We start from the raw sequence: 892,601 nt of genomic DNA, 5'->3' as shown, positions 1-892,601 counted from the left end.
ATGTAAAAAAAGCATTTTTCTGAAAATTTAAAAAATATATATCCATAAAATAACAAAGATAGGAAGCTGAAACTTACCGGAAATAATACTTGTCATAAGGGCTCTTAAGAAAAATACAGTAAAAATTTGGTGAAAGGGCCATGCATGTAAACACGGCTACGGTCTTTGCTACATACGGTACATACTATAATTATCTCTGTAGATCGAGAAGTTTCCGAGATGAAGCCTTTAAAAAATTATAATTTTTTGAAAATGAATTCATAGGCTAAGTGAGTGCAGTGAGCATGCACTTTTGTCTCAGGCGATGCCGCTTGGCACGATTGTTCCTAAGGTCAAACAAAGCTAATTTGGCCCGGTAGCCACGAGATCGTACCGTGCCTACCCCCCATATCTATGCTATATTTCTTCCTGCTCTTAGCAACTAGGGCAAGTTATATATAATTTTCATATAAGTGGGGCAGGGCAAACGGGAACACACCGGCTTTCGTTTCGAGGTTAGAAACTTGAATTTATCAAGAGCAATTTGACACTATTAACATATTAGGTTTGGGTTTTTATACCCAGCTGATTTAATGCAAGGAGGAATTATGCATATATTTTCCTTATTTCAGTTATTTTGTACATATAGCCGCTTCAGCAGCACTAGCATTCAATATTTAAAGTGATATTTTATTGCCCGGTTATCGGCAGTAATTTTTGCAAGAGAGCGTGGATTATTTAAGGTATTCAAATGTTGTAATTACTGCGTTGTAATTACTATTGGCGTAAAATAGCACTTTTCGTGCGATGTCAAAAGTTTAAAGGGCCATATGTACTGTAAAACGTTGTACGATACACGTGCGAATAGGTAAACCTTCGGTCGTGTTTTAATTTATCGCCACTCGTTTCGAATTTCCTCTTTTTCGCACTTGTATCGTAAATAACTATTACAGTAGGTATATATGGTGCTACTTTACCGCCCTAGGGCGGGATTAAGGACAATACGTGCTTCTGTCAAAAATTTAAAGGGCCATATGTACCTACTGTAAAACGTTGTACAATACACGTTCGAAAAGGTAATTCGCAACTCGTGTCGACCGAGCCCCCTTCGGTCGTGTTTCAATTTATCGCCACTCGTTGAGAATTTCCCTCTTTTCGCACTTGTATCGTAATGTACTAACACGCAATCCCATCATATTTGCACAACTTTCCTTATCAATTCATTACAAACATTGCATGGCTGCTAACTGCTAGGCTAACTGTTAATGTCTAATTTCTATAATAATAATGGGCGAAGACCATATTTTCGCATGAGCATATGTAAATCGTTCTTAATTTTACATATTGTTTCAACAAAATCTTGTTTGACTGACGGATGTCAGACCTGGGCCATAACTAATGAACTAATTAAGAAAGTACGGGTATTTCAAAGAACAGCAGAACGCAGCATGCTTGGCATCAAATTATTAGATAAAATAAAGAGCGTCGACATCCGTAAAAAGACCAAAATTACTGATGCCGCCGAACTAATTTGCCGACTGAAATGGAAATGGGCCGGGCACACAGCACGAACAAAAGACGGTCGCTGGAGCGAAAAAATGCTACATTGGTACCCGCGCGACGGCAAGAGATCACGGGGTCGCCCGCGGCGCCGCTGGCGGGACGACATCGAGGCCGTGGCTGGCGTAGCCTGGACGAGAATTGCCACGGACAGAAATACATGGCACACGATGGAGGAGGCCTATGTCCACAAATGGACATCTCAATAAATAATTAAGAAATAGAATAGAATAATTAAATTACTTATAAAATTAAACTATTATATTAATGCATGGAACAATAATCTAAATCGAAAATATTATTCATACTAAATCTATCTATATAAAATAATAATAATAATTGTATATTATGTAAACTAAATGTAATATTTATTGGAATAAATGGCTCTACTACTACATATGTAAATCGTTCTTAATTTTACATATTGTTTCAACAAAATCTTGTTTAACTCAAATATTTTATGATAAATATTGAATTATTACATGAAGTTAGCAAAATATATAAAGTATATTATACCTTCGCTATGCCGTTTTAACTTTTAAGACATATAGGTATTTACTACGGAATTTCTGATGGACATTTAAAACTCTATTAAAATTGCGACTGCATGATAGGTACAACAAAAACAATACAAAACACTTGTAGCAATTAAATGAAAGTTCGCAGTTGCTATTGCCAGCATTAGCTAAGAGAAATTTGCTATAGCTAAAAAGGCACTTGAATCGAATATAATTTCTAAATACAACTACAAATAACACTTGCTATTAAGAGACAATTCGCAGTTGCAACAATTGATATTGTTAGAATATAGATTAAAACACAATAGGACAAATTTGTTACAAATAACAAATATGACCCTAACCTGCAACTCTGTGAGTGCAACATGGATGAATGATAATGTATAAAAAAAAAATATCTTCGGCCTTCACACCGTGCCACACCATATAACCATGCTATTTTGCTGTTATCAAAGTAAAGATAGGATGATGAAACATATATTTAATGTGAACATGTTAATGTGATGATACAAACCAGACTGTAGTGGCCTGGCTTTGGAATGTAGTGGCTATTCTTTCAAGGAAAACACACAGTACATAATGTTAATGTGGTTGTATTTGATACAAATATTGTTTCTGTAACCATTCAGTCCACTCCTCACTTACAGCCTTTGCTAGTGTCACTTCTTCAAATACATCACTTCTAGATATTTCTTCAAACCCTAACTTTTGAAACATTGCAATACTTATTAAATTCTTCATTGATATTTTGGCTTCAAAATGTTTGAGGTTTATATCTTTGATTCCATACAATAACATGAGAATGACAGCTTCCCATCCTAGCCTTTTACCCCTGGCCGTCTTTTCAGCTATCATTATTTCTATTTCTCCTGTTGAAGAGTCAGAGTCTTTTATAAATATATTTGTGTCTCCGATCATTGCACCTGTAACAATTCAAGAGGCTGTATTGGTAGCAGTGGGGATTCATAGGTTCCAAGGTTAGTCCCATATCTAATAAAAGTAACACAGTACATTTACTCAATCTCTCAACCTTTTTATACATAGAGAAACTTACTTATTTCATCACCATCCTTGATGAACTTGACCTTATCCAGGATGATGAAAGTGCATTCTGCGGATGTAAAATCATCAGATTAATGGCACATTGTAAGAGGTTGGGCACAATGCAGTGAAGCACATTAAGTAACGCCCATACTATCTTCATCTTCTCTCCAGGATATTTGCATTTCGTACTCTTGCTCCAGTGATAAAGGTTCTGATGCCGTGAGCATCTGAAGCTCTTCAGATTTCATCCATAAATGGTATCTGAAAGTTGTTAGGGGTTGTATAGTAAGCAAAAATGCCTGCATAAAATCATAAGAATACAATGTTTTAGTAAAGCCAAGCTCATGACATGACAACCAGTTTTAAATATATGTAAATACCTACTTACTTTTCTACATGAAGCTCCCTATACGGCACTAATACGACATGTTCTCCAAGTATTTTTATATTACGGTTTAACTTCATTTTTCCAATTTCAAGAACCAATATAAATAAAATAGAAACAGCAATTTACAACACAAGAATACACAAGTACCAATAGTACCATCAGTGTTGCCAACTCGGATTTTGAAAAAATGCTAGACTAATGTCTAGATTATGCCAAAATTATGCCAAAGTTTTTTGAAATATGCTAAAAAAATGCTAAAATGTCACTTGAAAATAGACACTTAAAATAATATGGTGTCTAAAAATATTCACTAAAAAACACCGTACTTTGTCAGTAGAAAAAGGCCCTAAATTCAAATTTTCTATGGCATGATCCGCATGATAATCCTTCGCGCCTACTTTTTTTAAAATTTTTGTCGTTTTTGTTTACTAACGGAAATTGCTTGACAGACTATAGTTACGACGGTTACGAGATACGTAGTATCTTCTTAGTAGTTTGTGGTTACGAGTCTGCTGTTGTTTGGCAATATAGGCTGGCCATAGAAGCACGGAATTTTCATTCGGTATACATGTTTCGTTTGCACCAGGGATGTAACGGATGTGGTTTTATCGGAACCGAAAACGGAAACAGATGTTTTCAATTTAGTTTAACGGAACCGAAAACGGAAACGGAACCGAAAACGGAAACGGAACCGAAAACGGAACCGGAACCAGAATCGGAGCCTGACTTTTTAACGATGTAGTCGTTTTCCCCTTTCTAGAATAAACCTTTAGACAAAGTTTACACTTAGCCGTGTCCCCACTAACTTCATCAAAATAGTTCCATATCGAACTTGATTTCGGCTTCATTGTGTGTTTTTTTACACACTAACATCATTCACCACACACACTACACACAGTCAGTAGTCAATACGATTTTAATTTTAATAAAATAATAAACGATATTTCTATTTCTAATAAACACGAATAAAACAAAGTATACAAACTAACAACAAATTAGCGTAGCACGTGGCAAGCGGGGCGATGAGCGAATGACTGGTATGAACCTGTTTGTTTTTGATGTACGCCGCCGCCGCGCGAAGCATTGACATCCGTTATAACTTCCGTTTCAAACATAACGGAACCGGAACAGAAACGGATGTGTAATACCAAACGGAAGTTCCGCCTTAACGGAAACGGAACCGGAGCTCCATAACATCCCTGGTTTGCACCTGTCATTCCGTACGGAAAATTCCGTGCGTCTGTGGCCAGCCTTATTATTGACCAAGTGAGCTCGAAATGCGAGCAAAGCTTCTCCGTTTCAGGCATATAACCGCGAACATCGAAAATAGAAATTTTCCAGCAACTATATCTCTGTCAATCTAATTATGCCTTAATTGGAGTAAAAGAGGTAGTTGCTCGAAATTTTCAGTATCGACGTTCGTGGTAGGCCCTCTGTAAATGTATGTAGGTAAATACCTACAAGATCAGTGAAGGCCAGTTCAGATGGAACAATTTTCGCCCAACCTGATTAAATTTTCTGATCAAATCTGCAAAACGGAACTCAAATATGTCAATCTACGAAAAAATCAAAGGTCAATTTAACTGAATTTATTTGCCATTTCAAAAAAAAACATATAGTCCGTCGACGTCCATCCGCCCACAAAAGTCAAAATTCATATGAAAATATGAACCACATAAGGCGATGGCGCATATTGTTGCTGCCAAGTTGGTGCAAACCTGGCTTAGGCTAAATTATGCTAAAAAATATGCCAGATGCTAAATGGAAAATTTTGGTGCCAGGGTGAGTGAAATTATGCCAGATCTGGCATCATTTATGCCAAGTTGGCAACACTGAGTACCATTAACAAACAATCTATATCAAAGACAATATAAAAGCCGTAACACACTATCGCACCGCACCGCGACCTTGGTGCGTCGCACCCATAAGTGAGAGCGAGAAGGAAATAACATAAGAAAGATAGATATGGGTCTTGGGTGTGGGTATTTTGTCTATAGTACTCTCTATTTTATCTATTATCTGTGCGTAAACACTTGTCAAGTTGTCAGTAGGTAAAGTTGCGAAACTTGTAAAGAAAGTTATTTTGTTTGTTGTCCTAGATTCATATAAGAACGCATTAGTTCTAAAATATAAATTTCGTGTTACTAGGAAGTTACGCTTTGTAAGGTAAGTAGATTCATCTTTAGCATATTAGCAAGTTGCCCAATCATTTGCAGGATCACACCTATTTTTATAGTAAATCGTTATCTTTTTCTATTACTCACTGATGTCAGTGTTTATGGTCCAATTAGTTACATTTGTTTTCAGGTAATCATAATGAATCAGTACGTAATCGAGAAACGCCTGTGCATATGTTACGGGATGCTGGCGCTGCTGCTCACGATAGCGGTGGTCTTCGTCGCCATCCCTTTTAACCATTGGCGCACGACGCTTAATGTCTGTCCAGGGAACTATTTTGAGAACACTAATTGTGGATGTATATTTTATGGCGTCACTACATATAGAAACTTTAATGGGGGCCACCACTCCAGGTGCATGTATGCCACTTTGGCACCGGTACCTATATTAATATATGCTATAATCATGGCTCTGTTTCACATGTACAGAGTTTGTATAAACAATGTTGGCAGATATGAGGATGAAAAGTCTGCCTCTATGCAGGAAATGTGAGTGAAAATATTATTCAATTATTGTTATCACAAAATACTAAGAAGGGGTCATCCATTAATTACGTCACACGTTTAGGGGGAGGGAGGGGTCAAGAAATGTGACATGTTGTGACATGGGGGAGGGGGGAGTCACAAACATTGTGACGTCACTTTAACTTCATCAGTAACCGAAAATTAATATATATTTTTTTATTCACTGTACAGTTAAATAATGAGTTTTTGGAAGTAATTTTCGTTCCTAATTGGTTTTGTGTTATAAAATTACTAATGTTTCTTTTACCAAAACTATATTTTCATAAAAAAAAATAATGCCGAGTTACTATTACTGATTTCGTTGAAAACAAAATTGCCTAAAATGTGACGTCACACCAGGTGGGGAGGGATTTGCAAAATGTGACCAAGTGTGACAAGGAGGGGGGGAGGAGTCAAAAAACCTAGAAATTCGTGTGACGTAATTAATGGATGATCCCGAACTAAGGTTTTAGCCAAATTTAACATTGATATAAAATAAAATTCAAACTATGTTACAGAGAGGGGCAATCAATAGTTGTGACATCAAGGGCTAGAGTGGCCCAACGCAATGATTCTGTAATCTACTGCTGGGTTCCGTCAGCTACTATTGGTGCAATTTTCTGTATTTACAACTTGGTTCATGCAGCTATTATAACAGATGGATTTGTTAAAACCTGTAACCAGTATCGAAGCTACCTTGTCACGGTATTTATTTTTAAATGTCTTATTTTACACTTTATTTACTTATTTTACAGTACACTTTAGTATTCATGCTCCGAGTTAGCACATATATGTTTATCATTCTTTGCTTTCCTACAATAGCATAAAAATAATACATTTTAACACCTTTATTCTGGCAATTTTATGGATAACTAACTATAATGTCTTCCTCCTTCCTCACTTTACTAAGTAAGTATCTAAGTATATAAGTATTTAACACCATGCAAAAAGGGACCAAAAAAGGAAATCTCAACAAATACATAAACTATAGTTTAACAAACAGTCTAAAGTTAATTAGAGGTGTAAAAGTCTAGTAGTCAAAATTGCCTTTGTCAGGTTAGTCATAGCAGCAGTTTTAATTGGACCTAATTTAGCTGTCTTTGTCCAAATAGCATCAGTTAAGTAACCCTTAGTGAACCTTATACTGTTGCAATAAGGGCCAGGATTGTTTAGTTAGCTGCACTGTACAGGGCACACCCACATGGACATCGTGCAATTAAGTGCTGTCAGTTTTTACATTCAAAGGGATATAACAGGATATAGCACAGAACAAGTAGTTGATACAGTGTGGAAATAGTAGTTTGTGTTACAAGGGATCAAAATGATATATTTCCGTCAAGGGCGTACATTGAATCCTGAATGAAGCGATGGATTCTAAGTAGAATCCCTGAGCGTAATGAGGGATTCAAGAGTTAACGCCCAAGACGAAATAATTTTGATACTGTGTGACACATACTGCTTTTCACATCAACTATGAGGAAAATAAAAAAATCTCAGTGTTGACACTACAGTGTTGCCACTTTTTAATTTCTATTCTTTTTTGCCAGGCTGTACATACGATGTTCATAGTTAATTATATTAATATTTTATATTGGCAATGAAATGTCCTTGAACAGAAAAGCCACTTTGATCCCTCCTATCAGGGAAGAAAAATCCATTTTCTGATTAGGTGATGTGAAAACAAATTTTATAGTACTGCACCACTGCAAGAATTTATTCAAAAATAATTGTATCTAGATATTAGGTAATAGAACAGATTTAGAAACAGATAAAAAAAATGGATTCAAAATATTCTGTTATAAGTTTATTAAGCCCACATGAAGCACAATAATGGGCTGATGAGCCTTGAAGAAGGAGACTTGGACTAGTAAACAGATCTCGCCTCATTCTCGCCTGGTTTACAGTAGTAGCAATATTGACCGCGGTATACCTATTTAATTGCTTAATCAAATGGTGCTGTTTGCTATGACAACAAGTTACAATATTTTTGTCACGAATGCCAAACACCAGCCGTTCGGTTGTCGCAACGTGCTTAGTTACGTAAACTTGACACATGCCATTGAAATGTTCATTGTTCAACTAACGCTACATAACAGATTTGAATCTTCATTCTTCAACAGATACATTGACTTTGCCCCTCTTAGCCTTTGCCTGCATTCAATCTTCTATGATATTCTCGTATAACATTTTGCATTTTCTGTAAATATTTTTGCGTAATCAGCCTGTCACGCGGCTGGCTGGCCCGCCTACTAGAACCAGAGGACGTGCGTGTTTCATTATATAATATCCGTGGGATCGAACTTATAAAAACAAATAAAAACTCAAAAATGCACGTTTTCACAGAGATAAGACCTAGATCGATTTATCGCCCCCGAAAACCCCCATATAGCAAATTTCATCGCAATCGTTAGAGGCCTTTCCGAGATCCCCGAAATATATATATAAATAAACAAGAATTGCTCGTTTAAAAGGTATTAGATAAATAATATAATCTATTAGGTATTTCACTAATTAAAGTGAAACTCGCAGAATCAAATCATAAATAAGTTAACTAACATTAATGAATTACCTACTACTTAGCATAGCACCGTTGCTGCCATGTAGTGTGTAGGCATCAGCTAGTGCACCACCGATTAATTAATACTTAATCACTTAAATGTAGATATTCTATTTTACAAAATTAGATAAGGTGCAGGGGTCAATTTCGACTGTGGGGTAATTTCAATTAAATGAAATATCTTCCATGTTTTACATTATTAACTCTAGTGTCATATATGTCCAGATAGCGAAAAAGATGTGTTGTGTGTGACTCTAGTAATAATGTAAAACATGCGAGATATTTCGATTAGTTGAAATTCCCCCGCAGTCGAAATGGTCCCCCTGCACCTTACTCTTATAAGTATATATTACATGAATGCTGATATTTTTACGCACAAATCTTATTTATCACGAGTTATGTCAATTTGATAGGTCACCCGTAGATGACTAGATGATTCCCGTTAGGAATAGGAACCATGGTACCAGAAAGTTACATACACCAAGGGCTTATTACATAAATTCCACCAGTTACCAGTGGTAAAAGTTCCACCAGTAACTAGTGGGAATAACCCAACTGACAACCGCAGTTACCCGTTCCACGTTACCAATATATTGTATTTAAAAATAGAATAAGAAATCTACTTTCACAATCGTTGTAAAACAGAATATTTTTTGGCAATTCGAGACAAAGTATTATTATACATAATTATTAATAATTTATTAACGATCGTTAACAATATGTACATACTTGTAATTTACTTAGCAGACGACTGGACTGAATAAATTTAGTTTTCTTTATTTTGTAACATCAATTAATATGTTGCAGGAACTTCGTGCTGCCGGAGACCAAACAACCGCCATTCACTTCCGTCTCAGCTGTCAAGCTATTTACGATTATATGGACTACATACAGAAAAACCCGAACGGCATAGTCACTCAAGGGGAATATTACATAAACACAGGTTTGCTCCTGCAGTTGGCCATCATAGCCTCCTGGGTGTCGGTAGCCCTTTGGATGGCGGTGGTCGTGTTCACGACCATGCGGGCATATAAGGAGCGTCACGTGCTCACATGCTGCGGGCAGTAATTATTTTTTTGTTCTTATTATTTTCGATAACGGTATAAAGGGGAAATTGTCTGTCTCCTACCGTATTTAAGTCGATTAACCCACAGTCCGTTGGTAAGTGTGGTTCGGGTTTGAAGGTTTACAGTTTGTTAAAGAACCTACCAGCAGATAGTTATCATTTTGTACCAGTCACAATACACTCTTTTTGTTTGGGCAGTCGTGTAAAAAGTATTTACTGCTGTTTCAGAACTGAATGCGAGTGTTAATTGCCTTAAACAGGCTAAACTGACACAGTTTATCTTCGTTTGTCTTTAATGAAGTAATAAGTAACTCATCCAAGAAAGAAATGTAGTGACAGAACAAAAGTTTGTCACAACTACAAAAACACAGTTTACACAGTCGAACAGGTGTAGGTACGTACTTAGTATTTTGAAAATAGAATACATCAACCAAAATTGGCTCATCTAAACAATCTTTAATTTATCTAATTGAACAAAGTTTTAATTATTATTAGCTTTCGTCAATAGATACATCCATAATTTAGACATGTCCAAAAAATACAATAATGAAATACCCTAAAAACTACTACATTCAAATATCCATCACTTAACAAATAATCTTTAATAGAATAAAATCGACTTCTTAAAGCTGTTTGAAATGCCATTGGCTGGTATTTAACTGATCACAAGATATAGTACCTATAATGAATCCACTTCGTCACCTTTTTCTGGTAGCATTTCGTTTCTGTAAGGGTCGCAGTTCTAAGCTAACCTAACCCACTTTTCTAGTAGCTAATCATAGTGGTTTATTTAGTGTAGGTATCACAGTGGTTTTCCGGGTCAAGGTCCGGGCCAATTGACTCATAGGGCCACCCGGGCCACCCCACACTAGCGTCTCCCCAGCGTTGACTATACGCCAACGCTCGGGAGACATTAAAGTGTGGATGGCTGTTACCGAACGCCACGTGCTGACGGAACAGTGTTCATACTTAATAAATAAATAAAAAATATTATTCCATACGATATAATTCGCCCTACACAATAAATAACGCTGAATGTTTTTAAAATGGACCACTTTGAGAAAAGAAGCATTTAATATTTGTAATTGTAAGTTTCCGAAAATCAGGCGATAACCACCCTAATTCCATCATAAAGAATCCTCTTTCGGAATTATCCGACAGTTTTAGACAATCGGAATTACCCGAATCTACTTAATGTTACATTTGAAAACTCATTCAGTGTTTACTGTAGTTTATGTACAAACATTATTGTACAAAAGCGCGATCTACATTGTATTCCAATCTAGTCAGATTGTGCGTGAAAATTTCGTATGGAAACAAACAAAAAGTGTGTTCAATTGAATTCATGACTTAACATATAAGCTTTACTTGTCGTGTTGTGCTTTTTTGCGTCCGTATTTAATAATAAGTTACCGTTAGGTATATCTACTTAAGATAATTAACCACGGGCTTGCATTAGACTTGTCGAGTCACCTATTATGACCACATATCTAATATCTATAATGACAGACTTCTATAATTAGGTAGTTATCACGCAAGGAATTTGTTATTCACCACACCAAGGGGGCGATTTTTGAATTTCGATCGCTCGATTTCGTCATTCGAAAATCTGTGGGAAACGGAGAAATGCTAATTTTAGAAATACGAGCGATAGAAATTGGGAATCGAGTGGTATTCACCACTCGTTTTCAATTCTATAGATGGTCAAGCAATTCTAGTCAGTAAAAAAAGGCGCGAAATTCAAATTTTCTATGAGACGATATCCCTTCGCGCCTACATTTTTCAAATTTGCCGCCTTTTTCTACTGACAAGATCTGCTTGACCAAGTATATTAGTAGAATTTAAATGAGATGAGATATTATTGAACGAAATACACGAAATCGAGCGGTCGAAATTAAAAAATCGGCCCCACTCGTAAAGTTTATGCTTCAGTAAGTGATTCTTTCAACCGAGAAAGTTGCATTTTATCCAAAAGAGTGCCAAAGTATTTTGATGCAAATTTTGAGTTGTTTCCTCGTGTCAAATTTAATAGCGTTCATTCAAATCTAAATTTGTACCTAATGATTTACAGTTTGATTTTTCCTCGCGTTGGTGTGGTGAAATTTTTTATTTCACTCGTATGATGGTGCAGACCCGTGGGCGCTTCCCTTTAAGACGTTCACTGCCGGCAGCTACACTTACATACAGTGTGTTTAGTTAATCGTGTGTCAATTGTTTAGGGTGACGAACTTACGTACCCAATTTCTTTGCCCCCCGGCGCAGTGAATATATGTGTTTATAGTCTGGCTATTCATTTTTTCAGTAGAAGAGCAACAGAATACATGTTTATCCTTTGATTTGGAGTGGAAATGTTCTGATATGAAAGTAGAAACGAATTGTTTTTTCCGTGACATAATCTTTATAATGAATGATTAGCCAGACTACTTTAAGAATTAATTATTCGTATTAAGTATAGACTAAATAACTATGATTTGCCAAACTCATCAGTCAACTATAAAGAGTCCACATCGAATTAGAGGTTATTCCTTAAAGTACGAATTGTATTTTCTAACACTTAGTAATGAAATTTGAACAAATATTACAATTCATATGTAAGAACATTAGGCAAAATCCGTCACAGTCTGCTAGGTATCAGCAGATTGTAATTCGGCAGGCATCTGAACAAATTAGTTAGTTGTCTTCATTAATTTCCTCATTGTCAGTTACTTATATAGCTGTGTGGAATTTTCAAACCCTTTTAATTATTTTACAGCAATGCAATGTTACGTGAAAACCACCGATATATAGTGTATTTTTAGCAATGTAAGTATATGTTATAGTTTTAAGTTGACATTCCATATCCTTGTGCCGTCCAGTAGCTGTAAGGAATTACTTATACAAAGTACCTACCTAAATTATAATACGTATATTAATGCACTTTTTTGTATATTTTTTACTGATGAGTAACACGGGAGTGCATAACTAATAAATTTAAATATACACTACTGTTTGCTTTTTTTTAACCCTACGTAGTTTTACGCGTGCTGACGTAACATCGGATCGGCGGTTTTCTTTGTTCTACGCTGCAGGAATCGAAAATATCTACATTGAATCGAAGACTAACAGAAGTATTTGTTTATATGATGACCGGTCTGGCCTAGTGGGCAGTGACCCTGCTTGTGAAGCCGATGGTCCTGTAAGGGTATTTATTTATGTGATGAGCACAGATATTTGTTCCCGAGTCATGGGTGTTTTCTATGTATACGGGTGTGGCCTGTAATAAGAGCAAAAAATCAAACTGGAGATTCCTTGGAGTACCCAAAGTTACCACCAAGTGGTCCCGATGGTTCAAAATTCTTAATTTAGGAGAAATTTTAATTTAAAGTCAAGTTTAGCAAGCAATGGATTTTCACATTGCTTTACGTTCGCTTATCTGGCGTAAGATGTCATGGTACCGGGACGTCTTGGTACGCGCCTTTTAGTACAATTTATTTTAAAAATGAGTACAGAGAAAAGTAGCTCTTATTATTAGGAAATCGGAACTCATTCAATGTGCAATGACACGTTATGTTTTGTTGACAAACTCAAAAAAACTTTTTTTTCTATGTAATGGAAACAGTTTATAAAATAATTTAATTTCGTAATAAAAACCTCCATAAAACACTTAACTTCATTACCTACCTATTTGAAAAATGCTTTGAACTTTGTCAATATTGACAACTGTCAAGCGAATGCACAACAATTATTTATGTAATCCAATCTTATTTATGATTGAATTAAATGATTGAACGGTGGAGCCAGAAGACGTTCAAACCAAGCTGTTGCACCGCAAACGATTTCCCGATAGGAGGCATACTGACAGTGACATCGTCAACGTTGAACGTAGTGCCACGTTTGCGGGACAACGAGCCTGCCTGTGCCCGGGGCCCGGGACGGCGGTGCAGCCTATCAGCCAGCGTGCAGGCGGTGATATTCGAGTCAGTTGCTGGCGGTATACCAGAGAATACTCCGCAATTTTGGACAACTACCAGTACCAATAAATCAAAATTATGTGTATTCTATTAGATTTGAGGAGAAAAAGTACCTCATACATAATGAAGTCATTTGATAAAATAAGGATACTTAATGATACATCACATCGAAAAAAGAAAAAGCACAAAAGCAATCTATCGGGCAAGATTATGAATGGAAACTGAAAAGTGTTATTCTTATAAATTTGTTAGATGTGTTAATGTAAGTACTTGTGTTATGTAGTTGTTTAAGATTAATAAACGCAGTAACTATACGTGTTTGTTCATTATTTTTTTCTTGGTGATGTAATTATTTACATGAAGCGAAAGATGTAGAGGGATATGCTTAGCCCAATTTCCATCCATGGGCAACTAATCACTATGTGCGATCAGTACAAGTATCTGGGTAGTATGATGCACCATTCTGGGAATGTGGATGCAACATTCAACACCGAATAGCCGCAGCTTGGCTAAAATGGTGAGAAGTGACTGGTGTTACGTGTGACAGAAGAGTGCCGGTCAAACTCAAGGAGGGTCTGGTATACAAAAGTATACTAAGGCCGGTTCTTATGTATGGCAGCGAGACGTGGGCAACGACTCAAAGACACGTAAGTCGCTGAAATGAAGATGCTGAGGTGGATGTGCGGCGTTACCAGGCTTGACAGAATCCATAACGAGTACGTACAAGGAGGCGTAGGCGTGCGCGACATCGCCGATAAAATGCAGGAGACCAGGCTGCGATGGTATGGTCACGTAAAAAGAAGGCCTTCTGACTACGTAGGAAATTTGGCACTACAACTTTCCATTACAGGTCGAAGATCTAGTAGGGCAGACCCAGAACAAGATGGAAAGATGTAGTGCTAAAGGACATGAGTGACTGCAAGTTATCCGAGCACGATGTCGTGGACAGGGCGAAGCGGAGAAGGTTAAGCAGGAGAGCTGACCCCACCACCATGTGAGAATAAATAGCTAGGAAGAGAGAGATAGACGTAGCTACGACCTGGTCAAAGTGATCTTTGTATGAGAAATAAAGCTTTCCATTTCAAAAACTTCTTGGAAACTTTCACTTTCCACAACTTCCACATCTGTACTGTACATGGCTCTAAAGCGACCAACTAACCAAATTGGTTGGCCGTTCTATAGTGTTATCGAAGGTACTTTATCACGGAAAAGAACAGAGGGCCGAGCTAAGATGCCAATCGTTTGCGCTTGTAGCGAACGAAACGGTTATCTCTCTCTATCAGTCGTCGATATTAGTGCGACAGCGAGAGAGAGAGAGAGAGAGAGACATTAGCGTGTCGTTCACTACGGCGCAAACGATTGGCATCTTGGCTAAGCACCCTGTACATATTTAGTACTTTGCTACAACAAGTACGTTGCGTTTTATTATAAGTAAAGTTCATAATTCTTCTTTTCATTACGCACAGACTCTACCACTGTTTTCTACCGGAGTGCGTCGCCTTTCAAAAAGTTCATAATTATTGTATTAAACCTTCACAGTCACAAGCCATAAACCACGCATTGCAAATTTTTTAGGGATTGTTTACTCTATTCCTACATACATGACAATGTACGTCAAGTTGCAAAATCAAAATAAAGCAAAATAGAAATAATAAAATTTATTATGAATTAATCAGTTATGCACGTGAAATATGTAACATGATATTAACGAAACAAGAGTAAATGTTAACCGAGCTTTATTTTCAACTCAGAGCTACGAATGTGGGTGCACGGTCACCGTACGCCGTGTACATACAGCCAGATGAATTAGCTGTGAAATTCTTCGTTCGTTTTGAGACTTTTGAGAAGGCCCTACACCTAGTATTGCACATGTCGATGTCGTGTCGGAGCGGAGTCAAACGGAGAACAGGTTGTACCGTCGTTCGCAGTCGTTGTTGTTGAAAGGAAACATTCTTACAAAATTTTAAAAGTGCAAGTTATCTCGTGAATCGTGAAGTTATCCAGTAAGATTGGCATAATTATTATCAGTGATTTTATAAAAGTGCGCATTTTTTGTTGGAACTGCTTAATAAACAGCTCAAGTTACTTTATAGCATCTCATTTCGCCCTTTTCCCGTCAGGTCCATTTGATAAGAAAACTGTTAAGTAATGTTGAAAGATGTGACTATTTAATTAGAGTTGCATATGCTTATAAAGCAATATTGATGTATTTAATAAGTTTTTCAATATTATTGAAAACGATCGTAAACGTCAATGTCAAGTATTCCGACTGGACACATAATGTCTGCAGTACATTGCTGGGTCGATTAATTTTGTTAGAAAATAATCAAAAAAAAATTTTCATTTTAATTAATTGAAACTATTTGGACTTAATTCCTGACTAGTAAAAGGGTGTGTACTTTAATTTTTTGCTCTTATTACAGGCCACACCCTGTATAAGTATGTATATCGTCGCCTAGCATCCATAGTATTAGGAGATAGTAGTAGTAGATATTAAGATGTCCCCTAATATTTATTTATTATTTAAGTTGATCAATGTTGACCTTTTCATCAGTGCTCTGTAAGCGAGTTACCGCTTACCAACATCGCTATGAGAGGCTGTATAATCTTCTACGAGGAGCTCTTCAATAATTTTACACCATTGATGATACAAACTAATTTTAATAACGTTTTGGAAAATTTACAATAAATTGGTAATGAGTGTGTCAACGTGACCGCGTTCGGATTGCGTCTGTTGTCGGGAGGTGGGGCGCATCCCACGGTGCCGCCCGCTGTTCGTGCACAGTGCTTTACTGTGTCTAAACATGCTCCCGCGCCTTGAAAGCTCCTGCTTTCAACAGTGTTGTCGGTCCTCTCCGTCCTCTCCGTCCGTCAGCAAAGGGCATATGCAGGAAATACCACGTCGAACTAAGCCCTTGCGTGTCCGTACGTCTACAACGCGGCATAGTCCATCAGATCCTTTGTGTAGCTTTTCGATGCGCCCAAGCGGCCATGTCAACGGCGGGCCGTGGGGTTGCTTCACCAGGACGAGCTGACCCGGCTGGAGGTTAGGCTGTCGCGAGCGCCATTTGGTACGCTGCTGCAGTAGGCTGACATACTCCTGGCTCCATCTGGCCCAGAAGTGTTGGCGCACTTGTTCCATCTGTGCGTATCGGTGCAACTGATTCGGTTTGGCTTCCTCGAGGTTTGGCGCTGGCAACGAAGTCAACGGTCGTCCGATCAAGAAGTGCCCTGGGGACAATGGGGACAGGTCGTGAGGATCGGATGATAAGGGACATAAAGGTCTACTGTTGAGAATAGCCTCAACCTGGACAAATATCGTTTCCAGTTCTACATATGTGAAGTGCATATTGCCAATTATTCTTTTAATGTGATATTTCGCGGATTTAACTGCGGCTTCTATTAAGCCAGAGAAGTTAGGCGAATACGCGGGCGCGAATCTGAACTGAATGTGTTCATTAGCAAACGTTTCTGAACCAGAGTTACAAGAGCTATGAATAACTTGGCCTATTTCGTTACTAGCCCCCAGAAAGTTTCGGCCATTGTCAGAAAAAATCTCGTAAGGCTTTCCTCTCCTGGCAATAAACCGCTTAAGAGCTAAAATGAAACTTTGCGTGCTGAGATCACTGGCGAGTTCAAGGTGAACGGCCTTTGTTCTCAGACAGCACATTATGCACAAAAATGATTTTATTAATTGGGCTCCACGCCCTTTTTTACTCAAAATTAAAAACGGACCAGCATAATCAATGGCCGTGGACTGAAATGGGTACCCTGGCGTCACGCGCTGAGCTGGCAGGTTTCCCATAAGTTGAGTCGCAACTGCTCCTCGCAAGCGCTTACAAGTTATACATGTTTGATAAGTTTTACGCGCTAACAATCGTCCGCCGATTATCCAATATTCTTCGCGAACGCTTGAGTGTAGCAGCTGTGGCCCGGTATGTTTTAATTGTCTATGGAAATGTCCATATATTAACTTACTTAAATAATGTTTACCGTCTAGAATAATCGGATGTTTTTTATCATATATATAATCCGAGTTGGATAATCTGCCGCCAACTCGCATAACACCATTTTCATTTATGAATGGGTTCAAAGACAATAGCTTTGACCTTTTGCTTATAGGTAAATTATTTTTTAATAAATCTAATTCGTCAGGAAATGAAGTCCCTTGCGCATATTTTACAAGTTTAGTTTCAGCCGCATGCAATTCTGAAACACTTAATGGCCCTTGAAATTTATTCTTAGGCTGTTTACAATTATTTATAAATCGTAAAATGTACGCGACCGACCTTTTCAAGCGATTAAAGTTCGAAAAGTTTTCTATTTGAATGAAATCCATTGACGCGTTTGTCCTCAGGCTCGCGCTCATTACTTGAACAGTGGATTTAACTTCCGGTATATCTGAATTTAATTCAATTGAATTGTCTTGAGAAGGCCAGTCACTTTCGTTACACTTTAGAAAAGACGGCCCTTGAAACCACATACCGTCCGACGTCAGCTGATCGGGTAATAACCCGCGACTAGCCGCATCAGCTGCGTTTTGCCCTGACGGAACGTAATTCCATTGAGCGCCGCGAGATAATTCCGTTATCTCAGATACGCGATGTAATACAAAGGTCTTGAGTTGCATTTTATTTGATTGGTAAATATTTAACCACGAAAGTACGATTTTAGAATCGACCCAAAAATACACTTTATCAATATTCTGCCGTAATGACTTCCTTATTTTGTCATAAAGTCGACTGGCTAACAATGCGCCCAGTAGCTCCGCACGTGGTATAGTAACAGCTGGCCGAGCAGGCATGACCTTGGCCTTCGCACAGAGCAACCGAACTACTACTCCCTTATCGCTTATCGAGCGAATATATGCGCACGCGGCGTAGGCCAATAAGGAAGCATCCGAGAAAAAATGCAACTCAATATTTTCCACCTTAGGTTGCAATACATAACGATCAATTTGGAACGAAGTCAAAATATTTAATCCGCGTACGATCTTATTCCACGTTTGCTTTATATCTGAAGGCACTTCATCGTCCCATTCCAGGTGCAATGTCCAGATATTCTTTAAAAGTATTTTAAATGTAATTGTACAAACACTTAACAGACCCAAAGGGTCAAATATGCTTGCAATCGTGGATAAGATAGTACGTTTTGTACACTTAGTATCGGCATTGTTTACATCTTTAACGCCCTTCGAGCAGCTGATTAACAACTTATCCGCCGCTGGGTTCCAACGAATTCCGAGCGTAGAACACTCGTCATTAAAGTCGACATTCGTTTGTTCGTTAAAGTTTTCCTCATCTTGAAAGAGTTGAATGCAATTAGATTTTATTTTACGTAAATTCATTTGCGCCTTTGCTAAGGTTTGTGAGACCGATGTTAAAATATATTTTAACTGGTCGGGACTGTCCGAGCCCGTAACTAAGTCATCTACATACATATCTCTCTCAATTATAGTTTTTATTAGTGGATCATCACAAGTCTTAGCAATTTCATATAAACATCTTATACTTAGATGCGGCGATGACGACATGCCGTAGGTAACGGTATCGAGGCGCAGATATTTAATGGGTTCCGTACTATTTTCACGCCATAAAATGACCTGTAAATGTCTATCATTTTCGTTTACTAGGATTTGGCGATACATTTTTTCAATATCTCCGATCAAAACATATTCATGTTGACGAAAACGAGTGAGAATTGAAAAAATGTCATCTTGTATTGTTGGTCCAACCATTAAAATGTCGTTCAACGACAGACCCGACGACGTCTTTGCTGAAGCGTCAAAGACGACACGACAACGTGTCGTGGACGAATTTTCGCGTAAAATTGGGTGGTGGGCAAGAAAATTGGCCACTTGCGGCTTTTCTATTGGCGTAAGGTGCCCTAAATCTTGATATTCGCGGATAAAATCGCAATATTGTTGTTTTACGTGAGGTTGCCTTTCAAATCGTTTTTCTAAGTAATGCAATCGTTTTTTAGCTATATGAAATGAGTCACCTAATTTCTCGGGTGACTCCTTTAGAGGCAAACTCACGCAAAACCTACCCTCGGGCAATTGGTAGGTATTTTCGACGAAATGAGCTTCGCATGCTTCTTCTTCGGCTGTCCACTTCTCCTGCTGTGGCAGCTCTTCTAGTTCCCAGAACTTCCTTAACTGGACGCTGATTTCGTGGCTGAAGTTACAATGAACTTTATTGCCTAGCCCATTATTATTATTATTTGAGATAAAAGTGGTTGGACCGACAACAAGCCATCCGAACTGCGAGTTCTGTAAGAACGGTTTATTTTTTCCTAGCTTTATTTGTTCTTGTATAAGGAGACCCCAAAAAACTTCGCCCCCTAGTAACAATTCTACTTCAGAGGGACGATAAAATGACTCATCTGCCAAATCTACGTTTTTAGGTATCTTTAATGATGAAATATCGACCTCGTTTTCCGGGACTTCGTTGCCTATATCATCGACTACGAAGCAATTTATAGGTATTTTCATTGACCTATCCCTGGATTGCACTTCTATTGTGCACCGTCGTATCGTTGTAAAAGATAATTTATTAATACCAAAGACCTCAGTCTCATATTCAACACAAGGAAGATTTAACTTTTCCTGTAATGACTTTTTTATAAAAGAAGATTCACTTCCATTATCAAGTAACGTACGTACGCGATGGCATTGATTATTTTTGTTCACAATATCTACCATGGCCGTTGCTAACAACACCTGTGTTGCGGCCGACGAACATAATGATATCGGAAATGCATTTTTTACTGGGCTGTCACCTGTTGTTGAGGTGCTAGCCTGAGACGTACTAGCCTGAGAGGTACTAGGTACCCGCGCGTTTGGTACATACGTTCGATGTAATAACGAATTATGTTTACGTCCACATACTTTACATGGATTCGCTCGGCATTGAAATGCGCGATGACCACCTCGAAAACAGACTGGACATTTAACTTATATATTTCGTCACCTCTTACTTCTGGTGTCATTTCGAGAAATTTATTACACGTATAAATACGGTGGTCACCTTTGCATATCAAGCACGACGATTGAGGCGAGCTGGTTGTCGTTGGGTTCGAAGCGGTTGCGACAAATGTTTTTTGAATTTTATCTAATTTCTTTTGAGGTTGTTTTTCAGGCTTTTCAATGTTATTGCCGCTTCGAGCCAATGACTCCAGTATGTCGGCTCTGCTACGAAGAAAGTCAGTGATGAACTCAGATAGCGTCGGCGAGTTTTCTAAACTGTTTCTTTTTTCCTCCCATTTTCTTAAGAGCGCTATTACATTTCGGCGTTGAGCGAGTTTAGGTATTTTACGCGCTGCGGCAGGCCGTGCGAGCTCAGTATGCCGATCCCTTCTACCACACTCGCACTACAATGATGGATTAAACATTCTTGATCCTTCGCGAAGCATATTGAAATCAACCATAACAACACTAACTGTACTTAACTTTTAAAGTTCTAAAACTGTTATTTGGTAAGTACGAAAATACTAAATGCAGTGCAAATGTACATAGGGGCTGTTCATAAATTACGTCATCTATTTTTGACGATTTTTGACCTTCCCCACCCCTCAAATCATCCAAAAATCAAGCTTCGGATGAATCTGTTTCCTCCTACGTCATGTTACCATCATCCGATGTCCAGACCCCCCCCCCCCACTCCTCCCATTTGAAACGACGTAATTTATGAATAGCCCCATACTCGTACTTATGAAGGTATATTACTCGAAAGAAATTATAGGTACCTACTCGCTTATTTACATGTTTCGTCATTGCATTTGGTACCTATAGGTTGTAAAGTTTGTATCAACGAGGGTTTAAAAACGAACTGGTACTGAGGATCTGATGATGATTAAGGTGGTCACGGATACCAATCAACCATGTAGTAACATGATTAGGCTCGTTTGATTCGTCTCAACAAGATCTTTGACACTGAAGATACACAGGGTCTGATGATGGAGCTGGAAGGTGGCCACGGGTACCAGTCTATCATGTAACTAAACAACTTCGTGTTTGGGCTCGTTTGATTCGTCTCAACAAGATCTTTGACACTAGGTGATACTCAGAGTCTGATGATGGAGCTGGAAGGTGGTCACCGGTACCAATCAACCATGCAACTAAACCACTTCGTGTTTAGGCTCGTTTTATTCGTTTCAACAAGATCTTTGACACAAGATAGTACTCAGGGTCTGATGTTGGAGCCGGAAGGTGGTCACCGGTACCAATCAACCATGCAACTAAATCACTTCGTGTTTAGGCACGTTTTATTCATCTCAACAAGATCTTTGACACAAGGTAGTACTCAGGGTCTGATGATGGAGCGCGAAGGTGGCGACGGGTACCTGTCTATCATCATCAGCTCCATCATCAGACCCTGAGTAGTATCTTGTGTCAAACATCTTATTGCGACGAATCAAACGAGCCCAAACACGAAGTAGTTCAGTTACATGGTAGACTGGTACCCGTGGCCACAGTCCAGCTCCATCATCAGACCCTGAGTACTAACTTGTGTCAAAGATCTTGTTGCGACGAATCGAACGAAGCCAAACACGAAGTGGTTTAGTTGCATGGTTGATTGGTACCGGTGACCACCTTCCGGATCCATCATTAGACCCTCAGTACTACCTTGTGTCAAACATCTTGTTGCGACAAATCAAACGAGCCCAAACACGAAGTGGTTCAGTTACATGGTAGACTGGTACCCGTGGCCACAGTCCAGCTCCATCATCAGACCCTGAGTACTAACTTGTGTCAAAGATCTTGTTGCGACGAATCGAACGAAGCCAAACACGAAGTGGTTTAGTTGCATGGTTGATTGGTACCGGTCACCACCTTCCGGATCCATCATCAGACCCTGAGTACTATCTTGTGTCAAAGATCTTATAGAAACGAATAAAACGAGCCTAAATACGAAGTGGTTCAGTTACATGGTAGACTGGTACCCGTGGCCACCTTCCAGCTCCATCATCAGATCCTGAGTACTATCTTGTGTCCAAGGTCTTGTTGAGACGAATCAAACGAGCATAAACACGAAGTGGTTTAGTTGCATGGTTGATTGGTACCGGTGACCACCTTCCGGCTCCAACATCAGACCCTGAGTACTATCTTGTGTCAAAGATCTTATAGAAACGAATAAAACGAGCCTAAATACGAAGTGGTTTAGTGGCATGGTTGATTGGTACCGGTGACCACCTGCCGGCTCCATCATCAGACCCTGAGTACTATCTTGTGTCAAAGATCTTGTTGAGACGAATCAAACGAGCCTAAACACGAAGTGGTTTAGTTGCATGGTTGATTGGTACCGGTGACCACCTTCCGGCTCCATCATCAGACCCTGAGTATTATCTTGTGCCAAAGATCTTGTTGAGACGAATCAAACGAGCCCAAACACGAAGTGGTTTAGTTGCATGGTTGATTGGTACCGGTGACCACCTTCCGGCTCCATCATCAGACCCTGAGTACTATCTTAAGTCAAAGATCTTGTTGAGACGAATAAAACGAGCCTAAACACGAAGTGGTTTAGTTGCATTGTTGATTGGTACTGGTGACCACCTTCCGGCTCCATCATCAGACCCTGAGTACTATCTTAAGTCAAAGATCTTGTTGAGCCGAATCAAACGAGCCCAAACACGAAGTGGTTTAGTTGCATGGTTGATTGGTACCGGTGACCACCTTCCGGCTCCATCATCAGACCCTGAGAACTATCTTGAGTCAAATAAATACATATAGAATGTCAGGGCGTTTCAAATATTTTTAATCCTGTCCGGTAGTTTATTAAACTGTACCATTATAAATTATAATACTATAAAAACAGTGCTAGGATCAAAGTCTCTCGTTGCGGTTTACACGCACACAGTATAGCGTTTTACACGGCGCCCGCCGCACACAATGATAGAAAACCTCGTCGTCGCCGTTGAAAATGTGCGGAGCCGACCGACACACGTCCTGCCTCTACAAGCTCTGCCGCGGCACTGAGCTGGCGCAGCGCGCGTCATCGGTAATATAGAGTAGTTTTCAAAAAATTGCCAAAAAATTATAGTAGAATTTCATAAACACTAATGTATACCAACAGTATAAGCAAACGTTGCAGATTGCTTGAGTATGAAAATGACTTCGATATTAAGTAGATTTTCGTAGGAATTGACACTTGTTTCGGAGAGAAAATCGAGTTCGTTTTACTTTGATTTTCTCTTTCTCAAAGGTATGTAGGAAAAATATAGTTTGATATGCCTAAAGTACAGGGTATTAGTAATACAAAATAGCCAGGTTTAGCAGAGTAAAATTCTCAACATTTCGAAATAAGAGCTCGCCATTCAGTGCTTCACGGGGTTTTTCGGAAACGACCATCAGAAAAAAAATCATTACTAATTTAATAAGTCCTTTTTCTAATATTTACAACGATATTTATAAAGATAAGAAGACGCTTTTACTGGAACAAGTACTCATTGTTTCTAATAATGAGCGCAAAGTCCTGAATTTCGTCGACTAGTATCATCAATTTTGCATTATTTCGACTTTTCTTGTAAGAGCGCTCTTAATGTGATCGGGTCAAGCTTGGAGGAGCAAAGAAAAACAATAAGCGTATCCCAGCAATCTACTTTCTCGCCGAGGCTCTCGAGTGCTCGTAAATTCTTTGTTACATTATCAATTAAGTTACGCAAACACTTATCTGACTCCCTTGTCAAAGACTCTATGCGGAATAAGGACTGCAAATGGTTATGAACCAACTGACGCTTGTTGTCGTACCTATTACACAGTAAACTCCAAGCGACGGCGTAGTTGGCGGCAGATATTTCCAAAGATTTAATTACAAGCGCGGCGCTGCCCTCCAGGGAGGTGCGCAGATAATAAAACTTATTTATTTCATTTAAAGAACTATTATTGTGCACAATAGACGTAAAAGTATCTCGAAATTCAAGCCATTTGCCATAATTTCCATCGAAGGACGGCAGCTTAATTTGGGGAAGTTTAATATTAATTTGCTGGCTTGAATTTCGTCCACTGACACTCCCATCGTCAGCATCAGCAAACCTTTGTTTGTGCGTATCTATAAATTCTTGCGCGCAATTGATAAGATCGAAGAAATCGTTTTCAATCTGTATATGTTCTCTCAGCTGATCGTTATCGCTGGTTATTGATTCTATCTTTTCCCGTAAGTCATCAAAATTATTGAAAACAATTTCAAATCTGCTCAACCGCAATGCTAGCTCATTAACTTGACTGGAAGTAATATCTGTTTTGCTCTCAAATTCCGCATATTTATTTTTAAACACAGTTACTTTACCCTTAATTACACTACGCTTTTTTAATAAGTCTTTTAACTCTGCTTCAGACATTGTAATGAACAATTAGTAATAAAAATGTTATAAATACCGTTTAATCCGGCAAACCTTGCAGTTCAGATTCAAACCCGTGCAGCGTTGATAGTCTTAAGAATGTGCAATCACACCGATGGAGTGGCCGATGCGCGTGATCTATTGTTCTCCGCGCGTGGCAACAGCCCGGCCGCTCGACTTGTTTACGCAAAACCTGGAATAGTCGGCGAGTGCAATAAGTACCTATGCAACTACTATGCAAATTTATTTTTATTGATAGCTAAATGGCTATAATTAATTAAAGGGGTTCGATATTTTACTTATATGTCTTACTTTGTTCAAAAAAGGGTAAATTTCCACTAAATTTATATCTGAATTAATTATTTAAATAAAGGGAACACTACATTAACTTTAAATGTAAATTAAATGAGACGCACTTTAGAAATAAACTACTTTTTGCTTAAGTGGCCACGTGCACGTGTCATATGCAACCTTAACGGTACTTGCTCAGATGAGACTTTCTGTGGAAAGGAATTGGAATGAGTGGAAAAAGAAGGAACGGGCACTCCCCTGAAATATGTAGACCAGCAGGCAGGAGTCCGCTTCGCTTCCACCTCACGCCTCCTCTTCGTGGACCTCGTGGTTGCAGATTACGTCGTCTTTAGGTATTGCGCCTCCGCGCAATGTCCTGTCACGGTCGCCAAAAATTTATGTATAATCTTCTACGAGGAGCTCTTCAATAATTTTACACCATTGATGATACAAACTAATTTTAATAACGTTTTGGAAAATTTACAATAAATTGGTAATGAGTGTGTCAACGTGACCGCGTTCGGATTGCGTCTGTTGTCGGGAGGTGGGGCGCATCCCACGCTGCCGCCCGCTGTTCGTGCACAGTGCTTTACTGTGTCTAAACAGAGGCTATACCCGGTTTCGTGCTTATCAAGATTATAAAAGGCCCAAAAGCCCTAATCCCCGTCTGTACTCTTTCTGACAAATATAGTTATTAGAAAGAAACCCGGTATTACAGGACAGGTACGCAGGTCTTTATTATAAAAGGCAACCCTGGCAGCAGTAAAAATAAAAACATACGAGGTAAAGGGTAGATAAATTATTACATCTTTGTCCACATAAAATATAAAGATATATTTATAACAATCGCAATACAAAAACAACAATGTAGCCTAAGATTGGCTGTTATTGACTAACTAGGTATATCAATACAAATATTTGACCGATGACACAATAAGGTAACAATAAGAGTATAACGTATAACTCTTAAACAACAAAGACTAATAGTTTCGGATCCAATTAGCAACTACATAGTAAAATGCAGTAGGTATGTATAATGAAAAACTTCGATACTTATAAATAAAGAGGTATGCTGCGATGTACAGCATTCGAATGAATGCTGTACGCGCCATACTATTCTAACACATTCAGTGCCAGCGAGTGCTACGAGCGTAGCCGATAACGTGTGAAAACTCGTAGGTATGTAGCGAAAAGCGATTACGGCTGAGCGCCCGCTTGGCGGGTTGTTGGCAATGAAAGCATGGACAAGGTTTACAACTTCATAAGGTCAATAATAAAATTTATCTACATATTTTAGAAGTAACAAAAAAGAAAAAAATATCCTATATGAGCAACAAGGGAAATATGCACTTACAAGAAAAGTGTTATTATGATACGATCATAGGTATAACGGTTGACTGTTCTTTAACACGTTAGAATCGGTGTGCGGTTATTTTACTATTAACCTACTATGTGAACTAAATCTCCTGTTTGCATTAAGGGTGGAATATTGGAAATGAGAGACCAATACCATGAATAACCAATCTACTCATTTTCAACTTGTCTTCCACCCTGGGCCCTATACCACGAAACTTTACAAGTGTACAATTCGACAATATTGTTAAATTGTAAAAAAAATAAGTACCACAATAATTTTACATATGTCACATGTACAATTCTACAATTTACAAATATTTTGCATTTGAGGACCCGTAACACAAAACATAGAGGGTATGTCAAGATAACATACATAATTGTGACAAATGTAGAACTGTATTTATTACAATTTAACAAATATGTATTAATATTCCTCACTCAGTTTATGTTGAGAGTATTTCATTTTCATTGGGATGCAACCTGCGTGAGTACATTTGCGCCTACTCATCTGGCTCCCACTAGCAGGTTGGCAGGCGCAGCCGCGGAAAATGCCGCGAGGCTCAAACGCGTAAAATACGCCAACCTGGAACCAGCGTACGATTTTGTCCCAGTCGCAGTAGAAACCGCTGGGCCGTGGTGTTCAGAGGCAAAAAAGTTTTTTAGAGACTTGGGGCGGCGTCTACGTGACAGAGGGTGCGATCCCCGGTCAGGCTCCTACCTAGTCCAACAGATATCGCTTGCCATCCAGCGCGGTAATGCCGCTAGTATCTTTGACACTTTTGGGCTGGGTGGGGGTCGGGATGGGGCTGATAGATTTTAGTAATGTGTTTAGATTTTAAGTTAGGTCATTTATTTTAGGATATATGTAGATTATTAAGTAGATTTTAAGATTGATTTATGTTAAGTTCGATCTGTTATTTAATAAAATATTATGATATTTCATTTTTATCGTTAAAAATACCTTACGAGCATAAATAGCATATCTTTTTACGTTGTCATTAAAATTGATTTAAAATGTTTAAGCATGACAAAATTACAGTTTTATACGTTCGCTGTACGTCCTATGACGCCTAACAACTAATTCTTCTTCGCTACTACTATCACTGGTATGGTGGTATGAAATAATCCCCTGAACTGAGCTTGTTCACTTTACCTGTACTAACAATGGCATTGTATTATTACAATCCTATTATCTGCTTTTGTTCTCGTAGGCGCTAAACAGATTACTTACAAAATAAGTTAGAAGTACATTGTATGTATATTTAATTTTTAACCTTATTCCTTGTTGAATGGGGTTAAAATGGTCTAAAAAGATAATATCATATTCAATCTTTTGTAAAGTCATATCCACCTTAGCCACGACAGGCAGGGCCGGATTAACCCTAAGTCAAAGTAGGCAACTGCCTAGGGGCCCCGCCTCGGCTAGGGGGCCCCGGCGGCTCAGCGCACACCAAATAAAATTTTGTTAGGGTTCCATTAGGGTCAAAATTCATGAGTATATTTTTTATTCTTATACCTAATAATGAGTATTATTGCCTGTATTATTGAGCTTTGTTATTGTTTTTTTTTTCGATCCATTCTTTAACTTTAAATTAATGAAATACTGTAATAAAATTGAAGCAATAGGTATTTACAGTATACGGCGCGTATTCTGCGTTGTATAAAGTTCTCCTGTTATATAAAGTTTTGAAAGTGTCCCCAGTTTTTTAATAGGAATGCTCGACCTTCAGCCTCACTTTTTACCTCAATTTACCATTGGTTTGTGTTCCACATCTCAACTTCAGCTTAGCCTTTGGCCTCGCTGCGCAAAGCTCGGCCTGCGGTCTCGCTTTTTAATACAATGGACATTGGTTCGTGTCTGTGCTCAACTATTTATCCTGAAGCCTGATGAAGCACGGCTTTGACTTCGCATGAAAGCTCGCCTTACTGGGGCACATCGGACTTTTAGGTCCAGATGAAGATCGGTACCCGGCCTTTTAACACGCTTTTGTTAACAAAAAATTTCGCGCTCGCTGCGCTCGCGTTTATTTTCGTATTTAGCTTGACTGGTGAATGAATAGAGTTAGACCAAGAAAAGTCTGCAATTATCTTGATAGCATACGCAGTGCAAATGTTAGTTATACGTCATAATTTCATAGACGTTTTGACGTTTTGCGAGTGCTATCAAAACTGTTGCAGGTTTATTTTGGTCTAACTCTAGTACTTAATAATAGGGGATATTACTGCAATGTTCTGCCGCCAGAGTGCAGCACTACCGACTCAGTAAATTCATACTAACTAACTTATACATACTGTGCCTTAAACTGATTTTGACAAGTTTTCACAGACAATAAAATATGACATTGATGCATCAAGGCGGTTTGTTAACAAGAGCCTACCGGTAAACGCGAAAATCGAAATTTAGTTATCTGCCTCTTTATCGCTCGAATATAATGATACGTAAGAGTGATAGAGAGATTAGATAACGAAATTTCGATTTTCTTGTTTCGCGGTAGGCCATGTGATTGACGTGACGTGTGATGTGTCAATGTGGTTTGTTTACTGTATGTGCCACAAAGGTGCCACCTACCTACGCAGAGCTTTGCCTAATATTCCCTATTTAAGTAATTTTAACATATGGAAATTCTTTATTATTAGGTTGATTCTAATCATGTGGCTCGGCGTTTGGTCTTATAGTCAGTCTCGAAAAATATTAACTATTGATAAAATCAAGTTTATGGCACTAGTTGAGCTTAGCCTTTAACCTCGCTTAAAATTTGCCATTAGAGTTAGATAGGAAAGTGACGCTGAAGCTCACATCTTTGATATGCCACTGGGAATTGGCCTTAAGCCTAAGGGCTCTCCCCATACTTGACGAGACGCGGAATCGGCAAAAACCGATAGAATAAAGCTTTATGACAACGCGATAAGAGCGAAAAAGACATCGTTCGATTCGGATCGGCTCGGCCGACGCCTGAAGATTGAAATTAAAAACACAAACTTATTTCCCTGTACTGAATATGCTGTGTGGAGAATTGACTGTAGGGGGCCCCGAGCCTCGCACTGCCTAGGGGCCCCGACATGCTTAATCCGGCCCTGACGACAGGGACTTATTCTGGTGTTAAATTAAATATGTATGTTGAAATATGTGTAAGGACTAAGTATAATTATTATACATATTATTCGGTAAAACTTAGCCAAGTTGCGTAAAAGATCCGTAGGAATTGAATAAGAACACATGTACTGAACGATCCAAAGCCAGTTAGACACTAACGGCCCTATTCGAACTTTAAGATATGTCAAATATTTCGGCTAGATACGATATGGATTACATATGTCAGTGTCAAAAGTGTCATTTTTCTTTGAAGAAACGTCACATTTGACACTGACACGGGCAGTAAGACATAAAACTAGAATAATATCATAATGTGTCCCACAATTTAATAACAGACCAGGTAAGTTTTTTTTTTATTGGTGTCTCGCTCGCTCTTTTATTACAATTGCAGAAAAAATTACCACTAAATAACATTCCGGCGTAAACAGATAAACCACGCGCTTATCAATAACAATGCGAGTACGACCCTGGCGGGACATCTGTTATCTCTAAATGCAAAACGTGCCAAGTGTTATTTTTACCTTCAAAGCATTTTTATTCTTATGATAAGACTATAGAGCCGATAATATAATGAAGTTTTATGGTATCCCGTAGCCGTTTTTTAGGGTTCCGTACCCAAAGGGTAAAACGGGACCCTATTACTAAGACTTCGCTGTCCGTCCGTCCGTCCGTCTGTCACCAGGCTGTATCTCACGAACCGTGATAGCTAGACAGTTGAAATTTTCACAGATGATGTATTTCTGTTGCCGCTATAACAACAAATACTAAAAACAGAATAAAATAAAGATTTAAATGGGGCTCCCATACAACAAACGTGATTTTTGACCAAAGTTAAGCAACGTCGGGAGTGGTCAGTACTTGGATGGGTGACCGTTTTTTTTTTGCTTTTTTTTGTTTTTTTTTTTATATGGTACGGAACCCTTCGTGCGCGTGTCCGACTCGCACTTGCCCGATTTTTTCTACTGACAATGAGTGCATTCTTTTTGAGTGTCGATGGTTGTTAAATGCATAAAAATTTGTGTTAGCCATTATTTAGTTACCGTAAAACGGGGTGAAAAGACACGATTTTCAACTTCAAGGACCATTTTCGCCAATAATCCAAATGATAAAAGTAATAATTTTGATATCATTTTTTGAGTCTTGGTTAGTTCTTCAATTTTGCATTTGTGAAATAAACTTTTACCTACCCAATTCAGAGAAAATCAAAGAAAACTACCTGTTTTCGCCATATCCTTAAAACGGGGTCGATAGACACAAGAAAGGGGTGAATAGAAATATTAAGTTTTAGCTGTCATAGGCATCGAAAATGGTCATTATTATGTGGATACTCTATTGGCAAATGGTATATATATCTGTTAAACAGCTATTTAACACAAAATTATTTTTTCGTGTCTTTTAACCCCCAAGGCGTGTCTTTACACCCCTTTGTTGTATCTAATCACCCCCTATGGCGTAACTGTTCACCCCATATGCGTGTCCACTGACCCCTTTATCACGTAAATTTGCTTGTTATTGGTTTTTTGCAAAAAAATGCTTTATTATAGAGAAAATTAGTGCTATTATGTATTATTTAGGTACTACAGATACTATATTACCAGGTTAGCTAACTTTTACTTAGTTAATGTCAAAACATTTACCGCTAGAACAAAGTTCAGACAGGCTTCATTTCTTACCTTGGCGAGACCTTATTTTAGAGTAAAAAAAATCTAACTTTTAGGCAGTTTGATTAAGTTATTTTGGTATCAATATAGAGAATAAATAGTCTACTTTAGACGCATTCCAAAAAATCTACTTTTAGAGATGTACGTTTTTAAGTATAACAACTTGAAAGAAAAAGTTCAAAATTTCTCTATTCACCCCGCGATTTCTGTTCACCCCGTTTTACGGTAGTGCATTTTGTAGTCTATTGTTGAAAGAAATAGAGTCGTTAATCTATACTAACATTTCAAGGCGGTTATAATCTGCTGTTACTACGAGGTGGTTATCCTAATTTGTGGTTTACTACTCAATGGTATTGTATTCTTGAGACTCTTTGAGTAAACTAGCTCAGATCGTTTGATTCACACTATACCTACTGAACATTTTAACGAAACAAAAAGTACTGCGGTAGAATAGATCTACAATCATTGTATTATGCTCTTGCAGCTCTTGACACACGCCGAGAGAATTGTCAACTTGTATTTACATTTCCACAAATATGTATACCTTCTTCTACAATTAGTTGTAACACAAATCTTTTACGTACCATTGTCAATTACAAAGTTGTCTTTTCCGGAAAATTGCTTGTAAATTGTAATATTTTGTGATACGCGTAATTGTAGATTTGTCGCGACAATTTACATATTTGTATAATTTTCCATTACAATTTTGTCATTTGTAAATTTTGTGATATGCCCAGTTGTACTAAATACATATTTGTAACTTGTCACTTGTAAATTGTAATTGTAAGGTTCGTGGTATAGGCCCCAGCTATCCTGATCTTAAGCGGATAGATATAACTATTCAAAATACAAACGTACAAAGAACGTGATTATAAATCCGTTAACTAAAAGTGTAAACTTGCTAAATCCTTTTTATAATGGATATCGATTGCCAGCGGCGGCGCCTCACTAAACATCGCACCACACTCGTATAGAGCCTAATGAAAATCAAACGCCCGCACTCCGTTGGTAAATTGAAGAGCGGTAGCAATCACAAAAGTTTTTAGGGGGGGAACAAATAACTAAAAATAGCACTTTTCTACGTCTTTGGATCGCTACCGTTCCGCAATCCACGATACGTCTTCCTTAAGTTAATTTACGTTAATTAACCACTTTATGAAATGACTGACGCAATTTGTGCCAGGCCCAGGTACAGTTGTGCCTTTCTCGAGAATGGTACAACTGCTCAGTGTCTGAAAGCATATAGAGTCAACTGATAAGTGATTATAGGCGAATAATTAAGCGAATACTAATTTTCTATTGAGATAATAGTAGGTAAGTACCAATTATAATACATATATGAAACTTTGCACAGTACTAGATTTATATAGTCATTCGAATTAAAAACGAGGCAATTCTAAAAGTCGGCTACGATACAACATGTCATAATAGATGCCCCTTTCTATATACAAGCGAGTATCTAAGAGTAAGTTAACAGAGTTGCCTCTTGGCACAATTTGTTATAATGATTACATTATTAGTATAACACTTATACATACTATATAGCAAACGAAGGAAAAATGGGGGAAATAATTCGTGTATAAGCGTATTTTGGCACAGTTGTACCTAGGGAATGGTGTATTCAACTTGCGTATCGCACTTACAATGTATTTTTGACACAGGTATCAAATCATTGATTTACAAATTTTTAGTATATAGTAATTGTAAAATACAAATCAAGTCTTTCTCTTATGTACCTAGTTAATAGAGTCGCACCAAGAAAAGTCTGCAGCGGATTTGATAGCCCACGCAGTGTACGTGTTATTTATACGTCATAATTTCATAGAAGTTTGACGTTTAAAATGACACTTGCACTGCGTGGGCTATCATAATCGCTGCAGACTTTTCACGGTCTGACTTTAGCCACGGACCTATTTATATGTTTTTTTTTTGTTATGAAACTATAGGTCTACTCTTATTGTCTCTAAAATATGTTCATAAACCATGTATGACTGTTTGTTTCTGAATAAATAAAAATTAAACATCATAGGTACTAAAAGTACCATAGGGTGGGGTGAAGCTAACGGGTAGTCCTCTACCCTCCTGGGTATAACGGTCCCATTTTATAGTTTTTAGAGCACCGTACAAAACTTTGTTCGTAAATAATTCGTATACGGTAGCCCATAGCAAAAATACGTAAATAATCTGTATAAAATTTCCTACAAAATAGATATACAGGGTGTCCCAAAAATAGCAAATAAAACTGACCTGGAGGTAGGACTCCCTAAGAGTACAAACAAACCAGCTTAACATGACCTCAGTAAAAGTTGCACGGTTTTCGCATTATTAATTTAGGTTTTAATTAATTTTGCTCTTTTTGTCATTGACGGTTGAGTGACGGTGCCGGTATTCACGTGGAAAGCCCTCAAAGTTAATTTGAGAGTTAACATTCACGAGGTATGCAGGCTGTTTTTTCATTTCATTTTTACTACTAGGCTGTCCTACCTCCAGCGTCAGTTTTACGTGATATTTTTGGGATACCCTGTATGTCTATTTTGTGGGAAGTTTTATACAGATTACATTACGTGACATCAAGATGGGGAGACCTTTTCAGTGATGTTTTGTATTAGTTTTAAGCAATACTGTAAGCGTCCTGAATAAATTTATTTTCTTCCGCTAATATACGTATACATTCCCTACAACTATGCAAAATTACACTTATAAGCGAATTATTTCCCCCGAATGGCAATTTTTGGTTTTCGTTTGGTGCGCTACTAGGTATAACCAAAGTCATTAAATAATATTTGAAGAATGAATAACTTTCGTCATTCACACAGTTAAACGACAATACCTATCTACCAATGGTCAATGGTCATTCCATAAACAAGTAATAAGCTTAGTGCTCACTACATACATGGATAAAATACCCATTTATAATAAGTTTTAAGCGAACTTTGCGAAAACTTATTGTGATAAGATTTAAGCTTAATAAGTAGGTATAAACTTATTAATAATACGTTTTACCATACCTCCCATGCAACTTATTATTTATTAAATAAGGAAACTGATCTATGGAGTGAGCACTCTAAGCTTATTTATCTCTCTATGCTAGTTCTCATGCACCTATACATATGTACTTATTGTATGTAGCGCTTCTGACAACGCCATTTCATGAGCTCACTGAGAGAGTTTACCTAATTAGATAGCGCTGAAATATAAGCGTTACGCCATCTAAAACAATGAATAATGATGAAAAACGCAGCTTTGTATGTAAATATAGTCTTATGCCTTTAGGGAAACGGTCGAAGAGATAGTTCAGAGCCGGTAAACGCTACCAATTTTTAGTATGTTTTTGGGCATGATATCGGGACCCCAAAACTGCCGGGAGACAGCGGCGCAGGCCATCTGCTTTAGCTTTAATGAAGCCATCTAAATGAGTCGCCTCGTTGCGAATACTGCACCACATGCCTACAAGTGTGGGGAGCGGCTCTGATCTGAACTGTTTCCATTAGGGAGGGCACTAATGGAGGTTACTTGTCTTTATAATTATTTACTAGTCTTTGTTATTATTGTTAGGTATGCTGCATTCAAATGGCACGATAGCCAATTCTTAAGGCATCTGTCGTGTTTAGGTAGATAGGTCAGGTATTCCTAGAGGAATTAATCCTTTATTCGGCTAGTGATTTATAACATTATAATTATTCGTATTATATATTGTATGAGCAGAACAAATTTGAGAGGATTATATGCATCTGATATAATAATATAATGATAATAAAATAATACATATATTTAAATGATTATTGTTAAAAGACTCCGGATTTTACAATAGTACTGAAATTACTGTCATAATATCTATCACATAAAAAGTCGGTGTAATTTATTAATACCTATTACAACACCACAATTTGATTTTCGACATTTAGGTTAACAAATACTTATCATTAAGTAACACGAGATTATCTACATACTCTACCTAGTTACTAGGTACCTGCTAGCATTAGTAACGTCTGTAATGGCTCCTCCACACTATGTCGATGATCGTGTCATCGTCTATAATCGGCAAGTTCATCGCGAGTGCAAGTTGCATCCACACGATCGCCTGCTGTAGTAGTTTGTTAAACGCTAAGCGTCAAGATGGACGTGGGGTGTGTTACTGCTGCAAGTGCTGCAACTATTTATTTAATAGTCAGTATGATACAAACATTATGTCAATGTAGTTCAACGAGAAGTTGTGAAAAAAGAATGGAGGAAAGAAACTGATCTACTAAGGGGCATATTCTTTAGAATCATTTTTATATTTTAAATCAACTGAATGCGAAACTGAGGCGAACTACGCAATTCGAGAAACTATTTTCCTCTCTATCGCACTTACGTATACTTTTTTTTTAGAGAAAGAATGGGGAATCTGCTTATGTTTTATTTAAAAATTTCATCAGGCAACAATTCCCATATTACAAATACCTTACAGACTAACATACCTACATATATATGTGTTTTATTTATAAACTTATTTAAAACTAAACACTATTTATGCGACATAACGACGTGGCTCCGTTGAATCGGCTGCTCTTGTGTGCGTGTTTAGTATTCGCACGCACGTGTGCAATGTCACTGTCGGACGGCGCGGCGACTGAATGATCGGCGATCGTGTGGGCACGTCAGCGCAACCACCCGGCGATTTCCTTTGCTGCGTGCCCAAAAAACCGACATGTCACGGGCCGCAGGCGATCATTGGCGATGATAGACGATGACTGGCGAGAGTGGCGAGTACTGCCGAGCATGCCCTCTACACTATCGTGGTCGCCCGTTAATCGTCTGCTGTAATCGCTAATCGCCGATAGTGTAGAGGAGCCATAAAAGTAGGTATCGTCAGGTGACAACCAAAACTTACTGATTACATAAAAATATATGACAAAAATCAACCTTGTTTTGTTACTAGTACAGTGCATTATGGCTCTAAATTTGTGGTAGTAATTACTGAATTTTAGTTGTCACCTGTCTGACGGTATGTCTCGACCTAATCCTGCAATACAGTCCGCGAAAGGTGCCAAATTCCATATAATCCGTTGCCAAAGCGCGAAGCTTGGCGATGGCCCCCCGATCAAAATAGTTTGTAGACACTAAACATGTTATGTTTACACAAAAAAATTAACTTTGAGCTCTGGGAATCATCTCTGCAAACAATACTCACTGAGACGACAATGACGAAAAAAACGGCGTAAAAACGCAGAATATTCACCAAGAGGCAGTCTCGCGCGGCAGTCGAGGGATGGGTCGTTCAGTGCGGGGTGTTCTGGCACTCGGCATCCCAGTCCTTGGGGATGAGCGTGTCGATGTACTGCAGGAAGTCGGTGTAGCGGCACGGCTCCTCGCAGAACGACAGTTTTAACTCCATTGGTACTTCTATCTTCGTATTGTTGCGATAAAACACCTGGTGAAGTGAAACCAACACTTTGTATATATTAAGACCGAATCAGCACACCAACAGGTCGGTCGGGAAGAAACTATAACAGACAGCAGCAGAAGAAACCAAGTGGGCGAGGTGTTAAAATAATCTAAACATGACATTACTGGTAAGAAAATAATTAAGTGTGTTATACCCTCGTTTTCCATAATGTCACTTGCACTAATTTCATTTGCCATAACGATAAAACGTCATAATTTAGTTTATCATAATTTCATATGCCATAAATCATATACCTACTTGGAAATCCCACGCACCTATTATACTTACTTTACTCTTTGCCATAAATGTTGTGTGCCATAATTTTGTCATTTGTCATAATTGCCATATAACGCAATTTCAAATGCAATAATGACACTTACCATAAACTTCAGTAGCCATAACTAGTATAAGTCATAATTATTTTTTTGCATTAATTGGCTACAAAACCGAATCAGCCAGAGAACCTCACTATCCACGTGGGCTTGTCTGACATACCCCTAGAGTGTTACATATTGCACTTCCCGCAGCGCCGAGCCGTAGAAAATACAGTGAGTTTTTAAAAAGCCTTTATGGAAAATTAATATACTTAGGGCAGTTAAAATTAGGGTAAATCAATGTTATGGCAAACGTTATATTATGACTATAACGTTTACACCTCATAAAACAAAGTCCCCTGCCTCGTCTGTCTGTTTATGTGTTTTTTTGTATGTTCGCGATAAACTCAAAAACTACTGAACGGATTTTCATGCGTATTTCACCTATCAATAAAGTGATTCTTGAGGAAAGTTTAGGTGTATAATTTGTCAACCCGTGCGAAGCCGGGGCGGGTCGCTAGTTAATATTATGAAATATAATTTGTATGGATATTGAAATTTTATGGAATATCAAAATTATGGTAAATGAGATTAGGCGGGTCCCCACATAACGAGCCGCCTCGCGAGGAAATTGCCGCGCGAGGCAGCTCGGTCTGTGTAAACGTGCCTCGGCCGCATTGCCTCAGGCGATGCACATCTCCACAGACCAAGCTGTGCGTATTAGAGCAAATGGAATTATGGACTTTATTAAATTATTATAAAGTGTGTAGATAATTCTAAGTAGGTTTGGCTAACCCAGTCCCATATTACTTTTTGCTTTATTTTATTTATTTATTTATATAGGGCTTCAGGATTGCATGGTTTCATTTCCACAATGGATTTGATTGGTGCTATCCATACACGTACGTAGGTACATACATGTACTTCAATAATGTAAATGAAATGAAATCCATCAAATCCATGGGAGTCACTTAAATCGAATGTTTATAATTAAGTATAGTCTGTCCCGCTTTTCTAGTATAGTAAATCTATGGCGAACGACTACGAAATGCAACCCATTATGGTTCTCAGTGTAGTCCAGCATTATATTGATTAACATTAGTGGAAGTGAATAGATTATTGACCTTGATGAAGAAGCCTTGATCGAGTTCCTCATGCAGCTCGAAGACGAGGCTGGCGCCGTACTCTGGCTCGAGGTCCTCGGTGTAGTTGAGTGCGCGCCACAGCGCCACCACGTTCACGTCGTGCCCCGAGTACACCAGCAGTGAACGCGGCGAGGGACCCTCGCCACTGTAGCTCACGCACTTTTCTAAGTTCTCCCGCATCTCACTCAACAGCGGACCTTCAAGGAAAATACAATATCAAGTGGATCATTTTGGCCACAACCCCAGACACTTTTTTACATAGGTTTACAACCGTTTTGCACAAACATTTAAAAAAAATATGCTCAAAGTCATATAGGGCTGGAGAAAACCTCAGCTTGTAATGCTCTATTATTTATAAATATGTATAAACAATTGAGTTAAACTAAGTAATTTACTACATATTCAAGATAATATGTAACCGTAATGAAGTTATTTCATACTGTATGATAACCTCAATGTAAAATGTAAACAAACTAAGATAAAGTTTAGTGATTAATGATTATGGTTGCTTACCTACTTTGAATCTCTGTAAAGTGTGGTTATGGGACAGCAGGGCCAGACTTTGCATGAATGCAGACCTCATTTGATTTGGGAAATAGTTTTTAGTCCACTCAGGAATCTTGAGCCCAGCCTCTTGCTGTGACAGGAAGGTGCTATACAGGAAATCAACTTCCAACACACTGTGCATATCTTGGGCTGTGTGATTGCTCAAGTATTCAAAAAGTTTAGTGTATTTTGCATCTTTATTAGATTTCTCAAGTAATTCTTCATACATAGCTTTCCAAACTTTGCAAGGTTTAGTACTAGCAACAATCTGAAAGAGACATAAATCATCAACTGTTAAAAATGAAGCAGATAATAGTGTGATGACGGGTGAATTAGAATCTCACTTACATTATCCAAGTGTGTTGGTAAGGAGTGAATGGGGATAGGTTGCCACAGCAGCTCGGGGTTCCAGATCTGTCGCTCTGCTGGAGGGTACAGGCCGGCCAGGAATGTAGCAGCACTCATCAGACACCTAGACTTGTCACTGCTTCGCACTTGCACATCCTTTTCATAGTATTCTTCATCAATAAAATTAGCATAATAACTGCGGTACTTTTTTCCCAACTCATACAATTGAAGTTTCCCAGTCTGCAAAAAGTATTTAACTAGTAGTCTAGCCAAGAATATCACTACTATTAGAGTTATGCTGCAATTTACTGATTTTAAGATTATAATATGTACATAATATAATTATGTGATGCTTACATTGGTAAGACCTCCCAAGCCTTCTGGCCATTGGTATGCTTTGAAAGGGTCAGTCTTATAACTTGTATTCGGGGTCCTAGCTCCATGGCGAAAAAACTGTAAAGTAACATCATTTATCAATCAAACATAACCATTTCAATAGGCAAACTATTTTTATACAATTGTGTATATGCGTAATTTTATAGTTATTAAATAAACATCTGAATAACACATATGAATTGATACATTAAGTTAAATAAGCTTGAGATGTATTAAATTGATACATTCCCAGATTTTTAATCAAAACCCTAGTGACAGACAGATTTCTTACCTAATAACATTTCAAATAGAATATGAATATATCTTACAATAATGACAAGTCGTAAAGTCCTCGACTCGTAGGGCAGCGTCTCGCTGAGCACGCAGTAGCCGAGCAGGCAGCTCATCACGGCCAGCCCCAGCACCACCACGGCCACCGTGGTCGACCGCTTCGGGATCTGATTGCACTTCGACCGGTCCACCTTCTGCGCGGAGGGTCGCCGCCAAGTATTCTCCTCATTGTCGTACTCCATTACGTAAACACTAATTATCAAGTTCGCGAACCACTAAGGTGATATTAATAAAAACATCAATAAGTTCATGAATTTATTAAGACCGTCTGTCCCGATCGAAGTAATTATCAGTCATTAAACCATAATTCTTTAAAAAAGCACTTTTTATTTCTTTATCTAACAATTATTATTTTATCTCAATTTAAACCAAGTTTTCGATAGTTATTTGGGTATTGCATCGCATTCTCATTGCTTTATTTGGTTTGCAAATTTGACAGATACTGTATTGATATTTTTTTTTATTTTATTTGTCCTTTCTGGACAGGCTAAGACCAAAAGCCATACTGCCTAGTCTTCGGTGAAATTAACTTTCATAAGTCATTTTAGTTGTAGACTTCCTTTTTTTTCCATAAGTCAAATCCAATAAATTATATGTCTTCAGTATATTTGTCTTCAATAGTATGTTTTAAATATATACATGGTCAAGCAAATCTTGTCGCGTTCGTTCGGAATAATTTATTTCGTCTATATCTTTGCTTGTTTATCGAGTTGCGCTGGTTGCCTCTCTTTCCACAGTGTATCAAACGAAAGTGATGCACGACGCAATGCAATAACAAACTACGAAGAGAGCTAGGGTGTCGGATATTACACTAAATTGATCCCTATCACTTGGAAATAAAGTTCAAAATCATTGTGGGAAATAAATTCGTTCTCCCGTAAAGGCTTAAACCCTAGGCCCCATTCGCACGGCAGCTTTTTCAACGCGCGTTAAAAAAGCGTTTGAATGACACAAATGGATAACCATGTATCTATTCACACGACAGCGGTGGCGCTTTTTATCAAGCGTTGTTGGATTTTCGACTTTCAGCCTTGATCGTTAAATTGAATTTAGAGTGCGGACAGATTCAAGCGCTTTTTTAACGCGCGTTGAAAAAGCTCTCGTACGAATGGGGGCTAAACCTGTTATACAAGTAATTTGCTAGCATACTACAGAGGGGCTACCGCGAAAACCGAAATTCGCAAATTGCGGGGATCTTACTCTTTTACTCCAATGAAGGCGTAATTAGAGTGACAGAGAAAAATGCCCGCAATTGACGATTTTCGGTATTGGCGGTAGCCCTACTGGTATGATAGCGCGGCATGATTTAAAATAAAATGTATGGATTGAATTTAGCACAAGAAATTTGAAATTAAAATCACTAATTAAATAAATGAATGAGTATGAATACGAGTTGAATTCTAATGTCGACTCCATAGCTCGCTAACGTCTTACCGAGCGATAAAAACTCCGATTCCTAAATATGAATCCAAATGATATTGTTAATTCAGCACCATATATTACGATTAGGGATGATAAATACATTACAAAAATTTATCACAATAACTCATTTTACACAAAAACTCTCACACGGTTGCAGTTTAAGATGAATTATTTAGATACATGTAAATTTTGAGTGAAAATCACCGAACGCCGCTTTTACTTTTTAATTTTTCATTTTTTCTAGTTACGACAGCCAAAATGGCAATGATAGTTCCATTCAGCCAAATAATTAAAAAAGTTTGTTGTTAAAATATCGTATTATTTAGCATTTTATTTAAATAATAACAAATAGATATCTACTTTATATCGTGTAATAATATTTTTTGGACGTAATAAATGTTTAGTGGCGAAATAACATTTTTTTTGCACCTTTCGAACTCTTTGGTGCCCACGTATAGATTTCGGTCAATGAGGTTGTCTATGTTGCTCTAAGAAATATAGATGGTCAAGCAAATCTTGTCAGTAGAAAAAAGCGCGATATTTAAATTTTCCATGAGACGATATCCCTTCGCGCCTACATTTTTCAAATTTGCCGCCTTTTTCTACTGACAAGATCTGCTTGACCAACTATATGTTATGGATTGATGACGTCACTGTTTGGAACGTTTCTGATTGGCGTTTCAGTAAAAATGGCCGATTGGAGAATTTTGCACTTTTATTTTATTGAATATATTAATAATCCTTCAGTTTATACTGAGATTGGGCCATTTTTTAGAATCATATTAACATATATGTTTCGTTGAAACCATTATTTCCATGATTCTTTGTTACTTGCAACAGGCCTATTGAAGATAAATACTATGTAGGTACTAGACATGTTTTTTATGAGCCAACTTTAACTTTTGAAGGTTTTGCTTAGAGTCTTACCTCCCAAATATGGATTATATTATAAATGAAGTCCAGTTTTCGAGTGAATTTTTTCAGGGCATTTGGCCTTGATTTAAACGTGTAAAAACGAAATATAACAAAAAATTGCGTTAGCACCCTTTTAAAACGTAGGTAATAGGAATATCGTAATGGGTAGGGTAGGGGCTAGTATAGTTGGTCAAGCAGATCTTGTCAGTAGAAAAAGGCGGCAAATTTGAAAAATGTAGGCGTGAAGGGATATCGTCTCATAGAAAATTTGAATATCGCGCCTTTTTCTACTGACAAGATTTGCTTGACCATCTATAGTAGGCTTGTAAGGGAATCCTCTTATATTGTAGAATAGTAGAAATAAAAAACACTGTTGTTAACTATAAAATAAATTTGTATTTATATTAATATTTATACAAAAGTTAAACATCAAATTAAAATAACATGTATTAGGTATATCATATCTAATAATATAAAATAGTACCTTTAGTTATAATGCCTTCTTGGCTCGACTACAATACGAAAATAAAATTATATTTTACATAATCCCAGGCCAGCCAGCCAAGGTTTTTTTTGCCAGGCTCCCATGAGCCATGATAAAATGCCGGGGCAACGCGAGGAAGATGATGATATAAAAAATTAAATTGTGCGTTTTATTCGGTTTTTTCCACACATAATCCTAGGAGTACTATACCTATGCTACCTATGCTGCAACGTCGGCGTGCATTCCCATACAAGTTGCAATCGGGGTGCAGTCCGTCTCAGTCCGTACCGGCCCTAGCGATACATGATTTACGTGATTTTAAATTGTATTATCAAGTCTCATTTTTCGATTATCAAATCACCGCCTAGGAGTATTCACTTCAAAAAGAATCAAGACAGGTACTCGTATCCTCGTATGTTACCAGTAATCCGATTACGGGACAAATTCCCGATTTTCCCCTAGGCCAAAACTAAATTTTTGCCCTGAGGTAAAACTAAACACTTAGTTAAGACTAATTTAGTAAAAAATAATAATAATATAATCCTTTGTTAAGATAATGCCTGAAAGTGTATATGATTGATATTTAAATAATGACCGCAACATGACTACAAGCAACCACCACCATATTAGCATGTTCTAGTTCTGCTCTAATTCTGCTTTGGTGCAGAGTCCTCAGCTGTAAACGGGTTGTAATTCTTTAGTCCAACAAGATCCATCGAAACTTCCCACAGTTTCTTAGCATATTCCTCGTTTAGAGCCTTTCTGGCTGGAGTTTTAACAACACAGTCACTGGAACGACAAAAGCACATATATATATTTTATGTTATAATCTCACGTATCGTAACTACAATGCAAATGGCAGGGGTCGGAAACCGGTATTTGCTCCATACAAAAATACCGGTATTATTACGTTCGTTTTCGATCTTTGGTTTATTATTTCATTTTTAGTGGGACAATCTAATAATACGAAGTTGTTACCTAAATACTTACATGATTCAGTCCTACGTACAAAGCATATAATAAATTCAAAATATTGGGCTATTTCGGGTTTTTATAAAAATACCGGTTCCGAGCCCTGGCAAATGGTATATAAAATGAAAGAGTTCATTTTGAGAATTTCAAATATATTTTTTTTATAATTTTAAAATACATAGGTTAGAAGTTATTTAAGAAAATAGCCAAAAAAACCGGGCAAGTGCGAGTCGGACTCGCGCACGAAGGGTTCCGTACCATAATGCAAAAAAAAAAACTAAAAAAAAGCAAAAAAAAAAACGGTCACCCATCCAAGTACTGACAACTCCCGACGTTGCTTAACTTTGGTCAAAAATCACGTTTGTTGTATGGGAGCCCCATTTAAATCTTTATTTTATTCTGTTTTTAGTATTTGTTGTTATAGCGGCAACAGAAATACATCATCTGTGAAAATTTCAACTGTCTAGCTATCACGGTTCGTGAGATACAGCCTGGTGACAGACGGACGGACGGACGGACGGACGGACGGACGGACGGACAGCGAAGTCTTAGTAATAGGGTCCCGTTTTACCCTTTGGGTACGGAACCCTAAAAATTACCATTCCCCCCCTTTATCTCCGAAACTACTGGGTCTAAAATTTTGAACAAAATACACAAAATAGTTCTTTATCTATAGATGACAGGAAAACCTATTAGAAATGTGCAGTCAAGCGTGAGTCGGACTTAATTATGGAACCCTTGAAACGCGAGTCCGACTCGCACTCCGCCGGTTTTTAGGGTTCCGTACCTCAAAAGCAAAAAACGGAACCCTTATAGGATCACTCGTGCGTCTGTCTGTCTGTCACAAGTCACAACCTATTTTCTTCGAAACTACTGCACCAATTAAGTTGAAATTTGGTGCACATATGTAAGTTTGTGACCTAAAGACGGACATGTAACTTAATGAAATGAATTATAAACATGGGGGCCCTTTTTTGGAGGGTAAATGAGAAGAAAAAATTACAGTGAATACCTATGCTCTGAACGTATTGCTCTTTGTGGGTCACATAGGTACAGTAGTAACACTTTTCAGCACATCTGAGGAAGACTGGGTACCTTGGCACGGCGCTCCCACCATTTTACGTTTTAACCTTATTACAAAGGAGGAAGTTGCAAATCAAAAGTGTAAACATATCTTTAATATCAACTGTATGTAAGTGTAAGTTAACAAGTAACTGTCAAGAGTACTACCTGTAGTATAAGCCAGTTTCATCTGCACATTTTTCATCAATAGAACAATATATGGTTGTTTGAGCACCAAGTTCTGGAGACTTAAGGAATGGCATAAACATTATGCCAATTAGTCGCCGGGCTCCCCAAAACAAGCTGTCATCCAAATGTCTACCCAATTCAGTTTTTATTACACCTGGATGCAAACTGTATGTATGTATACCATCAATGTTATGTTCCTGCAAAATAAACAGATTAAACTCTAATTAACACACCAGAATAAATACTTACCCCCTTATTCATAAACACACTTTACACACTACAAGCCTCAATTAGCTAATAATTGTTTGTCTTTAACTGTCATTTTGACTTATGTATTTGTAAGAAAGGGATAAAACTAGGGATGTACCGACTAGTCGCCGACTAATCGCCGACTAGTCGGCAAAAGTGACCGATTAGTTGGCACTTTATTAGTGAAAGAAAAACAGAAAAAGAGAAATGAACAAGCAATATTTACCATATGTTTTATGTCTATTTTACTAAAGTACCTATTCAGGGTGCATACGAAAACTTTTGTTCATATAATTGACCGTTTGATCGTTATCGTATGTTGGTGGGCTGGTGTTTTCCTCTACAGGTGGATCTCAACTGATTCTCGTGTAATTTCATATGCAAGTTCGATAGTTAAATAATTTTATTATTATTCAGTTTTTGTTTTTTTTTTAATGGTGGAGCCATGGGAAACTATCAATGTTATTGCAAAATTCAGAGACTTAGACAGCGCATGTTGCTCGTAAAGACGCTGACCACAGGGGATAGCTTCTTAACTGGCGTCTACATAAGGGAAATAGAGCCTTGGAAATACATCCTACAAGCTGTATTGATGGTCTGCTCAAGATAGCAAAATAAAAGAAAGACAGTAATTGAACGAGGATTCTTGTGATAGGTCTTTGAACCTGTAGAGAACACCTTTTAGCCAAGCTAATATAATGAATAGCGCAACCAAAGGAGCAAAACTATTGTTTTTCACTTGAACTTATACAAAACTAATGATCTGGCCGACTAGCCGACTAATCAGCCATTCGAGCACCGATTAGTCGGCTAGTCGGCCAAATCAATAGTCGGTACATCACTAGATAAAACATAATTTAACTAAGTCAGGCCTGTAAAGTTATATGAATAAGAGGGTTATTAATTACACATTTGACTAATAACTATATTGATTTACCTTCAATTTAGAAGCTAGTTCCTTCGAGAACAAAACATTAGCTAGCTTGCTTTGGGAATAAGCTTCTGCAGGGCTGTATGACCTATTTTTATAATTTAAGTCATCAAAGTTGATATCATATCCTAAAAAAAAAATCAAATAGATTGCAACATTAACAATCATGAACTTGAAATTCAATATAAAGTATTTTTCTTTTCAAGACACACCTGTCTTAGCTATACTTACTGGTGTGGGCTGCGGAGGAGACAGTTACAATCCTTGCTGGAGTACTGTTCCTTATGCGGGGCAGAAGGAGCATAGTCAACAAAAAGTGTGCCAAGTGGTTTGTCCCAAACTGCATTTCAAACCCATCTTCTGTGTAACTCTTAGGGCACATCATGACTCCGGCATTATTAACTAAGATCTTAATCTGTTGTTCAGTATCTAATATTGTTTGAGCACATTGTCGGACAGACTTCATGGAAGCTAAGTCACATTTTACAAGTACCAGCTTGCCTGTCTCTGCAACATGCTTGCATTTTTCCTCTATTTCAGCCTTGACAGCTGCTGCCTTTTCTAAATCACGACAGGCCATAATTACTCTTGCTCCTGGAATTAGAAACATTACATTTTTAATGGAATGGAAACCTAAAGAGTAACATGATTTGTAATTAAGGCTGGCATTGCCATCACTAAAGTAGCCATCGCCAGACAAAATGTTGGAAAACTTATAAGACCAGTAATTTCTTTTCCCCAAACATCATCATCATCATGAACATTACTTCCATTGCAATAATAAAAAAGTTTTTAGAGGGTTTCCTAACCAACCTAATTCCTTATCACTGAAGTGTCCTGGTTTTAACTGGACGCTTTTGAACACCAAGAACCCTGTCAGAACGAGAACTATGACAAATCCTGGCAAACTGGCCACCGTATTTGCGATAAACGATAACATACCTCTTTTATAAAAGTCTAAAGCAGTCTCTTTACCAATTCCGGAACTACATCCCGTAATTACAGCAGTCTTGCCGACCAACTTGGCTGTGCTCAAGCAGCGTCCACTAAAGAATGGCATTTTATTTTACTTAGCGCAGGATAATTTAACTGTAAAAAGAAACAACCATTTACAACACGATAATCAGTACACCTTATAAAACAAAGTCCCCCGCTGCTCTGTCTGTTTGTATGTACGTTCGCGATAAACTCAAAAACTACTGAACGGATTGTCATGCGGTTTTTACATATCAATAGAGTGATTCTTGAGGAAGGTTTAGGTGTATAATTTGTTAAGATTTTGAGTTACCCGTGCGAAGCCGGGGCGGGTCACTAGTGATAACTAAAACAAAATGTTTTTTGTACAAAAAACTATGTTTTTAAGCACAGACCGACAGAAGTAGGTACACTATTGTTGGTAAAATTGACTTCTTACGTACAGTATGTATAAACAAATAGAACTTCAGTAACACGCCACAGAACAAACTTAAGAAGTAGGTAAAAAGTTCTCTTAACGGTACCTTTCTCCTAACCACCTGTCAAATCAAGACAGTGTTGCCAACTCGGATTTTGAAAAAATCCTAGACTAATGTCTAGATTATGCAAAATTATGCCAAACTTTTTTTAAATATGCTAATGAAAATGCTAAAATGTCACTTGAAAATAGACACTTAAAATAATATGGTGTCTAAAAATATTCCAAATTTTCTATTTTTCTGTGGGATGATAATCCTTCGCGCCTACTTTTTTTTTTAATTTGTCCCTTTTGTTTACTAACGGAAATGGCTTGACAGACTATAGTTACGACGGTTACGAGTCTGCTGTTGTTTGGCAATATAGGCTGGCCGCAGACGCACTGAATTTTCATTCGGTTTCCGGACGGTCAGGTGTGAACGGGACGTCGCTATACACATAACTATACATGTCTCGTTTGCGGTTTACTAACGAATGGGCCAAAAACGTTTCCCAAAGTATCACATCCCAAACTATGTTTCCCAAATTATCATTTCCCAAAAAATGTTTGGCAAAACAACTTATCGCAATTTTTCAGTTAGCAATAGTCTTTTTTGGCAAGTTATTGTTTAGCAAATAATTACTTGGACAAGTTTCATTTTACCAAGTATTATTTAGTCAAATGTATCATTAAGCATAACTTGCATGTCCCAAAATATTGCACGGCATACAATTTACATACCAATAGAGAGGAGCCTGCAGAATTTTAATTTTAATTTAACTGATCATTAGATATGGTAATATGTAACATAAAAAAAAAAAACATTTTTACTGCCAAAAATATGTAGCCAAAAATGATCACCAAAATTAAAACTTCATTTAATGTAAAATGATAACCAAATTTGTTACATCTTGCTATTCTATGAAAGCAAATAACACCAAAGTAATCATTGTAACCCAAACATAGTAAATAACCACCAATATTTAATTCACATTTTAGTTTCAAATGTCATGCAATTTTTTTACATCTCGTTATTCTATTAAATTAATTAATCCACTTCGTGACCTTTTTCTAGTACATAGTATTTCGTTTCTGTAAGGATCGCAGTTGTAACCTAACCTAACCCACTTTTCTAATAGCATTTCGTTTCTGTAAGGATCACAGTTCTAACCTAACCTAACCCACTTTTCTGATAGCGGTTCCGTTTTGTAAGGATCACAGTTCAAACCTAACCCAACCCACCCAAATTATTCTATTTTAACATAACAAAAAGTACAAATTTAAATAGAGATGCATATTTGTCAAATTTGCGAAGTGACAATTTTAACCAAACATCTTTTTGGAATATAATATTAGCCAATAAAAAACGTTTGCTAAATAAGTTTTTGTCCTAATAACATTTGACAAATTAAAATCATGCCAAAAGATAATTTGACCAAATAAATTAGATGCGAAGTGTAACTTTGCTAAAGGTTCCTTTGGGAAATGAAACTATTGCGATAAGTTTGTTGGGAAGTGAAATTTGGTGAAAGGTATTTGGCCCAAACGAAAGTACACCCTCGTTTGCACCTGTCATTCCGTACGGAAAATTCCGTGCGTCTGTGGCCAGCCTTATTATTGACCAAGTGAGCTCAAAATGCGAGTAAAGCTTCTCCGTTTCAGGCGTATAACCGCGAACATCGAAAGTCAAAAATTTCCAGCAACTATCTCTGTCAATCTAATTACGACTTAATTGGAGTAAAAGACGTAGTTGCTCGAAAGTTTCATTATCGTCGTTCGTGGTAGGCCCTCTGTAAATTAATGTAGGTAAATAAAATACCTACCTACAAGATCAGTGAAGCCTAGTCCAGATGGGACAATTTTCGCCCAACCTGATTAAATTGTCTGATCAAATCTGCAAAACGGAACTCAAATATGTCAATCCACGAAAAAATCAGAGGGCAATTTAACTGAATTTATTTGCCATTAAAAAAAATATATGTATTCATATGTGACGTTCCACGGGAAAAGGTACCTTATGAGGGTTTCTAGTTTCGGAGATATTAAATGTTTTGTAAAGAGGTGAAAAAATGCTCAATTTTTTTTTATTGTGTGATCTGAAACCTTAATGCGTAACGTTTGTTTACCTGTTTTTATTTTTGTTATAAGTTAGTTATAAGCCTAGTAATGTCGTCTCAGAGTTTAGTAGAAAAGGTACCTTATGGAAAAAAGATTGAAAATTTCCAAAAAAACTAGTCAATACGGGAAAAGAAGTTTGGTAGAGAACTGTATTAGCATTCTGCAAAACTAATTTGATAATTTCAGTTCTGGTTGGGGCGCCTCGCAAATATTATAACCGTACATAGACCGACATCACAAATCCAAGTAGCCTGCTATTATACCAAAGTTACTCTCGTCAAGTCTTTCTTAACTAGAATAATCTTCATTTGGTTTGGTCGCATGCAGTAAATCAGCCATTGGTTTGCTGAAAAATGCCAATACCCGACGCATTACCTTATGGAATATCTGAGGTCATTGAACCTCAATGCCGCTTATCTTCAATAGCAACCGAAATATATTATTGATAAGAAATAGACGATTTATACCATCTTAACCCCAAAATATTATTAGTTTATCCTAACTGTTCCATCATCATCATGCCTCATCATGTAACTTGACCACAAGGTACCTTTTCATTACATACAAATTATTGGTCTTTTTTAAGATTATTATGACGAAGAACTAATTAAATTGGGGGCAGTTTAATGTAAATTAATATTTTCTATTCATAAAAGATAAACTATAATATGATTGATGTTTTGTAGTGATGTATTATTAGATTTATTTCCATAAGGTACCTTTTCGTAAATGTATGGAGCAAATACTGTTATTGTTATGTAAGTTTAAAGTGGCATAAGGGGTTAAATATAGTATTTAGTTGGGGTTTTAGGATTTATTTCATTTGAATGACAGAATTTCTTTCATATGTGCTCAGAAAAATTGATTGTGTGTCACATTAAAAGTAAAAATATTCAATTTTGTGATTTTATATGAAAAAGTCAGAAAATACATTTTCACCTCTAAATCGGTATTGTTTTTTGCTTAAACTGTCTGTCAGTGTCGTTTTCTAATAGATAAAATTTAAATCTTGAGAGCTCATTGCAATCAATCGTGAAAATGAAATAAAACTTTATTTTCAAGAGATTGGTTAGTATACACATAAATCAGTCGATATCAAAAGTTTCTATTTGCATTACAGAACAAGTCGCAATATTTTTTTAATCTCAGATATATAAGGCATTATTATTTGTAGTCAACTATGTAACTTACTTCAGGAACATAGTTTTTTAGGCGGCTAAACTTAAAACTTCTCTATCGTAAAGTTGCTCATTTCACAACATTATTTTCAAAAAATCATATCTCTGTAACTACGCAACCTAGAAGGTTGATCTTTTGTGTTATCGATAGCTTATTTATTGTAGATTACTGGGGTATGCATAACTCCATACCCGCCATAAGGTACCTTTGACCGTGGGACGTCACATATATAGTCCGTCGACGTCCATCCGCCCACAAAAGTCAAAATTCATATGAAAATATGAACCACATAAGGCGATGGCGCATATTGTTGCTGCCAAGTTGGTGCAAACTTGGCTTAGACTAAATTATGCTAAAAAATATGCCAGATGCTAAATGGAAAATTTTGATGCCAAAGTGAGTGAAATTAAGCCATATCTGGCATCATTTATGCCAAGTTGGCAACACTGTCAAGAACCGGAATCCGGATCCGGAGCGAAGGGTCGGAAGAACAGCATGTTCGGAAACGTAATACAAACTCCGGTATTTTTTTGTTTTGACAGGTAACCAAAAAAGTTAACTTTCTTTTTACATTATATGATTTCTTTTTAATGGGAACTTCATAAACCATTTTCGTTAGGCCACGCTTTCTTTGTTCCGTGGTTTAAACGGAGGCAAAGAGCGGAAACAATGATTGACGATTTTAGGTAATTGAACGTATCTGCTGAAAGCCCGCCGCGATTTTCAAAATTTCGTTAGGGTTACACTAGACCAAGAGAAATCTGCAACGATTTTGATAGCACACGCAGTGTAAGTGTTATTAATACGTCATAATTTCATAGAAGTTTGACATTTAAAATAACACTTGCACTGCGTGTGCTATCAAAATCGTTGCATACTTACTTGAATTTTATTGCAGACGAAATTTTGAATTACAGGTTTGAATGCAGTAATTGTTTCTTTAAAAAAAATAAAGAATATTTCATTTAAATAAAAGGTTTTAATGGTTTTAAGACACTTTCCCACCTGGCCCATAATTTTTTTCCATCCTGTATAATAACAATGCTTTCTCTAGTTTCTAATCATCCGACTCTGCCCCATTTCGGTTTAACCAGTAGGTAACCATCGTAGTAACAGCATATGATTAACAGCACTGTTTTCGACGATTTCTTATATCACCTGTTTGTAATGAAACCGGTTTTTTAATATTACGGGTTATTCCCACTAGTTACCACCAAGTTCTTACCAGTGATAACTACTGGGAATTTTTATTCCCAGTAGTTACCACCAAAATATTGTTAGAATTCAATACTAATAACAACAGTATAAATAGTATAAAATAAATGTAGCGTGCTGTAATAAATAATTATGTGTCAGTTAGTGATTCAGTAAACTGCTTTAAAAGTGATCAAAAATATTAAAACAGTTTTACCGGTATAAGTGTAAAAACTAAAATAGAAGAGTCTCATTCTAGTTAGTTAAGTAAATTAACTTATTATCCGGCTTAAATTTATCATGATACCTAACAAATAGTACCTGATGCCAGTGATGCCCCTCTGGTAGAGTGTTATTACCATCCCGCTAGCGTGGGTGATTAAGCAATCGAGCCAACCAGCGTAACATGACCGAGCGATGTACTACCCGAGCGTAATTGGAACGCGAGCCTATGCTGGTTAGTCCGAGCAGTCAGCCCATCCGAAGCGCGCCCTAAGCGGTTTTAATAACAACCATGCCCTGTAGTTATTTATATAGCCTGACTACAAATTATGAATACCTACATATTCCAGCTCTGCGTCGTGTTATAATAGAACGAAATGAAGTAGCTGTAAATAATAAAACGAAATCAGTTCTGTCGATTTTTGACTGATTTGTTTGTTCGTTTGTATAAATATGTAATTCAATTTACAGTTATGTAATAAGATAAATTTAATCCGGATAATAAGTTAATTTCTACTTAACTATAATGAGACTCTTCTATTTTAGTTTTTACACTTATACCGGTAAAACTGTTTTAATATTTTTGATCACTTTTAGAGCAGTTTATTGAATCACTAACTGACACATAATTATTTGTTACAGCACGCTACATTTATACTATACTATTTATACTGTTTTTATTAGTATTGAATTCTAACAATATTTTGGTGGTAACTACTGGGGAAAAAAATTCCCACCTTTTACCAGTGGTAACTACTGGGAATAAAAATTCCCAGTAGTTACCACCAAGCCGAGTCGGTGGTAACTAGTGGGATTTTTTATTCCCAGTAGTTACCAGTGGTAAAAGGTGGGAAAAAAATTCCCAGTAGTTACCACTGGTAAGAACTTGGTGGTAACTAGTGGGAATAACCCAATATTACACACATGTAGACATTCGTGCTCGACGTATTTAAATAGCTGGAGGTCAGTTTATACAGCTTCACCCGTGCTGGTACGAACAGTGTTTATTTAATTAAGTAGTTTCGCCGCCGCTTCAAGTTGCCGCGTTCGTCGGATCAATAGGTACATAATTATGTATCGCGGTGTTTTAAACATTCCCAAAACTTTTAGATAGTTGACATTCCGATCGTCTAAACAACGGTGATAGTGGAAATTTTACCGAAATTAATACTTTTTCGAAGCGGATCTAAGCTATGGATTACTTAAGCGGGTGGTGCAAGAGTGCCCGGAGGCTCGATGGGATGACGGCTATCGTGACGGGCAGTAACACGGGCATCGGCAAAGAAACGGCTCTAGATTTATATTTGAGAGGTAAGTACGTCATAATTCTTAATCGTCTCTTTTTAAAGTTTTAACGCGAAAGGAATGCACGCTGACCTTACGTTGTTGGTGCGCAATTACGTTTTGATTTTGACGCACGCCAATTGTGTAATGTGTATTTATGACGGGCACACTACGAATAGAATTAAAATTATAGGTATTACGTACGTCTACGTAGGTTTACAGGTCATATTGACAAGAAAATAGTAACGTAGTTCTAATCTCTAATCTTATAAGTAAGAGTTATTAGGATAGGAGATATTAACAAGTTACTATTCTTAAAACTGGCGTTATATGTAAGTAATAGCTATGTGACGAGCTGTCATTAAAACAAGTTGAATTTGGCTCAATGTAGTCGGACAAAAGTAAGATCTAGAAAGGAAACAAGGATGCATCGAGCATGAAAGGGAATGTTAACGAATATAAATAGGTATACTTATTCGACTTAAACCGTCCTATATATATCCGTAACGGCCCAATATTACGTGTCTTTTAGACTTACCTATCATGCTATCTCAATGATTATTACTTATTAGTAATACAGCCTAGTATTCTAGGTAGGTACCTACCTCATAACTCATAATAAGCTTATAAGTCATAATCATAACACAAATAATTACTTATTTACTAGTAATAATCAGTACGGTACCTACGTAGCTTATCTAAATTGAAATCTAGATTGAATGCTGTTGAATGTAGTAGGCATTTAACATTATTAATACGATTTTTAAGTAATACCTACTAATATTATCTAACTTTATTTCGCAGGCTGTCGCGTTATTATGGCATGTCGCGATACAAACAAAGCTAACGTGGCCAAAACCGAAATTGAATCATTACATAATTGTAATGAAGGAAAAGGAAGTCTGATTGTTCGAAAACTGGACGTCTCCAGCCTGAGCTCCGTGCGCGAGTTCGTATCACTGATGTTAGCCGAGGAGACAAAGATTGAGATCCTAGTGAATAATGCTGGAGTTATGATGGCACCACGGGGTATCACCGATGACGGCTTCGAAACGCACATGGCGACGAACCACTTTGGCCATGCTCTCCTGACGCTTCTCTTGCTACCAATGCTTGCTAATTGTAGCCACGCCAGGGTGGTCAACGTTTCATCAATGGTACATCACCGTAAGAATTGGATTGTTGATTGATATAATGTAGTATACCCTATAATGGACGTGGAACCGGTAATGGGACAAAAACAACAAATCCTCTAAAATAAGTATCTATAAGTAGTTTATAAACACTGGCTATATTTTATCATAAATAAGAGTCCTAGAGCTGTTTCAGTTTGAATTTTTAATAAATTCGGTTACTTTTTGAGAAATTGGCGTCAACCCAAAAGTTGTCGTGTCATCGAAAAAAAATACCACTAAGAATTCTTAACAACTTCGCTAAAAGAGGTGAGTTAATCTATAAAATTTTAATTAATTAATACTTGATGAAAACTAGAAAGTGTTTTGTTAATTGCATTTACCATGAGATAATTAAGGTATACAACAAACTATGTTGTGACTCCACAGATGTAAAAAAATAGTGGTATTTGGCCCAATCCCATTATAGGAGCTGTAAAACTGTATACCTCCTATGATGGGACAATTTACATAATGATGCTTGCCGTGCCATTATTTCATGTTTAAACAATACAGAAGTATAATGTAGTTACGAAATATGTCAACCAGGAGGTATGCTCGGACCTCGGATAAATTAATATCGTTTTTCCAAACTTTTATTTAACTTGCCCTGTTAGTTAGCGTGGGTCAAATCTTGGTAGCTAAATTTGACCCACTTTCCGATTTCCGATTGAGTTGAAATTTTGTATACGTAATTAAGTATGCAAATCGGATGATAATGCAATATTATGATAACATGGACCTGATGGAGACAGGAGGTGGCCATGGGAACTCTTCGATAAACGCTGACTAATTGTGTTTGGGTATATTAGAATTGTCTCGATGGGTCTAATACAATAATAATTGTCTGTGGAAAGAAAAATACATTCAACGATAAAAGCCAAATTATACCAAAAATTGATTTTTTTGCCATAACTTATTCCCTATTTCAATATTTTATACTGATAGAGCAATGTCCATTATAGGGGGCCCATTACTGGATCCACGGCCATTACCGGGGTTCCATTACTGGAGCTTTGGTGTCCATGACTGGAGAAAAAAAACTAGTGTCCGACCGAAACATGTTTTTTGGCCGAAACCGAAACCGAAACCGAATGTTCGGCTTTGGCTCTAGTTTCGGCCGAAACCGAAACCGAAACCGAAACTTTTCTAGACTTCTTAAAATCGTTGAAAAAATGACATAAAACCGCTTTTACACACATATTATGGGGCTGTCAATACCCAAATGTCCTTGAGATTGATGTTAATTAAGCAGTTTTGTAAGAAAATTACTTGAGTTAGACCAAGATAATTCTGCAAAGATTTTGATAACACACGCAATGCAAGTGTTATTTTAAACGTCAAAACTTCTATGAAATTATGACGTATAAATAACATTTGCACTAGTTGCACTGCGTATGCTATCGAAATCATTGCAGAATTTTATTGGGCTAACTCTATTCATTCACCAGTCAAGCTAACATGTAGATACAGGGTCAACCATAAAACCAACCAAAAACGCGAGCGCAGCGAGCGCGAAATTTTTTGTTAACAATATCGCAAGGCCGGGTACCGATCTTCATCTGGGCCTAAAAGTCCGAAGTGCCCCAGTGAGGCGAACTTTCATGCGAAGTCAAAGCCGTTTTTCAGGTTTCAGGATAAGTAGTTGAGCACATACTCCAACCAATGTCCATTGTATTAAAAAGCGAGATCGCAGGCCGGGCAAGGCTCAGCGAGGCCAAAGGATAAGCTGAAGTAGAGGACACGTGGAACACAATTAACACAAACCAATGGTAAATTGAGGTAAAAAGTGAGGTGAGGCTAAGGTCGCGTATTCGTATGAAAAACTGTACTGGGAACATTTTTAAGGGATTTTTCTTCGTTTTAATCAATAGTCAGCTGTTCAGCCTCGCAAAATATTAACTATTGAGAAAATCAACTTTGCGGCACTAGTTGAGCGTAGCCTAGCTTTAGCCTCGCTTAAAATTTGCCATTAGAGGTAGATAGGAAAATGACTGAATAAGTGAGTGAATAAGAGCGAAAAAGACTAGATATTTGATTACTATTTGCTTTTCGGTGAAGGAAAAACATCGTGAGAAAGCCGGACTAGTCCCGATAAGGCCTAGTTTACTCTCTGAGTCTCTGGGTTAGAAGGTCAGTCTAATGGCAGTCGCTTTCGTAACAACTAGTGCCTACACCAATTCTTGGGATTAGTTGTCTATTGGACCCCAGGTTCCCATTCCCATTGCCACGGCTCGGCAAAAATTCCGGGATTACGCGAGGAAGATGATGAGTTTTCTTATTATTCTCTTGCCCAGGGCCCAGTAACATGCGACAGTGCTATCTCATTCACTCCGATACAATTAGACAGTGTGCGCGTTATAGGTATTGACAGCCTCTTAAGACTGCGTCGACCGTCCAGTGGCGCCCTCATTACTGGAATTGTGTTTTATAATAAACCAATTAATTTCTGTACATATACATTAATCAGTATTCATATATGTAAGTATTAATATTGTTGTCCTACTTATTCCCCAACTTTTGGTCTTTGTCCGAAGTACCATTTCGTAAGTTTCGGCCCGGCCGAAAGGTTCGGCCGTTTTTTGGCCGAAACCGAAACTACAGCCGAAACATGATTTTTTGGCCGAAACTGGCCGAAACCGAAACCGAAACCGAACCTTCGGTCGGACACTAAAAAAAACATGTTTTAATTTGTTAAGTATGTGGAAACTCATTGCAGTATCTTCGATACAACACGCCTGAAACATGAAAGATGGATAGGACATTCATCTTGTAACACGCTAAGCGGTAGACCATTTACATGTATCAGGGAAATATCACAAATACACCAAATTTCCTTTATAAATGTCCCATGAGGTGCTGTTACATTATTGCTCTCATATGTCACATGTATACCTAGTACCTATACCTACTCAGTGTACCTAACCGTTGCTTGTAGATAAATCAAAGATCAAATTAGATTGCCGCCCAACGACTCTTCATTAGGTAACATGAAACAGGCATCTCTTCGATTAGTGTAGTTTTATTATTCTTTTATGTTAGGTTCATCAATATCTAAGTCATACACCAAACTTACAATAAAAAGTAACCTAAAATTAAAACTACCTGCAAAATTAAAACTAAACCTAAAAAAGAAAACAACCTAAAAATCTATATCTAAAGAAGGCCCCTGGGGCATAGTGCCAAGGATGCTGGCAGCATTTCCTCGCTGAATCGCAACGCTTATTCGTTGAGCGAGGAAGATGCCAGCTTTTTTGTCCCCAGTGACCTCAACCAGCCTTTTGGGAAAATTTATAAACAGACTCTGAGCTCCCGGGCCCCACGGACCGAGGGTCTCGACACCGAATGGAACAAATTTGTAATTGTCGTCGAGACCCCCGTATTTCCGCCTTTTGAGGGCAGCTTCGGCAGCGGCACCCGCTTTCTTAGTAGTACCGTGAAGATGAGACGGTGCCAAAGGTGTGTCCACACAGGTCGCGTCCCACACCAACACTCGTCCTATCCTCCACGGAATCAGTGACTTACCATCCGGTCTCTTGCCATTGTCCCGGGCTATACCGGCCGGCTCGAGTATCGCTGGCACGTTGACGGTGACAAGAGACCGGCGGATAATGTCATTGAGCGCGGCGTGACGTGACAAACGCCCCGCGCTTCGCTGGCAAGACAGACCATGACGCCCCAGCTGGTCCACATCACTCCCACAGTGGCATTTATACGGTGCACAGATTAAAACCCCCAGGCGCAGCCCAATTGCCACACGGAGGGTGTTTCCATCTAAATGAGTGCCAGTATTGGGCGAGGGATATGCGTTGAGATGCGATGCGATGCGCACCCAACTGCGATCAAACGGGCGCGTTCAGCTCCTTCACTGTTATCTAAACATGTGTTGTATGTTAATTTCGATAAAGCATCATCCCAGCTCCTCTGTGATTTTAGATTATATGGAGGGTCGTTTCCCGGGCAGGCAGACAACCAGGCATTTCTAGCATGGCCCAAGCCTGTGATCTCATAGTTTGTGGGTAAAATTTCCTACAGCAGAGCTGTGGACAGACGATAGAAATGCCGGCAGTGATACGCTAGAAATTCTGCGCAACCCCAGCCCGCCGTATCGAACGGGTAACGATGCTTGTAACCACGATTGATCGGATAGATTTAAATTGAGAATACGCTCTAAGGTAGTCTGGACCATGATGTCTATAGGTAGGAGCAAATTTAGATGTTTCCAGAAAGGGCTGCAGCCAGTGCCGGATTAAGATATTTTGATGCCCTAAGCATTTCTAGACCATGGTGCCCCCTCTCCGTAGGGTCATCGAGATTACATTGAATTTTTTGGTAAGTTGAGTGACGTTCATTGCCGCATTACAGCTGAGAATGGAAATCAGTCACATCATTTTATCACGAAAATTGACAGTGCTGCAGTAGTAACGTTGCAACAGAGTAATGTTGCTGCAGTCGCCACCCAAATGTCACCTTTATCATATCTTAGAAGGTTAATAAAAACGCGAGCGAAGCGAGCGTGAAAATTTCTCGATATAAAAACGTAATTTGATAGAGTTGTACATTTTTACTTTTAGTATGGAAATCAGTCACATCATTTTATTACGAAAATTGACAGTGATGCAGCAGTAACGTTGCAACAGAGTAATGCTGCTGCAATCGCCACCCGAATGTCACCTTTATCATATCTTAGAAAGTAATTGAAAACGCGAGCGAAGCAAGCGCGAAAATTTTTCGATATAAAAACGCAATTTGATAGACAGTTGAACATTTTTACTTTTATAGTATGGGAATCAGTCACATCATTTTATCACGAAAATTTACAGTGCTGCAGCAGTAACCTTACAACAGAGTAATGCTACTGCAGTCGCCACCCGAATGTCACCTTTATCATATCTTATAATGTTATTGTAAACGCGAGCGAAGCGAGCGCGAAAATTTTTCGATATAAAAAATGCAATTTGATAGACAGTTGTACATTTTTCCTTTTAGTTCCAACCAGGCGCGAATCCAGGATTTCATACAGAGAAGGGATGGGACAGTTTTCTATCGGCCTAGCTTCGCATAGGGCTCGATATTTAAGGGTTTCAGCGAGGTTGTTTTCATACAGAAAAGATGCAAGAAAGCAGAGCTTGGAATTGACCAAGTGAATGTGAAGTGTGAGCAAGGCAGAAGGCCCAACTGCGAAAGAAGAAAGCTTAGATTTGGATCCACGCCCAAGTGTAATTACCTAAGGCAGTTGATCAACTTTGCCATAAGGCAGAAGACCTCGCATAAGACCTTACGCCACACTGCAAAAGAGTGGCTTGAAATCGAATCTATGCATGTAATCACGACTCTTCTATTGCTCGCTCTTTGGCTTCACTCGAAAGCGCTACTTGATAGGATGTTTATTAGTTTTAGGCTTTCACGGGGCCCCTAATAACACTTTGACAGTTAGGTCTCAGGATCGCGGCTAAGGAGCAACTCGGCTTGGCCGACAAATCTGGCGAGCAAGAGAGCAAAATTCGCTATAAAATCGGTAACCTATGTCGAAAAACTCGGCTGGCCGCAAGCCCGAAAGCAAGATTTTTTCCATGACTTTAAGGGCCTCCGCGTAAGGTCAAATCGAGACGGGTTGTTAGTAAGCGTTGTGAATTACCGATTGTTTCCCAAAGAATTACGCGCCATTAGTTTTGCAAATTAGCTTTTGGACAGCTAAAAAAATCGTGTGGTAAAAACGATGTGTCTGTCCCTAATTTTAAAATTTGTTCACCTTTTTCAACCTGGCATTTTGGTGCCCCCCCTGAACGTGGTGCCCTAAGCACGTGCTTGTTTTGCTTATTGGTTAATCCGGCACTGGCTGCAGCGAAGCACATACATTAATTTTGGAACAAAAAGGCAAAATTTAAGAATGATGAGGGCTGAATGGGGGCTGATTTCTAGAAGACGGGCGGCGTAATTTTGAAATTTAGAAACGGAGTTACTGGTAAAAGTTGGAAAATAATTGTCAAAAATTTGAGTCCCCAGGAGGCTAAGGGATTCTCTCGTGACAGTGGTAACATTAGGTGTTAAAGCATTGAATTTCTCTGTTACGTCCTAATGGTTTAGAGACGCATCGTGAATGTAAAGTTCACATTTATTACAGTTCAGATCTAGACCTATGGACTCGAACTTGGACTTGAGGACGGAGATATCCGAAAGGACTGTTTCCAACTTGCCTCCTAAGGTTCCATGGTCCAAGTACCAGACATTAAAATCAGAAGATAAATTTTGAATGATGGGGTTGATTGCTAAACAAAAGATAGCCGGCCCCAAGGGATCACCCTGCTGGCATCCAACCTCTGAAGAAATTTCATGACTGCGGTACATTAATTTGGAAGGATCAGCGTAGCAATGAAGAAGGTAATTATAAAGCTCTGGGGTGTTATTCCTGATTTCCGACAGCAGGGTGTCTCTATTCACAGAGTTAAATGCGTTTTTTATGTCAATCTTTAATACAACTTGGGATTGGCCGTTGCTGAGGTATGTGCGAAGCGCGTGAACAGCCGCCTCGCAACCACCTTTTGTACCACAACCTAATTGGACTGGTTCAAACCTATGCTGCAATTTTGAAATAATGTGTCGAACAGAAATTTTTGATGCCAAACGCCTAAACGTCGATCCAACTGCGATCGGTCTCACGCCACCGTCCTTTTTTGTTAGAGCAATTAAAGCGAATGGAGACAATATCTGCATGTACACGGCCACTCAACATAAGATTTATCATGTTGGTTAAAGATGTATAGTAACAGCACCAGTCATGGGACATTTAAGAGGAAATTTGGAGTATTTATGATATTTCCCTTGTACATGTAATTGGTCTTCCGCTTAGCGTGTTAAAAGATGAAAGTCCTATCCGCCTTTCATGTTTTAGGCGTGTTGTATCAAAGATACTGCAATGAGTTTCCACATAATTAACAAATTAAAACTATGCTTTTTTTCTCCAGTCATGGACACCAAAGCTCCAGTAATGGGCCCCCGGTAATGGACGTGGATCCAGTAATGGGCCCCCTATAATGGACATTGCTCTATCAGTATAAAATATTGAAATGGGGAATAAGTTATGGCAAAAAAAACAATTTTGGTATAAGCTTTTATCGCTGAATGTATTTTTCTTTCCACAGCCAATTATTATTGTATTAGATTCATCGAGACAATTCTAATATACCCAAACACAATTAGTTAGGGTTTATTGCGATAAAGTTCCCATGGCCACCTCCTGTCTCCATCATCAGATCAAGTCCATGTTATCATAATATTGCATTATCATCCGATTTGGATACTCAATTACGTACTTACACAAAATTTCAACTGAATCGGAAATCGAAAAGTGGGTCAAATTCAGCAACCAAGATTTGACCCACACTAACTAACAAGGCAAGTTAAATAAAAGTTTGGAAAAACGATATTAATTTATCCTAAGTCGGGTATTCTCGGACTTAGGATAAATGGTTGACCTGGTTGACATATTTCGTAACTACATTTTACTCTGTATTGTTTAAAACATGAAATTATGGCATGGCAAGCATCATTATGTCAATTGTCCCATAGGAGGTATGCAGTTTTACATCTCCTATAATGGGATTGGGCCAAATACCACTATTTTTTTACATCTGTGGAGTCACAACATAGTGTGTTGTATACCTTATCTCATGGTAAATGCAATTAACAAAACACATTCTAGTCTTCATCAAGTATTAATTAATTAAAATTTAATAAATTAACTCACCTCTCTTAGCGAAGTTGTTAAGAATTTGTAGTGATATTTTATTTCAGTGGCACGACAACTTTTGGATTGACGCACATTTCTTAAAAAATAACCGAATTTAATAAAAATTCAAACATAATCAGCTCTAGGACTCTTATTTATGATAAAAATATACGCAGTGTTTATAAACTACTTTTATATACTTATTTTAGAGGAATTGTGTTTTTTGTCCCATTACTGGTTCCGTGTCCATTATAGGGTATACTACTATAATGAGTTTTCTGCCGGCATCACCAACACAGTGCGCTATGAGATCTTTAAGGTGTTGTGGTGAAATTCCATTGAGACCTCCTGTCGAGCCGGTTTTGAAATTGAAAATTGCGTCGACTATATCCTTATCTTCGACTTGGAGGCATTCTTCGATCGCAGTTCGGATCCAGGAAAACCGGCACAGTAGAGGCTGAGGGATGCTTTGACCGCAAGGCTGAGAAGGTTTCGGTAGAATCTGTGGATAATACATATTATGTTATCTATAAGTTACGTGCAGTAGGTAGGTACCTACTTAAATTCTACCTAATATTATCGTGTTGCTCAACGTTGCTCCACTGCGGTGTGGTGTGGAACTGTGGATGCACACTTAGTCCCTCCAAGGCCCTGATGGATTTTTCATCTATTTATAGGCCGTTGTTGGGTTCAATTCCATTGTGCTGAGTGTACTAAAATACCTACTTGTATGTTTCAGGTGCAGAGCTCGATTTCGGTGATATTAATTTTGAGACTACAAAATATGATCCTCTAATGGCGTATTGTCGCAGTAAGGTCGCAAATATATTGTTTGCACGGGCCCTTTCTCAAAAACTGCGGGTAATTATAGATCTTGTATATACCTACCAATATAATTAGCCTAAGTTGTTAAGAAATGTTAATCACTGTTAGTTTTGTGGTAAGCATTAAATTTCAATATAAACTTGGTTTTGGTGTTCATTTCATAAAAACTACGAGTATAAGCGATAAATACTATAATTTAAAAAGGCAAAAAGATGATTCCCATAAAGATTTCATGCTTGCCGTCACAAAACTGACAGCGATTAACTTTTCTTAACTACTCCTACTCACGCTAATCGAGTACAGACCCAAGGTCGTTTCTCAAAAAGTTGGCACCGCCAGGTTAAAATTTGTTTTTAAAAATTTTGCATTTTCGCATTTTTTTATTGGGATCGTTAAAAGGCAACTTAAACTATTAGAAAATGTGGAAGGGAAGCAATTCCTTCAATTAGTTTAGAAGATATAGGCGTTTGAAATTCAGGTGAATGACATCAGGGACAGGTGAAAGATATTTTGTCCCCAGGTTATCGATAGTAGAAGCAGGTTATCGAGAAATAAGAACAAATTCCAATGAAAATACTGACAGGTTATCGAGAGGCACCATTAAGCTGGACTTCCGAGCAAAGCGGCTTTGACGCAACGGCCGCAGCGTCAGAGCCGCTGCGTCAGTGTCGCAGCGTCAACTGACGCAGATTCGCTTCCGAGCGGCGCGACTCCGGCGACAGTCGCAGTTGTTATTCCATACGGTGCAGACGTGATATATGCTGAACTGATCAATTATGAAAATATTATTAGAAGAAGAGGAGGATGACGATCTTTTTCTTCGTTACTTTTATAGTATGGAGCGAAGCCTACCCAACTCAATTTTCAAAAGTAGAAATAGGTGAAGGCACTTATAGCATCTTGAAAAACAAAGCATTTAAACGAGAACGACGACAAATGCAGGAGTTTTTGCCGGTTTAATATTATTTTTTTAGATACTTATTCTAAATGCTGACATAGCCTCAAAACCACGTGGGATCGCAGCGACTGCGCGACAGTGCTTGCGCAGACGTAGCACGGCTCTCTGTCGCTCTATCGCTCTGTCGCCGCGTCAGTGTCGCTGCGTTAGTGTCGCCGGAGCCGCTTTGCTCGGAAGTCTACCTTTAACCTGTGTGTCCGTTGCCGTTAACCTGGTTTCTTGTCATCATTCACCTGAAATGAGTGTCATTCACCTGTCCATCACGTCATTTTCAATGCCTTTTAAAAATAATCGAAAAATGTGTCATTTTCTATAAAAAGGGACCTTATTGTCCACTACGATGATTACAATAGTAGGTTAAAATTTAGGATTCTGACCCACCTCACCTTCGATTCGATTCCCAATTTAACAATAAGTTTCTGTGAATAAGTAAACATTCAATCTTGCTGTCACCCTGGCAGTACCTAGTGGAACTCAGGTTTGGTGCAACATAGGCACATGCAGTTTTGGTCATCCAACTCGTCTTGATGAGCACTTGGGAGAGCAGTACCCAAGATAGAGCTGATGCTGGACCATCGCAGTACCTAGTGGAACTCAGGTTTGGTGCAACATAGGCACACGCTGTTTTGGTCATCCAACACGCCTTGATGAGCACTTAGAAGAGCAGTACCCAAGATAGAGCTGATGCTGAACCCTCGCAGTACCTAGTGGAACTCAGGTTTGGTGCAACATAGACACACGCTGTTTTGGTCATCCAACACGCCTTGATGAGCACTTAGAAGAGCAGTACCCAAGATAGAGCTGATGCTGAACCCTCGCAGTACCTAGTGGAACTCAGGTTTGGTGCAACATAGACACACGCTGTTTTGGTCATTCGACACGTCTTGAAGACTTGCTGGGAGGGCAGTACCTAAGTTAGAGCTGATGCTGAACCCTCGCAGTACCTAGAGGAACTCAGGTTTGGTGCAACATATACACACGCTGTTTTAGTCATCCAACACGTCTTGATGAGCACTTGGAAAAGCGGTACCCAAGATAGAGCTGATGCTGAACCCTCGCAGTACCTACTGGAACTTAGGTTTGGTGCAACATAGACGCACGCTGTTTTGGTCATTCGACACGTCTTGATGAGGACTTGGGAGGGCAGTACCCAAGTTAGAGCTGATGCTGAACCCTCGCAGTACCTAGTGGAACGCAGGTTTGGTGCAACATAGACACACGCTGTTTTGGTCATTCGACACGTCTTGATGAGCACTTGGGAGAGCAGTACCCAAGATAGAGCTGATGCTGAACCCTCGCAGTACCTACTGGAACTCAGGTTTGATGCAACATAGACACATGCTGTTTTGGTCATTCGCATGCCTTTAAGATTTGAGGAGTTCCCTCGATTCCTCATGGATCCCATCATCAGAACTCGAGCTTGACAAAAATGTGGCTTAAAAACTTAACTTGCTTAACAAACATAACGAAGAGGACAAATCGCCAAACGTGAACTATGCGTCGTTGAAGAGTTCCGTTCTGATCTTCATCAGCAGTTCCACTTCATCAAATGTCACTTTTTTGAATGTATTGTATATGCTTGATTTGTAAATAAAAACACAAAAATCACTATATGTATGTCTTGAAGATTTGAGGAGTTCTCTCGATTCTTCATGGATCCCATCATCAGAACTGAGTTTTGACAAAAACATGACCAATTTGTATGCATATACATACAACCAAAAAAATAATTTTCAAAATCGGTCAGGTAAACAAACGTTAAGCATTAAGGTTTCAGATTATCATCATCATTCGCTTGCCCTTGCCCCATTTATTTGGGGTCGACGCAGCATGTCTTTTTCTTTTCATCCATACATCTCTCTCTCGCCCGTCATCTCATCACACAATAAAAGAATTGAGCATGTTTTCATCTTTTTACAAAATATATGTCTAAAAGATAAGGTACCTTTTCCCATGGGACGTCACAAATCTACTTACGACATTAGTGTAACAAAAATTTTTTTTTCATAAAAAACCCAGGGAGGAAAATGGGGTCTATGTTTGTATGGAGAAACAGTTGTCCACTAACGTCTAATATGTTAATAAAATACGGCAATGACGTTAAATTAAGTTAATAATTTGCGTGGTTTTCATAGCTCGGAACATCAGTACCTCACGTTGGGACACGACAGGTTAGCGGATAAACGTACAAACGTAGTTACAATATTTTTTTTTGTAATCAGTATTTATTAAATCTTTTTCAAAGTATTAGGCCTCTGTGTAAAAAGTCTCTCTAAATATGTGTTTAAATTTTATATATAAAAATTATACATAATGAAAAAAAGTTCTAACATTAACCTATTTACAGGTGGCGGTGCCAACTTTTTGAGAAACGACCCACACTATTTTATGAAAACTTCCAGTTACAGCAGTTTTTTGTGATCAGGATCACAACATAGGCAATGTGAGCACATACAGCCTGCACCCCGGCGTCATCAGCACAGAGATTAGTCGGCACTTCAGCGACACGTTCTTCCGTGGCACCACGTGGCTCTTCAACAACGTGTTGTCCTGGTTCTGCAAGTCGCCGCGCTGCGGCGCGCAGACCACCGTCTACTGCGCCGTCGATGAACAGTGCGCTAATCAATCTGGACTTTATTACAGGTTCATATTTTATATTTTATATAATTATTTCCTCCTTCTCAAATTAGAGCTTGTTCTATATGAATTGAAGTTACAACGTTGTCCTAAGAATTGGCGTACGTATAAAAGCTACTGAAGGAAAATTGGGAAAAGTCCGGTTTAGATGTTTCCATCGTTGCAAAACAACTGTGTGCCCTTGTCTTTCGATATGAAAACTGTTTCGCATAATGAGTTCCGTTATTTGCAGTAGCTAAACAGAGACAATTAACTAATAAAGACAGTTTCAAGTTCTATACAAATCAGCGTTAGGTAGTCGTAATATTAGTTATCATTGTTGTTGATGGTGGCGAAGCTAGCTAGGTAGTGTGAACTACCGCGGTTCAGTAAATTTTGTAAGGCGTAAGGGGACAAGCATATTTGTGGTTGGAAAGAAAGGAAAGAAATCACTTGTGCGCCTGCAGGAAGTACTCACAATTGCTTTACGCATAGATTGTGAGTCAAGTGCAATTTGCTCGTGATCTTCCTGCAGGCGCACAAGTGATTGTGTATTTTCATCGCCTGGCACTACTTTTCCCCAAAATAAAACGCCTGGCATTGTTATATTTGAATTAAATACATAATTAGCTATTATATCACACCAAACACAGAGCTCTATAAATTGCACACCTTCAATTGATTTTACAACCATTTTGTTGCCCATCCACTCCCACACCCACCGCTAGACAGCTGCCAGGCGCCCAGATTAATTAATAATGATAGTATGGCATACTAACTAGAGGGATTTCGTTACTCTATAAATCGCATACCTATTTCCGTGAGAACCTGAACCCACATCCTAAAAATGCACATCATATTATTTCTTTTTAGCGACTGTGCGGTAACCGCCTCCTCAAAATATAGCCAAAACTACGCTAACGCTGAACAACTCTGGAAGGTGACCTTAGCAGCTCTCAAGTTACGAGAAGATACCTTGTTCGGCGATGTCGCTCCACAATTTTTATTGAAAACGAGCTCGTAATTAATGGTAGGTAATGCTGGTAAAAGGATCCTGTTAAAATAAGAATAAAATTAATAACGTAGAAAAAAAACATAAGTACCTATTGCGAACGATGTACATACTTCGTACGTAATTCAGCTAGGTAGGTATTACCATCAGTAGTATCACTACCCAGTAGAGAAATAAGCAAGCATAGTGTTCACTCCATACATGACTTTTCTTACTTAATAGTATTATGTTTGTAGGGGAGGTATATGGTAATAAAACTTATTGCCAATAAGTTTAAAACTTGCTTAAAACCTATATATGGGGGTTTTCGGGGGCGATAAATCGATATAGCTAGGTCTTATTTCTGGGGAAACGCGCATTTTTGAGTTTTTATATGTTTTCCGAGCAAATAAGCTCGGTCGCCCAGATATTACTTATTATTCTTATTAAGCTTAAATCAAATAAGTTTCCGCAAAGCTCGGTTTAAACTTCTTATTAATTAATCGTTTTTAGGGTTCCGTACCCAAAGGGTAAAAACGGGACCCAATTACCAAGACTCCGCTGTCCGTCTGTCTGTCACCGGGCTGTATCTCAAGAACCGTGATAGCTAGACTGTTGAAATTTTCACAGATGATGTATTTCTGTTGCCGCTATAACAACAAATACTAAAAACAGAATATAATAAATATGTAAGGGGGGCTCCCATACAACAAACGTGACTTTTTTTGCGTAATGGTACGGAACCCTTCGTGTGCGAGTTTGACTCGCACTCGGCCGGTTTTTTTTATCTCTGTATGGAGTGTGCACTCTATGCTTAGGTACTTATTTCTCTAATGCTATCTAATATTACCTATAAATAAGTAAAATTGTAATAACTTTGTATATCGGGTGGAACAGAACGAAGGACTTTTACGTAAACTGGGAATTGTTCAGACTACGTACTTTATTTTTCACTTATTAATCACGTTAATATTTCTAACCGTTTTTGAGATACAGTTTGTTAAACATTAGTGCGAAAATCTGTATGTTTTAACCCTAGCAAGTAGATCGTATGAATGACATAACATGTGTCAATTGAAAATGTAAATAACTTTGTAGGGTTGTCAGTGATATAAAAATATTTCATTTTAATGATTTTGTTTTACTATTAAATCCAGCTTTACGATTATAATAACTCGATTGTAGATCACTTAGATAACACTATCCTTTCAGCTCAGTCTCTAGAAATGTTCCACCCTGTATATGGCTGTATGTAAGTGTAAGTATTTGTTGTGCCACCATTTGTAATAAAAATAAATCGGGTGTCTTCTCTTCTTGGTTTTCTTTTTATTAATTAGTAATAACTTATTATAGCCATAAAACAAGTAACTGGGCCGGTTTTTATTATTTTCGATTCTTTTTGTTCTTTAAATTTTGATAAAATTTGGTAAGTTTGAAGAGCTCTCCATTCTGGGTAATTTGTTCATGTAAATGGGAATTCTTCGCTTTGTATATCTAATTCTAATACTTTCCAAAGGACCCCAAATTCTTATGTGCCCAAGGGCCCCAGCATAGTTTAAGACGGCCGTGATCAAGAGGATTTTTTTTAGGACATAGGTACGGTGAAATAGCGCTTATATTTATATTGCACAGAATAGGGAACTCTATCTATTGACTAGATTTTGTCAAAATCTAACGGCAACAAATTATAAATCGGCTTATTTTGTTCCGAGATGGTTCAGAGCTATCCAGTTTTTTCACTGTTCATGGAGGGACTACTAGGTCTGAGTGAAAGAAATGTAATTTTTCGTTTCAAACAATATTTTATTATTAACTATTGCACATACATTTGTAGGTAACATCTAGCCAGGAGGATGTAGTGAAATGCGGCATTGTATTATAATAATTGATTGGTGTATTAACAATCTAAAATTGTTTATTAACCGTAATAAACTGATCCTATACCTACCTATACCTTGGAACAAGTTGTATATATATGTACCTATATCTAAAATACTCTCACCACAATATACATGTAGATAGGTATATACAATGTGTTTCTGACCATGGGGCTTTAAATCCAGGGCTTGATTTTACTCGCTACCCATATAACCATTCCAGTCGCAGAATCACAAAGTGGTAACTAAATGTCAGATGTGTCGTAACAGAGTCCACACAATGTGTCTAGAATTGTTTCGAAACAAAGTGTCGTCGCCGTGTCTACACTTTTCCGTAACAAGGTGTCGACACATTTGTGTGCACTTTGCGTGCGGTTTGCGACTAAATCTGACAGCAAATTTGTGACAGCAAATGTCAATATAAAATACCTCTTGAAAACCAAGGTTTGTCAAACTACTATTAGTGTCTCGTGTGCTCGTAATTCTAGTAAGTCATCATGGGCAATGCAAATGATAATAATCGACCGAAACCATATAAACACCCAACACCCGTCAACCTTTTACAGAAAAGTTTTTAAAGAAATTCAATAAGCTACTTAGGTCAGGCAACGAATGCTCCAAAAGTTGTAGAGGGAAATGCTCGGAACACAATTTTTGACTCCGTAACTCGGTTTGACAAGTTAGGAGGTGAACATATCAAAAGTCCCCGGCCGTAGCCCTTGAGCGGGGGGGAGAGAGGGGGCTTTGAAGGTCCCATTTTCCCGTTTTTCGATTATATCTCGGAAACTATGCATCTCAGCGACATGGCCACTTATACAAAATGAAAGTTAATTTAATTTGTTACAAGTTTATTCAGTCAATTTTTTCGATATGTTGAATAGTTTTTGAGATATCCGCTCTTGAAAGTTTATTTAGGGCTCTCAATTTTATCTTGATATATCTATATCAGTGAAGGTGCTAGGCCGTGTTTGGTATCGTTTTCGTATAAATCTGGGGTGCTGAATCCATTTAAGATATCACATTGACACCATTCCACAAAATAAAAATAAATCTTTTTAGGGTTCCGTACCTCAAAAGGAAAAAACGGAACCCTTATAGGATCACTCGTGCGTCTGTATGTATGTCCGTCTGAATACACAAAATAGTTCTTTACCTATAGATGACAGGAAAACCTATTAGAAATGTGCAGTCAAGCGCGAGTCGGACTTAATGTACGGAACCCTTAATACGCGAGTCCGACTCGCACTTGGCCGGTTTTTTTGAAACTCTTCTTGACGCTTAACCGCTGAACCGATTTCGTTGAAATTTGGTATAGAAATAGTTTGCGTCCCGGAACAGGACATCTTATAACCAAAATCATCTTTTGAAGGTGTGAAAAGTGGCGTGGAAATTTGTACGGGAAATCAATAACCGCTGAACCGATTTATATGAAATTTGGGATGGTCTACATCTTTGATTTAGTTAAAAATGATGAAAAAACATGACTTCAAACCTAAACTTAAACAGTATTAACTTCAAGAAGTCAATTCTGAATTCCCCCCTACACCTCATTTCACACCTTTAAAGGATGATTTTTGAGATAACTTATTATATCCTGTCTCGGGACTCAAAATATATGTGTACCAAATTTAAATTAAAACTGTTCAGCAGTTTAAGCGTGAAGAGGAGTTTAAAAGAAAGTATTTTAATAAGTTTATATGTTTTTACTTCGGAATGGTGTCAATGTGATACCTTAACTAAATTTGGTACTGCGAATTTATACGAAAACGATACCAAACACGGCCTCGTAGCTTTACTGTTGTAGAAGTCAAAATAAAATTGAGAGCCCTAAATTCTTATTACTTGGCCAAACTTGTGTAGAAGGAAAAGGTAAAATAAAAGTCTTCGGCAGGAATATAAGACACAAATATATATTTTTTTTTGCGTTACTATTTCATTCATCAAATATAAACATACCTTGATTATACTATTCTAGTAAGATCCTCATAGATAAACAAAAACATTTACTTAAAAAATTACAAGGTCGAAATGTCACGGCACTTGTGAGAGTAATATGTGAAAAATATAAACTTTTATGACAAAAAAAATCTGGACACAATTTAAGAATCACCCAATTGCGTCGAGGAATCATCTGTATTTTTGCTTGTTTCATTACCTCCTCGCTTCTTTTTTTGTCCTTTGTATTCTGTAGCAATTTGTTAGATCTGAAAATAAAGATAACTTGCGTCGTCACGGATGTCGATTTATAGGTTTTAGGGAGTGCAGAATTCGAAAACGATGATCATTTTATAATCCAAGATGGCGGCTACGTATTTTGTCATAAAAATGGAATCCAAAATAGTCATCATTTTCGAAATCTGCGCCCCCTAAAACCTATAAAACGACATCCATGACGACTTTTATGACATAGTGCATGGCCGCCATCTTGGAATCCAAAATAGTCATCATTTTCGAAATCTGCGCCCCCTAAAACCTATAAACGATATCCATGACGACTTTTATGACATAGTGCATTGCCGCCATTTTTAAATTGAAAATGTTATCATTTTCGAAATCTGCGCCCCCCAAAACCTATAAAACGACACCCATGACGACTTTTATGACATAGTGCATGGCCGCCATTTTGGATTCCAAAATGGTCATCATTTTCGAAAGCGGGGCCCCCTAAAACCTATAAAACGACATACATGACGACTTTTATGACATAGTGCATGGCCGCCATCTTGGAATCCAAAATGGTTATCATTTTCGAAATCTGCGCCCCCTAAAACCTATAAAACGACACCCATGACGACTTTTATGGCATAGTGCATGGCCGCCATTTTGGATTCCAAAATGGTCATCATTTTCAAAATTGGGGCCCCCTAAAACGTATAAAACGACATCCATGACGACTTTTATGACACAGTGCATGGCCGCCATTTCGGATTCCAAAATGGTCATTATTTTCGAAATCGGCACTCCCTAAAACCTATATATCGACACCCATCTCGACTTTTATGACAAAGTGTTTTGCTACCATCTGCATGCAAGACATTTCTATTATTTTTACGTACAAAAATGGCCCCCTGTCAACTTTCAATCGAGATTTAATCGATAATTTATTCGATTAATATTCAGATTAATTCAATTTCAATCTATGTTAGGTCGACTAAACTAATCGCGATTAAAATTTGAGAATTAACTTTTTTTATTCCATTAATTAGTCGAATAAACAGTTAATCGATTAATGCCCATCTCTGACCACGGCATTTTTACACTTTGAGAATATCTGAAAACAAATCAACACAAGGAGCCATTTTGCAAATCCAGTAACATACCAGTAACTTTGTTATTACTTTTGACAGCGCGTGTCATGTGTCAACACAGAGTCGACACAAAGTCGAAACATTGCAACTACTTTGTGACTGCAATATTTCTCAGCCTTAAACCATATTTATACATCATAATTAACAAGTTTCGTAGTATGTAAAGCGTTATTTCTGTTATTTAAGTATAGTATACGCATCGAAGTACTAAAAATGCTTCAAATAATATAGTTATGAACACAGGCACTGAGAAGTAAACAATTTCATTTCCGGCTAAACTAAAACAATGTGGTGGCGCGTTGATTATATTACACTTAGTTTATCAAATCACTCGAGCAGTTTAATTCCCCATAATAATTTAAGTCATATTGTAATATAAATGCAAACAATATATAATTACGTCTTGTAATCCGTTTTAAAGATGACGAATTAATGTCACTTATTTTTATTTAAGTATTTTTCCATCTGACAGTTTCCATTTGACAGGAACAAAATGAACGAATGAACGAATGATTTTGGCATAAAGTAGTCGCAAACCCGAAACAATGTGTGCACACGGCGACCACACTTTATGTCACTTTGTGTCATGTGTCGACCCTTCCCCATTTCTGGTAACTGTGTCGACACGGCGACGACTCTGCGACTGGAATTGTGACCGAAACAGACGGTGTCGACACAAGATGTGTCAACACCGCGTCGTAACGGCGACTGGAAATGGTTGTATGGGTAAACTGAGCTACTTTTACTATGGGACCGACCCTAAAATCGGGGAATTTTTTTTGGCTTTTCCATAGAATACGTCGACATCTGATCAGCCAATATGTATGAAAAAGTAAAAAAAATTTTCGGGATTTCGGGGTTGGTGCCATAATAAAAGTAGATCAGTTTAGCGAGTAGAATCGAGCCCTGGATTTAAAGCCCCATGGTCAGACACACCCTGTATATAGGTACTAAATCTTTAAGCAGGAATGTTGCACACCAGGGGGTTGTCATCGACACAATTTCGTGCCTGTGTGTATAGTTGAAATTTTTAAGCTGACCGTTTAAGTCTATGAGAGCTCATAGTTCTAAACGGTCAGGTTAAAAAAAATCAACTAGGTATACTTACCTACTCGTGCGTCCTGTGGCACGCGTTAAAAATATTCGGAGGCAAGTCGGTGATAATTTGATCTCCATTTTTTTCTTAATTTGTAGGAAAATGTCTGTAGGAAAGTAGGGAACTGTCTGAAAAGCAGGCTAGCCGTTGGGGATGGAGTTCCATGACCGCCCCGCCACTGGTAAGGTAGGTACCAATACGTCAACAATTGAACAGTAGGTATGGCTTCTAACTGGGCAGTTAAGCCCTACTCATACGGACATCATCATTCATCGGGGAAGTTAAACATTTGGAAATAAATGAAAAGAGTAGACAAGATTTGTGTGACAAGCATTTACTTATAGATAGTTAATATTCACGTTTCTTCGCACGATTTGCAGACTTTTATTGAGGAATTCCCATTATTTTGGCCTATGGAACAGTGACGTCATAGACCATAAAACAATAAACAATATTTGAAATTAAAAACAGGTTACGAAAATTTAGCAGTGGGAGGCGAAAAATATTATACTAGGGTGGGAGATATACCTACCGCTATTTTGTTAATGCCAAGGAAATGAAGGGTTGGGGGCGTTTTTAAGCCAGGGGGTAGCGAAAACTTGAAAAACGCTGTCGTAAACTAGGCGATGAAAATCCTTCCATTTACGATATATTATGCCACGCGAAACGCAAAAAGTGACCTTGATAGCGAAACCGCCATTGACACGGTGATATTTGCTTCTAATGGTCACACTATGGACGTGGCAAACGCTCTCCACGCAACGGATTACGTACCACGGCAAAATGAAATATCACAAGTCTGAAGAACCTTGATTTGGTCTGACTATATTACGTATAGGCTATGTGCGCAGTCCGTGGTGGGAGAAATACAAGCGTCGATCATGCATGGCGCGTATGTGAAAGCCGTAAACTAAGTATGTATCAGCAAAGACAGTTAGGCAATATATTGGTGGGTACATATTTGTAATCAGTAATCACCACTTTCTGTAAGTGAAATTTAACAAATTTAAGTCATGAATTCAGTGTTTTTTTTATTTCCGTTAATTTCAAGGGTGCATTACTGAGCTTAAATCAAAGTCACTTTCTCATTAGGTACCTACTCTAATAGGGAATATTACGCAAAACTCTGCGTAGGGGGCGCCACTACTACTATTCATCACAATCTGGGGGTTTACCGGGAAACAAGAAAATCTAAATTTCGTTATCTAACCTCTCTATCACTCTTGCATATTTGAGCGATAAAGAGGCAGATAACTAAATTTCGATTTTCGCGTTTCCCGGTAGGCACTTGTTAACAAACCGCCTTGATGTACGTACCAATGTCATGTTTTGTCTGTGAAAACTTGTAAATAAACAGTTTAAGTATGTATAAGTTACTCTATGGTTTACTAGCTAGCTTAATGCTGCACTCTGGCGGCAGAACATTGCAGTAATACCCCCTATTGACTCCATTTCGGAGATAATCAGTAATTTATTTTTTTCTGATAAGGCCCCTATGAGCGTGTAAACTTGCCTTAGGGCCTGTTTACATATTGATTATTGTTTAGTACGAGTTCATACATTTGCTACTAAACTTAAGTACTATCTCGGACGATCGATGATCGAAATGACATTGATATGTCACAGTTTTCAATTGTTTGGTTGAGTTAAATGAAATGCCCGTATTACAACAACGCTATAATATGCAATATTTAATTACTTTTTATAAAAAAAAATTAACTATGCCATTAAGAGCCCGTCAACGTGCACACTAGCGCCACTGCAAAATAATCGTGATTATTTAAATTTAACGACAGGTATTTAAAAAAGGAGGCCGCTACGTACTCTATTGTTTATTTAAGTACCTTTTGAATACATCAAACTAGTTTTTATGTTGCTAGATTCGTCGACCCCCCCCCCCCCCTTTTTAAATACCTGTCGTTAAATTTAAATAATCACGATTATTTAGCAGTGGCGCTAGTGTGCACGTTGATGGACTCTTAAGTTTTCTTAAACGTACTTAACCATACCCCGAAGTGAACGGAATTCACTAACACTGTGTATAATAGTGTGTAAATCCAACACGGGCGAATATTTAAACGGTAGTTAGCATAGGACCTAAGAAGTATATTGAGATAGATTTTGCTTAGAAATACAATGAAAATTTTACCCATCTTAGGTACAAAATAATTCGGCCCGTAATGTAAAGCAACACACAAGTTACGAGATACGAGCTTTTAAAAAGTGTAGACAGTTACTTGTTGGCAGTTACTATAAAAAGCTCGTATCTCTTATTCTTAATTAATGACTACACGGATAAATTCTATACCTGGTTAGTGGTCTGGTGGTGGTGGTTGGTGGTCTGGTGGTGTCTGGTTGGTGGTTTAATTTATTGCCCGTATTGGATTTACACACTGTATTTATACGACATACATTATGACATGACTACTAAAATATGTTGTAAGAGTGAGTTATGTCTGACGTCTGGTCAGTCTGTGATTACAATGCCAACCAATCTATTTTGTACATTACGAGTATGATAAGCAGTGGAGGGAGAGGGTATCTAAGAGAAATTACTTCGGGAGGTATACGAGTAGGTACCTAAACGCTATTTAGGATTTAATCTTTGGTATGTTTTAGTACTGATCACTGCAATTCAACTTAACCAATGATTAACTTGAATTGCAGTAATCATGTCAGCATTAAGTTCATGTTTTGAACAGCCAACATTTAACAGAAACATATTACGAAAGCATAGATTTTAGATATAATGTTTGTTTGTCGATTTTGTTTGCAGACATCTAAAAAACTCTGCCACTTAATATAGCTTAAATTGATCCCGATTAGATATTATTTTACTTTATACGTACAGTCAGCAGCAGAAGTTGCTAAGCGGGCCAGGTGTTCAAAATGATCATGACGCAACGCAACTTTATTGTTAAGATAATAAGAGCGTGTCAAGGTAATTTTGAACACTTCGCCGCTTAGCAACTTCTGCTGCTGACTGTATATCGTTTTTACAACGGATCACAGATGGCGTTAGCTATATGCGCGGTACTGGTCAAATGGAACTGGGTCAATAGCGCGAAGGAAGGCGCAGACAATATCTAGTTACAGTTCGTTCGTGTTCGCCAGCCTAATGCACGTATCCAATCAAATCGTTCCTAATTAGTAAGTATGCCTTCAACTGGTCACTGTGAACTTGAGTTTCTAATCAAGAACGATTTGGTTGGTTACGGGCGCCGCGTGGCTAGACCGGCGGACAATGATGATTTTACTGCATTCTAATGCGAACGAACTATAGTAAGTAGGTATACAATAATTAGTGTCCGACCGAAACATGTTTTTTTGCCGAAACCGAAACCGAAGGTTCGGCTTTGGCCCCAGTTGCGGTCGAAACCAAAACCGAAACCGAACCTTTTGTAGACTTGTTAAAATCGTTGAAAATATGTCATAAACCCGCTTTTTAGAGGAGAGGCCAATTCGTAGAAACTACCTTATTTACGATTTTCGTAGGACCGAAAAGGTTTATGCTGACAAGTGGTATTGTGGTCTACTGATTATCAAAATGCACGTTGTCGTTTCTTTGGAATGAGTTTTTATGACGTCATGCGGCAGTACTAAGTTTTAAACTTTTTTCTTTTAATCATACTATGTGGGGTACCAAATGAAAGGGCTTTGCGAGTAGATTACAAAAATGTAACATACTATAACATTCTCACTACTTGGTCTAACAAATTAGAAGAAAACGTCCAAAAATTACACAATGCAGAGTTGATTTTGAACTGATCTACATTGAAAACTACTGAATGGTCGGATTATTCTAATACATACCAAGTGACTGTGAATATCCTCTATATAATGTTCAAAAATAATTAGCTAGAAATATTAAAAAATAAGAGAAATAGGTACAGACATTTGAATAACAGTATAATTTTCTGTTATGGGAAACTTCTAAAATACTATTTTCTTCACTGAAAACATACCATGTGAGGTATTAAATGAAAGCGATTTATGAGTAAATTACAAATATATAACATACTAGATGGAGCAAACTCGGATTATACGAATTTAGGACCTAATGAAGGTATTAAAATTAAAATGATTTCTAGCTTGCTGGGAATTAATCCCGGGAAAAAATCTAATTTGGCCTAGGTATATACCATTTCCACTATTTGGGCGTTTAAATATATTTGTGATCTACTGACAAAGCCCTTTCTTTTCATACCCCACATGGTATGTTTTCAGTAAAAAAAATTGTATTTAGTAGTATACTGTAACAGAAATTTATACTGTTATTATTTATTAAACTTGATGTACTTTTCTTATTTTTGGATATATTAGATTAAATATTTTTAGACATAGTATAAAGAATATTCACAGTCCTTTTGTATAAAATTTCATTTGGTACCACGCATTGTATGTTTAAAAGAAAAAAAGTTTACAACTTTGTACTGCCGACTTTATGACGTCACGACACCGTCCACCACTTTATGAAGCGACAACATGCATATTGATAATCAGTAGACCATGCTGATCCCAACAATACCACTTGTCGGTATAAACCTTTTTAGTCGTACGAAAGTTGCTATTTTTTAAACTTGGCCACAACGCATGAAGGTGACCTGGGAAGCATTTTTTACTTATAAGTTTAGTTTAAGTTTACTTATAAGTTTAATTTGTTTTATTTTAGTTTTAATTTTAACGTTTAGTTTCTTGTTTTCATTTTGGTTGTTATTAATAAATGTATATGTCACACTTGGCCACTCCACTATTTATACACATTAAGACTGCGTCGACCGTCCAGTGGCGCCGGGAATTGTGTTTTCTAATAAACCAATTAATTTATGTACTTATACATAAATCAGTATATTAATATTGTTATCGTACTTGTTCTCCGACTTTTGATCTTTGTCACATGTTTAGTTTCATAGTACGAAGTACCATTTCGTAAGTTTCAGCCCGGCCGAAAGGTTCGGCCGTTTTTTGGCCGAGACCGAAACTACGGCCGAAACATGATTTTTTGGCCGAAACTGGCCGAAACCGAACCTTCGGTCGGACACTAACAATAATACTGCTAAGCATCGTTTAAAGAACGAACGTTTTAGATTGTTTTTGGAAAAAAAGGGCATCTTCACTTACTGAATCAATATTCAAGGCCTACTATGGTATTCCACCTGGCCAATTTCTTGGTCCGATGTCATTGGGTCTCACTCTCTCATTAAGCAAAATTTGAGATGCAAATACACATTGAACCAAGAAATTGGATAGGTGGAATACCACCCGTTTGTACATCGGTAGAAATGATCAACAATATAAATTATTTACATAATATTTGATTAAAGTACATAATTATGTTATTACTGTGCATAACAATAACAGGCGATATAATATCAACATAAATGCCTTTTGTTAAAAAAATTGCTACTTAAAATAAACTGTGCAATAACACGCCTAATAAGTATATATACAACAGCACCAAAAGGTCTTGCTTAGATTATACAACATACAATAAATTAAAAAGAATCATAAAATGACAGTAATTCTGTCAATTAAATATCAAACTTTGAAACACAAGTTTAAAATTAGCTTCTACGAGCCCCGATGCAAATTAGTTCGTCTAGTTCCACACAACAATTTAAAATTCTGATAAATTTTACACATGAACATAAAATGACCCAGTAATGGGAACCACAATAGTAATGTTTAATCTAGTTTATTTTGAACGTATAATAAATTTGCATGAGAGTTTGATTGCTGAAAAAAAATGAACTTTTCAAAAACGTTGTCCAAATCATATTGTCCTCTCCTACAGCACTGCTGCATGCATGGGCTCGAAAGAAAATTGTCAGTACATTGGCAGAGACGTCTTGCTTTCCCTATACTCTATATCTTTAGGTATTTAAATAAAAGTAAACAAACAATTTGTAAATTTTCGGGTAGTTATAACATTTCGTCGTTGAGAATGCCAAATCCGTTATGTGCACGATTTTTGATTGACAAATAGTTACCTAGCAACAAAATACATAAGGTATTAATTAATTTGATTAAAATCGCGCACATACCGTATTTGGCATTCTCAACGACGTTATTGGTTAACCAACCAAATACAAAAGCGCCTGCTGATCTGTCACTGAACGACCTGACTATAACCTACATTATTTGATCATGTAATGTTTTCATCTACCCTCAACTGGCTTAAGGGGCCATTTGAGGGTAGATTTTGTTTACTTTTATTTAAATATCTAAAGATACAGACTTATAGTAATATCCCTTTTTACATCTGTTATATTCCTACCCGTCAAATATAAAAATCGTTATTTGTTTCTTTCAGTACGAATGGTAGGTATTTCTTGTATTTGGATTTAGTTATTGTAGACTATTACCATATAAAACTAAACTATATTAGTATAAGCATTAAATATTAGTGATTTTTTAAACTTAAACATTATTTTTGTACTATCGCGAGAACCTCAGAAAATAGTCTGACTAGACGAAAACATATGCATCGGAGCTCGTAGTAGCAGCAGATTGTTACTCTGCAGGAATACTACAACTGGCCGCCATGAATATGACAAAAGCCGCGTGAGCATCATCTGACACTATCGCACAATACCAGTTAGAAAGAGGCAGTTGCGCTGGACGTGCTGGTTGACTGAACTATGACAACCAGACAAAGAACTTTTCCTGGCAAAAACGAGTGATTGACAAAATGAAAATCGACTTGTATGTTATCGATGTTATCCTAAAGAAGATAACCAACGCAAAGTACAGGATAGTTCCGCTATCTTTTTTAACATATTGGTTGATATTGGTAGTTCTCTGTGATTTTGGCACTGTAGGTATACTAACAGTTCTCGTTTATATAAATTATATGTACATAATATGTATCGATTTGTAAATAATTTACACTATTTACAGTCTCTATAATAAACTTCTCGATGAGTTAGAACACATTATATGCTCTTCTATTTATTGATCTATGACTGTAACACTGATCGATAACAGATTTTCGGAAGATCAGCGCTGGAAGCCACCAGCAACATGCTGAGATGGGGCCATTTCGTGGCACTTTAATTTTATATAATGTATTGTACCGACTGTTTGTGCTTACGAATAAATCAATTCTATTCTATTCTATTTATCTATGGTTCAAGCACTCTTTTTTGCCACAAGTTCTATCTCTGATGGTATACAGCATATGGAGCTAAAAAGATATATACATGGTTTACCTACACTGTTTACAGCTCTGCTGATAAGTTATGTGTGTATGATTTAAAACAATCAAACAATTACTATTAAATCATTAGTAAATACAGTAACCAGACAGCTTCAGTTAACCAGACAGACAAAAATTTGATGTTACCAATAAAAAGTTACAGAAAACAACTTCCAATAATAGATTTTTTCACAATTATGTTGAGCTTCAATAAAGTTGATAAGAATCCAACACAAATGCATACACAATAATACATACAGCTGACTAGGCATAAAGCATTTTCCTAAACACCTCATAAGAAGCGTTTACTATTCCCCAACTTAAGAATGCTCTAGAAATGTTAAGAAGAGCTCCATGGTAGAAATTTGCAAATTTAGAGCCTCTTTTGCGTAAAATATATCTAAATTCATATGCCACTGTCCTATGAGGTCCTCCTAGTTCACATTGCATTGCAATTTTAATGACATTGAGGGGATAAAATAAAGTACTCAGAAAAGCACCAATCGTTGCGCCAGCCAGAAAGTCCTGAAGGCTTTTATACAGCACTCGCTCCTGCGGCGGCAATAGCAACCGTACTTCATCACGTATTATAAAAAACATAGCATTTGAGGGACCATTTCTCATCAAAATGGGAGTTAGCCCTCTGTAAAATTCTTTAATCCCATACCTACCTGCAATGTGACGAGTCGCATGTGCTGTGTTTTTGAATTCCTTATGATATTTAGGGTGGATAAGTAAAGTTTGAATCCTTTCAAATGGCATGAGGGTTGCTTCAACACAACCAGCCACCAAGCCTGCTACTGTCTTGGCAACATATGGATTGACACAGTGGTTCAGTTGAGGTTGCAGAACTTCATTGTACACTCCAAACATGAGGGACATGGACACGGAGCGCTGCAAGAGGGGTGGCAGCATCCCACGGTACAGATATGCTGCACCTTCTTTTTGTAATTGATTTAAGGCAAAAGTTGTTTCAACTCCATGCATCATCTGGAAAGATAAAATAAAATAATATGTTTGTAAGGACTAGGCTGGCATAACTCTGTCATTGTTCATTTTCTTCTTCTTTCAATATAAAACAATACAGAACAATCATGGGTAGAATTTGTACTTAAACCAAAAAAATGTACTGTAAAAAAATATATATATGTCCACACATTACTTATAAGTTATTCTTACAAATCTGACATGTTAAAAACCTTTAACTATTCCAAAACTTGATTTTATGGCAATATATTTAGATTTGTGGATTTGATTTCAACATAATATATTATACCTACATTATATGGTGGACCATAAATAAGGTCAAAGAGCGTAGCCATGTTTTCATGGAAAAGCGGCCCATTCACCAAATGTTTACTGTATTTTTTTTAAATAAGAGCCCTTATGACAAGTATTATTTCCTGTAAGTTTCAACTTCCTATCTTTGTTATTTTTTGAGATATGATTTTTTTTAATTTTTCATAAAAATGCTTTTTTTTTCACATTTGCTAATGCAATTTACGCAAACTTTTGGTACAATATTCTATAAGACTTACAAATACTATAAATAATATTTAATATTATCAACAAAATTCTTGAATAAATGTAGGAAACAAAACTTCAATTTTTTTTTTTCTTGCTTTCTAGAAGGGCGACATCAAAGTTCTTTGTTAGGTGATTGCTTATATAAAGGGCTGTAACATATATTTTTTTCAAAATAATCCAGTTGGTACATCATACTACAAAATGTAAAAATAAACGATACGGTATACCCACACCCGCAAACAAATTACACAATCATGCGTGAATGACAGATAAATAAGTCGCAAAAGAGATGACATTGCATTTGCATGATTTTGCGACTAAATTATCTTTCATTTACTTACATATTATAGTGTAATTCCGATACCATATCCTTTTTTTTTACATTTTGTTGTATGATGTACCAACTGAATTATTTTGAAAAAAATATATGTAACAGGCCTTTATATAAGCAATCACCTAACAAAGAACTGTTGGTGTCGCCCTTCTAGAAAGCAAGAAAAAAAATATTGAAGTTTTATTTCCTACATTTATCCAAGAATTTTTTTGGTAATATTAAATATTATTTATAAGTCTCTATATATAGAATACTGTACCAAAAGTTTGCGTAAATTGCATTAGCCAATGTGAAAAAAAAACGCATTTTTATGAAAATTTTAAAAATTCATATCTTAAACTGTACTGTAAAAACTAACAAAGATAGGAAGCTCAAACTTACAGGAAATAATACTTGTCATAAGGGCTCTTATTAAAAAAATTACAGTAAACATTTGGTGAAAGGGCCGCTTTTCCATGTAAACACGGCTACAGTCTTTGAATTGGTTACTATTTCCATTTGTTTGAGTAGGAGTGGGAAAATATAGGGTGTCAATAGCAAGGGTAGCTATTAGGAAATTAGCAACATAATCTTATTCCCTGGAGTATAAATGTAAGAAATATTTCAGAATGCATTTCAGGCAGTAATGACAATTTTCAGGTTGAGGTTGACAGGAATAAGGGTTACATTTTAAGATTATATTGCTTTTAAAAATAAAATCCTAGTTGCAAATGTTTTTTTTATCAATGTGACACTTTAAATGTTAACTGAGTTATGGGCCATCCTGTAATTTGAGAACTTAAGTACTGATTTTTGAAGTGAAAACTTCTTTAGCGGCGCTGGGCACTTTTTGAGGTGGGGAAAAAATGATATACTCGAGACAGCGTAACGCGTAACACGATCACGTGACCGTAACGTTTAGATGGCCACTCATTTAAATGGCATTTAAATCAATAAAGAAAAACTCAATGACATTACATGAAAACGGTTCTAATTTTGTACGGGTTGAAATACGAGGATCTCACAGTTACATTCTAACTTTATATCACTCAAATATAATTCAATAAAGCTACATATTGATTATCGCTAATAAAAGTGAACTCTAGTACTGGTGAATAAAACTCAAAATATCATGACCAAATATATTTAGATGCGAGGTCTGCAAGGTAACTTTACAATTTCTATTCGAATTTTAAACAATTAACGCTACAAATTTGAATTTAGAATTTTAAACAAACTCACTGACCAGCAATTTCAGAACTAAAGTTTTTCAATAGAAAGGAGGATGGGTCAATTATACATAGTGCTGCAGACATTTTGGACTAGTCATTGAGTTTTCACTTCTGTCGGCACTCCCGAAGTGCAACCCATTGTTTTTTTTTTAAATATGAGTTGCTCAATACTATATAGACATTGTAGAGCACACACTGTTATTTATTTGAAGGTTTCTGTGCTTTAGGAGAAGCAAAGTAATAGCCCTTAGCAAACGCCAATCACATTTTGGCCAGAATTTCTTCTCTGACTATGAATGATAAAGAGATTTCAAGTTACATACTATCCTATCCTATCTTAGAAGTTATCACTGTGTAGGTACCTGTCTAAATATGAGTTTGTTAAGAGGGTAGCTAATAATGATGTTGCAGAAGGCGGCGCCGCCGCCGCACACGAACTCCTTCCAGTGGGTGGCATCAGGCAGCGGCTCTCCACTTTCACACCCGGTCTCCAGAGGCTGAACCGCCGTCATCGCTCTTTGCCTTCTCTCACATAGCTACGTTCCAATATCGGCAACTTCTACCTGTACGACAGGTGGATAGGAAGTTACATACTTTATGAGGTTAACAGAAACGAAACAGAACAACTTAACGACACATATTCAACTACAAATTTTTTACTTCTAAATATACTCAACTTACAGTGGTATTCGTTGTTTGTTGCACTCTTGTCGGTACCGTTAATACAGAAAATAAGAAATAAAAACCAATTAATTATGTAAATCGTTACGTGCAAAATAGGAAATACTAATTCCTCGATGTCAATGCCATCCTTTACGTCACCGAAAGTTGTAATCTGAGGTTCGGTTTTTCAGTATAATAAGTCCCGTGGATGATAAGCAAAATAAGCATATAGTATATAATAATTTAAAATTTTCTGAAATGTGTTTAGTTTTGTAACACTATTCTTAATTAAAAGCTTTCAGTCACTTAAAAGGCGCTCGTTCGCGCAGTGCTACTTCACATTCCAATCATCATCATATCATGTGAACTGACATTTGTCAATATTGTCACTATTTTTTTTAATAGTCACATAGTCACTGATTTTATATCACAAAGCCGTAACAGACGATAGAATTTAAGGCCAGTCCAGATGGGGACAAATTTTCGCCAATCCGCAGACGTGGTGCGGAGCCAAACGCCAATTTGGTTCGCCGATTTCGACCGCCGTTATGACCAATATTAAGCCCCCTCCGGACTATGCGCGTGAATCGCGGGCGAAGCCGCGAACGCAAGTGTGTAGTCGATTTTCGTAGACAGCGAAATCGACTCCACACTCGCGTTCGCGGCTTCACCCGCGATTCACGCCCATAGTCTGGAGGGGGCTTTACCGATGGAGGTGCGGACGCAAGAATACCAAATTGTGACGCTAGTATTCGCTTTTGGGGGCATTTATTTAAATTTAGAGCGCTCTAATATATCCAAAAATCAGAAATAGTTAATTAAATTGGAAAATGACTCCAATCTATTTTCTGATTAAATCGGTGAAATTGATCATCGTGTCTAGACTGGCCTTTAAACAAAACATACCAAAGACAAAGGAGCTTTGACATTATTTGTTTTTAATTTCGTCAAGTCAATGTCAACTGTCAATCGATGCGATTTCGTGAATGATTATGACGGTGATGCTGTTGCCGCTCCTTGTGTGTTTATTTTCACTCGATTTATTCTGATAATTTAATCCATAAATTGCGATGGCGGCACTGCTTAAGAAGAGGGCTTTGGCTGAATACAATAAATCTTTTCAGGTAGTTGGCTTCATATCGAGAAACAAAATTATGTGGCCTTCCCCGTGTAATTCTAGTAAACTTAAATAAGTAATGTGTATTATTGTGTATATGAATAATCGTTATTTTCAGGATGGTCCACCATCTAAAAAGCTGCACATAGTTAAGAAGCCCCTTATAGGAAGTTCTGCTGCAGCATTCGTAGGTTTACTAGAGAAATGTAAGTCTAGTGAAGAAGCGCTGCAACTGCTGCTGCGCATATCTGACTGCCTGCAGTTCCAGGAATCTGACGTTGAGGAGGCCATCAAGAAACTCTCAGAGCACTTTCAGTCGGAAGAAGACTCTGTGGTTAGAGTCAAAATACTGTGGCTATTTTGTGACATCGGGCTAGAATGTCCTGTTGCTAACCTCAACAACTTGATTGATTTGACCACACTCCTCATTAAGAATGAGACATCACATAAGGTATTGTTTTTTTTTTGTGCTTAAATTCTTTGATTTTATTACAGAAAATGTTTTGACACACTAATATTGGATTTAAAACCATTATATTGGAGATAATGTTATAAATAACTGCCAATAATTGTATAATATGGAAGTCCATATTATACAAAAATTGTCAGTTAGTCAGTAACAGCAATTTACAGCTAATTATTTAGTAGTAGGTTTACTCATTTGTAGGTATTTTAGTAAACTTATTACTATTTTAACTACCATTTATACAAAAAAGTCACCATAGATTCAGCTAATCAAGAGTTAGATTGTGTGAGTGTTAGAGTGTGGGAGATCGTGCCGCTAATCATGCATCGGCCTCAACAGTCACCAAACCCGTTGTCTAAACAGCAATGCATAAATCGTCTGCAATAGTAGCAGGAGATCTAAGGTCCCGTTTTCTATGGGGACCTTTGCATTTTGGAGACAAAGCAAACCGCTTGGAACAGGTGTTCCTGGGGGTGATCTGAGCTGATTGAGCCCGGTTGCCAAGAGGTTCCCCCCAGCAGGTGGGCAGGGGAGGGGGGGAAAAGTGCCTCCGGCGCGCCTCACTCTAAGCTTTATATCTGTATACATCTAGCAACTATATCAAGTTAGGTGTCTTTTTCGTATAATTCGAGGATGAAGAATTCATTTCTGTGATTAAATTTTCACTCTTCCATACAAAAAATACGAAAAATTCAAAAAAAATCTTTATACTTTTTTTTTCGAAAATCCTCTACTTACAGAATTAAAACTATGAGGATTTGCTCTAGAAAAAAAATACCTGTGAATAGCCCAGTTATCCTACTATATAGAATAGTAAACTTGTCAAACATTTTTTTTCATAACTCTGTTAAAAAAAATGTATAGTGTCGCACGGAGAAACTGCATTGTAAGAGCGGTATGCAGCGTTTAGGATTTTTAAGTATGTTTAGATGATTTCTGATAAGTTGTTATTCTTCTGGTTGTAGATTACATTAATAAATTACTTCTGGACGTGATATATATACAAATATTAATTAAATATATAAATAAAGATGTTGGGAAAACTTTCGCCAATAGAGTTATTATTAGTGTACGGACAAGTGGTGGCATTTTGAACAGAGCGGGAAATGGAGTCGCCTAGGTGCATTTTATGATTGATGAATAACGATTAAATGATTTTTCGAAAACATATTTATTACACTTTTTAATTCTTATTCAAGTAGTGCCAAAGTTTATTTATTTATTTATTCAAGTATCTGCTGCGATGTTTACCTAATTGTGCTAACACAATTATTTCACATGATATACAGTACACGCCATTGTTGTCGTTATATACAAGATTATCGTATGGTTTAATCCACTTCAAAATTGACGATTCTGGTGGGTCATTCATATTGTTTCATTTACATTTCTGCTGTCGTGCTGTTTTCAATTATTAGCCAAGCATATTACAACAACAAATATAGCAAACAGTTGTCTAAATCGACAACATCAAATTATTTTGTCGTATCTACAGCTTATAAAGTTTTTGGCCAGTAATTAATTAAGGTTGTTGTATATGGTTAAAAAGTATATTGATTTAATGTGAGAGAGCAAGAGAAATATTTTATAAGTAAAGTAAATATCATATAAAATTTGAATTTATTCATTCAATCATAAAAAGTTAGTAGATAATAACGACTCCATTTCCCGCTCTGTTCAAAATGCCACCACTTGTCCGTACACTAGTTATTATAAATGTGATAAAATATACATGGGAGATGTTTGACAAAAAATGCGTGTTAAAGTAAGATATATATTGTTCGCAATTGCCACTACATGCCCATGGGTCCGTGCATTTTAGTTTTTTTCTTAACGCAGTTGCACCTCCCTGCGCATTTTGTTTTGCAGTGGCAACGAATAAGCTCTAAACAAGCAGCAGCCGTCGCAGGTAGGCTTGTCCATATGGGCTCCCAATAACCATTTTGTTTGGACCAGCCCCAGTCAGCCGGGCATGGTAGCTGGTGCTGAGGGTCTATAATCTGTCCCCAAACATAGCCTCCTTGGTAAACTGCACGGAGAATATGTTTACGTAGGTAGCGCATCTTCCATTGGAGGCAGATTCTCTAACTGGAGATTTATTTTTGTGTAAAGTACTTTTCGGCACTCTTTTACACTCGTACTTGTACCTGATCTAAAATCAGTAACAAAATACTATGCATTTTGTTCAAATAACGTCTAGGGGCCAATTCACACATCGTAATTCAAATCTGTCCATACTTACTATTGTAAGACTCTTACTTGTCATACAAGACAATAACATTTTTTTCTAATATTGGCAATTCCTGCTCAATATTGCCTTATTTGCCGTATTTAAACTCCTCCGTTATGGCAGGATATGCGCTCCAAGCTTGTAATACGCTTTTTTCCCTTTCCACATAAAAAAGAAACAATGTCGCAACCTGAAAAGGCGTGGAAGAATGGCAAGACTTCTGACCTTTCTGGTCCTGTAAAATAAATTATATATCTATGCGTTACAAATAAAATCATATATTTAAAGAAAGTTTGCAGCACGTGACCAATTGCTTAGATGAGCTGTCTCGTACTGCGGTGACATATTTATTTTATTTACAATTATTATTATTATTTCGTTTTAGACAGGCAGCTGATGCTGGTGCGTCTAAATCATAGTTCACTTAACACGATTTCACTGTTTATATAGTTTATCCAGTCTATTTTTAAATTGATTCACGCTTGTAGAGTTCACAACTTCAGAGGGTAATTTGTTCCAAGCATTTACTATCCGGTTTGCAATGAAGTTTTTCGCGATATACGTTTAATGCTTTGTGGTTACTAGTTTAAGGCAGTGTCCTCTTGTGCGCGTGTTTGGGTTTCGAGTGAACAGGTCGCTTAGTTCTGGACAGTGAATAGCTGAATGATTTTAAATGTCTCATCAAGTCGCCACGTTCACGCCTTTTTTGCAGTGTTGTCAAGCCCAGCTTGACTAATCTTTCCTCGTACGAAAGTGACTTTAGCTGTGTGGGAATTTTAGTAAATCTACGCTGCACTCGCTCGATCATGTCAATGTTAGTTTATGTCACAAATATAATTAATGGAGGATTGGCACAGGAAAGAACCACCTGTTCCTCTCGTGCCATGCTATTGCAGCTTCTTTAGGTAACTTTTGTAGTTCCTCCATTAATTGTAAATAAAATAAATAAATATGTCACCGCAGTAAGAGACAGGTTATCTGGGCTATTGGTCAGGTGCTGCAAACTTTCTTTAAATATATGATTTTATTTGTAACTCATAGATATATAATTTATTTTACAGGACCAGGGCTATAACCGCGAAAATCGAAGTTCGCAAATTGCGGGCATTTTTCTCTGTCACTCTTATTACGCCTTCATTGGAGTAAAAGAGAAAGATCCCCGCAATTTGCGAATTTCGGTTTTCGCGGTAGCCGCTCAGAAAGGATAGTAGTCTTGCCATTCTTCCACGCCTTTTCAGGTTGCAACACTGTTTCTTTTTTGTGTGGAAAGGGAAAAAAAGCGTATTTCAAGCTTGGAGCGCATATCCTGCTGTAACGGAGGGATTTCATCTTCGTTACACTCTTGATAGAGTGGTCGTGGCCATGATGTAAACTTTTGAGCGACTCATTTAACGACACGTCGCCATTCCTCCCGTAGAGCTGCTTTCCGTAAGCATTCGCTTACTGTGGCCGACACACTGGCTTGGTTTGGTTGGTCCATCTCATTAGAGATCTTCCTCTAGCCCTGTCACCTCCCACTATTCCTTGTACAACTAGACGTTCTGTGGATGTTCCGTCTCGCCGGGACACGTGTCCAAAGAAGTTGAGTACCTACCGAGTTTTGCCCGTAGAAGGCAACCGCTCTTTAGTGCCAAGCTCCTCAAGAATTGATGCGTTGGTCCAGAACTTAGTCCATGATATGCCCAGCATTCGTCTCCAGCACCACATCTCTAGTGTATTCACTTTCTGTTTTTCGGATGCCCTTAGTGTCCATGTTTCAGCAGCATAGAGAAAAATGGAAAATATGAGGGTTCTGACAAGCCTGGCTTTAGTGGTCCTTGTAATGTTCCGGAGGGATTTAAATACGGTAACCAAGGCAATATTAAGCAGCCAATTTTGGAAAAATTTGTAGTCTTACAATATTAAATCTGAACAGATTTGAATTACGAGGTGTGAATTGGTCCCTAGACATTATTTTAATACTATGCATTTTGTTACTGTGTTCAGATCAGATACGTGTGTAAATGAGTGCTGAAAAGTACTTTTTACAAAAAAGAAATCTCCAGTTAGAGAATCTGCCTCCAATGGAAGATGCGCTACCTACGTAAACATATTCTCCGTGCAGTTTACCAAGGAGGCTATGTTTGGGGACAGATTATAGCCCCTCAGCAACAGCTACCATGCCCTGCTGACTGGGGCTGGTCCAAACAAAATTATTATATTATTGTTGGTTATTGGGAGCCCATATGGACAAGCCTACCTGCGGCGGCTGCTGCTTGTTTAGAGCTTATTCGTTGCCGCTGCACAAAATGCGCAGGGAGGTGCAACTGCGTTAAGAAAAAAACTAAAATGCACGGATCCATGGGCAAGTAGTATATCATATTTTAACCCGCATTTTTTGTCAAACATGTCCCATGTTAATTCGATCACATTTATTATAACTCTATTGGCGAAAGTTTTCCCAACATCTTTATTTATATATTTGTATATATATCACGTCCAGAAGTACTTTATTAATGTAATCTACAATCAGAATAATAACAACTTATCAGAAATCATCTAAACATTCTTAAAAATCCTAAATGCTGCATACCGCTCTTATAATGCAGGTACGCCGCGCGACACAAAACATTTTTTTTAACAAAATAATAAAAAAAAAAGTTTGACAAGTTACTATTTTGTATAGTAGGATAACTGGGCTATTCACAGGTATTTTTTTTCTAGAGCAAATCCACATAGTTTTAGTTTTGTAGAGGATTTTCGAAAAAAAAAAGTGAAAAGAAATTTGTTGTATTTTGAATCTCTCGATTTTTTTGTATGGGTGAGTGAAAATTTAGTCACAGAAATGAATTCTTCATCCTCGAATTACACGAAAAAGACACCAAACTTGATATAGTTGCTAGATGTATGCAGATATAAAGCCTAGAGTGAGGCGCGCCGGAGGCACTTTTCCCCCCCTCCCCTGCCCACCTGCTGGGGGGGAACCTCTTGGCAACCGGGCTTAATCGGCTCAGATCACCCCCAGAAACACCTGTTCCAAACGGTTTGCTTTGTCTCCAAAATGCAAGGTGGTGGACCTTAGATCTCCTGGTACAGATGGAAAGGCATGTGATGATGTTTTCTTACTACCTGTTGCTGTTAATACTGTATGTAAATTTTAAAATTTGGGTGGTTTTAGGGTTAACTTAACTTTTTTTTAAACATTTTTACGGTTAAGGTAACTCAAAAGGAAAAACGGAACCCTTATAGGATCATTTGTGTGTCTGTCTGTCCGTCTGTCACAGCCTATTTGCTCCAAAACTACTGGACCAATTAAGTTGAAATTTGGTACACATATGGAAGTCTGTGACCCAAAGACGGACATGTAATAAAAACAAATGAATTTTAAGCATAGGGAGCTCTTTTAGGGGGAATATGAGAAAATTAAAAAACGAAGTTTTGCAAACCATATCGTGTTACATATTAAATGAAAGGCTTATTTTGAGGATCTCAAATATATTTTTTTTATGATTTTATATAAAATAGTTTAGAAGTTATTTAAGAAACTAGGCAAAAAATTACCATTCCGCCCCCCCTCCCTTAACTCCGATACTACTAGGTCTAAAATTTTGAAAAAAAAAATACATATAATAGTTATTTCCCTCTAGATCGGCGGTCGGCAACCTGCGGCCCGCGGGCCGCATGCGGCTCGTGAAACTGTCACTTGCGGCCTGCGAGCCTCTCTGGCTATGTAATATTGAGAAACGACAATGTCTGATAAAGTCATAAATATTAACAAAGTGCGGCCCGCGTCAACTTACTCATCGTTAACTACGCTACTAAAACTACGCAAAAAAAGGTTGCCGACCGCTGCTCTAGATGACAGGAAAACCTATTAGAAATCTAGAGTCAAGCGTGAGTCGGACTTAAGAAATAAAACGCGGTTGGGCTGTTTTAGGGACACAGCCGTAATGGTTTACGTGAAACTCGGTGTGGACAGCTTTTGCGAAGGCCGAAGGCCGAGCTACGCGTAGGGCCGAAGGCCCGAAGCATCCCCCAGTAGCTTTTTGAAACGCACAGCTGAAGGCCGAGTTGCGGGAGGTTAGTGTTTAAACACAGAACAATTATAGTACCTACAAGTGTCTGAATGCGAAGGTCGAAGGCCCGGAGCCTCCGACATGTGCTGCTTCCTGCAAAGGAGATCGTCGATTTTGTTCTATCTTTTGTTAAGCGATTGGGCCCGATACCTATAGGTTACAGGAAAAACGTATAAGAAGTCTGCAATTAAGCGTGAGCCGGACTTAAGAATAAGAATTGCGGATAAGCTCTATCAGGGCCACAACCGCAATTGATTTACGTGAAACGTGGTGTGGACAGCTTTTGCGAAGGCCGAAGGCCGAGCTACGCGTAGGGCCGAAGGCCCGAAGCATCCCCCAGTAGCTTTTTGAAACGCACAGCTGAAGGCCGAGTTGCGGGAGGTTAGTGTTTAAACACAGAACAATTATAGTACCTACAAGTGTCTGAATGCGAAGGTCGAAGGCCCGGAGCCTCCGACATGTGCTGCTTCCTGCAAAGGAGATCGTCGATTTTGTTCTATCTTTTGTTAAGCGATTGGGCCCGATACCTATAGGTTACAGGAAAAACGTATAAGAAGTCTGCAATTAAGCGTGAGCCGGACTTAAGAATAAGAATTGCGGATAAGCTCTATCAGGGCCACAACCGCAATTGATTTACGTGAAACGTGGTGTGGACAGCTAGTGCGAAGGTCGAAGGCCGAGGTCTGCGTTGGGCCGAAGGCCTGAAGCATCCAAGAGAGGTGCGCCTCCACGCAAGGTCGAAGGATGAGCTTTAGGAGGTTAGTGCTCAAACAGAACAAATGATTGGTTTAAGTACGAGTAGCTAAATGAGAAGGCTGAACTGCCGTATATCAGAGGGTCTACCGCGAACACCGAAGTTCGCAAATTGCGGGGATTTCTCTTTTACTCCAATGAAACCGTAATTAGAGTGACAGAGTGAGATGCCAGCAATTTGCGAACTTCGTACAAAATTAAAGATAGCCAGTGTATAACGAGACCTCACGTGTATTTTTCTACAGTGAACGAAACTATAAAATTACCTACCACATGATTAGATACTTTTTCTCGGTTTCGTTAAACATAAATCTTCACTCCGCACTTCAAAATAGCGAATCTATTTTACGAAATTTGGGAGCGCGTGAAAAACCTCACGAAATATCACCAAGGGAGACGGGGGTCAAAAAGTAGCCGAAAACATCTCACGTGATTTGTGCACAACCCCTAAACTCTATATTAAGCAATTTATAACTCAATAAATATGATCTTCAGGTGATAGCCCAAGGTCTCGCCACCTTACTAAAACTGGGAGGGAAACTGTCTGAAGACAAGATCCTCATGATGCGGCTGGTGTCCGTAGCTCGGGAGAACCTTAAGGACACCAGCCACCAGGTGAAGTGCCGCTGCCTGCAGCTCATCAGTGAGCTCTACCCACTGTGCCCTGAAATGGACAGAACGTTAGAAACCATCGCTGAGGCTGATGCTGTGGTCAAACTACTTGCGGAGTATTCTAATGCTGAGGTAATTATAATTACCATATTTCAGACATGTCATCGCAAAACAGTTGCAACATGAAATAAAACAAAATTTTTAAATAAATTATATTCACTATCAATTTATCACAACTTACAAATGTCCAAAAGTTTCCACCATTTTCTATTACCATATTTATTTTGATAATGGACAAATATAGAACTATGTATATGATTGTGATGAAATTTATAATATTTATCCAGAAGAGATAACAATCTAGCCATGTTTTATTTAAAATCATTTGCAAAGTTGTCCTGATCACCCAGTAGGTATTACTGTTTATCATATCTTAAGCATTCCAAAACCTGTGAGTTAACTTAGCAGTGCATGTGTTGACTGACATTTTGTTAAACCCTAAAATTGCAACAACAAAATTACAATTGATCTCAAATAATATATGCTATAGGTTGAACACCCACAGATTACAAATGTTTCAAACTGTTGAGAATCGACATCTGCGTTAAGCTTTGCTAGTTGATCGTCATTGTTATGTTAATGCACAGGACGCGCGCGTGCGGTGCGAAGCATTCCAGTCGCTGTTAACCTTCCACGAGCGCGGGCACGTGCTGAGCGCCGTGCACTACGAGCAGGCGTGCCAGGCGCTCAGCGACGACTACGAGATAGTGCGCGAGGTGGCCCTCAAACTCGTCTGGCTGCTGGGAAACAAGTACCCGGAGAAGTATGCATGCATCTTATGCTTGTTTCTACGTTAATTAAAGAAGGGTTAACGCCAACCAAGCAACTGCGCTTCGCTTGCATCAAAGTGCACACAGAATGGGTTAATAAAATTTACGATTTCGACTTTATATTTTTGTAGACATGCAAGCTCTTAAGTTTCAATAGTTGTTTCAATGTTACATTAAGTAGTACATCAAATGTATTGTATGGCCATTCACACATATTTGTAGAAAATGATAATGTCACATGATAATCTTATTTATTGAGCATGAACTGAACTCATAAGTATGTTAAGTGTATGTCATTCAAAAGGGGGGCTCACGTGCACAATTACAATTATCGACAGTCATACACCAGGGTAAAATGAACATTCGTTTTTCAGTCTAGCATACAACGCACATTCAGAAGTTAATGTGAATCGTGATTTAATAGCTTTACGTCTTATTCTCGATGTAGTCAAACAGTGAAGGAATAGGCCTGATGACAGTAACAAAGAATCATGGAAATAATGGTTTCAAAGAAACATATATGTTAATACCGTAAAACGGGGTGAAAAGACACGATTTTCAACTTCAAGGACGATTTTCGGCAATAATCCAAATGATAAAAGTAAAAATTTTGGTATCATTTTTTGAGTCTTGGTTAGTTCTTCAATTTTGCATTTGTGAAAAATATGTTTACCTACCCAATTCAGAGAAAATCAAAGAAAACTACCTGTTTTCTCCATATCCTTAAAACGGGGTCGATAGACACAAGAAAGGGGTGAATAGAAATATTAAGTTTTAGTTGTCATAGGCATCGAATTTGGTCATTATTATGTTGATACTCTATTGGCAAATGGTATATATATCTGTTAAACAGCTATTTGACACAAAATAATTTTTTCGTGTCTTTTAACCCCCAAGGCGTGTTTTTACACCCCTTTGTTGTATCTAATCACCCCCTATGGCGTAACTGTTCACCCCATGCGTGTCCACTGACCCCTTTATCACGTAAAATTGCTTGTTATTGGTTTTTTGCAAATAAATGCTTTATTATAGAGAAAATTTGTGAACTTATTTATTATTTAGGTACTGCAGATACTATATTACCAGGTTACCTAACTTTTACTTAGTTAATGTCAAAACATTTACCGCTAGAACAAAGTTCAGACAGGCTTCATTTCTTACCTCGGCGAGACCTTACTTTAGAGGCAAAAATATTAACTTTTAGGCAGTTTGATTAAGTTCTTTTGGTACCAATGTAGAGAATAAATAGTCTACTATATACGCATTCCAAAAAATCTAATTTAAGAGATGTACAAATATAACAACTTGAAAGAAAATGTTCAAAATTTCTCTATTCACCCCGCGATTTCTGTTGACCCCGTTTTACGGTACGATTCTAAAAAATGGCCCAATCTCATAGACCAATAGTGGGACCGGATTTTTGCACTAAAAGTTTTGATAATTCTAAAGATGAAAAAGTGATACTTATCTGACATGGGACATATTTTTAAGCATATTTGTAAAATATGACGAAAAGTTAGAACGAGCGTTAGATATAAATTAGGTATTTATATATTTTTAGTAATGATTTTTTAATATTGAATTAAAGTGCAATGTTTAAGTTCCATCGTTTATAATATGTATGACGCTTTATAATGTAAAATTATTAGAAATTTTTTTAACGTGCTTCTTAGTCAAACTACAAATTAGCTTATTATTTTGTCGATATTGAATTAAAGTTTAATAAATCCACAACAACATATCTAAATTCTTAAGTTAATAGGCAAGCTAAAAATTTAGAAGAATAAGATATATGCTTTAGAATTAATATGCGTTTTTTGTCCTATAATATCTAATATTGAATTAGAGTCTGTAAAAATAAGTCTATTAAGTACTATAAAATAATATACGCAGCCATATTATGGAAAATAAGAAATTTCGGTGTGTAGCTTGCATTGTAATAGTAAAATATATTTAAAAAGGCGCGAAATTCATACATACGCCGCGCTGGTCCGTCAGTGTCGCCGGCGCGCCGCCCGAGAGCCTATCATAGCCTGCCTATACCTCGCCCCTCGCCTCGCCCCACCTCCCGCTCACAGCACTGTCTGTCTTTTCTTATCATTCATTTGTTTGTTTACTGTGGACATATATAAATTAGATGCGGACATTACGTGACATTAAAGGGGTCCCTTTGTTTCCCATAAAGTTTTAAGTCATAATGTATTGTTTGTCATATAAGAACCTTCGGGCTCTCGAATTAAGGTTTATTTTTGAATGGCCTTAGTAGCAGTGTGATAGCGTTGACTCGGCTCGGAGAGTTGGCGAATTGGCGATTCATTCGCCGAGTTAGCGGATCGGATACCAAGTTATCAGTTAGTTTAGTGGCCGAGTTGATTAGGAAGAACATTTGAATTTCGAAATTGTAATAAAAATTAAAAATGTACATGATATTCACAACTATTTTTTACCATAGTTTGTCAAAGGACTGTCTCATTTCAAACATAGAGAGAATCATCATACTATCTTTGACTTACACTAGTACTAGCACCCAAAAGAAAAGGATGAATATAGTTTTTTGTTTTTATTTACTGACAAATTGGTTTGACCGACTATACCTATTTCTGGTTCCTATTGTCATGTCCTGTCCTATTCAACGTCAATATCATATTATGTATATTATAAACCAACTGCTCAATATTACACGTATACATATTGAATATACAATAAGGTAAGTGACCTCACCTTATTGTATATTCCGTGTCGGCCGTATATGCCTATATACGGCCCACCTTAAATTAAAATGTTTTTTTTTTTAATAAACAGGATATTAAGTATGAAAAACTCACTCAAATAGGTGTCTTATTTATTGAAGTTTCTTCATTATACCAAAATAGTTATAAAAATATTACGATACTCTTGGAAAATATACCTTTTATAAAAGTCCTATTGTGGGCCTTATTGAACACTAGCAGGGTATTACTTAATCCCGCAAAAAATAATCACTTTGACAGTAGACAATAACAGATTTTATTGTTTTTAACTTAAGAGTTATACATATACAAATAACAATATTTGGTACTTCACAACAAGAGGATATTTATAATAAGTTAAAAATAATTCTTTTGGGCCTTATTAACTAAAGATATAAAAATTGTCTAGTTTACGCGAAAATAGTAGGTAACTAAAGTCACTAAACATAAATCTTTATTATCATTATGTTTTAACATCTGGGTGCACGGCAGTGCCCCCGCCAAGACGAGCAAAGCGCAAGGGCACTATCTACCTTTTCTCGAAGCGCTTCGTCGTTTTTTGGAACCCTCATAACTTGGGGTTGGATTATACTAGATAAATAAAGTTCTCGGACTTATTAAGCATATCAATTGCATAGCTCTTATACTTTAGATTTTATTCATATGTAAAAACTTCGATTTCGTCACTGACTCACTCACTTGATGATTATCAATACCTTTAGGGTACTTCCTGAAGTCCTTTAAGAAGCTGAAATTTGATATGTAAGATAGTTTTAGTACACAAACAACAAATAAATTCAAAAACTTGAATTTTTTAATCCCTAAGGGGATGATGAGGGGGTTTAATCTTGTATGGGGAATCAATAATCGCTGAACCGATTTAGTTGAAATTTGGTATGTAGATAGGTATTGTTATGGGGAAGGATACAGAATAGATTTCAACCTCAAAGTTTACCCTTACGGGGTGAAGGCAGATTTCAACCCCAAAGTTTACCCTTACGGGGTGAAGGGTTTATATGGGGAATCAGTAAGAAGTACATTGTGTAACAGATGCCCCCAGATACATATTTCAGGATTTTTAATAGTAAATCACCCCCAACCCTTTAAATTAGGGGATGGAAGATTATCATAAGCAACTTACAAAAAGAAGTGAAATCCCACCAAAAACATTTTGATGTAAAATGTTGCCCAGACGAAACCATAAGGCTCGCACTGTCAAAAAGTTATCAGATCCTTGCCAAGCTTCTAACTCTACAAGCCCTAACTTCACTAGCTCTACACCTTAGTCAAAGTATGTGGCTCGGCCGTTGCGTTTCTACAAGAACTATTGTATGTATAATAAAAAAACCGCCCAAGTGCAAGTCGGACTCGCGTTCCAAGGGTTCCGTACATTACACAATTTTTAACAATATGTTTTTTTAGTGAAAAGTGAGTAAAATGTCTTTTAAAAACCCGTAGGGATCGGATCAAAAACTAAGTACTAAGTCCGACTCACGCCACAGATTATACAATAGTTCTTCCGAACAGATACTTATCTCTCAAACAAAACGCAAATATCTACCGTTTTGATACCTACACAAAAATACAATGGAGTGACCTTCAACGCGCCGCTCCCCGCACCGCGCGCACCGGCACAACGCTAGGGTTGCTGACGCTTAGAAATGATAAATAAATACCCACTTAAACAGCGGAGTGAAATAAAAGGAAAGCTAAATCTTAAATTATACCTAATATTCCGATTATGCTTTAGTGTTTGCGAAATAGTCATTTTAAAAGGTCATATGTCCCTGCAGTAACCGCAGTGTTTACGCCGTTTTATAAACCGCGCAATAATCCCAGCAAGAATTAGTTTTAAAACTTCATGTAATTTAAAACCAGATAGAGATTAATGTTACATAGTAAAGAAAAATAATAGAAACCCCATGAATAAAGGTAATTAATTATAAGTTAACCAGAGCAAAAATGAGTAGGCACTTTCCGGTGTAAACTTACTGTCGTTAAAATAAACATTTACCAAAATAAATTAAAAATTTACTACCTATTTCAAATAGATAGATATCTAAATCTATACATTTGTCACACATATTAAACATTACATGTTTAATTAAAGAAATTCAATAGTAGGTAGGTACCTACTACCCGCGCGATTCGAACTTTAAGATATCGCGCCGTTAGACATTCACTAGATATGAAACAGTAAAGATATGTGACGTTCCACGGCAAAAGGTACCTTATGGCGGCTGGCGCTTACGCTTATTATTATCGCCACTCCAATATTCAGTCGGGGCAATGGTACCTTTTGCCGTGGAACGTCACATATCTTTACTATTTCTTATCTAGTGCATCTCTGATTCATTTCCCGAATCCCGCCGTACGTGTAACTATCGTAAAAATTGACAATGCGGCGCGCGGTGACGTGCGTACGTGAGCGCGTGTGGCAACCAACTGGCTTGCTTTTCTACCGTGAACGGGAGCAGATTCGTAGGTATTAATCCGAGCTCGCGCAGAGAGTTCCATAGGCCTGCTCACGCTTAGCTCCACATTTCTAATAGGTTTTCCTGACATCTATAGGTAAAGAGCTAATATGTGTATTTTTTTCATAATAAAAAGACCCAGTAGTTTCGGAGATAAGGGTAATGTAAATTTTTTGCCTGTTTTCTTAAATAACTTCTAAACTATTTATTTTAAAATTATGGAAAAAATATATTTGAGATTCTAATTCTAAAATGAGCCCCTTCATTTGATGTATAACAAAGATATAGTTTTTTTTCTTCTATTTATCATTCATCTCAAAAGTGACCCCTTTATTTAAATTTATATTACATATTTACTTTACATGTATGTCTTTGGGTTATAGACAAATTTCAACTTATTAGTCCAGTAGTTTCGGAGCAAATAGGCTGTGACAGACGGACAGCCAGACACACGAGTGATCCTATAAGGGTTCAGTTTTATTCCTTTTGAGGTACGGAACCCTAAAAATAATGATTATAATAAGTTTTTCACCTTATGCCCATGTGGCGGTAGCAAAACAGCCAAGCCACATATTTTGACTAAGGTGTAGAGTTAGTGAAGGGGCTTGTAGAGTTTGAAGCTTGGCTCGACAAGAGATCTGATAACTTTTTAACAGTGCGAGTCTTAGGCTCATGGTTTCGTCTTAGCAACATTTTACATGAAAATGTTTTTGGTGGGATAATTTTTTACAGTATAAATATTTATTCGTAACAGTTAGTATTATCTTTTAACATGATTTTTACTGTACATCTGGGCCCTATTTCACCAACGTGACAGGTGCGACATTTGTCGACATCACTGTTACTGACGTCACAGGCCTTTATAGGCTACGGTAACCGCTTACCATCAGACGAGCGGTGTGGTTGTTTGCCACCAACCAGTGTTGGGCGTAATTAATTACTCGTGTAATTTAATTACTAATTTAATTACATGTAATTAAAATGTTTGTAATTTAATTACATAAAATTTAATTACATGTTATTAATTTTTCTGTGTAATTTGCAATTGTGATTACATTAATTAGTAATTAAATTACTCAATTACTTTTCATTTACCTTTTTAATAATATGCAAATATGAACAAATTTACTTGGAGTACTTATAAAGAAAAACTTTTATGAATTCCATTATACGCTGGATAACGTTATAACATATTTTTTATCCCTGGAATCATACCTTTACAGGGTACTATGTGACAAACCACGTTGAATATGGCGGTCGGCGCTTACGTCGCGTAGCACCGCATTAGTATTGGGGCGCCGGTAATAATGACGTAAGCGCCGACCTAAGGTGCCTTTCGGGTTGGACTGTAGCAAAGGGGGGGCTGGGACTTGGACAATTGTCACAAGAAATACGACAGTTGTCACGAAATTCCGACACAGAACTCATTTACTGTCAAGAATTACCGAAAGTTCTTTGAAATCTTGTGTCAATTGTCATCATTATCATCATAAACATCACAAGAAAGATACCTGTTTTTTGCCGATATAATAAAGTTTTTTTTTAATAATACAATGATAGTGACAAACAGGAATAAGGCCCGTCCGATGGTAAGCTATAACCGTAGCCCATGGATGCCTGTAACGTCAGCAACAATGAGACTTGTCGAATTGTCGCACCTGTCATGTTGGTGAAATAGGGCCCTGGTGCTTCATTACGACACCGGTGCTATAATAAGCACATTAAAACACTCCCTTTGGCCGTGTTTTAAAATTCGTCATTCGTTGCAAAATTTCTATATTTCGCACTTCTATCGTAAATAACTACCTATGTATTAATAAAAAAAGTTACCTATATAAGTAAGTAGTTACTGCCTTTAAAAAGTATAAGTGTCTAAATGTTATTAGACTTTTTGATTCTTTAAAACGTCTTTAGGTCAATAAAGAAAGTGAAAAATTATTAGAGTAGACCAAGAAAAGTCTGCAGCGATTTGGACAGCCCACGCAGTGAAGGTGTTATTTATAAGTCATAATTTCATAGAAGTTTCTTCAAATCGGCCTTATTAATGAGAGATTAAAAATATTCAAAATTATCTTAAAATATTTTAATCTATTATTTCATCTCATACGTTCAATAAGGCCCGGGACTGGACCTTTTTACCTGCACTGACAGTGGATCTTCTTAGCAACAAGTACAAATTCAGAATAATAGGGAGCAACTGCTATTTTTGAATGCTGGGCCTTGTTACCCGCCGGGCCTCATATGCCTGCACCTCACCTACCTTATTTATTTGTTTTACAAGGGGAAAATTTGTTGATTAATCGTGCTAATATTGATACCCAAACAAGCGAAACATTCTAAAATTGAACCACAAGTAGCGAGCGAGCGTAGCGAGTGGTTCGTAAAGTTGAACCTCGAGCGTAGTGAAGGTTTCAAGGGACGAGGGTTAAATAAAATTTTCACTACATCAGCTCGTAAAGGCCCTCTTGATTGTTCGAAACGGATAAGAAGAGTGGCATTTAATTTGATGCAAATTTTGAGTTGTTTCCGTAGGTATACTCGTAAAGCTCAGTTGGTTGGTAAAATTGACTTTAAAATGATAAATATTGAATAACGTTAGTTTGAAATTGATTTAAATGATAAAGTAAATATTATCGGAGATATATATATCGGATATCGCTCTTAAACAAAAATTATATGTCGCTAGTCATTTATAACCTAAAAGCGCCAAATTACGCAAAATTATATTGAAATGACACCTGTCTATTGAATTTGAAGAATACTTTAACAAGGGTGGTTATCTGTATGACAATGCACCTAAAATAATTTTCAAATGTATCTATTATTTCTATACTTAACACGATAACGAATTCTACGTAAACCAAACCGCGGGCAATCCCTAGTACATATAGAAATAAATAAGTGTAGGTAAGTTTCCATTAGTGTACCTACTATTAACAATATAACTATTTACCATTGATAATAATTTTATAAACGTTTTGCGTATTTTTTACGGGCACCGCGCTAATCGCTAGCCCGCCACCGTCGATCGCTGCCTCCTGCCACGGCGCACAGCGCGGCGCGCGAAAACGCCGCGCGTTTGAAATGTAACTCAATATAAGCGCGGAATGCATACTTACGTATCAGTATTTAGTGTCGCCGTGATTTTATATTTCTAATATTTTGTGTGGGAACTAAGATCTTTATTATGACCGTGTAATATTAACTCTACAAACTTTAATTCAATATTGGCTATACTGCTTAACCAGAAATCAATATCTAGACAAGCACATTGTCTACATTTCTAAATTTTTACAAGTATACTAAGTTGATAGATAATATCGTAATTTTACAATATCAGCTACTTTAATTCTTTATTGACAAAGTAATTCGTGTTTTTACGTTCACCAGAAAGCAGCTGTTCCAGATTTCTAAAAACCGAATATTGTGAATAAATTAAAGTGTTATTGAACATGTTACAGTTTTTTGTAACTTTAATTTTATATTTACATAGTTATTTAGCAAAATTGAAATATTTAAATATGGCCGAACGCTCCACCTATAATTTTCTAATATTTTACATAAATGTTATTTAACATGCATGCAATAACATATCAAAAAAGAAAAAACTTTAATGTTATCAAAACCCATTTTTGTTCCACCGCTGGTCTATCAGTATAAACATTAGGATTATTAATATATTCAACAAAATAAAAGTGCAAAATTCTCCAATCGGCCATTTTTACTGAAACGCCAATCCGAAGCGAGCTAAGGATTGACGTCATCAATCCATGACATATTTCTTAGAGCAACATAGACAACCTCATTGACCGTAATCCATACGTCCTCACCAAACAGGGAAGTTCAAAAAAAAAATTATTTCGCCACTAAACATTTATTACGTCCAGAAAATATTATTACACGATATAAAGTAAATATCTATTTGTTATTATCTAAATACAATGCTAAATAATACGATATTTCACCAACAAACTTTTTTAATTATTTGGCTGAATGGAACTGTCATTGCCATGGTGGCTGTCGTAAATAGAAAAAATGAAAAATTAAAAAGTAAAACCGGCGCTCGGTGATTTTCACTCAAAATTTACATGTATCTAAATAATTCATCTTAAATTGCACCCGTGTGATAGTTTTTGTATAAAATGAGTTATTGTGATAAATTTTTGCAATGTATTTATCATCCCTGATCGTAATATATGGTGCTGAATTAACAATATCATCAGGATTCAAGGGAAATTCGTAACTGTAAGTATGTAAACAATGTCTACCACCCTACCACCAACTAATTTATGACGTCACTAATGGCGTGCGAGGCGTTTTCGCGCGAGGTTTAAACTAGCTGTAATAAAATGCAATTATTTATATTGAATCTTATGAGTATAGCTGAAATATTGTGTTTTTCGGAACCAATACAAGTGTAAGTACCAACAATATTAAAAGGGATTTCAAAATTTGTCATCAGGCCTATTAGATTTTCATGTCACCTTATACCTCGTTAATAATATGAGTATAGCTGAAATATTGTGTTTTTCGGAACCAATACAAGTGTACCAACAATATTAAAAGGGATTTCAAAATTTGTCATCAGGCCTATTAGATTTTCATGTTACGTTATACCTCGTTAATAATATGAGTATAGCTGAAATATTGTGTTTTTCGGAACCAATACAAGTGTACCAACAATATTAAAAGGGATTTCAAAATTTGTCATCAGGCCTATTAGATTTTCATGTAACGTTATACCTCGTTAATAATATGAGTATAGCTGAAATATTGTGTTTCGGAACCAATACAAGTGTACCAACAATATTAGAAGGGATTTCAAAATTTGTCATCAGGCCTATTAGATTTTCATGTCACGTTATACCTCGTTAATAATATGAGTATAGCTGAAATATTGTGTTTTTCGGAACCAATACAAGTGTACCAACAATATTAGAAGGGATTTTAAAATTTGTCATCAGGCCTATTAGATTTTCATGTCACGTTATACCTCGTTAATAATATGAGATCCCTGGCGGCTTTCATATTGATTGTCACGACAAGGTATGAAGTGGCACAGAAATGAAATTACTTGACCGTTTAGAATGGCCAATGTGAAGGTAGCGTATATAAGTGGTACATGGGTAATAAAGAGTAATGTTTGCGCAGCACGATCACGATGTCGGACGGCGAGACGAAGATGCGCATGGTGGACGACGCGTTCATCCGCATCTGCTCGGCGGTGAACGACCTGTGCATGCAGGTGCGCGCGCTCGCCTGCTCGCTGCTCGGCACCACGCGCGGCGTCTCCGACCGCTTCCTGCTGCAGACCCTCGACAAGCAGCTCATGAGCAACATGAAGGTTTGTTCTCAAATCAGGGAATCGATTTTATGTTTACCTCGGGTTAGTAGTTACAAGGGGGCAAAGTTGTTGTTTGACCCCTCGTGATAATATTGACACTCGTGCTAATAAGCGAAAAACTATGAAATTGAACCACAAGCGTACCGAATAGTTCGAAAAGTGTAATCTTGAGCGTTGCGAGGGTTTAAGGGCCTGAGGGTTAAACAAGCTTTGCTCCCGAGTGCAATACAAAATTATCAACACCAACGCGAGGAAAATACTAATCAAATTCAAATGAACGTTATTAAATATTTATCATTTAAAAGTCACTTTACTCATAAAGAGCTGGTGTGGTCAAAAGATATTTGTTATTCTCAAAAGAAATTCGCATTTCACTTAATAAGATTAAGTTAACCTATGGACAAAATATTTTATCACTCGCGTATTTTTACAATACCTATCGCAGATAGAACTGCTTCCTTATACTCCGGATTTCGTTTGTTGGAAATTTATACTTTTTTCGTATTAAAATAGTGAATGACATCTTAATTTGTATGTAAGTTGACAATAACGATCGTCAAATGTGCAATCTGAAGAGGGTACTCGCGTACTACTCGTATTCTCGTATAAGGTGGTAAGTGGTATAGTGGTTGACAGAGGAAGCGCACGGCCCACGAGCGCGGCGCGGAGCTGGTGCGGTCGGGCGCGTGGGCGAGCGGGCGGCGCTGGGCCGACGACGCGCCCGGCCAGCTGGTCGAGACGCACGCCGTGCAGCTGCTGCCGGGCGGCGCGGCCGGCGCCTTCGTGCACGGCCTCGAGGACGAGCTCATGGGTCAGTTAACGCTCCACTACTCAACAACTCGGTTCAATCACTCCCTACTCCAGGGATCGGCAAACTTTTCAGAAGAATAGCCAAACGGAACAAAAATTTGCAAAATAATTTGTAGATAGTCAAAGAGCCACATGTGTTGTTTTCAGTAATAAAATGTTATTTTTTTTTCATGTCTCATGCTCTGAAAGAGGGTCATTGTTGTTCTAAAAGGTGTGCAGAAAATGATACGTTTCTTCTGCACTAGAGCATTTTAGGTTCAAAGTACGATTTTTTTTTACGATAAGCAATTGAAATTTGGGCATAAATTTGGATTTGTTATACAGTTTCCATTCTGATATTTGACTCCCCATTCCATAAATAACGATACTTTTGCCTAAATTGTTAATTGAAAGTGCCCTCAAAAAATACTATAAAAATGTATACTTGGTCATGGTTTTTAAAAAACACACGCATTTTACTTTCCTCGTATTCGAAATGAAAAGTAGAGTGTTAACAAACTACTAATGTGGTTTAAAGAACCGCAATTTTACCTTCAAAGGGCCTCGTGCGGCTTGCAAGCCGCGGTTTGCCGACTCCTGCCCTAGTCGAACGATTGCAATTAGAAATAATAGCTTAGGCACAGACTTTACAGACTGCACTTTATGGATTATGGAACATTAGGCCACCACAGCCTGACAACCACGCTAAACAACATGACTATTACTGCGTAGTTGACTACGCTAATAACAGTGAGTTACGAGGAGGCAATACCACACGTACGGTATGTGGTGTCGCCCGCTCTGCACAAGCATTGGTCGCATGAGAACGACACTCACTGCTGCCTTGCCTTGGAACCTGTTGGATCAATTTGTGAATTTTACTACAGTCCATATAGTATATTTTTCCGTTCAAGCATTTTTGTCTAGAATTGCACTAATCAAATTTCGTCTCTTTAATCATAAATACTCGTATTAATTTTGCGGTAACTGCCCACGTATCTATCATTGACACTTCATTAAAAACCAACGAACTAAAATAATTATAGAGATCTGACTAAAGGTCAAAATTGGCCCAACTTGAATTGTGCCGCGAGCGACTCAACTGTAGGTACTGCACGCAGCTTGATAACGTACAATATTGTAATACCGCGCAAGATGATTGACATACAATTTTATTGTGAGAGGGAAATTGTGTATTGGGTAATATTCAAAGCTGCGTGAGGGGTCTATTTATGGAGAAGGGATAACTGTCAGTGAGACCTGTATATTCCGACTCTGTTAAAAGTAGCGATGATTGTGCAGAGGTCCGCACGGCAGCAGTGGACGCGGTGTGCCAGCTGTCGATGGAGAACGCCGTGTTCGCGACCACGTCGCTGGACTTCCTGGTCGACATGTTCAACGACGAGATCGAGGACGTGCGCCTGCGCGCCATCGACAGCCTCACGCGCATCGCGCACCACATCGTGCTGCGCGAGGACCAGCTCGAGACCATCCTGGGGGCCCTAGAGGCAAGTACCTGTACCTACTCCCCATGCTCATACTCTTCAATTACAATCACCATAGCCTCTACAAGATGTTACAATAATACCATCATCAATTCGTCTTTCTATGTCCTTGAAACTCATCATGTAATGTAAGTGAAGAACGCACACTCCATAGTGATGACCTGATGACTGTTTCTGAACGCAACTATATTTGGCCCATTGGTTTTATTCCTGTATCCATTAACTTGTTCGTTCTCTTTCTCCTTTTTACGAACTGCACTTGTTTCGGCACCATTCATGTTGGTGGATGAATAATAGTACATTGTACAACGAAGTGAAAGTGAGAACCATTCGGTCATACATGGGTGCGTTCTGAAACCCGTTTTTGATTCCTTGTATAATACGGTAGCCCTAAAAGGTTATTGCAAGTCACAACAGATTCGTATTCAAGCAATCGTTTTTGGTTTATGGACACTATTGACACAGTAACTACTAATCTTCGAATTCGGATGAAATGTTCATATTTGTAGCATGAGCATGGCATCATATTCAGCCTGAAATAGTGTAAACTGTACTTGTATTATAAGTATTCAAAGTTTCACTTTAATTTTTAATTTTTTTGTGATACTACTGATACTCCTACATGTTTATGAATATAGTTCTATGCATAGTAGTTTTGTTAACCAGATACGTATTGTTTTACTGTACAGGATTTCTCGATGGACGTCCGTGAAGGGCTGCACAGGATGCTCGGCGCCTGCAGCGTTTCATCTAAGACTTGTCTCGAAATGTGCATCGACAAAATACTGGAAAACCTTAAGAGATATCCTCAGGTACATCTTAGTGTTTATCAATAAAATAAATCTTTAATCTAACGTCCTATTTATTCAGAGTCGCCCGCTTAACTCATTTTTTACCAAACCAGGCACGTTGCCATGTATTTACATATACGCACCAACCCTTTGACCGCCAGAGACATCAACAACACCATAGGCGTGGTTTTCATATGGCTAACATTATAGCTTCGTACTCAATGTGATCAACTCCTGCTGGCGGTGTCCTCTCTTCTATTGTACAGTCGGCATCAAATAGATAGCGACGGCCAAAATGGCCAAACAAAATCATTAAAATGAAATATTTTTATATCAATGACAACCCTACAAAGTTATTTACATTTTAAATTGGATCTTTGCTAGGGTTGAAACATACAGATTCTTGCACTAATGTTTAACAATCTGTATCTCAAAAACGGTTAAAAATATTAACGTGATTAATAAGTGAAAAATAAAGTACGTAGCCTAAACAATTCCCAATTCCTAAAAAGTCCCTCGTTCTGTTCCACCGGATATTTGTCCACTTTGGCCGTCACTATCTATGTGATGCTGACTGTACTGTGTGTAGGACAAGCGGTCCACGTTCCGGTGCATGCAGCGCATGGGCGGCGCGCACGCTTCGCTGGTGCTGCCGCTGACGGCGCGCCTGCTGGCCGTGCACCCCTTCTTCCACATGCCGGAGCCCGACGTCGAGGACCCGGCCTGTATCCTTTACCACAAACTTAACTACTACTTCGTTAGTTCGGGTCCTCTTACTTTACACTTGCTTGTTCAAATTGACAATGGTGTTATAGGTGTGAAGTAAAATCCTTTTGCTAGTTATTAAGAGCGAATTTAATTACAAAACAATAGTGTACCTACACAAAATGAAGAATTTCATAACAAACTTTAAGCCATAATTATATTGCTGCATATTTCGCTTTTTCGCGTCATTGTTTGAACGTTTTCTTTTTTACTTATAATCTTGTACATTAGTGTTATCCGCGCCTACTATACCTATAACTCCTGAGCCGCGCAGATATGTGCGTCCTGATCCTGACGTTGAACGCAGCGGCCAAGTGCACCACCATGCTGCCGCTGTTCGAGGAGCACACCATCAAGCACTACACCTACCTGCGCGACACCATGCCGCACCTAGTGCCGCACCTGCCCATAGGTAATGTCTACCTATGTAGGTATAATTATACTCTGGCACAGCGACCTTGTCAATAGAATAGGCAGCTAATTTAAAAAATGTAGTCAACTTCTGTGGTCAACAGAAAATTTGAACTTCGCGCCTTTTTCTACTGAGTACACGCTCCACCTACCCACGCCTATCTTTATAAAGCATAAAGCTGGATTTATGCTTGTCTGTCTGTCGTGTAGTGATGCGATAGAATGATATCGCTTTAATACATTTAGTACTTTTTTTTTATTAAAATGAAATATAAATCCGGCGTAATGCTCGAGGACACGCTATTAAAGTTTTAAGTCAATGATCAGATTATAACATATTTTTAAATAAAGTAATTTGCACTTACAATGCTCTTCAATGTACGTAACTACGTACGTACTGTACGTATTACGTAATGTACGTAAATGTGTCAGGTGAAGCGAAGCTGACGAGCGTGAAGAGCGAGGCGGGACTAGACGACAGCGCGGTGCGGCGGTTCTTCGCCACCGTGCTGCGGCACACGGACAACAGCGCGCTGTCGCCGCGCGTGCGGCTCGCCATGCTGCGCGCCGCCGAGGAGCAGCTCGACAGGTGTGTAGTGGCCTGTAGCGACACATGAGGCGGCGCGCCGCCGACCAGTAGCTCGACAGGCGAGCGTGCCCCTTAACATCATATAATACTCGGTTGTAATAAAGCCAAATTTTCTTACTTAATCCGTATGTTAAAAAACCTTCTGCATCTTCTAGTCGCATGATATTACGTTTTAGAAAAATGTATCCAAATCGTTAACTTTTGCTAATAATTTGCTTTTGTTAATATCCACTGTAAAGACGCTGTTTTTTCCGATAGTTTTTGACTAATTATAACTTATAGGCTTACGAGCAATTGGTCTGCGGAGATTTCAAAACTGGCGATCAAAATAATTTTATGAAAACCTTCTATTAAACGAAATACTTCGGTGTAGGGTACCAGAGTTGAACGTTGTTGTTGGGTGTGCAGGCTGGCGGAGATGGAGCCGCTATTCGCGGGCGCGGCGGTGTTCTCGGCACTGTTCGCGCGCTGCGTGCGCGCGCTGCACGGCGCGCTGGCCGCGCCCGCCGGCCCGCCCGCGCACGCGCTCTCCGCGCTCGCGCAGGACACGCTCAGGTACGATCGAATGCAATAGTAGGAAAAAAACACTTTCAATTCATTCGCGTAACTTTTGAACACATACCTAAGTTGACTGATTTACGTTTACAGAATTCAATTTTATTTATTTTTGAATGCACCTATCTGTATTTTTTAGTATGTACGATTACTTTATTTTTATAGGTTAGCTAGAAGAGATCCCTCATAGGGATAAGTTCGCCTTTGTATTTTATTAATTAGAAGTATGTGTGTGTACCTGTGTAGACTACAGCACCAGTTCAGCGGGGTGACGGAGCAGGCCCGCGCGTGCGTGGGGCAGCTGGCGCTGCGCGTGACGGCGGCGCGGCTGTGCGCGGCGGCCGGCGGCGGCGGTGGCGGCGGCGGCGGCGGCGGCGGGCCCGCGCCTGCCGCGCTCTCCGCGCAGGCCGCGCTCACGCACCAGGCCGAGCTACTCGACCGACAGCTGGCCGCTGCAGGTACTGCAAACAGTTATTAATAGCACCTAAGCAAAAGAGTTGTTTGACCCCATAGTTGCATGGTAGAGATATTTTTTGGCAGTTTTCTTTGTGCAATAGAGCTTAAATAAATTAACAGTAGAAGAGGTTTAAAGTCTAAAAAAAATCCTACCTGAAGTTTGACAGCTGTAGTGGATAAGTGGATGTCACTGTATGGCCTAGTACTAGTACATTCGGCGTCAAATAAACAGCTCCGGGGAAAGTGAGCAAATATATCGTAACACACCTTTGTTACCATAGAAATACGGATGTGTTACGATATTATTTGCCGTCACTATCTTTTTGATGCTGACTTTACATGTATTCAGTATCGTGTGATTCGTGTGGTCACTCTAGTAGGAGATCCCACATATGGTCGACCTTCACCAATCTGTCTGACGGATGAAACTATGAAAATATGAAAGAAAATATGTTCCAGAACATAAATAAATAGGGTTGCCTAAAAAATATGGTTAAGGCTATTTAAAAAAAAAAATTGAAAATAAATTTTTCGGCAAATTCATCGATTTCTCTGACGAACGAAAAAAGTTTCAATGGACAGTATACAACGTGTACAACATAAATCAACTAGGTCGCCTATCTTTTTCCGGTCACTATTAGGTGGTTGCCGTGTTTAAAGAGATGATTTTATATCGATAATTGCACTCATCTGTCTGACGCTTGAATTACACATCAAAATGATGGTAATTTTATTGCAAATATAATGGTATAGGGTTGCCTGCGAAAATCCGGTCACAAATAAGGGTTGCCAGGCTTTTAATTAAAATAAGAAGGGAAGACTTTTAGCGATAACTCATAAACGGCTTAACTGATCAAGTTTGTTTTAATTTTATTTGATTGAATTTTTTAAGCACTATTTTCATGATTTTTTCCATATTTTTTGGACAGATGGTTCAAAAGTTAGAAGGAAAAATCTTTTTTTTTTCCTTCTAAACGATTATTTCCGAAATGATTCACTTTATTAAGAAAAAATGGCCGAAAAAATGGCCGTCGCGAGTACCTTCTCCGTAAACTTCTGCTGTTTTATTACACCATACCGAAAAACTGTGTGCATATAAAGTGATGGTTTAATGTGTGGAGTGGTATACGAACCTGTGGGAATGCTGGAACCCTGCAATTCTCAAGCGCTTTGTCGTATCAGTGTATTTGCGTGACGGCATTTCGCCTTTCATATACACATTCACTTCACAAGTTGTATGTCAATATAAGGCACTAATCAACAACTGTTCTGTGGGCCGAAAATGCATTGCACAGCGCGGAGCGGCAGCGATCAGCGATACGGGTGACGAGCAACAGTGATTAAGCGGACTATTATCAGTGTTATTATTGGAGTGTAGTTAAATCGTCGTTATTATTTTCAATTGGAGGGTGGCTTGACGCTTTGTGTGTTCCTACCTTACTACTCGTACAGTTACGGCATCGGTATTGTGGCGTACTGTTTACGGGTGGATTTCATCACCAAAAATTTCACCATACAAAAAAATATTTTTTTTAAATGTTTAATTTAACACGATTCTAGCTGGGTAAAGTAATAGGGGGCTGTATATTGAGGATATTTATGGTATTTATACAATCATTTGTGGCTTATATTTGAAGTTATCGCTTTCGGAAAATAAAAACGCAAGATGGTGATGACAATCATGGTATGGTAATGACTCTTTTATAGACGGTAATGACACTGCATGTACGGTAATGACGATTTGGGAACTAATTTATATATGTATTAAAAACGTATTAAAAAAACAAAAACTTTTTTTAATTGTAAGGCTTTAGAACTTTAATAAACATTACAAATAACATGTTTTTGAACATAAGACTAGCTAATAAATTATTTTTAGAAAATTATAAAAAATACATTTTATTCATATAAATAAATATATAACAACTATTTTTATTGTATAATTTTAAATAATTTATATTCCGAAATAGGCAATTTATGTATTCATTTATTTTTTTGGGTTTTTTCAATGTTAAATCATATTAACAATATTGTACTCTTATTATCAGTTTAAACCCGCATCTTCTTTTATCTACTGCATAATTTGGTATTTATATCATATTATAAAATTGCTGGCTTACCAGTGAGCTTAATTTTTATGATATATTACTTTTTTTTTGATAATTTGATTCATTGCATAAGTTTGTATTTTTGTTATTTTATAAATTAACTTTAAAAATAGCTATAATGATTTAAATCCATATATATATTGTTTAATAGCTAAACATTAATATATAATCAGTGTTTTATAAGTTGCAAGACCCCTACTTGTAATGCATGTCATAAGTTACAAAATGTTAGGTATTGGGTCCGGTGACTACCCAATGGTATAATTATTAATTGCTGTAATTATATACATCAATTAATATAATATTATCAAAAAACATAAGGCCATTACGATAGTGAGCCAGTACCGTAGCCTATGGTCGCTTAAAACTTAATATATGTTGCTTGTTTAAATACTTTGTTTTAACACGACTAACATGCAATTACAGACTCTAAGTTGCACGATTTACATTATTAGATAATAAAAAATAAACATTTGTATGTTCTAAGTTCTAAGTGACCTAAATTTTGCCTACTTCAGTCAAAATGTTATTTAAAACTAACCATCCTCTTGTGTGAAAAAAATAGTCATATCTTCTTCTACATTTATTCTACATTTATAAGGTAGACATTATATAGTGTTAGAAGACATAGAGAACGTTTTTCAAACATACAGCTTAATTTCATAATGAATTATAGCAAAATAACTAGAAAAGTTTCTGAGAACCGTCATCACCATACACATGAAATCATCACCGGTCGTCATTTTTTCCCGGTGATGATGGGTATGGTGTTGACGATTTGAGAGTTTCTTGTTTTTATTTCTAGAATACGAATAATAGTAGTTAATGTCTATGCTACACAATAAACTTCATGTAGTTTGCCATTCATTTCAATAATTATTTCTAATATATCATTTGTAACTTTTTTAAACCAAAGCATAACGGTGATGATGCTCTGTTGTGACAAACTACGTTTTACAAATTTGTTCGTAATATTTCTCACGATTCAATGATGTGACTTTATAGTGAAATCATTTTTGGCATTCTATATTAAAGTGAAAAATAGGGCAAGGACCTTTAGCGGTATTTCGTTGATCATACACGGAGATAAGCTCACATTGACATTACCATGACGGTGTTGACGAATATTCGTGACAAAATTTTAAATATTTTTAAATGTACTTTCTCGGTGAAGGAATTATTGCATATTTTCCCATGTGTTAAACAACAACATGGAAAAGATATAAGTAAAAGAAAAATCGCAATCGTACGATAGGTATGCTATAATTTTCACTGCAAACAATAAGGTTCAGATTTTTCCGGTAGACGGTGATGATTTTAGACACATAAAACATTTTATATAAAAAAAACTATTAAGTTATTGGAGATGGTAATTGAAGGAACATGAAGATAATAGTTCTTAAAAACATATAAAAAAGTTGCAACTCGCACAACCTACTAGTTTTTTTTATAAAGACCGAACCATAAGTTTTCGCAGGATTTTGAAATCCACCCTTACATAATTCGACGTCCTCGCAGCGTGTTGTGCTGGCGTCGTGGCATATTGGGAAGACTATAAGGGCGGCATGCATCCTAGTGTGCCGGGTTCTAATCTCGGATAAAAAATAGAACTTTATTTTTCCTTTTCTTCTTTTTAATTAAGTTAGATACTTCGCGTACGTATATAGTAGGTTCTCAGTAGTATGTTTTTTTTTGTAATAATCTTGTGACATTTATGTTATTGTAGTTTTATTTATTTTTACTTTAAGAATTCAACTTGACATAAGGCTTTTATGTTTACTTGTGTAATTGAACATTGAAATTTTAATTTATTGGTCCCCTTTTTTTAAATAACTTATTTGAAGCAGTTTCGACTTTGAATTTTTATGGAAAATTATTTGGATAATTTATTGTCGTTGTTTTCAACTAGTTTGACATTATCATTATAATTTTCTATTGTGATTGTTTTTTCTATAACATTTGTACGTATTACTTTGTTGAGCAGAAATATAGAAGAATTATTTAAATACATTCCTTGTAATCACGTTAAATACTTACTTCGTGTTTGCAAATTAGATTTATTTCTGTGGACTTAAATGAATGTGAATAAATTTTATAATTTTACACAAGACTTATTTTAAGTTATTTTATGTGTGTAGTCGTTTTGTTTGCCTTTGATTGGGATTTTTATTATTGTTTAAATTACTGTATTTGGATTTAAGGTTATTTTTGTATTATTTAACTTTGTAGTCGTTAAGATGCAGGCTCCCACCCGTGTGCGGTGTCCCCATTGCCCTAATTCTCCGCGCACATTTACTGAACATGGCCTGAAAGTGCATATTGGGCACATACACAAAGATGTGCCCCGAACGACGCTCTCTCCCTCCCCCTCCCTCTCAGTTGCGGTGCAGCAGCAGCGGCGCGTGCTCTCGGACGACAGTGGTAGTACCTCGTGTTTTGAAGACCTGGCCACTTTTAGGAAGTCGGTGCGGGTATTGCGTCACATCCCTAGAGGAGCTCGGAACCTTGCTGCGGGCAAGTTGTGCGATGTGATCGATAGATGCATCGATACCAATGGTGTGTCTGAGTGGTTCGAGTTACTGTCCTTTGCCTATTCCGCATTGAAAGCGCCAGAAGCAGCCGGTCCGGGTAACTTGACCACAAAAGTGAAGCGTAACATCGCATCGGTGGGGCTCATCGATACTTTGGGCGTCGAGGCCGAGTCGGTGGCTCTGAGGCCGCACTCGGTCCTGAGAACTATCGAGTCGAAAGTCTTCGAGGGCGATCTTAGGGGTGCAGTCAGGGTTTTGATGTCGGACGATTCTGTGGCACCGTCGAGCCCTGAAACCCTTGCCAACTTGCAGTTAAAGCACCCTGCCCCATCCCGGCCGTTGTTGTTCCCACCTGAACCAGACAGCTCCTGCCCACCTCTCACAGTCAGGCCGGAGGAGGTTGCACAGGCTCTAGGCTCCTTTAACAGTGCTTCGGCAGCGGGCTTAGATGGTATTCGCCCATCACATCTAAAGGAGCTTACTTCTGGTTCTGCTGGCGATAATGGGCTTCGGTTGCTGGAGTGCTTGACCAGGCTATGTAACTTCCTCCTTAGTGGTCAATTAAACCCCTTGGTCTGTCCATATGTATACGGTGCGTCCCTATGCGCGCTGTCGAAAAAGGATGGCGGTTTAAGGCCAATCGCTGTCGGCAGCGTGTTCCGCCGTTTGACTGCCAAGCTTGGTTGTAATGCTGTGAGAGACGAAATGGCTTCCTATTTGCAACCGTGCCAACTGGGATTTGGTACCAAACTGGGTTGTGAGGCTGCCATTCACGCCGTTCGAGCCTTCGCGCTCGACCCAAATAACGCGGATTGCATCATAATTAAGCTTGACATTAAGAATGCTTTCAACTCTCTGGAACGCGACACTCTTCTTGCAGAGGTTCGGGAGAAAGCCCCAGCTCTTTACCCTTTCTTGTACCAGTCCTATTCGTCTCCTTCCAAACTCTTCTTTAACGGGTCCCTTATTCCATCCCAGGTCGGTGCTCAGCAGGGGGACCCGCTTGGACCCCTTATCTTCAGCCTGGCTATTCAAAAAGTCATATCTTCGATCCCCTTTGAACGTGTGGTACCTCGACGACGGCACTCTGGGGGGTAGGCCGGAGGAGGTCGAACAGGACCTGCTTGCGCTCCTTCCACTTTTTCGGGAGCTGGGGCTCGAAGTGAACTCTAGTAAATGTGAGTTTTTTCCTTGCAGTGCCAACTCACAACCTTCCTTCTCTTTGTTTTGTGCCCTACTCCCTGGCCTCAAAGAGTTATCTACCCAGAATTTTAACCTTTTGGGTTCCCCGATGTTCCCCGCAGCTATACCTGAAGCCTTCAAGGTGAGAGAGCAGCTTCTTAGGTCCGCTGGCGAGAGGCTGAAAAAGCTCTCGGCTCATGTGGCACTTACTTTGTTAAGGTCCTGTTTTGCCGTTCCCAAGGTGATGTACTTTCTGCGTACTGTACCTGCCTGGCTGCACCCCGGCCACATGGACTCGTTCGACCTGGTGGTGAAGGAATGTGCTGAGGGTGTACTGAATGTCTCTCTGAATTCAAACCAGTGGGACTTGGCTTCGTTGCCTATACGGAGTGGCGGTATTGGCATACGGCGCGTGCGGGATGTGTGCCTTCCGGCTTTCCTGGCGTCGGCGGCGGGGGCCGTGGACCTTGTCACTAAGATTTTATCGTTAGATGGTGGCAAGGCAGAAATACCTTTCGCTTCCGATGCGTTGTCGGCCTGGGAGGCTCTCAACCCGGGTGCGTCAGTGCCTGAACAGCCGTTCCGTCAGCGCTTGTGGGACGAGGTCGGGATTAAGCGTCTGTTTGACTGTCTTTTAGGCAAAGCTTCTGGTGCGGATAGAGCCAGACTGAACGCGGCTTTGGCGCCAGAATCTGGGGCTTGGTTGCACGCCCTTCCCTCCCCGAACTTAGGCACCCTGCTCGACAATGACTCGTTGCGGGTGGCCGTTGCTCTTCGTCTGGGCTGCGATGTTTGTCAACCACATCTATGCATCTGCGGGTCCATGGTGGAGAGCAACGGGCACCACGCTTTGAGCTGTTGCCGATGCGCGGGGAGGTTTCCACGCCACCACGCGTTGAACGACATTGTTCGAAGGGCGCTGGTGTCAGCCAACGTCCCGTGTGTGCTGGAGCCGCCGGGCCTTAGTCGGTCAGATGGCAAAAGGCCGGACGGTTTGACTCTGGTGCCGTGGGAGAAAGGAAAGTGCCTTTTGTGGGACGCCACCTGCGTCAGCACATTTGCCGCCACGCACCTTGGCCGCACTGTGCGGTCGGCAGGTGCAGCCGCTGAGCAGGCGGCGTCCCTAAAAAGGGACAAGTACTCGGGGCTAACGAACTACTTGTTCGTCCCCTTGGCTGTGGAGACTTCTGGGTGTTGGTGCGCGGAGGCGAAAACTTTTCTCGGGGAGCTGGGGCGTCGCCTGCAGCAGAGGGGTCTCGACCCCCGCTCCGGATCGTTCCTAGCGCAGAGGTTGTCCATCGCGGTTCAACGCGGTAACGCAGCAAGTGTGATGGGCACCTTTGCGCCGGGGGCGATGCGGGGTGGGTTATTTGATTAGTTTTTATAGGTTCGTTTGGGTTTAGTTGTAATTTATAGTTTTAGAGTTTACTGATAGTTTATTTCTTAGTTCTTAAGTGAAATTGACATTAATGTAATTCTCGCTTATTAATTAAATGTAAAGTGTAATATAATATAAATAAATATATGTTTTCATTATTAAGAAATGTTGTTTAAAGACCCGTATTTATTTTGAAAGGCCTATCCAACGACACCCCACACTATAAGGTTGAAAGGATAAAAAAAATTTCACACACATTTTGTTTCCTTCAAAGCGATTATTTCCAAAAATATTCACTTTATAAAAAAATGTTCTTCTAAAACCCCTATTAACTTTATCAAAAAATATTTTGTAAAAAACCGTATTTATTTCAACAGACCTATCCAACGACATGTCACACTATAGGGTTGAAGCGAAAAAATGGTCACATACATGTTTTTTTGTTTCGTTTGATACCTATGTAACCTATGTTGTAAGATATCATTTGATATGAGTTTTAAAATAAATAGGGTTCTTCAAAAAAACATTTTTTGATAAAGTGAAAATTTTAGGAAATAATCGCCTCGAAGGAAACAAAATATACGTGAGGATTTTTTTTTCGTGTCAACCCTATGGTATGGGATGTTGTTGGAAAGGTCTTTCAAAATGAATAGGGGTTTTAGAAGAATATTATTTGATAAAGTGAATATTTTCGGAAATAATCGCTTTGAAAGAAACAAAATGTGTGTGACAATTCATTTATCGTTTCAACCTTATAGTGTGGGGTGACGTTGGATAAGCCTTTCAAAATAAATACGGGTCTTTAAACAACATTTCTTGATAAAGTGAACCATTTCGGAAATAATCGTTTGAAAAAAAAAAAGGTTTTTCCTTCTAACTTGTGAACCATCTGTCCAAAAAATATGGAAAGAATCATGAAAATTGTGCTTAAAAAACTTAATCAAATAAAATTATAACAAACTTGATCAGTTAAGCCGTTTATGAGTTATTGTTAAAAGTCTTCCCTTCTTATTTTAATTAAAAGCCTTATTCGTGACCGGATTTTCGCAGGCAACCCTATACCATTGTATTTGCAATAAAATTACCATCATTTTGATGTATAATTCAAGCGTCAGACAGATGAGTGCAATTATCGATATAAAATCACCTCTTTAAACACGGCAACCACCTAATAGTGACCGGAAAAACATAGGCAACCTAGTTGATTTATGTTGTACAAGTTTTTTTTTTTTTTTTTTTTCGTTTATTTATCATAAAGTACACAACACTTTTATAAACATTATATTCCTCGCCAAACTGCAATTGCAGTTTGTTGGCGAGATCGCGCTCATCTTCACAGACATACATATTATGCTATGCACTAAATACTAAACTTAACTTAACAACTAAATTCAGGTATATTTTAGTACAGTTTAAATGTTAGGGTATATTATCCAATAACGTATTTTTTAACTCAGTTTTAAATTTAGCCCTACTACATTTATTTTCTTCCCTTAGGTAGTTAATTTCGTTATACAATTTTGGTATCAAAAACAAATCAGTTCTTTTGCCATAATAGTTTTTAGCAGTATTTTGTACAATTTTTTTAAGCCTTATGCTCTTTGTTCTATATCTACTTTGTTTCAACACCTTAAATTTATCATCAAAACAATTTTCTACTGCTATCAAGTATTGCACCTTTTGATGTATAGGAAGTATTTTACATATCTTGTACAATTTGTCGTAATTCCCTTTAAGCCTATTTTTAATTTTTTTATTAACTAGGTATTTCATAGATCTTAACTGTATTTTTTTAATTTCGTCTAAATAAGTATGAAAAGTTCGACCATAAACACTTAGACCATAATTAATGATTGAGTCCACTAACGCGTAATAAACAACGAGCATTGTCTTTTTATTAATTAATCTATTTAAGTGATATAACTTGCTTAGGACTGAACGGAGTTTAGAACAAACTGCAGTAACATGTGTTTTCCAGTTAAAATTGTTATCTACATGCATACCTAAATACTTGTATGTACTAACATATTCTAAAGGTTCACAGCTACAGCTATAGATATTATTTATTCGGTTGTGCAGACATTCGTACCCGTGACCTATAATTCCATACTCATTGTAATTAACAGTTTTCGCCTTACGATTGTATGGGGAATATATATGCATACACTTCGTTTTTGATAAATTGATAATTATACCGTTATCGTGGGCCCATTTCACTACATTGTCAAGGTCACTTTGAATGTTATTATGGGCTACCGATATATCTGTATCTGAAGCTAGTAAGCACATATGAAGCTAGTAAGCACATAAATAATTGTATACTTTCCATTGAAACTTATTTCGTTCGTCAGACAAATCGGTGAAATTCGCCGAAAAAAATTTTTTTTCAACAATTTATTAAAAATAGCCTTGACCATATTTCTTTAGGCAAACCTATTTATTTATGTTCTGGAACATATTTTCTTTTATATTTTCATAGTTTCATCCGTCAGACAGATTGGTGAAGGTCGACCATATATGTGGGATCTCCAGTAGGAGATCCAGACCAGAGTAGGAAACCAGAGTAGTAACTCTGGTTGCCAAAAGTTGACGTTTGACAATTTAAGTACCCCGGCAGTTACGTCGTTGTTTAACTACTCGAAGATACGATTTTTTCATAGACTGTACACTTATTGTATCAATAACGCCTGCAAGCAACATGCCGTACAACTGCTGGTACACCTTTCAAATATGTAAGTATTGATAACTTAGCTAGACCGAAATCAAAAGCATTGTCTGAAAACAGGAAGCTGTGACGCGATCTTATGAAGGGTCTATAACCATAAATTAATATTAACGTTGTATGTTGGCAGGCGTGGAGCCGGACCCGTTCACGATCGGCGTGTTCCAGCAGCTGTCGCTGGGCGCCGACAACAAGCCGCTGGCGCTGGCGCGCGCGCTGCTGCCGCTGCTGCACGCCGCGCCGCTGCCAGTCATCCCGCCGCCCAGCGTCGACGTAAGCCGATAATGAGATAGGACGGTTGCGACCGTAACAATCACCCGTTCAAACTACAACGTATTAATAAAGCTGACTGCTTGAAAATCTGTAATTTATCGGACTTATCATCGTCACTCAGCAATGAACTATGAAACATTCCGATACAATCAGATATTGCGAACGCTTTAACAAGCAGTTTGGCGCAACCGACCCTAAACGTTGTACAGGCGCGTGCCTACTCAAGTGATTTGCCGACGACAATTTTTCAAAATATGTAGTTAGAACTGCGCTATTTTTCTCACATAGAAATATTTCATAATTTCATAAGCGAAACGACATTTTATATTTACCAAAATGAAAACAATTTCCTATCTGTATGAACAAATTTTCGATTTTCTAATAGCCATAACCTACTGTGTCAGATTCGCATGTGCACGGCGACGATAATCGAGCCGGCGAGCGACAGCGACACGGTGCTGCGGTTCAGCGCGGGGCTGGCGGGCGGCGCGGCGCTGGAGGCCGAGGTGCTCCGCGTGCGCGACCCGGCGGCGCTGCGCGTCCGCGTCGCCTACCCCGACCGCCAGGCGCACGCGCTCGCGCCGCCGCGCGACCATCTGCGCCCGCTCGACCACCATACCACCAGTCAGTTATTCTATGTACACCTAATTCAGTGTTACATGACAGTATAGATTCGGTCTAAGCTAACTTTGCGCCAACTTGGTAAACGACAGTTCTATCTAAAATATTTTCGAATATCACTACCACATTTTGTTCCTGCATAGTCTTTAAATACGAGTATCTGTAACTAGCATATTACCGTACTTCTTTGTAAAGATTTTATAACGTACAATTTTCTTAACAAATAATTACAAGATCACGGTTTCTTTCAACGAGTATCCAAAGGAGTCCAAAGACGTGTAATTCTAATATTTTGAAGTAAAAATTGTAATCGGTTGTAGGATTTCAGTGAGGCTTCAGTATAATTGAATTTGAACGAAGTTCGGGTGTTGAAGAGGCTAAAGGTAACTCTATTGTGCAGACGACGACGGCACGGTGAACGTGCGGCTGCTGACGAAGGTGCTGATCTCGCACGGCGTGTGGACGGAGTCGTGCGGCGTGGACGTGTCGGTGTGCCTGGCCGTGGACGAGGGCGCGGGCCGCGACGCCGCGCCGCTGGTGGACCTGTGCCGCCCCGTGCGCATCACCGTGGCGCCCAAGCCCATCAAACGCGGGCTCTAGTACCCGCCACTCAGACCGCTCCCGAAGCGCACGCGCCATCTCCCATCACGGAGACATTCAGTATAATTGTGCGACAACACAATCATGTAGTGACAGAATATATCAAAACATTCTTGTCCAGAAATATGCAACATTGTGACATATGCGTTAGTGAATTTGAAACTATAAAATTGGATAAGAACGTAAATGCCGTTAGTGCGTCAATACGTGAATATTAGTTAACATTGTTTTATATTACCTACTTATTCTTAGATAACATTATGAGGGTGTGACTCCTCGTAGTGCCTAAGAATAAGTGTTACAGATGTAGTGCATAATTATTTTCCTTCGTATTTTCACGGAAACGTACGAACGTGTCTTGCTATTTAAGTCAGTCTGGGTGCAAAAAGCACTGAGGTTGACTAAAGTAGCATGACAAATACGAACCTTTCCGAGAAAATACGAAGGAAAACAATTATGCACTACGTCTGTATTTTAAAATGTATATTGTATAAACTTTTGTTAATACAGATCAACACTTAACTAATAATCAACATTACAATACATAGTTTAAATGGAAACCTGCTAAAAATTTCCAAATATAATAAAAAAAATAGCAAAATCCTCCAAAGCCGTATCACACAAAAAATGGCAGTAGAATTTAAAACCAATAGTGAAGAAAATGAGGTTTAATTTTTTTTAACATGAAGTGAATCGAACGAAATACATTGACGTAATTTGGAGAAGACTTTGATTAAGACATTTCAAAACTATTTGCTACCAATAAATATGTGAAATATTAAGTAAAAGTTTTCTTAACAATTAAACTATCATTAACAAAATATTTTTTTTTATTAAAAAAATTGAACGAGTGAAATATAGCTGGTCAAGCAAATCTTGACAGTAAAAAAGGCGCGAAATTCAAATTTTCTATGGGACGAGATCCCTTCGCGCCTACATTTTTCAAATTTGCCGCCTTTTTCTACTGACAAGATCTGCTTGACCAAGTATAACAATGCAAGCTGGAAATAGAATGATACATACTTACATTATTTACACAACATACTAGCTCGGTGATATTTATTAGTAAGTGTGGTATTCCACCTGTCCAATGTGTCTTGCGTGCGTCTCACATTTTGCTTAGTGAGAGTGAGACGCACAGACATTGGACAGGTAAGCGATATGTAAATTTTATTTTCACTAACCTACACCTACCTACAAATTTACACAATTTAAAGGCCGTAACACACTATCGCACCGATAAGTAAGAGCGAGAAAGCGATATCTCTTTCTCGCTCTTATCGGTGCGACGCACAATGACCTTGGTGCGGTGCGATAGTGTGTTACTACTTTAAGCAACGTTTTAAGCCCCCCATTCACACTCCTACCGTGTAGGCCGCCTCGTAGTCCGCCTCGTTGGGTAGGATTGTGTATAGGGGTTGCGGACTACGAGCCGTCCTACAAACGGCTAAACGGTAGGGCTTACTTCGTTTTATATTTCCCTATAGATGTAGGGATCGATTAAAGATTGGAGTCTTAAAATACTTGATTCCATTATATTACGAAAACTAAGCACTTTTTATGTATGTTATTGGAGTCCAAATGGTTGACCCTGCAAGCCAATTCTGATCTTCCAGCTATGTATTTTCAAGTGATATCTCTTGAACGCATCGTTCGAATTTGTTCCACTTTAAGGCATTCGACGCGGTTTATTACGCAAAAAAAATAATTTAATAAAACATAATCGGCAAGAATTATGAGAATGATCTGAAAAAATATATATCAAACCGTTAGAAGAAAGATACTGCTCCACGTTATCATCAGACTTAGGTTTGACACAACTGAAACGTCAATCTAAACTTCCTGTATGATAATTATGATAAATAATCTGATAAGCTTGAGTAGGGCGATTTCATTTTTTGCATTTTTGAGAAATTCACTATACCGTCAGTCTTTTGAAAGTATACTTATACTTACTTCACGCGCTGGCGCGCTAGAGTAATTTTATTTTCCTAATTTTCCGTATGGACCTTCACCATGTATACCGGCTGATTAATATACCCTTATTATCAGACATGTTGCGCAACTGAAACTACCAATATCTGGAGCGCTGGAGTATTACTTACCAGTCTATAAAACAATACAGTCATTCGACGAAGCCGTTTAGACAGGGCAATCGTGCGGGGTGCGACGGGTGAGTCGTACGCACCCGAGCTGCATACATCGCCATTGTTAGTAGCTCGGTACTACTTACAGGGCTAGCGTGTCTTATAGTAAGTCAAATGTAAGTCTTGGCCAGTTGTGTAAGTCTGCGACAACCCTACTGTGTTCTTGTGCGGTGTCGGCATGCATATATGCAAGCATCAAAGGCGTTGGTCCACTGTTACTTTTTACACTGTGGTATTAACATGTAGTGATTCTTTTTATATTTTTAAAAATTTGTAGGCACTTCCCTGATCACTGGAAAAGAAAAAAAGAAAAAACTGGTTTTGGTGGGGTTTTGTAAATAACAAACTGGTTTTTCATTCAACAATTATATTGCATATCAATTAAAATATAAACAAACAATCTTTATTATACTTATATGTATCTCTATAAAATAAAACCATAATAAACAGCAGTGGCGGATTTGCCCTAAGGCCGAGTAGGCCCGGGCCTAGGGCACAGTCTATATGATGGGTGCTGAAAAAGGGGCGGCTTGTAGTTGAGTAAGATGCAAATCCGCCACTGATGAACAGACTGGCTATATAATCCTTCGAATTTTTGAATTCTGGAGATCAAAAGCTTAATCTTGACTTGTTTAGTTACTGTAAAACCACCCAACTATTATATGTAGCTAAAAATGAAACATAAGCCAGCTTATGTATGAACAAAGACATTTTTTTATGATAGTTTGTATATCGAAAATTATATGTATTTCATTCGTTTTTGGACTTGCTACTATATAAGCTCAGCTTCCAACACTTAACGTGTTCACATGTAAATATTATTTGAATGTCACAGTTCCGAGGCCATATATTTTGATAAAAGGAAAAAAAAGATTGGTTATGATACTTAATTTCGTGTTAAACTTGTGGACTAAGCTTATAGTTGCAGTGGTTTTACGGTTCATTTAGTGCTATGCCACTCTTTCTTTTACAAAATGGCACTGTTAGATGTCACTCTTTGTCTATAGAAAGTAGCTCAGATCGAGCTATGGAATGATGAATTAGTTGTTTGACTCCCGGCATCCAGGTGCCCACTTTGCTCACTTCATTCACCATCAGAGCTTTGTGGATGTCATCTGCTTTTTTAGGCTCATCATCCCGTAGAGCTGTAAAATAAATGGCATTTATTTTTGAACAAAGGTTTATAGCAGTATATTATAATATATATAAGTAAAACTTTGAACTAGTGGTTGTAAACAACTAATGATATGAATACAATAATCAAAAGTGAAAATGGTACTTTCAAGTAATCAAGTAAAGATCAGTATAATGATTAATGAATAACCTAATATTATTAACACCAAAACAAACATGAATGAACCAAATAAAGAAACAGGGTAGGGCAGTTTCATGTGCTGGGAAAGGTTAGTTACCAATAATGATATTACCATGGGCAAGCTCCTTCATTTGTGCTTGTACTTCTAGATTTAATTTTCCATCCATCCACATTAGTTCCATTACATCTAACCTTCTTCTTATATCATGTGCTTTGGCTCCCAGCTCACTGCTGCTTTCCAATAACTCTAGTAGGAGAGTCTTCACTTCCACTAGAACACTTTCACTATTAATGCTTATGTCAGAGTTACTAGGCGTGTTTCTCTGAGTTAGACTTGGTGGAACCAGTGCGGTGGGCGCACCGGATGGCATGGGCAAGTTGACGGGGGGTGCACTTGCAGGGCTTGTGTTAGCCCCTGACAAGGGAAAGGCAACTCTCTTGTTCAAAAAGTTACGAGGTCGATTCGGAGGCGTTTGTTGACTATTAAAGGAGATCTTTGGTGGATCATTCCATCCAGGGTCAAATGACACTGAAAAGAAATTCATAAAAAAATAATTAAATTACTACCAATAGCTATTACAACGAATAGCTATAGCCAAATTTTATTTACCTCTGCCGCCGTTGATGGAATTATCCATTGTTGCAATCTTTCGTGTTGTTAAATGTGGTATAATGGTAAGTAGAATAATAACTGTTGGAGAATGCAGCAGTGCCTAGCAGTAAGAAGGATAAAGGAAAAGAAAGCAAAAATCACGGCTGCACGTATTGTACAAGTTCGTTCAACAATAAAACAATAGTAATATCTGTAATTCTGTATACAGAATGTCAAAATTCAAGTCTATCTTATCTGTGGTGGTGCACGCAAAAGGACGTCAAGTGGTGCCAACCCGAATAATTGCTCGGAGTAATGCTGACCAAAGAGAATATAATCCCTACGTTTTAAGAGACGGGACTTCCATACTAGCGACTTGATCAGTCTGTGTGTATGTTTGGTTATCCAATCATTACCAACATGTACGACAAAGAACTGTCAAACAACAATAGTACCAACATATCAGACTTCAATAGTGTAGTATGCTACACGCTTGCATATTTTATCGATATCGATAAATTGGGGAGGGTTGAAACATGGGCCCCTGTTAACAAATTTCGTACTCGAAATCAGGTTAGAATCGAGTCCATATTTAAATCGTATGTTATATATAGTGTTCTTTGAGTGGACTAATACATGGTTGGACTTAAATGTGAACACGATATTTATTTGTTAAAATAAAAATATGTAAAATGATTTTTTTTTAATAATTTAATATAATTAATTTAAAATACATCCCGAAGGTTCGACGGTCCACAGGTAACAGAGGAAAATGTGTGTTCACCTGATTAAATGTTTTTTTTCTATGTATTATATTCTTGAATAATAAAATTACGTCTTCCTTTACAACTTATTTGACCCACTGCCTGCATCTGAAAACATTTAATAATTAAAACAGACACACATATATTTTCTTATCTTTTAGGTTAAAATCTTAAATAATAGGGAATATTACGCAAAACTCTGCGTAGCGCCACTACCACTATCAGTCACAATCTGGGGGTCTACCGCGAAACAAGAAAATCGAAATTTCGTTATCTAACCTCTCCATGACTCTTGCATATTCGAGCGATACAGAGATAGATAACCAAATTTCGATTTTCACGTTTACCGGTAGGCCCTGGTTAACAAACCGCCTTGATGCATCAATGGCATAATTTATTGTCTGTGAAAACTTGTCAAAAAACAGTTTAAGGCAGAGTATATATAAGTTAGTCTATGAATTTACTAGAGTCGGTAGTGCTGCACTCTGGCGGCAGAACAATGCAGTACAGTAATATCCCCTATTACTAGATTCCAAAAATATGTTATAATATAATGTCCATTCCATTAATGCACAGATGATAGATAATTTTCCTCTAAAAATATTCGGAGAAATAATTATAGTCCTGTTGTATGCAAGTTACCAGGAAAATCACTCATTTTATTTTATTTACTATTTACATTGTTAAAAAAATAGGCTGCAGTCGACATCGATACTTCTTATCGATACTTGTAGTACATCCCTAGTTCACAATGAAAGTGGATATGAAATATCTAATTTTCGATGTGGTTATAGGCTGCTACACCAAAATAAGGCTAAAAGTATCTAAAGCAATACTTACCGGTCTTCATCTAATGGAAATTTCGCCACAAACTTCCTTTTTTGCGATTTTCGCGAGCGTATCAATTGCCACATATTTCGCACTGAAACAACTTAGTTTTCGGTGGCATTTAAACAAAATCTATTGACTCACTGTATGTTCTTATACCGTTTGACTGTTTTGAAAAATAACGAAGGCTTTTAAAAAAGAAATTGCAAGAAATACGTAAGTAAAACCTACGAACCGCCATGACAAGCAACAAAGCAATGTGGCTGACAGTTGACATGACAGATAAATAGCACTGACGTTTTATTTTGTTTTTTTGGCTATGGCTAGGTCACTAAAGTCCATACAAAACCTATTTTTGTTCCTAGTTGCGTCAGCCTGATGCTGACTTGAACGGAGCCGAGTTTGCCCGAAGTCAGAAGTGTCTCCCCACTGATTCTATTCTATTCTATAATTTCATTATTGCGTCCATCTGATTTAATCAGATAAATCAGATTGAACGAAATTAGATAGTTCCGTCTGGACTGGCCTTTAAGCCCCCTTCACACTCGTGCACGAATCTAGGTGCAAAGTCGCGAACGCAAGTGTGGAGTCGATTTCACAGATCAGCGAATTCGCATTGCGTGGAGTCTTTCGATTTGCTGGCAACATGGGCAGTGACAGTGACATGGATGTCATGTCATTGTTCCATATAAAAAAAAAACCAGCCGACGGCACGGCAGCACGGGCAGCACGGTACACCAAATCCACAAATCGGTTGTGACTCGTGAATTTCTGCTAATTCATTTTAAGATCCTTAATAACTGAACGTAGATACAAATACATAATGATTCTGTACAAGATTACAAACGTATTAGCGTTATCAATATTGTGGATTCTTCTCATAATCCAAGTAACAGAAGGTACGTTAAATATTAAAGTTGATATTATGATTATCAGTGCCGCTGGTCGAACTGGGAATTACGTGGCCTTATCGTATGGGAGGATATTAGTTCGAAAAGCGGTTTACACCTACAATAAACTTTTGTGTAATGTTTCTAATACAGGTTCTAAAGCAGAGTTTGTTACGTGCGGCACCATACTAAAAATAATGAATGTGGATTTGCGTCTGAGGCTGCATTCGCATGATGTGAAGTACGGCTCGGGTTCCGGCCAGCAATCCGTCACCGCTGTCGACGCTGCGGACGACTACAACAGTCACTGGCTGGTTCGCGCTCCCATGGGCGAGACATGTAAAAGAGGGTAATAAAAATGATAAACAAGTCTTTTCCATTTTTTTTTCATTCGTTGTTAATCCAATATAAATGCCTGTTATACCATTTTGCAGAGAGCCTGTTAAGTGCAACTCCAACATCCGTCTCCATCATGTATCCAGTAAGAAGAATCTCCACTCACACTATTTCTCATCTCCATTGTCTGGCAACCAAGAGGTGTCTTGCTACGGCGATGATGGTGGTGAAGGAGACAGCGGCGATCACTGGACTGTGGTCTGCAACAATGACTACTGGAGAAGAGACACCCCAATTAAGTTGAGACATGTTGACACTGCTGCGTAAGTGACTTGTTATTTTATTATTAACGGGTTGCCCTAATCTACCACTACCAAAAATTCCAGCTCTGATGATTCATTTGAAGACAAGTCACATTTGCCTAAACTGCAATCTAATTTGAACCTTAAATCGGAATGCTAAAGTTGACATTTTATTGGTGCATTTGTGGTCCATTAATCATACTACAGTGAAATCTCGATAATCCAGTACTTTGCGGGTCCGGTATACCTAGTAATCTGGCACTAATATTAAGTTACAAATGATCATTCTATATCCTAATTTACTATGCTTACCTTCGAGCAACACGGAAGGGAGGCGGCATTCGCACTATTTCCCCTCTGCCGAGGTACAAGATTATCGCGTCAATCTAATCTAGCGCGGGTAATAAAACTAGTTGCACTTGGATTTTTCACTAGACCGAGTCCAGACGCGCGCGTGAACACTGCTGCACAAAAATGCCTGTTTGCTCGGTTTTTTGTTATAAGAGGACATCAAATTAAAAAAAAGAAAGTGTTTAATTTCACATGTAATATTTTTTTTTACATATCATACGTTTAATTACATTCAAACACAATTATTATATTTTAGTCTCATGTAATTGTTGGATTTATCGATTTTGCTCGCTCAGTACAAATTGCGGATCGGTCGAGCGACAAATCCGACTTCTCATCTCTCAGAATACAATAACATACTTCAACGAATATGTGTTAGTGTGCGTGTTGTGACACTTGTCACTCGTCCGTACACAAAAAGAGATCGAGGTTTGCAAGATTTGTCTTTGACGTGTGTCATTTTCTATGTATTTGTGTCGTCATTACAGATTGGATTTTGTATGTAAGTGTGTGAGAAGTGCGACTGTGTGCACCTTTCCCCCCGCGAAAAAAGGCAGAAAGATTTGTACGGTGAGATATCGCTTGGGCCCCTCCCTTCCGATGTGTCGGAAGCCGGTGTTGCTCGAAGATGCTTACATTTTCGCCCTTCTATCTCTTTATTAATGGCTAAGTTCCAGATAAGGGTAGAACTTTCTTTGAATTTAGTATTTTAGTCAAATGTATTTATACAACATACTAAACAACACATCAATAATATGCAGATATGCCCTAACTTCCAGTAATCCGGCTCTCTTGTGTCAGCATTAGTGCTGGATTACTGAAATTATACTGTATGGAGTCTGTGTGAAAAAAGAAAAGTTGTAGAATGTATTGGATCTGATACATTTCACAACTCTTCTCTTTCCGCACAGACTCTAGGCAAATTAATTTTTCAGTAAAAAAGAGTTATCCTTTCTTTAAAGTTAATATGCATTTAAAGAAACTATCAATGGCCAATGTAAAGTATTGAATAGTGCCATTAATTATTTGTTCCAGGTTTTTGGCTGGTTCAGGACGCACATTTGGTCGGCCTATCAGTGGACAGGGTGAGATAGTGGGTGTCACTTCACAGTACGGGGCTTATACTGACTGGCAGGCTAAAGAGGGCTTGTTTGTTCATCCTAGTGACCCACTACCCATGCAGCATGCAATCCACACAGAATTATAATGTCAAGCCCAATCTTATTTACGTTTTTGTCAGATTGACTAAATGTGAATATTGTGTTACACTCTCCTAATTTATAAATCATTCATAAGTTTATACTACACTACCTCCTCCAAAACTGAAAACAAAAGCTAAGCGAATTACAATTGCTTACCTTAACCTTTTGAACGCCAAGGTGCATCTATTTGCCGTGCCACTGACGCCATGGGGGTAAAATTTAGTTTTGTGAATAAATAATGCCAAACTAAAAGTGGGGTGTTTTTCAGTAGATTTTCATCAAAAAACGATCGACGTCAAATGCCGTCTTTGGCGTCGTTGTCACGATTTTGCGTTGACGTCAATTGCTGTCTGTGGCGTTCAAAAGGTTAAATAGCTATAACTATGCAGAGATTTCTGCTACAACTATCAGTCGGTTCAGTGCTATTTTACTTGACAAACAATACTGTATTCTTTGGAACTAACTATCCTTCACAAAATAAACATTTTTAAACTTTCAGAGGTCAAGGCATGTATTATATTCAACGTCAAACATGTTAAGAAGCTCAACAATTTGTCCATGTAACACAGCAATACCTAAGTACATCATTTGTCTATTAAATCAGATATATGACGTGATCTTTACCCAGTACTACAGAGATAGTTCCAGTCGTGCATTAGTTATAATTAATATAAATGTAACCTTCATTCGTTTCAACCAGGTTAAACAGGTCCTCAGACAATGGCAGTGCAGCGGATAAGTTTATACCTATCACTCACTGTAATTCAAATAATATTATTGTTGTTTGTGCACTGTATGCTTTAGTAGTCTACTCTGTACTAGGGATGTTGCGGATATTCGCATCCGCATCCGCGGAACATCCGCATGATTTTCAACATCCGCATCCGCATAAAATCGATGCGGAGCATCCGCATGATGCGGATGTCGACCAAGTCGGCGGCGTAAGTGCTAGGTAATTGCGTCATTATATGTAACGAAATCGTCTAGATCCCGAAAAGTCGGCCAAGTTACTGTTTATTAAATAAAACGCACCTATATTCTTGCTCAAATACTAAACGTTTCGTTTTTTTAAATAGAAAATGCTAAAAATGTAATATTTGACGTTTTTTAAGTACTAAATCTTGACATCCGCATCCGCGGATGTGAGACTTTAAATATCCGCATCCGCATCCGCGGATGTCAAAAAATCTGCATCCGCAACATCCCTACTCTGTACTGTACCAACATGTTATGAGGTGCACAGTATACGCACCTGCTAAATCGGTGTATTCCCTTCATGGGATAGATGGGAATGATTTATATGAATGCATCTAGCGGGGATAAATGGGAATACACCGCCTGGAAAGGAGTTTTAACTGACGTATTTATGTAAAGAGATCTTGTAGGAAAGCATATTAATACAAAGGATACTACTCAAGAATTCGGTCCTGGATAGTTTTTAACCTGGATGAAATGCCTGTCACAAGAATAGAGTTCCTGTTTCTTTTAAATTTCAAGCTCATTCCAAAATAATCGGTAACATAAGGTTTATGTGATACTTATTTCTAAGTTGTGGTTAATTCTTAGACCATTAATTGTATGCAGTTTTGATTTTCAATTTTATAAAGACGTTTTGCTACGAAACTTAATCCAGTTTCAGTGATGGAATTGTAATAAAAATTAAATAAACGATATAGGTACGTAGTGAAATTTTTGCTTTCATTTTAACCCCCGACGGACTGAAGACGCTGTTTTGTATGCGCCTGATGTTCATATCATCATCATCATCTCAGCCATAAGACGTCCACTGCTGAACATAGGCCTCCCCCTTGGACCTCCATACGTGCCGGTTGGAAGCGACCCGCATCCAGCGTCTTCCGGCGACCTTAACAAGATCGTCTGTCCATCTTGTGGGTGGACGTCCTACGCTGCGCTTGCTAGTCCGTGGTCTCCACTCGAGCACTTTTCGACCCCATCGGCCATCTTCTCTGCGTGCAATGTGGCCTGCCCATTGCCACTTCAGCTTGCTAATCCGGTGGGCTATGTCGGTGACTTTAGTTCGTCTACGGATCTCCTCATTTCTGATTCGATCACGTAGAGAAACTCCGAGCATAGCCCTCTCCATAGCTCGTTGAGCGACTTTTGAGTTTTGAGATGAGGCCGATAGTGAAAGACCACGTTTCGGAGCCGTAAGTCATCACTGGTAACACACATTGATTAAAGACTTTCGTCTTGAGGCACTGAGGTATGTCGGACGAAAAGACATTACGTAATTTCCCGAACGCTGCCCAACCGAGTTGGATTCGGCGGTTGACCTCTTTCTCGAAGTTGGACCTACCTAATTGCCTAATTGGACTACTTGTCCTAGGTAGATGTACGAGTCAACAACTTCGAGTACCGAGTTCCCAACAGAGACTGGGATGGGCACAACATTGGCATTTGACATAAGTTTCGTCTTGTCCATGTTCATTTTCAAGCCCACCCGTTGTGAAACTCGGTTGAGGTCATCGAGCATCATGCTGAGTTCCTCCATCGACTTTGCCATGACTACGATATCGTCGGCAAACCGAAGGTGAGTGATGTATTCGCCGTTGATGTTGATGCCAAGTCCTTCCCATTTCAGGAGCTTGAAGGCGTCTTCCATTACGGCAGTAAACAGTTTCGGAGAGATAACGTCTCCCTGCCTTACGCCTCTTCGCAATGGAATCGCCCTCGTGCTCGGCTCCTGTACTCGGACCGACATGGTGACGTTACTATACAAACACTTCAACACTTCGATGTACCGATAGTCAATATGGCATCGCTGAAGAGACTCAAGCACCGCCCATGTTTCCACCGAATCGAAGGCTTTCTCATAGTCCACAAACGCTAAATGAAAAATGAAAAATGAAAAAATGAAAAAATGTTTATTTGTTAACACAGAGGGTACAGGTGTAAAGGCTAAGCATAATGGCAAGTTATACTCTTCGGTCTTCTGTATAACTTACCGCAGCGTATGGATGTGGTCTATGGTACTATAGCCTTTTCGGAAACCGGCTTGTTCGGGAGGCTGGAAGTCATCAAGTCTGTGTTCGAGACGGTTCGTGATGACCCTTGAAAACAGCTTATAGACATGGCTCAGAAGCGTGATGGGTCTGTAGTTCTTCAATAGGTTGTTATCACCTTTTTTGAAGAACAGCACCACCTCGCCTCTATTCCATGTTTCAGGCGTTATGCCCTCGGACAAGACGGAATTAAAGAGCTTCTGGAGGACTTTAAGTACCGGTGTTCCACCCGCTCTCAGAAGCTCTGAAGTGATTCCGTCTTTGCCCGGCGCCTTGTTGTTTAAGCTGCTTGTGATGTTTCGGTTCCATGATGTTCATATACATATGAATATTACCTATTATCTCCATAACGGCTTGCCAGGTTAAGATTTTCGGTTAAGGTAGCTGTGTTTCTTTGATAGGTTTGAACACACTAGTGTGGCGCAGTTAATAAATGGTGTCGGGGGTGTTTAAATTTTGAATTATCCAAGTTGGAATATTATCCCTGCTTCAGAAAAAATACCGGCCAAGTGCGAGTCACTCATGGACGAATGGTTCCGTACCATTACGCAAAAAATTGAAAAAAAATCACGTTGTATGGCAGCCCATTATATTCTGTTTTTAGTATTTGTTATAGCGGCAACAGCAATACTTCATCTGTGAAAATTTCAACTGCCTAGCTATAACGGTTCAAAACATAAGATACAGCCTGGTGACAGACAGACAGACAGCGGAGTCTTAGTAATAGGGCCCCGTTTTTACCCTTTGGGTACGGAACCGTAAAAAGGCACACACATTTCGTAAACCACATTACGCAAACTTTAAACCATGAAATGAACAGGCGCTTGATGGAGATGGGACCACGAACATATCGGAAACCAATGCGAAAGTGTGTTCAACATGGCATGTAAGCATAATGGCCTGGTTTCCTGCGTAGATACGCACGCATGGAATTATGTTACCCAGATACATTGAACTATTATTACTAAGTAGGTATATAGCCAGCACAGAGAATCAGTATTTTGAGCTATGAGTTGTTGTTGTTTTGTCAACCATACATAGAAGCGTAGCGTGAATCTCGCGAACTAAACGCGTAAGCGCCATAAATTTTACGGCGCTTCCGACGTTTTGGTCGCGCGGTACAGGTTGGGATTGCGATAATTTCATTGTTTGGTACGGCTTCTCTATATAAACTAGCTAACTCTGTGAGCTGTAGACCTCGCGAGCAGAGCTTTAAATAAAATGGTGCTAAGAGCTTTAAATATAGTAAATTAAAAAAAAAACAATACGAAATTTATGTGTAAAAAAATACAAAAAGTTATAATATCCCAACATACAATTACTGGGGATCGAACCCAGACCCTCTGTGCAAACAGAAAAAGCAAACGTTTACAAACTGAGCCAAATAGACGGATTGACGAAATTTAGCTACTCCTTCTCAAATTAAAATTAGTTAAAATTAAATATCTCAATACCTCCGAAACCAGCGAAATAAATTTTCTGAATTTTTGGCCATTTAATCTATAAACATATCTCAAAAAGAAAACACTCGTATGGTACCGATACCACTATTTGTTTAGGCGCGAGCTATCACGACTCCGCCATTTAAAAAAAATTCAAAAAACCGGACGGACAAAAAAAAAATATTTAGACATAGAATCCAGTCACAAAATTTCACGAGATTCGGTTAAGAATTGCGACCTGTAGAGGAGAACATCCGGACATACAAAAGCAAAATGCTCCAGTCGAAACGTAGACCTTCGCTACGCTCCGGTCAATAATAACTCAATGCCCATATAGCAAGGGCAAGGTAATTTTCAGTTGTTTCGGTTCCATGTACAGTCACCAGAGGGTTCTAGCTAAATTGGACATTCCATAGCGTAAGTATGGAACAACCAATTTAGCTAGGACCATAAATGGCGAAGCAATCGCGGAGCGTGTTGGTACGGGCCGTCAAAGTATCGCGCATGCACCTCGGTTTAAGTTGTGCTGGATGCACGGCGGTTGTGATGTATGGAGATGGAGTTATATGCGCTGCGTTTTTTGCGTAGCGAACCCATAACGTTATGTTTAGGGGCACTTCGCAAGTGATGTGCCACCTGACATAAATTCCATATATGTATACAATTATTTTACAGACTAAATGAATTAACCGGATCGACCATTTCCAAAGTGGAGCATAATTGTGATTTACGGCTTAACTGCGGCGGCTGGTAAGAAATTATTGTGGTCAGCTAAGGATTGGAGGCTTGGCCACATGAAGTCGATGTGGATGGTGTTTAGCAAAAATGTGTCAACCCACATTCATTTTGCAATAAGATGTCAACTCAAAAAATTTCCGCTTAAAGTTGTCATTTTATTGCAAAATGAATGTGGGTTGACAGATTTTTGCTAAACACCATCCATTTGTATTATCGCCTGCGCTCCTACCACTAGGGAGTGCCTAAAGGGCCAATGGACAAATAAATTAAACACATTTTTATATTATAGTATAATGTAATATAGAAAATGTTAGTTCAGGTATATTAGGCATTTTCCTGGCTAGGGTACAATAAAATACAAAAACAAATAAACGCCAAAAGTAAACGCACCGTTATAGTCATCCCAGTGACAGATTAGCAGGAATACTTTATTTATGCTCGCTATTATTGTATTATTAGGTACTTATAGTCCACTGGGAACTTACTTTATATAGGTCCTAGGTTACGAATAGATAATGGGATATGCTACTGGAGCGCATTGGGTAAAAAAAGTTCAGTTGGGACAATTACAACATTTGCATGTTTTTGTTACTCAGACCATTTTACTATATAGGTACTACACCATACATGCACTTAGTAGGTACATATTGATATTCTCAGTGTGTAGTTTTTAATATTTGGTTTTAATTCGGTATTGATTGCAATTGCACCATTCCTGCAATTTTCATTGATTGCGGTTGCCCTCGATGAGAAAGAGGTGTGTCGTAACTTAAATATAAATATCGGTAACATATATCTATAAAAACAAGTCATAAACCACAAGTGGCAAAAATACTAAGGAAGAAAACAATTGTCTCCGGAAGTGAAGCACACCTAGATCGATTCCCCTTCGTCATAATAATTAAATAAATTGTAAATTTCATCAAAATTAAACGAAAATGGTGTATTTTTTACTAACCCTAGCCTAAATTAGCATTATCCTTTCCTTCTTTATCATCGATTTACAAATTTTTAGTTGGTTGCCTGACATCCTGCATAGTAAGTAATATTACGTTCCTTGTTTCAGCGCAAAGTAATTTAACTAAATAATACACGGAAAGCAATTAATTCATATGCGCAATGATCATATTACGTTTATTCTAAAATCACTTTCAGGCCCTTTGATTGTCATTTGTCAGCGATCAAAAGTGACTTCAGCATTTGTTTATTTTTTCTTCTCAGATGCATAAGCTGAATGTGATTCAATGGCTGCAGTAGTCTTATAGGGACCAATAGATTGGCTACAGGGGCCCATTTCTCGAACGATATTAGACTAATATTACTAGTGTATTGTCATGACAACCCATACGATTTGACAGTTCGTGGACTAATAATATTAGTCTAATACCTTTTTAGAAATGGGCCCCTGAGATTACTTGTAAGGTGCATTGGTATAACTTCGAAGTAGGGTAATTTTGATATACCTAATGGTTAATATCTATCTACTACTTGAACCAGAAGCACTTCTTGGCAACAGTTATACTACTGCGACGCTTACCAAGGCATCCTTAAACTGTTGCCAAAATAGAAAGTACTTTTAAGTTTAGTAGATATGTATTTTGCAATTAAAATAATCATGCCGCATTCGAAGTTACTAAAATGCACCTTACCTATAGGTATATAAAGAAGCCAGCTAATTTCATGTCATTATTATTTTGTGATAAGTCAGTATTGTTTATTAACTAACATTAAAAAACCGGACAAGTGTGAGTCGGACTCGCCCACCGAGGGTTCCGCACTTTTTAGTATTTGTTGTTATAGCGGCAACAGAAATACATCATCTCTAGTGTCTAGCTATCACGGTTCGTGAGATACAGCCTGGTGACAGACGGACGGACGGACAGCGGAGTCTTAGTAATAGGGTCCCGTTTTACCCTTTGGGTACGGAACCCTAAAAAAGACGTTCTCAATTTTTGTATGTTCCTTCAGGACCGATTATAATATTGTTTTTAAACTCCGTAAATCCGCATGCGGCTCGTGAGCTGCAGTTTGCCGACCCCAATATTTCAGTTAATCTATGGTGCTACAATAGTTAGTAGGCAAGAACATACAAAATGTTCAGAAAAGTTAGCAATTATAACGTTTTAGCAGTTTCTAGCTTTAGCTTTTTATAATAGGAAATGGGGAGTAACAACATCTAAGATATCAATATTTTGGTAAAAATAACTGTATAATATATAAAGACTGTATCGTTAAGTATAAAACCTGGTCTAACTGTTGGCATGTGTATTATTTTGTATTACTATGTTCTAAGAGTTTGATCTGAGGTTATTTTTAAGCAATGTCTGATTTAAGAAGGTTTGACATTTTTTTTATTTTAGGGACTTTATGATGCTTTTAATACCGTATAGCAAATACAGTCCGAACAAGTCTATCGAGCTGAATTTGAGACTATTTCACCGACTCTTTGGTACGATTTAAAGTAACAACAGGTTAATAGGCTGCCAAAACATGTGATCTAAGTGTCCTCTTACATGATTGTTCAATTGAGCAGCTGCGGAATAAATGTGGTGAATTTTATTTTTACTTAAATAGGATTTTTCACCCCACGTTTTGGAATCCCTTCAATTTCTGATGCAAGCGAAATGACGGAGACAGCTAGAAGAATAAGCTAAAAACCAAACCCTAACGGAGATTAATGGCGTTGATCCATCGCTAGAGCGGGTCGATAGAAACGCTCCATGATAATATTAGATGTCAAAGTCAGAGTTGTCGTAAGTAACATGCCATACTCTCTAAAAGGCCACCATGCATAGATCCTAAACTTTTTTTTTAACGAAAAGAAATAGACTATGTCCAGATGTTTCGCTATACCAGGATATACGAATCATGTGTAATTGCTGTTTACATAGTACGATTTTTTTTCTGTGATATTGTCTTGTTCGCAAACCGCAAATTTTCTTGTAGTATTTGTCAGCAGTCGTTATTGTTACTCGAGAGGATTGGGTAAATTTCGTCCAAACCATATGCTTTAAGTCGAGCTCCCAGGACGAAATGTGTACCTTATTAAAGCACTAATTAAACACATGTGTAATTTTGAAATAAAAATATAAGACCAAAAAAACGGCTAAGTAAAGTTGTCCCTATAATTAACGATACGGTCTTTATAAAATAAATCGCAATCATTTTAGTTTTGATCTGAGAGCAAAGTTAATGAGTCGTGATTCGTCCATTGAAGTAGCCATGGTCTAAAAATGTTCAGTTATCACGAAGATACCCCTCTAACGTAAGTACCTACATGTCCACTCTATGTCCAGCCACACATTTCATAACGTAGGTATATATCGATAGTAGGTACCTATATCAGTAGTTAGGGCCAAAATGTCCAGTCGCAACACGTCCGTAACTAAGCGCCACTTGCACCATTCCACTAACCCGGGGTTAACCCGTTAAACCTGGAGTTACCATGGTTACCAGTACAATTTGACACTGGGTAAACGTTTTAACCGCTTAACCCCGGGTTAGTGCGATAGTGCAAGTGGCCCTAAGAAGACTAAGATTTGATTAACAAGATTTTGTGATAGATAGATTCTAAAATGCAAAAGGTTTAAATATGTAAGCGAGCCGAGGGAGGGTCGATCCCTAGGAGACACTTTATTTCAAGTGAAACCAAACGTATGCTAGTTATTCAATCAATCAATATTTTAGTAATATTTATTTCAGCTTTTAAAAATAAGATAATTATTCTTTGATCGCGAGAGTAAATTTCAAAATCGAAAGGGGTGATCAACTCTCCCAAGGTTTCTCTAGTCTAGAACGTAAGTTACGAACTACTCAAAATAAATCAAAATCTGAATTTTACAAGAAAATTTACAAAGTAGAAAGAAAGGACATTTATGCGAAAAGGGTAATTATTCAAACCAGACAATCTCAGAAAGGAGATTTTTGTGTACGTGCACGAGAGAACGCGTAGGATATAGGTAATAGGTACTGTCCTAGGTGAACATTTAATTTTCATTTAACGTGTATATTTAGCGTCGATGCATGGAAAGCCAATAAACAAACACCAGGGCTTTTTAGACTGTACTTTTTAACAGATACAAACCTATTTATTTCGTCAATACTTAATCAACATCGCCTAAATATAACATAAATACTGGGCACAAAACAAGACAGCAATTATTTCTAAGGAACTTGCCATATAGAAAGCGAATTAACATAAATAGCTAACAAATTAATACCATGCATAAGAAAACAATAATTTGTTGGTAGTGAAATTGATTTTATGAGAAAATATTTCAAGTGGTTAAAAACAATATCATAAACGAATGCTTCGAAAGCCATTAACATAATCATGTTGCGGATATGGCTCAAATAGTTCCCAAGTAGAAAAGGCCCGCTCGTCAGCGACGGTCAATAGTGTGGCTAGCTACCCACGGCGATGTGGGCGCCGGCGGCGACGTCTAACTGAACGACATCACCGGGGTCATCGGCATGCCGAGCACAGAGTTTAATTTCTCTAGAGCATACGCGAGGTTGTTGAACAGCTTCTGGTCGCACCCGTACTTCTCGATGGTGCTGAAGCGGAATGTTCGGAAGTTCTTCTCTACGTCTATGTAAGTCACGGCTTGCATCAGCGGGCACAGTATTATCTTTGTGTGGTCTTGGAAGTTTATCTAAAATATAAAAATATTTAATATGTAGAAAAGGCTCTGTTGCTTTTAAACGAACATGACGAGTTGTGTACCAGATTTGAGTGTTTGTGAGGAATGTTGGTCAAATGCGATTCAGACACCTTTTACCAGTGAATTTAATTACCACCAACTCGGTTTGGTAGTACCTAACTACAGGGATTTTTTTGCACTACCAATCTGAGTTAGTGGTAACTACCGGGAATTATTTTTCCCTGTTGTTACCACTGGTAAAAGGCGGAGAAAACATTTTCCAGTTGTTGTGCCTGGTAACCACTTGGTGGTAACTAGTGGAAATGCAAGCCATGTGTGTATAGTTTGTAGCTTTCTAATAGACCCCGACGGCTAATTCTTTGTCTATTGTTAAGTAAAACCGCACAAACACATAAAGACAGAAAGGTACAAACTATACAAGTAGGTAGTAAGTGAGGTTACCTGCAGAGTGCCGTTGGTGAGGTACATGATGACGGCCAGCGTGGAGCGGAACCACTGATGCAGATGCGGCAGCCGCGACAGCCCGTCGCTCTCGCGCACCACCGCCGAAGCGCCTGAACATGCACAACAAATGTATGATTTATCTGCTTATATGCCTTATATTGTTGGAAATTTCATCCTTTTTAAATGGTTATTTAGTTCATTGTAATTGTCTAATATCCAACGTTATTTTTAAATTCCAGACAGTGAAAATTCGCACATGTAACATGTTTAGGGTTCCGTACCTAAAGGGTAAAAACGGCACCCTATACTAAGACTCCACTGTCCGTCTGTCTGTCACCAGGCTGTAACTCATGAACCGTGATAGCTGTTAGACAGTTGAAATTTTCACTCATGATGTATTTCTGATGCCGCTATAACATCATATCGTCGTTGCGCTTTTCAAAGCTGATATGTGCACGATTTTTGATTGACAAATAGTTACCTAGCAACAAAATACATAAGGTGTTAATTCATTTGATTAAGATCTCGCACATATAAGATTTGGTTAGCGCAACGACGATATACTAAAAAACATTATAATAAATATTTAAGTTATTGTTGAATAACTTGCAGGCGTATGCTCTAGAGAAATTAAAGTTTCTTCTCTTCCCATACAAGAAACGTGATTTTTTGCGTAAAGGTACCGAACCCTTCGTGCGTGAGTCCGTCTGTCACTTGGCCGGTTTTTGGTCAAGTCAGGTCTGGTTGCACTTAACAGTCTATAATCGTAATAAACACCTAAAATATTGTTGTACGAGACATTTCGTAGGTAGTTCTCTGCTGTTAGTCAGTCCGTCAACTATACCTAGTTCGTGCAACCGATCTTATTGGACATCTTATAAGTTAAGTTCTGCTAAGTTTTAAACATTACGTACCGGCTTTCATGAGGTAATCACTCATGTATCTCCTGAAGTAACTCAGAAGCTTCATTTTCTTAGCGAGTTCAGGCGGGTAGTCATCCATAGTTAAATAAATTTCTTGGCCTTCGCGAGTGATGAAGTGTACATTCCTGTCAAATCAAATTGTGATACCTTCATTACAAGAAACTTAACATAGGCAAATTAGTATTATTTTTGTCTTTCCATGCACTATTGGCAATTGCACATCTAAATGGTGAGCTTGAAAACATCGTATTTCCTATTCTTAAGATTAGACATTTAACATAGTCCATCAAGACAATGGGATGCCAATATATATGCACGGTGCCCGGGAAGAATCCAAAAGATTTTAACCAAGAATCATAAGGAGTAATAAATGTTATATGAACCTAGGTTAAATTATGCTTTTTAAGTCTTCCATGCATAAAAGCCTGCGCAAGCCGGCGGAACGCAGATTAGATCACCGAGGAGGATTTACTCCGCGCAGTACATAGAGACGAGGTAAAATCCCCCCGCCATGCAGCGAGCACCCGCCAGCGCCACGCCGGCAGCTGGCGCACCAGGGACCATTTATACAGGATACATTTATAACTTCAAATTCATCGCGTCCACCGTGTATAGATATCAAGTGTGTAGGTATCGAGTTGCAAATAAGAGTAAAAATACGTTAATATTTTTGTGTGGGACTGTTGTACACGTGCTACATAAGACGTCGTCTATCCACAGCTAGGGACAGCCTACGAAAATAGGTAGGGTTGGTGTGATAGGTAATGTAAGTTCGTAAATAGCAATTAACGACCGTTCGTGTTGCATGTTATAAGACAGTACAATTTAGTGACTTACACTCCGTTGGCAAGCATGACGATCTTGCTGGTGTCGTTGAACATGACGCCGACGGACTCGTCGCACAGCTGGTAGCCGAAGCCGTACTTGTCGCTGTAGTCCACCCACTTGCTGATCCACACGAGCGGCTGCGCGGCCGGGTCGCTCAGCTCGTCCGTCAGAACTTGTCGCCGGTTCTTAACCTGTAACCATATCATATACTCATTAAGGTTCCGTCACAGAGGCGCGTTTTCCGGGCGGGGCGTGAGCGTTTTATATGTAAAAGCGGCGCGCCCCGCTCGATTTGCGGTGTAAAGGGCCTAACAGTCATGTATACCTGTAGACCCTGTAGTCATGTAATCGTGTAGTTAGGTTAGGTTAAGGTATAAATTATAACTAAATAACCTGTATTATCCTGTCAATGCTGGTATACAAAACATATTTTGGTTAAGATTAATATCGCACTAATAGGCGGAGAAAAAAAATGCCGCACACCTAATGAAGTATAATATGTTTCAATACATACCTTACTAGAGAGCAATTGGACGAGTTGTTCTCGTAGAGACAATAGGTGCTGTCGGTTAGACTGAGGCTCCGCAAGTCCATTGGGCACCGATATCTTTTCATCGCGACGTCCATCCTCTGTAAAAAAGTAAAAAAAACCGAAAGGTTATAAACCTAATGTTTATACCTACATATACAATGACAGTAACAGTATGGTGATGAAATGTTAAAATGGAATACAGTAGAGTCCGGTTAGTACGACTCCGCATATAACAACCAACCGCTTATAGCGACGTAAGTATAGGCACTTGTTTGGTTTTAGTACTAGCTACTATGAAAGTACTACCGTTTATTACGACTCCGCTTATAACGACCGACCGCTTTTAACGACGGAAATTGACACAAAATCCGTCCGTCAAGTCCGGTTACAACGACGAGCGACGTAGTTTTTACAAATAAATTGTTGGTAAGAAGCTTACTTCGTCCCGCGCACCCAACTTCCCTCCCCTCTTTGCCTATACTCAGCAAGATGAAATAGTCATGTGACGTTTCGGCTTGTAAGAACCAGGGATGTAACGGATGTGGTTTTATCGGAACCGAAAACGGAAACAGATGTTTTCAATTTAGTTTAACGGAACCGAAAACGGAAACGGAACCGAAAACGGAAACGGAACCGAAAACGGAAACGGAACCGGAACCATAATCGGAGCCTGACTTTTTAACGATGTAGTCGTTTTCCCCTTTCTAGAATAAACCTTCAGACAAAGTTTACACTTAGCCGTGTCCCCACTAACTTCATCAAAATAGTTCCAAATCGAACTTGATTTCGGCTTCATTGTGCGTTTTTTTACACACTAACATTCACCACACACACTACACACAGTCAGTAGTCAGTATACAACAGAACACAACCGATTTTAATTTTAATAACACGAATAAACCAAAGTATACAAACAAACAACAAATTAGCGTAGCACGTGGCAAGCGGGGCGACGAGCGAATGACTGGTATGAACCTGTTTGTTTTTGATGTACGCCGCCGCCGCGCGAAGCATTGACATCCGTTATAACTTCCGTTTCAAACATAACGGAACCGGAACAGAAACGGATGTGTAATACCAAACGGAAGTTCCGCCTTAACGGAAACGGAACCGGAGCTCCGTAACATCCCTGGTAAGAACTGTCTCAATTGAGTAGGCATAAGTTGTTTGTTGAAACAAAAGTAAAAGTTGACTCAAAATTGAAATGTTTGACAAAAAACTTAAGTATTTTTTTTTTCATTGTCGATGTATGATTGTCGTCTTGATTAGATCCCTAAGAATTACGACTTTTTATTTTACGGGGTCGAGTAATTTGCGGATGATGAGTGAGTACGCGTACCTACCTACAAAAGTGGCTTCTTCTAAACACACAAGTCTCTGCATTTAAGACAAAGTGTTGTAATACTAACGTAAATAAATATTTTAGTTGAAATGTTTTTTTTTCTTTGATTGTCGCTTAAAGTATTAATAAATAGAAAATGATGTAATTATTTTGATTAAAAAAATATATTAAAATTGGCAGTTCGTTTAGTGCGACGTCCGGTTAGTACGACGTAATATCAGCGGTCCCTTGGGCGTCGTTATAACCGGACTCTACTGTACATGAGACTCAGTTCCCACTGAAAACTGGTTAACAGGCGTCTACACTTCACCGCCTCGAAAAATTGCCTCGTGTACACAGACCGAGCTGATTCTCGCGGCAATTTCCTTGCGAAACGACTCGTTAAGTGCGGACCCGTCCAATTAGCGCATAGTAAGTGTGCGGATTACCATTAGAATTGATTTCATGTAGCGGACGGCGCTGGAGCGCGAGTTTCTCGAGCTGGTCTGTACGTGGCGCGGTGGTGAGGCAGGAGAGCGGCAGCGCGGCGGGCATGATGCCCGACGTGAAGAACTGGTGCTGCAGCAGCTTGTCCACGGAGGGGCGCTTCAGCGGGTCCTCCTGCAGCTGCATAACGATCATCTCCACCGCGGGCTTGCGCAGCGACGACGGGATTCTGCAAACGCCACATAATGCATCTCTATCCACCACTACTCTACTCACCCTATCTCGCCGTCGTTCCGCGACTTACGTGCCAGTTACACTTTCATTATTTAAAGTAATGCGCGTAAAATATTATAACATTAAACATTTTTACTATTACTAAAATGGTAAGTTCAAGGCACTGGCGGTCTCATATGATATGACGTTAGAGAAACCTACAGTAACATAGGCTGTGTTATGTACAGTCACCTGCAATAATATGTTACACAACGAAAGCCGCAAAAATATCTGACACGATTTTATTTATAGAGCCATAAGAGTGTGTCACATATTTTTGCGGTCTTCAAAGAGTAACATATTTTTGCAGGTGACTGTACAAACGCCAATGCCGTACAATTAATCATGAACGCACATGTCTCAGATGCATGTATAGCATGCTTCAGCCTAATGGAAATATTCAGTTTGGTTAATAATTTCTTAAGGTGCTTCTAGACGGACTACACTTCCTGCAATATGTAGTTGACAACTTATGTACTTTTTTTGCACATAGTGCTAGAGTGTGACAGACTTAGATTTGCCACTCACACATAGCACCAAAACATAACCCACTTAAATGCACCCTTGATTAACAGCTTTTTGGACTATTTATATGCAAAGTTAAAAAAAAAGCAAAGTTTTATTGTAATAATATTCATATTATGTTTACAGCTATGAATTGGTTCGCTATGTTTTACAAATCATTGCCTCTATATATTTCTAATAATTTAAAATGCAATTCCAGTTTCCTAGATTGTTCGGAACAAAACTCGCCAAGCTAGGTAGACAATGTAGACATAAAAACATCTCCAGTGAAATAGTTTCTCCAGACATCCAGATGTACAGTTATTTCACATTACAAGTGGTATAAAAAATACAAAACTATGAATACATGGATAATATAAAAATGAGCGGTTAAAGATAGCTGACGAAACACATGTTTTGAGCGAACAACACGAACACAGAGGGTCGTGAGCGGCCACCACCGTGCAGGGTACCACCTGAGGCGATGGTTGAGCGTATTGTCCTCGACCAGCGCCTGCGCCAGGCGCGCGTGCGCGGCGCGCCAGCCGCCCGCGCCGCACGAGACCACGGCGCGGTATATGCTCTCGCTATTGTGAACAACACAATCACACTGCGTTTATAATTAATGGTCACAAATTCTTCTTAAACCGAAATTGATCCATAAATTTATATTATATGACATGGCAGCTTCGAATATAAGTACAAGTACTATATTACTGATTAGTGACTGTATCATCATCATGACTGCTCTTGTCGGTGGAGTAATCGCCACATTAATTAACTGATAGACTTTTATTTTAAACTCATTAAATTCATTATTTAAGTAGTTTATTCTGTACCTGTATTCACATTCTTTTATTCTTTTGTAGGTATCCTTCAGAGAGGAGGTCTCGAAGGGGGGTTTCCCGACGAGCAATGTGTACATGATACAACCCAAGCTCCAAATGTCCACTTCCAGAGAGTGCCCTTTCCTAGTCAGTATCTCTGGTGCAATGTAGTTAGGTGTTCCACAAACAGTCTGCTTTCTCTCTCCTGAAAAGCGTCGATTTCTTTAATGTGATCTTTATATTACTTGGATCTTAGATGAACTTGTTTATTTTATAATTTGGCTTAGTGATTTAGTTCATATTCAATAAAAAATGCCATTGTGTAAAAATTATGACTATTGTAATATTCTTTGTCAGTACTGAACTGCAGCTGATGCAGCTATGTCACAAAAAAGAATGAAATGCCAATCGAACTTAACTGAGCATTTACGTAATTAAATGTTACAACGAGCCAGTGCAATGTTAGATTACGTCTGTGAAAGTTTGATATATGGAATAAATGCATAATTTTGCAAGGTTGGTTTCAATTTAAATGGCTTACCATCAAATTCAATTCTAGAGGCGAGTCCAAAGTCGCCGATCTTGACGTGCAGTTCATCATTGAGGAACAGGTTCCCCAGCTTGAGGTCGCGATGGATGATGCGGTGGCTGTGCAGGTATCGCACGCCCTCAAGTATCTGGTGCATGAAGAACCGAGTCTCTGGCTCCGTGATCGCTTTTCGCCGCTTGTGGAGCTCCATCATGGACTGCCAACCAACATTACATTATAAAACATTGTCTGCATAAACAACCGTGGGATGGCTCAAGTTTATTTAACCATATCACTGTAATTATCTAGACTTAATAAAGATTTATAATAGTGAGGGAAGTAGTGTCACCCAATGTAGGGGCCGTGCAAATTTTGGTATCGGATGAATTCACTTGGCACAGATGTAGTATACGTAAAGCTAAGCCAATCCAGCCCGGTAGCCATCCGCCACCCCCTGGTGGGTAGGCAGGGGGGCATCCAAAGTTACACGCCTTCTATCGGCTTCTATTTGACCTACCACCTCGAGTTTCGCATCATTTCCAGGTAAATCGGGCATGAGGAATTCATTTTTGAGACATTTAATGTACAGTTTAATAGAAATAATAAAAATATTGACGCTCAAATCAAAATCGGTTTGCTATTTTTTTTATTCAACTACATATTACTATTATCACCCGAAACTACAAATGCTAGAAAGTTGAAATTTGCACACCAGGTTACATTTATAATGTGTACAAGAGATGAGAAGCGATTTTGAAAAATTCAACCCCTAAGGGGGTTAAAAAGGGGATAAAAGTTTGTATGGGGTTCATGTTTTATTTTAAGCTAGGAATTTTAAACTTCGTTAAAAGATATATTATTGAAACACAAGAAAACTAATTTCAGCGTTTTTGAAAATTCATCCCCTAAGGTGGCGAAATAGGGGTTGAAAATTTGTATGGAGATCAAAATTGTTTTCGAGTGTGGGGCTTGAAACTTTTTATATGCGCATATTATTAATATACAAGAAAAGTAATTTCAGCGTTTTTAAAAATTCATCCTCTAACGGGGTTAAAAAGGAGTTGAAAGCTTGAATCCATTACAAATTACTTTGACTGCCCCCCCTGCCTACCTGCCAGGGGTGGCGGATGTCTACCGGGCTCAATTAGCTTAGCTTTACGTATATTACATCTGAGCTAAGTGAATTCATCCGATACCAAAATTTGCACCTTATGACACTACTTCCCGTACTATAATGATATCCAGAATAAAGTAAACTTAAGGCACATAAGACCATTCTTGGGGGTTAGGTATGACGGTTTAGGTTTAGAACGCAAATGTACGCGTATGTTTTTCTTCTGGACAATAAACATTAAATAAAAAATTGGTGATTACAAATATTTTCCTGAGAACCTGTTTACAAAGGAATAACAAATGTATGAAACCTGCACTAAAATGACTACATAATAAATAGTGATCAGCGATTCGGTTACAACTAGGGATAAAAGAAAATGCTTTTGTTATTGTAGGTAATAGTATTTCAACACTTATTTAAGTAGCATTTTTATGAAAAAGTTAATCAATATTGTGGATTTACTGTAGATCCATGTAATCCATACAAACATTTCTACTAGATCCCACGGCGTGGCAATGTAATCTCCAATCACTGATAATAACAATAACACTGGCATCAGCTTTTTATTACTCGCTTAGCAAAACATTGTATATAAGCATTTCTCGCTCTGCATTTTACATATATGTGTAGCGGCAATAGGTTTTTTACTGGTGGTTCTTCATCATGTTTTTTCGTAGTTAGTTCCTCCATTTCATAGGCGTAGAGTTTTATTTTTAATTTTATGAATTAAATTTTTATTATTCTGATTTATTTCCATGTTTTACACACAGCAAATTTACCATTAGTAGAGGTATACCCAGAAAATATGTGTGGTTTTCAACAAAATATTCTGTTGAGCTATCTGTGTGCAATCACGTAGCTAAAAGTATTGACACACATTGAACTTGTCACCAACAATAAATAAATATTATAGGACAATTTTACACAGATCAATCTAGTCCCACAGTAAGCTCAATAAGGCTTGTGTTGTGGGTACTAGACAACAATATATATAATAATTATATGCACATATATAATTACTTATATACGTAGAATACATCCATAACTCAGGAACAAATATTTGTGATGAACACACAAATAAATGCCCTTACCAGGATTCGAACCCGGGACCTCCTTTATCGTAGGCAGGGTCACTACCGACAGGGATAGGAGGCAGTTTACAATACTGAATGGTTGCATATTACAAAAGAAGACAATAAAGATATTACCAGGACCAGCACCAGGCTATATTTGTCCCACTGCTTGGAACAAGCCTGCTCTCATTGTATGAGTTGGTTTGCTCTTATGTGAATTAGGGGCTTTACATACATTTTTAAGTTAATATGCAGTCATAATAAAATAAATCTTGTTTCATACTTATCAAACATTAAGTAATTAATTCAAAATATATTTTGACTCACCCGCCTTTTACACAGCTCTAGCACTATGTAAATGTTAGAAACATCTTCAAAGAAGCTGTGGAAGCCTACAACATGCTTGTGGGACAGTGAGCGGTGGATGGATATCTCCTGAGCCATCTTCTCTTTGTGACTTGATTTTGTCATCATGGACTTGGGTACTATCTTGCCTGCAAACACTTCTTTTGTACCAGTATGCTGGATCTCGTAGCATTTTGCAAAACCTCCCTAAAATAGAACAATGTTGAAGTTTCAATTAACATACTTACAATTAGATGATGAATTATCTAAAATTCTTAACATGTGTATTAACCCTTTACTGCATACAGAGCCATATATGACAGAATATGATACTCAACTCTATTGACATTTATTAAAGTTCAACTTTAAATAAATATTTTTTACTACATGCAGTAACCGGTTAAAATGGTTTGATTACATGAAATTAGGAGTAAACATAGTAGTGGATATTAACAGAAGAAAATTAGGACTGAAATACTTGAGCTTTTGAAACTTATTCAATTTAACTGAATAAAAGTTTATTCAAAAGAACATATGGTACAGTACAGTATTGTTATAAAATTTACATTTTCGACCCTTCATGTGTTCTGATATGACAAGACAATAAAGCCATGTATGTGAATATTCATTGCGTGCATGCAATGTCTTAAGTACTAAGCATATTATGCTAATATAACCATAACAGACAAGCAGTTAAATAATAAATTATGAAAAAACAAAGACCACCAAGTAAACAAAGGTAGCCAATAACTGGAAGAAATCGTAATTTAGTTTTCACTTTATACTTAACTGCATTACTACACATTTACAACATTCATAAATATCTATATATAGCTGATGCAGCCTTTCCATATTCGTGTTTTACCCTATTTGTTTTCAACTTGTAACTATTATGTTTTAATTGTTTTCAACTTATATTATAAAATTATTGATATTATAATCAGTACGCAAATTTTAAACGCATCGTTTCAGAGTTTGAAGAGATTTTGTAGGTTTTAGAGACCTACAAAAGTATTACACCATAAGTAATTAATTTACCGTTAATGGTATAAATAAATATACTACGTAAATGGACTACGGGGATATGCATTAACAAGATATGTTTAACTTTTATAGAAATATATCCGTACTTACTTTTCCAAAGAAGCGTAATCTTTGATAGCTGCAGTTCCTGGTTTTGTCGATAATAATATCGGGAATGGTTTTCTTATCATCTTCTGCATTAGACGACATTTTAAACTGCGTAAAAATTATACACTAATAACGATTAAAGAAAGAAATACTCTAAATTATACACAAAGAATCCGTTTGAAAGCGACCGACTGTTGAGCAGATAATGACTGTTGCAATAAAAATTTAAATTGGAACGGCTTTGTGGTTGCTCCAATCATAGACACACATTTTCTACCAAATGATACCAGCGTACAAAACTTAAACTTTATTGAAAAATAAGGATTCGATATAATAAATGTGAAAACGTAAACAAACAGTTATTGATAAAAAAAAAGTTTTTATTTTATATCTAGACGTCTGGCTACTGAAATTTTACACAAATTTTTGGTGGGAAATTCAAAAAATCTTGGGCTGGTCACACTTTGTGTAGTAGGAACATAGATATAATAATATACTTATAGCCGGTTTAGACTCTCGGCTCGCGGCTCGTCTCGCGGCTCGCCTCGAGTGGCCTTGAGCGCATGAGCCCGTCGAGCTAATGATTACACTCTCGCCTCGTGGCTCGGCTCGAGGCTCGTCTCATGGCTCGTAAGCTCGTTGACTAAAATATATTTTAAGCACTAACGGCACGGCATAAGGTTTATAATCGAATGACAAGTCGAACGCGAGTGTGAACGCAAGCGCGCGTCCCGCGCGAGCCCCTTTGACTCGTGCCCAAAAAACCGCTTTAGACTCTCGCGCAAGCCACGAGACGAGCCGCGAGCCGCGCCACGAGACGCGAGTGTGAACGGTAGGCTCGTGACTCGTCTCGCAGCTCGGCTCGCGTTAGATATGAGCGCCGATAGGCATTTAGCCGGCGGCGGCGCGCCGGTCAAAATCGGTCGGCGGCGGCGGCGAATCGGCGGCGTGGCCTTGAAACACCTTTGATTAATGAAAAAATAATAAAAACCAAAATTTTACCGAATTTACACGTTTTTACTGTAAGAAAGTTATAAAATAAGTGCATTTTTGAATTGCAAGCAAAATTTATTGAATAAAGGTACGAAAAAAGTTTTATATAGTATAAACGGTATCGAGCGGCATCAGAGGCGGTCTTAATCTTGGCGAGGCCCTGGCCGGAAGATCTTTGCGAGGCCCTTATCTATTGTGCTAAGGGGTCATCCATTAATTACGTCACACGAATTTCTAGGTTTTTTTTACCCCTCCCCCCTCCTTGTCACATTTGGCAAGCCCCTCCCCCCTAGTGTGACGTCACATTTAGCCAAGATAGGTACTTTTTCGTGCTTCTATATAAATATATGTTTAATAAAAATGGAAACTATAGGTTTAGATTAAGAGAAGAAACTGTAACAATATTTTTTGTATGACCGTTTGTTTCATATTTAAATAAATAAAAAAACATTTCTTCAACGAAATCGGCAAATATTTATTTAATATTTTATCAAAATATTTTTGACAAAAGAAATATTAGTAATTTTATAACCCAAACTGATTAAGAAATAAAATTAAACGAATAAAAAAGATTCTCGTTTCAAAAACTTGTTATTTAAATGTATATTAGCGTATTAAATAATTTAAATAAATTTTCGATTACTGATGAAGTTAAAGTGACGTCACAAAGTTTGTGACTCCTCCTCCCCCTTGTCACACATGTCACATTTTGTTGACCCCCTCCCACCCCCTAAACGTGTGATGTAATAAATGGATGACCCCTAAGTAAAAAGTAGCGGATTGACTGTATCAGGAAACATCTGGTCGACTGTCCAAAGAGCCGAAGTGAGGAAAATCAAGCTCCGTTATTAACCAATATCGACCCAACAAACCGGTTTATGTCAAAAAGTGAGGCCCAAGGCCGAGCTCCACCTAACACCGAAGACCAGATTCGGACGCCTTCCCATCCGAGGCCAGAGGCTGAGCTGCAGGTAAGCATACAGCTTAGAATCGAACGCCAAGTGTGAGCTTGGCTGACGGCCGAATGCGCGGAGTGCCGATTACGGCGCGCTTCTGTGCGAGGACGAAGGCCAAGCTGCAAGAGGGCAGAGCTTGGAATTGGTCCAGTGTAAGCAAGACCGAAGGCCGATAAAGACCGTGGCCACAGTGTTAAAGACCTCTGGGGCTTTCCTGTAGCTGCATTCGTGGGAGGCCAAAGGCCGTGCTGCAGTGGAGCTCTAAGATTGGAGAAGAACCAAGCATTTTAAAGGCGAGGCCAAAAGTTACGCTCCAAACAGGGCCGAAAACTTGGAGGTTCAGATAGCGGCTTACTTCTATGCGAGCGATGCGAGGCCAAAGATTGGTCTGCGAGAGAGCAAAGCTTGAAATTTGAACAATGGCCAAGCTTAAAATGAGACCTGATTCCGTTTCCGATGCCTTCCGTGCAAAGCCAACGGCCGGACCTTTGGGCGTGAAAACGCTTAATATCTGAAATTAACCCCCTTTTACACCTTTTTAAGACATTTAAACCATGCTTGCAATAATTGAATTCGCGGTGAATGACGGATGAGCTAGCCAGCTGGCAAAATTAGTCATTTCGTTGCTCTAACACTAGTAGCGCGGTTACCAAACAGAAAAGTTTGAATTTACCATCGATATTTTAGAATTATATGGCCCTAAAATACCTTTTGAATGTCTATAAGCTATTCAGACTGGCGCCGTTAAAGATCTAAACTAGATAAAATATATATTATATGATTCTGAAAGTAGTAGTATCTAACAAGGTCACGCCGATGCCACGCCGATAGCGCAGCGTCGGCGGCGGCGGCGCGTAAATTTTGTCGGCGGCGGCGGCGCGCCGGCGCGGCGCTCATATCTAGCTCGCGTGGAGGAGCGGTTTTTTGGGCACGAGTCAAAGGGGCTCGCGCGGGACGCGCGCTTGCGTTCACACTCGCGTTCGACTTGTCATTCGATTATAAACCTTATGCCGTGCCGTTAGTGTTTAAAATATATTAGCTCGACGAGCTTACGCGCCATGAGACGAGCCTCGAGCCGAGCCACGAGGCGAGAGTGTAATCATTAGCTCGACGGGCTCATGCGCTCAAGGCCACTCGAGGCGAGCCACGAGACGCGCCGCGAGACGAGCCGCGAGCCGAGAGTCTAAACCGGCTATTAGATGACGCCTCAGTGAGCTGTCACTGTTGCCACTTTTGTTTAGTGTACGATTAACAATGTGGCCCACCTTGCTGTAGCCATGTCGATAAAGTCATATCGATAAACTATCGACATTTCTTGCAATTTTTATTTTACTTCAAAGGTTTAACGATACCTAAAATGAACAAAAACGCTTTTATTCTTTATTGTGGTTATCAGATCACAATTTTATCGTCACGCCCCAGCAGGGAACCAAGGGAAAGTTCAGTTCAGTTAATTTAAATACATAAATACCTACTAAAATATGTGTTCCGCAATAACTGAATTATTTTATTACATTATAATATATTAATTATCCATTAGCATTTCAATTATGTTTATGTTTAACGAAGATATTGAAGCTTCAATTAATCGCTATTTCGTTCCGCTGTGTAGCGTTTATCGATATATAATATGATTAAAATCGACTTTTTACATCCCTAAAAGAGCACACATATACGTTTTGACGCACACATACACAACCTATGGTTCTACCAAAAAAGGCAACACTTTGATTTGAAGTCCATCTTGTCAACAGTATGGTTGTCCTTTTTTGACACACGGCATTTTTAAAAGAGCGAAGAGAGAGAAATGATACTAGTTGCTGCGCCGTCAAAGAGAACCGAAAACGTTGGGGCCTTGAGTAGGAATTATAGTTTTGATACTAGACAATATTTATGACTTTCTGTGCACACGTAAAGTCCCAAAGGAAATAAGTTAAATATACGTTTACGTGCACTCAAAGTCAGCTCACATAATTTCTACCACTATTTAAAGTACAGTCAACAACAAACACATATGTTTACGTTCCAATGTTTAGATTTTATAGATATTTTCCAGAACTTTTAGTTTATCCGTTTCTTTATTCGTTACACTTGTCCTCTTTATGAGATTCAGGCATTAATAAATTCACGTACTTAATCAAAGTACTTAATAGGCAAATGTTAGTACTAGTACTTAAAGTATCAAAATATTAATAGAGCACCAACCTACTAAATTGTTTACGACTTGTAAACATTGCAGTTTTTCATTATACAACGCTTCACGTCGACTTCGTACATTGTCGTAATTATCTACGAGCTTCAATAATAGTTTGCGGACCTCACTCGGTGCAGTCATTTTTAATATTATTTACAATAAACGCCTTATAAACCGCAAACAATTTGAATATGATTTGAATGAATGACATAAATTGACAACAGACTTTTAACTTTTTTTTAAATCATTGACAATTGGTGATACAACAAGGAAATATCTATCAACTAAATTTGGCTAGCCAGACCTATTATCCTTCGGAGACGCCATGTCTATAATTTTCGCTACAAAATAGTCTGCCGTTTTTTGCGGGGGAGGGGCACATCAAATGTATAGGTACGTCATGTCAGATAAACGTCAGTCCATACATGTGGTTGACATGTGGTTGACCATTGGCCGCCTATTTTCGACAGAGGGGAACGCCTGTTAATGGCCACTCCGAGGTTATCTCATTACAATTATAATATAAGTTATTGTAACCTTTTTAATAAAATAACTCCCATATACGCAACTAAAAATATTTTAAAATCCATTCTACCAAACTGCCGTTTGTATGTATCTTTAAGTAGGAGTAGCAGCGAAAGCGCTATTATTGTTTGTCCTTGTCACAGTCTCACATTTTTTTGTGCCCCACCATTTTTTTAGTATGGATTATGATGGGCAACAAATGAATTCAACTAATCACAGTGTCGCATTTGCGTAAGTTTTGTCCCTCACGGAGGCACGCGTTTACCACTTCTATACGATCCTACCTTCTATGTCTCTAATGCAATTTCGCAGATCGCAGTGTGTAGCGGGCTTGTTATTCCGTACGGAAACTGAATGGAAATTCCGTATGTTTGCGCTAAAGGTTAAAATCACGCAAATAGAGTTAGACCAAGAAAAGTCTGCAGCGATTTTGATAGCCCACGCAGTGCAAGTGTTATTTTAAACGTCAAACGTCAATGAAATTATGTCGTATTAAATAACACTTGCACTGCGTGGGCTATCAAAATCGCTGCAGACTTTTCTTGGTCTAACTCTAATCGAATGTGTGCGCTATGCTTACGGAATTATGAATCTGTATTCCCAATTTTTACCCTTTGGGTACGGAACCCTAAAAAAAGGGGCAAGCTATTATGGCGCCATCTATGCAAACCTTTGACAGTTGCCAACCCCATTGGCCCTTAACTCAATCTATAGAGGGTAGAGGTAAGGAGAAAACTCTTTTATGGGAGAATGTTTGTAAGTGTCCAGCTGTCAGCTTTAAATAATAGTTCCAATCTCTCCAGAGTAGCGCTAAAATAGCCTACGTTATTGACGGAGTGAAGTGCGCTATCAATGATTTGATTTTTTTTTTATCAAATATTGTAGGTATTGTGGCGCCCCCTATTTAAGGGATTTTTGACGGATATATTTTGATACATGGAGATTGTATTCCTTTCCTCTACCATAACTCAATCTGCCTATACAATAATAATCTACCAGCCACCGTACGCCATCAATGTAATCGTTGAGGACGTTGAGGTTCCATCAGTTCCAAACGAAAGTAAAGTAACCGCCATAAAAACCCGCCAAAAGCTGAGAGAATCGTCATTGTGCTAGATGGCGCTAAATACGATTTAATTGATTTATCTTTACTTTACTATGGTAAAAGGGTTTTATTTCAGGACTTTTGAATTATTTGCGTATGTGTGCTATTTATAAAGCCTCCTCCACACTCTTGCGCGAATCGCGGCGCGAAGCCGCGAACGCGAGTGTGGAGTCGATTTTCGCAGACAGCGAAATCGACTCCACACTCGCGTTCGCGGCTTCGCCCGCGATTCACGCGCATAGTCTGGAGGGGGCTTAACTTCCAAACTGGCAGCGGTCAGGCAAGTCCAATTAATAACGGTACAGACGGCTCCGCACGGACCGCGACCTTGCCTTGGTGCGGTGCTTAATTTTTATATATTCTTTGTATTGTTTTCTGTATTGAGTGTGCAATAAATTTGTTAATCTGTTCTACCTTTTTTATCTTTGTTTTAAATTTAATTTTGTTTTACTTTACTAACTTTATTCTGCGGGCTCAGCACGGTTCCATTTTTATCGACTATCACTATGCGCGTCCCTTTCGCACTTACATACTTGTTAAGCCCCCTCCAGACTATGCGCGTGAATCGCGGACGAAGCCGCGAACGCGAGTGTGGAGTCGATTTCGCTGTCTGCGAAAATCGACTACACACTTGCGTTCGCGGCTTCGCCCGCGATTCACGCGCATATTCTGGAGGGGGCTTTAGAACGTGACAGACATGGTGACAAGGGATAAAAACGCAACCGTGCTAAGCCGCCTGTTCTCCATGAATTTACAACTTGTAATACCTACTGTTAAGGGGAGGGGCACTGTGTATCCTAAAAATCCTAAAATACAGGTTAACCATGGTTAATCTACCTAGGAAACAGACCTGATTTATTTTTAAGAATTCTGTTTGTTTAAGTTTGTTCATGAAATAAATACATAGTAGGTACTTAACTATATACATATGTATATAAAAAAAAAATATTTGTATGGTAAGTAGGTTTATTATTATTTATTTTATTAGATAGGTACTTACCTACTCAATTACAAATCTCGATTCCGAATACCTTACCCCACAATACGGTACATTTAAGTTTTAAAGTGCTTTAGGGTGGTATTCCACGTGTCTCTCTCATTAAAGCAAAATGTGATAAGTACGCAAATTTACACATTGGACAATGAAATTGGATAGGTGGAATACCACCTTTAATAAGACCGCTGAGGCATATCATATAATATTAGATTATAGCTTTCATTATAGATAGGTACCTATTAGGTATAAATTATAACAAGATGCCTTGTCATCTTGCCCTACTACTCCAAATAAACACATTTTGTTCAGAGTTAGCAGATGGTGTTTTTATTTTTTAGCTCATTAAGTAATTGTCTAATTATGTATATTGACCGTGGCCTTGTTTCAGTCTCTAGTACAAAGGTTCCCAAACCTTTATGTTGTATATCCACTTATTTTATTTATACTTTCTTTTTCTGTCATATTTTTTTTTAATTTTGGTGAAATCCTTGGTCAACTGACACGAATTACACATAAGTAGGTATACTTTTTGTACGAGGTAGAGTTGTTACCTATAGTTGAAATAAATTGTGACCCACAGCTAAAAATATGGATTTTTTATAATTTCTTTTTTTGATTGTATGTATATGCATACAGATTGGTCCCGTTTTTGTCAAAACCCAGTTCTGATGATGGGATCCATGAGGAATCGAGGGAACTCCTCAAATCTTAAAGGCATACATATACTTAGTGTTTTTTGTATTTTTATCAACAAATCTAGCGTAAGTATAGGTACATTCAAAAAAGTGACATATGAATTACTGTATCTGGTGATCAGTTAAATATCAGCCAATAAGGCAGCAATAAAGGCATTTCAAACTATTTTGAGAAGTCGGTTTTTTTCTATTAAAGATTATTAATGTCTAAATACCTAGAGTGGAAAAACGTGCCAGTGCTGTAGGTAATCGTCGGGATAAGGTGAGGCCGAAAATGCATCGTTCGGAACGGCCATAATTTACGTAGACCCCTAGGTTATTCCCACTTTGGGAATCACTGCTCTTGAAGTACCTTTTATTTGAACATTACTGGAATCGTTGAAGGTAGAACAGATTGTTCCTATGGTGTGCACAGACGAGTGATAAAGGTTATCTGCGCGGGCGCATCCTGCTGCCTTTATCCGCTTAGCTTACAAGTGTTTCGTCTCGGTTGGCCAGTATTAACGTGACCTCCGATCGCGAATACTTGATACGGATCTTTAGGTGACATGTACACCAGTTTTTGGGGAGTAGCGATGGGAAACAAAAACGGGTAGAATAGCAGTTAGCGTCAGCGTTAGCATTTAGCGTTCGTTGTAAATATTGTCATTCTGCGAGACCGGACCGCCACCGCACGCCTCGTCAAACCAACTTCATGCTTATGTGAATCACTTTTTTGTGGAAATGTATTTTATCCTTTAATAGTTGCAAAATATGTGGGGTTATTTCATTTTATGCTAAGTTGCTTTGTTATAAATTTATAATATTGTTTGCGTGCGTTTGTATAACTTACTTTTTGATTAAAGGCATTTTTCAAACATGCGAAGAGGGTATTTGTGTATTGTATTGACATGTGCAGTGTTATTGTGTAGCAATGGAAATGCTCAGAGATTTTGGGTTACTACGGATGAATGTAAGTTCAAATAATATATGTACAGTAAAGGGCCATAAAGTTTGCACATCGGTATTTAGAAAGAGAATATTGGAGGCAACGAGAATGAAAGAGACAACGCTCTACGAAGCCGAAATTCCGATGTGCAAACTTTATGGCCCTTTACTGTATATGATCTTATATACATATATTTGGAAATCATTTATTAATATTTTAGAATTAAGTATGCCAATATGGTAACGTCACAGTCGTACTAAAATTGGCATTTAGAACACGGTATTTATTAGCATTAGGTACGTAACATAATTACTTTACTTGTCCCCTTAGGGTTCCGTAGTCCACTAGGAAGTAGTGTAGTTTCGCCACGTCCGTCTGTCTGTCTGTCCGAGGCTTTGGTCCGTTATTGTTAGTGCTCTAAATGTATCAACCATTCCGACAAAGTGATAAAATAAAATCATTAGTTTTAAACAATTAAGTATTAAAAGTATCCTACTTTGTTGCATATTATAGTTTATGAGTATAGGTACAATGCCTGTAAAATATGGACGGTTAGATCTCTATCTAACCTATCTATTCTATCGTAATTTTTGTATAAAATTTTGCAAAAATTACGTTTTTGCTAAGACAGGTAACTAACTTCAATACTTTGTTGCTTTCAACATTGAGTGTAAAAAACTTTAATTAATAGCGCTATTGTTTCGATCTCTTTTGGGAAGGCACCTACCTGCACTCATTATGTTGATGAAGTTATTGTTCTTGATATCTTCAGTAAACACAGTTGTTTTAATGATAAATAACTTAAATTAGACGTCATTTTATGTATTTTAGCTTCATCATTTCACTTTTGAAAAAATAGGTATTTCTTGGTTTACGCTGAGGTTACCTTGCGATGTTACAATGCGGCATGACCCACCACAGACTGATACCAACCTACCTATCGATACCCTTAATACGTATAACGTTACCAGCTCGCATGAGGAGGGTGCGCCTACTTCATCGTTAGCCGAGGTCAAGAATATAATATGTATCTATATAATAATGGTTGTCTTGACGACAGAAACAGCTTTTCTCTCATACTTAATTCTTGCATGAATTCGCCACTTAATGTAAACGCGTATAAACGTAGGTAAGTACACTTATTAAATGTATCCTAAGATTTCCTAATGTCCAACATAAGTCCGTGTTAAACTAACTTTATAACTTTAGTATCATTGACTCATTTAGCAGGATTCGATTCTACTGATAATCCGGTTTACATGATCTCAAATCTTCGATAGTCTAAATCTTACATAATCTGATAATACCTAATTACCTACCCTTGGAATTGAATATCAAAAAAGTAAATAGGTAAGTATTATAGTGGTGGCTCCTATTCCTGCAAATGTTAAAACTTTAAGAGACTCGTAAGTGGCCCAGGATTGAGTTTGCACAGAATTTGTACAATTATTTATGACAAAGGATATCGTTACTTTTATTTTCAGTGGAAAATCATATAAATCCTGACGATCTCCGCGAACTACTGAATCTTCGTAACACATCGGCAACGACCACCCCTGCGGGCGCAGAACCAGATCGAATCTATGGCTCCATCGACGTAAGTCGTTGCCGGCTTGAATAGAGATAGATAGGTATCTATCTGTAATAGCTCTTAAAGCTTCACAATGTTTTTTTAGGGTTCCGTACCCAAAGGGTAAAACGGGACCCTATTACTAAGACTCCGCTGTCCGTCCGTCCGTCCGTCCGTCTGGCACCAGGCAGTTGAAATTTTCACAGATGATGTATTTCTGTTGCAGCTATAACAACATCAAATACTAAAAAGTACGGAACCCTCGGTGGGCGAGTCCGACTCGCACTTGTCCGGTTTTTATTATTATTCTTAGGTATTATATCTCTTGACAACTGCACTATTTATTAGGTACTTAAGCCATATCATATATTATATTACAGTATACATATGGTGCTACTTTACCGCACTAGGGTCATATGTACTGTAAAACGTTGTACGATACATGTGCGAATAGGTAATTCACAACTCGTGTCGATTCAAAATACTCCCTTCGGTCGTGTTTTAATTTATCGTCGCCACTCGTTTCGAATTTCCTATTTTTCGCACTTGAATCGTAATGTACTATGTATTGTCTATTATTATCATACATCGTTATCGCGGGAGCAAATACGATTTGACAATACTGAAAGATTATAAAAAACAGTCAAAAACAGAAATGACATTCGTATAGAGAAACGTTTATACCTACGACCTTAAAATGTATAATTATTTTATTGAATATCAATGCTATCTTACCTCCATACTTGACTTGATTGGTACTTAAAAAGATTACCTATTAGGTACGCAACCTTATCAGTCAATTTAGACATTTGTCAATCTTGACTGATCTTTATTTGTAACAACATAATCAAATAGAAGTTGCCTTTAAAATGCCTCGAAGGAAAATAACATGTGATGAATTTGTGGGGTTGTTTATACAGGATTATGCTGAGCTAGAGGCTCGCGATACAAATCTATTTTGCTCGAAGTGCAATATTAGTTTTTGTAAAACTAAATCTTCCGTGAAACGTCATTTTAACTCTGAAAGACACACTTCTCTCAAAAAAGATTTTAGGTTGGAACTGACAAAATTTCTAGTAAGCTGTAACATACCGTGGTCTCAAATAGAGAACCCTGTATTTAAAAATTTCATTGAAGATTGTGTATCTGGAAAATTTGAAAAAACTGTTCAGGTCCCTTCAGAATGTTTGCTGAGGCAGACTTGCGTGAATGAATTATACGACAAAGAGATGGATATAATTAGAGACGAATTAAAAGACGCGTATATATATGTAAGTGTTGATGAAACCACAGATGCTATAGGTCGTCAAATCGCTAACGTTATAGTAGGTGCTATGCTTGAAGATGATGTTGGAACTCCACACGTGCTGTCAAGCAAATGTTTAAATGAAACGAACAATATCAGTATAACTAATACTGTAAAAAATGCCCTGGATGATTTGTGGGGCCCTGGTCACAATAAGCATGACAAGTGTTGTTGTTATTGACTGATGGTGTGGGGTATATGTTGAAAGCTGGCAGAAATTTGAAAACACTTTTTCCGAACATTGTCCATGTTACATGTTTAGCCCATGCTCTTAACAGAGTTGCCGATCAAGTTCGTGTTCTTTTTCCAGAAGTTAACCTATTAATTTCAAATGTAAAGAAAGTATTTCGCAAATCTCCGAAAAGAGTAAAAGCATTAAGAGAAATGTTTAATGGAATTCCTTTGCCTCCAAACCCAACAATTATTCGCTGGGGAACATGGATCGAGGCTACCACTTACTACAACAAGTATTTTGATGAAATAAAAAGCGTTATAGACACATTTCGTAATTCAGACGCACAGTGCATCGTCAAAGCAAAAAAATCTTTACTCAGTGCAAAAGTTCGAAAAGATGTAAATTTCATAGCAAAGTATCTGCAAGTAATACCAGATGCTATAAATAAACTGCAGTGCCAAAATCTATCTCTTAGTGAAAGTTTGACCATAGTACAAAATACATACAAACATATATCCAAATTAATTTTGAATAAAGATGGAAAACAGATTTTAAAAAAGTTCAAAGTGGTTTTGCAGAAAAATGCCGGATATGAAGTTATGAAAAAAATGTGTGAACTGATATCGGAGAAGGAGATAGTACTAGATTCAACGATATATCGTTCTACATTTGATTACTTCCGTCGTTTTAAAAACGCACCCATTACAACAGTAGCAGTCGAAAGATCATTTAGCCAATTAAAATGGATATTTACTGCACGACGCCGCAGATTAAGAGTAGAAAACATAGAGAAAATTTATGTTGTATATTACGAAAATCACTTAAGATCAACAAAAATTAAATAATGTTGTACAAAATAAATCATGAATATTTATTTGATATGTCGATTCCGGGTCATTATTTACTAACAGAGTGTAAAGCAAGATTTATGAACATTATGCAACAAAAACTTCGTGCTATGTATGATGAACTTCTTGGAGGCTTATAATGTGTAGGCAGAAAGGTCTGTTTTTACTAAACGGGCAGTCTGTTTTACCACTTCTTTAATAAATTTATATTTGCTCCCGCGATAACGATGTATGATTATTATATACGTACGTGGCTACACTGGCTAGTATCTAATAGTATGAAACTTCCCATACAATAAAATTTAGCGAAAATTTTGGTGCGACCGACCCATATTTAGTCTACAAGCATGACTTTAATCATAATACCTGTGTATGATCGTTTATAGGAGGATGCTACGTCGCACGCTGTCCCCGATACCGTGGACTGCTTCGGCCTCGGCTCTCTCACGAAGCAGTTGCCGTGGCTTTTCAACATGCGGCCAGACTCTTCTGATGCTGTCAAAACGCATTTCTTCTTTTACTCCCGCAAACAGCCATTTCGAGCTCAGGTACCAAGCTACTTAAGGTCAAGGGCCAGGCCGAAAAGATGTTGTTTGAGCGAAATTTACTTTTCGCGCAAACATTTAGATATCACCGGTTTACCACAACTAGTGTTATTGCTTGATGGTTCTATAAAGTTCGCTTGATAGAAACTCGAATCAACAGGCTTAACATGAGAACCCCGCGACAGTAACTCGTGCGCGAGATGGATCACCCGACTTTTTTTAACTGCATTAAGGATGACTCACGTTAGACCGGGCCGTGTCCAGGCCGGAGCTTCCGGCGCACCGTTTTCTATGGAAAGCATCACGTGATCGCATGTTATGTCATGTGTTATCATGCATGATATGTCAAAAGTGAGCGCCGCAAGCTCCGGCCCGGACACGGCCCGGCCTAGCGTGAGTCATCCTTTATTTAGAAATGGACGGGTAGTAGTCTATCTCGCGCGCGAGATACTGTCGCGGCGCTCTCGTGCTTAACCTACAGACACACAAAACATTGACCTCAACCCGTCTCGCCGTAATGAGCTTCAGATATGTTTTATTACTTTTAAAATGATATAACTATGTATGACAATGTTTGATGGTTGGCGGTGTTCAGGTGTTGCTGGGAGAACAGTTCGGGCTGGAGTGGGTGGACTTCAAGCCGAGTCGCAAGACCGTCATGATCGTTCACGGCTTCATGAGCCATAGCAATGCTTCCTGGGTTAACGATATGGCTCAAGCCTTTTTAAAACGGGTACCTATTTATTAATTATCATTCAGTTCATTTTGTGACATACACAATACATATTATGCATATCGCGATTCTTCCATCAGTCCCATCCGATGCCTTCATAGATTTTACACAAAACATAGCTGAACTTTATTTGTCAACTGGGGGTGTACACAAAAACATAAAAAATCGAAATGGTAGCTTTGAGATCGGAAAACTCGGAGATCACGAGTACCTACCTATCACTATTATTTCCAATCGTGTTTTATATTTATAAAGACATTTATTTGAATGAAATAGGAAACTTTAATAACACAATGTTATAAACATATTAGGAAAGACAGAATGTACATAGTAAGTTGCAATCTCAGTAAAAGAGGGTTATTGGTGCGTCAAAGCATGATAAAAAATACCTTTTGGATGTAAATACAACAATACCTACTACAGATACCATATCATAATGTGCATTTTTGTTGTGTAGGATGATGTGAACGTTATTGCGGTGGACTGGAGTGGAGGCGGCAATACTTGGAAGTACTGGCGAGCGGTGGCGAACACTCGCCGAGTTGGCTCCGATGTCGTAGCGTGGGTTTATCTGACATTGTTTATTCCGGCATTATTATCACCGGAGAAAGTATATATAAACATATTATGTGTATATATGTAGAGCAATCGGGCCATGAAGGTCATGGACATGTTTTGCTTAGAACCTTGCATTTTAAATTGCCTATTGTTGATATGGTATTTAAGCATAAGGTGTCATATTTGTTTGAAATTCATCGTAGGTATATCATAATAGAGTCGTATATTTGTCTTAGGTTTTTGAAGAAGCTAATAGAGGAAACGGGAGCGCGGGTGAAGGATTTCCACTTAGTGGGGCACAGTTTGGGCGCCCATATTTGCGCGTTTGTTTCGAAGCATTTTAACGGCGTCGCTAGGATAACTGGTAGGTGTCGTAGGTGGATATGCAGAAAATATGTATTAGCCTTATTAAGTTCCTGCTCATGTTTTATTTAACTACAGGTTTGGACCCGGCCCAACCTTGCTTCCGTACATCTGACAAGTCCGAGCGGTTAGATAAATCTGACGCAGATTTTGTCGATGTCATCCATACAAATGGGAGACTTTTGAAAAGGATCGGATTCGGACTGCCGGAACCTGCAGGTACGAGCGCATTTATCATCTTTTATACATATAGAAGCCCGGTATCAGGATCAATTCGCTGAATAAAAATTTACAACATTTTCAGGACATGCGGATTTTTACCCGAATGGAGGCATGAAACAACCCGGGTGTCACAACGGAACATCTTTATTTTCAAAATTCTTCCGTTACACACCATCACGTAAGTTGCTTTGTCTACAAAGAATTTAATATACCTATGTAGGTACTTTCACCATTTTGATGGGAGTATGGTTATGATATGCGTATACTACTTATAGCGATAGCGGTACAGCCTGAAATTCGGGAATCAGCTGCAAATGGTGTTAAAGGTATGAAAATCGGCACGATTAATCTTTAGGCCATTTGAATCAATTTGACCCGTAGCACCAAAAAAAAAACAAACGGGAAGGAGTTATGACGTCATCTTTTTTTGTATGGAAAAAAAAATGTTCAGATACCTATCGTGTGTGGTATTAAATGAAAGGGAATTTTGAGCCGGTTCATTACATTACATTATTATATTTCCGTCACTTGCATTCAATTAAAATAAAAATAATTTTCAAAACATACTAAGTTTGGGCTCCTCCAGATACGAAACCGTTGAATTATTTTTTGTAAAATATACCTCAAGTAATACCCAATAAATTATAATAATGTGATATATTTTTAGAACCGGCTCAAAATGCCCTTTCATTTAATACCACACACGATAGGTTTCCGAACAATTATTTTTTATTTTCCATACAAAAAAAAGATGACGTCATAACTCCTTTCCGTTTGTTTTTTTTGGTGCTACGGGTCAAATTGATTCAAATGGCCTAAAGATTAGTCGTGCCGATTTTCATACCTTTAACACCATTTGCAGCTGATTTTGGTCAACCGCTAGTACTATTACCGCCGCTACCCGCCAGTAAAAATAAACGCCCTGATATGAGACAAATTTTCAGCTTGACTCAAATACCTACCCGCTATAAAATGTCTAATACCTACCCTACTTTTACAAAATAGTCGATAGTGGAATTTACACTCTGAGTTTAGTGTTAGGTAGGTAGAGGTGCTTAATATTATTATCTAATATCATCAGGTTCTCAGTCTTATTAACCTTCACGTCGACACTGGCATATTGCATTGTACTGGCATAATTAATGTGACGGGTAGAGTAGATTAGATACGGGATATCAATTAAAATGTTCGTGAATGTTATCCAGATTTGCAGCAAGCGGTTTGCAGCCACGGACGAGCGTACCTGCTCTTTACTGAGTCTCTGGTCAACAACAACTGCTCGTTTAAGGCACATCGCTGGAACTTATCCTACGAAGGGTAACTTGGATTGTTAATAAAATAACTATCAATATCATTATATTTCCTTCTCACCAAGGAACTCAGTTGTGTTACCTAGTTGAAATTAGTGTTTAAGTACATATCTATAATTGTGTCACACAGGCGAAACCCAAATAAAACCCGTATTCCTACAACCACGCAGTGTGATTAAATGCATATTAGGATCGAGTTATATGAATAGTTACGAGAAGGTTACAACAAGAGTTAAAAGAGCTACTTTTTTGCTGAGCACCGCGAGGCAGAGCACTATCGTTAAAATACCTAGTTAACTGGCTTATTGAGAAATCTTTGTATGATATAGTGCTGAGACAGTCGAATGTTACAGGGTGGAGTCGTGCCTCCGCGCAGCATGCGACTTCACCGGGTCGTGCTCGGAAATGGGCATAAAGGCCATCGGCGGGAAGGACTTGCCCAGGGCGCAAGGCCCTTATTTTGTGCTGACAACTGAGAGGTTTCCCTATTGTCGTAAGTATCAACGAGATAAGTAAAAAAGTGTATTACTTAGTGCCATTTTTCTACCCCGGGTCTTCTAACCTAAGATTGCACCGGCTTGGCAATTTTAGCGCGCCATAGGTACACTTGACTAAAACTTAGCGGGCGACTTCGTAGACGTACTTTATTAATTTTGATGGTGTTTCAGCGTCCGAGTCGGAGCGGCGACAGCCGGCACAGCACCTGTTGAAAGACTTGCGCGACGGGTTCCAGCTAGCGGGGTTCGGCGCGGGCACGCGGCGCCCGCCCGCCTCGCGCGCGCCCGACTACGCGGACCCCGACCCTACCACCGCTCGCAACATCATAGACACTCCTACCACCAAGAAATCCTGGTTCAATTGGTGGAAAATTAATTCGAACTAGACATTTCAAACTTTCGCGGCAGATCTGCCCAAAGTCACAGTACACTAAGAACAGTAGTGAATCTAAGGCCGCTCGGCAAGTTATTTGCCTACTCTTGCGTTGGCGCTTAGGGTTGTCACTTTTATTTTTAGTTAAATATTATTTGCATATTATGAGTAGCACTACGTTTCTATTTATTATAATATAATGAAATGTTCTCTCAATTCATAAATGAAGTATAAATAAAACGCTTTTTAAATAGTAACATTAGGAAATGGCAGTTATTAAAAAAAATATAAATTCGATACAGAAAAAAATCCTCCGGTTTCTGCATGTTCGGAACGCTTTATTGTTAGCGGTTAAAGTAAAGTAAATTCTCATCCTTACGTAATGAAATGAAATGAATGAAATGAAATGAAATGAAATGAAATGAAATGAAATGAAATTATTTATTTGTACAAAAATGGGTATACATAAATGATCTTATTCTATAGACAGTGTCTCCATTTTCAGCCTATTACAGACATACAAATTAAATAACCTTACAACTATATTACAACTCTATTTACAGAACGTATAAATTTAGTAAAAAGGTTTTAGGGAAGCATGGACAAGTAGGTATTATGAAGACTGACAAGTCCGGGTTTGAGGAGTCGTTATTGAGACACTATATTTTTTTTCTACTGTACGACTGTAAGTTTTGAATTAAGATTTCTTATACCAAACTGCAAATGGGTATTTTTAATGTACGGGCTCCCAACTCAACTATAATATTCATTTCGATACAGTTTAGTCAACTATAATGAAAATGACCAATTACAGCTCGCCGCGGTCAAGAGGGCGAAACAAAACCATAGCTCAAATTAATTATTAATTTTAGGTTGTATAGTAGAAACAATTGGGTAATAAATCAGAAACGCGCATGTGACTCCCTTAATATAGCAACATCCATAGACTACGAAAACCACTTAGTGTTGCTTGTTAGTCTCCATAGGCTACGGTGGCCAAAATCGGGAAAACAACTGTCTAAAAATTGAATTTAGCGCGGAGCAAGTACCAGGGCCTCATGAGTTACGAGAAGGTGTCATTGACCAACCAACGCGGCGGCCGGGGCGCGTACCAGTATTATGAAGGTATCGCGGCTGCTCCCGTATCTTAGCTGTATACAGTGTATACTTTTGGTTTGGTTTGTTTGTATGATTCTACTAGTTTAAAGTATTATTTTTGTTGATTCGTAGAAAAAGTATTGTATACAATAGTGATATAATCAAGCTTTTCAATCTAGTACCTTACTTATACTATTGCCTCTGTTCATAGTCATGATCAAAAAAAATAAGGCGTACCGTCAGAGCAGACAAATGCGAGCGGGCGGGTAGCGTACTCGAATGCGCGCGATCACAGTCGCGGTACGGCCCACACTGCCGCCACCGTATTCCCCCGTATATTATGCTAATGTGTGCGTGGCAGCGCGTGCGTACACGGCGCTCGGCGCGCACGCACACATTCAAGCCGGCAGCGGCACATTTCTATGAAGATTCACTACTGTTCTTATACTGTGCCAAAGTTCAGTTAATTTTTAAGTTATGCTTTAGTTAATTTACGGTAAATGTATCTATGGAAGGATGTACCTAGTAAATTGACAGTTCTCTATGGAGACTCTTTCTGTCGGCGCGATATTTATGGTCTGCCATTACGGTAAATACCTATTGTTGATGCAACTTCGCCGCAGATATTTTATAAATGCGAAATGACTTCTTGTTCTGTTTGATCACGGAAGAAAGAATGAGCGCGCCGTTTGATACTGATTACTGTATGTCCTTCCTTCCGTCTGTATGTTATCTTTTCAAAGCAAAATCACTCAACTGTGCTTACCCGCCATAAACGAAAAACGAATTTTGCCCATAAAAAAGTATATAGGTACAGGTGCCAGTAGAAAATGTAAAAGCCTTATATGCTTATGTTAGCTAGTATAAAATTAACTCCCTTGCCATCAATACGAGCTGGTCCGATTGGTGAAAAATAAATATGACAATGTTGTAAATTTAATTATATTAGCAAGTTGAATAATATATTTAGGTATTTAATCATATAAAATAACATATTACAAATAAAATTTTTAAATAACTAATTTTCATTTTATAGACCCATTTGGTAAATGCGCGGTGATTTTCTCGTAGGTACCTACAACTCAAGCTAGCTGAGTATTGAAAGTAAAACTAGTGAATATATTAGTGGGTACTTACTTAATATAAATAAATAAATAAATATTAGGGGACATCTTACACAGATCAACCTAGCCCCAAACTAAGCAAAGCTTGTACTATGGGTGCTAGGCGACGATATACCTACTTATATAGATAAATACATACTTATATACATAGAAAACACCCATGACTCAGGAACAAATGTTAGTGTTCATCACACAAATAAATGCCCTTACTGGGATTCGAACCCAGGACCATCATGCAGTCAGCCAGTCCGTAGTTAACCATAATAACGTCTTACCAACCGCCTCAGTTAAACGGTACACCTACAACAAGAGCGATTCCGTTACTCTTATTGGTATATTGGGTACCTATCCAAAATATTGGTATAATCTTATAAATATACCGTAATGAACTAATAATAACTACCTATGTAGACGACTTATCAACATTTTTCTCCGACGCTACATCCAACCGTCAAACTGTTGCATTTAGTGTCACATGCAATTACTTTAAATGTTCACTAACACATTAATATTACGTATATTTTATTCATATTTGCTGTCACTTAGTAAAATTAAACCTATCGAGTACCTACCTAAATGCCTAGGTATAGCAACAGTGAAATTACTCTTTCCCAGTGTTGAGCCGCGTCACCGACACTGCATGGCAGTGCTGCATTATTGGAAACGATGAAGTTTAATAATTATTGTATAAGGACTAGGGCGGAGCTTCAACAGAGGCTTTGGTTTTTTGCGAGGAACAGTAATATTAATGGCTTCAAACATGTAGTGAGGAGCAAAAATATTCTGGTCAAGTAAGTATAGCATAGTCGATACGTTTTAGTGTTCCGTAACAAAATGGTAAACAGGAACCCTTATGGTGCGACTCTGTACACCTGTCTGTCTGTCACGTCGACCGTCGTAAATATCTCGGGACCTACTTACGCTACCTACATGCATTCGGTCAGTTAAGTTAGTGAGTCGATTTGTCGAAAGATGGCGGCGGTGGAAGTTCACTTAGTTGGTAATGTTGGTATACTTCTGGTAAAAAATATTTTGTGTTTGAGAAGTAGCAATTGAAATGAGATACATAATTGAAAGTTTGTTGGGAACCCTCGGTGAGCGAGTTAAATGGACGTTGATGAGTGAAGGTTTTTTTTGTGTCTTTCTGACAACTCTGGTCTAATGGCTCCTCTACACGATGTGCCAACGCCGGCCACTCCAAGGGACGCAGCAATGCGGTAGAATGAGATAGCAATATCACTTGCTCCCTCTAACGCATAAATGCGTCCCTTGGAGTGGCCGGCGTTGGCCCATCGTGTAGAGGAGCCATAAGATATTCTTACCCACAGCTCGGTATCGGTTTTAACCGTCTCTGAATTATAATATTAGATTATAATAAATCCTTCTGATATTATAAAACGAAAGTAACTTTGTCTGTCTGTCTTTGGTTTCTCGACGCTTAAACTGCTGAACCGAAAAAAGATGAGGTATGGAGATAATTCGAGTACACAGACAAAGTCGCGGGCCTAAACAAGAGAAATGCAAGACCTCAAGTTTATTCAATGTTAAAAAAATCGTGCCACTTCAAAACCAACAGTATACAATCAAATCAGGTCATTTTGATAACGGGCCTTGAAGTATTTATTCAAAATATACCTAAGTACTCAGGTAATAAAACCTTAAGTTTGAGAAATGGCATTGGTAGATGGTTATGGGCGACGGTGTTGGCCGCGTCGGCGGGCTGCATGGCCGTGCTGCTGACGCCGGCGGCGCGCGACAGCGCCGCGCTCACCTACAACCCCGAAACGCGATACCTTCTCTGGACGACTACCTTCCCAGCTGTCACCGTGTGTGAGAAGTTTTATGCCGCGACGGCTCAAAGGCAGTTCACGGATAGCGCTCAGTTTGGTAAGCCCTAGTTTACAAACTACTTAGGTACGCCTAAATATACTTATATATAACTATTTAATTTGTTAGTAATTGAGGTTGTTTCTTCAATGCACTGAGACACTTGCAGAAATTATTAGGCATTTTCAAATTTTAGATTTAATTGTTCTTGAGCTCACTATATATTACTTTTCTTTTCAAGGTCCCCTGATAAAAAATTTATCGTACAACTATCGCCGCTATTTGACGAACTTGTTGAACGGAATGGGGTCCTGTACAAAGGAAGTCTGCGTACCTTGCGGCTCCACGGTGCCGTGCGACCTGCCCTGGAGGGAGATAATTGATTACGTAACTATTCCATTATAATAACATTCTACCTTGCACATCAGTGGGGTCACGTAAAACTAATTCTATTAAATTATGTTATGATCTACTAGTTTAATTAGGAACACTGATTAAATTCACATAATATTGCGAGCCAACGAACTCCAAACGAGGGTTTATTGTAACCTAAAAGTTTAATCTCGTTTGGCGTTCGTCGGCTGTTCGTTTGCTTAGTGTGGGCGCACTATTAGATCTACAAGAGCTGCTCGGAGCTCTTGAGCGCGTGCGAGTTGAACGGCGTCGCGTTCCCGTGCTGCGCGCGCTTCCGCGCCGTCGACGCCGAGCACGGGCCCTGCTACTCCTTCAACACGCTCCAGCACAGGTGCGTGGTTCCACCCTATCTACCTGATAACTGATAAGATTGCTTATATTAGATACGCTTAATACGCAGATAAACACTTTAGTAACATGTTTTTTGAGATACTTAATCACGTTACACACTTAACACAAGGTACCTAATCAATTTTTTTTTTGATTTGCAGAAATTCTACGCACGAACCACTTATGACAGTAAATAGATCTACTGGACCAGGTCTATTATCCTTTCGTGTTCATCACGATACTGCTGTAAGTCAATATGTAGTTAGCAGAACTGCATAGTACCTGTAAATTTATGTGAAAAAAGGACCTTACCTACATCGTGCATCATGTCGAATTGAACTTTAGCATGGGACACCGATTTCTTTTGGCGATTTCAGGTTTGCTCTCATAACATAAGTTGATCCTATTAATGGGTTACAGTCGCGTATATTTTGTATCACGTAAATAGTTACACCCGGTATGCTGCGTGCGCTAACGAACCACAATTTTACAAAAACTTTATAATTAATACATAAGGGAAGAATAATGCTACGGGCTACGGCGTAGCACCCGTAGCAAACTGAACATGTTGCAAAAAAAGCAAGTTATCTAAACTTAACTCGGAAGAATTAGGGAAAGGTAAATAACCGGACAAGTGCGAGTCGGACTCGCCCACCGAGGGTTCCGTACTTTTTAGTATTTGTTGTTATAGCGGCAACAGAAATACATCATCTGTGAAAATTTCAACTGCCTAGCTATCACGGTTCATGAGATACAGCCTGGTGACAGACGGACGGACGGACGGACGGACGGACAGCGGAGTCTTAGTAATAGGGTCCCGTTTTTACCCTTTGGGTATGGAACCCTAAAAAGGCCGAATCCAAGGAAAAGTGAATATAAGTACTTGACCTTGGATTCGGATGACATAAGAATGCTTGATTAAGCATTCCTATGTCATTTAAATAAGACACTTAACGCATAGCCAATTTTATGATCCCAATTTGTAAGGCGTATTCATGTTTAACTAAAGAATATACCTACCAAACATGATATTAGGCTTAGGATACAACTCTCACACTAGTTTAATACGTATGTTTATTGCGAGGGAAATATGTCCACAGACATTGACAAATAATTATGCAAAATAATATTGCAAATGCGCGTCATGTGCAATATTTGTGTATTGTCAATATAATCAACAACGGCGCCGCACTGGTATTTCAAATTATTCAGGTCAATCGGACAGTGAAACTGGGGCACGAGAAATTAAAAACTGATTTACGTTGAAGTTCTGAGTGTGTAATGAAACTATTTAATTAATGTAAACAATGATAATGACAAATAAGTAATAGTTACATCGACCAGACTAGGCATATACTTAGTACCAACCTACTTACCTAGTACTTTTATTTTACTGTCGTATTTTCTAACATGGGCGTGGATAATTAAAATAAAATTAGCTCACTTCAACTATGAAGTGAGCTAATTAAACTTCAAAGTCTGTAGGATATAGAACTCAATATAATTGTTATTTAGAGTTTAAAATATATTATTCAAAGTTTTGTGCAGGTACGACCTTATTATACCTAGGTTAAAATAACGAACTTTTAACTTATTCGGCTTTTTAAAAGGTTAATGAGAAACTCAGGGAGAAAATGGTATACACATAAACATTAACGAGCGTTGGTAGTTAAATATATTTATGTATAAGCAAAGACATATGTAACTTCGCATAAGACGAATAAAGTCTAAGGAAAAAACGTGCCTCGGAATTCAAGTAAAAGTCATTCTCGAATAGATGCCGCGCACACCTTTAGCCTATCCTCGGCTAGATGGCGTGACGACACCGTTTCATATTTAACAATTTTAACACATAGATACCAGTGAATGAACATGGATCAAAATGATATAAAAATAATAAAATCATTTATCCATATATACACATTTTTTGATAACTTCATACGTTTTCATTTTGAGTTTTAGTCGTGTGTCGATAGATGGCAGTAAATTTACAGTGACTACAAAATTTACAATGACAGGACCCCTCTATAGTATCTATTCTTTTTGGTATAAGTAATATGTAAAAGCCGCAACATTTTTCGACAGATATCCGTTCACAGTCCGGAAGAGTTGTCAACAAATAATTTGGATAACAAGTTCAAGTTTGAAGTGAAAACTCGAGAAGAGAACTGGGTCGAGTTCCTTTTCTCGCTGGTGGAGATGGCGAACGACCCTTTGCTAAAGTTGGAGGAGCTACTCGTGCGCGGCTGCCGCTATCTGGAGGAGGTGCCAGCGACGGCGCTCTACACTTACCCCGCAAGTGTCTAATTTACTCGTAAACTTTCTTAGCTTCTTAAGGCCAATAAACACAAGATGGGTTGGGTACGTATAGGTAGCACGGTTCCGGTCCGGTCCGTGCGTAGATATGCGGCGCGCGTGCACGACACTGATGTAAACGTCGTATTGTACGATGAACACTTTATCAATGGAATTCGTTCATACAGTGGGTATGCACTTTAGCAGTTGAATGTACTTTGCGGGTCCGGGACGCGGACGCGGACGTCCTATCGAACAACTTGATTCCGGACCCACTGTAAAACCTTTTCACATTTGCTACGTCATTGGCATTTACCTATACATTGATTTTAATAACTAGTAAATTTATTATGGCACTTTACTGTGAAAACGTTCTATATGGCTGGAAGGGCGATCGCGCGCAGTTAGTATCGGAAACAATGTCGCCGTTCAATCCCCTCCTTATTTAAATAACAACACTCACGCCACGCTAATATGTTCTGTGAATTTGACACGTATTTTGGAGTCGTGAACTGGTTTCACCATGGGACTAAACACAAAATCGCGAACACCTTGAGGGCCCGAAGTAGTCGAAACGTAAGTACTTATAGGCCCAGCCCCAGGGGTACATTATTTCACTATTTTCTAATCGGTCCCATGGGAAACCTTGTGCAGTATGATCATTAATATACTTATGACATACGGGATTATTGAAATTATACTGGGAAATAATTTCAATTTTTTTTTTACATTTAAGCCTAGGTTTAGTTTATATTTAAGCCTAACGCGTACCTATCAAATACTTAGCAAAAATAGTAGGTAGGTACATAGTAAGGAAATAAGATGCGTTTAAAAAAAAGTTGAGAATTATCCACAGATGGATCAACGTAAGTATATGTAAACGAAAGGGCTGTTGCATTGATTGATGTATGTTAAGTTTTATGAACTTTGCGCCAAATTTTGAAACATTTTTGCTTCCAACTTCCTAACTTTTTACGAAAAAAAAAAACTTGATATGTAAGCAAGAATTTCCTTTGTACCACTGCGCCCCAATTCCATATAATCCACTGGTCTTCTTCTTCTCGTGATAAATTTGTTTTTAAATGATATTGTGTAAATAAATCGTTGTTTCACACATTTAATTTTTTTTAATACTTGAAGATTTCATAATCACAAGCAAAAATATCTCACTGAATTGGATGTGCCTACTACCATATTTGAAATAATTTTCATTTATTGAACGTATTTATTTATTTATTTATTTTAATCTTTATTGCACAATACATGAAAGTACAAATGGCGGACTTAATGCCTTAAGGCATTCTCTACCAGTCAACCAATGGGTCAAACCAGAAAGATTAAGTAGGTGCAGTGTCTTTAAAGTAAATGAATTTGTAACCAAAACTATACATATATGAATTTTAAGTATGTTGATAAACTTACACATATACTTAATACAAATAAACCTACATAGATACTATACATAATTATATATTAGGTCCTTACCTATGAAATTGGCGTTTTTGTTCATAGATATAAGTCTGATCCTAGTTTTTTTTTTTTTACAAAAGTACATACACAATTACAATAAAACTACAGTGCACTCAATAAACAACGATTTTACATACAATTAATTGTTATTTTTTATTGTTAAGTGTTCAGAATTAAGCCTTGAAAATAGGTCTTTTCATGTGCTGTCGGTTCGAGTATTAAAATTACTTATATTTTTCTAATGGTACCAATTTTCAAGAAATGGAGATATTGAAAACATACCTTAAAGGTGTCAAAAATTACTGGAAAAATTTTGTTTGGTTTGATTTAGCCATCAAAAAAATATCCGCAAAATTAATTGTATGGAAATTCGTGTTTCGTTGAAATTCTCCGGACAAAACGCCAAATTCATAGGTAATGACCTAATACCTAGTGTGAATCATTAAGTTGACGAAGAAGAAAGTACGTAGGTACTCGATAGCCGTAAAAATTGTAGGTACGCCTTGTTCTTTCTTTATTGTTTTGTCTGATTACAAAGTTTTCATATTACTATTAAAAAGTAAATGTACTATATAAAGTAAGTGTTTCGAGTTTTTAGGTATACTCTTACGGAGCGTGCAAGCTGGCTGAGAGCACCCAAGACTCCTTCCGGCACTGCGGCTGCGTGCACCCGGCGCGCGACCTTGCTTGTGAGCACTGTGCACTGTACGCTACTAAAGAGAACCATATATGTATACAAAGGGTCTATCAGGCTAAGCGAACAAGAAGTGCCCCCAACGACGATTTGGTCCTTCTTTCAGGTGCAGTGTACTGGCAGGTCCTAAGAACACTCTATGCTTAATATCAGTCCTCGATCTTCTTTTGTTTTAGAGTTATTCAGGATAATGTAAAATAATCAGCGTATCATTGAAAGTGTAATATTTTGTAAACTGTTCAAGTGAGACCAAACAAAATTATATTTAACAACAATAAAATATACTACATAATGCATAGGTATTTTTAACCTGCATCGTGTCCTTATATTTCATTATAAAAAAAACATTTTATTTTTCTTCTCATTTTTTTTACTTTCCGCGGAGGTACACCTACAAAAAAAATATGCATGAGTAGCCACTAATATCCACTACATACACATATAAAAATATTTGCATAAATCTTCGTGCGTCATGTCTAAAAAAACATTATCGAACAAGGTCTCGGAAACGGCTCTAACGATTTCGATGAAATTTGCTATATGGGGGTTTTCGGGGGCGATAAATTGATTTAGCTAGGTCTTATCTCTGGGAAAGCGCGCATTTTTGAGTTTTTTATGTTTTCCGAGTAAAGGTCGGTTTCCCAGATATTAGGTTTATTTGAAGAGAGTGTATACCTACATACTAACTTATCTTCACACTGCACTGGTACTTTATTTATATATGCTAGTAACTACTTGTTCGATAATGTTTTTTTTTGACATGACGCACGAAGATTTCTGCAAATATTTTTATGTGTATGTAGTGGATATTAGTGGCTACTCATGCATATTTTTTTGTAGGTGTACCTCCGCGGAAAGTAAAACAAATGAGAAGAAAAATAAAAAGTTTTTTTTATAATGAAATATAAGGACAAGATGCATTATTTAGTCTATTTTATTGTTGTTAAATATAATTTTGTTTGGTTAATCTAACTTGAACAGTTTACAAAATATGACACTTTCAATGATACACTGATTATTTTACATTATCCTGTATAACTCGAAAACAAAAGAAGATCGAGGACTGATATTAAGCATAGAGTGTTCTTAGGACCTGCCAGTACACCACCTGAAAGAATGACCAAATCCGTCGTTGGGGGCACTTCTTGTTCGCTTAGCCTGCTAGACCCTTAAAATAGAAATGCTAAATTCTGACTCTGTCAGTTGTTTCTTGTAGTCTGTCAATAATGTAACAATTACCTTAATTAGGTACATTAATGAAGTATGTTTTACTAATCTCTTTTCAGACAAACAGAAATATTGCAATTATACTGGGCTCAATTGTTTGGTGACCTATGATGGTAAGAATTTAGGATTACCTACTTATTTGCCTGATTGAGGACTTACGAAAAAAAATACAATTATATAAAAGAAATATTTTTCCATGGAACAAGCAAACAAGAACAAGTTAGGCATCCATCAGAAAAAAAACGACGCCCCGTGCTTGCCGTCCTGCAGCGAGAGTGAGCTGACCACAATACATATATCCAAGTAAGGAAACTAAATACAAGATTACTAAGGTATTATTTTGAATTTATCTATTTAGGCACCAGACAGTGAGAAAGTTCTTCAAGGAAGACATGTGCCCTATGTCTAAAAACTCTTGCAAATATTACACCCCTGTCTGAATGTTTTACTATGACTAAAAATAACCTAATAACCTGACGTAACCCGCCAAATATAAGTAAACGAGAAGATAGATATCAGATCGAAAATATGCTAAATAAAGAAAATCTATATCTTGTAACCTTGATGTATGTATGTATGAATTCTAGATTTCATAAGGAAATTGATATTTTAAACCTGTACTTGGGCAAAGCCTTCTTCGTCAGTACAAACCAGAAGCAAATGTTGAAGAAGTAGACGAGTGTCAGGAATATGGTCACCTGTGATAACTGGCACAGCCGCAGAAAACTTAGCTTCAGTGAACCACTGCAACAAAACGAGATGTCTGATCAACTTTTTCCTGTAGGTACCAACAAGTTGTAAACTGGAAGTAAATCCAAGTTTCAATACTTTCGATTTGTCGATAATTTCTCATCGATTCGCTTCATCGAATACATAATGTTCAAATGTTCAGAGGAATCTGAGGCCTTAACAAAAACAATCCATGAATTTGCGCCTCTAATTATTAATTTAAAATTATACCTAAGTAAATTAACTATTGTGCTATAAAAGTTGAGAGCACGTTTTTATTTTCGCTTTTTGGTGCTATAAACGGTGTAAAAACAGTCGAGTAAAAGTCCTGTAAGCGTTTACTCAACGCGAAAAGGCGCACTTATACAGACTAAAAGTGTTATAAAAATCGAGTAAGCGCTGTATAAGAAGCAAATCGATGCTGTAAGAGTTGAGTAAAAGTGGATAAAAGCACTTCTAGTGGTTTAATAGCAACGATAGTGCTTTTACTCGACTATTTGTTCTATAAACATTAGCAATTTACTATTACTCAGTAAAAGTGTTCTATAAAAGCAGCCGCACTGCTTTTTCTCAGCAAAAATGTTTCGTAAAGGTAGCCGGATTGCTTTTACTCGGCATTTTAAATGTGTAAGAGTGCAGTAAATGCTTTTATTCAACTAATATGTGCTAAAAACGATCTCAGGTAAGCGATTATATTTCAATTATTTGATTAAGTTTGAGGCCTAATCGTCTTCGCGTGTCTAATAAAACAAAAAGGTACTTAAGTATTTTTTACTGCTGTCATCCATGACATTTATTTTTACCGTGATTGTGTACATAAGTTTTTACTGTCTGTAAGTACACGTAATACAGTAAAACCCAGCGCGAAAAATACTTTATTGATAAAACCAAAGGCACTGGTTCATATATATTCATGGGCCGCCTATTTTCTTAAATATCAATAAAAAATATTAATAAAAATAAGTAAAAATTTGCTTACACGATCTAGTTTCTGTTATATCTCATTAATTCGACTATAAGTCGAGTAACTGCGTTTACTGCTACACTTATAGCACATGATGTCGCCATGTTTATGGATTTATAGTCCGATGGCCGACTGCATGAAACCCTACCTGATAAAAAAATTGAAAAATCCTACTCTGTAGGGGTAGCTGACTTTTAGCAGCTTCAACTGCTCTTGGTCGGCCGTGGCTTAACTTGGCAAATTTTGCGCAAATGGCAAAAAAGTGGTACAAATATTCATCAAAAAAAACAAAAGTGGTCAGCTGCATCCTGTGTTGGCAGGTTCCTGTGTCCGACCGAATTTGTGGTACCAAGTGAGCTACAATTTACCTCATCGAAAAATAGAATGTCACTTGTATGGTAGGATAGCTGCCATTGACTTTTTTTTTAATGCGGACGGACTGAAAACGCTGTCAGGCTAAGGTGAGGCCGACCAAGACATATGTCAACAAATTTAATGTAGGTATTACAATCAGTTGTTTTGATTCTATTTTTCGATGAGGTAAATTGTAGCTGTCACGTGGTACCACAAATTCGGTCGGACACAAGAACCTGCCAACACAGGATGTAGCTGACCAGTTTTGTTTTGCTGTCCTCAAAGGCAGCTATCCTACCATGCAAGTTTCATTCTATTATACGATGGGTTTTTTTTTTATGAATTTTTGTGCCACAATTTTGCCATTAGCGCAAAATTTTCCAAATTAAGCCGCGGCCGACCAAGAACAGTTGATGCTACTAAAAGTCAGCTACCCCTACAGAGTAGGATTATTCTATTTTTTTGTCAGGTAGGGTTTCATGCAGTTGGCCACCGGACTATATTGAAACGTCAACATGGCTGACTTGTGATGTTAATGTAGTTCAAAACTCTTTAAAAGTACTCTAAGCTGAATACATTTTGAATAAAACCTGTAAATACACTTCAGCTCCTATAACAGCGGTTTGAACTCCATTACCCGATTTATGATATAAGCGCGCTGTTACAGCAGCATTGTTTCCAAATGGTTATTTGATTGCTTTTAATAGGCTTTTATAGCAACAGAGAAGAGAGTTAAGTAACAGTTGTATTAAAGCGCCTTATTCAGACAATTAGCTAATCTATAGCTGTTATATGATTTTAATAGAACAATTATGCTGAATAAAAGTGATTTAGTAGCGCTAACTCAGCATTTATTAAAAGGTGGAATAAAAGTGCTAAAAGATAGTGCTATAAACGTTTATACGACATGATTATAGCACTAATTAGCGAAAATTGCTAAATAGTCGAGTTAACCGCTATTATACGATATATTGGTGCTTCAACAACCGTAACTCGGCTGTTATACGATTACAGGCTGAGTAAATCAATTCTTATACGACTATTTTGCTAGTTGGGCACTTACTCTCTATCTGAGAATTCTTCTAAGTTTATTGAATGATATGAGTCGTCGTCATTTGTCGGTGGGTCTGGGAGCACTATATAGTCTCTGGTAAATTGTTCTTGCAAGCAGCAGATTCTTTCCATTATAAACGATAATAGAATCGCCCAGAAGTAATCCAGGTACTCGAATCCGAAAAACCAGCTTTTCATTTCCTCCATCCTACCGTGAGATTGTAATTGTGGTACCCAAGTTTAATTTTGTATAAGGGTACGGAGTGCAAGAAGTTGGCGACGGTTGATGCCGGCAAGGCGAAGGCACCATGTTGGAATGGCCCCAGCAAGGAGCCGCGCATCTGCCATACGAGGTCGCTGCCCGTATAGCTTTTTCCTCGTTGTATCCCTACTGCTGCTACACCAGGAAAATAGTATCTCGTTTAATCATTTTGACAAAGTTACCAAATATTTTGATTATTTCGCTCATTTTACACGTTTGACAGGAGTTTTATTTTGACAAATGTTGCATAACAGTCAAATATTATCTTTTTCCCTTTTTCACCAGATACATACCTACATGTCAAAAATGCTTCGAGCAACACCGGGTTCCGACACGTCGGAAGCAAAAATGGGTCATTTGCCCTACACTAAGGGTTATCTATTATTAAAAGGACAATATTTTTTCTATACCTATACAGGTTAATTTCTGGATCGTGCTCCAAACCCACTTTTTCTGACCCTGAAAATACCATATGGTATCAAGCAAAATATTTTTCCATTAGTTCATTTTGAATCTTATTGCAATTGCCATAGGAGTTGTAATTCAATAACCGGTTAAAGCATGGTTAAAGTGACTGAACGATTTTTTATGCAGGTGGTAGCACGAGCGGGTTTACAATAGACAAAGGATTAGCCGCTCGGAGCCAGCTACAAATTGAAAGACTATATAGATACATTGTCGGTTGTGAATAAGAATCAATGAGTATAAGGATAAAATCTGAATTGGATCTTATAAATAAACGACAATCTTTTAATTGAGAACGTCACATTTTAATGATTCATTTTGGGCTTTCGTCTTCGCAAAAATACTCTAGGAAGGGCAGACAAGAGCGTTAGTAGGGATTAGCGGTTAGGGATTCTATGGCTTGATGCAATGATAGCTACTAAAACCAAATAATAACATTCGTACCTACGCGATTAGCTGATCACAGTGATGACTGGTCGTGTCTCGTGACTATAACTCCGTCATCAAAAAAACTGACGATTTGTTAAACATTATGCAAACGTTATGCCAACCTAAGATTTTCCCTGCTGATCAACCATAAATTCTGCTGATTAACTATTTCGTTTATACATATACTAGTAAGAATGTTTCTTCTTAAGTTAGAGTATTTATAATATGGATATAAAATTAAAATTCAATAAGACACAACAACAAGGAAAATCAAACTTTTTAGAGTAGAGAAAACTGTAGTAGTTAATTAGTAATTAAGCAGTCACTCCTTATTTTTATATGGGTGCTTTAACTCTTATTGATTACTCCGGTTTTATCCAGACGTGACGCACCGCAACTGAACACCTGAGCATATATATTTTATCTTACCAAAGTCTATAAATATTAAGTTAAAATTGATTCATTCGTTGACAATAGGTATTTCGTCTGATTAGGAAATGGGTGAGCGAGGACAGGGAAGAGGGAACGAAGGTCAACATCCGGATGTCGTCTCTGCCGCACTTGCGCTACGAGCGGCACCTGGTGCGCTCCAGTCTGGATCTAGTCGGTGAGGGCGGCTTGAGTCAGACCAAGCTCTGCATAGGCTTTGTAGTCACAGAGTGTGGAAGCCACGTGTACTTACTTGTATGTATTTCAGAATGAATTCAGATGAAATTCATGTAAATAGTAACATAATTATAAATTTAATATGCCTTAAAGTTCGTATTGATTTGGTAATGGACTCAAGTAAGCTACAACACAAACTGTTGTAAGGGCACTGCCACTGTTGCCATGGAACGCCACAGAGTCAAATAGGGGCTCTAAATAAAACTGTATTGTTTCTGTGTATTGGTTACTGATGGTTACTTTTACTTAATTACCTACTTCAAAAGTCATCAAGTCAGTTGAGACTGTTTCTTAAAAGCGATCTCTGTAGATACATTATTTTGATTTCATAGGATTTTTAAGATATGTAACTCGGTAATAGCCGTGTTAAATTTTGTGTTTCACTAGGTAGCAAAGTTTGTTTAATCCTCGTGTCTTGAAACGCTCGCAACGCTCAAGATTCTAATCTTTGAACCGCTGATTACGCTCGTGGTTCAATTTTGGAATCTTAGCCTGTTCAAGTAACTATTTTGATACCCATGCTAATATATAATTGTAGAACGAGTAGTTTTTAAACAACAACTTTGCCTCCTTGTAAAATAAATAAATAATTCTTCTGTATTCATTTCAGTATCCGTGGGAGGTGTCATTGGACTGTTTTTCGGAGCTTCTATACTAAGTTTGGTGGAAGTATTTTACCTTATCATTCGAAAACCATAAAAATATTTATTTATATATTTATAAATCTGAATAAATACCCCGAGAACCATGCCTTTTTCTTCGTATTTTTGTGTGTTATAAATTATAAATTTATAATTTACTCACTTCTAGAGCGAAGTGCATGCCTGTTTCTTGTTGTTTACACGCGAGCAGGAGCCATAAGAATCGTTTCCATCTTCTTCATTTAGTTTAAGAGTTCATAGCTACGGGCCTTCGTATATATGTACACACAGCACACAGCTGCAAAAGGGCATACCCTCTTTATAAATGGATTCATTCATAAAGTGGGTAAGTACTTTTGGAGCTTTGTGTACACACACTTTTTAGTAGGCACAATAAACGTATGTAGGCATAAGTATGTATACTTAGTTTTTTTGTGAAAACATTCATTTTTGATAGAAGCTTCTATCGCTGACTGACTGTAGTTTTCTTTAAACAGGTAACTGATAGGTACTCACCGAGACAAATCTAACAATTTCAAACAAAACTGCACTCCTCTTATGTCCATCATCAGATCGCGACCATTTCCAGTCGCCGTTACGACGCGGTGTTGACACATCTTGTGTCGACACCGTCTGTTTCGGTCACAATTCCAGTCGCAGAGTCGTCGCCGTGTCGACACAGTTACCAGAAATGGGGAAGGGTCGACACATGACACAAAGTGACATAAAGTGTGGTCGCCGTGTGCACACATTGTTTCGGGTTTGCGACTACTTTATGCCAAAATCATTCGTTCATTCGTTCATTTTGTTCCTGTCAAATGGAAACTGTCAGATGGAAAAATACTTAAATAAAAATAAGTGACATTAATACGCCATCTCTAAAACGGATTACAAGACGTAATTATATATTGTTTGCATTTATATTACAATAGGACTTAAATTATTATGGGGAATTAAACTGCTCGAGTGATTTGATAAACTAAGTGTAATATAATCAACGCGCCACCACATTGTTTTAGTTTAGCCGGAAATGAAATTGTTTACTTCTCAGTGCCTGTGTTCATAACTATATTATTTGAAGCATTTTTAGTACTTCGATGCGTATACTATACTTAAATAACAGAAATAACGCTTTACATACTACGAAACGTGTTAATTATGATGTATAAATATGGTTTAAGGCTGAGAAATATTGCAGTCACAAAGTAGTTGCAATGTTTCGACTTTGTGTCGACTCTGTGTTGACACATGACACGCGCTGTCAAAAGTAATAACAAAGTTACTGGTATGTTACTGGATTTGCAAAATGGCTCCTTGTGTTGATTTGTTTTCAGATATTCTCAAAGTGTAAAAATGCCGTGGTCAGAGATGGGCATTAATCGATTAACTGTTTATTCGACTAATTAATGGAATAAAAAAAGTTAATTCTCAAATTTTAATCGCGATTAGCTTAGTCGACCTAACATAGATTGAAATTGAATTAATCTGAATATTAATCGAATAAATTATCGATTAAATCTCGATTGAAAGTTGACAGGGGGCCATTTTTGTACGTAAAAATAATAGAAATGTCTTGCATGCAGATGGTAGCAAAACACTTTGTCATAAAAGTCGAGATGGGTGTCGTTTTATAGGTTTTAGGGGGCGCAGATTTCGAAAATGATGACCATTTTGGATTCCAAGATGGCGGCCATGCACTATGTCATAAAAGTCGTCATGTATGTCGTTTTATAGGTTTTGGGGGGCGCAGATTTCGAAAATGATAACATTTTCAATTTAAAAATGGCGGCAACGCACTATGTCATAAAAGTCGTCATGGATATCGTTTTATAGGTTTTAGGGGGCGCAGATTTCGAAAATGATGACTATTTTGGATTCCAAGATGGCGGCCATGCACTATGTCATAAAAGTCGTCATGGATGTCGTTTTATAGGTTTTAGGGGGCGCAGATTTCGAAAATGACGACTATTTTGGATTCCACTTTTATGACAAAATACGTAGCCGCCATCTTGGATTATAAAATGATCATCGTTTTCGAATTCTGCACTCCCTAAAACCTATAAATCGACATCCGTGACGACGCAAGTTATCTTTATTTTCAGATCTAACAAATTGCTAAAGAATACAAAGGACAAAAAAGAAGCGAGGAGGTAATGAAACAAGCAAAAATACAGATGATTCCTCGACGCAATTGGGTGATTCTTAAATTGTGTCCAGATTTTTTTTGGCATAAAAGTTTTAGATTTTTTTTGTGTTTTGTATCTGTATTTTTTATGTAATTCGACATTAAGAGACCAAATACATCTCTTAGTAATTGTAATAAGTTAGATTGAATTGTTAGTTTTATTTTATAAAATTGTTGATGTTATTATTTTTGCTTGTATGTAAATTCAATGATGACGTGTAAAAGTGCCCTTGTGGCCTATTTGCTGAATAAATGTTGATGTTTGATGTTTTATTTTTCACATATTACTCTCACAAGTTCCGTGACATTTCGACCTTGTAATTTTTTAAGTAAATGTTTTTGTTTATCTATGAGGATCTCACTAGAATAGTATAATCAAGGTATGTTTATATTTGATGAATGAAATAGTAACGCAAAAAAAAAATATATTTGTGTCTTATATTCCTGCCGAAGACTTTTATTTTACCTTTTCCTTCTACACAAGTTTGGCCAAGTAATAAGAATTTAGGGCTCTCAATTTTATTTTGACTTCTACAACAGTAAAGCTACGAGGCCATGTTTGGTATCGTTTTCGTATAAATTCGCAGTACCAAATTTAGTTAAGGTATCACATTGACACCATTCCGAAATAAAAACATATAAACTTATTAAAATACTTTCTTTTAAACTCCTCTTCACGCTTAAACTGCTGAACAGTTTTAATTTAAATTTGGTACACATATATTTTGAGTCCCGAGACAGGATATAATGAGTTATCTCAAAAATCATCCTTTAAAGTTGTGAAATGAGGTGTAGGGGGGAATTCAGAATTGACTTCTTGAAGTTAATACTGTTTAAGTTTAGGTTTGAAGTCATGTTTTTTCATCATTTTTAACTAAATCAAAGATGTAGACCATCCCAAATTTCATATAAATCGGTTCAGCGGTTATTGATTTCCCGTACAAATTTCCACGCCACTTTTCACACCTTCAAAAGATGATTTTGGTTATAAGATCTATCCTATGTCCTGTTCCGGGACGCAAACTATTTCTATACCAAATTTCAACGAAATCGGTTCAGCGGTTAAGCGTCAAGAAGAGTTTCAAAAAAACCGGCCAAGTGCGAGTCGGACTCGCGTATTAAGAGTTCCGTACATTAAGTCCGACTCGCGCTTGACTGCACATTTCTAATAGGTTTTCCTGTCATCTATAGGTAAAGAACTATTTTGTGTATTCAGACGGACATACATACAGACGCACGAGTGATCCTATAAGGGTTCTGTTTTTTCCTTTTGAGGTACGGAACCCTAAAAAGATTTATTTTTATTTTGTGGAATGGTGTCAATGTGATATCTTAAATGGATTCAGCACCCCAGATTTATACGAAAACGATACCAAACACGGCCTAGCACCTTCACTGATATAGATATAAAAAGATAAAATTGAGAGCCCTAAATAAACTTTCAAGAGCGGATATCTCAAAAACTATTCAACATATCGAAAAAATTGACTGAATAAACTTGTAACAAATTAAATTAACTTTCATTTTGTATAAGTGGCCATGTCGCTGCGATGCATAGTTTCCGAGATATAATCGAAAAACGGGAAAATGGGACCTTCAAAGCCCCCTCTCTCCCCCCCGCTCAAGGGCTACGGCCGGGGACTTTTGATATGTTCACCTCCTAACTTGTCAAACCGAGTTACGGAGTCAAAAATTGTGTTCCGAGCATTTCCCTCTACAACTTTTGGAGCATTCGTTGCCTGACCTAAGTAGCTTATTGAATTTCTTTAAAAACTTTTCTGTAAAAGGTTGACGGGTGTTGGGTGTTTATATGGTTTCGGTCGATTATTATCATTTGCATTGCCCATGATGACTTACTAGAATTACGAGCACACGAGACACTAATAGTAGTTTGACAAACCTTGGTTTTCAAGAGGTATTTTATATTGACATTTGCTGTCACAAATTTGCTGTCAGATTTAGTCGCAAACCGCACGCAAAGTGCACACAAATGTGTCGACACCTTGTTACGGAAAAGTGTAGACACGGCGACGACACTTTGTTTCGAAACAATTCTAGACACATTGTGTGGACTCTGTTACGACACATCTGACATTTAGTTACCACTTTGTGATTCTGCGACTGGAATGGTTATATGGGCGGGTCGGTTGTCACCCAACTTACATTGTATGTATGTGAAGTTTCAGCTTAATCTAATTGAAGTGGGTCTAATTTAACTTGCAAGATTTGACCCGCACCAACATATTACAAACAAACATTGCAAGTTAAATAAAAGCTTGTATAAATAACACCGATAGATAACAAAAGTTAGGTAGTTAGTTGATAGCATAAAAACAAATTCTACTGAAGGGTATTGTTATGGCAACGAAGTAAGCTTTGTCGATTAATGCTCGCATAAACTGTAGGTTCTTGTGCGCCCTCCCCTTCAAGAGGGAAATTAACGGTTCAAACTGATTTTAGTAGTTATTGTTAGTGTATATTTGGATCAGTGATTTCGCTACATAGATCAACATGGGTAATACAGAAAGTAATGTAACAAGTGGTGTCAAGAAACAAGCCGGTACTTGTACCCAGAAAATATATAAGTTGGTTGACGTTAAGGGTGAGTACAGTTTTCTTTGTAAGTTATTGATGTTAAAACTCTCTTATCTCGCTCCGGGTTCGTGATCAGGGCCGTCTTAGGCTATGCTGGGGCCCTTGGGCACATAAGAATTTGGGGCCCTTTTGGAAAGTAAAGAAAGCGAATTAAACTAATTTCTACTATGATCTTCTATTTATTATGGGTAATCACTAATCAAATATACAGTAACTGTCTGTCCTTCGGGACCCCTTGAGGATGGGGGCCCTGGGCACAGGCCCCGTGTGCCCTTATGGTAAAGACGGTACTGTTCGTGATCTAAAGGTTTAACGCGGCGAGCATAATGGGTACCTTTGCATTTGGAGGAACGCGGAGGGAGGTTTGCAAATCGACCTTTTTTGTTTGATGTAAACTAACTAGCCATCGATTGTCATAATAAATAAATATGGCTTCAGGTGGAGGGCTGCTGGTGGACATGATGAAGCGCGCCGTGCAGAACAAGCAGTACGCGGAGATCGACCACGCCATCAAGACTAAGGTGGAGCCCTTTCTCTACAACAAGGGCAGGGGCCGCTACATCCCCGTCTCGCACGTCGTGCTGCTGCGCAACAAGGAGCGGCCCAGGCACAAGCTGGTGGGTTTACTATTTACATACCTACTTACAGGACAGTCAAAAAATTAAGCAACTTACGAGTAGCTAACGTCTGTAAAATTTTATCTCCTTCTTCTGACAATTATAAATCTTAAATGACAGACAGGGACAAACGACTATCAACGGCTTGTGAGACGTGACAGATGTTTATGAATAATATTAGGTACACTGCCCCATAATCTGATTACGTATAACCGCCATTGGAAAACTCATTCAATTGTTTACCATATGCTGAATTCCCGCGCAACTAATTGCAAATTAATACTGGTTTTCAAATGGCTGGGTACCGTTTGCGCTACGACAACGAAACGCTGTCTCTCTATTGCACTAATATGTAAGAGTGGCAGAGAGACAGAAAGCGTTTCGTTGTCGTAGCTCAGATGATTGGCATTTTGGCTAGTATTCAGTATTCAGTATTCATTTATTTCTTGCTTCCATGGTACATTTTAGGTGGTATTTACATTTCTTATGGTATCACATGGACCCTGAAAAGGGTGTAGCAAACATAAGTACATACATAATTCACTTAAGTTACAGGTACTTAATATATCTCATTTGTTGTCAGCTTCGTCAGCACAGAATACGTTGGCTTCGTTACTGGATAATGTGAAACGGGAGTAAGGTTGCCATACGTCCGGGTTTGTCCGGACATGTCCGGATTTTTGACCTTTTGTCCGGATTGCGGCCGGACTTGGCATGTGTCCGGATTTTTAGGAATGACCTTATAAAAATAAAATGCGCGCCCGGGGAGGGGGCTACGGGATCGGGCGAAGGGAAAGGGATAAGTAGATCCACGATACAGTACACCGCAGAGAGCAGCGCGCCGCCGGGGCGTCATTCAAGTTACGCCAAATCTCCGCTACAAGAAATGTCCGGATTTTTAGGGTGATGTCCGGATTTTTATCAGGACTTTTAATTCTTCCATATGGCAACCCTAAACGGGAGTAATGAAAAAAGACTTATGTAAATGGTTTTGCTTAATATTGAATCTATTAAATTCAATTAATACACGATATCGAACGAATGCCTAAAAGTTGTAGTGTAATTGAATTGGAAAGCTTTTCCTGACTTTTGGATCGCCTGAATAAATAAAAACATTTCATTTACAACCTTTGAATGTTTGATCATCTTTTTATCTTTCTAGAGTTAGACCAAGAAAAGTGTGCAGCGATTTTGATAGCACACGCAGGGCAAGTGTTATTTTAAACATCAAACTTCTATAAAATCATGCCGAAGGTATATATAAATAACACTTGCACCATTGCACTGTGTGTGCTATCAAAATCGTAGCAGACTTATCTTGGTCTAACTCTACCACTCGAGCATGCAGAGCTGTAGAGATTAGAGAAGTAAATAGACAAAGGAACGATAAATGGAAGATGTTCGCGGTAGGTCCCAACCTCGGAGTAATTAACAATGGAACCGCCATTAACAGGCGTTCCCCTCTGTCGCAAATAGGCGGCCAATGGTCAAGCACATGTCAACCAAATGTATGGACTGACGTTTATCTGACATGACGTACCTATACATTTGATGTGCCCCTCCCCCGCAAAAAACGGCAGATTATTTTGTACCAAAAATTTTAGACATGGCGTCTCCGTTGGTTATATCCTCTAAGGTCCCAACAGATCAAAAAGCATAAATTTACTAGAGTAATTTGTGTGTGAGTGGCAGCTCCCGCCGCTGCGCGGCATGGAGAACCCGGACGAGGAGTTCGACATCGAGAAGGACTGGCCGCACGTCACGCAAGAGGAGTACGACGCCAACCCCTCCAACTACCGCGAGCTCTGCTGGGACCTCAAGGTCAGTTCCTGGCTGGTCATCTTCTTACCTCCGGCTTTTTGATACGGGTCACAAGCCCGAGGTCCGTTGGGCAACCTAAGGAATTGGCACAGGCACTAAGGAACCAAACCATCTAATTCAGGGAAATTAGACCTTATTTGGATTAGTCCGAATTCAGTACCTATGATGTTTTCATGATATTTTGTCATGAAAGGAAAGTCGCGCTACGTGTCGGTTTTCAAATCCGCGACCGCGACCTCACACTCACACGCCTTACCGCTATGCTATCAAAGCCAATAAAGGGATCGCGCAAGAATTTATATAATAGGGACCTTCAAGTATTTAGCTTTCTTCCGATTATACTTAGTTACGACAATATTTTTGGTCAATAACTGAAGACGCAAGTATAGGTATCACGATTATTTAGTTCAGATCTCAATGTATGACGAAAGCGTGTGTTAGTCAAGTGTAAAATTAAATATGGGTGCATATAACTTCTAAAAAATATGTCCCATAGTACTTAATTCGCTGACATAAGAGCTATGGGACATATTTTTGAGTATGATGTGTGCACCCATATTTTTACACTTGACAGTACCTATTAGATTAAATACATTTTCGGTGATTTAGTTTAGAATATAATGTAGTAGGTAGTGTTGCCGTGTTGTAGGAGCGTGGCGCCGTGGGCGAGACGATCCTGCACCTGTGCCTGCTGAACGCCACGTCACTGCTGGCCGACCTAGCCAAGCGCCTGCTGCGCTTCTACCCCAAGCTCATCAACGACGTCTACATGAGCGACGAGTACTATGGTGAGATTAGTGTTGCCGTGTTGTAGGAGCGTGGCGCCGTGGGCGAGACAATCCTGCACTTGTGCTTGCTGAACGCCACGTCACTGCTGGCCGACCTGGCCAAGCGCCTGCTGCGCTTCTACCCCAAGCTCATCAACGACGTCTACATGAGCGACGAGTACTATGGTGAGATTAGTCTTGCCGTGTTGTAGGAGCGTGGCGCCGTGGGCGAGACGATCCTGCACCTGTGCCTGCTGAACGCCACGTCGCTGCTGGCCGACCTGGCCAAGCGCCTGCTGCGCTTCTACCCCAAGCTCATCAACGACGTCTACATGCGCGACGAGTACTATGGTGAGATTAGTGTTGCTATGTTGTAGGAGCGTGGCGCCGTGGGCGAGACGATCCTGCACCTGTGCCTGCTGAACGCCACGTCGCTGCTGGCCGACCTGGCCAAGCGCCTGCTGCGCTTCTACCCCAAGCTCATCAACGACGTCTATATGAGCGACGAGTACTATGGTGAGATTAGTGTTGCCGTGTTGTAGGAGCGTGGCGCCGTGGGCGAGACGATCCTGCACCTGTGCCTGCTGAACGCCACGTCGCTGCTGGCCGACCTTGCCAAGCGCCTGCTGCGCTTCTACCCCAAGCTCATCAACGACGTCTACATGAGCGACGAGTACTATGGTGAGATTAGTGTTGCCGTCTTGTAGGAGCGTGGCGCCGTGGGCGAGACTATCCTGCACCTGTGCCTGCTGAACGCCACGTCGCTGCTGGCCGACCTAGCCAAGCGCCTGCTGCGCTTCTACCCCAAGCTCATCAACGACGTCTACATGAGCGACGGGTACTATGGTTACATAACATCAGATAAATTAGAAAATTAAATACAAAAATCTTTACTTTCAGATCAGCATACATGTACCTACTCGTACACCCACCAGCATACATATGTACATTATGTACCTACCTAATTATATTTTTTTATATTATAGGAAAAATTGAAAAATTTGAAATTTGGAAATTATCATACAAATTTGTAGTATCGCTCGCAGACGTTTCTGCTTGATAAAAAAATATAACTTCATTTTTTCCACTCCATTAATGAAACACAGAAAAATAATACAAAAATGCAATTAATTCATTAATTCAGATACGTGCAGATTGAGATTCCTCTTGTAAACATCGAGAAAATCAAAACTCACTTTAAGTGCCATATATTATTTGATTATTTCGATAAATCAAAGTTCCAAAAACTAATAAAACAGTTAAAGCACCTTTGATTAAACTGGTTAAATATTTCTAAATAAACAATACTTACTTATAAGTTTTTACTATAAGTAGCATAACTGCAATTATACTTATGCATATAACATATTATTTATTTAGAAAAATTACGTACGGCATTAAGTAATAATGCAATTAAGAAAATAATGTAATTAAAATAAACACTGCGGCATTTTTGCCCTTCGTCGCTACTAGCCGCGGCGAGCTCTCTACGCCAAAGCCCTCATTTGATAGAGCGCCTGATAAATGCCGCAGTAAATTAAACAACCCTTTACTAATAACTTCCTCTCACTTGGCAAGAGTTCTAGCACGGTTTTCAATCAAAGTAAGTAATATGTATCTTACTTGGACTTGGCTTGGTCTGACTCTACCAAATTATAGTTACGAGTAGGCACCTAAGTTAAAGGCTTGAATTGATTGCAGGTGACTTGAAACTTGTTAACATATTGTGCGTTTTGAGTTTCGACTATACTTTGAAATGTTATTGATTGAGTTTCCTTTTCGTTGTAAAATGCTCAATTTATTTAAGGTTAAAATGTGTTTGTAAGTATGTTAATTAACTTTTAAATATCCATAGGTGAGAGCGTGCTCCACATGACGATCACGAACGAGGATCCGACGATGGTGAAGTTCTTCCTGGACGCCGGCGCCGACTACCACGAACGCTGCTACGGCAACTTCATGTGTCCCGAGGATCAGAAGGCCTCGCGCTCCGACTCGCAAGACCACGAGTGGGTGAACGTGCAGTACAACACTAACTACGATGGGTGAGGATCAGCGTGGCTCACTCATCTTATGAAAGCGGTTTAGCGAGACTCTTAAACGTTTCCTTATTAACTACGCCTCTATCTACATACCCCTCACCTCGAATGATGGCCGTGACAGTAATTTTTTTATATGGAGTAACTATCCTTTAAAATGTTTGTAGACTCACGTAGAATTTTTTGGAAGCTTAACACATTTTTGAAGTGAAAACTTCTTTAGCGGCGCTGGGCACTTTTTGAGGTGGGGAAAAAATGATAAACTCGAGACAGCGTAAGGCGATCACGTGACCGTAAGGTTTAGATGGCCACTCATTTTGGCATTTAAATCAATAAAGAATAACTCAATGACATTACATGAAAAAGGTTCTAATCTTGTACGGGTTGAAATACGAGGATCTCACAGTTACATTCTAACTTTATATCACTCAAATATAATTCAATAAAGCTAGGTACATCTTGATAAAATCGCTAATAAAAGTGAACTCTAGTACTGGTGGATAAAACCCAAAATATCATGACCAAATATATTTAGATGCGAGGTCTGCAAGGTAACTTTACAATTTCTATTCGAATTTTAAACAATTAACGCTACAAATTTGAATTTCGAATTTTAAACAAGCTCACTTACCAGCAGCAGCTGAGTTGATGTAACCTCATTGGTCCGCAATCCGCAATGTAACTAAAATCGTATACGAGTTCGCGCGCCGTCTAAATGAGCCTTAAGGGTGGCTCTACCTTAACGCAAAAACTTAAACACAGGTAATCATGGTTAAAAAAAAATCGCGGCATATAAGTAAGTAAGTGAATAAAATACTCGAGTAGATTGCGTACGATCTCCACTATTTATGGCAAGAACGTGTAAGATTTGACTAACGATTGTGTGTCATAAGTAGGTACCCATGCTTGACACCATAACAATTAACAATTTGATCAGGGTATTTTGGCCACTATCCATGTTTGTACATATACGTGTACATGGCTGCTGAGAACTCATTTGCCAAATAATTACACATATTAACTTGTAAACATGGTAATGCGTTAGATACGTGTACTGGGGCGAGTACCCGCTGAGCTTCGCGGCGTGCCTGGGGCAGGAGGAGTGTTACCGGCTGATCCTGGCGCGCGGCGCCAACCCCGACCTGCAGGACACCAACGGCAACACCGTGCTGCACATGCTCGTCATCTACCAGAAGTTGGTCAGTTGTACATTCCAGTGCGCTGCTGTTGTGTCAACACTTACACCTACCGTCACTACCGTTATTTATTAATATTTGATTCACAGTGATTGGCGCTTGGTCCCAACAACAATAGGTATACATAATAAGTATACTTCTTACACTTATACAAAATTATGTTCCTCCGAACCAAATGTTTATAAATAAGTATTTATGCTATAATTTAAAGATCATCAAGCTCTAAATTAAAGATATCGACAGTGACACAACATCCTTATAACCATTAAAACATCACTGGATGTAGCCTAATTTTTTAAACAGTGAGGCTATAAGAACATTGAACGACAATTAAGTTAGAGAAGACATCCATCTAATCAAGTTCTAAAATTCGATGGGTTTATAGGGAAAACTAGAAGTAGGTACTCGTACATTCACTTGGTGTCTAAATTCTACAAGTACTTAGCTACTGTTGTGATTGACAGAGTACCTTCGACATGGCGTACGAGGTGGGCGCATCGCTGCAAATACGCAACGTGCAGAACCTGACGCCGCTGACGCTGGCCGCTAAGCTGGCGCGCACGGAGCTGTTCTTCCACATCCTCAACATCGAGCGCGAGATCTACTGGCAGATCGGCGCCACCACGTGCGCCGCCTACCCGCTCGGCGGCGCCGACACCATCGACACGGAGACCGGCCTGATCAATAAAGACTCCGCTCTTAACTTGGTTGTTTTCGGGGTAAGTTTACAGTTTACACATGATATACTCGTAATCATAGTCTCGAGATATAAACAATTTTGTTCCAGCTTTTCATTTTATATGTAAAATATCTGGGAGACCGAACTTTGCTCGGAAAACATATAAAAACTCAAAAATGCGCATTTTCCCAGAGATAAGACCTAGCTAGATCGATTTTTCGCCCCCGAAAACCGCCATATAGCAAATTTCATCGAAATCGTTAGAGCCGTTTCCGAGATCCCCGAAATATATATAAATATATAAATAAATAAACAAGAATTGCTCGTTTAAAGGTATTAGATATGTACATTAAGTAGGTACATACATACGTGAAGCATAAGTATGCAAGAAGTACTGTACTACTTATGTTGTATACTGTGTACTATAAGTAAAAAGTATTTTATATTTAAGACAAACAATAAATATGAAAATGAACGTTGGATTTACTACTGACTTAGATGTAGTATTGTCATCTCTTGGTCCTCAGGAGAAAGACGAGCATCTGGAGCTGCTGGAAGGCATGTTGATCGACCTGCTGAAGACGAAGTGGAACACGTTCGTGAAGTTCCGGTTTTACCGCCAGTTTATCCTGTTCTCGTGCTACTTCCTCGTCAGCCTGGTGTGCTTCACGCTGCGCCCCGGCCCGCCGCCCGACCACATCGCACTCAACACGACCACGCTTAATACTACTGCTAATAATGATACCGAAATTGTTACCGATGCGGGTAAGAGAAATACAAATTACTTACTTCGTACTTCAAAAGGGTGACTTTAGCCTCTGGCTGGTCTGGAGTAATGAAACTGCTTCATTTATGAAATGTTGTTTCATCGAATTAATATACGTGTTCGCCATTTTATGATGTTACGATGATCTTTTTTTTTCAAATACAAATACAAAAACTGCACCTTAATCATATTTGTCCCACAGACCTGTCATTTTTGCTTACTATTTCTATGATTTGTCCACAGCCTATATAAAGACGCCCTGGTCAGATTAATTTATTTATTTAATATAAATTTGTAGTGATACTCGTACTACATAATATATTCATTTGCAGGCTCTATGTATTGTTTTTCAGAAAACTGCACATCAACGATAAATCCCAGTGATATAGACCCGGGCGCCGTGGAGATATTAAATGAAACTAAATCCGGCAGTGGACCATGTGCTCGTTTTAAAAGCCATACCAAGGAGAAGGACAAACGTAGGTTGATTTATTGAATATGAGTAGGTAATAGTGGATATGAAGAACCACTGGACTATGCATTAACTAGTAAATTGATTACAGCAACTGAACCACCAAAGGAAACCGACATGGAAGACTGGTGGGAAGGGCTCACAGAGGAGTGCAGACTGATGAGTTTCGATTCTTGGCAAGCAAAAGTAAGCAGAACATACAATAGTTGTAGAGTGGATATAAAATAGAATAAATACCTAATACATTTACTTTGATATAAATCTGTAAAAGAATAAGTATAACGATGTTTTTTTCATACAATTTGATTGTATGCAGGTTAGAATTTCTGCAGAGCTTTTGCTTTGGTTAGGAGCGCTGGCTTACATCGGAGCGGCGTTACGAGAAGCAAGATTTCTCGGTTTGAAAATGTTTGTTGAAAATTTGAGCACTGTGCCATCCAGGTATGCATTTATACATAAATAAAATGTTTTTTTTTTCATGCCCACTTTTTTTGGTATTGTAGCTGGCTCCATATATCCTTATCTACTTTGTAACTACCTATATATATATCTTTTAGCAATAATGATACATAAAATCGCTAGAACCTTTAAATAATGTGGTATACAGTAACTTGTCAGCACTGCAAGCATTGCATCTCGCTGAACCGGTAGGTGTTAAATATAAGTGTGCGTGAACAGATTTGTGTGTACAGGGTGATGTTCCTGTTCTCGTGCTTGCTGATGGTGGCGCTGCCGACGCTGCGGCTGTGGTGCGCCGACGAGGCGGAAGATCACCTCGCCGTCATCATTATGCTCACCACTGCACCCTACTTTCTTTTCTTCTGCAGGTCTCATAATTATTTACAATCTTTTGCACCATAAATCAAAGCATAAAAGTCTGGCAAGTAGTAATGATTTCTTAACTTCAAACTTAAGGTACATTGCAATCACACGCGATTTTTGATTTCTTTGCCATTTCCGTTTTTAAATCGTAGGTACACAGATTCCAAAAAAGGTGTATTCTCTCTTGCAGAGGTTTCAAGACTGTGGGTCCGTTCGTGGTGATGATTTACAGAATGGTGATGGGAGACTTGCTGCGGTTCGTCTGCATTTATCTAGTGTTCGTAATGGGTTTTTCTCAAGGTACGTCTCATAACGGCTAGTTTTCTGCTAGATATTTGATTTTATAAATGCAAATTAAATTAACACCGGTTAACAAATCAAATTGCAATATTTTTTACTACTACGTATATTTGTCAATTTAACTGTTTTTGAATTTATCCATGATGAATGATAACTTGATGAACTACTTATATTTCACTGAGTGTAAGAGTACCTACGAAGATTACTCTTTAAAATAGCCAGTAGCTACCGAAATATTATGTCAGTTATGCGTGTCAATGCTATGAAGAATTGTAAATATTTCCAGCATATTACATAATCTTCCTGTCGTTCGACAATCCGAACACGCCGGAGGGCGTGGACGACTCGGTATCTAACCCGATGCCGTCGCCCATGGAGAGCATCATGGCCATGTTCCTCATGTCGCTCACCTCCTTCTCCGACTATTATGGCGCATTTGACCGCACCGACCACGAGATAGAAGCTAAAGTAAGTTGCTAGATTTTGAATGGAGCCTGAGAACCCTGAGTTAGACAAGAGTGAACCACTTTCTACGGGACTAATGTTTGTAGTACAATTTAATTAACAACGTTATAAAGTGTCTATCGAATTATCCTCTTCAATGAATACGCAGGGCAACTCGCGTGGCGTTGAAGGACTAAATCGTTCGTACCGTCAAGTGGACAGTTATTCCACTTGACGGTTCTTACTTTTTGTTGTAACTCCGCTTTTCTAAGATTAAGTGTGCCATAGTAAATCTATGGCAAACTTGATCTTAGAAATCGAACAGACTATAAGCTTAAACATTGGTTTTCAGCTCCTCTTCGTAATATACATGATTATAGTGGCCATCTTACTCGTAAACATGCTCATTGCCATGATGGGCAACACGTACCAGAAGATCGCGGAGACACGCAACGAGTGGCAGCGGCAGTGGGCGCGCATCGTGCTGGTGGTGGAGCGCGGCGTGCCGCCGGCGCAGCGCCTCCGCCAGCTCATGTCCTACTCGCAGCCAATGGCCAGCGGCAAGCGAGCACTGGTCTTGAGGATCAACCAAAAGGTCTTGAGCCACTTAACACCATTATATTCACAGCAGAGCATGGTCGCATCGACTTTTCTAACCATGCTAGAGAGAATACTCAAATCAGCACCCACTCTGCGGTTAAGGTATTAAGGAATGTTTTAAAATTACTGTCGACGTTCTCAAATACTATGGCAGAATAAAAAGTATCTAGTTTGTGCAATTAATTACAATGTTACTTTATTTAATTGTAGGATGAGGATAAAGAAGAAATGAAAGAGATCCTGGAAATGAAGCGGACCCACGAGCGTATCGTGGCCAAGAGGCAGCAACGAGCGGCCGACCTGCAAGCATCGCATGGCCGCGCGCCCCCGCCACCCGTCCGCGATTACCCTATTAGAAAATAAACAACAAGCATTGTAACCAGACCAGTGGCGTAATTATATGGTGACAAAGTGGACAAAATGCCACGAGCCCCTACTAGCCTTGGTCCCTGAGAGAGGCCCTAATTTTAATCATAGGCGGGAGAACAGGCCCCCATTGCCTCCATTCGATGATTTTATCACTCACCTCCGTTGGTATAGTTACGCCACTGGATATGCACCAGTGGTAATTGACTTGATGGTTTATCGTTTAAATACCTGTAAGTATTTATAATTTTAATTACTTTAATATTTTAGTCCTTATAAAGATTATTTACCTATTTCATACTTATTGTTTATTGCTCCCTAGGAAATGATTTTTGGAAATTCAACCCCAAGTGAAGTGAAAATTGGGTTGAAAATTTTTAAAGACCTAAGTACGCGTATGCGGGCGAAGGCTAGTTTAATTGTAGTGTCCTCGTCACTTTGGAGCCTAGGGTTCCAATTGCTTGAGTCAGTACTGTTACTTAACATTGTTTGCTAAGGGCGTTTACCGTTCCTATAGGTACCTACGTCAAGTTTGTATAATTTGACCCAAATATAATCGCTGTCATATTTAAGTACCTATTAACATATTAATACAATGGTTTTAAAAGAGTGAGAGATGTAAATACATTTAGAGAAATTTGTATTAAACATGCAAAATTCTCGTTACGAAATTATATTCAATAGTCGCGTTTGTAGATAAACGAAGGTGCTAATTATGACCCTCGGCAAGCGACATCGGTCACCGGGCAAATTTCACTGTTACCTCATTGTTTGTAACTTCAACCTCTATTTGGGCTACCTACTCATACTAGGACACATTTTTGTGTATTTGTGAGATCTGCTCATTACGCCAAAAACTCACACCACCACACTAAACCATGTATTCGCGACGGTTCTCTATTGACACGCCGGCCACCGCCGTCGTACTACGATCGTTCTTTCATCAAACTAATGTTAGATTGTTGGGTAATCACTGAACAAGCATTGATTCATGATTAACATTGAAGGTCATAGTGTCAGTCAACACACGGTCAGGTCAGTTTGATCAAAACATTAGGATTATCATGGAAATAAGTAATGGTTGAAAGAGGTTTGATCTTGAAACTGATCAAGTGTCAATTCAATGCAACAAGAATGTCGACAATTCCGATAATGATTTATAACCGCAACTGCAGTCAATATCTTACATTTGTTCTTCTGGTGAAATCCGTGAAATATACAATAGGTACCTAGCAATAAATTCAAAAACCATTCAAGTGGAACACAGGAATGTAATATAATAAAGAATGAATACATAGGTATACTCACTCAGTCAGGTAAAATTCATAGAACTTGGTCAACATTGCAACCTCGGGCAGCATGTATAACTAAACTTAGCTTTGAGACATTTTGTAAAGAGTCCCTTTTACGGCATTCAGCCGGGTTCTTAATCAGTCGCTCAATAAGCTTGCCAAATGTCTTTTTGTAAGCTGGTACGAGTAGGTACCTACTCTTGTTTTGAAATAAGTCTTAGGCAGATTAGACTCGTAAAGTTACAAACCAATTACAAACTTACTAATTGGTCGAATTTTGAAGAAGGACTAGATATTACGGTCTGCCTATATAGATATTGAGCAAGTTATAAATTGACGGAATTGATTCGACTGCAAACACAGGAACTCAATTCAAAGGACTTGTTGGAGCTTCTGTCAAATCTACTTTAATATTATAATTGCTAAAATATATAAGTCGGTATGTTATCTGTTCACGCTTAAACCGCTGAACCGGTTAAGATTAAATTTGGTATGAAAATAGTTTGAGTTCCGGGGCAGGGCAGGACATTTCAGGACAGGATTGTTTTCATCGCAAATATCATCATACAGCGTAGACGCGGACATAAGCTAAGTGTTTTAATAAAATAAATGCACCTCTGCATTTCGGTTACTGATTTATTTATTTTATACTTAGATAATTTTTCTGTAATAAGAAGTAACAGCGTCTTGTATAGGCCCACTTTAAGCAGGTGCATGTCTAATAATTTTTAAGCACACCAGCTGGTAAAGGTTCTCTTGATTGTTCAAAAACTGATGAGAAAGTTGCAATTTATCCACATGTGGGGCAAAGTAATCAAATGCAAATTTTGAGTTGTTTTCTTATGTTGGCAGGTAGTACTGACTTTTAAATGATTATTTTGGATAATAAATATTTAATAACATTCATTTCGAATCGATATGCTTTGATTTTGTTTGATATTTTACAGTTAGTATTTTCCTTGTGTTGGTGTGGTGAAAAATTTTGTGTTACATGCACTCCGTAGCAAAATTTGTTTAACCCACCTTGAAATCCTCGCAACGCTCAATTTTGGAATCTTTCGCTTGCTCGGGTATTAATATTAGCACGAGAGGTTAAACAACAACTTTGCCCCCTTGTAAAACAAATAACTATTATTGCACTGTCCTTCGCTGACGTACCGGGTACCCAAGTTGACTAAAAATTTAGGTAATCGTTTAGCATACAGACTGTCCATAGATTTCATTTTGTCACTCCCCACAGAGTAGTGGTGGATGGTATAAAGCCAAGGTGCTCCTCGGAGCGGCACACACGGGCCCACGCCAGCACAGCCATGAGGAGCGCGGTGAGTACAAGCGAGCAGACAAAAGTGAAATTATTTATTGTGTTTACTTAGGCCTATGTTAATGTAGGTTAAACATATTTGACTAGTTTTTCTCGGAGATCAATAAAAAATCCCGCCTATAGTTTAAACGTCAATTGGTTATTTTGTTTTATGAATAAAGTAAATATTTAAATATAAATATTAAGCAAATTTAAGAATATTTTACATGGTTTTTAGCTGACAGATTATTACGAGTAGGTATAGGTTATAGCAGGATTCAAATCATTGCAACGCGAATGTTATTTCAGTTGTTTGTTCATTTGTTTATAGGTTATAATATTCTCAATGGTGGCCGCGATTGCGGCAGAAGCACCATATCATCTGCCGCGACCGGCGGCGCACGCACCGTCGTTCAACTACCCCTCAGCGCCGCCGCCGCCGCCGCCGCCGCCGCCGGCTCACGCACCGCCGCCACCGCCCCCGCCTCCGTCAGCGTACCCGCACCAGCATCCGCACCCGCATCCGCACCCGCATCCTCACCCTTATCCGCAACCGCAACCGCAGTTTGTTCAATACCCACCACAACCTGCGCCTGCACCACAGTTTAATACAGGATCTGGTTATCACTATTCGCAACCCGCTCCTCAGCCCCAACCCCAGCCCCTTATACACTCTCATCCTCCACCCCCTCAACCTCTTCCAATCATACCCTATCCTCAGTATGCGCAACCTCAACCACAACCTATCCCTCAGATCCCACCAAGCTATACTTATGCTCAACCCCAGCCTCAACCAGCCCCGGCCCCTCGGCCTGCACCACCCGCTCCGGTGCAGCCGGCGCCCCTGCCCGCCTTCTTAGCGCCTGTTCCTGGATACTCCACGCCACAGGCCCAACCCGCGCCACCCGCCCAGCCAAACCCTCAGTCGCAAATTCAACAGGGATACACATACCAGCAACCTCAACTCCAATTCCCGCAAGTCCCTTTCCCGGCGCAGCCACTTCAACCGCAGCCTCTTTATGCGCAACCCCTTCAACCGCAGCCTCTCCAGGCGCAATCTCTACAATCGCAGCCTCTGCAAACGCAACCTCTACAATCGCAGCCTCTGAGCAATAACGTGGCATCGTCTGCTTGGTCCAGCTACCAGGCGGATAATAACCAATACAGCAGTGCAAGTCTTCGGTCGCACGGAGAGGCTTTAGACGCAACAGTTGTCGACCGGGTTCAAAATATTATAAAAGATAATGAGCACAGTTCGGCAAGAAATGCCGGCTATGTATCCCTTGTTTCTGGGGTTTCATTAGAACAGGCCAGACCTAGTATAGAGATCTCTTCCTTTGTTCATAATTCTCCTCTTCAAATCACCCAAACTTCGGAACATAATTCAATCGAGCAGTCGTCGTCTAATCAGTCGTCAGAGGCGTCCGTGACGTCAGTCTCTGGAGCGGCGTCGGCTGCGGCGCCCTCGCAGGACTACGGCTTGCCCACGATCACGGCCAACAGCCAGGCACCACAACTAGACGCAAGTCATAGTTTTCTACCCCAAAACAAACCCGCTACGTCATACGGCTCGCCGTTATAACCGTGTACTAAATATTTTAAACCTACATAATGGTAACTATGTTCTTATTTCTAAGTAGGTATTAAGTTTATATAAAAATTGTAAATAAAAATGTTTTCATTATCTTCTGAGTGTTATTGATTTTTCATCACACTTGTTCGGTAAGCGTGCTATTTCAGCGGGAGGTAAGGTCCATTTTACTCCCACGGAAGTTATAGCTATTTAAATTATGTCACTATCTCATACGAACCATGTAGGTTCTAAGAAGTGAAATACTTGGGAAAATTCAGGGTATAATTAGGGTTGCCATACGTCCCGTATATACGGGACTGTGACCGTATTTAAGTATCACGTCCCGTATTTTTACTGGTCCCGTTTTTATCCCGTATTTTGTCGACCGGTCCCATAACACAAGCCTTCTCTTGAGCTTACCGTGGGGCTTAGTCAATTAATAGCGCTCTGGAACAGGGCTCTCCAAACCCCAGCTCCAAACAGCAGCAACCAGATACACCAGGTAAAAAAGTTTGGAGACCCCTGCTCTAGAATACCACTGTCCCTTATCAGTTCCGACTAATTATGGCAACCCTAGGTATAATTGACTTGTTTATGTTGATAAATATTTAATTTGATTAATTTAAGAGCCGTTTAAATTATATTTAAGGTCAATGTGGCTAATCCCGTCATAGGGACTATTCCGTCCACTAGCGCTTTTCTCGAACAACGAACAAAATTGGTAATTTCATCGACAAAGCAGCGATTGAATAGTCCCTATGACGGAACTAGCCACATTGACAAGGGCGTAGCCAGCCAGTGAACTAGGGAAGCGAGTTGATAGGCCTGGGGGGAGGGGGGGGGGGGAAGAGGCCACAGAGGGGCATGCATTGTATGTAAAATTTGAGCTCCAGGCCGGGAAGGGAGACGGCATTCGTACTATTTCCCCTCTGCCGATGCATAGGTACAACTGTACCTATGCCGATGCGTGTAGTGACTCAATTCGTACACAAAAAGAGATCGAGATTTGCAAGATTTCTCTTTGACGTTGTGTCATTTTCTATGTATTTTTGTATCGTCATTACAGATTGGATTTTGTATATAGTGAGTAAAAAGTGCGACTGTGTGCACGTTTCCTCCCGCAAAAAACGGCAGAATGATTTGCACGGTAAGATATCGCTTGGGCTCCTCCCTTCCGACATGTCGGAAGCCGGCGTTGCTCGAAGGTTTGAAATGTCACCATATTTAAGAATTATTTTGCTTTGAGTCTTGATGTCGTGCATCTAAAGACCGCGACTGCAATATTTCGCTTACCCCCTCATTGCACAAAGTACTATATTTGTGCTGTTCATGATTTAAAGAAATAATATGCTCGTAAGCGTAATAATTATAAGCAACTAATCTTTTTACCTATAAATAACCAACCATTTGAAAGTAATTTTCTTTTTAAAATTAAACATACTCGTATGTAGGTAAAGGTACCTGTAAGTTCTCTATAATCATCGTTGACTACCTCCTTGTAGACACGACTCGTAGAAACAGAGGAATGCCGCTTGTAACATGTCCCTAAAAACAAAAATTAACTTTTATTGTAGGTATACATATGATGCTAATAGTAATACTAATACTTACCTACACTAGTGCGGGAATAAGCACTTTCCGTGCCTATGTCGAAAATAAACATAAAGGGCCTATGTACCTACTGTAAAACCTTGTATAATACTACAATACACGTGCGAATAAGATATTTAAATAGATTCGATTTAAAACACTTCCTTCGGTAGTGTTTTAATTTATAAACTCGTTACGAATTTCCTACTTTCCGCATTTGTATCGTAATAGTACATTACTACAGAGGCCGGGCCGAAAGGGGTTGCCGGCCGAAGACATATAGACATGTATAGTGCTTTTCTCAAACATGCAATGAAATAAATAAAATAAAAAATCCACGAAACCCAAGTTTAATTTATAGAAAAAACTAAAAGTAAAGTACACCCAAAATATAACCAACACGTACCTATATCATTATCACGCGTATGTTTTACACGAGTCGTGTATTTTTACTACCCGTATATTTTCATGTATCTTTGATTTTTTCGCCTTGTATCCGTCTGACTGTCGTTTTCGTCACATAAGTTTACATAGTCTTTCATGTTGATATCATGTTTCACATACATCGTTGCTTTATGCATGGAGTAAATAAGTATAATTTCCACAGTGTTGACGAGTTTGTAGTTACATTCATTTAAAATATGCCACAAAACTGTTTCTAATAAACTGTAACCATTTTTCTTTGTTTCTCAACTAATAAAATTGCCATAAGCAACCATATACATACTTCGTCTTTGACTTGGCGGCAGAGGCAGCAAGTTATTAAAATCAATTCTGCTTACGCTGCCAATTCCAACACCTACGATTACAATTAATATTAATTCCATTATTTCGTCGGAACTCATATTAAAGTCAAAAAAACAACAACGCACCATAAATCCAATAAAACAGAATGAATATTTTTCAACTTTACCTCCATACCAATTTAAAAAATATAACTACGCGTGTTTGAGTAGACCTTTTTACCGCTAACGTTTAGATGAAATATTTTAAATGTTTTTATTTGTGTAGTTAAATTTATAATTTTAAATTATAAAATTATTGAATGTATTATTTATTAAGTTCATGTTGATTTTATACAAATAAAACTGCAAATTATAGCAAACATTGTTTTTTGTTTTTTTTATAGGCGTAGTGGCAGAGTGTCATTACGAACCATAAAGCAAATACTGCCTCTAGTTTTTTTTAATGGATGAATGCCACGATGCTGTGTCACAAATATCTGTGAAATGAAAATTAAAAAAGAGGACTTTGCCGGCCTAGGCCTGCAAGATGTGTATGAAATTCCATTAACGACCTTTTGTCCTAGCCGCACCTGAAACGTCATACTTCGCAGCCTATTATAAGGAACATAACATCAATATTTCATTGCATGTTTGAGAAAATAACTATTACTTAGTTAGGCCAAGCGCGCACCACGACTTTTTGTTGCGCGATAATTTAGTCGCAGAAATGTAACGTATGTGTTTATATGGCAGTGCGCGCATATGCGACAAAAAAATCGCAGCGATTTTAAAATTGTGATTTGTCACATTTTTCCGCGACTGCTCGCGACGCGATTGTCGCAAAGTGAATTGCGGCATACGGAGTTGTATGGCCCCGCGCGCACTGCGATAATAAAATCGCACCCGGACCTCTGTCGGCATATCGCTCTCCAAGCGTCAACATGTCGGAACCTGCTGCTGAAGACGCTAGATGTTGACCATTTAATTATGGAAATAGAAGGACATCACCTTTGTGGTATAAATACTTAAAGTCATACAGCGATCACATATTAAAGACAACGTTTCATGACAAACGACTGGTACGAAATCCATGTTGAGAATGAACAAACCGCGACTTTTTCATCGCAGTGCGCGCAGTGAATTTTCTGCGATATATTACAGCGCGATTCTAAAATCGTGTCGCAAAAACTAAAATCGTGGTGCGCGCTTAGGCTCACTGTTACTCCCAAACGTAGCACCCCTCCTTTTCTAAAAGTAGGTATTCAATTTCGTTTTTAACACTTCAAGACGAAAGGGGACGACCGCCTCGAAACCGGTTTTCCATACAAACGATTGCCCCATTTTCCTCTGGATATTGACATTATGGAAAATATTTTTACACAATTTGATGTATTTTAATCATACCCGAACGTTTGATTAAAATACATCAAATTGTGTAATAATATTTTTTAATACAGTTGCTCAAAAAGTGCTACTTTACGTAGCTGTTTAGCGTTCGCAAAGTTGTTTTTCGCGAACTAGTGCTTTTTACTTTTCCAGCTTTTTTAAATTTAATTCTGACCGTATTTGATATGTCCACACCAAAGAGTTTGAATGTTCAAAAACTTAATATATTTTTATTTTGCCATTGGACATTTATTACGTACGTAAAAGTATTGTTACACGATATAAAGTAAATATTTATTTGTTATTATATAAATAAAACGTTATAAAATACGATATTTCACTAAACAACTTTTTCATTATTTGGCTGAATGGAACTATCATTGCCACGTTGGCTGTCGTTAACAGAAAAAATTAAAAAGTAAAACCGGCGCCCGCCATTTTCACTTGAAATTTAGTTTTATCAAAATAATTATCTTAAATTGCAAGTGTAAAAGTGTTTTTGTATTAAATGAGTTAGTGTGATTAATTGAGGCAATGTTAATCAACGCTGAACGTATAGTTGGTCAAGCAGATCTTGTCAGTAGAAAAAGGCGGCAAATTTGAAAAATGTAGGCGCGAAGAGATATCGTCTCATAGAAATTTTGAATTTCGCGCCTTTTTCTACTGACAAGATTTGCTTGACCATCTATAGTTTATATAGTGATGAATAATATACTAGCAAAAAGCAGAGCTTTGTAAGGGCTCGCGAAGGTTTTCTACCTAAACGTACCGGACCGCGACTTTGATCCAGCCCGAGGCTTGTATTCGATCGAGTGGGTACGTAATAAATCCGTTAAGGACGCAGCTATAAGTGAAAAGAAAATAGTACATTATTGTCGAGGCTCGGAAGTAGCTACTTGCAGGCTGAGGATTCGTTTTAAACGGACGACCTTGGGAGTCCGTTTAATTGAATCCGAAGCCAGCAAGTAGCCTTCCAGCCGAGTCATATATAGTGCTTTTCTCAAAAATGGTGCAAGAAATATAAATATCATATAAATATTTTACAAAGCAACGTTTTTACGTATATATTTTCACAGAAAAAAAATAGAAAAAAAATAGTTTTGCCGCCTTTTTATTTTTTAAATAAAAAAGTAGAAGTGTATTTTTCTGCCGAAAATACGCCAACCTATTTGAGACTGCTAAATAGTCGCGGTACTAATCATCTGTTTGGCTGTTTAAAGGGCCTGTGCCTTCATTTGATATAGCCATTTCAACTTTTAAAAAGTTTGCAACTCGACAAATAATGGAATTTGTATGCAACATTGCAGTTCCAAAATCGAGACTGCAATGTTTTTAACTTTTTAATTTTTGACTGACCATAAACTACGCGCTTCGCGACCTATTTTTTAAACGGCAAAGTCGACTTTGCCGTCCATTTTTGAGAAAAGAAATATACTAACCGGACCCCGGTCGCTGTCCGGTACGCCTGTCTGTTCCACCTTTTACTTTGTCCATTAAAAACGTGTCCAGACGACAAAATCAAATTGCCAATATCATCCAAACGTAATATACAATTTCATAAGCGCTTATCCTACACGGTCGCCCAGTACTTTTTGTAAGGAGGCTTTCTATATAATGTTGGGTTAGCGAGCCAATGTCCTTGAATTTATTTTGGCGTCAACACCACACAATTAAGCGAAAAACTATCCCGTCTGGACACCTACTGGCGGGTAATCACGCTGCTCCGCACATATAATTAGCTCTCCTAAGTGCTCACCAAGATGAGTGAGAGTGAGAGGACTAAAACAGCGTTTGCCTCTGTTACCTGAGTTCCAATAGGTACTGCCAGGGTTCAGCATCAGCTCTATCTTGGATACTACTCTCCTAAAGTGCTCATCAAGACGAGTCGGATGACCAAAACAGCGTGAGCCTATGTTGCACCAAACCTGAGTTCCACTAGGTACAGCCAGGGTTCAGCATCAGCTCTATCTTACTTTACTTTCCTAAGTACTCATCAAGACGAGTCGGATGACTAAAACAGCGTGTACCGTATGTTGCACCAAACCTGAGTACCAGTAGGTACAGCCAGGGTTCAGCATCAGCTCTATCTTGGGTACTACTCTCCCAAATGCTCATTAAGACGTGTCGGATGACCAAAACAGCGTGTGCCTAAAGCCTATGTTGCACCAAACCTGAGTTCCAATAGGTACTGCCAGGTTTGGCCTGGGTCATTTTGTTGAACTACTACTGGCGTACAGTCGCGTGCAGTTCCCATGGAAGTTGCAGTCGGGTTGTAGTCCGTCTGTATCGGCCCTAAGTCACTGAAGTTTGTATTAATATGCTTATCTTTGTTTATAATTTTAGCAGTTCCAAGAAATAGTACCACTAAAACTGTTTCTCGAACTGAAAATACCCGATTTAAGTTTGCTAACACAACATGACTGATCAGTTCATCAGCGTCACAGAACATACGATTCAATTGACCTTTGAATATACAGCAAGATTGAATGTTTCAGTATTCACAGAAACTTAATTGCTAAATTGGGAATCAAACCGAGCGAAGCGAGGTGGGTCAGAATCTAAAATTTTAACACACTTACAAAAGTGTTAATGGCGTAAGCACCATCGACAATATTGAAATTGAAAACACCACATAGGTATCGTTGTCTTACTGAGCTACCTTCTTGAGCTTACTGTGGGCAAAGAAATATGTAACTTCGTATAAGATGAATAAAGTCTAAGGAAAAAACGTGCCTCGGAAATCAAGAAAAAGTCATTCTCGGATAGATGGCGCACACACCTTTGGCCTATGCTCGGCTAGATGGCGTGACGACACCGTTTCATATTTAACAATTTTAACACATAGATATCAGTGAATGAACATGGGTCAAAATGATATAAAAATAATAAAGTAATTTATCCATATATATAAATATTTTTGATAATTTTATACGTTTTCATTTTGAGTTTTAGTCGTGTGTCGATAGATGGCAGTACATTTACTGTGACTACAAAATTTACTATGACAGGACCCCTCTATACTATCTATTCTCTTTGCTGTGGGGCTTAGTCAATTTGTGTAACAATGTCCAATATTTATTTATTTATTTTTTAGTACTAACGCTATCTGTCAAAAAAACAAATAATTAACATTAGCACGAATGTTAATTCATCACTTCTCCAACAGATGGCGTTAGTAGTAATAAAATTTTTTATTCCTTTATTTTATTTTTTTATGTTTATAAAATGATATTTTTATGTTTGATAACACATCTAGACATTCATTTAAATTACTATGTTAAGTCTCAAACCTAACAGTGCAGTAGTTTTTCCGTAAAGTGTACCACAAGAATGCTTAGATTGTCGAATAGTGATACTCGCCCTAATAATATACAATATCATTTGTTTTACTGTGATTTTTTCGCAAATGTATTAAAAAACGTCGTTCAATGTACATGTGAAAGTGTTATTATATACTTGTTCCGTGTCTTTTATTCGCCTACGGCTCATAAAAGACATCTCGGGACTCGTACATAATAACATACTTTTCACACTTGCATTGAAATGTACTATTCCATAATATTTAATTACACAAACGGGTCTACCGCGATATAATTTCATTGTTTTTACCTTTAATTCCGACGTTTCAGCTGAGTTGCACCAGCTGTGGTCACGGAAAGACTGACGTCCCAACAAATGTCAACCGAGATATTAATAAAACAACACAAAACTACCCGAAATTGGTTTATAAAAATGTTCGGGGTAGACAAAGAATTTGCAGCTACCCGTTAAAGTTTAATGTTTATTGTCCACGGCACGACACGCAACACTCACAGTATCCGTACACTGGTCCGAAGATATATCCGCTGGTTTCAACATTTGAATCACTGGTCCCCAAGTAGACGATAATTTGTACCCGTCCTCTCGATTGCAATTTTTAGGGTGTATGTCAATATCCAGGGAGGAAAATGAGGACTACGTTTGTATGGAGAATCGATCGTCCCCTTTCTTCTTAAACTACCAGATAACCGATATCTTATCTCAAAACAAAAAAATAGTGCAGTCGGGCCAATCAAATTGACAATTTGACCAGAAATTAAATTGCGTCAGTCTCATCTAACGTCCACCCGTAGATACAAAAAATGTCACCAATTTTAGATTAATGGTGACAGTCGAGCGCTGAAAAAAATAGCATTTTTGCATCGGCAATTCGTCACCTCCTGATTTGATTAGTCACAATCTTAAGCCTCCTCCACACTCGTGCGCGAATCGCGGCGCGAAGCCTCGAACGCGAGTGTGGAGTCGATTTTCGCAGACAGCGAAATCGACTCCACACTCGCGTTCGCGGCTTCGCCCGCGATTCACGCGCATAGTCTGGAGGGGGCTTTACAATCGAAATAAGGGGAATCAGCGCGCCAATTTCATGTCAATTTATTCAGATAGTGCTAAAAATTGTAGGTACCATCTGGACTTGGTTTCAGGTTCTAAAACTTTTTTAAGGTAAGGAGTATATATTTTCAACTGAATGAAACCATCTTATGCCGGCTACATACGTAATGATAATAACGATATATACGTGTGTATGACAAATCGTTACGATAATCTACAAAGATTTGGTCATACACACGATCCATAAATGTGCGCAAATCAGTTTGCACAGATTAATCGCTAGATACGATATATCGTTACGTATGTAGCCGGCATTATTAACGTAGAAGCCTAGTCTAATGCGATGGTCTACAATATGATTTATTTACAGACGCTCCTGTCCTGAGGTCTACTAGACTGCATAGAATTTCGTTATTAAAGTGACCACGCATTGCAATTCCATACACTTAAGATGTCCGGTTGCAAAATATGAAAATTAAGTGACATGCTGTATAAATAAATGAGAACTATGAAATAGCTAGATACCTACCGGCGTTATTGCATAATCTGAGGTCTGCGCAGCATTATCGGCGAAGTGCATGGGACACGGGCACGCAATCAGCTTCTGGCATTCTTCATGCTTCGCACTTATCTGAAACGTAAGTAGTGCAACTTAAATTCAATTAATTAATCTACTTATTATTTCATCACGTGCGGTACGTAACGTATCATCAATAGGTATCCGAGCGTCCGCGCTTGGAGAACCGGGCTATCCCAGTTTATAACATACCTTCATAATAATTTTGGACCGTTTGTGTTAATAAACCATTAAGGCCCCAGTACACAATGGGCCATCGCCGGCCACTCCAAGGGACGCATTTATGCGTTAGAGGGAGCAAGTGATATTGCTATCTCATTCAACCGCATGGCTGCGTCCCTTGGAGTGGCCGGCGATGGCCCATTGCGAACTGGGGCCTTTACAGCCAAAATGTTGCCATACTCCATACTCCTGTACTTATTTAAAATAAATTATTTCACACCATGCACGAAATAAAGCACCAGATTATTAATAGAAAAAGTAGAAAAACATAGATAGCAGTTATATTTTTAACACAATTTTTAATTAATAAATCGGATAGAAATACAAAAAGTAGATGAGTTGACCGTGACGTCACTATACTAGTTTTCAAATAAATTTCGTACTAACCTCACATTTAACTACATACATAGGAATAAATTAGTATTATAAACAAACATTAAACTTAGCAATAGGGTTCCGTTTTTACCCTTTGGGTACGGAACCCTAAAAATGCATGGACTCGATTCCACTCGGCCTGCCTACTTTAGAATCCGTTTAGTATATCTACCTTTCTAATTCTAAACTTTAGAATCTAAAGGAACAGATCGCCACTTCATCTACGGCTTGTGAAAATTTTCACTTCTTGCTACATACTGGTATGGTACAGTCGCCATCAAGTATATCGGAGCGGCTAAGGTGCTCAAAAATATTTGAACACGCACTCTAGCGCCTTGACAATAGAGTCGTGGTCAGATATATGTGAGCATCATGGCCGATTCGATATATCTGATGGCGACTATACAATTGTTTCAGTCTATCTGTGGTGTAGTTCTAACGGTATTTGTGACATGCAAATGTAGGCATTTGCCACTGAAATAGCTAAACAATTCGCTAAAATATCGGCGATAATAAACACGCTTTCACCTTTTTATTATCGCCGATAGACGGTAATAGTTATACACAGTGTTTTTATTGAATCCCGTTAACTTCTTCTTTCTCCGTGACTTTACCCATTTCACTTGAGGTCGGCCGGAACTGGAGCACGCCGCGCAGGAGGGACGTGAACCTAATTACTATGTGACCCTAAGGTATAGGTCCTATATTATAAAATAAAGAGCTTTGCTACTAACCGATCCAGTTGATTTATTTGGTAGTTGGGGAGTGGTACTATTTTTGACAGGATTAATTTCTTTAACATATTTATTTTGATAGTGTTGTATGCTCATGTCCTGTTTGTAATGGTTATCTGATTCGTTTGATCCTGCCGGACATTCTCGTTTAATATCGATCTTAGAGTCTGTATTTTTCTTTCCCAATACTATGGTCTCTTTGGATCTGGCTGCATACGAGTTTTTAGTCGCAGTAGGTGTCACCTGTTGATGAAGGTATAGAACAAAAGTTATACATATAGTAGCCAATCATGTAGTCATAGAAGTAGGCAATTAGGCATTATGGTTATAGCAAAAAGGAAGTTTATTTAATGGGTTCTTGGTACAATCTCCTACTTACAAAAATATTGGTGTAATGTTCACCCGCAGATAGATTAATTTGATGTTTGCGGGAGAATATTTAAATGAGATTAATCCGTTTTGATATAAATTTTAAAATTTTAGGAATATAAGTCACCATTAGTTTCAACTTTAAAACATTCCCTGGCTCAGAAAACATATATAATTTAGGGTATCTATTACTTTAGTATACTATAAAATAAAACTAGGTATGTATAGGTATGTATGTATTTAGTAGATATCTATTATGTTATATAATTAATATAATATATCGCCAGTAAGCAGAGCTTAGTGTGGGAATAGGTAGATTGGTGTAAGAATTGTCCCATAATAAATATTATTTCCAGCTTCTGCCCGCGACTTCGCCTGCATGATGATTGATCGGTTCAGCGGTTTAACCATGAAAAGGTAACAGACAGACAAAGAGACAGACAGAGTTACTTTTGTAGTAGTAGGGGTTGTTTAGGTACACGTTCTTAAGGCTATTTAGATTTAGGTAAATATATGCAGGTAGATGATTGGTAAAGAAAATGGACATAGGGCTATACTCACCAATTCAGTTGATTTATTGAAAACATCTGATTTACTAGCAACATTAGTTCCAGTAGTGTTTTTGAGAGGTTTTTCCTCAGTATTTATGTTGGGATCATATTGCGTAACCGTGTCCGTTTTGTAATTCAATGCTATTTCCTTTTCTTCTGCCGGACACTCACATTTAACTATTTTTGATTTTTTACGTTTTTTCTTTCCGAATTTATTTCTCGAATATAATTCGTCACATTCGTCAATATTAGGAGTTTCTTTATCTTTATCATTGATGGTTTTGTTCAAATAAGAAACGTTGTCACATCGTGCTGTTATTTCTTGAACCATTAGATCTTTTTTTTTTTTCGTTCTAATAACAACTTGAGTATCGGAGGAAGTCATGGTGATTTTAGAAGAAGTGTCGTTGGATCGTTTCCTAAAACATGAATGGCACATAGGTACCTATTTACGTAACAGCAATAATGACGAATCAGCTGAATAGTGAATCGATTTCTGGTTCACGTGATAGCTGAATGTCATTCACAGTATTTTATTTTTACTTACTGAGCGCAACTCAATGACTCGAAGCGACTCAGCGATTTAGGTCTCAATATAGTGTGCCAACTTTCCTTACATCTGCAATTATTGAAGGTGATTAGTACCTAATAAAGTGATAATAATTATCAGACTTCATACTTGCGTGGGAGCGTTAGTGTGAATTATAAAATATTCAGCTGGGTTAATTTCACTCATTTTTACTACCTACTAAATGTGGCATTGTTAGTAAAGAATGTATATAATCTAGCAACACTAACTCTGTGCAGCAGATTCCTCCCTCGGGAGTTTTATCAGCAGAATGTCGTTTTTTCCAAGGGCTAAAACATTTAAGAACAATTTATAATTTTTATAATATTTTGGTGACTTGCTTATATTTATAATTTAAAATAAATATATATTTAAAAAAGAAATAAGTAGAGGTAAGTCCAAGCAACTTCCACAGTTTACTACTGTAACGTTTACTTACCTTTTCAGTACTCTTCTTAATCCCTTTGGTTTGGCTGATTTATACAACCCTCTGTAAATGTAAAAATTATTATATCCCGCACATGGAAGGAAGAGGCACAAGTAAATTTAAGATAATTAAATAAAAACAGCTGTCTCCTTACCCCGAATTTGACACTGACATTAATAGGTATTCGCTAGCAACTGCGTAAACTAACTCACAATGCATCTCTTTCGTACCGACATTGGTGCAAGCGAAATGCACTGCGTTTGAGTTGACTAGTGAATTAGCGATTATATTCTCTTTGGTTGACGCAGTCGCTAGCGTTTAAGGCCGCGTCAACTCATGGTGAGGGTGAATATAAAATATCAATTTTGCAGGTTAGGTACTTATATAATTTACAAACAAAAGCTTAAGGATTCCACCAATGTGAGGCACTGTGGGCCACAAGCAATCCCGACTTTACTAATAATATGATTACAAAATGGTAAACGTAACATCATATTGATTTGAATAGAACATTAGGATAAAAGTGCGAAAAGTAGAAAATTCGCAACGAGATTCGATAACTTAAAATACGGCCAAAGGAAGTGTTTTAAATCGACACTAGTTGCGAATTACCTTTACGCACGTGTATCGTACAACGTTTTGCAGTACATAACTTGGCCCATTAATTTTCGACATAGGCACGTAAAGACCGTAAACTGCTAATTACCGCACAAGTGCGGTAAGTAGCACTATAATAATTAATATGTCCAGGTACTATAAAAGTTCAATAACTACGATGAAAGCAAATTAATGGACGGTGCACGTTGTCAAAAATCGTCGTAAACAGCAAGTAATTGTCTCTTACCTTTTTTCAAATAAAATGTGTTCCTTTATGCTCTTAATTTAGTTAGGTTTCAACCGTAATTTGTGAGCTAAGATAGTAGTAATATAGAACTCACACGTCCTGGTTAACCGTCGGGGTTTGAACGTTGCTGGGTTCAGATTTAAAGCTGGCATCCATGGACTTGTCCCGAAGATACTGTTCATATTTGTGATCGAGCCATGTTGGAAACCCAATATCGAATGTTTCAACCGTTGTTTTTTTATTAGCGCAATGTTCCTGAGTAAGAAATACATGTAACGTAAATTGATCTATCGAATTTTCTGTGATTTCGGGTAAAAATATAACATCACGTAATACTTACTCGCTTGTACCAATGGAAAGCTTTTACAAAGTGATTGGGCTTATTTTTTATCTCTTGACCTTTTTGTTTCTTACCGTATAGCTCAGGCTAGAAATGATTAGATGTTTAAAGTTTTGTAATTGATGAATGATTTAAAATTGATAATCTATATCTACAACCATTATATTTAAAAAAAACGCTCAAGAGCATGTCGGGTCATGCTCAGCGTAGGGTTCCGTAGTTATCCTTCTGTCACACTAGGCTGAACGCGGGCTAAGTAAGTATCATGTACATTTACCTAATATTACGAGTACAAGTAAAAGAGAGTATCTTCGCAGCGCATTGTACGTCTCTTTACTAAGATGGGATGATGTTAGGGTACGATAACTGAAAAGCGGTGTAACCAATCATGTTCGCTATAAGTAGTTTTCATTGAAAGTCTTTATTCATATTTACTCTATCGACTTTTTTCATATTTTTGGACCCATGGTTCTAAATTTCGCGGACGGACAAACAGATGGACATGGCGAATCCATTAGGGTACCTTTCCTAGTTGACTACGGAACCCTAGAACGGTGTTTAAAGTCCGTTAAGACGAAACAGGAGCTGAGTTTTAAATATTTTAGGTAAATATACCCGTCTCGCTAACGGAAGCGGCACCTAAAAGTAGTGCGATAAGGACAAGGCGAAAAATCCTGCGTAAAAATCTCAAAAATCGAGGTTTCGTACTCCTCTGTTTCCTCCCCCAAAACTTAACCAATCGTAACCAAATTTGAAAATCTAAATGATTATGAAATTATCTGTGTCAGACCGTTTTGCTTTTTTGGCTAATTGATATCAGTTTTGAATGCCACGCCTCTCATTGCGGCATAGTCAATTAGGCCATTTTGGCCATTTTTGAAGGGCTCTAGCGCCTTAAAAAACAAAAATATCAAAAAAAGCAAAACGGTCCGACACAGATATTGACAATATTAATCTGTGTTGAAAAAATCATTGCTCTAGCTTCAAAAACCACGGAGGAAAACGAGGAGTACGTTTGTATGGAGAAATGACCACTCCCGTTGGCTCTTAATTTCAAGAGTGTATTCCTGAGCTCCATTTTGGAGATAAGTAATCAATGATTTATTTTTATGTTATAAGGTCGCTACGAGCGTGTACACTTGCCTTATGGCCAGTTTACATATTGATAAGTGTTTCGTATTTTGCTCAAATGATATGTTCGGTTACTATTTTTTTAGTATAAAACCTTAATATGTAGTTAGTAGCGGAGTCTTCAGTCACAAGTATTTACAACTTACTAGGAGATTCCAAGCATAACTAATTGTGAATTGTGATCATCATCATTAGGCCTTGTGCATCTTTACAGATGATTTAAGCAGCATCTATGACTTATATTATCTAGCGACATGAATTGTGCTATGTTGTAACCAAAAAATATTTTTTTTCATTTTCATTCATTTTTTCATAGTAGATATGACTAGAGAGTATATGTTAATATTCTTTGGACTAGAGTTAGATCAAGATAAGTCTGCAACGATTTTGATAGCACATGCAGTGCAATTGTTATTTATACGTCATAATTTCATGGATGTTTAACGTCTAAAATAATATTTGCACTGCGTGTGCTATCTAAATCGATGCACACCTTTGATGCAGACTTACCTATCATGCGGGGTGTGCATCGGCGTCACCTCATCATGCATCTGAGTGACCCATTGATTTAAAAGTGTGAAAGTAACTTACGACTTCAGCGTAGTAAACAACAGGTTGTGTTGAACCCGAGCAAGCGTTCGAGGCGAGCAGCCTGAACGGGAAGAGTCCTGCAAGGACGTCGGCGGACGAGCAGCCGCTGCTGGACTCGCTAGAGGAACACGTAACGGACATTCTATTATTACACGTAAACAGATAATTTGCTTCAAATTCATCTACGAAACAATGACATTTTGCGCATAGATTTTGCGTATCTTGACCCAAAGAGAATTACCATGGAGTATAGAGTACCTTAGGAACTACGTTTGACCAAAGTAGAGTCTGTGCGGAAAGAGAAGAGTCGTGAAATGTAATAAGGGAGCCCATACATACTACGACTCTTCTCTTTCTGCACAGACTCTGCATATTATGTGCATATGAAGTGCAGTGGAAGTGCATTTTGCACATTTAGTACAAAGAACTTTGTAGTATAATTAATATATAGGACAATTTAGTCCCTTTAAACAAAAAAGGTTCCATTCACTGATTGCGATTATTGCGAAGTCTGTATTTCAAAACAGTATCTTCACTTTTTTTATCTGCCGCCAGAGCAGGACAGCGCATTTGATTTTAGGTATGTTGGTAATGTTGGTATACAGGGTGACTTCAAATTGGTAATACAAAATCAATGTTTTACATACATCTTCCCCTCAATTAAGTCTTTTGCTTTTAAAATAATCAAAAGTAGTGATGTACCGACTATTGATTTGGCCGACTAGCCGACTAGCCGACTAATCGGCGCTCGAATGGCCGATTAGTCGGCCGACTAGTCGGCTAGTCGGCCAGATCATTAGTTTCATAAAAGTTTAGTCATTTATTCGATATTGTATTGTCATGTACATAATAAGGTGTTACATTTTAAAGGGCCTGTTCATGACACCCTGTAAGAGCACATAATAATAGTAGGTACATACTTATTTACAGTTTTATACGATTTAAACAAGTCTATAATGATGATGTAGTTGAGGTGAAAAACAATAGTTTTGCTCCTTTGCTTGCGCTATTCATCCAGTATTCATCATATTAGCTTGGCTAAAAGGTGTTCTCTACGGGTCAAAGACCTACCTATCACAAGAATCCTCGTTCAATTTCTTTCTTTTATTTGCGATCCTGAGCAGACCGTCAGTACAGCTTGTAGGAGGTATTTCCAAGGGTCTATTTCCCGTACGTAGTCGCCAGTTAAGAACCTATCTTTACGAACAACGTGCCCTGTCTATGTCTCTAAGTTTTGCAATAACATTAACAGTTCCCCATGGATCCACCATTAAAAAAAAAAACAAATACTGAATAATAATAAAATCACTTAAGGCGACGGTAGCGGTGGGTAAAATATCAGATTCTGTCAATTTACCCCATTTCACACACAAGCGCACTTCACGCACACTACCTCACTTTACTGGGACAGGTCAGTGACCCATCATGTTTTTTTAAGATTGGACTTTTAGTTTAGTATTGACCACTAGCCTCCTTTGAGGGTAAAAGCGTTCCATTTAAAGATGAAAGAGAAACAATGCATTTAATCTTGCTTTCCTTGTCTGTTCATGTCACACGTGACGTACCTATTTAATTCATTTGATTGTTGACTGTTTTATTACCTAATATTGCTTTGTCGAGATACGCGTTTTGTACAATTAAAGCGAATAAAACAAGATGTCATTAAGTCAGATGTAAAATGTTATTTACTACTCTATACGGTTTTTCATAAGGTGCAAAATCCATTCAATAGGAATTTAAATAAATAAAGTTTCAGCAGGGTGGCAATTCCATTTTGGCGGATAAAGCGAAACAGAATAGTTCTATCGAACCTGCTTACAAATTTTCACGAGAATCAGTTGAGAAATGTGATCTGCAAAGGAGAACATACAAAAGCATTTTTGCCCAAGCTGAAACGGAGACCTTTGCTAACGCTCGGCCAATGATGGTTTAGGTACACCTATAAAAAATGATTGTCCCTGCCGTAATTTTAATATCTTTATATTTCAACCGGTATAGTTTTACCTTCAAAAATAATCGGTATCGCTAAACAATAGCGGTACCTTACTACTTATACGTTCACGAAATCGGTATCTGCATAACTTGATTGTTAGTAAACTAACCTGGAAAATAATCTCAAAATCACCGAAACATTTATGTACAGTCACCTGCAATAATATGTTACGTCATTAGCGCCAACTTTGCCTCCAGGGAAACTTTGCCCAAAACGACAATTTTAAACAAATTCGTTAATGTAGAAAAATTGATAATAGTTATGGCCACCCTGCTGTTTTTAGTAGAAAATTGGTTATATTTCTGACAAAGTATATGCCAAACTTGTGCATAACTTGACTTGGGAATTTTGAGTTTGAGCGAGTTGTCTAATATAGGGTATATTTCGGCGGGCAAAAAATTGATAAATAATGAATGCAAGTAGAAAAAATTGAGAACCCTTTGACAAATATTTCCGGGTTTCAGTTATAACACATGAAGCATAGATTATGTCTATTGAGATTTAAACTAATAAGGCCTAAATACACAAAAGTTTTAGCGGTGGGCAAAGTAATCCGGTAATTTGGCATCCATACCAACATTGCCCACCACCAAAAACGGATTAGGGTTGTCACTTTCATCTAATTTACCCAACTTCGCAAGTAAAAGAAGGTTATGTTTGTACACTAAAATAAGTTTATAAGTATATACTGTATTTAATTTCTCTTATTATCCTTTATTTAGATGTTTTATCCCGTTAACGAATGAAAACACAACAAAAATCATATTTTTGGTCATTAAACTATTGTAACAGATTTTCTCAAAAGTGACAACCCTAGCCTTTGTAAAATGCTTAGGCGAGCCTTATTTGGAAATGGGGTAAAACGGGTAGGCAACATTGCCCAGCAAATTTATTTAAAAGTTTTTACACTTATCGCTAAGTTATTAACAGGGAATGGTAGGATTGCCCAAAACCTTTAAGTGATCCTTAGACATCATCATCATATATACGAGCTGTATTTGAATACCAAATTGACGTGGGCAATCTTGGCGAAAACACCGGATATTTTTTATTTGCCCGCCCTCTAAAACGCAAAAAATGGGTAAAAACACGATAAAAAAATGTTTTCTTCACATAAACTGATGCGTTTGATCACAATGGACGTGCTGAGCAAAAAAAAATCATATGATGTGATTTTTTTTGAGAAATTCGTGTTTAAAAAAAAAAGCGGGCAAAGTTGATGATAATGAGTAAAGACGGTACCTACTCTTCGAAGGTCGCAAAAATATGTGACCTGCTCTTATGGTTCTACAAATAAGATCGTGTCAGATATTTTTGCGGCCTTCGTTGTGTAACATAAATTGCAGGTGACTGTACATTTGGAATAATTATTTTATTTAGTTTCAACGAAAGTTTCAAGTTTATTACGAAAATACTTCAAATATGCAATATGCACAAAATGTAGACCTAATCGAAATAAAACATTGCTTTTTATAGTAAATTTCTAAAACATTCGATACATAGGTATACATAACAATAACCAGGCCACAACGCTATTGGCCTGTAAGCTTCATCTCGGTCTCCAAAGCCGCAAAAACTCGCTAGTACTTAGTGCTGGTCTAGCCGTTATTTTTTCTTGAAGATTTTCAGAGAACAGCACGTACACGCATTATACATATAGACGGAACGAACGGCATAATCATAATAATTTATTCGTCGCAATCCATGGTATTACAGATCTAGTTACAAGACTTTCAGGCATTACTTATACGAATTACATAACTCTTCCTGTTAATAGGCAATATTTTAATATAAAAGTTCTATAATATAATACAAGATTACAGTTGTCATCAAAATTCATTGACATACAGAAGTCAAATACGTTTTTAAAATGACGCAAAATGATACCAGCATAATAAAAATTGATCCCAATCAGTAAAGATGAGTCTTTAAACTTTTTTCATTTTAAGCGTTTTTAGAAGGAAGATAATACTTAAATTCGACTGTAATCGTATTATTTTAAGATATTTTACTGCGGTTTTCAACAATAATGACCCGTAAATAACAGCAAATGAAATTTAAATGAGACGCGAGCTGATATTTATTTACCCTATTTTTTGAAATACATTTTATCTACTGGTATGCTTTCTCGTGTGCGTATATGATTTAATGTCAATATAATTGTCAAAAGCAAGAAAATCAAGCTGTCATTTTCATTTGAAGAAGTACACGTGTGCTCCGGTGTAGCCCCAACGGGCATCTGACTTGAAGAAGAATTTTGAGTGATGTCGTCAATGTATGGAAATTGTTCGAAAGTTTACATTTGAGATTGAATTTCTGTGTTGTCTTTGTGAGTAAAAATATAAATCGATAATAAATTGGTAGCTGAATTATCTAGCTTCCAAAATCATACAATAATTCAATTACTGTCAAAGACAAAATTGTTTTGCTTCTGTCTCAAACGGAACTCCATATTTTGATTTTTTGATACTTTTAGTATCGATTTGTAGAGAATAACAGCAAATTAAAAATATAATGGCATAAAGAGTCGGTACACGGTTTCTTCGTGAATAAATTTACGTGTAATTTAATGCAATTATCAAACATTTATTGAACAAAATTATGGTTACAAAGTGAGGTCTAAATCGAAAACGTCATATACCGGCCCCTTAATATCGAACTTGGGCATGAAATTACACGAGAATCAGTTGAGATCGACCTGTAGAGGAAAACACCAGCCCACGAATACGCTAACGATAACGATCAAATGGTCAATTATATGAACAAAACTAAAATATGAAAAAAATTTAGTAAAATAGACATAAAACATATGGTAAATATTGACTGTTGATTTTTTTTTTCTGTTTTTCTTTCACTAATAAAGTGCCGACTAATCGGCCATTTTTGCCGACTAGTCGCCGACTAATCGCCGACTACAAATGTGGCCGGATAGTCGGCTTTCCCGACTAGTCGGCGACTAGTCGGCGACTAGTCGGTACATTCCTAATCAAAAGTATTTTTTGAAGTGAAAACTTCTTTAGCGGCGCTGAGCACTTTTTGAGGTGGGATAAAAATGATAAACTCGTAACGTAACGTAACGTAACGCTCACGTCATGTGTCACGGACAATGTTATTCACCAAAGACAAAGAACTTTAGTCATAACGTATCATAATCAGGTCAATTATTTAAAACTGGACTAAAAGGACATTAAGCAATAAAGCTCAATGTAGAACAGAATCTTGAACGGGTTGAAATACGAGGATCTCACAGTTACATTCTAACTTTATATCACTCAAATATAATTCAATAAGCGTCTGGTTGACGTAACTGGTGACCGAAGAGCTGGCGGCTACCTCGCACAACGTATCAAGCATTGCGATACAGCGAGGAAATGCCGCCAGCATCCTTGGTACAATGCCTCAAGGGCCTATTTTAGATTTAAGCTAGTTATTAATTTAGTTTAGTGGTACCACTGTATATATATTGTATATTAATGTTTTATATGGCAACATTAAAGAATTGTGGATTCAATAAAGCTACATCTTGAAGAAATCGCTAATAAAAGTGAACTCTAGTACTGGTGAATAAAACTCAAAATATCATGACCAAATATATTTAGATGCGAGGTCTGCAAGGTAACTTTACAATTTCTATTCGAATTTTAAACAATTAATTTTCACTTCAAAAATAGTTGTCATTAATTGTCAATAAAATTGATTGTAATGTCACCTGTCGACAACGTCAGTGTCAAGTGTTTCTATAAATAATATCGTCTGGAATGAAAATTCGTTTATTTTGAATCCCTAAATCATTAATTTCAAAATACCTACGCTATAAATTTGTGAAAGCTGATTCCAGAAAACTGCCTAAGTTATATACTTAATATAACTTAGTTTTATTGGAGTATGTATCCATATAGCATCCAACTCCAACCACAACTTGCCTGAAATCAGGGGAGCAAAAATACAAATGTAAGTTACCTACATCATATGGGGCGTTATCTATGAAAAGGGACCTTATTGTCGATGGCGCTTACGTCGCACAGCGTCGCGCGGCATTGTATTTATATCGGAGCATCCTTAATAATGGCGTAAGCGCCAACGACAATAAGGTCCCTTTTCATAGATAACGTCACATATATATTTTAACTGATTCGATTTGTAAGAAGATTAGATTCATAAAATCGTTACAAGCGTCCATTGCTAAAGGTAGCTTAGCACCCAGTGGGTACTTTCTACCCGCTTGTCACCATTGTTTGGTTATTGTACAGTCAGCAGCAGAAGTCGCTATACACTCCAGGTGCTCAAAGAGAGGTAAACGTTTAAACTATCAAAAAGTTGTTGACTGTCATGGTAGCATTTACTTGTGAGCGCTCAACATGTCACAAATATCTTAACAGTCGCTATTCATTAATTTCTACACTTACAATAAATCATTGATACCTTAGCTGTCAAAAAACCACTGGTATCTAAGCGGTCAAAGTGTCAAATATATCTGAACAATATGGAAAAATAGACGTTTAAAGCATACTTGTATGGTCGTATATTGAATGAATAATAGCTATGCTAATTTCAGGAAAATTGTTTTGACAATCATCGAAAGCAGTACAGTCTTGTCATCACATACATCTATCTCACGTTTTGCCCTTCAACCATTGACAGGGGCCTGTCAGTCAACTTACTGCAAACTATTTCTTTTTATTTGATAGAATCATCAAAACGAATGAGTGACACATAGCGAAAGCCAACTGAAGCCGAATTTAGAGCCAATAGGCCTGTTGCAAGTAACAAAGAATCACGGAAATAATGGTTTCAAACAAACACATATGTTAATATGATTCTAAAAAATGGCCCAATCTCAGTATAAACTGAAGGATTATTAATATATTCAATAAAATAAAACTGCAAAATTCTCCAATCGGCCATTATTACTGAAACGCCAATCAGAAGCGTTCCAAACAGTGACGTCATCAATCCATAACATATTTCTTAGAGCAACATAGACAACCTCATTGACCGAAATCCATACGTTCTCACCAAAGAGTTCGAAGGTGCAAAAAAAATGTTATATCGCCACTAAACATTTATTACGTCCAAAAAATATTATTACACGATATAAAGGAGATATCTATTTGTAATTATCTAAATAAAATGCTAAATAATACGATATTTCACCAACAAACTTTTTTAATTATTTGGCTGAATGGAACTATCATTGCCATGTTGGCTGTCGAAACTAGAAAAAATGAAAAATTAAAAAGTAAAACCGGCGCTCGGTGATTTTCACTCAAAATTTACTTGTATCTAAACAATTCATCTTAAATTGCAACCGTGTGAGAGATTTTGTCTAAAATGAGTTATTGTGATAAATTTTTGTAATGTATTTATCATTCCTAATCGTAATGTATGGTGCTGAATTAACAATATCATTCGGATTCAAGGGAAATTCGTAACTGTAAGTATGTAAACAATGTCTACCACCCTACCACCAACCAAATGGTGACGTCACAAATGTCGTGCGAGGCGTTTTCGCGCGAGTTTTAAACTAGCTATAATAAAATGCAATTATTTATGTTAAATCTTATGAGTATAGCTGAAATATTGTGTTTTTCGGAACCAATACAAGTGTACCGACAATAATAAAAGGGATTTCAAAATTTGTCATCAGGCCTATTGTCAAGGCACGTTGTGGTCTTGTTACTAAGGCGTTTGCTTTTCAAAGCAGAGACCGCGGGTTCAAATCTCAGTCGGACGCACCTAGAGATTACAGCTTTTTTTTGGGTTTCATTTCCATTATTAATTTGTGGTTTTATATTAATTTCGCATAAGTTTATACATTTTTTGAAGATATGTCACATGTAGCGTATGTACGACTTTCTAACAGGACGTTGTAGGTTGACGCAGTGGGCGTTCCTGAGATTACTCCTGTGCGGAATGCGATTTGATGTTTACTGCTAGGTTATACTAACAATAAGTTCAAAGATATTATACAGTATGTATCAGAACGAAAGGCCAAGAAAGAGACCCATTAATGTTTAGGTCATACTGAACAACTTTTACTATTAGACTGGTCATATTTTTCATAAAATCGATTTCTACTGGCAAAGCATATTACTTTTTGGCAACCGGGTTTTTTAACCTAACTAGACCCCGCTGAATCCGAATTTGGCGGTTGCTCGATCGAAATCTTGACCGGAAGTGAGATATTTGACATTAAAGGTCCCTTTTTTTGTTTTTCGTAAATAACTCTTAAACGGTGGCGCATAGCAAAAAATGTTCTATTACATAAGTAATATGCATAAAATTGCCTACAAGAAAGATTCAGTACAATTTTTCGCTAGGATCAATATTCAAAAAGCGAGAAATTTAATTATAATCACTTCTAAGGTCCCGTTTTTTAGGTTTTCGTAAATAACTCATAAACGGTGGCCAATATCAAAAAATGTTGTTAGACGTTAATAATTTACACAAAATTGTGAACAAAAAAGATTCAGTACACTTTTCGCAGGGATCAATATTTAAAAAGATAATAAAGAGGGAAAGTTAATTATAATAAATTCTAAGGTTCCTTGTTTTTATTTTTTCGTTAATAATTTGAAAAGTATGACTCATAGCAAAAAAAATCTTATACATAAATAATAAACGTAAAATTTCCTACAAGAAACATGCAGAACACTTTTCGCCAGGATCAATATTTAAAAAGACAAAGCAGCGGGTAAGTTAATTATAATCAATTTTAAAGTCCCTTTTTAGTTTTTTGTAAACGGTGTCCCATAGCGAAATAGGTTTTTGAGAATAAATTATCTACATAAAATTTCCTCCAAAAAACATCTACAACACTTTTCTCTAGGATCAATATTTCAAGCGATATTAAAGGAAGAAAGTTAATTACAATCAGTTCACAGGTCATTTTTTCTAGTTTTTCCTAAATAACTCGTAAACGGTGGCCCGTTGCAAAACAATATTCTACATAAATATTAAACATAAAATTGTCCACAAAAAAGCTTCTGTACACTTTTTCACTACGATCAATATTTAAAGAGATATTAAAGGGGGTAAGTTAATTATAATCAATTACCAGGTCCCTATTTTTAGAGTTATTAAGAGTTATTTACGAAAAAAGAAAAAAAGGGACCTTTAATGTCAAATATCTCACTTCCGGTCAAGATTTCGATCGAGCAACCGGCAAATTCGGATTCAGCGGGGTCTAATTAGGTTAAAAAACCCGGTTGCCAAAAAGTAATATGATTTGCCAGTCGCATCAAGAAGGACAGCGATTTTGAATTTTTTGGCCTAGTCTTTATGGGACCAACCCCGAAAACGCGGAAAAATAATTGGAAGTTTTATACATTTTGCTGGTCTGATGTTGAAATTTTCTATGGGAGAGTAAATTTTTTTCCGGGGTTTCGGGGTTGGTCCCATAGTAAAAGTTGCTCAGTATGACCTAAACATTAATGGGTCTCTTTCTTGGCCTTTCGTTCTGATACATACTGTATATAACTCCGTATACTCTATCCTCTCTGCTAAGTTGTAAAAACAAAATTCGTCATTCCTATGGTCAACAGTTAGCATATTACGTATATGCATGGCAGTGATGGTTTTATCGCAGAGGTACATCTAAGTATAGAAGAGGAGGCACCGTTCTTACGGATCATGAGTCCAACCAACAAAATAAAGAGAGGAGTCATAGTTGGATATGTTTAACACCTTTACTGCCCGTGCTCCACACGTGGGGCCACGGCTAGCCTCTATTACAAAGCCATAAGGTTTACATGTCAGATTGGGACAGTGAACGTGTTAAGTTTCAATTCTATTATTTTCTCCTTCGTTCTTTGATCGATTCGGAGGATCGTATTTTAGTACTATAGTATATTTTAGTACAATAAGCGGGCTAAATAAATATATTAACCTTCGAGCAACACGGAAGGGAGGCGGCATTCGCACTATTTCCCCTCTGCCGAGGTACAAGATTCGCGCGTCAATCTAATCTAGCGCGGGTAATAAAACTAGTTGCACTTGGATTTTTCACTAGACCGAGTCCAGACGCGCGCGTGAACACTGCTGCACAAAAATGCCTGTTTGCTCGGTTTTTTGTTATAAAAAGAGGTCGGGGGACATCAAATTTACAACATGAAAGTGTTATATTTCACATGTAATATTTTTTTTTACATATCATACGTTTAATTACATTCAAACACAATTATTATATTTTAGTCTCATGTAATTGTTGGATTTATCGATTTTGCTCGCTCAGTACAAATTGTGGATCGGTCGAGCGACAAATCCGACTTCTCATCTCTCAGAATACAATAACATACTTCAACGAAAATGTGTTAGTGTGCGTGTTGTGACACTTGTCACTCGTCCGTACACAAAAAGAGATCGAGGTTTGCAAGATTTGTCTCTGACGTGTGTCATTTTCTATGTATTTGTGTCGTCATTACAGATTGGATTTTGTATGTAAGTGTGTGAGAAGTGCGACTGTGTGCACCTTTCCCCCCGCGAAAAATGGCAGAAAGCTTTGTACGGTGAGATATCGCTTGAGCCCCTCCCTTCCGATGTATCGGAAGCCGGTGTTGCTCGAAGATATTAACATATAATATGCTCTACGTTTTGGAAGAACGGCCGCCTATGACAGTTAAAATAAAAAACCGATCATTCTCGTAGAACCTACCCATATAACCATTCCAGTCGCAGAATCACAAAGTGGTAACTAAATGTCAGATGTGTCGTAACAGAGTCCACACAATGTGTCTAGAATTGTTTCGAAACAAAGTGTCGTCGCCGTGTCTACACTTTTCCGTAACAAGGTGTCGACACATTTGTGTGCACTTTGCGTGCGGTTTGCGACTAAATCTGACAGCAAATTTGTGACAGCAAATGTCAATATAAAATACCTCTTGAAAACCAAGGTTTGTCAAACTACTATTAGTGTCTCGTGTGCTCGTAATTCTAGTAAGTCATCATGGGCAATGCAAATGATAATAATCGACCGAAACCATATAAACACCCAACACCCGTCAACCTTTTACAGAAAAGTTTTTAAAGAAATTCAATAAGCTACTTAGGTCAGGCAACGAATGCTCCAAAAGTTGTAGAGGGAAATGCTCGGAACACAATTTTTGACTCCGTAACTCGGTTTGACAAGTTAGGAGGTGAACATATCAAAAGTCCCCGGCCGTAGCCCTTGAGCGGGGGGGAGAGAGGGGGCTTTGAAGGTCCCATTTTCCCGTTTTTCGATTATATCTCGGAAACTATGCATCTCAGCGACATGGCCACTTATACAAAATGAAAGTTAATTTAATTTGTTACAAGTTTATTCGGTCAATTTTTTCGATATGTTGAATAGTTTTTGAGATATCCGCTCTTGAAAGTTTATTTAGGGCTCTCAATTTTATCTTGATATATCTATATCAGTGAAGGTGCTAGGCCGTGTTTGGTATCGTTTTCGTATAAATCTGGGGTGCTGAATCCATTTAAGATATCACATTGACACCATTCCACAAAATAAAAATAAATCTTTTTAGGGTTCCGTACCTCAAAAGGAAAAAACGGAACCCTTATAGGATCACTCGTGCGTCTGTATGTATGTCCGTCTGAATACACAAAATAGTTCTTTACCTATAGATGACAGGAAAACCTATTAGAAATGTGCAGTCAAGCGCGAGTCGGACTTAATGTACGGAACCCTTAATACGCGAGTCCGACTCGCACTTGGCCGGTTTTTTTGAAACTCTTCTTGACGCTTAACCGCTGAACCGATTTCGTTGAAATTTGGTATAGAAATAGTTTGCGTCCCGGAACAGGACATAGGATAGATCTTATAACCAAAATCATCTTTTGAAGGTGTGAAAAGTGGCGTGGAAATTTGTACGGGAAATCAATAACTGCTGAACCGATTTATATGAAATTTGGGATGGTCTACATCTTTGATTTAGTTAAAAATGATGAAAAAACATGACTTCAAACCTAAACTTAAACAGTATTAACTTCAAGAAGTCAATTCTGAATTCCCCCCTACACCTCATTTCACACCTTTAAAGGATGATTTTTGAGATAACTTATTATATCCTGTCTCGGGACTCAAAATATATGTGTACCAAATTTAAATTAAAACTGTTCAGCAGTTTAAGCGTGAAGAGGAGTTTAAAAGAAAGACTTTCTTTAGTATTTTAATAAGTTTATATGTTTTTACTTCGGAATGGTGTCAATGTGATACCTTAACTAAATTTGGTACTGCGAATTTATACGAAATCGATACCAAACATGGCCTCGTAGCTTTACTGTTGTAGAAGTCAAAATAAAATTGAGAGCCCTAAATTCTTATTACTTGGCCAAACTTGTGTAGAAGGAAAAGGTAAAATAAAAGTCTTCGGCAGAAATATAAGACACAAATATATATATTTTTTTGCGTTACTATTTCATTCATCAAATATAAACATACCTTGATTATACTATTCTAGTGAGATCCTCATAGATAAACAATAGTTATTTGTACAACAAGAGATCAAAGTTTGATATTTCTTCGAGTGCTTATTTTGAGTCCCGTGCAAGCGAAAGATTCTATAATAGATTCACGAGCGTAGCGAGTGAATCTAATTTAGAATCTTGAGCGTAGTAAGGGATTCAAAAGCGCACGAGATGTAAATAACTTTGATCTCGTGTAGTACACAAAATTTTTCACCCTAAGCAGTGAGAACATACCTAGAGGGACAGAGATAATAGAACCCAAGTATATCGAACTTGTATTAGACCCCGCATGTTGAAATGACATTATGACTATAAAGGTCACTTGAATGTCATTTTGTCTCACTCAGTGAGCAAAATCGCATTTTGCTCACTGAGTGAAATACGCTCAGTGAGCAAAATGCGATTTTGCTCACTGAGTGAGACAAAATGACTCAGTGAGCAAAATCGCATTTTGCTCACTGTTTTTAAGAAGCAAAGTACCCTTGTTCGAGCTGCTGAGGTGAAAAAACATTTACTTAAAAAATTACAAGGTCGAAATGTCACGGAACTTGTGAGAGTAATATGTGAAAAATATAAACTTTTATGACAAAAAAAATCTGGACACAATTTAAGAATCACCCAATTGCGTCGAGGAATCATCTGTATTTTTGCTTGTTTCATTACCTCCTCGCTTCTTTTTTGTCCTTTGTATTCTGTAGCAATTTGTTAGATCTGAAAATAAAGATAACTTGCGTCGTCACGGATGTCGATTTATAGGTTTTAGGGAGTGCAGAATTCGAAAACGATGATCATTTTATAATCCAAGATGGCGGCTACGTATTTTGTCATAAAAGTGGAATCCAAAATAGTCATCATTTTCGAAATCTGCGCCCCCTAAAACCTATAAAACGACATCCATGACGACTTTTATGACATAGTGCATGGCCGCCATCTTGGAATCCAAAATAGTCATCATTTTCGAAATCTGCGCCCCCTAAAACCTATAAAACGATATCCATGACGACTTTTATGACATAGTGCATTGCCGCCATTTTTAAATTGAAAATGTTATCATTTTCGAAATCTGCGCCCCCCAAAACCTATAAAACGACACCCATGACGACTTTTATGACATAGTGCATGGCCGCCATTTTGGATTCCAAAATGGTCATCATTTTCGAAAGCGGGGCCCCCTAAAACCTATAAAACGACATCCATGACGACTTTTATGACATAGTGCATGGCCGCCATCTTGGAATCCAAAATGGTTATCATTTTCGAAATCTGCGCCCCCTAAAACCTATAAAACGACACCCATGACGACTTTTATGGCATAGTGCATGGCCGCCATTTTGGATTCCAAAATGGTCATCATTTTCAAAATTGGGGCCCCCTAAAACGTATAAAACGACATCCATGACGACTTTTATGACACAGTGCATGGCCGCCATTTCGGATTCCAAAATGGTCATTATTTTCGAAATCGGCACTCCCTAAAACCTATATATCGACACCCATCTCGACTTTTATGACAAAGTGTTTTGCTACCATCTGCATGCAAGACATTTCTATTATTTTTACGTACAAAAATGGCCCCCTGTCAACTTTCAATCGAGATTTAATCGATAATTTATTCGATTAATATTCAGATTAATTCAATTTCAATCTATGTTAGGTCGACTAAACTAATCGCGATTAAAATTTGAGAATTAACTTTTTTTATTCCATTAATTAGTCGAATAAACAGTTAATCGATTAATGCCCATCTCTGATCACGGCATTTTTACACTTTGAGAATATCTGAAAACAAATCAACACAAGGAGCCATTTTGCAAATCCAGTAACATACCATGCAGTAACTTTGTTATTACTTTTGACAGCGCGTGTCATGTGTCAACACAGAGTCGACACAAAGTCGAAACATTGCAACTACTTTGTGACTGCAATATTTCTCAGCCTTTAACCATATTTATACATCATAATTAACAAGTTTCGTAGTATGTAAAGCGTTATTTCTGCTATTTAAGTATAGTATACGCATCGAAGTACTAAAAATGCTTCAAATAATATAGTTATGAACACAGGCACTGAGAAGTAAACAATTTCATTTCCGGCTAAACTAAAACAATGTGGTGGCGCGTTGATTATATTACACTTAGTTTATCAAATCACTCGAGCAGTTTAATTCCCCATAATAATTTAAGTCATATTGTAATATAAATGCAAACAATATATAATTACGTCTTGTAATCCGTTTTAGAGATGGCGTATTAATGTCACTTATTTTTATTTAAGTATTTTTCCATCTGACAGTTTCCATTTGACAGGAACAAAATGAACGAATGAACGAATGATTTTGGCATAAAGTAGTCGCAAACCCGAAACAATGTGTGCACACGGCGACCACACTTTATGTCACTTTGTGTCATGTGTCGACCCTTCCCCATTTCTGGTAGCTGTGTCGACACGGCGACGACTCTGCGACTGGAATTGTGACCGAAACAGACGGTGTCGACACAAGATGTGTCAACACCGCGTCGTAACGGCGACTGGAAATGGTTGTATGGGTAAGTACTTATTTATTGTTTAAGTTTGACACTTGACGATAAAATACTTCTTAAGGAAGGAGGTGTCAATTCGTAGTTGCTACAGTATTTTAAAAAAAAGTTAAACAAGAGTTAAACAGATAAAATGTTGATGCTTAGTTACCATTGAAATAACAACTGCTTAGCAACTGGTGGCACCCTGGCTGCTGACGTACGTGATTGGCAGTGCGTGTAGGTATTAATGACAGCAGCTTGAATTTGAGTGCTTAGTTACCACTGACATTCTAACCGTTATTGTCATTGTGATTAAATAAGGGTGTATGTGTTAAAGAAAAACTCAGAAGTTAAGATATATGTGACGAACTGAAAGCCTTCGCTAAAATGACAACTTAGATGTCCTTATTTTTGTGACGATTGAAGTGTAGATGTTTTCTTGGACACCTTGCCCGCTCAGGTATATCTGCTGCTGACTGTACTATACTACTATATTAGGAGCATGCCAATTATGCTAATTATTTCAGGTCATCGAAATAGAGGAAAGTAAACGACCTACGAAACCAGTTGTTGATAATAACACGACTAAGAAGTTGAAAGGTGAAGGAAAAGGGAAGGGAACAGGATAAAACCACAAGAAGATATAATTTGTTCACATTTCAATAATGAAAACTATTCTTACCTAAAACTTCGGAAAACTGGGTAGGGTGTCAGTAGTGTGGTCGATGGGCCCACACAGCTTGTACTGAAGTCGACGACGAAAATATGGAGGATGTTTTGATATTATTTTTTCTATGAAGAGAATTAGTCCTGATCTTGCCCCATATGTGGGGTAAGATGGTGTATTTTCCATTTTTGATAATTGTAATTTTCAAATTTTCATATGATTAGTTACCAAGTCTAAAGCTGTGCCAAATAAAACTATAATAAGTAATTTATATTTGATTAATAAATAACACTGACCCCATTTTAAATATCCGTTTTTTTACTACCTTAACTTTAACCTTAGCGTCCCCGTCTTATCCGCATTTCCCCTATGCATATATTTCCTGAATAATAAAAAAGTAGGTAAACAAAAACATGTTTTATTATTCACAACTCTTTATTAACTTTACTTCTTGTTCGCCATGATATCAGCAGCTTGAACTGCAACATGTACCTGGAAATAGAAATTATATTTTTAGGGTTCCGTACCCAAAGGGTAAAACGGGACCCTATTACTAAGACTTCTCTGTCCGTCCGTCCGTCCGTCCGTCCGTCCGTCTGTCTGTCACCAGGCTGTATCTCACGAACCGTGATAGCTAGACAGTTGAAATTTTCACAGATGATGTATTTCTGTTGCCGCTATAACAACAAATACTAAAAACAGAATAAAATAAAGATTTAAATGGGGCTCCCATACAACAAACGTGATTTTTGACCAAAGTTAAGCAACGTCGGGAGTGGTCAGTACTTGGATGGGTGACCGTTTTTTTTTTGCTTTTTTTTTTGCATTATGTTACGGAACCCTTCGTGTGCGAGTCCGACTCGCACTTGCCCGGTTTTTAAAGCAGTTTCAGGCTGAATTTTGAGTATGGCTATGTATTCTTGTATCTATATTCTTTCTTTCTAGTAGGCACCATCTCTGTTTAACGGTTTGCCTTTAGATACTCTGGCTACATTACCACAGAAAATAAATAGGTACCACGACCCTACCAATAAAGTGAGCTTTTAAATAATTGTAGTAAAATAATATTAATTTTATACTTACATCGACGTGATCGTCACAGCAATACTGTGTGTCACACTTGAAGTAGGTAGGTACTTATTCCAAGTTTAATTCACGGCACCATCTTTCACGCTGTAGGTCTTCGTGGATTTGAACCAATGACCTTTTATTTATGATTTGAACCATTATTTTTGTGAATTATTCCCACACGTAGGAACAAGCTTTTTGATATATTATCAAGCAATGAAATCTACTGTTTAGGTATTAATTATAAATCAAATCGTAACCAACAAGTAGAACGTAGTGATTATATGCTCTTTGCCAACAAGCGCAGCGGTTTAACTGAAAAATTTAATTATGACAATCGATGACAATGATATTTTTTTTTCTTTTTCGTCCATCAGGACAGGCTAAAGCTCTAAGCCATACTGCCTAGTCATAAGTAGATTTTTTGTCTTTTCAGTAAGTTCAATCCGGTAAACGTCTTCAGTAAATACTATTCATGTTAAGTCAATTCCGATAGTAATGTCTTCAGTAGTCTTGGTCATATCCATTAAACATCCATTCTCATTGGTGATTTAGCTCTTGTAAAGCGATAGCGAACTTTACAAGGAACACTTGGACAACCGGCCGTTGACTCCAAAATGATGGTTAAACGTGCTTCAAGATTAATTCTCCATTCACTGCACACTACCACATTAGTTTACTGTATAATAGGCTATCGATATTACACTTTAAACAATATTAATGAGCAAAAAACAAAGCAATCGATCTCGACGCGTGCAAGCAAGCGTGAGCAAAATTTGGAGAATCTCCATTTCCAGCAAGATGGTGCACCAGCACAGTTAGTTCTAAGTGTGCGATATCATTTGGACCAAGAGTTCCCTGGCAGATGGATTGGACGCAACGGCCCAGTCGCATTGCTGCCTCGAAGTACCGATCTTCGCATGGCCGGTCCTGGTCCTCGACTTCCTTTGTAGGGCGAAATTAAAAGGAGAGTCTACGCACGCACGAGAATCAAATACCCTCGATGAACTTCGCCAAAAGATAATTGAGGCGTTCAATTCTGTGAAAACCAATTAATTTATTCTTGGCAGAATCAAGAATCTCAAGAGTAATCATATGAATCAGACTTGTGTCCAGATACGCGGTGGTCATTTTCAACACATCTTAAAATACGTTTAATTAAAGTAGGTGCACACTTATCTACTTATTGAAAGTAGAGTCTGGCTAGCCAAAAATTGTTGACAGATATTTCGTTGTTGTATTACCAAAGACCTATATAATAGGGACAAGACATATTGTTCTATACGTACAATTGCTTATACAAATAGCACCCATTTTGACGGCACACACATAAATATATATCTATCTCGTTTTTACTCAGCACTGTTACCCTCAGCAAAAAAAGATGACAGTATTTCAGTACGTACATAAAGTGTTCCATGAAAATACGTAAATACCTAATGCGGCCGAAAATCCGCCATGTTTAGCGGCCCAAATGTCATTGTCTGTCAGTTCAGCCGGTACTTGTCCTGTCAAAAAGTCGTGGTGAAAATTAAAATTATTAATTATCTTTCAATATTTTGCTTGTGATTGAAAATAATTGAAGCCAAATGTGAATAATTACGTCGCGAATATGCCAGTGTGTAGTGTATTAGGGTGCGGCATAAGAAAACCACAAAATCAGCCATCTTTAACCTTACACAGGTACGCTATAATTTACATTAAAAATATTGGTTATTGTTAATGTTCCTGGGAAATTTAAGGATGTTTCACATTATAAATAGCAAGGTTCTTCTGTGCAGTTATAGATCATGAAGTGATTTGATTTATTTAACTATATTTTTGCGATTAAATAATGTAAACATTTTAGCTAGGGTTGTACTTTATTTATCGACTTTGATATCGATGTATTATGATTGCTTATTTATATTTTCTTATTTTATCAAGCTACCCCTTTTAAAACCTACTAAATTATCGTAATTAAGTAATTAAAATATTTTTTATAGGTTACCAAGAAATGAACATAAAAAGAAAAAGTGTCTGGAGACGGAGACCCTGACCGACTCTCGGGAGCAATCGGGTCCGCGGGGTCGTTACTCCAGAAGCTGTCCTGCGGCTTTTTTTTATATTATTATTATAGTTTGTTTTATATAATTCGACATTAAGATACCATATACATCTCTAAGTACTTGTAATATGTTAGTTTGAACTGGTAGTTGCAGTTGGTTGTATTTTATAAAATTGTTAATGTATTGTTATTATTTTTGCTTGTATGTAAATTCATTGTTGACGTGTAAAAGTGCCTTTGTGGCCTATTTGCTGAATAAATGTTGAAGAAGTTGAAGAGCGGAAGGCATTCCTTATTTTTGTAATTAAAAAAAATGTTCTGAAGGTGTTTTGTTTTTTTCACCCGTCGCTTAATGAGTTTGAATTTTGTAGCGCTCTCACTTATAGGTAAGGCGCACCAAGGTCGAGGTGCGGTGCGGTAGTGTGTTACGGACTTTAGGGTTAGCAACACAACAAAATTGATTGTAATAGAGAGGTAAAGTCTAAGAAAAACACGCGCGCTGTACTGCGCCATGTGTTTTGCGGTCACTGAGTTGTGAAACGTCAACTTTTGAAAATCAGAGTTAACGCAAACATCGCAATATGTATGGAGTTGTACAGTGTCATCTCGGTTACGTGTCAAATTCGAAGTACTAAATTGTCTTAGATTTTACACATCTTACTCAATCAAAGTATCTTTTCACATAACAATATACTCATAAAGAATATGTATTTACTTACTTACTTCCTATTAAAACATAAACTCTACAAATAAATCATACTTAGTATTTTAAATAAAATCATCTGCGTTAAAAAGTTATCGATGTATCGATAAACCTAGTAACAGCAAAAATCATCTGGGCAGCACTAAAACCGCCATGTTTAGCGGCCGGATGACGTCACAGTGGCACGCATTATTCGTTGACGTTTCACTTCCATAGGTTTCCTATTTCAGTGTGTATTACCAATTGTCTATGATTAAAAAAAAAGCTAAAAGTCAGTTGTCAATTTATGTCTTTCATTCAAATTGTTTGCGGATTATAATGGGTTTATTTTAAATAATATTAATAATGTCTATACTGAGTGAGGTTCGCAAACTATTATTTAAGCTCGTAAATAATTAGAGTCTGTGCGGAAAGAGAAGAGTCGTGGGATTTGAGGGCGCGCCAGTGCTATTTTATGGTTTTTGCTATGCTGACAACACTGGTCACGTGATTATAGTACGACACTAATGGTCATGATACTTGTATCCCTTTTGTTCCGGTTTTTTACCACGGCTTACTAAACGGAGCCTGGTGGTGGTGTCGGCTCGTCAAATCAACCCTCTGATTTAGCGCAGGCACTAGTTTTCTTTTTAAAACACACTCTTGTTTTTCACTCGGATACTAAAAAGTGACAGTGCGATTGACAAAACTGCTAAAACTAGTTAAGAATCTGCCCAATACAACTGTAATTTTAGTACCAAACAAGATAGAGTCTCATTTATGTACTGCCTAATCTGTGCAGTTCAACAGTTATTTTAATACAAAACCGGGTAGATCGGGTTGAAATTGGGCAATAGAACTGTAATTTTTACCCGACTACGGCAACGCAAAAGAAGGGTTATGATTTTGACCGGTATGTTTGTGGGTATGTATGTATGTATGTATGTATGTTCATCTGTTCCCTCATAACTTCTAAAGTACTCATTGAAATTAGCCAAACGACGTGTCATTCGAATCGTCTTAATCTTCCGCTGGTTATAGGCTATATGACGTCACAAAAAAATGAACACCGCGCCCTCTAGAGGTCATAAAGTCACGAACCAAAAAAATAAAAATAAGTAATGATGACGTGTTGTATATCATTTCAAAGAGCTCAATTAGCACATTTCAAATATATACATATTGTTAGCTTTTGCACCCGGCTTTGCTTGCATGCACCCGATAAAACATTAATTTATCTGGTAGGTAATTCTATCTATCCGCGTGTTACGCGACTACGGCGATACAAGAAGGATTTTTCAAAAGAAATTTGTTTGGCCGCTATATACATGGTGTTTTTTAAAATGACCTGCAATATTTTATAACGTGAATAGGTATAGAAGTCCAGATCAGCAAATTTTTTTACGAGATCGGGTTAGGTCCCATGGTAAAAGTTGCTTAGTAATCTTAGTATATTCACCTCGTTAAAATTCGCAGTGGTCAGGCGAAGCATACTGAAACGTACCTATGTGACGCACCGGACTCGGTCCAAAAGGCGACACTAAAAGGGTCAGGCGTAGCCCGACGTACGAGGCTCGCTGTACGCGTTCCAAAGCCGGGCGCCGAAGGCGCCCTCATACTAAAAGAGTCGGGCGTAGCCCGACGTACGAGGCTCGCTGTACGCGTTCCAAAACCGGGCGCCTTCGGCGCCCTCATACTAAAAGAGTCGGGCGTAGCCCGACGTACGAAGCACGATGTACGCGTTCCAAAGCCGGGCGCCTTCGGCGCCCTCATACTAAAAGAGTCGGGCGTAGCCCGACGTACGAGGCTCGCTGTACGCGTTCCAAAGCCGGGCGCCTTCGGCGCCCTCATACTAAAAGAGTCGGGCGTAGCCCGACGTACGAGGCTCGCTGTACGCGTTCCAAAACCGGGCGCCTTCGGCGCCCTCATACTAAAAGAGTCGGGCGTAGCCCGACGTACGAGGCACGATGTACGCGTTCCAAAGCCGGGCGCCGAAGGCGCCCTCATACTAAAAGAGTCGGGCGTAGCCCGATGTACGAGGCTCGCTGTACGCGTTCCAAAGCCGGGCGCCTTCGGCGCTTCATACTAAAAGAGTCGGGCGTAGCCCGACGTACGAGTCTCGCTGTACGCGTTCCAAAACCGGGCGCCTTCGGCGCCCTCATACTAAAAGAGTCGGGCGTAGCCCGACGTACGAGGCACGATGTACGCGTTCCAAAGCCGGGCGCCGAAGGCGCCCTCATACTAAAAGAGTCGGGCGTAGCCCGACGTACGAGGTACGATGTACGCCTTCCAAAGCCGGGCGCCGAAGGTGACTTCAAATATTATTGTAAGTAACGAAATCCTGACCCCAAAATTAATTAAATAAAAAATAAGTTCAAAAACTAAAACCCGACTACTGCAAATCGCGCTCTAAAAAGTATGAAACAAGATAGAATTCTTATCTGAAATTATCATATAGGAAAATTATAAGAGTTATCATTTTTTTATATATTTACAGAGATTCAGAGGATAGCCGTGGTCGTATGCCACTTTACCTTAAAGTTTATAATCGTGGCATACGTCCACGGTGATCCTTTGAATTTCTCTGTAAATATATAAAAAAATGATAACTCTTATAATTTTCCTATATGATAATTTCAGATAAGAATTCTATCTTGTTTCATACTTTTTAGAGCGCGATTTGCAGTAGTCGGGTTTTAGTTTTTGAACTTATTTTTTATACTATCTGGGATATATTTTATCTGGGATTTATTTATTTTATTGTAAACTTGACTTGTAATGTATGTGTACATTATTAGTAATAAATATGAATATGAATAAAAATAGTGCAGTAGGTAGGCCTTATTGGGATATGTCCGGTTCTCTCATCTCACGATATTTTACTTCGCCGAAAAGTCTGCTACATATGAAATATAATTTCGTAACTAACAGAACCTAGTAAACGAACTTACAAATAAAGAAATATTTTTATGAAAAAGTTTTATTCTTTGTAATCGAAGTCTGAATTAAAATATTCAATGTCACTTATGTTTGAGCTAGCTTCAGAACAACCAGGGACTGATGTGAGGAACTGGATGTGCTTGAATCCGGCACGTAGATTACGAATTCTTGCATATCACCTACTTAGCGGTCTTTTATTCGAGATACCGTAGGTACTTTTACACAATCCTGAAAAAAAAATTACATATAAATATGCATAAAATGGCAAGTATCAAGACTATTTGTCAGTTATTTTAAAGATCATGAACGACCTGCATATTTACGAAAATTAATATATTTTGAATGAATATACTTACCGATTATGTACGGGAGACAAGTTACTTAGGGGGCTTATTAAATAGGTAATTATTTAATATTAAATACAACACCAATACCCGTGAATAGCGGAAACACGTTCCGCGACTTTTTGTAAGTCGATAGTCGGCTTTTAGCCGTTTTCTTCCCGCTGATAAAACCGAACAATGTTAAATATAATTTTTCTTGTGGTTTTATGTACGGTTTCATTGTGTTTTGAAAATATTTTATACATAAAACTTGCGGTTTTTGTTAATAAAAATATACAATGACAGAAGTTTGTTTACTTTTTACAAGACAGGTGTCAAAGGTTTGATTGCCATATAAAATTTAAAATGTTAGTTCCCGTTTCTGCCACGACTCTTCTCTTTCCGCACAGACTCTACGACAATGTGCGAAGTCGACGTGTAGCGTTGTATAACGAAAAACTGCAATGTTTACAACTCCTAAACAAATGTAAACAAATTAGGAGGTTGGTGCTCTATAAATATTTTGATACTTAGCATTTAGCATATTTGGCATAGTACTTAAGTATTTTTTTGGTGATGGATTAATATTACGGTATTATCGAGCTAGGTCTTATTTACACTACATTTCATTTTTCGCCATGTAACAATGGTATATGGTGAGAACGTGTTTACATATGTGTTTATTGTTGACTGTACTTTACATAGTGGTAGAAATTATGTGAGCTGACTTTGAGTGCACGTCAACGTATATTTAACTTATATCCTTAGGTACCTTACGTGTCCACAGAAAATCAAAAATATTTTCTAGTATCAAAACTATAATTCCTACTATACAAAGTGTGACCAGCCCAAGATTTTTTGAATTTCCCGCCAAACATTTGTGTAATATTTCAGTAGCCAGACTCTATTGAAACGTAGGTATTTTAAGATTGTGTTACATTCGGTAGATTACGTACATTATTAAATGATTTAATTTAAATTAATTCGCTTATCATTTACCACAGATTGTACAGTCGACTTCAAAGTTATGTTTACACTTTTGCACCTTACTTCTTTGTAATAAGGCGAAAAACGTAAACATATCTTTGACGTCGACTGTATAAGGGTACTTCAAACTAAACACTAAACAGCTTAAGGCCAGTCCAGACGGGAACAGTTTTGCGCCAATCTGATTAAATTGTCTGATCAAATCAGGTGGTGTGGTTGTAAACTCCATTTGGCTCGCCGATTCCCCTTTTATTCGATTGTAAGATAATGACCGATAAAATGGAGGTGCGGACGCAAGAATACTAATTTGTGATGATAGTATGCGCGTTTAGGGGCATTATTTTTAATTTAGAGCGGTTGTCACCATAATTCCCCCGCCCGTCTGCACTGGCCTTTACACGAGTGTCAATCAGTGATATCGATAATTATTAACTTACATTGATAACATCGAGTGACAGGTATGACAGTTAGGTATTTAATGTCGGGTAACCACACTTCGGGACTTTAATTATTTGTTTTATTAGAAAATTAGCGATAATTAAATACAGCTAATTTTAACACTGGAGTTTCTGTAGTATACTATTGGGCATTAACTGAGTCCCAATCAAGTATTTTGTATTACCAATTTGAAGTCACCCTGTATATTAGTTGGTATATTACATCTAGATTCTAGGTACCTACAAGTACAGTTAGTTGAATATCTTTGCTATTATGCAGATCAAAAAAGTCGTGGCTTCCTAGATCGTTAAATGTCCACATAATAAAATAAATATTGATGTATGCAAAATGCTCTGTGTTCTCACAATATTTGTTGGCCACTGGTTAATTATTTCTTGCAATGAAATGCTTCCAGTATTAAGACTAAACGAGCCTAATCGAGGTAAATATTATTGTAGAACAATGTTCAAATGACAATATGTGAGTAGGTACATACTTATTAGAAATGTGGCTGATTAGAACCTTTGTGTGCAGGGCCGTCTTAAACTATGCTGGGGCCCTGGGGCACATAAGAATTTGTGGCCCTTTTGGAAAGTAAAGAAAGCGAAATATACTAACATTTTTATACTATGATCTTCTATTTATTATGGGTAATCAAATATACTGTTACCGTCTGTCCTTCGGGGCCCCCTGAGGATGGGGGCCCTGGGCACGGGCTCCATGTGCCCTTATGGTAAAGACGGTATTGTTTGTGTGTTTATCAGTACATGATGGTGACCCGTGCGGATGTGTTCTGGAGACTGGGAGGTCGCATTTGCAGAAGCTGTCGGATGTAAAGCACGATGACCACGATTTTGAGACGGGAGATACGAGCTTATCCCACGTGGCCCATAAATCCCCAGCAGGTCATTTTTAATCAATCAGTTGTCATTTTCAAGTTCATTATATCCTATTTATTATAGGTGAAAGAGGTAACGCTACTGTACTACTACTTTATAACTAACTAACTAATATGGCTCAGCGATCCAAGGAGGATCTTGGCCTCCGAAACGAGAGCATGCCACTTTTCCTGATCCTGCGCCGTTTCCTGCCAATTATCGGCTTGAAGCTGACGCAGATCCGCTTCCACACTGTCTCCCCAGCGGTATCTGGGCCGACCTACCGGGCGGCCACCAGTCGGTCTTCCCAGGTTCGCCCTCTTGGCAGCTCGATCCTCTCCCATTCTTAATAGGTGACCGAACCACCGAAGTCTGTGGGATTTCGGTTCGCCGATGATATTGGGTCCGGCCACCAACTCCTCGATTTCGGTGTTCTTCCGTATCCTCCACGTGCCGTTGTCTCTCTTGATAGGTCCCAGGATCTTACAAAAGATCTTACTACTTTATACCTGTAGGTATTATAGGGTGCCCACAGAGATCCTAGGTGCTACTCCCTGTATCTCCTGCTTATACCTATTCTGTTTGCAGACTAGTAAATGTGTTTCATTGTTTCCTCGTACCGTTATGGTATGAAGAGATGTTAGTTTAGTGAGTGTTGAACTGTTTAATCACGTTATTATACTCCCAGTGCCGTAGCGTGAACCAATCTAGCCGTGGCGTGGGCGAAAACCACATGTGTGAGGCCCTTTCAATGTGTGTTCCCAAGGTAAGCAAAAGGTTGGGTTAGTTGCGAGGCCCCCCTAGGTGTGAGGCTGTGGGCGAAGGCAAAGGCAAAAATCAAAAATCAAAAATCAGGCAAAGATTAAGAGATCCAAAAGTTTAATATTTTAATAAATAATGAATCCTTCTCTCTCAGAACCTGTGAAGACACTAGAAGCAATTTTATCGGATTATTTATATGGCCGTATAACAGAAGGTAAGAATGTGTCAAAGCTAATATAAGTATTAGGTACAACTAGCACATGTAAGTCTAATACAAAATGGTCTGAAAATGCCGAACCGAGGTAGGTACCTAATACCGTTAACCTGTAATCGGATACCGGATAGTAGGTCACTATCCGGTATCCGACCGGTTAGTAAATTAATGGCCGGATAGGCCGGATACCGGATAGTAACCGAATATCCGGTGTATCTCTAGCTATGAACTTCCTATTTATAATTGTTGTAATATTTAGTGTGTCTAAATTGTAGGTGATCAAGATTCGGACGAAGATTCCGCAGCTGAAAGTCTTAGTTCCGAGAATTATAAGCAGTTCCCCTCAGGACGTTTACTGCAGTAAGCCATAGCAGTCATTTTTACATTCGTACTTAATTGAAATTCATGGAGAGATTAAGGTTAAGAGGCATTAGGGAAAGTGCTGAAGAGATGAGGAGAGAGGTTATAGACAGATTCACAACAACTACAGATAATTAAAATGTACCTACGAGTACTTTTCTTGGTCTTACTCTATGTTCTTGAGTAACTTGGAGATAAATCTGAAAAATTAACCCTCTGAAGCAGTGGTTTCAGTAATGTGCAACTACTCAACAAATGTTTGACCAGGGACCGCCAACTCTTTGGAAGTTAATACCTTATACTGTTTATAAATTCGACCAGGGATTTACAGTGGTCGGCAGACCACCGGATAAGAACCGTTGGTCAGCGGCGACCTTTACCGGTGTTTAATCTGACTGATATTACAGCAGCGAAATGTTTCTAAACAAGACCGGCGTGCACCTGCCATCACCCGACCTGCTGCACACGGGGCACTGTCGGCTGCGGCTCACCCCCGACTACCTGCAGACGGCCGTGGACGCTTTCGCCATTATACTCGAGGGCAGCCTGGCGGACGTGCGGGCCTTGCCCGCCGACTATGTGCTGCGATCGGTGCGTCTGCTTTTTACATTCTGTAGGCGAATTTGCATAAAATAAAATAAAATCTTAGTCAAAAACAAAAACGGGGCTCTCTAAAAAATAAACAAAGTCATTTTTAGCATGTAAATCACCAGACATCACACACAACGTACAAAAAAATACGTTTCTCTATAGTAAGTATATATGATATATGTATAACCTTTCAGGCACGCACAATTTCCATCATGAAACTACCGCAGGAGAAGTTAAGTGCCATGTGGGACGTCGTGTTGAATGGACGGAAGCCTAGGGAGATCACATACAAGACTTTAGAGATTTATAGACCTCTATTCAAGTATCTCAGTGGGCAGCAAATGGCGCAGCTAAATTTGAATGATCCCAGGATTGTTAACTATATAGGCACCCATCCTGAACTTACCAGACATCAGGTAGGTAAATAAATATTTTATGTACGCAATTTAGTCCCGTCATAGAGAAATAATTAAGTAAGTAAACAAAGAATGATCTCTCCTTGCATAGATAAAAATTCATTTACGAGTAATAATAAGTTTTAAGTGACCAAGGCGAAAACTTATTTTAATAAGATTTAAGTATTAACTTTTAAGCGAGCTTAAGATTTATTAATTACTTATTCATATCATAAATTTTACCATACCTCCCATATAATCCAGTAACTTTGTCGAATTTTGTAACCTGGCTCTTTTGCGTCAAATATCGAAATACCCGCGAAAATTTCGGTTTTCATTTAGATTTGGGCGATTATAACCCTAAAGGACTAGTTTTTGATAGTGCGTTCTCAGGGCGTTTTTAAAGTGGACTAGATTGGCTACAGTACGAGACTAGAATTGTCTCTGTACATCTAGTAGTTTCAGAAATAAAACCTTTCAAAATTTATAATTTTTTGAAATTGTATTCGTAGGGTAAGTAAGTGCAGTGAGTATGCACTTTTGTCTCAGGCGATGCAGCTTGGCACGATTGTTCCTAAGGTCAAACAAAGCTGATTTGAGTCGGTAGACACGAGATCGTACCGTGCCTACCCCCCAAAAAAGGGGGGGAAATGGTCGGCTCCCCAGGTCCAATCTATGCTATATTTCTTCCTGCTCTTTGCAACTAGGGCAAGTTATATATCATTTTCATATAATTTAAGGACGAGCACATTATATTCATACTTTTAAAATGCCAAGTTAAGTGTTTATTTTTACATTTTTAATAGTGATGTACCGACTATTGATTTGGCCGACTAGCCGACTAGTCAGCCGACTAATCGGCCATTCGAGCGCCGATTAGTCGGCTAGTCGGCCAGATCATTACTTTCGTATAAGTTCAGGTGAAAAACAATAGTTTTGCTCCTTTGGTTGCGCTATTCATCATATTAGCTTAGCTAAAAGGTGTTCTCTACAGGTTCTAAGACATATGACAAGAATCCTCGTTCAATTTCTGTCTTTCTTTTATATTGCGATCCTGAGCAGACCGTCAGTAGGTACAGCTTGTAGGAGGTATTTCCAAGGCTCTATTTGCCTTACGTAGTCGCCAGTTAAGAACCTATCCCCTGTGGTCAGCGTCTTTACGAGCAACGTGCCCTGTCTAAGAAGTCTCTAAATTTGCAATAACATTAATAGTTCCCCATGGCTCCACCATTAAGAAAAACAAAAACTGAATAAATTATTATTATTATTATTTAACTATCGAACTTGCATATGAAAATTACACGAGAATCAGTTGAGATCGACCTGTAGAGGAAAACACCAGCCAACCAACATACGATAACGATCAAACGGTCACTTATATGAACAAAAGTTTTCGTATGCACCCTGAATAGGTATTTTAGTAAATTAGATATAAAACATATGGTAAATATTGACTGTTCATTTCTTTTTTCTGTTTTTCTTTCACTAATAAAGTGCCGACTAATCGGCCATTTTTGCCGACTAGTCGCCGACTAATCGCCGACTACAAATGTGGCCGGATAGTCGGCTTTCCCGACTAGTCGGCGACTAGTCGGTACATCCCTAATTTTTAACCTTTGACTTTGGCCATAATTACATTTCTATGGAAATCGTCACTCAATCCGCTAGATATTTTTCCAAAAAAATGTATGACTGCCTGCTTTGAAGTGATAGTTCATAGAATAAGGAATCCCTAAATTATATGAAAATGATATATTACTTGCCCTAGTTGCTAAGAGCAGGGAGAAATATAGCATAGATTGGACCTGGTGATTCGACCCTTGCGCCTCCCTTTTTGGGGGGTAGGCATGGTACGATCTCAAGCTACCTGGCCAAATCAGCTTTGTTTGACCGTAGGAACAATCGGGCCAAGCTGCATCCCCTGAGACAAAAGTGCATACTCACTGCACTTACTAAACCTACGAATACAATTTCAAAAAATTATAAATTTTGAAAGGTTTTATTTCGAAAACTACTAGATGTACAGAGACAATTCTAGTCTCGTATTGTAGCAAATTTAGTCCACTTTAAAAACGTCCTGAGAAGGCACTATCAAAAAAAATTTAGGGTTATAATCGCCCAAATCTAAAAGAAAACCGAAATTTTCGCGGGTTTTTCGATATTTGACAAAGTTGCGTTCGGCGCTCGAAGTCACAAACTTGTATTATTCATTGGGCCAACATCATAAACACGTCTGCAAAAAATCAGAACTACCGGATTTAACGCAAACGCGAAATGTATAAGATTACTGTATTAATACAAATATTAGGTCCTTACCTATGAAATTGGCGTTTTTGTTCATAGATATAAGTCTGATCCTAGTTTTTTTTTTTTTACAAAAGTACATACACAATTACAATAAAACTACAGTGCACTCAATAAACAACGATTTTACATACAATTAATTGTTATTTTTTATTGTTAAGTGTTCAGAATTAAGCCTTGAAAATAGGTCTTTTCATGTGCTGTCGGTTCGAGTATTAAAATTACTTATATTTTTCTAATGGTACCAATTTTCAAGAAATGGAGATATTGAAAACATACCTTAAAGGTGTCAAAAATTACTGTAAATTTTGTTTGGTTTGAATTAGCCATCAAAAAAATATCCGCAAAATTAATTGTATGGAAATTCGTGTTTCGTTGAAATTCTCCGAACAAAACGCCAATTTCATAGGTAATGACCTAATACAAGTTATTGTTAATAAGAATGACAAGTAAGGAAAGCATTGTATGGAGTGTGCTCTTTATACTTAGGTTTTTAATACAACTGACAACCGAAAACGAATTTAATTGATTTTTTATCTAACAGTTCAATTATTTTTTTATTTATTTTCGAGCGGAAAAGTACCTAATATTGCGTAGGTACAGTCGCCATCAAATATATCGGAGCGGCCAAGGTGCTCACAAATATCTGAACACGCCTCTATTGTCAAGGCGTTAGAGTGCGTGTTCAGATATTGTGAACACCTTGGCCGTTCCGATATATCTGATGGCGACTGTACATAGTCATCATCACATCACGTCATCACTTGTGACAGCTGTAACTGCGCGTCAGTGTGCGACGTTTTGAGTAGGTAGTAAAACATAGGAATGTTTTCATTTGGGTCTAAGATACCTACTAAATAGGGAATATTAGGCAAAGCTCTGCGTAGGTGGGCACCAAGGTGGCACCTTTGTGGCACATACAGTAAACAAACCACATTGACACATGGTCTACCGCGAAACAAGAAAATCGAAATTTCGTTATCGAATCTCTCTATCACTCTTGCATACTTATTCGAGCGATAAAGAGGCAGATAACTAAATTTCGATTTTCGCGTTTACCGGTAGGCCCTTGTTAACAAACCGCCTTGATGCATCAATGTCATATTTTATTGTCTGTGAAAACTTGTCGAAAAACAGTTTAAGGCACAGTATGTATAAGTTAGTCTATGAATTTACTGAGTCGGTAGTGCTGCACTCTGTCGGCAGAACATTGCAGTAATATCCCCTATTGATTGCCCTTAGAATAAAGAAATAGTACATTTTATTGCAAGTGTGTAAAGTATGTAATCTCATTATCTCACAACGTTTGAACCTATTCGGCCGGCAAGCCCTTGTTTCCCGGCCTCTTGTATTCCGGTGGTTCTTAGCTATGTTTGATAGAAATCGACCCAGCTGTTTGAAGAGTACGAGTATAAGCTCTTTTACAAAATGATGTAAGGCATTTCTGGCATCAATGTTATTTTTCGGCATATAGCGTAGGGGGTTTTATAAATTATTAATTTAATAGTTATAGCTAAATACTTAGTATTTTTAGGTAGGCGTTGTGGCAAGTAAATATATCAAAATTAACCCGAATTGGCGTAAAATAGCATCTTTAAATAACATGAATAACCTACTATGTGGAGTGCCGATGACTTTTATGAGGAAATTGGATGGCGCCGAATACCTTAAGTTGGAACACCAGGTAAAAGAAGGGTAAAAGTTTCCTTCTCATTAGTGTGATAAAGAGATTACCGTATCGTTCGCTACGGAGCAAACGATTGACATTTGGCTATTAGGCACCCAGTTGCGTCAACGTTGCGTCGAGCAACATCCAGTAGACTGGACGCCGACGCTCAGGAGACGCTAGTAATGGGGCCTCTCTTATAGTCAATTATACCATTTTAAATTCTCCTTGGTAACGATAACCCATTTGCGGAAATTTTAGTTTTAACATTAAAATGAAAATTACTTACACAATACACATACATTATACAGGGTGAAATCGGGGTCGTGTAGCAAGAAAGAAAAATAAGACTTGCCACTTAATTAGGAATACAACACTGTAGATTAGAGTGCATTAATTTGTATCTTTTTCGTACATACAAAAATTTAATACAAAATAATTTCTTATAAGTCATGGTCAACCTGTACAGACTTGACAAGACAAACATCTAGTAAAGAAAGTAGTGGTAACTTACGATAATTAATTGATAACACTTATCTTCGGTTTTACATTCAGTGTAAAAGCAATTAAAAAGTAAAAAAAATAATTTAAAGAATTTATTAAAATAATATTACAAGCACTGGGACGGAGACTCCACAAGCTTTTAACAAATACGACCAAAACTTAAACATACCTACTTCAAGAGCTGCTCAAAGTGTGATCCGTTTTGCTGTCGACACAATTCGGCTCGTCGCCTTAGGTTATCTTTTAATCTGCCCAGAGCAAAGTGATTCATTTTCACACTTTCAAATGCTCCAATAACTCGCTGACGAAGCTATCGAACTATCGAAGGATAGTGTTGTCTCTTGTTCATACACCAATCTTTTGATTTCGCCCCAGAGAAAAAAATCCAAGGGCGTCAGGTCGGGACTACGAGGAGGCCATGCCACGGGTTCGCCGCGGCCAATCCAACGTCCCGGGAACTGTTCATCGAGGTAATTGCGTACCTACTCGGTGTTCAAAATGAGCCGAAGCACCATCGTTTTGATAGTGTAAGTTATGCAAGTAATGTTCCGGCACTTCTCGCAGTAAATAAATAAATAAATCCGAGCAGTGGTAGTACGACGTGCTTGGTAATAAAACATTACCATGTCAGACCGCTCAACATTTGAAAACGGATATGCCGCGGGCATTTTTCTGCTTAATTATCTTTAGAATTGCCAGAATTAATGAACTCAATGCACAATCCTTGAACGATTTTATTTATTTTAAAGTTTTGACTTTGTCATAACAGTGACGGTTGACATTTCTTACTCGTCTAATCAGTTGTTTATTAAATAGGTTTTAACATTAATTGTAAGGTAACCATAATTTGTGTTTTCAACTGGGATACTTAAATTGCTGATTAATTAATGGATAGCTGCAATTAGTTAAAAATTAACTTTATACCTAACATCGCATTAATTTACCGAGTTAAGTACAATAGGTTTGAATCACGACCCCGATTTCGCCCTGTATATATATCTAAATAATACCTACCTAACTACTTAAGTAAGAGTCACACGAACCTAACCGCCGCCATACAATCGATGACTCTTATTCTTAATTAAAAATTATATTAACATTATTCTAAAAAACATTTTTCACCACACCAGCTCGGAAGAAAGGCTTACTTTGCACTTCAAAAACTGATAGCAAAGTTGCATTTTATTCACTTGTGAGGCAAAGTAATCAAATGCAAATTTTGAGTTGTTTTCTTATGTTTGCTGGTACAATTGACTTTTAAATGATGATTTTGGATGATAAATATTTAATAACATTCATTTGGATTTGATTAGGTTTGATTTTGTTTGATATTTTACATTTAATATTTGCTTCGGGTTGGTGTGGTGAAACATTTTGTGTTTCACTCGGGGACAAATTTTGTTTAACCCTCGTGCTTTGAAACCCTCGCAACGCTCAAGATTCCATTTTTCGAACCACTCGCTACGCTCGTGGTTCAATTTAGGCATCTTTCGCTTGCTCGGGTATCAATATTAGCACGAGCGGTTAAACAACAACTTGTAAAAGACATAAAACTATTACTAGTGGCTCTGTGAGCTGTAGACCTCGCGAGCAGAGCTTTAAATAACATGGTGCTAAGAGTTTTAAATATAGTAAATTAAAAAAAAAACAATACGAAATGTATGTGTAAAAAAATACAAAAAGTTATAATAATATCCCAGCATACAATTACTGGGGATCGAACCCAGACCCTCTGTGCAAACAGAAAAAGCGAACGTTTACAAACTGAGCCAAATAGTTCTTAGATGTGTTGACGAAATTTAGGTACTCCTTCTCAAATTAAAATTAGTTAAAATTAAATATCTCCATACCTTCGAAACCAGCGAAATAAATTTTCTGAATTTTTGGCCATTTAATCTATAAACATATCTCAAAAAGAAAACACTCGTATGGTACCGATACCACTATTTGTTTAGGCGCGAGCTATCACAACTCCGCCATTTAAAAAAAAATAAAAAAACCGGACGGACAAAAAAAAATTATTTAGACATAGAATCCAGTCACAAAATTTCACGAGATTCGGTTAAGAATTACGACCTGTAGAGGAGAACATCCGGACATACAAAAGCAAAATGCTCCAGTCGAAACGTAGACCTTCGCTACGCTCCGGTCAAAAATATGTAACATGAAATTTGACATGATTCATGAACATTCAAGTAACAATTAAGTCATCATCATCTTCCTCGAGTTATCCTGGCATTTGGCGACGGCTCATGGGAGCCAGGGTCCGCCCGGCAACTAATCCCGAGAATTGGCGTAGGCACTAGTCTTTACGAAAGCGACTGCCATCTGACCTTCCAACCTAGAGGGTAAACTAGACCTTATTGGGGTTAGTCCTGTTTCCTCACGATGTTTTCCTTCACCGAAAAGCTGGTAAATATCAAATGATATTTCGTACATAAGTTCCGAAAAACTCCCGTACGAGCCGAAGTTTGAACCCGCGACTTACGGATTGAAAGTCGCACGTTCTTACCGCTAGGTCACCAGATTTTACTTCTACATTATATTATTTCAAGTAATATGTACATAATCATAATAAGATTTGACCGCTGTAAATGTATTTATTTTATGTATGACGTTGCTGTTAATGCGTCACTTTTGCCTCAGTGTAAACCCACAGATGTACCATTTGCTGTATATAAAACACTAATAGGATCTACCGATTTAAGGTGTTTTATCACATACGAGCTTGTGACCCCCTCCAAAAGCGATTCTACTTGAACATGATGACTAGAACTCAGGTACCTAATATGTTTATTACATTATATTAATACAATTAAGTTTACCTTTACAATAGTACATTGTAGGAGGACGAAAAACCGCTAAAAGATGGACGAGTGAGTTTGAGGGCCGACACGTTAGTGAAAAATTGTTGAATGGTTTTTGACATTTCTTTTTTTTAAACAAGAAATTGGTCCTATAAAATAACCTAATTTTATTTTTGAAGGAAAAAGTTGCGCCAAAAAAAACCTTTTATTGATTTTTATGTTTTAAATGATACTCATTGCTGTAGCGAACCATCACCAATGACAGATGATGATAACTATGAAACATTGTAGTAGTGGTGGTTCAGGTGCTACAGCTATTGCCTACTTTCCAGCTTGGTTTTAGACCATCTATTGCCACATTTCCGAACAGTGGCGTGAAAATATATTTTATTCGACCATAATAGTATGTCGGAAGTTTTACAGAAGATACTTATATAGGTAATTAAACAACTCCTCAAGTTAAAGTACGAGTATGTCAGAGGGGTCCTTCCGCAAAAGTTACGCGAGTCGCTGGTTCATTGCGTGTTCTATTACTTCCTTTCTTTCCGTGTATCTCTGGATATAAACTGATATAGATGTCATATACCTACTAAAGAAAAAATCCGGCCTTCAGCACTGGAGGGCTGCGTCAATTTTTCTTTAACACATATGTATACCTATACATATGACATCTATTTCAGTTTATAATTGTTTCTTTCTAAAGTACAAGAGAATATTTCCTTTAATTAAAATGAGCTAACTTAAGGTTTTAAGGTACTTTCCCTCCAGGGCCCATAATTATTTCTACGCTGTATATTGGTGTAACTAATATTATAAAAATAAATATTTGATAAAAATAATTTGATTTGTTACCAATCTAGAATTCATCTAGAATTGAAAACTTAAATTTGCAAAATATTTAAAAAAAAAACAAGAAAATACAAGTACAGTATACGGTAGCAATAAGTATACAGTAGTACAAGTAGATGTAGAAATTACTGCTATTTATAAACAATCGGCAAAGTAATTACTACAAACGCTTTCTCAAAGATTGCTGCTTAAATTTTCATAGGCGCTGGGGAAATCGTACAGCTGGAGCGCCAGAGACGTGTCGCGCTTGGGGCTGCTGCTGGCCGAGGTGGAGGGCTCGGCCCTAGCGAACATCGACCCTGAGGCGATGGCCGGGGTCTCTGCCCACGTGAGTAAATACTTCTTAATAAGGACCGGTCTTATCTAATCCTGTAGAGATTTAGTTTATGGTGTAATCGAACTGGTGGTGCCTGTTTTAAAACAACGTAGGCTTACAACTAACTAGAACTCGATCGATATGTTTTGATAAGTAGTACGACTAGACTGTTTTAAGAAAAGTACAATCAGTGATAAATAACGCCTACCAATTTGTTTTGATAAAACTTATTGCTTTTAAAGGTAATGGCAGAAATGAGGCCGGAAAATATAAAACACCTGAGAGATTTGCAGATCAAGTATTTGAAACGGAAAGTAAGGAACATTATGTCTCGAAAACTTAAGGAGTACGACGCTCTGATGGCAGACACGGCATGTAGAGTCAATACAAATATATTTCTTAGATTATTATTTGTTTTGTACAGTAAAGTTGTGCTAATAAATTAATATTTAATATATGTAAATTTATCACAGCGGTTTGATTTGAAGTCCTCTTTAGTATAAAGAGTCAGCCATTTTGAGAACTTTTAACGATGGTATGTGGAATTCGTAGCTCCCGTTTTCTAGAGGTCGGACTTCCAGCTGCAACAAAGTGCATAGTGGGGGTAAAACAAACGACGACAAGGCACAACATAAAAAAATATAAATTATGCAATAACTTTGTCCAATACTATTTGTCCGCTGTCACTTTTAGAGCTTTTAGATAACTCATGTGTTCGCGTATGGCACCATCATCCATCCATCAATCATAAGACGTCCTCAATAAGGTACATCAAATCAATCATAAAATGTTTTTGTGTTCAGTTCTTCAGTTCAGTAATTAGCAAATTAAAAATACCGGTAATTCCTATTAGTGGCTCCCGAGTCTCCCGACTGAGCGCGCTGGTGTGACTAAATGTGATTTTCACACCCCTTGTATCGGCCCCATTCGTAGTGCTCGCCCTTACGAAGTAATATATACTTGGTCAAGCAGATCCTGTCAGTAGAAAAAGGCGGCAAATTTGAAAAATGTAGGCGCGAAGGGATATCGTCCCATAGAAAATTTGAATTTCGCGCCTTTTTTTACTGACAAGATTTGCTGGACCAGCTATATCTAATAGGTCTATGTCTATGTCTATAGACATTTATAGGTTTTTCTAAACGTTATTAAAATTAAGTATGTTAAGGACTAAGGACGTTTCAGAACAGCAGTGACAAAAAATAATATAATTTAAGTACCTAACTAATGTAATACTTCTACTAAAGTGTAATAAAGCGATATAGGTAATCTTACCACTATACCACTCCAGTCAGTTTGTGTGGAGGCTTCTTTGAGTTTTGTGTCATTCTTATTGACGAGTGCGTGTTGTTTGGTAACACAGTCACGACAAGTGGCTTGTTCTTTGTCACCGACAGGGACCTCGAGATACAAACTTTGCCCACAGTCACAGCAGTCACATTTATCCAAATCTTCACCTACAATGCACCCGTTATCCGAAGATGATTGGTTATCAGCCTACACATGACCATGTTTTATTTTGGGTACATGTATAATATATAAAATCAAAGTACATACGCTTGAAATGTATAAATTCAGAATAAGTAGGTAATACATAACGGTTATAAGGTACCTATAACATTCAGAATTCATAAAGTACTTACCTACGTTTCCAATATTCTCGGAAATGCTTACGATTATGGGTATTATAATGCATACGCTTCAAATGAATAAGCTCAAAATGTAGGTATAACTTCAGAAAGAATATATTAGAGAAAAAAGAAGTTATTACCTACATATTGAGCGTATTCATTTGAAATAGTATCTAATAACAATTATAATCCATACGCTTGTTAGGGTTCCGTACCCAAATGGTAAAACGGGACCCTATTACTAAGACTCCGCTGTCCGTCCGTCCGTCCGTCCGTCTGTCCGTCCGTCCGTCCGTCTGTCACCAGGCTGTATCTCACGAACCGTGATAGCTAGACAGTTGAAATTTTCACAGATGATGTATTTCAGTTGCCGCTATAACAACAAATACTAAAAACAGAATAAAATAAAGATTTAAGTGGGGCTCCCATACAACAAACGTGACTTTTGACCGAAGTTAAGCAACGTCGGGCGAGGTCAGTACTTGGATGGGTGACCGTTTTTTTTTGCCGTTTTTTGCATTATGGTACGGAACCCTTCGTGCGCGAGACCGACTCGCACTTGCCCGGTTTTTTTTTACATAAGTAGTGATCGAAATATCACTATCACTACACTTTATAAAACAAAGTTTCCGTCGCGTCTGTCTGTTTGTGTGTATGTGGTATGTATGTTTTCGATAAACTCAGAAACTACTGAACGGATTTTCATGCTGTTTTCACGTATCAATAGAGTGATTCTTGAAGAAGGTTTAGGTGTATAATTAGTTACGGTTTTGTGTAACCCGTGCGAATCCGGGGCGGGTCGCTAGTATATTACTAAGACTAAGTATTATCTTCGTAGAAACTTAACTTCTTACACACTTATTTGAGTAGGGTCAAGGCGGAAAAAGTGGCTGTTGAACCATTTGATAGCTCCTCTACACGATGGGCCAGCGCCGGCCACTCCAAGGGACACAGCCATGCGGTAGAATGAGATAGCAATATCACTTTGCTCCCTCTAATGCATAAATGCGTCCCTATTGGAGTGGCCGGCGCTGGCCCATCGTGTAGAGGAGCCATGAGAGTATTACGATATTTGGGCGTCTGGGCCATTGTTTGCCAACTGTTTGCCAATGCAAACAGTGGCTCAGTCGCCCAAATATCGCTATACACAGTAGCACCTATAAATGTTAAAATAATTTAACCATTGCTCGTCCATTTGAATTTGTTCGATTACTGAATGTTTCCGTTGTATTAGCAAGGAAGCAAATCAAAGCAAATAGCCTCTTTTCATATTGGAATTCGATTGAGTGAGCTTACTGTACCTGGCTATTTTTTTCCGAGTCACTGTTCCTTCTTTGACCCTACCCACCTTTGGGTAGCCAAAGTCCCCATTTAATTAATATTTTAATAATAACTTTTATCTTTTGTTCCTGATCACACTTGAATCTAACACGCTCATCGTCGCACCTAACTTTGGGTCTTGAATGAAGGTAGGTACATTTTGTAATTTTCAAGATTCTGAATAAACAATATAAAACGTATTAATAATTGTCTGTAAGCTGAAACAAAAAAATGGGTGCGACGACGAGCGAAGCGAGAAGCAGCGTGTTAGGTTGAACTCTGACGAAGACGCCAGAAGCCATACCGTCATAGCCAACTTTGCCCGTTTTTTTTTTAAACACGTATTTCTCAAAAAAAAATATATCATATCATATGACTTTTTTTGCTCAGCACGTCCATAGTGATCAAACGCATCAGTTTAATTGAAGCAAAAATCTAAATCATGTTTTTACCCAATGTTTGGCGTTTTAGAGGGCGGTCAAGGATATCCGGGGTTTGCGCCAACATTGCCCACGTCAATTTGGTGGTCAAATACAGCTCGTATGATGATGATGTCTAAGAATCACTTAAAGGTTTTGGGCAATCCTATCGTTCCCTGTTAATAACTTGGCGATAAGTGTAAAAACTTTTGAATAAATTTGGTGGGCAATGTTGCCTACCCGTTTTTGGCCTTTTCCATACAAAACTCACCTTAAGCATTTTACAAAGGCTAGGGTTGTCACTTTAGAGAAAACCTGTTACAATAGTTTAATGGCCTAACATATGAGTTTTGCTGTATTTTTCATGCGTTAAAGGGATAAAACATCTAAATAAAGGATAATAAGACCAATTAAATACAGTATATATTTATAAACTTACTTTAGTGTACAAACATAACCTTCTTTTACTTGCGAAGTTGGGTAAATTAGTCAAAAGTGACAACCCTAAGCCGTTTTTGGTGGTGGGCAATGTTGGCATCCATAGGTCTGTATATTACCGGATTACATTGCCCACCGCCAAAACTTTTGTGTCTTTAGGCGTTTTTAGATTAAACCTCAATGGACATAATCTATGCTTTCTGTTTTACAACTGAAACGCGGAAATATAGATGGTCAAGCAAATCTTGTCAGTAGAAAAAGGCGCGAAATTCTAATTTTCTATGAGACGATATCCCTTCGCGCCTACATTTTTACAAATTTGCCGCCTTTTTCTACTGACAAGATCTGCTTGACCAAGTTTATTTGTCAAAGGGTTCTCAATTATTTTCTACTTGCATTCATTTTTCAACAATTTTTTGTCCGCCGAAATATACCCTATATTTGACCACTCGCTGAAAATTCCCAAGTCAACTTGTGCCAAGTTGTGTCCCAAGCAAAGAATATAATACTCACTAGGAGAAGAACGGTAACTCCATACAAAAAAATGTCCCCAACCGTTTATACGTTTATACTAGTGGCGCCGTCGTTGTGTACCAAGAACTAAAGTTGACAACCGGTTTAGCCTGGCGGATATTGGTAGGTAGTAATTCTGTTGATAAACATATTTGTTATCTTCATATCACGAAATATATGAAAGATGCAAATATTACCCCTTGTTTGTGGTATTATCAATTGATTTAAATAAAAGGCATATTTATGTTTATAACATTGTATTATTTTATTTATTAATAAAATGCATTACATATAGAAATATACACTGAAAATTAAACTTAATAAAAAATAGACATTAATAAAGCGCATTCACAAAGTTTTCAGTATAATACAAATAACTTTAGCAATGCCTACCTATTACACTTTACACACACAGATACACTACACTTTACACACGGCATTTTACGCAGATTTCCAACTTGTATTCATACATTTCTTCACGGTTAATTAATACGCTTTCCAGCTCCTAAAGCTGTGAATTTCACTCAAATATGTATCTTCAACAGCCGTTGCCCCGCATTTAGCACATTTTCTATGTGCATTGCTGTAATCCATGTAGGTACAGACTTACAGAGTGTTAAGTGGTAGTACCGCTACGTTGTATTTATTATTTAAAGATTTAATAAATAAAATTTTCGTTATGAACTTTAACCACAGCAGTTGGACAGAGTCATTGACAAATATATTTTATTATTATGGTGGGTAGACGTACCTACCCTCCATATATTTTATGAACATTGATAAAGACAGTTGGAAGCAAATATTCATTATAAAACTTAATCGCGTGTAATTAAGTTTTAAGTGTTTTAAGTTCCGTTTTATGATTAATAATGTAAAAAATTCGTGAAAATTTTTAATCTTAGTTGGGAGCAATGTTGCTGTAGAAAAATGTTTTTATTTTGATTACTGGCAACTTTTTCTAGGAGGCCAAAGTACACATAGAAGCTTCAGTTGCACCCATGCGCAATTATAAGGGGACATAACTTTCTTAGGAAGTGAACAGGCCTTGGTCCCAAGTCAATGTTTGGTAAGTATACAGTTTTGTCACAAATACAACCTATTTTCTACTAAAAATAGCAGGGTGGCCATAAGTATTTTAAATTTTTCTACATTAACGAATTTGTTTAAAATTGTCGTTTTGGGCAAAGTTTCCCCTGGTGGCAAAGTTGGCTATAATGACGGTACCCAATTTAAATCTTGGCATTTTACAATGTAAATTTAGATTAAGTACCTACTTAATCAAAATTTACATCCAATTTAGACCCTTTTTCTTAACAAGTACTGAGTATGTTAAGATTTATATGACAAATATGAATTTAGGATATTATATAATATTGTAATTATTGGTATACCATTTAATAGCTTGGTATATACCAAGTTTAGTATTTCGAAACATATAACCAAAAAACTATAAGGACTAACAATTATTATGAATAATTGATTCTACAACTAGGTACTTATGTCAAATAATTTATATATTTTGATACAGTATGTATTTTGAATTTAACTATTATAACTGTATTCAGTTCTAAACGTATGTGTTTTGACTTAATATATTATTATAATATGTACCGAGTACATTGTACCCATCATTTTACCTTTACTGCTTTCGAAATGTTTTTTTAAGTCGCTTGTATCTGTTGGTGAACTTTTAGTGCCGTCTAGTTTACCAGTAATATGGTTTTTAACATTGGGTAACTCGTCGCAATCGGGCATCTCACGATTGGTTTCTTGGTTAGTTTCCATATTGCAAGCGCAAGCGCAGCTGCAAGTGAAGTAGGTAGGTAGTATATAAGTTAATTATACCGGGTGGGCCCTGTAACACGAGCAAACAATTAAAACATGAATTGTATTCCTAAAACGATTAAACTTTTGTCTAAATACTTTATAAATTATGAAGTCTTTAGACAGCTTTAATAATAGGCCTTTATCATCTGTTTCAGATGTACAGACAGACAGCTTTAGACTTCCTATTTTTCATACAAATTCATGTAAGTACCTAAGTTATCATCATGTCACGCTTTAAACATAACAGAATTCATAAAAAAAACACAAGCTATTTTAAAAAGTCGCTATACAAATGTTGGTCAATTTGAGGAGTACAGCCTACAGTTTAACTTGTTGCACCTGTTACAGCGTGGCTACCACCAGTTTGGCACTGACATTAACGCTCTCGAGAACGAAACTTACTTTGTATGTATCTCGCTCGTACTCGCATATTAGTGCGAGCGAGATGTACAGAAAGTATAGACGTTAACGTATATGTCAGTTATGACACTGTCAGTGATTCATGGTACGGTACAGGGCCCACCCGGCACAACTTTAGATAAGTAGTAAGCCCTACTTTGGATGTCATGAGTTGTTGTGTCCACCACTAACGCGAAGGTACCTACTTGTAAGTACATATTATGATGAACACTGTCTAATCAACCTTCATGCTATTAAAGCCCCTTTGGGTTTAGTACCCGCACCATGAGTCACCGACAGTGTCAAAACTGACATATTGAGCCTATCACCGTACCCTAACTATGTGAAATTAGTATTTTATACAATCGTGATATAATATAGAGTTTTTCAGTCGAGTACCGTGTTTAGGCAACGAAGCTTGCTGAGTTGCCTAAGTAAGGTACGAGATTGAAAAGCTTGATTATATCACTATTGTATACAATACTTTTTCTACTAGTCAACAAAAATAATACTTTAAACTAGTACAATCATACAAACAAACCAAACCAAAAGTATACAGCTAAGATTCGCGAGCAGCCGCGATACCTTCATACTGGTACGCGACCCGGCCGCCGCGCCCCGCGCCCTACGGCGGCGGGTTGGTCAACGACACCTTCTCGTAACTCATGAGGCCCTGGTACTTGCTCCGCGCTAAATTCAATTTTTAGACAGTTGTTTTCTTGATTTTGGCCACCGTAGCCTATGAACTAACAAGCAACACTAAGTGGTTTTCGTAGTCTATGGATGTTGCTATATTAAGGGTGTCACGTGCGCGTTTCTGACTTATGAAGCAATTGTTTCTACTATACAACCTAAAATAATTAATTTGAGCTATGGTTTTGTTTCGTCCTCTTGATCGCGGCGAGCTGTGATTGGTCAATTTCATTATAGTTGACTAAAATGTATCGAAATGAATATTATAGTTGAGTTGGGAGCCCATACATTAAAAATACCCAATTGCAGTTTGGTGTAAGAAATCTTAATTCAAGAATTACTGTCGTCTAGTAGAAAAATACTATAATGCTAGCGTATACAGTGAAAAATGAAGAAAAAGGCGAAAAATAATAATACTTAATAATTAAACAATGTAAATATACTGGTACCTTAATAATTGCTTGTTTATATCTTCTGAGGGCACCAATATAAAGTAGTTATTATTGTCAACATAAATGGGTGCTGCACCCTCTGTTCCGGACCACGAACAGCAATTACATCGACAAACTCCTTCTTGGCCGTTGGCTTTTGGTTGTAATGGCACATAGGAGAGTGGCGCACGGCATGGCTCGGTGAGAGTTGGTGTTTCGTGATAGATTTTGGCTTCAGCTCGGTTCTTAGAACAGTCTTGGAAGTCGGACTCGGGAGTTTTTACGACCGATGTCGTTGGTTTTTCACAATGATTATGACTTGCTTCAATCATAGAGTCGGATACATTTTTGACTTCTATGTTAAGATTTAAATTTCTTACATCGCTCTGTTTAACGTATATGGTGAAGTTATTGTCGCCGGTTTGATTACCGAAAATTAAAATATTTTTTTGGGAGCCATTAGGCACTTCTGTTAGTTTAGTCCTTTTGAGCTGAGTTCTATCACTATCTTTAGAATAATCAGTCAACGGACTCTCGCGCAAGGGTGGACTGCTAAGTAATTCGGGGACAAGTTTTGCATCTTGATCAGGTACACTGTTTGATAACAGATTTATTTTAGATTTAGTCTTCTCTGGCATTGTACACCTGGATTCAGGCGGGTATTTTTCCTGAGAAATCTGAAGTAGTATATTCTTCTGTATAAGCACAGAATCAACTGCTAATAATTGTTTTGTTGATCTGTTATAAGGCCCACCACCTCTATAAATATTTTTCAATAAATCATATGCTTCAGGAGAATCAGTATTTTCTCGATTATTTTCAAAAATTGTAATGGCGCCGGCTATGTCTCTTTTCGACTTACTTTCCATTGTTTTTGTAATTGGGTTAGTTTTTGTACTTTGCAAGGAAGATGATTCAACTTTTTTGTTAATAGCGTCTATTTTGGAAATATTATTCTTTCTTTTCACGGGAGGTGTAACATTATTTGTGTTCTTTCTTAAAATATTCGGGTTCGGCTGAGGAAGTAAACTATTTTTTTTCTGAGCTTGCTTATTATTTATTCGTCCTATTGGTTTAGCTATTTTCGCAGTGTCTGATTTGTTTTTTTCTGTAGTGGCATCTTTTTCTTGAACTGCTGTCTTGCTGGTCTATAAACAGAATGTGTTCGAGCAATTTGACGAAGCCTACGAATTGCGAATCCGGCTGCCACGTCACAGGCTTAGCCTAGTGTGGGGCCACAGGATACCTATTGATATTTGTTAACAAGGTTCTTTTCAAATAAATATTATTCTTAATCTTATTCTAATTTATGGTTACTACACTAATCAATTTATAGTGACTAATATAGTTTAACATGTAGGTGCTTTATAAAATCAATAGGTTGATACTTACGGGCCGTATTGTTATATCTTGAATTATCTTTATATTTGTGCCATCTTGTATTTGTTCTTCCGCTTCATGTTTGTAATTCATTTTATCTGGAAATAAGATAGGTGCTTCTATGAAGTAGAATATTAAATAGTTGAAAGTAATTACCTATCTGTACCTCGTTTTACAAATCACCTGGCTTTATTGAGTCTTTCTCAGGTAATTTCTCCTGACGCTTGTCTCTTGATCTAGAACAATAAATGTCTGTTAATATAGCACTCGTTTTACAAGGGGCCAAAGTTGTTGTTTTACCCCTCGCGCTAATATTGATAACCGATCCAGCGGTAACTTCATCGATTCCAAACCTGATTTCTTGACTTTCGCTCGATATAAAAAAAACATACTTAGTCTAAAACGCACCTTGTCAGTTGTAACAATTTTATCACGTAAAAGCTAAACATGAAAATTGCTTCTAAAAATGAGCGATTTATTTTTGATTGAGCTCATAGTTTACTATATTTGTTAAAACTTACAAAAAATTAAAATTCGAAAAATCCCGGGCACGCACAACCATCTGGCTCACACTTACGTTACGCACAGTGAGAGTAAGAGAAGAACCTGAACTCTTAAGAGGAGGGCCTTAAACAAATTTTGCTCCTGAGTGGAAACCACCAACACATGGAAAATACTAACTGTAAAACAATACAAATCAAATTCAAATGAACGTTATTAAATATTTTCAACACACTTGCTCGTAATCCTAGATATTTAACGCGCGCTTTTTCATTGTATCACTTGTGTCTAATGTACCTACGATAATCCGACTAAGTTAATATCTATGATAATCCGACTAAGTTAAGAAGGTAACCAATTGCTAATAAGCAGACATCGTAAATTTTATAGCATTTTTGGTGCAGCGGAGAGGTGTTAACTGTCTACCTATATAGATTTGGCCGTCTAGCTGACTTGGGACGGGAGCCGACTAATCGGCGCCCGGTAGGCCGATTGGTTTGCTATACTGCAAAACGTAATTCAAGACAAAAAAAAGTAAGACAATGTTGCCACTGCAATAATTTGTTTGTAAAATAGTAAATTCCTGTTGATAAATAATCACGCTAAGATAATTTATTAGTAATTTTACTCCTACTATTTAAATAAGTATTTTTATTTACTTAATTTTACATAAATACAAGACGCGCTAGTAAAAAGTGGCAACATTTTCTTACTTTTTTTGGTCTTGAATTACGTTTTGCAGTTTAGTTGGCTAAGTCCATAATAGGCCTGATGACAAATATTGAAATCCCTTTTATTATTGTCGGTACACTTGTATTGGTTCCGAAAAACACAATATTTCAGCTATACTCATAAGATTTAATATAAATCAGGGCTCTCCAAACCCCGGCCCGCGGGCCTAATCCGGCCCGCGAAGCGTTCCAATCGCGGGAGCCAGGCTCCAGGTGTTCAGCCCTAACAAGCAGCAACCATACTTACAGTTACGAATTTCCCTTGAATGCGAATGATATTGTTAATTCAGCACCATTATTACGATTAGGGATGATAAATACATTACAAAAAGGCCATAGTTGGTTTTCCATAGTAAGTTGGCCCTTAAGTCAATTTGATTCGGGTTTTTTTTTGTGAGTACCGTCAGTAATGGTGAAGGATATGTTTGCTGAGTATCAGCATCCCACTGGTGACAGTTTTTGACTTATGATTTTATTATTTTTTTTCTTTAATGTATTGTTTTTCGGGATGTATTCAAGCGATTTGCTTAAATTTTTTAAATAGTGTTCTTTATTTAGGTATGCATCGATACTCAAAAAACGAATTTGTCATATAAAAAAAGGAAAAAAAAGTAAAACAAAAATAAAACATTTTTTTATGTCGTGGTGAAGTAGTGACACCTCTAATTTTTTTTTCTAGTTGGTGGCCTGACATTGGCCTACTACTTGCCTAAATATCAAAATTTTCCAAACGGTACTTCCTGTCAAAAATTTGCAATGTGTGTGGTCAAGTTCTGTTCTCAATCGGTGTTTTTCAATGTAGTATACAAACTCTTCGATTCTGTTTGCGATTTCTTATCAGGTTGTCGTATTTAAGAGTAAAATGCCAATGACAACTTATTGTTTGTATACTACATTGAAAAACACCGATGGAGTACAGAACTTGACCACACACATTGCTAATTTTTGACAGGAAGTACCGTTTGGAAAATTTTGATATTTAGGCAAGTAGTAGGCCAATGTCTGGCCTAGAACTAGAAAAAAAAATTAGAGGTGTCACTACTTCACCACAACATAAAAAAAAATATTAATTTTTGTTTTTTTTTTTTTATATGACAACTGGTATTCGTTTTTTGAGTATCGATGCATACCTAAATAAAGAACACTATTTAAAAAACTGAAGCAAATCGCTTGAATACATCCCAAAAAACAATACATTAAAGAAAAATAAAAATAAAATCATAAGTCAAAAACTGTCACTATAGTGTAAATAACATTATTTACGGTATTTGACGTCTGTCACTCACAACAGCAATACTACGTAAAATGTTTTGCACATCGAAATCACAAAGGAAAACAACTGCACTGCGAACGTTTACGTTCTACGTCTTTTTTTTTTTAATTTTAGGGTTGGCCGGACACCACCGTTATGAATCGGTAGTCGTCTAAGTAAATCGATATGAATTTTTCATTTTTCTTTTAATAAAAATAAGGAAAAGGTGGATAATTAACTGTAAATATGGATATATTTATCGTCACTTAACAGACAACAAATTTGACACAGAAATAACATAAATAAACTTTAAAATAGATCCCCAGTTACTTAGTTTCAATTTTGACAATGGGTGCGACCTACTCGGTCGGTGTATTAAATACACCGACCGACCGGTAGCTTGCGGGAAAACCATATAATTCTAGCTTTATTTAAATCTCAAATAAAAATTCATTATACGTCACAATTCGATACCGCAGTCTACGTGCCATCCAATCGTAATCGCTTGCTGTGACAATCGATTTGCGTTAGTTACATCTCTATATACGTCAGTCATAATGTGTCAAATACCGCAAATAATGTTATTTACACTATAGTAGGATGTTGATACTCAGCAAAAATATCCTTCACCATAAGAGGTACTCACAAAAAAAAACCCGAATCAAATAACTTACTATGGAAAACCGACTATGGCCTTTATCACAATAACTCATTTTACACAAAAACTCTCACACGGTTGCAATTTAAGATGAATTATTTAGATACATGTAAATATTGAGTGAAAATCACCGAGCGCCGGTTTTACTTTTTAATTTTTCATTTTTTCTAGTTAGGGTAGCCAACATGGCAATGATAGTTCCATTCAGCCAAATAATTAAAAAAGTTTGTTTGTGGAATATCGTATTATTTAGTATTTTATTTAGATAATAACAAATATTATAGATATCTACTTTATATCGTGTAATAATATGTTTTGGACGTAATAAATGTTTAGTGGCGAAATAATATTTTTTTTGCACCTTCGAACTCTTTGGTGAGGAGAGGACGTATGAATTTCGGTTAATGAGGTTGTCTATGTTGCTCTAAGAAATATGTTATGGATTGATGACGTCACTGCTTAGAACGCTTCTGATTGGCGTTTCAGTAATAATGGCCGATTGGAGAATTTTGCACTTTTATTTTATTGAATATATTAATAATCCTTCAGTTTATACTGAGAATGGGCCATTTTTTAGAATCATATTAACATATAATGTTTCTTTGAAACCATTATTTCCATGATTATTTGTTACTGCCAACATGCCTATTGGTACATCACTATAAAGATTACACTCGGATAGCCACAGCCACTGAAGTAGGTATTTATAATGCTTTGTCTAAGTTCGTATGCATTTGAAAAACCAACGTTGTGCTCCTTGCGTTGCGCTTTTTATCACACGAACTTGAAAGATGGGATGCTGGTTCTAAGAAAGCAACTGGTCATATGAAGTCTCAATACTCTCAATTCAATTCAAGGTACAGATCAGCAGTAAACTTTGGTTGTTTTCCCAGGGTTCTTTACCGTACGTAGTGGCTAGTCAAGAAATACCCCCGCGCCAGAGCAATCGGCTCTACGAGCAATGCTCCGCCATCACACATAATAATAACATTAACTTGAATACACATTAAGAATGTTCAAAGTGTAATCCTTTGGTAACCTAACGTGCCGTACTGACGTACTAGAGTACATATCAGGAACTGCTTTATGATTTATAATATTTATAACACAATTAATTAAACACGAATCTTCTGAAATAGACACATGCCTTGATGCTTTCAGAAGGTAGTCGTTATAATCGGATGAGATGAACGCCTGCGGAGGCTCCACTGCTACGTAGGCCGCTCCGTTGCTTAATTCTTGAGCTCTTCCTATTTTTTTACCATCTGTAGTGTAGAGTTCTATATTGTGTCTGAAATCAAAAACTGTTAAGTCAATCGATCTAGCAATCTTAGCCAATAGGTTTGGGAAAATTTGTAAGTATCCTAGAGATTCGCGCACTCACAGATGAGTCTAGAACAATCAATACCAGAATTGTGCACCCAGATTTTTATCATTAACAATAGATAAATAGGTAGGTAGCTATTGTATGCAGAAATAGTATAGTGTTATATTGACCTCGGATAATTAAAGCTTATCAAAATGATAGAAGATGAATTTTAAACGTTATTGTATAGTGTTGTCGTGTACAGCGGTTGCTGGCGGTCAAAAGGTTAAAGGAAAGTCACTGCAAATAAGACAAGAATACGGGCAAGATCGTAAAAAGTAGCTGTTCGACCGACCACGAGAAACCGAGTAGGTACCACTTATTTTCTCGCGTAAAATGTACTTTAGATGTACATATCGGCGTCTTGATGGCTGACTATTTGCACTGCCTGTTACAACTTTTTCAGAGACTTATGCCGTTAAAGAAACACTTATTATTCTCGCGAGTCGCTTTTCGCTTATCGGTAGCGGTGAAACACCTATTCCTTCATATCGATTTAATTCCAATTGTATCTTACTCTGATCCGTTCTGTGAGCGCGCCAAGAAGCTCAACGTGGTATCACACCGGTCATCGACATCGACAGGCACATTATATTTCCTAGGAGGGGAGTCTCGTTGTCCATTCGAAAACAAGAAAATTTCCAAAGAGTGTCCAATACTGCAACCCGACTTATGCGGGTCGTCCTTTAGACTCCCCATCTCGGCTTGTCTAATACAATTATAATTAGCATAATCCTTATGTTATGAAAAGATTTTATGCCATGTACCTTTTGTTAAATTTACCATTCATATTTTATTTACAACAGTACAATTTTAGAAAAAATATAGCATATCAATATAATAAGCTAAACATTTAATTGACATTATATCATTATATAAACTGATTGCAAATAATAAATGTCAATAAGAAAGCATTCAAATATCTCCCGAATGTCCCGGTTGTAATACTGTCATAGAGTCTGTGCGGAAAGAAAAGAGTCGTGAAGTATATGGAAACCAATACATTCCGCGACTCTTCTCCTTCCGACTCTACCAAGAGAAAGGGGGCCAAAAGAAGGACCCGCACTGGCCACCTCACGACCTAGACCAATTGATTTTTTATATCGAGGATATTCTAAAAGTAATTTTTTTGTCAGACATTTAAGCTCCATGGAGGAATTTCATAAAATATGTAAGTACGGGTAAATACAAGTATTATAATTTTCCATCACGCTTTTCAGGCTATAATGAAAATTTTCAGGTTCTAGTTGCAAGAGGGATAAGAATAAAATGGGTAACATTTTGAAAAATAAAACTTTTATTACAAATAAATGTATTTTCCCGTTTAATTATTTTGTTATTCAAAATAACATATTAAATTTTGACTTATTTCTTATCTGTTGTAGTTCGTATTTGGTTCGTATGAAGGATATTTAATTTATTTTCTCTTTGTAGAGTTCATTGCTCATATAATAATCGTTAGTTATCGGGGCCGGTGTGTTTTTTGAATAAATTCATCCCTAGACATTATTTCTCTTGTTGTTATGTTTAAGTACTTATTTATTTGAATACGAATGTTGTGTGCCGAAATGTCGAGTCTAACATGAGTCTAACGGAGAGTTGAATTTTTGTTATTCTCTACGATTCACATACATCAAGAACACGGCTTCCTCAGTACACTAGGTTAGTGCTGTACTTATACATACATAATCTTTAATAAAAAAAAACCGACTTCACGTAACAGGCTTTAAAATGCAACAGATTCCGAATATGTTTGGTTTGATAATAAGTAACATCAATGCCTTCTAGTACTTTAAACCTACTTAGTTTCTTCAGGATTTTTGTGCCATTTCACTAAAATAGACTTCATGATTTAATCGTACCTCTCAATCCTCTCATGTCCTCCTTCCTGTTGGGATTGCACGCTCTGTAAATGACAGTAAATGTTTCATTGCGGATTATAATGTCCATCCAATTATTAAGTTAGATTAATGAATTGGTTATTCAGGAAGATATAGGTATGATTCGTAGGTACTATATATATTACCTACATTAACTTTTTTACTTTTCAGGTAAGCAGCTGAACAGTTTACTTTAGTGCATGCAGTTACAACATCAACGGCGATATCTTTATTCTTCGTGAAAGTTAGCCCAATCCACTCCGAGGCTTGGAGCACCTCCCGGCATTTTGATGTTTTTATTTTTGATAGTTTTAAATGAAATTAGGTAAAATCGTAGATGAATACTATTATGATGAGTATATACGATTAAGAGGCTTATGGAGCTAGAAGGCAAACCGCAATTTGATGGATTGCGAATTGTACTAGTCAACTCATTTAAGTACAATAAAATAAGCGTGGTCATAGCGTGGGTCCATAGGTAGGATCGGTGGGACGTTGTCTGCTCAATGGTGGTGGGTACGCGGAAAACTGGGTGTTTTAGGTGGCATATCAAACATTGGTAGTTACAGGTATAATAATATGTCACAGTTCCGAGTGAGTTAGAAATCGGGATCTGAGGGCGTGCTTTAATACAAAACTAGGCTACAAATTTCACTGTCTTAAATTACCTCACAATTGGTCTTGAATCATAATAAAAATTAGTAAGTGAGAACTCGACAGGCCGCTTAATTAATATGAATCAGATGTCAATATAATAACAAACGGCCGCCTTCTGGAATCTCTTCATTGAACTGATCACGAAACTTGATGTCTGAGGATCCGAAAGACCACTTATTAAATGAACCCGTAGTCGAAATTATAAAGACCGGCCGCCATCTTCAATTTCTTCATTTTTAGTGTGTACATAATGAAAATCGATATTAAAGGATCCGAAATGCCCCTTAATTTAACCCGTCGTCGAAGTAGTGAAATATGACCGCCAACTTGAATTTATGATTAGATCATAAAATGCAAATTGATCTGAGGAACCAAACAGGGTGTGGTGAAATAGTTATTTGTACAACAAGAGATCAAAGTTTGATATTTCTTCGAGTGCTTATTTTGAGTCCCGTGCAAGCGAAAGATTCTATAATAGATTCACGAGCGTAGCGAGTGAATCTAATTTAGAATCTTGAGCGTAGTAAGGGATTCAAAAGCGCACGAGATGTAAATAAGTTTGATCTCGTGTAGTACACAAAATTTTTCACCCTAAGCAGTGAGAACATACCTAGAGGGACAGAGATAATAGAACCCAAGTATATCGAACTTGTATTAGACCCCGCATGTTGAAATGACATTTGACTATAAAGGTCACTTGAATGTCATTTTGTCTCACTCAGTGAGCAAAATCGCATTTTGCTCACTGAGTAAGACACACTCAGTGAGCAAAATGCGATTTTGCTCACTGAGTGAGACAAAATGACTCAGTGAGCAAAATCGCATTTTGCTCACTGTTTATAAGAAGCAAAGTACCCTTGTTCGAGCTGCTGAGGTGAAAATTTTATTGTTTCACACCGAGTGTAAGTTTGTTTACCCTCGTGCCTTGAAACCCTCGCAACGCTCATGATTCCATTTTCGAACCATTTTGGAATCTTTCGCTTGCTACGAGAGGGTATACAATAATTTAGCCCCCTTCTAAAACTAATTTATTTCATTTTAAGAACTTAGTTAAACAATGGATCATACAGAAATGTTATTACAGTATAAACGAATTTCTAAATGTATGACATGTTAATTTAATTTTGATTTTATTTAATTTAGTTATAATCGAACGAGCGAGCGAAGCGAACGAAGTTCTTACATTCGACTTGGGACACGCGGCTGGCTAGGGGCACGTCCCGACATTTCGATGTTTTTAAGCTGAGCTATCAGAGGATAGTTTGATACTCAAGAACTTAAGTAAATTTGTTCTAATTTAAATGAAATTGGGTAAACGTGTAATTGAGGGCATTATATTTTAGTCATTAAATTATGAGTAGGCTCGGTCAAGGGGTTATTGACCTAGAAGAGCTTAGAAGGCTAAAAAGCTATTTGTGAGGGGTCTTGCTATTCTGGTCATCTTTTTGCAAGAAAATATGGTTGAGTTTGGTATCAAATGAAAGTGCTCGGCTTGCACTTTTATAATATCGTTTTTAAATTTACTATTTTGAAATAATTAGCAAGATAAAAATAAACATAATATAGGTATTTGACATTTGACAGGAAATATTTCGGCTTACCACAGATACAGTATCAGTTAAGGGTTCCACAGACCTTGTAATATATCCACGCGATTTTTGATCCATTGCCGCCTATAGTGGGACATAAAATAGTAGAAATAAAATAAAATGGAACTCTAAAATTTCCATAAGTCGGTCAAACAAGTTTGACAGTAAAAAAGGCGCGATATTAAAATTTTCTATGGGACGATAACCCTTCGCGCCTACATTTTTTAGCCGTTTTTTTCTACTGACGGAAATGGCTTGACAGACTATAAATTGTTGCCATGTGTAAGCATTTTACGTCAAAAATGTGACAGCTACGTAGAAAGTGGCACCCTCATTTATTAACCGACTTCCAAATCTCATTCGATAGTGATTTTTTTTTATATTTGTTACTCCATGTCTCCGTTATTAGGTACTGAACCGATTTTGAAATTTATTTTTTTGATTGTATGTATATGCATACAGATTGGTCCCGTTTTTGTCAAAACCCATTTCTGATGATAGGATCCATGAAGAATCGAGGGAACTCCTCAAATCTTAAAGGCATACATATAGTGATTTATGTGTTTTATCGACAAATTAACCATATACCTACATTCAAAAAAGTGACATTTGATGTAGTGGAACTGCTGATGATGATCAGAACGGAACTCTTCACGTTTGGCGATTTGTCTTCTTCGTTATGTTTTTTAAGCAAGTTAAGTTTTTAAGCCACATTTTTGTCAAGCTCGAGTTCTGATGATGGGATCCACGACGAATCGAGGGAACTCCTCAAATCTTAAAAGCATGCGTATAGAGATTTTTGTAATTTCATCAGAAAATCAAGTGTAAGACGGCGAGCTTCAAGAAGGAAAAGACTCAGGAACTTTAATATCTTTTATTTACTGTAATAACTAACAATTACTATTAAGACTATTTATGCTATCAGCTCACAAAATTTCAGTTATAATTTTAGTAACCAACAAGCGTGGCGTCTGTCTCTGCCAACGTCTACTGTCTCTCTCTAAAACTCTAAATTCCCGCCGGCCGGCGTCAGCGGACGGTGCCTCAAACTATGGCGCCACTGTGACGTATGCGTTGGCGGAGACTAGAATATCAATAACAATTCAAATACTAATTAAATTATTACGAACATCAATACATTACCAAATTAATGATAAATCTTAGTATATTAAAAGAGTAATTCTAACAATTCGGCCATCCGCAACATGTACACGCCCCGTGTACAAGAGAAGTAAATTGAGCCATTGATCAATATCACAAAATCATTCCTAACAGGCCGCCACAATATATAATATTACATAGCTATAATCTTTTACATTTTGATGTTATACGCATATCTAAATAAAATATTATTATATAACCTTATGAAACCGCAATAAATTTATCTAACCACGAAATTAGTGGTAGAAGTCGCTACTACCTTGAAACCACCTCAATCATGGCGCAGTCCAAGTCTCGTCTACCTTGAGCCTGCCCCTACTGACTCTATATAAAACTATCAAATGCGGTACAAGTCACTTCTACGTTAAAACCGCAACAAACTTATTTAACCACGAAGTTAGTGGTACAAGTCGCTACTACCTTGAAACCACCTCAATCATGGCGCAGTCCAAGTCTCGTCTACCTTGAGCCTGCCCCTAGTGACTCTATATAAAACTATCAAATGCGGTACAAGTCGCTTCTACCTTAAAACCGCAATAAGCTTATTTAACCACGAAGTTAGTGGTACAAGTCGCTACTACCTTGAAACCACCCCAATCATGGCGCAGTCCAAGTCTCGTCTACCTTGAGCCTGCCCCTACTGACTCTATATAAAACTATCAAATGCGGTACAAGTCGCTTCTACCTTAAAACCGCAACAAGCTTATTTAACCACGAAGTTAGTGGTACAAGTCGCTACTACCTTGAAACCACCTCAATCATGGCGCAGTCCAAGTCTCGTCTACCTTGAGCCTGCTCCTACTGACTATACAAACTTTTCAAATGCGGTACAAGTCGCTTCTACCTTGAAACCGCAACAAACTTATCTAACACTACACAAGTTAGTGGTACAAGTCGCTACTACCTTGAAACCACCTCAATCATGGCGCAGTCCAAGTCTCGTCTACCTTGAGCCTGCTCCTACTGATTCTATATAAACTTTTCAAATGCAGTACATTTCGCGTATTTCCTCTTATCTGTCTTAAACATATATACGACATTCACTGATTCTCGATTCTGTAACAATATTAACCTTTTAGACGCCAATATATCCGCACCGTGGGTTCAACGCCAAAGACCGATTAATCGGTCACATATCACAGAGCAACATAGACCTACGTGCATATGCATAAAGTTCAATATCAGTTTTGACACTTCGGTGATGTGGCGTGAGCGTGACAGCTTTTGTGTTTGACACGGCGTCGAAAAAGTTAATAATACTTTAAATCTCTAAATCCGGGCTTTGTACAGTACAATATAACATAACATAACTGTCAGAGTCCCCCAGAGAGTGGAAAACATGCAATGACTGAATATTATAAAAGTGTCTTTGCGATGACTGCAACGTTCCTCACAAAACGTCAAAAGAAACTACGATACAAAAGCCTACAAACTGCCTTGTACTGTATTATTGCGATGTTGATATAAATCCTGTACCCCCTGTATTTCACAAACACCTAGTATACATCTCTAAGTTTAATTCAAACCCAAGATAATCTACACTTCCACTTTGTGTTTAAGTGTCAGTACCGCATTTATAATAATTTTAGAACCAATCCTATAATAATACTATTATAAATACTTAGATATTGCAACATTTTGCATATAAACTGACGTTAGTTTACTAGCAAAGCAAGGCACTGTCTTTGTTTGTATAATTTGCTAGCTGTGCTTTACACTGAGATCATACCCAGATATGATGACCATATTAAAAGTAAAGACCGGCCCATACATATAATTCCTAGCAAACATGTGCACCAACGAACTGGCCCACTTCGTACTGCCCGTAAGAAGTAATTAATATAAATATAAAAGTCGATGGATCATACGTAGGGAAGGAACGTCAAGGGCGCGTTAAGGCCTGTGTACATCGGATGTGCGTACGTAGACACGCGCTCTGGCCTTTATTGGCCTTAGGCCCGGAGTTATTGGCCAAATTCGAATTTCTCATCGGGAATCGCCAAAGTTTGTATACCACGCCTATTATTACCATCAGTCTTTTTCGGTTTAAAGGTCTTTATTACTCAAAAGAATGACAATTATTCACATAACATAAGAATATTCACAACAATCAACTACAAAATTAAATTAGTGAGCAAAATATTAAGTATAATCGTGCCCCGCTAGTAAGTAAACGAACAGATTGCGCGAATGTAAAGAAAAGAGTATGGAAGTGGCTGAATAAGTGCATGAATTCAACTACGCTCCGGGTGTGGAGAAGGTGTTTTTATTGTACTTATCTTCATTTATTTATTTATTTTGGTACTGAAATAGATGTCAAATATTAAATAAAAAGTGACGAAGCCCTCCAGAGTGGTAAAGGCCGGATACAGTAGTGGACTACTTTTAAAAAACACAAATCAAAATTTTACTTAAATTAAATGTTCCCAAAGTTGTGTATTGAGGTAAGTACTATTTGCAGCTTAAGTAAATAAGTTTTTATATTACTAATTTATACAAATTATATCGTTTAATTATTTACTAAGTACTAATCAGAAAGAACACCTTTCGAGATATGAAGGCATAATTACTGCCTATGCTTACTATCCTTTTGTACTACGAGTTGGACAAGTTAGAATTATATTGCTCGATGTTTCCTCGCTCCCGAACTCAAAAAACACTCGCAAGCTATTTTTATTAACCAACATCATTATATATTAAATATATTATTCGCTTAAATGTATTAGGTACTTAGCTAATTTTGTATCAGTCACTTTTACACGTAGGTACGCGGTTATGATGTTTTGATAGTACTGTCAAAGTTCTTATTGTTATTTGTCCGACAATTTTCGGTGGAGTGACCATGACGCATGCATTTACCACATTTTAATACAGGTTTAGGACACTGGGATTTATAATGACCGTCTTCTAAACAATTGAAGCACTTTATCGATTTATCACTACTATTGGGTATGCTCTTATTATTATTACCTAAATCTGATTTAACCTCGGTCCTAGCTTTAGCCTTTTGATCGCCATACGAACTATTCTTGGCGCTCTTTAAGAAAGGTAACAACTGATCTGGACTACCGAAACGAGCCGCCTCAGCCCCTAAGCGGACACTACGATCATCTATGCCGAACACTAAACAATCAACGGCTTTCTTGCCAGTAATACCGCAACGGTTTAGCAACATTATCTTGTCATAAAAATATTCCTCTAACGAATCATTAAACCTAGCACGCTTTGCGAGCATTGTCGTAAGTAACTGTCCATGATTATCATCGCTAGGAAATGCTAGTTTTAATTTATCCTGCCATTCTGGCCAGGAAAACATAACAGTCGAGAGGCCAGCGTACCACTTTTGAGCTAAACCTTTAAGTTTTGGTAACGCAAAGTGAACGGTTTGACGATCGTTCCAGTTATATATAACTGCGCATTCGTTCACTTTGTGTATCCACATCGCGATTGTTTGTTCCTTACAAGATGGATCAAATTCTGGTATTGTATTTTGATTCGACAATTTTTCATTAGAACCCTTATCACCAATGGTACGCAAAGCCTCGACTAGTTGTAAAATTGTAACATTATTACTGGGAACAGGCAGAGTACTCGGAGACTCCCGTACAGGTCCGCTCTCGCGTACAGGTCCGCTCTCGCGTCGGCCCCCTTGTAGCGAGGATGACACGGCCGCAGCCCTGCTGTGAGCCCATCGTCTCTCGCTACGCTGCCGCTGGCCGCGCGAGCGAGACCTGCTTGGACGACCGCGCCCCCGGTGACTGCTACGGCTGCGTGTCCGACGCCTGTCGCAGCCATCGCTGCGGGACCGGCGTCTGCTGGCACGCTCCCGTGTCCGCTGACTGCTCCGGCTGCGCTGCCGTCGCGTGCCGCCACGTTGACTGCGCGAACGGTAGTTACTGGCTCGGTGGCGTGTCCGACGTTTGCTTCGACTAATACGCGAGCGACCACCTCCTCGTCTTTCTCCATGCCTGGTCCTGCTGCGTGACTGGTGCTCACCAGAAGGTGGCGTCGTCAGTACACTCGACCTTCTCTGCTCGAGCTCCATTTCCTGAAATAGACATTTCTAGCACAAATTTCTGTCTTTGAACCAACATAAAAACGACGGTGGCATGAAGCAACAAGCATTATAAGAGATACACCACAAAACCCAACATACACGGCATAGAGTAACAGTTTTATTTAGTACTACTACGTAGGTAATTATATAAGTATATGTATGTAGTCATATGTAAAATACAAGAAACCCATACACAGAAAAATGATTTAGTAGTTCAAAACAATTCCATAGTGTATATAACATAATTAATGTATTAATATTAGCAAGAAATATCATATTATATCAGATTTAATTGAATAAATAACTGTTTGTAAATAAACAAGAATTTATCCCTGTTTAACAACCTTGCTTTTTGTTTCGTAATCAAACACAAAAAACTTCAATAGTTGTATTGTAAATTGCCGTTAAAAATAATAAGAATAATAAAGCAAAAAGTGCAAAGAGAGAGAAAAAAATACGGCTCATTTTACACCTAATATACTATTTACTAAGTTCCATCAAATACCATAATAAATACACCATGTATAGTATACATTGTATACAAAAGAAAAATAATGGTAACAATAGTATAACTATAAAATATCAAATTGATTTGTATCTTTTATTTATCATATTTTTGCACTTATAAACAAGTCCGCCATTTTCACTATCATATAAGTATTGTGCAATAAAGTTTACGACATAAATAGATAAATAAACAAAAAGCATCAAAGTCGTAAACGCGTATACTGTTTTATTAATGGATTTAAAACCACTGAACACAATTTAAACCAAACTATTATCATAGAATCACACCAATACTTACTTACGTTTTATTATTTGTTCAAACCACTGGTTCGACTCAAGGAGTGGATACTTACAACTCCTTTAGATCCCTTTCTTCTGAATTGTAAGACGGCGAGCTTCAAGAAGGAAAAGACTCAGGAACTTTAATATCTTTTATTTACTGTAATAACTAACAATTACTATTAAGACTATTTATGCTATCAGCTCACAAAATTTCAGTTATAATTTTAGTAACCAACAAGCGTGGCGTCTGTCTCTGCCAACGTCTACTGTCTCTCTCTAAAACTCTAAATTCCCGCCGGCCGGCGTCAGCGGACGGTGCCTCAAACTATGGCGCCACTGTGACGTATGCGTTGGCGGAGACTAGAATATCGATAACAATTCAAATACTAATTAAATTATTACGAACATCAATACATTACCAAATTAATGATAAATCTTAGTATATTAAAAGAGTAATTCTAACACAAGCATTTTCATTAAAAACTGTCGCATTTGATGAAGTGGAACTGCTGATGGTGATCAGTAGGGCTACCGCCAATACCGAAAATCGTCAATTGCGGGCATTTTTCTCTGTCACTCTAATTACGCCTTCATTGGAGTAAAAGAGTAAGATCCCCGCAATTTGCGAATTTCGGTTTTCGCGGTAGCCCCTCAGAACGGAACTCTTCAACGACGCATAGTTCACGTTTGGCGATTTGTCCTCTTCGTTATGTTTGTTAAGCAAGTTAAGTTTGTAAGCCACATTTTTGTCAAGCTCGAGGTCTGATGATGGTACCTATCCATGAGGAATCGATGGAACTCCTCAAATCTAAAAGGCATGCGTATAGAGATTTGTGTATTTTCATCAGAAAATCAAGAATTTACATTAAAAACTGTCGCATTTGATGAAGTGGAACTGCTGATGATGATCAAAACAGAGCTCTTCAATGACTACACGTTTGGCGATTTCGAATTTCGAGCCTTACAGAAACGAAATGCTACTAGAAAAGTGGTTTTTGTTAGGTTCGAACTGCAATCCTCACAGATCCGAATTGCTCTCAGAGAAGTGGGTTCTTGAGGCTAAAACTGCGACCCTTACAGAAACGAAATGCTACCTACTAGAAAAGTGGGTGGTTTTACCTCTTTTTCTACATAGTGCACCATATATGTACAATAATCTTTCACCGGCCCCCATAGAAGTCGGTTTTTTTTCTTGAAAATTATTTTCTACTATTTTATGTCGAACTATACGAGTAAGTAGGTGCAACAAAGTCAATCGCTCTACATAATTTTTGGAAAACCGCAAGTTCTCAGTTCGGGGCGAACTACTAGTTATATTAAATTGATATTATATAATGTGATTGCATGTGTCGTCCTGAAATGTATTGTACGCCTGAAAAGGTAGAGTCTGGTGAGACTACTAGAGTAGCAATTAATTTAAGCTTATGTAACCCATTCTCAACATACATTAATATTTTTTTTTTTTTTTTCAATAACTATCATCCAGATTCTATAGTAGTTTGTACGCCGCCGGCATAATAGAGGTCAGGAATTTCATACACAACATTGAACCTTAAAAAATACCTACGACGGTTTGAAGCGGTCCTAATATTATTTGAAAAATACACATAGCATGCTGCAGTGCTCCAGTGACAGTGGCTCCTTGCCAAATTATACTTGCCATATTCTGACCATAATTATTTCAATATTGAAAATAAAAGTCATCATTTCATTTCAGTTTACAACACCACATACCTGTTTAAAAGCTTGCTTACTTTTCTAACTACTTGCTATTTTTTTTCCATGGAATGAAACTTACAAGGAATAAGTTTTTTGTACAAAAATACATTTTTGATACCTTTTATCGCTGACTGTAGGTCCTTACTTTTTGTATATGTCGGCGGCCGATCGTAAGATCAGGCATATCGTGAAATTCCTAGGCATATCGTGAAACGTGAAAATCTTTGACTGCTTCCCTGAGTCGACGGAGCCCCGCTACGCGGGGCTCCTATTTCTGGGCAGTTTGCCTTTCGGGCATCTTAGGCAACCTAACGAACCTATCCTACCTATCTATTGAGTTAATGTGACTATCGTCAAAACATTACACAGGAACATTACGATCTGCCTGATCGTACGATCGGCCTACGACATATACATTGGAAATTAAATAAAAGCTTGTAATATATTAATATTACCTATAGGCTATACGTAACTTGATAATTTCTGTTTCCCGATACGGAACGTCAACGCTCGCCGCGCCGCGCTAGTAGATACTAGTACCTACTCTAGTAATCGTAGTACCAACTAACCGCTGCAATACTCACTTTAATAACCTGAAACTACCCAATTTTAGTTAGTTTAGTTTAGTTATAATCAAAGGGCAAATGTAGGGTTGTACGAAACTTTATCGTAGTCAAGGAAATAATATTTATACTCGTACCTAACATGACATATCGTTAGGTCAAATAACATAACAGCATCGGCACGCGACGTACAATATTAATTTCGTATCTATATCGAGTAAAATATTGTTAACAAAAATTATTTTTGATACACACTTTTATTGCCGACTGTCATTTCTGTCCTTATCTCTATTATCTTTTCAGTTGCATCGTCTGATCAGATGTTAGCATATTATTGCGTTGTCATCGGTAATACGGAAGTTTACCAAATTACAGCTCAATTAGACACTGGGAAGTGATTTTTTGTTACAAGATTTGGTGGAAGCTAAATAAAAGTGTGACAAAAAAAACCGCAGAAATACCTAAGTGCTACTCCTTAATGTGTAGGTATTAAAATAAGTAAAATGATCTCAGACTTGCTCCCACATAAATAAGTACACGCATAATGAAATAGAGTCTATTGTTAGACCTGTAAGTTAATATAATACATTTGTCACGATAGCCAAGAGTTTGTGCATCGTTTGGGCCATGACTTGTTCATTTACATTCCTGTTTTCACTTTACTCTCGCCATTTTAGTAGTCAATGTCTAGCTTTCGATTTCTATCGCGCCTCCGTGGGGCCGTCAGTCACTGCCTGCGAGGCAAATCAAATCAAGCAATCTGATTCGACTTGTTTTGACACCTCGTCCTAACATGGTGTACTCGTGTGATATGTAATATACATACAGGCAAAAAATACTCCGTTGCCCGTTAAAAGAGCGATCTTCTAAAATATATTTAACTAGTAGTTCGCCCCGAACTGAGAACTCGCAGTTAACCTAAAATTATTATAGAGCGATTGACTTTGTTGCACCTACTTAGGTATCGTATAGTGGGTCATAAAATAGAAAAAAATAAATGAGAGCACCACTTTCTACGTAACTGTCACATTTTTGACGTAAAATGCTTACACATGGCAACAATTTAGTAAGGACATTTTTGAGTTCCATTTTATTCAATTTCTACTATTTCATGTCGCACTATAGGCTGCAATGCATCAAAAATCGCCTGGATTTATTGCAAGGTCTGTGGAGCCCTTGACCAGTGGCGTAGCTAAGGGGGGGCGGCGGGGGCGGCCCGCCCCGGGTGTCACCCATTTGGGGGGTGACACCCGACCGTGAACATCAGTAGTGCCATCTATAAAAATTCGTAAAACTGTGGCAGATTGCACAACCGCCATTAAGGAAATAATATACAACATGCCGATGCGGAACCCGAGAGATATTGACAGAATATTCCTGATCATATTTAAAGACTAAAATATCCTATAAACTGTTTTGGAATTCGCCTAGTTTCATAGTCCAGTACCACCAGCAAATTGCAGAACATTCCCAAAAAGCGGAAACGTTCTCGAGAATGTTCTCAGAACATTCCTGCAACATGCAAATGATTGTACGGCCATCTTGGATTTTTACCAAAATATTTTTTTTGTCATAGGAATCTAGAGGCCTCTATCTCCCGCCATGTTAAATCTCAGCGCGCTCGGACCAACTTAAAAAAATTAAAAAAAAAAGTCGGCCATTTCGTTTTTTTTATGCAGTTTGTTTTGTCTCGGGGCCCTCTATGACATTTGGTCGAGCACCCCCCACCTATCACGCACCGTTTAAAAGTTGCCATACAAAATAATAGTGGCCAGTTTTCCCACAATTGTAGCATTTTTCCAAAAAAAAATTTTTCATGGGTATTTAGGGGACCCCGAGATTCCGTGACCAAAATTTCAGCGCGCTAGGACAAACTTGAAAAAATAAAAAAAAACGTCGGCCATATTGAAAAAAACATGGCGGCGTCAAAAACTGCCAGGGTCCCTCTATGACATTTGGTCGAGCACCCCCCACCTAGGTCTGACCGTTTGGCCGGGCCGTCATACATTTTTCTGACCGGAAGCGGTAGACCAAAAGTCGGAATTTTCTGGGGGTAAGGATACTACACCTAAACTATCGTGAATATTCATGGTATAAACTACGATAAATAATTCTCGTTCTCGAGAACATTCTCAGAAGTTACCAAGAAATTCACATGTGGAAAGTTTCGCAACTTTGGAAAGTTTTTTTTTAATTATGTGATTATTTCTGTAATTGACAAAAAAAAGTTAAAATTATTTTTGGGTGACGGTTTTACAAATTATAGCATTTACATTTTATGTACAAAAAATCGATAAACGAGAAATTCTCATGTGGAAAGTTTCGCAACTTTGGAAAGTTTTTTTTTTAATTATGTGATTATTTCTGTAATTGATAAAAAAAAGTTAAAATAGTTTTTTGGGTGACAGTTTTACAAATTTACATACATTTACATTTTATGTACAAAAAATCGAAAAACAATTTTATTTTGGCGAAATTGACGTAAACTCTTTTATAGTATATTTTCCTTATTTTGGCCTCAGAAATGCATGGTTAAAATCTCGGGGTTCCTGGTATGTAACAATAATAATATATGTTGGCGCCTCGTAGGTTTTATTATTCAGAAAGGTTTTTTTTTATTATGTGATTATTTCTGTAATTGAGAAGCTATGTCACTGTTTCTAATTGGGTGACTCTGGACTATTTGAAATTCATTGTGAAATGGGATTTTACAGAATCTCTTTCAAATCGCGCACTTGTCAACATTTTTTTTTTTTATTAACGTAAATTATTTGTATATCTTTCACGGGACAATGATGACTCGGACCTTTGGGAGGCGTGCGCGGAGCCCAAGCCAACATGTAGATGCCCTTATGACACTTATGAAATGTGGGTTACACCGAGCGGATGCTGTCCTTGCCCGTGTCATAGAACGCGCGCAGAGGCAACACCCGCCAGGGTGTAGACTATTGAGAGTTCATGGAATCTAAAATGAAAGCGATGGAGTAAATTGTGAGCTATGGAATATTAAACGTAATTTTATAATTGTAAAATATTAAACATATTTTACAATTTTGATTGAATTTTGGGGTGACACCCACAATTTCCGCCCCGGGTGCCACCCATGCTAGCTACGCCACTGCCCTTGACTGATAGATTTAAGCAAAGAGTAGTATGTATAATATATGTATAGGACAAAGAGAGTCCTCTCGTGGAACTTTGCATCCATTTTGAAGTGCCATCTGTAATTCTTAACCAGAAATATCAACGTCAATATCAGGGGAGGGGAGAGGCATAAATAGCGTCTAAGTATGTTGAGAACGTAAAAAACTTTGACTTTGAAAAAAGGCTTCAGGATATTTATTAATACCTACACGAAAACAGATATACTACTACTCAGATACTTTTAACTTGACTGTTGATGTAAATAAATTACCTATCATACACGGCTGGAATAACATACAATTGACCACGAAACACAATTACACGCAGCAGGTTGTGAATCTACCCGCCATAATTTTTCTAAATTTTTTGGTAATAAAGTTCTCAGCAACTGTGATGGCGTATGAAAACTTTGTTTCTTTTAACATTGTAAAACTGAAACTATTTTTATTTATCTGAATTATATCGTAGTACAGACAATAAATGGGGGGTTTTAATAACAAAACTTCCGTGAGTGACCCGTATATTTAATAAATGGGGTGTTATGATAGTTTGAGTTTTATTTGACAAAGTTGTTTTTTGTGACAATCGCCTCCATGGCAACGATGTCCATAAATAATCTGTTCTAACAGATGTTTTTTTGTTTGATCCATGCCTTAGATACAAGACCATTTAAGACGTTCTGACGAATTAAGTGAAGCCATATTAAAAAAAAAGTTTAGCGTTAAGTAATATAGATGTCGCTATTTTTTCGAATAAAGTGCTTATATACGACTGTCCCTCCCCTGGATTTAAGTCATCATAGAAATCATAGAGATTAAAATAAACTGTATCTGTGCTAAGCCGAAATATTTCCTGTCAAATGTCAAATACCTATATTATGTTTATATTATTTTATTTTTATCTTGCTAATTATTTCAAAAAGGTAAATTTAAAAACGATATTATTAAAGTGCAAACCGAGCACTTTCATTTGATACTAAATTCGACCATGTTTTTTGCAAATAAAAAGACCAGAAAAGCTAGGCCTCTCACAAACAGCTTTTTGGCCTTCTAAGCTCTTCTACCTCAATAATCCCTTAATCGAGCTTGCTCATAATTTAATCACTAAAATATAATGTCCTCAACTACACGTTTACCCAATTTCAATTAAATTAGAACAAATTTAGTTAAGTTCTTGAGTATCAAACTATCTTCTGACAGTTCAGCTTAAAAACATCGAAATGCCGGGACGTGCCGCTAGCCAGCCGTGTGATCCAAGTCGAAAGTAAAAACTTCGCTTCGCTTCGCTCGCTCGTTCGAAGAACTTCGCTTCGCTTCGCTCGCTCGTTCGATAATGTTCAACTAGGGTTTGCACGACGGATCCGAAATGTATGGGAATATCCGCGGATCCGGATCCAGATCCGGATAATTTCATACATTTCGGATCCGGATTGCAAACCCTATGTTCAACTCTACCTTAAAGGTAAGCCGATTTTGGTGAATTAGGTGTCAATCGATTCGTTCTGATTTAAGCTATATTATTAACCAACTTCTAAAACTAAGGATATTATACAATTAGAACATACATTCTCCTTCTTGGTACATACTCGTGTTGGATTTAACTTGTGCAAACAGAGCGCTCAAAGGCCTCAAAACCGTCAATTTATTACCTAATATTTAGTAACCATCTTTGAATACTTAAAAATGGTTTGCAATTTAAAAAAATCTTAGTCTCGAAGGCTAGGTACCTACTAGGTAGGTCTAACTCTAGCTAGTGAGGGTCTGTGCGCTTCTAGCCTGTATGGCTAGCACAATTAGGCTAGCACGAATTTATTTTGTTAGAAGATTGTAGGTAGAAATCAAGAACGTTGGGATTGTTGGGAATCCCCTACGAACACTTATATTTTTTTACATATCTTGGATTAAATAAGTGTTTGGCTAAAATTTCATTTTTGGTACAAGCTTTTATCGCTGACTGTACTTTTCTTACGACAGACAACTAATACTCATCGAGACAATTCTAAAAACCCCTAACACAATTAGGTTGCGTTCTTTCATCACAGAGTTCCTATGGCCACCTCCTGTCTCCATCATCAGATCAGTTCGACAGTACCATATTATTGTATTGTCATCAGAACTACATACAGCTGCCAATTTTTATGACGCTACGATCCTTGGAAGATGGTTAAATTAGTTACCTTAGATCAGGGGCGTATTTACCCTAGGGCCAAGGGGGCCATGGCCCGGGGCGGCAGGCCGCGGGGGGGCGGCAAAGCCGCCCCCTCGCGGCTTTTTCTGGGCGCCTTTTCTAATGAAACTTAGCTATATTTTTTATTATACTTTAATTGACATTTAAATTAATAAACAAACGAACGCTTCAAACCCCACCAATTGCTTAAAATATCTACCAACAAGTACCTAAATTAAGCAACATTTTCGTTCAAGAAGTATTAGTACGGCGCAGTGCCGGATTTACCACTAGGCTGAGTAGGCTGAAGCCTAGGGCGGCAGATTTTAGGGGGCGGTGGGTCATAAAAATATTTTATTTGCTGTTCAGATAGGGTCGACCAGAATTTTTTCGCTCCCCTATTTATTTGTAAAATTTAAATAACAAGCATTATTTGTCGATTTTGCCGCCCTCTGTCATGTCAAGACCCTTTATATTGAGAGACAGACGGCCGGACGGACAACAAAGTGATCCTATATGGGTTCCGTTTTTTTCCTTTTGAAGTACGGAACCCTAAAAATTCACCTACTATTTTCTCGAAAAAATTTCGCGCTCGCTACGCTCGCGTTTTCACTTACGTACCTACATTATTGTGACCCATCTGACTACATTCGGTGGTTCTTGTGTCTTCGTGGTATTGAATCTCACTAAATTGTTCCGATCCCATGCCGAAACTCAGTATAGATAGAGTGCTCTCGATATCAGATACAAATACAATACTTTTCATGACTTTCCAGCACCACCGAATGAGGGATAATGGCACGGCCTGTGTAATACGCATCCCTACTACTGTCGTCTGCATAGCACTGATTATCATTGATATGCAGCAATGACAGCACAGAACCTAGTGCAACGCCAGCGGTAATGTCCACACTATCGGAGCAGCTTCCGTCTACTATACGGCTCATATGCGTCTACCGGAAAAAAAGCTAGCGATCCATTTGTATAACATAGTCCCTCGAGCAGACTCGATGCCAGACCCGACCGAACTCCTTAGCTATATCCAGCCTGACTGCCAATGCCTCACCTTGATTCTCAATGGCCGAAACCCAGCAGTACCCACCGGTCACCGATCAGATCAGGCAAATACGTATAACGAGGTCGCATCGTCATTGAGTGACAAAAACGGCCCATACAAATCTCTATCTAGAATAGTGACATTAGTGACGTCACCTTTCTGCACTCAAAAGAATAAAAAATTATCTACGTTTCACTACCAGCGAAGACCGCCTGAATAGCTTAGCTCTTCTTAATATAGAAGCTGATGAGCTGACAAACGTTTTAAATTACGACAGCGTCATTGATGATTTTGTCAACCAATTTGTACATAGGAAAACAATGTAAATGCCTATGTGAGTAAATGGTAAATGTTTAGTTTTTTTTTTTATTACACACCCCAAAGATACTTGTTGCAGGTTTTTTTTTCTTAAATAAAATACTTTATCGTCACTGATGAAGGGGGGCGGCAAATCAAAATGGCCCGGGGCGGCAAATTTGTAAATACGCCACTGCCTTAGATTCCATTACAGTTAGTTACATACAGGTCGAGAGTTCCTATGGCCACCTCCTGTCTCCATCATAAGATCAGTTCAACAGTACCATATTATTGTACTGTCATCAGAACTACATACAGCTGCCAATTTTCATGACGCTACGATCCTTGGAAGAGGGTTAAATTAGTTACCTTAGATTCCATTACATAGTTAGTTACATACAGGTCGACCTAATAAAAGCTTGTTAAAAATGCTATGTTACTCATAAGCGTGTTTGCCTGTGCGCGTGCACGACTTAAGAAGTAGAATAACACTCCACTCGTGTAGATTTGGAAATAAAATATTGAAGTGTCGTGTTCCTCGCGACTCGGGCTGCTGACCGCGTGGTCCTGCGGGCAGATAAGAGGAAGAAGTAGGGGAGCGTGTAAATAAATACACGGCGCGTGCTATTTGTGGCGCCGACGCGCGTGTGCGCCGCGCCGCGCCGGCCGACACCCGCGCCGCGCGCCCCGGTCCACACGTCACAGCCACACTTGTAACTAAACTCCATTATGATGACAAACACTCCATGCTATATAACAATCTATCCTTTCCTTTATATCCCTACGCAAAATAAGAATAACACATTGATTCATTACATTGATACAGTTTTATTAATTAACTCAGGCATTATTTTTTCAATTTCAACCTAATGGGTACTTACTCAAGCTAGGACGCACTCGAGAGTAGAGAATCTATTATAATATTTATAATGTACCTATTACTTACTATGTAGGTATTTATTTACTTTTAAATATTTAGTTTTTTAATACTATTGTATACAGTCAAGTCCAGTATTTACACAGTCGCCGTGGCTCGGCTAGGACTTAATTATCATCATACATATTTGTAGAAAACAGTACTCATTATGTAGTAAAGTAATTTAATGACCGTTATTTAGGTCAAAATCATGGATGACTACATGTACTACTTTATTTACCAGTAGATTCCCAGTAAACACTTAAAATAGCGTTTGCGTACTACTTTGTCTGTACTGTACCCCAAGAAAGACGCTTTGTTTTAATCTAAGAATACATATATACTTATAGAAGGGAAAAATGGATATAAATAACAGCCTCTCCTTAATTTGAATTCTTTGAAAATGATAGCTTTTAAATGCCAGCAGATTATTCACATTACAACGTGGCCAATTCAGTTAAGTCTAGTTTAGATTCCGACCGATCTCATAAAATATGTTTTGGTAAGAAAACGATAACACTTTTCAGAAACGCTAATAAATAATTCCTTAAAATAGCGCAAGGTATTCAATACATATAATATGTACCTATAATCATACTGTTTCCATACCTGAGTTTAACATTTTATAACGCCCTACCCTACTGTTAAAATATATACCTACCTACCTTACTGTTGAGGAAATGATTACTGTAGATTTAGTTAATCAATAGTGATTGAAGTACCTAAATGTAGTAAGTAAATAGGTAGGTACTTATGCACTTTTGTTTCAGAAGATGCCGCTTGGTACGATTGTTTATTGGATCATACTACTAAGCTGATCTAATGTCCTAGCCACGAGTTCAACTCCTGGCTACCCTCCAAAAAGGCGGGAGAAAACTTTTCAGAATATTAATAAGCTGATTTGTAATTTTTTTATTTAGTGTAAATCACCACACTGTGATGACGAAGGGCTAAATAGTAAATAGTGACAGAAAATGACATAGGTAGGTAATGAGGACCTATATACCCAAAGCTGTTTCCGCTACCCAAATGTTGTCTGGAAGAGATCGCTCTTTAGCGATAAGACCGCCTGTTGTCTGCCTCTACATTTAACCAATTGTTCTTTTCTTTTGTATCTTTTTACTGAGGTGTGCCAATAAAGAGTATTCTATCTATCTATCTATCTATCTATCTGTACAGAATTTTAATTTTACGTGTGTAATTTTTTTTTGTAGGTACTAAAAGCTAAAACGATTATAATTATCATAAAGGAAATCGTCGTCCCTAATTTATACGAATATGACACCAAACTTGACCGTAGCTACAGGTAAGTATTTAATGTAGAAATAGAGAGCTAACTGGATCACTGGAATTGACTTTTTCCTCTCCCTTTTAGGAGGGTAAGGTAAGCAAGTGAATCTCTTGGCTAGGGCTAAGATCAGCTAAGTACCTATGAGCCAAAGAACAATCGTGCCAAGCGACATCGAAACAAAAGTGCATACTGTTACATACATTTAATGCACTTCCTCTACTATGAATGTCAGATAATTTTAACTTTAATTAGATAAGTAGGTACCTAAGAAGAAAGTTTTTGATGGCTCTACCCACTCCAATAATAATAGAAATACATATCGCGTAGGAATTGAAAAATTAACTACCTATTTTATATTTAAAGAAAAAACAGGTCTAGGTGTTAAAAGTAATATGTAATATATAAAAACTAACTTTATTCTAATGTGGCACATCGTTGACAATTACTTTAAATTTATTTTAGTTAAGGTAATTATGTATTTTAAAACTTTTGATTTATAGTGACATTCTAATTTATAAATAAAATTTTAACTTTATAAATTTTAGGTTATATATAGGTACTTTGTTATATTAAATTGTTTTCAAATCTATTTCAGTCTGTACCTACCTAATACTAGAACAATTTGAATAAGTTATGTATTTTTGGGAGTCAGAGAAGTTGTATAATAGGGTCGCCGTCGGATTCATAGATTAGGAGTAATATGTATAGGTACGAGTATCGGATAGGTAGGTAGATACACTTACTTACATCGAAAGCAGGTGCTCACTAATATCGGAACAAGACTTCATTTACCGCCCGGCGATCTCGCGATCATAGAGAGCATGGTTAGACACGTTGGAGCACTTGCACTATAGCCTCGTAAGCTCGTACAGATATAATTATTTTGATGACGACTTTATACCTATTACTATTTTATCCTCCCCTCCCAGTCATTCTGTTTTTATTATTAACTCTAAACCAAATTAAAATCATAAATCGTTTATGCAATGCGATTATGCAACACGGGTATTAGTAGGTACAGTAAGTGCTCCGACGTACCGTAAACTGGGGTTACTTTGATTCGTGGGGTAACAATGATCATCGATTTTTAAACTACAAGGAATTCGTTTCTGAATGCTTTCATCAGCACGCCAATCACATCATAAAATGTTTAAGTTCGCGTTCTAAAATCAACTCCTTATTCCCCAAAAAACATTTTTTCCCCGCGAATCAAAGTAACCCATATTACGGTATGTACCTATGCAGGTACCCAACGTCGTCATAATAGTTGTACTTATATATTTAGAAAGGTGAATATTTATGTTAGGGCACCGACTGTCCATTACATAAGTACAGGTGTTATAGGTACCTAGTCCTAGTAGGTAGTATATTGTTGCATCAGTTGTGCCGTAAGTCGGACAATATTTTTGTCATTAATGGGATAATTTCATTAATTCGGAATAAACTCTTTGTGAACTAACTAATTGTAAGTAGGTATTCTAATATCGTTCCAGTTGTAAATCAGTATATTACCCTTGTCTTTATCCAGCTATTAGACATTGTTGAAGTGGTAATGGCATATTATTGCACGTGAGTCGGGATTAGATGAGTACTCGTATAGAGTATGGAGGAATCGGGAGGGAGAGGAGCAGCGGTGCGGAGCGACGGCGCGCGGGCGGGGTCCTGTCGGCGCCGCGCCGCGCGCCGCCCGGCCCGCAGTCCGCGCGAGCAGCCGCCGTCGGCCCGTCGTCTGCCGCCGCAGCCCGAGCCGCATCGTGATACACGCGATCCGACCCTTTGTTTATTGTCAAACGCGCGCTCGAGCTACAGCTGTTCCTAACATTACCTAGTTACCTCAACCTATGAACTTCTTTCAGAACGACATTATAAGGTGATTTGAGTTAGCAGTGCAAAGAGATCTGTGTTTCCAGACGTGTATTTACGGTGTATAGATGGGGCGCTCGGCAGGCCCCTGAAGCGGTCGGTGCGGTGCGCGCGCCTCGGCGGCGAGCGGCTCGACCATGGCGGCTACGGCCCGCCGCGAAATCGACACCGGGGAGGAGGATATCGCTGCTATCGCAAAACAGATTTCAGACCACGCCGAGGCCATATACCAAACCTGGAAAGCGCGAGGTCTCGCGCCCACTGAAATATTGTCATGCAGGCCCACGCCTGGACTTAAGCTTACAGATAGCATTAGAACTAAGCCTAGAACTGAACCTAAACCTGAAATCAAGCAGCGGCCCGAACTAAGACGCGACCGGCCAGGGGCGACTAGACCTGACGGTCGGAGAGAGCAGCGACCGGATCCCTATATTGAACAGAGATCTGAACCGGAGGATGAGACCATAGAAGTAACCTTACCTCCGGACTTGGTGCCGGAACGTAACGGGCCCTGCGGTGTGGGTGCTGGCGCCCGGCGTGCTGACCCCGCTGCCATGCGACTTGAGGTGGCGCGCGAGGAAGAGCGCTTGCTGCGCGCGTTACGCACCGGCGGCGTCGTAGCGGAGCGCTCGGCTGACCGGCCTGACGTGGTGCCACCTGTGTCCCTGGTTGACTATGCGAAAAGTCGCTACCAGGACCGTCTAGAGACCGGCGCCCGCAAGCCGGCGGCCGGGGCGAGTGGAGAGCGGCGCGCGTCGCTGGGCTCGCACGTGACCGAGGCGCGCTCGAAGTTTGAAGCGCGAGCGCGGCGCGCGTCCAGTGCCGGTGCTGGCGAGCCGGCCTCAGCTGCAGGCGGCGCGACGCCCGTGCGCCCTTTTCTGACGCGAGGCTCCGTGGCCGAACGAGTGCTTATGTTTGAACGCTGTCCCAGCGAAGCCACCTTAGAATTAGCCAAGAGAAAATCACCGGCAGCTACTACATGGCGAGGACCTCACGATGTCATCAACAGAGCACAGGTAGGATGACATTACTTACTACGTTTTACCTTGATTACAAGTAACGAGTACAGAAACAAGACAAGCCAACAGGTCGAGTTTTGAATAGGCGCAAATACAAACAAACATCATCACTAAATCTCAGCCACACCTATGACAAAAAAAAAAGGAACTGTTGATTCATTACAATGTTGTCTGCAATAACTGTACACATTACGTGTAACAAGGATAATTCTATATCGTGTATAGCGAATTATTTACTGCCAATGCGACCAATAGACTGATACCTATTTTACCAGTTGTTCTACACAACAACATTCTACCAATTCTAATTCTAACGACAAATTAAAGTTTCTACTATATACCTCGCTTGCTCTTTCTACTGAAGAGGTGCCGGAACGATTTCAAAACTGCGAGATAGCTATTCCACGAAAAATTCTGATATAGTTGGTCAAACCAATTTGTCAGTCAGTAAGGACCAGGAAAACTATACCTATATCCTTTTCTTTTGGTTGCTAGTACTAGTGTAAGACAAAGATAGTATGATTCTCTCTGTCTATGGTTGAAATGAGACAGTCCTTTGACAAACTATACTTCTTAAATTATTGCACATACCTACCTATGAACTTAAATTTTTATTTCTTCTTCTCGGTCGTATACTCTTGTCAGAGTAGTCGTGGTCATTGAGGTCGTTGTACGGTCGTTGTTTTTCTATACTACTCGAAAAAACGTGAAGTTTTCGAGAATCAACCCAACATTGTTGAATCTTTCCTCAATATGCTCAATTCACATCTGTATAGTTCCTAATTCCTATATCTAAGTACCTATGGTACCTTATGTAGGACTGATCAGCAACGGTAAGCTGATAGTATCAGACAGAACTTTCGTACTTATAAGCGGAATGTATGTAGCTAGGTAGGTACTCGTATTAAAGTGAAAAGTGAAACTTTAATAAACATACCTATACAGCCTAGGTTAGGCGCATATCCATGAAATGGGGACAAGCAAGATACCTATTTACCATAAAAATACTGCCAATAGCAAAAAAGCTTTTTGATGAAATTATGTAGGTAGTTCGGCAAGTAACTAGAATTGGACCAAGATAGTCTGCAACGATTTTGATAGCACACGCAGTGCAAGGGTATACGTCATAATTTCATAGAAGTTTGACGTTTAAAATAACACTTGCACTGCGTGTGCTATCAAAATCGTTGCAGGCTTATCTTGGTCTAACTCTATCCTGTTTTCGACGGAGAAGCTAAGTTAAGGCGATAACTATTGTTGGAGGTGTACATATTTGTTCAAGTGGTTCGCAGACATATTGAAGGACATGAACTAGTGTGAAGATACACCACCACCACGTTCGTGTGATGCGTTGGGTGTGCGGTAATTCGGTAAAACCCGATAAGTCGTGCAAATGGGTTTTTGAACATAGAACTATAATTTAATTATGTGACGTGCGTAGAGTTCTTATTTAACTGACATAATATCTCGATTTATCGGGTTTGACCGCCCATCCCTCGAATGTATTTAACGTGTCTGCAATTAGAGGATTTAGAGGGCCTACCGCGACCGCGAACACCGAAATTCGCAAAAGCTTAGGTGTAAGTACCTATGTACAATGTACATAGCTTTTATCTCGTTATTTTGTGTATACGATAAATAAATATAATGACAGTCCCTGAATTTAAAGTACATGTTCAATATAGCAGCATTCGACATAAATGTTAATTTCCTTCGCTTTGACATATCTAAGTGGTAGGTTATAGATATAAAGTCATATTGTGCTCGGGTGCATTTTTGACAAATTGCCAATTTGGTGTTCGTTGAATCTAAGTGGAATGGATCGCGCTCTCTCGTTGCGAAAGTGAAATGCGCACCGCCTCTACCATTCTTTGATGGATGACATCACCTAGGTACTGCAGCAGCATGACTCCTGTAAAAATTACTACATTCAGCGCCTACTAACATTTATGTAAGTACCACATTGCACTGCAAGTATAGTTTTAATTAGTACCTATAGTGCTTACCTATGAACTGGAACATGTCTTCTCTCAACTTTAATATTTTAACTGCCTTTACGAGTACTGGTATTGATTGGCACGTCTCCTGACAAAGATATCCTAACACAGAAGATTTGATCACTATGCGTGATAGCGAATTCTGGTCGGGAAATGGGCAATAGCGATGTAGGCGAATCTTGGTTGGATGTTGGGACCACTGCAACGGCATGTGTCTAAAGTTACTTTACATGGGCAATACTGAAAGTTCCTATAACGAGCGGGGGCACACACGAACTCCTTTGCACGCGTCCGCGCCAGGTAGCGTTGCACATACGAGTACCTACTACTTACTTTTTGTTAACCCGCTCCGTGCACCCGCTCCAGCTAGCAGACTTATTGTTTGAAAATCTAACTCTTTAACAATTTTTTGAGGTACAATTCATTTCGGTGTGGTGTGTATTTAAGGAATGCTGGAAAATTGTATGTCGAGCTTTTCTAAAATATTTAATTTGATACATTGTTCATGCTAGTATTGTGCTAGAAAAATCATTGTGCCCTTAGTCGACAACAAGGTATACCAGGATTCGAATATTATCTTGTAATGGAGCCCAGTTCTCGTGCGATTGTTTGTGGTAGGCTTTATAAAATTGTTGCTTTCATATTAATCTTACGGATGATAATCGATGAGGCAGTCTTTCAATAGTGACTCTCCAAACTAAAATCGCAACTGTGTGCTCAATAATAATAAGGAACAAAAAAAGTCGCATATCATCAGATTAAGACATCCGTAGGTTCCAAATGAGTCAAGTAAAAAAAATCCTACATGCACATATATACGTCAGAAAACATGAATCTAAATATATACCCCACGAATGCCAGCATGCAAAATCAACGAGAGCCCAAATGTTCATACCTACATAATTATACTTAGTGCCTAATAAGGAAAAATAGGCCGTATACTTTTCAGGATGATCCATCGTAAAAAAACCGGCCAAGTGCGAGTCGGACTCGCGTTCCAAAAGGGTTCCGTACATTAAGTCCGACTCACGCTTGAATGCACATTTCTAATAGGTTTTCATGTCATCTATAGGTAAAGAACTATTTTATAAAAATGTATTTAAAAAATAAATTTAGACTCAGTAGTTTCGGAGATAAAGGGGTGGGAATGGTCATTTTTTGGGGTTCCGTACCCAAAGGGTAAAACGGGACCCTATTACTAAGACTCTGCTGTCCGTCCGTCCGTCCGTCTGTCACCAGGCTGTATCTCGTGATCTGTGATAGCTAGACAGCTGAAATTTAACAACAAATACTAAAAACAGAGTTAAATAAAGATTTAAGTGGGGCTCCCATACAACAAACGTGATTTTTGACCGAAGTTAAGCAACGTCGGGCGGGGTCAGTACTTGGATGGGTGACCGTTTTTATTAGGGCGAGCGAAGCCAGCCCTATCACTATTCGACAAACTATGCATTCTTGTGGTACAGTTTACGGAAAAACTACTGCACTGTTAGGTTTGAGATTTAACATAGTAATTTAAATTCATGTCTAGATGTGTTATCAAACAAAAAAATATCATTATATAAACTTAATAAAATAAAATAATGTAATAACACTTTGTATTACTACTAGCGCCATCTGTTGGCAAAATAATGAATTAACATTCGTGCTAATATTAATTATTTATTGCTCTAACTGCTCTAACAGATGCAGATGGCGTTAGTAGTAAATAAATAAATAAATAAATAAATATTGGACATTGTTATACAAATTGACTAAGCCCCAGAAAAGCTCAAGAAGGCTTATGTTGTGGGTAATACTCAGACAAGGATACCTATGTGGTGTTTTCAATTTCAATAATGTCGATGGCGCTTACGCCATTAACAACGATGAATACAAAAGTTGGTTAAAATTTTGGATTCAGACCTACCTCGCTTCGCTTGGTTTGATTCCCAATTTAGCAATTAAAGTTTCTGTGAATACCTACTAGAACAATCAATCTTGCTGTATATTCACTGCGGAGGTCAATTTACTCGTATGTTTTGTGACGCTGATGACCAGATCAGTCATGTTGTGTTAGCAAACTTAAATCGGGTATTTTCAGTTCGAAAAACAGTTTTGGCGCCATTCATTTATTACGTATGACGATTTTGGGGTAGAGGGGGGTCGAACATATCTTATTTTTCCATTTTTTTCTTACTAGGGGGATTACTCTATGCTATCAAACACGGTGCAGAGTTAGCTTAAACGAGCTCAAGTACCTTTGTCCTGTACAAACGTACGTACAAATAAACATTCATTAAATATTTTTTTGAAAAATAACACTAAAACAAACCAAACGTGTACCGTACCTACTCATTTTTTCCTTTAGATTCTTACGTAATATATGGTAATATAGGGGCGGGAAGGGGAGGAGGTCAGCATATTCTTATTATTTCTTACATAGGGGTGGGAGGGGGTCATAAACTGGCAAAAAATGTCTTACGTAATTAATGAATGGCGCCTTTAGTGTTACTATTGCTTGGAACTGCTAAAATTATAAATAAAGATCATATTAATACAAACTTCAGTTCAGTGACTTAGGGCCGATACAAGACTGCAACTTGTATGGGAACTGCACGCCGACTGCACGCCAATTGCAACGTCGGCGTGCAGTTCAACAAAATGACCCAGAACCCTGGCAGTTCCTAGTGGAACTCAGGTTTGGTGCAACAAAGGCACATTGGTCATCCGACTCATCTTGATGAGCACTTAGGAGAGTAGTACCCAAGATAGGGCTGATGCTGAAACCTGGCAGTACCTAGTGGAGCTCGGGTTTGGTGCAACATATATAGACACACGCTGTTTTGGACATCCGACTCGTCATGTGATCACTGGGTAGACCAGTACCCAAGATAGCTGATGCTGAACCCTGACAGTACCTAGTGGAGCTCGGGTTTTATACAACAGCACACACTGTTTTGGTCATGCAACTCGTCTTGATGAGTACTTAGGAAAGTAGTAACCAAGATAGAGCTGATGCTGAACCTTGGCTGTACCTAGTGGAACTCAGGTTTGGTGCAATACAGGCACACGCTGTCTTAGTCAATCGACACGTCTTTATGAGCACTTGGAAGAGCAGTACCCAAGATAGAGCTGATGCTGAACCTTGGCTGTACCTAGTGGAACTCAGGTTTGATGCAACATAGACACACGCTGTGTTGGACATCCGACTCGTCATGATGAGCACTTGGGAGAACAGTACCCAAGATAGAGCTGATGCTGAACCCTGGCAGTACCTAGTGGAACTCCGGTTTGTTGCAACATAGGCACACGCTGTTTTGGTCATCCGACTCGTCTCGATGAGCACTTAGGAGAGTAGTACCCAAAATAAAGCTGATGCTGAACCCTGGCTGTGCTTATTGGAACTCAGGTTTGGTGCAACATAGGCACACGCTGTTTTGGTCATCTGATTCGTCTTGATGAGCACTTAGGAGATTAGTACCCAAGATAGAGCTGACGCTGAACCCTGGCTGTACCTAGTGGAACTCAGGTTTGGTGCAACATAGGCACACGCTGTTTTGGTCATCTGACACGTCTTAATGAGTACTTAGAAGAGCAGTACCCAAGATAGAGCTGATGCTGAACCCTGGCTGTACCTAGTGGAACTGTGTGTGTGTGTGTGTGTGTTTATATGCGGAGCAGCGTGATTACCACCAGTAGGTATCCAGACGGGATAGTTTTTCGCTCATTTGTGTGGAGTTGACGCAAAAATTAAATTCAAGGACATTGGCTCGCTGACCCAACATTATGTAGGAAAGCCAGTTCCTTCCTTACAAAAAGTACTGGGCGACCGTGTAGGATATAATAAAAGCGCTTATGAAATTGTATATTACGTGTGTATGATATTGGCAATTTGATTTTGTCGTCTGGACACGTTTTTAATGGACAAAGTAAAAGCTGTAACAGACAGGCGTACCGGACAGCAACCGGGGTCCGGTTACTATATTTCTTTCTTGCTCTCACTTATTGTTGCGTTCTTAACGGACTTGTTACGTACCCACTCGATCGAACATGAAACAAGCCTTGGATTGGATCAAAGTCGCGGTCCGGTACGTTTAGGTAGAAAAACTCCGCGAGCCCTTACAAAGCTCTGCTTTTTGCTAGTAGATAATGGTACGGAACCCTTCGTGTGCGAATCCGACTCGCACTTGGCCGGTTTTTATTACCTACTGTAATTTGTGCCTAACTGTTTCGACAAAACCTAGAGGATTGCTTGTACCAAGAAACTTGGCGATTCGTTTTATATATCGATAACATGGTTATAATGTTTTTGTGTACTTATGCCAAGGGTGGTCGCGAAATTTTTCCTCATGCCAGTGGGTCGCATCATAGTAATTATGTGAAGCTATACTGTCTTTATATGTAACATACGAGCACAAAATGCCGTGTCTTACAGGTACATGTTATTATTATTTTAATATTAATATAGGCCGGTAGCTTTGAACATGTCTTGCTCGCTTAAAAGTCTTTGCTTACGGTGGCGTCGTTGATCGGGTCGCCACATTCAGGGGCGTATTTTGAAATTCGGCGCCCCGGGCCAATACGTTTCGCCGCCCCAGAAGTCAAAGAAGAAAAACAAAAGGCAATTCGGCAGGGGCGCCATACGGCCCATACGCCGCCCCTGGCGGATTGGCGCCCCGGGCCATGGCCCGGATGGCTCTAGGGTAAATACGTCCCTGGCCACATTCCCGAATGAAGGTTGAGGGAGGCGATGGCTGAGATACGCGTCATACTCGTGAACGGGTGCTGTTTGTGGAGACTGGTCTGTTTAAGCTAACACAAGCTATTATACTTAGTAACTTTATTTTTATTAATTAATTACAGTGAGACGCCTCATTCTGCTCTCGTATGTTTCTTTTCTCTTAATGAATGTATTAATTATACAGGATATTGACTCTTGGAGACCCTATACATCTCTAAGGATAACTTGATAAACTATATAATCTTATAGTTCTGACACCTAGAGACATTTACACCTCTAAATATTATAGATTTTTTTTTTGTTTTGTATCTGTATTTTTTATGTAATTCGACATTAAGAGACCATATACATCTCTTAGTAATTGTAATACGTTAGATTGAATTGTTAGTTTTATTTTATAAAATTGTTGGTGTTATTAGTTTTGCTTGTATGATGTATGTAAATTCAATGTTGACGTGTAAAAGTGCCCTTGTGGCCTATTTGCTGAATAAATGTTGATGTTTGATGTTTGAAAAAGTTTGAAATACACTAGCTCTCCTGAGCTCCTGGCACAGGTTTCAAAACTCATCGCCGAATAGTGTAATATGTACCCAACAAAAACATAAATGTGAAATGAGAGCCAAGTTCAATATTAAGAATATGTGTCGTTGTTGACTCGCCGTCAAAAGAATTGAGATCTATATGGGTGCCAAGTTCTGTGCTGTGTAGAAAATCCTGAAATTATAAAGGATTTGTCTTGGCTAGTTTTTAACAACAAACCAAATTTTTGAAAAAGTAACATATATAAATATATATTAAGTACCTACATGCCTATACGTAAAAACTAGCCAAGACAAATCCTTTATAATTTCAGGATTTTCTACACAGCACAGAACTTGGCACCCATATATATCTCAATTCTTTTGACGGCGAGTCAACAACGACACATATTCTTAATATTGAACTTGGCTCTCATTTCACATTTATGTTTTTGTTGGGATATCATTACTTTTTGTACAGTAATTACTATAGTATTCATCATGAAAGTAGTTAGCCTAAGCTGGAAAGGAGACCTTCGCTAACGCGCGATTAATTGTCAAAAAGTTTCATTTTCAGATTTTTTCTTTTGTATACGTCTAATAGTCTACCTTCATGCCAAATATCAACTTTCTAAGTGATCTAGAAATGGGTTAGGTTTTTGGTCTATAAGTATTAATTATTTTTTTTTCCATCGAAATATCAATAATTTCCAGATTTCAGGTTTTTCCCTCTATATGCACCTAATAGTCTACCTTGATGCCAAATATCAAGTTACTAAGTGATCTAGAAATGGGTTAGGTTTTTGGTCTATAAGTATTAATTATTTTTTTTCCATCTAAATATCAATAATTTCCAGTTTTCAGATTTTTCCCTCTATATACACCTAATAGTCTACCTTGATGCCAAATATCAAGTTTCTAAGTGATCTAGAAGTGGGTTAGGTTTTTGGTCTATAAGTATTAATTATTTTTTTTTCCATCGAAATATCAATAATTTCCAGATTTCAGGTTTTTCCCTCTATATGCACCTAATAGTCTACCTTGATGCCAAATATCAAGTTACTAAGTGATCTAGAAATGGGTTAGGTTTTTGGTCTATAAGTATTAATTATTTTTTTTCCATCTAAATATCAATAATTTCCAGTTTTCAGATTTTTCCCTCTATATACACCTAATAGTCTACCTTGATGTCAAATATCAAGTTTCTAAGTGATCTAGAAGTGGGTTAGGTTTTTGGTCTATAAGTATTAATTATTTTTTTTCCATCGAATTATTAATAATTTCCAGTTTTCAGATTTTTCCCTCTACACCGTGTTTTTATTGAATTCCGTTAACTTCGGGGTATAGTTAAGTACGTTTATAAGAACTAAATGGCATAGTTAATTTTCAAAAAAAAATTTTTTTTTGTTTTCTTTTTTGTTTAAAAAGTAATTAAATGTAGCATATAGCGTTGTTGTAACACGGGCATTACATTTAACTCAACCAAACAATTGAAATCTGTGCTTGTAGAGGCCTTATAGGAAAAAAATAAATTATGGATTATCTCCGAAATGGACTTAATTAGAACATCGGTGTCTTTGAGAAAGTTACTTGATTTAAGCTCAGGAATGCACCCTTGAAATTAACGGAAATCAAAAAAAACACGGTGTATATGCACCTAATAGTCTACCTTGATGCCAAATATCAAGTTTCTAAGTCATCTAGAAGTGGGTTAGGTTTTTGGTCTATAAGTATTAATATTTTTTTTTCCATTATATTATCTATAATTTCCAGTTTTCAGATTTTTCCCTCTATATACACCTAATAGTCTATCTTGATGCCAAATATCAAGTTTCTAAGACATCTAGAAGTGGGTCAAATTTTGGTCTATAAGTATTAATTTTTTTTTTCCATCGAAATATCTATAATTTCCAGTTTTCAGATTTTTCCCTCTATAGACACCTAATAGTCTACCTTGATGCCAAATTTCAAGTTTCTAGGTCATCTAGAAGTGGGTTAGGTTTATGATCTATATGTCAGTCAGTCACAAAAATGCCGGTTTTTAAACGTTAATTTATCAATAACTGTTTAAGCTACGTTTATGAAATTTTATATTTTGGACAAGCTAAGGAGCTTGAATATATGTGCCAAATTTCATGTGTGTAGGTTAAGTAGGTTTCAAGTTGTGAAGGGGTCAAAAGTAGCTAAAAATGGTTCGTGTAATATTACACACGGTTGCTGCGTCGCCAGTTCCTTTTTCTTTGAACTTGGCTGGACACGCTACCGCGTGTCTAGATAATGTTTCAAGGGTCAAAGTGATATTAATATTTGAAATTTTAAAGATATTTTTAGTTATTTTACTCGCGCGATGCCGTAAGGAGGTAAGTTTAAATATTCCGACCTGACGACGATTGAGTGAACTTCAGTGGAATTGAATCCACGAGGTGTACACTAACTAAACCACGGTCGCCGTGCGGTTGCGGTTTTCCAGCCAATTTATGATTAAACGGTTACAAACTTAAGTAGTTTAAGTGGAACTGTATACGTAACATTTTTAGGGTTCCGTACCCAAAGGGTAAAACGGGACCCTATTACATACTAATTCCGTCCGTCCGTCCGTCTGTCACCATGCAGGCTGTATCTCACGAACCGTGATAGCTAGACAGTTGAAATTTTCACAGATGATGTATTTCTGTTGCCGCTATAACAACAAATACTAAAAACAGAATAAAATAAAGATTTAAGTGGGGCTCCCATACAACAGACGTGATTTTTGACCGAAGTTAAGCAACGTCGGGCGGGGTCAGTACTTGGATGGGTGACCGTTTTTATTTGCCGTTTTTTTTCATTATGGTACGGAACCCTTCGTGCGCGAGTCCGACTAGCACTTGCCCGTTTTTTATTTTACACTACGATGCCTGTGGCTGGGCGCATGCAGCTCCTAAATTAAATACTAGGTTTCCGGCGGATCCTATCATCATCATTATTGACTCCCAGTGGATTCAATAATGTTTTTTTTTTCTTCGTTTCCATTTGCCTCTATCTCGGGACAAGACCCCTATCTGGCAATCTGAGTCCCACAACTATTTTCAGCGAGTCATTATCTAGCATGGTACCCAGCTGAGGTGATTCTGGCTCCACGATGGGCTTGTGACGTGAGAAAGCACCAGACACTATTAAAAAGCACGTGTTATAGAACAATTAAACTGTTGCAGATACTTTTGAAATCGAAATGTCCAGATATATCACTATTTAGAAAAGTAATCGAGGGTGGCAGATCCTTTTGGCGCGTTGTTCAATATACGCTACTATTGATCCTGACCGTATTTTATTATCATCCAAAATTAGCAGTGTGATTCAACATTGAAATTAATCTATTAAATGTTGCCGTTTACATAGCATAGCTTTATTCATGGATAGAGATTGTTAACCTCCGACGCTTATACGCTCGGCTACGGGATTTAGAAAAAAGTGTGTTCCAAATTTAAACCGTTCGGGATGGCGGGAATAGCTTGGCTAACGCCCAGCGCCCGTTCATCGCTGACGGACAACTGCTGCAATCGTATAGACGAATTATAATCCACTGACCCTATTTGTCAGCCCCCTCAAATTGAAGTATAATGTAAGTAAGAAGTAATGCTACTGCTTAATAATTTAAAAGGATTCGAGGAATGTTTAGGTTTTGTCTAGACAAGTCTAGACTTGGCCTACTTAGTGTCAACCTTATGGTTGCACGGCGATAGGTACTGGGTATATTAGACTTAACCTTTTGAACGCCACAGAAGTCACGACACGTCAACGCAAAATCGTGACAACGACACCAATGACGGCATTTGACGTCGATCGTTTTTTGATGAAAATCTACTGAAAAACACCCCACTTTTAGGTTGGCATTATTTATTCAAAAAACAAATTTTTACCCCCGTGGCGTCAGTGGCACGGCAAATGGATGCGCCGTTTGGCGTTCAAAAGGTTAATAGTTACTCGTACCTGTCCTCGAGCCAAATGGAATTGAACGATAGTTTCATCATAGTGATCCGGAAGTTTCATTATTTAAAACGGTTAACTGTCGGTCAACATCCATATCGTGACCGAAATCATTCGTATCACTATTTCTAATTGGGTTTTTGATATTATGCAAGAGATCCGTAGAAATGCAATTGAACTACACCATCTAAACGTGTGCTGTACAAGCTTCTATGCAGCGAAAGCTCGTCAGACAGCAAAGTTTAATTTGATTAATATTAATGCTTAGAAAAATGTTTTTGAGGAAAGTAACCCTTCAAAGGTAAAACAAATCAAGAAAGTGAACCTTTACAAGGGCTGTTACTTCCAAAGCGATATCTGAGTAATGAAGGTTGGATAGTCGTAAAACTGGCCAGGAGCAAGGTCGACGAGCCGCTCGCATGTCAGCACGCAACCCGCGCCGCGGCGGAAACAATAACCTGCTGACTGTTGCTCTCGCCTCTTACTAATACCGCCAGCACTGCGACTAACACTATATGTAGGTAACTATGTACTTCATACGAGGAGTCTCTTTGTATTTTCAAGTTTTATGGCAAAAAGGAACATCTTAAATAATTACGAAAGTAACTATCCGTCAAACCCGTTCTTTATGGCATAAATAAGGCTGATATTTTATTCGTTAAGCTAACTTAAAAAGCTAGGGAGAAGGCGCATTTCATTGTTATCGTCGCTCTCGTTGCGGGTACTTAAATTATGTAAGTATGTACCTACATTGGTGTTGTCTCGCATATTAGGTACTCGTAACTCAGGCATTTTCTTTTCTTATACCTAAGGTCAATCGGAGTAAAAGAGATTGGCGGGGACTTCGCTATAATGAAATATTTTAAATCTCCGACAGTCTGAATTCGCATGTGTGATGGCGACCGTGATACAAATCTAAGGGCTAAAACGGCTGTTATACACCATAAGTTCCACTACCCACTTTGAACCCGGTTGACCTTTCTGCGGTAAGTACCTGCCTAAATAGGAATAGAAAGACAAGCTCTTTGAGAAATTGACAATTTGTCGCATTGTATTTGTAGTGGCAACGTATACCTGCAATCTTAGTATTGTCAAAATGTTTGCTTAATTTAATGCGTTAAGCACCCGTTATTATAAAAGTTTTGACTGCTTTTACATCAACTTTCACTTTCTCACGACAACATGATTTGCAAAAGTCGTTTTGAGAGAAGTGTGTTCTGAACTGGTCGGATATGATCTTGAAATTTGTCGCATTACATAACTAAGTATTACGACTACTCCCATCAACATAATTATTTCTGTAATGATTTGTCGAATATCATATCAGTCGGTAACTACGTAACAGTTCGCGGGACATATGTACTACACCTTCATGGGCTTCATGCCGTACCGTAATTTATCGCGATATTTCGTTTTGAACATTGGTTCTAAATAAAGTAGGTAGTCGGCTAGTCATCAACTCGATCATATATTTATGATTCGGTCAAGTTGTGTTCTGTGTGGGGAAGACAAACAAATTATAGCCAGCATTCAATGAATGTAGTATGATCAGAGTATGATACCTTTGGGTATGATGCTTTACGCACACTAGTGTCCCAACCCCTCCCCCTGACGCAACCCCCCCTTTTAGCATGAAATATGTCCCGGTTGACGGTTTTTTTTAATTTTTTAGAAAAGTATTAGTGTTAGGAATAAAGTGTCAAGGTAAGAAATAATCCTTAATAAATTTCAAACAAAAAAGGTTATATGCAACTTTTTGGTAAGACTCACCATATTCATGTATTAACTTGTTGAAGTTCAATATAACATAGTACGTGATAGCACTGAAAGAAATCTTATACGGAGAATAAGCTTGCAAGGTTATTCTCCGTGTAAGATTTCTTTCAGTACTACTACGTACTATGTTATATTGAACTTCAACAAGTTTTTCAACGGTTAAATTTTGTCGAAGTTCATCTAGCCATAACATGAATATGGCGAGTCATTTCAAAAAAATGAATATAACCTTTTTTGTTAAGAATTAATAACGATTATTTCTTTCATTGTCACTTTTTTCCTATATTGTATAATTTCCCCGAAAAATAAAAAAAACTGTCAACCGGGACATATTTCATGCTAAAAGGGAGAGTTGCGTCAGGGGGAGGGGATGGGACACTAGTGTGCGTAAAGCACCATACCCAAAGGTATGTACGGTATATAGTATATAAGGTACTACATTCATTGAATGCTGGCTATAATTTGTTTTTCAAAAAACACAATTTGACCGAATCAATATTTTTTTAAGGCGATCTAACGAAGTTACAGTAGGTACGTTGCGAAATTGCTTTACCATTTAAAAACACCAGGATATAACCATTGTGAGGGTGTAAAATAACGTTATGAAACTGTTTATCTCGTGGCATGGTTTTATTAAGTAGATAAGTCCCGAGATACATATGTGTGGCTGTAGGCTCTATTTGCAGCAAACACAGCGCAGTTTTCTCATTTTATTTACGTAGCCAATTTGATATCATTAGAAGCTGCCAATGACGGCTAAAATGAGCATTCGTGACGCAGTAATAAACAACTGGGGAGCGAAACCGTCGCGGAGACCAACTTATTCCTCAAGGACGTGGTAACACTAGTTTCACTTCCAAATGTAGGTAAATGAGCATTTATTTACCTAATTTAATATAGGAATCGTATATAAAATAAGTATGGAATATACTTTTATTATTATTGTATTTTTTGTATGTCTTTCCCATCACGGAACAATGGTGTTCCGGACCTTTGGGAGGCGTGCGCGGAGCCGAAGCCAACACGTAGAGGCCCTTTTGACACTTTAATGAAATGTAAGGGGTACACCGAGCGGAGGCTGCCCTTGCCCGTGTCATGGGACGCACGCAGAGGCAGCACCCGCCAGGGTGTAAGGACTATTGGGAGTTGATGGAATCTAAAATGAACTAGGTTATTGGGTGAAAGCGATGGACTAAGAATTGAGCTATGGGGTAAAAAACCGGACGCCTGCCTAATAAAACGGTATGCAATTTTATTTCCGGCAGACGGTGACTCGCCCTCACAAGATGGGCCCCCACAAAAAGCGACATCTAGGATGGCTCAAGGGCAACACCGGTGTGAGCGGCTCAGGGGTGTCGAGAGGTGTGCGCCGCTTTCTACCCAGTGGCTGTTAACAGCCACTGTGCCAACTCGCGTCTTATGCATATTTCACTTCCACCCCTGGAGCTTATAGCTCTAACGACTCCACTCTGGCCGGCCGGCTAAGGCAAGCCAGAGGCAGAGAATCCTGTCCCACCCACCCTCCTTGCGGGTAACAGAACTCTCCAGGAGCACTCGGGTACGTGAGGTCGCTAATCCCCAACAGCTCGCCACAAGCTGCCCTGCGTTGACTGATTGCACTGGTAAAACCAGCGGGCGATGGGGTCGTCACATCCCTACGCCTATTGTATTTTTATTATTATATTATTATTTATTGAACTTAGTTTTAGGCTGCTATTTAACTGATCACCAGATTTAGTAAAATTTAATACCAAAAAAATCTATTTTACCACCCTAAAATCATGAATGATCACCAAAATTATAACACCATTTTAATGTGAAATGATTACCAATTTTATTACATTTTACTATCCTTTTAAAGGAAATGACACCAAACTAATCATTATTAACCCAAAAATAGTCAATGATTACCAAATTTCAAACCCCATTTTAATGTGAAATGATAACCAAATTTTTACATCTTGCTATCCTATTAAAGAAAATGACACCAAAATAATCATTGTAAACCCAAAAATAATAAATGACCACCAAAATTAGAACTCCATTTTAATGTAAAATGATAACCAAATTTTTAAATCTTGCCATCCTATTAAAGCAAATGGCTCCAAAATAATCATTGTAAACGCAAAAATAGTAAATGATCACAAAAATTGTAACATTTTAATTAAAAATGTGCAAACATTTAATATATCGTTATCCTATTAAATTAATTAATCCACTTCGTCACCTCTTTCTAGTAGCATTTTATTTCTGTAACAGTCGCAGTTCTAACCTAACCTAACCCACTTTTCTAGTAGCATTTTGTTTCTGTAAGGGTCGCAGTTCAAACCTAACCTAACCCACTTTTCTAGTAGCATTTCTTTTCTGCAAGGGTCGCAGTTTAAACCTAACCTAACCCACTTTTCTAGTAGCATTTCGTTTCTGTATGGGTCGCAGTTCAAACCTAACCTAACCCACTTTTCTAGTAGCATTTCTTTTCTGTAAGGGTCGCAGTTCAAACCTAACCTAACCCACTTTTCTAGTAGCGTTTCGTATCTATATGGGTAGCAGTTGAAACTTAATCTAACCTACTTTTCTAGTACCATTTCGTTTCTGTAAGGGTCGCAGTGCTAACTTAACCTAACCCACTTAACTGATAGCAGTTTAACTTACTTTTCTAGTAGCATAACGAAATGCTACTAGAAAAGTAGATTACGTTAGGTAGGTATGCGGTGCGGGCTACGGGGGGTTGAGCGGAAGGGGCTACTAGTTTTGGCATCAGTTTACTTTATTTGGTAATATGTATACATTTTTTGGTAATCATAGTGGTTTATTTAGGTGAAAATATCGCATTCATTTGGTCTTCAAGATTTGGTGATCATTAATGATTTTTGGTGATCATTCAATATATTTGGTATTTGAATACTATTTGAAGTGCAGTCGTAATTAAAGTGGTGGTACTTTTCTATTTTTAGGCCTTATTTTATTGGTGTTCAGTAATTTGTTTTGGTAAGCATGATTTTTTTATGGCTGCTATTTAACTCATCACCAGATTTAGTAAAATTTAATACCAAAAAAATCTATTTTACCACCCTAAAATAATGAATGATCACCAAAATTATAACACCATTTTAATGTGAAATGATTACCAATTTTATTACATTTTACTATCCTTTTAAAGAAAATGACACCAAAATAATCATTGTAAACCCAAAAATAGTAAATAACCACCAAAATTAGAACTCCATTTTAATGTAAAATTATAACCAAATTTTTAAATCTTGATATCATATTAAAGCAAATGACTCCAAAATAATCATTGTAAACCCAAAAATAGTAAATGACCACCAAAATTGTAACCACATTTTAATTAAAAATGTGCAAATATTTAATATAATTTTCGTTATCCTATTAAATTAATTAATCCACTTTGTCACCTTTTTCTAGTAGCATTTTATTTCTGTAACAGTCACAGTTCTAACCTAACCTAACCCACTTTTCTAGTAGCATTTCGTTTCTGTAAGGGTCACAGTTCAAACCTAACCTAACCTAACCTAACCCACTTTTCTAGTAGCATTTCTTTTCTGCAAGGTTCGCAGTTCAAACCTAACCTAACCCACTTTTCTAGTAGCATTTCGTTTCTGTATGGGTCGCCTTTCAAACCTAACCTAACCCACTTTTCTAGTAGCATTTTTTTTCTGTAAGGGTCGCAGTTCAAACCTAACCTAACCCACTTTTATAGTAGCATTTCTTTCCTGTAAGGGTCGCAGTTCAAACCTAACCTAACCCACTTTTCTAGTAGCATTTCTTTTCTGCAAGGGTCGCAGTTCAAACCTAACCTAACCCACTTTACTAGTAGCATTTCTTTTCTGTAAAGGTCGCAGTTCAAACCTAACCTAACCCATTTTTCTAGTAGCATTTGGTTTCTGTAAGGGTCGCAGTTCAAACCTAACCTAACCCACTTTTCTGATAGCAGTTTGGTTCTGTATGTGACGCAGTTCAAACCTAACCTAACCCACTTTTCTAGTAGCATTTCGTTTCTAGAATAATTATTATTTTGGAGTCATTTGCTTTAATAGGATAGCAAACCTAACCCACTTTTCTAGTAGCATTTCGTTTCTGTATGTGTCGCAGTTCAAACCTAACCTAACCCACTTTTCTAGTAGCATTTCGTATCTGTATGGGTAACAGTTGAAACTTAACCTAGCCCACTTTTTTAGTAGCATTTCGGTTCTGTGAGGATCGCAGTTCTAACCTAACCCACTTATATACTAGCATTTCGTTTCTGTAAAGGTCGCAGCTCAAACCTAACCTAACCTACTTTTCTAGTACCATTTCGTTTCTGTAAGGGTCGCAGTGCTAACCTAACCCACTTAACTGATAGCAGTTTGACTTACTTTTCTAGTAGCATAACGAAATGCTACTAGAAAAGTAGATTAGGTAAGGTAGGTATGCGGTGCGGGGTACGGGCGGTTGAGCGGGAGGGGCTAGTAATTTTGGCATCGGTTTACTTTATTTGGTAATATGTATACATTTTTTGGTAATCATAGTGGTTTATTTAGGTGTAAATATCGCATTAATTTGGTCTTCAAGATTTGGTGATCATTAATGATTTTTGGTGATCATTCAATATATTTGGTATTTGAATACAATTTGAAGTGCAGTCGTAATTAAAATGGTGGTACTTTTGTATTTTTAGGCCTTATTTTTTTGGTGTTCAGTAATTTTTTTTGGTAAGCATGATTTTTTTAGTTAGGGTACCAAAGTATTTTTTGGTGGTCATTATATTTGTAGCCTTAGTTTTATAAGAAATGTAATGACTTAGGCTAGTCCTGAAATGTTGCATTCGGTACTGCTTTTACTCCTTTTTTTTTTTACCACTTAATAGAAAGAAAGAAAGAAAATACATTGTAAGTATACTTAACTTGCCTAGATTAAAATTGGCTTTCATGTTTGGTACACTGTTAGTTACAATACAAGTCAAATCAGGCGCACCGTATACTTGTTTGCCACAGACCTGGTTTAAAGTTTATTAAATTTCTTAAATTTTATGTACCATTTTCTGTAAGCAATGACACTCGTCTGTTTTTAGTACCTACCTAGAGTCAGACCAAGCTAAGTTAGCAGCGATTTGATAGCCCAAAGCCCAGACTGTGCAAGTGTTATTTAAAAGTCATAATTTCAAAGAAGTTTGACGATTAACATAACTTATATAACACTTGCACAGTCTGGGCTATCAAAATCGCTGCCAACTTAGCTTGGTCTAACTCTACCTACCTTAGGAAGTGCCCATTCTTTTTGTTTAAAATTGATTTTGGGTTGAATAGAACGCGTAATCAATTTGAAAGCGTATGGTTATTTATCACGCGAGAATGCCAAGCTACACGCCATCGCCTCGCCATTTTGAAAAGAAGGTATAATAAACTTTGAAAATGCGTTTTGAGATATAAAGTTGTGAGGTCGTTTCTTTATTTGTTAATAAATAATAATATTAAGCTTACTTATGAAGCTTAGGTCAATTTGTGTCCCCGTCATATGTACATGTACCTACCTAACGAATAATAACAATAACATAATATTAAATCGATCTAGTCCCACAGTGAGTTCAATAAAGCAGGTATTTTTTTTCAAACCGGACAAGAACATAATTATCTAGGAACGAATATTCGTGATAAACATACAAATAAGGGTAAATAAAAATAAATGCCCTTGCCAGGCTTTTGGAACCCACGCCAACGCCCAGCTTTTAGGGTAGAGTCATATAACAACTAGACTAAGAAGCCGTGAATACATAATAATCGAACGAGCGAGCGAAGCGAACGAAGTTCTTACATTCGACTTGGGACACGCGGCTGCTAGGGGCACGTCCCGGCATTTCGATGTTTTTAAGCTGAACTATCAGAGCCATCAGAGGATAGTTTGATGAAATTGGGTAAACGTGTAGTTGAGGGCATTATATTTTAGTCATAAATTATGAGCAGGCTCGATCAAGGGGTTATTGAGCTAGAAGAGCTTAGAAGGCTAAAAAGCTATTTGTGAGGGGTCTTGCTATTCTGGACATCTTTTTGCAAGAAAGTATGGTCGAGTTTGGTATCAAATGAAAGTGCTCGGCTTGCACTTATATAATATCGTTTTTAAATTTACCATTTTGAAATAATTAGCAAGATAAAAAGAAACATAATATAGGTATTTGACATATGACAGGAAATATTTCGGCTTACCACAAATAGAGTATCAGTTAAGGGCTCCACAGACCTTGTAATATATCCACGCGATTTTTGATCCATTGCCGCCTATAGTGGGACATAACATAAAATAGTAGAAATTAAATAAAATGGAACTCTAAAATTGCCATACTATAGTCGGTCAAACAAGTTTGTCAGTAGAAAAGGGCGCGATATTCAAATTTTCTATGGGACGATAACCCTTGGCGCCTACATTTTTTTGCCGCTTTTTTCTACTGACGGAAATGGCTTGACAGACTATAAATTGTTGCCATCTGTAAGCATTTTACGTCAAAAATGTGACAGCTACGTAGAAAGTGGCGCCCTCATTTATTAACCGACTTCCAAATCTCAAAAGGAGGAGATTCGATTGTGATTTCTTTTTATGTTTGTTACTCCATATCTCCGTCAATACTGGACCGATTTTGAAAATTTTTTTTTTGATTGTATGTATATGCATACAGATTGGTCCTGTTTATGTCAAAAACCAGTTCTGATGATGGGATCCATGAGGAATCGAGGGAATTCCTCAAATCTTAAAGGCATACATATAGTGATTTATGTGTTTTATCAACAAATCAAGCATATACATTCAAAAAAGTGAAATTTCATGAAGTGGAACTGCTGATGATGATCAGAACGGAACTCTTCAACGACGCATAGTTCATGTTTGGCGATTTGTCCTCTTCGTTATGTTTGTTAAGCAAGTTAAGTTTTTAAGCCACATTTTTGTCAAGCTCGAGGTCTGATGATGGTATCCACGAGGAATCGAGGGAACTACTCAAATCTTAAAGGCATGCGTATAGAAGAATTTATATTAAAAACTGTCGCATTTGATGAAGTGGAACTGCTGATGATGATCAGAACAGAACTCTTCAATGACTACACGTTTGGCGATTTCGAATTTCGATTTTGACGGAGTTGGCCATGGAGCCAGACCTGACCCGGATCCGGGCTCTTATCTGGACCTGAACCCGGACCTGGACCCGGACTTGGACCTGGACTTGGACCTGGACCAAGACCTGGACCTCGACCTGGACGTGGTCCTGGACCCGGAACTGGACCCGGACTCGGACCCGGACCCGGACCTTGACCCGGAAAACCACTGATACCTAAGCTAAATATAATAAACCACTATGATTACCTACCATAAAATGTAGGTATAAAGTATAGTAATCATGCCAAAGTTACTAGCCCCTCCCGCTCAAACCCCTGTACACCGCACCGCACGCGCCTTTAAGTGGGTTAGGTTAGGTTTGAACTGCGACCCGCACAGAACCGAAAAAAAGTGGGTTAGGTTAGGTTAGAACTGCGAGCCTTACAGAAACGAAATGCTACTAGAAAAGTGGTTTTGGTTAGGTTCGAACTGCAATCCTCACAGAACCGAACTGCTATCAGAGAAGTGAGGCTAAAACTGCGACCCTTACAGAAAAGAAATGCTACCTATTAGAAGAGTGGGTGGTTTTACCTCCTTTTCTACATAGTGCACCATCTATGTACAATAATCTTTCACCGGCCCCCATAGAAGTCGGTTTTTTTTTCTTGAAAATTATTTTCTACTTATTTAAATCGAACTATACGAGTAAGTAGGTGCAACAAAGTCAATCGCTCTATATATTTTTTGGCAAACCGCGACTTCTCAATTCGGGGCGAACTTAAATTGGTTACGATGATATTCGAGTACATCCTCCCAGCTTTTTTTTTCATTCTGAACACCATCGCAACATTAACACAAGTGTGTGTTTTGTACTGTCACCTATTTAATGTCGGAGTTGAATCGAATGCTAAACAATAATATGGCATTACATTATCCCGCCGCATTCCTTGCGAATGGTGCGTTCATTCATGCGACAACTAGCTCTGAATGCTAATATTGGAAAGCGTCAGGTATATAGGTACCTGCTTTCCATGTAAGTCAATATTATATGGGCAGTGCGAAACTGTGCCAGAGACTGGACAATAGGATATTATTATGTATGTAGATACTAGAGATGGGCAGAATATTCGGTAATTATTCGGTATTCGGCATGTTCGGCATATTTTTCAATGTTCGTATTCGGCCGAATAGTTCGGTTCAAACTGCCGAATATTTACCGAATAAACAAATTCTTTTTTAAGGGCGTCCGCTAATTGGCACGTGTGCACTTCGCGGTCAGACATAACTGGCAGGAGACGGTTCCGTTTCTCTTCATAAACATTCCGGTCCAGAGGGGAAAGGTCAAAAACACGTGCGGAGTGCAGATCGCGGACCTGCGTATGAATTTGTTTTCAGCGTTTTTTGCAGCGTAATTTGTTATTAGGCAGTTTTAGCCCAACCGAATATTCGGTTCGGTATGATCTGAACCGAACATTCGGCCGAATATTCGTATTCGGTAAAGTCCATATTCGGCCCATCTCTAGTAGATACCAAACTCGACTCAAATTACGTATTCTCACTAAACTTCAAACTACAAGCGAGTTTGAAAACGGGGCGTTAGCGGCATTAATCATGCAAGTTATGAGTAGGTATAGGTAGGTACAGCGTTTCCCAACTCAGATACCTATATTGTTTCTCGAGTTTAATAGATGTGCAGGTGCTTATTTGTACAGCTGGATACTTATGACGTCACCTAATATGTTCATCGCATACTAACACATATTGATTTTATTAATTCCCTGGTCCCTCGCGGTTTTGTTTGTCTTATATGAACAGCACGGCAGATCTACTTCCAACTCTAGCAACACATGTTGTATAAATGCTACAACGGTACGGTGATATTAAGAACGGAGAGTGCGGAGCGGCGGCGGTGTCGAGTCGTGAGAGCCAGCTGATTGTGTATGCAGCTGGTGGCGGACGCGGCGTCGATTGACCGTGAAGCCCACGCCGAGGCTCATTCATGCGATGCGCGTGCGCCGCGGCCGCGCGCCGGCAACGCGAGATTCACGATAACCTCTATGAGATCCAGGTACTATCAGCCTGCGTGACGTATAATAGAAATCATTGCTTCGTTATCCTAAAAGATTGGAGCAGCTTAAGGCCGCAATGAGATTATAATAAAAAAAAACCGGGCAAGTGCGAGTCGGACTCGCGCACGAAGGGTTCCGTACCATAATGCAAAAAAAAAAACGAAAAAAAAAGCAAAAAAAAACGGTCACCCATCCAAGTACTGACCACTCCCGACGTTGCTTAACTTTGGTCAAAAATCACGTTTGTTGTATGGGAGCCCCATTTAAATCTTTATTTTATTCTGTTTTTAGTATTTGTTGTTATAGCGGCAACAGAAATACATCATCTGTGAAAATTTCAACTGTCTAGCTATCACGGTTCGTGAGATACAGCCTGGTGACAGACGGACGGACGGACGGACGGACGGACGGACGGACGGACGGACAGCGAAGTCTTAGTAATAGGGTCCCGTTTTACCCTTTGGGTACGGAACCCTAAAAATGATCATTTATATGGGAGCTTATTTGACAGTAATCCTACAATTATGACCATGACCATATACGTCAAACTTGTTTTAATTGTTGTTATTACACCATCTTAGGTTCTTCATATCTTAATGACTCCTGACTATGATCATATTTCTATGGTACTCTAATTGCGGCCTAATACCTACCTTCACCGGAGGGAGGGAGGGAGGTCATGACCCTCGTTCCGGGTCATTCCTGATGCAGAGGCTGTCTATCGCGGTCCAGCGTGGCAACGCGGCGAGCGTGATGGGCACCTTTGCATCTGGAAGGGCGCGGGACGGGTTGTTTGATTGAGTTCTCGGTTGTGGCTTTATGTAGCTTAGTTTTAATTTAGTTTAATTTAGAGTTAATTTATTAATTGATCGAGTGTGTTTAGGTATAAGTTTTAATTTGTAATAGGTTTAGAAATAAATTACCTGTTTCGGGTGTTACTCATGGTTCGTTTCGGGTGTTACGAGTACGAAATTAAGACAGATTTATACGAAATCACGGCTCATTTTATTGAAAATATTGTCTTTTTAATAAATTCGATTAAAAACAAAAGTATTAAATGCTGAATTATTATAAAATACATTAGTCTTAACAATAAAAAGTGTTTCTCGTAGACCTTCACCTATATACCCATAGTTTATAAGTAATAAGAATAGTACGTACGGTACGTGGTGATTGTCTTTCTGCATTAACATTTTACTTTACACGCTTGAGCTGGATAGGTAATAAGGACGATCGAATTTGATTCTGCATGATGTGTCGCCGTGATCTCATTCAGATACCCACAGAACTCCCAAAATTACTAGAAGTAGATAGCTGCTAAGTTAATACATGGATCACCTGGACGTTACGATTATTCTAACTATCTACCAATACAATCCGAAAACACATTTACTTACATAAAGATTATTCGCAAACTTTCATCTTCTTTTCGAATATACATTTTTATGTACGGTCGAGTTGACAAACATCTCTACAAGCCAACGTTCCAACAATATATTCACACATTTATATTCAGTGTCTTAGCGCCACTTGCACCATCCCACTAACCCGGGGTTAACCGGTTAAACCGTTAAGCCAGTGTCAAATTGTACTAGCAGTGGTAACCATGGTAACTCCAGGTTTAACCAGATAACCCCGGGTTAGTTTTTGGTGCAAGTGGCCCTTAGAGGCGTGTAGGTAAATATATTTTTGGAACGTTGAATTGTAAGGATGTTTGTGAACTCGACTGTACAGAAGTGTCAAAAGAGTTGAAAGAGTTCCTATCACTATTCCAATTTCGCTAGTGTGTGGATTTCGTATGTATATGTTGCAGTCAAAAGTGTGAACTGGTCAAAAGAACTTTTAACCGACAAAAACAGGCAAAACTGCTTTTGACTGAGCATGTTGGTCAAAAGTAGTTTTACCTGAAAATCATACCTATTTCTGGCAGCAGTTTCCTTTTTAGGGCGTAGCAAAATAGTTATTTGTACAACAAGAGATCAAAGTTTGATATTTCTTCGAGTGCTTATTTTGAGTCCCGTGCAAGCGAAAGAGTCTATAATAGATTCACGAGCGTAGCGAGTGAATCTAATTTAGAATCTTGAGCGTAGTAAGGGATTCAAAAGCGCACGAGATGTAAATAAATTTGATCTCGTGTAGTACACAAAATTTTTCACCCTAAGCAGTGAGAACATACCTAGAGGGACAGAGATAATAGAACCCAAGTATATCGAACTTGTATTAGACCCCGCATGTTGAAATGACATTTGACTATAAAGGTCACTTGAATGTCATTTTGTCTCACTCAGTGAGCAAAATCGCATTTTGCTCACTGAGCGTGTCTCACTCAGTGAGCAAAATGCGATTTTGCTCACTGAGTGAGACAAAATGACTCAGTGAGCAAAATCGCATTTTGCTCACTGTTTTTAAGAAGCAAAGTACCCTTGTTCGAGCTGCTGAGGTGAAAAAAAATAACCCTAACCTACCAATCTCTGGGAACAGTTTCGTTTTTAGGGCGTAGCAAAAAAAAATAACCCTAACCTTCCTATTTCTGCGAGTACTTTTGACTGATAGTAACAGTCACAATTACTATTAACCAATGATTTTCAGGTAAAACTACTTTTGACCAACATGCTCAGTCAAAAGCAGTTTTGCCTGTTTTTGTCGGTTAAAAGTTCTTTTGACCAGTTCACACTTTTGACTGCGACATATATACCTACCTATAGTTCGTATAAGTAGTATGTTTGTTGAATGTTCAAGGTGGATCAGAGTAGAAACTTAAGGATATAATTTTCCTTATTTTCAACACTGTTTATCTTCATTAGTGATGATATAAAATTAAAAGCAAATAGAATGATTGTAAATGTATGGTACCTAGTTCGGGCAGGTAGTCGACCCTCCGCGTAAGGTTCGCTGCAGGCAGCAGCGTTGTGCAAGCGAGGCGACCTCGCGCCCACGCGGCGGCCGCCCCCGCGGCTCTCCACTTGCATCATTGCTTCTGAAGGATAAATAACTTTGGTACAACAGCGTAGCGAATGCTCACAATCACCCTCACTAGTCTCACTACCTTCTCAATTAAAGCCTATTTACATACGTCAAAATGTTTTCCGTTCTTCCGTTTAATGGATAGTGTCGTCATACTCGGAAAATCGCAAGAAGTCCAGGTGTTGGAACAAGTCAGCCTGATTCTAACTTTAAGATGCGTCAAAAATTTGCTAAGATACGACGTATCTTAAAGTTTGAATCAGGCCGTGACTCTTGCTCGCTTCACTGGTGATCTCGTCATGACTTCCATAGACAATACCGATGGCAAAAACAGCAATAATCATTACCATTTAATAGAAATATTCTGTGTAGGGAATCACTTTAAAATTATAGGTACATGATCATCTTATAATTCCAGAGTGCATATAAACAACATTATTTTAGTTGGCATAGTGATCTATTTATCTAGGTACAGTCAACGGTAAAAATATGGGTGTAGACAACTTACTCAAAAATATGTCCCATAGTTCTTAATTCACTGACATAAGAGTTATGGGACATATTTTTGAGATGATTTGTACACCCATATTTTTACCGTTGACTGTACAGTCTTTTGCACCTTACTCCTTTATAATACGGCGAAAACTTAAAATAAACATATCTTTGACGTTGACGTTGACTGTACCTACTCGTATATCTGTATAGAGATATGCCGTGGCAGCTAAATAACCAGAAAAATTTATAAATAAAGACTATCATATCGTCGGCACTCTACCAACGACACCTTCAATAATAATAATATATTATAAGAGGGGGGTTTCGATAAGTTCTGAGAATGGATATGATAGCTAGCTATACTACAATGATGATTGGTCATATTATGTCACTGTATATCATTATTTACTTGTTTTTATGTAACTGATAAACTAAGAGAGCAGTGTAAGCTGTGTAAGTGATATGTGATATCGAACGTTCAGTAAAATTCACGCATGGTTTAATTATTGTTGAAACTATGAAATTTATGTATGTAAGATCGTCTTACACTACACGTACAGGGAAAACTAGGAGTAAACAATAAGTTAAATTTGTATGGAACCCTCGGTGGGCGAGTCCGACTCGCACTTGGCCGGTTTGTATTATTGCCGAGTGATAACAACATCAAGTGGACGGGTGTGACTACTAGGAAAAATCCTCTTTCTTTACAGCTACCTATACTTATCTCTCTTATCGCCAAGTCGAGCAATACAAAGAGGCACGGCCGTACCATCCTTTTCTCGAAGCAATTCAGGCCATTTTCGACGTCCTGTAATTTTGTGCTGGCTAAAGCTAGAACCCTGAATTTTCAGTGACATATAGGGGTTAACATGCTTTACATATAATCTCAAAAACATTCAATTTGAACTTGTAGTTTAAAAATTATTTTACGTCAAAGTTCCTTAATTTCGACACTGACACACTCACCGATCATCATAATTCTAAGGTACTTCTAGCATACCCACAAGCTTTAAAATTTAAACATAGGTAGTTTTCAGTGTATCAAGCCATAGAAAACCTAAAAATATTGCAATATCAGTCACGTTTTAAAGATCTAAGAACTGCATAAGTAAGTTTGTAATTCCATATAAATATATGCTATTACAAAGTTACTGTTGCAGTTAATACAAATAGTAGGTAAAGTAAAGGTACACTACGATGTACGATGTGAGTATGAATGAAGATGTGTTTAGTTATGATATGTGTATACATAGTATAGGTGTGAGTACCCGAAAAGAAGGACTACTTACAAAAAGAGATGAGATCCCATCAAAAACATTACATGTAAAAAGGTGCAAGTCTCGCAACACTTCTACTACAAAAAAGTTTTGAGATGTAATGTGAAACCAAGTCGGTTATTTTAATCAGTGCCAGTAATACATATAATGACTTGGCAATCGCACATAATGCTTTACTCGTACCGTACTCGTAAATATGTGTAATGCTCAAACTGCAATTTTATTAGCGCTAGCGTTATGTTCAATTAGAAGAATTTTTAATAGGTGACGATAATCCTTATGTCATTATGCAGCCGTGCGATTGCCAGGTCATTATATGTATTACTGGCACTGATTAAAATAACCTACTTGGTTTCACATTACATCTCAAAACTTTTTTGTAGTAGAAGTGTTGCGAGACTTGCACCTTTTTACATGTAATGTTTTTGATGGGATTAAAATATAGATCAAAAATTTACTTCCTAATAGGTATTTCTTTTTATTAAGTATCTAATAAACGTTATTGAATTCATGAATATTTACCGATTGATTACCTAGGTACTTTTAAATATTCAAAGGTCGTTCATGTGGCTGCCCATGCACTAATGCCACTATATTTATATCACTATCACTACACATTATAAAACAAAATTCTCCGCCGCGTCTGTCTGTGTGTTTGTATGTTCGCGATAAACTCAAAAACTACTGAACAGATTTTTATGCGGTTTTCATCTATCAATAGAGTGCATGATTCCTGAGAAGGTTTAAGTGCATAATTTTTAACCCGTGCGAAGCCAGGGCGGGTCGCTAGTCTAATAATATACTAACAACATGAAATTATACATTACAAAGAAATAGTTGTAAATAAAATATATATCTTCCATCATACCTTTAATTTCTTGACTATGCCAGAAGTTATAAGTAGGTATGTAGGTACTATACAACTGTTCGAATTTTCGACCATAGACCGTACTATTTAAATAGTTCATTCAAATGTATGCTTTTAGGTATCCTCTGCTTAGAAAGTTGGAAAGTGAATCATCCAACGTGGTAGCGATTATGTGTATTGCATGGCATGGTTGCGCCCGCGGCTAGCTTGTTTCTTTTCTCTGTCTTGCCAGCTATCTACAGTTCATCGATAATTTTTATTTTAGTGTACAGTCACTTGCAATAATATATTGGTCAACAAAGCGCTAAAAATATATTACGCTCTAATAAATCTTATGACTATATGTATACATATACGATTTTGTCAGATATTTTTGAGCGAGTCATCGTGATACTATTGCAGGAATGTATAAACATTTGACTTTTTTGTTAAAATTGAAATAAGTAATTGTACTTTTCCCTTCCAATCTTGTATCCCACCGCGTTTATGACTGTAAATTTGATAATTTATTTTTTAATAGAATCCCGCTAGTACATTAGGATAGTATATTAGGTACTTAATGCTAACCTTTTAATTATAAGTAATTAAGTACCTACAGGTAGGTGAGGTAGGTACGTTTGATGAATCGAAAATAAATGTAATTATAAAGTTTAATGCGTTTTTCCGCATACTCCTTTGTCTTTTGAGTTCCAGACAAGTGTTGCAAATACAAAACCGACACCTTCCTGCCTACGCGCGCGACCACTTCTACTTATTAGGAATGGCATGAAATTATTGTTTTATATTTCCAACGGTTTGGGCATTATTAACAACTCGATGATAATATACTTTGCTAAAGTTTCCCAAGATGGACAATCTAGTTCCTACGCAGTGAACAAGTGAAACGTAGAGATAGAAGCTCTATAGATTGGGTAAGAAAGGAAGTACGAGTATTTAACCACGACCAATACTTTTAGAGCAATACGTTGTAACCAACCAAATAGTCCTCCAACTCTATTCGTTAGGTAGGACTGTTCAGGTCCAGGATAGGGTAATTTAAAGCCATCTAATAAATCTTCATTAGAGCCCGCACAATACCATTATCGCTCCCTGTATTGGCCGTCGGTCGCCAGACAACGCGGCCACTTTGTCTACAGTTCGTACCATCCACGCTGACGATATTTACGTTCCTACTATGTAAATAAAACGAATATCGTAGAGTAGTTCCCTACGAATGTAACTAAAATCCTAATAATTAACTGAACATTGTCTAGAACAGTTTTCTACAATAATGAAATTGGTACGTGGAAAACTGCTTGGACTAATAATATAATATGTAGTTACATTTATTATAATTTATATTACGGCATATTAAATACGACAATTTTTAAAATTCATTACATTGCCTTACCTAAAGCTTTATAATTTGTGCACTCGACAAAATATCACCCTGTAAGTACCTATAAATATTAATCTCAGCATGCGCGTTGTATGAAGGAAGATGACATAGGTAGTGAAGCGGCGCGGCGGCCGGCCGAGCCCAGCGCTGCGGCCTGCGCCGGCGCCGCTCCTCGCGCAGTGATGTAATCTGTCGCCGCGCGCAAGGTCGCCTCTTTATTGCACAGTTTGTCAGCGGAACCGGTTCTCTTATGTATACATACTCCGACATTTTTCTGCGTAGTTTCATTGAAAGGTTTCCGACTGCAAGGATTGATCTTAAAGAGTGATTTTTGTTTATAAATTTCATATGTACCTACCTACATTTAGACATTTTGATCCCTTTCACTCCATAAACTCCAAGCCGATCCTTCTCTCATAAAAACTTGAAAATTGTATTCTGTCAAGTTTCGTATATGTATATTGGCTTAAGATTGCTAACAACAAACTCAGTATACCTACAAATATAAAAAGTGCACCCCTAGTTGATCCTTAAGACCTCAGTTTGCTCGGTCGATAGTTAAGGTCAATATGGCTAATTCCGTCATAGGGGCTATTCCTTCCACTAGCGTTTTTCTCGTACAACGAACAACATTGATAATTTCGTCGACTAAGCAGCGATATCTATTTTTATCAAATCGAACTAGGTACTTCCTTTAAGCACTGCTGCTTTAGGTCTCTCCGCTTACCTGTTCATAAATTGAGCTCTACCAGGCCATTTGTGAATTAGCACTTAATCCGCGTCACACGGATCCGATCACTCGACGCAATCATTATATAGGTCCAAATAAATACATAGGGTGGTAAATAAGAAAACACGAAGTTTACGTTAAATATATTTTATATGTATTATTTTGTTACTATTTCTCATCCATCTTTCATCGTGGTGTGCTGCCGAACAACGATACGTATATATGTATCTGCTTTGTTAACTGCTCCGAGCGCCACCGAACGATTGAGTGATCTCATATACCACTGGTTATTAAAAATAGGTACTTACTTAATTTCTAAGCCACTGTACGTTTAGACAGACATGCATAGGTACCACGCGGTTTTCGGAGCAGGATTTTTTTGAGAAGTGTAGGTAGATATAAACAGAGAGGTTAGTTTGCGTGATCATACTGAATTACTCATTACTGATAAATTGATAATATATAACTACCTGTCTGCAAATTGTATACACACTTATAATACAATTTTATTTTAACTCATGCAGTACTACCTACACTACCTACCTTATGTAGTATTTACTACCTTATGTACTGTAGGTAATAAATCACATTAAATCTCAAATTTTGACGTCGGATATGCGAACTATTTGCTTAAAAAATGAGAGGGGACTTACCTTAACAAGTTGATAATTATAGACCTTTTTCATTTAAAAATATTAATTATTCATTAAAATTTTTGTTATATAATTATCCGTTAGATAGAAACCTGCTAGAGTACATTATGTTTTTTAAGTCAATACCTACTCTTTGGCTAATGTCAAACATTCCCGCACCGTAAACACTGGGGTATGGAAATGAGTCATTTAGGTAGGAGTCATATGAGTGAATTGCAAAAAAAGTGGTTAGTTAAGCATAGTTAAAGATCTGTAATTAATCTTAAAGAAATTTCGAATTTATTTTCTTCGCGTTAGAGCCTCCGGTCCTTTACTACGTACACATTTTTTTCCATTCACCTACTTGTTGCACTAGCTCAACATTAACTTTGCGCTAACATTTTATGATGAGATATGGTTTAGGTAATATTATGAATGATGATAAGATGTTATATGATTATGACATAAACACAGGTATTATCGGCTATAGGTACATATACGATAATGATAAAATGCCTTTTTGTAAACCGTTATCGATAATGGTAAGTTGTAGGCTGTAGCAGGTATCCAGTCTACAATCTGGATCTGATTTGCTAGCCGTACAGGGTACAGTTCTCTTAGGACCACTTGCACCATTCGCTAAACCGGGGTTAACCGGTTAAAGCTGGAGTTACCATGGTTACTAGTACAATTTGACACTGGGTTAACGGTTTAACCGGTTAACCCCGGGTTTGGGATGGTGCAAGTGGCGCTTAAAGTGCCGTAGGTTCAGAAAACGGAGTTCACAATACGGCTGCCATAAATTTAATTAGCAATCTTGAGACCTTTCTTGAAGGACTGTATCGATTCGAAACCTGAGTTTTTTACTTTAGCTCGATAGAAAAAAATCACGAACATGGTCTAAAATGCACTTTAAAAATTTGTAACTAATTATGCACAAAAGCAACAAATATGAAAATTGATCCTAAAAATCGGTAATATCATGTTTGAGGGAACGTATCTATAACTTTTTTTATTTAAACGTACAAAAGTAATTAAATAAATAACATGATGTTCGCGCTCCCGGGCACGCACTTCCATCTCGCTCACGCTTACGCTCAGTGAAAGTGAGAGAAGAACACTAATTTACTGGGCCTTAAATTAAACTCAATCTGGTGCCACTTGCCGTTTCCGTTTCAGCGACGATCAGACAACTCCTGTCAGCAAGGAATCGTTAATGAAGGAATAGCCATTTATGCTTTCGGGATCCAAAATTAAGTCATAAGGTATCTCGGTACATGATGTCATTGTATCGTCAACGTATTCATACTCTCTTTGATCCATAGTATTGTTGGCTCCATTGGTATTTTCCGCCACAACCTGTGTCGTATTATTATCAACATGGTTTCTGGTTTCGGGTGTAGGTGGCATAGCAGTGGTGGTGTTGTATGCGTCTTGCACATTTTTAGGTTCTTCTTGTGATCTGTTTCTTTCTTCAGCAAGAACGGGAGTAGTTAATAACTTAGACGTTACAACTTCACCAACTGATGACGTTTTGCCTGAAGTTAATGTTTTGTCAGAAAAGTTTTCTTTGTTGACGTATATTATCCAGTCATCACAATCATCAGGAATTTGGCAAGTTATATACGAGTCGTTAGAATTTAAAACCCAATCTTTTGCAAGGTTACTCAGATCAGTTTCTGATAAATTTTTGGGACAAATATCAGCCACTATCAAATAATCATAGCAATTATTTAATATATTTGGAGAGGAGCTAAGGCACGATGGCGGAATAGTAGTGAGAACAGGTATTGGAGTAGAAGTAGAAATAGCAGTAGTAGTTGCAAAGGCGTCATGATATGAAATATCATGTTCAGGTTGGCTAAGTACTGTATCATTTGTTACTATATCTGAAGCGGACATAGGAGACGTTATATATTCAAACGGTGCAGCAGTAGTCATACCAGTAGTATCAAAATAAATTGAGTGGGTAGAATCATAATAATCTAATGGAGTAAATATATTTGTACTTAGGCTCGTAGTTGTCGTTGTTATGGCTAAAGATTCAGCTAATGTTTTAACAATAGGCGTGGAAGAATTATGAGATGATTTTATCTGCATTTCTGAGTCTTTTTGGTTAGGTCTTTTAGTACCCGGTTTTATAGTTGATTGGGTTTGTATTAAATTTTTTGAAAGAGATAAAGAAGGTGCTGTGGTACTTTTGGTCGTTGGATCCACGACATCGTGTCTCTTATTAGCTTCCTTAGTCGTAAGCAGTTTAGGTGGAGATTGGCTATTAGTAGTCTTTGACATGTCTACAATTTTATCATAGGGACCTTTTTCTTTACTGTTATTTATTGGATGAGTACTATTTAAATCGGTTCCATCTAAGTTATTGACTGTTTCATTTGGAGTGAGTACTAGATTAGTATTACTCATTGGAGGAGTCTGAACTTTCTTTGTATTTAATGCTTTTATTAAGGCATTAAGAGCTGCATTTTCAGAATCTGAATCGTAATTAGAAACATGGGTCTGGTTTGTTGAACAGGTAGCCTTACCCGGATCATTATTCCTTTTTACGTCTTGTAATCGGCTCCAATACTTTGGTATCCACATGTCTCTCGTACTGAGCGGATAGTCCACTTCAGGAAAGAAACCTGATCTCCTGAAACAGTACGGCTGAGGTTCAGGATCATATTTTTTGATTGATGTGATTACTTTAGGTTTGGACTTAGCATTGGCGGCCATAACCGACTTACGTTTATATTTTGTTTCCATTTTACATTTCTGTGCTTGACACGAACAGTTACATATGCTATTATTAGATTTAAATGGTATAGGATACTCATTTAGGAAACGATAGTACTCTTCGGGTCCCGAGTCGGAAGGATATTCTACATTAGGAAAACGAATAGATTTCGAAATATTAGTAGCAACATAATTATTACATATTGCTTGTTTTTTCATCCTTTTACTATGTGAAGATTTAATATTCCTGGCAGTACTTCTCAATGGAAATTTAGAATGATTTGTATGACGCGGCATACAATGATTAGTCAGTACCTGAAAAAAAAAGGTAAATAAAATAATTTTATTTATGGTAAATGATATCTTGCTTTCCCAGGTAAAATGGTTTATTTTAGGAGGCACAGCGAAATTGTCTGAATATGGGGAAAGGCCGTTAATAGTTCAAAATAATGAAAGCTATAGGTATGTACCTTCACTTAATTTGTATTCAGTTTCGTACATTATTATAGATATAGGATGCTGCAGATATCGCTGAGTTAGGAACAGTAGACAGAATTTTTTTTTACAGTACATATGGTCCTAGTTTCCCGCACTAGTGCAGGAAACAGCACTTTCCGTGCGTATATCAAAAGTTTAAAGGACCATTATGTACTGTAAAACGTTGTACGATACACGTGCGAATAAGTAATTCGCAATTCGTTTTCTGAATTTAATTCATGCCTAAACATTAAAAAAACAAGGTTAAACGTACATTTATTACGCTTTCATATATCTAAAAATAAGAAGAAGATTATATTATAAAGGAGAAGTCGGAGAAGAGAATATAAAGTGATCTCACTGGTGATATACTCAGAGTTAGCTCCATTGTAAAAAAATATTTTGACGTTTTCAGAATATAGCTGATTTGGCTGTTAGGAAAGTAGCCTATAGCAGGCTATAGGACCTATATAAAGCATCTACCACTTTGGAATTCGGTTTCTAATAGATCTCTCCAATTATAGATAGGTCTATTCACGAAAAAGCGTGCAATGGTTCGTATTGTTATGGTGTTAAAGGCTAGATTTGTCAAATCTTGGCGTCATCGAATGACACTAACTTTAGAAATATATCTCTATAGTTCGCGTTCAATAGTACTTTATATTTGTTAAAGTGTAAGTTTTGTACATGTAGAGACATATTTCTTTTTGTTAAGTTATTAAAGCTGACTGCATCTATGTTTTAAGATTGCTTACCCGAGTGGTGCCAGCCAAGATCCTATTTCTGAGCCATTTTCTGTGCACATACTATATAAACCTTATATCTAAAATCTAGGTCTGATGGCGAGGAAAAATATATTGCACAACAGTGAATAATAATAATTGCTCAAGTGTGGTTTCTAGTATGAGTCCCGCCTTGGCCAGTTTTTATGCTCATGCGATTTTTTAAAAGCAATGCTACTGGCAAAGCAATACGTCTGCTGCGAGTGACATGAATGCATTTCGGCTGCTACTGCAATGTAGTGAACTAAGCCTGGCTGTTTTATGCGAAAGCGACTTTATATTTGTAACTAAGTTATGTTAAATTTACCTACTTGTTTTAAGAGTCACAGGAACCCGTCGCCAAAAAGGCGCTCCCATATAATCGATGTTACGCTCTCATTTTATTACATGTTGGAATTACATGAAACATGGCATGAACATTTAAGTAACATATATTGTTTTTTGTTGCAATAAATTGTTATAAGTTATAAGTACAAATAAAATAGAGTGAGTAAAAGTTTGTATGTAAAACTTGTAGACATATGTATGTTACTAAAATGTTCAAGCCAAATCATGTTAATTCAGCGAGCGTGTCTTTTTAAAATGAGATTGTAACTACGATTGTATGGCGGCGCGGCCAGGTCCTTGTGGCTCTTAACTAAGCGAATGTTGTGTTGTGTTTATGATTGCTTCGTGTATATATTCACATGCGCCGTACGAAAACGACCTCTCCATATTCATTTACTTTAAAAATTAATATCTGTTTCTAGAAAAATCAACTTGTGTTAGCATTTACATTTTTTTGGCAATATTTTATAATTCAATGACACTTCACTAAATGCTAAGTACCTATACATATTGTTAAAAATAAATAAATAGCTAGATAATTTTAGTAATTAATAAAAAGGGTATGTTTCTCACCTGGAATGCAATAACAACGATCACAACTATGACAAGTTTGTGTCGTAGCCCCATGGTGCCGTGATTATTGTCTCGCTCGATTATATAATTTCTGTTAAATACCTCATTTGTCATGAGTACGTGATGATAATTACATTATCTTTTATAACTTTATCATTTCATGTGTTGAAAATCACATCCAAAAAATCATAGACGATTACTGTTCGAGGTAATTTTGAAACTGTATTTCACAAATATGCTGACATTGAACAGCATTTCATTGCCAACACGAGATTTCAGTTCTGCAGTTTTTTGCCTGTTAACTATTATAAACCCCGAGAAGTGGGTAGTGTTTCTTCTTAACGTGCGAGGAATCCAAATAAGTTAATATTAAAAACTTCCTACTCTAGACTAGACTTTACATTATTAAAAAAAAGTAAGATTTCTTGTGTCCGTAAGATTTCAAAATAAAGTCAACTAAAGTCATGGAAAATATTTTACAGTACATATGGTCCTATTTTCCCGCACTAGTGCGTAAAATAGCACTTTTCGTGCGATGTCAAAAGTTTAAAGGGCCACATGTACTGTAAAACGTTGTACGATACACGTGCGAATAGGTAATTCGCAACTCGTGTCGATTTAAAACACTCCCTTCGGTCGCGTTTTAATTTATCGCCACTCGTTTCGAATTTCCTCTTTTCCGCACTTGTATCGTAAATAACTATTACACAAAATGTTGTCTTTATGGCTGTTCGTCAAAAATGTGGCTGACGGGGCTCCGCCACCTGTCAGTAGATTCATGTAAGTTAATATTTAGTACTTTTTATAGTTCCGTAATAGTCTGTCCGTCCGCGGCTTTGCTCCGTGATCGTTAGTGCTAGAAAGCTGCAATTTGGCATGGATACATAAATCATGCATGGCCTCAGAAGGGTAAAATAAAAATAAAAAAAATTTTTAGGGTACCTTTCATACAAGACGTTTTCTTTTTTTACCCAATGGTGTGGGGTATTGTTGGATAGACTGATGTTGGATTGTCTTTATAAACGAATAGGGATCGTCAACGACCATTGATAAAGTGATTATTTTTGGAAATAATCGCTTCAAAAGAAAAAGAAAAAACTTTTTCCTTTGAACAAAGACAATTTAGACTAGAGGAATACTGTCATCTTTCGACACAAATGATTAACACTTTTAGACCGCCATTTGACTTTGATCCTTATTTTTTCACTGATTTGTGTTAAATATGTTAAATGTCAAAAAGTATCGTCATCTACTCGAGGATAGGCCTAAGGTATGGTGCCATCTTTTCGAGCGATGGCGCTATACATACATATTTCAAATTACCTTTGCTTTGAACAAGATCGACGCTTAAAAACTAATTATTTTGAAACTCTTGAATACTGTAGTTGTAGTTGCTGCACTATAATAATTACTTAAGAACTTACATAACAAGTGGTCCTCGCAAATACTTAATACTGATAACTACATACAGTGTGTAAATCCAATACGGGCGAATATTTAAACGGTGGTTAGCATAGGACCTAAGAAGTATATTGAGATAGATTTTGCTTAGAAATACAATGAAAATGTTAACCATACAATATAATTCGGCCAGCAATGTAATGTAATACACCACACAAGTTAAATACGGGATACGGAAAATGGCAATTCGTGGATGAGATTCGATTTAGTCGAATCCACGAATTGCTATTTCTTCCGAGTTACATTATAGGGCTTTTCTCCAGACATGCGAGGAAATCAAGTATAAATTATTTATAGACCGGGAGATAGTGACACATTTTACTGGATCATTTGTACCAGTATGGCGGTTCGTCAGGGGTCTCAGTACGTAATGAAGGAAAGAAAAATGATGGTCATAGCGCTGGTACCGGCGGCCCAATCGCGTGGGCGTTAGTCGAACGTGTCGGATAAAATACGAGTGTCGAACGATTTGTTCCACAAAAATCCTCGTATTTTCCGATAGTCCATAAAAAAGAAGTAGGCGGTAGCGTAATGCCATACTTCTCCGGTGTGACTTACAGCCTGCCATACTGAGGCGAACACATTCATTTAAAAAAAACAATTCAATCATTTGTACCAAGCTAATTTTTGCACAGGTGATCATCGTCGAGCAGCCATTCATGGATATCACCATGCCATACTTTTCAGATGGTTCCAAATGGCCGCCATACCGCCGCAAGGGAGTTAATTTTTTTTTTTGCTAAACGATTTTAGAACGCCACGAACGCCGAACCACGAACGAACCACGAACCGCCATACTGGTACAAATGACCCAGTAAAATGTGTCCCTATCTCCCGGTCTATTAGGTAAGCATCACCAAACAAAACAGTTTGTGATAGGCCTGTGAAGTCGATGAGTCGAAAAAGTTATTTTTAAATAGTTATCGTCTTATGAAAGCTTTGACTGAGGTTATAAATAAAGATTGGGAATATTTATCAGTGATAGTTATCTATCTATCAGGTATAACTGAACTTTTGTCTCCAATTTCTGAATTAGGGTGCACTGTCTCATCATACTGGTTCTGAAATAATATCTCCATTAGGGACTGAAGTATCAGTATAATCTGCAGGTATATCCGTTAGTTCATTATTAGATTTATCTACATTCCATTAAATAGTTTTATCTTCCGACCCTGCTACACCTATACCTGAATAACTGATGGTATTTTCAACTCCCTTTGCACTTAATTCACTGGTCCCTTCGTTGGCTTCGTGTACATTTCCTTTATTGTTAGTATTTTTTGCTTCATTTGCTTCCGCTAGTAATTCTTCAGTTTCTTCATTCTTGGTATCCTCGGGTTCCACTAGTATTTCTTCATTTTCCTCATTGTTGGTATCCTCGGGTTCCGCTAGTATTTCTTCATTTTCTTCATTGTTTGTATCTTGAGGTTCCGCCAGTATTTCTTCATTTTCTTCATCGTTAGTATCTTCGGGATCCGCTAGTATTACTTCATTTGCTTCGTTGTAGGCATCTTTGGATTCCACTAGAGTGTTTTCATTTTCGTCGTTATTGGTATCTCCTGGCACTTCTGGGGCCTCTACATTTGCTTCGTTTTTGGTATCTCCGGGTGCTTCTAGTACCTCTGGATTTGATTCGCTGTTGGTACTTTCGGGTCTCTCTACATTTGATTCACTGTTAGGATCTTTTCGAACCTGTACTACGTCATCACTTGACTTTTGAAGTTTGAACTGGGTATCTTTGACTTCTCTTTCTACATTTAGAGAATTGTATGCGTTCTTAACTTCGTTACCAAAAGGAGCAAGAATGTCATCGTTGCCTTCGCGGTAGTAGTATGGCTCCATCGTATCTAGTACCTTAGTTGGGTATTCAACCTCAGGAAAATTGCTCTTCTGAATACTTTCAGGAGGGCTTATACTTTCACTAGGAAATACTATGTTTTCGTATTGCCCACTTTCACTTGGTGAAGGATAACAGCACACCACCTATAATATAAAAAAGAAAGATTACATTATATTCTATGTCAGCACAGTATGGCAAAATAACTAAATAAATCGCTTACGTTTAATATAGCTATGAAAATGATACTAAATTGTGACTTCATGGCAAATGACGTACAGCCTAAGGTTTGGTATGTTTGTGAATAGGGTGAGACCTGTTCGTGATTATTATACCCAATGTTCTTTTGCAAGTGATTCTTGGCTAAAACTATTGTGTCACAGATTTGATAGAGTAGGTACTTATACATATTTATCATCCAAAATATTTCTACATATCAGTCGCTATCAATGCAATTTTCACGAAATTGTGTTAAGTACAATAAAATTCTTTTAAAAATCACGTATCTTTGATATTCGTTCCGTTATCCTTTCCTAATAAAAGATTTAACAGGATGATTACAGTAGTGGCAAAAATACTCATAATTCTTCGGATTTTCTTTAAATCTAATTTTTTTAAACAAAAATGTCTTAAAAACTAGCCCAGCCTTTTCAATGACAATTTAACTTGGGGTCTCCATGAGCGACGGTAATTGCTAGATTGCACCGGATATTCCGTTACTATCCTGTATTCGGCCTATCCGGCCCTTGTTTTAAAAGCCGGCCGGATACCGGATAGTAACTTTGTTTGATTTCGGAGTAAACAAATTGGATTTAAGAAAGAGTCACGTTCATATCGTACTGATTTATTATTTTAAACCTATTTAAACATTCCACTCACTTGCACGCGCACTCATTTCTGATGATGAAATGAATCCGCGCCAACGTTCACTACGAAACAGGTCAAAATCTGCACAAAGCGCACCTGAAAAACTAAATGTAGGTTATGTAGGTATGATTCCGCCGGCCGGATACCGAATATTCGGCCGATGGTCAGGCCGAACATTCAGTATCCGGTATCCAGCCAAACAACTATCCGTTGTATCTCTAGTACTTAATTGCTTACCATCAGGCGATTCGTCTGCTCTTTTGCCCCCAATATAATTAAAAAAAAAATGTGTCCAAGTTGTCTTAAGTTAAAGTACCTATTTATTCGTGTATGTACCTAGTTACTTATTGTTACTCTATCTACTTATTTATTTTTCATCTTAGGCTAGGGATTTATAGTATGAAAAGACATACAAAAACAGTATATTATAAAAAACCTGACCCAGGGTGCCGCCAGCAGCGGGGCAGGGCCCAGCCCAGGCTGCCGATGGTCAGGGCCGCAGAGAGAGGAATTATATTATTTGCAGCCTCTAGGGCCTTCGTCAGAGTCAGTGTTGGCCGAACGTTAATGCAATTGACCATTAAAAATTAACCATTGAAAAGGTTAATTGCCATTAAACATTAACCATTGAAGGAAAATGAATTATCAATTGCATTGAACATCAATTTGCATTAATATTAATTTATTTCGAACCACTAACAATTAAAAAGAATTAATGGTTATTGCTTTACAAACCATTAAAATTTAATCAATTTTGAATGAAAATTAAAAATGTGATTGATAATTAACAATTAACAAGAATAATATCGTAATTTAAAAAAAAATAAAGGCGTCCAAGGGATCAAAGGTCTAGTGGAACTCAGGTTTGGTGCAACACAGGCAAATGCTGTTTTGGTCACCTGACTCGTCTTGATGAGCACTTGGAAGAACAGTAACCAAGATAGAGCTGATGCCGAACCCTGGCAGTACCTAATGGAACTCAGGTTGGGTGCAACATAGGCACACGCTGTTTTGGTCATCTGACTCGTCTTGATGAGCACTTGGGACAGCAGTACCCAAGATAGAGCTGATGTTGAACAATCGACAAATCCACTTCCACGAACAATCTTTCCCATTTGTCCCCACTTCATTGGAGCGGGGACAAATGGGAACACACCAATAACGGGTGTATTCTTATTCTTCCCCGCCGGGAACAGATGGGAATAGGCGCTGCATATAAAACATTTCCATTTGTCCCTTTTCATGTATGGCGTAGTACACGTGGATAGGGGACAAATGGGAATACACCAATAATGCACCCATTATAACCAATAATGGGTTTATTCCCATTTATCCCCGCGGGGAACATATAGGAAAAGATTGCATTTATATTTCCCATTTGTCCCCACCTTATTGGTGTGGAGACAAATGGGAATACATCATTTTTCGATGTTTTCCCATTTGTTCCCACCTGGAACAGATGGAATAGGCGCTGCATATAAATCCCATTGTCCCCGTTTCCCATTTGTCTCCACACCAATAAGGGGGGGGGGGCAAATGGGAATGCAACATTTACCGATGTTTTCCCGTTTGTTCCCACCTGGAACAGATGGAATAGGCGCTGCATATAAATCCCATTTGACCCCGTTTCTTATTAGTCTCCACACCAATAAGGTGGGGACAAATGGGAACACATCATTTTCCGATGTTTTCCCATTTGTTCCCACCTGGAACAGATGGAATAGGCTCTGCATATAAATCCCATTTGTCCCCGTTTCCCATTTGTCGCCAATTCACATATGGCAGGGACAAGTAGGAATACGCCTATAATGAGTGTATTCCCATTTGTCCCAAACATATAGGAAAGAAAAGACGTTGCATAGAAATATTTTCCATTTTTCCCCATCTCATTGGAACGGGGACAAATGGGAACACTAATATCGGGTGTATCTCTATTGTTCTCCGCCGTTTATATTCCTTCATATAAAACATTCCCATTTGTCCCAGCTTCATTCATGGCGTAGGTCACGCGAATCGGGGACAAATGGGAATACACTAATAATGCACCCATTATTACCAATAATGGGTGAATTCCCATTTGTCTTCGCGGAGAACATATAGGAAGACCCTGCATAAAAATATTGTCCATTTGTCCCCACCTTATTGGGATGGGTACAAATGGGAACACCAATATCGGGCGTATTCCCACTTGTCCGCACCGGGAACAGATGGGAATAGGCGCTGCATGGTTATAAATAATTCCCATTTGTCCCCACCTCATGAATGGCGACGGTCAGTTGGGGCACAGTAGAAATAATAATAATAGTACTACCGTTCAGAAAGGACACTTCCTACAAACCTGAAGTTTGACAGCGGTTCAGGGTCGAATCATGCTATCCCTTTATAATATATGGCACTATCCCTTTCGGCTATTTAGGGTTATCAAAATTCAAGTGATTATCTTATCTGTGGTTGTGCTCGCAAAAGGATGTCAAGTGGTGCCAACCCTAATAATTGCTCGGAGCAATGCTGAACCGAACGGAGCCGAGTTCGACCGAAGTCAGGAGTGTCTCCCCACTGGTTGGGGCCTTTCCCTAAATTTTCCAACCAAAACGGCGTGTCTATGTTGCTCAAAACTGGAGTTCCACTAGGTACCTACTGCCAGGGTTCAGGGTCATTTTGTTGAGTCTCATGTTAAAATATGTATCACGATCTGATAATTCACTGAAGCTTGTATTAATATGGTTATTTTTATTTATAATTTTAATAGTTCCAAGCAAAAGTAACATTAATTATTAGTTTATGAAAAAATTATTTAATTCCATTAAACGTTAATGCAATTGAGAGTAATTCTAATTAATTTTTTGAAACTTTAATGCCATTAAATATGCAATTAGATTGACAATCAATGTGATTAAACGTCTCAAAATTCAATTCTAACTAATTCTAATTATATTGATGTGTAATGCAATTGATTAATTGCGGAATTAATGGTTAATGCAATTGATTAATTGTTAATTAGAATTAACCATTACGGCCAACACTAGTCAGAGTCAGTTAGAGGTAGAGAATATGTACATATCAATAAAATTAGACATTATTGGCAAGAAAACACGATGTGCACCCGCCAAGATGACGGCAGAAATCCACCTAGGTATTTAATAATGAGATGAAATTATTTTAAAAATATTCTTTGCAGGTATATACTTGAGGCCTTCAGGTAAAGTAACATTTTACCAGTTTCCTGGAACTTACAATGTTAGGCACTAAATATCATTTGATGTTACATACCAGTCGCTTTTTGATGAAGGAAAACACCGTGAAGAAACTTGCGTAGGTGCATGCGCTAAGAAATTCAAGTATGTACGTATGTGTACCTAGTCTCTGACCCAGGAGCAGTGTGGGCCAGCGTAGCCTTTATTTTTTTTTTTTTTTAGAGTGGAAATGCTTTACGCGTTCCACCCGGCGCGGGGACGGGCCGGGATGGTTATGTGGGACTCCCTGTTGTGGGCTAATGAGACCCCAGGTTTACCCACTAAAACCCCTCTGTTGCCGCCTCGCTGCTATACGGCGAGGTCCCAGGAACGCCGAAGTACTCTTCCGCAACCTCGCCAGGGGCCAGCGTAGCCTACAGCAATCCCTCTCGCTAATTAGAGAAGGCCAATGCGCGGCAGTGCATTTGTGTGTAAAGTTCTCACGTGCAATATATAGGTGATGATGATTCAATATTTTTTGCATGCAAGTCTAAATTGTAAATACCTGAAATTTATTATCAGTATGGTAGATTTCTTTAACCTTTAGAACGCCGCGCGTATCGTGAGCGCCGCGTCATCGTGAACCTTGCTGGAATGCACGGAGGTTGATAATTGGGCTGTAGCCGCGCGCGCCAGTTGACGTATTTGGCGGTCAAAAGGTTAAGGGATGACTCTCGCTAGACCGGGCCGGCGCGGCGCTTCGTTTTCTATGGAAAGCATCACGTGATCACCGATCAGCCGTCATAGAAAATGACATGTCGCGGACGCCTCGGCCAGGGCCGGGCCCGGTCTAGCGTGAGTCATCCATAAGTTGGAACTTCCTAAAAGTAGATAAACCTCATTTTATACGTCCGTGTAAATGAAACGTCATTTCAAGAGGTTTGCCGCATTTACTGGGTGAAAAGATATAGAGATAATAAAGTGTATTGTCGCAACGTCTTGAATATTTATTTATGGGGATATAATTATAGTTATAGGATGTAGATGGGCAAACATTTTATTTTATTGATAATCAAGTAAACAAACAGTAACAGTAAATCAAAAATACGTGAAACTAAAGTATGTAAGTCTGTAAATATTAGCTGTTTCTGTTAACAGTGTTAATGAGTTAAAAAAGCGGCCAAGTGCGAGTCGGACTCGCGTTCCAAGGGTTTCGTACATTAAATCCGACTCACGCTTGACTGCAAATTTCTAATAGGTTTCCTGTCATCTATAGGTAAAGAACTTTTTGGTGTAGTTTTTCCAAACTTGTAGACCCAGTAGTTTAGGAGATAAAGGGATAAATAACTTCTAACCTATGTATTTTAATATTATAAAAAAAATCTCAAAATGAGCTCTTTCATTTGATATATGTACCTATAACACGATATAAGTAGTTTGAAAAACTTTGTTTTTTAACTTTCTCATTTACCCCCCAAAAGTGGCCCCCATGTTTCAAATTAAGGTCACTGTGGGTAAGTCCGTCTACAAGGCAAGTCCGTTAACACGTTATAACTTTTGAATATGAAGGCGTATGCGACTTTGGAGTCCAGTCGATTAACCAGTTTTTCGCGCTAGTTCCGTCTCTGTAAAACAGATGGCGCTGTGACAACCAACTTCAGAGCAATCCGCCTCAATAAGTCATTTCGTGTTTTGAACTCGGAAGTCATAGTGCGACAGCCGTCCGAATAAATGAAATGAAATGAAAATGAAAAATGATTTATTTCGTTCTTACCATTTACAAAATAAGAATCAAGGTTGGAATTTCCTAGTAAGCATATGAAATACTTGTGGCAGGAAATCCCGCTCCTCTAAAATTAGCATTGTCACTATATTACTATAATAAAAATTGTTAAAAATAGTTTTTGAAAAGATTGTGCATCAGAAAGTAACTACGTAGGTAGCATAAGAACCAGCTGTCTTTATTCTATTTTTAAAATATCAGAAATTAGCTTAGTTTTGTAATATTTTATACGTTCCACAATTTATCATATTAAAATTTGAATAAGTTGGAAAGTCCGTCTATTATGTTCAAGGCAAGTCCGTCATATGCCGGAGTTTCGTTAAATCAGAGATTACCAACTGTTTTTGCGATTTTAATATTATAATAATATTACGATTTGATAAGGTATCAAAAAATCCTCCAGACTTTGCGCATTAATTTGACGATCATTATGACATATCCATGCTTACTGTATTGACATTGTTTTTACATTTTATATTATTTGAAAAAAAAAAATATTTGTTAAAAAATTTAGTTAATTAATTGATTGCTTATAATAGTTATAATGGTTTTTAAATTGTGTACTTTGTTACGTATTTTGCCTTCGATGTTATAGTTACTAACTGTAAACCATAGGTTAAACGTTTTATTGTACTAGCATTACACAAACCACCAAAAAATGAATCCACATACCTCTTTGATGAGTCTGGCAACGGCGGCTATATGCACTGGTTGATTTACACACAAATTTCAATGTTTCGACCGGGCCCAGCGTAGATCTTTATGCACACACACTTAAAGTTATCTTACAAATCCTTTTATCGTCAAACGAGTTCACTTATCACACAATTCTATGTAAATTATAGTTTTATGAACCGAGGAAAACTTTCATAACCCGACATCTTTTCAACCGAGAACCAAGACTGCTCTCATTGGTCCATTTGAATGCTTGGTCTATTCCGCGACTGCGCAGTGCATCATGGTGTTGCCATGCCACAACACAGGCAATGGATTTAAAATTTGAGAGAATGAATAATGCTTGCACATATTCTCCCCCCCGAACCAAGCTAGGTCTTGGTTAGCAACTATCCATCAAAGGCAATACACAGAGTTTTGAAATAGGCCGGAGTAAAGAACCGTTTTGAACCCTCAATTCAGCTACACGATTGATTCCGTCTTTTCCTGGCAATAATCTAATAATGCGGCCACGTTTCCACTGTAAAGGTGGATAGTTATCTTCCTTTATTAAGACTAAATCATTAATTTCCGGAGATTTCGTACGTAAAGTCCATTTAGGACGCTGTTGTAGAGTATGAAGATATTCATTGCGAAACCGAGTCCAAAAATGTTGTGTCAGTTTTTGAATTTGTTGAAATTGCGACAAACGCCCTATATTCGTTAATTCAAATGGATATTCCGGTAGAGCTACCAGTGGTTGACCGATGATGAAATGACCAGGAGTTAAAACTTCCAAGTCTGTCGGATCCGAACTGAGAGGACACAAAGGCCTTGAATTCATCACCGCTTCGACCTTAGTAAAAAATGTTGTTAATTGCTCGAACGTAAGCCGTTGATCACCGAGTACACGATACATGTGTGTTTTAGCGGATTTAACTGCAGCTTCAAACAATCCACCCATATTTGGGCTACTGGGAGGGTTGAACAGCCATGTAATTTGGGTTTTGATTAATTCACGTTCTAACTCGCCGTGGTGATTCTTTAAGTAAATGAATAACTCTTTTAAATGTTTGTTAGTCCCGACGTAATTTGTACCACAATCAGAGCGAATCAATGAAGGTAACCCCCTTCGAGAAACAAATCTAGTAAAAGCAGCGACAAATGCTTCGACTGAAAGTTGAGAAACTATTTCCAAATGTACCGCCTTTGTTGACAAACAAACGAAGATGCACAAATAACACTTTTGAATGCGGGCATTTCTTAAACTACTGCTCTTCATGAGGATTGGGCCTGCAAAATCCGTCCCTACTCCTTCGAATACTCGACAACATCGAACCCGATCTGCAGGTAAGTCTGCCATAAATGGCTGTTGGTGTCGAGGCGCCGTTTTAAAGCATGGAATGCATTTAAATGTCACATTTTTAGTTACAAATCGCATTGATAATATCCAATAATTCCGACTTAGAATTGAAGCTAAAGTGTCAGCACCTACGTGACAATATACTTTATGATAATGTTCCACTAAAAGAAATGTGAGTTTGTCTTTTCCGGGAAGTAAAATGGGATGTCTGGCCGAATAAGGAAGTTCTGAATGACAAAGACGTCCTCCAACTCGAATTAAACCTTGTCCGTCGACAAATAAGTTAAGTTTCCGTAACGAGTCTCGAATAGGTTTCCCAGCAGATAAATCTTCAATGTGACTACAGAAATGTTTCTTTTGAATCATCAGGAACAAACGAGACAATGCGAAACGACGTTCCGATACAGACACATTTCTGTTAACATTTTTATTACCACGACAGTTATTCATAAATCGAAACAAAAGCGCTGTCACGTTGACTAATTTTTCAAACGAGCTATACTGATCGATTAAATCAAAGTCATATAAAGCTAGACTATTAGACACACATTTCGAATGTAATCCTGGCAAGTTCTCAGGTAAATCTGGCTTGGTTTGGTTAGGCCAATATTCTCGAGACCGATGTAACCACTTTGGACTCCACCACAAAGGATGGTCAAGCAATTGGGCAGCTGTACAACCACGAGATGCAACATCTGCACAATTTAAATCACTATTGATGTAAAACCAAGAAACTGGTAAATTGAGCTCATTTATCTGGGAAACTCTATTACCTTGAAATACATCCAATTTATGGGGTGAAATACTCAGCCAAGCTAAAGTTATCGTGCTATCACACCAACCGATAATTTCCGTGATTGTAAGTGACAGCTCACATAGTGCTAAATATACGTGAGACAGTAATTTAGCCAGCAAAGTTGCGGCACTTAATTCCGCCTGTGGTATCGTCAATTTCGTTTTAAGTGGAGAAATTCTTGTTTTTGCAATAACCAGCCGAACAGTGACTTCTCCGTCAGAACATTCTGTTCGCAAGTATACCGCAGCTGCATAACCGACAGACGATCCATCACAAAAACCGTGCAAAGAGTATGACACTTCGCTTTTTAACTTCAAACATCTAGGAATAACCAGTTTCTTTAAGTTGAGTAAGTCTGAGAGAATGTTATTCCACTTGTCGACTATGTGGCTAGGTGCCGGTGAATCCCAGTCTACTCGTTTAGCTCCATTACTCACTAGCTCCTGTAATAATAATTTCACCCTGAAGACTACCGGACTAATCCATCCGAGTGGGTCAAATAATTTTGCCAACGACGAAAGAATACTGCGCCTAGTAGGCGTAGCTTGCTCGTCAGGTAGATTTACTCTATAGGTAAATGTGTCCGTTGATGGATTCCATTGAATACCTAAGACCTTAATAAGTCCAGTACTGTCGTCATTGTCAAAAGAACGAGGAACTTCACAATGATCCGTGGGAAATCCAGCCAATAAGCGAGGTTCGTTAGATGCCCATTTTCGCAATTCATAGCCAGCAGTTCGCATGATCGCGGTTAGCTCATTCATAAGCATTTCAGCTTCCTGAATGGAGTCCGCCCCTCCGTTTATATCGTCTACATATGTATTAGCTAATAGAAGCCTGGCAGCATTCGGAAACCGCTCCTTTTCGTCTGCAGCCAGCTGGTGAAGACATCTAATCGATACGAAAGGACTTGACTTTAGCCCGTAGGTATTAGTAGTTAGTTCAAAAAATTGAACAGGCTCCGTTTCGTTCCGTCTCCAAAGAATTAGCTGGTATCTTCGATCTTCAGGATGAATCCATGTCATTCGAAACATCATTTTTACATCAGTGGTAGTAAAAACAATCAAGGGCAGCCGAAAATTTAAAATTATTGTAGTTATGTCATTTTGCAATTTTTCCCCTGAATGTAAACAATCATTTAAACTAACACCAGTTGTTGTTTTCGCACTTCCATCAAAAACAACACGAATCTTTTCAGTGTCCCCAGATTTCTTGAAAATTCCATGATGAGGCAAAATGAAATATTCCTGCCCAGAGTCCACATCAAAGTGTGAAAGTTTCATATGACCAAGTTCTAGATATTCGTCCATAAATTGTTTATACTTTTCTTTGAAAATCGGCTGCGATTTCATACGCTTTTCTACAGCTATAAACCGACGAATCGCATTTGGTTTTGAGTCACCTAACTCCGCATGATTAGGTATTAACGGTAAACGAACAACATATTTACCATCAGTCCCCCGAGTGACTGTAGTTGCAAACAAATTCTCACAATTCACATCCATAGGATCTTTTATAGAGACCTTAGGAGGCTCTTCCGTTTTCCAAAACCGCTCGACCGTGTCGATCAAAGAAACACCCGAAAAATATTCCACACTACGTGGTATCTCCCGATTAATACCACGCAATGGACCGAAAACCGCCAAATCAAATATTGTATCAATAGCATATGGACCACCCTTCCGAATAATGATTTTATTTCCTTCAATTATTTCACCGAGTATGTCACAACCGAATATAATGTCCACCCTAGACATGTGTTCATAACCGAAATCCGAAAAATATTCATTAGATAAACCGAGCCGAGTAACAATGTACGCCGTTGGCGACCGTAAAACCACCGCATTTACCGATAAAATAACGTTTTCCTTACGTTCCGACCGAAAAGTAAGAGTCACTATATGCTTACTATTACTAGCTTTGTCACCGACACCCGATAGCGAGGTAAAAGAGTAATGTTTCTTTAGCCCTAAAGTTTCAACAAAATCGCTCCGCACTACTGTAGTTTGAGAACCTAAATCTAAAAGAGCCCGAGTCTTAATAAATTCTGCATTTTTTGATAATACACTAACGATAACAGTTGGTAAAATCACATTTTCAACCAAAGCGGGCGTCGAAGAAACATTACTCGTAACTAATTGCTATTCCGCGTTGTCAATAGATGTCGCTGGCGCATCAGAGCGCGCGGACATACAAGTACAAGCACGCGTACAGTCGGCCGCCGTGGCGGTGGCATTAGAACTTAGTACAGCCGCATTCGTGGTTCGCTCATTTCGTACACGCCGATTATATTGTTCAACAGGGTCACGTGTGCTCATTTCCATCACACAAATTAAATAATTATGTCCAATATTCCCGCATCGTGCACAAGGAATGTATTGGTTACAAGTTGCCGCTGAATGGTTTCCAAAACAACGAAAACAGCGGTTATTATTTCGTACCCAATTTTTGCGATCAGTGGGCGTACTATTTTTAAACTTATAACAATCTGTTATAACGTGCCCCGACACAGAACAAAAAGCGCACCGCAAGCTAGGAATCGAATGATCATGGTTTACGCGTTGTTCAATAACATTTACGCTTTTCCCCGTTTTATGTGCGATTATATCTGACGTATTGGCAGTGTCAATAAGTTGACATTCATTTTGTAGGAATTCAACTAGGTTTTCGAATGTAGGAATCTTCTTCACGCCTCCATAAATTTGTTCAAACCGAGATTTAATATCAATAGATAACTTCGTAAGAGTTATATGGAGTAATATGAAGCTCCAGTGGTCTGTAGGGAAACCCAAAGCCTTAAGGGCTCGTGTCGACTCAAGCAAAGGATTCAATATTTGTGTCCGTAATGCGTTTTGTTTTTTAACAGGCATTAGATTCAAAATACGCGAAATATGACTATCCGCGAGCAACCGTTTATTGTCATACCGCGACTTCAAAATTTCCAGCGCTATATCTAGCGAAGCATCTGTCATAGGCAAATGTTGAATTAATGACTTCGGTTCATTGCATAAGTTTGAAACTAAATAATGCAATTTTTCAGTTTTTGAAATATCCGTCCTGGACTTTACCAACGAGGTGTAAAGACTCATAAACCCGGACCAAGTAAATATATCGCCATCAAATTGCTGAAGATGGATTTGTGGAAGACGTGGGCGTTGTGCTGAAGGCACGGCCGCTGCGACCTCCAAGTTCGGTTTTTCCAAGGACATTGCATCTAAATTATTATAGTGCAACTCAGCATTATTATAGCGAGCCCTATAGTCCTTGATTTTTTCACCATCGGTTTCCACCTCGAGACTTTCAAGTAAACTCTCATACGCCACAGTCAATCTATCGAAATGAGATTCCAACTTTCGTAATCTCGCCGCTAAAATACTAGAACTAATCTCAGATTTCATCATATTAAAAGATGATTGCAACCAGTCGCATTCTATATTAAACCGAATATCATTTGTTTTATGCGTCGCCATTTTGAAAAAACACACTAAATAGGTACGTATTTATTTACATCAACCGCGCCGCGAATAAAAGGTCAATGATCCGGTTCGAAGGACCAAATTATGTTACGTATTTTGCCTTCGATGTTATAGTTACTAACTGTAAACCATAGGTTAAACGTTTTATTGTACTAGCATTACACAAACCACCAAAAAATGAATCCACATACCTCTTTGATGAGTCTGGCAACGGCGGCTATATGCACTGGTTGATTTACACACAAATTTCAATGTTTCGACCGGGCCCAGCGTAGATCTTTATGCACACACACTTAAAGTTATCTTACAAATCCTTTTATCGTCAAACGAGTTCACTTATCACACAATTCTATGTAAATTATAGTTTTATGAACCGAGGAAAACTTTCATAACCCGACATCTTTTCAACCGAGAACCAAGACTGCTCTCATTGGTCCATTTGAATGCTTGGTCTATTCCGCGACTGCGCAGTGCATCATGGTGTTGACATGCCACAACACAGGCAATGGATTTAAAATTTGAGAGAATGAATAATGCTTGCACATACTTATTGCTTGACATTTGTATAATTATAATAAATTCTTATTTTCCTACTTGACGATCATAATATAAATTCGTATAGATTAGTGTAAAATAATTTATATTGTAATTTCATATTATGAAATAAATAAATCTAAATCTAAATCTAAATCATGATGTTACTTTATTAAATTTTTATCTCAGTATATTAAAAGAAACGATTAAAATTCATTTTAAAATTACTATTGATCTTTTATTTCGGAAATCAAAAAAATAATTATGTTTAATTATTTGCAAAAAAGGTTTACCACCCCATTTTGGTAGTATAGACTTGCCTTTGTTTTAGAAAAATGGTGTTTATTTCGAATCTGAACCGTATATTAACAAGTTTAAAATACACTTTTCATTGTCTTGATCCGTTCTTTTTAGGAATTTGACTACGAACATATACGCACCCATATATTGGCTGATATCATAACTAGACGGACTTCCCTTAAACTGCACGGGAAGTCCGTCTACTCGCCGAATTTTTAAAAATGCCATTGTTTTTGCTTAATTTGTGCTTGAAATGATCTGTCACTAAGGCTAAACTATTAATTATTAAATTCTTCATCGTGTGCGATTACAAGCAGTAACATAGGTGAATAATTAACGGAACTAGATCACTCCAAAGTCAAAAAAATATAAAGTATGCCGGACTTCGCCACATTGACCTTAATTTGTTTACATTACATGTCCATCTTTGGGTCACTACCTAATTTACATATGTGTACCAAATTTTAACTTAAATGATCCAATAGTTTCCGAGAAAATAGGCTGTGACAGATGGACAGACAGACAGACGCACGAGTTATCCTATATGGGGTCCGTTTTTTCCTTTTGAGGTACGGAACCCTAAAAAGACTTCGTCAGTGAACGGTCCATGTAGAGACGACCATATAATATGGTCTTCGTCGCTTCTAACTCTAGCATTTGTACATATAATTCACTTACAGAAAGTCGGTAGAGCTTAAGGAACGTATCTCTTCCTTTCATGACTGTGTCTGAGCGACGTACCGTATAACATTAAGAGAGTAACAATATTCATAGTAAAAATATATGCCAGACGTGTGTGACGTTTTGAGCCGCTAAACTAAACCCTAGCCAAGATCACAATCGTACATCTACAAACCCTAAATGAAAAGAAATAAAATATAATGAAAATTGCGTGAATATTTCTATACATTGCGTGAATATTTCTATGAAATCTTTTGTAAATATAATTCCCACTTTCCCGATAAACCGATTAACTGTCATCATATAACAGACATTATATCTTCAATACCACTAAGTTTTTAGCAATATGCAATGCATACCTACTCGTGGTTACCTACAAAACTCTAAAGACTTTTAACCATTTATTACTAGGTAAGGTACCTACGTCGAGTAAACGAGTAGGTACTTAATAGTCATTTCAGTATTATTTATTATTAGGCGGTAAATTAAAAGATTTGCTAGATTCATTAATAAAATACATGTATTTAATTAGTTTCTACTACTTTAAACTTATTTAACAATCAGTGCTGGCTGATGGAACCTGTTTGACATACACACATATCTCGGGACAAGATCCATCGCTCCCCCCGCTGTTGCTGCCCGAGCTGTAGACGGCGGAGGCGGGATACGAACAGTAGTCGTAGTCATCGGCGTAGCTACATGCGTACGCGTCGTACCCGACACTCGGGCATGCGCTGCTCTCAACAATGCTACTAGGATTGCTCAGCTTTTTACCTGAGCCTTTTTTGCTCTCGATTATGTTACTGATGAGGAGGTACAGGAGTTTGTCCAGTTCACTGTCATCATCTTCGTCGGCACAGGCCACGGGCGCGCTACAGGCAGCCGGCGTTTGCTTCTTAGGCGCGCAGGGCACGGGCTCGGCGGCTTGGCACGATGGCAGGATGGGTTTGATGATGGCAGGCACGATGAACTGGCCGCCGGGAACGATGGAAGGCGTCGCCGATCCGTATCGCTGTGGGCACGTACCGGTGGCAACTTGACTGTAAGCCTGAAAGATTAATCGTATTTTTGCTTAACCATATATCCCTCTCTGTGAGTTCTTATTATCGAAATTAATAACATGAATATGAGGTACCCATCGTAAAGCATAGGTACTTTAAAGTGTAATTTAATTATGAAAGACTAGCTACCTTAGATATGAACATAATCGTCGCTAATAAGTGTATTTTGAGTGACACCATTTTGATATTGGGTTTGGCCTAGTAAGCCCTCACACTAGTATATATACAAGTGATTTCAAAAGCAAAATCGGTTACTGGGTAATTTTGTAACTAGGTCTTGGGTGGGTACGAGCACGTAATGTTTTTGTGAAAGATATGATTGCACGTGGATATGTGCCAGCAACAGCTAATGTTTGAGCAAGCGCAGGACATTTTGACGCACAGTCCTGCTTCATCACACGACTGTACACTAGGTGAGTTATCGAACTCAATTGTTATTTATATTGTACACTATAATATTTGTTTAGTCGAATAACATATTTTGGATTATCTTATTACTTATTATACTAAGGCGACTTAACACTCTTACAATGTAATAGTATTTTATGCAACCGTTGCATAAGAAGGGTCAAAAAAGGCGATTGGTGTGGGTTATACGCCACGAGCATTTTTTGACCTACTGATACAACGTTGCATACAATATTTTACAGTACATAATTATGGTCCTACTTTTTCCGTGCGTATGTCATAAGTTTATGGGCCATATGTACTGTAAAACGTTGTACGATACACGTGCGAATAGGTAATTCGCAACTCGTGTTGATTTAAAACATCGCCACTCGTTTCGAATTTCCTCTTTTCTGCACTTGTATTTTTAATAACAATTTTATATGAGTCAACAAAAATAATACTAAACTAGTAGAATGAGTAGAATCATATGGTAAACAAACCAAACATATATAGATAAGATAAGATACGAGCATACATTCTTACGCGCCCGTACCGCCCGGCCCGGCTCGTTAGTGACACCTCGTAACTCACTTCCTCCTAACTTCCTCACTCACTCCCTCACCTCCTCGTAACTTGTTTCTTGCTAAATTCAATTATTGGACAGTTTTTTTCTCGATTTTGGCCGCAGTAAGGCTATGGAGACTAACAAGCAACGCTTAGCGGTCTTCGTACAGTTCGTACTATATGGATGTTGCTACATTAAGGGTGTCACATGCGCGTTTCTGACTTATGAAGCAATTGTTTCTACTATACAACCTAATGAATAATTTGTAAGTTGACAGCAATACACTTACATAGTTTGAAGATACTGTATTAATATTGATTTTGTTAGGTTGGTAGCCATTAATCGCAGTAACGTAGCGAGTTGCGTTCTCGCGCGCGAGTACTTAAACCCGCGCGCGAGAACGCAACTCATGCTAGCCCGTCAGAAGTGCTGTTATGAGGAATAAACAATTTTAACTTTTTTCTTTTAGGGCTCATTTAGACGATGCGAGAACTCGTATGCGAGTTTCATTACATTGCGGTTTTTGATCGGTCGGTTGAATTGGACGTAACCAACAGTCCGCAACGTAACTAAAATCGCATGCGAGTTCGCGCCGTCTAAATCAGCCCATGGCCCAGCCCATTAAAACAAACTTGAAAAATTATTATTATTATTTTAATTGAAAATGCCTCATTTTTTCATTACATTTCGTTTCTCCTTTTCATTTCCTCCATCTCCATCTCTCTAAGCTTTTCATTGTGTATATACTTTTGTTTTGCATCCTCCGTCTCCATGGCTCTCAGCACGGTTATGCTCCGCTCGATCCCGTTCCTCTCGCAGCTGAGTTTTGACAAACTCCTTCTGTAGCTCCAGTAACTCCAGTTCGATCTGTCTAGTTTTTTTTTTTTTTTTTAACATTTATTTACATACAATATATATACAGTGGTACTACTAAACGAAATGAATAACTAGCTTAAATCTAAAATAGGCCCTTGAGGCACTGTACCAAGGATGCTGGCGGCATTTCCTATCTGTCTAGTTTCAGTTTCCAGTTTCCGTTTACCTGAAAGAAATTAATAAATATTATAAGATAATCTTACACACGTTGACGAAGACGCTGGATGCGGGTCGCTTCCAACCGGCACGTATGGAGGTCCAAGGGGGAGGCAAGTTTTGCTATGGGACCAATCCAGAAATCGCGAAAAAAAAATTTGGCTGTTTCATACATTTTGGCTGGTCCATTTTCTATGGAAGGGTAAATTTTTTTTCGCGATTTCGTGGTTGGTCCTATAGTAAAAGTTGCTCAGTATAACCCGAAAACCTCCCTGGCAACGGGAGTTCAGTTATTTTTTAGACACCGTGTATAATAATTAAACATACCATGTGGGGTAACAAATGAAATGACTTTGTGAGTAGGTTACAAATATATACCTAACAAAGTCTAGCATTTCCACTACTTGGTCTAGCACATTAACTAGAAGATAAACTACTGAATGGATTATTCCAAAATACCTTTGAAGCTAAAGGGCCTTGTGTACAAGAGCATCATCCGACCAGTCCTACTATATGGTAGCGAGACCTGGCCTGTCCTCGGAAGGCATGTCCAGCAGCTTCACGTCACGGAGACGAAGATGTTGCGGTGGATGTGTGGCGTTACGCGACTAGATCGCATACATAACGAACACATCCGTGGCAGCCTTGGAATCCGTGACGTAGCGGATAAGCTGCAGGAAAGTCGCCTCCGATGGTATGGCCATATACGCCGCAGACCGGTAGACTACGTCGGAAATAGATGCCTCAATCTCACTGTCCAACGCCCTAGATCACGCGGCCGCGGTAGGCCTAAGAAGCGCTGGCTGGACGTCGTGACAGCAGACATGCAAGAGAACAATCTCACACCTGAGGATGCCGAAGACCGGGCAAAGTGGAGAAGACTGAGCAGGAAAGCGGACCCTGGCGCTAGGCCGGGAAAACGCTAGGTTGAAGATTGAAAAATAAGAGAAATACATCAATTTGAATAATTATAGTATCATTTTAGCAGTCTACTCAAACTGTAACAAAAAATTATACTGTTATTCAACTTGATGTACTTTTCTTATCTTTTTAAAGGTGGTTCACCTTTCCCCCTTTCCTTTTTAGAGGGTTGCCAAAAGTTAATCTCATTGCTAGGGCATCAGATTAATTAAGTATGATCTAAGAAACAATCGTAACTAGCGGCATTACCTGGGACCAAAGCGCAAACTAACTGCACTCCCTTCCCCACTAATTGTGTAGAATTCCTTATATGTATTAACTTTCCCGTAATTAGTTATCATTTAATATTTTATAGTGAATTATTATGATCGTTATCAACAAAATATTACATATGGTCAAGTATGTATTATGTAAGTATCGGATTGCGCGGACTCCAGGGCGGCGGCATTATTCGGCCCGTTCCGAGCACGTAGTGCCGGCCGCTGCATAACAACATTAACAAAACATGTGAAACTCTTAGCCCACGATCGACATTGCAGAAACCGATTATGGATAAAAGGGACATTAGTTAATAAAAAATACATTTCTCAAAGAATTATGTACTCAGTAATCTATTACAGTACCTACATATGGTGCTAAATTTACTATACAGTATACGTGTGTATGTAATTATAAAGGGCCATAATGTACTGTAAAACTGTTGTACGATACACGTGCGAATAGGCAATTCGGAACTCAAAATTAGTTATTTATTAAGAAATGTACGAAACTTCTAGGGTACTTAATTTTAAGTGTTTCGAAATAAAGCAGTTGAAGAACGTTATGTATAACAGGAGCTGTGGCCTTGGGGCGTTGAAAGAACTTGATTTCCAGTTAATGAACTTAGCATTCTATCACATTTATGTTTTTGGTAGGAGAACAATTTTAACTACTTATCTTCTTATATGTCGGTACGTATGAAGTCCATACTCGTACATAACAATTCTCATGCATACTCGAATGTTACAGCAAAAACGTCTCATTTGTGGTTGATTTCAAATAAATCTATTAGTAGGTAAAATGGACGGGACATTCTGCCGCATGCACCCTGAAATGAAAGGTGGTTATGGCCCAGTTACCTAACCGAGTGGGACTCACGGTCACGGAACATCATCGATGGTGCAGGCCGGGGTTCAGGTAGACCGAATAGGAGATGGTGGGACCGACTTGGACACATTTTATCCTGATTGGCGGGAAAGTTAGCCTATTTTTGTGTCCAACAGTGGGACACAAAAATAGGCTAACTATAAAAATAGGTAAAAGGCTAATAGATAATTAGGTAAGTATATGAGGACTTGAGGACAGAAAATCAGATATCCATAAAAAACATAATTATTATTTGTCATGTAAGTATAAAACACATTTATAATAAAAAATACGAATTATTTCTAATCAGTCTTCATCATCATATTCTTCGGCAGTGTAATCCGAGGTTTCATCGCTGTAATCTTCTTCCAGACTATCATCGAAAGGTTTTTTTATTCTCTTACTTTCTTCAACGCGATGATAGTGATTTACATCAGACCGACCAAAATCGACCTCGAATTTGTCAAACCTTTTTTTTAATCCAGGTTTATACCTGCTGTACGTATGAGATATTTCTTTTTTATTTTTACATTCGCAACAATTATTATTTTTTTCTGTTAGAAGTTGTACAAGAAGCGGTAGCAAAGTTTTGACGGCAGTTTGTTTACTAGGTTTTTGGTTTTCGGTTATATATTTAATATTTGTGGGCGATGAATATTCTTGCTTGACAGGATTTTGTGATAAAATATGTGTAAGCAAGAGACCCAAATTTGGATTTTGAACGATATTAGCTATTGGGTTTTGAATTGGTGCATTTGATACTGTCCTCTGTATTGGTATGGCACTATGTATTGGTATAGTACTTTCTATAGGTATTCCGTTCTGTATTGGGAGTGTACTCTGCATTGGGACTGCTCTTGGTATTGGTACTGTATTCTGTATCGGCATTGTATTTTGTATTGGTATTGTACTCTGTATTGGTACTTGAGGCGATACGGGCACAGTGCTCTTTACTGACCCTGTGCCCTGTACTGCAGCTGGAGCTGGAATGAACCGTAACCTCATGTTAGTTGGATTTTGTGCACTCGATGGCTGCAATTGACCGGAAGATAATATTTGGGGCACTTGTTGTTTCGGCGGAGGGCAAGGTTGCGGCGTGGCTGAGGAGGACTGCGGCGGACAAGTATTAATAACATATGGAGATTGTGAAGACACGGCACCGGAACACCGTGGCGCAAAACTAATGAAAAGGGGTGACTTTGCCATAAACCCAACTTTATCATCTGTCTGTTGGCTGGCCATTTGACTTACAGCAGTGTACGATAGGTCATTGTTTGGTGAAGAACTGGTCAAGTGCGCAGTGTCATGGCTGAGAGTCCCAACAATTGGATCAGATGCATTTTCACTATTAATTATTGAAAATGTAGGCAACGGTCCGACATACGCCGGATTTCTCACAAACGTAATGCTCGTTATCGTGCCGCTACCAGGATATATGGCGCTGGTGTTTAAATTGACTGGTTCTAAATCTTTGTCAGTCGTCACTTCTAAATTGTCTTCAGAGTCTGTCGTTTGCTCCGAGTCGGTAAGATTTTGTTTCTGAGATTGTTGTTTTATGGCTGCCAACTTGTGCGACGCTACGGCTACCAAATTGTTTCCTTCGTTAATTTGCTGTCCATAATTTAACTGAAAATAAACAAAGACAGATTAATGGTAGGTATATTTATATATACTTACATAAAGTGCCACCAGCGTAGTCAGTTTTAGAGTCGCACCAAGCTAACACTGCGTGCCATTTGCAATGACAATGTGTGCTAATGTCACCATTAATGTACACATTTCTATGATAATATGATGTTTATAATGGCACTCTTTCTTACTTTGTTCTATTCAAGTCGGTGCAAAGTTAGCTTATAAACACGTGGAGTTTAATATATTTCTATGAACAAATTATAATAAACGAAAGTTCAAGTTCCATTTCGGCCAGCCGTATACGTCCGGAATGCCTAACTACCCCTCAACACGAATTGAATAAATTAGATTTTTGTATTACAAATACGAAATCTATACGTAGGCCATTGTGTCCTGAATTTCCTTGACATTCAAGAACGTATTCTGGACGTATACCGGTAGAATAGTTGGTGTGAAGACACGACCCACCTGGAGCTGCACGGCGAGCAGCGCGGCGGCGAGCAGGCGGAGTGGCGCCATGGCTGCGGACTGCCGGGTGCGGCCGCCGCTGATACTTTATATGCACGGACGTCGCTCACCTATCGCAGCTGCACATCTGACACAACCTCACATCATTCTTTATCATCTCCTCTGCTCTGATTCTATCTTTCCGTCACGTTTCAAAGCGACAAGGAATTAATGTAATAATTATGAAATCGCTTAATAATTAACATAATGCAACAATCGTGTGGCAATATATTTACCAGCTCAATAACAGGTATCGAATTACTGTAAAAGAAAATAGTAATAACGAGTTAAAAAAAAAAGAAAGTGAAAAAAAAGTTTTATTCATAAATGAGACACCGTTAACATGACTGTATCAATGTTTGTGTGTGTGTGGTATACACTTATGGTAATTCTTCTATTCATATTACTTCAGTTGGAGGTGTCAGAAATAGTCTAGTTTATAACCGCTTTCTTCACTAGTGCACCGCTCAACCCTTTAACCGCTGGCGGTTATATCAGACTCTGGAGTCTGATATATAAGACATTACATATCCAGCTCATTTCGCCACAGTCTGATAAATAAGACAAAGATCTGATTTGGTTTTTACAGCACATTTATAACTCCCGTAACTATGCCAACCTTACTCTGCGTGGTACAATTACTGTCGGTGGCGACACGAGCACGCTCGATCAAAAATTGCTGGCGGTTAAAAGTTTAATAGCTCTACCTAAGTACTGACCTGGTCTACGTAAAGCCCTGTTTTTTTTTTAGAAAATGTAGTACCTACTTTTATTTAAGTAGTTAAGTATTATTTTTCATAATGCTTATTACACTTTAGTAAAGAACCGTGTCCCGATTTGGGCCATGGTGCGTTCATTAATGAATCGCATACTAACGGATAGGGGTTTACGAGTCCATTCACGGAAAAATAGTTTCATTGTTAATTGCAGTGGGCATATGATTATAGGCAACCCAATACTGGTGGCTTAATTGCCGTTTATATATCTGAAGATTCTTCATGGATACTGTCAAATCTTATAAAATATGTCTCCCATTTCTGTTCATGGACGTTTTACTGGTCGTGTTAGATGCCTTGCATACCCTTATTACCAAATAATGTGCTGATTTGGCCCGGTAGCAACGAGATCGTACCGTGTATCTACCAAAAAGAAGGGAAGAGCGGAAATGTTCGGCTACCCAGGTCCAATCTATGCTATATTTCTTCATGCTCTTAGCAACTAGGGCAAGTTATATATCATTTTTGTATAATTTAGGGACGAAGAATTCATTTTTGAAATAATCGTTATGCCTTTTCATACAAATAAACTGATTTTTGCACAATAAATGAAAATTATATGTATTTTTTTAGGACAATTTTGCCCTTTACAATCACAGTGTGTCGATTAGTACTAAATAAAAAAAAATTACAATTTAGATCATTTATTCCTCATTCTAAAAAGTATCACTTTATAATAGGCACTCATATATTTTTTTGTGAATAATAATTTGTAGCGCGTGTCGGTGACGATTTTCATTTAAATTGAATTATGGCCAAAGTCAAACATTAAAAATGTTTTTAAAAACACAGAATCCGGCATTTGAAAAGCGTGAATACAATGTTTTAATATTTTACAAATAAATTACAGGCGATATTTTTACAAATGAAATGGGCTTCTGCCGCCCTATTATAAGGCAGTAGACTTTTTGCTAACAAGGTATGCCCACCAAATACGCTCATAAGAACGATATATTCTATCGATATAGGCTATGCACTATCTAATGATATATAAGTTACTTCGGGACGCGTCATGGCCCAGAACCCATACTATCCGGGACACGGTTCTTTATGTTTGGCCTTATGTCTTAAATCTACCATTTTTACTGTGCAACACCTAACAATGCAATAAATAAAACAAGTAACAAGGAAGCCCACAGGGTATTTTACTATAAAAATGAATGTTTAATCTAAATATGGGAGCTAGGATTAATATTTATTGATTGTCGTCTTCTTCGTCGCAATCACTAGTGTGGATGTTAATGACTGGTCTGACTAGATGAGGAGGACGCGCCCCCCTCTCCCCCTGCGCCACCGGCGGCCGACGCCTCGCCTGCATCGCTGGTAGCCTTGCTGCCGCTGGACCCGTCGTCGGATTCCTCTTCTTGGTCACAGTCGTAGCCGAACATCTCATGCAATGATTGGATTATGTGTCGGTATAGGTATAGGATAGGGTATTGGGATGTAGGTGTTCTCGGCGCGGCAGCAGTTGCAGCCCTTGTTCCTGGTGGCGAGGACTAGGATGGTCAGCAGCAGGCCGAGTTCGTCGTCGTCGTCGCGCGCGCCGTCCGCCACCGGCACGCTCGCCAATGTGGGCAGCACGGATGGCGCCGACTCTGCAATCTGTCAACAAGTTAATTACGTAAATTCGTACTTAAAATTTTCTCCATTAAATGACCTTACAACTACAAAGTTACCTTCGTATTAAATATCATTGCCGCTACCATTGTGCAAATATGAACGGGTATAGATTTCATTTTAATGGCGATATATTTACTCTACAGTTAACTACAATCTGTAAGTATCATCTATGCATAATTAGTTAATAGTAATAGTTAACTGTAGATTAATAAGCATTATAATGACATAAACAAGTGTGAATATGAGTTTTTATATTGCTTCTCGATTACACCATTTTGATAATTTTTTTCTACTTATCTAATCACCTGAGGTGTGTATATCTTTAATGGTGATAGCTCTCTTGTATTTGCTCTAATTAACAAATATAGAAAGAAAATACTATGTATCTCTATGATTGTACCGTAGCTTGAACATGCCTAAGGGTCCAGCAATAAATTTGGCTTTGATGTCCATTTACATATTTAATGATGTACTTACACATGAAAGACGCATAACTTAACTCTTTCATACTAATAAAGTTTTTGAGCCTACTTATAGTTTTTAAATTCTATTACATAAATCAATAATATTATAAGTCAAAAGATACGAAAACATTTAAATGCAAGTATTAATTCAATTAAATGACAATATTTTTTTGGCAAATGATTTCTTATAATTGACAATATTGTTTTGGCAAATGATTTCTTATATATCGATGGCGGCATTCGTCCGATAGCGATAGCGGTGGATACGGCGACTAGCCTCCAAATTGTGTTGCCGCGAGTTTCACGACCGCCTCACAGACAAATTCAAGCCCAAACAACTAGGTTTCGGCGTCAGAGGCGGTTGTGAGGCCGCAGTGCACGCCACACGAACATTCCTGGAAAACTCAAATTTCGAAATTATGATAAAAGTTGATGTTAGAAACGCATTTAATTCTATCGACCGAAGCACTCTTTTAGACGAAATTCAAAAGGAAATTCCGGAAATTTTTGAATACCTAAAACAATGCTACGGTAATCCGTCTAAATTAATGTTTGGTGAAAAAGAAATTGCCTCATGTGTCGGGTGCCAGCAGGGAGATCCGCTCGGGCCCATCATCTTTAGCCTCGCAATTCACCCAATCATCACTCAGCTAAAATCAAAACTAAATGTATGGTATTTGGATGACGGGACACTTGCAGGGACGGCTTCTTCTGTATTAAACGACCTAAATATAATCTCAAGGCAGTTCGCTGAGATTGGCCTCACACTTAACTTCAATAAGTGTGAGGTTTTTATCTCAGACAAGCTTTCAGCTAGTGCCCGGGCTGCTTTGACTCTAAGTCTCAACTCTGTCGCGCCCAATTTCACCTTTGTTACACGAGATTCCCTCGTATTACTCGGTGCCCCTATTTTCGAAGACGCCATCCCTTTAGCAATAAATTCAAAATTAGATAACTTTCACAACTGTTCAGATTTATTATACAAAATTAACGCCCATATGGCTATTTACATCTTACGTCTGTGTTTATTTTCTCCAAAATTCTTATACATTTTACGTTGCAGCCCCGTTAGGAAATTCTCGAATCTCACTTCATCCATTGACAACATATTAAAAAATTCGGTTTGTAAAATTCTAAACATCTCTTTCAGCCCTCAAAGCTGGTCCCAGGCTACTTTGCCTATTAATTATGGTGGCCTGGGTATCCGCTCTACGGGCGATCTGGCTCTCCCCGCTTTTCTCTCGTCTGTCCACAGCGTCACTCATCTCATCCGTGGCATTCTTAATGTCACCAATCCCACGGGTGTGGTAGTGGCGAGCTTGGCAGATGCAGAGTCAACTTGGAGTGCTGGAAATCCCGGCGAGAGCCCACCTACCGAAAAAGCCAGCCAAGCAGCCTGGGACCTGAAAAAATAAAAACAACCCACAAATCCCTTTTGGACAATAATTCGAACCCCCGTGACCGTGCTAGACTTTTCGCAGTATCGGAACCCGAGTCAGGGCATTGGCTGCGCGCCTTGCCGTCGCGGAATATTGGTTCCCTTTTAGACCCGGCGTCACTGCGCGTAGCCGTATGCCTCAGGCTAGGTTTGAAAGCCTGCGAGCCACACGCTTACTCCCGCTGTGGAAGTCATGTTGACGCTTATGGGCACCACGGACTCCACTGCCAATCAAGCGCCGGCCGATTTTATAGACACACGGCTCTAAACGACCTAATCCGCAGAGCACTCGGTACCGCCTCCATACCAGCAACCCTGGAGCAGAGATGGTCATCATTCGAATAAATTTTTATCTAAATAATCATTCGAATAAACAATAATTCACGGATTTTTTATTCGCGGATGATTTATTCGCGGAAGATTTATTCGCGAATAATTTATCCGCGAATAAATTATTCGACTGCTTTTCAAATGACGAATGATTTATTCGTTATTTCATTCGAATAAATCCTCGAAATATTTTAAATTTTTTGGGTTATTCCATTCAAATAAACTATACGAATAATAACACGCTTAATATGACTTGTTTTTACTGTATATTTGTTGTGACGATTTAAAGATTGTTAAGGGTTAAAGGATAAGCCCAGGTAGTATAATAACCAAAGGATTAGCGTAAACAATGAACTCACACACAAACTTAGCAACTTTCTATCCTGGCCTAAAAAGAGATAGCTGTATATAAAAGAGTGAGAAAACCAAATTTTCTTATCAGTTGTTTCCTTCAGAGCGAGTGTCACAACGCATAATTTATATTTATCAGTGACTATTTAGTTGCAGTGCATTTCATATCACACTTGTCAAATCTTTGTAAACCTATCGCGTCGTGGTATATATTTTTTGAAAATGAGTGAATTAAGTGATGATGAGGAACATTTGCATTTCCAAAGTGATACCGCCATAAGGTACCTTTACCCGTGGGACGTCACATATTAGCATAATATCTTGGTTAATATTTAATATAACAATGTTGATTTAAAAGGGTGTTTCGTTATTTACTGTCCTTTTAACCGATATTATTAAAGCAACCCAAAATTTTATCCAAACCGGGATTTGCAATTTAACATAAAACAATTTTCTTAGTTAGTTAGTTTTTATTTTCGAGAAAAGTTAATAAGGTATTCCAATAAACAATTATTCGTGGCAATTCATCCGACGAATAATTTATTCGCGGATAAATTATTCGACGAATAATTTATTCGAATAAGAATAATCATCCGAGAATTTTATTCGTCATCCGCGGATGATTTTGTTATTTTTATTCGTCATTCGAATAAATTTTGCCCATCTCTGCCCTGGAGCCAGTTGGTCTATCTGCGGCGGATGACAAAAGGCCCGACGGCTGCTCGCTCGTACCTTGGTTCCTGGGGCGGCCCTTGGCGTGGGATGTAACATGTGTTGATACGCTGGCCCCATCCCACGTCCGGGGCTCTGCCAGGAGGCCAGGGACGGCAGCAGACGACGCCCAAAGTGTCGCAAATATGCATTCTTGAAAACGAATTATGTATTTGCGGCACTTGCAATTGAAACTCTCGGTCCTTGGTCGTCAGACACCAAAAAACTAGTAAAAGAAATTTCTACCAAACTAGTCTGGGTGTCTGGCGACCTACGAGCTGGCGCTTTTTTTGCACAAAAACTCAGCCTCACTGTGCAGAGGGGGAACGCGGCCAGTGTCCTGGGAACAATGCCTCAGGCTAATTTAGGGCTAGATTTATAATGTATTTATTTTGTTATTTAATCTCTGTTTTAATTATTCAATAAAATTTCATTGAATGATTTTTTTAATGAATAAATATACTATACATTTTACTTCCATTCGATATCGAATCGGGCAATGTCAAAACATTCTCAGGCTAAATTGTCAATGATTTTATATGTATTTTAGTTAATAGAACATTGTGCAACGGAGGGGAATGAAATTTTGCAAACGAGGTCTTTAGATTGAAAATTGTGTAAAAATATTTTAAACGGCTATTAAATTAATCAAATTAAATATTTTTAAAACATAAACAAAGCATTAGAATGTATGTTATTAATTTGAAAGTAAATCATATTTTATACCTTGACTTTTAACAAGTCGTAGAACTTACTTGGTTAGTGACACATACTTAATTTAAAAAAAAGTTATAAGCCCCGTGGGAGTAAAATTGACTATAGCTCCCGCTGCGCCCGGTGAAATAGCACATTTCAAGTGTGATGAAAATTCATAAAGGTACTTTTAAAGAAAATGCCATTCATTACTTCAGGTTCTGAGTTCATATTGGTTGTTTGTTGTCATTGTTGTGATTTTACGTTGGTATCCATTGTAAAGGTACCTATTTATTATTATTTATAATTATATGTATAATACTTAAACATTATTATATGTAGAAGGTACATTTCGGATCTACACCCATCCTTTTTATTTAGTTTCCTACCTACTTATTTTTTTAATATTTCCACGTAGTTTTTTATAAGTATAGGTACATACCTAAACGATTCTTTACCTACATAGAATCTCTAAATAATACAATTCTGTAGAAGTTTAAGTATCCCGTGTAGGTATGGTTAATTATTTTAAGGGTTTAACGAGTTTGGGGTTTCTGTAAGATTTTGGAACGAAAATGGAACGTTTGACATGGATTTATTGCGAGGAAACGCCTCGAGAGCCCAACAATCAGTAAAGTTGACATTGAGAAATTGAGCTAAGAACACATAAAAATGCTAATTTACCAATAGATAAATACCTACCTACGTATTGATTCTCCTTCGCTTCAAAATGGTAATAATGATAGTGTAGTTTACCTACTCTAGACTACCTACACTACCTGTCTCATTACACCACTATTATGTAGTGGGCACTTAGCCTTTTTAGGGTTCCGTACCCAAAGGGTAAAAACGGGACCCTATTACTAAGACTCCACTGTCTGTCTGTCTGTCTGTCCGTCTGTCTGTCACCAGGCTGTATCTCATGAACCGTGATACTTAGCTGGACAGTTGAAATATTCACAGATAATGTTTTTCTGTTGCCGCAATAACAACAAATACTAAAAAGTACGGTGCCCTCGTTGGGCGAGTCCGACTCGCACTTGTCCGGTTTCTTAATATTGTCAACATTTTGCTCCCAATTTCAAATTATTTCAGGCAATTAATGCAAGCCTAACGGAATAAATGCTAGGTACGAGTACAAAATCTGTTACCCCCATGTTCATTATGTTCAAGTAAGTAACATTTTTACTGTTGTACAAATATTATCATTATCATAAATAATTTAAAAAAGTATTGAAAAGATAATTGTAAATATCACCTTTATCTGCATATTCTTCATGTCCTAATTGTCACGAAGAATAATAAAGTAAGTACCTACTTGTGTAAATCTATTAAATGTACACAATAGTGCAGTTGTTGGCAACGTCAACTGTCGAGTGTCAACCAATAAGTTAACGTTTGGGGGATATTTTGGGAGTCACGCCATTAATAACGGAAGCACATTTCCGAGAGGAAACACCGCCTTTTATGTCCCTTTATGAGTTCGGAGTAGGTAGATACACTGAGAGCGCATGCAGTGAGACAGGATTATTCGTCCTGTGAGTAAAATGTCGTTAAGGGAATGACACGTCATAAATCGGTACATGTACATATTATTATTTATTTACAAGTTAATAAACAATAATTTTACCCCTTTCTTCATTCAAATATCTACTTTATTCCTGCTACAGTTCTAAGAACTGAAATTTAACACAGAATCGGGCGCCAATGCCATTATCATTGCAGTGTTTCGCTTTGCGTTATCGTTTCTAAGTGTCATGGGTGTTCGACTGTTCGTTTAGTCTAGCATATCAGTAATCGGCGGGAAGCCTTGATGTCTGCGGTGGGATGAAACGGCCGAGGCCAGTTAATTCGGCACGGTTCGCGACTCGGCCGGCTCGGCTGTCTCGCGACAACCGGCTCAGGCAGAGCCTGTGCCACATAATAGATATAGCACTACGAGTAACATTAGGTACGCTAACCACTATAGTGTTTGAGAGGGTTTGTTCCGGCTTACTTGTGGATACGTCTCTGACTGCGTCACTATGTCATTTACAACTGCCCATACCTCCTAAAGAAACCTTAGATTTGTTTAGAACAAAATTCTAAGAATTTATCCAAACAGGAAACAATTCAATTATTATTGCGAAAGAGACTTGCATCTCTCCCCACAAGCCGGAATGTAACCCAAGACGATTATTACAAAATACAAAATATCAAATATAAATAATTTGTAGGTGAGTTCCAACAAACTCATTGGTACGAGCCGGAGTTTGAAACCAATTCACCTTTAGTTTGAAAGTGCACCCGGCTCACAGCTGGACTATTTATTTACCGCCACTACCGGCGCTCCATATATTCGTACCTATACGTTTAAATACCACAGTTACGGTCATGCGTAGTAGGTACCTACTAATCCAGCTGGGTAAATACAATAAATGTATCCGTCTGAGTTAAATGACACAGAGTAGACACAATTCGAACTTCGTAACATCCCAGGCACAAAGTGGTGACGAAACACGACCAGCACATAACGTTGAGCAAGTCCTGACTACTTATCTGTAATCTCATCTAATTGCTCAATGGGCGGCGGCAACAGTGATAAGCGCACGTGTTGATAAAGGCCGTTGGCCGCGACGCCGTTGCGCGCTACCTGCTTGATACACCACCCCACCATCTAGTCGCCAGTACCTTGACTCCAATCATGACGTGGTAAACTATTCTGAAGGATAGAAGCGTAGGTACATTATTACAAGAATCATCATACATCCATGTAAGTTATTATAGCTGAATTATTAAAGTTGACGGAGGTAGCTGCAGTTTAGATACCTATCACGATTTTATTGATCAATCAATGGTTAATACGATCACTCATTGAAACTTTTGGTCACATGAGAGACAAGACCAGCGTTTCCAAATCTGCTAACGAACTACCATTAACCGATTTATTTATTTGGATTAAAAATGTTGGATAATTATTATAATTAATTACTCGGCCTTACTTACACTGCTAGATTGCAGAAATAAATGATATAGTCATGGTCAAAGTCATCAAATTTTTCATCTTGGGTTTATGGGGCAATATAGTCGAGCATAATGTATATTGTATTACCTATAACTAGATATATACCGGGTGTGGCCTGTAATATGAGCAAAAAATTAAACTGTAGGCTGTACTCCTCATACTGACCAACATTTGTTCAGCGACTTTTAAAAATAACTGGTGGTTTGATTTTTAATACACGTTAAAGTTTATTCTAAGACGCTATGTATTGCGAATTTTGTTATGTTTAAGGCGTGACAAGCAACGTCAATCACAATGATATGGCGTGGCGATGGCGTCCATTGAAGATAATATTTATTTTGTATGAAAAATAGGGAGTCTAAATACTTCATAATTTTTAAAAGTTGTTGAACAAAAGTGTCACCGTTTGAGGAGTACAATCTATGTTTTAATTATTTGCTCATGTTACAGGCGACACCCGGTATATTCCATACAACAGTTTATTCTATTGTTTTACATTGTTCACTTGTATAAACTTTGGAATCCGTATACTGAGAATATTAATACTGTATTCAGTATTTGTAGCGTAGCGCTACGTTATCGGTCGCACAGAGTCAACTCAACAAGTTAAAGGATGACTCACGTTAGACCGGGCCGTGTCCGGGCCGGAGCTTCCGGCGCATCATTTTCTATGGAAAGCATCACGTGATCGCCTGTCATGTCATAGAAAAGTAAGCGCTGGAAGCTCCGGCCCGGACACGGCCCGGTCTAACGTGAGTCGTCCTTAAACGTATCTCCAAATTTTGTCTTTGTATGTACAAGTGTATTGAACCATGTCCTTCCGCTACACGTTGGTGAATGATAGAGTCTGTGCGGAAAGAAAAGAGTCGTGGAATGTATGGGGCCCGATACATTCTACGACTCTTTTCTTCCCGCACATACTCTATAATTGTTTAATAGCACAAAAGCACGATATCTTAAGTGATGATTATGTAGGTACCTAAAGCTCTGAGCTATATTACATCATTAAACTATCAATGGTTTTTCAATTGAGGTCATCGAATTGAAGCAGCAACAGGTATATTTGCGTATTTAATTGTTTGTTTTGTGTTCAGCAGGGGAAAACGGGTAAGATGGTGAATAAAATTAAAAACAATTATGATTTGGTATATACTTACCTAGTATGCCCTTTTACCTAAACATTCATGTGGAGGTCATTTACCTTTAGACATGTTGAATGTTCAACAAAAAAATATCCGCTTAAGTTCCCTCATTTTGATTAGAAAAATGTATCGTTGGAATTTCCACATACCTAATGCGGGGATGTCGGAATTAGCCGCATTGACCTTACTGGATGCTTCGATTATCAAAGTTAAGTTTACTAAGAGTTAGTAGTAGGTAGGTATTAGAACACGCGTAATTAACTATCCTACAATCACACCCGCGGTAATTACAAGTATACAATGACTTCCATAGAAGACAAATCAATATTAGCAGATATTTCATGGTATTTGTACCGAATGACTTATGAGACGAAATCCTGGAAATGATAGAATTGATTTCAATTCTATCATGGAAATGGTAGAATTGATTTCAATTCTATCATTTCCAAGATTTCGTCTCGTCGTTGAACATTTGTTCAATCTAAAAATAATAACCAGATTATGGTCACTTTTGAAATATCTGTAAGATGAGAAATGTGGAACTTTTTTATTTATTCTGTTTTTATTTAAGATGGCACCTAATTTTATTTTTATTCCGTTCTTATGGAATAGTATATTACTACAGGAAGAAAGAGAGTTAGGTACTATGTTTTTTTTTATTCTGAGCGACAACTAACTTCATATATAAGCTGTTCAACTTTAGAAAACCTAACTACTAGGTAGTACTCTACCTAATGGAAATTGGCAAAATATCAATCACGAACGAAAAACATCCCTTTTTTATGTACCCCAGTATTTTTGTTTTCAATGTGTATTGGCCGGTTTCTTGAGGCTAGGCTGACTTTTTCAACAGTTGGTTTCATTGTGATTGGTTCAGATCAAGGAATAACTCTTCAAATATAATAGTGATTTGGGTATTTCTTATCGTATCGCGATTTTTTTCTCGGAAAGTGACATTAGCTGAAGTGGTACTGTGGATGAAGACCGTGAAATAAATATCATAGTGTTTTGTGAAGTACCTAGGTTACTTTTTGGTAAAGGACCCTATGAAATGAACAGACCACATTGGTTAAAATCAAACTAATCATAATCAAGTATACATATAAATTGACAGACAAATTTTAACTTAGATAACTTAATAATCTTATTACTTCTTTTTAATTCTGATCTAGTCTTAGGTTTCAGCCTGTATACAGGTGTTTATATCACGCCATTTAAAAAAAAACTTGTCAGTAATGGTAACGACACGACTTATCCCATTCCTCAAAATCAACTCAATCCTTGCCATCGCCAATCGGATTCCAATAAGAAAGAAAATGTAAACGGAATGTTGATTAATATCGCCGGGTTGAGACTAGAGACTAGCCTTTATTAATATTATAGCGAGCGGGTCGACGGGGCGACCTTCCCGTCGGAGGGCGGGCGACACTCTCCACGACCTTCCTCCCTCGCCCCTCGCCCGCGTATCCTTACACTACACTAAGGTGTAGAGTGTGGGGATCGTAAGGAGTGCCTTACGATGCTTCAATTTTGTTATTATTAGGATGCTTCAACACTTTACAGCGAAGACAATAAAATACTGTCTACTTAATTCTCTTTGCTTTACAGCAATAATATAATGTACTCTCCACATTGTCAATATACCTAATAGAACATGCTTCTGCATGTTATTCGCCGCCGCCGTTCTCGGCGCGAGGTGGTGCAATTGCCTTGTGTTTTAAATGCCATGAAGTGTTGCCGCTTCGGGAGAGAAATACTTACTGCTCCTAAAGTATGCTACAATTAAATCTTGTAGATTTTTCTTAGGGTAGTATTCCACCTATCGAAATTTCTTTGTCCAATGTCATTGCGTCTCAGTCTCTCATTAAGTAAAATGTGAGACGCAATACACATTGGACAGATGGAATACCACCCTTGGCAACAAGCGCAGAAGACATACATGTCTTATTAGGTAGGTATTAGGCATATTTAGACGAATATATTTACAATAATAATAATAGTGATATACATATACTTAGGTAAATGACTCTACCCTACCTTCATTACTACTTATGGACTACATAAATAAATAAAATACTTAAATTTACTTGTCATTTTCGTTATATTATCATTTCTTCTTTACTCCCTATATACGCCCAGGCTTAGGCATCCAGAGACAAAGTTTAAAAAATTCAAGAGGTGTCGAAAATTCATTTGGATTTTTTTCGTTACAAGTAGATTTTTGCAATAATATCGCACTACATATGTGGTATAAGTACGATTCGCAGATACTTATAGTATGTACCTACCAGACACCTGGTGTGGACATTATGCACCGTCATCATAAGCAATCGGCGTGTCGTCGTGTCGTCGCCTGTTAGCACGGCACCGGGCCGCGGCCGAGGCGCAATGTCCGCCGGCCATTCCCGTTTCCCAATTTGGTGTGGTGCGGTGTACGGGCGACTATTTATACCACGTGGTAAGGCGAAGTCGACGCATGCGCCGCCTCCCTGCGCCTCCTCTATCCCGCTCTATATAAATATAGAACACGGGAATCCATCGCGAATCGTGTTTACCTACCACGAGCCCAAAGTATTATTGATGAGCACATTGCATGAATCAATTGATCAAAACGTGGACTATCCCCGTCTTGGCAGATATTTTTAACGTAATTACGAAACACTTTTCAATGTGAGCAAGCTACATCTTAGTATTCTATATTCTACGCTAATAAAAAGAAAATTAAACTTCGAGTACGTCTCCACGTCCGCGGCCCGGCATCTCTATCTGCCACTACTTATGAAGTGGCACTGACCGAAACACACGCGAAGCCGCGGGCACACCTATAGTTTTTGTACCCATATAGGGTATGTTAGTTTAGTACATGGGGTGATTACTGTACGTCTGTTTTATCTTGTAATTAAAGATTTGTTATATTAAGCACGCATTTAAAACCTACATAATAATATCACAGTGTAAAAAGTAACAGTGGACCGACGCATTTGATGTTTGCGTAAATCCGACATCGCACTAAAACACAGTAGGGTTGCAGAAACTTTTACACAACTGCCCAAAAACTGCACATTTCAAATAAGTAAGTAGTACCGAGCTACTAACAATGGCGATGTATGCAGCTCGGGCGCGAGTCACGCCTCGCCCCTCGCACCCCGCACGATTGCCTTGTCTCGACGGCTTCATCGAATGACTGTATTGTTTTATAGACTGTGATAATATATATAAGGGTCACTGGTTATTAATCAGGTCAGTCAAGTAATCTTAGAGGATGGGTATTGGGATATATCAGCCCTCGAACATTGTTGGCAATGTTGTTAAAATCACTACCTAGTCTACCTACTAAACTTAACTTACATTTAGTTCCACTATAGAAAAAGCATTATTTAACGGCTACAAATATAATGACCACCAAAAAATACTTTGGTACCCTAAATAAAAAAATCATGCTTACCAAAAAAAAATACTGAACACCAAAAAAATAAGGCCTAAAAATACAAAAGTACCACCACTTTAATTACGACTGCACTTCAAATTGTATTCAAATACCAAATATATTGAATGATCACCAAAAATCATTAATGATCACCAAATCTTGAAGACCAAATTAATGCGATATTTTCACCTAAATAAACCACTATGATTACCAAAAAATTTATACATATTACCAAATAAAGTAAACTGATGCCAAAATTACTAGCCCCTCCCGCTCAACCCCCCGTAGCCCGCACCGCATACCTACCTAACCTAATCTACTTTTCTAGTAGCATTTCGTTATGCTACTAGAAAAGTAAGTTAAAATGCTATCAGTTAAGTGGGTTAGGTTAGGTTAGCACTGCGACCCTTACAGAAACGAAATGGTACTAGAAAAGTAGGTTAGGTTAAGTTTCAACTGCTACCCATACAGATACGAAACGCTACTAGAAAAGTGGGTTAGGTAGGTTTGAACTGCGACCCTTACAGAAAAGAAATGCTACTAGAGAAGTGGGTTAGGTTAGGTTTGAACTGCGACCCATACAGAAACGAAATGCTACTAGAAAAGTGGGTTAGGTTAGGTTTGAACTGCGACCCTTGCAGAAAAGAAATGCTACTAGAAAAGTGGGTTAGGTTAGGTTTGAACTGCGACCCTTACAGAAACAAAATGCTACTAGAAAAGTGGGTTAGGTTAGGTTAGAGCTGCGACTGTTACAGAAATAAAATGCTACTAGAAAAAGGTGACGAAGTGGATTAATTCATTTAATAGGATAACGATATATTAAATGATTGCACATTTTTAATTAAAATGTGGTTACAATTTTGTGATCATTTACTATTTTTGCGTTTACAATGATTATTTTGGAGCCATTTGCTTTAATAGGATAGCAAGATTTAAAAATTTGGTTATCTATTTACATTAAAATGGAGTTCTAATTTTGGTGGTCATTTACTATTTTTGGGTTTACAATATTTATTTTGGTGTCATTTTCTTTAATAGGATAGCAAGATGTAAAAATTTGGTTATCATTTCACATTAAAATGGGGATTGAAATTTGGTAATCATTGACTATTTTTGGGTTAATAATGATTATTTTGGTGTCATTTCCTTTAAAAGGATAGTAAAATGTAATAAAATTGGTAATCATTTCACATTAAAATGGTGTTATAATTTTGGTGATCATTCATGATTTTAGGGTGGTAAAATAGATTTTTTTGGTATTAAATTTTACTAAATCTGGTGATCAGTTAAATAGCAGCCTTATTTAACTCCGTAGACCGAATTATGACTAAAGTCTCCAGTAAAGTACTTAAGAGAGAAAAACAAACCTTTTGAGTTGGCAGACTACGCGCCCACACAGCCAATTAAATACGCGGAGGCGCATTCAGAGTTTAGATAAGTACTTAGTTATGTTATAATTATTATTAGTTATAGTTGTAATCCATATTACCTACTCGTATATACATATATTGGCATATGTATGCCATTTAGTTAGGAGTCTAGGAGCGTTGCGTCCGTAAAGTGCGATTGTCAGACTTTGGCTATCAGTTGTGACTTTTGTATTGTTTTAAGTTAAGGGGCTATTCATAAATTACGTCATTTCAAATTAGGGGGGGGGGGGGGGTCTGGACATCGGATGACGGTAGCATGAAGTAGAAGGAAATGGGGTCATTTGAAGCATGATTTTTGGATGATTATAGGGGGGCGGGTCAAAAATCGTCAAAAATCGATGACGTAATTTATGGACAGCCCCTAAGGTAATGGGTCCCATATAGACATTTGATCCTCAAAATAAACCCGATAGACTGATAGCATTCAGAAAAAAATGTCAACTACCCTATTTATATGGTTAATTTTCGTAACAAGATGGAATCACTAATCTAACTTAATCACTGTACATGTCCTTAACTAGTTTAACTACGCTTATCTTCGTATACCTACATTATTATTTGCAGTTTACTATAAACTTTGGCATAACAATTAGACTAATTAGTAATAGTAATAAGGTCCCGTTTTTACCCTTTGGATACGGAATCCTAAAAATGCACCCTATCTTCGTTCGAATAAGATTTGAATTACATACTTAAGGGAAATTCTCCAAATGTTATCTTTAGTGGGAGAAATTATCGTCTTGATTTAGTTAATATGTCTCCATTTTATGACTTTGTTCTACCAAGTTTAGGTATTTATACTGTGTCTATTCCGATCACTGGTTATAATAAAACAAATATTAAGGACAAGTAAAATAATATTCAGGTTTTGTGTCATATTGTTTCTAGTATTCTGAAATCAAGTTGACCGCTGCTTCATCCTTAGCCGTATTGCCAAAAAATGTTAACATATAAATAATAGATATCACTAAGCATTTATTAACGTACTAGAGTCTGTGCGGGAAGAGAAGAGTCGTGAATTGTATGAGATCCAATACATTCTACGACTCTTCTTTTTCACCACAGACTCTATCATTAATAATTTTGTAATTAAGACTTTAAGACATCACACATTCCAATTTATAACACCACGGACACCACCATAATACCTTTTCCAAGAATACTAGCCGTATTCTGGAAATATCAATATTGGCAACTACACATCACGAATTAATAAAAAAACTCCTCTCTCTCACGCTTATCTCGGTTTCTTCCTCAGCCTTAGCGGCTGCTTCGGTGCCCAGACTTCGAGGCAGCAGCCCATCCTATAAGTAAACAAACATCCTACTCAGTATCAAAACATTCGACGACTTATTCTTTGGCTAGGCATAATTATTTTACAACCTACTTATAGATAGTTCGTTGAACCGAATGATTAAAAGTTATCAACTAACGAGGTACACGTGGCCGTTTCAGAAATAGAGCGCTCGTTGTGACGTACAGGCCTAAATTTGTGGGCCAAGGAGAGTCCAGAAACAAAATGACCAGCGTTGCCAATACGGTGACTTGATGTACCTACGTGCGAATTACGGACTGAGCCAATCGGAATGCAATTACAGACTATCGGCCGCGTCTTGTCAACGCGTACGGCTTGCCTGCCTTTATCGGTTTGGTACGAATCGCGTTCCAAGAAACCCTATTAAGGATTGCACGAAAAAATATACCGGCTGTTTCGTGTAACACAAGCATATAATTCGAACATATATTGTATTCCTGAAACGATCTAACTTATGATTAACATTTTTTTAATATTTTGAAATCTATAGATTTTCACTTTTTCATACAAATTAAATATTATTTTCAATGTACGCTCTAATCAGCAGTGATCGTTAATTTTCCAGCAATTTTGGTGCAGCATAGTAAAAATAAAGGATTTTCTTCAATTTATTTCTAGGGAGAGGATTGGTTAAGGTTAATATTACTGTTATTAACCCTAATTACCTATTCCACCTAGAGTAGGGCATACAGATGCTTTTAACCAACAATGCTGCACCAAAATTGCTGGAAAATTAACGATCACTGCTAATCAGTGTCTTTGACGTTGCCTGTCACGCTTTACCATACATTGCGTCTTAGAATAAACTTTAAAAAATAATAAAAATCAGAACATACTTAAGTTATTTTTAAAAGTCGCTGAACAAATTTAATTTTGGTCTGTTTGACGAGTAGGTACTTACAGCCTACAGTTTAATTTATTGTTCCTGTTATAGGCAACGGCCGTATAATAATAATGTGGGATAGGTAATACATTCAATGTCATATTAAACTTAACTGATTTTTAAACCCGTACCTATATCGAGTTTCCGTTCAAAAAATAGAATGAAAGAATGAAATACTTGGGTACAAAAACAATTTATTTACGTTACGAGGTTCTCGGTTAGGAAAGTTCACTCACAATGTATGTACATATACTTGTAGTCTCCTGGCAGTAGGTATACCTATGCGAGATTGTGGGAATGTTGGTTGAGCCGGTACCCTGAAACGTGCTTTAGCGACATTACCTAATTATGTTAAAACAAAACTGCGTCAAAGTCAGACTATGAACTGTCATGACGTCAAAATGCTATTAGGAATAAAATAAGGGTGTTATTTAATCGATCTGCAGAATATTCCTATTTTGACGAACAAAAAAATATATATGGTCATCAGAAATGGATACTTGGTCGGCATCGGTCGGCAACTTTTGGTAGGCAAGTATTTCTAAACCAGTTCGCAATTAATGTCATACTGAGCTGCTCTAAATTGATTTGGTTGGCAAATTAATTATTTGAGCGGCAGTAAGCGATCCAACATTAATCTAATTTTGGTAAGCAATCAGTGGGTAAGCGAATTAATTCATTTTGGATTACAATTTAACTGATCCGCAAAAATTGGTTAGCTGAAAAATCAGTTGATCAGCAAAAACCCACTTTTCTAGCAACAATTGGTTGTTGTAAAGGTCGCAGTTCTAACCTAACCTAACCCACTTTTCTAGTAGCAGTTGGCTTCTGTGAAGGTCGCAGTTCTAACCTAACCCAACCCGCTTTTCAAGTAGCAGTTGGTTTCTGTGAAGGTTGCAGTTCTAACCTAACCTAACCCACTTTTCTAGTAGCAGTTGGCTTCTGTGAAGGTCGCAGTTCTAACCTAACCTAACCCACTTTTCTAGTAGCAGTTGGCTTCTGTGAAGGTCGCAGTTCTAACCCAACCTAACCCACTTTTCTAGTAGCAGTTGGCTTCTGTGAAGGTCGCAGTTCTAACCTAACCTAACCCACTTTTCTAGTAGCAGTTGGCTTCTGTGAAGGTCGCAGTTCTAACCTAACCTAACCCACTTTTCTAGTAGCAGTTGGCTTCTGTGAAGGTCGCAGTTCTAACCTAACCTAACCCACTTTTCTAGTAGCAGTTGGCTTCTGTGAAGGTCGCAGTTCTAACCCAACCTAACCCACTTTTCTAGTAGCACTTGGTTAGACATATAGCCAACTGCTACCAGAAAAGCCTCCGTTTTACCCATCCTCAATAGCTCTCTAGGGGTGGATAGTCTGATTCTGCTCCGCCCGCAACTCTACTGATTTTTCAAATCAAACGTAATCCACATTATTATATAATTACCATTCCTTTAATACGCATACGTTTCAATTAAACTCTTAGAGACATTATTTTTCCGCCGACCAATTTTTAAATCTTGTTGATCAAATAATAATTCTGCGGACCAAGTATTTGTTAAGCTGATAAATTATAATAAAAGCAGGCCGATTTTGGTTTATAATGTTGACCGGTGGTGAATTATTTGCTGAACATGAGTTGTAGCTCGATTTTTATTTATTGCCTACAAAATATTTGTATGCTTTCCAAATAATTTAATTGCTATTTTTTGCAGATCAATTTTAAAAACGGCTGACTAAATAATTAGTTCCCATAAAATAACATAGCAATAAGGTAACTACGTTTTCCTATTCTGCTTATCGCGAAGGCTAAGTTTGTATGTTGTCGTGTGTACATAAAGTGGCCGCTTATCCGTTGCCAGAAATTGTAAGTTTATTGCAAATTTCCTAAAATATTATGTACTTACGTATTATTTTAGAAACTTAAAATTGGTTGCGCTAACTATGTCTTGATACTTATCTGCAGTTGACATTTTAAACAACGAAGGTTGCTACATAATAACACTTTGACCGCCACAGTCGTCAAGGCACGACATCGGAATACCGACACACATTACCCCCCAAAATATCTTTTAATATTATATATAACTGTATACTTAGAAATGCGATTACTGAATAGCTAAGCTAGTAGTCGTTACTAGGGCTTCCAATACCGGGATCCCGGGATCCCGAAATACCGGGATCCCGTCTGTGAAAACGCATTTTTCAATACCGGTATTTTTTAAAGCAATACCGGGATCTCGGTATTTTCAAAAACAAGGAAAATATGCCGATTATACCGTTTAAAATCCATCAAAATGAGTAACTTCGGCTGTATCAAGAATATTACTTGCCCATTTAATGAAAAAAAGATCATTCAATTGGATCAAGGTCGGTGCATATGCATAGATAAATATTTGGTAATGAATTCTGATGTTCAGGATATGATATTAATATAGTTAGTTCTTAAAATTATATCTAAGATTGGAAACTAATGAGCAAGGAATTGTAGTATGGCAAACGAATTTTAGTGGCAAATTTGAATATAGTTGGCTGGCTAATAAACCAGCCAACCTAATAAGGTTGAACTAAAAATGTGACTGGTAACAGTGGTGAAGTTAACAAGGCGAATAAAATGATTGCCAACCTGGAGGGTGAAATGATAATACATTGCAGTAATACTCCCTAGTATTACTGCAATGTTCTACCAGAGTGCAGCACTAATTTGTTTAGTAAACCATAGAGTAACTTATACATACTACGCCTTCCTTTTGACAAGTTTTACTATGACATTCATGCATCAAGGCGGTTTGTTTACAGGTGGCTTACCGCAAAACGCGAAAATCGTAATTTCGTTTCTCTATCGATCGAATAAGCAAGAGTGATAGAGAGGTAGAAACGGAACTTTCGATTGTAGTGTTTCACGGTAGGCCATGTGATTGAGTTAGTGACGCCCTCTATGCAGAGTTTTGCGTAATATTCCCTATTATTGCAGACGGCGATTATTGTTTAATATCCTAAGTTAAAGACATACATATCTGGTGTTACAGTGAGCCTTTTTTTAATAAAACTCAAAGATTTTAAGCGATGCATAGTCAATACCGGGATCCCGGGATCCCGGTATTGATGAAGTCAGTTTCGGTATTAATACCGGTATTGAAAGAAGTCCGGTATTTGGAAGCCCTAGTCGTTACGGTTGCAAACGCGTTATTTAGACTGAACTATGGCTCACCTTCAAATAATAATCGTGTTATATTTTTGTAAGCCTAATATGTATGTAGGTGGGTCTACTTGTACGAATGTCATACAAGTTTCTTGACATTTTTTCCTATTAAGTATATGGGTAATAACGGATTTAAGGGCTTATGACGCATAAAAGTATCATTAAATATATCGGTTTATTGTAACATAAAAGTAAAGTGACATCCATAATGGAACAGATTGTTTATGATTTTCATTTATTTCTACCTTTAATACCTGTATTATTATTATTTTTATTTTTAAGAGACAAAGAAATAGTTTGATAACATTATTGTACAACATACGCCGAATATGTAACTAGAATTAGGGGTCATCCATTAATTACATCACACGTTTAGGGGGAGGGAGGGGTTCAAGAAAATGTGACATGTTGTGACAAGGGGTAGGGGGGAGTCATAAACTTTGTGACGTCACTTTAACTTCATCAGTAACCGAAAATGTATTTAAATTATTTTATACGTTAATTATCATTTAAATAACAAGGTTTTGAAACGATAATCGTTTTTATTCGTTTAATTTTATTTCTTAATCAGTTTTGGGTTATAAAATTACTAATATTTCTTTTGTCAAAAGTATTTTGATAAAATATTAAATAAATATTTGCCGATTTCGTTGAAGAAATGTGACGTCACACCAGGGGGGAGGGGTTTGCCAAATGTGACTAAGTGTGACAAGGAGGGGGGGAGGGGTAAAAAAACCTAGAAATTCGTGTGACGTAATTAATGGATGACCCCTTACATTGTTTTTGTCAATTTTCAATTTTAGTACTTACTCCTTTTTTAGCAGTTAGAATCTTTGTTGGTAACAATAGTGGACTAGTCTTTGTGACACCACTTTTATTTAACGTTACTTTAAAACGCAACATAAAAGTTTCATAAAAGTTTTACAGAGTTACATAAAAACTTACATAATCCAATTTTATTACGTTCAATAAAGATCAATATGCGTTCATATTCGTATGAATACACCTTAATGGATGCCTAGCCTAATACGAAATATGTATTTACGTTATTGAACAGAAAAGCATCCTTTTCTACGGAAATATTTTTACAGTGCGTTACATAAAGTAGGATTGAATTTTGGCATCGGCCGGGACTTACCTACTTGACTTATTGACCTTTTTGTCCTATAATGTCCCCTAGATGGGGCAAAGGGCGTCCACGGTGCGCTGCCATCTTGGTCGGTCTTGAGCTTCGTTCATGAGTTCGCTCCAAGTCTTCCCAATAGCCTTCGCCTCTGTAATAATAGTCCGGCACCAGGTCTGCTTTAGACGGCTTTCCTCTTTCTTTGCGTTTGGCGCTCGAGGTCACAAACTTGGATTATTCATTGAGCCAACATCATAAAAAAGTCATCAAAAAATCAGAACTACCGGATTTAACGCAAAGGAACCCCGTTCTTTCAGGCGACAAAGTTACTGGATTAGTATCCAACTTGATTCAATTGCACAAAATATCTTTATGTATTTCATGTAAAAATATTGAATATGCCAAGCCTTATCCTATCTCAATGTTGCGGTAGGTACTTCACTGAACATGTAGATATATTATTGTCATGTATGAGTAACATTTTCCGTGTCTGTTTCCAGAGTTATGCAGCATCGACGCCTCCGAAGGTGTCATCGGCGCCGCCGCACACGACGCTGCAGCGGTCTGTGCGCGCGGCGGCGGCGAGTAGCGGCGCGGGCGCGCTCGTTATCCCGCGGTTCCATTTCCCCAAGGGCCGGCCGCCGCCTGCGCATCAGCAGGACCACGCTATACACAAAGTGCAGTCCGCCTTCGCTACCTTTCCTAATAGCCAGGTAAGAACACGTTCCATTCAACAGTTTGGTCATTTAGGTTCCTATTTCCAGGGTTAAATTCCAGCTGCCCTCGCAACGCCACAAGGAAATAGTAAAAGACAGCTAGAACATTACGTAATTATAATTATACTTACATCTCACGACTAGCAAACTTAAATTAAATAAGTCGTGACTGCTGTATATTGGTGTAACTACATATTTGCACTGTTAAGTACCTCTACAGGGTGACATTGTGGAGAAGTAATCAGAAATGTCCTGTTCCGTGCTTGTATTCTCCGTTTGAATTCAATTGTTTACAATTAAGTACATTGTGTGAAACGAACAATTTATAATTTAAATTGTTATTCATTTAAAAGTTTAATTAGGTAGTTTAGGTACGACATTGATTGAAAATGCTCAACAAACATGTCAAACATATGTACTCACTTATTGTTTAAAAAAGTGATATTTCAATACCCATTAGAGTCTGTTCGGAAAGAGAAGAGTCGTGGAATGTATGGGGCCCAATACATTCCACGACTCTTCTCTTTCCGCACAGACTCTATCAGTCCTTAGTTCAGTAGCATAGCGCTTGATAGATCAAATTATACGAGCGGATCTGATTTGTTCAGCAAATGGAATGTAGCATCCGTCGAGACCGCAGATTTATTGAATTCCTCTCCCTTCAATGGAATTCCCGGGAGACGTCTGACGTGCCAATGTGTTGTTTAATGCCTACAATTAATCTGTTCAGCAGCAGAAATAGATAAATACAAATTAGATACTCGATATAATCTCTACATGATATCTTCACAACTTGTATTCATTATTAAGCACATTGCGCTGATCTATTTGACCACTTCGTATGCTTAGCGATGTTTGCTGCTGCTGATGATACTTAATGACAATGATAATCATGATTCAAGATTCTTATGACTAAAGCAGAGACGCTTTCCATATAGATTTTCGTACTATCTTTATTGCACGCGCATAATTATATAGCCGGCACGCGCATAATAAAGGAATGGTCAATCTTCGTCTATTTGAGACGAGTCCTTTAAGGGTTCCGTATTTTCCTTTTCAGGTACGGAACCCTAAAAAATACAAAAAATCATCTGCAAATGTCGTCAGTTACAAAAGCTTCAAAAACTTCAGCAAGTTACAAAAACTTCATTCGTTATCACTTAGGGATCATCCATTAATTACCTCACACGAATTTCTAGGTTTTTTGACCCCTCCCCCTCCTTGTCACACTTGGTCACATTTTGCAAATCCCTCCCCACCTGGTGTGACGTCACATTTTAGGCAATTTTGTTTTCAACGAAATCGGTAAGTTACTACTCGGCATTATTTTTTTTTAATGAAAAAATATTTTTGGTAAAAGAAATATTAGTAATTTTATAACACAAAACCAATTAGGAACGAAAATTACTTCCAAAAACTCATTATTTAACTGTACAGCGAATAAAAAAATATAAATCAATTTTCGGCTACTGATGAAGTTAAAGTGACGTCACAATGTTTGTGACTCCCCCCTCCCCCATGTCACAACATGTCACATTTTCTTGACCCCTCCCTCCCCCTAAACGTGTGACGTAATTAATGGATGACCCCTTTATCAGTCATTTCGGCATCTTAGGTGTTAGCAGCTAGCTCCAAGGTGAGCTTGGTAAGCACGAGTTGTTGACAGTGGTGCGGCTAGCGCGGGCTGCGCCGCGCAGGCCCTGCTGGAGCTGGCGCTCGGCCAGCCGCGGCCGCGCCTCGAGGGGGAACTGCACCCACACCGCATTCAATGCACCATCCATTGACTTGCACCTCCCTTGAAAAGCAGTATCAGTAAACCAATCACTTTGTATGATATTTGAACTAACGTTTGTCGAAGTCTATTACTGGTTTTCAACAAACCATTAGACAAACTAAATACAAAAGATTTTTTTTCTGGAACGAGTGAAAAGAGAAATTTCGTGCCGGTACCTAGTAGATAACGTGACTAGGTAGATTGGTTGTAGAGACATCTGACTGATCTGACGCAACCTTGTATAGCGAGCTGCAAAATTGATTCGACACATTATGAATGAATTTAATAAAATGGCCATGACAGTTTGCGGCGGGGTGTTCATGGCGGAATATGGCATTAAGTTTTTTTTTGTGCAATAAAGTACAATAGTACATTGTGCAACGTGGAGGGTAAGTGAAAATTTGGAGACGAGGGTTTTAATTCACGACAGCCGCAGGCAGGGGCCCGTTTCTCAAAAGCTTGTAACTTGTAGGTAATACAAGCGGATGTCAATTTTCGACAGCTTTCGCCCGGTCCCTGGAGTAAATTAAAGATCCGAGTTTGCGAATATTCTTAGCCTTCGGAGTTACACACAATCTTTTTCATCCCGCTTGCGAAGAAAAATCTTAATTTAAGCGAAATACTTCTTCTCTTTACATTTCAGACATTAGACATCGTAGGCAACGGGCCCACCCGTCATTCAGCCACGATTGAAAATTGTGTATAAATATTTTAAACAGCTATTAAATTAAAAAACTATTTTTTTAAAACATAAACAAAACTATTAGAATATAAACGTTAGTACTTTTTAAAAGTAACTCTCATTATATACCTTGACTTTTAACATTTTACTTAGAACCTACTTGGTTCGTATGAGTTAGTGACATAATATAAAAAAAAGCTATAACTCCCGTGGGAATAAAATTGACTTTAGCTCCCGCGCAAGCTACGCTTTAGCTGCACTGCGCAAGTGTGACGAAAATAAATATACTATACCTACTAGCAACTACTAGTTAGCTTAAAGTAGAATTCAGGAAATAGATAATATGGAATTACGGAATCTTTTGTTATTAGTATACAGTTGTCAATGACGCCGACGAAGGTCGTGAGACTTTTCTCACGCAAACTGCCATTATGGGACACACAAGCGTAAATAACTAACAGTGTACGAGTAGGCACGACCGACGTTTCAATTTTAGTTTTGGCCTAAATGCCTGATGGTAGATTTAAGCCTAATGTTCTAAGTTTCGGCTAGGTATAAGACGGCCGAACGAACCTCTTATGTGGTATGTACTATGTAGGTACATACAATTGTAAAATTTTAAAGGGCGCCACTGAGCTTTAACAGGCAGGTATTTATAAGACCAAAGTACTGTGTATTTCATCAATAAGTAATTGTACATCGATTCCTTGATTTATCAATATTATAAAGTTATTTGCTAAGTTTACCCGTCATTCATTTTAGCAGATCATTCATAAATCATAAAATCTTTTAATCAGTTCACAATCCCCAACTTGATATTTTGGTCAACCCCCTTAAAAACTCATTTTATGTTATCTTCCGAGTTTAACTAGGTTTTGTTTTAATAATTTTGACGGTTACTAATTTATTTTCTTTAATATAACTAACACGTTTAACACAGAAATATTCTAAAATTAAAATAGTAATGACATAAATGAATATAATTAATTAATTATAATTGTTAATCAAATTCAATACCATTGACCGGGGTGACTTTCAAATGCAGGGGCGACTTTAAAATTTTAGTTTTTAAGCCATAATATATATTTATGCGAGATTTTTTTACAGTAGGTGAATATGAATATATAGTAATCTACATAACTAGTTACAGGAACATTTTCAGTAAATAATGAATAATGGTAATTCTATGGCCGTTTTAAATCTATCAAAGTAACCCCAAATTTTCCAAAGTCAGTGGTCTACGGTATATTATAATTTGTAGTTTCAATCGAGAAATTGTATTGCATGTACTTTTGCCTAATATGTACATAACAAGCAACCAGAGGGGAGATGGCCGCTGTAGTAGACATAGAACTACTTCACTAAGCTAGTTAAAAGATAAATTTGAAAAAACCTTCAACAACACAACTGTACCAAAATCTACGCCATCATTGCTCCACTGTTAGCCACGTCAAATTAAGCCGAATTTGGGCAATTTGCGGAAATAATTCGTGTAGTTTTGTAAATTGGTACAGGCATACCTTGTGGTGTCCAGGTAAACATACTAAAAGTCCTCGAGGGTAGGGGGTGTGCTGAGGGTGTAGGGGGGGGGGGGGGGGGGTCGAAGGTACCTTTTTCATATTTTTGCTCATATCTCGAATATCTGTACGAATAGCATTATAATTACTTCGGACGAAAGTTTTATCATTAAATTTCCTACAAATTTGGTTATGTTTATTTTTACTCTGCGATCAATACTTTAGGAGGTACAGGCTGTTAAAGTTAAATAAGAGATAAAAAATAGACGGTTTAAGAAAACGTCCTTTTTTCGTAATTGTTCATCATTAATAAAAATTTTAGTTTAGAATAAGCAAGCTAAGTGAGCTGCTGATAAAATATAAAAAACCGGCCAAGAGCATGTCGGGCTATGCTCAGTGTAGGGTTCCGTAGTTACCCGTCCGTTAAAATAGACTATTTGCAAAAACTCAAAAACTGCTAGACCGATTAGGTTCGCTATATTTTTCCTTGAAAGTCTTTACTAAGCTTTACATTCACGATTTTCTTCATATTTTTGGAGCCATGGTTCAAATGTTAGGGGAACTAAAGTGGAAAACACTACTTTTTTTCTTTCAGATCGATTATTTCCGAAAATATTAAGTTGATCAAAACATGGTCCTTAAAGACCCCTATTTATTTTAAAAGACCTATCAAACGACACCCCACTATAGGGTTGACGCGAAAAAAAATTTCATCCCCACTTTAATGTAGGGGAGCCACCCTAAAAAAATATTTTATCTAGTTTATATTTTACGGTTTTGTCAGCGTAACTGATTTATATATTCGTGTCAAATTTAATCATAAAAAGTAGAAAAAATATTTTTTATGGTGGCTGCCCTACATTAAAGTGGGGATGAAATTTTTTTTCGCTTCCACCCTATAGTATGGGATGTCGTTGGATAGGTCTTTTAAAATGAATAAGGGTCTTCAAGAACCATTGTATGATCAACTTAATATTTTCGGAAATAATCGATCTGAAAAAAAAAAGTTGTGTTTTACCCTTTAGTTCCCCTAACTTTTGAACCATAGGTCCAAAAAATATGGAAAAAATCGTGAAAACATAGCATATTAAAGACTTTCAAGGAAAAATATAGCAAACCTAATCGGTATACCTGTTTTTGAGTTTTGGCAAATAGTCTTATTTTGACAGACGGGTAACTACGGAACCCTACACCGAGCATGGCCCGACATGCTCATGGCCTGTTTTTTTTATATTTTATCAGCAGGTCGCTTAGCTTGCTTACTCTAAATTATTTTTTTTTTTTTATGATGAACAATTTCAATAAAACGACGTCTTCTTAAATCGTGTATTTTTATCTCTTATTTAACTTTAACAGCCTGTAGCTCCTAAATTATTGATTGTAGAGTAAAAATAAACATAACCAAATTTGTAGTAAATTTTATGTTAAAACTTTTGTCCGAAGTAATTATAATGATATTCGTACAGATATTCGAGATATGAGCAAAAATGTGAAAAAAGGTACCTTCAACCCCCCCACACACCCTCAGCACACCCCCTACCCTCGAGGACTTTTAGTATGTTTATCTGGACATCACAAGGTATACCTGTACCAATTTTCAAAACTACACGAATTATTTCCGCAGTTTTTTCTAATTTGCTTAGGCTATGTAGAGTATTTGTCTACTGTTGGCACGAGTTGCCTCCACGATCCCAAAAGTGAATGGGAACAACTATACTACTACTGCTAGTACCTACCTGCTACTACTTACCTACCTACTTGGGTATAGGCGCCAAGACTGTCCGATCCGTGCTCTTTTCCTTTGTGGCAAACTAATCATTTTATATACTATCGATCATGTCATGCCAGTATACACTAGGCCCTAAGTTATTTGTTAAAGTCGAAAGCTAATTTATGTATTTAAAAAGTTAAGGCAAGTTGCGGATAATTCACTGACAAAACGTGTTTACCTGGCCCTCTGTCAGTCGCTTCTCACATACTGTATATCATAGATTTATAAGGCATAGATCGAGTGTTCGTACATCCCTAGTGAAGCCATTTCAAGTGCGACGTCACGTCGCACTCGTGTCACCGTATTCGATCGGCCCTGGCAGTACTCAAGGTCACGTCGGTTTGTGTACACCTCCCGTTTAAAAATCAAAAACACAGGAAAAATGGTTGTTAGTGCATTGAATGGGTGTCACAACGCAACATATCATAAAAACAAACCAACTTACATTACATTTCACGCGTAAGTATAGAGTTTAATGTGATATTTTTACGTAATCGTAACTCCAAAAATCCAACGTTTCGCCAGCCGCCATTTCTTATAAATGTTGACAGTGTAGTGAATATTTTTTCCTCAAAATGGGACATGACGTTTACATTCTAAAATGAATACGCTTAATTGAAGTTCCTTGTATAATTATATAAAAATTACATATTTTTAAATATTTCATTATTTTATTTCAAATTATCTAGTAATTTTATGCACATTATGAATAAAAAATTGTAAAAATGTATCAATTTATTTATTTAAACCTTATTTCACAAAGGCGGGAAATGCAAAATTCCTTAAATAAACATAAAAAGCTTTTGCTATTAAATCTACACACAAATTATTAATAACCAAGTGTTAAGGATGTTGTTAAATCCCCCATTTTGAGGGAAATATCTATATACAGGCAACACGTTTTTGTATATGTGTGTGTGTGTTGCTGAGCGTAAAACACGAGCCTCCCACGCACACATCGATCGTGTTTCGGCTTCACTTTTGGCAGGTTAGCCGTATGGGGACTATCTGTCTATGCGTTATTAGTTTAAGCTGTATATCATCTTGGGGAGGCGCATCTAAATCCAATCTTATAATCTAGAACGAGCACAGCGAGCTGTGTTAAAAGTCATGCACTTCTTACCATTCTTAACCCCAACTGTAAATGTGTACTCTACAGCAAAAGTTCTGACGGTTAGAGAACTATTTATATTAAATCTAGTTCTAAAATTTCATTCGACGCTGAATTATAACAATCAACACCTGTCAAATACTCGGCGACCATATAAAGTGGGAAAAAGGAATACAAAACTTTATACTTGTTTCAGCAGAAAATTCTTCACATTCAATGGGTCTTATGTCTACAATAAAGTTAATAAGGAATTTAATGTGTATCCTATGACTAACTAATAGACAATGCAAACATGCAGTAACAGACTGGCTATTAACTAAAAAATATGAAGAAACGGAAGATATTCTTAATATAATTACATGACAACAATTACACTCAACTCACATACTACGCTCACCCACACACGCATTCACTTCTATTTAAATTTAATTTCGTTTTTCTACTCGTTGACTGTAATTCTTGAATTAAGATTTCTTATACCAAACTGCAATTGGGTATTTTTAATGTATGGGCTCCCAACTCAACTATAATATTCATTTCGATACAGTTTAGTCAACTATAATGAAATTGACCAATCAAGAGGACGAAACAAAACCATAGCTCAAAATAATTATTTATAGGTTGTATAGTAGAAACAATTGCTTCATAAGTCAGAAACGCGCTAAAAATTGAATTTAGCGCGGAGCAAGTATCAGGGCCTCATGAGTTACGAGAAGGTGTCGTTGACCAGCCCGCCGGGGCGCGTACCAGTATGAAGGTATCGCGGCTGCTCGCGTATCTTAGCTTTTGGTTTGGTTTGTTTGTATGATTCTACTAGTTTAAAGTATTATTTTTGTTGACGCGTAGAAAAAGTATTGTATACAATAGTGATATAATCAAGCTTTTCAATCTCGTACCTTACTTAGACAACTGAGCAAGCTTCGTTGTCTAAACACGGTACTCGACTGAAAAACTCTCTATTACTTATATCACGATTGTATAAAATACCATTTTACTTTACTATAACTTTAGTTTTGTTTTCCATGAATTTACAACTTGTAATACTGTTTAAGGGGAGGGGGCACTGTTTATCCTAAAATACATAACCTACTTAGGAAACAGCGCTTCTGATTTATTTTTAAGAATACAATATGTATAAGTTTGTTCATGAAATAAATAAAGTTAGAGTTTTGTATAATTGGAATTTGTTTTATACTTAGGTAAAATCCTACAAAAGGTATGCAACTTGATATGGCAAGCATATTGGCTATACCTATTAGTTATCATTTTATATCTTCATTGTGATCAGTAAATCATTGAGGTCACCACAAATAATTGTGAATACAAGAGTTCTAATGCGCAGATAGTGCGTGGAATTTTCGAGTTTTGAAATACCGATTGTATTGTAGATACGCCTGGTACAGTAGGTAGGTACCTACCCATTATTTGTTATGGTTTAAAATTTGTCTAAATAATTAAGGTACCTATCTAAAGCGAAACATTTGTAAATGGGTCAACCTATTAGGCGGCATTGCACACATGGCTATTAAACATATCGTTAGAGGTACGCGACAGCGGCTCTGTCCAAGGGTGCTTGTCCGGTCCGCGGCACTTGACCGCCGCGGCGCGGCTCTTTGCCCCATTCATCAGATGTAGGTCAATCGCGGCGCGCTGCGCAAAGCTGGGGACCTACCGCGAACCACGTTCGACGTGTTGCTTCTCTCGCACTTGTAAATTCGTACGTCAGTGTGACAGGGAGGTAACACGTCGAACGTAGTTCGCGGTAGACCCTCTGAACTACTCGTACGTTTAGCTTTTGCTTTGACAGGCCGAAAATTCAGGGTGCGTTCGTTACTTGTGGTCACGCTGTTTGTAATTTTGGTTTTGATTGTCTGTGAATAATGCATAATAAACGTAGTTAATACCAATTTTTAGTACATCGAGATATGTTTCAATACCTAAATAAGTCGGTTCAATAGTAATGCCAAAACAAATCAAAATATTTTCAGAAAATAATTTATTTGTTCTAATATGCACTATTGTGTGCTATTAGGAGTACATATTATTACAGTTCTCAACCGTAAACTGTCGCAGCAATATTATAACTTGATACCTACCTATGCAGCGGTGTGCCTACATATGAGCAGTAGAAAAGTAACAGTGGAAGGGTTGCGGGTTGGGCAACAAGGCAATATCGTTATTGCCAGTATTAAGGCCGGGCACAGCCCGCGGACGTGCCGGCGAGCCTGTGCTGTGCCGTCGTATGTATAGCTGGTCAAGCAGATCTTGTCAGTAAAAAAAGGCGCGAAATTCAAATTTTCTATGACACGATATCCCTTCGCGTCTACGTTTTTCAAATTTGCCGCCTTGTTCTACTGACAAGATCTGCTTGACCAACTATAGGTGTAACTACTTACTTACAGGTATATAAAAACTGGTTACTGATAGGTATATGCTATAATATAACCTAACTCATCTTAAACCTACTGCGCAGGATTACGTGTATTAACATATCACTTAATTATTTTATCGTGACACCAGTATGTTTCATTTTTATTTATTCACCCAACTAATACCTACTTTATTTATGTATTTAATTATATTTTCATATTTTAGAATGAACTTTGGTTTTACCAAATACATACATACTTTTACCGTTCCGTTGTAATCTCACGCATATAAAATCCTACACTACAAATACCTAGCTGCAGACATAGGTACTATCGGCCAAAGCCAGAGTCGACCAGTTTCAAAACAGTGTCGCTTGCAAACGTTGATTTTGGACTTGACCCGCCCCTAATTTGTTGACCAATGAGAAACAAAGATCCTTTTTTTGTTAAGTAACTGTCATTGTTCACAATCTTTACGTAGTAGCTAGCACGTGTTTTGTCAAGTCAGTTGCATCTTGCACATCTAAATCGGTAAAAAAAGGTGGCTAGAAAAAAGGGACTTAGTCGTCAAAAGATTTTATTTTAGAACCGAAACTGCGAGGTAAGGAATTTGAGTTAGGTCATTAGAATGCACGCAATTTTAAGTGAGTGTTACTAGCCAGATCAGTACATGGATTTGAGAAATCTATGGATTTGAGCACTTCTGCATAACTTCTACATAGTTTTTAATAATAATTGTAGTTTAATATTAAACATTATATAGAGGATAACTATTCAAACAGAAGCCTTGCAAAGTTTTCCGGCCCTACAAGAAAAATATTGGTAGCCCGACCTTATTAAAAATTCTTATATATTAATAAAACCTATAAAATTCAAACATTGATTTGTGTGCTTAAAGTCTGCGGTTGGAAGAAAACAACGCTACTCGATCAATACTTCACAATAATGTAAGCCAAATTATAATAAATTGCACTGGGCCCTTACTTGCTACCTATTTAGTTTGAATGGACATTCCGTTTTGAAACTTCCTGCATTACAAGCATGTTGTCAATGAAGCTAGCCCATCGCTATAAATAGGCGCGTCAAGTCGACGTGACCTAGTTCCCGGGGCGTCGACCCCGCCCGACTTACCCGATACGAATTATAAGAATACGCCATAAAACACCCATCTCCACGCGGCTCGAGCGCGGCTGTGGCCCGAAAATCCATGGAATCAGGTGGGGACGCTCCTTTACAACTTTCACCGGAGTCAAGCTGACATGAATGCATCTAGTCCTGCATTAGAATACCAGGCGCTTGTTATGTTGGCCTACTTGAGTAAATCACAATACATACGAAAAAAAAAACAGATATGGTACCTATATCTAAACGCAAGAATTTACCCGACAAACAGAGCACAAAACTACGCCATTAAATATGATTTGAGCATGGTACTGAAATTTAACATATTCTCATAAAAATTTTACTCGATGGCAAAACTGGATAGGTTCAGGGTGCTTAGCCAACGTGCAAATCGTTAACGCTGGCGCAATATAGTTATCTCTCTCTATCACTCTTCCATGTTAGTGCGACAGTGACAGTTGCATTTCGTTGGCTACGGAGAGTTAACGATTGGCATGTTGGCTGCGCAGCTTGCAGCCTGGTATTATTTTGTGATTATGCAGGTACCTACTCGTATTACCTGAAAAAGATATGTAATAACCTCCCACACTCGTCAGTGGACTATATTTAGACCAGACAGCACCCTAGAAATTGTAACGTTTTGTATTTAATAATACAATACGTTAAAATTTCTAGGGTGCAAACTTACCTAACAACATGATGGGCCTAATATGTACAACCCATGTCACACTTGGCGTACTTTTAAGTAGCGGAAGTGAAGTAGTAGGTACCTACGGGGACACCGGCCGATGGGGCGCGCGTGAACGCGCCGCGCCGCGTTCCGCCACCGATACGACGTGACTATTTTAGACAACCACCGGGAAATTACAATATAACACTTGCCATAACATTGCCCGCACAATGAAAGGTACACATGGTATTGGATTGGGTTATATGAGTACCTTAGCAGGTTGATAGGTCATCATCAAAATAGTAGGCGCGTTTTCTTAGGTAGGTAAATACGATGCAGATAAATTATTTGATACTTTCTCAAATACTTACATCGGTCAGGATACGAATTGTATGACATATAGATCATACCTATGCACTACACTACACGGGCACATTACATAGGGAGGTTAACCCTATATTTATGTGCAATAGGGATGTCTCCTGTATTTAAAATAAATTATAACACCCCATGGACTAAATAAAGCACCAGATAATTATTAGAAAAACATAGCTAGCATGTAGGTATATTTTTACACAATTTCAATTTAATAAATCGGATAGAACTAAAAAAGTACCTAGGTGATTTGACCGAGACGTCACTATAGCAGTTTTCATGTAAATTCCATATTGACAAATCGTTTTCACAGTTCTAAAATAGAAACTGATTTGCCTAGTAGGATAATACACTTGGGCGCCGAGATAAGATATTATATAAATAGGTTTAAGTATTATAAAAGCAGATGATAGACCAAACTACCTAATGTACAAAAAGAAATACGATAGATACAACCCAGTCTTAGGAAAGGTAACACAGTTCAATGACAAAAGTGGATTTGCCAACAACCAACTCCAGAAAACTCCTTATTAAATCGAGATTTATTTGTTACAGGTTCCGCGAGATAGCTTCAAGCACATAGTCAAGGCTTGCGAATGTCCGCTCTACTGGAAGATGCCTCTCTTCCTGACCACGCAGCAGAGTCTGCATGCAACTGTCGACGGTCACAAATTCATCAACTTTTGGAGAGAGTACGTACCTTCATATACATATGTAATGTCGATTCTACCCCAATTTAATTTCCCTGACAACTGCGAACTCCTTTCTCAGTAAGCTTTAAAAATCAGTAACTATTACTTATGAAAGCAAAATAATGTAAATAATCGTATATATGATTCATAATTGTTACATATTTGCCGTGACTTATTGTTCAAAAGTGTTTTTAATAAAAAGACACGTCAAGATTGTTTACCTTTTTTCAAATGCTAAAAAAACGAACTATACAGTTTTCTACCAATAAAATAAATGTAGGTACTTACAGTGGCGGATTTGTAGTCTTGGCGGCCCTAGGCCTCTTTCTCCGCACCCATCAAATAGACTACCGCCTTGCTGCCGCCCCTAATTTCTTGCCGCGCTAGGCCCGGGCCTACTGGGCTTTTAGGCAAATCCTCCACTGGGTACTTACTTAAAGAAATAAGATATTTATTATTTTGGAAAAAAGTTAGTCTCAAAATGGTTTATTTTAATCCGTTTCCACGGATATGTATTTAGATAAAAATACACTAATGTAGATATTCCACATCAGGATGACGTCGCAGTGCCACGACCTGGCGTCGCGGTTCGTGTACATCCTCACGCGCGGCAAGAGCAACGTCCTGGCGCCCGAGGACTTCGTGCCGCTGGTGCAGGACGTCGTGGACACGCACCCCGGCCTCTCGTTCCTCAAGGAAGCCACGGAGTTCCACTCCAGATACGTACATACTGTGAGTGGGACTTCAAACACCGCCTACTGCTGTTTTACTAACTCAACATCGTTCTCCCTTAAACACCAGCAAGTATAAATGAAAGCTTCTAACTAAGTTGGTAACTATTAGGAGAAAAGTAAACAAACATAAATATACATACTTATTAATAGGCTTCAGTTTTGTTTTGGAGACACAATAACCGTAATAAACTTAGGCAATGAAACAATATGAATAAAAATAATCAGTACCTAGTTTAAAATATATGATGTTAAATACCTACTTCTTCTAATTTATTCATTGAAATGCTTTAATAGTCTGTGAAGCCATTTCCGTCAGTAGAAAAAAGCGACGCGAAGGGCTATCGTCCCATAGAAAAGTTGAAAATCGCGCCTTTTTCTACTGACAAAGTTATTTGACAGACTATAGATATTATAGATGTTTACTTTATGATTTATTTATTATAATGATTAATGATACATGACATTATACTCCAAGAAGGAACGTTAGAAACATTGTATGCTCTACAATAGGCCTGTTGCAAGTAACAAAGAATCACGGAAATAATGGTTTCAAAGAAACATATATGTTAATATGATTCTAAAAAATGGCCCAATCTCAGTATAAACTGAAGGATTATTAATATATTCAATAAAATAAAACTGCAAAATTCTCCAATCGGCCATTATTATTGAAACGCCAATCAGAAGCGTTCCAAACAGTGACGTCATCAATCCATAACATATTTCTTAGAGCAACATAGACAACCTCATTGACCGAAATCCATACGTTCTCACCAAAGAGTTCGAAGGTGCAAAAAAATGTTATTTCACCACTAAACATTTATTACATCCAAAAAATATTATTACACGATATAAAGGAGATATCTATTTGTTATTATCTAAATAAAATGCGAAATAATACGATATTTCACCAACAAACTTTTTTAACTATTTGGCTGCCATCATTGCCATGTTGGCTGTCGTATAAACTAGAAAAAATGAAAAATTAAAAAGTAAAACCTTTTCACTCAAAATTTGCATGTATCTAAATAAATAATCTTAAATTGCAACCGTGTGAGTTTTTGTGTAAAATGAGTTATTGTGATACATTTTTGTAATGTATTTATCACCCCTAATCGTAATATATGGTGCTGAATTAACAATATCATTCGGATTCAAGGGAAATTCGTAACTGTAAGTATGTAAACAATGTCTACCACCATACCACCAACTAAATGGTGACGTCACAAATGTCGTGCGTGGCGTTTTCGCGCGAGTTTTAAACTAGCTATAATAAAATGCAATTATTTATGTTAAATCTTATGAGTATAGCTGAAATATTGTGTTTTTCGGAACCAATACAAGTGTACCGACAATAATAAAAGGGATTTCAAAATTTGTCATCAGGCCTATTGTTATGACTAGTGGTTATTAATGATCATGATATCATGAATAATATTGGAAACGATTTCAGACATTCGAAATTCGAAACAATTATGTTTATGGGAGTCAAAAGGATCCCCTTTTGAATATATTGTCAGTTTTATCTTAGGTTCAAAATCGTTAAACACGTAATTATTAGTAGGTTTTCATAGAAAATTAAAGTTCAATTCAATTGATGTATGGATTGTATGGGTCAATTCTGAACTCGAATTTATGTGTCAGAACTGAAAATGGGAAGGTAGCATTTAATAGTAGTTTGTGTTACAAGGGATCAAAATGATATATTTCCGTCAAGGGCGTACATTGAATCCTGAATGAAGCGATGGATTCTAAAGTAGAAGTCTGAGCGTAATGAGGGATTCAAGTGTTAACGCCCAATACGAAATAATGTTGATACCGTGTGACACATACTGCTGTGTGAAACATCAACTATGAGGAAATTGTTATGTTCCAAAATATGTATTATTTGGCCAAAAAAAATAGTATGCAAGAAAGAAAAAATCGTGTCCTAGAACAGAAAAGTACAACTTTGATCCCTCCTAGCAGGGCAGAAAAGTGCCACTTTGATCCCTCCTAGCGGGGAAGAAAAAGCCCTTTTTCGAATAGGTGATGTACGAAGTGATTTAATTCTCTTTGGGTGATGTGAAAAAATACTTGGGTACCTACCATTATTTTCTTAAAGTAGGTACCTATTATGTTGCTTGATCGGGACCCATGCCAGTGCAGTGATCAAATTATTATTTTAACACCCGTAAAAATAACTGAAGGCCTTAATTAATACTCCGTGCCGTACCTACATAGTCGGAGCATGGGGGTCGAGCAGTTGTTTGGTTCTGCTTCTGCTATGTACATATAAACATAACATATGATATGACTTGGCCGAAACAAAAGCCGATCTGAAACTGCCTTCATGACCATGGCAAAGTTAAAGTAACATCACAAGTATCACAACGTTTTAATTTATATTTATGTGCTAAGAATGTGAATTACATATCTTTTGTTTTTATTTTCAGGTGATCGCTAGGATATTTTATTGCGTAAATCGATCGTGGTCCGGTAAAATAACAATCGCCGAATTGAAACGATCTAATTTACTTCAAGTCATTCATTTACTAGAAGACGAGGAAGATATTAATCAAGTTACTCAATATTTTAGGTAAATTATTTACTTACATAATAAACATAAAGATAATATTACTTTATTACATTAAACATTTTGCATTTAACGTGTTTCCTATGTAGAAATAAATTAAAATGCGTTTGTTGATGATTTCAGTTACGAGCATTTCTACGTAATTTATTGTAAGTTTTGGGAGTTGGACCGAGATCACGATCTTTTCATAGACAAACATGACTTGGCGAGGCACAACGACCACGGTAAGTGTGCATTTAAGTACTTAGGTAGTGCGTGCGTAACACATTTAACATAATACAGTGAAACCTGGCGGCTTAGCACGGTCGCGTTTTTATCCCTTGTCACCATGCCTGTCACGTTCTAACAAGTATGTAAGTGCGAAAGGGACGCGCATAGTGATAGTCGATAAAAATGGAACCGTGCTGAGCCCGCTGGATAAGTGAGACTTCAAGGGACGAGCAGATTTGTCTCACTTAAAGAGGTATTCCACTTACCCAGGCTCTCAGTTTGCCAGGTACAAATAAATTTCTGTCTCATTTACAGAGGGTTCCATTAATAGAGGTGAGAATAGAGTATATTTCAGTTATAGAGGTGGTTAATAAGGTATTTTATAATTATCTTTAAAAAAAATAAGGTAAAATAATCCTTGTCCCTAAATATTTTTTAAGTCTGTTTAAATATTTCTTTGCATTTATTTTGAATGGTTCTCCAAAGGATAGATATTTTAAAATTAAATTAAATTTGATACGGACTTAATTGCGTCTTAGAAATATATTAAATGAAAATTTGTTTATTCGTGTTACTTATCAAGATTTCAGCTTTCGTTTCGATAGTTTTAACTACATGAAGTAACTAAATAAAACTTGAAGTCGTTTAGACACAATTAAGCAAATGCGGAATTTGTGGATAGACTAAGAGTTGGTAAGATTACGGAAATTGATCAATAAAGTCCAAGTTAGAGAGGTCATTGATTGACGTTATCTCAGATACAGAGGTCAATTCCTATAAAATACTAAAAACAAATAGGAAAATGTAATCTTATAAATATAGTCTCAGTAAAAGAGGTAAAATACACTCTCTGTCTCAATTATAGAGTTAAATGTGACTATAAAATCACAACAACTAATCCCAGTTATAGAGGTTCGTTTTATCTCACTAATCACTAATAGAGGTAATTCAGTGCTAAGGTGTCGGGACCGCACCATGAGACCCAGCTATAGAGGTTTCTCACTTATCCAGGTCCCACTTAACCAGGATTCATTGTATTTTGTTTGCCTCAAAGCACAGATTTTATAATAGTTCTTACGCTAAAAGTAAGATGTAGATCATATCAGAAGTCTCTTTCGAAAGAGATTTTACGCCTGCTTGTAGTAGCACAAGTCGTCATAAAGGATGACCGGGCCGGAGCTTCCAACGCAATTAATATGTTAGCCCCACAATTTTGTAGCTATTCCGTAATTCACAATTGTGTTCCAGCGCTGTCAAGTCGTATGATCGAACGGGTACTGTCGGGGTGCGTGACGCGCGGCAGCCAGAACCGGCTCACGCCCGACGGCGAGCCGCGCATGTCCTACACCGAGTTCGTGTGGTTCCTGCTCGCCGAGGAGGACAAGACGCACCCCACCGCCATCGAGTACTGGTTCAGGTACCCGACACGACCCACTGATTATATACTCAAACTCAAAATATACTTTATTCATGTAGGCTCCAACAAGCCCTTATGAATCGTTATTAATCTTAATCTAATTATTAGAGCAATTTATTGATGTTAATATTATTCCATAATAACATTGGATTTTTATACAGATCAAATTTAACACTAAGAATTTCACAAAGAAATCGCCAAACAAAAAAAAATGTATATAGAGTCTGTGCGGAAAGAGAAGAGTCGTGGAATGTATGGGGCCCAATACATTCCACGACTCTTCTCTTTCCGAACAGACTCTAAAATACTAGTCTAGAATTTCTAGAATTAAATCTAAATGTCAAAAGCATAACAAAAGAAGTACATACATCGGAATATCCATTTTCTCATAAATAATCAAATATACCTAATAAATAAATAATATATTTAATTACACAAACGGGTCTACCGCGATATAATTTCATTGTTTTTACCTTTAATTCCGACGTTTCAGCTGAGTTGCACCAGCTGTGGTCACGGAAAGACTGACGTCCCAACAAATGTCAACGGAGATATTAATAAAACACCACTAAACTACCCGAAATTAGTTTATAAAAATGTTCGGGGTAGACAAAGAAATTGCAGCTACCCGTTAAAGTTTAATGTTTATTGTCCACGGCACGACACGCAACACTCACAGTATCCGTACACTGGTCCGAAGATATATCCGCTGGTTTCAACATTTGAATCACTGGTCCCCAAGTAGACGATAATTTGTACCCGTCCTCACGATTGAAATTTTTAGGGTGTTTTTTAATTTCAATTAAAGGTAAAAACAATGAAATTATATCGCGGTAGACCCGTTTGTGTAATTAAATATGTGTACAAAACGCGAGAGTTTAAAGTGTTAAATAAATAATAATTTCGAATATCAATTAATCCCACGTTGTATTATCATTCATGTAGTCTTGTGTGGTATAATAAGCTTTAGAAATAAGTTTACGCTTTACATAATTCTTAAATTTGTTAATAGGTAATTCAGTAATATGGTTTGGAAGTTTATTATAAAATCTATACACAATTACCCATGAATGATTTTTTAATTTTATGGAGCCGAGTGAAGGGCACTGCGAGCTTATGTTTATTTCTAGTATTAATATTATGAATTTCACATTTTTTCTAGTGTCCGACCGAAGGTTCGGTTTCGGTTTCGGTTTCGGCCAGTTTCGGCCAAAAAATCATGTTTCGGCTGTAGTTTCGGTTTCGGCCAAAAAACGGCCGAACCTTTCGGCCGGGCCGAAACTTACGAAATGGTACTTCGTACTATGAAACTAAACTATGTGACAAAGACCAAAAATTGGGGAATAAGTAGGACAACAATATTAATATGTACCTACATATACTGATTCATGTATAGGTACAGAAATTAATTGGTTTATTATAAAACACAATTCCACTAATGAGGGCGCCACTAGACGGTCGACGCAGTCTTAAGAGGCTGTTAATACCTATAACGCGCACACTGTCTAATTGTATCGGAGTAAATGAGATAGCACACTGTCGCATGTTACTGGGCCAGGGCAAAGGAATAATAAGAAAACTCATCATCTTCCTCGCCTAATCCCGGAATTTTTGCCACGGAGCCTGGGGTCCAATTGATAACTAATCCCAAGAATTGGCGTAGGCACTAGTTTTTACGAAAGCGACTGCCATCAGACTGACCTTTGAACCCAGAGAGTAAACTAGGCCTTATCGGCACTAGTCCGGCTTCCTCACTATGTTTTTCCTTCACCGAAAAGCAAATAGTAAATATCAAATGATTTTTCGTATATAAGTTCCGAAAAACTCACTCGTACGAGCCGGGGTTTGTACCTTGCGACCTTCGGATTGAAAGTCGCACGCTCTTACCGCTAGGCCACCAGCGCTCAAGGAAATATCTCGCTTTTAATACAATGGACATTGGTTGGAGTCTGTGCTCAACTACTTATCCTGAAGCCTGAAGCACGGCTTTGACTTCGCATGAAAGTTCGCCTCACTGGGGCACTTCGGACGTTTAGGCCCAGGTGAAGATCGGTACCCGGCCTTGCGATATTGTCAACAAAAAATTCGCGCTCGCTGCGCTCGCGTTTTTGGTTGACCCTGTATCTACATGTTGATTTGACTGGTGAATGAATAGAGTTAGACCAAGAAAATTCTGCAATTATTTTGATAGCATACGCAGTGCAACTAGTGCAAATGTTATTTATACTTACGTCATAATTTCATAGAAGTTTTGACGTTTAAAATAACACTTGCACTGCGTGTGTTATCAAAATCGTTGCAGAATTATCTTGGTCTAACTCTAGTAAATTTCTTACAAAACTGCTCAAGTAACATCAATGGGATTGGTCGTTCAGGTAATTAGACATACGGGGATTGGTCGTTCAAGGAATTGGACGCACGGGGACTGGGCATTTGGAAAATTGGACATTCAAGGCCAGAACCGACAAAAACGGTAGCGCCTGAACTAAACTTTGCTTCATTCTTTCTAGATTCTGAATTGCTGATAACTTTTTTAGTAATAGGAAAAATATTATCTATACAGGTTGCACTAGTTAGTAGCAGTCACTCTAGTGGGCTCCATAAACATTTGGTTGAGATTACAAGATTTGAAAAGATTCAATAATCTACAAGACATTGTTGAATTTTCCATAATATAATTGCCCGAGCGCATGTCCTACGCCAAGTGGTTGCTGCTTGTCAAGAAAGACAAGGGTATCCCCAGTGGCATCCCACATCTCATCATTACGTATTTGTTAGATATGGCTGGTTGTGGTAGCATTCGTAACTTAGACTATTTAAGTTACCAATCCTACCACATACAGCCAAATCAGCTAAATGAAGAGAGGTATCACTGTCTGTATTGTCTATAAGCACGAGAGAGAAGACTAGTATTTGTTACTAACGATATCAGAAGTAGAACTGTACTTACTTGGAAAATGATTTATTTACAAGACCGTGATCGAGCGGAGAGCACGCTTGTCCTGGCTTAGCCGTCAATATCATGCTCTCATATTTTGGTCGCAGCAGAAACTACGCTTGGTCTAGCAGTCCGTAAAAATGAGGACTGGTTTGACAAAAATGACAGTGTTCTGACAGAGGCATTGCACGAACACCGTCGTCTCCTACGAGAGCATAGAAGAGAGCGTCGAGATGGAGATATTAGACGTAGTGAACTGGAGTTGAGAAAACTATGCCGTGAAACCAAAGAAAGATGGTGGCAGAACAAGGCTCGTCATATGCAGTGGCTCGCTGACTCAAACCAGCTCGGAGAGTTTTATGGGGAGGTCAGAAAGCTAATCGGCACAAACTCCCATGCTAAGATACCGCTGAAGTCAGTCGATGGTGAGTGTCTTCTGAAAACTAGGGATGATGTGCTGAACAGATGGGCTGAACATTTTAACGCTTTGCTCAATGTAGATCGTACAGCAGATCTATCGCACATTAGTTTAATACCTCAGCTCTCCACTGTTATAGAGCTGGACGAGCCTCTATCGCGTGACGAGGTAGTTCTTGCCATCAAACAGCAGCAGAATAAGCGTGCGGTCGGTATTGACTCTATTCCAGGTGAATTGCTGAAGTACGGAGGTGAGAAGTTGCACTCGTCTGTTTGGGCACTTTTTGTTCGTATGTGGGAGGAAGAACATGTTCCCTCTAGTTTTAAACTTTCACGAATTAAGGCCCTCTACAAGAACAAAGGTGACCGTGCGGACTGCAACTCATACCGTGGTATTTCGCTTCTCTCAGTTCCTGGAAAAGTCTTTGCCAGAGTTCTCTTGAACCGCCTTATAAAGCTCTCTGAAGAGATCCTGCCGGAAACACAGTTTGGCTTCCGTCCTAATCGGGGTACCTGTGAAGCCATCTTCTCGTTGCGTCAACTGCAGGAAAAAAGCAGGGAACAGGGACAAAGGCTGTACTTTTGCTTTGTTGACCTTGAGAAGGCGTTCGACAGTGTCCCCCGTGAAGCTCTGTGGATAGTACTAAGAAAGTTAGGGTGCACTGATAAGTTCGTTCGACTCCTGAGACTTCTGCATGACAATATGGAATGCTGCGTTGCTGTGGATGGCGAAGAGTCTAGCTTCTTCCCCGTTACCTGTGGGGTGAAGCAAGGCTGCGTCCTAGCGCCAACACTCTTTGCTCTCTACTTTGCTGTGGCTGTCCGTGAAGTCTTGCAGAGGCAGAGCTCGTCGAATGGAATTCGCATCCGTTTCCGCACTGACGGTAGTCTTTTCAACTTGGCCAGATTTAAGGCTCGCACTAAGGTCTCGTACGCTGTGATCACCGAGATCATGTATGCGGATGACTTGTGCTTCATTGCGGAATCCCCTGGTGACCTACAGCAACTTTTGACCGACTTTCACGATTCCTGCTGCAAGTTTGGACTGAAAATCAGTGTCAAAAAGACGGAAGTAATGTCATTAGACATCCATGGTCGCGAGACACTGACTGTCAGACTTGGGGAGGATTTGCTGAAACAGGTAGATAAGTTCCGGTACCTGGGGAGCACAGTAACTTCTACGTGCGACCTTGACGCTGAGATAAACATCAGAATCGGTGCCGCTGCTGCGGCATTTGGTAAGTTGGATGGAAAGGTCTTCCGTTCACATGACCTGACATTGGCGACAAAGATCTCCATATATATGGCTGTTGTGCTTCCTAACATATTGTATTCTTCGGAAACGTGGACCATATACCGTCGTCACATCCGCACTTTAGACCGATTCCACCTAAAATGTCTTCGCAAAATCTTGAACATCAGCTGGTCCGATCGAGTACGGAACACCGAAGTTTTGCGAAGAGCTAAAGTGGGTGGGATCGAAGTTTATATTATGCGACGACAACTTCGTTGGGGCGGCCACGTTTCAAGGATGGCAGAGGGTCGGGTGGCTAAGCGCATCTTTTACTCGGAGCTGGAGGAGGGCAAGCGAAAGCATGGCGGGCAACTTCTCAGGTATAAGGATGTGCTTAAGCGCCACATGAAGACCTGTAACATTGACCCGCTTCTGTGGGAGAAGCAGGCAGCCGACCGCCCTGTATGGAGATCTTTCGTCTTTAAGCAAACGAATGACTTTGAATCCCGTCGACTTGTGGAACTCGATATCAGACGGGATGAGCTGAAGGCCCGCCCACCAGCGGCTATTAGGTATAATTACGTCAATGGTGTGCTTTCCTGCCCGTCATGCGCACGGGTCTTCGCAAATAAAATCGGCTACGCGAGCCATATGCGAGCACACGAACGCATACAACAACGGAGCTGAAACAGTCGCCGTGGTCGAAACCGGCCGGGAGAGTATATATATCATGCACATAAATATTACATGAATAGGTATTTAAATTATCTTTAGTTACTTTTAGTTTCGGAAACTGATAGGATTGTTAAAATATTAAACCGGACAAGTGCGAGTCGGACTCGCCCACCGAGGGTTCCGTACTTTTTCCGTATTTGTTGTTAAAATAGCGGCAACAGAAATACATCATCTGTGAAAATTTCGACTGTCTTGTTATCACGGTTCATGAGATACAGCCTGGTGACAGACAGACAGACGGACAGTGGAGTCTTTAAAAACCTTTAAAAAGGTAGGTAGGTATTACCATAGAATAAATAATAGTACTACCGTACAGAAATGACACTTCCTACATAACCGAAATTTGACAGCGATTCAGGGACGAGTCATGTCGTCCCTTTCTAATGTATGGCACTATCCCTTTCGGCTATTTAGGGTTGTCAAATTTCAAGTAATTATCTTATCTGTGGTTGTGCACGCAAAGGAACGTCAAGTTTTGCCAACCATATAATTGCTCGTAGCAACGCTGCCCCGAACGGAGCCGAGAGTGCCCGAAATGACCAAAGTCACCCCACTGGTTATACAATGTATTTATATCGTTCCATACAACTTTTCACGTACGCTTTCTTCATTTCCCTCTACTACCTAATTTTAGTACTTACTTAATTATAACTACTACCTAGTACAGCAGTTAAGTACGGTACCTAACCAGTTATCTTGAGTGCAGGTGCATGGACATGGATGGCGACGGGTACCTCTCCATGTACGAGCTGGAGTACTTCTACGAGGAGCAGATGCAGCGCATGGAAGCCATCGGGATTGAGACGCTGCCCTTCAACGACTGCTTGTGCCAGGTCTGCTCCCTCAGCCCTCCGCCGCGTTCATTAACTAATACGGCCACCATCAATACCTCATTGTTGAAACATTTAAGGGTTTCAACTCATTTGGTTGTTAAATTCCACTTAAATTCTTATGATATAAAATTTCTAATGTACAGAAACCCCTAAATGGCTAAACTATTAAAATCCGTGACTGTACCTAAGACCCGTCTATTGAACGGACCCTTTGAAGTCAACTGTGCTTTTTCTACGTCATGCTCCACAGCAGAACCACCTTGGCTTTTTTTAATATAAATATATAAGAAAATATCTATATAATGTCTATAAAATTCTAGACTAGTTTAAAAAATATCTATATCACTAGCTTCGTTGTGAGCTTTACTATAAGGTGGCGCTGCTGCAGCATACTCCACAGCAGCGCCACCATTAAACATCTATTACTGCTTATCGTACAGGCACATATATGACATCAAATAATTCTATAACAATTCTATACTGACCTAGCTTACGAAATTCCTCATTTTATTTTGAATGCCGCTGGCAATGTAAGCGCCCGATTGACCACTGTTTGGTTGGTCTCGCAATCATGTTCATACCTGTCAGTCATACTCGAAATGCGGACACGTGAGTTTGAGCAAAAATACCTCTGCAAACTTTCTGTTAGAACTTTGTTTTTTGGTAAGTACACTGCCTTTGACGACCGGTCTGGCCTAGTGGATAGTGACCCTGTCTGCTAAGCCGATGGTCCTGGGTTCGAATCCCAGTAAGGGCATTTATTTGTGTGATGAACACTAATATTTGTTCCTGTGTCATGGTTGTTTTCTATGTATATAAGTATGTATTTATCTATACAAGTATGTATATCGTCGCCTAGTACCCATAGTACAAGCTTTGCTTAGTTTGGGGCTAGGTTTGATCTGTGTAAGATGTCCCCTAATATTTATTTATTTATTTATTTATTTATTTAATATATATATTTTGAAGTCATTTATGTGTTTAGTAATATAACCATGTTAAGATAATAAAGATTTATTAACTTTGAGTAGAGATATTTGTCAAAATTAAAAGGAGGTATACTTTATCCCGCTTTTCGGGCTACATTGGCCCTGAGCCAAGACTGCAATATATCCTCCACACAAACAAGAACCGCTGGATAGATTACTAAACCAGGAACGAGTCATCAACAATGATCTTATATCTGAGATTTCTATTCAAAAACTGCACCATTCTCGATGTGACACAAGCGTAGAAACAATAATAAACGATGAAAAAATAAATGTGCCTGCCGGGGTCTCCATTAGTACTTCATCACTGACAGACGCAACATCATCAGGTTTGCAGAAAATACAGCCCATAAAAGTAAAAGCAGTCTCAAAAAGTTGAAATAAACGCTGTTTTTTAAAATGAGACTGGATTACGTATAAGCGAAATTTATATGATTACGTTGATCTCCTATCAAGGTCAAGTCTGACAGAAAAAAAATACTAAACCATCTAAGTTAAGTAATAAATGTTACTTAGAAGTAGCTCGATTATTGCCATGCATATTTTCTTTGCTTAAAGAAATTGATTATTTTAGCTTAGAAAAGGTGTTTATCGCATTTATAAATACTTTTTTTGTAGATTTATTTGTCTAGAATTAGAGGTCGAAATTCTGTTGATGTTTTCAATAAAAATACTCTTATTAGTACCACATACTTCTTGTTATGTTTTTATTACCACTACGTTGTACATACTTTCATTGGCCCAAATATGCACACAATATGCTATTTCTACGACCATATCATTTTGGACCATATTAGCCCTCCCTTATAAACAACATTGGCCCAACATAAAAAAAAATTATACGTGTGTATTTTTCTTTTTTATGCGTAAACTTATTGAATATGAATACATCCTTAAGTTACTATTAAACTTGATTTCGTTCTAATATATCAATAACAGTAGAAATGGCAGACGCGTTTGTAAAAAGTTTGATTAATTTTGGTCAAAGTAACCCGCAGTTACGGTAACTTAAAAATCAATAGGTAGGTTATAACTTATAACGAACAGTAAATACCTTATGCAATCATGATTTTAAAATTTCAGATGCTCGATATGGTGCACCCGACTGTAGAGGGAAAGATCACATTGTCAGATCTAAAGAGGTGTAAGCTGACGCCAATATTCTTCGACACGTTCTTCAACCTGGAGAAGTATCTGGATCACGAGCAGCGCGACCCGTTCGCGACGCAACGCGACGCAGACTCCGAGGTGAGCGTCGTTGCCTCACCTTCTGTACCTACATGTTTCCTTTTATTGTACCTACTTAATTACTCGTACTGTGCTCATACTTACTGATTATGTTACGTGCTATGTTCCCAGATGTCCGAGTGGGATAGATTCGCTGCGGAGGAGTACGAACTATTGGTTGCAGAAGAAGGCGGCAGTGATGCTCAGGATCAAATGTAAGCAAATTTTATCACCTTTAGTATTGAGTTTTTAATTTACGTATTACACACAAAATAATCACTGCCTTTTTTTACTATAAACAGGGAATTATATAGGATAATGAAAGAGTCCGAGAGAAAGAAATGTGTGGCTCGTTTCTTTGAGTTGTGCAGGAGTACAGGACTTAATGGACTCAAGCTTTACAAATAAATATCAGTTCGCTATGGTAAAGTAGAATTTTAGAATAGAAGCCCTTTGTAATGACGCACAATAGTACTTTTAGAATACTTTAAAGCATTTTTGAAGCATCTTGAGTCCGCTCCGCACTTGTGTCCATACGGATAGGCACCTTCTGAGATATCGGATTGTGTGTATGTGGCCGATATTTTCTGAATGCAACAAGCGTACAGATCAAACTGTGTTCGAGCGCCATACTCACCTACAACTTGACTACTTTACGTTCAACCATCTATCTATTTATATTTAACACAGTACCAATATCATAAATTTAATACATCTACCCTTTCATTTTATATAACTACTTTCCACAGATATTTTCATCTCCATTATTTATATATTATTATGTATATACATTTTAATACAAGTATATTTTTTTATAAAATATGTATTCTTGTTTATTATTACACTGAAATTTCTTTCATCAGGGAGGAAGACAGAACTGGCTATGCTAGGGTAAGAAAGTGTTGGTGAATTGCAGTGTCTGTGTACGTTTACTGCATTGAGTTTCAAGTCGATTTCCTCTTGAAGCCCACACCACAACCGCTTACAGTGAGCTTTAATACGAATGCAAGGAGTTCCCGTCTGTGCGCACGCGACTTCCGCCGCCGGCGCCGCCGCGCGCTCGGCCCTCCCATTGATCTATCTAGCGTTTCGCTCCTTTTGCGCTTGAGGCTCTTTGTCTACCTTACTGATGAAAACACAGTACCCTTGTAAATATGTAATGTATGCCTTTCTTTTGACACAAACACATTGAACGCTTTTGTTTGTAAATAATGTTGAGACTCATTGGCATGTAGCAACACTAACAAAGGAAAAATATTATAAACCAATAACCATTCTTACATACGGTTCTATTGATAGTTATACACGATTTGGTGAACGACACATTCTATTTCATTGCAGCTCATACGATGAGACGGATGAAGACTGTTTATCGCCTAATCTAGAAGACTTGAGCAACACGGACGCGGTGGAGGAGTCGAGCGTGGAGGAGCTGACGGCGAGCGAGTCGGGCGGCGTGGGCGCGGGCGCGGCGACGAGCAGCGCGCGCCCGCGCCAGCCCGCCGCGCCCGGGTACGTCAACCTCAGCTCCATATACACTATCGGCGCGGCCGACCGGTGGCCGAACCAACCCACACCCAAAGATGGTGTATCCGAAAGACACCTTCCAGAAAAACCTGTTCCCCCTGAAAAACCAGTAAGCTTAATGATGGTAAACGGAAAAACGGACAACAGGTACGCCGGATTTGGCGGCAACAACAGTTTTCTCTACTCGCACTTACTAGGAGGTTCGAGCGGAGCGCGCGCGAAAGACCCGCCGCCGTACAGCGCTGCGACAGGGGGAGCGCTGTTCGATAAGGCGGGCACAGCGAAAGCCGCCGCTTCCCCGAGCAAGGGCGGCAACAAGGCGACGAGCCCCGTGAACGGCGTCAACAAAATATCGGACAACTACGAGCGCGCGGTGGCGGAGCGACTCAGCCCGCACCGTGAGCCGGGCCGCCTCAACCGCAGCGCGCTGTTCAGCCAGGTGAACACGGGAGTGGTGGCGGGCTCGGTGCGGCGGGGCGCGCGCGCGCCCGATGACGACGACGACTACGCGAGGGACAGTGACGAGTGTTCTATTTAATCCGACGGACACCGCCTCTAGGTAGTTAACGGTCGTTAATTTTTATTATCAATTACTGCCTACAGTGAACACCAAAGATCGCGTAAACAAATTACACTGTGAAATTCGGTAAAACGGTACTAATAGTTCAATATTCCGGTAAATGTTCTCGTGTTCAGATGAACTCTCTTTCCTCTCTTGATCTTGGAGTCAGTCGTTTTTACTACGGATTAGAAGAGACTGCGCTTCATCTCACCTGCGTAGGTACCCACACCAGTGAGTGGTCGGCACAGGACGGAGACGGACCGAGGCGGGCTGCGCCTGCGCGCTCTAGGGACAGTAGCAACTACGCAACAGAACTGTGCAATTAACTTTTTAGTATATTAATCGTATCTTAAAAGCATGTAAAAAGTCATGCTGAAAATAATATCGTATAGACTAGTTTCCGCATTTTATTAATGTTATTTAGATAGAGTTGTCATATATATTTAGCAACTTACCTACACTTTGCCAGTGTTTCTTTAACTAACTTAATAAGATATTTATATATTATTTAATCTACGTCTCAAACTAAGCATATCAAATTATTTTAATGGTTTTCATTGAATTTTAATAATTTCATATTTATTTGTAGATAGATTACCTACTAAGATTACTGTAATAATTTAGTAATTGAATGTATGTATATGCATAATGTATCCGTCATCGTATAGAATCTCTCATATCATTGCTCCATCCATTAATCGCCCCTCGAGTTGGTACCGATGTCTGCGAGTGAACGCCGACACTCTGAAGCTGCTGCCGGGCATGTGTCTGTCTGTGAGCGAGCGTGTCAGAGGGGCTACCGCGAAAACCGATATTCGCAAATTGCGGGGATCTTTCTTTTTTACTCCAAGGAAGGCGTAATAAGAGTGACAGAGAAAAATGCCCGCAATTTGCGAACTTCGAGTTTCGCGGTTATAGCCCTGGGCCCTCGCTCGCGACGCGAGCCAATACCGACAACGGGTTGTGCGACAGAGAAGCAACACGTTGAACGTGGTTCGCGGTAGGCCCTCAGAACGGATGTTGTTTCATGAGACACCTGGTCTCGCGGAGAGTCACTAATAAAAGTATGTACGTCCATTTCGCCTCATCGCCACGTGAACTCATTAAGCAAGTAGGTACAATAAACACGCACAGAATTATTACTTTACTAAAGACATAATAACAAATATTTTTGATAACGACTGGATGACACAGTAAGTGTATACGTATCATTTCGTGACTCGATGATGATAGTGAAGTAACAAGTAAGTACGTATAAAGCTGTGTCAAATTAAATAATTAAATGTAGACGTGATAATAAACGAATAAAATAATTTATAAATATTATTAAGCAGCAAATATCAAGAACATCACGCCGAGATATAGTGAGTATTACACAGAGTAACTATTAATAGTTATTTGAAATGGTAAAATAGAAAAGTTCGTTAAATGTTCCTTTGAAACGAACACAAAACCTACCAATACAACCTAATAGTTAAGAAAAACTAGATAATACATTATAACAAGTGATTAAGTACTACTAAGAAGTGATTAATAGGCGCCTTAAATTTTTATAATTGGTGTAGATACTGCTCTTTATATACGAGCTACTACAAGGACATAATACGTTTCACAAGACCGTGTAGGTTCTTATTAAAATTTTCGTTATCGAACGCCGCTAAGGTCGCTAAACTAATTATTTCGCACTCACCTCACCACAGCTAAAATGCCTAGGTACGTACGTTACCCGTGTAGCTTACCTACACGTGCATTAGTCCAGCGCTGTAATATTTACGATCACGGCGAAAATAAGGTAGGTCTTGCATGACTCTAGTCTACAGGTGCTGAATACAGGATAGCAGATATTATGTTTTGAATAGATAATTCACTTAATGTAAGGTCAACAAGCATTAATTAAACTTCAGGGAGCAATGGCAATGTAAGGTCTGAGAATAAACGCATCTCTAATTACTTTAGCAAGCTCTTAAATAAGTAGTGAGTGCAAAGAGATGTACGTAGAGGCAAAGGATCTATTTCTGTTGCCGACAGTTGTAAGTACGTCAACGTTTTATGTTTATATCTGTAAATTACATATGTGCGAAAATCGCTGTGGGAAAAGGGGATTTATGATGGCTTAATACCTGTTGTAGAACCGAATTATAGGTAGACTAATTTCGTTCGTCATTTTGGCATTTAAAGAGGCATTAAGTTTGGAAAAATATTTAGATTCTTTTTTTACCTGACTATGTTTATAAAAATATAACTAGTAAACCAGGCGGAGTAGAACCAAGAAGAAACGATAATCGAAAATTTAGTTTACAAAAAGTAGATTTTAGATTCAGGTACCTATGTATATGACAGGTAGGTAATTACTATGAAACGGTACTTAGCTAATTGAAATACTCCCGCCCAAAAATGTTTCAGTATTAATAATCTGTACACAACTTCAGAGTATGTTCTAAACTCTATACTCATAATATGGGGCATTACCTATATATGAAAAGAGACCTTATTGTCGATGGCGCTTACGCCGCACAGCGTCGCGCGGCATTGCATTTATAATATCGGAGCATAGTTCATAATGGCGACAATAAGGTTCCTTTTCATAGATAACGTCACATATATTCTCTAAAACAGTGTTTTTCAAACTGTGGGTCGCGACTCCCTGGGGGGTCGCGAAGCCTCTGCCAGCCTTGAATCAATACATAAGCGAATCATTTTTTTCGTACTAAGGGGGTCGTGTCGTGAAAAAGTTTGGAAAACACTGCTCTAAATCCTTGACTCGTATCGCGCCAGGTCATAAGCAAAGAACAAGCTGAACAAGTATGTCTTCTATTCCCAAATCTTAAGGATACTTACTGCAGGACTTGCAGGAGCCTAATTTCCGCATCTGCTTTAACTGAAAATTATCTGCTTAAACTAAACTGCTCCGTGCCTTATCAAACTGCACCCGGGACTTAATTGCGTATTTAAGTTTTAAAATTTACCTCCGACGTTTCGAGGACGGCGTTGTCCCCGTGGTCTCGGAGAAGACTGGCTCAAGTTGACATCAACAATATCTTCCAGCCGCGCGAGTTTTTCGAACTACCCGTCTTCGAACTTGGTCTTGTTTATCAGTTTGAAAGTTTTGCGCACTAGGGATGTTACTCTGTCGACACACAACACTAACGATATTCGATTTATCGACTGTCGATATTCGTTTCCGCTTACATTTACTAATGCCTGGATTCCATGTGGATGAGATCTTAAACCCCTCGTCCGTTGATTTCAACTTGAGCCAGTCTTCTTCGAGATCACGGGGACAACGCCGTCCTCGAAACGTCGGAGGTAAATTTTAAAACTTAAATACGCGATAAGTCCCGAGTGCAGTTTGATAATGTTTAATAATAGTGAAAGTTTAAATCAGTGTTTTGCTCCGTGCCTGTATCAAAACTCGGAATAAAGACGATAATATAGAACCTCGATCTGATATGATATGACCCACCTTTACACTAGTTTATTTTTAATTTGATGATATTATTCATATTATATATAAATGTATTAGGTACATTGAATTTGCATTATTTTTTAGGCCTGCAAGTTCGGTAGTAATTACCAGTGGTAACCAAAATGTTTCTTTCGTTAATTGTAATTTAACCCTTTGACCGCCAAAAAAGTCAACTGACGCGCGTGGCTAGTCTAATATCAACCTTCGTGCCTTGCGACAAGGTGCACGATACCGCGGCGCACTCGGTAGGCGTGGCGATCAAAGGGTGCATAACTTATATACATATTAAACGACCAAGTCGAACCAAAGTTCGTTGTGCGATATAGTTTAACCTAGTTAGGTTGTTCAATCAACTAATTATTTTGCGATAAATTCCATTTGTGAGATATGATGTTTACCTACCCTGTTGAATTAAGTACACGAATATAAATTTATTCATGAAATTAAATCCTACATTAGGTTAATTTAAAGTAACAAGTAGGAAGGAATTATGGAAGGAATTCAATCCATTTGCATTTGTACTTTGTATTGGTCCTGTTATGTGCTTGAATGAAGCACTCGACGGACCTTACTGTCTCTCACAAAGCCCCACTTACGATTTTTATTCCAAAACAATGCATCTTGTTAATTGAGTATCATGCAATGTTTGTAATTGTTCTACTCATTAACGTTATACCTAGAACTACTGTTAGTGTTAAAAGTTATTATGCTGCTTAAATAAGAGGTTCAGGGCGCTGAAGGCGAGGGCCGTTACGTAGGCGCTAGCAGCAATGCCCCCACGCAATAAACCTAATTCTGATCGGCTTAAGTTTACACTTTAACTAAAGTTAAGACTAGTCATTTCAAAGCCTAAATAATATAATTACCCATTATCTTTCAATTTAACTAACCTTTGCCAAGTATTAACCAAAACAATTGTTCACTTTTGTAACAAATTTTATTAAATCGTTGTGACTTAGATTAATTTTGTTAATAATTATGGTGTGTTTCAATACCGACCCGTTTTGTAATTAGATAATTTAGGATTTATATAATTATGTACTAAATCATTTTACTAGCTATTTAGATATTAGTTACCGTTTTTAAGACATTATTATGATGTTGCGTTATTATTTGTCAATGCCTTATTATATAATGAATGAAATTCTTAATTGTATACAAATTACCTACTTTCAGTGGCGGATTTGCAGTCTTTGCCGCCCTAGGCCCCAGGCCCTGTAGCCGCCCCCCTTTCTCAGCATCAGCACCCATCATATTGACTACTTTTAGGTCAGGCAACAAAAAGGTATAGAGGGAAATGCTTGGGACGCATTTTTAACTTAGTAACTTTGTTTGGACTCGTAGGCCCTTGAGCGGGCGGGAGAAGGGGGTTTGAAGGTCCCATTTTTCGGTTTTTCGCTTATAATATCTCAGAAACTATGCGTCCTTGTGACATGATCATTATGCAAAATGAAAGCTGATTAAATTTGCTACAAGTTTGATACAGTCGAGTTTTTCGACCGGTAAGTACCTAGCTTGTTTAGTTTTTGAGATATCCGCTCTTGAACGTCTGTAATTTTGCATTACATTTCCTACAATTATTATTATTGTGTTCACGGTGCTCACGAGGGCGTAATCATATTTAAAGAGTAAAATGTCCTTTCAACTTTGACGTATGACTCCACACTTCGCGCCAAGATGGCTGAAAAGCGTTAGCTGATCGAGTTAAACTGTCATTTATCTACAGGGCCCTCGACACTCGTGCGCGAATCGCGGAGCGAAGCCGCGAACGCGAGTGTTGCGTCGATTTCGCAGATTGTTCACGCCTTCGCGCGTTCGCGCGAACTAGCAAGACTTCACGTTACACACTATTCTGACTTGCTCCGTTGACGCGGGCCGAAAAACCGACTAAAAACGGGGAACAAGACGCGAAGGCGTAAACAATCTTCGCGCCGCGATTCGCGCACAAGTGTGGAGAGCCCTGTAGATAAATGACAGTTAAACTCGATCAGCTGATGCTTTTCAGCCATTTTGGCGCGACCGAAACTGCGAAATCACAAAGATATCGAAAAACTTGACTGAGTAAAACTTGGAGCAAAAATCAGCTTTGATTTTGGATAATGATCATGCCGTTAGAACGCATAGTTTCCGAGATATAAGTGCAAAATCGAAAAATGGGACCTTCAAACTCCCCTCTTCCCCCGGCCTTAGGGCTACTGCCAGGGACTTTTGATTCACCTCCTAATTAGTACAAACAAAGTTACGAAGTCAAAAATTGTGTTCCAAGCATTTCCCTCTATGCCTTTTTTGAGAATTCGTTGCCTGGCCTAATTTTGAGTTAGGTATTTCTTGTTATCATCAGCGAATTTTTTGTGAGAATTTGCCGCCCCCAATATCTCGCCGCCCTAGGCCCGGGCCTACTGTGCCTTATGGGAAATCCGCCACTGCCTACTTTTTATCTGAAGTTTGTACTGTAGCAATGACTAAAGATGAAAAAAATTACGTAAAATTGTTACTTCTCGTAGTTCTAGCCCACTCACTCTACCTTTCATAGTAGGTAGAGACGTTTTTATGGAGTAGAACATGGTGAATTGGTTTTTCGTCTTTAGCCATTAACATTGTGCCTTCCCTTGTAGCCTACGTCCAGACGTTACGTTACGTTACATGTTGATGTCCAGAGATGCTGCCGCCAATATCGAATATGGCTCTCTCTTATATTATACAGAAATTCGATTTTTTAAGTTCGCGGTATGCCGTCAACTAGGTACTGTGACAGTGTTTTCTCATTGTTTGCCAGCGCGGGTGGATGGACCAGAGTATTAGACCTTGATATCTGTAACAGTAACAACTGCCTATGCGTATTGTATAAATATAGTCGTTGGAAAGGATAATAGTTGATTAGTTAAATATACAGGGTGGCTAAAAAATAACTGCATTCCCGTTGCCAGAGAGGTTTTGGGATTATACTGAGCCACTTTTACTATGGGACCAACCCCGAAATCGCGAAAAAAAATATGACTATTTCATACATATAGGCTGGTCCATTTTCTATGGGAGGGTAAAAATTTTTTACGCGATTTCGGGGTTGGTCCCATAGTAAAAGTGGCTCAGTGTAATCCCAAAACCTCCCTGGCAACGGGAATGCAGTTATTTTTTAGCCACAACGTACTATTATACTCATTAGGTTACTCATTACTTATAGTTAATGGTTCCCCCGAGCGTTCAACTCATCCGCGCTTGGTAAACGATTGTCGATTGAGGTGGTATCAAGAATTAAAATAAACAGAGTCAGGCAGAGCTTGATTTCATGTAAACTACGAATGAGAAGGCGTAAAAATATACAATAAAAAACCTAAACTCTAATTCATAAATACGAGTAGTATGAGAGTTATATGTACCATAACACAGTGATATCATCCGCCCACTCAATCATTACTTTAGTCTATCTAATTCTAGATACCCCTGTAAAATGCCTGCCATTGTGCTCTGGGCACTAGAGTCAGCTGAATTACATAATTACCAAGATATTGTTCGTAAAATTCATTCCAAAGCTGTCAAGGCCTCCTGTAGTTGCATATTACCGCACTATGAACATTGAACGCACCGGTTTCGTCACCACTCCTACGATCAAAAATTGGTCGTTCCTAATCAGTAGTTACATATTCGGTGACACCTCGCCATTTAGAAAAAGAAATAGTGCCATGTTTGAATAAGATAATATTACCTAGCATATTTACAATAACAGACGATCATTTACTAGTTCCGTTTGTATTTTAAATAGGTATGACCAGTAGGCATATTATTACATTATATTTATAATTATTTAGGTCATTTAGGACATTATTATTACCTACCAGCAACGTAAAATGGTTTCGTGTAGAAAAAATATTTGCATTTTTATGTTTTACTCAAATGACAACTTTGCGAATAAGCACTGTTTATTTATAAAAAGGACTTTTTGAAATTAAGTGACATGTTAGATATTAAATAGTTCTGTACTACCTTATATATATATTTTTTGTGAAATAACAATCTATGGCCGATATATTGAGCGGTAGGTAATCATCTCTAGCCTCATTTTCCTGTTTTCACGGCGTACCTACTTACCTATATGTTTTGGTGTGCTTTCAGCAAAGTCGAGCTCAATTGGGGAGTGTAATTAATTAATAGATCGGATTACCGGAGTGGCTGGGTGGAAGGGTCCTAGCGTTAGACCAAGAAAAGTCTTCAACGATTGATAGCACGCGCTGTGCAAGTGTTATTTTAAACGTCAAACTTATTACAACAGCCGACAGGACGCTATTATAGTTTGGTAGTAGCATGTCTGTAGCTCACGATAAGCTGAGTAGGTAGGTATACTAGTTATTTAACTTATTACGATAAATTATTATGTCTGTAGAACACAGCTGGACATTCCATCTATTGCATGGGTAGAGTTAGACCAAGATAACTCTGCAACTATTTTGACAGCACAGACTGTGCAAGTGTTATTTTAGACGTCATAATTTCATAGAAGTTTGACGTTTAAAATCAGACTTGCACACTCTGGCCTATCAAAATCACTGCAGACTTATCTTGATATATTTCTGTCCAAACGAAGGATAACCCTGAAACGCGCATCAAAACAATCTATTGATGAGGACTTCAATGCATGAGGCTCATTTATAGGAGTTTCGTGTTTGTATCGATTATCCCATTTTGAACTTACCTCTCTAATAATTGAGAATCGATTAGAGTGAATCTAAATAGTAGGTACTTGTGGTTGTTATAGTAGGTGTGCGCCGAGGCCGCCATGCACTCTTGCGGTAGACTGTTCTGATAAATAAATAGTAAATAATTTTTTACGAGCATTGGTGGTGACTTAGTAATAGAAAATACGTGTTATAAAAGGTGACAGACCTAATTAATAAGTATCCTAATAAAAAACATTACCGTATTAAAAGTGCTGTTGTTATTTTATTTGCCTTCCCTCTATTTTTACACGACTGCCCAAACAAAAAGAGTATATTGTTTTCAGGGTTCATGTTTGTATGTGAGTTTCTTATATTCCACCATAACTTTTGAATGTCTTAAGCCCCCCATTCACACTCCTACCTTGTAGTCCGCCTCGCAGGACTACGACGTAGGATATAGCTCACACACCCTCCTACATTGTAGTACGCCTTGCAGGACTACGGAGCAAGAAATAGCTCACACACGGTACTATTTTGCCGTCCATCATCAGCTGCTTCGTTTCTCACAAGTGTCGGTCTATTATTCTTGAAAATGTTACGTGCAATTAAAAAAAAAAGAAAATAGCTCTTCTGCTATGTATTTTCTTGCTATTGGATATAGTTATTTGTACAACAAGAGATCAAAGTTTGATATTTCTTCGAGTGCTTATTTTGAGTCCCGTGCAAGCGAAAGATTCTATAATAGATTCACGAGCGTAGCGAGTGAATCTAATTTAGAATCTTGAGCGTAGTAAGGGATTCAAAAGCGCACGAGATGTAAATAACTTTGATCTCGTGTAGTACACAAAATTTTTCACCCTAAGCAGTGAGAACATACCTAGAGGGACAGAGATAATAGAACCCAAGTATATCGAACTTGTATTAGACCCCGCATGTTGAAATGACATTTGACTATAAAGGTCACTTGAATGTCATTTTGTCACACTCAGTGAGCAAAATCGCATTTTGCTCACTGAGTGAGACAACTCAGTGAGCAAAATGCGATTTTGCTCACTGAGTGAGACAAAATGACTCAGTGAGCAAAATCGCATTTTGCTCACTGTTTTTAAGAAGCAAAGTACCCTTGTTCGAGCTGCTGAGGTGAAAAAAATAAAAAAAGAGTGTGGGAAAAGAAACTGCTAAAAATTCGCCAGAGAGCGTCATATTTTTTAAGTATTGGTAATAGTTGCAATGCCTATTCCTCCATTGTTTGTTGGAGTGACTGGGTGATTTTTGGTCCGACAAACAGCGATTTTCTTTATAAATTTCAAAAAAATGGCGCGCACTGTTGTCATACGTCAAACGGCAAGTTCGCAACGTAGGACGACAACCCACACACAATCCTGCGCGGCGGACTACAGCGGTGGGCGGGGCTTGCAGGATTTGTAGGACCCAAGAGGCATCCTACTTGGGTGTTGTAGGACGGCACGTAGTCCGCAACCCCCATTTACAATCCTACCCAATGAGGCAATCTTAAAGGCCAGTCCAGTGGCCTATTTTATAAAGCTACAAGTTACAATTTACAAGCGGAAGTCTCGTTCTAACACATAGGGTTAGAAAGAGACTTCCGCTTGTAAATTGTAACTTGTAGCTTTATAAAATAGGTCACAGACGGGAACAATTTTTCGCCAATCGGAATTTTCATCGTTTCCGTATGGAATGACAGGTGGGATCGGGACGTGGCTCTACAAATGCATAGCGCTGTCTCGCTTGCACATGTCATTCCGTACGGAAAATTCCTAACGCCAGGCTAAATTGTCCGATCAAATCAGGTGGTGTGGACGCAAACGCCAATTTGGTTCGCCGATTTCATTGTAAGATTATTTATGACCGATATTAATTACCGATAAAATGGAGGTCCGTCCGGATCCAAAAATGCCAATTTGTAATTTGTATTTGCGTTTGAGGATATTTTTTTTTTAATTTAGAGCACTCAAATATCCCCATAAATCTAAAATTAGTGTATAAATTGGAGATTGACGCCAATTTCTTTTCAGAACATACGACCGATTAAACATCCCGTCTGGACTGGCCTTAATACTAAAAGCCGTAACACACTACCGCACCGCACCAAGGTCATTGGTCAAGGTCGGTAGTGTGTTATGGCTCCTCTTCACGTTAGGCCAACGCCAACGAGGGACGCAGCCATGCGGTAGAATGAGATAGCAATATCACTTGCTCCCTCTAACGCATAAATGCGTCCCTCGTTGGCGTTGGCCCAACGTGAAGAGGAGCCATTACGTACTGAACAGACTCCCGCACCACACCGCGACCTTGGTGCGCCGCACCCTTGTTTTTGCGGGGGAGGGGCACATCAAATGTATACGTAACGTAAACATAGCCATGTCAGATAAACGTCAGTCCATACATGTGGTTGACCGTTGGCCGCCTATTTTCGACAGAGGGGAATGCCTGTTAATGACCACTCCGTCTAAGCTTGAGTGTAATCATTAGCTCGTAAGCTCGAGCTAATTCGATTTTAAACAACAACGGCACGGTACAATGTTTGGAACCGAATGACAGCCGAAAGCGAATGTAAACAGCAAGCGCGAGTCCCTCGCGAATAGTCGCGAACCCCTTTGATTCCTGCACAAAAAACCGCTCCTCCACGAGAGCCGAGCCGCGAGACGAGCCACGAGCCCACCGCTTACACTCGCGTCTCGTGACTCGGCTCGCGGCTCGGGCTTTGGGCTCGGGTCGTGGCTCGCACGCGAATGTAAACGGCTAGAATTTCTAGTATTCTAGTTAGTAGTCTGTGGTTATTGCTAAAAAAAATAAGAAAAGATAAACACAATTAACCTCGGAGCAATTAACCGAATGTCGGGTATCTTTCGAAAAACGCTAGAGATCTGTTTCTTTAAAACCAGAATTAGTGAATACTTAATCTGCAAGACGCCGAAAATCGTAAAAATGCCGTTTTACGCCGTTGCAAAAGGCCGAAGTACAGGTATTTATAATTCATGGGCTGATTGCGAAGCCCAAGTTAAAGGTTTCTCTGGAGCAAAATTCAAAAAGTTCGACACTCAATCAGACGCTAATGAATTCATCCGTTCTAATTCTAACTACGGTGGTAGCTATGGAAACAAATCCACTTACAATAATTATCAAAGCGGCACCAATAAAAATCTTAAGAGATCTTATAGCACATCGTCCAAGAACAACAATCATTATCAGAACGAAAGCTCTTCGTGGACCAATGAGGTTAATTCCGATTCATCCGGAGACGACCTAGACGTAATATTAAATAAGCAAATGGACGATTTAGAGAAACGAGTAAACAATTTTGCGAAAGGCATGGACAAGATAAGCAAGTCTGCTCTATCAGCCGGTCCCCGTGCCGGAGTTAAAAAAACTATTTTGATTGAACCACCACAGCCTAAAAAATATAAACATGCTGAAAACATTGAGTTTGAAATAGATAATGAAGGTTATGTACAAGTGTATACAGATGGTGCTTGCTCATCCAATGGCAAGCAGGGTGCCCGAGCTGGTCTCGGGGTGTACTGGGGTGACAACCACCCACTCAACAGAAGCCAGCCAGTCTCTGGCCGAGCCACCAACAACTGTGGCGAGATTCAAGCAGCAACACTGGCCATTAAGATTGCACTCCAAAACGGAATCAAGAAACTAACCATTAATACAGATTCTCAATTTCTCATCAATGCAGTTACCAAATGGATCCCTGGTAAAGAAATTGTCTTTTTTCTTATTTATAGTCTGGCTCTAAGCTACTTGTTCTTGTGATATTTATTAATTTAACAGCAGAATTAATTTAGGTTTCAGAATTATAAAATTATCTAGTATGGTACTGCTCTCAAGGCCATTTAAAGCTCAATCAAAATGTAACTTTTGCATGCTAAAAAAATTATCCTCTAATGAAGTTTGACACTCAAACACCTTATGGTTTTTACAGAAATTAGTATTTATATTTCTACTACAGCCCAATAATGTTGTCTTAAATAGCAAGAACACGCATGTTATTTTATAAATGCTTTTTTATTCAATAGGTTGGAAGCGAAGAGGATGGAAATTGTCATCTGGAGAGGCTGTAAAGAATGAAATAGATTTCAAGGATCTAGACAGTGTCATGCACAAACTTATAATTAGATGGAACTATGTTAAAGCACACAATGGAAAACATGGCAATGAGATGGCTGATAGGCTAGCAAAAGCTGGAGCAGCCATGTATGACCAATAAATGATTGAGTGTTTAGGTCTGATGCTTTGACCAAAATGATTGTTACACATTAATAATAATGATGTTGTATAGGCCAAAACACGTTTTGCAACTGCGAGAGTGTTTATATACCCACCTTGGCCATGGCATTTCTGCACAGACTGAGCTGCTTTCCTGTATTGTTTTCTCCCTATGCGGCTCTTTTCGTTTGAGTCTTTAAAAGACTTTGGTAGTTAGGTTAGATAAGATTTAATTTAATTCAGACTGTGAACATTTATTTCTGTAAGTTAGGTTAAGTGGTTCCAATAATAATCGAAATAGAACCACCAATAATTCTGGTAATTATTCTGCTCCATTGATCTGCTATGAATTACTAGTCACATTGAAATGTGTGCTGGATCCACTAACCCTAATTGATTACCATTTCTGCTAACTAGTTTTATGAACACAAACTACTTGATGATTGATTTGCCAAACAACTGAATAGCAAAAAGATTACTATATTTTAGAATTCATAACCTTAAATATTGTAGAAATTAAATATTAAAAAGGAATAACATTATTCAATAATTCCTTCTAAGCCAATAAATTCATACAAAAGCAAAGGCTGATTAACCCTCACTACCTACCTAAGATGTTAAATTGCATATTGTTCATATCAAAATGATTGGATTGATTCACTGAAAAAGCATCATGATACCTAATATGTGAGCTATTTAATTATGTCGTTTTCAATCAAAAGGGACCACATTGTTGATTATCAATAAGGATAGGTAATAACTATATCTAAACCAAAATTCTACAATTACAATTACTGCACAGTTTTTTTGTTTAATTAAATACACTAATAATCATTAAAAATTACAGGCACTAGACGGTGAACTGACGCAATGGCCCTATAGGTTTTTAATTTGCTTATTATACCTACCTATTTAAGCGAAATTTGTTGATTAACTGAAGTTAAAAATGAGCGAGGTTTTGATTGACCTACTGATAATGCTTTAATTACTGTCATTAGTATTAAATTAAAATATTCAAATAAATGTAATTGTTCCTTAATTTTAATCCTATCGTTTTATTTACTATGCTAATGTACAAGCACATGCATACATGACGAACTTTATCCCAAATGGCATTCTCTACGCACTAAATCGGACCAGAAGCGAAGGCAGCCAGCAAGAAGGCAGACGAAATCATAAAGCTCGCGCTGGGCCACGTATCCACTATAAACAATTTTGTTTATAAACGGTCTTCTTATTTTTTTTTTCCCTAAAATGTATGGTAATCATTCATTACGAAACTTTGTTGAGATAAACAAAAATTTTTATAGTGAATACGTGCCTACCTCGTCTAATAAGTTTTGAGACGAAACAAAATTTCATAAAAGTAATGAAAGTCCATTAAATAATTTTCGAAATGTGTCATATTATTTGTATCTCCTTGGATTTCACGGGCCTAGAAATCCCGGTCTTTTGATAGGCTTGCGTGGGGATATAGAGATAGATCCAACACGTAAAGGAAAAATACTACCTTCTTATGAAAATGTCTTCCGCACCACAATACAAACAAGGTAATTAGCAATTAAGGTGACAAGCAAAACTCACTAAGTACTATCAAAAAATTAAAGTAACAATGCACTTTATTACACTTGTAACACGGTTTATTGTCCAATAATTTCAATGATGTTAGTTAGTGACTTTTGCTTGTCACCCGACGATTTCATCTACAGTGGAACTTCGCTATCTAACCTCGATAAAACGAAATCTTCGTTAACACGAAATAATATGCTATCCCTTCCCTTCAGAGCCATAAACTTCCATAACTCGAAATATTGAACCTCTTTAATGGCACCTCTTCACGTTGGGCCAACGCCAACGCCAACGAGGGACGCAGCCATGCGGTAGAATGAGATAGCAATATCACTTGCTCCCTCTAACGCATAAATGCGTCCCTCGTTGGCGTTGGCCCAACGTGAAGAGGAGCCATAAGACGAAGTAACCAACGATTCCCTTCACGACTATTCAGTACCTACATTTTTTACCACTACGTAACTCGAAAAATGAAATTTGACCCTACAACTCTAAAAAATAGTAGTTTTGTTTTACCATCTCTAACTCAAAGTAATTTAATAACAAACCTCTGTAACTCGAAAAAGACAATAAGACTGTATTTTGTGCGTTTTTAGGGTTCCGTACCCAAAGGGTAAACGGGACCCTATTACTAAGACTCCGCTGTCCGTCCGTCCGTCCGTCTGTCTGTCACCAGGCTGTATCTCACGAACCGTGATAGCTAGACAGTTGAAATTTTCACAGATGATGTATTTCTGTTGCCGCTATAACAACAAATACTAAAAACAGAATAAAATAAAAATTTAAGTGGGACTCCCATACAACAAACGTGATTTTTGACCGAAGTTAAGCAACGTCGGGCGGGGTCAGTACTTGGATGGGTGACCGTTTTTTTTTTGCCGTTTTTTGCATTATGGTACGGAACCCTTCGTGCGCGAGTCCGACTCGCACTTGCCCGGTTTTTATAATTACCTCTCTAACACGAATTTTTCATACGTTTTACCTCTGTAACTCGAAACCTCTTTAAGACGAACAAGAACCTTCTTAAGTCGACGCCCTCCATAAGACGAAACCTCGTTAGCACGTAGTTTTTGGCGTTTCCCTTGAGATTCGTGCTATCGAGGTTCTACTGTATTACAATTTTCTTTTCATCACACTCGCTCAGTAAATGTGGAATTGCACGCATGTCTAGCGGGAGTTATAGAAAAAGCGTTTTCCCTAGGGAGTTAAGAAGTTTCTAGTGCCATAATTAACAGTTTTTTGTCTTTATACTTATTTTTCGTATCACAAGTGTGATGAAAAACATTGTATGTAACTCGGGGCGTAATAATATTGCAAACTCGAGTCTATAAATCGCTCCGTCAAGCCGTCGCGATTTAACTTAGGTACTCTCGTTTGCAATATTTAACTTACGCCCCATGTTGCACAATGTACTATTTACTTCCGATACTTACCCGCCAGTAAACATATCATTTTCGGGATCGTGCCGGAACCCCTTAAATGCCAACATATTAAATGACTATCCTCCTGAGTCCCTGAGTCCTTTATAAAGGATTTAGACCGAAAATTAAAAAAATAATTTATTCATAAGAGCCGAGAGTCCTTTAGGAAGGTTTAATATTTCGCTCTTAAAAATCAGGCGATGGTGGCGTGATCCTGAGAGCCAATCGCTTACCAATAATCCAAAATATAACTATCTCTCTATTACAAACGCTATTTTAGTAAAAAACTAATATTCTCGTCAATTCGCCGTTAGTGTATGTGGGGCAAACGGGCCGCAATTTCACTACTAGGTATAAAGAGCATGTTGCGTCATATAGACATAACCATCCAGAGAAGTCCAATTTTGCAAAGCACTTATTAGATACAGGCCACACTTTATCTGAGAATCATTCTTTTGATATTTTACATGTTTGCGAAAAGGGATTGCGTTTGGGTGTTCTGGAACAACTGGAAATAATTAGGTACAACAATAGGGGCATGATTCTTAACGAACAATTGAATGTTGCGTCATCGCCGTTATTACGAATTTTTCCATCTCACTCACACTTGCACAGTAGGGGGAGTGGTCAAGGGTCAAGGTATAAATATGGCCGACCATTCTAGACAGGTCATTCCGTTGCCGGGCGTCAGACCGTCAACAACTCCTGAGGATGCCTCGTAGAGAGGCGAAACACGTGTCGAGTATTATTCTTTTGGTGGTGGTTTGTTATATTTATTTGCGTATTTATTTTTGCGGTGGGAGGGTGGGAATATTAAATGCATGTAAAAATACGCAAGTAAGTATAACGGGTTAGCACGTTATCTTTTCGCGGATTAGCAAAGTAATATTTTGGTTTTAATTTTTAAATGATACTCATTGCTGTAGCGAACCGTCACCAATGACAGATGACGATAACAATGAAACATTGTAGTAGTGGTGGTTCAGGTGCTACAGCTATCGCCTACTTTCCAGCTTGGTTTCAGTGTTGGGCATTCAAGAATAAAATCATTATTTGAATAAGATTTCGTAGTCCCGTCAAAAATATTCAAATAATTTTGGTCTGGAATAATTCGTAGGAGAAAAAATTGAATGAGAATAACTTATTCTTAATCAAATAAATATAATCATGATTTTTATTCGAAATTCCACGAATAAAAATGTAGTCTGGGTACCGTATAGGTATAGGTACTAGTCACGTATAGTTAGGTAGATGTAGTCAGTCTCTTGTTTAATTTATACCTATTTTATGGAATAAAATCTTACAAATTGACTGTCGCATAGATTCAGTAACCGTATTATTTTTTGATTTACTAACCAAATCATTAGGTTCAATTTAGCTCGTCTAGGGGCCTAGCCAAGATGCAAATCGCTTGCGCTCCGACAACGAAGCGCTTTCTGTCTCTATCACTCGTACATATAAGTGCGATAGAGAGACAGAGATAGCGTTTCGTTGTGGTAGCGCAAACCATTGGCATGTTGGCTACGCACTCAAGGTGCCTAGCCAAGATGCCAAGTTTTGTTTTTAATTTAATAATCAAATCATTAGGGAAATTTAACTGTTCTGAGGGCCTAGCCAACATGCCAATCGCTTGCGCTCCAACAACGAAGCGCTTTCTGTCTCTATCACTCTTACATATTAGTACGATAGAGTGACAGAGATAGCGTTTCGTTCTCGTAGCACAAACCATTGGCATGTTGGCTACGCTCCCAAGGCGCCTAACCAAGATGCTGAAATATGGCGCGGACGAGTAGAAAGTACTCTCTCCTTTTTTTGCCTAATATCCTGGCAGGGTCGCCATGAAGTATGATGCGGAAAGGTAGAAAGTAACACCACTATAGTCGGGTAATTAATGAATGCCTTATTGGTAAACTGTTGGCCTTATATACTAGTTACATCCTTTGTTTGAGTTCAATCATGTGGAAAATCGCAATGAATCATAATACTATTAATTGTATTTTATTGTGTCGTCTCGAGTTACATTGGAATGCCAATTATTATTGAAGCGTGAAAAAGAATTATAATTTATCTATTTGTCAGCTGATCAGCTATGATCAGCTGTGTGGCCTCACTACAACTCTCTCCTTTTTTTTTTGAGACAAAAATAGTACATTTATATAACTATTTTTGGTTTACAAGTATATGTACTTAATTCTATGGTATACATTTGGTTCTTAAAAATTATCTCTTGGAATATTGGAATATAATAAAAATCTTAATGCTATCTGGATATACAATTTGCTATATGCCTATTACTAACATTACATTCTTAAGATAGCTACTGAATACATTGTTGCATTAACATGTGTTTATATTATGCGTTATAGGACACTCTTTTAATTATGGTAAAAAAAAATCTATTCTAAGAGTGTTATAGTGTCTATTATTTTCCTGCTTTTTTTTTCATCAGAATTCTTGCTCGTGATTTGTGGAAAATTGTTTGATATTGTAAGAAATAAAATAAATAATGTAAGCTGACTTCGTGATACTTGTCACCTGTCTTTTAAAAAAAGTACACAGCGCCTTTTAATAACGCTCTGGTCGTCCGACCTTTTTTTTACATACAACGTATGTAATAAGGATACAAAATTTATTATAACGCGCTAATACATATTAATGTATTATCAGACAGTTTTCACACATCGGAACACAAAAACTTTCCGTGTGCCCAAGGACCGCTGCAATTGAGAGCTCGCTCGAATTGTTTTGGTTCCAAGGATTATTGCCTGGCTGTATGCTGGTGTACCTAGCTTACATCATTTATTTCCACGAGCTACCCAGTTTTGAAAGGAAATCATCGTTTTGAAAACTTAAAGCATAAGCATAAGAGTCACAATAACTTTTAGCTGATCAGGCTAATTGTTGGTTGCAACACTTATCTGATTTTTTGATTTTATAAGTTTATAGATTTGATTAATAGATTATAGATTACTTATACTTAATGATAATTTTAACTATATGTTTAATAAGGCGAGAGAAAAAAAATCTTAACTAGTTGGTGTTCTTGCTTACTTGTTAGTTTTCACAATCAGGTACCGTTTTGGGGATGACGCACGCCTTCGATATGACATTCTGGACGTAATCTTCTCCCTTGACGAGCTGAACGTACGCGCACCGGTCGAACCAACGCGCGTGCTGCTCCCACGGGACGTCGTCCTCCTCCCAGTCCTTGAGTCCGCCGTCGCAGTAGAAGCACTTGGTCTTGTCGCTCTGGCCGGTGTAGTAGAATCCGGCCTCGTCGAACTCCTCGAGCTTCTGCTTCATGCTCTTGGGCCAGTCTTTGAAGGTGCGGAGCCGGGCGGCCTTGGTGTTGTAGCGCGGGTGCGGGAGCACACTGGCTCCGGCGGCGGCGGCGCGCACATGCCGCACTCGTCCTGCCCTGTAGTCATCTGGTGGTTGCTTTTGGGCACAGGCGGTGTTGGTAGTGGCGGCGGGGCTGGTGCTGGGCTAGCTGGCTGGCTGGTTGGCTGGCTGGCTGGCTGGCTGGCTGGCTGGGCGGCGTCTAAGCCGGGGCTGCCTCGAGCAGCCCGACTGGCAGGGTCGCCATGATTTATGACGACCGGTGAAATATGACGCGTTTTAGTTGGCTCGGAACCGGTTTACACCAGGACTGCTGAGAAGCAGTACGACTGGCAGGGTCGCCATGAAATATGGCGCGGACGAGTAGAAAGTACTCTCTCCTTTTTTTTGCCTAATATCCTGGCAGGGTCGCCATGAAGTATGATGCGGAAAGGTAGAAAGTAACACCACTATAGTCGGGTAATTAATGAATGCTTTATTGGTAAACTGTTGGCCTTATACAGGGTGGAAAGGCACGACGATCCTTCCCGGAAGTATTAGGTCGTTTAAGTGATACAGAGACGATTGGTAATGGTAAGAATCGTTAGTTGAGTAAAAAAAAAAATTGCAAATTTACTACTTTTTAACTGTGGTAACAACCCTATAGCATGTGCACATCACGGCTATAGATTAAGGATCTCCGTCGGGAAAGCTCGGGACTTTACACTTTTTTCCGATCGTTGACAGAATCGCAATGATGTATGAATGACGCATAAATATCAGATAAATCAAATGAATGCAAAAATATTACAAACAATTTTATTACTTTCTTAGATAATTACTTTTTGCCAATATTTAACACTATCTTCTCTTCACATACGGTGTTCAAATGTACCTCCGTGTCTTACAACGCCGCCGCAGCCCGTGCCCGAGTATGTCGATGCACATGCGATAGTGTATGCTCTTCGTCATTTTTCCTCCGCAGATTGTCCTCCGCAGAAAGCACCAATTAGCCTTCGTCTCATTTCGTCCGCAGTTTCACATTCCGTTTGGTACACCATATCTTTTACACAGCACCACAAATTTAAATAGCCACGAGCATCTAACAACGGCATTTTTATTTGACGAATATGACATTAAATAAGTAAAGTTCAATGAAAATTAATTCCAAACATCAGACGTTTTGTCTAATTCCTACCACGCAAGAAGGTTTGTTAGTTTGGTATTGAAAAAGTATTTATTCTAATGTTCTGTTTTGCATGTACATTTGGTGCCTCTAACACAACCTACTTGTATTTTTTTATTATTTTAGATAGTTTCCAATTATTCGAAAATAATTTTGTGAAACGTGTTAAGAAACTAAAACCTTTTTATCAGTCAAGGAAACCAGAGATATTTATAAGACGATTGCGTACTTTTGAGTGGTTGTCAATGTCACCATTTGAACTGTCGTTGTAAACAATGTTGTGGATAGTATTATTAATATTAAGGAATAACATAATACTTCATTCAAGTATTGAACAAGTGGAACCACTAAGAAAGCGAAAATCCTGCAACGATTCTTACCGTGTTGTAAGCAGACCTATAAATGGTTAGATGGCAACAAATTAGTATAATTTCCTGTCGTATACTGATTGTTTACAAGTAAGTTCATTGACCCTGTCACCTGTTAGGGTTAGAACAAAGTAGTTTTTTGCATGGATGTTTAAAAGGCCATAATTTAGAAACGGTTGCCCATATTAACATAGTTTCTATGGAGAAAATATAGAGCTTAGGCTAAACTATCTCCCATTTCCGGAAAGGATCGTCGTGCCTTTCCACCCTGTATACTAGTTACATCCTTTGTTTGAGTTCAATCATGTGGAAACTCGCAATGAATCATAATAATATTAATTGTATTTTATTGTGTCGTCTCGAGTTACATTGGAATGCCAATTATTATTGAAGCGTGAAAAAGAATTATAATTTATCTATTTGTCAGCTGATCAGCTGTGATCAGCTGTGTGGCCTCACTACCATGCCAATTTTAGTTTTTTATTGAATAACCAAATCATTAGGTAAATTTAGCTATTCGTGTGGCCTAGCCAAGATGCCAATCGCTTGCGCTCCGACAACGAAGCGCTTTCTGTCTCTATCACTCTTACGTATTAGTGCGATAGAAAGACAGAGATAGCGTTTCGTTACGCACCCAACGTGCCTAGCCAAGATGCCAATTTTTGTTTTTAATTTAATAACCAAATCTTTGGGTACAATTTAGCTGTTCTGGGGGCCTAGCCAATATGCCAATTTTTGTTTCTTTTAATTTAATAACCAAATCATTAGGTAAATTTAGCTGTTCTGGGGGTCTAGCCAACATGGTAATTGCTTGCGCTCCGACAACGAAGCGTATTGTAGTCCGGGAGTTTTAGAACTATATTATGAGCGATAACAGTGCACCGCAGAATGTATAGTTGCCGAACGCTTAAAACTTCACACTCTCTATAAAGCTGGTATGTCAGATGCCTACGAGGTCTCGAGTGCATAACTTTTACAAGCGAACGCTGGGCTCTCTCGAGAAGTATTAAGAAGGAACTCGCAGCTCCTCCCCACGCTGGAATGCAGTAAGTTATTATGGACTGACAGCGCTAGGTATGTGGACTTTAGGAGATCTTTGCTCATGACTCTGCAAAAATTGTTATCTTGGCTAGGCACCTTGGGTGCGTAGCCAACATGCCAATCGTTTGCGCTACGACAACGAAACGCTCTCTCTGTCTCTCTATCGCATTAATTATAAGAGTGATAGAGACAGAAAGCACTTCGTTGTTGGAGCGCAAGCGATTGGCATGTTGGCTAGGCCCCCAGAACAGGTAAATTTACCTATGATTGATTATTAAATTTAAAACAAAAATTGGCATCTTGGCTAGGCACCTTGGGAGCGTAGCCAACATGCCAAACGTTTCCGCCACGACAACGAACGCTATTTCTGTCTCTCTATCGCACTAATATGTAAGAGTGATAGAGACAGAAAGCGCTTCGTTGTCGGAGCGCAAGCGTTGGCATATTGGCTAGGCCCCCAGAACAGCTAAATTGTACCCAAAGATTTGGTTATTAAATTAATAATAATAATAAGGGCAGCTTGTGGCGAGCTGTTGGGGAGTAACGACCCCACGGACCCGAGTGCTCCCGAGAGTCGGTCAGGGTCTCCGTCTCCGGCGTGTCTTCGTCGGTCGGAGTGGACCCCAAGGGGACCCGCAGGACTCTCAGCTCTGGCTTGCCTTCATTGGCCGTCCAGAGAGGAGTCGCTAGAGCTATATGCTCCAGGGGTGGAAGTGTTAAAGGGCATAACGCCGCGAGTAACTTCGGAGAAAGCGCAGCACCACCTCTCGACACCCCTGAGCCGCTCATGCCGGTGTTGCACCTGGCCGTCTTCACGATGGCGCATCAGGTGCCCATCTAACGAGTGGCGAGTCACCACCTGCCTCGATAACACTGTATAACACAATGTTATGGCAGGTGTCCGGAACTCTTAGCAATAGCCCAGATTTATTTTCCACCCAATTTTAAACCATAGACCAGGACTCTTTCCATTTTTCTATAATAGCTCCCAATGCCTGCTGAAACCGGTTTACGGGTATCTATTTATGTACCCGTGAATGGGTTCCAGCAGGCGTTCTACATGACATCAAAGCTCTCCAAACGGCCTCTACGTGTTGGATCTATATCCCCACGCACGCCTTATAAATGACCGGGCTTAAAAACCCGAGAGTTTGTAACGGAGATACAAATAATAATAAATAAATAAATATTAGGGGACATCTTACACAGATCAAACCTAGCCCCAAATTAAGCAAAGCTTGTACTATGGGTACTAGGCGACGATATACATACTTGTATAGATAAATACATACTTATATACATAGAAAACAACCATGACTCAGGAACAAATATTAGTGTTCATCACACAAATAAATGCCCTTACTGGGATTCGAACCCAGGACCATCGGCTTAGCAGACAGGGTCACTATCCACTAGGCCAGACCGGTCGACAAAAACAAAAATTGACATCTTAGCTAGGCACCTTGGGTGCGTAGCCAACATGCCAATCGTTTGCGCCACTACAACGAAACGCTATCTCTGTCTCTCTATCGCACTAATATGTAAGAATGATAAAGACAGAAAGCGTTAAAAACAGCTAAATAAAATTTAGCCTATTAGCCTTACCTAACCTAACGATTTGGTTATTAATTTAAAAACAAAAATTGGCATCTTAGCTAGGTATTGTACCTAAACTAAAATAACAAATATCAAATCAATCCGACTTTTAAATAGAAGGGTGAAAATCAACTTGTGATTGTACTACAAAAATTAACTTAATTCTAAATAACATTTTAATCGAATAAAACCTTATTTAGAATAGTCCCACTTCTAGAATAATTATTCTGTTTTTTATTCCGCATTTAAAATAAAAGTCACATGATTTATTCACCTTAATTTTATTCTAAAATAACTAGTGCAAGAATTATTCTAATTCAAATCGATTTGAATAAGAATAAAATTTCTGTTTTTATTCTTATTCATATTCAAGTTAATTTTTGCCCATCTCTGCTTGGTTTTAGACCATCTATTGCCACATTTCCGAACAGTGGCGTGAAAATAAAATTAGGTTATTTATAGGACCAATTTCTTGTTTCATTCAATGTTCAGTTCACGCTTAAGGCGTTTTTTACTTTTGTAGCTGTTTGTGGTTTTTTAGCAAAAACGCTTCTAAGTTTAGAGTCGGTTTGAAGCAAACAACAGAAAAACGCCTCTTGAAAGTGATAAAAAAAGTAAAAAAGGCGGGATCGGAAAATACGTACTGAATTGGATAGTGTAAATTGTGTTGGACTAAAAAATACAAGAAACACTTATCTCTACGCCGGCTATAAAAATGAGTTCTAGTGAAGAAAATGATATTCTTACGCTGACGCCTACCGAAATTCAAGAGAGAACACAGGTAATTTGCTACCAGAGAAATCGCGGGTTAGTACTTATAGTTATGCATATGTTTTCTTATTTCCTCGCAGTAGTCCTGAAAAGCACTATGTAATGCCTCGGCCGGAAACGCTAAAGATGGACTCGTATTATTTGAGGGCCTCCACTAACGTGTCGGCCCTCAAACTCACTCGTCCATCTTTTAGCGGTTTTCCGTCCTCCCCTACAATGTACTATACACCTACGCTTAATGCTGCAGCTAAAAGCAATCGCTGCTTTGTCGATGAAGATAACAATCGTTTGAAATAAGCGCTCATGTACTCGTACGACTTACCGCAGACAAGTTAGGCCGCATTGACCTTATTCGGGCAATTCACTTTTCGTGGCTTCTCTACTTATACTGATAGATACTTCTGGGAAGTAACTACATTTTATACCTATTGTAATAAAAAACTTTTTCATCGGACTGTTACTTTATTGAATCTAAAAGACACATTAGTACCTGATATACTAATCCTTGCTGGTATACACAAATAATTTACAGAATAAAACAGCAAGGCGATTCCTGTAAAAACACTTGATCAATTTAATCACTTACTTATTGCACAGGATGTTTTGATTGGGTGAAATATTACAAGACACATTTGTTTTTTATTGTAAACACATGCTTGAGATATTGTTTGTTTAAAAAAAATTGATTGAAGCCAAATGAAAAAATCACATGTAGATAAGATAAGAAATTAATGATTATTTCAAATAAAAAAATAAAATAAAAGTAATGCAGCATAATTCGATTTGATAAAAATGTACAATACACGGAATAATATATAATACTTAATCGTTGGTCATAACTACAGTAGATATGAACAAAACACTGAACTATTTGTTTTTCATGGAAACGTGAAGCGATGAGACCAAGTGTTATTACTTGACTATCAACATTATCAAATTAAAATACACAAGCATTCAATAAGTAAGAATTACTGAACAACAAAACAAATATTCTATGCATTTCGAGTCAACTTAAAAATTAGCAGTCTTAATAATATTTAATAGAACACTAAACAGTGTATCGAGCATGTAGCTGCAGACTATTTACTCAGTATTCATAATTACGAGGAACTACTCATGTTCCTCATAGCAACTCATAGTAAACTAAGTCAGGCAGAAATCACCATACCTAAGTATGAGTCCACGTCGCCGCTTGAGTGCGCTCACCCGCGTTCGTCGCTCGGACGACGACGGCGCGTCCCACTCGCACACACGCACACAAAAACCGGCAACAACAACTCGACATGATGCGATCGCCCGGCGCATATAATACAACCGGATTGGTATATCGCCGTATATTTGTATGCACAAAGTTAGTTGGACACTGTTTTTGCTGTAACGAAACATTTAGGTAATTTTATATATACAAACCTATGAAAGTATCGTATAATTACAATCCAGTGTGATACACGTATTAAAAATTCAAAATTATTATTATTTAGGAAATACTTCAGTATATTTTGAACTTTTGGATTCAACATAATTCTAACATAGGTACAACTTATTATGTAGTGTTTTTAGAATAAATCATGTACCTACTATCCGAACGATATCACTACGTTCTTTAAAAATACGCAAATTTACAGAAATAAAAGAAAACCAAATTACTACCTATTTTCCTTCAGGGCCGCTTTAGCATTTGGCCGCTCCCAGTATTACTCCCGCCGCGGCTCCGTCGAGCCATCACAATTCACTAATCCATCTTTACACAATGTCAGTCGAGTTCGCTTAGTCTTTACGTAATTTCCCAGATCAGTATGTTAGTAAATCACTGTACAGCTTATCTTAAAATAATAAGGAAGTTTCAAGTCGGAATCGACAGATCGAATATCTATTTTAGCGTAGATATGCCAATATAAAACGTTACATCTGGCTGGGGTCGCACCATTATCTACTCGCGGACTGGGTTCAGTCAGGGTTCGAGGAGGTAGACGCTGGTGACGGAGAGCGTGGCTCAGTCGCGGCGCGGCGCGCGGCGCGCGTCCCCCCCCGCCGCACCCGTGCCCACTCCCGCGCCCACTATCAGGAACCCGCCCGACGTCACTACTCGCTTCGGCGCGTTGTCATCCTTGTTCATCAACTGTAAATAATACACTCGTATACATTATGTGTTCTAAGTTAACTATATTCTATACTGAACTCTGTCTACATTTACTATATCACCTGTAAACAACTAAAAACAGCGACGTAGTAGTGTACTATAATGGATACATACCGTCCCATGGAAACACCTTTAAGGCGGTTTAAATTCGGCCAAAAAGTATTAAATCTGTATAACAACAGGGAAATTAGCCACGGAATCTCACTGGACAGTGCTTAAGGGTGGTATTCCACCTGTCCAATGTGGAACGTCTGACTCTCACATTAAGCAAAATGTGAGACGCAATTAGATATGAGCGCCGATAGGCATTTAGCCGGCGGCGGCGCGCCGGTCAAAATCGGTCGGCGGCGGCGGCGAATCGGCGGCGTGGCCTTGAAACACCTTTGATTAATGAAAAACGAATTCAAACCAAAATTTTACCCGTTAACATGTTTTTGCTGTAAGGAAGTTATAAAATAAGTGCATTTTTCAATTTCAAGCAAAATTTATTCAATAAAGGTACGAAAAAAGTTTTATAAAGTATGAACAGTATCGCGCGGCATCAGAGGCGGTCTTAATCTTGGCGAGGCCCTGGCCGGAAGATCTTTGCGAGGCCCTTATCTTTTGTGCTTAGTAAAAAGTAGCGGATTGACTGTATCAGGGAAACGTCTGGTCGACAGTCCAAAGAGCCGAAGTGAGGAAAATCAAGCTCCGTCATTAACCAATTACGACCCAAAAAACAGATTTATGTCAAAAAGTGAGGTCCAGGGCCGAGCTCCACCTAACACCGAAGACCTGTTTCCGACGCCTTCCCATGCGAGGCCAGAAGCTGCAGGTAATGCCAAGTGTGAGCTTGGCCGACGGCCGAATGCCCGGAGCGCCGATTACGGCGCGCCTCTGTTATTATATTTTAACATACAACTATTACCTAATACACAAACATACCAACTTATTTTAAGATACATATTGTTTTTTTATAAAACCCACTTAGGTATTTAATGGCCTAATATATATATATAACTCTCAGTTGGTTTTTGGATGGACCCAGGTTCCATACAAAGATGCCCATGGTCCTTTGTCCTGGTTATCTAAATACTTAGGCGGAAAATGTTATTCTGTCCATAAGAATTCTCATTTAATTTCCCTTTAAAACATGTTTCAATAAGATTTAAACTCTTCGTAATGTCAAATACCTACTTGGCTTATAGGGAATTAAACCCGATACAATTAGCTCTAATATAAATTTGATTTTATTTAAATAAAAGCAGTCAAACCGTCGAATGAAAAAATAAAACTTAAACAACGTTTGCTGTAGAAAAGTACGTATGAACAATTTCATCATCACAAACTACGCTAGAAAGACGTATTTGCTGTCGAGCGTAAGTATTTGCGAGGCAATTTCAAAGTATATACCTTGATAAAAATGATAATACTCGAAGGTACTGATTGTAAACACTACATATTATTGATAAAATATGATGGTAATGCAATAATAAAGTATTTTTCTTACTTTGGCGTTCGGTCAATATTTCGCGCGCAAAATGCCACCTCCGCTCGCATACCGGCAGCCACAAGCCTGCGCTTGCGGCTGACAGCTTTTACTTAGCATAAGGGTGTCTTTCGGCGCGCGGGGAGCATGACGAAGGTTGAAGCATATACTGCGTTATAGACTAGTTAGACGCACTTTCAACCATTATAAAAGTTTGTTTGCGTTTAATACGACGTCCATACAAAATAAGAAGAACGTATAACATTTATACGTTTTTAAAGACTATTATGGTGACGTAAAAAAGTTAAGTGATACTAGGCTTAAATGACGTATGAGACATTTAAACAAAAAAAAAATACTATACGATTTTTTAGACTAGTATCAGATCTAAAATTTTGCTAAAGATCCTAATCTTAAAGCGCGTATAGCGTCTTTTACGTATTTTTAGCCTAGTTTTTGGCTTATACGTTATTTTAGGCTAGACATGGTGGATAAGGTTTTACGCAAACCAGAGCGTAAAAAAACGTATAGCTGCATATACGTTGTTTTAGCCTGGCTTTGTCAAATAGTCGCTTTTTAGACTAGGAACGCTTAGAAAATTAGTGCAAATACGGTCTTTTAATGATATTTTTCACGAAAACTAAGCCACTTATCGGAAAACGGGCCAAAGAGGTCGATGCATCTCGATCTCTACATTACGAATATCACAAAAAGTAAATTTTGGCAAAATGTCGAAAAACTGCCTTTTAGCTTAGGAGGGCAGTGGAGCTTTCCTGCAGGTGCATTGGTGCGAGGTTAAAGGCCGTGCTGCAGTGAAGCTAAGATCGGAGAAGATCTAATGACCAAGCATTTATTTTAAAAGTGAGGCCGAAAGTTAGGCGCCAAACAGGGCCGAAAATTTGGAGGTTCAGATAGCGTTTTACTTCTATGCGAGCGATGCGAGGCCAAAGATTGGGCTGCGAGAAAGCAAAGCTTGAAATTTGAACAATGGCCAAGCTTATATGAGACCAGATTCCGTTTCCGAGGCCCTTCCGTGATTCCGTGCGAAGCCAACGGCCGGACCTTTGGGCGTGAAAACACTTAATATCTGAAATTAACCCCTTTTAAAGACATTCAATCCATGCTTGCAATGATTAAATTCGCGGTGAATGACGGATGAGCACGCAGAGAAGATGGCCGATGGGGTCGAAAGGTGCTCGAGTGGAGACCACGGACTAGCAAGCGCAGCGTAGGACGTCCACCCACAAGATGGACAGACGACCGAATTAATGTCGCCGGAAGACGCTGGATGCGGGTCGCTTCCAACCGGTACGTATGGAGGTCCAAGGGGGAGGCCTATGTTCAGCAGTGGACGTCTTATGGCCGAGATGATGACGGATGAGCTAGCCAGCTGGCAAAATTAGTCATTTCGTTGCCCTAACAGTACTAGCGCGGTTACCAAACAGAAAAGTTTGAATTTACCATCAATATTTTTTAATTATATGGACCTATAATTATTTATTTATTTATTTAGTTATTTATTATACAATAAGTTACAACTTACAATACCTTTTGAATGTCTATAAGCTATTCAGACTGGCGCTGTTAAAGATCTAAACTAAATAAAATATATATTTCTGATTCTGAAAGTAGTACTATCTAACAAGGTCACGCCGATGCCACGCCGATAGCGCAGCGTCGGCGGCGGCGGCGCGAAAATTTTGTCGGCGGCGGCGGCGCGCCGGCGCGGCGCTCATATCTAGACGCAATACACATTGGACAGATGGAATACCACCCTAAGCATTGGGTATGAAGCGTAAGTTATTTGTAGGGCATGCAGTACCGGTCCCGGTACCAAGAACTTCATTTCCGGCCATGCCCAGAACCGGGATTCCCGGTTCTTCTCGGTTCTCAAGGCATCTTTTGATTACTTTTAAGAAATTGTTTGTGTTAGCGTACAATCGTTATGAATGACTTATTTTCATATAAATAATTGCATAAGAATTAATAAATTACTTATTTTATTGTAAACAAACACTTAATTGGCGTTCCAACCTATTTTACCAAATTAACCGACACACTGCCTCCGCCTGGGCCGAGCCACACGGCCCGGCCGTAGCGTAGTCGATGCACTCAGCACTATGACGGCACGGCCTGCCTGCACGAATGTCTACTTTACTAGGTTGGTTTGTCGGGTTATTTGAGTCCCCCGTTTCATAGCACCATTATTAAATGTTATATGATGTCCCGAGCTAAAGTACTAAAACATTACTACTATCATATGTCATATGATGAGAACCGGGAAGTACCGGTACCGGGTCTTCAGTACCGGTTCTTTTGACACTATAAAATTCTATAAAATTCGGTTCTCATATTCCCGGGAATTCCCGGGAGCATGCCCTAGTTATTAGTTATTTACCTGCTTGTTGGCTAAAAGCGGTGCGGCGTGCGTCGGGACCGCGGCCTGTGGTGAGGCGCCCGCGCTCTTCGCTGCCGCGTGCCCGTTGCCTTCATCCGCCGCGCTCACTGCGACCAAAAGTTAACTTGTATAAGGTGTAAAGGCAAATTAATCTGTCGCCCACCCTTTAAAGAACGCAGTTACTGAAGAGTCGACGCGTCAAAGAAAAAAACGGATGTTAGAACTAATTTATTTTCCATTTCTTCATGAGATGAACTAAACGCATGAGAAACGAACTAAAAATGCAACCGAGGTTACACTGAGATGAGAGAGGGAGAGAGAGAGAGAGAGGTACTCAAAACTTTTACTGTTACCTCGTAAGTGCTGATAAAAAATATCTTACCGGCAACAGGTGACTTGTTCTGTGCTTGTTCAGAGTTCAACGTTCGGGTGGCTGCCGAGGTCACTTTGGCAATCACCGTGGGCGGCGAGGAGGCATTCTGTAATGTCAACATTGTATGGTATAAAAAGAATAACCAGCATCTGCATTTATATGAAGACACTGCACAAGCAACCGTAAAAATAATAAATTATAAGACAATTAGGTCTCCACATTTAAGATACTATTGTAATGGGTAGATAAGCAGTAGAACTGGCTTAAATATGTACCGTCCGCTGTTGCGTGCAGTGCGCGTAGTGCTGGCCCCAGTGCGCGCGCTGGCACGGGTAGTCGCAGTACGAGGTGTTCCAGCAGCAGTAGAACTGCGCCTCCTGGCTGCAGTTGGCACACCTGTATGATAAACCATAGTGTTAGACCACTTTCTCACGACGGCCTCACGATACGCTCGACCGACGTCAGCAACCGACGTCAGAGCGTAAGAAATAATCAAGCCTCAAACTCCGAGTATGATCTCAAGCTCACCATTGCTTGGACTTGGCACTCTTAACTGCGGCCTCGAGCTCCTGGTGCGCGAGGCGCCGCGCCTCTGCCACTGCGCGCGTTTTCTCCTTATCCATAGCCGCTCGAACCTCCACTAGCGCCACCTCTGAAATCGTAATACTTTTTATGATTTTTCTAAATATGTATTTAGAAAAATCAATCAACATGCACTCTAAGAAAGATGATAGGAATTGGGTTCCTTTAAAATTCTTAACCTTTAAACAACCACGACTATTTTATATAGCACGCAATAGTTAACTTTATTAGAATGTATTAAGGTTAATTTATTACTGTAACGGTCTGACCGTAGAGATCAAATGGTTTAATTGAATATCTGAGACTTGCGCCAAAAAAATGAGAGGGCAGTCAAAGAAATCCGAAAATACGTAAGAAAATCAAACTAATTTGAGAGCTTATTTATATGGCGCTGTACAGACGTTTCTGAATGACGCCATAAGGTGTCACAAATTGTAAAACGCTGTACAGCACCATTTATCTTAGATTATCAACCTTACAATATTTTGTTGTACTTGTCGTTCAGGCATATTCGGATTCAGACGATGGACAGGGAGTTGTACGAAATTTTCGACTTTCGAAGATGGTATTACGAGGGGTAAACCGAAATGCTCGGAAATTTAAAAAACTAAGTACACTAGATATATAAATTATATTTTATTGTTTTTCGAAGTACTCTCCGTTACAATCAATGCACTTTTGCATTCTTTTAAACCAGTCATTGAAACAGTAATTCCAGTTTGAACTCGACATTGCCAAAATGGCCGATTTATAGGCTTCGACGGCGGCTTCTGGGTTCTCAAACCGTTGACCACGCAATAAATCTTTAATTCTAGGGAATGTAAAAAAATCGTTTGGACTCAGGTCAGGGCTGTATGGAGGATGGGACATCAACTCAATGTTTTCCTCGTTCAAAAATTGATTTGTTTTACGGGCGGTGTGGGAGCTCGCATTATCGTGATGTAAGATGACACGTCGTGTGGGGTTCCCTCGGCGAAGTTCGGCCAGCATCTCAGGCAAACAAACTGTAATATACCAATCAGCGGTAACCGTTCTTTGTTCTTGTAAAGGAATTGTGGCAATATGTCCTTTTTTTGAGACGAACGAAGCCACCATTTTCTTCGACACGCTGCGGGAACGCACAACTTTCGTTGGTTTGACCTCGTCTTCGAAGACCCAAACTGCCGACTGGTGCTTTCTTTCAGGCTCATAGGAATAAATCCAGGATTCGTCACCCGAGACAATGTTATAAACGGCTTTTGACCTTCCTCCATTGTAGCGTTTTAGAGTAGATCGGCACCAATCGACACGAGCCGCCTTTTGCTCTTCTGACAAATTATGGGGTACCCACCGGGAAATCAATTTTCTGACACCCAACTCACCATGCAAAATCGTGTGGATTGCAGTCATTCCAATGCCTATGGATGCCCGAATCTGCTCGTATGTCACATGTCTATCTTCTTTCAGTATTTTTTCTACAGCCGCGACGTTTTCGGGCGACACCGCTGTTTTCGGCCGACCTGTTGAAGGCACGGTGCTGAGAGAGGCACGACCCCGTCGAAACTCTGCATACCAACGATATATAGTCGTTTGACTCGGTGCTTCCATTTCATATATAGAAACAAGCTCATTAAGACAGTTATCTGGAGATAACCCTCGGCGAAAGTTGTGATAAATAATGGCACGAAAATTTTCACGGGTGAGCTCCATTTCGTCCAGCGACTTGTCAATTTGAAAATGGAATTTAAAAAATATGACGCTATTTTTTTAAATTGTGAAAACGGCATCGTGACTGTCAGTTGCCAGTACGCGTGTGATAAAAAAAGATTTAATGTAGCTCAGTTTAAAGTACTCTATTCCCGATCATTTCGGTGTGCCCCTCGTATTATTTCTAGTATGGCCCTGCACTTGCGAGTCCTGCAGCAGATGTGTGTGTAATACCTCGTTTACATTCAGCGGAAGTGAGCAGGGAAGTGAGTAGGGAAGTGGGCAGGACGAGTGTGTAAACACGATACTTCTCATGCCACTGCCATTGCCACTCGCGCTGTCCGGCGCTCCCCAAAATGGCGGTTTTTTGTGCGGAAGTCAAAGGACCGGCAGCGCGAGTGGCAGTGCGTGTTCACATTCTGCTCCCTCGCTCATTACTCGCTGAGCGCCTGGAGGAGAAAGACGTGTGTTGTTCGTTTTTTTAAGATCAGCAAAAAGGCCGGAATGGAGCAATGAGATCCTATTACCAGCCACACCCGGTATAATATACAAAATACTTAAATACATAGAAAATTAATTATTAAAAAAAATATTAGGTTCTTACAAAGTTCTATTACGATGGATAGATATCATTCACCATCGTCTATGACGAACTTTCTTTTTTTGTATTCGATATCTTTTTAAATATCGAACATAATTGCATATCGCAAAAAGACACAGCGCGGCCGCTGTAATTATTTCCATTGCCGAAAGTTGAAAGCGGAGTGAGTGGTAGGGCAGAATGTAAACACACACTCCTCTCGATCCTGCTGCAGCAGTATTTAGGAAATTATTGCCGGCAGCGCGAGGGGCAGCGGCAGGGGCTGAATGTAAATGAGGCATTACCGTTAGTGCGCCGCAGCTCGGCCAGCTCGTGCTGGTAGCGCCAGCGCTCCTGCTCCAGCTGCAGGCGTAGCGCCACCGTCTCGGCCGTGGGGTCCTCCACTTGCACCAGCGACTCCTCCAGTAGGTGGCGGAAGAACTCCGCTAGCTAAAACAGAGTACCAGGTATAAAAACCACATTTGTTGGGGTGCAAACTGAGTGGACACTGGAGCGGCGGCAACCAGCGTGGTGTCAGGCGCGGCGCCCGTGTCTACCAAATGCAAACATATGCGAGCAGCCTCAGTGCACTGTGCACGCTGATCAAACTCCTTAGACGCTCAACGCAACGCCACACGCCGTACTAAAAGTATCGATGGTCTCTCGCCACTGAAGCTGTACAGACCGGCATCAGGGGTATCATATAAGTATTAAGGACTGTATCGTTTATTATGGGTACAACTTTACTTGGTTGTTTTTACTGGTATTATATTTTTATTAAAAAAATACACATATAGTTTAATTAGTGCTTTAATAATAAGTAACATTTCGTCCTGGGAGATCACGTAAAGCATATGGTTTGGACAACATTTACCTAATCCTCCCGAGTAACTACAACGATTTTGGACAAATACTACAAGAAAATTTGCGGTTTGCGAACAAGACGAGATATTACACAAAAAAATCGTACTATCTAAACAGCAATTACATATGATTCGTAAAGCGAAACAGCTGGGCCTATGCCCAGCTAATCATTTCTAATCATTTCTTTTAGTTGGAAAAAAAGTTTTGGTACTGTGCATGGTGGCCTTTTAGAGAATATGGCATGTTACTTACGACAACCCCGACTTTGGTATACAATATAACCATCATGGAGCGTTTCTATCGACCTGTTCTAGCCATGGTTCAACGCCATGAATTTCCGTTAGGCTTTGGATTTCGGTAGATTCTTTTAGCTGTTTCCCTCATTTCGCTTGCGTCAGAAATTGACGGGAATCCAAAATGTTGCATAAAAAGTCGTTTTCATGTAAAGATAAAAATTCACCACATTTATTCTGTGGATGTTCAATTGAGCAATCATGAAAAGGACACTTAGATGGCATATTTTGGCAGCATATTAACCTTTAGTTTCTTTAACTCGTACCAAGGAATCGGTGAAATAGTCTCAAATTAAGCTCGATAGGCTTGTCCAAATTATATTTGGTAGACGGTATTAAAATCATCATAAAGTCCCTAAAATAAAATAAATGTAAAACCTTCTTATATCAGATATGGCTTAAAATTACCCCCAGATTATACCTTAAGAACATAGTAATACAAAATAATACACACGTCAACAGTTAGACCAGGTTTTATCTGTACCCATAATAAACGATACAGTCCTTACAGACTGACTCCCTGCGTAGACAAGGTGCGCAAACCTTTTCTTAGATGCAATATGCATTAACAAAATGCGTAGGACAACTATGGCAACGCAAGCGATGTTCGGCATGTGCGCGCGTCTACGTAGGCAGCGGGAACCATCTGCAGCAGCAGGGGCAGTGATACCCCTGATGCCGGTGTGTATTGCGTAACTGGAGTTGCCCTGAATTACCCGATTCATTTTATATATAGGAAGCGAAACGTGCATGTGAAGTAGGGGGCAGCACAGGAGCACATTATTGGCACGAAATGTAAATGGCAAGTTTTAGTAGATAACTAATTTAGGTCACAATGCGCACGCACTGCTTCACGCTGTAGGCTGTGGCAGCTAGGGATTAGCAAAAAGTTTCCGATTGTGGCATACGTTATTACGTAAAACAGAGTTAGCTTGCTCATGCCACATTGATAGAATTGTGGCAGAGCTTGGCAGCGTGGCGGTGAGGGTCCGAGGGGGAGGGCGCCGTCACCTCGCCGATCTCGGCGCCGTCGGCTAGCGGGTGCTGCGACACGGAACTTGTCATACATTACCTTGATAGAGTTGTGGTTGAGCTTGGCGGTGAGCGGTCCGGCGGAGGAGGGCGCCGTCATCTCGCCGATCTCGGTGCCCGCGGCCAGCGGGTGCTGCAGCGCCGGCCGCTGCTGTAGCTGCGGGGGCGGCGGTAGCTGCAACATGTTGATACTATAATAAGATTCATGAATCTTATTATAGTATTCATCTATAGAAATAGTACATTATTGTCGAGGCTCGGAAGTAGCTACTTGCAGGCTGAGGATTCGTTTTAAACGGACGACCTTGGGAGTCCGTTTAATTGAATCCGAAGCCAGCAAGTAGCCTTCCAGCCGAGTCATATATAGTGCTTTTCTCAAAAATGGTGCAAGAAATATAAATATTAAAGAAATATTTTACAAAAGCAACTTTCTTACGTATATATTTTCACAGAAAAAAGTAGAAACAATTGAAAAAATTAGCTTTGCCGCCTTTTTATTTTTTTAATAATAAAATAGAAGTGTATTTTTCTGCCGAAAATACGCCAACCTATTTGAGACAGCTAAATAGTCGCGGTACTAATCATATGTTTGGCTGTTTAATGGGCCTGTGCCTTCATTTGATATGGCCATTTCAACTTTTAAAAAGTTTGGAACTCGACAAATAATGGAATTTGTATGCAACATTGCAGTCCCAAAATCGAGACTGCAATGTTTTTAACTTTTTAATTTTTGACTGACCATAAACTACGCGCTTCGCAACCTATTTTTTAAACGGCAAAGTCGACTTTGCCGTCCATTTTTGAGAAAAATATAATGATAGTCTAGTCCGATGGTTAAGAATCTTCATTGTAGTGTGGCTCTTTACATATTATGAATTTGTGATAAGTATTTTAGTTAAGCAAGTCTGGCAATACTATTACTCTTGGTAAACGTTGAAAATACATTTCATTGTGTTAGTTTATACCCCAGCATGTAGTTAAGGGTTGTATTCCACGTGTCCAATTTCTTTGTCCAGTGTCCCACTCTCATTAAAGCAAAATGTGAGACGCAATACACATTGGACAAAGAAATTGATTAGGTGGAATACCACCCTAAGATATAAACGTTTTTTTTTTCATAATTCAGCCCAAAAAAAGGGGTATACTCGTATTGGAATGAGAGGTAACAAGCTTGAAACTCATATAGACTTTCATAATAGTGTTTTTAAAGTTGATTCAAAAATCACAAAACATCTCGTGCTTGAACCGGAAATTATAAAAAAAAACAATAGGCCTGATGTCAAATTTTGAAATCCCTTTTAATATTGTCGGTACACTTGTATTGGTTCCGAAAAACACAATATTTCAGCTATACTCATAAGATTTAACATAAATAATTGCATTTTATTATAGCTAGTTTAAACCTCGCGCGAAAACGCCTCCCACGCCATTTGTGACGTCATGAATTATGGTGGTAGATATTGTTTACATACTTACAGTTAGTCAGTTACGAATTTCCCTTGAATCCGAATGATATTGTTAATTCAGCACCATATATTACGATTAGGGATGATAAATACATTACAAAAATTGTTCACAATAAGTCATTTTATACAAAGACTCTCACACGGTTGCAATTTAAGATGAATTATTTAGATACATGTAAATTTTGAGTGAAAATCACCGAGCCCGGTTTTACTTTTTAATTTTTAATTTTTTCTAGTTACGACAGCCAACATGGCAATGATAGTTCCATTCAGCCAAATAATTAAAAAAGTTTTTTGGTGAAATATCGTATTATTTAGCATTTTATTTATATAATAACAAATAAATATTTACTTTATATCGTGTAATAATATTTTTTGGACGTAATAAATGTTTAGTGGCGAAACAATATTTTTTTTGAACCTCCAAACTCTTTGGCGAGTACGTAATGGATTATAGTCAATGAGGTTGTCTATGTTGCTCTAAGAAATATGTCATGCATTGATGACGTAAACTCTTACGTCGCCTCTGATTGGTGTTTCAGTCAAAATGGCCGAGTGGAGAATTTCGCACTTTTATTTTATTGAATATATTAATAATCCTTCAGTTTATACTGAGATTGGGCCATATTTTAGAATCATATTAACATATACGTTTCTTTGAAACCATTATTTCCATGATTCTTTGTTACTGTCATCAGGCCAATTGTATGATATGTATTGTGTAACGGCACAGAATAAATAATAGTACTAGGTACAGAAGACTCACTCTCTAACAACACGCGTCTGTTACGATCAGGACAGGTATGGCCGCTAGGTGGCGCCACGCGTGGCTTATGGCTAGCCACCAAAATTGGTGTGGAACGGATGTACTTTTAGCTACCTGTAGCAAAGCGACGAAATCGCGGAGTGAGCCACGCCTGGTAACGGCTAGTTGATACTCACCTCACTGGTGGGCGATCGTGTCGCATCGGTGACGGGAGGGTTGACCGGCGCGCCCGTCGGCACGAGCGCGGGCGGCTGCGTCGCCGAGGGCGCGGGCGCGGGCGGCGCGGGGCCAGCTGCCCCCGCGGCCCCGGACGCGCGCTCGCTCACGCCGTTCACCGTCGCCGACGTGATGCTCTACACACAATGTTTACTTTAGTACAGTATCAACATAAATTTATTTTTCCACTTTAAAAAAAAAAAATTAACTACGATGTTTTTGCAGCTGACCAACTAGTAAATATTTGAGAAGAACTATCGAATGATACTGTGTAACTCTGTCAAATGACAGACCTTTCTTTCTCACATTGTTCTACAGAAAAAGACACTGTAACATAAACAACAGATATGGTTTTAAATTATAGACAACGCCGGCCCCTGTAACCCTCCATGATCGCACATGGCTATCAATAATGAAGTAAGTTGCATACTAACCTCGCCAGCGCCAACCGACATCACAGGCTGCAAGCTGAAGGTCCATTGCCCGTTGACGGACGTGATAAGCGGCACCGTGTGTACGGTGGTGGGCACGGAGGGGAAGCCGGGCGCCAGGATGGCGCCGGCCACGGCGCTGGTCGCCGTCGCCGTGGTGGCCGGCGGAGGCGGCGGCGGCGCCATCGGCATCAGCGGCGGGGCAATCGACGTCACGCTCTTCACTACAATATTATCAAAGAGCCAATGTCATCTCATTTCAAAATTAGTTCGAACCACAAATCAACGGCAAAAAGCGGTAATAGTATAGTGCCCCGTCTCTTTGAAAGATTGGAAGACTCACCGTTGGTAGTAGGGAAAAGCGTAGGTGTCCGCGGAGGCGTGGCCGTGGCGGAGTTGGCCGCCTTGAGCGCGGCGCGCACGGGCGACTGCGAGATCGGCGGCTGGATGGGGATGTACACCATCGAGTTCTTGTTCGTCAACTCCGACCTTCCGTCGTCGGCTTTCTTCGGCTGCGGGAACGTCTTCTTGGCGCGCGGCCTCACGTCCGGCGGCTTCGGAGACTTCTTCGCTGCCGCCGGTACCGGGATCACTTTGCTAATACGCACTTCCCGCAGATTCGGAGCCGACACTGCCGGGGCGATCGGTCGCGGCCGCAAAGAATCCAGTACGGTAGAAGTTTCTTGCGGAGCATCACAGTCTTCGTAGTCCATAGGTTCCGATTTAATTTCCACTACAACATCGTTAGGTTTCGCCTGTTTCTCGGGTGGAGACGTCATTCTGGCGAATGCTCGTACGCCAACTTTACCGACTTGCGAATTTGCCGGCGGATCGAATCCGCTTCTCAGTTTCTGTAGTTTGTTAACCGCCTCTTTCATGTTGCGCACGTTGTCTGTGCTTGTAGGCGTGAAAATACTAGAGTCTGGGTTGACCTCCACCGTGACTGGGGTGGTCTTGCTGGCGCTGGAGGAGCGAGTGGCAGGCGGCGCGGGCGGCGCGGGTGGCGCCGTCGGCGCGTCGGCCGCCGCGCTCGCGGCCGCGCCCATGACGCCGCTCCCCGCCGCCCCGGCAGACACGTCGCTGTTACTGTTATTTTTTGGCACTTTGCGACCCATTGCGGCTAGGCTTGTGTCATCGTCGTATTGTATTCGATCTTTGGTAGCTTTGATCACTTTAGAAGTGCCCGGTTTGGGTAAAAAGGCGTTCTTTGCAGAAGCACTTTTTTCCTTATCGACTAAAATCTTTTTACTCTCCGTGCTAGTATCTGCAGTTTTATCTGTACCCTCTTTCGCGTTAACTTTGCCCGTATCATTACTGACAGTGGAATCGCTTACTGTTTTCTCAGTAGTTGTATTAGGAACTGTAGGGCCATCATTATTTGTTTTTTCGCTACCCAAGTTTTTTGTACTTGGCGTTGTTTTTGCAGCATTTTTATTAGGTGTAACCGTAGACACCTTTTCTTTCACCCCGTCTTTATTGGGCGTGGTGTTTTCAGTCTCCTTGTCTTTTATTTTATTTTTATTATGAGTCATTTTCACGATATCAGTTATTTTGGTTAAAGTGGCAGCTTCGGTAAGTTTGTCTTTAGCGTTTACCGTAATAGTCAACGAAGCATCTTTGTTACCCTTGTCATTAATTTTGATAAGGACAGCAGATTCTGTGGTTTTTTCTTTTTCGTTGGCTTTAGTTATAGTAACAGCTTCCTTCGGGGAGACTTTGTTAGGATTAGTTTTAGCTATATTTGCCACGGGCGGCGCGGACGGTTTGTTTGAAGTAGTCGTAGTCGGATTATTTTCGTCCAGTTCAATGGTTTCAATATTGTTCAACGGCTTGTTACTCCTCGAAATTCTCTGATTTGGAGGAACAGGTTTTTCTCCTTGTTGTGTATTTTTTTCTTTGTCATTAGTTTTGGGTACATCAGTTTTAGCGGGTGTTTTATTTGACGCGACTACATTGTTTGTTTTGGGATTCTTATTCGGTTTGGGCGTCGCGTCGGTTGTGAGGGGAGCGGGTGGCGGACCCGCGGCGGCGGCCGGCTCCCGGTCCACCTCGACGGGCTCGTCGGAAGCGGCGTCGTCCGGCTCGTTTTGTTTGTGTCCGATGTCTTTGCTGCTGCTGACGACCACGGGTGAGTCGGTTTTCTTGGGCGCCGGCTCCTTGGCGGGGGTGTCGAGCAGCCGCCGCTTCTCTTTGGAACTGTTCTCAGCGGGCCCCTTTGATTCGGAACGGGTCCGCTTGCGAGTGGCCGCCTGGGGTCTGCAAAAGGAAGCGTTACGTTAATCTATAAAACCTCGTGCCTTAAGTAAGAAAACATGCGACTGAATTTCAATTTATCACATGCCGCTTACTTTTCAGCAGGTACATTTCCTTCCTTTTCTTCCTTTTTCTCCGCGTCTTCAGTTTTAGGAGTTTCGCTATCCATTTGCTCGCTATCGCTTACCACATCCCTGGAAACAAAGTATATTATTTACTTGTTTTGCATATGAATAGATCATTCAATTGGATAAAGAACCTTTTTTGCCTTTATTCAACCTAAAAGTTGGAGGTAAGTACTTACCCCGCATTAGAGTCATCTTTCGATCCCTTGGAGTTGGAGCGGCTCTTGAGAGCGCGTGCCGGCGTCTTGGACCGCCTCTCCCGCACCGGGCTCCGCACTTGCCCATCAAAAGACGGTATCTGAATGTGTATAAAATATCATGCTGACAAACATCATTTGAGCACAGATGCATAAAAACCGGCCAAGTGCGAGTCGGACTCGCAAAGGAAGGGTTCCGTACGGTTATCTATAAAAACGGTCACCCATCCAAGTACTGACCCCGCCCGACGTTGCTTAACTTCGGCCAAAAATCATGTTTGTTGTATGGGAGCCCCACTTAAATCTTTATTTTATTCTGTTTTTAGGGTTCCGAACCCAAAGGGTAAAACGGGACCCTATTACTAAGACTTCGCTGTCCGTCCGTCCGTCTGTCTGTCACCAGGCTGTATCTCACGAACCGTGATAGCTAGACAGTTGAAATTTTCACAGATGATGTATTTCTGTTGCCGCTATAACAACAAATACTAAAAACAGAATAAAATAAAGAGTTAAATGGGGCTCCCATACAACAAACGTGATTTTTGACCAAAGATAAGCAACGTCGGGAGTGGTCAGTACTTGGATGGGTGACCGTCTTTTTTTGCTTTTTTTTCGTTTTTTTTTGCATTATGGTACGGAACCCTTCGTGCGCGAGTCCGACTCGCACTTGCCCGGTTTTTAGTATTTGTTGTTATAGCGGCAACAGAAATACATCATCTGTGAAAATTTCAACTGTCTAGCTATTACGGTTCGTGAGATACAGCCTGGTGACAGACGGACAGACGGACAGCGGAGTTTTAGTAATAGGGTCCCGTTTTACCCTTTGGGTACGGAACCCTAAAAATAATAAAATAACGTAACCGAAATTTTGAAACCGGAAACAGACGACGCTGTAGAACAAGGGTACTTCGCTGCTTAAAAATAGTGAACAAAATCACACATTTGACATATAAGTGACCTTTACATTCTAATATTGTTTCAACGTGCGGGGCCTAATACAAGTTCGAAATACTTGGATTCTATTCGCTCTGTCCCTTTCACGTCGTTAGCAAAAAGAAACAGAAAAACAATCAGACATCATTCAACCGTATACTGACGGTTTATAACAGACCCCCGAAAAACGCCGTTGATTATCGGGATAATCTCAGTGTGGCCGTATGAAAAACGTCCATTACCGCGATAATCAACGGCGTTTCTCGTTAGTGTGGCCCCGGCATTACGAGTATGAATTCGTAATAATGATAATGATTAATTAATTTAAATAAACTTTTAATTAATGTTATTCTATACTCTGGCAAACCACTGAATTATTTTTCCAAGTAGTTAGTGTAGTTACCAATTAAAAGGTGGGAAAGCATTTCCTAGTTGTTACCACTGGTAACAACTTGTTGGTAACTAGTGGGAATACTCCAATTGTACTGGTAACCATGGTAACTCTAGGTTTAACTGGCTAATCCCGGGGCAGTGGAATGGTGCAAGTGGCGCTTAGAGACTTTTACATCTCTAAAGAATTTTAGTATTTGTGTTTGTATATTATTTTTATTCAGGTTTTTTTTGTGTAATTCGACATTTACAGACTGGATACATCTCTAGCAAAGTATGCATTGATTCCATATTTGTAATTGTATTTAGTAGTTTTTGGTTATTTTAGTTAGAGTAAGATGAATGCAGACGTAGTTACCATGTACTTGATCGCTTCCCCCAGCTTGGAGGGCTCGAAGGTGGTGCGGTAGGGCGCGTACGCGAACTTGCCGTACTTGCGCGAGATGTTGCGGATGTGCTGCTCCGCTTCCTGCCCGGACACCACACAACTCATATTATTCTTTATTCTTTTATTAAACTGATCTAATAAAATATACTTAATACCTAGTAGTGGCCTACAACACAAACAAACCAACGAATTGTAATTTTTATTCTTAAATTATTTACTACTAATATTGAGTTACTGATTAAGGCCCGAGATTGTTTATTAGTAATAAACAATCTCGGGACTAATAAACAATCTAATAAATTATTACTGCGCCGCAGTATGGATATCATAAGGCGCCGTGAAGCAACATTCGTTCGGCTGTCAAACTCTGGGCATGGTATTTATTTTGACATTACACCTCTTCTACAATCAGTAACTCTTCGATAGTACACAGTACACAAAATCAATGGTAAGCCTCCAACGCACAGCGCGTTGCGTTGATTCTCCAGGGTTGTCAATCTTGCGCGCCATTTTTATTGAAGTTTTTCTTGGCCATTTCATGGTTAACCTATCGGAACAGTCAGCGAGCTAAGCACGCCCAAGGAAGTGAAATACGACTGACAATAGTAAAGTAAGGCGGTTTTTACATTGGATGCAAATCTGCGCGCCGCATCGGATCGCTCATCAATGTGATAACCACGTAAGCTACCAGAAAGAGTAGGTCGGGGTGTACCTGCATGGCTTCCACCATGTCCTGCCGCTTGGTGCGGAAGTTGTTGGGGTCGCGCTCGCAGTAGAGGTAGCAGTCGCGCGCGGGCACCCAGGCGCGGTCGTGCGCGCCGAAGAACCGCACGTCCACCAGCCCCGCGTGGCTCACCGTCATCGCCTTCGCTGGCCAGTACGGGAACCCTGCGAACAGACCAAACATTCTGCTGTAATGCCGCCTTTCTCATTTGAACAAATACTCCGATAGACTAGATCTACTTCTATCATTTGTGTCATCTAAAGAAAGCCAGATTAATTGGGTAGAAAATAATCTACTATACTATGTTATCAAGCTAAACAGACGTTTTTCTACATTAGAATTATTTTATAAATAATCTCCACAATTATAGTCGCTTCAATCGTGCGAGAATTTGACATATGCTTTAAATGTGGAAACTGTGAATTTTGCCCGTAAAGGTTTTGTAAGAAACAAGAAGGCGACTCGACTAGTCTTACTGCAATGGGAAACATAGTACCTAAGTGTTAACCGTTTTTCGAATGCACTCTGCATCAGATCATATTTATACCGGTAGGTACCAACTCCCCTTCAACTGACTTTACAGATTATTTTAACGTTTAATACGTTGGCAGGAAAATGCTGTGATATTGCTGAATGTATATGTATATATAGAAGAGTTCACACTGAACGAGCCGCCACGCGAGGAAATAGTCGCAGCAAAAAAGCTCGGTCTGCGTAGACCAGACTCACCCGAGATATAGTGGCCGTGCATGCGTGTGTTCGTCGCGAGGTGGGCGGCTTGTGACCGGCGACCCTAATGATAAAGCGAACCTTTGAGTTTGGCCCACAGCAGCAGGTGCGGCGTGGAGCACACGTCGGTGAACCAGGTGGGGCGGCGCGCGTGCGCCGCGGCGTAGCACTCGGGGCACGCCTCGATCTCGCCCATCTCCGCGCGGCACGAGCGCACCAGCGCGCGCGCTGTCGTCGTCAGCTTCGACTGCACTGTCACACGCAATACGAACAATAGGGTTTTTGACCATTTTTTATGAATGGTATCAATCGATCAAGTTTGTTTTGAGGATCAAATGTCTGTATCGGGCCCATTGTCTTAAAGCAATACAAAAGCCACAAATGATGGTCAAAGTCTGGCACCCGCACTTTACTGACGAAACGCTTCTAACAAAATGGCAATACATCGTGACGTCACCATGAAATGTAAGAGGCCGATGGAAAACAAGGAAATTACGATTTTGTCGGTGAAATATTGCGTTTATGTATATTCTTGGTATACAATATTATTTAAAATAAAATGTAAGGAATCGAATGGTACCATTTTTTTTATTTAGGTTTGACGACCGGTCTGGCCTAGTGGGTAGTGACCCTACCTGTGAAGCCGATGGTCCAGGGTTCGAATCCCAGTAAGGGCATTTATTTGTGTGATGACACAGATATTTGTTCCTGAGTCATGTTTGTTTTCTATGTATTTATGTATTTATATATTATATATATCGTTGTCTGAGTACCCGCAACACAAGCCTTCTTGAGCTAACTGTGGGACTTAGTCAATATGTGTAAGAATGTCTTATAATATTTATTTATTTATATTTAATTAGAAGTTGAAAAAAAAAAATTTTTAAACTTTTACGTCTTGTATTTTTTTATTATTCCCATATATTATTTAAGTTTCCAATTTATTGTGATAAATTGCTCATTTTCTATCTAATATCTGGGAGACCAAGCTTTGCTCGGAAAACATAAAAACTCAAAAATGCGCGTTTTCCCAGAGATACGACCTAGCTATATCGATTTTTCGCCCCCGAAAACCCCCATATAGCAAATTTCATCGTAATCGTTAGAGCCGTTTCCGAGATCCCCGAAATATATATACATATAAATAACGAAATATACTGGAATTGCTCGTTTAAAGGTATAAGATTGAATTTTCTGTCTATTTAACTAGATTTAGTTATACAATTGAACATGTGTCAACAACCCTATTCTTATCACACATCACCTCAACCAGCTATCTTGTGCCAGTAACAGCATAATAGGCCTGATGACAAATTTTGAAATCCCTTTTATTATTGTCGGTACACTTGTATTGGTTCCGAAAAACACAATATTTCAGCTATACTCATAAGATTTAACATAGATAATTGCATTTTATTATAGCTAGTTTAAACTTCGCGCGAAAACGCCTCGCATGCCATTTGTGACGTCATTATTTAGTTGGTGGTAGGGTGGTAGACATTGTTTACATACTTACAGTTACGAATTTCCCTTGAATCCGAATGATATTGTTAATTCAGCACCATATATTACGATTAGGGATGATAAATACATTACAACAATTTATCACAATAACTCATTTTACACAAAAACTCTCACACGGTTGCAGTTTAAGATGAATTATTTAGATACATGTAAATTTTGAGTGAAAATCACCGAGCGCCGGTTTTACTTTTTAATTTTTCATTTTTTCTAATTACGACAGCCAACATGGCAATGATAGTTCCATTCAGCCAAATAATTAAAAAAGTTTGTTGTTGAAATATCGTATTATTTAGCATTTTATTTAAATAATAACAAATAGATATCTATTTTATATCGTGTAATAATATTTATTGGACGTAATAAATGTTTAGTGGCGAAATATTTTTTTTTTTGCACCTTTCGAACTCTTTGGTGAGGACGTATAGATTTCGGTCAATGAGGTTGTCTATGTTGCTCTAAGAAATATGTTATGGATTGATGACGTCACTGTTTGGAACGCTTCTGATTGGCGTTTCAGTAATAATGGCCGATTGGAGAATTTTGCACTTTTATTTTATTGAATATCTTAATAATCCTTCAGTTTATACTGAGATTGGGCCATTTTTTAGAATCATATTAACATATATGTTTCTTTGAAACCATTATTTCCATGATTCTTTGTTACTTGCAACAGGCCTATTGACAACACGCGGTCACCACACGGCACGGGCGCCCCACATCTAATGTAACTAATCTAGCTAATGATCATACCCCGGGGTGTTGGGTGCGGAAATGTTTCACACTAGGTAAAAAAACTGTAAAAACAGAAACTATTTAACTGGAAGAGATCCCTCAAAGGGATAAGTTCGCCTTTGTACTTCTTACTAATTGTATGTTATTTTTGATATGTCTTTTTGTACAATAAAGAGTTTACTACTACTACTACTACTACTATTTTAACATTTTTAAGCACATTTCAGTGCATCTATCTAACCTGCCAGCTGGCGTACCTATACATAGCCAGATAACTAGGAATGCTTACATGTGTTGAATATAATACTGTTGTGTAGTATCCAGTGCGCGTCGGCCAGGAAGGCCTCGGTGCTGCCGTACAGGCCCTCGTCGATGTGCTCGCGCATCAGCGCCAGGTCCATGGGGTGCACCACGTACTTGTCGTAGTCGGGGAACACCGAGCGGTCCACGCTCTGCAGGAACGGTTCCGACTGGAAATACACAAGTATTGTAAGTGAGCCTAATGTGATATTTGGTCGGTGGAGTATGCGTGTTGAACAGTACAGAAAATAACATGGAGTTTTAGAAACAATTTTATTACGGCTTAGTTATAGTCTGCTTCATACATGCTTGTATGATTTGGCTTGTAACATTTGAAAAACAAATATTGAAACAGAAATTGCTGCTTCTATGATGTAGTAAGTGAAAGCTTTATTTTTATTATGCACTACGATGTGACGTCACCATAAGCGTTGCGGCTCATATATGAGCCGTGGGAGAAGAAAGGTTAAATGAGTTCCATGCTTCCATGGCTCTTCCGTAGACATTGTTCTTTGGCGTTCATTCTCACCTCACACTTGATATAAGAGACGCGGGCGGGTGTTACTTTTATACCAACTTAATATTTTTTTGTCAGTGTTATTGTCAATTTAGGTTGTTACGTGTGATAAAAAAGTCATCTAACATTATTCGTAACAATCGCAACAATGACAATTTTTGCAAGTTTAACATTATGGCACGGCGGGCGGATGAGCATTATGGCTATGATTGAGATGTGTCAGGTGTTCCTAACTCGTTTTGCGTCCAGCCTCCTTTTTGGTCATTTCATTACTACAACGGCCGATAGTTATTTACTCGAGCGAGCAATGCACAACTAATTTACAGGTGTAATGGAGAATATTTATTCATTTTTGTTATAACTTCATTTAGTTTTCGTATCTGACTAAGGCCCACTTGCACCATCCCGCTAACCCGGGGTTAAGCGGTTTAACCGTCAACCCAGTGTCAAATTGTGCTGGTAACCATGGAAACTCCAGGTTTAACCGGTTAACCCCGGGTTAGTGGAATGGTGCAAGTGGGCCTAAGCTACATGCATGACAAATTTCAGTATTTCTGCGTGATGGGACCATGACCATACTTTGAGCTAAGGACCCGAACTAAGAATAAAAAAACGTAAGGCCAAAGCAGCGCGAGCGCGTGAAGCTTACGTACAGTACAGCCAGCAGCAGATGGAACTACGCAGAATATATCACACTAAAAGTAAATTTTTGAGCTCTTTTTGTCGCCACTTCTGTTCCTGACTGTAGGTACTAGAATTATACTGTATTATGAAATACTAATTCTTGCACATATTATCTTCGAAACAAACCTAGAATAATGACCAGAGCTTCATTCAATAACAATTTGGACCTTTTATTAGGCGGAATTCAATTTGTAACTGCGTTAATCAAGAAGTACCTGCTTGTATTACAAGTTATTAAGCAACAGGCTCCAAAGAATACGCTCGTTTGATCTAACCCACTTATATGTAAAATTATAAGTACCTACAATACATATTATTACATTTTTTTTGGTTCTATTTCATGAATAAACATTTATATTGTACATTTGAAATTCATGAAAATAACAAATATAGTTTTGAGTAGTTACTCTCTTTCATCCCCTTTTTCATATTTATATATCAATCTAAATCGCAAATACAAAATAATATGTATAGTTATAACTAAACGAAGTATGGACAGCGGTGAATTAAGAATACGGCAAGCTATGCAGGGTATGCACGGGCTCAGCTTACTACGCATTCAGCTATTATTAGCAGCACAGAGTGAGACGGCGACAGCGACCCGCGGGTATCGATCGAGTCGGCGAGCGAGCGAGAGGGGCGAGTGCGTCACGCGCCGCCAACGAGGCCCGGCTCGGCAGATAAGTGGCAAGGTCATTTCACCGAGCCCCGAACGGCGCCCGCGCCCGCCCCCGCGCCTGCCCCCCGCGATCTACCGCCTTCGCTATTGGTGGTCGTTGCATTGCACGGTGTAAGAACCACAAAATACTCCAATAGCTATTGCAATTGCCAAACGCAAAATACTAATTCGCTTTCATTACAGAAGCAGCATTTAATGTCGAAGATTCAATTAATATTCAAAATTTACTTTGTTATAATTAGAAATATATGTCGAACTCAAAAGTGTCGTTCTAATCCACATTCCACTAAAAACATGTACATGTAACTAATTATAATAAATTCGCATTAGCAAGCTCAAAGTTTATTGGAAATTTATGTAATTCTTAATGACGAGGGGATGGTGCTGGTCAAGTTCTGTAAACCATGTAATCCATGTACATATAACATTAAAACCGTGATATTTAATATTCCTTTTTAAAATTCTGTCCCATCAGGACACAACAGGTACAATCATAGTTTGTTAGAAGAAATGTTGTAAGTACATTCCACTAAAGTTTGGTATATGTCCTAATGAAAAGGGCTTATAACTAAAACAACTGGAACTTTTATCAAGATTGGCGAGTTTAATTGCCATAAAACCACGTTTTAAAGAGTGACCCAGGGGACCGTAACCATAGCAACGGGAGGCTAAAGAGTTACCAATTTAACAAAAATATACTTACCTAATTCTATCATCCTTGAATTGTTTACCTACGTTTGTCAATATGGCAAACGAAGGAGACAAATACAACAACGCGATAACAACGTCGATGTTAGTTACTGACATAAGTAGTGCATAAGTTCAAACCGTGTTCGTGTATATGATTTTACCATAGCTATGACGTAAATAACAAACTAGGCTGAGAATTGTTTCCGAGCAGCCAGCATGGGTATAATAATACATTACGATACAAGTGCGAAAAGTAGGAAATTCGTACGAGAGGCGATAAATCAACACGAGTGGCGAATTACCGTTTCGCACGTGTATTGTACAACGTTTTACAGTACATATGGCCCTTTAAATTTTCGACATACGCACGATAAAGTAGCACCTAATGTACATTCACCTGCAATAATATGTTACACGAGCGTTTCTTATATTTTTTGCCATTTTTATATATTGTGACCTTTGTGCCACTTTTGTGTTATTTCTACTCAAAATCTGATGGGATAAAAAAATATCCCAGAGTTTTTGCCCTATTGTGTTACTAAATCCCCATATATACTTTGTATGGAGGTAACAAAAAGAATAAAAGAAACGCTCACACAATGAAGGCTGCAAAATATCTGACACGATCTTATTTATAGAGCCATAAGAGCGTGTCACATATTTTTGCGGCCTTCGAATAGTTTACATATTATTGCAGGTGACTGTACTGTAAAAATATTTAAGAAAATATGGAATAAGTTACCCCAGCAACTTCAGTCATGCGCTGCAAAGCATATTTCAGCAGCTCACACAACATTCCTAATGTTGTCTTTCTCATTGCAAGGGATCTGAAACATACAATTTCACAGTTAAACCAAGTAGGTATAATTTGCGGGAAAAGCAAAATATCTTAATCTAAAAATTATGACCTGTCAAATAGTTAATGTAATGACTTATTTCTTTCTTTCTTTTCCTAGCAAATCTTATCATCCATTGACATATATCTAAGGACAGGCCTTACACCACAAAGCGATTGCTTGATGAGTTCGCATCACGCGCGCGATTGGTCGCGACTAGTTGCGTTAGACTGCACGATTGGCTCGAATTCGTGAGGCACACCGCTGAACTAGCACCATTTAAGAATGGTGCTAGTAAGGCCCGTCCTTAGATATATGTCAACGTTATCATCAGATCTCACAAAAGCGCAGTCAAGTTATGAATCAGGTTAGGAGATAATGCTGTTGCTCAGTTGGAAATCAGATGTTTTCTGACAAAATAAGCAATTATGGGATGCTAGGTTAACATGGAAAAAAAAACAAATAAATTAAATTGAAAGTTATAAGTGAAAGCCTTTTTTTTTTGGAGGTTAGTTAAGGAGGTTCCTGGTTTGTTCAACCCATGCTTTGCATAGCTGCATAGGTAAACAGGCTTGTACTGTGCACTAAAATACCCCTGAAGAAGGTAAGGAAATATTGTAAACTTTACTTAAATATTAAACGAAAGGAGGCTCGTCAAAGTTAATTGTGAATGTAAATTATATTAATAAACAATAAACTTTTTTGAAATAAATACCTGGTCTCGGAACTTTCTGCATGTAACACAGTCATGCATTCGGGACACACCCAATTCTTTTCAGTACTGATCTTATTTTTCTCAGAGCCAGTAAGACATCTGTAGTGAAAGGCACGGGGGCAGACGGTGCACTTCAACGGAGGCTGCGGGGTCTTCTCCCCATCATTCATGTCAATGGACCAATGGCATCTCCAGCAATATGGGTCTGAACGAAGCTTGTTACTTTTTTCATCTATTTTAGACTGAGATTGGACCTACAAATAAGTCATGAATAAATTAGAATGTCAAACGAGAACAACACACAAATGACTGTCTATAGATCCTTGATATTAAATACTATGTTTAAGCACAGATCTGAGGCTTCTTTTATGAGAACTTGTAACTTATAATACAACCTCTTTTATTTAATTCTTTATTAGAAATAGATTTCCTCTTCTATTGGAAATGAACTATTACTTAGTTTAACATTGCAAATAGGTACAGGCAGGTCTAAAAGCCTAAATGTTTTATTTTAGTACTATGAAACTAGGTATGCAGTAGCAGTACTGAACTACCAAATAAATATTCAGCAACACAAGTATCTATTTTGAATCATTTTCATAGTTTGACACAGACCAGACAGTGAAGCACTACTTTTTGGCTATTTACAAGTGATTGTAAAGATGTCTTCTTTCTCTATCTTTTCTTATCTTTTACAGAAAATTACAAACTGGAACCTTTAATTTAAATAAATATCTTGTGTATATGTCTTATTGTCTATTTATCACAACTTATAACTGCTTAAGATGAAAGTGGACGACCACCCAGAAACTGCCTTTCTATACAAACTCCCCATTTTCCCCTCTGGATATTAACATTAAAAATAGTTTGACAAAATTTTATGTATATCAACCTCAGCTATACCCCTTTATTTGGTTTTTTCGATTTATAATTATTACAAGAATTAGGAGCAATTAAAAAATTGTATGGAATTTTACTCCTAACTCTTATAATAAGCAATAAATCGCAAAAAGGCGGATAAAGGGGCATAGCTATGGTCAATATACCTCTAATTGAGCAAACATACTTTCTATAATGTTAATATCCAGGGAGGAAAATTAGGACTATGTCTGTATGTGAAAGTGGTCATCCCATTTCCTCTTCATTGATTTTATGCATGAAAATATTGACTTGTAGTAAAGGTCCATGAAAGTTTGTGTTATTTCTTCAAGATTATGTATTCAACAGAATATTGCACATTATTTGGCTGCAGACTAGAATGTAAACACTTGAAAAGGAGGAAGGGGTTAGTGATAAATTATCAAAATTAACAATGAAACTGAACTTCTTAACATTAGTTATGAAATTAGAATAAAAACTATGGTGGTAAGGCCAACAAACCTGTTCCTGATTAGGATTTCGGTTCTTGGCATTGCTAGGAGAGGAGTCAGTGGCGTTTTCTTTGATTTTTGGAGTTACTGTCTCTTCATCAGAAACAGTGCTTTCATCAGAATCAGCATCTTTTTGAAACTTTCCTGTGACTGAATTAAGGAATTTTCTGACTTTATGAACAAATTCTGGGTTTTGGGACCTCATAGATCTCTTTCCCACCCTATCTGATTTCTCACTTGAATTACTTTTTTGGGAATTACTGCTACTACGCCGGGTGCCCTGAATACGATCAGCCTCAGGAGTATTATTTATATTAGTGCTTGAAGTGTCTAGAGCAGCTCTTGCAGATTTTCTTGTTTTGCTAGTCAATTTTGTGCATTCACTAATAATTTTGGATTCTTTAGCAGAGTTAATAAGGGACTTCAACTCTCTACTAATACTTTTATTGTGTTCTTTTTCTGCATCACTAGTCATATCTGACTGTGATTCATTGGAAGGCTCTCTATCAACAGTAATATTCAAAGTTACATCATTTTTATTATCAACCTCATCAGAAGTGATGTCCATGGGGATATCTTTTGGAGATGTAGAGTCAACATCTGCTGGTGCTGCTAGTTCTTTATCAGGAGCATTTTGCGTAACAACTCCAACTTGTTTGCCTGACAGTTTACTTTGGGGTGTTTGAGTTTCATTTGCATTTGTTTGTATGTTAGGTTGCTTGCTTGACTGTAATTTAATTGGAGACGGAGCAGTTTTATTAATTTCTTTGCTGGTAGGCGGTTGTAATGGTTCTTGCTTACGGGGTGACTTATGCAAGCCATCTGTCTTTGTAGATTGGCTGCAGAGAGGACTACTTTCTTCCATCACAGGCTGTACATTGTCTTGTGAGTTTGAATCTGCCTTCTGCTGTATGTCTTCCTCTACTTTCTCCACTGCAACCACTATTTCAACATTGCCATGTGAACCAATTACCTCCTGCGTGTCTGGAACATCTGCAGTGGTTGAAGACACGTGGGTCTCCATCAGTGGTCCAGGGTTCTCCACCTATGGCAGAAAAAGCCGATTGATATTTTTAGCAAGGACCATCCAGTCAAAACATCGCGACATCCTCTAATTGTCCTTCTTTATAAAGATGTAGGTACGGTATAATAACAATAAATCGTTTAAATACGCAAGAATTATACATGCAACTCCATCAAATACTTACCTACTTTCAATAATCACACACCTCATACCTACATTCGCGAACTTACCTCACGTTTTATACGATTCACACGTACTTAAATCAAATTCCGCCGAATCCAATCTTTTATAATTAGTGTTGTATTTATAATACATAAGTCTTACAAACGGTGTTTATTTTACTTTATACTAAATTTTATTAGAACAAATAGAACAAGAGCGAAAGAAAGGAATCGCACATCGCCATCGCACATAACTCTTTAGTTTGATTGGTCAAAACCAAAGCAAAGGTGGATAGATTCTTTACGGCTATAGTGTTGCTACATGAAAAAATATTTATGTTCCAACGTAAAAATGGACAGAAAATTCATTTGTTTTTTATTCTTATAAAGTTATAGTAGGTTATAGAGTTATAATGTATAGGTCTGTCAAGCTATTTCCGTCAATAGAAAAACGCGGCAAATTTAAAAAACGTAGTCACGAAGGGTTATCGTCCCATAGAAAATTTAATTGTGCGCCTTTTTCTACTGACAAAGTTGTTAAGAAAGACGGGCTATATTGTCCATATTATTTACAAAAAAAAAATTGCATTGAACTCGTTGAATCGCCTAAATAAAATAGCCATTTGTATCAGGTTTCTAGCCAATCTTTTTATTTGACCCTTGACTTCGATCTAGTAATAAACAGTATTATTCCATGACGTGCGGTACTTCATCAGGCTTGTCATAGGATATTGCGGGATCTTGACTTGTAGTCTGGAAAACCAAATTTTTGTTAGTAAATAAGAACAAATGAAGACTATACACATCCCTTTCTTTTGGGTACTTGTACTAGCGTAAGACAAAGACAGTATGATTCCCTCCATGTTTGAAATGAGATAGTCCTTGACAAACTATATTACTTTTTTAGTTAATGTTGCCATTTCAGTGAACCAGATAGATTAATATATCATCATTTGTTTATCGATTTATTATTATTTGAAACTATTTTTTTTCCTCAGACTGCATAAGGAATATTACATTGAAAGCCTTTTGATATTGTATTATAAGGTTCACCAGACTTTTGGGTAGGTATAAAAATATTTAAAAAAATACTTAGGTACTTATTTTATTAATAGTTTCTTTAGAGCGATTTTGCTATTATTAAGAGTACCTACCTAAGCGATGAAGACACTAACAATAGTCTCAGCTACTTTGCTATGACGTGGCTGTGACACAGTTGGCTAGCCCAAATTTAGTACTTTTCTTTGTTGTTGAAGTAACTTCGAGCAACACCGGCTTCCGACACATCGGAAGTAAGGATTAGCTAGGTACAGTCGACGTCAAAGATATGTTTACACTTTTCGCCTTATTACAAAGGAGTAAGGTGCACAAGTGTAAACATATATTTGACGTCGACTGTACATGGGAATGGGTTATAAAAAAAAACATACAACCGAATTGATAACCTCCTCCTTTGGGATTTGGAAGTCGGTTAATAAAATAGGAATCAGTTGAAATATTCCGTATAGTTAACAGCAAATTATAGCTAAGTTATGGCTAGTATATTTTCTAGTTCGTTAGCAGCAAGTAACAGCATGTCCACGTGCGACTTCCAAGGATGAGAGCGGGAAGGGAAGGGGGTGGGGCTGAAAAGGGGGAAGCGTGTCTATGTATTGCATTTGCCCAATGAGCGCGAGGACGAGCGTTCGTTAAATTCGATTCCTCTCGAAGTTCGCGCGCGGACTGTACAATATAATTATGAAGAGATCAAAACTAGTCGCGATTAACTGCACCGAGCAGCGCTAGGGTCGAACACGCACAAAGGTGTAAGAGGCAGAAAAAAACATTTTCACATCCACTCAAAAATTCACCTGTATTACAATGATATTACTACTCCTGTAAGTCCTGTATCGTACTATTAGGGCCTATATTGAATCTACCGCTGACTGGTCTATATTGTGATCTATCGAACTTTATAGAAAGGCCCCTGTACGCACGACGCATTTATGCGTTAGAGGGAGCAAGTGATATTGATATCTCATTCTACCGCATGGCTGCGTCCCTTGGACTGGCCGGCGCTGACCCATTGTGTACAGGGGCCTTAGGAAAAAAATGGATTACACACTTGCGTAAAAAAAGAAAACGTTTGCTGCGCAATGTATAATTGACCAACAAATAAATTCATTTATATAAAAATTGACATCTAGTAACATTACATTTGCTCCGTATGGTAATAGTATATGAATATCATATCTTATTAAAAAAAATATTATGAAAATTCGGATGTTCTTAAAACTAGCAGATAATCAGATTGCACCCATGAATAAAATTATAGTTCGCAGGGAAACCTCGCTATCATGAACTTCGCAGGGAAACCCCGCTATCATAAATGCCATGTATTTACTCTCTTCTCTTTACCTCCGCTTACAATACTTACAATTGCCTTAATACACAGCACTTCTGTTTAGTGCCACGCGCCAATCGTAATACCTACCTCCTGCCCCACCACGTGTAACAACCGTAAGTGACATTGTAAAATCTGTTTCAACTTGAGAATACGGTAAGGTCAATACGTAAGTGTGTCTGGCCTTCACATTGGGGGCTGTTTACACACACATTGATTAGTGTGTATTGCGAGTTCATGCATTTGCTCCTTGCAACTTGCGTTTAGTGGCAAATGTACTCACACTAAACACTAATCAATGAGTAAAAGGCCCCAGTATGAACGTTACACTTATCTTGCAGCCACGCTTACCCATACTGACCTTAATTGAATGAGTTTTCGTTTGTCACTTAGGTTTGTTAGGCCTGTGGGCGCAGCACGGTTCCATTTTTATCGTCTATCGCTATGCGCGTCCCTTTCGCACTTACATACTTGTTAGAACGTGACAGGCATGGTGACAAGGGTAAAAACGCGACCGTGCTACGCCGCCTGGTGGGGTATAGAGATACTATAGAGTACTACATACATTACTTTACTTCCTTAATTAAGTACCTAATATACTATTTATCACAATTCTTAGGTTGGTGAATTCATCAAAATCAACTGGTGTTTGTCATATTAGCCCGTGTAGAGGGTGGCCTTAGCCTCTGGTCAAAGGCATTATATAAAAGTCAAGCTGTAAAGAAAAGGAAGTTTGTATGCTAAGGTGCTAAGCTAATAGTATTGTTGACTGTACATTTCAGGTAGGTACCTATTGGTTAATGTAAACATTTTTTACTTAGAGGATATAACCAACGGAGACACCATGTCTAAAATTTTCGGTACAAAATAGTCTGCCGTTTTTTGCGGGGGAGGGGCACATCAAATGTATAGGTACGTCATGTCAGATAAACGTCAGTCCATACATATAGTTGACATGAGGTTGACCATTGGCCGCCTATTTTCGACAGAGAGGAACGCCTGTTAATGGCGGCTCCATTGTTAATTACTCCGAGATTTTTTAATTTATGAAAAATTAGAAAAAAGAATCAACTAAGTAACAATAGATAATAAGGCAAGCGAGCCATGCCACGAAAACGGTTTGGCTCCTTAGCAGTAAACTTACTATCTTTTTTTTATTTATTGATTAATAAGCAAATTACAGTACGTTATTATTATTACAAGACCCATCGTGGGCAAAACAAGTTTAAATCTGCTTGGTTAAACTTTACCTTTTTCTTTGTGGATACTGTTCTGGTTGTTAAGATACTTTGTCTTCTAGTCAGGGGCGTATTTACCCTAGGGCCATCCGGGCCATGGCCCGGGGCGCCAACCTCCAGGGGCGGCATATGCCAACCCCCAGGGGCGGCATGCCGGATTGCATTTTGTTTTTCTTCCTTGACTTCTGGGGCGGCAAAACGTATTGGCCCGGGGCGCCAAATTTCAAAATACGCCCCTGCTTCTAGTTATAAATTCCTTCGTGAATACTAGGTAGGTACTTTTAAGGTTTGTCCAGAGGCTATGGTCATCCTAAACCTATATACATATAAATACAAATATAAAGGTGAAAGTAGCAACACTCAATATTTAAAATTAATGAAAATAAATTTAGACTCAGTAGTTAAAACAGGAATGGGCCTCGATTCTTACGAGGACTAATATTTGGTGCCAAATTTACTAACTATACCTCTCGCGTAGAATGATGGCCCCTATGACAGTTCCTTCTTTTGGTTGGGCTTAATTTAAAAAATAATCGATAAAATATATTTTCACCGTACTTTTATTACTTGAATGTTACATTTATAAATAAATGAATGTGCTAAACTTCAATAAAATTACTAATATTAACATTTTACGTGGCAGCTACTACAGGGACCATCATTCGACGCGATTGCTATAACGAGTGTTAATGGATTACGAGCAAATATTTAATCCATTAGAAATTATTATATTAAATAGACGTAGTAACTAACTATGTTGAAATCTCATCAAGCAGGCCATTCAGTTATGGTAACACGAAAAGTGGACATCCTAATAACAAGTCATTACAATAACATGTCACGTAATTATGCATCTACATATTATAGTACAATTTGCGTTACAGGTGTGACAACATAAATTACTGAATAAGAAAATAAATTCAATTAATTTATTCTAAAATAAGCTCGTATTCAATTTACACTCTGTCTGTATATTAACCTTAAGTATGCTTAGGCACTGATCAGTGCACCTCTACTTGTCATGATCGCTATATAAATGAAATAAAAACAACGGGTTGCACTCCGGGAGTGCCGGCAGAAGTGAAAACTCAGTGACATTGTAACAGTTTTTCGATCAGGTCACGTGTCCGTCTTACGAATCTTACGGTCACGTGACCTGTCGCTAGTTTAACATTTTTTCCCCATCACAAAAAGTGCACAGCGCCGCTAAAGAAGTTTTCACTTCAAAAAAATTGACAGCAGCATACGAAAGGTTAATCATATACATGATACGTACAAATAAAATGAGCTGCTCCATAACATAATATGCAAGGCGGTGTACCTAGTATCTTATATTTATATTAACCTTATTAATTAAAATTACTTATTTTAGATGACGAGGTTTTAAGCGTTTAGTAAATACGCTTTGTATTGCAATTAAGAAAATATTAACTTTGACATAATACATAATGTAGGCCTAACTTATAACATACTTGTTAACTTGTAGTTTTATGACCGCTTATTATAAATACTACTAAACGGATGTCGAACTGAATATAAATTATATATTTTTTAATAGACGACACACGAACAAAATTTAGCTCGAAACACTATTACAAACCATTGTACGGGTAGGCGTATCTGCGTGAAGGGCAACATATAGTATACGTATACTATATAGCAAAGATAATTGATTGCAATAGAGAGGTAAAGTCTAAGAAATAAACGTGCCCCTTAGTTTGACATCGAAAACAGATGGCGCTGTACGGCGCCGTGTTTTGCGGTCACTGAATCGTCAAACGTCAACTTTAGAAAAACAGAGTTACTACAAAAGGTACGGAGCTATACAGCGCCATCTCAAATGTCAAATTTGAAGTGAGCACGAAGATTTTACACATCTTACTCAATCAATGTATCATTGACATATGACCGGCGACTACCTAACATTCTAGTTTATCTTTAGATAGTGGATAGGAAATCTATTTAGTATATGTGCAAATGACTCATGGTTGTCATGGGGATCCCTCCGGCCGTTTTGGCAACCAAGTTTCGCAACCAGTTGTTGAAAAAGAATTAATAATCCTGTTACGCAACTAGTTGCCCAAGAAGAAAATATATTCCTGTTTTACATCCTGTTGCCAATGAAGAATAGGTCTCAGACACTTAGAACGTAATGTAGAACGTAAGTCAATATTTCCGAGAACATTTCCTACTTACCCAGAGTTGACGGTGCCCCGCTACGCGGGGCTCCTATTTCTGGGCGGTTTGCCCTTCGGGCATCTGAAGCTACCTAACGAACCTAACCTACCTACCATTGATTTAGTTTAGTGAGACGTCCGTGAAAATAGTACACTTTGGGGGAAAAAGCCTAGGTAACTAGTTGCGTAGCAGGATTATTAATTCTTTTTCAACAACTGGTTGCGAAACTTGGTTGCCAAAACGGCCGGAGGAATGGGGATGACATTACAACCATTAACCATGTGAGTTTTTGATGCTGCAATAATGCTTAGAAGTGCTGTCAACTGTGTGAAGTCATTTATACTTTTAACTGTGTCAATACATTACAGATCGCTCATTCTCACGATTATTGCAATAGCGAACTTTTTAACAGCTAAACTTTATGGAATCATGAATATTTTCAGTCTTTCCAAGCTGTATATGGCTTCCTCTGACTGAACGTCGGAACATTAATATAGTAGTTGACACATAATTTTAGAACTAACACCTGCCCGCTACTTTGTCTGCTTGGAACTAGTAAAATAAAACTCCCATTCCATTTTACCCTGTTTGGGAATTGATTCCTAAGACAATAAGTATGCTATTCGTTTACCAAACCCTCCAAGACCCATCCAAATCCGTTTAGCCGATTTTTTTATGACTAACAAGCTTCCAAATATACAAACTTTCACATTTAAGTATACATAACTAGGGTCTATTTTTTAGGGTTTATAATATTAAGCATAAAAAAGGTAAACTAAATTCCTTACTCGACATTGGGCCATATATGTCTTGCCAGTGTGCAATGTACGACTAGATACGTCAGTTCTCCAAGTTTATAAAATAAATAATTGTTTCGGGATTCTTTATATGTGAGACGAATATCTTGTAAATAGAAATAGGTACGAAGGGAAAACAGCGACTAGGTAAAGCCGTCGTAAAGCTAGGTATTTTATAGAGTACCTACTTGTTACTTAATAGTACATTACTACAGAGGCCGGGACGAAAGGGGTTGCCGGCCGAAGACATATAGACGGCCGAGCGAAGCGAGGCCGGATAGGTCTGAGCGCGGGCAACCCCATTTCCCGCCGAGGTATGTATAGTGCTTTTCTCAAACGTGCAATGAAATAAATAAAATAAAAAATCCACGAAACCCAAGTTTTATTTATAGAAAAAACTAAAAGTAAACGACACCCAAAATATAACCAACACGTACCTATATCATTATCACGCGTATGTTTTACACGAGTCGTGTATTTTTACTACCCGTATATTTTCATGTATCTTTGATTTTGTCGCCTTGTATCCGTCTGACTGTCGTTTTCGTCACATAAGTTTACATAGTCTTTCATGTTGATATCATGTTTCACATACATCGTTGCTTTATGCATGGAGTAAATAAGTATAATGTCCACAGTGTTGACGAATTTGTAGTTACATTCATTTAAAATATGCCACAAATTGTTTCTAATAAACTGTAAGCCATTTTTCTTAGTTTCTCAAATAATAAATTTGCCATAAGCAACCATATACATACTTCGTCTTTGACTTGGCGGTAGAGGCAGCAAGTTATTAAAATCAATTCTGCTTACGCTGCCAATTCCAACACCTACGATTACAATTAATATTAATTTCATTATTTCGTCGAAACTCATATTAAAGTCAAAAAATCAACAACGCACCATAAATCCAATAAAACAATATGAATATTTTTCAACTTTACCTCCATAACAATTAAAAAAATATAACTACGCGTGTTTGAGTAGACCTTTTTACCGCTAACGTTTAGATGAAATATTTTAAATGTTTTTATTTGTGTAGTTAAATTTATAATTTAAAATTATTAAATTATAGAATGTATTATTTATTAAGTTCATGTTGATTTTATACAAATAAAACTGCAAATTATAGCAAACATTGTTTTTTGTTTTTTTTTATAGGCGTAGTGGCAGAGTGTCATTACGAACCATAAAGCAAATACTGCCTCTAGTTTTTTTTTATGGATGAATGCCACGATGCTGTGTCACAAATATCTGTGATGTGAAAATTAAAAAAGAGGACTTTGCCGGCCTAGGCCTGCAAGATGTGTATGAAATTCCATTAACGACCTTTTGTCCTAGCCGCACCTGAAACGTCATACTTCGCAACCTATTATAAGGAACATAACATCAATATTTCATTGCATGTTTGAGAAAAGGTATTTTACCATTACGGTTATGTCATGGAGCCACCTAATAATACGGCCGCGAGTTAGCCAAGGCAATATTTTATTGTTTTTCTAAGACAACTCCCCAATTTTTCCCGCAACCCGATAATATACTACGAAATGTATTGAAGGCGTAAGATTACTTATTGTTTGTAAAAGCAATTGGCTTTACCTAGACACAAAGCAATTGAAAACTAAATGCCTAATGTATATGTGCCTACTTGTTAAAAATATTGACCCTTCATAGCTATAATAACTACTTACGTTAATTATTTAGCTGGCAGTTCGTATCTTTCTCTTTCTAATACATTTCATAATTGTAGTTATAATTTTGATTGTATCAATAAGTAATACACAGCGTTACACAATGTACCTACTACTAATAGTTATGCAATATACCTAACTAACAATTGGTGTTCTAACTGTGAGGTCAGTTCAAGTGTAATGGTTCCTCTTCACGTTGGGCCAACGCCAACGCCAACGAGGGACGCAGCCATGCGGTAGAATGAGATAGCAATATCACTTGCTCCCTCTAACGCATAAATGCGTCCCTCGTTGGCGTTGGCGTTAGCCCAACGTGAAAAGGAGCCATAAAGCGAAAACACCACTCGCTCAAAACCGTAAGAACCGATAAATTAAATAATAATTACTAACGCGGTATAGAATACGTCGATTTATCTTTTTCTTTAGGAACAGTTGACAAATGGAATACACAAATGCTATGGAACTCTGTTCACGCGCATGACGAAGTATATGGCTCTAGCGTTCATACCCAAATCGCGATTTAGGGCCTTTTAAAAGCTCGAACCGTTAAAAAGCAGTTCAGTTCAAGTTAAAAACCAAAAACCTTAAAGGCTTGCGATTTTTTAAAGCTGTTCCTCCCTAATTAGTCCTGCGGCGAGTAATACAAAAGTTACATCTATGTATGGGCACAGTAATAATTGAATATTTGGGCCCATGAAGGCAAAGGTTCACTCTCTGTTGAGGCGTGTTCACAGTTCACGCCTGTCCTGCGACGCGTATTATGGAGGTAACCTCTACTTATCTGTACAGCCTAATAATAATTGAAGCTTTAGCTAGTTATGTAGCAGCAGTTCCTGCTTGTCCGGCGGCGCGTAGTACTGCGCGGCGAGGTCGAGCAGCTCGCGGCGGAGCGCGTGCGCGCGCGCGCGCAGCGACTGTTCGCGCGCGCGGATGGCGCCGTACTGCTCCTCGCGCTGCTCCGTCGACTGCGGGATCGACCAGCGCAGGTACAGCTCTGTAGACCGACAAAATATATCATTGAGGATTTGAGGCCTATCATAAACAGATCGACATAACGCCCCAGCCGATTTACATTATGCTGTGCTCACCCTCCTTTAAGACGAAGCTCATAGGCGCCGGCGCCATAGAAGGCCAGATGACGGACGGCGTGGGGTCGTAGAGCGGGTTGATGCAGGCGGAGCGCTCATACGGTTGATTCGCTACTACATTTCAGTTAAGACAGTGCTCACCCTCCCATATGACGAAGCTCATGGGCGCCACGGAGGGCCAGATGACGGAAGGCGTAGGGTCGTATAGCGGGTTGATGTAGACGGAAAGCTCGTCCGGTTGGTTGATCCACGACCAGACGCTAGTCGTCTGCTCGCTCACGCCGCGGTACTCGCGCTGCTGCTCACTGTCGCATAGGAAGGTCCCTGTAACGCCACAATAATATGAATAACCCCTGTATCGCTTTTAATTTTTTCTACTAGTCGACTGTAATTCTTGAATTAAGATTTCTTATACCAAACTGCAATTGGGTATTTTTAATGTATGGGCTCCCAACTCAACTATAATATTCATATCGATACAGTTTAGTCAACTATAATGAAATTGACCAATCACAGCTCGCCGCGATCAAGAGGACGAAACAAAACCATAGCTCAAATTAATTATTTTAGGTTGTATAGTAGAAACAATTGGTTCATAAGTCTGAAACGCGCATGTGACACCCTTAATATAGCAACATCCATAGACTACGAAAACCACTTAGCGTTGCTTGTTAGTCTCCTTAGGCTACGGTGGCCAAAATCGAGAAAACAACTGTCTAAAAATTGAATTTAGCGCGGAGCAAGTACCAGGGCCTCATGAGTTACGAGAAGGTGTCGTTGACCAACCCGCCGTAGGGCGCGGGGCGCGGCGGCCGGGTCGCGTACCAGTATGAAGGTATCGCGGCTGTTCGCGAATCTTAGCTGTATACTTTTGGTTTGGTTTATTTGTATGATTGATAGTTTAAAGTATTATTTCTCAAAAATGGACGGCAAAGTCGACTTTGCCGTTTAAAAAATAGGTTGCGAAGCGCGTAGTTTATGGTCAGTCAAAAATTAAAAAGTTAAAAACATTGCAGTCTCGATTTTGGGACTGCAATGTTGCATACAAATTCCATTATTTGTCGAGTTCCAAACTTTTTAAAAGTTGAAATGGCCATATCAAATGAAGGCACAGGCCCATTAAACAGCCAAACAGATGATTAGTACCGCGACTATTTAGCTGTCTCAAATAGGTTGGCGTATTTTCGGCAGAAAAATACACTTCTATTTTTTTATTAAAAAAATAAAAAGGCGGCAAAGCAAATTTTTTCAATTGTTTCTACTTTTTTCTGTGAAAATATATACGTACGAAAGTTGCTTTTGTAAAATATTTCTATGATATTTATATTTCTTGCACCATTTTTGAGAAAAGCACTATATATGACTCGGCTGGAAGGCTACTTGCTGGCTTCGGATTCAATTAAACGGACTCCCAAGGTCGTCCGTTTAAAACGAATCCTCAGCCTGCAAGTAGCTACTTCCGAACCTCGACAATAATGTACTATTTTTGTTGACTAGTAGAAAAAGTATTGTATACAATAGTGATATAATAAAGCTTTTCAATCTCGTACCTTACTTAGGCAACTCAGCAAGCTTCGTTGCCTAAACACGGTACTCGACTGAAAAACTCTCTATTATATCACGATTGTATAAAATACTAAAGCGGAATAAGTGAATAACTCATTTTTTATTATACTATTAAGTATTAAGCTATAACAAGACATATTTTTTATAATACGAGTAGTATTTGATTTATTCTATCCCATAAAAAAAAATTACAATTAGAAGGGACAAAATGCTCCCGCGACTACTCTAGGGTTAACACTCCGTTCCTTACTAAGAGTAACATAATTAAGAGGTGTACGTACCAGTCTTTATGAAACGAGGTGCGTGCATGGCTCACCGCGCGGTCATGTGCAGTTAGCTCCAGTGGACACTCACCGAACTGACTCGCGTACGAGTGCTCGAACAGCGTGATTAGGAAGGACTGGCGGTACTCGAAGCTGCAGGGGAACTGCTCGAGGAACTGCCGCACGCAGTCCAACAGCAGCAGGAAGGTGGGGGCGGCGCGGGGGGCGGTCGAGTACGGCCCGCAGCGGTGGCGCTCGCCGAACGGGTGCCCCGCCGACAGCCACTCGCGCTCCACTAGCGCCTGCAAACTATAGAACACTGTGTATTTCGTCGCCTTCGGGTTAAAGCGTTTTTACATTGTCCGATCCGACCTCGGATAGAAGTAAAATGGGTGTAGTCGAGGACGGTCTAGAACGCAAAATGACTAGTGTAATATTTTGCCTATATCGCTTTTAGTCTACATTGCGAACGGTCTAGAAAGCAAAATGACCACTTTTTTTATATAACTAGGTAGGATAGGTTCGTTAGTTATCTTCAAATAAAGTAAAAAGCGCCCTTTAAAGTATTATAGCGCCTAACACGGGCGCACTTGGCAAAATTAGCCATCATCTGTCCAAATTTCGGTCGCACATGGGTTATAGAGGTTAGATATATAGCTTCAGAACTAGGGCTTCAACTTCTTCCCAAAATACAATTACAGATGTTCTTTATACAAACTTATGCCGTGAATAAAGGCACACTAAGGTCCAAAAAACATCACTTTATTATACTCTCGAAAAGATCTGACTAGGTAAATATAATTTTGGTAGGGTAGGTTTTTTATGATTTATGAGACAGTGGTCAGGCAGTCTGTCTACGTCTAGTGCTACGTCTTTCGCATTAACTGCCGAATCCGACACAAGACCAGATGATTCAACGGAGCCACGCCGTTTTGTCGCCAAAATAGTGTTTAGTTTTTTAAGTCTATGAAAATGCATATATATGTTAGTCTGTAAGGTATTTGTAATATGGGCCTTGTTGCCTGATTAAAGAGGTTGTTGTTGTTGATGTTAAATAAATAAATAAATTACGCGGCCGTACATTGTCATTGGCACTGCTAAGTCGGTGCAAATGCGCGAAGACGGACCATCAGTTAAATTTTACGTTTCGTTTCAGATAACAGTTTTCATAGAGCAATTTACAATTAGTACCTCTGTGAGCTGTTTACCTCGCTAACCACCATGGCATGGCCGTTCAAATTCATTTTTAAAATTGTTTCGACAAAAAATATCCATATATCAAACCTGCTCAATAATTTCACCAAAATCGGTTTAGAAATGCTTCGCTCACGCTTCACGCACGCTCGGTCAACATTGTGAACAATGATGAGGCGAGCGGCGTGGTGTTTATGTAATGACTAGTCCCTGGTAAAATACGTACCCGCGTATAGTCCTGCAGTCGGGATTAAGTATAATCTGCACTAGTGAGCACACGAGCAGCGTCGCGTCCTCGCCGCGCGTGCCGTGCACCAGCACGGGCTCTGCCTTCTGTAGACGCCATTACATTACATTACTACAAAGGGAATAGGGAAGAGCCGCCTAACGGGCGAGCAAGCTAGGCCGTTTGCTATGATAAGGCTGGTATTCAGGAGTCATTAACCTTTGTTTATTTTTACCTTCTTCTTCGACTATTTTAACCTGATTTTAATAGCTGTATTGATTAGAAACTTTGCATGTTTAATACAGGTCACAATATTTATAAACATTTGGTACCATCGAGCTGATCTAATAATGGAGTCGGAAGGATAGTAGAACTTTTCTGTGGGTACTAGTAGACCCATCGAGATCTGGCTGGTATGATTAGTTTTGACAAGTCCGATACTTTAGGGCCATAAAGTACAGTCGGCAATAAATAAGTGTTTATAAAAATGAAATTATAGTCAGAAACTTGTTATTGCCCGCAGGTAGGGCACAATAGTAAGGCTACCTTTCTACTGAGGCGGGGATGACCGAAGATGAGTGGAAACGTGCGAGATTCAACCTATAGCATTGATTGTAATACAGCGGGACGGAGAAGAGATCTAGATTACAACCAATGGTTAATTCCTGTAGGTCTCCTCTCACCTCCGCCTAAGTGTAAAGGCAGCCTAAGTGAATACAACCTGGTGTATGTGCTGCGCGATGATGCAGGCGGTGTGCAGCGCGTTGCGGACGCTCTCCGGCCAGCCGCACGACTCCAGCCGCGATATCCACTTGTCGCTCGATATCTCGCGGTCGTTGCAGGCTGCCAAACGATAAACAATCATTATTTACAGGTAAATACCATCCTTCAGAACACAATATAAAATAACACTTCATTTTATAGTGATGGTGACCTGGCCCGGCTTCGCACGGGTTAACAAATTATACACCTAAACCTTCCTCAAGAATCACTCTATTGATAGGTGAAAACCGCATGAAAATCCGTTCAGTAGTTTTTGAGTTTATCGCGAACAGGCAAAGACACAGACAGACACGGCGGAGGACTTTATTTTATAAGGTGTACAGTGATACAAAATATATCGGATACAAAAAAATGGAAATTATGAAAAATACAAGAGTGAAGAATAAATTGTATAGCACGCAATATTTCACCATCAAAATATCAATTTTCTCGTTTCCCATACTTCAAGGCATCGTAATCACGTACCGTTTAGTAAGGGCCGGTTTGTGCGTTGTGAACGATTGTCAAACTTTGACTGTCGTTTCTGAATTGTAATTTAATGCAACGGAAAAGACATTTGACCCTCAAAACAAACTGGATCGACTCATACCAAAAAAGACTTGTAATTTAGCCTCTCGATTTGTCTTTAGTTCAAAATAATATCTCCTTGGCTATCACCTTCAATAAGTTTGGCGTAACTATCCAGGAGCTGTTGTTGGTTGTCGACGTCGTCCATCGACCTGTTGTAGATCTTCCACTGGGAGTAGTTGGAGTTGCTCTCCGTGCCGCCGCCTGAACAGAAATTATCATTACAAACCTTAGAGCATTTGATAACCAGAGTCGCTTTTAAGAGCTTACCCCTCTGCCGAAAACCTTGCACAATTGTGCAAACTTTTGTATGGACTGACGTTTATCTGACATGGCTATTTGTACGTCACGTACAAATCATGTACAAACGGCCATACATTTGACGTGCCCCTCCCCCGCAAAAATCGGCAGACTGTTTTGTACAGAAAATGACAGCCATGGCGTTTCCAGTTACTAAATGCTCTAAGTTATAAACACATGTCATAGAAATTATCATTATAAACTGCGGATTGAACTGTCGCCTGCGGTATTTTCGGACCGTTACCACCTTTGAACATTCAAGAAAAGAGTGTAGTCCTATCTTAAATGCCGGCAACGCACTTACAACCCCTCTGAAGTTGCGGGTGTCCACGGGCGACGGGAATCGCTTAGCATCAGACGATCCATCTGCTCATTTGCCTCCTATATCATGAAAAACAATGTCAACAGTTCTCTACAACGACTTGACAACCTTTGCTTGAGGGTGGTATTCCACCTGTCCAATTTCTTCTCTGTGTGGTATTCCGCCCTTAGATAAATCCCTTGCGAACATGGAACTAATATGAACTAATCTAATTGTCGTACTAAGTTTCATTTGACTCGACGAACATATAATTGCCGGTATCAAATAGTTATTTAAAAAAATTGTACTTTTTATTTATTATTTTAAGCAATTAAATGATAAGTTAATAACTGATTCTAACATGATATAACGGCAACAAACATCCGAATAAAAAATATTTCGTTCAAATATAAACTTCATGCATGAGGCTAATTCCTCGCCAAGCGCATGCTGGCCTCGTGCAGTTTTAATTGCATAGGTGCAGTGATTTAAGCAGACCATCTAGTTGGGGGTGGGCCCTGAGGTCTGGTGCCTTCAACTTTGCTCATCATAATAACTCTCTCCAGGCTGTCCGGGGAGCGACGTGAGAGATGTCCAAAGTATATGAGTATTAAAATTCAAATCATCATCATCATCATTTCAGCCTATATACGTCCCACTGCTGGGCACAGGCCTCCTCTCATACGCGAGAGGGCTTGGGCTATAGTCCCCACGCTAGCCCAATGCGGATTGGGGACTTCACATACACCTTTGAATTTCTTCGCAGATGTATGCAGGTTTCCTCACGATGTTTTCCTTCACCGAAAAGCTAGTGGTAAATATCAAATGATATTTCGTACATAAGTTCCGAAAAACTCATTGGTACGAGCCAGGATTTGAACCCGCGACCTCCGGATTGAAAGTCGGACGTCATATCCACTCGGCTACCACCGCTCATTCAAATATACATTTATAAACATCATAATATCCAATGAATGAATCTTTGCCGCTATTTTAGTACTTGTACCCCTAATACTATTGGCTATACTCCGTTATGTGATTTGTGACCTTTACTCTGCTGCTGTGAAATGGCACTGTTGCTCCTCAGATCGTATATGATGCCCTTCATGCCGGGGCCCACGACTGTGTTGAGGATGGCCTCGTCGGGCCGGCAGCGCCGGTGCTTCGGCCCGTACAGCGGCTGCCCTGCCCGCAGCAACACCGCCTGAAAAATATACGAGCCATACTTATTAGCCTCCTCACTTCCAGAAGCTGAGGGCCACTTGCGCCGTCCAGGGTTAGCCACTAACTCGGGGTTAACTGGTTAAGCCCGGAGTTAACTCTGAGTTAGTGGCTCACCCTTGATGGTGCAAGTGGCCCTAAATGAAATTAAATGAAAGCGTTTATTTCGAGTAACTATATTAAGGGTTTATTTATAATATAACTCAATAAAAATTCCAAAACAAATTTACAGTAGGTGCAGGGGGGCCATTTCGACTGCAGGGAAATTTAAACTAAATCGAAATAACCTCCATGTTTTACATTATTAACTACAGTGCCATATATAAGGTGCTACTTTATTAGTTGCAGATATTTATACAGCTGATAGTACTCGGTTCCTGGAGTATATTTAAGTATGAAACATTATAGCTTTTACGGTGTTTTTTTGGAGAAAACTGGAAACAAATTTTCTACATAAAACACCCTGTTAATGTGATTATTAAATGTAAACTTATTGAACAGATTCTAGTACCTCTTTTACCTCACCTAACTGTCTAGCCACTTCATCCTATAACCTTTTGCAGTTTTCCCGCCGAAACATAATGAAATTTAATTTTTTGTTCGGTAAATTAAAACAAAAAAAATCTCAATTTCTATTTAAAGTTAATTGTTTTAAAGTAAAGTATCATCTGTTAAAATATCTGCAACTAATAAAGTTGCACCTTATATGTCCAGATAGCGAAAAAGATGTGTTGTGTGTGACTCTAGTTAATAATGTAAAACATGAAAGATATTTCGATTAATTGAAATTTCCCCTCAGTAGAAATTGTCCCTCTGCACCTTACAGTATAATATAGTAGGTATAATAATAATAATGAACACCCGGGTGAAGGGGGAGGCCTATGTTCAGCAGTGGACGTCTTATGGCTGAGATGATGATGATGATGATGAATAATGTACACAGAGTCTGGACTGATAAGTTTAAACAAGGTAATCCGATATATCTGGGGAGACCCTTAAGGTAGATGTCGCTGGGGTCCCCTCGACCCGTAATATGGTGGAAAGATTTGCTGGCTATGGATGAGGTCTTGGTGGCTCAGATGGCAGAGCGCTGGAGTAGCGATCCAGAGGCCGTGAGTTCAAGTCTCACCCAAGACAGTAATTATTCCACTTTTATATTTATTCTAAGCTTAGTAGCATCGTTAGCAGACGTTTCTGCTTGTTAAAAATTAAAATTTGAAAAATTATATTGGCCAGGCTGGTGGTAGTGTGTTGTAGTGCTTAAGGTGGTTCTGTTAGGTTAGTACGTCTAAATGTTTATACGTATAATAGAATAATTATAAGTTGGCTTTAACATAGGAACAGATGGCAACTTGTCCAGTTCATTTCGCATTGCAAGCTTTGATGGGCTGGCCCATTACTATAATTTCGATACAAAATAAAATATTACTCGTAATTCACAGGGCATAGCTTTTTATGTGCCAAGTTTTATTACAATCAGTTCAGCAGATTACTTGTGTAATGCAGGGATGTTTGCGGATGCAGATTTTTTGACATGCGGATATTTAAAGCCTCACATCCGCGGATGCGGATGTCAAGATTTGGTACTTAGAAAACGTCAAATATACAGTAACTTGGCCGCCTTTTCGGGATCTAGACGATTTCGTTATATATAATGACGAAATTACCTAGCACTTACGTCGCCGCTAAGACGTTCCTTTTACCGACTTGGTCGACATCCGCATCTGCATGAGCTCCGCATCGATTTTATGCGGATGCGGATGCAGATGCGGATGTTGAAAAGAATGCGGATGTTCCGCGGATGCGGATGCGAATATTCGCAACATCCCTGCTGTAATGTGTAATAGTCAGAATTACGTTCGCATTTATATCATCAGTGTAAGTAATATTCGTGTAATAAATGTATGCACTTAAAATAAATATAAAACACCCAAATCTGGGCGGGATTGTTAGTGACTCATACTCATAATCTCGATCGTATTATCTCAATGTCTGCCAGATAATGAAATAATCGCCAGCTCTCATGGTACATATAATAGGCATATATGTATAGTATAATATAGATACACATTGCAATGCAACATCCTAATCGCATTAAAAAATATAATGATAAAATATAGTGCGGTGAACATTCACTTCAGCTTTTTCCTTAGTACTAAATATGTTTTTGGGCTGTCAGTGGGCCTACTGCCTACCTGAAATTATGAAATAAATAGGCCTTATTGCTGTGTAGCATAGTACATACACAAAATTCATACAAGGCATAAATTATACACAAACGCAATGTGAACTTTGAATAGAAATAATAAATGAACACATGTAGTCAAAATTAAACGTTCATGAGACATATTTTAATTTATTATGTCGCCAATAGCGGCAAATAATTCACGTGATTGCAACCGTTGTTATCTAAATCATTTAAATGAATATAGCTTTCAATTCAACTACTGCAAAGCACCTTCTAAAATGACATACCAATATAGTGTGATGTTATATATTAAACAATTTCTCTCACATTATAGAAATGTAACATTAAACTTTGGTCATTTGGAAGAGAGATGCAAAAGAATTGCTTATTATTTTTGCTGCTCCAGCAGATAGGGGTTTACTTAGGCCAAAGAGAAATAAGTAATAAGTAAGTAAGCTTAGAGTGCCTAATCCACACATGGTTAAAAATCCACTTATAATATGTTTTAAACAAACTTTGTGCAAACTTATGTACTTATAATACTTAAAAGCGTATTAAGATAAGAGTGTGAAGTTATTCGTAATAAGGTTTACATTACCTCTCACACAACTTATTATTTTATATGTAAGGATAGCCAATGTAGCCATGTATAGAGTGAAATGCTTAGGCTAATATTAATAGTTGTTACAAAAACTTAAATTTCAACTAACCCCATTGTTGTGCCTATAGGAGAGTACAGGAAATCGGCCTCCTTGTCTGAACGATGCAGCCAGGAGTAACATATCATCATCTACACTCTTGGGGACCACCACTGCCTTTGGGTATGCCGGGCACACAGTGTAGTTTTGGTTGACTCGAGATATCCTCCACTCCTCTGTTGCTAACACTTTTGTGAATTCACCCTCTATACTGGAAAAAATATATAATAAATATAAATACCTACTAATAATATTCTAAAAGAAAATATTAACCTTTTCTGTTAAAAACGAGTACCTAAATCAACTTGCCACATTTGATGCCACTCTAATAAAACTGAATTTAAGGTAACCAGCAACCATGCATTTTTTAAATAGTTATATGCCCTTTCCCCGATGGAAAATCTACTAAGAATGTAGTAGGTATAACCAATATTTTCAATACAAAATATCCTATTGTCCCCAATCCGATGTACACACACGTGCACATTACTTTAGCTTCTGGATTTCAGCTCAGACATCCTCCTTAATGCAATAAATTGTTATGATTATTTCAAAAAACCGGCCAAGTGCGAGTTTGACTCGCGCACGAAGGGTTCCAACCTTTACGCAAAAAACGGCAAAAAAATCACGCTTGTTGTATGGGGGCCCCACTTATACAGGGTGGAAAGGCACGACGATCCTTCCCGGAAGTATTAGGTCGTTTAAGTGATACAGAGACTATTGGTAATGGTAAGAATCGTTAATTGAGTAAAAAATAAAAATTGCAAAAATACTACTTTTTAACTGTGGTGATAACCCTATAGCATGTGCACATGACGGCTAGATTAAGGATCTCCGTCGGGAAAGCTCGGGACTTTACACTTTTTTCCGATCGTTGACAGTATCGCAATGATGTATGAATGATGCATAAATGTCAAATAAATCAAATGCATGGAAAAATATTACAAACAATTTTATTACTTTCTTAGATAATTACTTTTTTCCAATATTTAATACTATCTTCTTTTCACATACGGTGTTCAAATGTACCTCCGTGTATTACAACGCCGCCGCAGCCCGTACCCGAGTATGTCGATGCACATGCGATATAGTGTATGCTCTTCGTCATTTATCCTCCGCAGAAAGCACCAATTAGCCTTTGTCTCATTTCGTCCGCAGTTTCACATTCCGTTTGGTTTGGTACACCATATCTTTTACACAGCCCCACAAATTTAAATAGCCACGAGCATCTAACATTTTTATTTGAAGAATATGACATTCAATAAGTATAGTTCAATGAAAATTTAATTTCAAACATCAGACGTCTTGTCTATTTCCTACCACGCAAGAAGGTTTGTTAGTTAGGTATTTAAGAAGTATTTATTCTTGATTTATTCTTAGTATTTAATTTTTGCAAGTTCATTTGGTGCAACTAACACAACCTACTTGTTATTTTTAATTATATTAGATAGTTTCCAATTATTCGAAAATAATTTTGTGAAACGTGTTAAGAAACTAAAACCTTTTTATCAGTCAAGGAAACCAGAGATATTTATAAGACGATTGCGTACTTTTGAGTGGTTGTCAATGTCACCATTTGAACTGTCGTTGTAAACAATGTTGTGGTTAGTATTATTAATATTAAGGAATAACATAACTATTTCATTCAAGTATTGAACAAGTGGAACCACTAAGAAAGCGAAAATCCTGCAATGATTCTTACCGTGCTGTAAGCAGACCTAAAAATGGTTAGATGGCAACAAATTAGCATAATTTCCTGTCGAATACTGATTGTTTACAAGTAAGTTCATTGACCCTGTCACCTGTTAGGGTTAGAACAAAGTAGTTTTTTGCGTGGATGTTTAAAAGGTCATAATTTAGAAACGGTTGCCCATATTAACATAGTTTCTATGGAGAAAATATAGAGCTTAGGCTAAACTATCTCCCATTTCCGGAAAGGATCGTCGTGCCTTTCCACCCTGTATACTAATTTTAGTCTGTTTTTAGTATTTGTTGATATAGCGGCAACAGAAAATCATCTGTGAAAGTTTCAACTGCCTAGCTATCACGGTTCATGAGATACAGCCTGGTGACAGACAGACGGACAGCGGAGTCTTAGTAATAGGGTCCCGTTTTTATTTTTACCCTTTGGGTACGGAACCCTAAAAAAAACGATTTTTGTAGCAGACAGTACCTATACTGATGATGATTGTTAATAAAACAGCTTACCTATATAATGTATGCCCATTTTCCATAATTGGGTGCATATGTCTATAAAAAAATGGATAGAAAAGGCTGGGATCTTGTAGTCCAGAGAGGTTTTCCAGGGTTTGGGCCAGCATATTCAACTCCGCGCTGGAGCTGATGTCGAGCTGGAATATCCGCAGGTCTTTGCACTTCAAGAACAAGGAACCACCCTGCATGATGCCATTGATTGGCTTGTTTTCTTTCTTTTCAATGCTATCTATGTTTCTATGAAGAAGCTGGAAAACCAATAAAATCCAGTCCAGTAACAGTTGATATTGAAATTTTATTTAAAATGGCTCAGCAGAGTAAGCATGAAGAGGTAACAGACAGGCAGACAGAGTTGCTTTCATGTTTATAATGTTAGTAGGGATTGCCCTCCTTTAAAGGTAGTGTTGAAATTATAAGACACAATAAGCACTAATATGAATATACATATACATATATTAGTTCTATGGGGAGCTTCATCCTTTCTAGGTGCTTTTTGGGTGTCCCTTGAATTATGCTATATCAGGAATCTTAGCACTAGTAAATACCATAATTAAATGATTTTTTTAAAACGAGTGATTTATTATTATTATTAATTTACACAACATACACAACATATTCCACATTATCATACAGAGCTGGTTCCTACACTAGGGCTTGCCTGTGTCGTAGGTAACCAATACATGAGAAAAAAATTACACATAATGCGCGAAAATATAAATTAGCCTAAAAGGTTACATAAACGATAGAACAGAATAAAAGTAAAAATTGAAGCTAAAAATAAGAATACAAAAATACAATTAATAAAACACTTATTTAACAATCTAACACTAATTATAATACAAGGAAAGCGAAGGGAATGCCCATGCAGGGTATATGTAAATGTGTGTATGCGTGTGTGTGTTGGTGTATATATATATATATACACCAACACACACACGTATATATATATGTGTGTGTGTGTGTGTGTGTGTGTGTGTGTGTGTGTGTGTGTGTGTGTGTGTGTGTGTGTGTGTAAGAATTATGTGTTTTTATTGAGTTACACTCAGTAAGCTCTCAATATCCTCGTAATAAAGGGTTTTGAGCCTGACTTGCAATTTAACTTTTGCTTCTCTACCCGAATATTCTTGCAGGGAAATTTTCTTACAGATTTGGTTGTATATGAAGGGGTGTAGAAAGGGGCCGAAACGTTTTGTGTATGCTGTTTGAGTAGCGGGCACAGGAATTATGAAGATACGTTTTTGTGAAAGGCTTACATAGTTAGGTGAGTTCAATACCCCAGAGTGCACCTTCGACACGATATGCAGAACAAAGAGTCCACGAACACTGAGTACGTCCATGTTCTTATATACTAGAACAGTTGGATACCGTGAATGTTCTCTAAGGATGACCTTTAGAACTGCCCGTTGTGCTCTCTCCAGCAGGAGCATATGTGATTTTGCTGCCCCTCCCCACACGGTTATACAATAAGTTATGAGTGTTATGACTGACTGACAAATAGATATGTAAACCATTCTAAGTAACCGTTTGTCCGCGGAGTTGCGCAGATTCTTAAATATATATATAAGTTTGCGAACTCGATTTGCCATTACTTGGATATGTTTCTTAAAGTCGAGGTTTTCGTCGATCAAAACAAAAGATGCTATAAAAATTATCCTTATCAGACACTGAAAATGTGGGTTATTCTTGTATAATATAACTTCATTATGTATAATGTAACTCTAGGTCCATGGGATCCCAGCGCGCACAAGTTATTTGTAGAAATAGCTAAGCGTCGACATAACTGGTGACCGAAGAGCTGGCGGCTTCTTCGCACAACATATCAGCATTGCCATACAATGAGGAAATGTCGCTGGCATCCTTGGTACAATGCCTCAAGGGCCTATTTTAGATTTAAGCTAGATATTAATTTAGTTAGTAGTACCACTGTATATAGAGTTATAGTGATAGCGGTACACCCTGAAATTCGGGAATTAGCTGCAAATGGTGTTAAAGGTATGAAAATCGGCACGATTAATCTTTAGGCCATTTGAATCAATTTGACCCGTAGCACCAAAAAATAAAAACAAACGGAAAGGAGTTATGACGTCCTCTTTTTTTTGTATGGAAAAAAACAAACTTTTGTTCAGAAACCTATCGTGTGTGGTATTAAATGAAAGGGCATTTAGAGCCGGTTTTAAAAATATATCACATTATTATATTTCCGTCACTTGCATTCAATTAAAATAAAAATAATTTTCAAAACATACCAAGTTCGGGCTCCTCCAGATACGAAACCGTTGAATTATTTTTTGTAAAATATACCTCAAGTAATACCCAATATCCTCATATCTAACCCCAAGAAATTAATTTTAAAAATATTTAGTCTTAGTATTTTTTTAAATTATTTATTATTACAAATGGTGATCTATCAATCTATCAATGAAACGGCCTCCTAGCCTAGTCGATAGTGACCCTGCCTATGAAGCAGGAGGTCCCAGGTTCGAATCCTGGTAAGGGCATTTATTTGTGTGTTCATCATCATCATCACACAAATAAATGCCCTTACCAGGGCTTGTATATATGTGTATACGGGCATTTATTTGTGTGTTCATCATCATCATCACACAAATAAATGCCTTTACCAGGGCTTGTATATATGTGTATATGGGCATTTACAAACAAATACAAAATACAAAATTCTTTATTTCATAAAAAACAGTACATATAATTTGAGGGATGGTGTCTCCCGGTAAGCAATATATGCCTGTGTTGGGAGGCACCGCTCTTCCGTTATTATTATTGTAATCTAACTAATACTAAGCTACACTATTTACAAGTCATAAAACATTTACTACCTATACTATTTACAATTAATAATTATATACTAATTACAAGCAATACATTAATCATAAATTTATAACTATTATTAAGTAACACAAAGACAACAATAAAAATATATGATTAGAAAAAGAACTCAAGCCTGCACGCGTGTGTGTGTGTGTGTGTGTGTGTGTGTGTGTGTGTGTGTGTGTGTGTGTGTGTGTGTGTGTGTGTGTGTGTGTGTGTGTGTGTGTGTGTGTGTGTGTGTGTGTGTGTGTGATGGTACTCATCGTAAAAGGCTCTCTGTTTCCTCATATGTTTTAGTTTTGAGCCATTTGGTTACAGTAGACTTACATTCATGGGATTGTTTAGGGTAAATGTTTAGGATTTTATTTATTTTATTATATATGAAAGCGGATTTTGTATTAAATTGTGAGTTCGCAAAGGTTGTTCTAGTATGAGAAGATTTCGCTACATTAATTAAAGTTCGTTTTGTGTTATAGTTAGGATTGTAGGTAAGGGTCTTGTGTTTTCTTAATATGATCTGTAGAATATAGAGTTTCCTGACTGATAAGAGGTCGCTAATCTGGTATAGTTGTTCTGTCGAGAATCTAAATTTTTTGAAGTACATGACCTTTATTTGTGTGTTCATCATCATCATCACACAAATAAATGCCCTTACCAGGATTTGAACCTGCGACCTCCTGCTTCATAGGCAGGGTCACTATCGACTAGGCTAGCAGGCCGTTTCATTGATAGATTGATAGATCACAATTTGTAATAATAAAAATTTTAAAACAAATACTAAAACTAAATATATTCGAAATTAATTTCTTGGGGTTAGATATGAGGATATTGGGTATTACTAAAGGTATATTTTATATAAAATAATTCAATGGTTTCGTACCTGGAGGAGCCCAAACTTGGTATGTATTGAAAATTATTTTAATTTTAATTGAATGCAAGTGACGGAAATATAATAATGTGATATATTTTTAGAACCGGCTCCAAATGCCCTTTCATTTAATACCACACACAATAGGTTTCTGAACAATTTTTTTTTATTTTCCATACAAAAAAAAGATGATGTCATAACTCCTTTCTGTTTGTTTTTTTTTTGGTGCTACAGATCAAATTGATTCAAATGGCCTAAAGATTAATCGTGCCGATTTTCATACCTTTAACACCATTTGCAACTGATTTTGGTCAACCGCTACTACTATTACACCAAGAAAAGTCTGTAAAGATTTTGATAGCACACGCAATGCAAGTGTTATTATACACGTCAAATTACTATGAAATTATTACGTATAAATAACAATTACACTGCGTTTGCTATCAAAATCGTTGCAGACTTTTCTTGTTCTAAATATATCTTTTATGTAAATAAATCCATAAAAAAAAATTAAATATGGTCAATAAAATAATGGCCGCTACTGTAGTACCTAAACAGTAATAGAAGAGTTTTTATTGCACCTTAGCAGCATATTGTAGTGCTGTAATCTGCACTTACACGATATCAACTTACCCATAGTTCGCGAACGCCTTCTTTTCGTGAACTCAAAATGAGGTGATGTCCAGTAATACACACCGTTCCATCAACGTTATCCTGGTGGGGATATTTTAAAATAACACCATCCAGTTTATTTATTGATATAAGCTCTATAAATTCCATTTTTCTATAACAATAACTTGTTGATCTTGCTTTGTTGAACTCGTTAACGATCGGCACTTTGTGACGTGACGGCAATACGTAATATTATGGAACCGCTAAAAGTGATTAAAACTAATTATGATATAAAACTTGATTAAAATTGGTATTTGTTTCCTTTTAACTACAATTAAAAAAATGAATAATCGATTCTCTTAAAAGTTAAAATTCCATTTTGACGTTTTGACACAGAATAATTAATAGTACTACCGTACAGAAAGGAAACTTCCTACAAAAACGAAGTTTGACAGCGGTTCAGGGTCGAATCATGCTGTCCCTTTCTAATATATGGCACTATCCCTTTCGGCTATTTAGGGTTGTCAAAAATCAAGTGATTATCTTATCTGTGGTCGTGCACGCAAAAGGAAGTCAAGTGGTGCCAACCCTAATAATTGCTCGGAGCAATGATGAGCCGAGCGGAGCCGAGTTTGACCGAAGTCAGGAGTTTCGCACCCCTGGTTTTGACGTGATTTTGACAAAGGATTTTTTTTATTCGTACTTCTGGACAGGCTAAGACCAAAGGCCATACTGCCTCGTCTTCGGTTGACAGGTAGAATCGAACATCGAAGTTTTATTCGATTGGGTAAGCCGTGGGGAAGTGGGTATTCTACGTTGAAAAATCACCACAACCTGTCAACTGACCATTTATCAAGAGAGTGGAACACTCGGATCCAAACCAAAGAATACTTACAACAGAAGTTAGACCAAGATAACTCTGCAACGATTTTGACAGCACAGGTTGTGCAAGCTTGTGTTATTTATACATCATAATTTTATAGAAGCATGACGTTTAAAATAACACTAGCACTACGTGTGCTATAAAAATAGTTGCAGACATCTCTTGGTCTTATAATATAACGTCATTAACGTCGTCTAGTACCCACAACCCAAAGCCTTGTTGAGCTTACTACACGCTTACTACAGTGGGGTGGGACCAAGTGGGACTAGGTCGATCTGTGTAAAATTAAGGCTACAAATATAATGACCACCAAAAAATACTTTAGTACCCTAAATAAAAAATTTCATGCTTACCAAAAAAAATTACTGAACACCAAAAAAATAAGGCCTAAAAATACAAAAGTACCACCATTTTAATTACGACTGCACTTCAAATTATATTCAAATATATTGAATGATCACCAAATCTTGAAGACCAAATTAATGCGATATTTTCACCTAAATAAACCACCATGATTACCAAATGTATACATATTACCAAATAAAGTAAACTGATGCCAAAATTACTAGCCCCTCCCGCTCAACCCCCCGTAGCTCGCACCGCATATTAGGGGCTATTCATAAATTACGTCATTTCAAATTAGGGGGGGGGGGGGGGGGTCTGGACATCGGATGACGGTAGCATGAAGTAGGAGGAAATGGGGTCATTTGAAGCATGATTTTTGGATGATTATAGGGGGGGGGGGGGGGTCAAAAATCGTCAAAAATCGATGACGTAATTTATGGACAGCCCCATACCTACCTAACCTAATCTACTTTTCTAGTAGCATTTCGTTATGCTACTAGAAAAGCAAGTTAAACTGCTATCAGTTAAGTGGGTTAGGTTAGGTTAGCACTGCGACCCTTACAGAAACGAAATGGTACTAGAAAAGTAGATTAGGTTAAGTTTCAACTGCTACCCATACAGATACGAAACGCTACTAGAAAAGTGGGTTAGGTTAGGTTTGAACTGCGACCTTTACAGAAAAGAAATGCTACTAGAAAAGTGGGTTAGGTTAGGTTTGAACTGCGACCCATACAGAAACGAAATGCTACTAGAAAAGTGGGTTAGGTTAGGTTTGAACTGCGACCCTTGCAGAAAAGAAATGCTACTAGAAAAGTGGGTTAGGTTAGGTTTGAACTGCGACCCTTACAGAAACAAAATGCTTCTAGAAAAGTGGGTTAGGTATTGGTTTGATAGTGGGTACAAGTGGAGTGGTTCAGCACTAAAAAGCGAATGAAGAGGGTCGACCTGGGTAGGCCGGCGGAACCGTTACAAAAAAAATTCACAGATTTCGTGCCTCACACGACTATCGAGCACATTGGAAATGAATCTACGGAATTCGAAAAAATATTGTCGCTGAGCGACGAGAAAGTCTGGATAAGGAAAAAGTTACAAAATAAAACTACAACGTTGAATGATAATTATTTTATTCTTAGACTAACACAAGTATCCTGGACATAACGCATGTGAACAAACAAATTGCAAAATTTCCACACGCGTATCCAAGTTTGAATAATTGTCGCCGTGGCGCATAAGTATAGGTACATATTTCATTTTTCGATTAATAAGCAGGATCAATTAATGTTCAAAGTACAAGAAAATTATTACACGGCAAATCCGTAGTCAACTCGAGAAGTGGTGATCGGCAGCGGCCCATTTGCTGCAAGATATGAAATTTTCTTGACAGCTGTTTGACGCGACGAGAGATGACCATAACAGCGTTTGCCTCTGCCTCTGCCTCTGCCTCTGCCTCTGCCTCTGCCTCTGCCTCTGCCTCTGCCTCTGCCTCTGCCTCTGCCTCTGCCTCTACCTCTGCCTATATCTCTATTTCTATTTCCACCACCACAAGAATGCATAGATTGTCGAAAAAGTGTTATTCTGCCGTCATAATCCCGATAATTCACAACAAACACCGATAACGAACTCTGCGAAACATGAAGTCATAAATGTCCTGTGAAAAATGTCGTTCTGACTTTTTGACTATTTTAAGGTTAGGCTACAGGGCAAACCCTTAACCCGATCGTCTTTGTTTTAGGCTCAAATTGTAGCTGACTAAATTGTCCAGAGCCGTTTTTCTCAAATTTTTGATATCATTCTTCGTTTCCAAATTATCGAGCACCAAAATCAAAAATTCGGAAAAAATTGAATTTTATTTTCACTATTTCGACCATAACTTTTTTCGTTTTTGATTTTCTCGAATAATTATTTTTGCACCTTACAGCTCTCGTGATTATGCGTCTTTTGAGCCTATTTTTTAATATCATATCTTCACAACTTTCCGAGATATAAGGGGATCGCACTTTTTCGTGAAATCGGACCGTATACTGGAGCGAACGAAAAGACATTTCCAATGTCAAAAAAGGGGATGCCAGTATTGGCTACCTTTTTTCCCCTAAACAAGTGATGAGTGGTTACACTTTCGCGTAACTACAATGTGTTCTATAATCCTAAATTACTAATATCGAGGACGAAACACGAGTATAATTGTCATACATGATCTTATTGTGTATGTATACTATGTAACTTAGACTTTTCTTCATTTTCTTGGTCTAACTCTATAATAGATAAATCCCTACCCTACTGTTTTCACTCGTTGATGTAATCGGCGTAATCGCTGTTTGCCTCTCTTTTTATCAAATACGGTTGTCAGAAAGAGAGGCAAAACGCGATAGGGCATTTCTCAGGAGGGCCATTTTAACGTGTCCGGGGCAATAAATGATTGAATTTACTGTTCAATAAATCTGAATTAATTTAGGCATGATCTTCAGCCTATATTCTGTCCGGGACACTACCAAATTATTTATTTATTATTTATATAATACCAGAAAAAAAAATTCAAATGCCAAAAATGATGTTCGGTGGGAGTGTCCCGCACCCAGATTTTATGAAACAAAAAATTATTACTCAAGATGGGGCATTAGATCGGAGTTATTATGGTTATTCACGCATAAGGTATTCGTTAACTTATCATATTCTTTATATCACAATAATGTGTTTGCTCAACTCATTGCATAAAACCAAATTTACGATGTGTCCCGGGCTAGTGCCTGATTTCGGTGTAATTTGCAAAACATGTCGGTACTCCTTCAAAGTTGTAAACCAGGAACTCAGTGTCTCAAACATAGTATGCTTTAGTTGTGCCTTAACCATTGAATAAAGTAGAGGTACAGTCACAGTATATTAAAGTGATTTTTTAAAGGTTTCCCAGTCCTTCGGTGGGTTTGGTTCTATGTTTTTTTGAGATCGGTGGTGCAATTTACTCCGAAAGTTTTAGTGCATTTATCGTTATGCAAGTGATTAAGAAATCCTCAAAAGTACGTAAATCCATCATTATTACATCTCCTCTGTACCACTCATACTATTTCTGTAATTGCTGAAAAGCGATTAATTTTGACATCGCTGGTGTTGATTTCCTTGGTTTCGGTGGATTTTTTGACCACCGATATCAAAAAAGTGATCACTGAATTCAAATCCTGCTTTGCAAACTAGTTTGTTGTACTAATTCATCACACCTAAAAAGTGCAAGATACGTTGTATAAACGTAAAATTATGTTTGTAAGTAAATTAAGCCATAATAGGTACAAAAAATCACTAGTTTACTATGAGTAGTTTTTTAAACCAGACGTGTGTTGAAACTTGTAGACCCAATGTTTCTTTCTCTGTCTTGATATTCTCTTCAAACCAATGAAGTAATATTATGTTAATTGTCCTCTGTATCACCTGAGGCCCTACACCTCGATAGCTTTTACACGTGTCAGCCATGTTAAATGAATGCAGTCAATTGGATCCCACTTCTTTTAAAATAACTTGTATTTGTAAGTACTATGCAAGGTGCACCCAAGGGACAGGATGTTCAGAACAAGGGATTAAAAATAAAGTGGCCGTCAAATGTCGAGATCGCTTCAAAGGCACTGAGCGTACCTTACTGATCAATATTTCTAAAGGATAGCCATAGACACAAATTGAACATAGCAAATGTTTTAACACTCCTCAGTGTCTTATGTCTTTATGTGTAAATATAGGAGTTACAATTTAGCTCATGTGTTTGAGGGTGCTGGAGATCATAATTAATAGGTAAATCTTCAAGCATTAGTCGACCACTTCAAATAGTTTTAAATTGATGGAGTTCACGCTTTAAAACTCTGTTATTCAAAAATACTTGTTTTCCGTATTGCATCATATTGCTTTATAAGTGCATTAAATATTTTACAAGCATTGAACACCACTCAAAAATTTCTTGTGTATCGGGTGTAGCTAACATAATTAAGTTTCTTTTTGATGCGTGTGCGGTCGGATTGTGTGAAACAAACATCTTCTCCTTCATGGCACTAATGTGCGAATTTGTGGTCGACATGTCTAAAACTCGTTTCAGGACCATGCATCGCCCTATTATATGAGGACAGTCAAATAGTATGGGATATCTTCTAGACATGTTGTTTTACAAGCCGTAACAAGGTTATTTTAAAATCTTGGGTCTATATCTATTAAATTTATGTAAGCTTTCGAGATCAGTACCCTTGTTACATCGCTTATAATCAAATAAGAATGAAAAATATGATTAAAATGTAATATAATTGAGATATAAAATTTAAATGTGATTTTTGTGTATGCATTATTGAATTCGGTGACGCCAATTGATTTCAGTGCTGCACATGATTTCGGTGTTTTTTAAATCTCAAATATCTTAAAAACTATAAGGTTCTAATGGAGGCCTCCAGTACCAATATTTTTAGATTAATTAATTAATTAATTATTAGATTTTAGGAAATAAAGTCGCATATCAAATAAGTTAAAAAAAAAATTTGGCACCGAAGTCAGGCACCGAAGGTCATCTCTGAGAATCGCCCGATAAATTGTTACTACAAGCCTTTTATAAAATGTAACGAAACCCCGTGGCAAATATTACGCTTTGCCTCCTTCCAAAATTTTAGTAGCCAATATCAATTATTATTATTCTCTATCTAGTACAGTACATACATACGAGTAAATTCATATTCGAATATGTATTTAAGGAAATTTAGACATTTTACGCCCACCGCGAATTTAGAAATTTTCGAATAGTTAGGTACCTAGCAAAGTATGTTAGTGTGCAGTTGCAGATGTAGTCTCCACTTTTTCACAAAACATATGGCTACAGTATTACCTACCATACCTACTCACATACTACAGAAGATACTTCTACATTTCCTACCTATAGCATTTAGGATCCATGTCACGAGTTATCATTAAAATAAAGTCGAATTCGCTCCGAACCTACTGACTCTGACTGATGGTTAAAGTCGTCATTCGTCATCGCGTTGTGGTTGTGCTCGCCAAGGAGTGGGGGGGGGGGGGGGCAGGGGCAGCGCCCGCACAGCGTAATGATGCGGTTGTTCTGATGGAGACGCTTTATTCGTTTTTCCCATAGTTGCAGTAAAAATATAGGTACCTACTTACAATAGGTACCTACTAAGTACCACCACTTTCACTCCATTTGTTAATAAATTGTGTGACATTATTTCTCACGAACATTTTATAATGATTACTTACCGCATCATATAGCATGCGGAGTTAATAGGAGCTAGTTCATTTGGTTCAAAAGGTAAAAGAAGACGAATAAGGTACTTATTTAATAAATACTCGTACACCGCCTTACTAAAACTACGGCAAACTTCGCAGAAATAAAATCTGGCACAGTAAAAATCGCAAGATTACAGGTTTCAAACACCGACCGATATTTAGTAGGTAAGTATTTAATCTTCGAGAAACTAGAAGAGCCGCTCAAGAGCAAGACCTTTCATCTTTGTTTACGCTTTACACTTAGGTACGCTTAGGGTCAGGTCAGAGGATGCGCCGGTGTTTTAATACCGACTCGAACCTACTTGCCGCTATTTAATTTCCCCTATTTTACTTAAGTACTAAATATATGTATGTACCTAACATTTTGATATTTACCAATTTAAGTAGATATTAGGTACTAGAAACAGCTATGTAGGATTGTAGGTACTTACCACTCACCTCTTATGGTTAAAAATGAAAGGAATTTCAATTCACAGGGAATACTTGTAGATGTAGTTGTAGATCAACGGAGTTCAAAGTTCGCAGGCAAAGCACCGTCTGTCTAAATTGTACGTAGATACCTAACATAGCTGCGTATTGTAAATTTGTAATTTCTATTGGAGCACAAGCTGCACAGGTGAGACAAACGTTGACCGGAATACGCACTTGAATTGGTTATCCTGAACTTTCGATTTACCTGACCTCGGTAAGTTGTGTAAATCACACCCCTGAACTGAACGTCATTGAGCCACGAGCAATGCTTTCTCCACGAGAAGGCAGCACGATCAAGGCGTAAGGAACTATTTTGTGCACGACTGTCTGCCCCAATTACTGGTGTTATGATTGGTACAAGTACCATCACAGTGTAAAGTAAGGCCTGTTCACTTCCTAAGAAAGTTATGTCCCCTTATAATTGCGCATGTGTGCGTCTGAAGCTCCTATGTGTGCTTTGGACTCCTAGAAAAAGTTGCCAGTAATCAAAATAAAAACATTTTTCTACAGCAACATTGCTCCCTACTAAGATTTAAATTTTCACGAATTTTTTACATTATTAATCATAAAACGGGACTTAAAACACTTAAAACTTAACTACACGCGATTAAGTTTTATAATGAATATTTGCTTCCAACTGTCTTTATCAATGTTCATAAAATATATAGAGGGTAGGTACGTCTACCCACCATAATAAAAATATATATTTGTCAATGACTCTATCCAACTGCTGTGGTTAAAGTTCATAACGAAAATTTTATTTATTAAATCTTTAAATAATAAATACAAGGTAGGGCTACTACCACTTAAGACTCTGTAAGTCGGTACCTACATGGATTACAGCAATGCACATAGAAAATGTGCTAAATGCGGAGCAACGGCTGTTGAAGATACATATTTGAGTGAAATTCACAGCTTTAGTGGGTTCAGAAGGAACCGCGTCATAACGCATCTGGAAAGCGTATAAATTAACCGTGAAGAAATGTATGAATACAAGTTGGAAATATTTGTATTATACTGAAAACTTTGTGAATGCGCTTTATTAATGTCTATTTTTTTTTAATTTGTCAGGGTTTAATTTTCAGTGTATATTTCTATATGTAAAACATTTTTTTAATAAATAGAATAATACCATAATAGAAATTACAAGTCATGGAGAACCAGGAGAGAGGCCTTTGCCCAGCAGTGGGACACACAAATAGGCTAAGAAAAAAAATTAGTAATAATACAATGTTATAAACATAAATATGCCGTTAATTTAAATCAATTGATAATACCACAAACAAGGGGTAATATTTGCATCTTTCATATATTTCGTGATATGAAGATAACAAATATGTTTATGAACAGAATCACTACCTACCAATACCCGCCAGGCTAAACCGGTTGTCAACTTTAGTTCCATTGGTACACAACGACGGCGCCACTAGTATAAACGGTTGGGGACATTTTTTTGTATGGAGTTACCGTTCTTCTCCTAGTGAGTATTATATTATTTGGTGTAAAGCTTAGGTAGAAGAGACGCAACTGTGACGGACGTATCTATATGCTGCCAGCCTGTCTACATATATATATGTCGCAGTCGGATCGTATAATCCGCCGTATTACATTACGGCTAGCCGTTTTCAAAAACAGGGGCGTTTTGAAATGCGGCGGTTTAACGATTAGCCGGATTGAATGCGGCTGAATGAGAATCCGCTGGAATGTATTCGGCGCCATACGTTCTTCAACACGGCTAGCCGTAATGTAATACAGCGAGTCATTAGCCGCCGCTTTGACAGTTTTTAGTTCCCATTTTTAACACCCGTGGCGCTGCCTGACAAACGCTGGGGTGTCCATCAAATCTGGAGTTCGTCGGACTGTTTCTTTTCAAAAAACATTTCTTTCGCAACTTAACTAGACGGAGCCCCGCTTCGCGGGGCTCCTATTTTTGAGCGGTTTGCCCTTCGGGCATCTGAAGCTACCTAACGAACCTAACCTACCTACCTATTGATTTAGTGAGACGTCCGTGAAAACATTACACTTTGGGGAAAAAAGCGTAGGTAGGTAAGTAGGTTAGGTTCGTTAGGTAGCTTCAGATGCCCGAAGGGCAAACCGCCCAGAAATAGGAGCCCCGCTTGCGGGGCTCCGTCTATTTAAGTTGCGAAGGAAATGTTTTGGAAAATAAACACATGTAGTGCGGTGGGACCATGGTAAAAATAAATTAAATTGCAAACATTGTCAAACTCCGGTTACGTAGGCGACCGAAAGAACTGGTCACTCTACAATCTAAAATAGTAGTACGATGCGGCTAAACGTTGGCCGCCTTATTGAAGAACGTATCGCAATGACAATCCGGCTAATCGTCGAACCGCCGCATTTCAAAACGCCCCTGTTTTTGATAACGGCTAGCCGTAATGTAATACGGCGGATTATACGATCTGACTACGACATATACATACCTAGATCCCACATGGAAATCGGGCCGAGAACCTTTAATAGGTACTATGATAATACAGCACCGCGTAAATTCTTAATATCTAGAAGGGAAAAAAGAAAAGCAGTCATCTGATATAATTTATTGGCCCTTACATTGGCCAATATTGGCATATTTACGAGTTTATCAATTCAAAACAATGTGGGTCGTTTATAAATCGATATTTTCTACTACCTACATTCAGCATTTCTGCGCTCGGCGCTTTATTTACTTTATATTAGCCGGCTTTAGCTAAATCTGAAATAGAGCAAAACTTACTTATCAGTTTAGTGTCAAATTAATTTAGAGAGATACGCTTGACAACGCCAGAGACAATCATTACATATGTATTATATGTATTAACGGTACATTATGTATTAAATACCTACATTATTGCTGAGGATCGGAAAGAAAAGGAATAGCTCAACAAGGTAGTTTTAAAATTCGCCATAGTACGAGTTAAAATAAAAGGAAGTTCTCAATTTGACCCGCATGTTTGTATGTACATATGTATATTGTATGTATGCATGCTTGTCCGCGATTATCTCGCGTTTGGCAGAACCGATTTTGATGCGGTTTTCAGAAAAGTGTTTGTTAAATTCTGGAGAAGGTTTTCGGGCCCGACATCGAGTCCAATCGCAAGTGTGGATCTAATTGGTCTTTATTTATCCTCCTGCCGCCCAAAGACCTATTAAAAGGTCTCCGACTGAGTAGTGGTTCCGGCCCAAGCCTAATTACACTTTTAACTTATACGCGCTCAGTGACCTTTTAAAAGGTCTACAACTTTAACCTGTCATAAAAATTCAAATTTATCGCGTATTGAATTCAGATCAGTTCTGAATGAATACATCATATTTGACGTTTTCAATAGATGTCCATCTGTGTAACATGATATGTAAGTTTTGAAGTAATATCCAAAACAATGACGAGAGGTCGAGGACGTCGTAATTTAATCGATGATTTCTTGGCTATCTCGGCAGATTCCTTGTGTATTTTTGTTGTAAATGATATCTAATATGTTCGTCTTTGTTTTACCACATTTATTTTTTACTTTTAATCAATATTCATGTAAATACAACAATTAACATTTGCAAGACCTATAGGAAGGCATGTGGGTCGTAATATATTTAAGGTTTTTTATAGGTCTACGGGCTTTAACCGCTATATTGGGTTGATTTGCATTGGATATGCTGTTCGTTTAACGATTAAAATTTGAATTTAATAAAGTATTTAATGTTTAATGTCTTTTTGAAAAGCTTTATAGTTAGTTTTGGCAAAAATATTTAAAAATCCATAAATTAAAATAAGATGGTAGTCACTAGTAGCTATAGGATTTTAATAGGTCTGCGGGCGGTTACCCTATTTTTATGAAAAAAATCGATATGCTCGAGTTTAGTGCCTATTAGTTAGGTAATTCCCAGTTTATTAGTTTGCCACTGCTTGTGTAGAATTGAATATTCACTGTATTTTTATAATCTAATAGTCAAAGTAAGATAATATGCTGCTTGTGGCTAATATTATTGTTAGCATGTGGCAAAGGTACGTAATTTTTTTTTGTAATAATATTTTACATGAAATGCGTTATTTAATTCTGATATATTTAAAATATGTTACAGAAGCGGGGTAAATCAACGTAATGGTACATTAATTATTTGAATAAATTCTGAAATACACAATCTAAGTAAAACAACTTTGTTGAGGTAGCGGCCCAGAGTCCTATAAAAAAGACATCGAATTTCGGTGTTTCTTTGGTTTCTTATGATGCTAAAAAAAATCTCACACCCATAATACAATGCTATGACAATGTAATCATACGTCGAAGTCTTGGGCCGGACCATGTGAACCTAAAAAAAGGCCTCTGGGCTTGTACCCCATCTTTGAGGAAAAAATTCTGGGCGGCAGGAGGTTATAACTTGCCAACTTGCAAACTGCCAGTTTCATTTTTTTTCGTCCGTTCAACTGCGCTCGTTTGATGCAAGGGAGGTAATTTATGAAAAACGTATTCTAAGTTTTCAAATCTACCGAAACTTGAAATTATCATTTTGTATCATCAAACAACCCGCCGAGTCAATCGAGCATACCTTTAAACGAGCAATTCTTGTTTCTTAATTTAATTCTTATTTCGGCGAAATCAGAAATGGCTCTAACGATTTCAATGAAATTTCGATCTAGCTAGGTCTTATATATCTCTGGGAAAACGCGCTCTTCTGAGTTTTTATATGTTTTCCGAGCAAAGCGCGGTCTCCCAGATATTAGAAGGTAATTTAAAGAACGACGCAATCGCACAGGGCGCGACCACCGGCGTAGCTTCTCGTTTTGCACTCATCAGATTTCGCGAACATCCGAAAATACGATACAGCGTTTTCGAAATCAACTCCGGTTACAAACTCCTGCAGGAAAAGTATTAATTGTGCTAAAATAAATATTATGTACTTAATTTTATCAAGAAATTGATAACAAATTCCGTAAAAACTTTGTATGTGCTATGGAGTTTATATTGAGCTGCCATATATGTACATTAATAACTAGACCTTAATATAGGTAAAGACTGAACTTCTGATCTGATCTGAACGAACCTAGGAGCACTTACACTGCTGACGTATCGTACTTACAAAACAAAATCACGTTTGGAGGTAGGTACCTAAGTCTGCGACGATTTTAATACCGATCACACGCAGTGCAAATGTTATTTATACGTCATAAATGTCATAGAAGTTTGACGTAATAAGACTTGCACTGCGTATGCTATCAAAATCGTTGCAGACTTATCTTGGTCTGACTCTAATATATTATTTTACCTGATTTATAGGCGATATCCATCAAAGGGATGATCGCGTGACAACATAAAGCTGTCAGGCGAGCTCAAGAAATTTGAGCCCATCACTCGCGTCCATTCGATTCGTATTAACGTTCAAATAATGTAACAAAATAAAGAAAGGGGTCATTGCCCCACTCCAAGGAAGACGCAAACACAGTACAACCACGCCAGTTCACCGCACAAAAGAAATAGTTAATATTAGAGCTCGCTGCTACACGAGAGCACGAGAGCCATTAGTACGTTACGAAGCAGCTCAAAGCTTCGAAGTCATTCCAAGCTCTTACTACTTATTTGTCAGAGGCAAAAAGTGCCTTGTCCACAATAATTACGGGACCGGCTTTCGAGAGCGCTTATAATTCGTCATTTTCTGGTCGGCCGCGTCGTTTCTGAACGCATCCATAATTTGGCTTTCTCCCTAGTGGTCATGTCATGACGAACCAAAGTGCGGGAAAATCTTAGTTGCCTTTATTAAATTTTATTAAGGACGAAAATAATGAAAAGGTTCCCATTCGTTGCAGAAACAATTCCAGTACATATTTTGCTCTAACAATCTAGGATTCAGCACTAAAATGACCTGATTCGATTTAGTTTTAAAGACTGTGACGGACTGTGATCACTAATCAAGGTATCGGTGGTAGAACAAATCGGGCGGTATTTAGGAGTGAACCAAGGAAAAAGAGTTCACTGACCGCTATCCCAGCCTGATTTTTGTGGGCCGGCGAAATCGGTCCGATTACATAATATGAACACCTATACCTACATACTTTAAAGCATATCTAAAATAGTAAGAATACAAAGTAAGTTTGTCCTTTTGGTACGAGTATGAGAACTAGGCCTCTATAAAATTCTGAAACAAGTTCTCTAAAATGGCTATACCTATATACCTAACTATTTCAATGTAGGGGCTTACGACCGAAGAAGAAGATCGACAAAATTGTTCTAGATTATGTTTTTGCGCAAAAAAGCCGACACAGCAAAACTTAGTTTACTTATTTTAAACATTAAGCATCTACCTATACAAATACGTCGAACTTCTAGATTAAATTTATTCGACAGTAAAAATAGCCATAGGTACATAGTTGTACGAGCTAGTGTTGGGAGACTTGGGAGAAATCTATCTCATATAATAAACATATAAAGTAATCTGAAGCAATGGGGGTTATCGCCCCAAATAAATAAACGAGTTAGGGGTTGATAGCGTGTCCGCGTTACGATGTTTTCGTATAAAGCGAATTACCCGCAGATCGTCACGTGCCGCCATGCGGGCCGGCGCTTGCGCACGCGTTCACTTCATTCAGCACTAATTCATTAATAAAGCATCTACTAAGTAGGAAAGTAGGTACTTTTTGTAATCAACCTTCTAATATTTAGGTATCGGGTATACAGCCAGAGAAATATACGTAAATTTGCAGCAGACGTACGAAAATCAAGAAAAGTCTCACCATAAAATAGCAGTTTCAGTAACTAGTAACCTAATAATAATAAGATAGGGGTGCGCTTTTTGTGGGGGCCCATCTTGTGAGGGCGAGTCACCGTCTGCCGGAAATAAAATTGCATACCGTTTTATTAGGCAGGCGTCCGGTTTTTTAGCCCATAGCTCAGTACTTAGTCCACACTGACTTAATATTAGAAATAGACACACAGAGCGGAACAAAAACGTCAACAAAATGTGGGTCAGAATGACACTAGCGGCAAATTTGCATTGATGATAAAAACGCTTACGTAAATTTTGAGTCTAGATAAATGTTTTGTACGGGAAAGAACTTACTGTCGTAAGTATTAAGTGTCAAATTTGCAAGCATACGTACCAACACTTTTAAAACTTTTAGTCCGATGGCACTAAACGTAACTTCACCTTTGTATTTACGTCAAACGAGAATAATGAACGAATGGAGTCACTTTGGTACATTTTAACAGGTATTACTGTACAGTAAAACGAAAGTAATAAATAAATTTAACTTGATCGGGAGCTCAAATAAAATTAATTCATGGTAAAAACCCGTGTAAGTTATCATAAAACAAATTTATTTTTTAATAAGTAAATATACGTTTTTAAATATTAATTTCCTTGAAATAAATTCAACTCATTAAATAACTGAGTATTTTAGATCTACATTTACTCTTCGCACTTTCGTTCTTTGCAATATAGTGCACGGGGACATTTAGGTACTGATTGGTTATGGTCTTTACCAAAAAAATCCTGTGGTTGTCACTGTGATCAAACAGGTTTATTGGCAGTGATCGTACATTTTCCAGCATTTTTGGTGCAGCAGAGTGGTGTCAACGGAATTGGTATAGATAATTCCAACTGAAATGGTAAATTAAGGTTAATATTAACATAATTAACGCTAATTCATCATTAGGGTTGAAATTATTTATACCAATTCCGTTAACACCACTCCGCTGCACCAAATCGATTCGCGTGGTGTTAACGGAATTGGTATAGATAATTTCAACTGAAATGGTAAATTAAGGTTAATATCAACGTAATAAACGCTAATTAATCATTAGGGCTAAAATTATTTATACCAATTCCGTTAACAACACTTTGTGCACCAAAAATGCTGGAAAATGTACGATCACTGTTTATTAGCATTTACAGTTAGTCGATGTAAGCCCTTATTGGTTGTGTATATGTCGCAAACAGGGAAATGGGTCGAACACACAAGTGCCGTTTTGCCCCCCCTATCACACATCACCCCATCACCCCTATCTCTTGCTATAATAGCAGTCCACTACACGCACACACGCACTACACGCAGTCCACGTCGCATAGGTTTTCTTGGAAATCTGGAATTTAAACATAATATTATATCTTACGAATTAAATTTAAATATAAAAAAAAATTGACCTCATATCGACTCATTAGATTTTTGTTCCTTGACATCCCTTCTTTGGTACTAACAAAATAATTTATTAAAAACCATGAAATTACTACCAGATTACATAAATTATGTAATGCTATCCAAAGAACTAAACCAAAAGAAATACATTCCATGCTTTTTCCATGTATTATCATTGTTATTTTTGCACATTTTTACGACATTGTTGACAACTTCACATTTGAGCGGTCCATACAAGACTAAACGAGAAAGTAACGCGTGATCTGTTTTAACGTTACTTTTGCGGGGCCATTTTTTTGCGGCTGATTGGGTATCCAGTTCTTATTCTATATCAATGTTAGTCCATCGCTTTCGCCCAATAACCTAGTTCATTTTAGATACCATCAACTCTCAATAGCCCTTACACCCTGGCGGGTGCTGCCTCTGCGTGCGTCCCATGACACGGGTAGGGGCAGCATCCGCTCGGTGTACCCCTTACATTTCATTAAAGTGTCAAAAGGGCCTCTACGTGTTGGCTTCGGCTCCGCGCACGCCTCCCAAAGGTCCGGAACACCATTGTTCCGTGATGGGAAAGACATACAATAATAAGGTAGGTATATCCCACATAAATACTAAAATGACAATTCGATCACAATATTTATTTATATATATATGTATATATATATTTATTAGGTACATATATTCAATGAAATGCTCGCAGGAATATAAAGGCTTAGAGAGTTCTTTCCTAACGACCTAATCTACTACACTTCTCGATCGAGCCGAGAAAGATGTAGGATCCTTTAGATTTCGAGAAACTAACTCCTCTAGCTAAACGTAATATATGGATAGTTATTTGTAGGCTTAATCCTCTATCTATTAATAACTCAAATAGTTGGATAAAACTAAATAAATGATCAGCAATCATGTTTTGCGCATAAAATTAAATATTGCGTAATTTACCTACATAATAACATCCTTCAAAGGTCGATTAAAACGGTGCAACGACCAAAAACCGTATTGCGAGGCATATGTTTGGAGGTGGCGCTGAATGCTCAACTAATAAAAAGTGATTTAGTATCTTGTTCTACTCTACGCACCAGTAAACCGGACCACAACTCTGCGTAAAAACAAGCAAATGAATATGTTAAACCAAATTGTGAAGAGCTTCGGATATATGTAGGCATTGTGTTTGAACGTGAATCTACGAGGATATGGAGCTCCCAGGCGGGTCCCTTTAATTTGGTTAGTTTGCTGCGATGGAAAATAGACGAAGACGAACTATGGTATCTGCACGTGGAGCTCGGTAGGTACTGCGGACTATGGCATAACCGGTTCTGTAGTAACTTAACCGGCGTAGGGCACTCGCTGCATTTACGTTGAGGTACCTACGTAATTTGCTTTGGTAAATAGTTTATATAAACTAAATTGCTGTGTTTTAATTTAAAACTCTAAAAATATTCATTTCAATTTAGGTATGCGTAGGTACAGGCTTAATAATAAGTTACTTTTAACATAACTAACATAAGTAGCATTAACAATCTCTCAGTGAGTCATTTTGATTCTTTTATTGAAATGCTATATTAATTTATACTACTTAATCAATAAGACGTGAGCAATATTAATTTGATTTTTACAAAATTTCCAAATCACTAGACGTCGATGGATCAATGAAAGAGCAGAGGAATCCGTTAAGTCACGCCACGCCAGCTAGACCCTAATACCCTATCGCAGTAGGTAACCACGGAAAACATCCATAGCTAATTATTTTCCAATTATAAAAATTATAGATACCAAAGTAGGTACGGAGCTTTTCAAATTCTTTCCATATTTAAAAACCGGCCAAGTGCGAGTCGGACTCGCGTTCCAAGGGTTCCGTACATTACACAATTTTTCACAATGTATTTTTTTATGTGAAATATCTTTAAAAAATCCGTAGGGGTCGGATCAAAAACTCCAAAGTCCAAAAACTAATTAAGTCCGACTCACGCTTGACTGTATATTTCTAATAGGTTTTCCTGTCATCTATAGGTAAAGACCTATTTTATGTATATTTTTCAAAATTTTAGACCCAGTAGTTTCGGAGATAAAGGGGGAAATGGTCATTATTTGCTTATTTTCTTGAATTACTTCTAAACTGTTTATTCTAAAATTATAAAAAAAACTATATTTGAAAATCTCACAATGATCTTTCATTTGATATGTAACACGGTATAGTTTGAAAACCTTTATTTTTTAATTTTCTCATTTACCCCCCAAAAGTGGCCCCCATGTTTAAAATTCATTTGTTTACGTTACATGTCCGTATTTGAATCACAAACTTACATATGTGTACCAAATTTCAACTTATTGGTCCAGTAGTTTCGGAGAAAATAGGCTGTGACAGACGGACAGACAGACAGACAAACAGACAGACGCACGAGTGATCCTATAAAGGGTTCCGTTTTTTCCTTTTGAGGTATGGAACCCTAAAAAGTACTTACAAAATATTAATGAGTAATGTACATGGTCTTACCATACATAAATTTGTAATTAAGTTTATTTTGAGGGCTCATCAGCTCATCACTCCATACAAAGATAAAAACCCATTTATAATAACTTTTAACCGAGCTTTGAGAAAACTATTTGTAATAAGCAGTGATCGTACATTTTCCAGCATTTTGGTGCAGCGGAGTGGTGTTAACGGAATTGGTATAAATAATTTCAACCCTAATGATTAATTAGCGTTAATTACGTCAAAGACATATGTAACTTCGTATAAGATGAATAAAGTCTAAGGAAAAAACGTGCCTCGGAAATCAAGAAAAAGTCATTCTCGGATAGATGGCGCACACACCTTAAGCCTATGCTCGGCTAGATGGCGTGACGCCACCGTTTCATATTTAACAATTTTAACACATAGATATCAGTGAATGAACATGGGTCAAAATGATATAAAAAGAATAAAATCATTTATCCATATATATATACATTTTTTTGATAATTTTATACGTTTTCATTTTGAGTTTTAGTCGTGTGTCGATAGATGGCAGTAAATTTACTGTGACTACAAAATTTACTATGTCAGGACCCCTCTATACTATCTATTCTCTTTGATTACGTTAATATTAACCTTAATTTACCATTTCAGTTGAAATTATCTATACCAATTCCGTTAACACCACTCTGCTGTACCAAAAATGCTGGAAAATGTACGATGTCTGGGTGATAAGAATATACCTAAGCTTGATAAGTAGGTATTGCGTGGTTTAAACTTATTAATAATACGTTTACCAAACCTCCCATAAAACTTAATAATAAGTAAGAAAAGTCATAGAGTAAGCACTCTGAGCATAATACTTACCTATTTCTCCATGGGATCACTCTTATTTGCCGAATCAATTAAATTACGCCGTTAGAAGTCTGGCTACTGAAATATTAGACAAATGTTTGGCGGGAAATTCAAAAAATCTTGGGCTGGTCACACTTTGTGTAGTAGGAATTATAGTTTTGATACTAGAAAATATTTTTGATTTTCTGTGCACACGTAAGGTACCTAAGGATATAAGTTAAATATACGTTGACATGCACTCAAAGTCAGCTCATATCATTTCTTCTAGAATATGTATATAGATAATCTTAAAATGCTAGATTGTAAGTAATATTTGCATGCCTACACTCTCGGCGAGATGTGATGTTCGATTTAAGATGAATGTTACCACCTAATTTATGTACCACATTTCTGGCAAATAAACGATATTTCTATTTCTATTTCTATTTCTATTTCTACCACTATGTAAAGTACAGTCAACGATAAACACATAAGTTAACACTTTCTCACCATATACCATTGTAACAAGGCGAAAAATGAAATGTAGTGTAAATAAGACCTAGCTCGATAATACTGTAATATTAATCCATCACGAAAAAAAAACATAAGTATTGCCAAATATGCTAAATGCTAAGTATCAAAATATTTATAGAGCAACAACCTCCTAATTTGTTTACATTTGCTTAGGAGTTGTAAACATTGCAGTTTTTCGTCATACAACGCTACACGTCGACTTCGCACATTGTCGTAATTATTTACGAACTTAAATAATAGTTTGCAAACCTCACTAAGTATAGACATTATTATTTTATTAATATTATTTAAAATAAACCCCTTATAAACCGCAAACAATTTAAATGAATGACATAAATTTACTACTGACTTTTCACATTTTTTTAAATCATAGACGAGTATATTATTATACCATGATCATAGACAATTGGCACAACAACGAAATATCTCTCAACAATTTTTGGCTAGCCAGACTCTACCGTTCGGTACTTTCCAATTGTATTATTTATTACCTACCATATTTTTAAAGAAGTTATAAAGTTTGTATTTGTTTTTAGTAGTTATGAATTAATAGAGTATATAATTTCTTAATAATAATAATGCAAAAATGTACATTTCCTACAATTACAACGTTTTAAAGAAAATTAAAAAAGGAAAGTTCATAGAGTTACGCCAATCTTTTATGAGATTTACGTTTAAATAACACTTGCACCGTTTGCATGGGCTATCAAAATCGCTGCCTAGCTTGGTCTAATTTTAGCTTTAACCTTTTGAATGCCACAGACGGCAATTGACGTCAACGCAAAATCGTGACAAAGACGCCAAAGACGGCATTTGACGTCGATCGTTTTTTGATGAAAATCGACTGAAAAACACCCCACTTATAGGTTGGCATTATTTATTCACAAAACTAAATTTTACCCCCGTGGCGTCAGTGGCACGGCAAATGGATGCGCCGTTTGGCGTTCAAAAGGTTAAATTAAATTTTGTTGAAAAATAGTATTAATAAATCCTCATTTATTTACCAGTTTCAAGTGCGAGGATAATGTTGGTGCCCCAGAAGTTAAAAACCACCACGAGTAAATATGAACCTAGAACCCTTTTCCAGAACTACCCAAGTAGCACAGCTCTATAACTACTCACTTTTAGTTCTATCTAACGCTCTGTGCGTATTATGACACTTATAAGAGCACACTCGTGGTCCTACAGCTGTATAATAGATCTCAGTGTTATTTATATAGCTTAGGGCTGATTAAAAGCTGCATTACGGCTCTAAAAACTACCATTAATACGCAAAGAGTGATATAAAGGTATATTTGCTACGACCCTATACAGCTTTAAGGGTTATCAAATGCTTTAACCGTTATAAGGTCTGTTTAGTGGATAAAATTACGCCATGTGCTGTATAAGGAGGTAATTGTGGACTTTTATTACGTTGACTTATTAAGGGAGCACAAGTGAACTATTATGAAGCTAATAGACGTATAATGGAACACATGTGGCACATAATACAGCTTGTCGCTTAACATGTTTACCGCTAAGCAGCTTTTATTACACTGACTTTTAAGGGAGCACGAGTGAACTAATATGAGGCCAATAGACGTATAATGGAACACATGTGGCGCATAATACAGCTTATCGCTGAACGTGTTTACCGCTAAGCAGCTTTTATTACGCTGACTTTTTAAGGAAGCACGAATGAACTATTATGAAGCCAATAGACGTATAATGGAACACACGTGGCGCATAATACAGCTTATCGCTGAACATGTTTACCGCTAAGCAGCTTTTATTACGCTGACTTTTAAGGGAGCACGAGTGAACTAATATAAAGCCAATAGACGTATAAATGGAACACATGGGGCGCATAATACAGCTTATAGCTGAACATGTTTACCGCTAAGCAGCTTTTATTATTCTGACTTTTTGAGGAAGCACGAATGAACTATTATGAAGCCAATAGACGTATAATGGAACACATGGGGCGCATAATACAGCTTATCGCTGAACATGTTTACCGCTAAAGCAGCTTTTGTTTCGCTGACTTATTATAAGGGAGAGCGAGTGAACTATTATGAAACCAATAGACGTATAATCGAACACATGTGGCGTATAATACGGCTGAGCGCTGAACATGTTTACCGCTAAGCAGCCTATTATACTACCATTGGGACTGTCTGCACAGCGGCTGTTAAAACGTTCACAAGATGCCTTATAACTGTTTAGAGGTTCACTAGTGTATCGAAATAACGACTTGGACTTTATAGTGATTCACTTAACTATCTTTATCAGATATATAACAGTCGTATGCTGCATATAAGAATTTTAACGGTTCACGTTGCTTTTTAAGATTGACCGCCATTTTATTGTATATAACCTACAAAATTGGAATTGCTTTTCCAAGTTTTAAGGGTAACAATAAGGTTTTGTGCCTGAGTTCTTAACCTAAATCATTAGTTTAGTACTTCCTATAACGTATTATTAACTTTTTATCTCATAATTCTGTCCAATCCACTGAAATAGTTTTTACACATAGCTTATTTATATCATTAATTTAAATAAATACTGATTATTTTCGTGGCGCACTGAAATTTTCTTAGATAATGTATATGACACCGTAAGATTGTAAACCCGTTAGTTTATAATCTAACGTAGGTTAGGTTAGGTTAGTTTGTAATCTCCCTACCGTCAGTTTATAATTTAACTAGCGAGATTATAAACTGACGAGTGTTTACAATTTTACGGTGACATATATATATAATGTCAATAAACTTGCATTCCCAAACATCTTATCGCATTAATATATAAAAGATCATGTACAAACATTTAACTAAACACTTTAACAAAATGCCTTATGGTGTCGTTGCGCTTAACGTTTTTGCTTCAATATAAATATGTTCACCTCTGCGTTCGTCGTCACTATACTAAATATAATAGCTGATTTTTAAGGCAGAGGTGTAAAAGTATGTTATAAATTATCTTTTATTCAGCCCAACGTCAATCTTTCCCGGTATTAGGGCGCACATGTGACATATTAGCTGAATAAAGGGTAACTGGTGGTCTCTTACCCAGTCAATATACACCTCTTATAACTCCTGTTACCCCTTATAATTCCGTTAAATTGCTGCTACAACGCTCTTAAGTAGCTGTGTGAACTTAAGGCTGCCTAATTTGTGCCCATTTAAGAGTTATAAAAGCTGAAAAGACGCTTACACAGCTCTTATGCAGCTTTTATATTCCAGCTTCAAGCGTATTCGTACTTCATTATGCGGCTGCTATACAGCTAATCTGTGCTACTTGGGTATGAGCAGAGAGCCGCGAATGTTAGGTTTAACTGACATCACACGAGCGCATTGGCGATTATACTTAATCCAAAAGCCGTTACAAGTTCGCACGCGACCGGCTCATACGAAATTTGGCAACGCAAAACTACCCGGATCTGTGCGCAGGACGTGCCTAAAACTTACGAGCAGCTATCATTTTCTTACTATCGCTCTATTATCTCTTGATGTCTACAGATACTCGTATGTCTAGCCGCCTTTCAAAAGGCGAGGTTTTCAACACGCGGGATCTTTTTGATGTAGGCCTAGTAAGTCTAACCTACATAACCTGAGTGACCTAATGTTCCCCAATTTCCTGAGGGCGGTTCAATGTAGTTTTGAGGCTGTATTAATTGTTATGGGGTCAAGATTTTGTAATAGGAGCGAACATGAAATAAATGATTGATTCGGGTATTTTATTACAAGCTTTTTATTAACTTGCAAGTACCTATCTATCTATGTAACAACTATGTTTGTACGTGTCAAATCTTGCATGTTAAATTGATTAGGTAATAATATAAACTCGGAGGTTAAATTTGACCCATTTCCCGACTTTCAGAAGATTAAAATTTGCATACCTACGAACGAGCGAGCGAAGCGGACGAAGTTATTCATTCGAGTTGGGACACGCGGCTGGCTAGGGGCACGTCCCGGCATTTCGATGTTTTTAAGCTGATCTATCAGAGGATAGTTTGATACTCAAGAACTTAAGTAAATTTGATCTAATTTAAATGAAATTGGGTAAACCTGTAGTTGAGGGCATTATATTTTAGTCATTAAATTATGAGCAGGCTCGATCAAGGGGTTATTGAGCTAGAAGAGCTTAGAAGGCTAAAAAGCTATTTGTGAGGGGTCTTGCTATTCTGGTCATCTTTTTGCAAGAAAGTATGGTCGAGTTTGGTATCAAATGAGAGTGCTCGGCTTGCACTTTTATAATATCGTTTTTAAATTATCATTTTGAAATAATTAGCAAGATAAAAATAAACATAATATAGGTATTTGACATTTGACAGGTAATATTTCGGCTTACCACAGATACAGTATCAGTTAAGGGCTCCACAGACCTTGTAAATTGTTGCCATGTGTAAGCATTTTACGCCAAAAATGTGACAGCTACGTAGAAGTGGCGCCCTCATTTATTAACCGACTTCCAAATCTCAAAAGGAGGAGATGCGATTGTGTTTTTTTTATGTTTGTTACTCAATACTCCATATCTCCGTCATTACTGGACCGATTTTGAAAATTATTTTTTTGATTGTATGTATATGCATACAGATTGGTCCCGTTTTTGTCAAAACCCAGTTCTGAAGATGGATCCATGAGGAATCCAGGGAACTGCTCAAATCTTAAAGGCATACATATAGTGATTTATGTGTTTCATCAACAAATCAAGCATATTCATTCAATAAAGTGACATTTGATGAAGTGGAACTGCTGATGGTGATCAGAACGGAACTCTTCAACGACGCATAGTTCACGTTGGGCGATTTGTCCTCTTCGTTATGTTTGTTAAGCAAGTTAAGTTTTTAAGCCACATTTTTGTCAAGCTCGAGGTCTGATGATGGTATCCATGAGGAATCGAGGGAACTCCTCAAATCTTAAAGGCATGCGTATAGAGATTTGTGTATTTTCATCAGAAAATCAAGAATGTACATTAAAAACTGCCGCATTTGATGAAGTGGAACTGCTGATGATGATCAGAACAGAACTCTTCAATTACTACATGTTTGGCGATTTCGAATTTCGATTTTAACGAAGCTGGCCATGGAGCCAGACTTGACCCGGATCCGGGCTCTTATCTGGACCTGAACCTGGACCTGGACCCGGACTGGACCTGGAATTGGACCTGGACCAAGACCTAGACCTGGACCTCGACCTGGATCTGGACCCGGAACTGGACCCGGACCCGGACCCCCTTTGAACTGCGAGTGCGATCCTCACAGAACCGAAAAAAGGTGGGGTTAGGTTAGGTTAGAACTACGAGCCTTACAGAAACGAAATGCTACTAGAAAAGCGGTTTTGGTTAGGTTCGAACTGCAATCCTCACAGAACCGAACTGCTATCAGAGAAGTGGGTTCGTGAGGCTAAAACTGCGACCCTTACAGAAACGAAATGCTACTTACTAGAAAAGTGGGTGGTTTTACCTCCTTTTCATCTATGTACAATAATCTTTCACCGGCCCCCATAGAAGTCGGTTTTTTTTTCGAGAAAATTATTTTCTACTATTTTATGTCGAACTATACAAGTAAGTAGGTGCAACAAAGTCAATCGCTTTATATAATTTTTGGCAAACCGCGAGTTTTTAGTTCGGGGCGAACTACTAGTATTATAGTTGAGTGTGCTCAGAGCATAAGAAGGTCAACCACGGCGTTGCATGAACAAGAGATTTCCTTTGGCAGGATTGGTCCTTAGGACCCAAGGATGCTTAAACTAATAACGCATAGACAGATAGTCCCCATACGGCTAACCTGCCAAAAGTGAAGCCGAAACACGATCGATGTGTGCGTGGGAGGCTCGTGTTTTACGCTCAGCAACACACACACATACACAAAAACGTGTTGCCTGTATATAGATATTTCCCTCAAAATGGGGGATTTAACAACATCCTTAACACTTGGTTATCAATAATTTGTGTGTAGATTTAATAGCAAAAGCTTTTTATGTTTATTTAAGGAATTTTGCATTTCCCGCCTTTGTGAAATAAGGTTTAAATAAAAAAATTGATACATTTTTACAATTTTTTATTCATAATGTGCATAAAATTACTAGATAATTTGAAATAAAATAATGAAATATTTAAAAATATGTAATTTTTATATAATTATACAAGGAACTTCAATTAAGCGTATTCATTTTAGAATGTAAACGTCATGTCCCATTTTGAGGAAAAAATATTCACTACACTGTCAACATTTATAAGAAATGGCGGCTGGCGAAACGTTGGATTTTTGGAGTTACGATTACGTAAAAATATCACATTAAACTTTATACTTACGCGTGAAATGTAATGTAAGTTGGTTTGTTTTTATGATATGTTGCGTTGTGACACCCATTCAATGCACAAACAACCATTTTTCCTGTGTTTTTGATTTTTAAACGGGAGGTGTACACAAACCGACGTGACCTTGAGTACTGCCAGGGCCGATCGAATACGGTGACACGAGTGCGACGTGACGTCGCACTTGAAATGGCTTCACTAGGGATGTACGAACACTCGATCTATGCCTTATAAATCTATGCAAGGATGGATTTAAGAAGTGGAGCCATTCAGATTTTTGATGCAGATGGGGGGGTGGGCGGGTTTTAAGCGTCGGCGACGTCTGATGTTAATAATTGTTTAAGTTTATATATATTAGGTTCTATGTCAAGTTTAGTATCATTTTCAAGTAAATCAAAGATGTAGACATAGATTTCATCTAAATCGGTTCAGCCGTTATTGATTCCCCATACAATCTTACACCTTCCTTTTCACTTTTAAGAGATTTTTTTTAAATGAAAACTATCCTAATGTTCTTCCCCGGGACTCAAAATATCTCTATACCAAATTTTATCTAAATCGGTTCAGCGGTTATTGAATCCCCATACAAATTTCCACCTCCCTTTTCACACCCTTAAAGGATGATTTTTGAGATTTAAAGTAAGCTATGTTATTCTCTGAAACTCGAACTATCTCTGTACCAAATTTTAACTAAATTGGTTTAGCGGTTTAAGCGTGAAGAGGAATTAAAAAAAAAGTATTTTTTTCATTTTTTATGTCTTTTTACTTCGGAATGGTGTCATTATGATATCAGAAATGAATTCGGCATCCCCGATTTATACGAAAACGATACCAATCTTGGCCTAGTAGCTTAAATGATATAGATATCAAGATCAAGTTGAGAGCCCCCCCCCCCCCCCCCCCCTAAAAATTTACATCAAAAATCTCGGTGGCTCCACTTTTTAAATCCATCCTTGGGTCCTAAGGAGCAATCCTGCCAAAGGAAATCTCTTGTTCACGCAACGCCGTATTTTAGGCCCAGCACCATCCGCTATTATGGTACCATCGAGCTAATCTGACGTGATAAAACAACGAAACCTAATTGTGTTAGGCTGGCGGCTACCTCGCACAACGTATCAGCATTGCGATACAGCGAGGAAATGCCGCCAGCATCCTTGGTACAATGCCTCAAGGGCCTATTTTAGATTTAAGCTAGTTATTAATTTAGTTTAGTAGTACCACTGTATATATATTGTATGTAAATAAATGATTAAAAAAAAACAAAAAAAAAAATTGTGTTATACGTATCTTTGTAAGGGAAGGTCACTATACGAATGTATAACTGTAATATTAATTTGATCAAGTAGGTACAAAAGTACAAAGGCGGATAGGCTATGCAGGTATCGATTGCGCCCGCACTGCGCCGCGCGCACCCTCCTCACAAGGTTTGTTACCGTTTCATTATTTAGTTGTTACTAGGAATTTATGTTGTGAACTGATTACTACTTGTACCTACATATTATTATTATTTTTCATATCTCATGCTCTGAAAGTTGGTCGTTGTTGTTCTAAAAGGTGCGCAGAAAGTGATACTTTTATGCTCTAGCGCAGAAAAGTGGTGTACTCCACTTTTCCCCCGTCCCACGAACAACTGGGTGGAAACAAAATGGAAAAATAGTGTCTTTATTTCCTCGCCTGGAAGAATTGGTAAGTAATTGTTTAATTTTACTAATCCCACGTTGATCCTTTTTTTATAAAAAAATATGTAGGTAAATTGTTAAAAACAAATTATTCTTGATTTCTTTCGTTGAATTCTATTTACTCGATTTCATAATGCGGGAACCAAAATGAATACACCAAAAATATTTTTTTTAACCTTACACTTGCGTAAATGAGCAAAGGCAGAATCTTATACAGCCACAGTAAAACTTTTGTACGATATTAAATTGGTTTTTAAATTTATTTAGCACTATATTCATGAAAATAAAATAAAATACAAGATAAAAATTTCTTATATTAGTAATTAAATTGTTATTTAATATTTAAAATACTTTTATTATGTTATTACCTGGTGCGGCGCACCAAGGTCGCGGTGCGGTCCGGTAGTCTATTGCGGCTTTTAGAACGAAAAAGTATAAAATTAAAAAATAAGAGGCAATCCCGCTGATTTTCATATTATAATGAACAAATAATTTAAAAATTACTGCAGTTTGTTAAAAAATGTGTGTTTTCGTAAATATTTCAATCTAAATGATTTTCGCTAGGGATTATTAATCTCCACACATGTAAAGTCTCCGATTGCAAGTAAGTCCAAGGAAAAAAATTATGGCCGTAGGTCTATTAGGTACTTCAATTACTGATTTTGCGAAATTGCCTTGTCTTGTTTGGTTTCCTCGCATTCGATATGAAAAGTAGAGTGTTTAACTCGGGTGAAAGGCACCATTTCCGTCTCGGATTATTGGCGCTCTCACTGCGTTCGAGCGCCAAACTACCTCGACAGAAATGGGTACCTTTCAACCCTTGGTTAACAATCTACTATTATTCGCTTTCCTTCACAGATGATGTATTTTCACAAATACAAATAAAGTACGCAACCCTCGGTGGGCGAATCCGACTCGCACTTGTCCGGTTTTTTCGACTCTACAGGAAATGTTGGTTGAATGCCGGGGCAGTTTTCTCGTGTACTGTACCTCCTAGTTTCTTGTGTCCAATTGTACAGTAAATGTGGGTAGACTATAGAGCAGTTTTCTCTCGCACCTACACGCTTCTTTTTTAGGATTTGAAAACTAACAGCCAGATTAGGCCACGTTAGTTTAATTAAATAAATGATTCTCATACAAATGAACTTGTTTCCATTACTTATTTATTACTTGTACATAGTAAATACATATTACTTTTACATAAGAGCCTTAAATTGTAGCTGATGGCGACTGTACAAATAAATTTATATTCTGGTACAATACATCTCTCTTGCTCTTGGTTTTAAGTAAGGACAATATTAATAACATAACGATAAGAACTCGGTTATATCGTATCTATAGGTAGTTGATCGTAATATTCGTAATCACGTAGCGGATGGATATAATGCGAAGTTCTTGTGTGTTTTCTTAAGGCTGCTGCGATCTATCAAGTGGAGGCCGGATGCAAAATAGTTAACTGAGCTGGGCTGGACTAGTTTGCGGCCGGTTTTTGTTGCTGGTGTTGGCTTAACCATTTCCTGTCATCAGTGTACAATGCACCTACGTACCTATACCTCCTACCTACGAATACATTAATTAAGTACATCGTTTTATAAATTCATTTGAAATACGAGTAGTTATATTTGGGAACCGTTAGAATATGTAGCTACATTAACAAATATAGATGGTTAAGCAAATCTTGTCAGTAGAAAAAGGCGCGAAATTCAAATTTTCTATGAGAGGATATCCCTTCGCGCCTACATTTTCATTTTTGCTTGACCAAGTATAGTTAAGTTGGTAGGAAAGATGTACAAAATAATAGGTACATACTAAAGGAATTAACCTACCTTCGCGAACTAACAGCGAATGGAAATTTCCATGAAGTTAAAAAAGATTAAAATCGACTAAATGGGAGGGTAGATTCATTACGATCATTTTAGTACTACCCCAAAGTCTAGTTATGTTTTCCTTATTTTTTCTTAATATTTTATTAAATTGGGGGTAGATATCATTGTTCATTTTAGGGCCCACCCTCAAGGTCACCGAGCTGGTTTGATATCACTTCTTTATGGAAACACTATTTTCCAACATTGTCGGAATCATTGCGAGCTATTTTTAAAAATACCTACTTACGTACAAAAATTTAAATAAACCCATCAATTTCAAAGTCTGACTCTTTTGTAAGCCTTACCTTTAAATATATAGGTAGGTACATAGGTACATATAGAAATCTAGTCAACATGCTGGAGTTGCAGGTCAACAGCAATTAAGAAACTGGTTATTAGTTTTTCCAAGCGTAATATCTACTTAACGCCAAAAAGTTACCTCAAACTCGGTTAGTTTTGGGTACCGTGGCAAGGCCGATTCGTCAGGGACAAGGTGTAGTGTTGATTGAGTCTTGGTGGGAGACAGGTGTTAAATTGTTCATTAGCATTTGATTTCCGTTAAGCACCGTGGTCTGTGAGGAACTGCAACTGCAGGTCTGTGACGCCGCGACTAAACCCCGGAGGAGGGGTTAGCGAATGCAATCTTGATATCTTATTACTTGTACTACGTGCCGCTGCACGTAAATCTCGAGAGGAGTACCTTTTTCACCGTCGTAGTAAATCCCGCCATGGTAGGTGCTGCCCGTAGATGGCGAATTATATTTAAAAATGAATGATGAAATATAATAGCGTCATTTGGGATTAATACGTATCTAAGAACCATGGTGTTTACAAATCAGTCACACAAAACTAAATCGGTTAATCCACTCTGGTTAAGTAAATATAGTTACTTCTACAATAATGCCCGCTCCGTATCAAAAGGGGCACCTGTGTTATAGATATGTTACAAATTCGCTGTTTGCCTCTCTTTCTATCAAATTTGCTCGCTAGAAAGGTAGGAAGGCAACCAACTTTTATATGTAAGTATATGTAGGTACCTACCTATCCAACAATAGTAGTTACCTTTTCCCATTTTATTTCATGTTAAGATGGAGGTATGTATGTACTTATAGTTAGGTATGGGAAGATAGCGAACCCAAAATCTGGGTCTATTCAAAATTCAAATGGAATGGAAGGGATGGAGCGAGCGAGGCTATTTCGGATTCGCCGTAGTCAGGCTTATTACGGTGAGTCATGAAGAGCGTTGAACCTGAGCGTCCGCTGCTCTGCTCCATCGTGCGGCTGCGGTGCCTTGCTAGGTAAAAAGGCTAAATAATTAATACACAAATAACATTTTACTGTCCCTATTAGTAAATCGAGAACGAGGTCAATTTTGATAAAACCAGGCCAGTTCTCAGTTTAAGCATTCTCAGACTAATTGTCACAACGCTTTTGACTCCTTTTGGTTATTTTTAAAGAACTTGACCGAAAACGAAATTAATACACATCAATAATAAATTAATAACTTTGGCATCATAATAGTAAATACATATACCTACTTAGTTATTTGGAGCAAGACCATTTCACGGTTGCGGAAATTAGGATATTGCCCCAACCAAAAAAAGTAGTCTTTTTCTTTGTTATTTTTAAGATTTTTTAATTATTATAAACCTTAGAAATTAGAAATCGTTTATTTGCGAACCATGGTACATAGTTGGTACAATAAAAACATAGGATCACATGGCACCCTATAAAGGGTATAATAGCAAGTATTCTTACAGCTAGGTAGGACTATATACTTTGTATAGTAGTATAATATTACCATTTTTTTGTTTTTACACATTGCCTTTAGGTAGGAACACCTTCGATTAATGAAGAACAATATTCCAGAAATTATAGTCTTCGTTCCAGAACGCAGTGGAAATATGGAATTGTGCGTTTTAAGAAAAAATCTTTGTATACCTACAGTTGATCCTCGCCAATCCGGTGATCACTGTAATCCGGACAGTCTCGATCTAGAACTGAAGAACAAGTCACAAAATTTTCTCCACTCTGAGTCGGAGAGCCTTCGAAATAAACTGTGAAAATGTAAGCACAATGGTATAAACTGTTTTTTTACTACCAGTCATTTATATCTAACCTTAGCTTCATCAAAGTAATAAGTTAATATATCGGTATGTACACATAACATAACTCATTCTTATTTTTATGTATTTTTTTAATACATACAGTGGAAACTGGATAAGTGGAATCGCAAGGGACCGGCTGCTTAGTTCCGCTTATCCAGGTTTTCCATTTATCCAGTTTTCCACTTAACCAGGTTCAAATAAAACGTTTTCTCACTTACAGAGGCTCTCGCGTTAGCGAGAGAGGTTGTGGATGCTAGTAATGTCGCTTATAGAGGTCACGTATGGTATGATCAAGACTTACCTATATAAGCATCTTTTATTAAATATGTATGTAGATATGTATGTATTAACAAAAATAGGTATGTAATCCTGACTTTAAAAAAAGCAATACTGTAAATAATCCACAGTACCTACTCGTATACAATTTTCAAAATTACAAAAACAAAATCACTCCTAATATTTATTTATGCAAGAGAAACCAGTATGGTTAAATAAATCAATGTACCGATTGTACTTTAATGCAAAAAAACTGAACGATGTGTGATCTCATACAAAATACGTAGTTAAAACACGAACCATAATGTTAACGAAACAAACTACCCGCCTTGTGACGGTTTATTAAAAATACAAATTTTATAACGCCGAGCTTTTCCACTCATAGAGGTTTCGGAGACGGCTGCTTCCAGTTACAGAGGTAAAAATAAGAAATTTACGAAAAAATGGATTTCGTTTATAGAGGTCCCAAAATTCCACTTATAGAGGTAATTCGTTGCCAAGGAACTGGAACCGAGAACTTGGGTCCACTTAAAGAGGTTTTCCACTAACCCAGGTTCCACTTATCCAGTTTCCACTGTAATAGAAATTGCAGATTATAATTAGGAAACCTCTGTTAACTCTGTAATCCGTCAATTAATTTCAAGAGAATGCTAGTTTTACACTTATTTACCTATATCCAATTAATAGATACTCGATCACATCCATCTTCAATATTCCTTTTGTCGATAGATCTTGGAGCCAGGCTAGCCTACCCATTAGGTTCGGCGGCCTGGGTATCTGCAAAATTTCTTGTGTTGCTCTACCTGCGTTCTTGTCCTCGGTGCATGGTGCTCAAAGCCTTATAGCGAAAATATTAGATCCTTCCATTGGATTTATGGAGGCTGCACACTGCTCTGAGGCCAAGAACTATTGGCGTATAACCTACCCCAACACAGACCCGCCTGCCAATCCCTGTTCGCAGAGGCAATGGGACGTGCCGCTCTGCCAACTAGTACGGAATAGTAGATTGTTAACCAAGGGTTGAAAGGCATCCATTTCTGTCGAGGTAGTTTGGCGCTCGAACGCAGTGAGAGCGCCAATAGTCCGAGATGGAAATGGTGCCTTTCACCCGAGTTAAACACTCTACTTTTCATATCGAATGCGAGGAAACCAAACAAGACAAGGCAATTTCGCAAAATCAGTAATTGAAGTACTTACCCAATAGACCTACAGCCATGATTTTTTTCCTCAGGACTTACTTGCAATCGGAGACTTTAAGTACATGTGTGAAGATTAATACCCCTAGCGAAAATAATTTAGATTGCAATATTTACGAAAACACACATTTTTTAACAACCTGCAGTCATTTTAAAATGATTTGTTCATTATAGTATGAAAATAAGGCGGATTGCCTCTTACTTTTTAATTTTATACGTTTTCGTTCTAAAAGCCGCAACAGACTACCGGACCGCACCGCGACCTTGGTGCGCCGCACCACGTAATAACATAATAAAAGTATTTTAAATATTAAATAACAATTTAATTAATAATATAATACATTTTTATTATGTATTTTATTTAATTTTCATGAATATAGTGCTAAATAACTTTTAAACCAATTTAATATCGTACAAACGTTTAACTGTGGCTGTATAAGATTCTGCCTTTGCTCATTTACGCAAGTGTAAGGTTTAAAAAAATATTTTTGGTGTATTCCTTTTGGTTCCCGCCTTATGAAATCGAGTAAATAGAATTCAACGAAAGAAATCAAGAATAATTTGTTTTTAACAATTTACTTACATAATTTTTTATAAAAAAAGGATCAACGTGGGATTAGTAAATTAAACAATTACCAATTGTTCCAGGCGAGGAAATAAAGACACTATTTTTCCATTTTGTTTCCGCCCAGTTGTTTGTGGGACGGGGACGCAGAGGAGTACACCACTTTTCTGCGCTAGAGCATAAACGTATCACTTTCTGCGCACCTTTTAGAACAACAACGACCCACTTTCAGAGCATGAGATATGAAAAAATCTTTTAAATACGTCTACTAGTTCGGCAAACCGAGCTCGTCTCCTTGCGACTGCGGAGTGGGAGTCGATCGGGTCCGTGACTGCAGGCGCTACCCTCTCAAAACATATTGGGACTTTCCTAGACAATACTACCTTCCGCCTAGCATGTAGCTTACGTTTAGGGGCATCTACCAATCAGCCACATCGCTGTCAATGTCGGTGGACATTCTGGGCCACCATGGCCTCTCGTGTGTTCGAAGCGCTGGAAGGATCCCCCGCCATGCCAGTATAAATGATGTCATCCGACGCGCTCTTGTTAGTGCCAAAGTACCTGCAGTCCTCGAGAACAGCGGTCTGGCCAGGGATGACGGCAAGAGGCCCGACGGATTGACACTGGTGCCTTAGAGCATGGGTCGGCCGCTAGTTTGGGATGCTACTTGCGTTGATACCCTGGCACCGTCCCATGTTCCGAGAACCAAAGATTCCGCTGGCGCTGCGGCGTCCACAGCCGAAAGCCTCAAGCGCCGCAAATATGCCGCTCTGGGAAGCAGCTATATATTTGCGGCGTTGGGTGTCGAAACTTTGGGGCCATGGGGGCCAAGTACGCGTCGACTGTACAAAGACTTGTCGGCGCGCCTAATAGAGGCTTCTGGTGACCAGAGGGCTGATGGCCAGTATTTCGCCCAGCGAATTAGTATCGCTATACAGCGGGGAAATACGGCCAGCCTTCTGGGCACCTTGCCCGTTGACGGCGATTTTGGGCAAAATTTTTATCTGTAGGTTTATAAGTTTTATTATGTTTGTTTATTTCTTTCTTTGTTTTTATCAATAAAATAAAGTTTTGTATTAATAGATTAATGTTTAAAGTAGGTATTCGTTATGTACCTACGTAGTTGCATAGAATAAGACGAGCACGTCCACCAGCTAGGTGTGCGCCGCGCGCCGGGGCAGCGAGGTGACGCGGAAGCGGCGCGGCGGTTCCCACACGACACGTGATCATTAGCAGTTCCAAGGAAGAGCGGGATAATGGGAACAAGGCAACACTCTTTATTGACACTGCGTATGGCTTAAGGCCCAGTAGGTTCGTGTTCTTCTCTCACTCTCCCTGAGCGTAAACGTGAGCAACATGTATGTGCGCGCGATGGATTATTGGTAAGTTGTAAGATGGTAAGTTGGTGTTTTCTTGGCATTTTTAATATACAATGAAAAACATTTTATTTCGTTATTTGCTTGCATATTTCTCTTAATTAGTCTTAAATAGTCTAGAACAGTGGTTCCCAAAGTTGCCTGGGCTCCGACCCATCAAACATAAACTGCCAAATTCGGGATCCACCTCTTGGTCGTCTTAAAATGGGGACATAAAATACTAGTAGTTCGCCCCGAACTGAGAACTCGCGGTTTGGCTAAAATGATATAGAGCGATTTTGTTGCACCTACTTACTCGTATAGTGCGACGTAAAATAGTAGAAAATAATTTTTAAGAAAAATAAACCGACTTCTAAGGAAGTAAAACCACCCACTTTTCTAGTAGGTTTCGTTTCGTTCGTCCATTTCGTTTCTGTAAGGGTCGCAGTTTTAGCCTAACGAACCCACTTCTGTGATAGCAGTTCGGTTCTGTGAGGATTGCAGTTCGAATCTAACCAAACCCACTTTTCTAGTAGCATTTCGTTTCTGTAAGGCTCGCAGTTCTAACCTAACCTAACCCACCTTTTTTCGGTTCTGTGAGGATCGCACTCGCAGTTCAAAGGGGATCGGGATCCGGATCCGGGTCCAGTTCCGGGTCCAGAACCAGATCCAGGTCGAGGTCCAGGTCTAGGTCTTGGTCCAGGTCCAAGTCCAGGTCCAAGTCCGGGTCCAGGTCCAGGTTCAGGTCCAGATAAGAGCCCGGATCCAGGTCAAGTCTGGCTCCAGGGCCCGCTTCGTTAAAATCGAAATTCGAAATCGCCAAACATGTATTAGTCAGTGAAGAGTTCCGTTCTGATCATCATCAGCAGTTCCACTTCATCAAATGTTACTTTTTTGAATGTATATGCTTGATTTGTCGATAAAAGCAAATAAATCACTATATGTATGCCTTTAAGATTTGAGGAGTTCCCTAGATTCCTCATGGATCCCATCATCAGAACTGGGTTTGGACAAAAACGGGACCAATCTGTATGTATATACATACAATCAAAAAAAGAATTTTCAAAATCGGTCCAGTAATGACGGGGATATGGAGTGACAAACATTAAAAAAAAACCGGTCAAGTGCGAATCGGACTCGCGTTTCAAGGGTTCCGTAAATTACCCAATTTTTAACAATGTCTTTTTTATATGTGAAACGTGAGTGAATTGCCTTTAAAAAACCCGTAGGGGTCAGATCAAAAACTAATATAAGTAATTAGTCCGACTCACGCTTGACTGCACATTTCTAATAGGTTTTCCTGTCATCTATAGGTAAAGAACTATTTTGTATATTTTTTTCCAAATTTTAGACCCAGTAGTTTCGGAGATAAAGGGGGAGGAATGGTAATTTTTGGCTATTTTCTTAAATAACTTCTAAACTATTTATTTTAAAATTACAAAAAATATATATTTGACATTCTTAAAACGAACTCTTTCATTTGATATGTAACACGAAATAGTTTAAAAAAAAACATTTTTTAATTTACTCATTTACCCCCCAAAAGTGGCCTCCATGATTAAAATTCATTTGTTTACGTAAGATATTCGTCTTTGGGACACGAATTTACATATGTGTACCAAATTTTAACTTAATTGGTCCAGTACTTTTGGAAAAATGGGCTGTGACAGACGGACAGACAGACAAACGCACGAGAGATCCTATAAGCGTTCCGTTTTTTTCCTTTTGAGGTACGGAACCCTAAAAACACACAATCGAATTGAATGAGATTTGGAAGTCGGTTAATAAATGAGGGCGCCACTTTCTACGTAACTGTCACATTTTTGACGTAAAATGCTTACACATGGCAACAATTTTGTATGGACATTTTTGAATTCCATTTTATTTAATTTCTACTATTTTATGTCGCACTATAGGCGGCATTGGATCAAAAATCGCGTGGATTTATTGCAAGGTCTGTGGAGCCCTTAACCGATAGATTTAAGTGGATTTAAGTCACCATATAGATTAAAATAAACTGTATCTGTGGTAAGCCGAAATATATCCTGTCAAATGTCAAATACCTATATTGTGTTTATTTTAATCTTGCTAATTATTTCAAAATGGTAAATTTAAAAACCATATTATAAAAGTGTAAGCCGAGCACTTTGCATTTGATACCAAACTCGACCATACTTTCTTGCAAATAAAATGACCAGAATAGCAAGCCTCCTCACAAACAGCTTTTTGGCCTTCTAAGCTTTTCTAGCTCAATAACCTCTTGATCGAGCCTGCTCATAATTTAATGACTAAATTATAATGCCCTCGACTACATGTTTACCCAATTTCATTTAAATTAGAACAAATTTACTTTAGTTATTGAGTATCAAACTATCTTCTGACAGTTCAGCTTAAAAACATCGAAATGCCGGGACGTGCCGCTAGCCAGCCGCGTGTTCAAAGTTGAATGTAAGAACTTCTTTCGCTTCGCTCGCTCGTTCGATTATTGTTAACGCTCAGGCCCCAATTTCGGTTTACTAACGAAAGGGCCAAAAACGTTTTCCAAAGTATCACATCCCAAACTATGTTTCCCAAATTATCATTTCCCAAAAAAACGTTTGGCAAAACAACTTATCGCAATTTTTTAGTTAGCAATAGTCTTTTTTGGCAAGTTTTTGTTTAGCAAATAATTACTTGGACAAGTTTCATTTTACCAAGTATTATTTAGTCAAATGTATCATTAAGCATATAACTTACATGTCCCAAAATATTGCATATTGCATGGCATACAATTAACATACCAATAGAGGGCTTGCAGTATTTTTATTTTTGCTTTCATTTGAAATACTTAATCCCGACCTTGGTTTTTTTAAGATTTTGGTTATGTTTTACGTAAACGGATGTGATTTGTTGAACCATAAATATTATAATGTTTAAGAAAAAAAAACCGGTTTCTATGGGGGCCGGTGAAAGATTACTGTACATAGTCGGTGCACTATATAGAAAAGGAGGTAAAACCACCCACTTTTCAAGTAGCATTTCGTTTCTGTAAGGCTCGCAGTTCTAACCTAACCTAACCTATTTTTGTTCGGTCCTGTGAGGATCGCAGTTCAAACCTAACCTAACCCACTTAACGGCGCGTGCAGTGCGGTGTATGGGGGTTTGAACGGGAGGGGATATTAAGTTTGGCATCATTATACTTTATACAGTACATTTTATGGTTTAGGTATCCTAGTGGGGTTTTCCGGGTCAAGGTCCGGGTCCAGATCCAAGTGAAGGTCCAGGTCCAGATAAGAGCCCGCATCCAGGTCCAGGGCCAGCTCCGGGTCCGAGTCTAGGTCCGTCAGGTCCTAGGGTCAGGGTCCGAACCGGGTGCGGATTTAAATAGAGATGCCTACCTATTTGCCAAATTTGCGAGTGACAATTTGACCAAACATCTTTTTGGAATATAATATTAGCCAATAAAAAACGTTTGCTAAATAAGTTTTTGTCCTAATAATATTTGGCAAAGTAAAATCATGCCAAATGATAATTTGACCAAATAAATTATATGCGAAGTGTGACTTTGCTAAAGGTTCCTTTGGGAAATGAAACTATTGCGATAAGTTTGTTGGGAAGTGAAATTTGGCGAAAGGTATTTGGCCGAAACGAAAGTACACCCCCAATTTCACCACGGTGACAGGTGCGACAATTGTAAAACAGCACTGTTGCTAACGTCACAGGCATCCATGGGCTACAGTTACCGCTTACCATCGGGCGGGCCGTATTCCTGTTTGCCACCATCATTGTATTATTAAAAAAACTTTATTATATCGAAAAAAAAAACAGATATTTCTCTTGCTAAGTTTATGACAATTGTCACAAGAAACACGACAATTGTCACGAAATTCCGACATATAACTCATTTCCTGTCAAGATTCACCGACAATTCTACAAATATGTCGACTAGAAAAAATAATTCTTGTTTCACAACATAATTGTAATACAAACATACAATTGTAGCAAAATGCCTGTCATATTTGTAAGTATTTCTATAGAAAATATTTTATAAAATTGTAATATGTCACCTGTCGCTTGACAATTGTCGCTCGACATATGTCACTGACAATTGTAGCCGTGGTGAAATTGGGGCCAGATAGCCCCAACAGTACGGATATGATGGTCGTTCTTGTCTACGTGACAGCGTGATAAAACGGTGTCCGTCACGTCGTTAGTTATCACGTGGATAAAGATGGATAAAGCCATCCGTAATACGCCGGCAGATAGCTCGGTCGAAATGTCGTCTTAAATAATAATTCAGGGCCCACGCAATATTCGCTCGCGACACGGGATAAGGTGGGATTTCCTGTTTATCGTCAAAGTTATGAAATGGAACTACCCAAAATAAAATAAAAACTAAAATACAAACGTCCGGAACACTTATTATTATTATATACACCATTCAGTTTGCATATGTAAAAATAAAATGTTATCGAGGTTTGAATGTCAGTTTTGCACCTACTCACCCCATTTTACGGTACTTATAGGTAGGTTACGCTACATAGTTGGAGTAAAACAAGTTTAAGTGGAGTAAAATAAAACATACGAGTAATACAACTAAATCAGGCCCGTAAAGTTTTATGAATTATTGGGTTAGGGTTTGATCCGACCCCTACGGGTTTTTTAAAGACATTTCATTCATGTTCCACATTTAAAAATACATTTTTAAACATTGAGTAGGTAATGTACGGAACCCTTGGAACGCGAGGCCAACTCGCACTTGACCGGTTTTTTTGTTTGAGGAACAATGTACATTATTTACGGTTGTCACTTGTTTTAAGGTGATTTAGTTCTTTGATGACAGATTTTAACATAAATACTTTATCCCGAGATAATGTGTGTTTTTGCATAGGGGTTTCATTGTGGGATTAGCCAACAACGGGTTAGAATAGGCTTAAAGGTCATCCACAGTATTAAATTCCCATTGGCTTTCTTATTTCGACACAACTGAGAACCAACACGTTCCCTGGCCGGGTGCCCCTAATGTGGGGTCATGTAAGTAGTTTTTTCAGGAGCCCGGCGTGCTTCGTCTATTGGTTCACAACTTCAAAGTGGAAGCACTTGGACGTGTGACTTTGTCATATCATTTTGTATGGGGACAGTGAACGTGTTAAGGAATTCTACGAGTCTACCTAAATAATGTAACAAGTCAACAACCTATTTTTAAGTAGGTAGGTAGGCTTACTTCCTTAAGAGGCCGCGTTGATGTCGTTGGTTTCATGAGTTTAATTGTGAGTGACATAAGTACCTACATATTTGTATAATGAATGCTGAGGAGTTGTATAATGAAAGTTTCAGTTCAATTAATAGTCAATTAAGCCATATTAGTATTACTTCATGGCTTCAAATAGAAGATTTTTGAAATTCTGTTTCTGAATTGATTTCAAAGCTGTTTAACAGCTCCGGTTTAATTATCATCAAAAACAATCAAAATTTCTTCGCGCACAACTCCCTGTGGTCCTGAGCTTTATGGCTCCTCTACACGATGGGCCAGCGCCGGCCACTCCAAGGGACGCATTTATGCGTTAGAGGGAGCAAGTGATATTGCTATCTCATTCTACCGCATGGCTGCGTCCCTTGGAGTGGCCGGCGCTGGCCCATCGTGTAGAGGAGCCATGAGTCAAGGACTTTTGTCAATAAATAGGTAGTTCCGAGGGCTTACCGCGAACAACGAAGTTCGCAAATATGCGGGTAACTTTCTCTTTTACTTCAGTTAAGGCGTAGGTAATTAGAGTGATAGAGAAAGACGATGCCCGCAATTTGCGAAATTCGGTGTTCGCTGTAGGCCCTGGTCTTATTATTGTTTTTGCACTCTTAAAAATAAATAAAATACAATACAATACTCTTTATATCCGATAATATTGATAACATTGATAATATTGATATCCGAGCCAGCGAAAGATGCTCAATTTTGCATGAGCACCATGAGCTTAGTGAGTGGTTCGAAAAGGGAATCTTAAGCGCCAGTCAGTTTGGTCCTGGTGGACATTATGCTATCTTTTCCATTGAGTACATGCAGTCATACATCCTACTGACATAGAATGCGGCTCTGTTTCTGACTGTTTTTATACTTTTGGTGTGAAAAGCCTCCTGTCTAAATAGACCCCTAGGTATCTTGCAACCGACACCCAGGGTACCTATGGGAGTGAAGTTTGATGCTGAATAATAACTATTGAAAATTATGCCCTAACTCTTTTCCGGGTTGATCTCAACTCTAGCGTGTGTACCAATCTTCGAGGACATTAATGGCTGACTGGATATCCTAGATAACCTTGCATCTTAGTATACGTAGGTACAGGTAGGGACATGCATACCTACCCATAAGTCCCATAACGTATTTACAAATCTCTGCAGTTCTTAATGTTTTTATTGTAAGGTGAAAAGAGACGTACTAAAATGAGACGTTACTATTCTAAATGTACAAGTATTAGGTACCTAAGTAGGTTTAGGTTAGAAATAGAAGTCTCGATGATATATATCCATATAAAATGCAAGCACATGGGCGCTTAATAGCGCCGGCTTTCATGCGTACCGGTAGTAAGTATTATTCGGCTGGTTTATTTTCCTTATCACTGTCACAATAAACATCGCCAGTAAAGTGAGTGAGTGGTTGTCGGTTCGCTTGGTCTCGTTCATCGACCTCTCGTGGCCTTGCCCTTCGCGGCCTCGCTGAATAAAGCCATTCTTCATACTGGCCCACCCGGCCGCTGACAGATGCGACCGCCTGCAACAGATTTACTGCCGGCGTAAGCCTCTGCAACTTGGCCGCGTTCGAACCTAATACGTAGCCATGAAATGCTCCCAAACTGTGCCATAACTGACAAATCTGACAATACCTTTTTTTTACCAACACTAACCGTTCTTTTTGGGTTCAGAATTGTAAAATACTATTACAAGGAAATATAATTTTAATTTATTTACTTAGGTAAGTACCTATAAATACCCTAATAGTTTGTAATATTTCTAGAGATAGACCAAGAGATGTCTGTAACGCTTTTGATAGCATACGCAGTGCAAGTGTTATTTATACGTCATCATTTCATAGAAGTTTGGCGTTTAAAATAACACTTGCACTGCGTGTGCTATCAAAATCGTTGAAGACTTTTCTTGGTCTAACTCTAGTACATACGGAGGCAAACTATTACATGTGTATTTAAACTAAAAATACATCATTAAAATCATCGTTAAATTAGATTTCCTTTTAGTAATTAAATAAAATCGACTAATCATTACTTTTACTTTTTTGCAGTAGAGACCCTGAGGCTGTGTGGAGCCATAACATTCATAACCTTCTCAAGGGCCTAAAAAAAGACTTGAGGAGACAAATGACCCTATGAGCCTAGAGCTGGCTCATTCCTAGGCCAAAGAATAAACGTAGCCCATACAACATGGATTGAATGCACCCATCATCCGCATGGTTACAGCCTTCAGGGACTTATGTTAGGAGGGTCGAAGGTATACAATTAATTTCTAGTTAATTTATTTAGTATTTTATTTTAGTGTACCTCTACCTACCTGTTTTGAAGCCTATTGTATAAATTAGAGTTATTAGGCAGTTTAGTTTAGTTTAAAATGAGCCCCCTCCCCTCCCCCTATTGACTTAATAGAAGAATGACTTATATTCTGACATCGTAAATTTTATAGCATTTTCGGTGCAGCGGAGTGGTGTTAAAGAAATTGGTATAAACAATTTCCACCCTAATGATTAATTAGCGTTAATTACGTTAATATTAACCTTAATTTACCATTTCTGTTGGAATTATCTTTACCAATTCCGGTAACACCACTCCGCTGCACCAAAAATGCTATAAAATTTACGATGTCTGCTTATATCTTTTCATAATTACATATTCGCAACCGGGTGTAATGTAATTTTTGCGTCATGTTATTATTCTATTTTTTAAATTTTTAGAAAAATAACTATGACATGAGAAACGCCTTCTTGAATGATAACATTGATAACCAGTGATCATACATTTTCCAGCATTTTTGGTGCAGCAGAGTGGTGTTAACGGAATTGGTACTTATAGATAATTTCAACTTAAATGGTAAATTAAGGTCAATATTAACGTAAATAATGCTAATTAATCATTAGGGTTGAAATTATTTATACCAATTCCGTTAACACCACTCCGCTGCACTAAAAATGCTGGAAAATGTACGATCACTGTTGATAACACATAAAGCGACATTCATTTTTTACGTAAGAATTAAGAATTAATAAATTTATGCCATTTTTGACCCCCTCCGCCCCTATGTAAAAAATAATAATAACCCGACCCCCTCCCCATGTTTAACATTTAATTTTAATATTATTACACGTTCGGTTAGTTATAATTTATATTGAATGAAGAAGCCATTTTTAGGAACGTTAATTTTACTACCTCGCTGTATTTATATGTGTTAAGGGACACCTTGCTGTCATTTCTATTGACAATGACTTAAGTTCCAAGGTGACATGTACTGGGACCGCGTCGAGCACCAGTACGTTTACCTTATATGAATAAATAAATAGTGTAAAGCAGTGGTGGGCAAAGTACGGCCCGCGGGCCAGCTCCGGCCCGCGAATGGATTTTATCCAGCCCGCCGCCGGTCCTATGAAATAATTAGTATATGGGATATATGGCATTGGCCCACGATTATCACAAATCAAAATAAATTCTGGCTACAATTCTCGCCCTCCACTTAAATTTCCTAAGCTTTCTGGCCCCCCATGAAGAAAGTTTGCCCACCACTGGTGTAAAGCGTTGGTTTATTTTAAGTATTTTTCACCACACCAGCTGGTAAAGGCTCTCTCGATTGTTCAAAAACTGATGAGAAAGTTGCATTTTATCCACATGTGGGGCAAAGTAATCAAATAGAAATGTTGAGTTGTTTCCTTATGTTGGCTGGTACAGTGAAACCTGGATAAGTGAGACTTCAAGGGACGAGCAGATTTGTCTCACTTAAAGAGGTGCACTTACCCAGGCTCTCAGTTAGCCAGGTATAAATAAATTTCTGTCTCATTTACAGAGGGTCCCATTAATAGAGGTGAGAATAGAGGATATATCTCAGTTATAGAGGTGGTTAATAAGGTATTTTGTAATTATCTTTAAATGTTTACGTAAAATAATCCTTGTCCCTAAATATTTTTTAAGTCTGTTTAAATATTTCTTTGAATTTATTTTGAATGATTTTTAAAGGATAGATTTTTTTCAATTAACACGGACTTCATTGCGTCTTAGAAATTTATTAAATAAAAAAAAATGTTTATTCTTGTTACACAAGATTTCAGCTGTCGTTTCGATTATTTTAATTACATAAAGTAACTAAATGATACTTGAAGTCGTTTAGACACAATTAAGCACATGCGGAATTTGTGGATAGACTAAGAGTTAGTACGAATACGGAAATAGATCAATAAAGTCCAAGTTAGAGAGGTCATAGATTGACGTTATCTCAGATACAGAGGTAATTCGTATAAAATTCTAAAAAAACAATTAGGAAAATGTAATCTTATAAATATAGTCTCAGTAAAAGAGGTAAAATACACTCTCTGTCTCAATTATAGAGGTAAATGTGACTATAAAATTACAACAATTAATCCCAGTTATAGAGGTTCGTTTTATCTCACTAACAGAGGTAATTCAGTGCTAAAGTGACGGGACCGCACCATGAGTCCCAGCTATAGAGGTTTCTCACTTATCCAGGTCCCACTTAACCAGGTTTCACTGTATATAGGTACTGCCGATGCTGGTAGAATTGACTTTTAAATGATGATTTTGAATGATACCTAAGTATTTAATAACATTCATTTTGGATTGATTTGGTTCGTTTTTGTTTGATATTTTACAGTCAGTATTTTCCTTGCGTCGGCGTGGTAAAAAAAATTGTATTTCTCTCGGTGGCAAAATTTAATTGTTTAACCCTCGTGCCTTGAAACCCTCGCAACGCTTAAAATTTCTAATAACACTTTTTCATTCACCCCGGTCACACATGATGAAACTTTGCCCCCTTTTAAAACAAATAACTATTTATTACCGGCTAAGTAATACACGCCAGTGACACCTAAAAATCGCACTTTGATAATCGACCCAACCAAGGCAAGGCGTGTACGAGTATGCTGGTATATCTGTCGCAGTCGGATCGTATAATCCGCCGTATTACATTACGGCTAGCCGTTTTCAAAAACAGAGGCGTTTTGAAATGTGGCGGTTTGACGATTAGCCGGATTGAATGCGGCTGAATGAGAATCCGCCGGAATGTATTCGGCGCTATACGTTCTTCAACACGGCTAGCCGTAATGTAATACAGCGAGTCATTAGCCGCCGCTTTGACAGTTTTTAGTTCCCATTTTTAACACCCGTGGCGCTGCCTGACAAACGCTGGGGTGTCCATCAAATCTGGAGTTCGTCGGACTGTTTCTTTTCAAAAAACGTTTCCTTCGCAACTTAACTAGACGGAGCTTCGCGGGGCTCCTATTTCTGAGCGGTTTGCCCTTCGGGCATCTGAAGCTACCTAACGAACCTAACCTACCTACCTATTGATTTAGTGAGACGTCCGTGAAAACATTACACTTTGGGGAAAAAAGCGTAGGTAGGTAAGTAGGTTAGGTTCGTTAGGTAGCTTCAGATGCCCGAAGGGCAAACCGCCCAGAAATAGGAGCCCCGAAGCGGGGCTCCGTCTATTTAAGTTGTGAAGGAAATGTTTTGGAAAAGAAACACATGTAGTGCGGTGGGACCATGGTAAAAATAAATTAAATTGCAAACATTGTCAAACTCCGGTTATGTAGGCGACCGAAAGAACTGGTCACTCTACAATCTAAAATAGTAGTACGATGCGGCTAAACGTAGGCCGGCTCATTGAAGAACGTATCGCAATGACAATCCGGCTAATCGTCGAACCGCCGCATTTCAAAACGCCCCTGTTTTTGAAAACGGCTAGCCGTAATGTAATACGGCGGATTATACGATCTGACTACGACATATCTACTAAGACGTACTTATACCTGACAGGTTTAAAATTACAGTGTTATGTATGTCCACTTAATGTTTTCTCGATATTACTTCCAATGACAGTTGGCAAGCTAGAGAAATGATTGAAAATTCTCTTCCGAGAAGCGTGAAATGAGAGGAGGGTTGGCCAAGCCGCTCGGCGCCGATCGGGCGCGAGTGCAGCCCGTTGCGTTGCGGGGCAGTCATTCCCTCGCTAGTAACCGAGCGTATCTACAACCAGTGTCAACGTGATCTTGAGGTCCTTTAATGACTGTGCACAATACGTAAAAAGAAGATGAGATGATGCCCACTGCTGTTCCACCACCACCTTGTGGACGTCCTGCTAAATCCTAAATGGTTGCAGTTTCACAGGAATCACTCTGCAAAGTACTGAAAGGTCGCACATGTCACACACCTCTGCTATTGCCAGTTTTTTTCACAAAAGCTACAAAATGGTATTTCACAATATCGTAAATCATAAAATTACCTAATAAGTACATATTACAGTTCGTATTTTTAAGCAGGAGTTAAACCGAAACTAAATCTACTCAATGGATCGCGATTTAGGGTTCAACCATGTCTTATTTTTTCTTACAAGGGGGTGGGACGGGTTTTTGATAATCCTTACGTAAGATCACAAAAATGCACGAAGTTAAGATTATCCCATTCCCAGAAATCCCATTGTTCAAGATATGTTCCAGTGACAGATCCACGTTCTGAGTGGGTTTTGCACCCCTGGACAGATCAAAATCGTATGTAAAGATGAATGATAAGAAATATTTAAAAATACAACTAAAATTGATTATTACCAAAAATGTTTAAATTACTTTAGATTCTTACCTAATAAATATTAAAGAAGGGGAGAGGGGGTCAGCCTATTCTTATTTTTTCTTAGATAGAGGAGGGAGGGGTTCAAAAACGGGCAAAAATCGTCTTACGTAATAAATGAATGGGACCTTACCTTCGAACGGTAACCAAACCCTAGGAAAGTTTCCTAGGTTCATAGTTACACTGGTCCATCAGAGGCGGCCCGCGAGGAGCGTTGGCAGTAAGAGCCCAGCATTCCTTCCAACCGCAGCCTGTGTTTAGAGCCACCGCCAGGCACCACTCGCTCCCGACCACTATTACCCACTATCCACATCTACTTACAGTGCCCCGAAATGAGATACTTACTTAAAATATACGGTATATTCGTATATTTACGCCGTATAATTTACAAATAAAATAAATAAATGTCTACTGCTTGATTGACCCTGATGCCTCCACCTGCCTCCATCTGAATAAGAATTCCAACAATAGATGTGACAATACATAAACAAACGGTGTTACTCGTAATGTCAACTATTCGAATTAAGACGTCGAATCACATCATAAATAAATAATTTTAATTAAACTTAGGTTCCTTACGCCACAGTATAAGAACAGTAGTGAATCTTCATAGAAATGTGCCGCTGCCGGCTTGAATGTGTGCGTGCGCGACGGGCGCCGTGTACGCACGCGCTGCCACGCACACATTAGCATAATATACGGGGGAATACGGTGGCGGCAGTGTGGGCCCTGTGGGCCGTACCGCGACTGTGATCGCGCGCATTCGAGTACGCTACCCGCCCGCTCGCATTTGTCTGCTCTGACGGTACGCCTTAATTTTTTTGATCATGACTATGAACCACGGACCTAGAGAGTAAACCGGACAGTGTACATTAGCCAAAAAGTGTGTCCACATGAGAAGTCAAGGTGGGCCGTTGCATCTCTTTCTAATTAGGGTGACCATAAGTCATATGTATGTGGGATATTAGGATAACATTGAATAAATAGTTTGAACAGGATCTTTTCTTATTCGTGCATAGTTATATTAGTTATAAAAAATCATACTGTCTTTTCGCTGTACTAGTATTATGGCCTAAAAAGGGATGGATATAGTTTTTTTTTCTCTTCTGTACAACGCTTCACACAACCTTAGGTACTTAATTTAGTTGTTCTAAAAACTGTCATTAATAGGCGTAGATGCTGGACCACGAACATGGTCGATGAGTGAGAGAGATAGAGAGACAAATATGCTGACAGAACCAGAGGGTCTACCGCGAACCGCGTTCGACGTGTCGCCCCTCTGTCACACTTACGTACGAAAGCGCTACAAAGAGGCAACACGTCGAAAGCGGCTCGGGGTAGGCTCTCAGGACACCCCCACTGTCCTGAGAGCTTTTTACAGTCTTTGCCACGTTAGGTCCCAGGCCCTTCATAGCAAGCACTAGCCGCCCCTTTCTCAGCACCCATCATATAGACTGCCGCTTAAAATATCTGGCCACCCTAGGCCCGGGCCTACTCGGCCTTAGGGCAAATCCGCCACTGCCACAGGGTCGCGTGGGACCGCTACGCCCGTTTGCCATAGTTTTTAACTAGGACGACGCTTGTCACTGGAGCATAGACACCGAAGTTTGCATCGTTTGACGAGCATCTTTCTCTGTCTCTGTAATTACTCCTTTATAGGAGTAAAAGAGAAAGATGCCCGCAATTTGCGAACCTCGGTGTTCACGGTGGTAGGCCATCTGTGCGAAAAGAGAAGAGTCGTGAAATGTAAAAAAACTAGTGATGTGCCGTTCCCAGTACATTTTCCAAAGAGGGTAAATTCCCAGTAACGTTTCTGGTATCGTCCCAAAAGTCAGTAAATTACCATAAAGTTCTATTTTTCTTTTATTCTCAATGTGTTTTTTATTATTATAACAATGTATAAATGTGTCTGTAATGTTTAAGGACTTTGGATTTCAATTTTGGCAATTATTTATCCTGTATTAGCTCTCATTTCACCAATTTAAACATGCCGAAATAAATACATACCTATTCATATAAACTTACTTATAAGTACGTAATAAGAATTGTGTAACACTGATTCTCATCGTGCCGACATCATGGTCACCCTAATGAGTTTGACAATGTTGACTTGTATTTTTATCGCAAAATGTAATAATTGTGGCTTCCTTGTGAAACACTATTCCACAATTAGAAATTCTTTCACTCCTACAACCTTTAACGCAACATTTATTCACCATTTTTAAGAAATTTTTCATTCAAGTGTTTTGATAACATGTCATCACACGTTAGGGATACCATTTAATATTCAAAGTTACTACAATGTCTACCATATCAAAATTAATGTTTTTTTTTGTTGTGCACATGCTTGGTTAAATCAGTTAATAATATTGACATCATAATTATTTACAAATTTCTTAAAAGACAGAACCTTACTCTAAATATAGCACTTAAATAATATAAGAAGGTATTTCATTTCAGTAGTATATTGATATAAATACTACCACAATGGTATATTTTTAACATTGGCAACATGTGCGAGTGAGACACCGCGACCCACCTTTGCTATCTCAAGTGGACCGTTTTCTCTAGTCTGGTAAGAACGTCTTTCTGACTCGGTGATAAGGTTAAATTTAGTATGGCAAAAAAAGTGACAGTTCACTCCATCTTATAACTTCATGCTATGAACAGATGCAATAGTATAAGTAAGGTACTAGATTGAAAAGCTTGATTATATCACTATTGTATACAATACTTTTTCTACGAATCAACAAAAATAATACTTTAAACTAGTAGAATCATACAAACAAACCAAACCAAAAGTATACAGCTAAGATACGGGAGCAGCCGCGATACCTTCATAATACTGGTACGCGCCCCGGCCGCCGCGACCCGGCGGGCTGGTCAACGACACCTCGTAACTCATGAGGCCCTGGTACTTGCTCCGCGCTAAATTCAATTTTTAGACATTTGTTTTCTCGATTTTGGCCACCGTAGCCTATGGAGACTAACAAGCAACACTAAGTGGTTTTCGTAGTCTATGGATGCTGCTATATTAAGGGTGTCACATGCGCGTTTCTGATTTATGAACCAATTGTTTCTACTATACAACCTAAAATAAATAATTAATTTGAGCTATGGTTTTGTTTCGTCCTCTTGACCGCGGCGAGCTGTGATTGGTCATTTTCATTATAGTTGACTAAACTGTATCGAAATGAATATTATAGTTGAGTTGGGAGCCGTACATTAAAAATACCCATTTGCAGTTTGGTATAAGAAATCTTAATTCAAAAATTACAGTCGTACAGTAGAAAAAAAATATAGTGTCTCAATAACGACTCCTCAAACCCGGACTTGTCATTCTTCATAATACCTACTTGCCCATGCTTCCCTAAAACCTTTTTACTATTAAAGTTATACGTAAGGATGAGAATTTACTTTAACCGCTAACAATAAAGCGTTCCGAACATGCAGAAACCGGAGGAATATTTTTCTGTATCGAATTTATAATTTTTTTAATAACTGCCATTTCCTAATGTTAATATTTAAAAAGCGTTTTATTTATACTTCATTTATGAATTGATAGAACATTTCATTATATTATAATAAATAGAAACGTAGTGCTACTCATAATACGCAAATAATATTTAACTAAAAATAAAAGTGACAACCCTAAGCGCCAACGCAAGAGTAGGCAAATAACTTGCCGAGCGGCCTTAGATTCACTACTGTTCTTAGTGTACTGTGCTTACGCTAACTCGATCAGTAGGTACCGTAAAATGGGGTGAGTGGGATTACGAGGGCAGTTGGGTTATGAATGGAGTGAGGAGGGCTGTCAGAGGGGTGAATTGGTTTTTATAGGCTACTGCTACGTAAATTATATATTCTAATAACAAATCAAGCTATTAAGTATAATGTTCATAAACCGAAAGTGTCGATCCAACAATTTTCAAAACTCACCTTACTTAGTAGGAAATCCCTTCGTCACCCCAACTACGGGGTGAGCTGGGATTTCCTACTAACAATTTCGTGTTTATCTCTAAAGTTATGAATGAAATGAAACAACAAATTATCATTGAACAACTAAAATTCATACATCGGGAACACTTTTTTTGTATATAAATCAATGTGCCACATATAAAAATAAACTTTTATCCAGGTTTGAACTTCGATTTCGTCCCTACTCACCCCATTTTACGGTAATGACTCAAAGGACAACACAGTATAGAGAACTTAAGGTAAGGTAAGGTATGCTTATTCGCCTGTGACTTGCTTGCATGAGATACATATCACATGATTTCAAAACTAAGTAGTAATAAATAGTAGGTATGTATTTCTTTCAGTCTTATGTCATATTATATTTCCAAAGCCCCAGCTCAGCTAGATTAGCTTACTCACTCGTAATCAAATGACAACTAATTACAATGAATGAACGTCGCGGCACAGTCACAGGAAACCGGGCAGAAGTTGGACACACGCTATTACAATTAAAGTGGCCGACCACTCGGACAAGACACCGATCGCTACTGTAATTACCGTCACGCAACTGTGAACCGCCGCCGCCCGGCCTAGCCGCCGGGCCGTCCACCACGTTCGCTTCATCATTTGTCCCACGAACCACGTTGACTAACACAACACCCTTTGATGATTCTGTTCTGAATCGCCGTATCATTGTGGATTAAGGACGCTAGACCGGGCAGTGCCCGGGCCGAGGCGTTCGACATGCCATATTCTATGGTGGCTGATCGGTGATCACGTGGTACTTTCCATAGAAAACGAACGCCGGAAGCTCCGGCTTGGCCCCGGCCCGGTCTAGTGTGAGTCATCATTTAGAGGCGTTCCTGCACATTTTATATTAGACCGGTCTTTATATAATTTCAATAGCAGTGAAATTACTAAATAATTCGTCACTTTGTGTAAACAATAAAACATCAAGATTTAATATAGGCTACGAAAATAAATTCGCTTTTACCCGCCCACTTCTGCCTATTAAAAATGGCTACAAATATAATGACCACCAAAAAATACTAAGTACCCTAAATAAAAAAATCATGCTTACCAAAAAAAATTACTGAACACCAAAAAAATAAGGCCTAAAAATACAAAAGTACCACCGTTTTAATTACGCCTGCACTTCAAATTGTATTCAAATACCAAATATATTGAATGATCACCAAAAATCATTAATGATCACCAAATCTTGAAGACCAAATTAATGCGATATTTTCACCTAAATAAACCCTATGATTACCAAAAAATGTATACATATTACCAAATAAAGTAAACTGATGCCAAAATTACTAACCGCTCCCGCTCAACCCCCCGTACCCCGCACCGCATACCTACCTAACCTACTTTTCTAGTAGCATAACGAAAAGTAGGTTAAACTGCTATCAGTTAAGTGGGTTAGGTTAGGTTAGCACTGCGACCCTTACAGAAACGAAATGGTACTAGAAAAGTATGCTAGGTTAGGTAGGTTTGAACTGCAACCTTTACAGAAACGAAATGCTACTATAAAAGTGGGTTAGGTTAGGTTAGAACTGCGATCCTCACGGAACCGAAATGCTACTAGCAAAGTGGGTTAGGTTAGGTTTCAACTGCGACCCATACAGAAACGAAATGCTACTAGAAAAGTGGGTTAGGTTAGATTTGAACTGCGACCCATAGAGAAACGAAATGCTACTAGAAAAGTGGGTTAGGTTTGAACTGCGACCCTTACAGAAACGAAAAGCTGCTAAAAAAGTGGGTTAGGTTATGTTTGAACTGCGACCCTTACAGAAACGAAATGCTATTAGAAAAGTGGGTTAGGTTAGGTTTGAACTGCGACCCTTACAGAAACGAAGTGCTACTAGAAAAGTGGGGTAGGAAAGGTATGAACTGCGAACCTTACAGAAACGAAATGCTACTAGAAAAGTGGGTTAGATTAGGTTTGAACTGTGACCCTTACAGAAACCAAATACTACTAGAAAAGTGGGTTAGGTTTGGTTAAAACTGCGACCCTTACATAAACGAAATGCTTCTAAAAAGTGGGTTAGGTTAGGTTTGAACTGCGACCCTTACAGAAACGAAATGCTACTATAAAAGTGGGTTAGGTTAGGTTTGAACTGCGACCCTTACAGAACCAAACTGCTATCAGAAAAGTGGGTTAGATTAGGTTTGAACTGCGACCCTTACAGAAACGAAATGCTACTAGAAAAGTGGGTTAGGTTAGGTTTGAACTGCGACCCTTACAGAAAAGAAATGCTACTAGAAAAGTGGGTTAAGTTAGGTTTAAACTGCGACCCTTATAGAAAAGAAATGCTACTAGAAAAGTGGGTTAGGTTAGGTTTGAACTGCGACCCTTACAGAAAAGAAATGCTACTAGAAAAGTGGGTTAGGTTAGGTTTGAACTGCGACCCATACAGAAACGAAATGCTACTAGACAAGTGGGTTAACTAGGTTAGGTTTGAACTGCCATCCGTGCAGAAAAGAAATGCTTCTAGAAAAGTGGGTTAGGTTAGGTTCGAACTGCGACTCTTACAGAAACGAAATGCTACTAGAAAAGTGGGTTAGGTTAGGTTAGAACTGCAACTGTTACAGAAATAAAATGCTTACTAGAAAAAGGTGACGAAGTGGATTAATTTAACAGGATAAATTAAATATTTGCACATTTTAAATTAAAATGTGGTTACAATTTTGGTGGTCATTTACTATTTTTGGGTTTACAATGATTAGTTTGCTTTAATAGGATAGCAAGATTTAAAAATTTGGTTATAATTTCACATTAAAATGGGGTTTGAAATTTGGTAATCATTTACTATTTTTGGTTTAATAATGATTAGTTTGGTGTCATTTCCTTTAATAGGATAATAAAATGTAATAAAATTGGTAATCATTTCACATTAAAATGGTGTTATAATTTTGGTGATCATTTATTATTTTAGGGTGGTAAAATATTTTTTTTATTTTACTAAATCTGGTGATCAGTTAAATAGCAGCCATTAAAATAAGCCATTGCTACACGGTCGCCGACAAGCCTTCAGACCGCGTGGCCTTGGTCTGTCCCGGACCGTGTAGACAGTTGTTTCCAACAAAACTTGACCAAAACTGACCAAGGACAGACCAAGGTCAGACGGTTAGAAGTAGGGTTGCCAGATCGAAAGGCGCTATTATCGGGAAAAAATATAAATTTTTCGGGATTTTGGGACTTAAGTCGGGAAAAAAAACCATTCAAATTAAAGTAATTGTATCGACGCGGGTCGCTCGCTCGCTCGACGACAGTTCGGAACATGAAATTATTGTTTTATAACGTGAAGCTGTTTTTCGGGACAGTTTTCACTTCGTCGGGAATCGGGAACACATGCTAAAAATCGGGAGAATCCCGCCAAATCCCGACCATCTGGCAACCCTAGTTAGAAGGCTTGTCGGCGACCGTGTAGCAAGGGCTGGCGTAACGCGTAACTTGCGCGCCCTCTCTTTCTACCGCGCGGCGAAAATGTATGACTGAGCCTGCTGTTTCGTTTTTATTTACCAAAGAACTTTAGTCATACCGTATCATAATCAGTACGGTTACCATCAGTTTGTCACTGACATAAACGCCGTCGAGAACGTAATTTACTTTCTATACATCTCGCTCGCACTCGCATATTAGTGCAAACGGGATGTATAGAAAGTAAATTACGTTCTCGACGGCGTTTATGTCAGTGACAAACTGATGGTAACCGTACAGGTCAATTATTTAAAACTGGACTTTTATATTAAGCAATAAAGCTCAATGTTCTAATCTTGTACGGGCTGAAATACGAGGATCTCACAGTTACATTCTAACTTTATAGCACTCAAATATAATTCAATAAAGCTACATCTTGATGAAATCGCTAATAAAAGTGAACTCTAGTACTGGTGAATAAAACTCAAAATATCATGATGAATATATGTATATTTAGATGCGAGGTCTGCAAGGTAGCTTTACAATTTCTATTCGAATTTTAAACAATTAACGCTACAAATTTGAAAAAAAAATTAAGATGATATCGGAAATCGCAACCAAAACCCGTGCAGTCATAAATATCGTAGCGATGAATTAACACTAACTTTTATTGTGTAACTAGCGACCCGCTCCGGCTTCGCACGGGGTAACAATTGATACACCTAAACCTTACTCAAGAATTACCTACTCTATTGATAGGTGAAAAGCGCATGAAAATCAGTCCAGTAGTTTTTGAGTTTATCGCGAACGGAACCGAACCCGGGTATTCAGCTTAGTAAGTATAAATAAGTAGGTAGGTAGTACCTAGTTACGGGGCAACTTACCTACTTTGTTTGACTATGACACACAAGTACCTACTATGTAAACTTGTACACACATGACGTACAATGGCACAAGTCTGTGTGATAATTGGTTAGCGAGGTAGGTACTAGAGATGCAACGGATAGTTTTTTGGCCGGATACCGGATACCGGATATTCGGCCTGACCATCCGCCGAATATCCGGTATCCTACCGCCGAATATTCGGCCAGCGGAACTATACCTACATTTCGGTTTTTCAGGTGCGCATTCTGCAGGTTTGACCTGTTTCCTATACGTCTACCATCAGTTTTGACATTGACATATACGCTCACGTCTACCCCTAATAGCATTTTCTTGTAGGGATTTTGTTGGGCCTTTGTTTACGTATTAGTTGGGCAACCGTTATATTTGGCCGTACGATTTGCTGGAGGGCCCTCGACAAAGGCCCTCCCGAAGATTCCCAACAGAGGGCCATAAGAGTAATTTTTTCGTTGGGCCTATTTAAATAAATCATACAATTATTCAACGGTGGTGGTTTTGGTTGGGCCGTGGTTGGGCCCTTGGGCCTATACACATTTGTTTGATGGTTGGTTAATTGTTACATTTGGCCGTACGATTTGCTGGAGGGCCCTCGACAAAGGCCTTCCCGAAGATTCCCAACAGAGGGCCATTAGAGTAATTTTTTCGTTGGGCCTATTTAAATAAATCATACAATTATTCAACGGTGGTGGTTTTGGTTGGGCCGTGGTTGGGCCTATACACATTTGTTTGATAGTTGGTTAATTGTTACATTTGGCCGTATGGCTTGCTGTAGGGCCAACTACAAAGAAATAAAAAAGGGCAATTTTTTCGTTGTGCTTCTGTTTGCAAATTCAACAATTACCCAACGGCAAGTCAGGTAGGTCGGTAGGTAGTCGTGCACCAGGTTGAAGGCCCAACACAGCTTGTCCCACAAAGGGCCAACATTGTAACTTTAACGTTGGGCCTTGTGTAGGATTCTTACAATACTACCGTAGGTAAATAGTTGCGTAATTTATAGTGTGCCTACAGTCTAATTATGTAATGGGCTTTTGTTTACGAGTCCTACAGTTACCCTACGTTAAGTAAGTGGTTGTGTAATACGACGTTGGGCCTTTGCTGATAAATATTACAATTACACTACGGTAGGCATTGGTTGTATCCACATGAAGGCCCTAAGGCTAGGCAGCAGTTGTTGTTAATCTTCTCTGTATCGTTCCAATTTTAGTATATGTACTGCCGAAGCAAGTACACTTACTATACACTCTAATTTGTATATATACTAACCGCACTTCAAAACTTCGTAAGCGAGATTTATGTTTTTTGAGATTTAAATAGAGAAAATGTTCGTAAAATACAATTTTTTAACTTTATGTATAAATTTTATAGTTATAGCTATTAGATTTATAAGTTACTTTAAAAAAATATTATGATTATATCCGGAATAATCGAGAAAATAACTATAACTTCGATGTTTGGAGACAGTAACGCCATCTAGTGACGCCACAAGCAAACTCAACTGGTATTGTTGGGCATCAGTACCACAGCCAATGTTGGTAAATGCGATATTTGTGCTCACTGGGCCAACGAATGTTATCGTTGTTTAGCCACCGGTACCAAAATACACAAAGGCCCATTGTTAGGCGTCAGTGCCACAGCCAATGTTGGTAAATACGATATTTGTCATCATTGGGCCATCGGATGATATCTTTGACTAGCCAACGTTACCAAAATACACAAAGGCCCATTGTTGGGCATCCGTGCCACAGCCAATGTTGGTAAATGCGGTATTCGTCACCATTGGGCCAACGAATGTTATCGTTGTTTAGCGAACGGTAGCAAAATACACAAAGGCCCATTGTTAGGCCTCAATGCTACAGCCAATGTTGGTAAATGCGATATTTGTCGTCATTGGGCCATCGTATGATATCGTTGATTAGCCAACGTTACCAAAATACACAAAGGCCCATTGTTGGGCATCAGTGCCACAGTCAATGTTGGTAAATGCGATATTTGTTATCATTGGGCCATCGGATGATATCGTTGATTAGCCACCGGTACCAAAATACACAAAGGCCCATTGTTAGGCGTCAGTGCCACAGCCAATGTTGGTAAATACGATACTTGTCATCATTGGGCCATCGGATGATATCTTTGACTAGCCAACGTTACCAAAATACACAAAGGCCCATTGTTGGACATCTGTGCCACAGCCAATGTTGGTAAATGCGGTATTCGTCACCATTGGGCCATCGGATGATATCGTTGATTAGCCAACGTTACCAAAATACACAAAGGCCCATTGTTGGGCATCAATGCTACAGTCAATGTTGGTAAATACGATATTTGTCGTCATTGGGCCATCGGATGATATCGTTGATTAGCCAACGTTACCAAAATAAACAAAGGCCCGTTGTTGGGCATCAATGCTACAGCCAATGTTGGTAAATGTGATATTTGTCGTCATTGGGCCATCGGATGATATCGTTGATTAGCCAACGTTACCAAAATACACAAAAGCCCATTGTTGGGCATCCGTGCCACAGCCAATGTTGGTAAATGCGGTATTCGTCACCATTGGGCCAACGAATGTTATCGTTGTTTAGCGAACGGTAGCAAAATACACAAAGGCCCATTGTTAGGCCTCAATGCTACAGCCAATGTTGGTAAATGCGATATTCGTCACCATTGGGCCAACGAATGTTATCGTTGTTTAGCGAACGGTAGCAAAATACACAAAGGCCCATTGTTGGGCATCACTGCCACTGCCAATGTTGGTAAATGCGATGTATGTCATCATTGGGCCAACGAATATTATCGTTGTTTAGCCAACGGTACCAAAATACACAAAGGCCCATTGTTGGGCATCTGTGCCACAGCGAATGTTGGTAAATGCGATGGTGGGCCAATACAAAATTAATGTTGGCTACGGAACGAACCTCATCCCAACGTTTTCCCTACCGTTGGCACCGTGGGCCCCAACGAAAATGCTACGTAACTTACTTTCCATGCATCTCGCTCGTACTCGCATATTAGTGCAAGCGAGATGTACAGAAAGTAAATTACGTAGACGTGAGCGTTATGTCAATGTCAAAACTGATGGTGAATGTGAACGTTCGCGCGGACACATTTCTAGGTTCGAAATGAGTGCGCGTGCAAGTCAGTGGAATGTTAAAATTGATTAAAAATAATAAACAAGTACGACTACGACCGTGTCTGTTTCTTAAATCCAATTAGTTTACTCCAAAATCAAGCAATGTTATCTATCCGGTATCCGGCCGGGTAGTAAATTAATGGCCGGATAGGCCGGATACCGAATAGTAACCGAATATCCGGTGCATCTCTAGTAGGTACTCTAGGTAGGCGGAACAGCGGCGCAGCTATGACGAGGTTCGCAATAAACAACTACATATTTTTCATCACACTTGCTCGGAAAAGATGTATTTACACGTAGGGCTTGCGGGCGGGAAATTGAATTTTTCGCCCTAGGGCGGAAAAAATCTTTTCCGAGCAAGTGTGATGAAAAACACTTATTTACACGTAGGGCTTGCGGGCGGGAAATTGAAATTTTCGCCCTAGGGCGGAAAAGTGTTTTATACAGAAGTTTGTTTTTATTAATTCTCCTTTTTTTCCTTACAAGTGTGATGAAAAACATTGTGTGTGCCACGGGCGGTAAAGAAATTCCGAACTCGTGAACATTTTAAGCCCTCGCTTCGCGTCGGGCTTAAAATTGACACTCGTTCGTAATTTCTTATTTCCCGCCCTTAATACACAATGTACTAATACCCTTTATTCTCGGAATTATTAATTAAGTATGTGCACAATCACGGCGCTCTCCTCACTGGAATCGCTCGCAGAGTGTGACGGATGCCATCCAGCACCCCGCGTGACGCTTACTTCAGGGTACCTACACCAACTTCATACTTGCTCCTACTTAAGTAATGTTTATTCTAACTTCTGCCCGCGACTTCGTCTGCGTGGAATGAAGATGATGATTGATAAAAACTACCCCTATGTCCTTTCCCGGGCCTTTATCTATCTTCATACTTAATTTCATCTAATTCGGTTCAGTGATTTGAGCGTGAAGAGGTAACAGACATATCGACAAACAGCGTTACTTTCGCATTTATAATATACTAGCTTTTGCCCCCGACTTCACCCTTTAGGTGACGGATGCGTAGGTATATCTTGGGTGTAGGTGGGAGATCACACGCTCTTTGTACCAATCACGCAGATTCACGCATTAAATTTAATTTTACCTTACTGTAGGTAATAGCCTGCATAGTGCCAAACGATAGGCATCGCATCGCATAAAAAGATGAGAGTGTATTAAATGTATCAAAGCTAGGCTAGGGTACGTACGAGTCACTGTCATTTACCATTGATACCAAATGCTAGTTTGTACGAGTAGAGGTCGGGCGAGTTGGTTGCTTTGATGAACCCGATAAAGAAGTTCTGCGAGCACGAGTCTGGTTTACTGATTTAGGGTTCAGGTTACACCTAGTCGGCCAAGAACTCGAGTCGCCCGCGCTTGCGGAACCATTGATAATAGTGCAGGGCCTAAAGCAGAGGCAGGCGGCGGGTTGACGTCCTCGCCGGCTGAATGAAACGCCGTGAACACGACAACGGCGATACGCACCATGGTTCGCAATTTATTGCCAACCCGCCGGTTCGGTTACGCAACGATAAAATTGTCGCTTATATGACTGCGATTACACGCCAGCCACTATATCTACAGCCTGCCATTATATTGCGATATAACCATTTCCTTAGATTTTACTGCATTGTGAAAACTTGGTCAATCCTCTACTCTTTGGTTAGGCATGGCTTTCTCAAAGTATTCTTCATAATTATTACCTACTTCTAAGGCATACGAACCTTCCACTATGACAAAGTAGAACATGTAAATAAAAAACAAACAGTTGAACGGTGTATCTTTAAATTTAGACATTATATTTCTCGTACCTATTTCAAAATTATCAAATCGCCGTTTTCCACAGACTTTCGAGTGACGAAATCAAGCGCTCGAAATAAAAAAAAAATTGACTGCTCCGAATTTAAACAGCGCTCTCTTCTTCATTGACCATTGATATTGTGACGTGTTCTTCTCGTGCTCTCCAAATTTCCAATCATTTTATTATATTCAAGATCATATATATTACTCCATCATATTGCAATCGAACTAAGCATCCCATTCATTTTGTAAATCACGCATTACGTTGTAGGTACTAATACGTAGGTACGCAATCAGTTTACAAGTGTTCACACACAATTACTTACTGCATGTGCATGTAGGTACGTACTCCACTCTGTGTCGACCAATTAATCCGTTCAATTGAATACGTCAACCAATCGGCCTTTAACGCTTGTTCGATTAAAAATTAAGGACAACGGCTTTTAAAGGTATTTCAGTCACTATAATTCTCGTTTAGACTGCTAGAGCGACAGACGTGCGCTAAATGCCTTTAGAATGGTTGAGATGCTAAAATAGTGTACCGTAAAATGGGGTGAGTATGGAGAAAACTGACGATCGAACCTCAATAACATTTTATTTTATTTTTACATATGTAAGCTGAATGTAGGCAACGTAGTTTTCTTTTCTAGGTATGTATATCAAGTTTGTATGCACTAATGTATAAATTGAATGGTATACATATATAATAAATGTTCCGGACGTTTGTATTTTAGTGTTTTTATGATTTTGGGTAATGCCTTCTAAAGGTTTCTCACTGACTTCAGTGACTCATAAAGAGAGTTGTAACTATGATTTTGTATAAATTAGAAGTGCCTTAGTTTAGTTTACAAAATCAGGCCCCGTAGACAACATGCCATTGCGAACGAAACGCAACTGTCACACTAAATATGGAAGAGCGATAGAGAGACACATAGCGATTCGATAGCGAAGCGCAAGCGATTGTCACCTATTCGGCAGTAGTCAAACGATTATATTACCGTTGAGATCCATCTCCAGGTTGTGGCATTTGGGTAGTTCCATTTCATAACTTTACTGATAAACACAAAATCCCTCCTCACCCCGTAGTACCTCGTAGTTGGGGTGAGATGCGATTTCATACAATTAAGGTGATTTTGGAACATTGTTGGATCGATTTTTTTTCTTATGAATATCACTATATCCTAGCTCCATTTGTAATACGAATACATTATTTAGGTAACAGTAGCCTTTAAAAACCATCTCACCCCCCTGGCATCCCTTCTGTCCCCATTCATAACCCAACTCTCCACGCAATCCCTACTCACCCCATTTTACGGTATGTACTTGGGTGCTATTAAATTTTCATAAGTGCCTACATCTTTAAAAAAACGCTACGAATAAACCAATACACTAAATAATAGGCAATTGCTCTCCCCTGAAACAACAACTACAACTAGGTCTAGGGATTATTATTTTTTGGAAAATTATGTGAATGAAGGAGACTGAAGCAGAAGTTAGAAGAAACATTCAAACCCGTTCATCGACACATATGTAGGTACTCCTTCTGGATTGGTTTTAATTGTAGTGGGTGGAAACAGATATATTCTCCATTTAGAAGACTATTCAAGACTTTCAAGAGCGTGTTGCGTGTCGTGTCGCAACATCAAGGCTTCTTCTGACGCTTTAAGAATAGAGGCGTGTTCAGATATTTGCAAATTACGAACACTAAAAAAAATGTTTTTCATTGCTATGACTCTTGACCAAGGTCTATAAAATGTAGGCCGTTTGTTTTGAATAAACCTGCTCAGCAGTGTTTTTCTGCCTGCGAGCGTACTCGTATGATATGATGCAGGCAGGCTCGGGTTCGCCGTGCGCGCAGCGCGCAACGACCGGCCCGGGTAATGACAGCTCCGCCGCCATTAGCTCTCATTACCTCACAGTCACGTACCGCAGAAATGGATTTGTCTTTGCAAAAATAATGATTGTAGATTGCAGACCGCCTTCAAAGAAAATTGGATTCGTATACGTGTAAACAGGATCCGAGATAGGTCTCGCTCCGCGCCGTCGCCCTTCGGGAGGAAGGCGTTGCACTATTGCTGCCATTGCGACTTGAAATTCTTTGATTTGCTGACGCCGAACGAACGCAGCAAATTTAAGTAATCAAGGTGCTTGAATATTTTCATTTCGCCGTAAAGGGGTTAATATCAGCCGAATCTCGAAAATCGATCTCTAGATAGTTAGATACCCCGGACGGAACGGGTGGTCGTTTTAGTTTAGGAACGCTTGTATGCTTGTTACAAGAAATCAAAGTTATGCACGTAAATTACGTAATATAGGTAGTCCTTAGAAAAATTGTACCTAATCAGAATTTAGACAGTCAAGAAATGCCCCTAAATTACAATAGAAATATAATACGAGTACATAGCAATGTTAACTCGTAGGTGGAGTTATTATCGAAATGCTTTTGAAAGGCTGTTATCGCTGGTCAATGCGTAACACACTGAGTAATTGAGTATACAATAGGTAATAAAAATGCTGGGCATCATCTTCCTCGCGTTATCCGCATTTTACCACGGTTCATGGGAGCCGGGGGTCCGCTTGACAACTAATCCCAGGAATTAGCGTAGGCACTAGTTTTGACGAAAGCGACTACCATCTGACCTTCCAACCTAGGCCATATTAAGGATTAGTCCGGTTTCCTCGCGATGTTTTCCTTCACCGAAAAGCGACTAGTAAATATGAAATGATATTTCGTACATAAGCCATCTGAAAAACTAATTTGCCACGTGCCGGCGCGACCTACGGATTGAAAGTCGCATGCTCTTACCGCTAGGCCAGCGAAATAATCTAGAATTTAACGAAAAGTGGAATGTTGAGCGTTACGAGGGTTTCAAGGCTCATTTTGTCACCGAGTGAAACACAATTTTTCACCACATCATCGCGAGGAAAATACTACAAACAAGAGAGCATTTACGGGCTAGTGTGGTAAAAACGAATATGATGGTTTATAAAAAAAGTTTTCACCTCAGCAGCTCGAACAAGTCAACTCTCAACAACAACAACTCTTGCTTCTTAAAAACAGTGAGCAAAATGCGATTTAGCTCACTGAGTCATTTTGTCTCACTCAGTGAGCAAAATCGCATTTTGCTCACTGAGCGTGTCTCACTCAGTGAGCAAAATGCGATTTTGCTCACTGAGTGAGATAAAATGACATTCAAGTGACCTTTATAGTCAAATGTTATTTCAACACGTGGGGTCTAATACAAGTTCGATATACTTGGGTTCTATTATCTCTGTCCCTCTAGGTATGTACTCACTGCTTAGGGTGAAAAATTTTGTGTACTACAGGAGATCAAAGTTATTTACATCTCGTGCGCTTTTGAATCCCTTACTACGCTCAAGATTCTAAATTAGATTCACGAGCGTAGCGAGTCTTTCGCTTGCACGGGACTCAAAATAAGCACTCGAAGAAATATCAAACTTTGATCTCTTGTTGTACAAATAACTATTTAGGTAACATTATCCTAGATGTACCTACACTGTACAGTAAATAAGCTGCAGAGATAATTAATTGCCCCCCTCCCCCGCATAGAAACTTGCTGCAGGGGGGTCAGTCATCTCTGCAGCTGACTGTACCTACATTGGTGGTTATAAGATCAGTTTCGATAAACTTGAATATTGCTAGCACACACTGTAATGTCAACATCATCAGACACATACTCGTAATACCTATGTGTTTCAAATATTATAAACAATTTATTACTTTAAAAAATGATTATTGTTTAGGTTTTTATGTTTTATTTTTATTAATTTAGGATACTTACCATAATTTAGTTACATACTTTTAGTTTATACGTTTTTATACACTAGTAAGGTAAACGGTACTGGTGCTCGACGCGGTCCCAATAGGTACATGTCATCTTGAAACTTACGTCATTGTCAATAGAGGTGACAACAAAGTGCTATTGGGTATTAGCATGTCGAGCACTAGTACGTTTACCTTATAGCTATTTAGTGGATATTAGCCCTAAGGAAATCAATTGGGAGTTTAAGGCTTTGATTTTAAATACTTATTAATCAGCTAAATTATTGATTGCACTAACAACAAACAATTACAACAAACAGCTTATTCTTTGATTTACATAGTCTGTTAAATCGTGGCGGAGAATTCTAACGGCATACTTACTTACAGTAAATTAATACCAATTCATCTAGGATATGTTTTTTCCTACCTAACGAAGTGAGGTCTTATATTAGCTATTTAATCAAACTTCAATTCAATTCAAACTCGAGGATGTTTTGATTTTTACAGAGTTCCCGCCGCCTAGGTATATGTATGTATGAATATCTTCACCATGTTCGTTCGATTAACTAGATGAATAATGTTCAAAATACAATAGACAATAGGCCCTATCGATTTCTGCACTTACACTATAATAATGCTACAAAGTGTACCTGAATCTATCAACACACTAAACCTACCTACACTAGAAATAAAACAAATAAACTAGGTATGTATCTATATGTTGAGTCAGTTAGCAAATCGTAATCGCACGTAGGTACAATGGTCATCAAAATGAAACCTGTGGTCGTTGGTAAAGGCCGGGCCTCGAAAGATTTCACACATAAATCATGTTAACGCACAGTCACAATCCAGCGCGGCTGTTCGAGCACAAATTACAGCGGCGTTACCCGACCGCGGCGCAGGGTCGTTATTACAACTAATTGGCGACAATCAGCTACTGCCGTTGTATTGCAGAATTTTCTCGTAGCTACGCAATATTTTCAAAATAAAGTCGTGATGTTGTACGGCAATGTAGCAGCGTAATACTGCTCGCCCGTTTTTTAATTGACTTTAAACAAAAGGAGGAGGTTCCTCGGTTGAATGTTTTCTTAATGCCTTTAGGTAACCTCGGAACTCCCGACATATGTATTTTCTGAACCGATTTAGAAAATTTGTTTAATTTAAAAAAATAGGTGGTTTGGTTGGTACTTTGTCTTCTTACAGTGCTCCTGTTCTAATCGATTTTCAGTAGGTAGTAGTGACGGAGTCCACGAGAAATCGAATTGAAGTTCTCAAGTCCTATAATTAAATTCAATCCTATAATTTATTATTATACCTAATTACAGATTGTATTTATTTAAATACATGTATATGTACCTACCTACATAAAATGTATGTGTCTCGTTGACCTCTTCTGGGTTCTGATCTGTTGGGTCGAATTTCCATGAATATTGTTTGCATTAACAGAGGGTAGTTATTTATACGCAAGCATAGTAGTATAAATTAATATAAAATGTCGGACTATCCTCTTAAGTCTTAAGTGTACCCATAACATCCCACAGACAAAAGGGCGCATCTGAAAATGGGCTTCTGTTCTTTTTACATGCGATGCGCCGTTTCTTTAGGGTTCGATTAATTATTTATTAAACGCATTAGAATCCGTTAACGCATGCGGGTGCAGTCACGCGGTGGGAATGGGAGAGAAATGCTACTATAAAACAAAAGAAATTTACCATAGGTCGGTTGGTTCCCTCGACCCTCGGTTCGCACGGCCCAACGCGGAAACGCCCTGTTTACACGTTATGACAAAAAAGCGAAAATCATGCAGGCGCACGAGCATACAATACAATACCTAATGTAGCTACCTGGGAACGGTGGCCTCACTTAGTTCTATTAAAACGTTTTGCCAGGCAGATAACAAAATGTTATGAATTCTCATAAAGGTAATCGTCTAGTGACCGGCGCTCACGTTATCCTTTTGATGAATTTTAAAACAGGTACACTTTATAATAGTTAGTGCAATGGACGGCCCTAAAGGGACGTGACTAGAGTGTAGAAATTATTTAACGTGATATCGTCGCTATACATATAATTATGTTATATTAAAACGCAAGGGGCTTTGCTAACCGCCAAAATAGTCGTTGGTCAACTACCCGCCTAAGTAATATGATTCATGCTCAGTACCGTTTTACATTATTTATTACGTGCATTTACTTAAGAACTTCTGGTTTTTATGATCATCCAAAACACGTTTAGGCACAGCTATTATCACAAACCATGTAAAACATGACAGAGATTTCTAACTTCACGGTTTGGTATTTTTAAGCATTCCATGAATGTTACAACATGTAATACAATTTAACGCTAATTAGGAACCTAACCCCACACTTTTTTTGGATATATCTTTATTAATTATTAAATGAATAACCAGGAATGTACCTATTCCTATTACGTAGATAGATGTTTTTTTCATAAAGCTGAGTAAAACAATAAACACTACATAACGTCGCGTTAAACAATGCTTTTCCTCTTTTCGATTTTGTACCTGGTACTTAGGTACCTGTTCCACTAAACCCACTACCCGGAACACTATTAAACAACTCTACGAGGCATAAAAAACGTGTAGAAATAACACACCGCCGTCTCTTGATGGACACAACATAATATAGGTACGTCATTTATTCTCGAGTCTTTTGTGATATTGCCGTGGTATTTTACTTGATTATCGACATATTGTTATGCGTTAATAAAACTATTGTATTCGTAAAATTAAATTATTCGTAATATTGAATTATTTATAATAAAGGTATCAGAGTACCTATAGTCCTCCTCGCCGTGTCCGACGACGGTGACTCCTCCAACTGTTTTATTTATTTAATCAGGAGGTATCAGAGTAGGTAAGTATACATATATGGTAAATCGTTAATTACTGGTCACCGGTTAATAACTGGCCACCTTATACCCACTAAAAATGAATTCTATTTACCTATAAACAGAATTCATTTTAGGTTTCAATAACTGGCCGCCCTTCAATCACTAGCCACCTTCTGTTTTTAGTGAATAGAATTCATGTTTAGTATAAGTTGGCCCGTAAATGACGAATTACCCTATATTATATTTATTTAACCTGACATACACTTAAGAGCCCATCAACGGGCACACTAGCGCCACTGCTAAATAATCGTGATTTAAATTTAACGACAGGTATTTAAAAAAAGGGGGCCGCTACGTACTGTATTGTGTATTTAAGTACCTTTTGAATACATCAAACTAGTTTTTATGTTGCTGGACTCGTCGAACTAGGACATCAAAACAAAAACAGCCGTTTTACTTTGGTTGGACGCATAGATTGACGAATCCAGCAACATAAAAACTAGTTTGATGTATTCAAAAGGTACTGAAATACACAATACAGTAAGATTTACTCGGGTAATTCCGAATGTCGAAAACTGTCGGATAATTCCGAAAAGAAACTTTTATTATGATGGAATTAAGGGTGACTGATTTTCATCTGAATTTCGGAATTATCCGACATTCGGTATTACCCGAATACACCTTACGTAGCGGCCCCCTTTTTTAAATATCTGGCATTAAATTTAAATAATCACTATTAATTAGCAGTGGCGCTAGTGTGCACGTTGATGGGCTCTTAACAAATTCAAAAAAGGAGCAGCTTCTCAATTCGGTCGAACGACTTTAAAAGTTCGTTACCTCAGAACTCCGCAAAACCGTAAAATCTGAAGTACCCTACCGATTTCAAGAAAACGAATATACCTACCTACATAATTATATATGGTTGATCCCATTTTTTTAATCAAATCTATTCCGAAAGTATTCAGAAAACACCTCAAATATTTAGGATTTTTCTGTAACAAATAGAGGATTTGCATTTCTAAGAAAGTATCTTTTCAAACTGACGAATGACTGACTTAAGAATAATTATTTTGGACAGTTATATTAATACGAGTGGGTATAGTATGTGGCAGTAACCATAATGCGCGCAAGCGCAGTAGAGCTTTAGTTCAGTCTCCATCCTTGACTGTAGGCACCTCTAAAACAATGACATACAATTTCGCTAAATAAGCATAAATGTACAGAACACACAAACACAAGAAAGCAGATGTATTGTTGAACAAATAATAAATGTAGTACGGTCGAAGTGAGTCGGGGAGGGCTATTGGCGTACCGGGTCGTGACCCCTCTGCACCCGTGCACCGGACGGTGCAGCGAACCTCGACGGACTTTCTCAAAAAAAGCGGGGAGACGTTACCGTAGTATGCGAAGAATAGCACCCTTCGACAGGCGAGGCGCCGGGTGCGAGCAATCGTTTAGCTAGTATATATGTCGGCGGCCGATCGTAACATCAGGCATATCGTGAAATTCCTAGGCATATCGTGAAACGTGAAAATCTTTGACTCGTTCCCTGAGTCGACGGAGCCCCGCTACGCGGGGCTCCTATTTCTGGGCAGTTTGCCCTTCGGGCATCTGAAGCAACCTAACGAACCTATCCTACCTATATATTTGTTTGATGTGACTATCGTCAAAACATTACACAGGAACATTACGATCTGCCTGATCGTACGATCGGCCTACGACATATACATTACTACAGAGGCCGTGAAGTAAGGGGTTGCCGGCCGAATAGAATAGACGGCCGAACGTAGTGAGGCCGAATAGTTATCGAGGCCGGCAACCCCTTTTCACGCCGAGGTATGTAGTGCTTTTCTCAAACATGCAATGAAATAAATAAAAAAAAACACCACGAAATCAAAGTTTTATTAGAAAAACTAAAAGTAAACTACACACAAAATACCTATAATTAACACATAGGTATATCTTTATCACAGGTATATTTAACACATGACGTATAAGTTTACTACCCGTATATTTTTATGTATTCTTTGATTTTTTCGCCTTATATCCGTAAGACCACTGTGGTTTACGCCACATAACTAAGAAATTACATTTCACTTACACGAGAAATATCTAACTTAATAATATTTAAACTTAAAAAACAGTTTGGGTAGCATTATTAAGTACTAATCAGCATGCAGCAGTCACATCATATAAGTTTAAGCCTTGTTTAAGTATAGTTTAAGATTTAAGTACATAGTACTTCATGTACATTTCACAACGCAAAAAAAAATTACCTACGCGTGTTTGAGTAGCCATTTATACCCCTAACATTTAGATGAAATATTTTAAATGTTTATTTGTATATATAGGTAAATTAGTAATATAAAATTGTTTAATTTTGTTAAAAATATCTTATTATGTTCATGTCGATTCTACATAAATAAAACTGCAAAATATAACAAACATCGTTTTTTGTTTTTTTTAAAGGGAGAGTGGCAGAATGTCATTACGAACCATAAAGCAAACACTGCTTTTAATGGCTAAATGCCATGATGCTGTGTCACAAATATCCGTGAAAATGAAACTAAAAACCGGGCAAGTGCGAGTCGGACTCGCGCACGAAGGGTTCCGTACCATAATGCAAAAAAAAACGGAAAAAATGCAAAAAGAAAACGGTCACCCATCCAAGTACTGACCACGCCCGACGTTGCTTAACTTTGGTTAAAAATCACGTTTGCTGTATGGGAGCCCCACTTAAATCTTTATTTTATTCTGTTTTTAGTATTTGTTGTTATAGCGGCAACAGAAATACATCATCTGTGAAAATTTCAACTGTCTAGCTATCACGGTTCGTGAGATACAGCCTGGTGACAGACGGACGGACGGACGGACGGACGGACAGCGAAGTCTTAGTAATAGGGTCCCGTTTTACCCTTTGGGTACGGAACCCTAAAAAGGGCACTTTGCCGGCCTAGGCCTGGAAAATTGTATGAAATTTTATTAAAGACCTCTAGTCTAGCCGCGCCTGAAACGTGACACTTCGCTGCCTGACAGAATATCAATATTTCAATGCATGTTTGAGAAAAAACCCTTCTCGTGCTTTCGCACAAACTCTTAGTTAAATACACAATTTATACAATGAATGAAACATCACACATAAAAATAGTTTCTAAGTGAACATAGCAAGAGTCAATAAAAAGAGAAAAAAAACGTTCGTCTTCCGCAGCATCATAAAAAGTACAGTAAAAACCCAATAGGCTAGAAATAAACAACAGCTTAGCGTTGCGAAGCGTATCTAAAGGTGAATTTTGGGCGGCACATCGCCGCCGCCAGGTAAGCGCGGCGTTACCTCCGGCGGCGTACCTGCCGATGACGGGTCTTCTTTACAGGATCCTCCGCGCTACAGGATCCCGGCGCACTTTTCTTTCTTCGCTCTTTGTAAGACGAATATCGCAACTTCCATTGATGAGTGTGGATCTAGTCATGATGTGGAAAAACATGCACTAAACCTCCACTCATCGAAAGAAATTTACTTCTTCAATAACCGCCGTCGAAGCACTTCACGCACTTTTCGTTAGCGAAGTCACGTAGTATCACCAAACCGAAAGGAAATGAGCCGCAGCACGTTGCTAATTATTTAGCGAGACTTGTGACCCGACCCGCTCCGGGTAAGTGGCTATGACCGCACGCTCCGGTGACTCGATACGAAATAAACGGTCGAGATTTGAAATCTGAGGATCTAGACGCTGCGCGTCCGCCGCGAGTGGGGAAGCGGCGACCGCTGGGGACCAATAGCGTGCGAGCGCGCGCAAACTGGCTCGTGGAGGGGGCACCCTGTTTCCCTCCACCGCCGCACCGCCAGCGCGGCAACCGGGCTCCGCCAAGTGCCGCCCGATCGATATTATCTTTTCTATGAGAACATTATATCCTATCCTCCATACACTACCCATAAAATAAACATGAATTTAAAACCTTTGTTTCAAACACTAAACCTATTAGATAGGTACCTAGTCTAAATTTCATAGTTGTTACTCACGCCTATCTGATCTGCAATTATCGCATAAGATCTTAATCAATTTGGTACATCTACCATTAGACGGAAAAATATGAGCACTTGCATAAAACAAAGTAAAACTTCAAGTGACATACTTAATAGAAAATGTATTTATTTTGAGAATGATTTGCTTGATTCCATTTACTACACACGATGGTGATTAGTTAAGTATTACAATTACAAGATTTAAACAATAACCATCTAAGACATTTCCGGGAGAACCCGCCATGGACATTGATTACCTGCAACCGACCGTAATCTATAGCCGGTGTGCTGCACCTGTCTGATAAATTTTAGTTATTGCTATGGTAAGTAACAGTCAACTGTAACGGACTTATTTTGAAAGTAAAACCTTTAATATTAAACTACCCATTTGTCTCATTTATTAGGAACTTCCACAGATTATTTGCAGTTCTATGCATTCGATTCACATTTATCACTCAAAAACTAACAATTATTATTTTATAGTACATTTAGGTATAGTTGATCATTATTGTATAAATAACATCCTGTATTAAATTAAATTAAGTACTAATTACATACCACAACATCGAAAAATACGTAGTTATGCACGTGGACTCTGGTCCCCAAGTTATTCTAAAGTGTGTTGCCTTTTTCTTTTTAGTGTATAATGTAAATGTTTCCTGTTTGTTCCGGTAGAAATTTTTGGTAGTGAAACCCAATTAGCAGGAGCGAAAACTATTATATTGAACTACCCACTTGATTTGTAAATAGTAATTTACAGAATGGTGATTCGTAACTCAACTCATCCTTTTACATGAACAAGACCTCAAATACATCAATAATAACATTTTACTTCTGTAATAAATATACCACACTTCATCCTGTACTGTGTAACGAACTTATATGAAACTACCCACATTAGGAATGAAGAGAATGGATCGTCGTGAGATTCAATTATCTAATTTCATAAGTACCGACTTCAGAAAACAGTGATGACATCAGTGGCCTATTTTATAAAGCTACAAGTTACAATTTACAAGCGGAAGTCTCTTTCTAACCCTATCTATTAGAACGAGACTTCCGCTTGTAAATTGTAACTTGTAGCTTTATAAAATAGGCCACAGGTCTTCATTAGCAGTTAAACTTCACCGAGCCGTGCTTTCCAAGAGCAAACGCTAAAGACTACAAACAACACCCACATGACTATTGGTGAGCTTATATTTGAAGAGTTTTCTCAGATTCTGACGTGATCTGATGAATATGGAACCAACTGCGAAGTATATTGAAGTTAGTTAAAATTATAACTCTAAAAGTCTAAATAATTTTCAACGCAAAATATCCAAAATGATGTAATTATATTGTACGTCGCTGGGGGGCAGGGAACGTTTGAATATTCGCTCGTTATTTAACGCTCAGTACTTTCATATTATTATTTTCAGGTAGAATAGACTCATGATATAAACCTAGAAACTTAAATTATGAAACCAATTTTACCTATGTATTACTTTTAGCAGGAGTTCTCATAAAGACCTATCTATCTATCTAGGTCCTAGCTAACCTATTTAAAAACCCTCTTTCCTCTTAGACATTTGAAGATACTCCAACGACAAGAGTACTTGCTTACTCTTAAGTTGATGGTATAATATCCTCATTAAATTGATGGAGACCCAAGAAATCAAACATACGGCAGGTGTACGCCATGGGTTATACAACTATTAAGAAAAATGTTAAGAGCGCTATTACATTTCGGCGTTGAGCGAGTTTAGGTATTTTACGCGCTGCGACAGGCCGTGCGAGCTCAGTACGCCGATCCCTTCTACCACACTCGCACTACAATGATGGATTAAACATTCTTGATCCTTCGCGAAGCATATTGAAATCAACCATAACAACACTAACTGTACTTAACTTTTAAAGTTCTAAAACTGTTATTTGGTAAGTACGAAAATACTAAATGCAGTGCAAATGTACATAGGGGCTGTTCATAAATTACGTCATCTATTTTTGACGATTTTTGACCCCCCCCCCCCCCCCCCTCAAATCATCCAAAAATCAAGCTTCGGATGAATCTGTTTCCTCCTACGTCATGTTACCATCATCCGATGTCCAGACCCCCCCCCCCCACTCCTCCCATTTAAACCGACGTAATTTATGAATAGCCCCATACTCGTACTTATGAAGGTATATTACTCGAAAGAAATTATAGGTACCTACTCGCTTATTTACATGTTTCGTCATTGCATTTGGTACCTATAGGTTGTAAAGTTTGTATCAACGAGGGTTTAAAAACGAACTGGTACTGAGGATCTGATGATGATTAAGGTGGTCACGGATACCAATCAACCATGTAGTAACATGATTAGGCTCGTTTGATTCGTCTCAACAAGATCTTTGACACTGAAGATACACAGGGTCTGATGATGGAGCTGGAAGGTGGCCACGGGTACCAGTCTATCATGTAACTAAACAACTTCGTGTTTGGGCTCGTTTGATTCGTCTCAACAAGATCTTTGAGACAAGACAGTACTCAGGGTCTGATGATGGAGCTGGAAGGTACCATTACCAATCAACCATGCAACTAAACCACATCGTGTTTAGGATCGTTTGATTCGTCTCAACAAGATCTTTGACACTAGGTGATACTCAGAGTCTGATGATGGAGCTGGAAGGTGGTCACCGGTACCAATCAACCATGCAACTAAACCACTTCGTGTTTAGGCTCGTTTTATTCGTTTCAACAAGATCTTTGACACAAGATAGTACTCAGGGTCTGATGTTGGAGCCGGAAGGTGGTCACCGGTACCAATCAACCATGCAACTAAACCATTTCGTGTTTAGGCACGTTTTATTCATCTCAACAAGATCTTTGACACAAGGTAGTACTCAGGGTCTGACGATGGAGCGCGAAGGTGGCGACGGGTACCTGTCAATCATCATCAGCTCCATCATCAGACCCTGAGTAGTATCTTGTCTCAAACATCTTATTGCGAGGAATCAAACGAGCCCAAACACGAAGTGGTTCAGTTACATGGTAGACTGGTACCCGTGGCCACAGTCCAGCTCCATCATCAGACCCTGAGTACTAACTTGTGTCAAAGATCTTGTTGCGACGAATCGAACGAAGCCAAACACGAAGTGGTTTAGTTGCATGGTTGATTGGTACCGGTGACCACCTTCCGGATCCATCATCAGACCCTCAGTACTACCTTGTGTCAAAGATCTTGTTGCGACAAATCAAACGAGCCCAAACACGAAGTGGTTCAGTTACATGGTAGACTGGTACCCGTGGCCACAGTCCAGCTCCATCATCAGACCCTGAGTACTAACTTGTGTCAAAGATTTTGTTGCGACGAATCGAACGAAGCCAAACACGAAGTGGTTTAGTTGCATGGTTGATTGGTACCGGTCACCACCTTCCGGATCCATCATCAGACCCTCAGTACTACCTTGTGTCAAAGATCTTGTTGCGACAAATCAAACGAGCCCAAACACGAAGTGGTTCAGTTACATGGTAGATTCAGATTCAGATTCAGATTCAGATTTTTATTGGTGAAAAGATATACAGATTTTTACACGTCATAATATAACATAATTTAAGATTTAACTTAAATTTACGATAGATAATATATTATAATAATACAATTTCAAAATGTCAATTATATGTGATACATGTCAGAATGAATAGTCAAGGAATTACATATTTATATATATAACAATTAGACTGGTACCCGTGGCCACCTTCCAGCTCCATCATCAGATCCTGAGTACTATCTTGTGTCTAAGGTCTTGTTGAGACGAATCAAACGAGCCTAAACACGAAGTGGTTTAGTTGCATGGTTGATTGGTACCGGTGACCACCTTCCGGCTCCAACATCAGACCCTGAGTACTATCTTGTGTCAAAGATCTTATAGAAACGAATAAAACGAGCCTAAACACGAAGTGGTTTAGTGGCATGGTTGATTGGTACCGGTGACCACCTGCCGGCTCCATCATCAGACCCTGAGTACTATCTTGTGTCAAAGATCTTGTTGAGACGAATCAAACGAGCCTAAACACGAAGTGGTTTAGTTGCATGGTTGATTGGTACCGGTGACCACCTTCCGGCTCCATCATCAGACCCTGAGTATTATCTTGTGCCAAAGATCTTGTTGAGACGAATCAAACGAGCCCAAACACGAAGTGGTTTAGTTGCATGGTTGATTGGTACCGGTGACCACCTTCCGGCTCCATCAACTGACCCTGAGTACTATCTTAAGTCAAAGATCTTGTTGAGACGAATAAAACGAGCCTAAACACGAAGTGGTTTAGTTGCATTGTTGATTGGTACTGGTGACCACCTTCCGGCTCCATCATCAGACCCTGAGTACTATCTTAAGTCAAAGATCTTGTTGAGCCGAATCAAACGAGCCCAAACACGAAGTGGTTTAGTTGCATGGTTGATTGGTACCGGTGACCACCTTCCGGCTCCATCATCAGACCCTGAGTACTATCTTGTGTCAAAGATCTTGTTGAGATGAATAAAACGAGCCTAAACACGAAGTGGTTTAGTTGCATGGTTGATTGGTACCGGTGACCACCTTCCGGCTCCATCATCAGACCCTGAGTACTATCTTGAGTCAAATAAATACATAAAGAATGTCAGGTCGTTTCAAATATTTTTAATCCTGTCCGGTAGTTTATTAAACTGTACCATTATAAATTATAATACTATAAAAACAGTGCTAGGATCAAAGTCTCTCGTTGCGGTTTACACGCACACAGTATAGCGTTTTACACGGCGCCCGCCGCACACAATGATAAAAAACCTCGTCGTCGCCGTTGAAAATGTGCGGAGCCGACCGACACACGTCCTGCCTCTACAAGCTCTGCCGCGGCACTGAGCTGGCGCAGCGCGCGTCATCGGTAATATAGAGTAGTTTTCAAAAAATTGCCAAAAAATTATAGTAGAATTTCATAAACACTAATGTATACCAACAGTATAAGCAAACGTTGCAGATTGCTTGAGTATGAAAATGACTTCGATATTAAGTAGATTTTCGTAGGAATTGACACTTGTTTCGGAGAGAAAATCGAGTTCGTTTTACTTTGATTTTCTCTTTCTCAAAGGTATGTAGGAAAAATATAGTTTGATATGCCTAAAGTACAGGGTATTAGTAATACAAAATAGCCAGGTTTAGCAGAGTAAAATTCTCAACATTTCCAAATAAGAGCTCGCCATTCAGTGCTTCACGGGGTTTTTCGGAAACGACCATCAGAAAAAAAATCATTACTAATTTAATAAGTCCTTTTTCTAATATTTACAACGATATTTATAAAGATAAGAAGACGCTTTTACTGGAACAAGTACTCATTGTTTCTAATAATGAGCGCAAAGTCCTGAATTTCGTCGACTAGTATCATCAATTTTGCATTATTTCGACTTTTCTTGTAAGAGCGCTCTTAATGATACAAATCATTGCAAAACACGAAATTATTTATTATCAGAAAATACTTAGCACATTATATGAAAATTACCAATGAGTCTGATACTAGGCTAGGCTGGCTCTGTTTTTGAGTAGAGTACACAAAAACTAAAACTCACAGATGAAATATTGACATTGAAATCCAATTTATTTCTCACATAGTAAATAGACATTCTTAAAGACGATAAATAGGTTGGCGTTTAATTCATGTTGCTTAAAACAAAAGATAATAAATACATCCCTAACATGATACAGAACTGTAATTTGTCACGATTTTGACTATTCAAATTCGGTGTGAATTACATTCTTATAAAGGTAGGTATCGTCTGATCAGATTTAAAAAAAAATGTAATTTTGATGACATACATTTTTTTTACGTTATTACGTGATTTAAGTTGTCATATTTATTTTAAAATATTGATTTAGAGATTAGGAATTTTTGTATATCGCTAAATTAAAGTACACTTTTGACTTGTAGATAAAAACTAATGATTTAAACGGACTCATATAAGTAACGCAAAAATAACAGAAGATTAAGAACCATTCCACACTAGCGTCTTTTGAGCGTCGGCGTCTAGTCAGCGCTATGAAAACAGCCAACAGCCATAGAGCTGACTAGACACCCACGCTCGAGTGACGCTAATGTGGGGTGGCTTTAAATGTTTACAAGTTTTGATACAGTATAATTGTGTTTTGGCATCGTTAGTCCGTCTAAGCAACCTAAGCACCAATTTGGACAGAACAAAGTGAGAGTGTCATTATAAACGTTATATTTTCACAGAAATATGACATTAATAAAAACATTGCCTCTATGTCATTGCAAATGCCATGCGGAGTAAGCTTGGTTTAACTCTAGATTCGTGCCAGTTGCTAGTTATAGTGACATAGACTACAAAATACAAAAGTATTTATAGTTAAATTATAGGTACTTATAACAGTTTTTGTACCAAGACAAGACTGACTGAAATAGCAAGACACGTTCGTAAGTCCCCGTGAAAATACGATGGAAAATAATTATGCACTACATCTGTAACAAATATTATGGCTTGAGGTAGTTTTAACAGACGTCGACACAGACGGCTAGGTATACGTGTCAATAAGCTTAAAATGTACCTTAATTCATTCCGACCCGTACCATTATGAGATATACTATAAAGAAATAGTTGAGACGGTTACGAGACAACAGAATGGTGGCACGGGGCGCATGCGCATCAGGGGTCGTTGTTGGCCATGATGACGGTACAGCCCAGGTCGGTGAGCTGCATGGCCTCGGCGCCGCCGTCCTGCAGGCGGTGCGCGCACCCCGCCAGTTTCTCGCTGATGCGCACCTTCTGCCGGTTGGTCAGGTGCCCGGCGCACACCACCGCCGCCGACGCCTGCTCCAGCAGCTGCGACGCCGAATACGCTTCCATTAGGAAACTGAAAAATTTACTCTTTTAATATCAATCGCTCTTAACTAAAGTACCTGTATTTAATCCCCTCAAGCAGCCTACGACTCGCTGGGGAAATATACCACGGGCCCACGTGGCGTATTTTCACACTGGGACAGTTGGGTTTAGGCAAGCCCAATGAGGATTAGAGGGTTTACTAACGAATGGGCCAAAAACGTTTCCCAAAGTATCACATCCCAAACTATGTTTCCCAAATTATCATTTCCCAAAAAAATGTTTGGCAAAAGAACTTATCGCAATTTTTCAGTCAGCAATAGACTTTTTTGGCAAGTTATTGTTTAGCAAATAATTATTTGGACAAGTTTCATTTTACCAAGTATTATTTAGTCAAATGTATCATTAAGCATAACATATTGCATAACAATTTACATACCAATAGATATTTTTATTTTTGGTTTTATTCGAAATACTTAATCCCGACCTTGTTTTTTTTATCATTTTGGTCATCTTTTACGCATACGTATGTGATTAGTTGAACCATAAACATTATAATTTTTAAGAAAAAAAACCGATTTCTATGGGGGCCGGTGAAAGATTATTGTAGATGGTGCACTATGTAGAAAAGGAGGTAAAACCACCCATTTTTCTAGTAGTATTTTGTTTCTGTAAGGGTCGTAGTTCTAGCCTAACCTAACCCACTTCTCTGATAGCAGTTCGGTTCTGTGAGAATCGCAGTTCGAACCTAATCAAATCCACTTTTGTAGTAGCATTTCGTTTCTGTAAGGCTCGTAGTTCTAACCTAACCTAACCCACTTTTGTTCGGTTCTGTGAGGATTGCAGTTCAAACCTAACCTAACCCACTTAACGGCTTTTTTTGGAATATAATATTAGCCAATAAAAAACGTTTGCTAAATAATTTTTTGTCCTAACAACATTTGACAAAGTAAAATCATGCCAAGTGATAATTTGACCAAATAAATTATATGCGAAGTGTAACTTTGCTAAAGGTTCCTTTGGGAAATGAAACTATTGCGATAAGTTTGTTAGGAAGTGAAATTTGGCGAAAGGTATTTGACCCAAACGAAAGTACACCGATTAGAGACTTAACACACTTCGAATTTTTGATGTTTGTGTTCTTGTTCTTACGAAATTAACGAAATAATACTATACTGATAAATATCAAGTTTCTACTATATTATACCTCAGAATTGGAAGCCACACTATTATTTATTCTGTGGCCGTACGCCTTACCGCTTACAATATAAAACTTTTTTTTTATGTTTGTTCATCAAATACGTTTTGTCAAATATCTGGCTACGTTTTGGTACACAGATAGATTTCAAACTTGATTAAATCACCCCCAAGGAGGTGAAATGGAGCGTAAAATTAGTAAGACGGTACTCAGTACTAACGGGTGCGGTGCGGCAGAAGGGAGGGGAGGGGTTACAGTCTAGTCGCGGGCCTAGGCTAGTAATTTAATAAATGGAAGTGTGATATGAAGACAAAATGAGGGTTACTTACTTGTCAACAAACTGTTCCAGTTCCCCGTAGTTCTTGATAGCCAGGTACTCGTTGACTAGTTTATCGGGTACCAAACCAGTCACCTAAAACAAAAGAAAAGCGAATACACATTACACTAAATTGGCACATAAATAGTACATTATTGTCGAGGCTCGGAAGTAGCTACTTGCAGGCTGAGGATTCGTTTTAAACGGACGACCTTGGGAGTCCGTTTAATTGAATCCGAAGCCAGCAAGTAGCCTTCCAGCCGAGTCATATATAGTGCTTTTCTCAAAAATGGTGCAAGAAATATAAATATCATAGAAATATTTTACAAAAGCAACTTTCTTACGTATATATTTTCACAGAAAAAAGTAGAAACAATTGAAAAAATTAGCTTTGACGCCTTTTTATTTTTTTAATAAAAAAATAGAAGTGTATTTTTCTGCCGAAAATACGCCAACCTATTTGAGACAGCTAAATAGTCGCGGTACTAATCATCTGTTTGGCTGTTTAATGGGCCTGTGCCTTCATTTGATATGGCCATTTCAACTTTTAAAAAGTTTGGAACTCGACAAATAATGGAATTTGTATGCAACATTGCAGTCCCAAAATCGAGACTGCAATGTTTTTAACTTTTTAATTTTTGACTAACCATAAACTACGCGCTTCGCAACCTATTTTTTAAACGGCAAAGTCGACTTTGCCGTCCATTTTTGAGAAAAGCAAATTAACTGCCCTAAACTTAACTCACGGTATAAACTTCAAAGTGGAATGATCGGTTAGCATACATTTAACTTACGTTTAATAACACGCATTAACCAAAAACACGACGCCCTGGCATGTATAAACAGATTATTGCAAACCTTTTATCGCTACATTACTGCTCTTTAGCCTTAAACTATTTAAAGTTGAGGTACCTGGCGTCTCCATAATAACATAATCTTCATTTGCTTGAACACCATTTAAAGTAATGAATGCTTCAGTGTGAATAAGTGAGGCATAGTTGTTTTGTTGTGACTTATTATCATCACAAATAAAATATTCTCAGAGGACTACAAATCATTTGTAATACCTTAGTATTGTATAGAATTCATATAGATTACACATTGTTATGTGCTAGTGTTAATTTCCACAGAAGAAGACTTAAATAGAAATCAGTAGATAACAACATTTCTATTGTTGAATTCTAGCAATTCCATTATTAAATTGCAACAACAGAATGTCTTTAACTCAATCTAATGACTCGCATAATACTTATAATAGTATGCGTCCTGAGATTTCTAGCTACCTAATGATATGATGACTCACAATCATTAAAAAGACGCACCACAACGATTACATGAGACAATTGAATAGTAAAATACTAATAATTCAACAAATGTAGTCAAATAAACTTGCTCGACGGTTGCTACTGGTGTAAAAGAAAAAACTTTTACCAAAATGAGATTTAGTCAACTTTTAAATTCTATAAACCTGTCGCTGGCTGTACTTTCCTTTGGACAGTCATTTAATCGTCCCACTCATCAAAAGGAGCCCAAAATCCATAAGGTTGCGTTGTTTTATCACAGAGTTCCTATGATCGTACAAACGTATATACTAACTAACCGGGCAGAGTAAATAACAGCTTAATATAAGCAAAAATTTGATTCTTCCTAAAAGCCACCCAGTGGGATAGTTATACTGTTAATTGCGTATTTTTAGGGTTCCGTACCGAAAGGGTAAAAACGGAACCCTATTACTAAGACTCCACTGTCCGTCTGTCTGTCCGTCCATCTGTCTGTCTGTCACCAAGCTGTATCTCATGAACCGTGATAGCTAGACAGTAGAAATTTTCACAAATGATGTATTTCTGTTGCCGCTATAACAACAAATACTAAAAACAGAATAATTTAAATACACGATGTATTTAAGTGACACGAGCATTCAGTGTGCAAGATCCGGTAAAAAACCGATCCATTTGAATTTTGCTGTTCGGTTTTGCCACTACAAACTGGATGACATTGTCCAGTTTCAGACCAGGATTCAGTTTAATTACATGTATAGGGTAATGGAACTGTTCTCATTAGCTTCCTGCATGCCGTCTTTTACTGGGTGTGGTGCGGGGAGCCCGGGAGGTTATCTACCGCAAAAAACAGGATCCAAACCAGTAAGTGTGAACACACGAATGATTTTTGCAGGATTCAGTAAAAATTCGCTCCCGCCGAACTGGACCACCGTAAGAAAGACCCTCTAAATGACCCCTGAAACTTTATTGCGACATTTGGCTACTGATACTGATGGTCAGTCATTGGTGTAAGTACCTCGACGAGTCCCTCGGCCGTGACCTCCCCGAGCAGGCGCTGGCAGCACTGCAGCGCGGTGAGCGCGCGGCGCAGGTCGCCCTCGCACGTGCCCACCGCCTGCTCCAGCACAGACCCGTCTCCGATCTCCACGCCCTCCGACGAGCAGATCTCTCGCAGCCTGGAACACCACATACACACATTAGGTCTAATCGGACTAGCCAGATTATTTGTTTCAGTTATACCGGGAAATTCGATAAACTTATGTAAATTGTGACTTCAATTTAAGAAGTATACAGGGTGGCCCAAAAATAAGTGCATTCCCGTTGCCAGGGAGGTTTTGGGATTATATTGAGCAACTTTTACTATGGGACCAACCCCGAAACCGCGAGAAAAAATTTGGCGGTACATACATTTTGGCTGGTCCATTTTCTATTGGAGGGTACATTATTTACACTTCAATAGTACATTGTAGGAGAGGACGGAAAACCGCTAAAAGATGGACGAGTGAGTTTGAGGGCCGACACGTCAGTGGAGGCCCTCAAATAATACGAGTCCATCTTTAGCGTTTCCGGCCGAGGCATTACATAGTGCTTTTCACGACTACTGCGAGGAAATAAGAAAACATTTGCATAATTATAAGTACTAGCCCGCGATTTCTCTGGTAGCAAATTACTAGCCACTGCCTGTGCTGTCTCTTGAATTTCGATAGGCGTCAGCGTAAGAATATCATTTTCTTCACTAGAAGAACTCATTTTTATAGCAAGCGTAGATACGTGTTTCTTGTATTTTTTAGTCAAACACAATTTACACTATCCAATTCAGTGAGTATTTTCCGATCTCGCCTTTTTTACTTTTTTATCACTTTTAAGAGGCGTTTTTCTGTTGTTTGCTTCAAACCGACTCTAAACTTAGAAGCGTTTTTGCTAAAAAACCACAAACAGCTACAAAAGTACCTAAAAAACGCCTTATGCGTGAATCGAATGAACTGACTGAATGAATGAATGGTTTTTACATTTCTTTTTTTTTAACAAGAAATTGGTCCTATAAATAACCTAATTTTATTTTTGAAGGATAATGTGGCGCAAAAAAAGACCTTTTATTGATTTTTATGTTTTAAATGATACTCATTGCTGTAGCGAACCGTCACCAATGACAGATCATGATAACAATGAAACATTGTAGTAGTGGTGGTTCAGGTGCTACAGGTATTGCCTACTTTCCAGCTTGGTTTTAGACCATCTATTGCCACATTTCCGAACAGTGGCGTGAAAAAGATATTATCATTATCGCAGAAAGATTAAAAAGCTGTACTATAAAAATTCCATAAAAATTACAACAGCACCAAAATTGGAGCCTGGCCCCAATTTCACATCGGTGACAGGTGCGACAATTGTAAAACATCACTGTTGCTGACGTCACAGGCATCCATGGGCTACGGTTACCGCTTACCATCGGGCGGGCCGTATTCCTGTTTGCCACCATAATCGTATTATTAAAAAAAACTTTATTATATCGGAAAATACTGATATTTCTCTTGCTAAGTTTATGACAATTGTCGCAAGAAACACGACAATTGTCACGAAATTCCGACATATAACTCATTTCCTGTCAAGAATTACCTACAATTCTTCTAAATCTTGACAATTGTCAGAAACTTCGCAAGAGAAATATGTTTTTTTCCGATATAATAAAGTTTTTTTTAATAATACAGTGATGGTGGCAAACAGGAATACGGCCCGCCCGATGGTAAGTGATAATCGTAGCCCATGGATGCCTGTGACGTCAGCAACAGTGATGTTTTACAATTGTCGCACCTGTCACCGATGTGAAATTGGGGCCAGGGGGCCATTGTATAATAAAATACAAGCTAATACTTAGTGATTTTGTATGTAAAATCACTAATAGTATTAGCTTGTATTTTATTATGCAAACCGGCCCTGGTGACTCAAGAACAATGGCACATCCTTTAAGAAGAAAACAATTAAATCGTCAATCGTTTTTGGAGAATTGGGATCAATAATTATAGTAGGTATACACAAACAGTCACAAATCTTGTCCAGCCTGTCTTGGTTAAAATCTGTGCTGACACAGCAGCAGGAGCAGGTGGTCTTATGTTGCTATAAAATTATAAATCAATCCCATACTGACAACCTTAAGCCAAGACTTAAGGTCAGGCCCTCAGGGCCACCCTATATTAGCGTCTCCCGAGCGACGGCGTCTAGTCAACTATGGCTGCTGCTCGACGCAACGTTAGCGCAACTGTGCAGTGACGCCATTTCACATAGCGCTGACTAGACGCCGATGCTCAAAAGACGCTAGTATGGGGAGGCCCTAACGTAGAAGGAAATCAAGAAATAATTTGTGTAAGTGTAATCAAACAATGTTAACAGTATATAACTACCTCATTATAACATTTTCTCTCGCCAGTGGCTTAAATCTGAATTTGGAGCAGCGACTCGTGATCGGCGGAATGATACGAGACACGTAGTTGCAGATTAGACAGAAGCGTGTAGTGCGCGTCTCGCGCTCCATGGTGCGGCGGAGCGCCGCCTGCGCGGCGGTCGTCATGGAGTCCGCCTCGTCCAGTATCACCAGCTTGTATGGAGGGCACGCCCTTCCACTGGAAAATCAAAACAAAAATATGTCACTTAATGTTACTTGGATGCCGACGAAGAAGCGTGGGCAGGGCAGGCCCAGGCAGAAGTGGCAGGACGACTTTGACGCCTTCTTCAACAATTGGCCGGAAGAAGCGCTAAATCGGGAATCATGGAGGACCAGGGAAGAGGCCTTTGCCCAGCAGTGGGACACACAAATAGGCTAAAAGCAGATCTTCTATTATTGTACAGGATGATTCATAGATCACTGTGAAAAATGTCAGTCTGTTGATGAGGCTTGGTGACTCAAGAGCTAATTGTGAGACATGTTTATGGTAATTACCCTTTTTCTAATTCAAAATACATAGATGATGAGATGAGCAGTGTTGCATTGGATCCACCATAAAATATAATACAATGGTGTGTTGAAAAATTGTATATTAAGGGGTAAGAGTAAATAATAGAATTTCCTATTCCAACGATAACATTCCGGTAATATGGTACCAATAAAAAAAAATACTTTTTCTACGAAAAAAAGACTGGGCGAAGTTGGAATGGTAGTGGCGGGATAAGACTAGTTAATTTATACAAATCGGTTGACCATTCAAACATTCTAAACTCGAAATTGATTGTCATGTGAATAAACTCGAAATTGATTGTCATGTGAAACTTCCTTAAAATAAAGGAGATACTAAAAAAAATAACTTACCCCAACATACCTTAAGCACCCTGCTTGCTCTCATTATGTTAACAAAATGAGCCGAATACTTACAACTGTGACAAAACCTCAAAAATTTGTTAACAGCTAGTGCACCCAAGAGAGTATCTTTTACACTTGGCTTAAACTTAGTGTCAATCCCCACTCCCAAAAAATATGCCCCAGCAGCTCATGGATATTATTGATGAAAGCTTAGAAGTAGATAAGATCTAGATATTTATCTAAAATTATAGAAAAATATTTATATCAATTGGCACAGGACCGAGAAAAGTGGTGCTGTCTTGTGTTGGAGGCCAAGTCTCATTTTGGGTCGCGGATTGAGCCAACAGAGTATGTAAGTAAGTATTTATATCAGAACTTGTCTGTTACTTGTTCACATGTATACAAATAATGGAGCTAAAAGCATGGTTTTTTGTTGGTTCAGGATTAACTGGGCCATGCCCAGGGTACCAATAAACAGGTACAATTGGTGTCAATTTTTGTCTCCTCCAATATGGTGTTAAAATACAAAAATAATCAGATTTTACTCAAACAGATTATAATTGCTATAACTCTCCCAAATTTCAACTATCTACATAATACATGTCAAATATCTTTGGTAAATATGCTTATATCCAGTTTAAAATACTGAAGTGATCCCATAAGCGCTCCATGGACAAAGCTTTGTATGAAGCACTAAAAATGATGTGATATAATCACCAAACAATTTAACTGGATCATACACACATTTCAAAACAGAAGTTGTCACTGCCGTGAACATTAACTCCATGTTATCTTATTGTCACTCTTAACCCTTTTCTTGGCAATATATCTTATAAGACACAATAGATACATATTTGAGTAATAACTTATTATTGACTGAAGTATTGTAGAGCCAATAGTAATGTTGCATACTTTTTCTTGAAGTGACTGGAAAGTGGATACCACCTTACACCCCTGAAATGTAATATATCAAATAATACTTACTCTGGCCTGGTGGCGCTGACTGTGAGTTGTGCAAATGACTTGACTTTGTCCCGGATGACCTGTATGCCACGCTCGTCGGACGCGTTCAGCTCCAACACTCGGTCGCGCGAGATGTCGCCGAATAGCTGGCGCGCCGCCGCCAGGATGGCGCTCGTCTTGCCCGTGCCCGGCGGCCCGTAGAACAGCAGGTGCGGCAGGTCGCCGCCCGACAAGCATTCTCTCAACACTTGAACTACTTCGCCCTGATCTACGATGTCCTCAATAGTTTTTGGACGGCTGAAGAGATACAAAATTATTAGCATATAGCAAATATCATAGCAAACAGGCAGCACATTTTACTGTACATAAAACATACTATTTCTCGACCCATGGTGCCGGCGGTTTCTTCTTTGTTGGTTTGGTGCCGGACGGAGTCGGCTTAGCTGAGGCTGATATTTTCCCAGTTTTGAGAAAGGCCTGCATTTTACTATCAGATTATTTTAGCAAATTATATTAAAATACTGTAGCAAAACAGCATATAATCAAGAAAACGCGGCACTTTGCTTCACTTTTTTTTTTTTTTTTTGAGATATGGCAGCCTCGTGGGCCTTTGCCAAAGTCAGTTGGGGCGTTTTTAGTAATTCGGGTATTAATAGGAATGCCAGCAGCAAGTTAAAAATAAGAAATACGGAATTATGAATTGCTTCACTTTACCGGGTTTAAGTTCAATCTTTGATACTGACAGCTGTCAATTAAGTACGTTATTATTTGATGTAGCAATACTATAAGGCACACAGTGAATTATTTTTGCCCATGTTTAAGTGATAACACACTATCGCACCGCACCGCGACCTTGGTGCGTCGCACCAAAGAATATAATACTCACTAGGAGCGTCGCACCCATAAGTGAGAGCGAGAAACAGATATCTCTTTCTCGCGATAGTGTGTTACGGCCTTTAGACGCGCGGGCTACATGCATGGACAAGGCATGGACGGGAATTTGCAAAGAGTATATATAGTTGGTCAAGCAAATCTTGTCAGTAGAAAAAGGCGCCAAATTTAAAAAATGTAGGCGCGAAGGGTTATCGTCCCATAGAAAATTTAATTTCGTGCCTTTTCTACTGACAAGATTTGCTTGACCAACTATAGTAGGTACTTATATTAAGGCCCCTGTACATATTGGGCCAGGGCCGGCCAGTCCAAGGGACGCAGCCATGCGGTAGAATGAGATAGCAATATCACTTGCTCCCTCTAATGCATAAAGCGTCCCCCAGACTGGTCCACGCTGGCCCAATGTGTACAGGGGCCTTTAGGTAATAAACACGTAGTAGATTGTGTACTCCCGGTCATAAACTTATTACGCATGCCTAATAAATCTATGCTTCCGGTGGCGCGTATTTTGGATTATCGAGCAAACTTGGAGCAAACGTTGCTATGGTTACTCAGTTTTTATCTGGATCATTAAATTTGCTAATCAATCAAATACTTAGCTTATTAATTCAAGTGTACAAAGTAACTTTGAAAGATGGTTGAGAAGGATCCTCAGCTTAGTGCTTTGGAAATAGGCGAACTAGATATGTTTGTTGACAGTATCGAACCATCCCGCATTGATAGCATAGGGAATCAAGTGTAAGATAATTAATGCCATAGCGACAATGAAGATTGATTGATTAAATTACGTAGATATAATAAGCACCCAAGATTTAATTATTTTCTCCCTTATGTAAATCCATCTTGAAACTTTTAGGTGGATCGACTGGCATATCCGACTTCAGAAACTCAACCAGCAAGCAGTGTTAGAAGCAACATCTATGCAAGAAGAACTTACCAAAGAGACTTTGATTTCCTCTGGGAAGGTATGCATAGTTATTTGGATATATACCTACCTTATTCAAAATTCCAGTCTTAGACATTAAAATATATTAACAAATTTATAATGTGAATAACTAACCGACACAACATTTCAGCTACCAATTCTAGTTCAAGAAGCGATATGTATCCAAGTATGGCGGTATAAAGTTTACCCTCAAATACTGAAACTGGAACCAGCACCCTCGAGTACGTTTGGAATTTACATGGTGGTAAGTTATCACTGCACTACCTATAGAAACAGATACTCTCTGTAGAATATTAAAGACTAGCCTATGCCCGTGACTTCAAGAAGTGAAGTACACTCCCTCTTAGTACCTACCTACTGTCATCTCATACTTAGGTACCTAATTGCAAACCCTGTTGCGCCCGGCCCACTTCGGGATAAAAAGTTTAAGTAAAAGTCGGGGTAAAATTATCCAGCGGGAATCCCCGCAAACTGATACATGATGTAAGAAGTAAAATTGATATGTATGCTAGTTTTGTGATCTACCTACCAAGTCAGTAATAAATCAGACGTCAATGCAAACGGTCATTTTACTTGCTATTCCATCCTCGTCGCCAGATGATATATATGTGTATTTTGACTCCTGTTCTGGAGCAGCTGTACCACGAAGCAGCGTGCGTTGGGCTCCTAGAGACGGTGCTGTACCACGAGGACGGCGCCCGGTGCCTGAGCGACGTCATCGTCGACCTGCTGGGGTACGCCGTGGAGCAACTCACGGCGTTGCTGGCGCTACTCAAGTAAGACTTAGGCTACGTTCGTACGGTGCGTTGAAGACAATTTGATTTAAAGAGTGTATATCGTTGACGATTTTAAGCACGCGAAGGTACTTATATTATGAACACCTCGTGAGTTTGGATCGTCCTATATGTTGCAAAGACTGGCCGCCTTGTTTGTGCTTGCCATTTTCCAGTTCGAAGTAAGATAACTATCAATATATCGATACGTTTTTTTCATTAATGTCTAATATAATAATTGAATATTTCGACGATAAAGTGAAAAGTTTTTGACTCCACAGTAACGGATATTTAAAGCCCCAGAGCGCGAAGGAGCTGGAATGCGAGACTGCACCGGAAGAGCTCGAGCGCCGACAGCGGGACCTGCAGTTTGACATCAGCATGCGGTGCATCACTATCGTGCGGTCAGTGCCTAAAATACCATATTATGTAGTAAATCATGTGTAGCGACGACGTATTTATATACTTTAGAATTTAATACAAATTCATGACCTCCTGACTGCCTGTACTGACAACGTCCTAATAGCTCCTGTTAGGTTTGGCTAGAAAATGTACGCCTACATCACTCCCTGCATGTATCTTTAGTATGTATGATGTACATACATCATACCTCGTTTTTACTCATATCGTGGTTCTTGTACAGATACATAGCCGAACACATGGAGGGAGCCGGAGTAGGCGCCTCCATCGCGACGGGCCTCTACAAGACCAACGACGTACCCTCAATTTTAGCCCACCTGCTGCAGGAGGCACCGTGGCACAGGACCACTGAGTCCGGCGAGCTTCAAGCCTTCAACTGTAACTACTCTATATTTTATTGGAATTCGCTTCATTAGGAAGTTATATATTTTTTTGTTTCCGTCTTTTTTATAAAACTTGATTCGGTATTGGGTATTGTAAACATGACGGTAACATCGGACAACATGGTGAGATATGATTCGGTGTTGCATTTTTCAGTCGGCCGCTGGGCAAAGCCGTCCGAAGATGAGCGACTGCAAATGCACCGCACCGAGGTGCAGCTCTGGCTGTGCCTGCGCCAGCTGCTGCTGGAGCCGAGGCTGGCGCACCAGTACCCCATCGACGAGTGCCGCCGCACCGCCTTCTGCCGGGTGAGACTGGGACAGATGCTGAACGCAGCGGGGTCTGTGCTTACCCTGGCTGCTGCTGGAGCTGCGGCTGGCACATCAGTGCCCCATCGACGAGTGCCGCCGCACCGCCTTCTGCCGGGTGAGACTGGGACAGATGCTGAACGCAGCGGGGTCTGTGCTTGCCCTGGCTGCTGCTGGAGCCGCGGCTGGCACACCAGTGCCCTATCGACGAGTGCCGCCGCACCCCCTTCTGCCGGGTGAGACTGGGACAGATGCTGAACGCAGCGGGGTCTGTGCTTACCCTGGCTGCTGCTGGAGCCGCGGCTGGCACATCAGTGCCCCATCGACGAGTGCCGCCGCGCCGCCTTCAGCCGGGTGAGACTGGGACAGATGCTGAACGCAGCGGGGTCTGTGCTTGCCCTGGCTGCTGCTGGAGCCGCGGCTGGCACACCAGTCCCCCATCGACGAGTGCCGCCGCGCCGCCTTCAGCCGGGTGAGACTGGGACAGATGCTGAACGCAGCGGGGTCTGTGCTTGCCCTGGCTGCTGCTGGAGCCGCGGCTGGCACACCAGTGCCCCATCGACGAGTGCCGCCGCACCACCTTCTGCCGGGTGAGACTGGGACAGATGCTGAACGCAGCGGGGTCTGTGCTTGCCCTGGCTGCTGCTGAAGCCGCGGCTGGCGCATCAGTATCCCATCGACGAGTGCCACCGCACCGCCGAGACTTGGACAGGTGCTGCACACAGCGGCGGGGGCTGTACCTGCGCCGGCTGCTGCTGGCGGAGCCGCGGCTGGCGCATCCGATGGCGGATCGCTTGGCAAGATGAAGTGCAAAACAAAATTCTAACAAATTTTTGATGATTTCATTTTTTATTTGAAGAATTTTAAAAGCCGTTGTGTTTTTTTAGAGATTACAATACCACCATCAGACTAAATAGACTAGTACGTACAAGTTTCACTTGTGTATTGCCTTACAGCCGGTAGAGGCTTCGCGACCAGTCAGGGGGCCGCGATCCATAGTTTGAAAAACACTGGAATATATATCATTAGATTTGCTTGATTTATTTATTTATTTATTATTATTGATATACACTTAATACACTACACCTAAGTTGGGTAGAGGTACCTTATTAGCTTACATCTACTATATCTATTTGAGAATTCAGAGAACTGAGTAAGTCCATTTATTTATTTTATCTTATACTTTCTTCTCCCAGCTACAAGCGCGACTCACTGAGAATATGTTGGACCAAGTGCCGCCGCTGGGCGATCTCAAGCAGTTCCTGTGTCGTCTCTCCGTGGGAGACTACTCGAACATTAACGGCTGCACTAACGTGAAGAATCCGGGCTGCACGCTCATCGAGGTTGTGCCACAGGTATGAGTATGACCCTAACTCAATAGGCAGTAATAATTACCTTCTGACCTGATTACGAGCAAGACTGATAAACTAGACGCTATAATTTTTACTCAATGTAATGCCAGTTTCACTTATTGCCGCAATATTCGAACTCCGTCTCTCTTTAATTTTTATAAAAGGCGTTTCGCATTCATCGTGCTTAGTGCAAATCTCCGGCTGTGGCTCTCATTTCTATTATTTTAATTGGTCCCGTACAGGCATGCGATATCGAAATTTTATCATAAAGTTTAATGTCTTTCTAATTCTAATGTTAGTTTAAATTGGTAGTTAGTTGTATTTTATAATTGTTGATGTATTATTATTTATGCTTGTATGTAAATTCAATGTTGACGTGTAAAAGTGCCGTTGTGGCATATTTGCTGTATAAATGTTGAAATTTTTTGAAGTTTTGTCACGGCAGGAATTCAGCAGACATGCAGATATACGATATACCTGCTATCCATCATTTTCTTTTCCAGATAAAGGACTCATACATGCGCCAAGTGCACAAACGCACCAAAACCCTGGCCAAGCAGCAGCTCCGTCTCTTCGACTTGGACGGTAGCGACGAGTCGCGCAAGATGGCCAAGCAACTCCTGGAGTCGTATACCAGCGACGCGGCGCTGGCCTTGGACGGCGGCGGCGCCAAATGTGCCAAGTGCGGTGAGGCCGCCAGCAAGAAGTGCTCGCGGTGCAAGACCGAGTGGTACTGCGGCCGGTAATTAATATAATAATAACTGGATACCACCAGTGTGCGGCACAACTAGCACAGGCATTTTTGTGCCGCGCATTGCCGTACACTGGTGGAATCCCGCGTTTAGTATACTTAAGCCTATCAAATACCTATTTGAACCTAGTGCACCAAACAAACTAAGGTACTCACGAAAGGTACTTATTTATTTATTTTAAGGGTCATTGCGCTAGTCTTCGTCCACTTGATAAATTTCAATATAAACCTACACCATTGCACAAATTTGGACTTAATGCAATCCTTAATGTGTAAACAATAATTATATCTATCTACATAAAAAAGCGGCCAAGCGCGAGTCGGACTCGCTCATGAAGGGTTCCGTAGCAGCAAGTAACATACCTAATAAAATTGCGGTTTACGATTTATGCCGTATTAAAAAAAAACTACTTACTAGATCTCGTTCAAACCAATTTTCGGTGGAAGTTTGCATGGTAATGTACATCATATATTTTTTTTACTTTTATTATTTTCTTATTTTAGAAGTTACAGGGGGGGGGGGGGGGACACATTTTACCACTTTGGAAGTGTCTCTCGCGCAAACTATTCAGTTTAGAAAAAAATGATATTAGAAATCTCAATATCATTTTTGAAGACCTATCCATAGATACCCCACACGTATGGGTTTGATGAAAAAAAAATTTCGAGTTTCAGTTCTAAGTATGGGGAACCCCCAAAATTTACTGTCTTTTTTCTATTTTTGTGTGAAAATCCTAATGCGGTTCACAGAATACATCGAATCCATAAGGGTTGCGTTTTTTGCCATTTGGCTACGGAGCCCTTAAAAGATATTATGCAAGTAGCAAATTTAATATGAAATACATATATTATTTGCTAATGCGTCAAGTGGACGAAAACTAGAGCATGGACGGAAACTACCGCAATGACCCAACATTCTCTAGACACCAGATATTTGGTAATAGGTAAACTCTTTTATTCCAGGGAATGTCAGGTGCAACAGTGGCCAAAGCACAAGGAGTTATGTGATCAATTTGCCAAAATGTGCATGTAGAGAATGAAGTGTTTATCGAAGTTTAACTTATTTAACTGTATATGTATGAACTTTCTTACTTTAATAAAGGGAATACAAATATTACTGTTTAAATTTTCTTGTGTCATGTGCCGGCTGCCGGCAGCTGACATCAGATTCTAGGGGGCAACATTTAACCCTTTACCAGGCTGACAGTTCAAAAATCATCAGCCTTACTGATCGAAAATAGAACACATTTTTGAAGTACTGTATGTGGGAAATATATATCCCTTAGCCTGGTAAAGGGTTAATGTTAGGTATGTGCAATAAATGATTGAGTATTAGCTGTTGATCGGCAGAATTTAGAGAGGCAGGTCAATGACCAGTCTCGAGTTACTTTAAACACAAAACAAACTATTTTTGTGATTATTTTTATTCAGTTATCGCAGGCTACTTTTTAGTAAAAAAAGCTGATATGGTTTTAGTACCACTTGCAGCTTTTTGACGAGCTTTTTCTTTAGCAGTTAAGGGTTTCTGTTTGGTGACATTATTTGAAAGTGGTGATAGAGCAGTCACTAACTTACTTTCTTCAGTGTTTTCGGATTTTATTCTTTTATTGTCACTTTCTACAACTTCGGATTTTCTCTTTTGTCCCAAAGATTCAATCATGTCAGGTTTAAAATCAAATTTCTTTTCCAATAATTCCACAAGGTCCTCTTCAAGATATTCAGCTATTATGCCAAGAGCGTACTTCAAGAAAAACTCTGAAACATTGACCATTACACAGTATGTTACTATAATCATCAACCTGCAGAAAGACACTATTATACTTTGAAATCAGTGGACAATGTTTCATTTTATCCTCTAAGAGTGCAAATATTTTTTTAGCATGTCGCATGGACTTGGAGGTTATGGTTTTAAATAAATGATGGATATTGAATAGCATTAATTTCGATTAGATTTGTAATTCAAGTCCAATTTTATTTTGTGATTTAGATTAGTAATACTTTACACTGTTGGTTTTTTATGCTCAATGCTTTGCATTTATAATAGCTCATAATTTTTTGGGAGTGATAGTAAAGTTGCCATCAGATATTGGAGCGACATCATATTGGAACAGCCAAGGTGCTCAAAAATATCTGACCAAGCACTTTAATGCCTTGACAATAGAGGCAAATGCATATATTTGTGAGCGCCTTGGCTGCTCTGATATATTTGGAGGCGACTGTACTAGCATAAGAAAACAATATGTTGGGCAAATTACATACCTTCATCCACGGTATCATCACTTGCAGTACTGGCTACAAATGTTGCAGAGGCAGCACCTGACCGAACATGAATCTTCTTTGCTCTCAATACTTTTGCTAATTTCTTCACCTTATTTTCAAGCCATGTCAAGGTTTTACTTTCATTATACTTATAAGCTTTTAAATCATCAGGTCCCTGTCAACAAACAAAATAAAGATACATGGTGTAACATGAAGAAACCGAATAATTTTAACCACGCATTTCTGAGGTCAAAAGAAGAAAAAAATTTAATGACTAGGTCAATTTCGCTAAAAAAAATTTTTTGTTTTTTTTTTTTTCAATTTTTTTAATGTATTTGTACATAAAAAAATAAATGTTATTGGTAAACTTGTCACATAAAATTAATTTTTACTTTTTTTTTCGTAAAACCTACTTTTTGCAAAGTGTTACTTGTCACTTTTTGACATCTATCAATAAGGATATTTAGACTACGTCCCATAGCAGCAACATCGCCATCGAGAAGGCGTTTTGAACTATGTAACAATAAAAACATGATTTTTTTAAATTGGTATTAACTCTGAAACTACGCGAATTTTAAAAAAGTTTATAGGACATTTTTGTCTCTAAATATGATCAGGAATACGCTGTTGAAATTATTCGGTTTCGTCATGTTACACCGTGTATATACATAATGGCAATCCATCACTATCATTTACCATAAATTTATATTGTTATTTATAACCCATCACATGGAACCATTCAACAAATTATTAGTATGATCCTGGGCCCTAAACAAGAGGTTCTATTACACTGGGTAGAATTTGTGGATTATATATTCATGGGACAGGAGATCTGTTACAAAAAAGGATAGCCTATGTCATATCAACAAACGAAAGTTGTAGTCATTCAGTCAAATAGACTACCTGCCAGTGGCGGTGTGTCCATAAAAGCTGAGCCGCCACCGGCTTGCCTGTTTTTGGACATTTGAGCAGAGTTGTAAAGGAAATATGTACCTGAGCCAAATGAGGCGGCTTGCCTATGGATATGTTTGACGCGCCGCCACTGCTACCTGCTATCAACTCAAGTATGTGAAGACAAAACAAAAGATTATGATAGTAACCTAATCAATATTGATTACTCAGTTTTTCAACAGGGTTGTCCTGGTACATACTAGGTTAATTAAATAAAGAAATATAGAACCTTTAGATCTGCAATATTGTCAACACCAGTAATGAAGTCAACAAGCTTGCTCAAGCCTTTTTCTGATAGCAAATCTTCAATGGGTATCGCTTTACTCTGGCATTGCTCCTTTATGTGAGGCAAAACTGAAAATAATGATTTTTTTATAGGAAATAACATAGCTGTTCTGTTAATTTTACTATTAAACTTAGTATCAAAATACAAATATAAATTTATTTTTATTCCCTTATAAAGTTTGTTTATTTACTGTACCAGTATCAGGACATCCCACTCCTCCATAACAGTTCATCAATATAATTATGGTCTCAAGTAAACAACAAATTAAGTAGGTACCTAATCAACAGTATCATTCTTACTTTAGAGCCAATATGATAATTATGAGAAATCCGTGATGGAAAAATATATTGGAATTAAATTTATTTCTTACCTAAAAATACAGGATGTATGGGAGTCAACATAAACATGCTAGCATCAGACTTAACAGTTTGGCCGGTGAACCAGCACCTATGGGGCTCACTAAATGTAACAACTTCATATACTTTTTTGTTATTTTCATCCAAACAATACTTGCTAGGCTTCCTGCTTGCTGGATTGGGAAGAGTTATGATAGCAAACTCGGAATTCTCTAGTAATGAATCTGAAAAATACAAGACAAGCATGTTATAGCCATTAGCAGATACAGATATTAGTTTACGTCAGTAGTAACCATAATTACATAAATATTTCGTAAATGAAACATTCATGTTTGAGTCGCTTCAATTATATTTTTTAAATACAATTCAGTTTTGTTCCCTAAAATGTAACGAGTCCATTACAGTTTTTGTTCAATGGATGTAGTGTTGGAGATCATTCAGAAAACATTATATAAGTTTACGATTGTTTATTTGTAAGCAGCTTTGTTTTTTGATTAGAAGCTTACCTTCAGCTAGGAGTAACCAGGAATTCTCAACACGTTTTTTAGTCGTCTCATTGTTGAAATCATCGGTAGTACTCGACGTGCTGTTTTTCTTCTGAGATCGTGTCATATTGAACAGTCGATTTGAGAACACAAAAAGATTTAACGTCTTGCAAATGCGTCCTTAAATTTATTTACAATCCCAGGCGAAGCGCCAACCAAGCTCTTTTGCACCTTCCTTCGGCTTCCCGTGTTCCCGCTTCCCGCCTATATGCCGCCTATTGAATTGAAGTATTGACGCATTTGACGCATGCAACCAAAAATTATGATATTGACATTGACAATGACATTGCTGTGGAATCCTGGGGGGCTACCGTGAAAACCGAAATTCGTAAATTGCGGGGATCTTTCTCTTTTACTCCAATGAAGGCGTAATTAGAGTGAGAGAGAAAGATACCCGCAGTTTGTGAACATCGATTTTTGCGGTTATAGCCCTGTTGTTTGGCTCGAAAAAATAATAGTGTGCTTACACTCGGTGCTAGTCGTCAGATCACTGGATATTGATGGGTTCCCATCAAAGTTCCCATCGTGCATGCTCTTTGCTTGGCAACATATAGATGGTCAAGCAAATCTTGTCAGTAGTAAAAGGCGCGAAATTCAAATTTTCTATGACACGATATCCCTTCGCGCCTACATTTTTCAAATTTGCCGCCTTTTTCTACTGACATGATCTGCTTGACCAGCTATATATTCTTTGCTCTTGAGCTAAAGTTGAGCAAAACTAAAATATGATTGTAGGCAACACTAACTCGGCGGCCATTGCTAATTGCCCATCCGCTGGATGCCTGAATCCGCTTTCCGGAATCCAAACCATCGTTAGGATTTTATTTTTACAGACAATATAAGCTCGTTATTGACTCTTGAGCACTTCAGGCTCTGTGTAGTGAAACTCATGTGATTTATTTTGATATTGTTGTGAGAAAAGACTACACAAGTGCTCGAAATAAGTAAAATCGTGGCCAATGTCAGCAGGCGTGTCAGATCAGGTATTTAGCGCTACGATATTTTCTCATTTAATTATTTACCACAATTATTAATAATATACTTATGTTTGTACATATCTTTTGTTTCATGGTACTCGTGTATAAAGCGGATGAAAGGCCAAGGGAATCAAGGTAAAGATAGTATCAGTATGACGTTGCATCTGTTTTCTCCGTAGGAGTCTCTCACACCGGTCGGCTTTGTGTCCGGTGTTCGTCATTGTGAGCACGTCACTGGCGTCGTAATTTTGAGCTTTCAACTTATTTATTGGAAATGATATTTCATTATAATACATAATCATTCAGTACCTATTTAAAAATAGTAATTTTCTCCGTCAGTGAAGACATACGGTATGAAAATCCAAATAATGTTTTCATGTAACAATTTAACTACATAATCGTTTAATCTCTGTAAACAATTTGCATGTCCTTTATTAACCCATTAATCTAATATGGAAACTTCAGTATTCAGTGTAATTTGGTAGCCTCTGAAATGCTGCATCTTTATCCCTTTGCAATACTCAGAATGTTTTCAACACTTTGCCTTCTTAAATTAATTAAAATTAGTATTTGAATAGTCATTACAAGTGTATATTGATATTGAAATTAAGGGGTAACATTAAGCTCTGTTGCTGATCAGGGATAACCATCAATTTTATGTCTGTAAAGGGCTTGTTTGGCAGTATAAAATGTTAAAGACATTCTCTTCAAAACAGTAATCTTATATGTATAATATCTGTTCCTGGTGAATTGATATCTTACACATACTAGTTATATGCAAAAGCAAAATAAAATGCCATTGAGCATGTAGTAATGTAATCCTACTAGTACATGCTCAGTAGCATTATTCTTATTTTAGCTTAGTTCTTAGTTGTTGTTATAATGTTAAGTGTTGCTGGTGTTAACAACTATTTATTGCACCTATATTATTGTTTGTTTCAAGGCTTCAATGTTTACTTTCTATAGTTAAGTACACTAGGCATTGGCATGGACCCAAAGCTCTAGCTAGCTGTGGTGGAGCATTTATAGTTATTTATTATAAAAAGTAGTTTTTTACCTCTTGCACTTATATGCGTCCTAAACAACCAAAATAATCCAAAATAGCAGGATAGCGAGCAATTAAAAATGTGGCATATTCTCCATTGCAAGGTTATAAGGGTGAGAGTGTCAAACATACTTTGCTGTCATTATGTAACTGCCACCATAGTGAGGTAAATACTAACTAAAAAACATTACACATTCAATTCAACTTGAATCCATTTAATATTATATGTTTTATTCAAATTCATCACTTGGAAGTGAAACCTACTAGATAATGTTAATAACCACTTTGCTCTCTTGTGGATCAATAGCCATATTGCCCACTGTTAAATAAAGAGAGCATAAAACATGTATCATACAGTTCCACACTATGCTCACAAATTAGGCAAGCTAGTTCAGATCAAGTTATTCACAAAATAAATGATCATGATGAATTATCAAATTTTTATACAAAATTTTGGGTGACATAAACTGAACAATTAGAAGTTGCTGACATATTTTGGTGGTTGAATTTTCTAAGAGTTATTAATTCATGCATGACAATGTAGTTAGAACTATATTGCCTGCTAGAATGCTGCTGCCAGCTTTTTGTCTCTATGCAATTAACTTATAAGTAATAATAAAAAAATACAAAATTAGTAAATTTATATGCTGCATGAAGTTGCAGTAAAGCTTGTGAAAAATGTAATATTATAATAATGCTGTTGCGAATGTACATTAAGGTTTTTGTTTCTAGTATTGTGTGTACCAGAAAATAATTGCAATAAATTTAGCAGTCAGTCTTATTGAAGTACAGGATATACAGGTAGGTAAACAAATGGTCAAGTAGAGGTTATGCAATGCAACAGAAAATAAATATGTTTGATGTAACAGTTACTGAATATTAATACTTAATTTCTTGTGAGGTATAGATATGGACACGAGAGTTGAAGTCACGCACACAACAAAATCATGTAATGAAATAAAACCAAGATTTTGGAATTAGTATTATTTTTTCATACCGATAGCAAGTTGAACCACTGACTGCAAGATGGACCAAAAAGAATTCAAGTTGATTTAATTCAATCTCATTCAAAAAATGCTGTTTTTGCAATTAGTACTCTGTATAGCTGTGTGTCTAATCATTCACCTGAACTCTCCTGGTGATACCTATAAGATTTATTTAAAAATGATTGTTATTGTCTCTAGTATGAAAAAATTGGGGAGCTAAAGATAAGAATATATCGTTTATTTGCGTGAATTATGGTAGCTAACAGATGTTACATAGTTTTTATAGGTCACGACATAATTCAGCCGAAAATAACGGCATCCAAACAATACAGCCTTAAACACTAATTATCAAGCTTGCAATTCATACCATTAAACTATCTATCTATAATTGCACACATTGTGCACATAAAAGAATAAAGTCAAACTAATCAATATTTTTTTCATGCATCAGACGGGTGCATAGATGAAGTTTAACAATTAGGTTTCTGCTAAGCCCTTTTCCCTTCCATAATAAATTAGAAGTATTGTTGGATTCTATATTTTGCTATCTACATTTTAGACACATCATGTTGGCAAATGCCAAGCTCACTTATTTTGGAAGTGATCCCACTTTTAACATATTTGGCAAAAGCGATTACTCACAAAACTATAAAAATTTCACTAAATATTGCTTTAGCTAGCCATTAAATTCAATATTTTTATGTTTTAATTGGTGATGAAATTTTGTATAAGTACATTGAGTATTTCCAAGGTATTATATAAACATTGACACAGACACAGTGCTAAAATATGTACATTTATTTTATTTATTTGGCTCACAAAACAAGTTACAGATATTTACAGGAATTAAATTAATAGTTAAGCTTACAGTTCAGATCTGGACTAGTAACTCTAAACATGTGTGCACAGAAGGATAGGCACATTCAGAATACGTTAATGTATGGGCAGTAGGTTGTGTGTGCATATTATATTTTTGGCAATTAGTCAATGTCGATATTTAATACCTTAACTGTCTTCAAAACTATTCCTCTGGTTGTTGCATTACTTTGCAAATCGTTTAACGTTATAGTGACAAATGCACCGAAAGAGCAACAGTTAGAATCTGGCGGCGACGAGCTGGCGGAGGTGTCATGGCGCCATCAGCAACAACCGTCCTACGCACCACCCATCTCGTCAGCGGCCGACCACTACAGCGCGGCAGGTAGGTACATACTTTTATGCTACTTGCATATCTCTTTAAGGGTGAGCATGTATTACAATTGAGGTAGCGCAGCGCAGCCGTTCACGAGGAAAATAAATAAATAGAAAAGCGCACATCAATGGGATCTTTGCACCATTCCATAACTTCCCACAGCTCTGGTGGATGCTCACCCTAAGCCCTCAGTGATGGAGACGTAACGTCACAGTTCCATGATTTATTATATGAAATCAGAACCTTAGGTTAAGCTGGCGTCCACTCCATAAAAATCATTGATAAGTATAATCCAAATATGTTTTTGACCATTATCGGAGAAAGTGAAAGGTAGATTGGGATAGGGAACTTAACAAAAAAATACAAGCTACTATCCTCTTAAAATTGATATTAACGGACTGGTTGAACTTTCCTTAGTAGCAGCCTTTACGTGGATTCTTTTTATCGCAAAATCTGCTGACATTTACTGAGTTTATCTGTAGCATATAATTTTTAAACCAAGGGAAATCGATTTAATAGTAAATTTGCTTTCATGTAATGCAAAATTTCAATAATCATAACTTCATAAAATTTCAATCGGCATTCAGTATACATTTCACCACAAACTGGCATATTGCCCTTTTACCTTAATTAGTAATTGCATAAAAAAGTACGTGTTCCAAAAGAAAACTACGTGAAATTTTGTATCAGTAGCCGATGGTAGCCGCATTTTAAATGACTATAACTTTAATTTCGATTGCATGCGAGCTGCTTTTTGGACACGGATTCGAATACAGGGGCCCACAGATTACCCGTTCGCCGGACGATATCAGCCTGTCAGTTAAACCAAAGAGAATTTGAAATAGAGAGTTACAGTCATGGTACATTATGTAGCTACATTACAGTTACTGCCATCTTTCAACATAAGATTAAAACTGTTAGAACGCCATTTGACTTTGATCATTATTCTTTCACTGATATGTGTTAACTTGTTAAATATTAATATTGAAGGAATAAGGATCAAAGTCAAATGGCGTTCTAACAGTGTTAATCTTCTGTCGAAGGATGGCAGTAAAACAGTGGCTACATGATTTACTTTGACAATCCGCCTCTATACACTCTATTCTCTTTGGTTAAACGCAAATGGTGACGGTTCCGAACAACTGACAGGTTGATATCGTCCGGCGAACTGGTAATCAGTGGGCCCCTTTAAGAAACTATAACAATTCAGTTTTCCAATAGTACCTAACTGTTAGTAGGTATAAAAATAATAATGCGGGGTAATAACAGTAATAACTTTCGCTAATGCCAATCGTCTCTAAAAAAAATTCGCCTACGTGCCAGTGACCAATCTCACGCTTACAATAAATGAATAGTTTACGATGCCAGTTATAATAGGAATTAGTAGTAAAGTTATGAAATTAGTTTAAGGCTAAAAATAAAAATAAGATTTTTTTTTCGTAACAAGAAGTCTTAGCTTATCTAAACTACGCACTTACAGGATGGAAAGTTATGGTTGTTACATTCAGCTCCTGGGTGTCACCAGTATCATTAGAAGCTTTTTAAGCTACTTGAATATTTAATGCTTCTATTGACCTTATTTAATTTTCCACCCTGTAAACATACACTACTCAATCGACTAGAAACTCGGGTGGAGTGCTGAAATGACTTTTGTTATTTTCAGGTTATTATGGTACAACAGCTCTTCCTTATCAAGCTTTTGGAGTCGGGGATGGGACATGGTCTACCAATGGAACAGAACCGATGACTTTTCTTGGAGGATACAATCCTCACGATTCTTATGGAATGGATGGTAGCTAGTACCTATTCGATTTAGTCACCACTTAACATACATTATCATTTAAGTCGCATGTTACAAAGCACCACTCTCAGAATCTTAAATGCCCCAATCAACAAGGAGATTTGTTGTGTAAAAAACATCTTGGCTATATAATAATATTCCTTAGTCTCAGCCTTTTCTACTCTGCAACGTAAAATTCAAACATAGGACCAAAATTATATTTACTTGTTCTACCTCAAATGGTAGTCTTAAGTTTACATGGATTAATAATTATTTTTAACCTATTGAACGCCAAAGTTGTTTAACCTGCACATTGTAGACGTCAACGTCGCATCACTTGTTTAATGTTTGCCGTTCAAAAGGTTAGCTAACTTAATCTACAAATTTTACGGATATTTGTGTACAATTTCAGGCGTGTTTGGGCCCTCAACAACGCCATTCTCCACGGCTGCGTTCGGACAGCCCGCTTCCTCATTTAACTACTTTCATGGTAATGGTGATTACTCTACTTGGGGCCAAATAGGTCGTGCTAAACAATATGACGACTACTACAGAGCTGACGGCCTTTACGTGCCAGACGGCGTCAAGGCGGTGGAGTCGGGCGTGCAGACACTGTCGCTCGGCGAGCACAAGGGGGATAAGGAGCGCGGGGTCGAGCTCAAGGACACGTCTGGAGGATCGCAACCCAAAAAGATGACATGGGCTTCAATCGCTAGCCAACCGGCTAAGCCTGCCCCGACTTCCCAGACCACGGGCCTCAAGAAGAAGGGCCCCGGTATGCCCCCACCGCCGATCGTACCTGGCAAGCACAACATGGATATTGGAACCTGGGATGCGGGCAAAACCGCCTCGGTCGTGACGGCACCGCCACCGCCGCCACAGCAGGCGCCGGCTGGTCCTCCATCGATGCCGATGCCGATGCCGGTGCCTGTGCCTGCAGTGCCTGCGGTCGCACCTGCCCCGTCGTCGGCGCCCGCTCCGGTGCCGGCCGCGGCGCCACTACAGCGGGGCCCCCCGCCCCAGCACCAGCCGCCGCCGGCGTGGGCACAGGCGCCCCGCGGCCCACCGCCGCCGCAGCACCAGGCGAGGCCCGCGATGTCTGTGCCTCCGGCCGCGCCTCCCGCTGCGCCTCAGACTGCGGTGATCCCGCATCCGGTGCTTGATGAGTTAAAGGTCAAGAATGACTACAATCCGAAGGAATTCGATCTGAGCGCACCTCAAGCCAGGTTTTTCGTAATTAAATCTTATTCGGAAGACGATATTCATCGCAGTATCAAATATGAGATATGGTGTAGTACGGAGCATGGCAACAAGCGCCTGGATTCTGCATTCCGCGAGCGCGAACGGGAGGGTGGTTCAGTGTACTTGTTTTTCTCGGTGAATGGTAGCGGTCATTTTTGTGGCATGGCGCGCATGATAAGCGCAGTCGACTATAATTCCAATTCTAACGTGTGGTCTCAAGACAAGTGGAAGGGGCAGTTTCGCGTCAGGTGGGTCTATGTTAAAGACGTTCCAAACGTGCAACTTCGGCATATCAAATTAGAAAATAATGAAAACAAGCCCGTGACGAACTCTCGCGACACCCAAGAGGTGCCTCACGCGAAAGGCTTGCAAGTACTAAGAATAATGCATAGCTATTGCCATTCGACGTCTATTTTTGATGACTTTATTCACTATGAAAGACGCCAAGAGGAAGAAGACTCGCGAAAGGTGCCGCTCCATCATAACAACCAAGAGAATACGCGCGATGAGCAAGAGGTGAACCGTGGGTTCCGCAACTACCGCGAGTACGGCAGAGACGGTCGCGATCCTCGCGACGGACGTGACGGCCGAGAGGTTCGCGACCAAAGAGAAATGCGCGACCATCGCGACCAGCGCGATCATCGTGAGCAACGCGATCCTCGCGATCATCGCGACCCGCGGGACCACCGCGATCATCGAGATCAACGCGATCACCGTGATCAGCGCGATCACCGAGATCATCGCGATCACCGTGATCACCGTGATCATCGCGATCACCGCGATCATCGCGAACCGAGGGATGACCGCGATGGAAGAGACAGTCGTGATCATGGTTTTCGTGACCGTGATCCGAATAATTACAGACCTCATCACAAGGTACGTTATAATATTCATACACATTGTACTAGCATGTTAGGGGTCATCCATTAATTACATCATACAAAATTTCGATTTTTTAGACCCCCCTTTTTCATAGGAAAGAGATAGGTATTTTATTAACCTTTTGAACGGCACAGACGGCAATTGACGTCAACGCAAAATCGTGGCAACGACGCCAAAGAGGGCATTTGACGTCGATCGTGTTTTGATGAAAATCTACTGAAAAACACCCCACTTTTAGGTTGGCATTATTTATTCACTAGCTAGCTAGTAGACATGAAAATTTGTCTCTATCTTTCTCGTATCGTAGGGTACGATACTGAGAACTGCATGCACACCTGGCTGAGGGGTAGTGGGTCTAAACTAAAGCAACCCTTATACACCGTGGGTTTGTGTGTGTGTGTGTGTGTGTTTTCTGCACACGACACGTTATTTGTTTTTACATCTTGGCGAAAAAAAAAAACATTATAACGAATATGTAATTTTTTTTATACACAGATTAATTTTTTTGCGAGTTTCCTTTAAAACTGTAATGTCGTTTTATCATTATATTCTATATTTATCATTAATATACACATGTTCATACTCACAATCACATCGTTTATACTAGTGTGCCTTTAATTTACTGCACTGCAAAAGTTACTTTATTTAGTAACCCACAAATTGTGGAAGCGCCACCCTAAAGATCGAATTCCTATGAAAATATGACGTTTACAGTGGCACCGACCGACACAATTTGTCTCTAGCAAGTTGGCGCAGAGTTAGCTTAGTTGGACTCTATGTAAAAATACATACCTGTATTTACAGTACAGATACAGAAACACAACAAAGAAAATAAATCTGGGTAGAGTTAAACAACATGCGGTCGTATCGCTAAAGAGCATCTCTTTCAGATAACCTTTGGGTAGCGGAGATATTTTAGAGGTATGAAGAAAAAAGTTCTTTGTTAAAATAAGTTTTTCAGAGAATGAAATTTAAAATACAAGGCGCGCTTTTATTGCCAAGTGTAATTAACGCCTAAAAGTATTTGTTAAATGTTTTCAGGAGCGCGACGGGTCCCGCGGCCGGGGACGCCTTCGCAACTGATCGTATGTGATGTGCGAGAACACGTTGAGGACGGGCTTCTCCCCATAGACAAGTAGTACTCGAGTTATTAATTGGTACCGCATTACACACCAGGTTTATGTATCGTACGTGCATAAACAGGTATCAGGATTTTGTCCTACCAAGACGTGACCGATTGTTGCATCGCAACCGGAACAGTTATATGTAATATATTGTATCAATTGTTTTAATACTTTAAACAGTGCTTCACTAAGAAAAACTTTCAACAAATTCAAATGTGCTAAATAATATTTTGAACTGGAAGAACGTTTAATTAATGTAACGCCTAGTGAACAGAACATAAACGAATACCAACTCGCCATGTTGCGGTCTCGCAAGATGTGGCGTGTAGTGAAAATGTGGACATTATTTCAAATTTGTGGACTGAATCTATGAGTAAATATATATGTATATATAAAGAATTCTGTGGTGTGAGGAGTTGATCCTTTTAATTAGGGAGTGGTGGAGTTATCTGACCGTGGTGGTATCTGAAGTGCAGTGACCAGGGCGGCCTTCTTCAACGACTCGCGGCGGAGCGTTCACGTCTCTATATTGTGATGTAAAATGTCATTTGTATCGCTAAAGAGATTGTAACAGTAAACAAGTGGACGTTTTGTATACGTTTTTTTAAATATAGATATCAAGGGCAGTTTTAAATAAGAGTTCTCTCGTGGCATTGAGTTCATATCATTTTATTTATATTTTTTTATGTATTGAATGCATTTTTATGACTTCGTTGTTTTATGACGCAGTAATGGCTCATTTGATTATGTACCAAGTTTTATTTGCATGAATGGAGTTGTAGAGGCACTATTTTAACATTTGAATCGGTTAGTTGTCGCCGCTCGTGCGTGCGGGCTCCGGTGGACGAGGAGTCGTTTTTCTGCTCGGATCTATGTACAAGTTACATGTATTGTTCAAGTGTATGACTAGCGAAACATACCTAGATGTAATTCGTTGATCTACAAATGAAATAATATAATAGATTCCAATAGAAATTTCTATAGGTGTAGCTAGATATGGACTGTTCTTTGTTGAATTTTTAACATGTGTACATATGTATTTTAATAAAATAATATTTACTATTTTAAGTGTAACTGAAGTGCGACGAGAGAAATTGACAACGGACCGAAGGATGTATTAATTTTACCAATCATCTAATCATTGTATCACCCCACCTTATTTTTAAAGTGCCTTTTAAACATTTTTAATTTAGATTTTCAATTTTGGTTTGACTAGGTATTTAGTGCTGACGGCATGATATTATATGTAATTATATTTTAACACACTTTGTTTAATGATTTGCTGATGCATACTATTTTTTAGTTTTCATGCAGCCTAAGATAACCTAATGTATTTTAATGACAAATGTTAACTCGATTGATTATAATTTGTAATCAAATTATGTTTTACCCATATAAAGTTCTCTTTAAAATTTATACTGAATAAAAGCCTGTCATAGAATTATTTTTATAATTTATCCATTTCCTACATCCTTTGGCTACATCCTTCCCTAATATATTATCTATAGCAAAGAAAATAGAGTGTATACAGTTGGTATACAGAGTTATATAATATTTAAAACTTTCGCGTTTTGAACACATTAACTCACATTTATAGACGGGTCTATCGCGAATTTATTTCATTTATATTATCTTCACTTATGCTCTGGTTTCCTAGGATAGCGGTGCCGTCATATAGCGGCCGTCTCCATACAAAATACTACGACATCCATATTTAGCCGTATTATTTTGTATGAAGACGGCCGCTATATGACGGCACCGCTATCCTAGGAAAACCGAGCTTTACCAACGTTTCGACACAGGTTGATTATGAGTGTTGCGTGTCGGACTATTGACAATAATTAACATTATGTGTAGGTAGTGGGTGGTTTGAAAATGTGATGTCTACCCCAAACTTTTTCATACACTTTTCGTCGGGTAGTTGCACAAATCTCTGTTTTGATATTTTGCTGGGACATCAGTTATGCTCTAGTGTCCTAGGATAGCGGTGCCGTCATATAGCGGCCGTCTCCATACAAATATAACGACATCCATATTTAGCCGTATTATTTCGTATGGAGACGGCCGCTATATGACGGCACCGCTATCCTAGGAAAACCAATCTTTAGCCGCGACCACGGCCAGTGAAACCTGTGTCGAAACGTCGGTAAATAAAGGTAATAAAATAAAATCGCGAAAGACCCGTCTATAAATGTATAGAGAGTTATTGTCTATAAATTTTGTAATCACAGTAAATTTACTAAAGCCCCCCATTCACACTCCTATCTTGTAGTCCGCCTCGTTGGGTAGGATTGTGTATGGGGGTTGCGGACTACGAGCCGTCCTACAAACGGCTAAACGGTAGGACGGCTCGTAGTCCGCAACCCCCATACACAATCCTACCCAACGAGGCGGACTACAAGGTAGGAGTGTGAATGGGGGGCTTAACATCTTTCGACAGATGATTAAAACCATGAATCTAGTATAACTGGATCAGGTATGAGGGGAGGGGGAAATGACCGAACGGGATAGTCTAAAGGCCCCAGTACACAGTGGTGAAGGATGGGCCATGCCACGCCCTGGCAATTGTGTACAGGGGGCTATTGTATGCAATGGCGGACGACTGGCCGTCAGTTGTCAGCCGTGCTGGGCAATCGGGGAGTTGTCGGTTTTTTGGCACCATGAATCTAGTATTAAACTGGATTGGGCATGAGTGGTGGGGATAACTGACAGAACGGGATAGTCTTACGTATCTTTCAGTAGGAGTAGCAGAGAAAGCGCTATTATTGTTTGTCAGGGTTATCAGGGTTATTCCCACTAGTTACCACCAAGTTCTTACCAGTGGTAACTACTGGGAATTTTTTTCCCACCTTTTACGACTGGTAACTACTGGGAAAAAAAATTCCCACTAGTTACCACCAACTCGGCTTGGTGGTAACTACTGGGAATTATTATTCCCAGTAGTTACCACTGGTAAAAGGTGGGAATTTTTATTCCCAGTAGTTACCACTGGTAAAAGGTTACCACCAAAATATTGTTAGAATTCAATACTAATAAAAACAGTATAAATATAGCGTGCTGTAATAAACAATTGTGTCAGTTAGTGATTCAATAAACTGCTTTAAAAGTGATCAAAAATATTAAAACAATTTTGCCGGTATAAGTGTAAAAACTAAAATAGAAGAGTCTCATTCTAGTTAAGTAGAAATTAACTTATTATCCGGATTAAATTTATCTTATTAACTGTAAATTGAATTACATATTTATACAAACGAACAAACAAATCAGTCAAAAACCGACAGCTGATTTCGTTTTATTATTTACCGCTACTTCATTTCGTTCTATTATAAGACGACGCAAACCTGGCGGCTTAGCACGGTCGCGTTTTTATCCCTTGTCACCATGCCTGTCACGTTCTAACAAGTATGTAAGTGCGAAAGGGACGCGCATAGTGATAGTCGATAAAAATGGAACCGTGCTGAGCCCGCTGGTATATGTAGGTATTCATAATTTGTACTCAGGCTAAATAATAAAGGGCATGGTTGTTATTAAAACCGCCTAGGGCGCGCTTCGGATCGGCTGATTGCTCGAACTAACCAGCATAGGCTCGCATTCCAATTACGCTCGGGTAGTACATCGCTCGGTCATGTTACGCTGGTTGGCTAGATTGCTTAAACACCCACGCTAGCGCGATGGTAATAACACTCTACCAGAGGGACATCAGGTAGTACTATTCGTACACTTCTTTTTTTGTATTTAACTTTTATTCTTTTGGAAAATATGTTTATTGGAAGAACGTGTAAAGCCCCCTCCAGACTATGCGCGTGAATCGCAGGCGAAGCCGCGAACGCGAGTGTGGAGTCGATGACGCTGTCTGCGAAAATCGACTCCACACTTGCGTTCGCGGCTTCGCCCGCGATTCACGCGCATAGTCTGGAGGGGGCTTAAGACGTAAGTAATTAAAATCACAAAAAACGACCTTAAATTGAGTACGACGAAGGCGCAAGAGGACGTAAAAGTAAAACTGTCCCTCGCCCTCGTTTAATATAAATGCAACACGCCCGTGCCCACAATTGTTTCCGACACACTTAAAAGTGGACTGATTGGATTGTCGTATTCATTCTTTGGGTCAGGTAAAAAGGGATGAAAGTAAATAGCCAAATATATTTCACGTGTTTATTTTTAGCTTATCCTAAATTTGTTCCAGTATGATTATCAAACTATGTCAACCAATACCATTCTTATCGGGCATAAGGGCTGGCAGTCCAGCCCCCTCCAGACTACGTGCGTGAATCGCGGCGCGACGTCGCGGAGCGAACATATCGCGAAGTTGACGTATGACTCCACACTCGCACACTTCACGGCGATTTCGCAGTTTGGTTTGCGGCAATATGGCGGAAAAGCATCAGCTGATCGAGTTTAACTGTTAGTTATCTATGGCATCATACGTGATTTAGCTGTTTTTCCATTTTGTTTTATTGTAAAACCGTAAAGTATAGCTGCTTAATATAATATAATCATAATATAATTAATATTTATCTTGCCACAGAGGAGTCAAAATATTGTGTAATGTGGAGTCTTGCAAGTTCGCGCTTCGCGTCTCCTTTGACGCGGGCCGAAATACCGACAAAAAACGGAGAACAAGGCGCGAAGGCGTGAACAATCTGCGAAATCGACGCCACACTCGCGTTCGCGGCTTCGCCCGCGATTCACGCGCATAGTCTGGAGGGGGCTAATGAAGAGACTTTTCAGTTTATAGATTTATATCAATCAGAGCCTGCAATTTTTTTTTGATGCACCATTGTGTGAACATCTAAGTGATATAGGCCTATACAGTTGCGCATTGCAAAGCGTGGCTTGTAGGGAATGCAAATCGGTTATTTTTTGTATGGAAATAACCGCGGTTTCGGTTAATAACCGATAATTTCCATACAAAAAATAACCGAAAATAACCGATTTGCATTCCCTAGTGGCTTGGCATGGACCATCCTTGACCACTGTGTACTGGAGCCTTTACGTATCTTTCAGTAGGAGGGGTTATTCCCACTAGTTACCACCAAGTTCCTATCAGTGGTAACTACTGGGATTTTTTTTCCCACCTTTTACCACTGGTAACTACTGGGAAAAAAAATCCCACTAGTTCCCACCAACTCGGCTTGGTGGTAACTACTGGGAATTCTTATTCCCAGTATTCCCAGTCCCAAAAACAGTATAAATAGTATAGTATAAAAATAGCATGCTGTAATAAATAATTATGTGTCAGTTAGTGATTCAGTAAACTGCTTTAAAAGTTAAAAAATATTCAAACAGTTTTTCCGGTATAAGTGTAAAAACTAAAATAGAAGTCTCATTCTAGTTAAGTAGATATTAACTTATTATCCGGATTAAATTTATCTTATTAACTGTAAATTGAATTACATATTTATACAAATGAACAAACAAATCAATCAAAAACTGACAGAACTGATTTCGTTTTATTATTTACAGCTACTTTATTTGGTTCTATTATAACACGACGCAGAGCTGGAATATGTAGGTATTCATAATTTGTATTAATAAGTAAAGGGCATGGTTGTTATTAAAACCGCTTATGGCGCGCTTCGGATGGTCTGACTGCTCGGACTAACCAGCATAGGCTCGCATTCCAATTACGCTCGGGTAGTACATCATCGCTCGGTCATGTTACACTGGTTGGTTCGATTGCTTAAACACCCACGCTAGCGGGATGGTAATAACACTACCAGAGGGGCATCAGGTACCTACTATTCGTACACTTCTTGTTTTGTATTTAACTTTCATTCTTTTGGAAAATATGTTCATTGGAAGAACGTGTAAGTAATTAAAACACATAAAACGACCTTAAATTGAGTACCACGAAGGGGCAAGAGGGCGTCAGGCTAAAAGCAAAAATCAGAAAAAGATTAAAATAATAATTATGTACTTTATCTGATTCTGATGGCGATGGCGTGCGAATGCTAACGTCTATAAAACCTGGTAGAGTTGTGAATATGAATGTGATCTTGCAATTAAATTTGGTATAGATGTTTTTAAGTTTTCTTAATATTTATCACGGTAAAGTAAGAAACAATGTAGGACCTTAATACGTTATGCATATTTGATAGGTTTATACAACTTTGATTGGTTTATTGAATAATATCGGTACCTATGCCTTGTAGTTGCAAAACAATCGTTTGTTCCTAAATATATTTTGTGTTATTTTTATTAAATACGACGAGTGCAAAAAGACCGAACCGAGTATGGCGCACACCGCGCACCCTTTTGTTCTTAACACATTCAATACCACTAAGTGCTACGGGTTACGCTCGTAGCGCGTAGCCACGGTTTCGTCGTATGTAGCGCGTAGTCGCTACGAACAGTGTACCCGACAGTCGGGTTCTTGGTGTTGAATGTGTTAACCGCCGTGTCGCCCGGGTCTTACCCTTGCGAAATATTCTTTGTTCGGCATAACTGCCAGCCCCTATAACAATGGTAACAATGTTATTGGTCGACATAATTTGATAATTATATTTTATTACCTACCGGGTGGCATGTGAGCAAGACCGAAAGCTCACGGATCGTGGTAGTTTTTGTCATTGTCTTATGCCAACATTAGGATTAACCAAGATGCGATGAGAGTTGTGGTGCAGAGGGAACATTAATTAGATAGCTTGGATATTATTATTACATATTTGCCACCACTACTTCTTTCAATAAACATATTTCCCAAAAGAATAAAAATTAAATACAAAAAAAGAAGTGTACGAATAGTACCTGATGCCCCTCTGGTAGAGTGTTATTACCATCCCGCTAGCGTAAGTGTTTAAGCAATCGAGCCAACCACCGTAACATGACCGAGCGATGTACCACCCGAGCGTAATTGGAATGCGAGCCTATGCTGGTTAGTCCGAGCAGTCAGCCCATCCGCAGCGCGCCCTAAGCGGTTTTAATAACCACTAACCACCATGCCCTTTACTTATTAATACAAATTATAAAATATATTCCAGCTCCGCATCGTGTTATAATAGAACAAAATAAAATAGCTGTAAATAATAAAACGAAATCAGTTCTGTCGGTTTTTGACTGATTTGTTTGTTCGTTTATATAAATATGTAATTCAATTTACAGTTAATAAGATAAATTTAATCCGGATAATAAGTTAATTTCTACTTAACTATAATGAGACTCTTCTAATTTAGTTTACACTTATACCGGAAAAAGTGTTTAATATTTTTTAACTTTTAAAGCAGTTTACTGAATCACTAACTGACACATAATTATTTATTACAGCACGCTATATTTATACTATACTATTTATACTGTTTTTATTAGTATTGAATTCTAACAATATTTTGGTGGTAACTACTGGGAAAAAAAATTCCCACCTTTTACCAGTGGTAACCAAGCCGAGTTGGTGGTATCTAGTGGGAATTTTTTTTCCCACCACCAGTGGTAAAAGGTGGGAAAAAAGTTCCCAGTAGTTACCAGTAGCCCAGTAGGAGTAGCAGCACGTAGCAGAGAAAGCGCTATTATTGTTTATCCTTGTCACAGTCTCACATTGTTTTATTCCCCACCGTAAATTTAGTATGGTTTACGGTGGGCAACAGATAAACTCGACCAATCATAGGTTCGCATTGCGTGTGTTTTGTCCCTCACGGAAGTCACGGACGCACGCGTATAGCACGTCTATAGGATCCGAGCATCTATGATTAAAACTTAGAACTCCATTTGGCTTTGATCCTTATTCTTACACTGATATGCGTTAAAGTTGTTAAATATATAAAAGTGTCGCCATCTACACAAGAATAGGCCATAGGTATGGTATGGTAAAGGTATTGATGCCGTGAGGCAATCCTCGTCATGTAAACAATGTTACCTATTTCGAATAATAATCTGAGAAAGATTGGGAACCCTTGCCACAACCTAAATAGGCGATTTACATTCTCGTGCGAGCCGCGAGCCAAGCCACGAGACGCGAGTGTAAGCGGGGGGCTCTGCTCGCGCTCGCGTGGAGGAGCAGAAGGTCTACCGCGAACCACGTTCTACGTGCTGCCTCCCTGTCACACTTACGTACGAATTTGCACGCGCGACAGAGGCAACACGTCGAACGTGGCTCGCGGTAGGCCCTCGGTTTCTGGGCACGAGTCAAAAGGGGCTCGCGATGGACTCGATATCTCTTTCTCCCTCTTACTTATGGGTGCGTCCCACGATGACCTTGGTGCGGTGCGATAGTGTGTTAGCTACTTTACACTCTCGTTCGGCTTGTCATTCGGTTACAAACCTTATACCGTGCTGTTAGTGTTTAAAATCGATTAGCTCGACGATCTTACGAGACACGAGGCGATAAGTGTAATCAGTAGCTCGACGTGCTTACGCGCTCTTGGCGAGCCGCGAATGTAAACCTAAAATATTGATGTTAAAATATCTACCGGGACTGACAAAAATACACAGAACTTTTGTTCTACGGGAGGTGTTGCATTTAGTTCATTCACTGGTACATCTACCCTATGGGGTTGCCAGAGAGTATGACATGGACCGCTTATTTAACGTATTTGACCGAGCGGCTATTCTGTGAAGCTTTCTACTTATTTCGTCAGCAGTGTTAGCTGCGTGATATTGTGGACGGTCACAAGGTGTCGCTGCATTCTAAAAAGGATATAATATTTTATTTTGGCATTGTTCTGAATGTGATTAAAATTAATATTTTTATTTTTTAATAAAGTAACGACTGCTGTTTAAAGTTACATTTACATTTTTTTAAGTGGCTACACTATTGACGAACGAATAATATTCTATCCTGCTCTATACCGCCTAGTTAAATTAACGACGGAAGGAGATAACAACACCGTTCGGTTCGGGCCCCGACCACGTCCCCGACGAATAGCGTGATAGTAGTGTATGTAGTGGTTTTTTTTTGTATTTGTATTCCACTGATCCACTCAGTGTAGTGAACGAAACGAAATGAATAGAACGCTGAACGAACGGGTCGAACGGTCATATCAGCCAGTTCACGTTCGTCGGCTGATCGTGGACATTGATAGTATTATATTTTAATCCTGCGATTTCTGCGTTAGTTTTAACCTATCACGCTTTTAGTTACGTGCATTTATGAACTAATAAAATGCGTTTATCAAGAGTGATGTAGAAATCGAATTTATCAAGAAATTATAGTCAAGACTTCTACAATGTGAGGTTGACATTACATATGTATTGTTATGATGTGATGAAACGCAAGTAAACTACGAAAGTCTTATGTGCTTCTTTAAGATATTTTCATAAAAATGAGACATGCATCCAACCGAAATGCAAAAAAGTGTGTCGGTGCAAGTAGACAGTGATTTTGCTTTGCTGCTGCCGAGTGGTGTCTACGAAATTAAGAAAATGGAGCCAAGATCGAAACTACGAAAAGTAATACTGTTCTGTTTACTACTCTCTCTGTTCGGAATGGTTGCTTTTGGATATTTCTGCCCAGATCAGGTAAGACTGTTGTTCACAAGATTCAAGTTTAGATAGCTGAATCATTAATTAAGTTCGATACGTAGTATGAAACTTTACTTATCGCTTTATAAACACTTGATGGTATGGTATCGGATAGCCTAACAACAATATGTGTACAATGGCTAGATTAAGTAGGGCCTCTTTTCTGATTTCTGATAAATAATGTAAGTCAAATTAGCCATTGACTGATTTAAGGATGCCTCACACACAATTTTCTGATTGCATTGCGACATGTGTTGTTGTTTACCTCTTTATGGTTATTTATTTTATCCAAGGTTGTATTATTATATAGAATTGTTACCTTGCTATTGCAGTATATGAGTAAATATTTGCTATTATTTTATTTATTTTATTATCCATCAGTCCAAGCATACACTGCAATGTTACTATAGTGTTTGAATACTGATTTGCAAACAATGCTCTAATTCACTTTTTAATTAAACAATCAAAGACATTTGCAATGCTTTCCACAAAATCCAGGCATCTTGCCAAATCAATAAGTTACTTTTCCAAATTTTAAAATTTAACAAATGATAATATTGATAACTCTGCTTGCGAATTAAATATTTCGTGTTTTAAGATATATTGTTTGTAATATTGATAGGGAGGGGATATGAGGCCGACAAGCCCTTTTCACCCTGAAGCATATACAATACAGTGAAATCACGACAATCCGGCACTTCAATGGTCCGGTATGCCCAGTAATCCTGCACTAAAATTGGGATACAAAATAATGAACATTCTATGTCCTAATTTACTATGTGCCGCATGCCAGATAAGAGTAGATTTTTTTATTGAATTTAATATTTTAGTAAAATGTATTTCTACAACATACTAAAAACACACATCAATAATATGCAGATTTGCTCTAACTTCCAGTAAACCTAATTTTCCAGTAATCCGGCTCTCTTGTGTTCAGCATTAGCGCCGGATTATGGAGATTGTACTGTATAGTGCTTTTCTCAAACATGCAATGAAATAATGAAAAAGTACAATAAACTAAAACAAATAGTGAAATCCAATTTGTATACAATGAATTTTTTTTCCATTTTCCCACCAAAATGTTTCTTTTTGCGGACATATTTTGTCTGTGGTGTTGATATCATGCTTATAGTGCTCAATAGCTTAAATTAAGAAGGATCTGAATTTCTATGGTTACTGAATGAATCCAGAGAATTATGAACATTGTCTATGGCTTGGTTATATTATATGTATACATGATGTGTCTGACCATGGGGCTTTAAATCCAGGGCTTGATTTTACTCGCTAAACTGAGCTACTTTTACTATGGGACCAACCCTAAAATCGGGGAATTTTTTTTGGCTTTTCCATAGAAAACGTCTACATCTGATCAGCCAAAATGTATGAAAAAGTAAAAATTTCTTTCGGGATTTCGGGGTTGGTGCCATAGTAAAAGTAGGTCAGTTTAGCAAGTAGAATCGAGCCCTGGATTTAAAGCCCCATGGTCAGTAACACACAGTATATATAAATACAATGTTCATAACTCTCTGAATTTAGTCAGTTACTAATGTAACAAGCCGCTCGGAGGAGGCCTATGCCAAAGACAGCCGGACAAAGAAAAAGAAACAGAAAAAGAAAAGAGTAAAAACATAAATTAAAACATAGATAGATACCCTATTTGTATAATTGTAAAAGAAAATGTTACAATGTACGTGTCAGGAATATAGGCTATTTCAATTTCAATCTAACAATAGAGACGCAGGTACTTCATTTCAGCTTGTCTACAATTGCCCTTACTGTGGATAATTTGGTCTATTCACCATCCCACCATTAGAAAAATATAAAAAAATTACAGTAAATAATGAAAATATTTTATTGCATGTTTGAGAAATTAGTAGTTTGTGTTACAATGGATCAAAATGATATATTTCTGTCAAGGAATTGAATCCTGAATGAAGCGATGGATTCTACAATAGAAATCTTTCTAAAGTAGAATCCTGACCGTAATGAGGGATTCAAGTGTTAACGCCCTAGACGAAATAATTTTGATACCGTGTGACACATACTGCTTTTCACATCAACTATGAGGAAATAGCAGGGAAGAAAAGTGCCACTTTGATCTCTCCTAGCGGAGAAGAAAAAGCCCTTTTACGAATAGGTGATGTGAAAAGATAATTGTATCACATACAGAGTATATGGTTGGCTTTTGTGTTCTGTTTCCGAAAAAACAAATGATAACCCTTGATAATAATACAAACACCTAAAACTTTTAATATGCCCAAAAAACTACTTTGGGGCTGGCTTTGGGGCATGTCAGTGACTACAAAAATTAGGCTCCTATATGAGTGAATTGCAAAATTAAGCACAGTTAAGAAGCTGTGATTAGTCTTAACTTAATTGATTCATTTGTGTTATGAAAATTAACCTTGTACATTGTATTGTATTTATTGTTCCTAATTCATACACATATAAGTCATACAGAATAGTAAGTGCATACGGTAACACACTTTAATGCATCTAACTTAAATAGAAATGGCTTAATTGTAGCACAATGGAATCAATTAACTTTGGACTAATTACAGGTCCTTAACTATGTAGTCTGTTCGAGAAACTGAAAACGGTGAAAAATAGAGATACTACTCCTAAAAATACGTGTTACCTCATTAGATTCATCATGATGCCTAGAAAAATGTATTCGAAGCGTGTATTAGCACACAAAAAATATCAAAAGTTATAAACAAAAAAGCGGCCAAGTGCGAGTCGGACTCGCCCATGAAGGGTTCCGTAGCAGCAAGTAACATTATAAAATTGCGGTTTACGATTTATGACGTATTAAAAAAAGCTACTTACTAGATCTCGTTCAAACCAATTTTCGGTGGAAGTTTGCATGGTAATGTAAATGTACATCATATATTTTTTTAGTTTTATCATTCTCTTATTTTAGAAGTTACAGGGGGGGGGGGGGGGACACATTTTACCACTTTGGAAGTGTCTCTCGCGCAAACTATTCAGTTTAGGAAAAAATTATATTACAAACCTCAATATCATTTTTGAAGACCTATCCATAGATACCCCACACGTATGGGTTTGATGAAAAAAAATTTTTGAGATTCAGTTCTAAGTACCCCCAAAATTTATTGTTTTTTTTTTCTATTTTTGTGTGAAAATCATAATGCGGTTCACAGAATACATCTACTTACCAAGGCTCAACAGGATAGTTCTTATAGTTTCGGAAAAAAGTGGCTGTGACATACGGACAGACAGACAGACAGACATGACGAATCCATAAGGGTTCTGATTTTTGCCATTTGGCTACGGAACCCTAAAAAAAGGGGGAATAAAGTAGATATTTTTTATTTCCCCAATATCTCAAAAATTATTCATATTTAAGAAACGTAAATTAATATTATTAAAGAGGAGGATATTTCCATTAAAACATTCCATACTTGCAGAACTGTATCTCCATTATTTATACTTTTTATTCAACGCTGAACACAGCCTTCCGCGCCTCAATTTCGGGAAACGCGCGCGGCGTGAAAAAGCGATTACGTAACATTAAATAAATAATTAATTAATTAATTATTTTAAAGGTATTAAATATTAATTGAAAAATTTAAATAAAATATGGTGTATTTAAAATATGTCTACAAATGTAATACTTGTAGAAATTTATCTTAAAGTTATTTTTTCAACAAGTTAGGCAATTGTTCATTAACAATTTTCTCGAATTTCCTTCTTTATTGAAAACGAAAGAAAATTTTTAAATAACTATCGTAAAATTTTGTCGCCCTCTAGAGCTCTTAGTTATCATATACATGCTTAATAAGATCACGTTATAAAAGTTCAAAAAAAAAGAAAATAGTTTGGTTATAATGTTGTTTTAAGTTTTACAATTTTACTTTGATTTATCGATTTTTGTCAATTTTCTATGTTATTCTAAAACTTATTTTAAGCAAAGTATTAACTTTATTAAAACTTTTATAATGTGATCTTATTAAGCATTTATATGAGAAGGGCTCTAGAAAGCGACAACATTTTACGATAGTTATTTATACATTTTTGTTTGTTTTGAATAAAGAAGGGTGTTTGAGAAAATTTTGCTAATGAACAATTGCCTAACTTGTTGAAAAAATAATTTTAAGATAAATTTCTACAAGTAGTACATTTGTTCTCATCTTTTAAAATTATATTTAATGTTACGTAAATCGCTTTTTCACCCCGCGCGCATATCCCGAAAATGAGGCGCGGAGGGCTGTGTTCAGCGCTGAATAAAAAGTATAAATAATGGAGATACAGCTCTACAAGTATAGAATGTTTTATTGGAAATATCCTCCTCTTTTATGATATTTATTTTGATTTCTTAAATATTAATACCCTTTGAGATATTGGGGAAATAAAAAATATCTACTTTTTCCCCCTTTTTTTTTATAACTTTTGATATTTTTTGTGTGCTAATAAACGCTTCGAATACATTTTTCTAGGCATCATGACGATTCTAATGAGGTATCACACGTATTTTTAGGAGTAGTATCTCTATTTTTCACCGTTTTCAGTTTCTCGAACAGACTAATGTACAATTTTTTTGTAATTCACTCATATATCTATTAACTTTCAGGCACCTATAATATTTTTCTGTCATTATATGACAAAATCTCTATTTCAAACTATTATATACCTCATGCTGGAAATGCATTTAATATAATGTTTTATAATTATAACAACTAACAACAGATAATTTAGTATTCAAGAATAAAATTCCATGACAAAAGAATAAGGTAAACAAAGGTAAACAATCTTGATGTGTCTTTTAATTGAAAAACACATTTTAAAAATAAGTTACAGCAAATATGTAACAATTATGAATCTAATACGATTACTTATATTCTTCTGCTTTCATAAGTAATAGTTATTGATTTTTAAAAAGCGTTTTTCAATTAAAAGACATGTCAAGATCGCTTACCTTCTTTCAAGTTATTTCTAATGCTAAAAAAAACGAACTATAACCTCTATTGTCTCACAGTCCTAATACTAATACAAATTACGTCCAACGAAATTTTAATCATTATTAAATGGAACAGAACAGCCTTTTGTCTTGTTTCAATGTATTTTAAAACAGAATAAATTCAATTCTATTTTCTAATACCATTGATTCAAATTTAATAGTCAGTGTGGTAATTTTCAGTCACCATAATGGGACCAGCTTAAACTAAGATAGTTATGAATATGATCTAACTGGACTGAAATTTAACATAATAAAATAAATACTGAGACACAAAATTAATCATAGCATATTAAGTTTACGTTACTCTCGTTTTAATAAGCTTTTATCTAACTTGCAACATTCGTATGTACCTTCAATGTACCATGTAGATATACTGTCTTCGAAATTTGCTAATCACCACTTAACTTGTTGGCATCCGATTGAGCTGTGATACCTATATTGGCAGACGTACTTAATGCAAGACCGGTGAGAATGTTATATTATGATGACATCGAGCTGATCTGATCAAGGAGCGGAGGAGGCCATAGCAATTTTGTGATAAACCAACGCAACCTCGTTGAGTTTATATTCTCGTTTAGTTAGTTGTACAGTGAGCTGCGAAATTGCATGGAGAAATCATGAATGAGTTCATTGATAAAGTCGCCATGCACTTTTACGGCTGATGGGTCATGACGTTGAAAGAGAAGTAAAGCAATAAAAGCTTGATACAAGCAAGCGAGCAAACAATGTTTTTTTTACTCCACACCAGCTACTCGCTACGCTCTTGGTTCAGTTTTAGAATCTTTCGCTTGCTGGATGTAAATATTAGCACTAGGGGTTAAACAACACTTTGCTTCTTGTAAACCAAATAACTATTATTTGACAAATGACTTTTTCACCACACCAGCTCGGAAAGGCTTACTTTGCACTTCAAAAACTGAGAGCAAAGTTTCATTTTATTCACATGTGAGGCAAAGTAATCAAATGCAAATTTTGAGTTGTTTTCTTATGTTTGCTGGTAGAATTGACTTTTAAATGATGATTTTGGATGATAAATATTTAATAACATTCATTTGTATTTGATTTGGTTTGATTTTGTTTGATATTTTACATTTAATATTTGCTTCGGGTTGGTGTAATGAAAAATTTTGTTTCACTCGGGGGCAAATTTTGTTTAACCCTCGTGCTTTGAAACCCTCGCAACGCTAAAGATTCCATGTTTCGAACCACTCGCTACGCTCGTGGTTCAATTTTGGAATCTTTCGCTTGCTCGCTTAATCAATATTAGCACGAGCGGTTAAACAAAAACTTTGCCCCCTTGTAAAACTAATAACTATTTAGCTGTTTACGTTTCAAAATTCTCAGTGTACATGTCGTAGGCCGATCGTACGATCAGGCTCCAATTTCACCACGGTGACAGGTGCGACAATTGTAAAACATCACTGTTGCTGACGTCACAGGCATTCATGGGCTACGGTTACCGCTTACCATCGGGCGGGCCGTATTCCTGTTTGCCACCATCATTGTTTTATTAAAAAAAGACTTTATTATATCGGAAAAAAACAGATATTTCTCTTGCTAAGTTTATGACAATTGTCACAAGAAACACTACAATTGTCACGAAATTCCGACATATAACTCATTACTTACCTGTCAAGAATTACCTACAATTCTTCTAAATCTTGACAATTGTCAGAAACTTCGCAAAAGAAATATCTGTTTTTTTCCGATATAATAAAGTTTTTTAAATAATACAATGATGGTGGCAAACAGGAATACGGCCCGCCCGATGGTAAGCGGTAACCGTAGCCCATGGATGCCTGTGACGTCAGCAACAGTGATTTTACAATTGTCGCACCTGTCACCGTGGTGAAATTGGGGCCAGGCAGATCGTAATGTTCCTGTGTAATATTTTGACGATAGTCACATCAAACCAATATATAGGTAGGATAGGTTCGTCAGGTTGCTTCAGATGCCCGAAGGGCAAACTGCCCAGAAATAAGAGCCCCGCGTAGCGGGGCTCCGTCGACTCAGGGAACGAGTCAAAGATTTTCACGTTTCACGATATGCCTGATCTTACGATCGGCCGCCGACATACACATTGAATATGATATTAAAATAGCGAAACGCAAAGTGGGGTTGTCAGAGAACGACATTTATATTTCATTCTAGTTTCTGCCCTCTTATGGAGCTTAACTTGAAATTCCACTTTGAAGCCTAATTTGGTTAGGCCTTTAGCAGCAACTGCAATGCTCGAGACAAAGAATAAGTTGCATCTTCTCACACAAGCGGCGCGGCGCAGTGTCCGTTGCCATGCCACATAAGGCGCAGCGGGTTGATCGGGCACGGCTCCTCATCGGGTTGCGACTTGAATTGATAATGGACAGGATAACACCTGGCCAGGACCGCCTACACTATACTGAATAAGTTAAGTCTTGAATAACGCAAGATATCGTTTGGCAAGTAAGGATATATGTGGGTGGTGTTGCACATTCCTGGTGGTACCTGTGTCCGTCAAAATTCAAATTGTGCTAGACCTTAGAGCATTTAGTAACTGGAGACGCTTTGGCTGTCATTTTCTGTACAAAACAGTCTGCCGATTTTTGCGGGGGAGGGGCACGTCAAATGTATGGCTATTTGTATATGATTTGTACGTGACGTACAAATAGCCATGTCAGATAAATGACAGTCCATACAAAAGATTGCACACCTGTGCAAGGTTTTCGGCAGAGGGGTAAGCTCTTAAAGCCGACTCCGGTTTATTAAATGCTCTACTAGCACTTAGAGCATTTAATAAACCGGAGTCGCCCTCATGTCACACTCTTATTCATGGATGGTTTATTGATAGACATCACTATTTAGCCAATTAGCGGTACCACAAATGAAAATTGAATGCTATCAATATCATATGCCTTAAAATCGGCGAATTGCATTTTCGAAAGTATTTGATATTATAGATAACGTTATTAGGCTTAGGAAGGCAGAAAAATAGTTTCCAAAATTATTCCTGAAACCTTTATCTATAAATTTCTAATTGTGGTACTAAAAAACCTTTTTCTACTCGTCGACTGTAATTCTTGAATTAAGATTTCTTGTACCAAACTGCAATTGGGTATTTTTAATGTATGGGCTCCCAACTCAACTAAAATATTCATTTCGATACAGTTTAATCAACTATAATGAAATTGACCAATCACAGCTCGCCGCGATCAAGAGGACGAAACAAAACCATAGCTCAAATTATTTATTTATTTTAGGTTGTATAGTAGAAACAATTGGTTCATAAGTCAGAAACGGGCATGTGACACCCCTAATATAGCAACATCCATAGACTACGAAAACCACTTAGTGTTGCTTGTTAGTCTCCATAGGCTACGGTGGCCAAAATCGAGAAAACAACTGTCTAAAAATTGAATTTAGCGCGGAGCAAGTACCAGGGCCTCATGAGTTACGAGGTGTCGTTGACCAACGCGGCGGCCGGGGCGCGTACCATTATGAAGGTATTGCGGCTGCCCGCGTATTTAGCTGTATACTTTTGGTTTGGTTTATTTGTATGATTCTACTAGTTTAAAATATTTTTGTTTACTTATAGAAAAAGTATTGTATACAATAGTGATATAATCAAGCTTTTCAATCTCGTACCATACTTAGGCAACTCAGCAAGCTTCGTTGCCTAAACACGGTACTCGACTGAAAAACTCTCTATTATATCACGATTGTATAAAATACTACTGAAGAACATATTATTGCATGGAGCTCGTTTATTGTGCGTAGATTGACTTTTTTTTGAATAACTACTGTTAGACTGATTTATTATACGTAGTACATATTTACAAAACAGTCGAAGTGGAAAGTGCTCTATCCGTAGTTCGCCGAAGGCTGGCTGCCTCCTATTATGAATACCGCCCCTACCTACTTCATTAGTCGAACAAATAAGCGGGGATGAGGTTCAGGGGTCCCTTTTATCTCGGCACCCTTGTAACATCTATCAGCGCAAAAGCTAAACTACTCATTTTAGACGTAGACAGAATGGAATTTTCAGAATTGTAGTTATATTATATGTTTGTATTATGGAAGGAAGGGTAAAAAATAATATATTTGTACAAACAAACTGATCCACATATTTAATATGACCATCTTACTCGAAAATAGAAACCGGCTAAGTGCAACTCGGAATAGCGCCCTAATTCTTAAGGTTCCGTACCCCAAAAGGAAGAAACAAAACCCTTATAAGCTCAATTTGTTGTCCGTCCGAGTCCGACCTTCTGTCTGTCAAGACCCTTTGTCTCGGGAACGCGTGGAGGTATCGAGTTAACTATAAATTTGCAAAAAAAATAGGTGAATTTGTACGGAACCCTCGGTGGGCGAGCCCTCCTCGCACTTGTCCGATTTTTTTCGTAAAATCGACTCGCGCTTGATGTTCTTACAAGTTTTTCTGTAATCTAAAGGGGCCCACTGATTAACAGTCCGCCACACGGTATCGGCCTATCAGTTGTTCGGAACTGTCAAAATTTTGTTCTAAAGGGGCCCACTGATTAACAGTCCGCCGGACGGTATCGGCCTGTCAGTTAGAACAAAATATTGACAGTTCCCAACAACTGACAGGCCGATACCGTCCGGCGGACTGTTAATAAGTGGGCCCCTTTACTGACGGGCCCATACCGTCCGGCGTACTGTTAATCAGTGGGCCCCTTTACACAAAGTGGCCCTCACGTTCAAAATTTATTAATTAAAGTTACACTTTCGTCATTGAGTCACTAATCTAATACGTATATGTACCAATTTTCGATTTAGTCGGTCCTGTAGTTTCGGAGAGAATTGGCTGTGGCAGAGGAACGACTGTTCGTTCGTTTGACTGATACCTAACACACGCGATCAAGTACTTTAAAACTATTGTGGCTAAGACATTGCGCAAAAAGAAGCGGGAAAAGGGTAACACTATTAACCCTTTACCAGGCTGTTATTTAAACCATGGCAATCTAATGTCAGTCTTACTCATCGAAAATAGAACACATGTTTGAAGTACCGTATGTGGGAAATATATGTCCCTTAGGGTAAAGGGTTAAACTGTAAGTGGTAATAGTAGATTGTTAACCAAGGGATGAAAGGCACCCATTTGGTTCCTTTCACTCGAGTTAAACACTCTACTTTTCATTTCGAATACGAGGAAAGTAACATACATGTGCATTTAAAAAAACACGACTAATAAACTTCAGTAATCAGTAATCAGTGGTATTTCTTGAGGGTAGGTACTTTCAATTAACAATTTAGGTAAAAATATCGTTATTTATGGAATGGGTGGAATGGGGAGTTAATTATCAGAATGGAATCAGTACAACGAATCCATTTAAAACCAAAATATGAATAGCTTAGGTATCGTAAAAAATAAAAACCGGACAAGTGCGAGTCGGACTCACGCACGAAGGGTTCCGTACCATTACGCAAAAAAAGCAAAAAAATCACATTTGCTTAAATATTTATTTTATTCTGTTTTTAGTATTTGTTGTTATAGCGGCACTAGAAATACCTACATCATCTGTGAAAATTTCAATACAGCCTGGTGACAGACAGACGGACAGTGGAGTCTTAGTAGTAGGGTCTCGTTTTAACCCTTTGGCTACAGAACCCTAAAAAACGTACTTAAACGTATCATTTTCTGCACATTTTAGAACAACAACGACTCACTTTCAAAGCATGAGAAATGAAAAAAATATTAAAGCTATCCTATTCGATACGGAAACCACATTATAAGTGTTTTCGACTTTTCATATCGATAGGCTAACTCAATGATATGGTAACCAAATCACCTTGGTGACCGTCTGCCTGACCGTTTGATAGGGTTCGAAAAGATTAATCGAATTCGGTCCCGGATACAACCTACTGCAGTCTTATGGCGTTATTTGGGCGTTATTCATATACATTATATCATAAACGTTTGTCAAATCCAAAAGCACTACCACCAGTTTTAACATTGACATATTCACTCACGTTTAAGTAACTTACTTTCTATGCATCTCGCTCGTACTCGCATATTAGTGCAAGCGAGATGTATAGAAAGTAATTTACGTAGACGCGACCTAATCTGTCAATGTCAAAACTGGTGGTAGCCGTACAGGTCACTTTCACATTACTGATGTTTATTAGAAAGAGACAAAATTTAACATCAGAGGTTTGTAGAGTTACACCAAGAAAAGTCTGCAGCAATTTTGGTGGCCCTCGCAGTGCAAGTGTTATTTTTACGTCATAATTTCATAGAAGTTTGACTTTTAAAATGACACTTGCACTGCGTGGGCTATCAAAATCGATGCAGACTTTTCTTGGTCTAACAAGAAGTTGCTAAGTTTTATGAATAAAGGGGTTATTGTAGGAGGTAATAAAGTTTGTAAGTACCTACAATAAAATTGAATTCATATCGCACTTTTCCTTACTGAAGAAAATTGGAAACGAGTTCATATTCAGCATGTCCGTAATCTAAGCCATTTATTTATTTATCGTATGGCTTACAATTCTCATAATATCGACTAAGGCAGCGGTATTCGGGGCATTTGTCGAAAGGGTCTTAAGATCTGCCATTTTCCCACTAAACTTGGGAGTGATAAATAAATATCCGTGAACGATAAAAGCCGCGCGACTTAAAAATGAAATTTGTACGAGACGTGCAGCGCGAAGTGTGTATTGCGATCTAAGCTTCGAATGCTGGGGAAGATGTTTTCCTATTTATTGAAGTTCAGTCTTGGTAGATACAGCCTGTATTCACATGGTTGACGAACGTACATAGTATCGCGGTGGTTTTCTAGTAAAAGGTTGATTAATGCTTAATTTGGAATTGGAACTGAAACCAACTGCCAAACAAGTCACGCGACACCCCTTAAACACAGCAGCTGCCTTGAGGGATAGTAAACAGGATGGTCGCCCGAAGCCTTGCTCTTGCAGGCGCCTCGCGCAACATCTTGAGTAGTTTTTTTATTTTCCTCAAAAGATAAGGGCCTCGCAAAGCCTCGTTATGGTTAATGCCGCCGCTGGTTAAAAACTGAAATAGTACATTTCAATGCAAGTGTGGAAAGTGTGTTATTATTTACGAGCCCCGAGATGTCTTTTATGAGCCGTAGGCGAATAAAAGACACGGGACAAGTAAATAATAACACTTCCACACTACCTGGTTTGTTAGTGCACGACAGCTTGCACTTTGTGACTATGCGCTGAAACTTGGCACAGTTGATTCTTAGCTGGTCTTGAGCAGATACAGACCGGTAGACATCGAGAGCCACGTCTCATTTAGTGGGGGGGAGGGGGGAAGTTCGACGCTGCCGCGCTTCACTTGGAGCAACATTTCTCTAAAACTATACCTATTAGGGCATGTGATATATCATTTTCGGATAAATTAAGGATGAGAAATCTAGTTTTGGAACAAAAACAATGCACTTTCTAACAAAAAAAAAAGCATAAAGTAGAAAAGACTTAAAAACGTATTTGTGATTTTTTCATAATTACCAATTTTTTTTTAAAGTGTAGCAGGAATCTGAAAACAAAAAATACAGTTGTAAAGCTACACTTATAACGTTTAAGAAAATATATAGTTTATTATACAAAACTGTTGATAAATGGGAGATAAAAAATGATATTAAGCGTGGGTCAGAGTGATCTCAATACAAAATATTATGAATGTGGGAAAGTTACTTATAATTTGTTCTACAATCGTTTATTTTTTTTAGTTTTTCGTAAATAACTCGTAAACGGTAGCCCACAGCAAATAATAATCTTTTACGTAAATAATCTGTTTCAGATTTCTTATAAAATAAGTGCGGGAGAAAATAAATACTTAGGTCCCCTTTTTTAGTCATTACGAAAAACTAAAAAAAAAATAAACGATTGTAGAACAAATTATAAGTAACTTTCCCACATTCATAATATTTTGTATTGAGATCACTCTGACCCACGCTTAATATTATTTTTTATCTCCCATTTATTAACAGTTTTGTATAATAAACTATATATTTTCTTAAGCGTAATAAGTGTAGCTTTACAACTGTATTTTTTGTTTTCAGATTATTGCTACACTTTTTAAAAAAATTGGTAATTATGAAAAAATCCCAAATACGTTTTTTAGTCTTTTCTACTTTATGCTTTTTTTTGTTAGAAAGTGCATTGTTTTTGTTCCAAAACTAGATTTCTCATCCTTAATTTATCCGAAAATGATATATCACATGCCCTTATAGGTATAGTTTTAGAGAAATGTTGCTCCAAGTGAAGCGCGGCGGCGTCGAACTTCCCCCCTCCCCCCACTAAATGAGACGTGGCTCTCGATGGGTACCGATCTGTATCTGCTCAAGACCAGCTAACAATCAACTGTGCCAAGTTTCAGCGCATAGTCTCAAAGTGCAAGGTCCCCATACAACGGTGTGCACTAACAAACCAGCTACACGTACATTGAACGACGTTTTTTAATACATTTGCGAAAAAATCAAAATAAAACAAATATTGGTTACATGAGTATTACACTTACAGTTACAGTATTTTCCCTTGAACTTGAATGTTATTGTATATTATACAGCATTATAAACTATGTTCAGAGTTGATTTACATTGCAATAAGTTTTTGGCAAAAATTTCATTTTTGGTACAAGCTTTTATCGCTGACTGTACTTTTCTTACGACAGACAACTAATACTCTTCGAGACAATTCTAAAAACCCCTAACACAATTAGGTTGCGCTGTTTAATCACAGAGTTCCTATGGCCACCTCCTGTCTCCATCATCAGATCAGCTCGATGGTACCATAATATTGCATTGTCATCCGATTTATACATGCATGCAAAATTTCAGCTCAATCGGAAACCGGGAAGTGGCTCAAATTTAACTTGCAAGATTTGATTACAGACCGACAGACAACGGTCAGGTGAAACTAAATAAAAGCTTGTAAAAATTAATCACATTAACTCATTTCATACAAAAACACTCTTACAGTTGCAATTTAAGTTAATTAAATTTGATACAACTAAATTTTAAGTGAAAATGGCGGGCGCTGGTTTTATTTTTTTCTTTTTTCTTTTTTCTGTTAACGACAGCCAACGTGGCAATGATAGTTCCATTCAGCCAAATAATAAAAAAGTTTTTTAGTGAAACATCGTATTATATAACGATTTATTTATATAATTTATAACTAATAAATATTTACTTTATATCTTGTAACAATACTTTTTGTACGTAATAAATGTTTAATCGCAAAATAAAAATTATATAAAGTTTTTGAACATCCAAACTCTTTGGTGTGGACCTATTTGGTTACGGTAAGAATGAAATTTAAAAAAGCTGGAAAAGTAAAAAGCACTAGTTCGCAAAAAATAACTTTGCGAACGCTGAACAGCTACGTAAAGTAGCACTTTTTGAGCAACTGTATTAAAAACTTCTTACCAACCATCTGAGGTAAAGCGATAAACCTTTACCCCCTTATTCATAAACGTTTACTAAAGTTGACAAGCCGATAATAATTGTTTGTCCCTTTCCGCCGTATTGGTATGATGGAAAGGGACAAACGATTATTATCGGCTTGTCAACTTTAGTAAACGTTTATGAATAAGGGGGTTAGCATATAGAATTGTTCATGTTGCTTAAGCCTGGTGTATGTTTGGTGCAGGTGTGCGCCGTGACGCCACGGGAGCGGGTGTCGGAGCCGGCCGCGCTCACGTACGCGGAGGCGCCCGGTCGGCCGCTCCCCGACGCTATGGCTCAGCGCGGCCTCTCCTACGATGAAGTTCTCCATGATGACTTTCGTTTCGACCTCAATGCGCACGACGTCATGGTCTTCCTGCACATACAGAAAACTGGTGGCACATCTTTCGGGAAACACCTGGTTATGGACCTGGATTTAAAGGTAAGTTTCCAAGTTTTCAGAGTTCATCCTCTGATTCCTTGTTGCCAGTAGGAAGAAAGGCAAATTTGACATGAACGTAAAACCGAGCAAAAAAGACAAAAATTTTGCTGCAGCTATACATTATTTGTATACATAGACATAGCGACTTCCTGTAAAAAAAGTTAGAACAGGTATTATTTACTTTAATAGTTAAGGTATAATTAAATAATAAAACATCAAACAACTCTTAATGTTTCCTACATTATTAAGTTAGAAATAAAATTAGATTCAATTCTTTTTCGCTAATTTATTTAGTAAAAAAATCTTGTAACGTATATATTATAATATACTTATTTATATGCCGTGTACTAAGTTTTCGTTGCTACGATTTGTAATACAAACTATACAAAGAAAATACTTAGAACGAATAGAAGTTTTACATACAAAAGTTCTTAGTACCAGACATAGATATACCTATGTTATGTATCTACATGTTAATGCCAAGTTTCATGTAATTTAAGTATAGGTATGTTACTTTTTGGCAAATGCTTCGTGTGGCTTTATAGCAATCCACGTCTCTACAAAAAGTGAGAGCTCTACAGATCTATTAGGAAATAACAGACCGATATATTGTTGAATGTTCCGTTGTTACTTTCCGAAGGGTGGTGAGCAATTATGTCATGTCATAAGTAAGTGCTCGGATTAGATTATCTAGCTAGCTAGCTAGGGGCAAGGGGCCATGCCCTTCCTTTTGTTTGCCATGTACATATATAGGTATGGAATTAAGAGCCAACGGGAGTGGTCATTTCTCCATACAAACGTACTCCTCGTTTTCCTCTGTGGTTTTTGAAGCTAGAGCAATGATTTTTTCAACACAGATTAATATTGTCAATATCTGTGTCGGACCGTTTTGCTTTTTTTGATATTTTTGTTTTTTAAGGCGTTAGAGCCCTTCAAAAATGGCCCAAAATGGCCTAATTGACTATGCCGCAATGAGAGGCGTGGCATTCAAAACTGATATCAATTAGCCAAAAAAGCAAAACGATCCGACACAGATAATTTCATAATCATTTAGATTTCCAAATTTGGTTACGATTGGTTAAGTTTTGGAGGAGGAAACAGAGGAGTACGAAACCTCGATTTTTGAGATTTTTACGCAGGATTTTTCGCCTTGTCCTTATCGCACTACTTTTAGGTGCCGCTTCCGTTAGCGAGACGGGTATATGTACCTAAAATATTTAAAACTCAGCTCCTGTTTCGTCTTAAGGTTACATTTTGATTGCGAATGCGGCGCTGATGCAGCGGGTAACGGGCGATGTCACTTTCAATCTACTTGCTAAAATAAGTAACGGATAAAAAAGCAATACGGTAACGACCGCAACGAATTTAATATTCGTTGAGGAAATTGAAAAAAAAAAATGATGAAAATTCGGAACTTTTTTTTTACCTACATTACTACTTACACGATAAAATCTTATCATGCATGATCTAATACATTATTTTACATATAACCGGTAAAAAAAGAATATCGAAATAATCGAATCAGAACTTTTGTTATAAGTAGTAAGTAGTCCTTACTACATAAATATAGACATTTCACGTCAAAAAAAATGTGCATGAAGAATACTTGTGTTAACTGCAAACTCCGATTCAGATTCAGATCGTTTAATACGGTGTAAAACTGTAAACGTACATGCCGAAACCATAAAAATAAAAACACACACACCTAAAACTATACATATACTTACACACATCAATTAATTACAGAACAAAAAAGCAATACACAATTAATAGTAATGATAAAGAAAAAAAAAACTCTGTACAATATATTTAATTTAATTTTGTGGCTAATCTTTATAATTTGAATACCACCAGATCAGATTTCATCGCGTGCATTAACAAATATCTTTATGTGCATATTATGCATGCATGATTTATATACATATCTCGATGCATTTGCGCTAAGTCTTTCACATTAGCCGTAATAGCTATTAAACTCTAAGCATTTGGCAATGTGCGGACTGCGGAAGCAGTATTTTGATGCCAGATAAAGAAGGCACGGCGGTGGCCGACTTCAAAGCTACCGCCCCGTCTAATGATAAAAAATACTCATTATACTATTTAATGATATTGGATAGCGAAGACAGACCACTTATTCTAGTCGCTGTCATCAAAAAGTATAATTGTTGCCCGTGCCATTAATAGTGAGATAAGGATCTCTTCATATTATTTATTAGTAGAAGTCACGTAGTCACAGGAATATGAATTACGTCTTTATTGAACTTTGTTACTATTATTAGCTGCGTTTTATTGTCCTTTTGTATCTCTAGTATTGTTTTATGAAAATAGACGACATTTAGGTATATCGTAGAGAAATAATCCCTTGTTCAATTCTAGAACTTGTTTTATTAAACTTCCTCTTCGTAATTTTAAGTCTTAGAGGATATAACCAACGGAGACGCCATGTCTAAAATTTTCGGTACAAAATAGTCTGCCGTTTTTTGCGGGGGAGGGGCACATCAAATGTATAGGTACGTCATGTCAGATAAACGTCAGTCCATACATATGGTTGACATGTGGTTGACCATCGGCCGCCTATTTTCGACAGAGGGGAACGCCTGTTAATGGCGGCTCCATTGTTAATTACTCCGAGTTTTAAGTAGCTCCTAAAATTAGTTTAGGTAACTTTTGTATATTATAACACTAATAAATACGCGTCTAATTAAATTTAGGTATGAGAGTGATAACAAATACAAATTTATCATAATAACAACTACTTATACATTTTTACGTAAAGTTAGGTACATATAACCATACGTTCACGGTCGTGTATGGAAATAAATGCATTATGGAATTAAATGTATCTTAGGTATATGTATTGATAATAAAAATGCCGATATGTATTTTTGACTATACCAGAGACTAGTATACTAGTGGCTCTGTGAGCTGTAGCCCTCGCGAGCATAGCTTATTGGGACCGTGCACGATGACAACGCCACACAGCGGTTTGATCAATCAACAATAGGAAATTTTTATTTTATTAAAAAAAAAACGAAGTTTAGTTGAAAAAAATAAAAAAGTTATGTCTTACTGCAGATTTCCGGTGTAGGATTCGGTACAGTCCCTCGGAACCGCCGAAATACAGTTGTAGTTACTAGCTAGTGCATAATTATTTTCCATCGCATTTTCACGGAAACGTACTGAACGTGTCTTGCTATTTCAGTCAGTTTCGGTACAAAAAGTACTAAGGTTGTCTGAAGTTTCCGTTTCCGAGAAAATACGATGGAAAACAATTATCCGCTACATCTGTACCACACCCTCCGGCCAGAAGTCCGCACTCGCGATGGTTGCACGTACCTAATGGCGCAATCGCAGCTGGAACACTTTCAGCTCGAAACGGGTCTTCCTGCGAACATATTTCACCACGTCGTCTGCCGTGGCGGATTATCGTCATAGGGGATTAATACTTATACTTTAATTAACTGATACTGCGGGATTTAGGGCCCTTAACAAAGTAATATTGTAAAACAGCTTCTAGTTTTCTGTAACGCGTGGTTAGAATTAGAATAAGCAGATTCGGTGCGGCGCATACTCTCGCCGCAATGTAAATATTTTAACATTCTGCTAGTTTCAGCAGTCGCCGACGATATTGGAGCTCGGCTTTGACTATGTTAGTTTGATTTAACCCGGTGCAACAGAACAGAACAGCGCGGAAGTTTGATTTATCACTGAAAGGGTACCTAGTTGAAAACTTAATTTACTACGTTATACTTAGTTATAGTATATTTAAATGCAAGTGTGGCAAGGGGCTGTCCATAAATTACGTCATCGATTTTTGACGAATTTGCCCCCCTCCCCCCCTCCCTAAAATCACCCAAAAATCATGCTTCGAATGACCCCGTTTCCTCCTACGTCATGCTACCATCATCCGATGTTAGCTAATAATATTATAACTATAACCGGATTAACAGGAACTTTATTTTCAACTCCTTCTGCTTGTAATATTAGTTGTAAATTGTTTTAGCAGTACATTTTTCGCCAGTAGCGACACTTGTGGCATCTGGTTTTTGGACAATTATAAGACCTTTTTTATCCATATAAAGCCAATATTATGGATGTATGATTTGTAGGTACTTATACGACAAGAACCTTTTTTATTCAGTCATGCTTGAATTTAAAGTAACATTTCCTTTACAGAGGCCGTGTAACTGTCAGAGGGCGAGAAAACGATGCCATTGTTTTCGTCCGCACAGCAACGAAATATGGCTCTTTTCGAGATACTCTACAGGATGGAAGTGAGTACCTTTTGTTAAGCTCAGGACTCAATTTAAACTAATACGTCACATGAAGACTAAGTATGCGGTACCCGAGCATAGGGCCTCTGCCCATTTCTGCTGCATTTTTTAAAGTGTATTTTTTTTGGGTCATGTTGTATAAACGTTTCTGCAACACGTGTTACGTTATTTAGTATGCAAAAGTTCACCCTTCAAATATGAGACATACTGTACAATTTATATTTATTTACGAATTGAATTCATATGTGGTCAAGAAGAAGTGTTGAATACATTTTAATTACATCACCGGCGGCGCCGCTGGCGCCGACGCTCCGTCCTTGGGCTTGTCATCTGCGTACTGTTTCGGGCATGCAAATGTGCTCAATATACGTACGTAGGTACCTACCCGACGAAATATCGTTCTGGGAGCATGCTAATCACCTTCGTGGCTATTGTTCTTCGCCCTTGGAAATTACTAGACTATGGTTTCTGCATACGTGGTCAGCATCAATAATCAATCGTGTTTTAAATTTAAATAAGCACCTTAAATTTGAGATCGTTTAAAGGGACAAATATCGAACAAGACAAGTGTCGTATACTTTAAAGTTACACTTAGGCTTAGTGTTGGTATGAACTCGAGTCTATTGAATCTAAAATGAACTAACAAAATAATAACTATTATAATAATTATTATTAATTGAAGAACTAGACTCGTTTTTATGAGACTCTGAGCTTAAAAGACTTCTGTCTTTAAAAGACAGTCCCGAGTCGAGTCCTTTATTGAGTATTTTTTAAACGCAACTCAAAAAGGACTCGAGCCTACGAATAAAGACTCAGTCATCAGGTTTTTCAGTTCCCGTACCTATCTACAAACGTATCTCTCTATTGTTAGAAATCAGTGGGCACTGTATTTTATTTCTCTAGAGTCGAAAGTAAGTTTGTGTTGTTTCTTCACGTAAGGTGGTAGTAGGTACAATGATTTTGAATAATACATATTTAATAGCATTAGATTCCTAATGTTTACACAGCTAGTATTTTCCTCGCGGCAGTGAGGTGAAAAATGTTGTGTAACACTTAATTTCAAAAGGTATACGAAGGGTATACCTTCGTGCCGCCAAACTCCCGCAACGATTTCAATTTCGAGTTGGGGGTCCGAAAGGATGTGTAATAATAAATTATTATTTTGTAGGCAGCCAGCAAGTGCTGCTCGCTCATTGTCTATCATTGTATCAGTCCGTTAAAACTAATCACCTCATTGCTATGCTGAGTTGATATATCATAAATTACTTTATATAATGCGCGAGCCTACCAAATGTTACTATTCCGGTGGTCTCTCATTAGAATTATAATTTTCATTGTATCTCTTATACTGTGAAGGTATGTAATAATCAAATACTGAATTAAAAAAAAAAAACATTCTCTAATTACCTTAAAATATTCTATTTTTTGTGTTGGCAGGTTTTCTTTAGTCTCAGTAAGAGTTAATATCAGATGATAGATTTTGTCACCGAGTGAAACACAAAGTTTTTCACCACACCAACACAAGGAAGATACTATGTAAGTACCTGTAAAACATCAAACAAAAACAAAGCAATCAATTTAAAATGTATGTAATTAAATTTTTATCATTCAAAGTCATCATTTGAAAGTCAATTCTACCAACCAACATAACAACAACAACAACTCAAAATTTGCATTTGATTACTTTGCCCCACATGTGGGTAAAATGCAACTTTCTCATCCGTTTTAGAACAATCAAGAGCCTTTACCAGCTGTGCCCTATCCCACAAAGCTTTACAAGTGTACAATTCGACAAAATTGTTAAATGTACCACAATAATTACAAATATGTATTCGTTACAAGTCTGCAGTATACAAATATGTCATTTTTGTGAAAGCGTATCACAAAGAATAAAGGTATGTCACGACAGCTACATAATTGTAGAATTGTTGATTTGTAAATATACAAGCGAAAAATTGAAATGTTACAACTACAAATATGTAACAATTTATTTTGCTTATTTAATGTTGAAGGTAGTTTCACTTTATACGCAATACGCAAGAATTACATCAATTATATTTATATAGTGATCTTGATCTATCTACGAGCATTTACATACCAACTGACATTACAATGAATTTGCAAGCTAAACTGACCATTATAAACCTCATTAATGAAAACAAAAACTTAGGTAAATTTAGTGATAAATTGACGCACACCGTGTAAATAAGGTCGAAGGAGAAATTTTAATTGATTTAGGAATAATGGAGAAAGATTGGAAATACTTAAGGGACACTATGTGGCAAAATTGGAAAAAGCGTACGATGGTAAGCTCAATTTGAGTACCTATATGCATTTTTTTATCCAGTACCTATGAGTATTTCGTAAATTAAATTAAAGCTAAGTAAAATTGGGATTATATATGTATATATGAAATTCATGACACCTAGGATCACTATCACTGCTACTTGAACTAAATATTTCGTGGTAGGTATATATACAAATGGTTGGAATCGCTAAATATGATAAAATACTGTGTGTTACTGACCATGGGGCTTTAAATCCAGGGCTCGATTCTACTCGCTAAACTGAGCTACTTTTACTATGGCACCAACCCCGAAATCCCGAAATTTTTTTTTACCTTTTCATACATTTTGGCTGATCAGATGTCGACGTTTTCTATGGAAAAGCCAAAATTTTTTCCCCGATTTTAGGGTTGGTCCCATAGTAAAAGTAGCTCAGTTTAGCGAGCAAAATCAAGCCCTGGATTTAAAGCCCCATGGTCAGACACACCATGTATACTGCAATTACTAGTATTCGTAAGTTGCAACTGTAGCAAGAGGGTGCGACACACGTTTAGAGAATTGTTAAATTGTAGGTACAATTCTACATATATGTATAATTATTACTACAATTTAATGTAGCACAAAACAATTGTCAGCTACAAATTTGTACATTTTCCGGAAAAGATATGTAGCGTATGTAAAGTTTTGTGATACAATAAATTGTAGACTTGTCGATACAATTTACATATTTGTAAGAATTTTCCACTACAAATTTGTTACTTACTTGTATATTTTGTGGTACGCACATTTGTATTATTACAAACTTGTAACTTGACACTTGTAAAATTGTAATTGTAAGTTTTGTGGGATAGGCCACTGGTGTGGTGAATATAAATATATATAAAGCGTTTTTGGCGTTTTTAGAAGAACAACTTTACTAATCCCTAGAGCAAAATTTTGTCGTTTCATTTTCATTGACGCGCAGATTACAATTTTACAACAGCATTTGGTACTATACCACTCAGCATAGAAGCTGCTTTGAAATAGGTAATGATTGCTTAACTTAAACTACTGACATTACTTTAGTTAGATAAAAGTTAGATAAAAAAAAGCCCAAAATCTGTTAATCGGCTGAATCGATAAGTTTACTGAGTTTCTCTGTTCCTGGAAGGAGCCAAGCATAACGCGCCAGATAATGCGAAATAATTTACCTACGTATTAATATGGAAAGGCCAGCGGCGGACCTCCCAAGTCGCGCGGACATCGGTGAGCGCTCGCCTCCTTGCCTCTAATCGACTACATGGCCCTCTTTAAGCGAGATTAGCTTGATTGTGTTAAGAATCCCTTTAGAATAGAATAGAATAGAATATAATTCTTTATTGCGAAACCATGGTACATTTAGTTGTTACAGTAAAAGGTTGTGAGAACACATGGCACCCTGTTAGGGGCATTGCAAATAAATCTTACATCTAGGTAGTTTATGATCATTAGAACTAAGCCTAGTTTTAAATTTAATTAAAACATTTTCTTAACTTATTTCTACTAACAATTAAATAGCTGTACCTACATTATTATTTCTCAAACACCTTAAATGTTAACGATATAAGCAAACATAAGCTTATAAAAGGATCCCATTATTAAGCACTAAATCATGTAAAATAATATTTTATTATGAACGGTAGCATTACTAAAGCTTGAACACGCCAAAACGTGGGCACACATTTTTGCTTATAAATTTTGTAAAGGGTGGTTAAATTTTATTTCTTTACTTAAATTAAAATCGCTATAGCATGAGGAACATATGATACCACAATAGTTGTTAATTCTATGATTCGTTTTCATGATAACGAGCTTTAAACAATAACGGAGCGAAATCACTTTGCACCAATAGCACTGGAAAAGTCGATTAGGCTAAAGAAACTTGTGAAAATGTTAATATATCGAGGATCGATTAGTTTTTGTGTTTTTGAAATGTTGCGGAGACGTCAATGAATTCTATGATTCGTTTTCATGATAACGAGCTTTAAACAATAACGGAGCGAAATCACTTTGCACCAATAGCACTGGAAAAGTCGATTAGGCTAAAGAAACTTGTGAAAATGTTAATATATCGAGGATCGATTAGTTTTTGTGTTTTTGAAATGTTGCGGAGACGTCAATTAATGGAAAGACAGCCAGAAAGCAGAAAAACACGAGATAAAAATGAGAAAAAATAAAGAAACTAGGAACATACAGCGTTCTTACATAAAGATCGAAACCTATCTTTTCTTATGTTGCCAAAAACGTACAAATATCTCAAATTTATGTACAAAAAGAGAAGTAAAGTTAGATTAAGAGCTAGCAAGAGCTTATCTGCTCTCAAAATAGTGGTGCTAAATGAAATTTGTATGCAAAATGTAGGATATTAATACGTTTGATCATTTTTAACGTATTTGAGCGTGTTAGGTGTTAGACGATGGTTCTATAGAAATACAAACTTCAAGCAATACACAAAATAAAAAGTTTGACTTGTATGAGTTGCTAATACATTCCCGAAGATTGCAAGATAAAAATAATGCTAAGTATCCCCATTATTTATTGGTTGAGCCAGCTACTTGTGATTGCATCAAGCGACGCCGTTAATTGATTCGCATAAGGGACATTGACTATAGAAATGTATGCAAGAAACATTTGCGAAAATAACCTAAACCTATTTTAAAGAAGCCACAGCTCACAGTTACTATTTTGGTAGCATTCATCGTGTTGTCATTACACTATAACAGTGACGAAGGGGTATTAACATGATAGACATGCCAAAAATGCCAAAAGGGTACTTTTGGCGGATGGTAATAAATGAAGTCGGATGGCAATAGACTGGGCCCATATCAATGAATATTTGAAAAAGACACCTGTTAAAGTTATATTATCAACTTATCCGCAAATAACTCTGGCGTGGACTACTTAAACATACAGTAATCATGTCGTGCAAAGTGCCTGTGTCCTGGTCATCACGAAGTCTGTGACATGTCAAATCCTGAGGCTGAAATGATAGTCTAGTATATTAGCATGATAAGCTATAATATTTTCAATTATATTCAATATATATTTCGCTCCATTAGACCTTTATTTTCTATTTATTTGTAATTTTATGTGCCCACGTTTTGGCGTGTTCAAGCTTTACATTTCCTGAGAAGCTATTCAATTTATTTTTTGGGCCTTCTGTTTTCTAGTGATTTCATCTGTAGGTATACGAATGTGTATTTAAATCTGCTTATTATAAAACAACAGTGGGAAATGGAACGGAACGAACATTGGAATTCCAATGAAAATGGCAATACCAGCTAGAGCAGTGAAATAATGACCACCAATATTGTCAACAGCTGGAATTTATTAGAATACTACTAGTTGGTCTGCAACTGCATCCGTTTTGTAGTTTGTAGGTGTAATTCAAGTATTAAAAACCATGGATTGTTTCGGGTTATTTGTTAGGGATGAAGAACTAAACTTGAATAAATATTCATTAATAATAATTGCGTCATAAAGATGCATGATAATACCTACAACTAATAATGATATGTATATGTATATGTTGCAGTCAAAAATGTGAACTGGTCAAAAGAACTTTTAACCGACAAAAACAGGCAAAACTGCTTTTGACTGAGCATGTTGGTCAAAAGTAGTTTTACCTGAAAATCATACCCATTTCTGGCAGCAGTTTCGTTTTTAGGGCGTAGCAAAAAAAAAATAACCCTAACCTACCTATCTCTGGGAACAGTTTCGTTTTTTGGGCGTAGCAAAAAAAGAAATAATCCTAACCTACCAATCTCTGCGAGTACTTTTGACTGATAGTAACAGCCACAATTACTATTAACCAATGATTTTCAGGTAAAACTACTTTTGACCAACATGCTCAGTCAAAAGCAGTTTTGCCTGTTTATGTCGGTTAAAAGTTATTTCGACCAGTTCACACTTTTGACTGCGACATATACAACTAATAATGAGGCGTAATTTATTAGCCCGGTACATATACGTAAATAATAATATTAATAGTGTACATACTTTATTATAGCAATCGATGGTAATTTTAACGAGATACTACCCATCTAAGTATCTGCGGCTCGATCCATCACGCTCCAGTGATAAGCCTGCTCGGTTATCGGCCGCCGACTATCATAAATTAGCTCAAATTATCTATCCCGAAAATTGATTCAACTTTAGGCGCAAATAGAAATCGTTAATGTAGTAATTTGTTATCTTAAATGAGACTAAAATGTTAAAATCCGGGCTACATTTGTATCTCTGATTGCGGGTTAATTGTTACCAGAAAAATATACTACGTATATGTACATAATTATAAAAAATAACGAGAGGCGTAAGTGTCAATAGAAAAGCTTGACCATTATACGTAATTGTGAAAAATTTTGACGCTATTTGAAATTAAGAGTACACCGCAAAAGTTGAGTTCAATAACTAAGTATAACTATCAAATTTGACCTGTAACGCGACGAGTTTATTTGGATACATTACTATTATATTTGTGTATCGTGCTAGGTATTCCCATGCATAATGGGGTCTATTACATAATAAAATACAAGCTAATACCTATTATTAGTGTTTTTGCATGTAAAATCCCTAATATTATAAGCTTGTATTTTATTAAACAATAGGCCCTTGCATGTATATCGCATCGGGCTTCCTGAATGTAGGTGTGCGAAATAAAACACTACAATCTCCGTGACGTTAGACCGATGCGGACAATGCCGACGCCAGGGTACAGAACTACAAAATCTAACCTTTTTTGTATGTAAACCTCGTTGTTCTACGTTTCCTGCACCGATTACGCACAAGCTACATGGCTTCCTACCAAATGTTCCTTGACATTAACGTTGATTTAACCATTTGAAATTGATATCAATCTATTCACTCAATCACTCCATCCTGTGTCGTGTTAGTCGAACGATATCCAATAGTATTTTTTCTACTCGTCGACTGTAATTCTTGAATTAAGATTTCTTATACCAAACTGCAATTGGGTATTTTTAATGTATGGGCTCCCAACTCAACTATAATATTCATTTCGATACAGTTTAGTCAACTATAATGAAATTGACCAATCACAGCTCGCCGCGATCAAGAGGACGAAACAAAACCATAACTCAAAATATTTATTTATTTTAGGTTGTATAGTAGAAACAATTGTTCCATAAGTCAGAAACGCGCATGTGACACCCTTAATTTAGCAACATCCATAGACTACGAAAACCACTTAGCGTTGCTTGTTAGTCTCCATAGGCTACGGTGGCCGAAATCGAGAAAACAACTGTCTAAAAATTGAATTTAGCGCGGAACAAGTACCAGGGCCTCATGAGTTACGAGAAGGTGTCGTTGACCAGCCCGCTGGGGCGCGTACCAGTATGAAGGTATCGCGGCTGCTCGCTTATCTTAGCTTTTGGTTAGGTTTGTTTGTATGATTCTACTAGTTTAAAGTATTATTTTTTCACGCCACTATTCGGAAATGTGGCAAAAGATGGTCTAAAACCAAGCTGGAAAGTAGGCAATAGCTGTAGCACCTGAACCACCACTACTACAATGTTTCATTGTTATCATCATCTGTCATTGGTGACGGTTCGCTACAGCAATGAGTATCATTTAAAACATAAAAATCAATTAAAGGTATTTTTTGGCGCAACTTTTTCCTTCAAAAATAAAATTAGGTTATTTATAGGACCAATTTCTTGTTTAAAAAAAAGAAATGTCAAAACCATTCAGTTATTTTTTTTTTAACAATTATCCATTCAGTTCACGCTTAAGGCGTTTTTTACTTTTGTAGCTGTTTGTGTTTTTTTTTTAACAAAAACGCTTATAAGTTTAGAGTCGGTTTGAAGCAAATAACAGAAAAACACATCTTAAAAGTGATAAAAAAAGTAAAACAGGCGGGATCTGAAAATACTTACTGAATTGGATAGTGTAAATTGTGTTTGACTAAAAAATACAAGAAACACGTATCTACGCTCGCTATAAAAATGAGTTCTTCTAGTGAAGAAAATGATATTCTTACGCTGACGCCTACCAAAATTCAAGAGACAGCACAGGCAGTGGCTAGTAATTTGCTACCAGAGAAATCGCGGGCTAGTACTTATAGTTATGAAAATGTTTTCTTATTCCCTCGCAGTAGTCGTGAAAAGCACTATGTAATGCCTCGGCCGGAAACGCTAAAGATGGACTCGTATTATTTGACTCAAACTACTCGTCCATCTTTTAGCGGTTTTCCGTCCTCTCCTACAATGTACTTTTGTTGACGCGTAGAAAAAATATTGTATATAATAGTGATATAATCAAGCTTTTCAATCTCGTAACTTACTTAGACAACTCAGTAAGCTTCGTTGTCTAAACACGGTACTCGACTGAAAAACTCTATTATATCACGATTGTATAGTATTATTTTATACAATCGTGATATAATAGAGAGTTTTTCAGTCGAGTCAACAAAAATAATACTTTAAACTAGTAGAATCGTACAAACAAACCAAACGTATACATCTATGATTCGCGAGCAGCCGCGATACCTTCATACTGGTACGCGACCCGGCCGCCGCGCCCCGCGCCCTACGGCGGGCTGGTCAACGACACCTTCTCGTAACTCATGAAGCCCTGGTACTTGCTCCGCGCTAAATTCAATTTTTAGACAGTTGTTTTCTCGATTTTGGCCACCGTAGCCTAAGGAGACTAACAAGCAACACTAAGTGGTTTTAGTAGTCTATGGATGTTACTATATTAAGGGTGTCACATGCGCGTTTCTGACTTATGAACCAATTGTTTCTACTATACAACCTAAAATAAATAAATATTTTGAGTTATGGTTTTGTTTCGTCCTCTTGGTCGCGGCGAGCTGTGATTGGTCAATTTCATTATAGTTGACTAAACTGTATCGAAATGAATATTATAGTTGAGTTGGGAGCCCATACATTAAAAATACCCAATTGCAGTTTGGTACAAGAAATCTTAATTCAAGAATTACAGTCGACTAGTAGAAAATAGTATTTTATACAATCGTGATATAATAGAGAGTTTTTCAGTCGAGTACCGCGTTTAGGCAACGAAGCTTGCTGAGTTGCCTAAGTAAGGTACGAGATTGAAAAGCTTGATTATATCACTATTGTATACAATACTTTTTCTACTAGTCAACAAAATAATACTTTAAACTAGTAGAATCATACAAACAAACCAAACCAAAAGTATACAGCTAAGATTTGCGAACAGCCGCGATACCTTCATACTGGTACGCGACCCGGCCGCCGCGCCCCGCGCCCTACGGCGGGCTGGTCAACGACACCTTCTCATAACTCATGAGGCCCTGGTACTTGCTCCGAGCTAAATTCAATTTTTAGACACTTGTTTTCTCGATTTTGGCCACCGTAGCCTATGGAGACTAACAAGCAATACTAAGTGGTTTTCGTAACCTATGGATGTTGCTATATTAAGGGTGTCACATGCGCGTTTCTGACTTATGAACCAATTGTTTCTACTATACAACCTGAAATAATTAATTTGAGCTATGGTTTTGTTTCGTCCTCTTGATCGCGGCGAGCTGTGATTGGTCAATTTCATTATAGTTGCCTAAACTGTATCGATATGAATATTATACTTGAGTTGGGAGCCCATACATTAAAAATACCCAATTGCAGTTTGGTATAAGAAATCTTAATTCAAGAATTACAGTCGACTAGTAGAAAATAGTATTTTATACAATCGTGATATAATAGAGAGTTTTTCTGTCGAGTACCGTGTTTAGGCAACGAAGCTTGCTGAGTTGCCTAAGTAAGGTATGAGATTGAAAAGCTTGATTATATCACTATTGTATACAATATTTTTTCTACTAGTCAACAAAAATAATACTTTTCTCAAAAATGGATGGCAAAGTCGACTTTGCCGTTTAAAAAATAGGTCGCGAAGCGCGTAGTTTATGGTCAGTCAAAAATTAAAAAGTTAAAAACATTGCAGTCTCGATTTTGGGACTGCAATGTTGCATACAAATTCCATTATTTGTCGAGTTCCAAACTTTTTAAAACTTGAAATGGCCATATCAAATGAAGGCACAGGCCCATTAAACAGCCAAACAGATGATTAGTACCGCGACTATTTAGCTGTCTCAAATAGGTTGACGTATTTTCGGCAGAAAAATACACTTCTATTTTTTTATTAAAAAAATAAAAAGGCGGCAAAGCTAATTTTTTCAATTGTTTCTACTTTTTTCTGTGAAAATATATACGTAAGAACGTTGCTTTTGTAAAATATTTCTAAGATATTTATATTTCTTGCACCATTTTTGAGAAAAGCACTATATATGACTCGGCTGGAAGGCTACTTGCTGGCTTCGGATTCAATTAAACGGACTCCCAAGGTCGTCCGTTTAAAACGAATCCTCAGCCTGCAAGTAGCTACTTCCGAGCCTCGACAATAATGTACTATTAAACTAGTAGAATCATACAAACAAACCAAACCAAAAGTATACAGCTAAGATTCGCGAACAGCCGCGATACTTACATACTGGTACGCGACCCGGCCGCCGCGCCCCGCGCCCTACGGCGGGCTGGTCAACGACACCTTCTCGTAACTCATGAGGCCCTGGTACTTGCTCCGCGCTAAATTCAATTTTTAGACAGTTGTTTTCTCGATTTTGGCCACCGTAGCCTATGGAGACTAACAAGCAACACTAGGTGGTTTTCGTAGTCTATGGATGTTGCTATATTAAGGGTGTTACATGCGCGTTTCTGACTTATGAACCAATTGTTTCTACTATACAACCTAAAATAATTAATTTGAGCTATGGTTTTGTTTCGTCCTCTTGATCGCGGCGAGCTGTGATTGGTCAATTTCATTATAGTTGACTAAACTGTATCGATATGAATATTATAGTTGAGTTGGCAGTTGCAGTTTGGTATAAGAAATCTTAATTCAAGAATTACAGTCGACTAGTAGAAAAAATTCTATTATACAGCTAGCTTGATTATATCACTATTGTATACAATACTTTTTCTACGAGTCAACAAAAATAACACTTTACTCTAGTAGAATCATACAAACAAACCAAACCAAAAGTATACAGCTATAGTACATTGTAGGAGAGGACGGAAAACCGCTAAAAGATGGACGAGTGCGTTTGAGGGCCGACACGTTAGTGGAGGCTCTCAAATAATACGAGTCCGTCTTTAGCGTTTCCGGCCGAGGCATTACATAGTGCTTTTCACGACTACTGCGAGGAAATAAGAAAACAATTGCAGAACTTTTTTTATCACTTTTAAGAGGCGTTTTCCTGTTATTTGCTTCAAATCGACTCTAAACTTAGAAGCGTTTTTGCTAAATAACCATTAACAGCTACAAAAGTAAAAAACGCCTTAAGCGTGAACTGAATGAACTGACTGAATGAATGAATGGTTTTGACATTTCTTTTTTTTTTTAAACAAGAAATTGGTCCTATAAATAACCTAATTTTATTTTTGAATGAAAAAGTTGCGCCAACAAATACCTTTTATTGATTTTTATGTTTTAAATGATACTCATTGCTGTAGCGAACCGTCACCAATGACAGATGATGATAACAATGAAACATTGTAGTAGTGGCGGTTCAGGTGCTACAGCTATTGCCTACTTTCCAGCTTGGTTTTAGACCATCTATTGCCACATTTCCGAACAGTGGCGTGAAAAGATACGAGAACAGCCGCGATACCTTCATACAGGTACGCGCCCCGGCCGCCGCGGCCCGCGGCGGGCTGGTCAACGACACCTTCTCGTAACTCATGAGGCCCTGGTACTTGCTCCGCGCTAAATTAAATTTTTAGACAGTTGTTTTCTCGATTTTGGTCAAAGCAACGCTAAGTGGTTTTCGTAGTCTATGGATGTTGCTATATTATGGGTGTTACATGCGCGTTTCTGACGTATGAAGCAATTGTTTCTACTATACAACCTAAAATAAATAATTAATTTGAGCTATGCTTTTGTGTCGTCCTCTTAATCGCGGCGAGCTGTGATTGGTCAATTTCATTATAGCTGACTAAACTGTATCGAAATAAATAATATAGTTGAGTTTTTTTTTATCGTATGGCATTTACATTATATTACATTACACTGTTCATTAACAACTTAGTTTATTTATAATCTATATCTACATTTTTCCAAGTAGGTGATGGTTGCACTCGTTATGGTTTTAAAATCTTCCACTGGGCCATCGTACTTTGTTAGTGGGCACTCCAAAACAATATGCCGAACATATAGTTGAGTTGGGAGCAAAAATACCCAATTGCAGTTTGGTATAAGAAATCTTTAATTCAAGAATTACAGTCGACGAGTAGAAAAAATGAATATATATCTAGAGTACCTATCAAAAAATTCGAAGCTTAGCAAGGAAGGACAGTTCTGAATACTTACAAAACTTGCCATTGGGTCCCGAATTTAAGCATTGTATACCATGTGTTCCAGTTATAACCACGCTTCATAATGGACATACAAAACATTTTGTTTGAAAAACATTATGTCATAAAAAGCTTAGGTAATATGAAAAATTACACTAAAAACTTATAAACATGCTACTGCTAAAATTTTTACCCGACTGATGGGTGGATGGAAGATGGGTGGGGCATCTTCCATTCCATAGTCAGGCAAAAATAGCAAGCGCTAATGTCGTTGACGAAGTATTTTGTCATAGGACAAATCACTTTGATTGGGGGCATCGCTCATATTAAGTATATATAATTCAGTGGCCAAGTCCTTATTAGAGATATATGGAAATGTCGCGGTAATCAATCGGGCGTTGACTTGCACTCCGATGCTGCCGGTAGTAAATACTTGGCCAACCCGTGGTGCATTCGCGTCTATAAATTTCCTATATAATAATATACATTAGGGGGGTAAATATTTAACTAATGTATCAATTCGTCTCGGTAACTAAGAAGCAAGATAGAAAATCAAACTTTCATGAATGTATGACTTATACTGATACCTAAATACTAGCAAATGTAACTTGGGACGTCCTCAGACATGACGGGCAGGTACCTTTTTTCGCCAGCAAATATCTGCTTTAACGAGGGTACGACACTAACAAACTTAATTTTGAGTTTAATATATTTAGAAAAAAAATTATACTAATGTTTTTTACAAGTTTTATACACATTATCACTTCAACCCACTCTCAAATTATAATTTTAAACGGCTGCTATTTAACAGATCACCAGATTTAGTAAAATTTAATACCAAAAAAATCTATTTTACCACCCTAAAATCATGAATGATCACCAAAATTATAACACCATTTTAATGTGAAATGATTACCAATTTTATTACATTTTACTATCCTTTTAAAGGAAATGACACCAAACTAATCATTATTAACCCAAAAATAGTCAATGATTACCAAATTTCAAACCCCATTTTAATGTGAAATGATAACCAAATTTTTACATCTTGCTATCCTATTAAAGAAAATGACACCAAAATAATCATTGTAAACCCAAAAATAGTAAATGACCACCAAAATTAGAACTCCATTTTAATGTAAAATGATAACCAAATTTTTAAATCTTGCTATCCTATTAAAGCAAATGGCTCCAAAATAATCATTGTAAACGCAAAAATAGTAAATGATCACAAAAATTGTAACCACATTTTAATTAAAAATGTGCAAACATTTAATATATCGTTATCCTATTAAATTAATTAATCCACTTCGTCATCTTTTTCTAGTAGCATTTTATTTCTGTAACAGTCGCAGTTCTAACCTAACCTAACCCACTTTTCTAGTAGCATTTTGTTTCTGTAAGGGTCGCAGTTCAAACCTAACCTAACCCACTTTTCTAGTAGCATTTCTTTTCTGCAAGGGTCGCAGTTCAAACCTAACCTAACCCACTTTTCTAGTAGCATTTCGTTTCTGTATGGGTCGCAGTTCAAACCTAACCTAACCCACTTTTCTAGTAGTATTTCTTTTCTGTAAGGGTCGCAGTTCAAACCTAACCTAACCCACTTTTCTAGTAGCGTTTCGTATCTGTATGGGTAGCAGTTGAAACTTAACCTAACCTACTTTTCTAGTACCATTTCGTTTCTGTAAGGGTCGCAGTGCTAACCTAAGCTAACCCACTTAACTGATAGCAGTTTAACGTACTTTTCTAGTAGCATAACGAAATGCTACTAGAAAAGTAGATTAGGTTAGGTAGGTATGCGGTGCGGGCTACGGGGGGTTGAGCGGGAGGGGCTAGTAATTTTGGCATCAGTTTACTTTATTTGGTAATATGTATACATTTTTTGGTAATCATAGTGGTTTATTTAGGTGAAAATATCGCATTAATTTGGTCTTCAAGATTTGGTGATCATTAATGATTTTTGGTGATCATTCAATATATTTGGTATTTGAATACAATTTGAAGTGCAGTCGTAATTAAAGTGGTGGTACTTTTGTATTTTTAGGCCTTATTTTTTTGGTGTTCAGTAATTTTTTTTGGTAAGCATGATTTTTTTATTTAGGGTACCAAAGTATTTTTTGGTGGTCATTATATTTGTAGCCATTTTAAACACACCATACTTATTACTTACCAGAAACACGTTCATTATTTAAACAAGTTCGTATTATTATAACAAATGCCAGTGGTTTTAATCTTGTCGGTCGTTCTGTTAAATATCTAGCAGATTAAGGGACATCAGTCAGAATTAATTGTCTTTGTTTCAATTAATGTCATGTCTGTTTGATGGCAACAAAGCGGACAATATCCGTGGAGTGGCGTGGCATCAGTGGCATCACAATGATTTAAGTCCCCGTTTCGCACGGAGCGCGGACACCAACGCTGTCGACGCTCTACAATAAATTAACGACAATTGCACTAATTGTGCAGCTAATGACTCTGCTCACACGCGCTTTGTCTAGCTTCACTGCCTAACTACATAACTAGTGACTTCAAACTGCTCTTGCGTCAACGTTTTGCATTCATTGCTGCATGCATAGTGTCTTTATTCATCAGCATCACATATCATCCGGGGTAATTTTTCATAATACACGAAAATTCTCAAGCGTACTGCTGCTCTTATTGCGGTTTGCGTCCTGAATATTGTATGCTAGTATTAAAAGTAATGGCTCTTCCGGGCGGAAACATCGAATCAATAAAATTATATTGTAAGCCTTATAATGGTATGTAAGAGATTCCCCATCTAAGCTGCCCCTCGCATGCGAATGAAATAAGCGAGTGTAGGTGTCGGCTAGGTATGGATGTGTCGGCCGGGATTCGGTTGCGACGGCGTCGCGACTGTGCCCGAGACTGAAATTGCTTTCGCCTATAGAATTCGCGTGAGGCGCGCCGCCAATCTACGACCGATATAAATCTACCGGCCTGCGAGTTTCCAATATATTGCTAACTATAAAGGGTTCTTTCAGTTTGATCCCTTTTCAGGGTTCCGCAGCTTAACAAGGATTATAGTTTCGCCGGCCTAATTACAAGCTTAGTAAAATTGCTCATAATATCATATATATAGGCGTTTTAGAAGGATGCCGTGAATAAAAACAATGAAATGTAATAACAATAATGATTTGCCGTTTTTGCATTGGGATCAACTACCACTTACTTACTATAAAAAAATAACTTAAAAAAAGAATAACCGACTTCAAAAAGTGTAAAATAAAATACTATCCCTTTCATAATTATGCGCTAGCAATGAGCAAATTCATGTCACTAAAAAGTTTCGCGCTTCAGGTACGTTTCAAAATTCAAGGTCTGGATCTGAAGCCATCATGATTTCAGGAGTTCTAGCAATTCCATCATCAGAACTGGACCCCAAAAAAGGTTTCTTAGAACGTTACTTGCTTAACAAACTTAACGAAGAAGATAAATCGCAAAATGTGAAATACAAGTCGTTGAAGAGTTCCGTTCTGGTCTTCACGAGCAATTCCAGTTCCCCAAATGTCACTTTTCGAATGGCTATTAGATTTGATTTGAGGAGCTCCCTCAATTCCTCATAGATCCCATCATCAGAACTGGGTTTTGACAAAAATGGGACCAACTTGGAACTACATACTCGTACATATATTCAAACAAAAAAAATCTCCAAATTGGTTCTGATATAACGGAGTTCTGAGGTAACATACATCCAAAAAACATACGGTCGAATTGATAATTAACCTCCTCCTTTTTTGAATTCGGCTAAAAATGAGACGGTCATGTCAGTTAGGTATGTAAAATTGTATTATGCAATATTGGCAGCATTATTAGCATACACTTATTAGACCGGGAGATAGTGACACATTTTACTGGGTCATTTGTACCAGTATGGCGGTTCGTCAGGGGTCTAAGTACGTAAAGAACGAAATAAAAATGATGGTCATAGCGCTGGTACCGGCGGCCCAATCGCGTGGGCGTTAGTCGAACGTGTCGGATAAAATACGAGTGTCGAACGATTTGTTCCACAAAAATCCTCGTATTATTCGATAGTCCATAAAAAAGAAGTAGACGGTAGCGTAATGCCATACTTCTCCGGTGTGACGTACAGCCCGCCATACTGAGGCGAACACATTAATAAAAAAAAAACAATTCAATCATTTGTGCCAAGCTAATTTTTGCACAGGTGATCATCGTCGAGCAGCCATTCATGGACATATCACCATGTCATACTTTTCGGATGGTTCCAAATGGCCGCAAAGGAGTTAATTTTTTTTTATTGCTAAACGATTTGTACCATCTTGTAATTTTTTTTCAAGACTTTTGTGTGATCATAAATGGAAATCTCATAATGCCATACCTGTAGGAGGTGGCAAATGTGTACAATATTTGTTTTTTATTTCAAGTATGGTGCCCCTTTTTCCCCCTATTAGAAGTATGGCAAATATAATAATGGTCACATTGCATCATATAATTTCCAAAAATCCAAATGCCATACTGGTACAAATCGTCAAAAAATTGTTTTTTGTTTTAAGTCTTGGCTTAAGTCTCACAGTCGTCCGCCCCGTAGTTATAATCTGAAATATATTTTTTTAGGTACAATTGTATCCAAACAAACAGAATATGATGATGCCATGCTGTAAAAAAATATTTTACGTATACATAGTCGTATTTTTGAAACGTGTCGATTAAATAAGTTTTTCAAGTATGGCAGCACTTTATCCCCCTACTATAAGTATGGCAATTATAATAACGGTCACATTTTATCAAATACTTTCCAAAAATTTAAATGCAATACTGGTACAAATCGTTTAACAAAAAAAAAATTAACTCCCTTGCGGCGGTATGGCGGCCATTTGGAACCGTCCGAAGAGTATGGCATGGTGATGTCCATGAATGGCTGCTCGACGATGATCACCTGTGCAAAAATTAGCTTGGCACAAATGGTTGAATTGTTTTTTTTTAATTAATGTGTTCGCCTCAGTATGGCGGGCTGTAAGTCACACCGGAGAAGTATGGCATTACGCTACCGCCTACTTCTTTTTTATGGACTATCGGAAAATACGAGGATTTTTGTGGAACAAATCGTTCGACACTCGTATTTTATCCGACACGTTCGACTAACGCCCACGCGATTGGGCCGCCGGTACCAGCGCTATGACCATCATTTTTATTTCCTTCATTACATGCTTAGACCCCTGACGAACCGCCATACTGGTACAAATGACCCAGTAAAATGTGTCACTATCTCCCGGTCTATATACTTTGTGGTATTTTTACATTACAAACATGATCATAATATATAATATAATTATATGTATATGTAAGTTAAAATGGCAGGAGGGCACGGAACGCGGATGTGTTGTGTGTCTTCCAATTGAGACCCATATCAATTCATCTGATTGTGCCCGCCGCCGCCGCTTCAGTCAGGTCTCAAAGCGACTCTTTTATTTCTCCGTCTACTATCGCACTAAATCACCTTCTCGTTGCTTCTGTTTCGATACCACGTGATGCCGGGGCGCTCGTCGTTTATCAAAGCCATTTGTTTTGAGATGACCTTAATGAAATCAACTGACCTACTTAATTAACCCTTTTTGTTGACACTCTAATAAGAAACATACCTGTGTTCACGCGTACTTTTACAGAGTTTCCAAATTAAAACAAAGCTGGTTGGTACATGTAGGTACAACCTATTCAATTCATGGTAGTCATATGGGGCGGCGCAGATAAGTGGATCGATAAAATAGCAAAACATTCCTGACCATATTTAGACACTAAAGTAGATACTGCGTTTGCTCTAGCTTCAGTGATCATTATTTATAGCCGACTTAATTGGACTTCATGTTATTTTTTTATGTCGATACCTTAAAGTTTCTAAGTTCCTAAAATGCTGTCCACATACTGTATCACTTACGGCATTCTTCTATAAAAATGTCTCATGGCATAATATGATATAAAGTTTAGGTCTGGATTAATATGTACCTATTTGTGAGATGGTTTGTGAAGTTCTAATTCAAAGATGAAGAGTCATTCGTCACGCTCTGATGAAGTGATGACTGTCGACCAGTCACCCGAGTGAGCTCACCGAGGCGCTTTGTGTTAGAAGAGTAGAGTAGAAAAAACCTTATTGATTGCGTGCATCCCACTATGAGCTTTACTCCCTCACGAAGCCAAGACATGAATTATGGACAGATGTAGTATTTATCTTCATCCATTTTCATCGACAGATAATCAAGGCGACTACTTAAGGCCTGTTGTAATACTTATGTTATGATACGAAGTAATAATCATTTACCTAAATATTACTAAGGCCCGATTTAACTGAACTTAAATTAAGTTTTGTCTATACTAGCGACCCGCCCCGGCTTCGCACGGGTTAACAAATTCAAATTATACACCTAAACCTTCCTTAAGAATCACTCTATTGATAGGTGAAAATCGCATGAATATCCGTTCAGTAATTTTTGAGTTTATCGCGAACAAACATACAAACAGACAGACGGGGGAATTTGTTTTATAAGGTATAGTTGTAACTAGTATCTACTCGTATATTATTAAAAGTCAAAATCACAAGCAAAACTGTAGTTACCTAAATAGGTTAATTCTATTTCTTTACACAAACACGACAGGAAAATTTAAAAAAATGCATAGTGTTTCGTATAAGTACAATAGAAATGAACAATTATTGTTGGACACAATTTACGTAACCCGGAACGGAACAAAAGAGGGTAGGTTAGGTACTTACCTACGGGTGTAGCGCGAAGTGCAGCGACGGCACGGCACGGCAGTGGGCTAATTGTTTTCGTTCCCGCACAGACAGACGGCTTGCAGACACATGTTCGTGATAGTCCGTGTACATCCCGCCTCCCGTCCCGCTCGCAGGGCTGGCTCCTACTTGATTATCTAACGCTGGTTGCAGAGAAACAATAAACCTTTGATTTATTATTACGTTATATAACGATAGATAGGTACTCGTAGTATAATGATTTGTTGATCGCATCGTCACGCACACTCTTCCGCACTGTGTCGTACCGTAAAACGGGGTGAGTAGGTTTCGCGGGGAGAGGTGGGTTATGAATGGGGAGAGAAGGTTTGAGAGGGGGGTGAGAAGGGATTTTAAGGCTACTGCTACAAAAATAATGTAAGTATTCCAATTTAAAATGGAGCTATAGTAATACGCATAATAAAAAAGAATCGATCCAACAATCTTCCAATCACCTTTGTATGAAAACCCCAAATACGAGGCACTACGGGGTGAGGTGGGTTTTCATCTTTATCGTCAAAGTTATGAAATGGAACTACCCAAAATAACTTAAAAACCAAAATACAAACGTCCGGAACACTTATTATATACACCATTCAGTTTTCATATGTAAAAATAAAATATTATCGAGGTTTTAATTTCAGTTTTGACCCTACACACCCCATTTTACGGTACCTCAAGTTGTTATTCCTATACAATTTAAAATCACGTCATAACTTTCCACATTTTTGACCGCCGACGCAAAAAGAAAAGAAGGGTGTTATATGTTTGATGCCAACTGTCTGTCTGTGACATCGAAGCTCTCGAACAGATGGACAGATATTTTACGTGAAAGCGAGTTTCCTTGCGGTAGTTCTTAGCTATGTTTTATATAAATTGATCCAGCAGTTTGTAGAGTGTCAGCTCTTTTCCCAAATGATGTAAAGCATTTTGGCATAAAATATATTTTTCTGGCATATAGCGTATGGGGTTTTTTAAATTTTGAACAACGTCATAATTTCATAGAAGTTTGTAGTTTAAAATAACACTTACACGTCTGTGCTATAAAAATCGCTGCAGAGCTATCTTGATCTGACTGTAACTAACAATCTTGCAAATCGATTTTACCCTTTTTTTTTTCATTCGTAACTTTTCAAGTACTAATACTTAGTAATACATGAGACGTGTGCAGGATCAACCCTGCACACTCTGTAAATGTTGAGAGATCGTTCACAATCGTATTTAAGTAAAACAATCATATCTTTATCCCGTTTGTAACTTTTTTGTAAGGACAAATTTAATTATCTAATTATTAATATTTTATATGTAGTTACTTCGGAATGATGTTAATGTGATACCCATTTTTACACGACTGCCCAAAAAAAGGAGTGTATTGTTTAGTTAGTATTTCCTCGCGTTGGTTTGGTGAATAATTGTGTGGTTCACTCAATGGCAAAGCTTGTTTAGCCCTTGTGCCTTAAAACCCTCGCAGCGATCAATATTCCATTTTCGAACCACTCGATACGCTCGTGATTCAATTTTGGAATTTTTCGCTTGCTCGGTTCCCAATATTAGCGTGATGGGCTAAACAACAACTCTGCCCCCTTGTAAAACAAATAACTATTTTTGTATACTAGTTAGAAAAAAATTAAAGTAAAGCTCACTGTTACTGACAATAACCTAACTAGGTACAATAATTTGATATCGAGTCGATCGGATGATGGATCCAGAAGATGAATAGTGGAACTGTTCGGTGGCAACTAGTAGACCCCACGAGATTGGTATCATACGAATCATAAGATTTTATGGACGGGTTTTTGCTAGAAAAGTACACAGAGATCGCATGTGTATGTGTGGGAGCTAAAATAACCGCGCCGATTATAAAATATGCATGGGGCGGAAGAACTAAAATGAGGTTAAATTGATTCAATGTCACAGTTGTGCGAATAATTCTTGAAATAACTTATTCTCGTGTGGTCGAATCGACACTAAGCAACCCTGCGTGCTCGACCTTCGTCGGGTAACACTCGTTTTTTATTTGATTTGAAGTAAGCACACGCATAGAGTCGTGTCGCTGTCGTGTGTGCCGGTCGGTCGCGGGCCCCATGCTGACATCGTTGGCCCACTGCTGGACAAAATACTTACCCCCTTATTCATAAAACTTTACGGGCCTGATTTAGTTAAATATGACTGTTTTATCCCTTTATTATTATTACAAATATTTACATAAGTCAAATAGACAGATAAAGACAAACGATTAACGAATTGATAACGATAACTAATTGAGGGTTGTAGCGCGTTTATGAATAACAGGGTTATTGTACACACAAGGTAAAAAAAATATATATACTTTTTCGGTGAACATCGCCGGTCGAGATGATGATTTATACGTATAGTAGGTATTTATGATCTTTACCTAAGTAGGTAAGTAAGTAGGTACCTACCTCACATCCTCTTTGAAACCAAATTGTGCCAAATTTCTTATTTATGTATGCAGCTACTGAGAAACTAAAAGAGGGAACGAAGTAAATAAATAAGTTTAAATGAATATGCTTGCTAACTTAACTATTTATTTTAAGAAAGATATTCTCCTAGCAGTGGAGTTGAAGCAGGCGCTGTGGTCGAAACCGGCCGGGAGTATACATATATAATATACTATAGTAAAACTAATTATATATAAAATTTTCGACATGGGCATTACTGCATTGGTATGTTTTTTGGTAAGGACGACCCCAACATACAAAAATTTCTCTTGTTGCGGCTTAAAATGCCAAAAATAATATTCTTATATGAGCCATATTATCGCTAATAAGTGTGCATTTGACAATTACCTTATATACCCCTTGTAGTTGCTTTATTGTGAGCTTTCTTATCTTGTACTAGGGTTTTAGAGCCAAGCAAAGAACCGGGATTTCAAAATTAAATTCCCGGTACTTTCGGGATTTTTGGGACTAATATTTCCGGTACAATATTTGACTGTTTTCTGTTACTTATCATGAAATATCATGTTTTTTAAAGAAATATATTGTATCCATCCAAGGCTGACGCTAATACTTTTACGGCTGACCACATATTAAAGCAAAACGAAAATAGTCAATGGGTTTGTCAATGCCAACAATATAAAATTGCATATTATGAAACTATACGAGTGTTTCTACGATAAATAATTTTATACGAATAATCAGTTATTTGTATACTCAATACGAGCAACAACGAGAGAATTGTGTAATTAATAAAACATTCCTTTTAATTCGAATACGGTATAAGAAACTCTCAATGATAATGAGAATGACATTTTAAATTGAATTAAAATATTACAGTGCCATGCCCTCTCCTTGGTTAAGTCTTAATTCTGGCTGCAACAACTTCTTGATTATTATATGTATGTAGGTAAAACATCCCTGCCACACATTTTGAAAATGATTAATTAAAATTTTTATACATTTTCACGAAACGTAACTTTTACGAAACAGCTTACACATTTATAATAAATGATGATATACCTGATCCACAATTCAGTTTTTCCAGATGTTTTTCAACAAATATAGTAAAAATATCAAATGTAATTTAGGATAAACCAAATTATATTATATAGTAAGCAGAGGCAGTCCATATCATAGTTAATTTTTCAATTTCAATTATTTATTTAATTCAAGATAACAGAGATCCCATTGTGTTAGTATTACATATTATAAGGCTTAAAAACTATATTAATACTTAAAAGTTATATTAGACTTAATTAATTTAATTTAATTTATCATTATGGGACAACAAACGTGATCAGCAATCATCCTTAGAGTGCTGTTTGTGCTATCCCTGGTTCTACGCAGTAATGAGGCCGCTTTCTTGCGCATGATTGCTGCAAACGCATCAGTTCGAGCCTCCGCAAACATGGCGGAAGCGCTGCAGAACCTAGGCAGCCCAACCAGCACTCTAAAGGCGTTGTTGTACACCACTCGCAGAGCATTATAGGCTTTCTGGGTATAGCTGACCCAAAGGCTACCTGTGTAAAAGGATGAACAAAATGCCTTAAACAGAGTTATTTTTACCGCTTTTGAACATCTAGCAAACCTTCGGGCCAGCATATTCGCCCTTACACATAACGCTCTCCGCTCTCTCTCAATATCCTCATCGTCCTTTAAGTCGTCGGTAACAATATGCCCTAAGTATTTAAACCTACTGACTCTCTCGAGAGCGATCCCATTTAGTCGAACTGGGGGCACATGTGAGGGACATTTGCTACCGGCCTTAAAAACCATTACCTCGCTCTTTTTACCATTGTAAATCAAACCGTGTGAGGAAGCATAGGACTCGCATATGTAGACAAGTTTGCGGAGCGCGCCAATCGATGGCGCCAGCAGCACCATGTAGTAATTAGTGTCCGACCGAAACATGTTTTTTCGCCGAAACCGAAACCGAATGTTCGGCTTTGGCTCTAGTTTCGGCCGAAACCGAAACCGAAACCGAAACTTTTGTAGACTTGTTAAAATCGTTGAAAAAATGGCATAAAACTGCTTTTACACACATATTATGGCGCTGTCAACACCCAATGTCCTTTAAATTGATGTTACTTAAGCAGTTTTTTAAGAAAATTACTAGAGTTAAACCAAGATAATTCTGCAACGATTTTGATAACACACGCAGTGCAAGTGTTATTTTAAACGTCAAAACTTCTATGAAATTATGACGTATAAATAACATTTGCACTAATAGTTGCACTGCGTATGCTATCAAAATCATGGAAGAATTTTCTTGGTCTAACTCTATTCATTCACCAGTCAAGCTAACATGTAGATACATGGTCAACAAATCCTAAGTTTTTAACTTTGGTGGAAAAAGGGATGACAATGTTTTCGTAGAGCATCGGTGCAACAGACGTGAAATCCATATTTAATACCAGGCGTGGATTCCCGATAATGATAGCCTGACATTTGGATGGATTCACAGCGATTCCGAAGTCTTTGGACCAAGATGAGATGCGATTGAGGTCATCATTCAATCTCGAGATAGCCTCGTCCACGTCCTCAAGCCTCGACTGGGTGTAAAGTTGTAGGTCATCAGCATATAAATGCTGATATTATCAGCAAATATTATCGTTAAAAAGAAGTGTGTATACCTTCACTATGGTACTTTTTATACTGTACTAATGTTTAGAGAAAGATTCATGATCGTTTTAGATTTTATTAACCGAAAATTGAGGTAAAAACTGATTTTTTAAGGCAGTCCCGAAAATACCGGGAAATCCCGGTTCAATTTTTGCCCGGTACCGAAAATCCCGGTTCTTTTAAACAGTACCGGTTCTGCAATCCCTATCGTGTACGTGCTTTATTATTACACGCAACAAGGAAGTTAAACTTATAATGGCAAGGAAATTGCTCTTAAAAAGCTAATATACTTATAAGAATCATATAGAGAGCATTAAAAAGGGCAATAGCCCTTATATTCGTGTTGTTATCGTCAGATTTAAGGGAGTAAAACTCATAACGGCAAAACGGAACTTAAAAAGTCTTTGGGAATTATAACTGTGCGTTTATGACTCTGCAATAAATGTTTTTTCTTAGGGATTTACATGATCCTCTACGGAACCACTGGCTGATAATTTGGTATCAGATTGTTCATTTCGTAGTGGCGAATCTAGTTATGTAAAACCTTTTAATACAACACTTTAGAGAATAATGCCTTTATAATTATTATATAAATGAATATGGATTGCTTTAATTCTTGTAAGTACCATATAAAATGCTCTAACTTGTTTGCTGGATAGACATCTAATAACATGCTCCTGTGAGTAAAAAAGCATCATAGTTATCTTGTGCATTACTTTTATAAGAATAATTGGCCACATTAAAAGCCTTTACACTGCTTTGAATATTATACAGCTAAAAAGCAATGTAACCAGACTCTATAAGGACAAAACATTTTGAACCCTTATTGTAGCCATATTAATTGGGCTTATTAACGTGTACATGGCCAAATTATAAGAATAAAGGTAATATTAGCCAAATCTTCTTATAATGTGCCTCTATAAGAACAAAACATTTGGAACCCTTATTGTAGCCATATTAATTGGATTTATTAACGTGGTCATGGCCAAATTATAAGAATAATGGTAATATTAGCCAAATCTTCTTATAACGAGCCGTTAAAAGGTACCTTGACATAATGAATGCTATTTTAAAACAACTATGAGTATTTAGCCCTTATAGATTTAATTGTATAAGGATATTTTGTTTGTTGGGACGTTTATCGTTAGGTATATTGTAGCGGCTGAAGAAAATGTTCATCACTAAAATATTACCTACTTCCCTATATTTTTATTTTACCCGCTCACAATTGATAAATATCTGCCACTTAAAATGATTTCGGGTAATGTTTCCGGTTGTTCCGAACGGAAGAAGTCTTTGTTTGCGAGGATGCTTATTACGGCAGGTCCGGAAAATTCGCGTCGGCATGAAAGCGTGACCGTACTTAAGGGGATGGCTGCTATTGTACGAATGTGCGCGTCGCCCGTGCCGCGCCGCCGCGCCATTGTATCTCATTATATACAATGTAAATCACTTTTTTTTGTTTTACTGCCACGATGTATCAGCTTCGCTATTACTTGCCTATGCTTTTGATAGCGAGACTCGATGTCTCCTGCGGAATTACTAGAGTTTGTTAACAATAATGTGCCGCTTGTTCAATTATGTTACCTAATTCATGCCCGAGCTCGAATAAGTGTTTTACTAATATAGTTACATCTATACGTATAGATAAAGGAATACTCTGCACTAAACCAATCTGAAGAATGAACACATATGTACTTATGTTTATTTTTATTATCTATTAGTATCATTATGAGTATATATGTTCTTATACTTATCTGCTTTATTCTTTGATGAAAATATAGGCATCCTACATCAAATAGGTAGGTAAGGTACATCGTACAAGAGAGTCGGTAAATGAGAAGGGTCCAAGGGTAGTGGACCCGTAGTTTTCTATAAACTTGTCGTGTACCAATGCAATAAAGCTAATCAAGCCTGCGCTCGCGTTTTCATTTCCCGCTGGCGCCGACAAATAGCCCAATCAACGCCGGACCTGACCCTGACCATAATTCATGAAAGTCTAACCTTGGCAAGCATTTCAATTTATCAGTCTTGTATATTTATATCTACGGAGCGAAACCCTAGTGCATCTGTTTGTATATTTGGCGTCTGAAATCTGTAGCATATTGTTAAGAACGACACTGAAACACAAGTAATATTCAATTTTTTATGGTTCTCGATCTCAGGGTTATAACGACAGAGTTAACCGGTCCCTAGTTAAAAATGAAGTTGTTCTGGGTTCCAGATGCGATCGGCACGCATCTGCCGGCGCGCGCCGACGCAATGAGTTCCCACGGCTCATTGGGAACTGGTAATTTACTCAAAGTCGTCAATATATCACTGCGACGCCAATTAATAAAATGCTAACACTACTCATTCGTTTCATTATATCCGACTTATTAATTAGTTATTATGTATGTTGTAACCTTACAAATTTAATCAGATGTCAGCTGTCTAAATAATGTAAATGGTACTTATATTTCATATCAATTGAATACCTTTCAGCGCTTATTTCTTTGTCTTAATATGAATGTACCTATCTTATTTTTGTTAAAAGTTACATTGACTATACTTAAGTCACTTTTATAGGATTCTTTGTTTTAGGATTAAGCCGAAAGCAGAAGAAAGCGTGACTTTCTAAATCAGGCACTTGTACGAATAGTTAGTTGAGATTACTATTTTATTGTTATTTCCCACTTTATACGGAATAAGAATCTTCTTTATTTAATTTTGCGCAATTCTTCTAATGCTCTAAAAACGAACTACGATAAAGTCGTTCCAGAAAAAATGAAAATTCAGTCGAATCGATTTATGTTATATGTATAATATGTGGTATTATCTATGAAAAGGGACCTTATTGTCGATGGCGCTTACGACACTAACATCGATGAGCACTAAACGTAGTAGTTTAAAATTGGTGATTCTGGCCCATTTTAGTTATTTTGATTTCCAATTTAGCAATTAAGTTTCTTTGATTACCACCACCATATTTACAGACTTTTACAAGGATTTCATGCATTATTTTCTAGTATGTATAAGTCCTTGAACTACGTTATTGCTTGTCAGAAACACGACGGCTCATTATTTTCTCGATAGAATCTTAAGTTGAAAACATGCCTAACACTGTCTTTATTTCCTTATGTTAGAAGTACTAGGACGAAAATGTATATGAAACTTACTTCAGTCGATAGCTTTTAAGTAAATCTTCATTATTGCTTGTCCTTTTATCGATACGTTAATTTTTTCATTCATCATTTGATGAATTCAACATTTCGCCTACTAAATTACACCCTACGCGGCAATACCTTGCGCCTATTCCTCACGCCAGTACGCCCGTGACCACTGTCAGCGTCGGACCTGTGCTAGTTTAGCGGACGTTTCATAAAATGGGTAATCACAGTATAAATATGCAAATATGTTATACACACAATGTTTTTCAACATACTTACGAAGAAAAGCAAAATAATTCTTAAATACGGTGACATTTCAAACATTCGTCCGTCATATTGTCATTTTATAACAAGTTGGGCAGCAAAGGCACACACCCATCTAACCAATCCGGAATTCAGTCACGATTGATAAATTGTGTAAACATATTTTAAAAGGCTATAAAATTAATCAAATTGAATTATTTAGACTGGTCACATTTTTGTAAAAATCGATTTCTACTGGCAAAACATATTACTTTTTGGCAACCGGGTTTTTTAACCTAATTAGACCCCGCTGAATCCGAATCCGGTTGCTTGATCGAATTCTTGACTGGAAGTGAGATATGTGATATTAAAGGTCCCTTTTTTTAGTTTTTCGTAAATAACTCGTAAACGGTGGCCAATATAAAAAAAATGAACTAATAATCTACACAAAAATTTCAATAAAAAAGATTCAGTACATTTTTAGCAGGGATCAATATTTAAAAAGATAATAAAGAGGGAAAGTTAATTATAATAAATTCTAAGGTTCCTTGTTTTTATTTTTTCGTTAATAATTTGAAAAGTATGACTCATAGCAAAAACAAATCTTACACATAAATCATCATCATCATCATCATCTCAGCCATAAGCCGTCCACTGCTGAACATAGGCCTCCCCCTTGGACCTCCATACGTGCCGGTTGGAAGCGACCCGCATGCAGCGTCTTCCGGCGACCTTAACAAGATCGTCTGTCCATCTTGTGGGTGGACGTCCTACGCTGCGCTTGCTAGTCCGTGGTCTCTACTCGAGCACATTTCGACCCCATCGGCCATCTTCTCTGCGTGCAATGTGGCCTGCCCATTGCCACTTCAGCTTGCTAATCCGGTGGGCTATGTCGGTGACTTTAGTTCGTCTACGGATCTCTTAATTTCTGATTCGATCACGTAGAGAAACTCCGAGCATAGCCCTCTCCATAGCTCGTTGAGCGACTTTGAGTTTTGAGATGAGGCCGGTAGTGAAAGACCACGTTTCGGAGCCGTAAGTCATCACTGGTAACACACATTGATTAAAGACTTTCGTCTTGAGGCACTGAGGTATGTCGGACGAAAAGACATTACGTAGTTTCCCGAACGCTGCCCAACCGAGTTGGATTCGGCGGTTGACCTCTTTCTCGAAGTTGGACCTACCTAATTGGACTACTTGTCCTAGGTAGATGTACGAGTCAACAACTTCGAGTACCGAGTTCCCAACAGAGACTGGGATGGGCACAACATTGGCATTTGACATAAGTTTCGTCTTGTCCATGTTCATTTTCAAGCCCACCCGTTGTGAAACTCGGTTGAGGTCATCGAGCATCATGCTGAGTTCCTCCATCGACTTTGCCATGACTACGATATCGTCGGCAAACCGAAGGTGAGTGATGTATTCGCCGTTGATGTTGATGCCAAGTCCTTCCCATTCCAGGAGCTTGAAGGCGTCTTCCATTACGGCAGTAAACAGTTTCGGAGAGATAACGTCTCCCTGCCTTACGCCTCTTTGCAATGGAATCGCCCTCGTGCTCTGCTCCTGTACTCGGACCGACATGGTGGCGTTATTATACAAACACTTCAACACTTCGATGTACCGATAGTCAATATGGCATCGCTGAAGAGACAAGCACCGCCCATGTTTCCACCGAATCGAAGGCTTTCTCATAGTCCACAAACGCTAAGCATAATGGCAAGTTATACTCTTCGGTCTTCTGTATAACTTGCAGCAGCGTATGGATGTGGTCTATGGTACTATAGCCTTTTCGGAAACCGGCTTGTTCGGGAGGCTGGAAGTCATCAAGTCTGTGTTCGAGACAGTTCGTGATGACCCTTGAAAACAGCTTATAGACATGGCTCAGAAGCGTGATGGGTCTGTAGTTCTTCAATAGGTTGTTATCACCTTTTTTGAAGAACAACACCACCTCGCCTCTATTCCATGTTTCAGGCGTTATGCCCTCGGACAAGGCGGAATTAAAGAGCTTCTGGAGGACTTTAAGTACCGGTGTTCCACCCGCTCTCAGAAGCTCTGAAGTGATTTCGTCTTTGCCCGGCGCCTTGTTGTTCTTAAGCTGCTTCAGGGCCATCCTAATCTCGTACAGACTGATGTCCGGGATATCTTCGGTATAATGTCGGGACAGCTTGGCTCTTGGACCTCCTACCAAGCTGTCAACGGGCTTTGCGATCGAAGTGTATAACTGTCCATAGAACCTCTCGATCTCACCTAAAACCTCCGCTTTGCTCGACGCTATGCTGCCATCTTCCCGTTTCAGCTTTGTCAGCTGGCTTTGCCCAATAGACCCTTGCTTTGCTTGCGTTGCTTTGTCCTTTGCGAACACTTTGGAGCCTTGGTTTCGCTCAATAGTCTCTTTAATACGGTTAGTATTAAAGAGACGCAGATCATGTCGCAAGGACTTAGATATACGTCTATTGAGCTGCCTATATGACTCCGCGTCATCGGGAGACTGCAACTGTAGCGAGCGTCGTTCAGCCATGAGGTTTAAGGTTTGCTCGGTCAATTTCTGAGGTCTATCTTTACGGCGGGGTCTAAAAAACTTAGACCCTACTGTGTGGACAGTTTCCACTAGCCCGTCGTTGATTTCGTCCACTGAAGCCAAGTTCTCTAGGCAAGCAAAGCGAGAGCTCGAGTTGAAAGCTTTCGGGGTTTTGAACATGGGCTCGAGTAGGTCGGAGCGTAGACATCATCAGGCTGGACCTTTCAAGTTTAATATTGATATTCAGTGTGCCTCTTACGATTCGGTGATCACTACCGGTCTTTACCCTGTTGATCACACATAAATAATAAACATAAAATTTCCTACAAGAAACATATAGAACACTTTTCGCTAGGATCAATATTTAAAAAGACAAAGCAGCCGGTAAGTTAATTACAATCAATTTTAAAGTCCCTTTTTAGTTTTTTGTAAATAACTCGTAAACGGTGTCCCATAGCAAAATAGGTTTTATGAATAAATAATCTACATAAAATTTCCTGCAAAAAACATCTGAACACTTTTCTCTAGGATCAATATTTAAAACGATATTAAAGGAAGAAAGTTCATTACAATCAATTCACATGTCACTTTTTTTAGTTTTTAGGGTCCCGTACCTCAAAAGGAAAAAACGGAACCCTTATAGGATCACTCTTGCGACTGTCTGTCTGTCTGTCGGTCTGTCACAGCCCATTTTCTTCAAAAGTACTGGACCAATTAAGTTGAAATTTGGTACACACATGTAAATTCGTGACCCAAAGACGGACATCTTACGTAAACAAATGAATTTTAAACATGGAGGCCACTTTTTAGCCAAGGGGGGTTAGTTAACATTAAGAACCTATTTTGCTATGGGCCACCGTTTACGAGTCATTTACGAAAAACTTAAAATAGGGACCTGGAAATTGATTATAATTAACTTACCCCCTTTAATACTTCATTAAATATTGATCGTAGCGAAAAAGTGTACAAAACCTTTTTTGTGGACAATTTTATGTTCAATATTTACGTATAATATTTTTTACAACTGCCCCCGTTGCAACCGTTTACGAGTTATTTACGAAAAAAAAGCGACTTGTGAACTGAATGTGATTAACTTTCTTCCTTTAATATCGTTTTAAATATGGATCCTAGAGAAAAGTGTTCAGATGTTGATGAGTACGAGGACACGAGTGAAACCACGGGCTGCTCTATTCGCACTAGTTTATTGTGTAGCTAACGGTAACGGTTAAGGTGGGCGCAGCCACACACACAGACGCAAACGTGCATACATAACATTTCCTTCCCCTAGTATAAATATTATCTCTAAACTAGAAAATAACAATATTCTAGTGACCTATATTTTATAATTGACCTTGGGACGGTTACGCAATCTTATTCTGGGGTTCACCACTGGTGGTGGATCCCTATGAGGCTCGCCTGGTCGAGGTTCCTCGATCGCTTCTTGGAATTCATCCTCGTCCGAGGTACCGGCAATCGGTGGAGCCGGATGCTCATGCCCTGCTGGGTCGACAGTATCTGGTCTTCGATTGTCCCTTTTCTCCCCCACATAGAAATATGACGGGCTTCCTGTCTGACGAGCCGTCGGAGGTGATGGTGAGTTACACGGTGTACTCGTAGATGGAGCCTCGTGTTCGTCGTCAAGTGGTGGAGAAACCGGCCTAGTATCTAGGATCTCACTCGTCGATGGAGGCGACAGCGGCAGGGTCCGCTGAGAAGGCGGCGAAGGTTGGGCCGGCGGAAGTGGCGGCGACGGCGCTGGCGGCGGCGGAGGCGACGGCGCTGGCGGCGGTGTATCGACGTCCCTCGACATTGTTACAGGCGGTACAGGTATGTCGTCATACTCATTTTCATTCCAGTTGGTAATCGTCCCTTTCAGTGGCATAAGTTGATTTGTATGCCTTTTTACCATTAAAGTAGAAGAAATGTCTTTTATTTTATATAAGACTCGTCCTATTTTCTTAATAACTATCCCCTTACCCCAAACACATTTATTATTGCCTTTAAACTGTTTATATAATACTATATCGCCTTGTTTAAAAACTGGTTTACTTTTCCTGTTTTGTTTATTATTCTGCAAGGACTGTTTATTTGCAACAACATCAGATAAGGCGATAGACGATGACGACGGCGGCAAGATAACGGGATTTAATAAATCAAGTCGAGATCTTAATTTTCGACCAAAAACAAGCTGTGCAGGCGAGAACCCTGTGGTCGAATGTATGGAGTTTCTATAATCGAACATATATTTAAGTAATTTAATTTTGTTTTCTTTGATATTGGTGCTCGAAAGTAAACAAGATTTTAATCCCCTTTTACATACTTTGACGTAACTTTCCGCCTGCCCGTTGCTAGGTGCATGGTAGGCGGGTGACATCACATGTGATATGCCGTTTAACGAACAGAGATCAACAAATTGTTGTGAACAAAAAGCCGTTCCATTGTCACTTACAATAGTGTGAGGCAGGCCATATCTAGACATGTATTCGTATAGCTTTTCTATAACGGCGGTGGAAGTGGTTGAATTATTCATGTCAAATACTTCCACCCACTTGGTATAAGCGTCAACTACCACTAAGTATGACCGACCATTTATTGGACCACAGAAATCAATATGTAAACGGAAAAATGCCTGTGGCGGAAATTTCCAATGCGCTAGTGGCGCGCGCGCTGGTGCCGGCCGTAGTTGGATACATATGTCGCAAGTACCTATTAACGTTTCGATAGCTTCGTCTATACCTGGGAACCAGAATCGCGAACGGGCTTCCGCCTTAGTTTTCACTATCCCTAAATGAGAAGCGTGTAATTCTGATAAAACTTTGTACCGTAAGTTCTCAGGAATCACGACCTTATGGCCCCGCATTAAGCATCCATTTTCCACTGACAGCTGTGTACTACATAAATGGAATGGCTTTAATTTTAAATTATCTATTTTCTTAGGCCAACCTTCCTGCGTATATTTAATTACTTGACTCAAGGTTACATCTTTGCGTGTTTCGTCGCGTAATTCTTGTAATGTTACTGGCAAGCTACCTTCTACCACGAAACACACATATGCTGCGCGCTCGCTAGTGTCCGCGGAGGCGGCGGCGGCGCCGAGCTCGCAGCACGAGTTTGCTGCCCCCGCGCTCCCCTGCCCCTCCCCTTCTGGCGCGCAAGCCCGAGACAAGTAATCCGCGCTATTGTCTGCACTACGAACGAATTCTATTTTGTAGTTGTAACTACTTAGAAAAATAGCATATCTCTGCAGGCGATTCGCGGAGACTTCCGGTATTCCCCGGTGCGGTCCAAATATCGTGATTAAAGGTTTGTGATCGGTTCGTAATATGAAGGGTTTGGACCTACCATACAGATACTGATGAAATCTACGTACTGCGAAAACGAGGGCAGTGGCTTCCTTTTGAATTTGAGAATATCGCTTTTCAGCGGCATTCAGGGTGCGTGACGCATAGGAAATTGGTCTTTCCTGGCCGTTCGACTCAATTAGCGATAAAATACAACCTAGTCCGTGAGGTGACGCATCAGCTGTCAAAACCAACTGGGCTTCAGGATTGTAATGCGCTAGCACTTGGTCGGACGCGAGGCAGGTTTTTATTTTATTAAAAGCCTCTTCGTGAATAGTGGTCCAAGTCCATTTGACTCCCTTCTTTAGCAGGTCATACAGGGGACTCAAAATGCTGGACGCACTGGGAACAAAATTTCTGTAATAATTAACCAACCCTAAAAAGGATTGAAGTTGATTGACACTATCAGGTACAGGTGCGTTAACAATGGCTTTTACTTTATCAGCAGATTTTTTCAACCCGTCTTTGTTAATTACATAACCTAGGTAACTAACTTCACTCTTAAAAAATTCACATTTTTCCTTTTGTAAGGTCAGGCCTGCGTTCTGTAACCTCTGTAAAACACTAACTAACCTGGCCACATGTTCCTGGTCGTCTCGACCCGTGACCAGCACGTCGTCCAGCAGGCACAGCACGCCCTCCATGCCGGCCAGCAGTTCGTCCATTGCGCGTTGGAAAATTGCCGGAGCACTACTGAGCCCAAAAATTAAACGAGTATATTTAAATAATCCGCGATGTGTATTTATACAGGTTAAATTTTGAGATTCCTCGCATAACATCAGCTGATTGTAAGCCATGGATAAATCTAGTTTAGAGAACTTCTGTCCTCCATGTAACTTAGCAAATAACTCGTTAGCAGTCGGTAAGGGATAATGTTCAATGACTAATTGCTTGTTGATACTAACTGAGTAATCCGCGCACAATCTTACGGAACCATTACGCTTTAGTACGGGTACAACTGGAGAGGCGTACTCTGAATGTTCTACGGGAACCAGGACTTTTAAATCGACCAACCTATCGATTTCTTTACTTAGTTTATCCCGTAAGGCGAAAGCTACAGGGCGTGCTTTAAAAAATATCGGTTGAGAACCTTCCTTTAAAGTTAATTTAACCCGATATTTATTAAAACACCCTAAGTTGTCCGAAAACAGCTGTGGGAAGTTTTGTTCAACGGCATTAATTTTGTTACAATGGATGGGGGCTAATTCCAATTCAAATTTAGAAATAAAATCTCTGCCCAGTATCGGGGCCGAACCGTCATATACGACATATACATCCAACGTATGGGTAGCACCAGAATACGTGATTGGCAACTGCAACATACCCGCGCACGCTAATTTATAACTGGTATATCCATGCAGACCTTTTTTTGCAGGTGACAATGGAATGTTATTGAAATGCGTTTTATAAAAACTTGGAGATATCACGGAAACAGCAGCCCCGGTATCCACTTCAAATTGAATGTCTTTGCCCAGAATAGAAACCGTTTCGACCATGGGTTTCCCCTTGTGAGAACGAATATTGTACAACTTACCGTCGTCGTCCTCGCCATCGTAATTAATATCCAAATATTTAACACTAGGGCACATTCTACCTAAATGACCCTTCACTTTGCACTTTTTGCATACGTAATTAGTGAACCGACACTCCGACACTTTATGATTAGTATAGCCGCATTTTGAACACTTCACTTTCTCGTCAGACTTATTTTGCTGTTTATTGGACGCGATTTTGTAAACGTCGCTCGAAGAAGGCGTAATACCAGCTGCGGTGGCCCCGGCACGCGCACAGCGAATGTTTTCGGCGAACTCGACCGCTTTCGCTAGCGTCAGCACGGAGATGTTTTGCGCATACAATTTTTCCTTTTCAAGGCCTGGAAGCAAACCCATGATAAACCGATCGCGTAATGCCTCTTCCACGTTGCTGAAACTACAATAAGCGGTGAGTCCTCGCAGCCGAGCGGCCCATTGTGTATGAGTCTCGCCGGCCTGCTGCACCGCGGCGTAGAATTTGTGGCGTTCGCCGAATCCAACCCGCTTAGGTGTGAAATGGTTGTCCAGAAGTTTTATAATATCTTCATAAGGCACGCTGTCCAGTTGCTTTGGCAGGACCAAATCAGCTGCAAGCTTGTACGTTTCTTCCTTGAGTGCTGTTAGCAATATGGCCCGTCTTTTTATTCCCGTCGCATCTTTCGCATTATCTATATCATTTGCGATAAAATACTGCTGTAATCGGCCTTTGTAGCTGTTCCAACTTTGAACGTTATGATCAAAGGTATCCAACACACCGAAATTAGCACTAGACATTTTATTTTATCGCGAAACACGTGGAATTTAACCGATTCGTCGCCAGTGATGAGTACGAGGACACGAGTGAAACCACGGGCTGCTCTATTCGCACTAGTTTATTGTGTAGCTAACGGTAACGGTTAAGGTGGGCGCAGCCACACACACAGACGCAAACGTGCATACATAACAGATGTTTTTTGCAGAAAATTTTATGGAGATTATTTATTCATAAAAACCTATTGTGCTATGGGACACCGTTTACGAGTTATTTACAAAAAACTAAAAAGGGACTTTAAAATTGATTATAATTGACTTACCGGATGCTTGGTCTTTTTAAATATTGATCCTAGCGAAAAGTGTTCTACATGTTTCTTGTAGGAAATTTTATGTTTATTATTTGTGTAAAATTTGTTTTTGCTATGAGTCATACTTTTCAAATTACTAACGAAAAAATAAAAACAAGGAACCTTAGAATTTATTATAATTAACTTTCCCTCTTTATTATCTTTTTAAATATTGATCCCTGCTAAAAATGTACTAAATCTTTTTTTATTGAAAATGTTGTGTCGATTATTAACGTTTAACATTTTTTTTATATTGGCCACCGTTTACGAGTTATTTACGAAAAACTAAAAAAAGAGACCTTCAAAAATTGATTATAATGAACTTTCCCGCCTTAATATCTCTTTGAATATTGATCCTAGCGAACAATTGTACGGAATCTTTCTTGTAGGCAATTTTATGCAGATTACTTATGTTTAAGAAAAATTTTGCTATGCGCCACCGTTTAAGAGTTATTTACGAAAAACTAAAAAAAAGGGACCTTTAATATCAACTATCTCACTTCCAGTCAAGAATTCGATCAATCAACCGGCAATTTCGGATTCAGCGGGGTCTAATTACGGTTGCCCGGTTAATATGTTTTGCCAGTCGAAATCGATTTTTACAAAAACATAATCAGTCAAGTATACACTCATATTGTATACATATAATTAATAATTATTTAGGTACACTCACCGACCTCACCGTCTTACCTACCATTTTTAGGGTTCCCTACCCAAAGGGTAAAACGGAACCCTATTAGTAAGACTCCGCTGTCCGTCCGTTCGTCCGTCCGTCTGTCAGCAGGCTGTATCTCACGAACCGTGATAGCTAGACAGTTGAAATTTTCACAGATGATGTATTTCTGTTGCCGCTATAACAACAAATACTAAAAAGTACGGAACCCTCGGTGGGCTCAGTGGGCGAGTCCGACTCGCGCTTGTCCGGTTTTTAATTTCATTAAGTACTCATTAAAATTCGAATTTACTAATAAATATTTTTCAATATTAATTGCCGAACTAAAAATCCCGGAACTGACGATTCAGAATACCGATGTCGTCAGAATAAGGACGTAGACGTGCTGCGCGGGAATGGTGCGGTGTGCCGCGCGGGGCACCCGCCTGCCCGTTCTACCACTCGTCTGCTTCACCCCCTTGAAAACGTAAAACTCGAGTATAAGAGCGCCTTAAATATTCTATACACTTTTTCGCTAGGATCAATCTTCTTCTCCTTCAACCTAGCGTTTTAGCTAAGCGTCCGGTCTTCAGCATCCTCTGGTGTGAGTAGATTTTAAGTAGATTACTTATGTATCAGAACATTTTTTGGTACAGGCCACCGTTTACGAGTTATTTACAAAAAATATTAACAATTGATCATATTTAACTTTTTACCTTAAATATTTTTTTAAATACTGATCCTAGCGAAAAAGTGTATAGAATATTTAATGTAGACAATTTTACGCAGATTACTTATGTATCAGAACATTTTTGCTACAGGTCACCGTTTACGAGTTATTTATAAAAAACTACAAAGGGACCTTTAAACCCGATGACTGATAAGTTCATCAGCGTCACATAACATAAATTGACCTCCGCATTGGATAGACAGCAACATTGAATGTTCCAGTAATCAAAGAAACTTAATTGCTAAATTGGAAATCAAAATAACTAAACTGGGCCAGAATCCCCAATTTTAAACTACTACGTTTTCTGCTCATCGATGTTAGTGTCGTAAGCGCCATCGACAATAAGGTCCCTTTTCATAGATAATACCACATATATTGTCTAATAACTCTATTTTCTTAAAATCTTTTAATTAATAGGATATCTGTCTAACTAAACTACATATACCTAGTACTTACATATAAACTAAAAATGCCTTAATTTATTTGCAATATTTAAAATAAAAATAAATAATAATTGGTTTGATGAGATCTGAGACTTAGTAGTTAGGATTGTCTAGTGGCCCAGCATAAAGGTTTCTAGTCACGTGCTAGGATACGTCGGCTCCAAGAGGGCGACGTCACGCGCCCTTCTTCCGGCGAGCGACATATAGGCACTCCCGACTCATCCTAGCACTCAGGAATGTTCTCTCAAACATGCAAGGAAATGTTGGCCTTAGGTTCCTTATCACAAGCTGCAAAGCATCGCGTTTCCGGCACAGTGACTCGAGGCGCTACTAATAAAATAACGTACGTAGTATTATACAACATAACAGCTGTAGGCCTGCTTAGTAATGACGGAAAGCTTTTTAATTTCGGTTTCGTTCAAAACCGATGTTTATTTAACCGATTTTTGGGGTTGTTTTACAAAAAAAGTCTGATAATTCGATATAAGGACTGTATCGTTTATTATGAATACAACTTTACTTAGCCGTTTTTTCTGGTATTATATTTTTATTAAAAAATTACACATATAGTTTAATTAGTGCTTTAATAATAAGTAACATTTCGTCCTGGGAGATCACGTAAAGCATATGGTTTGGACAATATTTACCCAATCCTCCCGAGTAACTACAACGAGTTTGGACAAATACTACAAGAAAATTTACGGTTTGCGAACAAGACGAGATAATACACAAAAAAAATCGTACTATGTAAACAGCAATTACATATGATTCGTATAGCGAAACATCTGGGCATAGTCTAATCATTTCTTTTAGTTGGAAAAAAAGTTTTGGATCTGTGCTTGGTGGCCTTATAGAGAATATGGCATGTTACTTACGACAACCCCGACTTTGGTATACAATATAACCATCATGGAGCGTTTCTATCGACCTGTTCTAGCCATGGTTCAACGCCATGAATGTCCGTTAGGCTTTGGATTTCGGTAGATTCTTTTAGCTCTTTCCCTCATTTCGCTGGCGTCTGAAATTGACGGGAATCCAAAATGTTGCATAAAAAGTCGTTTTCATGTAAAGATAAAAATTCACCACATTTATTCTGTGGATGTTCAATTGAGCAATCATGAAAAGGACACTTAGATGGCATATTTTGGCAGCATATTAACCTTTTGTTTCTTTAAATCGTACCAAGGAATCGGTGAAATAGTCTCAAATTAAGCTCGATAGGCTTGTCCTAATTACATTTGCTAGACGGTATTAAAATCATCATAAAGTCCCTAAAATAAAATAAATGTAAAACCTTCTTATATCAGATATGGCTTAAAAATACCCCCAGATTATACCTTAAGAACTTAGTAATACAAAATAATACACACGTCAACAGTAAGACCAGGTTTTATCTGTATTTATAATAAACGATACAGTCCTTAGAACCATTAAAAAAATAAGATAGCGTTCGCGACGCGCAACTTAAGTTCTTATTTAACAATCCGGTGGCCGCTCGCTCCCCTACTTGTAGAATAAGCCGGTTTATTTGATGGGTTAGCAAGTTCTCAAGAAAAGTTTGGATCGAAACCGAAATAAACCGGTATAACCAAAACCGGTTTCGTGTCAGTTATTTCTCTAAAACTACGACTAGAACTGTTGTTAAAGGCGATATCTTAAACACAAATGTCAACATAGGTAACTATAATTATTTCTCTATTAACATATATTTATTGTGACCAAGGTTCAAGAGTAATAAAGAATAAAGACGGAAATACATTTTGAGTAGTCGATAGGGCAGTTATTATTTATACCGATATTATTATGGAAAACGACTAGGCAAGTTTAATTTGCACGAGTAGGTACAATGTGGAAAAGACTTCGTTGGTCGCCGTCGTTGGCGGGATGTATCTCTTTTGGAAACGGAAACTGTTTTACATTCCTCATAATATAGTGGTGATCGCGTAGATGCCATCGACGCCTATCTAATATTCAAACCACGCTTCAAGTACGAGCTACGTCGTTAGGCCTTTTAATATATTGAATTGATGAGGATGACAGGACCTACCTACGTGTTAAAAATGCAACTCTGATAAAGCGATAAACTTTTAAACTTGTTCTTCGTATATGACAAGTTTATTATGTATGCAAGATATCGCAACGGCATAAAATAGGTACAGATTTTTGTGTCAGCTAAAAGCGGAGGAAATGGTGTGAAATAAAATGATTTGCAATTCGCTTTCTGTGATCACTACACCGTATAAAACAAAGTCAACCGCCGGGTCTGTCTGTTTGTATGTCCGCAATAAACTCAAAAACCACTGAATCGGATATTCATCCAATTTTCACTTATCAATAGAGTGATCCTTGAGGAAGGTTTAGGTGTATAATTTGTTAAGGTTTTGTGTAACCCGTGCGAAGTCGGGGCGGGTCGCTGTTTGGTCTAAGTATCAATGGTTGTAGACGTTGTAGTATGTAAGATTCTAGGCATGTAGCAACAAATCAACATAACCTGATATTTTCTGTGAGTGGCATGGATCCATAAACCACATACCACCAGGCAGGCCATATGCTTTTTTGTAACCTAGTTATCTAAACTGAAGACTATTTATTATGGTCTTCTGGAAATATTTGTATATAAGTAGGTAATACTTGCCCATTTTTGTCCTGTTTGTAAACCTGACATAGGTTACATGCACGATACAACGGCAAACATCAACATTTCTCGTTAATTGTTAGTTTTTGCAATAATAAGTATTGATAATTCTAGACACGGAACTCTTACGAACTAAAAATACGAAGTTATGTTTATAGGTAAGATACTGCTTTTCAACATGATTATCACACGTTTAAATATAACGTTTATACATATATTCAATATAACGTAGAAGAAGTAAAATCAGAAAATAATATGCAAAAAGAGAGCACGTATATTTTATTTTGTTTACTAAGTATGTATCAGTATTCAGTAGCATCCTACTGAAGCGATCGCCCAAAATACCCTGCGCGTACGATCTTTCCAAATGGTATTTTTGTCCACCTCCATCGACAGGTACGCTTTTAACAATGGACGGCTCTCACAGAACTTGCATTCATATTCACTCACAAATATTCCGTCTCTATGGCATAAATGCCAAATGATTTAAATTTATACCTCGCGTGAATTGTAGGTTCCTTACATACTTATATAAATACATAATATCTGGGAGACCGAGCTTTCCTCGGAAAACATATACAGTGTGTTTGACAAGAGCGTGACCAGTGTTTATGTATATTTTAAGGATGTGGCACAGAAAAAAAAGAATGCCGCTTACGATTCACGTTATGAGGCAGTGTTCCTCTGTACGTACCCAAAGGGCCCAAAATGTCACGAAAACCTGCTGATTGTATATAAATAAATCGAAAGCGTTTGTAATTAAGTGGATGAAGCATTATATGGAGTATAAAAATGTTTACGACTTACCAGAACGCGGGAAAACAAAAATGACCTCCTACACAGAGGATAAACGGGTCTTGCAGATGTTTTCAAAAATCCACTTCTATCATTGCGTTCTGGCGGTTCTGGGCAAGTAACTAAAATTGGAGAAAAAGGTTTGCAGATATTTTTAGATACAATCAAAAGGCGTTTGAATGAAAATGGTTTAAAATATCGCAGTACGGTGAAATATCGCAGCTTCTCCCTTACTGAAAAACATATGAAATAATTATTTTTAAGAAAAAAAAACCGACTTCTATGGGGCTCGGTGAAAGATTATTGTAGATGGTGCGCTATGTAGAAAAGGAGGTAAAATCACCCACTTTTCTAGTAGCATTTCGTTTCTGTAAGGCTCGCAGTTCAAACCTAACCCACTTTTGTTCGGTTCTGTGTGGATCGCAGTTCAAACCTAACCTAACCCACTTAACGGCGCATGCGGTGCGGTGTACAGGGGTTTGAGCGAGAGGGGTTTGGCATCATCATACTTTATACCTATATTTTATGGCAGGTAATCATAGTGGTTTATTTAGTTTAGGTATCATAGTGGTTTTCTGGGTCAAGGACCGGGTCTGAGTCCAGGTCCGAGTCCGAGTCCGAGTCCAGGTCCGGGTCCGAACCGAATCCGGGTACGAGTCCGGATCTGGATCCGAGTCCGAGTCCCAGTCCAAGTCAAAATCGAAATTCGAAATCACTAAACGATGCGTCGTTGAAGAGTTCTGTTCTGATCATCATCAGCAGTTCCACTTCATCAAATGCGACAGTTTTTAATGTTAATTAATTAATTAATTAATTTTATTAATTAAATATTATAGGGACATTCTTACACAAATTGACTAAGTCCCACGGTAAGCTCAAGAAAGCTTGTGTTGTGGGTACTCAGACAACGATATATATATATATAATATATAAATACTTAAATACATAGAAAACAACCATGACTCAGGAACAAATATCTGGATTCGAACCCGGGACCATCGGCTTCATAGGCAGGGTCACTACCCACTAGGCCAGACCGGTCGTCAAAATGCTTTATTTTATGATGAAAATACAGAAAATTCTATACGTATGCCTTTAAGATTTGAGGAGTTCCCTCTATTCCTTATGGATCCCATCATCAGAACTCGAGCTTGACATACCTAAATGTGGCTTAAAAACTAAACTTGCTTAACAAACATAACGAAGAGGACAACTCGGCAAACGTGAACTATGGGTCGTTGAAGAGTTCTGTTCTGATCATCATCAGCAGTTCCACTTCATCAAATGCGACAGTTTTTGATAAAAATGCTGATTTTCTGATTAAAATAAAAAAATCTCTATACGCATGCCTTTAAAATTTGAGGAGTTCCCTCGATTCCTCATGGATCCCATCATCAGAACTCGAGCTAGACAAAAATGTGGCTTAAAAACTTAACTTGCTTAACAAACATAAGGAAGAGGACAAATCGCCAAACGTGAACTATGCGTCGTTGAAGAGTTCCATTCTGATCATCATCAGCAGTTCCACTTCATCAAATGTCACGTTTTTGAATGTATATGCTTGATTTGTTGATAAAAACACAAAAATCCCTATATGTATGCCTTTAAGATTTGAGGAGTTCTCTCGATTCTTAATGGATCCCATCATCAGAACTGGGTTTTGACAAAAACGGGACCAATCTGTATGCATATACATACAATCAAAAAAAGAATTTTCAAAATCGGTCCAGTAATGACGGAGATATGGAGTAACAAACATAAAAATATATATATATATACAACCGAATTGATAACCTCCTTCTTTGAGATTTGGAAGTCGGTTAAAAAAGGCTACCGTGGGCGAAAGAAAACAAAAACCGAGATTGCAATCATATTTTTTTTCCGATGAAGTTTCTTTTTGGGCAGTTAATTACTTGACTTAGGCTTGTTCTACGACAAATAATAGAGTGCTCGTGCGAACCGAGAATTACCCAGTAGAGGAACATGTTTCGGGATGCTTCTCGAAGCAGGATTTTGGCCATTTGCAGTTGTGCACCGATACACTGGACGCCCATAAAATGGTAAAAATTGATGAAAAGGCATTGTCGCCTTCTGTTATCAAAAGTTCCCTAAGGATAAGGCTTCTTGGATCCCGCAAGAGAATAATGACCCTAAATGCCGAAGTCAGCACTGTACTGCATGAAAAACTAAAAATGACGTCAATATTTTGGATTGGCCCTCACAATCACCCGACGCTAACCCAGTTCAAAATGTTTGGGCGTGGATGAAGCTTAAATTACGAGGATATAACGCTCTTAGTATTATTGACCTAACTGGAGAACTGAAGTCTGTGCGATCGTCTTTACCTTGCATTTTAGCTGAAAATTTGGACGAAATTATGCCTCAAAGATACCAAGGTATTATTCATAATTCAGGAGACTGGACGTCTTATTAAAAATAAAGCATGAATATGTAATTACAATACTCTCATATTTCGTATTTGACATGATAACTCTTTACTTTTTTTCAAAGTTTTACCGGTCACGCTCTTATCGTACATAGTGTAAAAACTCAAAAATGCGCATTTTCCCAGAGATAAATAAATATATATATGTACAAGAATTGCTCGTTTAAACTTATAAAATAACATACGCGTGCACTAAAGCAAAATTGAATTCTTAAATAAATAAGTAGGTACAGTCACCTGCAATAATATGTTACTCTTCGAAGGCCGCAAAAATATATGACACGCTCTTATGGCTCTACAAATAAGATCGTGTCAGATATTTTTGCGGCCTCCGTTGTGTAACATATTATTGCAGGTGACTGTACAATGTACATTGAAATACAAAATAAGTATTTGTTTGTGTTATTTAATTACATTGTTCGAGAAAAGTACCATTATATTACTCGGTAGGAACGCCTTGCCTGAATCGTTACCTAGCCTCACCCTAGCCTCAATTCATCCTAGTCAAGCGGTCCCATAATACTTTTCGGGTTTTGCAATAACCTATATGTATATTGTATTGTTAAGGAAAAGCTCATGTATTTCGTTTTCCTCGGACAAACGCAGGTAGGTGTATAAATTGTTTGAGCTTTGTCCTTGTGAATATAGAAATACAATTTAGCAGTAGCGCGTGCTCACAATTGTGTTTGATCTGATGTTTGCGGTAGAGCCGAGTGAAAAATCGGCGCTGAAAGAGCGCGCCGCTCCGGCGCTGTGGGCTTGGTACTTGTTCGGATTATCCGGATAATGCTGCGGGTTCCCTTTGATACCCTGAAGCCGCTCCGACATCATACCCACGAAAATACAATATCTACTTAGCGACGCTTCGCAAGGTACATATTTACTTCAGTTCTGCAACTTACCCTAATAAAAAAATGCCTAAATCGGCTAATACTACATAATAGTACATTATGTATGTACTCGTACATGCACCTACTAGAAAAACGCCCTTAATTGAGAATACTAATTTGGGTCGAGATGGACATTTTAACTGCCGTTTTGCTTACGAAACCCTAAAAAGTAGAGCCGTTGCGTGCAATGCGATGCGAGTGACAAGTGTTCAGGCACGCGCTCGCCGATGATTCCTGTCCCGTAGCCGCCGCCGCCGCCGTGCGCTTCGCAACTACTTTTGTTGCGTTGTTTTATTCATCCGCAGCGCAACTAAATGTCTTTCTGTTAGTCACATAAGTGACATAAGTTATGTAAACTGTTATGAGTATCTACTTATACGATATATCTGAGCTTACCGTGGGACTTAGTCAATTTGTGTAATAATGTCCCTATAATATTTATTTATTTATATCTATATCGTGGGGCAAAAAACGTATGCAGTATATGCAGACCATGGGGTTATAACTACAGTAACGGATTGTTTTTTCTAAAAGATAGATTGGTTGCTGTTGTTTTCATTTAAAATGTTCGTTTATTAAATTAATCTGACTACAATAGTTAGAAAAAGATTATCTCTTTTTGGTCCAGCCCATTTCCCAGTTCAGCTCGGGTTAGGCCTCCTCGTACGTCGGCGCCAGGACAATCTATCCTGGGTTGTCTGTGTGGTCAGGTTTTGTGTCCTCATCTCTTTTTCAACATTGGACCACCAAGGTTGCTGGTCTTCTGCCTCTTCCTCTGGGGTTGCTTGGGATGTTCATAGCCTTCCTCACTGTGTAGTTTTCGTCCCTTTGCACAACGTGACCATACCACCTCATTCTACTCTCTTTGAGTTTTTCGGTAATAGGCGCTACCTTGAACGAGCCGCGTACATATTCATTGCGAACCTTATCGAGTCGCGTGACACCGCCGGCCCATCTAAGCATTTCCATTTCCGCGACGTGGAGTTTCTGTTCGTTCACTTTCTTAGCGGCCCAGCATTCTGCTCCATACATCATTGCGGGTCTAACGGCGGTTTTATATATTTTCCCTTTTGTCTTTATTGGCATTTTGGGGTCGCAAAGAACGCCGGACAAAGATCTCCACTTTAGCCATGCGACGAGTGATGAATTCACTCGATGGGTGACGTCATCGTCCACGTTCGCGTTTGCCGTCACAACTGAACCAAGGTATTTGAAGTGCGATGCTTTAGGCAATACCTTATCTTCTATGAGTATGTCACAGTTGGTATCTTCGTGCCTTCATAATCACACTCCATATACTCAGTCTTCGTTCTACTGATGCGCAGACCGTGACGCTCGATCTCTTTAAGCCACTTGTTTAGAGATTGCTGCAGTTCAGAGGCGCGTTTGGTGATTAGTAAGCTTTTCCGTTATCTTGGATATCGCTGCAATACGTGATCCTATTATCCGCTCCCACATTTTGAGCGTATGTGATGTGAGTTTTATCGCTCTGTAGTTGTTACACTGTGAGACGTCCCCTTTGTTCTTGTATATTGGTGTAAGAAAGCTAGAGCGCCAGGAGTCAGGGATTGTGCCCTCCACACATATTTTATTTTCAATAAGTTCCATAAGCCATGGGATGGATGTGGTGCCAAGTTTTTTCCATAGGTCAGCCGCGATATTGTCTGGTCTCATGGCTTTATGGCATTTCATGTTACTGATGGCCTTTTTGATTTCATCGGGCTGTATATGATTGATTGGCCCATATACTGGTGGTAAGTGTGGCAGGCTATCACTCGGAAACTCTTCATTAAGCAATTCTTCAAAGTACTCCTTCCATCGGTTATTTATAGCATCATTGGATGTCAGTAGATGTCCCAGCTTGTTCTTTATGTATTTCTTACATTGGATATCCAAGGTTGATCTATGCCTCTGTCTCTAGCTATCTTGTAGATGTCGTTCTCGTTTTCTGCGTTTTCGAGACTGTCATAGAATCTTTGTCTGGAGGCGGCTCTGGACTGGGCGGCAGCGGCTTTAGCTATCGATTTAATTTTTCTATATTCCATATTCCATGTGATCTTCCTCGAGTCCGTACTTTTGCCAAACTTTAAAGGCGTCTCTTTTAGCTTTTATAATATCCTTAACGCCGTTGTTCCACCAAGTGGTATCTTTGTTTGTGGCTAATCCCCCTCTTGATACTCCAAGGCTGCTGCTGCTGCTTGATACTGCTTTCATTTGGCAGAAGTCCTCGAAGTTAGCCCACATTGTGTTAGCATTTTTATTTTCACAAAGGGACCTTTGTGAAAATAAAAATGCTTACTGCTAATGCTTACTTAAAAATGAGGAATTAACGGTTTAAGATCTCTATTGCTGAAGAACTGTACCTTTAGGACTGTGTATTTCTTTCCATTTGATTCTTTTAGTTTTGTCCGGATGGGTTTTAATGGGATGAGGCAAATTAAGCACAGCTACTAAAAGTCTATGTTGAGCTGTGATGGCTTCTCCGGGAATTACTTTACAGTCATTGTAACGTTTAGACATGTCTGTTGTAGACAGTACATAATCGATTTGTGTGGCGTGATTTGCGCATTTGTATGTTATCAAGTGTTCTGGTTTCTTTTGGAATTGTGTATTGATAATTTTTAAGTTATGTTTCGAGGCAAAGTTAAGTATTTCGGTACCCTGCTGGTTTATAGTTCCGTAGCCGTATCCGCCGTGCACACCCCTGAAAATGTCGCTTTTCGCTCCCACGTGCCCATTTAGATCTCCTCCTATGTGTATTTTCTCTCCTTGTGGAATGTTCTGCATTAGTTCGTCAAAGTCTTCCCAGAATGCCTGTTTTTCTGGCGCAGGGCAGCCTGTTTGCGGGGCATAGGCTGATATGACATTTAATACAGGCTGGCTGTCCAGTGCAAGTTTGATAGCGATGAGACGATCACTTTTTCTTTCAATATTGATGATTCTCTGCTTAAGATCCTGGTCCAGGGCTACAGCTACCCCTTTCCTTTTTGTTTCTGTGCCGTGGTAAACTAGTTGGTATCCGTGTCCTATGTCGCGAGATTTGGAACCCTTCTACTTTGTTTCTTGTATACAACATATGTTAATTTCTCTTTTCTTAAGTATTTCACTGAGCTCGAGGCTTCGTCCCGTCATGGAGCCAAGGTTCCATGTGCCTAGCCTTAGTCTATTAGTAGGTAACTTTGAACACGAGTTTTTGTCAAGTCCGTCGCTTTGGGGGGATGCCCTAGTATGATTTCCTTTGAGTTTTACATTTGTTGCATCCAACCTTGGTTCGTCGCTTGAGTGGGACGCCCTAGCATTTAACGTTTTTCCTTTATTCAACTTTGCCATATTTTGTACGAGGAGAGGAGAGGTGAATTTTTGGCTATAGTTTGACGGCCGGTTATCACCTGACCTCAAGGTTTTATCTTCTTCGAAGATGTGAGCGCCACCGTTGGCCCTTTTAGGGCTCATCCGCTGCCATCTCTTCTGTGCATCCAAACCTAGATGCCCAGCACTGCCACGGCCTCGGCTCCGAATAAGTCAGAGAAGCCCGGGGTAGGGGTTTGTTGACGGAGTGTCCATCTCCGGCCTGTTGGTCCGCGGAAGCTATTTTATTTCGCTCCTTCCCTCCAGGTATTTCTTGCGAGGTACCTGGCGAGATTTCCTCTATCCGCGCGAGGTACCTGGCGAGATTTCCTCTATCCGCATTAGAAAAAGATTATAATACAAATATAAACTCGACCCACTGTTAGTCCCTTGTACGTTAGGTATATGAACATTTACGACCCAACTGTACAAAGTCGTCGGATTACACGAAGTTGCAATATTTGTAATGGATTGAATTGACATCGTCGGACTCCAGTTTCCAATTAGTAAAGTTTAGTAGGTATCGATGTGTATTAAGTTGATATTCGGGCGACCGACTTTGTCAATGTGGCCATTGTTGCCAACAAGGTGGCTATGTTGAGCCGTCACGGTTCTTATGCAAGGTTTGCGCAGCATAGCTTTTCATTTCAGCAGCTCAAACAAGAATGCACCTATGGGGGGTTGAATTTATTTCATGTGAGTAGTATTTGTCTGTGGTGAAAACTGTAGCTGGGCACTACACCAGACCAAACTAATTTGAACATTAAGGTAGCTAGCCTACTTTCATGAATCTAATTTAGTTTATAGAATATTATGCATACCTACTGATTATTTTCGGTTGCTCGAATCTCAAAAAAAAATCGCGGCAGAAACCAACTTTAACCATATTATATTGGAGCCATATTATCCTTCGTTTAAGAGATAATTATCTCTCCCTAACATACTGACCATTAATTTACAACATTATACGGGCTTGGCATTTGCGATGGTCTTCGACATAATTTATGTGTAGGTAAACCGACGAACGCCGTATTGTAAAAAAGCAGTGTATGGCAACGGCAGTGGCCCCCGTCCGCCATAAATATTACAAAGCCGTGTCCACGGAACGTGGGTGGAGGTGAAATTTGCTCGCCGTGCAAGATCGCCGACAGATAATTATGCCACTATTCGAAAATACTCATTTGTCTTTTTTATATTTCGTGTTAATGTTTTTCTTTTATAACATCTGCGTATTTTGCCTTTTTTTCGTCATATGTTAACGTTTGTCATGTTTATGTATAACGCGAAGAAGACAATCTGCTCTGTATATCCATAAATCAACCGCTTTTAACTAAATAAATCCTACCCCTAATAGGCAAAAATAGATGACCTCGCACAACTAGTGGCTTCTCCGACTCGCGCCTCCAATTCAGGAGGTTTGCAGACCGGTAACCGAGGTGTGCTTGTATTATTGGCCAGATCGATTTTATAAATTGGGCTCTATTGCTATATTTTAATTATTTATAAAAATGATCTAGACACCCAACTACATTCTAGTGGATTGTATCTAGGTATTAGTTTTGACGGCACGGTAATTTGTTCCTGTCATGTTAAGTAAGTATTATCGTTCGCGAATTTCAAATGATGTTATATGTATAAAAACAAAGCAATAGACCTTTATTTTTTAGTTTTTACCGGAGTCTAGTTATTAACGATGGGCTCCTTTGCACCCGGAACAAATCGCCTCTCGGTCTTTTAGATTAAAATATTTTAATATTTAGATATATTTAAGTTATTTTTGTATGATTTTTTATATACCATTAACCTTTTGTATAAATAAATTATTTTTGTTTCATCGTTATTAAAGACTTTAGAATATAGCTCATCCATCTTTAAATTAGCATCAGATTAGCCTCTGGTTTATTACATATTTAGTACCTATAGGCACCAACAGAAGCTGTTTAGACGACAACGGTTTCACTCACTTGAATTTTTAGTCGCTATTGGCGACATGTCATGTCATGTGTGTAGACCTGTAGCAATAACTTTTGAAGTTATAAGAATTTAAAGTTGTTAATTTTTTACATATAGTCCAGACCATATACTAAACCTAAAAATAATAATTTGTGTCATCCTAGGTATTTGCTTAGGTAGAAATTTAGGTATTCCTTTTTTTAAACAGCATTCAGTAAAAAAAATATTCTAGGTGAAATTCTTTGTTTCCCAGTAAAAGTAAAGTGGTTTCCGACGTACACACGCATTTTGTGTAATTTTCATCCACGGGTATAATGACATTTAATAAATACCTAATAGTGAACCTAAAATGCCTAAAATAAAATTATAGTCGGTAAGTGAAGTGTTGTACTTTACAGAATATTATTATATGTTATTCAAACAAATGTGTGTCAAATTCATCCACCGCTTTTATTTTTAATATTTTTTTTTCTTATAAACATCATGTATCTGCCACAAAAAAATGCATGTTATTAAGTTTACGTCTACATTATTATAATGCCACATCGAGACAACATTCATAAATGGGTCATTTTCAACAACGGTTTTTTACTATTTGGCAAAATAAAACTTTGCATGAACGGCGTACGCGGGGCAGGCTCCCTACGCGGGTAGGGTGCTTGTTAGATGAACATTACCTACAGTGTATTTATTTCATTCGGAGGCATAATTACATTAAGTCTTTTCATAGTGTGGGAGTAGGTATGTTGTAAGTATAATTAAAAATAAAATGTAGGCTCCTCATACTGACCAACATATGTGACGTTCGCAATCAAAAGGTACCACTTTATCCTTGCCATAAGGACTGTCTGACTGGTTATTTGTATAAAGATACAATCAAATTTCGTCTTTATGGTAAACGACAAAGTGGTACCTACCTACCTTTTGATTGAGAATGTCACATGAGCGACTTTTAAAAATTACTTTTGTTTCGATATTTACTTATTTAGTACACTTTTTAAGATTATTTTAAGACGCAATGTATTGCTAATTTTGTGATGTATAAAGCGTGGCAAGCAACGTCAATTACAATGATGATGGTGTACATTGAATACAAGACTTCATAAATTATAAAAGTTATTAAAAAAAGTGTCATCGTTTGAGGAGCAGAATATTTTTTTATTTATTTATTTAGAAACAAACAGTCTCGTATTGCTACATTGGATACAATTGCATTTAGTAATATTGTAGACTTACAGTTTCCTTAATTGAATTATATAAACCTAAACATTATAAAATATGAAAGTACATTAGAATAATTATGAATTATCTATATAAATCAAACATACTTAAACGGTGTATTAATGAACAGTGCCAGAAAACTTGAAAGTTATGTAGACGTAAAAACAATTATAATGCCTGTTGAATATATTGTAAAGATAATCGTTTGAAATTAGATAGTGTTTCATGAAAAATATCTACATTTTGAAACTTTTCATCATAAAGCCTGCACGCTCTCCTAATGAAACCGTGTTTTGCATATGAAGTACGACTACGGGAGATATGAAAGAGGGGTTTTTTTTATATTATTATGTTTTAATTATTTTGGTCATATTACGGGCTCCACCGGGTAGGTATAATCATAAAATTTTGGCTTGCGATTATCGTTAGCCACCCTTCCACAACATAGCATGAATTGAATGCTTTCGTTTCACGACGTCTTCAACGGATAACTTTGGTTTTATATATAAAAAGAAATCTAAGTAATATGTGTCAAAATGTAGTAAAATGTCCCCTTTGTGGATTCTAGTTTCCGAGTTACTGCAGTTTAGTGAAAACTGGCAAAATTGACCTAAACCATTTTCGAGAAAACTGTTAAACCATTTAGTACTAATACTACTAATTTAAAACAGAACCCCTATTGTAAATTTCAATTCGAAACTCAAAATCCCATTCAAAATGATACTTAACGCAAACGCGTACGTCACGTCGCGTTATATAATCTTTACACTAGGGGTACAGTGTCATCATTATGTAAAACTTATAGAAATAATACATAATAATAATCCGCCATTTGTACTTTATTTGTTATATTGTGCAATAAAGTTTAAAATATATAAATAAATATTTGCACTTGCATGTGCAACTATAATATGTAATGTGCAACTATAATATGTACCTAGTTGATACACAATATAAAGACTGATTTTATAAATTTTAGTAATATATGTGACGTTCCACGGGAAAAGGTACCTTATGAGGGTTTCTAGTTTCGGAGATATTAAATGTTTTGTAAAGAGGTGAAAAAATGCTCAATTTTTTTTTTATTTTGTGATCTGAAACCTTAATGCGTAACGTTTGTTTACCTGTTTTTATTTTTGTTATAAGTTAGTTATAAGCCTAGTAATGTCGTCTCAGAGTTTAGTAGAAAAGGTACCTTATGGAAAAAAGATTGAAAATTCCCAAAAAAACTAGTCAATACGGGAAAAGAAGTTTGGTAGAGAACTGTATTAGCATTCTGCAAAACTAATTTGATAATTTCAGTTCTGGTTGGGGCGCCTCGCAAATATTATAACCGTACATAGACCGACATCACAAATCCAAGTAGACTGCTATTATACCAAAGTTACTCTCGTCAAGTCTTTCTTAACTAGAATAATCTTCATTTGGTTTGGTCGCATGCAGTAAATCAGCCATTGGTTTGCTGAAAAATGCCAATACCCGACGCATTACCTTATGGAATATCTGAGGTCATTGAACCTCAATGCCGCTTATCTTCAATAGCAACCGAAATATATTATTGATAAGAAATAGACGATTTATACCATCTTAACCCCAAAATATTATTAGTTTATCCTAACTGTTCCATCATCATCATGCCTCATCATGTAACTTGACCACAAGGTACCTTTTCATTACATACAAATTATTGGTCTTTTTTAAGATTATTATGACGAAGAACTAATTAAATTGGGGGCAGTTTAATGTAAATTAATATTTTCTATTCATAAAAGATAAACTATAATATGATTGATATTTTGTAGTGATGTATTATTAGATTTATTTCCATAAGGTACCTTTTCGTAAATGTATGGAGCAAATACTGTTATTGTTATGTAAGTTTAAAGTGGCATAAGGGGTTAAATATAGTATTTAGTTGGGGTTTTAGGATTTATTTCATTTGAATGACAGAATTTCTTTAATATGTGCTCAGAAAAATTGATTGTGTGTCACATTAAAAGTAAAAATATTCAATTTTGTGATTTTATATGAAAAAGTCAGAAAATACATTTTCACCTCTAAATCGGTATTGTTTTTTGCTTAAACTGTCTGTCAGTGTCGTTTTCTAATAGATAAAATTTAAATCTTGAGAGCTCATTGCAATCAATCGTGAAAATGAAATAAAACTTTATTTTCAAGAGATTGGTTAGTATACACATAAATCAGTCGATATCAAAAGTTTCTATTTGCATTACAGAACAAGTCGCAATATTTTTTTAATCTCAGATATATAAGGCATTATTATTTGTAGTCAACTATGTAACTTACTTCAGGAACATAGTTTTTTAGGCGGCTAAACTTAAAACTTCTCTATCGTAAAGTTGCTCATTTCACAACATTATTTTCAAAAAATCATATCTCTGTAACTACGCAACCTAGAAGGTTGATCTTTTGTGTTATCGATAGGTTATTTATTGTAGATTACTGGGGTATGCATAACTCCATACCCGCCATAAGGTACCTTTGACCGTGGGACGTCACATATATTATTACGATACCTTTGCGTTCAATTGGCGTAAAGGACAACATGCTACTTTTCAGGAGACGCGAAAAACTCCATTGTTTAAAAATGTTTATATATTTTTGTTGTTTATCGAACTATGTTTTTGATGTGTATTGGAAAAGTACTCAAAATGTTAGTCTCTTTAACCTGAATTAGCAATCATATTTAGCAGCTAGCATTTATATATTTTTTGTAATGTTTTGTGTTTTTATATTGTACTTTTATACTCACATTGTAAAACCCTAACTTAAGACCTAAATTAAAAAATAAAGAAGAAAACACAATATTTTTAACCAATTTTATAATACAAAATAAATACATGCTCTAAAAGTAGCTAATATGAAGGTAAAGTAAATGTCCCAGTGCTTAAAGGGGCCCACTGATTAACAGTCCGCCGGACGGTATCGGCCTGTCAGTTAGAACAAAATTTTGACAGTTCCGAACAACTGACAGGCCGATACCGTCCAGCAGACTGTTAATCGGTGGGCCCCTTAACACTAGCTGCCTTATATTATAACAATTATAACATAACATTTTTTAATCATAACAAGGGAAGTATTAGATCGCCTAACGATGATTAGAATAAGCATATCAAGCATTTGGACGTTTACTTAATGAACAAAAGACTATAATTCTATACATTAAGTTATAATAGGTAATAATTGGTTCAATATTTCAAGTGGTCTTATTTTAAAATACGATTTATTAATTCCTATTTAAGTAGTAATTTCTGTATTATTTAGACCCCGTTACATTTAGCTGCAATAATTTATAATTTCAAACACTTAAAAATATCTTCTGTTAGAACGATTATGAAACAATTGAATGAATGAATTTATAGGACATTCTTACACAGCATGGCTTAGTCGATAAACAACGATATTATATAATATAACAAATTATATGTATAATATACTATAAGAAACTCCACTGCGAGTAAAACGATGATAGTTGCTGAAAAACACCGAGCTGAGGTTTTTAATTTGAAGGGCAAACATTAAATTTTAGTAATATAGGACCCATAAAACTATTTCTTTATTAGGCATTCTAGACCTTTACGCCCATGAACAAAGATAAAATCTTAGCGTAAATGCTTTCAAATTTAAGGGCAAACATTACAATGTAGTAATATAGGTCCCAGAAAACTATTTATTTGTTATTATACACCGCTACGTCCATGTTATTTGTTTTAAATTTAGAGTTAAGAAACTAATCCGTGGTAGTAAAAGATACAAATATTAGAAAAGTCCTTTACAACCTTGTTCGCTTCATATACTTATGGTAAAATCATTTTAGGGCGGGTCGTAAAGGGCAAGTAAAATAATATCAATAGTAAAATATGTCCTTTACGACCATACTGACCATACGAGATACGATATGAAAAATCATCAAGACAAATGAAGGGCTTAAAGGACGACAAAAGATATGTAACTCATTTACAACAATATTTTTATTTAGCGGTAACCTTTACGATAATATCTTTGAATTTCTAATTTCTAACTGGTCATTTACGCCCCTTGAGATAAGCTGTTTTTACAAGCTCATAGTGCAAAAATTGGGTCGTAACTTTTCAAGAAATATCGAAATTTTCACTATACTGAACGAAAGCGCTTGGAATTCTGAACAAAACTGTATATATAACTCATTTTCGCCTAAAAGTCCTTTACGCCAATTGAACCCAAAGGTAATTAATATCCAAGAAGCTTGAACTATCAAAAGTGTTGGTAATTATTATTTAAGGTAAATGTATTCAAAACATCACAATAAACAGGCATTAAATAACCTCAATACGTGTAATTAATAATATCTATTATAAAAAAAAATGTTAAGAACTAAAAAAATAAATTAAAAAAATAATGTGCATAATTTACGTTGAGTATGGAAAGACTGGTTTATGGTATTTATAATGAAAAAAGATTATATGTTTATATTAAAATGTATTAGTCCATATAATTAAGATAATATTGAAGTTAGACTTTAGATATTAGATATAGAAATCTAAATATTAATAACATTAATATAAATTAAGTTCAAGAAGTAATACTTTTATCAAAGAATGAAAGTAACCTCAAGTCACGGTATTAATAACCAACTTTTACTCAAGTGGTACCTTTTCCCTGTCACTGTCACAAATATATGATGCGTGACCGTGAACACTGAAGTTCGCAAATTGCGGACTCTTTCTCTTTTACTCCAATTAGACGTAATAAAAGTGACAGAGAAAGATGTCCGCAATTTGCGAATTGCGATGTTCGCGGTAGGCCCTCAGGATGGATCTGTCGCATATTTTTTAATCAACATTACGTAACGAACGTCAAAGAGGAATTTCACATTGCTCAATGTGTGTAGTTATAAACAGACCTTAATTCTAGCAATAAGATGTGCTTACATTTCATTTGCTAAATGGTGACATTGTACAATATCTATAACTTCTCTTTGTAGTAGTATAACTTTGCATAAGTTGCGTTAATTTGGCGCGCAGGCAAAGTAAACATGCGTTGCGTACGCAACGTGTGGTTTGTAGAGGCCCTTACCAAGCCAAGGTCGCGCCGCGCCCGCCCCCCCTTCCGCCCCTGCACGGCCCGCGTTGCCCGTTAAGAGCCGCCCGCTAGCGGCGTATGAACGCAAACATTATTTTTGGATTATTTGTTTATGCAATGGATGAAACTGACACAAATTCATATTTCTTATTTAATCCCGCCTTTTATATTAATAAGATGTGAACTCTAGTAACTTTAATATTCTTTTGTTATGGTAATAGCCTGTTAGTACAAAATTATCAAAAATCTTTTAAAGCTATGCCTTAATAAGACACAAAAACATGTAATGTACATATTGACACGATTAAATGCGACGTCAGCAATTTTTTTTAACTTTAATTATTTTTCGAGACATTTTGAATACGTCCATTGCAGTCTGATACTATGTCATACTGACATAGTATCAGACTGCAATGGACGTAATTGACACAAACTATGTTTTCACATTCAAAAAACTATCCTAAATGCGACACAGTTACATGTTTTCTCTCGAATAATCTTTTCTCCAAAATAATTCAAAGTGTCCTATTTACCACAAAATATGAAATTTCTTAAAAAGCAAATAATATCTGTGACACAAAACGAAATGTAAGATTAACACAGTATTCGTAAGCGAAAAAATAATTGACTTTAATATTACTTTAACTTAGGGCTCAAAATATAGCCAGCGCTACAGGAAATGTCTCACGAAAGTTTAATATCGACCAACAGAAGCATTCTAAAAATGGCCCGTTAAGAACATGCACGTAAAGTCGTTTCGAAAATTATGATCCTGTGTTTACCTTATGCGAGTTGCGCCACTGTGGACCTGAGCACTATTTTGAATAGATTCATATGTAATGACAAAGCTAATGGCTGTATCATAGAAGAACTAATAGTACTACCGTACCTGTATTGCATTGAATTTCCCACTACTACCTCCCCATTCAAGCACTTGCACAAGGTATTGCAAAATACGAGGGGCGTATAAAAAGTGAGAAAAAAATACAACTTATTAAAGTTGTATTTTTTTTACTGGTAAGAATTTTTTTTCTACATACTAGTACCTACCTCAACCCTCAACTATCGGGCATGTGGTTCAAACGAGAGCGTGTCGAATGTGCCCAGAACCTTTTGTGTGGCGCACGTGAAAGTGTCGAGTGAGCAACATCGGCAGTCCGCGGGCGGAGAGCGTTTCCGTGGCCCCGTGCCAACTCGGGCGCTACCCGACGAGGGCTCCTTATCCTCCACATGCGCCTCCGGTCCCGTCACCGTCACCCGCCCTCTTCAAACTCTTAACTCGATAAAAAACCTTTTAGATCAAACAATATCCATCACGTCAGAATCCTGTTACACTTGACAGATCTAATTATCTGGTTCAACATTAATGGAGAGGGGACAGCGTTAGTTAGGTATTTTATTATTCCTGGTCTTACTCGGAACAATACAGATTTCGTGTGGGATCTGTGGCTGCGTGCCAGATAAAAGACACTAACAAATCGGCGACAGGGTTCAAGTTCAAACTCAATTGTATCACTCACGTTGTATAATGCCTAGACCTAAAACTAATAATATGTATAACACTTTTTGCTCTCGTACCTACTTGTTGTTTTTATATCTTTTTGACGTTTGTACTTATACATATTTAAATTGAGTACTTTTTATAGTTTGGTTAACTACGGTAATACTGCACTGTTCGACTGACACTTCAGTTCGTACAAACTAATTTTTAATGTCAATAGTTCTCGGTAGTAATTGTAAGTTTAAATAGTAAATACTAAATAGATTCAGGCGTTACTTTGCGGAAATCCATATTAAGTAATTAAAACCAAAATATTACTTGCTAATCCGCGAAAAGCTAACATGCTAGTCGATCAGTGCTCACCCGTTATACTTACTTGCGTATTTTTTACATGCAATTACCTATGCGGTGGGAGAGTGGGAACAACTCTCCCACCGCAAAAATAAATACGCAAATAAATATGACAAACCACCGCCGATATTTTGGTTTTAATTTGTAAATTTAAACCTTAGGTAGCTACGGATAGTCACCCGGTCTTTACCTTCAATTCATTTACCAAAATCATCTTCGTAGTTTAGGCGGTGTGGTGGTGGAACTACAAAAACATGGCTACGTACATACACTACATGAGCTACTAAAATCGTAAGCTGTCACGTGGTCAGGTAACTGGTAATTATGTAATATGATCTTGGTCATACTAGTCGGTATTTGGATTGATGGCTATCGTCGGTTCAGTCACGACCAAGCACCGGGCCAACGAGAAAGTGCCGCCAAACAGTCTAGGCGACCATCTGCTATTCTATATCTAACCAATTCGGTAAACCTATTACCTACTTTATATTCATTTACAATATATACTGCATATGTAAACCAGATATTTTGCATACTAAACGTTTCAAGCAGGTTCTAGTCCAATAAAATTAGCATCTGGCCATACCATATATGTATGTATACACATAAATAGCTGGCTGACCTATTAAACCAAAATGAAAAAACCTTGAAAATACAAATAAGACGGATTTTATCATTGTTGAAATATGTAATAAACTACCTTTGTCAACATTAACCAGTCACCAGCCTAAGTTAGAATTAATGTAGAGTAAGACCATTCTTAAAATGCACACGCCTTCGTATAGGATTTATAAACGGCTTCTAATACTATTTAGTACAGAAGATCTGGATCATGACCCGTATAGTTCCATACTGATCGGTCAGCCTAACGACGTCTCATCGACACATTTTGATGTGAACATAAAAAACATAAGAAGATTTGGTTTTAGATTGTTTAAACTACTACTATTATTGCACCCACAACACAAGCTTTCTTGAGCTTACCGTGGTGCTTATTGTTAGTCAATTTGTGTAAAAAATGTCCTATAATATTTATTTATTTATTTATAAACTCTAAAAGCAGAAGTAGGTGCGTTTGCGTAGTAATTACATGCATACCTATGTAGTTGTAAGTACAAAGATTTTTTGTAATCGAACAATAAACGCCGGCACCAGCGGTCAGTTGTAATATTTCAGCTTGAGGTCTTCTTCCTCTCTAAGGTGTCCCCACCACCTCTCTAAGGTGGCCTGATGCACTTATACTACAGGTTCTAAAGATTAATGTTATCATTCAAACATTTTCAGGTGTAACTTACTGTAGAAACATAAGCAGTACAGTGAATATACTTATATTTTTAATAAGTATTCATGTCCCCTAGGGCTAACCCTAATCCCTTTTAAGTACCTAAGTACTTGTGGAAGTTACTAGTGGCAGAAGTAGTTAGCTTGTACTGCGTAGTATGTAGTTGTTATCTACCTGTAATAATTATTGCTGAGCGGTAATTGCCCCTGCGTCGCTGCACCGGCGGCGCTGTTGTTTCTGCGGCCATCGATGCGCCAACACAATGTAAATTATCACGCCTAATTAACTTGTTGTTGTTTTGTTACCTACGTATTGGAGATTGCTGATACAATCATGTGTTAACCTGTCATGCCTATTACCGCATACCTACACACGCTGACCTATTGCAGAGTGTAATGTGAAATTATTATGCGGTGTCAAAAAAACTTCATCTTTATTTTTAATATCTTGTATTACATTTTTTGCAATATTTTATGTAGAAACTAGACATTTGTCTACATGTGATTTTGACACCAACGAACTGGACCACTTCATAGTGCCCGTAAGGCCAGTCTTTACGAAGTAATATTTGTATAATAGCCTTTAAGACCTTTATGGTATTAGCAGGGCAGGGTACGTAGTATTGCAAGGCTAAGTTAGCGCTTAATCGAATGTGTGTAGGTAGATAATTGAGTAGAGCAAAGCTGTTGGCAACTTGTCATAATGCATAATAACAATCATAGTAGGTACATATATGGAAATAAATAAAGGTTGAAGGAAGTCTGGATCGGTGTTTTTTACTATATCGTACCAAATCGGTACGAAACGGATAATCGAGTCGTCGCGTAGTGCCCGTAGTGGACAACGAGACATGTGCAATTGTGCAGTCGCTGGACTATCTGCCAGTTCACGCTCAGCTGCATCCCGTGCTCTCAATGAACGCTACGGGAATTACCGGATTAGGGCTCGCCCTTTTTACGATAAAATATTGTACTGCATCCTGCATCCCTTAGTGCGGGTTCTGTGGATACTTGGACAGAGTTCCGGACCAACATAATTTTTAAGAAAAAGAAACCGACTTTCTTTCTTTCTTTCTTTCTTTGGGGCCCGGTGAAAGATTATGGTAGATGTTGCACTATGTAGAAAAGGAGGTAAAACCACCCACTTTTCTAGTAGCATTTCGTTTCCGTAAGGGTCGTAGTTCTAGCCTAACCTAACCCACTTCTCTGATAGCAGTTCGGTTCTGTGAGAATCGCAGTTCGAACCTAATCAAACCCACTTTTCTAGTAGCATTTCGTTTCTGTAAGGCTCGCAGTTCTAACCAAACCTAACCCACTTTTGTTCGGTTCTGTGAGGATTGCAGTTCAAACCTAACCTAACCCACTTAACGGCGCATGCGGTGCGGTGTACGGGGGTTTGAGCGGGAGGGGTTTGGCATCATCATACTTTATACCTACATTTTATGGTACGAGGGTCGCACTGAAAGATTCGGGAATGGGACACTTAGAAATAACATAATAGAAACAGGCATATAATTTATAAAAATGTAACTCTTTATAAAACTTTTAAGGTATATTCCATTTGGTTGTCATTTGTATTTAAGAATTACTGGCAATTTGAAAATTGTATGTCGAACATTATTTGAATTTTTGGCCAAGTGATTTTTCGGATCATATTTTTAAACGGTTTTCAATATGCCCTCAGCGAACAAATAAAAGTTACAATGGGCTTCTGTTATTTTTTTATGAACTAGAGTTCATCGTACGCTCGTTTGCAGTTAAAATTAAATATGAAAGTCACTTTCATTTTATCCCATGGGTGATCTTAAAGAAGCATGTCATTCCAAAGCGACGTCAAAAATTAAAATCGCATTTGTGCTGTTAATTAAAAAGACTGCCAAAAAAGTTGCATATCGGCAGATTTCGACATTCCTAAAGATTCATATGACAACAGTAAAAAAATCTTTTATATATATATATATATATATATATATATCCCAAAGTCCTTTTTGTATGGCGATTTTGGGGCCTTAGTGGTTTTGTATGAAATTCGTGAAATTTATATATATATATATATATATATATATATATATATATATGTAAAAAAACTTCAATTCCGTTGGCTACTCCACGAATTTCATACAAAACCACTAAGGCCCCAAAATCGCCATACAAAAAGGACTTTGGGATTATGAGCCGTGTGCATTACAGAATGATTACATTCAAAAGAAAATTTATATGCGTGGTTAGTTTGAGTTTATGTATGCATTAAAATAAAGATTGACTGTCTAGATGCGACAGTTTTCTCTATTCCCGACATTTTCAGTGCAACCCTCGTAGGTAATCATAGTGGTTTTCCGGGTCAAGGTCTGAGTCCGAGTCCGGGTGCGAGTCCCGGTCCGAGTCCGGGTCCGACTCCGGGTGCGAGTCCGGGTCCAGGTCCGGGTCCGGGTCCGAACCGGATCCGGGTACGGGTCCGAGTCCGGGTCCCAGTCCAAGTCAACATCGAAATTCGAAATCACCAAACGTGTACTATGCGTCGTTGAAGAGTTGTGTTCTGATCATCATCAGCAGTTCCACTTCATCAAATGCGACAGTTTTTAATGTAAATGCTTGATTTTATGATGAAAATACAGAAAATTCTATACGTATGCCTTTAAGATTTGAGGAGTTCCCTCGATTCCTCATGGATCCCATGTTCAGAACTTGAGCTTAACATAAATATAAAAAACCTAACTTGCTTAACAAACATAACGAAGAGGAAAAATCGCCAAACGCGAGCTATGCGTCGTTAAAGAGTTTCGTTCTGGTCATTATCAGTCGTTCCACTTCCTCAAATGTCACTTTTTTGAATGTATATGCTTGATTTGTTGATAAGAACACGACAATCACTATATGTATGCCTTTAAGATTTGAGGAGTTCCCTTGATTCCTCATGGATCCCATCATCAGAACTCGAGCTTGACAAAAATGTGGCTTAAAAACTTAACTTGCTTAACAAACATAACGAAGAGGACAAATCGCTAAACGTGAACTATGCGTCGTTGAAGAGTTCCGTTCTGATCATCATCAGCATTTCCACTTCATCAAATGTCACGTTTTTGAATGTATATGGTTGATTTGATGATAAAAACACAAAAATCACTACATGTATGCATTTAAGATTTGAGGATTTCCGTCGATTCCTCATGGATCCCATCATCAGAACTGGACTTTGACAAAAACGGGACCAATCTGTATGCATATACTTACCATCAAAAAAAGAATTTTCAAAATCGGTCCAGTAATGACGGATATATGGAGTAATAAACTTAAAAAAAAACAACGGGTTGCACTCCGGGAGTGCCGGCAGAAGTGAAAACTCAACGACATTGTAACTCAAAATATTAATAACAGGGCCATATAGTGCAAAATGTCTGCAGCACTATGTATAATTGAGGTTAACGCCATCTAGCGTTGTATCGTCGCATTACTTGAAACCCCCTAAGTACATCACTGTTCGGGGCGAACTACTAGTATTAATGCCAGTTTGAGGGAAACTCACTAGATGGCATTTAAATCAAATAACAATGACATTGTCCGTCACACATAACATAAGTCACGCAAGCGCCCTGCGCCGCCTATATGAAACAGCAGGCTCAGGCATACATTTTCGCCGTGCGGTAGAAAGAGAGGAGAGACGCCTTACGCGTTACGCCTTACGCTGTCTCGAGTTTATCATTTTTTCCCCACCTCAAAAAGTGTACAGCGCCGCTAAAGAAGTTTTCACTTCAAAAACAAAAAAAAAATACATACAACCGAATTGATAACCTTCTCCTTTGGGATTTGGAAAGCATTCATTAGCACTTGTCTATCACGTGGGTGTTTGTTCATGTCTGTACGGCTCATTTATATTATTTATCAATTACCAAAATTTGTAATATTTATAATATCGGCGGACACAATAAGTGAAGGGTACTCGGAAAGAACATTTCTTTTAGTTAGTTTAGTACTGCGATCATATACACGGTGTGGTCTGTAACATGAGCAAAGAATTAAAACATAGATTGTACTCCTCATACGGTGACACTTTTGTTCAACAACTTTTAAAAATTATGAAGTATTTAGACTCCCTATTTTTCATACAAAATAAATATTATCTTCAATGGACGCCATCGCCACGCCATATTATTGTGATTGACGTTGCTTGTCACGCCTTAAACATAACAAAATTCGCAATACATTGCGTCTTAGAATAAACTTCAAAGTGTAATAAAAATCAAACCACAAGTTATTTTTAAAAGTCGCTGAACAAATGTTGGTCAGTTTGAGGAGTACAGCCTACAGTTTAATTTTTTGCTCATGTTACAGGCCACACCCGGTATAACCATGGATACCGCCTTTAGGAAGATTACCGTTCAAATTCTCGGGCCAAATTAGCACACATACACAATTACGCCTACATTCAAATAAGACGACGCGTTTACAGAGCCTGTAATCAAAGCTGGTAAACAAAATAAGAGTCATCTTTATTACACTAATGGTACATAGCTAAGTGTAGATGAAATGCATATAATGTCAATAACTACCAATCAGCGACATTAATCCGCTAATAACCTTCTTGCTGTACGTACTGGCCGCTGAGAGTTCGCGGTTCATATTTGATTAGTTGATTAGAATATGACTTGGACAGGGAAAGGTTTATGCCATACAGTGAAGAACCAGTCAAATAATTCACGTATAATAATTTAATGCAGATTAAAAGATAACTAGTTAAAATGGTGTTATGACATGACAGACTAACTCAACATAAGTAAATATACCATTGTTGTATAAATGTATCCCGCTATAATAAGTATTTTGTATATTTTATTATCAATCTGCATGGCAGTGCGAAGTCACGTTCAGGTATAGTCTGTCCGTTTTTCTAAGATCAAGTACGCCATAGTAAATGTATGGCGAACTTGATCTTAGAAATCGGACTGGCTATACAGTCTGCAAAATTTACATGGGTACACGAATCGGGTCAAAAATATTTGAACAGGCGGAGTCACAATAAATCCCCACTTTCATTTCAGAATATTTTATATGTATATAGCCGGTCAAACAAGTTTGTCAGTAGAAAAAGGTGCAAAATTAAAATTTTGTATAGGACCACAGCCGTTCGCGCGCTTACATTTTCTAAATTTGCCGCTCTTATAATATTTTAAACTTTCGCGTTTTGAACACATATTAACTCACATTATACGAAACGAAACTGATTTACGTCGGTAAATCAAGGTAATTGAATATAATTCGCGTTAGACCCGTCTATAATGTGAGTTAATATGTTTGCCGCTCTTTTCTACTGACGGAAATGGCTTGAGAGAGAACCTGAACCTACATATATGTGACAGTAGAGGGTGGATTCAAATGATCAACATTTTCAGATAATATGTGTATTTGTTAAATCAATTCAGTGAAAGCATGATAGGAAAAATGTATCTACATATAGGAGACCGGGTATGATTATCTCACGGGTTATATCTCATGAATAGAACATATTCTAGATATCTTGCCAGGCATCCACACAATTTCATGTCTCTCTAATTGGACAGCTTTTTTCCATAGTTCTCTGCGAATAGCATCTTGTGGGAATCTGAATGGAAAGTAATGTAAAATGACAATACCAAATTTGATTATTAATTTGAAATAACTAGGTAGTTTTTTTATAGCTCCATCTCATGAAATAAAAAAGGAAAATACAAATCTGTAAGAAGGAATTTATTACTACATTTATAATTATATAGAAAATACCTAAACCAAACACAAGTTAACCCTCTGCGACTGATGTGCGGTCTATCAGACACCGCCAAATATTTTTTTTGTTGCTATGTCGGCGTACGGCGCGATATAGTTCTGTCTCGCTCATTACCTTCCTCAAACGTCTCGCGGCATCGGACAGTGATGCCCGAGTGGCAATGTGGTGCATGCATCGGGAGATATGAGCTGCGGGTGTCCCACAGACGTGAGCACAGCAATAAGTCCTGGGTCTGACAGACCTCACCTCATAAAAATATGTACTTGTTCATAGTAATTATGGGGTCTATCAGACGTCACCTCACAAAAACAGTAATGTTTCTATACTGTCTGAGAGACCTCACCACATAAATAATTATATTTTACATAGTTGATCGACGAAAATCCTTTAAAATAAGTACCAACTTCAGGACTGATTAGTGCCTTATTCTGTCTTTAGATTTTCTCTATTTTTTTTTTTAAGTATAAATATAATGTTGAAAAGAAGGAAAATTAATGAAGTTACTTGAAGTTGTTGATTGTTAAGTTTTTTTTTTAATTTTTTTGTTAGCCTAAGTACAAATTGGAAGAAATTGTGATCTCATTAAAATTTATTATATATTTCTTATGAATTTTATTTTAAACGTATTTTACAATTGAGTTTATTAAATTATAAATGGATTGATTATTATATAAAACAATAGTTACCATTTTGCCATTAGTTTATTTTTAATGAATTATCTAAAATGAGGTCTGATAGACACCACATCAGTAGAATCTCTCTAAAAAAGTCACCACAGTTGCAGAGGGTTAATAAAATAGTCTACTTCATTTAGCATAACACCATCCCTATTATCCTCGCAATTTAAAAAGTCGTATGTTGTTATGAAAGTCGTATGCAGTTGTTACTTTTTAGCTTAGCACGGTAGTATTGAAAACAAATCGTCATGTTTTTTCCAAATTCTACTGAAGTTATCTGTTTACTACAAGTGAAAAGTGATTCCACTGTCCTTGGTATGAACTAAAATAACTTCTGCACCACTTCACGACACATGAATATATTTTTAATTACAAAAAAACGTTGTTTTTATAAATCAATTTAGCCATTTGTCACTGACTGTCATCTCGGTGGTACTGAGATTGCCAATCGAGCAGTTTGTAAGTACCGCCTATCGCGGGGTAGTTTGCGTTGGGTCATAATTGAGCGGACAGAATACTGTATAGCATTTCGCTGGTTTAGTAACATTTGGAGTAAACGCGTTTTTAAAGTTTGGAACGATGTAAAAATGTAGGTACCTACGTTAATTATGTAACCAGGGTTTTATTAAATTAAAAAATGTATTAATATATTATACAGTGGTAGGCATCAGAGATACCTGTTAAGTAATTATTTCATTAAGAGCTCTGTATTTTGAGATTAAAATCTTATGACAGGACATGTTATTTCCGTGTACCTTTCAAGTGGTTTATATAGTAATTGTTTAACCCTTTATAAGGCCCCAGTTATACGGATATGCTATGTGAAAGTTAAATACACTACCATGTTTGTTATGCACTGGGGAACACATCTACGGCAAAAAAAAAACGAAATCATTAAGAAAAACATGTGGTCAATATATGCACTCAGCCTGTTAGTGCACTTGAGTTTTCAGATGATCTGTTTCCAATGCACCTATTCATTGACATTGACATAACAAAAATAATGTGCTCTGTACAGACTGGCGTTTAATTGACTACATACAGTAAATCAAACATTATTGTGTATCTTGTAGTGGGTAGGATTAATATACGAATATCACTGAAAAAATTATAATCTGTGGCCCGTTTCACGATAAATTTACAAGCGGAAGTCTCTTTCTATCAAGGAGTTAGAAAGAGACTTCCGCAAAAAGTTCTAATTACAATACTTATGGATATAGCATGTAACCTTTTATAAATTTATTAATCTTAAGTGGCAAATGATACACTTTCCTGACACTACAAACAACGTAGTACAGTTATTGCAATTCACGATGGAGAGTGGATTTATCAAAATTAGACCTTGTCATCATACCAGTAAGAGTCTCGCCACTCACCATCGTGAATTGCAAGAGCTATAATTTTAATTTATTAGATACAGCAACGTGTATATTTTTAATAGTATAATGGAAACAATGACGATAGCTTGCTTCCCTGGACAGGCATAGTGCATAAATTGACCACATACTATAAATTTATTAATTACACTAAAATTAAATACTGACCGAAAAAGTATGAATGAGGAAAGAAAGTCTGATATACTTGCTATATAATACCATTATAGTTAAATAAAAAAGAGGATGTTCTTCTCCGTAAATGTTTATTAACTAAGTGGTTTCCAAATCGTCTCTGCCTTATAAAGGGTTAATATGATGGAGGGTTTGTACACAGATGCGGGTTGCACGCAGACTTCACGGAGCTGACGGCGTGCGTCGGCAGCGAGCTGGACCGGCACGAGGGCTCGGCCGTGCACAGGAGATACTTCTACATCACCTTACTGCGGGAGCCAGTCTCTAGGTACCATTGTACTTTTATATTTGAATTTTATACCTGAATCACCTGAATGCCGCAGGACGAAGTAACCTCGTAAAAGGTGCAATCTGTTCTAGGTGGGCTGCGCTCCCCTAGAGCTACTGTAACTTTAATATATGTAGTCTACATTTTGACTTTGGCACGTTGACATTTTTAATACTTACTTGTAGGTTACAGTTTCAAGCTAGAGGTAGTTGTAACCAGTCACTATTCTTGATGTAAATAATAATAATTAAACAAATGCCCTTGGTCTGCAGTTGCCTTGGTGTAAAAGAAGTAGGATAGGATTAGGGATGAGAAAAAGTAGGTACAATAAAATTAGCCGCCTAGCACCGTACCGGTAACACCGACGTTTGAAACATCAGTCAGTTGTACCTATCTAGAAAGCATTGATATGTGAGAAGGGCGAATGCCTTACGCCAGCGTCGGCGATAAATGACACCGAGCCACGGGGTCAGCACCGTGTACGTAATGCATCAAACTTTAGTAACAGCAGGTGACGTGACCAACCGCGTCCACTGTTCGTTAAAAGCCCATTATCTAAACGGAACAAAGCCCTTTTAAAGCTTTATTGCTAACTACCTTTCCAGGCTGTTTGATGAACGATTGATGTCACATTTTTATTTGTGCTGGTCGTAAAAGCCCTGCCAACTAAGCCATTGTTTACGCGTGCGTATATCACTAATAACTAAATGCTCAGTGTATATCAGTAATAACTAAATTCGCTACAATAATTATTCACCATTAATCATATTCGTAGTAAATCATATTCGTGGTAACAATACGAGTAAGTATTCGATTACATCATTAATTTGTTTTTGTATGAAATATGCGACACACCTTTCATAGTTTCAAGGGGTAGTAAACTTCATGCCTTTTGGAAATAAATAACTACACCCGCTCGGAAAGATTCTTCTTTGAATTGATGTATTTCAAATGCCTCCTGATGGCTAAGGTTTTATAATTTTAATTCCTTAAACTCCCATAGTAGCTAATTAGGATATTCCGCATAGGTAAGACTACGAATTATGTATAAATAATGAAGTTACTTGGTATGTTAGAAATAAGAAATAAGAACCGATAAAAACACGAATACTTTTTTTTTATTATTCGGCGAATACGAATATTCGTATACGTTGCATCGCTAAAAGAATCTGATTAAACTATAGTAGTGTTATGTGTGGTGCCTAGGTACTTAATAAACAAAATGTATGTGTACTTACTCAAATATTGCGGAAATTTACTAGTACCTACCTACCTAAATGATGTTATGCACAGAACCTAGTAATATATAATTGAGTTATGTTTGTCTGTAGATACCTATCGGAGTACCGTCACGTGAAGCGCGGCGCGACGTGGAAGGGCTCCCGGCATTGGTGCCAGGGGCGCACGGCCACGGGTAAGGACCTCTACCCCATCTGTCTAACCTAAGTGCCACGTCACTTGGTACTTCTTATAAGTATACACAAAGAAAACTTATCGACACGAATCCTAAATACACCCATGGGGTAGATCCCGACCCGCACAGTCAGCGTGCCCGCTCCCTGCAGTGGCAATAAAGTGGGAAGGTAAGTATTATTATTGCTTCTATTTTTACACTGTCGACAGCATTTCGTACTAATCCGTTTATCAACACCTCTTATACTCACTGCTCTGCCACTGCCACCCTTCGCGGTTATGATTGAGGAGACCTAAGTCAAGACGCGTGACGGTGATCGATCTCTCCTGTTCATTATTACACTAGCCTAACCCACACCTGTTTAATATCCTCGACGCTAATTTGAAACTTTAGCGCATTGGAGGTTGTGGTTAGGTAGAGTCGGGGTCGGAGGGAGTATTATTATTGTAAATGTAACATAGAATACGTTTTAACTGTACATGTCTTAAGAACGAAATAGTTATTTACGATACAAGCGCGGAAAAGAGGAAATAACTATTCGTCTATTCGCACGTGTATCGTACAACGTTTTCCAGTACATATGGCCCTTTAAACTTTTGACATGCGCATGAAAAGTGATATATCACGCACTAGTGCGGAAAAGTAGGACGGTACGACACGCACACACACGATAAATAAACGTAAAAATAAGAGTATCAGTATTGAATGTTGGTTGGTATGTGTGCGACAGCCCTGGAAGTGCCGGCGTGCTACAGCGGCGAGACGTGGCGCGCGGTGACGCTGGAGGCGTTCGCGGCGTGCCCGTGGAACCTGGCCAACAACCGGCAGACGCGCATGCTGGCCGACCTGGCGCTCGTCGGCTGCTACAACGGCACGCTGCGCCACCGCACGCCCGACTCCGACCGAGTGCTGCTCGCCTCCGCCAAGAGGAACCTCGCCGCCATGGCCTACTTCGGCCTCACCGAGTTCCAGAAGGTAATTCTTACTAACCTAAAGAACTGAAAACCAAACTAAACATAAAATTCTATAGTACTTATTTCTTTATAACTAGATAGTCTAGATAGGATAGACTCTGGGGCTCTCCCCAGAGTCTATAAGGGGAGAGCGGAATTAAGATCTTATCCGACCCTATTGTCAACCTCACCTGCACGTGCCGGATGGCGGCGGAGTGGCGTATTACCGTTCCGTGGTGCTCCCTGCTAGACAACAGACGAGGCTCTGGCGACCGAGTAAATGGCGGGATAACCATACACCTGATTGGGCAACCGATCGGAAGAGGCTGCAGCGGCCTTGGAGTCTAAATAACTTCTAAAATGTCTGGTGCAGAAGGCAACGGGAAACCACTGCACTACCTGTCCCAAGAAAGCCACTATGTATACTACACAAGTCTACATAATGGCCAAGACCACTCTGTCAAGAGTGTAACGAAGAAGAAGAAGAAGAGTGTAGATATACCTAGAAGACACTTCTAGGTATAATGCCAACTCGCGGTAGCCGTGAAGATTGTATCTTCACGGCTACCGCGAGTTGGCAATTGACATTTACGTTAGCGACTGCGTGAACTCGACCGCATTCCCTCTCGTTCTCACCAATTCACCAGTGCGAGCGAGATGGACTGTGGCCAAGTTTACTTCTACTTAGCGTGCACCTAAAATTCATTGCTGTTTATTTTACAGGTTAGTATGTACCTTGTAAAATTTAATACCCGTGTTAAAACTAGCCATTCGTTTCCCTAGTGTGTACCCTAGTGTATCAATTAAACGATTACCTTAATATCAATTTTATTATATCAACATGTAAACAAAATTACTCTGATTAAAAACTATTTTAGTTCGCTCGATAGTGCTCCCGTTAATTGGAAACCGGCTATAAGTGTTTAGCGTAGGCGACAGATGTAGGGCGCCGGTGGAGGCCATGAACTCCACGCGAAACAGAGCCTCTTTAACAATCTGGAAATACTATTTTCACGCCACTGTTCGGAAATGTGGCAAAAGATGGTCTAAAACCAAGCTGGAAAATAGGCAATAGCTGTAGCACCTGAACCACCACTACTACAATGTTTCATTGTTATCATCATCTGTCAATGGTGACGGTTCGCTACAGCAATGAGTATAATTTAAAACATAAAAATCAATAAAAGGTCTTTTTTGGCGCAACTTTTTCCTTCAAAAATAAAATTAGGTTATTTATAGGACCAATTTCTTGTTTAAAAAAAAAAGAAATGTCAAAACCATTCATTCATTCAGTCAGTTCATTCGATTCACGCTTAAGGCGTTTTTTACTTTTGTAGCTGTTTGTGGTTTTTTAGCAAAAACGCTTCTAAGTTTAGAGTCGGTTTGAAGCAAACAACAGAAAAACGCCTCATAAAAGTGATAAAAAAAGTAAAAAAGGCGGGATCGGAAAATACTCACTGAATTGGATAGTGTAAACTGTGATTTTGTGATTGACTAAAAAATACAAGAAACACGTATCTACGCTCGCTATAAAAATGAGTTCTTCTAATGAAGAAAATTATATTCTTACGCTGACGCCTACCGAAATTCAAGAGACAGCACAGGCAGTGGCTAGTAATTTGCTACCAGAGAAATCCCGGGCTAGTACTTAAAGTTATGCAAATGTTTTCTTATTTCCTCGCAGTAGTCGTGAAAAGCACTATGTAATGCCTTGGCCGGAAACGCTAAAGATGGACTCGTATTATTTGAGGGCCTCCACTAACGTGTCGGCCCTCGAACTCACTCGTCCATCTTTTAGCGGTTTTCCGTCCTCTCCTACAATGTACTATTAAGTTCAGCTGTCTAAAACTGTAAGTAAGTCGAGAAAGGAATTGCAGAAGCGGAATAACTTACAGATCGTAAAATATGACGGAAATATCGACACCGATAACATGATTTATTGCTGGCGCTTTATGGATGTGGGTCGTATAGTGAAGAAGGACGCCAGGCTAAGCATGCACAATTACCTAGTCCACCTATTCTCGAGCACTGACCCCGGACGAAGATAAGCACTGGCATTATTTGCACTTGAATCATTGTTCCCGTATCTGTGGCGCCATTTGTTCCTTGTCGCTCGGACTTAGGGTTACCACATATCAGTTTCTAAAGAAAGCCCTGACTCCGTGGTTCTGAACTAAAGTCTTGATACATGTCGAGTTTTGTGTGCACAGATTGTGCAGGGTACTATATTAAAAAGCGACATAATTGCGGCACATGCGCGTTTTTTACGTTGTGAGTTATATTTCTGTGATCGGTAAGTAATGGGTTGCACACGCGTTGCCGCACATAGCCTAGGCAGTGATAATACAATCCACCGCTTCACGGAACGCAGGTAAATCACAATACGAGGGCCACACTGAAAGTTTTGCGTAACATTTGAATAAAACCATTTATAACCATAATAATACATTTATTGCTTCTCAAAATATTTCCCCTTACATTCTATGCACATATTCACACGCTCGGACCATTTTTGGAAGCATGAGGCCCAATCAATTGACTGCATGCTTTCGACTAGGTGATGAAACGTAGTAACTGCCTTATCCGGGGTCTTAAATGTCAAACCCCACATTAAATCCTTAATTTTGGGAAATAGATAGAAGTCACAGGGTGCAAGGTCTAGAGTATAAGCCGTCTAAGTGACATTTTCCACGTTTTCGTAATTAATAAATGCTTTTGTCTTTATTGCGGTATGGGGGGACGCATTGTTATGTTATGACCATACGTCGGACTCCAGCGGGCATTTTCGTGGCATGTCAGAATGATAGGTAAGGTTCGCAAATCAATCAATTCACTTTCGAGTATTTGTACTTAGTATTTGGTACCTAGTATTTATAATGTGAAATTCCAAATATCATAGCAACTAACTGCGTTATTTATAAACGTACTTGGACTACACATAAGTCAAAATGGCGAAAAAGTTCGTTTGGCTTTATCCGTCACTCAGACAATTGCAGCTGTGAGAAAGGAACAAAACAAATGAGTTAACTGGGCATGTCAAGTTCTATGAACACGGCTCTAAGGCTGTACGTTAGTTAGGTGTTTATTTTTTTATATCCTTTAAATTTTAAATAAAAATAAGATTGAATAATCTGTGTTTTATTTGATTTAATTTACATTCATGGTACATTTGTAGGTATATTATGAGAATATATTATTAATATTTTTTCCAAATTCTTGGCAGTCAAGGTTCTTCGTCGGCTTGTAAATATCCATTTTAAATGGGAGAACGATCTTTCAACATCGACTGAAGTTATTGGCAAGTATTGGCATTGCTCAAAATGCTGAAGAGTGTTTTTATTGACTTTGCTTGTAGTCTCAACCTCTTCGTTTTGAATTAGTCTATTCATCATCCTTACTGTCTCATACCCTGGATTAGATTTTAAGACACTTCGTAATTTAAGATATATTTGTTTTCCCTTAGGGTGCAGACGTACTTTTGACAATTTGTTCATAGTCTTATTTATTACATTCAAAGAAGACTGCAGCGGCAAATTCGGATTTTGCAAGTGTTGTATGCTATTTGTTATCTCGGAAAAATGTGTATGAATAAACTTCACTTCTTCTTCTACGCTGGCTATAGCAAATATACGTTTTGCTTCTTTGATCGCAATGGCTTCACGACTATTTAGTGTATTTACAACAGATTTAACAGCAAAATAATGCTTGGCATAGTAAGATGCCGCAGCGAGCCACGTACCCCATCTTGTAATAACAGGTTGGGGGTGAAACGGTACACCCATTTCACCATTTCATTTCACCGGTTTCAAGAATATTTTTTTTACCCAATTTATCAAGTTATTCACATTGGGGTAAAGTGTTCTAATTGTTTCTGCAACCCTGTTCAACGCATGAGCTAGGCACGTTACGTGTGTCATATTCGGGTATATTTGAGATAATCGTTTTCCTGCTTTAGTCATGTAGCGTGCTGCATCAGTGACAAAAAATAAAAGTTTTTCCTTATTTTTGTCATGGTCGGCACCCCAAAGATCGTCAAGCGTGCTCTGAGCGAGTTCTGAAATAGTAATATTATTCGTTTTTTCAAGAACTTTTGAGCTGAAGACATGACACGTTTTAGCTTCGGCATTATCAAGGCTTCTGATTACTACGTTGGCGAGTGGTTTTCCTTGTGCATCCGTGGTCTCATCAATGCTTAAATAAATATATTGATTTTTAATGCCTCCCTTATTTCTTCTTTTGTTTCTTCGTATACTTTCGGTAGGTATTTCTTACGTAAGTAACTTTCATGAGGCAAAGTAATATTCTCACCGTATTCTTGATTGATACATTTTTCTATAAATCCTCTAAAGTTTGGGTTCTGTAACTGAGCCCATGGGATATTACATTCAACTAAGAATTTCGTCAAATCTTCGTTAAATTGCATTTGCTTATCTTTTACCAGCCTGTGTGAGAGCGAACCAAGATGTCTTTCAATATTGCATTTTTTGGGAATTATGTAACAATGACACATATTACAATATATTTTATCATTTTCTATACTAAAATTTATATATTTACTGACCAGTTTCTCAAGAGTAGTAGTTTTTCTTGATTTGTGTGTTTTTGAAGATAGATGACGATCAACATTATATTTTTTGAGCTTCATATTAACTTTACATATTAAGCAATATATGTGACCTTTCTGTGACTTAAGTTCGGAGTGCTGTCGTAGTATCGTTTCCATTGCAGTACATAGATATGCAAATTAACAAATAAAGCAAATCTTTCTATTGATTAGACGGCACTCTACCAACAAATATAGGTAATGAACAACAATCATAATGACGCATGTCAGCTATTTATTTGTTTTTTAAGTGTCCACTTCAGTAGGCTATCAGTCATCACTTAAAAGAGTATTTACACATTAAAGATGAATAAATAATAACGGGTAACTAATTTAATCATGTTACAAATACTAGGTACATTATAATACTCGTAAGTTAAGATTTTTTTGTAAACCTTACCTTGCCCTCAAACTGCCCTCTATAGTCCGACGTTTGGTTATGACGCAGGAGGATGCGGCTTCTCGGTCGTCTCTCGCGGACTTTTTCAATGACAGCGGGCAGACAAATGGTAGTGTACCAATCAGTATTTAACGTTCTTTGATTATTTAAAAGTATGGTACAAATATGACCCGTTTAAAAAAAAACAGACGATCAAAATGTTTGGCAACGCTTTTGGCTTGTTGAACTTCTATGGGCCTCCTGTCACCTTCAAAAGACCCATTCACTGGGCTATTGCTTTTTTTCGGATCGTAGCAGTAAATCCAGATTTCATCTCCTGTAACGATGGTATATACAGCATTTGAACTTCCTTGCTTATACTTACGCAGGATTTCTAGGCAACAGTCACAAAGTACCTGTTTTTGGACTGAAGTTAATTCGTGAGGAATCCAAAGACAACAAGGCTTCCCGACTTTTAAATATTCTTGTAAAATCTTTTGTATTTGTCTCATACCTATCCCTTATTGTCCTCAAATTTCGTCATAGGTGATTCGAGGGTTTTCTTCAATGAGTCGTCTCACAGCAGCCACGTTTCCTTCAGTGATCGCCGTCGACAGTCAACCTTCACGAAAATCATTATCTAGAATAATACGGTCTCTACTAAATTCACCATACCAACGCCTCACGATGCTCAGATGTGATGCTTCAATCCCAAAAGAATTTTGAAGGCGAGCACTACACTCTTGCGGAGTAAGCGAACTTTTAAAATCATACAAATTCATAGCTCTAAAATCTTTCCGCGTTAAAGCCACATTCAACGCATGTGATTTACTTTGACAATCCATTAAAAACAAAAGACGATCCATTTGTCGCCAACATTTATCACATTCCATAATCAAAGGCCTGTATTTTTTAAAATATACAATTCGTAATTTAAATGTTTACCAGTGGCCACTAGTGCAAAACATTCAGTGTGGCCTATGTACATGTTGTCGTTCGGTACGTCTACATAAAGTTTTCAACAAACATTAATTCCGAATACTGCAGAATGTCGGGTAAATCTGAAAATCACCCTTAATCCCATCAAATTAGAATCGACCGACAATTTTAAGTAGGTGTTAGGTATACCTTACTGGTAGAAAACTGGGATTGTTGGTGTGTAATTGTTGAAACAATTTATATACAACGATTGCTGTGTATTCAGTTCTTTACCTATCTATTATGCCTCATTTGTGGGTAGGTACACAATACAAATGGCGTCGCGAGGCGACTGAATTCAGAAATTGGTGCAGGATTGTACTTAATTACCTAACAAAATTTTTACTCTTTAAATAGATTTTCCAAAGTACATATTTCTGGTCCGGTTTATGATATCTCCTACGGATAGATATACATAGTATTTATAAAGTTGAAGGCGTAAAACATCGTTGGCGTCGAATTCGAGAGGGAGTGTTACGATAATGATTATTAACTTCGTATTAGGTCGAAAGTTCAAATAATTGGAGGGATGCCAACAATAGAAGTTTTATCTTATTTAAGTATATTAGGTATTTAAAAAAATGCGATAGTTTCCGCCTGCTATATGATGATCTATAGTACTATTTACGTACCACATGATATCTATACTGTGTATCTACAATGATAATATTTGGATGTACCTGATTGATGGGGAATGAATGATATTTAGTACCTAAACCGTATGAAATTTATTAAAATACCCGCATTCAGATGTGATTTAGTATGCACGTGTTTTAAGATGGTATGGTCTATACTTATAAAACATATTTAGATAGGTATACTTAGATGGGAGTCCGGAAATATGTAGCGTGTTGTGTTGGTTTTGTGTCAGATATCGCAGTACGTGTTCGAGGAGACGTTCAACCTGCGGTTCGCGGTGCCGTTCACGCAGCACAACGCGACGGTGTCGGGCGCCACGCTGGCGGCGCTGTCGCCCGGGCAGGTGCACCACATCAAGCAGCTCAACTCGCTCGACCTAGAGCTCTACGACTTCGCCAAGAACCTCATGTTCAAGAGGTACGCACCTTTTGTCTACAGTACTCGTGTACACACAGGACACTCAGTGTTATTATGCATTTGAAATTCTCTCTATACTATATTTTGCGTAGCGGCACCAATGGTCGACACTTTTAGGAGATAGTCGGGTTCTCTATAAAATTAACAGTTATTTAGTCATCATTATGCCAAAAGTAACATCGAGTATGGTAAGGTATATTCTTGAGACTTATCTCGGGTGTGTTATTGAAGTGAAAACTTCTTTAGCGGCGCTGTGCACTTTTTGAGGTGGGGAAAAATGTTAAACTCGAGACAGTGTAAGGCGTAACCTTCTCATTTTACTGCCCGGCGAAAATGCATGCCTGAGTCTGCTGTTTCGTTTAGGCGGCGCAGGGCGCTTGCGTGACGTCACGTGTGACGGACAATGTCATTGTGTTTTTCATTTTTGATTTAAATGCCATCTAGTGAGTTTCCCTCGAACTGGTATTAATATAACTGTAGTACTCACAGTGATGTGCTTAGGGGTTTCAAGTAATGCGACGAAATAACGCTAGATGGCGTTAACCTCAATTATACATAGTGCTGCAGACATTTTGCACTAGCAGTTATTAATATTTTGAGTTACAATGTCGTTGAGTTTTCACTTCTGCCGGCACTAACCCGTTGTATTTTTATATACTAGGTATACACAGGTAAATCTCCAAACACCCCTTTATACCTAGAAAAGCTGTATCCTACTGCTATTTATGACTTAAACGTGAAATCCGGATTTCCTGGCCAATACCACAGGCAGGGTCACTGTCACTACCCACTAGGCCAGACCGGTCGTCAAAATAAGATTTGGGAAATGTCGAAAATCCACAGTTGTTCGAATACACGCCATCTTTTGTTCGCTAATCGACATGACCTCCCTTGACATCCATCTTAACTATTTTACTGTTTGAATTCTGAAACCTGAAAAATACTTCCGCTGGCATAGATACATCTGAAGATGTCGTGAAGTGGTTGGATTGTAGTAGTCCTTCCATCATTAACCTTTTGAGCGCCATAGAATTTGTCATCGAGCGTGCTCGTGTCGCCGGGGGGCACGAAGTTATACGAAGTTTTGTCTTATTTATCAGACCGCGGCGAAATTAGCCCGATTTTGTTTGTCTTGTATATCAGAAAAAAGCTGGCAGAGAAAGGCTGTCAAAAGGTTAATTGACAAAACAAACAATAAACCACTTCCTCTAAAGCAAATATGTTAGACCCTAGGTTATGTTACGAGTAACTATCTAGCTAATATTAATAGATTGTCGGATAACGCTCCCACTGAAGCCCACACAGCAAAGAAAACATAATTTTCAAATGAAACAAACTTGTGTTAAATGAAATATGTGATGTATAGGTTCGAGGCCCTGAAGAAACGCGACTCCGACTTCGAATACCGCTGGCGGCACCTGGGCGAGGTGGCCCCGCGCAGCGGCGTCACGGAGTTCGACTGGGACAGCAACCTCGAGGACGCTACCACGGAGAAGTACCGCGGCCGGCGGTAAGCGCCCCACAACACAACGCTAGTCAACCACCCCTACTACCTAACCTAGCCGCCAACACGTCATTCATATAAATGCGTTCGTAGTTACACCGGTTAATACTATAAACTCTAAATGTTAAAATAGGCCTGTACAAATATTTACAAATATCTTCGAGCAGAACTAGTGTTTTGCTAATGTTTTCTTTATAGATTCTTCGTAAAATCCCTTCTTTAAGATATCTTAAATATTATTAAATGATATGTTTCGTAGACGTTGGCATCTATGTACACATTGTGCTATAATATAATTCCATCCCTTGTAATTATAATGTCTAAATATAAATTATATTTTATCCCGTTATTGTATGAAAAGAATGTTAACGTTGAAACAGGGTAGGTAATGCATCTAGGATGAGCCCAACGAAGTAGCCTTTAAAGTAATTATCTGGAAAAATTATGAGTGACATGACTTATAAGAGTTAAAAGATACCTGATGACTAGGATTTGTTTTTAGAATCAACTTATGGATTATATGAAATATAATGACCGACAAGAATATATTTTAATTTATATTTTATATGTTTACGACGTATTAGATATTGTATTGGTTCTAAAAATACTCTTATTATAATTTAAATAGTCTCATTTTAATTAGCCAAAGATCAAACAATGGAAATAAGTCATACTCATAATAATTGTAACGGATTTACGTAAGTACGAAAATAAGCTTCACTTTTTAATGGTAGCTGTATGTAGGGCCTTCGTGTGGCTGAGTTAACTGCGCGCTTAGTTTGGGTGCCACGTGTAGTGTAGGTACTATGTACTACGCCCCGTTTGGCTGAGACGGTGCTCCTCCTATTGGTCTAAGATCCCACGATCCCGTTTCTATGGTCGACCTTTACCAATCTGTCTGACGGATGAAACTATGAAAGAAAATATGTTCCTGAACATAAAAAAATAGGGTTGCCTAAAGAAATCCGGTCAAGGCTATTTTTAATAAATTTTTGAAAAAAAATTTTTTCTTCAAATTTCACCGATTTGTCTGACAAACGAAATAAGTTCCAATGGAAAGTATAGAACTTGTACAACATAATTAAATCAACTAGGTTGCCTATCTTTTTCCGGTCACTATTATGTGGTTGCCATGTTTAAACAGGTGCGTTTTTATCGATAATTGCACTCATCTGTCTGACGCTTGAATTATACATCAAAATGTTGGTAATTTTATTGCGAATACAGTGGCATAGGGTTGCCTGCGAAAATCCGGTCACAAATAAGGGTTGCCAGGCTTTTAAGTAAAATAAGAAGGGAAGACTTTTACCGATAACTCATAAACAGCTTAACCTATCAAGTTTGTTTGTTTGAATGAGTTTTTTAAGCACTATTTTTATGATTTTTTTCATATTTTTTGGATCAATGGTTCAAAAGTTAGAAGGAATACCCGTATTTTGTTCTTTCCAAATTTTTATTTCCATAACGGTTAACTTTATCAAAAAATATTGTTTGCAGACCCCTATTTATTTTTAAAGACCTATCCAACGACACCCCACACTGTAGGGTTAAAACGGTAAAAAAAAATCACGTACATTTTGATTATTTCAAAGCGATTATTTCCGAAAACATTCACTTAATCAAAAAATGTTATTCTAAGACCCCTATTTATTTTAAAAGACCTATCTAACGATATCCCACATCGTAGGGTTGAAGTGAAAAAAAAACAACTCACATACATTTTGTTTCGTAACAAGCGATTTTTTTCGAAAATGTTCACTTTATCAATAAATGTTTCTTGAACACTCTTATTCATTTTAAAAGACCTATCCAACGACATCCCACACCTTAGGGTTGAAACGAAAAAAAAACGCCACACTTTTAGTTTCTTTCGAAGCGTTTAATTCCGAAACTTTTCACTTTATAAAAAAATGTTTATAGAAAACCCCCATTTATTTTCAAAGACCTATCCAAAGACACCCCACATTATTGGGTTGAAACGATGTAAAAATATTCACACACGTTTTGTGTCTCTTAAAGCTATTATTTCCAAAAATATTCACTTTATCAAAAAATGTTAGGTAGTAGTTAGATAGGTATTCTAAAATAAATAGGGGGTCTTAGAAAAACATTCTTTGATTAAGTGAATGTTTTCGGAAATAATCGCTTTGAAAGAATCAAAATGTACGTGATTTTTTTTTACCGTTTTAACCCTACAGTGTTGGGTGTCGTTGGATAGGTCTTTAAAAATAAATAGGGGTCTGCAAACAATATTTTTTGATAAAGTTAACCGTTTTGGAAATAATAATTTAGAAAGAACAAAATACGGGTATTCCTTCTAACTTTTGAACCATTGATCCAAAAAATATGAAAAAATCATAAAAATAGTGCTTAAAAAACTCATTCAAACAAAATTAAAACAAACTTGATAGGTTAAGCCGTTTATGAGTTATCGGTAAAAGTTTTCCCTTCTTATTTTACTTAAAAGCCTGGCAACCCTTATTTGTGACCGGATTTTCGCAGGCAACCCTATGCCACTGTATTCGCAATAAAATTACCAACATTTTGATGCATAATTCAAGCGTCAGACAGATGAGTGCAATTATCGATAAAAACGCACCTGTTTAAACATGGCAACCACATAATAGTGACCGGAAAAAGATAGGCAACCTAGTTGATTTATGTTGTACAAGTTCTATACTTTCCATTGGAACTTATTTCGTTTGTCAGACAAATCTGTGAAATTTGAAGAAAAAAATTTTTTTTCAAAAAGTTATTAAAAATAGCCTTAACCGGATTTCTTTAGGCAACCCTATTTTTTTATGTTCAGGAACATATTTTCTTTCATATTTTCATAGTTTTATCCGTCAGACAGATTGGTGAAGGTCCGATGTATGCCCCCATACATCTCCTACTATATAATAGCCAACAATAATGCGACTTACACGCAATACAGCATTGCGCTCTATTAAAAATTATAACCCATTTAGCAGGTGTAATAAACGTAAAAATGTGCCGAACAAATTATTAAGACATGATTTGAAAAAGTAAAAATAATTTTGTTTACGACCGACTAGTTTCCCTCGGCCACAGAATCAGGTCCTGAATAAGTAGTTACTGTCAGCTTTATCAAACAAAAGTGTTCTATGTGTTGTTATTAAGATAATTTGGCCGACCGTTTTAGTTTCGTCCAATTATAATTTACATATCTTTATCAATTAGGTTAGACAGTTAAGTATAAGTAGGTTATAATATTAAATCACTTAAGTGATCTCTCAAACCAAGCACACGGTAAGGCAGCGGCTAATAAGGTTTTAATTTGTAATTCGCGAACAAATTACTATTATCTAGTATAGAAATGTCTAAAACACACACATACTGTTGTATTGTATGTATAAAGCAATAGCTTTAACAAGCCGTCGCTTTCACTAGTGGCATGTGCTGCGACGTTTCTAATTCCAAATAGCATTCAGCGTTCATACATGCGTATTAATTAGTCGTTCAACTAATTCAGCCATTGGAAGTTACACTTTAAGTACATGTGATTAATATCAAATGGTAAAGCAAATATTGTACTGTTAATATTATTGCTACTACGACATATTTCTGTTAATGGACAAGTATTTTAGATCCGGTTAAGGCACAGGGCTAATCAGTATTTTTAAGACTTGTTCAAAATTAATACTTATAGTCATTCATTGTGTTGTTTAAAATGAAATATCTGGGAGACCGAGCTTTGCTCGGAAGACATACAAAAACTCAATAATTACTCTATCTCTGGAGATAAGACCTAGCTCGATTGATTTATCGCCCCCGAAAACCCCCGTATAGCAAATTTCATCGAAATCGTTAGAGCCGTTTCCGAGATTGCAGAAATATATATACATGTATATAAATAAATAAACAAGAATTGCTCGTTTAAAGGTATTAGATTAGATAAGATTTCTAGGTCTGTCATGAAACCAAAAGTATTATTTCCAGCTAAATTATTACTCAAGCTGTCACCCGCGATCCGTCATTTAGCATTTTGGTAGTAACCCACCATATTTGCTATCCAACAGAAACTAGAGTCGGAGTCCTGTATGCTTCAAGTGCAATAAGGACCTTTTCATCTGTAATTCAAATAGAAATTCTGATAGAATGGTTCTTATTGCACATGAAGCATAAGGACCCTTCTCTGATGGAAAGCCACAAAATTATTTTGCGACCCACTACTCCTTAGCTAACACGACTACGAGTATTAAATACCTTATAAAAAATTGGATTGGATATTGGTTGAATATACCTGAGTCAGTCCGATTGTTGCCACCAGCATCAAGTTTTCAAATAGAACTACCTATTAAAATATTATAAATATTTTTGCTGAATAATATGGAATATTCTATTAGTATACTTATTCAGGAAATGTAATAAATAAATATTACAGTGAACGAATTATTATTATTGGACAACCTTACTCAAATCGACCTAGTCCCACAGTACGCTCAATAATACGTGTGTTGTGGGTTGTGGGTAGGTAATAGATCTATATCTAGCATTTTTATTACTAAGCTATGGAATGTATATAAGTACATATATTACTTGTATACCTGGTATGAATCCACAAACGATTTTCATGTAATACATAGGTAGGTATATATAATAGGCGGTTGTCACACTGCTTCACACTTCGGAGCAACGTCCGGTGCTGCGATTTTTAACTTTGTACCTTCTGTAGAATCTCGATGTGTATGCAAAAACCGCATGGCATAACACATTGGCTCCGCCTGTCCATGCGAAGGTGCGAATCGCAACGCAATCGTGCTTTCGGACGGACGGATTTTTGTTCATAAACGCGCATCTTCGGGCATCGCAGCTTCGGACGAAAATACGGAGAAAACCGCACTATCGTACCGTCGTCGCCGCACGCGAATTCGTCGCTTCGCACTTCGCAACCACATGCGAAAGGCAGTGTGGTAACCGCCATAGCTGAGTCTGAAGCACTGCCATTATACATATATTATTATTTGTTTTCTGGCGTAGCTATGTATTTGAAAACAATGTCGCTTCCCGAAACAGATGAATGATCATCGTACGATCACACTTTTATCGCAGCGCGCGGCGCGGCGGAGAGATCGACCTTTGACAATAAATTCGATAGATACAACTTGTCTTGCGTTCATTTTGTTCGCTTAGTTAGCTGATACTTAGATGTTGCCTGTTACTGGATAATCGATTGATTCTTTAAAAGACATGTCTTGTATGTTACTCAGGCGTGTGAAAGGTATTTTTTACTTATTTATCTACATGTGTGATGTAGTCATTGTTTTTCGTTTCGTCTGATTGAAGTTGTTCGCTGACAAAATGTCAACGGTACTGGCTTGCAGTGTAATTTTAGATTTATACAAGATTAATGTTTATTATATGATTACATATATGATAAGACTATTTTTTTCGGTGTGTAAAAAATATTACACTATGCCCTGTGATAAAATCTTTATGCACCCAATGTTTCAGAATAATTGATCGCATAATCCATAGCTTTATATTTTGTTCTCTGCTTACAATACATTTAATCCGACACCCTTTCCCGTAAAAATGTTAAGTGACCAAATCGGTTTCTAGGTATTTCGGATGGTCTCTTAAATGTTTTGTAGGTAAAACAATATATGTAGTATATTTTAGGTCGCTTTATAATAATGAATATATATACCTAGATACTTATAGTGAGGATACCAGTTTAAGGCACGACACTTCATCGGTTGCGGTGTGAGCTGCTAATGGCAAGTGGCAAACGATCGATCAGAAGGGAAAGGGTGTCCAGGATCGTTGGCCGTAAGTAATGGGTGTATTGCCATATATCGAGTTAGCCATTTATAGAGCATGTAAATGTTATTCTTAACGATTGTCGTATTAGGTGTTACGAGTAACTTATCGAATGTGCGTATCAAATAGCTGCACGTACCTACTAGTGCCGATTGTGTGGTCTAGTACCAAATTTTAGGATTTAGTTTATTAAGTTCCAGACTGAACCAAATCATATGACGTCATGTTGTGTTAATAAACACTGAGTAAAATAAATAAATACAAAAATAACCTAGGTTTTTCTTTTTATTTCCCTTTGCTTCTTAAGTGGTAGGTACCTACACAGTGAAGTTCGCCGGTACGTAAAGTGTTATTACCGATCATAATCGGGATGGGAGTTTTATTTTGTGCAGCAAGAAGTGGATGGGTGATATCATCGCTAACAATATTTTACGTAAAACTACAATAAATCCCGTTGTGTATACGTAGTTACATAAGTTCTAACGGATATAGTTAGAAAACATTATTAAGAGCCCGCGCACACGGACAGCGGTCTGGAGTTCCGCGTTCTGACGACCACTGACCGCTTGATGTACAAAAGCATTCTAGTGCAAGATTTTGTGTTCCATTTTTGTTTGTATATCGTATGTAAGTACATAGGTAGTTCATCTTTCGAAGAAGAAACATTACTTTTGTTTGCCTCCTAAAAAAAGAAGCACTCAGTTCACCTAATAAATACAACGCGAGAAGAACAAGGCTAATTCAGTAATATGTACCTATACTTAACGAATTACCTACTTGGGGATAAATATGATTAATTAAGAACCTCCTTCTTTTTAAAGACGGTTAATAAACATCAAGCTATAACGTGTACACAATCAATGTGTCTGTTTTTATTAATATCCATTAGATATCCAGCTCTGCATCACATATATAATGCGCGTCAAAAGGATCTTCATTGAAGGAGGAATGAGCAGCACTTACGCGTTGGTTGATATGAAGTATCCTCGCGAATTCGCATTGATGTGATTAGGCGCATCCGCTGCACCCGCGGCGGCGGCGCGGCAGTCGAGGGGTCCCGGCCAGTTACGCTCTCGCTCTCGGCACCACTGCTCGCCATCAAATACAAGGCGTTGGGTTGCAAATGGCACGTATTGGTCGCACGTCGTGATTGTCAACCTATCTTTGATAAGATAGATAAATAACTTTGAACAACATGAAGGACCGACTTCACAAAACAGTTCATAATGCCTTTTTAATTTATTTTATAGTCCTCATCAGCAGTCCCACTTTACCAAATAATGCTTTAATTTTAATACCTACCAACCAGGTTCATCGTTTTATTTTATCTATGGGAATACTATAAAAATACCCAATACTCACTACTTGTGTACGATATTCCTGTTCTTGAGATGCCATCCGACACTATGTCACCCAAATTTTGTCCACTCAAACTTTACTCAGTGGAACTCCCCAAAAGGGAGGACTGCATGGTCAAACAGTCAAATTAAGTGGAAAGACGGAAGCCTGAGGTGGTACACTGATGGCTCCAAATCCGGATCTGAAAGGCTGCGGAGTATGTGGTGAAGTGCCTAGAAAAAGCATCAGCTTAAACCTAGCACGTTTTTGCTCTATATTCCAGGCAGAGGTATACGCCATTCTAGAATGTGCGTCAATCAATCTGCAAAGCAACTACGGCAACCACACTATCTATATCCATTCGGAAGCCAGGCGGAACTCTTACCCCTAACCTCTGATGTAACCACATCGAGGCTGGTTGAGAACTGCAGGCAACTATTGAACAACCTTGGAGCCAGGAACAAGGTTGTTCTGCGTTGGGTCCCGGGGCATGCGGGTATCGTAGGAAACGAGAAGGCCGACGAACTCGCGCGAGCAGGGGCTAAGGGGAAGAACTACAGTCCTGAGCCTTTTTGTGGTATTCCCAAAAGCCTAACGCGGCTCACCCTAAAGACCTACTGTCACTACAAAACCATTCAACTCTGGAGAGAAACAACAGGTTTGAACCATTCGAAAGCGCTTATCAAGGCCTTCAGCAAAAAGGCGTCGTCGAACGCCTTAGCGCTGTCTAGGAACCAACTGCGCAACTTGGTAAGGGTGCTTACTGGGCATTGCGGCCTAAATAAGCACATGCACACTATGGGGAAACGTGATATAGGGCGGTGCAGACTCTGTATGGAGGCAGAGGAGACGCCCTTGCACATCCTCACAAGAGTGCCCTTGCCTAATGCGTACTCGTGACCTAATCCTGGGCGGACACATAAGTACTTATTGCGCCCGGAGGAGGTAAAGTCTCTCGAGACCAAAAGGATCCTGCAGCTGTTTGAAGTTGCAGGTTTGGATCGAGAGTTGTAGTAGGTGGCGATCACAATAGATCAGGAATGGTCGCAGTGATACATATAGGCTTTGGAGCTTTATATAGCCCCTAAAAAGAAGAAGAAGAACTCACTTATAGGTGTGCCTATAAGTAATATTTGAAGAGATTCCTCGATTTCTACAGTAACCCATCGTCAGGTCCTGAATTGATGATAATGAGACCAACTGTGAAATAGGTAGGGGGCTGTCCATAAATTACGTCATCGATTTATGACGATTTTTGACCCCCCCCCCCTAAATTCATCAAAAAATCATGCTTCGAATGACCCCGTTTCCTCCTACGTCATGCTACCACCATCCTAAGTCCAGACTCCCCCCCCCCCCCCCTTAATTTGAAATGACGTAATTTATGAATAGCCTATATAGGACGTACCTACATAGGTGTAAAGTTTGTGGGCAACGAAACGGGGAAATATCTGACTGGCTATGGCTAAGTTAAGTTACCTACTTAAACTAACAATTTGTACCGAGGTCAGGACACTGTCTGTGATCTGAATTAACAAACGTGTAGCTACTGCAGTTCGAGTGCAACGACTCGACCGCATTAATTGATGAATGGACAGAAATTAATTCAACCTGCGCCGTACCGGATTTATCAATAAATGAACGTGGTCTGCTCGCCTGCGATATAATGTCGAGGAGACGACAGTCGACAGACGCACACATTGATTCAGTTCTGATTCTACATCCAATACCTATCGTAATAATCGGTTAATTCTTACCACAGTTTTTTTATTAACCATTTGTTGGCAGTCTTACCAGAGGTCCTACTACTTACTTTGAAGTGTACAAGGTGTCGTGTTCGTGTTCAGATCAAACGTAGAAGGAGAGGACCTTAAGGCGCTACGCGCCGTTTTTGGCCGTAAACTCTTACTATCTAGAGCAGCGGTCGGCAACCTTTTAGCAGCCAAGGGCCAAATAGTAGTTATCGAAGTTGACGCGAGCCGCACTTTGTTAATATTTATGACTTTATCAGACATTGTCGTTTGTCAATATTACATAAAAAATAGCCAGGGAGGCTCGCGGGCCGCAAGTGAGAGGTTCGCGGGCCGCATGCGGCCCGCGGGCCGCTTGTTGCCGACCGCTGATCTAGAGTCAGCGAAATGCTATACATGGAAGTATTCTGTCCGCTCATTATGACCCAACGCAAACTACCCCGCGATAGGCGGTACTTACAAACTGCTCGATTGGCAATCTCAGTACCGCCGAGATGACAGTCAGTGACAAATGGCTAAATTGATTTATAAAAACAACGTTTTTTTGTAATTAAATAGTAGATTGTTAACCAAGGGTTGAAAGGCACCCATTTCTGTCGAGGTAGTTTGGCGCTCGAACGCAGTGAGAGCGCCAATAGTCCGAGACGGAAATGGTGCCTTTCACCCGAGTTAAACACTCTACTTTTCATATCGAATGCGAGGAAACCAAACAAGACAAGGCAATTTCGCAAAATCAGTAATTGAAGTATACCTAATAGACCTACGGCCATGATTTTTTTCCTTAAGACTTACTTGCAATCGGAGACTTTACATGTATGAAGATTAATAACCCCTAGCGAAAATCATTTAGATTGCAATATTTACGAAAACACACATTTTTTAACAAACTGCAGTATTTTTAAAATGATTTGTTCATTATAGTATGAAAATCAGCGGGATTGCCTCTTACTTTTTAATTTTATACTTTTTCGTTCTAAAAGCCGCAACAGACTACCGGACCGCACCGCGACCTTGGTGCGCCGCACCATGTAATAACATAATAAAAGTATTTTAAATATTAAATAACAATTTAAAATAATATAAGAATGTTTTATCTTGTATTTTATTTTATTTTCATGAATATAGTGCTAAATAACTTTTAAAACCAATTTAATATCGTACAAACGTTTAACTGTGGCTGTATAAGATTCTGCCTTTGCTTATTTACGCAAGTGTAAGGTTTAAAAAAATATTTTTGGTGTATTCCTTTTGGTTCCCGTCTTATGAAATCGAGTAAATAGAATTCAACGAAAGAAATCAAGAATAAATTGTTTTTAACAATTTACTTACATCATTTTGTATAAAAAAAGGATCAACGTGGGATTAGTAAAATTAAACAATTACCAATTGTTCCAGGCGAGGAAATAAAGACACTATTTTTCCAATTTGTTTCTACCCAGTTGTTTGTGGGACGGGGACGCAGAGGAGTACACCATTTTTCTGCACTAGAGCATAAACGTATCACTTTCTGCGCACCTTCTAGAACAACAACGACCCACTTTCAGAGCATGAGATATGAAAAATATATTCATGTGTCGTGAAGTGGTGCAGAAGTTATTTTAGTTCATACCAAGGACAGTGGAATCACTTTTCACTTGTAGTAAACAGATAACTTCAGTAGAATTTGGAAAAAACATGACGATTTGTTTTCAATACTACCGTGCTAAGCTAAAACGTAACAACTGCATACGACTTTCATAACAACATACGACTTTTTAAATTGCGAGGATAATAGGGATGGTGTTATGCTAAATGAAGTAGACTATTTTATTAACTTGTGTTTGGTTTAGGCATAGATTTATAAGGCATAGATTCCTAGTTCGTACACCCCCAGTGAAGCCATTTCAAGTGCGACGTCACGTCACACTCGCATCATCGTATTCGAACGGCCCTCGCAGTACTCAAAGTCAAATGGGTGTGTGTACACCTCCCGTTTAAAAATCAAAAACTACAGGAAAGATGGTTGTTTGTACAGTGAATGGGTGTCACAACACATCATATAATAAATACAAACCGCTTAATATTACATTTCACGCGTAAGTATCGAGTTTAATGTGATATTTTTACATAATCGTAAATACAAAAATCCAAATTTTCGTCACCCGCCATTTCTTCTAAATGTTGCCAGTGTAGTGAATATTTTTTCCTCCAAATGGGACATGACGTCTACATTCTAAAATAAATACGCTCCATTAAATTTCATTGTATAATTATAGAAAATTATAATTAAGTTAATTATTTAGGTAAGTATTTACTTTTTTCTTATTTTTATTTTGTGTCATGTTCGTTTCAGTTTTCTGACTGATCTACTTCTGTCTGCGAGATGGAAGGAAAAAAATAGACTAAATCGGAATGACGCAATATGGAAACATTGGAAACGGACTAAACACAGTCGAATATGCTCTGTCCTATTTAAATTTATTCTTATTATTTTATGCACATTTGTTAAATAAATAAAAATAGTAAAAACCTATCAGCTATTTATTTAATCATTATTTCACAAAGTACAGAAATGCAACAAATCCCAAAATAAACAAAAAGCTTTTGCTACAAAATCGAATCTACACACTTCCAAATTATTAATAACCAAGTGTGAGGTTGTTAAAATTCCCCTACTTTGAGAGAAGTAAATGAATACTGGCAACATATTTTGTATATATGTGTGTGTTTGCTGAGCGTAAAACACGAGCGTTCCACGCACACATCGATCGTGTTTCGGCTTCACTTTTGGCAGGTTAGCCGTATGGAGACTATCCGTCTATGCGTTATTAGTTTAAGGGTTTAGGTATTTTCTATATAATTATAAATGTAGTAATAAATTCCTTCTTACAGATTTGTATTTTCCTTTTTTATTTCATGAGATGGAGCTATAAAAAAACTACCTAGTTATTTCAAATTAATAATCAAATTTGGTATTGTCATTTTACATTACTTTCCATTCAGATTCCCACAAGACGCTATTCGCAGAGAACTATGGAAAAAAGCTGTCCAATTAGAGAGACATGAAATTGAGTGGATGCCTGGCAAGATATCTAGAATATGTTCTATTCATGAGATATAACCCGTGAGATAATTATACCCGGTCTCCTATATGTAGATACATTTTTCCTATCATGCTTTCACTGAATTAATTTAACAAATACACACATTATCTGAAAATGTTGAATATTTGAATCCACCCTCTACTGTCACATATATGTAGGTTCTCTCTCAAGCCATTTCCGTCAGTAGAAAAGAGCGGCAAACATATTAACTCACATTATAGACGGGTCTAACGCGAATTATATTCAATTACCTTGATTTACCGACGTAAATCAGTTTCGTTTCGTATAATGTGAGTTAATATGTGTTCAAAACGCGAAAGTTTAAAATATTATAAGAGCGGCAAATTTAGAAAATGTAAGCGCGCGAACGGCTGTGGTCCTATACAAAATTTTAATTTTGCACCTTTTTCTACTGACAAACTTGCTTGACCGGCTATATATGTACATATAAAATATTCTGAACTGAAAGTGGGGATTTATTGTGACTCCGCCTGTTCAAATATTTTTGACCCGATTCGTGTACCCATGTAAATTTTGCAGACTGTATAGCCAGTCCGATTTCTGAGAGATTAAGTTCGCCATACATTTACTATGGCGTACTTGATCTTAGAAAAACGGACAGACTATACCTGAACGTGACTTCGCACTGCCATGCAGATTGATAATAAAATATACAAAATACTTAATATAGCGGAATACATTTATACAACAATGATATATTTACTTATGTTGTGTTAGTCTGTCATGTCATAACAACATTTTAACTAGTTATCTTTTAATCTGCATTAAATGATTATACGTGAATTATTTGACTGGTTCTTCACTGTATGGCATAAACCTATCCCTGTCCAAGTCATATTCTAATCAAATATGAACCGCGAACTCTCAGCGGCCAGTACGTACAGCAAGAAGGTTATTAGCGGATTAATGTCGCTGATTGGTAGTTATTGACATTATATGCATTTCATCTACACTTAGCTACCCAAGTAGCATGGAAGTGTCGGCAACATCAATATAGCAGCCAATTAAGAACTTAGAGTGATTTAAGGGACGTATAAGAGTGTCAGAAAAGATTTAAGCTGTATAAAAGGTACTTTACAGACATTATACAGCTCAAGCTGTATAAAATCATTATAAAGGATTCTGAGGAAGCATGGGGCGCTTTATCAGAATATAAAAAGTCTACTATAAAACTAAAAGTGTTGTGAGAGACTACAAGCTAATTCTATCGTACAAGCTGTATACAGGCTGTATTGTAGTAACACTTGGCACTTTTAGCTGTACAAAAGTATCTGTCAACTCCGTTTTAAAACATTAAGTGTTGTGAAACACTACAAGCTAATTTTATCGTAAAAGCTGTATACAGGCTGTATTGTAGTATCACTTGGCACTTGTAGCTGTACAAATGTATCTGTCAACCCCGTTTTAAAGCTATTTCTTATGGCGTAATCTTACTCTCCTATAAGAATAGTAGTTGTATAACTTCTGTCTGTAAGGGTATTATAAAACCTAATGAATAAATGGCAGCTATAGTACAGCTTTTTTCTGTATTACTGATAGAGTCGCTTATAACAATCTTTTGGCGTAATTTTGCACTCGTATAAGTATAGCAGTGTAATGATTTCTGAAAAATAAGTGTATTATAAAACTAAAGGAATATACTTATGACAGTTATAGTACAGGTTTTTTTATTTGTTATACGGATCTCTAAAGAGAATTATAACTTATGTACGGAGAACCGAAATACAGCCAAACGAATACAAATATTCTATTATAAAGCTGTTTTAATTACATTAGCTGTAAAAGACACTCCATTTATTACACAGCACAGCTACTAAGATTATAATGCTCTCCAACTATCCTGTAGGCTGTTTAAAAATTGTCGCCATTTTACAATAAAAAAAAACGTATTTGTAAATATAATTAAAGAAATACTTGCAAATATTTAGCAGACTAACGCCGTGTTATGATTACCAGCTAAAATAAATTGTTTAGCCTTCGAATTAATATTTATAAATATTTTTGATACTCTAACCTTAAAAACAAACAGTAACTTTACCGATTTTTGATATTTTCCTTATGGTTTCTCTTTGTTATTTTGCAGGCGCGTAAATATTTTGCCAGAAAAGATACACAGGTTCTCAATAAATAATAATCCGCACTTACCAATAATGTAATATTCCATTCAAGTCCTGTATAATATTTACTTTTACCTTTACCATCCACTATAACACTTTATTGTCGCCATTACTATATTACGAATAAACAAGATTAAGACATTTTAGTTTCTTAAATGATTATTATTCTCTTGTAATTCTTTCTTATAACTCATTTAAAACTTATATTCTTATATCGTACTTATAAGAAATTATCTGTAGTGTTAAGGTTTCCTGTTACACCGAAATATAGCTGTAATGCAGCTATTATGCAGCTTATGTATTGCTTATACAGCTACTCTACAGCTCTAATAACGCCAAAGGCTGTATAATTTGGGCCCTTTTTTTACTTATAAGGGCTGTATAAGCGCTTATACAGCCTTTGTACAGCCTAACTGTACAGCTTATAGTATACAAATAAACTTTAATACAGCTTATATACAGCTTGCAATGCTATTAGTGTAATAAAGATGACTCTTATTTTGTTTACCAACTTTTATTACAGGCTCTGTCACGGCTCTGTAAACGCGTCGTCTTATTTGAATGTAGGCGTAATTGTGTATGTGTGCTAATTTGGCCTGAGAATTTGAACGGTAATGTTCCTAAAGGCGGTATCCATGGTTATATATGATCGCAGAGCTGTAATAACATTAACAAGAAGTCAAGAAGTTCATCTACCTATATTATTTATTATTATATAGCCTATAATGTCCCACTGTTAGGCAAAGCCCTCCCCCCAACCTACCTATAATCTGCTAAATATAATTGATCCGATTTTATAATACTTACCTACATCTACCTACCCCACTAAGTAGTCAATTTAATGCTTTCCGGATTCATTGTATCGAGTTAATTAAAGGAGCACCGAAACATGAAAGGGTTTCGTATCTGCCAAAATGAAACAACGTTGTTTTCTGATAGACACTTAAGCGGCTGAAGTTGAACGAAGGGGACAAGCAAAACCTCCGCTTTTCATCTAAAAAGCTTTCAGAACAAGTTGCGTTAAGACATTATCGCTTTGTATTTCAGGTCAGTTTGTTGTAATGGCTATTGTGCTCTTATCCGGCGTGAAACTTATCGCCTATCGGCCAAATTAATGCCCAACAGGTCCAACGGGCCAATTTAAATAGGGGTGCCTTTGTTCTCCGCGTTATTGTAAAGGTCTTGGAAATTTTACATCAACCCAAACAATATGGTCATAAGAGATGTGGTGTAATCTACAACATAAATACAGTAAATAATAGGTGGGTAAGTTCCTACCGTTGGGTACAGCTGTACTGCCGAGTATAAAACCATTTTTTATAGGATGTTTTTTTTTCATCTATCGAGTGATGTATTAAAATACATTTATCGTTTTTCATCGTGATCGCAATGTTCTATCAAGTAAGTTTTAACTTACTTACTTATGAAAAACGATAAAAGCACGACCATCATAGGTCCTATAGGGCTACGACCTACCCGAATTTTTCGATAAGTACTAAAGATTATATTTCATAGTTTATAATAATGTTTGTATTCATGCAAAGAAAAGGATGGATGGGATGGGGATCGTGTTCGTGGGTACATGACGCACGGCACGGGGCGGCGGCGGCGGGTCGGCGAGCGCGCTCGTTAGCGCTCGCGCCGCTCATGTTTCACGCACTGCTGCCGCGGAGCCGCGCCGGCGAGCTGCCCTCTGTAAACAATGCTCTTTTGTTCCCCATTATTTCCGAACGATGCATAGGATTAATTACGCCATAACGTCGGCCTGCTAATACGTTGCCTGCCAGATGTAAATTACGTCATATGCTCAAATATTTGCTACCTTACAAAAGCTTACGCTACTTTAATGTTGCCTTTTCTGTTCTATTGTTTGTTAAGGGTAACTACTCGTACTAAGGTGACGAGTTTGCCCAGCCAACCGATGCCTACCTTTGATAGTGTTTGTACAATTTAGTATTTCCCTCATGGTTATTTACTATTAAAATCTAGAATCAACCTCCCGATGGCTAGCTAATCTACGAGGGGAGGTCCAAGCCAGCGGAATAGTGGGGGTGAGCATAATTTAAGGTACCAAGTTTCAGCCTTAAGGATGACTCACCCTATAGACCGGGTCGGGGCCGGGCCGGAGCTTGCGGCGCGTCGTTTTCTATGGAAACACCACGTGATATGACATTGTGGGACGACTCGGCCCGGGCCAGGCCCGGTCTAGCGTGAGTCATCCTTAACTTACAAAATAATTTAAGTATTATCTTTGCTGTTGAAATGAGCCAAAATTTAGCTGTTTAAGTACTTCATCTTCATCCGCTTCATCGTCGTTGTAAAATTTCGTTCCCAGCAACTCCCTTTTCAAATATGGGAATATAAAATAATCACTATGGGGCCAGAATCGACATTTATTCATGGTAGCCATGCCAATACGACTTTTGTGAACCGGAGCATTTACTTGCAGCAGTTGCAGCAACCCCAACTAGCAAATCTATGTGCTTTAAAAGCTGAGAGCACGTTTTTATTTTCGCTTTTTGGTACCATAAAAGGTGTAAAAACAGTCGAATAAAAGTCCTGTAAGCGTTTACTCAACGCGAAAAAGGCGCACTTATACAGACTAAAAGTGTTATAAAAATCGAGTAAGCGCTGTATAAGAAGCAAATCGATGCTGCAAGAGTGGAGTAAAAGTGGGTAAAAGCGCTTCTAGTGTTTTAATAGCAACGATAGTGCTTTTATTCGACTGTTTGTTCTATAAACATTAGCAATTTACTATTACTCAGTGAAAGTGTTCTATAAAAGCAGCCGCACTGCTTTTTCTCAGCAAAAATGTTTCGTAAAAGTAGCCGAATTGCTTTTACTCGGCATTTTAAATTTGTAAGAGTGCAGTAAATGCTTTTATTCAACTAATATGTGCTAAAAACGATCTCAGGTAAGCGATTATATTTCAATTATTTTATTGAGTTCGAGGCCTAATCACGTGTCTAATAAAACAAAAAGGTACTTAAGTATTTTTTTACTGCTGTCATCCATGACATTTATTTTTACCGTGATTGTGTATATTACAGTCTGTAAGTACACGTAATACAGTAAAACCTAGCGCGAAAAATACTTTATTGATAAAACCAAAGGCACTGGTTCATATATATTCATGGGCCGCCTATTTTCTTAAATTTCAATAAAAAAATATTAATTAAAATAAGTAAAAATTCGCTTACACGATCTAGTTTCTGTTATATATCATTAATTCGACTATAAGTCGAGTAACTGCGTTTACTGCTACACTTATAGCACATGTTGTCGCCATGTTTATGAATTTATAGTCCGGTGGCCGACTGCATGAAGCCCTACCTGATAAAAAAATAGAAAAATCCTACTCTGTAGGGGTAGCTGACTTTTAGCAGCTTCAACTGCTCTTGGTCGGCCGTGGCTTAACTTGGCAAATTTTGCGCAAGTGGCAAAAAAGTGGTATAGTTGAATTATCGAGAAGATGGAATTGCATTTGTAGTGGTTGTATGCTGATAGTACAAGAAAATAGAAAATTCAAATATAGAATGCCTGTAAACATACAATACTACTACATATGCAATTCCACGCTCTCGATGATTCAACTATACAAATATTCATCAAAAAAAAACAAAAGTGGTCAGCTACAACCTGTGTTGGTTGGTTCCTGTGTCCGACCGAATTTGTGGTACCACGTGAGCTACAATTTACCTCATCGAAAAATAGAATGTCACTTGTATGGTAGGATAGCTGCCATTGACATTTTTTTTTAATGCGGACGGACTGCAAAATCTGTCAGGCTAAGGTGAGACCGACCAAGACATACGTCAACAAATTTAATGTAGGTATTACAGTCAGTTTTTTTTCATTCTATTTTTCGATGAGGTAAATTGTAGCTGTCACGTGGTACCACTAATTCGGTAGGACACAGGAACCTGCCAACACAGGATGTAGCTGACCACTTTTGTTTTGCTGTCCTCAATTCTATTATACGATGGGGTTTTTTTTTGATGAATTTTTGTGCCACTTTTTTGCCATTTGCGCAAAATTTGCCAAATTAAGCCGCGGCCGACCAAGAGCAGTTGATGCTACTAAAAGTCAGCTACCCCTACAGAGTAGGATTTTTCTATTTTTTTTATCAGGTAGGGTTTCATGCAGTTGGCCACCGGACTATATTGAAACGACAACATGGCTGACTTGTGCTGTTAATGTAGTTCAAAACTCTTTAAAAGTACTCTAAGCTGAATACATTTTGAATAAAACCTGTAAATACACTTCAGCTCCTATAACAGCGGTTTGAACCCCATTACCCGAATTATGATATAAGCGCGCTGTTACAGCAGCATTGTTGCCAAATGGTTATTGGATTGCTTTTAATAAGCTTTTATAGCAACAGAGAAGAGAATTGAGTAACAGTTGTATTAAAGCGCCTTATTCAGACAATTAGCTATTCTATAGCTGTTATATGATTTTAATAGAACAATTATGCTGAATAAAAGTGATTTAGTAGCGATAACTCAGCATTTATTAAAAGGTGGAATAAAAGTGCTAAAAGATAGTGCTATAAACGTTTATACGACATGATTATAGCACTAATTAGCGAAAATTGCTAAATAGTCGAGTTAACCGCTATTATACGATATATTGGTGTTTCAACAACCGTAACTCGGCTGTTATACGATTACAGGCTGAGTAAATCAATTCTTATACGACTATTTTGCTAGTTGGGACAGCACACCCTTAGTCAATTTTAGGTACTCGCCTTTTGTCTTTAATACATAGATTCCCGCATTTGCTCCAATAACCATTAACCATGCGTAATGCTCTCCAGTAATAGTGACACCCTTATCTTTATAGTCAACCATATACCAAATTCGTAAAATAATCGAGACAAGTTAAAGTTAACATTCCGTTACAAAACCCAAGATTTCTGCCTTTAACCACTTGTCTCTACGAAACTTCGACACTTGGGTCATAATGGTACCCTACGGTGGTTAGCTTGATACTTACCTAATATTTTGCCATAGTTATGATATAAATAAATTTTTCTGTGTATGAGTCAGATGCAATACCGCGCATGTACAGGTTGGTACAGGTTAACAGTGAAAATATCCTTGGACAAACTTCGTGCGTGAATATTGTTGTAAAACAAAAAATATATATATAAGGCCTGTGCAAAGTACATTTTAAAAGGTATTGTTTATGTTATTATCATCATATTTTATTTACATAAATTGGTGCTTATAAAATCTAAAGAACTAAAACTGGAAGAGCGATGCTTTTGGACAAGACAGGTTACAGTGAAAAGTGCTACTCTTTATTTTTTATAAATATAAGTATTAAATTTAAAAAAAATAATGACTTGGCCTCGATAAACATTGTTTTAGTTTATCTAGATACATTTTTGTTTCATATGAGAAAGAGCAAATAAACATACATTCAATTCAAAAACTCGATGACAGGTTATAAGATGCCACTATTTTGAGAATCACTTTAAGACACCTTGTATTCTAGGTGATGGGATACCCTTCTTGTGCCACTGCATTGTTTCCACTCCATATCGAGCTACAATCCGCTGCAAAAGCGGCGTGTTCTTTTCGCCATCCTGTTCCAAAAGCTTCTTGGACCCGTCGATTTTTGTCCATTTGCTGCATTCTTGCAATTGCTATTATTTCAACAACTTTATTACAAAATTTTACTAACTAATTACATAATACAACGCTTTACTTGTACCTAATCACTGGTTCGAAGATATGAACCAAATAGAGAGAAAGATTACCAACGCTACGTCTAGGCGAACAACGCGCGAACGCGAAGCGACGCGGCGCGGCGCGGCGAGGAAGAAACAAAACGTTGATACGTATAGGTGTGTCCTACTCGCACATGAGCGATATAGACGCGAAGCGGCGCGGCACGGCGCGGCGCGGCGGCGGCCTTGTCCGACTAGGGAGACACTCCACGATCGCCATGGCCGCACGCAGACACGGTTTATTAGAAAATTCGTATTTAAATTTTGAGTAAACTAAACTATGTCTTTTTATGCAAGTAAGTGCAGCGTTCTTCGTTGTCTAAAATTTTGGTTTACTGGCATTTTGATTTGGCACCGCCTTCAAAAACTAAGTACGTAATTACCCAGGTGGTTATTAATTTGTTTATTAGTAGGTATTAATTACGTTTTGGCAGAAAAAAGCTTTACGACGGGTTAGGGACTGGACACGGATAGGGCTGGGGTCTGGGTAAAATAAAATCTATAAAAATCTGGGTATAAAAAAATATTTTGTGCTTTTCAGTGGGTTGGGTTTTTGAAGGCTCTTTTTTTATAAAGAAATTATATTAAGTTATTATGGTTTTGTTTGTTTATTTTTATTGATTTTTTTCCCCTCCCACTCCCACTGAAAACCGCATCAAAATCACGGACAAACATACATACGGGTCAAACTGAGAACCTCCTTTTTTTTAAGGCGGTTAAAAACGAAAGTAGTTGCTCTTTTCTGTGAGCTGTAGACTTCGCAATTACGCGGATTGTAGCTTAAAAAAATTAATAATTAAAATAATTACTTTGCCGAATCTTTATCACAGCGAACTCAGAATAGTCGTAAGTGTCATCATAGACGCTACTGTAGTTGTCTTTTATGCCAATTTCCGCGAATTTGAATATTTTTTAGTTTTGTGCCTATCTGCCTATAGATTACAGGAAAACCTATAGAGAAATCAAACGGGAGTCGACTAATCAAATCCGGTAATTCTATATACGCCACGCCTCTAGCCGCGTCATATTCGCGTCTAAAAATCAAATGGATTGATCGCGCCCGTTCCGCGCCGCGCCGCGCCGCTTCGCCATCGCGTCAAAATCGCTCACCTTCGCACACTTCCATATGCAACAACAGTTTGTTTTTTCCGCGCCGCGTCTCGCTGCGCCGCCGCCGCGTCTCGCCGCTTCTCCCCGCGCCGCCGCCGCGCCGCGCCGCCCGACTTTCGCGTGCAAATCGCGCCGCGCCGCGCTGCGCCGTATCGCAACGAGATCGGTTACGTAGGACACTTCTATGGGCATCAAAGGATTGATTTAGCCGTGTCGCGCCGCTTCGCTTCGCGATCGCGCGATGTTCGCCTACGTAAGACGCTGCGTAAGGGTAAAAGAAAAGTTGGGGCATGAGAAACACTTGTTGGGAATTCCTACATTATCTTAATACCTACACTACACTGAAGTTATACTTAAATGGTGATAATTTAAAGCTCTGCAGCTTTTGTTTTTATCTACCAAGGAAAGAGTTGCGATTCGAACATTTGGACAGATAAGGCGAAATGACTTGCTGCCATGAGCGCAACTAGCGTAAGGTCCCTAATGGGAGTAATGGGTGTGATAAAATAGTAAGCTGGCAATTAGCTAGTAGGTATTCCCCGCGGAGGTGTATATGAGCCGGCAGCTCATGCCGTGCCAGCGTGACGGGGGTTCTCCATTCATCGCATTTGCATTATTTAACGTCGGGTTATTTCCACTAGTTACCACCAAGTTCTTAGCGGCGCGACACGGCTAAATCAATCCTTTGATGCCCATAGAAGTGTACTAAACCGAGTTGGTGGTAACTACTGGGAATTTTTATTCCCAGTGGTTATTACCACTGGTATTTTTATTACCACTGGTAAAAGGTGGGATTTTTTTTTCCCAGTAGTTACCACCAAAATATTGTTACAGTTCAATACTAATAAAAACAGTATTAATATGTACAGGATGTTTTTTTATAGTCACCTGCAATAATTTACGAGATGAATATGTAGGTCATACTAAACAAGTTTTACTGTGGAACCAATACCGAAATCGCGAAAAAAATTGACTCTCCCATACAAATCAACATCAGACCAGTCAAATTGTATGACACAGCCAATTTTTTAAAATGCATTTTGCATTAATAAATTATTATAAATTGATTGGTGTTTCATTTCAGTAAACTGTCTTGAAAATGATCAAAAATACTAAAACATAAACTTTTTCATTAATAAAATCACTTGAAAAACAATCTAAAATTTAGATTCTAAATGGACGATTAAATTTATCCTTACACATATTTTATTTTTTGCACTTGTACCGGTTAAACTGTTTTAATATTTTTCATCACTCTTAAGGCAGTTTCCTGAACCACTAAACATATAATTATTTATTAAAGCACTCTATATTTAAACTGTATTTATTAGTATTGAACTGTAACAATATTTTGGTGGTAACTACTGGGAAAAAAATTCCCACCTTTTACCAGTAGTAACTACTGGGAATAAAAATTCCCAGTAGTTACCACCAACTTGGTTTAGTGGTAACTACTGGGAATTTTTTTTCCCAGTAGTTACCAGTGGTAAAAGGTGGGGAAAAAAATCCCAGTAGTTACCACTGGCGGTAAGAACTTGGTGGTAACTAGTGGGAATAACCCTTTAACGTCTTGCATTATAGTGGGCCGAACATACAATTACAATACAGTTTTTAATTGCTATATGACCTATAAAGTTACCTCGATTCAGCATTACTTTATTATTCATTATTATTCAGAGCCCACTGTGTCCCACTGCTGGGCAAAGGCCTCACCCCTCTTCCTCCACTCGTCTCTATTTAGTGCAATATCTGGCCAGCCTCTCAAGAAAGAGTCCAAGTTATCCCGCCATCGCCGACGAGGCCTGCCGGTTCCCCGGTTAGACTCGTGGGGCTCCCACTCTGTGGTTAACCTGGCCCACAAGTCGTTCGGCATTCGGCTGACATGACCAGCCCAGTCCCATTTTAACTTAGCCGCTTTCCGAGCTACGTCCGTTATTCGAGTCTTAGAGCGCAGCGTGGTGTTTCGGACTCGATCTCTTAATTTTACACCTAATATGCTGCGCTCCATAGCTCTCTGGCAAACCCCGAGTTTGTACTTCTGAGCTTCCGTCAATGACCAGGTCTGAGCACCGTAGGTGAGAACTGGAAGTACGCACATGTCCATGAGCCTACGCTTGAGTGATAGAGGTAGGTCTCCCTTCATCAGGTGTTTCATTGACCAATAGCTCTTCCAGGCGTTTTCGATGCGTCTATGGACTTCTTTCTCTTGTCGCGCCTGGAAAGAGACTATATGGCCAAGATAAAGGTATTCTTGGACATATGCGATGAGTTCTCCGTTTATCTCAATCCTACGTTTTGTGCTGTTAGTCATGACCTTGGTCCTTGACATATTCATCTTCAGTCCAACCTCGAGGCTTGCGTTGCTAAGGTCTTCTAGCATATGACGTAACTCGGATGAAGTTGATTAGCATTACTTTGAGAATAAAAATATGTTTCAATAGGATCACATTCTATACCTAATTATTAACATTTAAAAAAGTAGGAATTAGTGGATCGCGAACAAGCAATGTTTAGGTGGCGCGCGCGCGTTGCCGAACGCTCTAAATGTACACACATTGTTAACTCATTGTGTCTTCAGGAACTCTAGCAACCTTAAACACCAGAATAATATAACTACTAATAGACACGCCTCCGGGATTAAGAAATGCGTTGTTATAGCGGTGACCCGCTATCACCACTAGATAACGGCCACCTTTTACGACCAGGCATTATCGCAACACCTCGGTCTTACTCCGAGTTGCTATCGGCATCGGCATGGCAAGCAAGCGTTACAAGTAGGTAGATAAGTAATAGAGCTACACACTGATTCACCAACAACGTGACAACCACCTTATAATTTATTTTTAATACAGTTGCTCAAAAAGTGCTACTTTACGTAGCTGTTTAGCGTTCGCAAAGTTGTTTTTTGCGAACAAGTGCTTTTTATTCTAGCTTTTTAAATTTAATTCTGACCTTAATCGATACGTTCACACCAAAGAGTTTGGATGTTCAAAAACTTTATATATTTTTATTTTGCCATTAGATATTTATTACGTACAAAAAGTATTGTTACACGATATAAAGTAAATATTTATTTGTTATTAGATAAATAAAACGTTATAAAATACGATATTTCACTAAAAATAATATTATTATTTGGCTGAATGGAACGTTGCCACGTTGGCTGACGTTAACAGAAAAAATTAGAAATTAAAAAGTAAAACCGGCGCCCGCCATTATCACTTGAAATTCATTAGTTGTATCAAAATAATTATCTTAAATTGCAACTGTAAGAGTGTTTTTGTATGAAATGAGTTAATGTGATTAATTTTGGCAATGTAAATCAACGCTGAACGTAGTTTATAGTGCTGAATATACAATATCATTCAAGTTCAAGGGGAAATTCGTAACTGTAAGTGCAATGCTCATGTTACCAATATTTGTGTTATTGTGATTTTTTCGCAAATGTATTAAAAAACGTCGTTCAATGTACGTGTGAAAGTGTTATTATTTACTTGTCCAAACATCTCGGGACTCGTACATAATAACATACTTTCCCCACTTGCATTGAAATGTACTATTACAGTAGGTACATATGCTCCTATTTTCCCGCACTAGTGCGTAAAATAGCACTTTTCGTGCGATGTCAAAAGTTTAAAGGGCCATAATGTACTGTAAAACGTTGTACGATACACGTGCGAATAGGTAATTCGCAACTCGATCGTGTCGATTTAAAACACTCCCTTCGGTCGTGTATTAATTTATCGCCACTCTCGTTTCGAATTTCTTATTTGCCGCACTTGTATCGTAAATAACGATTATACAGTGCGTCTATATATTATATGTAGGTCCCGTGAATAGCCGATTCTATCCGGAACAATAACGACGAACTGGGTCTTAAACTTTTTGAGTTAAGGTTATTCATAATAAAAATAAATCAGGAGCGAGAAAATTAGACTTAAAAGGCCATTTTTAGGGTTCCGTACCCAAAGGGTAATACGGGACCCTATTACTAAGACTTCGCTGCCCGTCCGTCCGTCCGTCCGTCCGTCTGTCACCAGGCTGTATCTCGTGAGATACAGCCTGCCCGTTGTTCGTGAACCGTGATAGCTAGACAGTTGAAATTTTCACAGATGATGTATTTCTGTTGCCGCTAGAACAACAAATACTAAAAACAGAATAAAATAAAGCTTTAAATGGGGCTCCCATACAACAAACGTGATTTTTGACCAAAGTTAAGCAACGTCGGGAGTGGTCAGTACTTGGATGGGTGACCGTTTTTTTTTTTGCTTTTTTTTTTGTTTTTTTTTTGCATTATGGTACGGAACCCTTCGTGCGCGAGTCCGACTCGCACTTGCCCGGTTTTTAAACTGTATGATGATGCCTTAGTAATGTTTTTCCAAAGTGTTAAGAATTTTATTTCCCACAGGAAAGACGCCCGTTTTTCTAAACGTTTTTGATCCAACTAAGTAAAAGTCAAAATTAAGCTACTACTCGTAAAGAAGTTTGCGTCTTTTAGTACTAACTGTTAGTACCTATTTTAAACCTTGATTTCGAGTAGGTTTCCAATCACAATCGGAGGGGGCGGCTAATTGACACGCAAACAGAGTAACAACTGTCACTGTCAGAGGGCCTACCGCGAACACCGAATTTCGCAAATTGCGGGCATCTTTCTCTTTTACTCCAATCAGAGTGACAGGGAAAGATGTCCGCAATTTGCGAACTTCGGTGTTCGCGGTAGGCCCTCAGAAGCCCCGGTGCATCTGATCTGTTACATTATTCTGAGCAGTAACAATAGCGTACTAACAATAGGTATACAATAATCTAGACTAGTAAAATCTTGTTAGTAATAAATAGGACATCTCCACAAAGGCCGGGAAATAAGAGATTAATTGTCAGTATTTATATTTTAGTACATAATTAATAATTACCTATACCTAGTTCAGTAAACTACGTACAATACGAGGCGGTTAAGCAGTGCTTCAAAAAACAATTAGTGTGTTCAGGCGTCCAGATGCATTTTTGCCTTTAAATAATAATATTCTAACCTGTTAGTTAGGCAAATACACTAAAATTAAATAACTAAGATACTTAGCAACAATTTACCCCAAAAAATATCCGAAATGGTAAACATTCTAAATTAGTTTAGGTTTTAGGATCTTACCGATAGAGCATTAAATAATTGTAAGTGCATAGGTACTTACATTTGCTTCCTGCGGCGGTTGTAGCGTTCTAGACAGACTCGAAGCAACTCACTGGAAGTTTTTACATCTGCGGTAAAATTTTATTTTAAGTACCTCCTCTAGAGCTTTCTTTAAATGTAGGGAGCGCTCGGGCTCACTACTCGTCGAATATAAATTTGACGAGCATTTAACCGCCGACAGTGATGGCCACTTCCTCTAAAATTCGCTTCCGGAATTTTAACGCCTGATTAAGATTTTTAAAAAGGTATGTTTTTTGTATAGTTTGTGTCTCAACTAGTATTTAACGCATAGAAAATAGGTAAAGTAACTATTAAGTACAAGATTATAATCATGTCTCGTGTAAATTCAAAACATCTTTGTGAATATAGTGAGGAATTATTACGAATAGTTGCTGCACTATCTAAATTAAATGTAGCTATTATAAGTGCTTGGCTATCTACAAGAATTACTCTTGTAGAGTGACGCACAATGGCCTCGTCTCGGAGGATATTCAAGTAAATGCTGGTGTGCGACAAGGGTGTCTTCTTTCTCCTCTCCTCTTCCTTGTTGTTCTCGATGGCATCATGCATCAAACGATTGACAATAAGCGCCGCGGCATAGAGTGGGGACTGTCCAACATCTTAGAAGATCTGGACTATGCCGATGACCTATGCCTGCTGAGCCACACACGCGCTGATATGCAAGCCAAGCTGGACGACCTTCGAAGTGAGGCAATGAAGGCGGGACTCAAAGTCAACACCCGGAAGACACAGGAGATGAGGTGCAGGGACACAAGTACCGTGCCGCTCCTTATTGGCACAGAGGCTGTGGAGCAAGTCCACAAATTTACTTACCTCGGAAGCGTCGTGTCGGAAACTGGAGGGACCGAAGAGGACATCGCTTCGAGAATAGCCAAAGCAAGAGCAACCTTCGCACAGCTCCGCCCCGTATGGCAATCAAGCAAACTGACACGGAGAGTCAAGCTCAGAATATTCCGGTCAAACGTAAAAACCGTATTGCTATATGGATGCGAGACGTGGAAGGTCACAAAAGACATCTCGCGCCAGCTTCTGGTTTGTATTAACCGCTGCCTCCGCCGCATTCTCGGTATATACTGGCCCGAGAAAATTTCAAATGCCAACCTGTGGAGATGCTGCAATGAGACCCCGATCGACCAGCAGATCAAGCGCCGGAAATGGAGTTGGATTGGGCATACACTCCGAAGGGATCCTGACCACATACCGAGGCAAGCCCTCGACTGGAATCCCCAAGGAAAGAGGAAACGTTGCCGCCCAAAACAGACCTGGCGCCGGACTATTGTTGCAGAGGCGAAGGCTATCGGGAAGACTTGGAGCGAACTCAAGCACGAAGCTCAAGACCGATCCAGATGGCGGCGCACTGTGGACGCCCTCTGCCCCACCTAGGGGACATAGGACAATAAGTCAAGTAAGTCATAAGTACTTGGCTAGCACTTCAGCCAGTATTATTTAAGACACTCTTAAATAAAATACTTTCGTAGCATCATCGTAGCATATGTAGGTACATATAATTCAATTAAAGTCTTGTTAGTTAAAAAAACCGGACAAGTGCGAGTCGGACTCGCCCACCGAGGGTTCCGTACTTTTTAGTATTTGTTGTTATAGCGGCAACAGAAATACATCATCTGTGATAATTTCAATTGCCTAGCTATCACGGTTCATGAGATACAGCCTGGTGACAGACGGACGGACGGACGGACGGACGGCCGGACAGCGGAGTCTTAGTAATAGGGTCCCGTTTTTACCCTTTGGGTACGGAACCCTAAAAAAGCACTTTCCGGAATCTGATTCGTTTCATTTATTCAGTCACAATTTTTGATAGAGACTAGCTGATTATTACTTTCTTAGGTACATATAATTCAATTAAAGTCTTGTTAGTTAAAAAAACCGGACAAGTGCGAGTCGGACTCGCCCACCGAGGGTTCCGTACTTTTTAGTATTTGTTGTTATAGCGGCAACAGAAATACATCATCTGTGATAATTTCAACTGCCTAGCTATCACGGTTCATGAGATACAGCCTGGTGACAGACGGACGGACGGACGGACGGACGGCCGGACAGCGGAGTCTTAGTAATAGGGTCCCGTTTTTACCCTTTGGGTACGGAACCCTAAAAAAGCACTTTCCGGAATCTGATTGATTTCATTTATTCAGTCACAATTTTTGATAGAGACTAGCTGATTATTACTTTCTTTTTTAGGGTTCCGTACCCAAAGGGTAAAACGGGACCCTATTACTAAGACTCCGCTGTCCGTCCGTCCGTCCGTCCGTCAGTCCGTCACCAGGCTGTATCTCATGAACCGTGATAGCTAGACAGTTGAAATTTCCACAGATGATGTATTTCTGTTGCCACTATAATAACAAATACTTAAAACAATCTTTGGTGCTTGGAAAATGGGACGGTGCCAGGGTATCAACGCAAGTAGCGTCCAAAACTAGTACTAGCTCAAAACTAAATGGAGAGCCCCCCATCTATGTATAAACAAACTAATATTTTAGCTCAAACCTTAAATAAATAAAGTGCCTGTCACTAAAAAGTATAAAATAAAAAAGTACAAAATAAAATAGAAAAACAAATAAAAAAACCGGGCAAGTGCGAGTCGGACTCGCGCACGAAGGGTTCCGTACCATTCTGCAAAAAACGGCAAAAAAACGGTCACCCATCCAAGTACTGACCACGCCCGACGTTGCTTAACTTCGGTCAAAAATCACGTTTGTTGTATGGGAGCCCCACTTAAATCTTTATTTTATTCTATTTTTAGTATTTGTTGTTATAGCGGCAACAGAAATACATCATCTGTGAAAATTTCAACTGTCTAGCTATCACGGTTCGTGAGATACAGCCTGGTGACAGACGGACGGACGGACGGACAGCGGAGTCTTAGTAATAGGGTCCCGTTTTACCCTTTGGGTACGGAACCCTAAAAACAATAACAAACCCATAATAGCTTAATTTTATTTCTTTAAAAAAAAAGGGAATCGCCTTCAAAAACCAACCCACTGAAAAACATTAAATAATTTTAATATACCCCACCCCTATCCTTATCCATTCCTTATCCCATCCTAAAGCAAAATTCTGCCAAAAAGTAATTAATACCTAATAAATACTAATAATAAGCAAATTAATAAGTTAATAACCATCTGGGTAATTACTTAGTTTTTGAAGGTTATAGGAAAATTATTTAATGCTTTTCAGTGGGCTGGCTTTTGAAGGCGGTTCCCTTTTTTTAAAAAAGAAATAAAATTAAGCTATTTTGGTTTTGTTTTTGTTTTTTATTTGATTTTTATTTTATTCAAATCTTTTCTTAATCTTCTTCTTCTTCAGTCGGTCCCTCAATACTGAGGATCGTGACATCATATCCTTCTGTTGAAGACCAGGTTCCTCCATAGGGTTCTGTTCCCCGCTAAGCCCATGGCCTCGTGCAGTTTTAATTGCATAGGTGCCGTAATTTGAGCACACCATCTATAGTTCGTTTTTTTTAGCATTAGAAAGAAGGTAAGCGATCTTGACATGTCTTTTAATTGAAAAACGCTTTTTAAAATCAGTGACTATTACTTATGAAGGCAGAAGAATATAGACGATCGTATTAGATTCATAATTGTTACATATTTGCCGTGACTTATTTTTAAAACGTGTTTTTCAAATAAAAGACACGTCAAGATTGTTTACCTTATTTCTAATGCTAAAAAAACGAACTATAGTATGAGGAGGGCCCTGAGGTCACGTGCCTTCAACTTTGCCCGTCATTATTACTCTTTCCAGGCTATCTGGAGAGCGACGTGAGAGGTGTCCGAAGTATGACAGCATTTGGTCCTGGCATATCGTTGACAACCGGCGTTTTATGCGTAGCTCCTCTAGTATGGACTGATTGGTACGCATTGCCGTCCACGGAATTCGTAAAAGTCGGCGCCAACACCACATCTCAAACGCGTTAATACGCTTTATCATATTGGCTCGTTTGGTCCATGTCTCCGAACCATACAGAAAGATTGGGAAAACCAGAGAGCGCACAAGTCTAACCTTTGTCTGTCTTAATATACTACGATCCTTCCAAATCTTATCTATTAGCCGAGCCATAGCTCCCTTCGATATTTGAATCCTCCGAATAATTTCCCCGTCACAACTACCATCGCTAGATATGATATGACGGAGTTGAATGGACTTTTGATTTCGGTGTAAGGCTTTATAGGAAGCTTATCTTCCTAAGTGAGCCGAGGTAGGTGAAGGCACTGACACAATCGAGATCTTTTAGTTGTAAGCTTCGTGGAGGAGGGTTTTTCCGATACCTACACAAACATCAGCTTGGTCTTTGCATGGTTGACGTAAAGTCCTAATTTGATGCTTTCGGCTTCTATTCGTTTGAACAATCAACTCATCTCCTCCTCATCGGAAGCCAAGAGCGTTGTGTCGTCAGCATAGCGCAGGTTGCATATCGTCTTCCCGCCAATCGATATGCCGCCGTCCCAGTTCTCGATGGCCTTGCGTACAATGTATTCGCCCATTATTCGCCGTAGATATTGAAAAGCTTAGGAGACAATATACAGCCCTGTCTCACTCCTCTTTCCGGCTTGAACTGACCTGACAGCGTATTCTCGATGCGGACTCTGTCAGTACTTTCGGCGTATAGATTTTCTATGAGATGTGCTAAATGAGCTTTACTTAATAAAAGGGTGATATCACCCAAAGTACTTTCTTAATTTAGATAACTGTAATACCTACAAATAACACGGAGCTCTTCTGGTGATGTGATCCAGTTGGAAAGGCACTTCTCGGCAAAAAACGCAACTACATCGAATTTAGGGTCATTAAAAAGGTCCCGAGCGAGGAATATATAAACGCGCAAAGAGCAGTCGGTACAGTCAAAAATAATAGGCATAAACATAAATAGCCTGTATAAAATTACAATAGTAGAAGAGCCGGCCGTAAATTTTTTAACCGACTTGATACCACGATGAAATGCACAATGGTTTCCCATAAAAGTGATGCTAAGTCCGAATTCGATAGTCTGCCACGGCGGAACTTGCCGAAAGTACGAAAAAGAAGGCCACTTCCGGTGCGGAAAAAGGGGGCTGATTTAACCCATCTGATACCGAAATAATAGTTATGGCAGCAGTTAGAAATTTATATGTAGACACAGAAAAGCGAAGTCTGCCAGTATTTTTTTGCCGGAAGTGCTTGGCAGACGCTCTCAAAGGTGGCCACCGGGACCCCTAATTTAACCCATCTGATACCACCATGAAACCAATTCCAGTCGGTAGGTATGAACCCTCATGTCAGGAATATATAAGTCTGCCAAGGCTTTTCCTGCCGAAACACCTTGGCAGACGAGATTATGTGAGCAAGGTAACCATCGGTTACCCTACACTACCCCATCTGATACCACCATGAAACCAATTCCAGTCGGTAGGTATGAACCCCCATTTTAGGAATATATAAGTCTGCCAAGGTTTTTCCGGCCGAAACACCTTGGCAGACGAGATTATAAGCAAGATGACCATCGGCTACCGTACACTAACCCATCAGATACCACGATGAAACCAATTCCAGTCGGTAGGTATTTATTTATTTTATTTTATTTTTCAAAGGCACATACATATACATAATCAATTTTAAAGCAATTTTTTAAGCCTTGGCAGACTTATATATTCCTGAAATGCGGGTTCATAACTACCGACTGGAATTGGTTTCATGGTGGTATCAGATGGGTTAGTGTACGGTAACCGATGGTCATCTTGCTTATAATCTCGTCTGCCAAGGTGTTTCGGCAGGAAAAGCCTTGGCAGACTTATATATTCCTGAAATGAGGGTTCATACCTACCGACTGGAACTGGTTTCATGGTGGTATCAGATGGGTTGATGTAGGGTAACTGATGTACACCTTGCTAACATAATTTCGTCTGCCAAGGTGTTTCGGCAGGAAAAGCCCTGGCAGACTTATATATTCCTGAAATGAGGGTTCATACTTACCGACTGGAATTGGTTTCATCGTGGTATCAGATGGGTTAGTGTATGGTAACCGATGGTCATCTTGCTTATAATCTCGTCTGCCAAGGTGTTTCGGCAGGAAAAGCCTTGGCAGACGTATATATTCCTAAAATGGGGTTTCATACCTACCGACTGGAATTGGTTTCATGGTGGTATCAGATGGGTTAGTGTAGGGTAACCGATGGTTACCTTGCTCACATAATCTCGTCTGCCAAAGTATTTCGGCAGGATAAGCCTTGGCAGACTTATATATTCCTGACATGAGGGTTCATACCTATATACCGACTGGAATTGGTTTTATGGTGGTTTCAGATGGTTTAAATTAGGGGTCCCGGTGGCCACCTTTGAAAGCGTCTGCCAAGCACTTCCGGCAAAAAAATACTGGCAGACTTCGCTCTTTTGTGTCTACATGTAAATTTCTAACTGCTGCCATAACTATTATTTCGGTATCAGATGGGTTAAATCAGCCCCCTTTTTTCGCATCGCAAGTGGCCTTCTTTTTCTTACTTTCGGCAAGTTCCGCCGTGGCAGACTATCGAATTCCGACTTAGAATCACTTTTATGGGAAACCATTGTGCATTTCATCGTGGTATCAAGTCGGTTAGAAAATTTGCGGCCGGCTCTTCTACTACAAAATATGTCAACAGCAGGTAGAGTTAGACCAAGATAAGGCTGCAATGATTTTGATGATGAATGACGAGTTATTTCGTCATAATTTCATAGAAGTTTGACGTTTAAAATAACACTTGCACTGCGTGCACCTAGGTAACTATCAAAGTCGTCACAGACTTTTTCTTGGTCTACATACATACATATAGGTATGTACCAACGGAGTTAAACTTTCACCATGATTTACATGTAGGTACTTAGTTACCCGATAAATTTAAAAGATCATAAAATACGGAAATAAATCAACAAAGCGAACGTGAGGAATTGATTCCAATCGGCACTAATAACAAAATCGTTCGGCTTAAACGCGGTAGCTCCATGAAATTAATCACAGTCAGGGGCCTACCGCGAAAACCGAAATTGCGGGGATGTTTCTCTTTTACTCTAATGAAGGCGTAATAAGAGTGACAGAGAAAGATGCCCGCAATTTGCAAACTTCGATTTTCGCGGTTATAGCCCAGTGACGGTGCAGTAGAGTTTTTTATTTAAATATACTTATAAATTTACTTATAATTTATAAAATACTTATAAATTAAGCTTCAGTAGGTTGCCGAGATAAATAAGAACAAAGACAGGATCTAGTACTAGTGCATGTTTCGGCAAACGAAAATCTGTCTTTCTTATGTTATTTAAATGAGAATAAACAAGCTCTGTACGACAAACTTAGACGATTCGCGAATTACTTAGTGATGTGCGCAGCGACAACCTCTTTTAATGAAGTAACAAACGTCAGACAATCCCTCATAAAGAAGCCGGCGGCGACAGCGTGACAGCTACTGATGCGTCCGGGATGCACCCGTGCGTTGGGACGCGCCGCACGACCCGCTCATTTGCACCTCATAAAATTTGCATTTTGCCTCGTGGGAGCGGGGACGTGCGCAAATATCTGACTAAGTACCTGCTACTTCCCGTGACGTCGCTTGTAAAATACAAAAACAAATCAATTAACATACTATTGCTGACTAGGGAATGCAATCTCGATATCACGAACCCTTTTAGGTAGTTGGAGATTTTTTATCAAAATGACTCATTTGTAATTACCCTGTCAAATCTCGATCTCGTCCTGATTAATCTCGATCTCCAAAGTCTGACGGTCGAGATATCGAAACACCCAATCTCGGTTCAGATTTTTCGCACGAGATCTCGAATCTTGCATGCAGTCCCTATTGCTGACGGACCAAACCCTTTGGTTCCGTACCTGAAAAGGAAAAAATTGAACCCTTATAGGATCACTTTGTTGTCCGTCTGTCAAGACCCTTTATCTCGGGAACGGGGAAGGTATCGAGTTAAAATTAAAACCATTTTGGCAAGTAAAATATCGCCTTATCTTATACTTACCTATTACAAGTACCTACCGGGAAAAATCTGAAATCTTGTAAATAATAAATTAAATTAGTACGGAACCCTCGGTGGGCGAGAGCGACTCGCACTTGTCCGGTTTTTATTTAACCCTTTGACCATTATTTTTTTGTAGCAATGAATCGAGTACTTTGACAATACGCACAGCATGAATTATTTTTTGAGAAAGAGAAATATATATATATTACTCGTATTTCGGGGTTTCTGAATTATAAGACGGCAATATGTTTGCCGCTATCAGCCAAGGGCAGTAAGTGACAAGACCGTCATGTCAGTTTGCCGGGGGAACTACGGGTGGCATGAAGTATGATAACATGAATAAATTAAAAACCAATAGAATGATAAGAAATAATTAAAACCTTTATTTTACTTAAAAAGATTTGTTTATTCTATTTATAATATTTTTAATATACATAGGGAGACCATAGGGCTGGCGCTTACCTCTCCCAGCGCATATCGCTGGCAATACAGAGAGGTAACGCAGCCAGCGTTATGGGCTCAATGCCGCAGGCGGAGGTTCTAGAAGGGGTATTCTCTTTATAACTTCTTTTTATTTTTATAAATTTTATTAGTATAATTTAGTTTTTATATAATATTATAAGTATTAGTTAAATTTTTAAGTAGGTTTATTTTAATTTTAGTTTAGTTTTTAAATCTTTAATTCATAGTTAGTTTTAATGTTTTTATTTTTTTTTTATTACTTAAGACTTCATTTAAGCAGTATTATTTTATGGTAGAGTTTTTAACATTTATATAAGAAGGTTAAATAAATATACATATACTATTATATGTAGGTATTGTATATTATTTCCAAGTAGGTATTGTAATCCCAGCAAAGCTGTGGATAGGTTGCTAGCATGTAATAATTTGAAGTATTGAATTAAGTTATTGCTCCATATATAAACCAATAACAATAGTCGCCTAACCTACCCTTTCCTTTAATAAACACCAGAGACTTAACGGATAGTGGCAAATATATTGCCGTCTTCATTTTTTTAAATTATCAAATAAGAGATTTTTTTCTTTAAACTTTATATCGCCAAACTTGTCTCGGAAACTAGAGAATTGTTACTATCGGATAAATCCAGCAAAGAAAAATTTATTTGCAAACATTTTTGTTCAAATGTAGCCAATAGTTAAAAATCTAAGTTCAGGCCAAAGAATCATCATTTAACAAGGGATGGAATAACGTTTATCAGCTCTCCTTTTTTTCGTAGATTGGTACGAGTATATTATTCTCTTATGCGAACCAAAATTTATATTAACTAACAACACGTTCATTGAGAAAAAAATAAAATATCTGAGTGGTATGACGGAAAATATCTTGCCGTTACCCACTAAAGGGTTAAATAGATTTTAAGCTAAATAAAAAATCAATGAAGATCATTTAAAAGAGATTATTTTGACCCGATCCGAAGAAATATTTACAAAGCTCCAGCTCCAAGAATCCAGTACCTACCAGGGAATCCAGGAATTAGACACAGGAGATATAACACCAGTACTTACCTACGACAAAAAACACATAGTTTTAAAGTTGTAATAAAGATGACAATTAGCAGGATATTTATACTATATTTGCAATTTTTAGTAGGGATGTACCGACTAGTCGCCGACTAGTCGGGAAAGCCGACTATCCGGCCACATTTGTAGTCGGCGACTAGTCGGCAAAATGGCACTTTATTAGTGTAAGAAAAACAGAAAAAAACAGAAATCAACAGTCAATATTTACCATAGGTATTATGTTTTATGTTTATTTTACTAAAATACCTATTCAGGGTGCATACGAAAACTTTTGTTCATATAATTGACCGTTTGATCGTTATCGTATGTTGGTGGGCTGGTGTTTTCCTCTACAGGTCAATCTCAACTGATTCTCGTGTAATTTCATGTGCAAGTCCGATAGTTAAATTTTTTTATTATTACTCAGTTTTTGTTTTTTTTTTAATGGTGGGGATATGAGGAACTATTAATGTTATTGCAAAATTTAGAGACTAGGTCAGGGGACGTTGCTCGTAAAGACGCTGACCACAGGGGATAGGTTCTTAACTGGCGACTACGTACGGGAAATAGAGCCTTGGAAATACCTCCTACATGCTGTACTGACGGTCTGCTCTGGATCGCAAAATAAAAGAACTAAAGACAGAAATTGAACGAGGAGTTTAAACCTGTAGAGAACACCTTTTAGCCAAGCTAAATTATGATGAATAGCGCAACCAAAGGAGCAAAACTAATACTGTTTTTCACCTGAACTTATACGAAACTAATAATCTGGCCGACTAGCCAACTAGTCGGCCGACTAATCGGCCATTCGAGCGCCGATTAGTCGGCTAGTCGGCCAAATCAATACTCGGTACATCACTAATTTTTAGCCATAACAATGGGTAGGTAGGGATATTTATTTGAAAACATACAATATAAGTATGCCCCATAAATCAAAATCTACGAAACCGGCCTTTTTTGCCACATGGGTTGGGTTGGTCAGCCAATGTTTTTCAGGTAATCTAATTACTTATTCCCATCCACCTCACCGAGCTTATGGCTTATGGCTAAAGTTTGAAAAACACCCTGTATGTAGGTAGTAGAGCATGGCGATTGGCGACATTAGCGATATTGATCCGTCCGTGTGGTGGCGTTGGCGAAGTCACCGGGAATCCCGTAACGCGCGCCACACGCCGGCCAGCGCCGCGCCGGTCGCCCAACCAGCTAAACTAATACTTACTGAAACAGCGAGCGGATACCGGGTTGCGGCTTCAGTGCGGCCTAAGGTAATTAATAATTTTTGGCAAAAAATTTCATTTTTGGTACAAGCTTATATCGCTGACTGTACTTTTCTTTCCACAGGCAACTAAAATACTCATCGAGACAATTCTAACAACTCCAAACACAATTAGTTTGCTTTGCTTTTTGTCAGAGTTCCCATAGGCACCTGCCTCCATCATCAGAGCTTCATATCATCATAATATTGCATTGTCATCCGATTTACATATGTAGGATGCAAAATTGCAGCTCAATCAGAAATCGGGAAATGGGTCAAATTTAGCTTCCAAGCCCACCCACCCACACTAACATACATACTAAAATAACAGGGCAAGTTAAATAAAAGCTTGTAATATTATTTTACTTGTCTTTAAATATTATTTTACACCCATTCATACCTACCTATATTACCTTTTGCCAAAAGAGTGGATTTAAAATTTTCTAATGTCAAAAAATCAATGGGTATCTTAGGTAGCTAAAAATAAACAAAATGCATGTGACAAAGACCAAAAGTTGGGGAATCAGACGAATCAGTAGGACAACAATATTTATACTGATTTATACAGAAATTACATGGTTTATTAGAAAACACAGTTCCCCTAATGAGGGCGCCACTGGACGGACGTTGGCCTCTGAATAAGTGGCAATGGAGTGGTATATCATAGGTTGCCCTGCGGGCATTGGGAGCTGACATCTGCTTGTTAACCAAATTCCTGATCAACCATCATGTCCACCATTCTATATTTATAGATAAGTACTTACTGATAATATTAAGCATTAACTACTAGTTAGTGAATCACTTAATTTGATTGCTATATCTCGACTCGGCTAACCACTCCCTGATATGTGTGTGGTGTCAGTTAACAGACGGAAGCCTTTGGAAACGATTATATTATGAGTGAAATGGGTCGTGAGCGTAACTGCGGTTGAACCCGCAGCTGGGCACTCATCGCACTAGGCGGTCCTAGCCACCGATGACCGTAATTAAGCGTTTGTTTACAACGCTGCCCGTCGGCTCGTAAACTCAGCGCTATGCGGAAGCATTCTGAAACTCCTTAAGGCGGTATTTCACTAGTGCGCGGCACAAGCATTATTGTACTGAAGGTACCTATATACTTTTGCCGCACACTGCATGGTACAATCCCGCCTTTACGTTGGGCCATTCACTAACATAACAGCAAATACAATACAACAAACCATAGGTACTCGATCAACTATTAAGTAGTAGAATTTTAAATGAGAAGAGTCCTTATTTTTAGGGTTCTGTACCCAAAGGGTAAAAACGGGACTGTATTACTAAAAGACTCCGCTGTCCGTCCGTCTGTCTGTCTGTCACCAGGCCTCACGAACTGTGATATACATTTTCACAGATGATGTATTTTGTTGCCGCTATAACAATAAAGTTTACTCTATTTTTGTGAATATCTATATTATTTTTTGTAAAGAAAACGTAATTTCATTATAACATGACTTTATTGACTGCCGTGTTTATATTTCATCAACTAAACCAAAGACTACATTTGACAAGTAAAGTTGGTCAAGCAGATCTTGTCAGTAGAAAAAGGCGGCAAATTTGAAAAATGTAGGCGCGAAGGGATATCGTCTCATAGAAAATTTGAATTTCGCGCCTTTTTCTACTGACACGATTTGCTTGACCATCTATAACTTCAAAGAGGCAGAACATACCGCCCACCAAAATACTTATTTTATACTTAAATAGCTTTGACTTAGTAAAAAAAAAACATTAACATAAATAGCAATTAACTCTTGTCAGAAACCCTAATCGAATGAAATATTCAACTTAACTTAAATTAGACAAGGTTGTAGAAAAGTATAGAAGGCAATAGAGAGTACTCTCTCCAGGCGGGTGTTATGCCTGGGGACCGAAGTCCACTGAGAGTTGGTCGGAAGTTATATATATAGTAACTGACATTATAAACTCCGTAAGCGCGATGTAGGTCTCACATACTAATTGCCTTCTAGACGTAGTAGCTTCTTAGTTGTTTTTGTACGTTCTAGCTCCCTAATGCCATCTGTTAGATTATTGTGGCACGACGTTGGCAGTGACAGCTAGAGGAGACGCCACAAGGTTATAAAGATATTGGGAATTACGTGGGATAGAAAAGAGGATGTATTCAAAATTACAGTAAACTTACCAAATTCTAGAATCCCGACAACGAAGAGACAGATAATATCAGAAGTCGCAAGTCTGTTCGACCCATTCGGATGGTTAGCTCCTGTAATAATAACAGCCAAGGTGATGATACAACTGTTGAGGAGAGGGAAAATGATTGGTCATCTTATACGACATGACGCTTTTATAAATAACATAATAGAAGGAAAGATTGCAGGCAAGAGAGGAAGGGGAAGGCCGAGGATAAGCTACATAACACAAATAAAAGAAAAGGTAGCTGTAATGTCGTATAAGGAAATCAAGGAGGCGGCCCTGAATAGAGTCAAATGGAGAGAGCTACACCGACAAGAGTCTAACTCTTAAATTTACGACGACGATAACAATAAATACTAAAAACAAAATAAATTAAATATTTAAGTGGGGCTCCAATACAACAATCGTTATTGTTTTGCAGTTTTTTGCGTGAGTCCGACTCGCACTTTGCCGATTTTTAATAAATAATGCTTGTTGTTTCAAAAGTGTAAGTAAACAGGTACAACAGTATAGTCTGTTCGAGAAACGGAAAACGGTGAAAAATAGATATAATACTCCTGAAAATACGTGTGATACCTCATTAGATTTGTAATGACGTCTAGAAAAATGTATTCGAAGCGTGTATTAGCACACAAAAAATATCAAAAGTTATAAACAAAAAAAGGGGGAAGAAAGTAGATATTTTTTTATTTCCCCAATATCTCAAAAAGTATTAATATTTAAGAAACCAAAATTAATATTATAAAAGAGGAGGATATTTCCAATAAAACATTCTATACTTGCAGAGCTGTATCTCCATTATTTATACTTTTTATTAAACGTGATCTGGCTGTGCATCGCAAAATAACAGGATCTTAGAAAGGTGGCAGTGGCTAGCCCCGGAAATAAACAGATGTGATTTTCGGATATATGTTTTTTGACTATATGATAAGAGATTTCATGCTAGTCGAAACACGAATGCTTAAAATTTTCTCGATAGAAAATAAATCCAAAGTTACCTCTTCATTTTCCTTAAGTACCTCAGTGCAACTAGAAAACACATCCATATCCAGCATAATCCACTTTAAAGTAAAGGTTTTCATCTCGTCTTAATTGTCATAGCAAAGAATATTTACTTATTATCATTATACCGACGGATTTATCATCGTTTTTGATTTTATGAATTCAACTGAAAACGCCCATTTTACGCAATTCGGCTTCTCATTCTGTCATGCGTCAAAGTCATAAGTGCATCCTTTATGCCAGTAATGTTAGATGGCCGTCGGGCCTCAAAGAGGTAAGACCTATGTCAAATCGCTCAGCGCTCCGGATTACGTAAAATTTACATATCCAATAAACGATGAGTCGTAGCTCCATTGAGTAGTAACGGAATCGGAGGTCTACTACAGGTGGTGACATCTTTACAGGCCTATACGTTACGCATGTGTGCGTGTTTGCTTAGCTAAGTCAAAATATATACTCTTTGAACAATTACAACGGGTTAGGAAATTTCGACAGTTGTTGTAATGTATTGGTGGCTGTGTGATATTAGGCATCAGTGAAAATTGCGTCGCCTATGAGTGACCGATCTTCGGTTCTAACCTGAACCATCCTCAACTTTTTGTATTTTTTTTTCGAAAATATCTATAAAAATATTATTTTTGCTTATCTTATTGTAATATAAAAATAAATCGTAAAATAAAATTTTAAAATAAATCTTGTCTGTTTCATACGCAAATAAATTAAAATTATTGAAATATGTGTATTAGTAAAATAATTACTTATGATATTTTAATATTACGAAAAGTTTTATTCGTAAGTATTTATTCATACCTATTTGTTGTATCTTCTAGGACTCTAGGTCACATTATAATTATTTAAGTACCACTAAAAAAAGATCCCTACTTACAAAAACTCACACGGTTCGGGGTTCGAACCCGCGACCATAGGTTTGAAAGCCGCACGCCAGTACAATTTCACATACCTAATTTATAATTTATAATGAATAATGACAGGATACTGTGGAAAAAGTGAAATATGTAATACACTGTACTCTGTTACTATCATTATACAGTTTGTTTTAGCTTGACTAGGAGGAACGTGCCGAGCGAGAGGCTTAAATCTATCTGTCCCTTTCTTAAAGTTGCCAATTAAAGAAATGATGATTGGTTTATGACATTTGTTTTGAAATTCATTGTTTCAACATAATTTGTCGGTATTTTTGGCATACATTTAATTACTTTGACAAATTTTGCTTTTTAGTATGTTGCGATGACTCAAAACGTGTCGCCTGGGTTACCAGCGATTTTTATAATAAAACTTTATTGAGTCGAAAGAAATGGTTGTCTACTATACTGGGTGGAAAAAAATAATAGGCTCTGGAGGGAAAGTGCCTTAAAACCTTAAGTTGGCTCATTTTACTTAAATTAAACATTCTTTTATTTTTTTAAGAAACATCTATAGTTGGTCAAGCAGATCTTGTCAGTAGAAAAAGGCGGCAAAGGATGATGTTTCGCTCCCATACAAGTTTGGCCCAACACTCGCTAAACATGGAAGGTATATTATCAGGCTCTAAACATGAAATGGAAGTCCCGACAGTAATTAGAAATTCACGGACACTTCACAGAACATTATAAAAGCGGGATTTCTCTACGATTTTGAGGTTAGAAATTCTGCCGTAATGGGTATCAATAAGGTATCATCGTACGGATATGTTAAATATTATTATGCCTTATTACAAGGAAATAAGGTGCCGTAAATAGTGTAAACATATCCATGATATTAGGCATTTAAACTTTAAAGGCTGTCAAGGAACAAAAATCGAATGAGTTGATATTACGTTAATAGATTTTTTTAAATACCTATGATAATACATACATTCAATACGCGTTCCATAAATTAATAAGCCATAACATGCGAACCGGAATAGAGTATAACAGTTAGAGCTATTTTATAGTAAAAATTGTTATAGCATCAAATGTAAAACCAATCACTTAAGTAATAGTTATTTGTTTTACAAGGGGGCAAAGTTGTTGTTTAACCGCTCGTGCTAATATTGATACCCGAGCAAACGAAAGATCCCAAAGTTGAACCACGAGCGTAGCGAGTGGTTCGAAAATGGAATCTTGAGCGTTGCGAGGGTTTCAAAGCACGAGAGTTAAACAAAATTTGCCTCCGAGTGAAACACAACATTTTTCACCACACCAACCCGAAGCAAATATTTAATGTAAAATATCAAACAAAATCAAACCAAATAAATCCAAATAAATGTTTTTAAATATTTATCATCCAAAATCATCATTTAAAAGTCAATTCTACCAGCAAACATAAGAAAACAACTCAAAATTTGCATTTGATTACTTTGCCTCACATGTGAATAAAATGCAACTTTGCTATCAGTTTTTGAAGTGCAAAGTAAGCCTTTCCGAGCTGGTGTGGTGAAAACATATTTACTTCAGTTCCAGAGAGAGAAGGGAATATAGTAACCATCACAGGATTGTTATAATAAATTCAATAACTTTTCCAAAAAAGAAAGTTTGTTTATGTTTGCCTAAAAGGCAGTTAATAATAAACTTAAATTATTTCAAATAAATTAGGATTCTTAAGTTGTAGGTTTTTATCATATACGCAATTTATAAATAAGTTAGATATACATTTTCCCTTTACTTTTAGTTTAAGTATTTTAATGTATTTTTAAGTCTATATAGTATAAATATTCGTGTTTTAGTTTAGTTACTTTAAACCTATTTTTGTGTTATTCATACCCTGATATCAAATAACGTTTTATAAAAAAAAACAATAATCAATTTTAAAGAAGAAATAAACGACTCCAATGGGGAAAGCCGGTGAAAGTTAATTGTAAATTGGTGCTCATCTAGATTTCATACCATCAAATAAATATGTAATAATTAATATGAAAACACAATCCATAGCGACTCTATTCGTTCTATATTCGTTCGCTATTCACACACTATTCACTTTTGACGTAAGTCATTTGGGCATGTTACAATTAAAGTCATTGGAAAAAAAAGTTTTTACTGTATCGCAGTTCTGTTTGCAATTTTGATACTTAGTGCTTAAAACAGTATGTCGTTAGTGGTATGAATGTTTTTCTTTGAAGAACATTATAAGTAAGCGTTATTAGCATCAACCATCAGGAACATCGTAGAAATGTCTTCTGCTGCCATACATTTTTGTTTAGCTCTAGACGTCCATTTATAAACTGTCATTGATTCTATGTAATGGCGCAGGATGTGTTGATTTGGTTTAATTACTCTTTTACTTATTTTTGTTACTAAGAAGTGTCCGTTGGAATCTAATATATGTATGAGATTGTAAGAAATATGATTAAATTTATCATATATATGTCGGCGGCCGATCGTAAGATCAGGCATATCGTGAAATTCCTAGGCATATCGTGAAACGTGAAAATCTTTGACTCGTTCCCTGAGTCGACGGAGCCCCGCGGGCTCCTATTTCTGGGCAGTTTGCCCTTCGGGCATCTGAAGCAACCTAACGAACCTATCCTACCTATGTATTGGTTTAATGTGACTATCGTCAAAACATTACACAGGAACATTACGATCTGCCTGATCTTACGATCGGCCTACGACATATGTATGCTTATCGAATGGTAGGCTAAATTCGGCGTGATCCTTTGAAAAATGTAGGCGCGAATAGAAGGATATCGTCTCATAGACCAAAGTATTTAACTATCTATCGGTGTATATACCTATGTACTTAGAAGTCTAAAATATCGTTTATAATAATAATAATAATGAGTTGGTGGCAAATAAGCATACGGACCTCCTGATGGTAAGCTTTCGCCGTAGCCTATGGACGCCCGCAACCCCAGGGTTGTAGCAATCGCGTTACCGACATACCTTTCTTGAAGAACCCCACACCCACACTGATGGAGCTCCAGGAGAAAACCTCGGCAGGGAGCGTCCGCGGGAGGGGCCTCACACTGCGCGATAATGTGAGGATGAACACCCTACCGACGGCGAGCGGTACGGTGATAGAAAGCGGCCGTTGGCATCATGTCAAACAATTTTTCAAAGCACAGCCCATCATTGTACAAGCGGTAGAACACACATATGGAGATACGATATATTTATACTACGTACATGAATAAAATGTAATTCCATATCAATAAGGTTGTATTTTGCATTTAGTGACCGTAAATCCCAAGTAAATCTATTTTCATCATATTTTAATATTTTACCAAAAATAATCTTCTCTCTTTTCTTGTGTTATTTTCTTATTATCAATACTCTTATAATACTTACAATTAACTATGCTGTTAGCATCTTCCAAAAATCAACAATAAAAACTGGCTACGTAGTCTTAAGTTTATTACAACAATATATGTAATTATTTTATTATTTGCCATTAGTAACAACGCCATCTATTTCTTTTCTGTCCGAATTTAAGTTCCTGGCGGACCGCGTTACGCGTTATGGTAGTTAACTGTTTTGAAGTTAGATGGAGTTCAAGTGCACCGCGAAGCGCTTCCATGTGTGCGTGCTAGCGGGGGGGACGAAGCTAGCGGGTGTGGCTTACGAAACGCTATTCGCGGCTTTGGTAGGGCCTTAAGCATGTATATGAGAAGAGCTCTAGAAGGCGACAAAATTTTACGTTAGTTATTTATACATTTTTATTCGTTCGTTTTCAATAAAGACTTGTTGAAAAAATAACTTTAAGATAAATTTCTACAAGTAGTACATTTGTACACATGTTTTAAATACACCATAATTTTTTTCCATTTTCGATAAATTTTTAATACTTTTAAAATTATATTTAATGGCACGTAATCGCTTTTTCACGCCGCGCGCGTGTCCCGAAAATGAGGCGCGGGGGGCTGTTTTCAGCGTTGAATAAAAAGTATAAATAATGAAGATCTACAAGTATGGAATGTTTAATTGGAAATATCCTCCTCTTTAATAATATTAATTTTGGTTTCTTAAATATGAAAACTTTTTGATATATTGGGGAAATAAAAAATATCTACCTTTTCCCCCCTTTTTTTGCTTATAACTTTTGATATTTTTTGTGTGTTAATACACGCTTCATATAATTTTTTTTAGGCATCATGACGAATCTAATGAGGTATCACACGTATTTTTAGGAGTTTTATCTCTATTTTTCACCGTTTTCCGTTTCTCGAACAGACTAGTAGGTAGGTACCTAAGTGCCGTACGGTCGCGTGCGAGTGGCGTGTACCGCGCTCATCCGGAAATCACGCATTACTGCGACATATCCAATATATCCATCTCGTTACTAAATATTAAACCTCTATCGGACCTCTACCACTTTCCCGTGAGAACTTTTACCGCCATCCCAATCTTCTAAACAATTTAGAAAGAGGACCTCTGTTGCTCGCGCGGGTTCGTACCTGGTGCAAAGGCTGGCCATCGCTATCCAACGTGGTAATGCGGCAAGTGTGATGGGCACCTTTGCACCCGGTACAACTCGCGGAGGTCTTTTAGATTAAAATATTTTAATATTAAGATATATTTAAGTTATTTTTGTATGATTGTTTATATACCATTAACCTTTTGTTTAAATAAATATGCTTATCATCCCCATTTAAATAAAAAAAAAAATACAATCTTACTTTGGATATCGAAATTACTTTTACTTCGGTAAATATAAAATAAAGTAGCTTAGGTACATGTAAGGCATTGTATTATATTTTATTTATACATGTCTAAGGGTTTAGAGTAAAAATTGTACTCTTGACATAAGTAATACAAGTAAATTAACATATACATACAACAACCAATTGTAATTCTTTGATAGGTATCTATTTTTAGTCTGGACTAAGTAGTTTAGTTTTCGTCCATATTTAGTTCTAATATTGGCTATGTTTAGCAAAAAATAGCGACGTCAGTGTTATTGGAAACAATGCAGCTCAATTTTATTATGACCTGTCCGTAGCACCGAAATGCACAAAGGAAAGCTAACTGTATTAATTGGGCTTATTATTAACCGGGCAACTAAAATATTAAACAGGAACTTTCACTGGGCATATAATAATATAATTTGGCTGTGCATTAATAATTTAGCCCCAAAAAAAATATATTAGCCTCAAATATAAGCATCATATTATTAAAAAAACTGGCAGCAAAATCAAGCCACCCAAAAAATTATAGGGAACTTAAAGTGATAGGCTGGCGACTAAAATTATAAATTGGCAACTAATATTGTAAAGCGATCATAAAATTTTGTTGTGATCTAGTTGTTCACACCTAAGTAATAACTGAGCATGTCGTTTCAGCTAGGTAGTATTTTAACACGAAAGCAGTTCAATTTAATGAATATTGATCACTTTTTACACAAAACACCTCAAATTAATTTACTAATACGTAATGGTCAGTATACTTATAGTCGAAATACGCCTAATGGCCATTATACCATTAGATCTTTAAATTTTTAATTACTAATTTCAATAGTTACCAGTGTGTTCTGCTAGAGTCAACAGATAGGTGCGACGACGAGCAAAGCGAGGAGGAGCGTGTTAGGTTGACCGTGTAATGACCAAACAAAATATTTTAAAAGAACATCATTTTTGAATTAATAGAGAGCCGTTTTCTTTTTAAAATGTGCTTCATAAATGGTCTCCAATATAATAATTCAGTTGCCAAATAAATACTTGGTACCTGCCTAAAAATAATCAAAAGCTGTAACGGCATTAAAATACAACTCATATTGATATATTTTTAGGCTCCGTTTTTGTTGCCAAACTATTAATTTTAGTACCTATTTCTATTTTTTTAAACTACCCAAATTCGATTAATTAGTTGACCGGTTAAATACGTGCCTATTAATTGTATGTTATCGCCAACGGAACCCGGCAAACAGGACGTCGATAAATTGGCTATTGGTTCCTGATATATGCGTTAATAGTGGGTATAGTGGGGTTGCGGCGACGGCTTCTGCCCTGGCCCGCATATCTGTGCGGGACCACAGCCTCACCTGGCCTCCTCTAACGCAACTAATCTAATTATTCATTCCCACGGGGAAATGGATGCGCTACATACACATACATAGATAAATATGTACATTAGGAGAACAGGGAGTTACAATAAAGCCAATAAAGGTGCTAAATTAGAGGAACAAGGTTAAAAGATCGGGACCTAAAGGAAAGTACCTACGAGTAAGTGAGTCCTACTTTCTCTCTTTGTTTGAAATCGAAAGAAACGTAAATAAAATTATAAAGTATATTACCTACATCGTTTTGTTACCTATACCTTCCCGACACTTCTATTTTTTATCCAAGCAAATAAGGGTAGGAAGCCGATTTCTTACTTTGTGGCAACACTGTGTCTATTGGCTCAGACTGAAACTTAACAAATGCTGCTCTTGTTAGGCTTTGTGCTATCCGACACGGGTCTCGTCTGACTGCGAATTAAAATAAATACCTAGGTAGGAAAGGACGTAGGCACACGGTAAGCACAATACACTATACAAAGTAGGTTAACGGTATTTCATGCAATTGTGACTTTGGTAACACATATGTATAATAGTTTTATGTAATGTATGTAACTTTAAACTCTCGCGTTTTGTACACATCTTTAATTACACAAACGGGTCTACCGCGATATCATTTCATTGTTTTTAACCGCCTTTAAAAAATGCTGTTTTGGTCATCAGACACGTCTTGATAAGCACTTGGGAGAGCAGTACCAAAGAGCTGATGCTGAACCCTAGGTGTACCTAGTGGAACTCAGTTTTGGTGCAACATAGACACACGATATTTTTGTCATCCAAGACGTCTTGATGAGCACTTGGGAGAGCAGTACCGAAGATAGAGCTGATGCTGAACCCTGGCTGTACCTAGTGGAACTCAGGTTTGATGCAACATAGGCACACGCTGTTTTGGTCATCCAACACGTCTTGATGAGCACTTGGGAGAGCAGTACCGAAGATAGAGCTGATGCTGAACCCTGGCTGTACCTAGTGGAACTCAGGTTTGGTGCAAGTGAACACTAGTGAGTTATCGCGAACAGCACATTTTTCTCTCCTGTGGGCAATAGTTAACAGCTTGTGGGCATGTAAGCAATGATTTTATCATAGTTCTCTAAATAAAAGGAGGACCTTTTCACGTGGATAAGGGTTAAATAAGAAAATTAACCTTTATAGCCCTTAACTCTTGTGTATGTCTACAGGAAAGACATAACACAGTGATCTGTTTGACCCAGGCCCACGCTGTTTTGGTCAACCAACACGTCTTGATGAGCACCTGGGAGAGCAGTACCCAAGATAGAGCTGATGCTGAACCCTGGCAGTACCTAGTGGAACTCAGGTTTGGTGCAACATAGGCACACGCTATTTTGGTCATCCGTCACGTCTTGATGAGCACTTGGGAGAGCAGTACCCAAGATAGAGCTGATGCTGAACCCTGGCTGTACCTAGTGGAACTCAGGTTTGATGCAACATAGGCACACGCTGTTTTGGTCAACCAACACGTCTTGATGAGCACCTGGGAGAGCAGTACCCAAGATAGAGCTGATGCTGAACCCTGGCAGTACCTAGTGGAACTCAGGTTTGGTGCAACATAGGCACACGCTATTTTGGTCATCCGTCACGTCTTGATCTTGATGAGCACTTGGGAGAGAAGTACCCAAGATAGAACTGATGCTGAACCCTGACTGTACCTAGTGGAACTCAGGTTTGGTGCAACATAGGCACATGCTGTTTTGGTCATCCAACACGCCTTGATGAGCACTTGGGAGAGCAGTACCAAAGATAGAGCTGATGCTGAACCCTGGCTGTATCTAGTGGAACTCAGGTTTGGTGCAACATAGGCCCGCGCTATTTTGGTCATCCGTCACATCTTGAAGAGCGCTTGGGAGAGCAGTACCCAAGATAGAGCTCATGCTGAACCCTGGCTGTACCTAGTGGAACTCAGGTTTGGTGCAACATAGGCACCTACTGTTTTGGTTAACCGAGTCGTCGTCGTGTGCCTATGTTGCAGGGTTCCTCTAGGCGGATCAATTCACTTTTTTCTTATCGCCTTCAAAAACAAAGGAGGTTCTTTGTATGTCTGTATGATTGTTCGCGATTGTCTCGCGTTTGGCTGAACTGATTTTGAAGCGGTTTTCAGAAAAGTATTTGTTAAATTCTGGAGAAGGTTTTAGTATACATGGATGGTACCACTTGGACCCGATAGGTGGCGCTGCTAACGGTATATCGTCAAATTTGATTTGCTGAGACCGATTTAGATGGAATTTCGAGTTTAGATTAGACAAATGAAATGGTGGGAGTGGGAGTGCGAGTGCGAGTGCGGGTGGGAGTGGGAGTGGGCGTGGGAGTGTGAGTGAGAGTGTGAGTAGGAGTGGGAGTGGGAGTAAGGTCTATCATTTACATGCCTATACTCGTATCTTGTCGAGTATTTTGAGAGTTAACTTTTTCTTTATAAATCTTAATCTATTTGGGCAGATATATAATATACGCCCCGGATCCGCATGGGTAGTTCAACTAATTTACAAATTATACACGTAAACCTTTCGTAAGAATCACTCTATTGAAAAGTGAAAGCCGCGTAAAAATCCTTTCAGTCGTTTTTGAGTTTATCGCGAACATACAGACAGACAAAGTGGGGGACGTTGTATTATTTTATAATATGTATTGATTTTAAACCTAGGCAAACTAAGTTATAAGCAAACATATTACCTATACCTAACTATTTACATATCGTTTAGCACCGAAACGTCAAAGTTTCGTCGCGATTATCCGATAGGATAACCATCGCCAACACTAGTACTAGCTCAAAACTAAATGGAGAGCCGATCTATGTATAAACAAACTCATATTTTCAGCTCAAAACCTAAAATAAATAAAGTACCTATCACTAAAAAGTGAAAAATAAAAATAAAAAAATAAAAAATTAATAAAAAATAAAAACAAAACCAAAATAACTTAATTTTATTTATTTTTTTAAAAAAGTGAACCGCCTTCAAAAACCAACCCACTGAAAAGCACAAAATAATTTTTATATACCCCACCCCTATCCTTAATCCAAAGAATGTTTTTGTTGGTTTGGCACCGCCTTCAAAAACTAAGTAATTACCCGGATGGTTATTAATTTGCTTATTATTAGGTATTAATTACTTTTTGCCAGAAATTTGCTTTAGGACGGGATAAGGAATGGATAAGGATAGGATAGGGGTGGGGTATATAAAAATTATTTTGTGCTTTTCAGTGGGTTGGTTTTTGAAGGCGGTTCCCTTTTTTTTTTAAAGAAATAAAATTAAGTTATTTTGGTTTTGTTTTTGTTTTTACCTTTAATTCCGACGTTTCAGCTGAGTTGCACCAGCTGTGGTTACGGAAAGACTCCAGTTTTGAAACGTCGGAATTAAAGGTAAAAACAATGAAATTATATCGCGGTAGACCCGTTTGTGTAATTAAATATGAGTTTTATGTACTTATTCATTATCGACTTTACATAACTAGGAGGTACAAAATAATAGCTTGGCTATGTCTCAATTTGTACGACGGGGTACGACCCTCGTTATATACAGTGTGGAAAGATAAGTCGGGCCCTGGAGGGAAACTACCTTAAATCCTTAAGCTGGCTCATTTTACTTAAACGAGATATTCCTTTATTTTTAAAAAGAAACATAACTGCATTCAAATATTTTCTAAAACTCGCTTGCCTCGCCCGGGACTCGAACCGACTAAAAATTCCAGAAAATAAACACTCGCAATTTTATTACACTAGTCGATACAGTTAATGTTAATGATAACATTTCTCCAAGAAACAAGGTCTTACACTCGCCTGTCTTACAAAATATCCATAAAATCTAATATTTAGTAGGTACTCAAGATTTTTTTAGACAAGCAATATTGAAGAAAAAAAGAAAAATCTTTGAATGCAGCTTTGTTTCTTTTTAAAAATAAAGTTCCTTTAAGTAAAATGGCTAAGCGGAGCGGACTTGGTTGTTAAAAAATAGGTTTGCGTTTCCACCAACAAAGAGTTTAGTTGTTTGATTCCCACCGCAAAAGAGAAATGAAAAAGAGGAATGAGCGGAGCGGGCTGAACGGAAAATGAGAAATAGAAAATGAATAATCGATTTCCACAGAGAGCGAGTTCAGTTGAAGTTTTGAACTGGTTGCGTGTGGTCGTGTTTGAACATGATGTCGTGCGATACGGAATCAAGTGATAGCGATTACGAGTTTTTATACAAGAAGAAAAAATACATATTGTTGTTGTATACAAAACAGAGAAACAAGCGCGCCAAACGAAGATTTTGGTTATGCCAGCACATTCGAGAAAGAACACTGAAGGGGGAATATAGGCTATTCAACGATTTAGACGAAGAAAAATTTAAGAACTATTACAGGGTTTACCAGAGAACAATTTCAAGAAGACAGCAACGAGTCCTTTTCAAACTAGTCGGCCGGACCTTGACGCAGCGGGCTCATTTTAACTAGTTGACTCGCTCCGCTCACCTCTTTCCCTGTGGAAATGCGCCTATGTAATTTACCATTGCGAGTTGACCGGACTCCGTAATGACACCGCTCCGCTCTCACGAGCTGAGCGAGCTCATTTCAACTCTTTTTGCTCATTTTGTCATTTCCGCTCGACTATTTGTTGGTGGAAACACAAGTACGTAGTTTAGTCTTGCGAGTTAAACTGAGTCCTTAATGAGTCCGCTCCGCTCGCGGTGGAAAACCCGCTTAAGGATTTAAGGTAGTTTCCCTCCCGGGCCCGACTTATCTTTCCACACTGTATATTATGTCGGTACTTATTTTTATGTAAGTACATATTATTAGCAATTTACCTATAGGTAGGTACATATAAAAGCAACAATTCCAATACCCATTCCTATAAAACAATGATTTGTATCAATTGTATCTGAACAATAGGCGGTTTTATTAATTTTGGCGAAGAGCAATCAGGGAGTTTTATTGAGGGAAATTGGCGGATGTGTAAGTTTGGCACTCAGAGGGGTTGTTGTAAGAAGTTCCCTCATTACTCACGGACAGCGAGCGAGGCCGCCGAGGCCGCCGAGGCCGCGCACAACGACGTAGCGTTCAATACACAGTATTTTTTAATAAAACGAATTTAAAATATTAAGTAACTCCGCTCTGTCTTTACACCTTTTAAATACCTACTTGTTTCTTACTACTATAGATTTTGTTTATAAGTAGCTAGATACTGGTAATTATTAATTAATCTGCATGCGTTACTGGCACGAGTATTTTCTAAAACATTCGTATCAAAGATACATTTATTGAGTAAGATGACTAAAATCTAAGACAATGGGGTTGGCCGGTCGAAGTATTTAGCAGATGGCGCCAGCATAGCTTGCCCTGTCAATCCCTAGAATTAAGTTTTTTTTAATGGAATTTTATGCCCTTTTAGCTAAATCTCATAGAAAAAGGGGCAAACTATTATATGATGGCAAGCTATATGGTATAATTGGCAGATTTTACGTCCCCAAAACTTAGTGTCGTGGTCGATAACATGCAAGTGCTTGTTAGAGAGACGTCTCTCCCCAGGGACAGTAAATAAGTTAATGGTAACGGCGCCAAGGAGCCGGTGCGTTTTTGCCGACTGCCGCACCGTCTGATCAGCGCTGTCACGTTGACACCGGGACCTAATGATGTCCCGAGGGATCCTACCCAAGGGGACGCGCCCGCTTTCCCACTTACGTATATTTAACCGCATGAGCTAAAGTAAAAAGTTAAAAACCCGCCTTGGATAAGTACATTATCGTTCTTGGCTAGGCCTCTTGGATAATATAACCCTTCCTTCTGGCTTTGCCATAGTTGGGTTAACAAGCCGATCTCGGGCCCATTGTTTAACCATAGGGATTATGACACATGTTGAATTTTATAACAAAATCTAGTAAAATCTTGCTATCTATAAAATGAGCAATTTATCACAATATGTGGATGTTAAAATAATATGGAAGTGATAAAAAATACAGAACCGAAAAGTTTTAAAAAACCGGACAAGTGCGAGTCGGACTCGCCCACCGAGGGTTCCGTACTTTTTAGTATTTGTTGTTATAGCGGCAACAGAAATACATCACCTGTGAAAATTTCAACTGCCTATATAGCTATCACGGTTCATGAGATACAGCCTGGTGCCTAGGGGCCTCGCCTCGGCTAGGGGGCCCCGGCGGCTCAGCGCACAACAAATATTTATTTTTTCCATAGGGTCAAAATTAATGAGTAGATTTTTTATTCTTATAATAATGAGTATGCTTTGTTATTGTTTTTTTCGATCCATTCTTTAAATTAATGAAATACTGTAAAAAGATTGAAGCAATACGTTACAGTTTACGGGGCGTATTCTGCGTACCTGTTGTAATAATAGGGGTTTTCAGGAAAAATGGTTCACTTTTGTTCGAACAACTAACAACTTTTGGGTTTTTTCGGCTCAGAATCACGAGGACTATTGATTAAAACAAAGAAAAAGAAGAAAGACGAACGTGTCCCCAGGTTTTCATAGGAATGCTCGACCTTCAGCCTCCCTTTTTACCTCAATTTACCATTGGTTTGTGTTCCACATCTCCTCTACTTCAGCTTAGCCTTTGGCCTCGCTGCGCTAAGCTCGGTCTGCGGTCTCGCTTTTTAATACAATGGACATTGGTTCTCGTGTCTGTGCTCAACTAATTATCCTGAAGCCTGATGAAGCAAGACTTTGACTTCACATGAAAGCTCGCCTCACTGGGGCACTTCGGACTTTTAGGTCCAGATGAAGATCGATACTCTGCCTTTTAACACGCTTTCACAATTTGCGATATTGTTAACAAAAAATTTCGCGCTCGCTACGCTCGCGTTTATTTTTGCTTTCTTAGTTGACCCTGTATCATCTACATGTTAGCTTGACTGGTGAATGAATACAGTTAAACCAAGAAAAGTCTGCAATGATTTTGATAGCATACGCAGTGCAAGTGTTATTTTGTACGTCATAATTTCATAAAAGTTTTGACGTTTAAAATAACACTTGCACTGCGAGTGCTATCACAATTGTTGCAGGCTTATCTTGGTCTAACTCTAGTAATTTAAGTAATTTTAACATATGGAAATTCTTTATTATTAGGTTTGCTCGGCGTTTGGTCTTATGGTCGGACAATCGCTGTTGAGCCTGGCAAAATATTAACTATTGAGAAAATCAACTTTGCGGTACTAGTTGAACTTAGCCTTTAGCCTCGCTTAAAATTTGCCATTAGAGGTAGTTAGGAAAGTGACGCTGAAGCTCACATCTTTGGTATTTCACTGGGAATTGGCCTTAAGAGCGCTCTTACAAGAAAAGTCGAAATAATGCAAAATTGATGATACTAGTCGACGAAATTCAGGACTTTGCGCTCATTATTAGAAACAATGAGTACTTGTTCCAGTAAAAGCGTCTTCTTATCTTTATAAATATCGTTGTAAATATTAGAAAAAGGACTTATTAAATTAGTAATGATTTTTTTTCTGATGGTCGTTTCCGAAAAACCCCGTGAAGCACTGAATGGCGAGCTCTTATTTGGAAATGTTGAGAATTTTACTCTGCTAAACCTGGCTATTTTGTATTACTAATACCCTGTACTTTAGGCATATCAAACTATATTTTTCCTACATACCTTTGAGAAAGAGAAAATCAAAGTAAAACGAACTCGATTTTCTCTCCGAAACAAGTGTCAATTCCTACGAAAATCTACTTAATATCGAAGTCATTTTCATACTCAAGCAATCTGCAACGTTTGCTTATACTGTTGGTATACATTAGTGTTTATGAAATTCTACTATAATTTTTTGGCAATTTTTTGAAAACTACTCTATATTACCGATGACGCGCGCTGCGCCAGCTCAGTGCCGCGGCAGAGCTTGTAGAGGCAGGACGTGTGTCGGTCGGCTCCGCACATTTTCAACGGCGACGACGAGGTTTTTTATCATTGTGTGCGGCGGGCGCCGTGTAAAACGCTATACTGTGTGCGTGTAAACCGCAACGAGAGACTTTGATCCTAGCACCGTTTTTATAGTATTATAATTTATAATGGTACAGTTTAATAAACTACCGGACAGGATTAAAAATATTTGAAACGACCTGACATTCTATATGTATTTATTTGACTCAAGATAGTACTCAGGGTCTGATGATGGAGCCGGAAGGTGGTCACCGGTACTAATCAACCATGCAACTAAACCACTTCGTGTTTAGGCTCGTTTTATTCATCTCAACAAGATCTTTGACACAAGATAGTACTCAGGGTCTGATGATGGAGCCGGAAGGTGGTCACCGGTACCAATCAACCATGCAACTAAACCACTTCGTGTTTGGGCTCGTTTGATTCGGCTCAACAAGATCTTTGACTTAAGATAGTACTCAGGGTCTGATGATGGAGCCGGAAGGTGGTCACCAGTACCAATCAACAATGCAACTAAACCACTTCGTGTTTAGGCTCGTTTTATTCGTCTCAACAAGATCTTTGACTTAAGATAGTACTCAGGGTCTGATGATGGAGCCGGAAGGTGGTCACCGGTACCAATCAACCATGCAACTAAACCACTTCGTGTTTGGGCTCGTTTGATTCGTCTCAACAAGATCTTTGGCACAAGATAATACTCAGGGTCTGATGATGGAGCCGGAAGGTGGTCACCGGTACCAATCAACCATGCAACTATACCACTTCGTGTTTAGGCTCGTTTGATTCGTCTCAACAAGATCTTTGACACAAGATAGTACTCAGGGTCTGATGATGGAGCCGGCAGGTGGTCACCGGTACCAATCAACCATGCCACTAAACCACTTCGTGTTTAGGCTCGTTTTATTCGTTTCTATAAGATCTTTGACACAAGATAGTACTCAGGGTCTGATGTTGGAGCCGGAAGGTGGTCACCGGTACCAATCAACCATGCAACTAAACCACTTCGTGTTTAGGCTCGTTTGATTCGTCTCAACAAGACCTTGGACACAAGATAGTACTCAGGATCTGATGATGGAGCTGGAAGGTGGCCAGGGGTACCAGTCTACCGTGTAACTGAACCACTTCGTGTTTGGGCTCGTTTGATTTGTCGCAACAAGATCTATGACACAAGGTAGTACTGAGGGTCTGATGATGGATCCGGAAGGTGGTGACCGGTACCAATCAACCATGCAACTAAACTACTTCGTGTTTGGCTTCGTTCGATTCGTCGCAACAAGATCTTTGACACAAGTTAGTACTCAGGGTCTGATGATGGAGCTGGACTGTGGCCACGGGTACCAGTCTACCATGTAACTGAACCACTTCGTGTTTGGGCTCGTTTGATTTGTCGCAACAAGATCTTTGACACAAGGTAGTACTGAGGGTCTGATGATGGATCCGGAAGGTGGTCACCGGTACCAATCAACCATGCAACTAAACCACTTCGTGTTTGGCTTCGTTCGATTCGTCGCAACAAGATCTTTGACACAAGTTAGTACTCAGGGTCTGATGATGGAGCTGGACTGTGGCCACGGGTACCAGTCTACCATGTAACTGAACCACTTCGTGTTTGGGCTCGTTTGATTCGTCGCAATAAGATGTTTGACACAAGATACTACTCAGGGTCTGATGATGGAGCTGATGATGACAGACAGGTACCCGTCGCCACCTTCGCGCTCCATCATCAGACCCTGAGTACTACCTTGTGTCAAAGATCTTGTTGAGATGAATAAAACGTGCCTAAACACGAAATGGTTTAGTTGCATGGTTGATTGGTACCGGTGACCACCTTCCGGCTCCAACATCAGACCCTGAGTACTATCTTGTGTCAAAGATCTTGTTGAAACGAATAAAACGAGCCTAAACACGAAATGGTTTAGTTGCATGGTTGATTGGTACCGGTGACCACCTTCCAGCTCCATCATCAGACTCTGAGTATCACCTAGTGTCAAAGATCTTGTTGAGACGAATCAAACGATCCTAAACACGATGTGGTTTAGTTGCAGGGTTGATTGGTAATGGTACCTTCCAGCTCCATCATCAGACCCTGAGTACTGTCTTGTGTCAAAGATCTTGTTGAGACGAATCAAACGAGCCCAAACACGAAGTTGTTTAGTTACATGATAGACTGGTACCCGTGGCCACCTTCAAGCTCCATCATCAGACCCTGCCCAAGTAGCACAGATAGCTCTATAACTACTCACTTTTAGTTCTATCTAACGCTCTGTGCGTATTAAGACACTTATAAGAGCACACTCGTGGTCCTACAGCTGTATAATAGATCTCAGTGATATTTATATAGCTTAGGGCTGATTAAAAGCTGCATTACGGCTCTGAAAACTACCATTAATACGCAAAGAGTGATATAAAGGTATGTTTGCTACGACCCTATACAGCTTTAAGGGTTATCAAATGCTTTAACCGGTATAAGGTCTGTTTAGTGGATAAAATTACGCTATGTGCTGTATAAGAAGGTAATTGTGGACTTTTATTACGTTGACTTATTAAGGGAGCACAAGTGAACTATTATGAAGCTAATAGACGTATAATGGAACACATGTGGCACATAATACAGCTTGTCGCTTAACATGTTTACCGCTAAGCAGCTTTTATTACACTGACTTTTAAGGGAGCACGAGTGAACTAATATGAAGCCAATAGACGTATAAAGGAACACATGTGGCGCATAATACAGCTTATCGCTGAACGTGTTTACCGCTAAGCAGCTTTTATTACGCTGACTTTTTAAGGAAGCACGAATGAACTATTATGAAGTCAATAGACGTATAATGGAACACACGTGGCACATAATACAGCTTATCGCTGAACATGTTTACCGCTAAGCAGCTTTTATTACGCTGACTTTTAAGGGAGCACGAGTGAACTAATATGAAACCAATAGACGTATAGATGGAACACATGGGGCGCATAATACAGCTTATAGCTGAACATGTTTACCGCTAAGCAGCTTTTATTATTCTGACTTTTTAAGGAAGCACGAATGAACTATTATGAAGCCAATAGACGTATAAAGGAACACATGGGGCGCATAATACAGCTTATCGCTGAACATGTTTACCGCTAAAGCAGCTTTTATTTCGCTGACTTATTATAAGGGAGAACGAGTGAACTATTATGAAGCCAATAGACGTATAATAGAACACACGAGGCGCATAATACGGCTTAGCGCTGAACATGTTTACCGCTAAGCAGCCTATTATACTACCATTGGGACTGTCTGCATAGCGGCTGTTTAAACGTTCACAAGATGCCTTATAACTGTTTAGAGGTTCATTATTGTATCGAAATAACGACTTGGACTTTACAGTGGTTCACTTAAGTATCTTTATCAGATATATAACAGTCGTATGCTGCATATAAGAATTTTAACGGTTCACGTTGCTTTTTAACATTGACCGCCATTTTATTGTATATAACCTACAAAATTGAAATTGCTTTTCCAACTTTTAAGGGTAACAATAAGGTTTTGTGCCTGAGTTGTTAACCTAAATCATTCGTTTAGTACTTCCTGTAACGTATTATTAACTTTTTATCTCATAATTCTGTCCAAACCACTGAAATAGTTTTTACACATAGCTTATTTATATAATTAATTTAAATAAATACTGGTTATTTTCGTGGCGCACTGAAATTTTCTTAGATAATGTATATATATAATATCAATAAACTTGCATTCCCAAACATCTTTCTCGCATTAATATATAAAAGATCATGTACACACATTTAACTAAACACTTTAACAAAATGACTTATGGTGTCGTTGCGCTTAACGTTTTTGCTTCAATATAAATATGTTCACCTCTGCGTTCGTCGTCGCTATACTAAATATAATAGCTGATTTTTAAGGCAGAGGTGTAAAAGTATGTTATTAATTATCTTTTATTCAGCCCAACGTCAATCTTTCCCGGTATTAGGGCGCACATGTGACATATTAGCTGAATAAAGGGTAACTGGTGGTCTCTTACCCAGTCAATATACACCTCTTATAACTCCTGTTACCCCTTATAATTCCGTTAAATTGCTGCTACAACGATCTTGAGTAGCTATGTGAACTTAAGGCTGCATAATTTGTGCCCATTTAAGAGTTATAAAAGCTGAAAAGACGCTTATACAGCTCTTATGCAGCTTTTATATTCCAGCTTCAAGCGTATTCGTACTTCATTATGCGGCTGCTATACAGCTAATCTGTGCTACTTGGGTGTGTATCTTCAGTGTCAAAGATCTTGTTGAGACGAATCAAACGAGCCTAATCATGTTACTACATGGTTGATTGGTATCCGTGACCACCTTAATCATCATCAGATCCTCAGTACCAGTTCGTTTTTAAACCCTCGTTGATACAAACTTTACAACCTATAGGTACCAAATGCAATGACGAAACATGTAAATAAGCGAGTAGGTACCTATAATTTCTTTCGAGTAATATACCTTCATAAGTACAAGTATGGGGCTATTCATAAATTACGTCGTTTCAAATGGGAGGAGTGGGGGGGTCTGGACATCGGATGATGGTAACATGACGTAGGAGGAAACAGATTCATCCGAAGCTTGATTTTTGGATGATTTGAGGGGTGGGGGGGGGGGGGGTCAAAAATCGTCAAAAATAGATGACGTAATTTATGAACAGCCCCTATGTACATTTGCACTGCATTTAGTATTTTCGTACTTACCAAATAACAGTTTTAGAACTTTAAAAGTTAAGTACAGTTAGTGTTGTTATGGTTGATTTCAATATGCTTCGCGAAGGATCAAGAATGTTTAATCCATCATTGTAGTGCGAGTGTGGTAGAAGGGATCGGCGTACTGAGCTCGCACGGCCTGCCGCAGCGCGTAAAATACCTAAACTCGCTCAACGCCGACGCCTGAAGATTAAAATTAAAAACGCAATCTTATTTCCCTGTCATACTGAATATGCTGTGTGCAGAATTGACTGTAGGGGGCCCCGAGCGTCGCACTGCCTAGGGGCCCCGACATGCTTACTTATACATTTGATTCCTTACATTTTATCCAAAATAATACCTACTCATCGAGACAATTCTAATTTCTTTTAGGTTGCGCTGTTTTATCACAGAGTTCCTATGGCCACGTCCTGTCTGCGTCATCAGCTCGATGTTACCATAATATTGTATTATCACCCGATTTACATATAAGTATATGCAAATTTTCAGCTGCATTGGAAGTCGGGAAGTGGGTCAAATTTAACTTGCAAGATTTGACCCGTACCTACAAACATAGTTACATACATACTTACTTAGTTACATTGAAAGTTAAATAAAATCTTAAAATATAGCCATTAATATCTTCTCATAATTTGCCAATGAATCATTGTACCAGCCTGCGCTACTGTACCATACATGTAACACATGCCCATAATACTGTACTAAACGAGAAGACAAATGCTTTAAATGTGGCTGTTTTCAATTTTTGGTAAAGGAGCATTGAAAATACGAGATAGGTAGGTACTTAAGTGCAGTATCTACTAAAAGGCGTCCAATACAAGTATCCTATTTCCGATCACAATAAATCTTTTTGTGCTTTTTCTTAAGCAGTAGTATCCGATGAATAGGTACGAGGGGAAGGAGCCGCGCCATTTTTGAGACTCTGTGAGTACGTATCTCGATAACAACTATTCCATTTTATTTCCAGTTCTTGAAGTGCTTTTTCCTAGTGCGGTTATCGTTTCTGATATTCTTAGGAAACAAAGATTGAAAGGAACGACTCCACCACTATGTACCTACCTTGCTGCGTTATATTCTACTTAGGGTATTACGTATTGAATGGATAGAGTTATGCTGAATGGTAGAAGACCTAGTTTTCGCAAGCCATTTAGAAAACTACGCAGCAGGCAAATGTATATGTAGGTACAATCACCTGCAATAATATGTTACTCTTCGAAGGCCACAAAAATATGTGACACGCTCTTGTGGCTCTACTTATAAGATAGTGTCAGATATTTTTGCGGCCTTCATCGTGTATCATATTATTGCTGGTGACTGTACTTAGTCATTTTCTCAGAAATGAGAGGAAAATCATAATATTCGCAGTCAGTTATTATCTCATAGAAACATAATAAGAGTGTACCTACATATTCACTTGAGTTTGACCACAGAGCAGAGATTTTAAGTAAATATTTAAAATTTGATATTTAAAATTGAAATTGGATTTGATGAAAGTAGGGTAAGATAATTTTAAAATCTGGGTATGATATCAAAAAATTCACAGATTTCGTGCCTCACACGACTATCGAGCACATTGGAAATGAATCTACGGAATTCGAAAAAATATTGTAGCTGAGCGACGAGAAAGTCTGGATAAGGAAAAAGTTACAAAATAAAACTACAACGTTGAATGATAATTATTTTATTCTTAGACTAACACAAGTATCCTGGACATAACGCATGTGAACAAACAAATTGCAAAATTTCCACACGCGTATCCAAGTTTGAATAATTGTCGCCGTGGCGCATAAGTATAGGTACATATTTCATTTTTCTTTTTATTTTGTCCCTCTCCCTCTCCCTCTCCCTCTCCCTCTCCCTCTCCCTCTCCCTCTCCCTCTCCCTCTCCCTCTCCCTCTCCCTCTCCCTCTCCCTCTCCCTCTCCCTCTCCCTCTCCCTCTCCCTCTCCCTCTCCCTCTCCCTCTCCCTCTCCCTCTCCCTCTCCCTCTCCCTCTCCCTCTCCCTCTCCCTCTCCCTCTCCCTCTCCCTCTCCCTCTCCCTCTCCCTCTCCCTCTCCCTCTCCCTCTCCCTCTCCCTCTCCCTCTCCCTCTCCCTCTCCCTCTCCCTCTCCCTCTCCCTCTCCCTCTCCCTCTCCCTCTCCCTCTCCCTCTCCCTCTCCCTCTCCCTCTCCCTCTCCCTCTCCCTCTCCCTCTCCCTCTCCCTCTCCCTCTCCCTCTCCCTCTCCCTCTCCCTCTCCCTCTCCCTCTCCCTCTCCCTCTCCCTCTCCCTCTCCCTCTCCCTCTCCCTCTCCCTCTCCCTCTCCCTCTCCCTCTCCCTCTCCCTCTCCCTCTCCCTCTCCCTCTCCCTCTCCCTCTCCCTCTCCCTCTCCCTCTCCCTCTCCCTCTCCCTCTCCCTCTCCCTCTCCCTCTCCCTCTCCCTCTCCCTCTCCCTCTCCCTCTCCCTCTCCCTCTCCCTCTCCCTCTCCCTCTCCCTCTCCCTCTCCCTCTCCCTCTCCCTCTCCCTCTCCCTCTCCCTCTCCCTCTCCCTCTCCCTCTCCCTCTCCCTCTCCCTCTCCCTCTCCCTCTCCCTCTCCCTCTCCCTCTCCCTCTCCCTCTCCCTCTCCCTCTCCCTCTCCCTCTCCCTCTCCCTCTCCCTCTCCCTCTCCCTCTCCCTCTCCCTCTCCCTCTCCCTCTCCCTCTCCCTCTCCCTCTCCCTCTCCCTCTCCCTCTCCCTCTCCCTCTCCCTCTCCCTCTCCCTCTCCCTCTCCCTCTCCCTCTCCCTCTCCCTCTCCCTCTCCCTCTCCCTCTCCCTCTCCCTCTCCCTCTCCCTCTCCCTCTCCCTCTCCCTCTCCCTCTCCCTCTCCCTCTCCCTCTCCCTCTCCCTCTCCCTCTCCCTCTCCCTCTCCCTCTCCCTCTCCCTCTCCCTCTCCCTCTCCCTCTCCCTCTCCCTCTCCCTCTCCCTCTCCCTCTCCCTCTCCCTCTCCCTCTCCCTCTCCCTCTCCCTCTCCCCCTACCTCTACCTCTACCTCTATATCTATTTCTATTTCTATTTCCACCACCACAAGAATGCATAGATTGTCGAATAGTGCGTTATCTACGCCCGTCTCAAACAGGATAGATAGAGTTAGACTAAGAAAAATCTGCAGCGATTTTAAAAGCCCACGCAGTGCAAGTGTTATTCTGCCGTCATAATCCCGATAATTCACAACAAACACCGATAACGAACTCTGCGAAACATGAAGTCATAAATGTCCTGTGAAAAATGTCGTTCTGACTTTTTGACTATTTTAAGGTTAGGCTACAGGGCAAACCCTTAACCCGATCGTCTTTATTTTAGGCTCAAATTGTAGCTGACTAAATTGTCCAGAGCAGTTTTTCTCAAATTTTTGATATCATTCTTCGTTTCCAAATTATCGAGCACCAAAATCAAAAATTCGGAAAAAATTGAATTTTATTTTCACTATTTCGACCAAAACTTTTTTTGTTTTTGACTTTCTCGAATAATTATTTTTGCACCTTACAGCTCTCGTGATTATGCGTCTTTTGAACCTATTTTTTAATATCATATCTTCACAACTTTCCGAGATATAAGGGGATCGCACTTTTTCGTGAAATCGGACCGTATACTGGAGCGAACGAAAAGACATTTCCAATGTCAAAACGCCAGGATTTATTTAAAGCAAAAATATTGAAATACTTATGTATTGGGTTGATCAGAGTTCCGTGTGGCGGGCGGGCGGCGGCGGCGGCGGCGTGGGCGCGCGGTAGTGCTTCGCGTAGATGTCGTCCCAGAACTTACGGCGCGCCTCGAGGAGTGATCCACGCATCTGTCCAAAACACACGACCTAATTACATTAATGCAATTTTATCAATACTTGCATTAAAACTATAGATAGGTCCCACGTGCTCCAAAATTGATGTATTTTAAGTATTTAACTTGTGACGATTGCGCAGAATGCTCTAAAGTTGCGCCTGACCTTAACTATGACGCGCAAGTGAGAAACACTTATTATTTTATTTGATTGTTAGCCTGTTGTGTCCCAGTGCTGGGCAAAGGCCGCACTCTCTTTCTTCCACGCGTCTCGTTCTTTGGCAATATTAGGACAATCTTTCCGAAAGACGTAGATCGTGCCGCCATCTCCTTCGAACGCCGCACTATGTTGTCACTATTTACTTAAATATTATTTTAATTATGTCTTGTTTTTTACGCCTTTTGCGTATTTAGGTACCTAGGTGTATGTAAACAATAAACATGTGAGACTTTTTGTCGAAAACTAGTGCCTACGCGAATTCTTGGCATATGTTGCCAAGCGGACCCCAGGCTCCCATGAGCCGTAGGAAAATGCCGGGACAACGCGAGGAAGAAGAAGAGGTTACCTCCATGCGCTCGCCTAGAGATGCGTGCGGCGAGCAGTTGTCGCCCGCCGGCGCCCACGACTCCAAGCCCGGCACCGCGCCTGCGCCTTCGCCCACTGGCTTACTGTAATCATAAAAACATCATATTTACTCATAATTACTATGTGACATTAAATATTTTTAATTAACATCCAATAATGGCCGAACCAAGTAGAATTGGACCGATACATAAATATTAAATGTCAAAATTGTGTGGACTTGAATCTTAAGCAGTAGTACCTATGCACCTAAATATATATTATGTCAATTATGTGTATGACAGTAATAGTATGAGCTGAAAGTAAATACTTGTAAGTATGAAGCCACTAAACAAAAATAAGATAGAAATTAAGGAAATTCATGTGAGTATGTTTGTGAAAATTTACAATAATATAACTAAAAATAGTCACCCAGTAGTTATAAAGTTCAACCACAGCTCCTTCATAAGCGCCTTGTGTTTTCGGTAGGGTTCAGGTTCCTCATTGTTCATGTGTACGTCCAGAGAGCACTCGAGTACAGCCTCCGTCTGAGCTGTGTGGCGCGCTCCGCGGATCTTAGACATATATTCTGGAATTTCACCGGGTGGCTTAAAGTAAGGCGCAAAAACCTCAACAGGGTAAGAATATTCATATAAATATATAGACTTGCTTCCTGACGCCACCTGCAAACTCACTGACCTCAGCGCTGGGTACGCAAAGATCACATCTGAGAAGTAGTCTATATAATTCAACACGGTCTCTTTTTCCACAGGTTTATTACCGAAGTAAAATTCCTTGGCCGCCTTCGCAACTTGTGCCCTTTGTTGGTCAGATTCAAATTGCAGATCAGAAGGTAAAAAGAGAGTAAAATTCGTATTCATTTCATTTTGCCAACTTTCAAATTGAAGTAAACGCAAAAGGCCCTCCATATTTGCAAATCCATACAGGACGGGGATCTTTCGGTATTTACCCTGTTTTATAATGTTTACAGGAGAATCACTGAGAAATATTTCAGTTCCCGTATCTCGCTCAACGCATGGTCCGAAACCAAAAGTAGAATCTTTTCTATCCAAACGCAAATTATAGAATAGTAAGTCATACGGGGCATTTTTATAAAACTCCTCTAAAGCGTAGACGTCGTCGACGTTTCGAAAGCCAATGTCATTAGCATAATCTATCGCATATTTGTGGGGATCAATTTGAACGCTCCAACCGGCTACATTGGAGCCACTTTCAGGAATTACTTTATTGAAAAGCCCCTTGGCCATATCTGATAACATCAATAAATCTACTGAAGATCCTCCAGCACTTGAACCGGTGATTGTGACATCATCAGGATTTCCGCCAAATTTTTTAATGTTCTTTTGAACCCACCTCAATAGAGCCACTTGATCTTTCATGCCGGCGTTACCTGGAGCATCCTTCGTGCCAAGACACAAAAACCCATGTACTCCAAGCCGATAGTTGAATGTCACTGCAATCACTTTTTTACTTCTCATTAAGCCTCGTGGGGTCATAAAATTACCAAACCCAACTTGATAACCTCCGCCGTGAACTATGACAAGCACTGAAAGATTTTTTTTGTCCGTATCAGGAACGTAAATGTTGACAATAAGACAGTCTTCTTGCATTACTTTATTTGGTGTTATTTGTTTCATTAATTTATTTTGCGGACATATGATGGAGTCATTAACTGCATCCAATGTCTCAAGCCATACTGGTGCAGGAAGAGGTTCCTGAAACATTGTCATAGGTAATTTGAACACTTAAATAAACAATTAACGCGTAGATTAACAAAGAAACAGTACAACACTTGAAAAATAATGTATTAGGAGTTTGTTTTAATTTCTCAAGATAGATATTACCATCGCCCACACTGTTAACTGTACATCGGTGGACCTTATACCTTTAGTAATAAGGTCCACCGATGTACAGTTAGGAGTGTAGCTATTTGTACAAACTAAGAAATGCTTGGTCTATTCTAAAGTAGGTACCTGCTAAAGTTAAGACTCAAGCCTAGCGGCATTACTCAGCCTATTCATCGCACCTTGAAACGATGTGGTCCTGTAGGCGCAGTCGCGTATGGAATGCCGAAGAACTCATAGTGGTCTTGGTGAGCGGCGCGGTAGCCGCGTACGGGGCCCTGCGCCGTGGCCACCAACCGCGCCTCCCGCTCAGGCGCTTGCGCACGCGCCAGGGTAGCGACGCACGCCGCACTCAGCACGCACCACCAGCCGCACGACATGCTCATGTAGTCACATACACTCGCGCCAAATGTAATACTAAATGTGTGGCACTTATTTACACCGAACCGGACATATCTACACCTACTTAGGTACATGGTTATCTGTCTTATCAACAAAAGTTTATCATGTAGTCCTTATTGAACAAATTACATCTAACACATTGATAACAAACAAAATTGATTTGGAATCATTTCAAATCCCAATGTTAAAATTACTATTTATTTTAATTGTTCATCATGCAGTCATCACCCATAAACAAACTTTCTCTCCAACTCGTTAGGTACATAGGTACCGTTGTATGAACCTGCACGATAGATTGTATGGTCATAGTGTGGTAAATTATCCAGTTAATTACCTACGGTATAGTAGATAGGTACTGACTGAAAATTCGTGGCTTTAACACATTCTCCACAAGATAAAAAATCCGAATTGCCATTCTGTTCTTCAATAGATCATCCCGTCATACGCATCGTTGGCGCGCTGTTCCTCCAGGGCATACATTGATAAAATGTCCTTGTATGTCAACCTAGCACGCCCGCTCCCAGTGCAACCGAGGCGATGTTAGGGGCTTGATGAGGGTCGCCGTTCTCTCGAGAATCAGTCCACATACAAACTCGTATTTATTTGCATTGCCTTACAATATTTAGCTCTAAAGGAAGAAAAAGATCTAAAGCTACTAAATAAACAAATCTTTCCATGGTGAGACCGCAGAGCTCAACTACTCTAGTTCACAAACATACAGTAATTAGTACATTACTACGACACAAGTGGGATAGGAAATTCGCAACCAGTGGCGATAAATTAGAATTTGACCGATGGGGGTGTTTTAAATCGACACGAGTTGCTAACCTATTCGCACATGTATCGTACAACGTTTTACAGTACATATATGGCCCTTTAAATTTTCGACATTGTCACGTAATGTGCTAATTATCGCACTAGTGCGTTAAAGTAGCACCATATGTACTGTAAAAACTTTTATACTTGTACATTAAACAAAACCACTTTCGAAGAAGAATTTTATTAAGCGATGATGCTCGTGGAAATGAACACCGCAACCATTTTGTATTTACGACTGTACATTTTAAGTGCCATTAACGCACGACCCCTAATTCTAAAAATAAAGCAGTACTTGTCATCTAAAGTTATTGCTGACAGCGGCCATACATGGTACTGTTTACGTTTACAGCGTCATGTGGGGGATTCAAGTAGTAGGTAGTAATAGACGCTATGTCTTGCAGTTTAGAAAGAAGCGAATATTTAGAAGTGATTATTAGTGCAAAACTATTTTTTGTGTTCGTGGGCACTCCATAATGCAATGCACATTACCTACTATATCAACAGGCACCTCCACATTTAGTGCATGAATCACGAGTGAGCCTCTCTCATTGATTGGTGAAACATACACTTACTAAGTGTAGTGCGAACTTTATTATAATTACTACACTAATAGTTTGTCCAAACTGAGGACACACGGTTCGCCAAAAACTATGTAGAGTTGATTCATATATATAATTTTCGACGCGATTGTATAAGTTTTTGGCTAAAATTAAATTTTTGGTACAAGCTTTTATTGCTGACTGTACTTTTCTTTCCACAGGCAACTAATACTCATCGAGACAATTCTAAAAACTACTTAGTGCAAAATGTTTTTTTGATGATGATGTTGCTACTATGGGACCTAGCAGTGGCGTTGCGTAAACTAAACTAGCCGTGGGCGAAGTCGCATCTGCGAAGCCCTTTTCTTTCACTGTGCCCAAAGGGGCATCGCGCGAAGCCCCCCTTTGGGGCGCGAGGCCGTGGGCGAAGGCCCGCTTCGCCCACGCCTAGCTATACGCCACTGGGACCTAGTCCAAATATCCTTATTGATAGAATGTAAAAAAGTGACAGGTACACTTTGTAAAATCTAGGTTTTACAAAAAAAGTTAAAATTCTTTTTGAGTGATAGTTTTAAAAATGGGTACACTACATAATTCCGAAATATTTTATGCCAAATTTTAAAATATCGAATTTTATTATTCCGATTTTTAAATGCTCGACCCATCAAAATTCCGATTGTCGTAATTACCGAACGATGAAAATCACGAAGTTTTATATTTCCGAATAGTAAAACCGACGATTGTTTTAATTCCGAACCACATAATTCCGAATATAACAATTCCGATAGGGAGAAACACCGAATTTAACATTTTTACGATTTTTGATATCACGAATTCCGATTTGACGTGATTCCTATTTTTTAAATTCCGAATAACGATATTCCGAATTTGTACGTTTCTACGGGGGGTAGCAGTTCTAACGTAACCTAAACCTACTTTTTTAAAAACAGTTATTTACTGTAGGGGTCGCAGTTCTACCTACTTTTCTGTAAGCAGTAAGTTTCTAGGGGAGGGAGGGTCGCAGTTCTAACCTAACCTACACCTACTTTTCTAGTAGCAGTTGGTTTCTGTAAAGGTCGCAGTTCTAACCTAACCTAACCTAACCCACTTTTCTAGTAGCAGTTGGCTTCTGTGAAGGTCGCAGTTCTAACCTAACCCACTTTTCTAGTAGCAGTTGGTTTCTGTGAAGGTCGCAGTTCTAACCTAACCCACTTTTCTAGTAGCAGTTGGTTTCTGTAAAGGTCGCAGTTCTCACCTAACCTAACCTACTTTTCTAGTAGCAGTTGGCTTCTGTGAAGGTCACAGTTCTAACCTAACCTAAGCCACTTTTCTAGTAGCAGTTGGCTTCTGTGAAAGTTGCAGTTCTATCCTAACCCACTTCTCTAGTAGCAGTTGGTTTCTCTAAAGGTAGCAGTTCTAGCATGTCCAAATGATTTAAATGCATTTTTTTTTTGCAGATCAATTTTAAAAACGGCTGACCATTTAATTACTTCCCTTTTGAAAATCACGAATTTCATTATTCCGAGTTTACAAAAGATCGAATTTCTGAATTCCGAATTATTTTATTTCCGATTGGTCAATGATTATTCGGAATAGACAAATTCGGATTTAAAAAAAATCGGGACTAAGTTTTCGTTCATATGACAATCGGATTTTAAGTATTCGGAAATAGCTCAGTCGTGATTTTCTTCTTTCGTGGTTTTCAAAGTCGTGATTTCGATATTTGGACGTATAAAAAATCGTGATTATGAAAATCGAGGTTATGAAAGTCGGAAAAACATATTTCGGAATATTTGGGTATTCCCTTTACAAATAGCATTTTATATTTTATGTACAAATACGTACAAAAAATGGATGTAAACATTTTTAATATTTTTTCCTTCTTTTCCCAAGTAACACAAAAGTAGCTGAATATTGTTTGAATAATAGAGCATGCCGTACTGCCCGTACTGTAAGCTGAATAAGGAAGCTGCATATCGTCGGTAACAGCGCTGTTACATACGTTATACAGAAGGTTTGGGCACAAAGTGGGCAGTATATATATTATTTATTATTTGTATGTCTTTCCCATCACGGAACAATGGTGTTCCGGACCTTTGGGAGGCGTGCGCGGAGCCGAAGCCAACACGTAGAGGCCCTTTTGACACTTTAATAAAATGTAAGGGGTACACCGTATTTATTATTATTATTATATATATATATATATATAAACGTGAAAGACCTGACTGACTGACTGACTGACTGACTTAAATCAACGCACAGCCCAAACCGCTGGGACTAGAAAGTCCAAATTTGGCAACTAGATTCCTTATAAGGTCTAGGGGTCCACTAAGAAAGGATTTTTCAAAATTCATCCCCTAAAGGAGTGAAATGGGGGTCCAAAGTTTGTATGGGGAAACAAGATTAGTTAGACTATTTTATTCCAAATTTCACAGGAGTATTCCTAAAGATAAATGAGTAAACACGTGTTTCAGGTTTTTTGAAAATTGAACCCCTAAGAGGGGGGAAAGTCCCCAATAGGGTTGATATCTCAAAATATCAATATGGGTATCGTTTTCATAGTATTTTGAGACGCTAATAACAAAAATGGCATCAAAATTAAAATTAACGTAGCCGAAGTGAACAATCATCCCCCTGGTGGGGGTGCAATGGGGTTGAAATTTCAAAATATCAATATGGGTATCATTTCCATGGTTTTGTGGGACGCTAATTACAAAAATGGGATCAAAATTAAAATATAACGTAGCCGACGTGAACTATGGCCCCTGGTGGGGAATGCTAATTACGAAGATAGCATATACGGTTGTAACATACACGCTGATTTACAGCCACACATGATCCAGACTTTTGAGAATGCAATGCCTTAAAGTAAATTTTTTTAGCTATTAGCTCAGGGAAAATTTCACTAATACCTACAATGGCTGTTGAATTGTTGGATATTGATGGGACCATGTTGGCTCACACCGTAGTACCTATAATTGGAGATGGAGCCTGTCAGGCCGCGTAGCCAAGATGCCAATCGCTTACTCTCCGTAGCGATCGAAACGCAACTGTCACTGTCGCGCTAATATGGAAGAGTGATAGAGAGATATAATGCTTTTCGTTGTCGAAGCGATAGCGATTGTAACTTTGGCTAGGCCGGCTGTTTCGCGCCATCTCCTATCTTCTGTATGATACGCAGGTGATGGACAGGGAGGTGCGCGAGCAAATCGTTAGTCACGTGGTGGCCAACTGGGAGGAGTTTGTTATTATGTCTCATAACAGTAACGGTGATAATTACTCCAGCTCCGTTGAATACTGCCTTGAAATGTGGCGCCCGTTTACTTACGGTAGTCTCTGCGAGTTGGTAGCGGCAGGACAACTGTTTCCGTGGGTTTTCGAAGTTTACCGCAACAATGAGCTATATATGAGAGTTGGTACTGTGGGTAATCCGGTGGGCCGACTAAGATTTTCAAGTGATTTGTCTAGCGGTCATTTTGACGTATATATTCGCAGTGAATTACTCGTAAGACCCACAATATCAGAGCCCCCTTCTTCACTCCTCTCTGTGGTTGCCAAGAAGATTACCACGAGAAGGAATGAAAAGATTACCACCCCACCACCCCATTTAGAATCAGACTCATCATTATCTCTTACCGCTACCAAAACAGTTACTAAAAAACGCCGTGCCAGGTTCACGAATACTACACGGAACAAACAACTAAAAGCTGCCGCAAATAAATATATGCAAAACAAATCATCAGATCACCAAGCTGCCGTAAGCAATTACCAAAAAATGAACCCTGATGTACACAGAGAAGCAGTAGCTAGGTATCAGCAAGCCCACCCCGAGGTAAACCGTGACACCTCCGCTAGGTATCAGCAAACCCACCCCGAGGTAAACCGTGACACCTCCGCTAGGTATCAGCAAATCACACACACTGATACACTTCATCCATGTAAAACTCCGAACCATTTTGCAATTGTCTCTCAAGTTGCCGTTTAATGTCGTCCGAAAAACTGTCCTTAAGTATATTTTTCCCAGAGACTTAACGGGTCAGTAAGTTGACAAAAAACTAACATTATTATGAAAAGTTCACGCAGCTTGAAGGGAGAATCGTACAACGCAGCTTCCTCTAAAGTTGAGTCCCAATGTTTATCGTCCTCTAGCAATCCAAGGGAGAACCACTAATGTAGTGTATAAGGAGGTGCTATAGGTACAAAAGGCTACAACTACATAAATAAAAAATATAAATTAAAAGGTGTTAGGTACAAAACGTACATTAGATAATATTAAATAAGTCGAGCTCGATTAATCGATATAATTACAATTCAGTACGGTTACCATCAGTTTGTCACTGACATAAACGCCGTCGAGAACGTAATTTACTTTCTATAAGTACATCCCGTTTGCACTAATATGCGAGTGCGAGCGAGATGTATAGAAAGTAAATTACGTTCTCGACGGCGTTTATGTCAGTGACAAACTGATGGTAACCGTACTGGTGTCTTCAAGTCAAGAGTGAATACTGTGAATAAGCTTTTACTGAAATAGTGAGCTACACCTTCGGCCTTGTCATCACTTTCCAGCAGGTAAGACTGAAGTCAGTCACTGTTCAGTCCGTAAAAAAAAAACAAAATTAAAAAATCTCTCCTGCGCGTGCGAAGCCGCGGGCAAAAGCTAGTAGCTGTATAAGTGTGTGCCCACACATTGAATCAGCTGAATAACACTTGTATAGAGGCTGTCAAAAGCTTCTATACCGCTTTTAAACCAAAGTTATCCAGCTTTGTACACAATGCATCAGTTATTCACACGTTATGAAGCTTTTGGTTCCAAAGTGCATTTTTACAGAAAATATATATATTTGTGTTAAATAAATGATTTGTCTTCCATTTTAATGTGTGAACTTGTGTCAAAGTGTAGTTTCTGAAGTGAATACTTATAAAATAAGGAGGACATCACCCATATATTTATTTGATGTTTACATAACTTCAATTTCATTGCGCATGCGACTTTACTGTTAATATATATATATACATTTTATTTAAAATTTTAAAGCGCCGCGTAAATAATGCACTGCTTAAAAAGTAAATATAGAAAATTTACTACTCTACTTTTAAATTTGTAATTTTTTGCGGTGTTTAGATGTTTTAGTGATAGAAAATGTACTTTAACAAGTAATGCTACGATAAAACCAGTTTTATAAATGAATAAAAATGGGTTTTTCAGTTCATTTTCAATTCCTATATAATTGTAGAGGTTAGAATATGAGCAACCGTAATGGCGTTCGACTGTGCTGAATATAAGCTGCTGCCACAGCTATTATTATGCTAAATTTCTGAATATGCATTCACATTATTCGCGTTACTAAGCTACATGTTAGATAATAATGGTTTTAGAACAACAAGTTTTGAATAACATCAGAGGGCCTACCGCGAGCCACGTTCGACGTGTTGCCTCTCTGTCGCGCGTGTCGATTCGTACGTAAGTGTGACAGGGAGGCAGCACGTAGAACGTGGTTCGCGGTAGGCCTTCAGAATAATAGTAATTGTTTTCTCAATCTTAAAGCCTATTAGGGTTCTATACACAAATAGTAAAAACCACATAGATCCTCACTAGTTTGATGAGAAACATTATAGGTATGTAACACGGGCAATATTCAATCCTACTTCCTACTAATATTATAAACGCGATATAATATTTAAGTTATATGATAAATCTGGGGGCACGGCAGATTACACAGTTATTTTTGCCGTTATCAGTTCCGACAAATATGTAGTAGGTAAAGGTACACGCAAAGATGTACGACGTGAGTACGAAGATGGGTATAGTATGAGTATGGTATGGTTACGAGTATGGTATGAATATGAATATGGTATAGGTGCGAAGGTGCGGGTATATTAGTAGCGGGTATCACGGGTATGAGTACAAGTATAGTTTGGTATGGGCAGTATTGTTTAGGTATGAGTACGAGTATAGTGTGGGATGGGTATGAGTAGACCCACTTGAAACCTAAAAACAGTCTGTTTCTGTGTGTTATTAGAAAAATGTACAGTTCGCGCGAACACACTAGTTTTCTCTCCTGTGGGCAATAGTTAACAGCTTGTGGCATGTAAGTAATGATTTTATCATAGTTCTCTAAATAAAAGGAGGACCTTTTCGCGTGGATAAGGGTTAAATAAGAAAATTAACCTTTATAGCCCTTAACTCTTGTGTATGTCTACAGGAAAGACATAACACAGAGATCTGTTTGACCCTTAAATGGCCATTTCTAAACCTTATCTCGTTGCAGTAAAGTATGCAAATGGTCAGTTAACAGTGTTTACGATGGTAGCTAGCAATTGTTTTACGTCATTAAAACGATAATGCATCTTGTGTAAAATAACCAATCGAAGAGAATAGTTAAGAAAACTAAACCTCGATTTTTTAAATAATGATTGGAGTAAAGAATAAATACGCAAGATGCGTTCAAAATAAAATAAAAACACGCTCAAGCTCAAGGCAATCAGGCTCAAGTAGCACCGTTGACCGTGTATAAAGCTACGGAACCCTCTCCACCGCGCACTTGTCGATACTAAGCAGTAGTTTGAATAGCGCTTCTCATTGCGTTCATTTTGCAGCTTTTAGCAAGAAAAGATAGTATATGTGTACTAAAATCGCTATAACTTAAGTATAAGTGTTGTTTTAGTATTTATTATTCAGACGTTATGTCTATAAAAGCCATAATTAACCCATATATGCAGCTACTGAATAACAAATAAGATGTGGATTCTATTACAGCTTCCAGTACTAACTAGCGTTCACCTTTATTCAAAAACTAGCATAAAAACAGAAACTGCAACCGCTTTTATACAGTTGAAAGTCTCCACCGACGCTTCTTTTCAGCATTTAGTAGCCACTATCACATTTTTCTTAATATTGTCTGCTTAATATCTCACAACACAGAATATATACAGCTAATTGCTGCTAATGCTGCTATTATGCAGCTTTTAGTAACCACAAATGCTTTAAGCTGAATAATGTCTGACTAACTGTGTAAGAAATAAATATTATTCAGCTTTAATATGCAAAACCGATACTATGCAAAATTTATTCAGCATTTATTGGTATATAGGCCCTACTAGGCCCACATATTTTCTTATTCCGAATTTAGTAATTTCCACCGCTTATACACAAAATTTATGCAATCTTAATTTGAATAAGATGATAATTTTACTCTATTATCCTGCTTGTGTGTTACTTGGGTTGGCCCCGGAAATGCGTGGTTAAAATCTGTCGGGTTCCTCGTGCCGCTCGTGGGCACCTGGTATGTAACAATAATATGTTGGCGCCTCGTAGGTTTTTTTTATTCAGAAAGGTTTTTTTTATTATGTCATTATTTCTGTAATTGAGAAACTATATCACTGTTTCTAATTGGGTGACTCTGGACCACTGTGGACTATTTTAAATTCATTGGGAAATGGGATTTTACAGAATCTCTTCCAAATCTCGCACTTGGCAAAAAAAGATTTTTTTACATAAATTATTTGTATATCTGTCACGGGACAGTGATGACTCGGACCTTTGGGAGGCGTGCACGGAGCCCAGGCCAACACGTAGATTCCCTTTTGACACTTATGAAATATGGGTTACACCGAGCGGATGCTGTCCTTGCCCGTGTCATAGAACGCGCGCAGAGGCAACACCCGCCAGGATGTGGACTATTGAGAGTTCATGGAATCTAAAATGAAAGCGATGGAGTAAAATTGTGAGCTATGGAATATTAAATATAAATTACTCTTACTTTTTTAAATAATTACATTTTAAAATTTTACACCCGCAATTTCCGCCCCGGGTGCCACCCATGCTAGCTACGCCACTGCTTACGAGTATTACTTATTAAGGTGAAACCATCAGACGAGTTACTTTACAATTACGCACGAAGTAACTTTGTCTCACGTCGATACAGTTTATATAGGTATCATACTAAGTACCTACCGACGTAATTAGATTGACCGACCCTCTTCGACCCGTTGTTTAATATTTGACTGCTACTTAATCACATTACGCGTAGATATATTTAGTTAAAATACTATAAGATTTTTAGAATTTAGATCAATTGTGAACATAACAAGGAACATCCTCATTTTTACTGTCGATTTAAAAAAAACCAATCACTCAGGCAATATATTTACTCGTACCTACTATACGGGATATGTATCTTAGTAAAAGCTAATACGAGAATAAAATTGTTTTTGATGAGAAAGTAGGTATTGCAGCACGGCTATTGCAACAGTACCTACTGACATCAAGGGAATTTCGCTAAATGACGTTTTTAACTCGAATAAATATGTGACTCCTCTGTGGTGAATGGCATCACGTATCGAACGCTGGGGTAATGACATACCGGATTGTCTCAAAGGGAAATCCGCATTTGACAAGTTTTTTTTAAAACGTTATAATTTAACCATTTGAAGACCACGGTGATAAGTACTTAGAAAATTTAACACCGCTTTATTTTAGATAAGCCACCATCCGTAGGGGTAACAAATCAAGTTTGTAGGTAAGTAAGTAGCCTACCGCGGGTATTAAACTTTAGAGGGAGTTGTGAAGTAGGAACAAAATAACACTCGTGGCCCCTCATGCACTAGAAACCGTACAAACTTACAAAGCATTGACTTATATATTACTTCGTAAAGACGGGCCCTACGGGCATTACTAAGAATGGTGCTAGTACAGCGGTGTCACGCGCACGAATTCGAGCCAATCGTGCAGTATTCTTAGGGCCTGTATTTAGCTATATATAAGTCAATGGTACAAAGCCGCTTAGAACTCGAACACTTGATAGAATCAGCAAAAGTATTTACTGTTCGTGTTCTAGGCTCCTCATAGTGGGTACGTTAGGTTTTTCAAATATAATTACACACAAGTTATTTTTGAAACTATAATACAAAATCTCTTTCTATCGTTGTTCGTGACAGGTTCCTTTCTCTTATTTTCTCGGTATCCACTTAAAATGTTTTTGAGGTAAAATGACATCTGTATCGATTAGCAAGGGTTTAGTCGGTCCAGCGGACGATGTAATGCGACGATGCCGCGGGTCGCGGCTGCAGCTGATCGCCGCTTTTCCAATTTTCCGCGTGTCCGCCGCATTCGTCACGGCTTCCACGGCCCGCACAATGAAAGATTACCGGAACAAACCAACCCGGAGAAATATGGCGCGCAGCGGGGAACAAAAATCTATTGAAAAGAACTGTCCAACTGCAATGCTAATTCTGCAGCGGCCGCTTTCAAGCTATGACATATTATGGTATGAATAAACCCCATACCATTCTGTTATCAGGACAAAAATAATTAAGCCGAATTTTACCGAAGTACAATGAGTAAAGGAGAAAATTAACCGAAAATGAAGTTGTAAAGCTGTTATTTACATAAGATTATTGTTTATCCGTTTTTCTACCGATGTTTGTATGTAATGTTTTTCGAGCGTGGGTGGGTATGTATATATGTATGTCCATTTATTTGGCACGCCTTAAGCCCCCCATTCACACTCCTACCTTGTAGTCCGCCTCGTTGAGTAGGATTGTGTATGGGGGTTGCGGACTACGAGCCGTCCTACTAAACGCTAAACGGTAGGACGGCTCGTAGTCCGCAACCCCCATACACAATACTACCCAACGAGGCGGACTACAAGGTAGGAGTGTGAATGGGGGGCTTTACAGCCCAAGCGGCTGGACGGTTTTTGACATATGAGGTGTGGTTGAATTAGTTAGAATTCTGATAGTGACATAGACTATATACATTTTGAAAATGGCGCCCGCTAATGAAAAAAGTGAGGGGATTGTTTTTATCTCGCATGGCCTTCAAAATATTTAATTCTAGAGGGTGAAATGCGCATCAGCGTTGCAATTAAAACTAATCCCAACCGGGGTCTCAGAATTCACAATATCCTTCGGCGGTCGGCAACCTGCGGCCCGCGGGCCGCATGCGGCTGGTGAAACTGTCACTTGCGGCCTGCGAGCCTCTCTGGCTATGTAATATTGAGAAACGACAATGTCTGATAAAGTCATAAATATTAACAAAGTGCGGCCCGCGTCAACTTATACTCATCGTTAACTACGCTACTAAAACTACGCAAAAAAAGGTTGCCGACCGCTGCTTTAGGAGATACGCCACTCCTGACCTGAATAAGCTTGTAGTGTGTCTATATACGAGCAGTAGTTTATAAATAGGTACCGTCAACCGGGGTGAATAGGGATGGCTGGGGTGAAGGAACAAAACTTAAAACGTGATTTAAGTACATATGATAATTTCTTGAAGAATACCCACACAAATCGAATTCGATTGAAAATAATAGTTGATTTCGTACGATCGAATTTGAGTAGTTATTAAGAAATTGAGAGGTAAATACCATTTTAAGTTTTGTTCCTATTCAACCCAGCCAACCCTATTCACCCCGGTTGATGGTACCTACTAATTCAATTGTTAGTGACGCAGATCTTAAACTTAAACATTACATCACCTTTAGAATCATATTCCAAAATATTAATCGCACTTGTTTTTTTTAATCGGGTACGATAAAGTTAAGTTTTGTGACTGATTACAAATTTTATGTGTGGACTAGGTATCTAGACGTACTGTTCTAACTTAACCGAGTAAAACAGTTTATCAAAAGAGTTTTTATGGGCATATGGAATGTGGAGGGATGTAGGAGGAAACCAAGGAAAAAGTGGATGGGCTGTGTGGGAGATAATACGAAAAGTAAGCAGGAGAATGATGACGGGCGGCAGAGAGGTATGGAAGAAAAAGACATGATGCGCCGACCCCACGTGAATGGGTAAAAGGCAAGCGAATGATGATTACATATAGGAGGATTAAGACGAACTCTAAACTTAATAATAAAAAATATATTATGGTAGGTATAATCACAGACTTGCCACATCGAACAAATATCAACTATGATACTAATTACTATTAGTATTATCGGTACCCTACCAATAGTTAGCACCTTCGACATTATTTTAAAACAGCAGTCAGTGGTAATATTATTTTCAAAATTTGATGGATGACTAGAGTGCCAATCATGAGGTAGTTTAACTTATTTGAAGGGCCTGATAACGGTATTTGACTAACTTTATTTTTCTAATTTAGGAATTCTAATAAAGTGGCTATCAAAAATTCGGCTCACATTCGCGTCCTGGGGCCCGTTACTCGAACGGTATTAGTCTAATATTATTAGTGTGTTGCCATGGTAATTCATACGACTTCACAGTTCGTGGACTAACTATATTAGTCAAATACCGTTCCAGAAATGGGCTCCTGAATACCGCTTCGAGAGAAATGACCCAATGACCAAGACAGCACACTTAGAAAAGTCATAAAGATTATAGTCCGGTGGCCGGCTGCATGAAACAAACCTGATCAAAAAGTGGAATATACCTACCCTGTAGAGGTACTTACCTGACATTTAGTAGCTTCCAACGCACTTGGTCGGCCTAGGCTTAACCTGGCAGATTTTGTACAAATGGCAAAACCGTTGGACAAAAATTCATCAAAAAAAACCTCATCGAAAAATAGAATGAAACTTGTACGGTAGGATACCTGACTTTGAGGACAGTAAAAAAAAAGTGGTCGGCCTCACCTTAGCCTGGCAGTTTTTGCAGTCCGACCAGATTTATTGGACCACGTGACAGCTACAATTTACCTCATCGAAAAATAGAATGAAACAAACGGATTAAAATAGCTAAAATAAACCTCTTGACGTATGTCTTGGTCGGCCTCACCTTAACCTGGCAGTTTTTGCAGTCCGACCAAATTTATAAAAAAAAACATGAAAAAAACCTATCGAAAAATCGTATGAAACATGTATGGTACGATAGCTGCCTTTGAGGACAGTAAAAAAAATGGTCGGCCAAATCCTGTGTTGGCAGGTTCTTGTGTCCGACCAAATTTGTGGTACCACGTGAGAGCTACAATTTACCTCATCGAAAAATAGAATGAAACAAACGGATTATAATAGCTAAAATAAACCTGTTGACGTATGGCTTGGTCGGCCTCACCTTAGCCTGGCAGTTTTTGCAGTCCGACCAAATTTGTGGTACCACGTGAGAGCTACAATTTACCTCGTCGAAAAATAGAATGAAACAAACAGATTATAATAGCTAAAATACACGTGTTGACGTGTCTTGGTCGGCCCCACCATAACCTGTCAGTTTTTGCAGTCCGACCACATTTATAAAAAAATCATCAAAAAAATCTTATCGAAAAATCGTATGAAACTTGTATGGTACGATAGCTGCCTTTGAGGACAGTAAAAGTAAAGTGGTCGGCCAAATCCTGTGTTGGCCGGTTCCTGTGTCCGACCAATTTTGTGGTACCACGTGAGAACTACAATTTACCTCATCGAAAAATATAATGAAACAAACGGATTATAATAGCTAAAATAAACCTGTTGACGTATGGCTTGGTCGGCCTTACCGTAGGCTGGCAGTTTTTGCAGTCCGAACAAATTTGTGGTACCACGTGACAGCTACAATTTACATCATCGAAAAATAGGACGACAAGAAAACGGATTATAATACCTAAAATAAACCTGTTGACGTATGACTTAGTCGGCCTCACCGTAGCCTGGCAGTTTTTGCAGTCCGACCAAATTTGTGGTACCACGTGACAGCTACAATTTACCTCATTCAAAAATAGAATGAAAAAAAAAACGGATTATAATAGCTAAAATAAACCTGTTGACGTATGGCTTGGTCGGCCTCACCGTAGCCTGGCAGTTTGCAGTCCGACCAAATTTGTGACCACGTTTGTGGTACCACGTGACAGCTATTATTTGCCTCATCGAAAAATAGGGTGAATAAAAAACGGATTATAATAGCCAAATAAACCTTTTGACGTATGGCTTGGTCGGCCTCACCTTAGCCTGGCAGTTTTTGCAGTCCGACCACATTTATAAAGACTAATAATTTCTATATTGAAAATATGGTTTCTTCGCAGCTTAAACTGAACTAATAATGCTAACTGAAAAAAGTCATAAGTAAATGAGTCCATGGAGGTCTTTAAAAAAAAAGAAAACATTTAGTTCAAATTTTATTCATAAATCTATCTAATATCTAAATAACGTTTTCTTACTACCGACGTGGTTTCAGAGTAACACTTACGTTGAGATGATGTCTCACAGATGTCAAAAATAAAAAGGTTTTCATCGATTTTTCACAAATTTTGAATCGTATATCCTACTTTTCCACTACAGATAGAATGAGGAGGCAAACTGACATTATATCACGCCAGGTGGCGCCTCCATAGTGGAGTTGCTGTCACTGTCAAATCACATACATTGTTTCAAATAAATTGTAAACATTCTCCTTTTTCTCCACAATACTCCATACGCATCACGACTTTGTGTACCTATCTGATGTGTCGTAGGGCGAGCGCATATGAAACGCCTTCTTGTACATGCAGGTGATCCAGGTATACACCAAAGCTTAGTTTTCAATCGAACACTTGTAATATAAGAGGAAAAACTGCACGTGAGCCTTCCAAAATTTGAATAAACGGTAAAATACACAAGATAACCTCACATATATTAAGTGATTATCTTTGTATCAAATCAGCCTTTTTTCCATCAACTGTAGCATTTCTCCTTCGAAGCTCGGTTTAAGTTCCCGTACAGTCATAAATGAATATATTTTTCTTGATAAATCGGAAGTATTAGTAAAAAATTCGCAACCATACGCTTGTCACAAATCGTAAACAATGACAAATTACAGAGGCGACATCTGTCCTAACCTTTCAGTGTGCCTCCTCATTATAAGAGAAACGGCTAACAGGTCTATTTTATCTCCATTTTAGTATACCGGATTTTGAATGAAATGAATACTTATTTTTTAAATTTTTTTTTAAACATTGTCTATAAAAAAACACTTTTTTCGTATCTCGATTGCTGTGAAAGATCTTACATATACGAAATCAATTATGATGCTAAATATCACGAATAAATATGGGATACTATATTGCTTAAAGTCGTTGCTGTTAATATGATATGCTACAAAAATCATTACAAAACTATTCAGATCGAAAGTCATTTGGGCATGGGATCCCCTTGAGGCCGACCAAGCCATACGTCAAGAGGTTTATTTTAGGTTTTATAATCCGTTTGTTTCATTCTATTTTTCGATGAGGTAAATTGTAGCTCTCACGTGGTACCATAAATCTGGTCGGACTGCAATAACTGCCAGGCTAAGGTGAGGCCGACCACTTTACTTTTACTGTCCTCAAAGGCAGCTATCGTACCATACAAGTTTCATACGATCTTTCGATAAGATTTTTTTGGTTATTTTTTTATAAATGTGGACGGACTGCAAAAACTGACAGGTTATGGTGAGGCCGACCAAGACATACGTCAACAGGTTTATTTTAGCTATTATAATCTGTTTGTTTCATTCTATTTTTCGATGAGGTAAATTGTAGCTCTCACGTGGTACCACAAATTTGGTCGGACTGGAAAAACTGCCAGGCTAAGGTGAGGCCGACCAAGCCATACGTCAACAGGTTTATTTTAGCTATTATAATCCGTTTTTTTTCATCCTATTTTTCAATGAGGTAAATTGTATCTGTCACGTGGTACCAGAAATTTGGTTGGACTGCAAAAACTGCCAGGCTACGGTGAGGCCGACCAAGCCATACGTCAACAGGTTTATTTTAGCTATTATAATCCGTTTGTTTCATTATATTTTTCGATGAGGTAAATTGTAGCTCTCACGTGGTCCAATAAATCTGGTCGGACTGCAAAAACTGCCAGGCTAAGGTGAGGCCGACCACTTTTTTTTTACTGTCCTCTAACTAAGTTAGGTATCCTACCATACAAGTTTCATTCTATTTTTCGATGAGGTTTTTTTTGATGAATTTTTGTCCAATGTTTTTGCCATTTGTACAAAATCTGCCAGGTTAAGCCTAGGCCGACCAAGCGCGTTGGAAGCTACTAAATGTCAGGTACCTCTACAGGGTAGGTATATTCTATTTTTTGATCAGTTTTGTTTCATGCCGCCGGCCACCGGACTATTATCAAAAAAGTCAAAAAACTTACTGTACGGTAGGTAACATTAATTATTAGCAAAGTCAGTAAAAAATATTGTTGCATATCTGGTGTAGGTAGTGTGACGTGATCCGTGCTCTAGGGCGGCCGCTACCCGCGGGGCGGCGCTCCACTTGCCCAGCGGACTGTGAGACCCTGCCCTGCCTGACCGTTGTGTTTTCGATACTCACTGACCACCTCTCAGACGATAGCTGAAAAAGTAAGCTTCTGTTTTTATGCGACATTGACATAAAAACAAATTGCATCAAATTTATGATGTTCTTTAGACGAGCAGGCTTAACGGGCCAGTCACAACTCAACCACTGGAACGTTAGAAACATTATGTACCTAATGTAAATAAAAATATCGTAAAGGAGACTGGCCAGTCTAGAGATAACAGTGAGTGAATCTTGTAAGTAAATCAAAAGCATTTGTAATGATGTCAGTACATAATACATTTATTTTTTTGTATGTTTTCTTAATAAATTAATTACTTACAATAATACATACAATTAATTGCTTACGGATATGACAATCTGTTGGCCGCGAGACCTCATTGAAGCTAAAAATAATTATTACAATAGGATAATAGTGATTATTTGCTGTCAGTAATTTGAAATTGATTTCGATACAATACCTACATGGCTTCAAATAGCCTCGCACCAGCGTCAGAACATGCTTACTGTATTTGTTATTACAGCAATTAACTTTTTGATTTCATTTCATTGAGCAGTTACAACCTATGGGACTGGGGGCCGATTTTTGAATTTCGACCGCTCGATTTCGTGTATTTCGTTCAATAATATCTCCACTACTAGGCATTTAAATTCTACTAATAGAATTGAAAACGAGTGGTCAATACCACTAGATTCCCAATTTCTATCGCTCGTATTTCAAAGATAAGCATTTCGCCGTTTTCCACAGATTTTCGAGTGACGAAATCGAGCGATGGAAATTCAAAAATCGTTTAGTAATAACGCACTTCCAAAATAGCCATTCGTATATTAGCATAAGCTAACTTGATAATTTTGTTACTAGGATTTTTTTTTGGAATTACATATGTAATTAAGACAATATAGATAATACTACTTTGTAGCAACTTTCATTAATCCTTTCAGCTACAGTCCAAAACACACAGTATGTGACAAATGATCTCAAATAAAAGCAATGATAATAAACTTGTGTCTATTTATGAGAACGACGAATTCTAATTCTTATACATAAAAATATATTAGGTAAGTAGGTATTTTATCCTTGTTCAGTCAACAAAGCTTAAAACAAAGCTACATAATTGTATGCAGGGGTGCTAAGCTAATAGTTTTGGTGACCACAGTTGGTCTTTTGGACAAAGTTAGTAGGTATTTCGGAACGAAATATGCATACAGTAATGTAAGTGTTAAATCTTGGTAACAAACTGAACGAGTATAACATAAAATATCTGAATTTTTAACGAATCCAATTTAAGCTGCCAGGGTTGATTCACGAAAGCTGGACGAATGGAATGAACGAAACTTTCATTGCATGAGTAACCCCTGTATCGGTATACAGTCAGAGCCACCATTTTATTGGTTAATGTGATACACACATAGATATTTTCATTCACTCATTCATTCCATTCGTGCCAGCTCTTGTGAATCGGCCCGTACATGATGCCTTCGACTTAATTTACTGACAACTGCCCTCGCATTGACGCAATTGCCTATATGACAGCAACTTTTATATATTACAATCTCATCAAATTAATTTAAAATGTCTATTTATTTCATCACATACAAATGTCAAGCTAAGTTTAAAGCACACACGAATTATAATTTCAATATCCCTCCAGTTATCATAGCCAGTCGTCGTTTTGTCCCTCGTCTAGCAATAGCATAGTAAATTCCTATTCATACATTCACATAATAAATACTTTAGCATGTCATATCATGACAAGTAGATAATGTAGATATCATAATGTTACTATACGCGATTATGACTATATACATTCAATTTTCATTAAAATACTACATTCATACAAAAATAGATTTTAATTAATAGTTTGAAAGTAGATTATTTTGTTACAGGGTTAACCAATAATCATATGGAGAAGATTATAGCAATATTATAGGTCTACGCAATTTAGAGAGGCGAATGGAAAGAATGATTAATGAACGGCATTCATTTAAAAAAATCTGATTATTGTCTATTATAACAGATCATATTGTTTATGTTCTAACGAAATCTGTATTTAATACTTAACATATTTCCGAGACAGTGCAATAAGCAGAGTCCAGAGACATTTAAATCTTAAGATATCTGCGACGCGATGGCCCTTCAGCCACCCACGGTCGGCGCTGGAAACACGTCCCTGACTCGATTCTGATGATACTAGTCTCGAACTAGGTAAACTCGAGGTAAGGTGGATTCGGGTAATTTCATATGTCGGATAATTCCGGAAGTCAGATGAAAATCACCATAAGTTCCATCATAACCCTTCCCATCTGTATTAAATTACTAAATTAAAAATATTGTCATGTAAGGAACAAATTTAAACAACTTTTAACAGAGATCAGATCAAACCATACACGCAACATCTTGTAAGTATACAAAGTGGAAGACATTGTTGGGTCGCAGGGCCTTCATCTTATAACATCTTGTAACTTTTAATTATCTCATATGGTTAACCCATAGTGATGGATTAAAACAGCCTACACAACAAAAACATACATATAATTTTATGCATAATTAGATTTATAAAATCGATTTGTTCTTGTATTTTTGATAGTAAATTAATACATTTTCCGATGCTTATATGCGCAGAATTGTAATTTAAAAAAATCACATTTATTTTAAGACGAAATGGCGGAAATTTAGGAAAATGCGATAAGCTGATGATTTGTAGTATGTGAATCAGGCGGTTTTTTCGGGGTTTCCAATTATTTTATATTTAAAAACTTTATTATATGTATATCACAAATAGTGTAAATTTCTGATGGTAGTATGATTTTTTAAATATCTTTTACCAATAATTGTATACATATTTAATAAATTATGATTTACCCTATGTAACTTCTAACACTGATTTAGCTGTGCAAATCGATGTTTAAATTTTATATAAGATTATTTTTTTCCAAAATTAGTGACACATATTAATTTCGAGAAAAAAGAAAAAATCATGCATTTAAGGGTTAAGAGAAGTATTGTTTCTTAAGAGGAATAACTGCATTTAATGTAATTTTTGTCCAATCTAGACAAGATTGGACAGCAGATAATAACGGCAATTTTGTGTCTGGGATATAAAACAGAGCTTTTAACATTCTTGATAGACATATGATAAATGGAAATCAATTGCGATACAGATATTTTTAAATAAATGATATCCTGTTTAAAATAAAATTGAGCAATTTCATCGATTTAGGGTAGTTTTCTAAGTTTCCCACGTTGGGCGAGACCAATCAATTCTTCCACGCTGTATATTACCTATATCGTCTACGTCTTACACATCTAAATGTATAAGATATGAAATATGTAATACGAATAGATAGCTATTGTATTCGTCTAGCGTTTCCCTGCATATGTCGAAAGTTTAAACCAGGGATGATGCGGATGCAGATTTTTTGTCAACCACGGATGCGGATGCGGATGTCAAGATTAGGTACTTAAAAAACGTCAAATATTACATTTTTAGTAATTTTTATTAAAAACAACGACAGGTTTAGTATTTGAGCAAGAATATAGGTGCGTTATATTTAATAAACAGTAACTTGCCCGAGCTATGGAGAGGGCTATGCTCGGAGTTTCTCTGCGTGATCGAATCAGAAATGAGGAGATCCGTTGACGAACTAAAGTCACCGACATAGCCCACCGGATTAGCAAGCTGAAGTGGCAATGGGCGGGCCACATTGCACGCAAAGAAGATGGCCGATGGGGTCGAAAAGTGGTCGAGTGGAGACCACGGACTAGCAAGCGCAGCGTAGGACGTCCACCCACAAGATGGACAGACGACCTTGCTAAGGTCGCCGGAGGGCGCTGGATGCGGGTCGCTTCCAACCGGTACGAATGGAGGTCCAAGGGGGAGGCCTATGTTCAGCAGTGGACGTCTTACGGCTGAGATGATGATGATGATGATGAACTTGGCCGACTTTTCTGGATCTAGACGATTTCGTAATAGGTAATGACGAAATTACCTAGCACATACGCCGCCGCTAAGACGTTCCTGTACCGACTTGTTCGACATCCGCATCCGCATAAGATCGCATCGATTTTATGCGGATGCGGATGTTGAAAATAATGCGGATGTTTCGCGGATGCGGATGCGAATATTCGCAACATCCCTGGTTTAAACGGCCATATGTACTGTAAAACTGTGTAAAACGTTGTACAATACACGTGCGAATAGGTAATTCGCAACTCGTGTCGATTTAAAACACTCCCTTCGGTCGTGTTTTAATTTATTGCCACTCGTTTCGAATTTCCTCTTTTCCGCACTTGTGTCGTAAATAACTATTTGTGACGTTATCTATGAAAAGGGACCTTATTGTCGATGGCGCTTTCGCCATTATTAACGATACTCCGATATAAATACAATGCCGCGCGACGACGTGCGGCGTAAGCGCTATCGACAATAAGGTCCCTTTTCATAGATAATGCCCCATTTCGAGTCTACTGCCTCAATTATGGTTAAAGATGCAGTGGTTCTTCCCAACGAATTGGCAGGAATGTCAATAACGAACATGATGCTTCATTTGCGATAAGTTAAGGTAAGTAAGTAGTATTTCATAGTATAGTATGTGACCCGTACGAAAACCCTTATGCGGATCAGGGCACTGCACTGCCAAAAGCATTATATTTAAAATAATTGTCTTAAAATATATTTTATCTGCTAAAATAGCAACTCGGAATGTTTGTACGAAAAATCAGAAAAGTGACGTCTATAACGTCAGTTAGAAATGTTTTTAGGTAAGATAATAATAATAATATGTCTTCGTCAGTAGGTGTAAGTATCAAACCGCGGCGCTTTTTCGATTTTTTTTGTTGAATCCTCAGGAGAAATCAATTGCGGTAAAATTGCGATTAAGTTTCATTTTTTTTCTTTATACACTTGTGGGCCAAGAAAACTACCGAGTGGACACCAAACACGGCGGCGTCACGGCAGACCTAGAAGAATTTGGCGGCACGATCTTGACGTCTTTCGGAAAGATTGGCCTAATATTGCCATAGAACGAGACGCGTGGAAGAAAGAGAGGGAGGCCTTTGCCCAGCAGTGGGACACAACAGGCTAACAAATAGAATAAATAATAAATTTCTTTATACAATCGATTAATGTATTAAAATATTTTGTTTAGTCACTAGTTAGGCTCTAAGTTTGGTCTGCTTAATAATGTTTATATTAACGTGGTAGCAGTACATGATGGTAATTTCATATGGCGCGTACCTTTCCCGTAGAGGTGTAGGTTAAGACGAAACAGGAGCTGAGTTTTAAATATTTTAGATAAATATACCCGTCTCGCTAACGGAAGCGGCACCTAAAAGTAGTGCGATAAGGACAAGGCGAAAAATCCTGCGTAAAAATCTCAAAAATCGAGGTTTCGTACTCCTCTGTTTCCTCCTCCAAAACTTAACCAATCGTAACCAAATTTGGAAATCTAAATGATTATGAAATTATCTGTGTCGGACCGTTTTGCTTTTTTGGCTAATTGATATCAGTTTTGAATGCCACGCCTCTCATTGCGGCATAGTCAATTAGGCCATTTTGGCCATTTTTGAAGGGCTCTAGCGCCTTAAAAAACAAAAATATAAAAAAAAGCAAAACGGTCCGACACAGATATTGACAATATTAATCTGTGTTGAAAAAATCATTGCTCTAGCTTCAAAAACCACGGAGGAAAACGAGGAGTACGTTTGTATGGAGAAATGACCACTCCCGTTGGCTCTTAAGTAAAGGTGCCGTTGCACAGCGACACACACTTCCGTACAGTAAGCGTGCCGTTCAGAGGGCGCGGGTCGCGGCCCGCACGCGCGCACACACGAGTGTCCATGCACACAGTCCTCGTCTCTTCTGTTAGAGTAGGGATTGCTCCACCATAATTTTTTCGTAGCCCGTCGGAGGAGGATACAGGAAGTTATCCAGTATAATGTCCAATATCGCGCCATCGTCAACTGTAATTAAGACAGACAATAGGTAATTAAGAACCGGGTGCAGATTTGTTTTATTTTTCATCTCACGTGACTGGTGGGAATGGGAATGGTTAATAGTGTTTAATGTTGATTTTTTTAGAATATAACTATCTATTACTAATATATGTATATGTACTACATTGTTGGGCTCATTTCTTTGCAGTTTGTGGTTGAGCTCTTAGTATAGTATGAATAATAATAATAAATCTTACTGTTTATAGATTGTCAAAGAACAGGTCGTATAAAGATCAGTATGTTTCATCTTTTTTCATGCCGCGACCCTTGACATGAGACATATTTCGCAATTTTTCGGTTCGAAAAAACTCGTAAAATATAGAAAAATTATACCTACACCATTTGCATACTAACACAGAAAGCATAAATCATCTTGAAGCTTACTCACCATATAAAGCGGGATAAATCGTCCCCCTGATATTCCTAACAGGTATCTCCATGTTTTTTCCATTTACGAAGAAATTGAGCTCAACATGGTCGTAGGCGAGTCCGATGGTGTCGCCCTCGACCGGCATGACGGCGAAGGGGTTGGTGTCGTCGCGGGGCTCGGGCTCGGGCGCGGGCGCCGGCGTGTCGGTGGCCATGGCCACCAGCAGGTCGGCCGTGGGCGAGTCCCGCGGCGCCGGCGACAGGTGGTACAGCTCCTCGTTCCCGTGCCGCACCGTGCCGTCGCTGTTCAGGCACCACGACTCTTTGTCCACTCCGCCTGCAATGGTAACACCACGTGCATATGAAATATGAACCACTGAGAACGGCACGTGCAAACGTGGCATAAGTACGACTCAAGGTTCACCGTCCCAGGCCTAGGCGGTGGCAGGCGACCTTTAGCTTAATTCCTCGTACTAGCCTTGTCTTGGTTGGGAATCAGAGAATTGCGAAAATATGTAACACATAAGGTTATTTAAATAAAGTTGTTTAATAGATTTTTTCTCTCCATAGTGAGTCACCTCTTAAGCTTAAGACTGAGTCGACCGTCCAGTGACCGCTCATTGGGGGAATTGTGTTTTCTAATAAACCAATAAATTTCTGTATAAATCAGTTCTGTATTAATATTTCTGTCCTTCTTATTTCCCCAATTATAGATATATTATGTGATACAAATGTAACTTTCTGTTCTTTTTTACAAATTTATAGTTTTTAGATTTTTCCCTGTATTTGTAGTGTACGACTACTGGGATGTTGGTGGTAACTACTGGGATTTTTTTTCCCAGTAGTTACCAGTGGTAAAAGATGGGAAAAAAAATCCCAGTAGTTACCACCAAAATATTGTTACAGTTCAATACTAATAAAGACAGTTTAAATATTGAGTGCTTTAAATAATTATAAGTCTGTGTATCAGTGTATCAGTGTATCAGGAAACTTCCTTAACAGTGATCAAAAATATTAAAACAGTTTAACCGGTACAAGTGCAAAAATTAAAATATATGTAAGGATAAATTTAATCGCCCATTTGGAATCTAAATTTAAGATTATTTTACAAGTGATTTTATTGATAAAAAGTTTATGTTTTAGTATTTTTGATCATTTCCAAGACAGTTTACTGAATTGAAACACAAATCAATTTATAATAATTTATTAATGCTAAATGTATTTAAAAAAATTGGCTGTGTCATACAATTTGACTGGTCTGATGTTGATATTTGTATGGAAGAGTCAATTTTTTTCGCGATTTCGGTTTTGGTTCCACAGTAAAACTTGTTTAGTATGACCTACATATTCACCTCGTAAATTATTGCAGGTGACTATAAAAAACAGCCTGTACATATTTATACTGTTTTTATTACTATTTAACAGAAACAATATTTTGGTGGTAACAACTGGGAAAATAAATTCCCACCTTTTACCAGTGGTAACTACTGGGATTTTTTTTCCCAGTAGTTACCAGTGGTAAAGGTAGGAGAAAAAAATCCCAGTAGTTACCACTGGTAAGAACTTGGTGGTAACTAGTGGGAATAACCCAGTATTACTTGCCAAATTTCATATTTCAGGGTCAACAGGAAGTACCCTATCAATTTTGATTCCCTTGAGGGTGTCAAAAATATACGTTTTTTGCGGTATAAACAGCCGTATCTTTTTTTATGTTAAAATCGAAGTTTAATCTTTTCAGCACCATGATAACCACCACAACCATGATAACAATAGAACGTGCACAGAGAGCTGTGCTAAAAGTGGCAACTTCTAAGCCATTTAGATTCCCTACTACTCAATTATACGCTGAGTGTAGTGTCCTCACAGTTAGACAACTATACGTTCTTCGTGCTATTCTTCGCCGACATCGTCACCTCCCTCTCTGTGCCAAAGTATTAAGCAAGCGAAGTAAGCAAACCTCTTGTCCGGTGGTTCCCCAGCGGACAGTATTTGCTAATCACCAATACATATCAATGAGCGCCCGTCTTTATAATAAAATTAATAAACAATTAAATATTTATCCTCTAAACTCCTATAGCTGCAAAACAAAACTAAATGCCTTTTTACAAACACTACCCAAGTAACACACAAGCAGGATAATAGAGTAAAATTATCATCTTATTCAAATTAAGATTGCATAAATTTTGTGTATAAGCGGTGGAAATTACTAAATTCGGAATAAGAGAATATGTGGGCCTAGTGGGGCCTAAATGCTGAATAAATTTTGCATAGTATCGGTTTTGCATATTAAAGCTGAATAATACTTATTTCTTACACAGTTAGTCAGACATTATTCAGCTTAAAGCATTTGTGGTTACTAAAAGCTGCATAATAGCAGCATTAGCAGCAATTAGCTGTATATATTTTGTGTCGTGAGATATTAAGCAGACAATATTAAGAAAAATGTGATAGTGGCTACTAAATGCTGAAAAGAAGCGTCTGTGAAGACTTTCAACTGTATAAAAGCGGTTGCAGTTTCTGTTTTAATGCTAGTTTTTGAATAAAGGTGGACGCTATTACTGGAAGCTGTAATGAAATCCACATATTAATTGTTATTCAGTAGCTGCATATATGGGTTAGTTATGGCTTTTATAGACATAACGTCTGAATAATAAATACTAAAACAACACTTATACTTAAGTTATAGCGATTTTAGTACACATATACTATCTTTTCTTGCTAAAAGCTGCAAAATGAACGCAATGAGCAGCGCTATTCAAACTACAGCTTAGTATCAACAAATGCGCGGTGGAGAGGGTTCCGTAGCTTTATAAGTTTATACACGGTCAACAGTGCTACTTGAGCCTGTTTGCTTTGAGCTTGAGCGTGTTTTTATTTTATTTTGAACGCATCTTGCGTATTTATTCTTTAATCCAACCATTATTTAAAAAAATCTAGGTTTAGTTTTCTTAACAATTCTCTTCGATTGGTTATTTTACACAAGATGCATTGTCGTTTTCATGACGTAAAACAATTGCTAGCTACCATCGTAAACACTGTTAACTGACCATTTGCATACCTTACTGCAACGAGATAAAGTTTACCAATGGCCATTCAAGGTTGTTGCTAGTTTGCAAACAAGGTGGCAAATGCTAGTTATTGATATTGTTGCATTAAAAACTTGTAGACTGGACTGGGTATGTAAAAATAAAATAATCACCCCCATTAAAATATAGCGAAATCTGTTCTCCTGTCGATTTTGAACGGACTGTTTTTAGGTTTCAAGTGGGTCTACTCATACCCATCCCACACTATACTCGTACTCATACCTAAACAATACTGCCCATACCAAACTATACTTGTACTCATACCCGTGATACCCGTTACCAATATACCCGCACCTTCGCACCTATACCATATTCATATTCATACCATACTCGTAACCACACCATACTCATACTATACACATCTTCGTACTCACTTCGTACATCTTTGCGTATACCTTTACCTACTTACATATTTGTCGGAACTGATAACGGAAAAAATAACTGTGTAGTCTGCCGTGCCCCCAGATTTATCATATAACTTAAATATTATATCGCGTTTATAATATTAGTAGGAAGTAGGATTGAACATGGTATAATAATATACTCCGCCTGGTACTCTATTCCGAGATTCGCGTATGACCTAACTGACACGGGCCTACGTCATCATGCTGTTTACAGGTTCTCAAACTTTAAAATGTGGGAGAATTTTAACCAACGGTGAAAATTATTTTAACGGCATTAATTTTAAGTTATTCATGTAGAAACATAGTAGAATAAAACAAATCTAATGTATTAAATTAAACTTTATTTATTTATACAAGACAAACGTTTGAAAAACTAATTCACAGTTACACATTAATTACCAAGCTTACGACGTGAAAAGTTTGGAAAACACTGCGACTGCTGACACTGAGCGAGAAGGAGATAACAATTAACACGCGTTCGACAAGGATGACGGTCAGGGCATGAAGTTATCTAGATCCGAATTGTCAAATGTGACAGAGCTATCCTGTGTTGCCAGTAATGTAAACAGAATTACCCGAACGTCTGAAATTTCTTTCGTGAATCGGAAGATATTTCTAACGAATAATTAAAAATGACGTGTTATTGTAAAATTTAAGATAAAATACATATAAATGTAAATTATTAAATTATAAAGAAATATTTTAACTTATTAACCATAGGTATAATGTACCCATGTAACATGTTATGTTGCAATAAAGTGGCAATGTTATTGTGACGTAGGCCCGTGTCACTCTGGGAATAGAAGACCATGTTTTATTAGACCATGGGATTGAATATTGCCCGTGTTACATACCTATAATGTTTCTCATCAAACTAGTGAGGATCTATGTGGTTTTTACCATTTGTGTATAGAACCCTAATATGCTTTAAGATTGCGAAAACAATTACTATTATACTGATGTTATTCAAAACTTGTTGTTCTAAAACCATTATTATCTAACATGTAGCTTAGTAACGCGAATAATGTGAATGCCTATTCAGAAATTTAGCACATAATAGCTGTGGCAGCAGCTTATATTCAGCACAGTCGGACGCCATTACGGTTGCTCATATTCTAACCTCTAAAATTAAATAGGAATTTAAAATGAACTGAAAAACCCATTTATATTCATTTATAAAACTAGTTTTATCGTAGCATAACTTGTTAAAGTACATTTTCTATCACTAAAACATCTAAACACCGCAAAAAAATTACAAATTTAAAAGTGGAGTATTACATTTTCTATATTTACTTTCTAAACAGTGCATTATTTACGCGGCGCTTTAAAATTTTAAATAAAATGTATATATATATTAACAGTAAAGTCGCATGCGCAATGAAATTGATGTTATGTAAACATCAAATCAATATATGGGTAATGTCCTCCTTATTTTGTATTCACTTCAGACACTACACTTTGACACGAGTTCAGAAATTAAAATGGAAGACAAATCATACACAAATAGCTGAATATATTTTCTGTAACAATGCACTTTTGAACCAAAAGCTGCATAACGTGTGACTAACTGAGTCATTCTATACAAAGCTGGATAACTTTGGTTTAAAAGCGGTATAGAAGCTTTTGACAGCCTCTATACAAGTGTTATTCAGCGATTCAATGTGTGGGCACACACTAATACAGCTATTACATTACTGTTATTCAGTAATAAGCGGCGTGGGCTAGCCCACTTTGCGCCCAAACCTTCTGTATAACGTCTGTATAAGCGCTTATACAGACGTTATACAGCTACCTTATTCAGCATACAGTACGGAATGCTCTATTATTCAAACAATATTCAGCTACTTTTGTGTTACTTGGGTATCATATCAGGAAACTGAAAATCTCTTATCGTGCTTGAAATAACCCATAAATAACTATTGCTCTCCACCTTAAAAAATATCATGCTACTTATAATTACAAACCGCATTACCTACACTCTCTCTAACTTCACGCCTCCCCATACACACCTCATACACTTCACACATCCCCATACACTCTTTTTCTTTTTATTTTTGTGTTTGTATATTACTGTTTTTTTTCTGTCATTTGCTTTGTTACTATATTGAGAGCTTACACCTAGAAGAGGAGGAATCACTGACTCCCGAGTCACAGGCTTGGACCTAGTTCGGGAGGCAGAGGCTCAACCCCACTACACCTGTTTTATAATGTTAATACATTTTATAATGTAAAAAACAATGTAATGTTTAAAGGTTTAAAGCAATAAAGATTTTATTTATTTATTTATATTTATTATTTCACAGTTTCAAGGGACTGTAGACCTGAGAATATGGTTTTGATTTCAATTCGATACGTCCACGCGTTCCCTAGAGACGGACGGACAACAAAGTGATCCTATAAAGTATAAGGGTTCTGTTTTTTCCTTTTGAGGTACGGAACTCTAAAATAATTTAATATAGCAAAGTGCATTGTAGTCTGGCAGAATTATGTATTAGACATAGACATAGAAAAAAATATTGAACATCACAAACATCGCATTAATGGTACATTTGAACAAAAAATATTAAAAAGAAATAAAAGAATTAACATACTAAGTAAGTTATGTTGACATACAAACTGCTTGATGTTAAAAAGGGGCTCGACTCAGTATGACTGAAAACCGTCGTTTAAAGTTTCGGTCGCACTATTAATAAAAAAACAAGTAAAAGAAAATAAAATAGGTGACGGAACGGAGCGAGGAGTGCAAGTTATAAAAAGTATTCGCTTTGCTAAAATGTGTCCCTTGTACAACATATGTATATCTAGAAGTGTCAGGTACTCTACAGTCTACAGGAATCAGGAGTAACTTGTAATAAGTACTAACTCTACCGCAGTAGGAAGAAGGCCGTAACTAAATATATTTCTACATGGCGCGTAACTAAATAGTAGTTACATATATTGTAACAATGTTATTAGCACTAAAAATATTACACGTGATTCTGAATTACGGAAGAGTTATTGTCTTACCCCTTCATCCCTCCCCTCCATCTTCAACTTACCCCAAAGCACCTTAATTCATGGTTATAAATTTTAATAACTTAATAACCATTTCGTCTTCTCATCTTATAAAAAATATGTTAGAAAATTACTAGGTTCAAAGTAGAAAAGCAACTACGAACAATGGTCATTTACTTTTATTCAGATTTAAATAAATAAAATATAATGACAGAATAGATGCCTTTTTATAAAAGTATTTCAACTCGTGGCCTTAGCCACGGACCAAATTGAAAAGACGTAAGTGATTACTTGCGCCTTTTTTATTGTATTCTAGTCTGTTGACACATCGCCCACACTGTTAACTGTACATCCGTGGAACTTATGGCTTTTGTAATAAGGTCCACCGATGTACAGTTAGGTGTGTTGCTGTATGTGTTCTGCCAATCAGGTAAATTAAAAATATCTTTGTTGTATTAAGAAATATGTGCACATACGTCAATTTCCCTTAAGGCAACTTCTCTTATATTATTTAATACATAAAAGAAAATAAACAAATACCAGTAAAAGCGCATTTAATTTCTGCATGATGACCGCAATATAAAATAGGTCAATTTAAAATAAATATTAGTTGCTCACTTCATCCTACTGGCGGCAGAACTAAAAAAACTATTTCAAGATACCAATATCCAATTTTTAGCATAGACTTGAATACTCTATACCACACAAATATTTGGGTCAACATTGGAAGGAATGGGCAAAAAATAATCTACTGCAAAGAATGTTCTGCCAAATAATTTAACTTCCTTTTAGAAACTTTAAAACAAACAGTAGATTTTAAAGCTAGGGCAAATAAACATGGTATTCACCATGTTCAACACTGTATGATGTCATAGGAAACTTTCGCTTAACATGCGGCCAACCAGTTTAATGGCGAATTTGCTACAGTTATGGTAAATAGGTACTTGCTAACTTTCGCTCACGCAAACAAAAGACTGTCGCTTAGCTTCACCAATATTTTCAATCATTTTAAAGTTTTGCATGGACGTAATACAAACGTATTACGGACGTATTACAGCAGCTATTTAGTAATTTATTTAATTATAATTGAAAAATACTTTACCCTTCCACTGTTTGAATTAGCATTCAGCCTGCGCCATGACCTTCTAAGAAATCAGTGTCATAATATTATTGGCACAGTTATGCCAGCAGCACAACATACTGTGTACTATATTCAGCATGGTGATTCATGCTGAGGCAATATTGCACCCTACATGGACATGGCATTGTATAAGGAGGGTCGAGGGCAGTATTACTCATTTCTTCTAACTAAAAGAGTGCAATACAAACACAATATTTGTTAGATAAGAATCTATGAGATTAACCCGAACCGTAAATCAAAAGAAAGGGTCATGATTGTGGCAGTGTGGCTGAACAAGTTTGGGTCATGCATTCCACTAGTGTTAAACTAGTTACTGAAATTTTTGATGAACATGATGACTTGTTTTTCAGGGGCATTTAAAAAAAGGAGAAGGTAGTAATCAATAAAAGCTGAACTTGGTTGCTGAACTAAACTGAACTGAACTAAAGCATTTCAAATATACAACACCCATCATGGAAAGGCAAACCTATTTTCTAAAAATGCATATTGTATAGTATGTTTAAAAAAACAGCAGAAAAATGTTGCATCAGTTTAGTAAACTATATGGTGAAGTTTCGCAAAAGGTTGTTCTATATTTAAAACCAAATATGGGAATTCATCAAATCACAGAAGATTTTTTAAAGAATATCTAATAAGTTTATGTTTACAGAATATTATTTGAGGAAAGCATAATTTTTATAAAAGTTGTGTGTCTGAGTTTGGTAAGCTGAAAAATGTAATGCAATGCTTATAAAAAATGAATTACCATGTACTTTATTGAGGTCAGTGTCCCTTGTGGCCAGGCCCACTGCCCACACACCACCCTGCTGCAGCTTCACCTCGAAGTATGCCTTGTTCTGCACCAGCGGTGCATTTCCCAGCGCGCAGCCCGACCCACACACTCGCTGCCCTCCTTTCACCACTACCACCTCATGTCCTATAATTATACAATTAGAATGTTATGCTTGATATAATATTTATTAAGAGTTGAGATGCACAGTACAATTGAAATCTAATTCAATTTGCTCTATTATATTGTTACATTTATCACTTAATTTAATTGAAAACAGAAGACTTTACTCAACAAATAGCTTTAGAGTAAATACATTTAGTTAGAGGCTATTCATAAATTAGGGGGGGGGCGGTCTGGACATCGGATGACGGTAGCATGTTGTAGGAGGAAACGGGGTCATTCGAAGCATGATTTTTGGATGATTTTAGGGGGGGGGGGTCAAAACTCGTCAAAAAACGATGACGTAATTTATGGACAGCCCCTAATACCTAAATGTTTTCTATGGTAACTCTACTAGATGTGTTTTTGGCATGTTGTAGGTGTGTGAAGTCCCCACCCGTATTGGGCCAGCGTGTGGACTATGGGCTGGATGCATATATGGAGATAAGGCCTGTGCACCAGTGAGATGTAAATAGGCTGAATTATTAATATTATTATAGTCGAAAGGGTCAGGTTAAAAAATGTCAACTATAATTATGTCTTTACCCATCTCAGAATAGTTTCGGATATTTGGGAGGAGTGCGCGGAGTCGAACCCAACACTTAGAGGCCCTTTTGACACTTTAATGAAATGTAAGGGTGTACACCGAGCGGATTCTGCCCTTGCCCGTGTCATACTATTAAGATGTAATGACTTATTAAATATATATTGCGATGACTTGTTCAAGGCACATTCAAACACTGCATTGACAACTAATATATTTTAAATATTTCATGAATGTTATCCAGGAACACAAACATGTTTTAATTAACGAAAATGTGAAATGTGAAATACCCATGTGTAAAGTATCCAGTTGCACGGGATTCTCCTTGATACGAATAGGAACAGTTGGTGTCAGGTTAAACCCGTTGAGACACCCCTTTAGGCAACAAAACATTTTTAATTCAAATATTAAAAGGGTTTTCAAACGAATGAATTGTACACTATAAACAATATTGTTAAACAATCGTCATTTTTTGACAACCCACGCAAGGCAAGATCGATGACAGCTGAAATTCGCGATCGCGATTGGATATGACGTTTTAAGAAGCGTTCAGAATCCAACTTATATACTTAAATTCGCATTTTCCCAGTTTTACAGTAGTTATTGAAAATATTGTGGAAAATATGTTGAAATTTAAGTAATTTTTTCTTTTAGAATAAGTGCAGTTTGAAGACTCAGGCGGGCTCGGTGGGCTACATAGAGCCGTCTCGTTAGCCAGTCATATCAATAGGCATCTGAGTCTTGCTATGTATTCTTTGATCTGTACTCTTGCACACAGCGCATGTAGCTCATATAAAGGATTGAACCATGGTCAAGGCCTGTTCACTTCCTAAGAAAGTTATGTCCCCAAATAATTGCGCATGTATGCGCCTGAAGCTTCTATGTGTGCTTTGGCCTCCTAGAAAAAGTTGCCAGTAATCAAAATAAAAACATTTTTCTACAGCAACATTGAGCAATGTTGCTGCCAACTGAGATTTAAATTTTCACGAATTTTTTACATTATTAATCATAAAACGGGACTTCAAACACTTAAAGCTGAACTACACGCGATTAAGTTTTATAATGAATATTTGCTTCCAACTGTCTTTATCAATGTTCATAAAATATATGGAGGGTAGGTACGTCTACCCACCATAATAATAAAATATATTTGTCAATGACTCTGTCCAACTGCTGTGGTTAAAGTTCATAACGAAAATTTTATTTATTAAATCTTTAAATAATAAGTACAACGTAGCGGTACTACCACTTAAGACTCTGTAAGTCTGTCCCTACATGGATTACAGCAATGCACGTAGAAAATGTGCTAAATGCGGAGCAACGGCTGTTGAAGATACATATTTGAGTGAAATTCATAGCTTTAGTGGGTTCAGAAGGAACCGCGTCATAACGCATATGGAAAGCGTATTAATTAACCGTGAAGAAATGTATGAATACAAGTTGGAAATCTGTGTAAAATCCCGTGTGTAAAGTGTAGTGTATCTGTGTGTGTAAAGTGTAAGTAATAGGTAGGCATGCCTATAAAGTTTTCAGTATATTATACTGAAAACTTTGTGAATGCGCTTTATTAACGTCTATTTTTTTATTAAGTTGTCAGGGTTTAATTTTCAGTGTATATTTCTATATGTAAAACATTTTTTTAATAAATAAAATAATACAATGTTATAAACATAAATATGCCTTTTATTTAAATCAATTGATAATACCACAAACAAGGGGTAATATTTGCATCTTTTATATATTTCGTGATATGAAGATAACAAATATGTTTATCAACAGAATTACTACCTATACCTACCAATACCCGCCAGGCTAAACCGGTTGTCAACTTTAGTTCCATTGGTACACAACGACGGCGCCACTAGTATAAACGTATAAACGGTTGGGGACATTTTTTTGTATGGAGTTACCGTTCTTCTCCTAGTGAGTATTATATTCTTTGACCACGATTGAACTCTAAAGGCCGTAACACACTATCGCACCGCACCAAGGTCGCGGTACGGTGCGATAGTGTGTTACCACTTAATGATTGAACAAATCATGTTAGAATCAGTTAGAATCATCTACACTCGTACGATGCAATAAAAAGTATATATAGATGGTCAAGCAAATCTTGTCAGTAGAAAAAGCCGCGAAATTCCAATTTTCTATGGGACGATATCCTTTCGCGCCTACATTTTTCAAATTTTCCGCCTTTTTCTACTGACAAGATCTGCTTGACCCAGATATTATATTTATTGGCGCATGGCACACTGCATCCGATTCGCACGTCGACGATGCGAGCGGGTTGTCGCTATTAGTGGTAACACACTATCGCACCGCACTAAGGTAATTGTGCGACGCACCGATAAGTAAGAGCGAGAAAGAGATATCGCTTTCTCGCTCTTACTTATGGGTGCGTCGCACAATGACCTTGGTGCGGTGCAATAGTGTGTTACCGCTATATAATCCGCACATAGCGTTGTCTCGCTCAAACATCGGAGTGATGTGTGAATCGTATGGAGTGTGCCATGCGCCTATAACAAGCATTATAGTGGTAACACACTACCGCACCGCACCAAGGTCATTGTGAGACGCACCCATAAGTAAGAGCGAGAAACCTATATCTCTTTCTCTCTCTTACTTATCAGTGCGTCGCACAATGACCTTGGTGCGGTGCGATAGTGTGTTACCACTATTAACTTACAAGAGTGAAGCAAAAAAAAAAGTAGTGATGAGTGACGTGGAACCACGTGGAACACTCAACACTCGGTTGGAACCACTGAAATATGAAACCTATGGAAGTGAAACGTCAACGAAAAATGCGTGCCAGTGTGACGTCATCCGGCCGCTAAACATGGCGGTTTTAGTGCTGCCCAAAAGATTTTTACTGTTACTAGGTTTTATCGATACATCGATAACTTTTGAACGTTCTCGGCTCATTTTATTTAAAATATGAATGAATAATGAATATGTATGAATTATTTGAGGAATTTATATTTTAATAGTAAGTAAGTAAGTAAATATTCTTTATGAGTATATTATTATGTGAAAAGATACTTTGATTGAGTAAGATGTGTAAAATCTAAGACAATTTCGTGCTTCGAATTTAACAGGTAAACAGAGATGACGCTGTTCAACTCCATATATATTGCGATTTTTGCGGTAACTCTGATTTTCAAAAGTTGACGTTTGACAACTCAGTGACCGCAAAACACATGGCGCAGTACAGCGCCATCTGTTTTGGATGTCAGAATAAGTGTACGTGTTTTTCTTAGACTTTACCTCTCTATTACAATCAATTTTGTTGTGTTGTCAACCCTAAAGTCCGTAACACACTACCGCACCGCACCTCGACCTTGGTGCGCCGTACCTATAAGTGAGAGCGATACAAATTCAAACTTATCAAAAAAAAAAAACGGGTGAAAAAAAAAACACCTTCAGAACATTTATTTAATTACAAAAATAAGGAATAACTTCCGCTCTTCAACTTCAACTTCTTCAACATTTATTTAGTACTTGTACACGTCAACATTGAATTCACATACAAGCAATAATAATAACAATACATCAACAATTTTATAAAATACAACTAACTGTAACTACCAGTTCAAATTCAAACTAACATATTACAATTACTTATTGATGTACCTATATGGTCTCTTAATGTCGAATTACATAAAAAAAACTATAATAATAATATAAAAAAAGCCCGCAGGGCAGCTTGTGGAGTAACGACCCCACGGAACCGAGGGCTCCCGAGAGTCGGTCAGGGTCTCCGTCTCCAACCACTTTTTCTTTTTATGTTCATTTCTTGGTAACCTGTAAAACATGTTTTAATTATTTAATTAAGATAATTTAGTTGGTTTTAAGCGGGGTAGCATGATAAAGTAAGAAAATATAAATAAACAATCATAATAAATCGATATCAAAGTCGATAAATAAAGTACAACCCTAGCTGAAATGTTTACATTATTTAAGCGTAAAAATATAGTTAAATAAGTCAAATCACTTCATGATCTATAACTGCACATAAGAACCTTGCTATTTATAATGTGAAACATCCTTAAAATTCCCAGGAACATTAACAATAACCAATATTTTTAATGTAAATTATAGCGTACCTGTGTAAGGTTAAAGATGGCTGATTTGGTGTTTTTCTTATGCAGCACCCTAATACACTACACACTGGCATATTCGCGACGTAATTGTTCACATTTGGCTTCAATTATTTTCAAACAGATGCAAAATACTGAAAGATAATTAATAATTTTCATTTTCACCACGACTTTTTGACAGGACAACTACCAGCTGAACTGACTGACAATGACATTTAGGCCGCTAAACATGGCGGATTTTCGGCCGCATTAGGTATTTACGTATTTTCATGAACCACTTTATGTACGTACCGAAATACTGTCATCCTTTTTTGCTGTGGGTGACAGTGCTGAGTAAAAACGAGATAGATAGATATTTATGTTTGTGCCGTCAAAATGGGTGCTATTTCTATAAGCAATTGTACGTATAGAACAATATGTCTTGTCCCTATTATATAGGTCCATGGTTGGAACGAAAGGCTGGTGACGTGTTTATGTTCATGCTCATGAATATGCCAATGCTCATGCCCATGCTCGTGCTCATGCTCATGCTCATGCTCATGCTCATGCTCATGCCCATGCTCATGTTTTGTTTTGTTCTGTCCTGTTCTGTTCTCCTTACATATTTCGCAGTAGTATGGATTGTGACGGCAAAATTTGACACATCTATCGCACTTAGTATGGCTTGTGACGGCAAAATCTTTCACTTTTTTTCGCCTACCCTCATTCGAAAACCGTCCAATAAGGAACTTCGTTCCAGTAATCGAAATAAACCGGCCCAGAGCATGTCGGTCCATGCTCAGGTAAGTATAGGGCTTAGTTTCCCGACCATCACAATAGGATAACTTCAACATAGTACAACACGGATGTGATGACACAAGCTACAACTTGTACCTATTACCTACCTACTGTAAGTACATAAATGTACACTGATGATTTAAATATGAATGATTTAATATTTAACAAACAAGCCCACGAGTGAAAGCTGTAGGTACTTACCTACTGACATTTCCGTTAAAACTCGATCGATTCTTCACTTTTTCAATTAATCATTTACCTTATGTGATCGGAACACGTTAACCTTCAATGGTTGGGCGTCACTAATGGGGGGCGCGAGACTTGATTTCAAGACACTCATCCTGATCATAACCCACCTCACCAAAACATATACCAGTTTGCGTTAGTAATCTTACATACAATCTCCAGGCATGTCTTCCATCTTCTTGGTTTCCACAGCTTTTGGCTCAATGTTTGGCGTTGGCCGGTCGAAGTGTTTTACAGATGGCGCCAGCATAGGTTAAACCTGTCAGTCTTATTAAGAAAAGTGTCAAATGCATGTTTGTTTGTTTTTTTGAGAATTTTAAGGTAGGTAAAATTGTGTTAGACTCCGTCTATTAAGCAAGTCCAAGCAAGTCTAAGCTAACTTTCCACTAATATGAACAGAACAAAGTGACGGAGTAAGTATCATTATAAAGAACAAAACCAAAACGATGTGGAATATAATTAAAAATACGACGCAACAAAAAACACCACAAAACAAAAGCATATCACTTAAAATCGGAAATCGTGTTGTAGAATCGCCCCAATGTATTGCAGATATGTTCAATGAGTATTTTGCATCGGTCGGTGAGTCACCGCAGGCCAGTCGCGCCGGAGTACCTGCGCGCGCGACACCGGTCGGCCGGCCGGTGCTCACCCCTACCGCCAACTCGATCTATATAGGCCAAGTTACTGAACGCGAGATAAACTACGTCATTCGACATCTAAAAAATAAATCAAGCTGCGGTTTAGATGAAATCCCACCAAAACTTATTAAATACTGCAACAAGGAACTAACGGAACCTTTAAGACTTTTAATAAATCAATCTTTTAACGACGGAATATTTCCAGATATGCTAAAAGTCTCAAAAATCGTACCAATCCTCAAGCCGGGTGGTGAAAAAACTAATATGAACCAATACAGGCCCATCGCCCTTTTACCGTCTATCTCTAAGATATTTGAAAAGTTAATGTCAAACCGCGTGTATAGATTTTTTGAGAAATATAATGTGTTAGATAATAACCAATATGGATTCAGATGTAACCGATCCACTGGCCTTGCTGTGTATAACTATATACATGATGCCTTAAATTACATAAATAATAAACAGTACGGCGTCGGATTGTTATTAGACATGACCAAAGCCTATGACCGTGTATCCCACCAGATTTTACTTAACAAGCTATATGGCATGGGTATCCGCGGAAACGCACATGAATGGTTCAAATCTTACCTTTATAACCGTAGACAGTATGTACAATTAGAACACTTAGATATTAGTACAGGGGAAACGCGTATAATAGCCTCAAGAATGCGGCACACGACTTGCTCTATACCGCAAGGAAGTGTTACAGGATGTCTTCTGTTTATAGCATACATAAATGACTTGCCAAAAATTTTAAATACATCATGCGTTATGTTTGCTGACGACGTCTCAATATTACTGAATTGTACAAATAGTGTAGAATGCAATACTCGCCTACTGGAGACTCTCAACACAGTTACTGACTGGCTCCACGAACATAACCTCGATATAAACTTTAATAAAACGAAAATAATACAATTTAAACCAAATCAAAAAAATCCGTTGCATATAAGTTTACAAATTGACAATAATAAAACCATCGAAGAAGTAGACGAGTGCAAACTATTGGGCATAACACTAGACTCGAGTATTAATTGGAAATCGCACATACAGGATATAAAATCCAAACTGGCTAGGTTCACCTACGCATTAAGCATCTTAAAGATTAATACGAACATTGAAACCGCTAAAACCGCATATTTTGCATATGCGTACGCATGGCTACGATATGGTATTATCCTGTGGGGAGAAAGCACCGATGTGCATCAACTGTTCGTTATGCAGAAAAAATGCATTCGTATCTTATCCAACACGCGCGTACCAAACAGCTGTCGCTCATATTTCAAAGAACTGAAAATACTAACACTACCCTCCATATATATAATGGAGGCGGCACTATTTGTAAAAAGTCACCTTCAGTTGTTTGAGATAAAAAAACTGTCAAGACCAAATCGCAAACCAGTCGGTACTCAATTATTATTGCCACCCTCCAAATTAGCTATGGTAAGAAACGGCCCTTACTGTCGATGTGTGCGTATAATGAATAAAGTGCTTAGTTTCCTGAATATAGAAATTAGCGATAAATTATTTAAGAAACAGTTAAAGGATATGTTATTAGAAAAATGTTATTATTCGTTGGAAGACTTTTTTAATGATGAAAATTTGATTATGTAAAATGATAGTTTATAAATTTTATTTTAATTTTTATATTTTATTGTTAAATTTTATTCTTTAGAATGACTATGATTTATGATTATTAATGATTATGTGAATATCTTTTATGCATGAATTAGTCTTAATTTATTATTATTTATTTCTTTGACATTTAATATTTCTTGAAATTAAAATTAGGTATAAGTTAAAATCCTATATTGTACACCCTAGCAGGGTATCATGTACCTACTTGCCAAATGTAAGACCAAATGTACAAATGAACATGATTACAATGGAATAAATGATATGATATGATATGATATGAATATTTTTATATAAATTTGTCATTAGGTAATGATAACATTGCCACACTTTGGCATTGCAAATGCAAAATCCAAATCTCATAGAACTAAACCAGAGACAGGTAAAACCTATGCTAGCGCCATCTATAGGTACAAGCCTTAGACAGTTCCGAACCCCATTGAACAGTCTCGATGCTCATATTCACGGTTAGTATACTTATAGCGTAGTAGTTCCCACAAGCCCTGGCCTCCCTCGAACCTGGTTACCTGCAGTCCTGCACCTTCCTTAACAACTGACTGATCAATCCCGTCTTTACATGATCAATAGCTACCAAAAGAGTTTTTCAATGCAAATGAGTATTATTCTAAGATTATAAAATAATATCGTACTTATTTTTATTAAACGTAGAAATATATAGTTGTTTTTAAGGATTAATTGAAAGATTTATGAGTTTTATATGTACATGTAATTGCAATACCCTTCTAGGGTAACATGTTGTAATGTAACTATTGTGCCTAGAGTAAGACCTGTACACGAACATGAGAGCAATAAAGATATTCTATGTTCTATTGTAAACTCGTCTAAGTATTGATCAGCTGATCACCAATACCTCACATATGGGGACAATAAGAGTAGACTAATGATCTAATGGTAAATAATTGTATTCAGAATAGGTATATAGTGTAATAATGTCCTATATAAATTAAAAACTACTTACCCGTTTAAATCAAAAAATGTTTTGTCATTCCATTTATACCTATAACATAGAGTGGCCATCACTAGAATTGGAAGGAAGCACATATTGACTCAGTATTCATGTTCAAATATTCTTATTGGTTCGGCGGTCGATTTCCATATTTACCTATTGTCTTAATTAATTGGATTATGCAACACAGAATATACGATTATATTGCCTGTGCTTTTCATACTATCGCTATCGTCGGTACTCATCCTGTATGGATTTTTTAAATGAAACCTCATCCTCAGCTGCTATCTACGCCAAAATGATCTTAAGGAGACCTGCCGACCTCAAAAAAACCGGTCAAGTGCGAGTCGAACTCGCGTCCCAAGGGTTGTCCCCAGTACGGACTGCACTCATTTTAGAACAAGCGCCGGACAAAGCGAAGTTCTTACATTCAACTTGGAACACACGGCTGGCTAGGGGCACGGCCAGGCATTTCCATGTTTTTAACTGAGCTGTCAGAGGATAGTTACGCAATACCTTAGCTACTTAAACCAATTATTTGTTCTATGTTTGAGCACTAACCTTCTGCAGCTCATCCTTCGACCTTGCGTGGAGGCGCACCTCTCTCACACCACGCGCGTTTCACGTAAACCAAATACTCCTGTGTCCCTAAAACAGCCCGACCGCGTTTTTTTTCTTAAGTCCGACTCACGCTTGACTGCACATTTCTAATAGGTTTTCCTGTCATCTATAGGTAAAGAACTATTTTGTGCATTTTTTTCAAAATTTTAGACCCAGTAGTTTCGGAGATAAAGGGGGGGGGGGGGTCATTTTTTGCCTATTTTCTTGAATAATTTCTAAACTGCTTATTCCAAAATTATAAAAAATAATAATTTGAGATTCTCAAAATAAGCCCTTTCATTTAATATGCAACACGATATGGTTTGTAAAACTTTGTTTTTTAAGTTTCTCTTTTTCCCCCCAAAAGTGCCCCCTATGTTCAAAATTCTTCAGTTTTCATTACATGTCCGTCTTTGGGTCACAGACTTGCATATGTGTACCAAATTTCAACTTAATTGGTCCAGTAATTTTGGAGCAAATAGGCTGTGACAGACGGACAGACGGACGGACAGACAGACGCACGAGTGATCCTATAAGGGTTCCGTTTTTTCCTTTTGAGGTACGGAACCCTAAAAAGGAGGCAGTAAATTGGATCGTTTTTTAATTTAAGTTTTTTTGATATGTAGGGTGACTGCTATTGCTATAGTTATTACTTATTGCCTATTTGGTCACTACATAGTAATTGGCCTTTACTAATAAAGCAGGAAAAAAGCAAATTGAAACCTTATTGTTAAGAGCGGCCAATTACTATGTAGTGGCCAATAACTATAGCAGTCACCAAATGTTACCTCAGAAATCCGTCATTTCTGAACTGATTTGGAAAATTATTTTTTGTTCGAAGATAGATACTCATAATTATGTAGTTCTAAGTCAAAGTCAAAACCCAGTTTTGACCACGGGAGATAGTAGCTGCCCTCAGTGACCCATTTAAAAAATCTACCCTATATATTACAGTCCTCCATTCATAATTAGTTAATTACCTACTTGTCTGAATTTAGACATAAAGTAGCAATATTATACCAGCTATGCGCTTAAACCAATAACAGTAGGACAATCCTCTTGAATGTGGTTTTACATGTCAAACACCTATCTGTAGGTACCAGGAAGGCGGATACTGATTTCTAGTTCTACTAAATCAATGCGACTCGTTATTGATCGAATCGGTTTGATACATGATATGGCGTGGTGAATCTCCGTTTGTTAGTGGTTAGGGAAGTTAAATTGTATTGTCAACTAACGACACGCCCCGGCTTCGCACGGGTTACACAAACCTTAACATGTTATATTATGGTCTAAGATCCCACGATCCCGTTTCTATGGTCGACCTTCACCAATCTGTCTGACGGATGAAACTATGAAAATATGAAAGAAAATATGTTCCTGAACATTAAAAAATAGGGTTGCCTAAAGAAATCCGGTCAAGGCTATTTTTAATAAATTTTTGAAAAAAATGTTTTTTCTTCAAATTTCACCGATTTGTCTGACAAACGAAATAAGTTCCAATGGAAAGTATAGAACTTGTACAACATAAATCAACTAGGTTGCCTATCTTTTTCCGGTCACTATTATGTGGTTGCCATGTTTAAACAGGTGCGTTTTTATCGATAATTGCACTCATCTGTCTGACGCTTGAATTATACATCAAAATGTTGGTAATTTTATTGCGAATACAGTGGCATAGGGTTGCCTGCGAAAATCCGGTCACAAATAAGGGTTGCCAGGCTTTTAAGTAAAATAAGAAGGGAAGACTTTTACCGATAACTCATAAACGGCTTAACCTATCAAGTTTGTTTTAATTTTGTTTGAATGAGTTTTTTAAGCACTATTTTTATGATTTTTTTCATATTTTTTGGATCAATGGTTCAAAAGTTAGAACGAATACCCGTATTTTGTTCTTTCTAAATTTTTATTTCCAAAACGGTTACCTTTATCAAAAAATATTGTTTGCAGACCCCTATTTACTTTTAAAGTCCTATCCAACGACACCCCACACTGTAGGTGTTTAGTTAAAACGGTAAAAAAAAAAAATCACGTACATTTTGATTATTTCAAAGCGATTATTTCCGAAAACATTTACTTTATCAAAAAATGTTATTCTAAGACTCCTATTTATTTTAAAAGACATATCTAACTACTACCTAACATTTTTTGATAAAGTAAATATTTTTGGAAATAATAGCTTTAAGAGACACAAAACGTGTGTGAATATTTTTACATCGTTTCAACCCTATAATGTGGGGTGTCGTTAGATAGGTCGTTGAAAATAAATGGGGGTTTTCTATAAACATTTTTTGATAGTATCTATATTTGACTTTATTGCGAACATACATACTTGCAGACAGATGCGGCGGGAGACTTTATTTATACCAGTCCGTCAAGAAGGCTCATTCAAAAATAGGTAGAGTCTGTGCGGAAAGAAAAGAGTCTAATGTATTGGGCCCCATACATTCTACGACTCTTCTCTTTCCGAACAGACTCTATATACCTACGTAAAAACATATTTAAGTATTTAATTATTATTTTTAATTAATCCCAACCAAAAGAGAGCAAGGATCTGTCATAGGGACTATAATTCGACGCGAGTGGTAGGTACCTATAGCTTTGGTTAGAATTTTAGATTGCCAAAATTTTCACTACTATAGGTCGAAACGCCAAAGTCGAGCACCCGTGACGGCGCCCGCGTGGTCGAAGAAAGCCGACGGCCGCCGGGGCGCGTACGCCGACTGATTAGCAACGACAACACGTACGCACATGCCCTGCCGAGACCTTCCACAGAATGTTCTCGAATAATTGCATAATACGCTAATTACCTATCATGACTAAATTATTATGTGTTGGTAATGAATATGTAAATAAAAAATGTGGCAAAAATTTAATTTTTGATACAAGCTTTTATCGCCGACTGTACTTTTCTTTCCACAGGCAACTATAGCCATCGAGACCATTCTAAAAACCCCATATAAAATATGTATCAACATCAGACCAGCCAAATGTGTTTCTTAGCTTAAATCTAAAATAGGCCCTTGAACCATTGTGCCAAGGATGCTGGCGGCATTTCCTCGCTGTATCGCAATGCTGATACGTGGTGCGAGGAAGCCGCCAGCTCCTCGGTCACCAGTTAACCGGACGCCGCGCGATTTCTGCAAACAACTTGTGCGCGCTGTAAATAAATATAGCTTACATATAGATACATATAGCTTTTAGGTTTATAAAAATAAATAGATGGAGAAACACGCCCAAAGAAAAGTTATTGTTTCCCTCCCACCCCTACTTTTATATCCCAATTTGCCGGTTGCTTGATCGAATTCTTGACCGGAAGTGAGATATTTGATAAAAGGTCCCTTTTTTTTGTTTTAAATACGTAAATAACTCTTAAACGGTGGCTTATAGCAAAAAATGTTCTTACACATAAGTAATCTGCATAAAATTGCCTACAAGAAAGATTCCGTACAATTTTTCGCTAGGATCAATATTCAAAGAGATATTAACGCGGGAAAGTTAATTATAATCACTTCTAAGGTCCCTTTTTTTAGTTTTTCTTAAATAACTCGTAAACGGTGGCCGATATCAAGAAATGTTGTTAAACGTTAATAATCTACACAAAATTTTCTACAAAAAAGTGAAATATTCAAAATCGCAAATATTTATACTGCATTTTATGGAGAATATTCTTCTTCTTAACATTTTTATTGTAGCTTTCACAGTTTTCATAAAAATGTATAAAAACAAAAAAGTGGGCGGGGCGGGAGGGGGGACTATAACTTCTCAGCGTGTTTCTACTTCTTTTTATTCTTTCGTGCTTTCTGCTGGATGGGACTATAGCTCCATACTAAATCGAGCTAAGGAGCAGCACTAGGTATTAAAAGCTTTCGTTCTCCGCGTAAGTAAGTACTCGTAATCCGTAGATCACGTAAAATTTAGTGCAGGATACCCGCGGCCTCGACTCGACACAAATATTTGGCATAGGTATTACTAATTTCGTACAACCGAGAGGCCGAGGAAAACAATTGTGCGTTTATGTTAGTATGTAGATGTCCAGAAGTTTTCATGTGCCGTGGCGAGGCAAGGGTGCGCGCGCGCAAGGCGCTGTTTACGCATATTTCCACCATATAAAACGTGCGCGCGGCACTCTCGCAGCAGTTTGTGACAGGTACCCAACGCAGGCGCATCCTCCACGGTAAGTGTTACAAGCTTACCATACCTACTCTTACGATAACAACTTAATTTCAGTTGTTAGTTAGGTCCTCAATTACTTGATCATAATAAAATAATTAAGTATTTATTATTTAAAGTAATTTTCTATAACCTTTCGTATGTGTGGTGGTCTAAAATCGTGTCCAAGCCTCGGTCGTGCCGTATAGAGCAGAAAAAATAGTTCCCGAAAAAAATGCATTAGATGATTGAAAAAATCGGTTAAGACCCTTATCAAACAAGGTTAATGATAGTTTAATTTTTTTTAATCTTTTGCCGATTTTAATTCCATGATACGGGTAGCATGATGATGATGGTAGGTAATGGATTATTTCGTTTGATTGTGGTAGGGTAGGTAGTTGTCAATTTATTGAAAATTAACTCATCCGCTTAATAAAATAATGGTGCTCAAAAGGATCGCGATCCATTCTAAACAAGTTACTGTAGGTAGGTAGGTAGGTACCAAACACCGGTACAAAAACACCGGGTCTATAAAAAATGGTGAAAAATGGGACCGCTTTTTTTGATGACTATTATGGTTTTTTATTACTGTTTTATAATATTTCTGCTATTTATCTAACAGCTTTGCCATTTTGTTATACCTACCTATTGCTGCGAAGGTTTTTTTATTAACTTGTAGAGCGAGTAATCTTTTGATTTAATTAGAACTTTATCGAGTGTCGTAAAGTTGAAGATGGTTGCGAGCCCAAAGGTCATGGGAGGAACGCCCTCCTCCAGGGCAAGGTCGCTTTCTAATCCTCCAGGGACCGGTCCGGGTCCCGGCTGCCGCTGCCAGCATATTTTCAAAGAAAGTGGAATCGGCTCCGCAGTGCGCCCCTCACAATTCTCGTACCCTCTGTCCAGTACTTAATTTAGTACGTGCGTACTTACTCACCCTTAAATGTATTTTATTTTATGTGAATTTAACATTTATTAACCTCCTAAATGTACATCGTTCGTGTCATTCTTTATTTAAAATTAAAAGTAAAGCTATAAATATTCTACATACATATTTTACAATCATAAATATTAATGATCTGATAATAGGTAAGTAACTGAAATGTTAACCTATGGAACTTGTTTTCTACACGTCCACTATGATACATGGTAGTCGCTAGACGTGACACGTGACATAGTTCATAGGACAATCAAGCTTTTACCTACATCACGTCACGCGCAGTGAGAACGTAGGTATAGGTGGTTTGAGTCGTTAACTGTGTACAGGCGTTTTACTAAGATCATTTAATTTTCAACCATTACAGTCAACCAGTAGATAACTTAATTTTTCTACTGCTTGACTGTAATGGTTGAATTAAAGGGGCCCACAGATTGCCAGTTCGCCGGACGATATCAGCCGGTCAGTTGTTCGGAGCTGTCAAATTTCGCGTTTAACTTACAGCACAGAAGAAATAATAGTACTACCGTACAGAAAGGACACTTCCTACAAACCCGAAGTTTGACAGCGATTCAGGGTCGAATCATGCTATCCCTTTCGGCTATTTAGGGTTTCAAAATTCAAGTGATTATCTTATCAGTGGTCGTGCACGCACAAGGAAGTCAAGTGGTGCCAACCCTAATAATTGCTCGGAGCAATGCTGAGCCGAACGGTGCCGAGTTCGACCGAAGTCAGGAGTGTCTCCCCACTGCTTACAGGCTGATATCGTCCGGCAAACTGGTAATCAGTGGGCCCCTTAAGATTTCGTATGCCAAACTATAAGTGCGTACATTTCATGTTTGGACTCCCAACTCAACTATAATATTCATTTCGATACGCTGTAGTCAACTATAAATGAATTTGACTAATCACATTCCACCGCGCTCCCATAGAAAAGACATAAACGCACGACTATTTTTGTCTACTGAGATACCAATTTTCATTAATTATTTAGGTTTTATAGTAAAAAAATATATTATTTTAGATGACTCGTAGTAAAAGTATTGTATATAATACTGATATAATCAATCTTTTCAATCTCGTACCTTACTTAGGCAACTCAGCAAGCTTCGTTGCCTAATTACGGTACTCGACTGAAAAGCTATCTATTATAAAGTACTATTCTTACATTATCTAGGTACATGCCTAAAAAATAATTAAATACTTATCAACTTACCTCTAATTAACTATCAAATCCCAACATGCCCGTACTTACAAAATAAGTTACTTCTTAAAATAAAAATATCTTATGAAACTATGTATATTAAAAAAAGAATATTTATAAAATAGAGCAACGTTCGTTTTTGGTACAAGTGCTGGTCTAAGGACCCGAGCAAGAGTAGGTAGAGTCTATAACTACTAAAGGCACTAGGCGGTAGGCGCTAATAAGTCTAATAACTTTGATCTCGTATGGTACATTACATACCTACCACTTGTTACTTCTGTAGATAGGACATGAATTAGGTAGGTAGGTACCTACAGGTAAAATATTATGAATTAAGTCACTTTTACAATTTACTTACAACTTTCTTATTAATTTGTCATTAAGCTCTGGGTGAGACCGAGGAAACTTCTATACCTAGATACCTACTACGCGCAGTAACCGAAATGCCCAAAGATAAATTAGGTAGGTTAGACCAAGAAAAGCCTGCAGCGATTTTGACAGCCCACGCAGTGCAAGTGTTATTTAATACGTCATTATTTCATAGACGTTTGACGTTTAAAATAACACTTGCACTGCGTGGGCTATCAAAATCGCTGCAGACTTTTCTTGGTCTAACTCTAATAATATACTTAAACTATTTCGCTTCGGCCTGGTCGCTTGAAATCGTTTTTAAGTAGAGGAGTAATAAAGTAAGTTGGTATAGAGCCCAAGTGAAGACAAAAAGCGTTTTGTTAGCTAGCTTAATTGTTTCAGAAAATGCATCTATTGGCAGCAGCAGTAGTGGCGCTCGTTGCGGTGGCGCACGCGCAGTTCCCCAACGGGCGCATCCTGGAGCCGCCCGTGCCCTCGCAGTGCGTGCAGCGCGTCATCCACGAGCGATATGCTGACAGTTAGTCATTACTTTAGTTTGAATACTTTTTTAAGTACATACCCCATTCGTCTTCTCCCGTCTCCCGGACTGCGGGTCCGAAGTTGGAAGTACACGAGTGAGCGAGCGGTTTTGCCACAACCTCAAGCGCACCAGTACCACTACCACCAGTTTTGACATTGACATATTCACTTACGTGTAAGTAACGGAATATACTATGGAATAATATTAACATCAATAAATTGCTCTGATAATTAGATTAAGATTAATGTACGATTCATAAGAGCTTGTTGCTAGGCCTACATGAATAAAGTATATTTTGATTTTTGATTTTGATAACTTACTTTCTACATATACATCTCGCTCGTACTCGCATATTAGTGCAAGCGAGATGCATAGAAAGTAATTTACGTAGACGCGAGCTAATATGTCAGTGTTATAACTGGTGGTAGCCGTACTGTAGGTTTATTTAATTCTAGGTATGACTTACTCGTAGTACCTACATTTTGTATCTTTGATATCCCTCATCATCATAGCCCAAACACTAGCAGTTTGTCTCGTCTGGTAAAATACATATAAGTATCGAACAGTTCGGCTAACCTAGAGCATGCTCCCGGGAATTCCCGGTTCTCAAATTCCCGGGAATTCCCGGGAATTATATAGTGTCAAAAGAATCGGTACTGAAGACCCGGTACCGGTACTTCCCGGTTCTCATCATATGACTATTTATTCCCATTTCAATAGTAGTAATGTTTTAGTACTTTACCTAGCGACATTAAATAACATTTTATAATGGTACTACAAAACGGAGGACCCAAATAACCTGACGAATTTACGATTTAATTTAAAAGTAGTACGAATAATGGTAAGTTGTAAAAATGTACCCATGTTTCTATTTCAATATTGTTTTTATCTGAAACATCGCTCAGTACTTTTATACCGGTTACATAAAGGACTATTTATTAGCAATATATGTACGTTTGTGTTATATGTCCCGATGGAGCCTTAAAGCTACTAATTTACACCTATTTAGATGAATTAGGTGTCTATCTATACATTTTGACCCGGGTGACTTAAGCTATATCTTTAAACAACTTTTAAATCTTAAATAGGATGGTATTAGTCGAATATTCTTCTTCTAGGAAGTTGGTTTTATATGAAAATATTCCGTTCTCGGGTCAATTTTTTAACTCCTGTATGCCGTGCCGTCATAGTGCTGAGTGCATCGACCACGCTACGGCCGTGTGGCTCGGCCCAAGCGGAAGCAACGTGTGCTGCCGGTTAATTTCGTAAAATATGTTGGAACGCCAATTAGTGTTTTTTTTTTTTGTAATAAAATAAATACTTATGCAATTATTTATATGAAAATAAGTCAGTCATTAAGATTGTACGCTAACACAAACAATTTCTTAAAAATAATCATAAGATGCCTTGAGAACCGGGAAGAACCGGGAATCCCGGTCCCGGCCATGCCCAGAACCGGGAAATGAAATTCTTGGTACCGGGACCGGTACTGCATGCCCTAGGCTAACCCCGAAAGGCTGTTTATGACGTAATAAAGCTGATTACGTGTAGGTAAATAACAATACTTATTCTTAACTTAAGGGTCGTTGTCAAAAGAACAAAGTTAAAGGCCCCTACAGTAAGTCTCGCGAATCGTCCGGACACTTTGAGGAAATGTTCTATCTCTACCTGGAAAGGAAATTACCGAAATATTTTGATAAGAACTCACAAAGTAAACATATCCCTGTTCCCGGAAATATGAGATAAGTTTTTAACGAGATAACTACATACTTAATTAGTAAAACAAACTGGAACGTTATCCTCCTTCGGCCAGCGAAGGTATCTATTAGCTAATTGACTCTTTAGATTAGAGAGTTTAGGGTTCCAGAGCCTCTTTATCTTTAGTTTTTTTATTTTATTTACTGCGACAAATATGTGTGGTATGTACCTACATGTTTTCCGCGATAACGCCGTCGCAGCATAATATGTAATTCAGTTCATTACTCGAATAAGCAAGAGCGATAGAGAGGCAGATAACGATTTTCGATTTTTCGATGTTGGCGGTAGGCCTTCAGGTGCGGCGCATATGGCAAAGCGATTGCCCTGTCAGACTTTTTTAATTTACTGAGCTGCGCGTTGCCACGTTTTATAATCTTCAGTCCCGTATGAAAGGTGTCTGATTTTGCATAAAAATATTGAAAAATATTTAAATATAAGTAGGTCGTAGAAACGGATCAGGACATCTTCGTATTCTTCGCTTTTTGTTGAATACAATTATCGCTTTTTATTGAATACAAATATTGAGTTTCCTTTATCACAGTAAATCTCTGGTAAGTATGTATTTACCAGTAGGTAATTAATATCAATAATGTACCTACCTAATTGTGCAAACACTGTACGTGTTTGCACAATTAGGTAGGAACAAAAAGGTCAACGGTAAAAATATGGGTGTAGACAACTTACTCATAAATATGTTCCATAGTTCTTAATTCACTTACATAAGAGTTAATGGGACATATTTTTGAGATGATTTGTTTATATTTTTACAGTTGACTGTACGTTGTTTAAAAATATTGCATGAAAAACGACATAGGTAGGTAGCATACCTATTTCTTAACTCTAACAATTAGCTACATAAACAATAGATGACATATCACGAATGCTCTTAAGTTTCATCTTTCTTTTACAATGTATCGAAAGCAGTCAGTTTCTAATATGTATTTATTTCCCGTAACACTTCTCACGCCTTATTGTTTTGTATGCAGCTGTGCATCGTTAGAGACTTTGAAATGAATAAGCCAATAAGAACTGTGCACTTTTCAATCAAGAGGGTAATTTAATAATCATCAGTTAGTAATATGGCCATAAATGTTCAAATATAAATCAACATTATCATCATATCATCAACAAAAATTTTATTTATTGCTACCGATGTAACCAATTACATTGACTACCAGGTATTACTTTATAGTTACCAGAACATTATTATAATACGGCGAAATTTGACTAATCCCACAGACAAAGGGTATTTCTTCTCTTGGCGAGATCCAGCGCTGCGGGGCGTGGAAGAGGACTGGCTGAGCGCGCGCAACTACTGCCGCCAGCGGTGCATGGACCTCGTGTCGCTGGAGACGAGCAACGAGAACGAGTGGGTCAAGGCCCGCATAGTGCAGGACAAGGTGACCACTTTTAACCGATTTTTACCACTTCATTGTATCCTCGTAGATACTCCAATCATCAGTACCTAATAGATATGGCACTTGGCACCGGGACTCTTAGTACCTAGCGTCCTAATCAATTCATCCTCGTGGATCCTTGACACGGATTGTCCCCTTCGGTGACGCCGATCCTCGCCAACTCGGAGAATTAGCAAACCGTTCACGCTTCTCATGTGTTCTGAATAGCACAAACCTCACCGTGACCGCGACTCGGAATATCATTCAAAGTTAAACGATAGAAATAGAAAGTGACTCATTAGAAGTCAGGATTTCATAAAAAAACGTTTTGTTTTCCGTAACGTCGTCGTGTGGTTTCGAAAGAATGTCGGCCTATTCTTTTATGGCATGCGTGTGAAAGTGACTGATATCCTAGATGAAAATGATGAAATAATTGCATGCGTATTTTTGAAAGTATCGATTTAAGAGTGACAGTGTCCATTGTTTTTAATGTGTCCTATTCAAAAAGGCAATATTTGGAAAAAAAGGAAAGTTTACCTACGAGAGTTACAGCCGATAAAATACCTTACCTTGAACTTTATAATGCGATGGGACTAGCTCACTGCGGTCAAGGTGCTTAATATGTATTCATGTGTTTTAGAGTGAGGTTTGAATCAATGGCATGAATGGCACACTACAATATAGTAACTACATATGGCAGGCAGTAGAACAGGTCAAACCTTATGGGCTCCTGATCGAGGACCGAGAGAGTAAGCACAGGAAGTTCCTAACTTTCATTGCAAATTTATTATATCTTATGAAAATATGATATTTATGGTGATGGTAGGTTCAATACTGAAGCGCTCGAATGCAAAGTCGGTGCAGTAGAGTTAGCTTAGATTAGACGTACTCTATAATCTACAGCCCTACTCACTCCTATCACTCACTACTTATGGTAACAGCACCAGTCATGGGACATTTAAGAGGAAATTTGGAGTATTTGTGATATTTCCCTGATACATGTAAATGGTCTACCGCTTAGCGTGTTACAAGATGAATGTCCTATCCGTCTTTCATGTTTCAGGCGTGTTGTATCAAAGATACTGCAATAAGTTTCCACATACTTAACAAATTAAAACTATGTTTTTTTCTCCAGTCATGGACACCAAAGCTCCAGTAATGGAACCCCGGTAATGGACGTGGATCCAGTAATGGGCCCCCTATAATGGACATTGCTCTATCAGTATAAAATATTGAAATAGGGAATAAGTTATGGCAAAACAATCAATTTTTGGTATAAGCTGTTATCGCTGAATGTATTTTTCTTTCCATAGACAATTATTATTGTATTAGATTAGACCCATCGGGACAATTCTAATATACTTACCCAAACACAATTAGTTAGCGTTTATCGCAGAGTTCCCATGGCCAACTCCTGTCTCCATCATCAGATCAGGTCCATGTTATCATAATATTGCATTATCATCCGATTTGCATACTTAATTACGTATACAAAATTTCAACTCAATCGGAAATCGGAAAGTGGGTCAAATTCAGCTACCAAGATTTGACCCACACTAACTAACAGGGCAAGTTAAATAAAAGTTTGTATAAACGATATTAATTTATCCGAAGTCCGAGCATACCTCCTGGTTGACATATTTCGTAACTACATTTTAATTCTGTATTGTTTAAACATGAAATTATGGCATGGCAAGCATCATTATGTAAATTGTCCCATCATAGGAGGTATGCAGTTTTACAGCTCCTATAATGGGATTGGGCCAAATACCACTATTTTTTTACATCTGTGGAGTCACAACATAGTGTGTTGTATGAGTGATTCTCAAAATAGTGGCATCTTAACCTGTCATCGAGTTTTTGAATTGAATGTATGTTTATTTGCTCTTTCTCATATGAAACAAAAATGTATCTAGATAAACTAAAACAATGTTTATCGAGGCCAAGTCATTATTTTTATTAAAATTTAATACTTATATTTATAAAAAATAAAGAGTAGCACTTTTCACTGTAACCTGTCTTGTCCAAAAGCATCGCTCTTCCAGTTTTAGTTCTTTAGATTTTATAAGCACCAATTTATGTAAATAAAATATGATGCTATATAATTACATAAACAATACCTTTTCAAATGTACTTTGCACAGGCCTTATATATATTTTTTTACAACAATATTCACGCACGAAGTTTGTCCAAGGATATTTTCACTGTTAACCTGTACCAACCTGTACATGCGCGGTATTACATCTGACTCATACACAGAAATGCAGCAAGAACGTTGCTTTTGTAAAATATTTCTATGATATTTATATTTCTTGCACCATTTTTGAGAAAAGCACTATATATGACTCGGCTGGAAGGCTACTTGCTGGCTTCGGATTCAATTAAACGGACTCCCAAGGTCGTCCGTTTAAAACGAATCCTCAGCCTGCAAGTAGCTACTTCCGAGCCTCGACAATAATGTACTATTAGATCATAACTATGGCAAAATATTAGGTAAGTATCAAGCTAACCACCGTACTTGAAGTGGTAAAACATATTTTTCATTCTTAAAAGTAAAAAAAAATACAAAAAAAAATGTTCATCATTAACTTTAACCTGTCGATGCCACTTTCTTGAGAATTACTTGTATACCTTATCTCACGGTAACGCATTCTAGTTTTCATCAAGTATTAATTAATTAAAATTTAATAAATTAACTCACCTCTTTTAACGAAGTTGTTAAGAGGCCGTCATCGATTTTAGTCGCAAAAATGTAAAATTGATAGATTTTGATGAAGAAATTCTAGACTTTGTGCTACCTAATAGAAATAACAAGTACTGGTTTCTATTCGCACGTCTTCCCATCTTGACTTTGTTGATCATATTTTTGAAAACAGACTCACTATATTAGTAATGATTTTTTTTCTGAAGGACGTTTAGGTAAACGCGTGTAAAGCACTGATTTTGTTGATCTTATTTGTAAATTTCGTAAAGTTTGGACTGCTAAAAATGGTAAATTTGTATTACACATATCCTGTACTCGAACTTTTGTAGGCTACATTTTTGTTATTATGACTTTGAAAAAATGGTAAATTTGTATTACACATATCCTGTACTCGAACTTTTGTAGGCTACATTTTTGCTATTATGACGTTAATGTAAACGAAAGTTAGACGAAATCAATTTTCTCCAGAAATTACTTCAAAACAGGTGACAATTTCTTTGAAACTCGACTTAATTTCAACGTAATTTTGATACTTAAACAATCGACAACATTTCCTGAAATTGTTCTTATACATCATTTAGTATAATTTACTACCATAATTGTTTAATGAATTTTTAAAAACTGCCCCTTCTCGTCATGTATTACCGGCGACCTCATTATTAAAAGCCAAGATGAAAAGACGTGCTAATAGAAACCAATACTTGCTATTTAGATATTACGTAACAAAAGGTGTACAATTTCAACGACCAAATCCATCAATTTCACATTTCTGCTCTAAAATCGATCACGGCCTCTTTAGAATTCTTAGTGGTATTTTTTTTCAGTGACACGACAACTTTTGGGTTGACGCCAATTTCTTAAAAAGTAACCGAATTTAATAAAAATTCAAACTGAAACAGCTCTAGGACTCTTATTTATGATAAAATATAGCCAGTGTTTATAAACTACTTATCAAAGAATATAATACTCACTAGGAGAAGAACGATAACTCCATACAAAAAAATGTCCCTTTCAAAAGTTCGTTTATACTACTAGCGCTCTGGTAGGATACCATTGTAATTAGAATTGACAACCCGTTTAGCCTAGCGGGTATTGGCAGTAATCCTGTTCAGGAAGCTAATGGTCCTGGGTTCGAATCCCGGAGAGGGAATTTCTTTTTGTATTTTTTCTTTTTTGTTGGGGTCAGGTTTTTAAGAGCCCATCAACGTGCACACTAGCGCCACTGCTAAATAATCGTGATTATTTAAATTTAGCGACAGGTATTTCAAAAAGGGGGCCGCTACTGACTGTATTGTGTATTTAAGTACCTTTTGAATACATCGAACTAGTTTTTATGTTGCTGGATTAGTCGATCTATGAGCTCAAAACAAAAACGGCCGTTTTAACTTTGGACGCGTAGATTGACGAATCCAGTAACATAAAAACTAGTTTGATGTATTCAAAAGGTACTTAAATACACAATACAGTCCGTAGCGGCCCCCTTTTTTAAATACCTGTCATTAAATTTAAATAATCACGATTATTTAGCAGCGGCGCTAGTGTGCACGTTCATGGGCTCTTAAATTAGCATATCACAAAAAAAAATAAAAAATACGTTAAAAGGTAATGATTAGGTACTATATTTAGAAATTCGTCAAATATAAAAGGCAACAAAAAAGTATATTAAGATATAAATATTTTCATTCCTATTAGGATTACTGTATATATGTTAGGAGCAATACATATGAATACATACATTGATATGGCAAATGGTTACAAGTTGTTATTACATCTATCCGGTTATCGGACATTTTCTGCTTCACAGCTCCGCGTAGCGTTCTTGTTCACCGGTATCCCGGTAGTCTGGATATGCGGCAGATACGTGCCCTTTGAGCTTTTTCCAAGAAATCATATGACGGCCCAGGATTATATTGTTATCTCACGCTCAAGCCATCTGCTGATTCACTCTCTAAAACAAAACAGTCACAAATTAAACAATATAATCTAACTGCCTAATTACTAACGTCGCTAATTGCTACCGGGTCTAAATTTACCAGCTGAAACAATGTGAGGTTTTACATCTATGATAAATTTTGATTAAAATTTCGGACGCGATATAGCGTCCGCGGGACTTACGGGGATAGTAAGATTAAATTATTATATTTGAATTTGGCAATTAGTACGCTCATTTTTATTTAAAGATTAATATATTTATGTATTTCTTACCTTGAAATTATCGCTGTTTCTGGTTTACTACAACGGGTTAATTTTAACTAAGTCTGTGCGAAGACGCATTTAGATATGTTGCTCGTACATATGAATCGTTTTTATTTTTAAAATTAATAGGTAAATAAATATATTTCAAGTGAATAAATCGTTTTATATGAAAACTGATATTTTTACGTTAAATGACTTTAATGACAGCATTGACATTACAGACTTTTGTCTTGCCTATGTTCTTACCGGCCAGACCCAAATCAAGGCCTATCAAAGAGGCCTATTGACAAAGATTTTTTTTAATTTTATCATGGAGGGTAGAGGCACGTCTACCCTTCATAGATTTTATGAACATAGACAAAGACAAACTGAAATAGATAATAATTTACATATGACTTCAACTACTTCATAAAATACAAATCAAAATATATTTGATAAAATAATTGGATTTGTTCCTAGAAATCGTATAGACGAAGCCAGTTCTAGCAATGTTGCTGTAGTAAAATATTTTTATGGTAATTACTGGCAATCCTCCTCTAGGAACGGAGCACACATGCACAATTATGAAGGGTCACGTCATTCCAAGGAAGTCAATAGGCCTTGCTACTTATAGATACTTATTTTAGAGGATTTGTGGTTTTTTGTCCCATTACCGGTTCCACGTCCATTATAGGGTATACTACTATAAGTGCGTCAAGCAATCTTGTCAGTAGCAATGTAAAGCAAACTAAAGTAGGGCAACACTCAAAGAGTAGTATTGCGCTAAGAAATGCAGCAATGTACAATGTACATCGAACCAAAACTTTTTTTTTCCGCTTTCCCTTCAATTCAAATTGTCACTCGCGGATTCTGTATTGAAAATGTTTCAAATTGTTATTAATAGGTATGGCTATGGACGGACAATTTAAAAGCGGTGTGTGATGTTGATAAAAATTATTATCTAATTTGAAGATCTCAAAATAAAATTAGAAGTGGACTATGCCGTTAAACAAGAATGTATGAATAAAATCATTGCTTCAGCAGGTAGATGTCCTACTGGATTTTAATATTTTATTAGATTTCTCAGTTGGCACTGTAGGCATTGTAGGCATCTTAGCTTTGATTAAGCACAATCTTATTTAATATATTGGTATTTAATGGTGACACAGCAGAAATATATCTTGAAATAGAATCGATTCAGAATGTAAACAAAGATGATGGCTGTCATTCGCGATCCACATTCCACAGATAAAACACAGATGACACGCGATTTTCGAATTATTCGGACACAGTGTTGCTAACCCGCGAGTTTTCAAATTTGCCGCCGTTTGCTACTGACAAGATTTGCTTGACCCAGTATATATAGCCTCTCATGGTAGTTACAATAGAGTAGAATATATATAGGTAGGTACCTACATAAGTTAAGTAATGTAGAATTTTTATTACTTGCATTGAATATTCCACTTCTATTATAGTAAATCCCCCTTTTTTAAGTGATTCGTAGTAAAAACATTTCTTCAATCAAAAACTTCACATTTAACTGACAGTTCAGATCCATATAGGGTTGCCAGATGGTCGGGATTTGGCGGGATTCTCCCGATTTTTAGCATGTATTCCCGATTCCCGACGAAGTGAACATTGTCCCGAAAAACAGCTTCACGTTATAAAACAATAATTTCATGTTCCAAACTGTCGACGAGCGAGCGAGCGACCCGCGTCGAGCGCGTAGCTAACGTAGTGTCAATAATGTAAAATATCGTTCTTTTTAATACAATTACTTTAATTTGAATGTTTTTTTTTCCCGACTTAAGTCCCAAAATCCCGAAATTTTTTGCCATCCAGATCTAATTCATAACCTGTTATTAAAATCAGAATACACCAGTATGTCCCTTCCCGGGGCTCGTAACTACATACTTGTAGAGATCAGTAGACAATGGTATATATCACTAAAAGGCAGGTAACTAAATGTCCATGTGATTGAGAAGAATTGCCGTCCTATATGTCAGCAATGCTACTTTCCGTTACCATTGTTAGAAGACTCGTCTTTTGAAATTATCATCATTCATTCATTCACGTAACAGACGGGTATTTATGCAAAGTAAACGATTCGATTGTGTCGGTGCCAAATTGGCGATTGCTCCGTCGTCGACATGGTATTGTTATGATAATGAGAAGGCGACACGCAGAGACCTCTGCATCTGGGTGTCCGCTAAGATTTAGTTGTAGTTTGAGATGACCACAGTTTTTAAATGTTATCGATATGTTTAATAGACCCTACGCTTGTTTAATATTCATCAGCAGTTTACACGTTGTGTAATATTTTAGGTCAAGTACATCTGGACATCGGGTCGTATGTGTGACTTCAAAGGCTGCAACCGGCCCGATTTGCTTCCTAACGAGGTGAACGGGTGGTTCTGGACCGCGGAGCTGCAGAAGCTGGCGCCCACCACCAACCGCCAGCAGAACGACTGGTCCGAGGGTGGCGGCATCGGCAAGCCTCAACCCGACAACAGGGTACGTGTTACAGTTTCCTGCTCGCATGATTGCACAGTGCGCACTGCACAACGTCTCCCCATCGCGATTTTGTGTAATTAGTAGGTAACTCACAATAATGACATTACAACACCCACTGTTCCTTATGAAGTTCGTGATGCAACGGAACCGATTCCGTGAGTTGTTAAGTAATGCTTGTCATAAAACATTTACGCGACGACGCTTTCGTACCTGCCTACTATTTTGTGGATGTCATGCACAGAGGTCGGAATTCTCGTGGCATTGTTGAACTGTCATGTCATAGGGATTTCTCACTTATCGACTCCCAATATATATATATCGATATAATGTAGGACATAACATAAAAGAAGTAATTTATAAAAAAGATGACTATATATTTATTTTATAAAGAAACTAATGGAATATTTGTTAACACTAAAGAACTAACACAGACTCTGAACATGGAATTAAAAAAATAAAACACTGAACTGAAGTTATCAAATGTAAAATTATTAACTAAAATCTCTCTCACATTTTCAACAACCTACTCAAAAGTTATCTGAAAGAGATTGTTCTTTAGACCGTAGGTAGATTAGACCGCCTGTTGATTACCCCTACTTTTAATCTTCTTTAACATGTCGTGTTCTACACTGTATCGATGTTATAGGTATGTATATCGGTAGTCGATGAATGAGAAGTCCCTAGGAGAATTCAAAAATTCCAAGAGAATTCCGGCCTATCATGCAATGAAAACGAAAGCGTCGTGAATATTTATGGGTATGCGAAATATTCGCCGAAGGGCGTACCCGCATGTGCGTACGCTCCAGGCGGCTCCACTTTCTACAAACAAGAGGTTGCAAGCTCAAAAAGAGCTCATCGTTATTCGGAATGCGTCGGCGCGGCGTGCGACTGTTTGTGCGTTACTTTCCCCATGCTGGCCGCGCCCGCGCGCGCAACCCGTGGAACCGCGAAGTAAACAAACAATAACGTAATCCGCTGCGGTCGCGGCAATCTCGGCTCATCCGCATCCGCTTTGTAGCTTCCTCGCGACATCCAAGGTTGCATTATGGTATTACGTGATTTTACTACCTGCAGCCTTCACCATAACAATGGGAAGACAGCGAGATCAACGATTTACAAATCTTGCAAATTTAATACAATTCGAATATTTCGAATGTGTGTTCACCTATTCATAGACTACGTTTGCAAACAATTTCATTGTCTGGCTGACCTCTTAGGTCGCTAATTCAGATGATAACACAGCTTAGTCGATGTCGTAATGGTTTGGCTAGTACTCGTATCTCCGACCGTGGCCTCCCCGAGGTTCAAGATCCTGCGCGTTATATGAATGCTTCTAATAGGTAGTATAGGTACTGGAGTGGAGCTACGGGTAGTTTATATTAAATAAACGTAGGTAGGTAGGTACATAAAACAAAAAAAAAACTTATATTCAAATTTTATTGCCTATAGCAATGAAGAACAACTTTTTATTAGATATGTAAATCAGATGAATAGGGCTTATAAGTTTAAAAAGTTACAGCGGTTCAGAACGTTCATCACGACTTAGGTTTTCTTTTTCTTTGAAGAATGGCTAGGGTAGAGGTCGAAAATATGTATTATCTAAAAAACCAGGTTACATATAAAACACTATCAGTTAACAAGACCGGTGTGCAGGTTGTACCGGTACATCATTAGTGCATAATATAATTGTTTTCCATCGTATTTTCTCGGAAACGTTCGTATTTGTCATGCTACTTCAATCAACCTCAGTACTTTTTGTACCGAGACTGACTAAAATAGCAAGACACGTTCGTAGGTTTCCGTGAAAATACGAAAGAAAATAATTATGCACTATACTTATACATCTGTAATGGGTGTTGGGTAGGTGGCTAGAGTAGTTATAGGTACGCTACAAAAATATAAGTAGTGAAACGGTTAAGAAAATGAGAATTTAAACTCCCCGTGTGGTTGCCTATTCCTACACATATCTACGTATTACTTTCAATTAATCCCTAGTTTCCTCACGGTAGGAAGATAACGACCAGCGACCTACCTAAGGTCAATTAATGTTATATAATACATCCCAAGTAACACAAAAGTAGCTGAATATTGTTTGAATAATAGAGCATTCCGTACTGTATGCTGAATAAGGTAGCTGTATAACGTCTGTATAAGCGCTTATACAGACGTTATACAGAAGGTTTGGGCGCAAAGTGGGCTAGCCCACGCCGCTTATTACTGAATAACAGTAATGTAATAGCTGTATTAGTGTGTGCCCACACATTGAATCGCTGAATAACACTTGTATAGAGGCTGTCAAAAGCTTCTATACCGCTTTTAAACCAAAGTTATCCAGCTTTGTATAGAATGACTCAGTTAGTCACACGTTATGCAGCTTTTGGTTCAAAAGTGCATTGTTACAGAAAATATATTCAGCTATTTGTGTATGATTTGTCTTCCATTTTAATTTCTGAACTCGTGTCAAAGTGTAGTGCCTGAAGTGAATACAAAATAAGGAGGACATTACCCATATATTGATTTGATGTTTACATAACATCAGTTTAATTGCGCATGCGACTTTACTGTAAATATATATATACATTTTATTTAAAATTTTAAAGCGCCGCGTAAATAATGCACTGTTTAGAAAGTAAATATAGAAAATGTAGTACTCCACTTTTAAATTTGTAATTTTTTGCGGCGTTTAGATGTTTTAGTGATAGAAAATGTACTTTAACAAGTTATGCTACGATAAAACTAGTTTTATAAATGAATATAAATGGGTTTTTCAGTTCATTTTAAATTCCTATTTAATTTTAGAGGTTAGAATATGAGCAACCGTAATGGCGTCCGACTGTGCTGAATATAAGCTGCTGCCACAGCTATTATGTGCTAAATTTCTGAATAGGCATTCACATTATTCGCGTTACTAAGCTACATGTTAGATAATAATGGTTTTAGAACAACAAGTTTTGAATAACATCAGTATAATAGTAATAGTTTTCTCAATCTTAAAGCCTATTACGGTTCTGTACACAAATAGTAAAAACCACATAGATCCTCACTAGTTTGATGAGATACATTATAGGTATGTAACACGGGCAATATTCAATCCTACTTCCTACTAATACACTCGGCGTCACGGAAATCGCACACCCACCGATTTTTGTTTTAAGCGAATATAGCTCTTATCATATGTATTATACCCTCACAATATATACATCATTTAAAAGCACAATTAATAAGCATTAAAACATGAGTAAAGCATTTTTGGGAAAAATAATAATAATCACGAAATTACGGCGTTCTGAAAGAACACCTACAATACGCGTTGTAAGGGTCGCTAGTTGCGTTACCTTGGATAGGTTTAAAAGGGGGGGTAAAAGTGGAATATGGGTCATTCGGTATCCAGAGTTCACAGAGGTCACACCGGAACAGCTGGAGAAAGAAAACACCCCAAGAAAATGGATACCACGGAAGCAGAAGCAGCTCAAGCAGTAGCCCTGGTGGAATCAGGAATGACGCAGTCTGCGGTTGCTCGGCAACTCAACATAAGCCGTTTCCGAGTTCTCCGAGCAGTTCATCGATTCCAGAGGACTAGAAGCTTCACTAGGAAGCCTGGATCCGGAGGACAACGCTGCACTTCCGAAAGAGACGACCGCTTTATTGTGTCGACGTCTTTGCGGAACCGTTTCTCCAACGCTGTCCAGCTGCAGCAGCAGCTGCAAGCAGTTCGGAGAACGGTGGTGAGTGTCTCTACAGTAAGAAGAAAGTTGCGGGAGAAGAAGATCATGCCCCATAGAGCGGCTACGGGTCCCAAATTGACGGCAGAGCATCGGCGAGTCAGACGTGAGTTTGCTCGCGAACACAAGGTTTGGACGGTCGACCAATGGAAGGCTGTCCTCTTCTCCGATGAGACCAGGGTGTGCCTGTTCTGCAACGATAGGCGCAGAAAAGTGTACAGGAGGCAAGGGGAACGTTATTCACAGGCCTGTCTTGAAGAAACCGTCGGATACGGAGGAGGATCCTGCATGTTCTGGGGTGGCATTTCCCTCGCCGGCAAAACCGAGCTCGTTTGTGTTTCCCGCACTGGTGGTGGTCGAGGCCAGGGATCCATGACTGTTCATCGGTACATCACAGAGATCCTGGAGGACCATGTGGTTCCATACGCCGAATTTGTCGGTCCTGGATTCACATTCATGCAGGATAACGCCCGCTCCCACACAGCGTTGATTGTTCGGGACTACCTTGATCAGGTTGGGATCACCGTCATGCAGTGGCCAGCAAGGAGTCCGGACCTGAATCCCATAGAGCACCTTTGGGATCAGCTAAAACGGAAGGTGCGGTCACGTAATCCTGCACCTGCGACCCTGGAACAGCTTCGAGATGCCGTCATTGAAGAGTGGGATGCTATTCCTCAAGAATACGTCGTGTCTCTCGTGAGGTCCATGAAGGCTCGCATGGAGGCAGTCATTAAGGCCAGAGGAGGCAACACTAGGTTTTAAGTTTAGTTTTAGGCATTTGTATTCCGATATTTGTTGATTTTATTGTGTTTTAATTTGTTGATTTTTTTGCATGAATATACGATTTTTATTTCTTATTAAAAAAGGTGCCTTTTTTTTACTCTTTAGTAACTATTGCATTGTTTTTAAATGAAGGGTTAAATTCTCTTTAAAATGATCCCACACACTCATACTTTACCTTCAACAACATAAGGTTTATAACGGCTTGAAACAAAAATCCGTGGGTGTGCGATTTCCGTGACGCCGAGTGTATTATAAACGCGATATAATATTTAAGTTATATGATAAATCTGGGGGCACGGCAGACTACACAGTTATTTTTTCCGTTATCAGTTCCGACAAATATGTAGTAGGTAAAGGTATACGCAAAGATGTACGAAGTGAGTACGAAGATGAGTATAGTATGAGTATGGTGTGGTGGGTGTGGTTAAAGTATGGTATGAATATGAATATGGCATAGGTGCGAAGGTGCGGGTATATTAGTAGCGGGTATCACGGGTATGAGTACAAGTATAGTTTGGTATGGGCAGTATTGTTTAGGTATGAGTACGAGTATAGTGTGGGATGGGTATGAGTAGACCCACTTGAAACCTAAAAACAAGTCTGTTCAAAATCGATTGATCGATTGTGGAGAATCGATTTCGCTATATTTTAATGGGGGTGATTATTTAATTTTTCTCATACCCAGTCCAGTCTACAAGTTTTTAATGCAACAATATCAATAACTAGCATTTGCCACCTTATTTGCCAACTAGCAACAACCTTAAATGGCCATTGGTAAACTTTATCTCGTTGCAGTAAGGTATGCAAATAGTCAGTTAACAGTGTTTACGATGGTAGCTAGCAATTGTTTTACGTCATTAAAACAACAATGCATCTTGTGTAAAATAACCAATCGAAGAGAATTGTTAAGAAAACTAAACCTCGATTTTTTAAATAATGGTTGGATTAAAGAATAAATACGCAAGATGCGTTCAAAATAAAATAAAAACACGGTCAAGCTCAAAGCAAACAGGCTCAAGTAGCACTGTTGACCGTGTATAAACTTATAAAGCTACGGAACCCTCTCCACCGCGCATTTGTTGATACTAAGCAGTAGTTTGAATAGCGCTGCTCATTGCGTTCATTTTGCAGCTTTTAGCAAGAAAAGATAGTATATGTGTACTAAAATCGCTATAACTTAAGTATAGGTGTTGTTTTAGTATTTATTATTCAGACGTTATGTCTATAAAAGCCATAACTAACCCATATATGCAGCTACTGAATAACAAATAATATGTGGATTTCATTACAGCTTCCAGTAACAGCGTCCACCTTTATTCAAAAACTAGCATTAAAACAGAAACTGCAACCGCTTTTATACAGTTGAAAGTCTTCACCGACGCTTCTTTTCAGCATTTAGTAGCCACTATCACATTTTTCTTAATATTGACTGCTTAATATCTCACGACACAAAATATATACAGCTAATTGCTGCTAATGCTGCTATTATGTAGCTTTTAGTAACCACAAATGCTTTAAGCTGAATAATGTCTGACTAACTGTGTAAGAAATAAGTATTATTCAGCTTTAATATGCAAAACCGATACTATGCAAAATTTATTCAGCATTTATTGGTATATAGGCCCCACTAGGCCCACATATTTTCTTATTCCGAATTTAGTAATTTCCACCGCTTATACACAAAATTTATGCAATTTTAATTTGAATAAGATGATAATTTTACTCTATTATCCTGCTTGTGTGTTACTTGGGATGAATATACTTTATATGGATCTATATCTGAATCCCTAAAATCTTTTCTCCTATCTTTGCATTCCCTAATATTGTTTGTCATAATGAGCAGATGTCCTAACGCGCGTATTCCCTAATTTTGGTTTCCCTATTATCGAATGGGCGATTTTTTTTTGTCCTAATATCTTTTTCCCTAATGACACTTTCCATATTGAGTATTTATCCTAATGTTATGTAGCATAATTATTTTTTTGCCTAATTATTGTTAGGCCTAAAAATTATATATCCTAACCATCATGTTACCTAATTTCATTTAGCCTATCGTTGCTTGACCTAACACTCGTATGCCCTAATTTTGATTTCCCTATTGCATTTCGTTTTTACAATGGTCACAGTTCTAACCTAACCTAACCCACTTTTGTGACAGCAGTTCGTTTTTGCGAGGATCACAGTTCTAACCTAACCTAACCCACTTTTGTGGCAACATTTCGTTTTCACAATGGTCGCAGTTCTAACCTAACCTAACCCACTTTTGTGGCAACAGTTCGTTTTTGCGAGGGTCACGGTTCTAACCTAACCTAACCCACTTTTGTGGCAACAGTTCGTTACCATTCATTATGGAAAGTAATTGTTATGATAATTGATCAATAGGAAAAGTAACTGTTATGACGATTGATCATTAGGGTAATAGCCATTAGGTCAAAACAGTTAGAACATGTTATTTTATGCCAAACATTGTTAGGGATTTCGAAGAATATGGTAAAAAACATTAGGGATCTTGATAGTTATGGTACAAATGCTTAGGGCAAATGAGTCTTAGGCTAACCATTACATTATGGAAAATAATCGTTATGACAATTGATCGTTAGGGCATGTGCCCATTAGGACAAACCAGTTAGGGCAAGTGACTTTAGGACAAACGTTGTTAGGAATTCAGAATGACACCCACTTTATATATGTCACCGTTAAATTGTAAACACTCGTCAGTTTATAATATCGCTAGATAAATTATAAACTGACGGTAGGGAGATTACAATCTAACCTAACCTAACCTACGTTAGATTGTAAACTAACGGGTTCACAATCTTACGGTGTCATATATACCTTTCTTCTTATTTTTTAATTAATTTGAAGAAAAAAAAAGATTTGTTCACTATTCATACAATGAGTTAATTGAACGGTAGCGATAAAAATATAATTTGAACTGAAACTTTTTTCAACCATTCATTCAGGATCATTCTGACACATGAGTTCTTTAGATTAAAATATATTATTTAATTTACTAGAATATGAATTGAAAAGTCGGTAAACAAGAAAATATTGAAATTAAAATGTAGAAAAAGTAAGTCGGATCAAGATTGTTTAGTTACTGCTCATGTATACTTTAACCAGAAGAAATATTATTTGCAAAAGTCCAAACTATACGTACAATTGTTATCATCCTACCTTCGATGGGATCTCAATCTCGCGTATGTTGCTTCAGGAGCTGATCCAGGGCGGCGCGGCCGAGCACTGCATCGCCATCCTCAACAACTTTTACAACGACGGCGTGCACTGGCACGACGTGGCGTGCCACCATCGCAAGCCCTTCGTCTGCGAGGAAAACGACGCACTGCTCAAATACGTCCGCTACACCAACCCCAACCTCAGGGTCTAGAATAATCCCCGTCTCCCCTTCCTCCTCAAATCTCGACACTACTTTTCGGATGTGATAAATTATGAAACAAGAAATCAAAGACACTAATAAGCTAAGGTAGCCCTCATATTTCGACTCTGTGTCGAGACTATTGAGCGTTGAGAATCTCGTTTGTTTGATAACGAGATAACTTTAAAGCTATGTTTCTAATAGCTTTAAAGTTATCTCGTTATCAATCAGTGAAAACCAAACATTTTTTTTTAATGCAGTAATCTTATAAAGTTGATATCTACGTCTAGAAACTGTGCTGTTTTATTAGGTATGTGACCCATTTTTCTTGAAGTAAATAGTTTTATTTATATTTATTTCAGTACTTTTAATTAACGAGTAATCATCATTGCGGCAGTTAAATGTTCTACATTATAAGTATTCACTACTTTCAATAAAGACTGCTATAATTTATACATAAATAATGTCTTATTATTTTTTCCCTTTATGATGCACTTGTATCGACGAACAAATGTGATGGAAGATTTTTTGAGAGAGAAAGAATTTAAAAATAAACAGGCGTTTCAGATGCTTGCATAATATTTATTAATACCATTCATGATTCATGATGGAATAACATGTTTTAAATCCAAAAGTGATAAAGTGAGGGATATGGTAATGGGCGAAGTTTTCTTTGTCATTACGAACCAGAAACAAAAGTTGCAGAAGTGGAAGAGTGTCAGAAGCATGGTGACTTGCGAGTGCCGGCACAGCCGCAGAAAACTCGGCTTCAGAGAACTGGAACAATTACTAAGACACTTATCCAATTTTATGCTACGGCAAAGTAAAATGTAAGGATTTATCGATGTAACTTTTGGCATTGTATAGTTTTGGCTGCTATTTTTAACTGATCACCAGATTTAGTAAAATTTAATACCAATAATAGTTATTTGTTTTACAAGGGGGCAAAGTTGTTGTTTAACCGCTCGTGCTAATATTGATACCCGAGCAAGCGAAAGATTCCAAAATTGAACCACGAGCGTAGCGAGTGATTCGAAAAATGGAATCTAAAGCGTTGCGAGGGTTTCAAAGCACGAGGGTTAAACAAAATTTGCCCCCGAGTGAAACACAAAATTTTTCACCACACCAACCCAAAGCAAATATTAAATGTAAAATATCAAACCAAATCAAACTAAATCAAATCCAAATGAATGTTATTAAATATTTATCATCCAAAATCATCATTTAAAAGTCAATTCTACCAGCAAACATAAGAAAACAACTCAAAATTTGCATTTGATTACTTTGCTTCACATGTGAATAAAATGCAACTTTGCTATCAGTTTTTGAAGGGCAAAGTAAGCCTTTCCGAGCTGGTGTGGTGAAAAATCTATTTTACCACCCTAAATTAATAAATGATCACCAAAATTAGAACACCATTTTAATGTGGAATGATTACCAATTTTATTACATTTTACTATCCTATTAAAGGAAATAACACCAAACTAATCATTATTAACCCAAAAATAGTAAATGATTACCAAATTTCAAACCCCATTTTAATGTGAAATGATAACCAAATTTTTACATCTTGTTATCCTATTAAAGAAAATGACACCAAAATAATCATTGTAAACGCAAAAATAGTAAATGACCACCAAAATTGTAACCACATTTTAATTAAAAATATATCGTTATCCTATACAATTAATTAATCCACTTCGTCACCTTTTTCTAGTAGCATTTCTTTTCTGTAAGGGTCGCAGTTCTAACTTAACCTAACTCACTTTTCTAGTAGCATTTCTTTTCTGCAAGGGTCGCAGTTCAAACCTAACCTAACTCACTTTTCTAGTAGCATTTCTTTTCTGTTAGGGTCGCAGTTCAAACCTAACCTAACCCACTTTTCTAGTAGCATTTCTTTTCTGTAAGGGTCGCAGTTCAAACCTAACCTAACCCACTTTTCTAGTAGCATTTCTTTTCTGTAAGGGTCGCAGTTCAAACCTAACCTAACCCACTTTTCTAGTAGCATTTATTTTTAGTATGGGTCGCAGTTCAAACCTAACCTAACCACTTTTCTAGTAGCATTTCTTTTCTGTAAGGGTCGCTGTTCAAACCTAACCTAACCCACTTTTCTAGTAGCATTTCTTTTCTGTATGGGTCGCAGTTCAAACCTAACCTAACCCACGTTTCTAGTAGCATTTCTTTTCTGTAAGGGTCGCAGTTCAAACCTAACCTAACCCACTTTTCTCGTAGCGTTTCTTTTCTGTAAGGGTCGCAGTTCAAAGCTAACCTAACCCACTTTTCTAGTAGCATTTCTTTTCTGTAAGGGTCGCAGTTCAAACCTAACCTAACCCACTATTTTAGTAGCATTTCTTTCCTGTAAGGGTCGCAGTACAAACCTAACCTAACCCACTTTTCTAGTAGCATTTCGTTTCTGTAAGGATCGCAGTTCAAACCTAACTTAACCCACTTTTCTAATAGCATTTCGTTTCTGTAAGGGTCGCAGTTCAAACCCAACCTAACCCACTGTTTTAGCAGCATTTCGTTTATGTAAAGGTCGCAGTTCTAACCTAACCTAACCTACTTTTCTAGTACCATTTCGTTTCTGTAAGGGTCGCAGTGCTAACCTAACCTAACCCACTTAACTGATAGCAGTTCAAACTGATAGCAGTTTAACCTACTTTTCTAGTAGCATAACGAAATGCTACTAGAAAAGTAGGTTAGGTTAGGTAGGTATGCGGTGCGGGGTACGGGAGGTTGAGCGGGAGGGGCTTGTAATTTTGGCATCAGTTTACTTTATTTGGTAATAACTAATATGTATAAATTTTTTGGTAATCATAGTGGTTTATTTAGGTGAAAATATCGCACTAATTTGGTCTTCAAGATTTGGTGATCATTAATGTTTTTTGGTGATCATTCAATATATTTGGTATTTGAATACAATTTGAAGTGCAGTCGTAATTAAAACGGTGGTACTTTAGTATTTTTAGGCCTTATTTTTTTGGTGTTCAGTAAGTTTTTTTGGTAAGCATGATTTTTTTATTTAGGGTACCAAAGTATTTTTTGGTGGTCATTATATTTGTAGCCTATAGTTTTTGCCTGTTGTAAATATTTTCTTATGTTTTCGAGATCAATTTTATATTGCATGTCAAATTATTAGGAAGAGAAAAGAGGAAGCTTGTATGATCCTAGCTAAGCTTGAGAATTTGATCATACTGATTTTACAATGGCTAAAAACATTTGTGACATTGCTAAGGCATTTTACGCGTAGGTATACATATAAGGTTAATAAATTAAAAGTAAATTTCACCGCTTGGGCAAGTCTTTCCATTGATTGCTTGGCCGATAATAAGTTAAATACCTACCAACATGCTTATTTATTAACAAAATGGAATTAAACATCTATTTTACGGAAACAGATTACTTACTATGTATCTGAAAACTCTTCTAAGTTGATTGAATCGTCCGGGACTTCATCAGATCTAGGGGCCTCGGGGAGTACGATATAGTCCTCGTCAAATTGTTCCTGCAAGCAGCATATCCTTTCCATAATTAACAATAAAAGCATCGCCCAAAAGTACTCGAATCCCAAAATCATGTCACTCATTTTTTTCCTTCTACCATAATTATGTGGTACCCAAATTTAGTTTTAATGGGAGGGTCAGTGTAGACGGGATTAGCGACGGTGGAGACGGGCAAGGCGAAGGCAGCATCCTGGAAAGGGCCCACCATGGCGCCGCGCGTTTGCCAGCCGAGGTCGCCGCCCGACCGAGCTTTGTCCTCGCTATATGCTGCTGCTACCTCAGGAAACTTCTGTCCCGCTTTAAGTTTTTCTAAAGCTTCCAAACATTTTGACTGTTTCTCACACAATATGTGTCTGACTTTGACAGCTGTCCCACCTTTTTTCTCTTTCGCGCCAGATTCTGTATTCAAAAGATAAAAGGTTTAGATTAGGAGAAATTATAGACATAAAGTGTATTCTAATCAAAGAGTTATAGTAAGTATATTCAAATTATTCCGATAAAAGAGTCTTATAATAAAAAGATTGTATGTTGTACAATTTTCGGAACTGTACCCGAAATTTTACCCAGTATACGCTTATATCTACCTAAATAAACATTTAGTTTGCACCAGCTTGGAATAAAAATAAAATTATTCATGATGTGGCGTTTTACAGGAATATGCCACAAGCTTTTTTAGGAATCTTATTTGGTATAAATAATCGACAAAATAGGATACCTAGAGTACGTCTACATACAAAGTATACAAACCAATCGGTCTACTATTATACATTTATTTGATAAGCTCTTCTTTCGAGTTCCCAGTCAACAGATTGAATATAGGTATAATTAAGATTCTTAACATATAATTACGAGTCAAGTTTTCACACAAGCTTCAGCAGCAACTCTATACAACGTCAAATCTTTAAAATTGTCTTACAAAAATGTAACGATTAAGTACCTAAGGGTAGCTGCTTATCCTAGCCTTCATTGAGCGCAAGAGAGTATGGTTTAATTATAATATAATTAAACCACTTCACTCTAATACATATTATGTATTAGAGTGAAGTAAGACCCCAAATTCGATGCTACAACGATGAAAGATATACCTATTATAAAAACTTATTAATTTCGACCCAAATTCTACTGCGTATCTCCCCCTACAGAAGGTAATCACGTAATCAGGCAAAGTGACCAGATCACCAAGGCTCTTTTCTACTCTATCATTTTAGACTGAAAAAGGCATGATTAATGGAAAATACCAATCTGAAGTTTACTAAAAATCTAGATCCTACTTTGGAAGAACCTTGAGAATATGATGACATTGATGACGATCCAAAAGTCTTAAGACCGGAATCTGAGAAGTAAGATGGCCGGCCTGAAATTGATCATGGGGAATACAAATTTCATCAATTTCCAGTAAAATAAGCGACTAAATTTACGCATTTAGGACATAGGTACCTACTATACACTATGTACGATAAGAGCGTGACCGGTAAAACTTGTATTGCGATATCTTAAACCATTTTCATTCAAATGCCTTCTGATTGTATTTAGAGATATCTTACAACATCTGCAAGACCCGTGTTAAATCTTATGTGGAGGAGGTCTTTTTTATTTTTTCCCGCGTTCTGGTAAGTCGTAAATATTTTTATACTCCATATAACGCTTCACCCACTTAATTACAAACGCCTTCGATTTATTTTTATGCAATCAGCTTGGTTTCGTGACATTTTGGGCCCTTTCGGGTACGTATAGAAATAAAAGAACACTGCCTCATTTGGGAATTTTTATTCCCAGTAGTTACCACTGGTAAAAGGTGGGAATTTTTTTTCCCAGTAGTTACCACCAAAATATTGTTAGAATTCAATACTAATAAAAACAGTATAAAAATAGTATAGTATACATGTAGAGTGCTGTAATAAATAATAATTTGTCAGTTAGTGATTTAGTAAACTGCTTTAAAAGTGATCAAAAATATTAAAACAGTTTTACCGGTATAAGTAAGTGTAAAAACCAAAATAGAAGAGTCATTCTAGTTAAGTAGAAATTAACTTATTATCCGGATTAAATTTATCTTATTAACTGTAAATTGAATTACATATTTATACAAACGAACATAGAAATCAGTCAAAAACCGACAGAACTGATTTCGTTTTATTATTTACAGGTACTTCATTTCGTTCTATTATAACACGACGCAGAGCTGGAATATGTAGGTATTCATAATTTAGTAAGTAAGGCTAAGTAAGTACAGGGCATGGTTGTTATTAAAACCGCTTAGGGCGCGCTTCGGATGGGCTGACTGCTCGGACTAACCAGCATAGGCTCGCATTCCAAATACGCTCGGGTAGTACATCGCTCGGTCATGTTACGCTGGTTGGCTCGATTGCTTAAACACTCACGCTAGCGGGATGGTAATAACACTCTACCAGAGGGGTATCAGGTACTATTCGTTACAACTTTTATTCTTTTGGAAAATATATTTATTGGAAGAACTTGTAAGCAAACAAAAGTGTAATTAAAATGACATAAAACAACCTTAAATTGAGTACGACGAAGGGGCAAGAGGGCGTCAGGCTAAAAGCAAAAATCAGAAAAAGAGTAAAATAATAATTATGTACTTTATCTGATTCTGATGGCGATGGCGTACGAATGCGAACGTCTATAAAACCTGGTAGAGTGGGGAATGTGAATGTGATCTTGCAATTAAATTTGGTATAGATGTTTTTAAGTTTTCTTAATATTTATCACGGTAAAGTAAGAAACAATGTAGGACCTTAATACCTTATGCATATTTGATAGGTTACAACTTTGATTGGTTTATTACAATATAAGTATGAATAATATCGGTACCTATGCCTTGTAATTACAAAACAATTGGTTAGTTAATAAATATCTTATGTGTTGTTTTTATTAAATACCACGAGTGCAAAAAGGCCGAACCAAGTGTGGCGCACACCGCGCATCCTTTTGTTCTTAACCCCCGTGTCCGACCCTTGCAAAATATTCTTTGTTCGGCATAACTCCTATGGCCGATAAGAATGGTATTAGTTGACATAATTTGATAATTATATTTACCTATCGGGTGGCATGTGAGCTAAACCGAAAGCTCACGGATCGTGGTAGTTTTTGTCATTGTCTTATGCCAACATTAGGATTAACCAAGTTGTGGTGCAGAGGGAACATTAATTAGATAGCTTGGATATTATTATTACATATTTGCCACCACTAGTTCTTCCTATAAACATATTTTCCAAAAGAATAAAAGTTAAATACAAAAAAGAAGTGTACGAATAGTACCTGATGCCCCTCTGGTAGAGTGTTATTACCATCCCGCTAGCGTGGGTGTTTAAGCAATCGAGCCAACCAGCGTAACATGACCGAGCGTAATTGGAATGCGAGCCTATGCTGGTTAGTCCGAGCAGTCAGCCCATCCGAAGCGCGCCCTAAGCGGTTTTAATAACAACCATGTGTACTTATTTAGCCTGACTACAAATTATGAATACCTACATATTCCAGTTCTGCGTCGTGTTATAATAGATCGAAATGAAGTAGCTGTAAATAATAAAACGAAATCAGTTCTGTCGGTTTTTGACTGATTTGTTTGTTCGTTTTTATAAATATGTAATTCAATTTACAGTTAATAAGATAAATTTAATCCGGATAATTAGTTAATTTCTGCTTAACTAGAATGAGACTCTTTTATTTTGGTTTTTACACTTATACCGGTAAAACTGTTTTAATATTTTTGATCACTTTTAAAGCAGTTTACTGAATCACTAACTGACAAATTATTATTTATTACAGCACGCTACATTTATACTATACTATTTATACTGTTTTTATTAGTATTGAATTCTCAAAATATTTTGGTGGTAACTACTGGGAAAAAAAATTCCCACCTTTTACCAGTGGTAACTACTGGGAATAAAAATTCCCAGTAGTTACCACCAAGCCGAGTTGGTGGTAACTAGTGGGATTTTTTTTTCCCAGAAGTTGAATGAATGAATGAATGAAATAGCCTTTATTTCAGATAAGTATTCTGTAGTACATTTCATTTTGTTGTTAACATATATATATATCTAATCTAAATTTATATCTGTATGCCTTTTGTAGGCAAAGGCCTCCCCTAACTCTTTCCATTTATACCTATCCTTTGCTATTGTAGTCCAGCAACCTCCTGCTGCGCTCTTGATCTCATCATCCCATCTTCTTGTCGGCCGGCCTCGCTTCCTTTTTTTGTCTCCAGTAAACCAGTACATTATTGCTTTAGACCACTTTTCTCTCCCTCTAATTGTGTGACCTGCCCATTTCCATTTTAACTTCTTAATTGTTGTAGTAATATCTTTTGTTTTAGTACATTTCTTTATATCTATATTTCTAACTTTATCCGATAGTCGCTTTCCCATCATACTTCTCTCCATAGCGTTTTGACAAATTTCTAGCTTTTTGTAGTGGGATTTGTTTAGTGCCCATGTTTGGCAACCATATGTTAGAACAGGAAGTATACAGGTATCGAACAATTTTTCATTATTTTTTTTTTTTCATATTTCATAACTTCTTTTAGGTTCCAATATTGCTTCCACCCGTTTCCAATACGTCTGTCTAGTTCTTTCGTAGTCAAGTCGTGTGGGGATATAATTTGACCTAGGTATAAGTAATTAGTAGTAGTAATTTACATATTCGATCTTGTTGTTGTTGACGTAAATGGGTTCCTGTTCTCCATTGGTCATGGCTTTGGTCTTCAGAGTGTTCATACACAACCCTACTTTTTGGCTTTCTGTATCTAGGTCGCATATCATTTCGTTCAGTCTGTCTTTGGATGGTGAGATTATTATCAGATCATCTGCAAATCTTAAATGCGAGAGGTTTTCGCCATTGATTGATAATCCGCATTCATCCCAATTTAATTTACGAAATACCTCTTCTAAGACAGCCGTGAAGAGTTTTGGTGACACTGGATCGCCTTGACGGACTCCTCTTCCTATTTTAATTTCTTCACCCTCTCTGTCCAACTTAATTTTGGCCTTGCTGTTTTCATAAACGTTTTTTAGGATTCTGGTGTATTTGATCTCAACTCCTTGGTTTATTAGGGCTTGCCAGATTTTGTCATGTTCAAGTGAGTCGAAGGCTTTGCTATCAAATCCGCTGCAGACTTTTTTTGGTCCGACTCTATACACTGGCCACACTCTTGTCAAACAAACTGTACATTGGAAAAAAAACGGGCACAAAGGGAGAATATATGTAGATAGACTTCTGGACGAAGCCTTGAATGGTAAACGCAGACAAAATTCGAAGAGATGGTTGGGACAATAAGAAGAGGAAAAAGACTACCTATGTCAAAAATGAAAAATTTAATGTTTACGATTTTCGGATTTCGTACCCCAAGACAAGTGACCGGAACCCTAATACTAAGCTGACGCTTTCTTTTTGTGGCACAGAAAACCGCCTGAGGGTTGGTCTGTGGTTTGTGGGCTTCTCTCTCATGAGCTGTTTATAAGTTGGACAGTAAAACATTGTAGGAATGGGTTCCATACAACATACATATATTTTTGTAGCCTAAAAAACTAGATGCAATAATATAAAAATATATCCACACAACAATAAAAGCTACAAACCATTCTAATGTAAGTCTGTTTAAGAAAGAGATACAAAGTAAAAAATTTACATGTACGGCACAGAACCCTTGTGGTGCAAGTACGAGTCGCACTTGACTTCTATTAAATAAGTTTCCATTTTCTTTTCTTAAACGCCCTTTATGTATATACACCCAGCTGCAAAAGTGCATACCCACTTTATGAATGAATTCTATTCATAAAGTGGGTATACATTTTTGTTTGTGCACATGTGTTAGAAAACTGCTTTGTTGTTGCTAAAAAAATACACATGACATTGTGTAGGTGGATCATGAAACATCACCATTTCACCATGCGGGAGCGGGGTGGGGCCAAAAACTAGCCAATAAATAAAGGGTGATTACCTAATGCATGAGCCCAGATTGCATGAATAAGCAATGGTCTCTAGCTTCCATAGCAAATGCCTTGTTGCAGTATTTTTAATGCAGCTGGCTAATATTTTTTTAAACAATGCTGCCCTCTATCCAGTTATCCTATAGCAAGTTTCAAGGCTTTTGCGGTTATGTCTGGACGTTTGTCAGGATATTCCATGGGGTAGTTACCCCATATCACGTTAGAAAGTAGGATGATTTTGAAAATTGCTAATATCTTCTATGGCAAAACCACATCTGTCAGCCATCTCTCTCTCTCTTTAGCCCGTCTCTACCCTTCGGGCGTAGGCCTCCTTCATTCAACGGCTGAGGCGGTCTGAGGACGCTCCTCCCCCATCATCACCACTCGAGTAGGTAGTTGTTTACTCCACGAATCGGTCTTTCGTGCTATATGATCAGCCCATTTCCACAACAAACTGGCTACGCGTTCTACATTTCTACAACATCAGTGACCTTGCTCTGTTGTCTCAGCCACTCATTCGTTTTACGGTCTCTCAATGAATATTATGATGGAGCAATTTAGGAGAGTCTAATGATCACTGATCAGAACATCAAATAAAATAATATATAACTCACTATTCGAAAATCCCTCACGTTATATTTTTTACTAACCTTTTGCATCACCTCCAGATTTCCCTCCCTTGCCTGCTTTTTCGGGCTGCTTTTTGGGTGGCATTATTAATATTATTTTTAGTATAAAGTTTTACTTAACCTTAAAAATGATTTTGATTTGTTATTGTTACTTTTGACAGTTGGCAATGGCAAGTTTTGTCAATGTGAATGACACTAGTTTACATTCGCGTGCGAGCCACGAGAGCAAAGAATATAATACTCACTAGGAGAAGAACGATAACTCCATACAAAAAAATGTCCCTTTCAAAAGTTCGTTTATACTACTAGCGCTCTGGTAGGATACCATTGTAATTAGAATTGACAACCCGTTTAGCCTAGCGGGTATTGGCAGTAATCCAGTTCAGAAGCTAATGGTCCTGGGTTCGAATCCCAGAGAGGGGATTTCTTTTTGTATTTTTTTATTTTTTGTTGGGGTCAGGTTTTTAAGAGCCCATCAACGTGCACACTAGCGCCACTGCTGAATACATTAAACTAGTTTTTATGTTATTGGATTCGTCAATCTACCCGTCCAAAGTTAAAACGGCCGTTTTTGTTTTGAGCTCATAGATCGACGAATCTAGCAACATAAAATCTAGTTTGATGTATTCAAAAGGTACCTAAATACACAATACAGTCCGTAGCGGCCCCTTTTTTAAATACATGTCGTTAAATTTAAATAATCACGATTATTTAGCAGTGGCGCTAGTGTGCACGTTGTTGGGCTCTTAAATTAGCATTTCACAAATAAGTAAAAAAATACGTTAAAAGATAATGATTAGGTACTATATTCAGAAATTCGTGAAATATAAAAGGTAACAAAAAGTTACGTATTATTAAGATATAAATATTTTCATAATACATATGAATACATACACTGATATGGCAACTGGTTACAAGTTGTTATTACATCTATCCGGTTATCGGACATTTTCTGCTTCACAGCTCTTGGTCACCGGGAACGGCGGGAACCTAGTTTGGATATGCGGCAGATACGTGCCCTTCTGAGCTTTTCCCAAGAAATCATATGACGGCCCAGGATTATATTATTATCTCACGCTCAAGCCATCTGCTGATTCACTTTCTAAAACAAAATAGCCAAAAAATTAAACAATATAATCTATCTTCCTAATTACTAACGTCGCTAATTCCTAGGGTTACCAGCTTAAACAATGTGGGGTTTTACATCTATGTTGAATTTTGATTATAATTTCGGACACGATATAGCGTCCGCGGGACTTACGGGGATAGTAAGATTAAATTATTATATTTGAATTTGGTAATTAGCACGCTCATTTTTATTTAAAGATTAATATATTACCTTTACCTTGAAATTATCGCTGTTTCTGATTTACTACAACGGCTTCCACACACACATTAGGGCTTTCCATAATCCGGATAAGAATTATTGATAAAGTCGCCATTGCCGGATACATACAGCAAGGAAGGAAGAGAGACAACGGTTTAAATTTAACTAAGTCTGTGCGAAGACGCATTTAGATATGTTGCTCGTACATATGAATAGTTTTTATTTTTAAAATTAATAGGTAAATAAATATATTTCAAGTGAATAAATCGTTTTATATGAAAATTGATATTTTTGCATTAAATGACTTAAATGACAGTATTGACATTACAGACTTTTATCTTGTCTATGTTCTTACCGGCCAGCAGACTCAAATCAAGGCCTACCAAAGAGGCCAATTGACAAAGATTTTTTTTTATTTTATCAAGGAGGGTAGAGCAAAGAATATAATACTCACTAGGAGAAGAACGATAACTCCATACAAAAAAATGTCCCTTTCAAAAGTTCGTTTATACTACTAGCGCTCTGGTAGGATACCATTGTAATTAGAATTGACAACCCGTTTAGCCTAGCGGGTATTGGCAGTAATCCAGTTCAGGAAGCTAATGGTCCTGGGTTCGAATCCCAGAGAGGGAACTTCTTTTTGTATTTTTTTCTTTTTTGTTGGGGTCAGGTTTTTAAGAGCCCATCAACGTGCACACTAGCGCCACTGCTGAATACATTAAACTAGTTTTTATGTTATTGGATTCGTCAATCTACCCGTCCAAAGTTAAAACGGCCGTTTTTGTTTTGAGCTCATAGATCGACGAATCCAGCAACATAAAATCTAGTTTGATGTATTCAAAAGGTACCTAAATACACAATACAGTCCGTAGCGGCCCCTTTTTTAAATACATGTCGTTAAATTTAAATAATCACGATTATTTAGCAGTGGCGCTAGTGTGCACGTTGTTGGGCTCTTAAATTAGCATTTCACAAATAAGTAAAAAAATACGTTAAAAGATAATGATTAGGTACTATATTCAGAAATTCGTGAAATATAAAAGGTAACAAAAAGTTACGTATTATTAAGATATGAATATTTTCATAATACATATGAATACATACACTGATATGGCAAATGGTTACAAGTTGTTATTACATCTATCCGGTTATCGGACATTTTCTGCTTCACAGCTCCGCGCAGCGTTCTTGGTCACCGGGAAACTAGTTTGGATATGCGGCAGATACGTGCCCTTCTGAGCTTTTTCCAAGAAATCATATGACGGCCCAGGATTATATTATTATCTCACGCTCAAGCCATCTGCTGATTCACTTTCTAAAACAAAATAGTCAAAAAATTAAACAATATAATCTATCTTCCTAATTACTAACGTCGCTAATTCCTAGGGTTACCAGCTTAAACAATGTGGGGTTTTACATCTATGTTGAATTTTGATTATAATTTCGGACGCGATATAGCGTCCGCGGGACTTACGGGGATAGTAAGATTAAATTATTATATTTGAATTTGGTAATTAGCACGCTCATTTTTATTTAAAGATTAATATATATCTTACCTTGAAATTATCGCTGTTTCTGATTTACTACAACGGTTTCCACACACACATTAGGGCTTTCCATAATCCGGATAAGAATTGTTGATAAAGTCGCCATTGCCGGATACATACAGCAAGGAAGGAAGAGAGACAACGGTTTAAATTTAACTAAGTCTGTGCGAAGACGCATTTAGATATGTTGCTCGTACATATGAATAGTTTTTATTTTTTAAATTAATAGGTAAATAAATATATTTCAAGTGAATAAATCGTTTTATATGAAAATTGATATTTTTGCATTAAATGACTTAAATGACAGCATTGACATTACAGACTTTTATCTTGTCTATGTTCTTACCGGCCAGACCCAAATCAAGGCCTATCAAAGAGGCCAATTGACAAAGATTTTTTTTTATTTTATCAAGGAGGGTAGAGGCACGTCTACCCTTCGTAGATTTTATGAACATAGACAAAGATTAACTGAAATATTATAATAGATAATAATATACATATATCAAAAAATAAATAATAATTTACATATGACTACTTCATAAAATACAAATCAAAATATATTTGATAATATAATTTGATTTGTTCCTAGAAATCGTATCTATAGACAAAGCCAGTTCTAGCAATGTTGCTGTAGTAAAATATTTTGATGTTAATTACTGGCAATCTCATCTAGGAACGGACAACACATGTACAATGGGGTTGGCCGGTGGAAGTTTTTAGCAGATGGCGCCATCATAGCTTGCCCCGTCAATCCCTAGAATTGTGTCAAATTTTTGTTTTTTTAATACCCTGGATGCCAGCTCTTTAAGCCAAATCTCATAGAAAAAGGGGCAAGCTATGATGGCGCCATCTAGGCAAACCTTTGACAGTTGCCAACCCCATTTTGAAGGGTCACATCGTTTCAAGGAAGTCAATAGACACGAGAGCCGCAAGTATTATTATGCCGGCTACACACGTAACTATAAATCGTAGCGATTAAACTGGGCAGTCCGACCAAAGAATATAATACTCACTAGGAGAAGAACGGTAACTCCATACAAAAAAATGTCCCCAACCGTTTATACGTTTATACTAGTGGCGCCGTCGTTGTGTACCAAGAACTAAAGTTGACAACCGGTTTAGCCTGGCGGGTATTGGTAGGTAGTAATTCAGTTGATAAACATATTTGTTATCTTCATATCACGAAATATATGAAAGATACAAATATTACCCCTTGTTTGTGGTAATATCAATTGATTTAAATAAAAGGCATATTTATGTTTATAACATTGTATTATTTTATTTATTAAAAAAATGTATTACATATAGAAATATACACTGAAAATTAAACCCTGACAACTTAATAAAAAAATAGACATTAATAAAGCGCATTCACAAAGTTCAGTATAATACAAATAACTTTAGGCATGCCTACCTATTACACTTTACACACACAGATACACTACACTTTACACACGGCATTTTACACAGATTTCCAACTTGTATTCATACATTTCTTCACGGTTAATAGGGAATATTAGGCAAAGCTCTGCGTAGGTGGCACCTTTGTGGCACATACAGTAAACAAACCACATTGACACATCACACGTCACGTCAATCACATGGCCTACCACGAAACAAGAAAATCGAAATTTCGTTATTTAATCTCTCTATCACTCTTGCATATTCGAGCGATAAAGAGGCAGATAACTAAATTTCGATTTTCGCGTTTACCGGTAGGCCCTTGTTAACAAACTGCCTTGATGCATCAATGTCATATTTTATTGTCTGTGAAAACTTGGCAAAAACAGTTTAAGGCACAGTATGTATAAGTTAGTCTATGAATTTACTGAGTCGGTACTGCTGCACTCTGGCGGCAGAACATTGCAGTAATATCCTCTATTAATACGCTTTCCAGATGCGTTATGACGCGGTTCCTTCTGAACCCACTAAAGCTGTGAATTTCACTCAAATATGTATCTTCAACAGCTGTTGCTCCGCATTTAGCACATTTTCTATGTGCATTGCTGTAATCCATGTAGGTACAGACTTACAGAGTCTTAAGTGGTAGCACCGCTACGTTGTATTTATTATTTAAAGATTTAATCAATTAAATTTTCGTTATGAGCTTTAACCACAGCAGTTGGACAGAGTCATTGACAAATATATTTTTTTATTATGGTGGGTAGACGTACCTACCCTCCATATATTTTATGAACATTGATAAAGACATTTGGAAGCAAATATTCATTATAAAACTTAATCGCGTGTAATTAAGTTTTAAGTGTTTTAAGTTCCGTTTTATGATAAAAACGTATGTGTGCTCTTTTAGGGATGTGAAAAGTCGATTTTAATCATGTTATATATCGATAAACGCTACACAGCGGAACGAAATAGAGATTAATTGAAGCTTCAATATCTTCGTTAAACGTAAACATAATTGAAATGCTAATACTAATACTATTTGTGTTAGTTGTAATTTAGTTTTTATTTAATTGTAAGTTATTTTATAAGGTTAAATTTAGATGTGTTGAAATGCATTTGTATTTGTAGGTATTTTGTGATTTGACAATTTAATTGATTAATGCTAATGGATAATGAATATATTAGAATATAATAAAATAATTCAATTATTGCGGAACACATATTTTAGTAGGTATTTATGTATTTTAATTAAATATCTGAACTTTCCCTTGGTTCCCTGCTGGGGCGTGACGATAAAATTGTGATCTGATAACCACAACAAAGAATAAAAGCGGTTTTGTTCATTTTAGGTATCGTTAAACCTTTGAAGTAAAATTAAAATTGCAAGAAATGTCGATAGCTTATCGATATGATTTTATCGACATGGCTACAGCAAGGTGGGCCACATTGTTAACTTAAACAAAAGTGGTCCCACTGACAGCTCGCTTGGACGTCATCTCTGTATATTATATATCTATGGTGTCGTTTGTGTTTAAAATCGATTAGCTCCACGAGCCGAGGTGAGAGTGTAATCATTAGCTCGATGAGCTTACAAGCTCGAGGCGAGCCTGAGGGGATAACTGACAGAACGGGATAGTCTTATGTATCTTTCAGTAGGAGTAGCAGCGAAAGCGCTATTATTGTTTTGTTTGTCCTTGTCACAGTCTCACATATTTTTTGTTCCCCACCGTAAATTTAGTATGGATTAAGGTGGGCAACAAATAAATTCGACCAATCATAGTGTCGCATTACGTATGTTTTGTCCCTCACGGAGGCACGCGAATACCACTTCTATAGGATGCTACTTCTATGGTTGAAGTTGAAGTTGAATCTGTGGTATGTCCTAATTTTGTGGCTACTTACTCTTCTCTATCTGTGGAAGATACGATTGAGTCGAGAGCAAAGAGTATAATAAGTATGTATAGTAAAAGAGAGCCAACTCGCGAGTAAATGTCAAAAAACGTCGACACTTACGCTCCTAGCGGATTTTTGTTACAAACCTTTACGTATGTGTGCGTGCACAGTGCACACATGCATACCAATAAAAACTATACCATAAGATTTACCGCGAAAAACGAAAATTGAAATGTCGTTATTTGCCTCTCAATCGCTATTTCATGTATGTGCTATGTGCACGCGAAATAGCGATTAAGAGGCAAATAACGACAATCCAATTTTCGTTTCTCGCGGTAAATCCTATGGTATAGTTTTGAAGCTTCTGTACAGTGAACTACAATGAGATTATTCCATTTTTTCAGCTAATGGCAAGAAAATCAGGTGAAAAAATGAATACACTCAGTCAAGGAAAAAAGTGCAATATATAATTCAAAGACAAACTTAAACTCAAAGACGTTTATTTTACTCATATTCAGTACACATAACATTATATTACAAATACACACATTGTGGTCATCTTGTGTTATAAGTAATGATTTTGAATGATAAATATTTAATAGCTTTAATGTCACTCGATAGCAACATTTTTTTTTATACTACGTCGATGGCAAACAAGCATACGGCCCGCCTGATGGTACGGAGTTTTACAGTTGGGACGGAAAGCAACTTCTTCTTTTTAAATATTGTTCGTTTATGATACCCACCTTCGAAATTCACAGAAGGTACAGCCTTATTTATTAAACGATGACAGGCCACTTTTTGATCTGGTGTAAAGTGATGGTCACAAATCTTCTTATTTTTATAAATTTTCAGTGGGTCTGTCTCCTTTAATCTGTCGCCAACAATTGACAACCAAGTTCTAAATAATTCGGGTTTTCTTTCTGGATGAGGAAAACTGTGCATGGGTGCACCTGCAATATAAAGTAACATTGACATAACATTACTCATATAAGTACTTAGACGGCGGGCCAGAAAAAGATTTCCATGACGGTTGTGTTTTAATTTATCGCTACTGGTTGCGAATTTCCTATTTTTCGTACTAGTATCGTAATGTAGGTACTATTATTCCATATATTATAAACTATCATCCTTCTGACAAATTTTAAATCAGGATACGATGACTATTTTATTACGTATTTACGTACTACTTACCTAAATCCGGGCAGCCGAAGAGGCAAAATCGTCTTCTTCTTCCGGGCTCACTCATTTTTAACAAGCTTTAATATACCGAATATACGAGTATCCCTTTGCGAGTATCTTTGAAAAATTTGAAAAGTTTCAAATCTGACTGATGCCATTTTTTTACGTTTCGTTATTGTCAAAGACAATAATAATACATTATAATAAGACTAATGTTAATTTCCTAAAACTACTATATACTCTATATAAAAGTAAGTATAGGAGGATAATTTTTTTTTTTACTTAAATCACAGAAAATTTTAAAACGGTTCGTGTGAAATGGAATGTACGTGTTAAAAATACACAGATAAGGTGTAAAAATGTTTTTACGCTGTGGCACCATCTGTTTGATGTATTTGGAAGCATCAGGTGAGGAAATGTTGCTGTAAACATAACGTTGACTGCGCTAGTTTCCATGTATAAGGTACCCCTCTTTGAAGTTTCGCCCCCCTTCGGTCGAGAGTCGAGGCTACTGCTATTGACGGGAGATGTAATTTACGTTTGTCTTATCGCTTCAGTTTTTTTGATATTGTTATTGAAAAATGTGACACTATTTTTACAATAAGGACCTTATTTTGTTAATAGTATATTTTGTAGTGGACGGCGAGTTAGGTTACTATAATGATATCATGTAAAAAGTAACTCAATTTAAATGAAAGGTAAGCTACTGCAAGCTCATAAATTTTGCCTTGCTAGCATATTCACTTTTGTATTGTTACACACTATACAATATTATGATTTCATTTGCAGACCAATCACTGTATCCTGACACTATGGGGATCATGTACGAAAAACGGCCTCTCAAGAGGCCCCGATTAGGCCCGCCAGACGTGTATCCGCAAGAACCTCGTCAAAAAGAAGATGAACTCACTTCTACTAACGTAAAGCAGGGTTTTTCTACCACCCCGCATTCTAGTGACGAGTTTGGCACTGCTAGGAATTTTAACTATTCTGCATCTAAGGTAAGTAGTAGGTGCTTCCACAATAGTTTTCATTACTAATACACTTAATATTGACATATGAATTCTATTTACAGATAGGACAGTTTTTCTCTGGAATTTTGTCCAAAAAGGAAGAACTTAATACCCTTCCTGACTGTGGCAGGAAAAGACAACAAGTAAATCCTAAAGATAACTTCTGGCCAGCCACGGCTAGGACTAAAGCTCAAATTGAAGCATGGTTTAAGGATTTAGCAGGTACTTAATCATTTTTATTTTATTTCAACCACTTACCACTGTAGTTAAAGGAAAATATTTTCCATAATTATTTTATTTTGTTTGTTTTAGGAAGTAAACCACTGTCCCAGCTGTCCAAAAAGGCACCAAATTTTAATAAGAAGGAAGAAATATTTATAACATTAACAGAATACCAAGTGTCAATGCCAAGAGCAGCATGGTTCATTAAACTTAGCTCTGCATACACCGTGGCCGTCTCGGAAGCCAAGATCAAGAAGAGGCAGCTTCCAGATCCCACAACAGGTAATGACTACACCGCACAACTCCAACATGATCAAAATACTAACAAACCATGCTACCTACAATACTAATTAATAAAAGCATTTTTTGGCAATCATCTAATCATAAAGCATTCATGAAATCGCATCATATGAATACGGCATGTTCAAGTTTATTTTAGTTAGATTACCTCATAGACTAGGAATCCTCTAGACGAAGCTTAGAGCAATTATTTCATGAAACCGATGCTGCCAAAAATACAGGCATGCGGGGGACAAGGTGAGTGAGTCCCGTGCCTTGATTGGTTTGTTCAAAGATACTTGGGCGTCACACAAAGACACTTGACTCGAAAATGGAGTAAAACTACCGTATATTTGTGGCAGAGGGGGTAGTGCTACTATGCTCAGTCTGGAGGATGTCTTGTCAGTGGATTACCTAGATCAAATATATGCTACTGGTGACAATCACACTCTTTTATTAAAATACAACAACTTTCTGTAAATAATCTCAGTAATACATAGAGAAGAAAAATCATTCAAGGTGTAGACAATGAGATGTAGTCAGCCATAAAATCGCCGAACACTTCATTATCACAGTGTCCCAGGTGACAGTTATTTTTTCTCAGGACTATTTATCATGTTTATTCATATTTTAATTGTAGCAATTCATGAAACAAATATTAACAGAACTGGTGCACTTTTGGGCGTTGGATCCCCAATCTTCCGAAACTGAAGCGTCAGAGGAATCGCTAAGTAAATAGTACTCAGTTTACGAGTTAGCCTAACAATATGTTTAAATGCACTACCGTGGCCCACTGGCCCCAGTATCACTGGAAACGCTCTCTGCAGCTGCGACACTTACTATAGTGTCTGTACTTGTTCGTCCATAGGCGTCTTATTATTTACTCACTTGGTCATCAGAGTTTTTTATTTCATTGCTTACATAGAGTAGGTATTCACACCCTAATGGAGAGTAGTATTTGCACTTGGATAGTATGTGATTGTCATTTAATTATCACGAAACATACTTATTGTGACAAAGCCTCTTGTTTGCTAACTGCTACGTCACACAGTGCACTTTGCCTAATATTTCAGTGCATTTAGTCGAGTTAATACTTGAGGTTTTACCTATTCCAAATTTATCTTTATGCAATAATCCTAAAATCTGACAAGAACATGCTATAGATTGCTTTTACTGGTTTTGAGATAAAAATCAAAATAATAAATTTTTTGATCTATATAAAAATAATCTATGTAGATACCTATTAACTGAAAGATTACATGTTTGAAGATCTGCAGCAAGTTACGAAAATTTTAACAGTAAACTTATAATGTGTAGGGTTTTATATAAATAAATAAATATTATTATAGGACATTATTACATTACACAAGTTGACTAGTTTGTACAGTAAGCTCAATAAGGCTGTAAGCATCAGAGGAATGTACATTATAGTGTGCATTAATAAATATTTCATACAAATAAACCCGACAGATTTCAAAAGTGTATTCACGATCGCATTTAGATACTAAAATTTCATACAAAGTTTTCTGAAATCGGTCTTGTTTTAGAGATAATGACAAGTCTTGTGAAAATTTGTTTCTGTGACAAATTAGTCAAAAACGCCTTTTTGGCTGCGACACTGCCACTATGTGACTAGGTTTAGACATACAGTATCTTTCTGTTTTTTTTGTATGAACATGCATAGAGTAAACAATATAGGCTAGTTTGTAGATTGCATATTTTGCTAGTCATTTTATACAATTATGTGATGAATACTGCAATGAAATACTGTGATTTATAATATGAAACTCAGCATAGGTATACCTAAAAAAGCTCTAATAAAAAAATTAAGTTGGCTATATATTAAAAAAAAAACCTCTATGAAAAAACCATTACATGAGACCAATTTTTCTCATTGCTCGTACAAAGAACTACTACTAGTCTACCTAAAGTAGTGAGGTGGAAATCACTAACAAATATTTTAAAAAATCTACCGGAAAAACATGAAGGTGTATAATATTGGCCAGTACTGTACCTACAGTACAGTAATTTTTAACTGTAAATAAAAAAAAACGTTACTTATTTGTTGAAATGATTAGTTTTCGCCAAGATGTAATAACGAAATAACGTGTCGTGTGCAGACGGCACAAATAAAAAAAATCGGCAATTATTATGCCACAAATTGATTATTAAATGAATATTAAGAATAAAAGTGGTGAATAAAGTCTTAGCCAACCCTTTTCCCTCCAATTATTCAATTGACTTTGCTTGTAGTTAATTGACCATGGCACATTGAATAAGTTCGCTGTTAAACACATACATTACCTATAATACATATTTTAATGAATTACATACTAATGTGTTAACTAATTTGTGACAGTAGCTTAACTTTCCGAGTATCTCTTACAGAATGGACCTCTACTCTGATTAAATTCCTCAAAGATCAAATACCAAAGTTAGCAGAGCATTACCAGTGTGCAGCGTCGGGGAGCGTGTCCGACAAGACGCCGCCCTCTCAGTCAGGTGACTATTCCACCAACTGTACACTAACGAAGTGGAATTCTAATTAAGTCCTTTCTAATCTCCCCTTTTTATTATTACAGGACAAGGCACGCCCAGTCATAATTCCTCTGGCAATCCGCCTGGTAGCTCAACTCCTAATAGTTCAAGTATACCTAATTCTATGCACTCTCCAGGGAATACTAACAGTATGTACTTTTTTATACATTGTCTATCTACTATTTGCATATACAAATTAGAAACCACAAACAATAAACGTTTATACTTATAACCCTCTTGCACATTGCTATCAAATTGAGTAAAATAATGTAATTATGTCAAATTGGTTAAACTGTATACCTATCTTGTAATTGATTCAGCTCTGGGGTCGTCGACGCCCAGCTCCTCAGAAGGCACGGACTGGCGGCAAGCCCTGAAGCTATGGAACTATTGCTGCCGGCTCGCCAAGTACCTTCTCGACGAGGGCTTGTTAGACCGACACGACTTTCTCACGTGGATAATTGACTTGCTTGATAAGAGAGCAGCTGATGATGGTTTATTGAGGTGAGCTATTCTTTGAGAGAGTGCGAAAAATAGGAAATTGGCAATGAGTGGCGGTAAATATTTAAACACGACCAAAGGGAGTGTTTTATATCGACATGAGTTGCGAGTTACCTACTCGCACATGTATCGTACGACGTTTTACAGTACATATGGCCATTTAATTTATCGAAATAGTTACGTAATTTACTAAAATTTTCAACTATTACTTTGTAGGCTTTTTCTTCCATTGGCATTACAACACATGAGCGAATTCGTGTTCTGCGAAGGCCTGTCGAGGAGGCTGGCGACCACTTGTGCTAAGAAAGCGGCCGCCATCTGTTCCGTGTTGTCTGATAGCACGATACGCACTCTTAACCAACCCTTGGCTTTATCGAAAAGCACAGACAGATCAGGAGGTAAGGTGTAAATATCTATAATTGTAGTATATTTTACGCGGTCTAGTCTACTTTACTCTAAAAATTAATTTCAGATCCACTCAGATCAATGTCTCCGGCTACAGAACAAGGCATTAACGAACTGAAACCAATGTTATCACAAATGAAGCGTTCGGGAACGCCGGCGGAACACAGCCAGGGTTCTCTTAGCACCAATCACTCCTCGTTGGGGACACCCAACCCTCACTCACTGGGTACACCTAATCCTCTAGGCACACCGAACCCGACGCAGGGAGTTGACGTCAAAGAAGAATACAATAGGCCCATAAAGGAGGAATATAATAGACCTATAAAAGAAGAATACAACAGACCTATAAAGGAAGAATATAGTAGACCTATTAAAGAAGAAAACGGCTCGCCTATACGAGATACGAAAACCACTCTGACGGCGGTCATCACAGCAGCACTCAATCCAATCCAAGTGGGCTTCGGCGAGGTGCTGACCTGCCCGTACCACAGGGACGTCATCATTCAACTGGCGGCGATCTTACAGGTTCACTCTTTTGCTACCTGTACTTATAACTTAACTAACAATACACAGGATAAGCTAATACTAATCTAATGGAGTTTTGCAGATAATTTGCGTAGAATGTCCCACGGCTATGGTATGGTCGGGCTGTGGTTCATCCCTGCAGGGGTCGCCCCTGGATTTGCTGCCACTGCCGCCGTCCGCTCTGCCTATGCCTCATATGGACTCGGACATTACTGAAGACCACAGGAAAATGGTATGAACGAACGGATATTTATTTCTTAATGTGCCCTGTATCTTTATCTCGGTAGTAATTTTTTTTTAATTTTGCCTTGAAGGTTTATGAAGCGGAACAAAAAATCGCCGCAAGAAGCAAAAAGGCAGAAAGCAAATGGTGTACTGATAAATGGCAAACTAGCTCTCAAGGTATTTACAGAACATTCACTTTTTGCTTTGATTGATATATGTTGTTGTAACGTGTTATTAATGTGCATTGGTCGTGATCCGTAGCGCGCGTGCTGGCCGTGCTGGAGGCCTTGGACCGGCACTGCTTCGACCGCGTGGATCCCAACAATAATCTGGATACGCTCTATAAGGAGGTGTTCGCTCATTGCACGCCCCCCTCCAAGGAGACTGACATCAAGGACCCAGTAAGTTTACCTGAATACACTTTCAATCTTATGACCGCTTCAACTATTTTATGTAACACGCAATAATAAACCTTATTGGAACAGATGGTTTATTTTAAACCCATATCTATTAAAATACCCATAGCAAGCCATAATGCTTAAAATAGCACCCACACACTACACAAGCACTGCTTTACGAGGCGTTTACAAAAGGAGTGACATCATCACACATAGTTGCTCCCGTCCCAACTAATTTCTCTGTCTACTCTATCTAGTAGTTGAAGTGAAATGTGCTTGCAACAGACGGGTTAGTCTGACAAACGTGTTGTGTGATGTGTAGGAGTGGGCGTGTTCTTACGCGGTGGTGCGCGTGCTGTGCGAGTGGGCCGTGTGCGGCGCGCGCTGGGGCGAGCACCGCGCCATGGCCGCCGCCGCGCTGCTCGACAAGCGGCAGCAGCAGCTGCTGCACCAGCACCACGACCATCATGCACACGCCACCGGTCAGTTGACACATACATTATAGTTACATACGTTTAGCCATACACAATACTTAGTACTACAAAGCGTATCTTGGAGTGATTTTTACAGCTGGCCTTGAAGTAACTCTTGTATCAATCTAGTAGCATAGTAATATAGCGCCCTGGTACTCTTGTAATAAACTTCGCGTAGTATGTTCTTTCCTTGTCATTTCGTAATGCCATTGTCTCAACACAATGTCATCAGAGTGGGGTGCAAATTTTTAAAATAAGGAATTATATATTTTGTATTTATCATGTATTTGCAAATGCTATTTGAGATTAAATATGACCGTTATTATTATTTTGTTCATTTGCAAGCAAGCGAATTAATATGCCAATTATTTAATGTTAAGCAGGATGCTATGCGAATTTATTATACTAATAAGTTCCATTGTATTATATTGCCTGCTTTGCGATGCAAAAGTACATACTTATGTTAAGTTTTCTGTATCTGAACCAAACTTTATAATCAAGTAACTGTCAGAAATTATTTTATTTTTATTCACACATTTATTGCTGACTGTACTTCCTCTGCTTTGCATCTTTATCAAGTACTCTTCAAAACCTTTCTTAATTATTGCATTGTCATCTATCATAATTAAGAAGAAGTTTACGTGATTTAGCCATTGTTCAATCAAAAAAACTTTAAACGGTTTAAGCGTGACCGCACAGACGAAAACTGGGCGCTCTTTAAGACTGCGCGAAACCAGTGTAACCAGACGGTGCGTTCAGCGAAGCGGCGGTGTATCCATCTGCATGTCAGCTCATCTTCCATGGCTGACGTTTGGAAGTTCCTAAAATCCCTTGGCCTTGGCAAGCCCGTGAATCAATTTGATGGTATGTCTTTCTCCGTTTCTGACCTTAACAAACATTTCTCGTCTGCCCAATCCGTCGATTGCAAAGCTAAAATCAATATAATTTTCGAAATTTTGGCCCTACCTTCAATTGACACTGTCTCGTTTTCTTTCTCACCCACTACTCAATCGGAGGTTAGGACCATTACTAAGGGCATTAAATCAAAAGCTGTTGGTTGTGATGATATCAGTTGGTATATGATAGTGTCTGTCCTGGACTGCTTGCTTCCTATACTGACTGATATTATTAACTTCTCTTTCTCTAACGGGGAATTTCCGTCACTTTGGCACAAAGCATTTGTCATACCTCTACCAAAAACAAATAATCCCTCGTTGGTTAGTCAGTTCCGACCTATTTCTATACTCCCTTTTTTGTCGAAAATCGCTGGCTCATAAACAGCTGTCAAGGTTTATTTTCTCACACAAACTTCTAAGCCCCTTTCAGTCTGGTTTTCGACCGGGACATAGCACCTGTACCGCGCTGCTCAAAGTGACTGAGGATATCAGGCGGGGCATGGAGAACCAAATGGTAACAGTACTTATCCTGGTTGACTTCTCAAACGCTTTCAACACTGTCGACCACGAAATTCTCCTTGCCCTACTTGAGCACCTCAACGTGTCGCCTTGTGCCTTAAAGTGGTTGTCGGCGTATCTCTGTGGACGACAGCAGGCAGTACGTGTCGACCGCACTTTGTCCGAATGGTGTGACTTAGCCACTGGTGTACCACAAGGAGGTATTCTTTCACCCCTATTATTTTCAATCTTCGTCAATTTTGTAACTCCGGACCTTCGCTGCTCGTACCATCTCTACGCCGACGACCTGCAACTCTATGACCAGTGTAACATTGTTGACCTTAATGCCACCATTGATAAATTGAATCTGTATCTCATACACATCCAACATTGGTCTGAAAAGTTCGGTTTATTCGTTAACCCCTCCAAGTGTCAGGCCATTGTCATAGGCGGCGCCCGACAGCTCCTTAAAGTAGAATTTACACCTCCTGTATACTTTAACGGCACGCCTATTCCCTACAGCCAAAGTGTAAAAGACTTGGGTATCTTTCTGGATAGTACCCTGAGCTGGAGGACACAGGTAGCTGAAATAAGCCGTAAAGTTACTGGCTCACTTCATGCTCTCAACAGGCTTAAACACTTTTTACCTATTAAAACTAAAATATTACTTGTACAAACTTTAATCCTACCAATAATCGACTATGGTGATGTGTGTTATCCGGACTTAAATGAGGAGCTCTTGGACAAATTAGATCGGTTAATGAATAATTGCATTCGTTTTATTTTCTGTCTCCGTAAATACGATCATGTCTCCTCTTGCCGCTCTAAACTTGGCTGGTTTCCTATTCGTATTCGTCGGAACATTCGCATGCTCTGCACCCTCTTTTCTGTTCTTAACGACCCTCAGTCCCCCGAATATCTAAGATCTTTCTTCCACTACTATGGTGTCTCTCGTGTCCGTCAGCTTCGCTCTTCTGGCAATCTTTCTCTGTCTATACCATCTCACCGAACTGGTTACATGTCCGATTCCTTCTCTATTCAGGCAGCTCGCCTTTGGAATAGTATCCCTGTCAAAATTAAACAGTGCCCGAACAGGTTTGCTTTCAAAAAATCCTTAAGTGAGCACTTTGCTGGCAGTACTGGAAAATCTTAGTGTTTCTCCGTTGCAAGTTCATCTGAATTCATATGTATGTGTATTTGTAACTATATTATATATATATATAATTATTTGTATATATTTATGTATGTTTATGTCTGTGTATTTCTTATGATTGTATTGTGTTCGTACAGGTACGTAATTGTATCATCAAAGTAATTATACCACATATTTTTGCACCGCCTACAACTTATCTGCTTTGCCTAAGAATGCATAAGAAGAGAATGCCTTATGGCATTAAGTTCGCCTTTTGTACAGTGTGTTGTCTTATGTGCAATAAAGATTAAATAAATAAAAATAACATTGAACCCTCATAGGCAACATATTATACGATTTATTTACAAATGAGCACAAGGGTGACCGGGTTTACATAGTCTTTCGGATTCCAAAGAATATGTAAGCATTCATGAGGCCAATGGAAGGGCCCACGGAGTCGATTTGTCACTTATTAGATATTTATTAATAAGTAATAATGCATTATTATGCGTCAGTGTGCGCATTCATTGCTGTTCATTGATTTAAGTTAGACTTTAGTTGCTACAGCGAATTAATCATGCTTTGTAAGACAATACAATTATTGTCATTTAATTTTCCGAGTTTGTTTCGCTGACGATGCAAAATTTACTAAAATTAAAGGCGATTTCACAGATTTAACCCGATAGACTTAATAGGCATGATGACAAATTTAGATATCACCTTTAATATTGGCGGTACACCTGTATTGGTTCCTAAAAGCACAATATTTCAGCTCTACTCATAAGTTTTAACATAAAAAACTGCATTTCCGTTTGTGACGTCACGGCTTTGTAAACATTGCAGTGATGCAGGAAAGAAATATCAAAGGAAACCAACCGGTTACTTGAAATTTATCAATTCCAATTAATCGATTTATCGTGATTGATTCATTTTTTCTGTTTACGACTGCCAACATGGCAATGATAGTTTCATTCTGCCAAATAATTAATAGTAGTTTATGTGACTGCCACATAATGAAAGACATTAAAATACGAGTGTGGATTTATGAAACGAATGAAGTGCGTGGGTAGATGCTATCTAAAATATTCTCCCATACCTGCCGTAGACTGCATGAAAACATTCATACAAACTAAGCTTAAAAGTTTCATAATATTAGATTATTAGCCCGCTGGAACACAAACTTGATGAATATATCATTCAATGTATTTTATATCTGCTTGGCTGCGCAGTGAATAAATCTTAAGTTAATGTTATGACATATGCACTTGCTAGTAAACTCTATCATGAGATTCAAGACTTACCGAATTCTATTATGGTTTTGCCGGTCTAGGCCGACTTTCTTGCATGACGATCCATTGCCCTTGCAAGCCATAGGCTAAAATGCCCCTAACATCACGTTCCGGAGTCTGTTATCACGAACGTATAATATGAGATCTCTTTCAAAATCGTTCAGTCATTTAGAACTTGGATTAAAAAAAAACACATACTATATACGCTCTGCAGGAAGGTTTGTGCGAAAATGATCCTAAATAATTACATCTCTTATTTTCATGAAACAAATAATGATTAATATTATATCTTTCTATCAAATCTGTGCAGCATAAAGCGAATTCAATTATAATTTGTACATATGTAATATTAGTTTTTCTTAAATGTATCTTAAATACTGCTGAAACAAAATTCAAGCTAATTCATTTTCTCACTGAAAAAGCTTGATATTTGTTTCAAGCTTTTGCAAGTGTATTCCTGAAGTTCTTAAATATTTTTTATAAAACTCGACTAGTTTGGAAAGAAAATTTAGTGTAACAAAGTTTTTTACTTATCTCGTCGACAATAGGGATCACCAGCCTCGTATTTCTATCCGTCATAAACAACTTTCCCGGCCGTCCCTGCCATCTGTAATAAATAATAATGTACTACCTACTATTCATGAATTCTTATATACTCTTAGAACTAAGATAAATTAATATTGTTATGTCTGGGTTATTACCATCTGTTGTCATGTTTCAGGGTCCGATGACAAGGAGTCCGTTACGTCCGGCAATGGCCTTTACAACGGGCCTCCAATATTCCAAAGCCTTTTGTTACGATTCCTAGACTGCGATGCGCCTGTACTAGGTATCTAAACTTAGCCGAAATAATTTCACCTATATATTGTATAATTTTGAAGTGCATATAGATTTGCCGAATGCGCCACTAGCGCGAAATTTGCCAATCGCTCGCGCACTTCATGCGCGCTGCTAGTCATACTATGCCACGCTTGCGAGCGGGAAAACTCTCTTTTTACAAACTTGCGTATTATGGATGCGTTCGCCATATCTAACCGCATGTTACTGTCATTCAACTATAATATAGATCTATTATTTTACGAGTATTAGCCTGTGTGTTTAAATGACGATGCTTTACAGACGACAGTCCGAATGCGCCGCCAAGCAACCGGCAACAGTTCGCCAACCTGGTGCACCTGTTCGGCGAGCTTATACGCCGCGACGTGTTCTCACACGACGCTTACATGTGCACGCTCATCTCGAGAGGTAATCTAGTTGACACTATAGCAGCATTATGAAACATCACGATAAACTAGCAAGTTTATCGAATGACATACAATTTTAAATGAAGTATGTATGAAGCAAGATTGTAAAAACGATACAAACACATTGTAAACATAACGCACAAGATTTTACCTGTTGGTTATTATGTACATTCTAAAACAATGCAAGGTTTATTTCTAAGGAAATTTGCAAAAAGATGTATTGCTCTGACTGTAAGTTATTTGCGTCGCCGTTTGTTATTCGTACAGTAGCTGCGAGCCACCAACATTAACGGTGTACAGTGAAGCCAAGCATTTCATAATGACGATTGAAGCTGTTGTATGATTGGCGTGTGGTATAGGTATATATAAAGATGTACGGTACGCAGGCGACCTGATCTCCCCGACGGAGCCCACGTCATCGTCGGGCAGCACCAGCAGCGGCACCGCGGCCCCCGCCACCGGCGGCAGCGCCTCGCACAACATGGACGAAGACACATTTGAGGGCATCGACCTCAAGCCCAAGATGGAGGTACGTTACATCACTTCTACTCGTATCATAAGTATAAATACAGCCTGGATGCCAGAGTGATATACATTTTAACTTCCGCTCAGGAAAAAAATATATTACTGTCTTAGGGTGGTATTCCATCTGTCCAATATGTTTGTCCAATCAAATGCACGTAGGACAAAGATATTGGACAGATATAATCCTACCTTTAAACAAATATTATTACTTGGAATACTGATTACTGATCATTCTGATCAAGGTTTTGACTGTTTATTGGAAAGAAAAACCGCAACTGTGACAGTTAAAGTGGTCCCCACTCGTTACTTATATTAATTTAAGTACATATATTAAATTATCACAATGATAACTTTAATTAACGGTTTAATCTCTGAAATTCAGGGTCCAGGTATCTTTACCTCCAAGTCACTGCAAAGTTATCGTGGTCGGAGTACAGTACTTCTCTTGGTCTCGACATTAATTACAGTGATTTTAATTTAAATCGTTTGTAGTAATAATAGTAATATAAGAGCGTGTCACACGATTTGATTAGCTCAAATTTTCATATAATTTACCTTTACTAATATTTTCCTTTGTTCTCCAGGAACAGGCGCGAATGGATATGGACGGTTCCAAAATAGACGACGAACTCCATATGCTGTTGCAAAATATCAAAGAAGATCAACAAAATTCTATGGATGCGCCTGACAGTCCCAAGGATCCCGGAGAATCGTCACACAGGTTACTTATTTGCACTATCTGATAATGCAGTTTAATTTAATAACATTTGACGACCAGTCTGGCCTTATCGGTAGTAACCCTGCCTATATGAAGCCTGCCTGAAGGGCATTTATTAGTGTAATGAGCACAGACATTTGTTCCTTGGTCATGGGTGTTTTCTATGTGATTAAGTACATAAAGTATGTCTGAGTAGGTACGTAGTTGTGTTGTGGACAAGCCTTCTTGAGTTTACTGTGGGGGTATTAGTCAATTTGTGTAAAAATTTCCTAATATTTATTTATAATGTCATATTAATATATTGTGATTTTCACAGCGTAAATTCTCCTATGATGGGTTCGAGCAGCATGAGCATACCTGGTATGAACTCAATGGGAATGGGTCCCATGTCCGTCCCAGGTAATTTATTTTTTAAGAACAGTGACCTGCCTGGCTAACATATTGTAAATTAACTTTTTTTTTATATAAGTATGGTAGCAATCACATACCTTTCTAAGTAGGTCGTCTAATCGCACTTATATTGCCAGCCAACGGTACTACACACCACTTTGTAAAATATGTCACACAAAACAAACTAAATCGATAATATATGAATACGTTACATGTTGTAACTTCCCTCAGACATCGTTGGCTTTCATATAAATCGTGATTCTGTGACGTGTATTTAGACAATTAGTGCGTGTTTGAGCCACGTTGAAAGCCGCAGTAAGTACTGTTGTGATGATGGTCAGGCATGCGCACGGGGTCGGCGGGCGAGTCGTCCGGCAGCACAGCGCCGGCGGCAGCGTCGCGGCACTACAGCTACACCATGCACTTCCCGCTGCCGCCCGCCGAGCCCGACCACACGCCGCACGACGCCAACCAGCGTCACATCCTGCTGCACGGCGTCGGCCGCCAGCGCGACGACGCCAAGCATCAAGTCAAGAAGATGACTAAAGGTAACGAAATACATATCATTACTGATCACTACAATATCGACAATTTTTATGTTAGTTTAAAAATCTGTTTTTCTATAGAATAAAACACACACTATCAAAATGAGGCGGATTACTTTACACATTAACGATACACATTCTTGTTTCAGAAATATGCAAATTATTTTCAAAGAAATTCTCAATCGACGTGGCGGAGGGCGGCAAGGTGAAGAAACACGCTCGGAGCGAGTTCAACTTCGAAGCCGTCACACAAAAATTTCAAGTTCGTATATTTTCCTACAGTCCTGGTCGATATCAACACTTTACAGTAATTAGTGACCAATTCGTGCGATGACAGGTCTTACAATGCCACGATTGGGGCTGCTCGCGCGAAGACGATTCCAGCGTATGTTGCAAAACTTGCTTACTATTTCTTCGTTTCGTTCTTCGCTGTCCTTAATGGTGTTGCTATTTACTCGAAATGATATTAATTATATCGTTGTTCCTCGTTATCCCCGCATAAATACGAGCCTCCGACACCGCCTTTACGAGGTATAACTTACGCCTCCGGTGTCAGGTGGGTTACAATTTCCTCTATTGGATTTCCGCTTGTAAATGTTGTGACGGCAAAGGCGTTCGGGCCGGATCGGTGTAAGAAACGGATGTGTTGTAGGCGATGTCGATGTACGAGCAAGGCGCGGTATCGTGGGCGGTGGGCGGCGCGGTGTGTGAGGCGCTGGCGGCCTACGCGGCGGGTGCCACCACCTACCTGCCGCAGCCCGAACACGTCGCCTTCGCTCTCGACCTCATGGAGATAGCGCTTAATGTGCACGGTCTTATTGAGACCTGTATACAGGTAACATTATAATTTATGGCAGTATTAGCTGCGCCGCTCGATACCTGTTATTATGAAATAATCTATTTAGATTGCGTTTAATTTAGTAAGCGTCCCTGTGTATGTGTCAGATTTTGAAAGAGCTGTCAGAGGTGGAAGGCGCGCTGATAGCGCGCGGCGCGCCAAGCACTGGGCTCGCTGCGCCGCGGGCGTACACCTCGGCGCTGGCGCTTTACACGGTCGGCGCTCTCCGGAGATACCACTCCTGCTTGCTGTGTGAGTGCCCTTTTTATGACGTTATCGTAAAAGTACAAGTTATAAAGTGAAACTGTGCGTGATGATGTGTGTCGTTATGCAGTGTGCGTAGAGCAGACGTCGGCGGTGTTCGAGCAGCTGTGCCGGCTGGTGAAGTGCGTGGTGAACCCGGGCGACTGCGGCTCGGCGGAGCGCTGCGTGCTGGCGCAGCTGCACGACCTGTACAAGGCGGCCGCGCACCTCTGCCACGCGCCGCACGCCGACACCTTCGCCAACGCCTACCCCAAGATCAAGTCAGTATCCGGCTTCAAATTATAACATAAAAAGAGATTCTAGGCAATGCTAGTCTTAAAACCCCGTTTCCCTTATGTAGTTTGGTTGAGGGCCTCAGGGCGATGGTATTGCCATATGTCAAGACTTATCGCATGACGCCTGTGTTTGATTAATTATTATCCATGCTTAATGACAGCTTCGTTGGACTACCGATCACTGAGGAGAGGTAGTCCGGAGACAAATAGACGGACTAGCCTATTTGTCGAAACTGTACAATAATGGCTGTATGGACACCTTTAGCTACTGTATAATGAAATAAATCAATAAACTCTGAAGGCTGCTGAAGTTACGGCAGGTAACTGCCAATTAACAAGCCAAGACTGCATTTATTCGAATGTTGATATGTTTCAGGCAAGCACTGTACTCGCCGCTGCAGCCGACTCCCTCAAGCTACGTCTACAACCCGCAGTTCCTCAGCGAGTTCTTCGCCAACCCGCGCAAGGGTACGCACGAACCTTTTTTCACACACCTTTTGTTAAATTACTATACTATGATTGAAAAAAAAACAACTTTCAGGTAAACTAGAAATGTGTTGGGCGCGGCAAGTGGGCGAGTCGGCGGCCAACAGGTATAGCTTCGTGTGCTCCGCCATGCTGGCTGTGTGTCGCGAGGTTGACAACGACAGGTGAGCTGAGCCTTACTCTCATTTCTGTCCGTATTTGCTGAGAACAATAGTGATTTACACTTTGAAAGCATCCTTAACGGTCGCCCAGTTAGTCTCTCCTCGATCGCGCTCACGAACACACACTGAGTTGTCCTTCGGCGTCCGTCCTCCTCACCAACGTAATTGCAGTACTTAAGGTCACGAACTCTCGCCTGTGCGTGATTCTAAGTACGCCTACTTTAAACCGCCGAGCTAGTTTGGCTACGATCCAACATGTTTTCATTTTGCTCATAGCCCGCCTTGGCTCGTCTATCACCCCCTTTACATGTGTACAGAGTGAACGAGCTGGGCGTGCTATGCGCGGAGATGACCGCGTGGTGCAGCGGGCTGGCGGCTGAGTGGGTGGGCGCGCTCGTGGCGCTGTGCGGCGCGCAGCACTACCCCGCGGCGCCGCACGCCGCGCCGCCGCCGCTCTATCCCGACCTACTGCACCACCGCGACCTGCACGACGCCGCCGCGCACGATGCGCTCGCCGTCTTCACCTGCATATTAGTCGGTCAGTATCACTACCACAAACGCTCGTCCGCGTTTTATGTTTTACAGCGCCCAGTTTGACAAGTCAATTATTGTAATGCCGCGCAACAGATGTGATATATTGAATTTTATTTTAGCAGATCAACAATTATTGAGCAATCACAACTTATTTTAATCGCGGGAAAAGAAATTGTGTATTGGGTAATATAATAATATTCAAAGCTGCGGGCGGGATATGTGTCAGATTCTCATTTACTACATAGATTTAGATTTATTTATTTCATAATATGAAATTACAATATAAATTATTTCACACTAATCTATACGAATTTATATTATGATCGTCAAGTAGGAAAATAACAATTGATTATAATTATACAAATGTCAAGCAATACACAATTTAATAAGTTATTGGCAAAAATTTCATTTTTGGTACAAGCTTTTATCGCTGACTGTACTTTTCTTACGACAGACAACTAATACTCATCGAGACAATTCTAAAAACCCCTAACACAATTAGGTTGCGTTGTTTCATCACAGAGTTCCTATGGCCACCTCCTGTCTCCATCATCAGATCAGTTCGACAGTACCATATTATTGTATTGTCATCAGAACTACATACACCTGCCAATTTTCATGACGCTACGATCCTTGGAAGATGGTTAAATTAGTTACCTTAGATTCCATTACAGTTAGTTACATACAGGTCGAGAGTTCCTATGGCCACCTCCTGTCTCCATCATCAGATCAGTTCGACAGTACCATATTATTGTATTGTCATCAGAACTACATACAGCTGCCAATTTTCATGACGCTATAATCCTTGGTAGATGGTTAAATTAGTTACCTTAGATTCCATTACATAGTTAGTTACATACAGGTCGACCTAATAAAATCTTGTTAAAAACCATTATAAGCAATCGATTAATTAACTAAATTATTAACAATGACAAATAAAATAGAATAAAAAACAATGTCAATATGGCTAAGCTAAGCACGGATATCTCATAATGATCGTCAAATTAAAATAAAATAAAAAACAGGTCAATAGAAAAATGAATAACATTCAATTTGGATTATTACATGTCATTTCCATATATTCATTTACAGAATATAATGGATTATCCAATAAAAACAGTCTCAATTGGCGTTCAAATGTTTCGTCAGATAGTTCGGTTCGCAATTTTGTGGGTAGACGCTCATAATACGTTGGCCCTATCACCCTCGGATTCTTGACGGAAAGTGCCATGCGACGCGGCACTGTGCGTAGTCTCCCCGTGGATCGGAGCTGTTTGCCCACAACGTCGACGCGTTTAAACATGCTTAAATTGTTTCTCACAAACATCAATATTTGAAATATGTATAAGGAGTAGTGCATCATGCATGATGCGATGCATACAAAATCCAATATGTAATGACGACATAAATACATGACACACGTCACAGGCAAATCTTGCACACCTCGATCTCTTTTTATGTATGGATGAGTCACAACACGCACCGCGCTAGTTGTGTGCATGACCTGTTGGGCATGAGCTTCGGCAGAGGGGAAATAGTGCGAATGCCGACTCCTTTCCTGGTGTTGCTCGAAGATAAAAGGATTAATTTGATTGCAGCGCGGCACTGTTTCTCCCTGGAGGATTTCGTGCGGCACGCGGCCCTGCCGTCGCTGGTGAAGGCGTGCGGCGGCGGCGCGGCCGGCAACCCCGCCAACGCGCCCTCGCCTGACACCGGCGCGCGCCTTACTTGCCACCTGCTGCTGCGACTCTTCAAGACCATCGACACGCCTCAACCGGGTAACGACCCCCCTTCACCGACATTCTCTTGCTCGTCTTATCTGATTGAAGAATTACCACGTGTGCGTTGGAGAGTTTGCCACATGTCTTGACGTTGAAACTTTACGCCAAGAAGCAGAAGCCTCTTATGCTGCGTACAATTCATGCTCGCCAAGAAAATACACTGATATTTCAGAATGCTTAATAATCTTAATTTTTAACAAGCAGAAACGTCTGCGAACGATGCTATTAAGCTTAGAATAAATTTAAAAGTGGAAAAAGTACTGTCTTGGGTGAGACTTGAACTCACGACCCCTGGATCGATGAGCTGCTATGGATGAGGTCTTGGTGGCTCAGATGGTAGAGCACTGGAGTATCGATCCAGAGGTCGTGAGTTCAAGTCTCACCCAAAACAGTATTTTTTCCACTTTTAAATTTATTCTATGCTTAATAATCATTCGATATTTCGAACCTGAACTTTTTAACCCTTCATGTGCAAGTAAATATTAACAGTACTGGTTTATCCATGAATCCGAAGTTACCTCATATACATATACATACTCGTATCGTACTGACCTACTTGTCCATTTTGTATCTCCAATCCACTCTATGTATAGACATGTTTAATTGTTTTGTTAACCACATACTACCCTAATATAAGGGCCGTTGTACCAAACCCTACTCACCCTAAGATGGGATGTGTTGTGGCAGGGTTGTACTCAGTGTCGACGTCGCCGGGGCCGGGCGGCGGCGCGGCGGGCGTGCGCCTCTCCTGCGACCGCCACCTGCTGGCCGCCGCGCACAAGAACATCGGCGTGGGGCCCGTGCTCGCTACTCTTAAGGCTATACTCAGTAAGTGCATGAAAGCTCATTTAAACACATCTACTATTTTTATAACCTAATTAAAATGTATAAATGTCTATAAGAACATATAAACCGTTTCGCATTCGTTGTCGGCTATTCTGAAGATGTTGGTTTCAGAAAATCATTTTAATATTTGGGTTCAGAAAAGTAAATTAGAGTAATAATCTATCTAAGACTCATTTATATTGCGAATTATTAAACTTCATCCCTATGTTAACCTTTAGCGGAATAAAAATTGCGTAAATATTCCTGGATTTCAATTAAAAATCTGTAGTGCTTGAATTACGCTTTATGTAAAAATGGAACCTGTAAATACAAATGCATGTTGTATGTTAGTGGTGGGCGACTCAACGGCGCGTGACAACGGCAAGTCTGGCGGCAAGAAGTCGTGCGAGCTCTCGCACATACTGGGCACGAGCGACGCGGCGCCCGCCGACACGCAACTCGACCTCATATCGTAAGTCAACACTCGCACACACTACTACACTACAATAATACAAAAAGTCGTTACGTTTCTTTCGAACCTTAAATATTGTATTTCTTACGTACTGTCAAAGATTCATTGATTGTGTAATATGTGGAAAATCTGAGTCAATTTCGTTCTTCAAATTTGGGAGCCATACGAGATGGTGCTGTAGGTAGGTGAATTTATTTATGTACGTTACATACATTATGCGGTAACTTTAGGTGTCAAAATAAATATATGAAACTATGAAACTAAAAGTTAATACTCGATAATTCAGTAGCCACAAAACAATATGGCGCAGTACAGCGGCATCTGTTTCTGCTGTCAAACAAGACGCAAGTTTTTTCCTTAGACTTTACCTCTCTATTACAATGAACAACTCTTTGGTACTGTGCTTCTACCTAGAAAGATGATTTCTGTGATAAAAATGATTCTTTATCCTTCCCCGGTGATCAAACTATCTCCATATCAAATTTCATCTAAACCGGTTTAGCTATTTATTGTTTAAGCGTGAAGACGTAACAATATACAGAGATACTTTTGTATTTGTAATATACATATTAGTAGGGATACGTTTTAAACACACACGTTTATATCTCCAGATATGACTGTGTCGAGTCTGTTTTGACAGTTAAGTCATTTAATTGCTAGTGGTTGTGTCCCAAGGAAGCAAAATTATAAATGTATCGCGGGGGCGCACATTGAATCCTAAACGATGCAAAGGATTTTACAATAGTGACAGATCGCCTTCCGGCGCCTTTGGCCATTGATTGTGTGGCACTAATTCTGCACTTACATCAATTTTGTCATCACAATCAACGGTCCGCGCCCCAATCAAATGTAAGAAATATTCTAAACCAATATATCCTAGCCTCAAATATATTGACGTAAACATAAAGTAAAAGTTACCTATAGTTTCCAAGACATTTTCCATGTAAACGCGATAACAATGTAGTGTGAGATCTTGTTTATATGATGCGTGTTTGATAATTTTTTTGTTTCAAATATTTGTGGCTAGGACTTCCCAGATCAACTTTAAAAGTATGTTACACCTATATGTGCGTAGTTTGTATTCAAAATATTTACGTTGTTTTTATTAAAATAAAACGTCAAATTTGTTTTCTTAGCGTCAACACAATTACAGGGTCTGAAGCATACTGACATATTAGAAAAAGTAGACGTGTATCAAAATTATAAAAGAGTATTTCGACTTGAGAGGAAAAAGGTTTTACTGAGATTAGACCAGTTTCTCACGATGTTTTCCCTCACCTTATGACATACTGACATGCATATTGCCTTATTTTGCAGTAGGTTGATACCTAATAGGAAATACAAGGAAAGGACGATAAAACACTTAAAATGTTTTAATTTTTTATTTATTAAAATTACTGAAAGAAATTGAATCACGCTTGCATAATCAGAGCAATTCGGTTCCTGAATTGCAATGAATCCATAAACTATAACTATGTATATGTAATATTGACAAGCAATTATTTTTCATCCTTAGGATAGACTCAGAGATGAGTGGGGGCCATAGAACTCCTAGGTTTGTTTTTGATTTAATATTGAGTTTCACGGTTGCACTCCCTCGCGGTCCGACCGGCTTCACTCGACTCGACCGTTATTCGTCTCACCTCATCATAATCCTTCCTCATTTTGCACGTACTGATGCCATTCGTATTCAATTAATATTATTGCACGTATTGCATTACAATATTTTATTAAAAAAATAAACAATCCACGTGTCAGTATTAAGTCGATACTTAATAATATTGATAAATGTAATTAAAGGAGCCAATTGTTCTCGGTGCGCTAAAAGAAACATTATCAGTACGTGCAAAGGTTACCTTTCTACCCTTCACGCTTTGCTTCTATGTTTTGTTAGCCTGAGTTCACGATCCTCATGTGTCCATGTTTCACGGGACCCCGACCCACCTCACAGTCGCTTGTTCCCATGTCTAGACCGGTTAGCATGACTTGCGTTGTCGCGCGCAACTCCATACATGAGGTCGCGCTTGACATAATATGGAGTCACGCACCAAGACAACGTAAGTCGTCGTGCTAAGCGGTCAGGTTTGCGGGCCAGCAGCTCCGTGTAAAAAGAACTGTAACATTGCCTATAAGTACGTACTAATAACCAGCACTGTCACCGTTTATAGATACCAACTGGGCAAACTATTCTGTATTGGTTCATTAACCTTGGTGTCATTCTATCCTATAGTCTCTCTAACTGTGTCAGTCCATGTCTACCGCTTCTGAAGTCTGTCACTACATGTTGTGTCTAATACTATGGAATGTGAGATCAAATTGCTCCGTGTTATTTTGACCATTGCTTGAACTGTGTGCTACAGAGGGAAGATCCTGCTGGTAATCAAACATGAACGATTGATAACACAGAACTATCGTATCAACTTTTATAACTTTTGATACCCGGAGCGCTGTAGATATTTCTGTCAATCATTATTATAAACTGGAACAATATACAAATAAATAGACCTAACGTGGCTCTACCGCGCTCCGCTTGACCGAATTGTGCTTTAAATGTTTAATAAAACCTAACACTAATGGTCAAATCAATGTTCGTGTAACGTGAACGCTTTTTAGAGGCCTCTAAAAAATATAAGATTGGTGTCCAGGGGTAGCGGCGGCGTCGGGTCCACGTTATTAGATTCGTCTCAGTCGCTGTCCTCGCTGGCGAGGCACGTGCTGCAGGAGATCTGCTCCGAGGAGTGGGTGCTGCAGAAATGTCTCCAGAACCCGGACGAGCTCTACCAGCCCGACATGCTCCTCGACTCCATGCTCACGCCGCGCCAGGCGCAAAGGTCAGATCTACAAACGACACTTTAGTGACTTTCCATGTGCTCGGTAAACTTTGTAGTCATTTATATTTGCCTTATTCAGACTGCTGCATATGATCTGCTACCCCGACTCGGCCAGCCACACGCAGCCCGATCTCGACCAGAAGACCATGGTCACTCGTCTGCTAGAGGTAATAAATCAGTTACTTATGCACATGTCCAATTCTAGTATAAATATGTATTTGAAACTGTTTATTTTACTGAATCATACTGGACGCGGACTGACTGGAAAGCGTGGAAGAATATATTTCATAAAGTGTACAATGAGTGTATATTTATGCTTAGGTGTAGTATGAATTATGAATGTTGTGCAGAACCTCGAGCAGTGGTCGCTGCGCATGTCGTGGCTGGACCTGCAGCTGATGTTCAAGCAGTTCGCGAGCGGCTCGTCGGAGCTGAACGCGTGGCTGGACATGGTGGCGCGCGCCGTGGTGGCCGTGTTCCAGCAGCCAGCGCCGCCGCCGCCCGACAAGGACAGGTGACTAACTCCTCACATAGCAGACGCACACCTACTGCTAGTGACCATCCCATCGGGCGATTTGAGTAACTATTGCAAATGTATAGATTTGTATTTCGAGGAAACTCAAGGAGCTAATACTAGCGTCAATTTGCAACAAATAAGACCCTTTAAACGAGGGGGCCCAAGGTTAATGGTTCCTGTACATTATAGAACGTTTCGTTTGTCGCAGGACGGGCACGGACCGCGGCGTGGTGAGCACGAGCAAGTGGTCGGAGTCGGTGTGGCTGGTGGCACCGCTGGTGGCCAAGCTGCCCGCCGCCGTGCAGGGCCGCGTGCTGAAGCAGGCCGGACAGGTTACTGATCTTTTACTACTATTAGTAACAAACCGTGTGTACATGAATCGTGTTCGCAAAGCTGGACCAAAAATCTAACCTAGAAAACTTTATGCAGCTGTAGAAGGCTTTTATTCTTTATCATAAACAAGCATCTACTTAATAGTGATTTGTTTTTATTTGTACCTAAGTATGACTATATCATGAAGAACGCCAAACAACATAGAACGCCATTTGAAAAATCATGTCACTTGCAGATTTTAGAGAGCGGTTGGGGCACCGGCTGTAACGGCGGCTGCAACAACGGCGGCGGCGGCGGCGCCAGTTCGCATCGCGACTGCAAAAGCCACCAGAGCCCGAGCTACAAGGGGTGAGTTCGATAACATTGGATATTATGAATAGTCATAACCAAAAGGTCGTTTAGGCCTAGGTTTCCGGTTGACGCCGTATGCTAGAAACGGAATATTAATTGTGCGAAGACAATAATATTTCTACAGCATCTGACAAGGACGCTGTATCAGGCGTCTAACCGAAGACTGCGGTGCGGCTATATAGCGGGTGGTGCTACAGTCGCTCTACTCCGTTTGTTCACTGTCTGTGTCTGTGCAATTTAGTTTCATGGAATTACCCGAAGTTCCAAATTTTATATTAAAGGAAAAAATTGAAAAATTACGCATCCGGCAGGACTTGAACCCGCAACCTCCGCAATCCGTGCGTTAGCTCTGCCAATTGAGCTACGGAAGCCCACCAGAACCTTGCGAATCTTTCCATTCCTTCCCTTATGTATACACGCCTTTGGGGTGGCGTATAGCGACATCTACCGAAAGATGATTACATCTTTTAACAAATATAGAAGAAATACATTCCTCAAATAGTAGTTTATGTTGTCGAATGAGTTTTACGAAACTTGAAACAGCCCTTGTACTTACTCGCAGTATAATTGCTTGATTTTTTTAATAGTAAGTATAGGTAGTTTGTGACGCGATGAAATCGTGTTGGCAGGTCGTCAAGCAGCAACAGCGGTGGCAAGCGCGGCGTGAGCGGCACCAGCTGCGCCGGCAACAGCTGCTCGTGCGGCAGCGGCAGCGCCGTGCGGCTCGCCAACGAGCCGCTGCTGTCGCTCGTGCTCACCTGCCTGCGCCACCAGGACGACCAGAAGGTACGTCCACACCCCAGACAACACGGCGGCGGGAGCGGCACCAGCTGCGCCGGCAACAGCTGCTCGTGCCGAGTGAAGTCATACAAAAATTAAGTAGCAACGGACGGTAGGCAATCCGTCAGGAGGGAAGACAACTCTCAATGTTCTAATAAGGACATTGGCCTTGTCGCTCGAAAACATTTCAGCTTTCTTTTTTTTCCTGTTTGGTTTTAACATCCGATAATCCACCCAATCATTTGCAGAAATTTTGACAAAATGGGTAATTTAATGTTTTTACTTTTCAGATTGATTCATAAGTGCTGTGGCGCTGCTTCTCTTTAAAAATATTGACTGATCAGAGTACAAATCTTTGTGCCAGCTCTTATTGAGCGGCCTGTATTTACGGCGTACATATTATGTGTATTATGTAGATGTCACAAATCAAATAAATGTTTTGTTTATATCTTAGGAGAGCTTGCTAAGCTCCATCCACGCACAACTGCAGCACTACCTGACACACGCGCGCGAGCACGAGCGCGGCGCGGCGTGCGGCGACGCGTGGCAGGAGGAGGCGGCGCCCGAGGCGCTGCAGCTGCGCTTCTCGCTCGCCGGCGGCATGTTCGACGCCGTGCGCCGCTCCTACCAGCTCACCTCCGACTGGGCCGTGCTGCTGGCGCAGCTACTCACCAACCAGCTGGTCGACGCCTACAACAACAGGTGACTACACCGCACACGCTGCCCTGCGGAACTGTCACCGGACCAAGGGCGGTATATCGCGCCTGCTTAGTTCTTTGAAATGTAGATTATTGATAGTACATTTGTATCATCAGGGTTAGTACAATCTTACCAGCTTGTAAAAAACAAAGAGAGTGAACTTCAAAAATAAGATTTACCTTATATAACGACGCAAACGTACAACTGGTTACTGGTGTTCCTAAACTTTAACTTTTAAACTTATTTAATTTGGTCCTAATCTTTAATCATACTCATGCATTGGCATACATTGTTAAACGTTCAAGATACAGTTGTAGTGCATAATTATTTTCCATCGTATTTTCACGGAAACGTACGAACGTGTCTTGCTATTTCAGTCAGTCTCGGTACAAATAGTACTGCGGTTGACTGAAGTAGCATGACAAATACAAACGTTTCCGAGAAACTACGATGGAAAACAATTATGCACTACATCTGTACAAAGAAGTAATCGTTATTGTGACGTGTAACAGCGATCTATTCACGACGCTGATCGACATGCTGGCGACGCTGATCCACTCGACGCTGGCGGAGGGCTGCGACGACAACAACCGCAAGCACTACCAGAACCTGATGAAGAAGCTGAAGAAGGAGATCGGCGACCGGCACGGCGGCGCCGTGCAGAGCGTGCGCCAGCTGCTGCCGCTCTCCAAGAATACCATCGTCGAGGTCATCGCCTGCGAGCCGTTAGGGCTCGTCATCGATCAGAAGGGCAATAAAATCACCGGCTTTGATAACGATAAGAAACAGGTAACTTTCCTTTTGTTATATTGACGCGCAATAAATACCAACAGATATGCTATGATATAACATTCGATTTGACTATGATTGTTTCGGCGGCAGGGCCTGCGACTGACGGACAAGCAGCGCGTGTCGGGCTGGGAGCTGGTGGAAGGCGGGCGCAACCCCGCGCCGCTGTCCTGGGCCTGGTTCGCCGCCACCAAGGTGGAGCGCAAGCCGCTCACCTACGAGAACGCGCACAGGTGCGTACCCGCCGCATGCCCGCCGCTCTCAGAGACGATGCTCTTGTTGCAACAGGTACAAGTGTGACGATCGATGTTTTCAGGTTGCTGAAGTACCACACGCACAGCCTGGTGAAGCCGCTCAGCTACTACCTGGAGCCGCTGCCGCTGCCGCCCGAGGACCTGGACAACAACGACAGTAAACAGGTAATTCGACCGTGTGTTCGTTTGTTTATTTTCCTTGCTCTACCCGTTCTCCCTGTCTTCTTGGCGTCGGGTCTGTTTAGTTTCATTTTCTGCTTTAAGTTATCTATTTCCGTTTGAATCCATTCTTTTTTTGTGTCTCATAAATCTGTATGAATACAGGACTGTGGAAGCTTCGATTCAAGTCCAACTGGTTCTGGAAAAGGTCGCAAGTTACCTTGTAGTAAGAAAATTATTAATAAGAAACCAAAAGTTACTACACCGGTAAGTTATATTTCTAATTCAGTAGAGCCGTTCCATTTTAACCTGCTTTTGAAAGTTTGCTTTCGGCGAAACCGGGTCTGAGTGTTCGAGCTCAAATTGGTTATTGCATTGAAGCATTCCCATGTAACGACGCCCTCACTCCGTCCGTCTGTCTATGATCCTCTGAGAATTAATTTAAAGCATGTCAGATTATACTGGTGTCTGTACGAGTATTTATTTTCCTCAATTGGTAAAAGTGTCACATCATGTCAGCGTGTTATTTATGAAACTGCTGGCGTAGCACGGTTCCATTTTTATCGCCTATCACTATGCGCGTCCCTTTCGCAACTACATACTTGTTAGAACGTGACAGGCATGGTGACAAGCGATAAAACCGCGACCGTGCTACGCCGCCTGGTGTGACGTTTTTGTCGACAGGCAGGTTGTTAAGTACGCCAACTACGGTCGAACGTGATATAAAGTACTAATCAAAAATCGTACTTATTACAAGAACCTTTATTTGCTTCAATTCGTTTGGCGTAGCCGAGCTACTCATTTGTATATGACAACACATTATGAAAGAGGTGTCACTACAGTACGAGTATTATGTCCTCAAATTAATAAATTTGTTGTCCAGTCGGCTAACAGCCTGCCCTCTGTTCTGCAAACAAGACTAATCGAACTGACAAAATTAATATTCAACTGAGTAAGACAAGTCCAGAGTCGGTTATTGCCTACTTTACAGTTGACAATGTATTGTCAAAGTACTGTAGTACTTGGGCACACACCAGACCCCTCTGTCACCATTCTATTTGTATTTTATACCAAATTATTAAAAGTAAATACGGTGCTATTTTAAGCATCTATTTTTTAAGTGATTAATTAATTAAATCATATACTTTGTGGAAAAAAGAAGACAACGCAAATGATTTGGTGCCATAGTCGTTTCATAGAGCGGACTCGAATTATGCCAATTTCTACGTATTGAGATGCCACTGTTACACGCCGCAACTGTTACATTCCATTTTTCTTTTACTACTTAATAAATATATTAGGTATCAGATACGATACAAGTATGAAAACCGCGCTGAAACCGACGTCACATCAGCGCTAATAATAAAAACCACATGCACCTCCCGTGGAGTGTTATGTTATTGACAATGGATTACCCCAATATGTTCGTCATGTTAGTGTATTCACTACATTTAGAGTACAATTCAGCACTATGAGAAATTGAAATGAATCTTATAAGCGGTTTTCCCCTCACCTTGCCCTATCGTTCCTTAGTATTGAAAATGTTGCATTCACTTATTAAGCTTTTTGTGAGGTGTAAAGGTCATACACACATTTAGTTACAACAATATTTGGCTTGTAAAATATGTTCCACCAGGAGGTATTAAATTAATTTGATTTCTACACGGATTCGATCTCTAGACGTGTGATTAAAATGCTATGTGCTAGCAGAGAGATTTCTTATGAAATTTGCAAAAAAAAAACAAATTGGACTAAATAAATATAAATAAATAATGTAAGCTCGCTCGTGAGATGGGCATGTTGTTCCTAAGTGTGTATTCGGCCTGGCAAGCGTTTTTCGTAGTAATCGAGTGAATTGGCCCTTAGATTAGTGTTAGGTGTGGGTGTGCTAGTTGCGACGTAAAGTACTGGTTGTACGTAGACGAACGGGCAGGGCGCCGTGGCGGGCGCGGGGCTGGCGCCGGCGCCGGCGCAGCAGCCGCAGTTCATGCAGCAGCAGCAGCAGTGGTTCCCACCGCACTCGCAGAACTACTACAACCCGCAAGGTACAAACCTTAAACACCGACATATGCAACCGCACTTAATACCACTTGGATACTAATATAGGTACGACATTGAACTTCTTCATGAGTGCCTGTAATTTCTAATACAAACGGAACCCTATTTCCTATAAACAGTTCAACGTCTAAATATAAATCTAATATTGATACAAATAAAACTAATCCAACGTTCAACATGTTCTTTGGAAGTAGGTTAATACATTTAGAAATAAATATCTATAAATATTTGGGAATAAAATTAGATTCAATTTCATTTGATATTGGTAATAGGTAAATACTGGTGCATATATGTATTTATTTCCGTGTCGTAGTGGGAGGCAATCAACGCGGCGTGGCGCCGCCCGCCAACACGCAGTCCAAGCAGGCGCTGAGCCACATGCTGCGCCAGCGCGTGCCCTACAACCAGATGTCGCAGATGCAGGTGTGTATCTTTTTTGCCACGACCCTAGGGGATCATGTATTATGCTGCGTATTCATGATTGCAAATAAATCAATGAATACTCGCACCACCGTATCCATGGACGGAACACGCCAGATTGTGCATCGTTGCATTGTTTGCAGGGAGGTGGTTATCCCGGAGCTCCGCATGCGCGAGGGCCTTTCCCGCGGCAGGGCATGCGCCAGATGCAGCCTAACCCAATGGGGCAAATGGGGCCATCTAAGTAAGTAACATTTACCTTACTGTTTTAGTAGGAAACTCGTAGTGTAATACATATGTACTACATTTAACCATATTGTTACTTACAGTCAAATAAATACAATTGGCGCAATGGGAGGGATGGGCCCGATGGGCCAAATGGGCGGAGTCCAGATGGGTCCCGGACAGATGGGTGCCGGCCAAATGGGAGCCGGACAGATGGGCGCTGGACAGATGAGTGCCGGTCAGATGGGCGCGGCTCAGATGGGCGCGGGCCAAATGGGCGCAGGCCAGATGGGAGGCGGGCAAATGGGCAACATGGGCGGCCAGATGTTCGGCGGGCAGTACGGCGGCATGCAACAGGGCTACGCGGGCTACGGCCAGCAGATGATGCAAGCCGGCCAGCAACAGATGATGAATCAGGTACCTCTTGCTCTAACTTCCCTTCCTAGATTATATTCTTACCCCCGAACTATGCTTAACATACTTGAATTCTACAGGGTATGGGGCAAGGTGTCAGTCAAATGGGGCAACAAGTAAACCCAATGAACCAAGGCGTTGGCTCCATAGGGCAGAACGTCGGGCAGATGAATCAGGGCGTCGGGCAGACGGGCCAGATTGGCCAGGGCATGGGCCAGATGGGGCAGAGCATGGGGCAGATGGGACAACCAATGGGGCAAATGGGCCAGATGGGCCAGGGCGGAGGAATGGGCTCCATGGCGAACCAAGGCAACACGATGGGACCGCAAGGCAGCAATACTATGAGTGGCTTCCCTGGTCAACAAACGTTCCAACAGGTGTGTACTGTCAATAGTTATTTATCGATGGCTGTGTGACTCAACCTCGTATATGAAATATATTGACTTTAGGAGAACACGTAAAAACTATTTTTTTTTTGGTTTTATTGTACTGAACAAGTAAAATGTTTTTTAATAATTAGATAACTAATTCGACGCTATGATGTATTCCAAATTGACAATAGCTAATTTATAAGTATTTAATTAATATATGACGATTATATGTCTCTACGAGTTTGTGTTATACATTTAAGATACTTTAACATGTTATACGTGTTTCTGCCAAGAGATCAATTTACTGTATTTTGTTAAAATAAAAACTTATACCGACAGGTTAATTTTTGAAGTGAAAACCTTTTTAGCGGCGCTGGGCACTTTTTGAGGTGGGGAAAAAATGATAAACTCGAGACAGCGTAACGCGATCACGTGACCGTAACGTTTAGATGGCCACTCATTTAGATGGCATTTAAATCAATAAAGAAAAACTCAATGACATTACATGAAAAAGGTTCTAATCTTGTACCGGTTGAAATACGAGGATCTCACAGTTCTTCGAGCAACACGGAAGGGAGGCGGCATTCGCACTATTTCCCCTCTGCCTAGGTACAAGATCAACTGATCTAGCGCGGATAATAAAACTAGTTGCGCTCGGATTTTACACTAGACCGAATCCAGGCACGCGCGTGAACACAGCAGCAGAAAAAATGCCTAATTTCTCGGTTTTTTGTTGTAAAAAGAGGTCGGGGACATCAAATTTACAAAAAGAAGGTGTTACATTTCAGATGTAATATTTTTTTTACATATCATACGTTTAATTACATTCAAACACAATTATTATATTTTAGTCTCATATAATTGTTGGATTTATCGATTTTGCTCACCCAGTACAAATTGCGGATCGGTCGAGCGACAAATCCGACTTCTCATCTCACAGAATACAATAAAATTATTTGACGTAAATGTGTTAGTGTGCGAGTTGTGACACTTGTGACTCGTCCGTACACAAAAAGAGATCGAGGTTTGTAAGATTTGTCTTTGACGTGTGTCATTTTCTATGTATTTGTGTCGTCATTATAGATTGGATTTTGTATGTAAGTGTATGAGAAGTGGGACTGTGTGCACCTTTCCCCCCGCAAAAAATGGCAGAAAGATTTGTAAGGTAAGATATCCCTTGGGCCCCTCCCTTCCGATGTGTCGGAAGCCGGTGTTGCTCGAAGTCACAGTTACATTCTAACTTTATATCACTCAAATATAATTCAATAAATCCATCTTGATGAAATCGGTAATAAAAGTGAACTCTAGTACTGCTGAATAAAACTCAATATATCATGACCAAATATATTTAGATGCGAGGTCTGCAAGGTAACTTTACAATTTCTGTTCGAATTTTAAACAATCAACGCTACAAATTTGAATTTCGAATTTTAAACAAGCTCACTGACCAGCAATTTCGGAACTAAAGTTTTTCAATAGAAAGGAGGATGGGTCAATTATACATAGTGCTGCAAACATTTTGGAGTAGTCATTGAGTTTTCACTTCTGTCGGCACTCCCGGAGTGCAACCCGTTGTTTTTTTCATATACTTCATAAAACTCATAAATAAAATATTAATTTGTAAGGTTTATATATATTTAATATAGGTAAAGTAACAATGATGATGATGAACAAAACAAAACTGGTCTTCTCTTCAAACTAATACTGCGATGATAAAAATTAAATGCTCTTCTACATATTATTATAATGCTTGATTCGTGGTTCGGTGTCAAAGGTATATGGGAAAATAGGACTATATGTAAAGTGTTAAAATTTACACACCATTTTACGTCGAACGAATGGTTGTAATGTATTGCCATGTGGCATGTATTCCTTAATTGGCTGGCCATTGATTATTTCTATATCTTCCCCAAACCATTATACTTCATAAATATCCTTTTTTTACTAAATTTATTCAGTTTATCACACATGTGAGAGTTAATAAGTCCGTGTTCTCTTTGGAAAAGGTAATCTACAATTGAATAACACATACTTAATCAAATTAATACTCTTCTGGCGACAACAAATACAATTTATGGTAATGACATAAATATGGCAGGATACATTGTTTACGAGGTTGTGTCATAAACATATATTTCAATACCAAATACGTGTTTGGGTTTTGATAAACCTATACGTAAAAAATGTGTTTCGTCCTGTATGCTTTTGCCATAACGTGAATAGTAAAATGTTACATAGTTTTGTATAATTATCTCATTTTAGCTAAAATTTCATATACGAGGTTGAGTCACACAGCCATCATTATATACCTACAGCATTATTTTAAAGATATCATTATTTGTATGTAATCGAAGTAGTTATTAGCCACTTACGGTCTACTTCTTTCCGTAGAATATGATGGGAGGCCGATCCAGTCAAGAAGCACAATACCTAGCGCAGAGGCAAAATGCGCGACCTCAGTACATGCAGGTACTCTCTCCATTACATCTAGGCTTGTGTCGGTCATGAACGATGAACTGTTAAGAATGAAATCCCATAAAGGACCGAAAGGAACTAAATCTTATTGCACGCTCATAATCGGTCTTTCGGTCCTTTAGTTCATTGGTGAGCGCTTGACATGAGTGAAACAGAAAATAGACTGAACGAGATGGTTCACAATGACGCTGGCACGAGTGCGAACGAGATAAAAGAGTGACAAACAGTCCTAAACCTGAAAAGTATGAAGGAAAATCAAATATATTTATTTAATTGTCTCAAGCTTTTTAATGTTTAACCGTCATATAGTATCGTACAACGTGAATCGTAATTCAGTTGCCAACAACAAAAAAAAACTACTGAAAAATCGTTTCATATTCATTCCAGCTCTCTACGACCGAACTGAACTAAAGGAAACAAAAGACCGAACTAGTTCGATTGACCGAGAGCGAAGCGCTCTCTGTAGCGACCGAGCAGGCACAAGCCTAATTACATCGCTTTAGGCCCCACGGATATCTCAATTCATACACACTAACCACGGTGTAACATGAGGAAACAGAATAATTTTAACAGCGTATTCCTGATCATATTTAGAGACAAAAATGTCTTATAAACTTTATTGAAATTCGCCTAGTTTCAGAGATAATATTAATTTAAAAAAATACAAGTTTTTATTGTTACAGAGTGTAAAACGCCTTTTTGATGGTGATGTTGCTGCTATGGGACGTGGTCTAAATATCCTTATTGATAGATGTCAAAAAGTGACAAGTAACACTTTGCAAAAAGTAGGTTTTACAAAAAAAAACATGTAAAAATCAATTTTAAGTGACAAGTTTACCAATAACATTTATTTTTTATGTACAAATACATTAAAAAAAATTAAAAAACAAAACAAAACAAAATTTTTTTTTGGCGAAATTGACCTAAACTCATTATCATTCATATCTTCATTTTTTCCTTCTTTTGACCTCAGAAATGCGTGGTTAAAATTATTCGGTTTCCTCATGTTCCACCGTGTATAGCAATCCATTTTTTATTTTTAATGTATATTTTTTTTAAAGAGGGATTTATCAGTTATACAACACACCGAGATACTAACACAAAGGCAAACCTGGGGCAATTGTTTATTTTAAAATTATTATAATGTAGTGTTTACCAGGCATTGGCTGTTGTATTTGTGAATGTTGCTATGTATTTTTCATGTCACTGTAAATGTTGTATTGACTTGTGAAAGAGCCCTTGAGGCCTACTTACTGAATCTTTTTTTTAAAGACACGGACCGTTACCAATACGCTTGAACAAGTCCACTTGTCCACTCGCTCATGTTTTACTAGTTCATACGGTGGCTCATCACATCACTCGCAATAGATATAAAAAGTATATATTACAATAAATACATTTACAACTGATAAATACGGATAGACATCTACATATTATTTTCTATGTGCAGAAATTCATAGTAGTATGATATGAATGATAGTGACGTATATTGTCGGCCCGACAGGCGCCGAACGTTACGATGGGCGGCATGGGCGGGCCGGCGCCGCCGTACCCGCGCGGCATGCAGCCGCAGAACTCGGCGCAGTACCAGCAGATGACGCAGCAGCAGCAGCGCATGCGCCAGCAGATGCTCGCCATGCAGCAGCAGCAGCAGCAGCAGCAGGGCCCGCTCGTGCAGCACCTGCAGCGCAACCAGTACCAGCCGCCCTACTGACTGCCGCCACACTAGCCTCCCTCCACCACCACCACCACCACCTCATAATAGTAATAGCGACAATATTACTGACTATCTCTTTATCTCACGGGTTACTATTGTTCCTGATTAAATGTTCACATCAATACTAAAATATCCGTAGAACATATGTACATCGTAGCCGCTTATAAAAGTACTACAAGCAACGTAAATAGCGACCCAAAAGAACGTGCTTAGAATGATCTGTAGAAGTGGTTATATTTAATCAAGACTGCTTCTTGACTAGAAAAGCAATAAAGTTACACTAAGTGCCATATATTACGGGGACAACACGGCGGCGCAACCACCACCGTTGGTGGCCGGCGGCCGGCGACTTGTTGCACCGCCCGCCGCGGTGTCCCGGTGAGACATGGCCCTTAGGGCGCATTCACATCAGACGCAGACGTAGCAGCACCGTACATACCTGTCGCAGCTCGAAGCGTGACGTTTTTTAGTAAACAGCATGCTAACTGATTGCTCTCATGGAACCGTATAATATCAGTCTCAAGTGGACGTGACGTGGCTCGCCCGGTTTTAATTCGAATTTTAAATCGATCCAATAGCATAATAGGTAATATTTCTAAGTTTTATAACAATTTAGCTTAGTCTATGTGTTATGTGTATGTTGGTCTGAAAACGATTTATCTATGAATGGATCAGTCAGTTATAGTATTTATACTCGCAAAGCTTAGGATACGAACGACACCAATTTGTTATATATATGCACTGCCAAAAAGAAGTGTCTTTAGAGTTTATCGAAGGCCAAGAGCACACGACATGAAAACACTCATGTAAGGTGGTCTCGGGCGCTGCCGTGGGCTATGCAATAGAGCGCGTTCTCATCTCACTTCCTTCCCGACTGACGTTCGTTTGGCGCTGTGCACGCTTATCTCTACATTTTAATTATATTATTCTCAAACTAATTTGGAATTATCGTAATCACTGGGTAATAAGCATTAAGCACCGTGAGGAGTACGCACCTATAACATCAAGTGTCAATGCACTTCATAATAGTAGTTTGTCTATCTACTAGTAGTTTATAATCTATACACGGACAAATGGACGTCCATCTGGAAGGGTGTGATATAAACGTAATATAATGACTAGGGCGCATATATATAGACGGTAGTATTAGTATCTGTAACTTTATACTGTATTGTTTTACCTTGTCTTTGAAAACTTTTTTTACTTAGCAGATCACCGGATTATATAAATGAAATTAAAATTATTTTATTGCATTTGATAATAGTGTGATAACATTTTAGATTTTATTTATTCATTGGCTTACGAGTATGCCGTACTGGTAAGCGAAGTACCTCATATATAACGCAGCCAAGGCGCGTAACTGCTTATGGGACATATTTTACACCCCATAAGTATTTACTGAATGCAGCTTGTGAATATGGTATTTCATTTCGGTTCATATCCACGCCTCTAACTAGAGGTTTGAATTCCATGTACTGTAGTATTTTATAATTTAATTTATTAAAACATATATTCATGTGTAATTTCAATTAGATATTTAGAACTTGACATTATTCCGAATTCTTTAATTAACCAGTTTCAAATTGTATTCTAATTTATAATTGTGTTTATGCCTGCCAAAACAAAACAATCACAATCAGCAAACAATTTTTTATTACAAAAACAGATAAACACAGGCTTCACTTATTTAGTACTTAGGTATTGTTATGTCTATATCTTTATTATTATATACAAATGAAGTAAAGCTGATCCCTGAACTGTAGATAAAGCAAAAGGCTAAACATAACACTTCGTAGACTTTGTGCGTTGTAGCCCTCGCAAGAATGACAGAGTGCCGCGATATGTGCACACGGGAGACACGAGGCCGAGGGAGAGGTCACCCACACGCAACCTTTATTATTTGACATGCCCGTTCTATTCACAATCATAACCATGACCTAGCGAACTTCTTCTTTATTTACAGCAGTATTTACACCGTGTTCTAATAGCGAATACCGAAAATATTTATGGATACAAGTTAAGTTATAACTATTTAAGATATAGTCATTTTCTCGTTGATAAGCTAGTGTGATTATTTTGTTTGTCTTTTTATTCATGTGAAATGATTAAAGTGCATTTTGTATGCATGTGAAATGTTAAAGTGCATTTTGTATGCATGTGTATGTTGTACCTATTAAGGATGGATAAAAACAACATAGGTACGTAATTAAGGCCTTTTGTTCGATTACAATTTGTCACGTATGTAACAAAATTACATTATGTAACTAAATTTGGTCATCTAAGCGAAAGACTCAACTTCGTTGTATAACACAGATGAATCTATTAAAATGTTGATATATTAAGGTTCAATTAGGGCCTTAATTACGTGTTTACATTTTATTCATTGTCGTTATTACAGTGAAATTCACAACTAGACATAGTAAAAATCACTTTTTCAGGCTATTTTTTATGAGATTACCCCGTAATGGTATAAATGATATATTTTTATGGAAAATATCTGAAACACTAAATATAATTTTAAAACTGCTATCAGTTAACTTTCATCTAATTCTGAATATTACTTTAGTTAAGTAAAAACACAGTTTAACATTGAATAGGTCTCGCGATGTACCTATGTATAAAAAAGCATTACAAACAAATTCTTTAAACGGAGATTTAATTGGGATGGATCGACAACCTTTTTCATTGGTCAGCGAAGACGCAACAAAATTCCTCCCGGAAATCCGTTCTCTCAGATGACCAAATGCCGCCGCGGTAACTCGTTCCGAGGCGATCATCATTCCGAGGCGGTAACACTAAGTTGTATCCGAAAAAAGCGTATAATAAGTACAATAAAAACGTTTTGTTGAAAGTGTGCTGAAACAACAAGTATGCTTCAAACTTCCATTTATTCAGCATATATATGATATATAGGCCCTAAGCGCACTTTTACACGTCATCATTGTCAACATTGAATTTACATACGAAAGCAAAAAAAAAAACAAATCAATAATTATTAATATTGCGTTTGTTTTTAAATTCCTTTTTACTTGAAATAAGTATCGGAGGTGTTTTAATTTTGTAGTACCTACCTAGAGTAAATCTTGAATGGTCGAAGAGCATTCGAGGACATGTTAATTTTGCCCGTAGTTAATTAAACAAATATTTGACCAACCCTGAAGAGACTATAGGATCCAGCTATATGTATATGATGTCGTCGACATCCAGCGGATCGTCGGGTTTCGTGTACACTTTCTACTGATTATAGCAGAAAGCGTTTGACGACAAGGTAGATGTCATAAGCCCTTTAACAGCGTCCTTCTTGTGTTTCGCAGACTCGCCTTTGGGGCCAACCAACATGTAAATGGGCTTAAGAATGTCTCCTCTTTTGTTACTCCCTTTTGCTCGACCAGACCTGAGTTGTAAATACTTGGCAACATACCATTGCCAACACTGAGATGGTTTTATTTACTACATAATTATTATAGTGACTTAATTAAACAAACGTTTATTATTTAATTTGTATGATATTAGTTTTAGATAAGATTACCTAAACTGTTAAGTCACCAAGGATGTCTTACGTTTTGTCATAGAAATCATGGCATATATATATATTTACGGTATAGTCGTTTTAGGCATATATGTAAATATCGATTTAAGAAATACAATTTTCAAAAAAAAATATCTCTTATTTTATCTCTTAGCCTTAGGGAATCAATGTCCTAAATTAGTACTATAGTACAGTCAACTTTAAAAATATGGGTGTACAAATCATCTCAAAAATATGTCCCATAACTCTTATGTCACTGAATTAAGAACTATGGGACATATTTTTGAATAAATTGTCTACACCCATATTTTTACAGTTGACTGTACCATACAAGGTAGAATCCTATAGAAGTGGTATACCTACGCGTGCCTCCATGACGGACAAAACATACGCAATGCGACACTATGATTGGTCGAATTTATTTGTTGCCCACCATAATCCATACTAAATTTACGGTGGGGATCAAATAAAATGTGAGACTGTGACAAGGACAAACAATAATAGCTCTTTCGCTGCCTGCTACTCCTACTGAAAGATCTATCCTGTGTGGTCACATCCCCCAACCTTTCATGCCAGATCCAGTTAAATACTACTAGATTCCCTCCCTGCCCTCCTCGTATAAAGCCTCCTCCACACTCGTGCGCGAATCGCGGCGCAAAGCCGCGAACGCGAGTGTGGAGTCCTGAACGCAGACCTGCGAAATCGACTCCACACTCGCGTTCGCGGCTTCGCCCGCGATTCAGGCGCATAGTCTGGAGGGGGCTTGATATACTTGGTCAAGTAAATTTTGTCAGTAGAAAAAGGCGCCAAATTTGAAAAATGTAGGCGCGAAGGGATATCTTATCATAGAAAATTTGAATTTCGCGCCATTTTCTACTGACAAGATTTGCTTGACCATATATATATGTATAGTCTGTGCGGAAAGAGAAGACTCGTGGAATGTATGGGGCCCAATATATTCAACTACTCTTCTCTTTCCGAACAGACTCTAAACACGTAGCACTGGTTATTCTTTGCCTATAACATGGTATGACATGTAATACTCACTATACCGTCACAAAATTGGTATTCTTGCGTCCGTCCGTCAATTTTATCCTTCGAGCAACACCGGCTTCCGACACGTCGGAAGGGAGGGGCCCAAGCGATATCTCACCGTACAAATCTTTCTGCCATTTTTCGCGGGGGGAAAGGAGCACACAGTCGCACTTCTCACACACTTACATACAAAATCCAATCTGTAATGACGACACAAATCACTACACAAATACATAGAAAATGACACACGTCAAAGACAAATCTTGCAAACCTCGATCTCTTTTTGTGTACGGACGAGTGACAAGTGTCACAACACGCACACTAACACATTTTCGTTGAAGTATGTTATTGTATTCTGAGAGATGAGAAGTCGGATTTGTCGCTCGACCGATCCGCAATTTGTACTGAGCGAGCAAAATCGATAAATCCAACAATTACATGAGACTAAAATATAATAATTGTGTTTGAATGTAATTAAACGTATGATATGTAAAAAAAAATATTACATCTGAAATGTAACACTTTCTTTTTGTAAATTTGATGTCCCCGACCTCTTTTTATAACAAAAAACCGAGCAAACAGGCATTTTTGTGCAGCAGTGTTCCCGCGCGCGTCTGGACTCGGTCTAGTGAAAAATCCAAGTGCAACTAGTTTTATTACCCGCGCTAGATTAGATTGACGCGCTAATCTTGTACCTCGGCAGAGGGGAAATAGTGCGAATGCCACCTCCCTTCCGTGTTGCTCGAAGATTTTATCGGTGGCACACTGCGTCTGATTCATACTTCGCTCCAACGTGCGAGCGGGATGTCGCTATAATACGCGCATAGCGTTGTCTCGCTTCAACTTCGGAGCGACGTGAGAATCGGACGCAATGTGCCATGCGCCTTACCCCATAATCGGCGAGCCAAATTGGGGTTTTGTCTCATCAAATCAGATGGTGCGGATCTGATTTGATGAGACAATTTAATCAGACTGGCGAAAAATTGTTGCCGACTGGACTAACCTTCAAATGTATAAAAAATATAAAATGGCACATTTTATAGAGTCTGTGCGGCAAGAGAAGAGTCGTGGAATGTATGGGGCCCAATACATTCCACGACTCTTCTCTTTCCGAACAGACTCTAGACGGTTTAAGAACTTTGTCAGTAGAAAAAGACGCGAAACTCAAGTTTTCTATGGGATGACAACCCTTCGCACCTACTTTTTTTTAATATATTGCCGCTTTTTCTACTGACGGAAACGGCTTGACAGACTATACTACTTTGTATCGAGAATAGTTGTATCCGATATCGGATCGATTAATGTGACAACCTCTTATGCTTTACTGCATTATCTGTGTACGATTTTGACAAGGTAATGACAGCATCATATAAACAAAGAAGATTGGTTAGGTTATGTTTTCATGTTTTGGTTTGATCAAAATTCGTTTTACAAAGTAAACCTCGACTAGTAGTTGAACTTGTTGTTACTTTAATATGTTGAATTCTCGTAGGATAATAAATTACTGCTATTCAAAATCAATATCAAATGCTATTAATAATTCTCATGGAAAACGTACATTTCATAGTGTTGAGTTAAATGATATTCCCAAGATAACTGTGACGGATATTCGAAAGTTATTGAGGCAAAAAGGGTTTCCTGTACAGGATGGCTTTACGTCTCTTACAACTAAATGTACTTTATGTGCCGGGCAGAGTACGTGTGGCGAGAGTAAAGTATACGTTAACAAGACGACTGGTATGTGTATAGCAACTAGGTTTTATCACAGATATTTTAAATCATGATATTTAATATTCGTAAATCGATGTTACCCTTTTAGGATATTTTTTATGCCCCGCGTGTAACGTGCACGGCAGCTGGAGCGTGCTAGAGAAGCATGTGCGGAAGTGTAAGACGGCCCAGGCCACGCGGGAGCACATTGATCGGTGCTTGCAACAGAATGCTCGTTTCCAGGAAGACTGGCTACAACGCGTTAGTCAAACGACATCTTTAGCTGACCTGACTGTACCACAACTAGAGGACTTATCGAACTTGTTTGAATTTACTACATCTTTAACAAACTGCAATGCCGGTAAGGTTTTGTCAGATGTCAGAGTGTCCCAAGACCAGACTACACTATATTTCCCTTTAAAAAACTCTATGGAAAATGTTGTGGGTTATCGTAAAATGCAGGCAGGCAAGGAGGAGGAAGATGAAATTCATGGCTTAGCTTCCGCTGGCCTGTTCTGGTGCAGACCTACTAAAGTGAGCCGGAGTGATCAAGCAGTAATAGTTACTAGCATTAATGACATCTTGCATTTATCTTCTCAAAAGGTGCCTGGTAAGTACAACTGCATTGCATATGCATGTACCTCTGATAAGTCATGCTATTTCCATGTTTTTATCAGTCAACTGCCATATACAACTGCAATATAATATACTATGATGTATGTGATGCTTTTTACACACAGGCACGCATATATGGTTGAACAGCAGTAGCCTGCCTCCAACATTGCTTCCAGTCCTTGAAGGCTACCAAAAACTGTGTCTTTGGGGAGATTGGGAGAACATGCGGGATATTGCTACCAAGTTAGGTGAAGACAGGTGCCGTTTTGTAAGGTTAGTCTCATCTCTAACATAAGGTGCCCTAGTTCTTTAAAAAACCCAAGAGGTACAACAATAATTCACAATGGTCACATAATATTTTGCTTGCATCTTACTCCTACATCCTACTGTTACTATTGTTATCCTACTCTAATGAATTATATCAACTGTACATGATATGATTCGTCCATATAGTATGCCATTTGTTTGTTGTGGTATAGTAGGCCAGTATATTATCCACAATAAGAGTATGTTTGAGCCAGGCCGACAGACGGGCTCGTGACCGCATCGGAGGCGGCGCGGGCGCAACTGTCGCTGCGCGCGCTGGTGTCCGACGCCAAGCCCGCAGCGCACCGCGCCATCACCACCTTCGCCGCGCTCCGGGACGATGTCTATGCCGAGCTCTCCAACATTGACAAGGTGTATTTGTTTTATCCCATTTCTTTCACATTAAAGTTGTCGTATTAATGTAGATATTTTCAACAAGCCCCAGATCATTAACGGTAGTGTTTGCACCCAGGTGCGCGGCGTGAAGTGGCGGCGGTTTCCGGCGCTGACGCGGCTGCTGGGCGGGCACCGGCGCGGCGAGCTCACCGTGCTCACCGGCCCCACGGGCTGCGGCAAGACCACGCTCTGCGCGGAGATGTCGCTCGACCTAGCGCAGCAGGGGGTAACTACAAGTCATTCTCGTAAAGCTTTTATAGGGTTCCGCGATATATACTCACTTACTTACCTACCTCCAGGTGACGACATTGTGGGGCAGCTTCGAGATCCGCAACTCGCGGCTGGCGCGCACCATGCTGCAGCAGTTCGCGGGCGTGCCGCTCGAGCACAACCTCGACCGCTTCGCCACCTTCGCTGACGACTTCCAGAAGCTGCCCATCTACTACCTAGCCTTCCACGGCCAGCAGCCCATCAAGGTCGTTATGGAGGTATGTAACGTGTTTAGTTAATGTGCGTGTCAATAAAAATAGAGTGCATATTTAATTGTACAATTTAATTTTAATTTTATATACCTAAAAATCACCAAAGGATAATAAAATGTTGACAAAGTCTTGTGCCTGAAATCATAGTCAATATTCGCCAGTCATAGACAAATCGAATGAGGATAGGATAGACCAAAGATTTTACTAGTAAAGACAGGCTCGTTCATATAATTTCTCAGCGAAAATGTGTGCACTAACAAACATGTGCAAACGAGATTTTGCACCAACGAACTGGCCCACTCGGTAGTGCCCGTAAGGCCCGTCTTATTATATATACATATTACTAAGTAATATATAAGTCAATGGAATAGACGCGCAAAGCTCAACGCAGATGACGTTGCAATCGTTTAAAAAAAGTCTTTTGATACGCCAAATCCAAAGAAACATACACCACCAACTAGGTACAGATTTTTGTTTGGTTCCTGACGGATTGAAGTATTTTTAATCTGTGGGTTCTAACCTAATTTTTTGGTGTTTATTTCTTAGGCAGTGGAGCACGCTCGCTATATGCACGACATCAGCCACGTGGTGGTGGACAACGTGCAGTTCATGCTGGGCCTGGGCGAGACCGAGGGCGACCGCTACGCGCGCCAGGACGCCGTCGTGGCCGCCTTCCGCACCTTCGCCACCGCGCGACACACGCACGTCACGCTCGTCATGCATCCCAGAAAGGTGACACATAGCTTTTTTTCTCTCTCTCATCTGGTCATCTGATCTGAAATCTTTTTTACCGCTCAGATGAATCGCTACTCATCACTGCCTATGTAAATATCGTGTAAGATAGTGAATACGATAATTATTTATACAGGGGGTTTCCTGGAATAGGAAAAATGATTTAAAATATGTATATACCCTTTAACTGGATAGTAATTTAAGTCCGAAGATATGTGTAACTCCGTTCAAGTATATAAAAAGTTTAAGAAAAAAAAACCCTCGGGAAATCAAGAAACATTTATGCTCGAATAGATGGCGCCATACCTTTGGCCTATACTCGTGTAGATAGTGCCTAAGTTGAAAATAATAAATTAAATAACGTTAGGTACTGCAAATTCAGTGGAATACGTGAAGATGACGTGAGAGTTTTGGTTCCAGTTGCATGAATTTGAAGGATATAACAACAGGCCATAGATCTATGCAACAAGATGGGGCTCCATGCCATATGTCGAACATGAGTTTACTGGCAGTCAAAAAAAAATTTCCCAACAAATTGATTTCTTGCAAAGGTAACGTCCTTCACCCTCCAAAAGGGCCAGACCTTACACCTTTCGATTTTTTTTCTGTAAGGATATCTAAACAGTAGACCTTAATAAACTGATGAAAATACCTCCGTAAATAACTCCGTAAATTTCAAGAGTGCATTCCTGAACTTAAATTAAATAACTTTGTCTAAGACACCGGTATTCTATATGATTAAGAGCGCTATTACATTTCGGCGTTGAGCGAGTTTAGGTATTTTACGCGCTGCGGCAGGCCGCGCGAGCTCAGTATGCCGATCCCTTCTACCACACTCGCACTACAATGATGGATTAAACATTCTTGATCCTTCGCGAAGCATATTGAAATCAACCATAACAACACTAACTGTACTTAACTTTTAAAGTTCTAAAACTGTTATTTGGTAAGTACGAAAATACTAAATGCAGTGCAAATGTACATAGGGGCTGTTCATAAATTACGTCATCTATTTTTGACGATTTTTGACCCCCCCACCCCTCAAATCATCCAAAAATCAAGCTTCGGATGAATCTGTTTCCTCCTACGTCATGTTACCATCATCCGATGTCCAGACCCCCCCCCCCCCCCACTCCTCCCATTTGAAACGACGTAATTTATGAATAGCCCCATACTCGTACTTATGAAGGTATATTACTCGAAAGAAATTATAGGTACCTACTCGCTTATTTACATGTTTCGTCATTGCATTTGGTACCTATAGGTTGTAAAGTTTGTATCAACGAGGGTTTAAAAAACCGGGCAAGTGCGAGTCGGACTCGCGCACGAAGGGTTCCGTACCATAATGCAAAAAAAAAAACAAAAAAAAAAACAAAAAAAAACGGTCACCCATCCAAGTACTGACCACTCCCGACGTTGCTTAACTTTGGTCAAAAATCACGTTTGTTGTATGGGAGCCCCATTTAAATCTTTATTTTATTCTGTTTTTAGTATTTGTTGTTATAGCGGCAACAGAAATACATCATCTGTGAAAATTTCAACTGTCTAGCTATCACGGTTCGTGAGATACAGCCTGGTGACAGACGGACGGACGGACGGACGGACAGCGAAGTCTTAGTAATAGGGTCCCGTTTTACCCTTTGGGTACGGAACCCTAAAAACGAACTGGTACTGAGGATCTGATGATGATTAAGGTGGTCACGGATACCAATCAACCATGTAGTAACATGATTAGGCTCGTTTGATTCGTCTCAACAAGATCTTTGACACTGAAGATACACAGGGTCTGATGATGGAGCTGGAAGGTGGCCACGGGTACCAGTCTATCATGTAACTAAACAACTTCGTGTTTGGGCTCGTTTGATTCGTCTCAACAAGATCTTTGACACAAGACAGTACTCAGGGTCTGATGATGGAGCTGGAAGGTACCATTACCAATCAACCATGCAACTAAACCACATCGTGTCTAGGATCGTTTGATTCGTCTCAACAAGATCTTTGACACTAGGTGATACTCAGAGTCTGATGATGGAGCTGGAAGGTGGTCACCGGTACCAATCAACCATGCAACTGAACCACTTCGTGTTTAGGCTCGTTTTATTCGTTTCAACAAGATCTTTGACACAAGATAGTACTCAGGGTCTGATGTTGGAGCCGGAAGGTGGTCACCGGTACCAATCAACCATGCAACTAAACCACTGCGTGTTTAGGCACGTTTTATTCATCTCAACAAGATCTTTGACACAAGGTAGTACTCAGGGTCTGATGATGGAGCGCGAAGGTGGCGACGGGTACCTGTCTATCATCATCAGCTCCATCATCAGACCCTGAGTAGTATCTTGTGTCAAACATCTTATTGCGACGAATCAAACGAGCCCAAACACGAAGTGGTTCAGTTACATGGTAGACTGGTACCCGTGGCCACCGTCCAGCTCCATCTTACTAACTAACTTGTGTCAAAGATCTTGTTGCGACGAATCGAACGAAGCCAAACACGAAGTGGTTTAGTTGCATGGTTGATTGGTACCGGTGACCACCTTCCGGATCCATCATCAGACCCTCAGTACTACCTTGTGTCAAAGATCTTGTTGCGACAAATCAAACGAGCCCAAACACGAAGTGGTTCAGTTACATGGTAGACTGGTATCCGTGGCCACAGTCCAGCTCCATCATCAGACCCTGAGTACTAACTTGTGTCAAAGATCTTGTTGCGACGAATCGAACGAAGCCAAACACGAAGTGGTTTAGTTGCATGGTTGATTGGTACCGGTCACCACCTTCCGGATCCATCATCAGACCCTCAGTACTACCTTGTGTCAAAGATCTTGTTGCGACAAATCAAACGAGCCCAAACACGAAGTGGTTCAGTTACATGGTAGACTGGTACCCGTGGCCACCTTCCAGTTCCATCATCAGATCCTGAGTACTATCTTGTGTCCAAGGTCTTGTTGAGACGAGTCAAACGAGCCTAAACACGAAGTGGTTTAGTTGCATGGTTGATTGGTACCGGTGACCACCTTCCAGCTCCAACATCAGACCCTGAGTACTATCTTGTGTCAAAGATCTTATAGAAACGAATAAAACGAGCCTAAACACGAAGTGGTTTAGTGGCATGGTTGATTGGTACCGGTGACCACCTGCCGGCTCCATCATCAGACCCTGAGTACTATCTTGTGTCAAAGATCTTGTTGAGACGAATCAAACGAGCCTAAACACGAAGTGGTTTAGTTGCATGGTTGATTGGTACCGGTGACCACCTTCCGGCTCCATCATCAGACCCTGAGTATCATCTTGTGCCAAAGATCTTGTTGAGACGAATCAAACGAGCCCAAACACGAAGTGGTTTAGTTGCATGGTTGATTGGTACCGGTGACCACCTTCCGGCTCCATCATCAGACCCTGAGTACTATCTTAAGTCAAAGATCTTGTTGAGACGAATAAAACGAGCCTAAACACGAAGTGGTTTAGTTGCATTGTTGATTGGTACTGGTGACCACCTTCCGGCTCCATCATCAGACCCTGAGTACTATCTTAAGTCAAAGATCTTGTTGAGCCGAATCAAACGAGCCCAAACACGAAGTGGTTTAGTTGCATGGTTGATTGGTACCGGTGACCACCTTCCGGCTCCATCATCAGACCCTGAGTACTATCTTATGTCAAAGATCTTGTTGAGATGAATAAAACGAGCCTAAACACGAAGTGGTTTAGTTGCATGGTTGATTGGTACCGGTGACCACCTTCCGGCTCCATCATCAGACCCTGAGTACTATCTTGAGTCAAATAAATACATATAGAATGTCAGGTCGTTTCAAATATTTTTAATCCTGTCCGGTAGTTTATTAAACTGTACCATTATAAATTATAATACTATAAAAACAGTGCTAGGATCAAAGTCTCTCGTTGCGGTTTACACGCACACAGTATAGCGTTTTACACGGCGCCCGCCGCACACAATGATAAAAAACCTCGTCGTCGCCGTTGAAAATGTGCGGAGCCGACCGACACACGTCCTGCCTCTACAAGCTCTGCCGCGGCACTGAGCTGGCGCAGCGCGCGTCATCGGTAATATAGAGTAGTTTTCAAAAAATTGCCAAAAAATTATAGTAGAATTTCATAAACACTAATGTATACCAACAGTATAAGCAAACGTTGCAGATTGCTTGAGTATGAAAATGACTTCGATATTAAGTAGATTTTCGTAGGAATTGACACTTGTTTCGGAGAGATAATCGAGTTCGTTTTACTTTGATTTTCTCTTTCTCAAAGGTATGTAGGAAAAATATAGTTTGATATGCCTAAAGTACAGGGTATTAGTAATACAAAATAGCCAGGTTTAGCAGAGTAAAATTCTCAACATTTCCAAATAAGAGCTCGCCATTCAGTGCTTCACGGGGTTTTTCGGAAACGACCATCAGAAAAAAAATCATTACTAATTTAATAAGTCCTTTTTCTAATATTTACAACGATATTTATAAAGATAAGAAGACGCTTTTACTGGAACAAGTACTCATTGTTTCTAATAATGAGCGCAAAGTCCTGAATTTCGTCGACTAGTATCATCAATTTTGCATTATTTCGACTTTTCTTGTAAGAGCGCTCTTAACTCCATTTTGGAGATTATTATGATAAGTTATTAATTTAGTTAGACAGAGTTTAACTTTTTTTTCGTGTTCCATCTTTTAATTTACGCTTAATTTCCAAGCACAAACTTAAGTAATAACAAAATTATAATTTGGGAGATAATTAATATCTCTATTTTAATGTACTTTGCCTACAGGAACGGGAATCGGAAGATCTTTCTACTAGTTCAATATTTGGTAGCGCCAAGGCGTCTCAAGAGGCAGACAATGTTCTTATTATTCAGGTAGGTATAGGGCACATGTCCCCTTGTCCAGATACCAACAGGAACATATCCCATGGCTGGGAAGTTCCCAGCCACCGCCAAGGGCACAAGTAGCACAATATTACATTTTCATTTCTCATGCTCTAAAAGTGGATTGTTTATCAGCTATGAAGCGGGATGAAAGTTATATTTTTATACTAGAGATGCACCGGATAGTCGGTTACTATCCGGCCGGATACCGGATAGTAACATTGCTTGATTTCGGAGTAAACAAAATTGGAATAAGAAACAGGTCAAAACCTGCATATGCGCACCTGAAAAACTGAAATGTAGGTATAGTTCCGCCGGTCGGATACAGAATATTCGACCGATGGTCAGGCCAAATATCCGGTATCCGGCCAAACACCTATCCGTTGCATCTCTAGTTTATACCCTAGGGCTTTTTACTTTCCAATAACTTTTCTTTTTACGATTAGCAATAAAATTTTAGTTCTAAATGTGGTATTTGCTATATAATTTCCGTTATATTTAATTCCCGATTCCATAAATAAAGATCCTTTTACCTAAATTGTTAATTTAAGAAATACTATACAAAACACAAGTATACAATGTGTAACAAAAATAGTGGAAATCTGTTTATGGGCATATTCGGTATCGTATTCTGATTAGGAAAAACTAGAAGAACATGTATTTCACGCGAAAATTTTATGTTTTCTGTGGGGCAGGTCGTCCAAGTCGGCCAAACCTCCATATGGACTTCTTAAACGGATCCCCATTATTTTTGGTGAATATACATGTTTACTTTGTATGGGTTTACGATTAAACCCATAAATGTGGTATTTAAATTTGGTGAAAAGCACCCATTCTGACTCTCTCTATATCCTAAATATCACGGTAAAAATGGCTTTTTATTTCTTGGTTAGCAATCTAGGTAATATTTATTGCCTGCCCTGTTGGTGAAAAATCGCAATGTAGCCGGGGTGTGAGGGACATGCAATCGTACATTTAATATGTAGGTCTTGGTTGTAATTTGTCTTATCTGGTACCTACCCTAAAGTTAGGTACATTTGTGAACGAAATTACCATAATTTCGGTATTTACCTGATATAAGCCACAGTCAAAATTAGATTCAATTATTATGTGTTTTCAGGACAAACGTTTAACAGCAGTGCGCGGCAAAAAATACCTTCAAGTCGCAAAAAATCGGTACAGTGGCGACCTTGGCATCGTACCGCTGGAGTTCGACAAGGAGGCGCTCAGCTACCAGGTCAAGAAGAAGAGCAAGGCCAAGTCGGACGAGCCCGACGCACTGCTCCAGCAGTGCTTCGATGAGTTAGCGGTGGAGCCGCGAGGCGGAGCGGCCCGCCCCGCTCGCCTTCGGCCCGCCGACTCCTACTTGAGCGACATTCTTAACCTCAATAGGACACGATAGTGCACCGACAGGCTTCTCTAACTCTCCTCGATCTGACTGTAGGGTCGTCTAGGTGCCGAGGCAATGATAAACACACGCGTGGATTGCGCGAGGAGTAAATGATTCCTGATTGAATTCTTCTTCTGTGTAGTCACCATTCATTTTGTCAAATTAGAAATGTAAGTACCTATATTGATAATCAAAATAATTAACGATGGCACATGAACTAATAGATTTTTTTTATGTGAGCGAAGCGTGCGTTTTGTTGTCGGTCTTGTAGGTTTACGGTTCCATTAAACAAACTATAAGTGGCAATATTTACTCCACACTCCACAGCAAGTAATACAGTATTTATTTAACCGCCGTATATTATCAGTTTATCACCTTACACATTAAGTCATGTAAATAATTTTTACCGTAACATTTAAGGATAAGAATTTAACACTTAATATTTGCTAAGGATTACATTTATATATATGATGTAAAACATACTCGTAAATTGTTTTATTCCAAATATCCTTCAGTAGGTATGGAGACTATGGAGAGTCGGTTTCTAGTTTGCCTATTATCCTACTTTCACTTCTCTTTTATTCCTGTATACACCGTGGGCTCGAATCCCGACAGATTTTAGAGGTGTGTTCTTTTGACTAGACTTTGAGAGACTTAAATGTCATACTTGCAAAGTTTTTCTGAGGATTTGCAGGTTCCTTTTCTATGAAAAATGGTCAAAAATATGCACACAAAAATAATCGCCTGCTTTAAATGCCGACAACAAAGTTGCAACACAGGATATAAAATGCGTTTGTACGGGACAGTCCGTGGAATGCTCCAAATAATAAAATACTTATATACGATGTACCTAATGTTTTTTTTCTTTCGCCAAGATGTAAAAAGAAATGAAGGCTCCCGCGCAAAACACACACAAAAAAATGTTTTTGAAGTGAAAACTTCTTTAGCGGCGCTGAGCACTTTTTGTGATGGTGAAAAAATGTTAAACTCGCGAGAGCGTACGACGTGACGTCACGTG

General features: G+C 38.3%; 35 protein-coding genes, 3 long non-coding RNA genes and 1 other non-coding gene across 48 annotated transcripts; 18 read left to right on the top strand and 21 right to left on the bottom strand.

The window, feature by feature from the left end:
* Positions 1-2,636: 2,636 nt before the first annotated feature.
* LOC134805256 (alpha/beta-tubulin-N-acetyltransferase 9) lies at positions 2,637-3,623 on the bottom strand. Its single transcript, XM_063778569.1, has 4 exons — positions 3,490-3,623; positions 3,253-3,362; positions 3,112-3,168; positions 2,637-2,980 (listed from the first exon to the last, which is right to left on the bottom strand). Exons 1-4 carry the CDS (start codon positions 3,564-3,566, stop codon positions 2,640-2,642), a joined length of 585 nt encoding a protein of 194 aa, XP_063634639.1. The 5' UTR covers positions 3,567-3,623; the 3' UTR covers positions 2,637-2,639.
* A 1,902-nt stretch (positions 3,624-5,525) lies between these two features.
* On the top strand, positions 5,526-12,729 carry LOC134804480 (uncharacterized). Its single transcript, XM_063777528.1, has 4 exons — positions 5,526-5,655; positions 5,797-6,155; positions 6,689-6,875; positions 9,535-12,729. Exons 2-4 carry the CDS (start codon positions 5,806-5,808, stop codon positions 9,793-9,795), a joined length of 798 nt encoding a protein of 265 aa, XP_063633598.1. The 5' UTR covers positions 5,526-5,655; positions 5,797-5,805; the 3' UTR covers positions 9,796-12,729.
* A 22,719-nt stretch (positions 12,730-35,448) lies between these two features.
* Positions 35,449-40,428, bottom strand: LOC134805072 (lysosomal acid phosphatase-like). 2 transcript variants are annotated; one of them, XM_063778357.1, is made up of 6 exons: positions 39,968-40,426; positions 39,621-39,716; positions 39,264-39,503; positions 38,883-39,183; positions 38,349-38,566; positions 36,656-36,895 (listed from the first exon to the last, which is right to left on the bottom strand). In XM_063778357.1, the coding sequence occupies exons 1-6, from the start codon at positions 40,169-40,171 to the stop codon at positions 36,743-36,745; spliced, it is 1,212 nt and encodes a 403-aa protein (XP_063634427.1). In that variant the 5' UTR covers positions 40,172-40,426; the 3' UTR covers positions 36,656-36,742. The 2 variants fall into 2 exon arrangements, with proteins under 2 accessions (XP_063634428.1, XP_063634427.1); XM_063778358.1 differs by lacking the exon at positions 38,349-38,566 and having other exon boundaries at positions 35,449-36,895; positions 39,968-40,428.
* Positions 40,429-43,456: 3,028 nt separating this feature from the next.
* Positions 43,457-47,696, bottom strand: LOC134805073 (retinol dehydrogenase 13-like). Its single transcript, XM_063778359.1, has 6 exons — positions 47,632-47,696; positions 47,156-47,302; positions 46,445-46,807; positions 46,220-46,341; positions 45,013-45,230; positions 43,457-43,599 (listed from the first exon to the last, which is right to left on the bottom strand). The coding sequence occupies exons 2-6, from the start codon at positions 47,271-47,273 to the stop codon at positions 43,458-43,460; spliced, it is 963 nt and encodes a 320-aa protein (XP_063634429.1). The 5' UTR covers positions 47,274-47,302; positions 47,632-47,696; the 3' UTR covers position 43,457.
* A 5,666-nt stretch (positions 47,697-53,362) lies between these two features.
* LOC134804266 (retinol dehydrogenase 11-like) lies at positions 53,363-69,165 on the top strand. The gene is made up of 5 exons (XM_063777239.1): positions 53,363-53,669; positions 54,447-54,809; positions 63,283-63,404; positions 66,752-66,969; positions 67,816-69,165. The coding sequence occupies exons 1-5, from the start codon at positions 53,552-53,554 to the stop codon at positions 67,964-67,966; spliced, it is 972 nt and encodes a 323-aa protein (XP_063633309.1). The 5' UTR covers positions 53,363-53,551; the 3' UTR covers positions 67,967-69,165.
* A 12,404-nt stretch (positions 69,166-81,569) lies between these two features.
* On the bottom strand, positions 81,570-85,426 carry LOC134804493 (mitochondrial nicotinamide adenine dinucleotide transporter SLC25A51). The gene is made up of 3 exons (XM_063777540.1): positions 85,166-85,426; positions 84,847-85,047; positions 81,570-82,402 (listed from the first exon to the last, which is right to left on the bottom strand). The coding sequence occupies exons 2-3, from the start codon at positions 84,994-84,996 to the stop codon at positions 81,677-81,679; spliced, it is 876 nt and encodes a 291-aa protein (XP_063633610.1). The 5' UTR covers positions 84,997-85,047; positions 85,166-85,426; the 3' UTR covers positions 81,570-81,676.
* Positions 85,427-86,131: 705 nt separating this feature from the next.
* LOC134804738 (integrator complex subunit 4) lies at positions 86,132-123,574 on the top strand. The gene is made up of 16 exons (XM_063777940.1): positions 86,132-86,271; positions 86,383-86,715; positions 94,264-94,512; positions 95,028-95,203; positions 105,565-105,757; positions 106,394-106,568; positions 107,849-108,054; positions 108,741-108,863; positions 109,432-109,567; positions 109,882-110,019; positions 110,451-110,607; positions 111,016-111,162; positions 111,409-111,620; positions 121,670-121,812; positions 122,217-122,436; positions 122,834-123,574. Exons 1-16 carry the CDS (start codon positions 86,218-86,220, stop codon positions 123,031-123,033), a joined length of 2,862 nt encoding a protein of 953 aa, XP_063634010.1. The 5' UTR covers positions 86,132-86,217; the 3' UTR covers positions 123,034-123,574.
* A 2,056-nt stretch (positions 123,575-125,630) lies between these two features.
* LOC134805170 (steroid receptor RNA activator 1) lies at positions 125,631-127,253 on the bottom strand. Its single transcript, XM_063778468.1, has 3 exons — positions 127,106-127,253; positions 126,608-127,024; positions 125,631-126,325 (listed from the first exon to the last, which is right to left on the bottom strand). The coding sequence occupies exons 1-3, from the start codon at positions 127,131-127,133 to the stop codon at positions 126,171-126,173; spliced, it is 600 nt and encodes a 199-aa protein (XP_063634538.1). The 5' UTR covers positions 127,134-127,253; the 3' UTR covers positions 125,631-126,170.
* Positions 127,254-129,404: 2,151 nt separating this feature from the next.
* LOC134805320 (stromal cell-derived factor 2) lies at positions 129,405-133,449 on the top strand. The gene is made up of 4 exons (XM_063778640.1): positions 129,405-129,578; positions 129,723-129,918; positions 130,004-130,228; positions 131,594-133,449. The coding sequence occupies exons 1-4, from the start codon at positions 129,503-129,505 to the stop codon at positions 131,763-131,765; spliced, it is 669 nt and encodes a 222-aa protein (XP_063634710.1). The 5' UTR covers positions 129,405-129,502; the 3' UTR covers positions 131,766-133,449.
* A 7,613-nt stretch (positions 133,450-141,062) lies between these two features.
* On the bottom strand, positions 141,063-152,191 carry LOC134804249 (serine/threonine-protein kinase polo). Its single transcript, XM_063777221.1, has 10 exons — positions 151,922-152,191; positions 150,770-150,994; positions 148,268-148,472; positions 147,739-147,931; positions 146,125-146,351; positions 144,337-144,452; positions 143,832-144,013; positions 142,986-143,119; positions 142,069-142,181; positions 141,063-141,618 (listed from the first exon to the last, which is right to left on the bottom strand). The coding sequence occupies exons 1-10, from the start codon at positions 152,018-152,020 to the stop codon at positions 141,406-141,408; spliced, it is 1,707 nt and encodes a 568-aa protein (XP_063633291.1). The 5' UTR covers positions 152,021-152,191; the 3' UTR covers positions 141,063-141,405.
* Positions 152,192-160,167: 7,976 nt separating this feature from the next.
* LOC134804808 (pancreatic triacylglycerol lipase-like) lies at positions 160,168-168,851 on the top strand. The gene is made up of 11 exons (XM_063778060.1): positions 160,168-160,335; positions 161,796-161,908; positions 164,600-164,758; positions 165,351-165,488; positions 165,946-166,049; positions 166,283-166,410; positions 166,488-166,628; positions 166,714-166,809; positions 167,837-167,948; positions 168,295-168,434; positions 168,610-168,851. Exons 1-11 carry the CDS (start codon positions 160,242-160,244, stop codon positions 168,822-168,824), a joined length of 1,440 nt encoding a protein of 479 aa, XP_063634130.1. The 5' UTR covers positions 160,168-160,241; the 3' UTR covers positions 168,825-168,851.
* Positions 168,170-481,018, bottom strand: LOC134804792 (myotubularin-related protein 9). Its single transcript, XM_063778032.1, has 11 exons — positions 480,684-481,018; positions 476,351-476,604; positions 474,155-474,353; positions 471,083-471,239; positions 469,525-469,638; positions 468,806-468,927; positions 468,085-468,191; positions 466,756-466,973; positions 464,977-465,159; positions 464,324-464,741; positions 168,170-168,182 (listed from the first exon to the last, which is right to left on the bottom strand). The coding sequence occupies exons 1-10, from the start codon at positions 480,828-480,830 to the stop codon at positions 464,560-464,562; spliced, it is 1,683 nt and encodes a 560-aa protein (XP_063634102.1). The 5' UTR covers positions 480,831-481,018; the 3' UTR covers positions 168,170-168,182; positions 464,324-464,559.
* On the top strand, positions 171,684-184,963 carry LOC134804661 (acid-sensing ion channel 2-like). Its single transcript, XM_063777774.1, has 11 exons — positions 171,684-171,824; positions 172,718-172,920; positions 173,102-173,247; positions 173,475-173,605; positions 173,766-173,850; positions 175,690-175,899; positions 177,968-178,058; positions 179,350-179,403; positions 179,497-179,593; positions 184,041-184,153; positions 184,823-184,963. The coding sequence occupies exons 1-11, from the start codon at positions 171,700-171,702 to the stop codon at positions 184,909-184,911; spliced, it is 1,344 nt and encodes a 447-aa protein (XP_063633844.1). The 5' UTR covers positions 171,684-171,699; the 3' UTR covers positions 184,912-184,963.
* On the bottom strand, positions 177,132-182,888 carry LOC134804662 (uncharacterized). Its single transcript, XR_010146173.1, has 4 exons — positions 182,401-182,888; positions 179,906-180,034; positions 177,792-178,082; positions 177,132-177,355 (listed from the first exon to the last, which is right to left on the bottom strand). It is a non-coding gene; the product is annotated as an uncharacterized LOC134804662 (long non-coding RNA).
* Positions 189,250-200,519, top strand: LOC134805297 (transient receptor potential cation channel subfamily V member 5). The gene is made up of 16 exons (XM_063778614.1): positions 189,250-189,640; positions 190,072-190,250; positions 191,943-192,071; positions 192,721-192,859; positions 194,694-194,883; positions 195,923-196,076; positions 196,538-196,792; positions 197,280-197,517; positions 197,872-197,997; positions 198,082-198,176; positions 198,307-198,431; positions 198,683-198,817; positions 199,003-199,112; positions 199,399-199,580; positions 199,909-200,151; positions 200,367-200,519. The coding sequence occupies exons 1-16, from the start codon at positions 189,550-189,552 to the stop codon at positions 200,517-200,519; spliced, it is 2,544 nt and encodes an 847-aa protein (XP_063634684.1). The 5' UTR covers positions 189,250-189,549.
* LOC134805353 (uncharacterized) lies at positions 203,061-204,698 on the top strand. The gene is made up of 2 exons (XM_063778689.1): positions 203,061-203,136; positions 203,446-204,698. The coding sequence occupies exons 1-2, from the start codon at positions 203,125-203,127 to the stop codon at positions 204,694-204,696; spliced, it is 1,263 nt and encodes a 420-aa protein (XP_063634759.1). The 5' UTR covers positions 203,061-203,124; the 3' UTR covers positions 204,697-204,698.
* LOC134805053 (uncharacterized) lies at positions 214,693-216,203 on the bottom strand. Its single transcript, XR_010146241.1, has 3 exons — positions 216,132-216,203; positions 215,595-216,003; positions 214,693-214,907 (listed from the first exon to the last, which is right to left on the bottom strand). It is a non-coding gene; the product is annotated as an uncharacterized LOC134805053 (long non-coding RNA).
* Positions 216,313-219,698, bottom strand: LOC134805263 (uncharacterized). Its single transcript, XM_063778577.1, has 5 exons — positions 219,486-219,698; positions 217,764-217,850; positions 217,518-217,678; positions 216,592-216,642; positions 216,313-216,442 (listed from the first exon to the last, which is right to left on the bottom strand). Exons 1-5 carry the CDS (start codon positions 219,624-219,626, stop codon positions 216,313-216,315), a joined length of 570 nt encoding a protein of 189 aa, XP_063634647.1. The 5' UTR covers positions 219,627-219,698.
* On the bottom strand, positions 227,126-230,138 carry LOC134804630 (uncharacterized). Its single transcript, XR_010146161.1, has 3 exons — positions 230,052-230,138; positions 229,165-229,366; positions 227,126-227,169 (listed from the first exon to the last, which is right to left on the bottom strand). It is a non-coding gene; the product is annotated as an uncharacterized LOC134804630 (long non-coding RNA).
* Positions 243,911-714,777, top strand: LOC134804822 (uncharacterized). 2 transcript variants are annotated; one of them, XM_063778082.1, is made up of 10 exons: positions 243,911-244,040; positions 244,363-244,503; positions 245,393-245,452; positions 245,728-245,812; positions 246,220-246,403; positions 246,598-246,819; positions 253,981-254,052; positions 255,131-255,256; positions 255,487-255,702; positions 714,763-714,777. In XM_063778082.1, exons 1-9 carry the CDS (start codon positions 243,947-243,949, stop codon positions 255,688-255,690), a joined length of 1,188 nt encoding a protein of 395 aa, XP_063634152.1. In that variant the 5' UTR covers positions 243,911-243,946; the 3' UTR covers positions 255,691-255,702; positions 714,763-714,777. The 2 variants fall into 2 exon arrangements, with proteins under 2 accessions (XP_063634152.1, XP_063634151.1); XM_063778081.1 differs by lacking the exon at positions 714,763-714,777 and adding an exon at positions 250,641-250,786 and having other exon boundaries at positions 246,598-246,823; positions 255,487-255,707.
* On the bottom strand, positions 255,685-264,527 carry LOC134804796 (uncharacterized). The gene is made up of 6 exons (XM_063778039.1): positions 264,476-264,527; positions 264,305-264,390; positions 262,931-264,060; positions 261,200-261,366; positions 256,517-256,698; positions 255,685-255,825 (listed from the first exon to the last, which is right to left on the bottom strand). The coding sequence occupies exons 2-6, from the start codon at positions 264,383-264,385 to the stop codon at positions 255,739-255,741; spliced, it is 1,647 nt and encodes a 548-aa protein (XP_063634109.1). The 5' UTR covers positions 264,386-264,390; positions 264,476-264,527; the 3' UTR covers positions 255,685-255,738.
* LOC134804737 (uncharacterized) lies at positions 291,670-403,313 on the top strand. The gene is made up of 11 exons (XM_063777939.1): positions 291,670-292,965; positions 374,874-375,086; positions 387,036-387,172; positions 387,727-387,904; positions 390,342-390,484; positions 390,605-390,705; positions 391,940-392,108; positions 398,139-398,265; positions 400,338-400,502; positions 400,614-400,696; positions 401,823-403,313. The coding sequence occupies exons 1-11, from the start codon at positions 292,087-292,089 to the stop codon at positions 402,544-402,546; spliced, it is 2,919 nt and encodes a 972-aa protein (XP_063634009.1). The 5' UTR covers positions 291,670-292,086; the 3' UTR covers positions 402,547-403,313.
* On the bottom strand, positions 350,635-352,512 carry LOC134804817 (uncharacterized). The gene is made up of 2 exons (XM_063778076.1): positions 352,447-352,512; positions 350,635-351,972 (listed from the first exon to the last, which is right to left on the bottom strand). The coding sequence occupies exons 1-2, from the start codon at positions 352,495-352,497 to the stop codon at positions 350,653-350,655; spliced, it is 1,371 nt and encodes a 456-aa protein (XP_063634146.1). The 5' UTR covers positions 352,498-352,512; the 3' UTR covers positions 350,635-350,652.
* LOC134805361 (ribonuclease H1) lies at positions 413,511-414,965 on the top strand. The gene is made up of 2 exons (XM_063778697.1): positions 413,511-414,412; positions 414,735-414,965. The coding sequence occupies exons 1-2, from the start codon at positions 413,545-413,547 to the stop codon at positions 414,923-414,925; spliced, it is 1,059 nt and encodes a 352-aa protein (XP_063634767.1). The 5' UTR covers positions 413,511-413,544; the 3' UTR covers positions 414,926-414,965.
* LOC134805059 (death-associated inhibitor of apoptosis 1-like) lies at positions 420,969-422,204 on the bottom strand. The gene is made up of 2 exons (XM_063778345.1): positions 422,141-422,204; positions 420,969-421,342 (listed from the first exon to the last, which is right to left on the bottom strand). Exons 1-2 carry the CDS (start codon positions 422,202-422,204, stop codon positions 420,969-420,971), a joined length of 438 nt encoding a protein of 145 aa, XP_063634415.1.
* Positions 426,637-455,745, bottom strand: LOC134804702 (MYND-type zinc finger-containing chromatin reader ZMYND8-like). Of its 3 annotated transcripts, none has more exons than XM_063777853.1 (20): positions 455,628-455,745; positions 454,286-455,320; positions 452,906-453,159; positions 452,097-452,181; positions 448,774-448,954; positions 446,310-446,480; positions 445,488-445,663; positions 444,746-444,856; positions 443,047-443,165; positions 442,838-442,936; positions 440,833-442,745; positions 440,493-440,713; positions 440,019-440,195; positions 437,651-437,785; positions 435,727-435,871; positions 433,102-433,225; positions 432,849-432,969; positions 432,583-432,679; positions 432,201-432,307; positions 426,637-428,313 (listed from the first exon to the last, which is right to left on the bottom strand). In XM_063777853.1, exons 2-20 carry the CDS (start codon positions 455,297-455,299, stop codon positions 428,188-428,190), a joined length of 5,376 nt encoding a protein of 1,791 aa, XP_063633923.1. In that variant the 5' UTR covers positions 455,300-455,320; positions 455,628-455,745; the 3' UTR covers positions 426,637-428,187. The 3 variants fall into 3 exon arrangements, with proteins under 3 accessions (XP_063633923.1, XP_063633922.1, XP_063633921.1); XM_063777852.1 differs by having other exon boundaries at positions 454,286-455,386; positions 455,516-455,738; XM_063777851.1 differs by having other exon boundaries at positions 455,530-455,738.
* Trnaa-agc (transfer RNA alanine (anticodon AGC)) lies at positions 472,321-472,393 on the top strand. The gene has a single exon. It is a non-coding gene; the product is annotated as a tRNA-Ala (tRNA).
* LOC134804841 (replication factor C subunit 4) lies at positions 556,093-566,035 on the bottom strand. Its single transcript, XM_063778118.1, has 6 exons — positions 565,846-566,035; positions 565,491-565,766; positions 563,614-563,832; positions 561,231-561,390; positions 558,949-559,031; positions 556,093-557,455 (listed from the first exon to the last, which is right to left on the bottom strand). Exons 1-6 carry the CDS (start codon positions 565,950-565,952, stop codon positions 557,248-557,250), a joined length of 1,053 nt encoding a protein of 350 aa, XP_063634188.1. The 5' UTR covers positions 565,953-566,035; the 3' UTR covers positions 556,093-557,247.
* On the top strand, positions 566,917-572,395 carry LOC134804323 (zinc finger MYND domain-containing protein 10). Its single transcript, XM_063777332.1, has 10 exons — positions 566,917-567,098; positions 567,217-567,325; positions 567,437-567,550; positions 567,943-568,082; positions 568,361-568,483; positions 568,723-568,877; positions 569,037-569,188; positions 570,385-570,543; positions 571,044-571,282; positions 572,255-572,395. The coding sequence occupies exons 1-10, from the start codon at positions 566,995-566,997 to the stop codon at positions 572,322-572,324; spliced, it is 1,365 nt and encodes a 454-aa protein (XP_063633402.1). The 5' UTR covers positions 566,917-566,994; the 3' UTR covers positions 572,325-572,395.
* LOC134805117 (ribonuclease H2 subunit B) lies at positions 572,715-575,863 on the bottom strand. Its single transcript, XM_063778417.1, has 5 exons — positions 575,650-575,863; positions 575,158-575,367; positions 574,731-574,855; positions 573,551-573,725; positions 572,715-573,046 (listed from the first exon to the last, which is right to left on the bottom strand). Exons 1-5 carry the CDS (start codon positions 575,753-575,755, stop codon positions 572,733-572,735), a joined length of 930 nt encoding a protein of 309 aa, XP_063634487.1. The 5' UTR covers positions 575,756-575,863; the 3' UTR covers positions 572,715-572,732.
* On the top strand, positions 576,436-586,357 carry LOC134805325 (YTH domain-containing family protein 3). Of its 3 annotated transcripts, none has more exons than XM_063778647.1 (6): positions 576,436-576,671; positions 576,776-576,800; positions 579,766-579,897; positions 581,552-581,680; positions 582,081-583,786; positions 584,834-586,357. In XM_063778647.1, the coding sequence occupies exons 1-6, from the start codon at positions 576,648-576,650 to the stop codon at positions 584,873-584,875; spliced, it is 2,058 nt and encodes a 685-aa protein (XP_063634717.1). In that variant the 5' UTR covers positions 576,436-576,647; the 3' UTR covers positions 584,876-586,357. The 3 variants fall into 3 exon arrangements, with proteins under 3 accessions (XP_063634717.1, XP_063634715.1, XP_063634718.1); XM_063778645.1 differs by having other exon boundaries at positions 581,552-581,683; XM_063778648.1 differs by lacking the exon at positions 581,552-581,680.
* On the top strand, positions 593,932-698,398 carry LOC134804824 (heparan-sulfate 6-O-sulfotransferase 2). The gene is made up of 8 exons (XM_063778086.1): positions 593,932-594,369; positions 608,966-609,202; positions 613,379-613,476; positions 681,332-681,457; positions 682,789-682,871; positions 683,602-683,846; positions 690,656-690,840; positions 692,207-698,398. Exons 1-8 carry the CDS (start codon positions 594,181-594,183, stop codon positions 692,352-692,354), a joined length of 1,311 nt encoding a protein of 436 aa, XP_063634156.1. The 5' UTR covers positions 593,932-594,180; the 3' UTR covers positions 692,355-698,398.
* Positions 645,809-649,677, bottom strand: LOC134804985 (uncharacterized). The gene is made up of 2 exons (XM_063778275.1): positions 648,761-649,677; positions 645,809-645,965 (listed from the first exon to the last, which is right to left on the bottom strand). Exons 1-2 carry the CDS (start codon positions 649,530-649,532, stop codon positions 645,952-645,954), a joined length of 786 nt encoding a protein of 261 aa, XP_063634345.1. The 5' UTR covers positions 649,533-649,677; the 3' UTR covers positions 645,809-645,951.
* A 40,926-nt stretch (positions 714,778-755,703) lies between the features above and the next one.
* Positions 755,704-758,632, bottom strand: LOC134805272 (esterase E4-like). Its single transcript, XM_063778588.1, has 4 exons — positions 758,411-758,632; positions 756,796-758,099; positions 756,368-756,470; positions 755,704-755,817 (listed from the first exon to the last, which is right to left on the bottom strand). The coding sequence occupies exons 1-4, from the start codon at positions 758,612-758,614 to the stop codon at positions 755,704-755,706; spliced, it is 1,725 nt and encodes a 574-aa protein (XP_063634658.1). The 5' UTR covers positions 758,615-758,632.
* Positions 758,633-775,463: 16,831 nt separating this feature from the next.
* LOC134804881 (SPRY domain-containing protein 7) lies at positions 775,464-791,136 on the bottom strand. Its single transcript, XM_063778188.1, has 4 exons — positions 790,954-791,136; positions 789,934-790,104; positions 781,583-781,900; positions 775,464-781,161 (listed from the first exon to the last, which is right to left on the bottom strand). The coding sequence occupies exons 1-4, from the start codon at positions 791,054-791,056 to the stop codon at positions 781,064-781,066; spliced, it is 690 nt and encodes a 229-aa protein (XP_063634258.1). The 5' UTR covers positions 791,057-791,136; the 3' UTR covers positions 775,464-781,063.
* A 12,646-nt stretch (positions 791,137-803,782) lies between these two features.
* On the top strand, positions 803,783-825,364 carry LOC134804888 (uncharacterized). The gene is made up of 5 exons (XM_063778198.1): positions 803,783-803,803; positions 806,670-806,805; positions 809,806-809,966; positions 817,168-817,356; positions 825,076-825,364. The coding sequence occupies exons 2-5, from the start codon at positions 806,673-806,675 to the stop codon at positions 825,247-825,249; spliced, it is 657 nt and encodes a 218-aa protein (XP_063634268.1). The 5' UTR covers positions 803,783-803,803; positions 806,670-806,672; the 3' UTR covers positions 825,250-825,364.
* Positions 825,365-825,798: 434 nt separating this feature from the next.
* Positions 825,799-835,484, bottom strand: LOC134804905 (peptidyl-prolyl cis-trans isomerase NIMA-interacting 4). Its single transcript, XM_063778222.1, has 3 exons — positions 835,339-835,484; positions 828,645-829,139; positions 825,799-826,014 (listed from the first exon to the last, which is right to left on the bottom strand). The coding sequence occupies exons 1-2, from the start codon at positions 835,400-835,402 to the stop codon at positions 828,820-828,822; spliced, it is 384 nt and encodes a 127-aa protein (XP_063634292.1). The 5' UTR covers positions 835,403-835,484; the 3' UTR covers positions 825,799-826,014; positions 828,645-828,819.
* Positions 835,485-843,174: 7,690 nt separating this feature from the next.
* Positions 843,175-879,130, top strand: LOC134804696 (mediator of RNA polymerase II transcription subunit 12-like). Of its 4 annotated transcripts, none has more exons than XM_063777833.1 (48): positions 843,175-843,368; positions 843,460-843,671; positions 843,746-843,905; positions 843,996-844,187; positions 846,573-846,686; positions 846,767-846,871; positions 847,043-847,226; positions 847,440-847,621; positions 847,696-848,153; positions 848,236-848,385; positions 848,468-848,555; positions 848,640-848,779; positions 849,099-849,258; positions 853,786-853,893; positions 854,184-854,309; positions 854,695-854,837; positions 855,418-855,554; positions 855,868-855,950; positions 856,283-856,489; positions 856,636-856,748; positions 857,139-857,321; positions 857,432-857,576; positions 857,659-857,848; positions 858,240-858,331; positions 858,414-858,513; positions 858,828-859,048; positions 860,643-860,822; positions 861,513-861,653; positions 862,002-862,122; positions 863,639-863,677; positions 864,768-864,953; positions 865,033-865,120; positions 865,304-865,467; positions 865,679-865,802; positions 866,039-866,151; positions 866,784-866,940; positions 867,389-867,636; positions 868,146-868,422; positions 868,516-868,655; positions 868,739-868,841; positions 869,001-869,102; positions 870,757-870,880; positions 871,207-871,316; positions 871,457-871,557; positions 871,643-871,955; positions 872,033-872,329; positions 874,715-874,792; positions 876,303-879,130. In XM_063777833.1, the coding sequence occupies exons 1-48, from the start codon at positions 843,362-843,364 to the stop codon at positions 876,510-876,512; spliced, it is 7,416 nt and encodes a 2,471-aa protein (XP_063633903.1). In that variant the 5' UTR covers positions 843,175-843,361; the 3' UTR covers positions 876,513-879,130. The 4 variants fall into 4 exon arrangements, with proteins under 4 accessions (XP_063633903.1, XP_063633902.1, XP_063633905.1 ...); XM_063777832.1 differs by having other exon boundaries at positions 858,405-858,513; XM_063777835.1 differs by lacking the exon at positions 863,639-863,677 and having other exon boundaries at positions 858,405-858,513.
* A 3,327-nt stretch (positions 879,131-882,457) lies between these two features.
* Positions 882,458-891,977, top strand: LOC134804409 (mitochondrial DNA helicase). The gene is made up of 9 exons (XM_063777440.1): positions 882,458-882,816; positions 882,899-883,399; positions 883,530-883,677; positions 883,926-884,082; positions 884,183-884,332; positions 884,406-884,594; positions 885,135-885,320; positions 890,098-890,184; positions 891,314-891,977. Exons 1-9 carry the CDS (start codon positions 882,555-882,557, stop codon positions 891,593-891,595), a joined length of 1,962 nt encoding a protein of 653 aa, XP_063633510.1. The 5' UTR covers positions 882,458-882,554; the 3' UTR covers positions 891,596-891,977.
* The last annotated feature ends 624 nt before the right edge of the window (positions 891,978-892,601 follow it).

Source organism: Cydia splendana, chromosome Z (assembly GCF_910591565.1).
Source record: "Cydia splendana chromosome Z, ilCydSple1.2, whole genome shotgun sequence".
Lineage (NCBI taxonomy): Eukaryota > Metazoa > Arthropoda > Insecta > Lepidoptera > Tortricidae > Cydia > Cydia splendana.
Note: the sequence above shows the minus strand (reverse complement) of the source record. Positions and strands in the feature narration are given on the sequence as shown.

Coding starts and splice junctions, on each gene's coding strand:
- LOC134804888 (XM_063778198.1), top strand. CDS start 806,673: ATGCATCTATTGGCAGCAGCAGTAGTGGCGCTCGTTGCGGTGGCGCAC. Junction 809,967..817,167: donor CCCGCATAGTGCAGGACAAG/GTGACCACTTTT, acceptor GTAATATTTTAG/GTCAAGTACATCTGGACATC. Junction 817,357..825,075: donor AGCCTCAACCCGACAACAGG/GTACGTGTTACA, acceptor ATGTTGCTTCAG/GAGCTGATCCAGGGCGGCGC.
- LOC134805117 (XM_063778417.1), bottom strand. CDS start 575,755: ATGACACGATCTCAGAAGAAAAACAGCACGTCGAGTACTACCGATGAT. Junction 573,726..574,730: donor ACAATATTGCAGATCTAAAG/GTTCTATATTTC, acceptor GTTTGTTGACAG/GGACCTGATGATTTAAAAGC. Junction 573,047..573,550: donor TGATGATACCGTGGATGAAG/GTATGTAATTTG, acceptor TCAATGTTTCAG/AGTTTTTCTTGAAGTACGCT.
- LOC134805297 (XM_063778614.1), top strand. CDS start 189,550: ATGGGTAATACAGAAAGTAATGTAACAAGTGGTGTCAAGAAACAAGCC. Junction 196,077..196,537: donor TCGTCATCTACCAGAAGTTG/GTCAGTTGTACA, acceptor TGTGATTGACAG/AGTACCTTCGACATGGCGTA. Junction 197,518..197,871: donor CGAAATTGTTACCGATGCGG/GTAAGAGAAATA, acceptor ATTGTTTTTCAG/AAAACTGCACATCAACGATA.
- LOC134805256 (XM_063778569.1), bottom strand. CDS start 3,566: ATGAAGTTAAACCGTAATATAAAAATACTTGGAGAACATGTCGTATTA. Junction 3,363..3,489: donor AGGGAGCTTCATGTAGAAAA/GTAAGTAGGTAT, acceptor AACAACTTTCAG/ATACCATTTATGGATGAAAT. Junction 3,169..3,252: donor CTGGAGAGAAGATGAAGATA/GTATGGGCGTTA, acceptor TTACATCCGCAG/AATGCACTTTCATCATCCTG.
- LOC134805170 (XM_063778468.1), bottom strand. CDS start 127,133: ATGGATAATTCCATCAACGGCGGCAGAG. Junction 127,025..127,105: donor TTCCATCAACGGCGGCAGAG/GTAAATAAAATT, acceptor ATTTCTTTTCAG/TGTCATTTGACCCTGGATGG. Junction 126,326..126,607: donor AATGAAGGAGCTTGCCCATG/GTAATATCATTA, acceptor TTTATTTTACAG/CTCTACGGGATGATGAGCCT.
- LOC134804792 (XM_063778032.1), bottom strand. CDS start 480,830: ATGGAATTTATAGAGCTTATATCAATAAATAAACTGGATGGTGTTATT. Junction 469,639..471,082: donor TTCACAGCAGCAGAGTAAAG/GTCACAAATCAC, acceptor ATTTCTGTTCAG/GCGGCGGCACGGAGAGCAAC. Junction 466,974..468,084: donor GACTGCAGGACTATACGCGG/GTACGTATTTTA, acceptor AGTGTTCTATAG/TTTGCAGGCGCTAGTGGAGC.
- LOC134804905 (XM_063778222.1), bottom strand. CDS start 835,402: ATGCCACCCAAAAAGCAGCCCGAAAAAGCAGGCAAGGGAGGGAAATCT. Junction 829,140..835,338: donor ATCTGGAGGTGATGCAAAAG/GTTAGTAAAAAA, acceptor TTTTGAATACAG/AATCTGGCGCGAAAGAGAAA.
- LOC134804817 (XM_063778076.1), bottom strand. CDS start 352,497: ATGGCGCCACTCCGCCTGCTCGCCGCCGCGCTGCTCGCCGTGCAGCTC. Junction 351,973..352,446: donor TGCTCGCCGTGCAGCTCCAG/GTGGGTCGTGTC, acceptor GTTTATTTTCAG/TTAAATTATGGACAGCAAAT.
- LOC134804881 (XM_063778188.1), bottom strand. CDS start 791,056: ATGTTTTGTTGCCTAAAGGGGTGTCTCAACGGGTTTAACCTGACACCA. Junction 790,105..790,953: donor ACTGGATACTTTACACATGG/GTATTTCACATT, acceptor GTATAATTATAG/GACATGAGGTGGTAGTGGTG. Junction 781,162..781,582: donor GATTTATCCCGCTTTATATG/GTGAGTAAGCTT, acceptor TCTTAATTACAG/TTGACGATGGCGCGATATTG.
- LOC134804493 (XM_063777540.1), bottom strand. CDS start 84,996: ATGACGGCGGTTCAGCCTCTGGAGACCGGGTGTGAAAGTGGAGAGCCG. Junction 82,403..84,846: donor ACAAACTCATATTTAGACAG/GTACCTACACAG, acceptor TTATCTTTCCAG/ATGATGCATGGAGTTGAAAC.
- LOC134804409 (XM_063777440.1), top strand. CDS start 882,555: ATGTTGAATTCTCGTAGGATAATAAATTACTGCTATTCAAAATCAATA. Junction 883,678..883,925: donor GACAGGTGCCGTTTTGTAAG/GTTAGTCTCATC, acceptor TGTTTGAGCCAG/GCCGACAGACGGGCTCGTGA. Junction 884,333..884,405: donor TCGACCTAGCGCAGCAGGGG/GTAACTACAAGT, acceptor ACCTACCTCCAG/GTGACGACATTGTGGGGCAG.
- LOC134805263 (XM_063778577.1), bottom strand. CDS start 219,626: ATGTCCGTTACGTGTTCCTCTAGCGAGTCCAGCAGCGGCTGCTCGTCC. Junction 217,679..217,763: donor CTTTCCATTGGTACAAGCGA/GTAAGTATTACG, acceptor TTTCTTACTCAG/GAACATTGCGCTAATAAAAA. Junction 216,443..216,591: donor TTAAGAAGAGTACTGAAAAG/GTAAGTAAACGT, acceptor TAAATGTTTTAG/CCCTTGGAAAAAACGACATT.
- LOC134804796 (XM_063778039.1), bottom strand. CDS start 264,385: ATGAATTACAAACATGAAGCGGAAGAACAAATACAAGATGGCACAAAT. Junction 261,367..262,930: donor ATAAACAAGCAATTATTAAG/GTACCAGTATAT, acceptor CTTCACTTGCAG/CTGCGCTTGCGCTTGCAATA. Junction 255,826..256,516: donor CTGACTGGAGTGGTATAGTG/GTAAGATTACCT, acceptor ACTTTGTTGCAG/CTGGAAGTCCGACCTCTAGA.
- LOC134805059 (XM_063778345.1), bottom strand. CDS start 422,204: ATGACGAAGAGCATACACTATCGCATGTGCATCGACATACTCGGGCAC. Junction 421,343..422,140: donor GCACGGGCTGCGGCGGCGTT/GTAAGACACGGA, acceptor AGCAACCACCAG/ATGACTACAGGGCAGGACGA.
- LOC134804822 (XM_063778081.1), top strand. CDS start 243,947: ATGCTCTGTGTTCTCACAATATTTGTTGGCCACTGGTTAATTATTTCT. Junction 245,813..246,219: donor CCCTCAGGACGTTTACTGCA/GTAAGCCATAGC, acceptor CTGATATTACAG/CAGCGAAATGTTTCTAAACA. Junction 246,404..246,597: donor CCGACTATGTGCTGCGATCG/GTGCGTCTGCTT, acceptor ATAACCTTTCAG/GCACGCACAATTTCCATCAT.
- LOC134805361 (XM_063778697.1), top strand. CDS start 413,545: ATGTCGGGTATCTTTCGAAAAACGCTAGAGATCTGTTTCTTTAAAACC. Junction 414,413..414,734: donor AGTTACCAAATGGATCCCTG/GTAAAGAAATTG, acceptor TTTATTCAATAG/GTTGGAAGCGAAGAGGATGG.
- LOC134804737 (XM_063777939.1), top strand. CDS start 292,087: ATGGCGGCTACGGCCCGCCGCGAAATCGACACCGGGGAGGAGGATATC. Junction 398,266..400,337: donor TCAACGACTGCTTGTGCCAG/GTCTGCTCCCTC, acceptor TTAAAATTTCAG/ATGCTCGATATGGTGCACCC. Junction 400,503..400,613: donor AACGCGACGCAGACTCCGAG/GTGAGCGTCGTT, acceptor CTATGTTCCCAG/ATGTCCGAGTGGGATAGATT.
- LOC134805072 (XM_063778357.1), bottom strand. CDS start 40,171: ATGGAGTACGACAATGAGGAGAATACTTGGCGGCGACCCTCCGCGCAG. Junction 39,504..39,620: donor GCTTGGGAGGTCTTACCAAT/GTAAGCATCACA, acceptor TACTTTTTGCAG/ACTGGGAAACTTCAATTGTA. Junction 36,896..38,348: donor ATCAAGGCTTCTTCATCAAG/GTCAATAATCTA, acceptor TCACTTCACCAG/GTGTTTTATCGCAACAATAC.
- LOC134804249 (XM_063777221.1), bottom strand. CDS start 152,020: ATGTCGTCTAATGCAGAAGATGATAAGAAAACCATTCCCGATATTATT. Junction 150,995..151,921: donor GATTACGCTTCTTTGGAAAA/GTAAGTACGGAT, acceptor GTTCTATTTTAG/GGAGGTTTTGCAAAATGCTA. Junction 144,014..144,336: donor TCCAATTGCTCTCTAGTAAG/GTATGTATTGAA, acceptor ATATGGTTACAG/GTTAAGAACCGGCGACAAGT.
- LOC134804841 (XM_063778118.1), bottom strand. CDS start 565,952: ATGCAGGCCTTTCTCAAAACTGGGAAAATATCAGCCTCAGCTAAGCCG. Junction 565,767..565,845: donor GCACCATGGGTCGAGAAATA/GTATGTTTTATG, acceptor GTATCTCTTCAG/CCGTCCAAAAACTATTGAGG. Junction 561,391..563,613: donor AGAGAAAATGTTATAATGAG/GTAGTTATATAC, acceptor GTGGTGTTCCAG/GCTGCGAGAGATCTGCTCGT.
- LOC134805320 (XM_063778640.1), top strand. CDS start 129,503: ATGATTCTGTACAAGATTACAAACGTATTAGCGTTATCAATATTGTGG. Junction 129,579..129,722: donor CATAATCCAAGTAACAGAAG/GTACGTTAAATA, acceptor TTTCTAATACAG/GTTCTAAAGCAGAGTTTGTT. Junction 129,919..130,003: donor GGCGAGACATGTAAAAGAGG/GTAATAAAAATG, acceptor ACCATTTTGCAG/AGAGCCTGTTAAGTGCAACT.
- LOC134804702 (XM_063777853.1), bottom strand. CDS start 455,299: ATGGAGACCCACGTGTCTTCAACCACTGCAGATGTTCCAGACACGCAG. Junction 435,872..437,650: donor TCAACCACAACTCTATCAAG/GTAATGTATGAC, acceptor ACTCTGTTTTAG/CTAGCGGAGTTCTTCCGCCA. Junction 433,226..435,726: donor CGAGCTGCGGCGCACTAACG/GTAATGCCTCAT, acceptor TTACGATTTCAG/AGGTGGCGCTAGTGGAGGTT.
- LOC134804808 (XM_063778060.1), top strand. CDS start 160,242: ATGCGAAGAGGGTATTTGTGTATTGTATTGACATGTGCAGTGTTATTG. Junction 160,336..161,795: donor TTGGGTTACTACGGATGAAT/GTAAGTTCAAAT, acceptor TTTTATTTTCAG/TGGAAAATCATATAAATCCT. Junction 167,949..168,294: donor TGGAACTTATCCTACGAAGG/GTAACTTGGATT, acceptor CGAATGTTACAG/GGTGGAGTCGTGCCTCCGCG.
- LOC134804696 (XM_063777832.1), top strand. Junction 848,386..848,467: donor CTGAAGACCACAGGAAAATG/GTATGAACGAAC, acceptor TTTGCCTTGAAG/GTTTATGAAGCGGAACAAAA. Junction 858,332..858,404: donor CTTCGCCAACCCGCGCAAGG/GTACGCACGAAC, acceptor AACAACTTTCAG/GTAAACTAGAAATGTGTTGG.
- LOC134804323 (XM_063777332.1), top strand. CDS start 566,995: ATGGTTGAGAAGGATCCTCAGCTTAGTGCTTTGGAAATAGGCGAACTA. Junction 568,083..568,360: donor GCGTTGCTGGCGCTACTCAA/GTAAGACTTAGG, acceptor TTGACTCCACAG/TAACGGATATTTAAAGCCCC. Junction 571,283..572,254: donor ACCGAGTGGTACTGCGGCCG/GTAATTAATATA, acceptor CTTTTATTCCAG/GGAATGTCAGGTGCAACAGT.
- LOC134804661 (XM_063777774.1), top strand. CDS start 171,700: ATGAAGTTTAATAATTATTGTATAAGGACTAGGGCGGAGCTTCAACAG. Junction 175,900..177,967: donor CGGCGCTCTACACTTACCCC/GCAAGTGTCTAA, acceptor TCGAGTTTTTAG/GTATACTCTTACGGAGCGTG. Junction 179,594..184,040: donor ACCACAATACATATATCCAA/GTAAGGAAACTA, acceptor TCGTCTGATTAG/GAAATGGGTGAGCGAGGACA.
- LOC134804824 (XM_063778086.1), top strand. CDS start 594,181: ATGCATCCAACCGAAATGCAAAAAAGTGTGTCGGTGCAAGTAGACAGT. Junction 594,370..608,965: donor GATATTTCTGCCCAGATCAG/GTAAGACTGTTG, acceptor TGTTTGGTGCAG/GTGTGCGCCGTGACGCCACG. Junction 613,477..681,331: donor AGATACTCTACAGGATGGAA/GTGAGTACCTTT, acceptor GTTTGTACACAG/ATGCGGGTTGCACGCAGACT.
- LOC134804985 (XM_063778275.1), bottom strand. CDS start 649,532: ATGTCTAGTGCTAATTTCGGTGTGTTGGATACCTTTGATCATAACGTT.
- LOC134805272 (XM_063778588.1), bottom strand. CDS start 758,614: ATGAGCATGTCGTGCGGCTGGTGGTGCGTGCTGAGTGCGGCGTGCGTC. Junction 758,100..758,410: donor CAGGACCACATCGTTTCAAG/GTGCGATGAATA, acceptor ACAATGTTTCAG/GAACCTCTTCCTGCACCAGT. Junction 756,471..756,795: donor TTGAACTTTATAACTACTGG/GTGACTATTTTT, acceptor TTATGATTACAG/TAAGCCAGTGGGCGAAGGCG.
- LOC134804480 (XM_063777528.1), top strand. CDS start 5,806: ATGAATCAGTACGTAATCGAGAAACGCCTGTGCATATGTTACGGGATG. Junction 6,156..6,688: donor TCTGCCTCTATGCAGGAAAT/GTGAGTGAAAAT, acceptor ACTATGTTACAG/AGAGGGGCAATCAATAGTTG. Junction 6,876..9,534: donor ATCGAAGCTACCTTGTCACG/GTATTTATTTTT, acceptor AATATGTTGCAG/GAACTTCGTGCTGCCGGAGA.
- LOC134804738 (XM_063777940.1), top strand. CDS start 86,218: ATGGCGGCACTGCTTAAGAAGAGGGCTTTGGCTGAATACAATAAATCT. Junction 95,204..105,564: donor GGAAACAAGTACCCGGAGAA/GTATGCATGCAT, acceptor ATGTTTGCGCAG/CACGATCACGATGTCGGACG. Junction 108,055..108,740: donor CCATCCTGGGGGCCCTAGAG/GCAAGTACCTGT, acceptor TTTACTGTACAG/GATTTCTCGATGGACGTCCG.
- LOC134804266 (XM_063777239.1), top strand. CDS start 53,552: ATGGATTACTTAAGCGGGTGGTGCAAGAGTGCCCGGAGGCTCGATGGG. Junction 53,670..54,446: donor TCTAGATTTATATTTGAGAG/GTAAGTACGTCA, acceptor TTTATTTCGCAG/GCTGTCGCGTTATTATGGCA. Junction 54,810..63,282: donor TTCATCAATGGTACATCACC/GTAAGAATTGGA, acceptor TGTATGTTTCAG/GTGCAGAGCTCGATTTCGGT.
- LOC134805325 (XM_063778645.1), top strand. CDS start 576,648: ATGTCAGCAGGCGTGTCAGATCAG. Junction 579,898..581,551: donor CGACCACTACAGCGCGGCAG/GTAGGTACATAC, acceptor TGTTATTTTCAG/GTTATTATGGTACAACAGCT. Junction 581,684..582,080: donor TTCTTATGGAATGGATGGTA/GCTAGTACCTAT, acceptor GTACAATTTCAG/GCGTGTTTGGGCCCTCAACA.
- LOC134805073 (XM_063778359.1), bottom strand. CDS start 47,273: ATGCCATTCTTTAGTGGACGCTGCTTGAGCACAGCCAAGTTGGTCGGC. Junction 45,231..46,219: donor AACTAGCTTCTAAATTGAAG/GTAAATCAATAT, acceptor TTTATTTTGCAG/GAACATAACATTGATGGTAT. Junction 43,600..45,012: donor GAAACTGGCTTATACTACAG/GTAGTACTCTTG, acceptor TTGTCGTTCCAG/TGACTGTGTTGTTAAAACTC.